General features: G+C 36.2%; 3 protein-coding genes and 3 long non-coding RNA genes across 14 annotated transcripts; 4 read left to right on the top strand and 2 right to left on the bottom strand.

Annotated features, from left to right (window-relative positions):
- Positions 1-146897: 146897 nt before the first annotated feature.
- SLC5A12 (solute carrier family 5 member 12) lies at positions 146898-199323 on the top strand. 2 transcript variants are annotated; one of them, XM_019037738.4, is made up of 15 exons: positions 146898-147203; positions 156219-156284; positions 157560-157611; positions 159550-159617; positions 165008-165162; positions 165284-165424; positions 170414-170543; positions 171682-171770; positions 176332-176444; positions 182401-182468; positions 186378-186464; positions 189002-189168; positions 191316-191419; positions 196613-196740; positions 198888-199323. In XM_019037738.4, the coding sequence occupies exons 1-15, from the start codon at positions 147198-147200 to the stop codon at positions 199035-199037; spliced, it is 1524 nt and encodes a 507-aa protein (XP_018893283.2). In that variant the 5' UTR covers positions 146898-147197; the 3' UTR covers positions 199038-199323. The 2 variants fall into 2 exon arrangements, with proteins under 2 accessions (XP_018893283.2, XP_004050888.3); XM_004050840.5 differs by having other exon boundaries at positions 146898-147536.
- Positions 199324-208535: 9212 nt separating this feature from the next.
- ANO3 (anoctamin 3) lies at positions 208536-681365 on the bottom strand. 6 transcript variants are annotated; one of them, XM_063711053.1, is made up of 29 exons: positions 680807-681365; positions 559318-559392; positions 427120-427314; positions 425396-425467; positions 406122-406240; positions 360988-361146; positions 352334-352434; positions 343580-343624; positions 339043-339174; positions 335826-335932; positions 332925-332980; positions 328316-328437; positions 322538-322672; positions 316734-316830; positions 310129-310189; positions 272416-272498; positions 271865-272005; positions 271149-271313; positions 246332-246368; positions 236474-236585; positions 235719-235776; positions 233849-233905; positions 231541-231638; positions 228446-228579; positions 227145-227297; positions 222620-222767; positions 213933-214013; positions 213657-213762; positions 208536-209850 (listed from the first exon to the last, which is right to left on the bottom strand). In XM_063711053.1, the coding sequence occupies exons 1-29, from the start codon at positions 680958-680960 to the stop codon at positions 209668-209670; spliced, it is 3186 nt and encodes a 1061-aa protein (XP_063567123.1). In that variant the 5' UTR covers positions 680961-681365; the 3' UTR covers positions 208536-209667. The 6 variants fall into 6 exon arrangements, with proteins under 6 accessions (XP_063567123.1, XP_063567124.1, XP_055211324.1 ...); XM_063711054.1 differs by lacking the exon at positions 233849-233905; XM_055355349.2 differs by lacking the exons at positions 559318-559392; positions 680807-681365 and adding an exon at positions 536705-536802.
- Positions 298626-310064, top strand: MUC15 (mucin 15, cell surface associated). Its single transcript, XM_004050838.5, has 5 exons — positions 298626-298827; positions 303721-303808; positions 304947-305678; positions 307493-307642; positions 309534-310064. Exons 2-5 carry the CDS (start codon positions 303766-303768, stop codon positions 309692-309694), a joined length of 1086 nt encoding a protein of 361 aa, XP_004050886.5. The 5' UTR covers positions 298626-298827; positions 303721-303765; the 3' UTR covers positions 309695-310064.
- LOC109028955 (uncharacterized) lies at positions 536972-563819 on the top strand. Of its 2 annotated transcripts, XR_008669586.2 has the most exons (8): positions 536972-537164; positions 537387-537502; positions 538022-538125; positions 546529-546630; positions 548896-549104; positions 552869-552959; positions 560295-560341; positions 563601-563819. It is a non-coding gene; the product is annotated as an uncharacterized lncRNA (long non-coding RNA). The 2 variants fall into 2 exon arrangements; XR_008669585.2 differs by lacking the exon at positions 538022-538125.
- Positions 681366-768001: 86636 nt separating the features above from the next.
- Positions 768002-1152304, top strand: LOC134759332 (uncharacterized). Its single transcript, XR_010135456.1, has 3 exons — positions 768002-768192; positions 772673-772765; positions 1152183-1152304. It is a non-coding gene; the product is annotated as an uncharacterized lncRNA (long non-coding RNA).
- LOC129525348 (uncharacterized) lies at positions 1099122-1129803 on the bottom strand. 2 transcript variants are annotated; one of them, XR_008669591.1, is made up of 3 exons: positions 1129705-1129803; positions 1121710-1121748; positions 1099122-1099253 (listed from the first exon to the last, which is right to left on the bottom strand). It is a non-coding gene; the product is annotated as an uncharacterized lncRNA (long non-coding RNA). The 2 variants fall into 2 exon arrangements; XR_008669590.2 differs by lacking the exon at positions 1099122-1099253 and adding an exon at positions 1116283-1116472 and having other exon boundaries at positions 1129705-1129720.
- Positions 1152305-1153433: the final 1129 nt, after the last annotated feature.

Below are 1153433 nucleotides of genomic sequence, written 5' to 3'. Positions count from 1 at the left end.
AGATGTTTGTTTTAGTATTTATAGAACATTAGATGTTTGCCAAAAGTTACACAATACTGGATTCCTTTCTATTAGGAAACCATTCAGGCACAAATGGACTTATTAACACACTATAATGTGCTTTCAACTATTTTTTTAAATGCATAGGAATTTTAAAATAATGTATAGGGTAATGACTGGAAGAAAATACACTGAAATATGTACTTTTTTCAGTGTTATATCTCTGAAATTAATCCGTGCTGTATATATATCATGGGTTTGCTCCTTCTTACTGTTGTGTAACATTTTGTTATATGAATATACCACAATTTATTTGCTCATTTTACTCTTGATGGGTTTAGGGGATATTTTCAGTTTTTGGAGATTGTGATTAAAACTGCTATGAACATTCTTGTTCACGTCTTTTGGTGGAAATAAGACTCCTTTTTGCTAGGGATACTCAAGAGTAAAACTGTTGGGCCATGGTGAATGTGTAGGTTTAGTTTTAGTAGGTACTAATAAACATTTTTCTTAAATGGTTATACGAATTTATGTTCTTGACTTTGTTCAAGAATGGTCTAGTTGTTCCACATCCTTCTCAAAACCTGATATTGTCAACTTTTAAAAATTTTGTCATTTTGGCACATGTGACTTTAACTTGCTTTTCCTGATTTCTGATGATATTCAGCATATTTTTATATGGGTACTGGCCATTTGGCTATCCTATTTTATGAAGTGCCTGTTTAAGTTGTTTTCACGTTTTCAATTTGGGTTGTCTTTTTTCTCACTAGTTTTTAGTAATTGCTTGTATATTCTGGGGTATGTTATTTTTTGCTATGTAAATAACTACCCTAAATCCTTGTGACTTGAACATTTTGTTCTGCTCATAAAACCTTGTGGATTCAGAATTTTAGAAGTGTTCATCTGGGAAGTTTGTACCTGATCCTCATGGCATCAGCTTTAGGGGCTGGGGCTGAAAATCTACTTCCACAATGGCTTCTTTATCCATCTGGAACTTCAGTCCTCTGGTTTTTTTCCCAGGATGGTGGGCTGAACATGGTAAGCTTCTTAAATGGCTGTTGTGTCCAAGAGGCAGAAAGAAGAAGCTACCAGGTATATTAAGAATTTTTTCATAAACTGGCATTGACAGCATTAATTCTGCCATATTCTATTGGCCAAAGCAGTCATAGGGTTGGGCCAGACTCAAGGAGGTTAGAGAAATAAACTTTGACTTCTCATGGAGGAGCTAAGTCATTTTGCAGAAGAGCATGTGTAACAAGAGATATTGTCATGGTCATCTTTGGAAAATACAAGTTCTTTCAGGGAAGAACAAGGCTTTTTAAGTAGAGATTTAAACGTGACTTTATGTATGTTGACCAAATCAGCAAATTGTTTGACTGTATCATTATAACACTAAGTTACATAAATCAAGCCTCATTGCTCATACCTGCTTCTCTTTGGTCCTTCCGTCTTCCCTCCCTTCCTTCCTTTTTCTGTTTTTGTTTCCACTGTCCAACTTCCAAAACTCTTACATGCAGTTTTTGATAAACTTTCTTCATTAAGTCCAGAAGCTTAAGATTAATTGAAAATAAACATTGCCTCATCTTCATTCCCAACCTCAAGCAACAGACCTCTTTTTTCAAGGAATGAATAAAGGCTTACAAGAATTTTAATTTTTCAGAGTCAGAATCATTGCACAACTCCCTTGTTAATTTTGAAATTTCCACGATTTTCTTGGAGGATTGAAAGTGCAAGTAGCTATATAATCATGGCCTAATTTCAAACTTGAGACTTTTTTGTGTTAATTCTGAAACTAGTATTTATAAGAATAATTTAAATTTTCATAACAGAGATTATAATGTAGAATAATGGATTGAGAATAAAACAATGTTAAGATTTTGCTTTGTCTCATTAAAGCTGTAATAACCCCATGAGGTTGTTTCACACAAGTAAATAGGATGATTGAGAGTTGGTAGCTATATTCAAACTACAGAGCTAGTAAGGACTGTACAGGGACTTGAAAACAGTACATCAGATTCCATGCTGTTTTTATTACCTAAATTTTATGTATTAAAATGCAATATAAAACTGTTATTACAATGACAGGAAGATCCCTTCTTTCCAGTAAAAATATATGAGACACATCATCATGAGAAATGCATATTTGATGATGATGATAATAATAAATCATTTGGTTCTCTGTTATATTCAGTGAGAATATAATTGTTCAAAGTGGTGGCTAGGTGTGGTGGCTCATGCCTGTAATCCTAGCACTTTGTGACACTGAGGTGGGAGGATTGCCTGGATCCCAGGAGATCAAGAACAGTCTGGGTAACATGGCGAGACCCTGTCTCTTAAGTTTTTTTTTTTAATTAGATGGGCATGGTGGCTGAGGTGGGAGGATCGTTTGGGCTCAGGAAGTCAAGGCTGCAGTGAGCCAATATGGCACCACTGCACCCCAGCCTGAGTGACAGAGAAAGCCCCTGTCTCAAAACAAACAAACAAACAAACAAACAAAAAATACCTGCATTCTGAGGTCCTGAAAGTTCTTCAGTCATCAAAGAAATATTTAAACATTTCCTAATTAAGACAGAGGACTTAACTGGGAGCCACAATGTGTCAAGTACTGTGCTAGCCTCTATGAGACCCAGAAACATCGCTGGTGTGATCCCTGCCTTCAGAACACATAAAATTAATTGGGGAGACAAGAACATTTGTTTGAAATAATTAAGGAATACTTACGTGCAATAAGTTGAGTAAGAACATGAGGTTAATAATTTTACAGATCATCAAAGTATGGACAATAGTGAGACACAGTGTAAGAGAAGAAATATGATATCTGTGCTGGACCCTTAAATGTTCAAATGTATCTGTGGAAACACTTGATAGTTATAGTTATAGCAGTCTTCCAAGGCTGAATCAAATTGCTTGCTTAGTCTCTGATGATATAACTTATTTGATGTCCCAAAGAGGGAACAGGGATGGGAAAGAAGGTCAGTCCTTCATTCCTGGGTCCTGGAGACTTGCCTATGTGAAAGGGTGGTGATTTGCATGTTGTCATGGGACAAGGGAAGAACCTGGGTTTGGTTGAGCATTGAGTTAGAAAAAGGTAAAAATTTCATTTAGAGTAAAAAGAGTGATCCCTCCAGTTCCATGGAATGAAGGTAGGAAAGAGGTGTCTTCTAGGACATGCTTCTTAAACCCAAAGGTGTATGAAATCCTTCTAAAGATCTTGTTTAAAAAATACTAACTCAGTGGACTTGATGTGGGAACTGGAGATTCTGAATTAAAAAAAAAAAAAATCTCCTGTTGAGAAGAGCCAATGCAGGGAGAAGGTTCAGGAAATTTAGGGGAGGAAGAGGTTGGATTGGAAAGTGGGCTTGGAAAGAGGCATAGGGATGAAAGTTTTGTAGTAGAATGAAGCATCTATGTGGCAGGGAGAACAGAGAGTAGAGGTAGGAGCAGAGATGTTGTGGCTGTGAATCTAATGGCCCTAAGCCTCAGGGCTTCTTGCTTAATACAATTGACATAGTAAGATATTTTTAAGCATCACTGCTTAAGATTATTGTCTTTTTCCATTCTCACTTGCGTTTTTGTCTGGCGATGCTAGAGTGGCTATGGGTATTTTGGGGATTCAAGTAGCGGAAAATTGATAGGGGATGCATTTGGTTTATTTTTATCAGGATATATTTATATGGTTTATCAGGATATATTTATATGGTTCACCTCCAGGCATAATTTATTGCCAGCCATCTCAGTGCAGTAGAAACTTGCAGAAATAATCATAGTTCCCACTGTGCCATCTTACACAGCAGTGTGACTAAAGATGCAGGGCCAGATGTCATATCATGATACCAACTTTCCTAGTGCATTTGGGTACTAATAACTCTTAATTTCTGGTGAGATAGAAAAGACCAATCAAGGCTGGCCTAAATTATAGAAGACTTCATGAAGGAAATGATTCAAACTGACACCTGCAGGATAAACCAGCATTTAGATAAGCAATTAAAACAAGCAAATCATGTGATGTGGGTGGAAAGACATGCACAATTTACTGTTACCACTTGTGGGACCAGACCTCAGAAATTAAAAGAAACAAAGCCTTGCCCTAGCAAATATTTTGACTTAAGTTAGAAGTAGGCATGAGCATGCTATTCAAGCTTCTCTCTTAAAAGAAATGGAATGTCATGATTGAAGTCATAAGTTTTACTGGCTAGACTTTCAAGAGTAATAGCAATAGGTTATTGTATGTGCACATTTAAAGGACAAATGATTCTTTCTCCTTCAATGGGAAATTATTTTAAAATTATACAATAAAGTGATGGAAGAATTTGAGTCACTTTTTGCGAAATCAAACTACAAGAAATGTTCCAGTATCAAAGTTTACCTGTACTTTCCCTGGCAGAAAAGCTGTTATTGAGATATATGAGCCTGGTTGTACAAGAAATAGTTCTACCAGTTTTGGGGAAATCATAACTCACAGTAATTCAGTCCTCCTGAGATCTTGGCAGAAATCAAATGTTACTTCACAACAGCTGTGCAGTCTTCATGGGTTACCTCTGTAAATGGTCAATGATGAATGGCAAAAGGGAACATGGGGTTTTGATTTAGTTGAAAAGGTCCTAACTGACATAGCACACCTGTGAGTACAGCTCTGTATTTTGGGAATAGCAACAAATGTTTTTGATTCTTTGGTCCCTGAACATCTAGTTAAATTTATTGACTGGATAACTGAAACAAGACAACTGTGGCATCTCAAAACATTGTTGAAATTTTGGGATTTTTTTTTTTTTCAAATCTCAGAGCCAAAATCATCACTTCATTTTGAGCACCAAATGATCTCAGTATGATATTTAGCCTGACATTGATCTTTAAATGTAAAAGCTTAAATTATCTCAGTTCATGTTAACTCTACTGTCTTGCCAAATACTGCTACCTTCTTGGGATGACTTGGGCCTGGAGGAGGAGTAATTTGTGTAATAAGAGTGGCACTAGGAGCATGTGATTTGCTTTTAAACTACCTTACTGGGATCTCAAGAGTAGAGTTTGATTCAAATTGCTATTATATCTGTCTGTCTTCAGGGCATCTTCCTAAATAAATTTGTTTAGCAATTAATGAGGATATATGGGTCCTTGGCTCTTGAATTTAGAACTTTAAGACAAAACATTTCAAGTCTATTTTTTTCCCAATGCCGTTTTCCTTCACCTAAGGTGATAGTTAAAATATTTAACAACTAGGATGGCTGGACATTGACCAATAAAAGGGGCACAAGGGTAGGGGCAGGGTGGCCACAAAGCAGAAACTTAGAAACTTTAGTGCCTGAACAAATTGGTCCATTGTTCTATTTAAAATCATTACAACAATTTACAGTCAGGAAAACTTACATACATAACCAAGTTCACATTGCCAGCTGTTAGCAAATGAGGATAGGAAGCATGGACTTACAACTCACTAAAGCTGAGGTCCAGTGGAGAGAACCTTGGTTTGATCAGGGTTTGCATCTGAGGTCTACCACTTAGTATAATACTAAGTGCCAATGAGATACATACGAGCCAATGAGAACAGTGATTGTGTCTATATTAATCCATTCACTAAATATTTATTAATCACCAACATATACCTGACTTTTAAACTAAACCTTGAAGGACAAGTCAATAAGCATATTTCAGATACTTAATATATATTTGTTGAGTGACTTGAATTTTGAATGACAATGTTATCTGTATCATAAGGGGAAGGTAGATTAAATGACAGGACATTTTGGTACCTGGAAGATAGTAAGCACTCAATACATGTTCAATGCATATTTATTAATTTATTTGATTTTTTCCATGTTACTGCATTCTTTCTTAATATTTATACATATTTACAATGCATTAAACATAAACTTCTCTAGCTTGTACAGATTTTTGATAGTCTCTCTCTTTCTTTCCCTCTCTCTTGGATTCAATAAACTGGTTTGTGGTTACAATAAACTGACATCTATACATCTAAACCTCTATTTATGAATACCCATATCATAAATTTTCACTCGGGCAATGAATCTTTATTAAGCTCCTACTCTTAGCTCTAGCATTTTCCAGGCTTTGTGAGAAATAAAATTTATAGGGCATAGTCAATGTGCTTGAGTTACATTCAGTCCTGAGACCAAGTAAAACTTATATGTATACCTTAGTGCAGCATTTTCTAAATTATTTACTTTGCAATACTAGTGAGTTTGCAAGATATTCACAGACAAATACGCTGATAAAACTCTATGTTAAACATTTTTTAAATTGTAGGACTTTAGTGACCTTTCAATATCTTATGACTTGTGAAAGTCTAGAGGTGATTATGCAGTGACCTTGAAACATACATTTTACCAGAATGCCTATTCACATTTATCAGGATGCTAGTATTCCACAGAACTCACTTTGTGAAATGATGTAAGAGCTGGAAATAAAAAACACCTGGGCACTCATCATTTCTCTGCCACCACACAATTACGTGACATTAGGTAAGTTGCTTAACTTTTCTGTGACTCTCATTCAACTTTTAAACAGGGATTGTAAAGTGATACAACATAGAAGAGAAAGTAGGAAGACAAATGTGAAAGTAATTTTGAAAAGCTAAATTGGTATATAATTATATGTCTTTTATAAGTGAACTGGAAGAAAATAATAGATGATTTCTAGAATCGTACTAGAAACTAGTTTATTGTGTGGTTTCTGCTGAACCATTTCCTGTGATGATCACGAAAAGTCTTTAAAACATTGCTTTTGGTAAAACATATAAGAATAGCTATAAATTGTCAGGCAAGGGTTATAATGATTGTAAATTCATCAGTATCTGCATAAAAATGATTCTGGTTTCTGCACTATTAATCTGGCAACTTGGTAGAAAACCTTCAGAAGCAGATGGGCCATAGTCTCTAAATAGTTTCACATAAAATTGGACTCATATGTAGAAACAGGCAGCATGATGTAATTCCTGGCTAGTCTTCATAAAACAATAACGTGTTTCACTGAACTCCCAATGCATATTCAATTATAGGGTTTTTTTCCTATCAAAAGACAATATGTAATAGTTTTGAAGTTCTTTATAGAATCACTGAATAAGACCAAAATAATTATTTCTCAGTTCTGTGAGATACATATGGAAACATGTTTTAGATGAACAGTTTCAGGAGAACAGAAATTTTTCTTACAGCACGTCACAGAAAAATCTTTACTGTTATGATGGGTGGAAAGATTCCCCAAAACATTACTGGTGTCTTGACTTGGATTTTTAATTATCTCTGTGGTTTTCCTAAAATGCAATCATAGCCAGCAAGGCAAACGATTACAGGGATGATATACTAATCCCCAGAAAGCGAGAAGTAAGGCACATAAAGAAAGCGATGGAAGAGTCACAGATGCTCAATAACTAGAATGAATAAGATGAGTAGGCACAAAAGGCAATGCTTGCCTATGAGAGGAAGATAGAATGCTGCATTAAGAAATTCAGGATAAGTTAGATAAGAATTTTAGCTTTCTCACTTTCAAGCTATATGGTCTTTGGGGAAAGCCACATGGTATCTGAACCCTAGTTTTCTATCCTATAATATGGGGATACTATTATCTACTTCAGAGGTTGAAATGAGAAATGAGAAAACAAATCAATAATAGTGGCTGGCATATAGTAGGCCATATGTTCATTTCAGAAGATGTGTTTGGAGGAGAAACTCTTGCTCTTTCAGTAAGAGTAGCAATACTCTCATTAATTGTACCATTCATTTTACATGCACAATTTTAATAAGAAATTAAGCCCTTTGAAATCTTTGGGAGTGACAATAAAATAACATAAGAGTGCAGTGTTTACTGTGAATATGCCAAACTCTCCCTTCTCTTGCACATGTGGGAATTCTAGATTGGACCAGGAAACTGTAATGTTTTGTTCTACCTTTTGAGACCACCCAGGAGATCGAGCTGGAACAGGAGACTGTGGCTCATTTCTCTGGATTGGGAGCCAAGAGGAACCTATTACACATCTGCTCTGCTGTCTGTCCTGAGTACCTAGTCTTTCTGTATAGTGTAGTTCCAAGAAGTGGACCCAAAGTCTGAGCCACATGATTTTAAGATTGTCTATCTTCGTGAAGTTTCTCTTCATTATTCGGAACCAGGGACTCCTGGCCCTCTCAAAGCTATAAGAACCACTTTCTTACATTTTACCTATAAGCAATGTCTGCTTAAAGGTTTTTCATTAAATGGACCACTCCAGAAGTTAATACATGTTTTCATGGTTTTTTTTAAAAAAATCCTCCAAATCTTTGTTATCTAACATATTAAAGACTCTACCCTTGGGCATAGGGTCATATTTAGTGGAATGCTATCCTTCTGGTTTACTGAAGGCAATAGCACCTCACAGGTAACAATCTGAAGGCAACGTCGTACACTTAACCAGGTACTCTGGAGTATTACAGATCTGAGCTCAAACTGCAGATCCACTAGTTACTGTTTCTGTTACACTGAAGAAGACGCTTTACTTCTCTGAAAGTCACTTTCCTAATGAATAACATGAAGATAGTAGTATCTTGTATATGACTGTTGTGAAATTTAAACAGGAAAATACATATTAGATTGGCAAGCAAAATGCCTTGGTCGTACTCTCTTCAATTACTGTTAGCTATTCTGATGATTATAATAATAATTCTTATTATATTTTTGTTAATAATAAAATTAGGCATAGCGAGATAAATATAAAAATGCTTTTGGATAGGTTGAGTTCGGGAAAGGAGAAGGTGTGAGCATGATTAGAAATTAGTGAAATAATTTTAGTTTCTGAAAATAGATGAAAAAATTCCAGAAAATGTAAATAAATATATAATGAGAAGTCTGATATTTCCCCAAAAAGTTCCCTAGCTCTTCTTTATATTTCCTATAGGAAATATATATGTGTATATATATACAATAACCTTATATATATTTAATATATCTATTAAAAAGCACTTCAGAACAAAGGATAGTTCTCCAACTCAGCTACTTGATATAGTTCATGAGCAATTGTATCAAAGATAATTTAGATTTTCATTTTGTTGCATTTTTAGGTTAAAAATGATTTCAGCAATGTTCTTAGAACCCCTCTTTCTTGTATTTGTATACAAGGTGTTTTTTTCAAATTATTTGGTATTTTTCAAGGATTTAAGAAAATTATTCTTTGTATTGGTGAATTTTAGAAAGTGTAATGAAGTGACTATTTTGTCTTCTAAGGTTTATAAACTTTGCTAACATAAGCAGAAAAGTCTCTAATTTCTATTATAGTTGATTTCTTTCAAAATATGCTAATTCTGAAGTTACATTTTGGTCTAATTGCTAGATTGAAAATATCTGTTAATGTGTCTGAAATGTCATTTTTGATAAACTTTTGTACTTTGCTGCATCTGAAAATGAAAAACTCCATAAAACTTAGAGATTTTCATATATAGTTTCTTTCTTCAAATCCACAACTATTTGACTAAATATATGATTTCATAAATATAAACATAATATTTTCAGGTTTTCCATGATTAAGTTACACTGTAGATACATGATCCCATAATCTCAGTTTCTGAATCTCTAGTTACATAATGACTACAGTTAGTGGAATAGACACTAAAACATTTTTTTATTTTTAGATTGCAGTTTAGAAATAGGATGATTTTTGTGGGCATTCAGTATTGTAGTATTTTCAAGAGTAGAGAAAGCTACTTGGATATTATATACTGAGACTGAGGTTTCACCTAATATATTCAGATAATTGCAATAAGTTTTTTTCTGCACCTAATTTGCTTTAATCATCCAGTTTGCTGTTCTTAGAGCTACAATCCAATACTGAATTTTGCTGAAATTGCTCTTGTGTGACAATCACAGGCATGTCAGACCAACTTAGCCTATGTTAAATTCATTAGTCTTATTATTTGCTTTATATTTTGTGAAAAATATAATGCCTATCCTGGATGTCTAGTAGAGGTTTCCTTTCTTTTCTACCCTATTTCCTTTTTCACTCTACTTTACCGTGTCAATATTCACCATGAAGAAAATTTAGGGTATAATAAAATCTGAAAAATAAGACCTACTCTTTTCTGATTTTATATGCCATTTGTGGAAAGTAGGCAATAATCAGTGTAGTCATGAAGTCATAAATATAATACCACCTCTATAATAAAACTTGCCTAAAACTATGATCTATCTCACTTTTGAAGGATTTTAAGAATGGCCTCTCATTATCATTCTTAATCACAACCTCTTTGAAAAGTGATTTGATGTATCTATTAGGCACCATACAATTTTGCATCTTTGTGAGCCAGTTTTTTGGTCTGCTGGAAATTTATAACCTATGTGAGAGCAAATGATACCTGCTCAAACATATTTACTGTAGTATTATTTAAACTAGCAAAACTTGTAAACAATAAAATTGCCTACAGTGGAGTGGTTTCGGTGGCTCATGCTTTTTCAATTTGATGACGTTAAAGAGCCATTAAAAATGGTAGTCGTGCAAATTATAATACAATGCCTGTATCTATGATAAAATGCTTAATGTTTGATATAGAATCAAAACAGAATTTATTCCTATTCACAACTATGAAACGATTCATATAGGGAAGAGAATATGAAAATTGAAGACTGTTACAGATGGATGATAGGTAGCTTTTCTCTCTTTTGTCCCTCTTCTCCCTCTTTCCCTCTCGCTCCTCCTCCCTTCCTTCCTTCTCTTGTTTTTATCTCTAGAATTCTTAAATATTATTTGTGAAATACATAAAATTAGAGGAAAATGGATATATCATATTTCTCTCTTTAAGATATGTTATCCAAAAAATTTCTGTTTTGTCTACATATGGATAGATAATAGATTTGCTTTATAATATCAGATAGTGGCAATCTTTTACCTGAAATATTGAATATTAAGATAAACATGCAAATATTTTTGTTTTAATTACTCATATAGTTGCCTTTATTTTTTATGCCAGTATCTTTGGATTAAAATAAAGGAAACAATCAGGCAACTGTATAAACATTCAGAACAAGCAATTGATCAAATTTTCTAAATTAACTGTTTCAAAGACTACATAATACCAAATTAAACTGGATAATATAGTAAATCCAATTAGCAAAAATTGGTTTCAGAGACCATATTTAACATCAATACATATTTTCCAGGTCAAGCAGAATGTTTTTGATCCAGGAACTGTCAAAAAAATATTTTGAAGGCTAGATTCCAAACATCTGTATCATGTCTTATGTTAAAATCTTCTAATTCTCTTTGGCTATTTTGTAATCTTGTTAGAAATCTCCAATTTAGAGACAGGGATGGTACAAAAGGGATGCTTGACAAGACAGCCAAAGTCCTGAGTTCCAAATCCAGTTGGGCACACACTCTGTCACTGACCTTGGACAACTTACTACATCTCTCTGAAACTTGTGTTCTTCAATCGTGAAATCAAAGAGATAGTCTATAATCTCTTTTAGGATTTGAGATCACAACATTCACCAACAGGACTTCAAAACTAAAGGCCATATTTGGACCTGCTCTTTCCCATAAATGGAGTAGATGGTGACCTACTTAGTTCACAGAAAGGACTCTGGGCCAAAAAATATCTGTCTTTATAGTCTTAGAAACTAAAAGTTTCTTAAGGACGTCAGCTGAATTAAGGTATATTATTTTCTGAGAATATTCATTTGCTAAATTTTAGCAGATATGAGGTTCCTGGTTAACCTCTCATCTTTTTTCCTCAGTAGGAATTGGGGGATCTGAGATCCCAATAGATTTGGATGGTAAACAGAGTCTCAAAATATAGAACATTGGCAGGCTGATGGCAGTCCTTGTATGTTTGGGGAAATGGAATTTAATAGGAAATATGATTGGAAAGAAATAGAAACAAGACAACACAATTATTTCAAAATATTGCATTCTACTAGCCCTTTCTGGTCCAAGAGAAAAGTGAGCGAGGAAGCCTAGTGGTTTTGAGGGATAGCCTCTGAGCAGATCATATTAACAGAAGTGAATCATAAATTTTGTAAACATTAAAGCAATCTCAGACTTTCAAAGAAAGAAAGATATACTTAATTAGGTAAATCGTCTCCAAAATAAAGTCACATTGTTCTGTTCTGGGCCAGAGTATTTTTCCTTGTTTGTTTGTTTGTTTGTTTTCCCCAGCCCAAGATCATATATCTCTTTCAATCCTTCTGAATACATTTTATTTCCAAATTGCATGAAATTTTGTTGTAGAAACATTCCCACAATTTGCTTTCTTCCAGCTTGGCTTCCTTGTAAAACAAACAGCCCATTTTACCTTAAATGACTGTAATAGTAAATGCCTGGTTGGCAATGAAGAACAGCTTGTTAATATGAGAAGGTAGCAATTATTTCCCAATTGAAAAGGGGCCTTACTATGTTCTTTTTGTAATCATCACTGGTAAAGTTCCTAAGAACTCTGGTAGAAATAACACATTATCAGAAATTTTTCTTGCTTTTCCCAGCATATGCACATGAAAGTATTGGGCATGCTGGAATAAAAAAACTCACTAAGCTTTTAGGAATTAATTCTCTCCACTCATGCTTTCATTTTCTATGGATAATCTATCTCTAATTTTAAGTTTAACTGAAAACCAAATGGCAAAGTCAACTGAAAACTGGAATTTCCATTCATTAGGAAAGGTTGCACAATAAAATATGAATTGCCTTTCATTTTCCCAGCACTAATAACATTTATTGGGAGAGATAAAATGCTAATAATGTGAAATTCTATCACCCATCAGCTATTCTGTCTAAATAGAGGCATAGAGGTTAAATTTTGTCAAGTAAACTTTATTGGCTTTCCTCATAGTTGATTCAAATAATTCAGCAAGACTTGTGAAGTTTATAAATTTTAACAGGTAGTTGTATTATCTTCTAAGTTTTCATCTTCATATACAACAGCTCAAGTAATAATTTACACAGAAGAAAATAAATAGTAATAGACTGTAACAGTTAAGAATTGCATCCAGGTGTTTGAAGGATTACATTTTATAGAAAGCTATTTGTATCAAGTTTATAAAAGGCAAGTTTCAAAACTGTATAATGCAATAATTTCATATTTTAAAATATATATGCATACAAAATATGCATAAATATATAAAATAAAACTACCAATAATTTAATCTGATATATATGCACAAAATATCCGTTCTAAAATTTTGTATTCTAAAATTTCTGTATTAAAAATGTATCAGTGTTATAATAAAAATGAACAGTAAAAATTATATTCTTAAAACTAAAATCATTACAATGGTTGTGAATTTTTACAGGTATTTTATATTTCGATACATATAGTATAATCTTGAATAAATTAATCAAACACATTTAAAAAGAAAAAAATTTTCACTCACAAATCTAAATGGTGTTTATTACTCCTGTGACTTTCTAACATGCACTATTGCATGTACTTCTTTTTAAGTAAATTTTGCATTTAAATTCTAATAAAAATTATTCCTTTTTTTTAAAAGGTATTTTAGTTGGAAATAATTTCAAACTTGTAGAAACATTGCAAGAATAAGAATAGTATACTGAATACTCAAATACCCTTTACCCAGATTTACCTGTTGATAACATATAGCCCTATTTGCTTTAAAATTCTCTCTCTATCCTCCTCTCCTTTCCCCCTGAACTACATGAAACTAGGCTGCATACACTATGTCCCTTTACTTCTAAATGTTTCAGTGTATATTTCATCAGGATAAAAATATTCCCTTACGTAACCACAGAATAGCTATTAACTTTAGTTAGTTTAACTTTGATCCAGTACTTTTCATCTACAGCCTGAATTCAAATTTTGTTGATTGGCTCAACGATGATCTTTATACACGCTGAACTGTGATATCTCAGTGTTAGCACACTGAGCCTCGTTCGTTTGGAATATTATGATAAAGACAATCAGATGAAACGTTCTGTGGTATCTACAATGAAGTTGTTGAAGATGGTGCCTGCCGTATTCCAGGGTGTTGCCTTTATGAGGATCCACAGTAGAAATATCCGTGCACACTGAGAAGCTTTGATGTTTATTTTGGCTACCAAGGAATTAAAGCCAGAATCAGATGACAAGTCTGACAGGGATGTGTGGTTTGTTTTTCTCTGTGCTATCACCATAACTTGTTTTCTCTTTCTTTTTGTTACAGTTTTCTTATCTAATTACTTTACCCTTTAATACCGTTTTACAGCTGCTTCAAAACCGGAATAAAATTGGATGTAAGTAAACAAATAAATAAACCAAATACATACATATATACATACACATGTACCTAACTGGATGAAAGAAATACCACACATGTAATTCTAGACCTAAGACGAATATGTCTCCATGTCCTAACCACATTTGTGGGGGTAGCATCTTGTCACATACTGCTTTCCCCATCAGCTGCTCACATTTCCAGCAGAGAATCAAGCACCATAATCACATTTTCTCTGAAGGCTGTCTCTCTGACTCCCTTAGCAACTTCAAGATTCCCAGCATCCCAATTAAGTATCTCATTTCAGCAGACTGTTGCCAACTCTAAGAAGGTCCACACAGGTGACACTTAGATGTATGGACATAGCAAATCCTCTCCACAGTTTGAGAGTAAAGAAGGTTTTATGGCATTTGTTTTGCTAAATATAATTCCCTTTCATGTCTCAGGCCCCTTCTAAGCTATTCCATGAAGACTAAAGTACTCATATGTAAGCCAACTGCAGGAAGTGGAGACATTTCAGGCTTTCATAACAATGGCTTTTGTTTTCCATTTTGAAATCTTTTGGTCAAAATCCTAAATGGAGCTGATTCAATCCAGAACACTCTGGCAATGAAAAATCACAGACTGCTAGATCAGGTAAAGAAAACTGATATTTGGGCTGGGCATGGTGGCTCACGCCTGTAATCCCAGCACTTTGGAAGGCCGAAGCAGGTGGATCACGAGGTCAGGAGATCGAGACCATCCTGGCTAACACCATGAAACCTCGTCTCTACTAAAAATACAAAAAATTAGCTGGGTGTGGTGGTAGGCACCTGTAGTCCCAGCTACTTGGGAGGCTGAGGCAGGAGAATGGTGTGAACCCGGGAGGCGGAGCTTGCAGTGAGCCGAGATAGCGCCACTGCACTCCAGCCTGGGCGACAGAGCGAGACTCCATCTCAAAAAAAAAAAAAATTTAGAAAAGATTTCCTTTCTAAACAACCAGTCTCCTTACAGGTGAGGGATTGTTCTGTGTATGGGAGGTTCCATGCTGTCCTACATAGTGTTGTCTCTATGGAAAAAGTAAGAGATTTGAATGGTTTCATTGATTTTTTACTTGTGACTGAATTTGATGGCTTAGAAAATATAGCCACACTCATGACCTTTCCCCATTTTCACAGCAACCCTGTGAGTAAACTACAACATGAATTATGATTCCTACTTTGTAGACGAGAAAATTGTGACCCAGTGAGTTTAAAGCTGTCCAAGATTAGGAAAGGTCTGCCTGCACTTAATTTCTTCTATTGCAAGCCCCAAACCAATCACATAACTTACTTATTTTGCTGACGACATTATTACATTTTTGGTCTTCCAGGAAAAAAAACAAAAAACAAAAAACAAAACTTTAGATTAATCTTCCTTTTTCTTCTTCGGCACTCTCTACACTTTGCGAAGAAGCCAAGCACTGCTGTCTCTGCCTCCCAAATGTCCCTCCATCGGTTCCTGCCTTCTGTTATTTCATTACCCTCTGACTACTATTGCCTTGTTACAGTGGCCCTAAATTATAGTAACCATTTTCTATCTAGTCATCCTGCTACCAGCTTTTCTGATTCCAATGCAAATCTGCTGTCAGAGTGGTCTTTTTAACACAACAAATAATCATGACCTTTCCTGCTTTAGAATTCCTAATAGATTTTTACTGCAAGTAAAAAGCAGATTTCTTAAGCTGCCAAGCAGAGCCATCAACTAATTTTATTGATTTATAATTTTATTTTTCACGATGTATATATTCTCAACCTGTAACTTTTATTACAAAAAACATATTCAACTTGCTATTCCAAAATCATTATGCATTCTTTAGCTGTTGGATCTTTACTCAAGTTATTCATGCCATTCCCAAACCCCATCCTTAAGGATTTAGCCCAAACATGCCTCCCGCATAGTAGCTCCTATATTTCTCCAGCTGGAATTCATCTCCTTCTTTCATATACTCCCATGACTCTTAGTTCAACTCCTATTTTAACATTCCCTGGAATCCAAACTTTTAATAATTATTTCTATATGTCTGTCTTTCGTACCAGACTACAAATTCTGTAAGGACCCGAGACCTGAGTCTATTTTTCATCTTTCCCTACATCCACTTCAGTGCTTTGCATTAATTAGTGTTCAATAAATATTTGCCAAGGTAATTTACTTCAGGATGTTAGGATTTGGATTAAGCCATTGCCTCCATTTATATTAAAGTGAGGACGTCACCTGAAAGAAGCAATATATTCACCAAGTGCATCCAATTTTCTCTAACTATGGTTAGGCTGTCAGAACAACAAAAGGCAGAACAATGTTCTGAGAGACTGGAAGAGGAAATAGGCAAATTAGAGGTGGGAAGGTTTCGTGTCAGCGGCATTTTTGGATGGCTCAGGATGAGAAAAGAGGGCCTAAAAAGAGATACAGAAGCCCACAGGGGAAGTACTATGTAAAGAAGTGTGGGAGGGAAGGACAGAAGGAAGCTAGCATTTTTTTTGTAAGTGTCAATCTTCTATCAGACACTTTAGCATAGGTTTGTATTCGACCCTCACATTGCCATGAAGAAAAGGTATTCTTATGCCAACTACACCTTTATGTATTAATAGAGAGACTGAAACTCAAAGAGGTTTAGTGAATATGAACCCAAGTACATTTGCTCTTACAGCCTTTGTTCTCTGCCATGTTGACTTGGATAAAACAGATGCTTGGCAGAGGAAGAGCAGAGGTGCTCAAAAGGCACAAACAGAGGATGGTGGAAAGGACTACCAGGTGTCAGTGGGAAATTCTTTTTCATTTATGACTCTACCTTTGATTTTTTTTTTTGAAGAATAAAAGAAAGTGTATTCTGACAAAAAGAAATAAACCTTAAATCAGATTTCAAACACGCAGCTCATTAAGGCTCTGCCCTTTTCCCCAAACAAACTTTCACATTTCCACTTATACATTCTGCAGCTTGTCCTGGATATGGGGAGCATGGGGTGGAGAAGAGGTGGACATGGTGAGAGAGGAGGGATTTTTTTTTTATACAACCACATTCTTTTATGGAATGAACTATGATGTGAAAATTAGTCTTGCATCTTTTAGATCATAAATCTGAGTGGGGCATGCTGTCTTGGCAAAAACCAGTAGCAACGTGCTAAGTGTTTATTGCCAAAAGCAATAGCATCATGACAGCAGATAATTATGAACAGTGCTGGTGAGCAGGGCTGGGAGGAGATGGCTCTGAGAGAGTGAGAGTAGGGGCTCTGGCTGAAACCAATCAGACTCTCAAATCCTTCCCACTGATCTGCCTTGAAGCTCAATCCACTTTCTTCTTTATAAAGAGCAAGGATTTGGGCCGGGCGCGGTGGCTCACGCCTGTAATCCCAGCACTTTGGGAGGCCGAGGCGGGCGGATCACGAGGTCAGGAAATCGAGACCATCCTGGCTAACACGGTGAAACCCCGTCTCTACTAAAAATGCAAAAAACAAAAACAAAAACAAAAACAGCCGGGCGTGGTGGCGGGTGCCTGTGGTCCCAGCTACTCAGGAGGCTGAGGCAGGAAAATGGCGTAAACCCAGGAGGCGGAGCTTGCAGTAAGCGGAGATCCTGCCACTGCACTCCAGCCTGGGCCACAGAGCGAGACTCCGTAAAAAAAAAAAAAAAAAAAAAAAAAAAGAGAGAGAGAGAGAGAAAAAAAAAAGATGTCTTCTCTGGAGAGAAGAAATCTCTTGAGAATCATCAGAAACCAGAGATGAACTGGTGATCAAGGGTGAGGGGGTATTTTATTTTTAATGCTTAGCTCAAAGCATCTTTATACTCCCAAACCTGTAAAACGTGTTGGCATTCCAGTGCAGGTTCCTGAGGACCCTTATTATTTAGAATCTTTCATCCAATTTTCTCTCATGATTTCCAGTGGACACAAATTATTAGGTGCAATAGCTGGATCCTGCTGTCTCTTTCTTTTGGTCTGGAGTCAGCTTATGAATGAGGGCAATTCAACCTCCACAGCATGGTTGGGAGAAAAAAAAATCTAATAAATTCAGGCTGTGAGGGAAAATTCTGCTCTGGGTCTCCCTTTCATGGGGAAGAGAGAAGAAAAGAGGCAGTCAGCCTGCTACCTGGCAGTCGTCTGGAAGCAGGGTGTCGTCTGGACGTAGCGTTTCCTGCTGGAGTTAAACAGGCCCTCTGTTACATAAGACCCTGCTGGCATTGCTCTCAGGCCACACCCCAGCCCTGCTCTCAGGAGCTCTTGCCTTGATGCTTCAATGCTTACTTCATTTCGACAAACCCAAGACTGCTTTTTATCTGAACCTATGCCTTTCCTGGAGCATATTCCTTTAAGAGTAAATGAGGCATAGCCACCACCAGAACATTCGTTGATGTAGCCTCATCAGGGATTTCAACGTTCTAGCAAGTGAATTGCCCACATAAATCATGATTAACCATTTGATCTGTAGGGGAAAATATTCATTCAGAGAAGACCAATATCTTCCTTTAAAGGCATTACCTACTTTCTTCTTAGAACATTTGGAATGTAATTCATTGCTCTCCTTCATGACCTGAGGTCATAGTTAAAAGGTATTGATTTTTTGCCCTGTGTGATATAATGATTTCCCAAGGCAGAAATGAGAGGCAAAATATTTAGTAATGGCAAGTAATAGAACTAACCAGTCAAATTGGATGATGGCCATGAATAACCCATTTGGTCTAATTAGTGAGCCCTTGGAGATGATCAGCTCTGTCCTTGGGGCTTAGTGGCCTCAAACTTAATGTTCCCTTCTCACTAACATTTATCAAATATCTACTTGTCTTAGCTAATTTAATCCTCAAATGACATTATGATACAGGTGAAAATGTTTACATTTTATAGAAGAAAAAAAGGCTTAGAAAGACCAAGCATCTTGCCTAATGTCATACCACAGCTAAGGTGCAAGACCAATATTTGGACATTCCTTACTTGCTTGAATCAATGTCACCTACAATACACTGCCTCATTCATTCCTCTTGCTCCTAGTTTTCTGTAGAGAAACTGCCTGTCAAGCATATTAAATAGGTAGTCTCCTTTGCATACCACACAGTTCTGTTTCCTATATTGTTTCAATAAATAAGCATTCATTGAATGCCTACAATGTGCTAGGCACAGAAAAATCAAATGGCCCATACAGTGAATAAACCCTGACCTCTGGCTTAATTAGCACCATATTTAACATCCAACCTACTCATATAATCTTTAACACTTTTGCCAAATATGAATGGTGCAATCTCTTCTACAAGGCAAAATTGTTAACTTTTGGCCTAACAAAGATCTTTCAACTTTCATTTTTAATTTCATGTTTGGTGGATGAGACAATTGGAAGTCTAATCTTAGGGTAACAGATTATTGGTAAATGTTCTCCTTTGCTTCTGCCCACCTGCCTGATACCTCTCCCCAACCTACAACACATGGTTAAGGAGAACCTGCGGAGCAATTTATAGCCACTGGTACCAGTACAGGGATGAGGAAAGAGTCTCTTTTCATCTTCATTCATTCCATGTATGTTAATTGAATGCCTACTACATGTCAGAAACTCTTCTGGGAACTTATCTTAATGTTTGTTTCAAGTCTTTCTGTGCTACCCAATCACAGATCTGAAGCAGCCTTCGTGCTTTTGTACTTCGTATGCCTGGCTCAAGCCTTTCCCCAGCGATAGCCAAGAGCAACATGAAGTCTTTGAAACGGTTTACAGCCTTGTTTTTCTGTTACTAATATAGCATGCTGTTCTCATCATCGGTCTGATTTGGCTACTGACATGGTGACATGCTGGAATGTTTCCTCAGAGATCCAACAGTAAAAAGGAAGCAACAACAACAAAAAAGCACAAAGAGTTCAGAACAAGTAGGTGCCTTCCAGTAAAGTCTTCATGAAAGAATTGACTTCCTTGAGTTCCTTAAAAAAAACAAGTGTTTGCACTATAGGACAGGTAAGGATATTTTCTCAAAAATATCAGGAAAGAATCCTGGAAAGAACATGAAGCTGACTCTGTTACTCCTTCCCTTAGCACTTCGAGGATTCCTCACCATTTTGGGGGGTAGATACAAATGCCTGAGTATGACATGTGAGGCCTTTATAATTCCATAATTGTTTATCCTTTCATAATCAGCTCAAGAATTACCTTTTCCAAGCAAGTTTTCTGGATAACCCTGCTCCAGTAAAACTAGCCAGCCTTTATTTGTGATCTTACTCTTCTATACAATAACATTATTCATAGTGAAATTCAATATTGATTCAGCATGGTCAGATTGCCTAGGATTGAAACCTGACTTCTGTACTTCATTTTCTGACTTTCAGCAAATTTTTTAACATCTTTGTGTCTCAGTTTATCAGTAGAATGGGAATAATCATCATCATCACATCTTTCTAAAGGCATTTTTAAAATGAGAATCAAATGAAATAATATGGTAAAGTGACTATCACAGTATGTGAAACACAGCCCTCAAAAATGTAATTCCTTATTATAATTGTGTGTCTACTACTCAGTGAGTTCTTCCAATGCAAAATCCATGGCACTTAAACTTGTATTTAATGCCTAATGATATTCTTATTTATTTAATGTACAAAAGCTGCACAGAGTATGAAACAATTAATTATGGTCTGTATTAATTAGGCTAACACTAAACAATAACAAAACTAGAAAAAAATACATGTTAATTTCTTGGCTCTGTAACATTCTTAACACGTGTTTCTGATCATCATGTACCTCTCCTCAAAAGTGTGATACAGAAACTCAGAATCCTTTCATCCTGTCGGTTCCCCATCTTCAACATACAGTTTCCAAGATCATCATGCTTGTCTGTCTGTAGATAATAAAAGAGGAAAAACAGTGGAGAAGGCACACTTATTCTTGACCACCCTGGCCCAGAAAGAAAATACCTCACTTCTGTTGACATTCCACTGTAAAAACCATGATCTTTGCCACACAACTCTATGACATGCGATAGGTAAGCAAGCATCCATTTCTAATAGCCCTTGAAGAATGTTAGGAATTTGATGGAAAGAAGATGACAGGGAAGGATACTCCTGGGAAAAGAAAAGAAAGTGAATAATGGGCAAAGGGAAGTTTAGGATTATAGAATCAACACATTTCACATTTCAACGGAAATGCAGGGTACATGATGGGGAAGATAAGAGATAAGAGTAGGAGGTTGAACTCAGTCTGCACACCTTATTATGATTGTTCACTTCACATCATACACAGCCTAGGGCTCTATACTTCCTGAGCTTGCCTTTACATACTGCCTCACACTTCAGTATAAAATTAGCAAATGGGAAAATACCTGAGCTCATTAGATAATGACTAATCATGATCATTTTAAGCACAGTTGTCAGATTTGACAAATAAAAACAGGACATTAGTTAAATTTGTATTTAGGACAAAAAATATTTTCATAGTAGAAATAAGCCCCATGAGATATTTGGGACATATATATATTAAATAAGTATGTATTGTTTATCTAAAATTAAAATTCAACTAGGCTCCCTGTATGTTATTGGGGCAACACTGTTTTTTAAGGGCAAGAAACGTATCTAAATAATTTCTCTCCTAGTAATAATTGTAATTCTCTGTACTTTAGGTAAAATTATAGAAATTTTCCCTTTCCTTGTCACATTTTTTTCTTTCAAGTTCTGCACCAAAAAATTATTCTTTGACAATAATCATTCTTTCAAGTTGCTTCAAATGGTAAAAAATAGAAATTCATTATGCAGAATCACAGTTGGTTCTGTGATGGGACCATCATATGATGGGACTGCAAGCAGAGACTACACATTTATCGTCAGTTATTTCCTATGGTATCTACCCTTTTAACAGTTAATACTGATGACTAGTTATAGAGGTTCTTCAACCCATGTAGCCCATCAACTAGATAAACTTGTTATTGATTCCAAACCATTTTTTTAAGGAAGGTTCTGTTTTGCTTTTAGACCAGGCTGTACCTCTAATACTAGCCAGTTGTCTCGTAAATATATAGTGATAATAAAGCAATGTTAGTGTAGTAATAGCACCTTTATTGATCACTTCCTTTAGGGTAGCCATTTTTACAATTGTTTCATATGAATTATTTAATCTTAATAAACTTTGCTACACAGAGGTTAACTAACTTGCTCAAGTCTGAACAGCTAGTAAATGGTGATGCCAGAACCACTCGATTGAGGATTGGTGTTAACCATCATAGTAGTTGGCTGCATTGGTGAAAACTATCTTCCCATTGGGACAATGACTCAAAGCATTAACACCTCCATACTGAAGCACCATCCTGGAATGAGTCAAGTGGCACGGGCTCAAAATAATGCCTTTGCCATTTCTTAGCTGGTACTTTGGGTAGGCTGTTTAACTTCTCTGTACTTTAGTTTCCTTATCTGTGAAAGGAAATGATAACGTCTACTTTATAGGGTTATAGTATAAAATTAAGTGCATCTTATGCAATGAATAAATAAATAGTAATTGATATTGTTATTATGAATATTCATTCCATTCAAACTGGTTTACACATAATTCTCTTGTCCTTAATAGAAATGAGGTCCCAGTGTTCACATGTAGATAAGAAAACACAACAAATCTCTACTATTTCTCTACCTCCTGTTCATCCTATTAGTGTAATTAATATCTTAAATGTGTGCTTTGAACAAGTGATAGATGAAGAGCAACAGCCATCACTGCGAAAAATAAAAATACAGAAAATTAAAAGCTAAGTACTTGTCAATGGTTTGTTAGCCCCCAAACATCATGATTTTTTTTTAATTTTATTTTCTAATGGAAGGGTTATATCTGTCTTTTCTCATAATGACTTAGGTACTTGCTCCTACCAAACAAGCTAAAAAAAGAATGCCATTGAAAATAAAATACTGAAATGTTGACATCACACTCAAAATATTACTTAGCTTCTATTCTTTGCTCTTGGAACAAAGGCTGTATACACGCTGGTCTTTTCACTTTTAGTTATGCTATTCTCCTTGTGTCTCCTCTTTCTACTTATCCACCCTTTAGCCTAGTTCCTCCTTCAAGTTTCACCCCGTAGACCTAAGGATAAAGATGAAAACCATCTCTGAATTCCCAGTCTTTTCTGACCAATCCCTTTTCCATACTCAGGTAGACTTAGAGTCCATCCAATAATTTGAAAGTTGGCATCCTATTATTGTGTAAAATCCATAAAAATAAAGCTTATCAGAAGAAATAACATAAAATTGAGAATCTGAGTTTCTGTTGTTCCACTTCCTGATAATTGAGTGAGGTATATCGTATTGATCTTCCTCACAACTAGTATTGATAGATTGGAGACATTTCATAAATGTTTGTTCGACTAATTCTTATAATTTAGGTAACTAATGTATGACAGTGGCTGACACATAGTAGATGCCCAAAGATCTTAATTTATTTCCCATTTTTATTATAACCATATTATAACCATGCTTCTTACATGCCACACAAGTTCATGGATTCCTAATTAATTGTTGAGAGCTTGCCTCTGTATAGGCTTCCAATTAGAGTAGCTCTGCAATAAAAAAACTGAATATCTAAAATTCTACTTTTAACTGATTTAACAAGTTGTAGTCAAGCAACTAGGTCTGTTAGATATTAAAAATCTGACATAATGAGTAGCATGTTGTTTTTTTTCAGGGATATTGTTTCTTAAGGGATGTGGCATACTGTGGCATTTTTTCAAAGATAACCATCTCAAACATTCTTCTTACAATATAATATCGATAGACCTCCATCATGGGGCAGGATTTTTACCCTCTCTCTCCATGCCTCCCCTCAAGCCTGGATGGACCCTCATAACTGTCTCAACTAATAGTGGATGCCAGAAGTGACAGTATGTCTTCCTAGCCTGGCTGTGACCTTTCTGGGACATTTATCTTCAGAACTTTAAGTCAACATGTAAAAATTCAGCTACCCTGAAGCCCCCATACTGGGGAGAACATGTGAAGACACCCCATAGCGTTACAGATGCCCAAGGAGTCCCAGATAAGTCAGCCTACAGTCCTCTCAGATCAGACATCAGAACACGTGAGGGAGGAAGTCTTCAGGATAATCCTGGCCCTCGCCATTGTCTGACTGCAACCTCATCAGAGACCCCAAGTCAGAAGGCCCATATTGGCTTCTCTTAGATTCCTGACCCATAAAATTGTGAGAGATAGAAAATAATTATTATTGTTTCAAGCCACCAAGTTTTAGAATGATTGTTGCACTGCCATGGAAACAAGCAGGGCAATTGGGGGAAAAAAGTTAGTCTAATTAGGTTTAAATTGCAAGACAGATGAGCCATGTGTTAGAACATTCCATCCTTGAATCTCAGTGATCACCGTGAGGGTAAGGCAGAGACTCTGCCCAGTCTGTGAGGTTTCCATTGATTCCTGGGGTTGCGGTAACTGAAGTGGTCTAAGACAACTTTGCTCTGAACAACTCATGGCTCTGGAAGAATAAAATATACTTCTTCTTAATAGTTTTTCCAGTAATTAAAGTTTTATTTCCACATCCATTTTAGTAAGTGTAAAAATACATTTCAAGTCACTCTTTCCTTCAAAGTGGGAAAAGAAGGTGGGGGTTGGGGGGAAGCAGAGCCCACATGTCTCCAAATAAAAGCAATTACAAGCCCTGCCTTCACCGAGGTCATACACCTATATTGTGGAAGGCATAGGATGGTGGAGGGAGATTTTCACATCTGGATTTCATCAACTCATATTGGTTATAACTTGCAGACTGCAATTTCTTTGCCAGTTTTTTTGTCATTAATCCCTTGGTAGCATAAAAGGAAAAAAAAAAAAGGTTCTAGACTCTCCATAAACTGCAATTGGGCAATAGCTGTTGTGCACAATAGGCAGCCCAGACTTGCTAAATGTTAACAAAACTCCCCCCTCACTGCCACTAAGGTGAAACAAAATGTGAGGTCTACATAAGTGGAAAGAGGTAAATAGCATAATTTTACTTCTGTCCATGAGTGATGGGCATGAAAACAAAATGTGCAAATCCTACAGGGGCTGAGAGCAAGAAACCCATACAGTCCATGAGTGTAAAAGGTATTGAATGCTCACTGAGCCCTTCTGGAATTGCTCCAGAGGAAATGGTTTCCTGAGGCCTTGTTCTGGCAGGGTAGAAACAGCATTGCTGATAGATGATTGTTAGGTTTATAAACAAGGGAAAGTATTTAAGAAGGCAAATGGAGGAACACTTTTTTTTCTACATATTTTACCCTGCCAGTAAGTAGAATCAGAAAAAGAGAAATTATAATTCCCAAATGTAACTTGGGCTTTTCCATCAGGAGGTGGCATGGGCTCTTTTGAATCCAAGGGCAGAGTGAAATGATGAATAAATAAAAACTGGAACTTACTTTCTGCCTCTTGGCTCCAGTGAATAAAGATCTTTGGTGTATGACTGATGCTTAAAAGCCTTTTAAGCACCCTAAACTATTTTCGGATTAGATGACCAAGTACTTTAGAATGTGTTAGTGCCTGATGCTACCAATTAGGTAATACAATATTTTCCTTTATCCTTACTTAATTTAGAGTCATGTTTAAGAGGATGGGTCCCAGGCTTATACTCAGATTCCCTACCCCCTGACTGCTTGAGCTGGGGTCTCCATTTCTCTGTGCCTCAATTTCCCCATGTTTAAAACATAAGTAATGTTTTGTGAGGATTAAGAGTGTTTTGTGAGGAACAAGTATAATCAAACTTCTAAGTGCCTGGGACTTAGTTAGATCTCGATAACTTTTAGTTATTATCCGCTTGTTCAACTATACCTGCCTGACTTATTATGAACCTACACACAATTTTCTATGTTGGTTTTAGTCTCTTTTTAAAATTTTTCTCCCTATTGAGTAGTGAGTTGACTATTACCCCTTGTAGTATATAATCCCACAAGTTGTAAGTAACAATTAACCCTCTCCTTTTCTCCTCCTAAGTCTTAGATGATTTGTCTGGAGTTTAAACAGATCTTTCACATTTGATCTTACTAACAGCATTTAAAAACTGGTTCTTTTAGCAATTTTGAAATAGACAATACACTGCTGTTATTAATTATAGTCACTGCTGTGCAGTAGAACACCAGAACTTATTCCTCCTATCTAACTGAAACTTTGTGCCTGTTGACCAATATCTCTCCTTCCTTGTTCACCCCAGCCTCAAAGCCTCTGGCATACCCTCTGCTTCTGTGAGTTTGATTTTTTTTTTATTCCACATGTAAGTCAGATCATATGGTGTCTGTCCCCTTGAGCCTGGAAGTTTAAATGTTCTCCCCACAAATGGTACATATTTGAGGTGATGAATATGCTAATTAGCCTGATTTGCTCATTTCATAATGTCACATATATCAAAACATCACATTGTACCCCATAAATATATACAATGACTAGTTGTCAGTTAAAAATACAATTAAAACCCCAATTCTGAAAAAAAAGAAACAAATACAAACCTCTGGATATGATTGAAGAGATGACTATTAGACCACAAGCTCTGTGAGGCCAGGGACAATTTTTATTTTGTTTACTATTTTGAAATACATAGAATGCAGCAACATCAGTTTTTCTCTCCATTATTTTTGCTATTATTATTCCAGAATAGGCTGGCTCTCTATAGGAACTCTCAGTCAGGGTTCAGTCAGGAAACAGGTGGCTCTACTCAAAGTGGACACTTTGAGTAGAAATGAATAAAAGCACTATTTTGAAAGATGTGGGCGAGGTTTAGGGAGCACAGCAAAGTCTAGTGTCTTCCCTAAGGGCCAGTGACAGTGGGGGTGCTGGGACTGCCACTGAGCTAAAGAGACCAGGGCAGAGTAGAGTTACCAGGAGCCAGAAAGAGGGAAGCTGTACGGAGGAAGAGGCCTGAAGCGAGCTGTGTGGAAAACTGGCAGGTAACCATCCAGCGAAATGAATACCTTGCTATACTATGTTCCTGCCTCTGGTTTCCGGCTGGTGTCCCCCATTGGCAGAGTATAACTAGAAGCCAGAGGGCTAGGGAGCCTATGCTATAGTTGCTTGGGTTTAGGTTCCTAGAGCACAGAAGAGGGAGGAAGAAATGTGGAGCCTGGACCTGGAGAGCAAATGGAAGACTTCTAGCACAGGATTGAATATTCAGCCACTTCTATGCTGTGCTCTTTCATATTCTCTAGCCCTAATATTTCCCACTTAACCTTTAGATACTCAGTATTCTCACTCAGTCGGTCCTCCAAGGACTACCCAGTGATCTGGAATTTACAGCTTCGTTAATTCAGTAAATACTCATGGAGCAAGAGCAAGCCAAGTGAGTGGTGGTGCTTGCCCTCATAACCTCTCACATACTTGGGGGAGAGACAAGCATGTCAACAAATTATGATCCACTGTAATAGGTACCAGGATAGAATTGGCACTAAGCACTGTAGGAAACAGAGCTAATGACTTACTTTTCTCTTATGGTGAGAAGCATGGGAGGTCAAGACAGTTTTACAGATGAGGTAACAGTTAAAGTGAATCTTGAACAAGAAGGAAGTTCCATGGTTATTCCTCTCAGGGACTTTATTTTAAACTTATTTCTAACTATTTTCTTAAAAGTTCTCTCCCTTTTTGTACTAGTTTCTCAGATGGTTTCAATGATCCTCATCTCCTGGTATTCATGCCCTTCGGTAACCCTCTCTAAGTGTAGGATGAACCTAGTGACTTGCTTCTAAGAAAGAGAATATGGTAAAAGTTATGGGATTTACATTCTGAGATTAAATGACTGGCTTCTGCCTTGCTCTTGTCTGTTTATTCTCTCCTCTCCCTCAGTTTCTCTGAGAGAAGCTAGCTACCATGTTGTAAGTAACTTGTCTCAACTCATTCCTGCTGCTATAACAAAATACCTTAGACTGAGTAATTTATAAGTAATAGAAATTTATTTCTCACAGTTCTGGCCAGGTGCGCACCATCATGCTGGCTAATTTTTTTTTTTTCACACACGATGCTTCACCATGTTGCCCAGTCTGGTCTTGAACTCCTGTGCTCAAGTGATCCAGCGGTCTTGGCCTCCCAAAGTGCAGGGATTACAGGTGTGAATCACTGTGCCCAGCCTCTTTTATCTTTTGGGTTATATTTGTGCTTCCATTTAAAATACACTGTTGAATTATTAGCTATTTCTCCTTTTCATTGTTTTAGTGGTTACTAGAGGGTTTACAATGTACATCTTTAATTTACCAGTCTAATTTCAAATAATATGCCACTTCTCATATGGTGCAATTATTTTGCCGTAGAATAATTCCAATTCCTTTCTCACATCCTTTGTGTCATACATTGTACCATATATATATGCTATAATACATTATTACTATTTTGCTTTAGGCATTCAAATACAGTTTCAATTCTGAAACATACAGAGAATGTCTTTGATATCGTATTTACCTTTATTTTTGCTGTTTCAGGCACATTTTTTCCTTTGTATAGATAAACATTTCTGTCTTGTATCGTAATTCTTCTGACTAAAGAACTTTCTATAACATGTCTTGAAGCACAAGACTCCTGGCAATAAATCCTCTCATCTTTGGTATGTCTGAAAAATTACTTATTTTGCCTTATTTTTGAAGGATAGTTTTGCTGAATATTATATTTGGAGTTTTTAAGCTTCTTGTAGTTTAAATGTTACTTTATTGTCTTGTAGTTTGCATATGCTCGAGATGTCCTTTGTAAATCATATCTTTGTTGTTCTATATGTGCTGCATTTCTTTTCTGACTGCCTTCAAATTTTTTCTTTGTCTTTAGTTTTCAGTTGTTAAATTATGATGTATTTACATGTGTGTGTATGTGTGTGTGTGTGTCTGTGTTATTTATTGTGTAAATAGATTTAAGCTTCTTGGATATATGGTTTGATGTCATTCATTATTTCTGAAAAATTCTCAGCCATTATCACAAAATGTCTATTTGTCCAGTTTTCTCTTTTGTCTCTTTCTGGCACACCAATTACACTTACCTTAGAATATTAACATTAAGTGCTCTGGGTTTTGTTGTTGTTTTTTGAATTCACTCTTTTTCCCAATGTTTTGGCTTGGACAATTTCTATTTATTCATTTTTACTCAAAATCAGTCCTTTCAGGTCCATCTGAGTTATTGAGTATATCAATAGTTTATTCCTTTTTATGGCTAAATATTGACCCAGTTAGAGTTTAGTGATTTTTTTCCCTTAGCTATCTTAAGTCTACTGATGAGCTCTATAAAGAATTTCTTCATCTATGATATAATGTCTTTTATTTCAACTTTTCCATTTGACTTTTCTTAAGTTTCATTCCCTCAACTAAAATTCCCCATCTGTTCATTCATGTTGTTAAGGTTTTCCACTAGATTCTTTAACATGTTAATCATAGCTACATTAAAGTTCTCATCTGATAGTGTCAATATCTCTGAGTCTGGATTCATTAATTTTTGTCTTTCAAAATTTTTTTGTGTATTTCAAAATTTTTTACTGAATTATGGACCTCATGATAGAGACAGAGAGAATATTTTTACTGGGAAATGGCTACACTTCTACTTTTGGGCCAATAATATGATGGTTCAGTCATTCTAGACAGGAGTTGATTTAGGTTTGGGTTTTATTATTGCTAAAGTTAACTTCTTGCACTACACACTTCACATTTCTCTGCCAAAAGGTTGACTTTGTGATTAGGGTAAACCTGTGAGTGTACCTCTTGTCCTCAATTATAAACAATTATATTATATACCTCTTGTCCTCAATTATAAACAATTATTATCTGAGCATGATCAGAAATTATTTTGTTGAATTTCAGGTATAACCTAGGGTTATTGTATTCAAAATGTGGTCCTATAGGATGACTACACATCCCATTTTGCCTAGAACCATTCCAGGTTTAGCTAAAAACTCCATATCCTAGGAAAAACCCTCATAGTTCCAGGCAAACTGGGTAGGTTGGCCACCCCGTGACAAGAGACTAGCGTCATTGATATTATCTGGGAGACTGTTATCACATTGGTGCAAAAAGTAATTGTGCCATTAATGGCAAAACCAATTACTTTTTGCACCCATCTAAAAGTAATAAAGAATCTTGGCTCTACTTCAAACCTACTGAAGCAGAAACTATTTTAATAAGATGCACAGGTGATTCATAGGCACATGAAAGTTTGAGAGGAATTGCTATGGAAATAGGAGTCGAGAATCTACATACCTGAAATTTAGATTCCCAAGACATTTTGGATTTTGTTCTTAAATGTTTCTATTTTCCACTCTCTTTGCTCTACTACCAGTGTTACTCAACTTATGGGAAAATCTTCATTTGTCTCCCACCAGGACTTAGTTTATTATAATTATCCTGTGGAAGCACAATGTCAATTGCCCTCTAATGAGTATCAGCTGTTTTAGTTCCATTACTCTGTGTGTGTGTGTGTGTGTGTGTGTGTGTGTGTGTGTGTGTTCATGTACTTTCTAATTAAGTTCACTTTTTAAAGAAGAATTTTTAATTCAGATACACTCAGGTCTCTGGAGAGTGATTATGGGACTCGCTAAAATGCACAATAAGCAACTCACTATATTAAAAAATAGCTAATGAATAAAACTTTAGTAATTTTCTTCTATATTCTGATAATTTGGGCTTTGAAAACTATATCAATGAACTTCTCTGGAAAAATGGATGAAATTTTTCTCGTCCATGTCTGGCTTCTTTGGGGATAGAAATGCCTTTAATTTCATTTTTGTGCAAATGATTATCTGATAATTTTATTTAAACATTCATAAAACCAGTAGTCAAAGTTATAAAGTAGATCTTTTATATATAATGAAAGACCTTTGTAGATCCTCTGAGCTCTATATGTAATCTAACCATAAGGATTTCTTTCTTTTCCTTTTGGAAGGCAACTTCCATTCTATAGAGTAGTATAAAATGTAACTTTTATGTTTTGGTTGTGTCTTTTCTAAAACGCATTTCTTTAGCATTGTAGATTTTCACACTCTGCTTTCAAGCCCATGGAATACTCTCTTGAACCTCCAATGTTTAAGTTGGCATAAAAATCCTAGAAAAATTCCAGCAAGGCTCCCCATGGCCACCACCATCCAGAAACAAAGCCCAGATTCACTACTGGCCCATAATCTGAAGCCTTGACTGCTAAGTGGAATGGCAGGGTTGACTTCAGATCAGGAATGAATCTATGGCTTTGTGGAGTAATTAGGTTTTCCTGGCCTTTGCTTCATGGCATATGTATTCCAGTTTAACTGAAGTATTAAACAACATAACTTCATCAGACAAAACACCCAAATTTACCTCCAAGGAAAATGATATTGTTAATAATACAAGATTTAAATTAAGACTCTGCTTTTTCTCCACCATTAAGAGTTGAAAGACTTAGGAAACAATCACAGGGATTCTATGAGCTTCAGTGTCCCTATCCATAAAATGAGTAATAATAGGCAATATCTTGCAGTGTTATTGTGAGAATTCATTGAATAAGTAATCAAAAACAGAATTCAATGCCTCAGCATGTTAGTTTCCCACTCTGAAGTGTCACCATGGTAGGTCTCCATGGTATTTGTAAAATGATACTGTTTGCTGTCCTGAAAATACAAATTTAAAAACGCTATAATTCTGTACATATGGCTAGGCATATGTATTCAAATATGTTCATGTGTTTTCCACAACTATAATTTATTTGCATAATCTTTTCCTAGTCTACTGCCCAAAATTTTAAGTGTCTTTTGGGGAAAGGACGTAAAACAGCACATGCTCTGACTTGTCCCAGGCCAATTCCTTATTTTTTAGATGGACAATATCAAAATAACATTGTTTTCATGGACTATATATGCATCCACATGAAAGCTTAAACCAGAGCCTTGCTAGTCTTGAGTACTGGTCTACATTCTTTTTATTTATAGCATATGGTGAGTTTCCCCTTGACACCATTTAAGACAGTACAAGTGTTCCACTTTTTACAAAGGTTTAAATATCTATTCTACCCTCTTGACATAAGAAACCATATGATGAAGGGATTTGGAGCCAGAATACCTGCCCTTTATTAATCCTAGGCAAGTCATTGAATCTTCCTCAGCTTTAGTTTTCACGTATTTAAAGCAACAATAGTGATAAATTATTATTACAATAATAAATATATCAATGATTAAAATTGCCATGAACATTTATTGAGTGCTTACTATGCTTTAACCCTCTTATATTTGTAATCCATCATAATATGCAGCGTGATGAGGTAAGTACTTGCACTCACTCCACTTCATAGATGATAAAACTGAGGCTCAGAGAGGATAAGTGGCGTGGCCATGATTAGCCAAATCATAGGCCCCAGAACTGGGGTTCATAGTTTATGCTTCTATGTACTGCTCTCTACTACCCTCCACAAAGTGAGCACAATAGCTTATATTTGCTTCTCAGGGATGTTTTTGGAGGTAATTTGTTCATGCAGAAAGATAGTGGTTTCTAAACTGTAAACTTATATAAATGTTGGTTATTATTAGTATTTTCACAGGACTCTGGCCTTTGAAGTCAAAATAAAATCTACTCTAGTATCAGGGAAATTTTAAGGAGGAAAAAGTTTTGCAAATCTACAATTTCGGGATATTAAACCATTGAATATTTCAGACATGTTAGTTTCCTTGCCACAGGCCATTTCCAAAGCTATTTTTCATTATAGACTGAGCTCATTTCCTCTAGTGGGATCAAATTGCTAGGTACATATTTCTATCTTGCTTTCATTTTACATAGGGATGATTATATTAGTTTCCTAGGGCTGCTGCAACAAATTAGAGTAAACTTGTTGGCTTAAAATAACAGAATTCTTTCTTATAAAACTAAACATACTCTTAACATATGATCTAGTATTTGCACCCCTTGGTGTTTACTCAAATGAATTTAACACATTTGTCCACACAAAAACCTTTCCACAGATGTTTGTAGCAGCTTCATTCATGATTACTAAAACTTGGAAGCAACCATGATGTCCTTTTGTAAGTTAATGGGTAAATAAATTGTTGCATATCCAGACCATGGAATATTATTCAATGAACAAAATGAGCTTTCAAGCCATGATAAAACATGGAGGAAACTCAAATGCATATTACCAGGTGAAAGAAGCCAATCTAGAAAGGCTGTATATTTGTGATATTTGTGATGGTTAACTTTGTGTTAACTTGACTAGGCCATGAGGAGCCCAGATATTTGGTCGTACACTATTCTGAGTATTTCTGTAAATGTGTTTCTGGATATGATTAACATTTAAATTGATAGGCTGAGCAGCTTGCCCTCCATTAAAGTGGATGGAATGGGACTAATTTAATCAGTTGAAGTTCTGAATAGAAAACAAAGGCTGACCCTCTGCAAAAGAGAATAGAATCTTCCTGCCTGACAGCCTTCAAACTGAAACGCAATAATTTTCCTGTCTTTGGACTAAAAACAGAAACATTGTTTATTGTTTTCTCCTGGGTCTCCAGCTTGCCAATTTACCCTGCAGATCTTGGGACTTGCCAGCCTTCATAATTGCATAAGCCAATTCCTTACAATAAACTTCTCTCTCTCTCTCTTTCCCTCCCTCTCTCTGTGTGTGTACACACACACACACACACACACACACACACACACACACACACACACACACTATTGATTCTATTTCCCTGGAGAACCCTGCCTAATAAAAACGTGTGTGATTTTAACCTTATGATATTCTGGCAAAGGCAAAATTGAGACGGTAAAATGATCAGTGATTGCCAGGGCTTAGTGGGATGGAGGGTTAAATAAGCAGATCACAGATAATTTTTAAGGCAGTGAAACAATTCTGTCCAATATTCTAATAGTGGATACATGTTATCATGCATTTGTCAAGACCAGTAGAATGTACACCACTAAGAATGAACCCTAAGGCAAAGCGTGGATTTTGAGTGATGTTGTATCAATGTAGGTTCATCCATTGTAACAAATAAGGCACCACTATGGTGTGGGATGTTGATAGTGGGGAAGGTTGTTATTTGGGAATGATGGGTATAGGGGAATTCTCTGTACTTTCCATTCAATTTTGCTATGAACCTGAAATTGCTCTAAAAAATAAAGTCTATTAAAAACAAACAAGACAAAGTCTATTAAAAACAAAAACATTAAAAACAAACAAACAAAAACATAAATTTATTCTTCCACAGTTCTGGAGGCCAGAAGTCTGAAATCCAGTTTGTCAGCAGGGCTGCATTTCACCTGGTGTCTCTAGGGAACAATTCTTTGCATCTTCTAGCCTCTGTAGCTGTGGGCTGTGGGCATTCCTTGAAGTGTGGCTGCATCACTCCAATCTCAATCACTCCTATGATCATATTGTCCTCTCTCTTTTCCTCTCTTTGCTTCTTTCTTTTCTTTTCTTTTTATGAGATGGAGTCTTGCACCGTCACTGGGGCTGGAGTGCAGTGATGCAATCTTGGCTCACTGCAACATCCACCTCCTAGGTTCATGCGATTCTCCTGCCTCAACCTCCCAAGTAGCTGGGATTACAGGCACCCACCACCAAGTCCGGCTAGTGTTTTTTATTTTTAGTAGAGACAGGGTTTCACTATGTTGGCGAGGCTGGTCTCAAACTCCTGACCTCAAGTGATCTGCCTGCCTCAGCCTCCCAAAGTGCTCTTTGTTTCGTATAAAGATACTTGTTATTGGATTTAGGGCTCATCTGGGCAAACTGGGATGCTATCTTCATCTGAAGTTGCTTAAGATACTTTTTCTGCATAAGGTAAGATTCACAAGTTTCAGAGCTGAGGGCATGGACATATATTTTTGAAGGTTATCATTCTGACAACTACAATGGTCAGTTACCCAACCCTGGTCAAAAGACCTAAGAGAAAGTCTACTCAATGACTTGTAGAAAATACTTTCTCCTTTATTTCTCCTCTATTTATGTGTGTTTTCTCTATGCATAAGAAGAAACTAACTTTTCTTTCTAACTTTCTACACAGTTTAAGAGGACAAGAGGGCTGGAATAGCAGCAACCATCTTGGGTCCAAGTGGTGAAAAGCCTAAAGACTTGGTTGAGCTACTGAAACAAACCTGAATTTTATTCCATCTGAGGTTATGAATGTTCTGATAGTTTAAATTGTTGATCATTATGATTATTTTTGTTACTTATAGTTCAAAGTATACTAACTACTAAAATGGGAAAATATAACTATCACATAAGGAAAAGGAGACCTTATGTAACTTATGTGGTAATTAAAATATAACAGATTTAGAATTCGGGAAAATAAACAACCTTCTTAATGCTCAAGTAGGCTGAAGAGAGGGTAGCTCGGCAGTTATTCCAAGAACACAGACAGAAAGAGCCTTATTTATCCTTAGGAATAGGAGTCAAGAGAAACAGCCTAGATTGAGGGTAAGAAAAGGTGGAACCAACTGCTAGACTGTCAATTCTGTGAAGTCAATCAGAACTATATAAAGCTTTACATAACACATAGGTGGAGGGTGACACCTAGAGTGGGCATCAAAGCTTCAAGGTCAAAGTCTCAGGAAAAGCTTTGGGCATCGTCTGTGGTGAAAGTTAGAAAGCATCCTGGTGAGTGAAAACTTGACGGTCTATCACAGCTTAGCTCTTGAATGGAAGTTCAAATTCTAGGTACTTCAGGAGACACAACAATGAATTAAATGTTACAACTATCTTACGCTCAAGATAGTTACCATTTCTTGAAGAGAAAATACATATATACAAATGGTAATAAAGTAGGAAAGTTCCTAAGAGCTGTGGATGTAACAATTTAGGTCTGGGTAAGAGAAGGAAGTGAGAATTCTGATATGGAAGGAGAAAACTGTGCAAAGACCTAAAAGCAATTTGGGTTATCATCAATTTGTCTAGTTAGAGGCTCTACTCTGAGTTATTACTCTGGTACCCTAGCCACTAAAATCACAAACTCCTTGAACTTTTTCTAGATTCAAAGTCTAGGCTTCTATGTTACTGAATTATGCTACATCCTTAAAATGGACACAGCAGACATAGCTGCACTTGATATAACTTTTCATTTTTGTTTCACAAAATATAAGCTAATATTGAATGTAACTAGCCCATAGCAACAAGCAACAACAATAATTCTTCATAAGACAACTTACTCCTTCATCAATCACTAACATTCACAAAAGTTTTCTAATGTATTGTCTTTTTGTATCCTTTCAGAAATCCAGGGAGTAGAATACTTCAATTTTAAAATTAAAAAAGAAAGCATATAACATGGCCAGATTATAAATATACACATGAATTATATCAAGCCTAAAGTATCTACTTGTCTTGCTTCTAAACCTCACAGATCTCATGGGTAAACTTTGAGAACATACTGGTTTTGTAGTAAAGACATGTATTCATCAAAGGAAAAGCTCAGATTTTTATATGTGGCCACATGTGAAAACTATTGTAAAGTGGACAGATCCTGAAATAGTATTGAGTAACTGGAGCTGGATTTGACACAAATCTTATGTAATAAAATGCCAGTCTACTTCTGCTCATACTCCAACCATCACTGGCTCCCTTAGCAGTAATCAAAGCAGTAGTGACCCAGAGAAGTCCTTTTATGCACAGCTTGACAGGCAGCCAGGGGAAGTTTCTGAAAATTATGAAATAACCCTCCATTATGAAGATCATGGAGTCATCCCCTCAATGTGGCAAAGTAGCTTTAATTTTGATTGCTGTCAGATTTTACAGCTCTCAACACCTGCAGCTCCTTGGCTGACTTAAGATACGTGTCTTGCAAAATTCTTTTTTATTTTCCACATCTATTGAACAGAACTTCATTTCACTGGAGCCATGAAATATCTTCCATTCTGCAACCAGTGGGTCTTTGACTTAAGCAGATGAGTTAGTTCACTGATCTGACAGCCAGGTTGTCTTTTTTTTTCTGCCCCACTGTTAAATCTCTGTCTCCCAAAGGCATCTGTCTATCTTTACTACTACACACATCTCAAAACAAATTTTTTTCTGCCCTATTTCAGAATCCTGACACATTCTCAGAGTCTCAGTCTTAGTGTCATGAAAACCATGCCATTTAAAGGAAGTCCCCATGCCATATCTAACAACCCTTATCACTACCCGTCCAATCACCAAAAATATATCCTTGTAGTTTTCTTTGTACCTGAAGAATAGTCCCTGACTAGTTTCAACTTTCAAGTTTCAGGCAGCCTCTGTTTTAGAAAGATATTATAATACTTAACCAAGTCTATTGCCTTTCCTTAATAATTGCTGGCATCTACTAAGAATTTACCATGTGATATCCACATCTCCTTTAATCTTCACAATTACCTTTTGCAGCAAGGACCTCAATTATCCATTTCTTCCAGCTGAAAAAGTCCGGCTTAAAGGACAGATCACTGAAACAGCATTACATAGCTTGTAAGTGATGGAGATGGGGTCAAATTCAAACTTGCCTGTGCTCTTAACTTCTGTGTCTCCTTACACTATTGAGGTATTTACTAGAGCTACATTTAAACCATAACTCTGCCAACCTGTGCTCTAACAGTGATTACTCCAGAGAAGTTCCTACCTAGCCCACCTTTATAAGAAGTAGAGAACATTTTCTGCTAGGGACTGTTGAGCTACAAATCTGTAAAGTCGAGTTGGGAAAGGTAACCAGCTACAGTTAAGCAGTTTAACTTTAGGCTCTGTCAATGTCATAATTTTACATGTTTCCAAAAGAATACGACCAGAAGTACAACATGTAGGCAGTTTGGGTTAGGTTGAAGACAGTCCCTTTAGTCTGCAAGACTCTGCATAACTGCAGAGGAAAATGTGAGTTTGAAGTTCTGGATGTGAGGCCAAAATTAGAGAGAGAAAGCAAAGATAAAGTCCATGAAAAGAGGCAACATGTGGATAATAAAAGTGGACTCTGCAGAGGACACAGATTTCTGTGTCCCCATATGCAAGCAATATGAGGATCTAAGATGATCCTTGGGCCTCAACAGGACAGCTGAGTAATATAATCAAGATGGGGAGACCCTACACAGCTATCTTCATGACAGTAAAACACAGTCCAGCCCTTTTGTTCTAATAAAATGGCTGCATCTTTCGGGTGCACTGATATGTTATGTTCTATGCTAAGCAAATTACATGTCATCTTATTTCATTCTCATAAAATAAAATTATATATTTTATTTTTCAAGAAGTTGAAGCTTAAAGAAATTAAGTTCCTTGACCCTCTATAATGCTCACATTTGGATTTTTATTCTGATTTAAAAGATGAGAGAAAATTTTACTCTTAAATGATATATGGTCTATCTATGTTTACTAATCATGTACAACACTCACAAAGAAATGAAGAGTTGAGCTCTAACACGTATTCCAGAATGTTGGTCCACAAATGTTGATAATTTAAGTGTATTAAGTTTGTCTGGTTAGCTTTTTTTTTTTTTTCAATAGCTTAAAAAAAAAAATCCTGCCCTCCCAGGATATTGGAGAATGTGACCTACTATGCATTATCTAAACATAGCTTGGAATGGGCAAAGATAGCTTGAGAGTAACACATGTAAAAAAAAAAAAATCTTAACTTAAGAAATCACCAATTGAGTCTATGTTATAAATAAGCTTGCAAAACGAACTAATTAAATGTAGGCTTCCTAAATAAATGGAACATTATTTTTTAAAAATTCTCCCCAAAATACGCTTTTAAAAAAATCCCTAAAAGGCATTTTTGTTCCTTGTAACTTCTCAAAGCCTAGACTTAGTCCAAAATTAAAACTTTAGTAAAAACATTTTTTTTTTGTTTGAGTCCTAAACATTGAACTGCACCACAATGTTAGGTCCAAATATCACAGAATGACCCTATATGGCCCTTATGATTTCTGTGATGCTCTATTCACTAAACAATCAGAGAATATTCCCTGGAGTTCTCTGGTGCCTCAGGAACAGATTCTATCTTACCTCAAGTTCAAAGGTCAATTTCCTTTGTTGAGACTTTCCTATAACATCAGCCATGCCCTCTGTCCAGTCATGAATATTCATTCCTCCAAGGTCTGGAGTGCTCTGGTACTTCTCAGGATGTCAGAAGAACCTAGTTGAATGAAGTTTTTTGAGAAGGGCTGTAATTTCCCCATCTTCACTGCTTTTGTATGAATCTTAGCATCTGGGAACTACTCACTGTTTAATTATATTAAACTGTGTGTGTCAGATTTGGATAAAGACGTTGTTTGAGCATGACACTTAGCACTGCTAATTGGCTTGAAGAAACAAAACTTATTCTACTGAAATTTTTTTATGACAAAATGTATCCCAGTTTACCCAATGTATTCCATGCCTTTTAGTTAGTAAAATGTTTACAGTTTTAAGTTGGGTAAGACAGAATTTTCCAGGAATATGTCAGTGTTTCCATTATGCCCTTTTTTTTCACCCCAAAGTAGCACAAGTTTATTACTATGTCCATAAAAATTAATATTCCACCGAAACTTGGCACCAAACCATAAAGTAAATGTTTACATATGCCTTTGAATATTAGTTGAGTTGTTTCTACTAAATGCTAGACCTGCCAGGCGTGAAAATTGTTAATCTGTAGCCTAATGTCCACTAATTCATTTGGGTTATTCTTTCAATGATTAAACTTAGCTAAGAAACAGCACATGAAATTGACAGGAAACGAGAAAAGGGCTGACAGAGAAGGAGTTTATTAATTATCCAGAAGCTTCTAACATGAGGTCATCCTGAAAAGTGAAAACTATCAAACAAGGCAAATATAGCCAAGCAGGCAGGATGACTTGCACCAAAATATACATCCCTGTTCTCTGTCAACTGCATGTCAGCTGTCAGGAAATGGCCTAAAGGCGAACCCACATGCGGCATCTGCGGGGAACGTGCTCAGGAATGTGTTGCAGATGGAGGGCCGATTGAGCTCCCAATATATTTGGCTGGCCCAATGGTGGGGAAGCCAGGCCTTCATAAGAGTTTAAAACTTTATGTCCGTTATAGGAAGGCTGAAAATTCTTTGGATGATTAAGGAGCCAGTGAGTAGAGGAAAGGAAAGTGTGGTGAGCTCAAGGATACAGAAACAAAAGAACCAATGAACTGAGCTAGTCTCTTCTTTTGTCAGCTCCTATCCTGGTTCTGCATAGGATGAATTATTGTTCTAAGTTGTCTGCCTTCCTGCCTCCTTCCATGCCTTTCTCTATACATTTATATTGAAAAGACTGTGAGAATTAGCAGACTTATTTGATTCAAGACTTGTCTTCACCACTCACTAGCTGTGTGATTTCCAGCAAGATAATTTATTACCTAAATATTCATTTATTTATTATTTATTTATTTATTTTTATTGTTATTTTTTTTGAGATGGAGTCTCACTTTGTCACCCAGGCTGGAGTGCAGTGGCATGATCTTGGCTCACTGCAACCTCTGCCTCCTGGGTTCAAGTGATTCTCCTGCCTTAGCCTCCCGAGTAGCTGGGACTACAGGCACGTGCCACCACACCTGGCTAATTTTTGTATTTTTAGTAGAGACAGGGTTTCACCATGTTGGCCAGGCCGGTCTCAAACTTTTGACCTCAGGTGATCCACCCGCCTTGGCCTCCCAAAGTGCTGGGATTGCAGGTGTGAGCCACTGTGCCCAGTCCATTTCTTTATTTATAAAGTAAATATCTCATGAGGAGTTCTCAATAAATGCTTGATGGTAATAAGCCCTGCTCCATTCACATGGCTAGGGTCAGAAACACATAAGCTGACACAGGTGAAACCATTTGGTTAACAATAATAGTAATAGAAATAATGGTAGGGATTTATTATGTGCCAGGCAAGGTCAAGAATTCGGCATAAAATATCTTACCTATCTATCCAACACACATCTAAAGTATTTTTTGACTTTGCAGATTAAAAAATCAGAGGCTCTGAAAGTTTCAGCATCTTTCCCAAGATGTTTATGCTCCCTAAATCGACCTATAGATTTAACCATCAAAATTCCAGATAAATTACATTATTTGTACATATTGATAAGTTGATTCTAAAGTTGATATGGAAATGCAGAGGGCACAGAATAGCCAAAACTAACTTTGAAAAAGGAAAAAAAAAACAAGCAAAAAATTGGGGGATGTACATTACCTGATTTTAAAATTTATGATAAAGATCTAGTAATCAAGACAGTTTGGTATTAGCATAAAGATAGATATACAAATCAATGAATCAGAAAGGGAGTGTAATAATAGATCCACACGTATGATCATTGGTTTTATTTAAAGGCAATAGGGTAATTCATTAGGGAAGAATAGGTTTTTTTGAAAAATGTAATGTGACAATAACTTTATCCACATGGAACAAAACATACTTTAGTCCCTACCTCACACTATACAAAAACATTTCAACATGCATTATTGATCTAAACATAAAAATTTACACTCTAAAACTTCCTGGAGATAATCTTTGTGACCTGGGAGTAGGCAAAGAGTTTTTTTTTTAATAGAACACAAAGCACACTAACCATAATGGAAAAAATATACATAACATAAACTTAATCTAAGTTAAAAAGTTACACTCTTCAGAACACGTTAAAATAATGAAATGCAAGGTACAGGTAAAAAGAAATTTTTGCAATGCATACACCCAACAAAGAATTTGTACTAAAAATATATAACCTTCCACTTCAATAATAAGACAAACACATTATGTAAGTATTTAAATGAGGTTATTGAACAGCCAAAACTAATCTATAACATTAGAGACTAGACCAATGGTCACCTGGGCCTGGAGGGTGACTACCTGAAAAAAGAGAAAGAAGAAACTTTCTACATTGATGAAAGTTGATCATTTTGTGAATGTGTGTTGGTTTTACAAGCGTACATGTTTCTTATCATTCCTCCAAATATCTACTTAAAATATGTGAATTTTATTATATGTAAATGAGATTTAAGTAAAGATGACTTTAAAAATTTACTAAAGTGGTCATCAATTGATTTTGTGTCTATTCTTGTATGTTGATTGAAATAAGAATTGCTCATAAGAGATGCCAAAATAACTTTGAGTGTACAGTTTGTTCTAGTATGATGCTGTCACTAATGATAGTATCATTCATGAGAGCAGAATAGTCAAGAGAAAGAGAAGGTTTTGAAAAAAATTAGTTAAAATGTTAAAACATTTAGTATCACTTGTCTGTGAAATATTAATAAAACAGGCCCGCAAATAGGTAAGCATGTGGGTCAGTATGTTACCAGATAACTTGTAGATATATGTATACAATATACGTATATGTATATGATATGGTTTGGCTCTTCGTCCCCACCCAAATCTCATGTTGAGTTATAATTCCCAATGATGGGGAAGAGACCTGGTAGGAGGTGATTGGATTATGGAAGCGGATTTTCCCCACCCTGTTCTCATGATAGTGAATGAGTTTTCATGATATCTGATGATTTAAAAGAGTGTGGCACTTCCCCCTTTGCTCTCGCTCTTGCTTTGCCATGTGAAGATTGTGCCTACTTCCCCTTCACCTTCCATCATGATTGTAAGTTTCCTGAGGTCTTCCCAGACATGCCTCCTTTACAACCTATGGAACTGTAAGTCAACAAACCTCTTTTCTTCACAAATTACCCAGTTTTGGTATGTCTTTACAGCAATGTGAGAATGGACTAATAGAGAAAATTGGTACCAAAGAAGTGGGGCTTTGTTATAAAGATATCTGAATATGTGGAAGTGACTTTGGAACTGGGTAATGGGCAGAGGTTGGAACACTTTTGAAGGCTCAGAATAAGACAGCAAGATCAGGGAAGGTTTGGAACTTCCTAGAGATTTGTTGAATTGTTGTTACCAAAATGCTGATAATGATAAGGACAGTGAAGTCCAAGCTGAGGTGGTCTCAGATAGAGATAAGAAACTTATTGGGAACTAAGGTAAAGGTCACTCTTGACATGCTTTAGTAAAGAAACTGGCCGTGTTGTGCCTCTGCTCTAGACATCTGTGGAATTTTAGACTTGAGAGACTTGATTTAGGGTATCTGGTGGAAGATATTTCTAAGCAGCAAAGTGTTCAAGATGTGGCCTGGCTGCTTCTAAAAGCCTGCACTTATTTGCATAAACAAAGAAATGACCTGAAACTAGAACTTATATTTAAAAGAGAAGCAGAGCATAAAAGTTTGGAAAATTTGCATAAAAGTTTGGAAAATTTGTGGTGGAAAAGGAAAACCCATTTTGGGGGGAGAAATTCAAGGCTTCAGAAATTTGCATAAATAAAGAAAAGCCAAACGTGAATAGCCAACACAATGGGAAAAATGCCTCCAGAACATTTTAGAGGCCTTCACAGCAGCCCCTTGCATCACAGGCTTGGAGGCCCAGGAGGAAAAAATGGTTTTATGTGCCAGACTTTCAGCCCTGCTGCTCTGTGCAGCCTTAGAACATGGTGCCCTGCATCCCAGCTGCTCCAGCTCCAGCCATGGCTAAAGGGGACCAAGGTACAGCTTGGGCCATTGCTTCAGAGGGTGTAAGCCCGAAGCCTTGACAGCTTCCATGTGGTGTTGGGCCTGCAGGTACACAGAAGGCAAGAATTGAGTTTTGGGAACCTCCGCCTAGATTTCAGAGGCTGTATGGAAATGCCTGGATGTCCAGGCAGAAGTCTGCTGCAGGAGAGGAGCCCTCATGGAGAACCTCTACTATGGCAGTGCAGAGAGGAATTGTGGGGTTGGAGTGCCCACACAGAGTCCCCACTGGGGCACTGCTTAGTGGAGCTGTGAGAAGAGGGCCACTGTTCTCCAGACCCCAGAATGGTAGAGCCACCAACAGCTTGCACCATGAACTTGGAAAAACTGCAGGCACTCAAAGCCAGCCTGTGAAAGCAGCTGCAGGGGCTGTATCCAGCAGAGCCACGGTGGGGAGATGCCCAAGGCCTTGGGAGCCACCCCTTGTATCAGCGTGTCCTCAATGTGAGACATGGAGTCAAAGAGATTATTTTGGAGCTTTAACATTTAATGACTGCTCTGCTAGGTTTCAGACTTGCATGGGGCCTGTAGTCCCTTAGTTTTGGCTGATTCTCCATTTTGGGATGGGAGCATTTACCCAATGCCTGTCCCCTCACTGTATCTTGGAAATAATTAACTTGACTTTTATTTTTACAGGTTAATAGGCAGAGGGACTTGCTTTGTCTCAGATGAGACATTGGACTTGGACTTTTGAGTTAATGCTAGAATGAGTTAAGACTCTTGGGGGCTGTTTTGTAAGCATGATTCTGTGTTGAAATGTGAGAAGGAAATGAGATTTCAGAGAGGCCAGGTGTGGAATAATATATTTTGGCTCTGTATCTCCACCCAGAACTCTTGTTGAATTATAATTCCCAGTGTTGACAGGGTACTTGGTGGGAGGTGATTGAATCATGGGGGTGGATTTTCCCCATACTATTCTCAAGATAGTGAGTAAATTCTCATAAGATCTGATGGTTTAAAAGTGTGTGGCACTTCCCTCTTTGCTCTCTCTCTCCTGCTCTGCATGTGAAGATTGTGCCTGCTTCCCCTTTGCCTTTCACCATGATTGTAAGTTTCCTCAGGCCTCCCCAGCCATGTCTTCTGTATAGCTGGCAGAACTGTGAGTCAATTAACCTCTTTTCTTCATAAGTTACCCAGCCTCAGGTATGTCTTTATAGCAGTGTGAGAATGAACTAATACAGTATATTTGAGAGTCAGAAGTGCGGATAGTAATTAAGCCTTAGAATAAATGATATTATCTGTGGAGAATCTGCAGTGATAAAATAAGAAGCTTAGGGCAGAACTACAAAGAATACAGGATTTAGGGTATGAGCAGGAAAGGGATGGCTGCTAAAGAAAGTAAGTTTTTGTAGCTTGACAGTGAGAATAAAACCAAGAGAGTAGAGTGCCACAGAAGTGAAAGTTGAGTAAATTGTCATGGATGTTAAAGGAAGTGCCACATATTACTTTCACTAACATTTAATTAAACAAATCAAGTCACTTGGCATCTCTGACTTCAGGGGGACAGGGCGGTATAATCTTACCTTGTACTGAGAAGAAATAAAACAAAAAATATGAGTGAGAGCCATGACATCTATCACACTTTGTAATAAATTATTCCTTCTGTTTTCAGCCCCACATTTCATTCCTGTCCTCCATTTCTATACCAATGTTTTTGCTGAATTCCCTGGCTCTCTATGGTTCTTTGTGACAAATTTGTTTATTTCTTCCCTATATTCTTTTTGTGCTAGTATTCTAAGCTCTGTTCTGTTCCCACAGTAACCACTGCTTTTGTCCAACAGAATTTAACTGAGTTTGCTTATTTACTGATGACATTTCATGTCCCCTTCATTACCTAGAATGAAAAAAATTAAAGTTTGTATATATAAATTTTAGTAGGATCTTCAGTGAGACAGGCTATAAATATATGAGTCTAGTTTATTATCTTTCAATAAATATTAAATAATATTTATAATTTTAAAAATTTTACACTGGGCCAGGCATGGTGGCTCAGACCTGTAATCCCAGCACTTTGGAAGGCCAAGGCAGATCTTGACCTCATGATCTGAGGTCAAGAGATCAAGACCATCCTGGCCAACATGGTGAAACCCCATCTCTACTAAAAAAAATACAAAAATTAGCCAAGCGTGGTGGTGGGCGCCTGTAGTCCCAGCTACCTGGGAGGGTGAGGCAGAAGAATCAGTTGAACCCAGGAGGCAGAGGTTGCAGTGAGCTGAGATTGCACCATTGCACTCCAGCCTGGTAACCGAGCGAGACTCTGCCTAAAAAAAAAAAAAAAAAAACAAATTTTTACACATTGCTTTTTGTGCTCTAAATAAGAAATATTTGCCTACCTCCAAGGTGTGAAGATATTTTCCTTAAAATTTTATGGTTTTGACTTTTATGTTCGGGTCAAAACATAAAAGATGGACAAGATGATTTTGAAGATGAAGTCTGTAGTGGCAGACCATCCACATTAATTTGTGAGGAAAAAACTCATCTGGTTCATGCCCTGAATAAAGACAACCAACAATTAACAGTAGAAATAATAGCCAACATCACTGACATCTCAACTGGTTCAGCTTATACAATTCTGACTAAAAAATTAAATTATAAAAAACTTTTCCCTCAATGGGTGCCAAAACCAGCTCAGCTGCAGACAAGAGTGGAGCTTTCAATGGAAATTTTAAACAAGTAGAATCAAGATCCCAAAGCATTTCTTCAAAGAATTGTCATGAGATAAAACATGACTTTACTTGAATGATCATGAAGACAAAGCATAATCAAACCAATGGTTCCTAAGAGGTGGGCATGGTCCAGCTAAAGCAAATCAGACTAGTCAAGAGTAAAGGTAATGACAACAGCGTTTGTAGGATTCTCAAGTCATTTTGCTTGTTGACTTACTGGAGGGCTAAAGAATGATAACATCTGCTTATTATGAGAGTGTTTTGAAAAAGTTAGACAAAACTTTAGCAGAAAAATACCAAGGAAAGTTTCACCAGAGTTATTCTCCACCACAACCATGCCCCTGCTCATTCCTTTTATCAAACAAGGGCAGTTTTGGAAGTATTTCAAAATTATTAGGCAATTGTTAGGCAACTACCTTACAGTCATGATTTGGCTTCTGACTTCATTTCCTAATCTTAAAAAAAAATCTGTAAAAGGCATTTATTTTTCTTCAGTTACTAATTAAAAATGACAGCTGGGTGTGGTGGCTCACCCCTGTAATCTCAGCACTTTGGGAGGCTGAGGTGAGTGGATCATTTGAGGTTAGGAGTTTGAGACCAGCCTGACCAACACGGTGAAACTCCATCTCTACTAAAAATACAAAAATTAGCTGGGCATGATGGCACACGCCTGTAATCCCAGCTACTCAGGAGGCTGAGGCAGGGGAATCGCTTGAACCCGGGAGGCAGAGGTTGCAGTGAGCCAAGATCGCACCACTGCACTCCAGCCTAGGTGACAGAGCAAGACTCCATCTCAAAATAATAATAATAATAATAATAATAATTGTAATTTAAAATGACTGCATTGAGGTGGTTAAATTTCCACAACCTTCAGTTTTCAGGAATGGACTAAATGGCCAGTATCATTGCTTACAAAAGTGTCCTGAATTTGGTAGAGCTTATGGTAAGAAATAAAGTTTATATTTTTATTTTTATCTCTTAATTCAATTTTTCACAAACTTTTCAAAATCACTTCATAGATGTCTATTGTGAAGTATAGTAATTTGACCCAGACACATTATTTAATCCTTAATTTCTTTCTTTTTCAAAATTCTTTTGAGTAAAAATCTATTTGTCCATGAATATCAAGAAATAGGGTATCACACGGTTGTTTGGAAGTCTAACTAGAAATTACTTATCAAGAACTGTAAAGGGTCTGAGATTTCACCCTACTTGCAAGCTAATAAGTTAGCCTCTCATAGTTTCGTGAATGCTGGCAGAAGACATGATATTTTAGGTCAAAAATTGCATTATCTTGTCAACCAGCACCTTGGAGGAGGCCAAGCCAGGGCCACAGTTGGAGACAGTGTCCTGACCAAGAGAGATTGTGGGAGAATCATGGTGGACAGAAAGCAGGAGTAGATTGCAGCTCCCACTCAGACGGACAGAGCAGTATGTGGAGGTGTGCATCATGATCTTTTGTTCCAGAATGACTGCAGGAATACATTAGGAAAGCCAAGAGAACCCACAGACCCTCTGAAGGAAGCAGATTGCTCCTGCGGGGCTTGGGAGACACCTGGAACACACACCCCCACTAGGGAACCTGAAGGTCTAGATTACGAGAAAAGATTCTGACCTTACCTGGAGCCGAGTCAATTTAGAGAGACAAGCTAAATACAGGGGTAGAGGAAGCATCAGGAAAAGCTTTATGGTCTCATTGGGTCCTCTAGCAAGCCATTTCTGCCCTGCCTCACAGGGATCCTTGGGGAGGATGGTCAGAGGCACTCGGTAAAGGCCTCAGAGAGAAGCAAACCTCCAGCTGAACTTTGTTAACAATTTCAACCAATCGAGAAGTCTCCTGGCCAGAACTCAAGGGAGGGAGTGAATCCATTGCGCAGACTCCACAGGTGGGGAAAGAAGGAAAGCCCTAATTTCTTTTGCAGCTGGGAGGTGGGTAGCCTGGGGCAAGTTCTTGGTCCTGCTCACCCACTACCTGGAAGTAGACTTGGTGCTGTTGGTGGGGGACGTGGTGGGAATGAGACCGGCCCTTTGGGTTGTGTGGATATTGGATGAGGCCTGTGACTGCTGGCTTTCTCCCACCTCCCTGACAACCTGCATGATGCAATAGAGGCAGCCATAATCCTACTAGGAACATAACTCCATTAGTCTGAGAACTTCACCGTCATCCCCAACAGAAGCTGCAGCAAGACCTGCCCAGGGAGAGTCTGAGCTCAGACACACCTAGCCTTGCCCCCACCTAATGGTCCTCCCCTACCCACTCTGGTAACTGAAAACAAATGGCATATACTCTTGTGAGTTCTAGGGCCCTGGCCACCACCTCTTCCTCCCCATACTACTACAGCTGATGCTCTCTTGAAAGCGCCACCTCTGGACAGGAGATCAACCAGCACAAAAATAGTGCATTAAGCAACCAAAGCCAAGGACTCTTAGAGAGTCCATCTTACCCACCTGCCACCTCCACCAGAGCAGGTGCTGGTATCCATGGCTGAAAGACCCACAGATGGTTCACATCACAGGACTCTGTGCAAACCCCAAGTGCCAGCTCAGAGCCTGGTAGACTTGCAGGGTGACTAGATCTAGAAAAGAGATAACAATCGCTACAGCTCTATTCTCAGGAAACCACATTCCTAGGAAAAGGGGAAGAGTACTACATCAAGGGAACACCCTGTGGGACAAAAGAATGTGAACAACAGCCTTGAGCCCTAGACATTCCCTCTGACAGAGCCTACTCAAATGAGAAGGAACCAGAAAACCAACTCTGGTAATATGACAAAACAAAGTTCTGTAACACACCCCCAAAAATCACACTAACTCACCACCAATGGATCCAAATCAAGAAGAAAGCCCTGATATACCTGAAAAAGAATGCAGAAGGTTGGTTATTAAGCTAATCAGGGAGGCACCAGAGAAAGACAAAGCCCAGTCTAAGGAAATAAAAAAAATGATACAAGAAGTGAAGGGAGAAATATTCAATGAAGTAGATAGCATAAATAAAAAACAATCAAAACTTCAGGAAACAATGGACACACTTATAAAAATGCAAAGTGCTCTGGAAAGTCTCAGCAATAGTATTGAACAAACAGAAGAAAGGACTTCAGAGCTCAAAAACAAGATCTTCAAATTAATCCAATCTAACAAAGACAAAGAAAAAAGAATAAAAAAGTATGAGCAAAACCTCCAAGAAGTCTGGGACTATGTTAAACGACCAAACCTAAACATAATTGGCGTTCCTGAGGAAGAAGAAAAATCTAAAAGTTAGGAAAACAAATTTTGGGGAATAATCCATGAAAACTTCCCTGGTCTTGCTACAGACCTAGATATTCAAATACAATAAGCCCAAATAACACCTGGGAAATCTTAAGAGCTATGAGGCAAAAGCACCATATAAAGGAAAACCTATCAGATTAACAGCAGATTTCTCAGCAGAAACCCTATAAGCTATAGTGAATTGAGGCCTTATCTTCAGCCTCCTCAAACACAGAATTATCAGCAAAGAATTTAGTATTCAGAAAAATTAAGCTTTATAAATGAAGGAAAGATACGCTCTTTTTCAGGCAAACAAATGCTGACAGAATTCAGCACAACCAAGCCACCGCAAGAACTGCTAAAAAGAGCTCCAAATCTTGAAACAATTATGGAAACACATCAAAACAAAACCTTTTTAAGGTGTAATCTCACAGGACCTATAAGGCAAAAATACAATTAAAAAAAAGATATACAGACAACAAATAGCACAATGAGTGCAATAATGGAATGGTATCTCACATCTTAATACTAATGTTGAATGTAAATGGCCTAAACGCTCTGCTTAAAAGATACAGAACAGCAGAATGGATAAGAACTCACCAATCAACTACCTACTGCCTTCAAGAGCCTCACCTAACACATAAGGACTCACATAAAATTAAGGGAAAGGGGTAGAAAAAGACATTCCATGCAAATGGACACCAAAAGCGAGCAGGAGTAGCTATTCCTCTATCAGACAAAACAAACTTTAAAACAACAGCAGTTAAAAAAGACAAAGAGGGACATTATATAATGATAAAAGGCCTTGTCCAACAGGAAAACATCACAGTCCTAAATATGTATGCATCTAACACTGGAGCTCCCAAATTTATAAAATAATTACTAATAGAGCTAAGAAATGAGATAGCAACACAGTAATAGTGGGGGACTTCAATATTCCATTGACAGCACTAGATAGGTCATAAAGATGTAAAGTCAACAAAGAAACAATGAACTTAAACTATGCCCTGGAAGAAATGAACTTAACAGACATACACAGAACATTCTACCCAGCAACTCAGAATATACATTCTATTCAACAATGCTTGGAACTTTGTTCAAGATAGACCATATGATAGGCCACAAAACAAGCCTCAATAAATTTAAGAAAATTGAAATTATATCAAGCACTCTCTCAGACCGCAGTGGAATAAAACTGGAAATCAACTCCAAAAGGAACCTTCAAAACCATGCAAATACATGGAAATTAAATAACCTGCTCCTGAATGATCATTGAGTCAAAAATTAAATCAAGATGGAAATTTAAAAATTCTTCAAACTGAACGGCAATAGCGACATGACCTATCAAAACCTCTGGTATACAGCAAAGGCTGTGCTAAGAGGAAAGTTCACAGCCCTAAATGCCTATATCAAAAAGTCTGAAAGAGCACAAACAGGCATTTGAAGGTCACACCTCAAGGAACTAGAGAAACAAGAACAAACCAAACCCAAACCCAGCAGAAGAAAGGAAATAACCAAGATCAGAGCAGAACCAAATAAAACTGAAACAAAAAAATACAAAAGATAAATGAAACAAAAGTTGGCTCTTTGAAAAGGTAAATACATTTGATAGACCATTCACAAGGTTAACCAAGAAAAGAAGAGAAAATCCAAATAAGCTCAATTAGAAATGAAACAGGAGATATTGCAACTGACACCACTGAAATACAAAAGATCATTCAAGGCTACTATGAACACCTTTATGCTCATAAACTAGAAAACCTAGAGGAGATGGATAAATTCATGGAAAGATACAAGCCTCCTAGCTTAAATCAGGGAGAGCTAGATATTCTGAACAGACCAATAACAAGCAGCATGATTGAAATGGTAATACAAAAATTACCAACAAAAAAAAATTCAGGACCAGATAGATTCACAGCAGAATTCTATCAGACATTCATAGAAAAATTGGTACCAATCCTATTGACACTGTTCCACAAGACAGAGAAAGAGGGAACCCTCTCTAAATCATTCTGTGAGGCCAGTATCACCGTAATACCAGAACCAGGACATAACCAAAAGAGAAAACTACAGATAATATCACTGATGAATATAGATGCTAAAATCCTTAACAAAGTACTAGCTAACCAAATCCAACAACATATCAAAGAGTTAATTCATCATGATTAAAGTGGGTTTCATATCAGGAATATAGGGATGGTTTAACATACACAAATCAATAAATGTGATACACCACATAAACAGAATTAAAAGCAAAAGTTACATTACCATCTCAATAGATGCCGAAAAAGCATTCAACAAAACCCTGCATCCCTTTATGATTAAAACTCTCAGCAAAATCAGCATACAAGGGACATACCTCAATGTAATAAAAGCCATCTATGATAAACCCACAGCTAACATAATATTGAATGAGGAAAAGTTTAATGTATTCCCTCTGAGAACTGGAACAGACAGGGATGCCCAATCTCACCACTTCTCATCAACACAGTACTGGAAGTTCTAGCCAGAGCAATCAGACAAGAGAAATAAATAAAGGCCATCCAAATCGGTAAACAGGAAGTCAAACTGTCACTGTTTGTTGATATGATTGTTTACCTAGAAAACCCTAAAGACTCCTCCAGAAAGCTCCTAGAACTGTTAAATGGATTCAGCAAAGTTTCCAGATACAAGATTAATGTACACAAATCAGTAGCTCTTCTATATACCAACAGTGACCAAGCTGAGAATCAAATCAAGAACTCAATTCCTTTTATATCAGCTGCAAAAAAAAAAAAAAAAAAACTTAGGAATATACCTAACCAAGGAGGTAAAAGACCTCTACAAGGAAAACTACAAAACACTGCTGAAAAAAATCATAGATGACACAAACAAACGGAATCATATCTCATGCTCATGGATGGGTAGAATCAATATTGTGAAAATGACCATACTGCCAAAAGCAATCTACAAATTCAATGCAATTCCTATCAAAATACTAGCATCATTCTTCACAGAACTAGAAAAAAAATCCTAAAATTCATATGGAACCAAAAAAGAGCCTGCATATCCAAAGCAAGACTAAGCAAAAAGAACAAATCTGGAGGCATCACACTACCTGATTTCAAACTATATTTTAAGGCTATAGTCACCAAAATAGCATAGCACTGGTATAAAAATAGGCACATAGACCAATGGAAGAGAACAGAGAACCCAGAAATAAATACAAATACAGCCAACTGATCTTCGACAAAGCGAACAAAAACATAAAGTAGGGGAAAGGACACCCTTTCAACAAATTGTTCTGGGATAATTGGCAAGCCGTATGTAAGAGAGTAAAACTGGATCCTCATCTCTCACCTTATACAAAAATCAATGCAAGATGGACCAAGCACTTAAATCTGAGAACTGAAACTATAAAAATTTTAGAAGATAACATTGAAAAAAAAGCCTTCTAGACATTGGATTAGGCAAGGAATTCATGACCAAGAACCCCAAAGCAAATGCAATATAAACAAAGATAAATAGCTGGGACTTAATTAAACTAAAGATCTTTTACATGGCAAAAGGAACAGTCAGCAGAGGAAACAGACAACCCACAGAATGGGAGAAAATCTTCACAATCTATACATCTGACAAAGGACTAATATCCAGAATCTGCAATAAAGTCAAACAAATTAGCAAGAAAAAAAATCCCAACAAAAAGTGGGCCAAGGACATGAATAGACAATTCTCAAAAGAAGATATACAAATGGCCAACAAACATGAAAAAATGCTCAACATCACTAATGATCAGGGAAATGCAAATCAAAACCACAATGCAATACCACCTTACTCCTGCAAGAATGGCCATAATAAAAAAAAAAAATAGATGTTGGTGTAGATGCAGTGAACAGGGAACACTTCTACCCTGCTGGTGGGAATGTAAATTAGTACAACCAGTATAGAAAACAGTGTGGATATTACTTAAGGAACTAATAGTAGAACTATCATTTGATCCATCAACTCCACTACTGGGTGTCTATCCACAGGAAAAGAAGTCATTATATGGAAAAGATACTTGCACACACGTTTGTAGGAGCACAATTCACAATTGCAAAAACGTGTAACCAACCCAAATGCTCATCAGTCAATGAATGGATAAAAAGAACTGTGGTATGTATATATGATGGAATACTACTCAGCCACAAAAAGGAATGAATTAATGGCATTTGCAGTGACCTGGATGAGATTGGAGATTATTATTCTAAGTGAAGTAACCAGGAATGGAAAATCGAATGTCATATGTTCTCACTCATAACTGGGAGATAAATTATGAGGATGCAAAGACATAAGAATGACACAGTGGACTTTGGGGACTTAGGGGAAAAGGGTGGGAAGGGGGTGAGGAATAAAAGATGACAAATTAAGTGTAGTGTATACTGCTCAGGTGATGGGTGCACCAAAATCTCACAAATCACCACTGAAGAACTTATGTAACCAAACACCATTTTTTCCCCAGTAACCTATGGAAATATGAAAAATTTAATAAGAAAAAAACAGCATTATTCTTGTCATAGCATGTAGCATAAACTTTATGTTTGTATTGGTTCCCCTTGCCCTCAAACTTCCATGAGAATATAATAGAATAGCCTAGGTTGATCCTGTGTATGTAGTGGGTTTGCATCACAGTTGAGAAGTCTTGAGTTTAGGAAACCTCATATACTGGACTCCAAGAAAATCTGCCTGACCTGCGCCTTAGAGAAAGACATTATCTTTATTGTACTTGACAGTGAATAAACTTGCCATTTGCTCTGGAGAAAAACATTATTTTATCTAAGGCTGCAGCAATACCCTTGAAAAAAATAATCCAAAGTAAAGGTAAGATGCGGAGAAGCATGGGAAATTGTATCTCAACATTAGTATATTCCCTTCTTTCAAATTTTGATATAAAATAATATAAAATACAAGGGATATTAATAGACTGAATTACTGAGACTCAAATTGTTGTAGTGGAACCTCCCTTATGCTACCTCAGTCTCCACCATTGACAATAAAGTCAGGTACAGATTTTACATTAATTTTAGCATTTTTCAGAAGTTTATACTCTCTATTCTTATTCCTTCAAACACAGTTAAACCAAATTTTTGCTCTAGATCAACAGAAAGACTAATTATGTAGCTAAGACCATTGATCTAGGTCCCAAGGACATTCTCGTTTAAGTAGATGTTGATGCATTGGTTTGTAGTGTCATTCCATTTGAAAGCTCAGACATCAAATGAGGAAGAGATTTGCCAAACGCCCTTCAACTGAACTCCGTATTTTTTTTTCTAATCCACTTCAGCCAAAGGATAAATTGACATCCTTTTTGATGTAAGCACGGAGTAGAAAGTACATCAGCCTGAGATCCAGGAGACTCATGCTGTAGTCTCATTTCTTCCATTAGTTTGCTGTATAAGTTTGGACAAGGACGTAGGGCTTTAGGTAGCACAGAGTAAGAATCACTTATGAACAAATCAAGCCAAAGAAAATAAAAGAAGTTTTGCCAATTTCAAATTAAATATCTGACTTCAAATTGCAACATAGATTTTTTCTTTAATAAGCAGAATAATATTCTTCCATGAGAGAAGTAGACCACTTTACTATAGTCCTTTTTTAAAACAAAGAGAGAGACCACAGTGAAAATTGTAGATATTCCAAGATGTTTTCTAAAATTGCAACTTACATTGCAATGATTCAATCTTTTATGCCATAAATATTAAGCCACAAAGAAAATATCACAGAAGTTTTGAATCAGAAAAATTCTCAAATTTTGTATTTTCTATAATGTGTTTGATTTTTTTCTTCAATTTGAAAATATGATACTTCTTATTTCAAAATGAGGTTGTTTATTTTGAGCATCTGTTTTTCCTTCTCATTGTTACAGTCACCATGCTGGATTGGCCTAGAAGATTAAACCATTAATCTCTTAATTGACCTCTAAGTTTCTGGCTTGCTTTCACCCTCAATCTTCTTAAAACTTAAACTACTTCTTCCTATTGGATCAGGTTTAATCTTCTTAAAACTTAAACCACCTCTGCCTATTGGATCAAGTTTAAACTATCCATCCTAGAATTTCTGACCCAGGATTACCTTGCCTAGTCAAGTTTTACCTTTCTCTATGCAAAAAGGGAACTCTCATTCCAGTCCATTCACTTATTTATGCTTTGAATATAATATTTTCATTGCAAGCTGCATGCTTTTGTTTAATTAAAACTCTCCTCTATTATCTCCACCTATCTGACTTCAACCTTTTTCTTAAGGCTCAGATCTATAACTATTTCCTCTATGAAGCATTCCTTGATTTTTTTTCATATTTTAGCAAATATTTTAACCCTTTTATTAATATTTATAAGACTAGGACCCTAATCTAAGCAACAAGTGTTTCTATTTTTTGTTTTCTTATTTCTCCACCAGCTAGATTTTTTTTGAAAGCACGAACTTAATTGATTTATTTATCACTCCTCAAAGGCTTTGACTCATCTAGTTTTTCTTAATTTGATTGGTTGAATTGTGACTTGATGTGCCTGTTCTTTCATGCTTTCATCATTCTTCACCATAACCAAGTTGAAATATTCCTTTGTTGTTCTTCTACATCGTGGAAGTGGTGCAGAGTGATGCAGCTTTAGTGAGCTGGACCAGGAGTTGTATCTGAAGTTTACACTGATATATTCACTTATAGTATCAATCACCTAGATGAGAATTCAGCAGAGTGTTTTAGATTTAGCAGTTTGAGAGTTATTAATTAGCTTTAAAATTACAATTTCAACGGAGCGGTAGGGGCTAAATTCAGATTTGGTTAACCAGAAAACTAGTAGAATATCTATTAATCTCTTCATACATTATTCCATTCAGTGAACTCATTTTTCAACTGAACTATTATAATAGTCTCTATTCTTCTGATCTCAAGTCCTGTCTCTTATTGAACCTTTCACAACATTATTTGGATAGTATTTATAAAACAAAAATTCACCATGTCACTTTTATGCTTGAAACCAATTGATGGCCTCTTACCGGGTGCAGGAGAAGATCTTAGCTTGATTTAAAGAGATTTAAGATTTATAATTTAATTGTAATATATGGAACTTATTTGGATCCTCATTCAAGCAAAGAAAATATTTAAAATAAAATAATTTCTTGACAAATTGGGGGGCATTTGAACACTGACCAGGTATTGGACAATAAGAAATTGATTTTAGTTTTCTGAAATCTGCAGATGCTATTTCAGATTTTTTGAGTCCTTGACTTTTAGAAACACTTACTAAAATGTGTACAAATAAAATGATATGTCGAGGACTGGCTTCATTTTAATTTGTTTTTTTGGGAAGGGTAAGCAAATGGAGATAAAGATGAAACAAGATTGTCCAGGTAATTATTGAACCTGGGAAATGGGAACACATACTTTTCCCAGTGTTGAATATATTCAAAATTTTCCTAAATTTTCAAATCCCAGATGAAAAAAAACTAAAACTGTTGTCAAAATAAGGACTGATTTTCTTAAAAGTGAATTTTAAAAACAAATGGATAAAAAGATATAATTACTTGGATGTGAAAAGTTTTAAAGAGTTTGACTATTTAAAGAGATTGAGCCCTCTAGTCTGCAGTCCACTCTAGAGTAGAGCAGAATGGGTCAGAGAGGCGACCTGGCTGGTGGATAGCCACTTTCATTGAGACACCCAAGTATATGACCCTCCCAGGTCTCTGGCATCCTATATGTATCTTCTTTTTTCTTTCTTTTTTTTTTTTTTGCAGAATAGTGAATGTTTATTTATAAAGAGAAAGTAAATTATAAAAACTAAAGAAATGGAAAAGCTGGCAATTATTGCCAACATCACAAAATCCAGAAAAATAAAAGTAACATGAGTTTTAAATCAATGACTGCCATCTCTATAATATTTTCTTCTTCCTTTTTTGTTGCATACACATTAATTGCCTCTCTTATGACAAAAGTTTTATAGGATTGTTTTTCATAAAGAGAATAGTGTATTTATTTATCATAGCTAATTGAAATTACTTTTTTTAACAGGTTAGATGCATAGAACATCATCTATGATTTCATAGTTATACTTGGTATTTGTAGTACTCCTACAGATGTGTGCCTTTCAAATACATGACTTCTTTTTTTATAATTATTTTATTTTATATTTATTTATTTATTTATTTATTTTCTGAGACGGAGTCTCACTCTGTCGCCCAGGCTGGAGTCCAGTGGCGCGATCTCGGCTCACTGCAACATCTGCCCTCCAAGTTCAAGCAATTCTCCTGTCTCAGCCTCCCGAGTAGCTGGGATTACAGGTGCCTGCCACCCCACTCTGCTAATTTTTTGTATTTTTAATAGAGATAGGGTTTCACCATCTCAGCCAGGCTGGTCTTGAACTCCTGACCTTGTGAACCACCCTCCTCAGTCCCCCAAAGTGCTGGGATTACAGGCGTGAGCCACCGTGCCCAGGCTTATTTTATTTTATTTTATTTTATTTTGTTTCATTTTATTCCAGGATATATGTGCAGGCTGTGCAGGTTTGTTACATAAGTAAATGTATGCCACGGTGGTTTGCGGCACCTATCAACCCATCACCTAGTTTTATTGAAACAGGAGCAAAAATTAACAAATGGGATCTAATTAAACTAAAGAGCTTATCCACAGCAAAAGAAACCATCATCAGGGCGAACAGACAACCTACAGAATGGGAGAAAAATTTTGCAATCTGTTTATCTGACAAAGGGCTAATACCCAGAATCTACAAGGAACTTAAGCAAATTTACAAGAAAAAACAAAACAAAACATTGAAAAGTGGGCAAAGGATATGAACAGACACCTCTCAAAAAAGACATACATGTAACCAACAAAAAAGAAAGTTGTTCAACATCACTAATCATTAGAGAAATGCAAATCATAGCCACAATGAGATACCATCTCATGCCAGTCAGAAGGGCAATTATTAAAAAGTCAAGAAACAACAAACGCTGGTGAGGCTGTGGAGAAAAAGGAATTTTTTTTTTTTTTTTTTGAGATGGAGTTTCGCTCTTATTGTCCAAGCTGGAGTGAGATGGTGCTATCTCGGCTTACTGCAACCTCCACCTCCAGGTTCAAGTGATTCTCCTACCTCGGCCTCTCTAGTAGCTGGGATTGCAGGCATGCGCCACCACACCAGGCTAATTTTTTGTATTTTTAGTAGAGATGGGGTTTCTCCATGTTGGCCAGGCTGGTCTCAAACTACTGACCTCAGGTGATCTGCCCACCTTGGCCTCCAAAAGTGCTGGGATTACAGGCATGAGCCACTGTGCCTGATCGAAAAAGGAATGCTTTTACACTGTTGGTGAGAATGTATATTACTTCAACCATCGTGAAAGACAGTGTGGCGATTCCTTAAAGATTTAGAACCCAAAATACCATTCGACCCAGCAATCTCATCACTGGGTATATACCCAAAGGAATATAAATCATTCTGTTATAAAGATACATACATGTGTATGTTCATTGCAGCACTATTCACAATAGCAAAGACGTGGAATCAACCCGAATGCTCATCAAAGATAGACTGGATAAAGAAAACGTGGTACATATACATCATGGAATAATATGAAGCCATAAAAAGAAAAAAGATAATGTCCTTTGCAGGGACATGGATGAAGCTGGAAGCCATTATTCTCAGCAAACTAACGCAGGAACAGAAAACCAAACACCGCATGTTCTCACTTATAAGTGGGAGCTGAACAATGAGAACACATGGACACAGAGAGGGGAAAAACACTTACTGGGGCCTGTCATGGGAGTGTGGGGGTGGAGAGCATTAGGGAAAAGAGCTAATGCACGCTGGGCTTAATACCTAGGTATCTTCTTTTTTCAATGGAATCATAGCCTAGCCCTGTCCAGAATTACTTCAGAATGCTAGCCAACGACCTGTAAGCTACAACTTAGAAGGCCTCAAGGCTTCAAAATCTCCCTCTTACAACGAACTGAGCATTTTCATACATTGATTGTGTGAATGCATATTGGTAAAATTACTTTAAATGTATACATCTTTTGACCAAGGAATTATACTTCGTATAATTTATACTAATTAAATGATAGCACATGTTCCACCAGGCGTATATAGAGGATGTTCATCAAGGCATTATTTATACTATTGAGTAACGGTCAACTAGTTAAATGACCAATGCATTATGAAGAATAAAAAGTAGATGATTACAGTATTTATAGGTAAGACATATGTTAAAATAGATTTGTGTGCAGTATGAGTGTGCATGTGTATATCTGTTTCCATACATGATAGAACTACATTTTAAAATGTGGGTCAATGGGTTTCCATTCCCCTCTTCCTACACACACACACACACAGAAACACACACACACACACACACACACTTTCTTGTACCCAATTGTCTTCTCCTAGACCAAAAAATTAACATTGCCTTTCTCTAAACAGACTTTCAGACCCACAAGACTTAGGATCAATTATTTTTTTAAACTCAGGACAGATTTAAATCTCCCTTACAAATAGTAATTATAAATAGTAACAAAATACTTTTCACTGGTTGATTTAGGTTGCCCAAAGAAGATCCCTATCATTGGCAGCTTGTATGTTCACTGGAAGCTTAGAACTACTAGAAGTGGTTCTGGTAGATCCTCGGAAACATGGGTCAGCAATTTCTATGTGGACAAGAGTAGAGAAGAGATCTGAAGAAACTGTGCGAAAAAGATGCTGCTTTTATATCCCATTTTAACTTCAGAGTTGAGAGTTGATAGTGGAGTGCCCTACCCAGATGGGAAAAGAGGTGAAAAAACACATCATGACCAGAATGCTTCTTTGGTGTGCAAAACAACTAGCTTGGGGAAGATGTTGTGATGTAAGGGGTTTCTAGGACTTGGCTAAGCTGAAAAGAGATTATTATTTTAGAAATCTTGAAGGACAGGAAGGGAGAGTAAGGGAATGGGCCCCAGTAGTCAGGGAGTTAACAAATAACAGAATAGAGCACTGTGTTTGAAAGACAAGTTAAGACTCTACGTGAGTAAGAAACTAGAGTTTCTGATCCAGAAGAATCAGAAGCATGATTCTTGATGGAGCTGGTCAAGTCAGGCAGAGTAGGTAGGATAGTAGCCAAAAGAATAATGCCAGGATGGGAAAGCAGAGCTTGCTTGGAAGGGGCGGTTTTATGAAGGAGAAGATAGGAAGGGAGATTTTAAAAGCTCTACCTTAATTCATAGGTGATTGATTCCTCTTTTCTACTGTTTAGGTCATGACCTATGTTTCAGTCATGGTAATTGGATTTTTGCTTGGGTCTCAAGATAGTATTTTTACATCTTCTTTTGGTAATTGTGACATTGACTTGTTTTTGTATCCTTTAGTATCATTCTTGATAAGCTAGTGAGCCTCTCAACCTCTTTAGAACCCTGACCTGATCTTTTTCAAGGGGCCAAAATTCTATCCTTGAGTCTCAATCTCAGGGCCTGAATATGCAAGGAATAATAATAAATGAAAAAAAAACTTGAGAGAAAATTATTTTCCTGCTAAGGGAAATAATAGGCATCTGCTGCCGGAAACTTTCCATATTATTTAATTTTAAAATGTCTATTGTGACTCTTCACCATCAGTCTTTCTTTCTGGACCGCTTGGGCTATGTTAGGTCTTGATGCCTGGCTAACACTTTATAAATGCCATCATATATCTTGGATACTATATGTTATGGGTTAAATTGTGAACTCCAAAAGTTATATTTTGAAGTCCTGACTGCCAGTACCTCAGAACCTGACTTTACTTGGAAATAGGGTAGTTGTACATACAATTAGTTAGAATGAGGCCATACTGGACTAAGGTGGGTTCCTAATCCAATATAACTGATATTCTTACATAAAAAAAGGAAACTTGGACAGACAGACACACATACACAGAGAATGACATATGATGATTGGAGTTATGCTTTCACAAGTCAAGCAACCACCAGAAGCTAGGAGAGAGATCTGGAAATCATTCCCCAGTGCCTTCAGAGGGATCTTGGCCTTGATGACAACTTGATCTCAGACTTCTACCTTCCAGAACTGTGAGAAAATAAATTTCTGTTATTTAAGCCAATCGTTTTGTGGTACTTTGTTATGGCAGCCCCAGCAAACTAATACACTATCTTCCAAGTGCCTGCCTGGAATTCTTCCTTGTATTATTACACATTTGCACTTTTCTCTAGTCCAGCGTTATGTAACAAAATTTTTGGTCATGACTAAATGTTCTATGTCTTCTATCCAGCTGGTAATCGCTAGCCAAACGTCACTGTCGACCACTTGAAATGTGGCTACTGCACCTGAGGAACTAAACGTTTTGTTTTATTTAATTTTAATTAGTTTGAATTTACATTAAATGGCTACACATGACTAGCAGTTACCATATAGGATACTACAGCTCTAGAACTTGTCCTAGCCCACTAGGAGTGTCTACTTCTAAGTCCTGATCTTACCCAATTTGCATTTAGCCTTCTGTGATCAGCAGTATTTTAAGATCAAATAAGCCATGAATCCCCAAATTTATCATTCAGGCTGCTAAACCTTATTGGTAAGTCTTTACTGAGTGGTTGGATTTCAACCAAACTGAAGGAAACAGCTAGCTTTTGGAGGATGTTGGATTCTAGTCCATACCCTATTTTCTTTCACTAGTCACTTTGATTCTGGTGAACCTGCTATCAATTTTTCCAGTTGTGCTAGTGGTTTTAATATAAATTATGACTATGGATTAAGAACTAGACAGTAATTACTGATGAATTTCAGCTTGGTCATGTGACCAGCCATAGAAGAGATTACTCATTACTTCAGTGACCTTAGTTAACATTGAACTGGTGCCCAGAATATACAAGGCTCTAACTCATATTTCCAATTATGTATGACTTTCATGACTCAAGCAAGCAGTATAAAGACTTTTACTCTTCCTTCATACTCTTATTTTTCTGATTCTTGTCACTAGAAAGTTAAGTTGTTTTTGTTTTCCTATGGCTTTTTTTTTTGCACTAAAGCTTTCCCTAACATTTTCACTGGCTGAGACATTTATTCCTATTATTTGAAAAGTTTGCTCAATTAAGTTTTGTATTATAATGCCAAATATGCACACATCTTTTTAATGAGACTGGGAATTTGTGCAACTGTGTCATAATTTCAAAAGAAATCAGGCTTTTAATCATTGGTGCCTGAACTAGAGTATCTATCAAAAAGTCTTAGGAAATTATTTCTTGACCCTTTACTCTGTTTTTTAACTTTTACATTGTTTTACATTTATAATCTTATTTTTTTCCATGTTACATAATTTTGAAAATTTGTTTTTCGTTTGAGACATCCTGGGTGCATTTGATTTCTTTGTGAGGAAATTGTTTAATTAATATTTTATTTTAAAAGAATGAAACGGATTTCATTCTTGGAATGGATTAAAAGAAAATTGAAATGAATGTGCTGCATGAATGTACTTTTTTATCAGCTTAAAATAATATAACTAAAATGAAAAATAATGATAACATCAAATGCTGGTGAGGATGCAGAGAAACCAGATCACTTATACATTACTGGTGGGAATGGAAGATAGTGTGGCTACTCTGGAAAACAGTTCGGCAGTTCATTTCAAAACTAAAAATAAACTTACCCTGTGGATCCTCAGTTGCACTCTTGCGCATTTATCAGATAAAATGTTAGACTTATTGTCACACAGGAATTTATACACAATGCTTATAGTAACTTCATGATAGACCTTAACTAGAAACCACTGTTAAATAAACTATGGTATATTAGTACCATGAAATACAACTCAGCAATAAAAAGGAACAAACTATTGATATGTGCAACAACATGCAAGAACCTCCAGAAAATTATACTGATTGAAAAAAGCCAATGTTGAAAGGATGCATACTGCACAATTCTATCCTATGTTTTATTTATGAAATAACACAAAGATAAAGAACAGATGGTTCTTAGTGATTGCAAGCATTAGTGGTTAGGGAGTGAGGGACGGGGGCAGGGAAGGAATGCACACAATAGGGGATGGGGAGCCACATAGTGGGAGAGAGGAGATGGGTGTGGCTATAAAGGGTACTAGGAGGGTGTTATGTGGTAATGGAACAATTTACTATGTTGATTGTTGTGGTGGCTTCACAGGCTATACTTGCAATACAATTGCATAGAGCTATACTCTCGCCCTGACAGACACACACTTATAAGTTTATGTATAACTGATGAAATCTGAATGCACGCTATGGATTGTAGCAATGTTTATTTCTTGGTTTTGAAATAATGTTATAGTTGTGCAAGTTGTTAACACTGTACAAATATGGAACAAGAGTGTGGGGACTTCTGTGTACATTTATTTGCAACCTCCTGTGAATTTATAATTATTTCAAAATAAAAAGATCTGAAACCATTCTACTGTAACAGTTTTTCTTCATTCCCCATAATACTTATGCTCATATCCTTGACCCTATCTAAAATAAGGTAGGGTCTTATTTTACTCCTTTTTTGATCTAAAGAATAGAAAACAAGCAAGTACTATTGCATTTGGTGTATGTGATTTTATTTATTTATTAACATTTCATTATTATATAAACAATACATAGTACAGTAAAAATAAATTCAGACGTTGTAAAACAGTAAAGTATAACTTTTTCTCTCAAGAATTTAGCTTAATTTTCTAAAAATTACACTTTAAACAATTTCTTATTTGTTATAGAATACCTAGTATACATGGTTTTCTAAACCTGGACAATCCATGGGGAGTAAGGCAATCTGTCTTTGCTGAAAAACAGGAACTTAACAGTAAACAAAGACATAAATAAATAAGGTAATTTTAGATCATGAAAAAACATGTAAAGAAAATAAGAAAATATAATACAGAGTAATATGTGAAGCCAGGGGAGAAGCGTTGAGTAGAATGGCTGAGGAGAGCCTCTTTCAGAAGATGATATTTGACCAAGATCTGAATGACAAAAGGAGCCAGCCACCTGAAGATCTGGAATTAGCTGTGTTTCCGGTAGCAAAAATAGCGAGTATGAAGGCCTGAGATGGGATTGAACCTGGCATGTTAGAAAAGGGAAGAAGTCCATGTGGTTATTGTATCATGAAGGGTAGTTTTGGGAGATGAGGAATCAATGACAAGATCATTCAAGTCTATGCAGACATGATAAACAGTGTGGATTCTTTTAAGTGAAATGGAAAGCTGCCAGAGAGTTGTAAGAAGGAGAATATCATGAGATTTTCACTGTTAAAAGATCAATTTGGTTACTGTGTGAAGAATGGATAATACAGAGGTGAGAAAAAAGGAGCATGGTGGAAGCAGGGTGACAAGTTTTGTCTAATAGTAAAGATAATGGCAGTTTAGACCAGAGAGACAGCAGTCATAAAATTATTGTGATAATTATAACAGTCCAGGCAAGAAACATTAAAGGTGGATTTAAGGCAGTAGCAGTGGACTTTAGTTGGAGAAATATATAATTATGTATATCCAACTTTTAACTAATTAGATATGGAAAGTGGGTGAGAGAGAGTCAAGTTTAGGATGACTCTCAAGTGATTGACTTGGATGACTGGGTAAAGGATAATATTATTAACCACTGTCGAAAATATAGAAAAAAGAACATTTTGTAATCTGAGAGGGCTAATTGCAAGTTTCATCTTGGATATGTGAATTGAGGTCCCTGAAGGACAAGCAGATAGCAGTGGATGGTTGGCAATAGATACATAGATCTGAAATGCAAGAAGAGATAAAGACTTAAAATATAAATTTGAAAATTATTACATAAGAACATGTCTGTGTGTCCAAGAAGAGATCACCGTCCTCGATACTGTGGCATATATACATTGAGAGTAATGAAAATATGGGTAATATTTAAATTATAGTCTTACTACAACTACGGAAGTTATACATATACACACATGTACATTCTGTTTTCATTCAGGGCTTTTTAATTTACCCTGGACTTGAGACTAGCAACTTTTTGTGATCAAAATGCCAATAAAATTCTGAGATTTCTTGGGCCATACTGGCCAAAGTAATCTACATATTCAGTGCAAACATTATCAAAATACCAATGACATTCTTCACAGAAATAGGAAAAATAATCCTAAAATTTATATGGAACCAAAAAAGGCCCAGAATAGCCAAAACAATCCTAAGCGAAAAGAACAAAGTTGGAGGCATATTATCAGACTTCAAATCATACTACAAAGCTATAATAAGCAAAACAGCATGGTACTGGCATAAAAACAGACATATAGACCAATGGAACAGAATAAAGAACTTTTAATGCACTTTCAAGCATCCTATTCTTTCTTTCATAGCACTTATCACAGTCTTAAATTGTTTAATTACTTGTATAATTATCTATCTTTTCCTGTAATTCTTAGTAGTCTATAATATTCATGTAATTAGGAATCAAATCTGCTTTGCTGTTCCCTGAACAGTAAACTAGCATAATCTGTGGTGGTGTAGATAGATGGATGCATAGATAGATAGATAGATAGATAGATAGATAGATAGATAGATAGATATTATTTATATTTGAATAAGTAAATGAACAACTTTGTAGAGTTTCTTGCATTACTGGCCTAAAGTCAAGACCACTGGTATATAGTCCTTGTTGTGAAACCAATGGGCCATTTGAACTAGAGCAAATATTCCCCGTTTTGGTTTTCTTATATGCACAAAGAGTAAGTGAGAATGTGTGTTTTCCGTTTCTTTTTATCTCCAAAAAGCCAAACTCTATCCAGCAATCATGATTGAAGCCTCAAAATATATTGAATAGGTCTGTAATGATGGAGGCATGTGTTTATTCGTATCATTGTGATGTTTGTTTAAGTTGTTACTATTTTTGTATATTTAGAAGCAAATTTAGGATTATATCTTCTGTCTCTGTGTCTCTCTTCTGCAAGACGATTTAATAAGTTAAAACTCATACCTATTCATCACAAACAAACTGGATTTGTATGTGTGTGTGTTTGTATATCATCTAGGCCCCCATCTTGAAGGGCACCTTTGCCAATAGGATAAATTTTACCACGAGATTTAAATGTAACACCTCTCTAGTCTGTGTAATTCATTCTTTGCATAGAAAGTCAGAGGCTATTGATTTTATTGGGATCATAAAAAGTATAAAATAATCCAAATGGTTATTTTATAGGCCATTAGTGGTCCCAGCAATGAGAAATCTGTCATGTCTATTAATCTCTCTAAAAGACGATATAATAAAATGCACACCCTAGTCTTTATAAGTAAACATTCAAACAGGTCAACACCAGTCAGAAGAGAACACACTTCTTATAAATTACTAATGTTTTTCTTCCAATACATTTCCATTTCTATGTGTTGTATCTTCTGTCTTACCAAAGTCTTGCTTTCTTCCTTTCTGTTATAGATCACAGATGTTGGGCTAATAGTTTTATAAACTTGTCCTTACTTCTTGCTTTAAAATTGGTTCCACATTTACAGGACATTTTTGGAAACAGGTTTGAACTCAAATATTTAGAATTGTTGCTAATCTCAGAACCAAACAGGGCTCTCCCATTAAAAGACTAGGAGACTTTTTTTTTTCATTAGGTTCTGGAACCTGGTTGGATCTACTCCCCAAGAAGCTTGAGATCATTTATCCTAAAATTGTCCAGTAATTAAGAAAACTAGACATGGGGAAGTCAGCCTTCCCACAGAAAGGGGCATTAGCAATAAATGGTGGGTCTCTGGCTTTGCAACTGAACCACTTAGGCTCAGCTACCAGAGTTCGAGGTAAACACATGGCATTTTTCCTCTCTCTCTTCCACTTCGGACCTGAGTAGGGGAGCAGGTTAACCAGCAAAATGTAGGATAAAGAGTGTGCATTTTGAAGCCAGGTAGAACAACTTCAAATCTTGGTTCCCCATTTTCTGCTGTGAGCTTTAATGTCCTTATCCACATATTGAGGGCAATGTTATATACCTTCACCAGGATGTTGTAAGATTAAACAGGATGATGTCCTATATACTGCTCCTTGGACAATAATAAATGTTTACTAAAGTGTTGCTGTTACTATTATTACTATGTATGGACCCCAAGATGCAACTTTATAAAGAAAGTCATAGTTTGATGACATGTATGTAGTAAGGAGAAACAAAGGGTGTTTTACCAACTGTAGGGTCATTGCTTCTTTGTTCTATGTTCTTTGTTCTATCCTTGCCAGGTGTTATGCCATCTCTTTCTCTCAACTACTTGCTCAATAAGTAATATGCATGCAGTCATGCCATTAGTAAAGGAGTGAAGTCAGGAATTAATCTAGACTTCCTGAGTTATAGTTCTATGCCCTTTCCACTTTGACATAGACTCCTTTTCCTGCTAACTAAAGAGAACAATTGTAGCTATCCACAATTTCAAATGTAATGCTTCATAGTATATACTGAATAAACATTTGCAACACAGAAGATGATAGAGGCATTATCTAAGGAAGGGGAAAAAAAAGATGAGTAAATTTAAGGAGACTGATAACAAGTTCAGTGTTGGAAATCAGTATGAGATTCTCTGAGCTATATGCATGGAGATAGCTATAGTTTGTTTGCAATATGAAATTAAAAGTCAGGACAGTGAAAGGGACTTTATATTCAAATTAGGTTGTCACTGAAGCTGCATTGGTTGTTGAGACAATAAAGAGAGGTACCTGCAATATGTAGATTCTGAATTAGTTTGCATGTGGACACACATATATATCACTGTAGGTAAATAGAAATTACAGAGGGACATAGGTGATACATAACTATCAGGCTTGCTTTGCATAGCAAATGAGTTTTCTAAGAAAATTAAATTTGCTATGTGCTAAGAAGCAATATGTATAATAGTTCTTCTCAGTTTCAACTCTGAAGCCAATCTGCTGGGTGAGCATTCTGTCACTTACTAGCTTGATCAAGTTACTCAGGTTTGATGTGCTTCAGTTTCTTTATCCATTAAATGGGGCTAATAATAGGGCCTATCTGACAGATGGCTGGGAGGATTTAATTAAATATTTTATCTTTACAAACTGTTTAAACAATTTCTGACACATTATAAGATCTCAGTAAATATTAACTGTGATTGTATGGGAATGTGAACAAAATGCTTTGGGTGGATTGCAGAGGGAAAATTAATTTCATCCCGGAAAAGTGAAGACAGGCTTTTCTTTTTCTGGACTCCCCTTTTTTTGACCATTGTATCTGCCTGCCGCACTCACATTTGTACCTGAAAATCTACCCAGATGGCATCCTTTTCTGTAAGGCCTCCTTTTCTTTATCAGAATGAATCACTCTATTCCCTACGCTGCCTCTGGATTATGTATCTTACCACCTTCTGTTGAATGGATGTTATCTGCTTGCCTACTTGTTTCCTCTATTAGACTGAAATGGACTTTCTTGAGTTATCAAGTTTGTATCTGTAAAACTTACCCCAGTACTTGGTGTGGAGTAGCTGATTATTTCTGCACATTGAACTGTTAAAATTACATTTATACTAAACCTTAAAAATCCAAAACCCTGGCAAATTTATAATTCTTAATTATAATAAAAGTAGTGATGACTACTTACTATGATCAGACATTATGCTAAGGATTTTGCATGCAATATTGTTTTTCAACCTTGTGGAGGATATTTCTTCCTTTCCCTTTCCTTCTTAATATTGGTATAAATGCCACTTATGTAGAATATTGAAGATTAGCCTTTGAACATGTTAGGAGCATATAGTATAATAAATGTAGAGAAAACTACAGAGGAAAAGTAGAAAAAAATTACCTAAGGACTTATCCTGTTGCCTATTCAAGCATATTTCATTATAAACTATTAGGCCAGAATTATGCCAAAATAGATATGTAGATCAATAGAATAGAAGAGAATGTCCAAAAAAGAAAGTTTTTTTTTCAAACAATTAAATTCAGACAACTGGATAATTATGTGAAACAAATAAATAAAAGCTAGAATCTCATAGCATTTCTTACAGTAAAATAAATCTCAGATAATTTGAAGACTGAAATCTTCTTATTGAAAAATAAAATATATGTGAATATATTACTATTTAGGGCTTGAAAAAGGCCTTTTTTCTAAGCTTATGACAAAGGCAGAAATTGTATTTTAAAATTGAAATTGATAGAATAAAATGCATCACTTCCATATAACAGAACATGGAATACAAAGATGTCAAAACTATATTAGCAATATAAAGTTGGAAAAAATGTTTGCAGCAGCTACAATAAGAAAAGGATTAATAACCTTAACTTACAATAAACTCTTTAAAATAAATAAGAAAAAGACCAGCAGTTAGGGAGGCAGAGGTGGGAGGATTGCTTGAGCCCAGAAGTTGAGACCTGCCAGGGCAACATAATGAGACCCTGTCTCCACAAGAAGAAAAAAGAAAAAGAAAAAGAGTCATGCAAACAAACAAAAACAAAATCAATTAATGACATAACTAGGCAGCTCTCAAAAGAAGCAATATCAATCACTAATAAAGATATTTAACTAACAGGTAATGAAATATGTGAAATTAACTCATATTGAGATACCAATTTAAAATTATCAGATTGAGCATCATTTTTTAACAGAAAGCAAGTACAGTCTATTGTTATTAATAGTAGATGTATACGAAAATAGGTTGTAACATAAATTGCAAATGAGTTGTAACATAAAAAATGTAACCTTATGCACCTTTTTGGAGAGTCATTTGGCAACAGTTTATGTAACGGAAACTTACAAAAATATCTATTCACTTAAATACAGCAACTCTACACCTAGAAGTTTATACTAAGAAAGGAATCAGACTTGTGTGAAAATGTAAATGTACAAAGATTACAGCCCAGCAGTCTTTATTTACAATACTGCTATCCATCAGGGACTTTGGAATAAATTCTAGAGTACCATTATATTGGTTAGTTATCAGCCATTAAAAATGAAGGCCTGTATTCACTGACATGAGGATGACCATAATATACTGTAAAGTATGAAAGCTGTTCTTAAAATATCACACTTACCATGATCTGAGTAAGAAATATATGTGTACATTAGGGAGAAGTAGGGAGTTCATATCAAAGTGTAAAATATGTATATAAAGATTATGTCTAGGGGTCATTTTAGGTGATTTTGATTTCTCTCATACAGGTAGATGATAGGTAGATAGATAGATAATAGATAGATGATATAGATAGCTATAGATAGATACATACATACATAGATACATAGATAGATACATAGAAAGTTAAGATAGATAGAGAGACAAGAGAGAAAGACTAAGCAGCTTATGTTGCCTCTGTTTCCTGTTTCTAAAAACAACTAGACAGGTTTGCTCTCTCTTCTACAGGTAATTAGAGAGGAAACCTGACATATATGTATATATGTATATATGCATATATGTATAAATGACTATGTTGTCTAGAATAAATTAATTGTACATTTATAATTGCAGCATTATTGTTATTGTGAGAGAAGAAATAAATTACCCAATAACCAAACAGATTTTAAAAATACACTCTTATAGTTTCCAGTGGCATTAGCTAAGTACTTGGAAATGGTCATTTTTAAGGCCTCCCTCTGTGTAATTAGAAACACAGCTGCTAAGCCTTGCACATGAATAAGTCTAAACTCTAGATTTTGTTTTCCTATTTTTTTCTTCCGTTAATTTTCCAGAGTCTAGAGAAAATAAAACACCATGAAGTATTAGCCCATGGAAAAATGTTCAGGGGAAAAGGCCATTTTCAAAACCTTCTTTTTAAATATAATTTGTTTTGTTCTACAACCTAGTCATTCAAAACACCCATGATTTGCAGTCTAGAATTCCAGATTTATTTCACATGGAATGCCAGATACCTTTTCCAGATGTGTTGTTTTTGAGGCTGTATTATTTATCACAGGTGTAAGGCTTTCCATCTCTAATTAGCCGAAGGAGAGAGAGTAAACCTGTCTAATTCATTTTAGAAACAAGATACAGAAGCTACATAAGCTGCTTAGTCTCAAAATAGATGTGCTAGCAGGTGCCTATAATTGACCTGTTACATTGACACATGTCATTTGGGCAGAATTTTGTTAGGATGGTTTTTCCTGATAAAAGTATATATTTATAAGTAAAGTATGAAATAGCATTTTGGAGATCATACTTTTTAAAATTGTTTTAATTCATGTAGAGTGTGAAAACCCAATAAACAAATGATAGCAGAGATCTAGCTGATATTGAGACACTGCCTTTCCAGTTCTTTAAAATATTGATCAAATTTTAATTGCCCTTTAAATATTTCTATCATGTCTTTTCTATGTTTCTTCATTGAAAGACGATTCTCTATACCTTCTTAGGAATTTTCCTTTAGATAATGATGTTGATTTTTGCTACTGCTGCTAATAATGACAACCATGGCAATGGAAATTGCTGTATTTGTTAGATACAAGAAACACAACAACTCTGTTATTATTATTGCCATTTTATAGATAAGGAAACTTGGATGTGAAAAATGACTAACTAGTAACTTAGTGGAGCTGGAAATCAAGACATTCTGAAGTGGAAAAAATATATTTCTTTTAAGTGGAGATAGAATGTACATTTAAAACACCGTTTTGCACCAGCTACTATCTTCTGGTTTATCAATCCCCTTTTCTTCAAGGTGTTCTATAAATTCTTAAAGACCTGCACAGATCAGCAGTAGTCAGAAGTATAGAAAAATAATAAAAAAAATGACAGCTGCACTTAAGACAGTAAAACGCCGGCCTAGCAGTAAATAAAAATGATGCCTGACTACTTCAAATCTTCTGACTACAAGATAGTACTTTACTCCGTTGCTTTTCTCTTATGGCCTTCCTGAAGCCTATTTGGTATGCCATTCTCAAATATGTTTGATTTTTGCTTCTGCCCTACATTATATTAGGAGAACAACTAGAAATAAATAAGCAAACAAATAACTAACAATTGTTGGATGAATAAATGAATGAATCAGTGGATTAACCTTATTTTGTAAAGATTTTTCTAAATATATGTAAAGACATAGAAAAATATATATTGCTATTCAAATTTTTAAAAGTGTTTGCTAACTAAAATAACCACATAGATCGTACCAATGTTTTCATTTAATGTTTTTGAGAAGCACTAGACTATGCAATACACCATACACATTTGTGAAATTAAGCATCAATTATGTACATAGACATGAGTTGGTTAGATTTTCTTCTGTAAAATAATGTCTCAAGCTTCGGCAAGAATTTTTCATTTGCACTTCTTGGGATTGAAGGCTTCAGAGTTCACAGAAGTCCCAGATATTTATGCAGAAATTTGTGTTGTAAGTAAATTGGTGAACTTTTTTCTTTGCCATGTTATTTCGAATACCCTTTACCAGTTCTAGTTTTACTGTTATTTTTGTCCTACCATAAGTTATGGCCCCACTTATTTCAATGACCAGCAAAAGAAATTATCTTTTGATCATTTTTGCTCCATTATCTTAATATAGAAATATGTTATATTCTTCTTTTTTTTCCTTCCCCTTTCCTCCCCTTATTTCTTCCCTTGTTTTCTTTAACAGATAGTTGTGAGTTTATATCTATGAAAGGTAACTACAAGAAGTGAGACAGATATTCATGCACATATCATAGAATAGTATAATTGCTAGAATATAATGTCCTAATATGTGCTTGATACTAAAATTGTATATGAAATAATTAAATTTTTCTTTTGCATGCCAAGATAGTATTAGTGTCTTGGGAACTGTGATGGACAGAACTTAGAGTGACCCCATGTTCACAGTCTGTATGGGGAGACTTGCTTCTCACAAATAAAATATGACAAAACATATTGGGATGTCATTGTGACTATCACTCTGTGTGTGTGTGTGTGTGTGTGTGTGTTTTGCTAACACACATAGGAAATGCTTTTCAATTTTTCTCACTTCTTAAAAAGTAAACTTCCGTGTTGTGAACTGCCTATAGGAAGGGCAAGGTGGCGAGAAACTTCAATTCTAGCAGTTGAGAGCAGCCTCCAGCCAACAGCCAGAAAACAAAAATAGGAACCTCAGTCCTACAGCCACGAGAAGATGAATTCTGCCAACAACCTGAGGGAGCCTGAAAGTGGATCTAAGCCGTGCCTGGGCTTCTGACTCATGAAACTGTGAGATAATAAATGGGTGTTCTTCTAAATAATTGAGTTTGTGGTAATTTTTTAAAAAGCATTGAAAACTAATTCAGACCCTAAACATCAGTTATCATTTTACTTATTCATGTGTGCAAATGGTGGGCCATACAACTCCAGTTGAGAATCTGCTGGATAAAACAAAGTATATCAGAGTTATTTTCCGTCATTTGACTTGAATCTATAAGAAGTTTGTTTGAGTCAAGAAAAGTCAGCTTGAATGTTTAAAATAGGAAGAGGGATGCCTTTGATTTCATGACTTGATTTATGGATATAGTTATACATCTGCATTTCATTTTATGACATGGTCTCAAAAGTGTTGCAGTCACCTACCAAGAGTTTTAAAATTATATTATGCGGAAAAATCTATTATGTAAGAACTTTGAATGGGAAAAAAGGAACACTGCTGCCAGTTTTAAAATACCCTTATTTAGATTAAATAATTTCTATATAAAATTATACAGATAATAAATATTTTTGAATATTCTATAACCATGAAATGAAAATATTTTGATGAATCAAGTCATAGAGATGGAGGATTCATAACTCTTATCTTTTGAATTTATAGTAAAGAAATTCTTTAGGAACACTGTTTGCACAGCTTTAAGAATTCCAGGCTTCTCACAGGGCATTCACATTGTGATGTCATAAAAACCCCAAAAGTGTATTCAGGAAGTCGGGGAGAGTGTCAGTAATCACATGTTGAGTGAAAGCAAAAAAAAAGTAAACAGCCAAGACAGAAAGGTGCTAAATGGCTACATTTCGAAGCATTCTTGCTTTCATCCAGCTAATGCCAGAAGTTCCTACTTTTGTTCACAAAAATATGCTTTTGCCCATGATCTGGATCTTAGAACCTCCTATGTATTTGACCTGCTTGATTGACCACTTACAACTTCTTGCCTCCTCTTGCCTGGATCCTCAGCGTCTTTTTTTTTTTTTCTTTTTCTGTTGGTTCTTCTCCTTTGGCACACAATCCCACCACTCCATAGTCTTTTATTTTCTGAAAATCGTTTTCCAGCTCTGACCCCATCTTCTTCATCATCTGTTATCTTATCTACATACTTCCAGTTTCAGTCCAATTTTCTCTTATTTCCTGTTTAAACTGTTCCTTAAAATCTCTTCCTGGTCTCCACTTTCTAATCCATATTTCACCCTGCTAAAAGAGTAACCTCTCCAGTACACAAGTCTTATTATATTATTTTCCTACTTCAGGAGTTCAGTGGCTCCCCTTCACCTTTATTCTAAAACAAATTCCTCTACATGCCATGGAGAGTCCTTTGCTCCATCACCTACCAATTCTGCAACTCTTTCCCTGTCTGCCATTCTCCTACACACTCTTAGAGTTTGCGTTCCAGGCATCTGTGTACTTATCTCATCTTACTCTTATCTCATTGTGCCTATAAAACCATATGTTACTTGAGAATAGGACATGAGCCTGGTAATAAATGCTTATCAAAAAATGAACGACTCCAATTCTGAATCTATGGTTGGCCTGCCAACAAAAGGTCAATATGGTTGGTTGTTGCAGCCAGTGAGTCTGAGTAAGATCATGATGCACAGATGTGGGATTTATTTGCAAAATAACCACTCCAAGACTTTTTCAAGACAGCAGCATACATGCTCACTCCACAATATCAGTGTGATAAATGTTCTGTCTTTGGGTTGTATTTCTATCCCCTTTCCTGCACACTGAGACTAAACACCTAATCTCAGAGCTCTTCTCCCCCTCAAGCCTGGGCTCCTTTCTTGGCCTCATGGACCATTAAAAGTATCATATTTTAATGTTTTTCTTAGGGTCTAAGTAGCTTCTCTTCTGATTAAAGAGGACATGAGTGAATAATATTTGCATAAGGGAAAGAAGCTGTCTTGGGTCTTTGCTAAACAACCCAGGAGGTAGACAAAGCATGCCTGAGAAGTGAAATACCAGGATCTGAGAAACTCAGTGCATATGTGGACTACACAGTGAGTCAAAACAGACCCTCATGTGGCAGCTGCTTTTTATTATATGCTGCAATCTCTGAAGTTTATTTCTTGTTTTTATCCCCTCAGGATCAAAATCTTTTCCATAGGCCTTACACATACAGAATTTCAGTCTGGAAGGGTTAGACTTTGACTACAAGTACTATAATCAGTTCTATGAGTACCAGAACCAGTGTGCTTACAAAGTTCCTAGAAGACGTGATGCTTGACATCGGGGTGTTGTGGAATGATCCAGCTGAAAGATACCCCAGATATATGATAAACATACAGCCTATATTTACTAGGGTAGTTTTCAAAGTGCTAGTTCTGTCGTGACTATAAACACATTAATATCTGTTAGAAAATAAGATTATTAGGCTGGGTGCGATGGCTCAGGCCTTGTTTTCTCTTGAAAACGAATGTAAGTTCAAGACCCTAGAAAACTGTATAGAATTTCCATAACCAAGACTGTTTTTTATGTTTCCATTTATTTTCATTTTGTATATATCCTAAAACATATCATTATTCAACAGTTCACATTTGGTTATGCTTCTTCTCTTACTTGGGTTTAAGTTGAATTTATAGTTTTCTATCAGGTCTTGTGTCATGATGATTAGAATAAAATTTTTGTTTATTTTATTATTATGTTAGTCTATATGTTAGTGTCTTGTAGCATATTGCTTGAATCAACATCATAAGTTTGTTGTGTTTTAAATAAGAGCTCATGTAAAACACATTGCAAACTGGCTGGCATCCATTATTTATTAATATATTTTACTTTTAAAAGTAGACTTTTAGGTTTAGTTTAGGAAAAGAAGGGAAAGTATCCTCAGGTATCCCTTCAGCTAATGGCAAAGATCTCTGCACGTATTTTAGAGGAGTACCCTTGGATCTCTGATTCTAGAAGTCACCCTGTGATGCCACCTCTGTTTGTGCAAATTGTGCACATGTCTGGGGGCACAATTCACACATATATGAGGCTTAAAGAAGCTTCTGTTTAGAAGCCATTGATGACCAGATGTGGCAATCTCATAGTTCCCTTCTAATCTCAGGCTTTTCGGAAAGATGCTGTAAAGAATTTTCATTGGCTACATTCGAGTTCTTTCTTTCCTCTTGAGCTATGCTCTCCATCTTGCTGTCTCTACGTTGCCTCTTATTTGACTTTTATGACTCTGGACTTTTGAATTGACCCTTATTTGGATGATGTACATGTTTTGCATTGGACTCCATCTTTCAAATACTCTTGATGCCACATCTGGTGCTATAACTTATCCCTTCTCACTCACATAATCTGATTTAGCTGCTGGTACCTGGATTTTCTTCTTGCCTGGAAATGAAATCCACACACCTGACTATTCCTTTTTATCCCAAGTCCCTGTAGAGGATCACACTCCTTAGAATTTGTGGATCCTATGTTTCTCCTGCCTAGAGGAGGGTATCTCCCATTGCCTCATTTCATTCTTATTAACTCAAAGTTTCTCCAAGTGTGATCCATAACTGCTGCAGTCTCACTCATGAGTAGGCCACAGGAATCTGAATATTAAGCTACTAGGTTATTTTTTTGACTTTAAATTATGAGAATGACTATTTTAAAACTTATTCTTCTCTACCCCTCATCTTGCAGCTTCCTCCTGTTTTATACCATTGCCTCTCTTTTTAACACTCCAACATTCTCTTATTACTTTGTCTTCTCACCACCTGATCTATTATCCTACCTTCCTTGGTGTCCATAGCTCCATTTTCTTTCTGCTACTTAGAATGAACTCTTCCTGCCCCTACTGAAAGCCAATCATGCTACAAGTGCCCTGGATACCATTTCTTCTTATTTGCTCAAGGATTTTGTCCTATAATTATTCCCTCTCCCACAGCATTCATTTTTCCTTCTCAAAATAAAACCACCAAAACCAGTAAGCAAACAAAAACCTTTCTAAACCTCACATTGTATTTACCCCCACTCTTCTTCTGTCCCATTAACCTCCTTGGCTTTGCAGCAGAACTTCTTCAGAGTTGTCCATGCTCACTCTTTCTACTTCTTTGCCTCTCATTTTCTTATTAATTCATTCTAACAGATTTTTCTCCCACTGCTCTACTTAAATTCCACTTGGCATTGTCACAAAAGACCTTCATGGTGACAAATGCATTAGCTCTCCCTTGAAGCATTGTTCTATTATGGTTTCTGGAATACCACTATCTTTTGGCTTGCCCCTACTGTCAACGCCCTCTCCCTCTCCCTCTCCTTTGCTGATCCCTCCACTGGCTTTGACCATTAATACTACAGTGCTCGAACTATGGATGCTTATTCTACTAATTACATTTACTCCCTGGATGACCTTGTCCAGGCTCATGATTTTAAAAACCGTCTATGTCTGATAACTTCCAAATTCCTGTGTCCAACTCCCAGTATTCCACTGAGCTCCTGAATGCTGTATTAACTGCCTTCTTAGCATCTCCACTGGAATGGAAAACAGGCATCACAATCTTCAGATACCAAAAACTAAATTATGATATACTATGTGAAATGTTCACCCAAATGCCTGGCACATGGCAGGTGCTCACTAGAACTGAGGCTTTCCCCAGGAAAATATGAATGTTCATGTTAGAAAAAACTGGCGAAGACAAAGTAATAAAAACTAAAACAGAATTATTAATTTTTATCTCCCATTGTCTCCTCCCTTAATCATTCCCTTCTCACTAAATGGTCCTACCTATAGCACAGATTAGAAATACAGGAGTTGTCCTTATTCCCACCCTTTCTCTCAGACACCTCTTCCTATTTAGCAGTAATTCTTGTGACTTTACAGTCTAACTATATCTTGAATCTTAGCATTCTTCCCTACCATCACCATAACCTCCTTAGTTCAAGATGCCATCTTCTTTCTACCTAGACTTTGGCAATCACCTCCCAGTTTCACAATTTCTAGCCTTGTCTTACCTCTATCCTTTTCTTATACAGTAAAGTGATCTTTTAAAAATGTAAATCACATTACTTTACTCTTCTCTTCAGATCTTCCAGTGACTTCCCATCACGCTGAGGACAAATCCAAGGTGTTCACTATGGCTAATTCCTTCCAGCCCCTGCTCCCTCAACCAAAGTCTTTTCCACTTTTTGCCATACTTAGTTGTTCTGCCAAATAGGCTAGTTGTTTGTCAAATGTGCTAAACTTACTTCTACCTCCATAGCTATCTCCTATGGCATTAAACTCTTTCCTCAAAAATCTCTGGAGTTTTTATTCCTCTCAATCTTATGAAATTACTTTTGGAATATAAACTCCTGAGAAAGATCTTTCCTGTGCACCTTAGCTAACATATTTCACTCCTTCGGTATTTACACCCTTACTGTGTTTTATTTTCTCACACCACTATATATTATCTATTGATGTTAATATTTTTTATCACATACTAACCACTAGTTTGTAAGTTCCATGATGACAAAAGGTTTGTCTGTTTTGTTCACTGCTACATCCCCAGCTTCATGAATAGTACCAGATATATAATAGCTGTTCATTAATACTTGACATATTGATGAATACATAACATCTTCAAATATGATAGAGTTTCAGAACTGCAATGTTATTGCAATTTTTATTATTTTAAAGATGATAAATATCTGAGGCTTATACTTATTTAGTGACTTACCCAAGGTTACAATATAAAGGGCTAGTTTAATCCAAATGATATAAACTCTATCATTCTCTATTTTACTTGATATTTAGTGCCTTGTCAGCTAGTACACTTGTTTTCAAGAAAAGCATGGAACCATTTATTTTGAGACATTTCCCAAAAACAAATGTTTTCAAATTCATGGCATGGCTTATATAAAAGTCTTATTTTCAGCTGGTAAGATAGTTGGTTGTTTTTAAAATATTATCCACTGTTCCTAGTGAAGACTAAAAGAAAACTAAGAGTCTTCCCTAACAACGTCATGCAATGTGGATATATGCACCTTAAAGAGGGTCTGTCCATGATATACATTTGCACCGAAGGTATGCAGGAGAAAGGATTTACGATTACATACAGTGCTTTATTGAGTAGCTAGACAAAGCCACAATCCCTGCCAAGTCTAAACTTCATTTTTGTATGAATAATCAACCTGAAATTATAGATTTATGTCAGTTGTATATTAATAGTCATATTAGTTTGTTTTGAAACTCCTAGGATATTGGCACACCTGAAGAGGTTTTTAAATATGCAGATGGTTCAAATAAGGCACAGGTTTTATAGGGTTTTTACAAGTAATTTCAGAATAAAATTTATAAGAGTATGACAACATGTGTCTTTTCCAGTTGAAAATTTCAGGGTAATACAGATTAAGGAAGTGGGAGTGTTATCCTGAGGGCGTTGTTATTACAGAAAGAAAATAAATTGCTGGCTCTTAACATTTATAATAGAGATATATAGCCCACAAAACACTTTGATAAAATTAGTAGCTATCTGGCAAAACATAAAATAGCAAAACTGGAACAAAAAATAGAAAACCAATATTTTAACAATTCATTAAATAAATAGAAATATTGATCTCAAACAACCCCTTTCCATCCCCCTTCCCAAAGAGCTCATGAGTAAGTGCTTTTAAAGATGAATTCTACTTAACTCTCAAGAGACAGATAATCATTCTTATAGAAATGGCTGGAAAAATAGAAACAAAAATGCTTACATCATTTTGTAACCATACTGGAAACTTGATTCCAAAAGTTGATAAAGACCATTTTAAAAAGAATATATAGTCTGATTATGCTAATGAATGCATATTGAATAACCAGATAAAAATCTTGGCTAACCTAATTCAATAGTATATTAAAAATGAGTATAATATTATTATCAAGGAGAATTAATCCCAGACAAATAAGGACATTTTAACATTAGAGAAATCTGCAATACCATTAATCATCTTAATAGTACAAAGAAAAAATCATGTAACAATATATTATATTACAATTTAATTATTTATCATTTTTTAAAGTTCTTAAAAAATTTAGGAAGGGAAGCCACATAAAAATTTTCTTTCATTTGTGATTTTGAAAAACTAAAAGAGTAGGAATTTTATATGATTTAGTTAAAAACCAAAAATATTATAATAACCACACTTCTTAATAGAAAATCATCAAACACATTGTGTTTAATAAAGTCAGAAACAAAATAAGTTTAGCAACTATTTAAACCCCTAATCAACAGAGTATTGGATATTCTAGATAACACATTCCAAGAGGAAAAATAATAATGAAATGGTATATATCTTGGCAGAGAAAAGTAAGCTATGATTATTCATCTGCTTATAAACTCAACAAATTAGTAGGAAAATTATCAGAATTAAAATGAAAATTTAACAAGGCTTCTGAAGAGAAAATAAATTCTAAGAAAATCGGCCAAATTTCTTTATTAAGGATATACAGAAAATAAAAATACTATTTTAATAAAAACATTAAAAATGTATAAGCTCTCTAGGATTTACCTTATTAAAAATGCAAAATGACTCTATAGAAACAATTTAAAAAATTATTAAAGTTATAAAAAGAAGTATCAGAACAAAGGGAGAACAATACTGTCTTTGTCAATTAAATTATGTAACATTGTCAAGATGTTAATTTTTTCCAGAAGAATTAAAAAATTCAAAACAATTCTGCTCAAAATATAGCAAACCTTTGAAGGCAGACTTGAAAACTGATTCTAAAATGTATATGAGAGACAAAGTTTCATGAATAGCAAAGGCTACATAAGAAATAATAAAATAGAAGTTAAAGACTAACCAGATACTAATACAAGCTATAAAAATATATAAATAAAAAATGTAATACTGATCTGTTTATAGGTAGATTAATAAAACAGAAAGCAATGAAACAAATATCACACACACAGACACAATATGCGTATGTACATTTTCAAGTGATACAAGAGGCATAAACATCACAGAGAAAAGAGTAAATGTTTAATTCATATTGCTGAGAAAAAAAGACTTACTATATGGAGAAAAATAAGTTAGATTTCTACCTTATACAAATATAAACCATAAGTAATCTGAAACTTAAATATAAAAATAAACTGCAGCGAGCTGAGATTGCGCCACTGCACTCCAGCCTGGGCGACAGAGCGAGACTCCGTCTCAAAAATAAAATAAAATAAAATAAAAAGTCAAAACCAATAGGAAAATGTCTCTTCAAATTTCAATGAGAAAGTATTTTTTAAATAACACTCACAAAAGCACATATCTTAAGAAGGAAAATAGATTGATGTGACTTTATCAAAGTTTAGACATCTCTTCAAGAGAGGATGTTACAGACAAAGTTAGCAGATGAGTGATGACTGATAAGAGAAACATGTTTGAATACAGTACAAAATCAACTGGAAAAGGATAAAAATAAATCAAAAAAGGAAATAAAAATCATTATATTTATGATGAGATATTCAAATTTATAGTAATCTGAAAAAGTAAAAATTAAAATAACTTTATACTCAGCAGGTTAACAACAATATAAAATTGGATTATGCCGTGTTCCTAAGATTGTGAGGAATGCTTATGCACTGCTAGTAAATGTTTAACCAGTTGCTGCCTTTCTGGAGAGTAATTTGGAAAGACTGGATGGAATAAGTTATGGTATCTCTCACAAACAAATAATCCTACTCTTATATGTATATGCCAGAAAAACTTTCCCACAATTCCATGAAAAGGTAGGTATGAGAAAGTTCAGTACATCATTGTTTAAGGAAATAGCAAATTGGGGGAAGTTGGATGTCCATCACAGAAGCTATAGATTAACAAAATGCAGTGGGTGAATTTGCAGTGATAAAATATTATGCAGAAGTTTCCAGTAGTAAATTAGATTGCTAACAGCAAGATGGATAGATTTAAGGAAAAGGGGGCCAAGTATGTTGGCTCATGCCTGTAATCTCAGTTTTGGGAGGCCACATCAGGATTCCTTGAGACCAGCAATTTTGAACCAGCCTGGGTAACACAGATCTCATCTTTTAGAAAAACTTAGCCAGGCATGGTGGTGCACCCCTATAGTCTTAGTTATTTATGAGGCTGAGGTGGGAGGATCCCTGGAGCCTAGGAACTTGAGGCTTCAGTTAGCTATGACTGTACCACTGCATTCCAGCCTGGGCAACAGCATGAGACTGTGAAGAGAGAAAGAAAGTAAAAGAAAAGAAAGAAAAAGAGAGACAGAGACAAAAAAGAAAGAAAGAGAGAAAGAGAAAGAAAGAAAGAGAGAGAAAGGAGGGAGAGAGGGAAAGAATGAGGGAGGGAGGAAGGAAGGAAGGAAGGGAGGAAGGAAGGAAGGAAGGAAACATGCTGAGTTTTTTAAAAAGTAAAAATTGGAGCAAGAAAGTTTCTTTCAGGGATATATACTGTTAGTCTGTTCTCAGCCGCTACAAAGAACTGCCTGAGACTGGGTAATTTATAAAGAACAGTGGTTTTATTGACTCACAGTTCTGCATGGCTGGGGAGGCCTCACAAAATTTACAATCATGGCAGAAGGCACCTCTTCATAGGGCAACAGAAGAGAGAATGAGTGCCAGCTGGTGAAATGCTGGACAATCATAAAACCATCATATCTTGTGAGAACTCACTCACTATTACAAGAACAGCATGAGGGAACTGTCCCCATCATTCGATTACATCCACCTGGTCCCACCCTTGACTTGTGGGGATTATTACAATTCAAGGTGAGATTTGGATGGGAACATAGAGCCAAACCACATCAGTCCACCCCTGGACCCTCCCAAATCTCATGTCCTCACTTTTCAAAACACAATCATGCCCTTCCAACAGTTCCCCAAAGTCTTAACTAATTTCAGTATTGGCCCAAAAGTCCAAATCCAAAGTCTCATCTGAGACAAGGCAAGTCCCTTCCATCTATGAGCCTGTAAAATCACAAGCAAATTAGTTACTTCCTAGACACAATATGGGTACAGGCATCGAGTAAATACACCTGTTCAAATGGGAGAAATTGGCCAAAACAAAGAGGCTACAGAATCCATGCAAGTCCAAAATCCAATAGGACAATCATTAAATCTTTTTCTTTTTCTTTTTTCTTTTTTTTTTTTTTGTTTTTGAGTCTCACACTGTCACCTAGGCTGAAGTGCAGTGGTGCAATCTCAGCTCACTGCAACCTCTGCTATCCAGGTTCAAGTGACTCTCCTGCCTCAGCCTACTGAGTAGCTGGGATTATAGGTGCACACCAGCATGCCCGGCTAATTTTTGTATTTTTAGCAGAGAGGGGGTTTCACCATGTTGGTCAGGCTGGTGTTGAACTCCTGACCTCATGATCTGCCCACCTCGGCCTCCCAAAGTGCTGGGATTACAGCACTGTGATTGTGAGCCACTGTGCCCAGCTGGCAATCATTAAACCTTAAAGTTTCAAAATTATCTCCTTTGACTTCATGTCTCATATCCAGGTCATGCTGATACAAGAGGTGGGCTCCCACAGACCTGGGAAGCTCTGACTCTGTGGCTTTGCATGGTATAGCCCCCCCTCCTGGCTGCTTTCATGAGCTGGCATTGAGTGCCTGTGGCTTTTCCAGGCATATGGTGCAAGCTGTAGGTGGATCTACCATTCTGGGGTCTGGAGGATGGTGGCCCTCTTCTCATACCTCCACTATGAGGTTCCCACTGGCAGTGCCTCAGTGGGGACTCCGTGTGGGGGTTCTAACCCCGCATTTCCCTTCTGCACTCCCCTAGCAGAAGTTCTCCTGAGGGCTCTTCCCCTGCAGCAAACTTCTGCCTGGACATCCAGGCATTTCCATACATCTCCTGAAATCTAGGTGGAGGTTTCCAAACCTTAAGTCTTGGCTTCTGTGTGCCTGCAGGCCCAAGACCACATTTAAGCCACCAAGGCTTGGGGCCTGCACCCTCTGAAGCAATAGCCTGAGATGTACGTTGGCCCCTTTTAGCCATGATGGGACACAGGGCAACAAGTCCCGAGACTGTACAAAGCAGCAATTCCCTGGGCCAGGCCCATGAAATCATTTTTTCCTCCTAGGCCTCCAGGCCTGTGATGGGAGGGGCTGACATGAAGAACCCTGACATGCCCTGGAGACATTTTCCCCATTGTCTTGGTGATTAACATTTGGATCCTCATTACATATACAAATACCTATAGCCAGCTTGAATTTCTCCTCAGAAAATTGTTTTTTTTTCTTTTCTGTTGCATCATTAGGCTGCAAATTTTCCAACCTTTTATGGTCTGCTTCCTTTATAAACATAACTTCCAATTCCAAACCATAACTTTGTGAATGCATAAAGCTGAATGCTTTTAACAGCACCCAAGTCAACTCTTCAATGCTTTGCTGCTTAGAAATTTCTTCTGCCAGATACCCTAAGTTATCTCTCTCAAGTTCAAAGTTCCACACATCTCTAGGGCAGTGAGACTGGGTAATTTATGAAGAGCTACCAGTCTCTTTGCTAAAGCATAGCAAGAGTCATATTTATTCCAGTTCCCAAAAAATTCCTCATCTCCAGCTTGGATCACCTCAAGCTGGACTTCATTGTCCACATCACTATCAGCACTTTGGTCAAAGCCATTCAACAAGTCTCTAGGAAGTTTCAAACTTACCCACATCTTCCTGTCTTCTGAGCCCTCCAAGTTTCTAGGAAGTTCCAAACTTTCCCCCATTTTTCTGTTCTTCTGAGACCTCCAAACTGTTCCAACCTCAGCTTGCTACCCAGTTACAAAGTCCCTTCCAAATTTTTGGGTATTTTAATAGCAGTGCCCCACCCCTCAATACCAATTTACTGTATTAGTCTGTTCTCATGCTGCTATAAAGAACTGCCCAAGACTGGGTAATTTATAAAGGAAAGATAAATGAAAGAAGTTTAATTGACTCACAGTCCTGCACGGCTGGGGAGGTCTCAGGAAACTTACAATTATGGTGGAAGGCACCTCTTCACAGGGCAACAGGAGAGGGAATGAGTGCCAGCAGGAGAAATGCCAGATCCTTATAAAACCATCAGATCTTGTGAGAATTCACTCACTATCGCAAGGACAGCATGGGGAAAACTGCCCCCGTGATTTAATTACCTCCACCTGGTCCTGCCCTTGACATGTGGGGATTATTATATGTCAAAGTGAGATTTGGGTAGGGAAACAAAGCCAAACCATATTACATACGTATCAAAGAACATATTGAATAATTTATGGTGAATTCAGCATAAAGGAATCAGTGGTAGGGAAATGACAATGGGGTGGGAGGGATGAATGAGAGAATAAAAATAAATAGAATAAAATAAGGAAGGGAACATGCTGGAATAATTGAGTATGATGTACAATGAAGTGAGGAGCACGGGTTACTCAATTCTCTGTACCTGCTGTCCAAGAAATAAAATTGTCTAAGAAACCTAGTAGGACATTTGCCCAGAATTATTTAATTGTGAAACTGTGCTCTGCTTTTATTCTTTGCCATCACAATTTCTCAGGAGTCCAGTCTCTTAGAAACTTAATGTTTCTCTTATCCTAAAAAACATACTTTTTTTCTCCTAAAACATGTGGAACATCTATTAGCATTAATAGTAGTTGAGGATACACTTGATAGAAATCAATAAATACCTGGTAAAATACTGACAATGCCTATCTTAACGTACTGTATATGGTTACTTCCCAATTGTTGCACATTTAAAGATGCTTACTTATTCACATGGTTCAAAAATTCTTGCTGATTGCTAAGAAAGTATATTTGAACTGTTCTCACAACAAAACAATTATAAATGTATGATGTAATGCATATGTTAAGTAGCTCAATTTAGCCATTCCACACTGTATATGTATTTCAAAACAACATGTTGCACATGATAAATATATACAATTTTGTCATTAAAAACAAAAACAAAAGCAAACTCTGGCCCATGAAAACTACATACTACTATCTGGAAGACACCAATAAGGATACATATCTCTAGCATACTAGTGGCATATATATAGATAAATATAGATCTCTATCTATCTAGCTAATCAAGAGAGAGATATCCCACACCTTGAGATGTATAGAACAAATGCAGAGGAAGTCTTAATTGTTTGAATTTAGACATGAATATGTCAAGTAATTTAAAAGATGATGGAAACATAGAATAGAAAAGTAATGTTTGTGCTTTTCTCTAAGCTCTTACAAGGCCTGCAGTGCCCCAAGAATTAAGTGCTGAATTGTGTATTACAAGATGAAACCTGTGCTAAATTTATAGAAGGTGCCTGGTCAAGTACTCTAGATGATGGAAACTGGGGAGATTTTCAAGGCAATCTTCTATAGTGGAAAGAAATCTGAACTAAAATTATGAAGATTTGCCTTAGATTTCCCATGCTGCTACTCTCTAACAACTTGAGAAATCATGATATTCCTGAACTCAGTTTCCCCTCTTTAAAATGGCAGATAAATAGTTCTTAGTTACAAGATTATTGGGGAACTCTAATGACATAATACTTGTGAAACAGATTAGCACATTTTAGCTGTGACAATATAAGGGATTCTGTTACGGAAACTAGGAGCAAGCCTGATTGTTTATCCTTCCCTAACCATGTCACCTCACCTTACTTATTTGAAGGTGAAAAATAAAACAAAACAATGTACAAATGAGAGAAAATTACTTTGAAAGTACAAAGAAAGCAAAAGAAGTTCTGAAGAATTTTGCATCCAGTCAGAGGTTGAAAAGAATGTTATATCAGCCCAAGATGAATTTAGCATCAATCTCCATGGTTTTTTTCCTTCTTCCCTCCCTTCTAATCCTAAGCTTTGGTTAGTCAAAAGCGCTGAGGTTGAAGCTCACCTCCAGGCCCTGTCAGTTTGAGGTCTTTAGCCAGGTCAGAGTTGCATATCTCTTATCTCAAGAGATAAAAATTATAGTATGGAAAAACTCTACAAATAGTGGGGTGACTATTTTTTTTCCATACTGGGGCACTTTTAAGTGCATACATACTAGTGTTATTCTTTGTTCTAGGAAGTGCATATATTCTAGTGTTATTCTTTGCAACTGGGGCATATAATGACTCTAGGTAAACCTCACTTTTGTGTTTCCAGGCTTTTTGGCTCATGGATTAAATCAATTCACCAACATAATAGCAAAGTTGAATTTTTCTAATTCTATTCTCACAAGCACAATTATGAGAATCATGGTAATTTGAGTGCTCTTTAGGTTTTGCCCCTTCCCAGCTAGTTTATGAAGTCCCCTTAGAGTAACTCCAGTGCTTGTGAATTCATTCCTTTTAGCTAACATAGGAATTTTTACCATTTCCTTCAGCAAATGCAGTGAATGTGGGGAATGTAACCATTTCCACTGTCATGGTATGGTACTAGACATTTTTACTTTACTCAGACATATTGAGTCATGATCTTCTGGTTGTCAAGGAGACTCTGATATTCTTACCCCTTATGTTTTATCGGTTTCTCATCTTTTCCTGATGTGAGTTTATCAAGTTTATGAAACTCCCGTTGTGTGCATTCACAATGTCCTCATCCTCCTCTCTTATGTTTATGCTTTATATTCCCCTGTCCTCTACAGATTATAAAACATTGCTTTCAAGGTCTCAGTCAAAATTTTAGCTGAATCACTTTTATTTTTAACCAGTGTTTCCACTCAAACTTTGGCACTAGTTTCTGGAGAAAAGCATTGAATAGGTGGATAATATGAGTTGCTCCACCACTATTGCACTGACATTAATTTCTCTATAACTGACTGGCTTTGTAACAGTTTAGGTGCTTATTTTTCTAGATGGATTTCTTTAGAATTATCCTTAATAGATTGATTTTTTTTTTAGAATTAACCTTGATTTTTCGTAAAAATACAAACCGGGTAGGCAATCACCATCAGCCTCAGATATGTGTAAATACACTTTTCTTGGTCTAAGATGCACACAATTTAGAAGCTTAATCTAGTATGTCTCACAGGCTATCAAAGATACCACTAGAGGCTGGGCACAGTGGCTTATGTCTGTAATCCCAGCACTCTGCGAGGCTGAGGCAGGCATTTCACTTGGGGCCTGGAGTTCGAGACTAGCCTAGCCAACATGGCAAAACCCCGTCTCTACCAAAAATACCAAAAAAAAAAAAAAATGCACCGGATGTGGTGGTGCAAAAGTAGTTTCAGCTACTTTTGAGGCGGAGACAGGAGAATCGCTGGAACCTGGGAGACGGAGGCAAAGGCTACAGTGAGCCAAGATCCTGCCACTGCACTCCAGCCTGGGCAACAGAGCAAGACTCTGTCTCAAAACAAACAAACAAACAAACAAACAAACAAAGAACATTAGGCAACAGCACGAGATAGTTGCTTATAATATACTAAATTTTGTGCAATAGACTATAAAAGCCGTTTTAGAATGGGGAAGAAAATGGGTGAAACTTGACCTGGACATTAAAGAATCAATTGGTCTAGGGAAGGGATTACATTCTCTAAGGGAGAAAAGGCCTGAATAAAGATGTAGCAGAAGGAAGGATTGTGCTTATTTTATAAGAATCCTAGACTGCTTGCACTCAATGATGCATTTGGGGATGTAATTAAAACCAGAGTTGTCTCAGCTAACAGTTACTCAGTTTATGCAGGGGCTTGGAGTTGACTCAACGAAAGGAAGCCATTGTAGGTTTTAGATAAATAGATAGCCATGGATAATCATATTTATAGGATGTCTTAAAATAAGTAATGATGTTAAACAGAGAAAACAGCTAGAATATATCAATAAAAGTTATGTGTGAGATGATACAAATTAAGACTCTAGCAGTGGTGGGGACAGCATGTGGGTTGGGAAGGAAAATGAAATATATTTTAAAGAAACAGCTGACATGACTTGTGAATGGATACAGAAAAATTATTTTTCAATGGCACACTTCAGAGTGCCAAGATTTATGCCTTGGAGGTTACCTCAGAGCATGGGAGAGAGAGGGAGCGTGTGTGTGTGAGAGAGAGAGACAGAGAGGAAGAAAGAGACAGAGAGAGCGAGCACTGGGCTTACAGAAGTCCCTCACACTCACTTTAATTAGAGCAGCACCACTTATCTGTTTTATCTAATAAATTTATTGGATTTTTATGTAGCTCAGATTTGTAAGTTGTCCTATGTATTTGTTTAGTTCTTCTGGTTGCAAATAAGAAAAACAAAAAACAAAAATAAAAGCAAAAACCTCCAGGTTAATTTCAGCTCCCTCACCCTTCCTTATTCAACCTCTTCAAAAGGAGAAATTAATTGGAGAAATCATCACACAACTGAAAGAAGAGTTGAAGAACTATTCAAAAGAAAAAACAAACCCCAGGCCTATTTCAGGGAGTTCAGCCAATTGAAATTCATAAATTTTCTCCTCCTTAGGTTGCTTCCATTTAGGTGATTTCATCTGAGGAATCTCATCTTGGTTTTGCTCTCTTACAACTTTACTGTCCTAGGGCAGAGAATCAAGCCCTGTGGGATCCAGGCTACTACTTCAGTATACTCTTAGCATGCCTCAGTTTAAGCATACAACCTCTAGGCACTCCTAGCTCAAGGCTTACATGTGGTACTGGTGGGTTTCACGTAAGCAATGAAGCATACAAACCACCGGTAACTTCCCAATTTTGACTCCAAAAACCGGAAAAGAAAAGCAGCCAGGTGCAAAAATGAGAAGACAGGAGATGACATCAACAGTGAGAGTCGTGTCAAGGACCTGATTTTAAATGTGTGGTTGGATTTTGGATATGTGGCTATACGGTGAAACATCCAACAGACAAACATGAAGAATATTAACTTCCAGGAAGGCCAGGATTGGACATAAATATTTGAGTCATCACCACAGGGGCAATAACTAAAACTCTGAGAGTAAATTTCCTTTTGTGAAGGAGAGGGTAACATGGAGAAGAATGAAAGAATAGTTTCCCAATAGAGAAGATGAAAGGGAAGCCTGAGATAAACTGCCTCATCATCTATGTGCAGGGAAAGTATCTATGGTTCCCCCTATGATATCTAGCCATGAACACAGGCTCTTTTGACTGCAAGGCTATAAATCAGAGATGTGACTTATGAATCAAATCGTGGGTTGCTTAATTATCTTAGTCACCCAGCTGATTTGTGTCATGCGAACCCAGCATGTAGCTTCTCCTTCATGCTCTCCCTCTGCATCTGAGCTAGTGCTTCCACATGAACGTCTGCACTGTGGTACTGACACATGTACTCCTTTAAAGTTTGCCCAATTACTTCTTTGTAAAAGCTCACTCCAGACAGGAGGTGATGTAGGTATTACCATCTGACTTTTGGCAATATAAAGAAATTCTATAATTCTGTGAAATAATGCTTATAGTTTTTCACATTTACTACACAGATGTCATTTCATTTTTTGCCTCTGATTCCTTCACGAGCGTCTTGGGGAGTGGAGAATAAGAGAACCCTTTCAGTGAGAACTACCACTGTCTTCAGTAGCTCACAGCAGTTTTACAGAATGCTAGCTCAGCAAAAGGCACATGCTTCAGAGACCACAGAGCACGACGTAATATTTGCAACCACAGTGAAATTGGCTCAAATAATTTACTTTGAAAAATTCCAGACTGGGGCCAAGATATAGAAAACTAGCTACACAATTTATAGGTACCCTTTAAATCTTCTTTCAGTAAAATTAAATTCCACTCTTTTTCCTATTTCTTGCAACAGCAGCAGTTTCCTGGCACTGCTGACAAGCATTGCTCCTGAGAGTTCCACTCCTTAGAGCAACGGAAGGCTGTTTGCAAACTCTGGATTAACCTGCCAACTAACTGAATGTAAAGCCATCACTCAGGAAGATTCAAAACAATCTCCACTCTGTTTCCAGGTGGATTATTCCAAGGGCCAGAGCACTGGCCTAAGAGAAATCTGTTGAGGTTTGTGAGAAGGAGAGTGCAGCATGGGCTTTGGGATGATACAATTCTGGAATCTAGTGCAAGCTTTTTACACTGCCTCGGCCTCTTTACATTGCTATCCCCTGTGACTGTTCCCTTAGCTTGCTGCATTGCTGACACCTTCTTAATCTTCTCATCTCCGCTTAACTGTCACCTCCCTAAGGAGGCCTTCTCTGAACAGTCCAGTGAAAAATTAGCCCACTTCCTATTCTCCCTCTAATTATTATCATCACAGTCCTGGAATCATTTATTTCAAAGCATTTTTCTCCAACTATACGTATTTTGTTTACTTATTTTTTAGTTTCCCCTTTCCTCTAAAAGGCAAGTTACTTGAAGGAAGAACCATACTACATTTGTTTTATGTTTGAGAAGCAGAATATTGCCATGATTCTCAAACATTTTTGGTCTCTGCATCCCTTTATACTCTTAAAAGTTATTAAGGAACCCCAAGAGCTTGTATTTATGTAATTTTATCATTGATATTTACTATCTTAATAATTAAAAATGAGAAATTTAAAATATATGTTCATTAAATAATTTAAAAATATTAATAATAAAATTACATGTTAAAATAATGTTTTTAATAAAAATAACTCTTTTTCAAAACATACAAAAGCAATTAGTGTGATGAGTGCCATTGTCTTACTTTTTATAAATCTCTTTAATAGCTGGCTTAGTATATATGCTTTTGAATTCAATTTGTTGTGATAATTTTGGTTGAACATTAAGAAAAGTCAAAATATTGCATATATTCTTTTTGATACTGCACTGAAAATTTTGACAATTAGTAATTTCTTAAAGGTTAGTTGCAAAGTGGACTCTGAAACCATAATTATGAACTTCTTGCACTTACATTATAACCCATGGTTTAGCACTTTGAATCATTTACTTGTGAGCAATTTTGTAATATGGATTGATCACTTAAAAAAACATTGGTTAACTGGATTATGCATATCTTTCAAATGCTGACACTTTTCATTTTTAATATCATCATTGATACCATGAGAAGAGTCTATTTTTTGTTTTGTTTTGAGACAGAGTCTTGCTCTATTGCCCAGGCTGGAGTGCAGTGGTGCAACCTTGTTTCACTACAACCTCCACCTCCCGGGTTCAAGCAATTCTACTGCCTCAGCCTCCCAAGCAGCTGGGACTATAGGTGTGTGCCACCATACCCAGCTAATTTTTGTATTTTTAGTAGAGACAGGGTTTCATCATGTTGGCCAGGATTGTCTCAAACACCTGACCTCAAGTGATCCACCCACCGCAGCCTCCCAAAGTGCTGGGATTACAGGTGTGATCCACCATGCCTGGCTGAGAAGAGTCTTTATTAGGAAGTTATTAAGTGCACAGTGCTAAATATAAGTTTTCAAAAATTCTAGTTTTTGCTTAAAAGCTCAAGTTTTATGAATGGCAATAAATATTGTCATCTGTTTGACTTTGTAGTGACAGGCTCACTTCATTCATTTTTGAGAAATTATCTACAAAATATCCAAGTGTGAGTAACCCTAATTTGTCTCTCATTCTTTGTAATAAACAGGATGTTCTATTTAAAAAAAAAATGCCGGTCATGGTGGCTCATGCCTGTAATCCTAGTACTGTGGGAGGTCGAGGTAGGCGGAACACTTAAGGTCAGGAGTTCGAGACCAGCCTGACCAACATGGTGAAACTCCATCACTACCAAAACATACAAAAATTAGCTGGGCGTGGTGGTGTGCAACTGTAATCTCAGCTATTTGGGAGGCTGAGGCATGAGAATTGTTTGAACCCAGGAGGCGGAGGTTGCAGTGAGCTGAGATCATGCCATTGCACTCTACCCTGGGTGACACAGTGAGATCTTTTCTCAAAAAAAAAAAAAAAGTGGCTAGTTCATCTCTCAATTCAAGTAAGCACACCTGTGCTTTTCCTTCAGACAACCATCATAGTTTACAAGCAATATAAAAGGCTTATGTGTACTTTTCATTTCATCATACACAGAATACTGAAAAGACATACATGCAAGTGTTGAGAAGTTAATATGATGAATAATTTTACTGCTTTATCAAGTATAACGTTAATGTCCTTGGCATTAAGAGTTTTATTGTTTTCTGAGTGTGTGAAGAACACAATGACTACCAGTACAGTTCGATGCCACTGCATTCATCTTTGCAATGGCACCAGCAGTTTATCCACAAATATTTTGCCTCATGAGTGTAAATGTTGCTATGAAAAAGCCAAATCATGCCTTAGTGTTACTAGGAAAATAATGTTGGCCTGATGGATCTCATGGAAAGATCTCAAGAGCACTCAGGAGATGGCACTTTGAGGACCACTAAAGCAGTGGTTAGTGGGACAGGTCTATGGCTCTAGATTCTCTGGGTTCATACCTATGCTGTATTCTTTGCCATTGTAGTGATAGGCAGGTTGCTCTTTTCTTTGCCTCAGCTTCCTCATCTCTACAAATTTTAGCAAGTTGGGTAAAATAACTACTTCACGAATTGTGAGGATGAAACAAAGTCAAACATGTGGAAAAGCTCTTTTAGTTTTAGGTTCTCTAGAAATATTTTTTCCTAATAATAGAATTTTTTACTTATGGGCTTGCAGTCACATTTTGGTACCTGCTTTATTCTGGCTGTTACTTTTTCCTAGTCTCTGCACTCTTCATGCAAAATGCTCCATCTTATATCTCAATCTCATCAGGCATGAATCTGAATAGCTACTCAGATATGTCAGTGACAGATTAACAGCCAACACATAAGAGTTGTATTGTGCTTGGTCTAGTAAAATTTGCAGAGGAGAAAATGTGCAACTTTGATCTAGAAAAGTACTCATAAAAGACAATGCAAACCTGAGTTTGTGTAAGTTTCCAAGTTTAATAATCAGTGACGCCTCAGACTTAATTTATAATAACAGCTGCTGAATTAGTTAGGACTATTGTTTACTAGTGATCAAACTCAATGAAAACTGTATAAGGACAAAAATCCTAGTCAAGTAGGTAGACATCAGATCACACATCTGAAGACATATTCACATTTTGTTATCATTAATTATCTGTTTCTCTCCACTTCTCAACTTTGCTCTTCTTGGTATTGACCCAATTCTTAGGTTCACACTCATGATGGTTAATATTGTGTCAACTTGATTGAACTGAAGGATGCAAAATATTGTTCCTGGGTGTGTTTGTGAGGGTGATGCCAAAGGAGATTAACAGTTGAGTAACTGGACTGGGAGAGGCAGACCCACCCTCAATCTGGGTGGGCACCATCTAATCAGCTGCCAGCATGGCTAGAATAAAGCAGGCAGAAGTTGAAAGGACAAGACTTGCTGAGTCTTCTGGTCATCATCTTTCTCCCTTGCTGAATGCTTCCTGCCCTCAAACATCAGACTCCAAGTTCTTCAGCTTTTGGACTCTTGGACTTACACCAGTGATCTGCCAGGGGCTCCCAGGCCTTTGGCCAGAGACTGAAGGCTGCACTGTCAGCTCCCCTACTTTTGAGGTCTTGGGACTAGGACTGGCTTCCTTGCTCTTCCGTTTGCAGATGGCCTATTGTGGGACTTCACCTTGTGATCTTGTAAGTCAATACTCCTTAATAAGCTTTCCTTCATATACACATCTATGCTATCAATTCTGTTCCCCTAGAGAACCCTGACTAACATAGCCCCAAAGATATAGGAACAGAACTAACCACAAACGGGTTCAAGCTTACAACACATACATGCTTAGAAACTGGTGGAAGGAGAACAACCCTTTCCCAGCTATTGCAGCAAAGTCCTGGATAGAATTCTCACTGATATGCCCATTTCTTCACCACTCAGAGGACTAGGTTCTCTAATGATTACCAATTAGTAATCACACACCTAGAAGCAAAAGGTAAGTCAGTCCTGCTGTAATTATGCAGGCTGAAAATGAAAAAGGGATGGTTTCCCCATGAAAATTTGATATACTATTACCAAAAGTGGGGAGAGAATTGTGACAGGCAAAAGCAACAGGTATTTACTTAGGGCAGTATTAGACAAAGATTGTCATGTTGCCATTGTAGACTGAATATATATAATATGGGTCCTATATTTTAATAGGACTGTTTCTTGCCGCAGGAGTGACTCTGATAGAGCAAATCCCAGGCAATGAGGCACGTTAAAGAGAGGGGCTTTGTATACCATAAGATCCCATTAGTGAGTGGCCATTTGTCTCTTCTATGCAAAAGGAAGGTCTTCACATGAAAGAATCAAACTGTTTTTTTCACTTCTGTCACTAAGTGTCATGTCCTCACATGAGCCATTTTGTTTTCTTCTGTTCCTAATTTTTCCCTTTCATCCAGCTCAGAGAACACTCTCTAGACTTTTTATTCCAGTGGCCAGTCTTCCCCTAAACCCTTGAGTTGATATTTTTTTTCTGTTGAAAGAAAGCGTAGTTTAATGATGTGAGCATTGGTATATACATGGGGTTGTGAATTGTTTATTCACTATGTCATCTTAGTGCTCAACGTCTGTGAGCATCAGTTTTTCTGGCTGTAAAATGGAAAAAGATATTATCAGTTATGAATATTCATTAAGTTACTATATGAAAAACTTCACATATAAAGTCTGGCCAGGAACAGATATTTTCCTCCTCTGACTCTACATTTTCTGAGTGTGTATTGTTTCTAATTCTTTCATTTGAAATGCCTCAACACTGCTTCATTATGCTGAACTATCACCCTCTTCCAATTTAATTGGTGTTTCTAGTTCTAAGTATCCTTAAAGTATACTTAATCCCCATTTTCAACATGTGTTCAGGAACAAAAAAATCTAAGGCCAAATTTATATGTATAAGCAGAGCAGGTGATCATTTACAAGGCAGGCAATGACTTAGAGAATGAAAATGAGAGGGCCTCTTGTCCTAAGCTTTCTTCCCCAACCACTTGTCAATTGTAAGAAATTTCCATTTAGAATAACTTTCCCATTGAATCAATACATCTTCACTATGACATTGTTTAGATGTAGATATTCTTCTTTATAATGTAATTTATTGCCATTAGTAACCAAGAGCAGCAAGAATTTGTTAATCAGATGAACCTAGAAAGCAGAAAGATTTAAAATAAATGGAAGTAAGAACAGGACTAGAGCCTGTGGTACTACTCTCTAGAGATGGCAGGAGGTGGTAGTGACGGTAGGGAAATTAGGGCCGATGTATAAATTTCTTCATTTATCTGTTTAGCCAGCATTTATTAAATACTTGTTTTGTACCTGGCCGAGGTCTAGTTAAAGTACACATTGATTTAAAATGATAGACAAATGCAGGGCTCTCATGAAGCTCACAGTATAACAAGAACAACTGACATTAAGTAAGTAGTTTCAATAAAGCCTGGTATGTTTTATAATAAGCTTAATCCAGGTACTTTAGGAGAGCATAGCTGTAATACCTCACCTCCCTCACCGAAGGGATTCAGGTAAAGCTTCATGAAAGATGTGCCTTTTAAGCAGAGACCTGTAGAGGGCTAAGATGTGCCCAAAAAAGAAAAGGGAGGAAAATCTTATAGAAAGAGGGAATAAAAGATACACAAACCTGGAGGTTAAAAACAAAAACAAAACACTGCATGGTATAGTTAAGTAAATAAATAAAATTTTGTATCCCTGAAATATAGAATACATGAAAAAATAACTAGAGATAAGGCCAGGGAAATAGGCAAGGATCAAAATCCTGTGAAACTGGATAAGGAGTAGGAAAAGGAGCATATGAGCCTTGCTAAGGAGGTTGTACTTTATGCTGAATTAATGCAGGGCCATTCCAAGATTTTAAGCAGAACAGTAGTATAATTACATTTGCTTTTATCAAGGTCATTCTGGTTGTAGTACGTTGGAAGGGAACATGAATGAAAGCAGACAGGTGATTAAAGAAATTAATTACTGCAGCTTTCCAGTGAGAAGATATTTGTAAGAGCTAATGTGGCAGTGATGATGATAATGATGATGATTATGGTGATGATCATGACTGCAATGATGCCCACATTGACAATGGTGGTGGTAGTGACAATGGTGCTGTCTTTAGGTACTATCAGGCTTATTTGCCTCCAAGTCTCTATAGCTGCACTGTAGAATCCTGTAGCCAGTAGCCACATGTGGCTAAAGAGCACTTTCAGTGAAACTGTGTTCAACTTAAACAAATGAAATGAAACAAAAAATGTAGTACCTCAGCTGCACTAATCACATTACAAGTACTCTTGAACCACATGCACCTAGTGGCTCTCATATTAGATTGTGCAGGTATGAAACATTTCCATCATTGCAGAAAGTTCCACTGGACAGCCCTGCTCTATTGTTTTTCTCTCATCACAGCTAGAACTGCTTAACTTCCAGCTATATTTGTACCCAACCCTAGATTTTAGGACTAGTCTTATCTTTAGAAGGTGTAATTAGAGCATAGCACAGTACTTGAAATGCAGTAAGGACATTTTAATGCCCTAACAGTAAAATTTAATTTAATGATGCTTGGTTTGACTTGCTCTTATGGGACTTCCAGATTTCCTCAAATTGTCTCTCAGTTATTTCAGGGATCCCCTAGGGGACTTCTCACATGCATACGTAAGTATACCATTTATATTTAGTAAATAATTCCTTCTACTTCTTTTTCTCTTCCAATAAATTTTCTTATCAATTTCCTTGTTCATGTAGGTCTGTCAAAGAATCTCACTGACTTCTCTACCTCTGACCATTTCCACAAAAATCCCTGCTATCTATCTGGTCTCCTACTACTCCTAGAATTACCAGTATCAGCTGGGCGTGGTGGCTCACAAGGTCAGGAGTTTGAGACCAGCCCGGCCAACATGGTGAAACCCCATCTCTACTAAAAATACAAAAATTAGCTGGGCGTGGTGGGGGGGTGCCTGTAATCCCAGCTACTTGGGAAGCTGAGGTAGGAGAATTACTTGAACCTGGGAGGCAGAGGTTGCAGTGGGCCGAGATCGCACCACCGCACTCCAGCCTGGGCAACAGAGGAAGACTCTGACTCTGGGGAAAAAAGGAAAATTACTGACATCAAGACACTAAAGAAACACTGTTCCCCCTGTAATTCTCGCCATGTCCAAACTGTGTCCTGCCCCGAAGAGAGAGTGGGTGTACATTTTCTGCATTCAGTACTACATAATTTCATAAAAGCACAGAAGCAGCACTGCTTGGCCTCCATATTTCACAGGGTCACCCATATAAACAGTTCTTGAGGATGTGTGGGTAGAGAAAACTAGACGGATACATTGATGTCTGGTTAAGGAGGGTGCCAATGTCATACAAAAACAATGTCAAGAGAGATTGAGGTTGAGTGGAGTTGGAAACCGCTTGTGATGGATTATGTGGAATAAGTCAGGATAAGTGGCTTGGGTCTGAGTCTGTGAAATGCAAGACACCTGAGGGCGTACTTTAGCGAAGTAAGTTTTTCTACTGGCTTCAGGAATACAACCCCTTATATTTTTTAATTAATTGTCATTTCAATAGGGTCATAATTCCAAAAACCTTGGAGCCCACATTCATAGAGAACACACCGGACCCTTGGCATGTGAAATGAGGAGAGATGTTACATGTAATTTGAACAAAATCCTTGAGTGTTGCTTTGTACTTTCCTCTCATCCATGGAAACAATCTACTAGTGTAACCTACATGGCCCATTGGGTGGCTATATAAAAGAACTCCACTGCTGAACATTAATGAAATTCAGTCACTAACTAGTAGTCACTTTCCAAAGTGGCCTCCATGATATTTGCCTCCTGGTATTTATGTCCTTGTATAGTCCTCTCCCAAAATGAATGATAGCTGGTCTATGTGACTGTAGGAGCCAAGGAAAAACTTCCCCTTTGCTCTCTGAAGATTCACTGAAAAATCAAATCACAAAAGGCAAATTAAATTGAGAAAATGCATACAAAATATATTAATGTGTGCACGAGAAGGATCACAGAGTGATTATCCTATCCCTAATGGGGTGCAGAAGATTATATACCAACTTGAGATTACAGAAAGAATGGGGGCTTAAAGCATGGTCAAAATCAGGTTATGGTGGTAAATCAGCTATTGGTGGCAAAACAGATCATGAGAGGTAGAGAAGAGGAGGCTTGGCTAGCAAAGGTGATCTTGTTATGTAGATTAAACCTCGCAGGTAGCAGCCCTCAGAGAGAATAGATGACAAATGTTCCTTTCAGACCTATAAAGGTATCAGATTCACAGTTATTTTTTTTTAGATCTGGACAAGGGGAGGCCTGGATGCATCAATGCAGATTCTCTTCACACGCAAATCTCCCCAACAAAAACAGCTTTGCAAGTTACTTCTGTTTGCCGACTCTGTGACAGCCATCTTAAAACATGTCAAAGAAATATATTTTGGCGTAAGACATTTTTATTTTCTTTATAACCAATGAAGTATGATGGAGGAGGCAATGTGTGAGTCACAAGACTAGGTCATAAAGGCATTGTAACTTCCTCTGGCTCTCTTGGATCTGCTCTGGGAGAAGCTACTGCCATGCCATGAGGATGCTCAAGTAGTCCTGTGGAGAGGCCTTTGTGGAAGGGAGCTACAACTTCCCACCAATACCAACATTAACTTGCAAGCCCCTGAATGAGTCACCTTGAAAATAGATTCTCCAGCCTCAGTCAAGTCTTTAGGTAACTTCAGCCCGGGCCAATAGATGACTGCAACTTCATGAGATACCTTAGGGCCAGGTCTCACTAATGCAGGCCTACATAACAACTGTTCAGTACTGACTGAGTGGTTAAATTAAATATTAAAAGCTGAAAGAGCCAGTGTCCTTATACAAAGGCTGGAATGTACAAAAGCCCACCAAGAGTTTTGCCTAGGCCTTTCCTGGGCCTTAAATCATCACAAAATATTGAAGGAATACTTAACAGGACCCATTTAGGATTAAACAAGTTTTACTGGGGGGCTGAAGGAACTCCCCAAACCTCTGTGATTTAGCAGGACACAAGATAAGGATAGTCACCCCAGCACCTGGACCCATTTAGATTAAGTAAATTTGCTGAGGCTCCAGAGGAAGATCTTCAAGACTCAGACCTTAGTTATGGATTAAAAGAAGTTAATTACTTATGTCTTTAGGTGAATGCATGCTTACATGTAGACATAGAGCTTAGAAGGTATATAAGCTCTGGAGAACTTTGCAATTTTGAGTTGGCCTGGCCATAATTTCCAGGCCTTTTTCCTGTAACTGGTTACAGAAATAAAAACTCCCTTTTCTCCCAGTTCATTTACATCTTGTTATTCAGCCACAAGAATAGCAACCTGACCCTCAGTTTGGTCCAGGAACAAGACTACTTAGTCAAGCCACTCTTTAAATTCCTGACTCACAGAATATATTATAATTAACAAATATTTATTATTGATTTAAGTCACTAGGCTTTTAGTTTGTTTGTAATGCACAAATAGATAACTAGTACAATAACTAAAAATAACTCACTGTAATTCCTTTTTTTTTTTTTTGAGACGGAGTCTTGCTCTGTCGCCCAGGCTGGAGGGCAGTGGCGCAATCTCGGCTCACTGCAAGCTCTGCCTCCCAGGTTCACGCCATTCTCCTGCCTCAGCCTCCCCAGCAGCTGGGACTACAGGCACCCGCCACCACGCCCAGCTAATTTTTTTGTGTTTTTAGTAGAGACGGGGTTTCACCCTGTTAGTGAGGATGGTCTCGATCTCCTGACCTTGTGATCTGCCAGCCTCGGCCTCCCAAAGTGCTGGGATTACAGGCGTGAGCCACTGCACTGAGCCTTGTAATTTCATTATTGACACTTTGAGTCAAATGTACTTTCTTTTCCACATTGTGTTACCAGAAAGGAGTCCTGATCCAGAACCCGAAAGAGGGTTCTCGGAACTCACATAAAAAAGATTTTGGACTAAGTCCAAAGAGTAAAGTAAAAGCAAGTTTATTAACAAAGTAAGGGGATAAAGAATGGCTACTCCATAGTCAGAGCAGCAGCATGGGCTGCTCAACTGCTTATAGATCACTACTTCTTGATTATATGCTAAACAAGGAGTGGATTATTCATGAGTTTTCCAGGAAAGGGTGAGCAATTCCTGGAACTGAGTGTTCCTCCCCCTGTCAGAGCATGTAAGGTAATATCCTGATGCTGCCATAGCATCTGTAAACTGTCATGACACTGGTGGGAGTGCTTTTTAGCATGCTCGTGCATTATGATAAGCATGTAATGAGCTGTCAGGCCGACCACAAGTCACTTTCATTGCCGTTTTGGTTTTGGTGGGTTTTGGCCTGCTTCTTTACCGCATCTTTTTAGCAGCAAGGTCTTTGTGACCTGCACCTTTTGCTGACCTCGTGTCCCATCCTGTGACTTAGAATGCCTAACCTCCTGGGAGTGCAGCCCAGTAGGTCTCAGGCTTATTTTACCCCGCCCCATTCAAGATGGAGTTACTCTGCTTCAAATGCCTCTAACATATTTCCTCCCTCCCTTTTATAAGGGAACCCTTAATCTTAAGGATTGTAGAGAGATGAAGATCCATCTTCTGTAACTTCTTCAGGCTGAATAGGGGTGATAATATTCCTGCCTAACTTTTAGGGCCTCTTGCATTTGGGGTAGAGAGGAGCTCAGCCAGAAAGCATCAGTCTGGTAATGGCCATTTGTAACTCTGAGTTCTAACAAAAGGTGGTATCTGAAAGATTAATAAGTGTTCAATTTAAGAAAACATTCATTAAGCTTATACTGCATTCCTACATGAAGAGTATAACAGCAATATATTCCACAACAGTAAAGCAAAATAAGTAAAACTATCCCAAGTAAACTAAATAAGGTTTTCCATGAACTGGGCAGTTGTTGGAACCTAGCTGACATGGTGTTCTAGCCAATTCCAATACATGCCTAGAATTAGAATAATGATCCCAATTTTTACATTACCCAACGCTCTTGTATCTTTTGAGCAGGGATCACTGGTTGGTTCACCAGAATAAGCAGGGTTATTCAAAATTGCAGGAAAAAGACTAAAAAAAAAACAACTGATGAAACTGGAATCTAATAACAGGTGTACCACAGTTCTTGAAACATATTTTTTTTTCTTTCCAGTCTTCCATTTTTACTGAAGACAAATCATGCTAAGAATGATTTGCTTTATTATAGTTGGCCTGATTATTTATATAATGTGCAGCAAGAATAATTATTTTTCACATAGGTTTTTTAAATTGGCTTTGAGGGAACTCTGTTCCAGCGAAGGAATCTCAGATAATGATTTTTTTTTTTAAAGCTGAGCCCAACCATGTGTTTTTACCCTCAAATATCTATGAGTTGGGTAAATTTCTCTCCTGTTGAGGTTGCAAGATAACTTGGGGCTCCTGGGCCTGTCTGAAAGTGATATTTTTTTACTTACACAGGTTAGGAACCCTGCACAAGGACTGTGCAGACAATGTATGAGGCCAGTTTTCCCAAAAAGGTTTTATTGGCTCTATAAGTCAAATTTGATTCCTTACAGGAAAGCACATCGTTGATTTAAGCACTTATTATTTTTAAGCCAAATAATTGGAGCACTTCATATATAAACATCACACACACAACATATATAAATACATAGACAGACAGAAGATCCAGTAGTTGTAAGGTTTTTTCATTTGCCAGTTTATAAGTTTCTCTTTAAAGCATGCAATTTCTACCACTTAATTAGCAGGCACTACTGGAAGGCAAAACAAATCCCCAAAAGCTAAGGGTCCCATTTTTACACCAAATCTTAGATCCCAAAAAGAAAAACAGTGTGGAATAAGAAAGTGCAATGATATTACTGTGCATTTTATTGCAAAGCAACCCAAAGCCAATCAGCCCATTCTGTGATTATGCCAGGCCCCATGGGAGTCTTATCTCTCAGTGCGGTGGCGGTGCTAGGGTTTGCGACATCTTCATAGTTTTCCAGGTGGCCAAGAGCATGCTTCTCTGATTCAAACATGAAAAGAGCTGAGTATCCCCCCATAACTGCCATCAGCTATTCCCAAAACTGTATTTTCTACCTAATTATTGCACACCAAAGCTCTCTTATAATGCAAAGTAATTTCTAATACCCCCCAAAGTCAAAACCATCAGATATTGCAGTGCAAAACAGAACAGTCTTAGATTTTTAGATGGGTTTATCCAGTTTCACTTCCTAGGGTTTCATGAGGAAAATAGAGGTTTTCTCCAAAACGGGTGTGTGGTATCTCCTCTGTTTTTTCCAAAGAGTCCCAGACTGTTGGGGCTTGAATATCCAGTTTCGACCCGACTTTACCCATGTTAAAGTCAATATTTCTGGCTTTTGAACTTTACTAAAGGTAACCTCTCAGGTGCTCAGAGAAAGGAAAATTCCAGACAGCTGGTGGAGGGGAAAGAATCAACAAATAGTAAAGGTCATGCAGATATCAAATCAGGAAAGACTCATTCTCTAAGCCAGGAATTGAATTCTGAACCCAGGCCATAAAGTCTTAGCCACTAAATAATGGCACAGGGCAGTTTCCATTGCTCTTCCCAGAAGGTTCCTAGAGCAGCCAATTTTGACCTTGCAAATGCTTTTAAATACTCAGGGTAATGTTAGAGATAACTATGATAGGAACTCCAAAATTCTTGTCTGCTGGGTGGTGAAAATCAAGATAAAGTACCACCCTGTGGTTACAAGGTTAAGTTCCCAAGGACATAAAGGGAGGGAAATTTCATCCAGGTTTTTTTTTTTTTTTTCAGGGGCCTGCAGCAAAGTTTGCAACTGACCACTTTGCCAGGTTGGCTGGAACAGCGGGGTTATGGGGTCCTAGGCCCACATTCTATGCTAAGGTACCCCTCTCTATTGCAGAACAACACAGAAAGAGAAATTCATAACCACAGTCAAAAGCCTCTCAAATTTGCAAGTTGCCACCCACCTGGCTGCGTGGGGGTACAAAATTAACATTTTCCATTCCAGCCAGAGCAAAATACATGTGAGAAAACCTTGACAATCAGCCGCTCTGCTTAGCACCCAACATAGAACTGGCAGGGCTCAAACTTGCCTCCGGTTGGGCCCCGTCATCTTCAGTCCACTCAAAGTGGAATAAAGGAGTTTCAACATGTGGTCTCTGGGGAAGATGGTTGCCCTGGGTAACAGAAAATATAGGAAAGGGAAAGGAGAGAAAGGGAGAAAAACATTGCCTGCAACAGGGTGGGGAAACAAAGAGCTCAGGGACATCTGGGAAAGACCCATCCATTGCAGTGATACTGATTCAAAAGTTCAGGTGGCTGCTTGTTGATAGTGAATGGATGATTTTCCCACAGTCCCATCAGCTCTTGTGTCCCACTTTGGGAAGGAAAAATCTCCCCGTGTCCCATGATCCTGTACATGCCTAACCCTGCCATCCACAGACATCAGCAAAGACTGCAAGGCAGATTAGTCCAGAGAGACTAATCTTAGCTTAAAGAGTCCCTTAGCTGTGAAGGACTTTACTGAGAGAGGCCTGGAACCCTCCTAACTCTTAGGAAGGACTCTAACCTTCCTAAATTGGGCCTTGAACCGAAGTTCAGTCAAGCGTCCTTGCCTTTTATTAAGAGGAGCCTTCAACTCTCCTTATCTGGTAAAAATTGGACCATACAGGCATTTTAAATTTTTAGAGATCCATTAAGGAGGGTAGAAAACAAATACCATCAATTGAAGAGTGTGTGTAAAAAACATTTACTCTTTTAAATTACACATGAACTGTTTGTCCACATAAGGTCACAAAAAAGTCTTTAAAATTACAAGAAAGGAAAAAGATATTCTTTACAGATAGAAATATATTTATCAGTGATTTGATGACAATATTATGCATATTCACTATGTCTGTACATACAAAGAAACAGAATCAGTTAGGGAATAAGTTATTTGACAGAAGTCATATAAAAATATCTAGATAGTATAGTGCAATAGGTAACAAATAAATACATATATATTATATATACATATAACAAAAGAAAAATGTTCTTTATACACATTGAGGTTCAAGTGTGTATCATTTAGGTTTTCTTGGATTACAGGCTACAGAATATAACCCTGGTTGTTCTTAATAAAAAATAATAATAATTTATTGGAAAGATGACCGTTTCCATAATGTATGAGAAACTTGGAGAACCTGCCTCAAAAGGGACGTAAACAAGTCCAGTCTAATAATCTAGATAACAAGAGAGTCTGACACTTTTAAAGGTCTGAAAGACACAGTTACCATCTATTCTCTCAGAGGGCTGCTACCTGTGAGGTTTCATCTGTATAGCAAGACCACCTTTGTTAGCCAAGCCTTCTCTCCCTCCCATAACCTGTTTTGCCATGATCCAAGTTCCTATTGCTTTTGTACCTTCAAGATGGTATAAAAGCATCACCCATTTTGCTTTTTTTTGGGTTTTTATATTTTATGTGACTCCTGTGCACTCATGTGCACATAATAAAATATGTATGCCTTTTTTCCTGTTACTCTGTCTGTTATCAATTTGTTTTATAAATTAAAATTATCAAACCTTCAGAGGGAAAATTTAAATTTCCCTACACCTTAATTCATTTCAAGGTGTAATTTTCCAAATAAAATTTAAGTTACTGTTGTTACCAATAAGAGGGAGAATATATGCTTGGCACTATAAGATAGCAAATATTACCCACCAAAAGCCAGTAGTGCAAGCATAAAATAGCAAATATATAGAGTACATGTGAGAAGAAGATTCAAGATTTTAGATACCATTAGGTACCAAAATGAGAAGAGTTTTTATATATATATGTATAACATTTATATATAAAAACCATATTTATATAGAGATTATATGTATGTACATATAGGTACACACAACACACAAACACTGATTGTATTAATCAGACCACATTAGGAAAATTGGCCTTCATACTTTGAGATTAGCATAGATAATTCCAGTATGTCTATAAACACACCTGCACTCTTACACACACCCACCCCCCACATACACACTTCTGACTGATATGGCTCACTTCACCAGCTTACAGCATAAGTAAGTTCATAAAATATACTATTTAAATAAATTACTCAAGCCCTCATTTGTCTAACTTGGCTGGATGTCTCATTTCTTTTGCTTTCTACTTTCTAGTTTCTGAAAACCCTGCAAGCTTACTCGGCTCAAAGGGCCCAGTTATATCTGGGTTCCAAACTGAGGCAAAGAGAAACCTAAGAGCTAGAATGAGATCTTGGCTAGTTTTAGTATGCTATCACTTCTGTCATTTCTAATTAAGTCACTAATAAAAACTGACGTTTAAAGTTATGGTACATGCTTGTCACTACTGTGGTTACACTCTTGCTGTTCCAGATCTTTCCAGAAGCTAATGTGCTGCTCCCAACCCCGCTCAACACCCACATGTAAGTGAAGGCAATATGACCAGGACTGAGCAGATATTAAACAATATATTTTTTTACTTCCTGGGTACATATTACATCTATGTTTCCTAGCTTCATTTGGAGTTAGTTTGAGAGTCTATAAGCAGATTCTGACCAATGCAAATGAGAGGAAGTAATGAATGCCAATTTCAGGCCTGACTATAATACCCTGACTGATTGCCTGTGTTATTCCTTTCCTTTCCATGACAGATGTGGAGGTTATACATTAAAGATGATGATATCACAAGATGGAAGGAGCCTGAATCCCTGAGTGATAAATTGGAGGAGAGTTGCACAGGGGAGCTCCCTAGGAAAGCTATCCATCAGGCTGGGAATGATACATAAGCCTTTATCCTGTTAAGCCACAGAGGTTTGAGGTAATTGTTACTACATCATAATCTATGACTAAAACAGAAAGCCCCTTTGAGGATTACAACTCTCCAAGAATATATTCACACCCTTAGTCATTAATTCCAAGGCATAATCTTTTTAGTAGACCAGCTTAGTCATGAGCTATGTAAAAGTCACTTCTCTTCTCCAGCCATTTAAGAGTCGACGCCAATAATCCAGATGTCTGTTAGTCTCTTAGCTAGTTCTACTTTGCAGCCTTCGGCATGATTTCCAGTTGTCACACCTCAGCTGGGAACGTCTCAACACATCAAAGGGAGTCTAATAAAATTACACCTCAAAAAGCTAGTATTTGATGTTTCTATTTCTTTCTTCCCAGGGGGCTCATTGATTGCTATGCAGATTTACCTAAGACATCCCCAGAGATGAACTCTATATATCAAGGAGTTTCGTGGGGGCTGCCTAGGTTAGTAATTGAGAAACTGTATTAAATCCTTCCTCTAGAATAGGGGTGAGCAGACTTTAGTCTTGGTAAATTCTGGTCAGTGCCCTGCTTCTGTACAGCCTGTAAGCTAAGAATGGTATTACCATTTTTTAAAAGTTTATAAGTTTGTAAATGAACAAGAAGAAAAAGGAGGAGGAGGAGGAAGAGCAACAGCAACAAAGACCTCGTGTGGCCCCCAAAGATTTAAACCTTTACTTCCTGGCTTTACGGTAAAAATTTGCTGGCCTCTCTTTAGAGCAATGGGTGACAGCAAACCTTAAATTGGCATAATTATAAGGACTCAGTTAAGTGATACTTCCTAGAAAAAGAAAATTTACTCCAAGGTGATTTTTGGTGCCCATTCTTAGAAATAGACATACATGGAATTACTTTTTAAGCTTACCCTCACTTAAGTATCTTGCTAAAATTTAGCAGTGTCTGTATGAATGTGAATAATTTTGGAAAGTTATATGCCAAAATATCAAAAGCATCCCTTTTTGCATATAAATTATTCATGTCATTTAAAATATATATTTTTTGCCATCTGTGGTTTTCTAATTTTTCACTAATAAATATATATTACTTGTATTATTTTTCAAAATATTCTCAAAAAACAATTGTGTATAGTTCTGGCTGAAATGAGAAACAGGAACTTTAACACATGAAATGTATGTAGAGGTTAAGTCTTAAGAACAATAATTTAATGAACCAGGGGAATTTCTCCTGGAGATAAGAAAATTCAAAGGAGCTGTGATCACATCTCTGAAATATCAGAAACAGCCATCAGGGAAAAAGTAATTTAACTTATTCTATGTGATAAGAAGGAGTAGGAATAGAACAAATTGGGCAGTTCATAGGGAGACCAATTTCTGTTTATTATAAGAAAGCTCTTTCCAAAAGTCAGAGCAGGCCAACATATGTGATTGTCATGAAAGGTATTGAGAAGTACACTGGATAAATATTTGACAGGGAAGTTGTAAAAGAGATTTGATCATACACAACAGGACTAGAGAGGGGTCTTTGAATCTATTTCTAATCCTGTGTACAAGCACACAACCCTGATTCTCTGAAAATATTGCTGATCTCAATAACGCATCCTGTATCTACTCAGGTCACATACAGTCTGCACATCGACATAATGCCCAGTCATTACTCATCTTTTTCTAGTCATTAATATATAACATTTCTGGAACCAAATTCATAGGGGAAGAATTAAACAATCTGATTGTATTCTATCTTTGCACTGACAAGAAATCTTCAGTAGAAACCTGGTACCTGACATGCCTCAGGTCCTACCCAGATAGCAGGAAGAAAGAGAGGGCAGGCAGACAGTAAAGGAGTAGCAAAGAAATTAGAGGAAGGGCGCAGGAGGGGTTGTGATACAACCAGGGCTCTTTTCCCAGAACTAAGACAAAATTACCAGGTGACTATATTTTCCCTCCAGGAAAATCAACCCTGTCTTGCTTCTTTCCGTTGTTTCTGGGCTTTGTGTGGATTTTTTTTTTGTCTTTCTGATTTTTTTATTATTTTAAAAATATTTTTATTGTCATGGTTATTTAAAAGTGATCTAAAGAAAAGAGTAATGTGTCCAGATGGCAATGTTAAAGCAACCTGGAGAAATGAGCAAGCAAGTTGTGTGATCAAAGACAGCTGCTTTTTTTGGTATAATTAAACACTTTTAGGGGGAAAAAAACTACATACAAGAGCAGAGCTAAAGGTGCAGCCATTGGCCTTCTACCTAAAAGTCAGAAGCCAGAACAGCATGTAATCAGCCTCACAGACCAGGGACACAAGAAACCACTGAAGCAAATCTTAAGATTGTTTTTTTTTTCCTTGCCCCAAAAGCTGCTTAAGATTAAATTATAGGATGTTGATGATACTTATATGTCCTTGGAAGTCACTTCCCATCTCTGTGCCTCATTTTCATTCGGAATAAGATTAGAACTACTGTTCCTAACCCAAAGTCGCCGGGATCATTAAGGATTTAGGAATATAGGATAATAACAAGAATTATTAAATTGTTTTAAATTATCTCTAAAAGCTTAATGGAAAACATAAGCCATAAAAGTAATCAAACTATTGAGTGTCTGCTTTTGTTTAAAATTTATCAATGCATTTAGATCATATTGGTTTATAAAGGTGATGAATAGTGCTAACTGGCTACTAATCATTTAACTTATGCTTTATAAGTCTATTTATTTATTGAACTTTATAGGACTTGCTGGGATATAAATGGTGAACAATGTTGGTAACCAAACATGGTCACCCTGGTCATGACCTGTGTGAAGCTCTCTATTAAATGAAAAAATAAATGAAGAGTCTGCGCTGATAAAAAGATAGAAAACTCCAGAGTAGGTAATTTCTAATTGTCCCTCAAGTCCTTATATTCTTCAGTTTTAGGTTTTTAATTTCTGTAGCCTAAATTTTCCATGATCACATTTCATATTGTTCATTCAAAATTAGCTTCTTGGGATAAACTTGGTAAATCCACTTTCCTGCAAAGGAGAAAATCGGTGACATTTATCATTACAGAAGCAGTAAAATTGACAACCAGCCTTCTTTGACTATATCATAGGTACCATTTAAAGGATAAAACAGCTTTTGAAAATGTAAACACCAATCCTTTACTTTGCCAAGGTTTTCCCTCTTTAGGAGGGCCAGGGCTGATGTTCTTAAGCACACAACTATTTCCTTATGAGTGTTTCCATAAAGCTCTTTTTAAAATAGAAACATTTACTTTGGATCTTCCTTGTGAGCAATGACAAGAATGGAGTTGACAACTACACAGAGAATCTCAGTGCCCACCTTTTCAAACTCTAGATGTTTAAGTGGCCAAAGTGTAGTCTCTTTCTTTCTGTAATGTACTATTTCAAGTCTTTCACATCTGCCATTGGTGTTATTTTAATAATTGTTTTTTTTGGCCTTCAATCTTCCCATCTGACTATAGCAGTAAGATAACTCATTCTAAGGCATAGTTCTAAAAATACTTCCACTTAAAATCCTTCAAGGGCTTTTCACGGAATACAGAAAGATATGAAATCTTCTTAGCCTGGGATTCAGGGCACTGTATGTTCTGGTCTGGGAATTATTTTTAGACTTTCTCCCCATTACAATCTCCTCTATCTTTAATTCTAGCAATAATTCTGTACTTATTGTCCTCCATTGTATCATGTACTTTTCATGCCTCCAAGCCTTTGTTCATGGTGTTCCCACCAGCAAGATTTTTCTTTATTTTCATTTTGAATTTTTTTTTCATTAAACCTTTGGGGACCAGCTGAAATATTTCTTCAAGAAACATAAGATCTTCTCAGCTCTTCTGCCTCTGTACTTCATTGGTACTTTGAACATATTATATTTGACATTACATTGCATTATATAGACTTGCCTGTTATATTTATGAATGGCTAGAGATCAAGAAATAAGTTTTTAATCTTTAATTTCTCCAAGGACTTAACAGAATCTCCAAAATAACTTAGTTGCCCCCAAAGTAGTCAACTGACAAATTATTTTCTGAAAATTATCCTAGAGAAATAAAGTACCTACATACAGAGAGATGTCCTCCTGTTACTTAAGAACTAAAAAGTAAGACTTGTTTAATTTTTTAATGCTTGAGATAAGCCTCCACAATCTTCATTAAAACCTTCCCTCAGCTACTTTGGTGTTACCAAGTTACCAAATGTCATGACCAGTACTCTGGTTGCTTTATTGTATTTTATGCTACCAGATTAAGAGCCTGCTCTCTGATGGCTGCTACTGGAAAATCACCCTTACAGCAGATACTTTTCAAGGGTCCTGAACACAAAGATTCTTCCTGATATCTGAAAAGAACATGTTACCAATCAAGAAAAAACAAATTTTATTTACTTCAAAGTAGGGAATATCCTCTGCAGGAATGAAGGATGAGGAACCTGAGCTTTTGAGTAGATCTGACCAGAGCTGCTCAGAGGTATCAGGCACAGAAGAGGATCCTGAGGCAAAGGTAGAGTGGCCAGTTACTAAGACACAGAAAAGAAAACAAGCCAGAAGATTAAAGAAAGAGTAGAGCTCAATAGGTACGCAGACTTGGTGTCAAAGGTAGAATAACATGGAATCAACTGGAGTGTCCATCAACAGATGAATGGATTTCAATAATGTGGCATATATACACAATGGAATACTATTCACCCCTAAACAAGAAGGAAATCCTATCATCTGCAACAACATGAATAAACCTGGCAGACATTATGTTAAGTGAAATAAGCCAGGCACAAAAAGACAAATGCCACACCATCTCATTCATATATGGAATCTAAAAAAAGTCAAACTCATGGAAGCAGAGAGTAGAATGGTGGTTATCAGAGGCTGAGGCTGCGGGGTTGAGGAGAGGTTGGTCAAGTTATACAACATTTCAGGTAGAGAGAAGAATGTGTTCAAAAGATCTATTGTACATTATTGTGACTATAGTTCATAATAATCTATTGTGTACTTGAAAGTTGCTGAGATTTTAAATGTTCTCACCACAAAAAATAGTAAGTGTGTAAGGTAATGTATATGCTAATTACCTCGATTTAACCATTCTACAATGTGTATGTATATCAAAACATCATGTTGTATATCATAAATATATAGAATTTTTATTTGTCAACTTAAAAAAGGCAGGGTAAAGATCTCACTTCATAAGTGATTATTGTTTTTCTATTGTTATTAAAAATATATGAATTTCTATTCCAGAATTTAGCATGAGGTATAAGTGAGCAGAGATGTTTCCAAACAAGGGAAAACTCAATATTTAGCTAACTTACACAGCCTTACTATGATAAAATATATGATTTTATTAAGCTCTAAGAAATATTCATAATGGCTTGTAGAAATTTTGCAAGCTCCCAGGAGCCAAGATTTAATATTTGAGGGCATCATTACAGTGGATCTATCCCAATTCAATCACATTTATTTTTGGAACACCTTTATTTCAGGAAGAATATTTCCTCTAGCTTTACTTCCTCATCCTACTGCTTTACTCCCAGCGAAGAGGGTCTTCATTGTAAAATTCAGAGAATTTAAAAATCCGTCTGAAGCCACTCATTTTAATTGTTCAAGTCTGCCAATCTCCCCTCTTCCTTCATGAAACCGAAGGCTGCCACCTGCAACTATTTGAAGACAAAGAGGTCTAGATCCAAGCCTTACAAAGAATTTTCTTCAAGGGAGGCTTAAAATGCATCCTGTGACGTGAGAGTCACATGACACCAGCTGAGAATAAGGCCTTTTGAGGCTGCCGGAGAAAGCGCTCAATGGAGTGAGACCAGAGAGGCTGTTCCTGTCAGCCACGATTTACACACTTCGAGGAATCATCCCCCTTCCCTCTGTTCATGAGTGATTTGTGCTCAGTGAGCTGACATTTTCTCTTTGTATTCATTTATTTTTATTAAAAATCAATACATGCCCTACTATAAAAATTCTAAGTAAAAAATATTGCACAGAAAGCAAAATTATTCTTTTACCATGCCCTCATGTCCCCAATTTTATAGTCAGTCTCAAGTCACTATGTATCCTTGCCCATATTATTGTCTACATGTGCTAAAAAGAGTAAGCTCATGCATTTTTATTATCTATATAATATTTCATCACCTTAAATATCTATATAATATTTCATCACCTTAAATATGACATAACTGTATTTCATGGACATCATTTCATATAAATCATCACGTCCAGGCAGTGTGTTCTTTTCACAAGCTTATGAAGTGAACCAGAAATAGGAAAATGTTTTTGTCTTTTTTTTTTCCTGGAGATTTGATCCTCTGCTTAATTCCAAATAATCAGTTTGCATTCCTCTGTTCTGTAGCTGCAACTAGAGAACAATTTTAATATTAATATTTGCTGTTTACATTTCTTTACCGTGCCCTCCAGTGAAAATCTACCATCCTTTCAGATAAAGAACAACTGTAGAGCAGTTGTCAGCCGCTCAGTATTTCAAAGTAGAAAGATAAAGGCTGATCATCAGAAACCTATAACACAAATCAAAAGCAAGTCTTTGCTGGATGGTTTACTGCAGATCATTTCTGTTTTCTTCTTTTCCTCTATCTTTACCCCTTTCTATCTTTCATGTGTCCTTTACTTCTCCTCTGTTTTGACCTCACCTTTCCTGGGTGGTTCTCTGTTGCCTGTCTGCATTTCTCTTCTTTGCTCATGTTTTTCATTTCTATCCTGTCTTACTCTCCTGCTTAACTAATGATTTTATAAAATTATAGTCTTTTTAAAAACATTTTTATGGTAAAGGCCCAATTGAACATACTGTGGCATAATTACAGAGCACCATATAACCATTAAAATTTATAGCACGGAAATATATTTTTAATATAGAAAAATGTATATGATACGTTGTCAATTTTTAAAATCTACAAAACACTCTATATGGCAAAATCCTGTTTTGGAGATAATTCTATTTATAGAGACATGGGACTTTTAGATAACAGTTTATGGAGTTTATATTTGGGTGGTGATGATGTTATATTATTTACATTATTTCTTTTCACTTTTTATATTTAAATTTTTTTCTTAGTATACGTGTAAAATAAAATGTTTTTTAAAAAGTAACTTAAACACATTTGCTGCGTTTATTGAATGAAGTCATTTTGTCTTTTCTAAAATTTCAGTAAGAAAAATTATGAAGTTAAAAGTGCATAAGAAAGGAAAAAATTAAAATTAGGATTTTAAGTAAATAAAAGATAAAGTGATTTTTCAACCACTTAAAAGCCTAAGAAACAAGTACGAGACAATTTTTCTTGCAAGGGTAATCAGGGACTTTGAGTTGAGGCGGCTGCCACCACCAGAAAGAGACATATTCTGCTTATTTTCCAGGTTCATACTGTCCCGCTTGGCCTGAGGTCTACCAGTCCCAACCCAGTCAGTCCAGATGCAATTTAGGGGCAGAGCCCTATAAACACATTTGTGATTTCAGCATCTTTCTGAATACAAAACAAAATAAATAAAATAAAAAACAAACTTAAAAAAGAAAATCCGTTTCTTTTTACCTATCTGTGGCCTTTGACTGAATTCCTACTCCCAATCCTTTCCTCTACTCTGAAGTCCTGGGCCCTAAAAATAAACAAAATCCAGCAGGTCTAGGGGTAACCACAGGAGTTAAACATGAAGAGGCTGCCATCTGGTGGCCTCTTAGACCGTGCTTTCCTTGTCAGTTTTATTATGCAACACAGCTGGGTCATATTAGACTTGTTTCAAACTGTAGTCCATAGATTATACATACAAATCCTATTCATGCGTTCGAGAAGAATTGGGTTCTTATACGGTCATTTTTTATGACTTTTTATGAAGAAAGGGTCATTTGAATTAGGGTGTGTGGCCCATTTCTGGCAGCTTTGCCATTAACATGACTCTGAATGACTTACTGTCTTCAGTTTTTGGAGACTCTTAGAAATTCACAGTGCACCTTACTGTGTGTGTTTGCTTCACACTGACGACGTTTTCCAGACCCCGGTAGAGGCAGCCACACAGAAAGTCTCTGTGTATTAAGCCAACAGAGACTATATTATAAAGATGTCTTAGAATTTCATCATGTGCAAAAAATTGTGTCTGGAGGCTTTATTCAAACACACACAATATTCATCTATTCATTTGCTTTTCCAATATTTGAGGAAAAGGCATGGTGGGCTTCAAATTGCCTTGTGTCATTTTATCTGATGGCAGATGGCTCCTTGGTCAAATAATCAATATCAAAATTACTAAAACATTGAAATTACTGGAAAAAACATCAGATCTCTTCCAACATAGGCTCCTCAGACATACTATATGACCAACTGTCAACCAGTTCCTGAAGGCTGCAGTTTTTGGAAACAAAAAATTCAAAGAAGTGAGTTTCTCTAACTTTCAATGCATCTGTAGCTGACTCATCCTCTCCTCCTTCAAATTCAATTCTGAGAATTTGTGTTCTTATTGACTTATCATACTCAGACATCATACTAAGTTCTCCCTCTAAATATCCCCTGATATCTTGCCTCTTCAGTCATCTTTCTTTTATTTTCATTATTTTCTTCAGCAACTTCCTCCTAGTATATAAAGTACTAAAAACTCCATTATCCCTAAAATACAACAAAAGCAAAAAAAATAACAAAACTAGTTTTGCTTCGTCCGATATTTTTCTTAAGCCGCCATTCCTCCCAGTTTTTCTTCTTTCCCTTAGAAGCCTCTCAAGGGTCTAATTTACATTTCTGCCTTTCTGTGACTTTGAGGATGTGACTTAGACATGGAACTCAATTGGATACGTAGATTAAGATGTCCTCAACAGTGACACAGTATCTTAAGTAATCAGAATAAAAAGGCCATCCAGAAAATAAATATAGTTTGACAACAAAAGAGGGCCGGGTGCTAGAGGTTAAGAAACGCCTACCTATAAGAGGCAGACAAAGAAAGCAGTGTCAGCATAGCAGCCCAGGTGGAACTTTGGGACATAGCCCTGTAAATACACTTGTGTTTTTGGCATCTTACTAAGGACAAAAGAAAAGAAATAAAAATAAAATAGAAAGTAGTTGATGAAGAGGGGCTGAATGATGAAAGAACAAAGTGGATACAGCCAAGTACCAACAACGGTAGTAGAAGCAACAGTGTAAGTAGCAACAATAATAAATGCATTGATGGTTCTGTATATTGATCACACATTTTATACTAACCCTCTTTTAGGTGTTTGTACTCTTTTTCATTTAATTCTCACAGCAATCATCAAGGTAAGTGTGATTTTTTTTTTTTTTTTTGGTAGAGTTGAGGAGTCTGAAGCTCAGAGCACTTGTATTATTACTTTTAATGGCAAAAACCGCAATTAACTTTGAACTAGCCCAATATTTCCCAGTTTTACAAAACTAAGATGACAAAAGCTAGACTAGAATTCAGTCCCCTTTTCAACATTTCACACATCCCAAAAGATACAATATGTACACATACACACATATATATGTGTGTGTGGGTGTTATACGTGTGTGTGTGTGTGTGTGTGTATTATATATAATTGCAATATAATAAAATAAGCATAAATAAAATACATACTATGTAAATAAAGTAAATATATGTATAATGTTACATGTGTATAAATACATACGTAAATATAAACTATCTCCTTTTCCTTTGTCCCTCTTTTGACAAATGCCAAAGAACACTCAGGCTAAAGCTTTATTCTCTCTTCCTGTCTCATTTTCTGTTGATTCCATTTTATTTCTATTTTGTGTTGATTTGCAGTTGTACTACTCTGAGAATAGTTCTTCATCTTCATTTGTGTTAAAAATCCAGTTTCCGAAAAATTACAAACCCTTTAGACAATCTTTTACCTCCCCTGATTCAACAGCCTGCCTCTAGAGCTAGGGTTCTTAAAAAGCATTCTACACATACGCTGCTTTTTTTCAAACTTTAATTTTACAGAAAAAAAGGAGTGTATCAGTTTTCTATTGCTGCTGTAAGAACTTCAAGAAACTTTGTGGCTTAGATAATAAATTTATTATCCCACAATTCTCTAGGTCAAAAGTCTGAAATTGGTCCCACTAAGCTAAAATCAGCATGTCGCAGGTCACATTCCTTCTAGAGGCTCCAGGGAAGAATCTATTTCCTTGCCTTTTCCAACTTCTAGAGCCAGTCTGTATTCCTTGACTAGTGGGCCCTTTCTCCATCTTCAAAGCCACTAATGTCAGGCTAAGTCCTTCCCATGTCACCATCTCTCCTTTTCTCCCTGTTCTGCGTACCTCTTCTGCTTTTATAAGGACTCCAGTGATTCCATAAAGCCCTCTGGGATAATCTAGGATAATTTGCCTATCTCCAATTTAATTTACCATCTTAATTCCATCAGCAATCTTAATTACTCTTTGCCATGTACCTTAACATATTCACATAGAATGTGGATATTTTTAGGGGGCTACTATTTTGGCTACCACAATGATGAGTTAAACAAGGCTCACAAGAATTAGTACAATGAAACTTATATTGTCTTTAATTATGACATCATGACATTTCTCTCAATATATCTATATTTATAGCTACACATAGATGAATACCATAATAATTATTTATGAAATTTTAAACAAATGACAGGCATTATGACCCTTCATACTTCAGAAAGTAGCTTCTAAGAACAAGGATATTCATTTATAATCACAATGCAACTAGCAAGTTTAGGAAATTAACAATGATACAATACTATCATCTAATATGCATATTTCAATAGTTCTTCCCAAACTATCCTTCATAGAAAAAAAAATCCCACCCAGGATCAGTCATTGCGTTTTGTTTTCATTCTTCTTCAATCTCCTTTCTCTGCTATGAAACTGACATTTTTGAAGAGTATAGGACAGTTTCTACAGAAAGTCCCTCAGTGTGGGATTTTCTGATTTTTTTTTCCTCATGATGAAATTCAGGTGATGCATTTTTGGCAGAAATACCACATGAATGATGCTGTGTCATTTTAGTGCACTCCATCGTGGGGCATGCATCTGGTATCAGGTTGGCCTGTAATGAATTGGTAATGTTAGCTTTGATTACTTGACTAGTGGTGTTTACCAAGTTTTTACACTGTATAGTTGTCATTTTTTTATTCATAAGTAATTAATAATCTGTGGTGAGACATTTTGAGACCAGAGAAATATTCTAATCCTGAGTCCATCAAAATTTCACCCATTGCTTTTAGCATACACTGTTGATTCTTGCCTCAGTTATTAGTAATAGCAATGGAAAAACGGGAATTAAAAAACCCAAATTCATTCTTTTTGACAGTGTTTATGGAAATGCTTCCTCATGACCATATTGAATTATAGTTTATGGTAACTGAGCAAAGCCTGTGAATATCTTCATCTCTCTAGAGTGTTGGGGACTCTGATTGTATTACAAATTTGATTCAGTATTATCTTGAAATGCTTAAGTGGAAGTCAGGCCATTAGAGTTTCTGGGGTTTCTTAGGTCTTTCATTTTACTAATTCTAAAACATATGGCCTCTGGCTGAGTACTTGATAATTGTTTGGAGTGACTGAAGCTCAATAAGTTTCTACTAATTTTATAATAACTCTCAATGCTGGGCTTACTAACATGGCAGACCCAAGAGATGATGCAATATCATGCCTGTCATTAAGAAACACATAATCTAGTTAGAGAAAATGATAAAAAAAAAAAACAAGTATAGTTGGGAACAGTCTCTGAGATTCAGAACCTTTGTGAAAGAACTGTAGATTAATTGAGTCTTTAAAATTGAATAGGATTTTAATTGGAGGAGAAAACTAGGCTAGTGTTCAAGGTAATAGAAACTGCATAAACTACATGTGGAAGCAGAAAAGAAGACAGCACTGCTGGAGAAAAATTAGGGCAACTACTGAAGAGGAAGATTCGTGTTGAAAATTAAAGAGAGGAATTATTTGTAGAAGTAAGATGATGCTAGCTACCGAAAGTTGTTGAAGTTTTAGACAGAGATGTTTCACCTCAAAATGACAGATAGAGGTTCTTGAGCAAGATGAAAATAGTATTTTAAGAAAATTACACTCTATAGGTGTGCAGGATGGATTAGAATGGATGGGCACCTGAGGTAGAGAGACTGGTTAACAGGCACTGCAAAATGCTTTGTAAATTAGAATGCATGATGCAAAGGCTTATGAATGTGAGAGAAAGAACCATAATGAATGCCCTTGGGATGCAGAAGGGGGGGGTGAGTTTAAGAGATTTCAGAGTAAGAGTCAAAGGAAGTTAGAAGGATATCTCAGCCTAACAGCTGAGGTTCACATCCAGTCTACTTCTGGCTCCTGGCAGACAGTAAGCACACACCATAACTTGGTTGTGTCTATTTTTAAAAAGGATGAAATTGGTATATGGGATAATTACTCAAGATTTCAGGATCTTCACATTGACTGTCCGTGTATTATATTCCACCTTGTTCTAGAAAGAATTTCAGAAGGCTTATTAAGTGATTTGTGCAGCACAATAAAATATTGTAAATTAGCCTAGGTTAAATGTGGGCAAAGAAATAAAGAAAAACTGTAAAGGAGAGGATCTGAGACAGAAACATTAAAAAAGGCTAATTCTTCAAACTACAATAAGCAACACATTTAATATGGGTGTGAGCCAGAAATTTTGGTCTAAACTTTCTGGCAGTAATGTCAAAAGTGAACAACCTGACTATTAAGCCACAGCATCATGCAATAAAACCAGATGGATTACTAGATAAACTTTTAAGTAATCTTGGATTACTTAATTGAGAGGATAACCTCTTAATTGTATGTGTTTCAGGTGAAACTTATTTTTCTCTGCAACAAAATTCTCTCTCTCTTTCTTAACACCCTCCACCCCCACCCCATTAGACACAGATGCACACACAGAAAGAAATACCAAAGCTAATAGTAACTGAAGAATAGCTAATGTCCACATTTTCCCATATCAGGTAGTTTTGATGGATAATTTAACATTCCTTCCTCTGCCAAAAATAATTCCAGATAATATTCCCTTGATATACAAATATACAGTTGATTATTTTGCACTTATTTTAGTGATGGGCTTGATAAAATTAAGAATTTATAGATAGGGTGATTAGGAGAAGAGAAGTGAGACAGAACAAAAATGAAATTTTCTTTTAGATTTTTACTATGATATAAAAACTTGTGAGCCAGTGTTTGACCTTGATTGTAATAAAGCTACATCATGAAGCTTAACTGAATCTGTTACAAGAAGTTACCTAAATTTGTCATGCAGATAATATTGTGTATCTAAGGAAACATTAGAAAACTCATGAAAGTCAAATGTGTAGGAGATCAAGTGCTAATGGAAATAGCATTTAGAAATAAGAACACAATGTCATTTACAGTGAAGTATAATGAGCTGCTAAATTAGGTACTGTGGTCTCACAAGAGCAAAGTATTTTTGAACAAACCCAAGCCAAAGTAAGTTCTCCAAATGAGAAAGGCTCATTAAAGTAAGATGTTTGGGCTCCATATTTCTGTCATAATGATAATCAGGTACTCCATAATAAGGCGTTGGTGGATTACTGCTTTTATAGGTAAAGCCACTACAAAGTCTTGGCAGGTTTCATTTTTGTTACATCCCAGCCATCAATCCCAACCGACTCTATACAGCTTCTGAAATAGAAAGAACATTTCATTTAGCAAGGGAGAATTTTATGGGGCTTATTAAATAATACCCTTGTGAGCAAACAGAGATAAAGAAATTACCTTAATTACAGTTTGAAATTGAATGGAGAAACAAACACACACATTGGACAACATAAAAACACATTCGTTATATGACAATTGGAAGAAAGCTTGTGTCCAAGAAAATAATAAGTCCTAGTGAAAAGGTCATGAGCTTTGGAATTATATAAATCTGGATTTGTGTTAAGTGTATGATCTTGGGAAAGTAGAACAACTTTCTCGGTCTCAATTTTCTCAGCTGTAAAATAAGAAGAGTGATACCTATTTTTCAGAGTGGATAGAAAAAATAAGGAGATACACTGATTAACATACCTTGCACATGGTCAAGGCATATAGAAGAGTCAATACATAATGACAACTTTTTGATTTAAGGTTATTTTTTGACATTCTGCATAAAGGTATAGTCCTTATTTTTAGAAATACAGAGTCTAATAGAAAGATGTGCAACACGCAGCGATACATTTTTGACTGAAGCTCTAGAGTCTCAGATGAAGATAAAGGGTGAATGAATTTAAATAGTTGTAACAATAGCAATAATAGATACTATACGTTGAGTACTTATTATGTACCCAGTCACAATGCTAAAAGCTTTAATACACTATTTAATTTTATTCTGTGAATATCTTGTTTTACATGGAGAACCTCAGAAAAGCTAAAATATTAGATGAGTAGAAAGTGAATTCCATTCCTCAGAGGGAAATTATATAAGGTAACTTAAGAAGCTTTCAACTTCAAGTAACAAAAGGTAAATTCAAATTCTGTAGTTTATTGATTCACATAATTGAAATGTCCAAAACTAGGGTAGGTCTAGTTGATATTTGGCCCTGCAATTTATTATTTTAAGAACCAATTATCATTTAGTTCCTGCTGTCTCTTCCAAAGATTTGCTGATTGAACAATTTAAATTGTGTGCTTATCCATTATCAATTATATGGGCTTAAGAAACATGAAGTGCCAACTCCTTTAAAGCAGACTTAATGTATGCCCTTGTGAACTAGTCAGTATAGCCAGAAAGTAGGATGAAATTATGCTTATTGGTGAGGGCCTACAAGGCCTTCTTCTCGCTCAGGAGATGTGGATATCAATCCCATTCAAACTCTAGGATTGTGAAAAGTGGAGTTCTTTTGGGAAGGGAAAGGAAGAGTAGAAGAGAAAAAACAATATTCACTCAACAGAGTAACCATGAAAGAGGATTAAAGGTGAAATTCTGGGAAGGCACCATGCTTAGAAAACAGACTAAAAAGTGACCTTGCAAGAGAATGAGTGTTTGAACATGTAAGAGGAAAACAAGGATATTACTCTCATTTGATCATAAAACCTCACTTGATATTTTGCAATAATTTTCTCTTTCTCTTGAAATATTCTAGAATTCTTTTTTGCTTTTTAAAGAGAAGATATGGAGAGTCTAATCTCAGGCATATTGTATGGTGTTTGTTGTGGAGGGTCCTCTGACTTCCAACACTACAAGGTCTCTGTGATGCCTTTGGACTGGGCATAATCCCCACTGCCACTCCCAAGGTATTAGAAGGCAAAAATCCTCATCCAATAGCTGCATTTCTTATGCACAATGCATCCTCTCAAATATTAAAGAGGAAGAATGTGCTCAAACTATTTTCTACTAGATGAGATTACTCATTGAAACTAAACATACAGCATTGCTTTATGGAAACAACATAGGTTGAAAGGGTCCTACAGACCTGAATTGGAATCTGACTTCTGATGCCAGCTGCGTGACCCTAACCAAGTTACCTCATCCTTTTGAAGCTCAGTTTCCTGACAATAAAATGGTAAAATTAATGCTATCTTGAAAAGTGTTTATAACATTGAATAAAACAATGTATACCTATTAGTTAGCATGATGCATCATAATTGTTCAATAAATGGCATCTATTAGATGTTTTAAAGTTTCACATGTATGTAATGTATAAATTCCTATTATTATCTCTCCTCCCTTCAAAAAGAAAAGGGAGTATAAATAATAGTGTTCACTCACATAAGAATTGAAGTCAAGTTTTCTAGGTATGAATTTCAAAGTCAGTTTTTAATAATTTTGTGTCCTTGGACAACTTATTATCTCTGTACCCAGATTCCCAGTCTGTAAGCTAAAAATAGTAATAGTACTTTCTCAAAGTGTTGTTAGGAAAATTAAAATACATGATAGATGTGAAGTTCTTAGACCTGCCCCTGATGCTCACAAAGTGAGCAGTAAATATTAGCTTGAATTTCCATTATATAGGATGATGATGAGAGGACTTATAACTTTAATAGAGATATCTCAGAGATGCTCCACTTCCCAGGGCACTTTTTAATAACCTGACCTCATTTCATGAGAGTACAGGTGGTTTTCTCTTTGGTTATCTTTAGGCACACAATCTGGTCAAAGATATATGAACTCCTAATGAACCCATACTCATCTTCGTGCCCAGAGTTTGATATACAATGTGGTCAGGATAGCAGCAGCCACCTCACAGGTCTGTTGTGAAAAATAAATGACATGACATTTTCTAACCATCCAGATCTAGATAAGATTACATGGGAGCGCCATCATATACTCCCTAGAATTTCAAATCCTTCCTCAGGTGAAACTGAATTTTACACTCTCATGTTCAATTCTGGTCATGAGATTTTTGCTTTTTCTGAATTTAACCAGGATTATGAAGACTTCCCTTCCCACATGCTTCTGAATTCTATAACGGTTTTATCAGAAAATAGGGCCCCGTCCTTGAATATCAGAAAAGAAAAAGGGAGAGAAAGAAGGATGAGAGGAGACTGAAAGAGAGATTAAGTAAACACAAAACATTTAAGTGCGTAGTGAAGATCACTGAAGATGTGGAAGAACAAAAGGTGTGTTACATGTCAATACTTTAAAAAAAATCTCTAACTAAACATTAGATATTCCTATATTAAGGGATTTTTTTTCCATTTGTTGTTTCACCCTTCAAAGTATACTACCATTTACTCTTATAGTTTCACCTTCTCTGAAATGGCTTACTTATCAAAGGAGTTTGCTGAACAACTGTTTTATCTATTCCCATGAGCAACACCTAGCACAGTGAGGGCAAATAAGAGCTGCTCAATAGATACAGCATTTAATATTAATGGAGATAGTAATAATCATTATTATGACCTTACCAAGGAAAAGGGCACTGGTCGTGGGAGGAAGGTATGGTTGCAAAGTGTCATCCTATTTATTTCTTACATAGTAATTTAGGGCAAGTTACTTAACCTTCTTACTCTCATGTTCTGTATCTGTAAAATGAATTATACAATTTTATCTACCCCAAAGGGTGGTTGTATGTATTGCATGAAAGAATATGCAATTTGCGGGCCGGGCGCGGTGGCTCACGCCTGTAATCCCAGCACTTTGGGAGGCCGAGGCGGGTGGATCACGAGGTCAGGAGATCGAGACCATCCTGGCTAACACGGTGAAACCCCGTCTCTACTAAAAATACTAAAAATTAGCCGGGCGTGGTGGCGGGCGCCTGTAGTCCCAGCTACTCGGGAGGCTGAGGCAGGAGAATGGCGTGAACCCAGGAGGCGGAGCTTGCAGTGAGCCGAGATCGCGCCACTGCACTCCAGCCTGGGCGACAGAGCGAGACTCCGTCTCAAAAAAAAAAAAAAAAAAAAGAATATGCAATTTGCATAGCACTGTGCCTGGAATATACTTTACATTGAATCTTTATTAATTATGACTACTATTATTTGTATTTATGAAGTACATGCTAGTTAATCAACACATTTTGAAACCCCCAAACACAATCAGTTGTACCCGTGGCTTTCTTTCCCAACCTACTTCTGAACGCCTGGTACAATGGTCTGTAAAGAAATGCTATTTTCACTGATGAACCTATTGGGATATAGGAAAAAATATTAGGGCATCCATCTCTCCGTCTATATATAAGTATCCTAATTTTATAATATTTAAATATAATACAATGTATAGTACATATATTTAATGTCTATATATCATATATCTAATATCATAATATATATTATATAATCTAAATGTTTATATTTGAATATGCTTTACAATTTGCATATTAGTATATGTAAATAATTTATAAGTCATATATAGTATATGCAAATAATTTATAAGCCTAATATATTACATATTATAGTATATATAATATATACAACATATATTTATTAGAAGTATGTTAAAAAATTTTTACCATGGAGTATGAAATTTAAAAAAAAATTTTGAAAACCAATTTATAACTTTCTTGGCCACAATGATATATTTAATTTCCTACAAGATATCAATTTTCCAGGACCTAACCAAACTCTTAGGAACAACATCAGTTGATGTTGGTATAGGAGAGTCACAACATAAACCACTAATTAAGCAAAATAGGTATCTAAGTGTAATATACAGGGCTTGTATAATAATAATTATTATTATAACTAACATTTGTTAAGTACTTATCATGTATCAGACATTGGGCTAAGCAGTTTGCATATATTATCTTATGTAAACCTCATAAATATTGGCTGTGGTTACTACTGTTTCTGTTTTACACATGAGGAAAGTCCCCAAGAGGCTAAGTAACTCGCCCAAAGTGGTGAAATCTGAGTTTGAACTCATGTGTTCTGGCTACTCCATACACATTAGCACATAACAAGATGTGGTTCTGTTACTTTTCTGTTATACTGACTGAATCCAATATTTAAAACCTGCTGATGGACCCAATCTGATTTGAACTTCACAGCAAATCTTTAAATTGTAATTAGCTATTTCTATGAATGGTCCATATCATAGAGGTTGATGAACCAAAATCTGGCCCATTAGATCACTGTGCTGCAGGTTCCTTATATAATACTTTTTCTTGTATATAACCATTGCTCTTAGCTAAAGCCTGAATTCTGGTGAGTTTAAGTATCAGAAACTTGTTATGTTCGTCTAATGCTAACATTTTAATTCCCAAGTGTAAACATGAACATATTCGTCTTATCTTTTGTTTCTGATCAATTTTTTAATGTAATCTAAAATCTATGAGTTGTATAACTTTGAATTATTTGTGAAATGCGAATTCCCTTTTCTGTGTTAATGAACATTAAAGGTCTTTCCTCAGGTTATAATCTGTTGGATAAAGAAGCAACTAATAACGAACTCCTTTTTGTAAAGTGTGATAAGGGGATGGATTTTCTATACTTCTTTGATGACTAATATCCTCATTAATTCTTAAGCTCCAGCAAAAACACAGCCTGTTCATAATAGTCACATTCACTGCAAAAAGAGATCGTCATCTTCTGAATAAATGTGGGATGGTGGATATAGACATACACATATACATTCCCAAAACTTCACAGTAAATATTTGAAGTTACATGGAAGCAGAAAAGGGAAGAATGGTTTCTTGTGCTTTCTGCAGTTTCTGAGAGAGATCTAAAGAGAGAGACTTGTAAATATTTTTTGAAAAGTCCCTAATCCAACAATTCATGAGCAGCAGAAATAAAGTAGAGACAAAGGCAATTGTCTGGTTCACTAAGTTCTTATAACTCCCTCATCCAAAATAATGACATGATGAAAAGAACTTGTTTTTGGCCTAAACGATCAGGAAAATTGCATGAGTATTCCATTCACATTGCAGATTTTAAGATTATACTAAAGTTCATATATATCTATATAAATATATTTATATATGTATATGTTTATATATATATACATATATATTTCTTATATAGCATACATCTTGCCTATCTAGCACCTAGAGCAGGAGATGACAACCTTTTCTGTAAAGAAATAGACAGTGAATATTTTAGGTTTTGTGGGCCAAAGAATCTCTGTTGCCATTGTAGCAGGAAAGCAACTAGAAACAATAGTAACTGATTAGGCATGGCTGTGTTCTAATAAAACCTTATTTACATGAACAGGAAAATCCTATGAGGGTCACAGTTTGCTATTTCCTAATATAGAGCTACAGCTTCCAAAAAACTTTCACCATCAATAACTCTGAACATAGAAGTTACATATACATGTAATATGCTGTAATATGCACATATGTATACGCATGTGTGTATAATATCTTTGATGATGGAAGTCCTATTCAAGTCTCATTTAATAAACTAAAATCCTTCTAAATTATTTCTCATTTTTAAATTAATTCTATCATTTAAGTATCATACCAACTTCATGAGGCAGAAAGTGTACAGACATTATTATTTATTCACTTTCATTTTGTAGAAGATGAAGCCAAGACACTAGCTCGTTAGTGAGACTTGAACCAGTTCTCCCAAACCCCAACCATGGTTTTTTTTTCTTTTACTGGGTGACTTTGAAATGTAGCTATTATAGCAAATATTGACTCTTTCTCAAATAAATTTATGCCTAGATTTTACAGTGCTATCTTTTAGACAGTATGGATATCAGGTACATCTAAATCTGAAATCAGAGTAGCAGATAGTTAAATTTTATATTAGTGTGTATATCCTAAAAATGGCGTTCAAAGGTTTTGTTTGCAGCAGTATCAATCTGAATTTTATGATATCTGTATCTCAAAGATCAAACACTCTTACTCCCATACCAAACAAGGAGTGGGACTGTGATATAATTAACTCAAAGCTTTCTCACATTTTTTAGTAATCAAGGGAGGTCAAAGGGAGGCACAGAACGGAATTAGGCAGAAACTATACAGAGTTGATTTACTCTGAAAACGAAAATGGGAGAACTTGTATTTGATTAAAAGGTTGATGTATTTTTCTCCTGAGGAGAAAAAAGCTAGAGAAGAAAAAGGCAAAGAAAGGGGAGAGGTTAACTTACAAAAATAACAAAATATAAACAAACAAATAAAATAAATAAATAGGAAGAATGGGGATGGCTAGTATTTAGTTTTAAATCATTTGCTTTGCAGTGATGTAAACAGCCCCAATGTAAAGTCTGCTCCACATTAAAAGCCCAAGTGCAATTTCTTACATGTGTAAATCAAAAAAAGAAGGCAGTGTTTTTTTTGTTTTTTTGTTTTTGTTTCTGTTTTTGTTTTTGTTTTTTTTAGGCGGGGGCGGGGGCTGGTGTGCTGTCTAAAATTCTTTGGCCGGGAAAGACAAATCTGCTCTTGGATTAAATGCTCATTTTTCTTAGAACGAATCACTAGGCTAAGTTGGAAGTGGCCCAAAATAATCAACTTGTCATCAAGTGCCTTACTGATCTACTTATATTGGAGGCCTCCCTGAGTGAGGCAGCATTGCAACCATTGTCTATTTTCATTCATTCATTCTATTTCATCAAGTGCCTTACTGATCTACTTACATCTGGAGGCCTCCCTGAGTGAGGTGGCATGGCAACCATTGCCTAGTTTCATCTTTCATTTACATACTAAGCTGATCTGTCCTTAAATCAAGTTTTGTCCTGCTTTTGCTCAATCCAGAAAGAAAAATGTCCATTGTATAATGGATTCCTCCTGGAACTACTGCCTGGCTGTAAGATTTGGTGGGTCCAACACGACTAGATTACAATGGGGAGTTCTAGACATATGGTCACTTGGTCTCAGTGGCCAAGCTTTCATCTCTACCAGAGTCCAGAATCCAAAAGTCTACCCATTGAATCTCTCACTAGGGCCTGGCATAAATTCCTCAATGCATCTTTGTTCACCAGTGACATCCCCATCACTAAAGATTTTTTGAGATCATGTGGCCAAAGTGGCAGTCCTGCTTGTACTGAAGCTTACATCTGCTGCAGAATGTTGTCTGTCTCTGGTCCACCATTGAAGCTGACATTTTTTTCATGATGTCCAATATGTGGATGAGAAAAGTATTCCTAGGTGAAACGGGTTGCCTCCAGAAAAAAAAAAAAACTTCCAGGAATATACAACCTGCACAATTTAGCCTCCGCTTTAAGAGAATAAACTGACATACCCATTAAAACATTTTACTAAAGTGGTAGATCTCTAAATATTTATATGGGTATCTTGCCTCTACAGCACTTGTGCCTCAACATGGGCTTTTGCTTGCTAGCTGCTCTGGCTTATTCTGGCCAATCAGTGTATGTCAGTGATATACTAGATCAATGTGATATTCTGCAAGATGTCGGGATAGCCCAGATCTCCTCACCATGTTATGATAGAGAGATAGAGAGTTAACATAACCCTGGGGTAAAACTGTGAATATAGTGTCAATTTTTGTAAATGTCTACTGTTTCTGGTCCTCTGTCCTGATGGGATAGGAAGGAATACATTCACCAAATTAATGGTCATATAACACGTACCCAAAGCCATACTATGTCAATCAGCTGTAGAGAAAATATCTTATTTGGCATGATACCTGTGACTGACGCTACTCCTTGAGTGAGCTTGTGGCATCTTATATCATTCTCCAGCATCTATCTAGTTTTTACAGGAGTCCAGACAAGCAAATAAAATAGAAGTATGATAGGGACTTTCACCCATGCTCTTTTTAAATCTCTTAATGTTTTATTCTCTGTATCATCTCCTCTAGGATGTGGTGTTTTTGATTTACTACCTTGGCCAGGGGTGGGAGGCAGTTTCAGAGGTTTCCACTTGGGTTTCCTCATTATATTAGCAATTACATCATAGGCAAAGGACATCGTGTGGGGGTTACTCCGACTGTCAAAAATACCAATCACGAGCATACATCCATGGACTGAGAAAATGATCACCAGTGAGTTCACGTACCCAGTGGATCCACTGTAATTTAGACTTTGAGGATGGTGTTGCTTCAGATCTCCAGGTATAAATCCCCTTAGGGATACTGTGTTCTACTTATCTCTCCAATTCTCACTGGTTCAAGCCCCCTTGACTGCCACCCTGATCTTGCCATTTGTTAAGAGAACCAGTGACAATCTGGTTTCTGTCAGTGAATTATTGCCACTGAGATTCATTGCTTTATGGCCTCTTCATTCTCACTGCTACTAATAAGGCAAGTTCTGTGGCAGCCTCTCCAACCAGCTGATCTCAGAGATGTTGATACCTCTCTCTCCAGCAATTCCTGCTAGTTTTGGTGAATAGTATACCTGCCAGATCTGTTGGTAAAATCCAATCCTGTGCTAATCACATAACATATCTGTCTAGGTTGCTCACTTACCTGAGCCTATTTTTTTCTTAATAAAATTTTTAAATTTAGAATAGTTTTATATATACAGAAAAGGTACAATCCTTGTGAGGATTCCCATATGTCCCCCAGGCAGTTTCCTCTACTGTTATCATATTATGATAACATAATTGTTACAATGAATGAACCAATAGTTATATGCTATTATTATCTGAAGTCCATGCTTTATTTGAATTTTTTTAGTTTTTATCTAATGTCATTTTCTGTTTTTGGATCTCATCCAGGCTACAACATTACATTTAGTTATTATATCTCTTTAGACTCCTCTGGACAGTAACAGTTTTTTAGACCCTCCTTGTTTCTGGTAATCTTGACAGCTTTGAGGAATACTGATCAGGAATTTTGTACAATGTCTTTTAATGTCCATCAGTCTGTTATTTGTATCATGGTTAAACTGGAGTCCTTGAGCCAATTAGTTCCTTTCTCCACTGCTGCCGCCTATTATGGTAACCAAAGCACTTCAACCTCACTCAACATGGGTCATTTCTTTTCAGTTCTCTAGGAAGCATTCTGATAGTGAATTTGTATGATTCTCTGTTGTCCCTGCCAGCATGTTAAATATCATATCCTAAAAGGAGGTTCCCAGATCAGCAAACTCTTCTTTCTCTAGTTTTACATTTTGGCTGAAGGTACTGATGACCATGGAAAAGATAGGCCCTTGAAAATATGCAAAATTATGATGATATCTCTCGATATACATAAGTAGCATAACAAAGAAAATTAAGACTCCATTTTCAAGAAGCAAGAAGGTCCTAGGTGATGCCTGGGTCTATTGTGCAGTGTTTAGCTTTTTGACTGGCACATAGAGAGTAGGTGATCCAAAAACGTGCATTTCTTTTCTTTTCTTCTCTTTTCTCTTCTGTTGGTTCTCTCTCATGGTCTGGTCTTTGAAAGAAAATTGCACAGTATGCTTGCTGGGTGAGCTTTCAGTTGCCTAGGAAGATGAAATGTGAAACAACTTATAGAAAGGTGTCATTCAAGACAGTTCAGATCCTAAAAATCGTTGAGAATTTTTTTTTTCAGCTTAGAGACTAAAGGGTGCATGTGCAGGTTTGTTACATGGATAAATTGCAGGATGTTGAGGCTTGGGATCCCAAGAGCCTTGTCATCCAGGCAGTAAGCATAATACCCAGCAGTGGTTGCTCAGGCCACACCCCCTCCCTCCTTCTTCCATCTAGCTATCTGCAGTGTGTATTGTTCACATTTTTATGTTCATGTGTATCCAATGTTTAGCTCCCACTTATAAGTAAGAACATGTGGTATTTGCTTTTCTGTTCTTGCATTAGGTCATTTAGGATAATGGCCTCCAACTCCATCCATGTAGCTGCAAAAGACATTATTTTTCTTTTTCATGGCTGCCTGGTATTCCTTGGTGTACATGTACATTTCTTTATCCAATCCACTGCTGATGGACACTTAGGTTGATTCCATTTGTTTCCGAATAGCATTGCAATGAACATACTGATAGATGTGTCTTTCTGATAGAATGAATTGTTTTCCTTTGGGCATATACTCAGTAGTGGGATTGCTGGGTCGAATAGTAGTTATATTTTAAGTTCTTTGAACATCTCCAAATTGCTTTCCACAGTGGCTGAACTCATTTGCATTCCCACCAACAGTGTATAAACATTTCCTTTACTTCACAGCCTTGCCCACATCAGTCGTTTTTTGATTTTTTAATAATCATCATTCTCACTAGTGTGAGATGATATCTCATTGTGGTTTCGATGTGCATTTCTTTATTTTTTTGATGATTAGTGACGTTGAGCATTTTTTCATATGTATTTGGCCACTTGTATGTCTTCTTTTGAGAAGTATCTGTTCATGTCGTTTGCTCATTTTTAATTGAATTTTTTGTTTCTCGCTTGTTGATTTGTTTACGTTCCTCATAGATTCTGGATATTAGACTTTTGTCAGATGTAGAGTTTGTGAATATTCTCTCCCATTCTGTAGGCTATTTACTCTGTTAGTAATTTATTTTGCTGTACAGAAGCTCTTTAGTTTAACGAGGTCCTACTTATCCATTTTTGTTTTCATTGCAGTTGCTTTTGGGGGACTTAGCCATAAATTTATTGCCAAAGCAAAGTCGAGAAGGGTATTTCTTAGGTTTTCTTCCAGGATTTTTATAGTTTGAGGGGTTTTATGGTTTTTATTTTTTTCTTTCCAAATTGTCTTTTAAGTTAAAGGGGTACAAGTGCAGATTTGTTACATGGGTAAATTGCATGTTATGGGGGTTTGGTGTTCAGATAATTTTGTCACCCAGGTAATCAGCATAATACCTGATGGGTAGTTTTTCAATCCTTGTACTCATCCTGCCCTCCACCCTCAAGTAGGCCTAGCGTCTATTGCTCCCTTCTTTGTATCCATGTATTCTCAATGTTTAGCTCTCATGTGTAAGTAAGAATATGCGGTATTTGGTTTTCTGTTCCCGCATTAATTTGCCTAGGATAATGGCCTCCAGCTCAATCCATGTTGCTACCAAAGACATTATTTCATTCTTTTTTTATAGCTGTGTAGTATTCCATGGTATATATGTATGAGGTCTTACACTTAAATCTTTATCTTGAGTTACTTTTCATATACGGTAAGAGATAGGGGTTCAGTTTCATCCTTCTGCATATGGCTAGCCAGTTATCCCAGGACTATTTGTTGAATAGGGTGTCCTTCCTTCATTGCTTATTTATGTTGATTTTGTCGAAGATCAGATAGTTGTAGGTGTGTGGGTTTATTTCTGGATTCTCTATTGTGTTCCACTGGTCTTCGTGTCTTTTTTTTTTTTTTTTTTTGTCCAGTACCATTCTGTTTTAATTATTGTAGCCTTGTAGCATAGTATTTTTTGCTTAGGATTTCTTTGGCTATTTGGGCTCTGTTTTGGTTCCAAATGAATTTTAGAATAGGTTTTTCTAATTTTGTGAAAACTAAAATTGGTATTTTGATAGGCATACCATTGAATCTGTAAATTGCTTTGGGTAGTATGGCCATTTTAACTATATTGATTCTTCTAACCCATGAGCATGGAGTATTTTTCCATTTATTTGTGTTGTCTCTGATTTATTTCAGTAGTTGTCTTTGTAGAGATCTTTCACCTCCTTAGTTAGATGAATTCCTGGGTATTTAATTTTCTTTGTGGCTATTGTAAATGAGATTGTGTTCTTGATTTAGTTATCAGCTAGAATGTTAATGGTGTATAAAAATGCTATTGAATTTGTACATTAATTTTGTATCCTGAAACTTTACTGAATTTGTTTATCAGTCCCAGAAGCCTTTTGGTGGAGTTGCTAGGGTTTTCTATATATAGAATCATATCCTTAGGAAACAGAAATAGTTTGACTCCTTCTATTCCTATTGTGATGCCTTTTATTTGTTTCTCTTGTCTAATTGCTCTAGTTAGGACTTCCAGTACTATGTTGAATAGAAATGATGAAAGTGAGCATCCTTATCTTGTTGCATTTCTGAAGGGGAATGGTTCTAGTTTTTGCCCATTCAGTGTAATGTTGGCTGTGGGTTTGTCATAGATGCTTCTTATTATTTTGAGGTATGTTCCTTCAATATCTAGTCTGTTAAGAGTGTTATAGGCTGGGTGCAGTGGCTCACGCCTGTAATCCCAGCACTTTGGGAGGCCAAGGTGGGCAGATCACGAGGTCAGGAGACCAAGACCATCCTGGCTAACACGGTGAAACCCCATCTCTACTAAAAATACAAAAAAAATTAGCCAGGCCTGGTGACAGGCACCTGTAGTCCCAGCTACTCGGGAGGCTGAGGCAGGAGAATGGTGTGAACCTGGGAGGCAGAGCTTGCAGTGAGCCAAGATGGTGCCACTGCACTCCAGCCTGGGCAACAGAGTGAGACTCAAAAAAAAAAGGACTGTTATCATGAAGGAATGTTGGATTTTATCAAAGGTTTTCTCTGCATCTATTAATATGATCATATGAGTTTTGTTTTTGATTCTATTTATGTGGGGAATCACATTTATTGATTTGCGTATGTTGCACCAACCTTGCATCCCAGAAATAAAGGCCACTTGAACGTGGTGAATTAACTTTTTGATGTGCTGCTGGATTCAGTTTGCTAGTATTTTCTTGAGCATTTTTGTGTCTATGTTTATCAGGGATATTGACCTAAAGTTTTCTTTTTTCATTATGTCTCCGCCAGGTTTGGGTATGAGGATTGGATTTTTTTTTCTTTAAGAATGCTGAAAATAGGCCCCCAATTTATTTTGGCTTGTAGGATTTCTGCTAACAGGGATGCTTCTAGCCTGACGGGGTTCCCTTTGTAGGTGATCTGGAAAATATATCATTTTTTTCTAGCAATTGTTGCTATTTTTTTCATTTGCACTCAATGACTATTCCCTGGAATGAAGCTTAGTCATTCAGAAATTTGTAGAAGTTCAGCTAAATCTAAATCTCATGCTTTTGATTTGTGATCGGTGGTATAGACTGGTAGTAACATCTAAAACTAGATAAAACAATCATTAACAAAAGCCAAAGTCCAAAAATAAATCTTACCTGAAGGAAAAATGGACTTCGTTTTATGCAAATTGCTACATAAACACTTAAAAATTTAACAAAGTGAGATAAGCAGTGCATTTATAAACTTGATATCCTCAGCAGGGAGACCATTTATTGAGTTGTCATTTACTGAATTCCACCTATGCCTGCTCCTGTATCAGCAACTTTATAAGCATTATCTCATTTAATCCTTAAAACTACACTACATAGTATGATTCTCATTTTATAGCTGACACTAGATCAAAAGTTTTCATAACTTTGCTCAAACCTGTAGTGTGGAACAGAGCTTGTAAAGGAACCCCGATTTTTCCCAGACTATAATCTGTCCACCATCACATCTTGCCTTCTTAATACTAAATATTTAGTTCTATCTTACAAAGTCATCACTTGATTTTTAGCCCCTCCTCCCCCATTAGTTGTATTTCATGCAAGATTTACAAGTTTGGTTAGTTACTTGAGGCCTGAAACCTTAAATCAAAATATAAGACCTCTCTTGGGGAAAAACATATATATGGCTTAATAGTGGATGAACAGAGAGAGCCACACTTCCTAAAAATCATATCGTTACTTTTGAGAAGGATCATTATGAGTTGATCCTTATGGAGAAATTACATGGAAGTGCCTAAATTTGACACATAGAGATAAAATCAATTAAAACTGTTTATATTATTAAGTATTATAAGGTCTACTTGCTCTTCTTTTTCATTTGTTTTCTGTCGTATTAGTTTGTTCTCACACTGCTAATAAAGACCTACCAGAAACTGGGTAATTTATAAAAGAAAGAGGTTTAATTGACTCACAGTTCCACATGGCTGGGGAGGCATCACAATCATGGCAGAAGGCAAAGGAAGAGCAAAGTCATATCTTACATGGTGGAAGGTAAAAGATTGTGCAGGGGAACTCCCATTTATAAAACCATCAGATCTCATGAGACTTATTCACTACCACGAGACCAGTATGGAGAAAACCACCCCCCAAGATTCAATTATCTTCATCTGGCCCTGCCCTTGACGTATGGGGATTACTATAGTTCAGTGTGAGATATGGTGGGGACACAGCCAAACCACATCATTCCACTTCTTGCCCCTCCCAAATCTCATGTACTTATGTTTCAAAACCAATCATGCCTTCCCAACAGTTTCCCAAAGTCTTAACTCATCTCAGCATTAACTCAAAAGTCCACAGTCCAAAGTTTCATCTGAGACAAGGCAAGTCCCTTCCACCTAAGAGCCTGTAAAATCAAAACAAGTTAGTTACTTTCTAGATACAATGGGGGTACAGGCATTGGGTAAATACAGCCATTCCAAATGGGAGAAATTGGCCCAAACGAAGGGGCTACAGGCCCCATGCAAGTCCAAAATCCAGTGGGGCAGTCAAATCTTAAAGCCCCGAAATGATCTTCTTTTACTCCATGTCTCACATCTAGGTCATGCTGATGCAAGAGGTGGGTTCCCATGGTCTTGAGAAGCTCCGCCCCTGTGGCTTTGCAGGATACAGCCTCCCTCCTGGCTGCTTTCACAGGCTGTCATTGAGTGTCTGTGGCTTTTCCAGGCACACAGTGCAAGCTGTCAGTGGATCTACCATTCTGGGGTATGGACCTCTTCTCACAGCTCCACTAGGCAGTGTCCCAGTGGGGACTCTGTGTTAGGGCTCCAACCCCACATTTCTTTCCACACTGCCCTAGAAGAGGTTCTCCATGAGGGCCCTGTCCCTGCAGCAAACTTCTGCGTGGGCATCCATGCATTTCTATACATCCTCTGAAATCTAGGCGGATTTCCCATACCTCAATTTTTGACTTCCATGTACCTGCAGACTCAACATCATGTGGAAACTGCCAAGGCTTGGGGCTTGCACCCTCTCAAGTCATGGCCTGAGCTGTACCTTGGCCCCTTTTAACCACAGCTGGAGTGGTGGGATGCAGGACACAATGTCCTTAGGCTGCACAGAGCAGAGGTGCCCTGGGACAGGCCCAAGAACCCCTTTTTCCTCCTACGCCTCTGAGTCTGTGATGGGAGGGGCTGCTGTGAAGACCTCTGACATGATCTAGAGACATTTTCCCCATTGTCTTGGTGGTTCACATTTGGCTCCTCATTGCTTATGGAAATTTCTGCAGCCAGCTTGAATTTCTCCCCAGAAAATGGGTTTTTCTTTTCTATCACATTGTCAGGCTGCAAGTTTTCCAAACTTTTATGCTCTGCTTCCGTTTTAAACCTAAGTTCCAATTCCAAACCATATTATTGTGAAACATAAAATTGAATGCTTTTAACAGCACCCAAGTCACCTATTGAATGCTTTGCTGCTTAGAAATTTCTTCCACCAGATGCTTTAAATCATCTCTCTCAAGTTCAAAATTCCACAGATCTCTAGAACAGAGGCAAAATGCCACCAGTCTTTGTTAAAGCAAAGCAAGGGTCACCTTTGCTCCAATTTCCAACAAGTTCCTCTTCTCCATCTGAGAGCGCCTCTACCTGAACTTCATTGTCCGCATCACCATCAGCATTTTGGATTTTGGTCAATACTATTCAACAAGTCTCTAGGAAGTTCCAAACTTTCTTTCCTTTTTTTTTTTTTTTTTTTTTGAGACGGAGTCTTGCTCTGTCACCCAGGCTGGAGTGCAATGGTGGCAACCTCGGCTCACTGCAACCTCTGCCTGCCAGTCTCAAGTGATTCTCCTGCCTCCGCCTCAGCCTCCTGAGTAGCTGGGATTACAGGCGCCTGCCACCATGCCTGGCTAATTTTTATATTTTTAGTAGAGATGGGGTTTCACGATGTTGGCCAGACTGGTCTCAAACTCCTGACCTCAGGTGATCCACCCACCTTAGCTTCCCAAAGTGCTCGGATTACAGGCTTGAGCCACCGCACCTGGCCAGAAGTTCCAAACTTTCTTACATTTTTCTGTCTTCCTCTGAGCCCTCCAAACTGTTCCACCCTCTGCCTATTGCCCAGTTCCAAAGTCACTTCACATTTTTGGTATCTTTACAGCAGCACCCTACTCTACCAGTACCAATTTACTGTATTAGTTCGTTCTCATTGCTGCTAACAAAGACACACCAGAGACTGGGTAATTTATAAAGGAAATGGGTTTAACTGACTCACAGTTTCACATGGCTAGGGAGGCTTCACAAGCATGGTGGAAGGCAAAGGAAGAGCAAAGTCACATCTTACATGGTGGCAGGTGAGAGAGCTTGTGCAGGGGAACTCCCATGTATAAAACTACCAAATCTCATGAGATTTATTCACTACCACAAGAACAGTATGGAGAAACTGCACCCATGATTCAATTATCTCCACCTGGCTCCACCCTTGACATGTAGGGATTACTACAATTCAAGCTGAGGTTTGGGTGGGGACACAGCCAAACCATATGATTTGGTTGTGTGTGTGTGTTTGTGTCTGTGTTTGTATATGTATGTATGTGTTTGAGGTTGATTTAATCTCATGGGCATTTGGGGCCTTTTCTTTCTTTGGTGACTAAAAGTAAGTGCATCAATAAGTCAGGTTTACTGGCAGAAATCAGGGCATCCAAGCATATCAGCAGCAGTGTGTGGGTTTTCCTCCACCTGGATGGGAATGCTTGTGTGTGTGGGAGGGTGCTTTTCCACAGGATGTCATAGGATGAGTCCCTTCTTGATCTCAAGCATTTCTCCAGTGGAGACTTTGCCAGAGAGTGGGGGCTGGAGTATCAGAACATTCTGGAAACTTCTATGATAAGAAACAAAGTACCAATCACTGGCCTAAAAGTTAGCCTGAGGCAATTGCAGGAAGTCAGCCAAATTTATTCTCTGAATTTATTCCAGTGTCTGATACATCTCCCTTCAAGAGAGAGTGACCATATGTCTTGGTTTTTGCTTAGGACAGTCTCAGTTTATGTCTCTGCTCAGTATTATAGCACGATCTTTTTTCACTGTCAAAGTGTCCCCAGTTAGGATGATGAATCATAAAAAATTACATCATACCACCATTTATAGATGACCCTCCTATCGTTGCAGCTCCACACTCCTACTAGAGTGTAGATATCTTGGGCATATACATCACGTTCCATTTACCTTTGCACACTTCCTCAGCATAAGCTTTTAATCTTTTACGTAGCTTCCACTCAACAAATGCTTGTTCTAGTAAATCAGCATCAATATTAATATGGCCATAGTATAAAAAAAAAGAAATCAACTGTTACTAGTAATATGTATGGATAAACTATTGTGTGGTAGACACTATGCTGAGCACTGATTTATGTTATCTTGGTACTCATAACTACTGTGTAAGGTAATATATTTTATAAAAGATAAAGCTCAGAGACACTAAGTAATCAGCCTAAATTTTATAGTTAGAGCAGAAATGAAATTTACTTACATTTGATGTCCAAGCCCAAAATTCTATTATTCTTCCTGCCTTGCCCTAACTACATATGCCAAGTATCCTTACAGAATGCATTTACATCTGCATTTATAATACATAATAGTATGGAAGCCTCAAAACATCCCCTCAAGGTAAATAATATCATCTTTATTTTAAGGTAAGGATTATGGTGCTCAAAGGGTTTGTTTTTTTGCTTGTTTGTTTTGCTCGAGGCCAAAGCATACTTTTGCTTAAGTTTGCAGAGTAGTAGTAGAACTGGACTCAAACTCAGTTTCTTTCACTTCAAATTCCACATTCTTTTGACCTGATATTAAAAAAAATACTCAAAGTGAGGAAAGAGACCAACCAGTGATATCCTTGGCCTCCTAATATTAGTTATGCCCTCCTCGCCCTATCTCAACCCTCCTTTCTCAGGAAAGGATAGCTTTCTGAGGAAAGCTCAAAATACACAGCTTTTTAATTTACACTGATGATGAATTCTTAAAAATAAAACAGTGCATGTATTTGGCTCACAATGTATTTTCTTCAGATTGTTATCAAAAGTAATTATGATTAAAAATCTCATCGTATTTCTCTCCTGATAAATAATTTTTTCTAATAAACCATGTTTTTCTCATTAGAAAAACCACAGCTATCCTAAACATCTCACAGACCTCAAGCGAAGTCTCATAATTTGAAAATATACTTAGCAGAGGCAAGAAGTGGGATTCTGAATTAGGAATGTAGTAGATAAACATAATCTCACCCATATAGGCAGTCCTACAAATAGTTATATTTAAAAACGAGTAGAAAATAGCTTCTCCAACCTGTGTTTGTCTCATGGAGGTACTGGTATTGTACACTTTCCCATTAATCTTTCTTTCTAATCCTCTAGAATTTTAAAATATACACAACGAGAACATTTCCAAATGTGCTTTCTTTACAGATTCTCCAAGTTCTGGTTTGTGATTTTCCATAACACTGTTGCTCCATAGGTGGACTGCAATAATGCTGACTAGGGAAAGCTTAAAACATTTGCAAAATGGGCCATACTCTTGTTTCCACAGCGTAAAAATAACTTGAAGTTAAACTTAGAAGATACAATGGCTGCAAATACCTACCAAGCTTGTCCAACTCGCCTTATTTTGTTGTTATTGTTCTGTTTTGTTTTGTTTTAGGCTTTTAGCACGCTGAAGCCATGGTTTTTAGTTTCTGTCTCTAGTGATAAGTGGAAAAGAAGGATGAGGAAGGGGCTTTACTGGCCTAACCAGAAACAGAAACTAAGAACCCATGACTGTATTCTCTCTTTTAGACACCCCTGCATTGCAAAACAAAGATGAAAAAAGATTTTTTTCACACATTTGTAAGAACGTTTGTAAGAATATTTCCACCCTAAGGTGCAAGGAGATCATCTGAAAAGATAGAAAGAAATGATGTAACAACACACAAAACAAGGGACTACATCAGTGCAATGAAATAGAGAGGATTTCCATAATCTAGACATTATACAGAATTTCTAGATATAGAATAGAGCAAATATCAAGGGAACTCCAAATCAGAAATTTGGCTTTTGTCCTCCTGGGTCAGGAAGTATTATAGGTGATAATATGGTAGCTTCTGTTTTACTTTCCTAGACTCTGTTCTTTCCAGAATAGTACTGGAAGTTGCAAATGTTGAAATGTGATAGACGCAATAACAATAGCATTTTTGAAATTCCTATGATATGCTTGCTTGTATGACGTAGTTGACACATATCTTTAATTCTCACAACAACCCCGTTAAAAGGGTCCCATTTCCATTTTAAAGATGAGTAGGCTAAGTACCAAAGAAATGAAGTAACTTGTTCAAGGTGATAAAGTTGGCAAATGGCTAAGTAAATCTTTGAGCCTGGCTTTATCTGATTCATATGCCTTCAGTCTTCATTCTTAATAAGAGCTTCCACTTAATGAGCACCTAAGTACATATCAGTCAGTTGACACGTATCATTTCATTTAAGTTCATAAAATGTATCTGAAAACCGTAAGCAGGGCCGCCAAGAGCAACCTTCAATTTAAAAAAGAGCTATACATAAAATAAAATAAATCCAAGCCACCCAGAAAGGGAGCTAAAAACTTTACATAGGATTTGTATAAGTATGCCTATAGTCAGAAAGGTAGGCTGGAAAGTTGTGCCAAATTATTCTGGTACCTTTCCACCTACCGTGCTTTGTCTATGGATTAGGTATAATCCTGAGTTCCACGATGAAGAAACTTCAACTCAAAGAGTTAAAGCAACTTTCCCCAAAGTCGGTAAATGGCTGAGCTGAAACTTGAATTCAGACTTGTCTGATTTTAATGTGAGGAAAAGCATTTCTCATTAATTGAAGTAATTTCTAAATAGGCACCTGAAAAGCTGAATTCTAATGGGAACTCTATTTATGAGTAATTTTCCATGCATCATGACCCCAAAACAAAACCTTCCAGGGCCTGGCAACTTAGTGAAGAAATCAAGCCTTTTCAGAATTTTCAGATACATGAACACACACAAACATCACTAAAATTCTGACCACTTGAAGAAGATGAATGATCTGAGGCTGGACCTTCATTATTATCAGCTTGATCACTTATAAAGAAGGATAGCAATGTCTTTGATTTGCCACTAAACACTTGAGAACATAATTACTCGTATCGTGGTAGTATCAAAAGAAAGTCTTGCAAAAATGTGTTGAACAGTAGTAACTATAGCACATAGTTTTTTATCAGCGACTCAATTGGGTGATAATGTGCACCATATAAATGGGCTACATTTATTTGTGTATTCCCAGTGATGACAAATATCCACTGGTTTTCAGTTTGGAAAATATGCAAAAGTCATTTATTCAGAGTGATACCTAGTGATGGGCCAAGGTGGCATAAAGAACACTGGAATTGCCAAGAAATGGAAGACTGAAGAGTTCCACTGGTAACTGATAGAATTGCCTCTGAGCTTGTGTGAAGTGTATTTCCAAAGAATTTGAGTAATAAAAATCACTCAATATTAAATCTTGTTTGAATTTAATTGAAGTTCCATTTGTTTATAAAGTATTTGAGAATTTCTTCCTTTTTTGAGGCCTATTCAAACGTCCTGTTTAAGTCCCTACAAGCCTGAACTAAATAAGACATCTTTCCCTTCGTGCTTATTTAGCAAAATTGAGCCGATAGTAGATCATGCTGGTTTTCCCCTTTGCCATTCTACAATGGAGTGGATGATTGGGATCCATGAGACAATTAGCTAAGGACCTTGAACCTCACGCTCAGTTGCCCTCCCAACTGAATATTCTGCTTAAATGTTCTACTTGTTTACTGTGGAATGGTGCTGGCATTAGTCTGTTTTAATATTAAATAATGTTCTCTGCTGACCTTTCTAAGTGGACTCTGAAATTTGCCTCCTAAAAGTTTGAGTCAACATCTCTTTTCACATTTGTTAAGTGTCTGTAGAATATGTGAATAAATGTTTAGCCACAGTCACATTTAGTTACAATGAATTACAGGAATCGGATAGGATGGAATATAAATTCAGTTTTTATTTGCATGGAAACATGTTTGTGAATAGATAAATATTTCAATCTAAATAAAAGCTTGAAAAACTTAGGTTTTTTTTTCAGTAAAAGAGGAATTAAACATAAATTGTAAACATGGAAGAGACTCCTAGAATTCATGTAATTTATCTTAATTTATTGAGTGTCTACTATGGGATAGGAACTTCTAGATGCTAAGAGTACATCGGAGAGTAAAATAGACAAAGTCCTTTAGGGGCTTACATTCCAGTAGAGGGATGCTAACATTTAAAATATATAGTATATTAGTAAAGGATACATTTCTTGGAGAAAATTTACAGCTGTGAAGGGAGATTTTGAGTGTTAGGGTTTGCAATTTAAATAGGTTGGTCAAGGAAGGTGACATTCGAGCAGACTTGAAAAGGTAATTTAATTACTTACGTTGATTTAATTATCTTGCTATTAATCTGATATATTCTCATTTTTACAAATGCGGCCACTAAGAATCAGAGAAATTAAGTGATATGTCCAAAATCACAAGATACCTTAGTAAGAGACGGTAAAAAGAGACTTGGTCTTTTGTTGGGGCTAAAGAATGTTTTCCACTTAACACAAATAGCCTTGGAGGGCAAACATTTTTCTAATAAGAGTATTTGAATGCAAGTGGAGTGGCAAATCCTCAACTCAAATTCTTCAACCTTCCAGCATTCTCAGATTACCTTTCCCTTTGAGAGAGAGAGAGGGAGAAGTAGGAAGGAAGGAAGGAAGGAAGGAAGGAAGGAAGGAAGGAAGGAAGGAGAGAAAAGAGGAAGAGAAAAAAATAAAGAAAAGAAAGCTCAACCTTCTGACTTTGGTAGAATCGAATACCAAGTGGTCTTTTCCTCTTCAACCTCAAGACCGTAAAGATCCCAGGAGATCTTTCTCCAATTTCTGTTTCTGCTGTATTCTCTACGTCCTTTGTGAGTTTTACCTCCTCCAGCAGTTATCCATCTCTACCACCATTTTAAGCCTAAAGTGGAACACAAACTTCTTTCTCTTTAATTTAATGATAAAATACAATACAATGTCAATGATGAAGCAAGTTTTCCCTAAACACTGGGAGTAAAGAAGGAATTTATCCCCCAGCACAGCACAACAAAAAATATTTAATATGAGTTATTCCCATTATTAAAATCTCATCAGCTCTTCCTTACAATGGGATATTTTTTGAGAAATGTCCGTGCCACCAGCCAGATTTTTGTGCCACTTCTTTGTCTTCACTCCTATGACAAGTCTCCAATATCATTCCCATGGACTAAAAAGAAAAAAAAAATTAAAGGTCTGTTTATTCACAAGCAGAGTTCTTTTATCTTCCCCACCTGCTCATCAGATCAACTCTTTCTATATTCATAAAGAAATCAGCCAATCAAGAAGCCTCTGTTGTAGGCCATATCTTTTATAGCTTACAGGAAGAGGAGAACTTCTGGATTTGCAGTCTTTTGTCTTTTATGATAAAATTATTGGACATGGTTTTTTCCCTATCAATCTCTGTAAGCAGAAGTAAGCGTTATATTGAATTATCCTCTTCAGGATAAGAATTACTCAATTCCTCCTGGAAGGAGGCAATGGCCACAGTTGCTTTGCAGTTTGTTTTTTTAACCCATAATTTCTGTTAAAGTGTAGTTTGGCATCACCAATTTGCCTCCCAGGAATTTGTTTGACAGGCATGCTCATTGAGAGAAAGCTCTATGGGGAGGACTACTTTCACTATCTCAATTAAGCAGCTTATTCACATTGTGAGGAATTCTTTGAGCCATCCTTGATATTCATTGGACTGAAATATGTAAAAATTATTATAATAATTTTTCTGAAACATAGTTTTAATCTTGCCACTTCCTAGTTTAAAATAAAAACAGGGCCGGGTGCGGTGGCTCACGCCTGTAATCCCAGCACTTTGGGAGGCCAAGGTGGGCGGATCACGAGGTCAGGAGATCGAGACCATCCTGGCTAACATGGTGAAACCCCGCCTATACTAAAAATACAAAAAATTAGCTGGGTGTGGTGGCAGGCACCTGTAGTCCCAGCTACTCGGGAGGCTGAGGCCGGAGAATGCCGTGAACCCGGGGGCAGAGCTGGCAGTGAGCTGAGATCGAGCCACTGCATGCTAGCCTGGCCGACAGAGTGAGACTCCGTCTCAAAAAAATAAAAAAATTTAAAAAAAGTAAAAATAGAGCAAAATAATAGCCATTTTATTCTTGTACACCACTCCTACTCCCACTGGCTTTGAGAACAGATGAAGGAAGACAGCAATTTAGTGAAAGTCTAGTCTCAAATGGCCAAGGCTTGTTCATGTGCATTTTCTTCTCTTTGATCCCAGGCCAAAATAACCATGGTGTGCAGAGTTCACTCTTAGCAACACTGCAACAATGGTGTTTTTTGTTTTGTTTTGTTTTGTTTTGTTTTGTTTTGAATGCCCCATTTTTTCCAGTTCTTTACCTTTTTCTCTTTTGGTAGCGTTTGATATCATCAAACTCTTTCTTTCCCATTACAACTTGTTGCATGCAAATTGCTGAACTATTTTACATTGCGGAGACTACTAATGTTAGCAATTACAAATTTAACTTGTTAAGCATGTGAGTAATTGAATAGCAGGACCTTGTCAAGGCCATGTATGAGTAACAGGTGATGGTGTTTATATTCTGACAGGGTCTCAAGCCTTACACTAAATGAGTCAAATACAAATGGCAGTGTTTTGTGCACATGAGAGAGGGTAGAGGCGCTACAGGGATTTCTTCAGGTCAAAGAAGCATATTTTCCCTCCTTCTTCTCGCTATATTAGCATTTCTGATATAGAAATGTGCCTTCTAATTAATGAGGTCATTGAATGTACTGGTTTTTTTTTTTCACCTGAAAAGTTATGAATTGCTGCTGTGCTTTACAATCTGCATGAACTTTGCATGGAGTGAGTCTTTATGGAATTAAGAAGAGAGTTTGAGGACAACGAATGCTACCAAAGGGAGAAAAGGGTAAATATGTAGAAAATAACTTAAAATTAAATTACTGAATTGATGCTGTGCCTTATAATCAACAAAATGTTGAAAGCAAGGAATACTTTCCTAAGAGGCATAAAGGTTTCTTCACATCCCAGGTATTAACCACTCTGCTCCCTACCGCTTCAAAATTCAAGACTAATTGGAGTCATGTAGATAATACTGTTACTACACAAAGTTTAATTAAAACCATCAGTACTCATTAACTCTTTTGTTATAGGTTTCTAGTATGTACCTTTAGAAAGTTATTGATGATAATGTTTTGAACCATTCTTAACCTGACTTATACAAGGGGATTACATGTTTTATAGATTGAATATTAACCATTAGGTAGTGTAAATATTAAACTATAAAGGAGTCAAGTCTCTGAAAGCTAAAAAAGTTCTGATTTTCTGCTGAAATCACAACAAAAACCTCATATATAATTGGAATACTTCGTGATACAAATAATTAAAAGCCCAGGTTAAGGTAAATATATTAAAGACCAAGATTTGCAGTAACATTTATCATATCAAATCTCCAAATCTAGCAGAGGAATTTAAACAGAGGACACAGACAGCTCTTGGGAGAGTCTTCATATTTTTATTGGTAACTAAAAGCATACTTTAGCTATCTAATTAAACCTTTCTTGGGTCTAATTCAAATTCATGAAGCAAAGATTTATTCAGTTATCCAGATGTGAAAACTAAAATTAGAGGGTTTTTTGTTTTATTGTTTGGCTGGAAATGTTTCTGTCTTTGGGCATTACGGATAATTTTAGTTTTCTCCTTTCTAAAAATTATTTTTTTATTTTCTACAATGGCTATAATGTATTGGGTATATGGACTAGAGCTTTGCTTCTGTCTTCAAGGAAATGGTCATTTGAACAGCTGACAGACTCCTGTAGCCGGTTACGTAGAGATTCCCTAAAATAGGCAAGATGATGGCTGAGTACAAAGTGAGTACTAGGGAGGCTACATTCTACAGGAGTTGACGTGGAGAGGCAGAAAAGCTTCACAGAGTAGAGAAAACTCGTACTAGATCTTGTAGAATACACAAGCTTTATAGAGGTGGGGATGGAGAAGGCCACTGAAGAAGGAGGAGAAGCATGAACAAAATTAGAAATTGCACTGGAGGTACTTTGGAACAATTGACAGAGTCTAAAGAGAGCAGAAACAGGAATTTATAACTGGATTGTTACCTTCCTTCTCTAATTTGTCCTGGTCCTAATTCTAACTCAGCCTGTGAGTACAGTGATAGTAACCTGGTGAAAATAAGAGAAAGACAAGATAAAGTTGAAGGCTATAAATAATTTATTAATTAATGGCAAATTCATTTTTCTAAGTCCTAGAGTAAAGAAAGAAAAACTATGATGTTCCAGAGTGCTCTGCTGTAAGCACAGATAATAGCCAATGGGATACATATTATTACCTTTCATTTTACATATCAAGACAAAGAGAGTCAGGAAGTTTAAGACTTAAGTCTTTAAAGACCTTGTAAGGTCTTATTATCCCTGTGTTCCAGGTGAAGTTCAGAAATGTTAAATGATTTATGAAATGTTTCATGGCTTTCTCGTGGTTGAGCCAGGACTCGAGCAAAGGTCTCTGAATTCCTAGTCCTTTGCTTCTTTCTCTCCACATCCACTGCCTCAGACAATTGCAGGCACACAGCCTTCACTCTCCCTTCTTCAAGAGGAAGACACTGCTGAGGATTGTGTTTGCATTTTACAGATTCCATCTCACGAATTAAAAATGCTGAGGTGGTAAACTGTTATCAATTCTATGTTTCCCAGTAATGTTTAACCTTAAGTTAAAAAAAATCTAAGAGATAAAACAGCATGTTATCTGGCCAGTCCATTCCACCCCCAGTGGTTATTAATTTCAGAACACATCTGAATTCCTTCTCTGTGGCATATGCCTTAGGAGAGGAGCAGACAGATCTTAGCTAGGGTCAGATTTCAAATTCTCATCTCTTGGTGCCAATACCACCACCAAATTCTTCTTTGAAGTCAACTTTTGAGATCTTCACTAAGTACACGTTGGTGTCTGAAGATTCACACGAGTGCCTCTGGTAATCATTTTCTTCAGGGAATCACAGTCTCTCCTCTCAGCAAAGCATCCACTGTACTGAACTTTGCTTTTGGAAACATCTTCTTCCTGAGACCTCGTTGAAAGAAACTCTCTGGTGTCATACTTTCCAATATGGAGGTGAAGAACTTTGCAATTTGGGATTATGTTGTATTTGCAGCCCTCTTTTTCATTTCCTCTGGAATTGGGGTGTTCTTTGCCATTAAGGAGAGAAAAAAGGCAACTTCCCGAGAGTTCCTGGTTGGGGGAAGGCAAATGAGCTTTGGCCCTGTCGGCTTGTCTCTGACAGCCAGCTTCATGTCAGCTGTCACGGTCCTGGGGACCCCTTCTGAAGTCTACCGCTTTGGGGCATCCTTCCTAGTCTTCTTCATTGCTTACCTATTTGTCATCCTCTTAACATCAGAGCTCTTTCTCCCTGTGTTCTACAGATCTGGTATCACCAGCACTTATGAGGTAAGATGATTTCTCCATTCTTCTCTATTTTTTTTTTCTCATCCTCTTGATGATAGCACCTGGTAGTTGAAGAACACTCACTGATTTTCAGGATAATTACACATTATGAGAAAGACATTACAATGTTTTTGTAAAAAGCCTAAGCTTTGGAGAGAGACATATCTATTTTCCCATCTGTAGAGGAAAATAATGATGACAATCCCACAGGGCTATTTTAATGATCAAATGAGAACCTCTATGTGAGCACTTAATGTATGGCCTCATTTGTAGGAGGTTTGCAATAAAGAGGGCTGATGTTATTTTTTATTATTGTGAACGTCATCATTCTGAAAAGCAAACAGAACATCTCTCATGAGTACGGCAATTTTCCAGCTAAGAAAACTGAGATACAGATAAATGACTTAGTTAAGATTTTTGAATAGTAAAGTGACCTGAGAACCTAATTTTTTCTGTATCTCTACTTAGTGGCCTTTCCGTCAGGGAGTAGAGGGCATTTTAATACAAATTATAATAAGACTAATTTTTAATGAGGAAATGGAAACATTTTTGAAACGTACAAAACATTTTAACAGGAAGGCATTGCTAAATTATACAAATATGGGAATTATTTAATGTGAAAGAAATGAGGCAGTGATGTTTTGGCTTTACAATGATTCTCAATGAAGACATCATGTTCAAAATTGAATTTGCATGCTCTATATAGAAATGTATCAAACATAAGTTTCTATTAATAAGGTGTTTATTTTCATTATCCAATATCATTCCTAAAGTCACTGCAGAAGACTGAAAAGAGACCTTTTTTTTAAAAATATGTAAGCTATATGAGTATAAAACATTATTCTAGCCTTCAAAAGTCACTCAGGCAAATGAACACTTTTTAGGAAGTCTTAAAAAGTGTTATTGATTCCATAGTTTTATGTAATGTAATTTTTATGACTATTCACTCAGTAAATAGTCATTAAGCATCTACTCTTAAGATACTTAAAAAGGCACTCTTCTTTTTTTCCATTTATTTATTTATTTATTTATTTATTTATTTATTTATTTATTTATTTATGAGATGGGGCTTTTGCTATGTTTCCCAGGCCGTTCTCAAACTCCTGGGCTCAAGTGATTCTCCTGAATCAACCTCCCAAGTAGCTGGGACTACAGGACTTTGCCACCACACCCAGCTTGTTCTAGGCATTCTCGTAGCCCTAGGCATAAAGCATTGCACCAAGTTCCTGCTGTCATGGAGCTTACTTCATAGCAGAGAAGGAGTCAATAAACATATACTGTGTAAGAAAATCATAATACAAATATATATGGTATTTAACTATGTGCTAAGTACTTCTCTAAGTTCCTTATGTGTGTTAAGTCTTTTGGCCTTAAAACAATCTTTTTTAGACAGGTACTGTCACCTCCTTTTAACAGACTAGAAAACTGAGGCATATAGAATTAAGTAACTTGCTAAGTGACATAAAGCTAGCAAGTATCAGTTTTTCAAACCAGGCAGTCTAACTTTAGATATCATGTGCTAAATAGCTATGCTGTCCTGTCCTACAAAAAACAAATGGAGAAAAAGTAAAGTAAATAGGATGAGATAGAGAGGAGGAATGCTGGTATGAGTAGAGAATGTCCATATTCATAGAGGGTGATCATATGAAACTTCAAATAAAATAGGACATCTAAATGGAGACTGGAAGAAAGCAAATAATTGCACCAGACAAGGGAAGTGCATCTCAGGCTGAAGGAGTCACAGATGCAAAGGCCCTAGAAAAGGAGTGTGACTGGCATGTTGAAGGACAGCAAAGAAATCAGTGTGCTTGGAGAGGAGAGAGCAAAGGGGACAATGGTAAAAGATAAGATCAAAGAGATGGGAGTGCCCAGTTACATACAGCAGGGGTCTCAGTGGGGCTAGTGCCACACAGAGGGAGCACTTGGGATATTTGTAGGATATTTGGTTGTCACAATGATTAGGAGTCACTACCGATGTTTAGGGAGTTGAGGGCAGAGACATCAGATGTCTTTCAGTGTGTAAAGACACATATACAATGAGTAATTTCACTCTGCACTGCATGATATTTTAATGCCATAATGCTCAAAAACTACTGCATATATTAGTACTACCTTAGTGCACAGTAACTTTACAATAAAAAGTTATACACACACTATAAATTAGCACATTTTCCAGAAATTAAATGAAATAAAAACATTGTCTTAAAATTATTGAACAGTTTACTTACTTTGAACAATCTGTCTATTCCATAGATGCTGCTCAATACATGCTTAGCCGTAACTGGTTTTAGTAAAATGGCTCAGTTACTGCAAAAACAACGAAACCAATTGCAATTATGTAACTGAGGAGATTTGATTCTCTTTTTAAATTAATAAATTAGTACAAGTATTGAAAATATAAGGACTTCATTGAATTTAATTTACTAAATTGTTTTTAAAATATTTACTATTTTTGCCTCCACATATTTTCAACTTTTTAGTGACCTAATAGTAAGTAATCCAGAGTGTGTAAAGTAGACATAAGGTTATTTTGGGATTACCTCTTGCTTTATAAAAATTGGCATTATGGCATGCAAGTTAAAAGTATGGACTCTAGGCCAGGCGTGGTGGCTCATGTCTGTAATCCCAGCATTTTGGGAGGCTGAGTTGGGTGGATCACCTGAGGTCAGGAGTTCGAGACCAGCCTGGCCAACATGGAGAAACCCCATCTCTACTAAAACACACACACACACACACACACACACACACACACACACACACACACACAAAATTAGCTAGGCATGGTGGTGCACATGTAATCCCAGCTACTCGAGAGGCTGAGGCACGAGAATCACTTGAACCTGGGAGGTTGCAGTGAACTGCCGAGATCCACCGCACTCCAACCTGGGCAATAGAGTGAGACTCTGTCTTTAAAAAAATAAAATAAAAAAGAGTATGGACTCTAAACTCTGTTGACTTGGCTTTCAGTGTCAGCTCTGCCACTTGCTAGCTGCATGACCTTGGCGTAAATTACTTAACATTTATATACCTGGTTTTCACATGTGTAAAATAGTGGTAATAAAAACATCTATCTCAAAGGATGTCTGTGAGGAGTAAATGATGTATTGTATATAAATACGTTTAACAGAGCCTGGCAAATAGTAAATACTATGTAAGAGTGTTGCAGTATTATGATCATTGTTGTTGCTATCTTCAAATTTATACCACTTAGTCTGTCTGTAGTATCTTGAGTTTCTGTTTCTTTCTTCAGCCTCCATTTTCTAGTAGTTATTGAAAGGTATGCTTTCTAGGGTCTTTTAAATACGAAAGACTGAAAGAGGTGGAGTCTCTTTATTCACCCCGTGAACTTTGGCCAGTTTTGTGACTTGCTTTGACCAGCAGAATGTAGCTAAAGTGATGTTCTGTGAGCTTGGAGCCTAGGCCTTCTGAGCCTTGTAGCTTCTGCCTTTGTCCTCTTGGAATGCTGCCCTGATACTGCTATGTAAGGAAGCTGGCATAGCTGATCTAGCTTCAGGAGCAGCAGTGGACACATAAGAGATCAGAGACACCCAGCCAACAGCCAATACAAGTTACCAGACCTGTGAGTGAGGCCATGTCAGACCTCTCTCCATTGATCTTCCAAGTTACTGAAGCTACATGAAAGTCCTGATGAAACCAGAGAGATCACCCAACCTGCCCTCAGAGTTACGAGAAATAATAAACTTTTGGTTTTTGAGCCAATGAGTTTGGAGGCGGGTGTTATATAGCAATAGCCAACTGATTTAAATGCCTTGATATGCAGTGGGATTTCAAGACTAAGATATGCCATCTGTGCTACTTTATCACTACCCTGTCACAAGTCAATGTATAGGGAATTCTTCTCACCCTCAAGTGATAATTTAGGCTTAGCTAGTTTGCAATATCATATATTTTCATTATCTCAATTGTACAGTTTATTATTAGTCTCATAATATTATCTTCACTTTAAAGTTATTTCCTTCCTTCTCTTATCATACACTCATAAATCTAGTTTGCTATTATTTACCTAATTTAATATTGGCTTATAGGCCAATGTTTACCTGTTCTCTCATATTTCTTGGACTTCTTGGCTTCTGAACTACTTACTTCTCTTCAATTTCAAATTTTCTTTATGATAATGCCTGGGCTACTATTTCACTGTGTTTTCTTGTACAGTGGTTTCTGAGCATTTGTACGTTACATACTTTTTTTAGGTAAATGCTTTCCTTTTAGTTCTCCTTCAAATAACAGTGGTGGTATTGTTAGTAATTATATTTATATTTTGAGAAATTCAATGTTTATCTATAAGATATTATTGAATACTATTTCAGCAGAGTAAATGGTGCTATATAATATTTGTTGTAAAAGAGATATTTAGGGTCTAGACCAACGTTATGGGGCCTTTTAGGTCATCATAGGGATTAGCTTTTACTCTAGAAATGATGGGTCATTACAGTGTTTGGGAAGGGAAGTGACATGATGGGATTTGTATGTTAAGAGGATTACTCTAGCTAGATATTAAGAATAATTTTAGGGCTTTTTCTGCTGAAGCGGGGAGGTAATTGGGAGTGTACTTACATAATCTGAGCAAGAGATGATAGTAATAGGGTTGTAAGAGAGGATGAATGCAAGTAAATATGTTTTGAAAGTGGGGGGCAAGCACCCAGATTTCTTTTATGGATTGGATGTGGGGAGGGAGAGAGAGGAGTAAAGGCTGGCTCTATGTTATTTGGGCTCGAACCAACCTGAAAAGTAGAGTTGGTATTTCCTGAGATGGAAAAGAGTATGGCTGGATCAAGTTTGCGGTTCTGAAAATAATCCATCATAATGTTGGTAAATGTCACCTCAGGTATTTTTACAAGCAGGCATGAAGCATGCAACTTCTCTGTTGTATTTTTACTTTTGACAATAGGAATAGCTTATATATACACCAAAGGTGACCACTGAATGAATGAGTGAATACATTGAAAGGAAAAGTGGATAAATTCTTTCAGATATAGAATTATGCAGTTGCAGTAGTCTTTCTTCTTTCACAGATGAGAATCCTGAAGCACAGATCACAGAGTGAGATGCCAGCAAATCTCAAACTGGAATTCAAGGAGCCTGATTTCTGATCAGGTCTTTGTTCATATAGCTTTTCCCTAGTACTGTCTTTGTAATTTTACTGGGTTGAGTGGAACTTAACTGAAATGCGAAAACCATTGATTTTTTTCCAGATCCCTATAGCAATAGCCTCGTGGCTTTACTGGTTTTCAGGATTCGTTGCCCCTTATGTTTTCCAGACTTCCTTGTGCCACCCAGTACCAAAGCTAATGCTACATATTTTTGGTTTTTGTTACACCTCCCCACTTCTAGTGCCAATCTTTGTATTCATGATTATCTATTGCTATGTAGCATACTACTCCAAAATAAATGTCTCAAAATAACAATTTTAGTTTTTCACAATTCTGCAGATTAGCAATTTCGCCTGGCTCAGATGGGCCCCATAAAATTATGCTGGTCTCACTTGGGACCATCTATGTGACTTCCATAAGGTAGCTAGTTGGCTAGCAGCTTGCTGGCCTAGGGGAATGCAAATGAGACAGCTTGTCCTTGTTACCTTTAGTCTCATCCTCCTGTAGGCTATCCTGAGTTCTTTATGTGATAGAAAAGAGTTCCTCTCAGAAAGAGACCACACCTCATTACAGAAGCATTTTCAAAATTTGTACTTGCAATATATTTACTAGAAATGTCTCTGTGTTAAGTTGCATTCTACTAGAAGCAGATCCTGAAACAAGGATTTGAATGCAAGTTGATTTGGGGGAAGTGATTCTAGTAAGCAGTGATAGACAAGTGGCAACGTGAGACAGAAGAAAAAGATGCCAATAAAAAATGTAATTTTGAGCAGGTTACCACTGTGAACAACTGGGGTTCAATCCAACTGGGGATCTCTAAGAGACAATATAAAGTGTATCTCAGGGTTATCCTCACTGAAAGGCAAAAAGCCAGGATATTTTGTTCCAACCCCATTTAGTAATTGGCTGAGTGCCGATGATAACACCCGCAAGCCTTTCTGATCTGCCCTATGGCCCTGTGCAAAGGCTCAGAACAGTCTCAAGCAGATAATCTCAGGCACATTTAGATGCCATCAACATGTACTGGAACAGGGAATGCCAATAAACTATGGGTGTTGCACCCTCAGAGACCACAGCAGTCATTAAATCCTACTATAGCCCTAGCTCTGTACTTGGCATTATCATACTTCCCACCATTTGATCCATACAACATCCACTTTCAGAAGAGAAAATCATGGCTTAGTGGCATAAAATAGTCTTCCCAAGGGCACAAGATGTGAACCCAAGGTGTCTTCGCCACAGACATTTCACAGTGTTTTCTACCTTATGATATTTGTGACTGCTGACTCCTCACTGACTTCCCTTCCTCTGTAATATTTTCCTTATGTCTGATGCCCTCATTCACATATTCACCAGACTATACATTCTGGCTCACAGAATATATCATCTGAAGAGAGGGCCTGAAAATAAGGTGGTTTTCTGCCTCAGGTTTGGGAGAATCTGGCAGGATAAATTGAGAATGTGAGTTAGTATAAAATGGAGTCACAGTTCTGCCAAGAGATGTCCTTTGTTTCAAAGAAGGGCCAATTGTAAGCCATGAAACATTTATCTAATGATTCTAGGGAAAGGATAAATTGATTGTCAATCCTTGATTTAATCAAAATGATTTTTTTTAATTCAGAAAAGAAAGAACTACTATCAAGTAGAAACTACTAACAAGAAATTTAATCCTCAAGCCAATTGATACTTTAAAATTTTATGGTGTTTATTCAATACATGTTTATTATATACTGAAAGACATATATTAATGTCTTCTAGAATACTTACTGAGAAAAACTTTTCCTTATCTCCAAAACAGTAAATGAGATTCTACTATTTAGTAAGTTCACAGCTGCTTTTAGCTCTTGTAGTACATATCACAATTGCAACTTTACTTTCATTAGTATAAATATTTGTTAATGGTCACTTCATCTAATCTGTAAGATCCTCTATGGTATGGACTGTATCATATTTGCTTATCATTTTGTGTCAGAATGCAATATGTAAAGCAGGTAACAAACATTTGTTGAATGAATTAATGTGTAAATGATAAAGATAAAAATGAATAAAATAGAACAGTACTTGTATATTAGGAATAGTAAATATGGTAGGCTGAAAACAGCATACCTTCCCCAATATATATCCAGGTGTAATCCCTGAGAGCTGTAAATATTACTTTACATGTTTTTTTTTGTTCGTTTTAAAAGGGATTACTGCAAATGTGATTAAAGGATTTTGAGGTGAGAAAATTGTCTTGGATTATCCAGAGAGGCTCTATATAAATGCAATCAATCACATATATCCTTATATGAGGGAGGTAGTGGGAAATTTGACAGGCAAAAGAAAAGGCAATGTAACTGTAAAGGCAGAAATTGGAGTGATGGAACCAGAAGCTAAGGACTGCCAGCAGCCACTAACAGCAGGAAGGCAGGAATCTGACTTTTCCTTAGAGCCTCGTGTAGGAGCCTCCTGCTCACACTTTGATTTTGACCCAGTGAAATTGATTTTTAACTTTTGGTTTTCAGTACTGAGAGGTAATAAATTTCTGTTGTTTAAAGACAACAAATTGGTGGCAATTAATTTATACAGTATTAATAACAAACTAATACAGAGAGATAATCAAATTCAACACCAAAATATAAGATAGCAACTGATAACCATGAAAAAGTCTTAATATTAGTGCCATATGAGCTCAGAGGATGAAATATGAGCAGAGCCAGGAACAGCAATTGGGCTGATGCTTTCATCAGTGATCTAAGCCTTGAATTTCTCATCTGTGAAAGAAGAAAGACTATTTCAACTGCATAATTCTATATCTGAAATAATGTATTTACTTTTCCTTCCATCTACTGACAGATGACTAAGACTTTGTGAAATTTGGGGAGAGTGGCTCTTATATTGAGAGTTCTGCCTAAATGAAGGAAAGGTCTGAAAAAGCACAAAACATGTTAGCTGAATGATAAACAATAATTGCACGTGGAGAATAAATTATGTGAAGTTTAGTGATATAAGAAAGGGAGGGCGTGGGTCCGACAATGGAAGGTTTGGAATATCAAGCTTGGGATATGCACTTTGTTTGTCAATGATAGAGAATTGTTGAAGAATTTGAGAAAAAGAGCAACATGATCAGAGCTCTGCTTTAAAAGAATTGATATGGGAGATATGTGGTTGATAGGATGAGTGGGCACAGATGGTATTAGGGAGATCAATTGGGGTGCCACAACAGCAATCCAGAAAAGAGAAAATAAAGGATTGAACTAAATTTGGAGCAGCAAAGATATAAAAGGAAACAATGGCTTCAGTGAGTCCACTAGGAAGACTTTCGGGCAGAAAGTCAATAGAGTTGAATTTTTATTGAAACAACCCACTTCTCTTCTCTGATCATCATGAGAAACACGAATAGAAATTGATTTTTAATAGATCTTTGACTTTTAACAATCCATGCTTTTTTACTCCTGTTGCTTCTAAGGATACATATCATAAAATCAGATTACAAGTCCAGAGCACAACAGAGGATATACCAAGATAAAAAGGACTTTCTTAGCAGTTCTTATCTAAACCTCACTGACTCTGCATGTCTTTCTGTTTCCTTTAGTACTTACAACTACGATTCAACAAACCAGTTCGCTATGCTGCCACAGTCATCTACATTGTACAGACAGTAAGTGGTCATGGCTGCTGCAGATGTGGAAACTGTGAGGTTAATAGATATAGGTTTGTTTATTTTGGGGGCAATAAACTCAGCTAAAGGACACTTAATACTAAGAAGACGCTACTTTCTTCCAAAGATAGCACTTTTAATATGTACTAAAAATAACAAACAAATGTATATTGCAAGCCACAAAGGGAAAAAAAGCCGTTTGTGTGTGTGTATAAGCCACCCACATTTTCTTAACACGTATTTCACTGCTGTTTAACCTGCATAAGTTGCTCTAGATTAGATATGAAATGGTCTGATAACTAGGTTTTGCTTTTTTTGTTTTTGTTTTTTTTTTTTACTTGTTTGCTTTAACCATTAACTGAGTTGAAGCAGAAATACCTATTTTGCAGAAAGTCATTTTAAGACAATATTCCCAGCTAATACTCCTACTTCCCTCTCTTTCTTATGAACTCCTTTCCCACCCCCCCAGCTTTGGGATGTCTTCATGCTGCTCCAAATTTGCCCATGGCACGGCATTGATAGACTTCCTACTACTCACCAAGTACTTTCTCCTAGAAGATAAGCTTCTTCCCTCTTCTTAATCAAAACTCCCACACATTGACTGAAGAATTTAGGCAAGAAAATGGAGGAAAACAATGCTCCTTTACCTGCCCATAGATATTTGCCTTTTAAAACCCTAACATGAATCTCTACATGGTAAAATTCCGAATAGAGACTGGAGAAACTGGACCTATTTCCAGCAGGGTAGTGGTTGCACTTCTGGGAATTAGAAGACATATTCATTATGGAGATCACCCATGTTGTTAGTCTTCCCAGCACAGTACTTTTTCCTCACAGATTCTTTCTATCTCACCTCTAAATTCCATATTTCAGCAAACTGCTAAAATATGCTTCTGTTGCTTAGTAAAGCTCCTCATGAAGTCGGTAGAGAGTTCACTGTGATGCGTGCATCAGGAAAATGGATAGAAGGAAGATGAATCAAAACTTAATTAAGTCTATTTTTGTATCCCTTAGAGATATACAAAATATAACCATAATATCTCAAAATTAGTAGCAATTTTGAAAATCCAACTCTCTTCCTCCATCTAATGATTACATCCCCTCTACAGACTACTGATAGTGGTGAGCAACTTCAAAATTAGAGTCGACAGGAATACAATGTTTGATGAACAAGTTGAAGAGAATACAAGTCTAACGTCGATAAAGAACTTTCTAGGCAATTTTCCGTTCTATGTCCCTTTCTCACTGCCAACCTGATTCTTGTTTCTCTACCAGATTCTCTACACAGGAGTGGTGGTGTATGCTCCTGCCCTGGCACTCAATCAAGGTGAGTTATCAGCATTCTCTTGGCATATTTTACCATTTTTATGCCTGAATTCTCACCTTGCAGAATTAGAAATAAAATACTTTGTTGGGGAGATATTCTTCTGGTTAGGGGATTCTGAATTACTATTAGAAGTCATTACATAAAGCTCTAAATATTGATTAAACATTGAAAATAATGCAAACAATTAGTTACTTGGTTTTGACTCATATACTTCTAGATACCAATTTTGATTGCTTTTGTTTGTTTGGGATTTGGTTTTTTATTTTTAAATCATTGGAATTATGGCAGTTTCGGTATTGTATATGTTGCTAAGTATGGTCATCTATAATACAGGGACTTCAGTAATCTCATGAAGTAGATAATCTCAGTATAAAAGTTGCTTGTAATAGTTACACTAAAATTTATAGTCTATTCTTTCAACATAATAGAATCCTAAAAACAAAAAGGAAAGAAAAAAAAGTCAAAGTAAACTTCACAATGACACCTGCCGTATTGAAAGTCCTCAATATTGCATTTAATTCGGCTATGTGCTTATACCGAGAAATATTAACCTCAGAGTCAGTGAGGTTTAGATAAGAGCTGCCAAGAAAGTCCTTTTTATCTTGATATTCCTCTGAGTTTTGTGCTTTGGACTTGTAATCTGATTTTATGATATATAATCTTAGAAGCAACAGGAATAAAAAAGCATGGATTGTTAAAAGTCAAAGATCACTGGTAATTAGAGAAATGCAAATCAAAACCACAATGAGATACCATCTCATGCCAATTAGAATGGCGGTCATTAAAAAGGTAGGAAACAACAGATGCTGGAGAGGATGTGGAGAAATAGGAACGCTTTTACACTGTTGGTGAGAGTGTAAATTAGTTCAACCATTATGGAAGACAGTGTGGCGATTCCTCAAGGATCTAGAACCCAGCATCCCATTACTGGGTATGCACCCAAAGGATTATAATCATTCTGTTATAAAGACACATGCACACATATGTTTATTGCAGCAGTATTCACAATAGGAAAGACTTGGAACCAACCCAAATGCCCATCAATGATAGACTGGATAAAGAAAATGTGGCACATATACACCATGGATACTATGCAGCCATAAAAATGATGAGTTCATGTCCTTTGTAGGGACATGGATGAAGCTGGAAACCATCATTCTCAGCAAACTATCACAAGGAAAGAAAACCAAACACCACATGTTCTCACTCATAAGTGAGAGTTGAACAAAGAGAACACATGGACACAGGGAGGGGAACAGCACACACTGGAGGCCTGTGGGTGGGTAGGGGGCTAGGGGAGGGATAGCCTTAGGAGAAATACCTAATGTAGATGACGGGTTGATGGGTGTAGCAAACCACCATGGCAGGTGTATACCTGTATATGCTAGGTTCACTCAATAAAAGGATTGTTTTCCTAGAAAAAAAGTCAAAGATCTATTAAAACTCAATTTTTGTTCATGTTTCTCATGATGGTCAGAGAAGAGAAGTGGGTTGTTTGAATAAAAATTCAAGTCTACTGACTTTCTGCCCAAGAGTCTTCCTAGTGGAACCTCTAAGGCCATTATTTCCTTTTATATCCCTGCTCATAGATGATGTTTAGGTGATTTCAGAGTACTCAGACTAACTTTCTCAACTCTGTTGAGAAAAACAGAAACTCAAAAACAAAACATTTGGATCAAAGATTGGAAGCTACAAAATCTTAGGAGGAACAATTTGACTTAACATTACATGAAATGTATGGACTAGATAGAAGTATAAAAATATAATAAAAATAATCTTTCTCGAAGGTGAGAAAATTTAATGAGGGAAAACTCTAATTTGATTTTATTTTTGCCTACAAAGAACACTGATAAAAATATTGTGTCTTTTTCCTCATAAAACTTGCTCTTTTAATTTTTTGAAGGAAACTTCTTTTAATATTTTTTTCTTCTTTCCTAGTGACTGGGTTTGATCTCTGGGGCTCTGTGTTTGCAACAGGAATTGTTTGCACATTCTACTGTACCCTGGTATGTATCTAGCTGTGAAGAAGTATTTAACACTACCTCCTAATATAGGATAAGGGCAAATCTCCAGCAATAGGCATCTAATTATAGCAGAATTCGTTATTCCAAAATTAAGCAGAAGTATGTCGGCTTATCTGTCACAGTTTCCTGAGGAAGGTGCTGTTGTTTAACATTCTTTTCATTACCAACCTTTAGGAGAATTTAATCTCTGCACTCATTCAAGAAAATCATGCCTAATAAGAAAAAAATCTAATGAAAAAGTCTTCTTGATTAGAGAATAGGTGGCCCTATGCTACTTCTGAGAAAAATAGTTTATTCATTCATGGCCCTCATAAACCACAGATGGCACTTATACTTTACACTTTATACTTCACTGTCTACTGGTTGAGAAATAACAAAATGTACATACAAGTGAGCAATGATGGCTGCTATTTTATAAACTTGAGGATTTCACAGCTTGTTTTTGTCTTGTATTTCTGGGTAAGCCTGGATTACATTTACCACTTGGCTTTACACATGCTCTGTTTTTAATTAAGGAGCCTGAGTTGTATTGACAGCATGTTTATGTAATTAATACAATTATATATAGTTTAGTTAAACATTCATTGAGCACCTATTGTTTGCCCATTCCCTGCAACTATAATCTTTATTCTTCTGAGTCATTGTACCATGTACAACCTATAATTAACCAGTTAAGCATATGGTAGTGGTTCCCAGACAGTTGAATTATCTTTCCTTCACTATAGATAAAAATAAAAAATTAATATATTTTCATATAGCAGATGATTCATGTATTTTGGTGCTATGTGCATATCACCTAGTCTTTGTAACATCTATTCCAATTATATACAATTTTAAGATAGCCTGATCTTTTTCATACTTGCAAATCCCATTATTTCTTTGCACTTAGTTTTGTCTTCATTTTAAAAAATTACATTCTCATTACCATGATTCTATTCCAGACACTCAACTCTTCCCACCTATGCTAAAAGAATAGGCTCTTGCTCCTCTTACCTCTGACCTCATGTAATAGATTAGTTGCTCTGAGGTACCTGTCCAGAGAAGATCAGCAAGATGCTGGATATAACAATTTTTAGTGCATTGCTTGCCTTGAAAAAGGTATCATAGCTCCCTAAGTAAGTGTTCTCCCCCAAAAACAAAGTAACAAAATAATATAAAACAATTTAAAATGTATTAATTATCAGGGCTGATATTTGGAAGGAGTGTTGTGGGTAGGCAGGACGCATGAGGCTGACTTGAAGGCAGGTGGTGATAACAGTACTACTACTATTAAGGTATTGAAATTTGGGTCAGTGAAAATGTAGGGAAACTGAGCTTGGGACTATAACATTAAGCTAGAATCCTTGGGGGGAGCTGGCACGGTTTTATTCCAGTGATGCACTTCAGATTTTGCAAGGAAAAAGTGCAAATCCTCTCTGGAGGAATAATCCAACTGAAGACTATAAGATATTTACACACAGATAAAGATCTAACAATAACTTTAACAAAATATCATAAAAAATACAAAATAGCAATGTACTGTGAGTGAGGATCAGCAAAGCAACAAACAAGATTTAGCCTCTCAGAACAAAATATTTTGGTATTAAAAGATACTGAATAAGAGAATAGATATGCATAAACAACTGAAATAAATAAAGAATGTAATTTCAAAGATGAGTAAGCATCAGGAATGACTGACCACACAATATAATGATTATGATAAAGAGCAAATATATTTGAAGAGACAATGAGTATGATGGAAACTCTATCCAAAGAAATAACCTAAAGTATAACAGAGAGACAAGAAGATGAAAAAAGTGAAATAGAAATGGAGACATATGGTGGACAAAATAAGAAAGTCTAATTCATGTCCTGTTGAAGTCTCAGAGGAGAGTATAAATAGAATGGAGGTGAGGTAATGTTTCAAAAAATTATGGATTGTAATTTTTCAGATATGATAAAATATAAGTATATATAGATTTAGAAAGTGTAACCTTAAAGCAGAAAGAAAAAGAATACGTTTATATCTGGATACATTAGTGAAACTGTAGAACAGCAAATACAAATGGAGGACCTGAAAAAGAGCCAGAGGAAGAAGAAAGAGATACTTAAAGAGGGACACTTAGCAACAACAATGGAAACCAGAAACAGTGGGATAATACATTCAAAGCATTGAGGAAAAAGTATTCCAGACCCTGTCATGATTGTGTTTTTGACAAAACTATCTTTCAGGAGTTGAGTGTCAAGAACCAAAGAGAATTTAGCACTTACAGATCTTCCCTAAAGAAAAATCTAGAGGAGATACTGTGGGAAAAAGGGGAAACATTAAAATATGACAGTTTTAAACAGAATAATTGATAAGAAAATAAAATAGTAAGCATTTAATGAGTCTAGTTAAACTATTTTTGGTATGAAATGATAACCATTATTTTATAATTTATATATTATTAAATGTTTTATATTATTGTACAATTTAAAATATAAAATATATCAATAATTATAATTATAATTATATGCCATTTCAAAATTTAGAAAAAAGAATTACCCCCAAACTGTATAAAAATAGAATGTAAATCAGGAAGAGAGTACTCAGACTTAAATGTTTTATCATCCTTGAATTTCTGAGGATTACAGCATTGCTTAAATATTTACTCTACATTTAAAATGCATGGCAAAATTTCAAGGGGACCCATTTAAATAAAATAGTCAAAGTTAAGAAAAAAGGAGTTTGAAAAAGCAACCCTCAATTCATCAAAGCAAAAGAAGAAAAGAGAAAAACAAGCATAGCAAAGGTAGGACAAATAGAAACCAAAAAACATGACATCAGAAACATCCAGATATTTTTATAATCACAATAAACTAGAATAAACTAAATTGACTACCTTCTAACTGGTTCTGTGCTTCCAGCCTCTTCTTGCTCCCACACCCTGCATACCTCTGTCAGATTAATCTTCTTAAAATATTCATTTCTTCATGCAACTTTACTGCTCTAATTCTCTTGTTACTTCCTATTGTTCACAAGATAAATTATAAGCTCCTTAGCCTGGTGTTAAAAATCTTTCATTCTATGAATCCAATCTACCCATATAATCTCTGTACCACACCTCTGTTCTTCTCTCTCGTCAAATTAGAGGCTTCACCTTTGCTCATATTGCAGTCTCTTTACTCTGCTAAGCCTGTGGATGTATAAAATATTTAAAATAACCAGTGAAAGAGAAAAGAGAAAGTGTTTGTTGCCATCCAGGGTTCCGTAGTTTAGCAGGGCAAACATTAGACCCCAAACAAGGCAGTTTGATTAAATATGTGGGTGACCCACAAGGTACCCTCAGTATTAAAGAAGGTGTGTGTGTGTGTGTGTGTGTGTGTGTGTGTGTGTGTGTGTGTGTGTATGACAGAGAAAAGAGGTGAGGACTCGCTGTATGAAGGAGTCAGACAAGTCTTCATGGTGGCTATAATCTGCCTTTTGATTAATATCTGATAAAGTGGTTTGTTCTCTTGCCTTATGCCAAGTTTATGCAGATTTCTGCACAACCAATGCCAAGTATCCTCTGAAAACAGAGGCCTTTGACATTTTGTCTTCATAGCACTAAAATCTTACATTGAGATTTGGGTTTTGAAGGCTTAATGGATTTAAGAAAATTAAGCTAGTGCTACCTAGGAGGTAACAGGTAAGAAATTTATTATTCCTCAAACCATGTGTGAACAAAATATATAAATACAGTGCCTTTGGCAGGTATTTTAATGTCTATTTTTAAAATTGAATTTCAATTTTAATTACAAAAGAAGTGATGGGGCAACCCCAATGTCTTCTTTCATCTCAAGATGAAGATGAAGCCTGTCATCTTTTCACTAAAGTTCTTGACACCCTGGAGGAGTAACCAGAGATGATAATTCTGTTTTTCAATGTTAAAAATACCACGTCATTTCATTTTCATAGGGCTCATTCATTCCCCAAGCACTTATTGATATATCACTTCATTTCATCTTTCCCCACTTGCTCATCCCACATAGATCATCATCCTAAGGGCTTCTATACCTGAGATCATCATCCTAAGGGCTTCTATACCTGTAATACTACAACAGCCTCTCTTTTTCCTTCCTTCTTCTTGCCCAAATGTTCCCAACTGTAATTCTACACTAGAGTCAACTGGGGAGCTTTCAAAAGACACTGAGGACCAGGCGCCAATCCAGACCTTAATTAATTCACAACCCTTGGGGATAGGGCTTAAATGTTATTTAATTATTTATTTTTCCTTTTACATTCCTCAAGTGACTAAAGGGGAGCTGGGTTTCATAACCACTGCTCTAACCTCTTGCCTAATCATTGTATCCTAAATTTTACTATTAGATTCATCCTCCTGGAACTCTGTTCCACTTACCTCACCATTTGACCATTCTGTAGCTCTTAAAACTCATTCCTCTATGAATGTCTGGAATATACTATTCCTTCCTAGTTCTTTGTTTGATATTCTACTATCTCAGTTTCCCAAAATATATTCCCTGTCACTAATTTTGCAAAGAGTGTTTCTAGTTGTGCAAGCCAGATCCTATTTGTCATCTTCATTCCCTTACTTCTTTACCACCTGTATTCAATGAATCCTAAGTTATGTTGATTTTACCTCCAAAACAGTCCATCCACTTCTTTTCATCTCTACCTTACCTCTATCTGTCAATCATATTGGGCATGGACTGCTGAAATAAACTGAGATGGTCTCTCAACTCCTTTTCTTTTCCTGCAGTTGATTCTCCACACAATCACCAATGAAACTGCTGTGAAACAAAATCTCTCATCATATAACTCTTGTTAATGCTTCCTTATTGCTCTTGAGAAAACATTTAAGTGTACTCATCAAAGTCTGTGTGGTCAGGCCTCTAGCAAATTCACCCACAGAGCAAATTCCTCTTTGGGTGTTTCACACCTTTGACCAACATCTTCCAGCTTTCTTGTATTTCCTCAGGGAGTTGTGCTTCTTCACACATGCCGGTTCCCGCTTCTGTTTGTCCTCTGTAGTTGGTAAATTCCTACTCATTCTTCAGAAATTAGCTTGAACATCATTTCCTCAAGACCAGGTCAGGGCTCCCTGTTTTATGCTCCTGTAGTAACCTGTCTTTCTTAATTGCGCTTTCCACATTTTTAAGTAAATCACTATCTTGTTGTCTAACATCTGCTTCTCCCATTAGATTATAAACTTTATAAAGTTAAGGAAGGCGTATGTCTCTTTCACTTTCCATTTTGTTCTCATGCTTAACATGGTACTTGGCACATAAAAGATCCTCAGTGGCTGATGCGGAATAAACAAAAGAATGCATGCATGCATTAGCAGAGAGGCTTTGCAGAGCCAGAAGAGTTACAGGGTTTGTTTTCAAGGACTCAAACATTCTCTCTATTTCAGGGAGGATTAAAAGCAGTGGTGTGGACAGATGCATTTCAGATGGTTGTCATGATTGTGGGCTTCTTAACGGTTCTCATTCAAGGATCAACTCATGCTGGGGGATTCCACAATGTATTAGAGCAATCAACAAATGGATCTCGACTACATATATTTGAGTATGTCCAATGCAACTTTTTCATACTTTACAAAGACTTAGCTACATGACCTTATCACCTAAAATAATATCTTGGGCATCAAAGGAATATCTTTGTTCACTCATTTCTCTCTGTCTCATAGCTTTGATGTAGATCCTCTCAGGCGACACACTTTTTGGACTATCACAGTGGGAGGAACTTTTACTTGGCTCGGAATCTATGGGGTCAATCAATCAACTATTCAGCGATGCATCTCTTGCAAAACAGAAAAGCATGCTAAGCTGTAAGTTCTCAGTCAAGAAAAATTTTAATGTTTTATCTTACCTTATTTGGTACTTATTATATATTAATACTTCCTCTTGGGGTGTGTGTGTGTGTGTGTGTGTGTGTGTGTGTGTGTGTGTGTAAGAGAGAGGCAGAGAGACTCACTTAACTCTTTCAATTTTTTGAGCCCAGCATTACTACTGTCATCTCAGCAGGAAGTGGCAGAGCTGGGGTGTGAACTGAAGTCGGTTTGTCTTTTCTCTCAATTATTTGCTGCCTCCATTTATTGAGAAATTACTAGATTAAATTAGGTACTGTGGGTGGCAATGCAAAGGTAAATAGCTCACATTTCTTCCTCACTTGATTTAGCATGTGGTCTCTTCAACTATTATTTTTCTTTTCATGGGTTAAAAGGTAAACTGAGGCACAATTAAATTTTTAAAGAGTTTATTTGAGTGAACAGTGATTTATGAATTAGGCAGTTACCAAACAGAAGTAGCTCAAGGCCTCCACTGAGGGAACACAAAGGGAAAAATTATAGGTTAAACATGGAAGCAAAGCAAAGAAAATATTTGATTGGTTACAGCTGTACAGTTGTCTTACTTGGTCTATCCGATTGGAAATTTCTTAGTTAGATATCTCTAAGTTAGTTAGTGGTTTCTGAGTAGTTAGCATTAAGTTTCATTTTTTTTCTTTGATATAGGCATATACCAGAAATAGCCCAAGTTAAGCTTCATTTATATTTGCAAAGGTTAAGCTCACTTAACAGATGTTTGTACTCTTAAAGTTTCCAAGGAGAGGCTAAAAAAATAAGAAAACAGAGGGTAATGTAGCAAGCCACAGTGGAACTCAGCTGCTCTAACTCTTTCCTGGTCTGCTTGTTCTGAAGGATACAAGAAGAGGCACAAGCCTCATGCATTTTCCAAGCCCTGCAAGCCACCCCATGCTCCAAAATAGAGACCAAAGTTATATACACTTTCACAAAACTGGCAGAAATAAGCCAGAACTGCATCCAAAATGATTCTTCATCTTCAGTGCTGCTTCCCAAGGTTTCAACCTCCCCAGCCTAACCAGGATACTCTAAACTTTTCTTGAAGAAACAGTCACTATGAATATTTCCCCAGGTGATTTTAAAATGCTTTCAATGCACAGTTTCTTATTTCACTAAATAAAATCCAAAATTGCCTGGAAACGATTCAACTATTTTGTAAGTTGAATTCCAAAAGGAGAACTGTAATGTTCTCCTTATATATTTCATAGCTCTCAGAATAAGGAAATAAAAGCATTATCTGGCATTCCATCAATTCACTGGTAATATATTCAAATCTTATTACAATAAATGATATTGTAACAAACCCTCCACACATGTGGTCATCTCTTTATCCAATAGCTGTGTTATTGAAAATGCATGTGACTTTGATCTGAAAAATTCATTTAAAATTCTGCTCTAAAATAGATCATAGTTGGCTGTACCTGTAAAGAGAAGAATCCTTTGGTAAAATAAATAATAATTCTTTATTATATCTAGTTTTTAAATATATTATGAGTTTATATTATTTTCTTTTGTGAATATGCCTAATTTCTCTATGTTAATACCTGAAAGTTAGGAAATGTATCTTTTTAATCATTGTTCCCCACAAGACCAAGAACAATGCTTTGTGCTTACTAAACGTTTATCGCTTATTAAACAAAGTAATGCCTCGAGAAGGCCATGCTTGTGTGTATGTATATACACAGGGACACACACAAGTATGGATGGGCATATATATATGTGAGTGTGTATGTGTACACACTCATATACATATATATAATATATATGTAAATGAAACTTAAGGCTAACTAATCAGAAGCCACCAATGAACTTATTGTTATCTAGTTAGGAAATTTCCAACAAGAAAGACCAAGTAATAAAATTATATAGCTGTAATCAATCAATATGTGTACACACATACACACACATTTCTGTATATAAATCTTAAAACTTCATTTAGTAAAGTAGTTTAATTCAAGAGAAATGAATACAATCCCATTCCTATAGTTGCCTGGAACTTGGAATTTGTTGTACTAGTATTTAGTGAGTATGAAAGCTGTCAGAAAAGGAGGCATACTCATGAAGACAGAAATGTACATAATTTCCTAACAAATGTACATAATTTTCTAACATTCAGGACTGCCATTCCTGGTTCCACTCATGCCGACTCCCATGAAGGGATTAGGACAGTGATAGTAATTTTGTGAGAATAATGAAAGATGAAATATAAAAATTCTCTTTAGAAAAGGGTTCCCTGAGAGAATCTAAGGTGATAGGGTTAATAAAATTCAGGAGAGAGAAATCAGTTCAGATGTTTGGTATAGTTGCAGTGCACAGAGCTGGAGGGGAGATTGCTGTGGTGAGAAAATGGTGGGGGGGGGGGTCCCATCTGTCACACAGCTGGAGCCTTGAGGGCACTCAGGGGCATCTGGAAGCCACTCAGAGCCAGCTGCTGACTGACTGTCACTTAGGAGGCTCTGCAGATGTTGATGAGATGTTCTGTTTTTGTTCCATTATCTGAGAGCCTAATGTAATTAAGACATTCCATGGGGCTTAGAAAAATCTCTGGTACTTGAGGAAAATAAATCCTGCAAAATAGGTAAGTAAAAATAGATCCATAAAGTTCACACTAAAAGTGGGCATGGGTTAGAATCAGGAGTGGCTCATATACATGCATTTGGTTTCATGACCAGAAATGTGATTAGTCACCAAAGACAACTTAATCTAAAGCCAAATCTTCCTTGCACCTAGAAATAGTATCACTTACTGAGACACTTACATGTGCTTCCTGGAAGCTAACTGTGTTTCTAATCCCTTGTTTATCTTTCAGGTCTGCTGGTAGCAAATGGTGCTATGAGGGTAGAAGGAGTTGATGCAGGGTATCACGTCCCATCTCCCAGTTACGATGAGCACATCTACACACAGTTGCATTTCCATTTCCTTAGTTTATTTTCCCCATATCTCTACCAGATCTAAAATTATCTGATTTATTCATTTATTTATTTATTTTCAGTGTTCATTACCTGCTTCTAATCCCAAAATGTAATCTCCATGAGGTTGTCTTCTGCATTGCTTCCTGCTATAGCCACAATACCTAGAACAGGGCCTGGTACAGAGAGTTGCCCAATAAATACTTTCTGAATGGATCAATGAAAAAGCCTATTTTACAAACAGAAGAATTAGCCCTGTATAGAACCCAAGTCCATTTTAAACGAGAAACGAATTCAAAATACAATGACTTTAATATTCTATCTCCACTGGTTTCTCATTTCACACAGTTGACTGATGAACTTATAAGATTGTTCTGGATAATGTATGACTGTCCTCTGTATGGCTATATAACCTCCACATATTTTTACAGAGTATAACTCATTAAATCCTCATAATCCTATAATAAAAAGTAAGGCAGTTATGTTACATTCTTTTTACAGATGATATAACTGACTCAGAGTGTTATGTGATTTGTCTAAAGTCACACAGTTGTTAAGGATAAAGACTTTTAACTCCAGGTCCAATGGTATATTTTAAAAAGAAACAGTGTAAAAAATGCAATTATGTAGTAATGAATTTCTACCATTAATTTCTTCAATCATTTCATTATTTCTTACCAAAAAAATAATTTTATATTTGCTATATGCTGGAACTGTTCAGTGCTCTGGGAACACAAAACAATAATACATGAATAAATATAGAATTTCAGATCATAAATACCATAGTGACATAAATAATTATAAGGAGTAGAAACTGACAAGAGAGCAGGAAGTGACTGTTACAAATAAGGATGAGCAGGAAAGTCTCTCTAGCCAGCCAGAGCAAAGGCTTGAATAGAGTTGGCCTGAAGGTTGGAGACAGCAAGAGTACAACTAATGCAATTATCGGTATTGCTCATTTTATGTAGCAACTGTATTCCCAAAGCCCACCAAGAAAAACAAACAAACACATAAAAATCATTGCATTGGCAAAATACTTTCAAGGAAGTAGACTTTGAGATAAAAACTTCTAAACTGTGAAGTGAAAACTCCTCTAAATGGGATAATTATCTGGCGTATTTGCCTTATAAATGTGGACTATGATTTAAGGGTCTTCTGAAAATCAAGTACACCTGTACGGTATAGGTTTTAGAGGACTTTGAAATAAACGTGTGTCTTTACATTTAAATATGATTCCCTTCAAACAATGACTACATCTTAGACAATGTTCGGCGTTGCTCTCTTGGCCCCCTGCGGCCATCTCCACAGTGAGGTTGTTTATTCTCTCAGGCCAAGGTAAGGCCAGCCTACTTTCATGTCCTCTCTGGAATTGAGGAAATTAGTAAAATTTTTACTTTCAAAGGACAGTAATGAATACAACATAACCGTAGGATACTACAAAAACACTCAGACATTAGGCATATCTGTGGGTTTTAAAATAAAATGAATTGCACCACATAGTACGGGTAAGATGATCCTAAGTTTTTTGTACTTTCTGTTGTCTTTTTAAAAAACCAACTCTAACTTTTATCTGCATTAATCTCCAAAGTGAATATTTCCAACACTTATCTATTTCTGTGTTAGCTCATTATCCCTCTGGAAAAAGATGTTAAAAATGTAAGTTGCCTTTTTGACAGTTTTATGAATTGAGTAGGGGGAAAATCACTTGAAGTTATATAATATGAGTGATTGGTATGTGAAATTTCATCCAAGAGAATAGATCTCATACCACACATATCAAGGTTTTGCAAAAACTCTTGATTTCAAAGGAAAATTCACTTAAAATCTTACTTTATTTAAATTTGGTAATGAGTCTAAAAATGTAATGTTCTCAAGCAAAAAAAAAAAAAATAGCAAAAGTATAAAGTGTAGTGATTCTTAAAGGCTATAGAATTTTATTTTACTAGCAAAAAGGCCCAAAACCCTTTACCTTGAGTACCTGGTAATGACCTCACCACACTATGATATGGTGTACAGGCTACCAATAGGCCCATGTGCTCTTTTCTAGTGCCTTGTATTTTAACTTGCTGGGTCTCTGGATCATTCTGGTGTGTGCTGTCTTCTCTGGCTTAATCATGTACTCTCACTTTAAAGACTGTGACCCTTGGACTTCTGGCATCATCTCAGCACCAGACCAGGTATGGGTTTTCTTGAGGACAGTGGCGAGTGTCTGGAATGAGCGTGCTTCTGGCTATTGGTGGATAATCTTGGCCTTTCTCTTTTTCTTCCTGGACTGCTCACTATTTCTCAAACCCCAAGAAGTTGGTTTCTTTCTTCTCTTGGGTGATATCAGCACCTACCAGGTTCTAATACAGGGGAATGAGCATGTAAAAAAGAGGGCACCTTGGCCAGGCACGGTGGATCACACCTTGGGGAGGCTGAGGCGGGAAGATCACCTGAGGTCGGGAGTTCGAGACCAGTCTGGCCAACATGGCAAAATATCATCTCTACTAAAAGTACAAAAATTAGCCGGGCAAGGCGGCGGGCACCTGTAATCCCAGCTACTCAAGAGGCTGAGGCAGAATTGCTTGAACCTAGGAGGCAGAGGTTGCAGTGAGCCAAGATCGTGCCACTGCACTCCAGCCTGGGCGACAAGAGTGAGACTCCGTCTCAAAAAAAAAAAAAAAAAAAAAAAAAAAAGAGGGCATCTCACCTTGTTCCTGAAGACAAGGTCTGCAGCATAGCAAGGCTGGAGAGAGTGGAATGCAGGCTTGAACCATGGCTTTGGATGTTGCTGCTGCCTTTGGACTCTTCCTTCAGGTTTCACAGTTGATTAAGGAACCTCAGATTGAAGAAAACGACCCTTATTTCCACAATACCTGCCTCTTATCATGTCTTCTCAGCATAACTTAAACATCGTGCTGATATACTACAGTAAACATGGTTTTGAAAACTCCATTTATGGAGAATATGCTCAAGGGAAGTAATCATTTGCCTTCCCTCTCTATATATATTTAACTGTCCTGCTCTGTCAAAGAGGGGCTCCTCTGCCACAAACCTGGATGTAGAGTAGTGCATCATATCTAGATTCCCTGAAGACTTCTTTTAGGGGCTTGATTTTAGGGCTTAGTTGCTAACACTCAGGATAAACAGGAAAGAAAATGGAGTATATTGAAAACAAGGAAAATAAACTTCCTACCTCCTTTTGCTAAACAGCTACGTTCCCACATTTCAAACACTGATGAGAAGACCACTAATCCTATTTTTTTCTCTCTCTTCTCTTTTCTTTTCTTTCTTTCTTCTTTTTATTTATTTTTTTATGTTTTGCCTCTTCAGCTGATGCCGTACTTTGTCATGGAGATATTTGCCACAATGCCAGGACTGCCAGGACTTTTTGTGGCTTGTGCCTTCAGTGGAACTCTGAGGTTAGTATAGCAACAACAATCTGATGATGATGATGGAAAGGATAACAAGGATGATGATGTAGTGATCAACAATATTTAGCAAGCACTCACTGTGTGTAAACTGACCTCCTGAATGTGTTATTTGTATTTGCTCATTAATTGGTACACAACATATGAGCCTAGAACTTTACTCATCATCAGTATACAGATAAGGAAACTGATATTTAGCAAGATAGAAAAATTACCTATGGTGAGTTAGTAAACTGCAGGGGCTGGATGTAAGCCTTGGTCTGTCCCTACTCAAGAATTTTATGCTCATTATCCTACCTTGTCTGATGCTAATTGCCCCCACACTTTTGTATCACCTTTACATAAAGCAGCTCACTCTGCTGGCTCTTCTCATTCATTTGGCTGCAATATACACAGTCTGCCACATGACGTTTCAGTCAATGATGGACTGCATATATGATGATAGCCCTATATTTTAATACCATATTTTTATTATACCTTTTCTATGGTTAAGTACACAAACGCTTTGTGATTGTATTACAATTGCCTACAGTATTCAGGACAGTAACATACTGTACAGGTTTGTAACCGGGGAGCAATAGGCTATACCATATACCCTAGGTGTATAGCAGACAATGCCATCTAGGTTTGTGTAAGCACATTATGATGTTTGCACAATGATGAAATCACCTAACAATGCATTTTCTCAGAGCACAGCCTTGCTATTAAGCAATGCATGGCTATATATTCTGCACATCTATTCTTTGCATTTCATTGATCTCATCTTTAATAACACACTCAGACAGCTAATAACTTCCATTCCCCAAATAAGGGCATTATTCTAAATACAAAATCATTCATGCATTTATTGTGACAAATATTTTAGAAGGCTTATATTATACCAGACACAGTTGGTGACATCGGGGATACTGCAGAGAACAAGACTGATATAAGAATTGTCCTCACTTATATAGAGTTTGCTTTCTAATAGACATGGAAGATGGCCAATATGTGAGTAAAAAAGATAAACAAGATTGTGTCTGAAAATAGCAAATAGTATATAAAGGAAATAACAGTGTGTATCCTAGAGAGAGGTGAAGTCTGAGGATTCTAATTTTGATAGGGTCTTTAAGGAACTCCTTCCTGAATATGTGATATTTGTATTGAAATCTAAAGGATGCAAAAAAGCCAGCTATGTGAAGAGCACAAGCAGGAACATTTACAGGCAGGGGGAAAAGCAAATACTAAAGCTCTGCGGAGACAAACTGTATGGAGTGTTTGAGGAACACAGGAAACACTGGCACCTAAGGCCCTGGAAGGAGAGCAGGTGGGGATGAGTTAGAAGAGGTGAGCAAGAATCAGATCACGACAAGCCTTCATGAAATGGTAGAGTTTGCATTTCAAGTGAAATAGGAAGTCATTAGAAGGTTCGAAACCAAGGGAGTGAGTGATACACAAATTGAAGACTTGGTCTTCTGTGTCAGGAAGATTTGAGCTTTCCTCTTTATATATAAGAAAAATAGCCAATTGACCTAGGTTAAGGACTTTTTTTCTCATTTGTTCATTGTCTATTTGCTTTATTAATGACATTTTTGACCACGTAAAGATTTTAATTTATATTAATGTTTTACATTATGATTTCAGGATTAACATCATTCCCAGAAAGGTTTCTCCATTCTATGATTATAAATAATCAACCAGACACCATTCTAGTATACTTATGGTTTTATTAAATATTAATGTTATTAAATTATCTAGACTATACATATAAGAAATTAAGTGAAGTTCCTGCTTTATTTTCTTTGTAAACTAGTAACCAAGTTGTCCCATTTGTCTTTAATAAATAGGCCATATTTTCACTGCTGACTTGAAATATTACTTTTATTACATTCTATATTCTTCTATGTATTTGATACCTCTTCTTAATTATCTTTTACATTCTTTTGATCTACTGGTCTTTAGCTATGCCAACACCAATAATTTTGATGACTGTACTTTAAAATATAATTTATCTATTAGGTTAATACCTTAATTAATTTTATTTTACAGAATTTTCCTGATATCTAGGGGTTTAAAAAAAATATTTTTAGTTGATTCTTTGGGGTTTGATTGTAATCAAATATCTACAGATACTCTTGACTTTTTTTCTGTGTTTTTAATAGATGCATTTCTATGTTTTTTCTCTTACGTAATTGTGCTTTGAGAACATGATAAATAATTAAGGTAATGTTTTATTATGTACTCTAAAAGGAATATTTGTTTGGTTTTACAATTTAATAAGATATTGACTTTTGGTTTGAAAGGTATTATTTATATTTGAGAATATTCACATAAATTATTTTAAAAGTAGAAGAATAAAATGCATGTATTTATGCTAATTTTAGAAAAGATGTTTATCTGAGTGGTATATTTTGGTAAAATTTTAGCATCTTTGAAATGGTTACATATTTTTGCTCTTTTAAAACTTTTAGTATGTTAATATGTTGACAGGTTTCCAAAATAGCAATATCCTTGAATTTATATAATGACTTTACCTTAGGATTTTAATTTAGTGTACTGCTAACTTGTTTTTACTAATATTGTTTTTAGAATTTTGCATCAATAGCACACAGTGACACTGTCCTATGGTGTTGGCACTAGGATCTCAAGGACACTAAGGACAGAGATAATGAGCACCAGAGACTCAAACACCAGTAAGGGTCACACTCTGTCCTTTCTTTCGTCCCTCTCTACACGCTTTATTTTTTGCCCTCTTGCTCTGAGGCTCACTCTCTCCAGACTGGAGAAATATGGCTGTTAAAAGATTATATCCCCCGTAAAAGAATGGTTGATTCCTTTATCCTAAGTCCCAAAGTTTCAAGGAAGAAACACACTGGACAACATATGGTATAGGGAGATTACTACTGCCACAAGCACAAGGAGACTGTGGGGATAGAGAAAGGAAAAGACAGGAGTAGGGATAGAATGGGAAGATAGTGGTTAAGAGGTAGGGGAAAAAATATTTCCGCTATCTTGTAGCAGCCTCAGAATCTGAAAATTGACATATGGATACACCTGACTGCCAAAGCAACCCTGCAGAGGTTGTACAAACCTAACCCTTCTGGGCCAAATTCAACTTTCTGCTCCCTCCCGCCCAAAGGATTCAAAGATTAACCTTGATGTTGGAAACTTTCACAAGATGTATACTGAGACAAAGATTTTGGGAGCATAAAAAGTCCTTTTATTTAATCCCCTTCTCTCCTTATTTAACTTTTATGGAGCTCCAGATAGAAGAGGAGTCTGGCAGGGATCACATATCATGTTTTGATTCTTAGAAAAATAAGAATAGTACCCCCAAAGCACTTAGTTTTCAGATATGGGTCTTGGACAGTTTTACTTCCTATATATATATCACTTAGAGAAGTCATAGCTATATCTTGTTCTCAAGTGAGCACTGGAGGATAGCAGAATAATTTTTAATCAATATCAATGGAAAACTTACAAATTGCTAGACATCTTTTGTTCATTGGCCTGTTTCTTTTCCAGATTTTTTTCCTCATAGTTGTGATTTTGCATCACTTGAATTAAATATATTATCTGTTCCACTAGCTAAAATATTCCGGGTGTGTATGAGGAATTGAAGAAGGTCTCATTTTATTCTGCAAAGAAAACCCCAACGTTCAGGTCCTCTGTCACCTAAGCAAGTTTTAGGTCCAATAAGATTGAGCTCTGATTGGAAAGTGAGAGAGGGAATATTAGAGGTTTTATACAGTTTCGATTTGTGGCTACTTCCCAGTCTTACCTCTTGCCACTTTCTCTTTTACTGTTATAATATCATTCTAGCAACTCTGGTAGCTTTAGGTTGTTGAATGTAACAGCTCCTTTTTATGCTGAGACATCTATATGTAATTTTTCCTTCATCCTACAACATCTTTTTCCCACTTTGTATGGATTTTCCCAGTGCCTATCTGTCACTTCCAAAGGAAAAAGTTTCCAAACTACATATCAATTTAGGTCTCTGTATGTTCTTACAGCATCTTGCTATTTTCCTTCACAACTATAAGCAGGTAAATAATTGGTTGTTAAATGTTTGTGTCCCAGTTAGAGTGCAAGATCTACGTCTTTCTGGTTCACCATTGTATGCTTGATACCCAGAATGAATAAAAGGATGTAGAAATAAATGAATGAATAATTAATGAGTGGCAGGCTCTACTGATTCCTGGGTTAGAGTAGTGACTACTTTCTGCCTCCACTCCAACCTGAACACACACATAGACACACACACACATTTCCTCTGGTGCTGCCTGCTAGTTCATTTAACCTCTTGTTAAGGGGAATTAGTGGGTGTTAGATTATGAAAGCCTAGCTTCTTCACTGTAGTTCATGGAAAAATTTTAAGAGCAATAGCATGGAAAAAGATTTGAAAGATGAGTAAAGAGGCCATATAGTTCCCATGGAGTCTCAGAAGATAGAGATATATCTGCATCTGTTTTTTCTAGAGGCCTGCCTTATCTATCTGCCCTGGACAAGAGGGCAGGCTGGTAGCTCCTCCTTATATAGCTTAGACCATGTTCTCACTTTTCTTTCCTTATAGCACCGTGGCTTCCAGCATCAATGCCTTGGCAACAGTGACCTTTGAGGATTTTGTCAAGAGTTGTTTTCCTCATCTCTCCGACAAGCTGAGCACCTGGATCAGTAAAGGCTTATGTAGGTACAGCTGGTGGACTTTCTATTCCATATCATGAAATGTACATGTGGTAGATGTCAAAATCCTGCATGTGCTATTCAGGACACACTTATAAACACAAATGCACTGTGAGATATGTGAAGAATCCCACACATAGATTCTTACACTTCCAAAGATCCAGCAGGGTATCAGGAAAGAATGACTAGTTAGTTTACCTTAACTGCCTTTATTTTCAGATACTCTTCTATACTTACCCTACACTCTAGACGAGGCTTATCCAACCCACGGCCTGTGGGCCACATGCGGCCCAGGATGGCTTTGAATGCAGCCCAACACAAATTCGTAAACTTTCTTAAAACATTCTGGAATTTTTTTGTAATTTTTAAAATCTTATCAGCTATCATTAGTATTTGTGTATTTTATGTGTACTCCAAGGCAACTCCTTCTTTCAACGTGGCCCAGGGAGGCCAAAAGATTGGACACCCCTGCAAACTAATCGCATCAATCTCTCTTGATTACACTGTGTGATGGTCATATTAGTCTCTCTACATGGGAAGATGTTGTGCTTACTATGGCCAGTCACTTTGACAAAGAAAAGCCAAATTCTTTTCTAAAGAATTGTTCCTTATTACCAAACTCCCAGTAACCCCCTCAAAGAATAATTGCTCCTTGCTTAATCATGCAATTGCATATTATGTTTATACTCACTTCAGCACTTATCAGAGATAATTGCAGTTTCACAAGGTTTACTTTTTAAAGTATAAACAAATTATGTGTTTACTTACTAATAGAAAATATAAGTAATTTGGGAAAATTTATGTACATTGTTAAATAAAATTATATCTATCTAACTTTGTTCCTGGTTGTTTTTACTGACATACTTGTGACATATACAATAACATATCGTGTTATTATGTATTTTTTTAAAAACATGGTATTTGAATGATTATACAGTATTCTATCAAATGGCTTATTTGCTTAATTTTATGTTATTGTTACTTTTTAAATTTTTGTCATTTTCTTTTAATACTGTGACAAAAAAAAAATGTACGTAAACCTTCGACTGCATCTGTAATGTTTTTCCTTAACACGAACTTCTAAAAGAAAATTACCAGGTTAAATAATACAAATTCGTTGATATTTCTTGGTACATATTATGAAATATGGTTCTAGTAGTGAATCAATAAGTATGTGTGGCAGCAGTAAGTGTGGATATATATTTTGTGTGCTTAATATTAGTATTTTTTTAAATTGCCCAAGTTAGTGGACAAAATGGCATCAGATTTTTGCTTTAATTTATGTCTTTTGATATATACAGCATTTTTTTCAGATAGTAATGATTTGTATATTTTTGTAAAAAATTATTTTTGCTTTCTGTATATTTGTTGATGGGACATTGGAAATTTTGTTGTTTGTAAAATCTCTTTATAGAAAGAGGAAATAAGTCCTCTGTCTATTGTAGAATGTCTCCCAGCTTCCCAGCTTAATTGTTTTTAAACATATTTTCATGTACAGAAAATTTTAATTTTATGTTTGATCAAATATATCATTTATTATTTTACCATTTCTTTATGCTTATACATTTCTTACATTAAAAACATGTTTACTTATATTTCCTTTAGATTGTAAGTACTTTTATATTTTATATTCAGTATATCTAAATTATTTATTTGATTTATAATTTAAGATAATAAACTAATTTTTTTTTTTTTTTGGAGACGGAGTTTCACTCTTGTTGGCCAGGCTGGAGTACAATGGCATGATCTTGGCTCACTGCAACCTCCGCCTCCTGGGTTTCTGCCTCAGCCTCCTGAGTAGCTGGGATTACAAGCATGTGCCACCATGCCTGGCCTGGCTAATTTTTTTTTTTTTTTTTTTTAGTAGAGGTGGTTTCTCCATGTTGGTCAGGCTGGTCTCAAAGTCCCAACCTCAGGTGATCCCCCGGCCTTGGCCTCCCAAAGTGCTGGAATTACAGGTGTGAGCCACTGCGCCAGGCCACTAAATTGTTTTTCTTATATAGTTCACTTTCCCAGCATTATTCTTTAAATATTCCTCAGTTTTAAAAATATTTCCATTAATAAAAATATATAATATAAAGGTTTCTCATCTATAAGAATGTTTCATGTTGTATACTTATTTTCTTTAATTACAAGACTGAACCATCTTGTTTTATATTATAGCCTTGTAGCATTTTATTTAAATGTCTGATAGAACAATTCTCATTTTTCTTTCAGTTTAAAAATTAAAAATGTTTCCATTATAATTTTTACAAAAAAATTTCGGCTATTCATTACTATTTATTCTTTTAAATTAACTTTAAAGTTTACTGCATGGAACCTATCTGAACCCACTACCACCACTCCCCATCCCATGGGATTGCATTAAACATGAAAATGTATTTGGGAATAACTGATATCTTTGTAAGCCTTCCACCTAGCAATAGCATCTACTTTTTTCTATTTAGTTGTGTTGTATTTTGTATTTTATGTGTTAAGTATACTCACATCTTCCTCTTTCAACTCCTCTTCCTTCCTCCCCTTTGCTCTCTTAACAATAATGATTTTAATTATGCTATTGTGTTATGTTTCTTACATTATAATAATTAAATTATATGGCCAAGTTTTAAAACTTTATTGTGATCTCTCATATACACATTGCCTAGATTCTCCATTATTATTTTCCTATACTTGCTTTTTCATGTATCCATCCAGTTGTCTATCCATCCATTAATCCATCATAGTTTGATACATTTAAAAGTAAATTGTGGACCTCTGCACACTTCCCCCAAATTATTGTAACATGCACATTGTTAAACGATAATTCACTATTTGTTTCAAGTTTTTTTAAATGTAAAAAAAATTCACCTATAATGAAATGAACAAATATTAAATACAACTTTCTTGAGTATTGACAAATGCATACACCTGTGTAACCCAACCACTTATCAGGATATGTGACCTTCACCGTGGAAAGTTCTCCTATACCTTCTCTAGTCATTCTTTTCTCCCACTCACCCTCCAGAGGCAAATACTGTTCCAATTTTTTCCACCATAGATTAGTTTTACCTCTTCTAGAATTTTATATAAATGGGATCACACCATTGCACTTTTTTTTTTCTTTTTGTGAGACAGAGTTTCACTCTTGTTACCCAGGCTGGAATGCAGTGGTGCGATATCTCGAGTCACTGCCACCTCCGCCTCCCGGGTTCAAGGGATTCTCTTGCCTCAGCCTGCGGAGTAGCTGAGACTACAGGCGCATGCCACGACACCCGGCTAAATTTTGTATTTTTTTAGTAGAGACGGGGTTTCACCATGTTGGCCAGGCTGGTCTCAAACTCCTGACCTCAGCTGATCCGCCTCCCTCGGCCTCCCTAAGTGCTGGGATTACAGGCATGAGCCACCGTACCCAGCCTGCACTTTTTTTTTTTTTGTAACGTCCTTCTTACGGCATAAAGTTTTTGAGATTACATGATGTTTTGTGTGTGTTCATAGTTTATTCTTTTTTATTGCTCTTAGTATGCCACATATAGATATGCCACAGATCTTTTTTTAACATCTGAGTCTATTGATGGGCCTGGGCTGTTTTTGTTTGAGGTCATTATGACTAAAACTGCTATGAATACTCTTGCACAAGTCTTCTTGTGTACGTGTTTCCATTTCTCTTTGATAAATAGCTAGGCATGGAATTGCTTAGTCAACTATTGTCATTTTAATTTCCTTGCAGTTTTTCCTTATCATACCCGGATCCATCTTCATCTAAACTTATTGGTGTTACACCCTGTCTTCCTGTTCTTTTCATCTTGTTTTCTCTTGACTTGTATGTCCTTGCTTCATTGAGTCTGTGTATCCTTGCAGCATATTAAGATTGCCAAAGTTTTAAACTATTTTTTTCTGGTTCCTAAAGTGAATTATTTGCAGAAAAGAATACTATTTATTTCAGTTTTTAGGTTAATATATTCATTCCCATTTTTGGCAACATTTTGTCATGTATTCTATATTTTCTTTCTTTTTTTACTTGTGTTTGAACAAGAAGAGAGGAATGTTGACCACATGTTTGCTAACTGGGTAGCTGAATTGCCTTGATTCTGCTCACTCTCTGAGTTAGAGCTGATAGCAAGTAGATGGGCACTGCTGCCAGTAGAATTCCCGATTTCTGGCAGATATTCATGGATACTCTGGAGTGAGGTAGAAGTTTCACCTATGCCTGTGTTTTGTTGTCTGATCCTCTGAGCTGATGCTGCATTGGGAAAATCCATAGCATTTTCTGCAACTGTGGAGCTTTCACTCCCTCTACTGCTTTGTTTATGGGAGATATTCCAGATGTCTATGAAATTTCCACAAATTTCTCCTAAACTTCCTGCCTAGCATGTTGCTGTTGGTTGCAATCTGGTGGAAGGATAAAGATTTTGTGGGGAGGACTGAATCAATTCTCTAGTCAGCACAAAAAAGAAGAACTTATGAATTGAGGGATGGCTGCCTAGAATCTCATTTGAACAGGTAACCATTGGTCCAGTGAGAGGGCAGTCAGAAGGAGAGAAAAAACATGTCTTTCTTCTGTTCTTCAGGCTTATAGGGCTCTCCTTTTTCATGAAGCAATACAAAGTCAGGGCAGACATTGTTTTCTGTAGTCTTATCTATCTATCTAATAGTCTAATAGTAGTCAATCTATCTAATAATAGCCTATCTATAATAGATAGTTGGAATACTTTTGGAATTTTAGCAAGTGCTTATTGATCAATCTTGAAGTTTCCTTATTTTTGTGTGTCTTATTGAGAAGTTGGAAAAGATAGCCTCAAAGGTTACTAGCCTGATTTCATTTTAAGAGTGGGTTCCTCATAAGGAATATCATGTAATGACTCTGGAATAAAATAATAAAAATGATAAATACATAGTACTTGCTGCGTGCCAGGCACTGTTCTTGGGTATGTGCATATACTTGTTGGATTAAGTTGCAAGCAGTTTCTTCCTAGAATGAAAGCTGTTAGAGACAGGAATCACATTCTAACTTTATGGCACTGGCATCTGGTGCAGTGTCTCATCTATGGTCGGTATTCAATAAGATTGAATTAATAGTCATGTTGAGAACTGGGTTGGATACGTAGCTGACAGAGAATGCTCAAAAAGAATCAACACAATAGTTTTCTTTCCATTTCTGACACTGTGTCTCCATCTCTGTCAATCTGCTACTTTTTGCCTATCTTTCTCTCTATTGTTTTGTTTATGTGTTATTATTGGAATTCAGTGTACTTTTGAGATTATTTTTAAACAAAGATGTATAAAAACAATGACTTTTTAAAAGATGGTTTAGAAAAAGATATTATTTTTAAAAGATGACAAAATATATATGCTGATTCGTTTAGCGAGCTTTCATGATACCAGAAGAGCACCATACTCTGAAGGTCCTTTTGGTGATATGGAAACAAACAAATCATTATGTAATGTAACTAAGGACCATAAGGATAATATAAAAAAAAGCGCCAAAGGGAAAAATCTGAAAAACTTTCCAGATCTGCAAAACCTGTTAGGTAGAATGTGTAGACATTATTTAACCATTGTTAAGATGAAAAACTACTGGAGTCCTGGAATTAGTAGCTTCTTTTTCAGCTCCTTGCTGGAGGGTGGTTGCCCAGGAATTAATTTCCACTAATTTTGTCTAGATTAGTCTGGACCTCTCCCACATTTTCATGTTGTTTCCACATAACAGATTTCTTCCAGAAGCTTAGAAGGATAACCCTTGAGGCTGGATAGCAGTTCATTCCGCCTGATAAGGAAGCAGGTCATTGAAACTTTTCCTTGGTAAAGAGACTTCCTAAGTGCCTCTCTTGGGGCTGATGATGGCTGAATGGGGAGGATGGTCCTCGCTGAGATCCCTTTGCAAAGGGCTTGGATCAGAGACAGTTCTGAGTGGGGGCTCAAGGCATCCCTTGAAGTCAGGAATCCCTCAGGAAATTATGATTGTAATTTTTCTTTCTTTCAGGTCTCTTATTTGGCGTGATGTGTACCTCTATGGCTGTGGCTGCATCTGTCATGGGAGGTGTTGTGCAGGTAACGAAAGAAGGAAAAGACACATTTGGTTTCACTGGAACTTCCCCCCACTCTCTTTTAATGTCTTGCTTCTTCCTCCAAGATCCAAAGGCTGACATTTAATGATACCAGCTCCAAATTAAAAATAAATGTAAAATGCATGTAAAATCAATTCTCTAGTCAGCACAAAAAAAGAAGAACTTATCTTTTCAGAAAGAGAAATCACTTTCCGAAGGGGAAACTATTAAATCACTTTCAGAAGGAGAAACGATTAAAACTAGTAATGGGATAGTGAGATAAAATTAGAAACTCTTAAAAATTCCGATCTGAGAATTTATTATCCTGATATGAAAGTAGTGATAAAAATAGTAAAACCAATAATAATTAACATTTATGTAACACTTACTATGTTCTGGGCAGAGTCCTAGATGTATTATTTCATTTAATCTTCATCACTTCTCTTAAAGGTAGTATAATTAATGCACTAATTTTCCAGATGAAGGAACTAGGAAGTAACTGTCTCAAAGTTACATAATTAAAGAGTGGTAGAACTGGGATATCTACTCACCTCCACCTATCATCCAAGCTGAACTCACAACTCCCAATTCCATAAAATATCAGTGTTAAAAGGAACCTTATGGATAATCTGTTTCAACATCTTCATTTTGCAGGTGATTACAGGAAAAAAAGTGAAAATACCCTGTTCAAGTTCTCACAGTTAGTGGAAAAACTAGGTTTATGACTCAAGTCTCCTGAGCCACCCATCCCCATTCTTCATGTTGCCCAACTCACAAAGCAGCATCAGATAAGCACATATTCAGATTCTACTCCGATTCTCTCAGTCCCGTTGTGTCTTTGTGGGTTTGTTTGTTTGTTTGTTTGTTTGTTTTTTTGAGACAGAGTCTCACTCTGTCACCCAGGCTGGATTACAGTAGTGTGATTTTGGTTCACTGCAACCTCTGCCTCCCAGGTTCAAGCAATTCTCCTGCCTCAGCCTCCCAAGTAGCTGGGATTACGGGTGCCCAGTTAATTTTTGTAGTTTTAGTAGAGATGGAGTTTCGCCATATTTGGCAGACTGGTCTTGAACTTCTGACCTCAAGAGATCCACCAGCCTCGGTCTCCGAGTGCTGCGATTACAGATGTGAGCCACTACGCCTGGCCTTTTGTAATCTGAACATTATTTAGAGTTTCTTATCATGGCATAAGTTTTCAATAAATGTTTTTCAAATGAAGATATGAGTCACAGTAAGTGAATAGTAATCATTAATGTTTATAGAAGGCCTTCCAGTTCCCAGAACAGTGTAACTTACTTGATCCTTCCAATGACTACTTAGATATGTTCCATTACTTCCATTTTAAGATTCAGGGAACAAATCTGGGAGAGCTAAGTGATGGAATAATTCACCTGTCTACATAAAAGAACTTGTGGGACATGATGTCCTTTCTAATAGGCCATTAACTACTGTTTCATCACAGATGCTTTGTAATCCCTTCATAATGTTTGAAGCACTCTGATATATACCCATCTACACAGCAGAAGTGGCAAGGTGGTGAGGTTTGTCTTTAGTGATCTCAGGCACTTATTTTAGGTTTATTTTCCTATTCATGGGACCTATATTTCCAAGTTGCTTCTGATGTCTTGTGCGCCACAATAATATTTACTCTTAAGAAAGTATCATCATGTCCAACTGGTGATTTGAGTCACTAAGTTGTTTTCTTCCAGAGATATTTCCATTGTGAGCTCCTCTGCAATTGAAGTATGAGGGGCTCCAGATAGGCAAGGACTCCTCCAAAGACTGGTGGAAAACAATTCTTGTAGTGAGGAGGAAGTCGTGAGTGATGCCCTCATCTGCCTGCCTTGGTTCAGATGAGTATCCTGGGCCCACCTTCTTGATTGATTAAGATGTGTGCCACGCAGTTTAAGAGATGTTGATAGGCAAGAAATGAAAACCCTGACCTCTCCTTTCCTAGGAGAGGTATTTCTCTCTAAGGTGGTCCACTCATTTCTCTGAACACATCTGACTTTGATGGGCAAAAAAGGCAACTATAATTCCCTTATTTAATTTTCCAAACACCCTTGCTAAATTGAATTTAATGGCACAACATTCATATTCAGAATTTACATATGGGAAGAAGACAAGAACCCAGGTACTATAGGGATGAGATATAGAGCCTGGTTTAATTTCATTTCATGTTTCTGAAACCACCCCGTAATGGTGTGTGTTTATGGGTGGTGCTGAGGCTGACAGTGGGGGCAGCTTAAGTCCCTTAAACAAAGGCCATTTCAATGTTTTTGTTAAAGACTGTAGAAAATATGTTCTGGAAAGCCTCATCCTGTGACATGCTCCAAGAAAGAAAATTTCCACACTCAAAAGACTTCGGAGCACACTGCACACTATATTCCACGCCCCAAAATCCACATGATACAGGGGCATATTGAAGGCTCCGAAAAATAAACCCCTCACTTGAAACATGTGACCACAGAACCATAATCAGGTGGAGAATAGAGGGGCAGGAGGGGCTGGGGTCAAATAGCAGCAGGGAAGATCAGTTACTGATTTGCCCAGCTCCCTTTGAGAAAGGTCATTCTGTCCAATATGCTGCTGTCCTAATGATGATCAACTAATTCTGCTAAGAGCTGTTAATGACTTTTAGGTGCATTTTAATCTCAACTTGAGAAAAAACTTGCTAGATATCATAACAGTTCAGCAAACAAATGGCATGCCTCAGGGATCAGAGCTCACTAATAGAGCAGGTTAGAGCAGTAATAAAAAGATAATAATAGTAGTAGTCAACATTTTGGTGCCCTTATGTGCTCCATAGTCTTCAGTCATTATTCTGTGCTTTTTCTTGGATTCCACATTGAACTACTCACCAAACCCCATGTCCCCCACATGGGAAGCAAGTATTAGCAAACCCACGTGACATGTGAGGAAGCTAAGGCATAGCAAGGTAAAATATCCTGCCCAAGCCCCAAAGACAACCCTAACCCCGATGCACAAAGCTGTTGTCCTGTACTTGCAGGAATGGCTTAGAAGGGATTTGGGCATTGGGGAGGAGGCGGAATTACATAAGCTGTAAGTCTTCCTCTAATTAAACATGCTTAATATTAACAAAAGGAAGGTAAAAATTAAAATTAGTTTGCTTTTGTACACTACAGAAATATACATAGTTTTAAATCCAGGAACTCTTGAATTCCTCCCCCACTGCCTTTTTTTATTTTATTTTTTTATGTGATGGCCTTTTTGTTCTGAGGCATGATGGCTAGTGACTTTTGTAAGAGATTGTCAAATATTTTTCCCACAGGGAAGATAAAATTACCTTTACTGACTTATTGACTCTCCTACGTAATCACTAGTAAATTAGCTTTCAAATTCAGTAACCCTAGAAACTGTGAAATAATGCTATCGTCAGCAGAGGAAATGCCAAGAATATTAACTTAAGTATTGATGCTGGGTAAGAAGGAAGGCTTTACCCTCATCTGCCTCCATTTTGTCAAGAATATATCTGAGGCACTGACTTCTTTGAAATTAATCTGGAAAAAACAATCATGCATTGCAACCCATCTTTCTGGAAAAAAGAACTTGCATTACAGCTAGAGGTGATTTGAAGTCCCCTTGGTTCTATGACCTTATATTTTTTATAGAGAAAGAAGACTCTGAAGTTCAATGAGTTTCAACTTGAACTTCAAACTAAATTCAGGTTACCTGCCTTTCTACTATACAAACACACACACAGACACACACACATAAATACAGTGCTTATCATTCATCCCAGAATTGAGAAATGACTTACAGAAAGCACATAATTAACAAATGGCACAGTCAGGACTAGGACTCAATTTTATCCCAGGTCCAAGAAAGGTATGATGCCAGGAAGTCACAGATGCCCTTGAGTAGGGGGTTCATCTGGTCTGCCTTTGTTCCACAGGCTTCCCTCAGCATTCACGGCATGTGTGGAGGACCAATGCTGGGCTTATTCTCCCTGGGAATCGTGTTCCCTTTTGTGAACTGGAAGGTAAGGATCCCACAGCCCTCTTCACAATTCCCAGTCAAAAGTGGGCCCAGCCGTTTTCTTTCTCCTCTCAGCCCTGTTTAGAAAAGCTATCTGTCTTAGCCAGGAAAAGAATCCACAGCAGAATTAAACAGAGCTTGAGTCTACCTATCTCTGACTTCAGTGACATCTTTCTGGGCACAGAAATGAAAGAAGAGCAGAGGTAGTTATGAACTGCCACATATCCTGACATCAAAGCTGACTCTTTAAGGTTAAATTAAGTCTTCTCTAAATTAAAGGTCCACAACATTAACTGTAAAATAGATATTGAATTCAAGAATAGTTTTGTTGAAACACAATTTTGAAAATTCGTATTTACAAATGTAAATCTCATTGTTTTCTGTGTATAGTTACCTAGATTTATAACTAACTTTATTAAATTAATTAACTAATTTATGTAGGGGAGAAGGGACAAACTTGGGTTCTGACAGCTGGATCTTCATTTTGCTGCTCTGACAAGCTAATAGTATGTCTTCAAGTAAATGTTGGTTGGATAACTATGTATTGAGTTTAAATCAAGATGAACAATTATTTGGAAAAATAACATAACAATATTTTTAAAACATTTATAATAGCAGGATTTTCTCAGTCTAACAAAATTGCCATCTTTCAATTATTGCCATGTGCACACTTACATGCATGTATTTTGAGAAAGTATTTTGATTCCAGAAAGCTTGACTTTACACTTATTAATGTATATACTATAGGATATTCCATAAAGTCTGTGTCAGATAGTATACTTGATTAGGTCTCTGTGGCTACCTGACCCTTATTGACCTTTCTCCTAGACAAATCGTGTGGGGCTAAGTAAAGGAGATTGATGGGTAGCGAGCATTCGGGTCTTTGCAGCACTTCCCAAGCAGTCTTAATCACTTGTCTGATATTGGGGTTGACAAGAATATTATGTCTTTGGGGAGATAATGTGAGGGAAGACAATATCCTAGCCACAAAAAATACAAGTTAACTACATAAGATTTTAGTGCACTGTTAACATTGATTTATTATCTATGTTAGTACATTGTAGTTTTTTTCTATTTGGTCAGGAAAACCACCTTGATTTCTCTTACTGAAATCGCCTTGTCATTTTGGGCAGCCATTGGGGCCCTCATTTACCCTGCACCAGCCTCTAAGACGTGGCCTTTGCCTAGATATTTAATAAAGTATAGTAAATATTATAAATTTGTGTCACCTCTCCCCTCACCAATGGCTATGGCTGATCCTACTAACCAATCATAGCTCTCCTTCCCATAGAATGTAGCTACACCTTCAGAATCTGTCTCAACATGGCTCTCTAGCTAGCCATTATAGATCAACCAGGGTTAACCCTCCAGTTGAAATCCATTTTCCACTTACTGGTAGGCCAGGGGTCAGCAAACGATATGCCTCAAGCCAAATCTAGCTGGCCCCCTGTGTTTGGTATGGCTTCAAGCTAGAAATGGTTTTGACATTTTTTAAATGGTTGGGAAAAAAGTCAAAAGAAGAATAATATTTTCTGGCACAAAAATATTACATAAAATTCCAATTTCAGTGCCCATAAATAAAATTTTACTAAAAACACAGCCAGGCTCTTCTGCTTGGGTATTGTCTATAGTTGCTTACATGCCATAAGAGAGCTGAGTTGTTGTGACAGATACTGCATGGCTTACAAAGCCTAAAATATTTATTGTCTGACTGTTGTATTAGAAATTTTCTGATCACTTGTTTAGACCAAGGCACAAGTATTCAAATCACACACACTGATTAAATTTCTTCAAACAATAATGGAGAAAGTATTCTGGAACTCTTACCAAGGTCTCTTCTATTTTTTTTCTGATTAACTAGAGAAGCCAACAGGTTTCTTTTCTCTGACTCAGAAGGCTCAGTTTCCTAGCAGTGGCCAGAAACATCAGATTATATTCTCTAGCGGTCCTAATCTCTGCTAGATTGTTCTGCCTCCTCTACAAGAAAAGTGATTCTTTGACTTTTCACTATTTGTCAAGAAATATAAACCTTAAGTGACAAGACCATTAAATGCACTTGCTAGTATTCATACTCAAACAAAAAAACTCAGAACTAGGGAGTCAGGGGACTCTGCCGGTTACTTAGGAAGAGAGATAGGAGTAATAATTTCTGTATAGAAGCTGTCAATAACTAAAAGTGACCCAGTATTTGAAGTTTTCCTTAACTTCTGAAAGTCTTCTAATGAGAATTCAGGTTTCAGCAGCTTTTTAAGTAGTAAGAGAAAGAAACCCTAAGGAGAAAAATAATTATTGCTAGAAATCTAAATATAATGATCACCATGAAATTATCTGGTGTCTTCATTTAAAGAACAAGTCACTCCTTAATAAACCTGCATTATGGGAGTTGAGGTGAAGGCAGTTTGAGCAGAGTGTTTCCGAAACATGTGGCCAAGATTTGGGGTGCAAAGCCAGAATCTGTAAGGCCTAGAACTCCTCATCTCATTATTCTTTCCATAGACAGCTTTGCCAAATTTCCCATTAACTTTTTTCTTCTTCATCCAGGGTGCACTAGGAGGTCTTCTTACTGGAATCACCTTGTCATTTTGGGTGGCCATTGGGGCCTTCATTTACCCTGCACCAGCCTCTAAGACATGGCCTTTGCCTCTATCAACAGACCAATGTGTCAAATCAAATGTGACAGCAACAGGGCCTCCAGTGCTATCCAGCAGGTATGCTGACTTTAAAGATGGTGCTAAGTCCCAGAGAGTGGGTCACCTGGTAAGAGGGAGGTGCACTCTTCAGAGATAAGTGTGATGAGACACATCTTGTTCTCTTATGAGACTCACTCTGGGAAGTACCCAGCACTGAAGAGTGCCACGCAGGGCTGCAGCTTTCTGCAGATGTCCATTCCTCTGTATTCAGACATACAAAAACCAATTTGGTGAAAGAGTTAATGGGAGATATGAGTAAAAAACAGAAAAAATAGTGGAGGGTTCAAAGACAGGTGACTGGGTATGAGGAACATGGTGTCCTCAAAGAATAAAACTCAGTAGAAGAAGTTTGTGAGCAATGAGGATAATGCTTATGGGCAAGCTGAGTTAGGAGCACTGCTGTGAACCTATGGCTTCTAAACCAAACAATATGAACACAGGGTTTAACAAAGGATTTCCCTTTGTACTTCTGGCTGGGGTAAGTGATCAAATATATCAACATACATCAGATAGTATGGTGTAGAGAGACGATTGTGGACTTTGAAATCTGAAATATTTGGGTTTGGATTTTGGTTTTATAATTTATTCCCTCTGTATCTTTGGACAAGTTAGTAAGTTGTAACTTCTTGAATTCTCAGAGCTCTTGATGGCAAAATGAGAAAATATATATATATGAATATATATACATATATATATAAAGTAGCACTACACATGACTTTAATAAATGTTCACTCTCACATTCTAATTGTATGTAAGAGCAAGTCTAGAAAATATAGGATTTGTGTTATTTGTGTATCCTCAAAAGTACTTCATTTTTAGTAGCCCTTTTCTGATTATCATCAATATCTCCCTGTACTGGCTCATTCCCTCTGAGTCCAGGCTTCTCAAACTGGCCAGATAATGTGGCAAATTGCATTCATGAAAGTCTCTCTCGGTCCGGCATGTCTTCTCCTCTCCATTGTCCTTGTCAATCTTGAGGCTAGTCTTGTCTTTACAAAGTCCAGAAAAGTGAAATTATCTTATTTGCATTTTTTATTTCCTCCATTTTTCTATCTTCTTTTCCTTTCTAATACAACTCATTCTATCCAAGCATCACTAGATTTATTTTTTCTGAAGCACCTTTCTGAACTCATTACTACCACATGGAGATGACTTAAATGATTCATGTGCTTATGGAATAAAACACAACCTTTTTATCCTGGAGTTAATACCTGCCAAACTTAAAACTTTCCTGTGGTTTTAATGTTATTAACTATTGTTTTCCTTCTACTCTGAATTCTGTTTCTTCTCTTCTACCTATGCTTATCCCACTCTTTCCTACATTTGGGTCCTTAAGCTATTCCCTTTACAGGAATGTATTTTAGTGTTCATTTCCACTCTCCTAAAATCTGTTTATCTTTCAAGAGCCATACTAGTGTCTCCTATTCCTCCATAAAGTTCATTTTGACTCAGGTTCCAAATGGGCACTCCATTATTTTGCTTCCATTTGACTTTGAGTTTCATTTTCTTTCCGTAAATTTTATATCAAAGAATTTCAACCTATTCATGGTTCCCCATAAACCATGTTGATTCTTCCCTCCTGCCTATACTTACTGTGTTCTCTTCTTGGAATGCTAATTCCTGGCCCTGACTACCCTCTTTGCTTGATTAACTACTAATTATTCTTTCAAAATGAGCTGAGGTATCATCTCATGCATTGGTCTGAATTTGATACTACTCTGAAGGCTGCCATAGTCTTTTATACCTTTTCTACTGAGGCAAAACCAACCCATTTTATGATTGTCTATTAGCTCCTGTATGTAGACTTTGTGACTTTCTCATCTTTATATCACTAATGCTTGTCACAATTACTAGCACTAAATCTGGGCTTAATAAATGTCTGAAGAATAAATAATACAAATGAAATTGTATTATTTGTATTAAGACACAATCCTCATTGTAATACTTATGATTCAGTATCAACATTGTTATATTTGTAATTCAGGAATGAATTGGATTGAGTGGAATACAAAGCACATCTTCTCTAAATATAATTTTTTAAATGACAAAAAGTTATGATTTAGGCTTTTGAGATGCCAGGCCCTAAAATGAATCCTGAGCAGTCCTCTACATCACTGTGGGTCTTTAGAATGCACAGAATTGGTGACATGTGCTGTTCTCCACAGACCTGGAATAGCTGATACCTGGTACTCGATCTCCTACCTTTACTACAGTGCAGTGGGCTGCTTAGGATGCATTGCTGCTGGAGTAATCATCAGCCTCATAACAGGTTGGTTATAATTCCTCCCTTTGGGACTAAAGAAGATATGGGCTCATGCATGCATTGGTGGACTGGCTGTCTGTCTTATTGGTTTGAATTCACGTTTCCCACAAAAACCCTTCTTCCCATATAGATGTCTACTCTCTCAACGCTGACATACAAAGGCACCCTTCATTATTATATACCTGACTATTAATATATAAAACATATATTCACGGGAGGCTGAGGCAGGAGAATCGCTTGAACCCAGAAGGTGGAGGTTGCAGTGAGCTGAGATGGTGCCATTGCACTCCAGCTTGGGCGACAGAGCAAGGCTCCGTCTCAAAAAACCAAAAAAAACCCAACCAAACAAAAAAACATATATTCAAACATTTCCCATATATTATTAAAAAAAAGATGCTTTGACATATGCCCCCCAGAGGCCTGAGTATGAAAAACCCTCTGTAATATAACAATCAGTAAATAAGGTTAAAATTCAGAATGGTTCTTTTCCCCTCATCCCAGTAAGAGACAAGATTTTTGTCATCACCATCTTACTATCTCATGAAGTCAGCCTTTGCTAACTTACTAGAAAAGCAAAACACTGTTGTTTTTGCCTATGTTGTCCTTTGGAGGCTGCTTCTCTAGGGTCGTGGAGTTCTCTGCAGTGAGCAGCTTCACTGTAAGCCATTTTTAGCAAAGTGTCTACCATCCATACTTGCCCTTTTGATGTATTAATGTCCTTTTTGTTTCAAAGCCCATGAGGGATTGGTAGTGGTGAGAGTGTGGGAGATAATGGGGTGGAATAAGTTCACTGTACTCTTGTCCCTCCACCTCCTTGGAGTATGTATTTTAGCTAAAAAATTTTAAGGTATTCTATTTTTCCATGACTATTATATACCAATGAACAATGGCCAACATTCTGACTCAACACAAAACCTGAATGGCAACATTTCTGGTGACTGTGTACTAGAAATGTTATATTGAAGCTCCAATGCCCTATTGTTCTGTGCATGATGTCACTAGCCATTCACTGAAATTTAAGAAGATCTTGGCTATGATAAAGAATAGACTATAAATCTTGTAACCCCAGTCTTTCACATAATAACAACTCTCTCAATGTCTTTATGTAAATGGTTTCAAGCAAAAGATTGTTTATTCATTTTGTTTAGATTTTGCCTTAGTACCCTGACATCTGTAACTCCTTCCTTGATGCTAGTGGGATATACCTAGACATTTCAGTTTAGTGATCAGTCACCACTAAGAAGACAACCAAGATTTCAGCTGCCTGAACATTTCCTTCTAAAGCAGGAAATGTGTACACATGAAATCCAGTAGTTTGCCAGTCCATATTTTCCATGTGTGCACCAAAATTAGCATGCTCTTATGTTGATACAGCAGCACTTATATTAAATTTGATTGAAAATTCTTACACATTTTCAGCATGAATAACTCTTCCGGTATTAATCCCTTTGTTTTCTTTTTCTCCAAATAAGCCAGGTCTTAGTCAAATGCCCTTCAAGCCAAAAGCGAACACTCTAACAAAGTCTAATTATGCCTTCAAACATTTGGAAAAATTTTTGAACATGACCACCAGATGTTCTTGCCTCCTGGTGCCTGTCTTCCAAATGAGGCCTTAGGGCTAGGCTGATACCCTCAGGTCTGCTCACTAAGAGGCTTTAACAAATCTTCTGTAATACCCACTGAATCTTTTAAAAAGTCTTACAGTGTTTAAATGTAGAATAGGGTCAGTAAGGAAGGACAGAGGCCTTTTGTGGGCCTGTTCTCCTTGTGTCATATTTTATCTTGGTCTTGTTTGGTCTTAATAGGTGATGTCTTCAATTATACTTCTTCCAGATAAAATATGGCACCTCGAAGATACGCTGTTTATGTTACTCATACATGTTGACACATAGAATCATGTCTGTGTTGATTAGCAATTCCAGGAAGTTTATATCATTAATCATTTTGTGCATCAGCTGCTGAAAGATCTTGGCCTAAGATACACTTTAAATTCTTCATTATTACTGATATAATTCTGCCGGATGGCTGAAAGTTATTTTTTCATTTTTCCATTTTAGATAAGTGAAATGAAAATATCATTTCCTAAATCAAGAACAAATACCATTGTTGGTGTATCAAGTGGCCAAAACATCCCATTATCAGGACAGTATATAGAGATTGATGCTACTCTGTTTTTCAGCTTACAGTAGTTTATATTTATCTGAATCTTACTATATTTTTCTCATTTACCATAAAGCTGCATGTCTCAGATATAAAATCTTTAGTTATCAGTCTATTATTTTATATTTTAGATTATGTTTCCGTACACTAAGGTTAAATCTGGCCTACTACCTGTTTTCTTTTTTTTTTTTTTTTTCGTTTTCTAGAAACAGAGCTTGCCCATTTATTTGCTTTTAACTATGGTTGATTTCACTCTACAAAGGCAGAGTTGAGTAGTGGCAACAAAGATCCTCTGGTTAGCAACGCCTAAAATATTTACAATCTATCTCTTAACATAAAAAAGTAATCTTTGTATTAGATAATTAATCTCATCAGAGAAATTTACTGGACTAGTTTATAAATTGTCAGGAATTGTGCAGCTCTGTATAACGATGAGAGACAGATCAAAAATATTCTAGCTTTCAGTTTGCTGTGGTGAAATCTGATACCATTCTAATTTCTGATTCTTGTATGTAATCTACCTTATTTCAGTCTCTCTCTCCTCTTTGTCACACACACACAGACAGAGGTACATACACACACACACACACACACACATACATCCACACACACACAGATAGATACACACACACTCATGCCATTCTTTCTGTTGCAAGTTTATAGACCGTCTCTTTATTCCTAGGTTTCTGAAATTTTATGCCCTTTCCACTCCTAATCTGACTTTCCTAACTTCCAACTTAAGCCTATGTCTTATACTCAGGACTTCTGCTGAGAGTTTTGGGGCTTGTGCCCAGTAGACGGACCATGTGGGGGAATGGATTCTAGGTTGCATTCTGCTCATGGAGTCAGTACCTTGGCACAGAGTTGGTTCTGCTCAGAGGAAGGGGAACTTTCCTCAAAACCACCCCAGGTTACTACACATCTAGTGACATTTCCTCTATAAGCATGAACTTTCTTTTCCTTAGGATAAACCTGCTTGTCTACAGGATATGATCTCATCCCCTGCGACCTTCTCTTTTCTCACCTAGTATGTCTACAGTCCTGTAGTCTCTTGACGAAGTTGGTTTCAACCAATTTTCTCAGCACTCCACTGATGCTCAATCCCCAAGGTCTTGCTCATGAAAGAGATGATAAATCCACGATTGAAGGCAAACACAGAGCTTCTGGTTTCAGAATTTGAGTTTCATTTTCATTTTTAACTTTCCTACCTGTGAGAATTATAGCCCTATACTTTGCTTTACCATCTGCTATCTCCCAAAGGCAATACTGTCTTTTTCTAGAAGAAAACAGAATCTAAATCCATATGAAGCAGAGTCCTGTCCTTCTTAGCAAATCTCAGGACCTGCTCTTAAGAGACAATAGATCTACATCATTTGTTGGAGTGTTTGATGATTTTGTGGTTCATTCAGAGACAAAACTCTTCTCTGTTTGAAACCCTGGAAATGGCTTTGTCCCAAATTAAATTATTCTGATTCAGAGATGCCCTTGGATAGAAGTTTGAGGTTTTGCAACTCCTCCTCTGCCACTCACACATACGCACAGATTAAGGCAAATGGAGCGTTACAGAGTGTGAGATCACATATGTTTAACTAAATGTATACTTCATCATTTATTAGCTTCTAGAAAAGTTCACCATTTCCTCATCCATGAAATGAGAATAACAATACTTACCTATCTATAGAGATTAGTGATAATCTGTGTAAAATGTGCTCAGTATGTAGAATACACTGACTAATTGATAAATATTATTATCAACAGTAGTAGAATTCTATGTGGCCAAATGTCTTTTGACATGGTGATGTCAATGCCAGGGAATAGATTGTTTAAGCCTCAATTTAGATTTTAAAAAATCTACATTTTTGGCCAGGCACAGTGGCTAACATCTATAATCACAGCACTTTGGGAGGCTGAGGTGGGCAGATCACCTGAGGTCAGGAGTTTGAGACCAGCCTGGCCAACATGGTGAAATCCCATCTCTACAAAAAGAATGCAAAAAATTAGCCGGGCATGGTAGTTCGTGCCTGTAGTCCCAGCTACTCCAGAGGCTGAGGCAGGAGAATCACTTGAACCCGGGAGACGGAGGTTGCATTGAGCCGAGATCATGCCACTGCATTCCAGCCTGGGCAATAGCGTGAGACTCTGTCTCATACAAAAAACAAACAAATCTACATTTTTTTCTTTTTTTTTTTTTGTCTCTAGAAAGCAGTTTGAGAAAAAGTTTGTGGATGGTCACAGTGTCTGGCACTTAAAAGAAATTTGATCAACAGTGTAACCACTACTTCACTCCTCCCTCTAGGGATCTTTACACTACACTGACTATGGGACTAATAACTATCCTTGAATGATATTGGGTATTAGTGAATAGTCTTTATGACTTAAAATTTGCATAAGTTCTGGGAGGAGCAAAATCATTGGCCTTTACATCTTGGTTTGAATATCAATTTGACTCTTGTTCCACAGCAGGATTTGAAGAAATAGGACATTGAACAGGTATGTTTCAAGGAAGGGAAAAGGAGGGTGTGAGGCATGAGGAGGTGTGAGGAATGCTTAAAGTACCTGGGAGGAACATGAGGGTATTGCTTGTTCAGGATGTTAGGGTGAAAGAAAAGAAGGAACAATAAAAATACTCTTTCTAATTTTACCAATACTGACTTAGATGATCTCAAATATTAATATATCTGGTTTGGATAAAAAGTCAAGGGCTTTTTTAAAGGAAGAAATTGCATAATTACTGCTATCGCCTCTGTTGGCCAAAGAAGGTTACTAATAGCATTTTCTATAATAGATATTTAAAAATAAATAGGTTGTCTCTGTTTAACTCTACAATCATGAGTCTACCTGACCTGACAATTTGTTGATGTTTAAAAACGAACTCCCACCCCTTTCAGCAGTTAACCAAGTTCTGTTTATTAACCACTCAGTCTTGTTTTCACTCTTATTCTAAAAAGTAACCTACTTTTCAAGTTGACAATGTTTAAATCTGTAAAGGAAGACATGGAGGCCTGCAACCATCTAATCTATTTGTTCTTTTGTTAATAGGTCGCCAAAGAGGTGAGGATATTCAACCACTGTTAATTAGACCAGTTTGTAATTTATTTTGCTTTTGGTCTAAGAAGTACAAAACACTATGCTGGTGCGGAGTTCAGCATGACAGTGGGACAGAGCAGGTGAGCTGATGTTTGAGCTTCTAAAAATGTGTATGGACTCAAAGGGATTCCCGGTTTTGCCCATTTAAACCAGCTGCAAAGATGCACCGGAAAGGGAAGGCAGTGAATGTGAGAACTTGAAAGAATTTGAGTATCAACTTCAGAGTTACCTCAGCTAATCAGCTTTTAAGCATATAAATATGTTGATAGGTAAAAGTGCCTTGTAGCTGAATTACTGGCATTGCAGGTGGTCAGTTTTCAAACTGTTTTAACCCCTGTGAAGGTGAATTCTAGGAAAATATAAAAGTGAATAATAGAAAAGGAACAAATTGAAGGCACATTCTCCTATAATAGTTCAAAGTATGGACTTTAGCGTCAGACAGTCCTGGGATTAATCCTGGTTCCATGTCCTACATTCTTTGGGTAAATTATTTAACTCCTCAACTCCAGCTTTTCTGATCTAAAAACTGGGTGGGTAAGGGGGGTATTATACGGAGCAACATGGACACAAGCATTTCCAGTTCTATGGGATATAAACATAAAGCAAGGTCATGGTGGGAATGTACAGGCAAAGACGCAGCAAGATGCACCTAACTCTCTAACTCCCCAGCTCTCTTTATTCCGGGAAAAAGAAGTGTATTTAGATCAGGCAGTACTAGAGACACTGTCCAAGTTCTATTAAGGTTTCATCAGCCAAAGACCACCAGAAAGAGCCTGTAGTTAGACAAAATTGGACTTACTGACTTGATGCAGCAAGGTGGGGTACTTCAGAGGAATCGGGGAATGCCACCCTCAACAAGAGGGAGGAAGAACATGTCTTTTGTAAGGTTTGGGTTCCCACTGAAGGATTCTTAAAGGGGTCTATGGGAAGCAGAAAATGACCACAAAGCTATCTGGGGCAGCATTGGTAAGAGTGCAATGGTCACTGAAAGGGTTGTTACGGCATTTGATGACTGCCAGACTTTGGGAGCAGCTGACCTTATCAGTGTCTGTCTTCCCAGCTTGATTAAGGGCAGGAGTATTTTTTGTTGTTGTGTTTTTCTTTTTAGTTTAAACTTATATTCACTTTTAGTCCCAGACATTTTATTCTTTTACGATTTTAGGAGAGGGAAGCCTAACCCATATCATGGCAAATATTTCTGAGTTGTCCATTGCTCTCATCTCCAGAAAACAGCAGAATAGCATGTATATCACCTAAAGCTGAGTTTATTACTTTTGGCAGGAGGCAAGAGCACCACGTTTACAGAGAGGCTCAGGATACAGAAGTTAGGTGCAGACATTTATAGAATTCTGAGCTTAAGTGACTTAAGGTAGATCTTTCAATTCAGGGTTCTTATTGGAACTGGGCAAAACTGTGATGTGAGAATTTAAAATTGGAAAACATAGCCAGGTGAGGGTCCTAAAGTCAGTTTTGATAATTGAACAGTGGCTTGATAAGCAAGGAGTTTGCTTCATTGAGCAATCTATACTTTTGAGAAAAGGGCTGTTTACCCAGATGAGCAATTTATTTTGCTGAGAAGGCAGCTGGTTAAGCAGCCTATTGTTTGTATAAATGAATTTTGAGGAAGTTCTAGAAGCAACGGATCAAGTTATTTGTTGGTTTGCAGACTCAGGAAGATAGAATTTCCTGGAATAAATAATAAACTTAATTAATGCAGGCAGCCAGCTTCTGTTCTCAAGGCTAAGTTGAAAGGGAGGGGACACTCCTTGTGTCACTACTGGGCTCCTTTGCCAAAAAATAATGTTGAGCAGCATCCAGGGGAGTTTGTGTATAGGTGTCCCTGTTTTTATTAGCAGACTCTCCTATTCCCAGGTAGGAAGGGGGCCATCCCCATATGAGATACAGGTATGTTTCTCCTTATAAGGTAATACTACTACTTCACAGGATTGCTGGGTTAAATGAGAGGTGTATAAATTTCTTCGTGCAACACGAGACATACTGTAAATGCTCAATAAATTGTTCTTTTTGCTGTTATTATCATTAGAAATAGTACCTTACATGGATTATCAAAGTTATCAATTAGAAAATGTCTTAGGTCAGAGTTGTTTATGCTTCTTTTGTACGTACATATAATTTTTTGAAGCCAAGGCCTAAACAAGATTCTCTCAGGTTAATCTGGAGTACATCAAGGATATCTTGCTAATATGTGTCTTTCTATTTCCCTCAGGAAAACCTTGAGAATGGAAGTGCCCGGAAACAGGGGGCTGAATCTGTCTTACAGAATGGACTCAGGAGAGAAAGCCTGGTACATGTTCCAGGCTATGATCCTAAGGACAAAAGCTACAACAATATGGCATTTGAGACTACCCATTTCTAAGGCAATACCTGTATGAATGCACACACACACACACGCGCACAATATACACACACACACACACACACAAACTCCACATACTTCTTGCCTACTTGTTAGTAGATATGTATAGTTGCCATTGCTAGAAGACAGGGATGTCTGGTGCCTATTTCTACTTATTTATAACTACATGCAAAACGACTGTTTCTTGGGATATTCTTTGAAAGACTCCAACTTTCACAGAGAAAAACCAACCTGCTCCAAATGCCCTTGACTACTTCCTTCATGAATAAATTAGGACTGGATTTTATTATCATTCAAGAAAGCGAAGTCTTTTTGCTTGGTGTCATATTAAACTTCAGGTTTTTCGTTTTAGTAGTTTTTTAACCATCAAAATATCTTGGAGTTTAGAGGCAGAACGGGAAACAGAAATATGCATATTTAACACTTTTCTGCCACGAAGGATAAAACAGAGGAATGACATCCACCCCCGACCTCACACCTGACATATATGTAGACATATTTTATGCCACCCATCTCCCATCCTGTAGCTACAATTGGCATACAACTACTATTAACCTCCCTTCACCACCACTATCAGGTCCTCTTCCAGTCATTCCAGTCATTAGCTGTCCTGACCAAACATTAAAAAAAAAATTCAGCTAAATACAGAAGAAAATGGTATGTCTGGCTAGTGGGAGTGATTATAACTAAAAACTTTGCTCCTTTTGTGCTGTCCATGCAGTATTTCTTCTTCCTTTCTATCACTTTACAATGAAAAATTGCCTCAGAGCTCAATAAGAAGTCTGGAGCCTTTTTCCAGGGCTAAGGAAAGAGAAAAGGAATGTCCTATAGAAGGTTGTTAGGATAGAATTTGGTAAAAGAACATTGCAAATATTGTAACAGACGATAGGAGATTTCATCAGCAATAGGATTCTTCTTTGGAGAACATACATTGTCCATAAGACTTGTACTCTGCTCATTCAACTCATGTGAGCAAGCTCAACTCACTCCACCTGGGTTAGGTAACAGAAGTGGAGAACTTCATAGTTCGTGTCTAGAAAATAATGTTTAAAGTTCTGGAGATTGAGGGTATTGCAGATTAAAAGGCAAGTTGACAAATGAAGGAGCAGTGAAAGATTTTTGGAAGAAGTGAAGAAGTGAAATTCTGAAAAGGCAAAAGAAAGAACCAGTATGTCACAGGGGCCAAGTCAGAGGACAGATAATAAGAAACAAAGTTGTATCTGAGAGTCATATATTAGGACAGGTGTCAGATATTTATTTTGGTGGCCAGATAAAAGCAAAAGGCCTAGAAACAGTGTGTTAGCAAAGTAAGAAGAAATGGTCCAAATAGGCAAGGATAAGGAAATCCAAAGGTTGTCTTTAAATATTTCTCAAAAGAGAAAGCCTTGAAAGAAGCATACAATAGAGAAAAAAATGAATTACCAGTATTTATTATTAGAAAAGATACAAAGACAGACAAATCAGTGGAGGAATTAAAACAGAGAAACTGGAGTTTATAAAACAGAGCCCAATCCTTGCCTTCTCTCCCTCCACTCAAATAGAAAAGGAGAATGGAGAAAGAGAAAGAAAGTATTAGGCTACAGTTTATAAGAGAGATGAGAAAAAAATACATTTGGGAATAGAGGGAAAGGGTCAAAAGGGGGCACATTTGGAGAAATATCTGAAAATGAGAAGGAGCAGAATTTTTGGAAACATTTTTTAAAGTCTGGCAACGCTAATTAAGCTGTTGATCTAAGGATTTGCAAATTGAGAGGTGCAATTATTTTCCAAATGATTTGTGACACTCTTATTAATTAGAATATATATTTTGTGAATATTGAAATCTGAGCCAAAACTAGTTAGCTTTATTAATATCTTAGGGAAAGGAGAGAAAGAAAGAGGGAGAGAGAGAGAGAGAGAGAGAAAGAAAGAAAGAAAGAGAAAGAGGAAGAGAGAGACAGGAAGAATAAAAAAACAGCAATTCTGAAGATGAGAATAAATTAATGGTAGGTATTATATATGCATGTACATATATATGCATCTGTACACTATATATGTAAATATGATTTGGAATACATCAGGATTGTGAACTTCCACTTGGGATAGCATAAAAGCAAAATATACCATACAATTTTTCATTTTACTCACAAATTCTCCTAAAGACATTTCACTAGGTCAGTACATTTCCAAGAAAGTTTTAAAAATGTTTCTTCTTTTATAGTCCCTAATTATCTTACCTGGAGTGTTATCAAAATGTCATACAACTGGAAAATGCAATTATTATTATAAAGATATCTCTGCCTTCTCTTGTGTAATGAAATTTATGGCATTAGGAGATGACATTTCCAGAGATTTTAGAGGTCAATGTAGAGACTCCTCCCATTCTTCTTAATTGAACAAACATGCATAAATCTAGGGTTTCAGGTAGAGAGCAGATGGGAATCTACAGGAAACTGTCTTCCATAGTGTATGAAAACCGTGTTTGTTGTGTGGTGAAGCAAAAGGAAACTATGAAGTGCACAGTCAATAGATTCAGCTAGTGAGTCCCAGCATTCCTCTCAGGCCCTCACTAGGATTAGCAGCCCAGAGTCATGCCAAGGCCACTGGTGCAGTACAAAGACAGTTCAGTGACAAGTTCCATCCATACCATGGAAGAGGGTTAAACTTGTGGCTGTTTTTGCCACAGCATGACCAGAGACATTCTCAATAAATGGCACTAGGAATGATGAGTTTTAGAGGGGCCTAAAATGTTCCAAACTTGATACTCACCACTGTACCTTTAAAGCACAACCAGAGATATTGGTAAAAATGGAATAGAATTACCTCAATACCTCTTTAACTCAGTCTGAATGAATTCATTTTGATGACAGATATTTTTTGTCACCATTTGGAATAAGAACTACAACAGCTTATGATTGAGGTGAGGAACTGCAGTCAAATGGCTTAGGTTCAAACACAAGTTCTGACACAAATCTAGGTAATTTTGGGCAATATTTTAAAATCTTAGTTTATTCACCAATTAATAGGAGTAAAAATTATCCCTACTTAATAGAATTCTTATGAAGATTTATATAAGTAAATCATATAAAGTGCTTAGCACAGTGTGACTGGCCCACATGGAATATTTAATACTTGGTCTGCAATATATGAAGAAAATGGTGTACATGTTAACTTAAATGGTTTCATTATTTCTCTTCAGGATTTTTAAGATGCAGGATCAGAATATATGTTACTATTTTGAGAATTAGAAATAATAAGAAAAACAGAATGTATACATTAAAAGTCATGCTGTAAATTTCCAAAGAGTAGTCTTTTTAATGCCAGAGTTTAAATAAAATATTATTTTCCAGAGAGTAACTTTTCTAAAGGTCCTAAATTCTGAAAAGAGAGAAAACTACTGTTATAAACAAGTTTATTACTAAAAGATGCAATATTCATTACTATGACTTATCATTATTTTGTACATGTAAACCTTGATAAATAAACAGCATCTCAACCCAAGTTTATTACTCATTGCACAGTTCAAAGCAACTATGACTCTCAAAATAGCAACAGAAGGTGGGGAGGGTCTTTTCCCTTTGTTTATATAGTATTTGCTAAAAATGAACTTTACTATTTTGTGACTTTGTAGGGTTACACCATTTCATTCTAAAGAGAAACAAAAAGTAAACCATTGGCCATGTGGCTTTCAAACAGTATTTCAAAGAGAATATTACTGTAATATTTTTGTGCTGTTACAGTCTTAATCAAACATTATTACAAAGATCAGATACGGAAAAAATAGAGGAGTCTCCCCTTAATTGTTCCCTTTGAAATAAATTGTTTTAAAATATTACAGAAGTTATAGCTGTATGTACATGCACATTTCTATATTTACAAGTCTCATGTACTTAATCTCAATATTGAAAATTAGCTAGGTTTACTATAGAGTTAACTGCTTTTATCTAGCATTTATAATCTTGTAGTATAACCTATTTTCAAATAACTAAAATTTAATTGATGTCATCAATGGTACACATGAAAATGATACAAATTTATAAACTAATAAAATGTAACTCATCATTGATAGTAAACTACTAATGGGTAGATTTTATTGGTAATTCTTGGAAACAGATAATATCATTGTTTCCTCTTCCACCCCAATCTCCTGAGTAAATCAATGTAGATTTTCAAATACTCATGTGAATAACAAATATGCACAAGCCCATTTTTCCAATATTATACTTTGGTGTTTCAAATATTAGCCATCTTCAGAAGACAAAGAGTTAAGCTCATAAGTATGTAACTTCTTAATCACAACATGACCCTTTCTTGAAGTGTCAGGCTGTCATCATAAATTAGAAAAATAATCTTACCCTGTGGAGCAAGATGTTCATTGATAATGATATTTCAGTACATCGGTAGGACATTTAATGTGATATTTTTGTATTTTCAAAATCTTTTGAAGCTTTTTAATTTCAGAGTCCTAGAATACATCTAAATCTAATGTTGTTTATACAACTAGTTAAGATTAGGAAAAATGCCTATAAACAAGTATAGGTATATAATTTATATATAATTATTTAAATTTTTTTTAAGTTAAGTTTCAATGTAAGTGCTTTGGAATTATCAATGTGAATATTTTCTACAGGGTTAGGGATGGAATGGAAGATAATCACCTATTCTAAAATCTTTTGTTAAAACCTTATAGATTAAGGCAGGTCTACCAGGTGACCAAGTAAGCATATGCCAAAATAAGGTTTTTCATATCATATAACATGACTTCCTTTACGATGTTTTGGATAAGGCCTGTAATATTCAGTTCACCCATGGGTTATGACACATACACACACAGAAATAAACATCAAGAGGGTTTGTAACTTAATAAAGTGGGTTACTATAAATAAAGAAAAGCAATGAATAATGGTGATATCTTTTGTGGACCGTATCCTCAGGAATTTCCAGAAATGATTCACCTGTGTCCTAAGTTGCAAAAGCAAGTGTGTGCACAGATGTTCAGAACACCTCATCCTTATTACAGGATCTGCTTTTGACACACTTAAAAGGCTAAGAGTAGTTTCATGTAATTCTTTACTTAATGTCTTAATTTAACTGCCATATTAAAAAAAAGTGAGCAACCCTCAAATCACTTATTTGCAGTATAGTATAATATAAGCAGGCTGAATCTGTGGATAACATTATTGACTGATTTGGAATACACTTCATAAAGGTTTATACACCTTTGTGCTAACCACTTTTAAGAATGTTAATAGGTCACCTTCTTAAAAATTGATTCAGTCTATCTCAACAGAGCAAAGCTTCCTTAAATTGGCTTTAGAATTTAAGAATTTGGAAGGAATATTTAATGATAGCAATACACAGTGTATTTTTTTATGATTTGCAGGGTAACTGCAGTGAGTAAAAGAAGTAATAAAACCAATATTTATAATCATCTGGATAAATATATGATTGCAACATAATTTCTCCTGTTGAGAATAAAAATGGTTGGAGAAATCCACTCTTGTCTCTTCTGGCCATCCCCCAATTCCTTTTTCAATTATAGAATTCCAATAGCTCTTTCCTACTTGAAAAATACAATATAGAGGCCAATGGACATACATATTAGGAAGACAAAATTGTATATCCTTAAAATTGTATATCTTTTTAAGTGTATTTTCATCTTCAACACTGAAAATAGGCTGTTTATTCTTTGGTTAGAGTTGTCACCAAAATCAAAGCTTATTAGATTTAGCTTCATAAATCATAACATAGATAAGAAAAAAAACCCTTCATTTCTTCTGAGTGTTAACAGATGAACTACACTGTGGTTTGTTTTTCAGCCAGAAAGAAGGCAGGGTGTGTGCATAGCAGATACTGAAGTAGGATCTGTAAAGTAGACATTTTTGCATGGGTAGAAAACACTCTAAATTGCCTTTATCATCTTCAAAACATTGCTTCCACGATTATCTTGGCCATCCGGTTTTTCTCCCACTCAATCTCTCTTTTCTCACCAGAGAGAGAAAAATACGCTGGGTAAAGATCAGTGGAAAAGTCTGTTCATATTACTTGTTGGAAAGATACTTAATTTTGCCTGAAGAGTTTACTGGTAGGGTTGAATTTCATGTATCAACATGCAATTCAAAATGATTGTAATGGTACTGAGGCAGTTTGAGTAGCACATGGGGATAGCCACCTACATGGCGATGATTTTTTGAGCAGTATCTAAGTAGATCTCATAAAGTTTTGTTTTTCAACGAATAATATAAGAAGTGTTACTTTCTGAGAAACAAAGAGGGCAGAGACATTGCTTTTACTACATAGAGAGAATTAAGATGAAAAAAAAAAAACACTCTGAGGAAGTCAATGCAGGTCTATACCGGAAAAATCTCATTTCTTTCCTTCTTAGGGAAAAATGTGAAGCAGAGCCCACATAACTGACTGTCTAGTGTAATCAAGACTTCCACTTTGGGCTGGCTGCATGTGAACGAGGCTTTTTCTAGAGAGAATTTTGCAGAAGCACACGCTGATACAGTCATAAAGCAGTAAAACTGGACTTACTTATAGATTTCTGTTTGAGGGTAGACTTTGATAGTACCAGATATTGGAACTGGTCCCAAATATGAAACTTTTTTCTACCAACTGTTTGTTCCATTTCACTTTCCTGAAAAAGATATCTTAATGTGGACATGGCTAGGATGCAGTGAGGGTAACATTTGTGTTCTCTAGAAAACAAAAAAGCCATCAAATGTGATCATGGGTATGTTTTTTTCAAATGAAGCCAGATGGCAAATTCAATTGAAGATAACTTATCACCATTACAAAGGTATAAATCCTAGCTAGCAGAAGCCTGGGCTGATCAATGATTCAAGCTAAAGCCCAATTAATATCTCCTTTGGACTATGTATTGTTGTCATATTTCATTTGGAATGTAAATGCCTGTAGGGAAATGTTTGGCTTTTCATCAGAAGCTGGGTTGTTCAGGCCACTCCTACCTAAAAGGTTCTCTCTGAGCCACTAAGAATACCAGGAATGAGGTAAGATGTTAACTGATTCCCTGGATAAAACCTAGAACTATACTCAGAGTCCATTTTAATACCATGATTTTCAGGGGAAATGGAGTGGAAATATCTGGTCACCATAGTAGGACTGAGTTGGGCATATTTTGAAGACAGTAACTGCTCACTGATTCTTACACAAAGGATGGCAAGATGCAAGTGTGTGTATGGACACCCACACACAACACACACCCTAGGCTTATATTAACTTGCCCCCAGTTGACAGGCTAGTCAATCAAGCCATATCAGTTAAGCAACTCTGCAGGCCACCTGGATTTTCCATTTTGACTATCATTAAAAAAAAATGGGCAAATTGGTAGCCTCTTTTTGACAGTTGGCTATGGTGCTCCTGCATGTCCTCCCTCCTTAGCATGCATTGTATCTGTGCTAAAATTCCTGTCTTAAAGAGATTTTGATGGTGATTGATGGAGCCAGCATAAATGTGAAAAAGAGAAAGGGCTTACATGTGATGACAGTATTGTTAACCCTCACAAGAACTAATCAAGCTTCTTCTCTTATCTATGTCTAGTACAAAGCATTAGATAGGTGTGATTCCCCACCAGCACTTTATAATGTGCAAACGCCTTGAAGAAAATGATCTTATCAGAAGAGAGTCAAACCTTTTTAAGAGTACGGTAATGGCCTGCAAGAATAAGAAGCTAGCCTTGTAGAGTTAAAGAATGAACAACACCCCCTCCCCATACAAAACAAATTTCAATTTAATATTTAAAAAGCAAGTAGAATTAAACAACATGCAAATTATAGGGAAAATACCATATCAAATAATAATTTATTGAGTGAAAAAGTTTTCTATTCATTCCATCATACAATAGATTGTGCTAAGAATCATTTTGGAAGAATGTGCAGCATTCAGAAGTTGCATCTCATCATGCAGTCACTCAGCAGCATTTTATCTAAAAGTACGTGCACAGACTCAGACAATTACAAACTATTTCAGCCATGATCTATGGTGATTTTCCACACATTGTACAGTGAAAGTTCTTCAGCTTGGAACAACTTGTCAATGCAGACTGCATGCACATGTATATTAGTTACTTGCTTGAAAAGACAAGTTAGAATATGAAAATATATAAGCAGCATTCATGTAATACAGAATTCCTGAGAATAGTGTGTGCTATAAATCTTTGAGAAGTAATTTGTATTCATATAAAAACCATGATATAAAACATTTCTCTCAACTAAAACAGAGTGATCTAAAACTAACACACTGCAAGGGGCTGTCAGTATTTACTGTCAACAGTGATGAAGGCATAACTAGATTCTATTGCACTGTTTTGCAAAATAAACATTTCAGGCAATTTTTTCTTTTTCTGTTTTTCACGTTTCAAAAGTATCAGAGAAGGCATTTTATAAATCAATGTATTATAATTTTTAAATTAAAATATTTTTCTCTTTTCATATTTTTCTTTCTAGTTGATCAATATGGTTTTAAACCCTAAGGGACTATATAAAAAGGAAAGGAAATACTTCTTAAGGATAGAGCTATCATTATTCTTTATACTACTGTCAGACAAATGTTGCTGTTCTGTGGCCCTAATTTGGAAAAGATGTTGGTTGATGTTATTATTAGGTAGAGAGAGTATTTATACTCAGGCAGGTGTATACATGTACCTAACAAAGAAAAAGAAATGCAGATGGTATAAAAATGGAGGAGTGTAAAAAACTCCCTTGTACTTAGTGGAATTAGTTGCTACGATTGCTACAAATAAGGAGGGGGTGGGAGCATGAGAACCTCTCTGGAATCTGAATGGAAGAGTCTCACATAACAACGGCACGTGAGGGAAGTTCAGAGTCTGAGGCCCTTTCCTTTGCTCAGAATCAGAGGACAAGGAGGAAAGTGAATATGCTTGACAAAAACAAACAATGAAACAGCTATCATCTATCCACGTTTCTTCTGGAGAGAAAGAAGGAAAAGCTAACAAAACATTTTCAGTGTTAATATTTAGAAAATAGTTTTCTAGTAAGAGAAACATAATCTTACTAGAGAAATACTGGCATATATATGTAGTAGCTTTATTTCCATTGTGTTTGATCTGGTCTTTTATATGTTAGAAATAATGGTGCTTTGCTTGATTGGACAAATAATAACAATCATAGTAACCATAAATATGTATGTGTGCATATGTGTGATTTCCTTGTTTTGCAAAGAAACGTCTTAATTTCTACCATACATTTACTTCAGCTCTTCTCTTTCTTCCTTTCCAACCTCCATAGCTTATGCCTCCTCTGAACTTTCTTGAGTGCCCCATCACTCCTGCCTCATCTGTCTGTGGAACAGACATACTCATAGATACAGAGTTGACGTTGAAATAGAAATTCCACAACAAAGCAAAATTATGTCTTTTGTGATTAATTTGACTTTGTTTCTAGAGCGTTGTTAAAAATAAACCAAATCAAAACTATCAAAGAAATAATAACATAAAACTCCCTTCAGTCATGAAAAAAGACACTAAAACACAAATGCTTTTTCTTTTTTTAGCAAATAATATAGATTTATATTCATGCATTATTTTCATTAGTTAATGAGTAAGAGTGCACATTGTTGAAAAAGCGTAAATGTTGCAGAGCATCTGGCCTCAGTTTTCCTGAATAAACATATTACAATAGCAAAAACTGGTGTCAGAGCTGCATAAACCACAATGTATACTACGTACTGTCAAGGTGCAAAGGGACAAGGAAAACCAACGTATTTATAGCATTTCAAGTTAATATTCCATGAGAGTTGTAATAAATCATAGAGAAAAAATTAAATATACTATAAAACAGCCTTCCACAATACAGTATGGATTAGTTGTGTTCTAAACTATATAAGAATAGCCATTCATAGTTTATAAGTATGTGGCTTTATTGGCATTTAGTACAAAAAATTGCACTGCAACTGGCTCTGCCAGGGGTAAAAGAGACTTGAAGTAGCCAATGCAATGGAATATTATTTCAATGAATGCTGTTCTTTTTGGAATCTTAGATTTTTGGTTTGACTACTAAAGGTGATGTGCAACTCTTCAACTGCATAGTCAATGTAAAGCAGCATAAATCCCCTGTGGCACAGATCCATAATCTCAGCAAGAGACAAGGGCAATTCCTACCAACCTGTAAACTGAAGGGATGTAGAGTTCTGGCAGCCAAGGCAAGGATTTGTTTAAGTCATTTCTTATAAGTATCTGAACTCAACCGTACTTTCCAAAGTCAAATTAGTATGTAAGTGAAGACTGCATGATATTTTAAGCCATGCCTGGCTTGTGCACATTTACATGGAAATCTGTCTTTCAAAACCTCACCACCTTCTTTCCCATTACACTGCAGTTGATGGAAGGCAGAGGTCTCCAAGCATATATCTCCCTGAGACTCGTTCTGAGAATTACATCCTGGCTTCCTGCAATGTCAATCTAACCATTTTTAAGGTCGTCAAGTCATTGTTTTCTTCCCTACAAGCCTGGATATTTCAAATCCCAGAGATGGCTGTGATACATTTCCAAGTAGCATATTACACATGTGGTTTGCCAAGTATGCCTTCCTCCTAGATTTCACCTAGCATTCAAAGTTGCCATCATTTCTTCCCATTAATGTTATCACCCCTACTGGGTAACAGGTGTCAACTAAGGCCATTCATGGTGAACAGGCTGACCACTTTTTCTCCGTTGTTGTTGCAAATGTTCGAGTTCAGCCTCATACATCATTTCTTGAACTAAGTACTTCTCTCGTCGTATTCGGTCATGTAGACCCTTTGGTACGTCTGGAATCAGGTATGCGATGAATGACTTAATCCCAAAAACAAGGTGCTGCAAATTTAAATGTGAAAAGTACAGTTTTCAAAGATTCTGAAATGCTAATTATAAAACAGTGCAACAATGAACAATGTTGCATTTGCCTTGAATCAAGCATCAGAACTTAGTATGCACCATCTAGAATATTAATATTTTCAAAAATTATATTGAAAACACTACTGTTGCTTTCTTCCTTAAGTATTAGGACAAAACAAAGAATTACTTCCTCTTGTTGCTGCAACATGTTGATATCACTTTATAAGCACTGAGTAAATCTTAAATTCACTCCTATAAAATCTTTACATATTATGAAATATTATTATGACATGAATTGTTACACACAGATGAGAAAGATCATATCCAGGGAGAACCCATGTCCAATAGATCATAACACATATCATGTAAACCACGTAGAATGCAGTCTGCCTGTTATGCTAGCATTAGACTCAAACTCAGAAAATGCATTTTTCATGTCTATTAAGTTCATATATCACCATAGCTGCTTTAAATATTTTTACCTTTATTACATAATAATTACATAATAATTCTATGATAAAAAAACATATTACTTTTATTTTATTATTACTTCTTTGAGACAGCATCTCATTCTTTTGCCCAGGTTGGAGTGCAATGGCATATACACAGCTGACAGCAGCCTCCATCTCCCGGGCTTAAGCAATCCTCCTGCCTCAGACTCCCAAGTAGCTAGGACTACAGTTGCCTGCCACTACACCTGGATAATTTTTTTAAAAAATTTTGTAGATACGAGGTCTCACCACGTTGCCTAGACTGGCCTCGAGCTCCTGGGCTCAAGTTATCCTCCCACCTTGGCCTCCCAAAGTGCTGGGATTACAGGTGGGAGCCACTGCACCTGGCCGATATTTTGAAAAATGAACTGACAAAAGTAATGCATTAAAAAAAAAGCAGGAATAAAACTCAAAGGTAGTATGTCTGTGGTAGGAAGTATACATGTTGAATGAGGCTGCTTGAATCTGAATCCTATGCTTATTAGCTGTTTTAACCTCAGGCAAATCACCTATATTCTGTGTTATATCCCTAAAATGGTGATAATAGTAGTACCTCTTAAAGGTTGGCATAAGTATTAAATGAATATATATACACATGCACACACAAATACACATACACAATATACATATACATGTTTGTGTATGTGTGTATATATATATATGTGTGTGTGTGTGTGTGTGTGTATGGCTCAAGGATTGCTTGTCATAGTGTGAGCCCTGCTTAAATATTACCTCCTGTTATTATAAATGCATCCTGTTTTTCCTATGAAGAAGAGTAGATCTTTCAATTTCTCAGAAAGGAAAAAACATGATACTAATAGAGTTAGCATAACCTGTGGAAAATAATACATTCCTAATGGATTCTTAGTAGATAATAGTCTATGAAGAATTCAAGGTACTTTAACTGGGCTTATTATATGTGTCCCAAGAGACTGTACTGCAGAGTAGATCATAGTAAGGCAGGTCATATTTTTCCATATAAAAGCAAATAATCAGAAGTTTCTTTCTTGATAAAATGTTTGATATTCACAGAAATATCCAGGAATGTGCCTCAAGGGCATAGGAATAAAATTCAAAACATTTGCTACAATTAAATTAGTAGAGATATGCTTCAAGTCCCTGAGCAAAAAATAATTCAGTATAGCTTTTTTTTTGGAAGGAGTTTCACTCTTTTTGCCCAGGCTACAGTGCAATGGCGTGATCTCAGCTCACCACAACCTCCGCCTCCTGGGTTCAAGTGATTGTCCTGCCTCAACCTCCTGAGTAGCTGGGATTACAGGCATGCGCCACTGCACCTGGCTAATTTTGTATTTTTAGTAGAGACGTGGTTTCTCCATGTTGCTCTCGAACTCCTGACCTCAGGTGATCCACCTGCCTGGGCCTCCCAAAGTTCTGGGATTACAGGCGTGAGCCACCACACCTGGCCAAGTTACTATAATTTTAATAACACTGACTATTAGAACTTAATGCAGAAGTATTTTATAATTAAAAAGTTTATTCAACTCATTCTAAATGGCACTCTAAGGGGAAAATATTTAATACAATAAAAGATAGTCTCTTCAATAAATGGTGGAGGGAAAATTGGATATCTGTGTGCACGAGAATGAAACTAGACCCCTATCTCTTACCAAATTCAAAAATAAAATCAAAATGGATTAAAGACAAGTGTGAGTCCTGAAACTATGAAACCATTAGAAGAAAAACACTGGGGAAATGCTTTAGGACATAGACCTGGGCAGAGATTTTTTTGGGGTAAGAACTCAAAAGCATGGGCAATAAAAACAAAAATAGACAAATGGGATCATATCGAGCTAAAAAGTTCCTGCATGGCAAATAAAAAAAATCTACAGAGTGAATAGACAACTGATAGAATGGGGAAAATATTTCCAAACTATCCATCTGACAAAGGATGAATACATTTGATGAAATATCATACGGAAGACAGAAAAAATGTTCTAAACGTGGATCAATCTCATGGCTAGCTCTCTATATATCTAAAAACAGTAAAATGGGTAAGGCACAGAATAAGTTTCATGAAACAATACCATTGAAGTAATTTTGAAAAACAACAGTCAAATTAATACTATGTTTTTTTTTTTGTAAACAAACACATATGCAAGTAAATATGTGGAAGAATTTATAGGGATGAAAAGGGAGTGGATGTTTTTGGAATGGGTGGGTAATGGAATTAGCAGTGGTGAAAGAAGAAGAAAAAAATAGTGAGGAAGTTACATGGATCAGTGATGACAGTTTGCTTTGAATCCATGCACTCTATTAACTTTGTTCATTTGAGCTCCAAAATAAGATGAGGGGAGAAGTGTAAATAAAAACACAACAGAAGTTTTTTTAATCACCGGGTTGGAAATATGCCTTAACTCTTATGTTAGACACTCTCACTTCATCAGGAGACATGTATATAGGTGCAAAGTCATTAAATAACAGAATTTCAGTCCTGGATGATACCCTCAGGGGTAAGCATTTCATTTTAAAGATGAAGGATATTTCACTACAAAATTTGAAGTACTTTTTGGAGATCAGTTGAGAGGTATATTACCTTTAAAAATATTTGTTCCAAAAGTCTTAGTCATAGCTACCTTTTCTCTGAATAAATTGGTGTGGCCATATAAAACAGATTCATTTAAAGTCTTTTTATTGACCTTAGTGGTACTTCAGAGAGTAGATACTCAATCCCAGTGCTAAATTATTCACTGTATTGAAATAATTATATGCTAAACAAGGCAATAATACAATAGCTTCTGCCAAATTTCTTCACAGGATTATGATCAGATATTATTGTATGGATCTGATAATCAAAGTCTCTGAATTTTTAAATAAAATGTTCTCAAGCACAATTTATTGAACCATCCAGTGTTGCTTACACAAATATATAGGTGATCAACTGTAATTGGAATTGATTGTTCAGAAAATCAGTTTTTTCCATCCCAATGAATCGATATGGACTCTTTTATTGGATGATGAAAATCATCCTTTCCTTTTTAAACTTGGTTACTAAAAGGCTCAAAAGTAGGAGGCTCAAAAGTTTTCAGCTCAACTGTGCAGTAGCTTTTTTATTAACGCTGATTTCCTGGTATTTAAATTAATGTACACTCTTACATTATTCAGCTCTTGCTTTTCTGTACTTGTAATAATGCTTTCATTGTATTAAAGCCTTTTACGGGACCTACTTAAGTGTTTTTATGGAAGTCTGTGAGGAACTGATTTCAAAGAGGCAACTGATAAATCATTTAGAAAAGCATTTATCTATAGTAATTTTCATCTCAGCTTGTGACTAACCTCAAACACAATAATGAAGGCCAATCTAGCAGCAAGGATATGCCAGTATTGTAAAGTAAACTCATAGGGTTTGGAACTCCAAGGGGGGCCTCTGTAGTCTCTGTACCTGAAATCCACAAAAACAAAGAGAATGACAAATAGAGATCAAAGAGTGGAGGCCCGAATTTTCTTGATTTGCCAAAATGCCAAAATAACAGTTTAAATGTCCTCATTAACATGCAGGGGGGAGTACATGGAATGGTGAAAGCAAGCAGGAAAGATAACTATTATAAGTACCTGCAATAACCAGATTTTCCCATACCAAGCTCACTCAGGTCAAAGAAGGATAGGCTATTGTTGACATATCCCTTCAAGCAACTGGGAGAAAAGAAAAATATCATGTGATTCAAAGATTCATACGTTTCTAGCCTAATTATTTTATTACAAATGCCAGGATTTTACAAATGTATTATTCTTTCCATTCTAATGATAAACTTTTAGCAACCAAGCTCTTTTATTCCATTCCCTAACTCTCATAATTGTACCTTAATGAGACAGATTCCTGCCCTGCCATTTTCTCCCAATAATTCCTATCTTGCCTTTTCATCTGGTTTATGTTTATTAAGTAGTTACTACACACTAGATATTTTGCTAATTACTTTCTATGCATTAAAACTCTATAAAATATGTTTTATAAATATGCGTGCACATAATATTATTCAATTATAATTAAGTAGTTAATAAACATTGCTTACTTTTTACTTAACTTATTAAACATATATATTTATTCAAGACCTATGATTTGCTGGAAAAATTATCGATGCTTGATACTTAACAGTGAACAAAACAGGCAAAAACCCCTATCCCTGTGTAGCTTACATTCTAGCAGGGTGGGAGAGGGCAGAGATATGCACACAATAAACATAATTAATAAGTAGATCGTATAGAATGTTAAAATGCAGTAAGTGCTATGAAAATAAAAATGAAGTAATTCTTCCAGATGGGATATTGTTAAGTCAGCATTCCTACGGTAACAAAAATCAAGTTTTTAAAGACATTGAAGATGTATGGAAACAAGAACTAGATGAATGAATGTTCCAGAGAGAGAAAAGTCCTTCCTAGGGAAATTGGCAATCACCTATTCTTTCCCTTTCCTGGAGGCATTCATTTGTCAAATCTGGGTGAATACTAAGAATTAGGCTCAGCAAGTCAGAGTGTCTCTACCGAGGGCAATAGAAACCAATGAGTTTTACCAATTGCATGGGGCTGATGTGACAGATGGGAAGGTACAGAAGCCCCAAATGCCTGGATGTTTTTCTCATGAGATATTTGCTAAGTTCTTGGGCAGCCTGGAAAGCTGGGGGTGGGAGTGATTTGATTTTCAAAAGGCAGAATGAAATCTTCTAGAATGTCACAGCACTTAAGAGAAAAAGGCCTTCTACAAATCCTGCTGCAAGAAGGAGGGGGCCTGCCACTAACACACAGCCTCTCAAAGTTTTGAGGCAGTGGGGGGCAGAAAGATAAGTTTAAATTTTCTATAGACCACAAATGAATCTCATGACCAAGTGGAGCTAATTCTCGCAATACAAGGTTTTTTCTATCATATAAAATCGCTCAGTGGAACTCACTACATTAACAGAACAAAAAGAAAATCATATGATCATATTAATAAATAAACAAATGTTTTATAAAATTCAACTGGAGACATAATAAACTCTATTCAACAAACCAAAAATCTGGTAGGATCTTAATCTGATGAAGAATATCTACATAAATACATATAGCTAATATCATATTTAACAGTGAAATGCTTCATATGTTGAACACTTTCTCCTGAAGTCAGGCAGAAGACAAACATTTCTCTTGTAACTATTTCTATTCAACATTGCCTACACAAGTAGAAGAAAAAGACATAACTGGAATTAACATAAAGAAACAATATATAAATATGACTTTATTCACATATGGTATAGTTATATACATAGGAAATATAAAATAATCTAAAAACCATTTGAATTAATGAGTGAATTTAGCAAGGTCACTAGATAGATACAAGGTCAATATAGAAAAATATTTCTATATACTAGCAGCAAACAAAAGAAAATAAAATTTAAATAAATACTATTTATAGTGACATTACAAATACCAAATATCTGGGCATAAATCTAAAAATGCCATATAGGACCTCTACACTGGGATCTAAAAACAAACAACCAAACCACATGTCTCAGAGAATTCAACAAACGTTTAAATAAATGGAGTCAGCATGTTTAAAGATTGGTTGTTAAAATGTCAATTCTCTCAAATTTTTAAAAAATGGTAACTGATAAATTGAATCTAAAGTTTATATGTAAATGTAAAGAATCTATATTAGCAACGTCGATGTTGAAGAAGAAAATGTACAGAAGATTACAGCACATAATATTGACTTACTGTAAAGTTACAGTAATTAAGACACTGTGATCTTCATACAAGGAAAGGCAATAGACCAATGAAGAGGAGATAGTTCAAAAACTGATCCACAGGCCGGGCGCGGTGGCTCACGCCTGTAATCCCAGCACTTTGGGAGGCCGAGGCGGGTGGATCACGAGGTCAGGAGATCGAGACCATCCTGGCTAACATGGTGAAACCCCGTCTCTACTAAAAATACTAAAAAATTAGCCGAGCGTGGTGGCGGGCGCCTGTAGTCCCAGCTACTCGGGAGGCTGAGGCAGGAGAATGGCGTGAACCCAGGAGGCGGAGCTTGCAGTGAGCCGAGATCACGCCACTGCACTCCAGCCTGGGTGACAGAGCGAGACTCCGCCTCAAAAAACAAACAAACAAACAAACAAAAAAAACTGATCCACAAATACACATTCACCTGATTTATGACAAAAATGGCACTGCAATCCTTGGTGAAATAATTGTCTTTTCAAGAAATGGTGCTGGAGAAATTGGATGTTCTTAAAGAAAGTAATGTAAAGTTTTGACCACCTCACGACATAATAGATTAGGCTAAGGGAAATTGGAATTAGGGGGTTAAAATTTCACGTAGAGTCCTTAGGGTAGACTTTTTTAGGAAGATAACACGAGGAAAGATTAGGAGTTGAAAGAGGCAGCCGTGAGGGTATCTGGGGATGGACAGTTTCAAGCAGAAAAAGCAGAGACCTTGGCATGTACTGGGGACTGTGAGAGGGCAGTGGTGGTGGAAACAAACGGAGGGAGGGAAATAGTGTTGGAAAAGGAGTTCAGAGAAGAAGCTCCCTTTGTATGAATTTAAGGAGGATTTTGGCTCTTAGAGTGAAATAAGAAGACACTACTGTGTTTTGAGCACATGAATTACATGAATGAACTTAAGTTTTAAGTAAGATTATTCAAGTATCCAGGTGAGAGATGATAGTGTCTTGAGCTAGGTGGTGGCAGTGGAAGTGGTATGAAAAGGGGATGTTTAGAAAGCAGGTTCAACATGTTTTCCAGTGGATTGTGTGGGGCGTGAAAAGAAAAGTATTCAAGGCTGATTGCCAAGGATCATGGCCTGAGCCACTATAAATATGAAATTGCTGTTAACTGAGATGGGCAAGACTGAAGGTTAAGCAGGATTGGATGAAATTCGGACTTTAAATTTGGGCATGGCAAGTTTTAGATGTTTATTAGACAGGTAAGAGGAGACACCAAGTAGACAGTGGAATATTCAAGGCTAGAATTCAGGTATGAGCGTAGGTCGATCCATGAAACTGAATTAGATGGTCAAGGAAATAAATAGAAATACAGAAGATAATAAGTCTATAGATTGAGCCCTTGGGGAACTCCAAAACTAAAGCTGAGAGATGAGGAGAACTAGCAGACATGACTTGGCAGGTGTGGCTGGTGGGGTAGAAGGAAAACCGAAATTATGTGGCTTTCTGAAAGTCAAGTGAATAAAGTATATTAAGAAGGGAATGCTCAATTATGAAATGCTGCTGAGAAGCCAAATGATGTGAGAACTGGAGTTGACCAGTGGGTTTGACAATGTGAAAGTCATCATGACATCTCAACGGAGCCATGGGGCATACACATTATCGAAGAGAGTTTAAAAGGGAAGAAGAGAAGGGGAATTGGAGAACATAGGAACAGAAAACTCTTTGGATGTAGTTTTTGTTATAAATGGGAGCAAAGACATAAAGATATAACTGGAAGGCAGCCGGGACAAGGGAGGACTTTATCTATTGACTAGAAGAATAAAAGCATGTTTCAATGGTAATGTGAAAACGTAAATAGAGGCAAAATACATAATGTATGAGCAAAAGGGGTGAATTACTAGAATGATGGTTTCAGATAGGGAAAGAAGAAGAGATCCAGGGCACAAGTGGAGGAATTTTGCCTTCAATATGGGAGCACAGATGGTTCTATTTCTAGGAACTTGGAGGAGGCAGGCTACATGGGACACATACTGTAGGTAGGAAGATGTGATAATAGACGTCTGTGGAAGATCTTTTCTAATTGATTCAATTTTTCTTAAGTAGGAAGCAAGATCAGGTCAGAGTGAGAATAAAAAAGGAGGTTCAGAAGGCTTGAGGAGCAAGGAGAAGCTATGACAAACTTCTCTAAAAAAGTAGACGGGCAAATGGACTAGAAAAATAAAATACGTTTGTCAGGTCCACACAAAGTATGTGATACAAATTTAAAGTGAAACTAGTCAGTGTGGTTGTTCATTTTCCTTCATTCACATGCAGATGCATGAGTGCAGTGCAGAGTAGACAAAGAGTCTGGAGAACCAACGATGTGATTCTGCAATTCTGTAACAAAGTGAATGGGGGAAAGGACCTGCCTATCCAAGGAAGTGGTTACGGTGATTGGGCAACTGGTTTGTAAGATGGTTAAGGATGGAAAAGAGGACATCAAAGGAAAGGGGAGGGGCAAGAATGAGTTATTATGACCAATGCTTTAGAGATCCAGGTGAGTTCAAAGAATTGTTAAAATTAATTTACAACAACCTTACAACATATATATTTTATCTCCATCATAATTATTAAAGAATTGAAGTTTAAAGGGACTAAGTAACTTCCTGTAGGCCTATAATTCCAAAAACGTTTGCCCTCAGAACCCCTTTGCATTTAAAAAAATTATTGAGGATCTGAAGAAGCTTTTTTCTTTTTTTCACAGAGATGTATCTATTGATATTTTAACATATTTGAAATTAAAGCTGAGAAATTCAGAAAATGTCTATTACTTCATTTAAAAACAAAAATAATTTATATTAAGGTAAATTAATATAAAAGACCCATTTCTTAAAGAAAAATACCTATATTTTCCAAAAGAAAAACATAGTGAGAATGACATTACTTTAAATGTTTGCAAATCCCTTTAATGCCTGTTTTAACAGAAGATGGCTAGGTTCTCATATCTGGTTCTATATAAAATCTGTTGCAATATGTTGTTTTGGTTGAAGAATAAGTAGAAAATCTGATCTCATATACTGACTATTTTAATAGTATTTGAAACAATTGTGGATATTTTTCATTGACATTCCGTCAAAGCTCTACATGTGATACTTTCTAAGGTTTAGTTGCAATGCAGAATTTTAAACCATATCAATGACGTTTTCATTCTGTTACATTAAAATCCCTAAGTCTAACTTGTATTTTAAATTCATCTTTTATTCATTCATGATTTTATAACATCAAATATGGGTTATTTGGAAAATATTCGTTCCTGGAACCATGCAGCTTTTCCAAATATTGACATATTTTTTACTACAGATCATGAAAAAACTCACAATTGTTAATATCACCATTTATTTTTATCAGAAAAAAATTATAAGCGTTGGGAAGCTTTTAGGCTCAAAGTGGTATATAAAAGTCATCCAAAATTCTGAACTTTCACTTCAGTGCTTGAACTTTTTCAATGGCAATAAATATAGCAATTATTTTCTTTAAAATGACAGGCTAGTAGTGAGCATTCTGTAAAAGACTGCTAAGTATCTAAGTCTGAATAATCATAGTTTGTCTGGCAATCGTTATTTCATGTTGGAAAAAAGTTTGCTCAGTTTGTAACTCCAACGATCACATGAGTATTTTTTTCTTTGAGACGACCATCACACTTTGGCATTCAGCAGAAAGTGGTTTATGCACACTTCCTATTTTGTCACATAGAATATTTAAAAGACATCTATTCAATAGTGGAGATTTTATTAAATCAATAATTATTGCTGCTTCACTGAGGACACACTGAACTTCTTCCTGTAATTTTTTATGTTGGCCAAATTATGGTGAGGAATACAATCACTAGCAATACTGTTTGGTGCCACTGCCTTTAGTTATGCAAAACTACCAGAAACTTTATTCACCAATATTTTTGGATCACTAGGGAAAATGTCAATATATGAAAAGGGCAAATGATATCTTAATTTCAGTATAAAAATTGCATCGACTTCATGGACCCCTGAAGGAGATCTGCAGACCACATGTTAAGAAGGACTGCCCTCGGAACCTAGATTCAAACACACATCTATCTGATTCTAAACCTTGAATTCTTAATTACAGAGCTATGCTGGCTTCACTCCATTCATTGTCCATACTAGAACCAATAATTTATCATTTCACCTACTCTCTTGCCAATATCCTCCCCTCCTACTGTCATCTTGTTCTTTCTTGCTCCGAAAATTTCCAATCTGAATGAATCTATGCCAATTTAGCTGCTAAGCATACATGGAAAATAAACAGGGTGCTCCTCTGAATGTGTGGTGTCAATGTAACATAAGCCCTCCACATCTTTGCTTGAAATTAGTCTATATTCCTAACCGATGAATATGGAGAAGATGTCGGGCGCTATCTACATGAAAGGCAGGCGTTATCTACATAAACGCAGAGTGCTAGATACCCAGTCAATCTCATTTTCACCTGCCACTAGGTGGCAGTGAAGACACTGGCAAATAATGCTATGGAAGAGGGCTCCCTAACAAGCCTGTATATTTTAAATCCTTAACATCTGCTTCTAGATTATTTTGAATTAAGAAAAAACAGGGTTTTTAAAACTACCAATACAAAATCCCTCTTACACTTAAATTGTGCTTTAGAGTTCATAAGATCTTATTTCAGACACGATTTCTTAATCATAAGGGCTATGAATATATATATTTTTTTTTTTGAGACGAAATTTTGCCCTGTCGTCCAGGCTGGAGTGCAACGGCACGGTCTTGGCTCACTGCAACCTCCGCCTCTCGGGTTCAAACGATTCTCCTACCTCAGCCACCCAAGTAGCTGGGATTACAGGCGCCCACCACCACGCCCAGCTAATTTTTGTATTTTTAGTAGTGAGGGGGTTTCACCATGTTGGCCAGCCTGGTCTGGAATTCCTGACCTTGTGATCTGCCCACCTAGGCCTCCCAAAGTGCTGGGATTACAGGCTTGAGCCACCGCGCCCGGCCGAACATTTCTTATTATGAACCAGCTAGGTCCAGATTAATGACATGCCTTTTACTAAAAAGCAGAATACAGGATAAGCATGTCTAAGTTTAGAACTACAGAAGTTTAATATTTACTCATTCTATATTGTTAAGGGCAGAAATAATTAAGAACAGATTATCAAAAAAGTCAGATTCTACTGTTATATACCTTTAAAATGTGTACATGAATAGAATACATCTGAAAAGATGGGTTCAAAATATTAGTAATATGTATTTCTGGAATGGAATTATAGTCTCGTTTTGTTTTTGCTAGGATTTTTATGGCCTTTTATTCTTCTGTATTTTCAATTATCTCTAAAATAAAGTAGACAATTTATTATAAAATTTAAAAAAGAGGCAAAGTTAGAACTCGAACCTAAAATGTCTGGCTTCAAGTTAAAATCCTTTGACAAGACCCCACGATATGCAATACATAAAGGAAATATCCATCCCTTTATCACCTATCTGAAACAACTGAGACATTTATATCCAGAAAGGTATTTCATTGATCTGAGAAAACATCAGTTCCTCAGCAGAGTTAACAGTGCATTTCCTCCTATTCCAGGGCTCATCCTGTTGTGGCACATGTCCTGCATCCAGATCAGCTGCACACCCAAAGCTACTCCTGAAGGAAGCAGGAGAAGCAGCTTCTCCTGTCGCTTCTTCCACACCTAAGGCTGATCTCCAGCTACAGCTCTGTTTTATGTGCCTCCAACTCCTCTCCGTTCCTCAAATCCAATGCCCTCTTACATTTTCCCCCCAATACCTTATTTAAGTAAGGAAAGAGCTGAGAAAACCTGTATCACCTAAAGCAGTGGTTCTAAACTGGGTAATTTTGTCCCCCAGAGGACATCTGGCAATGCCCAGAGATAATTATGGTTGCCACAACTTGGGGAATAGTGAGGTTACTATTGGTATCTACTGGGTGGTGACCAAGGGTGCTGCTAAACATCCTGCAATGTACAAGGCAGCCCTCTGCCCTCCATGAAAAGACAGAATTACCTGATCTAAAACGTCAACAGTGCAGAGACTGAGAAACTATGTTGCAAAGAGTGGACTTAAATTTTAAAAGAAAATACATGGGAGACAGGATTTTTTGCGTCCTTAAAACCCCTAGTTGTAAATTCCTTTTGAAAATCTCTAGTCATAGAGCTGACAGTTCCTTCAAGTTCTGCTTCTTCTCACAAACTAGCATTGCTCCATTCAGCAGTTTGATTAGCCAGTACAGTTTGCAATTTCCCCATCTATACGGTAAGAAGATTGCATTCTTCTTACCACCTAGATGGTAAGAAGTTATTCTAAGATAACTTCTATTTACAGAATGTAACTTCTAAACATATTTTTAATATTTTGATACTTGTGATGCATTTCCAAGTAAAAACAGTAGATGGACTCTAAGATTATTTGCTGTAATAACACTGTTGTCCTTTTTACCTTGCTTGATTTCACCTAATAAACACATTGTAAATGCAATGCTTAGAAACACCACCCTTAATGGTCACAGAACAAAACTTCCCAGTAAGATCCTATTTTAATTACAAATGTAAAACATATCAGGAAAATGTTTAAATTTAAACCTTACTTTTCACTTGGTTCTACATGATTTGCACAGGGGCCATATTTGTATTCATAAACAAAACGTGGGATGTAATCAGAAGTAATAGCAATTACAAATGCATTGGTGATCACAGCCAATATACCGATTCCTTCGAGAATTCCAAGCCAGATACCTGGTAAGAGAAAGATTAATCATGGTGAACAAAAATGAAGAATATGAAAACCCTGTAATTAATCTTATTTTGGAAATAATGTTTTACTTATGTTGGAACCACAGCTCTGTCCACTATGTGCTTTCTTATTATACTATCTCAATACAGACATTATAGCTATTGAATACACTTTTTCCACAAAGAGAAGATAGATCTCATCTAGAAAGATTTAAAAATTGAAATGCCATTAGGACTAGGTTCATGTCTGCAACAATGAGACACGGCACAGGTGCACAGGTGCACAAGATATTTCAAAGTCTAATTTACAGAACTTGCTGAGGCAATAAAAATAGTACATAAGAAACTTCAAGTTCTGCATGGTTATGCACACTGTGAAATATCTGCATTCACTCTGGGGTTTGTCTTTATCTTTGTCAAATGTCTTTTTAAAGTAAAAATACAAAAAAAGCAAAACTAGTCTGGTGGTAAGACCTGAAAAGTTCTAGTAGACATTTTTTACTTCCTAGGAGGTCAATCTGGCATCATGAAAATACATACACACAAAAAGCTTTTGAAGATGTATAGTATATAGAACTAGTATACTATTCATTATAGTCAAAACTAATGTTTTCAGTGGGATTAAACTTAGTTTTAAAAATATGTACGAGAAAAAAATATCCTGGAAAAAATGCTCTACAGCACTAAAGGTGATTATGTAGCATGCCAACTTTCTTTCCTCCCACACTTGGCATTTCAAAATTTTTATGATGTACTACATTGATTTGTAATTAAAAATAATAATTTAAAAACATGTTAAAGTTTACTTGATGAGGAGATCATAAGACAACAAACTGATAAAAATCATATTTGAGTACACCAAAATTAAACATTTATTTTTACAAAAGTCAAAATATTTAGGCAAAAGAAAATATTTTGGGAGAAACTATTTGGTTTACAAAAACCGACAAAGGGTTAACATGCCTAATATACAAAAAGATCCTAAGATGTTAATAAGATAAACCTAGAGAAAAATAGACAATAAAATGAGCAATTTGCTTTCTGAATTAAAGTAACTGATAAAAAGAAGTTTAAATCACTAGTATTCAGAGAAATGGCACTCAAAAATAAGATTTAAAAAAAATCCAATAGATTGACAAAGATTTGAAAGTCTTACAAAATCTAATGCTATTTAGGGATTGTGGAAACAGAAACTCCTTTACAGTGTGACTGGAAGTATGACTTGTTACAACATTTTTGGTAATTAATCTGATACATCTTAAATTAAAATATGCAAACATTTTAATCCTACTTATTGGGATCTATACTACAGATACACTATGCAAACACATATATATGATATGTACTACATATGTAATAACTATGTACATATTTATATTTATAGCTATGACTGTATGTTTACTCCTGCTTATAGTGGGAAATAAGTAAATGGTTATAAAATTTATGGTGTATCAGTATTATGAATATTACTATTCTATTAAAATAAATTAGATGAATATATTTTGAGCTGGAGAATGTTCATGAAGGAAAAACAATGCAGAATTCTACATATGTGTACAAATATATTTTTTGTATATTTCTATGAGCAAGAAAAACAATGGCAAAGGATACATGCCAAATTGATAGCACTGATTCCCTGAGGTAGAAGAGAAATATAAAGGTGAAAGATTACTAACTGTTTTCTTTATACACTTTCGTGTTGTCTGGCTTGAGCAAAGTAAAATCCAGTAGTTTAGAAAACACTTACCTATCTATGGGAAGGTATAGTAAATGCTAACTAAAGCTGAAATGGAAGTTTTTTAAAATTTATTTTCTAGATTTTCTTTAATGTGCTTATATTATTTTTATTTAATTTTAGGTTCTGGGGTATATGTGCAGGATGTGCAGTTTTGTTATAGAGGTAAACGTGTGCCATGGTGATTTGCTGCATCTATCAACCCATTATCTAGGTATTAAACCCAGCATACATTAGCTATTTTTCCTGATGCTCTCCCTCCCTCTGACCCCCAAAAAGGCCACAGTGTGTGTTGTTCCCCTCCTGTGTCTATATTGTTTAAATAATGAAATCAATAACATCACCAAATTTAAAGGACAGCAATAATTTTAGTTGCTTAAAATATGGGAACTCAAATTGCATTGTATTCAATCTTTACAGATAAGTATATTTTAAATAAACTTTGGTGACAGTATAATATATAAATGGGTAAAATTAATTAAAAGGATAACCTTGCAGTATTAGCCAGAAAATCTCCCCTCCCAAAAAAAGACATGTGGAGCTGCTTTCCAATATAGTTGGATTTTTTATTTAAAAACTATAATTTATTAAAGCAGTATATGTAATAAGTAGCTCAATGGGAAAAGTGGATTATATAAATATAATTAAATTTATAGAGAATGTAGTATAAAATAATAGAAACAAAATAAGTTCAAAAATTGAATTATTTAATAAATGGTTTTGGAAAAATTGATTAAGCATTGGGGAAAAAATCCTGGACCTCAATTTTATCAACAACATATTCCAGATAAATCAACAATTTAAACAAACAACAATTAAATGCATCAACAATATAAATGAAATAATAAAATGACAGCAAACAACAAGCAAATACACAAAACAGAGCAGACATATCTAAATAATGAAACAACAATAAATACAACAGGTGAAAAATCATTAGTTCTAAAGTACCTTTTTAAGAATGTCAAAAATAATAACTATGAGGGATATATGTCAATTGGATTATATATAAAATTTAAAACCTTATCCAAAATAAAGTGAATAAATTGAAAACCAGCATCTCTGTTTATGTATATATATACACACATATATTTATACACACAGTTATAGTATGTATATATGGTATGTGTGTGTGTGTGTGTGTGTGTGTGTGTGTGTGATTAGTATTCCCAATAAATATAGGGCCAGATTACCAAATCAGATTCAATGGCCAAATGACCAAAGAACATAAACACAATTAGCAAAGAAGGAATACAAATATACTTAATCTCACAGTTAGAAAAATGCTAGTAAATAGAACAATAAATTTTTTCCTCTTCAGATTCTCAAGGATAGAACAACAATCCAAAAATCCTTTTTACATTTGGAGTTGTTGCAGAAATAGAGAAATGTACTTATGATGACAGTGTAAATTGGCACAACATTTCTGGAGGACATGCTGCCAAATTACATATCAAACATTTAGATGTGCATGCTCTTTGAACAGGAGCTCCAGTCTAGAAATGTATCCTGAGGAAATAATCTGGCAAACTATATATGAATATGATCAATTCAGTGTTGTTTATAATAGCAAAGTACTGAAGCAATCTAAACATCTCTGGCTAAAGTATTATTTTTAAAAAATGTCATATACATATCATAGAAATTTGTGTAGGAATTATACAGAATGAGGCAGAGCTGTGTCTATTAACATGGAAAGGTATATATGAAATCTGTTTTAGTTATGACCAAGTTTATGAAATAGCATATTGGATGTAAACTTAATCTCAACTAAATTAATGTTCCTTTTATTATTTTCATAACTAAAAATGTTAAGTTTTGTTACGGTTGGAAGGGTGTCCTCACAATAGAAAACCACATGGTGCTAAGTAGGACAAACTTATGTTGTCTTAGTGCCTTTATGCTGCTATAATAAAATACCTGAGACTGGGTAATTTATAGCGAACAGAAGTTCCTTGCTGTTTTGGAGGCTAGGAAGTCCTAGATAAATGCACCAGCAGGTTCAATATCTGGAGATGGCCTTGCTTCCAGCTTCCAAAATGGCACCTTGCTGCTGTATCCTCTGGAGGGGACAAACGCTGTGTCCTCACATAGCAGAAGGTAGGAAAGTGAAAAGGGGATGAATGCTGTGTCCTCACACCACGGGAAAGTGGAAGAGAATGAAGTCACTCCCTCAAGCTATTTTTGTAAGAGTCCTAATCCCATCCATGAGGGATCATGGCTTAATCACTTCTTTTTTTTTTTTTTTTTTTGAGACAGAGTTTCACTCTGGTTGCCCAGGCTGCAACCTCTGCCTCCCGTGTTCAAACAATTCTCCTGTCTCAGCCTCCCAAGTAGCTGGGATTACAGGCACCCACCATCACGCCCGGCTAATTTTGTATTTTTAGTAGAGACAGGGTTTCTCCATGTTGGTCAGGCTGGTCTCGAATTCCTGACCTCAGGTGAACTGCCCACCTCAGCCTCCCAAAATGCTGGGATTACAGGAGTGAGCCACCATGCCCGGCCGGCTTAATCACTTCTTAAAGGCCTCTTAATACTATGACACTGGCAATTAAGTTTCAACATATGAATCTGGGGGCACACTCAAACCATAGCACACCTATTGGTGTTAGCAACGTAAAAATCGTTTAACTTCCGAATCTTACCTATGTCAGTTGCTCGGGCTGGCAAAGGCCTCCGCCACTGAGTGACAAATTTGTATGCATCCAGCCTGATTTCAATGATATTGTTTAACAAAGCCAAAAGAGGGGCTAGAGGAAAAGCCGCAACAAAGATGGTGGTGAAACCAAATTGCAAAACTGCAAAAGAAAAGCATTAGGAAATTACTATATAAACTTCCTTTGTGACAAATTTGGTGCTTTATATAAATTGCTTTTAATGCTTTCAACATCCTTACAAAGTAGATATGTTTACCTCATTTTACAGTTAGGACAACCTTATTTCATATATGTTAACTAAACTTGCTAAAGGGTAGATAGCTAGAAAATGTTGAAACCTTTATTCAAATTAAGTTCTGAATGTATTGAAAGTCTATGGGCTTTCCACCTCTATATAATGCAGCATGAAGGAGAGAGAAAAAGAAGAAGAAATAGAGGGAAGATGGGAGAAAAGACAGAGGAGGAGGAGAAGGAGGGGGAAGAAGAAGAAAGGAGAAGGAGAAGGAGGAGGAGGAGGAGGAAAAAGAAGAAGAAAGAGAAAGAAGAGGGGGAAGAGGGAGGAGGAGTTAAGATTCAGAAGTTAAGATTCAGACGGAGTCTGTGCAAAGGTTTATTGTGAAAAATAATTATTGCTTTACGTGAGTAGAATGGTAGGTTTCTTAACATAGAAACTGGTTCAGCTGGCCAGGTGCGGTGGCTCAGGCCTGTAATCCCAGCACTTTGGGAGGCTGAGGTGAGCAGATCACCTGAGGTCAGGAGTTTGAGACCAGCCTGGCCAACATGGCGAAACTCCATCTCTACTAAAAAATGCAAAAATTAGCCGGGCGTGGCGATGTGCACCTGTAATCCCAGCTACTCGAGAGGCTGAGGCAGGAGAATCGCTTGAACCCAGGAGGTGGAGTGAGCTGAGATCGTGCCACTGCACTCCAGCCTGGTTGACGGAACAACACACTGTCTCAAAAAAAAAAAAAAAAAAAAAAAAAAGAGAGAGAAAAGAAAAGAAACTGGTTCAGCATTACTTTGTTTGCTTCAAATATTTGCTCATAAAACAGGTGTTCTACTGTGAGAAAAACTTTCATTTTGGTCAATGCATGGCTCTCAGAGAATAAAACATGTGAAACTGCCAAGAGTTAGTATCTGTAGCTCCTTGAGATGAAGGTGCAGATGTGTTTTAGAATGCTTGGGGTTGGAAAAGAGAGAGGTAATTTTCTCTATTGAACCAAAGCTTGTGTGAAGTAGAAAAATTGTTTCAAGAAGGCCAAATAGCCCTGCAGATGTTTTTTCCTTACCCATTTCTAAGTACTCATCCATCAGTCCATGAAGGTTCATGGGCTGCAGATTCCAATCATTTTCCCACTGAGGTATGGAAGCATCATGTATTCCCCGCTTGATTTTATGTCGCGACCACCAGTTCTGGATCAACCTACATCGCAGAGCAGACCAAGGACTTTTGAGCTCTGACTCAAGCATCCGGTTAACAATGTATAGTGAATTAAGAAATGAGTAAAACCAATTCCAGCTCCTCGGAATTGGAGGTATTTGGTTTTACCTTTTATAAAAGTTTTTTTTAAAAGTTAAAAAAACATTTTGAAAGCTTAAATATCTTAAAGAATTTTTTTAAAATCTTTTGAAAAACTTTAGCATAGAAGAGTAGGCCCCAGCCTTCCAGAACTCTCCTAGGTCCTATAAATATCTACATATTTATCTAGGAATTCGTGCTCTATACACTAAAATGGTCCTTGACATTGATTAAACAAATATTCATTTCTATGATTCCTTCCCCTCTCCCCACCTATAGAAATACTTACACTTCTATGTTGCCTGCTGTCATTAGGTCTGACCCTTTCATTGCTCATAACCCAAAATCTTCAGAGCTATACTCTCTGAACAGGAAAAAAATAATGTTTCACATAAACTAATTGACCCTTGGGTAGGATTTCAAAAGATCTAAGTTCTAGTTCCCATCCTGCAATGCATTAGCCATGTGATTTTTAGCAAGTCACTTCACCTCTCTGAGTTTAGAAACGTGAGGAGTCTAAGTGTTAGTGATTATTATATTCTGCTATTGTAGTGAACAATAATTACTAGGCAATAAGTCTGTGTCCCTGAGTCTGTTTCTCACACCTGGAAAGGAAGTAACAATACTGTTTTCTTTTTTTTTTTTTTTTTTTTTTGAGACGGAGTCTGGCTCTGTCGCCCAGGCTGGAGTGCAGTGGCGCAATCTCAGCTCACTGCAAGCTCCGCCTCCCAGGTTCACGCCATTCTCCTGCCTCAGCCTCCCGAGTAGCTGGGACTACAGGCGCCCGCCACCACGCCCGGCTAATTTTTTGTATTTTTAGTAGAGACGGGGTTTCACCATGTTAGCCAGGATGGTCTCGATCTCCTGACCTCGTGATCCGCCCGCCTCGGCCTCCCAAAGTGCTGGGATTACAGGCGTGAGCCACCGCGCCCGGCCCAATACTGTTTTCTTAGCCCAAGTACAATCTTGGAATTATGTGACTCAGAAATATCCTGGTATGCACATATTGTGGCCTTCTGGGTAATGAATTATTTAAGAGCTCAGTGAAAATTACCTCCAGGACAAGGTGAATTTTACAGGACTCAGTGAACAGTACCCAACCCTCAATTTTAATCATGGAACCTAAGTGGCAGTTGGAGGAGCAACCAGAGAACAAACGTCAGGCAGTGGAGGTTGCCTCCAGAGCCTCATGAAGGTGAAAAAGGGGCTGGAGGTGAGAGTTGAGGCGATCTGCTTATTTCTATTATATGTATTTAGGTTCTGTTTAAAGCTTTGCTTGAAGAAAGACAATTGTGGTTTACAAGAGTTTTGCTTTAATGGCTGGTCTACTCCCGCTCAATTTTCTTTAACAAAGCCTTTGCCTAGATATCGGGAAGGGTAGGATGTGCCATGGTGCCCTTAGGATTTGATATATGTGATCCAGACTGACCCCTAGCGCAAGGCCATAATGAAAATGTCCTGTCTAAAGTGCACCAAGTGTAGCAGTCCATGAGTAGTGATAATAAAAAGAAACAACTTTTTTATACTGCAATGACCCCTACATCATCTTGTTGATACTTATGGAGTACTCACAGCATGTTACATTCTGTGCTAGGCACTTGACATCTAATTTCCTGTTTCTTTCAAAGAATGTTTCCTGAACCCAGTTTTAAAGAAGTGACCCAAGAATAGGAAGGAACACCACAAATGAACTGGGCTCCCCAGTCCTCCATCCTCTATTCTCTCTTTGTTTAGGAGAGATTTGCTTAAATTTGTTTTGAATATTAAGTCTGTATAAAACTCTCTTCACAAAAAGGTTCTGTCGTTTATGATGAAGGTTTAAAAAGCACTGGGTCATCTCAGTTAATCTTCATAAATATCCTATTTTATAAATGGACTAAAAAAGCCTAAGAGATGTCAAGGAAATATTAAGCAAATTTAGCAAGGAAGAGAGAAGGAATTTAAACCAGGTCTGGGTAATTCCACAGCCTATGCTCTAAGGCTGCCTGTAAATTAACACAATACTTTATAGCAGATTGCAGGGTTAATATCACTTCTACAACCCCCAGGTCTTTGTTCAAGAATGTTCTGATAAAATATGTACCACCACAAGAAAAAAAAATAAGAATATAATTTGATATATAACCCCAAGCTACTCACTTCATCAACCAACTAACCAGTTCTTCCCCAATAGTCAGGAAATTATTCAAATAGACATGTTTTTAGTTGATTAGACTCAAAGCTTCAATATTACATTGTTTTAAATACCCAGTATTTTGCCATATTTTAAAGGAAAGTGTATTTTAATATATGAGAAAGTGAGCTTTCAACACCTCTGTAAGCATTTCACAGGCAGCTAAAACATCTAAAATAATGAAAATAGAATGCTATTGTTTTGATGTTAGTACAATCAGCCCTGTTCTAACATTTTTTTCTTAGTTGTAACAAAGAGAACAAAGCTTCTCATCCAGGATTTGATCTTTGCTTTATTCTTTTGAGAGGAATGAAGGCTGTCTTTATTAAACAACAAACTTGGTCTGCTGGTAGCAAAAGAAACACCCCAGAAAATTATATTTATATATACAACCCGTAATGTCAATCATGTTTTCAAACTAGTAACAAGTGTCTTAATGCATTAAACATTCTTTATTCTGTTTAACCCTTACAGCTGTTCTTGAGGTAGATATATTGTCGATACATTCTTAGTGAAAACAGGCTCTGAAAGGTTTAATTTACACATGGCCAGACATTTAGTAAGGAGCAGAACAGGAATTGAGCCATCATTTGTCTGATTACCAAGACCAAATTCTTAAGCACTACTCACGCCACCTCTAGTTTTCCTCTTTGTAATTAGACATAAAGCAAGTTTGAAAATAATGTGCTCACGGGTATCCCAGTTCCATGAAGTTGTTCCATATTTGCTTCAAAAACATGATGACACCCATCTGGAGGCAGAGGTCTATCAAACAGCCACTAGGATGACACTGAAATAGAACATAAGAGCAATAATGATATTGGTCTTCTTCTCAGTAGGCTCAGACATGCCCACTATTAAATTGTACGGCAAATTTTAAAGCTGGGTCACACCATCTCATGCATAAAGAAAATAAAAACAAGAAAGAAACAGCATGTATGAGGGCACTTGATAAGGGAATTCTTCAGTAATTATAACGAAATATCAATCAAAATTATAATAGCAATAACAAAAAATCTAACTTTTAGTGCGTACTTACTATCTGCCAAGCTCTGTGTTAGGCATGATCGCATTTAATGAATGCTATGGAATATTACATATCCATTAACAATCAGGTAATAGAAAATAGTTAATTCTATGGCATAATGTTTATAATATATTGTTTTTAATAACCTTTTTATTTCAGAATAAGTTTAGATGTACAGACAACTTGCAAAGATAGTACAGAGTTCCCATACACTCCTTACACAGTTTTAGCTGTCGCTCCATACATTACCATGGTATATTTGACAAAGCTAAGAAAATGATATTAGTACATTACAATTAGCTAAACGCAAAGCTCTCTTTGGATTTCACCAGTTTTCCTCTCTCTGCTTCAGGATCCAACCCCACATACCCGATGGTATTTATTCTTCCTATCTCCCCAGTCTCCTCTGGTCTGAACAGCTTCTCAGTTTTTCATAACTTTAAATGTTTGAAGACTGCTGGATGTGTACCCTGTGGAATGTCCCACAATCTAAGTTTGTCTAATGGTTTTTCTTATGTTTAGACCAGGATTATGTGTTTTGGAGAGACCAATCACAAAGGTGAAGTGCTATTTTCCTCACATCGTATCAGGGATATATGAGAAGCACATGACATCACTGGTGATGTTAATTGGTTAATGTAGTGTTTTCCAATTTTTTTTTTCCACTGGAAAGCTGCTCATTTTTCCCTTTTTCTGTTCTATTTTTTAGAAGGGAGCCACTAAGTCTAGCCCATTCTCAAGATGGTGGGGAGGTATTGAACTCTACCTCCTGGAAAGGAAGTATCTACATATATTATAATGTATTTTTAAGTGATAAACGCAACACCACAAAAATAATTCATCAGTATGATCCTATTCTTTCGTCTGTGCTTTTCTGCTTTTTTAGATTTTCAATAAGTTAGTATTAGAGACCCATACAAACAAAAATGTGATTTCAACAAAAATCACAACCAATGTGTTTTACTTGAAAACTTTGCAGTATTCAAGATATTTGGGTGGGAAGGCGTGGGTCTGTTTCTTTAGAAATGGGTACATGTCCTGCTCATAAGGAAGACAGTCTTCTCTATGGCTTTGATCCACAGTTTCTATTTCTATCAAATTGGTACTAGTGGAACTTCAAAGAGAACAAATAATTAAGACACAAAGAGCCTGCTTTTCCTGTTCCAGCGCAGTAATTTAAGACTCCCTAATCTGAGCCTGAGAGAGGATTTGCAAATGGTCATGCTTACTGCATGAAGAGGTCTAAATTCTCACATCCAAGCAAACTTCTTTTTCTAGGATGAATTTAGCATTTCCTGAACTCTCCCAAATATATCTGATAAATGGGTTCACTGGAATGACTGAGGCAGAGTAATTATTAAGCTATGGAGGCAAATCACAGATCACAGCTGCAAGCTGAAGCTCTTCATTTTTGTAGAGACTCAGAGGCAAGCTGACTCGCCCAAGGCCATGCAGTGTTGACTGGTGCTGTGGAAATGAAAGCCTTGTCCCCATTTCCCCAATCCACTGCTCTTTTATATTATACTAAGAATGAATTCCATTTACCAATGTGTTTGCTGCCTTGAAGTGTGGGTTTAACACAAACATTATTTTGTGGGATGGGAAAAAGAAGATGATCATAGGATCATGTGATTGGTTCGCTACCCACAAAGGATAGGCCAAAGTGGGGTGGCTGGAAGACAGGCCATTTATCATTTTGTTGAAATTAAGCCTTGATGACTTTATGATTTATAAGGAAGAGAAGGGGGTCCAATAGTTTTTGTGGGTTTGTCCATTCACATAATGGTGGCCTTGCACTAAAGCCAGTCTATCAAAACTCTAAATTTCATTTGGTAGAAAAAGCCCATACTTGGAATGTGTAAAAGGGCATGAGTGAGTGTGCAGAAGACACAGGCATTCATTCCAATTGCACCACTCAAATCATATCACCCTGGACAAGCCAAACTAGATGCTGTAGTGTATTTTTCTCTTACTCCTTGTGAGAACCTGGCATGGTAGTTGTTGGTATCTTCACTCTGCAGATGATAAAGCTAAGTGACAGAAAGAACTGTCAGACTCCAATACCCAGGTTCCTTCACTTACTTTAGTATGCTTACTCTAAATCCAGCATAGAAGTGTGAGCCAGCAATCAGACAGCAATTTCTCAGCAAAATAAATTTTCATTATGTCTTTGATTATACCTACACGCCATCCTACTGGTGGCTGGAAAGCACAGTGTTCAGAGCACAGACTCTGAAGCTACACTGAAAAGATTTAAATCATAACTTCATCAGTGTTTATGTTTGTACAATTGTAGGGAAATTACATTTGCAATTGCAGGCACTGCACATCTGTGACTTTGTTTCCTGATCTGTAAAATGGATATAATAATAGAACTGTGAGGATTAAATGAATTAATATACAGAGAGCACTTAGAAACAATTGCTGGAGTACACTAGCATGTAGTAAGCCCTCAATAAATCTTAGTTATTATTAAAAACTTTTTCATATTGATTTCATATAAAATATTAATGTGAGATATTATATAGTTGTAGTAAAAGATTCACAAGTCTAGCTTAGCCAGTTCACAAATATCCTAAAACAAACCATAGCACTTTTTAAATTTTGTAATTATGGCTATCATTAATTATAACTATTATTTTACATACACAATCTAATTTAATATACCAATCACCAGTATTACTGGGATAGCTATTCTTTATTTTTTCTGTTGTTTAGGGACAGAGTCTTGGTCTCTCACCCAAGCTGGAGTGCAGTGGTACGATCATGGCTCACTGCATCCTCGAACTCCTGGGCTCAAGGGATCTTCCCACCTCAGCTTCCTGAGTAGCTGGGACTAGAAGCACGTGCCACCACACCCGGCTAATTTTTAAATTTTTTAAGTAAAGACAGGGTCTCACCATTTTGCCCAGGCTGGTCTCAAACTCTTGGCCTCAAGCAATCGTCCTGCCTTGGCCTCCTAAAGTGTTGGGACTACAGGTGTGAGCCACAGGACCAGGCAAGATAGCTATTCTTATCACCAATTTACAAAAGAAGAAACTGAGATTTATAGATATTAAATCATGCATCTGGGTGGGAAGAATTAGAATATAGACTGCCAGTCTCCAAAGATAAAATATTTGTTATGTTTTATTGCTATGCCCTCTTCTTCAAGGCTATGAACAGAAATATAAAATGTTCAAGAAAAATATGAAAAATATTATCCATCTCATTCATAATTATAGAAACTAAAATCACTGGCTATTAGATTGGTAAAAGTGAAAATTCTACCATTGGCTAAATACTGAAGAAGCAGGCTCATACAGTCTAGGTAGGGGTGGCATTTGGAGGCCCATTTCTCAGTCTCAGTGAAAATATACCATATGCTTATCCTGTAACCCAACAATACTACTCCTGGGCAGTTTTTCCATATAACATACATATTGTAAATCAATAAAGAAATATGAGTCTTAGGCAGGTACTTTTATATAATTACATGTTGGTGTTTCCAGTATGATGTCTTTTGGACTAAAAGGAAACCTAACATATTTAAAAGTTTGAAAATTTACCTAATGAATAATAATAATTAAAAAAAAGGAAAATTACTGGAGCTAAATTCCTGGGGTCTGTAAATAAAAGAAATTGATGTGATTAAAAAAATAGAGCTGAGGTGAGAATCTTGGGGTTTAACTTTTCAGTTCACCCTCCTTTTTGAAAAGATGTAGTTGCTCCTTTCTGAACAATGTGTCGTCTTCAATATCCATAAACTTCCCTGAACTTCTCCTTTCTTCAGCTCCCTTCCTCCCACAGTAACTGGCCCATATCCATGCCCATTCCTGAACCCACACTCCCAAAGTTACTTACTTCCTCCAGTCTCCACCGGTCAAAAAGTTTATTGTATTTTCCTGGGTGGCCTACGAATCTGTAAGAAGACATTTTAGTTCATTAGCATTTAAGTGGGGTTCACTGAAGAACATCTACTAAGGCATCACGACGAGTGCATGTGTGGGTAGACATAAACGCTCACTGGCGCAATCTGTCCCCAGTTGACTTCTGCTATCTTAAACATCAAAGTATCTGACTTACAAAGGAAAAAGTGATGCGTGAACTAATGGGTCAAGAAAGTACAGACAAACCAACTGGATGACATTTCCGACCCTCACATAGAGAGTCTTAACGTTTTGTTGACCTAGTTAATGACTATTACAATAATGTGCTGCATTGTTTGATCCAAAATGTTTCTATCTTTAGTATGTTTCCATGGCATTGGATGGAGTGTTAAGCATACGGCAAAGCAGAATCATTAGTTTAATATGCTGCTTTTTTCATATTTTGCATTAAAGGTGGAAAAATGTTAAGATGATAGGTAGAAGAGGTTTCCACATTAAGGAATTATAACTCAAGGTCACACAAAAATTCTTTGCTTCTTTAACAAAATTGTTACTGATGATGAAACAGACATAATTCAGCTCAAATGCAGCAAATAGGTTTTATTTTTTTGTGCCAACTTTAGCTGCTGGTGGCTGTCAGAAATCATTTGAGTAAGAACAGTAGTCGTCAATTAAACTATTGACTGTGTTTTTCACTCTGCGAAGATAATGTACAAAAAGTTGACTTACCTTCCCAAAAAGAAAGCGATATAGAAGATGGAACTGTTTAAATTGACAAACTGGAAGAGGAACATCTTCAGGGCAAAGCTGTTTTCCCACTCAGATTCTGTTCGAGGATATTCTAAAAGGAACACAGGTTGCATTGACACAGGTGAGGTGAGGTGAATATCAAGACTCTGGACATGGAGGCAGAAACCCCAAGTTCAAGTTTGTTTTTTTAATTTATTTTTTATTTATTTATTTATTTATTTATTTTTTTGGAGATGGAGTCTCACTCTCTGTTGCCCAGGCTGGAGTACAGTGGCACAATCTTGGCTCACTGCAACCTGTGCCTCCCAGGTTCAAGCAATTCTTCTGGCTCAGCCTCCCACGTAGCTGGGATTATAAGCGCCCGCCACCATGCCTGGCTAATTTTTTGTATTTTTAGTAGAAGTGGGGGTTTCACCATGTTTGCCAGGGTGGTCTCGAACTCCTGACCTCAGATGATCTGCTGGCCTCGGCCTCCCAAAATGCTAGGATTACAGGCGTGAGCCACCATGCCTTGCCAAGTTTTTTAGTTCTATGAGGCACTTAGTTTTGCTGATTTCTAGCATCTGTGTCTGTAAAATGTGAATGATAATATCTACTGTTCACACTTGATGAAAGGACTTCATAAGATAATCTTTAGACTTTCCCCACATCTACAAAATTATGTTATTAATACATAAAGATTTTCAGGAGTCTCTCTGCTATCATCATTTAGCAGTAACCATACATAATGGATCAATCATTCACTCAAACTGGCTACACTCAATATAAGGGCCTAAACTGTCCACAGAGTTCTCTGAAGAATGAATATTTTGTGTACAGACAGAAGTGGAATGGCAAAGAGAAAAAATGGTAAAGAGGTAAAGAGAAAAGAGAAATCAGTCAGGAGAGCTGAGCTCTTATCTCAGCCTTGCACCTGACTGGCAGGTAATCTCAGGCAGGTCTCTTCACTTTTTTTTTGCAGTCAGTTTGGTCATCTATAGAATAAGGGATTTAGACAAGATGATTTCTAAAAACCCTGTCAACTCTAACATCTTATGGTTTTATAATGCTTAAAAGAAAAAAATAAGGACTGCCTGTACTGCAGCCTTAGCTCCTACCTAGTACTCAAATGAGTGATAGAAAATAGATATGTCTCATCTAACATATATTTTAACATAATTGAAGAATTCAATAAAGATGGAAAATAGATAGGATCTCATTTAAGGAAAACATACGCCAACATATGCACTAGCCCAATCACATGGAAGGAGGAAGACATAGGTCCTGGGGAACTCCAAGTCCAAAGGTGGTAGTTGCCAAAAGTAGGAAGGGTCTGTGGGCCACCCAGAAGGTGACTGGCAAGTGTGCCTCAGTAAGAACAGTCAGTAAGAACCTGTCCCCACAGGTTTTGACATGTCATGCTTTCACTGTTTTTCTCTCTAGTTTACAAATTTAGTTCATTAACACAAAACTTATTTAGAAAAGAGGATGTAGATTTTTAGGTACTTTTTATTGTGTAGATTAGTTTTGGTTCTTCATTTCTAATTTTATTTCAGCATTGTTCACAAATGTGTCCTGCCTGATTTCTGCTTCGAGGCAAAAAGTTGTGATGTCATTTGTGGCTAAATTGTGTGGATAAGTTTTGTCAATGTATCAAGTGCCTGAAAATAATATTTGTGTTCCTGTTGGGCATATGGTTTGTGTGTGTGTGTGTGTGTGTGTGTGTGTGTGTACATATATAGAGACAGACATATATTATATATATAACGTATTTTTTTATATATTTATATATTATATATATTTTATATATATATAAATATTTTTTTTTTCTTGAGATGGAGTCTCACTCTGTTGCCCAGGCTGGACTACAATGGCACAATCTCGGCTCACTGCAACCTCTGCCTCCCAGGTTCAAGTGATTCTTCTGCCTCAGCCTCCTGAGTAGCTGGGATTACAGGCACGTGTCACCACACCTGGCTAAATTTTGTATTTTTTGGCAGAGACAGGGTTTCAACATGTTGGCCAGACTGGTCTCGAACTCCTGAATGCTAGGATTACAAGAGTGAGTCACCGCATCCAGTCTGGTTTGTACATATTTTTAAAGAAGGTTGTCAGATATGATAGTCAAACACTGTGTATCTTTTTTTTTTATTCTTGAGATGGAGTCTCACTTTGTCGCCCAGGCTGGATTGTAGCATGGCAATCTTGGCTCACTGCAACCTCCACCTCCCGGGTTCGAGTGATTCTCCTGCTTCAGCCTCCCAAGTAGCTGGGATTACAGGCGCCCGACACCATGCTTGGCTAATTTTTTTTGGTGGGGAGGTATTTTTAGTAGCAACGGGGTTTCACCATATTGGCCAGGCTGGTTTTGAACTCCTGACCTCAAGTGATCTGGCTGCCTCGGCCTCCCAAAGTGCTGAGATCACAGGCGTGAACCACCGTGCCCGGTCTAAATGCTGTATATATTTACTTATGTTTTGGCTATGGATTTTTCAGTTCTTTTCTATCATTTTTTGCTATCTATATTTTAAAGCTTCTTAAAGATGCATAGAGATCATGATTATTATACTGACATGTTAGTTCATTTACTAGTATGCAGTATTCCTCTTTGCCTCTAGTTTCCCTAATATTAACCTGATGACATTTGATTTTACTGTTACTATTTTCTTGATATATGTGCTTTTACTCCTCAAGTGTCAGTCATTTTTCAGCTTTTTAAATTTAATTGTGTTTCTTTTCATTATCATCTAGCTGGATTTTATTTTTTGAAGTTTAATCTGTGTCCCAGTTTTCAAATGGCAATTATTCTCACAGATAATTGAAAGATAGATGGATAGATAGGTAGGTCTGGAGATAAATACAAACACACTTTTAAAAACTTGTTTAATGATTTGTTTCATCTTTTCTTCTCTATTTGTTATATTGATCATGATTCTCACTATTTTATTTATTTTTAATGTATAAATATTGCCTTATATAGAAGCAAAGATTTTAGTTTTTCCTTCAAAGAAGCTACAAGAACAATAAAATAAAATAAAATGAAAGAACAAAAATAAACAATAAAATGTTTTCAAATCTTCAATAAAATAGAATGATTCTTGAACATGTAATATTGACTAACATTTATGAAGTCTAGTTATGAGAAGAGAGAGAAGACTCCAACACCCCAAATAAAAGATGTACAAACACTGTACTGAAGAGATTAACATTACTAAACATCCTATCAATAATTTTCAGTTGACAAGTTAAAACATTTATATAGAATAAACAATTACCTACACAAATAGGACTTTTCAAAAAATGGCTCAAAAATAGGTAGGTACTCTTCAAAAAACTAATTACCAGTGCATTAACTAAAAAAAAAAAAAAAAGAAAATGTAAATATCTACCTGAGAATGACATAATGCCTGAATACTCACATGGGTTGATTCTATGAAACTCTAATTAAATAACAAATTTGCCTTTTGTATGTTTCAGAAAATATAAAATAATTAAAGTAATTCAACTTGCTTGGTGAGATTAACGTAATAGTGACTTAATACAGCATAGTGTAACAAGGCCAATGCAAGGACACTATAACACACTTTCATTTATAAATTTACCACAGAATTCCTTACTCAACAATGTAATAAAAGAAAAGAAAACTATATCTCGACTAAGCCTAGTGGCATAAGGCTAAATGCCTTCAAAGTCCAAAAACTTAACAATGAGGGGAAGAGAGTTTTGGTTTAATTACAAACTAGAGAGTATGTAATTATCTAAATGCCTTATAAACTGTTTTTTATAAAACTGTGTGATAATAAAAGCTACATGTACACAAGAAAAGTGTTTGGATAGTTTGGATATCCTAAAACAGGATTTAGTAATAGACTTCATCCTCCCAAAGTAAGACTCTCTGAAAGTTCATGTTTTCCTGATTAATGTCAAGTGACAATAATTAAGGAATCTATGTGGCCAACTAAAGTGACCCTTCTATGCGAAGCCAAACTGAAGATGTAAAGTGCTCCAAATTGTCCTGTGAGAAATGGCAGTGAAGACAAATAATACTTTAAAACATTGTCAATAAAATTAAAGTTTTAAACTCTGGTTTTTACAATTAATTATACAAGGAGAACCACATACCTCTAAGTGTTATATTCAACACATTTATTTGTGGACCATTCTTGATATATTTATTATCATTAATTTTTCATCCACTCTTCTGACAAGTGTTTACTGGGCTGCTATTTCATACTGGAACAGACTTGATACTATCTACACTATGATGATGGGGACTGAACTTATCTTCTTGTTACTTGTGAGATTTGCATAATTTCTGACACTAAAACCCTTCAAGGACAGCGCAAGTAAAAATCTACAAACTATTTTTACTTAAAATCCCATTGGAAATTCCTAAATAAAATATAGCAGATTTAGGCCTGGTGCAGTGGCTCATGCCTGTAGTACTAGCACTTTGAGAGGCCAAGGCGGGCAGATCACCTGAGGTTGGCAGTTCGAGACCAGCCTGACCAACATGGAGAAACCCTGTCTCTACCAAAAATACAAAATTAGCCAGGCGTGGTGGTGCACGCCTGTAATCCCAGCTACTCGGGAGGCTGAGGCAAGAGGACTGCTTGAACCTGAGAGGCGGAGGTTGCAGTGAGTCGAGATTGCACCATTGCCTTCCAGCCTGGGCAACAAGAGCGAAATTCTGTCTCAAAAGAAAAAAAAATAGCGGGTTTAATTCAACAGTTTATTAAAGGAATAATGCATCTTAATAGTCTAATGGTCTGTCTCCCTATCACGTTGTCTAAAATATTAGGTCCTCCATACATATTTCTTTTATGGATGAATGCATGCCAAACTTTGTACCTAAGGATTGAAAGAATCAGAAGTAAGTACATTCAATTCTTGGCAGCAAGAATTTTTTAGTCTTGTAAAGAAAGTAGATAGATAGATAGATAGATAGATAGATAGATAGATAGATAAGAATAATGTAATAGATGCAGTAATGAAAGGAATCACAAACAGCTAAAGGAACATTGTAGAGTGAAGGACTGAGAAGTCAACAAAGGTTTCACAGAGGCGAGCTCTGATATAAGAAAAGATTACTATGATTTTACTGGGAGAAATCATTCTAAATGGTAATAAGGTTATATACCAAGTTGGAGACATGCTGAGTGCTATTCAGTTGCTTTACCTATTCTGATGAAGATTACAATGTTCCCAGCAGAATGGCATTTTGCTAGAAGTGGAGGATTGTTACATTGGTAGCAGTTAAACTGGTGTCCACAGTGAACTACTCCTCCAAGTATACATACCCTAGTGTAGTTGCCTCCAACCTTGACTCTGACTTGCTTTCACCAAGAGGAGGTTGGATATGCAAGTAAAACGCAAGCAGAAGCTGGATAAGCACTTGTGTATTGGGGCTTGTCTTCCTGGAAGCCAGCTGACATGTAAGATGTCCTATCATACTGCTATAAGCAAGCTAGCCAGGTAGAGGCACATAGAGGAGAAGAAGGCTGAAGACACTAGCTATCCCAATAACTCCATATGAGGAAACAGATGTGATTGAAGAGGCCCTCTTACACACCAGCCCCAGCAGATACCATATGGAGCAGAAAGATCACACAGCAGGGCCTAATCTAAATTGCAGGATCATTAAAAATAATAAGTTCTTGTCCTGAGCTACTAAGTTTGGAGTAAATGGCTATGTGGCAACAGACAACTGAAACAATGGAAGTTACTGCAATGATGATAACTTTGAGGTTTAACTTAGGTTCTATGCTGCCAGGAAGAAAACTTTTATTTTTCAACACCATGCCATTCACAAATATAGCACATTGTGGATCATTTTGAATTGGCTTTTAACTCAGAGGAGGAATCAAATCCTCAACACTAAGGATGTAGGTGCTGTTTCTAGGGAATGTATTTCTGGCCAAAATATCTCTTACTTTTTCCCTAATGAAGCTAATTATGGATGAAAAGTTAGTTATGAGATGCAGTCACCCAGTAAGGTAATTAGTCCTTGCTTTTTACTGTTAATTTCTCTGTTTCTTGGAATTAATAGTGTGTATAGTAGGAAGTTACTATGTGTTATGACTGTAACACTGTAAGGTAGTTTTGACCCCTGTATGACAAAGTCAAAACTCTTTTCATTAGTTGGCTTAATTTGTTCCTTCTATTCCCAATTTATCTTTAACATAGACAGTTCATTATTAAGAAAAATTAACAGCCATCCTGATCTAATTCTCAAAAACCAGGAAACCAAAGTTCAAAAAAATCACTTTGAAGTAAATGCTTTTAATTTTTCCCGAACAAATGTAATAGAATTTAAGCTTTATCTTTTTTGCTTTGTGGTTTTTGAAAATATTTGGAAAAAATAAATCAAGAAACAGAAAGTTTTAAAAAATTCTTTAAATAGCATATGACCTCTTCTGATAAGTAAAACTTAATTTTTCATTTGTATTTTGAAGCACAAATTAGCACAGCCAAAAATTAAACAGAACATAATGTCAGGCACACGCGCACACACACACACACACACACACACTAGATTCTATTATTTTAATCAAACTATCAATATTTTTATCCATTTAAACTAATATAGCCATTATTAGTTAAATGATGAATCAACAGACATAAATCATCACTGGATTATAGAGGAAAAAAATCAAATATCAAGTGAAAACTTTGACATTTCTTGTTACTTAGCACAAATAACTGTTCTGTTTCCTACTATTAAGTATGATTTTCCCAAGTCATTCTCCTTAGATTTGCTTCAATCCTAGGTATAGGGTACTTTAAAAGCAAATGAATGTAAGGAACAGAGCTAGTGCTTCATTACCCAACTGAAGAAAATGCAGCTCAGAGGGTTTAAAGAACAATGAACTGGACCATTGCTATTTATTGTACACTTGTCATGTGTCAGGCAGCCAACCTACAACAATGGTGAAATAGGAACTATTATTATTGTCATTTTAACAGTGAGGAAATGAAGACCCAAAAGTAAAGAAGAAGGAGAAGCAGAGGGAGGAAAAAGAGGGGGAAGAGGAGGAGAAGGAGGGGAGAAGAAGAAGAGAGAACAGGGAGAGGAAAAAGCTTAATGATAGCTATACAGTCATGATGGGGCAATCCAAATGTTCATTGCTTTATCCAACTCCAAAGCCTGGTTTCTTCCCCTTTCAAAACATTGTTTCTCCAATGTTAGCTCCAGAGCACAGACACTATCTCCTTGTATATGTATATAAAAAAAAGAATTTAAGAAACCAAGAGAATAAAATAATCGATTATTACTGCACAACTACTGATAATGTAGTAAGTTATGGTGCAAAGATTTCAACTCATGCATTCTTACTCTAGAGCTGATATTCTTAACAATTACATTATATTGCCTACTTAAGACACTGCATCTGTGAAGCTGGAACTGGATGACATAGAAAAAGGACATTTAGAGAACAGGAAATAACTCTAGAAAATGTAAAGCATGAGTCAATATAAAGCATTCAGGAGAATACTTGGAAGATAGGGTTGAGGTTCTCTTGAAGAAATCCCAACAAAAATCATAGAAAAGGAAGAAAGAAAAAAATAACTATTGAATATGATAAGACACATCCGAATGTAAAGAGTTTCAGAAAGATTTTTAAAAGGAGTAAATTATTGAACAAAGAATATACAAAAATCTCCTGGAAGCGAAGTTTCTGAGTTTTCAGATTGTGGCAGCAGTGGAGGTTTGCCACTAGGATTTCCCCTCAGTAAGAACTTGCTGTTCAGCTGCAAGGAGTACAGTCAGCCTCCAGCTGTTTCCAGCCTCATCCTATACCTCAGCTTTCATGCCAAGGTCTTGCTCTTCCCAGGCAACAACCAACCAGTGACTCAGAATGACAGGGGTACTAGGTCTTGGCCAATTATACTCAATTATACCCAATGTTAGAGTCCTCTAAATCTTTACTTGAAATATTTGTTCTAGAGCTCTCCATTGGATTGGTTAAAACCATCAGATCTGCATTGTTGTCTGAGGTTCTCCTTATCCAGTCCTGCTCCTTTCCTCAGGAGTTTTCCTCTAAGAAATCTCTTGCATTACTAACTCCATCTCAGTGTCTGCTTCCCACAGGACACAATGGATATCAATATTGATGGGATGCACTAAGCATCCAGCATAATAAATGATAAAAGGTTTTCACCAAAGTACATCATTGTGAAATCTCAAAATGAGAAAAGATTCAAAATTATTCTAGAGTATAAACAAATAACAAAAATCAAAACATGTCCTGTGCAAAGGACTGGGAATCAGAATGGTAGCAGAGCTCTCAGTAACAATGCTGGAATCCAGAAGAAAATGAAGCTCCTTCAAAATTCAAAGGGGCAGTATTTCTAACATACGGTTTCATACCCAGGACATGGATATCAAGTTTGAGGCTAGAATAGAGACATTTTCAGGTATACAAAGTTTTAAGAAACTTACTTACAAGTAGCAAAATAAGGAACTGAGCCAAGAAGGAATAAGACATAGGATTTAGTAAGTAGTTTCCAAATTCTAGAAAAATATAAAAGGAATTCCCAGAGTGTTTATGAAAGTAAGTCTAGATGCAGTTGGCTACAAGCCTAGAAAATAACCCATCTAGTTTGGAGGAGACAGCTTGAGAGGGTAACTCTAAGAAGAAAATCAAGTTTGCATAATACTTGATGTGTTTGAATATATTCAGAGAAAATTTAGAGTCTTGGCAAAACCTTTGGGATAAATTAAGAAAGGTATGTAAAAAAATAAGCAAAAAAGTGGCCATTATTAGCTTAAAAAATACAGAAGTGGTATAAAAAGTATACACAATTATAGAATATACCGTGCCTTAGGTATGAAAATAGTTATAGAGACATAATGATGTGAAGACTAACGATTAATTTGGCTAAAAATGCTGATATATCCACCTTGGAAGGAGGAGAAATAACTGTGTTTATCAGATAATGAAAGATGGAGTGTGGGGGGGACAGGGCACTGCAGGGAACATTAAGAGCTAAGTCTTAATAATTCATACTTTTATAATGGGAAGGCAATAGCTATCAAAAGATAAAATCCAATAATGGCAATAGAACTATATTACGTGGAAACATGGTGGGAAATAACAAAATAAACAGATAAAAATGTTAAAAAGTAGCCGGACACAGTGGCTCACGCCTGTAATCCCAGCATTTTGGGAGGCCGAGGCGGGCCGATCACGAGGTCAGGAAATTGAGTCCATCCTGGCTAACACGGTGAAACCCCGTCTCTACTAAAAATACAAAAAATGAGCCGGACATGGTGGCAGGCGCCTGTAGTCCCAACTACTCGGGAGGCTGAGGCCGGAGAATGGCGTGAACCTGCGAGGTGGAGCTTGCAGTGAGCCGAGATCGCGTCACCACCTCACTCCACTCTGGGCGACTGAGCAAGGCTCCATCTCAGAAAAAAAAAAAAAAAAAAAAAGTTAAAAAGTAGTTCCTTTAGTATAGAAAATAGGAATGGGTGATGTGGTAAAGTACTGGTTTTCATTGTAAATCTCTTAACACTGTTTTGGCTTTTAAAAAGTGTACATGTAGTATAACACTTTGATAAAAAATAAATATTGAGGAAAAACCCAAAGAACTGAAAAGTTGGAGAAGCAAGCACTCCTAAGTAGGAAGAACTAGGTGTGCTGATTTCTAGTAAAAATATTTCGTAACTACATCCATTGTCTCTCTATTGTTATTCAATATAGACCAACTTCCTATACTACCCCTCTCCCTTTTATTGGTAAATACTTAAATAATTGCAGTTATTAAAATGCTACATTATATAAAGTAACTACAGACTGAAATGCTCATATGTTATTTTTTGACTAAGGAGTGAAGTAAGAAAAATGGACTTACCTAAATTGGTGAGGAGGTAAGCAATTTTTTCATAAGCCTGTAATAAAAGAGAATACATAGTGAACATTATTCTTCTCTTTTGGAAAAGGCTGGTATTTACACTATTTGAAGAAACATCTATAACGTATGTTATACAGTGGTTACATTTTACATTAAATAGAAACATTTATTGAAACAGTATGTAAGGCTTTATATATACATACATGAATGAAATTGATATAATATATATGTGAATGTAAATGTGTGTGCACATGTATGTGTGTGTAGATACACTTGTAATCTGTAATAACCAGTCTTTTCTGGTAGCTATCTTCATTTTCATTTTGTAAATCAAGAAATGAGAAAAAGTCCCTAAAAGTCATTCAGCTAATCAATGGCTGAGCTGAGATTTGAGCTCAAAATTACAGTTTTTTGGCCAGGTGTGGTGGCTCACGCCTGTAATCCCAGCACTTTGGGAGGCCTAGGTGGGCGGATCACGAAGTCAGGAGATCGAGACCATCCTGGCTAACAGGGTGAAACCCTGTCTCTACTAAAAATACAAAAAATTAGCCGGGCATGTTGGCGGGCGCCTGTAGTCCCAGCTACTCGGGAGGCTGAGGCAGGAGAATGGCGTGAACCTGGGAGGCAGAACTTCCAGTGAGCAGAGATCGTGCCACTGCACTCCAGCCTGGGCGAGAGTGAGACTCCGTCTCAAAAATAAAAAATAAATAAAAATAAAAATAAATAAAAATTAAAAATTAAAAAAATTATGTTTTTTTTACAACACTGGAAGGCAAAGTGAAAGTTTGAATTCTGTCCTACTGATAAAGAAATTTCTAAACTATGATAAAAGACCGTATATATTTGTATTTGTAAAAAACAAAATTGTTTTTGTGGTTATTTAAAACAGACGCATAAGTCAAATCTGTTGAATCTGTAAGTCACAATTGATTTTTCTGATAATACTTTTCCTCTTCTGCCATCTTTTCCCCTCTCCTATATACTCTGACCAATATTTACATAGACTCAAGAAAAGGGCATACATTTCAGAATATTCCAAGTAAATATAGTTGGGAAAGTATTCGCTATAGACAGAAGTACTTGTGGGTATATGTATGTGCATATGACTATTACCTCATAACCACATAATTCAATAAAAAATTGTTTAGATTATCATTTCCAATAACCTTGCCTGTTGGCATGAAAAATTAAAAGGTATGCATCTGGACATATTAAAAGTTGTTCCCCTTCTCTGACAGTTCTTTCAGCAAAATGATTGTGATGACTCATCTTAGCTGTGATTCAAATCTGCCCCTTCCTAAAAGTTAAAGTGTTATCTGGAGACAGAAAGATTACACTGAGTACAATACTCTCATTCTCTTCCTAGTGCAGGTTTTTTTGTCTTTGTTTTAGCTTTACACAAACTATAATTTTCAAATTTTAGGATAAGATTACTGTGAATTCATGAACACCAAGTGATTCCTACTGTAACAGGTTCTTTTTCATGTCTTATTTATTAAGTGAGATAATCATAGCAGGGTCTCCAAGGAGTACAACAGGATAGATTCAATCGCCCAAAAAATAGTACTTGAGCACCCACTATGCCTCTAGCACTGAGTTGAGTGCCTTTGTGGGGATTGAAAGTTAGTTCTAGTTCAATAATTGCCATTTGGCTTGTGCCAAACAGTGCTTTACATATATTATTATTCCTTAACAACAATTTTGTTAAGTAGGTATAATGATCCCCATTTTACAGAAGAAGAAACTAAGTTGTGGAATGTCAGGCACCTTAGTAGTGAGACAACACTACTGAGCAAGTAGCAAAGTCAGGATTGACTATCATGGCTGTCTAGCACCACCTACATCGTGCCTTGTCACATAAACCATTTCATTTTAAACTATTTATTTATTTTCGAGACAAAGTCTCACTCTAACACCCAGGCTGGAGTGCAATGGCATGATCACAACTCACTGCATCCTAAACTTCCTTGGCTCAGGTAATCCTCTCACCTCAGCTTCCCAAGTAGCTATAACTACAGGTACACACCACCATGATGCCTGGCTCATTTTCTTTTCTTTTTTTTTTTTTTTTCAGAGATGGCTTTTGGGCATGTTGCCCAGGCTGGTCTCTAATTCCTCATCTGCCCCAGCCTCCCAAAGTGCTAGGATTACAGACATGAGCCACCACGCCCAGTCCTATTCAAATTTTTGTCTTAATATCTAGCACATAGAGCCACTCTACAAACTTAGGATGGAAATATCTGCAACTGATGCATTAGGGGGGTTACAATAACACTGGGAAAAAAGTTATAAATTACAAAAGATGCCATAATGCTGTTGGAAGACTTTCTAGGGTATTTGCAAACCTGCATCATCCAAGGCCCAAATGCTATGGCTGACTGGCAACATCACTGATGAGCTACAAAATCAGTTCAAGCAGAATGAATTGTTAAATCTCAAACTACAGACTACAAAAATAAATAATGATTTAAATATATCCAACTGTATGGTGTCTGGCAGCAATCACTTTGGCGGTACATACAAGCTGTGAGTGTGTACGTTTGTGTGTGATTGTGTAAAGCGGAATGAGTACGTGCTTGTTGGGGAAGAGGATAAAGGGCATCAGGGATAACTATTCCAGGCCCTACCTGATACACACACATGATAACATGTTGGTGAACCTATACTTTAAAAAATCAGCCACTGATGCATTTAGTAAGCTGAAATTCTCTTATTCATATATATTAATTAAGTCAATATATTCATTATAAATTTCTAGTGCATCAGTTAGTGTTTTAGAAACCAAACATACCTGAATCAAAAAGACATAATCTCTACTTTCATAGAACTCAAATTTCAGTGGGTAGAGATAAATGGCAAATAAATACATAATTGGTCAGGAGGTGAAAAGTGCTCTGAGGGAAAATAAAGCAAGCAGAGCGGATAGAGAGTTTTGGTAGACACAGAGAGTACTATTTTATACTCTATAAGAGTATTCTGAAAAGCCTCTTAAAAGCCTGAATAAAGTATTCAGAGGGTAGCATCTGAGCAGAGAAGTGCATGCAATGAGGGAGGGAGCCAAGCAGAAATCTCAGCTAAGTACCTTTGAGACACAGAAACGGGAATGCCAATGCTCTGAGTCTGGCACAGACTTGATGTATTTCATGAAGGGCAGGGAAGTTAGAGAGAAAGGAGTGGCAGCAATAAGACAGTGAAGTAGTAAGAGATGAGTCACTGAGATCTCACAGGGAAACACTTTTTCAGTGCACAGTAGGCCATGGTAAGGATTTTGGAATTCATTCTCAGCTAAGACTTCATCATCTTCCCAGTAATGCCTTGTTTGGGGTGTTATGCAAAAATCAGTTTGGGAGAAAAAGAACAGCAAAGGCAAGAAAAGGACATGGTTATTGTGAGGGGGCATATTAGGTGGTTCTACATGGGTTTTAGAACTTTTTATCTTTTAGTCATAGCCACACAATACAGCCTTCACTGTGAAAATAAACTCCAAGCTTTTGCAGAATTGAAAAGAGCCTGCCCTTTTCCAGTAATCTACTTGTCTGAATTTCTAGAAACTATGGACATAGACATGAACAAACTAAACAAATACATTTATTAAAAAGCCAATCCTCTTATGAGATGAGTCATTTGACATTACCTCTTTTCTTGGTTAAGATGCCTGGTCCAACCCTTTGATCCACCCTATTCCATAATAGCTTATTTGCATTGTAATTGGTAACCAGTGGTAACCAGGTATTAAGGAAAGTTAGGTGTACTTTGAGGCCTTCAGTGATCAGGCCCATGAAAGAAGTATAGGGATGTATGCTCTGGACTCTAGAGATGGGAATGGATCAACAAGGGAGAAAAGTCCAGAACCTCCATGGAGTACTTACATTAGCCAAATGTAGATAGGATTTTTTCTTTTTTTGTTAGAGTGCTCTGTGCATGGTACATGGATTTTAAAATCAGAGGAGGAAACCCAAAAGGAGTTCATTCTTTAATTTAAAAATTTTTAATTGGAATTAATTAAAATTTTAATTTTAGTTTAATTTAATTTTAATAAATTTAATTTAATATTTATAAAATTTGATTTTAATAACATTTTAATTTTTGATTAAAAAAATTTCACCATGCTGAAATGATTTAATTAGCCTAATTCCAGATTTTTCAAACTCTAAGAGTACTTCTGTTCTGATGTTTCTTATATATTTCTTAAAAGTTACCCTTTAATCATGAGACCAGGCAGCTGTCATGCTGCTGTAACATGACAAAATTAGTTAAAGTTGGATTGTCAAGCAACAAGAATATACATTTTTGGAATAATTTTGCATATTTAATTTTCATTAAAATATTTTTAGGAACATTTCCTGATACAATAGTACCATGCCACTTTTGGCACCTTCGAGTAGCATATCCTTTTCTGAGGGTAGCAAAATAAAGAAGAAAAATGGTAGGCCTAGGAAAGAGCAATTCTCGATTTCAAATTCTGTCTTTGTAGTTGTTTAGCTATATGCCTGATAAAGGGATGTTAAAAATAATGCATTGATGTTTTAATTATTGTCAAATAAAATTATTTGTAATTTAATTTTGGAAGATGGGATTTCTGATCCTGATTGTGCATCAAAATTACCTTAGCTCTCTTAATGATTTTCTAATGCTATTTGAGGGGCTGGCTGGATAAGAATTACTAGAGAGTATTTTTGAATGATTTGTTTTAAATGTAGATTTCTTAGCCCAACAAAGGAGATTCTGAACAGGACTCAAGAATCTGTAGTTTTTTGGCCGGGCACAGGCGCAGTGGCTCACACCTGTAATCCCAGCACTTCGGGAGGCCAAGGCGGGCGGATCTCTCGAGGTCAGGAGTTTGAGACCAGCCTGGCCAACATGGTGAAACCCCATCTCTACTAAAAATACAAAAATTAGCCGGGTGTGGTGATGTGCCCCCAATTACTTGGGAGGCTGAGGCATGAGAATCGCTTGAATAGGGAGGCAGAGGTTGCTGTGAGCTGAGATCCTGCCACTGCACTCCAGCCTGGGTGACACAGTGAGACTCCATCTCAAAAAATAAAAAATAATAATAATAAAAAAAGAATCTTTAGTTTTTCAAAAGTGTTCCAGGTGATTTGATGAATAGTAAAAATAGAAAATACTATTTTAAATTGCTTTCATGACCTGTAAGATGGACTTGTAACCAAATTTTGATTGTATTAGCCCATATTTTTCTCCCCAGTTAAATATTTAGGAATGCCATGATCCACCTATTTTGAAATGTTTAGAAAATGTATAGTCTTTGATTATAAGTGTAAATTAAAATAAGTGCTGCAAACTTGAAATATGTTAAAAATACAATTCCAATAACAAAAAATAATTTTGAGCACATACAGTAAGCAAGATGCTAAAATATTTGGTGAATAAAATATTTCAAATTTATTTAAAGATGTGGACATACAAAAATGAGGAAGCTACAGCCCCTGTTCATAAGGAGCTTATACTCTGATAATGGGAGAAATGACATATCCTAAGCACTGTAACAGAAGAATATTCACAAAATGGATTGCTTAATTCTTCAGAAGAATCTGATTGGAGGAATAACTGACATATCCAAACACCCTGTGAGAAGAATAAGCACAAAATTCAATTCTAAATACAATATTGAAAAAAATGCTTTATGGAGGAAGTGCTCCTTAACTGTAATTTTCAAAGATAAAGAGATATTCGCCAAGGAGACAAATTAAGATTGGCATTCCAGACACAGGAAGCACTGTGGAGAAAGAGACAGGGGTATAAAACAGCAAAGTTCCCTGGGGGACAAGCAAAAGTGGTTCTGTAGGTTGGAGTGCAGGGTGATTTGGAAAGAGGGGCAGCAAGAGACAATTTTAGCCAAGAAGAGAATGGAAAAGTGGTTTTAAGCAACGAGGGCCTCACAGGCCAGGCTAAAGAATTTAGAATTTATACCCAATAAATACAACAGAAACCCATTAAACAGCCTCAAGCACATGACAAGCACGTTTACTATTTAAAAAGATCCTTCCAATAGTCCTGTGAAAGGGATATAGGAAGAGTTTAGATTAGAGACAGGAAGACTAACCAGCAGGAAGCCTGCTGCAACAGTCCAAGCTAAAAATGACAACTAGTTGAACTAAGGAAGGAGAAGCAAGGATGGTGAGCAAAAAATGGATAATAAAAATGTTACAGAAGCAAAATTCACAACAGTTAGTCACTGATACTGTGAAGGAGATAAAAGAAATAAGTAAGAACTAGTTTAAGGTTTCTGGCTATGTACAGAAACAGAATTATGTTAAAAGTTCCTAACCAAAAAAAAAAAAAAGGTCTGACTGATTTAAACTATTTTTCTATGCCTATATTTTATAATCCCATGTACATGGATTATATTTGAACAGCAATTTTGATCAATAGAATATTAATCTAAGTCCCTCATTTGGAGAAAATGATGGTACAGGGATGCTGCAGTCAATCTATTAACAACAAAAAAGCATATATTTTATTAGCTGCATATTTAGTTTTGGTCTGAAAATAGCATAACAAAAGGTAGCATTTGATTTTCTAAATAAATACTTTTGATGGTATAATATTTGACATTAATGGTTTTAATCTAGCCCTACTTGATTAAATCCATAGGTTAATCCTGTATATTCAGGTGATCAGAGGGCTATTTAATAATCTGTGATGTGCTTTAACATCCTGAATAGAAAGAGAATGCATAAATTCAGAAGAGCATTGTTATTTTATACTAATTAAATCTGAGGAATATAACCATCTTCTTACATTGTTTGAGTTGGCTGTATTATAGTTCACTTCCTTTGCACTCAATTCATTTTATAATCTTCTCCTGAGTTAGTTGCAAAAGCAAAGGAGAAGTATTTATGGTCTACTCCACTTCCAAAAATCCCTGAATCTTTATGCCAAATTGACCAATAAGTAGAAATAGATATTTAGAAAAACAGGAGGTAGCTTCTGGTTTCTCCCAGGAACTACAATTGTTTTATAGCACTAAGAAGATACATGGGTTCTAGTATTCAATTAAGTGGAGCTGGTGGGATGCTGAGGCTCTCAAAAGATTCTTCTATAATTCCAATAATCCTCTCTTCACTTGCCTTCTGAAGTCTTATTTCTACAACTAGAGATTCACTCCACTGAGTTCAGCCTTTGTTTTCTGTAAAATGCAAGTGCTTTGGAATAAATAATACATTAAGCCTCATTAAACACATAAACTTAAGAGCAAGTTGTACTGGAACCTTATAAGAGAAAGAGAAAGCCATAGGTATGAGAACCAACTGTGATTCTATGGAAGGTGTGGTAACTAAGGAAGAGGGTAGGAGGTGGAGAAGAGTGACAGTTTAAGAGATTGGACTTTAAGAAGCAACTGGAATAATATAAAACTGGAGTCTGGTACAACAGTGAAAATTTCAGCCAAATCTTGATTTCTGCAATATTAGTGATAATATAAAGAACATTTTGGCCCGGGCACGGTGGCTCACGTCTGTAATCCCAGCACTTTGGAAGGCTGAGGTGGGTGGATCATGAGGTCAGGAGGTCGAAACCAGCCTGGCCAGCATGGTGAAACCCCGTCTCTACTAAAAATACAAAAATTAGCTGGGCATGATGGCGCGCGCCTGTAGTCCCAGCTACTCGGGAGGCTGAGGCAGGAGAATCACTTGAACCCAGGAGGCAGAGGTTGTGGTGAGCTAAGATCTCGCCACTGCACTCCATCCTGGGCAACAGAGAGACACTCCATCTCAAAAAAATAAAAATAATAAAAAAGAACTATTTTGTAAGAAAATGTTTGAGGGTAAACCTCCCATTCTGTTCAAATTCAGGTTCTATCATGAGCTTGGTCTGACAAGTTTTCAGCTTATTTGAGAATATAGTTATTTCATAAGGTGGAAACTAAGTATCGAATCTTGGACCTGGAGTTTCTGTTCTAGGACCTGTCATGCTTGCCTTCCAAAGTAAAAATTAATTAACCATATTTGGCTCCTTCATTTTCCTTTCCCTGTCTTCAAAAATATTAAGCCAGTTCATTAATCTTTTCAAGATGTTTTTGAAGATCAGTATGTCTTTGCAACAAATTACTAAAAAAAAAAAAAAAAAAAAAAAAAACAGAAACACAGGGTGTTCCTTTAAAGGCAATAATACTTAATGGGAGGAGAAGATAATTAAGGGACGTGAAACTATTAGGGTGGTGAAAAAGTCATTGTGATTCTTGCCATAATTTTCAATAGCAAAAATCGCAATAACTTTTGCACCAACCTACATTAACATTGATTACCTCCAACAGGTACAATTAGGTTTATAGTAAGAAGGGAGATGAGTGGCATTATGAACTGAGGAAAGTGGCTTTTATTTAGCATTTCTAACATTTTTATACTTCACTACTTTTTATAATATCAATGTACTGATTTTATAGTTCATAGCTATAAAAGATAAAATAATTACAGACCTTAAAAGGGCATTAAAAGGAGTAAGACATTTTAAAAATAAGATTACTGAAAATTATCATAGTGGTATGATTTCAGCATGAACTAATTAAATATTTTTTTAAAACTTTTTTATATTACTAGACATATTTGATAGAAAGACAAAACACAAAACAGTGATTCTCTTTCTCTCCAAAGATGGCTTTGAGCATTCAAATATTTATGAATGGGTAATATAAAACATTTATTTAAAAAGAATAAGAAGTGAACACCAATCAATGCAGACGTGATATAAAGAATTTAGGACGATCAAAGAAAAGGTTGTTATTGTTTTCAAACCTTGAAATGAAGGGAAATAAATGATCAAACTTAAAGATGCAGAAAATGGAGAAAAGTAAAAGTTGGTATTTTGCAAGAAGAAATATAAGTATAGGTAGTCTTAAAAAGGGAAATGAAATCTTAAAATATCGAAGGGAAGCAAGTGTAGAGAAAGTTAACATTTATTACCATCTTCTATGCACTAGAGAGGTTACTCATTTAGTCTTTCAATATCCCTATGTGTTATTTTTATGTCCCTCATTTAAAAGATCCAGAAATTACAGCTCATAGATGTTATGTAGTATGGCCAGCATTACACAGGTCAAGCAGGAAATTTCTGCTTTGCCTGTGTCCAAAGTCCAGTGTTTTTGTGAAGACACCATTGAGGAACTGAAAAAAAAAATATATATATATATATATATATATATATAAACTGACAGAAGCTTGGACAGTATTGAGAAAGCCAGGGGAGAGAGGGAACCACACATGAGAACAGAAGGAATAGGGTGTATATGTGCTGGGATGCCGCAGCCACTGATAAATCTTTTCTTTACTTGGCAAAAGACAAAACTCAAAAAGTGACCTAATGTTGCTACTTGTATAGCAGTGGTTTTATGGGTAACTCATAAAGAAAAAAAAAAAAAAAAAACAGAAAAGAAAATGCATTTCATTCCTAATTTGTTCTTCATTTTATATAAATAGTAGGATGTTTTAAAAGCTAAGGGTTTTCTTCTGATTATAAATCAAGACCTATATACAGAGATAAATGTTCAAATGATCCAAAAAAGTTATATTCTTTTTATAGAATATAATATAAATAGAATAGAATATAAATGTAGAGAGTGATGTCAGAAAGAAGGTTGACTACGGTTACCTGGCACTCGTCCCTCCCCAACAAAAAGGAACCAAAGCAACAAATAAACAACTATATTGTAAGTAAAGTGACTGAAGTAGAGTGCTAGGCAGCACCAGGGAAATGGTAAAATCTATGTGGAGTACAGACACCAAGGATACCATAGAGAGAGAGGAAGACACCCTACCTCTACCACTCTCTCTTCCTTACCAGAATTAGCTCAGAGTCAGGGGTACTTCTTCCTATGGAGAAGACATAAGTTAAAGATCCTCAGTGGTCCCCATTGCCACCACAAACACCAGCAATCCTTGCTACAGGAGAGCCCCTATTCCTCACAGGCCTCAAATCCAGTCTGGAGAGTAGCTGAGGTCTGTGCAACTCCATTGCCTCATTGTAAGAGACCACCTTGAGCACCTCCCACCACTGTGACCTAGGCTGCTATGGCTCAGTACTATTTTGAACCTGGACCCATGTATACAGTGTGTCTTGCCCTGGGGATCAGTATCAATTGACTTTCCATTCCTGAGGCCCTGCCATCATACTACCATAGTGCTTACAGTACCATGACCTCAGCTGCCCAGAACATAGGCCAGATTGAAGGACTGAGACCCTGGCATCCAAACACATGTGGTATTTGTCACAACCTTCCAATAAACAGGTGAACCTGCACAGCAGGAAAGTGGCTGAACAGCCTGCTAGCCATCACATCCATGTGCACCTACACTGCACAGTCTGCCAACCCTGTGAGTGCTTATACCTAGCCTGACAGCCAGTCCTATGTTGAATCCACCCCCAGAAACAACTGCTTCAACCTGCCTGGCCCCCCTCCCCAACACCTGCATATGTTCATGTACAGCCTGAAAGCGGGTCCTGCAGCAGCAGTATCCCCAGGACAGCTTGCTACAGCCTGCCTGGCCCAAGTGCATGCATGTTCCTGCATGGCCTGACAGCTGGTCCTGTGGTGACCCTGTCCCTTCAGACAGAATTTTGCAAAACCACCCAGTGCCACTACACCCATGAGCATCTGTGCTTGGCTTCTGACAGCCAGCCTGGAAATGGCCAGTGCCTCTGCAGGAAACTCACCAGACAGATTGTTGGCCCTCTGCAGCTTCCCTTGTCTGGCTAACATCCAGCCCGCTGCCCCAGCCCCAAGCAAAACCACATTATTGCCCTTATAGTCAGCCATAGACTGGGCTTCTGAGACAATATCACAGACATCACTGACAAGTATTGTAGCTAAAGAAACACCATGAAGATCACACTAGAGATTCCACTCAGAACCAAAGCCAAAGCTCCTCTGGGACCACCTACCAAAGAAAGTTTCTTCCTACAAATGCTATCCTATAAAACCAGAAAGAACAAATTTACACTAGATTTGCATATATCAAAATAAGGACACAAGAAACGTGAAACAGCAAGAAAATATGATACCTCCAAAGAAACACAATAAGTCTCTAGTAACAGACCCCAAAGAAAAGAAAATTTATGAAATTCCTAAAAAAGCATTGTAATGATCTTAAGAAAATGCAGTGAGATACAAGACAGCACATACAAATGATTCAATGAAATCAGAAAAATAACTAATGATCTGAATGAGAAATACAATAAAAAGATAGACATAAAAAAGAACCAAACAGAAATCTTGAAGCTGAATAATTCAATAAATACAATAAAAAATACAATTGACAGTTCCAACAACAGACCAATCAAATAATATATTTTTAAGCTTGAATACAGATCTTTTAAAATTACACAGTCAGAGAAAAGTAAATAAACAAATAAGAATAAAGAAAGTGTATGAGACTTATGAAACACCATTAAGTGAACAAATGTTCCCATTATAGGATTATTAGAGAGAGAAGAGGTGGAGAAAGACACAGAAAGCCTATTTAACAGGATAATAGACAGAAACTTCCCAAATATTGGGAGATATATTTATACCTAGATAGATTCAGGAAGCTCAAAAATCCCCTATTAGATTCAACTCAAAATGATCCTCTTCAAAGTACTCGTTAATCAAACTGCCAAAAGTCAAAGAGAACATTCCAAAATCTGCAAGAAAAAACTTTCAAGTTATATATAAATGAAGCCCCTATTAGACTATCAGCAGATTTCTCAACAGAAACTGCAGGCCAGAAGAAAATGGGTTGTTATATTTAAAGTGCTGAAAGGAAAAAAAAATCTGTCAGGCAATAATACTATATCCATAAAGCTATCCTTCAGAAATGAAGGAGAAATAAAGGCCTTTCCAGACAAACAAATGCTGAAGAAATTTGTCACCCCTAGACTGGCCTTACAAGAAATGCTAAAGAAAATTCTACAATTGGAAACAAAAAGAATATAATTATTGTCAAGAAAACTTGTAAAAGCATAAAACTTACCAGTAGACATAAATTCATAAATCAAACTGAGAATAATCCATTGAAATAACGGTGCTATGTAAACTTTCAATCATCTAGTATGAAAGGTTTAAATTCAAATAATAAAAAAAAACAACAGCCAGAATTCGTGGCTTAGGAACACCTAATAGATGAAGAAGTAAAAATTAAACATCAGAAATATAAATTGCGGGGGGAGGGAAAAAGCCTACAGTATTTTTTATGTGACCAAAGTTACGTTAAAATAATAAATCTTAAAATAATACATCTACAAGATTATTTAGGTTAGCCCCATGGTAGCCCGAAAGAAAGAAATTACAGCAGTCACACAAATGCAAAGAGTAAGAAAACAAAGCATAGCACCACAGAAAACCATCAACCCATGGAGGTAAACAGAGACAAAGAAAGGAACAGATGATTTATAAACAACCAAGAAATCATTAACTAAATGTCAGGAGTAGGTCCTTATCTATCAATGATAACTGTGAATACAAATGGAACAAATTCTCCAATTAAAAGACACTGAGTAGCCAAATGAATTAAAAAATACATCCAACTGTATGCTGTCTACAAAAGACTCACCTCACCATTAAGACAAAGGTAGGCTGAAAGTGAAGGCATGAAAAAAGATATTCCATGCAAATGCAAACCAAAAGTGAGCAGGAATAGCCACACTTAAATGAGATGAAATAGACTTTAAGTCAAAAACTGTAAAAAGACAAAAAAAATTATATAATGATAAAGGGATCCATTCAACAAGAGGGTATAACAATTGGAAATATATATGTACCTAACACCAGAGCACCCAAATGTGTACATCAAATATTACCAGATATAAAGGGAGAGAAAGACAGACTACAATACAATTGTGGGAAACTTCAACACGCCACCCTCAACAGTGGATAGATAATCTAGACAGAAAACCAACACAAAAAATTAGACTTAAACTACACTATAGACCAAATGGACATAACAGATATTTACAGAACATTCCATCCAACAGCTGCAGAGTAAACATTCTTCTCAACTGCATATAGAACATTCTCCAGGATAGATCACATGTTAGGCCACAAAACTAGTCTTAAAAAATTTAAGAAGACAGAGATCATACCGAGTATCCTTTTAGATCACAATATTACAAAACTAGAAATAAACAAGAAAAAGTTAAGAAATCTTACAAACATGAAAACTGAACAGCATACTTCTAAATAACAAATAATTCAATGAATAAATTAAAAGAGAAATTGAAAAATTACTTGAGACCAATGAGACTGGAAACACATCATACCAAAACCTATGAGACACAGCAAAAGCAGTTCTAAGAGAGAAGTTTATAGAAATAAATGCCTAAACAATAAACAAAGATTCCCAATAACCTGACCATGCAGCTCAAAAAGTAGGAAAAAAAGACAAACGAAACTCCAAATTGTAAATAATAAAGCTCAGAGCAGAAATAAATACAATAGTGACTTTTGAAGTTTTCAAAAAAATCAACAAAATTAACAGTTTTATTGAAAAGATTAACAAATATGAGAAACCTTACAGTCACCACAGAAAAAAGAGGAAAGACCTAAATAAGTAAAATCAGAGATGAAAAAGGACACATTACAGGTGACATCACAGAAATACAAAGCATCATAAGAGACTATGATGAACAATTATACACCAAAAAGTTTGCGAACATAGATGAACTGGATAGATTCCTTGACAAATACAAGTTACCAAGATTAAATTAGGAAGAAACAGAAGATCTGGACACTCCAATAATGAGTGAGGAAACTGAATCAGTAATAAATAGTCATCTACCGAAAAAAGGCCTAGGACCTAAAATTGAATACCTATGTGCAAAAACAAAAAACAAAAAACAACACTATCTTTCACTACAAACAAAAATCAACTCAATTGCAATTAAAGACTCAAATGTAAAACCTAAAACTATGAATCTACTAGAAGAAAATGTAGGGGAAATGCTGTATGACTTTGGGCTGGGCAAGGATGTTTTTTAAAAAGGCTGCAAAAGCACAGGAAACAAAACGAAAAATAGATAAATGAGACCACATCAAATTAAAAAGCTTATACACAGCAAAGGAAACAACAGAATGGGAGAAAACATTTGCAACTATACATCTGACAAGGGGTTTATATGCAGAATATATAGGGACTTAAATAACAGCAAAAAAACAAATAACCTGATTAGAAAATTGGAAAAATACTTTAATAGGCAGTTCTCAAAAAAAAAGACATTGAAATGGTCAACAGGTATGTAAAAAAAAAAAATGCTCAACATCCCTAGTCATCAGAGAAATGAAAACCAAAACCACAATAAGATCATACCTCACTCCAGTTAGAATGGCTAGAATCAAAAATACAAAGTAGGCCGGGCGCGGTGGCTCACGCCTGTAATCCCAGCACTTAGGAAGGCTGAGGCAGGCGAATCACCTGAGGTCAGGAGTTAGAGACCAGCCTGACCAACATGGAGAAACCCCGACTCTACTAAAAATACAAAATTAGCTGGGTGCGGTGGCACACGCCTGTAATCCCAGCTACTCTGGAGGCTGAGGCAGGATAATCGCTTGAACCCAGGAGGTGGAGTTTGCAGTGAGCTGAGATCACGCCATTGCACTCCAGCCTGGGCAACAAGAGCGAAACTCCGTCTCAAATAAATAAATAAATACAAAGTAAAATAGCGTTGGCTAGGATACAAAGAAAAGGGAACACTTACACACTGTTGGTGGAATTGTAAATTAGTATAGCCACTGTGGAAAACTCTATGAAGGTTCCTCAGAAAAATGAAAAATAGAACTACGATATGATCCATCAATCTCACTACTGGGTATATATCCAAAGAAATCAAATCAGTATGTTGAAGAGATATCCGAATTCCTACGTTTATTGCAGCACAATTTACAATAGTGAAGATATGGAATCAACACATGTCCTTCAATGGATGAATAGATGAAGAAAATGTGGTGGGGGGCAGGGCCAAAGATGGCTGACTAGAAGCAGCGGCAATTGCAGGCTCCCCTCCAAAAGAACCGTGAATATTAGCATATGAATCCTGCATGTGATATCCTGCACCTGCAGGATATGTGAATCCTGCATGTGATATCCCGCACCTGCAGGATAGCATGTGATATCCTGCACCTGCAGGATAGCATGTGAATCCTGCATGTGATCCTGCATGTGAATAGCATGTGAATCCTGCACCTGCAACCAAGGTATCCAAGTTCTCTCATCAGACTTGACTAGGCGGTTGGCGTGCTCCACTGAGTGGAAGGAACAGCACTGTGGTGTGGTGGCCCACCTGAGAGCCACAGGGGGTAGGGGAGCCTCCATGCCCCCAGCCAAGGGAGGCAGCCAGTCAGCGTGCTACCCAGCCTGGGAAACTGCTTTTTCCACGGAACTATTGCAACCCATGGATTTGAAGATCCCACTTGTGAACCCATGCCACCGGGGACTAGGGTCCCAACCATGGAGCTGCACAGATTCTCAAAAGCCTCTCAACTAGAATCTGCTTAACCCGTTGAGTTCCCTGGGGGAGGGGCGACCAGCACCACAGCTGCAGGTGCCTGCTGTCTGAGCCCTTTGAGCTCTTTGAAGGACAGGCAGCAGCCAGCACTGGGACTAATAGCTGCCTAACACACTAAGCTACCTGGGCCGGGGAAGATGGCAGGTATCTCTATAACTCCAGGCTGTGCTTTTCCCGTGCTGGAGCCAGGGAGGCTGGACAGTTTGTTCACAAGAGGTGTCCCCCACAGCCCAACACAGTCTGCTGTGGCAGACTGCAGCCAGAGTACCTCTTCAGGCCTTACCCTGACCCATCCCTCCTCACTGGGCAAGGTCTCTCTGCAGGAACTCCAATAACTCCAGCCAGGGGCTCAGGGACAGAACTCTAATCTCCCTGGGCCTGGGTCCCTAGGGACAGGGGTGGCTGCAGTTTCTATAAACCAGCAGACTTAGCCTTTCCTCCTCTTAATTCTGAGAAATCCAGGCAGCCCAGAAGACTGGGTTTCCCCCAAGCAAAGCACACCCCCACCACCAAGGGACAGTAAAAGTGCTTCATTATATTGCCCCTGTACTCCATGCCACCCAACTGAGTGAGACCCTCCAGCAGGGGTTGTCAGACACCCTATGCAGGAGAAATCCTTCTGGCATCAGCTTGGTGCTCCTGGAGGTCAGAGATCTCAGAGGAATGAGCAGGCACCCATCTTTTCTGTTCTCCAGCCTCCTTGTGGGACATCTACAGGCATGGGGGTGAACCAAATGAATAGGGCCTGAAGGGAACCCCCAGTCAACTGCAGCAGCCCTACAGAAGAGAGACCTGATCATTGAAAGAAAAACAAACAGAAAGCAAGAACAGTATCAACAACAACAAAAAAGTCCCTACAAAAACCCCATCCAAGGGTCAGCAGTCTTAAAGATTGAAACTAGACAAACTAATGAAGATGAGAAAGAATCAACGAAAAAATGCTGAAAACCCAGAAGGCCAGAGTACCTCTTCTCCTCCAAATGATTGCAACGCCTCTCCGGCAAGGGCACAGAACTGGACAAAGGATGAGAATAAATTGACAGCAGTAGGCTTCAGAAGATGAGTAATAACAAACACCACTGAGCTAAAGGAACAGGTTCTAACCCAATGCAAAGAAGCTAAGAACCTTGGTAAAAGGTTAGAGGAGGTGCTATGTAGAATAACCAATCTAGAGAGGAACATAAATGACCTGATGGAGCTGAAATACACAACACAAGAACTTCATAAAGCATACACAAGTATCAATAGCTGAATCGACCAAGTGATTCTATGCACCCAATACAGGAGCACTCAGATTCATAAAGCAAGTTCTTAGAGACCTACAAAGAGACATAGACTCCCACACAATAATAGTAGGAGGCCTTAACACCCCACTGGCAATATTAGAAAGGATGTCAGAGTTTGAAAACCACGTTGCTGAAATAAGGCATGCAGACAAGACTAGAGAAAAAAGAATGAAAAGGAATTAACAAAGCCTCTGAGAAACAGGCACTGTGTAAAAAGACAAAGCCTACAATTGATTGGAGTATATAAAGGAGATGAGGAGAATGGAACAAGCTGGAAAACACACTTCTGGATATTATCCAGCAGAACTTCCCCAACTTAGCAAGACAGGCCAACATTCAAACTCAGGAAATACAGAGAACAACAAGATACTCCATGAGAGGATTAACCCCAAGACACATAGTTATCAGATTCTCCAAGGTCGAAATGAAGGAAAAAATATTAAGGGAAGTCATGTTAATATTTTATTTTGTTTAAAAATTTAAAATATTGTATTTTATTTCGGGTCACCTACAAAGGGAAGTCCATCAGACTATGAGTGGACCTCTCAGCTGAAATCCTACAAGCCAGAAGAGAGTGGGGCAAATATTTGACATTCTTAAAGAATTTTCAAAACAATTACATATAATATCATATGGAATTTCATATCCAGTCAAACTACACTTCATAAGCAAAGGAGAAATAAAATCCTTTCCAGACAAGCAAATGTTGAGGAATTTCATCACCACCAGACCTGCCTTGCCAGAGCTCCTGAAGGAAGCACTAAATATGGAAAGGAAAAGCTGGTACTAGCCACTGCAAAAACACACCAAAATATAAAGATCAATGACACTATGAAGAAACTGCATCAACTAGTGTGCAAAATAACCAGATAGCATCAGGATGACAGGATCAAACCCACACATAACAATATTAACCTTAAATGTAAATGGGCTAAATGCCCCAATTAAAATACACAAACTGGCAAATTTGATAAAGAGTCAACACCCATCTGTGTCCTGTATTCAGGAGACCTATCTCATGGGCAAGGACACACACAGGCTCAAAATAAAGGGATGAAGGAAAATTTACCAAGCAAATAGCCAAAAAAAAAAAAAAAAAAAAAGCAGGGATTGCAATCCTAGTCTCTGATAAAACAGACTTTAAACCAACAAAGAATAGTGGGAGGCCTTAACACCCCACTGTCAATATTAGATAGATCAATGAGACAGAAAATTAACAAGGATATTCAGGACTTGAACTCAGCTCTGGACCATGCAGATCTAATAGACATCGACAGAACTCTCCACCCCAGATTAACAGAATATACATTCTTCTCAGCACCACATCACACTTATTCTAAAATTGACCACATAATTGGTAGTAAAACACTCCTCAGCAAACGCAAAACAACAGAAATCATAACAAACAGTCTCTCAGACCACACTGCAATCAAATTAGAGCTCAGGATTAGGATACTCGCTCGAAACCACACAACTACATAGAAAGTGAACTGAATGACTATTGGGTAAATAACAAAATTAAGGCAGAAATAAATAAGTTCTTTGAAACCAATGAGAACAAAGACACAACATACAAGAATCTCTGGGACACAGCTAAAGCAGTATTTACAGGGAAATTTATAGCACTAAATGACCACAAGAGAAAGTGGGAAAGATCTAAAATCAGCACCCTAACATCACGATTTAAAGAACTAGAGAAGCAAGAGCAAACAAATTCAAAAGCTAGCAGATGACAAGAAATAGCTAAAATCAGAGCAGAACAGAAGGAGGTAGAGACATGAAAACCCCTTCAAAAAAATCAATGAATCCAGGAGTTGGTTTTTTTTTTTAAAGATTAACAAAATAGACCGCTAGCCAGACTAATAAAGATGAAAAGAGAGAAGAATCAAATAGACACAATAAAAAATGATAAAGGGGATATCACCACTGATCCCACGGAAATACAAACTACCATCAGAGAAGACTATAAACACCTCTATGCATATAAACTAGAAAATCTAGAAAAAATGGAAGGAAGAAATTCCTGGACAGATACACCCTCCCAAGACTAAACCAGGAAGAAGTTGAATCCCTGAATAGACCAATAACAATAACATGTTCTGAAATTGATGGAGTAATTAATAGCCTACCAACCAAAAAAAGCCCAGGACCAGATGGATTCACAGCCGAATTCTACCAGAGGTACAAAGAGGAGCTGGTACCATTCCTTCTGTAACTATTCCAAACAATAGAAAAAGAGGGACTCCTCCCTATTTCATTTTATGAGGCCAGAATCATCCTGATACCAAAACCTGGCAGAGATACAACAAAAAAAGAAAATGTCAGGCCAATATCCCTGACAAACATTGGTGCAAAAATCCTCAATAAAATATTGGCAAACAGAATCCAGCAGCACATCAAAAAACTTATCCACCAACATCAAGTTGGCTTCACCCCTCGGATACAAGGCTGGTTCAACATATGCAAATCAATAAACGTAATCCATCACATAAACAGAACCAATGACAAAAATTTGTCTTGGTTATCTCAATAGATGCAGAAAAGGCCTTCGATAAAATTCAATATCCCTTCAGGTTAAAAACTCTCAATAAAATAGGTACTGATGGAACATATCTCAAAATAATAAGAGCTACTTATGAAAAACCCACAGCCAATATCACATTGAATGAGCAAAAGCTGGAAGCATTCTCTTTGAAAATCAATACAAGACAGGATGCCCTCTCTCACCACTCCTACTCAACATAGTATTGCAAGTTCTGGGCAGGGCGATCAGGCAAAACAATGAAACAAAGGGTATTCGAATAGAAAGAGAGGAAGTCAAATTGTCTGTGTTTGCAGATGACATGATTCTACATTTAGAAAACCTCGTTGTCTCAGCCCCAAAACTCCTTAAGCTGATAAGCAACTTCAGTAAAGTCTTAGGGTACAAAATCGATATGCAAAAATCACAAGCATTCCTATACATACCATCAATAAACAAGCAGAGAGCCAAATCATAAATGAACTCCCATTCACAATTGCTACAAAGAGAATAAAATTCCTAGGAATACAGATAACAAGGGATCTGAAAGACCTCTTCAAGGAGAACTATAAACCACTGCTCTAGGAAATATGAGATGACATAAATAAATGGAAAAACATTCTATTCTCATGGATAGGAAGAATCAATATTGTGAAAATAACCATACTGCCCGAAGTAATTTATAGATTCGATGCTATTCCCATCAAACTACCATTGACATTCTTCACAGAATTAGAAAAAAACTACTTTAAGTTTCATATGAAACCAAAGAAAAGCCCGTATAGCCAAGACAATCCTAAACAAAAAGAACAAAGCTGGAGGCATTACACTACCTGAATTCAAACTATACTACAAGGCTACAGTAACCATAACAGCATGGTACTAGTATCAAAACAGACATATACACCAATGGAACAGTACAGAGACCTCAGAAATAACACCACATATCTACTACCATCTGATCTTCAACAAACCTGACAAAAACAAGCAATGGGGAGAGGATTTCTTAAAAATCAATAAATGAGTTCATATCATAGAGGAAGTGTTATCAGATACTGGGTTGGGGAGGGGAGGATGAAGAGAGGTTGATCAATGGGTACAAAATTATAATTAGATAAAATAAATAAGTTCTAGTGTTCTACTGCACAGTAGGGTGACATTGTGTAACACTTATGTATTTTACATTACCAAATAGCTAGAAAAGAGGCTTGGATGACCATCGCAAAGAAATGATAAATGCCATGAGGTGATGGTCATGCTAAATACCCTGAGTTGACAATTATACAACATACATATGTTCAAAACATCCAATTATACTCCTAAACCTGTACCATTACAATATGTGAATTAAAATAAATATACTAGGTGAACAAATACAAATCCCTATAAGCAAAATGTATACTAAATCAAAAGGGTGTGCCACATTTTTTCTCACTATTGAGGGACCAATATTGTTAATATTTGATTATAATTTCTTAAAGTTTCAAAATCCAGGAGACTGTATGTGTATTCTAGAAAAAATGGAATCAAGTAAACTTTTATATCCTTATATAACTGTATTTCATGTTCTTAAATAACATTCAAAGAGCATTTTAATAGTTTATATGATACTACCTTACATAGAATTTGAATAACTTTCTTTTATTTTTGGTTATTTAAGGGGTCTCTTTTTTAATATCTACTACTCTAAATAATACTACAATGATAATCCTTCTATATGAATCTTGGATGATATTATTGATAATTCCTTTAAAATAGAATATTGGAAATTAATTTTAAAAAAGGTTTGTCCTTTACTAGAGTTGAATAGAATATAAGCTTATTGTAGCAAATCTAGAAAACTCAAAATAGGTGATAAATATTAGACAATATGTAAAGAAAATAAAAATTACTTGTATTCTTCCTTTCAAGAGATAACTCTAGAAAATATTTTGATCTGTACTTGCCATTATTATGTATATAGCTGTAAATGCTCTTTAGTTTGAGTTTTGATTCTACCTTTGCCAGATATATTTTAAAAATCAGGTTTATGTTTGCCCAGGAAGCATTATTTCTTTATCTAAATGCTGGATTAATTTGCACAACAGGTAATTATCTTTTTATTTAAAATTTTTTAAAAATGTAATACGGTGCCTATGATAAGACTGCTTTGTTAGTTTGTAATCTTTCTTTCAATTTCTTTCATGATTGACAATCTACTTAGAATCTCTACTTTTACTTTAAGCAGTTGTGACTATTTATCTTTTCCCCAGAAAGGCTTACATTTTCTTGAGAGTTTTCAAACTTACCAGCACAGTAATTACTTGGGTTGGGGAGGGGTAGCAATTACATGAGGAGACGTTGATCAATGGGTACAAAATTATAATTAGATAGAAGAAATAAGTTCTAGTGTTCTATTACACAGTAATATCTTCTTTTTTTTTTTTTGAGACTTGGTCTCATGTTGTCCTTCAGGCTGGAGCGCAGTGGGGTGATCACAGCTTATTGTAGCTTTGGACTCTGGTCTCAACTGACCCTCCCACCTCAGCCTCCTGAGTAGTTGAGACTACAGGTGTGCACCACCACACCTGGCTTAAAAAAAAAAAAAAAGAAAAGAAAAGAAAAGAAAAAAAAAACTTTTGTAGCAATGAGATCTCACTATGTTGCCCAGGCTGGTCTCAAACTGCTGGGCTCAAGCAATCCTCCTGCCTTGACCTCCCAAAGTGTGTGCAGGCGTGAGACACCATGCCTGGCCCCTCTTCTAATATTTTAATCTCTTTTATATCTATAAATGTATCTGATAAGATGATTTGTGGCTATTTACCTATCAAATACCATCAAGTGTGGCTTCCCACTGCCCACAGTGGGCAAAAAACAACATCATATCCATACTCTTTACACGCCACTCACACCTCCAAAGCTAGGCACTGATTTAGTTTTCTAATCTTATTTTTCTTTATTCTAATATGCTTCACAGACACTTCTCATTATTTCCTTAGGGCAAAGAACGTGCATTTCTGTGCTTCTGTCCATTTGTGGGTTGAATTTCTTCAAACAACAATCTCCTTTCTGCTCTTTCTTGGCTGATCAGAATAAGCACCCTCTCTTCTTCCGTTCAAGTCTTCTGATCCACTATCATAAAACTTACCATCCCATTTCACGTGCAATAGATTACCTTTTTCTCACCTTACTCAGGGCCCTTTTTGCTTCAACTATTGTGCATTTTTCACTGAATTCTTCAATTCTCTTTCCCCACTAGACTATAAGATCCTGGGTAGCAGAACTATGACCAGCTACTATTATTAATTTTTTTGTCAACCAACCTACTTACAATAAGAAATGAGTCAATTTAAGATCAAATTGGGCAACTGCTTGTGTGACCTAGAAATCAACACAACTACTTAGTTATCTTTTCCCAGATAATAGGGCCAATTGCAATAACCTCTGTCTACTGAAAAGCTGTCATAGTTTGTACTGATTTTGTTACAAACAAGATGTTTTACTATATACCAGAAAAGTAACAGCAAAAATATAAAAATCTACAGTGTCTGTGCTGAAAATGGCTCTTCCATCAATGTGATGTTTGTGCAGTGCACAACCTATACTATCTTATATATACTACCATATGGGTTTCCTACTTCTAAAAGTGTATTTTTTTCAATGTTTATTATACACTTTAAATAATGAGTCAAGAGCATAAATTATTTTATGGCTCGTTTAGAGATAATGTAAACATAATTCTCTTTCTACAAACTAAACTGGACCTGAGCAAAGCAAACTCCCGTAGAATATGTTAACTATTGTCCTCATAATAATAAGTACTCATTTATAACTGTGACTGTTCACTTTTCTCTTAAGATCTTCTCTGATTATTGTTTTAAAGTTAAATAGCAAATGGTCTCAACTCCCTCCAGGCTAAACAAGTAACATGAGTATCAATCACATTTGGAACCAAATGCATATTATCTATCTATAATACCAACCTTATTACTTATGTATGGCTCAGCTATGTCATATAAATTATCTCATGATGTAAATATACTAACATTAACACTTACTATATGCAGGTTATTTAAGCTCTTTGAATCTCAGTTTCATTATTTACATAATGAAGAATAAATTGACTTTGTGGAGCTGTTGGAAGAATTAAAGATATTATCCTTAATGTGCCAATAGGTGCCTTCTATTTTCAGAGGAAATTGGTTCCCATTGATAGACCTGATTGAAGAGGTAGGCCTATGCATACTCTAGTCCCATCAAGCATGGATATTTGGTCCACAAGTCATTAAGTGCATGTGATGTTGAAACAAAAAGGTGCTTTCTTTGAGTAACTAGCACATAAAAATACTGGATGATTTAAGTTAAATAAGCAGTTGAAACATGAGGAACATGGTCATAGAGAGAGTCAAAGAAGATAATAAAGGCGTAGCAATGCCACAGCATGCCAGACTATGACAAAATGGTATAGTTAGGCAAAAAACAGTTATCTTCCTGATAGAATAGAGCAGGCATGCAAAGAGAAGCAATGGGAAAAGGAGAGAAAGGAAAGAAGGTAGAAAGGGAGAGAGGGAAGGAGGGAGGGGGAGTGAGAAGAAGGAATGGAGGGAGAGGAAGGAAGGGAGGGAGAGGAAGTGAGAGAGGGAGGGATTAAGGGAGAGAGAGAAGACGAGAAGGAAGGAGAGGAGAGACGGGGAGAGGAGGAGAGGAGGGGAGGGGAAGAGGGGAGGGGAGGAGGAAAGGAGAGCGGAGGGGAGGGGAGAGGGGAGGGGAGAGGTGGAGAGGAGGGGAGGGGAAGGGAGGTGGGGAGGAGAGGAGAGGGGAGAGAAGAGGGGAGGAGAGAGGAGAGGAGAGGGGAGAGGGGAGAGAAGAGGGGAGGGGAGAGGAGAGGGGAGGAGAGGGGAGAGGGGAAGGGGAGGGGAGAGAAGAGGGGAGGAGAGAGGAGAGGAGAGGGGAGAGGGGAGAGAAGAGGGGAGGGGAGAGGAGAGGGGAGGAGAGGGGAGAGGGGAAGGGGAGGGGAGAGGAGAGGAGAGGGAAGAAGAGAGGGGAGAGAGAAACGTTAGTTCCAGAGAAAGAAAACTGGAATAATTGCCTTACTGTTTTTCATTTCACATGAAGACTAGTAGATAACAATACTTCGCTTTCAGAAAGATTTTCCCATATCTTTCCAACAAGTTTTCCTATAAAATGGAGTTTATTGGGATGATTTTAAAGCCCAAACAATTCTTTATTTGTTTGAAAAGTGCATAGCACCATCTCTAGCACACACGAGATACTAACTGAATGGAAGCTATCACTAATCAGATTATAAACCCAAAATACAGGGAAGATACTACAATTAGCATTTATTTTAATTTCAAAAATCTATCATCTAAACTACAAAGATGAAATCTTTTCTGTTAAACTGAATTGTCATTGACAGAAATGTGGCTTGGTCTTATTTTGGCTCCATGTAAATACATTTCAAATATAAAGGAAACATAGACCTCTCCCTTTTCCACTCCTTTTTTGTCTACTGAAGAATAACATTATAGACACTTACAAGATTCAGCAACATAATGATTATGAAATTGATACAGACAGCAGCAGCAGATGTTGCAAACTGCCAGTATTGTTTGATGAAATTCCACTTGAATGATGCAAACTGTTCCATGACAACCAGGCGGTACACCACGACTCCAAACACCGCAGTGATCACCAAGGATATCTACAATATTGGACACCAGAAAAAACATCCATATTTTACATCATTAACAAGTCAAAAGCAAAACTGTAGATCAAATCTACTGTCCCCAAGAATTGAAGGTATTTACCTTTCCAAGAAAGGAGATCTAGATTTAATTTTCTCCTTTAAGGAAGTTATATTCTAGTCAAAACAAATAGGACAAAATTTGTTGTTTTAGTATGATAACAAAGTTATCACACTAACATGCAAATTCTTCCCAATGTCCTCTTAAATGGAATGCTCATTTTTAACACCAGATGTCTAATCCATCAGGTCAACTGATATAATTTCCATTTTATCTTAGATGGTCTCTGTTTCTCCCAAAGAGTATTTTCTTTAAAAAGGTGCACAAACTGCCTTTGTAAAATCACCATAACCTGTTGTGATTTGTTTGTTTAATTGTACGTATTACCAAGTTGTTGGAAAGAATAAGGTTTCTGACATTCTCAACGTCACAAAATGAGTTGGTATCATTGAACTTACTTCTAAATTTGGAATCCCAAAACATTTTGATATCAATGCCTATACTTTACCATGAAGAATATTCCTGAGACAGAAACAAGAAGACGAGTGACTTTGTCTGAGGAAGGCTGATGTGGTTCAGGTTTTCCCGTGATGGGATTTACAATCTCCATCTTGTAATACTTGGCTTCAAACTGGGGACGAAGTGTTTCCTATGAGAGAAACGAAAGTTATCTAAATATCAAAGCCATAAACTAAAAAAACATACCCCCAAGAATTGATACAATACTCCTAAATTTGGCCTACTTTTGTATTAAGTCTTCACAATAAAGCAACCTTTTAAAAATAACATCAAATTACCTTCCAAATAAATCCCGAGCAGTATTGAAATTATCATAATTTTCCACTAATGTAATTTAAAGAAACATCACAGAAGTGGTTTGAAAAATACATACTTCATTGATCTCTATTATCTTCATAAAATAATAAATCTTGTTAGCAGGAATGATCAAGGGAAAAATCTAATGGTGGTTAACTGCTTCCAGCCGGAATGCTAGGGCAGTAATTTTCCGTATCCTGTAATAGCCCAGTTTCCCTATTTCCTTGTATCCTAACATCTTACCTCCTCTTCTTCCCATTCTATAAGGTCCCAAGTATAGGTCAGTATACTCCTTCTCCTTTTCCAAAACTCCAGGAAGACTGTCGCTATAAAATATAAAAATGATAATTCTTTACCCAAATCACGTCATATTGCTTTTCTTCTTTATATTGAGATATCTTATCTCATAATTAAAATTAGTTAAATTATGAAAATAATAAATTAAAATTTTATTTTTCCCTTTTCCTTTTCTCCCTGTGTTTATACATCATTAATTAGTGTATCTATTAGCATACACTGCTAGAGGGGTGTAATTTCTTTTACTGGAACCAAGAAGCAGGGACTTTTTGTCAGCACAGCTCATCAAATGATGCAATCGATATTACTGAGCTAAATATTGACCATTTTGACCTGCATATGCTTATTCAAAATTATCTAAAGACTCAAATAAAGCCTTCCCCAAGAATCACAATAAAGACCAAATGCTACTTGTCCAGAACTTACAGAGAGATAGTGTAGGAGAGAGAATAAAAGAACAAACTCTCGTGGTGAAGAAGAAGAAAAGGAAGACAAGAGAAGAAACTCCCAAATTCATATTCTGGGTGGACTCTACATGGACTGAAAAGGACTCAGTGGAAAAAGTAAAGAAATTCCTGAACTGTCAGCTTTCCTGTTTAAACAGTTAAGGAAACGATTGCTGTTTTATTTTTTTTCTAGACGGGCTCTATCTTACACCATTCAAGACTTTGTGGACACAACTAAGAACTCACATATATGTCTTAGAAATCCGTGGTACTGGGGCAACCCTCTTTGGGTCTCCTCCCATTGTATGAGAGCTCTGTTTTCACTCTATTAAATCTTGCAACTGCACACTCTTCTGGTCCATGTTTGTTACGGCTCAAGCTGAGCTTTTGCTTGCTGTCCACCACTGCTGTTTGTCACTGTCACAGACCCACCGCTGACTTCAACCCCTCCAGATCCGGCAGGGTGTCCACTGTGCTCCTGATCCAGCGAGGCGCCCATTGCCACTCCAGATCCAGCTAGAGGCTTGCCATTGTTCCTGCACGGCTAAGTGCCCAGGTTCGTCCTAATCGAGCTGAACACTAGTCACTGGGTTCCATGGTTCCTTCTGTGACCCATGGCTTCTAATAGAGCTATATCACTCATCGCATGGCGCAAGGTTCCATTCCTTGGAATCCGTGAGGCCAAGAACCCCAGGTCAGAGAACAAAAGGCTTGCTGCCATCTTGGGAGCAGCCCGCCCCATCTTGGGAGTTGCCTGCCACCGTCTTGGGAGCTCTAAGAACAAAGACCAGCCGGTAACATTTGGTGGCCCGTATGGCGCTTCTCCAAAGCGGTGAGTAATATTGAACCACTTTCACTTGCTATTCTGTCCTATCCTTCCTTAGAATTGGAGGAAAATAACCGGGCATCTGTCAGCCAGTTAAAAACAATTAGCGTGGCTGCTGGACGCAGGTGTGAGGTTTCCTGGGAAAAAGCTTTCTAACAACCCCCAACCCTTCTGTGTTGGGAGCTTTGTTCTGCCTGGAACCAGCTTCCGCTTTCACAATTTTCCTAGGGAAGCCGAGGGTCGACTAGAGGCAGAAAGCTGTCGTCCCAAACTCCCGGCATTGGCCGGTGGAGATCATTGCGCAGCCAGAAGTCTCTACTCAACAGTCGCCCATGTGTGTGCCCCTACCTCTCCTTCTGACCCATACCTCCTGGGTCCTAACCACGACTTTCTTGAAAGTGTAGCCCCAAATTCTCCTTACCTCTGAATCTACTTCCTCTGATCCCTGCCTCCTAGGTACTAATGCTTCAGACTTTCACTTCCGCTCCCAAGTATTAGAGCAGGTTGTATCTCCAAAGGGATCTAAGGAAGCTCTACGCTGTGTCCTTAGCACCTAGGCCATGAACCCAGGGAGTCTTGGCCCTGGTGACTCTCCCAGTTCAGGCATACAGCTCTCAACATGGGCAGTTATGTGGGACCCGTTCCCCACCACCCTTGCCAGGGCCTTAGAATTGATAACCGAGTACTTTAACAACTGGAACTGGGTCTACAACAACATAATAGATCAGGATGAAAATGAATTGAGTAAATTAAAGGGAGGTACATATTCCTATAGTGGCAAATGGGGGCAACAAGCGAATGTCCTTCCACTATGTTTCCAAAATCCTTCTACAGAGGCAGAGAGGAGAAAGAGAGAGGCAGAGAGAGAGAGAGAGGAAGAAGCAGACAAAAGATGAGTCAAACAGAGAGAGAGACAGAAAGTCAAAGGAGATAGAAAGAAAAAGATAGAAATAGTAAAGGAAAAACAGTGTGCCCTATTCCTTTAAAAGCCAGGGTAAATTTAAAACCTGTAATTGATAATTGAAGGTCTTCTCCGTGACCCTATAACACTCCAATATTACCTTGTTGTCAATGTAAACAAGGGCATAGCCCAAAACACTGAGACCACTGACAACCCATAGCCTTCCTATCAAAAATCCTTAACTCAGTAACCCGCGAATGGCCCAAATGCATTCAATTGGTAGCAGCAACTACCTTGCTAACAGAAGAAAGTAGAAAAATAACCTTTACAGGAAACCTCATTGTGAGCACACCTCACCAGTTCAGAGCTATCCTAAGTCAAAAAAAGCAAAAAGGTAGCTTACTAATTCAAAAATCTTAAAGTATGGGGCTATTCTGTTAGAAAAAGGTGATTTAACACTAACCACTGAAAATTCCCTTAATCCAGCAGATTTCCTAACAGGGGATTTCAATCTTAATTACCATACAAAGTCCGACCAGACCTAGGAGGAACTCCCTTCAGGACTATAGATGGTTCCTCCCGGGTGATTGAGAAAAAACCACAATGGGTATTCAGTAATTGATAGGGAGACTCTTGTGGAAGCAGAGTTAGGAGAATTGACTAATAATTGGTCTGCTCAAAAGTGTGAACTGTTCGCACTCAGCCAAGCCTTAAAGTACTTACAGAATCAAAAAAAAAAAAAAAAAAAAAACAAAAAAACTCTATCTCAATACTGAGTCAAAAGGTTACCTACACCCTCTCCAAAACTAATTCGCAAAAGAACTGTTGTTTATGGGAATGAATCTGTATGGGGCAGCTGGGTTGTCTGAAATACTCAGGAATCCAGCCCAACTCTAGGACTCACCCCTGAGCCAAAGGCAATGTTGGGCATGCTGGTAAAGGACCACTAGAATCCAGCAGCCTGGACCCCTTTCTTTGTGGTCAAGAAAGGCAGGAAAAAGGGTGCAGGACTGCTACATTGGTGAGCGTAACTAATCTGATAAGCAGAGGTCCATGGGTGGTTACACACCCTGGAAAGGAATAAGCATTAGGACCACAGAGGACGCTCTAGGACTAAAGCTCATTGGAAAATGACTAGGGGTCCTGGCATCCCTATGTTCTTTTTTTCAGATGGGAAACATTCCCCGCAAGGCAAAAACGCCCCTAAGATGTATTCTGGAGAATTGGGACCAATTTGACCCTCACACACTAAGAAAGAAACAACTTATATTCTTCTGCAGTCCCGCCAGGCCACAATATACTCTTCAAGGGGGAGAAACCTGGCCCCCTGAGGGAAGTATATATTATAACATCATCTTACAGCTAGACCTCTTTTGTAGAAAGGAGGGCAAATAGAGTGAAGTGCCATATGTGCAAACTTTCTTTTCATTAAGAGAAAACTCTCAATTATGTAAAAAGTGTAATTTATGCCCTACAGGAAGCCCTGGGAGTCTACCTCCCTGCCCTGGTGTTCCCCCAGCTCCTTCCCCAACTAATAAGACCCTCCTTCAACCCAAAGAGTCCAAAAAGAGATAGACAAAGGGGTAAACAATGAACCCAAGAGTGCCAATATTCCCTGATTACGCCCCCTCCAAGTGGTGGGAGGAGGAGAATTTGGCCCAGTCAGAGTGCATGTACCTTTTTCCCTCTCAGACTTGAAGCAAATTAAAATAGACATAGGTAAATTCTCAGATAACCTTGATGGCTATATTGATGTTTTACAAGGGTTAGGAAAATCCTTTGATCTGACATGGAGAGATATAATGTTACTGCTAAATCAGGCACTAACCCCAAATGAGAGAAGTGCCGCCATAACTGCAGCCCGAGAGTTTGGTGATCTCTGGTGTCTCAGTCAGTTCAATGATAGGATGACAACAGAGGAAAGAGAACGATTCCCCACAGGCCAGCAGGCAGTTCCCAGTGTAGACCCTCATTGGGACGCAAAATCAGAACATGGAGATTGGTGCCGCAGACATTTGCTAACTTGCATGCTAGAAGGACTAAGGAAAACTAGGAAGAAGCCTTTGAATTATTCAATGATGTCCACTATAACACAGGGAAAGGAAGAAACTCCTACTGCCTTTCTGGAGAGACTAAGGGAGGCATTGGGGAAGCATACCTCTCTGTCACCTGACTCTTGACGGCCTGGTAATCTTAAAGGATAAGTTTATCACTCAGTCAGCTGCAGACATTAGAAAAAATCTTCAAAAGTCCGCCTTAGGCCCCGAGCAAAACTTAGAAACCCTATTTAACTTGGTAACCTTGGTTTTTTATAATGGAGATCAGGAAGAGCAGGCGGAACGGGACGAACAGGATAAAAAGAAGGCCACCGCTTTAGTCATGGCCCTCGGCAAGCGGACTTTGGAGGCTCTGGAAAAGGGAAAGTCTGGGCAAATCACATGCCTAATAGGGCTTGCTTCCACTGCGGTCTACACAGACACTTTAAAAAAGATTGTCCAAATAGAAATAAGCCACCCCCTCGTCCATGCCCCTTATGTGAAGGGAATCACTGGAAGGCCCACTTCCCCAGGGAATGAAGGTCCTCTGGGTCAGAAGCCACTAACCAGATGATCCAGCAGCAGGACTGAGGGTGCCCGGGGCAAGCGCCAGCCCATGCCATCACCCTCACAGAGCCCCGGGTATGCTTGACCATTGAGGGCCAGGAGGTTAACTGTCTCCTGGACACTGGCGTGGCCTTCTTAGTCTTACTGTCCTGCCCCGGACATCTGTCCTCCAGATCTGTCACTATCCGAGGGGTCCTAGGACAGGCAATCACTAGATACTTCTCCCAGACACTAAGTTGTGACTGGGGAACTTTACTCTTTTCACATGCCTTTCTAATTATGCCTGAAAGCCCCACTCCTTTGTTAGAGAGAGACATCCTAGCAAAAGCAGGGGCCATTATATACTAGAATTAGGAGAAGGAAAAAGGGTAAATATATATACAGACTCCAAGTATGCTTACCTAGTCCTCCATGCCCACTCAGCAATATAGAGAGAAAGGGAATTCCTAACTTCCGAGGGAACATCTATCAAACATCAGGAAGCCATTAGGAGATTATTATTGGCTGTACAGAAACCTAAAGAGGTGGCAGTCTTACACTTCCGGGGTCATCGGAAAGGAAAGGGAAATAGAAGGGAACCACCAAGAAGATATTGAAGACAAAAGAACTGTAAGGAGGTACCCTCCATTAGAAATGCTTATAGAAGGACCCCTTGTATGGGGTAATCCCCTCCGGGAAACCAAGCCCCACTACTCAGCAAAAGAAACAGAATAGGGAAACTCACGAGAGGACATAGTTTCCTCCCCTCAGGATGGCTAGCCCATTAAGAAGGAAAAATACTTTTGCCTGCAGCTATCCAACGGAAATTACTTAAAAACCTTCACCAAACCTTTCACTTAGGCATTGATAGCACCCATCAGATGGCCAAAACATTATTTACTGGACCAGGCCTTTTCAAAACTATCAAGCTGACTGTCTAGTCAGGGCCTGTGAAGTGTGCCAAAGAAATAATCCCCTGCCTTATCGCCAAGCTCCTTCAGGAGAACAAAGAACAGGCCATTACCCAGGAGAAGATTGGCAACTAGATTTTACCCACATGCCCAAATCTCAGAGATTTCAGTATCTACTAGTCTGGGTAGATCCTTTCACTGGTTGGGCAGAGGCCTTCCCTTGTACGACAGAAAAGGCCCAAGAGGTAATAAAGGCACTAATTCATGAAATAATTCCCAGATTCATACTTCCCCAAGGCTTACAGAGTGTCAATGGCGCTGCTTTCAAGGCTTCAGTAACCCAGGGAGTATCCCAGGTGTTAGGCATACAATATCACTTACACTGCACCTGGAGGCCACAATTCTCAGGAAAAGCCGAGAAAATGAAAGAAACACTCAAACAACATCTAAAACAGCTAACCTAAGAAACCCACCCCGCATGGCCTGCTCTGTGGCGTATAGCCTTACTAAGAATCCGTAACTCTCTCCCAAAAGTGTGACTTAGTCCATACAAGATGCTGTATGGATGGCCCTTCCTAACCAATGACCTTGTGTTTGACCGAAAGACAGCCAACTTAATTGAAGACATCACCTCCTTAGTTAAATGTCAACAAGTTCTTAAAACATTACAGGGAACCTGTCCCTGAGAGGAGGGAAAGGAATTATTCCACCCTGGTGACATGGTATTAGTCAAGTCCCTTCCCTCTAATTCCCCATCCCTAGACACATCCTGGGAAGGACCCTAGCCAGTCATTTTATCTACCCCAACCATGGTTAAAGTGGCTGGAGTGGAGTCTTGGATACATCACACTCGAGTCAAACCCTGGATACTGCCAAAGGAGCCCGAAAATCCAGGAGACAACGCTGGGTATTCCTGTGAACCTCTAGAGGATCTGCACCTGCTCTTCAAGCGACAACCATGAGGAAAGTAACTAGAATCATAGATCCCCACGGCCCTCCTTTGTCACATTTTTCTTTTTACTGTTCTCTTACCCCCTTTCACTCTCACTTCACTTCCTCCATGCTGCTGTACTACCAGTAGCTCCCCTTACCAAGAGGTTCTATGGAGAATGTGGCTTCCCAGAAATATTGATGTCCCATCGTATAGGGGTTTTTCTAAAGGAGACCCCACTTTCACCACCCACAACCATATACCCCTGCACTTCAGGCCATACATTTCAATCCCTGTATCTTTAACCTCCTTCTTAAGTATGTCTCTTCCAGAATCGAAGTTGTAAAACTACAAATGGTTCTTCAAATGGAGCCCCAGATGCAGTCCATGACTAAGATCTACTGCAGACCCCTGGACCAGCCTGCTAGCCCATGCTCTGATGTTAATGACATCGAAGGCACCCCTCCCGAGGAAATCTCAACTGCACGACCCCTACTACGCCCCAATTCAGCAGGAAGCAGTTAAGAGTGGTCGTTGGCCAACCTCCGCAACATCACTTGGGTTTTCCTGTTGAGAGTGGGGACTGAGAGGCAGTACTAGCTGGATTTCCTAGGCTGACTAAGAATTCCTAAGCCTAGCTGGGGAAGGGGACTGCACCTACCTTTAAACACGGGGCTTGTAACTCACCTCACACCCAACCAATTAGGTAGTAAAGAGGACTCACTAAAATACCAATTAGGCTAAAAGCAGGAGGTAAAGAAATAGTCAAATCATATATTGCCTGAGAGCGTGGGGGAGGGATAATATTCGGGATATAAGCCCCAGGCATTCGAGACGGGAGTGGGCAACCCCGTTTGGGTCCCCTCCCATTGTATGGGAGCTCTGTTTTCACTCTACTAAATCTTCCAGCTGCACACTCTTCTGGTCTGTGTTTGTTACGGCTCAAGCTGAGCTTTCGCTTGCCGTCCACCACTGCCATTTGCAGACCCGCCGCTGACTTCCACCCCTCCGGATCCAGCAGGGTGTCCGCTGTGCTCCTGATCCAGTGAGGCGCCCTTTGCCGCTCCTGATCGGGCTAAAGGCTTGCCATTGTTCCCACATGGCTAAGTGCTCGGGTTCGTCCTAATTGAGCTGAACACTAGTCACTGGGTTCCACAGTTCTCTTCCATGACCCACGGCTTCTAATAGAGCTATAACACTCACCACAGGGCCCAAGGTTCCATTCCTTGGAATCCGTGAGGCCAAGAACCCCAGGTCAGAGAACAAAAGTCTTGCCGCCATCTTGGGAGCAGCTCACCCCATCTTGGGAGTGGCCTGCCACCATCTTGGGAGCTCTAAGAACAAAGACCTGCTGGTAACAGCTGGATGAGCCCGACTGCTTTGTAGCTGCCTGTGTGTGGCAAACAACTAACATGCCCTAGGCCTCAATTTTTTAATTTATAAAATGAAAGCAGTAAATATCACATCATATAAGTTGTTGAGTATTTATGAGAATTAAAAGGAATAATCGCCATAAAAGGCCTGATACTGCCAATAATATATTTGACAAATATGAGTTTCTCTTTTTCCCTTTATTCTACTTTATGGCAACCCCTACCTCCTATTCTCTTTCTTTTGCTACTAAGCAGACATCTGGGTTTGTTTGTTGGTTTCATCAGGGAGAGGTTCTAAATGTTGTATCCTTTAACCCTGAAAGCATCATCTATTCTCTTAGAGGGTAAAGGGCAGAGATGTTATCCCTGTTGGTTTCTAACCTTGGAAAAGGTCAGAAATGTCACGAGCTCTCTATAGATCCTCTTATCAGCTTCTCTTACACAATCCTTTGGTTCTGTGTGTGGTGAAAACTGGATTGGGGGAAAATCAGATCAGTAGAAACCAAATGTTGAAGCAACTGGTGAATAGAGAAATACAGATTGAGTATCCCTACAATGGAATATTATTCAGCAATAGAAAGAAATGAAGTATGGACCCATGCATGGAATGATGCAGGGATGTTTACTACAGCATAGAAGGACCTTGAAAACACAGAGCTAAGTGAGAGGAGCCGGACAGGAAGGATCATGTATTGTATGGTCTGCTCATGTATGATCTGCTCACATATTGTGTGATCTGCTTACATGAAGTGCCCAAGGTAGGCAAATCCACAGTCAGGAAATAGATTGGTGGTGGCCAGGGGCAGGGACTTTTGGGGGAAAATAGGGAGTGACTGTTAACAGGGGCCTGCTTTCTTCTGGAGTAATGAAAATGGTCAAACATTGATTGTAGTGAGGGTTGTGCGGCTCTGTGAATATGCAAAAAAACCATTGAATTGGACATTTTAAATGGGTGCAAATTATATTCCAATAAATTATTTGTAGAAACTAAAAAAAAAAAGAAAATTGGGGTACTAAGGTTTTTTCTCCTTCTTTCTTTGTAACTAAAAATCAGCACCAGTATTGGTTAGAAAAAAAATACAATGTTCATAGTTGCATTTTCTTATCTTTTATGACATTTACAAAGCTCTCTCTCACATATGTTTTAAATTCATTGTCACTCTCTTAACATTTACAAAGAGATATGGCAAATGTTATCATCATGTGGATTTTGGAAGCAAAGATGCTAATTGGCTGTGACACAGACGATAAATGGCAGAGCCAGGACCAAAACTCTTGCTAGTTACTCTCCACCCACAATGCCTGGCTGGTACATTCCTCAGGCTGGTTTTTGTTGGTTGGTTGGTTGGTGTTCTGATTTTTGTTTTTTCCCCAGGACTACCATAAGTCATTACTCTCTACTGATTTTCAGCCGTTTTAAAAGAGTACAAACAACTAAAAGAAGCAAAACAGCCGAAAATTATTGTCTGCAGGAAAAATTAGAATCTCCAAGCACTGGATGTGCTTTCAAATAGCAGGCCAGAATCACTGTTACCAAATGAAACATTTAAAACTTAAGAGGAAAGTGGAATATAGAGGAAATAAATAGGAGAAGAGCTACAAAGAAAAGCAAAAACTGAAAAAAAGGTACAATATTAAGTAAGCAAGTACAACATACAGTGATTCCTAGGCTGGGACTTAAGGTTTTTAATGTAGTGTACAACATTTAGACTGCTCAGTCAAATCCTAATTATCATTGGTCTCTGTCAAGGCTTAAAGTTTAAATGTGTCTGTCACATGCTTTCTTCTTAATTTATATTTCCAGCATATACTTGAGCAAAAAACATCTTTCACAAAATATAAAAAATAAAGGTAATCTTGAATTTGGTGCAATTTTAGCTTGAAGGTAATAGCATTACAGAAAATATATTGAATCTTTCTCAGAAAGTAGGGTGTCCACTTTCAATTTTAATATTGAGGTAACCTTTGTTAAAAATCCATGCTCAGCTGGAGATATATGTATTTTATTAATGGCTTATTTATCTCAACTTTCAGGTAATCCACATTCTCACTTTTTAAAATTGTTAATTAGAAAAAGGGTATACAGAATAATTGAGTATGCAAAACACTAATTGAAATGAATTGTTATTTACTAATCCCTACTAAAATTATTAGTAAAGATACAATTAATAATACAAATAGCTAACTTTGGAAGTTAAAACAGTGGTTGATTGGCAAGAGGCTCAAGAACTCTTGAGGCATTGTAATCTATGTTTTAACAGGGGTGATGGTGGTTATACAAGTTCATTTATTTTTCAGAAGTGACCATACTGTTCTTAGAAGCTGTGGATTTCACTCTTATGCAAATTATACCTAAAAATTACAGAAAATAATTTTTTAAATAATAAGTGATCAAAAAGATTATATGACTTGATTCTAATGAAAACCCTCTTTGCTTTCCGAACCTTTTTAAGTACTTTTTTTTTGAGACAGAGTTTCACTTTGTCACTCAGGCCAGATAGAGTGCAGTGGCATGATCTCGGCTCACTGCAACCTCTGCCTCCTGGGTTCAAGTGATTCTCTTGCCTCAGCCTCCTGAGTAGCTGAGACTAGAGGTGCACACCATCATGTCCACTGATTTTTTTAATTTTAGTTGAGACAAGGTTTCACCAAGTTGTCCAGTCTGGTTTTGAACTCCTGAGCTCAGGCAATCCTCCCGCCTTGGCTTCCCAAAGTGCTAGGATTGCAGGTGTGAGCCACCGCACCTGGCCCCAACCTTTTTAACTCTTGTGCTTAGCAGTAGTGGGACCTATCTTGCAGTGAGGGGCTGAAAAGAAAGCAGGGAGATGGGATGACCATATGCCATTCCACAGTCAGTTCCAGGGTGGTTGCAAACCTAAATTATGAACACAGGCCACCAGCTTGGATTTGAAGGGTAGGCTGAACAATAAAAATGTCTGTACAGTTCTCTAGAACAGTTGTATTAACCAGCCTTGGAAAGGAGAAAGGGCTTCTATTTATGCCAAGATCTAAGCAAACAGATGAAGCAGAAGCACCCAACTTAGGTGATCTCAAGGTTCTCTCAGGTATGTAAATGGATGTGGCTTTGTATAAACATAGGAGGAAAGGCTGGGGCCGACCCTAAACATAAAAAATGCTTAGTTCATCTAGACACACCCACATTTCAATCATACATGATGAAATAAAGCTCTACACTGCCCTAAGTCATCAGCCAGATTTGACTCACTGCCTCACATTTTGTCTACTCTGGCACAAATAGTGGGTTCCAACTGATGGAAATGTGAGATGGAGGGCAAAAATTGTTAGGGTCTCAATTCAGTGACTGTTCTCTCAGAAGAATTACATGAATTTAATCTCATCCTTGATAGCAGAGGAAAAGAGGATGAGAAAAGGGGTTGAGCTGCCATCTTGATCAAAACTGAGTAATGGACATGGGAATTTCAAGAGGAAACAGAAATCTGTGAAAAACTCTACGAATCTATGACTTTGAATAAAGTATCTTATAATCCATTTTATTATAATTTCTGGTGAAAAGTTTGGCATGCATAGTTAACTCTGGGCTTCTGGCTGGATCAGGTGGTCTCTGAAGCAAGCAGCAGATTAAAAGAATACAGGAGCATTAGAGGCTGGGCGTGGTGGCTCAGCCTGTAATCCCAGCGGTTTGGGAGGCCGAGACAAGTGGATCAAGAGGTCAGGAGGTCGAGACCATCCTGGCTAACACGGTGAAACCTCCTCTCTACTAAAAATACAAAAAAGTTAGCCGGGTGTGGTGGGGGGCGCCTGTAGTCCCTGCTACTCGGGGGCTGAGGCAGGAGAATGGCGTGAACATGGGAGGCGGAGCTTGCAGTGAGCCTAGATCGCGCCACTGCACTCCAGCCTGGCGATAGAATGAGACTATGTCTCAAAAAAAAAAAAAAAAAAAAAAAAAGATTCTCACCAGGGAAGCCCCTTCTCTATCTGTTTTATATATTGAACAATCAAGATCAATTCTAGTTGAAAAAATATTTATTGCTTAACAATAATTATTTGTCTCACGACAAAGCGAGACTCCGTCTCAAAAAAAAAAAAAAAAATACAGGAGCATTAACGACAGCCCCAGATAAAATCAGGGGTGAGAAATGAGCAGTTGGAAGAACTGACAAACTAACTGAATCAGGGGGATTTACATATTTGAATATTTTAGAGCTTCAAAAAATTTCAGTGCTCAAGATACACTTTAGACCAATTAAGTCAAAATCTCCAGGAACAATACCCCGTCATCAGTACTTTTTAAAGCTCCCAAAGACTTCCAATGTGCAGCCAAGGTTGATCAGAGCAGCCTAGAGAATAAGCAGTTGTGCTGATGGAAGAGGTAGAAGAGCAGTCAAAGTCATGGTTACTGAGGTGGTAGAACCTCAATACAAAAACTATAAGGTCAAGCCAGTAGAAATAATGCTGTCATTTTGTTTTGACTTCCAATTATTTATAAAGTATTTTAATAATCTCTTTAGATAAGTTACTTCTAACGTCTATAACACCCATTCTCTTAACAGTCAATAAAAATCTGAACGGGAACTACATGTACGAGGTGTACATGAAATGTTTCATAAAATGGCTATTGTTATTAACCTTCAGTTTAACATATGAGAAATTTGGAGTACTGAGAGGTTAAGTGACTTGCTGAAGTCACATGGATGATAGGAACCAAAGTAATCCTAACTCTAATACTCATACTCTGTCTACCATACAATGCTTCCCTGGATAGACATGAAATAGGTTCTGATAGGTGGGAATGAAAATCTGAGAACACGCTGTGAGTGTCATCAATAAAGAAGTATCCTGGAGATAGGTAGATAGGGATGTAGAAAAAACAGCAGAAATGAAATAGCATGGGGTTCAAAGCACAGAAATCTGATATATAAGAGCAAAGGAACAATGGCTCAAAATAAAGATGGCAACAGAGGGATGGTGAGGAGGGGAGGGAGTGTATTAAACTTGTTAAATATTAAAATAAAGATACTTAAAAATGAAAGTGTATAAAATGAAAGTCATTACATTTATAAAGAATGAAATACCAAATCAGATATAGGTATAGGGAAGGCTTATATATATAGGTAGGTAGACTGACAAATCTAGATATATAAATAATGCCTATATATATGATATATATATCTCTCTCAAAGCATTAGCACTAATTGTTTGTGGGAAGTGGATTAGGGAGCATTTTCACTTTGTTCATAGTAGACATTGTACCAAGAAATGTGTGCTGCCTATGTTCTTTTTAACCACTCTGGAAAGTTTATCAACTCCTTTCTTTGGTCCTGTGAAACTGGTTTGGAGACGGAGTCAGAGGATCAGAGGCCTCCATAGGAGAAGGACATTTTTGTTATCAGGGGAAAGGCAGGTTTGACATGACTCATGGAGGTGAAAGGGATATTCCAGAAAAGCTGAAGATAATAAAGCATAACTCTGTTCCTTAGCAACTACACATTATATTTACTTTTCACACCTGCTTCTCTGACAGCAGTGACACCCTCTTCTCAACTTAAAAAAATTTCAGAGATGAACAGGCTGCACTTAGTTCTTATAGCTCCATTTCCTCAGTTTACAGTTCATAGCACAGACTATCAGAATCATAGAGTCACAAATATAAGGGAGGTTAGATGCTGCAGGTGGTTTGTTGTAAGTTATTTATTTTAAATCTAAAGAAAACAAGGCCCAGGGTGGTTGAAATATATCAGTGAGCTTGTGCATCTACAGCACTTTTTTATCACTTATTACACTTGTTCTTATACATGATTTTTACCACACTTGAAGTTAAGTTTTTTTAGTCTTTTTTTCCTTAGCTTCTTTAGTGCTTGACACACTGAAAATGCTCAATAAATGTTCATCAAATTGAACTGAATTATTGAATAGAATCCAGCCATAATGTAACTCCTGGTCTTGTCATCTTTCCATTATTCCAGGTTTTCAAATTATGCTTCAAGGAATCTCACTGGCAATACAGGAAGGCCTATAATCCCAGCACTTTGGGAGGGTGAGGCGGGCGGATCACCAGAGGTCAGGAGTTTGAGACCAGCCTGGCCACCATGGTGAAACCCTGTCTCTACTAAAAATACAAAAATTAGCTGGGCATGGTGGCAGACACCTGTAATCCCAGCTACACGGGAGGCTGAGGCAGGAGAATTGCTTGAACACAGGAGGCGGAGGTTGCAGTGAGCCGAGATTGTGCCATTGCACTCCAGCCTGGCGATAGAGTGAGACTACATCTCAAAAAACAAACAAACAAACAAACAAACAAAAAACAAGACAGAATCTCACCAGGGAAGCCCCTTCTTTTTCTGTTTTATATATTGAACAATCAAGATCAATTCTAGTTGAAAAAATAATTATTGCTTAACAATTTTTGAAAACCACGGTACTATACTTTTAATATGGTTGATTAGAAAGGGTCAGGGAAAGGGGTCAGTTCAAACACAAATGAAGCTAAATATGTCTGAATACGGAGGAAAAAGGAACTCCAAGCATTGTTTTCATCAGAACAGTTAAAGACTTGAAGCCTTCTCAAAAGAAGGCCCAGTTGAAACAATAGTTTATCATAGCAACAACTCAGATTGCCAGTTTGGACAGCACCCAAGTACTACTTAAGACTCCTCCATTCCCCAGGTTTATTTTCAGCAGCATCCTCAAGCATAATGTGCTTTCCCAATGCACTATTGCAACACCACTACACATGAGGTAGAAATAGAAACCTTGCTAAACAGGTTCTGCATTTGGCAAAAGAGCCATGAATATGGGACATTTTACATCTCCATGCCTGGGGAAAATTCCTCGGTCTTTTTGGTTAACACCTTATAGAAATGTAATGCATGGAGTTCTCTACATGAGCACAAAGTAGACTAATTGATATGAAGAGCCTGTAAATATGTGTTCAGCGGCAGATTTTGAACATTTGGACTGAACTGTATTTGACACAGCTCAATATCTGGAACTGGTTGGTCAAAACCTGCTTGTCTTGTTAAATTTCCTCTGTCCAAGGACATGGAATCTCTCTCTAATTTTACTTCAAATTTCCCTTTCCTTCATTTCTCTAAAAACATTAAATAAGAAAGAAGATAGTAAAGCCAGCATTTGAAGCCTAAGTATTGAAAGTCTTTGACAATTTCTGAAATCAGACTTGACATCTTTCCCCCGCCTTGCAAATTTCTTGAAGAAATAAGAAGCTACATATAAGCATCATCATGTTTACTAAATTACAATGAGAACTCTCACTCAATCTTGACCAGAGCAGACTCTTAACTTGGAAGTAGAGTCCCTCTAAAGGTAACTCTTGTGGTCACTCAATATTGTATTGGCATTTGCATATTAAATAGACATTTCAGTAGCATTTATTCAAATTGAAATGAATACTCTCAATTGAATTGCTAAAATATTGGAAGTGTCCACACTTGATAAACTAGTCAGCTTTTTGCCATGTATTTTTCATAAATGCAATATAATCTTTTAAAGCACAATATTAATTTTTCTCAAGCCTTTTCCTCATCTTACCATTCAATGATTTGATATACTTTCTTTAATTCAGTTGAATATTTTCTAATTAAAAATGTAACATCAACAAAATAACAGGAGTAAGTACCCTGTCTTATTTACTTCTGAAATCTAGGGATAGAGGAGTGCATGCCATATAGTTGGCCTTTAATTAATATATGTTGAAATAATTAATTAAAAGTATAAAGAAGAAAATAAAAGTCACTAACAATCCCACCATGAATAAACAGCTACTATTAAAATTTGAGTATTTCTATCCAAAGTATGTTTTCTTGAGCAGTATATTCAGGACTGACACCTTGCTGATACTCAGAAGTATGGCCATACTAATTGTTAATTTACAAAGGAAAAAACAAAAACTGAAACTACAACTAAACTCCTTAAAGACTTCCATCTCCTTACTGGCTAGCCTATCCTTCCCAGGAAACCTTCACCAGGACCAGATACCTGTATAGTCAGTCCCTGGAACAACTTGTGACCCTAGAAAACTGCTCCAGAACTAAGGTCTTCGTCTATTCAAATTGGCCAGTACTAGAGTCCTAATATTTGCCTTTTCAACCTATATGTATTTCTCTGGAACTGGATATAGTACCTCAGTTAGAATGTACTCGTCACCGTAAGTAAACACCGATCACTATAAAATAAATTACTGACTTCACCTTTAAAATAAATGCAATGAAAATTATCTTTTTGATTAAGTAATAATGCTCCTCAGAACATACAGGAACAGCAGTGTGTTACTGAACAAAGACCATGGATTAGAATAGGGATGTTCTGGGTTTGAAACGTGCATATATTTCTAATCATCTGACCTTGGACAAATTACTAAACGATGATAAAATTCTGCTGTTACTACTTAAAATGAGAATAATAAAACTGTATTCATTAGAGTTTTGTACAAATTGAGAGACAATTTGTAAGCAGTCTATGCTTAATCCACTGGAAGGCCATAATAAATTGTAGTAACCAATTTTCTTAACACTCTAGTTGTTACACATACCAAGAACTTTGCCTTGGTTTCCCCTGCATGAAGATAATTTTCTGCCAGGAAAAACGGAGGTATTGTCAATTATTTATATTTCAATTGTTTCACTTTTATAAAAATTCAGTCACAACCAGTCAGTTTCCACATGATACTTTCCATCTTTTGTTCATGACCTAGGAAATGGCATCTTGTTTCTTTTCTCCTTTTTTTTTTTTTTTTTTTTTGAGACAGAGTCTTGCTGTGTCGCCCAAGGTGGAGTGCAATGGTGTGATCTTGGCTCACTGGAACTTCTGCCTCCCAGGTTCAAGCAATTCTCCTGCCTCAGCCTCCCACATAGGTGGGACTACAGGCACGTGCCACCATGCCCAGCTAATTTTTGTATTTTTAGTAGAGACGGGTTTTCACTATGTTGACCAGGGTGGTCTCGAACTCCTGACCTCAGGTGATCCACCTGCCTTGGCCTCCCAAAGTGCTAGGATTACAGGTGTGAACCAAGTGTCCGGCCTTCTCCTTTTGCATTTAAGACTGCTGCCTCTAGAGTCAATAATTTAATCCCAAACTTATGTATGTTCATCATTATAGTGAGCATACAAAAAAAAAAAAAAAAAAAAGGAATTGCACCATATTTCCAAAGAAGAGAACTGGCATTTACTGAGGACTTACAATGTCCTTGAGTTTGTGCTAGATATTTTTACATTAAGTCACATCATCTTCAAAACAACTCAGGTTAAGTAAACATTATCCATCTCACTCATTATATAAACAAACCGAGACTCTTAGAGGTTAAGTTATGTGAGGAAGTTACTTGGCTGGAATGCTGAATTTCTTCCATGGTTTATTTCAAACATAACTTGGAATAGAACTTTCTTGGCTATATAATCTGTAACTTCTTTCTAGGAAGAAATTAGCATCACAGATAAAACGTTTAAGCAAGTTTCTGATACAGCTAAATGAGACAAGGAACTTCTGGGAGGTGAGCTGCTCATCCCACCAGTGGCCCATCAATCAGCAGTTCAAAGGCCTGTGACTTGACATGCTTTCCTTTCTGAGTCTAATAATATTTACTAACCAATTTTTTTTTTAATAAACATTTCTACTAAGATATAAATCTTTGCATTGGTCTGTTAGAGGACTTTTGCTTTATGGCAAAACTCATAAGATTATGACCCATGCTCATAGCTTAATTGTCTGAAAATATTTCTTTTAAGAGAACACTATATCTGAATTTGTAGATATAGTGTAGTTAAATATGTCTGAATATAGAGGAAAGCACTGTTTTCATCAGAAGAATTAAAGACTTGGAGACTTCTCAAAAGAAGGCCCACCTGAAACAATAGTTATCAGAGCCTTCTTTTGGCTCTCTATTCAGGAGTGGTATGTTAATTTACATATGTTCTATGGTGCCCAACACAGGTAATGGAAGAGAAATAAGATCTGAATACATGAAGCCAGAAACTATGGGAAATTGTAAAAATTTCAACTAATCTATGAAAGACACTAGAGATTTTGCCAAATTCACAACAATCTTAAAAATGTACATAATATTGCCAGTGATGAATTATGAAGCTGAAAGAAACTTTGAAACTATCAATAATAAAAACAGAATTAACCATGCTAGAGAAAGAGGAAAGACTGAATTACTTTTATATTCCCTTTATAAAATATTTTTTAAACATCATATAAAGACATAATTTAAAATCTCTAAATTTGCAGACAAATATAGCCCAAAAAGCATTACAGAGATGTGTTTAGCAGTTAGTTGATTAAAATATTTTTAACTTTCTGGATTTTGCTTTTTGTGTATGTTATTTTGGAGTTTTAAAAAATTTATAAATTTGTGATTTTTTCCATTCTCATTGCTTTTGCACCTCATTTTGTATTGGTATTTTTGTAATCTTTTTCTTAAAAGGGGCTTCCAAAATTGTGTATCTCTTCTCATGAATGGCTATAATGCATTAAAAACTTATGTGCCAGTCATGTTGTTACATATTCTACACATGTTTACTCATTACATCCTCATACCAGCTTCATGTGTAAGAAACTGTTCTATAGCTCTTTTACTGGTAATAATACTGTTCAAAAGTGAACTCGACTCTGCCCCAGGTTTCTCTGACTCCTCAATGCTACTAAAGTACTTATATTTAAAAGAGGGGATTCATAAAAACTTTAACTGGATCTTTTTCATGAAAAAAAAGATCCACATGACTTAATACTTTCTTTTGCTTTTTAAACAAACAAAAAGTGAGGCAGATAAATAGAAAATCCTAGCATATCTAATCTGTTGCTTTCTCCTAATTCAGCACAAAAATTGAGTTCCTTTTCTGTAGCTAAAGAGCTTGTATGAACTGTCAGCTTAGCTAACCATATGTTTTCAATGTTCCCTGCAAATTGTTTAAGGTATGTATAGTCCTTTCAATGGATGAGTAAGTCTTTTGTCATTGTTATTTGCTGCCTGTGGACTTGATTTCAAAATCTTCTTCAGGTCATGAATAAATTTCCTTTTCCTTCTGTCCCTACTTTTGAGCCAAGGAACAAATCAAGATTCTTCCTCAGAGTGTACACACCTTCCCAGGCATCTCACTCTCTCCTCACTCTATCTGCTTCAAGTTATGGCTCCTTGGTGAGAACACTCTGCTGCTGAGGTTATTATTTAGCTATAATAACTTTTTCTAACTAGACAGAAACAAATTAGATATGCCAGGATTTTCTAATTACCTGCCTTAAGTGCTTTTTTAGAAAGCATTAATAAATCATGTGGATCTTTTCCTAGCAGTGGTAAGATAAGTTATAATATTATCAAACTGTCAGTTTTGCCACTTCAATATATGTATGCCTGGTTGTAACCTCACTTAATAAGTTAAGTCCATGTAAAAATAGTTGATAGTTAATAAATTGGGCAAGAGTTGCTTAAACAGATTAGACTATATAACAAAATTAGGGTTTTAAAAGAATAAAGCTGCTATAACAGTACACTTCATCTCACAGGAATTAATCAGTTATGGTATCTCCACAAAACAGAATATCACATATTGTTAAAGAGAGCCGTCTCATTTTCCTGCAAGGCTGCCATTTGTAGGTTGAAGAGTCACTTGAATGCTGGAAAGAAAAGGCTCTATTTCAGAATTCTTCTAATAGCAGGAATCTACAGGGAGCCTATAACTCTACATTTTAGCAATAGGCCTCTATCCCCATATTCTACACACAGCTTTCTGCCTGTGAACATGCACAATTGGTCCATCGAGACTAACATAATCGTACTTTTTAACCCTGTTCCTATCAGTTACTTCAATGAGCCCACAATTTCCAGATCATCCCTCACTCCCCAGGAACTGATCCTCATGCCACCAGGAACAGGGATTGCCTTTGTGATGATCGCCCGCTCCTTCCCAACTTTTGAAACAAATTCACTATTCCCTTTTTACACAAAGTCAAGGCAAAGCCTTTTGTATCCCTTCACCTTCTTACTCTATTGAAACCTGGGACTCCCCTAAAACCCCACTTTCCATGTAGCACACTCAAGTGATAGCTCTTTGTCTCCTATGTCAATATGTACTGCTGAGATAGTGAATTTCTTGCTCCTCATTGCTGCTTTAGGACCATATTTCCTCCCTCCTAAACAATTTACAGATTTGAATCTCATATTATCAATTCATGCTTCCTACTGCTACTCCTTGTGGTAGTCATCTTCTGTCTCCTGGAGACACTTACCTAACATCTATGAAGATTTTAAACTCATGTCTTAATATAACTCTTATCAACATACTCCCAAAATTACTCTTGGAAATTACTATATACACAGATAATCTTTCTAGTACCCTGGCTTCTCAGTTCTTTGATCTCTATCTTCAAAACTGTTTTCTCCTACTCGGTCTCACTCATGTGCTCCCACAACATACTTTCGTTCAATAATAGCAGGCCATCCATGATATTCAATAATTACATTCATAGTTCCAGTTCAATCCCTATAAACTGTAATTCCAACATTCTCTTGAGCCAGATTATCAATTCATTGATCCTATCATATTTTTACTATCCTTTCCTCCCTTTGTGCCTTCACTTTTGTCGTTATGTATCCTAATGGGCAATCATTATACTCACTTGGGTGCAAATGCCCTCAACTCTCTAGCTCTTGTTTCAGTTTGTCATAAGCCCATGGTTTAAATACAACCCTAGTTAAACCCATCACTCCATCTACTATCGATTTGTACTCATGCACATTAACATAGCTGGAAAAAAGCACAGCTATTCTGAGTGAATTGTTTTATTTTATATTAATGATTCCTAACTTTGAGTAGATCTTTGAGGCTGCCATGCTGTAATACTTTCTCTCTCTCTTTTTTTTTTTTTTTTTGAGACGGAGTCTCTCTCTTGTTGCCCAGGCTGGAGTGTAATGGCACAATCTCAGCTTCACTGCAACCTCTGCCTCCCGGGTTCAAGCCATTCTCCTGCCTCAGCCTCCCAAGTAGCTGGGATTACAGGCATCTGCCGCCACGCCCAGCTAATGTTTTTTTTGTATTTTTAGTACAGACAGGGTTTCCCCATGTTGGCCTGGCTGGTCTTTAACCTCAGGTGATCCGCCCGCCTCAGCCTCCCAAAGTGCTGGGATTACAGGCGTGAGCCACCATGCCCAGCCACTTTCTCTCTCTTTTTTTAAAAAAATCTGATACCTATACCCCCATTACTCTCAGTTGACAATTTTTCTGTCTACGTGACTACCACCAAAACCATATCTACCCACTTATCTAACCTTGTGTCCATATCCTCTACATTCTTACATGTTAGAAGATTTCTGCATCTCCAGTTAAGGCCAACTCTTCTTGTGAAATGGCTCCTATCACTAACCACCTACCAAAGAAAACTGCTCACAATCATATAAATGTGGCCAAGGAATGTCCTTAAGTGAAAAAAAAGTCAAGTTTCAGATCTGAATGGGCCAACGTTGAGAAGAATATTCTAAAAAGAAGAAAAAGTAAACTTACAGCTGTCTCATGAATAGTATATTCACTTTTTGTTATTATTGTTGACAAATATATTAATATTTATTCAATCATTTATCAATTCACTCATTTAATCTTTCACTTATAAGTTTATCCAGCATTTACTCTGTGCAAGGCATTAGTCTAACCCTGTGGATAAAGCAATGCAGAAAACAGACAAAAATGTAAGCTGTCATGAGCTGACTTTTCTAGTATGGGACTAGATGAGAAATACATACATAAATAAGATATACAGTATGTTAGATGGCAATAAGTGCTATGAAGAAAATGCAGCAGGGAGGAGTGAGAATAGGTCAGGAAAAAAGGGTTTCAGTTTTACAAGGTGTGACCAGAGAAAGCCTCTCTGGCAGGGAAAAATTCAGGTAAAAATAAAGAAGAGTTTACTCATTCATTTTTCATGAAATTAATATTCATTGAGTAACTACTATGTGCTGAGAGATGCAAATTCAAAATAGTTTAATATGTGTTTGTACACTTAGTTGGATTCCTCTCAACATTTATTCATGCTGATACTGAAGCCTCAATTTTTATCATCTCCAAAAAAATTATTATATTTATAATTAATTAAGTCTAATTGAGTTTGACTACTAAGTGTCCAGTAACACACAATTACTTTATCTATTTTAACTTGACTCCACACACAACTAAGAAGTAGTGTCGCTTTCTTTATTGTACAAATGAGAAAATATTCTTGGAAACGTGATGGAAATTATCCAAGGTTATGAAACCATTAAGTGGCAAAACCAGGATTCAAAACAAAGAAACTGTGACGTGGTAGCCTGAGCTTGTTCTACTCAGCACACTGCTTCCTTGGTGATTATAAATCTGGAGAATCTAGCCAGAGACAGAGCCCCAGAGTGCTAACACTGAATAAAGATTTCATGGGGCCACCTGAGCGACAAAGTCTTTCTGCTAACATGTGCGGACTATGATCATGTCAGCAAAAGCATCATTCTGAAGAAAGTATTGCTTATTTTTTAAATGTTTCCATCATCTTGTAACAACGCTATCCTCTACCTTTTTTGTTTTTGTTTGGCTAGAACTGGAAGGGAAGATAAAAAGATATAGTGGACACTATGTGAGACCCTAAATAATACAGAAAAATACCCAAGAAAATATTTTAAACCTATGAACAGCTTCAAGTACTATTAGACATCACATAGAAATTATTGAAAATGTCTGATTTACTACTCTGAATTTAATAGCTGCACAATGTCAGTGGTTTTGAAAATGATTGTGTAATCGCTAAAATAATTTTGTGAAATTATTTATCTCCTTGTACAAAATTTCTTTCCATTATATGTTTAAATAGTTGTAAAGGTTATGATTTCCAGTGCTTTATAAAAATGGACATTTTAAAATAAATTTATACTAGTATTTTATACCTAATTGTGCCTCTTTAAAAATATACCTTTAAAAAGCACTAATCTGCTGCAAAATTTAAATTGTTCATTTTATCTTTAAATCTATTTCCATTCAATTTCTACTTCAAAATATTTCTAATATATATTTATGTTTGAAAGTGTTGATTATCTTGCATAGTACTCTAAAATAATTTTAAAAATGAGATAGAAATTGTTTAAATTTTTAAAATTTCTTGTGACCATTAGGCTCTTACCTTAAAAAACAATTAGAATTGAGTAATCATCAGAAGTAATAAAACAATATAATCAATTTTAAATTTTAATGAATATTAAATGCAAAATCTAAGACTGTTATATTCTTAAGGATATCAATAGGGTTTGTGTTTTTCAATTCATATTTTATATTGTTACAACATGGTATTTTCAATTATATATTTTATATTTCAAAATGTTTACTAAGAAAACATGTTCACATAAATATATAGATAGAAATGCAACAGGTTTTGCTATAGTCTTATCATTCAATTCTTTTAACTATGGTCGAATTAAATGCCCCAAATCACATAAAGATCTATCCTTTAAAGTTGTTTTTAGTTGATTGACCAGTTTTACAACTTTTTTAGCTCACCATTTATGTATGTATGCATGCAAGTATGTATACTTGCATATATGCATATGCGATATCATAACCTCTGCTTAACCAAGGGCATTGTCCTAGAATTTCCTTAACCCCAAAATGGAATATTTGACCTTTCCAAAAAGTTATAGTTAAGTGAAGAAGATCTTATTATAGCACCATATTACTTACCAGAGAAAGATAAACTTGAATAATAAACAACCATTAGCATTTATGAGAATAATCCCTCTATTTCTATCCTAATAGAATATCGAAATAAATTAAATGTTATCCCCAAATACATTTCCCAGCTGTTAAATTCTATTTTATTTATAAAGAATATCATTAAAATACTCTCAAATAATAGATTCATAATGTAATTTATTTTACTATTATTCAAATATTTCTTATTTGCTTAAAGTACCTATGTCCCTATGGGGAAACAAACATGAATTCCACTTGTAGCCTGTATCAGACTAAATACGCTATCAGTGAATCTGATCAATGCAAATTCCCTACATGTGACATCAGCATCAAGATTTGATGCTATAGGATTTGTACAAAAAGATACTCTTTTGGATTCAAAATAATGTTTTCAATTAGTTTGAAGTGTGGTCCCAAGCTATGTCTGCTTCTGTGTTCAGATCCATTAGTGATATTCATGTGTCTTCGTGTTCTGGAAACTCCACTTGTGAGTGGTTCTATCATTGCAGACTACGAAGAGGTTTTTCTTCCCCCCAGTATGTATTGTGAAATGTAATTAATGAGTGTAAAGCAATTGGTGAGTGCCAGATGAAAGGCACCATAGTGGGTAAGTACCAAAAAAAATATACAAGCACTGCACAATGCGTCATCTCAGCTGGGTTTGCTGATGAAATTGCAGGTAATTATCTCTTATTGTGGAGTTCCTCTGGAGAAAGGAGGTCTAAAGTGGGATTGGTCTTACCTAGAACCTAGGACTGTATCTCAGTGAAACTTGTTTGTTTGGCTAGAAATTACTTTTTAACTCCAACTCCATGAGTAAACAAAGGTTTCTGATAACAACTAAGTGAGCTAAGTAACAACTGAGGCATTAAATTTATGTACAGTTTACATTTTATAAGTTTATTTCCAGATGTGCTCAAGACAGTGAGGGTAGGTAAGGTTTATCTCTAGGGTGAGGTCTAATCAATTGATTATGATTGTAAGGAGGGCAATGATGAATAGGATTCTGGGCCCACAGAAAGGGTCTTCAGGAAAAAGCAAGACGAGAAATTAGCGGGACTTTTATGGCAGTGAAAACGGAGAGCTATAGCAAAAGTGCATTGCAATGTTTATGCCTGGTATAAGCCACAATTACTATGGTTAAGGCAGAAGGGGATAATGATATTCCCCCACATATTGCAGAAAAGGCCTAGGGAAAAGGTGCACCCGGTCCTGCCCAATCATGTTCAGTTCTCTAACTACAAACAGAAAATATATTTAGTTGGATTTTTACCTAAAAAGTGGCTAATCTGAAAATAAGCCATTGAATTCTAGTAAGCCACTGTTCAGTAACTAACTGTTTGATTAAATTTAACCTGCTTTTCTTCGTACCACAGTAGAGACAGCTTAAATATCTTTTGAGACAATATTTTTTAGAGGTTGGTTTAATTTCTAATCAAACTCTGAAGGGGCCTTTGGGCTTCAGAAAATTTAAAACTATAGAATTACCTTGTTCTTTCCTCGGGCCAATTAACTGGGCAGATTCTTTGCATTCCATTTGAAGCTTACTAGCTCCTGCATTTTAGCTAAAGTTTCGTTTCTCGCTCAGCAGTTGAAAACCTATCTCCTTGTGCAGCAGAAACCAAGTATGAACCTCAGGCATATTGAGCTGAACGGCCCTTGGCGCCATCCCCAAATGCTGATGTGCGGAAGATCCCAGTTTCACTCTTCTCCCTTTCATAAGCTCTGAAAGGAAGTGTAGGAAGTATGCCAAGTTGTTATTCAACTCTAGTATTTAATCAAGCATTACCTGGGCACTTCTGAAATTCTCCAGCTTCTAAAGTGAGAGTAAACCAGAGAGAACACAGGGTGGAAACTACTTAATCGAGAAGGCTCCTAGGATAAGTGAGGATCACATGGCCATTCTCAGGCCCCAGTTCCTCTCCAAACTCCTGAAAGTCAGCAAGGAACCGAATCTCAGTCATGATGATTATTTTTCATGTAACACCTCACAGCGTTCTCAGGGATCCCAATATATGCTACTAATTCACTTTGTGTTAAGTAGGAGTTTCTTAAAAAAACAATTTCAGTGGACCTCAGAATAGACGCCTCACACTGACCCCATTACATTTTCTCTACTTAGGCTTTAAGTACACAAATAGGGCAATCTACTAGAGTACAGAAAAATTGTTTATGATTTCAGAGAATGTGGGGCTGGCATAGAGCAACAAGTGCAGGGCATGACTTGTTTGGATTCCTCACCTGCAAGGAGCGGGGGGCCCAGCACATGTCAGAAATTCCTGCTATACCAGATGACTTTGCCAAAATCTTTGTCCTTTTTTTCACTTAGGGTGAAAAAAAAATTGATGACCCGTGTTTTGCTACCGCTGACGAGAGTAATACGTTGTCCCAAAGCTAAAACGATCAACCTATGAAAACTGGAGGGTTGGGCTTTTGTTGTTGTTGTTAAAGGCCTGAATGAGGTGATATCTTAATGCTTACAGCTGAGAAGCAGGTCAGTCAGGTTCCTGGGCGCTCTGTTACACAAGCAAGATACAGCCAGCCCCACCTAATTTTGTTTCCCTGGCACCCTCCTGCTCAGTGCGACATTGTCACACTTAACCCATCTGTTTTCTCTAATGCACGACAGATTCCTTTCAGACAGGACAACTGTGATATTTCAGTTCCTGATTGTAAATACCTCCTAAGCCTGAAGGTAAGTGTGCGTTGGGTCACTTAGGTCTCTCGCTTTCTCTCTTTCACTCTCTACTCTCTCTCTTCCTTGATTATTTACCAAAAAGAATCGCAGTGGTCTCAACTTTGACAGAACAGCCTGGCAAGTAGCTACGGCAATCCTTGCAGAGACAAGTAGTTGTTTTATTAAGTAATGACCTTCCGAATGAGTATTTGCACTCCTAAATGAGTTAGCTTTAAAAATTACTGCCAAATTTTCTAGATTACGGAACCAGCAGAAGAGTTAAATAAAAGACTTATTTAAAACATACGTGACTATGAAATAGAATTTTCTTAAGTCAGATCTTAGTAAAGATTTCAAAATGTTTAAAGTGGAAGTGGCAGCATGAATATAAATTGAATCTTAGATTTAAATTATGCATTTGTGCTGAAAGGTTTTTGCTTTAAGTATTAGAGGTTTTTGCTTTAAGTATTAGAATAGTTTTGGAAAAAATCTTCTAATAAAATAGATTAGAAGCTTCTATAAATATTTTTCAAAGATTTTCTTAATTAAAAAGTTGGGAAACTGTTGTACAGTACGTGTAATTATTTAGCATGATATGTGTACATGTCTAACTTTCACTGGAAATCTAAAAGGTTACATCAGTTACTACAGAAAACATCCTATGAAATGAAAATGTGGTAAAATTTCTTAAAATTATTTTCATTTTGTGGCTATATAAGCCTCTTTTTTTATTAAAAGAATGCTGATTTCCATTTATCTACTTTCTATTTAATCTGTAGAGGCTGCTCCTATAGACATTACAGTATGATACAGAAGGCTGGAAACCCTATGCTTGAAAATTTTGATCTAGAACTTTCCTTTCAGAGAAACTTTCTTTCTTTCTAAGCTTGACAGTCATCACTAATTATTTAAGTATTGAAGTTTATGACTGAAAACTCCCAAGGTAGCAGGTCATATGACAAACTCTACATTTTTCCTGTAGTTACGTAGCCTAAGTCTTTTAGCCAGAATAATGTTCTCAAACTTCTGAAATTTGTTTTTTTCTTGAAAGAAAGCCAGTCTTTTCTTTTTTATTTTTTCTTTCTTTTTACATCAAATAAAAGTAAAATGAGAGGCCTAAGTTTCTCAGTCACAATCCTTTTTCTAGTTGGTTACGCTTCCAAAACCCTCTCATAAAAGAGGCATTTTTAGAAGGATGTCTTATGTCCTCATTTATTGTTGCTCTTGAATTTAGGAAACTAAAAATACTGTCCAACATTGGAAAAAGTCACTCAGAGTAACACTCAAGTTCTTCCTGAGATGTTAGCTACATAGCAGACAGAGTTTTCTTTGAGAGACAAACAAAACCCATCTGTCTTAATTTGTAGCCTAAGATCTGTGAGAAGAAATGATCAAACACAGCTTGGAGAAAAGGCAGCCCAATTGATAGTCATCAGTGATTTTACTCTAGAAACATGTTTTTATATTATGCCTGCAGTATACCTGAACTGATGATTCTATTTAGGATTTCTGATTTTGATTCTGTTTAGAATGACTAGCATTTCTTTGCCCTTACATGGGTTAATTCCCTGACATAAACCAGGACATCTCCTTATTTCCAAAGCTTGGTATAAAATAAGTATGACACATGATTTCCACAGAGAGCCTGGACAGAATAATGACTTTATGCATTTAAGAGGAAGCAAAAATATGGACAGTGAATGTGGGTTTGCTTCCCTTACTGGCCAGAGGTGTTTTTTGTTTTTGTTTTTTCTCATCACCTTCTGCAGCCCTCCATACAAAAGTAGTAATGTGAAACCACTTTCCAGTGCCAATAACAAAGAAGGCGAAAGTCGTGTTCATTCTCCCTCTGTAGAGGAGTTGTTCTAAAACAGTGACACTATGAAAATATATTTTAAAACTAGTTAAATTTTAAAACAAAAAAATGTTAATATATACAGGAAAGTTTAGAATCTGTATTTAAGGTATCACAAAGGAACTGGAAATCCTCCTTTCTTTCTCTGTTCACTTTATAGTAATTCTACCCTTAGAAGGTTTTCGAGTTTGTGATGATCCTAAACCTCTATTTTATAACTTCAAAATTTCTCTTAGGAGCTACCACCCAGATGCAAAAAGAGGCAAAGATCAGGAGGTGAAATCATTACTGGGTTCTCCTGATTTCTCTCCCTCTGCAATTCTATGTTTCTTTCATCCCACCTTCTGTCTGCCCCCACAGTGCACCTGGCTGACAGATGAACTTGGGTGCACTCAGGGATACCATCCATAATCCATCATCATTTCAGCTTTATAAAGCAAGTATATAACATAGAGTTAGATATTTGAACTCCAGAGATGGAGAGAGGCTAAAAGGAAAGCACACACAAAAGTAAAATATATATAGATTTCATTTGTTGCCCTCTGGAGTTGCTGTCCCACCTCCATTAGGCTTCTGTCACTTGCAATGTGCTTTGTTCAGTTGGCATGAGGTCAAACTTCGGCCAAATCTCCTGGACCTTACTCCAGCAAAATTTCATGGTGGGGTTCTGAATAGCGGATGACTTCAATTCCTGGCTGCTTCTACAACTTTAAGATGAAAGGGACCTGAGTAAGTGGCGTAACCTGGCTCTCCTAGAAGCCGGGCAGCAGAGGCAAACTTGTCCCTACTGCAATGTCAGGACAATACGTCTTCACAAAAGCCTTATCTGTAGTGTATAAATTTCTGAATAAACCATAAATATTTAATAGTATTCACAACATACTGAACTACCCCTCTCTTCCATTTCTCTCCTTTTCCTGGGAGATAAATTATAGGCAGTAACAGAGTGCTTCGCACGTTTGGGGTGTTGATACCCTAGGTTTTCAAGTTACAATCAAAAGCTGGGTAAAGGAATGAGAGATCCCCTTGGTGGTTCAATGTCACAGGCAAGGTGAAACAGGAACAACAGAATTCACTTTATTGACTCTTGATGTGTAGATTTTCATTACAGGCAGGGAATGAAAGCTCAATGCCATGTCTCTCACATAATATTATAAGAAAAATAGAAGAACAGCTAACGACATTTTTCCCCCCACTGGTGACCACTTTATTAGGAAGAGAAAAATAGCAAAACAACTAGATATAGAGAAAATAAATCGAATGCCATAATAATGTTGAAAATAGTGGCTAAGTACAATTGACAAATTAGATCACATGCAGTAGATAATGAAAAGGAGCATTATGTTTGCTGTGAACTTTGCAGAGTTTACAGGAGAGAGATGTTTCTGAAAAGGTACACATAACTATTTTTAAACTAAACTGAATTATATTTTAAACACACTAGGTGAGGCATCAATTTAAGTAAATATTGGTCAACTACAGGTGCCAGAGATAATCATTCATGCTTTGTAAATGCTAATCTGTAAACCTCATGGTAAAGATGTCCATCTAGAAACCATAATAGACAGTTGTCGTGATTTTCTTAAATTACAGCAAAAGCATATTTAGTGTATTTAATGGGTTCTTTGAAGATAGAAAGACTTATATTATCAGTGTTTTGTAAAAATGGGATTATAAACTGCTCTGGTTAAAATAATTAAATTTGGAGAGGCTGTATTAAAACAAAAAACTATGGTAGGAAGAAGTTCTAAAAAGCAGCTGTGTACCAAATTCTATATTCCTTTGCAACTTATGTTACAAAGATGAATGCTCACTAGCTTTAAATCAGACACGTCAAGGTTTGAATCCAAATCCGATCTCTCAGTTACTAGCTGTGTGTCCTTGGACACATTACTTACATTATTTATGTCCCACTTAATCATCTGTAAAGTGGGATTAATAAGCCCTTCTTCACCATTTGTTTATTTTTGGTTAGCATTAAATGGAAAATATGTAAAGCAGCTGATATATCAAATGCATAATAGTAATATACTTTCCAATTATGTTAAACATTTTTAGAACAATCTAAATTTCTTAGTTGTCACAGAAAAGTGAATGAAATATCAATAAGCAGAATGATCACAAATACAAACACCTATGTAATCACAATCAGGTTGAGAAATAGAGTATCACCAGCACACAACGTCCTTCCATGCTCCACCCAATCAATTCTGTTTACTTCCAGTAATAAAGCCCTTTCCCAATCGTAACATTGTAGCTTTTTGCCTGTTTTTGAACTTCATATACATGAAATCACACAATACAACTGGTGTTTCAAGCAGTGCATTATGTTTGTGATAATCATCCATGTCGTTGCATGCAGCTCTAGCCTGTCAATTTTCACTATCTGAATATACCACAGTTTATTATCCAATCTGTTACTAATGAACACTTAGGTTTGAGGCTCTTATAAATAATGCCGCTATGAATGTTCTCATATGTCTGCCAGCTTTTCTTTTTAAGTAGATTTTTCTTAAGTGATAACCACAGGGCATGGAAGATACAATATGTCTAAAATTCTAGAAGTATATGGTTATGCAATTGCTTGCTAAAAGCTTTTGAAGAGAAGTATCAGATTTTGAAGATAACTAACATATATTATAGATATATTTACGTTGTACCACATGTGAGAAATCATTATGTAAGAGAGGACTTGCTACTTAAAATCAACACATAACTAGTGGGAGTGTTTAGAAGCTCTGTAGACCCTAATGAAAAATCAACAAGGCTGAAAATATTTGTAAAAATTTCAGAGAGCTGTTGAGAAATGGCACACAATACAAGAACTAAGTAACAGCAGTTGTACCTCCTCCCTTTTCCTCTCTCAGCATGGAGGCTTTCAGTGAAAAATAAGGTTCAATTCAAAAACATGAAATCATTACTCAGATTTTATTGCTTAAGAAAAAAAGTCTATTTTTTTAAAGTAAATTTTCCATTAAAAGCACTTCAAATTTTAGCCTCTAATGAGATTGGAGTCAGTTGACTTGGCTTTAAATATTGCCTCTTTCATTTTCCAGCTTCTGTTACTAGCCATTGTGAGCTTCAGTTTCTTCATCTGCAAAATGGGCATAATACAATCTATTCTTGCCACATCAAGGGATTGTTGTAAGTATCAAATAAGATGATACTGTAAACTTTGTAACCAAAAAGACACTATAGATATATTATTATATTTGAATATTAAATGGAGGTTAGCATCTATTAAGTGTTTACTTTAGGCTAGATATTGTTTAGAGTGCTGCTACCTAAGTCAGCCCATTCAGTATTCAGAACAACACTCTGAAGTTAGTTTATTATAATGATGATAAAGCAACTGCTTATTATGGTGATTATTTTTCATGAGTTATTTGTGTCAGAAGCCAGAATTTTAATATAAATCTGATTTCAAAACATTTTCCTATATCACCCTATTTATGAATTGTGGCACTTCCACCCTTAAGAGGCGAATGATGTGCCTGGATTGGAGACCAGGACCCAATCTGCAATTATCTAGCTTATTTTTCCACACACACTCCAACCATATTCTTCTTTTATAAAATAAGAGAGTAAGATTAAAGAATATCCTTAAATCTAGAAGGCTTCTGAATCTCCCCAGTTAGGGATTAAGTAGCAAGAAGGACATCATGAAATGAAAAGTATTGTGGAAAAGGGATACATTCAAATTCAAATAATTCAAACTAGATGCTAATAAAATGTATTCAAGGGTATTCCTGACTGACTCACTTTTAAAAAATCTAATATATGGTGCATTTAATGTATAGTCAGTAATGTCATTTTCATAATAAATATTTCAAATGACATCTTTATAAAGAATGCGTTTTCTTAAATAGATTGAAGAAATCAGCCAGCTCTACATGGTCTATATTTACAATATTTTTAAAATGTTATTTAACAGTTCATATACATGTTTTAAATATACGTGTATGTGTGAGTGGGTGGGTTTTTATGGTTTTCTTCCACCTTTTCCCAAGCTAAATGGTCTTTGAAATAGCAGTGTGTGGCTTGAGGAAGTTTTTGCATGGCATTTCCCTAGAAGCAAGGAAGGAAGAAAGATTACGTAGAAAGCAGTACTCAATGGCACTAATTTAAGTACATAATCCAAAATAAGCAATTTTGGAATAAAAATATGATATTACCATCTCTATATTATGTCTAGATTTTTATCACTTTAAAATATATAGATCCATTTAAAAACTCAGAATATTTTATTTAAGGAATTCAAATGATGGTTATTTTCTTTCAGATTCCTTTAAAAAAAAACCAATACCAAAGAAGCCTACAATGTTGGCCTTAGCCAAAATTCTGTTGATTTCAACGTTGTTTTACTCACTTCTATCGGGGAGCCATGGAAAAGAAAATCAAGACATAAACACAACACAGAACATTGCAGAAGTTTTTAAAACAATGGAAAATAAACCTATTTCTTTGGAAAGTGAAGTAAACTTAAACTCAGATAAAGAAAATATAACCACCTCAAATCTCAAGGCGAGTCATTCCCCTCCTTTGAGTCTACCCAACAACAGCCATGGAATAACAGATTTCTCCAGTAACTCGTCAGCAGAGCATTCTTTGGGCAGTCTAAAACCCACATCTACCATTTCCACAAGCCCTCCCTTGATCCATAGCTTTGTTTCTAAAGTGCCTTGGAATGCACCTATAGCAGATGAAGATCCTTTGCCCATCTCAGCACATCCCAATGCTACACCTGCTCTGTCTTCAGAAAACTTCACATGGTCTTTGGTCAATGACACCGTGAAAACTCCTGATAACAGTTCCATTACAGTTAGCATCCTCTCTTCAGAACCAACTTCTCCATCTGTGACCCCCTTGATAGTGGAACCAAGTGGATGGCTTACCACAAACAGTGATAGCTTCACTGGGTTTACCCCTTATCAAGAAAAAACAACTCTACAGCCTACCTTAAAATTCACCAATAATTCAAAACTCTTTCCAAATACGTCAGATCCCCAGAAAGGTAAATATAAATGAATTTAACTTTCCTTTTGTGTGAAACTGAAATTCCAAATAAGTCATGCAGAGTAAGTCTAAGGAATCACCATGCTGGAAAAATAGAAGAGAACACAATAGCATGGATTTTCTCACTTTTGAGGGATGATCATTATAGTCACTAGAAATAGTGAAGTGGTTTTAGGGCTTCAGTGAACATATACTAGTCATTTCTCTTTGGGAGTGTAAGGAGACAATGGGACAAAATGTGAAGCTAGGTTAGGTCAAGAAAAGATGGAGACTGAAGCAATGGTACAGCTTTGAGATACTAGGTAACAATTTTCAATGAATCTTGAAAAGACTACCTGAAATTTCACATGCTCATGTGAATACTATACAACTGAACTTATATATATATATGTGTGTGTGTGTGTATATATATATTTTTTAAAAAGTTGAACAAAGTAATTAATTTATAAATTATCTGTCACAATCACAAACAATTTATTATGTGGACATTTTTATGTTTCATTTAAGGATTATGTCAATCTTTTCCATTTGAAACATAAAAATTGTTTTACATTTTTCCATAAAATGAAAAAAAATAACTAAGTTTTAATAATTCATTCTTGTTTTGTTTTTTGAGGTCTAATGTATTTTCCCCCCTTGAAATTTTTTTTAATAATTTGTTTTCCTCCAAGAACTCACTTCCAGTGTGGTTTACTTAAGGATTATATTAGTAATGTAAAAACCAAATCATATATACAAATTCCTGTTTGAATGTTGTTGCCAGTGTGTAGGAAAAGTTTTAAATTCTGAAATATAGGCTTTTTATAATACCACGATCAATATATTGTATATGTACATTTAACTATGATTTTAACATATCTTGTCATTTTTAAAAATGCTTCCTCTCTTTTGTCTATCTAAACCTAATATACATATTGTGAATACTGAGTACTTACTCTTACCATTGCTATTTTATGTAAAAAAAAATTTAGTTAGCTTACTTCTCTTTTAGTAACAAGTTTACTGTACTCTAACATGAAAATTAATTTTTTTAGAAATGAGATTTTATATAGAATCAGAGACCCTGCAAGACCCTTTGCCTACCTAATTAATGAGTCCCTCAAAAAAAGAGAAGAAAAAAGAGAAATGTGCTAAATTTCAGTTCAGAGAACATTTAGTTTATTGAAAATTTAGTCTTCAAATAAGATACCGAGTGAAAAGAATAATACAGTGAAATTTTGAACTCCCGTAAGCTCAGGCCTAGACAACTTTTCTTGATATGCAAGGCACTGAAGTTATCTTGCCTTGGTTTATTTGTGGTGTTTGGAAATACCTTCTATCAGGATACACTGATTTTTCCTTGTAGTGACTTCTTATTTGTTTATTGTGGACTCATTTTCTATTACCCACTTACTCCTATTGGCTTTTAACCTTTGAATTATTTACAGAAACAAGTGCAAAGTTCATTTCATCATTAAAGTTCAACACTGATATTAGATCTTAATGGAGTATGCACATGGCATTTCAGTGCCACTGATGTTAATAAGAACAAGACACAAGACACGGCTATAGAGCTAAGACTTAGAAGTATTTCAATGTAATTAAAAATTAGAAGTGTGGTTTTATCAACAAATATGTTTGCCCATATATCCCAAATAGTACTTTATAAGACACACACACACACCCACACACACACACCCACACACAGAGAAACACATCATTATCTAATTTTAAAATGTTAAACATTCTTTGGTATATGGAAAGTTCACATGTATAGAGTTTGGTTCTTTGAATAATTATTTTATATTTCTTTAAATTTTTTTTGTCCTGTAGAAAATAGAAATACAGGAATAGTATTCGGGGCCATTTTAGGTGCTATTCTGGGTGTCTCATTGCTTACTCTTGTGGGCTACTTGTTGTGTGGAAAAAGGAAAACGGATTCATTTTCCCATCGGCGACTTTATGACGACAGAAATGAACCAGGTAAAATCTATTTTCAATACTTCACCTGGGCACAGTGGTTTTAATTAAATGTGGATGCCAATGTTCACTGCATTGCCTAGAATGTAATTCCAAAAGAATTCATATGAATGAACAAACTAAAGACTTATTCTGTTCCACCTTCTGTTTATCAAAGAACAAAACCAAAATAATTATAGACCTGTGAGTGAAATTTGAAAAACATTTGAACTGTTGCTCATTGCATCAAAATTGGTTTTAAATAATAATCCAAGAATCTAAACATATGTATAAAATTGGAAGATAATGAATGGTAGGACATTCAGGAAAAAATGACCAGTTTTGTTAGCAAGTGACGGCAAAGCTATTCCTTGCCATTGTTAGACCATTAAGTAGCAATAATTTGAACAAAGACTGATTCTAATTTGGAGCTCTTTTAAAGTTTATGCAGACACAGCAGCCCTCCATCAACCATCTTAATGAGGCGCTAAAACAAGCATCTAAAAGTTGCATATTTGCACACACAGTCACATTATACCTTAATTCAGGAATTTTCCACTCATATGATGGAAAAAGCCAACCATAATATCTATGAATGAGAAATATGTATACTAAAAATAAAGTTGTCAGTTTGTGCTTTAATAATATAATATCAATTTGATATTTGTTTTAATGCTTGGTTCATCTGCAGTTTTATACTTCAGGGAAAAAAATACGTGTTTTCTGGTTTGCACAAGGGATTCTTGTCACCATAACAAATAATTAAATGCTTCTGGTGGGTCCCATTGATGAAGTCTTACTGACTTTGAGTTTTGATGAGTTCAGATATAACTGATATATTTCTCATATTCAGAACCAAATCTGTAAATTATAAATGTAACTGAATTCTGATTATGAGTTTCTAGGAACTAATACAAAACAAAAAGTACCATTCTTCAAAAATTAAAGGATAGGATTTATAACGGTGGTTTTCAACCATTTTTTAACCTTTGAATCTTGTCTTTACATGTAATCTCATGTAAAAACTCAATCTATCAAAAATTGATACAATCTAAACTGCTGTGATAGAGGCATAAAAGAATAACTCAATCCACAACAACTGTTTTATCCATCGAAGACAGCTTTGAGACACCTCTCCCAAAGACCTAAGGTTCCTGGGAGCCCAATTTGTAAACAGATGGCTACAGGAATAAGTAGATAAGCAAATGATGATACCTAAGTGAATAGTTTACTGATGTAATTAATAATTAGTTACTGCTTGTAGTACTTTAAGATACCAAGAGCATGTCCAATTTTGCTTTGAAAATGAATTCAAGATCTTTAGGAAATAATGACTATTTGTTTTAAAAGAAAACTAAATTTCCATATCAACAATCAGAAAACCTCAAGTACATGGTAACTTGAATTGATCAGAAGAAAACATAAGCTCCCACAAATACTTTTTTTATCTCCTCCACCTTAAATGGTTTAGCCATCAAGATACTGTGATATTTGGTAAAACAATAACATTAATTTAAAAATTATTGACTTCACTTAAAAAAATTTTACACCAGAAGTGACAAATTCTGAACATGCTGACAAGGCTTTGAAATCACAAGATTCAAAAGTCAATGAGGTATGGTCTACACTTCTTTATGCAAGGTATTGATATACTATACTGGTCTCTTCTTTAGTTCCTTTACTTTGAGTCCATCAACAGTAAAATTTTGGAAGTAAAACTGTACTCTTAGTCTTATAAAAAAATGAAGCTTGAAAAACATCTACTTATTTAAAATTTTAAAACTAAAATCTAAAAAGCCCATATAAAAATATATTTATTTTCTCATCTAGAATAATTCCTATAACTTGGTGGATGCCTGAACATGAATCTTTCAGAGTATCACTGTGAAACAGTATTATTTTGTTACTTTTTTAGTTCTGCAATTGGACAATGCACCGGAACCTTATGATGTGAGTTTTGGGAATTCTAGCTACTACAATCCAACTTTGAATGATTCAGCCATGCCAGAAAGTGAAGAAAATGCACGTGATGGCATTCCTATGGATGACATACCTCCACTTCATACTCCTGTATAGAACTAACAGCTCAATCATAATGGAATAGATTCTGCATCCCTAAATGTATGAACCATAAGGTTAAAAAAGATGAATGGAAATATCAAACAACTTTTTACTGAGCATCAGTTTCATAAGCAATAATATAAGAAGATTAATTTGGATTCTAGTATGTTTCAGTTTGTTTTTAATTACCACCTTCCTTTGGTAGAAAAAATATGTTCCTTGATGTAGGAAAGTCTAGGTTTTAGAGATTAGAGGATGAGATCAAGAGTTAAATTCCTAAAGAAGCACTGAATGTATGAAGAGAGCAAACAAAGCAAGTACCAACCTAGAGGCTTTATTTTTGAATTGATTCATGGTGTGTGTGTGTGTGTGTGTGTGTGTGTGTGTGTGTGTAACACAGAAACAGCTTCAGAAAATAAGGGATAGAAAGTAATGAAGAAAGTACTTACCCCATATTGCCATAAAAATAGCAAAGAAGACTGTCCCTCCATTATCAAACAAATATGTCACCTGAGTAGAAAACAAACAGAAATATTAGTCATGCAAATTGATTATAATAAGCCAGTGAATACTGTTTGCACTCAGGTACTATGATTTTTTCTCAAATAGAATCATATTATTTTATAGTACAGAAATATTATATATGAATTCCTTTCATGGATCTTGCAACAATTTCACATGATTTTTCTCATGGGGAGAGGTGAAGAAACAACATTAGCCCTCTTCTCTCCTCTCTTGATTCCCTTTATACCCCACCATCATTTCTGATTATAAATAATTCTACCATTCTATGGAAGTATTTGTGGGTCACAGATTGTCAAACTACTTAATGAAAGTTGTATGAAATTAGTTTTTCAGGTGAGGCATTCCTAGTTGCAATTCCTGTTAGCAAAACTTCTAGGAGTGGGGAAGTTGGAAAATGCAGGATTCTTCCAGTGAGCCAGCATTTCCCACAGCTAACCCTATTCTTTTAGTCTTTCAAAATGTAGAATGGGTCCAATAATGGCTATAAGATGTAATAAATCCCATCTTAATTTGTTTTAAAAGTTTCATAAATCACTGGACACTTATGAAACAAAGTGTTTTTTAATCAGATATCAACTGAAACTTCATAAAGGATGCATAGTTTTATAATGTTATTGAATCAAATTTTAAGGCTTGTATTGTTTGATTTTAATAAAGTATAAATTCAATTTACCTTTGCTTGTTTGCATTTGCATAATGCCCTCAGTATATATGTAACTTAGTGAGAGAAATTAAACTAACACAGTGAAGACAAAAAATGTCTGGCCAGCACAAAAATTCCATAGAAACGATAGAGAAAATAGGGGCATTTTCCTCACAGGAGGGTGAGGACAATCATGGGTTAAAGAACAGTATTATAAGGAAAGCTGGAATGGAATGGTGTCCTCCTTGTTCAATCTGACATCCAGAGGGTGCTCAATGGGAGCATTAAAACAACAGTAATACGTATTTCAGTTGTAACATCTGGAACACACTGCAAAATATATGTAAAGCAAGTCATCATAAAATGTATTTTCCTATAATGTGGCATTATTGATAATATCATCATAGAAAAGATGCGCTCCCTTTGAAGGTTGGTGGATAGGTGCAAAATGTCCCATATGGCTCTAAAATTCATTGTTGGTTAAGGCACGGTATTTCTAAAAAATAATATAAAAATCGGTTTTCAAAACAATCATCAGTGTACATTTATATCAGGAGAGAAAAGGATCATAAAGAAATTCTCCCACAGAGCTCATAAAATTATACCCAGCAGGGAGTCAAGAATTTTTATTTCTCAAGACGTCCCACAGAGGCACCTGAGGCTGCTGAACAGCTGAACAGCTGTCTGTTTTCCTTTGTAAACCAACATCACACAGGAAACAGTCTCTTAGAGTGTTAGAACAGACTTTACACATGGGGATTTAAAGATCACCAAGAAATAATGGCCCTTCCCTGCTCTAGAAATAACCATGCTTTTAGAAAAGTGGCAAATAAAAAGCCATCCTTAGTAGCAATTGTGTTGCATGAATGTGCTATCATAGTTCATATCATAGCTCATATGTGTTATCATAGATAACACATGAATGTGTTATCATAGTTTGTGTAGTATTTTCCTTTAAAATGCTTCTCATTTTTTTCTTACTAGGTTTGCTAACAAATCTTTCAGGCATTTCAAGTCAATACATTTAAACATTAATAGTTTAGGAACACCTTCATGAGATAAAGTTGGAGTACATGTAATATTCTTGTAATGTGGGATTATATACATCTAATGGGAGATAAAGCTAGAAGGAGCATTAGAGAAGACTTCAGAACTTGCTCTAAGGAAGAGTACAACAGTGTTTAATCATGTGTTAGAGTTACCAAGTTATTACACATGGGATGTATTATGATATGGGAGATCATAGAGACAACAGGAACAGTTCGAGGTCTGTGGTTATAGCTTGAGATGTTAAGGGCTTTATTTAGGGTGCTGACATATGAGCTGCTGAATGAAAATGGGAAAAAGAATGAAGGAAGAGTCAAGCTTACTGTGAATGGCTCAAGCTTAGATCATGGGTGATTGACAGAAGAATTAAGTGATAAGTGGCCTTCTGTCTAATAGGACAAGAGCACTTGTTATACTGAAGAAACTCCAGATGAAATATTGAGAAAATTCCATAAGCAGCACAGCAGATTTTTCTAAAAGCAAAAAGAATCTTGTCCTACACTGTCCTACACATATAATTAAATATGTAATACATTAAATTATTTTATTAGAAAAACAGCTTGCCTTTATGAATAGAGGGACCCATGGCAAGCATTTTGTTCAACTTTTTTTTTTTTTTGAGACAGAGTCTCGCTCTGTTGCCCAGGCTGGAGAGCAGTGGCGTGATCTCGGCTCACTGTAAGCTCTGTCTCCTGGGTTCACGCCATTCTCCTGCCTCAGCCTCCCGAGTAGCTGGGACTACAGGCGCCCGCCACCACGCTCGGCTAAATTTTGTATTTTTAGTAGAGACAGGGTTTCACTGTCTTAGCCAGGATGGTCTCGATCTCCTGAGCTCGTGATCCACCACGCTCGGCTAATTTTTTGTATTTTTAGTAGAGACAGGGTTTCACTGTCTTAGCCAGGATGGTCTCGATCTCCTGAGCTCGTGATCCGCCCGCCTCAGCCTCCCAAAGCGCTGGGATTACTGGCGTGAGCCACCGCGGCTGGCTTGTTCAACATTGTTAATATGACTAGGCATAATATATAAAGAAGGTAGCAAACTTAGCCTAAAAGCTTGATTTAAGTACAAATTGTCCATTTTCTTTGACACCCGATTTCTCTTGAAGAACTGAGTGTGCCTACAAATCAAAAAATGTGGGTACTGTTAAAGAGATATATATCTGATTAGTTTGGAAGCTGAAAGTCTATGTTTTCTCCATGATACCTGCTGGGTCTTGCTCTAAAGTTACTTTATAGGTTCAGAAAAACATAAGGCTCTGAAAAATGCCACTTACATCCCACTAAAGTCTCTCCAGGATAAGGAGAACAAGGTGCCTCCTTGGCAGATTCAACCATGTATGCAGAGCTATTACTCGAGACTTGGAAGGCAGGGAGTCAGAATTGAAGCTGAAGGTCAATCCCTTTCACTTCCTCATTCCTCACCTCTTGGGCAGGGTAAAACCTGAATAATCATTTTATTTGCTGGACCTGGGCAGAAGCTACATAAAAAATGCAGTCTTGATTAGACTATTCTCCACGTATCTTTTAAAAAATTTGGTCCTAGAAATTAGAGTCACCTGAGGAACTTGTTAACATAGAGAGTTTGAGGCCTCACCCTTGACCAATTGATTCTAAATTTCAGGATACGGGGTCCAGAAATCTGCTTTTTTAACAAATGTTCTAGATGATCTGATGTACAGTCTTATATAGACTCCTTTTTTTTTTTCATGAAGTTTCTTGAAAAGAACAGCTTCTCTCCTACTTCTGTTGTAACCTCAAATCAGTATACAGTCTGAGGTTCATACTGGGTATTGAGTACATGTTTGTTAAACAAGTTTTTTTTTTAAAGAGAAAATTATTATGAGTAAGACTTAACTTCAAGGGGTTGAGTCATTTTTCAATTATATGAAAAACAATTTAGGACCTCTATCTAATTATTTCACCTTAAATGAGAATTCCTAGCATCACAGGGTTTGATAATGTAGTGTCAGTACATTTAAATGTGTGCAAATATCACTAAATTACTTAATTGCAAAAATATCCTAATTCCAATACTTTTAAGTACTAAAATAAAAGTAGTCATGAAAGGAAACATAAATGTACTTAAATATTAATTTTTATCATATGATAGGACCAGTTATTTTTCATGCAAACATATCACTGAAATTATAAAGGGAATAATTATATGTACACACATGGCCTTTTCAATATAATATGGAAAATTTAATTTCTTTTTCTTTGTCACAAGCAGTAATGGATTCTGTAAGGAACTGAATTGAGAAGTCCCTAGATCATGTGTCCAGATGATTTTGTTTCTAGATGATCCTAGATTGGTTGGCTTGTACCTTTGGCAAAAATCTGCTCCCTTATATCTGATTCTACCCATCAGTAAATTATTAGCTATTTAAATACAAAAATATATAGTAAAATAGACTGTTGATTTCCATCCAAATAAGGGAAGAGGAACTCTTATTTTTAAGGTATAAAACAAGTAGCTACATTTTATCTTAGTCAGAGGAACAAATAAAAGACATTTCATCCTAGTGGGTTGTATTTCTTGTATTCTTCCATAAGGCAATATTCTCCTTTGCAAGATAACTTTTCCACCTTCCTTATACATGTTATTAAGTGAATTCTTTGTGAGTCATCCCTGTCCTTAAATGTACCTTTCTCTGTTCAGAAAAGAAGAGATGTATTTACTGCACGATGACAAAAGCACCCTAGATGTAGTGTTTCCTTGGATGGCTTCCTCACTTTATCACTCTACCATATGTGGCTATTTCTTGTCTTCAGTGTTAAAATAATGCCAATGTGTGTTATTAGATATGCCCAAGTGAAAGAAGAAGTATCTGGATTTTTTTGGCGTTCCTAGGCTGTTTTATGTCTAAAATCATAGGCTAGGAGAGAGACATATGTGTATACATCTAATAACTCTTAACACACTTGGTTCTTGCCAAAAGTGATGAGAAAATGCTGCCTCCAAAGAAGATAACCATGTTTCTAAGTCTCTATCATCTTTATGGAACATTTAAAAGAATGAAAAACTAAACATTTGTTCTGAAATTAAAGTATAAACGAAACAGACTTTTCACATGTTCTTCATTCAAGATAAATCAGAAACTAACTTTACTAAGTTACATTCTTGTAGTAAAGACATTGAGTGGCTTTGGATTTTGCACCCAGCCTTGTCAAAATTAATTGTATGGAGACCTCCACTTCTGGAAAAGATGGAGTAAGAGGGATTGATTTTATCCCTATGCTGGAAACACCCCCAAAATGCACAAAATGTATAAAACAACAGATTACAAGATGGTAGACATCAGGCAACAAAGGGCAATGATCCCTGAGAGATGGAAAACAAACAACGCTCACATTATTACTCCTCAGATTACTGCCTTAAAGAGTTCCCAGGGTGTAGAGAAGAACAACCTAGGCAGTACTCAGTGAGCATGTATGCAAGGAAACCATCTGTCAAGGAAAGCGCCACTTGAGAGACTGGAGTCAGGAATAGTGCCTGTTCCCACCAGCCACTGGGAACCCTCATTATGCACAGTGACTTGGGTAGCGTACACAGAAAGAGCATTAGAATTGTTAAAATTCATAAAGATTGACCACACCGAGGCTTGGTGACTACACAGAAAACTGGAATTCTCATATACCATGGGTGGGTATGTAAAAGATATAAACACATGGGAAAAATTTTGCTTAACAGGGTTTTCATAGGCTAACCATATACCTATCACATGATCCAACCAGTCTACTCCTAGGTATTTACCCAAGAGAAATGACAGCATTTGTCCATACAAGGACTTGTAGATGAATGTTAATAGAAAACTTTTTTAAAATAGGCAACAATTTGAAACAATCCAAAATTTTGATAATAAGTAAAGAAATAAACAGGGTATAGATATTATGGAATAATGTTCAGCAATAAAAATGATCTATTGATAAATGCTACATTATGAATGAATCTCAATAAACATGCTGTGTGAAAGAAGCCGGAAAAAAATACATAAATACACAGGATTCAATTTACACAAAAATCTAGAAAATACAAATTTATCTATAATGACACAAAGCAGGTGGCTGCTAGAGCACAGGGGAAGGTCAGGGAGGCAGGGATTAAAAGGGCGTGAGGAAAATTTTGGAGATGATATGTTCATTATCTTGATTATGCTAACGGTTTCACAGGTGCACGCATATAACAAAATATATCAATTCATACACTTTAAGTAGGTACATTTCATTACGTGTTAATTACACTTCTATAAAACTGTTTTACAAACAAAAATAATAATGTAGAATTCAGTGTTTCTTAAACTTGAAGGAACATTGAAATCACCCAGGAAAATTTGAAATATACCGATATTTATGTTCCAATCCCAAAGATTCTGATTTATTTGTTCTGGGGTTGATCCGAGCTTCAGGAGTTTTAAAAGCCCTTCAGTTAATTCTAATAGGCAGCAATTTGGGGATTTTTTGAATGTTATTTCATTTTCTCTGTACCGATAGAAGTATTTTAACTTCATAAGTTTTCATGTAACGTACAAATTTAGTAAGTAGCAATAGAAGTAATTGTTTGCTAAAAAGAATCTAGATATAATTACATGTGGAAGTTTATGTTTATCTATGGTGGCAAAAATCAGTTATAAAAACAAAGGAAGACAAAAATATTCAAATAAAAGTATACTCGCTTTCTAATTGCAATAGACTGACATTTTATTCAGTTGTCAATGGCACTTATTAAGGTTGAAACTCTTGAGAACACTTAACTTTGGTAAAAAGCTATTCACTAGAGGACTTCTTATAGCCTGCTTCTCAGTACAGCTCAGGGAGAAGAATGTGAGGGTCCACACTCACCTTGGCATAGATACAGCTGTCGTTGAGTCTCTGCAGGGAGCAGTTCTTGTCACAGAGAGGGCACATAAAGACTTCAGTGGCTTTACAAATTTCTTGGCTTGAGAAAAAAAAAAAACAACAACATAGCATGAAACTGTGACTAGGAATTCACTTAGCCCCTACAGCAAATCCTGTTGGAACCAGCAAGGCAGAGAGGAATAGGAGAAGAAATGGGAATAGTGGGGAGTGGTGGGCACTGTGGTGACTCCAACTCAAACACTTTAGAACATTTGTGATGCAAAAGTTTGGGTTTGCTTCTTTAATTTTAGAAAATGCTGTCAAGATAATTGTAATGATAACAGGCCATTTTTACACTTGTGTGATAACTGGTGAAACTTTGTCTACAATGACACTTTTATACATGATTTCATGGCACTCGGGATAATCTTGTGCGGCATACCAATGGAGTTTTAGCCAAACTCGCAGGCTTGGAAGTGGCTGAGCTGGAATCAAACCTATTTGGATTTCTCAAGTCTGGTGATCACACAATTTATAACACCCACTGCAGTACATATTGTTGGTGCAGAATGTTCATTGGAGATTAAAATAATTGCTTTTTTGTGTTTGTTTGTTGGGGTTTTTTGCAGCGCCTTGACATACACTGTCACAATGACATGCCATAGTTTATACTTATGTAAATATGTTCTCTAATAGAATGTAACTTTATGACACATCTCTTCAGTTTTATGTCCACTGCCTTTAAGAAAATTTCTCAGCATACATTTTAGATGGCTTTGTGACGGCACTAACACATCAATAACAGTTTCCGAAGAGCCTCAGACTCACAGTTCTCAGCAACTTATTTGCAGGACGCTTTGTGCCCTTTCCTCTCATGCATGGCCCTTTCCCATTTAGTATCCCCTGAATTAACTCTTCTCTAGAAATGTTGAAAGGAATTTAAAGGCTTTAGAAAATGTGTCTGGATTCAGCTCTTAATACAAGTTTAATTGACAATGTTTACAGCAAGATTTGTTGTTTTTACACATTTGTACTTGAACCAAAAAAAAGAATGCATGTGAATTTCCATGTGTATTTCAAGTATGGGATGTATATAATCTCAAGCCAAAGTGGGGATCAATAGTAAGTAATGATACCACATAGTAACGTGATGCTTTACAGCGGGCAAAGATGAATTTATGTCTGTCAAATTGTTTAGTCTTCACTCCAATCTTGGGTAATGGCAATTATCTCCAGTAAAAAGAGAAAAACAATGTTCAATTTAAGGAACTTGCTCAACGTTATAGAGCTAGCTAGAGGTACTTCAGGGACCCCAAGCTTAGGTTTTCTGATTGTAGATCCAGTTCTCCATCAACTATATCTAAAAGAGAGATAAAGTTTGCTTCATATTTTAAGGGAACTTTTCTATCAAGTAATAATTTATTAGTGATCACGATGATGAAATGGGTCTTACATATACTACTGCTCTTCTACTTTCACACTCATCATCTTACTAGTAATCAGGATGTCTACATAAAGTAGGAGAAAGCAGGTAAACTATACATTTTAAAAACCAAAAAGAAAGAGAAGATTATATCTCCTCTTATGTCAATACTAGTAATTTGTAGGAATAAGAACTATTAACACACTTCTTGAAAAAAATTGAAATGAGCTTTTTAACATAATTCATTGTTTCACAAATGATACAATTTGTCCTGCTTTAGAATCTTATACTAAAAAGGTACTGAAGTTTGTTTATATGACATAATCTTTCTCGATTTCCAAATGGAGTCAATCAAAAGCTTAGATTTATTGAAGCACCAAGTCAAGAATTCCAGAACCTTTTTACTGCTAGAATCATTACATTCATTTTCTGAAAGTTACTCAACGATCAACTTGATACATGGTCCACCAAAATCATCACAAAACTTTTGACATTTTTTAGTCTAAAATATTTAAGAGTATCACAAGTTTCTTTGACTTTACTTAACCACTAGAGGGAGAGAGAGTTCCCATCATGAGTGTTTCTTAATTTCTTTTGCAGTGCTTGACAATCTAAACAACCACTCAAATTGTGGTTTTCTTTTGTTTTGTATTTATTGCTAAATATACCCATCAAGTGTGATTCCAAAGAAGTAATCATTACTACCAATTAAAGATAAAAGTAGCGATAAATTTTCTATATGGAGGTGGATGTTTGGACCCACTCACTTGAGGGTTCTCATGCTTCCTTATAATCCAGCTAACATGATAAAGAATGGAAGATAAAATATTTGCTTTGTGGTATACATTTTTGGGGAAAAGTGTGAAACTAGGTTTAAGGAAAACCAGTAGGGCATTATGGATAAATCATTGCTTTTAAAATCAGACATAATCATCAGAGAAATGCAAATCAAAACTGCAATAAAAAATCACCTCACACCTGTTAGGATTGCTACTACTCTTTTAAAGAGTAAGTATTGGTGAGAATGTGGGGAAATTGTAATCGTGTACACTGCTGGTAGAAATCTAAAATGGTCCACTGCTATGAAAAACAGTAGGGAGGTTTCTCAAAAAATCAAAAATAGAATTACCATATGATTCAGCAATCCCACTTCTGGATACATATCCAAAAGAAATGAAATCATGATCTGGAAGTGCTGTCTGCACTCCCACATTTATTTCAGAATTATTAAAAATATCCAATATTTGGAAACAATCCAAATGTTTATTGACTGATGAATGAAGAAAGAAAACGTGGTATATATGTGTAATGGAATATTATTTGGTCTTAGAAAAGAAGGAAATCCTGCCATATGTGATAACATGGATAAACCTAGAAGAAATTATGCTAAGTGAATTAAGCCAGTCGCAGAATAACCAATACTGAATAATTCAACTTATATGAGGTATATAAAATAGTCAAACTTATAAAAAACAGAGTTAAATGGTGGTTGCCATTGGCTAGGGGGAGGAAGGAATGGAGGGTAAAATGGATAAAAAGTTTCAGTTATGTAATATGAATAAATTCCAGAGAACTGCTGTATGACATTGTGCCTGTGGTCTATAATACTGTCTTGTGCACTTAAAAATGTATTAAGGGGGTAGATCTCACTCTGTGTTCTCATCACTAATAAATATTTATTAATAATCAATTGATAATTAAATATAAATTAATAAAACATTAATTAATTGTGTTAATTTATTTCTGTAATAATTATATATTAATAATAATCATATAATTGTTAATACTGTTGATAATTTTAAAAATCAGAAATAGGTTTGAAACTTAGCTGACCACTTACTAGATATATTGCCTGACAAAGTCACTTTTTTTTTTAAAGGATCAATTTCTTCATCTTATATGGTGATATCTAACTAGGATATTAGATTAAAAATTTTTAAAATGTACTTTACACATTACAGGCACTTGATAAATGGAAGAAACTTATTGCTAAGCAGTGTCAAGAGAGGGCTTGGAAATCCTCTAAGAAATGACTTTTAAAAATCTGGTCAATATTGAGAGCCACATTAATTTCTTGGTGAGTTCTGATGCTGAAGAGGCAATAATAGACCAGAGAGTTGGGGCTTCAGCTCTGCTTCCTGGTTTCTGAAACCCAGGGCCTTAAAACCAGGCCACACGTGTCTGCCTGTTCATTTTCAAATTCCTGTATCTTTTCCCAGGCACAGATATGGCCATATTTGATTATGTAAGACCAGTGTATGCATGTAAATATATACATGTATGTATATACAATCATCTAAAACCTGATTGTTATATACTTCTACAATTAAGTGCAGGGCAATTAAGAAACATGATCTTAATTTAGTTGGACATAACTGGTAGAAACATAATCAATAGAGCCACATCTGCAGCTTTGGAACATTTTTCTACCCTGCAACAAGCAAAAAAGAGTTTAATAAAATTATGCTAACGTAAGTCCACACAAAATAAAAGCTTGCTCTCCTTCCCCCACCCACCATGATAACACCTACAACTCAACCATGTCTGACACCTTGAATGGAAAATTTCAGTCCCCAAATTTTCAGTCAAGATATTCAGTGCTGCTTATCTTGGTTTAGAATAGAAAGTCTGACAGGATCTTAATTATAGTGTGACAGAAGTGGGAGTAATATAATGCCATACAACACTGAAGAAAAGAGTTTACTAATGCCTTTTAGAACACTCCTTGTACCAAAGGTTAGAGAATAATTATCTCACACAAAAAGAGCCTAATTTACTCTATTGGTATATAAATCAATAGAAACAGCAAATCTATTCCCTTCATTCCTCTTTGTTCATTTTCAGCTTTGTAATGGTGGAGTGGGGAAGTCTGTATCATATGCTAACATTTTGTTAATATGTTCTCCACGGGACCAACTTGAAAAGTACCTGTTGAAGAATCATTTCCCATATTTTAAAATTTATCTTAAAAGTGTTTTTTTTTTTTCCAATTCATTGTAACTCTAAACCACAACCTTTCTTCTGAGCCCCGGATGTTACTGATACAACAGAATACGGGGAAATGCCGAAAAGGAGGATGGATGTTTCCGGTGGGCCGAAGTTTGTTCAGGAAGATGCTACCTTGCAGGATGGTAGTGAGTTTGCAAAACTCTGAAATAAACCCAAGACTAGACGAAATGGGTTTTTGCAGTAGGTGTTGCTTTGTTTTCATGCTATTTATCTTTTGGCATTCATGAAGAACAAGGGGACTTTGAGATATCAAATCAAGCAACTTGGTTATTGAATAGGATTTAATTCTAGGACAATAAAGCTATTTTGTTTTTAAGCATAATTGTTATACTTATACATACATATACATATTATATTTGTTAAAGAAAATTCAGGGAAATTAATTTTTATGATCTCATGAAGCATATAATCTTAGCATTAACTGTCATGTTCAGTATTCAGTAGCAAGGCCATGGTTAAAAAATGGACCAAAAGAGAAGAAAGTGTTGAGCTTTGAAAGAAAAGGGAGAGATATTTTTCATATTTTGAATTTTACCATACAAAGTCAAAGCTGATAATATACTGGTGATATATTAAATAGAACATGCTGTTAAGATTATTTAATGCTAGGGTGACTCTTGTCCTTGCTGAATAACAATGTGCTGTTCCTATTTCCAAATCTCAAGTCACTTCAACTTTAACAGAAGCATCACCATTTTGATATATGTTTGACTTTTGTCAAATCCGATTTCACTACCATCTCCATATCTTAAGTGGATGCTAAATAAAATTTATAAATATTTGTTCCTCCAGAGAGTAATAATAGAGTAGAAAGTATGTTATGTTTTGTCACGTACTCAGGAGAGTAGAGGAGGTTGCTTAGAGCAGGACTTATGTGGTATAATTGTTTTATTTAGACATCTTTAAGTATATTAGGTTCCCTCATGTGCAAAAAGAGCTATGCATCTCCCAGGATGGTAGTGAAGGTTATAGCAAATGAAACAAGGTATTTGGAAGGACTTTGTAAATTATAAATTATAGCTATTATAATGATTTGAATGAATATATCAAGAGGGCATTCTAGACTAACAAATACTATGCAAATGTAAATCACACAAAGCTATCAAATTTTTGAATTACATGGTATATACTGGAAAGAGGAATTTTACATAAACATTCTTAGAAATTAAGATAGTTTGCAAATAAAAGTATTAAAATGACCTTCTATAATAGTGTTCTCTTCCTACCAAAAAAAAAATCCAAAAAACAGAAATAGCAAATAAATTAAATTGTAGTATCATCAACCATTTGATTTTTTATAGTCAGCATTATCATTAAACTTTTGCCCACTCAGAAGATAAGCCAAATATTTTTAATAGGTCTCTTAATAGCCTACCTTACTTGACTATTATTCATTGTAAATAATCCATAGAAGAAAACGCACAAACCAACAATTGCTGCAGGAATCAACATTCCAGTATACCATCCCAGCCAAGCAAAGTATAGTCCAATCTTCTCACCAAAGTATAGCCTGCATGAGAAAGCAAATCCTTAGACTGAGTTAAGGCAACATAAGCAATATTACAAATATTGGTGCCACACCTAGTCAGAATTTCAGATGGTAACTTGAGGCTACACTCAGTTCCTCCTCAGCTCCATCTAAAGTATCTAATACTCCTGCTTGTTAATTAATCCAATGATGGTAATGTTGTTTATTTTTAAACATTTTCAATATGGGGCAATTCTGTCACATGTATTTAGGTATATGCCATACTTCTTAACATTCTCATAAACCTGGCTTTTCTCCATCTTCCTACTAGCATCCCTTTTCATTTTTCACATCACAGAGCTGCTCTAAACCATATAGCTTTCATGAAAATTAAGAAAAGGTCTCCCCTCTGGGTGGGTGCTGAGAGCAGGTTAGTTAGATTTCCCTCTCCATCTGCACCCTTCACCAGACACCCTTATGCTAGACACAATGTGCACCATTATGTCACATCTTCCTCAACAAAGCTCAACTCTGCAGTTTCCAAAGCACATGACACTTACCCTGGTTAATGCTTTCCCTAAACTTACAAAAATGTATGGCAATTACCAGTCATTCTTCCATTCCTTTTCCTCCCTATACGACTGTAAGCTGCTAAAAGGTAGAGCTGTGTGTTGCTTCACTAGTACCCATCACAGGAAGTATTGAAGGATGCTAAGAGAGTTAATGCATTTAATTCCCCTCTAGTTGATGAATATCATTTAAATTGAAATGGCAGAGAAATAAGGCAGCTCGAATAACTACTCAGTTGCGCTTTCTTCACCTAACCTACTGCCGGTATTAAAGGCCTGGTTAAAAATGATAATTTCCTGACTTCTTTACCACTGTTTGGTCTCCATCTTCTAAAGATGGTTACTTAACACACACAGTTTTGTTCCTGCAATAAAGATTGGCACTTTAAAGTTCGTTTGGGCATATTGCACTGAGCAGTGATTCTTGCTAAGAAGAAGATTCTCTTGTCATATTTCCTTAACAAGCCTTCTCTTCTCTGAAAACTATTCTCTTTCTGCTTCATTCTCTGTGTTGTGCCAATTAAATCTTTTGCATATTCTACTGGGTGCAGACCTGGAATATAATCATCTGTCAAGCATCACTTCTCCAGTTTTTTCATTTTATTTATCTCTCTCTCTTAGGAAACCCAGATCAATAGAACATTCATTTCTTATACAATAATAATATTCTACTGTGAGATGGAAACTTATTATATTAATAGGTATTGAAAAAAAAAACATTTGTTTGTTTGAACAAGTGTTCCTCTGTGGGGTGGAGCAAAGTTTTTAGCACATGTTACTAACACAGTAGAGGACCTTTATAATTTTGGTGACAGAGGGTTGCACAGACAAATCAGCTGATATAGACAGTATTATCTATATCAGTATGATATAGATAATGATATTTTAAATTACACATTGTTGAAGGTTAAGAGAAGCAACAATATTATTTGGCGAAGTATAGTCACCTAAGTAAAAGTAGATTTCAGATCCGTGTCAGGAGAAGAAGGAGCTGGTGCCATGTAAAAGAGGCTAATGAAAAATGTCCTTGCCTTAGAGCACTGGTACTCACAATCTTCTATGATTCCTGTGTTTCAAACAGAGCAAGGAGGAAGAGGGAGGAAGAGGGGGCTGCTACTGGGTAACTCCCCATCACACATCAACCACAGCTCTATTTTTATCTGTTTTTTTTTTAATATTTGTGCCCTGTGTCATGTTTCATTCAATGATATAATTCTGCTGCTGAAATAATTTCTATCATACAATGAAACAATGTGAAAATCTATGCTTTTAGAATTGTTTCCTTCAGTGACATTGTTTTTAAATACAAATGCCTCCAATACCTATTGTGTAATTTTTTTAATTGCCATACAAGAATTTTGCTAAGCAAGTTTTATAGCTGATGATTTTGAATATGTGCTCTTTTTAGTTTCAAATATTTTTCATGGAAAAACAGATTGCAACTAAAATAGGCCTTAGCTACAAAATGTTTAAATTTATTTTTAAAATGGGAAAAACCACAGACACATGTCCAGAAATGGTTATTTATATACAAAAGGAATTGTCTGTATCTGACTTTCCATCCACTACTAGGGAACTACTTTATTCAGCATGAGACAATACAGGCTGTGCCTATGGGTCTCCATTATCCATAACCAAAGAGTATAAGGAAATTCAACTCTGAACACCCTCTTTCTCTCACTACAGATAGGAAGCAACACAATAAGAGATGCATGTCCTCAAAAGTGTGTGGTTTTAAGAACAACTTACTCAAAATAAGTAGTCACAAATTTTAAGACAATCTTTCTTCTGGTTGTAGAAAAATGGGCCTTGTAGAAAATGCTATGCATAAATAGTTTAATATCCATGTTTGCCTCATTACCATCTAAATTTTGGTAACACAAGTTAAGTTCCTAAGGGGTAAAAACATGTTCAAATGCCATCTAAACTCTTTCATAAACTTTCTCTTCGGTGAGTATTTCATCACAGACTCCTTCCCTTAGCCACTTAAAGATAAAAATATAATTTTTTAAGAAAAAAAATCCTCCTATGTCAACAGCCAAAGAAGTGGTAATAGTAGGTGAATAAACCTATTTACTGAAAATAAAGGCTGCTTGCTGGAATTACCTGAAGAAGCAAGAGTAATGTCTTCTATAGATGAGAACTTATACTTTCTGTTTATTTTTTGACAACAAAAATTGTATATATTTATTGCATGCATGATGTTTTGAAACATGCATATAGTTTTGAATGACTAAATGAAGTTAATTAACATATGCATTACCTCACATATTTATTCTTATTATATAGTAAGAACATTTAAAATGTACTCAGCAATTTTCAAGCATAAAATACATTATTATGAACTATAGTCACCATGTGGTACAATAGATCTCTTGAACTTATTCCTCCTATTTAAATCAATTTTTGTATCCTTTGAGCAACTTCTCCCCAACCTCTGCCTCCTCCCCACCCCCAGCCTTTGGTAACTACTATTCTACCCTCTGCTTCTATGAGTTCAACCTTTTTAGATTCTACCCATACAGGAGATTATGTAGTATTTGTATTACTGTGGCTTACAGGTAAAGAAAATATGGTGTATATATATATGTGTATATATATATATGTGTATATATATGGTGTATATATATATATGTGTATATATATGGTGTATATATATGTGTATATATATGGTGTATATATATATGTGTGTATATATGGTGTATATATATATGTGTATATATATGGTGTATATATATGTGTATATATATGGTGTATATATATATGTGTATATATATGGTGTATATATATGTGTATATATATGGTGTATATATATATGTGTATATATATGCTGTATATATATGTGTATATATATGGTGTATATATATGTGTATATATATGCTGTATATATATGTGTATATATATGGTGTGTATATATATATATATATATACACAATGAAATACTACTTAACCTTAAAAAAGGAGAAGATCCTGTCATTTGCAACAACATGGATACAACTGGAGGACATTATCTTAAGTGAAATAAGCTAAGTAAATGTAACTATTGACACTAAAATGTGTGCTCGCAAATCCTAACTTCATTTTAATTCCTAACAGATATAGCTTTGTGAACCAGCACATTTCACTGTGTTCATAATATCTAAAATAATTCTCCCATCTGCATAAAATAAAATCTGATCATTTCTTGTGATCATCAGACTAAGAAATAAAACATCTTGGTTCTGAATATACCAAAACACTTAATGTTTGAAATTAAAAGCGTATGTTTATTGCTACACTATTCACAATAGCAAAGACTTGGACCCAATCCAAAGGTCCACCAATGATAGACTGGATTAAGAAAATGTGGCACATATACACCATGGAATACTATGCAGCCATAAAAAAGGATGAGTTCATGTCCTTTGTAGCGACACGGATGAAGCTGGAAACCATCATTCTGAGCAAACTATCCCAAGGACAGAAAACCAAACACCACATGTTCTCACTCATAGGTGGTAATTGAACAATGAGAAGACTTGGACCCAGCGTGGTGAACATCACACACCGGGGCCTGTCGTGGTGTGGGGGGAGGGAGGAGGGATAGCATCAGGAGATATACCTAATGTAAATAACGAGTTAACAGGTGTAGCACACCAATATGGCACATGTATACATATGTAACAAACCTGCACATTGTGCACATGTACCCTAGAACTTAAAGTATAATAATAAAAAAAAGAAATTAAAAGCGTTTGGTGGTGGATGTTTACCCTCTGTGTCTCCAGATCCACATTCTACTTTTTTCCTTTCATTATAGGCACTAGGGGGTCTACCTCTATGGACTCTATAAGCTGTGTTCTCTCCCATTTTCTTCTGGATTCCTAATGGGTTTGTTGAACCACTGAATGTGCCAGCAGGAGATCAGAGGGCAATATAAAACAGATGGGGTTTATTACCCTTGCTTCCTCTTTCTTGGGCCATGGTTTGGCCGTGGCTGCTTTCTTCCTAAGGTCATAGCTTGTTTCAGATGACCCATCCTTTTTATGGTATAGATTTTGACAGGTTCTGCCAAATGCTTTCTCCCCCTGCCCCTTCAAGACCTAGGTTTGATAGCAACTTCCAGCTGTGCTGGTCCCTGGGAGCTTCCTCATCTGTCACTGTCTCCCTTGACCCTGGCTTATGCTTCTGAATATTGTTCTTTTAGTAAATTCTCTACAAGTACCCCTTTCAGTGTCCATCCGTTTTACGCTGGGGGCTCTGACTGATTCAGCTGTGATTTATTCTTGATGTTTATACTTCATAAACAGCTTAAAATATTAACATATATATTAATATAAATGGTCGTTTTCTTTCATTCTATAAATATTTATAGTTAACTACAGACTTAAGTCCTTGTTAATACAGATTTCATGATTTCCAAAAATAAAAAACAAGTTATCCTCCATCAAAATAAATGATATAAATCATGAATACAACAATATTTCAAGACTAGTTCAAGTTGAAGGCAGTTACTAAAATATGCATCCTGAAGTAGAGTAGATCTTTGTTGAACAATAAATATATACAAACATGTGAAACATGTGTTAGTCATTTTTCTCTTTGCTCTTAGATCCTACTTTCTGGCTTTTTTTCTTTCTTTCTTTTTTTTGGTTTGGACATTTTAGTCAGGTTTTACTCTAAATTACTTCTGGTTAAGTCGAGCCAGGAGGTACTAGACCATTCAAAGGTAGAAGGAAGAGATAAGCCAGGACCATTTTCCCTCTCTATGCCCTCTCCTTGGCTCCATCCTCCCCCTCACTTTCACCTCTCTGCTGGAAGCCCTAGCAATGGTACATAAGTATTGGGCTCTGGTAATATGTTTTTATTCCAATTTCTCTCCACCCTTAAGGGGTGTTAGTAATTTTTTGCTGTTGCTCATCCCTTAGACACCTTGCAAAGCCGGTTTGATTTCTCAGCTCTCCCATCCCCTGTATAACCAATTACCTACAGTGAAATTCTTTTACTGAAAAATCTTATAGTGGTTGCTTTTTTGTAGACTGCAACCTCACTGGTGAGCACAATAAATAATTCCAAGTCTAAGACAATGACACAAAACAGCATACTTTGCTTTTCATTATTGTTCCATTTGCAGTACCTGATTAAATCCAGAGGCTGATGCTTATACCACATTCCCCAGCGTGCCCAGCGCTCATATAATAGATGTCTGTTATTCTGAGGTCCATGGGTTTTAATGGGCTGGCTACTTTTGTAGGCTCCCTGCAACAGATAAAGTAAGATACATTTGGATCTATTTTTTAGTGAAATTTTAACTGAGTAAGAACTGTATTTTCCCTTGCAGAATAATTTAACAACTTATTGAAAGCTTCAAAAATGATAAACTTAAGCCCATCGCTGGAATGATGTGATGGATGCCTTTACATATCTTTCATTAAAAATAGTCTGAGAGTTATTAAAAATCTTTTATTAAATTACTTAAAAATACAATGGAACCCATTTAGCTTAAAGTAAAGTAGACTCTAGGCTTCACTGTTTGGAATTTAAGGTCTTTTAATAAACACAATATCTTCACCATCATTGAGAGAAATTGTGATAATCTTTAGTTCAGAATTTCAGGGCATTATTTTGTATAAGAAGTGATGCAGTTCCAGGAAAGGTTTCTTCCATTTTTATAAGCTAAGGAAGAGAGTAAGTGTTCATTCAAAAAATATAAGAGGCCTCAGCCACCAGTGCTAGTCAGATTTTCCTCTCTCTTTTTTTATTATAATTTATGTTCTGGGATACATGTGCAGAACGTGCAAGTTTGTTACATAGGTATACATGTGCCATGGTAGTTTGCTGCACCCTGCAACCTGTCATCTGCATTAGGTATTTCTCCTAATGCTAATCCCTCCCCTACCTCCCCACCCGCGAACTGGCCCCACTGTGTGATGTTCTCCTCCCTGTGTCCACGTATTCTCATTGTTCAACTCCCAGTTATGAGTGAAAACGTGGGGTGTTTCGTTTTCCGTTCGTGTGTTAGTTTGCTGAGAATGATGGTTTCCAGCTTCATCCATGTCCCTGCAAAGAACACGAACTCATCTTTTTTATGGCTGCATAGTATTCCATGGTGTATATGTGTCACATTTTCTTTATCCAGTCTATCATTGATGGGCATTTGGATTGGTTCCAAGTCTTTGCTATTGTGAATATTGCTGCAATAAACATACGTGTGCATGCGCCTTCATAGTAGAATGATTTATAATCCTTTGGGTATATACCCAGTAATAGGATTGCTGGGTCAAATGGTATTTCTGGTTCTAGATCCTTGAAGGATCGCTACTCTGTCTTCCACAATGGTTGAACTAATTTACACTCCCACCAACAATGTAAAAGCGTTCCTATTTCTCCACATCCTCTCCAGCCTCTGTTGTTTCCTGACTTTTTAATGATAGCCATTCTAACCGGCATGAGATGGTATCTCATTGTGGTTTTGATTTGCATTTCTCTAACGACCAGTGGTGATGAGCTTTTTTTCATATCTTTGTTGGCCCCATAAATGTCTTCTTTTGAGAAGTGTCTGTTCATATCTTTGCCCACTTTTTGATGGGTTTTTTTTTTCTTGTAAATTTGTTTAAGTTCCTTGCAGATTCTGGATATTAGCCCAGATCAATAGATTGCAAAATTTTTCTCTCATTCTGTAGGTTTCCTGTTCACTCTGATGATAGTTTCTTTTGCTGTGAAGAAGCTCTTTAGTTTAATTAGATCCCATTTGTCAATTTTGGCTTTTGTTGCCACGCTTCATCAATACCTAGTTTATTGAGAGTTTTTAGCATGATGGGGTGTTGAATTTTATCGAAGGACTTTTCTGCATCTATTGAGATAGTCATGTGGTTTTTGTCATTGGTTCTGTTTATATGATGGATTATGTTTATGGATTTGCATATGTTGAACCAGCCAAGGCTGGTTCATTCATCCCAGGAATGAAGCTGGCTAGTCAGATTTTTAACATGGTAGTATCTTTAAAATTTATTTCAGATAAGATATTCCAAAAATTGAAGGATTTTTTTTTCAATTCTGTATATCCTCTTTCAAAAATCTGTCATATGGGTTGCCATTTTGGAAGTGCAGATTATATGATATGCCTTATAGAGCAGAGTGTTCCCTAAAGGCTGAACTTCTCCACTTTTATTATCTAAAAAGAGGACAATATATGTGGTGACTATATATTTTCTGAACCAAAATGTGAGATACAAGACGTGACAAAGTCTTTCTCCTCACTCCAATGTATGGCTCTATCTTTATGAAAGTTTGACAAAAATTTAAAGCAAGTGGAGTTATGTCTCAGTTTTCTCACCTAGATGACAGAAGTAATAATAATAATACCCAGTATAGAGGGGTTTTACGAGAGTCAACTTAGATAATACCTATAAAGTTCCTGGCACATGGAAAGTATGCAATTAATGTGAGTTAGGTATTTTATGCATTTGATATATTGTGGCTCTTGAAAAGTGCAAAGCTCATCAGAATATTCCTTGACAACCAGGATGGTGAGCTCCCAGAAGGAAAGAAGACACCTTGAGTCATGGCTCACAGGTGCCTCAAGGTTGCCATGAGAGACATGTGGATGCCACTCCTGGCTCCCTAATGAAATAGATACATTTATTAGGGAAGAAAGGAGGTACCATTTAAGTGCAGGCCCAAAATTGTCTTCCCAAACTAGCTCAAGATGTTTAAAGCCCAAAGATTAAAAGGCTTTTTGGGTTTCAGATGCTAAACTTTAGAATATTTAGGGTATCTTTTTTTTAACTCTTCTCTATAATCTCAATCAGCTACATCATTCTGGCCTGATAGTGACATGCAGTGGGCTGCAAGAGAAAACGGACCGAAGTGATTATTCTTGCTCACTCATGTATTTTCACGCCTTTCTGAAGTATTATGTACACTCAGTGGTCCCTGCCAACCCCATGACTGGCCTCCTCTGACCTACACACATTTCCTCTTTTTCCACTATTCATAATTGATAGGATTGTAAATTCTATCAATATCTTGGACAAACTCGTGTGTGTGTGTGTGTGTGTGTGTGTGTGTGTGTATTTCTCTTGTTCCCTTTATTTTTCCTTTTCACACCAAACTCCACAAGACATTTCTTCTTCTTCCCTCTAGCCACTGTCCTTTTTGTAAGTAAAAAACAAACCTCGACCACTAGTAAAAATAAGAGATTGGCACTTGTCTCTTGCACTAAGGAAAAAGAAAAAGGAAGCCTAGAATTGTGAACTATCCTTAATCAAATTACAGTCAAAGCCATTGACTCCACTTTCCTCCTAATAAGCCTTATTTTTCTTACCTCAAGTAGTAGCATTTAAAATCAACAGAAAATTCCTGAGCCCATTTTATTGACCTTCTAATTTACTTTCTTGTATTTCAGCAACATTGTTTTGTGTTCTTTTCATGGATTTATTGCATATATTAATATTTCATCCAAATTACAAGCACATGTGGGAAGATGATACTTGTAACTTATTTATAATAAGTCCCAAATTTCACATAAAAAACTTGTCAAATGAACTTTCAGAACTCAGCCTAATTATGTAGAGAAAATTACCTAGACAGAGAAAAAATTAAACCTTCCTTTGCTACAGAGGTTCTCCTTGGGCCTTAAGTTTGACATTCTGAACACTTTACCATTTATTATGTGCTATCTGATACAGTGTTTAATTTCTCTGAGCTTTGTTTCTTCAGCTGTAAAATAAGAATAATAAGATTTACCCCTCCAGGGTTATGTTCAGAATAACGGGAAAATACATGCACAAGGCCTGGCACATTAAATACACAAACACATTTCCTGTTATTATTTCTATTCTTACTATAAGTATGTATACCATAATGAATATAAACATTGGAGATTGGCTTCCAGTGCTCAAAACTGCGCCTTTGATATCTAACCTTTCTGTACCTCAATTACCTATATACAAAACAGAGTTAATGTTACTGTATATCTCAAAGGGTTGTTGCAAGGATTAAATGAGACAACCCATATAAAACATTTACATCACTGCCAATAGCAAGTACTAAATACATTTTATCTACTATTGGTCGTACCAGACTGCAAATTCCTCAGCCTTGTACTATATACTGTGAGTCCGCAGTCATAAATTTATAAATAGAAGTGTGATAGTCTTTGAAAGTTCAGAAGTGAAACCTGTAAAGACCCCACTCTTACCTTAAAATGTGAAATTGCCTTAAAGAAAGAGGTCAGGGAATAAAAGTTGGCTCAAATATCATTTACAGTGGACAAGGCCCACTGCAGCTTAGAGCAGGCATTTCTATTTAAAACATGTAGGGAGGTAACAATCTGACAAATAATTGAGGAGGTAATTGGCTATAGGTTTTTGTGGTGGACTTTAGATTTTCAAGTATCCCAAAGTAGTAGGCACAAACCAGGAATCTTCTCTATTTGGAATGGTGCTGATCTCAAGTTGGATCAAGCTTGGAGCTCTGTACTGGAGCAGAAGGCAGCAGCTACAGTGTCCAGGAGTGTTCTCGCTAAGGCTGGGATTCCCAGTATGGGGCAAATTGAAGACAGGCTTTGAGGCAGAGGAGCCAGTGCACAGCCACAAAATTACAATGGGGAGACAGAAGGCCCTTGGCTACTTGCAGACTGAATCCTCCTGGGAGTGGACAGCTAGATTCAAATGCAAACAACAGGACCAAGCATTGAGCATGAAAACCTTGTTTATAAAGCGGAAACTGTATTTCAAAATTACCTCATGTGGTGGAAACGCTGCTATGTATGAGCCATTGTTTATAAGTTTACGGATACCTGCAAAGAGAAGAAAAGGACAGTTCTTGAGTTAGTTTCAATGAAACATTTCCTCTGAAGCAACAGAAATATACGGGGAACAATGAATCAATTAAAAAGTTTAAGATAACCCAAATGACTTCCATAGCCACATCACCTATGAGGACAGTGAGATTGTGAAAGAAACCTGATACTGCATCTAGTTATGTCCTTATGATATTAGCAAATGAAGATTTGCAAGTTGCCACATGGTTTTACTTTACCATATCATAAAATATTGGGCATTTAACCCATTTAGTTAGGATCATGTGACCCAGAAGCAACTTTTTGTTTTTCTCCAAATAACAAAGTTGGTCAAGAAAGAAGACAAATTCTATATCCCACCCAGTCCCCGTCCCCTACCAAAAAAAAAAAAAAAATCTCAAGAGGATATTGGTATCGAGAAATACTTAACTGTATAATACCAAACCAAAAAGACATAAATAGCAATATGAGACACTTATTAAAATCTCCTCCCTCTCAATGAGGGTAGAGCAAAATGGACACTCTCATATACTCCTGGTAAGAACAGATACTGAGTGAGCAACTGTTGTTGCAATATTATTTATATTAGTAAAGAATTAGAAATAATTACATATCCAAAACTGATAAATCATTTAATTTTTATAGTACAATCAATTATAATAGGTAGGTAGTAAATAATAGTGATTTGATGACTTTTATTATGGAATATTGTACAGCTATTTATAATAATGTTTTCGAAGAGTAATTAAGGGCTTGAGAAAATATTCATAATGGTAATTTTTTAAAAACCTGAAAATTATAAACACTAAGACATCTAATTTATATGTACGTCTAATTTATATGTACACACACATAAATTTATATACACATATATATAAACTTAAAAATGTATAAGTGAGAATTGCAGTTAGGAATAATTTTAATTCTTCTGTATTTACTACAAAGGGAATGATACCCTTATAATTATTTATAATGTCATAATTATTTCAAAAGACTACAAAACAATATAGTACTAACATTTAGACACATTTTCAATTTATATTCTGGATTTCATTATTTTCAGTTCCTTTTTTTTTTTTTTTTTTTTTGAGACAGAGTCTTACTCTGCCACCCAGGCTGGAGTGCAGTGGCATGATCTCAGCTCACTGCAACCTTCACCTCCCGGGTTCAAGTGATTCTCTTGCCTCTGCCTCTCTAGTAGCTGGAATTACAGTCACCCACCATTGTGCCTGGCTAATTTTTGTATTTTTAGTAAAGACAGGTTTCACCATGTTGGCCAGTCTGGTCTTGAACTCCTGACCTCAGGTGATCGAGCCACCTCGGCCTCCCAAAGTGCTGGGATTACAGGCTTGAGCCACCGCACCCAGCCTATTTTTAGTTCTTTAAAAATTACTTACTAAATGTATTTCTTTATTTTTGGTGAAGTTTAGGTATGTGAGTTAACTGTTTTGAATGCTCAGTAATAAATAAATTATTAATCAGAAGAACAACAGTCTGAAGGTTTTTCTTTAAAAAGTGGCTGTCGGCCGGGCACGGTGGCTCACACCTGTAATCCCAGCACTTCGGGAGGCTGAGGCAGGCGGATCACCAGGTCAGGAGATTGAGACTGTCCTCGCTAACACGGTGAAACCCCGTCTCTACTAAAAAATACAAAAAATTAGCCGGGCATGGTGGAGGGTGCCTGTAGTCCCAGCCACTCGGGAGGCTGAGGCAGGAGAATGGTGTGAACCCGGAAGGCGGAGCTTGCAGTGAATCGAGATCGTGCCACTGCACTCCAGCCTGGGCAACAGAGCAAGACTCCATCTCAAAAAAAAAAAAAAAAAAAAAAAGTAGCTGTCTTGAAACATAGTGTATTTTACCTATATAGCACTCAATTTTAATAAAATCAGTAAAGATTGGTACAAGTTTTTGCTGGCTGTCAACTTTTTATTTTCAAGGCTTTTTTAGGATATGACTAACATTTGATCCCTTCAAGCATTTTGTTTGTCACCCCTATAATTAAAAGTATATCTTGTTTGTTACCTATTGCTTTCTGCTCAGCTCTATGTAAATTTTGCAATTTTATTTACTTTTTCTAGGTGAAACATTCTCAAGTTTATTTTGTATTACACATGTTGTAGCATACTGCTAAACATTTAAACAACAACGAAACTTAGAAAATTAAAATTAGCTATTATTTCACCTTCCAGAGGTAACCTCTAAAAAGTTTCTTACATATTCTTCTAGAGTTTTTGTCTTTTTATGTATGTGGGTTTAAGAAATGAAATTACATGAGATATATAGTTTGTGGATATCTTTTGGAGCTGATAAATAACGAACTCATAACCAATTTACAATCTCCCTGAGTATAGGGCTTATGTCATGTACTTTGTAAAACAGATGCTTGAAATTTTTATGTTAAAATAAGAGTAAATAAATGAAACATAACTTTTAATGAATGTACTACATGGACACAGCCTAACTTATTTTTCAGTCCCTAAGCATGGACATGTAAGGTATTTCCAGGTAATTCTATTACAAACAAGCCCATGATGAGCAAATTTCTGCATATTTTGTCATTCAAAAGTCTGATTATTTGAGAGGGATAAATTTCAAGAAATAATATTTCTGTTTCAAAGTGTTTGCACATTTCACATTTTGATGTCTATGACCAAATACCCTCAGAAAAGTTTTTTTGTTTTATTAAAAGGCTGAAAAATGAAATGCTTATAGAGTGTGTGTTCAATATGTTATACACATCTATTTAATGAATTAAAGCAAAGCTACAGCTGTTAAAAAAACAATAATTCTGGGTATAAATAGTAACAGCAAGTTCTACTCTGTTATTAATTAATGTTCTTACCCACTTTTGATATTCCATTTTCATATTTGGTGCGTTCCAGCATGTGATAGACTATTCTGCTTCGAGTAGCATTGCTGAAGAAGGTGTCTTTATTATTTATTATGAAGCTGTTAAGATGAGGGGATTGGTTTAATATTCAAAGCAGAACACAGAATCCAGCAATAGTTACAAGTTCCATTAAAGCTAATGCATATGAAGCATAGTAGATCAGAAGGGAAATCATCCTCTTTAAAAAAAATTGACAGAGAAAAAGAATTCATAAATAATACAAGGCATTATCAAATATTCACTTTGTTATCTTCTTTCAGTTTATAAGTGTTCCTATTTCTTATTTCACATGGAACAAGGAGAGAATAGATAGCCCATTGGCTCCCATACATTTTATACTACCTTAAGCAATGTATTTCCAAATAGAACACATCAAAAATTGATGTTATCCTCCATACCATGCTTTCCAATGCAGCTTATCTTGTTTTCAGAGCCTTAACAATGAAAAATCATCCTACCTTTCCCTTGATGCTCTATTATTGTCCCCATGGGAAGAGTAGCAATGAAGAACCATTTGAGAGTCAATGATGTAAGAGCAAAAGCATGAGCTCAAGAGGAATGGAAGGGTCTGTTTCAGTATTTACTTTATAGTGTGCTGGGAACCTCGAAAAAATGGAAGTGTCCTGGGTCTTGCTCAACTTCTGACACTTTCTGTTTCTAGTTACTCTATCTATGTGAGTGATAAATCACCATTGTGTCAAGCACGTAGTCCTGAATTAGAAGGTCTTCTATGATAGTTGCTTCATCTACACTCTTCATACTCAAACAGATGGCAAACTGTGTAATTTTTCTGACTAAAGTGTCTCTCTCCAGCTTTTTGTTCTGGGTCTCATTGCCTCTTGCCTAGATTATGAGTAGAACATCCTCCTAACTTGCCTTGCATTTTCCCACCTGACCTTTAATGCACAGCTCTGATTTTTAGAGCACTCCCTTACTTTTAGTGTGCCAACAGCTTTCCTCTACAAGCATCATTACATTTCTTATTTTCCTCCAAGGCTCTCGGTACTCGCATTCCAACCTACTCTTCAGTCTTATGTCTTCAGTTTTATGTGTCTAACAGCTCTGCCTTCATTTATCCAATCATCTGTCAATTTGTATAATTATTAGGTTGGTGCAAATGCAATTGCAGTTTTTGCCATTAAAAGTAATGTTGTACCAACATAATATCATCACCTTAAAATCCCATGCTTCTTTTCCTTTAGATTTTGCTCTGTTTCTTCTTCTCTCCGCATGCCACTCCATATTTTTACCTGACAAAAAGAGCTATTTCCTTTGAAAAGGCATCCCAGATCCTGCCCTTTGGATGTGCTGCTCTCTCTCTTACAAAATGTGCATTTTATTTCTGTCTTTCTTAATACATTGATTTTACTCTGCATCATTTAAGTTAATATGCACATGTTTCTATTTTGTTAGACTCTGAATTCCTACAGTATTCTTATCTCTGTACTTGGATGTACCAAATTCAGAGTCCTGTTAATTGTAGGTAGGAGAAGGAAAGTCCACCTGCCTCTTTCCCCATTGAATTGATTCAGCATTCCCTCAACAAGTAATTTTTAAGCAGATCAATTCAATTTTTCATGGAGTTACATTACAGAGAGATGAAATAGCTGATGCATAAGTAAAAAGTAAATAACATAATTTCAGATAATTTCTATGAAGAAAAATGAAAACTGTATACTGGGATAGAAAATGACTGGGACAAGTGCACTTTAGGTCACATTTTCAGAGCCAGTCTCTCAGAGGTGGTGGTGTTTGAGTAGGAGCTGAATGACAGGATGGACTATGCCATATGAAGATTTGGGGCAGAGCATGGCAAACAATGAGAACAGCAAGAAGAAAGACTGAGTTGGGACTAAGCTTGAGCTTTCAACAGATAGAACCAAGGCTTGTATGGCTGGAGTGAGTAAATGGTGAAAAAAAATGCAGAAGATGGAGTGATAGTGCTGGGCAGTAACTATGGCATCTATGCCCACATAGTAAATAATAAGAAATTTGAATTTTATTGGAAGTACAAATGGGAAACTGTTTCAGAGTCTTAAGAAAGGTGGTTGTATGATGTGGCTGATATTTTCCAAAGATTACTCTGGTTTCAGGGTTTAAAAAAAAAGAGTAGAATGTTTTTCATTTGGTGTATCACAGATCCTTAAAGGTCCTGAAAAAGTGCAGCAAAAAGCTGAAAAAGCTTCCGTGAAACTTTCACCTCTCTCTAAAGCCAACAGTCATTTGGAATTTTATTCCCTCTGCCACTACAATATCACTGGAATTAGAAAGCATGCTTCCAGTTACACCTCCAAGAATAAGTAATGAGATAAATAGGCTATGGGGAAAAGGAGGGTTTCCCATTGATTGATGGCTATGTTACATGTTTGGTGGTCTGGAATTCTGTTTCATCCACCCTTTCAATTTCCTGCATCCCAGAATATAGCTCAATTCAGAATGGCCTATAGCAACGCAGGCCCTATAGCTATAGTCCTTCAATACATCATGCCTTTTCCTATCTTTATGTTTACCCCAGTTAATTATAAATTTACATTTTTGTCTGCCCCATTAGACTGGGTGTACCTTGAAGATAGAAACTGTGTCATAAGTTCCTTTATATACACAACCTGTGTGATGTAGAAACACAATAAATACTAGTTGAATGAAAACATGAATAAACAGGTATGTATGTAGGTAGGTAGATGGAGACAGTAATGAAACAAATCTCTTTAAAAATTATCATTCATTTTAGTTTAATAAGGTTGAACTAAAATAGATAGCTTAATTAATAAATATATGTTAATTGAAGCAATTATAATTATAATTTATTTATTACAGCAATCTATTACTCAAACATGCTAATTAACAGTAATCCTATTATTATTAACATTATTGTTATTTTAACTGAGTCACTACTACAGTAATTATTTTTAAAGTATTAGAAACTAGACTACCAGTCCGTAGGTCTACAATTAATTATTCACTACCGAATGTCTCTAAATCATCAAATTGATAGCAAATTAATAACATTCACTTAGTGTTGTTTATAACTTAAGTGTGTATTTTAATACAATGGTAAGTTCTCTGACGTAGTTGGTAAACAATGGAAATGGTCCCAGGTGTTTTTATTCTATAAACAAGCCCCACCAAGATATAAAGGTAGGCAGTATGAAAAAAGAGGGGAACTCACTGGTGAATCCGTGCACGGCTGAAGGGGCCAGTATAGCAGTCTGACTCCTCTAGGTCTGGAAAAGCTGACTTGTCAAGAACCATTGGGTTTTGGGCCATCCAGTTTTTGATTCTTCTAAAATAAGTTTGCATCCTGGAATGAAGTCACATTTGAGAACTAGATTAGGTTGTATTCCAAAGCCGTGACTACCTTCCACTACAATTCTCTTAAGTACTAAAGAAACTTCTTTGAAAAGAGATACGCATACCTACACACACCACACATACACGTGCATTGCTTCTGTTCCCACACACAAGAAGAAAATAGCAAAACCAAATCTTGCAGTTGTTTAAACTCTTTCAGGACAACTATGTTATCCTCATGAAAAAATAAAATAATTGTGGAAAAGATTTCAGAAACAGGATACATAAAGATGGTGGTAGGAAAGAGATTTTTTGTTTTTGTTTTTGTTTTTTTTTTTTTCTTTGAGACAGAGTCTCGCTCTGTCACCTGGCTGGAGTCCAGTGGTGCAATCTTGGCTCACTGCAACCTCCACGTCCCAGGTTCAAGCGATTCTCCTGCCTCAGCCTCCCAAGTAGCTGGGAGTATAGGCGCGAGCCACCAAGCCCAACTAATTTTTTTATTTTTATTTTTTTTGGTAGAGACGAGGCTTCACCATGTTGGCCAGGAAGGTCTTGATCTCCTGACCTCGAGATCCACCCACCTCGGTCTCCCAACGTGCTGGGATTATAGGCATGAGCCACTGCACCCGGCCAGAAAGAGAGTTTTTTTTTTTAAGCAGCAAAATATGTTTATTAAAATGGTGTGTGTATACATGTAGATAGATAGATAGATAGATAGATAGATAGATAGATAGATAGATAGATAGATAGATGATAGATAGACAGACAGATAGATAGATAGATATTACTCCCTGCTTTTTTTTAAACAAACAGCTTTGTGGCTCTAGAAAAGTGGAAACTGAAAATAAATAAATGACTGTGACACATTCAGTGGCACTGGAAGTCATAAGTGTGGTAGACAGCAAAATTTTAAAGTCAAGCAAAACTGAGTTATAATTTATTGCACTGTGCTAGCCACGTAAACTTGTACAAGTTATTTAACTTCTTGCCTTGGTTTCCTCACTCATAAAATAAAAGTAATGCTGACCTTGCTGGAGAGTTGTAAATTGGCATTTTATTCTAGACTTGGTAATTAACAATGTGGAACACTGAGGCAAAAAGCCTTTGCAGGACTTTTAAGATTCTCACGGGCATAGGAATACCTTGATTATCTTGTTAAAATGCAGATACTAATTCATAGGCCTGGGATAGGGACTGAGATTCCACATTTCTACATAGCTGCTAAGGGACACTCATACTGCTAACCACTGACTATACTTTGAGTAACGGGTTTAGCATAGACACCTGGCATATACCATTTGGACACTGTTTGGGAAATCTGACATCAGGATACTTTGGCTCCAGCTTTAGATTACATTCATAAACTAGTTCTATTATGGTATATATACTGATTGAAATCAGATTTATTTTACAAAGAAAATAGAAACAGAAGAAAGCTATTGACTCCAGAGATGGACTCTGAAAGTCTAAATTCAGAGTTACTATAATAATAGCTGTGTTTAATAACACATTTGCAATATTTACACACTATGGGTTTCCATCTGGGGAAATTTTTGGCTTCTTCTGCAATAGTAAGTCCAAATAGCAGGATAGAATATTTTCCTAGAGGAGTGTTAAATATAACACACCTCAATATTTCTTTGGCCAACTCTGCTTGAACTTCAGAAAAAAAATTAGTATAGCAATAGGCAGGTAGCAAATATTGTATCTCAGGAATTATTTCATTCAAGTCTATTATGGTAATATATAAGATTATAATATATAATATATAATTATATATTATATTAATTATTATTATATATAATATACTATATATAATTATATATAATATATATTATATATTATTATATATTAATATATTATTATATATAAATATATATTATATATTATATATAATATATATTAATATATAATAATATATAATATATATTATATATAATATATAATATTTAATTATAAATAATAGATATTATATATAATATATAATTAAATATTATATATAATATAATATATAAATATATATAATATATATATTTATATATATATAAAATAGAGCTTTAGGTTTATTTGCTACAATCCAGGAAAACCTAAGATAATTCTATGAAAATTGAAAATAAGTCTGGATTAAAGGGTCAAAGGAACTTGACTGAAGCACAAACTCTGACAAAACAGCTGTGAAAGCAGGGCATGGGGTGTGTGGGTGGGGATGATAAGGGAGTCTTTTTTGTTTTCCGATCTGCAAAACTGGCTACTCTCTGTTCTGCTTCCCTTGCAGAGTCATTTTTAAGATGGTTTAATAATTGAATGTGAAAATGCTTTGTGAATAAAAAATAAATTGCAGTGATAATAAAACCAACAACATCCTTTCAACCTGCTGGAGAAGGGATGATCCTCAAAAGCTGGACAATTGCCTGTACATTATTTATCCCCTAATATGTACCGGTCAAAACTAAGCATGTGAGGAAAATAGCTTTCCCACTTCAAGAAAGGAAAAGCACAAGCGAAACTAAATGGCCACGTTTGATTTCAATTTTCCACTTTTCAAACTGTCTACAGATTGAGTTTCCAAATTTTGTAATTTTTTTTCAGTTTAATGTTATATAATTTTATAGACTTCTTTTCTATTTATTCCCTACCGCTCCCACATGAATCCACAAAGACATAGAATAAAGGGATTTACTTATTATAAGTAAAATGAAAAGGGGTGGGCTAGAGTAAGGTTCAAGATATTTTAATAATCATTTGGATAAATGATAGCTGAATTTTCATTTTATGAACTTACACAGAAAATAAGAGACACAAAAGATAAAACAAGTAATGACATATAATAGTGTTCATTTTTCTAGTTTACTTTTAAATTTGACCAAAACAGAGAAAAGAACATTTTTTACATTATTAAAAATGTTTCTTTAGGATTTAGTATACGCATTTGCCATGATAGCTTTATATATAAACAGACATTTGTTCCAATTTTAATATACAGAATATATACTTTCCCAAGTCTCCAAAGGAAAGATTCTTGTTTAACAGAAAACCTACTAATTATGTAGTAGCAAAGTCTCACTAATTCTATAGTAGCAAACTGAAGCAAATCTAGAGATTTTATCAGCCATCCAACAATAAGCAGGCATATGCAGAGCAAAGACAAGAAAAACCTGCAGTTGTAAACTTGCAAATTGTAATATTCCAATGACTAATTTTATTAGCAAAAATGACTGGAAATTTGCTACATAGACCAGGACCAAATACCCACATGGGAAATGAGAGCTCACTCTAAATTAAAATATGTTAACCTGACAGAAAAATGTGACTCGGTTGAAGAGCATCATTAATTTAAAGAGGAAAAGCTATTTCAGTGCTAATTTCTTTAATATTCATTCTAATTTCAAGTTTTTTTCTCCATAATTTACTTTTCTTGTCACTCAATACTGCCACGCCTAAAATTAATGCTTAAAAGAGACGGACATTTTCCCATTCTGATTTCTAAAGTTTGAAATTACATTCAATTTTATTTGGTAAAGAAACTAGATTTATTGAATCATTTCCTAAAATGGTCTGTTACTCACAGCATACAGTTCTAGCTTTTGTGTTACTCTGTTTTGTAACATATATCCTTCAACATCATTTAATGGAGCATACTCTACCACATTCACATGCTTTATCTTTGTTAACTGGTTCTTCGGCAAGGTGCAGAAAACGGCCAAGGGTAAGAAGCTTTTTCTTTGAGCATTCATTAAGTGGGAGCTGATTTCTTCCAGTTAAATAGTGATAAGAAGATTCAGATGGAAGAGTTTCTTCTGTCTCAGGGTCGTGGTTTGATTAACTCCTTTTCCATAGTTATTCTTACCACAATAGGTAAAGAGCTAATGTTCTGAGGTAAAGCTCTTCAAAAGTTCATTTTCAATACTAGGATAAGAGCGGTACCTTCCGGGGTTAGAATAAGAGTGGGTCTGCAATTCAAAAGATGGTACATGGCCTTGGTAAAGCACCTCATCTCTCTGAACACCAGTCTTTACCACTTCTTTAAAATGAGAGAACTGGACTGAATGATACAGAAGGTCTTTGTTGGGTTTATTGTTCTGTTACTGTGGGTCATCATTTAACCATTGATCCTGGTCTTATAACTATTTTTAAAATTAAAATATCATAACATGTGAACTTGCGATTAAAGTCCTCCTTCCATAACATTATAACATGGGAAGATTCCAAGAATGGCAATGATAAATTGTAACAAAAAGATTATCAGATTTTAAATGTTATTCGATTTGGCATAAGTTATTTTGGAAATCTCTTCAACAAATCAATAGAATTTTTCTTCCTACGATTTACAACTGCTGATATGGGGAATCAAATATCTTCTTATTTTTTTCAAAACGACAAATTTGTTATAAAGAAATGATTCATCACCCACCAACCTGCCCATTGATTTGCTCCTCCCGTCAGTGTAATAGCATTTTTTCCTGAAAAAATAATAAAAAACAGCTAAGGAAAGCCACAGGAAAATAAAGTGATACGAGTGAGTAACAACATTCAATCATATTGAGCATTTCTATACTCCAAGTTCCGTATGCTTAAGAAACTTAAGATGTTTGAAATAACCCAGCATACTATGAGGAATATCAGCCTTACATTGTTTTAATTTCAGAATCTAAGATACTCATAACAAAGACACTCTAATAAATCAACAGACCACTTTTGAAAAAAATAGAATTATTTTTAATTCTATTTATTGAAAGTCTGTCTTCTGCCAGTCAATTTATACTAATTGAATTATTTTCTTACATTTTATATAAGGCCATCCATCCATCCATCCCTCCTTCCATTTTTCCGTCCATCCATCTATACATGCATTTAATACATATGTAATAAATACTTCTGATTTGCTAAGGAGTGTTATAACCACTAAAACTTTAGAGAAAAAAGAGGTAGGGTCAGTTTGTGCCCCCAAGAAGCTTTCTTGATAGTTGAGGTGAGAAGTCATCAGTTAAAATAAAATGTGAAAACGCAAGAATGGAAATACCCAGGAAAGGGAGCTCAATTCGTTTTTACAGGTGGAGGACGAAGGACACAGGGATGTTGTCCCAGAGGATATGTCACCTGTATTGAATCTCGAAGCATGAATGGGAGTAGTCTTTTGGGTAAAGAGGTTACACATGACATTCTAGACAAAGGTAGCAGCAGCATATGAGGTCATCATTGGGACAAAACCAAGTATTATAAGATTTAGATAACTGCAACCAATTTGGTAATAGCTGGAGTATATACTAAAAGTTGAGGATCCTGATAAAAGAGTAGAGGATGGTAAACAAGGCACAGATGATAACGGGCCTTAACAGCTAATGCTGAGGTTTTTGGATGAAAAGCAACGGGGAAGATATTGAGTGTTTTAAGTAGAGGTATAGCATTTCTTAGAGAAACTAAAAATTAAGGTGACAGAATTAATTCATCTCTTAAATAATTTTCTCTACATGCTCATGTTGGAGCTCAGGAATCTGATATTCTCGCTCTTCTAAAATACTTCTTTATCCCCATCACTAAAATTCATTTCAGAGGATCAGTAAGCTCCTCTATGATGTGGTACCTAGAAAGCAGGGTTAATAGGACAACTGATATTTAGCTCTAAGTATGTTATTAGCTGCTTAGAAAACTTGAAAACTTTTGGAGATACCATATTTCATTGCAGTCCCTTTCACTGCAAACTTTTGGAGACACCATATTTCACTGCAGTCATATTGCCAGAAAATAATTTTAAAGTTGTCCCTGCCATATTCCAACACTAACTTCAAATATGGAACATTGAAGCTTGTTATATCTATCCGAAACTCACACTTTAAATACTTCTCTATTTTTTTCAAACATACACAAAAGCTTGTGTGCATACTTCACTCAATTCTTACTGGACTGTAAAGTCATCTTTTCTTCAGAACCACCGGTACATATATTGTCTTGCACTATTTTTCCTGATGTAACATACCTCTTCACTGATGGTCAATGAATAAATGAATGAGCCTTTGTTTAATTCACAGTTGCATTTAACTCTTTCAGTGCCAGAGATTATTTTTCATTTCATAAACACTTACTAAATACAGTATTTTTTCAAAAAAGCTACAAATGTGGAAATTGGTATAAAATAATTTCCAGCATCAAACAAATCCAGGGACATCATTAAAAGGAGATAATGTTTACAACTGTAATTATCAGGAGTGGATATGGTTAGGAATATTATAAAAGAATATGGAGAGGGTTGGTTGGCATTTGAACTAAACACTACTCTCTGTCTTTATTGATGGTAGTCTGAATATTTCTCTTAAACAATTAAAAAACTTTGAGAAAATGCTTTAGGAGAAATAAAGAAAACGGAGAAAGTCATACAAAATGAATATAAATACTTTTAAGAACACTTATATGGTAAGAACAAATAAAAATGAAAAATAATAGACTTAATTCTCCCAGTTGAAAACGAAAGAGACTTCTCCTCCCTTTCTCTTCTGAGAGCATTAACTTAAGAAAACTTGCCATTATAAGTACCTTTTCCTCTCTTTGAAATGTATATGAATTCTTTAGAAAATGCGATGGGCCTTTTGTTAGGATTTAGGAGCCGTCTTTTTAAAATGTAAACACGAAGGGAGATAGCAGTCCCCTGTCCATTTCTGTGAGAGGTAGGAGCTTAACTTTGGCGGATGCCTTGCGCCAAGTTGCAGAACTACCTCCTGTCAAAAAGATATAAGAGGTTTTATTTCTCTTCCGTATGAAGCTAATTAACAGCCCAATTACCAGGTGAATCTATGATGAACTATGAGTGATGATACGGTTTGGCTTTGTGTTTCCACCCAAATCTCATCTCGACGTGTAATCCCCAGGTGTTGAGGAGGGAGGTGATTGGATCATGGGAGCGGTTTCCCCCAAGCTGTTCTCATGATAGTGAGTGAGTTCTCACGAGATCTGAGGGTTTTATAAGTGTTTGGAAGTTCCTTGTTCATTTCTTCTCTCCTGCCACCTTGTGGAAAAGGTGCTTGCTTCCCCTTCCACCATGATTGTTAAGCTTTCCGAGGCCTTTCCAGCCATGCAGAATTGTGAGTCAATTAAACCATTTCCGTTTTTAAATTACCCAGTCTCATGGAAGTTCTTTATGGCAGTATGAAAACGGACTAATATAGGGCTAGTTATTGTTTATTTTGAGAACATGCTTGCAATAGGTTGTATTTGTTTGGCTATATTAAAAAATGAGATTTCCCTCTGTCTTTACAAATTTTAGTGAATTGACTATGATATGCATCACATTCTGGTTTAATGTTTATTCAATAACGAAATGGTTTTCTTCCTTTTCTATCTTTGTGGAGAGGTTTTCTGGGTGGGGGAAATTTTGTTTTTATATTTTCAATATACTGCATATCTTTGATCCAGGAAGCAAACAACAACCTGTAATTCTCCTTAATTCTTCTGTATAAATGAACGTGCAGGGCCAAATCCTTTTCTACCTATAATCTTCCATCCTGTAATTTAGTAACTGCCTACTGTTCATGTACGGTGCTTTATTTTTCCCTTAATTTTTCATTTGAAAGGTTCTGCTATTTTATACCTTGTGTCAAGGCTGCAGTCATCTATCTACCTATTACAACAATCACTTCATATTATAAGTAAATGATTGTCTCAACCACTGTTTCCAGCCAGAGTCCAACACAGTCAATGGCTACACGTGGAGATGCCTGTGGGGCTAAGTGAGGAGGACAGTTAAATGAGTGAAACCCTGACCCCCATGCTCCTATTTTATAGATTGGCCTCCCTGTAGATTTTATATTTCATATTATTTTTGCATAAAAAGTGATCTAAGTTTAACCCCAATTATGATAAAAATGATTGTTCTTAATGTTTTGTTGTTGTTGTTGTTGTTGTTGTTGCTGTTTGTTTGTTTGTTTTGAGACGGAGTCTCGCTCTGTCGCCCAGGCTGGAGTGCAGTGGCGCGATCTCGGCTCACTGCAAGCTCAGCCTCCCGGGTTCACGCCATTCTCCTGCCTCAGCCTCCGAGTAGCTGGGACTACAGGCGCCCGCCACTACCCCCGGCTAATTTTTTGTATATTTAGTAGAGATGGAGTTTCACCGTGTTAGCCAGGATGGTCTCCATCTCCTGACCTCGTGATCCACCCACTTCGGCCTCCCAAAGTGCTGGGATTACGGGCGTGAGCCACCGCGCCCGGCCGCTTTTAATGTTTTACAAATATAGCCCCAAATTTACTTTGTTTAAAATATTTGTGGGATAAAGAGCTTGACAAAAAATGTGAGGTTGGCCCTATCTGGGCACTCCATCTGAGAAGCCGCAGGATGACTGAATTATCTTAAAATGTGCTGAACTCTCTTATGTGTGAGAGGTAAGCATGAATAGGAATCAGCTTTGGATCGCAAGAAAAATGCTAAAAGGATCTGACATGTCTGGAATGCAGAAGACACAGGCTGAGTCCTTCCTGATATGACAAAAACTAGAAAATGTAGACTATTATAAACCTTTGAAATTGTCCTGGTTAGACCTGAAACATCAAGTCCAACATGTAGGTCATATTTACTTTAAAGAAAAGTCAAGAAAGTAGTGGCTAGAAAAATGTAGGCAAATTAAAATTTTACACATACATCCAAGCAGAAAATTTAGATAAAATGCTCAAGATTCATGTTTATGACAGAAGGAGGAAGAAAAGAACTTGCAGAAAGATTATAGCTAACAAATCTTGTAACTTCGTTAAATATGACAGGTAGGTTTCAAAGTTGAATAAATATGGAACTGCTCTGTATGAGTAAAATTTTGAATGCATAAATTTTTAAAAAATATTATCCTAAAAAGAGATACATATGTTTCCTATTTAGGTTATTATTTTATATAATTTAATTTCAAGGCAGTATTTGTTCTTGAATATGCTAACAATTGTCAATTGGAGACTAGATTGGCCATCACAAAAATAATTTGCCACTTAGTTTATGCTTGAATAGCATTCCTTTATTATGAGTTGGCTGCTATCCCAAATTTCCAGTGTACATGGTAAATAAATGACAAGTAGTTCCTAAGGAGTTAATGTTACATCTATTATTTAAACTGATCTGGGAAGATCTTCCAAAAGAACTCCAAGCAGTTCTCAAACTCTTTTCTCAAGAACACCAGTATTACATGGAAATTAGGAAAAGGCTATAAAATTTATAACTGCCTTTTGAAATTTATAAAATATATAAAGACTATTAAAATATTAAAATCTCCAAGATGAGATTTCCTTACTATGGACATCACAAACATTTGGAATGCTTGCTAAAAATTTATATACCCAATACCATTCCAAAGCTAATATGCCAGAATCTCTGGGAGCAGGTTCCAGAAATCTTCATTTTTATTACTTCCCAGGTCATTTTAAGGTGCTCTAAAGACTGAGAGCCACTTCTCTAAAAATATTTTCAGTAAATATTCTTATTTATTAACTCAGAAGTTCAGAAACAAATTTGGTCACAGTATATTCTTCTTTTAAGATCCTGTTGAACTACTAATACTTTGACACACTTTGGAAAATGCTGCATATTTTAAAATATTTTTATTGGTAATCATGAGAATTTCCATGGTATTTTCTAAGACTTTCCACGATCACAATGCAATAATCATATTTTTTTGAAAAACATTATAAAGAAGAAACTTCAGGCAAAACACCAATTAAAAGGGATAGTAACTGTATATGTTCCATGTTTTTCCCCCCCTTTTTCATTTTTTCCTTGGATATAGTAGAACTCTTCTTTTACATGCATTCCTACCAGGTAATTAAAAAATGAATATAGTTTTTTTAAAAATGATCTGAGTCAAGAAAACATCCTCTTCAAAATCTCCCTTGGGACAGAGGAACACTTGTGGCACACAGCCCAAAGACCTAAGCTCTAATTCATACAAAGGAAGGTCACTTACAATCCAGCAAGAGAATGTTTTTAATGTACTTCTTAGGAAGAGAAACAAAGAAATTAATTGTGATAAAGATTTTTTAAATCTAAGTTAAGGGAACAACAATTATTCCATCACTAAGAGTTCCTTGAAGTTTATTTGAAAAGGCAGAAATAAGGAAAAAGAGAAGAGGCCAAACGTGCTCTGACTTCCATTTTTTTTTAAATTAGTAAAATCCAACTGAGATGGTGGAAAGAGCAATATGAAAAGTATTACACCATAGAATGTGTTCCCATTGTCTCTATAAGACATTTCCTGGATAGAGTACTGCAGAATGAACATGTGTTAAAGAAAGAAAAGCTATTTTTGAAACTATGAAAATCAAATATTAGGGGTAAGGCAAACATTTGTTACCAATTGCAATAGACAAAGCAGTTGTGTTTCCCGAAAATTCACATGTTGAAATTCCAATACTTAATGGTTCTTGGAGGTGGGGCCTTTGGGAAGTATTTAGGTCATAAGAGTAGAATCCTCATGAATTGGAGGAGAGAGCAGAGAGCTAGCTAGCCCTCCTTCTACCATGTGAGGATACAACCCAAAAGAGGGCCCTCACCAGAGCCCAACCATGCTGCCACTTTGATCTCAGACTTCCAGCATCCAGAACTGTGACAAGTAAATGTTTGTTGCTTAAGACATCCAGTATGTGGTAATTTGTTCTACTATCCCGAACCAATCAAGACACTGAGGTTGTATTTATAATTCACTATTCTATTGAATGAAAGTATAATCACATCTTAATAATAGGTGGCTGTGCCAGATCTAAGTAAAATAATGACAACAATGGAAAGAAAAAAAAGGAACCAATCTTCTGGAATCATGGCAAATATCTGTTTTGTATGAAGTCTAGAGGAGGCAGGTGGAAGACATGCTCTCTCTTCGAGCATATTTTATACCATGTTCATTCAACCTGAACTGAACTTTATACTGATATGTACTGAAATGACATGCTTATGATAGTTGCTAAGGGCTTCCTCCTCTTTAATCTACAAGGAAATTAGTTTGTACATAAATTCAGTTATGATGCTTAGAAACAATGATGAATTCATAGGATGGGGCAGGATGAAGGATCCTGAAACTAGGATTAATTTATTAGATTTTTTCTTTAGCAATTTTGTCCTGATATTAGAAAACAGGTCATTTTCTTGTGTCATTCTTTTGCATCCTGTGTTTACATTAATGCAGTCAAATTAGAACTTGTGGAAAATATATACTTTTGTAAGAGTATAAAGAAAATAACTGAGAACCACAATCCCACTCATCAGAAGCAATCCTTTTTCATCTCTTATTATATTTCCTTCTAATTGCATTGCTATATATTTTACATGATGAAATCACCTTGTATGAATAATTGTATATGCTATATATTTTAAAATTTTATATTTAATATTCCTCCAAAATCACTAAGAAATCTTTGTACCCATTCATTTTATAAACTATATTTCATTGCAAAGTTGTATTCTAATTTGCTTATATCCACTAATAACATATTAAATATTTTATTTTTCACAATTATAAATTATACTTCAGTGAATATTTTTATACATGTTTCAACTATAATCATAAGATAGAAAGTGGAGTCTATGAAAAGTTGTAAGGCTCACAGAAAACGTTTTCAAATTGAATTTCAGAATATTTTTACGAAGTTTGACTCCCACTATGAAAAAACAAAGGTGATTATTAACCATATCTATGCTAAATTTGAAGACTGCTACTTGTAAAATTATTTGAGAGTTTAAAATTTATTTCACTGTTTTTATTCTGCATGGTTTTGTATAACATGAATATGCACAGACCAGAGAATAAATTTGAGCAAAGAGCAAGTATTCCTGCCATTATCAGCATATTATTAATATTGTATATTATCATCTGTAATAAGTCCCAGTCAAGTATTTTAAAAGACTTTTTAGAAGGTTATAGCATGAAGATAGAAAAATTCCAGAACTCAAGAAATGTTGTTTAGCACAAATGCAAACTTACCTAGCTGTACTCTCAAAATTAGTTTATGAGGTGCTGAGGAATTGGAAAGAATATTATTTCCTTTATTTATCTTTTTTTAAATTTTATTCTTTTTTTGCCAAGATCCTTGAGGAACTATTTGCATGTATTCTAAATATCAAGTCTATGGAGAATTTTTAAACCCTTAGCCAAGCATGAATATAAGCTAATTTAGGTGTTTAATTCTAATATTGTCAAGAGGATTCCTTAGTAGTTTCCAACACTTAATTTCTGATTTATGGGCAATGACTATGGTTGCATCTTTCGAGCCCTACGTGTTTTAAATGACTAAGAAGATGAGGCTCAATACCTCACATTTTATGTTGAATACTGTAGAGGCTTGTCACAATATTTGAGAATATCAGCACTTCTACCAGAGTTGGACTCTTTTATGCTAGCAGGTCTGAGAAATTTCTCCATATTTTTGAATTGCACTTAATTTTCACTTATATTCATTATCTAGAGGCTCTTACTTGGCATTCTGTTTGTGCTGAACCTTTTAAAACCATAGCAACTGAGGAAGCATATTAGGCTCCACATCAGTGTACATGTTCATGTCTTTAATATGAGTAAATACTTTGCATAGTAAGAGCATTGTTGAATTTCACTGTGAGAAATGATGGAGGAAAGTGACACATTCTGCATAAAACACAAGATACTCAATATAGGGAAACGGATGTCTATTTAATCTTTACTTGCCTAAAGGAAGGACTGAAAAATCTTTGAAAGAAGCAGTCCTCCTATTACAATTTATTTCTTGTTATTGAGGACAGAATTAAGAAACCTTCCTGGTTTCATTGACTTGAGAAATGATTCTTGCTAATGACTATACAGAGAAGAACAATTTACATACGAAGAAAATGCTATGCACTTATACTTTCTGCCTTCCACAAAACTAAAAAGAGTTCTGCCCACCCATACGAAATAAGGAGTGAGACTGATCTTGGGAATTGTTGTAAGTTAAAATTGAAAATAACTGTTTTACTCTCCCACTAGGCAGGTCCACCTTGAAATGACATAGTGTCCAGGAAATCAGAAAGTTTACCAAATTAGACAAACAAATTAGGAAGAAAAAAAAACTGTCCAGAATAACTGAAATTTTGAAAGAAAAAGCATTTTCTCTGTAGAAGGGGTTGCATTTGTTGCTCTAAGGTGATGCAAAGATAGACTCATTTTAATATATATTGAGATAAAATAAAGTAAAATTTGAAAGTACCTGAAGGGCATCCTGATATTCAGCCTCTCTGCATACTTGCACAGCGTGTCCCATGGAATGTGAATTTTAATAAACATGATATCGGGGCTTGCAATAGCTGGCTGCAAATGATAGTAAGATAGGCAACATTATTTAGAATCAGAGCTGATGATATCATGCCACAGTTTGATTTGGGAATAAAGAACATTGTCCCCTTGACTATGCATGATCACTGACACTGATTTAAAAGAAATTTATATGGATAAAAAAAATCTTAATGAAGAAAGACCTTGACAAAAATGTAATAATGACATCGTGTAGAAGAAATAACCACCTATGTGCATTAGTGCATTTTCTTACATTGATGATTTTCAACATGCAGAATCCCCAATCAGAACAATCAATCATGAGCCTATTAAAAATCTGAAGTTATTTTTGATGGGCTTTTTATCATGACCCCAATCCTGTTCGGAGGGGGGAGAAAACACTGCCAGTTACCACTAGTCATTTATTAACAGTTCACTAATTTTTCTACCACATTTTACTGAGTACCTACTAGGTCCTCAAACTATGTGCTTGGTCCTGTGATAATACTGGAAAAAACTGGGTATAAATTGTAAAAGTCTGTTATCTCATAGAGTCATCATATTTGCTTGCTTTCTTTCATCTTTTCATCCACTTTCACTTGTATCAACAAATAAGAACTAAAGTGTCTTTGACTAGACAAAAGGTTTTTAAGCAGAGTCAAGTATGCATAAGGATTATGTAAAGAGCTTTTACAAAATGGGGTACTGTGGTTTAATTCTTGGAAACTGCAGGATTGTTTGCACATTTTGATCATACTGCTATACTCAGAGAATCTGATACCCTTTTGAATAAGAGAATCATCACGATACTTAGCTTTTGTTCAGTAGTCTAAAATAAGTAAATAAACAACTGACTACCTAGGCATCATATATCACTCATGTTCATATTCCACCCTGTTTTGAAAGAAAGCCAACACAGTTATTCCCTGAAGTTCCTACAATATCTGAGGTTCATAGAGCGTGGAACAAGTTTATGTCCATTCTAACACTGAATTACACAGAGCTTATCCTTCATGTGATTATAGGAGCAAAACATCTGAAATAAAAAAACTGTTGTTTGCTTCCCTTTAGATGCACCCACCAGGTTAGACACAGCTGAGCTCCATTTGATTAACACTGTTCATTATATTTCCATTAGATGTAATTTATCAAGAAATATATGAATCTTAAAAGCTCAAGAGTAGGGTAGAATTATTGAATTTAATTTAAAATCATATATGTTTTAAAATTAAACTATAACATTTTCATATGCATATACTACTATAGCCCCAAATTCTAAGCAGGGCTAGTTTTGTGGATTTGCCAGACGATATTTTATTTTTGTATTACCAATGTTTCTAAACAATACTTAGAGAACCAATGTCATTGGCCTAATATTCAAACCTAGAAGGCAGCATGGCTACCCTTTCCATAGAGTATTAGAAGCAAACAAGTGGGGGCTCATTCCATGATTAACTAAAGTTTTGGTTTCTCATTAGAGGACTTCTAAGACACTTTAATATGCATGCATTTGCTAAAAAATATCCAAGCAGGAGATAAAGTATGCTGAATTTCCAAACTTCTGGATCAAGGATTGATTTTTCCCAATAGCTTACTGAGATACTAGTATTTTGCAAATCAACATGGGAAAATAGCTTAAGATGCTTTCATGTCAGTGCAAATTCCAAAGGACTTTTCCTATTTAAAATACATTTGTTTCAAATTAAAGACAAAGGATTATTAAAATGAAAATTGACAATGCCAAAAGTAAACATAATATTTCTCAAATATCTATAGGTCTTTGAATTCAGACCAACCAAGGTTACACATATTATCTATGCTTGGGAAAATGTATATAATTTTTTTAAAGTGACTATTGATTCATTCAAATAACCATTTGTTTAAAAATATATCACCCAGCTGGAAATCTGTCACTGATCAGAGAAAAGAGAAGATCATGATTTGTTTTCCAGTCTCTTTTAGTGAATCTTCCAAATTTGGTGAATAGGTTTTTGTGAAGGAATGATAAAGATGAGAAAAACTTTTTAAAACGTAAAGTGTAAGCATACATCTATTTGAATGACTCCTTCATCCAGGGCAAGTGAAAGACGTGTTAAGTTTTATTATACATTTTCCTGCTTTATGCTTACAAAAGTTCTTAGGTAAGATGATGACAAAGATCCTTCGTTTGAAATCATCGTGTTGGCTACCAGTGTTACACCAACTTGCCTCTCACCAAGCATAGTTTGAATTTCCTCAATCTTTACTGCCTACTTGGAAGAAATCACATGGTATAAATGAAAAAGCATGGTATTTGGGATCACAAAGACTTAAGTACAAATTCCATCTCTACCATTTACTAGCTCTATGGCCTTAGAAAAATTATTTAGCCCCTCTTATCTTCAGTTTTCTCATCTGGAAAATGAAGAAAATTATCTCTGCCTCACAGAGTGTGAATGTTATAAAAGATTGGGCACCTCATAAAGTGCCCATGCCTAATAAATTCTCCAGAAATGTTTTTTTCTCAGTTGACAGCATACCTCTCAAATCAGAAACTACCCAAAATGATGATGACTTTCAAAGCTTGAATCTTTTTGTCTACTCAATTCATCTTTGGTAGAGCCTCTTCCTTGGCTCTGTAAACCTTCTGTATAGACCTTTGTGTTGCATAAGCATAAAGGCAGCATTAACCTATGATTTGGGAAGAACTCTGAAGTACAGTGACCTGAATCAAGGTTTAACTTGATGAGTTAAATGTTTTTCTCTGAACTGGGCATACATTTTCTTAAAAAAAAAAAAAAACTCTTCCTGTAGACTTTATAGTTTCTTTGGAATATTTGTCCTTTTCATCTTTATGTATTAAATTATTCTATGCCTATACTTTTACTTTTTGTTCCTGGGGAGATATGAGTTCTTATTCAGAGGTTATTCAAGGAGAGAGAAACTGAGACCCTGAAGATTACAGAAAACCTATATAGTCCTCATTTTCCCCAGAGGCTGGAGGAGTGACCTTCATGAAGATGAATGAGCCTAGACTCAAACAAAAACCAATCTATATCCAGACTGAGATGTTTGACATGTAGGACTATGTAAAACTGAGTAGCCATGACCTTGAGAACACACTGATCATTTGTATTCTTCCTAATGGTTCCCTGCAGGATTTGAAAGTAAAATTTTTACTGTGGAATGGATAGATCTTGGGACAAGAAATAATTTTTCAGGAGCTGGGCCTTATTCTGGTGTGAATGGAGGTCTCATTCGCTTTTAAACATCGTGGTTCCTGAAGTCTAGTCATGTTGGTTGCCAGAGTACATGAAAGAGTGACTAATATGTGATGAATGCTGGAAGAGATCTGAGAAGATTTAAGCTCCACAGCAGGAAAACTTGGGTCTCCTACTACCAGGTTGTTCCCGATTTGTTTTACTTTACCGTACATATAGCCAGATTCTGATCTCTCTCTACCTCCTTCACAGCTATCACTCTGGTTTATATCATCATCATCTTTGGTTGGGACTCCTGCAGTACTTTCAAGCAGCTTCTTTGCTCACACTCTTGTCCCCAGTGGCCTATCCTTCGCACAAGGGTCAGGATGACCTATTTAAATGTAAGTCGGGTCATGCCATTTCTTAGAACCTCATTTCATCCAGAGTGAAAGCCAAAGTTTCTTCAATGACTTACACAGCCTTTTATAATCTTACCTTCAATATCCCATACCTCCTCTGCTACTACCCTTTGTGTCACTCATTCCACTTTCATCATTTGATCACTTGCTAGTTCTTGTCTGCTCTTGCCTTATCTTTCTTACACCCTCTCTTTTTTTTTCTATAGTATTTTTACTTTCATTTGCTCTGTAAATGTCAAGAGAGAAGATTCTTTGTTTTGCTTATGTATCCCTAGCACCTAGTTCTGTGCTGGACACACAGTAGGCTTGCACTAAGCATTTATAAAATGGATGAATAAGTTAACCTATTTTGAGAACACATGTTATGTAATTTATATCTAAGCCAGTGTGATAGAGACAAGAAAGCAAATAAGCCTGGACGATTCTGGAAGAGGGTGCTGTGTCAGGATTCAAATTAGCATCACGAACAGCTTGCCTAGTACTGGTTATTAATTCATTACTCTCAACCTCTAGGATGTAAAATAATCTAATATACTCAAGTAAGGGGATGCTTTAGAAGGATGTTTCTGCATTACAATAACTACTATCAATGAGTAAAATGTCAAACTAAGTGCACACACATAATATTTCTCATTTTGTAAGTCTTAAAATATATAGAGATTTTTATCAACCAACAGGAATAACCTTCTTTTATAACTTACTCAACTTAATTTCTCTCTTTCTATACCTCTACATAAAAAACAAAGCAGAAGAAAAGAAATGTAGTTTCATTTTTTTGCAGTTACTGGCCAGGGGGCTGGTGCGGGGATGATGCTGTCAGGGAGAAAGATTACCTTTTCCCCAGGAATCAAAAACTGCCAGTCTGGCACTATTCTGTTCAGTTCTGATGAAGGCAAGCTCCTCAGAGAACAAAACACCCACTGCCTTCACACTTCACATTATTATTTAATTATTCCACCCCAAATTCCCAAGAGGCAGGAGATTCACTCTTGAGAGAAGGAAAAACTTAAAAATTACGTTTTTACAAAGTCACTCTGCAAATTGTTAGCACAGGGTGGAAAGAACATAGGATAAGATAGCTGATAGTGTTCAAGTCTAAGAGAAACACAAACTGCTGATATGAACTGCATCTCTAATGCCACCCATGATCTCTGTGCATCCAGTCTTGTTCTTCAAATCTATGTTCTTTCCAGTAATCCAAATTTATTTTTTGAAAAAGAATGTGATCATGATACTAACCTGCTTAAAATTATTCAATAACTTCCCATTTTTCTTAAGTTAATGATCAAAAGTCTTAAACTAACAAAAAAGAATGACTTAATTGTAGCCATTCTTTCCAACCTCATTTAGTACCCCGTTTTTTTCTGGTATTGAAAAATATTCCTTCCTCCCACCACCATCTTGATCTTTAATTGATCTATGCTGTGGTGGGATCTGGCATCAATAGTTTAAAAGATCACCACATGACTCTAATATACAGCCAGTATTGAAAACCATATCTAGCCCTTTTATTCACCTACATTAGCTACTATTCATTTTTCAAATCTCAATTCAAAGTTTATTTTTAAAATTTCCCTCCTTCCCTTTCTTCTACTCTCCCCTCACCCTCCAGACCATACCACTGCCCTTGTTGCAAGCCATTTAGCACCATTTACTTTCCTTTTCAGCCACTTATCACAGTTTCAAATGATAAACGTTATCCTATTAAAGAATTTTAAGCATTGTATTAGTAAGTGTAGATTGAAAATCACCCTGGGTCAGATCATCTTTCTTGTGCAGTCTCTGAAGTACTCTCTCAGTTGTGCAAGTATTAATCAAGTGGAAAGAGTATAAAAATTTTTTTGTTTGTTTGTTTTCTTAATTTGCAGCACTTTCCCTTGCTTGCATAGGCAGAGTTTTTACAGAGGTTTGGGTAAAATTTCATAAGGCTTCTATGGCCTTTTCAGAGGGAAGATATAAAAATCTCCCAACTTGGCTTCAAAACTAATAATATCTATTCTGGAAAACTGGGGTAGCTTTAACCTTTTCACTGTTAGGAAACTAAGTCAGAGGTACACAGTTGGGAGGACAGAGAAAGTCAAGACTGGTAACTTGCGTTCAACACAATGGTGGCAGTTTGCAGGGACGGCTGGTTCCAACAATATGCAGTTGAGGTTGAATACACCTCCTGATCATGCTGTCCTGGCAATTTATTTAACAGTAGGAAACAAATCCTAAGAATGTGAATGTGGACTAAAAGAACTGTGGATGAGAACCCTCTCTGTTCAGGAATAAGAGTAGACAAATGGACACTGTCCTGCTGAGAGTCAATCTAAACAAAGACACCATTTGGGAGTGATTTGAGAGTGAGAGCTCCAGAATAAATAGACTTCCCTTTAAAAGCGGAACAGGACCCTTTTTGGATGACTAACATCCAGTATTATTCTTAAGAAAAGTTTGGAGGAATAAGGAAGAGGAAGACTCAGAACTGAGAATCTGAGCTTTCTGGCAAGAAAACTAGGTAGAAGCTGAGAGCAATACCTATTATGAATATACAGATTTCATGTCTGACTCCTATACTGACTGTAAATTTAGTCAAGGCAGTGAGTTTGTTACTTTGTTACTTATCTAATATCTCAGCAGCTTGCTCAATGCTAGCCAAAATAATGTGCTGAATGAATGAATAGTTTGAGATATGTGAGAAAAACAAATACCAGCATCATAATAAGATCTACGTATAAACTGATCTGGGAGCAGATGAAGAGTGATTAATTCTATTTGTATGGAGGAGAAGTCACAAGGATATCAAAAGAATAAAAGTCTATCACAACACTGAGTTCATGAGATTTTTTTTTCAGTAAGTACTTCTTTATTTAATTAGCCACCAGTGATTGGGTGTGGGCGGGAGGTGGAATATTCTGGGTTAAACTTCCTGGAAGATGAATAATAAAGAGACAACTAAAGGAGGCAACAGAAAACTGAAGTCAGAATTTTACTTGCTGGGCTCTGTAACTTGTATGTGAGTAATTCCTTGTAAAGAGTCAAGTCATGATGTGTTTGTTAATTTCATACACATTAAAGGATTTTAATAAACATAAATGGATTAGTTTTTCTTTTCTTTTCTTTTTTTTTTTTTTTTTTTGAGATGGAGTTTCGCAATGTAGCCAGACTGGAGTGCAATGGCATGATCTCGGCTCACTGCAAGCTCCATCTCCTGGGTTCAAGTGATTCTCCTGCCTCAGCCTCCAGAGTAGCTGGGACTACAGGAACGCGCCACCACGACCAGCTACTTTTTGTAAGAGATGGGTTTTCACCACATTGGCCAGGATGATCTTGATCTTTTGACCTCATGATCCGGCCTCCTTGGCCTCCCAAAGTGCTGTGATTACAAGCGTGAGCCATGGCGCCAGGCCTAAATGGATTAGTTTTTCTAGGGCTACCCCAAACTACAGTTTAGTACTTCCTAATGTGTGTTCCTCAGAAAACTAATTCCAGGAGATGTTCTGTGGGGGTAAAGGGATTCCAATATTATATCTAAGTGCCTACTAACACTCTGATGAAGCTTATTAGCAAATTATCTAGAAATTTCATCAAAAACACTTTTTTTTTCCTTTACCTTGTTGCTCCTACTTTTTACAAAACTAGTTAAAACCCAATAGTAGCGCCGGGTGCAGGAGCTCACGCCTGTTATCCCAGTACTTTGGGGGGCTGAAGTGGGCAGATCACTTGAGGTCAGAAGTTCAAGACCAGCCTGGTCAAAATGGTGAAACCCCGTCTCTACTAAAAATACAAAACTTAGGTGGGCACGGTGATCGGTTCCTGTAATCCCAGCTACTTGGGAGGCTGAGGCAGAATTGCTTGAGCCCGGGAGGCAGAGGTTGCATTAAGCCAAGATAGCACCACTGCTCTCCAGCCTGGGCAACAGAGTGAGACTCAGTCTCACAAAAAAAAAAAAAAAAAAAAAGAGTAATTTAGGTTTAGGTGTCTCTGTAATAGTTAATTGATTTTTTTTTTTTTTCTCAGTAGCGGAACAGCTGGGTAAATCTCTAAGTTGTAATAATATGTATCTAGTAAAAAGCTGAGTTGGTTCTAAATGTAATGGCAATTTAAGATATCTGTAATATATTGCTAAATGACAAGAGTGAACAGCAGAATAATATATATATAGAGAGAGATAGATAGATGTGTGTATATATATGTATATGTACATATATATCATGGCCAATTTTGTGTAAAATTTTATATATTTGTATATATATAGAAAATGTACTGAGGGGCACCTAGCAAGATAAAATCAAGTTGTTAACAAGACCACCAAAGGAGAGAGGCGTATGATTTGAGAGACTGTAGATATTGACTTTGGCTTTTTATTTTGTACATTTCTATACTTTTAATTTTCTACCTTAAGGTTTTTTCTTTCTGTAATGCGATTAATACGTGTTTTCTATAACTGTACAAGGTATAACTAAAATAGTGAGTTTTTTTTTAATTTTCTCTGATACTAGGATTATGGAGGATATGCTTTTCCTTCTTTCTATTTTTTTTCTAGTGAGTCTTGCTACTTTTATTGTTTCACTACAAAAAATAAATTCTTCCAAGAACATTTTTTTAAAAACTCACAAAAGAAAAAGATTTGGGAAGAAAACCACTCATAGTTCCAGCACTAAAAAACAGACATTAATAGTTTGGCAAATTCTTTTCTTTCAAAATGTTATTTTCCTTTTCATAAAGTTTTCTACTTGACATAACTATAATCATTCCTTATTCAGTTTTTAAAATTGCAAAAATAGTCATGCCCTTTGAAAATACTTAAATTGTACAGAATTATATAGATTAAAAAGTGAATACATATTTAATAGGGCTATGTGCATGTATTTATTTAACATTTGTTAGAAAAAAACTATGTATTTTATAAAGTCATGTGATACATATTTTCCTTTCTAAACCATAAGTGATTATATCTGTTCCAACACATTTTATCACATAACTAATAATAGTAAAGCACCTACCTCCTTCTCCAACATCAAGCCTTCTGCTCTGAGGTTCTTTTCAAACGTGTTTCTTTTGTCATATTGTATATTTGTCTTTCTATAAACCAAGATGTAATCAATTCTCTTTTTGCCATCTTTGAACAGAGGTCCACTGGATGCTATGTAATTCATGTCATTCTGCAAATAAAGCAATGATTGTTAATGGTGTGGGTTAGACAAGCACGTATGTTTTAGTTACAGTTACTGCCATTTGAACACTGGCAATACAATATCGAAAAATGTATTTTTAATATTCCTACCGTGAGATATGGAAATAGAATTAAAGAGTGTTTACAATCTACTATAGGAGCCACATTAGCGAGTGATGTTCCAGGATATAAAATTAGGTGGTCTGATATCTGAACATGGGTTCTCTGGTGCTGGCATAAAAATGCATATATTTTATTCAATAAGACCCATGAAAATGATATATCATATAACAACAAATAAAATGATTACTTATTTACTATTTTATTTCATCATAAAATAATGCTAACATATGTTGAGTATTTACTAAATACCATGACCAGACATAAGTGCTTTCAATACTTTATCCTATATACTACTCATTACATGCATTTCAAAGATAAAGACACTAAGGCTTAGAGAACATAAATACTAAAAACTCAAACCAATTTTATTTCTTGTGTTACATAGTACTCAATCCAGGCATTATTTTCCTAAATGTATATTTAGTAATACTGAAACCAAAAAATAATCCCTAAGCTGTTTGCTTTGGGAAATACTTGTTCCTAGAATATATGACTGCAAACCAACTAGAACAGCTTACTTTCCAAAACAAACTGCTTGCTCAGCAAGACTGCTCTAGGGCCTTCACTCTGTTGTATCCACCAACCTAAGCTATTTTTAATGGTCTCTGCCCAATTTTCAACCAAATTCCTGCCTTATAAGACCTACTGATTACCCAGTCCAGGCCATGGGAATCCTTTGAAAACTGTTCCCTAACTTCATTCTTCTAAAACACTACTTAGACTATCCGTGTGGTATTCTTATTTGCTGTAAGGAATTTTAATAAATCAGCTTTATTGATCAACACATTTTCCTCATGGTCCTTTTAGGGGGGCTTTTCCAGTACATTGCCCAAGATCAATGAGGAGCCAGGACTTGAACCCAATATCTTCTGCCTCCAAGTTCATGTTCATAACTATTATCTACCCCATCCTTCTTTCGCCACTTTCCTTCAAACTATTTGGACATCTGTACCAACTCTCTATTTCATATTTCCTATACAGGCATTCTTGAGATTCAAAATGCTTTCCAACGTCTGGGGAGATATTAGATAATTTCAGACAAAAGCATTTCAGACTGCTTTGGAGGACACTGACTGGGGCAGATATGCAGCTCCAGGTGAAAGAAGTGAGGACCAGAGCAACCTGATGTTTAAGGAGATAAAGGCCAACGAGTCATTCAAGAAACAGAAAGAATATCCAAGAAATAGTCCCCTACAGCAACAGGTTAGGTTGCCTGAGGGGCTTCTAGTTGGCTGTAGTTCTGCAGAGAGATTAAGTTCAAGTGCATAAATTTATAGTAGTAGAGACTTCCAAGTTCAAGAACAAGAAAGCTTTACACAGTCTTTTCTTCAATGAATAAAAAAGTTCTGAGATTTCCAGGATTAACTTGGAATTCTGGCAGATTTCACAGGATCTGGAAAGGATTATAAAGTGACTAAGTGACTAACACCAGTGAAGCCACCAGGGCCTTGTAGTTCCATAACATAGTAATAATGACAATAGTAGCTATCACTTATCAAATACTTACTATGTGCTACGCATTGTGCCAAGTGCTGCATAAGGTTATTTAATTGTCATAACTCATGAAGGTAAATATTGACAAGAGTACATAGAAGCCAAAGAGGTTAAGTGACATACAGATATCACAGAAAAGAAAATAATGAAGCCAGCATTTTGACCAATTTGATACCTTAGCTGGTGGTCCTGACCACTATATTTAAAAAGATAAAGAGCCATATACAAATAAACACTCCTAGGAAAGAGGCTTGAGTAGTTTAAAAAGGGTAACAAAAAAGGCCATTTCCAGCTTTTACGTGAGAGAAGTACTTTTAGGTGAGGGAATTTTTTTGCCACAGAAGGCACAGTTAAATTCATATTTTAGAGGGCGTTTGCCTCCAACACTTCAGACACTTTTTTTTAACAATGTCACTAATGACATATTCATTGCTGTATCCAGTTAATCAATTTGCTGTCTTTTTTTTTTTTTTTTTGAGACAGAGTCTCTCTCTGTAGCCCAGGCTGGAGTGCAGTGGCGCGGTCTCAGCTCACTGCAAGCTCCGCCTCCGGGATTCACGCCATTCTCCTGCCTCAACTCAGCCTCCAGAGTAGCTAGGACTACAGTACAGGCGCCCGCCACCACGCCCGGCTACTATTTTATTTATTTATTTATTTATTTTTTGTATTTTTAGTAGAGATGAGGTCTCACCATGTTAGCCAGGACGGTCTCGATCTCCTGGCCTCGTGATCCGCCCGCCTTGGCCTCCCAAAGTGCTAGGATCACAGGCGTGAGCCACCACGCCCGGCCAATTTGCTGTCTTAAATTTATCTTCCTGCAGTGGAATCACTCTCACCTACTTGATACACCTTTTTCCTTTGACTCCCAGTATATCTAATGTGTCTGGATTTTCTCCTAGTTAAGTGGTCACTCGTTCTCTCTTCCTCTGATTTGTTAATTAACTATTCATTGGTTATCTTGCCTTTTTCCCCCTATATACTCCCTCCTTGTGATTTCTTCTAAGCTCATGGCTTTAAATAACCATCTATATGTTGACCACTACATAATAAATATTCACAGGCTTGTATATCCAACTGCCTTCTTGATTTCTTCACTTGGATGTCTAATGAACATCTCAAAGTTAACTGTCCAAAATGAAATTGTTTATCTTCTCCAAACAGGTACTTCCCACAACCTTCTTTATTCCAGTTGATTGCAACTCTGTCCCTTCAATTGCTAACACCAAACATCTTGAATCGTCTTTTTTTTCTAGCTCTTTTTCTTACCCATCAAACATTCAAATCATCAAGAAAATCTTTCAAAATATATTTAAAATCTGACCACTTTCTAACACCTTCATTACTTCCACCATTACTACCACTCGGGTCTAAACCACAGTAATCTCTATTGGATTATTGCAGTAGCCAGGCTTGTCTCTTTGCTTCTACCTTTTCTCTTCTTTTTTTTTTTTTTTTTTTTTTTTTTTTTTTTTTTTTTTTTTTTGAGGTGGAGTCTTGCTCTGTCACCCAGGCTGGAGTGCAGTGGCGCGATCTCCACTCACTGCAAGCTCCGCCTCCAGGGTTCACGCCATTCTCCTGCCTCAGCCTCCCGAGTAGCTCGGACTACAGGCGCCCGCCACCACGCCCGGCTAATTTTTTTGTATCTTTAGTAGAGATGGGGTTTCACCATGGTCTCGATCTCCTGACTTTGTGATCTGCCCGCCTTGGCCTCCCAAAGTGCTGGGATTACAGGCGTGAGCCACCGCGCCCGGCGGGCTTCTACCTTTTCTCTTCTATAGTTTGTTCTCAACATGACAGCCGAGTTATCCCAATGATTCTCGACATTATAGATGAGATAATGTAACTCCTCTCCTCTAGACCCTCCAGTTGCTCTCCAAGTTACTCCTCACTCTTGATCCCACTTCCCCTGATACCTTTTTTTCTTAGCATCTGCTACCTTCTAACTAATACATAATATAGTGATAGCTAATTTATTCATTAATTATCTTTTGTTTGCAGACAGTCTTATTCTACAAGGATATAAAGTTTACGAAGGTAAGAAATTTTTTAACTTTTTGGTTTATATAGTATTTTAAACATCTAGTCCACAGCCAGACACATTGTAGGCATCAATAAATATTTATAGAAAGAAGGAAAGAAGAAAGAAGAGAAGGAAGAAAGGAAGAGAATACGCATAGTTCTATGTGTTCAGGTAGGGTTAACCTCAAGAATACTGGCCTAAAAAAATCATGTGGTCATTTGTCATTCTCTCCCTTCTGACATTTATAATAGAACAAATTATAATAGGCCAAAATGAAGAATCACACAATTATAGTAGCACTTCAATTAGTTACAATTTGGCTTGCTTTTTAGCTTTATATCTGTGACCCACTGCTTATAGGCATCTCCATGCTGATCTAAGAAAAGATTAGGTGAAAATAAAATAATACACAAATTTTCTTCCACGTTTTCTTAAAGTATACTACTCTCCCGGTGCGGTAAATGGAATCAACTGAGTCTCATAGCATTGGTAACATATTTAATCCCAGGTGAAGGCAAATGTTTTTCAATGAGAAGACCTAGAAATCAAGAGACTGGTTTGTAGAAAAAAATATTAGAAAGATAAAAAGGTTTTTAAAAATATTTTATATGCTTTTCATATTTTAAAAGCAGTATGGACTGAAAATGGAACGCTAACAATTATTATCCATTACTCTGATTCTAAGCTAAGTAAATGCTAAACTCTCCCAGAAAGACAGCTATCTGTTTTAAAAATCCACATCTTTATAAAAAGAAGTAACCTATTATACCCAAATTTTGTCTCTCAGTGAGTAAATAAGTTCACAAACTTACTAAATGAATTTTTAATTATTATATAAATTCTAAATGTTTAATGATGAGTTTTTACCAGTTTTAACAGACACGATAAAAAGTAGATATCAAAATGTCAATAGAGAAGCATAGCAAAATTTGGAAACCTCTTCTGAATTATGTAGCAAGAACTCAGTACAGGTTTTATATCATTTTAAGGTTAATAGTGGTATACTTTATTTTAATATATATGACAGCCATTCACAAATATGTTAATTAACCCATGTTCAAACCTATTGCTTTAAAACAGAATTAACTGAAAACTGATTATATGTGTCATTACATCTAGATAAAAAGAATACAGCTTCTTGAATTGTTTGGTATAATAACAGTTGTCCAAACATAAAATCATGATTCATTTCATGAGTTATCTGAAAGAGTGAAATGCGTTCCAATTATAATGTGGAATGCATTTGATTTAGAGTTTTTTCATGTTTATTGTTTCTAGGGGAGAGAATAAAATTCGCTTTTTCTCAGAGAGGGTGGGATGCAGTTCATTCATCAGGTACCTACCTAATCTTTACACAGTTTTGAAAATAACTAAATCATTAATGTGTTTGCAAACCATGAAGCTCAGATACTTTCAGAAAAGCTGATCTTTCTAAAAATTATCTCAAGAATATGCAAGTTATGGCTCATGTTGAGTAGGAACCCTTTGCAAATATTTTAGCCCATTTGCAAAATAGTGGTAGAGATTTGCCCATTTGCACAAGGAACCTGTTTTAGGGTACTCTTTAAATAAGATTAGAGCAGTAACTGCTTGTCTTGGTGAAGGTGACAGGCTTTTTTTTTTTTTTTTCCTGAATGTTTATTCTTCTCAATCTAACAAGCATCATTTAACACCTGTGTGCTAAACTGTAGGGCTAAAGAAAATAAGACATTGAAAACTTTCAGGGATTTTATCGTATGCTTGCAGTTATAGGCATGTAAACATTGCATTACAATGCTCTATTTTGCGCATTAATAGAGTTATGAGCTATAAAGACATGAAGAATGTCAGAGTGTATCCAGAAGAAGCCTGATAGGTACCAACAGACACGGAAGGTTATATTATCTTTGTCAGTTTACCACAGCCAGTCTTTATCCAGCACATACAAAATTAGATCATGTCATTAATCAGTAGGTGATCGCCAGTTATCTGTTAACCATACTTGTGAGTTAGTAAAATGTAGTATGACACACTGGTTAAGGTGTTGAGAACTGTATTCAGACATACTTGGAATCTAATTTACTGCCTTCTTAGGCATTTAACTTCACTACTTAGCCTAAATTCTACAGCTTTTAAATGAAGATAACAATGTTGCCAACATTGTAGAATTATTATTATGGCTAAATGAGACAGTGCAAGCAGAACAGTTGCAACACTGATTCATTTCAGGAGATCAGAAAAATGTTGGCTATTTTAACTAAAAAAGATCAGGTACAACTATATAATGTATTCATTTACATTGCGATTTTACTTGTTTTCCAATAATCCAAATGAACCCTTTTACTTTCTGGAAAATTATCTTTCTCAGGACAAAGACAGTTGGAAACAGATAAGTAATGCAAATGGCATTGATGTGAATATGGAACCATAGCAAAGGAAAGTAGAAGTCCTTTACGTATAATTTTGAAATATAATTCACTACAAAACACAAAGTGCAGTAAAAGAATTCATAGCTTAATGAGTTGTTACAAGATAAACACCTACATAACCATTACCCAAGTTAAGAAAGAGAACCTCACCAACTCCTGAAAAAGCCTTCTTTATACCACCCTCTCACATGGTTATCCAACTGTTCCAGCACCCTATTGTAAAAAGAACTCTTTCCTCATTGCTCTGTGGTCCTGTTTTTTGTCCTAAATCTAGTCTCTCTGTGTGTGAATACTGAATATTATAAAGATGTTTTCCATTCGACTTACATTTGTGAAATGGTCATAGTTCAGAAGAGGTCATAGTTCTACCTCAGCTTGCCGATCTTGACCTGATGTGGAGCTTGTTGGGTAAAGGCCCTGATCCAATTTATGGTGTCCTGAAAGTCTTCATGTAGCATGCATGGCTCTGTACAAGTAGAATATTCTTGATTACTGATTCCTGGCCTATGCTTAAAATGCTGTTTTGCCATGCTCTGTAACATGGCAAAACAAGGATGTAACAAGGATGACACTCTTTCCCAGTGTGGATGGCTCTCAGGTGCTGCCAGTATCTGCTCCCACCCACAGTATTCCTTTTCTCTACAGTTTTTGTATTCAGAACCAATGTAACCAAATATTGCTATACCCATTTAGTAGGTATTTTTATTTTTTATTGGATTTAAAGAATAATAGGCACAGCTGAGGCAGGACACGGGAAGCAGGGCATGACTCTGGCCTGCTCAGAAGACTGCTCAAGGGCAGTAGGTGGTTAATTTCCTTGGTTGTGTTGCGTCTGCAGTCCAATGTTAAAGGCAGACAATGAATCAGGTTAGTCCAACTCTCCTCCATAATTTGGGTGGCCATCAGGTGGGTTTCAGCTCATAAGGCCAAGTATCTGTGTTCTAGGTTTGTTTTTCTTAATCCTATCCTACTGAATCTGTTAATAATAGGAATGTTTTTCATTAGTTTCTGGTGATGGAATTTATTTTTTACTTTCTGCATCCTTTTATGGCAATTTTTAACGTTAAATTGAAAGATGGAAGTCTAGACACTGGTAGCCTGATGTTATGGTTTACCTAGTAGTTCTAGATTTACACTCTTAAATTAGAGAAAAATCCAAAGCCCTTGGTATGTAATTAAAACTTATTTTACAGCTACAACTGTTTCCTCCTAATGGCTCTTGTTACAGACCCTACTTATTATAAAGAGCAAAACCGGGTGTTTTTCTTTTTTTGGTGGTTTTTTTTTTTCTGCAAAATATACCATAAAGCAAGTGAAAGTGTAAACCACAGAATGGGAAAAGTATTCAGAAACCATACATCTGATAAGAAACTTGTTTCCTTAATATGTAAACAACTCTTATAACTCAACAATAAAACACAAGTAAGCCAATTAAAAATGGATGAATGATTTGAATAGATATTTCTCCAAAGAAAATATAGAAATGACCAACAAGCACATTCAAAGATTCTTAACATAATTATAGTTATTAGAGAAACACAAATCAAAAACACAGTGAGATACCATTTTTCACCATCTATGAAGACTATAATGAAACAGACAAAAAATAAGTATTGACAAGGATATGGAGAAATTCACCCTGTTCATCTCTGATGGGGATGCAAAGCAGTGCAGAATCTTTGGAAGACAGTTTGGCAATTTCTTATAGTATTAAACATAAAGTTACAACACTATCAGTTTCACTCCTAGGTATATATTCCAAGAGAAACAAAAACAATGCATCTACACAAAAACTTGCACACCAATTTTCATAAAAACATTATTCATAATAGTAAAAAAAAGAAGAAAATCAAAAAGCCTATCAGCTTAATACATAAATAATGTGGCACATATATCTATCCAATAAAATATTTGGCAATAGAAAGAAATGAAATGTTAACACATGCTACAACACAGGTCTACTTTGAAAATGTTACTAAATGAAAGAACCCACTCACACACATACACAATTATATAATTCCATCCATATAAAACTGAATAGTAGGCAAATACATAGAGATGAAAAATAGATTAATCAATTCCTAGGGCTGAGGGAGGAGTGGGTAGAATGGAGAATAATTCCTAATAGGTACAGGGTTTCTTTCTAGGGAATCAAAATGTTTTAAAATTAGATTGTGGGGATGGTTGCACAATTCTATGAATATATTAAAAATATTGAATCGAATACTTTAAATGGGTGATTAATTGTATAGCATGTAAATTTTGTATCAATAAAGCTGCTAAACATAATTACAAATTCATTTTTTGATTGTAAAATGCATGAGACTATATCTTACAGAAGCTAACATAGGAATTTACAGTTCATAAATATTTCTTAAACAGGACATATGGTATTCATGCAGGAATGGGCAACATAAAAATCGAAATAAAACAATATAGAAATAGAAACAGAATAGAAAGATACCAGTATGTATATGATTGATATGGAATTACAAATCCACACAATTTTCATGGATATAGTGGACTACTCAATTAGAGACACTAAAAAAAAAGTTAATTTAATGGAAATAAACAGACCCCTAACTTTCAATTTACAATAAGAAAACAAAATGAAAGGATTAAAGATTTAAGTGAGAAAAGTAAAATTAAAAAATAACTTTTAGAATAAACTATGAGAGCATTTTATAATATTTTTGGTAGGAAATTTATGTTTGCTTTTAATAAATAAAAAGCATCAGCACCAGTTATATAAAAAAAAAGCTGGTACATGCAATTACATTCAAATAAAAGCTTTGTAAATTTAAAAGATATCATAAAGATTGTGAAAAGGTAAGTTACAACTAGAATATATTTTTATGAATACAACCAATAAATTATTAAGCTTCAGGTTGTATAAATAACTGCGAAATTCATAAGAAAAGGCAAATAATCCAATGGAAAAATGTCATGAGATATAAACAAGTATTTAATAAAAGAAGAAATGTGACATTATCTGAAAAAGCAGAAGGCTGAAAACAAATAAAATAGTCCATCAACTGGAAAGTGAAAACTAAATTGTGGTCAAACAGTTAATGTCACTTGTTTTGTAGTCATGCAATAGAATATGACAGTACAAATGTATCTGCTCCTACATCCATCGAAGGGATGCTGTTGATCTTTTGTAAAAGCAATGTCTGTTACATTTTTTCAAAGCTTAAAAATATAAAAAATGATTTTCAATATTGTTTAAAGATTATTTATACTTTTACTATATAACTTATACAGTAAAAGTTCAAAAATATTCATAGGAAAGCTAATCATCAAAAGCAGAATACTAGTTCATTCTGTTGAGACTAATTGGGAGAAAAGATCAGGGAATATTATACAGAAGTCTCAATTTTGGCTGTAATAATTTATTCTAAACCAAATAAGGCAAGCAATAGAGATCCTGTAAAGCTCAATGTTGGATATAACTTGTTCCAGCTCAATATGATCTTATAATATGGTTTTTGATATGCATAATAATTATATTGTTTATTATTATTAATTTTAATTATTAATAATTATTGACTATCATTGATAATAACAAATATATGACTATATTCATAATAACAATTTAAAAGACCAGCATAACCTATGAATTTGGGAGTAAATAATGTGGGATTCTATATTAGTGTTAAAATCTTACTTATAACAAGTCTGTTTTCTCACCTGTACAACATAATAGGAATAATAATAGCCTTGTGTGACTATTTTAAGAATTATGTGAGTTGAACACTCTGTGAATCATAAAATGGTATACACCCTATAGTTATTATTACAACTAAAGACCTTCAAATGGTAAAGTCCAATTTTAATCATAATCCCTAAACAATACATTCTCTTCAGTCAATTACAGTTGTATCTACATAATCATTTACAAAATTAAAATATAATTCACATATGCTTATTAGAGACATTAAATTGAACTGGTGATTCTGAAGGGATTCCATGAGGTCTAAAAGACATCATCAGGAAAGAGTAATCACCTCAGAGTACATATGTTGAGATGTGAACACATTCAAGTCCCATAAAGTCAGCTGGCGAAGACAACTTTCTACACAAACTCTACTTAAACCCAATCTGTAGTTATTCTGCACTTCTGCCACTGATCACATGGAAATACAAAAGAAAAGACTTTAGAATTTACTGATAGCTTGAGAATGAAAATAATGAGAATAAAATTTGATCTTTTATGCTAAAAGATCAAGTTTTAAATACAAAATAAAATCAAATACCATTTTATTGTAAAGGAATTTGGGGAGTAAAATTTTATAGGAAGTTTGAAAAAATCATGAACATGATTTCAATGCATTGCTTGCTATCATAAATGCCACACTTTCCCTTGAGGAGCTCCCAAAACAAAACAAACAAGAGTTTTCATTGCAAAGAGCCACTTGATGATTTCCAACATGTATTTAGGAAACTCCTGTAAAACATGAGTAACCTCACAGACCCAGTGAAAATATTCCTAAGACACTAGTGCATTTCTATTTCTGGTTATTTGGATCAATCTTTCCCATGAAATCAAATAAAAATTACACAAAGAAAAACTTTTTACAACATTGGTCTGGTGTAAGATAGTATCTCATTGTGGTTGGTGAAAATGTAAAGTAGTACAACCTCTATCGAAAACAGCATGGAATTTTCTTAAAGAACTAATCGACCTAGCAATGCCACTGCTGAGTAACTATCCAATAGAAAAGAAATCATTATATCAAAAAAAGTACATTTGTATATTTATAAGAGCACTATTCACAATAGCAAAGATGTGAAATCAACCTATATTTTCTGTGTGTGTCTGTATCTATCTACACACATATATATACATATTTCTGTGTGTGTCTGTATATATACATGTATATACATGTCTCAATGTTTGATTTTATAGATTTGTGTGTATGTCTGTATACATATTTGTATATACATATATACGTGTATACATATATACACACAGAAATATATATAGGTTTGTGTGTCTGTGTATATATATATAGAGAAAATGTGTGTGTGTGTGTGTCTGTGTGTGTATATATATATATACACACAACATTTTCTCTTTACAGTCATCTGTGATGAATGCTTAGGTTGATTTTATATATAAATCTACAGACACATACACACACACGATGGAATGCTACTCAGCCAGAAAAAAAGGGATAAAAGCATGTCTTTTGCAGCAACATGGATGGAACCGGAGTCCATTACCTTAAGTGAAATAACTCAGAAACAGAAAGTCAAATACTGCATGTTCTCACTTATAAGTGGGAGCTAAATTATATGTACACACGAATATAGAGAATGGAATAATAGATATTTGAGGCTTGGAGAGCGAGGGGAGTGAGGGATGAGAAATTTCCTAATAGGTACGATGTACACTATTTGGGTGATGGCTACACTAAAAGCCCAGACTTCACTACTACATAATATATCAATGTAACAAATCTGCATTTGTATTCCTAAATCTATAAAAACAAACAAACAAACACTGAAGAGTTCACAAGACAGCGAGGAATCACTAAAGTTCAAGAGAAAGTAGAAATCAGAAATCAAAAGCTAAGCTGCATCCCTGAGCACTTGGGTCCCTATTACCTCCAAGGACATCTGCAGATCCTGCAAATGTGGACTTTTTATTAGCACTTTTTTGTGTCCTAGGTGCCAGGGATACACTGGTGAATGAGTCAGACAGCCCAGTGTGCATCAGATATTTTTAGGACACCTCAGTAGTAAGTGTTCTTGAAATATTAAGATACTCCCTTCATTTGGCTCTGGATTTGTAACAGATGAAATGCAGGCAGGTGCCTGAAAAGAAGGAAAAGCTCAACACAGAGAGGTCAAATTATGCAAGGGCAGGTTGAATTTATTTCCATGCTTGCAAATGCAAAAATCAAAATATCAAGTCAAAACATAGAATGGGAAAAAAAAATCTCTGAAACAGGGGAAATAGCCCCAGAATATTCATTACCTTGGTCAAAGCCTACTATTTTCACTTGAATAAACTTAACTTGAAATGTCAGACCTCTATATCAGAGTATCAAAATTTCTGGCACTGAGTAACTGCTTAGTATCATCATCAGTGTCCTTGGCCATACACATGGAAATTAGGAAAATTCACATATGCTCCAAAGTAGACAATTCCAAACTATTAATTGTTTTCCATTAGTCATGTATGTGGAGAAGGCAAATAATATAATCTCCCATAACCTTCACACCAAGATGGATTTGATCTGATGATAAATGTATTGGCTTCCACAGAAAAGATGAGCCCTAGGCTGTGTTCCTTACATTTGCAGGAAATTACTTTCCATGACCCAGAAGACCTATGTTCTCCTTTCCTTTCCTCTAAAACCTCTATCAACAAGACAAGAATCTCCTGAGACTTAGGAAGAGGAAGAAGGATTATCAAACAACTATATTTGCTCATGTCATAAATGAGATGACCCTATCATGTTGGCTACAAATCATCTACTCAGAGTACAAATGAATAAAGTCACGTTAGAATCTTTGGAAAGCTGGCATGGAAAACATATCATAAAATATTCATGCCTATTTTTCCATGAGCTTAGCTCTTTCCAGTACAAGAGTTACTCTTGCTGTTAAAAGTTAGATTTTGGCCAGGTGCCGTGGCTCATGCTTGTAATACCAGCAACTTGAGGGGCTGAGGCAGGAGATCTCATGAGCCCAGGAGTTCGAGACAAGCCTGGGCAACATAGAGAAACCCTATCTCTACAGAAAAAAAAAAAAAAAAAAATCAGCCAGCCGTGGTGGCATGTCTGTATTCCCAGCTACTCAGGAGGCTGAGGTGGGAGGATCACTTGAGCCCAGGAGTTCAAAGCTGCAGTGAGCTGTGTTTGTGCCACTGTACTCCAGCCTGGATGACAAAGCAAGACCCTGTCTCAAATAAATAAATAAATAAATAAATAAATAAATAAATAAATGTAGATATTTATAAAAGATAAACTCTTTAAACCTATGGGTATTGTTTAAGATTATTTATGGCTCCAGCTATTTCTATTTTTATAGGCTTCTTCGAAGTGGATGGCTTAATTTCTGGTAGTGTCGAAGGACAGGTCAAGAAAAAATCAGTGGATCATAACCCTTCTCTAACCCTTCTCTGATAATAGGCAATATCTGGAGAAAACCACACAGACATACATATTCAAATCATGCGTACAATTTCAGGGACTTCATAGATCTCCTGGAGCTCACGTGTGCCCTCCCTTAGAGGTCCATGGGGTTCCATGCTAGGAACTTATGGGTCAGGCAGTAGCTTAAAATCCCTTCCGTTCTAGGAGCCCCTGTTTTTGCAAACAAAGCTCCCCTTGGCAAGCCTAGGCAGAAAGAAGTTGAATTTCTTACATGAAATCTAAGCAGTTTGAAATTCCCATAGCAAACTGATTGTGAAGCCATGTGAATTTTTAAGAAAAACGGGCATTAGTGAAGGTACTCAGCATTTCCTCTAAGGTAAGTGGAAGCATTCCTATTTCTTTAATTTTGTGGGGACAATATGATGTGTAGTTGAAATACCTGAGGTGAAGGCTCACTTCTACTTCCTATCTCACGTTACTGTGCACATACAAAGTTTCAGTATCTTTATGAAAAGATAATAATATGGACTATGCATTTCCTGACAAAATTGTGAAGATGGTGACATATGTAAAATAGCTAGCAAGAGTGCCAGACTTCTTAGGTGCTAGCTGAATGACAACTATCATCTGGCAAGTGATCAAGCAAGATACAGCATGGCATTCTTTCTCAAATTTTAATTATATATATATACACACACATATATATGAATATATATTTATATATGTAAATGTATATATATTTTACAAAACTACAGATCACCTATTTAATATTGTTTCTTTAGATTATACTATTTCTGCAAAAATAGACTTTGCCCAAATTTTAATCTAAAAAAATAACAAGTTTAAGATGCTGGTTATGCCTTTTCTAATACACATTAAAATGAAATCACAGAAAAAGTTGTTACTGAGCATCATAAAAATTATTTTGAAAACTATCCTTTCACAAACATAGCAAGCCACTAACATCTTAGCTTAAATTAAACCTAATCTAGGTTTATTTAGTATTTTCCTTGGCAAATTCCAGGCTTGAAAGAAGGTATTTAGAGTTTTCACGGTGGAAAGAGAAGAAGGAAATCCTCAGAGGGTGTCAGGTGGCAGTCCCTAGGGCATCTGGGGTCCAGCCAGTGAAGGGCAGTCCCTGAGGGCTGCAAACAAGAAGGAGGAGGAGAAAGGAAGGCCAAGTTAGAAGCTGCATTAATTTTTAAAGACTGGTGTCACTTTCTCAGGTCCAGAACTGGACTAGCCTGTGATATTCCTAGCATGTAAGAGCTGCATCTCTATTTAATGACTTCAGTATTCTAAAGGTGGCAAAAAGTCATATATAATTCATCATTTGAATAGAAATAAAAACATAAGGAAGGAGTGGTTAGGGCATTAGTTCAGAAAACAGAAAATCTAGCTCTCTGCTGCTGATGGACAGATGTGCATCTTTTATAATGCACCCTTATTTGGAGGCCAAACACAAGGCCGTAATTCTGTGAAGGGTTTGGAAGGTCATTAAAACTATGCTTATCTTTTAGCCAATATTGGCCCTGGAACTGCCCACAGCAGTCCTTTCCAGCATGCCCCTGTATATACAATCACACAATATATCAATAAAGAGGGATGGAAACACATCACATCTCATGAAATCCAGATTATTAAAACTCAGAGGTATAATCTTTATTCACTTAAAAAGTAAACTCTAAAAAACACACACCTAATGTACTTAACACTACTTTAGGCTATCCATTGAAGGGACAAGAGGCATATATAACTTAACAAAATAATTTTTGAATGCCTATTCAGTCCCAGACACTTAATCAAGTTATTAAGGCTAGAGAGCTGAATGGCAACTAGAAGACTAAAATGAATATTAAAGTGACGTCCTTTACACTCCAACTTGAACAAGAAAATATTTATTAAGAATCTATTATGTGCTAAGAATTGTGTCTTTATCTTTACCTTAGCTTTTTCTCTCTACCATATGGGAAACAGTGCAGCCTAGTATTAGTAATTTATTTTTTGCTGGTAGGTACACTCAGATTTGAATTCTGGTTTTGCTTCTTAACTAGCAGAACTTGGACATGGACTTGAATTTTCCTAATCTCTGCCTTCATTAGTTGCTTCATTCATAAAGTAGGACAAATATTCCCTACAATATAAAATTAAGTACTCACTAAAAATTGATTTTGTGTTCTTCTGCCCTTTTACTATTTTAAGCATAGGTGAAAAACACTGAACAAAACAGAAATGGCCTCAAAATCTAGCGATGAAGATAAATGAGTTGATTAGTCTAAAAATGATTGGGCAATTAATGCCCTGTACTTATTGTTATAATTATCAAATGATGATATTTTGAGTGTGGGACAGGATGAGAACTATATACACATAAAAGAAGAGTACTTTAGTAAAACAAGTGGCAGATATTAAATGATAAATCACTATCTAACATATAAAAAGCATTTTGAACTGTATGGTTGAAGAAACAACTGCTGCCCCAGAGAGTTATCATGACAGTTGGAGCTGACCAAAGGTAGTTTTATTGAACAGATAAGTTCTACTAATCAGATATTATATAAGTAGAATGACCCATAGGATTAGGAACATGCAAAAATATAAGAAAAATCAGATCAGATTGTGCCATCACCATTTAAGCAAAAGCATCTATCAATACTAATTTCAGAAGTGAAGCAGAAGAATTGAAACAGCACAGAACATAGAGCTCAGCTCGCTGACTCTAATAAGACACTAATGCTTAGTCTCCTTCATCCTAATGCTTCAAAGAGAATCTAATTTTATTAAACACTGTTTTAATTCTAGATAACTAAATTATTCCCATTCCATGGCCAATGGCCCATAATCAATATATTTTTGCTTATCCACATTGGAATGAGAGACTTCAGAAAACAGGGGAACCCTTATCCTTATTATGATTGATTTAAAATGATATTTTTAGATTTTGGAAGTTACATATAGCATTTGGAGAATATATTAAGCTGTACTCACGGACAAATTAAGTTTCCTTAGCATAAGCTACCATTTAATAATGTATATGTAATTAACTCTTTTACTTTTAAGTTTTTATATTTTTTTCAGAAAACTTCAAAAAATTATAAATCATAGGGCTGCTTTAAATCCTGTGCTGTTTTGTAGAAAATGGCAGTGGGCATGGAAGTGGGGACTATGTAGAAAAAGTAGGTAAAAATTCAACTATTTCCTTGTGTATATGGGAAGGTTGCGGACAAACTGTATCAAAAAGCAAAATTTCTTACAGCTATTTTTCCATAACCAAGAGTAATAATAAAATGGTGAGGGAGAATAATATTGCTGTTTCTTTATTCCTGACACCTCGTGTGGCCTCCTGGTATGAAGCCCTCCAACACGCTGCTTCTGTTTTCTGAATACCCTTCTTTATGCTGAGATGTTTCCCTTGCTCAGAGGCAGATTGTACCAGCTTACAAGAGCTGGCTTTAAATTTTTAGTAATTTTTGAGCCAGTTGATCTCAAGTTGGAAGCTTGAAAAATCAGCATTTTTTAGAAAAACACTGCTTATATGTGTCAATTGAAGTTGTTGCTTATAACTGTTACAACTGTTTATGTGGTCCTTGGTCTAGTGCCTATTATATGGTTGGTGTATACAGGCTAGACAAATTAGAGAGTTATTAAAATAGATTCACTAATTCATTCTTAAAATTTATAACTAACCCTTAAAATCATAACTGCTCAGCCTCACAAACAGCCCCAATTGAGTAGTTTCACTGTTTCACCATTTCCATAATACCCTTGTAAGACACAGGAAGGGGAAAAATGTACAAGAATAGATACATGTATCGGAGAAGACAGCAAGAAAACACAAATTTTATAACAGCTGTGGGCATTTAGTCCATACTCCCAGCCAGTATTCACAACAGATGAGTTTAAATAGAATAAATGAATTGCTTTCTGAACAGTTTTGGGAGCTATAGATTTGACATTGCTTTTAGCCTCCCACGATTAAGAACCACCATGGTGTAGGAATAAAGAATGAAAAAGCAAACAGATTCGGCAACAGGCCAATTAAAATGCTGTTCAAGGTGAGTCACCAAGTATTCTTTTCCAGTGTGGCAATACTGAGTTCCGTGATAAACACTCCATCTATCTTTCATGAAGGAAACACTTGCCAAATTAAACTTAAAGCGTGAAATGTGGAAGAAGATGTGGTTTGGGCAGAGGATCAGTTGTTGGCATGTGGGAAGTCTAGTCTGCATCTGGACTATCTGATGGAGTTGTGGTTAGGTGTGAAATCACAGGGCTCTTGGCCTATTCATTCTACCTTCATTTCTCTGTGACGTTATACTGTTTTATTATTTCAGATATGTGGAATATCTTAGTGGGCAGTCTCTATGCTGACTTATCTGAAATCCAATCTCTCAGGACCATGCAGCCATAACACCTAAATATTGAACAGTAAAGCACAGTTTATACCACAAAGCTATAACTCTGTATTTTGTTAGTTTGTTAAATTGTCTTCTTGGCAGTCTACTTTGGTATCTAGAGTTTATAATAATGTGCATGTTTGCAAGAAAAGTATTAGTCCATTTTCACACTGCTGATAAAGACACACCAAAACTGGGAACAAAAAGAGGTTTAATTGGATTTACGGTTCCACATGTCTAGGGAGTCCTCAGAATCATGGCAGGAGGCAAAAGGCATGGCAGTAGCAACAGAAAAACAAGGAAGAAGCAAAAGCGGAAACCCCTGATAAACCCATCAGATCTCACGAGACTTATTCACTATCACAAGAATAGCACAGGAAAAACCAGCCCCCACGATTCAATTACCTCCCCCTTGGTCCCTCCCATAACACATGGGAATTCTGGGAGATACAATTCAAGTTGAGATTTGGGTTGGGACACAGTCAAACCATATCATTCTGTCCCTGGACCCTCCAAATCTCATGTCCTCACATTTTAAAACCAATCATGCCTTCCCCACAGTCCCCCAAAGTCTTAACTCATTTCAGCATTAACCAAAATGTCCACAGTCCAGTCTCATTTGAACAAGACAAGTCCCTTCTGCCTATGAGCCTGTAAAATCAAAAGCAAGCTAGTTACTTCCTAGATACAATAGAGGTACATGTACTGAGTCAATACAGCCTTTCCAAATAGAAGAAATTGGCCAAAACAGAAAGGTTACGGGGCCCATGCAAGCCAAAAATCCAGTGGAGCAGTCAAATTTTAAAGCTCCAAAATGATCTTTGTTGACTCCAGGTCTCACATCCAGGTCACACTGATGCAAGAGGTAGGTTCCTACAGTCTTGGGCAGTTCTGCCTCTGTAGCTTTGCAGGGTACACCCTCCCTTCTGGCTGCTTTCATGCACTAGTGTTGAGTGCCCGTGGCTTTTCCAGGCACATGGTACAAGCTGTTGGTGGATCTACCATTCCAGGAACTGGAGGATGGCAGCCCTCTTCTCGCAGCTTCACTAAGCAGTGCCCCAGTAGAGACTATGTTTGGGAGCTCCAACCCCACATTTCCCTTCTGCACTGCCCTAGCAGAGGTTCTCCATGAGGGCTGCGCCCCTGCAACAAACTTTTTCTTGGGGATCCAGGCATTTCCATACATCTCTAACATCTAGGCGGAGGTTCCCAAACCTCAATTCTTCTGTGCACCCGCAGGCTCAACACCATGTGGAAGCTGCCAAGGCTTGAGGCTTCCACCCTCTGAAGTCACAGTCTGAGCTCTACGTTGGCCCCTTTCAGCCATGACTGGAGTGGCTGGGACACAGGGCACCAAGTCCCTAGGCTGCACACAGGACAGGGTCCCTGGGCCAGCCCACAAAACCACTTTTTCCTCCTGGGCCTCCGGGCCTGTGATGGTGAGAGGTGAAGCCAGCTGGGCTTCTGGGTCGGGTGGGCACTTGGAGAACTTTTGTGTCTAGCTAAAGGATTGTAAATGTACCAATCATCACTCTGTGTCTAGCTAAAGGATTGTAAATGCACCAATCAGCACTCTGTAAAAACATACCAATCAGCACTCTATAAAATGGACCAATCAGCACTCTGTAAAATGGACCAATCAGGATGTGGGCGGGGCCAAATAAGGGAATAAAACCTGGCCACCCGAGCCAGCAGTGCCAAGCAACCTGCTTGGGTCCCTTTCGAGGCTGTGGAAGCTTTGTTCTTTTGCTCTTCATGATAAATCTTGCTGCTGCTCACTCTTTGGGTCCACACTACCTTTACAAGCTGTAACACTCACTGCGAAGGTCTGCAGCTTCATTCCTGAAGTCAGTGAGACCATGAACCCACTGGGAGGAACAAACAACCAACTCCAGATGCACGACCTTTAAGAGCTGTAACACTCACTGCGAAGGTCTGTGGCTTCACTCCTGAAGTCAGCAAGACCAAGAACCCACCAGAAGGAAGAAAGTCCGGAGGCATCTGAACATCTGAAGGAACAAACTCCAGACACACCATTTTTAAGAGCTGTAACACTCACCACAAGGGTCTCCAGCTTCATTCTTGAAGTCAGCGAGACCAAGAACCCACCGGAAGGAATAAATTCTGGACACAATGGGAGGGGCTGCCATGAAGGTCTCTGACATGGCCTGCAGACATTTCCCCATGGTCTTGGGATTAACATTAGGCTCCTTGCTACTTACGCAATTTCTGCAGCCAGCTTAAATTTCTCCTCAAAAAACGGGGTTTTCTTTTCTACTGCATTGTCAGGCTGCAAATTTTCTGAACTTTTATGCTGTTTCCCTTTTAAAATGGGATTTTGTTTTGTTTTATTTTGTTTTGTTTTTTTGAGATGGAGTCTCGCTCTGTTGTCAGGCTGGAGTGCAGTGGTGCAATCTCGGCTCACTGCAACCTCCACCTCCTGGGTTCAAGTGATTCTCCTGCTTCAGCCTCCTGAGTAGCTGGGACTACAGGTGTGTGCCACCACGCCCAGCTAATTTTTGTATTTTTAGTAGAGATGGGGTTTCACCATGTTGGCCAGGATGGTCTCAATCTCTTGACCTCATGATCTGCCCACCTCGGCCTCCCAAAGTACTGGGATTACAGGCGTGAGCTACTGCACTTGGCCTAAAATGTGATGCTTTTAATAGCACCTAGATCACCTTTTGAATGCTTTGCTGCTTAGAATCCGTTTCTTCCACCAGATACCCTAAATCATCTCTCTGAAGTTTAAAGTTTCACAAATCTCTAGGGCAGGGGTGAAATGCCACCAGTCTCTTTGGTGGCATAACAGGAGTCACCTTTGCTCCAGTTCCCAACAAACTCCTCATCTCCATCTGAGACCACCTCAGCCTGGACCTTATTGCTCATATCACTATCGGCATTTTTTTCAAAGCCATTTAACCAGTCTTTAGGAGGTTCCAAGCTTTCCCACATTTTCCTGTCCTCTTATGAGCCCTGCAAACTGTTCTGACCTTCACCTATTACCCAGTTCCAAAGTCACTTCCACATTTTCGGATATTTTTCAGGAACACGCCACTCTACTGGTACCAATTAACTGTATTTGTACATTTTCAAACTGCTGATAAAGACACACAAACTGGGAACAAAAAGAGGTTTAATTGGACTTACAGTTCCACATTGCCTAGGGAGGCCTCAGAACTATGGTGGGAGGCAAAATGCACTTCTTGCATGACAGCAGCAAGAGAAAAATGAGGAAGAAGCAAAACCGGAAACCCCTGACAAGCCCATCAGATCTCTTGAGACTTATTCACTACCATGAGAATAGCGTGGGAAAGACTGGCCCCCATGATTCAATTACCTCCCCCTGGGTCCCTCCCACAACACGTGGGAATTCTGGAAGACACAGTTCAAGTTGGGATTTGGGTGAGGACACAGCCAAACCATATCAAATGGTGTTTGGGTTAAAAGACTGTTGTGACTGATTTCTTGGAGACTTTGGAAGCCAATCAATTGTAAGTCACCAAAAGCGCCTTGCAAATTACGTTAGTGTCTGCAGGGCAGTGGCAACTGCATTAAGTAATGGTGACTAGGAGCACACAGCATTAGAGATGATTCTTAAAAATAGTACTCAACAAATGTTTGGTTAATGCTACCTTTTTTCCTCTAAAAGCCTCCATTCCTAACAGCCTGCTTTGACCCAGTACCACTTTAGGACCATATCAAATGAAGATGATAGATTCAAATGTTCAGGTTCCAAACGAGTGGTAGTTTCTCTAATATTTTTCCCTGCCCCAGGGTTTTATTTTATTTCATTTCTTTAAGATGTGAAATAAATTTTTCATTAATTAATGAAAACATACCGATTTAGTGTATAAGATGCCAGTAGTTTCCGCTGGACTAAGATCTCATCTCAGGGTAAGAAATCCCTTGAAGGCAGTATCTTGTATAGCTTCCTGTTACCAAAGGAATAATTGCTTATCTAAGAAGAACTAAAATAAAAACTTGCGCCTACAAACATATACATGTTTTGATCATGCCAAAGAGCACTTACAGTTTCTGAAAATACTGCTTTCCAATGTAGTCACATCACAAATAAAACTCAAACATGGCTATAGCCAATATAAAAAATGTATACTTTTAGAATACAAAAAATGTATATTTTTAGGTATTTTAACTTCCATTTTTTTTGAAACAGAGTCTCACTCTGTCACCCAGACTGGAGTGCAGTGGCATGACCTTGGCTCACTGCAACCTCCGCCTCCCAGGTTCAAGTGAGTCTTCTGCCTCAGCCTCCCGAGTAGCTGAAACTACAGGTGCACGCCATCACATCCAGCTAATTTTTGTATTTTTAGTAGAGACAGGGTTTTACCATATTGGCCAGACTGGTCTTGAACTCCTGACCTCATGATCACCTGCCTTGGCCTCCCAAAGTGCTGTGATTACAGGCATGAGCCATTGCGCCTGGCTGTGATTTTTTTTAAATAAATAAATTTCATAAGGAATATTTGCTTTATTGATATACACATTTCTTTTAAAAAGGCAAGGTTATTTTTCATTGGCTTGTTTGAGTTCCTTTTAAATTCTGGATATCAGTCCTGTTGGATTCATAGTTTACAAATATTTTCTCCCATAGTGCAGGTTGTCTGTTCACTCTGTTGATTCTTTTGCTGTGCAGAAACTTCTCAGTTTGTCTCATTTGTTTATTTTTGCTTTTGTTGTTTTTTCTTTTGAAGTCTTAGTCAATAAATTCTTTGCCTACCCCAATGTCAAGAAGATTTTTCCCTAGGTTTTTTTTCTAGTACATTCATAGTTTCAGGTCTCATTTAAGTCTTGGATCCATCTTGAATTGATTTAAAAAGTGGACAAAGGACACGAATGGGAATTTTTCAAAAGGAAGTCATACAAACGACCAAGCATATGAAAAAATGCTCAAAATCCCTAATCATCAGATGTATTTTTCTGGTCTTGAATTGCTGTAAAGAACTACTTGAGACTAGGTACTTTATAAAGAAAAGAGGTTTAATCGGTTCACAGTTCTGCAGGCTGTACAGGAAGCATGGCTGGGGAGGCCTCAGGAATCTTAACAGTCATGGAGAATGGTGGAGAGGAAGGAGTCATGACTTACATGGCCAGAGCAGGAAAAAAAGAGCAAATAGGAAGGTGCCCCACACTTTTTTTTTTTAAACCAGACCGTCTGTGAACTTACTCATTAACATGAAAACAGCAAGGGAGAAGTCTGCCCCATGATCCATTCCCATTCCACCAGGTCTGTCCTCCAACACTGGAAATTGCGATTCAACATGAGATTTGGGCAGGGACACACGCCCAAACCATATCATTCTGCCCCTGGCCCCTACCAAATCCCATGTCCTTCTCACATTGCAAAGTACAACCGTCCCTTCTCAAGAGTCCCCCAAAGTCTTAACTAATTTCAGCATTAACTCAAAAGTCTGCAGTCCAAAGTTTCATCTGAGACAAGGTAAGTTCCTTCCACCTAAGAGCCTGTAAAATCAAAACAAGCCAGTTGATTCCAATATAAAATGGGGATACAGGCATTAGGTAAACACACCCATTCCAAAAGGGAGAAATTTGACAAAACAAAGGGGCTGCAGGCCCCAAACAAGCCCAAAACCCAGGAGGGCAGTTATTAAATCATAAATCTCCAAAATAATCTACTTTGACTTCATGTCACATCTTGGCCACACTGATGAAAGGGCTTGGCTTTCATCAGTGCTCCCAAGACCTTGGGCATATGTGCCCCAGTGGCTCTGCAGGGTACAAACCTCGTGGCTGCTTTCTTGGGTTGGTATTGAGTGCCTGCAGCTTTTCCAGGTATATGGTGCAAGCTGTCAGTGGATTTAACATTCTGGGGTCTATGGGACAGTGGCTGTCTTCTCGCAGCTCCACTAGGCAGTTCTCCAGTGGGGACTCTGTGTGGGGGCTCCAACCCCACATTTCCCCTCCACAGCCCTAGTAGAAAGCTCCACCCCTGCAACAGACTTCTGCCTGGACATCCAAGCATTTCCATACATCCTGTGAAATCTAGGTGGAGGCTCCTAAGCCTCAACTCCTGCCCTCTGTGAACATGCAGGCTTAACACCACATGGAAGCTGCCATGACTTGTGGCTTCCACCTGCTGGAGCAGTGACCTGAGACATATATGGGGCCTTTTAGCCACTGCTGGAGCTGCGGTGGCTGGGATGCAGGGAGCAGTGTCTTCAGGTTGTATAGGCATTTTCCCCATTGTCTTGGCAATAACACTGGGTTCCTCTTTACTTATGCAAATTTTTGCAGCCAGCTTGAACTCCCCCCAAGAAAATCAGTTTTTCATTTCTAACACAGTCAGGCTGCAAATTTTCCAAACTTTTATGCTCTGTTTCCCTTTTAAATACATGTTCCAGTTCCATGTGATCTCTTTGCTCATAAGTATAAGGATAGCCTACTAGAAGCAGCCAGGCAACATCTTGAATGTTTTGCTACTTTGAAATTTCTTTCATCAGATACCATAAATCATCATTCTCAAGTTCAAATTTCCAGATCTCTAGAGCAGGGACATAATGACTCCAAACTCTGCTAACGCATTGCAAAAGTGACATTTACTCAAGTTTCCAATAAGTTCCTCATTTCCATCTCAGACCTCCTCAGCTTAGACTTCATTGATGATATCAGTATCAGGATTTTGGTCACAACAGCTTAACAAGTATATAGGAAGTTCCAAACTCCCTCATCTTTCTGTCCTCTTCTGAGCCCTCCACACTCTTCCAACCTCTGCCCATTAACCCCAAAGTTGCTTCTACATTTTCAGGTATATTTATAGCAATGCCCCACCTCCCAGCACCAATTTTCTGTATTAGTTCATTCTTGCATTGCTATAAAGAACTATCTGAGACTGGGTAATTTATAAAGAACAGAGGTTTAATTGGCTCATGGTTCTGCAGGCTGTATAGGAAACATGGCCAGGGTGGGAGGGGGGCACTCAGAAAACTTACAATCATGGTAGAAGGCAAAGAGGAAGGCAGCATGTCTTACATGGCCAGAGCAGGAGGAAGAGAGTAAAGGGGAAAGTGCCACACACATTTTTGCAACCAGATCTCATGAGAACTCATTATCTTGAGAACAGCAAGGGGAAAGTCCATCCCCATGATCCAATCACATCCTACCAGACCCCTCCTCCAAAACTGGAGATTACATTTCAACATGCGATTTGGGTGGGAACACAAATCCAAACCATATCATCAGAAAAATGCAAATTAAATCCACAAAAATATGTCATCTTACAAAAGTCATAATGACTAATATTAAGATTTAGATGTCCAAAAATAACAGATGTTGGTGAGAATGCAGAGAAAAGGGAACGTTTACAGGCTCTTGGTGGGAATGTAAATTAATACTACTGTATGGAAAACAGTGTGGAGATTTCTTAAAGAACTAAGAACTACCATTCAATCCAGCATTCTCATTACTAGGTATATAGCCTAAGGAAAAGAAATTATTATATTAAAAAAAATACCTGCACAAGTATGTTTATTGCAGCACTGTTCACAATAGCAAAGATAGGTAATCAACCTAAGTGTCCATCAATAGGTGACTGAAAATAAGAAAATGTGATATTCAGCCATAAAAAGTAGTGAAATCATGTCTTTTGTGGCAACATGGATGGAACTGGAGGCCACTCTCTTAAGGGAAACAACTCAGACAGACAAAATCAAATATCTCCTGTTCACATAAGTGCAAGCTAAATAACTCGTACACATGAGTATACAGTGTGAAATAATATTGGAGACTCAGAAGTTTAGAAGGGGAGTGAGAAATGAGAAATTACTTAATGAGTACGATGTATACTATTCAGGTCGTGGATACACTAATAGCCCAGGCTTCACCACTAGCAATATATCCATGTAGCAAAACTGCTCTTTTACCCCTTAAATTTATACAAATAAACAAAGATAATGTTAAATATACTTTTAAACAATATAATGAAATAAATACAAATGAAACTCTATTATATATATTATGAATTTCCCTTACACAGACATGAAAACATCTCAAGTCAGATAATTTCTAAGTAGGACTTTTTAAAGATACACACACACACACACACACACACACACACACACACATATCTGTGTTCAAATTACTGCAAAATGGAAAAATTAAAATGTTATATTTGTAAGTATTCAACAAAATCAGTCCCAAATCACAAACCTAATCTCCATCATATTCCACATGATTCAAGAAACACCAACATGGCACATATATACATATGTAACAAACCTGCACATTGTGCACATGTACCCTAAAACTTAAAGTATAATAATAATAAAATTAAAAAAAAAAGAAACACTAAAAGCTGGGAGGAGTGGCTCACACCTGTGACCCCAGCACTTTGGATGGCTGCAGTGGGAGGATCACTTGAGCCCAGGAGGTTGGGACCAGACTGGGCAACATAGTGAGACTCTGTCTCTAAGAGAAGATTAAAAAAAAAAATGAGCAAGGCATGGTAGCATGTGCCTGTGCTCCCAGCTACTTGGGAAGCTGAGGTGAGTGGAATGCTTGAGCCCAGGACTTCCAGGCTGCAGTGAGCCATGATTTCACCACGGCACTCCAGCATAGGCGACAGAGTGAGACATAGTCTCCAAAAACAAAGTAAAAAAAAGAAAGGAAAAAAGAAACACCCTACAGACAGAATTGAGCACATATGAAATAGATCATGGGGGAGGTCAATATTCTTTATATGTTGCTTAGGTTTTCTTTGATTTTTAGAAATTCCCCAAAACAAGAACTGATCCCTAATTTGTTTATAGACATTCTTTCCCTTTGCTTTCTGTTTCATTTAGTCCATTTTTATGAGGTGCTTTATTTCATTCTTCACCTTCCATCTCCATGCAATACTTGAAGATACATTTTATCAATAGGGTCCATCCTAGACATGATCAAGCTCCTTGAAACACATTTCACCATTTATTTAGCTGTGCAAGGAGAAACTACCTTTATAGTATTCAACATTTTAGGTCTTTTTGTTATAGGTTATAAACATATAACATATAGCATATATGAACTTCACTTCATCATCTTTTTAATTTCACTCCCAAAAATCCCACCTGTGGAAATTAGTGAATGTAGTAGAAGTTTCCACCTCTACTGTAGAGAAAAATGAGGATAGATTGTAAGATTGTATATCACACAGTGTATTAGACAAATTTATTCTCTCAGATCTCTCTCCTCTCTCGCTCTCCTCCTCCTCCTTGAATTTCTAACCACCTGTATCCTTTTTATCATCTCTCCTTTCCCTAAGCTCAACCTCACTTCCCGTTTCACATAAAATCGTTTATGGTGTGGGTAAAGGCTAGCTTTGCCATTCACTATGTGGTATGTTCTTGGAGCAGTCACTTAAGGTCTCAATTCCTTATTTTTTTTCATCTGTAATAATATGAATACATTTTCTTTATGGTGCAATTACTATGTGCTGGCACTTTTCTAAGTTTTTCAGTGTATACTCATTCACTGATTCCTCACAAATACCCATTGAGGTGTGTATTATTTTCTGTAACCATCCCAATCACATTTTATAAATAGACAATCAGAGGTACTGAAAATTTAAACAATTTTCCAATGTCACATAGCATGTAAGTGGCAGGAACAGGATTCAAATTCATGTGTTCTAACTCCAGGGGCCAAGTTCTAAAAGATGGCAACTTATTTGCTCAATTATTTTATTTATTTATTTATTTATTTATTTATTTATTTATTTATTTATTTATATTGTTTTTGAGACAGGGTCTCACTCTGTTGCCCAGGCTGGAGTGCAGTGGCGTGAACTCAGCTCACCGCAAACTCCACCTCCTGGGTTCAATTGATTCTCTTGCCTCAGCCTTCTAAGTAGCTGGGTCTACAGGTGCGAGCCACCAATCCTGGCTAATTTTTATATTTTTAGTAGAGACAAGGTTTCACCATGTTGGGCAGGCTGTTCTCAAACTCCTTACCTCAAGCGATCCACACATCTCGGCCTCCCAAAGTGTTGGGATTACAGGCATGAGTGCCCGGCCTGCTCAGGTAATTTTGGAATTCCTTTATATTTTTCATTTTTATTTTTAACTTACTACTACTATGAAATACATAAAAGACCACAGCCTAACATGTTGTTTCATAAACAAACAAAAAAAAACTGGCATATTTGCTCTGAAGAATCAAATAGGCCCTTATAACATAAACTGAAAGGTTTATTTTGTCCTTTTTTCTAAAGAATTACACATGGAAGACCAGTGAACTGGTGATCTGCTTTTAATTTGTTTTAATGATGTTATAGCGCCCCCAGCAGAGGCTCAGCCAGCTGACTGTTCAACCCAGCTCAGTGTGGAAAGTGTTTTCTAAGTTTGAAGAATATCACGGAAGTTTGTATTTGTGGGTATGAGGCATTAGAAGTTTCTGCATGAGACTGTTATATAAATCCCTACTGTCCTCAGACTTGTACTCCTTCTACAGTCCATTTCTCCCACGCAGTGTTGTAGCCAGGTATGCCTCTTGCTTGGCCCCTGCACATGCACAATCTAATCCAAACTCTATATCTTTGCTCACACTGTTCCTCCAACTGTCCAAACCTTTTCCTCTGCCCCTAGCGATGACATTTTCAACTCCCTCTTAATTTTTCCCTGCAGTGCTTTTATTTTCCTAATGTTGCATGATTGATACAAAATAAAGAGAAAGTGGAAGCACTACTGAAGATAACAGTTCAGGGATAATTTGCTATTACAAGTTTAGAGTTCTCTTTCTCTTATACCCTCCCTTTCAAAAATGTAGATTTAACTGTATTTGTGAGTGCATATATATTATAGATGATATATGACATGCAGTATATATTATAGACACTGATATGGTTTGGCTGTGTCCCCACCTGAATCTCATCTTGAATTGTAATAATCCCCAGGTGTCAAGGGCAGGGCCAGGTGGAGATAATTGAATTGTGGGGGCAGTTTCCCCCATGCTGTTCTCGCGGTAGTGAATAAGTCTCACGAGATCTGATGGTTTTATAAATGGGAGTTCCCCTGCACAAACTCTCTGCCTGCCCCCACGCAATATGTGACTTTGCTCCTCATTTGCCTTCCATGATTATGAGGCCTCCCCAGCCATGTGGAACTGTGAGTCCATTAAACCTCTTTCCTTTATAAGTTACCCAGTTTCAGGTATGTCTTTATTAGCAGCGTGAGAGCAGACTATTACAGACACATATCAAATTCTGTACATACTGTTAAAAAATCTATTCTTATTCAACAGTATACTGTAGTTATATTAATCAGGACTCTTTCAGTTCTAAATGACAGAAATCTAATTTGAACCAATCATAGCCTCTCCTAACAAAAAAAATTTAAGTCCATGTAGCCAAAATTATTCAGCTCTCTACCTCTGAAAAGTCCAGAGCTAGTTAGCTTTAATAACAGCTGGTTCTGAAAATCCAAATGGAGCTGTCAGGATTCTTACTCTACTATTATATTTCTTCTCTATCTCCATCTCTTAATTCTGTTGCTTGTTTTTGCTTTTTTCTCTGTCTCATTCTTTCCTACTCTTGAAAAACTTTTAGACAAAATGAACTTGACAGACTTTATTTAAGCAAAGGACAGTTCATGAATTGGGCAACACATAAAACTGGAAGAAATTCAGAGAGCTCTGCTCCAGCGGCACAAGCAGTGAGCTTTTATAGCCTGAAGACAGAAGCAAAGTAATTACCTGATGACTACACCTAGTCATTTGCCTCATTTATGTGTGGTCTGAGAAGAGACCCCTAGTTATATAACCAATCAGCTAGTTGCCTCGTTGTGATTGAGGCTAGATTTTTTTTCAAGACAGACAAAACTGCCTCCAAGTTAAGTTTTGTTTTGCTTGCATAAAGGTTTTGGGTAAAGAAACAACCCGAGCCTGATGACTTCCTGCATATTTTGCTGTAATACTACTAAAAATAATTTTCTTCCTGTAGCTGAGAGCGGAATATCTTTTCCTATATAAGTTCTAGGAGAACATCTCAGAGTGGAATTCAGCTTGGGAAATTTGTCCATTACTGTATCTATCATTCTGTCCAACAGGAGGGAGAATTCTATTGGCTAGCTTCAAGTAGGGTAAGAGGGCCAACAAAGGAAGTGATGCTTTTATAAAACAGGAAAAATCCACCATATATCTCTACATCAATATGTAAAGTCTCTTATCTCTTTGACCTATGGTGGGCCAGAAAACAAAGGCTATTCTAGGTTAGACTGATTTGTTGTTTTCATCTTGTTTTAGTGCAAAGAATAGACATGTGATCAAGGTTATGAGATACTGGGGCTCTCCAAACTTTTTCTTGCTTTTCAGAAAAGAGATCCTGAGGCTTGGTGGTCTCCAGAGCATATAGAATAGATCTGCTGGCCCAGGGAATCGCAGAACCAGATCTCGTTACACTCAATATAGTGTTTCCCTGGGGCGAGAAATACAATTTTATATTCCCCTATTTATTCTTGTTGTGTGATGGCACACTTGAGAATTAGTGGTGCAGATTGGCCTTGTTTCACTGCACTTTTAAATAGCTAAACAATATTCAGTTTTATGATTGTATCGTTATTTACCTCCAACCAAATGATATTTTAGCTTGTTTTGCCAAATTATTCTTTGCTGTGATTCATAATGATGCAGTGAGTATCCCTGTTCATATATCTGTTAATCTCTCAATTGTTTTATTAATATAAATCCTTATAAGTAAAATTACTCAAAAAATTTTGCCCATTTTTAAAGACAAGATTGATTTCCTTCCCTTCCATGAATTGTGCTTTTACTCTTGAAGGCCACACTAATAACTCTATTCTACGTATTCCAATGTTTCCCTAATATTCTCTTTCATTAGTTCACTTATTTGACAAGTTTATCCTGAGTTCCTGTTATGAGTCAGCCTCTATGCACAATGCAAAGGTAATTACAAAGAAAAAATAATCCATTGTCCCCCTCCATTAAGAGAGTAATTTAGTTAAGGAGACAGATAAGAGGACATGTAATTGCAATTTGTGTGATTTGTGCTATGAGGGGGCGGAGGTGCAAGTGCTATGAGAGCAAAGATGAAGTAACTGTCTTGAGAAAGAGAAAAAGCCTTCATTCAGAAGTGATATGTGACTTAAATCCTAAAAACATGAATGGAGAAAGGTGGTCAGCCTTTCCAGGTCGAGGAAACTCCATATACAAATATATCTGGGCATGGAAAAGGGTCAGTATATTCAAGACCTGTTGGAGTATGATAGGAGTAACTGGTATCTGGAAGTCCTGTCAAATGATATAAAGCATAATTCTTATGCATTCTAAAATCTGAGGACCATTCTTCTGAAGCTCCTATGTTTACTGTCCTCAGTAAACTGCAAACTTTTTGACGATGGGAACCATGTCTTATTCATTTCATATCCACTGTTTCTCATATGGTACCTGGAATGCGTGCATCTGTGCACACATAAATGTGCAAATGAATCAATTGAAAATTCAACTTGTGATTGAGTAAAGCCAGTTTTACTCAATAAAATATCTGAATTTGGAAATCTTATAATAATGTGTATTTTTTATTGCAGGAAACAAAACAAAATTTAAAAATCACCTATATCCTCGGCAGTATTAAAAGTCTCTCTCTCTCTCTCTCTCACACACACACACACACATACACACATACACACACACACAAAATTATAACAGCTTTCTAGCCTGCTTTTTTGACTTTGACTCATCTCCCTGTCATTAAGTAATCAATTCCAGTGTGATTTTTCTAACTTTCACCTCTGTAGATAGACATCTAAATGGTTTCCCCATTCTGATATGGGAAACTGTCTGATATATTCACCTTACCTTTAACCAGTCTTGGCCAGGCACCTTCACCTTTGTTGAGTTCTATTACTGTAGTGTCATCCCCACCTCCGACATTGTTTCCCCACCCAAAGGAGCAGAGTGATCTTATAAAAACAGAGATCATCCAAAAACCTTTAAACTTAGAATCAAATTCAAACTCCTCCTCATAGACCCCTGCAGCATTGTGTCTGCTCACCTCTCTCTCACCTCTCCTCTTGGCCATCCTTGTGCTCAGTTTCTGTGTTTCTGCCATATAAGCACATAGCTTCTCAAACACATCTGGATACTTTCCACGCCAGGGCCCTCACATAGGTCACTCTTCTGCCTTGAATGCCACGTTCTTCCACTTTTCCCTCTGTTGACTTCTCATCTTTCATTTCTTGCTCTTAATACCTTCTGAGAAGCTGCTTTCCTGATCACTCAAGTAACTCCCCTTCTACCCTGCACCCACTTATGACAACTTCAAATAGATAATTATATGTAGGCTTATTTTCTTATTCCTCCACTAGACTACAAGCTTTGCACACTTAGGGATTTTGCCTATTTTATTCATCAATGCATACCCAGATTAGTATAGAGTCTGGCACATGGTGAATTCTCAAAATAGAGTGCACTGAAGATATTAAGGGGAGAATTAAGACAATGGTTCTCAAATGTGCTATCTGCACCAATAGCATCAGAATCACCTGGAAACTTAAAAATGCAAATTCTCAGGCCTCAACTGAAGCTACTGTTATCAGAAGCTCCGGGGGGAAGAGTCCAGTTATCTATTTTTTTAACCAGCCCTCTAGGTAATCCTGACATTCAGTAGTTGTGCAACCACTGTTGTATCTGTTTAGGAAGGGAACACACACATTTTGTTTAAAGATGATGTAGCCAGAATTTCTTAGAATGTGAGATTTGAACCTTAAATATCACTGAATTTAATCTCTCATTTTACTGAAAGAAAAGTCCAAGGATAATTTTATTTTATATTTTAATTTAATAATTAGTGATAATTCTGCTTATCAATTTACTTTTATGATAGACATACATATTTCTTATGAATATTAAGTATAATTATGCAGCACATACTTTTGAAAAGTTTTCAAATATGAAGCTCTTTTTATACTGATAGCTGAGTATGTATTAATTTAGCTAAAATTAGGTGTAAGTATGGAAAATTGCAGTTTGTATTTCTCTCAAGATGGTTCAAGCAATGAATTGGTCTAGATAATTTAACAGACACTATTTCTCTGTGATTAATTTTGCCCATATTGATTTTATGTTATTAAGGGGGAAGCAATAGTTTCCTATGAAGTGTCTTATGAAATCTGGTTCAATGAGCAATGTAGCATCATAGAGTTACAAAAAAAGCTAGATTAATTTTTTTTCAAATTGGACTTCAGATTGGATCCAAAACACCTGAGCTATCTGACCTTAGTTAACCGGATAAAGTGTGATGCTGAATACCATATGGTAAGACATGTATCCACAGGAAGAATAAAAATCATGAAGCAAATGTAAATACTCTACAAAACTTAAAAAAATAAAAAAAACTAAGAAGGAAAGAAAATATTAATTGAATTTCCATTATGTAATGGTATTATACTAAGTGCTGTTTCTTATACCATCTTATATTATTCTCTTTCCACCAATTTTTAATTTTTATTTAAATCATAGGTTCTCTAGTTTATCTAATGAAGACACAAAGCCAATTCTTAAAAGAATAGTCTGTGATGAAGCATAGACTATGATTTTTCTATTGGTTTTTCAACACAATAAACATTTTTAAATTTTATATGTGAACTTTAAATATTCCCTTAGTGGAAGTAATTTACAGAGAATACATTTGAGTAGAACTTTTCTCATCACTGATTTTTATATTTTTAATATTATATAAGAAATCATTTAAGTACTTATTTTTTGTAAAGAACACTTATTTCCATATCAGTGATTATCTATGCTACATGATCTTATCTTTAACATAGATGTAGAAATGGAAATTTTCCAGATGGAAGCATCTGACATTTTTAAACCAAAACAAGAACTGAATCAAAATTAAGTTTCTTATTACCTTTAAAACTGTGAGAAAATAAAGACAGCAGGTTGAAAACATTTTGTTCCCTAGCTTACATCACAGTGAACTTCGTACCTGATGTGATTTATTTATTTTAACATTTAACACTATGAGATATGCTCCTTTAAATTCAGATGTTTTTCTGACTTTCTATTTTGATGAAAATCAGTTAAAAATATTGTATAAAATTATTAAGAAAAATTGAAAATATTTTAAAGGTAAATATATTTTATGTTTTTGAATAAAAAACCATTTTAGAGTAGATGCTGTAATTATTTCAATGACATGAATAAATACATTTAAAAAGACAAAACTTCAGAGGTGATATTTGGTTTACATGCAAGATAAACACAGACATTTTAAAAATAACACATTTAGGTCATACTTTAAAATATATATCTAGTATTTTGAAATAACAGATATACTCAATTCCAATTCTGAAATCAATATTAATTTCTCTCAATTGGCTTCTCTACATATGTTTAAGAAAATAGAAAAATAGTATAGAATTCCTAGATTGATACACTTTTAAACATACCACAGTCAGAATTCTGAGTTCAGCTGCATTTGGAATCCTTCATTGCTGACAACAGTCTCAAATGACAATCTTCTTTAAAGCACTCTTCAGTGTGACAACTGAAAGTTCTCCCTTTCACCGCCTGCTTTTTCCATTAACTAGAATGTTACATACTGAGTGCTACACAAAGCATTTGACTGGAGGGTTTTTAGCCTACTCCTTAAATGCCAGAGTTTGAATAATCATTTTTTTTTAAAGATAACTCATCTCTTTATAAGAACATCTGTATTTTTTATTAATTTCATTTTAGGAGTTGGTTATAGGGTGGAATAGGGGGCTGCCTTCATGTGTCATTGGTTAATGTCTATGCATGAGTCACCTAAGTGACATTTAATCACATAATGTCAGTGACATTTTTCTGATTTTACTGTCAATTATTAATAATCTATTGTATGTGCCACTTGAGCTGGGCAGATTAACATGGGAGGTGGGAGGTGCGTTTCAGTTTGATAATAGTGGTCTGGAAAATGCAACTAACTTTTTAAACGGTGAACTAGGTAACACTTTTTTGATAGCGGAGTGGAGTTCACCAGGAATTCCTATCATTTTTTTTTTTCTGGTTTTAAAGGAAATTGCCTCATTTTCTTGTTCACTGGAGAAAGGTATAATGGAAAGCTTTGTGGTTTCTGAAAAATCCTGCATGTGTTCAACTTGACATTGCATTATATTGTCTCTGAGCTGCACATAATGATATGATTGTAATCTGAGAGCACAGGAATTAACTGTCACCTAAAGGTAAACAAGCAAATAAAATTGAATGCTTTTGTCCTCATTTACTTAACATCCACATAAGAGATGCAACAGAGGATTACATTTATTTCTGTTTAAAAAATGCCTCTGTAGGTAGGGCAGCTTGTAATTGGAACTAACAAGACACTGAACCTAAGAAGTAGCCACTTAGTGTATATGGTCTTGAGTTAATAAGCATGCTTTAAAATTGATTTTCTAGCAGCTTCAAGAAATAGAAAAAATAACTTCACACAATGTTTGAAACAGTTAAAGAACAAATGGTATATTACTCTAACATGTAGGTTTAAATTGTCTATGGCATGAAGGGATTAATGAAAGCAAATGGGTTTCCATGACTGAAACCCTCATCTGGAATCCTGGTTTGCATCATGCAAGAAGTCAACCACCACAAACAAAACAAGAATTAGTTTTTTAAAACAGAAGTGTCAGAAACTATTCAGTAAACACAACAGTGCTTTATTCTGTAGGTATTTTCTTCTCTACAGTGATAATTCCTCAAAATATTCATATTTTGATTGACTCTGGTGAGGTTAAGAAGGCTGTGTGCCGAAATATATGGAGAAAGATGACATGGGGAGATGAAGGGCTATAAGCCGCAAGCTAGGGACAAGTGTTTTAAAATTTATCAGGATCTAACTAAGCACAGGAGCCTCAATTTTATTATATTTTCTTAAGTATAAAACATTGAAAAAACCCACAGTATTCATGCTGCCTAATAAACATAATTTTCCAGTAATGTGAACATGACCCCTAACTACCCAATTCACTTGTCTCATGGTTTCTATAGTCCCTTGCACACACCTCCATTATGTGCAGTGTAGCACAGTGCTTGACAGCATGGTCCCTGTGTATAATTCCTGCCTCCTCCTTACCAGCTGTGTGATAACAGGAAAGTTACATAGCCATCTAAGCCTTCATTTCCTCACCTATGAAATGGGGGTAAAAATAGACCTTACATTTTAGAGTTGTGATGATAGAAAAGTAGAAGTCATTAAAATCCCTGTTAAGATCCCTGGTAAATGTTAGCTGTTGTAATCATTTAACATTATTATTATTAATATTGAAACTTCCAATCCAGTGTTCACAGCCTGGAGGGCTTGGAGGTGACAGATTAAGGAGGTAGATTTGACTTTCAGTATGCTCAAATAACACGGTTTCTGATCTGTCTTCTCTGGCTGCTTTCATGTCTGAAAAACTAGAGAACTATTTGATTTGAGCCTGTGATTGATTGAATGTTTAAATATCAAGTAGAACCATTATCTGCACCATTTAACTGGAATGCCCATACATTAATTTATTGAATTTACTTTCACATCCCATCAAACTATGTATACTTTTTTTGCAGAGAAGTTATTGCAGCTCTCATTTTAGAGCTAACATCCTTCAGGGAGGCTTAGGAGATATATCTTCCAAAATAAATTCTTAAGTACTCATGGGAAAAACAAATTGGTGATTCGAGAAACCTCTATGTGTTTAATTACTGAGACATTAGTGTCAGGGGAGAGAAAACACCTTTGACTTATTTTTTGTTTCTTTGTATCATATATGAAATACGACTTCCTAAATAGGCACATTTTTTTCCCCTTATAGTCTTTCTGGGAACTAAAGGCATCTACCCCAACAAATCCATCTCTCACCTAATTTCATTCTCTCAGGTAAATCATCTCATGTCATGACTTCCTAGCCCTCTGCTATAGACATATTTCAGCTCTACACACAACTGTTGGCAGCTGTAGGAGCTTTTGTGCAGAGTTTTATTTGTTTTGTGATGGTGGTGGTGTTGCTGCTTATTTCATATTTTGATTGGTAAGGGGAGTTCCCATACTGTAATAGATTCAGTTGAAAATATTTAGTCTACTTATTATTATTTGATCCCAAGGAATAGAAACTTTCTATTATTTGACTACTTTTGTTGAGGTTTAGTGATATTATATTTGTAACAAATTATCTATTTTTACTTAGGGGTTTGTTGATACAAGAATAAATTGCAAACAGGTCAATCTAGTTACAGGAGGTTGTGAATTAGCCACACAATTTAGATCTGCCTTACTTCAGAGTAATGTTTCAGGGTTTTGGAAAGAGATAAATCTGAGAGTATATCTCAGACATTGAACTGGACACAGAAAAGCCGAGTCTACAGCTAAAGAGGCATGCCACAATGCAGCTCTGGTTCCACCTAGCTTAGAGACTTGGGCAATAAACGTTTCTGTTAATTCCTTATTTTCTTGTTTGTCAAAATGAGAGTATTACTACCTAATGTCATTGAATTATTGTGAAACTTAAATTAGATCACGTATATAAAGTGCTTACCACAGCTTCTGGTGCAAAAGTGATGAGTGCATATTAGGACAAAGAAACTGAAATGCTTCTTACCATGGTTATTGGGCTAAAAAAGGTGAAGTCCTGAATGGCTATTGTCATGCCAGTGTAACAAAATGGAAAAACTGTTTGGAAAACAAGACTATCTTATTTTAAATCCTGGCTCAGTCATTTATTAGCTGTATGAGATTATAAAACGGTAATGATATTATAATATTTATGGTTTCAATCTATGAATACTTAAGTTTTATGTCCTTTGAATTTTACCACCCGGTGTTCAAAACTATAAACATCTCTTGTATATCATTCTAAATATTTTCCCCATGAAAACCAGCTAGATATTTTTATAGAATTGGCATTATACTGTACATTTGTTTACAGCCACTTTATTATATAATTATACACTGTGATCATGTCCTATTATCCTTAAATAGTTTAGAGATTTTCAACATAGTACTGCCTTGTGTGAGGGCATTACGAATTACTATTTTAAATGTTATCATTTACTCTTGACTCTGGAAGTGGTCCTCCCCCACCACAAATTACAATGTAAGAAACATTCTTAAACAGAATTATTTGGGCTAACTTCTTGCTTTTTTTTTTTGCTGTTTTTTTTTTTGAGAGGGTCTCCCTCTCTCTCTCCCTCAGGTTGGAATGCAGTTGTATAACCATGGCTCACTGTAGCCTCCACCTCTCAGGCTCAAGTGATCCTCCTGCCTCAGTCTCCCGAGTAGTTGGGACTACAGGTATGTGCCACCATACCCGGGTAATTTTTGTATTTTTTCTGTAGAAACAGGGTTTCACTGTGTATCTCAGCCTGTTCTCAAACTCCTGGGCTCACACTCCAGATTACTTATCTGCCCTCAGCCTCCCAAAGTGCTGGGATTATAGGCATGAGCTACCACACCCAGAAATTTGGCTAACTTCTAATTGCATTCTCTGCATAAATTCCTAGAACTAATCAAAGGGCAAAATTACCTTTAGGTACTGAACCTTCCTTGTGAAATTGTTTTCCAGAAAATTTGGCTCAATGAACATATTGGCCAGCAAGGAATAAAAATGATAGCTTATAGTTTAAAAGTACAACAAAACCTAATACTGATATAAACATTTTCTAATTTGGTTCAAAAAACATTGCTTACATTTGTATTTCTGTAATTAATAGTACAGCTGATCGTTATATATGTTAAAATTACATTGCTTTTCAATTTATTTCATTCTTACATTTATAAATTACATTATAATGTCTGTGTGAATTAAGAATATTAGCCATTCTTCTGGCATGTATATAGTTTCCAGTATGTGAGCTGATCACCACATCTTAAGCTTGTCTCTTTTTGATTTTATCAGAATTTTGACACTGATATATTTAGTATCTAAATAGTAAGTCTATCCATGCTTAATTTTATCACTGATTTTAAAAGTCCATTTAAAAAGGCCATTTTTCTATTCTGTCATTAGAAAAATTGTTTATTTTTGTTTTGCTTTGTTTTCAATATATTCAGTTTGAGTATACCTCTTTAGCTCTTCAGTAATTCATTTGTTATGTGAGATGTCATCTAAGAATATTTTAACTCTTTCCAAATAATTGACTAGTTGTTGTGAGAACATTTGAATGTTTTTAAATGATTAATATTTATTTCCTGATGTGAAATGCTACCTTTATCATAACATATACACCACTCCCTCACATGCGCATGCACACACACATACACACACACACCCGGGTTTAAGCAGTCTACTGAAAATTTGAAACAACTCTGAAAACTCTTGTACTAAATCTTTTGGAAAATTTACACTAGCAATCAGCTAATGTAGAACAAGTCTTCACCATTTACTTAGAAAGGTTTCCGAGGGTCAAACTAAGTACTTAAATGGCACAAGGAAGGCAGATTCCTTTTAGGGTTGCAGGGAGGATAATGCCTTTTCAGTATTTCAGAGAATACAAAGACTCTGAAAACAGGACGAGATTACTTTGGACTGATTGAAAATGAGACTTCTTAATGTTAGGTAAGAAGATAAATTTAAAAACATGGACAAAAAGATTAATAAGCCAAGGTGATTTTCTGTGTGACCCATGTTTTATATGAAAATTAAATATTTAGGATACCACTTAATAATATAAATAAAAGGTTACTTCAGGTACTAAAGTTAAATGAATATTAATATTTTCTTTAGAAACTGACTATCCCAAAAAGAAGTAAAATTGATTCTCTTAGTATTTCATGTATAATCTTGTCCATTAAAGCAGCCATATAGAGCCAAGTTAGTCATTCATCTTGTAGTTTGTCATCACCATCTCACAATATCTGGACAAAAATAGGAAGTAGCACATTCAGAATACTAAGTCCTATACACAATTTGGAGGCAAAGAGCCATTTAGGCAAATGAAATAGTTCCTGACATCCACATAAAAGGTATGCTGTAGAAGACTACAAAAGCCATCTCTTTCTCACCTTCTCCATCATACGACCAGTGTCTCCAGTCCTAGAGAAAATTATTTCTAATACCCATTGAGATAAAGATGAGCACCATCTGCCAATGCCAGTTGACACAGTCAAAGTGAATGGCCTTGTGATCTAATTTTAATGAACTGCTAAAATATTCATGTCCAGATTTTCCTTGTCTATAACCTTCTTCCTGTTTGATTTGATACCCAATATCCTTTCAAAGGTGAAGTCACTGTAACTGAAAAATAGATTAATATTCTCAGACTCATTAATGGCAATATCTGTAGTTAATTTGGGCATCGTGACAGTGGTGGACCCGTGAAATATCCCAGCTGAGACCGAAAGAGCTATGCAGCTGAGCTTCACTAATGCCCACTACAGATGCCATGGATTCTTTACCGTAGGCTTATTCCTGCTAACGTAGATTAACTATAGATAATCCCTGTAAATTGACCACATCTAGAGGCCTCAGCTGGTATGTGGTACGTGGCTCCTTGGTGGAGAGAGGGATTCTAGTTTTGAGGATCACACAGTTTGGCGGTAGGACCTCATTATCTTCAAATGTTGTTCTCAGTGTTCTCCATATTCATGAAACAAGAAAAGATGATATTTACCCAAACCATCTTAAAAAGAATCCCCCTCATTTGCTCTAGAACTTTGCTAGCAGTCAGGCCAGGTCCTTCAGTCTATGGATTTTTGGGAATGTTCCTTTCCTTTCATTACAAAATGCTTCCTTAAATTGCTTAGCCACATAGGGATGAAAAAGCCTTTTGTCAAGAGGTAAGACAGAAAGTAAATTGGTCTTAAAGAAAAGTTTTATAAAAGAAATATCTGCACTCCCATATTTATTGCAACAGTATTCACAACAGCCAAGACTTGGAAGCAACCCAAGTGTCCATCAACAGGCGAATGGATAAAAAAAAAAAGTGGAACATATACACAATGGAGTACTATTCGGCCATAAAAGAATGAGACCCTGTCATTTGCAACACTATGGATGGAACTGGAGGTCATTATGCTAAAGGAAATCAGTCAGGCACAGAAAGACAGACTTTTCATGTTCTCACTTATTTGTGAGAGCTAAAAATTAAAACAATTAACTCAGAGATAGAAAGTAGAATGATGATTACCAGGGGTTGGGAAATGTAGGGCAAGGGGAGAGGGGATGATTAATGGGCACAAAAAATATTTAGAAAGAAGGAATAAGATCTATTATCTGATAGCACGATAGGGTGACTATAGTCAATACTGATTTACTTGTACATTTTAAAGAGTATAATTGGATTGCTTGTAACACAAAGCATAAATGCGTGAGGTGATGGATACCTCATTTATCCCAATGTAATTATTATATTTTGTATGCCTGTATCAATATATCCCATATACCTCATAAATATATACATTTACTCTGTACCCAGAAAAATTAAACATGTTTAAAACATTGTATGTTTGTGACTGCTGTTAACTATAAACACATTTTGATTAATAGTAATCTTGGAATTTTACCTTGATTTAATGTTTTCACAAGGAAGGCACTTTTGTAAATAGAGTTTTTTAAAAAAAACAATTTTAGAAAGTTTTAGATAGGTTGCTTAAATACCATGTGATTTCAGTTATGCTATTTAAAATATACTTGGGCTCCACAGAATTAAATGCATGCTGTGAATATGCTGTGTCAAACTCTGCGACAATTTTGCAAATCTTCCTAGACACTGAGGAAGAATTAACTTCATATTAACAATCATTGGTATTAGCCAATGTGTTATCCTTTAACATTTGTGGTTGTCTCCATTATCTTTTTCAGAGAGACAAACCATCCCCAAACAACTCTTTGGCTCATGATTCTGTGCACAGGCTGGACTCAGCGGGGTAGCTCTTCTGGTCTCAGTTGAGATTTTTCATAGGTCTGATTTTCCTGGCCTTTGCTGTTGGATTCTCTCATCTCTCTCTGCCTCATTTGGGGCAAGTGTGCTTATGAGCCTCTGGTCCCTGTGGTCTCTTCTCCTCCTCAAGACTAGCTCTGACTTATTCACATGGTAAAGGGAGAATCCCAAGAGAAAGAACGGGAGTTGAAGATCTTTTGAGTTCAAGGCTCAGTGCTGGCATAATGCTACTCCTGCAACAGTCTACTGACAAACATGAGGACCAAGGCCTGTTCAATAGACTGTATCTCTTGATGGGAAGAGCTGCAAAATCTCATTGAAAATAGAGTGGATATAGGAAAGAAAAGATTGTGGCCAATTTTATATCTACCACAATGCCTCTGAAATATTTAAATATAACTCCTATTGTAAAGCTTGAGGCTAACTAAATACAGATTTAAACCATGTTTAGTGCTGCCTCTAATTTCTAGAATCTCATGGATTTCCCAATTGATATGCATGTCTGAATTCCTAAACTGCATCCCAGTTAGTACTTGGATAGCAAAAGCTATTTACTGTTTGCCATATTGGTCCTAAAGTACCATACCAAGCTTTGTGCATTATAATTTCACAATAAATAAAGTATCTTATTTATCAATGTCCCTTCATCACAGTAGATATCAAAATTATAGATCCTTTTGATCTGTAAAATTTTGAATAATTTCAGTATAAATAACATGCTAAAAACTTATGATTTGAAGCGAGATATTCTAAAGATACAATGCATTGTTCTGAAGATTAATTCTACAGCAAACTATAGTTACTCATAAATACATTAGCTTACAAAATTATTACAAACAGTGCGTATGTACCCGACAAAAATTAAAATTCACTACCCCAACTCAACTCAGAAAATGTTTGCACAATGATTGATAAACCAAATGTTTAAACACGTATACAGTCTATTTACACAACTCCTAGTAAATTAGTCAGATGTTTTTCTGTATTTCTTTGTTTTTACGTTTCACAACTCAACAGTGCTTCCTCATAAATTCAATATAAGACATCAGGTTGCAGGACTTGGGGTTATTTCCTATTATTTTAGTGTATGGCTGATGGCAAGCTTGTTAGAAAGCTTTGTTTTCTGTAATTTAATACTTGTCATTACTCACTATGTAGTTTGTATTAGGAGTTACTTTCCCCCCTTCAAGTCTGTGCCCCCTTTCTGTTGACTCCTCATAAATTTGCTTTGTCATCACTAAAATGATCTCTTTGCAAATGAGTAACTTTTGTGTAGAAATAAAATATTGGTTACATTGCATAATATGCACAATGAAGATTACAACAAGCACAATTGTCACAAATGATGCTATAAGGCACACATCTTCAGCCATATAATCTATCTATCTATCTATCTATCTATCTATCTATCTATCTATCTATCTATCTATCTAAATAGGTTCATTTGAACCACAGGAAGTTTCTATTTGTAGGACACAAATGAATAAAAATTGTCAATGTCATAAGATCTAACTGAAAATATATATGCTTTAATTCACACACACGGGCACACACACGCACACACACACACACACACACAATTTAATGACGGGGTATAATAAGAGAAAGGCCAACAAATTTATAAAGCACACAGGGTATACAGACACCCAAACAATGAAAATTTAGGTTATTGCTTTTTTGAGGTTTCCTGTGACAAATGTACACAAAGGAAATTGTCTAAGTAGGTAATTTTGCTCTTCACTTATAGATAAACTTTACAAGTAGACTACCAAAATGGCATTTAAACATTCTGGTTATTGCTCAAATGGAATTTATGCTGCACTCAAAACTATAAAATGGATAAAAGTGGACACATTTTAATAGAAGCTAGAAGAACAAGTCACTCTGGTGTGTCATGATGTTCTTCTACAGTTTGAGTGGAAGTATAATAGGAGAAGGGTATGTAATCAGGTAAATTTAGTAGGGCATTAGAATATGGATATATTGGATTGACCTACTGTGGTCTGTTACCACAGTCATACACCATTCTCTTATCGTTAATGTTACAATCATAATATGCATGCAGGTCCAACTTTTTTAAAACTTTGATATCCTAAAGTTCTAGTCTAGTCAAAGTGGAACTTGGGAAATTGCTACTGTTGAGAAGAAATAAAATGGTAGATATCATTGATGGCATGTGGTAATTCTAGAAAAGCAGATAATACAAACTATTTAATTGTAGTTCATTTTCTAATTATTTCAGCATATTGTGTTTGTCTTCCAGTCAGTGCTATATGCACATTAAGAAACAACATCTTAATTTCTCTTATAACTCCTCCTCTCAGTTCATTTGGAACAGTGCTTTACAGATAGTAGAGACTCTAAACATCCTTTATATTTATCAGACAGACACAGGGAGGCAGATTTAGTAACCACAGAAAGATAAACACCTGATTTGCAAAGATAATTATTAGCCCATAATAGTGATCCAATTTAATAAAACCAAGCAAACAGTAATAAAGAAATCTGGCACAATTATCCCTGCATCTATGTATTAGTTTGGTCTCATGACAGTAATATTTAGTCTCTGCCATATTTATTTACTAACACACTGGTGGGTGACTAATAAAGATATTTGCAAAATTAATCCAAGAAATACAAAATCAAATATCACCAAGAAAATTGTATTTAAGAATGTGATTATTAGCCATGCAGTGAAAATTGAAACCTAAGTAATTCCTTGTGTTAAACTGCACTTAATGTCCATCTATCTTTTTTACAAAGGCATTTCCTTTTTCATCAATACAAAAAATGAAAAAAAAAGTGAGCTTATCCTGAGCTACGATTTGTCGTGAAAATCATCAAAAGGGAAATATGGATCAGTTACATTTGCAATGATGAAAAGAAGCAGCATCCATTTTGTCTTTGGTATCTGATGGGAACACTCCCATGCTTTGAAGAGTCCATGAAAGCATTTTGTTTGAGGGATGGCAGGATTGCTGGAGCCAAGAGTTTCTAAAATTGAACTCTACCTCATTTTTGTATTGGTGAACTATAATTTCAATAAGGTATTCTCAATCTTTTGCTATGCACCAGACACTTAACATGGTTTTCTCATTTTGTCTTCCAATAATCTTGTCAAGGAGACAACCAGAAGCATATTTCAAGATGAGAAAAACAATTCTCAGTGAGTTTAATTAGCCTTATCAAGTTATTACAACTGGGTAGTAGAAATGGAATTTAAATCTTGGTTGATGTGATACTAAAATCCATGTTCTCATTAAGTCATGCTAAGAAAGATGAAGAAATAAAGCCTTAAAGGGACTATTAATGAATAATTTTACATTTCAGATTAAGTATTTTAAACATTCTGTTTGAGATATATGATGAATCAATATAACAAATATGAATATCAACTCTATATACAACTTTTTGCTTCTGAGTTCTTAATAGTACATATTAACAAGTATTTTCTTTTATATTCTCCAGCAGAAAACCAAATATGTAGATGAATATTGTAAGGTTTTAAAAATGATGCTCTAAAAATGACTTATTGACAATTTAGTTCTCATTACCTTAGATAATTTTGTCTTGAATTCAGATTTATCTTTGATAACAAAGTCATTAATGAGACGAGATCGGTCATAAGTAGCTTGTTCTGATTCATCCGTGTAATCCTTATCTTTTCCTAGGGCTATAAAAGAGAAAGAGAAAGTTATATCCATTTCTATAATTTTTCTCTTTTTTCATTAAACATACTAATCTCTCCTCTTTCATGTTTTCCCAGAGTTTAGCCTATATATATACTAGAAAATACATAAAATTTGTGTGGCATAATTTTCAAATAATCCATACATTCAATAAATAAGCACATAAAAGTAATCATGTGAAAGCTTGCCTATTATTTACTAATGCTGACACTGATAGTGACTTTCAGAAGAATTAAATTCATCTATGCTATTCAATGTACTTCAAATTTTTGAAAATAAAATTGGAACCATGAAAAAAATCATATCATTTGTTTTGAACTTGAAGATAGTGACATTTGTAAGAACTGTACAAGCATTTATTTGCTCAATTAAAAACTGCATTGATCTTGAGAGTCTGTTTTCTTAAAAGCTGGAAAAATTTGAAGGGTGCAAAAAGTCTGAGAAATAGTAGAAAATATCTTAATAAACATTACAAGAAACATAAAATCAGGGGATTGAAACAACTGTCAGGAAAGAACAGAGAACACTGAAAAATGATGGTTACTAGTGGAATAGCCAAAAACTAAAATGCTATAATATCAGTTACATATAAGGATGTACATGAACAATGAATAAGCTGTAATTAATGTAAAATAGTACAAAATAGGAAATCTCTATGGTGTCTATATGACCAAGAATTCTTGACACACTTCACTAAATTTATATTCCATGTGATATAAATATCTCTTCAAATTAAAAAACAGATTGCTATATATTTAGCCCTTTCAAAGATATCAAAACATCTTAGAGTTATTTGATTAGATCAGTTGGTATCTATTAAATGTGAATTTTGACATGGAAAACTCTAGTGCTTTCAAGATTTCAGTCAATTAACTTATTGTACAGAGGAAAAACAATTTTGTTTATAGTATATCCATTCCTTTATAAATAATGGTTAAAAACTATTAAAACATAATATGTTACATCATGGGCAGCTAATAGTATCAGGTTTTTAGTGGTATAAACTAAAATTATATAGGTCATATTATGTCTTAGGATGCAGTTAATGGCCAGATATGTTAAGAAGCTCTAAGCTTTTAGTGGTTACACTTAGACCTATTAACCATACCTAACTCATTGATGGTTAACATTTGCTAAGTGCATGCAATAAGCCAGAAACTTTACCTGTATTATTTTTTTTCATTCTGATGACAACTTTATAAAGTGGGTATAATTTCTTCCTACATTTAATAATAAGCAAAAAAGGAACATGGAACATGCCAAAGTCACTAAACTAGTAAGAGGTACATCTAAAACTGAAACAAATTCTGATCTGATTCCAAAGCACATGCTTGTGAATATAATATGTTTCCCCCATATTTAGGTAAGTTACATTGTATTCATTCAACTTTTGTTTATTAAACAACCCTGATATGCAAGATACTCTTTTACAAGTTGACATTAGAGTGGCAAACACAATTCTGCCTTCATAGAACATTGAAGTAAGAGAAGAAATGCAATTTTAAAATAAGTAAAATATTAAGTATGTCTTGTGGTCAGTGCATTTGAGAAAAATACGTAGATAGGAAGGATGAAGGTGTGAAAGGTGTGGGGGGTGTCATTTTAGTAAAGAACATAGTAATATTTCAGCAAAGATATAAAGAGTGAGGCAGTTAAACACACAGGTAAACTGGAGGAAGAATGATCAACACAGAAAACTTTAAAATGCACAATCTGGATTTGCATTGAACTGTTACCTTAGCGTGAAAGAAACTGAAATTTTGGAGTTATATTCTTGGAGCAGCTACCAAAACCCTACCATTGACTGCCAGTTTGTAAGGCATAGAGTGTTTTGTGTTTTTATTTCCTTGCCAATCCTTTCTCCCCCTTTCCTTCCTTTCCCCCGGCAGGCACTCTCGCGCTCGCTCGCTTGCTCGCTCTCTCTCTCTGTCCCTGTCTTTCTCTCTGTCTCTCCATCATTTTCCCCACTGGTTATTAGAGAAGCAAGAAATCCTGGTTTGATTAAACAGCAATCGGCAAATGGCATGTGCTGTTGGGGAGCAGGCACTGGCTTGTGGATCACAAGATGTCATTTCTCATTCTAAATCTGCCACTTCCTTAGCATGCAATTTCCTTTTCCCAAGTCTCTAAGGGTCCTCTAAACTCTAAAATTACCTAAATATGAATTTAATGCTTATAAAAGATAAAATGACAATTTACATTAATTATTTTATTTTCCATGGAACACAAGAAATTAAACCTATAGAAGTTCATTACTCATTTCCTGCTCCTATTCCACTCACAATTTAGTTTTCTAGGCAGAGATTTTTTTGTTTACTTTTTTCTTTAATTCCTATAACTCATCTATTTCTGGAAAAGAAATACACAGCATCATCTTGCTGGAGGAAAGCTAAATCAATTTTGAACATTTGCCAAATACCACCACATTTATGAAGTCTTTTCAGATCTTTTTTTCCCCTACCCTACAGCGCTGACTAGAGCTAATCATTTTATTTTCTAAATTCCTTCACATTTGTTTTCTTTTCTTTTTTACTCCCCTCCCTTCCTTCTTTGCTTCCGCCCGCCCCCCCCCCCTTTCTTTTTCTTTTTCTTTCTTGGTATATTGGAGAAGTCAGCATAATATCTGGGTGAAAAAACTATCTGAACGCCAAACCTCTATGACATGCAATTTACCCATGTAACAAACGTGCACATATACCTCTTGAACCTAAAAGTTGGAAAGCAAAGAAAATTTTTCAATAAATGCTTATTAACAGAATAAATATGAAAAAAATAACAGAAGTAGAAAAATTGAAGTAAATTAACTAAGAGAACAAATAATATTAGAGTATGCAGATAGTTTTAAATCATTGTCCTGATGAATGATATACAAAGATATTGCTATGACTTGGATATGGTTTGTTTGGTCCAGGTCTCATGTTGAAATTTGATCTCTAATGTTGAAAATGAAGACTGATGGGAAGTGTTTGGATCATGGAGGCACATCCATCAATATGTTTTAAGAGCAAAACAGAGCACAACTGGAAATGCATTCTAAAATTATAATCTAAAAGAAAGAAAATCTGTGTTAGCAGGAATGTTCCTTTAAGCCTATGAATAATAAAACGTAGAAACTATTGCCATCTTAATAAACAAGTGTATTCTAGTTACACAGGCTAAAACCCTAGGAGTGATCTTGACTCCTCATTTTCTCTTGTACCCTACATCAAATCCTTCACCAAATTCTTTTAACTTAACATGAAGCATTAACTCTTTAGTACATTTCACTCTTTAGCACATACCACTGATATGTAATGTGTTTTTACTTATTTGTCTTTGTTCATTATTTGTTCCCCTCACTAAGGTATTTTTTGTGAGCCTGGCCTGGCCTATATATATATGTATATATATATATGTGTGTGTGTGTGTGTGTGTGTGTGTGTGTGTACATTTTTTCCCACTTTTGTTGTCTTGTTTGTTGACTGCTTTCTCCTTAACATCTAGAATAGGGTCTGACACATAGTTACCATTCAATAAATGTTTATTGAATGACTAACTGGATTTAAATGCCCAAATCCTGTCTAAACTGTCTTTAAATTATAGCTCAAAGATGATCATTTATCAACATCTGATTATAGTTAATTAAATGAACAGAAGTCCATTCGATTCTCCAAAATGATCTTCCTGTCTCCATCTTTTCCTCCTACCACATGATAGCCAGGGTGGCCCTTTTAAAAACCCAAGATAAACGATATTAAATCTCTATTCAAACCTTCTAATAATTCTGCATCTCCAGGTAAAGCCATAGTCCATACAACAGCCCACTGGGCATATGCATCATCTAGCTCCTTACTATCATTCCCTGTCCAGCTCCTACAGCTCTACCCTCATGCCCTCCAATCCAGCTGCACCAGGTTATTTGATGTAAAGTATGTTCTCACTGTGGGGTTTTTGCACTTGCTTGTCTCTCTGCAGATAATGCTCAATCTCTGTTTTAGCCAGGGTTCTGTTCACTTGTCACCTCATCAGAGAATCACTGTTTGACCATTATTTCTAAAATACAGTCTCCATAGTTCTCCCTCTGCTCACAATGCTTTATTATTTTTTTATTATTTTTATCAGCACCTGACATCAAATGATGAAACACACACTCATATAAAACATATATGCTATATATGTACATATACATCAACATCAGGCATTGAATGTATACATTTATACGTGTAAATGTTATATCTATCTCCTCCTAACTATAAGTGCTATAAGTGCAGTGACTGTTTTGTTCATCGCTATATCCAGATATTTAGTTCATTGTTAATTGCATTGTAATCTCTTAGTAATTCTTAAATTAACTAATAAATGAATGGTATGCTTATATATGGGAATATTTTGCATCCATTAAATTGCTTTGCAGACTGGCAATGTACAGAAATGCTTAAACTATAATCTTAAGTTAAAAAGCTGTTTTAGGCTGTTCTCACACATTTTATTTGAAATATAATTTTCCTTCTGAGTGTAACTTTGTAAAACAATATAAATGTAAGGACAAACAGTGAAAAACTATAGTATGAAGGAAATGTAAAATGTGTTATCTATTTTAACTAGGTAGTGGTAGTCCTCTCTCCCTCACAGATATTTTTTTTCTTGCTAGGAGTTATTTGTATCATAACGGCAGAATTTACAAAGCTTTTTAGAGTTAGTATTAGCATCAGTCAACATCTGAGAGCAACAATGGAGACAGTCATATTGCATTTTGGTTAATGAAGCTAATTATTCTGCCATCAGTGAGATCTTCTGAAACACAAATGAAACCTACTAATGTGTTTTGGTTGTTCTCAAGGGCACAGATCCTTATTTTTATGAAATCCTCCTCATGTGGTGATGAGACATTTATTGCACATATGCCCAGAACATCAATTAAATTTCAAATTAGAAAAATGTTTAAGCAATAGCACTAAATTACAATACCAAATATTATATTTCCTCTTTTTAAGATGACTTTCTCCCACGTTGTAACATTTCTGAAATCATGGCAGTAACCTATTTTTCCCAAAAGCTCTTATTAATTTGATGATGCTTCCTATAATTGATAGTGTTTTAAAATCTAAAAAGATCAAAGAGTTAAGAAAAACAGATTTTCACAAAAAAAAAGACAACAGCTTTCTGGAACAGGTGGTAACAGTTACAGTAAGTCTGATTATGACAAATAGAACTCTTGCTGTTCTCTAGTAGCAGAATAATAGGAAGGCATACATCCATAAAAATGCAGTCTCAAAGCTCAATAAATCGCTTCATATGTTGAAGAACAAAGGCTGATATAGTGGCAAGGGAATCAATATTGGTTTCAAAAAATCCAGCTTAAAATCTTTGTTTTATCATTTGTTAGCTGGGTGGCAGTGAGTCCATTACAGTTTTTTAACGTTAGACTTTAGAATAAAATATTCCCATAGAATATTTCCAAGGATTAAATGCAAGAATCTATACACAGTTACTCAAACACATAAATATACATTTTCTTCCTTTTGTTTGCATTCAATTCACAATTTGAGTATTGAGACAACTACAAAAAAATAAGTAACTTAGGGCTACCAAAAAAGTCCTATCTTTCATTTTAAAGCCTAAGTAGATAGGAAACAATGTAATTACCTCAAGTATGCCAGTGGAAAATTTTAAATTTAATCTATAAATCTGTTTTCTTTTTTTTTTTCAGAGTCAAAACATTTTTATTTATTTTCTTTCTTTTTTCTTTTATTATACTTTTAAGTTCTAGGGTACATGTGCAAAACGTGCAGGTTTTTTTTAAATTATACTTTAAGTTTTAGGGTACATGTGCACAATGTGCAGGTTAGTTACATATGTATACATGTGCCATGCTGGTGCGCTCCACCCACAAACTCGTCATCTAGCATTAGGTATATCTCCCAATGCTATCCCTCCCCCCTCCCCCCACCCCACAACAGTCCCCAGAGTGTGATGTTCCCCTTCCTGTGTCCATGTGTTCTCATTGTTCAATTCCCACCTATGAGTGAGAATATGCGGTGTTTGGATTTTTGTTGTTGTGATAGTTTACTGAGAATGATGATTTCCAATTTCATCCATGTCCCTACAAACGACATGAACTCATCATTTTTTATGGCTGCATAGTATTCCATGGTGTATATGTGCCACATTTTCTTAATCCAGTCTATCCTTGTTGGACATTTGGGTTGGTTCCAAGTCTTTGCTATTGTGAATAGTGCCACAATAAACATACGTGTGCATGTGTCTTTATAGCAGCATGATTTATAGTCCTTTGGGTATATACCCAGTAATGGGATGGCTGGGTCAAATGGTATTTCTAGTTCTAGACCCCTGAGGAATGGCCACACTGACTTCCACAATGGTTGAACTAGTTTTCAGTCCCACCAACAGTGTCAAAGTGTTCCTATTTCTCCACATCCTCTCCAGCGCCTGTTGTTTCCTGACTTTTTAATGATTGCCATTCTAACTGGTGTGAGATGCTATCTCATCGTAGTTTTGATTTGCATTTCTCTGATGGCCAGTGATGATGAGAATTCTTTCATGTGTTTTTTGGCTGCATAAATGTCTTCTTTTGAGAAGTGTCTGTTCATGTCCTTCGCCCACTTTTTGATGGGGTTGTTTGTTTTTCTCTTGTAAATTTGTTTGAGTTCATTGTAGATTCTGGATATTAGCCCTTTGTCAGATGAGTAGGTTGCAAAAATTTTGTCCCATTTTGTAGGTTGCCTGTTCACTCTGATGGTAGTTTCTTTTGCTGTGCAGAAGCTCTTTAGTTTAATTAGATCCCATTTGTCAGTTTTGGCTTTTGTTGCCATTACTTTTGGTGTTTTAGCCATGAAGTCCTTGCCCATGCCTATGTCCTGAATGGTAATGCCTAGGTTTTCTTCTAGGGTTTTTATGGTTTTAGGTCTAATGTTTAGGTCTTTAATCCATCTTGAATTGATTTTTGTATAAGGTGTAAGGAAGGGATCCAGTTTCAGCTTTCTACATATGGCTAGCCAGTTTTCCCAGCACCATTTATTAAATAGGGAATCCTTTCCCCATTGCTTGTTTTTGTCAGGTTTGTCAAAGATCAGATAGTTGTAGATATATGGCATTATTTCTGAGGGCTCTGTTCTGTTCCATTGATCTATATCTCTGTTTTGGTGCCAGTACCATGCTGTTTTGGTTACTGTATCCTTGTAGTATAGTTTGAAGTCAGGTAGTGTGATGCCTCCAGCTTTGTTCTTTTGGCTTAGGATTGACTTGGCGATGCGGGCTCTTTTTTGGTTCAATATGAACTTTAAAGTAGTTTTTTTCCAATTCTGTGAAGAAAGTCATTGGTAGCTTGATGGGGATGGCATTGAATCTATAAATTACCTTGGGCAGTATGGCCATTTTCATGATATTGATTCTTCCTACCCATGGGCATAGAATGTTCTTCCATTTGTTTGTGTCCTCTTTTATTTCATTGAGCAGTGGTTTGTAGTTCTCCTTGAAGAGGTATGTCACGTCCCTTGTAAGGTGGATTCCTAGGTATTTTATTCTCTTTGAAGCAATTGTGAATGGGAGTTCACTCATGATTTGGCTCTCTGTTTGTCTGTTATTTGTGTATAAGAATGCTTGTGATTTTTATACATTTATTTTGTATCCTGAGACTTTGCTGAAGTTGCTTATCAGCTTAAGGAGATTTTGGGCGGAGACAGTGGGATTTTCTAGATATACAGTCATGTCATCTGCAAACAGGGACAATTTGACTTCCTCTTTTCCTAATTGAATACCATTTATTTCCTTCTCCTGCCTAATTGCCCTGGCCAGAACTTCCAACACTATGTTGAATAGGAGTGGTGAGAGAGGGCATCCCTGTCTTGTGCCAGTTTTCAAAGGGAATGCTTCCAGTTTTTGCCCATTCAATATGATATTGGCTGTGGGTTTGTCATAGATAGCTCTTATTATTTTGAGATACGTACCATCAATACCTAATTTATTGAGAGTTTTTAGCATGAAGTGTTGTTGAATTTTGTCAAAGGCCTTTTCTGCATCTATTGAGATAATCATGTGGTTTTTGTCTTTGGTTCTGTTTATATGCTCGATTACATTTACTGATTTACGTATATTGAACCAGCCTTGCATCCCAGGGATGAAGCCCACTTGATCATGGTGGATAAGCTTTTTGATGTGCTGCTGGATTCAGTTTGCCAGTATTTTATTGTGGATTTTCGCATCAATGTTCCTCAAGGATATTGGTCTAAAATTCTCTTTTTTGGTTGTGTCTCTGCCCGGCTTTGGTATCAGGAAGATGCTGGTCTCATAAAATGAGTTAGGGAGGATTCCCTCTTTTTCTATTGATTGGAATAGTTTCAGAAGGAATGGTACCAGTTCCTCCTTGTACCTCTGGTAGAATTCAGCTGTGAATCCATCTGGTCCTGGACTCTTTTTGGTTGGTAAGCTATTGATTATTGCCACAATTTCAGCTCCTGTTATTGGTCTATTCACAGATTCAACTTCTTCCTTGTTTAGTCTTGGGAGAGTGTATGTGTCGAGGAATTTATCCATTTCTTCTAGATTTTCTAGTTTATTTGCATAGAGGTGTTTGTAGTATTCTCTGATGGTAGTTTGTATTTCTGTGGGATCAGTGGTAATATCCCCTTTATCATTTTTTATTGCATCTATTTGATTCTTCTCTCTTTTCTTCTTTATTAGTCTTGCTAGTGGTCTATCAATTTTGTTGGTCCTTTCAAAAAACCAGCTCCTGGATTCATTAATTTTTGAAGTGCTTTTTGTGTCTCTATTTCCTTCAGTTCTGCTCTCATTTTAGTTATTTCCTGCCTTCTGCTAGCTTTTGAATGTGTTTGCTCTTACTTTTCTAATTCTTTTAATTGTGATGTTAGGGTGTCAATTTTGGATCTTTCCTGCTTTCTCTTGTGGGCATTTAGTGCTATAAATTTCCCTCTACACACTGCTTTGAATGTGTCCCAGAGATTCTGGTATGTTGTGTCTTTGTTCTCATTGGTTTCAAAGAACATCTTTATTTCTGCCTTCATTTCGTTATGTACCCGGTAGTCATTCAGGAGCAGGTTGCTCAGTTTCCAGGTAGTTGAGCAGTTTTGAGTGAGTTTCTTAATCCTGAGTTCTAGTTTGATTGCACTGTGGTCTGAGAGACAGTTTGTTATAATTTCTGTTCTTTTATATTTGCTGAGGGGTGCTTTACTTCCAACCATGTGGTCAATTTTGGAATAGGTGTGGTGTGGTGCTGAAAAAAATGTAAATTTTGTTGATTTGGGGTGGAGAGTTCTGTAGATGTCTATTAGGTCCGCTTGGTGCAGAGCTGAGTTCAATTCCTGGGTATCCTTGTTAACTTTCTGTCTCGTTGATCTGTCTAATGTTGACAGTGGGGTGTTAAAGTCTCCCATTATTAATGTGTGGGAGTCTAAGTCTCTTTGTAGGTCACTCAGGACTTGCTTTATGAATCTGGGTGCTCCTATATCGGGTGCATATATATTTAGGATAGTGAGCTCTTCTTGTTGAATTGATCCCTTTACCATTATGTAATGGCATTCTTTGTCTCTTTTGATCTTTGTTGGTTTAAAGCCTGTTTTATCAGATACTAGGATTGCAACCCCTGCCTTTTTCTGTTTTCCATTTGCTTGGTAGATCTTCCTCCATCCTTTTATTTTGAGCCTATGTGTGTCTCTGCACGTGAGATGGATTTCCTGAATACAGCACACTGATGGGTCTTGACTCTATCCAATTTGCCAGTCTGTGTCTTTTAATTGGAGCATTTAGTCCATTTACCTTTAAAGTTAATATTGTTATGTGTGAATTTGATCCTGTCATTATGATGTTAGCTGGCTATTTTGCTCATTAGTTGATGCAGCTTCTTCCTAGTCTCGATGGTCTTTACATTTTGGCATGATTTTGCAGTGGCTGGTACCGGTTTTTCCTTTCCATGTTTAGTGCTTCCTTCAGGAGCTCTTTTAGGGCAGGCCTGGTGGTGACAAAATCTCTCAGCATTTGCTTGTCTGTAAAGTATTTTATTTCTCCTTCACTTTTGAAGCTTAGTTTGGCTGGATATGAAATTCTGGGTTGAAAATTGTTTTCTTTACGAATGTTGAATATTGGGCCCCACTCTCTTCTGGCTTGTAGTTTCTGCCGAGAGATCTGCTGTTAGTCTGATGGCCTTCCCTTTGTGGGTAACCCATCCTTTCTCTCTGGCTGCCCTTAACATTTTTTCCTTCATTTCAACTTTGGTGAATCTGACAATTATGTGTCTTGGAGTTGCTCTTCTCGAGGAGTATCTTTGTGGTGTTCTCTGTATTTCCTGAATCTGAATGTTGGCCTGCCTTGCTAGATTGGGGAAGTTCTCCTGGATAATATCCTGCAGAGTGTTTTCCAACTTGGTTCCATTCTCCCCGTCACTTTCAGGTACACCAATCAGACGTAGATTTGGTCTTTTCACATAGTCCCATATTTCTTGCAGGCTTTGTTCGTTTCTTTTTATTCTTTTTTCTCTAAACTTCCCTTCTCGCTTCATTTCATTCATTTCATCTTCTATCGCTGATACCCTTTCTTCCAGTTGATCGCATTGGCTCCTGAGGCTTCTGCATTCTTCACGTAGTTCTCGAGCCTTGGCTTTCAGCTCCATCAGCTCCTTTAAGCACTTCTCTGTATCGGTTATTCTAGTTATACATTCGTCTAAATTTTTTTCAAAGTTTTTAACTTCTTTGCCTTTGGTTTGAGTTTCCTCCTGTAGCTCGTAGTTTGATCATCTGAAGCCGCCTTCTCTCAACTCGTCAAAGTCATTCTCCATCCAGCTTTGTTCCATTGCTGGTGAGGAACTGCATTCCTTTGGAGGAGGAGAGGTGCTCTGCTTTTTAGAGTTTCCAGTTTTTCTGCTCTGTTTTTTCCCCATCTTTGTGGTTTTATCTACTTTTAGTCTTTGATGATGGTGACGCACAGATGGGTTTTTGGTGTGGATGTCCTTTCTGTTTGTTAGTTTTCCTTCTAACAGACAGGACCCTCACCTGCAGGTCTGTTGGAGTTTGCTAGAGGTCCACTCCAGACCCTGTTTGCCTGAGTATCAGCAGCAGTGTCTGCAGAACAGTGGTTTTTCGTGAACCGCGAATGCTGCTGTCTGATCGTTCCTCTGGAAGTTTTGTCGCAGAGGAGTACCTGGCCGTGTGAGGTGTCAGTCTGCCCCTAGTGGGGCGTGTCTCCCAGTTAGGCTGCTCAGGGATCAGGGGTCAGGGACCCACTTGAGGAGGCAGTCAGTCTGCCTGTTCTCAGATCTCCAGCTGCGTGCTGGGAGAACCACTGCTCTCTTCAAAGCTGTCAGACAGGGACATTTAAGTCTGCAAAGGTTACTGCTGTCTTTTTGTTTGTCTGTGCCCTGCCCCCAGAGGTGGAGCGTACAGAGGTAGGCAGGCCTCCTTGAGCTGTGGTGGGCTCCACCCAGTTGGAGCTTCCTGCCTGCTTTGTTTACCTAAGCAAGCCTGAGCGATGGCGGGCGCTCCTCCCCCAGCCTCGCTGCCGCCTTGCAGTTTGATCTCAGACTGCTGTGCTAGCAATCAGCGAGACTCCGTGGGTGTAGGACCCTCCAAGCCAGGTGCGGGATTTAATCTCCTGATGCGCCGTTTTTTAAGCCCGTCGGAAAAGCGCAGTATTCGGGTGGGAATGACCCGATTTTCCAGGTGCCCTCTGTCACCCCTTTCTTTGACTAGGAAAGGGAACTCCCTGACCCCTTGCGCTTCCCGAGTGAGGCAATGCCTTGCCCTGCTTCAGCTCACGCATGGTGCGCTGCACCCACTGACCTGCACCCACTGTCTGGCACTCCCTAGTGAGATGAACCCGGTACCCCAGATGGAAATGCAGAAATCACCCGTCTTCTGCGTTGCTCATGCTGGGAGCTGTAGGCCAGAGCGGTTCCTATTTGGCCATCTTGGCTCCTCCCCTATAAATCTGTTTTCTAATCGTCAGTTGTATGCTTTATGTTGAAAACTTATGCTGACTCAAGTGGGAATGCACTGTCTTTTAAATTTTGTTTGCATATCAGCATCAGTTCAAAACTTAAAGGAACTGACCAATATAATATAGCAGACTATTATGATCACAACATAAACCTTACAGCTATCTCTGGGAGTAAAATTTTAATAGCTAAATTATTCCAGCTCAGTCATTCTTCTTTACTATAATGTCATTTTATTTTGTTACTCCGTTACATTGCATTGTTTCAGCATCTGAAAATCGATGCTATACTTCCTGGAGAATTTTAAATGTGTGAGTAGATCTCTGACAAATATTGTCTAATTTGAGTCTCACAACAGCTTTCACTACAATTCTGCTCAATCTCTGTTTATAAGAAGAAATTAATATTGATATCTCCATTTCTCAAATCGGAAAACTCAGGCAAAGATGGTGTGTACCCAAGTAGTGAGTGACAGGGTTGGTGCCTGAAACTGGACCTTTTGACCACCAATAAGTATCATGATTTTAAAAATTATCCTACAGAAGCTTTCTGTGAAGAATAAATTCATGAATGGTCCATACATGGCTTGCTCTGTGGTTAGGACACAATAACAACAAGGACCCAGACTTATTAATTCTTTGGGGTTCCTTTGTTAGCCTGCTTCTCCCTAGCCCTATTGTTCTAAAGTACTACCACTAGCCAGTAGCAATGAGGGTACTGACAGAGCTGTGCTCAATGAACAACACAGGGAAGCAAATCCTGCAGATAAACTGCTTTCCATTGTGTCAGTGTGCTAGTGTTTTCTACTCACCATCTTTCCCTGCACTCTTCCAATCCTCACCCATCCACCCATGTCAGTAAGTGGATAGCTTGAACCAAGCAATATGAGTAAGGCAAACATAAGTCACAGTTACTATCATCTAGTGAACAGTCATCCAAAGTGCTATAATAGACAGGAAGTAGCATCTAAACAACTATGTATTAGGGAGGACTTCAGTAAGACTGATGTTAGAAAGACAATTCTACAGCTGGGCACAGTGGCTCACCCCTGTAATCCTAGCGCTTTGGGAGGCTGAGCTGGGCGGATTGCCTGAGGTCAGGAGTTTGAGACCAGCCTGCCCAACATGGTAAAACCCCATCTCTACTAAAAATACCAAAAATTAGCCGGATGTGGTGGTAGGCGCCTGTAATCCCAGCTACTCGGGAGGCTGAGGCAGGAGAATCGCTTGAACCCGAGGCAGAGGTTGCAGTGAGCCGAGATCGTGCCACTGCACTCCTCCAGCCTGGGCAACAACAGCAAAATACCATCTCAAAAGAAAAAAAAAAGGCTATTCTACTACTTAAGAAGAGTTTTGTTTTAAGCCTTTAAATACTCTATATAAAGGTCTATCATCACAATTTAAATACAAAAGAGAATAATATTTAGATCAGGTCCTCAGTGAGAAAATTAACAAAGCACTAACTCATAACTAGTAAGAAAACTCACAGTGATAAATGACATCACAGAGAGCAAAAAAAAGGGTGTGTTCTATAGCAGACTCTCCAAAGAGATGTGCGTATGTGTGTGTGTGTGTGTGAGAGAGAGAGAGACAGACAGACAGAGAGAGAGAATGCTCTTTCATCCATTTGTCTGTCCTAATCCTAAAAGTATTATTTAAGCACCTACTATGGGTCAGGTACTATTCCTGATTCTGGTGCTAAAGATGGCAGCAAGATTGACAGTTTCTGTCTTCTGGAAACACAGAATTGGGGTGAATAACCTAAATAAATAACTTTAGGTAATAAGTATTATGAAGAAAAATCCATCAAGATTAGGAGACAGAAAGTAACTCTGATGTGAACCTAGCTTATTTCAGTGTAGAGCCCTAGGATAAGCACATATTTATTGTGAACAAGGAACACAAGATGGTTGAGCTGTCTGCAGCTCGTGAGAAAAGGGAAGCATTAGGAAATGGCCTAGAGAGACCAGACCCAGATTCTGTAAGATCTCTGAATACCAGAGTGAGTTTGTGTTTTAAATGTAATGGGAAACCTGGAGAGACAGGAGCACAGAAATGATGGGATTTAATCTTCCTTTTATTAAAGATTTCTGTGAGTCCTGCGTGGAAAATCATCTATAAGGAGGCAGGATTTTGAGCAGGGAGATCTGTTTGGAAGTTATTGTACCAGCGTACCAAGAGAAGGTAGCAGACGGACCCAGGAGCAGCAGTGAATGTGGTAAGCAGTAGTCAGATTCTGAATATATTTTGAAAATTGAGGCAAGAGGACCTTATGTGTTCAATAAACAATTGACAAGATTTACAGTGACTGTGAGACTGTCATAACTGAAAAATATGTTCCTTCAGTGTAATTCCCTCATTTCTATAATCTTAAGTAGGTTAGGAATATTAGAAGAAAGTTATTTCTTATGCCATCTTCATATAAAATGCTTCTAGGAAAAAATAATGGGAATTAGTGGATATTATCTATAGAATGAAAGTTATAGAATGAAAGCAAAATCACCATGTACTCCTTTGACCATAACTATTTAAAGAAATAGACCAATGAGTATTCCACTGAGCTAAACTATTATGTTTGTAGAAAGCAAATAAATGTTTCAGAACTCTAATATGAACCCATTCCTGAGGAAGTCATTTTATAACATTAGCAAAATGTTGATTTCATAACAAGATTAGACAGATGTGTGTTTGGGTTGGTTGGACTCAAATTATGCTGGTCTTAGTGAGCCCTAAATATTTCTTTTTTTTTTTTTGAGACGGAGTTACACTTTTGTTGCCCAGGCTGGAGTGCAGTGGCATGATCTCGGCTCACCGCAACCTCCGCCTCCTGGGTTCAAGCGATTCTCCTGCCTCAGCCTCCCTAGTAGCTGGGATTACAGGCATGTGCCACCACACCCAGCTAATTTTGTATTTTTAGTAGAGATGGGATTTCTCCATGTTGGTCAGGCTGGTCTCGAACTCCCGACCTCAGGTGATCCGCCTGCCTCAGCCTCCCAAAGTGCTGGGATTACAGGCATGAGCCACTGCACCCGGCCCTAAAATATTTCATTTCTAAGTTACCTGAGTTTATAGCCACATGGGCATGGGAAGAATCAAGCACCAGGCACTTGTTAACGTGGATTACTGTGTCCTTGTCATTTTCCAGCATACTGAGAAGAAAAAAACGTAGGCAATGGTAGTGGGGCTTCCAAGACTAATAAAGAAAATTATTGCCACACCAGGATTTCAAATTCACTGCTACAAGGGTCAGCACTTTCGAGAATAATTCTGTGAGCGTGTGGGGATATATGGGATGCTGCTCTGGCTTTGTGAGCTGCTTTATGAAAAACAGAATTAAAGGTTATGTGATGTCAATAAAAAATGAAGAAGAAAACAAAAAAAAATCAAAACTTTCGGATTCAATTAGCTTTCTAACTAATCATTACCCAAATATATTTTAACATGCAGCTTTATCTTCACCTTGTACTTTCTGCCTGAAACTTACTAACATCTTACAGAACTAGTGTCTTTGGAAATCACTAACCACTTTTTACCTTAAGGCCTTTGTGGCTAGTGTGGTGGTTAAAAGAGAAGGTTAGAGAGCTTCCTTGGTTGAAATCTCAGCTCTCCACTGACTAGCTATGTGACATTTGGCAAATTATTTTCTCTCTTGGTGAATAAGCTTCCTCATCTGTAAAAAAGTGCTACCTAACTAAAAGGGTTGTTATGAAAATTAAGTGAGATAAGACAGGTAAAGTGTATAATAATAAAGAGTCCAGTAAATTATTGTTTATCCATCGTGCCATCATTAATGCCATAAAAGTACCCCCCCACTTTTTTTTTTTTTTTTTTTTTCCTGAGGCAAAGTCCCACTCTGTTGCCCAGGCTGGAGTGCAGGGGTGTGATCATAGCTCACTGTAGCCTCCAACTCCTGGGCTCAAGTGATACTCCCATCTCAGCCTCCTGCGTAGCTGGGACTACAGTCGTGCCACCATGCTTGGCTAATTGTTTTCTTTTTGTAGAAACAGGGTCTCACCACTTTGCTAATGCTGGTCTTAAACTCCTGGGCTTAAGCAGTCCTCCTGCCTCAGCCTCCCAAAGCGCTGGTATTACAGGTGGGAGCCACCACACCCAGCCTAAAATCACTTTTGATGATCACAGAAACAGCTGTTTAGTGTAGATCTCTCTGGGCCCAGCAGAATTTGGTGTGAAAGACAAGCTTAGTAAATGACTGAATAAAGCAATGAACAAATATTTGTTGAACCCCCATGATGTGCTAGGAGCTATGATGAAGTTATACCTTTTTATTCACTTCAAGTCCTAGTAAGAATGGCTCATTGATCCCAATTTACTAGTGAAATCACTAAAGCTCAGAGAGGTTAAGTAATATACTACAGTTACACAGCTAGTGGATATAAGAATAAAGATTTGACCAATGGCTGGCTGGAAAAATAACATTTTTTTCATGATATATACCCATCCTGTTACGGAGCCTTAGTAGAAATGTCCTTCTCTGAATCAACAAAGCCATTAATATTTTTTCCTTCATGGTTCTCATTTGGAACAATGAGAAATATCAATCCTCAATGAAACACTGACCACATGCAGTTAAGTCTGCCTCAGCATTGATATTCTCATGGGGCAGCTCAAAGTGGTTAACTGTAAAAAAGCCATTAATAAGATGCATTAGTCAGGAAATTCCCATGCAATAATCAGCCCAATGCAGGAACCTGGTACTCTGCACGCTAAAGGCAAACTTAGAGAATGTAACTGCTTTGCATTTAAAAGAGAACATGTATTGCCAAAATGCTTACTCATGCTTTATTTAACTGTACTCTTGGTATATTTGACATTATTTTACTTGATTTCTTTTCAAAGATGATTAAAACACTCATATTAGGCCGGGCGTATTCTTTTCAAAGACAATTAAAACACTTATATTATGTGGCTCATGCCCGTAATCCCAGCACTTTGGTAGGCCAAGGTGGGTGGATTGCCTGAGGTTGGGAGTTTGGGACCAGCCTGGCCAACATGGTGAAACCCCATCTCTACTAAAAATACAAAAATTAGCTGGGTGTGGTGGTGAGTGCCTGTAGTCCCAGCTACTCAGGAGGCTGAGGCAGGAGAATCGCTTGAACCTGGCAGGCAGAGGTTGCAGTGAGCTGAGATCGCACCACTGCACTCCAGCCTGGGCGACAGAGAAACACTCTGTCTCAAAAATAATAATAATAATGAAATAAAATAATAAAAAGCACACATAGATATGCATCTAACTCTAAAAGAGTATTTCCCAGCCAGGTGTTACATCCAGTTGGATTCCTGAAATGCTTAGTGATACTATACAGTTAGCTGGAGACTGTACCTCACCTTCATTATAAAGGCAAACACCTCATCATTTGTATGTATTTTAACTGCAGAAGCTGTGATGTCTTTCTAACTTGAATAAATGACAGATTGATGCTGGGGGATGCTAAAATAGTGAATATGAGATACAGTGCCTGGAGAGATATAAATACAGGTCAGCTGGAACAAATAACTGAGACACACAAAAGTGATGAGAAAAGAATCATAAAGTTACGAGTATCCAATTATGTTAAACATTCAGAGAAAGTGCTTTTTAATATTTGGAATGGCAAGCCATCAAAAATAAAATGCAAGGAATTAAATGGAAGGTTTTTCAATAGGGTGATTGTTAAACTATACATTGGTTCTAATTTGGAGGACAGGTTAGTAAAGGGTGCTTTGCAAACTTTCCCACCTGTATGGATATTTTGGACAAGAAAAACTTCAGGTTTGTTTTTTGTTCTTATTTTTTAAATTAGAAAATAACTGATAATATAGGTTCAGCTTCCCAAATCCAAAATGCTCCAAAATCTGAAACTTTTTGAGTGTTGAAATGATGCTCAATGGAAATGTTCACTGGAGCACTTCAGATTTCAGATTTTCAGATTTGGGATGCTCAGCGAGTAAGTATATAATACAAATATTCTAAAATCAAAAAAATTGAGATCTGAAATACTTCTGGTCTCAAGAATTTTGGATAAAAATACTCAGCTTATAGTAATCTTCAGAATTAATTACTATAGGAAAGGCCTTTGTATTCTGAGTGAATTTTTTTCTGATGAGATGCTCTTTTTGATTCTGTATATGAAATGAACCTGCTGGTTGCTGGCTTTAATTCAAAAACTTAATAAGCCAGCACTGTTTCTGTGCCACACATAAAACAAAAATTATTATAAGAAATGTGACTAATTTGCAGTCATTCAGAATGCTATTATAAATAGCAAAATTCATAGTTTTAAAAGTTATGATGAGTGATTTAACAATGCCTGTAGAGAAAAACCAAGATACAGTTTTTAGGCCAGAAATTCTTTATCCTGGCCATATTAAATATTTACTGGGCAGGTTGTTAAAAGTACGTATACTAATTTCACTCCTCAGACCAATTAAAACTGATTTTCTGGAACTGTGATCCAGGAGTTTTGAAAAGCCCTCCGGTGATTTGAATGTGTAACCAGAGTTGAGAACTCCTTATGTAGGCACTGAGGCCTGGCCACCAATGTATCTACTACTGAAAACTCAGGGCTTCATTTCTTCAGGTTATGTGTTAAGGCACTGAGGTTGCAAAATAAGTGTTGGCACATTAGTATCACTTTTTGATTAATTCTGGCTTTATTTTATTTCTATTTAATTCATGAAAATGAAAACCCAATTCAAAAGAATTGTTTATGGGCAAGCTACAGATTTGAATGCAAAGCTTGCTCAACTGAAGCAAATCTTATGTGACAACATCAAAAGGCAAAAAAGGAGATTGAGTAAACTTGTCACTGTTACAGGAAAAATAAATAAAATTTATAGTATCCACTAATGATGGGCCAGGATAGAATCTCTGAGTGTTACTAACATTCTAAATTCTGAGTGTCAAAATTTTATAGATCTTGAAATAGTAGTCTGTATGTTCTTAAAAAAATGAAATTTTCAGAATGGCAAAAATTATTTGTTATTATGACACTGTTGCTCATCATAAATCCTCCTATATATTTGAATTCCAAACTATACATTTCTTAATTTCTTAACCTCAGAATATTATACTCACCCATTACGTTAAAAACCAAACATGAACTTTTTCTTAAAAAAAAAAATGCTAGTTTTTTTTAGAAGAACACAGCTTACCTTTGGAGAGAGGGAAAGGAGTAGGTAAATACTGATTATCAACTTACCCAAACAAAAATCGCTGAGGTCAGCAAATGAACATCTCAGCACAGAGTCGTTTTTATTCTCCTCAGTATTAACTGAAATAAAATAAGATACTTTGTAGTTTTGGGAAATAAAAGCATAGCAACAGAAAAATAACCATGGTTATAGATGGACAAATGATGGCCAAACATGATGAAATTTCTTAACTTAATGAATTAAAATTAGTTATTTAAAATGTCACTGTTTTTTCCTTTTTTTTAAGAGACGGAGTCTCGCTGTCACTCAGGCTGGAGTGCAATGGCATGATCTCGGCTCACTGCAACCTCCGCCTCCCGGATTCAAGAGATTCTCGTGCCTCAGCCTCCTGAGTTGCTGGGACTATAGGTGTGCACCATCATGCCTGGCTAACTTTTGCATTTTTAGTAGAGACAGGGTTTCACCATCTTGGCCAGGCTGGTCTCGAACTCCTGGCCTCAAGTGATCTGCCCACTTTGGCCTCCCAAAGTGCTGGGATTACAGTCGTGAGCCATCATGCCTGGCCTAAAATTTCACTTTCAATAAGGGAAAAAAGAAACACCTATATTATGTTTTAATATCTTCATCTTCTTGAACAATTTTCCACTTTACATAGTAGACATATTTGTAAGCTAACTACATTATGTAGTGATTTCACAATAGTATTGAAACAATAATTTTGATATTGTTTAGTTATCCAGAAAAAGAAGCAACCATATGGAATCATAAGGGACTGCATTCTTATAAGAAAAAGCAACAAAAGGATTGAAAAATAAAAACATGGCTGGGTGCAGTGGCTCACACCTGTAATCCCAGGACTTTGGGAGGCCGAGGCAGGTGGATCACGAGGTCAGGAGTTTGAGACCAGCCTGACAAACATGATGAAACCCAGTCTCTACTAAAAATACAAAAATTAGCAAGGCATGGTGGTGTGTGCCTGTAATCCCAGTACTCAGGAGGCTGAGGCAACAGAATCACTTGAACCCGGGAGGCAGACATTACAGTGAGCTGACATCGTGCCACTGCACTCCAGCCTGGGCGACAAAGCGAGACTCCATCTCTAAAAAAAGAACAAGAAAAACATACCCTATCCACTGCACAACAGGGAGCTTGGTTGTATTTAATTCTTAACTTTTATAAAACGGAGTTGTCTAAAGGGATAGTGTGTGTCTTAGTGGGCAAATGTGTGTAGAAGAGTGCCTAAGGGTAGCCACAATGTTTCTTTGTGTGGTACCTTGCTGGTATGTCTCTAAAATTCAGCCCTTGCACATCAGCCTTGGGTTGCCAACACTTGTCCAACTAAATCTTTATGCCACCAAATCTTCAATGCTTTATTGTCAGTTGTAAAGTCTTCAGCCTTTATTTTTAGAAAACAGTTTATTACTGATGACATTTTCTATTTGAATACTGGTTATAAGTTCTCGCCAGGAATGTTACTCATCAACAAGAGGGATGCAAACAGTGGCCAAATGTACCAGTGATTCATGTAGCTGGGACTTCCACTGCAAACAAATATTAGGTCCAGACTCCATGGGATTGGCCACCTTCAAGGCAAGGAAGAGATAAAACGCATCTGACCAACAAATGGCATGGTGTACTGGTCTCCTTTCTATGCCAGCCTCCTTCCTGAAGAGCTCTATAAAACTGGTCCAATGGAAAAAGGAAGGAAAGGAGTGTTTGGAAAACACGTAGTTTTTATAAATTGAACAAGAAAATAGGAATTGCTGCTCACCTTGCTCTGCTTTGTCAGTGGAGATTAAGGTTATAGATGTGGGAGCCTGAGATTCACTCTCGGTTGACTGGAAGAGGGAAGTAGACTGGCTCAAGCTCTTTGAGTAAGCGTAGCTCTGGGCGAGGCAAGGCAGGGATCTCCGAGACGGTTTTAACGAAGTTTCTTTTGTTATCTCACTCTTGCTTATATTCATACCTGCAAATCCAAAATGTTGAGTTTTAGCAATAAAAAATCAATCAGTAGAGGTCAATAAAAAGTTTTAATTCTTGTGATACCTGTGTCAGGAACGAACTATTGAAAAGTGCCACCTAGATATTAGAAATAATTGAGTTAGTTTTGTTTATATTTTGTCAAGGAGAGTGTTTGAGATTTTTGTTAAATAGTTTTGAGACATAAACATCTCTGTTTCCTGTTTGAGCTTTCACCACTCCTTTAAAAGTTCTGTGAAAAAAGAAACGGATGTTTAAGTTCATTTGGGGAATTATGACAACAATTATTTGGATACTCTTTGAATAAACCTTATGATTTAGGCTTTCAAATAGCAAAATACATAAAACCTAATATATAAACATTGAAATTACTAAATGGGGCCCTTCTTTCTACGCCCTCCTCTCCCTTAAACACATACATAATGTCCTAACAGTGACTTAGAGGCTGGAAAGAGATAGCATAACATAGTATAAAAACTGGGCAGCAAGAAGGGATCAAGACACCAACCCTGTGCTTAGTGTTAGAGCTACTTCCCTCGTGCACAGAGTCTCATCTGCCAGAAGTCCGAATGCCCTTCAACCAAACTAGTCCTCCAAAAGCAGAAGTCCCCCTACACTGTGTGAACCAGGAAAGAATGGCTCCACTTCCCCGTCTCCATTCCTCTTCATCCCATAATGTCAATCCCGGGTCACTCCTCTCCCTTGGCACTCTAAACCTCAGTGTCTCTGGACACTCTCATTTCCAACATCTCCCACCCAGACTCTCTCACTATGTCCCTGGGAACTCACATAAAACATCAGAAAATCCACTTAATATCCTCCTTAGATTTTTCTGTGGATCACCTATTTCCCTCCATAATTTTACCTAAACCTGGCACTGCACCATATCCCCACAGTGACACTGCTTCTCTTGCAGCCGCCTCCAGTGGAGGCTCTTTTCTCTTCGACAACTTCTTATCAACTTTACTTGAGGTGGAGTAGATATCCTTATTGTACCTAATTGCCTGTCTCAGTTCATTCTTCATGCTTCCTCTCTAAAAATCAGTATTCAAATTCCTGTCATTAAACTATTCTTCTAGTCTTCTTTATTACTGTCATTTTCATTTACCAGTTCCAGGTTATTTCCTATCATTTAAAAAGAATTTAGCTTTTAACACTACTCTTTTGCTTATTTTTTGCTAAACACCCACTGTCATTCATATATATTTTGTTTTATTTCTGTATACCTCCCTAGAATGCAAGCTCTATGACACATGAGCCAAATAAAACACTTTTCTTTATAAATTATCCAGTCTCAGGTAGTTTGTTATTACCTGAGACTGAATAATTTATAAAGAAATACATTATCAATGTGAAAACAGACTAATACATATGGTAAATTGTACAAAGCTGCTTGATCGTGAATCACTCCCTAAAAAGTTTCTTATTGACACCTGAGTTGAGATGTTGGCTATGTATGCTGTCTGTATAATGTGAATAAAACCATGAACCACCCCTGCCCTCCACCCACACCCAGTGTTGTGTTTGGACTTCACACCACATGAGGCAAAGGGACTTTTTATTGTGGAGTGCCTATTACATGTCAGGTTTTGTGGTTGGTGCCTTTATTTATTCACTTTGAGGATATTTAAGTATTTTATACAAGCAAATTACATAAAATGTTCTCATTTTAAAAGGTTTTAAATTATAGAAGTAAATAAAACTAAAAATTAAAATTTGTTTTACTCTGATTCTTAAATTCCAGTCTCTTCTCTAAATGAAATGAATGTTATCAGTTTATTGGTCTTCGTCTATGTATTCATATATGTAACTATGTATAAAAATAGTTTTCTTACAAAAATGAAATTATAGTTTGTCACATTATATATTATGTCTTAGGTATTTTTTCCATCTCAACACATACAGATCTATCCCAGACTTTTCGGAGTTAAAAGTTTTTAAAAGCTTTATTGATATATAACTCATATACCATAAAATTGACTCCCTTAAGTATACAGTTTAGCTCTTTTTAGTATATGCACAGAGTTGTGCAAACATCACTCTATGTGGCTTTAAAACGCTTTTATTATTCCTCCAAAAAGAAACATCGTACCTATTTGCAGCCAATCCCCATTTCCTCTTCAGCTCAGTCTCTGGAAACTACTAACCTAATTTCTTGCCTCCATGCATTTGCCTATTTTCTCCCACTGCATGAGTTGTCTTTGCACTTTAATTATTGTGTTCTTGGAAACACAATGCTTTTAATTTTGATAAAGTTCAATTTATCTATTTTTTTCTTTAGTTGTTTGTGCTTTAGGTGCAGTATCTATGAAACCATTATCTAATTCAAGGTCATGAAGATTTACTCCTATGTTTTATTCTAAGAGTTTTATACTTTTAGCTCTTAAGTTTAGGTTATAATCCACTTGTAGCTAATTTGTACATGGTGTGAAGGTAGGCTCCAACTTTATTCTTTTCCATGTGGATATCCAGTTGTTCCCGTACAAGTTGTTGAAAATGCCATCGACTTGTCTTGGCACCCTTGTCTACATTCAATTATCCACAAATTTATGGGTTCATTTCTGAACTCTCAGTTCTAACCCACCAATCTATATGTCCATTCCTATGCCAAAACCACAATGTCTTTAGCATTGTAGCTTCGCAGTAAGTTTTAAAACCAGAAAATCTGAGTTCTTTACTTTTGTTCTCTCTTTTCAAGATTGCTTTGGCTATTCTTAGTCTTTTGTATTTCCATATAAATTTAAGGATCAACTTGTCAATTCATGCAAAAAAGGCAGCTATGATTGATTTTTTTTTTTTTTTTGAGACAGAGTTTTGCTCTTGTTCCTCAGCTTGGAGTGCAGTGGTGCGATCTCAGCTCACTGCAACCTCTGACCCTTGGATTCAAGCCACTCTCCTGCCCCAGCCCGCCGAGTAGCTGGGATTGCAGGTGCCCGCCACCATGCCTGGCTATTTTCTTTTCTTTTCTTTTCTTTTTTTTTGTATTTTTAGTAGAGATGGGGTTTCACCATGTTGTTGGCCAGGCTGGTCTTGAACTCCTGACCTCAGGTGATCCACCTGCCTCAGCCTCCCAAAGTGCTGGGATTATAGGCATGAGTCACTGCGCCCGGCCGGTAGCTGTGCTTATGGTAGGGATTCCATTGAATCTATAATCACTTTGGGGGTAAGTACTGCTGTCAGCTAGGTGACCTGTAAATATTTTCTCTTAGTCTGTAGCCTATATTTTCATTATCTTACTAGTGTCTTCTAAAAAGCAGAAGTTCTTAATTTTGACAAAATCTATCCTGTGATTGTTTTATAGTTCATGCTTTTGGTCAGGTGTTTTAAAAACTTTTCTTTATATAAGTTTTGCATATTGGTTAGCTCCCGCTCTCTTTTGGCTATTGCAAATGCGAGTTTCTTTCCCACTGTATTGAAATTATAAATAATCAATTGGATTATTTTAAACAATTGAGTAAAATACTGGCTTTAGCACTGAGGTATAAATTTTTTTTCAAGCTAAGAATGTACTACTCACTTTCCAGTTTATTATTTTTTTGTTCAGTAGTGTGTTGAATTTTTTCAAAGTTTATATAATTTTATTCCTTGGCTATCTTAATATGTTGAATTCCATTAATGGATTTTCTAAAATTAAATCCTCTTTTCATTCCCAGAAATCAAAAACAAAGCATACTTTGTCTTGATTAATTGTTTTAAATATGTTAAATTCTAATTCCCAATATTTTATTAGGATTTTTGTGATAATACTCATACATGAGTTACGTGTGTGTATGTGTTTAAATCAGACTTATGTATGTTCTCACTTATAAGTGGGAGCTAAACACTGAGCATACTTGAACATAAACATGTGAAGAATAGACACTGCAGACTACTAAAGGGGTGGAGAAAGATGTGGGTTGAAAAACTACCTATGGAGGGGCTGGCCAAGACAGCCAATTAGAATCAGCTAGTGTGCCCCACTCTCGTGGAAAGAAATAGAAAGGGTAATAAATACAGCACCTACAACTGAAGTACCCAGGTACATGCATTGAGATTCATCAAGAAAACAAGCTGACCAATGGAGAATGGAGAAAATCAAGACAGGATGACTACCTGACTACCCACCCCTAAGTGACACAGAGCTAAGGGAGCCTCCTACTCTCAGGGAAGCAGTGAGTGAATGTGTGACCCTGGGGACCCACTCTTCTCTCATGGATATTTGCAACCCTCAGGTTAGAAGATCCCCTTGTGAACCCACTCCAACAGGGCCTTCATTCTGACAGGCAGAGCTATGTGGAGTCTCGGCAGAGCAGCCACGTGGGCACACGTGGAGCCCCAGGAGCTTTTGATGCCCAGGCTTCCTGGCAAAAGTGGCTGCAACTCCAGCAAAGTGGGAGTTTAGACCCTTGTACATACCCCTAGGAAAGAAGCTGAGTCCAGGGGGCTGAGCAGTGATGGTCTGCAGGCTCTTCTTTCACAGCACCTTGCAGGATAAGACCCACTGGCTTGGAACCCCAGCCTGCCACAGGTATCACTGTTACACCTCCCTGAGATGGAGCTCCCAGAGGGATGGGTAGGCTGCCATCTTTGCTGTTTGGCAGACTTAGCTATTGATGCCCTCTGGCTCTGGGGAATCCAAGGTGATTAGGGACTGGAGCTGTCCCCCGGAATACTGGAGCAGTTCTACAAAGAAGCAACCAGACTGCTTTTTCCACCACCGGACGAGTCTCCTAACTGAGGTCTATAACCACCCCTGCCAGTGTTTTCCAGTCAGCAACTGTTCCAAAGCTCCCTGAGACAGAACTCCCAGAGAGAGGGGAGGACTGCCATCTTTGTTCTTTCACAGTCTTAGCTATTGTTGCCTTCGAGTTTTGGAGAGTGGAAGGCAACAAGAGGCTGGAGTGGACCCCCAACCCAGCTCTATGAAAAAGTGGCCAGACTGCTTTGTTATGCAGGTCCCCAATCCTACTCCTCCTCACTGGGTAGGACCTCCTGACCAAGGTCCCCAGCCACCCCTGCCAGTGTGTTGGGGCTGGCAGCAGGTCCATACCTCCCTAGGATGGAGCTGCCAGAGGGAGGGGCAGGCCACCATCTTTACTGTTTTGCAGCCTTCACTGTTGATACCTTCAGGTACTGGAAAATTGGAGGTGATTAGAGACTGGAGCAGACCCTCAAACATATTGGAGCAGACTTATGGAAAAATGGCCAGACTGTTGGTTATGTGGGCCCCTGATCCAGTATCTCCTCACTGGGTCCACCGCCTGCTGGGACTTTTGAGCCAGTAGCAGCTCTGTAACTCCCTGGGACAAAGCTCCTGGTGCGAGGGGCAGGTTACCATCTTTGCTCTCTCACAGCACTAGCCCTTGCTGTCTCCAGTTCTGGAGAATCCACGGGAACAGTGGCTGGTCTGGTCCCTCGGCACAGAGCACCCATCTACTGGAAAAGTGGTCAGACTGTTCTCAACGCAGATCCCAGTCCTCACTTCTCCTCACTGAACAGGACTGCCTGACCTGGGACTTCAGCACAACCTCCCTGCCCCCACATGACCATTGCAATCAGAGGCAGCCTAGCAGTTAAAGAAACAATCACACACACAAATAAGAAAGAACCAATGCAAGAACTCTAGCAACTCAAGTGGTCAGGGTGTTTTACCTCTCAAACAACCAAACTAGTTCTCCAACAAGGGTTGTTAACCAGGTTGAGTTGACTGAAATGACAGAAATAGAATTTAGAATATGAACAAGAACAAAGATCATCAAGATTTAGGAGAATGGCAAAACCCAATCCAGGAAACTAAGAATCACAATAAAATGATACAGAAGTTAACAGGTGAAAGAGCTGGTGTAAAAAAGAACCTAACTGATCTAATACAGCTGAAAAAAATACTACAATAATTTCACAATGCAGCAGCAAGTATTAACAGTAGAACAGACCAAGCTGAGAAAAGGATGTCAGAACCTGAAGACTTAAAGAAGACAGTCAGACAAAAGTAAAGAACAAAGAATAAAAAAGAGTGAACGAAACCTCTGATAAATGTGGGATTATGTCAAGAGGCCAAATCTATGAATCACTGGAATCCCTAAAAGGGATGAGGAAAACATATTTCAGGGTGTTGTCCATGAAAATCTCCCCAACCTTGCTAGAGAGACCAATAGTCAAATGCAGGAAATACTGAGAACACCTGAAAGATTCTACACAAGACCATCTCCAAGAAACATAATCATCAGATTTTCCAAGGTTGAAATGAAAGAATGTTAAAGGCAGCTAGGGAGAAAGGGCAGGTCACCTACAAAGGGATCTCCATCAGGCCAACAGTGAACCTTTCAGCAGAAACCCTGCAAGCCAGAAGAGATTGGGGCCTGTATTCACATTCTTAAAGAAAAATATCTTCAACCAAGCATTTCATATCCGGATCAAAAAAGACAAAGAAGTGCATTACATAATGGTAAAGAATTCAATTCCACAAGACCTAAATATCCTAAATATTTATGTACCCAAAATAGGAGCGCCCAGATTCATAAAGCAATTTCTTAGAGACCTACAAAGAGACTTCAACTCCCATACAATAATAGTGGGAGTCTTTAACACTACCCTGACAGTATTAGATCATTAAGGCAGAAAATTAACAAAGATATTCAGGACCTGAACTCAACATTGGACCAAATGGATCTGACAGATCTTTACAGAACTCTCCACCCCAAAACAACAGAATATACATTCTTCTCATCACTATATGGCACATACTTTAAAATCGACCACCCCACTGACAATATAACAACCCTCAGCAAATGCATAAGAACCAAAATGATACCAAACACACTCTTGGGTCACATCACAACAAAAATAAAAAGACTTAAAAAATTGCTCAAAACCATGCAATTACATGAAAATTAAACAACCATCTTCCTGAGTGACTTTTAGGTAAGTGAAATTGAGGCAGATATCAGGAAGTTCTTTGAAACTATTGAGAACAAAGATACAACTTGTCAGAATATCTGGGACACAGCTCAGGCAGTGTTAGAAGGGAAATTTATAGCACTAAATGCCCACATCAATAAGTTAGAAAGATTCCAAATTAACAACCTAACATCACAACTAAAAGAACTAGAGAATAAAGAGTAAACCAACCCCAAAGCTAGCAGAAGACAAGAAATAACCAAAACCAGAGGTAAACTGAAGAACGAGAGATAACAAACCATTCAAAAGATCAACGAATCCAGGAGTTTGTTTTTTGAAAAAATTAATGATGTACATAGGCCAATAGCTAGACTAATAAAGAAGAAAAGAGAGAAGATTCATGTAAACACAATCAGAAATGAGAAAGGGAATGTTACACAGAAATATCGACCCCACAGAAATAAAAGTAACCATCAGAGAGTACTAATGAACACCTCTAGGCACACAAACTGGAAAACCTAGAAGAGATGAATAAGAGGGGACACATACACCCTCCCAAGACTGAATCAAGAAAAAATTGATTCCCTGAACAGACCTGCATCAACAGAACAACTGATTTCCTGAACAGACCAATACTACAAAATTGAATCAATAATAACCTAACAACCAAAAAAACCCCCAGAATCAGATGGATTCACAACCACATTGTACCAGATGGATAAAGAGCTGATAGCATTCTTACTGAAACTATCAAAAAATTGAGGAGGAAGGACTCCTCTCCAACTCATTCTGTGAGATCAGCATCATTCTGATACCAAAATCTGGTAGAGGCATAACAAAAAAGATAACTTCAGGCCAATATCCTTGATGAACATTGATGCAAAAATCCTCAACAAAGTCCATGCAAACTGAATGCAGCAGCACATCAGAAAGCTAATCTACCATGATTAAGTAGGCTTTATACCTGGGATTCAAGGTTGGTTCAACATGCAAATCAATAAATAAGACTCATCACATAAACAGAGCTAAAGACAAAAATCACATTTTTTAAAATTATCTCAATAGATGCAGAAAGGCTTTCAATAAAATTCAATATTCCTTCATGTTAAAAACTCTCAATAAACTAGGCACTGAAGAAATATACTTCAAAATAATAAGAGCCATCTATGACAAACCCACAGCCAACACCATACTGAATTGGCAAAAGCTGAAAGTATTCCCCCTTGAAAACAAGCACAAGGCAAGGATGCCCTCTCTCACCACTCCTACTCAACATAGTATTGGAAGTCCTGGCCAAAACAATCAGGCAAGAGAGAAAGAAATAAAGGGAACTGAAATAGGAAGAGAGGAAGTCATATTTTCCCTGTCTGCTGATGACATGATTGTATACGTAGAAAACTCCATAGTCTCAGACCCAAAGCTGTTAGAGCTGATAAACAATTTTAGCAAAGTTTCAGGGTAAAAAAATCAACATACAAAAATCACTAGCATTCCTATACACCAACACCAGCTAAGCCGAGAGCCACCAGGAACACAATCCCTTTCACAATTGCCACACAAAAAATACCTAGGAATACAGCTAACCAGAGAGGTGAAAGATCTCTACATCGAGAATTACCAAACACTGCTCGAAATCAGAGACAACACAAACAAATGCAAGAACATTCCATGCTCCGGGATAGAAAGAATCATTATCATTGAAATGGCCATACTTCACAAAAACATTTACAGACTCAGTGCTATTCTATCAAACTACCAATGATATTCTTCACATAATTAGAAAAAAACTATTTTAAAATTCATATGGAACCAAAAAAGAGCCCAAATAGCCAAGGCAATCCTAAGCAAAAAGAATAAACCTCAAGGCATCATGTTACCCGACTTCAAACTATACTACAGGACTACAGTAAACAAAGTAGCATGATACCAGTACAAAAACAGACTTACAGACCAAAGGAGCAGCATAGAGAACGTGAAATTAGGGCACAAACCTACAACCATCTGATCTTCAACAAAGCTGACAAAAACACACAATGGGGAAATGACTCCCTATTCAATAAATGGTGCTGTGATAACTGGCTAGCCATAAGCAGAAAATTGAAACTGGACCACTTCCTTATACCATAAACAAAAATCAACTCAAGATGGATTAAAAACTTAAACACAAAATCCAAAACTATAAAAACCCTGAAAGACAACCTAACCTAGCCAATACCATTATGTACATAGGAACTGGCAAAGTTTTATGATGAAGATGCCAAAAGCAATCACACTAAAAGCAAAAAATTGGAAAATGGGATGTAATTAAACTTCTTCGCAGGGAAAGAAACTATCGAGAGTAAACAGACAGCCTACATAGGGGAAGAATATATTTACAAACTATACATCTAGCAGAGATCTAATATCCAGCATCTATAGCGAACTTAAACTATTTTACAAGAAAAACTCAAATACCCCCATTAAAAAGTGGGCAAATGACATCAACAGACACTCTTCAAAAGAAGATATACATGTGGCCACCAATTGTGGGAAAAAAAGCTCAATACCACTGATGATTAGAGTAATACAAATAAAAACCACAATGAGATACCATCTCACATCTGTCAGAATAATTATTATTAAAAATGTCAAAAAATAACAGATGCTGGAAAGGTTGTGGAGAAAAAGAAACACTTCTACACCGTTGGTGGGAGAGTAAATTAGTTCAACCACTGTGAAAAGCAGTTTGGTGATTCCTCAAAGAGCTAAAAAAAAGAATTACTATTCAAACCAGCAATCTCATTATTGGGTATTTACCCAAAAGAATATAAATCATTTTACCATAAAGACACATGCACGTGAATGTTCTTTGCAGCACTACTCACAATAACAAAGACAATGAATCAAATTAAATGTTCATCATTGCTAGACTGGATAAAATGTAAAATGTGGTACATATACACTATGGAATACTACACAGCCATAAAAGGAACAAGATCATGTCCTTTGCAGGAACATGGATGGAGCTGGAGGCCCTCATTTTTAGCAGTCTAACACAGGAACAGAAAACCAAACATCACTTGTTCTCATAAGTGGGAGCTGAACAATGAGAACACATGGACATATAGAAGGGAACAGACGCTGCAGTCTATTTGAGGGTGGAGGGTGGCAGGAGGGAGACAAACAAAAATAACTATTGGGTACTAGGCTTAGTACCCAGGTGGCAAAATAATCTGTACAACAAACCTGTGGCACGAGTTTATCTCTGTAACAAACCTACACATGTATCCCTGTACCTAAAATAAAAGTTAAAGGAAAGAAAAACTACCTATTGGGTATTGCTCACTACCTGAGTTATGGGGGTCATACCCCAAATCTCAGCATCATGCAATACAACCATGTAACAAACCTGCACATGTACTGTTATCCATTATAAAGGTTGAAATTAAATAAATCTGGTTTAGGCTGCAAAGTTCTACATGGTTCATAAAAAGAATTTAGACATTTTCCTACATTTTTAGGAGCTAGCGCTATACTGCCCAGTACAATAACAATCAGTCACATAAGGTCTTTTAACTTTAAATTACAATTAAATGAAGTTAAAAATTCAGTTCCTCAGTCATCGTAGCCACATTTCAAGTGCTCATTCAATAGCCATATGTGGCTGATGACAACCATACTGAACATCACAGATGTAAAATATTTCTACTGCCACAGAGAGACCTGGATATCACCGACATACAAGTCAATTAGCATTGAAACTATCTGATCCTTAAAGTTTGGTAGATTATCCTATGAACAAATCTGCACATGGTCTTGATTGTGGGTGCAATTCCTTGAAAATTTTTGTTTTCTGTACATCTGTTTAAACATTGTAATGCCACTGGAGTCAATTTGGACAAAAAGTATTTCCCCATTTTAGCTTTCAAATTGATTTGCATAGAGCTATTTCTCCTTTGTCATTTCTTATTTTGTATATCTGTGATTACTCATTTTATATTATGCTAAATAATGGTTTATCTATTTCATTGATTTTTTTCCCCAAAGGAGCAGTACTTTATGTATTGCTTTTCTGTCTTCTATTTCATTAACTTCTTTTTTTCTTCTTTCTTGGTATTTGTTTTGTAATTATTTTTCTAAGCTCTTGCGTTAGGAATTAAAATTTTTAATGTTCATCCTTCCATTTTTATTGATGTCAAGTATTTAAAGCTATAAATAATCTTCCTGACAGCACTTTAATTGTATGTCAAAATTCTGATACATGATGTGTCATTATGTTTTAGAATTGTGCAATTTTAGTTATGTTTTCTTTTTTCAAATAAGAGTTGTTTAGGTTTTTAATTTCAAGGTAGAAGATCATTTGCAAGGATATAAGATTTGATATGTATACACACAAACACATACGTAGACACATACATATATATATGATCTACCTTATCCATTAAAGCCTTGAAGACTTACTTTTTTTTTTTTTTTTTTTTTTAGACAGTTGCTTGGGCTGGAGTGCAGTGGTGCAATCTCAGTTCATTGCAAACTCTGCTTCCTGGGTTCAGGTGATCTTCCTACATCACCCTCTCGAGTAGCTGGGATTACAGTTGTGCATCATCATGCCTGGTTAATCTTTTTATTTTTTATTGTTTTGTATTTTTGGTAGAGACTGGGTTTCGCCATGTTGGCCAGGATGTTCTCGATCTCAAACTCCTGGCCTCAGGAGATCTGCCCGCTTTGGCCTCCCGAAGTGCTGAGATTACAGATGTGAGCCCCATGCCTGGCCAGTACTTTTACTTTTTGTACTCTTGGTGTGTCTTGCCTTGAAATAAGGGTGTTAACTTTCTATTAGTGTGTTAGTATCTATCTCTTTGCATTTCCTATAATTTTATTTTATGAAGACAGGTACTTTCTAAATGATACTGATTTATTTATAACTATTACATTTTCATTGTGAATTTTAAGCATTGTCATCTTTAAGAATCAGGTGGCTTCTTTGTCTTGTTTAATGAGTCTTAGCCTGAATTTTACCTTGTCCACTATCAGAACTGCAACCTTTCTTTCTGATTCACTTTTTTATGTATGACTCCGGTATACAGCACAGAGTGGGTTTTACTTTGAATACAATCTAAATGTTTTATTCTTTTAACAGGTAGGTTAAATCCATTTACATTTATTAATATAAATTACACATTTGGTCTCAAATCTGTCACATTAGGTTTTATTTCCTGAGGTTTTCATATTTACTTCATTCTCTACATGATATATATATATATTTTTTCGTACTTTTGGAATTTAGGAAATTTTGGATTTTTGTTTTAGGGGTTATCTTTATACGAATATATTTTATAATCTCCTTATCTCCCCCTTTCCTTACTTAGAATTCTACTGTTTGGTATTAGCTTAAGTGATATCCCTTGATCTCATCTAAAGACACCATAGGAAGAAAGGAGTTTGCTTTCTGCTTCCAGTGTGTTTGCTGGACAGGTTCCTGCAGCACTCTCATCTCCATTGTTGGTTTCCCACAGTGCATGGCAGCCAGTAGTATCAGTGGTCAGCAGCCGTAGCACCCCTACCCCCAACTGGGGTAGTTAGGTAGTAGAGTTCCTCCAGAAAAGCACTTCTCAATGAATTGCCCTTACCAGCACCAGAGAGGAAATGTTTCTAGCAAGCTTCACCAACATGGCACTACCGTGACTTCTCAGTGACCCAGTAAGCCATGGCTGTGCCCTTCTAGCAAGGTCTACGACTCAGCTCTGATAATGGGGGAGAGGATGTTCTTCCTAAGGCAATCTATCTGAGTCCTAATGTAGTGGCTTCTCTTTATGTCTGCTGTTCCTATATTCTTTAGAGTTCTCGTTCATTTTTAATAGCCAATCCCTCATTATTCCTATCTTCTTTTACAGTTAACAATTATATTAAACTTTCTGGTTTCAAATTACTATGTTGTTTCTCACTTTTCATTGAACCCAGACTGATAAACACATACACACACACACACACACACACACACCACACACACACACACACAAATTCTACCCTTGTTTCTTCATCTGATTTTGTCTTAGATTGATCATCTCTTGGTTGGATGAAGCTGCTTCCCTAACTGACTCCTCGGGAAGGGCTTAAGGTTGCAATATCCTCTGAGTTCTAACATGATGAAAACTATTTTCATATGATATCAATACCTGAAGAACAGTTTGATGAGATATAAAATCCTTGCTCCCATTTTCTTTCCTTGAATTTCCTGAAAATATTGCTCTACTTGTTCTTGTTTTGTACTTTGCTACTGAGAAATCTGATGCAAACCTGACTTTCTTCCCTTTGTAAACAATTGCTTTTTTGTCAGAAGCTTAGAGGATTTTTTCCTTAGAGTTTAATAGTTTTATTACAATATGTTTTGGAGTTGACCAATCTAAATCAATTTTCCCGGAAATAATTTAGGCCCTTTTCAATATATAGGTTTGTCTTTTCTTTAATTTTTGGGAAGTGTTAATCTTGTTAAGTGTTAATTCTGTTATATTGTCTTGTTTATATTCTTCAGGGCCTCCAATTATGAATGCAGACACATATATACATATACATGTTGAATCGTTGTTGATTATGTTCAATACCTAACAATTACTTTCTGATTTTTGTACCTTTTATATGATTCAAGGAACTTTTTTCATATCTATGATCCACATCTATGATATGGCTTGTGTCCCCACCCAAATCTCTTCTTGAATTGTAGTTCACATATTCCCCATGTGTCATGGGAGGGACCCAGTGGGAGGTAATAGAATCATGGGGGTGGTTACCTCCATGCTGTTCTCATGACAGTAAGTTCTCATGAGATCTTATGATTTTATTAGGAGCTTTCCTCACTGCTTCAGTCTGCATTTCTTCTTGCTGCCGTCATGAGAAGAAGGATGTGTTTGCTTCCCCTTCTGCCACTATTGAAAGTTTCCTGACGCCTCCCCAACCATGCTGAACTGTGAGTCAATTAAACCTCTTTTCTTCATTGATTACCAAGTCTCAGGTATGTCTTTATTAGCAGTGTGAGAATGGTCTAATACAACTAGTATTACTAGTTGTATTCAAGTTAACTCGAGTTGTTGCGCAACAGCTGTTTGCTGATTAGCCACTGGTTTTGGCAGTATAATTTTCAGTAGTAAACATGGTTTTATGCTCATCTGTTTTTCTTCATATAGAATATTTTTATGGATACTGATCACTATTTCCCATTGATTTTGAAATGTCTTATATTTTCCCAGACCAGCAAAAGCAAGAGTTTCCATTTTGGCGGGAAACTTGGGCCATGATTTGGCATGATGAAATGTAGTCTCTAACATGGGCCCAGAGGGGTCTGCAGCATATCCCCAATCTTCTCACAGTTCCCACTAGGCTGTAGTTCAGCTGATTCAGACAGCTAACAGAGTCATTCTTGTTAACACTGCCATCAAGGTGCAGGTGGAGGGAGGCGCCTATGAATACAGGTGGATGGGGTGTTCCTAGGATCCTGGATTTCCAATTTCATGCTGATCTTGAACTTGTTGTTTGGAGATGTGTAGGACTGCTTGCAGCAATGGACAGGCACTGGGTCTAAACATGTTTGTTTTAGGTATTTGTCCTTAGTAAAATGACATAGAGGTGACTCCCTTCATGAAGCAGGGAAGGTTCCAGAGACTTTCACAAGCTAAAACACTATAGCAAATTCAGCACAGGGCTCCTTTGGGTCATACAAAAAGCACTAAATGCTCCATTATTTCACTTCAATTATTTCTTCAGTTCACATACACAGACTGCTTTACTTCAAGGAATGTTAGAAGATTTGATTTAAAGTGTGAGTGTAGCCACTGGACAGAATGAAAATCACAATAATCTTCCAAAGTTTAAAGTGTTTGACAGTTTTTAAGATGTTTCTACATCAAACAGTTCATGGAATCTTCACAACCGTTGCTGCAGAATGTTAGCAGCTTCTTGATATTGGGCTGCAGACTCTGATAGGTGACCATATTTTTGTTTTCTAACATCATTCTAGTCTATTACTACATGTGTGGTGGCAGTTGTGGTACAAGGCAGCTCACTCCTTTCCCACCACCATGTTTCACTAGTTCAAGGAGAGAGAGCTATTCTAGACTTTTCAAAATACTACGAAGTATGGGCAAACCATACTTTATTTGATCATTTGCCTGTCAGTGGATATTTAGGTATTTTTCAAGAATTACCTTTAAAATAATACTGCTTATGAGCGTTCATATATGTGCTTTTTTTTCAAATCTTGAGTGTTTCTCTAAAAGGAAATACTTCAATATACAAATACTGAGTTGGAGGACATAAATATTTATCATTTGGACTAGACATGCCAAACTGCCCTCCCTAAAGTTTTATCTTTTCACACTTACGTGAATAGCACAAGATGGGGTCAATTTCCTTATGCCTCGGCCAACTCCAGACACTATAACTTTTAATTACAGACAAAATAAAAAGTCAACAACAAAAGCTTCATCGTCTTAAATTTCATTTTCCAGCATGTGAGCATGTTTTCATGTATTTCCTAGCTAGTTATAATGTTTAAGTGACTAAGTTATGTTATAGCTGTATTGTTAGACTTTTCTTATTGATTTGCGAGTACTGAGTGCACCCATTTACAGACACACACACAGTATTTTATATACTATGGATTATATGTAATAAGTGTGTGTTTCATTTAATTTTACATCAATAATAAAAGACAGACTTTGGAACTTGTAATAGTTATGGAGAAACTAAGACTACACGGGAAAAGTAACATATCACACAGATAAGTAGGCACAGAGGGAATATATATTCCAAGCTTTTTCTAATTCTAAAGCCACCAAATTATGTATCCATTAACCAACTGAAAACTCCTAAAACACCATCCATTTACTCCAAAGTACACAGACGCTGAAATAAATAAAACACTTAGAAAAGACCATAGCAATTGTGGATAAAACACAGAGTGAACATAACTGCAGATACATTCACTTCCACCACCCTCCCTATTCACCCACCTTGTGTGCTGATTCTCTATATTAAAGCAAATTTTGAATGAAATAGTTGAAAGGTGAAAAAGATACTGCAAATACATTTTCAATTAATGAAACTTTTGTTTTGCAGTTACTTAATTTCACTTTTCAGACAGAATATAATCAGGGTCATAATAAGTGTGAGCAGGAATAAAAATGAAATAGAATACAATTTCAGTAGTTATATTTACCTTAAGATTAAAAAAAAGCTATATTTCACTCATATTGTTTCAATTCTTTTACCTATATAATTTTGTGGTCACTTTATGAGTAAACTGAAATTTCTAAAGAACTCTTCAAATGCATTAATTTAAAGAAACACAAGCAGAGATACCGAAGTGCTAGCCCTTTGAGGCAAATGGGAATCCTGAAAAGGAAGTGATAGGGGAATGTTTGAAATAATTTCTTTTTTTTTTCTTTCTTTCTTTCTTTCTTTCTTTTTTTTATTAAAGTTTTAGGGTACATGTGCACATTGTGCAGGTTAGTTACATATGTATTCATGTGCCATGCTGGTGCGCTGCACCCACCAACTCATCATCTAGCATTAGGTATATCTCCCAATGCTATCCCTCCCCCCTCCCCCCACCCCACAACAGTCCCCAGAGTGTGATGTTCCCCTTCCTGTGTCCATGTGACTTCATTGTTCACTTCCCACATATGAGTGAGAATATGCGGTGTTTGGTTTTTTGTTGTTGCGATAGTTTACTGAGAATGATGATTTCCAGTTTCATCCATGTCCCTACAAAGGACATGAACTCATCCTTTTTTATGGCTGCATAGTATTCCATGGTGTATATGTGCCACATTTTCTTAATCCAGTCTATCCTTGTTGGACATTTGGGTTGGTTCCAAGTCTTTGCTATCGTGAATAATGCTGCAATAAGCATACGTGTGCATGTGTCTTTATAGCAGCATGATTTATAGTCCTTTGGGTATATACCCAGTAATGGGATGGCTGGGTCAAATGGTACTTCCAGTTCTAGATCCCTGAGGAATCACCACACTGACTTCCACAATGGTTGAACTAGTTTACAGTTCCACCAACAGTGTAAAAGTGTTCCTATTTCTCCACATCCTCTCCAGCACCTGTTGTTTCCTGACTTTTTAATGATTACCATTCTAACCGGTGTGAGATGGTATCTCATTGTGGTTTTGATTTGCATTTCTCTGATGGCCAGTGATGATGAGCATTTTTTCATGTGTTTTTTGGCTGCATAAATGTCTTCTTTTGAGAAGTGTCTGTTCATGTCCTTTGCCCACTTTTTGATGGGGTTGTTTGTTTTTTTCTTGTAAATTTATTTTGAGTTCATTGTAGATTCTGGATATTAGCCCTTTGTCAGATGAGTAGGTTGAAAAATTTTGTCCCATTTTGTAGGTTGCCTGTTCACTCTGATGGTAGTTTCTTTTGCTGGGCAGCTCTTTAGTTTAATTAGATCCCATTTGTCAATTTTGTCTTTTGTTGCCATTGCTTTTGGTGTTTTAGACATGAAGTCCTTGCCCATGCCTATGTCTTGAATGGTAAAGCCTAGGTTTTCTTCTAGGGTTTTTATGGTTTTAGGTCTAACGTTTAAGTCTTTAATCCATCTTGAATTGATTTCTGTATAAGGTGTAAGGAAGGGATCCAGTTTCAGCTTTCTACATATGGCTAGCCAGTTTTCCCAGCACCATTTATTAAACAGGGAATCCTTTGCCCATTGCTTTTTTTCTCAGGTTTGTCAAAGATAAGATAGTTGTAGATATGCGGCGTTATTTCTGAGGGCTCTGTTCTATTCCATTGATCTATATCAATGTTTTTTTTTTGAAATAATTTCTACTGAAATAAGACATGGTTGAACAGATGAAAATCAGATAACCCTAGGAGTGGGGATTTTATCTTTCTGCTTTATAGAAATATTTATTTATTTGTTTATTTTTATATTAATTGTCAGTGTGAAAATAAAATGTGAACTAGAAACAGGGGAAAGGAAGAATTGACTGGAAGAAAAGTACTCAGTCTCTTAGCTTTCTGTAACTCTATTATGACAAGCAAGAACACTTGGACACAGGAAGGGGAACATCACACCCCGGGGCCTCTTGTGGGGTCGGGGGGAGGGATAGCATTAGGAGATATACCTAATGTAAATGATGAGTTAATGGGTGCAGCACATCAACATGGCACATGTATACATATGTAACAAACCTGCACATTGTGCACATGTACCCTAGAACTTAAAGTATACAAATATATAAATAAATAAATAAATAAATAAATAAATATGTATATACTATTTTGAAGAAGAATTCCCCCAAGGTTCAATGAAATACTACTAAAACACCATACAGTTCCCCTTAGTTGAAGACTGACTGATGTTTTCTATAGTAGGTCCAAGAAATAGCATAGGATCTACCTCTCCTAGTAAGTTTTTATGTCAATTAATCATTTGTAAGGTGGTCTAATACATTCTCTTATTTAAGAAATACTGATGTAGAATATTAACTGATCAGCTTTCTATTTCCGAGCCCTGGTTGAGAATAGCCTGTTACTCTAGCAGAACAGACAAGTAAAAATATATGGAGTTTTGGGGGGAACAAGGGTAGGTACACAGATAGAAAATGGTGTTAGCTGATAGTAAAGATGTTGGACTGAGAGTAAAATGCTCTTAGCATACCCTGGGCCCTAGGCTGAAGGCCACTGAAAAACAGAGTCAGACATTCACCAAACAGATAAATATGTGCATACATATAAACTGTCTGAAATGCTGTGAAAATACAGGCAGTGTTATATAATGGAGAGTAATAAAGGGAACCTACTTTGAGAAATTTTCTCAGAAGAAGTGACATGTTAAGTGAAAAATGAAAAAAACCTGACATATAGAAATGTGTTTATGTGTATGTGTGTGTGTGGGGGGGGGGAGATTTTAGTCAAAGAGAGTAACATGTATAAAAGCCATAATGTAGGATAGATTGCAATGTATTTATAAGAGTAAAAAAAATCTATTTGCAGTGTAGTAAGTGAGAGAAAGAGGTAGTTATTGCTGCAATCTGAGTTGGAGATAAATATTCTTTTGTTCTTTCGGAGGTTAATTACTTAATTCACTTATTTATCCTTTAATTTCCACAAATTCATATGTCTTATGCACTATTCTTAAATAATTGCATTTGCCAAAATTAAAAAAAAACATTTTTAAACAATGCCTACGTCATAGACGGGAAATGAAACTAGGAGAGGTTAAGAAATTTACTTATTTACAGTCACAAATCTAGCAACTGGCAGAACTGAATTGTAAAGTTATAGCTATTAGATTCCAAAGCCCATAACCTTTTCAGTATGCTCCACAGTTCCCCACGTACCCTATCCTGGATGGTGCATTACCATGACTTCCCGTGGTATAAATAACACACAAATTTTAAGCAGGAAGCTCTGAATATAGAAACCATGGAGCTAAAGCAAAGCTCAGAAAGTATAATTCTATATCCACGATCTTGGCAAACTCGAAAATATATTTTGATAAAAAATGAACACGTTGTGCTTGGCACATATGAATAGGAAATGTCTACCTACCATCACCAAACTGTATTTCTTACGTTGATCTTTTTTTAAAAAAAAATTGATATGAATAATGAAATTTGGTGTAAATTAACTTGTGTAACCAAGTTACACAAAATAATTATCAATTATTTTTTCAAGACTAATTTTTATTCATTCAGATATTCAATCACTTATTCAATAATTCTAAACAATTCTTGAGTTATTTCCCTATGCCAGGCATTAATTCAGTATTGGTTGTAAAATAGTGCTCATTCACAGGGGAAGTAGATGCACAAATTGTTAAAAAAAAAAACAGTATAAAGGTATATACAGGGTATTATAAAACCATCCACAAGGAACCCCTAATCCAGGTAGTAGTATCTGTGAAGACTTCAAAAACACTGACTCTTCTTTTCACATATTCCTTCTTCTATGTTTCATTGATTTGTAGTTCTTGGGTTTAACATTTTTCTTCATAGGATTAGGCACATAAGAAAGTCCGGAGGAGATTCTCCATACATACATTATGGCTGAAAATAGTAGTCAAATGTAACACTTAAAGAAATAGAGAAAATAACATTACAGATGAAACAAACAGCCTTCCCACTGCCCTATGTTTTCCTGCCCATATATCTTTAATGCAGTGCTTTTTCATTTTCTGAACTATCAAGTGTTTCCAAAGCTATTATAAGGATTATCTTTGCTAGAAACTGACACAATCTAAACTGAAAATCTGATATCCTAATGTTCTCAGAGTACAAAGTTTCTTTTCAACATTTCTCATCAAATGCCATCACATCCTTGCTTGGCATTACTAGCAGTATGTGTTCTTTGCTTGGAATGACTAAAATTACCCCCACAGCATATTCAGTTTTTTTCCTTCTCTGTTCCAAAGTTCCATTTCTTTTCTTCTATGGTTTAACCTGGTATTCTTGACTAGTATCAGATTACAACCCATCTAAAGCTAAAAATAGAGGACAGATCAGTTTTGGTAAGCATGTGTAGCTCTGAAGTTCAAGAATAACCTGTAAACCCATAGGAAATGTGTCCTTTCTTACATGCAGAACAGATTTTCCTAAAGTAACATTTAATGCAACTTTCGACAGTTCTAAGTACACTTCATAAGTGTTCCCATATTTAGAAGTATCTCATGAGATAATAGCTTTACTTGGGTATACATGAAGGTCCAAGACATGTAATTACAGATATCTTTTAAAAAGGCATTCATATAATTCACAACTGACATTGCTCCAAGGAGGAGAAGTTGCTATTCAGATATCATTTAATTCAATGGGCTTTCTGCTGATATGGAGTTCTTAACTGGAAAAATAGATCCTTAGAAAACTTCAAAGAGAAAATTGAAAAGTAAATAATAACTGGTTGATGGTTCTCAGTGTAAAGTACAATTTTTCAAAAGATGTCCTCTCTTGGTAAAATTTCTCATCAAGAAAATTAACTCATCCTAAGGAAATGTGAAGAAAAGCTCATATGTTATTTTACATAATAGTTTTCCTTTCTTTCAACTTTTAAGTTCAGGGGTACAAGTTCAGGTTTGTTACATAGGTAAACTTGTGTCGTGGGCATTTGTTGCAGAGATTACTTCATCACCCAGCTATTAAGCCTAGTATCCATTAGTTATTTTTTGTGATCCTTTCCCTCCTCCGACCCTCCACCCTCTGAAAGGCCCCAGTGTGTGTTGTTCCCCTCTATGTGTCTTTGTGTTCTCATCATTTAGCTTGCACTTATAAAAGTGAGAACATGCGATATTTGGTTTTCTGTTCCTGTGTTAGTTTGCTAAGGATAATGGCCTCAAGGTCCATCCATTTCTCTGCAAAGTACATGATTTCATTCTTTTTTATAGTTGCATGGTATTCCATGGTATATATGTACCACATTCTCTTTATCCAGTCTATCACTGATTCTATGTCTTTGCAATTGTGAATAGTGATGCAATGAACATACATGTGCTTGATAAAGCCTACCAAGTAAACTGTTAGAATAACTTTAGAATATAGCAAGATACCTTGATATTATTACCTAACAGATTTTTACATCATGTCTATAAAAGAAAAATTTTAAAAATAACAAGTATATTTGTCTGCCTGTGGGGCTTAGTAAGTCTTCATACCTATATTAATACTGATGGGCTTAGACTGGGTGGTGTCTTGGGGATGCCATGTAATTTTATAAAATCTGAATACACTTTTCTATACTATTGGGTGTAGTCAAAGCATATTCATTCATATAATAATCACTGAAGAAAAAAGCATAAATGGACACAGAATTTTCTAATTTGTCTTCTTTGTCAAAATCATTGTAGCTGTGTCCTCTTGAAAAGAGTATTTCTGAGTGATTACTTGAGCTATGTAGCCATTTTAGTGGACATTATTGCTAGTGATAAAAATAATTATGTATTTCGTGCCTACAAATTACCAAGTTTATCCTGTAGGTGATATTAATTTCCATAACATCCTCTGTCTCCTGATCATAGGGAAAAAATTATTCTCTTAAGACTCCCGTTAGGATCTGTCATCCCCATTTTATGTGTGAAAATCCTGACAAAGGACTTAGAAACTTGTGTCAAGTCCCACATCTAGGAAGTGTTAGAACCTGAAACAAACCAGGTCCATCTGATTTCAAAGCCTCTGCTCTTTGCAATATAACACACCACTTCTTTGTTTACTCAGAAACTTCCTTTGTTTTTCACTTATTTTTCATATCTACTCTCATTTTCAAAAAGAAAAAAATAAAGCCCATTGTAAGAGAGTCCTGGTAGAATACAGATGGTTACTTCAGAGCATCTGAAATAAATTTAATGAAGGGAATATTTACAAGATTGTGGCCAGGACGAAAAGAAACCAATAAAGAGTTGATGAAGCTTCCTACAACTAACAAGGGCCAGAAACCTTTATCATTCTGAGGCCTGAAGGAACAAGATATAAGAACCTAGAGACAATTATAGCTAGGGGAGAGGAAATCTGGAAGAATCCATGTGCTTAGATTGAGGATTACAGCCACTGCCAAACAATAGACCTGCACAGACAGAGCCAGAGGAACAAATAGCCCAACCTCTCTCTTATCTACATCTAAATCTGCTGCTGGTGTCTCCCACTGGTCAAACCTAAACAGTAGCTAGAGTTCATGAGAACACTGGGTTGTTGCAGTCCTTAGATATCTGCTTCCTGGGGCACATGGTAAACTGGTGAGAGGGGCAGGATGAATCTGGAGGCACAAATGGAGATTACCTATTACAAATATACAGGTGTATAACTTCAGAGAAACTTTCAGCATAACTTTAGGGAGTAGAAAGCAACATATGCACTTCTGTCACCAGAGACTAAAATTTAATTTTTTTTCCATATACTGTAAGTACTCTAAGATGTTTAGAAGTAAACATGGAGAAGGTAACTATTGAGTTTGATTTACTTTTGAGTTTGCTTGCTAGCAGGACACAAAGGTCAACAATATACATTCAGCCCTTAAGAGTAACTAGCAAAATCAAAATGTATCTAATTCGATTACAATATATCAAGGTGCATGAAGAAAGCTCTCTAAAAATTTTAATACAAGACAAAATACCAAAAGAAAGAAAGTCATGAAGGGCTGTATAAACTAACGAAATTATGTTTTAAGACTCCGGGAGGTGCAACGAGTGTCCTCATTTTTACCTTCATCTTTGTGCACTATTCTCTAATTTGCAACCAGTAAACCGAATTTTCTACATCCTAACCTTTTTGCTTTGAATGTTTTGTTTCTTTCCTCTTCAACTAAATCACACATAAATATTGTTTCATAGTTAAAACCTTTCCACCATAAAAACATCCCATTCAAAGTCACAAACCCTACCCCAAATAAGCTCATTTTCCTTGCTATATGTTCTCTTAACAATACGTACTTTGCTTTAATAGAACTTATTATGTTTCCATTCATTTATTAGCTTAGTATTCCACATATGGCCTCTCCAGTTTATAAGTCCATTCCATGAGGGCAAAATTCATGTTTGTCTTGTTCAGACACACAGCTTCAGTACTTTGCACTGGGTCTGCATACATAGACAGTATCCAAATGAATAATTACTAAAGACTGAAAAAAATCCTATTAATTAATTACTTTACTAATTTGTTCAGAAATGTGCTGTTTATTGCAATACATGGTAGGCATTCTTTTTAGACAATAGAGAAATAGCAGTGAAGAAAACAGATAAAACTCTGACCCAATAGACATGAAAATCAGAAACAGAATAAGAAAAAGTGGCTTATCTGAGAGCATAATTCCACACATGGTGTGGTTTGGATCTGCATCCTACCCAAATCTCCACCTGATGAGAGGTTATTAGATGATGGGGGCAATTCCTCATGATTTAACACCATCTCCCTAGTGCTGTTCTCATGATAGAGTTCTCATAAGATCTGGTTGCTTAAAAGTGTGTAGCACCTCCCCTTTCTCTCTCTTCCTCCCACTCTGGCCATGGGAAGTGCTGGCTTCCTCTTTGCCTTCTGCCATGATTGTAAGTTTCCTGAGGCTTCCCCAGAAGACAAGTAGATGCCAGCATCATGCTTTCTGTACAGCCTGCAGAACGATGAGCCAATTACACATCTTTCTTCATAAATTACTGAATTTTAGGTATTTCTTTATAGCAGTGTGAGAATAGACTAATACAGAAAATTTTGTGTCCCCATGGGTTAGAGCCCCACTCCTTGGTACCAGTTTTCTGTATTAGTCCAAATGTAGATCACTGGAGGAATTCTGGCAATTGACAGTTCTTCATCCTATAACATGTGCCTGTAATCTATGTCTCTTCATTTACTCCTGTTTTGTGAAGGTACCCCCAAGTATTTTATATATAAGCTTGAAGGACACAATGTGCAGAGAGAGAGAGAGACAGTGTGTGTGTGTGTGTGTGTGTGTGTGTGCACGCTTGTTTGTTTGTAGCAGTAAAATGGGACTCCTGATCATCCCTGCCTGCTTCATGGAAGGAGATTCCCAATGAGAACAAATGTGGTTTAGATTAGGAAGTAACATGTAAAGTCTTACAGTATTTCTGGCCAGCAGCAAAGTTTTTTAATGTTTACACTATTGCTAAGGGGAATGGGGAAGAGCCACATAGCCTGCTCCACAGCAAAGATCTCAAAATGGCATTTGGATTTTGGTAGAGTTACATGGACCCAGGAAGCAAACCCATTATTACACCCTGTTTCAGAATGGGGAGGTTCTGAAGTCCCCCATGATATCTCACAGGTTTATGATGGCATTTTAAAAAACTAAAAATACGTTCCAGTCTCTTCCAGCCACCCTCTGTTATTGGTAAAATCAGTAACTCAACTAAAAGCAATTTTGTTGATGTGTAGAATGTGAACCCAAACATACCCTGACTAGTCTAAGCAGTACTGCATCAGGGCACAACCTGTTTTATATTTTTAGTCTATTATTAGCATTTGTAACCATAGAACTTCCCACCTCTTGCCACCTGCTGCTGTTCTTACTTGTGGGTTTCTCCATGCTGTGCCAAAGGCTGAAAATTTATACATCTTTTTTGAACATAGTTTGATATTTTATCATTGAATACTAATTTCAAAACCCTAAGAATGGGAAAATTTATTTTACTAATGCTAGAAGAAAACAGAACATACTATTGATTCTCCATACTTTTTTCAACCAGTTCAGGGTGAGAAAATTGTAGTTGTTACTTTGGTATTTTGAAAAGCCATTTTTTAAAGACTAAAATTATGTAGTAAAGGTAGAATATAATGTTGTCCCTGTTAACTTTATTATTTTTGTTTTACTAATAGTTAATTTACCACCTATTATTAGCCACCTACTCTTTTCAGTAATATTTATTTTAGAGAAAGTCAGAATTTGAGTTTTAATTTCATATTGTTTGGGCCTTCATTTTTAAAAATCATATTTTAAACATAATACTTTACATTCATCAGGCAGATTATAATATTCGATTATAATATTTTAAAAAATATGTATACTTTAATATTCTTTATAATAGCTAACTAGTAACCTACAGGTACCACTCTTCCTATGATGTGCCTCTGTTCTGTCTATGGAGCAGCCATTTTCCTATACTCTGTTGCTCTAATAAACTTGCCTTGCTTTCCCTTTATCCTGTTTGTTCACTCTTGAATTCTTTCCTGTGCAAAGCTAAGAATCCTCCCAGGCCAAGCCCCAATTTTGGAGCTTGCATGTGTCACTTTTACTCAACAAAAGGCATTTGAGAATTATCCATATTTTTTGTGAGTATCAGGAATTTGTTCGTTTTTATTACTAAGTAGAAATTCCATTTTGTAGATGTCTTGCAGTTTATCCATTCACCCCCTGAAAGATATGTGGGTTGTGTCCAGTCTTTTTGCGATTATGAATAATGTTACTGAAAACACACTTATAGAGGTTATAGATGTAGTACCATTTACTTATTTTTGCTTTAGTTGTCTAAGCTTTTGCTGTAATTTCTTTAGATAACATATCATTGGATTCATTTTCTAGAATCATGGGAACAAGAGCATCCTTATAATCTTGCTCTTGTGCCATGGTTCTAGAGAATGAATCCAATAGTATGTTAACTAAAGAGATTATAAACTCTAGTATATTTTTTCTTGGTCTTGCCTCTTTGCTACATTTGTTTCCTATGCACGGGGACTTGTGAAGTTGAAGCTGAAAACAGTAAAACTATTAGAGGATACTTTAGCCAATTTAGACCACACCTTAGAGATAAATAATTTTCCTTCAACATTTCCTTGTGTTTACCCAGGCTTTGAAAGTATGTGATATCAATATTCAAAATTAGGTGTAGGCCTAGAAGAAACAGATGTAGGAGGTCACTAGATTTGCTGTTATTTTATATCTTAAGTAGAGTTCAGTTTCAGCAGAGCCAATAATTTCACTGAAAATTTTGAGGCTAAGACCCTACTCAGAAAAAACTAAAACTATTGGGAGGCCGAGGTGGGTGGATCACCAGGTCAGGAGATCGAGACCATCCTGGCCAACATGGTGAAACCCCATCTCTACTAAAATACAAAAAACTAGCTGGGCATGGTGGAGCACACCTGTAGTCCCAGCTACTCGGGAGGTTGATGCAGGGGAATCGTTTGAACCTGGGAGGAGGAGGTTGCAGTGAGCCAAGATCGTGCCACTGCACTCCAGTCTGGACACAGACTGAGACTCTGTCTCAAAAAAAAAAAAAAAAGAAAAGAAAAAACTAAAACAGGAAAACACTGAAGCTTTTCCTGAGTGTATCTTGTGTCTTCTCTGCATATCTTTCTCATTAATCCATATTAAGCCTTGAAAATAATTACCCTGGGTGTCAACTAAATCTTTTTCTTAACAGAACAAATACAAATCTTCAGGAATTCTATGCTAGCATTATTTTATTTGTCCATTATTAAAATTTATCAGAAATATCAACTCTCAAATAAATCTGAGGGACAACAAAAAAACTGCCTAAAATGCATACTATTTTACTTAGGGTAGAGAAGGAGAATAAAGTTTAGATGCTCTTATGGAGAATATGTTTGGGTTTTCTAAAGCAAGGCCTCTTGTTCTGTAAAATGGAATTCAATAAGAAAACAATTGCTAATGACTAAAAAAATCAATGCATAAAAGTATAATCATTATATCAAACTGAAAACAATAAGAAATTTAAGAATAATCGATTCAATTCAAAGTCTAATGTCAAAAACCTCAAGGGAGTCCATCACCTCAAAATTTTATTTTAAAAGCTGTCTGAATACAATTGTTCTAATTTTGTGACTATAGAATAATGATCTATTTAACATTGACAGACTGACATTTTAGAAAATAATGCTTTCAAAATCATTCACATTGTGCAGAGATTTAATACCCGGTTCAATGACAGAGGAAAAGAGAACATGTGCCTGGCTGTATTTCCCTTGGTTTTCAAGAAGTCACTGCTCCTTGATAGGTTTTCTTTCAATGTGCTACACAAAACAACAGAGATGTTTCAGAATTTTTATTTCCTATTCTTTAAAAAGGAAAGTGGGACAATAAATAAGGACATGTAAGCTCTTTTTGCAATAGGAAAGATGAAACAAAAAAAATGCAAAATCAAGCCTAGATTCAAAAGACTGTCCTACTAGCTGTTTTGTCTCTATTAGCAGAAACTGAAACCATAATTTATGATTCAAATATGCATTTTCATTGACATTACTTTTTTTGCTTTTTACTGACTGTATAAATTATAGGCCCTTTGCAGTGAAAAAGAATGGCACTAGAGTCAGTACAGATCAGGGTATAACATGGAAATTCTGAATGTTATCATCTTCAGTAAGACTTGACAACACCTTTCTAAATACACTATTAGGTGAACGGATAGGTTTCAATAGCACTCTCGTTTTTAGAAGAACACACTGTCTTCTGAAATTCCTAGCAGGTCTAATATATGGCATTTTTTCATATGCCAACAACACAGTGGCCTTAGGACAAGTCTGGGAATATTGAGGAGCTTCTAAAGAGATTCTAGGTAGGCCTACTAATATCAAGGTATTGAACTGTCTCACACTCACTCCCAAACACACACACACACACACACACACACCAATAACTTTTATACAATCTGGCTCCGCTATGGTACCCATGGATACTTCTACATTGTCACAAGTATAGTGGTGGGTAGGGAGAGAGGTGAGTGGCTCAGGACGAAAGAAGTCATCCACTAAATCATGAACAATTTTTCGGAATTAAAACAAACAAATTGGCCAGATTATAATGATCATTGACAATCCTGATAAAAAACATTTCTTTTCATTGAAAACAAAAAAATCTCAAATCAAGGGATTGCTCTAGCACCGGATATGAATTAACTTTCTTCTTTTTTTTTTTTTTTTTTTACTTTAAGTTCCTGTATACATGTGCAGAACATGCAGGTTTCTTACATATGTATACATGTACCATGGTGGCTGGCTGCACCTATCAACCTGTCATCTAGGTTTTAAGCCCTGCAAGCATTAGATATTTGTCCTAATGCTATCCCTCCCCTTGGCCCCCACCCCTCGACAGGCCCCAGTGTGTGCTGTTTCCCTCCCTGTGTCCATGAGTTCTCATTGTTCAACTCCCACTTATAAGTGAGAACATGCGGTGCTTGGTTTTCTGTTCCTGTGATTGTCTGCTGAGGATGATGGCTTCTGGCTTCATCTGCGTCCCTGCAAAGGACACGATCTCATTCTTTTTTATAGCTTCATAGTATTCCATGGTGTACATGTACCACATTTTCTTTATCCAGTCTATCGTTGATAGGCATTTAGGTTGGTTGCATGTCTTTGCTATTGAAAATAGTGCTGCAATAAACATACGTGTGCATGTGTCTTTATAGTAGAATGATTTATCTTCCTTTGGGTATATACCCAGTAATGGGATTGCTGGGTCAAATGGCATTTCTGGTTCTAGATCCTTGAGAAATCGCCACACCATCGTCCACAATGGTTTAACTAATTTACATTCCCACCAACAGTGTAAAAGCATTCCTATTTCTTCACAGCCTCGCCAGCATCTATTGTTTTTTGACTTTTTAATAATCGCAATTCTGACTGGCATGAGATGGTATCTCACAAAGTTATGGGCAATTCCAATTCCAAGATTGTAATATTTTATAGTTTTCAGTGATTAAATTCTGTCACTCTGTGTCTAAGAGAAGTTTCAAGGTCTTTCTTTCAGAATTTATTATAGTTACTATGTTGACTGTACTTAATATAACCTTCATTCAATTTCTTTATGTCTGCCAGTGTAAAGCTGCCAATAAATGCAAGGAGGTTATAAATTCAGATGACATATTCTCACAGACCTGAACATAGCCATTGTGCATGAATTCTCTCAAATGAATCCCTTTGTTCTGTTTTTTAATAAGAACACTCAATGATTAATAAGAAATCCTTATTAATAATTAGAAATAAGAAAACTCAAGGATTAAAGTTCTTAAAGAATTACACAAATAAAGTTTATGACATTAATGCCTTGGGTGTGCAACCTTCCTCCCAAATTAAGGAGTTAGTTTCACACTAAATTTATTTTTAGAAAATTTTAAATTAGATTGCCAGCATATTAAAATAGACAAAAATTATATTTCTACATATGGGTTGAAATAACAAGATTTCCCTAAAAAATAGAGAGTAATTACACTGCAGTTGAAAAATTAGACAATTCTAAGGAAATGCATTTAAGTTATCTTCATATAAGAGTTTGTCCAAAAAATGCATGGCATCTTTACCTTCAAATATTCTTATGTAGAAATTAAAATACATCATACAAACACTCTAATTATTATCTGCAGTAAAAAAAAAAGAAGTAATTTCTTTAGTGAAGCACCTATATGAAAAGCATTCAGGGAGGATAGAATAACGATTTGCAAAAGGGTGTGATTGAACCAGGCAGCGTTTCCTTCATTTCCTCTGCCTGCTTTTATGATCACCATGGGCAACACAGTGCCAAGCCAAAACACAGTACTACTGGTAAATATAGTACATGGCTGCTGTGGGATTACAGGATGAGGTAAGAATATTCTTGCCATTCCCATTCTGAGGCACAAAATATATGTTCCAGCTCTCGTGAGTCTCTTTAAAAAGGACCTCTGGCTTCTGGAACAATAGTTATCCCCTAAAAATTCATTTACAGAAACACATGGAGATTTCCCTGGCTACACTGATGACTTCAGAGATTAATGGGGAGCAAAATGAAACCAGGTATTCAATTCACAGTAAAAAGGAATATGAGAAATACAGTTCTGAGTTACTATCTTTACTTTACCCAATAATGCATACATACACACACACATACACACACACACACACACACACACACACACTTTCCTTTCTCTGCCCTTAAAAGTAAAGTGGCTTTCTTTTGAACCTGAATAGCACCTAATATGCTTAACTAATACTGGTAATTTCTATTTGCCTTACAATTATTGTGTGTAAGCTGTATCTTTACCACTGTACTCCGCCTCTTGAGGTCAAGAAAGACAGATGATTTCTCATTTCCTCCACAGTAGTTTGGTCAGTGCTTTACATTCATGGGGACAACTTGAAGCATCCTGTAGATCTGAGTATACCGGGTGCCAGCCATGCTCCTCAAAATATACCTTCACACACTAAAAATCCTAATATTGTTACATTACTGCAGTTATGATAAGTTATTTGAATATATTATCTTTAAAATGTGTATACACTGAAATATTACTCAGGCCTCATTTTCATTATATTGATTATTAAACAAATACTTTATTTGACCTCCCTATTTTTGTCTAGTCAAATATTATTATAATGACAATTACATTCATTAAGAGCTTTTTTAATACCACACATTGTGCTCAACCATTTACATATATAATGCTGATCACATAAAATCTATTTTTATCCCCATCTAACAGGTGGCTGTAATCACAGGTTCAGATAGCCTAATTAAATTGCCTGAATTCATATAAATAGTTGAATTCACATTAAAAGCTAGCCTTGTATTTCTCCAAATCCTATGGAATATTCACAAAACTCTCTTATTTCTCTATAAACATTTTGAATTTTTAAATTACCCCTTTAAGAAATGATCAGTATATAATTTGTAAATACTTGTTGGAAATCACATTAAAATTAACATGTGTAATGATTGATTTGATGTCTACTACAGCCTCCAGCTCCTTCAATTTTCAGAATCAACCATATACATTTGGAGGTGCCCACTTTACTGGGCCTATCTTGAAACCTTACAAGAAAAATGGAAGATATGGAGTTATAACATTTAGAGTCTGTGGGGGAGGAAGATAAGTCAACTGCAATCTTCAAATAGAAAGTGTCAAAGCAGTCATGCAACTAATTAATTGTACCTTTAAGTACAGAATACATAAAGTTACAAATGATGAAGAACACGAGAAAGGCAAAAAAAATGGATGGATTCTGCATACACTCATCTAATATTGCCATACTTATCTCACGGAAAGTGTGGTGAGTATCGCATTATCAGATAAGTGCATGCAGAAAAATGTGCTAGCATGTGACTTGGAGATGATACTGGCTAAATTTTGTGAGCATATTCCTAAGTGTTTTGATTTGATTCAGTAAAAGACAAGACTTCTCAGAATGCAAAATTTTCTTAGCATGGTGAATTTATTTAATGATCTAAACTAACTGCTTTTCTATATGGTTTACTTCTATACTATCTAATATTTGCATTATGACTGGCATACCTTCAGAAAATTAATTACTGGTAATTATTGAAAATAGTGAAAATAGCAAACACTTTACCACGTTGGCAAAATGTTTGATATTTAAACAATCTAATTATTCTTAACACTTTTGGTATAATAAATGTCTCCTTCTCTTGACTATAGCTTTACATTTACATCCATCTTCTCCATTAGACTCTAAGCTACGTACAGTCAAGAGCCACAACCAATTCAGCTTTATAGCTTTCAAACCATGAAATGCCATACTCTGCAAATTTTGCAGAGTAAGCAATGACTAGATAAAATAATGAAAGATTTCAATCCTCAGCTACATCTGAGTAGGTTTTCTATGTGACATGTTACAAATGGATGCTTCTTTTCCCATTGAAGTTAGGAAATGTTTCTCTTTTCTCCACTCTAGTAAATCACTGAAATTTTAGCCAATAGATTTATCCTAGAGCCAGATAAGCCCCCTGTTGAAGATCCGGAAATCCCATAGCCCAGGGCATAAAGACAAAGCGGCTTCTGACAGCCGGCAATATCTTGAGCACACAGGCAGCCTAACCTCCCAACAATGGAAATTATGACTGATACTCCTCTAACATTAGACTCTGGTTCTGGATGGCATGTCATTCCTCTGCTTCAAAATTGTCAATGGCTCCCTCGGTGTAGCCTATTCTACATTCAGACAGTTCCAGCTGTTAACCTTCTTTTCGTAGAGCAGAAATCTGCCTTCTTAAGGTTCCCCACACTAGTCTTTGTTCTGCCCTCCAGAAAATTGTAAAATACTTTGTCTTTCTTCCATGTGACAGCTCTTCAAATATTTGCAGACAATTCTCATTTCTCCTTCCAATCCTTTCCTCATTAAACTAAAGATGTTTCTACAACTGTTTTGGGGGATGTTGCCAAGCCACATCATCTCCCTTCAATTCCTCTGAAGGTAATGCTTTGGAATTCAGTTTAGAATCAACTTGTGTTCAATTTCATTATAGTATAATCTGCTCATTACTCCAGTTCTTTATATTACAAAGGAAGTAGATTACTTTCAACTACACAGTGTAAACTTTCTGATATAACCTCAGTTATATTAGACTTCCCTGCTTCTGTCCTCTTCAAATACAGGCATGCATCCCCATTTTAATTAAGTAATACTCTGTAATTTTTTGATTTGTGTCTACTTAGCTGTTATATTGTAAGGCCTCATAAAGAAGGATATATGGCTTGTTCACAACTATGTTGTAAAACTACCAGAGAAGCCACTACAATGCTTGGAACCTAGTAGGCACTCGATATATATACTGTATAGACACTGAATGCATACTTATCGAGTGACTGTTGAGAAATACCTGAATACTGAATACTACCTTTTCAGCTCTGTTTACATTTATGAATGTCAACAGCATTTTCTTTATAATTTATCTCAGGTATTCATGAAAGTATTGAATGTGGCAGGGTTGAGAAAAATAATTCTGGATCAGGCTTCCAATCAGCTTACAATCGTGTAGAAAATTACTATTGCATTGATCACTATCAATGAGATATAGGAATTTAATTATTCAGTCACATTAACAGTCAGCCAAATGGCTGCCTTGTCTGTAAAGGGTATCTTAGCATCATCTTTATTACTACATCATTTTGCTAGAAGCAAAAGGAGGATGTCACATCACTTAAATTGCCATCCTACTCACACGTAATTTAATATTCCTGCCAAGGCACAAACAGAAACAAGACAATTAGATGGAAATAATCTGATAAGAAAAAAGTAGATGATACTCATTTCTTTCATAATAATTTCTATTTTGATGAATATGACAAATGTCCACATTATTTCATCACATGTATCTCCATACTTAAGTTCACACTTATAAAGTAAATTTAGTGTACTGACATGATTCATGTAATTGTTGTCCCTTCAATGTCAGGTCACGAAACTGTATAAGGCAGACGTGAGGTATCAATGTCCAGTGTTATATACTGGAGGTAGAAAAAACAATTTCATGTGCATTCTTCAGGGCCATGTCAGCTGACACCAGCCCTAAAGCATCTTTTTTAATTTACATGAAAACATGTAAATACTACATGTACAAAAACATGAACATACTACATTTATTCTAATATGTCTATGTTTGTTGAGCTCTTACTATGTGCCAGATATAGTGTCAGCTCTAGGAATAAATGACAAGATAGGTAAAAAGGGGAGCCCTGGAGTGTGTAAGTATACTTGCTAGAGTGTAAGAAGTATTCTTGGGGTGGGTTTGGGAGTGGGGAGGTCCAGAGAAGCCATCCAGAGGAAGTGATATCTAAGATGGTTCTTTTTTGCTTTGTTTTTTATTATACTTAAAGTTTTAGGGTACATGTGCACAATGTGCAGGTTTGTTACATATGTATACATGTGGCATGTTGGTGTGCTGCACCCATTAACTCGTCATTTAGCATTAGGTATATCTCCTAATGCTATCCCTCCCCCCTCCCCCCACCCCACAACATTCCCCAGAGTGTGATGTTCCCCTACCTGTGTCCATGTGTTCTCATTGTTCAATTCCCACCTATGAGTGAGAACATGCGGTGTTTGGCTTTTTGTCCTTGCGATAGTTTGCTGAGAATGATGGTTTCCAGTTTCATCCATGTCCCTACAAAGGACATGAACTCTTCATTTTTTATGGCTGCCTAGTATTCCATGGTGTATATGTGCCACATTTTCTTAATCCAGTCTATCGTTGTTGGACATTTGGCTTGGTTCCAAGTCTTTGCTATTGTGAATAGTGCCACAATAAACATACGTGTGCATATAGCAGCATGATTTATAATCCTTTGGGCATATACCCAGTAATGGGATGGCTGGGTCAAATGGTATTTCTAGTTCAAGATCCCTGAGGAATCGCCACACTGACTTCCACAATGGTTGAACTAGTTTACAGTCCCACCAACAGTGTAAAAGTGTTCCTATTTCTCCACATCCTCTCCAGCACCTGTTGTTTCCTGACTTTTTAATGATTGCCATTCTAACTGGTGTGAGATGGTATCTCGTTGTGGTTTTTATTTGTATTTCTCTGAAGGCCAGTGATGGTGAGCATTTTTTCATGTGTTTTTTGGCTGCATAAATGTCTTCTTTTGAGAAGTGTCTGTTCATGTCCTTCGCCCACTTTTTGATGGGGTTGTTTGTTTTTTTCTTGTAAATTCGTTTGAGTTCATTGTAGATTCTGGATATTAGCCCTTTGTCAGATGAGTAGGTTGCAAAAATTTTGTCCCATTTTGTAGGTTGCCTGTTCACTCTGATGGTAGTTTCTTTTGCTGTGCAGAAGCTCTTTAGTTTAATTAGATCCCATTTGTCAATTTTGTCTTTTGTTGCCATTGCTTTTGGTGTTTTAGACATGAAGTCCTTGCCCATGCCTATGTCCTGAATGGTATTGCCTAGGTTTTCTTCTAGGGTTTTTATGGGTTTAGATCTAACATGTAAGTCTTTAATCCATCTTGAATTAATTAAAGAATAAACAGGAATTAACCAGATAAAATGGGGGAGATGAGTCTTCTACAGATAAGTTATAACATGTAGTAACATCTGTATGTGAGGGAAAAGTTTGGTATAATTTCCTGGAAAGTAGAGCAGAAGGCAAAGGGGAGTGGGGTAGGGGACAAAGATGGGGCTATGGAGGAAAGCATGGAGAAGCTCTCAAATGGCCTGGTATGGTATATTGAGGAATTTAAACTTTATCTTAAGAGAAATGGAGAGCCATTGCAAGATTTTAAGCTACAGAGTGACATGGTTTAATTTGTATTTAAGGGTATCGCTCTGCTCTCAGTGTGGAGAATATATATGTAAAAGAATATGAGTAAAATCATGACAAGACATAAATAGGATGCTTCAGTAATCTATAGGAGGGCAGATGATGGCCTGAAACTGTGGTTGTGGCTATGGGACTAGAAAAAAGAAGACAGATTCAATAAAAGTTTATAAAGTTAGAATTCACAAGCCATGAGATTTGATTGAAAATATTCATTTAATACTAAATATAGAAGAACATTCTGTCAGTACTAGAATATGTTCCAATGATATAGAAGCAGAGAGACGGCACCCATTTGTTCCAAGTGGGGATAGCCGGAGTAGTAGAAGGAAACGAGTCACTTGAGTTGGCTCTTTAAGAATGCGTATGATTTTCAAAGGGTAGAGCTGAGCAATCAAAGTAATAGAACAAATGAAGAAAGGCACAGAGATAAACAAGTTCATTACATATTCGGAAGACTAACTGGAACACTTGATTTTAGAAATGATTGTTTTGTGTTTTCCAATCAATGTGCAATGTTGAATTTTGGACTGTATGACATAATTGTTTTCTAACTCTGGCATATATATATATATATATATATACACACACACGCACACACACCCTATATATATATATATACACATACCTATATATATATACACATACCTATATATATACACACACCTATATATATACACACCTATATATATATACGTGTGTGTATATATATGTATATATACACAGATGTATTCATATATATACAGGTGTGTATATATATATGTATATTTCAGTTTTCTATTTCCAAGCATTTAAGAAAATTAAATAAAGTCTTGATTTTGCTAAGATATAAATAATCGTCACAAACTTGACAGGAAAGAGTAAGATATTTTGTGTGAATCAGGACAAGAAAATTGGCAATACAGATCATCATGTTAGAAATCATTGGTAATGCCACCAATCCACACACACACACACACACACACACACTGCCATAGATTATTGGACCCTTTTCACTGGGCTGGCTTAATGGTTTATCTCCTGCAAAAATTACTACCTGAAAGTTAATGATATGTCTTATGTTCAGTCCTATTTTGCCTATGTGAGAAGTAAATCCATATGAATTGCAAACTTTCTAACTATGCCAAACTGGTTTTCCAAGGACCTTTTGATTCTCTGATAAAAATTCTATAGAAATAGAAAATGGAGTTCCCAGTGAACTTGTTAAAAGTTGTATTCAGTGGTTGCTATGGTTTGAATGATGGTGTCCCCTCCAAAATTCATGTTGAAACTTAATCTCCAAGGCACCAGTATTAAGGAGTGTGACCTGTGGAAGTTGATTAAGTCATGAGGGCTATGTATCATAAATGGGAAAAGCACCATTATCAAAGGGCTCAAGGTGGATGACAGCACTGTCTTGCTCTCTGCTCTTCTGCTAAGTGAGGGCATAGCAAACAGGACCATACCAGACATACAATATGCCAGAAACTTGCTCTCGGAATTCTAAGCCTCCAAGCCCATAAGAAATACATTTCTACTGTTTACAAATTACTCATTCTGTGATATTCTGTTATAGCACCACAAATGGACTATGACAATAGTCTTTTAGCAACAGTTCTGAGTGATGAAACATGGTGCCTAAAAGCATTCTCAGTTTGATCCACTTCAGTGATTGTGCCATTAGGGCTTAAAATGTAAAAATACCACTGGAAACACAATGCTTAGAGCATGAAAAAAAAGCTTTTAGAAATTGTGGAGCTAGAGGACACCTTATGAAATTTCAGAGTGAGATCCAAGGCCACCTGTAGTATGTATTACAAGGCGGATTCCTCAGTCTTTCTCAGGAAAACTACTTCTCTGAGGGAAGGGTCCGAGAATCTGAATTTGTAATACACACACTCATGCTCTCTAAATTTGAAAACTACTGATATAACCTGCACATTCAATTCATAAAGAAAATGATAGTAAGAGAAAGTAAATTATTTTCTCAAAGTTGCATATGTAATTTTGCCAGTGTTAGGTCTTGTTTTATAACTTCTGGGTCACAATGATTTGTTCTTTATAATCAGTTATGCATGACATTTATAGAGGGTAGCCATGTACTATCTTAATCACCTAATAGGTTAGCCTACACAGAATAATGGCAGATTGGCTATTAATATTCTGAGATTCAATGTTGTCTCAATGGTTTTCAGTCATATCCTGCTACTGGGTTTTGTCAGGAAAAGTAACAACATCTAATAAAGAACTAAAGAAATAATTAAAGCACACACATTTAGGACATATCTTCTACTTTCTTTAAAAGAACTTTGAAGAAAATAACTCCAAGAATGAAATTTGTGAGATGAAGAATGGAAGCTCACAAGAAATTTAGGAAATACTATGATATCCAAAGGTGACTGAGGAGAATTCTAGAAATGGGTTATTTGAAGCATCAGGAACTTCATGATATCACTTAAAGCAAATTATATTTTACCTAATGAAATTATTCTTCTATTTTTGATACTGAAGATTTATTATTCTTTCCCATGAAAGGAATAAAAATCCCATAGAGTGTGAAAAGGAGAAAAAAGTAACATTTTTAAAATGGCTATTGTGAGGCAAACACTGTATTTATTAGGCAGTACCATATAATGGCTACCATATAATGACTTCCTTAAATAACAAGGAAATATAAATATGGAGATATAGATATATAGACACACACACACACACACACACACACATATATATATATATATATAAATTCCTTGCTGAAATTAGCCACTGGTTATTAGCAAATCTTCCAAGGTTTAGTAATGTAATCTTGAAAACTTAATTCCACTGTACAAGCCATGGATTTTATGGTTTTCCTTTAAGTAGTTCATATTTTATGAAGCCTTTTCTGTAAAACTGCTATTATATTTCTCCACATAGATTTTTATCTCAAGATTAATAATGTTTATGTAAGTATAAATAATAATTTTCTTAAGTGACCCTCCCTTTGACTCCTTACTATACTGTGATTATCTTATGGAAACACAAACAAAACAAATACAATATAGTTGAATAATAATAGCAACTGCTCCTGTGATTACTGCTACTAGCACTGTTAGGTTTTATTGAGTATCAACAATATTTCGGGAACGTTGCATGCATTAATTCTAATCTTTTCAATACTCTTACTCACTAGAATATTTTTTCCTCTTTAAGTGGAATCAAATACAAAGAAAGGAGGTAGAGGTTTTCTATGAACCAGATAAGGAGTAAATTTGTCTCAGGAAGCAGTAGTTTTCCAAAGTGATTAGACTTTGTGAATAGAACATTAAACTGGCCTCATAAACTATGTAAGCCCAGAATTCTTAGATCAATATGGAGTCTAGCAAAATAGAAGGTAAAACTTATCACACTGTGTGACCTAAATAGAGTTTTATGACGACTGAGTTACTTAATGTAGTTTCTTGTTCTGATTCATTCTTTCTTTCATTAAAATATTTGCATTAATGGGCACTTACTATGTGATAGACACTGTGCTCATCCTATCGTATCAAGAGGATGAGCAATACAATCACAATCCCTCCTTCATGTAGTTCACATACAAATGGAAAAAACTGTCAATAAATGCATGCAATGTAAGGCATTTAAAAGCATTCGGAAAAAAAGACAAAAAGCATGGCATGGGACCAAAGAATAATGAATGGTACAATTTTGAAAGGTGAGATCACAAAATTTCATTCTGAGGAGGTGAAGGATGAGCAAAAATCTGAATGAAATGGGAAGCAAAGCACGCAAATATTTGGGAAATGATCATCCCAGGCAGAATGCAAAACAAGTGTAAAGGTCTTGAATTTTAAAATGCTTGAAATGTTCAAGGAAGAATAAGGAGGCCTCTATGTCTACAGAACAGTGAGCAGGAGGAGAGTGGAAGAAAATAAAGTAAAAGAGAAAGCTAAGGGCTACATAGTGTAGGAGTTGTAGACCTTGATAAGGAATTTGTCTTATATTTTTTCTGAGATGATAAGTCATTAGAAGGTTAAAACAGGGATTCAGTCAAATGGTAGTTTTTGAAGACTCACTCTGCTACTATGTGGAAAACAGGCTAGAGGAAGTAAAGCGGGGATAACTAAGGTGCTACCGAAGTAGTCCGGGCAAGAGGAAATCAGAGGTGAACTAATATGGTAGTGAAGGAGGTGCAGTAAAAAGGTCCTATTCAAGCTGCAATTTGAAATTAGAGCCAAAAGGATTTGCTGATGAATTTTGCCACACATTTTATTTGGCTTTGTATATATACTTGAACCTAATTGAGCCTCAATTTCTGTATCTTTAGAGGTCCTATCCTAGTGAAATAATGAATTATCCTAATGAAGTAATGAATCCATACAATGGTCAGCAATGACTGCTATTATTGCAATAAAAGAGAGAGAGCCAGGCATTATGTGCTGCCTTAGGGAAATATAAAATACCCACCATGAGATACTCTTGATAAAAATTGAATCTGGATCTGATCATGTTTTTAAAACTAACTTTCAAGTTACAGAAAATACAGGGAAACAAGTAACAGGATAAACCACACCAAGAGAATGAAGTCAGCAAAGTCTGGAATGTAGGTAAGTATACAGAAACAAAACCAAACGAAACACATTTAAGTGGTCCATCGAATAAGTTGTAAGAGACGAAATGTGAGAAAAACAGGTACATAAAAGGGATCTGAGAGACATATCAAACAATTATGATGGGTGAGCTGGTGAATTGATGCATTAAACAATTCTGAAGGAACCGTAATTCAGAGTTGCAAGAAAAGAAACGTTCCTCACTGTTTTTTAATTTTTATTTTAAATTCAGCTTTACAAGTACAGGTTTGTTACATATGTAAACTTGTGTCATGGGGGTTTGTTGCACAGCTTATTTCATCACCTGGTATTAAGCTAGAATCCATTAGTTATTTGTCTTGATCCTCTCCCTCCTTTCAACCTCCACCCTCCAAAAGTCCCCAGTGTGTATTGTTCCCCTCTATGTGTCCATGAGTTCTGATCATTTAGATCCTACTTATAAGTGAGAAGATGTGGTATTCAGTTTTCTGTTCCTGGGTTAGCTTGCTAAGGATAATGGCAATCTACAGAATGGGAGAAAATTTTTGCAATCTATGCTTCCAACAAAGGTCTAACATCCAGTATCTATAAGGAACTTAAATGTACAAGAAAAAAAAATTTCAAGTGTGCAAAGGACCCGAACAGACACTTTTCAAAAGCAGACATACATGGGGCTAACAATCATATATATAACAAAAGCTGAACATCATTAATCATTAGAGAAATGCAAATCAAAACCACAATGAGATAACATCTCACACCAGTGAGAATAGTTATTAAAAAGTCAAAAAATAACAGATGCTGGCGAGGTTGTGGAGAAAAAGGAATGCTTATGGACAGTTGGTGGAGTATAAATTAGTTCAGCCACTGTGGAAGACAATGTGGTAATTCCTCAAAGAAAAGACAAATCCCATTGGACCCAGCAATCCCATTACTGGGTATATACCCAAAGAAATACAAATCTTTCTAATATAAAGACACACGCATGTGTATGTTCATTACAGCACTCTTCACAATAGCAAAGATATGGAATCATCCTAAATGCTCATCTATAAAAGACTAGATAATGAAAATGCGTTACATATACACCACGGGATACTATGTAAGCATAAAAAGAATGAGATTATGTTCCTCACTGTTTAAGCTGTTTTGCATTAGATTTTCTGTTACTGTCGGATCATAATTTATTTCAGAACAGCAAGAAATTGAAAGTACCAGATTCTAAAATGTGGAATCGTCTGGGTTAACGAGGTAGACTATGGCACAATTTTGGCTCAATGAAACCTCCGTCTCCTGGGTTCAAGTGAGTCTCCTGACTCAGCCACCTAAGTGGCTGGGACTGTAGACATGTGCCACCACGTCCGGCTAATTTTTGTATTTTTAATCGAGCTAGAATTTTACCATTTTGGCCAGGCTGGTCTCGAACTCCTGACCTCAAGTGATTTGCTTGCCTCGGCCTCTCCCAAAGTATTGGGATTACAGGCATGAGCCACAGGGTCTGTCCTGTAAATAGTTTTCATTGCAAGGCAGCCACACCTATATGTTTATATATCATCTACCTATCTGTCATGCCACAATGTCCAACTTCTCGCTTGGACACTATGCAACAGTGACCATAGAGCTGTAAAAGCAAATTGTTCAGCTATTAAGGTTGCCTTTAGATCCCTGATTTTAAACTACCAGGAAAGCGGATACTATGGATGTGCTTTCTCTAGCAGGAGCATTCTCACAGTTGCTCATCTCATGTAAGGTCATGACAGAGAATGACAAGGGAGATTCTCTCAGAAGGCAGAAGCAAGACAATGAAGGATAATAAATGGAGGGAATTCTTTTAGAGAACAGAATCAGGGGATGCCCAATGACTGACTGATCTCCCAACTCACTCCACTTCCATGACTGAGAATCCAAACTATTCCTGTCCATGGGGGTATGCTCTATGTTAAGTTCCAGTGACTACTGTGTTTTTAATTTTTCAATCTCCCTTTTAGAAAGGAACCTTTTATACAGATGTCCTGTTCCTTTTATGTCATCACATGATGCATATCCAAAGGTAGATAATTTGGTTTTTAGCCATAGAAACGTATCAAAATGTTCTAAAGAGAATAGCAAGCTTACCCAGAAATACTTAACTTTAGGATGAAAGTAGTTCATGGAAGCAACTTGGTAATTTCTTTTTTTTGAAGTATAATGTGTATGCATTATTGAAATTTATATATATATATGTGTGTGTGTGTGTGTGTCTATATATACATATATATTCATCTAGGCAGCAAATAGGCTATGGTAAACACTATTAATTACTTATTGAAAAATGTATTCCCAACTTCCTCCTTACTAATGGAAATCCCATTTTCTTTAATTGTTTAATATATACATATATATGTATGTATATGCATGCATATGTTGTAATATTGGTATTTTCCGTGCAAGCTTTGTTCACTTTATCTTCAACACTTAGCACACTTTTTAACAGAATGCAAACATATTAATGAAAGAAAAAATATTAAAGACAAATTATGGAATAAAGAGCATCATGTTAAATGCAGATACGTTATGTTAATGTTTGAAAATATGTCAAATATGTATAATTATGTTCAAGGACCAGAAGGTAATATGCAAAAGAAAGGCACTAGAGCTTGTTATAAGTGATTTTTATTTTAAAATGGTTTTCAGTGTTGTTTTATATTATATTTGCAATAAAAAAACAAACACAATTTGGGAATTGTTCTAGATGATCACTTCCTTTTGTATGGTATACATTCTTTTATGCCCCATACACAGGGACCTGCCTTATGTCAGTGCTAGCTTACATGACCAATTGAGTGCTTCCTAGGATTAAGATTTGATTATGAAAATGTACCAGCAATCTACTTTAAGCTCATAACCCGTAATAATCAGAAACCCTTTCTCCTGATGACCTCACATATTGAAGTTTTCTCACATGGTTTTGGTTAATGCTCCAGATCAACAGCACGAAGGCAAAACAAAACAAAACAAAACAAAAAAAACAACAAAAACAAAAACAAAAAAACTTTGCTTTGTACAATTATTACACTTGGGTACCTAGACCTTACCACAATGGTGTCACATCTTTACCTAAGGAAGTCATTTCATCTACATGTGGTTAGCAGAATTATATGTATTTCTTAAGTCTTCCTAAATGCTGTGTGTTTTATTATGGTAGTCAGCCTTTGTAGACTGTAGAATATGGATAGTTTAAGTCCAAAAGCCAATATAATGTATCTCAGATTTGAGGAAGGCAGTCTATACCGTGAAGCAAAGAAACAAACAAACAAAGGGCAGGGAGGAAGACTTACTTTCTAGCGTGGTAAGAGGAATATAAAATGTGTCAGGTTAAACTCATTTAAAATGTGTGGTTGGAGGTGCAGGAAAGGGGGCAGGGGCAGGGGAGGGACTTATCAACCATCAACAAAAGCAAAGGAGGCCATTCAAAGATGAATGAGAAAAAGTGAACCAACATTCTCTGAGAAAATAATTTACCCAAAGTAAAACTGCTGGTAAATAATATAATTGAACTCCATCTGTTTCTGAAGCATGAGCTCCCTGCCACTCCCAGATATGGGCCTCCCACAGAGACAGAACGAAGTCCAGATGTTGAGTGCTGTAGTACATAGAATATAGTGAGGAAACTTGAAATGGTGCACAAGGACAGATCATTAGGGTCTTTAAAGTCATGCTGAAAAGTTCATATTTAATGGACTTTGTGTGTGTATTTGAAAGGCAACTGAAGCCTCTTAAATGGAGGGTAGCATTCTTTAAGAAAGATTCTGGCAAAGGTACTTTATCATTGAAAGCCCCATCCTTCCCCATGGTCCTGTTTTGGAATGAAAATGCCCCGGAGAGAGGTGACCTACAGTTTAAAGACTTTAGTGCAAAAGGGTGCCTTGCAAAACTCACAGAAAAAGAATGATAGATGAAGGAAAGTAACATGGGGCTATGAGACAGCGAAAAAAAGGTGAGGTTGGGCAGAATTTTATCTCACCAGATTTCGAGCCAGTTTGAGTTTTGCCAGGTAACAGAGTATCTGTGGTAAACAGGAGTGAAATTCCAAGCTGAAGAGGTGTACAAATACCTCAGACTCCCTCCTTTAACGACATTAACTGTTCCATCCACTTGCAGTGGCCTGTCTGTCATTACCCCATCACCTGCCCAAATTATACTCATCTTTCTAGACTGACTTCAAAAGTTACTGCATTCAGGAAACTGGTCCTGTCTGCTTTGTTCACTTCAATTTGTAAATGGCACTCTGGTTATTTGTGTTATTTTCTCTCATTTTTCCTTCCCTGGGCTGCTTCATGGAACATTCCAGGGGGCACAAGATCTATGATAACCTACATGAATACCATCCCGGATTTTTACGGGACACTTTCTGCCTGCCTCCACGAGGAAGTTCTGTCTCTGCTAGTCAGTGAAAATACTACTTACATTTCATTTACCTTTATGTCTTCCAAAATGCTTTACACAGTTACTCTCACTTACTCCTAATAATAGGCATCCATCCATGTTACATTATGAGATCCTATTTGAAAATAAATTTTAAAATTATAAAATATCTCAGATATACAGAAGAAATATAATTCAATGAACATTCATGTAGTAAATAATCATATTTAACAAATATTAATATTTTGTTAAAATTGCTTTGGTTCATGCTTTTTTAGTCATAAAACATTGCACATATATGTGAAATACACTTTTTATCCCTTTCCAACCTCATTCTCTCCATTCATTTCCAAAGGTAACCTATACTCACAGGAGCCTTTTGAAAATTTGTAGAACTCATTCTCCTTGATTATATGCTGGCTGTGAGTTCATTATTACCTGCAAAAACTCACTATAGGTTGCTTTCAAAATCACTTATGACATTTAGCTTCCCAAAAGTTTAGGGTGACCAGAAAATCAAATGGAGCATGAGTTTAGGTACACTCTCCTTTGATGGATTATAAATCTGAGCTGCCACCTGGCATTGTATCTGTATATTTTTAGAGTGTTTTCTCCTAAATATTTAGTGATCTTTGCAGATTTTAAACATACATTTCATATGTAATACAGTCCTGCTATATAGCACTTTTATTTCCAAGGATTTTTTTTTCGCCCATCCTTATAGTGATTGAGAAAAGTTGAAGGGAGCAGGTTTTCTTCACCATTTGGGAGCGAAATCCAAGGAATGAATAACATAAAAGACAGGCTAAATGTGTCACACTCCATAAGAAATTGGACAAAAAAAAAAAATCTTACTGTGTCTTCATCTCTTCTCAAGAATATATGGAGAGATTTGTTAAATGATACAAAATTATAGCTAGTTAGGTAGAATCAGTTCTTGTGTTCTATACCACTGCAGGATCACTACAGTGGGCATTTTTATATTTTGCAGTTTTAAATATCTAGAAGGAGGATACTGAATGTTCCCAACACAAAGAAATGATAAACGTTTGAGAAGATGAATACGCCAATCACCCTGATCTGATCACTGTACATTATATGTCTTGAAACATCATTGTGCACCCTAATAATATTTACAATTATTATGTGTCAATTAAATAAAATTAAGACAAAAATTATACAAAATATTGTGACATTCTTTCAAAGATGTTTCCTTTTTATATAGAGAACTTCATTCCCATTTTTATGAAACAAACAACTTTCTCAGAGTAGTCTTGAAATTCTGTTATTCCAGTGTTTTGATTTATTTCTTTTTAATGCCAGATAATTTTCATTTGTATAAGAGGAAAGCAGGCTAAAAATAAAACATTATAATACCAGTTGAAAACTTCTAAAGCCTAGGCTATGAGGTTAGATCTTACTCATTACAACTCTTAGAAAAAAAAATACATGTACATATAAAAACATCATTTTTACTACTGAGAACACTGAGGTTCAAAGTACTTAAGTACTGAGAACTGAAGTACTAAGTACTGAGTACTTAAGTACTGAGAACTGAAGTACTAAGTACTGAGTACTTAAGTACTGAGAACTGAAGTACTAAGTACTGAGTACTTAAGTACTGAGAACTAAAATGTCCTCAGTCCTTGCGATTAGCTTGAAGCAGCTAATACAAGTTTCTTCATGTGTAACTGATGACAATAGCTGCACGTAAATATCCTATGAACTGAGGAGAATAAGAAACTAAAGGTTCTGTATCACAGCCTTCTGGCTGCAGGGAATAATCCATTTTACTTTATTTTTTTGTTTTTGTTTTTTTTCTGTGAGAGGTTAGTTAGCTCAGTCTTATTTATCTGAAGCATTTTTTTTATTATTATACCTTAAGTCCTGGGATACATGTGCAGAACGTGCAGGTTTGTTACATAGGTATACATGTGCCATAGTGGTTTGCCACACTCATCAACCCATCATCTACATTAGATATTTCTCCTAATGTTATCCCTCCCCTAGTCCCCCACCACCTGACAGGCCCCTGACGTCTGATGTTCCCCTCCCTGTGTCCATGTGTTCTCATTGTTCAACTTCCACTTATAAGTGACAACATACGGTACTTGGTTTTCTGTTCCTGTGTTAGTTTGCTGAGAATGATGGTTTCCAGCTTCATTCACGTACCTGCAAAGGACATGAACTCATCTTTTCTTATGGATGCATAGTATTCCTTGGTGTGTATGTGCCACATTTTCTTTATCCAGTTAATCACTGATGGGCATTTGGGTTGGTTCCAAGTCTTTGCTATTGTGAACAGTGCTGCAATAAACATATGTGTGCATGCGCCTTTATAGTAAAATGATTTATAACCCTTTAGGTATATACCCAGTAATGGGACTGCTGGGTCAAATGTTATTTCTGGTTCTAGATCCTTGAGGGATTGCCACACTGTCTTCTAGGTGTAAATGGTTGAAGTAATTTACACCCCTACCAACAGTGTAAAAGTGTTCCTATTTCTCCACATCCCCTCCAGCATCTGTTGTTTCCTGACTTTTTAATGATCACCACTCTAACTGGCATGAGATGGTATTTCATTGTGGTTTTGATTTGCATTTCTCTAACGACCAGTGATTGTGAGCTTTCTTTCATATGTTTGTTGGCTGCATAAATGTCTTCTTTTGAGAAGTGTCTGTTCATATCCTTCGCCTACTTTTTGAGGGGGTTGTTTGTTTTTTTCTTGTAAATTTGTTTAAGTTCTTTGTAGTTCTGGATATTAGCCCTGCGTCAGATGGATAGATTGCAAAAATTTTCTGCCATCCTGTAAGTTGCCTGTTCACTCTGATGATAGCTTCTTTTGCTGTGCAGAAGCTCTTTAGTTTAATTAGATCCCATTTGTCAATTTTGGCTTCTGTCGCCCTTGCTTTTGGTGTTTTAGTCATGAAGTCTTTGGCCATGCCTATGTCCTGAATGGTACTGCCTAGGTATTCTTAGGGTTTTTATGGTTTTAGGTCTTACGTTTAAGTCTTTAATCTATCTTGTGTTAATTTTTGTATAAGGTGTAAGGAAGGGGTCCAGTTTCAGTTTTCTGTATATGGCTAGCCAGTTTTCCCAACACCATTTATTAAATAGGGTATCCTTTCCCCATTGCTTGTTTTTGTCAGGTTTGTCAAAGATCAGATGGTTGTAGATGTGTGGGATTATTTCTGAGGCCAATGTGCAAAAATCACAAGCGTTCCTATACACCAATAATAGACAAACAGAGAGCCAAATCATGAGTGAACTCCCATTCACACTTGCTACAAAGACAATAAGATATCTAGGAATATAACTTACAAGGGATGTGAAGGACCTCTTCAAGGAGAACTACAAACTACTGCTCAAGGAAATAAGAGAGAACACAAACAAATGGAAAAACATGCTTTGCTCAAGGAGAGGAAGAATCAATATTGTGAAAATGGCCATACTGCCCAAAGTAATTTAGAGATTCAATGCTATCACCATCAAGTTACCATTGACTTTCGTCACAGAATTAGAAAAAAGCTACTTGAAATTTCATATGGAACCATAAAAGAACCCGTATAGCCAAGACAATCCTAAGTAAAAAGAACAGAGCTGGAGACATCAGACTACCTGACTTCAAACTATACTACAAGGCTACAGTAACCAAAATAGCATGATACTGGTACGAAAACAGATAAATAGACCAATGGAATCTCCTCTGTTTAGAAATTGTTGGCTGAACACTAACTTTAAATATTGAATTTATTTAAGCTTGCAGATTTAACCCCCAAAATTCCACAGGGGTCAGGTCCCATAATATGATGTTGTTCCCAGAGGTCTCTGAAAAGATAAATATCTGCTGTATTTTTGTTATTTATTGATTACTAATTCTGAGATCAACAACCATGTAGAAAGTTTGAAAATCTATAGAAATCAATTTTTTGTGTGCATTCAGGGCCAGTTGCTATGGCTCAAGCCTGTAATCCCAGCACTTTGTGTGGCTGAGGTGGGCGGATCACCTTAGGTCAGGAGTTCAAGAGCAGCCTGGCCAACATGGTGAAACCCTGTCTCTACTAAAATACAAAATTAGCTGGGCATGGTGGTGCGTGCCTCTAATCCCAGCTACTTGGTAGTCTGAGGCAGGAGAATCACTTGAACCTGGGAGGCGGAGTTTGCAGTGAGCTGTGATCATGCCACTGTATTCTGGCCTGGGCAAAAAGAGTGAAACTCCATCTCCAAACAAAAAAAAAAAAAAAAAAAAGAAAATGAAATCAATTTTTTTAATGTTTTCCATCTATCTCCTATTATTGAAGACATTGGTCAATACTGTTTGTCTAGAGAGATTTGGAGTTTTGACCAGTTTTGCTATTTGGCCAAAGTTATCATTAATAGCATCCTAGCTGCATTAGAGTTTTGTACATTTTCTGACTTTCTAAACCCATTTGTAATATATAAAATGTTTAATAACTACATATTAATAACTATAATAATGAAAGAACCAGATAATCCCAAAATTTCTCTGATTTTTTAAATTGTTTTCAGTTCTCATTCAGCTGAGGTTTTTCAAATCATCTCCTGTGAGTATGTCTAGGAAACAATATAGAAAATATTTTACTGCAAATTAGAAAATATGATTAGAATTTTACTTAGATATTGAAAGTGGTAGACTATGAAAGTAGTTTGGGAAAATAAAACCAAGTGGCTTATGGAAGTTCCTTTACAATGAAGTTGTGAAATTTTGGCAGTTAAATTAGATTTTGGTATCCTAAAATTTAAACCAAGTATCTTTCTCAAGTTGGCTAAAACATTCCATTATTTAGAAAGGCCATTTCAATAAATGTTAAAATGCATTTGCAAACCAACCGAATATGTCCATAGATTGACTTGAATGTAAATTTATTTTCATACCTCTAGGTCAGAAAGTTTCAGGGAAATGTCAAAATAATCCCTTATATTTCAATGAAAGCATTAAAAAATTTAGCAGTTTGTGCATCAACTATTTACGTGAAGTTTTCAAAACAACTTTTTATGCCAATAACAACTCCCAAAGTATATTATTGTGTGACATCAAAAGAAAAAATGAGACTAATATATTTGCTATCATTTCATGAAATTCAGAAGTCTTACATTTATACATTTTGTAAAAGTACTGAATACCTTCTGAAAACTAAAGCAGCAAATGTTAACCATTAGTATGATTACATAAATTTAATTTCAGCCAATATGTATCAATTAGAACTGATCAAAAATAGAATCTAGATGAGTTCAGGAATCCCCCTCCACGTGGAGTGCGGCATAGAGCTCTTCATTGTATTATATTGGGAGCAAACTTTAATACTGACTTCTTGGTCTCTTCCACATGCCTATAGATATTCATTTCTTTCCCCTCTTTCATTCCCTCTTTCTCTTCCTTTCCAATAGAGGGCATGCTGCAGTGTTGTTGTGTTCATGCTTCTTGGAGAACAAAATGGCAAGTAAAGGATTCAACCTGCATTTACTGAGCATTACAAGGTACATAGGAATGTGCTTGGTACTGTAGTATATACTCAGAAGCAGGTCAAGATGAGGACTGTATAGGGTATAAGGAGTAACAGACAGAGATTCACAAAGGCATAAAATGTGGCAAAGTATGATCAGTGCCAAAGACAGCTAGGAGCAAAGAGGCCTGGAATAATCTTGAAAGGACACGTGTATCCAGTTGCCTCAATCAGCCATGGCTTTTTAGAATTAGAAGGTGCTTTCAGAAGCATTTAGTCCAACCTTTGCTGTGGGCCTTTCTGCATATTAACAGCAGAACTAGTATCACTGCCTATTATGATTATCAAGAGATATGGATACTGGATTTAGTTATGTAGTTATAGAATTTACAAAGCATTTTCACATGCTTTTAAATTACAGAACAATCCATTTACCCGAGTACCATTATTCCTATTTTAAGGATGAAGGACAGTCATTATGTTATACAAGGTTACTCAGCTAGTGAATAACAGAGGTATGGCTTGAACCAAGGCCAAATAATTTAATAATCTCAAAGTTTACAGAGTGGTTACAAGCCACATAATCTTTTCAATTAATCCTGTTATTCTCTCTCTTTCACTCTCTCTCAAAAACATAATGCCAATTCCTACAAAAAGTCAAGATAAAGGTCATTTTATAGTAGTACTTAGAGTTTCTTTTCTCATTATCACTTTTACTGTACTTTTGTACCTTACTGTACCAGCCTCCTAAATGTGTCTGTCAGGTCTCTGTGTCTATTCTTTTCCAACTATAATTCACCCTGCAGACAACTATAAAATTAGTAAAGCCCTTCGAAAACATAATATCTCACCCCTATTAAAAATAGTGGTTCCCTCAGATCTAAAAAAAGGTACAGGTCATGTTAATTCAAAGCCTTCCTCAATTTATACTACAGATTATATCAAAAGGTAAATCATATATAATTTTCTCTACATATATTGTCACTTAGTAGACAATTGTCATCCTTTTTAAGTTATCAAATATACTCTAAATACAGTGTAAAAATGTTACTCTCAATTTTGGCTGAAGCCCAACACATTAGATGCCATATTCTTAAAAAAAAAAAAAAAAGGCAGGAATTCACCACGTAGGACACAGACAAAGGAGTGTGCAGAAAACCAGTCTTGTGACTCAATCTCCACAATCCCAGTGAGGTTATTATGAAAAGAGCTGAAAGATAAAGATTAGGAATAAAAATCTGGAGAGTTTTGGGCATACTGTGTGTCTCTCTCCCCTCAGAGAGGAAGGGTAAAGAATGCACTCCATCTTCATTTACGTTCAAGAAAGAGGATTCATTAGGAAACAAAATGGAGAGCTGTGTTTTCCGACATTTTTTGGACACAGCAGAAAGATGTCTGACTTATGACTGAGACATCAAAATGGTGAGTGACTGACTGGCTAAAAGCTTTAATGATGGAATAAAATGGAAATGTTTCTGTATTAGAATCAGCCTGTGATCCTGAGTTTCTCAGGACAAAGAATGTATGAGTGTTTCCATTGGGTTAGATGTTGGCTACACATAAAAGAGCTATCATGAGTGTCTTAAATAGAGATAGGGTCTCTCAAAGATGGACCACAAGTAGCCAGGAGCCAAAAGAAAAAGTTCTAAACAACGAACAAGAATGTATTACTATCTGCAAATAAGAGATCCACAGAGATTGCAGAGAGAGGGGTTTCTTAAAAAACAGTGAAAACACTTCCCACAGAGAAAGGGTTGGTATCAAACCATTGCCAAAACTAGAAAGTGTATGCTATCACATAAAAGTAATAGTGAAGTAAAATATGCCCTACCCTTTCCCTTGACTCTTAAAGGATCAGAAATCAATGTTTGTGCTACTATTTAAATTCCCTGGAAAAGCCATGTTGAAATTTAATCCCCAATATTAACAGTATTAAGAAATAGGAACTTTAAGAGGGTCATGAGGGCTCTGCCTTCATGAATGGATTAATTCATTTATGGATTAATGGATTAGTGGGTTAATGAGTTAATGAGTTACCCAGGGAACAGGTTAATCATCATGAGAGTGGGTCTGTTATAAAAGCCAGGCTGTCTGTCTCTCGCGAGCCCCTTCGTCATGTGATGCCCTGTGTCACCTTAAGCCTCTGCAGAGAGTTCCCACAAGAAGGCCCTCATTAGATGTAGCTTCTTGACCTTGGACTTCCTAGTCTTCAGAACTGTAAGAAATATTTTTTTTAATTCGTAAATGTCCCAGTCTCAGGTATTCAGTTTTAGAAAGAGAAAATGACCTAAGACAGTTGGCAAAGTTGTGGTGGAAGAGAAAAAGGACATTTCTTGCTCTTAAGTGGCTATCCTAATATGATCCAAGATAAGAAGGATTTAATATTTTATTACATATTAGCTCTTGGCCAACAAACTTGGAGGAGGTCATAAAGATGGTTATGGAACTTGCCCTAATTTTTATCTAGGGACAAGAAAAGAACTAGTCACTTGCAATGAATTTATGCATGTCACATACAAAAATAATGTTGGCTTTATTGTACCTCCCACAAGTCTTGCTTGTTCAATATCATCAACTTCAGTAACTGTGTAATGGTTCACTATATATTTATGTAATATATTCAGCCAGTGTCTTATAAATATACATTTATTTCCTTTTTTCTATTTAAACTATGTAGCTGTGAGCATTCTTGTGCTTACATTATGAAGTTCATATCCTTATTAATGATTATGAATGGCTTCATCTCTCAGATAAACTGGGATGGTACTCTGATGCTCTAGTGTTCTATGCATATAAGATTTTTCCATAAATGCTAACTTCCTTATCTTACCAAATACATTGGTGGACATTGAAGATGTTGTTTTAAGAAGTGATGATGAAATTGTCTAGCCACATCAAGTGTTTTGGGAGGGGGTCAGATGGGGAGAAGAGAAGAAGAGCACAGGTACTTGGACCAATAAAATAGAATAAATTAACACTGAAGAGTAAACCAGGAACAATTTTCCCTCTAAAAGGAGGAGGGGGAAAAATCTGTTTTCTATTACTTAGAGCTTAATATCTATCCAATACAAAAGAAATATTTGAGGCATAATTTGAGTGTATAGTTTTGTAAAGCTTCACTAAAAGGAGCTTAAAAGGCATTTCTATTAATACTCCAAGAGCTTCACACACTATTTTCTTCCAGCCACAAAATCACTTTCTAAAAACTCTAACAGTTCGAAGACACTTAATAAAAGAGAGAACCATGTTAAGTCAGGAAATGGTTGACTGGATTATTGATGATTTATTGTCTTCTTTTTTCCCTTCTTATTTAACTTTTACATCTGCTATCAACTGTCACCTAACAATTCAGACCGTTACATACATACTTAACATCCTAAGGCAGCTCAGTATATGCTTCTGGAGGCACGTAGTAGAGGTGTACAGTGCCTTTTAATTATATATTAAAAATACATCAGGTTTATCGTAAACTTCTTTTAAATTCTAGAATTCTAGAGAGTATGCATGAAATTAAAATTTCAATATTCCTTAGAATCTTTTATTCAAAAAGAAAATAATACCTTTTCAAAAACTGCACAATGAATAATGAAGCACCATAAAATGTAACTTGAGATATTCAACTTTTAGACAAAATTAGCAAACGTGGTACTTAATACATATTCATGATTATAATGTAAGAATTTTCATAGGAACCAAGTTATTTTCAAATGTTATATAGTTCATAAAGTCTCTAAAGAATGGTATCTATAATCATCCATTTGAAAAGAGATCTTTATTATTTGAAAATGAGCAGATCACATTGACTAAAATGGCATATATATATTTATATTGTGCTAAATATGTGTCATATCTGGGGATTATTCATTTATTTATTCATTCTTTCATTCATTCAGTTAGTTACTTAGTTATAGTCACTCAGCCTAGAGCTTTACAAAATTCTTATAAGGTAGGTACCTATGATTAATATCCCCATTGTATTGATGAAGAAATTGAGACACTGAGAGATTAAGTCAGTCCAAGATCAGAGAGACAGTAGTGGAGCTGGCATTTGACCCCAGACACTCTCAGTAAATGTTCCTAAGTTTCTTGCTATACTGTTTTGTTTCCACATTTTTTTCCTAAGAGAAAATATCTCTCTGACAAAATTGATTTTATCTTGTTGCTATGGAGATAGAAGAAAAAATGTGTGAGTTTATAGGTTAACACATCAAACACAATTATCCTAAGGACTCACCGCCTGGAAAGAAATTCTATGTGACTTACTTCTAAACATTGAATTTTGCATATCAAAGACAAGAACGCTTCTAGGTTTGCCTTGAGTATCTGGCTTTTCTCAGATATAAAATGTTCAAACATAATACAGAATCTAGGGACTCTATTTGAATCATGGCAGACTCCTACTTGACAAATCTAACAAAGAAGGCTGTGTAGTAAACGTGTGTACAGGGATTTAGGGTGTGTGTATGTGCGTGTGTGTATACACAGCTAAACATGTATATGTTTATTTATACATGCTTAATTCCCTGTTCCATAGATGCTGCCATTCTCACAATGAGGGGACACTGAGCCATCAATAGTGCCTTCAAGTGGCTCTGTGACCAGTGAATATAAAAAATCAGTCATGATGGGATCACTTCTAACTTTAATTTTAAACAATTCATTTACTTCTCTCTGCCTCAGTTTCCTCATGAGTAGAATGAGAAAACAATTAGTTGCTAGTCATACGTATATTGTAAAGGCTTAAATTAGACTTTTCTTGCAACGTACTTAGGTTATTGCCTGTTATATTTAAATGCTTAGTACATTTTAGCTATTATTAGATATTTAAGGGGTATTATAAAGATAAAAGATTTCTAATAAAGTTTTATTAATTCATTTTTTGTGTATTTGATACCAACTATTTTGTGTGGAGCTAATCTAAAGCCAAGACAGTAAGCATACACAACATTTTTGTTATCCATAAAGGACTTACAGTCACTTTAGGAAGAATAATGAAATTTTAAATATAAAATATTTCTTTTTTGCCTAATAAAACACTAGATATTTTAAAGGGTTCATCTACTAAAGTATTACTAGATTCTGGTTAAAATATATTTTAATGTATTTCTGGGTTTATAGGACATAATAGACCAGAAATATAATTTTGGGGACAAAAATATAAAATACAAAGTTTATAAAAAATAAAAATTATAAAGAATCTAAAAGTTAAAAAATATAAAAATATATAAAATTTAAAAAATGTAAAAATTATAAAAGTACAATTTGGGGTCAAAAATATAAATATAGCCATAAAAAAATTAAAGAAGAATAAAATAAATGACCATAATCTGGAACTAGAAGAGAGATAGTGAGTGGTAAGCAAATGAAAACCTGTACCAGGATACTTGACCTTTGGCCTATTCCCAAGTAAGGAACTGAAATTTTAATTTCAACACTAAGCTTGGACAATTAAAGCTGGGGAGGGGCTGAGGTGGGAGTGGTTCCGGACATATTGACCCCTGGTGCCCATCAGAAGAAAATGCAAACTCTCTCTGGAGAGAAACATCCCTGATTTAAGCACATGGCATTCCCACAGATCACATCCACCAAAATACATGTGCATAAAAAGATAACCCAAAGACACAAGGAAAGAGGCCTCTACTAATGAGAATCAAGGGGAAAAACCACAGGTTTAGATCTTCAAAAATTTTAGATATTGGAAAAATAACATACAGGACATAGAGCAACTAAGAATAAAAGTTTTAAAAGAAAAATATAGACTCAGAAAGATGAACAGGCAACAAAAATTCATTAAATTGTATTTGAGAAATTCGCGAAGTAACTTTAGAAATTAAAAATATAATCATTAAAATGTAAACTTTAATACGGTCATATAGTAGATTACATACAGCTAAAGAGATAAGTAGGGTACTGGATTTAAACAAATTACATAGAAGGCAAGATGGAAAGAAAAGGTGACACAATAAATGACATAAAAATTAAAGGACATTGAATTAGAAAGTCTAAGATCCTACTTTTATCACCTTCATCAATACTGCACTTGAAAGGCCGTGGGTGGTGGCTCATGTCTGTAATCCCAGCACTTTAGGAGGCTGAGGTGGACGGCTCATAAGGTCAGGAGTTCCAGACCAGCCTGGCCAACATGGTGAAACCCTGTCTCTACTAAAAAAAAAAAAAAAAAAAAAAAAAAAAAATACTACACTTGCATCAAATAACTATATTCTCTCTCTATCTCTTTCTCTCTGTCTCTCACCCTCTTCTCCATTCTAATTATTATAAGACTTTTTCCGAGTCTTTTCCGAGCTGCTGACATGGTGCCCCATCACCTCTAAATACTTAAGTGTGTCTCCCTCTCCCCAAAAACAAAATACAAACAAAAATAAAAACTTCTACCAGTTACCTACGTAAACACATTCAACATGCCAGGTCAAAAAATCAACACATTACATACAATTTACATACATGATTAAAATTTTACTAATTATATCCACAGTGTTCTTTCTTAAGAAAATTTTGGGTCAGGATACTATCCAGGAATATGTATTTAGTTGTTTTCTCTTGTAGGTAACCTCCAATATGGAATGCTTCTCAAGTCTTTGCAATTCTAAAGATTACATAGTCCTTACATTCTATAGGATAAAGCTTAACCTAAGTTAATATGATGTTTTCTCCTACATTCTTGGCACAAATACTACAGAAATAATGTTGTATTCTTCTCAGTACGTTGGATCAGTGGGCTCAGGACGTCAACCCATTGCAACATGGTGATGCAAATATACATTACCTGGTCATGTTAGTATCTGAAATGTTTTATAACAAACCACCATCTTTTCATTTGGTAATTGACTAGTCTTTTGTCGAGAGATAATATGAATTATGAAAATTCTGTTCCTTATTAAACTTCCTCCCTCCAGCCTTAGACTCCATTGAAACTTCCACATTAACTAACAAGCACTATGATGGATGCCAAAATGTGATCTTTCATCACCATTTAGCATTGTAATGTAAGGAGGAGCCCACACATCCTCCATTTATATACTTATTTCTATAAATATGGAGTCATATTATATATTCCTACTTATTCACTGGGTTGTGTTCCATTATTAGCATTATTTATTTTGATGCTAAAATTCTTCTGGATTTGGCCTGTGTCCGTTTTATATGTCACCACATTCTCTGAATACATTCTCACTTCCTAGCACAAAGAGTTATCCCAAACTCATCATACATTTTTCCTACCCCATTAATCATTTCTAAAGAAGTCCTGGTTCTTTTTACTGGAAGATATTTAAAACTAGTATCTCTGCTCTTGGTGTGTTTGTCGCTACTGGGTGATCTTGTTTCTAGGTTCTCTCAACAAAAAAGCAAAGAAATTACATACATACATGCATATGTATGCTTATGCATGTAAATATATATATATATATATATATACACACAAAGAACTTCACACAAATCTATCACCACATATGTGTGTGTGTGTGTGTGTGTGTGTGTGTGTATGTGTGTGAAACTTGGACATCACATTCAAATTGATGTTTCCAGTTCCTGTCTATTAGGCAGATTAATATTCCCCCTTCTCAAGCATGTGCACATCCTAATCCCTGAAACCTGTGATACAGGATCTTGAGATATGAAGAGGAATATGGATTACCCAGATAGGCCCAGTGTAATCACAGGGGTCCCATTAATAGGCAGAGTCACAGTCATTGTCACCTAAGATGTGGTGATGGAAGCAGAGGTTAGACATTTAAAGAGATTTGAGGATGCTACACTGCATTGAAAGAGAAATGGGCCAGGAGCCAGGAATGCAAGCAGCCTCTAGAAGCTAGAAAATGCAAGAAAAAAGATTTTTTTCCCCTACAGCCTGCAGAAGAAATCAGCCATACTGATATCTTGACTTTAGTTCAGTGAGTCTAATTTTGGATTTTTAACCTCCAGAACTGTAAGATAATTTATATCATTTTAATTGACTACATTTGTGGTAATTTGTTGTAGCAGCAATATAAAGCGAATATATCAATGCCTACCAAAGGATCTCACAGTTATTTCTAGTTTTCCCCTTTTATATGTTTGTAAACACTTTTTCCAACAGTGAGAAACATGGCTCCTAATATGCTTATTTTATTTGTTTACTTATTCAATCTATTTTCCATCTAGTGAATCAATTCATTTATTCATTATGAGTCTTATCTTAATTGATCTTTTCATGTAATTTCCAAGTATCAAATGTTATATAACTTTACATTAAGAATATTAATACTATGTGAGAAAAATTTTGAAGAACAGATAGGATTTAGCCAAGCTATATAAAATAACTTGAGAAAAGGGATAAGCACACTAGAGGGTAGAGGATTTTGGCACCCAGAGAGGAAGAGCCTGAATAGGCAAAATCAAATTCTTAGACAAGGTAGAATTGCCAAGGTAAATGTTCACAGAAAGATTGAGATACCAAATCAAAGAGAGATGTTCACAGAATTAGGCTTGTCCTGTTTTACCAGTTACGGTACATTTGTGAAAGGAACAGTAAATGCTACTAAATTTAGAAAAGATAGTGTCTAGGGAGTAAGAATGTAAGCGCAAAGGCCAGTGAGAAGGCTACTGCATTAGTCTAGGTGAAAATTGTGGTGGCTTGGCCTACAATATCATTATATTATAGGAGCAATGGGGAAAACTGGAAAGATGTGGCATATGTTTGGAGTAGAACTAAAAGGACTAGGTGATGAATGAGTTTTAGAAATAAGGAAAAAGAAGGAATCAAGGAAACGTGAGAATTGGGCCTTGAGCACTTAGATGCACTGGAGGATTATCTTAACTTTGAAAGATCTTCATTTACTCCTCTTTAAGCCCTACCTCATATAGTCCATTCAGAGGTTCTCAGTACCTACAATTTTTGAGCTCATCTCGGAGCTAATAGGTATGATTCTTGCAGACTTCTCCATGCACTGTCAGCTTTTTGTCTGTCTTATGTCTAAAGTTAACTACTACTTGTCTGTTTGCATTTTCCAGGGCCTAAAATTGGGAGCGCATCTATTGCCGATTTAACAATTGTTAAATTTATAATTTATATATATATATACACATATATATAAATTATATAAAACAATTGTTCTTTGTAAAGAACAATGTGTGGGGCTGGGCACGGTGGCTCACACCTGTAATCCCAGCACTTTGGGAGGCCAAGGCGGGCGGATCACGAGTTTAAGAGTTTGAGACCAGCCTGACCAACGTGGTGAACATTTTTAGTCTTTACTAAAAATACAAAAATTAGCTGGGTTATGGTGGCATGCGCCTGTAATCCCAGCTACTCAGGAGGCTGAGGCAGAAGAATCACTTGCACCCGAGAAGCGGAGGTTGCAGTGAGCCGAGATCGCACCACTGCACTCCAGCCTGGGCAACAGAGAGAGATTCCGTCTCAAAAAAAAAAAAAAAAAAAAGAACAATGCATGGCACAAGAACAATGCGTGGCACAAAGTATGTGCTATATGAAAGTTTCCTATCATTATTGTTTGTATTTTTTATTACTTCTAATTATTTACTGTCATTTATTTGCCGGTTTTAGTGGAACAAGAAATAAGCAAATATTGCATAATGAACATATTTAATCAGAAGTCTGAATGTTGTATTTTTACCCCTCGCAGTTCAGGCCAAATCTTGGCACTTGCTTGAAGATTGTTTTATTTTTCAATGTAGTTCTCCTAAGGTAAACTGAGGTTATTGTAAAGACAATATCTGACATTTTACATGTAAGTATGTAATAGTCTAAAGTCATTTAGGATAGGGTAAGCCATTATATATATTGCTGTCATCTCCTAGGACAGTCAACCTACTACTGTGAGTTTAATTATTAAGAACAATCTAACATGTGATTGTTGAACCATAGCGTCGAATGTGGAAAAAAGTCAAGATTCTCACAACTAAATGCACAGCTAAACATGACAGAAAATGGAGTTTTAATGACTTACTCTGGTTAACATTTCTCAGAGTGGTCTTTGGGAATACTTTTACAGGATATTAGTAGATATTGGTTAAAAAAATTAAGCTTCATTGTTTAAAAAAAAGGTTTGGCCAGAGCTTGTAAAATTAATTTGAGTGTTTAATCTGCTAATTTTTATTATTAATATCTATCTCAGAAGTGATTATGGGATGGTAAATATTATTTTAAAAATTCCTACCTCATTTGATCACTAAAATCCTTTATTTCTTTGCATATTTAATAGGATACTACACTATGAAAAACATGGATACAGACTTAACTTCATCTAGTGGCACTGCAGTATAACCATGAGTGGATACCTATTTCCTAGTCTGGACTGAAGATCACAATGTTAATAGAATTTACACAAATCTCAAGTCAAGTATATTCCACTCAGAGTCAGAGACATCACAGGTTAGAATAATTGTAATTGCCCTATAAGGATTTGTAACTGTAGGAAAACAATTATGACTCAAAAATAGTTATCCTCAGGGGCTACAACTCTTTGACATTTCTCCAATTAATGCCAATGTTTTCACAACTACAGAAGGCACTCTCCCAGCTTGGGTAACACATACTTCTAATTATATAAGCAGTACAATATTTTTCATAGCCTTGGAACATCCTAAAGGAGGAAGAAACTAGAGTTTACAAGGCTAGTTCATCACTGTTGTAAGCTTGCGAACAGACAGAAGTGGGCTTTGAAAGAATATGTAATTTGTGAGACATGATGACTAACTCCACAGTAGAGGAACATTTGGGGACAACAGCCTGCTTCTATGACTGATGCTTCTTAGGTACCAAGCTTTAAAAAATAAGACTAATTTTTATAAAATTTTCTTAAGGTATAAGTTCTGCAATTCTTTTTATCTGAGATATTATCAGAGTGGGTGGATGAGGGAGGAGGATTAAGAGCAGAGGAGCCAGGTATAATGTGTTAGAGAATGCTCTTGCTGATTAAATTTTCATCTCCAGAAACCCCAGCAAACCGGGAAGTATATCAGGCTAGCCACCAATTCTGAAGCTAGCATTGCTTTGAAAACTATCAGGTTGCATATTCATTGTATAGATACTACTGTTATTATTATAATATCAGCAGAGCCAGTGTTACTGTCTTGGAACTTCTAATTTGGAAAATCCTAACTGACATGTTTCATGATTTTACCATTGCTTAAGCAACCCATTTGACTTTTGACAAAACTGGTAAGCCCAGAAAGCTCTTTGTACAAATTGAAATATATCTATTTATTAATAGATAGATTTCATATATATATGCATAATAAATTATTAACCCAAAATTTGCTAGAATGTAGGGAGATTATGAAATAGAGAGTGAATGTATTAATAAAAATTCAGAATAATCCTATATTCAAAATACAGTTTGAGAAAGAATATAATCTTTTTTTGACATCAAAGGTATATTTTCAAGAAATAAAAAAAATTGTTTTGCCATAAATTCATTTCATGTTTACTTCTAAAAATAAAATACCAATTCTTTGCTCTACTGGGAAGTCATCTGACAAACATTGCCCTTGGGAAATGGCCATGCCTACAGTCCCCTGATTAGGAAAGCTCTGGACAAGTCATTCTCCAGACATTGTTGGCAATATTTTACATTAGACACACAAGAATGGAGAGTTGAAGGTAGAGATATGGCAAGAATGAGGATTTACCAGCTGTGTATATGACAGCCAATGAAATCATTCTTTCAGTCAACAAACACTATATGCCTTTTATGAGATAGGTATTGTACTATGTGCTAGTAAACAAGACTGGTATTTACATTCAAATGGGATGAGACAATTCAGGCAAAGTCAATAACTACATGAATAATTTTGCATAAATAAAACTTGATAATGGGATGGGATATAATATAAATGCTGTTTAGAAAGTGTAGGCGTAGTAGGAAAACGCCTATTGAAAGTAGTGATATTGAACTGAGGCCTAACTGATGATGAGTAGCTGGCTCCTGGAGAACATTCTAGGAAAAGGAAATAGCGAGTGCTACAGTAAAACAAAACTAAACAAACAAAAAACTATAACTCTTGTGTGATGCCTTATAAATCTTCCATGATCACATGCTAGAAAGCTCCTGATAATTAAACTCTACTACCAATAAATGCCAGATCTTTCCAATTTTCACCATTCTTTTTTTGAAATGGGGTTTTACTGTCACACAGGCTGGAGTGCAGTGGCATGATCTCTGCTCAATGAAACCTCCACCTCCCAGGCTCAAGTGATCCTCCCATCTCAGCCTCCTGAGTGGCTGATACCACAGGTGCATGCCATGATACCCAGTTCATTTTTTTTTTTTTTTTGCATTTTTGGTAGAGACAGAGTTTCATCATGTTGCCCAAGCTGGTCTTGAACTCCTGTGCTCAAGCAATCCACCCACCTCAGCCTCCTAAAGTGCTGAGATTACAGGCGTGAGCCACTGTGCCCAGCCTTTCACCATTCTTATTTCCAATGTTACACCAAGCCACAGTCATCTCTCACATAGATCAAAGCCATGACTCCTAACTGGCCTTTCTTCTTGTACTTTTACTACCTTACACTCTATCCTCCACAGAGCAGTTTGAGTGATTTACAAATGGAAAATGGATCACATCACACTACTGTTTAAACAATCTGATGACTTGTATCAAACTCAGAAAAAAAATCCAAACTTTAAAACCGGGGTTATGAGATTCTGTATGGTCCACCTACATCTTTGATCTTTTCTCTTTCCACTGTTAACCAGGCCATCTTCTCATTGTAAAAACCTGATAGTCTCATCTTGCCTTAGAATCTTTGTAGCAGTTCTTTCCGCATGTCTTTCCAGGGGTGGCTCCTAATTGATATTTATTTGCTGACATGTTACTTCTTCAGGGATGCTTTCTGTATGGACATTCTAAAGTCTCCTACTCACTCTGTTTCATAATACTATACTGTTTCCTTCTCTGTGTTGCCTATCATTATGTTTTGAGGCTTTTTTTTTTTTTTGGAGAAGTTGTTTTTTGTTTTGTTCAAAGTATATCAAATGAGACTTTTCTTTAAATCTCAGAATCTTAAAAAAAAACTCTTAGCCTCCTAAAGACTTATAATAATACAAACTTTGCCAAGCACCTTACATCATATGCTGCATGATAGAAAATCAGGAAGGCTTATCTTGGACCAGAGCATTTGTCTGTGTCCTTCTGGGTACAGTTAACAGACTCATTGACTCTCATCCAAAACAATGTACTCATATTATCAGCCTTTATTGGTAATGCAGGTAATATTTCGCCTCAATTTGCCCCTCTGTTGATACAGTCATCATTTTATTTTAATTGAAACCCCTCAGAGCTAACAACAATGCATTTTTTATACATTTGGATTTATTTCTATTACATTTACCATTTTGTTTTCTCATTTTAATTTTTTAAATTTTCTCCTTTTACTTTTTAATTTTTAAAAGTGTGTTTCCCAGATCCACTGCTATGGAAATTACCCACTGTAGTATTTTAGTGGTAACTAGTCTATATAGATAGATAGATAGATAGATAGATAGATAGATAGATAGATAGATAGATAGATAATATATATAGATAGATAATATATATAGATATATAGATAATATATAGATATTTATAGATATATAATCTATAGTTAATATAGATATATCTATCTATATATATATAGTATACCTCATGAGAGTCTAAATCAGTAACTCTACCCACTTCCTCAGTACTGTGAGGCCCTGAAACATCAATTATAATGTTTTATGGTATTATTGCCCATTAGTTGAGATTTATATTTATTTACCAGCCCAAGATATTATACATTATTGTTTATATTTACTCACATTTCATTTTCTTATTCTGCATTCTATTTTGCATATCAGGCCTTCAGTCTAAGTGTTTTCCATATTTACACTGTATAAGTATGAAAATATAATGCTTTATACTGTCCTCAAATTTTATTTTTTATAATGTCATCTAGTTAGTGTTTCCTGGCACATTTTAAAAAACTTAGTTTTTTATTCTCTGCAAATGTCTTCCTTTCACATTAAAGATGGCTTTTTCACAAAGTATGCAATTCTGCATGGACAGTGATTTCTTCTCTATAATTTGGAGATATTTGTACCACTGTCTGATAGCTTCCATTGTTACTCTTGAGAAGTCAGCTCTCTGTCTAATTACTGTTTATTTGTGGTAATCATTTCTCTTTCTTGATGCTTTTCAGAGTTTTTCTTGTCTTAAATTCTGCAATTTTACTACAATGGGTCTAGATATGTGTTTGTTTTCATTTATGTGTTTGATATTCATCGAGCTTCCTGAAATTGAAGATTTATGTCTTTCAACAGTTCAGTAAGCTTCCACCATTGTCTCCATTTTTCTTTTTCCAGATTTCCAATTAGACATGTTAAAATTTCTCATTACATCCTTTATATGTTAGCCTAGTCTTCAGAGTTTTTAATTTATTGTTTTCTGTTATATTTTGCATTTTTATTCAGATTTATATTCCAGCTCATTGGTCTCTTCATCTATGTTGATTCTCTGGTTTAACAGTGAACTTTTTATGCTAATGATTTCATTATTACATATGCATATGCTCATGTGGTTCCTTTTCAAATTCCTTCTTTTTATTATCTTTATGCTCATATTTTCAAACACATTTCTTGGCATAAATCACATTATAATATTTTACATTTGATAATTCAATATCTGAAGTCTTTTGGCAACTTTTAGTTTTGCCAATGCATGTTCATTGTAGTTCGTTCCATACATTGTGTGTATTGTTATTTGTGGAAATGCGGAACTTTTGAATATTCAAGTTATTTTATTAATGGAAATTCAAGAAGGTCTGCATCGAGTGTGTTTTTCTCCAGGATATTTTTGTTTTCTTTCAAGTGCACAGGGACAGTACCAACCAATGGCTACTATAAATGCATTCTTCCTTTGAGACTTTCTAGGATGAATCTAAGAATTTTTCATGTAGACTTTTTTCTCCTCACTGAGCCACAGTCAAGACAAACAAATTCTCTTGCCTTCACTGCAGAACATGTTTCCTCTAGCCCATTCTCTCAGTCATGATACAAATAATTCTGCTTTGCATGGCTCCTATAAGGACAAATTTCAGTTACCCCAATTTAATTAAATAACACCAGTTCCCCAACAACACAGTTAAAATTTCCCTATCACTATCTATTAACTATTTGGAGTTAAATAAAGTAGAAAATTCATTGCTAGCCGTTTACTCCACAAATTACTACCAAAATAACAGTTGCGCATCAGGATCCATGACCAATCACATGACTTCTTTCAAAATTGTTATTCTTTTTTTTTTACTCAACTTTTAGCAGTAGATTCTTTCCCTAAGGAGAGATCTATATTTTTGGAGGGGGTAGGGGTGCAAATAAACTTTGAGAAACATCTTTGGTTGCAGACAGTGATGCCTTCGAAGGACATGTTACAAGAAAATGCATAAGTTCCCTTTACCAAACTGCTGAGTTTTATTTTTATGAACTGAGGTAAATGAATTTTTCAGAACAAGGGTGAAAAATTAAGAGATGTTTGAATGGAAAGAACAGAGATATATATAATGTGAAATGTAAAGTTCCTTTATTTATTTACCTGTGATGTGAGTATTTTCCCTTTTTTTAAGTGTTTAATCAATTTTGTATTAATGGGTTTCAAAATTGGGTCTGTTAAGGTGACTGTTATTAAAAACTAAAAGCAACTTCATAAAGGTTGAAGTGGGGAGTGAGTGAAGGCTGTTGTTGAAAGGTTCATGGATGTGTATAATTATTTCACTCTTTTTCACCCACATACAATGATTTCTTATCATTTGGTAATCAAATACATGCTCTTTGGCATTCAAGATGAAATGTGAATTGAACGTATCTTAAAGTCCAGTGTCAAGTAAAATGCCTTTTCTTCTAGACTGTAGGTTTATTCCCTTTACCATTTTTAACATCATGCTATTCTTTGAATTGTGGGAATATGATTGTGTATATTTTGGAATGCACACTTTTTTTCTCTCCAGAAAAACTTCATTCTCCTGTCATCCTCACAGAGTAAAAGCAATGCAAAAATTAACTTCTGAATCTCTCAGTCTATACTCATTGTTTTGTTGTTGTTGCTGCTGCTGCTGCTTGTTTCTTTTCATGGGGTCTTGGGAATGATATTATCTTCTCTAGCCAAAAATAATCTATACTTCTGCTAGTCTGTGACAGCTTTGCAATTATATTGCTGTTGGATTTTTTCTCTTATTGCCTCATGCATATATATCTTGGCTCTCCTTTTCTTCATTCAAAAGCTAAGCTGTAAACTACTTGGGCATAAAAACATGCCATGTTTTTTGCCCTCTAAATTGTCTATCAGCACATGAGTTTACAGAAGATCAGGAGAAAATTCTGCTGAATCTCCCATTGTTTGAAGATTTTAAGTGTTGTAGCCAACAATAACTCACTGATTCATTCTGGCTTGTAAACATTCCATTTCGCCACCAAATGCCAAATATTTATTGAGAACTTATTATTTGTAGATGAATAAATTTCTGGACATTTGTATAACTATATAATCTACCAGTGGAAAGAGTTCCTTATACCAAGGTCCTTAACTCTGAGAAAACAGACTGGTACTGGTCCATGGTCTGTTAGGAACCGGGCAGCAGAGTAGGAGGTGAGTGGCAGGCAAGTGAGCAAAACTGAGCTCCACCACCTGTCAGATCAGTGGCAGCACTGGATTCTCATAGGGGCACAAACCCTATTGTGAACTGCACATGTGAGTGATGTAGATTGTGTACTCCTTATGAGAATCTAATGCCTGATGATCTGTCACTGTCACCCATCATCCCCAGATGAGACTGTTTCCTGCAACTGTTTAGTTGCAGGAAAATAAACTCAAGGCTCCCACTGATTCTACATTATGATGAGTATGTAACAATAATAGAAATAAAGTGCACACGGCCAGGCATGGTGGCTCACGCCTGTAATCCCAGCACTTTGGGAGGCCAAGGCAGGAAAATCACTTGAGTTCAGAAGTTAAAGACCAGCCTAGCTAACATGGTGAAACCCTGTCTCTACTAAAAATGCAAAAATTAACCAGGCATTGTAGTGTGCATCTGTAATCCCAGTTACTCAGGAGGCTTAGTCAGGAGAATTGCTTTAGCCTGGAAGGCGGAGGTTGCAACGAGCCAACATCGTGCCACTGCACTCCAGCCTGGGTGACAGAGCAAGACTGTCTCAAAACAAAACAAAACAAAACAAAAAGAAAGTGCACAATAAATGTAATGCACTTGAATCATCCTGAAACCACCTCCACTTTCCCTGTCTGTGGAAAAATTGTCAAAAAGACTGGAGATAGCTGCCTTATACTCTTATAGAATAGGAGTCCATCAATTTATCATGGCCAACATCTCAATTTCAAAAGCCATACTGAAAAAAGTATATAATTAAAATGGCAAATGATTATTACTAATTTTTGTTTCCCTTTATCAGAAACTTATTTGTTCCCTCCTAATGTCCAAGTTCTGTGATCTTTAAGATACCAATATTTAAAAAATGATTCCAGTAGTAGACAAGAGCCTAAAAGAAAACAGGTGTTCAGTAATCTTCAGTAATTCTAGTTGTGGGTCACTTCACTTCTAAGACCTATACAGGACTACAAAGCTGCTCTCTTTGCCCTGACCATGTCAAATCCTGAATGTGTATTACGTTTCAACTGCTAAACATGATGTTTATTACCTCAAATAATATTTGATGCATAAATGATTTCTTTGCCACTCAAAGAACAATAGAAATGAGAAAGAAACTGAGAATACCATAAAAGGAATACAGATATTAAGACAGTCTACCATATATGCTAATTCATTTCTACTTTACTCATGTTTATATGACCTGGAAAACACAAGTACCTATGACATTGTGAACCTGGAAGCACGTAATGTCTCTTAGGATCAACAAAGGCTGATACCATTTATATACTTTGCTGGGGTGGGCGTGGAAGCACTACCTATCAATATGATTTAAATCTATATAAAAATTAAAATAGCAATAAGTCCTGAAAACAAAGTATAAAAACTATAAACTTCAAATTTGTTATATTCAATCATCTTTTTTGGAAACTTACTTGTTGCTTGCTCCTTAATTGTTAAGATTTGTTAAAATAGAATGCCTGTTCTTCCATGTTCTTATCTGCAAAAGACTTACCAAACTGTTAATTACTTTTATATTTATTTATATTTAAAAACTTACTATGCACGATGTATGCATGCCAACGTGTTTGTGTCTTTGTGTGTGGGACTGTGAGCCAGGTGTGATTATGTTTCATTTTCTAGATTTGATTAAACTGATACATATATCTGCAACTTGTTGAGGATCACAAAAGTAAGCAGTATCAGGACTAAATTAGAACCAGAACTATTTAGTCCTAGAATCTAAGTTATTACCTGATGTATTCATTTGTTTTCACACTGATATAAAGAAATACCTAAAACGGGTTAATTTATAAAGAAAAGCAGTTTAATTGACACACAGTTTCACATGGCTGGGGAGGCATCAGGAAATTACAATCATGGCGGAAGGCAAAACAGAAGCAGGCACATTCTTCACAAGGTGGCAGGAGGGAGAAGTGTGAAGAGCGAAGAAGGAAGAGCCCCTTATAAAACCATCAGATCTCATAAGAACTCATTTGCTATTATGAAAACAGCATGGGGAAACCGTCCCCATGATCCATTCACCTCCCACAGGGTTCCTCCCTCGACATGTAGGGATTATAGGGATTACAATTTGAGATGAAATTTAGGTGGAGACACATATCCAAACCATATCACCTGCTACTCTATAACCACCAATAATAAAGAGTTGTGATTGTTAAAAAGCATCATTTACATTTATATGTGTGTGTGTGTCTGCCCGTATATACATAATTGCCATGCATTCGTATGTATAAATCTCTTCACTTGGAATAATGAACAGAATAAACCAATGTGACAAAAGTTGTAATTTCTAGGTAGTAAATATTAGTTTATTATCAATTTTATGTTATCCTTTATATTTTTGGGATTTTTTTTTGAAATAATCTATAACAAACATACTGCTTTTACTTCCACACAACATGTTTGAAAAATCTGATGTTTATAATATGAATATAAATGTTCAAAGTGAAATGGCCAAACTATCTAATATTTCAACTATTCACTCTGCCACTTTATGACCCCTTTCCTTGTTTAATGTTATGTCTTTGGCACCAATCACCATTTGTTCAATATGTTATGCATGTCCTTTACTTAGTCTTTCTCTGCCACCAGAATACTAACTTCCTGAGTATCAAAATTTTTTGTATGTTTGGTGTACTGCTCTACTTAGAACAGCACCTGGTGCATCCTAGCAAATCAATAAATATTTCTTTGATAAAGAAAATAATTGAGATAGTATAAAAATCACTGTTCCTTAATTATTCAGGCATGAATTAATAGGAAAATTTATCCAGTGAAGATGCTTTACAAAAGAGTATCCTCTTCTATAAAAATAACAATTCTTCATTTAGGTTAATTTACATAGGTCTGACTTTTCATCATGAAATGGACAGAAAGGTTATTGTATTAGTCCATTCTCTGCTGGTAATAAAGACATACCTGAGACTGGATATTTCGTAAAGCAAAGAGGTTTAATTGACTCACAGTTCAGCATAGCTGGGGAGGCCTCAGGAAACTTACACTCATGGCAGAAGGGGAAGCAAACCTGTCCTTCTTCACATGGCAGCAGGAAGGAGAATAATGAGAGCTGAGCAAAGGGGGAAGCTCCTTATAAAACCATCAGATCCCATGAGAATTGACTATCACAAGAAGAGCATGGGGAAAACCACCCTCATGATTCAATTACCTCCCACCTGGTCCCTGTCACAACATGTGGGGACTATAGGAACTACAATTCAAGATGAGATTTGGGTGGGGACACAGCCAAACCATATCATTCCATCCCTGGCCCCTCCCAAATCTCATGTTCCTACATTTCAAAACACAATAATGCCCTCCTAATAGTACCGCAAAGTCTGAACTTATTCCAGCATTAACTGAAAAGTCCGAGTCCAAAGTATCATCTGATACAAGGCAAGTCCCTTCCACCTATGAGTCTGCACAATAAATAACACATTAGTTCCTGCCTAGATACAATGGGGGTAGAGGCATTGGGCAAATACACCAGCTCCAAATGAGAGAAATTGGCCAAAACAAAAAGGCCATAGGCCTCATACAAGTCTGAAATCAAACAGGGCAGTCATTAAATCTTAAAGTTCCAAAATAGTCTCCTTTGACTCCATGGTTCATATCCACATCATGCTAATGCAAGAGGTGGGCTCCCACAGTCTTGGGCAGTTGCTCCCTTGTGGCTTTGCAGGATATAATCCCCCTCCTGGCTGCCCTCATAGGCTTGTGTTGAGTGCCTGCAGCTCTTCCAGTCGCATGGTGCAAGCTGTTGGTGGATCTACCATTCTGGGTCTAAAGGATGATGGTCCTCTTCTTACAGCTCCACTAGGCTTTCCCCAGTGGGACTCTGTGTGGGGGCTTCAAGCCTATATTTCTTTTCCACACTGCAGAGGTTCTCCGTGAAGGCTCCACCTCTGCAGCAAACTTCTGCCTGGACATCCAGGCATGTCCAAGCATCTTCTGAAATCTTCATGGAGGTTCCCAAAATGCAAATATTGTCTTTTGTGCACCCACTGGACCAACCCCATGTGGCAGCTGCCAAGGCTTGGGGCTTGCACACTCTGAAGCAATGGCTCAAGATGTACCTTGGCCCCTTTTACCCATGGCTGGAGCTGAAGCAGCTAGGATACAGGGCACCATGTCCTGAGACTGCGCAGAGCTGGGTGCCCCTTGGCCTGCTCCACTAAAGGAGTTTTCCTATCTAGGCCTCTAGGCCTGTGATGGGAGGGGCTGCTGTGAAGGACTCTGACAGACTCTGAAGACATTTTCCCCATTGTCTTGGTGATTCACATTCGACTCCTCATTACTTACACAAATTGCTGCAGCAGGATTGAATTTCCCCCCCAAAAATGGGTTTTTCTTTTCTATTGCATCATTAGCCTGCAAACTTTCCAAACTTTTACGATCTGCTTCTTCTTGAATGATTTGCTGCTTAGAGATTTCTCTGCCAGACATCCTAAATCATCTCTCTCAAGTTAAAAGTTTCACAGATCTCTAGGCAGGGGCAAAATGCTGCCAGTCTCTTTGCATAACAAGAGTGACCTTTACTCCAGTTTCCCACAAATGCCTTATCTCCATCTGAGACCACCTCAGCCTGGACTTTATTGTCCATATTACTAACAGAATTTTGGCCAAAGCCATTCAACAAGTCTCTAGGAAGTTCCAAACGTTCCCACATCTTCCTGTCCTTTGAGGCCTCCAAGTTTTAAGAAGTTTCAAACTTTCTCACATTTTCCTGTTTTCTTCTGAGCCCTCCAAACTGTTGCAACCTCTACCTGTTACCCAGTTCCAAAGTCCCCTCCACATTTTTGGGTATTTTTACAGCAGTGCCCTACTCTCTGTGGTACCAATTTACTGTATTAGTTCATTCTCATGTTGCTGGTGAAGACATACCTGAGACTGGGTGATTTATAAAGAAAAGAGGTTTAATTGACTCAGCATGGCTGGAGAGGCCTCAGGAAGCTTATAATCATTGTGGAAGGGGAAGCAAACACGTCCTTCTTTTCATGGCAGCAGGAAAAAGATTAATGAGAGCTGAGCGAAGGCGAAAGCCCCATATAAAACCATCAGATCTCATTAAAACTTACTATCAGGAGAATAGCATGGGGAAAACCACACCCATGATTCCATTACCTCTCACTGGGTCCCTCTCACAACATGTGGGGATTATGGGAACTACAATTCAAGACTAGATATGGGTGAGAACACAGCCAACTCATATCAGCTATCAATTGATTCTTAAGGTTTTTAGCCACTCCTAGTACATATGCTGTTCTAAATAGGGTAATTTAATTAACATCCAAGAACAAGGTTTAATCCTCACATCAAGAGTAGTCTGACTATGAAGAGGAAAAGAAAAGAATGTTCACCTGCTTGATTTCATTTCCTTTTTGTATACTCAGCAGGGTTCAGGAAATTGAACCACTGATGGTAACAAATTGAACATCTTTGAGTATCCGAGGATAACTCCCACATGATGATTCAGTGTTACACCAAACTGGGAAGATTCCAATTTAGAAAATAACAGTAAACAATAGAGTATTCAATAGTGTTTGAAGAAAAAAAAAATTGTAAGGAGATACTTTCTTTAAACAGAGATAGAACAGATAAAATAAGGATACAGTTAAAGGGATTAATTAGGTTGAGTATTTAATTTGTTGGTATTGTTAACAAAATCAGACCATGTTGAAAAAAAGCTCAAACTGGAGAAGTATCAAGGGCATTGAATAAAGGTAAAGAAGAAAAGGGAAAAACTTGATAATTGACAGAATGTTTTCCTATTTAAGAAATCAGAAAATATTTAAAAATTAGCTTTATATAATACCTCTTAGCCTCAGATCTCTCATATTGAAACAAATTTTGAAAAGGAGAAATGGTAGGAAAAGGATGAGGAGAATGAGGAGGGGAAGGAGGAGAAGGAGGAGGAGGTGAGAAAGAGGAGGAGGAGAACACTGAAAATTAGAAAATATCAAAGAGAAATGATATAGTTTCTTTGACATTTTAATGTTTCCAGATGGCATTGATTTTGAAAGAGTTCCTAAATGCCCTTTTGAAATCTGATAAGAATGTCAGAAATGCAGTTTCTGTTTTCTTTCTTTTTGCCACTTTTACTCTCACTACTCACCTCCACACTTCCAACACACACATAGGCATGCATGCACACACATACCCACACAGACTTACATGGCTGGAAAATATTTCTATTGCTTTAGAGTTAAATTTAGCTGACTTATAATTTTAAAAAATGAAACCTTATTTGTTCTTATGAATATAGACCTTGTCAACTGGTGGGGGGGAATGAAATTGCCTATGACATGACTGTAGATCTTTATGCTTTTTTGAACCATAAAGTATAATGAATAGTTGATAAAAATTGTATATGGATTAACCAGTTCACCTTGAATATTTATATTCATATTATAAATATTATATTTTAAAATAGGTTGTTTCATGGAAATAAAGCAGGGCATTTTTATTATAGAGTACTTGAAAAAAACAAAAAACATAAAGGATAATATCATAAATCACTATATAGAAATTACAACTTTTAGTGATTGATGTATTTCTTTCTAGTTAATTTTCTAGGCCTAAAGATTTATACATGCCAATGAATGCATGCATACACACACGCACACACACAAACACACACTTTTCCCTTCCCTCCTCTTTGTCTCTCTTCCTCTGTCTCTCTGTCTCTATCTCTCAATCTGTCTCTCTCAATCCCTTCTTCTCCCCCACCCTTTCTTTTTTCTCTTTCCATCTTCCTTCCTTTCCTTACACATATGGCACTGGTCAAAGGTACTATTATTCCATATAAAACTAGGTAAAAATCAAAAACTAATTTTGCCAATTCTATTATTTTCAGGAAATGTACGATTTTATTTTTGAAATTAGTTACATTCATATTGAGGTTGTTGATGTAAACTTTGATACAAATATAATTTATAAAATTCTGTTAGATTTGGCTTATAATTACTATAGCAAATCTACAGCTCATAGTTTCTTCAAGCTTACTCTGTAAAAAACTGAAGAGCCATCTATCATTATGTATTTGTATTCACAGTGATGAAGCAGAGAGCTCTCTCAGCACTTTTGGGCAATAATTCTCTGTCACCAGGACTTGTTGCTCACTCAGGTGGAATTTAATGCTTATATATTTCAGGATTTCATCTGGAGAGAGAGAAATATAGAGACTATGCTATCTTTTAGAAACACAGCATTGCCTTTCAGGTATGCATAGGGGAGTGATACAGTTTGAATGTTTGTCCTCATCCATATCTCATGTTGAATTGTAATCCCCAGTATGGGAGGTGGGGCCTAGTGGGAGGAGATTTGAATCATGGGGGTGGATTTCTCATGAATGGTTTAGCACTATCCCCTTGGTGCTGTCCTCATGATTGTAATTTCTAATGAGATCTGGTTGTTGTAAAGTGTGGTGCTTCCACCTGCCCCACTTTATTTTGCTCCTGCTTTCTCCCTGTGGCATATCTGTTTCCCCTTCCCCTTGTGCCACTATTGAAAGCTCCTTGATGCTTCACTAGAAGCCAAAGAGATGTCAGCACCATGCTTCCTGTACTGTATGCTTCCATGCAGTAAAGCCTGCAGAACTACAAGCCAATTAAACCTCTTTTCTTTAAAAATTACCCAGCCTCAAGTATTTCTATGTAGAAATACAGGAACAACCTGACACAGAAATTTGGTACTGAGGAGTTGGGCATTAATATAAAGATAGCTGAACATGTAGAAGAGCCTTTGGAACTGGGTAACAGACAGATGTTGGAAAAGTTTGGGGGGCTCAGAAGAAGACAGATGAGGGAAAGTTTGGAACTTCTTGGAGGGTGATTAAATAGTTGTGATCAAAATGGTGACAGTAATATGGACAGTGAAGGCTGGGTTGAGGAGGTCTCAGATGGAAAGAGGAACTTACTGGAACCTGGAGCAATAGTCACATATGTTATGTCCTAGCAAAAAGCTTGGGGCATTCTGTTCATGTCCTAGGGATCTGTGGAAGTTTGAACATCAGAGTGACAACCTAGGGCATCTGGTGGAAGAAGAGCCCATAAAAGTTTGGAAAATTTGCAGCCTTGCCATGTGGCAAAGAAAGAAAAAGTGCTTGCCCATGCCTATGTCCTGAATGGTATTGCCTAGGTTTTCTTCTAGGGTTTTTATGGTTTTAGGTCTAACATTTAAGTCTTTAATCCATCTTGAATTAATTTTTGTATAAGGTGTAAGGAAGGGATCCAGTTTCAGCTTTCTACATATGGCTAGCCAGTTTTCCCAGCACCATTTGTTAAATAGAGAATCCCTTCCCCATTTCTTGTTTTTGTCAGGTTTGCCAAAGATCAGATAGTTGTAGATGTGTAGTATTATTTCTGAGGGCTCTGTTCTGTTCCATTGGTCTATAAATTTTTGCAATCTACACATCTGACAAAGGGCTAATATCCAGAATCTACAAAGAACTCAAACAAATTTACAAGAAAAAAACAAACAACCCCATCAAAAAGTGGGCAAAGGATATGAACAGACATTTCTCAAAAGAAGACATTTATGCAGCCAACAGACACATGAAAAAATGCTCATCATCACTGGCCATCAGAGAAATGCAAATCAAAACCACAATGAGATACCATCTCACACCAGTTAGAATGGCGATCATTAAAAAGTCAGGAAACAACAGGTGCTGGAGACGATGTGGAGAAGTAGGAACAGTTTTACACTGTTGGTGGGACTGTAAACTAGTTCAACCATTGTGGAAGACTGCGGTGATTCCTCAGGGATCTAGAACTAGAAAGACGATTTGACCCAGCCATCCCATTACTGGGTATATACCCAGTATATGCTGCTATAAAGACACATGCACATGTATGTTTATTGCAGCACTACTCACAATAGCAAAGACTTGGAACCAACCCAAATGTCCAGATAGACTAGATTAAGAAAATGTGGCACATATACACCATGGAATACTATGCAGCCATAAAAAATGATGAGTTCATGTCCTTTGTAGGGACATGGATGAAGCTGGAAACCATCATTCTCAGCCAACTATCGCAAGGACAAAAAACCAAACACCGCATGTTCTCATTCATAGGTGAGAATTGAACAATGAGAACACTTGCACATAGGAAGGGGAACATCACACACTGGAGCCTGTTGTGGGGTGAGGGGAGGCGGGAGGGATAGCATTAGGAGATATACCTAATGTAAATGACGAGTTACTGGGTGCAGCACACCAACAAGGCAAATGTATACATATGTAACAAACCTGCACGTTATGCACATGTACCCTAGAACTTAAAGTATAATTAAAAAAAATATATATATATATATGTATATAAAGAAAAAGTGGTTTGGGGAGAGGAATTCAAGCAGGCTGTGGATTAAGTACTCACTAGAGATATTTGTATAATTAAAACGGAGCCAAGCGCTAATATCCAAACAATGAGGAAAAGGCCTCAAAGTTATTTCAGAGAACTCCATAGCAACTTCTCACCTCACAGGGCGGCCCGGAGGACTAGGAAAAAAGAATGAGTTTAGGAGCCAGGTTAAGGCCTACTGACCTGCACAGCCTTGGGACACTGCTACTCATATCCCAGCTACTCTGGCTTCAGCCTCAGCTCAAAGGCGTCCAGGTACAGCTTTAGTCACTACTCCAGGGGTACAAGCCGTTAGCTGTGGTGGCTTCCCCATGGTTTTAAGTCTGTAGGTATGAAGAGTATAAGAGTGAAGCAGGCTTAGCATCCTCCACTTAGATTTTAGAAGATTTATGAGAAAGGATGGATATCCACGCAGAAGCCTGCTGCAGGGGTGGAGCCCTCACAGAGAACCTCTACTAGGGAAGAGTAAATGGGAAATTTTGGGTTGGAAGCCCCAGAGAATCCCCACTAGGGCACTGCCTAGTGAAGATATGGGAAGGGGGCCAGTGTCCCCCAGACCCCAGAATGGTAGATTCACTGGCAGCTTGCAACCTACACCTGGAAAAGCTGCAGGCACTCAACAACCTATGAGAGCAGTCTTTGCAGCTGAACTCCACAAAGCTGCAGGAGTGGAGCTGCCCATGTTCTTGTGGGCCCAGCCCTTGCATCAGTATGCCCTAGATGTGACACATGGAGTCTAAGGATATTCTTTTGGAGCTTTAAGATTTAATGAGTGCCCTGCTGTATTTCAAACTTGTGTGTGGCCTGCAACCCCTTTGTTTTGGTTGATTTCTTCTTTTTGGAATGGGTATGTTTACCAATGCCAATACCCCCATTGTATCTTGGAAGTAAATAACCTGCCTTTGAATTTATATGTTCATGGGTGAAATTAAGTAATTTCCAGATGAGACTTTGGACATGGGACTTGGGACTTTTGAGTTAATTCTGGAATAAATTAAGACTTTGGGTGACAATTGGGAAGGCATGATTGTATTTTGCAATGTGAGAGGGATATGAGATTTGGGGTGGGGCAGGTGCAGAATGATATAATTTGAATACTTGTCCCTGCCCAAATCTCATGTTGAATTGCAATCCCAAGTATTAGAGGTGGGACCTGGTAGGACATGATTTGATCACGGGGGTGGATTTCTCATGAATGATTTAGCACCATCCCCTTGGTGCTATTTTCATGATGTGAGTGAGTTTTCATCAGATCTGGTTTTTGTAAAGTGTGGCACCTCCACCCCCACTCTCTCTCTTGGTCTTGCTTTCACCATGTAATGAGACTATCCCCCTTTGCCTTCTGTCATGATTGAAAGCTCCCTTAGGCCTCACCAGAAGCAGAACAGATTCCAAAGCCATGCTTCCTGTAAAGCCTGCAGATGGCAAACCAATTAAAACTCTTTTCTTTATAAATTACTTTCTCTCAAGTATTTCTTTACAGCAACACAAGAGTGGCCTAACCCAGGGAGATTTAGAGGGATGGGCCTTTCTGGATTAATGGAAGTGATATTTTAGAATTACTGCCAAAATTTCTGAAAATCCTGGTTGAACCAGTGAGGTTATTAAATCCAAGGAGTAGGTCTGATCCCCATGTTTCTGGATGATCTTCAGGGCAAACAGAGACCAGATATGCAGAGATGGGGCTAAATTTGTCAACAGGCCCATTCTATCTGGAACTAAAAAAAATTTCTTATTTGATTTGGAACAGCACCCAGGACCTTAGAGTTACATGGACCCACATAAGTCAGTGGCATCTACTATGATATAGAAACTGTGAATGCTGTGGTTAAAACATCTTTGATGCAAATATTAATTATAGTTTCTGCCAGTCAACTTATTCTTCTAAGTAATATCACACATTAATGTACCCTCACCCCTACTATAAAGCCAGTCCTATAAGGACTGTCCTGGTCATGGCTTAATGGACCAAGTAGGCACCTGAACTTTGAAAAATTTTGAAAAGACAATCTTTTATGTTCTCAAAAGTCTATGGTTCCTTCTTATTTTGCTAGATGAGTTAGGTCAATTGGTTTAATCTCTTTTTTTTTTTTGCAGTATGTATTAGGGAACATGAAGAAAATCTGCAGTTATCACTAACAGCTAAAGCTGATGATAGGCTTGAATAAAAGAAATGTTGTAGGAAGCAGTGCAGTTTGTCTCAACAATATAAAAACAACCCAAGAATATATCCTCATAAAGCATAGGCTTGGACTCTGTTATTGACTGAGTTGTGTCCTCCCCAAACTTCGTATGTTGAAGCCTAACTCCCAATGTGACTCTACTTGGAGATATGCCCTTTAAAGAGGCATTTTTGGTTAAATGAGGTTGTACAGGTGAGGCCCTAATCCAGCATGACTGGTGTCCTGATAAGAGGAACAGACACCAAGGGATGTGCATACACAAAGAAAAAAGACATGTGAAGACATGACAAGACAAGAGGCGTCTGCACGCCAAGGAGAGAGGCCCCCAGAGAAACCACACCTGCCAACACCCTCCTGAAATTAAACTTCAAAACTGTGAGAAATACATTTCTGTTTCTTAAGCCACCCAGTATTTAGTATTTTGTTATGGCATCTCTAACCAGAACCCTGACTAATGCAGACCCTAATAATGGGCATCAACAAATTAAGATTTGTATATGGATTATATGATGAGTTTTTGTTCTGCCATTAATTACCAGAGTGATTTATGGGAAGGTATTTAATCTCTATGGGTCATATTTTCCTGACCTTTGATGAAGGATGAAAAAAGAACTAAAAAAATCTGTAAAATAGACACAAATTTAAATGTAATGGTAATAAAGACATTCCCAATTGTGCCAACCAACTGAGGTTTTCTACTTTCTTGATAAATGCATTTAACAGATCTCATCACTCACTACAGGATAAATATCCAGTTATATAGTTTGTTCTTGACTGACACACGTATATTTGGATTTCACCAATTGACCTATAAGAGTCTTAGGGGAAGATTCCAATTTATGCATTTAGGTAGTCATTTAAGAAATATTTATTAAACGTTTGTATGAGGTACTGTTGATGTTGACAATAAAATTATAAAGAAGGTATATATGACACCTTCCCTCATGGTATAGACTGACCAGCAAAATTATACAAGTTAATTAAAAAAATAACAACTAACAAAATATAAAAACATAATATTTGTTTAGTGGACATTTGAAAAAGAAGCACATTTTATGCTAGAGTTCACAGGAAGGTCTTTCCTTCCTCCAGTTTAGAAGATGAACTAATTTAGAAGGTGAACTGATAATCTAAGGCATACACCAGGAGCACAGTTTGTTCATGTACTGAAAATCAGTGGTGAAATTCCTCTGGTTGGGGTCAGCCCTAGCCAGCATGATTCAATAATTGCTCTAAGGCCATCTGCTCAAAAATATGCAGGCTTTACTTGCCATAGGTCATCCTTTAAGATAAATTGGCTTACTCAGTGGAACAAAAGGGATTTCAGGGTCATGTATATCTGTTTTAGAGTCCATAAAGAACAATCTGAACTTACTTAAGTTACATAAAATTCTAGAGCTTCAGTTTCCAATCTACCTTGTACTGTTATGAGAATTACAGATAATATACACAAAAACTCCAAGCAAAATAACATTGAGTAGACACGTAAAGTTTTTATTATTATAATTTTGTGTCAAAGCAAAATTGGCAAAATTATTTTTAATGATTAATTGTGGCTTCCTGGTGTACTACCTTGAGAACAATTATGAGTGTGCGATTTCACTTATCAAGAGCCATCACCATAGTAAATAAGGAATTCATGGCGTAGGCATCAGGGAAAGAAGCTGCAACCTGAGTCCTATTTAACTGCCATCCTCATATTTAAAACTCTTAATCAAAAGAGGAAATGGGAAATGGAGGGAGTACTGTACAACTCTATTAATTCCCCTGAATCCATGAATCGAGACACTAAGTCTAAAGAGCTGGAAACTGTGCAGTCATTATGACATAAATATCAGAAATCTCTGAAGGAGAGAAAAGAACAAAAAGCATTTTTAGAAGTCTAGAACAGGGTTTACCACCCACAGGCAGAGGCAGAATATAATTAATTGTAAAGAGTGAAGGTAACAATCTTAAATAAATAGTTTTTTGCAAAAAGAAACCAGAGTGTCAAAAAACTAAAGATGAAAATTTATTGGTGGTTTTGTAAAGGGCATCTCCTTTCTTCCTTGGGACAGGTTCATAGTAATTGGAACAATATTTTCAAAAATATTAGCTTCTAAATCATAAGGGCAATAAGCACCAAAGTTGGCAGCTGACACAAGAAGCCTAATTACATCTTTTTGCTTCTTCTTCACAATAAGTATATTTATTGCAAATGTTCTCTACTCTTTCTGCCTGACACTCATAAGAGGGAAGCATAAACAGAAGTTCAACTAAATCCTGACAATTACACCATCAATTATATTACAGAAGGCAATTAAATCACATTTCTGTGTTGAATGCAATTATGTTTTATTACAAATATTACAAAAAAGAATAGGTCTCTTCCAAATGCTGTTTGCTTTTGTTCTGCTACCATATAGGACAAAGCCTGGAAAAATAAAATGGCATCAGGTTTTTGAAATGAAAAGTTAACCTAACATTCCCCAAATTGCTGTAAATATAGAACCTTGCAAAAGCACTCACAAATCTATCTTTCCTCAAGGCACTGGAATTCTTAACAAATACTCATTAAGAATCTGTGTACCTTTCACTTCCAAGAATAGCTATTCATTATCCAGGCTTTAAGCACTAACCTCTGATATAGTTAAATTAGTCTTGAAATGAAGTTAAACTGGCTTTTCCTGACTCCTGGAAACCAAGTACAAAATGTTGTCACATGCTGAGTATAAAGTTAAATAGAATAAAATTTAGAGGTGACGGACTTACACACCTAATGCACGAACTTCTCTGAATATGCAACTAGAACCAATTCAAAATGCTCATTTCTACAAAGATGTCAGGTTATCCACGTAACAACAGTAGGTATGTCACAAACATTCTTATCACTTGTCCATCTATCCTCCAAACTCCACTAAAATGAGTAAGTATACAAATAGTTTTAATCCATGAAGTTAAAACATGATTTGATAATGTTGAGAGATGTGAATAAACTTTTAGAACACATAAGGTAACAAAGCAAATTGACAAAGTAGAGTAGAGAAAGCTTCGAATAAAAACATGCAGAGAGGATTCCATGAGACCTTTACTAAGCGGTTCAGCATACAGATGATATAATTCACCATAGAAAGCTGGGTGACAACTAGACCTAAAAGTAGACAGGCATTCTGTCTACAGAGAGGTCGATCCACCAGGTCCCTCTCCTGCCACAAAGGGATGATGTGAGGCACAGGAATAAACTAAGTCGGATTAAATGAGGCCCTACCTAATATAAATTATAGTCTCAGTCTTTTCTCACTGTTCTCAGTAGAATGCCAACACCCCTTTGTATTTTCTACTTCCCCACCATCTTAGCAAGGGAATTTTAAAAAATCTCTATCGGATCACGCTGCAGGGAAGTACATCAGGAACCAGACCCAGCCCACAGACATTCTGGGTAGCTTTTTAGAACCTCAGTTCAGCTATGGATCCATGAATATTTAAGAAAGACTGCAAAATGAAAGACAGAGGGAAAACCATATATAGTTAAAAAGAACCAGGAGGCAACAAAAACAATGCAGTAAGTGGGAAAAAAAAGGGCGGGGGGTTGGGGGAAGCAGTGAAGAAAAAAAAACTTATAAAAAGGAAAAAATGTCAATGAAAATTCTTACAGAAATTTAAAAAACACTAGAAGATTTTGTATTCATAAATCAAAATAGGATTATGGGAATAACAAATAGAGAATAAGTAGATATTAGAACTTATATTATTCATATATTAATATAATTTGTACTTTACATATAAATATAAAATTTATATGTTGATTTATATAATTTATATGTAAGTTCCAATATATGCATACATTTATATATAAATAAAAATTTACACACACACACACACTAGTCTTAGTTCCACTCTGACCAAGATGTAAAACAGGGAACTAGATATACCTTCCCATCTGAAGCAATGGTTTGCAAGAAAATAGAGATTAGCCGCTAACAGATAATAATCTGTGAGAGATGGGTAACAAATGAGGCCATCCCTATGATTCTGTCAGTTTATTGCCTTTAGTTTCCAGGACATTGTGCACTGAGAGGAAATCCAAATGGGGTTCAGCAGACTCCCTGGGTAGAGGAGACAGAGAAAAGACTCTAAGGAGACCAAGGTGCACAGTGTTTGCAGGATAGAGTTACCAGAAAGGAGACAGCTGCATAGTGGGAGAACTCTAGAGATCTGCAAGGTCCCCTTAAGTTGTCAGAATAGCATTGATCAGTATATACATGTACATACGTGTATGATCAGTACATACAGTACATACATGTAAAACTTCTTGAGCCCAGAGAAAGAACCATCCACCAAAAAATTAGAGATTGCTGTACTGTACATGGTGCTCACACTTCAGGGAATACTGCCTTTTCCAATTAGTCAAACTAGGATCACTGAAGATTCATGAGACCCCAAAAAAGCCTTGTCTCCATAGTGAGACATAACCAGATTGAGCACTATCCTGGTCCCACCTCACAGAACTTAAAAGCAAGAAATAAAAGCATCATCTGTTGCCAAGCTAATTTGACTGCCTTCTAGAACAGTGCTTGAGGATATTCATAGCAATATAAAAATTTCCAGCATTCTACAAGGTAAAACTGCTAGTGCCTGGTTTCCAATATAAAATTTTTAGACATTCAAAGCACCAGAAAAATTTGAAATCTAATGACAAGATAATTAATCAAAGTTGAACCAGAACTAACAGATATGGTAACATGAACACATAAAGACATTAAAATAGTTATAACTGTACTCCATATGTTCATGAAGTTAAGAAGAAACATGGAAGACATTTTTTAAGAGACCCAAATTTTTACTTCTAGAAGTGAAAACAAAATTTTATGAGAAAAACCATACACTGGATAGGATTAATGACAATTGTGGAAGAAAGAAAACGTTGGTGAATTTGAACATAGAGCAAGAAAAACAATCCAAAATTAAAGATGAAAAATTTTAAAAAGAGCATGAGTGGACTGAAGGAAAACTTCATATAGCTTAATACATGTGTAACCAGAGACCACAAAAGGGAAGGGGGATATTAAAAAACTAGTGGCCGAAAGCATTTCAAAAATGTAGTGAAAACTGTACACCCACATATTTAAGAAGGCTAAGAAACTCCAAACACAATACACGTAAAAATTATAAAAGTAAAAAATATAATTGTAAGTAAAAGAAATATTATGATGGTCAATTCTCCCAAATTAATCTGTATAGGCAATACAATCCCAATAAAAATCCCAACAGGATTTTAAGAGTTAAAATTGTGGCCGGGCGCGGTGGCTTATGCCTGTCATCCCAGCACGTTGGGAGGCCGAGGCAGGTGGATCACGAGGTCAAGAGATCAAGACCATTCTGGCCAACATGGTGAAACCCCCTCTCTACTAAAAATACAAAAATTAGCCGTGCGGGGTGGCGTGTGCCTTTAGTCCCAGCTACTCAGGACGCTGAGGCAGGAGAATCGCTTGAACCCAGGAGGCGGAGGTTGCAGTGAGCTGAGATGGCACCGCTGCACTCCAGCCTGATGACAGAGTGAGACTCCATCTCAAAAAAAAAAAAAAAGTTGAAATTGTATTCTAAGCTTCATGTGAAAAACACAGAATAGCTAAAAAGACATTAAAATAACAAATTTGAAGTATTGCTAAATGATTTCAATATTTTCTATAAAGCTACAGTAATCAAGACAGTCTGAAGTTGTTATAAAGATTGACAAGTAGACTAATGAAAGAGAAACAGCCCAGTAACAGATCCACATACACAGGGACAATTGATTTTTGACAAATTGCAAAGGCAATTCAGGGGAAAAGGACATTCTGTTCAAAACATGTCAAAACATTTGGACAGTCATATGACAAAAAACATTCTGATCCATATATTATTTAAGACATTTATGCAAAATGAATAACAGTTATGAATGCAATACCTACATAAAATGATGAAAAAAGTTCTAGAAAGAAACATAAAGGGAAACATTTGTGACACTCAGTTATACAAATATATTTTAATACAAATCAATGATCCATAAAAGAAAAGAAAAAATTCTACTTCATCAAAATTAAAAACATTTTCTCTATAAAATACCCTGTTAATAGGATGAAAAGACAAGCTACAGACTGGGAGAAAGGATTTGCAAATCTTATACCTGGTGAACAACTTGTAGCAATAATATAAAATGAACATTCAAAACTCAACACTGATGACCTGATTTAAAAAAAAAAGTGTAAGATACATTATGAAGGATGATGTATGGATGTCAAATAAATACAACATAATGAGTCACTAGGAAAATTCAAATAAAAACCACAATAGGATACCACCACTGTGCACTTATTAGAATACTAACATTTGTATGTAGTTAGTGAGTTTATAAAGAAACTAGAAGTCTCATATTTACTGTTAGTGAGAATGAAAATTGAGAAAACCATGTTGAAAATAAGTCTGACACTTTCTTAAAAAGTTAATCATACACCTAGAATATAATCCAGTCATTCCATGCCCAAGTATTTAACCAAGATAAAGGAAATCATATGTCCATACTAAGATTTGTACTCAATGTTCACAGCAGCTTTACTTGTAATAGCTGCCAAACTGGAAACAATGGAAATGACCATCAAAGGTGAATGGATAAGCAATATTTTGTATATCCATATTTATAGGCTGAATAATCCAAGTCGTAACTCCCAAAACCTGTGAATTAACCTTATATAGCAAAAGGGACTTTGTAGATGTGATTTAAGTTAAGGCTCTTGAGATGGGGAGACTGTCCTAGATATATGAGTAGGCCATAAATATAATTTCCAATGTCCTTATAAGGTGGAGCAGAAGAGAAATTTGACTACAAATCAGAAGGCCATTTGGTGACAGAAGCAGGAATTGGAGTGATACACCTTGAAAATATAAGGAATCAGCCACAAGTTAAAAATACAGGCAGTCACTAGAAGTTGAAAAAGGCAGGAAAATGGATTCTCCCCTTAGAGCCTCCAGAAAGAACCAGCTGTAGCAACAATTTGACTTTAACCAAGTGAAATTCATTTTGGACTTCAATCTCCAGAAATGTAAGAGAATAAATATACTGCTTAATTCACTAATTTGTGGTAGTTTCTTGCAGTAGCAAAAGAAATTGAATACACAATATAATAGAATAATAATCAACAATGAAAAATAATGAGCAATTCATATATACAACATAAATGTAAAAAGCATTATATTGAGTGAAATAAAAGGATAAAAAACAATATATACTGTATTATGTCACTTATGTAAAATTCTAGAAAATACAAAGCAATCTATAGTGACAGAAGCATACTAGTGGACACCTAGCAGATATAAGAGAGAGGGAGGGACAGAACAGAGGCATAAAGGTACATAAAGAGACTTTTAGGGATGAGCTATAATTTCATTATCTTGATTGTGATTGTGGTTTCATGGGTGCATACATATGTCGAATCTTACCAGATATATGCTTTTAAGTACGTGTAGTTTACAATTTGTGCTCAATAATCTAAATTACTTACATATGTATCTAGGAGGTTGTATATAGAGCATACACACATATGTGTGTAGATACATATATATTTATTTATTTCATTTGGAATATATAGATGAGTGGAATAAAAAGAAAAAAGACAAATAGGTGAAAAATGAGAGAATATCATAAAAAATCAAAACACAAACCATGAATTCTAACATTTACTTTATAGTAGCATGAGAAAGGAAATGGACAAAATTAAAAATTTGAGAATTGTTATAAAAATAATACAAGAAAACCTCCTACAACCAAAGGATATCCATTTATAGACTGGAAAGAAGTTGCTCACAAAGTGGTCAACATAATGAACAACTAGAAGAACCATGCCAAGAATCAGCATTATGAATTTTCGGCGCGGGCTTGGCACGGTGGCTCACGCCTGTAATCCCAGCACTTTGGGAGGCCAAGGCGGACGGATCACCTGACGTCAGAAGTTCGAGACCAGGCTGGTCAACGTGGTGAAACCCCGTCTCTACTAAATATACAAAAATTAGCCAGGCGTGGTGGGGGGCGGGGGGGGCGCCTGTAATCCCAGCTACTCGGGAGGCTGAGGCAGAAGAATCGCTTGTATCTGGGAGGCGGAGGTTGCAGTGAGCTGAGATCATGCTATTGCACTCCATCCTGGGCAAAGAGTGAAACTTCATCTCAAAAAAAAAAAAAAAAGAAAAAGAAAGAAATTTCAGGATACCAAATTAAAGACAAGACCCCAACAGTGTAGAACGGTTGTGGATGAATGAGTTCTTTCAGAGAAAAAACAAAAGAAAATGAAATGAAATAAACAGTTACAAAAGAAAGTATGATCCAGAATGATATTAGACTCTTTAAACATAAATTTTTCTGCTGGAAGTCAGCAGCAGAATAATGCTATAAAAGTGTTGAAAGGAAAAAAAATCCATCTTAGAATTCTTTATCCAGTCAAATTATCATTCAACTTACATAAATGTAAAAAAAGACATTTTATGATACGCAAAGGCTCAAAAAATCAACTCTTCACTGTTTTTCAATAAGCTGCTGGAGAACATGTCTCAGTACAACAGGGAGCAAAGAAACTGAAAGACACAGGATCAAGAAAAGAGCCCTAATATAAGAAAATCAGACAGTGAAGTCCCAATACGACACATTGGCACTAATTCAGAAAGCTAAAAACTCTTCACTGGAGCAGAATGAGACAGATAAGATGAAGGGGCATCTTCAGAGGGAGAAAAAAAAAAGAGTTACAATTTCATGAGCTTGAGTACAAGAAAACATTATTGCTAGGCCTTTAGTAAATTGCTTTTGAACACTAAAACAAATTATGGAAGAATTACAAGGAATATAAAATACATTTTTAAGAGATTGTTTAAAAAAAAAAATCTTACCTGAGGAGAAATCAATCTTAGGATACCACCTGACTTCTATTTGACTATACATTAAACAATTTTAACATGAAAATAATATAAACATTGACTAAACAAAGTTGATACTTATTTACTGAGGAAACAAGGAAAGAGGAATTGTGGAGGTAATATGAAAAGTTAAATTTCAAATAATTCAACAGGAAATTAATGATAACTAAATTTAACAAATAAATTGCAACATAAGTATACAATTTAGAAATATGGAAGAATGTACCAGAAAAAAAATAGAGCTAAAGAGGCTGCTTCTGGGGACAGGGCCTGGGAAGTGCAAAGTGGTGGGACAGGATATACTGGAAGGTTTTTGTTTATTTGTTTTTTGTCTTTGTCATTATGTCATTATTTTGTGATGGCTTTATTGAGGTATGACTGACATTTAAGAAGATATATTTAATGCATACAAATTGATGTGCTTGGAGAAAAGTATGCACCTGTGAAACTATCAAGCCATCATCACTATCCAATGTCCTGAATTTATTCATCACCTCCGAAAGTTTTCCTTCTCTCCCTTTTGTTTTTCACTTTTATGGAAAGGAGCAAATTTTTAAGTCTACAATACAGTATTGTTAATCTTAGGCTCTATATGTCATAGTAGATATCCAGATATTTTCAATTCTGTACGTTACATTAATTTGTTAAGTGTTTAATGAGAAATCAGCAACTGTTGTCTTAGCAATACCTCCTAATTAGTACCACTCTGCATAAGCCTCTAATCACCTGCTGAATCACTTATTTTCAGCAAAATATCTTTTATGGCCAAAAGAAAAAGGAACTAAATAAAGTATTTTAATAGAGGTCTAGATTTCATCACCCTTGCATTCCAACTTTTCAAAAGTAATATAAAAATTAAATATCAACTGTGTGTCAGGCAATGATTTCAATTTTGGTGATATAAAGATAAATGAGAATGTGTTCTTCAACTTGTTAAAACTGGTAGTGACAGACAAGTAAAAAGGAATTGAGGCCCGGCGCGGTGGCTCATGCCTGTAATCCCGGCCCTGTGGGAGGCTGAGGCAGGCGGATCACGAGGTCAGGAGATCGAGATCATCCTGGCCAACATGATGAAACGCTGTCTCTACTAAAAAATATAAAAATTAGCTTGACGCGGTGGCGCATGTCTGTAATCCCAGCTACTCGGGGGGCTGAGGCAGGAGAAGCAGTTGTACCAGGCAGTCGGAATTTGCAGTGAGCCAAGGTCGCGCCACTGCACTCCAGCCTGGCGACAGCGAGACTCCATCCAAAGAAAGAAAGGAAGGAACGAAGGGAAGAAAGGAATTGAAGTGAGGAAGGAATTGAAGTGAGGAACGTGGCTGAAATTAGCCTTGAAGAAATTTGAAAAATTGGATAGATTCCAAGTAAGACAGAAATAATACAGTGTGGTCACAGGAGAATAAAAAATCCAGGCAGCAGTTCCACATGACTAACAAAAAGGAAACTATTGAAATAGCTGCATAAGGTAGGGGACGATAAGACCCTGAAAAACAGAATGTGGGCTAAGCTGGCTAAGACCAACTGGACCAAACATGTCACTGGATTTGACCTAGGTTTCACCTAGGATGTCATTATACACTCATCAACATACCAAATCCCACACCCACCAGCACCATTAACAGTCCAGGAACACCTATATTTGGTGTAAAAATGGGTGGCACCACAGTTCTAAGAAATCATCTTTTCCCAGGAGTCTTCATGAATATTCCACCTCGTGATTAAAGAAACCTATAAAGACAGAAGCTCCAAACCCTGTTGGGCATGATCCTCTGTCCTGCATACACTTGTACTCCCCTTTCTTGAGTGTGTACTTTTACTTTGCAATACATCTCTGTACTTTCACTATTTTATGACTCATTTTTGAGTTATTTCTTGTGATGGTGTCAAGAGGGGGTCGAGTTCATATCAGCATTTGGTGACCTCCCCTAGCCCACTGATATGATAAGCTCATTGAAAACTTCTTGGACTGACAAATGTAATCAAGGTAATAATAAAGAAAGATGTCAATGATCTAATATGTATTGAACCATCAGGCATAGGCAAGGCCATTAGTAGAATTACAACCAGAATACATATCTACAAAATAACTGAAGAAGTTGTAAGTCAACAAACTAGTGATAGGGCAAACAAAGAAAGCAAAGAGAATGGTAAAGAAACATACAATCTACGTAGCATAAAAACAAAATGAAAGAAGGAAAAGGCACATTCATTTTGATAAATATTTATGTACTGGCAAAGATCTTCAATCTATAAGAATATTCTAGGAAACTGCTTCTTAAGGACAAGCATCTAATTCCCCCTATCTGAAATTCTGAAGGAAAATTGTCAAAAAGATCCAGGGGAAGAGAGGGAGTAAATGAGTGAATCTTCATTTCTACCTCAGTGCTGGAAGCTAGGAAAGAGTTACATACGAGGCCAGCCCAGAATCTAGACCCTACAAAATAAAATATATTTTAAAAATGAAAAAATAAAATACAGACAGGATCTTCAATGTTCTCTTAAATAAAAACTCACTGCCTTCAGTTCCCAGCCTCCAGCCAGATCTCAAGGTGGATGACTATTTGCTCTAAGTTTACCTGCCAGTTCAGCGACAGGGTCGTGAGGTAACTTGAGGAAGAAATGAGTTCTTGGGTAGTAAAGACTTTTTTTTTTTTTAGTCAGTACTTGGTTTGTTCAGTCTGCTATGCCTCTAGACCCAATTACTAATGAAAATTTATTTTTGTCTAGCTTCTACTTTACACATATTGTATGTTTTTATCTAATTTATTCCTGTTTCTCTTTCCTACTGCATCGAGGTAAGCCCAGTAGGATCAATGGAAAATCCCAACTCCAGTTGGATTTCTATTTCGTATGGACACAGTTGCCCTGGGCTATTGCTACTTGGCTGTTAATACATAAGGATGAAAGGATGCCAAACAGTCCCTTTGTCAGCCCTCTCTACCTGTCTTTGCATTTTCAATCAAGGGATATTAGTGTGGTCAAACTAGGATCCTGTTAAATTAAATTTAGCCTAACACTGTTTCCTTGTAAGTTCAGCCTAAACATTTCCCCATACATAATGAACTGTAACCTAACTGGATGTGTAAACAGACTGTAAACTACTCTTTTACCAATCACCAAGTTTCAACCAATGAAAGGTGGCAAACCGTTCAAATTGTGTTTAAATAAGGCAAACACCATGCTATAACCAATTCAGCTGCTTCTGTACCTCACTTGTGTTTTCTGGAAGCCATTTTCCTTTTTCTGTCCATAAATTCTCTATGACCATGACGCAGAGAATCTTTCCCTCAAGGATGATAATCAGAAATTAAGTTATAGGAGCAAGGAAAATGCTTCTTTTTTTAAATAAACAGAAATAGTATGTTTGGAAAGTTGCAGAAGAGTAAAACTTTTAACAAAACACATTACAATTAAACAATAAAATATATTTTAAAAATGAAAAAATAAAATATAGACAGGATCTTCAAGGTTCTCTTAAATAAAAATAACATTCTCAAAAAATTAAGTAACACCACATTAAAATAAAAACAGAGCAGGGTAAGTTAAAAACGTGATTTAGGGTCACATATAACTTGGCAGATATTCAAACTGTTGAAGAAAAAAATAGAATGTACCCATGGAAAAACTGAATTATTGATATAGAAGACTATCTTAAGCAGCATTATCAGTATGTAGAGAAAAAAGGAAAAATTAAGACAACAAATAAACATTATTGATTTAAAATGTGTATATCTCTGAATTTATACAATTAATTGTGATGTTTGAACAAAGAGGTACCTGAAGGTATCAGAAATAATAATTAAAGCATTACTAGGATAAATTTGCTGGACTGACAACACTGTACAGCTCAAAAGTTCTCCCTACATATCCAGGCAAAAATGATAGATTCAGTACTCATATATAATTGCTGGAAATTAGATTTCATTGCTAATGAGAAAACCTACAAGAATTTGGGCAGAAAAGAGCACCTTACCCCTAATAAAGAAATATAAGGCTAAATTTAGACTTACCTTTCACAGTATTGAATTTCAGAAGATTATGGAAAAGTTATGTTGAGAAAAAAATTATTCCTAACTTTAGTAGAGTTAAAATTTTTCATTCACATATGAAGGTAACAAAAATGTATTCAATTAGGTATATTTGTGTATTTTCTGAAAAAAAATCACAACGTTGTACTCTTTGCAACTGAGTCATTATATCAAAATATATATAACTAAAATATGGAAACTTTAAAAAAGATTGAACACTGATTCACTTAAACACAGAATTAAGCCTAAGTAACCTGGAAATAGATTAAATAGATTAAAGTCAGAATCTAAATACAAATTGTTGAAGGTTTTAAACAAATTGTTGCAGGTAGTTTTAAAAACAAACAATTTCAAAGTTTTTCAACTTTTCTACAATAATCATGTGTTATTTGAAAACTAGAAAACAAAAATATAGATCGTGTGCAAATATAATTGCACAAATATATTTCCCCCTAAGCAGCCTATTTAGACTTGGTGAATAGCTAGCGTCTCTAATAGGTCCCAGCCCAGCAAGCCCATACTTGTGCGGGGCCCACCACACTACTCGTGCTGATGGGTGTTTCCTGACTAGTTTCACTCATGCCTCCCAAAGGAGAATGGACATGACTTTTACCCACAGTCCTCCTAAAGAAATTCGGAAATTGAGTTCCTGGTATCAATAGTTGAATTGGCTTCTAAAATTTGGGTTGCATTTGTCGGTTTCTCCACATAGATCTGTTTCTTTCTTCTCCCCCTTCCGTTCCTGTCTCCTCCCCAACTCTCCCTTTCCCCGTCTCTTTCAGATTAATGATTTCTAAGGGGAAGGGGGAAATGCCAGGGTACATCTGCTCCTCCATGCAAGGAGGTCACTGTACTTAGCCTTCAGTTTCTGCTACTGTCAAGGCTCTTCCTAACACTATGGAAGATTCCTTCTTCTCTGGCTCATTAGCTCCTTTAGAACAATTCTCGGCCGGGCGTGGTAGCTCACGCCTGTAATCCCAGCACTTTGGGAGGCCGAGGCGGGCGGATCACGAGGTCAGGAGATCGAGACCATCCTGGCTAACACAGTGAAACCCCGTCTCTACTAAAAATACAAAAAATTAGCCGGGCTCGGTGGCGGGCGCCTGAGGTCCCAGCTACTCCGGAGGCTGAGGCAGGAGAATGGCGTGAACCCGGGAGGCGGAGCTTGCAGTGAGCCGAGATCGCGCCACTGCACTCCAGCCTGGGCGACAGAGCGAGACTCTGTCTCAAAAAAACAAAAAAACAAAAACAAACAAACAATAACAATTCTCATTTCTCAAGTGACTTATAATAGTATGTAGCAGTTTCTGCCAAATAGTGGCATCATTTATTAGGGCACATGTGAAAATGCTGATATTGATAATAATAATTCCATATACTTGAGACATGTGTGAATGATTTTTATATATTTTTGATGTTATGCACTGTAAACATTTGCACAAGTTTAAGGCATTATTAGAACAACTTTAAATTACCTGTTTTTACTTTAATTTCAATAGTTAAGTTTCAGAAGTAATATCTAAACTTGGATTTTACATTTGAATGTTATTTTAAAGCTCAGCCTTAAAGATCAAACTGTAAGCTATGTAAGGATTAAGGTGCCTGCTACAAATTAAAAGAAATTATTTTAACTGAGTTGGGATCAATTACTAGTGTGTAAGTCAATCAGTAAATAATATTTTGCATTAACACAAAAATCATCCATGTAGTAATAAGAAGCCCATGACATTTTCTTTCAAAGAGTCTCATAAACCTCTGTGCTTACGTGAACAATCATAAGTCCTCCCTGGTAACAAGTTTCGAAATGAAGCCAAACAAGCAAAAACTCAACAATTTCACAACATCAACCACAACCTTCTCCCAAAAAAACATTTCCTCATCTTAGGCAAGGGTTCTTCTTTCCCACATGACTGTGTCACCTCGTGTACACCCCGTCAGTGTGCTTATTACAACCCACTGTTAATGTATGTTTCCCGAACAGTTTCACCATAAGAATGTGACATCTTGGGAGAGCAAATAACATTTCTGATGTTTTTTACCACAACCCTTGTACCTTCCACAGTGCCTTGTAAAATTTGTTGAATAAGTAAATAAAATAAATAAATGAGTGCTTTTGCTATGTTTCAAGATTCATCCAAAACCTGATCTTCAAGAAGTTTGAGGGGTTAGCCATAAACATGTGATAAGTAAAAGTTAGGTTAAAAGGTTTATTTAATGTCTGTTATAACCGTTGCTGTGATCCTCTTAAGGACAGGAATTTATTGGCCATCTTTATAATACTAAGCTTAACTTAGCTTATAGATTCTAAATTTTAGAATGTAAAATATGGTAAGAGTTCCATCAATATTTGGTAAAAGAAGCCCATTATCGATACCCAGGCCAGAACTCCATAAGCATGGCATTAATGTCTCAGAGATTCTTGAAGGAAGGTCATATGCCTTTCATGGTATTAGAGGTTTAATGTATATAACATGAACTTTAAATACACATGAGAAGATTACTTTCTATTTGACAAAAAGCATCAGTACTGTTGTGGTTATAAGTTATGCTTAATTATTTGTTCAAAACATATCTAACTTCATAAAGAATTTAAGGCATAATATATTTAAGTGGTGATAATTTCAGATGTATGCTTCTTTCAAGATCAGGATCAGGAACAAAGTAAGAGGAGGAAAGAAAAGAGGGAAAGTATTATTGAAAAATAAGCCATATGTTAGAAGAAACAGGGAAGACATGATATTAAAGACAAAATGAGTGAAATTTTTTGAGGTGGATATTTTTGAGCTGGGAAAACATTTATACATTTTTTCTTCACTTTTGCAAAGAGTACCCAATGGGCAAGCCGAGGAGGATTACTGATCAATCATAACCAGGGCCTCTTGGGCCAGGACCCTTTTCTTGCTCTCTGTAAAACACATGATGTTGTACAAGGTTTTCAAGTAAAGCAAATAATACCTAGAGTTTTAAAATATAAAGTAAGCAATACCTGGATTACTGATTAGTTTTGTAATTACATTATAAGATGCTATTCCAAACTTTTTTGCCTTCCTCTAATTCCTCTTTCGTTTTCTTTTGTCTATGCCTTCTCTCTCTCTCAAGTGCTAATAAAAATCAGAAAAATTTACCACCCTGTCCTTAAAGAATTAATAAGGACGGGCCATGTGCCCATAGTAGAGTGTAAAGAAAGAAGTGATGTTAACTAATTTTCACCATGGGAACAAGCAGAGATATATTCCTGATTCTATAATAAATTTGACAGAACGATTTCATTTTCACATGAACTCCTCCTGAGATTACTATGTGAAGTATTTTGAAGTCTGGTCTTGTCTCAGAGAAAAGGGGGCATGATCAGCTGGAACACAGATAGTCACCTTCCCTGCTTTATAGCATCAGTACTACTTGCTAGATATCCAATAAATATCTGTTGTTTGTCATAATTGGATTAATAGTTTTGATAATCAAGAAACATTAACTTCAACATTGTTAAATAGTTATTAGCTGCCAGCTCTGTGGCAGGCACTTCACTGGTCCTAGGAATTGTGCCGATTGATTCAAATATATCACCATATTTAATCCCCATGGCAACCATATGAAGCACGTGTTATTTTACACATGTAAGAGTCCAGTTTTAGATAATGTTTGAAGCAGTCAAAATGACACAGCTATTAAATGATGGAGCAAGAATTTGAAGCTTCTGTACGCAACTACCATCTTACATTACCTCCTAACAAGAATTAGATACTCTGAAATTTTATTAAAATACTTCCAAAACATAAATATGGGCAGCACATTTTGGATTTCAGTGCTGGATCAGCTCCCAGGAGTTTATTCCAAAGATAATAATGGCAATGGCTGTGTATAAAACTGTTTTGCTTGCTTTCAAATTTTTAAGTGTTTCCTTGACCACTAGAGCACTTTTTGACTAAAGCCGGTGTCTAAAATGATGACATCCAGTTATTTCTTCAATAAAAATGATTGGCAGACAGAGAGCTGTATGTTGGAGCACCATGAGTATTGACGAAAATGTAAGCGGATCTTCCTCAGCAGATGTCAAATCTTGTTAAATGTTATATTTTCCGTTTAGTGCAGTACCTGGCACTTGGTAGGCATTCGATAAGTATTTGCAGAAACCCAAAAGCATTGGGCTTTGGGTAAGTCACTTCATGATCTCTGTTTCCTTGTCATTTCCAATCCCAATGAACATAACATCCAAGTCTAGGCACATCCAGGTGAAATAACATAAATATTAAGTCCAGATTTAAAAGGTATATTACATGTCACTAAAGGTTAGGTATTCTGAAGGAAGGTGGTTTAGAATAGCATGCAATGAGAGTCTTTTTGAGATGGTAAAACAGTTAGAGATTGTGAACATCCTATAAAAAGTAAGATATAGCCTGAAACAGAAATTCTCAGAGTCTCTTGTCAATAGCCCTATTGTGCCCTGTAAATTACTAAATTTCATAAGGCCCTATAATCTCCACACTTTGCTAAAATTATTCCTCATTTAACTGTTTTTCTTAAACCATTTTTTTTCACGGTGACTTAAGGCAGAAACAAGCTTAAATGTAATATATCTTACAGTGTACTAGCAGGTACATGGGATTTTATCCCAAGTTTTCCATGTATTAGCTATGTGGCCGTGTGCAACTTACTTAACATCTCAGGGTATGTTTCCTTATTTATAAAACAGGGATTTGCCTCAAAGTGTAAATATAAGATCTATGTAACATAACATGTGCACAATAGCCAGCACATTGACAGATGCACAGTAGGCCCCGAACTATTATCAGTTCCTTTCCTCCACCTTGGTAAAACTTTTATAGTGTTTATGAAAACAAGTTACACAGCCATATTGCTCATTCAAATTCCAGCTTTTCTATATATTTATATTACTGAGTATTTATCACTCTGTGACTTTGTTTCCTTTGGCAAAACAGAGCTAATAGTACCTATTTTGGCATATTTTTGAAACAATTACATAAGTTAATGCACATCGAGCACACAGTGATGATTGGCACACAGTAAGTTAAATTACAAATTCTCCCATGGCTTTAAGACAAGCAATTTTTTCAAGTGTTTAATAAACATTCAGTAACATATTTTCATTTACTGAGAAGTTGAAGAATATATTTAGATCTTACAAAATATTATTGGTAGAAGTAAACTTCAGCTATATTAAGCTTTTATTTCCTGCTAAGTACAATTCACATCAAGGATATTTTTTGTTTGTTTGTTTGTTTGTTTGAGATGGAGTCTCACTCTGTTGCCCAGGCTGGAGTTCAGTGGCATGATCTCAGCTCACTGCAACTGCTGCCTCCTGGATTCAAGCGATTCTCCTGCCTCAGCCTCCCAGGTCGCTGGGACTACAGGCACATGCCACGATACCCTAAAATTTTTTATTTTTAGTAGAGATGGTGTTTCACCATGTTGGCCAGGCTGGTCTTGAACTCCTGACCTCAGGTGATCCGCCCGCTTCGGCCTCTCAAAGTGCTGGGATTACAGGCATAAGCCACCGCATCCAGCAAGGATTTTTTTTATCTTGGTTGAAGGAAGGGATATCTGATAATTTCAAAGCCTTAATGCTTTGATTGTCACAATTCCAATTTTTCTTTTTATTGGTCAATACTAGGTCTGAAGAAGAGAGAGATTGCCCTACCCCATTTTACTTTTTTACATAACATCATTTCATTTTATAGACAATATGGTAATTTCCATACCAGTCTCAGATTACATGAGGAAAATTTTAAGAATGATATCTTAAACATTATATTTAACAGAATATCTTTGTATATGTATTCATTGTTTAGTTTTATCATTATAGTGTTTCTTTAGAGCATGTAAAAGTAAGTTTTATAAAACATGAATTAATATGGAATATATATACAAAAGTAACTTCTATCCACGATTTAAACTCTAGAGTAATGCTGTCTAAATAGGCATAAGTACGTCTGAGTGGGTGCTTTCTTCACATCTGGTAAGAGCTATGACTAATTGCAAGCTGTTCACTGTGGTGCTTACCACCAACTCAGTTATCTTGGAGTACTGTGGGAGAAATAGAGAAGCATCATTCAAAATATTAGTGGCCCAAAGGAGAAATTACACCAAAGACAGTCTTTAAAAAAGACAATATTTTGGCCAGGCGGGGTGGCTCACGTCTGTAATCCCAGCACTTTGGGAGACCGAGGCGGGCGGATCACAAGGTCAGGAGATCAAGACCATCCTGGCTAACATGATGAAACCCCGTCTCTACTAAAAACACAAAAAATCAGCCGGCGTGGTGGCAGGCGCCTGTAGTCCCAGCTACTCGGGAGGCTGAGGCAGGAGAATGACGTGAACCCGGGAGGCAGAGGTTGCAGTGAGCCGAGATCGCGCCACTGCACTCCAGCCTGGGCGATAGAGTGAGACTCCATCTCAAAATAAAAAAAGACAATATTTTTCTCAGTAAGGAAATTTGAATGTACTGTTTCACTCACAATTTCTTGTCTATTCTTAGGGATTGACATCATAAATTTTCTTTTTGTTTCGTGTTATAAGATGCATAAAAAATGGTGAAAATGAAGATGTAGTTTCAACTCTATCTTAATACAATTCTTTTTAGATGCCATTTTCCATACTTTCAGTCCATGAATAATATTGCTTTCTATTATTTATCAGCATAACAGGTCATAATCAGAAATTACTACTGCTATATAAGAAATAAATGCAAATTCAGAGATAATTTTGATTTCTGAATTTAAATCCTATTATTCTGAAACTTAAAGGTACGTTATGATTTTTTAAAAATCGGCGTAAGAACTGAACAATAAGGAAAGTGTGTTAAATTTGAATTTTACTTAATTGAGCTTTTGTAGGAATCATGTTAGAATGTCTTAAGATGATTTAAGATCAGAAAAAGTATCAGAAAAAGTGGGAGGGAGGTAGATTTGAAAACGTCTTATTGTTTTAGTATGTACTACTACAAACCATTCTCAAACAACCTTATCAGTCCCAATTTATATAGGAGAAGAAGTGAAACTTGGAGAAGAAAATGATGGCAAAGGTCATACACTCGTATACAGAAATTATACAGAAACAACATTTGAATCTAAGCTACTTGAACTCTACACTCCAGTTATCAACTACAATCTATCTCCTATTATAAGTTTGACGCCATCTTATGTGGACATGTTCAGTCTGTACTAAAAGTAACTTCAGGCAAGTAGAATGTAAATGCACGACCAGCTGCAAGTGTACCACGGAGTAGTAGTGGCGAGGATGTGAAGAAAGGGGAATCCTTACATACTCTTGGTGGAAATGTAAATTGGCACAGCCATTATAAAAGCATTATGGAGGCCCCCCGCCAAATAAAAATAGAACTTCCATGTGATCCAGCATTCCCATTTCTGCATGTACATTCAAAAGAGAAAATGAAATCTGAATCTTGATATCAGCATTCCCATGTTCACTGCAGCATTATTTAGAATAGCCAAGATATGGAATCAACATGTATGTTCACTGAAAGATGAATGCATAAAGAAATGTGATGTATAAATATATACATGAGATTAGCCAGGTACAGGAAGACAAATATTGCATTATCTCATTTTATGTGGAATCTAAGAAAGTTGAACATATATAAGCAGAGAGTACAATGGAGGTTATCAAAGGGTAGGATTGGGGGACATGTGGAGATATTGGTCAAAGGGTACAGTTTCAGTTATGTAAGATGAGTAAGTTATGGAAATCTAATATCAGCATGGTGACTGTAGTTAATATTACTGTACTATATACTTGAAATTTGCTAAGAGGGTGGATATTAAATATTCTCATCGCAAATTATGTGAGGTGATAGATATTTTAATTGCTTGATTGTGGTAATCATTTTACAAAGTATGTGTATGTCAAAACATATAAAACACCCTAAATATATATACAATCCTTATTTGCCAATTATACCTCAATAAAACTAGAAAACAAAAAAATTTAAAAAATAAAGTGATAAAGTGTGAAATGGTGAAACCAACCAGTTAGTGGATATTATTCAGATAAACAGCAAAAGCCTTTTTCCGTGGAATGGATCATCTTTAATCTAATTTATTTGGAGTGAGTATGGGAACTACTGGCATTTTATAAATACATTAGTTACAAAGTTGTCTTAGTCTATTTGTGCAGCTATAGCAAAATACCACAAATTGGGTAGTGTATAAGTTATAGAAATTTATTTCTCAAGATTCTGAAGGCTGAGAAGTAAGATCAAGGTGCCAGTAGGTTCAGTGTCTAATAAGGTCTGGTCTGCTTCCAAGATGGCATCTTGAATTCTACATCCTTTGGAAGAGACAAATGGTATGGCCTCGCGTAGGAAAAGGGCAGATGAGCAAAACAAAAAGCGGTCAAACTAGTTCTCTTTAGCCCCTTCAGAAGGCACTCATCCTATATTAATCTACCCTTATGGGTTAATCACCTCCTAAAGGTCGCATCTCTTAATATCGTTACATTTTTGTTAAGTTTCAACACGAATTTTGGAGGCGACACAAACATGAGACCATAGCACATGCATTTAGCCTACTATATAGCAGTCCCTATAGGAGGTAATATTCATACAGAGTTGCTAATCCTCATATTTCTGCCTACAAGATAGGTACCTTAGCTCCACCACTCCCGGTTGTGTCACCCTGAACTCTGATTTAACTTCTCTGCCCTTCAATTTCCTCATCTGTTTTGATGGTTAATATTATGTGTCAACTTGACTGGGTTAAAGGATGCAAAGTATTGTTCCTGGGTGTGTCTCTGAGGGTGTTGCCAAAGGAGAATAACATTTGAGTCAGTGGACTGGGAGAGTCAGACCCACCCTTAATCTGAGTGGGCAACATCTAATCAGCTGCCAGCCAGGCTAGAATAAAGCAGGTAGGAGAAGATGGAAGAGCATCCAGCCTCATCTTTCTCCCTTGCTGGATGCTTCCTGTCCTCGAACATCAGACTCCAGGTTCTTCAGCTTTGAACTCTTGGACTTACACCAGTGGTTTGCCAGGGATTCCTGGGCCTTTAGCTGAAGGCTGCACTGTTGGCTTCCATACTTTTGAGGTTTTGGGACTCGGACTGATCCACTACTGGCTTCCTTGCTCTGCAACTTCCAGATGGCCTATCATGGGACTTTACCTTGTGATCCTGTGAGTCAATTCTCCTTAATAAACTCCTCTTCATATACACATCTATCCTATTAGTTCTGCCCCTCTGAAGAATCCTAATACATCTGCGAAATGAAGTAATAGAAATTTCTTTTTATTAAATGGTTTATAAGCAAAATACTTTAAAAAATGTCTGGCAAAGAGTAAGAATTTAATAACAGCACTTATTTCTGTTTTCATAACTAAAGAAACTGAAATTAATTACCTTGCCCATGATTACTTACTGTGTAACAATCTTAAGATTCAAACACAATTTTTATGACATAATATCTTTTATTTCACACATTGCCTTTCCTACAATGACTTTATGTTATTACAGTGAATTTATAAGGAAACACAAACCTAAAACACATTTTCCCTATATATAAATCAAGGAGAATTATAAACCTTTCACTATACATTTTTTTCAAGTCATTCTGAGATCTTTATGTGAGGCTATACAGCAAAGCCCGCTGTTTTGCAAAATGTTACATAGCAAAAAGAAAGAAGAAAGAAAAGAAAGAAAGAGGAAGGAAAGGGGAAGAGAAGCGGGGAGGGGAGGGGAGGTAAGGGAGAGAAAAGAAAAGAAAAGAAAAGAGAAGAGAAGGAAACTAACTTTGTTCAGGGCCTAGAACAAAGATAAAGAATTGACAGCATTTGGGGTATTCACAAGGGACACGATTGAACAACTGAAAACAAAGTCTAAAAATTCTCCCCTACAAGTCTAATAACTCATTAATTAAAGTGTCCAGTTTGACATGAATCAGTTGAGAAGTTAAAGAGCATAGAATAAATAAGACAAGACAGCCAATGCCATTTAGGAACCTTAACAAAATCTTAAAAAGGAAGATAGCGTTAGGAAAACACTAAAGTTACATTTCCATTGTATGAAATGCATGTATACAACTAAGTATATCTAGAATCTATATAGCTTGCCTTTACTAATAACTATAGCATCAATTGGCAATTTACTATAGTTCACTCATTTAAATTCATTCTCTAATGTGTACATAGTTATAATATTGTATTAGCAAATTGTTTTTGAAATTGACTCAATTGTCAGACTCTCCTAGGGTGCATCTTTGTAAAAAATACAGATTTCTAGTCTCCTCCCCTGGAGTTTAGATTCGGTAGGTCTAGAGGGACTGAAGAATTTGCATTTTAACAAGAATGTTAGGTGATTCTTCAGATCTCACAAACTGGGAGACCTAGATCATATAGATGTAAGAAAATGAGCTGCAGTAAATGAAATAAATTGCTCCAGATATCAGGGAGTGATGGAGTGTGTGTTTAAAGCCAGCTCTTGTGCATACATTTAGAAAGTAGCCACCACCACCCTCCCAAATTGCTGTTAGTTAGTGTTCCAAAGCCAAATATAAAATATATTAGGTTGGTGCAAAAGTTATGGAGGATTTTGCCACTGAAAGTAATAGCATTTGACATTTTACTTGTGCACCAACAAAATACACAACTTTAGGAGTTATTTTTAGGAAATGCCTTTGGGTCAGCCTAGTAACTGTCTAAGAGTACGATGATAAGAAATGTACCACAACCAATACAATGCATTTGCAAAATACTTCCAGTAACTTAACTTTCAGCCAATCCAGTTTTACCCTCAAGGAACCTCTCTCCTCAGCAGGCCAACCGCATCTTGGTTACAGTGAGGAGGCGAATATGGGAGATTCATGCTTTGGTGAACCTGTATCCTGCAGCTGCTGCAGGCTTCCTACATAGCTGTTGCACTGAAACCAGTCGGAATTTAAAGTAATTGCTACTTGCAGTGCAATTTAAGAGGAAAGAATAACCAAACGGACAGCCAGGATGGTTGTACTAATACGCTACAGGTTAAGAATATTATTTCACACTTCTGTAACTTTTGATGAACTGCAGAGTCAGGAGGAAACATGGAGGTCATTCTGCCAGATGTTTTCATTTCAGATATACGGTGAATGAAGTCACAGAAGGGACAGGGAGCTACCCATGATCAAGTTCAGAAATAATAAAAATCTGCCCTGAACTCTGATATTATTTTGGGGGAAAAGGTGTAGAGCAAGGAAACTAGCTACAGACAGCTGTGGTGAAAATTAGACAGGAGTGAAATGCTTTTCAGCTGTTTAAGTGTTTCATTCTCCAAAGACCCTGCAGCAATTAGGCTTCTTTGTGGCATGCACAATGGTTACAAATGTGGACTTTGGGCCAGGCGCGGTGGTTCACGCCTGTAATTCCCAGCACTTTGGGAAGCCCAGGCAGGCGGATCGCCTGGGTCAGGAGTTTGAGACCAGCCTGGCCAACATGGTGAAACCCCGTCTCTACTAAAAATACAAAAATTATCCAGGCATGGTGGTGGGGGCCTGTAATCCCAGCTACTCAGGAGGCTGAGGCAGGAGAATAGCTTGAATTCAGGAGGCAGAGGTTACAGTTAGCCGAGATCGTGCTACTGCACTCCAGCCTGGGCAACAAGAGCCAGACTCCATCAAAAAAAGAAAAAAAAAAAAAAGTGGACTTTGGCGTCAGGGAGGGCTGCGTTCAAACCCTAGATCTTTCACTCATTAAGCGTTAACTTGCAATGCATGTAAGTTATCTTAACCTCAAATCCCTTACCTTGAAAATAAGAACAATAATATAATTATTAAAGCCTCAGGGAGTATAAAATAATGCGGTTAGTGCATCTTTGAACTTTGGGAACAATGGTGTGTCCGGAATTTATTCCTTCCAGTGGGTTCTTGGTCTCGCTGACTTCAAGAATGAAGCCACGGACCCTTGCGGTGAGTGTTACAGCTCTTAAAGATGGTGTGTCGGGAGTTTGTTCCTTCAGATGTTCAGATGTGTCCGGAGTTTCTTCCTTCCGGTGGGTTCGTGGTCTCACTGACTTCAGGAGTGAAGCCCCAGACCCTCACAGCAAGTGTTACAGCTCTTAAAGGTGGCGCGTCTGGAGTTGTTTGTTTCTCCCAGTGTGGGGGTTCATGGTCTCGTTGACTTCAGGAATAAAGCTGGAGACCCTTGCGGTGAGTGTTATAGTTCATAAAGGTAGTGCGGACCCAAAGACTGAGCAGCAGCAAGATTTATTATAAAAAGCGAAAGAACAAAGCTTCCACACCATGGAAGGGGACCCCAGTGGGTTGCTGCTGCTGGCTGGGGTGGCCAGCTTTTGTTCCCTTATTTGGCCCCTCCCACATTCTGCTGATTGGTCCATTTTACAGAGTGCTGATTGGTCCATTTTACAGAGCACTGATAGGTGCATTTTTACAGAGTGCCGATTGCTGTGTTTACAATCCTTTAGCTAGACACAGAGCACTGATTAGTGCATTTTTACAGAATGCCGATTGGTGCGTTTACAAACCTTTAGCTAGACACAGAGTGCTAATTGGTGCATTTTTACAGAGTGCTGACTGGTGCATTTACAATCCTCTAACTAGACAGAAAAGTTCTCCAAGTTCCCACTCAACCCAGGAAGTCCAGCTGGCTTCACCTCTCAATGGGTAATAGTGTCCACACAATATTAGCTTCTACTGTTGTTTTTGCTGTTTTTTTTATTATTATTATCATTCACAACAATCCTGAGAGGTAGATGTTACTGTCCTGAAACTTTGCTCAGAAAAGGTAAATGTTCAAAGGCACAGAGGTGGTGACAGGGGTCAATCTCAGGGAACTCCGAGTCAGTGCTCTTTTCAACAAGGTACGACTACATTACATTAAGCCATAATTTTTTTTTTCTTTTGAGACTGAGTTTTGCTCTATCACCCAGGCTGAAGTGCAGTGGTGCAATCTCGGCTCACTGCAACATCCGCCTCCCTGGTTCAAGTGATTCTCCTGCCTCAGCCTCCTGAGTAGCTGGGATTACAGGTGCCCGCCACCACACCCAGATAATTTTTGTATTTTTAGTAGAGACAGGGTTTTACCATGTTGGCCAGGCTGGTCTCAAACTACTGTCCTCAAGTGATCCACCACCTCCGCCTCCCAAAGTGAGCCATAATTTTTACGCTAACATTTAATAAACATCTGCAGACTTATAAGACATTAAAATAATGAAGAGAAGGTTGAATTTTTCTTGGATTTTTTAAGGGTTTGAGTTTAAATTATCTTTTGATAAATTGGTTTATATAATCATCAACTCCAAATATATTATTTTCAGAAGCATCCATGTGCAGAATATAATGTAAATCCCAGATTCAAATGAAAACTTCAGCTCGCTAGAATCATCAAGGAATGTGCTATTTTAGATAATTAAAATTCTAGATAGCTTTGAAACACTCACATTTTAAAATTATAGTTACTTCAGATAGAATTCATTTTAAACTCCATCACTTCTCTCCCTTACTAAGTAGAGGATATATATTTATCACATAACATATACTACTATTCTTGCTAATTCAAAGCCATCATTTTAAACAGCAATGTTCTTACTTTGAATTAACACAGTAATTCCTCTGAGCCATCTGAGGTATATATGCAAGATTTTTTAAGATACAGTCCCAGACACTTGTGTTTTTTACGGGTTGAAATATCTCTATATTCTTTTTATAGTTTGGCTCACTCTTACTGGGGGATTGTTAATGGAGAACTAGAGTTCCAAATATCTAGGAAACCTTCTGTGTAAGGAAAGAAAGAGAAGGGTGAAAATTAAAGGACAGAGTAGAAGACCAGATGGGCTCTAAATTAGATTAGACTCCCAATTCTTTCTAATATTCAGGTTGATATTCAGTACCAGCCTAAGAAAAGTATAACTCCTTACCTTAAAATATCTCCCTCAGTGATTTTTCCTATACCACTTAGAATTATTTTAATGAGAGACAATGCCTTCAAAGCTTTAGTCATAAATAAAAGAATAGACTGTGAAAATACCAGGAAGAGTTAGCACAATGAGTTAATGAAATTTTGTCACTGTATAAATGGCTCCAGTTTTTTTTCTTATTTCTCTAAGATAAGGGTATAGGGAGGTTCTAGATTGTAAGGATGTCAGTTAGGGGAAAAGGAGATGAAAACAGTGGATATCCGAGATTCTGAAACTAGATATTTTCCCCAGGATTGTCCTTCTAGGTAATTTGAATTCAGAACTTGACACAAAGCAGGATAGTTGTCCCAAGTGGCTTTACGGGTGTGCACTTGCAATAGCAACTAATTTATTTAAAGAGAAAGAAAATACTTTAGTCTGTAAGTCTCCATATAAGTGTAAAACATTCTTATTATTAAATGAGTTATGTGAGTAGTAAATGCTTATTTCTGTGGAATTACTAAAAACACTCTCTATTTTAACCAAATGTCCTTTAGGATAATGGTGAATCACTTAACAGCCTTAGCTGATCCCATTAAGCCAAAGTCTTTTGGGACAGGCTGTGTTTGATTTGATCTATGGTTCTATGAAAAGTCTTGGTAGCTGTATTGGTAAAGAGCAGCCACCAGAAGCCAGAACTATCATTGTCCTTCTCTTGCCCACCCTTGTATGACACATGAGCTCATCATAAATCAAGCAAAACATGGAAAGCCAGGCTAGGAAGAAAGTTGGACTTTCCCCAGAAATCACTGCTGATGTGTTAGCTAATGTGTTTTTACAAGATGTGCTAAGACAAAAGCAAACATATGCTCCCAGTTGTCTATAACCATAATACACTCCAATTTACCCTTGGGACATCAAAAATAAGCAGACTGCCTCCCCCTCCCCACCACTGCACAGATGTCTCACTTTTTACTTCCTATTAAGCCTCCTAATAAGATAATCTAAAATTTACAGTGGAGTAAAATTCAAAACTATTTGTGTATATCTTCTTCATAAACACAACTGGCACTGCCAAAAAACAAAATGTCAACATTTTCCTACAGAAGTGCAGAGTTGTCTTCAATTCTCATAAAGGTGTTTAGCAAATCTCTCAAACTTCCTATAGTACCAAGTCCTTTAAGGAGGAGGGTTTTGCAGCAACAGATTCAGCAACAAAAGAGGACTGAATAATGCTATTATTAAGCACAGTCCCTGGCATACACGCAGCAAAAGCATGGTACTTAAGAGTGGACAGTAAATAAATACCATTTCTTGCAAAAACATTTTAGACTATAAAGTTAATTACAAACCTAAAAATTTCTATGGGAATTTTTTGGAAGTTTTCCTGAGGGATGGACATATGAATTGAGGAGAGTTTGTGATTGTTAACTCCAGACTATTTTAAAAAACCATCCATAGATGGTCTGGAGTCCACTGTTTTCCTTAAGATGAATCCCAAAGTAATAAAGCTGCGTGATGCGAAAGAAAGAAAAAGGCAAGAAATTATAAGGGAACTGCTAAGAGTCCAATATACTACTAAAGAGCCAACCAAAGGTGAATGAGCCTAGATGAATTTTAGTAAGGAAAATCACTAAATTTTTTGAGCCCCAACTGTGTGTCAGACAAACTGCTAAACACCTTATAACTCTGCAAGATAGACATAATTATCTTCATTTCATATAAGCAGTTACTGTGGCTTAGTGATATTAAATGACATAACCTGTAAGTAGAATATATTGGATTAATATCCAGGGCTCAAAATAAAGACCAGAGATTAAATAAATAAATTAGGGCTTACATACAGTATTTCATTTCACAGATAACCAGTCTGGCATCTATACTTATCTATACTATACTTATACTTACCTATCAAAACCAATTTTGATCGGGGATTGGTTAATACATAGTTGTCATATATAAAGGAGAATCCCTATGCCTTGTGTAGAGTTTAAATATTGAGTGTGTCTGTTTTTCAATTAAGGGTGGAAACTTTAAAAATAATATAACAAGGGTGATTTCTAGTTATATCAGGCTATTTCTAGATATTTTCAAGTTGAAATCAAAATTTTTAAAAGAGACATTGAGCTCACTTGATTAAAAGAAAAGTAAATTCCATCAACTGGATTTTTCAGCTAAATTAATTCGTAAAAGTAAACTAAAAGCAAGGCTCTCCTCTTTATCTGGTCACAGAAGAAATCATCTCTGCCTTCATATGCAAACCGTCCCTCCCATTAAACAGAGGAAGAGAGACAGAAAAGGCCAAAGGGATTAGGAATGTATTCTGTTCATGTTATGTATGAAGCAAAGTCCAAAGAAATTAACCACTTTGTTGAAGATTTCTCAGCTAGTAACAAAGGCAAGCTTAGAACCTAGGAGTACAGAGTTCCACTAGAGAATTTTCTCCATTTTAATGTGCAATTTTCAGGTTAATTTTATGGTGAAAAGCACATCTGAATGTTTTGTTGTTGTTGTTGCATACCTCCTAGGACAGATCACATCTAGAGAATTATTTTGCTTCTTCCTATTTGAAGAATAAAAATAGCTAATCCTCAATTTGGTCTGTTTTTTTCCTAATGCCCATGCAGGATTAAGAAGCCATTAACCAGAACCACTTAGCTAAAATGAATCTTGCTTCCTTCCTACTGGAGTACTCCTCCTCTAGATTTGTATCCTTTTGCTGAAGTTGCCTTTTGTGCCAAAGAGTAAAGGAAGACTTGAAATTAAATGGCTCATAATGCATCATAAAGGAAACAATATGAAATGCCAGCAATTGCACAATTTCTTATCACTCTCTTTGAGCAATGACGGTCGGTCCTACAGTTGTCTATTATTTCCTTCTTAAAAACACAACATGTATCCATACATAATACATTGTTGTGGGGGCCATTTGAAGCTTCCAGATCCCAGAAATGAGTCACCCATAGCCAATGCATCAGTGGAGGTATTTATTCTGTGAGGCTGTTGCAAAGTTCCTATCATGTTTGTCTTCATTCTGAAAGTTTATGTATGTTTAAAACCATGATTAAAGAGAACACAAATTCTTGAAGCAGTTTAACTTTATTTGAAACGTTTAGAGTTGAAGTAGAAGTGCATACTAGGTGAAATTTTTGTCTACCCCTACAGTCTCACACATCACTCCCAATTTCAACATATATTTGAAACATCCTAGAAAACTTGGGCTTGAACTGAGTACAGAATTATGGAACTGGAAACTCAATCAGTCCTATATTCTGTCTTATGCAGGAATCCCTTCGAAATTGTTTCTTGTGTGTTAATCTAGTTTTTGTTAAAAACAAACAAAAAAGTCAAGGGCCGGGTACAGTGGCTCACACCTGTAATCCCAGCACTTTGGGATGCTAAGGCGGGCGGATCACGAGGTCAGGAGATTGAGGCCATCCTGGCTAACACGGTGAAACCCCTTCTCTACTAAAAACACAAAAAAATTAGCTGGGCGTGGTGGCGGGCGCCTGCAGTCCCAGCTACTCAGGAGGCTGAGGCAGGATAATGGCATGAACCCGGGATGCAGAGCTTGCAGTGAGCCGAGATCGCGCCACTGCACTCCAGCCTGGGCAACAGAGCGAGACTCCACCTCAAAAAAAAAAAAAAAAAAAAAAAAGTCAAAGAGCTACATAAAAACAACTGTTGATGAAAGAAATACAAATAATATCTGGAGGGTGGGGATGAGAATATTTAAGTAAATATTTACTTTGAATGAACAAATTCAGCATTCCAGAATTCACACATCTAAGGCACTCTATGGTTAACTGTATCATAATTACCATTATTAATTCAGCAAAGTGGCAATTGTGTTAATTAATGCTTCTGGATAATAAAACTCCAAAAACTGTGAATGTGCCTCAAAATAAAAATGCTCTGTAAAAAGCCTTTTAAACCAAATAAGAAACAAAGATCAAACAGTGAGGATAACTTGAACATACAGATTCTTGTCACTATGCCCAGCAAGAAACTTGAGGGAGAAGCTAAAAGACATAATACGAAGCCCCTAGAAGAGAAACCTAACATCAAGAACTTGAAACCCAGAGTCAAGCATGGGACATGGGCAAACAATAAATTTTCCCAAGGAAGTGACAGAGCCCCTTTAACTGCAACAGGCCAACTCTGGAACTCTCCCAAGAATTCATTTATCTTATGATTGTGTAAATGCGTCTCCAGGAGTAGACACACTTTTGTGAAGATTACTCAACATTTGAACCACAGAAGACGGCAAATATTGTTGAACATTTCTGTCCTCACCCCTCAGAGCTCTACTGAGCTATTCGGACAATCCCTACTAAGCGGGTTTACTGCAGTGCATTGAAACAATCTTCACAGAGATATACATTAAGTCAAGTCCTGAAATGACGAATTCCGATACTCCCAGGCACTGTGCGGAGGCTCAGAAAATCACTCATCTAGGATGCAGAGTGAAGAGGCATTTAATTTTTTTTTTTTTAACTTCACAAAGTTCCCCACCTCTGTGTCGCATAAGCCTGCAAAGGATGCTCCTACACAACTGCAAGGGCATGCAAGGGGGGGAAGTGACGCCCGCAGGGAGAGGGGAGCAAGATTCCAACTGACCTTTTTGCTGTTTAAAGGACTGAATGGAGCCTGAATGGTGGACCATTTTCACTCTGCGCGTCCCAGCCGGCTTAGGGAGCTGCCCGAGAGGGAGGCGGAGGAACAGTAGCCAGACTCTAGACGCTCCAAGGTCCGGAGCCTCGGCGAGCGCACTGCAATCCGACACCTGCTTTAGCCGGCACTTCGCTCTCCAGGCTACGAGCCCGCCGGTGTCGTTGTCATGGGAACGCGGGAGGGCGGTCTAGCGTCCGGCTCCCCTTAGCGGCTACTCGGGGAACAACCCCGCATCCCCCGCGCGTCCAGTGCCGCAGTGAGGGGTGGGCGTTGAGCGGGGTTGGCTGGGAGTGGGAGCAGAAGACTTTACTGGAGGAGGAGATATAAATCGGAGCAAACCTCTAGAGCTGATACTGATGCCCTGTTTGCCAAGCTTTGAGGCTGGTTATTTATTTCCTAAAAGTTGGTAGGTAAACCCTGGGACTTTTAAGGAAGGGCAAAGTTAGTCTGTGCTCTGAGAGGGTATGCAGTGGCAGATGCAGAGACGTTTCTGTTTTTCTTTCTTAAATTTAAGTAGAGGGGACAGAAAGCCACCCCAGCTTAGCCAGTAGCATGTTTTATTAGGTAAGCTGTGTTCTATGTCTAGCACTTTTCACTTGAGTTTTCCTCTTCTTCTTCTGCCATTCAGGCCTTGAATCATTTATGATGATGATGACTGAGGACCATTTATAACCTACTTAGTCACAGGGGCTGAAAAAACACTACCCACGATGCTCGATTTAATCTTCATAAAAGCCCTATAATGTAGGTAAAATATGATTCTAATATTATAAAAAGAAACTTAAGATCAGAGCAACAAAGATTTCTCAAGACCACATAAATCAACACCTTATTTGAAAGAGAAGGCACCTGATACCCAAAGAAGTGAAGTAACTCTTTTTGTTTAGTTTGAGAAGTTTTATTTTATTATTTATTTATTTCTTCACCATTTATTTTAAGTTCATGGTACATGTGCAGGATGCGCAGGTTTGTTACACAGGTAAACGTATGCCATGGTGGTTTGCTGCACAGATCACCCCATCACCCGGGTATTGAGCCCAGCATCCATTAGCTATTGTTCCTAGTGCTCTCCCTCCCCCTCCAACAGGCCCCAGTGTGTGTTGTTCCCCCATTGTGTCCATGTGTTCTCATCATTCAGCTCCCACTTTGAAGTAACTTTTGAAAGACCAAACTGCAGTGGCCAAAATAGGACCAGAAGCTAGCTGAACACATTTTTCAGTAGGATCTCCTTTCCTCCATCTATCTCTGCTCTCTGATTCAAAGCCCTAAGTTCTTCCTGGAAGATTTAAGATGTTATTGAACAGACACATCGTGAGAGTCCGTTGCTTCCTGAGGTTTGAAGTTTTATGGAATCAACTCAGAATCAGGTGAATAATCCAAATAAAAGCAGATAAAAATATGCAGAAATTTCCAAACTTTCGATACCTCAAAAATATTGAGTTATTATTGTATGCTGTTTGATTCATCTGTGGTGCATGATACAAAAGAATGAGGGGAATATAGCTTTGAACAAACAGATGCTCCAATTATTTATGGATGCATAACAAAACTACCCTGAAACTAAGCTGTAAACTAAAATTTATTATTATTATTTATGGATTTTGCAGGTGGGCTAGATTCAGACAGGCAGTTATCTCTCAGAGTCTCTCTTGATTGTTCAGTAACTGGTCTTAAAGTCATCTGAAGCAAAAAGCGAAATTGGATTCTACTCTCAGTAGGAGGAAGAGCAAACAATGTGCTACCTTCTTTAATGTATCATAATGGTCTTTCCAGAAAGAAATGCTGAGCATTCAATAAGAGCTCAGTATGCAGGCATTGAAGAAATACTTGGTTACAGACAATGAACTCAGTGTGAGTTCACCTCCAAATGAAGATCTAAAACACAGTTCAGAGACTGTCACCGTAAGGGCTTTTAATACAGATATTGTACAGATGAGGGCACTGAAACCAAGAAGAATAAATGACTTGCTCGAGGATGTTTTTTTTTTTTTCAATTTTGTTCATCCAGAGTTAAAATTCTGATAGAACTCAACTTACAGATCATTCTGATGTGAACCAACTCATTGATTCTAATGCAACCCAATTCTCCTACGTGAGGATTAGACAATGAATTTAAGAATGGCAGAAAACTAACACCCAATACATACTAGTCAGTTATGACCCCTGTAGATCTCATTTAAATGTTTAAAACCCTTTTAAATCACTGGTTTTAGAATCAGAAATATTTCTGAAATTTAAACTTTAATTCAATCCCTGGTCAGCAGGACTAGTTAAAAGAATTAAAGTCCCCTCTCCGGGCGTGGTGGCGGGCGCCTGTAGTCCCAGCTACTCCGGAGGCTGAGGCAGGAGAATGGCTTGAACCCGGGAGGCGGAGCTTGCGGTGAGCCTAGATCGCACCACCGCACTCCAGCCTGGGAAACAGAGCGAGACTCCGTCTCAAAAAAAAAAAAAAAAAAAAAATTTAAGTCCCTCTATTCCACATTTCTAGGCACAGGTATCACATTTACCTTCCTAAGATCTTTTTCTGTTGATCCCTGATTTTCTCCAACCTACTCCCTGATCCAAAACCCAGCAGCAGGCAAATATGTATCTGCCAGAACTAGAAATGAGTTGAGATTTTGAACCTCATTGGATTTTTTTCCAAGGAAAGAATGTTTGTTATTATTTCTAACACCCTTGCACCCTAACCTCCTTGGTGCAGCTATGATTAAACTATCTTGTCATAAAGTTAATTACTTTTCTTAAAATTAGAAACATTTTAGGTTGGACTGCCAGATTGACTAGCAGGGGATTCAAAGAACATCTTTGCTTGTTTTAAAATCAGTCTTTTAGGGGAGGTTGCTAGAGGAACAGCTTTGTGAGGGGCCGAGGAAATTTGAAGCACCATCTGCTTTATAGAAAGGCAGTGCAAAGAGAAAAAGATTCCTCTCTCTCTCTCTCTCTCTCTCTCTCTGTGTGTGTGTGTGTGTGTGTGTGTGTGTGTGTGTGTGTGTGTAAAGAAAGAAAGTACGTTTTGGAAGTGTAGAAAGAAGAGTTTGAGCAAAAGCCCTCTTTTTTAACTCAAAATAAAAATTCTGTGATGGGGTAAAAGGAAGCATTTTGATGGACTGACATTTCCATTGTGGACAGTTTAAGAATGGATAGCGAGTAGCCTCATTAAGGAAAGCTAAGCTAACTATGAACTATGTTGGGTTGCTTTTTCCTACTATTTTTAGCTTCAAACATTTTTCTCCAAATTTTAATGACATGCAAAATGTGTATTTTATATAATGTTTAGTGAGGGGGCGTGGTTAATATATAATACACAGTACAGTCTTGACTCTGTTTTCCAAAGTAGAAAAAAAAAGCCTAGAAATAAACATGCGAAAATGTCTGGAGTAATCATGCTTGCAAGTTGAGTTAAGGGTAATATTTTTTATGCTTTCATATATTTTTATCATTTTCATACTTTATCAATGATATGTGTTGATTTTATCCTTATTACATGCATAGATCTTCAACCCCCCTACCCATATACCTGTCTTGCTACAACTTCAATTTTTCTCTTTTTTCTCTTTGGACCTAGGGTTTCGTTCCCCTTCATGTTTCTGCTGCTCTTGCTCCCCACAACTCACAACCTGTCTCCTGTCCTCCTTAAGTAATTAACTTTGCAGCCCCCCTGCTAACATTTGCTCCCCAGAGAGGTAAGAAACTCTGATGTTTACATCACTGGGAAACTTTTTATTCCTTTGAATTTCAAAATAGGTCCCTCAGCTCAGCCAATTGTGAGTTTCTCTGTATTGTGCTCTGTCAAAGGGACTGAGACATTCCTGTTTCTGCCTCTTTGGGTCATGAATCACTGCCTTAATTAAAATTGGAATTGTGAATGATACTTCTCATTGCCTAAATGGTAACAGAAATGGAAAAGCAGTACTTTCCTGCTTCTAGTTTCTCTCCGTATATTAAAGACAAAAACCAGCTCTGTAAAAAAGTCATATACTATCATAAAAGGAAAAATGGAGTGAAATTTAACAATTTTCTCCCTAAAAGCCTATGGTTTCTGGCCACATTTGACAGTATAACAGCAGAATTAAGTAGATTCATCCTGCTGATATCCAGGCTATATGCTCCGAGTAGCATTCAGAAGTAGTACTACTGATGGGTGTGTCTAAGATAAAGTCATGGAGGAAAATCAGCAGCCTCAGCCTTCTCTGAGTCCAGCCTTAAGAAGTCTTACAAAACAGAATTTTAAAAAAATTAATTCTCAAGTGCTTGGAGCACATGGCATTTTGAAGAGACAGGAACACAAAATGATTTGTGTAAGAAGACAGCATCAAGAGAAGGGAGATGTGCAGGATAAAGGAGGTGATGATGGGTTAAACAGCAGTTCATATCTTAGAACCCTGCTGAAAATCTGAATAATTATTTTAAGTTGCCTCTAGGATTAAATCCATGTTGTTTAATCTGTCATCAGCTACCTTGTCCCATACATCCTTTGGATATGTTTGTTGCCTTGAGTGTAGTGATTGCATGACAGGTGTTTGCATATGTTCAAACTCATCGTACATTAAATATGTGCAGTTCTTTGTATATCAATCATACTTCAATAATGTTATTAAAAATAGACAATTTAATTTATTTAAACAAAAATCATCAAGTCCATGTTCACTGCTTTACCATTCAAGGGGCTCCATATTTTCTTGCAGCACTTTCCAATATTGTTTCAAAGACCCTTTTACAAACTCTTTTAATCCTATATTGCTTTCTTCCTTATTGGTCTGCTTTTGCTGCTGCTGCTGCTGTTTTCTCCACTGGGAATGATTGTCCTAAAACTCCTTCAGGGAGCAATGACATTTCTTGTATGAAGATATATTTTATCCACATCTACATCTACTGAGTACAAAGCCAGTTAGATGTAGATTTAGCCTTCTCCAATTTCCATCGAGCATGAATAACATCACTTAATGGCACTTTCATAATGTTTCTACCATGCATTATACATGTATGCTTTTGAAAGTAGGTGCATACTTTTCTACCAGTCAAGAAGAAATCCTTTAAAATAGACTTCAGGTTGACTCACTTTTCTATTTGTCATGGTGCCGAAAAGATGATTCACACATAAAAGCTGAGCAAATAAATATTTGCTGAATGAATGGCTTTCCATAATCCTCAACTACTCTTTATTATTTGTGAAAGTAATCTAGTAATAAGACATTCAAACAAATTTCAGTGTGCTAATTGCACTTTGAAATTTACGTACAAGTCTGTAGATTTGCATAGCTTCATGACTTTATTTCTTCTAGGCAGATAATTTCATAAAGACTCATCTTGCTGTACTGGTTTGACAACATAAGAATGTAATAATTGTTGATTTATTTGCCAGGCTCTGCCCAACTTTATAAGCTCTTAAACTGATACTCTGGTAATATCAACAACTTTACCTTATTTTGGTGAATTGCCATGCTTTTGATCAAAGCTGATACTCAGCAAGTATCCTGGGTGTGATTGTACTAGTTACTTGTTGCTGATGTCTCTTCTGATAGCTTGGCCTCTGCCTGACTGGTCTAGGCCTGTGTATTTTTGGTTGTTTAGGTGTTTGTAGAAAGATGGAAATGGAGGTAACCTGTGTAGTTATATATTTACTTTCCAGAGATAATATATGCTTGACCCCCAGAAGCTAGGGTGACTAATTGAGTGAACAGTGTGGCCTCTATTTGAACATGACCAGGCCGGTTATAAGAGTAACAACACAATGCTAAGCAATCATTCAGACGTTAAGTGTGCATGAATATTTATTTACTGAGAAAAATGATTTTAATACATTATTCATTGATAAAAGCAGACTGCAAAAAATATTGATCCTTTTGGCAAAAAAGTATGTGCATAGATACATCCATAATGATAAAATTCAAAATATAGCTAAGTCTAGATGGAGGAGATGGGGCGAAAAGGTTTATTTTTTCATTTTGCTTACTGATATCTTAATTTTATTGTCCATTCATTCATAGAGTGGCTTTATGTTCTGGGTTGCCTTTTATCTCAGTGTAATTATTAATAACCTCAAACTTTTAAAAAGTGTGCTGATTTGGACAGTAAGTTATGTGGTCATTCTAACCATCAAATATGCATTATTTATGTTATAAAAATAAATGTAAAAAGGGAAAAATGATAACTATGTTTAAATTACTTGATAGGAAATGATTTTATATGCCATTTTAATCCAATAATAACACAGATTTGAAACTGAAAAAAATCAGCACTTGGTCATGGAGGGCCTCTTCTTGACTTAGCAGAGATATGTGGAAAGAGTGCATTGCTTTGGGATTCTAGATCATAGACTCTGTGTCCTAGCATGCTGTCTAACTGTGGGAAAATAAGTTTGCCTCCTTGGATCTAGGTCTCTAACCTGTAGTAAGACTGATGACTTAGATGTTCTCTAACGGTCATTCCATCTCCTCATATTCTAAGCTTTGCTGGAAGAGAATTTAACGCACTCTGGCTTCAGAAATATAATCTTTATGGCTGGTTTGACCGGGGGTTATTCCTTTTTCCCCTCTAAAGGAAAATAGTGAAAATAGTAAAGGAAATCCTCACTGATCCAAATATACAGATAGAAGCTTTGTAGCAATCTGAACTTGAATGGGGTTTGAAATCAAACATTGTGATATAATGAAGGGACAAATAGCTTGACAAAACAAGTCTTAGGATGAAAAGATTTTTGAAGTATTTAATTTACTTATGAAAATAAATATTGATGACTTGAAACCATTTATGTATCAATAATTAATCTTCCAACTACAGGCTTTAGATTCTTTAAAGTAAATCTAAATAAATCCATATTTAATATCACTGAATAGTTAATCATATAATGTTGCCTTGGAAAATATTCAGTAAAACATATTTTATATCAAATAAAATTATTCTTACTTCCTTACTATAATTCCTCTAAGTAACAGGAGAAAGCTGTGTATTTTCTTTTCAGTATAGTTAACAAATATACACTGGAATCTATGTGCAAAATTCAGCTAGGATATATATTTTTAGTTATTGCAAGCTTTATGCCAAAAAAATACCCTGCACATCTTTGTAATTACGTTAGGAATAGATAGCAACTGGTGACATAAGCCCTAAGTGTCTGAAGCGTCAAGTCTTCCATATTCGTGGTGTTTTATTGTAAAACAATGGTGGAACATTTGGAAAAAAATTTATAGCATTACAATTTGCACAACAAAAACAAGGGTTTGCATATGGTCCCTTTCAGGAAAGTTTGCATGTTAACTCTAGTGACTGCATTTTCCAGTTCCCAAATCAGATTTTGTTACCAGGAAATTGAATCCTTGAGCTCATCCTTTTCCTTTCCCATGGGTTCAGTGCAATCAGGAGCAACCAATCAATTTAATTATACCTATTCATTTCACTAAAATATTTTTTAAGGTATTTAATACATGATCACCCAGAAACTTGCCTCATATAAATATTTGATTAGGAGTACCTAACGGTAATATTAGTATTTTGTGTATTTTTGTTGTTACATGTTTCCAGACTGCCTTTGGACTCAAGATTGAAACGTCAGCTCTTCCTTGGGTTCCCAGGCTACTGGCTGGCACTGCAAAATTTTGGCTTACCAGCCCTCACGTGAGCCAATCCCTTAAAATAAAGTGTTCACTATATATACATCTGATTGGTTCAGTTTCTCTAGAAAACATTGGCTAATACAGATTTTGGTTGTTGCCTTTGTTGATGAGTGTTTATTTAATAACTAATTTTGGCTTGGGCTCATTTTTAAAAGTGTATATTCTTTGTGTTGTCCAGTCATTGGCGTGTCTTTCAATTTCTTAGTAGTCAGCTAATTTGATAGACATTTCCTTAAATGTTGTGATACAATTAAATCTTCCACTTCTTGCTGAGGGTCTCAGTGTGTATTTTGGGGTACATCTGGCAGGCAATGTACAACTTTGCCTACACCTTCACTTCCGGCTTGCACAGTCTCAAGGTCAGCTGAAGTGAGAGACAGGGTCTTTTCTGGGCATATGCCCAGCTCCACAAACATGTGGTTATTTAGATATCCAAAAATATGTCAAAACTTTTCAAAGTTACCTATGAACAGCTCGTTGCCAGATTTTTCTTTTACATTTTTCAGTTAGCCTCTTATTTACCTCAATTGCTATTGCCACCTCAGTCAGCTGTGATGTTAAATATTGCCTCCAATTGTTTTTGACAAATACTCTTAAGGTAGGGCTTTTCTTATCTACCAAGCTCTGAGTCAAATCAGATAAACATAAACCTTGTGAATGTGGCTTTAACAGATAGGTCAAATAATGACATTTCTCTGGAGATGGAGCATGTGCTGCTAGGCAGCTGGTTTTCACAGCTACTGTGTTTCTAAGTCTACTGGTTTTCAAGAGTATCACAGAGCTGGTAAGATGGAGATGGGAATATGGGAAATTAAAATGCCACAAAGGGTATTATTATCACAATTCAGCGTTTTTTCTAAATAAACACATTGAATTGTTGAAAGCTTTGGATTGATTTCCAGAATTCTAAGAATTAATTTGTCAATTTTTGCCAGTATTTTCTTTGCTTTAATGGAAGAGAAATCGTTTTAGGTCCTTACTCCATAATTCTGGAAGTTATTTTCTTCTATTCTTGATTCTCTTGTGTTCAAGTGTTGGTTCTGCAGGCACATTGAGTCTGTACTTCCTCTGAGGCTAGGAGAGCACAGGAAGCCCACGTGTTTTGAAATGGCTAATATAGATTCTTAAACAAGGACCAATGTCTCTTGAATCACAGACCCATAAGAAAAGATGCTCCTTTCCACTCAAAACCCCAAGCAGTTTATCCAGCCATTTAATATTCAACCACAGTAAGCCCACAATCCCAGTAAGTCTGGGGGAGAATCCATCCAAAGGATTCCAGTGGTCAGAAATAGGGAAATCAGACAGATCAAAATGCATACACAGTAAAACAAAACTGCCAAAGCAGATATTCAGCCTTAAATAGTTTTTAAAAATGTACTCAAGAGAAGCTAAAATAAACAAGACCCTAATAGCACCTAGCACCCCATATTTTAGTTTCTCATACCTTTCTCCAGTAAAAGGACCCAGGGTTCTTTGGATAAATAGATGATTTCAGGTCTAGGGCAGGGGATATACCAGTTGAGCCTTGAGCATCTTGAAGTCCCAGAAAGTAAGAAAGTGGTTAAAACACACACACACAAAATTGATGAAGGCAGTCAAAGGGGTCACAGAAACCAATGGAAAGAGGTCTCAGTGGTCACAGATGAGAAAATTTTGGCACCAAAATAAATGAAGTAATATTGTATTATAACCTAAAGTGTAAAATATATATCCATGAGTCCATGATGACATAAGTAATTGACTAAATAAATGGGGAAGAAAAGACAAATGTCCCATGCAGAACAATTCCAAATAAATGACGTAACCACTCTACCCTAAAAGAGGAGAAGCATAACTCCCTATTCCTTAGTATGAGCTAAATACAGTGACTTCCCTCTTATGAGTACAGTATGGAAAAGGAGAAGAACACTACCTTTACAGTGGAGAAACCTGATAAACATTACTTCAGCCAGGTGACTAAGGTCAACATCAACAGCCATAAATCTAATTGATAATATGTACCTTTCATATGATGTGGTGAAAATGGCACATTCTTTCTGTGTACCTCCCCAAAACTGATAATTCCTTTCTAACCATAAGAAATACTATTAGAGGAGTATGCTATAATATACCTGACCAATAATCCTTAAAACTGTCAATGTCATCAAAAAGCAGGAAAGTCTGAGAAACTGTCAAGTCAAGAGGAGCCTAAAGAGACATGACAACTGCATATAATGGACTAACCAAGATGAGATCCTGGAACAGAAAAGAGATGAGGTGATAATAAAGAAAATATGAATAAACTATAGGCTTTAGTTGATAATAATGTATGAATACTGGTTCATCAGCTGTAACAAACATACAAATATTAAGATGTTAATAATAAAGGAAATTGTGCAGGGAGAGGGGTATATGGAAATTCTCTGTATTATTCACTCAATGTTTTTATAAATTTAAAACTGTTCTTAAAAATGAGTATATTAGTAAAAAATCAGGTCTTCAATTATATTCAGGTACAAGTAATAAGAAGATTTTCTGGAGCTAAATACCATGGTTTTGCAGCTAAAAAAATGCGGTACACAAACTGAAGGAAAGATTCATAGTTAGAACCAAATGAGTGATCTAGATGATCAAAAGTAAGAATCATCACACAGACAAATAACATTATAAGAAGAAATGATAGGATGAAATATAAAAAAGCTTGGGGAATGGAACCATGAACACTGTTGTTGGAGTAATGAAAATGCTGTGAAAAGCAAGAAGAATAAACACTGCAAGTATAGCAATAATTAAACAATGATAGAAGAAAATTTCTCACAAATAAAGATAAAGCTTCCTTGAACATAGACTAGGTTAAGAAAAGACACTTATCCTGACATATCTTGTAAAATTCCTGACCGCTAAGGAATTTTATAGGACTGCAAGTGAAACTAATAAAATATTGATGAAGGGAAACAGGAAGGAGATTGACATCAGGCTTCTTATTTGCCATGCTGGAAGCTAGAATAGCTTCTTCAGATTGCTGATAAAAGATGACTACATCCCAGAATCACATGGCCAGACGAGACATAATTTATTCTTGAGTGTAGGAAGACATTTGAGAATTTGTAATAATTTGAGGAATATATAGCTTATAGAACTTGTTTTATTAAAATAGATGAGAAAAAAATCTAGTCAAAAAACAAATCAGAGACAGACTCCAAGATTTATGAGTAAAATATACTAATATCAAAATTGTATCTATTTATCTAAGTGCAAGGGAATAATAATACACTTTCCAGGGGAACTTAATATAAGAGCCAAAAAAGATACTGAAAAGAAAAGGAACACTGTTAAATAAATTCTAGTTTGTTGTCAATTCTCTCAGCAAATCCAGGTGGTTGGGAGTAGGGGATGTAAAAATGTTACAGAAGTCTATCAAGGGGATGAGGGATAAGAAAGAAAAAGTTAAAAGTTAAAATACTCTTAAGATTTCCTTTTATTGGGGAGGGATCAAGTAGGAGGGAAATAGAAGCATGCATCTTGATGACAAAATAGTTTTATTTAAATTATTTGATTATGAGAACAAAGAAAATAAAAGTAATATGTAATAAATGAGAAAACAGTACATTGTCCAAGGAGAAAACAAATGAAATATATTGCATCTTGATCAAACCAGGCCAGGAACAATAAGGAAAAGGAAAACATGTGGTCATCAATGAGAACGAAGTAAAAAGTGCAAAGCAAGATGGAATGAATCCAGCCAAGCATATCAGCCACTACTCAAAATATAAACAGATGCATTGTTTTCTACTAAAATACAGAGAGCTAAATTAGATTAAATCAAGATATGTACATTGGTAGAAATAAAAATATTTAAGGCAAGATAATAAAGCAGTGGTCAAAGTGATTCCAGGTAAATGCAAACAAAACAGTAATCAGAAATGGTAATGCTAATATTAATCAAGGTAAAATTTCACATTAGAAGAACTAAAATGTTAAACAGAAACATTATGTAAAGGTAGGAGTGTAATTTATAAATAAGATATAACATCATATATTTTATGCACCAAACCATACAGCATTTAATATAAAAGTAAACTATTAGACAACCAAGAAATTAATAAATTGCAAATACAATAGGAAACAATATATACATCTAAATTTTTAAATAGAGTATAGTAAAAAGTAAACAAAGATCTATATTACTTTCTACATTCTGTTCATTTAACAGAAGTTTTTAAGAGCATACAACATCTTTGTAGTTTGTGGACATTTATGAAAATTGGTTGTGTGTTTTGTCATATCTGCTCTGTGTCAACTTTGCTAAACTCTAACTATGTTCTCCAGAATCTCCTTCCCTTTGTGGTTTCAGGTTAAAGCTAATCAAAAGAGAATTTGCACAAGACTTGGGAAGCTGAAGGGATGCAGCAGACGTTATACTCTGAAGGTCATTTTGTTTAGGAGTAATTAGAGAATAATACTAATAACATGAGAAAGGAAGATAGATTCTAGTTAGAACTTGTTCTTCCCAGCACTGTGTCCAGCTCTTTTTCTCTACAGGAACTCCAGCCCAGCAGGAGGTAGAGAGGCAATAGCTTGTCCATAGGCTGCCCCATCAGCATTGCATCATAATCTCACTCACTCCAGATTCACTGGAAGCTCTGATTTGTCTGCCACACCAGTGTTTCAGAAGGGCTGGTTCGTGACATTTCTCTGATCCTCCTGCTTTCTCTTTTGGATTCTCATTGTCTCACAAATCTTACAACTGGGTAAGTTCTTAGTCCTAAAATAAAGCCCTTCTTCTACAATACTTAAAATAGTTGTTATTCTGCTGCCTTGATTGTACATTGATTGATAAAAATAAAATAGAAAAAATATTTTTTAAAACATAAAGTGTTTTAAAAAATTGTCAAATTCTAATAAAAAATAAATAAATAAGGTGGTAAAATTTTTTTCTCTGGAAGTCATAGAAATATAAGTTAAAATAACAAGGTATCTTTAAAAGCTTTTCTCATTAGCAAAAATGAAAAGGAGCCATGATACCTATTTTTATAGGATATGTTAACAAAGGCATTTTATCATACATTGATTTGGCACTATAAAGTGTTAGAGACAATGTTAACCAATAATCCATCTCCTGGATGTCTATGCCGTACAAACAAAGCAGCCATAAGTAATGACCCGTATGTCAAGGTGTTTATTGAGCCATTTTTCTTGGCAGCAAAACAATGGAGACAAAATTAATATCCAACAATATAGTTAATGATGGTTTATCCTACCATGAAGTCTATCCAACTATTTGAGGAGGTAGAAAACATATAGAAAGTTACATACTAGGTTATTAACTTGGGTGGGCAGGTTAAGATGGGAGGATGGAAGAAGAGAGGGAAAAAGGGGAGTCAAAAAAGGGAAAAAGCCAGGCACAGTGGTCATGCCTGTAATCCTAGCACTTTGGGAGGCCGAGGTGGGAGGATCACTTGAGTCCAGAAGTTCCAGACTATCCCTGGCATCATAGAAAGACCCTGTCTCTGCAAAATAATAATAATGATGATAATAATAATAATGTTATCTGGAAGTAGTGGCACACACCTGTAGTTCCAGCTATGTTGGAGGCTGAGGTGGGAGGGTCATGTGAGCCTGGGAGCTTGAGGCTACAGTGAGCCGTGGCCCTGCCATTCTACTCCAGCCTGAGCAACAGAGTGAGACCCTGTCTCAGAAAAAAATACCAAGGGCTAGGGGAAGAAAACAACTATATATTCAAAAGAAGCTGTATTGCCACATATACACACTTGTGTAAAATTATGTATATGTATGGGTAAAACAAAACTAAATATTAAAACAAATTCTTATATATTTAGCCCAACATAATTTATCCACCAGATTTATCCATATTCCTCAGTAGGAACCCTCAGCTTGGGTCAAAATATATTCCTAGATGTGCCTCATAAAAATAATCCAAAATACCTCCTTTTGTTTCCTCTTTTTGGAACGTTCTCCACCTGATGCACATCATACAAGTTCTCCAAGGACCAGTTGATGTGTCATCTCTCCTCTGAATACACCAGCCCACACAAAGTCTCTTCCAAACTTCTTTATCCTTACTAAATAATTTAGCACTTAATTATATAGAACCACGAATTGTTCTCTGATTCTTTTATGCTGTCAGTCGCGTCTCCCTACCGATTAGTCCTATTCTAAGTTTCTATTTCTTTTAACAGATGCATCACCAAATTGTACCTTTCGGGTGGTGATTGTTCTATACAGCATAATGCTTAGTCTTTGGTTTCCAAACATGGATGCAGCTGAGAAAGTATGCAGCCATGACCTCAGAAGACCTTAGTTAAAATTGCATTCTGTTAATTGCTATGGAATGTGCCTGAGTACATTGTATTTCTCTCAGCCTTGGTTCTAATATCTGTAAAATAGGACTCTGAGGCTTAATATACATTTTTAATTATACGTTAAGTTCTGGGGTACATATGCAGAACATGCAGGTTTGTTACATAGTTATACACGTGCTGCGGTGGTTTGCGGCACCCTTCAACCTGTCATCTACATTAGGTATTTCTCCTAATGCTATCCCTCCCCTAGCCCCCAACCCCCTGACAGGCCCTGGTGTGTGATGTTCCCCTCCCTGTGTCCATGTATTCTCATTGTTCAACTCCCACTTATGAGTGAGAACGTGTGGTGTTTGGTTTTCTGTTCTTGTGTTAGTTTGCTGAGAATGATGGTTTCCAGCTTCATCCATGTGCCTGCAAAGGACATGAACTCATCCTTTTTTATGGATGCATAGTATTCAATGGTGTATATCTGCCACATTTTCTTTATCCAGTCTATCATTGATGGGCATTTGGGTTGGTTCCAAGTCTTTGCTATTGTGAACAGTGCTGCAATAAACATACGTGTGCATGTGTCTTTATAGTCACATGATTTATAATCCTTTGGGTATATACCCAGTAATGGGATTGCTGGGTCAAATGGTATTTCTGGTTCTAGATCCTTGAGGAATCTCCACACTGTCTTCCACAATGGTTGAACTAATTTACACCCCTACCAACAGTGTAAAAGCGTTCCTATTTCTCCACATCCTCTCCAGCATCTGTTGTTTCCTGACTGTTTAATGATCACCATTCTGACCGGCATGAGATGGTACCTCATTGTGGTTTCGATTTGTGTTTCTGTAATGACCAGCGATGATGAGCTTTTTTCATGTTTGTTGGCCGCATAAATGTCTTCTTTTGAGAAGTGTCTGTTCATATCCTTTGCCGACTTTTTGATGGGGTTTTTTTTTTTTTTTCTTGTAAATTTATTTAAGTTCCTTGTAGATCCTGGATATTAGCCCTTTGTCAGATGGGCTAATATGGGCTAATTTTCTCCCATTCTGTAGGTTGCCTGTTCACTCTGATGATAGTTTCTGCCAGCTCTTAATATACATTTCAAAACAGCCTGGATTGCAGGAAGCATTCTGAGTAGGTGAACCTGACCTTGAGTCTGAACTCTGTAACAACTTATCTCATATAGCACCTAGCAATTTTTTACCTGTCCCTCTGCATCCATGTTATTTCACACTGAGACTAGCTAAGACAGTTGTGCTACCCAGAACTAGTGTTACCTTATAATTTATTTTCCTAACAAGCATACCTTTGAACATGAAAGGGATTGCTATTAGTTATTACACTGAATGCGACCACAGGCATAAATAAGGATTGACTCTGGCCAACTAGGTGTAGGGGGACCCCCTGAAACTATTGCTATGGAATAAAAGATGAAATGCTCCTGATTATTGTAAATACAAAGTTGCATGTAGGATTGTGTAAAGACAATGCAAGGTTGGGCTGCCAGAATGAGCCAACAGTGCGTGATGTGCTTCCCCCTGCAGAAAGCCTATGAACGGACATGCAGTCAGGGAGGTTTCACATCACCAAGATTCCTATCCCAGAAAAGCAGATGTTCATAGCTCTGGGGATGGAATGCGACCCTTGTGGAGAGTCTATAAACGGACACATGAGGGGGCACCTGTTCATATGGATAAGATAGGGCTATAAACACCCTTATCTTGCCACGGCTCTTGTAGGTCTCTTTAGGGTTAAGACATACTCCCTTCTGAGAATTTGTGGTCTAACCGGTTGTCTAGTTTCACTTCCTGCTTCTATTGATTGTTTGCAACCAGCTTTTGCTGCAATTATTACTACTGATTAGTGTCTTACTAAAAATAGCTTATGGATAGACTGTGTTTCTGTTTTAAGGCTCTGTTAGAAATTGCTGACACACACACTATATTGTAAATTCTTATCTCTGTATACTGTACTTCTGCATACCGATGATATGTTAAAGAATTACTTCATCCCATGGGACCATCTCACCTCATAATCAAATGACCCTTAATCCCTCACTAACCTACCCCTGCCCTCACTAAACTTAATAAATGCTGGTATATCCAGTGCATTGGTGGCATCGCAGGACCAGAAGGCGGTGACCCCCCTGGACCCAGCTTTCACTATCTTGTGTGTGTCTTTTATTTCTCGACCCGCAGATCTGCCTGGGAACAAAGAAAGAGCCCCGTTGCATTAAGGGCTGCTGGCCAGATCCCGCAATAACTAGGAACTATGCAGACCACATCTAGGGTAAATATGCAGCCACAAACACATACCTCATTTGTGTGTAGCAGGAGATAATTCTATTTCCTATTTACCCCTTCTGTTCTCACCCTCAACCCCAGTGGAGAGGATATGTCTTTAGTAAAAGAGTGGAGACATAATTGGCATAATTAATTAATTACTCTATGAGGTAGAGTCAATATTAATAGGGCTATGTTTTGTTTATCTTTCCCTCTATCAAACATTTTAAGGTTATAAGGCAGTGGTTTTAAGTTGATGAACATGAGACAAATCTGGCTTTTGGGTTGTCTTATTTGGTCTACAGAATATTTATTTAAAGGATTCAAAAGCATCTCCAATATTCTAAAGTGAGATAGCTAGGTAGGTAGGTAGGTAGATAGATAGATAGATAGATAGATAGATAGATAGATAGATAGATAGACAGACAGACAGACAGATAGATAGGTCCAGAATTGCAATTTCTCTTGAAAAAAAAAAGAGAATATCTCCTAAAAGTGAAATTTTATTCCCACTTGTCAACGATCAAGTAGAACTGAACAGTCAATTCTTTCTAATTTTATCTCTAGATCATTATACTTCTCCTAAAGTTGAGGGTTAATTATATTTATTCTTCCCCAAGAGATAGCATGGACTGCCTGCCTAATTCACCCACATGTTCTTCCTAGACCCTGAAAGCATTAGATATTCTAAGCTTCAGGTAAATCTCCCCCCAGCAACTTGCAGCAGAGACTTTCAGAGTGCTGCCAGAAACAAGATGGAGAGCAGAAGATTAGAAAAAATGAGGAGAATTGAGGGGAAATCACTGGAGTCTAGAAAAAGAGGATGGACTCTGAGCTGCTCACCCAAAGTGGATTTTTATGGACTGATAATTAGATAGGAAATAATAGGTAATACACAGATATTTTTGGACTGATAGAAAACAAGATGAATTGCTCTTCATCTGAATGCCATACATAGATGTAATCATCTACAGCTGTTTTTTTTTTCTAAGAATGTACATAATATAGACCTACCTAGGATTTATGGAAAGAAAATATTGGATGTAAAATAAAAACAATAATATTTACTCATAAAACTATTGGGATTAAACCCAGCAATAACAATATAACTTATCAACTACACATAACTATACAATGCTGAATGGCTTGATGATGGTGGAGAAGGGTCTATATGAATGGAGCATGATTCTCAGTTTGGGAGGTTGATTAGATTACCCAGATAAAGTCTTTATATCATGCTTCTTTGACTCACATTTACTGAATACCTCTTGTTGAAAATAGAGATAAGAGAAAAACCTATTAAGTCATTACTAATATGACTTGGATCTATTTATCATTATTTCACATATTTATTATGTTTCCTGAGCCCTGAGACCCTGGAGTCTCAAAGAGAGGAAGGACCAACATCTTTGCCCGACAGAGTGGGATGACAGCAAGAGGCTCCAGACAAACTTAGTTCTAGAAAGTAACATACAGAAGAAGACAAAGAAAGAAAAAGAAGGAGGGGAAGGTTGGCTGACTTGCCTTTCTCACTTATAATCATAGGGCACTGCCTCACATCTCTCCACAGCATCCTCACCAATCCATTTTTGGCCACAGGAATTTTGTATATTACCCCATTTACAATGAAAAAGCAGTAATGAGTAGAATAACAGCAACTAATATTTAATGAGATTTTTAGTATGCTAAGCACTTATCTCAATCCTAATACTATCTTTATAAGATCAGTAATGTTATCACAAATTTATAAATGAGGAAATTGGGAAACAGTTGAATTAAGTAACATATGTAAAATCATGCAGCTGGAAAATGCATAACTAAGATTTGTATGCAGATAATCTGACTCAAAAGTCCAGGAAGATGATTGCCGTGCAGTAATAGCTCTATAACCCCTCTTCTCAGCTGTCTTATAAGACGGAACACATGGCATGCTAGCGAGCAATTTCCATTTCAAGGCCTGGTATAAAGGCTACTCTCTTGATAAGGCCTTACTGAATTTGCCACATTGAAATTAAACTCTCTCTCCATTGTGGGCCCACAACACTGTATTTCTCTCTAGGGACAAACATGTATTGCCTTTTATTATAAGCACTTATGCATTTTTCTTCTACTGAACTTTTCATGTTGAGAAAAACCCTGGCAGTCATGCTCACTTCTGTCTCTATCTCTTTCTTTTTTAGGTACTCTCTTTTTATTATATTATATTATAATATTTAATTTCATTTAAATATTAAGACTTTTTGTTATAATGTAATCACAAAAGCATACATTTACATAGCATTTAACAAATTGTTTTCTAATTCAGTAACTCTTCCAGTACTTACACATAATCTACGTTTGTGAACTATGTATTATCACCTGTATTTTTCTTTCTTTCTTTTTTTTTTTTTTTTTTTTTGGGACAGAGTCTTGCTTCATCACCAGGCTGGAGTGCAATGGCTTGATCTCAGCTCACTGCAACCTCTGCCTCCCGGATTCAAGCAATTTTCCTGCCTCCGCCTCCCAAGTAGCAGGGACTATAGGCACGCCCCACCACGCCCAGCTAATTTTTTTGTATTTTTAGTAGAGACAGGGTTTCACCATGTTGGCCAAGATGGTCTTGAGCTCTTGACCTCATGATCCGCCTGCCTCAGCCTCCCAAAGTGCTGGGATTAGAGGCGTGAGCCACCATGCCTGGCCTATCACCTGTATTTTTCTAATAAAAATTAAGAGACTCTAAGAAATTACGTTACTGCACCTAATTTAATATTGATTCTTCTAATTTTGAATCCAATGTTCTTTTCAGAGCCTTTTCATGTACTCTCACACTTTGCTCAGTGTCTGTTACAAAAAAGATTCACAACAATGGTGCAATAAATGAATAAATGAATGGACACATGTCCTAAGAAAAGAAGACACTCTATTGAACATATTTTGTACTGATATGCTAGGTACAAAATATATTTTGCATCAATATGCTAGGTAATCACCTTTTATCCAAGGAATAAAATGACTTGTGCAAAGATTGGATCTTTCTAGGTTGCATTATAAGAACAAAACAGCAATAGGAACAACTGATTTGAAACAATAAAGATTAAAGTACACTCTCTCTGAAGAATTTAGAATTCATTTAAACAGAATTTCCAAAGCAAATGATGGAATAGCATATTTACATGATATTTAATTATTTACCATGTTCATGAAAATAAGATCTGTGCTAAAAGAAGAGAAGGCTTTCGAAATTGACAAATGGGATCTAATAAAACTAAAGAGCTTCTGCACAGCAAAAGAAACTACCATCAGAGTGAACAGGCAAACTACAGAATGGGAGAAAATTTTTACAATCTACCTATCTGACAAAGGGCTAATATCCAGAATCTACAAAGAACTTAAACAAATTTACAAGAAAAAATCAACCCCATCAAAAAGTGGGTGAATGATATGAACAGACACTTCTCAAAACAAGACATTTATGCAGCCAACAGACACATGAAAAAATGCTCATCATCACTGACCATCAGAGAAATGCAAATCAAAACCATAATGAGATACCATCTTCACACCAGTTAGAATGGCAATCATTAAAAAGTCAGGAAACAACAGGTGCTGGAGAGGATGTGGAGAAATAGGAACACTTTTACACTATTGGTGAGACTGTAAACTAGTTCAACCATTGTGGAAGACAATGTGGCAATTCCTCAAGGATCCAGAACTAGAAATATCATTTGACCCAGCCATCCCATTACTGGATATGTACCCAAAGGATTACAAATCATGCTGCTATAAAGACACATGCAAACACATGTTTATTTCAGCACTATTCACAATAGCAAAGACTTGGAACCAACCCAAATGTCCATCAATGATAGACTGGATTAAGAAAATGTGGCACACATACACCATGGAATACTATGCAGCCATAAAAAAGGATGAGTTCATGTCCTTTATAGGGACATGGATGAAACTGGAAACCATCATTCTGAGCAAACTATCGCAAGGACAGAAAACCAAACACTGCATGCTCTCACTCATAGGTGGGAATTGTGAGAATACTTGGACACCGGGTGGGGAACATCACACACCGGGGCCTGTTGTGGGGTTGGGGGAGAGGGGAGGGATAGCATTAGGAGATATACCTAATGTAAATGACCAGTTAATGGGTGCAGCACACCAACATGGCACATGTATACGTATTTAACAAACCTGCACATTGTGCACATGTACCCTAGAACTTAAAGTATAATAAAAAGTTTTTAAAAAAACAAGAGAAGGCTTTTAATCAGTTAAGAGGGAAATATGGATCAATTCCCTAGAAAACTCACATGAATCTCCCCACAGTTAAAAATTTGGCTTAAATTAAGACAGAAAGACATATCAGAGTACAGGAGATAATTGGTGCTCTACTGTACACAGCAGTCATGGGCTTTCAATAAAACTAAGGACCTCTGTAGAACTGTGAATTGTTTTTGAAAAGTCAACTTAGAGCTGCCTAGCAACTTAATCCTTCTCCTCTTTAGTAATATCTTCACCTACACACAGAAGTTGGGTGACCTATCATGTGAGTATACATTTTCTAGGACAGGTCTGGAGACAACGTAAAAATACTGCTTTCTAACAATTCTAATCCTAAATTTCATAGTCAGTGGGAATTTTATATTTCACTAGTTTCAAGGCTTATGCCAATATCTGTGAATCATGAAGAGCTCTGTCTCTTCAGGAGACAGATGTGGGTTCAAGTCCCGGTCAGGCCTTCATGAGGGCAGAAGCAGCTAGAACACTAGTTACTCGCTACTTCACATGTCTAGTCCTCATTCATCTAATCCTAGTAGTAGCACTGGCCTCATAGAGTTGTTGGGAAGAGTCAATAAATCCACACAATAGACTTAGTCAATGAACCAAATACAGTACCTGACACATAAGAATAATTTCATAAATACCAATTTCTTTGAATATTCTCATTGTCCTTAATGTTATCCCAGAATCTGTTTTTACTCACTTCATTCATTCCCCATTTCTCCTTTCTAATTTCCATTCCGTAAACCACCTTTCTTTGAGTGTCAAGAAACTTCTGATAATGACCTGTACATATTATTTAATATGAGAAGGCCATTTAGAGGCAAAGCAATGAGGGATAAAATAGTAAAGAAAAAAAATAATAGCAAAGTTTATGCCAGAGAAAATCTGGTTTACCAGTTGCTTGGAGGCATCCCAAGTGGCTTTTACTGTGTGTATGGTGAGAGATTGATCTTCAGTTACTGTCTCCGAAATCTGACTTTGGCAGAAGGAAGCAGAAGCTTTTCCTAAGGTAGACTCATGGTAAACAAGTTCACAGAATATACTATAATACCAATATAATACTAATAAAATTATTCTTATGTCATGAAAAATAGTACTGCTGTGGGGACTGGCAGTTATAGTGTCTATGTAGCACATACATTTCCAAAACATACATATTCACATGACACACACATGGGTGCAGACTAGAAAACAGTGAAACCAGGGATTTATGCCAGAATCAAGGCAAGGCGAGTCAGTCATATGATTTAAAAAGTTAATAGCATTAGGCTATGGTAGTCCAATGTACACCTCTCAGTTTGGTATTCAGGCAGAAGGAACTCTTGGACTAAAGTAAACTCTTCTATGAAAAAATTCTCCCGCAAGTATGGCCAATGTTTAACTCTCTATTTTATGTTTTCTCATGTGAATAGCTACCTTCTGAATGATCTATTCTCCGTCTAACCCTGATAATGTAATTGATTAACTCAGTTAACCAATAACCAATCAATTGGTTAACCAATAGAATTGCTCTCTCTCTTGAAAAGTGAGCCTCAAAAAGAAGTTGACTGCTAAGTACATTTTGCATTTATCTGATTTCATCTATTATAGGTTGGTTTATTGCTAACTATTCAGGGATTTTATGGCTGTTTGCTATTTTATATATGTAGCTATCTCTGCATATATATAAATGATTATCATATAAAATCTACATTACCGTTTTTAAAAGTATGTAATGTAAGTATGTATATATCAAATGATTTGTGTAGGGCCTTTTGCTGATTAATTTATTAATGCTTACTGAGATTGCAAAGTTATTTTGGAATGTAAATACTTTCTTAAATAGTGCAAATGTTTTTGTATGTGAGCTCTTGTATGAGACATTTATAAGTAAACGCATTTTTATTAGAAGCTTAGGATAAAAATAAATTACATATGTGAATATGCTTTGCAAAGTGCATGATGAGCTAAATGTCATGTATGGTAATTATTAACATGAGACTAAATTTGTGTTAAATTTTCACACCCCATAAAGGCTCTGGAGTTGCTACCACATTATATTGAAGAACAGTGTTGGTGGGAGCTCTTGAAACACCATCCCCAAGACTCACCTTCATTATATTTGCCTTTGGCAGCCCACACACTCTTCTCAAGCCCACGATGAGACAAGCACAACTTTTGCAGACCTGTGAGAGAGAACAAAAGAGCAAAATAAAAATTTCTCAGAAACTCAGTAGACCAGAAAGACAGTAGAAAATTATCATCGAAAAGAAGAGCTTTTCATGTTGACTATAGCTGCAGTAGAACTACTATCTGATATAGGTCAAATTAGTTCTGAAGAAGTGTGTAGGAAGATACAATTTTCAGTAAATTGCATTAGAAACTAAGCAGGTGGGTAGGTTCTATTCACTGTTATGCAAGCTGATTTAACTGTCATCTTTGAAACAGCTTAGAATGGACAGATTTTCCAATTACATTTTCCTAGGGTGGGTAACACACTCTTCTAATATTCTGCCCCCCCAGACTCGGGGGCTGTACCTTTTCCTTTGCTCACTCTGATCTTTTTTGTAGGCATGCTAAATCACTGGAATTATTGAGCATAACCTATCCTTTCTAACCTCTGCTCAGCCTGTTGTCTGTGTCTAGAATGCCTTCTTTATCTAACAAGTCAATGGAAAGTCTACTCTTATGATTCAACTCTTAGAAAGACAACTTTTTAAGTGACACCTCCACTTAGGAACAATCATTCCTATTTAAAAAGCCTTTCTATGGAAATGTATGCAATCCTGAAATGATACCTAGTAAAATGTAGTGGAGACTACATTCCCATCACTCTAACTATATGAACTTGGGGAGATTAAAAACTCTGACCTCAGTTTTTCTTTCTCCTGCAAAATAGAAATAATAATAAGAACTACCTTGAAATGCTGTAAAAATAAAAATGTGCATAGGCTGTTTAGCTTTTGTGCATGTTAAATCCCTGGGATAGATCCTGGTTCATAGTAAGTATTCAGCAAGTGGTAGCAATCAACAACTTTTTCTGCCCATAAATATAGTAATTCCTTTATTTCTCTGCCTCCCTCATTAGACAATCAGTTCCTTAACGGTGGATACCATATCTTTGAATTCATTTCTGTATCCTTTTCCCTGTTCCCAAATGTTTGAAAAAGTACCTTGTATTTAACAAGGTTTTGTTTTCATTTTAATATAAGTTTCCTAAGCTTATTCAATTGATACATGATATATTTAACCTCACTTTTTAAGTAGCCTGCCAATTGAATAAAATTAGTTTTATGTAATAACAGAAAAAAAATTCTGTAAAATATCTGCTTAAATACTTTTATAAGAGTATAAACTTGCTTGCCAGATAAATGAATAATGACGTACAGTCTACTTCATTTATAATAGTAGAGTGTATTTTATAATGGTTGAGTGCATTCTATACTAAATTGTATGAAATCCCCTTAAATATCAGTTTATGGAATGTAAACTGAAAGGAACCTTGAGGACTATCTAATCCAATCCTTATTTCACAGATAAGCAAACTGAGACCCAGTATGTGTAAGGGAATTATTAGGAGATGTGCAGCTTGGAAGTCACAGAGAGAAAACTTGAATCCAGGTCTCTTCATTGTTTTTTCTTGTCTAACACTTTTGTGTCTTTGCAGAAAGATATTTAGATTTGCCAATTGTGCCATCAACATGATAAAACAGATAAAATGATTTTGAGGAGACTAAGACCAGATGTTCAGAAAAGCCATAATAAATTTGAACTAAATATCTTCAGTTAAAGATGGAAAGCAAGCTGAACTCCAAAAGTAGAAGGATTTGATGGATTTGGGTAGACCAAGGAAATTACAAGGTAACTTCAGGTGTGAGAAATAATGAGTGAAGTGTAAAATCAGAATAGACAAAGACTTTGTGAGATGAAGGAGAGGAAAATGGGGTTAGAGAAGCCTGTTTACAGAACCCTAGGCAGATGCAGAAAAGTCAAAATTATAAGAAAGCTGAAAGCACGTAGTGCAATTCAATCATGTGATGGTGAACAAAACTAAATAATTTTGTCTTTTTCATTAAGTTGTTATTATTATTATTTAGAGATGGAGTTTCGCTCTTGTTGCCTAGGCTACAGTGCAGTGATGCCATCTCTGCTCACTGCGACCTCCACCTCCTGGATTCAAGTGATTCTCCTGCCTCAGCCTCCTGAGTAGCTGGGACTACAGGCGTGTGCCACCATGTCTGGCTAATTTTTGCAGTTTTAGTAGAGACATTTAAATTTTTAGTAGAGACATTTCACCATATTGGCCAGGCTGGTCTCGAACTCCTGACCTCAGGTGATCGGCCTGCCTCAGCCTCCCAAAGTGCTGGGATTACAGGCGTGAGCCACGGCACCCAGCCCCTCATTAAATTATTAACTACATCTGGAGGACATTAAAAAAGAGACCCTTTACTTATTTATTTTGAGACAGAGTTTTGCTCTTGTTGCCCAGGCTGGAGTGCAATGACGCAATCTTAGCTTACTGCAACCTCCGCCTCCCGGGTTGAAGCGATTCTCCTGCCTCATCTTCCCGAGTAGCTGGGACTAGAGATATGCGCCACCACGCCTGGATAATTTTTGTATTTTTAGTAGAGGCGGAGTTTTACTATGTTGGCTAGGCTGGTCTCAAACTCCTGACCTCGTGATCCACCTGCCTCGGCCTCCCAAAGTGCTGGGATTACAGGCATGAGCCACCACACCCGGCCGACCCTATTTATTAAAAGTACATTTTGGGAAAATTAATCTAACATTTATGTGTAGAAGATTGTTAAAAAACAGTCATAGTTTAAGGCCCCATAGATTATATGGGAATTTTAAAAAATAGACTGAAGCTTCAATAAAGGTTGTGGCATTGTAAATAGAATATATGGGTAACATTACAAAAGAAACCTCAAAATTACCCAGTTGGCTAGAAAGTAAAGAATAGAGACAGAGATAGAAGGAGATCATATTTCATAATATTTCATACTTAGGAGACCTCACACATGTTTTCCATTGACAAAGTTAGGAATGCAGGGAAGAAGGTCATGCTGGTATGAGATGTGATAGCCCCATTTCAGACTACTGATTTTGGGGGCAATTCTGGTTTTTAAAAAATATGTTTTCTTTTTTTTTAGAGACAGGATCTCACTCTGTCATCCAGGCTGGAGTGTGGTGGCACAATCAGGGCTCACTGCAGCCTCGACCTCCAAGGCTTCAGTGATCCTCCCACCTCAGCCTCCCAAGTAGCTGCGACCACAGGTGCACACCACTGCACCTGGCTAATTTTTTATTTTTTGTAGAGACGAGGTCTCCCTATATTGCCCAGGCTGGTCAGCCTCCCAAAGTGCTGAGATTATAGGTGTGAACCACCATACCTGTCCTTGAGTATGGGACAATTCTATCCATGCATTCGGGAGCCTTGGAGAGAGGTAAGGTTAGGAGATACAGATTGGGATATTATGCAAAGGTGAAGGCTGAATCTATATAAGGATTAAGTTCTTGAAAGACAAGAATAGGAAGAATAGGCCCGGAGCGGTGGCTCACGCCTATAATCCCAGCACTTTGGGAGGCCGAGGCGGGCTGATCACGAGGTCAGGAGATCGAGACCATCCTGGCTAACACGGTGAAACCCCGTCTCTACCAAAAATACAAAAAAAAAAAAAAAAAAAATATCCGGGCTTGGTGGCGGGCGCCTGTAGTCCCAGCTACTCTGGAGGCTGAGGCAGGAGAATGGCGTGAACCTGGGAGGCGGAGCTTGCAGTGAGCAGAGATGGCGCCACTGCACTCCAGCCTGGGCGACAGCGAGAAGCGAGACTCTGTCTTAAGAAGAATAGGAAGAATAAAGTGCAGGGAGGAAGACAAATTCTTAGCCCACACCTACAGCTGGTTGGCAGAACATGAAAGAGAAACCAATAAACCAGTGAAGAGCTATCAATGGAGTATTTGAAACAAAATATATTTTCAACTCCATAATGAGCGAGCCCTACATACTAAATGCAGTTGAGGAGCTTGTTTACTGGGTATAACTATATCAATTTCAAAATGCTAGTTTCCATATCAGGATTTATATTGGCCAAATGATTCAACTCTTGTATGAAAAAGTAAATATAATTTAATGAAGAACTCTGAAAGTAGTTATGTAAGACTAGTTCATCTTTAGAAACATAAAAGTGAATTGAAATATTTCATTAAAATATTGGTTTCTGAGAAAAAGTCTCTCCAGACTACTTGTTGAATATCACTTATCAAATTTGCTATTCCTCTGAAAACCCTCTTTTATCAGGATTTATGAATAAGACAAACATTAGGTCTCTCTTCTGTCTCGGTGGAAAAACCCCATGCTAATCCGATTAAAGTTCCTTAAATAAGTTAACAGATCTGGGTGCCAATATCATCAAAGGAGCTACATGTCATCTTGAACGAGTTTTGGGAAGGAAGGCCAGCCAATGTCAGAAGTTGTTTGAATGAAAAGCTGAGACTTTTCAAAGTTGCCTGCAATCATACGCTGACTCAATGAATAAAGACATCTAAACCAGATTGAATCATGCATTATCAATGCTGAAAGACAACCTACAACAAAATGTCTTTATTAGGACCAAAGTTGTTTATGTGGAATATTATTATTATTATTTTTTTGCCTTGTAGAGGGCTAATGAATCAGTTTGGAATAAAAGTGATTCATAAACATCTAATTGCATAACTGTGAAGAGTTCACTTTTTCTTAATTTCTATCTCTGTAAAATGAGATCGAAATGGACCCTTTTCTTTTTTTAAAAGAAAAGCAGTTTTCAAGTCCTTTAATTGGGATAATAATATGTTTATTATCAAATCTTCTTCAACCTGACCTTTCACAAAGTCATAATGCAGATAATAACATGAGTGACCAGTCTTGTTTGGAGAGCAATTTGGTAGAAATTTAAAAACTTAAAATACATATTCACTGTAACTCAGTAATCTCCCTTCTGGGAATCTCTCTTATCAGTATACATGCACAAAGCCAGAAAGATGGATTAACTGATGTTTGTTGCCATACTATGTGTAACATTGAAAAATTGAACACAAATCCTAAGAAAACTTGTATAACATAATTTTACAATCTTATGGAGCTAGTAAAAAATGAGGTGGTTCTATATGTACTGATATGGTGAGATATTATTATATATACTTAAGTGAAAAAATATGTTATCAAATGACTGTACTATGACTTATTTGCAATCTCCCCTATTGTATTTATTTATCTATATTAGATAAATGGAAAAGAATAAGAAGGGATACATACATTAAACTGTAACTGTGGTTACCTGTGTACAGTGTCTTTGGGAGATAATTTTTTAAAAAAGTTAAATAAGTGTTTGCAATTTGAGAAAATGGCCTTTAAATAATAAATACTTTAACATGAATTTAGTGGGTAAAAAGGCAATTAGTACTCCTCACTAGGTCCTAGTTATATTACATATAAATCCTTAATGCTTTTAAAGCATTATGTAGAGGACAATCTACATTTGCCATTGCTATAGGTACTCAACATACTATTTAAAGAGCAATAAGTTGAAGTCACTGAAAAAAGCCTAAATAAAAAGCTTGCTCTATTTCAAATGAAAATTGTAAATATGAAAATATTAAATTATGTACATATGAAAAATATTAATCGTTAGTACTAATCGAAGAAAATGAATCAAAACAAGAATATAATACCATTCAATCAACATATTATAAAAGCCAAAGTGAATATTATTTGATATTACTTGAGATTTGATCACAAGAAACTTAAAAAAATAATTTTGGCCATGCACAGTGGCTCACGCCTGTAATCCTAGCACTTTGGGAGGCTGAGGCAGGTGGATCACGAGGTCAAGAGATCGAGACCAGCCAAAGTGGTGAAACCCCTACTCTACTAAAAATACAAAAATTAGCCAGGTATGGTCGTAGGCACCTGTAGTCTCAGCTACTCGGGAGACTGAGGCAGGAGAATCACTTGAACCTGGGAGGCAGAGTTTGCAGTGAGCCGAGATCATGCCACTGCACTCCAGCCTGGGTGACAGTGCGAGACTCCGTCTAAAAATAAATAAAATAATAACAATAATAATTTCAACTTTTATTTTAGATTCAAGTGGTACATTTGTAGGTTTGTTACATGGGTATATTGCATGATGCTGAGGTTTGGGATATGGATGATCCCATCAGCTAGGTAGTGAGCATAGTACTCAATAGGCAGTTTTTCCGTCCATGCCGTCCTTCCTCCGTCTCCCTTTTATCAGTCCCCAGTGTCTATTGTTTCCATCTTTGTGTCCATATGTACTTGATACTTAGCTCCCATTTATAAATGAGAACATAAAGTACTTGGTTTTCTGTTCCTGCATTAGTTCTCTCAGGATAATGGCCTCCAGGTGCATCTTTGTTGCTGCGAAGGGCATAATTTCATTCATTTTATGGCTGTGTAGTATTGTATGGTGTATGTATACCACATTTTTTTTTAAATCAGGTCCACCATTGAAAGACACCTAGGTTGATCTCATGTCATTTCCATTGTCAATAGCACTGTGATGAACATACAACTGCATGTATCTTTTTGGCAGAACGATTTATTTTCCTTTGGCTATATGCCCAGTAATGGGATAGCTGGGTCAAATGGTGGTTCTGTTTTCAGTTCTTCGAGAAATCTCCAAACTGTTTTCCACAGTGGCTGAACTAATTGACATTTCCACCAACAGTGTATAAGTGTTCCCTTTTCTCTGAAGCCTCACTAGCATTTGTTATTGTTTTACTTTTTAATTATAACCATTCTGATTGGTGCAAGATGGCATTTCATTGTGGTTTTGATTTGCATTTCTCTGATGATTAGTGATGTTGAGGATTTTTTCATATGTTTGTCGGCTACTTTTAAAAAATGTCTATTCATTTCCTTTGCCCATTATTAATAGGGTTATTTGTTTTTTGCTTGATGGTTTAAGTTACTAGGAAATTTTATATATTACTGGTGCTAATAGTTTTTGCATGATAGCATCATAATTTCTAAGTGCATATATATGTCCATACAAAAGCTGAAAGTATATTACAGAATATTAAAAGTGCTGATTTTCAAACAATAAGATATAAGGCATGTTATTTCTTTCTCTGTGTACTTTCAACACATCCCAGTATTTATGCATTTGTACTTTGTTATTTATATTTTTTCTATAATGGTAAATAAATAGTTTGAAAGTAATATTTGTTTAAGGCCTTTAGTTTATTCACTGAAATAATCGGAGGCATTCTTTTGACTTCTGTCATTTTTCCTTTTTATTATTATTATTATTATTTTGAGACAGAGTCTCACTCTGTTGCCAGGCTGAAGTGCAGTGGCGCCATCTCACCTCACTGCAACCACCACCTCCCAGGTTCAAGCGATTCTCCTGCCTCAGCCTCCTGAGTAACTGAGATTACAGGCGTGCGTCACCATGCCCAGCTATTTTTTGTATTTTTAGTAGAGACGGGGTTTCACCGTGTTGGCCAGAATATTCTCAATCTCTTGACCTCATGATCCACCTGCCTTGGCCTCCCAAAGTGCTGGGATTACAGTCGTGAGCCACCGCACCTGGCCATCATTTTTCTTAAATAAACTCTCATACACTAACCACTTTTTATGAATTAGCTATTCTCCTCACTTCTCCAAAGAACCAGATACAATTCAGTTTATGTATAAGAAATTATATGAGACAGGCAGCACATGATGGCTGGAAGACTGGCTGAATCTTGGCAGTTACCTTCACAGTCTCTGCCTAGTACCTTGTAGCTTAGCAGGGCTGAATCACCAGTCTCTCCCCTACTTTTCAATTTGTGATATTAATAACTTTCTATCATTTTTAACCATAAATGCTCTTCTGAAACATGCAGGCCTATCTATGTGATGGGGCTTAGAAATGAGTTGATAATGTAAAGGTCTGTCTCACTCTCACTTTGAGCCTCCTTGTCTTTTGAGATGACATCAATGGGGGCAGGGATAAAACAGTCTGTTCTATAAGGTAATTGAAGGTTTTTGTAACAATAGGGATGGAAGAAATAAAACATTTTATCATAGAAGGCATTTAAGGGTTTTTGCAACTGTAGGTATGTAAGAATCTTTTACCTGAACTTAACATTCATTTTTCATTCTCTGTCTCTCTTCTTCCTTCTCTATCTCTCAATCCCTCCACTCCCCTACATAACATAATGTGTTTATAGAATGACAGAACTGGAAGAAATATTAGATCCTCCATTCTACTTTTAGGAATTGTAATCCTTGGAGCACTTGAATTATGTGTAGCTGCATCAAAGAAACCTAAAACAGTACAAAGGTGTTCAGTGAGTGGCCAACTGGATGCAGCAGCCCTTGTTTAAATAAAAGTACTTCAGTTTCATTTATGGTGCTATTTTAAAATTATTTAAACTGCATATCTAGTCTATTTTTTTCTCATTTAATAAGCTAAGAAACTACGGACTCAGAAAGCTCAATTACCTAACCAAGGCTATAAATAGGCAATGTCAGAATTAGGACAACAATTCAGGTATTTGGTTTTTAAATTCCAAATTGAAATTAGAAATCCAATGACAGTGGTAACAATCTGTCATTCTGGGATTGCCATAGTTTATGAAATACATTATGAAGAGGCAATTAAGAAAGTAAAGAGGCTGGGCGTGGTGGCTCACACTTGTAATCCCAGCACTTTGGGAGGCCGAGGCAGGTGGATCACGAGGTCAGGAGTTCAAGACCAACCTGGCCAACATGGTGAAACCCCATCTCTACTAAAAATACAAAAATTAGCTGGGAGTGGTGGTGGGCACCTGTAATCCCAACTACTTGGGAGGCTGAGGCAGGAGAATCGCTTGAGCCCAGGAGGCAGAGGTGGCAGTGAGCGGAAATTGCACCACTGCACTTCAGCCTGGGCAACAGAGTGAGACTCGACCTCAAAAAAAAAAAAAAAAAAAAAGAAGAAAGAAATAAATAAATAAAGAAGTACCCAGGCAACAGTAGTGACATTATCCTAACAAGAATATGAGCGATATTATGCAGGGTTATGTTATTTTGCTTCAACTGAGTTATTGAATATATAAGATAATTTATGTTGAGCATCTGGTAAACATTAGCATATAATTTTTCTATACACCTGTTCCACAGACACATATCTATAAGGGAAGCTTCTAGAAGTTTGTTCCTATGTAACTGCCGAAATCTGGGCCAATCCTTTTTATCTGGTCCTTAGTCTCCCCATCTATAATGAGGAGAATGAAACTGATCTCTAAAATAATTTTCAATTCTTACATACTTGGTTATTTAGTTGGTGTGTGCTATAAAATGGGGGGCAAATGTCGAGAGATAGAGAGAGGGAGAGCAAATGAGAGAGAGAGATGGAGCTAAAAGGAAAACAAAAATAGCATAGGAAAGATGTAAAACAACTTGCTTTTGAAAGTAAGGTGTGTATGTGTGTGTGTGTGTGTGTCTGGTGTCTCTGTGTATGCATGTGTCTGTGTGTGTGTGTCTGTGTGTGTGTGTCTGTTTGGTGTCTCTGTGTATGCATGTGTCTGTGTGTGTGTGTCTGTGTGTGTGTGTGCGTGCCTGCTTGCATGGGCATCGCACTTCCTCCATACTCATACCTGTGCAATTAAACCATAAATGAAGGAAACAGCATGCCAGCATACAGACTGGTCTTCCTCAAATTCCTGATAATAACCCCACATGAGGGCTTAATGGTGCCCAGCAGTCAAAATATGTTTCCCAGGTCCAGCTATTCTCCCACTCTCCTAGAAGACTACTTCATACTTTATTCCCTCATTTCAAACCCTGTCTTCCAACACCTCCTCCCTATATCTCACTCTTAGCTGATAATTTTGCTTCCTATTTCACTGAGAAGACTGAAGCAATGTGAAGAAAACTTCCACAGCTCCCACCCACTTATTGGCAATTGTATGCTCATATATTCTGCCTTCCTGACTGATAGTCTAGATAAACGAACTGTATTCCAACAAAGGCCATCTCTTCCACATATGGAGTAGTTTCTATCCCTCACTCCTACTTCAGGACAGCAGCCCAATAATTTCCCATACATGCTCTCTCCCTACAGAGTCAAGTCCAGTCCCTGCACCCCCTGCCATTCTAGTTGATAATTATCATCACCATACAAGCATGCCAGTCTCCGCCTCCCCACTCTAGTTGACATTTATCATCACTATACAAATAGGTCTTCTAATCCCTAGAAAGAATAGGAAAAAAAAAGGCAATCTCTCTTGACTCTAGTTTTCCTGGTGGCTTCTTCTCAACTTATTTGCTGCCTTTTGCTCCACTAGTCCACAAAAGCAGATAAAGTTAGAACCAAAATTTACTATTTCTAATTCATTTTTCAAAAATCCTCTACAGTATTTATTTATTTTCCTCTTATCACTTCACTAAACTGTCAAAGTTACCAATGACCACTTCTTCACCAAAGTGAATTCTTAACCTTCAGCTTCTTTGATATATTAGGGGCATGCTATATAATTAATCACACTTTCCTCCTTGATAAACTTCCCCCACTTAGCTTTCAGAATACCACAGTGTCTTGATTCTTCTCCAGCCTCACTAACTCTCCTTTTCAGCCTCCTTTGTCATTCCTCTCTTTCTTAACCTTTTAACTTTGCAAAACCCCAGGAACCTCAAACCTTAGACTCTTCTCTTTATTTCTTATGCCTGGTAATTTCATCCTGTCTCATGGTTTTATACATCTTCTGTAGAACGATACTTCCTAAACGTACATCTCCAGTCCAGATCTCTTTTTCTAACTCCAGGTTTTTAGACCACATGTATGTCTTCTTCACATTTCCATTGGTCTGAAAGAATCAAGTCCAAACTCAACATTCCCAAATGATCTCTCTGATCTTGGCTCCCAGACTGTATTCAGTCATTATTTTGTCATTTCAATTGATGGAGAAAAGCTTGGGGCCAAAAATCTTGACTCTTCTATCTCACAACCCTCATTCAATCTACTTTCAAGTATGTCCGAAATCTAACCATGACTTCTCCCCATCTCCACTGCCGCCATCTATTGTACATCTCCTAAATGATTTTGGTCTTGCCACTTTCTCCATTGCCCACAATGATAGTAGATTTAGGTTTGGAAACGAGTAGACATGAGCTAGGTGATATTAAAATGAAATTCAGCTAATACAACTCCTTTGTTTAAAACCTTTCATTCAATGAAGCCCCACTTTACTCAGAGTAAAAGGTTAATTACTCCGAATAATTATTTGAAAACAAGCTCTACAAGGCCTGAAATAACCTTGCTTGGCATTGCAAATATTGAAAACACAAGTCTTTCAGTGAACAGTTATTCCATACCCCTCATATTTCCATGTGTAGGGACTTCTGTTGTGGAAAAAAATCTAGTTTATATATGATTTGTTAGCTTAAAATATACAGGAAAAATTGGTTCAGCAATTTCTTTTTTCCTCTCCATTTTGGCCTGTTTTCTCTCTCCTATCACCTGGTATGTGGTCCATCCCTTTGTGGGTGCCCTGGGATCTGCTAGTTGTGCCAGTTACTGGGAGGGTAGCTATTAGATTGAGAATGAGGGGAGGAATTTGGGCAAGCTCCTTTGGCTACATATCTAAGTCCTATTTTCCAGCTTACATCAATTCACAATTGACATTTTGATCTCTGTCTTGTAGTCTCTAGTATTCTATTTCTCAAATATTTTCTGAGAATCCAGGCAGAGAAGAGAAAAATGTTATCTACTGATTCTGTTGAAATCCCAACATGTTCAGGGATTGAGATACTAGTTTCTATGCTCCTCATTTTTGCAGGCACCACCTGCAGTTAGGAAGGAGGGTATAGTGGAAAGAATGGGGCTGTGGTGTCAGATGGTCTTGGCTTCTCACATCAGATTTGTTACCTACTGATTATGTCACCCAGAGTCGAGTTATTTAACTTCCTCAGCCTCCTTTCCCTGATATAAACAACGGCATGAATAATGACTGCCTCATTGCATTGTTGTGGTGTTAAAAGAAATGATACACATGGAGTTCTTGGAAGGAAACTTGGTACAGATGGATACTCAGAATTATTGCCTTTCCCTTTGTAGTAGTAACCCTCTGAATGAATGATTGAAATCAAGAGAAAAAGTTGTTTACAAACTATACAAGTTGAGTTGTAGGAAGAGCATTTTGGGGAAAATGACCAGTCTTTTATTTTGAAGGGAGAACAGAATGAATTATCATCTTGGAAAACTAAAGTAGACTAATGACAATAAAAGGGCACTAGTAAATCTGTCTGAAATGTCTACATTAGCTAATGTGGGTGGATTAAGAGGACCCTTGATTCATTCAGCCCACTGCCTGTGTTCCGCATAATTACAAGTGCTTATGGCTTATGCAAGAATGTTGTTGATCATTGTATGACAGGCCCACAAGTGTTTGTCTGTGTTAGAACAGCGGCACTCACTGGTTATTTGTGATACTGACAGAAATGCTCACTACTAAAAAACTTCCGATTATAAAGTGAAATTTAAAATGATCCTCATAAATATCAAGAAGACAAAAAAGGGATTAAAAAAAACACAGATATACTGGAGGGTAAAAAAATTCACACACACACACACACACACACACACACACACATACACACACACACACACACACACACACACAATGGTTGATGCAGCTTGGGATGTTCAGCCAGAAGAAGAAAGAACACAATCAGTGATTACTATTTTTAAATTATAGGAAGTAATCTAAAACATTGAATCCTAAACTATATCATATAAATATTTTGATCAATATAATTTTAAGAGTTATCCAATATGAAATGAGCTATCCTGGGTGTGGCTACCTGTCTCTAGAGGTACTCAAGTGTATTTTGAACAATGATTGACTGGAGTACCCTAGAGAAGATTCATATATAACATTAGGAATTCTGGATGATCTCTAGAAGTGTTTCAGCTTCAAGTTCCTGATACTCAAAGGCTCAGAGCAAACCCACATTTACGTGGCTTGGAAGCTAATCATATTTTTCATAGTAAAAGCTGTCTCCTTCGCTGATATATTAAGAAAACATTTTCTTAATTGTTAAGGCCCTACTGGCTGTGGAAAGGTGAGTGCTTTTCAAATCAGTGTCTGTTATTCATCAATGATAATTACTCACTGCAGTGAGATATAATAGAAGTATCTCCCATGTCTCACCTGTTGGATGATTTTATGTCACCCAACACAAGATAGTAAGAATGATTGACCCCCTTTTTTCCTAACCCCTAACCTCAGTAAAATATTGAAGTCTTATGGTAAAACTAATCTCAGATTCAAGGAGGAAATCAATCTGTGTGAGTAACCAGTAGGACACTACCCAGAAGTCATATTACATTTTCTCTCCCTCATAGGCTGGTAAAAGAGAGACATGATCTGAGTGTCAATAAGTTAGATATGCTGCTTTATTCATAATCCCCCAAAGCATGGAAGAGAGGGTCAATTAATCTGGGGCCAGGATAAGCTGGAGCATCTCTTGTAGATGTTTTGTCATTTCTTATTTTAGAGATGTTTAAATTTGGAGATTGATAAAAAACTGCCAACTTTCCTAAGGCAGTAGGGTTTTAATAAACTCATTTATATAATGAGAGCTCATTTTCCTTAGGTAGCAAGAACATTTTCATATATAAATCAGTGCACATAAGATCAATTGCCAGCACAAGAGAAAATGCAACCTTACTGTCCACCGCCAATTTACTACTGAGAATAATAAACCACTTTGTTTTCATTTCTTTATTTTGAAAAAGAAACACATATTTGGACAAAAAACAGCAGTGGCAGCAATTATGTTTAAGTTTGCTATTTCAACCATTCCCCTCTTCAGTTAGCATTGGGGTGTTCATATCACAAGATAATTTTCAGGCTTATGAATAAAAACAGAAACATCTAGAGAGAGGTGGCTCTGTAATTTCAGAGTAGAAAGGAGACATTTCCATGAAGAACATAAAAAGGGTGGCAACATGGGTGGGAACGGAGCATGGGAGGAATTTGGCTCAAACTGTTAGGCTCTGTTTTCTTAGATTTATTTCCAAACAATAGCATCTGCAAGAACAAAACCCAGAAATATACTTAAAAACGTCTTTAAAATTTTTAATCTGATTTGACATCTGATGGAGATATGAGGTGCTCTATTTCACATCTGAACTTTTCTAGAAATACATAATTTTAAAATCAATTTAAAAAATTAACTTTTTTGGCTACTTGATAGCTATAAGTATTACAAAATATTATTTAATGTTTTCAATTAGGCTTACTGCTATCTATTAATTTTTTTTTTTTTTTTTTTTTTTTTTTTTTTTTTTTTTTTGAGACAGAGTCTCACTCTATCGCCCAGGCTGGGCGCTATCTCAGCTCACTGCAAGCTCCGCCTCCCGGGTTCACGCCATTCTTCTGCCTCAGCCTCCGAAGTAGCTGGGACTATAGGCGCCCGCCACCACGCCCGGCTAAATTTATTTTTATTTTTATTTTTAGTAGAGACGGGGTTTTACCGTGTTAGCCAGGATGGTCTCGATCTCCTGACTCAAATGATTTTTGATGTTGCTAAAGGGAAAACAAAGACCTTATTATTATAAGAGGGTTATAAAATAATGTGTTAGAAAATGACTCAACTGAGGCAGGCGCGGTGGCTCACACTTGTAATCCAGCCCTCTGGGAGGCCGAGGCGGGTGGATCACGAGGTCAGGAGATTGAGACCATCCTGTCCAACATGGTGAAACCCCATCTCTACTAAAATACAAAACAACAACAACAACAAAAACAAACAACAACAACAACAAATTGCCCTGGCACGTGGGTGCACGCCTGTAGTCCCAGTTACTCAGGAGGCTGAGGCAGGGAAATCGCTTGAACTCAGGAGGCGGAGGTTGCAGTGAGCAGAGATCATGCCACTGCACTCCAGCCTGGCAACGGAGAAAGACTCCGTCTCAAAAATAAATAAATAAGTAAATACATTTAAAAAAAGAAAAAAAAGAAAAAAGAAAATGACCCAGCTGAAAGCCTGTCACTTGGTGACATCTACATTCATTGCCTCAGATATGTTGATGTCTGTTAAAGATATGCCAAAGAAAAAGAAAGGCATACGATTTTTTCAATGTGTTTTTAAAGTTTCAAAGAAGAATGATAAAAATCAAACTAGAGTAAGTCACAGGCAGTCTTTCTGAGTGAGGGGCAAAGTCACTGTGTAGGTGATGGAGTCAGAGAACACGATCTGAATCTTGCTTCTGTCAATTTTGTTGCATGACCCTGCAAAAGTTGCTTGATCCTACTGACCCTTGGTTTCTTCACTTGGAGAGCAGTAATGATAATTACAATAATAATAGCAATCATGATATCTAGAATAGTGTTATTGTTCTATTTAGGCATTCTACAATGAATATATATTTCAAAACAACATGTGATACATGATAAACATATACAATGTTTATTTTTCAATTCAAAATAAAATTTAAAAAATAAAGTAAAACAAACAGCATTATTTTGAAGATCCTGTGATATCATAATATAGAAAGCAGTAGCACAGTGGCTGGTGTGGATAAACACTAAAATACACAGAGGCTCCAGAATAGCTCAATGGCTCTCTAACAGTCTTATGGAATTCATGTTGAAAATATGATGACAGTCTTGAGGCAATCATCATATTTTCAGGATAGGTCAGTTTCTGACCCTCAAGAAAAGATTATAGACTATAATTTCCAAATTGTGGACAACAGTCCTTTAAACGTATTTTATTTCCACCGGGCCCACTTTCTACTCTTATTCTTTCAGCTTCCACTGCACATCTCCCTGCAGCTCTCCAAACAGACCATCTTCCTGTGGACTCCTCCACCAAACATGGAGAGACTCTTCCATTGAAGTGCAATCAGAAACATTGGCAATGCAATAAAGCGACAAAACTATCTAGGTAAATAACACCCAAATCCTAGTTACAACATTTGAGCGTTACTTAATTATTCTAGTGCCAGTTTCTTCACCTATAAATTGCTATTGTAATACTGTACCAATCTGATAAACTTATTACGGAGAATTAATTTAATGAGAAAAGCATATGCAAAGCACAAGGACATGTAAGTAGATGCCCAAGAAAGTTTAATGCCCTTTTTATACCTGTGGCTCAATTTCTTCATCTGTAAAATGATGGATTTGTGCAGGTGATTTTTAGTCTGTTAGTGTGAAATATTCTGTCTCCATATATTTCCATAAAATGACCTTTGCTTTTTAATGGATTTCGTCTACATATGACAAAGCAAAACACGAAAAACAACAGGAATATATATATATATATATATATATATGGAATTTATAGACCCACTCTAGACTGAAATTGATTCTTTTGAGCATCAAAATTTCCAGAAGCATAGATCTCATTGTTTATCAGTAATGGATCTAGTTACTGGATCTAGTTACTGGAAATAACAATTGAGCAAGTTGGGAGAAAAAATGCTCACTAAATGACACTAAATGACAGGGTGAGAGAAAGAATTTCAGAAAAATATTAGCCTCTCGTTTTTCTATGTATATATTTTTTCAAAAATTCTTTGAAAACATTGTATTACGTTAATTAGATCCTGTATGCCTTTTTATTTAAGTTTTGCTGATTTTAGGATATGAGGCAGAAAGTCACAATAATGTTTTCATCGATGGCCTGTGCCAATTTAGAAGAAAAATGTACCTTTTCAAAACACCTTTTAAAATGGGTATTAAATATATTCATTAGAGGATTTGGATTAAAGTGAAGCTGACCCAAATTTATTGCCTTTAATTTAAAGATATGGGGTGGATGAAGATGGCCGAATAGGAACAGCTCCAGTCTACAGTTCCCAACATGAGTGATGCAGAAGATGGGTGATTTCTGCATTTCCAACTGAGCTTTGAAGAGAGGAGTGGTTTTCCCAGTACGGAGTTTGAGATCTGAGAACGGACAGACTGCCTCCTCGTGGGTCCCTGACCCATGAGTAGCCTAACTGGGAGACGCCTCCCAGTAGGGGCCGACTGACACTTCATACAGCCAGGTGCCCCTCTGAGATGAAGCTTCCAGAGGAAGGATCAGGCAGCAACCTTTGCTGTTGTGCAATATTTGCTGTTCTGCAGCCAGATACCCAGGCAAACTGGGTCTGGAGTGGACCTTCAGCAAACTCCAACAGACCTGCAGCTGAGGGTCCTAACTGTTAGAAGGAAAACTAACAAACAGAAAGGAATTGCATCAACATCAACAAAAAGGACACCCACACCAAAACCTCATCTGTAGGTCATCATCATCAAATACGAAAGGTGGATAAAAACCACAAAGATGGGGAGAAACCTGAGCAGAAAAGCTGAAAATTCTAAAAATCAGAGCACCTCTTCTCCTCCAAAGGATCGCAGCTCCTCACCAGCAACTGAGCAAAGCTGGATAGAGAATGACTTTGATGAGTTGACAGAAGTGGGCTTCAGAAGATTGGTAATAACAAACTTCTCTGAGCTAAAGCAGGATCTTGGAACTCATTACAAAGAAGCTAAAAACCTTGAAAAAAGATTAGATGAATGGCTAACTAGAATAAACAGCATAGAGAAGACCTTAAATGACCTGATGGAGCTGAAAACCATGGCACGAGAACTATGTGATGCATGCACAAGTGTCAGTAACTGATTGGATCAAGTGGAAGAAAGGGTATCAGTGATTGAAGATCAAATGAATGAAATGAAGTGAGAAGAGAAGTTTAGAGAAAAAAGAATAAAAAGAAATGAACAAAGCCTCCAAGAAATATGGGACTATGTGAAAAGACCAAATCTATGTTTGATTGGTGTACCTGAAAGTGACAGGAAGAATGGAACCAAGTTGGAAAACACTCTGCAGGATGTTACCCGGTAGAACTTCCCCAACCTAGCAAGGCAGGTCAACATTCAAATTCAGGAAATATAGAGAACGCCACAAAGATACTCCTCGAGAAGAGCAACCCCAAGACACATAATTGTCAGATTCACCAAGGTTGAAATGAAGGAAAAAATGTTAAGGGCAGCCAGAGAGAAAGGTCGGGTTACCCACAAAGGGAAGCCCATCAGACTAACAGCAGATCTCTCAGCAGAAACTCTACAAGCCAGAAGAGAGTAGGGGCCAATATTCAACATTCTTAAAGAAAAGAAATTTCAACCCAGAATTTCATATCCAGTCAAACTAAGCTTCATAAGTGAAGGAGAAATAAAATCCTTTATAGACAAACAAATGCTGAGAGATTTTGTCACCACCAGGCCTGCCTTACAAGAGATCCTGAAGGAAGCACTAAACATGGAAAGGAACAACCGGTACCAGCCACTGCAAAAACATGCCAAAATGTAAAGACCATCGAGGCTAGGAAGAAACTGCATCAACTAACAAACAAAATAACTAGCTAACATCATAATGACAGGATCTAATTCACACATAAGAATATTAACCTTAAATGTAAATGGGCTAAATAACCCAATTAAAAGACACAGACTGGCAAATTGGATAAAGAGTCAAGACCCATCAGTGTGCTGTATTCAGGAGATCCATCTCATGTGCAGAGACACACATAGGCTCAAAATAAAAGGATGGAGGAAGATCTACCAAGCAAATGGAAAACAAAAAAAAGCAAGGGTTGCAATCCTAGTCTCTGATAAAACAGGCTTTAAACCAACAAAGATCAAAAGAGACAAAGAATGCCATTACATAATGGTAAAGGGATCAATTCAACAAGAAGAGCTCACTATCCTAAATATATATGCACCCGATACAGGAGCACCCAGATTCATAAAGCAAGTCCTTAGAGACCTACAAAGAGACTCAGCCTCCCACACAATAATAATGGGAGACTTTAACATCCCACTGTCAACATTAGACAGATCAACGAGACAGAAAGTTAACAAGGATTTCCAGGACTTGACTCAGCTCTGCACCAAGTGGACCTAATAGACATCTACAGAACTCTTCACTCCAAATCAACAGAATATGCATTCTTCTCAGCACCACATTGCACTTATTCCAAAATTGTCCACATTGTTGGAAGTAAAGCACTCCTCACCAAATGTAAAAGAACAGAAATTATAACAAACTGTGTCTCAGCCCATAGTGTGATCAAATTAGAACTCAGGATTAAGAAACTCACTCAAAACAGCTCAACTACATGGAAACTGAACAACCTGCTCCTGAATGACTACTGGGTAAATAATGAATTGAAGGCAGAAATAAAGATGTTCTTTGAAACCAATGAAGACAAAGACACAACATATCAGAATCTCTGGGACACATTTAAAGCAGTGTGTAGAGGGAAATTTATAGCACTAAATGTCCACAAGAGAAAGCAGGAAAGATCCAAAATTGACACCCTAACATCACAATTAAAAGAACTAGAGAAGCAAGAGCAAACACATTCAAAAGCTAGCAGAAGGCAGGAAATAACTAAGATCAGAGCAGAACTGAAGGAGATAGAGACACAAAATCCCTTCAAAAAATCAATGAATCCAGGAGCTGGTTTTTTGAAAAGATCAACAAAATTGATAGACCACTAGCAAGACTAATAAAGAAGAAAAGAGAGAAGAATCTAATAGATGTGATAAAAAATGATAAAGGGGATATCACCACTGATCCCACGGAAATACAAACTACCATCAGAGAATACTATAAACACCTCTAAGCAGATAAACTAGAAAATCTAGAAGAAATGGATACATTCCTGGACACATACACCTTCCCAAGACTAAACCAGAAAGAAGTTGAATCCCTGAATAGACCAATAGCAGGCTCTGAAATTGAGGCAATAATTAATAGCCTACCAACTAAAAAACGTCCAGGACCAGACAGATTCACAGCTGAATTCTATCAGAGGTACAAACAGGAGCTGATACCATTGCTTCCAATCAACAGGAAAAGAGGGAATCCTCCCTAACTCATTTTATGAGGCCAGCATCATCCTGATACCAAAGCCTGGCAGAGATACAACAAAAAAAGAGAATTTTAGACCAATATCCCTGATGAACATCAATGCAAAAATCCTCAATAAAATACTGGCATTATACATATATACACACATATATATATATACTGGCATTATACATATGTACACGTATATATACATATATAGAATATATATACACATATAGAATATATATACACATATAGAATATATGTGTATATATACATATATACACATATAGAATATATGCGTATATATACATATACACATATATACTTAGAATCAAAGGTAATAATGTATATGAAAATTTTTGGCAAAATAGGCAGTGCTATATATATATTAAGGAATATTATTATTATTAGAATGATTATTTAGTGCCAAATATGTTTTAGGTTTGGTGTCAAATTACTTATATTCACAATCACCAAAGTTCACAATGAGTATTATTATCCCATTTTTATTACTGAGTATGCTCAGTTGAAAAAATGAAGTTAATTGCTTAATAAAACAGAGCAAATGTCTGGTGTTCCCAGGACATAAATCCAAGTCTGCTGATTTCAAGGCTTATCTGTTTCCTGCTACTTTTTTTTTTGCCTGTCATTATAAATCCCACACAGATAAATCTCTATTGATGCCAATTTATATTAAGAGATAAAATGTGAAGAAAGTAAAATCTATAAAAGAAGACCTGATATGTATGGTTTACCTCCATATTCCTAAGGCCTAGGCCATTGCTTGACAGTAGGCACTCTATAGTTGTTGAATGAATGTAATATTAAATAGAGTAAAGTCACACTGAAATCCATTATCCAGAAACTTTTTATTATTAAACGACTGAAAGCTACCAGAAAACCAAAGATTGTGCTAAGTTGTAATAAATTTGAAATCTGGATATTGTACTTTATCCACCTATTGTAGCTTCCCAGAAGGACATTTGCAGGCAAATAGGTATGGCATATTAGATCCATGGCACCATTTAATTTCTTCAATTTAAAAATGCCAGTGTTGACTAATTTTGTGTATTCAGGTGGCAAAGTAATATTCCTCTCACTTCCTGTCCTATCCTGCTGCTTTCTCAGGCATGGTACAGATCAAAAGAAGAAAATGGTTTGCTTAGATGTTTTCTTTCCCTATTGCTCCAGACACATAACGGCCAGTGAAATGGATCTGAAATTGGAAAGAGTGTAGAGGCCACCGGAAGTATACCTATTTATTAACCCCAGTTTGTGTTCATTATCATTGAAGCTAAAATGGAAAGCTCTTCTGGGAAGGTCAGAAAAACAAAGCAAGGAATCCCTTTCCTACTCACTCACAGAAAGCTGACAATTTAAGAGTCCAGATTTATAATTTGTCCTATATGTTGGTTTTTAGAACTTAACAACAACAACAAGGAAAATCCCACTGTTACTGCCAGCTGACATGGACTCTATCTGTGACTTTCTGAACAACCAGTCTGTCAAATGTCCGTGACAATTGATACCTCCATCATAAACTTCCACTTCTTTATCTTAAAAGCAAGTAATTAAAAGCAGGCTGATGATTCCACCTCTAAATTCACTGGCCTGTCACAGGTGAAGTCAGCGTAGCCAGCCACCCTTCTCTTATGCCTCTCCACTCTACCCTGCTTCCTCACTTAGCCTCCTGGTCTAGCAGACATTCTGATTTTCCAGAGGAAGGAGTGTTATTATGTGCCTTTCAGAATCATTTGATTAATTTTTTGACATTAGTCTACCCTCTACAGTGTGAACAACCCATAATATACCTGGAGAAGAATGTAGAAGAGAAATTAAATTGACAGAAGATTCTCATGAGGCTCTTTGGAGGTAAGCATTTTCTATTATTTGACAAAGTTCTCCATTGGTTTCAAAAGCCAAGAGAAGAGGAACTTAGAATTTAAAGAAAATAAATGTGAGTTTCAACTCATCCTCTGCCATTAATTCCAGTTTGATATTTGATTATGGCACTTACATTTTTTCAGGGCTCTTTTCACACCTAGTAAGTGGTTTCTAACTAACAGGCTAATTGAGAAACTATAAATTAGTGGTTAAGAACAAAAGCTCTGGATTTATAACCTGGATTTGAATCTTCCTGGGTTTAAATCCTGGTTTCACCGATTATTAACTATGTGACTTTGGGTAAGTTGCTTAGAGTCTCTGTGCCTTTGTTTCCTCACCTGTAAATGAGTGACATTATAACAGTACTTATCATATATTTTTATTATGAACATTAACAGGATACTGGTGAAGATCACAGACTCTGGAACCAGAGTGCCTGGATTTAATGTCTGTTTCTATTGCTTAATGACTGTGTGACCTTGGATAAATCACATGACCTCTCTGTGCTTCACTTCCTGTATCTCTAAAATGGATATTGTCATCTGCTTTACTGGGTTGTTGTAAATAGTAAATGAATCAATAAACAGATGTAAGGTACTTAGACCACTGCCTGGCACATGGTAAGCATTCAATACATGTTAGTCATCATTATTCGAAGGACTAAGTTAAATACAGGATTCAAAGCTCATAGCATATTTATTAATTGTGTATTACATATTGTGCTAGGAACATACAATAATGTTCAGAACAGACCGGGCTCTGGTCTGGTGGTGCAGATAGTCTAGTCTAACAGAATATATTAGTCACTGTATCAATTCGGCTTTCTCCTGCCCCACAGTTTCTGACCTGGTAGAAAAGCATGTCAAATATCCATGAACCTAATTGTACTTACAATAACTAGTGACACAATAATTGGGCAGGTAATGTAGAGGCAAAATCTTGTGCTTCCATTGATTTATAACACTTTGTTAAGTTTATAAACTCCTTCCTGCAAAAATCTGAATGTCTGTTGGCCCAGAGTTCAATAAAGAAAACAGATTAAGCAGAGAGTCTTTAGAAGGTTCTGGTGCAAAGCTAACGACTCTAAAAAGATAGTTTGGAGCTAAGCCCTGTTTGTTTTTAACATTCCAAGAGCTTCTGTACCATCCAGTAACAATAACGATCAGCAAATGAACAGAAAGAACTCCTGCATTTGAGGAGCTTTGTGTCTTTATCTTTTATGGAGACCAAAGCCCACCGGCATTGCCAATTACTGTGGTGTGTCAGCATCCATATCGCCATCTTCTGGGAGCGTGTTAGAAATGCAGACACTCAGGCTTTGCCCCAGACCTACTGAATCTTAACTTGTATTTTAACAAGATCCCAAGGCAATTCATATCACATGAAAGTTTGGGAAATGGATTATAAAATTACTGTGCAATTATTATACAATTGGTCATACATTAGAAACACCACACATTAGAATCACGGGGGAAACTTAAAAAATGATGAATGCCTGGGTTTCAACTAAAATAATTCTGACTTAACTGGATGCCTGAGCATCTGATATTTAAACATTTTTCCAAAATGATTTTGCCGTGCAGCCAGAATTCAGACCCCTGAGCTAAATATTGGCAAGCCCCAGGCCTTTATATCAAAATACAACTATTTATTTCATGTGCTGTAAATGAAAGAAATGTTAAGGTATACTGAATACAAATATTTTGTGGTTAAGAAAGTTCCCCCTAACCTTTGATTATTTCACATGCTGTTTTCAGAGTCCTGTGAACTATTTTTCCCGTTGTCATTTCGGGATTTAGAATGCTGACCTGCTTATTTTCATATGGAAGACAATAAGCTGATTCCCTGTAGATTGAGCTAACGGCCATCTGTTGTGATGGGAAAATGCTGATTCAAAAAGTGTCATTTGCCACTTTATCTGATGTCAGGAGGCAACACATGAAATCTGACGACCTTTAATAACTCACAACACCTTGTGTGTAAGATCCCCGGGGAAAGGCAACCCCATATTAGAAACACGTTTCACTGGAAGGGCACTCACTTACTGATACCTCAGGGACTCCACTTTGAGGGATGCCTTTATCATTCATACCTTTCCATGGCATGAATGGAAAACTGCTGCAATGCTGCTTCTGTCCTAATGCATTTCATGAGTCAGCACATGACAAAGGGAAGGGACACCCAGGTCAGCCCCATCATTGTATCTGAAACCAACACTTCGAATATAATTGGAATGATTACATACGATTCTACATGTTGAGTGATTAGCACAGCAACTGGTGCCCAGTTGGTTGCTATTATTACTGTTGTTGTTGACATTATGATTATGCTTATTTTGTGTTATTTATTAAATGAATATACTTATCCCGTAAGACTCCACGTGCTCCTAAAACTCCCCATGGGTGAAAATATTTGTCTCCCATAATGTATTCCTTTATAAGAAACAGAGATTCACGGACCATGTTTATAAGGTAATCTTTAATTGTTCTTAAATATGTATTAAATATTCATTTAAAATAATAAGAATGCACAACAAATAAGACAGAACCAAAATAATTTTATAAATCTTAATAACAATGACATCTTTCAAATTTCATACAACATGTCTTGCTTTATTTTTAGATTCTTTTTCCATCACAGTTTAATTTAGATGCTTTGTTGCCATTATGCAAATTATGAGTTTCTTTTTCTTCCTATATTTTCTTACTCCTAAAGTTCTTGGTTAAGACTTCAGGCTCTTTTACAAAATATGCATTACTATTTTCTAAAAGATAACAAAGTGAACTTTATTAAGATTGAGTTTGTGGGTGACCAGTAAATACTAACCTTACCATAATTATTAAAAAAAAAAAAAATGTACACAGTAAATAAACCACATAGTGGTAGCTCCTCCTAGTGGAAATTCTGAAGTAAAGGAGGTTTTAATAAAATAGTTCCAAATTTGCAGGCTTGATTCAAGTATATTTAGAGATCAGCTATGCCAAATATCCACAAACTTAAAGGAAGAAAGATGAGTATTCAAAATATGCATTTTTTTCTTTTCTTTTGAGACGGAGTCTCGCTCTGTCGCCCAGGCTGGGGTGCAGTGGCGCGATCTCGGCTCACTGCAGGCTCCGCCTCTCAGGTTCACGTCATCTTCTGCCTCAGCCTCCGCAGTAGCTGGGACTACAGGCGCCCGCCACCACGACCGGCTAATTTTTTTGTATTTTTTTAGTAGAGACGGGGTTTCACCGTGTTAGCCAGGATGGTCTGGATCTCCTGACCTCTTGATCCGCCCGCCTCGGCCTCCCAAATTGCTGGGATTACAGGAGTGAGCCACTGCGCCCGGCCCAAAATGTGCATTTCTTAAAGCAATAAATCCAAGAAACTATTGATTTAGATTCTTCCACTTCTGAATTGAGAGACCCGCGGGAAGTTAAAAGCTCTCTCATTCTCTGATTTCATATACATATAATGAGTACAAAAACACTCACCTCACAGAGTTGCTGTAAGGATTAAACAAAATCTATTCCCCACTTCCAGTTGATTTCCACATCGATAAAAGTGTGCAGCATGCAGGAATCAAATTTGAATCCTCTTTCTCCCTTACTTTGCCTCCCGTTCAACCCATTAGGAATTCGTGTTTTATTCTATGGCACTCCACTCCATATCGGCACTTAATCATCTGGCCCAAACCACCATCACCTCTTGCCTGTATTATTAGGATAGGTCCAAGCTGCCCTCTGCTTCCTTCTCTTGTTTTCATTAGCTTCATGGTGCATGCAGTAGACTGAATGAAAGCTGTGTCATGTCAGCCTCGGGTCCAACCCTTCAACTGCTTCCCACTGCACTTAGAGCACTTCTGGCCCTGTCCTCCAAGGCCTGCGTTATCTGGGAGCTGCCTGTGCTTCCCTCCTCACGCCATACCACCCACCTACACACCCGCCCCAGCACAGTTCCCCCACATGGGTCAAATACTGCAAGTCTCAGGACTCCTAACTGCTTTTCTCATTTTTCATGTGTCTTGTTCTGGTGCATCTTGCAGGTGTCAGCTTAAATAACCTTTACAGATTTCCCTATCTAAATTTGGTCTCCCACCTCTCAGTTTTCCTTTCCATAGCATCCCATTGGTTCCCATCAGGGCATTCGTTACAATTTGCAGTTATATGTTTGGTGGCTTATTATCTGTCTCCTCCATTAGAATTTAAGGCATCAAGTCTGTCTTGTTAACCATTAGATTTCTAGTACCCTGGAAAGTTGGTGTTTTAAAGTCTCTATTGAATAGATAAATAGATTGATTCATTTTTATAAAATTACTGGGCACACATTTGCCTGAGTAGGTACTTACTAAGTGAGAAATCTCACTAAGTGACAATCCTTTTCTCTTTCCAGCAAAGTATGTGCTCTATTAGTTCTCAGTTCTGGTCGTGATTATGAACTACTCTTCATGTTGTACTGATTGTTGAATGTTTTACATAATTAACAAATAGTGTGGTTTGTCTTCTCAGGCTTGGAGAGCAGATTTACAGTGAAGTAAATAAACCAAAAGCCCAGAGTCACTCGTTTCCCCTGGACCTTCTAAGAACAGAAAAAATGCTCGCTATATATATATGTTTATTTGTTTATTTTGGTAAGATATGGTTATGCTAACAGACTGGTGAATGTGACATTAATTCAAAGAGGACTAATCCTACTCTCTAAAGAGTAGCTCCTACACAAGAAAATGTGACATGCAATGACATCATATACCTCGTATAAGAAAGGAAATTGAAAGAAGACTTCCATATTTGACAGTAATCTGAAAAATGTATATGGCAGTACTAATAAGTTACAAAGCAAAACAAAAATTTTAAAATTATAATAATGTAAAATAGTTCATCAACCATTTTAGATGAAGCAATGATTTGTTTTTCAATTTTTTTCTGTAGAAAATATTATTAAAATGTATTCAAATAAGGACTCAAGGAATATGTAGTCTAAATGTAAGAAAAATAATTATAGAATTGTGATAGGCAGTTACTTAGGACACATACCTCATGTTATCTTTCTGGATTTTGTGAATGACGTTTGTGGGTTTTATGGCCATTGACAAATATATAATTTCTTTTATTTCGTCATTCACTTTCTAATTCTCTATTTATACTTTTGTATTCTTTTTATTCAAAAATTTCCCCAAATTTAAGACTACTGAGACTTCATGAAACCTGAATCTTCCCTGATGCTTGGTAAGATGATACAGACTAAGTATTGTTTTCAACTGGATACACTGGAGATATATTCTTGTTTTTGTTTTCTTTTTAGTCATGTTAATGAGCTTTTTAAAAATGACACAAAGTGGCCTACACAATTCCAACAGTAGTGGATTCAAATTCAATTTCTTAATTAAAAAAAATCTTATCTTTTACAGGAAGGAGTAAATACACATAGCAATATTTTCCAAAGCCGAGAAGAAATGGAATAAAAGAAAATATTGGAAAAACATCAATCTAAAAGTTAAATTAGTATGCAGAATGCAGGCTATGACTTCATCTAATTTTATTAGAAGTTCATAAAAGTTTATGTCTGAGTTTCCTAACAACCAACAATAAGAGATAAATTCAGACACATGAATCAGATAATCTATTACAAAAAAAAAAACAAAAAAAATGAAAACCTGTTTGTTTATGCAAAGCCCAGTTCAGATTTATTTCTGGACTTTAGATATATGCTTTTCTATGGTAGCTGATGCGGAAAACACTCCATGATATGAACAGCATCATCAACTACATTTTCAACTAAAAACAATGAGTTTCAGAAATTTTTGTCTAACACCCTCTGAAGCAGGCTAATGGTATAAGTAAAATTTAGGAAAAAAAAGCTCTATTGACAGCCCAAATAATGTAACCCCAAGCCCTGTTTCATAGGTCCCTGCTGCTAGTATTCCAAGAATAGACCGTGTGTCAGTGCAAAGTAATGGTTTTCATGTTTTTGCTTTGGCCTGGGAGGATCTGAATTATGACTAATCCACATGGTTGTATAGATGAACTACATGTCTTCATATGCACATGTGCTGGGTTGGGGAAAAAATATTCCAAAAGAGATGAGGAGCTTCTTGAAGACATTTGCCTGAATGTCTTCAAACTTAACTTGCTATAGTTGCAGAAGGACAATGGGCAAAGATATGTCTCTTCAAGCAGTACTTTCAGGAACTTATCAGCATATAACCAAGGTCTTAGGCTTTAGAATTTTATATAATCTTTAAATAAACATAAATATTTCATGCTTTCCTGACAAAATATTTTTATTTAATTGCACCTGTACCTGTTAGAGTGTACAAATAAGAATAAAAATGTTTTGCTGACTCCTACTTCCACAAATGGAAATTCCTAGGGTGGGGTCAAAATTTATTGTGCATAATTAACTCAGATGAGAAGAGTCTTTTTGTTAATTTTAGTTTAAGTGTGAAGAAGAACCTCTCCCTCAAGTCATCTGAGGTGGAGTTTGGACAGGTTCTTAGCTAGTAAAAATTTAGGAGTAGGGTCCCTCTAGGCCTATCTCATTATTTTAGTCATAATTTTTCTATTCTCACGAGGAGTTCAGAGTGGTTCGGAAATGTTCTTTCAAACATGAATATGATTAGGAAATGGTTATTTCCTCTTCATTCATTCAGTCATTCATTTCTCTAACAGAAATTGTGTGCCAACTATAGGATTGTATGTGTTAATACTACACATTCTGAAGCCAATATGACTGTCATTTGTGAACCGTATGATCTTGGACAAATTACTTAGCCTTTCTATATCTTTATTTCTTCATCTGCAAAGTAAAGATATTAATGTTAATTATTTCACAGGGTTATAACAAGAATTAAGTGAGACACTATATGAAAAGCACTTTTAATGGTGTTTGGTATCTAGTAAAGTATTGGCACATCTATGTGCCAATGCAGGGGATAAAACAATGATAGAGACAGACATTATTCATGTTCTTACTGATTTTGGCAGCCCTGAGAATGAGCCTGTCAGATCTCTGACTGCCAGGAGCATGTATGTCCAGCTTCCCAATTGCCGTGCTATAAAATCTATTACTGCTTTTGTGCAGAGGCCTTATGGCTGCTCCCTGTCAATAACCAAGTATAGCAGGAATACTAAGGTGGCACCATTCCTGGAAGACAGGGAACACTTTAACAGCTGACTGATTTTAGAACAAATTTGTGCTTACTGGGTGTGATGGTAAATATTGAGTGTCAACTTGATTGGATTGAAGGATGCAAAGTACTTTTCCTAGGTGTGTCTGTGAGGGTGTTGCCAAAGGAGATTAACATTTGAGTCAGTGGACTGGGAAAGGCAGAGCCCTCACCCGCCAATCTGGGTGGGAACCATCAAATCAGCTGCCAGTGTGGCCAGAATAAAAGCAGGCAGAAGAACGTGAGAAGACTAGACTTGTTTAGTGTTCCTGCCTACATGTTTCCCCTGTGCTAGATGCTTCCTGCCTTTGAATATCAGACTCCAAGTTCTTCAGCTTTGGGACTCGGACTGGCTTCCTCGCTCTTCAGCTTGTAGGTGGCCTACTGTGGGATCTCACCTTGTGATCATGTGAGTCAATATGCCTTAAAAAACTCCCCTTTACATATACATCTATCCTATTAGTTCTGTCCTGCTAGAGAACCCTAATACACTAGGATTTAGGGATGGTGAAGGCTAGCGGGGTAGATGTGATAATAAAAAGAGGTGACACAAGACAACTCTTTGTAGTGATGTAATAATCCTTTATCTTGAATTCAGTAGTAGTTGCACCACTCTGCACATGTGGTAAAATGATATGAACTATACACACATATTGTACCAATGCCATTGTCCTGGTTTTGAAATTATACTATGGTTGTGAAAGAGTTAACAATTGGAGAAGATCATCATCAAAAATGGTAGCATAAGAACCCCTGAAAACTCTTTTTCATTAAAGCAGTGAGAAAACTCACAAGCATCATCAGTGTCATTTCTTTTCGAGAAATCTGGAAATGAACCAAAGATTTACACTAATCCAGGGAGAGTTATTGAAGAAAAATGGCTTAATTCATTAATAAGAGCAAGTATTGGGTATTTTGACTTATTCTACTCCCATCCTATTCTGTTTAGGTCTGTAGTAATCTTAAAATAAAACAGCCTACAATCACAGTGAAAATAAGGGTCTTGAAGTTGCCGGATGGACACAGAATGAGATTGGGGCCCCTTTAAAGCCTCACTCCCAGTTGTCACTATTTATCCAGTTTTCTGGTTCCCTGGGAGACCCCACTTGCAAGTCCCTGAAGACCCTACTTGCAAGGCTTTCTTGATTTGACTTGAAACAGAGCTCACAGAAATGTGCAAAAAGACAAGTGATGTTAAATATCTTTCCATGTGCTTCTTGACTATTTGTACACTTCCTTGCAGAAATATCTGTTCAAATCCTTTGCCCGTTTTGATAGGGTTGTTTGTCTTTTTGTTGTCGAATTGTAGGAATTCTTTATTCTGCATATGAAATCTTTTTCACATACATGATTTGCAAAGTTCCTTACAATTATGTATCCATAGGACAATCTTTCACTTCATGGACTTGAAAGCAACAATAGCAAAGCAATTCAAAGAGGCAGAAATCTGTTAAGGAATCTATTTTTGTGCAGTATTTGTGTTGGAATATTATTTCTAATATTATAAAATAATAAATCTAACTTAGGTAAAATTGTGAAGAATGTTCAATTTCTCTGTTTCCAGACCTGATCTCTGAAAACTTGAAGGGAACTAGTTGAGATAGGAACCCATAAGAAAAAAGCTTCACAGACTCTAGGGAAGATACATTCATTTTCTCTCTCCTGGATTATTGGAGTGGTCACCAGATATTCTTTCTTGCTTCTAGTCTCCTCACATTCAATCTATCTTGCATACAAAATTGCCTCTTTTGAGGACATTGGAACTTCCCTGACCTCTCCATTGAAGGCTATGTAGGGTGATCTGTAAGTACCGGAGCATAAAGATAGAAGGTAAATATGTCTACATAGCAACTTATATTATAAAAGAATCGTAGTATACAAATCCCAATATACAACACACATACCCACACACACATGCACACACACAGACATTAAGTCTAGTTTAGTTTCCCTCAGAAGAAGACTGAGACAAAATTTCAAATACAAATAATGTGCTTAAGACGTGCAGAGAACACCAATAGAGAGGTGGGAAGGTGATAGAGGAAAGACAGATACTAGAGTATATTAACCTGAAACTTAGGAAATCTAGTACTGTTTGTATTTGAAGTTTTATCCACTGTAGAATTTTGAAACACCAGTGCAAAATGTAATGTCTCAAAATTAGTACATCTGAGGTTCAAATTGGTCATGATTTGTGCCATCTCTAGAGAGCCATCTATTGGTGGCTCCCAGCTTAAGCCTATGTAAGTGACAATAAACAGTAAACAGTAAGGTCTGAGGGACACATGTGACCCTGCACTCCATAAAAAATTTAAAAAACCCAGTCTTAATTGGATCACATTCCAAAATATTCTGTAATGAGTCATTACTTTATATTCTCAACACCACTAAAACCTTAATTTGTCTGCCTGTCTGATCCATTATCCTAATACTGGTTTAATAGGGTAGCAAGAGAGTGGTAGCAGTCCCATTCCTCACAATTTTCAAGATTAATAGGTGGGTGGAAAAGTGTGAGCCTCTTTCCAAGGAAAATGAGCAAGGGTCTTCGTGTTGTTCATCCTAGAGTTAATTGCCAATGCCAGAAGAATATGATGCTCTGATTAGCCAGATCTAAACGGTGTGTCAGTAATGACAGCAGAATTGAGTGAAATCAACAGCACCAGAAGCACACGGGTGCACACAGAAGCAGAGAAAGAGAATCTGGGGGTCGTTACTAGACTGATAGGATCAATAGTCAATACTAAGATGATGGAGAGTGGATGCTGGGCTGTGAAAATAGCAGACACCACCAAAATGTCTTACAAGGAAAACCATATATGGAATTAAGCTCAGTGTGTGTCCACCAATTGATGCTTGGAAATGCAATACATCTTCTTTATATATTAAACCCATCTTTTATTCATAAAGATATCTTTACTGGGTATTTTTTAGATCACAGGCAAACTAACACACTTTAAGAAGATTGTCCAAAACTCACAGTCCAGAGATGATGTAGTATGAAGTTCAAGGTACAAGTAGGAAAAAGCAATAATCTGGAAAGTTTTACAGAAAGATGATGTTAAGCCAAGAAAAAATTATTATCTATTTGGACAAGTCTCCTAAAGAGAAAAGAAAGAAAAAGGAAAAAAAGGCATTTCAAGCGGAAGGAACAGCCTATGTGAAAGCATGTAGTTATGAAAAGATATGACTTCTCTAGGTTAGCGCAGTTCAATTTGGCTAGAATCTCAGGATTCAAAATGAAGGAGCAGCAAAAAATTCAAAAAGATTTTGAGAGACAAATTGTGAAAGTTTTATTTACACTGTGTTAAGGATTTATACATTAACTTATTGCCATTAGGATCCACTTAAGGATTCTTAATAGGGAGGTAAGATGACAAGATGAGAATTCAGACATCCTGGGAATCAAAAGAAATTCTTTAATATATATCATGATCCATCTATGCTAAAGTTTCAATGTAGCGTGGGCAATTCTATCTTTTCCTTCCAAATTTTTTCTCATCTATTTATATAATGAGAAATACAATGTTTAGCCTTTTACTAAACACACACACACAATGCATTACTTACAACTGCTTATTTTTATTAAAATGTTATTCATTTAAGTTCATCAAAAATAATTACTAAGAAAAAAATCACATGAAAGATAATGTTATTTTGTGAAATAGAGAGATATCTACTTTTTTATATGGATGGATTTATTTCTGACTTAAATTACCCCTGCCCCCAAGTAAATGAAGGTAGAACCAAATTCCTGCAGTGCAATATGAATGGCAGCCACTAGAGGGCAAGCTTACCGCGTGCTGGGATCAGATACCACACAGCTGCTTGAAATTAGACCACATTTAAGCAACTAAGGTGACCTCAGAGGAGGTTACAAAGAGCCCATTACTGCAAAAGGAGAGGTCAGTCTCTCAAGTGACAGAGGTGAAATATCATTTGAGTCTCTTTGAAGTCACGCTGACCAATTATACCCATCAAAGCCCAAAAGTAATGAAAACCAGAGAGGTGAAGGATATCATTTTGATGGAGATGACCTTTAGAGGGAGGTAGGAGTAAGGTTAACCAATTTTATTTTTATGTGAAAGAGATAGGAGCATATTTCAAACGCATTGAATTGGCCTTTGAAAGCGTGGACTAACCTAGTGTATTCCTAACAGAAATAGAACAAAGTGGGTGATGCTGTTTTAACTGAGAATCATGGCTAATCTGCTGAAGTATAACTCCTTAGGGAATATCCACTTTATGGAAGTTTATTTGTTTAGAAACGGATCCCTATTTGAACACAAGCATGACCATCCTAAGACAGCCTGTATGCAGTTAGCCTCATTTCACTTAAAGTGTTGGTGTTTTTTGGAAAGAGCAAAGAGTTATACAAATATCAAATTTGCCTATAAAAATGAAGCCAGAGTTTCTCGAATGGGGTCTGATGGGCCACCTGCTTTAGACTCACCTGGGGATAGTTGCTAAAATTTTAATTCCTGAGTTCTTTCCCAGATCTTCCTAATCAGAATTTTTAAGGTAGAGTTTAGGTATCTGCATTTTCCACACGAGTCTTAGGTGACTCTTCTCATATGCAATGATATTTGAGGACAAATAAGTGTGGTATCTTTTGGGATACCGATATGAAAAATGGGTCAGGAATGGATATGAAACTTGGGCCAGGCTCCAAAGTGCAGCCAAGGGTTAACTGTTTGCTGATATGCAAATGCACATACTTTCATCAAGCAAGCAAGGCCTCCCTTGTGCAGAACACCCATATTTGGCCGCTAACTCTAGTACACATTTTGTGTATATTACTGTATTGTAATCTTCCCCAAACCAATGAAGATGATAATGTTATTCCCTTGAACAAATGACAGTGAATACAGCTTCAGAGAGGTTAAGTGACTCATTTAAAGTCACATATTTAGAAAGCAACCAAACGAGAATTAAAAGCAAGATTATTTAATTAAAGTTCTTTAGCTAAAAAGGAGACAAGAAAGGAAAATCTTCAAACATTGATGTGGTTTCTTGTATTAATTCTCTCACTGTATATTAGTCCTTGGTTATTGGACTAGATGCCAGAAAGCATTTCAACACCACCTTGAAATCTGCTGCACTAGAACATTCACCCTATGTCCTGAGATCTGACCTCCAGAGTTACGCAGGTGAAAAGCTAACCTCTGACCTACAGTATGACTTTAGAAAACAGCATTAACTCCTGCCTCCATCCTCAAAGGAGGGATGAGGACCTCCTCATGGTTTTTCCATTTGGGGGAAAAATCCATTTTAATGGATTGCTTTGAATTACAGATGTGTTTGTAGGATTTTATAAACTATGGGCTTCAGCATTTAGTCAAAAGAAGGTCAGGCACCTCATGGCTACCAAATAGAAAGTGAATAAAAATCCTGGAAATATTATTGTAGATTTTTTTAGATTTCTCTAAAGAATCATATTTCACTCTAGTGAGAGTGTAGCCATGAAATACTGTAGCATAAAAATGAAATATGTCTTTATTTTCTCTTCTTTTTAGTGGATTTGGCCATTCCTATTGAGTAAGAAAACATTTTTCCGTAAATTGTATTTCATTTTAGCAGCATTAATCTAAATATGTCAGCTTAAGAACAAACCCAGATTCCATTTCTTCTAAATATAACGCTGGTCAGCCCCACAAATATGTGAATAAAGCAATAAAAACACAAAAGCTTTATAGCAGCATGACCCTTAAAATCAAAGAATTTACAGAAAATTCCTCTGAAATCAATGACCATATTGATAGAGTTAAAGATAAATTATAGCATTTTGAGGTAACCTTTTAAATTTTTTGAGTAATGAAATTAGTATTTTATAAATAAAAAATTAATATATATTTGTTTAAGATAAAAATTGTTTCCTTCTTCTCTTCCCCTACATTTCTCCTTCCTAACCATGCTCATGCTTTGTTGTGTTTCCTTTCATATCCATACAGATAAATTGATAGTTGAAGAAGAGTAGGTAGATAAATTAAAAAATCTTTAAAAGAATTAAAAATGGTATATCACTGAAGTATCTCTGCTTACTTTATTTGAAGTTTCATAGTTCCAAAGTGTAAAAGGATGTCCTAACCTAAAGCAAAAGTATAACAAAGTAACCAACAGATGGCATTATGTGTCATTTGTATGTAGCCATTTTAGATTTATGAATTAATTGCTTTATGTTCAGAGTTTGGGAAACTAGCATGTTCATAAAATCACCATGTCAGTACCAAGGATTTACTCTCTCAGTGTCACATGAGGCAAAGTTATGCTGTGGTAATAACATATGACTCTAAAGTTCCAATGAATTTCAACAACAAAGGTTTTTTTTTCATTCACATTATGTAGCCAACACGAGTGGGTAGCTGCTGTGTTCTAGAATTATTTGTATTACTGAAAAATTAGGGACAACATAAACATACACATATAAGTTATGATGCATTTATATGATGAAATATTGTGAACCATTCACAAGCAGGTGGTAGATAGAGCAGATTGTATTGTTAACATTGTATATTGTTTATTTGTATATTGTTAAAATTTATATTATTTGTATATTTGTAAATATTTTTGTATATTTGTATATTGTTTGTATATTTTATATTTGTATATTGTTAAAAAATATTCACTTATCCTCCTTACACACCTCAGATCTGTTGACGTCAAGCTTGACCAAAGAACTTAAACAGGGCAGTAAAATGTGAGCAGAAGAGATTTTCACTCTCTGCCTCTTTTCAACTGAAGTATCCACTGTCTATTTTTTTCTTCCCTTTGTGCTGTGTCCCGGATGGTTTCTGTCCCAACAGTCTGTTCTCATGGTGGCTAATCATTTTGCCAGTGATGTGGATAATACTGAAAATAACATGATCACAGCTTATGTGAAGCTCGACATCATGAATTAGTAGGTTTTATATAGTATATATGATTTGCTTTCCTTCAATCTACATCCTTCTAGATGTCAATTTGTTTTCTGACACTGCTTCCTCCATGTCTTCTTCCTCATGATCTGGCACTGGTTTGGAAGCAGTCATCTCCATCAAGTCATCTTCGGTTAACTCCTCTCGTGTGATGTCTATTTGTTTTTGAATTTCTCCAAGATTCACATGTTGAAATCCTTTCCCTTCCCCCAACAGAATTTGTGTGTGTGTGTGTGTGTGTGTGTGTGTGTGTGTGCCATATCCACAATCTCTTTCATGATTTCTTTGGGTTGCTCTGTCATAAATCCTGCGAAGGCATGCAAAACATCCATGCTCAGTTTTCTTTAGCAGAAATTTATTGTTTGAGGCTTGATGGTTTTCACAGCTTGTCCTGTAACAACGACAGCTCAATAGTGTAATCCTTCCAGACTTCCATGATATTTTCTCTCTCTCAATTCTCTTTCATGGCATTGACAATTCTTTCCATAAAATTACAGGTGTAATGAGCCTTAAAGGTCCTTATGATCCCCTGATCCAGAGGCTGAAATAGAAACATTGTGTTTGGGGGCAAATAGACCACTTGGATGCCTTCGGTGCCGAACTCATGGGGGCTCTGGCTGGTCAGGGCATTGCCCAATATATAAAAAAAAAAAAAACTTTAAAAGGCAATCCCTTACTGAAAAGGTACTTCCTGATTTTAAGAACAAAGCATTGATGGAACCAATCCAGAAAAAGGGTTCTTATTGTCCAGGCCTTCTTGTCATACAACGAAAAGACTGGCAGCTGGTGCTTATTATTTTCCCTTCAGACACTGGAGTTAGCAGCTTTATATTTATAGGTATTTCATTAAGTACGCTCAATACTTAATATTATGCAATACTTAAATATGAACATGCTTCCAAGGTGCTTGATAAATGAATTAGAAGGAGCTAGCAGCAATGTTAAGTATCGAGCATGTACCCTGATTTAGGTAGCAGATAAGGGCAGAGGAGGGCAGTCCTGATCACAAACCAGGCTAGATTTATACGAAGCAGAGTTACCCTATCCTTTGCTGCTTTATATCCTGGTATTTGTTTATCTTCCTTATTAATAAATGTCCTTTGTGCATCTTAATAGGACACTTTCATCTGTATTAAGAACCTGTGCAGGCAGATAGATATCCTTTCTCCTCAATTATTTTCTTAATGGCATCTGGGATCCTGTCTGCTGTCTCTTAGTTGGCAGAAGCTGCTTCTCCTGATCTTGACATTTTTGAAGCCAAATCTTCTACAATCATCACACCATTCTTTGCTGGCATTAAATTTGTCAGTTCAGATGGTTCACCTCCCTTTTACTTTAAATTGTCATAAAATGACTTCATTTCTTTCTGGAATCATATTAGAGTCTATAGGTATGTCTTTCTTATACCATATCTGCAGTCACATAAAGGCTGCACTTACAAGTTTAAAAAGGTATTTCACAAAAAATGGAAAGTTGTCATACCTGCTGGGGACAAATTCACAAATTTCGTTTTCATTTTATTAAAACAATGGTCCTTATGCTAGATTCATTTGTTTTGAAATGGCAGGCAGCTGCAGACATCAATCTATGGTACGTATCAAGCAATTCAACTTTTTCTTGTAATATCATGACTTTTCTCTGCTTCTCGGAGCTCTTCTAGCATCGCCGTGGCACTTCCCATGGATCCCATGTGTTATTCAAGGTTTATGATATTGCAGTAAATATGATGAAAACTATGCAAGAACTGTGGGGGATCAGTTTTTACTGATAAACCATTTACTGGAGAGAGGAACCGCTCACCGGGAGATGATTAGCATCACATGGCATTTTCAACAGATACTCAAAACACTTGATCTCACCACACTAGCAGCAGGAACTGGCTATGGAGTTTTGTAAGGATTAAATGATATAAATACCTAAATCAGAGTATATGCTCAATACGAAACATTGCTGCTAGCCCTTTCTAATTCATTTATCCAGCACCTTGGAAGCATGTTCACATTTAAGTATTGCATAATATTAAGTATTGAGCATACTTAATGAAATACCCAAGTTAGAATATATTGCCCAGAAATTCTCAGATATACAAATTACTGTGCTAGGCTGAAAGAATATTTACCCTTAAATAATTTTAGAAGAAAAACACGATAAAAATGGACAGCAAAGTCTTAAAGCAGCATTATAAAATAATCTTAAGTTTATAGTGTTTATAAAAATCAACTAAATTTCTTTTTAAAGTAGTGACATTATACTTCCAAATTATTAATTATACAAGAAATAAAAACAGGACAATAAGAAAATGAAGGGTGATAAAATGTGTAGAAAGAACTTAAATAAAAGAAATAAATACAAATACTAAAGCATCACAGTTAAATAGATGTTGTCCTGGATAATATTCATAAAATCATATTTTCTCTTATGTAATTGACACTCCTGAATATTTAATAATATCTTTTTGGCTATGATTTTCCTCCAGTAGAGGATATTTAGACATATACACACATTCTGTGCCCCATGTCAGGACTCCATCTGTGGCTTTCAGCCATGTGTCAGCAGGGGCAAGTTTACCTCTCATAAGATGTATCTGTTTCAAACTAGATAGGAAGTAGAAAAAATGCCACCTGTTGGTCTCATCCCGGCATATGTGAATTCTACTTACACAACACATTTCTTACTGGAATCACTAAAACAGCATCTTAAATTGTTGCTCTTTCTACATTCTCATTCTCTTGAAAACGATCTGTCACTCTTTTAGAATTATCTTTTCAGAAGGGCAATCTTGTCACTAACAAAATTAAATCTAGGCCCTTAGCTTGATATATTCATCCCTCCAAGATCTGGTCCCTGTCCAAATGTCCAAGCTTTTCTTTTGCCCCTTCCTCCCTCCTACCTTCTACCACGCTCTTCAGTACATACTCCAGCTGTGTTGAATTAATAGGAGTGTCCTGAATATGTCTCTCCCAGAGACTTCTTTTCTTTTATCCTCCAGCTGATGCTATATTTTTCATGATTCAGCTCAAATACCCTAAGTCTGCTCTGACCATCTTCGTTTGCATATGCTCCCTATGTTTACAAAGCATCCTTTTCATATGTCAAGGAGAATATTCAGCAGATTGCAGTGTAGCTGCCTACCCCAACAGATTATAAACTTTTGGAGAGAAGGTCTGTATTTTTCTCATTTCCTGTATTCAGATATAGCTTATTCTTAGCCAACAGAGAATTCCCAATAATCGTTGAGTGAATAAATGAATTCGTAATATATTTCTAAAAGACCTAATTTCTGAGCTCCTATTTCCTGGCTGCTTTGAGATTGATAGGAGTGAGAATGTTAAGAAAATACTTCCTAAACATAAGCACTGAAGAATGAGGAAGTGCTTAAATGTAAAAAGAGAGAGATTTTGAGGGTAGAATAAAAGTATGTACACAAGCAAAAATGTGAAAGTATCATAGATTCCAGGAGAAGAGTTTATCACTGTAACTGAAGTAGAAGATTTGGGCTGGCGAATAGTAGGTGATTCAGTTAGATTTTTTAAATAGAGTAATTTTAGTAGATTGTTTCTACCACCCTCCCCCATCCCCAATCAAGAAGTTTAAATATTATCTTCAGGACATTTAGGAGTTGTTAAATCATTTGGCAAAAGTGAATGATCTGATAAAAGATTAATATTCCAGTGTACGTAGTGGAGAGGGTCTAGAACAGGGTTCCTAATCATGGAAGAGAAGTAGGTAATATATTTCCAAATTCAAAAGAAAAATGAAAGCTGAACATCTTAAAAATATTTACAGTATACTTGAATTGCCTATCATTTTTTGGCAAGATCAGCATGCTGATAATTTGGGTTCTTCTGAGGCCTCTCTCCTTGGTTTCTAGATGGCTGTCTTCTCCCTGTGTCTTCACATGATCTGTTCTCTGTGTGTGTTTGTGTTCTGATCTCTTCTTATAAGGATATCAGTCATGTTTGATTAGGGCCCATGCTAATTACCTCCTTTTAATTACCTCTTAAATACCCTATCTTCAAATATGGTCACATTGAGAGGTACTGGGGATTAGGATTTCAATATGTGAATTTTTTGGCAGGGTGGATGTGGGGCACAATTTAGCTCATAACGTCAAACCCGAAAAGGTAGCAGAGCGTGAATGTGAATCCAGTCATCTGACTCCAGACTCCATGACTCCTTAGGCTCACACCTCCCAAGGTGTGCTGCAGTGGAGCACCGGATGATGACTGAGAGAGCCAGAGCACTGAGCTGCCAGGTGCTAGAGAAGCCAATTAAGACAGCAGGTCCAAATTAAGGAATCAGTCAAGTCTTTAACCACTTACTGCCAAAGGATAAGCAACAGGCTGAACTGGAGGAAGCACTGGCTCCCCCATTCCATATTTTCCCCCATGGAGTAACACTAGTCTAGGACCAGCTGGATTGGCACAGATCTGGGCGTTACCTCACTGCTGAGAGAGCCCCAAGAGAGATAGGAAAAGTAAGAGGGGGAGAAGCTAGCGGCAGAAAACTACTAGGCACTAAGAGTGAAGAAAACGTGCCTTCCACGTCTCCCCTTCCCACACCCTCCAATAAGGAGACTTTGGCAGAGGTGCCTAAGGAAGTCCTGCCTGAGAGGTGAGTGCCAAAGGCCCCTGATAAAGAGGCCACTGAATAGAGCTGCCTGTTCTGGAAATGCAGATTATGTGTAAAAGCTTGGCCAGTATGGAGGGTGGAGGGAGCTGAGTCCTGAAGTGTATTATTGGCTGTGCACTGAGTCTTGTTTGTGGAGAGCCGTTTCCTCTGGTGAATCTTGTAAGGCATAGCCTCCTGCAATTGCCTCTGGTTGGGCCTGGGGGATCACAAATAGGTTATGGCCAGAAACCATATTCCTCAATAACTCAATGTTTCTGAGTTGAGGGAACCTCCCCTAAGACTCTGAGTCTGTGAGTTTTAGGGAAAGTCATATTTGTACATGTGGAGTGATTTTTTTTTCCTTGAGGTGCTTTCAGCAGGTCACGATGTCTGTTTTGTCCTCATCGCATTGTTCTGATGGCTTATTCTTACTGCCTTCTAGGTCTGTTAAGCCTGTACTGTGTTGTATGGGGCAATTAAGAAAACTATGTTGTCAGTGAAATCATTTAGGCTAGAAACCTGCTCAGCTGAATGCAGCTCAGCAGCTGTGGTCGCACTGATCTAGAACTAGGAGAGTTGCACCTTCTTCGGCAGATATCAGAGATGGTAAACATGGCCTTCGGATCCCAGTTCTGGCAATCTCCTCTTAATTTAGATGATGTTTTGAAAAGCCAATAAGTAAGTATTATATATACGTGCAAAGCTGACACCTTTGGCTTACCCCTTCAGAAGATACTTTTGTTTTTTTGGTTTTTTTCAAGTAAAAGAGACCTTTGACATTCCCATATCCTACATTTCTGCCTTTGCCTAACAAAAACTTTTCATGCCAGAGGGTGCTGGAGGGATCAAACCCCCGAGTGGCTGTATTCTTGGCATAATGATCAGGGTTTTCATTATACTCATTCATACAGTGCTCACAACAGTCACATTGAGAGATATTGTCATCTCCATTTTGTAGGTATTAAAAATGCCAAAGACTGGATATTGATACCATTAATCCCATTAGAATATAAATTGAATAAACTTAGACTTTCTTCCGAACAAGATCTACCTGGTCTCAAGTAACAGTTTTTAGACTATACATTGCTTTATGACCTTGGAACAAATATTGAAATGATCAACAATTTATTTATTCATGCATTTATATTTGGTGGTGCTTCAGGCAGTATTTGACGTGTAATAAATACTCAGTAAATGCTGATTTTCTTATGGTTCTTTCCTGACCAGTATATGTAACATGGAATGTAGGTATTTTCTCGACTCTGCAGTGATTCCTGTTTATCTTATTAGTGCCACATTTTTAAATTTTGCTCTTAGTTATTCACAGATTACTTTGGATTTTAAAATAGTTTCTTTGCTAAATTTTTATTTTAGCATACGATTCAACATTTACATGCCAAGATATCAGAAAGAAAAAAAAATGAGACAAAAGAAAGTTATGTAGAGAGAATTAGGGCAAGCAGAAGCTTTTAATCTCAGGACTTTTCTCCAGTGGACACAGCAAAGGGAATATTATGTAAATAAGTGCACAAGATCATTTTGAGGAGCAAAAGGAAAGGCAAGAAAATTGGCAAATTTAACTGCACAGTAAATCTAACTTAGCTAATGCTGAATTTGAAAAGAGATGTTAAGTCTCTACTTTTAAAAGAGGAAAACATTATGGAATGATTGTAATTGACCTCAATAAATTTTCACATTCTCTTAGCTGATAGTGATATTTTTAAAGTCACTGATAAAAATAAGAGCAAAGGAATTTTTGCAAAGTTACCCGCTGAACCAAAAATGAAATAATGCAAATCGATGCAGCAGGTAATATTTTAAAAATGTATTTTCCTTATTATCCATATAAAAATACAATGATCTCTTACTATGAATCCTCTATAGAAGGAAATACTTGACATGTAATATAAATTATTAGTGATGAAATTCTGGCAAAAGACTTTAGGTAACATCAAGCATTTAGGATTTTAGGGAATCGTCGCAAACACTCTGCATACATGCTTTCAAAGAGAACACTTAATAGTGTCTTTGAAGAGTGGTAGAAAGATGTCAGATAAATTTAGTTTCAACCATTGAGGACATTTTGGGTGTGTGTGTGTGTGTGTGTGTGTGTGTGTGCGTGCAAGGTCCTTCTCATACATGCCCATGTTTGACTTTATATACAAAAGTCTTTTTCTTTTTTTTTCTTTCTTTTTTTTTTGTTTGACGGAATCTTGCTTTGTCACCCAGGCTAGAGTGCAGTGGCGCGATCTCGGCTGACTGCAAGCTCCGCCTCCAGGGTCCTCGCCATTCTCCTGCCTCAGCCTCCCGAATAGCTGGGACTACAGGTGCCCACCGCCACGCCTGGATATTTTTTTTTTTTCTTTTTGTATTTTTAGTAGAGACGGGGTTTCACCGTGTTAGCCAGGATGGTCTCGATCTCCTGACCTCGTGATCCGCCCGCCTCGGCCTCCCAAAGTGCTGGGATTACAGATGTGAGCCACCACGCCCGGCTGAAAGTCTTTTTCAAATACTTGCCACTGACCACTCTGCATCTGCACTTAGAAATATTTACGTTTGGTGGCCGGGCACGGTGGATCACGCCTGTAATCCCAGCACTTTGGGAGGCCAAGGCGGGTGGACCACAATGTCAGGAGTTCGAGACTAGCCTGGTCAATATGGTGAACCCCTGTCTCTACTAAAAATACAAAAATTAGCCGGGGTTTGGTGGCGGACGCCTGTAATCCCAGCTACTCGGGAGGCTGAGGCAGGAGAATCGCTTGAACCCGGGAGGCAGAGGTTGCAGTGAGCTGAGATTGCGCCACTGCACTCCAGTCTGGGAAACAGAGTGAGACTCTGTCTCAAAAAAAAAAAAAAAATCACATTTGTTGTTTGAATTAACTTTTATTAACTTGGATTTAACCTCTGTGAGAGCTAAAATTACATGGATTGTTTGCCATATAATAGGTGGCCAATAAATAGTGTTAAAGTCAATTATTGAATATATTCTAATTAAGAAACCTTTAAAATCTGAGTCTTGGGGGAAGGAGAAGTGATGAATGAGAGAGGTGGGAAATCTCTGAGAAACTGAATGCTGTGTATGAACAAGTTTGAAATAATTTCTAAGGAAAGCAACTTTGCAGAGGTAGATGAAAAATATCCTCCTAGATAATTTATAGAGGCATTTGATAGGTTCTGGCATAAATATCTAGTTAGAAAATTGTATTGGGTCATGAATTTCATTTTAAAGATGAGAGATAGAAGGTTTATTTGAAATATATTTTCCTTATTCTCCAGAATGTTTCCAGTAAAGATGGGATGACACTGACAGGATTTTCCCCTTCATTGTGTAGCTTGCGAAGTAGGCTACTAAGTTGGAATTAAAGGCTTACTTTTTATTTATTCTATTAATCATTGACATCTTTTGATTTGTAACCATGTCACTTCTAGGATTTTTAGACTTATACTTTGTCGTGCATTTTGCTCAGGTTAAAAGCCACCATACATAAGTTTCTGCTTCCCACTTGAACTTTGAGAAATGGACTCAGGTTTCAGGGTTATTTGACTACTACCTAGCTCAAGTCTTGAGCCACCATTACTTGTGCTAGAAAGGATTACTAATCTCTGCCCAAGGGCTATAATGCTTACTGTAGAATTCTACTTGTCTGTAGGATAAAGCATGATAATGGATGGTGGTATTGCTCATGGTGTGTGAGTAACATTTATTTCTTATGGGGTTATTTCATTAAACAGTTTCAGTAATGCTGAGACTGTGTCTTATTGTTTTTATTATTTTATATTTTATGTGCGACACAGGATACAGAACAATATTTGTTGAATCAAGAAATGATGTTAATGTAGAACCTATTAGGTTAGGTTCCCAAACCAAACCTTATCAAAGCTAAGCATTGATAACATGGAGAGGACATAGCTAGAACTTGTCCTCAAGGAGCTCTGAGGTTAATGGAAGAAATAATTGTATATGATTATTGTAGCAGGTGATAACCCTACTGGGTCTGATACATATCCAGCTGCTAAAGAAGGACAAAGAAAAACCATTGAATTCAAATCAGTGAAAGTGGGTAAGTTGAAAGGTTTTGTACAGAGGATGATGCTAAAGTTAGTTCTTGAAGAATCTCTAGGGATTAGCCATGAAAAAATAATGACTATTTTTGACATAAAAGTATATACAAAAGTAGAAAAAATGTCAGGTTAGTAGATGTCTGAGTATTGCTTGGTGAAAAGCAATTCTCCTTTTCTTTTCATCTTTTTTATTCTTGATTTTCTGTTTTCCACTTTATTGTTAGCACCAAAATCACCAACTTCAATATATATTACCTCCAAAAGAAAATTCATTTACTGTATGAGTGTTTTGGGCTGATTGTGTCTCCCCTATATTTATATGTTGAAGTCCTCAAAATATGACATTTTTTGAAAAAGAATCTTTAAAAATATAATTACATGGAATAAAGTCATTAGGGTGGGTCTTAATCCAATATGACTATTGTCTTATATAAAAAATGAAAATTAGGATACAGACCCACACAGGAATGGCCATGTGAAAACTCAGGGAGAAGACAGCCATTTACAAGCTAAGGAGAAAGGCCTCAGAAGAAACTAACCCTGAGGTTACCATGATCTTGAACTTCTAGTCTCCAGGACTGAGGGAAAATAAATTTCTCTTATTTAAGCTACCCAGACTGTTGTACTTCATTATGGCAGCCTTAGCAAACTAATGCAATAAGACATATGAGGTATCCCTCCTCTACTGGCATAAAAGATAAATTTCCTCACACAAATAGTATCAGAATAAAGATTCTCACGTCATCACTTTGTATTATGAAAAATAAATCAGAGCAGCTGGCACATTAACTTCTTCTGGGTCTTGATATTCTCTTTGCTGTATTACTTGTGTGTTTCCCTGAACTTCTTTCAGGGATTATCTGGTGCCAAACTGTTTACCTAAGTATGTGGTTTGATAGTATTAGTGCTAGTTTTTCTATGAAAGCATACTTCATAAAGCTTCATAGTCATTTGACTCATTTAATTAAAATTATTCAATAAATTGATTTCCTGGTTACACTGAAGCTACATGTTGTAGTTTAATTTCTTGGAAATATTTCAAAATCTACGGAGATGTATTTCCTTGAATAACTTGCAGAATCTTCCAGGAAATCTATTCTTACCACTTCAGCCCACATGGACCCTACCCCTCCTTGGGTTGAAGAAAATATATTTTGCAGAATTTCCCAGGACAGAATGAAGAGTATTTAATTTTAGTCATTTAAATGATGATGAATATGGAACTAATGTGATTACATGGAACTAAATGTGATGGCTTTACCTTTAACAAAAGAAACCTGATATTCTGAAATCATAAGTTAATACTTGTTATGACTGAGTTTAGGTTTTTGACAGAGTAATAAGCTATATTAGTCTTTATAGGAACCAAATGATACTCATGTGTCCATTCATTACTTTTATTTGCATTTGCTATTATTTCAATTTCCACAGAGTTTCCAGTAATCAGTGAAACCAATATGATGTGAATGAATTATATAGTCCCTGAAGTCATTCAGAAAACATGGGCTTTTCACTGTAATTTTAAAAATACTAAGAAAAAATTTAGCTGCTTCTTGCCCATATGTCTAAATTCTCCTCTTAGATAGTCCTTAGTCAGGTTTCAACCAGGAAAAACAAATTCGTCTTAGTATTACAAATAAAAAAGTCAGTGTACTGAATACTGAGGCTGTGGAAAAGCAGAGAGCCTAGGCAGCAGATGGCGAAGCTACCCAGAGATGAAAAACACCGGGAAGGAGCAGCTTTCTTGGAATGGAGTGACAACAGGAAGAGTCAGTGTCACTGAAAATCAGGGTATGGGATAACCTGGTAGAACCTGAAAGTATGACAGTCTTGTCAGGTATGGACCTGAACTGAGGGAAAGATGCAGCCCCTACAGAGAAAGAGGAAGGTAAATCCTCTGGTTTCTTTCTCTTCTGCCCTCTAGTCTTCAGCTAGTTCCTGCAGAGTCCTGAAGGCAAGAAAGACTGGTTAATTTGACTCATTGGTTTGCACATAACTACATATTTGATCAGAATTAAGAAAAGATCTTGATTCATTTTCATGTGACTATAATTTAGAGTCTGGAAGTTGAAGAGTAAAATAGAAATCAAAAGAAACAAGTAACAATGGAGGAAACGAGAGGAAGGACTGGCAGGGAGAAAGCTTGGTCTTGGAATGAAGAATATGGGCAACAAAATTGAAATAAATCACATTGCAGATGAAAATAAGAACACAGACATCACCCACTCATTCATTCAGTCACTCGTGTATTCAGTAAATATCTGATGAGTATGTCTCAGTATTTAGGGCTATTACCACAGAATACCTTAGCCTGGGTGGCTTAAACAACAATTTATTTCTCACAGTTCTGAAAGCTGAGAAGCCCAAGATCAATGTGCAGCTCTTGTCTAGTGTTTATGGAGGGCACACTTCCTGGTTTGCAGGCAGCCATCTTCTCATTGTGTCCTCACTTGGTTGAAACAGAATATCTCTCTGTGTGTGTGTGTGTGTGTGTGTGTGTGTGTGTGTGTGTGTGTGTGTTTCCTATAAGGATACTAATCCTATTAATGAGGGCTCTACCTTTCCGACCTAATGCCTTCTCAAAGGTCCTAATACTGTCTCCCAATACCATTACACTGGGTGTTAGGATTTCAACATATAAAGTTTGGGTTGAGGCAGGCACAAACATTAAGTAGAAAACGGAAGACCTATTATATTTTGTGTACTGTGCCATCAAGGAAAGCAAATATAATGTCAATGATTGTCATCCCACAGTATAAGCTTCTCTTATAAGAGAAGCTGAACATATAACATCAAATTTAATGCATGCTCCTAAAGGCTGATGAAGACAAGCATAGTGGGTTACTGGGCCTCAGAGAAATAACAGCAAGATAAAACAAAAAATTAAAATGTGCCACTTGATTTCTGTCTTTGTAAAATTTAACTAGATGAAGAAGAGTATTGAGAGGATGGTAGGTTACTTCAATCAGGGAAAAGAGTACATAGATAAAAATAGAAGTACGAGAAAATAGAGCATTTTCACAGAAGTATAAGTTTGAAATTAATACAGAAAAATATTCTTGTAGTTTTAGATAACGTTCTAAAGGTAAGCTGGGCAATGTCATAAGGTCTTGTGGGCTAAATTTTCTCTAATCTACTATTTCAAGCAAGAATAGGCTAGGAGAAACTTTTGGTGTCAAAGAACTTCAGAGATTAGTAGCACCTGCTATCACAGATGATGATACTGGCCCTTACATTTGAACATTTTACTTAAAGTTACACAGTCTCAAAAACCTCTTAGCACTGACCAGCCTTTTATAGCTGGTGCTGGTGGTCAGCTTTTATTTTAAGAGAAAGCATATGGTGCATATTGTTTTGGATCCACACTCTCTTTTTGAATCCTAATTCAAACGTTTCAGAATACAACTATATGTCAAACTTATTTGATAAAATGCTTTCACCTCCTTTTACAAAGCTAAGCCATTACTCTTAAATTTTCAGAAATATATTCACTCTTTGTTCTTCAAATTGGCAAAGTCTATTGAGATTCAGACAAAGTAAAGGTTAAGGCCCATCTAAAATGAAACAGTTTGCCTTGGTGTGCCCTAGTGACTGTCGGTTGTGGAATAGTGTGATGCATGGGATCATGATGGCCAGCCATGGGTCAAGTCATCAGAGAAGGCTGCTAGCACTGGTGGGTAGTCCAGCGAGACTCATGGAAGCCTCTGAAAGGGAGGAAATTTATACAATGGGAAGAACAAGGAAAGGTAAAGTAAACAGGGCATTGATCAAAGCAATCAGGTGATTATTTTTTTAAATGAGGCAAAATTGTTTTTAGCTTCTCCGGATATGTTTCTTGTCATGGTCAGAAAACCTTTCAGGGCATGGCTAACATTGGAATGGTAAGGATCAGAAACTAGTACATCTTGAGAGAGGGTACAATAAAAAAGGAAGAAAGCGAGGCTGTTCTCTAAATATCTGTGTAATAAATAAGTGTGTAGATTGAAAATAAAGTCATGTAATTTTTTATGGACAAGTAAAAAAAAATAGTGAAAAGCCATCCCAAAGTGACCTGTTAAAAAATAAACTGACAGTTCTAGTTTAATATGTTGTTTAAAAGCTATTTCAGGCCCCTTAGAAGAACTGAAAAGTTAAATTCTCTCATCTTGTTGATGTTTGTTCTCCGTGGAAGATTATCTTCTGATACAGAGAAGCTTAGAAGGGCTCTGACAAATTATGGGATATGTATGGTTAGCTGTTTTGTTGACATATTATTCTACTAAATGCTAATTCTCTAGATATGCACATGCTCTTTTTGGGTTTATGTGCCTCAGTAAGTTTCTCTTGGGTCATTTTAAAGAGCCTTCCCAGCATCACAGATCTACCAACCATGGGGAAGGCCCCACCAAGAACCTTCAGGCTTAACAAAAGGGAAAATTACCCAGGAAAATCTATACATTGTATGCATTAAAGTGATCTGAAGCTATGCAGCAAAAACAGCCCACAAAATGTTGTATGGATTTAGTTTTGCGTGGTGCCTAATCCTTACTTCCTTGGCAGTGGGGACGCTTATATTGGGGTTGAGAGTCAGTGTTTGAGTGAGTAAAGGAAGAGGGTCTGGAATCACATACCTTGGTTAAGATCAGGATCTTTTCTTGCCCTAGTTTCTGGTTGTTTTCATTGTTCCCCTCTAAAGTGTCATTCTCCTTTTCCAACAATCTCAGGCCCCCTTAAGAACTGTTCCATGCGGTGATTTCTCTTTCTTGAGATTCTGTTCGCTTATTGTCTCTTTTCATGTACTACTTTGGCAGTAGTCAAGTGATCTAATACTTGTAGCATAGGATAAATCACAAAACTTCTTTAAAATTTCAATGTCTTCACTTGTAAAAAGTAACAATTGTACTTCACAGGCATGCTGTGAAGATTAGATAATATTTATGTGAAAGTGGTGTGTAAACTGCAGAGATGTAATATAAAAATATTATCATTCTGGTGTCTGTTGGGAAAAGCAGTCTTATATGCCCAGTCTTTCAACCCTGGCTCAGCCACAGAATAGTGGGTCTTGAGCCTGGAACACTTCCTTATCAAGAGATAAAGAGCCCAAAAAGCCTGTACCAGAATTATCCCTTTGTGTGGGGTATCTTGGCCTGTTTCAGACTCAGGGAGTGTTCCTTTGTTCTGCTTAAGTTTGTACATCAAAAAAAAAAAAAAAAAAGCACTTTAAAATTTTAAATCCCTTCGTGGCCATCAGACAGGGCCCTAACTGTCAGCATGAAAGACCCTATGGGGTTAGGGTGAGGTCTTTTTACTGTGGTGGCAAACCGGTTGCTCTGTTCCAGATGCCAGGGTAACGTGTTGGCCATGAGGGACCAACACCATACTATTGGAGTTGGTCTTGCTTTGTATATTCTCTATGTAAGCAAGAGTAATTTTCTTTATGTAAGTTATGTTTCCCTTGGCAACTCTGATACCAAGAGGCAATGGGCAGAAGTGCTTGGAGTCCTCACCTGGCACTGATAAATGGTGCATAGTGTTCTGCTCATTAGTATCCTTCTACTAGTGATTAAATATTATTTACTTTTATCACTTTTTTTTTTTGATGGAGTCTCACTCTGTTGCCAGTCTGGAGTGCAGTGGCATGATCTCGGCTAACTGCAACCTCTGCCCCTCTGCCCCCCCACCCCCACCCCCACGTTCAAGCGATTCTCCTGCCTCAGCCTCCCAAGTAGCTGGGACTACAGGCACACACCACCATGCCAGGCTAATTTTTGTATTTTTAGTAGAGATGGGGTTTCACTCTGTTGGCCAGGATGGTCTCAATCTCTTGACCTCATGATCCGCCTGCCTCAGCCTCCCAAAGTGGTGGGATTATAGGCGTGAGCCACCATGCCTGGCCACTTTTATCACTTTCTATTTACCTCCCTTTCTGTTTGTATATACTTACATAAACATATACTTACAAATGAGAGAGATATATACACACAATAGTCAATCTATTCAACGAGAGAGAGAGAGATAGATACAAACACAAGAGTCAATCTATTCAATCTATTTCTATATTCAGTGGCAGTGGAAGAGAGAGAGTGTGTTTATCCCTCAAGAGCCATATAAAATTCCTGGATTTTGCACAGATTTCATTTTCTTAGAACCAAGTATTATGGCCAGAGGAATATAAAACATTGGTCTTAGGCCTGAGTTTCATCAACCTTTCATTGTGGAAAGAATGGACATTCTTGGTTTAATTTTAGTCAGCCAAGGTCCACCTGTGAAGTTGACCCAATCTAAACTCCATGAATATGTCACTGTGGAGAAACAGTGGGATGAATGTTGTTGAGATATCTGTAGTGCCCACAGTAGATATTCAATGAAAGATGAGTCTACCTATTTAAAGTTAACTTATTTACACCATTTCTCATTCCATAAAAAATTTGAACCATCTTCAAAGGGGCATTTTGAATTTTTTGTTGATCATTCTTTGGACATTAATTTTAGACTAGCCATTGGTTATAGACTAAACTGTATAGATTTAATATGAATGCAGTGTTTAACCTTGCATCTTAATTCTGTAAGACTCAAATTTGATAGGAATGAACTAACATGTTAGGAATACCCCTATGGAGTTCGAGAGAGACGCAATAATTTAACAGAGAATAAGTATTAATACTATGAAAAGACGAATCAAAGAGAAAAGAGGCAGTTGTGACAGTAATTAATTCAACTATGAGGCACTTCAAGACATACAGAGTGGCTGTAATCCAGCTTCCAGTTAGACCTCAAGATTCTTACTCCAATTTCATTTTCAGAAAGTGAACTTTTTTATTTGTAAGTATTCTCGCTCATAGCTTCACAGTGATACTTAGCCCAATGATGAACAGAGAGTAGACATTTCATAAATTTGTGTTGAATGGTTGACTAACATAACTGCTTAGTAAATGTGTTGTGAATACAATTATAATACATTTTTTGTTCAATAAGACTGTTAAGTGAGGTGTCTTTTTGAAATTTAATTGTCCAGATCCATATAAAAGAGTCAAAGAGTATTACACTTTGGGGACATTAATCAAGAAAATCATTATAAAATGTTAGTTAATACATACTTACTCTTGTAAGAATGAGAATACCTCAATTTTACTCTGCTGAAATCTGACATTAGTATGGAAGTTTCCTTGAAAATACTGTGTTATTAACAGTCTTAAATCTTACCAGAAATGAGTACTCTTTTATTGAAGACACTCACATATGTTATATCCGTCTGTGCCCTGGTAGTTTTTGATAATTCTTGGATTTATTTCTCATAGGAAATATGAAATAAAACTGTGTGGTCAAAGCTATGTAAATTTTTCTGTAGTATGAATTTTATTTCTTTTCAATCAACTTTAATTTCATTAGTAAACACAATAGTTTTTACTTCTGAAGGGAACACTAGATTTTTAGATATTTATTTTTATCTCCTTATTCTTTATGATTTGTCAAAAATGTCGCTTATCTAAACAGGAGTTTGTTCTCCATGGGACAGAATTTTTATGTGTATTTATGTCTTTCTATATAGAGTACTGACAGGACCATTGTTTTAGCAACATAAAGTTAAAATTCTTCAGGTATAATCAGTGATGAGAGGGATCTATCAATCAGCGGGCCTAGCAGCTTGCATTTTATGGTACTTTAAAATTTTAAAGTGCTTTTATTGATTTCATAACTTTGATGCTGATGCTGACTCCATAACGTGAATGAAAATGTAAAATCTTTTAAAAAATTATTTTTTTACTGAGTAGAAACTATAATTCAAGGGGATTATATTAGTGAAAGAACTGAACCATTAAGTGTGCAGGGCCAGGATTTAACCGTTGGGAGACAACATTGCTTAGTGATTTGAAGCAATGGTTTTGGAGTCAAAACACCTGAATTTAGCTTATGTCTCCATCAGTGGGTAGTTACATGTCCTTGGGTCAGATTGTATGATATCATCAAGCCTCCTATAAAAATGAGTATAAAATAACCAACTTCATTGAATGGTATAAAACAAAATTAGGTAAGTCCAGTAAAAATAGATTTTTGTGTGTATGCTTGTGTATGTATATTTATGTACATATATGCATATGTACATATATGTATACATACATATTTAGCATAGTTTAGTCAACAAATATTTATATTTATTGATATTAATGATGATCTAGATTTTGATGATTCCTTCAATTCTATATTCCTTTTAGGTAAAATATGCATCTAATCAATAATCATCAGACAATTTTGATCTGCATTGTTCACATTTTGGGATGGATAATTTTTTTGTTGGGGGTTGTTCTATGAGTTGTAGGATGTTTAGCAGCATTTCTAGCTTCTACTTTCTAGATACTGGCAGCATCTGCCTTTCCTGTGATAACAAACAAAAATAACCACAGATATTTTCAAATATTCCCTGCAGAGCAAAAATCCTCCAAACTGTGAACCATTTATTTAAATAATGTGGAATAAAAAAAAAAGACACACCTATTTTAAATTTACCCTGCAAAAGTAGAAGTTTAGAAAAAGGGGGCAGAAAAATAAAATAGCTTAATTGTGTACATTGTCACAGGGATGGTGGCGTTAGTTGCTTTCACGTACATTATTTCATGTGACCTGTTAAACCACTATATGAGCTGTTTTTATTATCTCAAGTTTATATTATAAAAAACTCATAGGGTAGGAGTAATAAGTATATTGCCTGTAGAATAAGTATTCAGGCTCTTGAGATTAAGGTGACCTGGTCTAACTTATATAGTTAGTAAGTGGGAAATTAAAGACTTCATCTATAAATTGCTAAAACTACCAAGTTTCTTATTAATCTAATAGTTTATTACATGTCTGGAAGGCAAACATTATTATATATTTAAGCAAAAACATAATGAAGAATTTGAAAAGCCAGACAAGGAAAATATGCAAGCGTTTGAATGAATGCCTAGTATTCAGTGGGGTTTTATTGATCCATTCAACAATTCAAAGCAGGAAACTCCAGTTTCAGTCCAAACTCCATCATAACTTTTTTGAGTTTGAATACATGTTACAGTTTCATATGGTATAATCTTGAAGTGCTAAGACATTTTCGAAAAACCAAGTAGTGATTTCAATCCAAAGAGGTCAGCCTTTCTTTCCTATCCTGTTAACTTACACAGTACAGGGAATGCAGCCAATGATTTGTTTCCAGGCTTAACAGATCCTTCCTATGCTGACCCCGCTTCCTGATAGTGTCCTGCCTTTCATTCCCTTCTCCTCATATTGATCACCTTTCTAATTCTCCTTTTATAATTTACCATCCAATAAAATGAATATCATTCCAGAGGCCTACTGGCAGATGGCTGAGGTCTACAGTCTGTGACTGGCCTTTTCTAGTCAAGTCTCTGGGTTGTTAATCAGGGTCCTGATGAGGCTTCCCTCTAGCATCTGCTGTGATTTTGCTAAGAATTGAGAGCATTTTTGTCGTCACGGCTTAGATAAGACGGTAGAGCATCATGATTTAGTTGTTTGCTCCAGGAACCCTTTGTCTGGGAAAGATAAACGTATAAACAAATAAATAATGGTTGGCTCTAGGAAGTTCCTACTTATCAATTAATCAGAGTCACTAGTCTACACTAATCTACTCAACTAATGGCTGATGCACATAGGAGACCAAAACCCCCCTCCCATCTTTTTTATCTCACCTGTATTCTCAATCCCTTTTTCTTGGGCTCTTATCTAGCTGTGGTTCCTACTAATATGGCTCAAGGTAAATTAAAGGTAGTACTATCTGAAAATGTATGGAAAACATTGTAGAGTACTAAGATTTCTCACGTAAAGCAATAAATGGGCCATGATTACTATGTGCCATCAATGTTCCATACACGGTGTGTATTCAATCCTCACAAGGATCCAAAAAAGTATCTGAGTTGGAGTAGTCTACCGAATAACAGTGCTAGAAATGGTGATACTTGGATTCAAGTCTATCTAAACCATAGCCCATTTCTTCCAGTCGCACAACACTAGTGTTGATCAGGGAAATAACATCAGATGGAGAAATACAAAGTGAAATTAGAAAGAAAAAATGCCTTTGTTGCCTGAGGATAACATTAAAACACATTTACTCTAATTGTACCACAAATACTCCAGTGAGTTTCCTAATTAATCTCTCTGAGATACATAGAAAGAGATGCAAAACTCCAACCTAGTTGTCAGATCACTTCCTAATGGAGCATAATAAACAACAAGGCTGAACATATGGGTTACAGAGAAACAACTGAATGGACTGAACACAATGAGGGATTGGATTTGAATTCCGGGTCTGTCACTCAATTTCAGCAACTTACTTAATCTTGAAGAAGTTGTTATTTCATCTATAAAATTGGGATATTGAGGACAATCTCAAATGGTTGTTTTGAGGACTAATTGAGATAATACACTGTAAGAGTGTTGTACTGTAATACCGGGAATATGATAACCTCTTCTTTCTAAGTATTTAGAAACACTCACTGAACTTCACATAATTTTAATCCAAAATTACTCAGTTAAATATAGAAACTCTGCTATTTAGACATGGTTTTTATTACAGTTTATTAATATTTGCTTAGTGTGTGTTCTTTTTTAAGAGTTATTCTGTGCTAAAACATATCATGTCTCAAGTTGATATTTAAAGGGTAAACAGAGTGTTGTTTAAAATAGCATAACAAAATGCATAAATGTAGTGGAATTCTGAGTAGAATTCTTTCTGCCAGCAGTGAGTAAGGAAGACTAATCCCAAGCATCAGAAAGAAACAAATGCATTTTTCTCCATATGCTGAATAATACATTCCTTATAGAATAGAAATGTGGATAATACTTTTAAATAATATAGAAAGGGATTGTAATTTTATTTGTGATAATATGGTCATTTCAAAAACAAGTTATCTGGCCCAGATAGTTTATTTCTGCAGCTCTGATGTTATTTTTTTGTATCTTCATTTACCTTTTCTCGATTTGAGGTCATTCTAGTTAAACACAAAGTGCAGCAACATATTAGCTCCTAAACTATTTAGGCTCTCTGATCCAAAGAAATGGGTTGAATTGGGGCAGCTATAATCTTTACTTTAGTGCACAATTTGACCTGGTAATACCTTTCCAGGAAATGCTACAAGTACTCGTAAGTCACCAGCTTGGAAGGAAACACTTTACCTTTGTGTATGTCAAAAGCCTAGACTGCTAAATTTGTTCCACATGGCTGAATTCATATTGTAAAACAGAATCAGTGTGCTGGTAATTCCATCTAGAACAAAATTGCAGCTTGCAGGGGGCTTGGTTAGCATCACATGTTAATGTTGAGCATACCTTCTTGTTTTTTCCTAAACTGAAATCCTGGACCCTGTAAAATTCGCTGGACATTTGGTAGCACAGATAGAACAAGCCAATAATCAGTTTGTGCCAGAGGCCTTGTCCTTGAGACCTCATACAAATTAAGGAGTAGCATGGACACACTCTAACACAGAGATTTGCCATCTAGCTTGGTAACATGAGGTGGGGTGGCATAATAAATTAGCAATTGGGTCTTCTGGCCTCAGATCCCAGCTTTACCATTTACTGACTGTTGGCCACGGATAAGACTCTCATTACATCTTAAGTTCAACTTCTCTATCTACAAAGAACAAACATTTGACTCCTTGATTTCTTAAGCTTATTTCAAACCAAAGCATTCGGTCATTGCAAATTGTCAAAATGTATCCAATGAGTTTTTTTTTTTTAAGTTTATTTTAAGTTCAGGGGATACGAGTACAGGTTTGTTACATAGGTAAACTTGTATCATGGGGGTTTGTTGTACAGATTATTTCATCACGCAGGTGTTAAGCCTAGTATCCATTAGTTATTTTTCCTGATCCTCTCCCTCCTCTCACCCTCCACCCTCCAAAGGGCCCCAGTGTGTGTTGTTTTTCTCTATGTGTCCATGTGTTCTCATCTTTTAGCTCCCACTTATAAGTGATAACCTGTGGTATTCGATTTTCTGCTCCTGTGCTAGTTTGCTAAGGATAATGGCCTCCAGCTCCATCCATGTCCCTGCAAAGGACATGAGTTCATTCTTTTTATATTTTAGCACACTTTTGTCATGTAAAGCATTAGTGCAGCAGGCTGTTGTGTTTTTTGTGTGCAGAGAAGTGCTGTGTACCGTAGCCATGGCTTCCACCTAATACAGTGATGTATGAAAGGGCTTGCCTTCTGTGGACATGGCAATCATTATTGTGAAGTGTTAAAGAAGCCCTCTGCTTCCTCTGTCTCCATGCCCGACAGGATGGCTGTGATCTCAGGATCATTTTCCTGTGTGATTTGGCTTTCAATTACCTAAAACTTAACAAGGGAACCTGTTGTTTACACTATACAAGTGTTTCTTTTAGAGTTAGTGACTTATGAGAATGTCTCAGATAGATGGTTCGAATGGTTTATCAGGCCGCTAGCACACTAATATTACACCTTAAATGTGAATTTTGTTCATACTTTAGACATAGCATAAAATGAGAAAAAAGTTTTAGCTTTCATGAAATGTGGTTCACTGAGTAGTGAAGAAAGAAAAACCAGAAAGTAATGCGTGTAAATACATATGTAGGTCTGTCCAGTCCATACTCATATGTATAAGTAGGAGTTTATGTTGGGGGAGAGGGATGTTCAAATGTCTGCTTAAGTCTCTATGAAAGAACCCTTGGATAAAATAAATGAGGAGAAAAATACAGATTAAATAATTAGGAATATCCGGTGGTCAATGTCATTCACTAGAGTGACTTTTCTACAGGAGGTGATGAAAATAGCATTCCAGAGAAGAGTCTAAAAACTGCTCAACTGATTTTAATATTAGGAAATCAAAGAACACAATTTACATTCCTGTTCTCAGAGTTCTTACCGGCCTCACTGCATAACAGGCTCTGAACTTCCAGAAACCAAAGAAAAAACTGCCTGGAGAGCAAAAAGAAAAAAGATTTCTTCTGAGGAATACAAGAATTCATGGCTTTGCTAGCATGACAGTATCACTAGGATTACTTTTCTTATGACGCGTTTGTGTATTTTATACTCTAGAATCAGACTAAGTCAGTTACAAAACAAATATGTCATTTTAAAAAGTTGTATTAAATAACGTGACTTTTTCAGTCTCCTTTGGAGTCAAGGCTAAAGTTGAATTTGAACTTTATGAAAATAAAATATTTTATATGTTGCATAAGATAATTCTACTGGTTTTGTATTTAAATTATTGATATAAAAGTTTAGACACATGCTTTTCTCTAGAAAAAAAATTAAGGAACACTTGAAACCATTTCATACATTGCATATACATGATATAACCTCACTGATATGGTTTGGACTGTGTCATCACCCAAATCTCATCTCAAATTGTAATCCCCAGGTGTGGAGGAAGGTATTTGGTGTGAGGTGAATGGATCAAGGGGGCAGTTTCCCCCATGCTGTCCACGTGATAGTGAGGGAGTTCTCCTGAGAGCTGATGGTTTTAAATGTGGCACTTCCTCGCTCTTTCTCACACACTCTGTCCTGCCACCATGTGTGATGTGCTTTGTTTCCCCTTCGCCTTCTGCCATTATTGTAAGTTTCCTGAGGCCTCCCCAGCCATGCAGAACTGTGAGTCAATTAACCCTCTTTTCTTTATAAATTGCCCAGTCTTGGGTATTTCGTTATAGCAGTGTGAGAATGGACTGATACACTCACTAAATCAAAATATGATCCTTTGCTGCCTTTTACTTTAAATTTTAAATAAATGCAGAGAAACAGATTATCTTATTAAAGAGAAATGCGATTCATTCATTTGCTTAATGTTTGCAGTGAGTTACTAATTTTGATCTATAGCAAAAAGGCACAACCAACCTCATTCTTCCTTTTGGATTATAAAAGAGATTTTCATTTGAAAAATATCTGAAAACATCCATTGCATTGGATTTCAAAGGCTATATCTTTAAGACCTAGAATTAGATAGCTGTGCCTCAGCTTTGATCCAGAGTCTGGGGGAACCTCCTGTTTGCTTCCTGTGCCTCCTTTTCAGTTAGAAAGCTTTCATTTTCTTGAATATACATAGAGGTTGTAAGACAAATTTCATGGAAAAAAAAGTGTTTTGTGTGTTTTATAAATACAGTCCCCCAATTTACAATTTCTTGACTTACAATTTTTCAACTTTGCAATGGTGTGAAAGCAATATGAACTCAGCAGAAATCATGCTTTAAATTTTGAATTTTGATATTTTCCTGGAGTAGCAATACTCTTTGATGATGCTGATCAGTATAAGAGAACCACAGCTCCCAGTCAGTCATGGTATCACAAGGGTAAACAGCTGATATGCTACAGTGTACTATGTTGCCAGATGATTTAGCCCAACCGTAGGCTCATGTATGTGTTCTGAGCATGTTTAAGGTAGGCTAGGCTTAGCTATATTTAGTAGGTAGATGTACTAAATGCATTTTTGACTTCTGCTATTTTCAACTTCCTATGGATTTACTGGGATGTAACCCGACCTTAAGTTGATGTATCCAAATGTGCATATGTACAAAATTTGGAAAGAGACTCATATACTATCACATTTATTTAACAGTTTAAGTAACTTATGCATGGAGAAGTTAAGTGAAATGCCCACAGAAGAAAACAATTAGCTAGTGACAAAATGAGAAAGATAATTTAGTTCTCCTGATTACCAACTCACTACCTTAAGCCTATCTTTCAGATGGTAAAGTGCTTCAACATAGAAGCAGGGCAGTGATGAATCCAACAGAAATTTTGGCATAAAATCGGCTCACTGACAGCATACACAAGCCTCAGGTAATAGAAATACTGTAAAATAGTGTCCTTTGGAAATTTAACCATTTAACTGTGGTCTGTACATTGGAAATAAATAGATCTGGATGCCAGAGACTGTTGTGGTCCTCTTCAGCTCAGGATATAATAAAAATGTTACTTTTTCCTCCAGAGAGAGAAAATTATACTCTTTATTATTAATGCATATTCCTAAATGCAAATGGGTGGAACAAAGAGACAGCCAACTGGAAAACATAAAGTACCCATAGCTGCCACAGGAGAAAGAAAACTTCAAACATATGTGAAAAGAAAAGGAAGATTTTCAGAGGTTAATGAGCAGGCTTTTTGCAAAGCAAGTGGTAGAGACAGTTATTGTTCACCCAATATTTTGTATGCTAGCTTAAATTTCTCGTTCTCCCTTATAATTAGGTTGTAGTTATGTAGGGCTATGAGAATAGTTCTAGCCAGTGGCCTTTGGAAGCAACAGGGACAGTGATGTGGGCCACTTCCCATTAGAAATAACAAAAGATGTTGGTTTTTCGTACTCTTTATTCCTTCTATTGCAATGAGAGTGGAAGTGACATATTGAGAGTAAAGCCATAATCTTTAAATCTAGATCCCTGCGACAGTGTATGGAAGGGAACTGTGGAAGACTTTGCGTAGGAAAAATAACGTCACTGGTGTTAAGCTACTGAAGTGTTTTTTATTGTCTTTCTTTCTTTCTTTCTTTCTTTCTTTCTTTCTTTCTTTCTTTCTTTCTTTCTTTCTTTTTTGTTTGTTTTTTCAGCAGAGTTTAGCTTAAACCAAATCCCTGGAGGGAAATTTTTAATAAGAGGCAATTAGTTAAGATTATTTAATGTTAATTTGTACAAATTTATAAACAGAGTTTGTAGTATTAAATAAGATAATATAAAATATATTTAACAACATAACAGTGCTCCAAATATTTATATTTCCTTTTCATTTAGTCCTTTTTTTAAAAAAAACTCATGAGTTAATTTAGCACAACCACCAGGGCCAGGAGAAGAAGCACATAACTATATAATTCAAGAAGTATTAGATACCAGAACACCACACAAGTCATTCCTTTAGCCAAAGCTGGCTAAAGACTTGCATCAGTTCCTTTGTGTAGCAAATGGGAATTAAAATATCACTCTATCCCTTTCAATGTGTTGTATATTGTATCTCCTATGTTAGCTTCATAGTAGAATGTGTTTAATTTTTGTTTCATATAATACATTCTTTTTTTAAGTAACCTTCTGTTGCTTTCACAAAGTCATTTATAAACAAAACACTGCTGGTATACACTGTTACTGAAGGATGTCTACATTAAGCGGGTCTTGTTTAAACATGGCAATCAATATCCATATACCCCAACGGCAAAGCCAGGCAATCAGTCTCCATTATAAAATATTTTGAAGAGCTATGCAAATATAAGTTATGGTCAGTATTTTGTCTTTGCTTGTTATAGTTACAATAATAAAGAAATTAAGACATCTAAAGCGACAGTCTCCAACCTTTTTGACACCAGGGACCGGTTTTGTGGAAGACAATATTTCCACAGAAGCGGGGGATGGTTTCAGAGGCACTAGATCCTCACGAGGAGTACACAACCTAGATCCTTTGCATGTGCAGTTCACAATAGGGTTCGAATTCCTATTTGAATCTAATGTGATCTGACAGGAGGCAGAGCTCAGGTGGTCATGCATGCTCATCTGCCGCTCACCTCCTGCTGTGTGCGTATGGTTCCTATCCAGTACTGGTTCCTGCCCAGGGTTGGGGACTGCGATATAAAGGCAAAAACAAACAAACAAGCAAAACAAAACCAAAAAATACAGTATATTCCATAGAACAAAGAATACCAGAAAGAAAATCTTTGAACATTCAGCAGAATCATTGTGTCTGAATAAACATCTGCATACATAATCCAATTCATTTCTGCTAATTGATTTTAAAAAGATAAAGTTGAAAAGATTCCTTGAAAGGAAATCTTTTTGTCTTTTGTTGTAATGAATACCATTTGACACATTTTAAATTCAGTTTCTGTATATTTTCTGTCATTCATTCAAGTAAGCAGAAATCAAAGTAAAAATCAGAGGCATATATGATAACCCTCTCATTAGGGAAAGAACTAACTTGAAAGAGATCAGCTTGGAAGAAATAAAATTTTAAACCCTTCCTTTTACTTTCTTTCTTTTTTTAAATTTCTTTTTATTTTGAGATAGAACCTCACTCTGTTGCCCAGGCTGGAGTGCAGTGGCGCGATCTGGGCTCACCACAACCTCCGCCTCCCGGGTTCAAGCGATTCTCCTGCCTCAGCCTCCCGAGTAGTTGGAACTGCAGGCGTGTGCCACCACACCTGGCTAATTTTTGTATTTTTAGTAGAGGTGGGGTTTCACTATGTTGGCCAGGCTGATCTCAAACTCCTTACCTCATGATTCGCCCGCCTGGGCCTCCCAACATGCTGGGATTACGAGCGTGAGCCACCATGCTCGGCCAATCCTTCCTCTTAAAAATGACTGGAGCGTCCAGGTATGTTGGCTCACGCCTGTAATCAGAGCACTTTGGGAGGCCGAGGCGGGCGGGTCACGAGGTCAAGAGTTTGAGACCAGCCTGTCCAATATGGTGAAACCCCCGTCTCTACTAAAAATACCAAAACATTAGCTGAGTGTGGTGGCAGGCACCTGTAATCTCAGCTACTCGGGAGGCTGAGGCAAGGAGAATCACTTGAACCTGGGAGGCGGATGTTGCGGTGAGCCGAGATCTCGTCACTGCACTCCAGCCTGGACGACAGTGTGAGACTCCATCTCAAAAAAAAAAAAAAAAAAAAAAAAAGTGACTGGAGCTACAGCTAAATGAAACATCTGGGTTTTTCAATAATACTCTCATCTGTTCAAAATAAATAATCACATGACACAGACAGAGACAGTAATTGAAAAAGACTCCAGCAGTAATTAAATTGAGTTAAAACAACTGTTTCTGAAAATGCCATTTCCTTCCACTCCAAGTGGCCTGTCTTCTGGTTTCTCTGACTAGCAAAACCAAAATTACTCATAATTCTAATAGTCACTGTGTGACTGATGAAGTATGTTCCCCTTTTGGTACTGGCATATGGATACACAGATAGCTTGGTGAAATAAAAAAAGAAAAACTGGAAATAGATTCATGTACATACAGAAATTTAGCATCTGATAAAAGTGGCATTGAAATCACTGGAGAAAGATGAAATATTATAGCACGTTGTGAGACAACTAGGTCACGCTTGGAAAAAAGATAGTACTGTATTCATACCTCACATAATACAGTATGTAAAAAATATACTTTAAGTGAGTCAGAAATCTACACGTAAAAATTAAACTACACAGCATTCAATAAAAATATAATTGGCCTTTTAATCTCGGTGTGAGGAAAGACATTTTCAATGGAGTCAAAAATTCTGATTCATCAGAAGAAATCATTTTTAAATTGAACAACATTAAAACTGTTTTAAATAAACTTAAAACATTTAAAACTGTAAAATACTTTCAATATATCACAAAAGTGGATAATATAGTAATATTTTATATATTATTGTTTTAGTCCATTCTCATGCTGCTATAAGAAATACCTGAGAAAAATAAGGAGAAAGAGATTCAATGGACTCACAGTTCCACATGGCTGAGGAGGCCTCACAATCATGGCAGAAGGTGAAAGAGGAGTAAAGGCACATCTTACATGGAGGTAGGCAAGAAGGCTTGTACAGGGGAACTTCCTTTTATAAAATCATCAGATCTCATGAAACTTATTCACTGTCACAAGAACAGCACAGGAAAAACCCACCCCCATGACTCAATTACCTCCCACCATGTCTCTGCCACACACATGAGGATTATGGGAGCTACAACTGAAGATGAGTTTTGGGTAGGGACACAGCCAAACCATATCAATTATTATAATATAGTAACAACATATAAAGAACTCTTAAAAATAAGGTAAATTATTATGAAAAATTCAAAAGAAAATTAAGCAAAAGACATGAACAGTACATAAAAACTTACAGATAGCCTTGAAACATATGATAAGATGTTCAGTTTATACTCATTTTATATATATATATATAAAGACTACACTTAGATACTATTTCTCATTTATCAGATTGATAAAAATTAGAAAATATGACACAGTCTATTAATAAGGCTGTGCATTAACAGATCCTTTTTGACACTGCTGATTGGAGTACAAAATATGACCACTCCTGGTTTGGAAACTGGTAATACAAATAATAATTGAAAATATATTTTCTGTAATATGTACTGGTTAACCCAACAATACTACTACTTCTAAAAATTAACCCTAAAAATTCGCCTTCAGAAAGAATAAATATGTTACTGTTAGGGCTCAGAAAGAGATACCCACAAATACGGTGCTTTGACATGCTGAACTGAAGATGCCTCAAGGTCTCCCTTACCTTCCCCCTCTCCAATCTCTCCTCTTCTGTTCCTCCCAGATCACAGAATGAAGGTGTTCTCTGAATTTCCCTTATCTACCCAAAGTCTGCACTCACCAAAGAGGAAAACAAATACCTCTCCTTCCTTATTGGAGTTTTCATTAAGTGAACTCATACTGCAGGAGGAAAGACCTGAAGTCTGTCAACCCATCTGGACAGATATATTGTCACAAACCATTGCCTGCTCTGCAGGAGTAATAGATTTTGCACCAGGCCATCGTATGTTCTTCAAGCTCATTGAATTCCCCTAAAATCATCCACATTTCCCCATCTCTCTTTCCCCAAAGAAGTAGGGTATATAAACATCTGTACCCAATCGGGATATTGGGTAATCACTCTATGATACTCCCCATAAATGCTAATAAATTCGCATGCCATTTATCATATTAATCTGTCATTTACAGTTGACTTTTTAGCAAACTATCAGAAAGAAAAGGAAACGTTTTCCTTTGGTTCCTATACAACCATATGCAATATTCGTATGTATATTAACTTTAATTAAAAAGTAGAAGGAAAAAAATCCATTAGTTCTTCATGATAATAACAAAGTCAGGGAAGGGGAAGAAGACAAAGCTATACCTTACATAAGAAAGTAATCTAAGAAACAGGAAGGAATGATAGAATTAAAAGGTGGCTATTATCCAACCATTATTGTAATAATTGATTCGGGCTAAAATCATCAAAGGATACTGAAGTATTGGTTAAAATTTTGTTGTGGAAGAGAATATTCATGCGAACTTTATCAATCATCCCAGAGATTACTTATGAATTACAAAAGGGGAAGAATGCCTTTGCAAAGAAGAATGTGGACATCACTTTCAAATTCTGACTTAAGTTTACATCACCAAAAATGGGACCAATTGACATCATGTGCCTCCTGATAAAATGTTCCAGGAAGGGTACTTTACCCATGCATTTTTCTTGGCAATTATATTTACATTATTTTCTAATAAAGAGGGGATAATAGGGAAAATTCTATTTGAACAATTTTCTGCAAGTTAGAATTATTTTTTAAAAATTCAGTGCTATGAAAGAAAATGCATGCACGTGCGCGCACACACATACACACACACACCAGGAGACCAGAAGACTCTTCTATATTAAATAAAACTACATAAACCTGACAGTGAATGCAATGTGTGATCCTTGAGTGTGCCTGGAATTAACAAATAAATAATTATGAAAATTATCAGGACAATTGGGGAAATTTGGATGAAGTAAATATTTGATAATAATAGTGTTAAATTTATTGTGTATTGCATTTTACTTCAGTTACATAAGAGACCACAGAAGATGTAGGATGCAGTACCTAGTACTAACAGTATTGCCATTTGGACTTAAATTTTCATCAAAATAAAAAAAGAACTATGGCAAAACTGTTAACTAGTGATGCATTTTGGTCATGTATACAGGTGTCCACTGTGGTATTTGCTCACCTGTTTTTGATATCTGTAATTTTTCAAAATAAATACAGAATAGCTTCTGGCATAGTTCTCAGGTTTTTCTGCTCTAAGTCTCCTAAGATCCTTTTCTTTGCTATGTACAGGACTGGTGGAGGCAACTTTGGCAGTTTCATTTGTAGTGGTTCTCACTGACTAAGTGGTATAAAAATAATCCAAAGATTTTGTAACATATTATGAAGTTGTAGCTAGGAAACTAGTAAACAGAAAAGCTAGTATTCCCACCCAGTTGTGTTAGCTACAAAGCCCAAAATCCTATTACTATGTTATTGTAGATTGCTGAAGCCACTCAGAGATTTCTGATTTAGTAAGTCCAGGATAGGAATCTGTTATCTATATTTTTAGCAAGCACCTTAAATGGAATTGAAGGTTAAAACTACATGTTTGGAAGATAGTAGTTCCCAAGCCTCAGTGATCACACTCATTTTTTCTTTTCTTTTCTTTTTCTTTTTCTTTTCTTTTTTTTTTTTTTTTCAGACAGAGTCTTGCTATGTTGCTGAGGTTGGAGTGCAGTGGCACAATCTCAGCTCACTGCAACCTCTGCCTCCCAGGTTCAAGTGATTCTCTTGCGTCAGCCTCTTGAGTAGCTGGGACTACAGACACCTCCACCATATCCAGCTAATTTTTGTATTTTTAGTACAGGCGGAGTTTCACCATTCTGACCAGGCTGATATCGAACTCCTGACCTCTTGATCTGCCCACCTCGGCCTCCCAAAGTGCTGGGATTACAGGCGTGACACCGCACCTGGCCTCATTTTTTCAAAAACAACACATACCATGGCTTCATTTAAGATTTTTCTGAGAATCTCTGGAATGTGGCCAGATATTTGAATTATTAAAAAACTCAAAGAAGCAGACAGAATCAAAGCAAATCGATTCCTCCATAACATCTTGAATTGAGATTCACTGATAAGTGGTGTTATTGTATCTCCATGAAAATTTTTGGTGGCTATTTATCAAAGTGTGCTTTGCTTCTGAGAAGAGTTAAAATCATAATGGGGAACTTTCAACTGCATTTCCAGGAACAAAGCCAACCTTAGTCAACCAAATAAAAGTGAATCTTTTATCTAAGCAAATAGCTTTCTCTATAAATCTCTGCAATTGTGTAGATTCCTCTTTTTTTTTTTCTTTATTGCAGCTCTCCTTTGCTCTTTGTAAATCAGAGAATTGTATGAGAGGGCTTACGTATACACATCAAAGCTTCTATTCTTGCAAAGAACATATAATCTGGGAAGTCCTGTGAAAAGAAAAAGCCTTTACTTTATTCTTTTAAGAGAAAGAGAAGAGAGTGAGAGTGAGAGAGAGAGGGTGAGAGAGAGAGAAAGATAACTGATTAGAAAATAAATTGATTATACCCAGCCTGGCAACAACCTTCTGAAAACCCAGCCTGGCAACAACCTTCTGAAAACGTGTATTGTTTTTTAGCTTAGAGATTTCACTGGCCACATCCCTGCTTTGGCATTTCTTCATTCTTCAAAATATGGTCCCTGGACCATCTTTAGTAGAGTCATTTGGGTGACTGGTTAAGCAAGAGATTACTGCTTCTTACCAAGACCTAGGAAATCAGAGTATTTGGGGGCAAAACCATGGAGTCTGTATTTTAACAAGCTCCTTAAGTGATGATTATATACAATAAACATCAACACTAAAATTGAGAAATGTTGCTTAATTCTTCATACATTATTTCTAAATGTCTCCTACTGGAACTTTCTCTTTGTCTCAACAACAGTAATAGTCACGGTTACCATTTCATTGATGCTCACATTGAGCTAAGGGCTTTGTATTTACTCTTCAACTTAATCTTCACAATATTGATTTAGGGAGGTATTTAATGCACACTTTCGGGATGAGAAAATCAGATTGTGTAACTAACTTGCTACTTGGTAATCTAGCAAATAGCAGAATTAGTATTCCCATCGAACTGTGTTAGACTATGAAGCCCAATATCTTTACTGCTATTATAAAACTTTTCCATCCAAGAAAACTTTCTGGTAAAAATTTGTGTAGATAGAAAATTATTAATGGATGTACAGAATGATAAATAATGCACAAACTATATGGTGGAATAATGAGTACCATGGAGATGAATAGAGAAAGTAAGGGCTACGGAATTGGGTAAAGGGGATGTGGAAAATTCTTTCCTTGAGGGAAATATTTCATAACGGGAAAGGCATTTCTAAACTCGGCCTTGGAGATTAAGTGGTGAACACTTTTATCTTAAAATGGACAGGGCAAATCTACAGAGTAGATTTCATATGGATGGAATAGTATAAATGAAACAATAGAAGTAGGAAAGCATGAAGATAGTGACAGGAAGTGCATATTACATTATGTAAATTACATAGTAGAAGAGAAGAGTGAAAGACAGAACTAGACATTTAGGCGAAGGGAAGATAATATTGGGCTTTAAATGCTAGTTTAATTAATTTGAACATTGTTAATGAGGCAATGAAATGTTTTCAACAATTTCAACTATCATCAGTCCCTCTTTCTTTGCTTTTGTTCAGGCTATTTTCCTTGCACAAAACATCCTTTCTTTGATCATCTGTCCAGAAAACTATACATCTGTTGAAACTCGCTTCAAATGTTATATCCTCTCTGTTACTTTCCTTGAAAGCTCTCTATTTTGCATCTCATCTAAAAGCTTATTAAATCTTACTTGCTTCTGTCCTCTTAGAATGATATTCATACACTGATTTTAGCAGAGTAATTAAAAGTTTGGACCCTGGATTCAGATACTGCCTGGGTAGGAAACCTAGCTTCATTACTTGCTTTCTGAATAACCCCAGATACGTGATTCAAACTCTCTGTGCCTCAATTGCCTTGTCTGTAAAACGGAGATTTTATAGCACTACATGATATAATTACAGGAATTACCTAAAATAAACTTTAAAATTATTATATTAAATTTTATTAATGCAATAAATGTTCTGCCAATACTATCTATTAATTGTTACTATAATGACACTTTTTATTCTGTACTGAAGTTATTAGTCTATATCTTTCTTACTAAACAGTAATTTCTTTAAAGGCAGAAATGTGTCAGATCATACATGGGAAAAGCTCCTAATGAATTAATTTGTACAAAGTTGGTATAAAGTATATGTTGCTAGGTGTTAGGAGTATGAGAGTAAGAAAGTAAGAATTTTATGATGTAGCTTAAGACCCCAGACAAAATCAGGGGCAATATTTGGGGAATTAAATGTTTTCAGGTCCTATTCCTCTTGAACTACTTTTCTGTCTAAATCCAGAGTTGTCAAATCTCATATGTCAGAAATGTCCACTACTAGGATTGTATTAGTCCATTTTCATGCTGCTGATAAAGACATACCCGAGACTGGGAAGAAAAAGAGGTTGAATGGACTTACAGTTCCACGTAGCTGGGGCAGTTTCACAATCACGGTGGAAGGCAAGGACGAGCAAGTCTTTTCTTGCATGTATGTGACAGGCAAAGAGAGAGACAGAGCTTGTGCAGGGAAACTCCCATTTTTAAAACCATGAGATCTCATGAGACTTATTCAGTATCACGAGAACAGCACAGGAAAGACCTGCCCCCATGATTCAGTTACCTCCCACCTGGTTTCTCCCCTGACACGTGGGAACTGTGGGAGTTAGTTACAATTTAAGATGAGATTTGAGTGGGGACACAGCCAAACCATATCAAGGATGAAGCAGAAATGTTAATACAGGCTGTCATAAGCAATGAATTTTATTTATACATATTATAGAAATTTAAAAATGTTAAGAGAGTCTGGGGAATATCATACAGAATATTCAAGTGTAATAAGATATACGTTTCCATAACATGGCAGTAGTTGTAAGTGTGGGTGAATTCCTGGGTCAAGGGAGTTATCAAGTCACTATCACATATTAAGTTTAGGTGAAATTTAACTCACACTATTTATCCAGGTAGTCAAAATTTTTTTTATGAAATGGGAAGTAAAAAACTGAACAGTATATTTAAAGTACATTTTAGCAAAGCTTGATTTTGATATTTTATGTATTTTAAAAAGTCAGTGAAAATATTTCACAGATGTATCACAAAACCGGGGAACATGAGGATGAAACACATTGCTGGTGCCATATATAATTTCCACTTAATACAGTTCTCAGCTTTCACATACTCAGCGTCTTTGAAATAGCCCATATTTATTTAATGTTTTGTTTTTGTATAATAGGATTTACCAAATGCATCTCTGAAGACAGCTATGCCATCAGAGGAAACACTGGTATAATTAAAGATGCAATTAGTACTTTAATTGCAATTTTATGCACAACTTCTGGTTATGTAGAGATTATATGTTCTTTATATCATATGCACAAGTGCCATCACAAGGATGAAAACTATAGTCACTGAATAATAATAATAACCTTTATTGTCTTATATTTACTATGTACTATCAGAAATATTGAAAAGGAATAAAGTCACTTAGTCCTTCCAATGACTGCATGAGGTGAATACTATTATTATTTTGATTTTGTAGATGAAAAATTATGTGACACGGAGGAGTTAAGTAATTTGCCCCAATAAGTGGGGCTGAGTTAGAATTTAAACCCTAGCAAATGAGATCCACATCTTACAGTCTTAACAAGGATACGAAACCTACTATATTATACTATACTGTAATATGTACTATACCACTCTCTTCTCCTCCACTTAGACATAAATACATTTTCTTTCTTCGCAAAGCGACAATTCCCATGTAATCTGTCACTGAAAACTCAAGTAGAGTAAAAATCTTCAATTATGGAGAAACATAAATTGCCTGCAATATTTTAGTTATCAGAAATTTAGGATCTTCTTCATTATTTATTACTCATTGAACAAATATTTATTGAACACTTACTATGTGCCCGTTACTCAGCTGAGACTGGGGTTATAGCAGAGACCAAGACAGACAGAAGCTGGGCATGCTAAGGTAGGAGGACAAGGTGTTAATAAGGAAGCAAAATAAAAAATTTCCCTTCAGTGCTATGGGTGATATAAGGGAATGTGACTAAGTAAAAGCTACTATAGTAGCAAGAAAGGAAAAATCTCTTTGTTGACATGATGTTTGTGTTAAGACCTGTGTTGTTGGAAGGGGCTGCTCTGCTTGATCTAGGGAAAGAGACTTCCTGGCAGAGGGACCAGCAAGTAGAGAGTTGTGAAGGCAGGGGACTACTTGGCATTTACAATAAATAGTAGAGAACTTTGAACCACAGTTATGATCCATTTTCAAAATGTGACTGTAAGTGAAGATGAAAATTAGGCCTGCTTCTTTCTCCAATGCGATGAAGCAGAACTCTAATTAGCATAAACGGGAGGTCAACAGCTTGCTGTCCCACATGAATATGGAAGTCTTTTATTTTAATGATAATGTTTTTGGAGTATTATTTTTCTGCCTAAAGAAGCAATGCATTATTATGTAAATATTTTAATAATGTGTCTGCATTTATAAATATGTAATATAATTTTTATTAGGTAAATTCAAATTCAGAAACATGAACCTCAAGCTGTAAATGTTATTTACAGTTAATCCAAATTATAATTAATATAAATATTAAATTATATTAATTTATATTTAGATTACATAATTCATAATTTTAAATATTAACATTAATATTTAAAAAGGAACATACATTAATACAATTCCATAAACTGCAAAAAGAAATTATCTCTAGCTACAAAACTTGTGATTTACATTTTCCAAATTTTGAATAATGATTTGAAACAGCTTAACTATCCAAAATAGAGCAGGAATTAAATATGTTCTGAAACCCATATATAATGAATTATTAGGCAACAAGTAAGATGATGTTTGCAATAATTTTGACAAGTTCTCCCAACCCACTTTCTTCCGCTATATATTTTATTTCATACACATCGATCACCTTCTAATACACTATGTAATTTCTATATCTGTTATGTTTATTATTTATTAATTTCCTCCTATTTTAGAATATAATCTACTCAAGGGCAGAAATCATTGCCTAATTTGTTCAATTTTGTAGAGCCCAGAACATTTTCTGTCAGTAGGCATTTAATCCAAACAGAATGAATAGATAAATAAATAAATAAATGTACATGCAATTGTTTTTAATAGTTGCAACTGTAAATATTTTGGGGTAAACTGTAAATTTTAGAGTATTGATGTTAAATCAGATTACCTCCTAACCTTTTCAGTCTTAACCTATGATGATTCTAAATGAAGACTATTGAATTCAACAGCAAATTTTGAACATATTTCAAAATAAGTGTATGTCACACTAAGTAAAATACTAGTTGTCCAGTTTGGCTCTACATTTAAGAGATTCTTACAGAAATTGTTCCTAAGAAAGTTATGCTAACAAAATAAATAGGCAAATATTCTTTTGTGATTTTGATAGGCTAAGTTGAAAAATGGTCTAATTTAATTTAATATGGCTTGAATCCTAGGGAATTTTGTGCTCAAGTTTAATTCTGTGTTGCATTCATGCCCATGTACACACACAATTTTATGCACAACACACATGGGGTAATAGTAGGAATGAAGATAAAAAGATTCTGTGAACTGTTTTAACTTAGAAACTTTGGTTTATAAAATAAGTACACAGTTTGTCTAACAGTCTGTGTAAGTTGTCCAGTTTTTGTCTTCCAGACCCAGATACAAGATAAAGACTCTTTATTTTAGAGTCAACATAGATCTTGAATTTTATACTAACTTGTGACAGTCATAAACGCTTTCATTTAGGCATAGCAGAATGTCTATGTAAAGATTGAAAACTCTTGTGATATGCAAAATTATAAATTATAGAATATTTGTTAGAAATAGGGACTGGTACCTAAATTTTGATACGTACAATTTGGCATATATAACTTTTCTACTATTAAGTATTTTTAGTTTACAAAAAAAGACTATTTTAGAAATTTTTACCTACCCTGAAAGAGTCAAAGAATAATGTTCTTCACTTCCATTATAAGATCAGAGAATAACATCATTTTGTTATTTTTCTATGGCTAATGCTTATTTAGAAGAACAAAATCTTCAGATACATTTTAAAATCATTTTTTAAAATAATATTTTTTAAGACTTATGTGTTATGATGACTGTCAGTTGTATTTTGTTTGTAAATATTGAAGTGAAATTACATAAAATATGTTGCAATAGGAAATATATTTTTGACAAAAAAGTAAGTGCAATTAAAATAATATAATAAATAAATTTTTATGGTATTCATTGATTTAAAAAAGGAAAGCAAAACTTTTAAAAATAGAAATGTAATCAAATCTCAATTACCAAAATGCTTTGTGGAAAAAATAACTATTTGAAGCTTAGCCTATTTCAGATGCAAAAATTTTGCAGGTTACAAAAGATTTTGTAGGTTGTAAAAATTTAGTAGGTTACTCTATTTAATCCTAACAGTGTGCAGCAAATTAAATAGAGTTAGAATCAATTCTATAGATTGAAAAATCTCGATTTTAGAGATGATAAGAACATTGACAATATTCCGGGAATTGGAATTGTGTAATTCACCCACAGTTTTGCCAGAATCACAATCTTAATCTTAACTGCTTTACTCTTACTTGGAATTGTGGGAGGAGGGGCAGAGGAGTTACTAAAGGATAGTCTTCAATAGTTGAAACTTATAGATAACTGGGTTTTGAACGCAAATATATATTTTCCCAAAATTTAAAAAAATCTTTTATAACTGTATATATCCCCATTTCTAATGTGGTATAGATCGCTAAATAAATATATTTCCTCAATGTTTGGGGATTTTTAGATTTTTTTTTTTTTTTTTTTTGAGACGGAGTCTCTCTCTGTCGCCCAGGCTGAAGTGCAGTGGCGCGATCTGGGCTCACTGCAAGCTCCGCCTCCAGGGTTCACGCCATTCTCCTGCCTCAGCCTCCGGAGTAGCTGGGACTACAGGCGCCCGCCACCACGCCTGGCTAATTTTTTGTATTTTTAGTAGAGACAGGGTTTCACTGTGTTAGCCAGGATGGTCTTGGTCTCCTGACCTCGTGATCCGCCCACCTTGGCCTCCCAAAGTGCTGGGATTACAGGCATGAGCCGCGGCCCCCGGCCGATTTTTAGATTCTTGAGTTAATATTTCATACCATCAAATCTCACAGGATATGAGGAATACACATATATTTCTTTTAAAAATATTTGTATTCTTTTATTTCAAACTGTTTGGAGGCCAAGAAAGCAAACAAAACACTTTTAAGAGATTGCTTGAAGTATAGTATAATATATTGATGAGAATATCAATTGGTATAATCTTTTTTGAGAGAAGTTTGGCAATAGCCAGCAAAACTATCTATGTATTAATATTTTCATTTTGATCCAACAGCTGCAGTTCTAGGAATTTATCTCTAACAATAGTAAAGTATACATGTATAAGTTTATTTATTAAATTACTTTTATAGATATGAAATTTTGAAAGCAACTTGAATGTTCATATATAGAAAGCTGGTTTAATAAACTATGATGCACCTTTAGAATGGGATAATGTGGACCTGTAAAAACAGAATGAGAGTTCTACAGTCAGTATACTGGTATGTAGAAAATAATCTAGGGTTTGCTATCTATATTAAACTCAGGAAGGAAAATAAGAATATACACATATTTTTGCTCATTTGTGCAAAAAGAAACATAAGAAGTATTAACTACATAATGATGAGATTGGCTACTTTCAGGATATGTGTGAGATCAAGGGGAAAACTATAGAATGGAGGGAGACGAGTGATACTTCTCTGAGTATATACTTTGTTTATATAATTATGGTAGTGTTTCACATTTGTAGACAAATGATTACATAGAATCAATAGGAGTGGTAGTTGTGGGGGACACAAAATGGTCTAAAATAGAAACAATAGATCCTACTGTATATCATATGAATAATGTAATCACAATGATGGTGAAAAATAAGCAGAACAAAATAAACATATATAATTAATGTAAGAAACTGTGGAACCTTTAGATTCACTAATACTCCTAAAGACCAAAAAAAAAAAAATAGTATACAGTGTTAAATTTTAGCTAATAGGCTTTCTTCTCTTATTTTTTTCACAGTAATATGTGTTAACACATTCAGTAAATAAGTAAACATATAAATACATGATGGATAATGAGAATGAAATTTCTCAGTGTTAGAAAGACCATTAGGTTGGATTTAATCTTGTCGTATTTGAAACTGGAAGTATCAGTTTTGGAAAGAGAGAAACCACACATACACACACATTTAATAATGGAATTGTATCAATATTAACTTGCTGATTTTGATTATTGTACCATGGTTATACAGAATAATATCTTTTAAAAAGTATATGCAATTCTTTATATGGGAATATAATTGTTAGTTTATTCATTGACTTGACCGGGCCATGGGATACTCAGATACCTGGTTAAACATTATTACTGGATTTATCTGTGAGGGCATTTCCAGAAAATATTAGAATTTGAATTGGTGGACTGAGTAAAGTATATGGACCTCCACAATATGGGTGGCATCTGGAAATCCATTGCTGGCCCCAATAGAACAAAATCTAATAGGAAGGTTTAATTTCCCTCTCGCTCTCCCCTCATCTCTCTCTCTGTCTCTCTCTTTCTCTCTCTCTCTCTTTCTTTTCTCTCTCTCTCTAACTGCTTGAGCTGAGACATCAATCAGCCTTCTCTTGTCCTTGCATTGGTACTTAACACTGTTGGCACTTCTGGCCCTCAGGCCTTAGGATTTGGACTGGAATTTATACTGCCAGCTTTTCTGTTTCTCCAGCTCACAGAAGGCAGACTGTGGAACTCAGACTCCATAAGCATGTAAGCCAATTCCTTATAATAAATCTCACTCTATGTATATCCTATTGGCTCTGATTCTCTGAAGAACCCAGATTAATATAAGGAACAAAGGGGCATAATGTTGGCTATTTACTTCAATACCTTCTAAGACATAGGGGAAACTCAAAGGATATGGTAAGTATAGGTCATACATCATGAATCACCTGTGAGTCATGTTGGCTATTGACAATATAAGTTGAATACATGTATACTCACTATTTTAGTCTGTACCTTCTCTTGTGCATTAATTCTGGCTGTGTATTTAAATTGGTTTTTAAAATGATGTAAGTCGAGCATCTTAATTTGGTCTCTAAGATTTTCTTTTCCATTAGCTCTTGGATAGTGGCCTTGCTAGTGTATTCGGAGGCTGTCACCATATCAAGGTAATTGTCTAAGTCGCAATTTGTGCCTAAATGTTCAGACTGAGTGAAAAACATAAAATAAAATATATGGCATATCTAAGTATTTAATAAAAGCAATATGGGTACCACATATGACACTAAATCTTTGTGTCTTAAACTATTCTTAGTTTAAGAATATGAAAAAACAAACATTCAATAATAACCATAATATATCCTAAAGTAGGAGGTAAGCATTCATCTGTGAAGGAAAACGCAATGATTACCAAACTATTAACAGACTTTTTATTGCTCAGAACTTGTACCTGTAAAGACTGAAACAAACATTATACTGTTTTGTTTTGTTTGTTATTTTAAGTTCTGGGATACATGTGCAGAACGTGCAGGCTTGTTATATAGGTATACGGATGCAATGGTGGTTTGCTGCACCTATCAACCTGTCATCTAGGTTTTCAGCCCCGCATACATTAGGCATTTGTCCTAATGCTCTCCCTCCCCTTGCCCCCCACCTACTGACAGGCCCTTGAGTGTAATGTTCCCCTCCCTGTGTCCATGTGTTCTCATTGTTTGACTCCCACTTATGAGTGAGAACATGCAGTGTTTGGTTTTCTGTTCTTGTGTTAATTTGCTGAGAATGAGGGCTTCCAGCTTCATCCATGTCCCTGCAAAGGACATGAACTCATTCTTTTTTATGGCTGCATAGTATTCCTTGGTGTACATGTGCCACATTTTCTTTATCCAGTCTATCATTGATGGGCATTTGAGTTGGTTCCAAGTCTTTTCTATTATAAATAGTACTTCAATAAACATATGTGTGCATGTGTCTTTATAGTAGAATGTTTTATAATCCTTTGGGTATATACCCAGTAATGGGATTGCTGGGTCAAATGGTATTTCTGGTTCTAGATCCTCGAGGAACCATCACACTGTCTTCCACAATGGTTGAACTAATTTACACTCACATCAACAGTGTAAAAGCATTTCTATTTCTCCACATCCTTTCCAGCATCTGTCGTTTCCTGACTTTTTAATGATAGCCATCCTAACTGGTATGAGATGATATCTCATTGTGGTTTTGATTTGCATTTCTCTAATGACCAGTGATGATGAGCTTTTTTTCATGTTTGTTGGCCACATAAATGTCTTATTCTGAGACGTGTCTGTTCATATCCTTTGCCCACTTTTTGATGGGGCTGTTTTTTTTCTGGTAAATTTCTTTTCTTTTCTTTTCTTTTTTTTTTTTTTTTTTTGAGACGGAGTCTTGCTCTTTTGCCCAGGCTGGAGTGCAGTGGCGCAATCTCGGCTCACTGCAAGCTCCGCCTCCCGGGTTCACGCCATTCTCCTGCCTCAGCCTCCCGAGTAGCTGGGACTACAGGCGCCCGCCACCATGGCTGGCTAAGTTTTTTGTATTTTTAGTAGAGACGGGGTTTCACCGTGTTAGCCAGGATGTCTCGATCTCCTGACCTCGTGATCGGCCCGCCTCGGCCTCCCAAAGTGCTGGGATTACAGGCTTGAGCCACCGTGCCCGGCCTGGTAAATTTCTTTAAGTTCCTTGTAGATTCTGGCTATTAGCCCTTTGTCAGATGGGTAGTTTGCAGACATTTTCTCCTATTCTGTAGGTTGTCTGTTCACTCTGATGATAGTTTCTTTTGCTGTGCAGAAGCTCTTTAGTTTGATTAGATCACATTTGTCAATGTTGGCTTTTGTTGCAATTGCTTTTGGTGTTTTAGTCATGAAGTCTTTGCCCATGCCTATATCCTGAGTGGTATTGCCCAGGTTTTCTTCTAGGGTTTTTATGGTTTTGGGTTTTACATTTAAGTCTTTAATCCATCTTGAGTTAATTTTTGTATAAGGTGTAAGGTAGGGTTCCAGTTTCAGGTTTTGCATATGGCTAGCCAGTTTTCCCAGCATCATTTATTAAATAGGGAATCCTTTCCCTATTGCTTGCTTTTGTCCATTAAACTGCTTTAAGCAAGAAATGAAATTATTGACTCATGTAATAAGGAAGTTCAGGGCTATGCATTTTTTTTTTCATGAACCTGTAAGTCAAGGGTCCCCTATGATGTAACCAGCACACTCTTTCTCCTCTTGACTCTGTTTTTCTTTTAGCTTCATTATCAGCCAATCTCACCCCATACAATGGCCACTGATAGATGCCCTGAGCACGTCTTGCTGTTCCTACCACGAGCTTTTCACCCACTCTTTCTCCATTCTTTGGAAGGACCTCTAGATTTAACTCTCATGGGTTCATATTGTAACACCTGCATCCCTGGGCCAACCACAGTGACAAATCTTGTGCTAAATACAACCAGGTCCAACCAGACCACATAGACCTTCAATAGAGGAGGTTCCCTAGAAAGAAAATTGGGGCACATTTATTAGAAGGGTTGATTCCTGAGGAGCATAGAGAGAAAAGACTTGTTTCCTCTTCAAAGCAGGTTTACTTTGACATGCCATCTTGAAAGGGAAGAAGCAAATATTATAAAGTGTTTCACCACATGCCAGTTTCCATGTCAGGTGTTTTATGTAAAACCAGCTGCATGATTTATAAGCTCTGTGAACTTATATACCTTGCAAATGGCAGAAGCACACTTTAAACTAAGGACTGTTTGACTCCAAATAATAGTCATAATTGCATGATAATAAATAACATTTATTGACTACGATCTTACATGAACTGCACCAAGCATCTTACATTTGTAGATGCATTCCTTGCTCAATATAAGTCTATGAGACAGGGCCTATTATTCCCATTTTATTCAGTTTGAAATTGAGGCACAGAGAACTTAAGTAGCTTTCCAAAAGAAATATGGCTTATGATAGAAAGAATTTGAATCCAAAGCCCCAGAGGTTGAATTCTGAGTCATAACACTCTCTCAGCTTACTTTGACATGTGTACCCTATTACACATCTAAGTTTGAGTGTTAATACTGCTAATTGATGAATGACTGATTCACTGCTATTGTTCAGATGTCAGAGACAAAGTTGGACAAGTCACCTTTCCAGAGATCCCAGGCTGTGATTCTCCTACTTAATCTCCATCCAAACCTTCACGAACAAAAAAATGCATGGCTGTCATGAGTCAGTGGTAACTCATCTGCCTCTGTTTCATTTAAGTATAGTTCTCATAGAGCTTGGCCACTCTCAGCAGACTAGAACACATTCTCCAAAGGAAGCATGGTCCTGACCATAGGCCAAGGCTCCCGAGGTCAGACCTCACATTTAACCCCAGATAGTCCCGTCTGCTAAAGTTATCTGTTCAGAGGAATACAAAAAGGAAACTTCAGGTGGAGCGTGGTGGCTCACGCTTGTAATCCCAGCACTTTGGGAGGCCAAGGCGGGTGGATCATGAGGTAAGGGGTTTGAGACCAGCTTGACCAACATGTTGAAACCCCGTGTCTACTAAAAATACAAAAATTAGCTGGACATGGTGGTGCGCACCTGCAGTCCCAGCTACTCAGGAGGCTGAGGCAGGAGAATCACTGGAACACAGGAGGCAGAAGTTGCAGTGAGCCGAGATCCAGCTGGGGCAACAGAGGGAGACTCCACCATAAAAAAAGAAAAAAAAAAAAAAAGAAAAAAACTTCTGGGAAGAACCAGAAAACTTTTTGTAAAAAGATAAACTTTTTTTTTTTGTTTTTTTGAGATGGAGTCATGCTCTGTCACCCAGGCTGGAGTGCAGTAGTGGGATCTTGGCTCACTGCAACCTCTGTCTTCTGAGTTCAAGCAATTCTCCTGCCTCAGCCTCCTGATTAGCTGGGATCACAGGTGTGAGCCGCCATGCTTGGCTAATTTTTGTATTTCTAGTAGAGACGGGGTTTCACCATGTTGGCCAGGCTGGTCTCGAACCCCTGACCTCAGGTGATCTGCCCACCTTGGCCTCCCAAAATGCTGGGATTACAGGCGTGAGCTACCGTGCCTGGCCAAAAGATAAATCTTTAATTAGAATGGCATGAAAGCATCATCTTATTTCAAAATTAACCAATGAAATATGAAATCAAAAGAATATCAGTCCGGATATGAGGGATAGAAATTGCCTTATGTCCCTCTACCCCTTTCTTATCCCTGTTTTTATTCAAAGTATTTTATGGACTCTTGGAAGTGCTGACTTGTTCTTGTTGACAAGTGCTCTCCATTGAAGTTCCTTCACCCCTAGTCCTTCATATTGTTCCTGCCACTTCTCACTATTAAAACTTTCCTATTTCATGTCCATTTTCTCATCTCTGCTGTCTGCTCCAACATAGTGACTCACAAATAAATAATCTATTTTGTTGAATTATCCACTTCCATGATTTTCCTCATTATAATATATGTGTCTAGAAAGAGCAGCTCTTTTAGAATGCTGAAGTTTTTTAGGCAACTAGCCTATCCATGCCAGTCTATTCTCATTTCAGGATGGCCTACCTTGCTTTGGACAGCACAGATCCCAGGAAAAAGTAAGGAGGCTCTGATCCTGACACAGAATGAGGCTAGGAATAAGGGATCAGAGGGTGACAATGACTTTTACTATATAAAAGTAAATGGGTGAAAAAGAACAGGGAATTGCTAATAACTGTTATCCTTTTATTCATGTTCCAATTCTGGCTTCATATATATAAATAATATTCCAGGTACATATATTGTTTATATAACAATTTGAATAGTGGGTAATTGGATGTATGCACAATTTTAAAGTTTCACACCCTTTCTAACTTCTTGTTGATGTAGAGGGTGCTTATTTTAAATAACAATGAAAAACATGTGCTGTCGACCCAGGAAATGTTGCTGGTGAAGAAGCAATGGTTCATAAAGTAAAGAAAAAAAGGCAAGAGTTGATTAGCATATAAAAATAACAGTATGTTCCTAAAGGAAATCTAACTAGCATATGCACACTGAGATATGAAAGGGGGTTGCCTTCCCAGAACTAAGAAGCTACTCATAGCATTTACGTCATACTTTGTCATTGGCGAAGTTCCATCACATCCATTTTCCTGTTTTATGTTCACAAATGGATGAGGAAATATTAATATACTGAGTTAACAACATAGGGTTTGCTGAAGTATATGACTTGAAGTTTGGAGTGACTTGTTCAAGGTCATAGAATAAGTAAATGGCAGATCTACGCATCATACCGAGCTTATGACTCAAAGCTTTATACGCTTTTGATGATGATTATGATTATGTTGGAGAATTGTGTTGCACATCATGTTTTGCAAACACTTAAAATATTACCTGTTTTGAATCTCACTAACACAGAGAATTCTTGGCAGAAGGAAGTTAATGATGGTAGAAGTGACTTATCAGAAATGTTAGAGAAATTTCTACCAATATAGTAGAGCTTGAATCTAAGCAGAAAAAAAAAAAGTCCTCTTTATTTAAGATGTAAGGGCCTGAAAAGATTGCTGTGGGCTGTAGCACAACATAAATATTTTGTAGGCTTAGATTACTTAGAACTGGAAATGGCAGTTTTAGCCACAGGATGGCATTGTTAATTATTATTTTTTTCTTACATGGTCAAAATTTTTCCGTGACTAATACAATTTTTCAACAAATACAACCAACCAAGTTTGACAATTTATCTATTGCTTTGGCAAATGATTGACAACCGTCTCCCACCAAGTGCTATCTATTGGCAGTGGGTCTTCAGCTGTTCATCTTTCTAGGATTGCCTCAGCTGCAGAGAGCCAGTACTTCATCCAAGAGCATGCCCTTCCCTGTATGGCCCACATCTAATTACCAACATAAGGATGGGTGTAAAGGCCTAATTTTGCCCTGTGATAGAAAACTCTGATAGTGACAGACCATTATGTTTCAGAACTTTCTGTGGTGCTAACTTCGGGGCCAATCAAACCTTCATTGCGGCAGCTCAACTTCTTCGTCTCAATTCCTTCCCCTCTCTTTTATGATACCAAGGACATACCTTAATAAATACTAATAAATATCCTACACTTATCTGTGTCTCAGGAAGTACATACCATAAAACTTACCTTGTGTTTGTTGATGCCAGGAATGGACTGAGAAAGCAGAAAATATTATTAGATTTTAGTGCTACACCTCTTGTTATTCAGCAGCTTGTTCTTATAGTAAAAGGAGCACAGACAGGACCCTGGCACCATCTGCCAGTCCAATTTTAAAACTTTTACTGGGGATAAATTGTGATGTATACTGGTAGAACAGATTGTGCTAGCTCATGTGTTTGGTTCAGGAATTTGAAAATTATGTGGGTCATAGAAACCATAAAAACAGAGTAGTACATTTGACATTTTGACAGCTTCCACCAAAATAAAACATGAGCTTTATTTAAATAATAATCATACCCTTTCGGCTAAGCCAAGATGCAAACCACAAAGTTTCAAGCTTATAATCAGGCCCAAACACCTGGAGATGCAGTAGGTTAGCACACACTGTCTCTGACTTATTGAAATGACAACTTGTATACTGAACAGGGAAGCTCTTACCTGTATTGAACCAAGTAAATAATTAGATTTTAATAGGTAGGCTTAAGTTTTTAAACTTTATGCCACTTTTTTCTTTTACTTTGGGCTGACTTTCCAATCACACTGACCACAACATTGCTTGTATAATTAGGTTTAAAAAAAATTAAATTATGTTAAAAGTGTTTATTATTGTATATATCAAGAGTGAAACATTTTCAACTCATTGGTCACACACAACTGGAAATGGATGTCTGAACTGCTATGCTGAGAAGGAGTATAAGGCTTCAGAGAAAGCATTCGACATGATTGAAGAGAAATGTCTGCCAGAAGTACACAGGCAGCACAAGTGGAATCATGTAGATAAAAATTCTGTCACTCTCGATTATGTAGCTCAGAGTGAATAAATGAAAGTTGAGAGCTTCTTATAAGACACAAGAAGAGATTTCCCAATATCAACTGTAGAGATGAATCACTGATTACTTCATCTTTGTTTTCTAAATATGGATTTGGTTTCACAGCATTTACTAATACCTTGATCATTTCTTGAGAAAGAACAGAAAATATATACACATGCATACTCAACCATGACCAAGAGATGGTGGTATTACATAGACAATCAAGCCACTACTTTCACATTATAAAGCAGTTGCTCAAAGGAAGAGGCTTCTAAATGGAGGCAGATGTCTGATGCAAATCATCAGAGTTATAAAATGAAGTCTAGCAAATGCATGAGACAACAGTATAAATTTTCAATAATATAAATTTTTCATGTTTTTAACAACTTTATTCACAATAGCCCAAAGTAGAAGCAACCCAGTTAATCATCCATGGGTGAAAGGATAAACAAAATGTGGTAGATATGTACATTGGAGTACTATCTGGTCTTAAAATGAAAATTTTGACACATGTAACAACATGGTTGAATCCTAAAGACATTGTGCTAAGTGAAAACAGCCAGTCACAAAAGGACAAATAATATATGATTACAAGAGTTTCTTTTATAAGCATCAGAGTTTCTTAGCACAGCCACATTCATAGAGACAGAAAGTAGAATGGTGGCTATCAGGGTTTGCAAGAAGGAGAAATGAGGATATTATCTAATGAGTACTGAGTTTCAGTTTGGGAAAGTAAAAAAACTTTGGAAATGGATGATGGTGATGGTTGTACAACAATGTGAATGTATTCAATGCCACTGATCTGTATACTCAAAAATGGTTAAACTGGAAAATGTTACGTGTATTTTAAAAAAATAAAAGTTTAAAAACAAAAAGTTAGAAATAATGAATAAATGAGTTCTCAAAAAATTAGACCAAAATCAAATATCTAATAATTGAAAAACAGGAGTTATTAAATAAACATCACCCACTTAATGAAATATTTATGTAGCCACTGGTGGTAGCAACAAGGAAAATGCCCATGATGCAGTATTAAGTAGTGGAGAAGGGAAGATAAAATTGTCATATACTATGATTTCAAGTACAAATAAGTCAGGCTCCAGGGATAAACTAAAAGGAAATATAAAAATGTTTTAAAAATTGACACTAGATGGGTTAGACTGGTAAAATAATTTGTTTTTCATTTATATATTTCCTGATTGTTTTGGAAAGTGGATGAAATAATCTTTAACAGAAAATATGTTTATAACCAAAACTGAAAGAACTAGGGAAAATTTTTTAAATAATGTAATAGTTTATGTTTTTTTTTCCAGAATTTAGTGTAGGTATCTATAAATCAAGATTTAATAATCACATATTTAATTTAGGTAGCACAGAATTTAACTAAAACAAAATATGCCACACCATCTATCTTGCCTTCTGTTGAAATGTAATTTGCCATTCTTGCCTATATGACTTAAAGAAATCTGGTCAATAAATTTTAAGTGTCCAAAAAGGAAAGTGTTGTAGGGAAACACTTTTGTATCATTTTTTTAAGAAGACTGAATATGGATATAGGGAATACAAGAGGCTTGTGGGGGTTGTACATACTAGAATAACCCCCCAAAAAACTGCTCCTTGGGGTACTTGAGTTAACAGGTGAGCACATAAGTTAGATCTGTCATTCTTCTGTTTAAAACCATTCAGTGGCTTCTACTAATGTATGAGTACTAATGTATAAGTAAAGATGGTTTCTAAGAATATTTCTACCATCTGTTGTGTGAAATCACTCAGAACCATAACACGAAAGTACAAATAGAGAGACTGTGATTGTAAAATGAACATTTTCTATGTTGCTTCACTCCAGAAGTTTGTGCTTAGAGAAGAAAAATGTTTGAAAAGTACTAGGCCAAAAAGAAGCCTGAGAAATTAGCCTAAATCTTATAGATCATAAATAAGAAACAAAAGAGATTTTTCCAAATTTGACATTAATCCTAAAAATTACATATTACCAAAAATGATTGTGTCACTCAAAGCAACTACTTTAATGAAATGAAGAAACTCCAACCAAGCATAATAGAGACAATAATAAATTATCTTTCTATTCTTGCTATATAAAGAGTTATTGCAAAATCGGTGTCATATGAAGAGGCTAGTAAAGAGCATGAAGCTAAAAGTCATAGGGAAAAATGCATGAAAGAGGGTGTCAGGCAGCTAATTAACAAAAATAACGTTATTTTTCTGCAGTTAGTGTTTTTGTGCAAATTGTCAGCTTTCTAAAGAAGTAATTGTAGTAATTTACTTGTCTCACTCTAAAGAAATGTTCCCTTTTATACTTAATATTGTATTTATAATCTTGTATTATTATTTCTTAAAAAGGGGCTCACAAATCATATGAGCTTCAAGCCCCACAAATCCTCAAGCATTCCTGTTCTCAAGCCAGAAATAATTTCTTATTTAAATTTTCTAAGACTCTTGTGCTATTTTTTTCCGCCACTTACTGGTTCCTAGCTAAATACATATTATTTTAGTTCAGTGCCTACAATACACAACAGATTATGCAGATTTAAGATGGCTCTCTAAGGAGAGAATATTTTCTTGACATCACCTCAGTAGTGAACATTTAATAAATGAATATTTAAAAATTGTTACTATACAGAGTACATGCTGTTTTATATTTATAATAATAATGCAATAAACAAGCAAAAAGGCTTTACCCTCCAAGCAAGAGAAGATGGATGTTAGTGCATGACTACAGATCCCCACATGGCCTTGGCTGACTAAGCTCTTCCTCCTCTTGTTTGCACTTTGGTTGCCCCGATGCCAGTCAGATGGATCAAAGCCCAGCATACATTGCTGAAGCCCAAGCACTGAGGGCCCACATGTTTGGCATTGGCTGGAGCTTCTACTTGCCTTACCATCCACAGGCAACAATTATAGTAGATACTTTTAATGAACAGTTGAAGAAAGCCTTGACAAAAGGATGCTTGGCAGAGGCATTTCAACCATAGATTCTGAATGTCAGGGACCCTCTCGATCCTACATACTTCATTCCAACATAGTAAAAATGTGTCCCTGGGCCACTGGATGGAGTAGTGTGCACACAGGGCATAGGGGTACTGTTGGAGGAGCCCCTGAGGGGGCATGTATAGGTGGTGAACAGAGAAGCACAAAAGGGAGTGGTGAACAGTGAATGGAAGGCAAATAGGGAAACTATAGCAACATGGACTATTTTCATGTCCTTGAAAAAACTACCAATCTTTATTCCCTGCTATAGCTGCCTACATGCTTCCTGGGATGGAGAAAGATGTGGACTGCCTGGCAGACAGACACACTGGAAGACTGTAAACATGTAGGATTAACCCAGTGGGGTGCTGTGGCCTATTGTACGGGGCCTATTGGCCCTGTGCATCCAGTCACTGAACTGACAAGCTGTGGGTGAACTTAGTGTGTGCCCCAGTGCCTCCGGAGCACATCCTTGGTTACCTGAGAGGAGCAATGGTGATTTTGCACATGGAACCCTCTGACCATGCTGGAAGGAGGGCGTGAGTCAGGAGGACCTTGAGATGGCAGCTGGGAAGCAGTGGCAGAAGAACAGGAATAGAGATTGGGTCGTTATACCAACTTAGCGAAAACCTTATCCAACGGTGATATAGTTTAGGTGTGTGTCTCCTCCAAATCTCGTTGAAATGTGACCTCCAATGTTGGAGGTAAGACTAGTGAGAGGTGTTTTGCTCATGGGGGAAAATCCCTTATATGAATGCCTTGGTGCTGTCCTTGCAATAATGAGTGACTTCTCCCTCTACTAGTTCACTTGAGATCCGGTTGTTTAAAAGAATGTGGCGCCTCTCCACTCTGTCTCTTGCTCCTGCTCTAGCCATGAATATTGCTGCTCCTGCTTGACTTTGTGCCATGAGTAAAAACAACCTGAGGTCTCACCAGAAGCCAAGCAGATGCCAGCGCCATGCTTCATGTACAGCTTGCAGAACTGTGAGCCAATTAAACCTCTTTTCTTCATAAATTACCCATTCTCAGGTATTTTTTTTTTTAATTAAAAAGCTAGAACGGACTAGCACAGAAAATTGGTACTGTGGAGTGAGGCATTGCTATAAGGATATCCAGAAATGTGGAAGTGGCTTTGGAACTGAGTACCAGGTAGAATTTGGAAGAATCTGGAGGGCTCAGAAGAAGACAACAAGATGAGGGAAAGTTTAGAGCTTCCTAGAGACTTGTTAAGTGGTTGTGACCAAAATGCTGATAGAAATATGGACACTGAACGCCAGGTTTATGAGGTCTCAGATCAAAATGAGTAATTTATTTGGGAACTGGAGTAAAGATCACCCATGTTATGTCTTAGGAAAGAGCTTGGCTGAATTCTGTCCATGTTCATGTCCTTAAGTTCAGATGTAATAATGACGACTCAGGGTATCTGGCAGAAGAAATTTTCAAGTAGTAAAGAATTCAAGATGTTGCATGGCTGCTTCTAACGACCTATGATAAAATACAGGACCAAGAAAACAACTTAAAATTGAAACGTATTTAAAAGAGAAGCAGAGCAGAAAAGCCTGGAAAATTTGCAGCCTAGCCATGTGATAGAAAGCAAAAAAAAAAAAAAAAAAGCATCTTCAGAAGAGTCCAAGCAGGCTGCAGAGCAACTACTTGCTAGAAAGATTAGCATGTCTAAAAGGGAGCTGACTGCTAATATCAAAGACAATGAGAAAGGCCCCAAAGAATTTCAGAGATCTTCCAGACAGCTCTTCCCACCACAGGTCCAGAGGCCTAGGAGGAAAGAATGCTTTCAGGGGCCAGACCCAGGACCCCACTGCCCTACACCACCCTGAGAGGCTCATCCCCACATCCAGGATGTTCCAGCTCTAGCCTCAGTTCAAGGGGAGCCGAGGTACAGCTTATACCACAGCTCTGGAGGGTGCAAGCCATAAGCCTTGGTAGCTTCAATGTGGCATTAAGCCTGTAGGTGTGCAGAATGCAAGACTGAAAGAAGCATGGCAGCTTTCACCTAATTTTCAGAGAATATACAGAAAACCTGGATTCTCCGGCAGAAACCTGTTGCAGGGGTGGAGTCCCCAGAGAGATACTCTACTAAGGCAGTGAGGAGAGGGAAAATGTGGGGTTGGGACCTCCACACACAGTTTCCAGTGGGGCACTGCCTAGCAGATCTGTGGGAAGGGAGCTGTCACTCTCCAGACCTGAGAATGGTAGATCAACTGGCAACTTGCAACCCCAGTGTGGAAAAGTTGCAGGCACGCAACTCCAATCTGTGAGAGTATCCATGGGGGCTGCACCCTGAAAAGCCACAGGGATGGAGCTATCCAAGGCCTTGGGAGCCCAACCGCTGCACCAGTGTGCACTGGATGCGGTATATGGAGTCCAGGGAAATTATTTTGGACTTTTAAGATTTAATGACCGCTCTTCTGTGTTTCAGACTTGTGTGGGGCCTATAGTCCCTTTCTTCTGGTCAAATTCTTCATTTTGGAATGGTAAGACTTATCTTGGAAGTAAATAACTTGTTTTGATTTTACAGGCTCATAAGTGGAAATAATGAGTATCAGATGAGACTTAGGACTTTAGACTTGATACTGAAACAAGTTAAGACTTTGGGGGGACTATTGGGAAGGGATGATTATATTTTGCAATGTGAGAAGGACGTAAAATTTGGGGGTTCAGGGGCAGCATGATATGGTTTAGATGTGTGTTCCCTCCAAATTTCATGTTGAAATGTGACCTCTAGTGTTGGAGGCGGGCCTTGTGGGAGGTATTTAGGTGATGGAGGTGGATACCTTGGTGCTGTCCTTTCAACAATGAGTGAATGAGTGAGTTCTTAACTTTTTCAGTTCGTGTGAGATCTGATTGTTTAAAGTGTGTGGCACCTCCCCCTTTCCTCTCTTGCACCCACTCTCACTATGTGATGTACTTGCTCCTGCATCACCTTCTGACATGATTGAAATCTTCCTGAGGCTTCACCAAAAGCTGAGTAGATGCCAATGCCTTACTTCTTGTACAGCCTGCAGAATCATGAGTGAATTAAGCCTTTTATCTTTATAAATTATCCAGTGTTAGCTATTTCTTTATAGCAATGAAAAAACAGACTAACACAAGTAGATAAGGAACCTGTGAGATTCCATCAATCTGCTCTTTCTACAGAGATGTGGTAGCAAAGGTGTGGAAGCATGAAGCCTGCGTTAGACAATCCCACCCTGTGGCCACTGTGAGTAACCTGATGATCTGTTGGATTTATAACCCTGGATCTCATTCTGTCACAGGCTATAGTGACCCTTTCCTGCCAATGGTAATTTATACGAGACTTCCTTATGCCACAGTGTACACAAGTGGAACCCAAGCCCTGAATTACTGAGTGAAGATCTGGCCTTTGCCCCATGGAAGACAGCCAGAAGTGCCCTGTTTTAACTTTCCTGGCCATGATAGCAAAACATCACAGCTACACATGACAAAATCTTAGTGGGTTGGTCCTTTGTCACACCACATTCCTTTGATTACCTAAAAGGAGAGGTGTTCATATGGCAATGAGCATAACAAGACCTGTCCTGTTGCTAACCCTCTGTGTAGAGCATTATTGTGTGGGGGAAACTGAGATCACACGACCCTCATAAATGAGACTTGGCTAAAATATGCCAATGGATCTATACTCTTGAATGAGCCACTGAGCATAAACAGAAGAAGCAGTGCTGTATGCACCCAAGAGCCACATCTTTATCTGTAGGCAGTCAGGGGTCACCTAAATATGAAATGCACACTGCCATGCCTTTGAAAGCTGATGGATAGCAGGGTCCTGCCCAATGGGTATACCTGGGGTACCCTAGATACCATCCCTGGGAATGGGATGCTCCATTAGGCCAGAAGCCTTAAGCTGTGTACAAGGCTTACTAGGGACCTGTCAGAAGGTGTAACTGACACTGAGTGTTACATCATTTTTGAGATGTCTGATCCATAAATAGGAGTCAATGATCATGAGGACATGATAAGAAACCTGTCCCTGACCATGGCAGATATTGTCTCCTCCAATGAGAATGCCTTCACGGTTCACCAGATATTCCTCAATTCCTGTGGGAAGGTGATTTTAGACAACAGATTGCTCTAAATTTTCTTTTAGCCTAACTGTAAGAAGTGTGAATGACTGCCAACATCTCCAGCTGCACCTGGATAAACATCTTAGCTATTGTAGAGGCACAAGTAGAGTAGATCTAGAAGCAGGCCCACAGGCTGGAGACAGTAAGGCCACCTGAATGATCCTTCTTCAATCCATTAGCAACTTTTCATGTGGGTCACTGGGATCCTGGGCTAGCTTGCTGCCCCAGGCATACCTGATCATCCTGCCTATAGTAAGGATCTTCATGGGTCTAGTGCCATGTCTTTTAGCCATGACTTAAGGGTGTTGCACCAAGGTCATACATTTTAAGGTGCCACATTGATTTGATGAGACCAATCTTTACCTCCAGATTTGGGGAAGTCACTGTTCATATAAAATAAATAGCTCAGCTAAGTGGAGGTACCTGGCTCAGGGAGTGAACTGTAGGAGGACAGGACCATAGATTACCTTAGCTGACCTTCCTCTTCTCCCTATTGCTTGTAATTCTTTGGTAGAATGGATTGAGAATGCAACATCCTGAGATAAGAAGGAAAATATCTGGAACAACCCAGGCTATGTGCTTATTTGTCCTAGAAGTTCTGTAATATTTGAGTTCAGCATGCCAAGTGGCACTCAGGGTGTAAAATCCAAAATGGAGTGCTTTCTGGGTCCCTCAGCTGCAGTGCGGCACATGCATTTAAGATTCCGTCCACCCTAGGCAGCTTTCCTTAGCCTTGATGGACCAGCTTGTTATGTATCCTAGGCTTCTGTTTATCCTTTCTCTCTATCTGTAAGTAATACATTTGCTTTGCCTAACTTCCTGTGTGAGGGTTCTGTCTCACCAGACTCATGAGAATGTACTCTGAGCTTCCGTTAGACTTATGAACGTTTGTGGTTATCATTCTAGGCTTCCCCTTGGATTTTGAGTAACTGGTTAGGTGCCTTTGATGAGGTGCTCTCTTTTGCATGTCTCACTTTCCCCAGCCACGAAAATTGGTATAATATTCAACATTATATTGTCTTGAAGAAAAGGTTAATGAAAAAACAGGGAGATCCTAAGGGAAAGAGCTTTGTTTACTTAACCATAATGAAAACAAGATATGACTTCCTTTTGCACTGCTAAAGAGTTCTTCTTCAATAAAGCAAACACCAAGTACAAAACAGAATAGTTCAGTAGGCTCAGATAACACAAAGACATTAGTATAACTCTTTGAAGTTCTTCCCAAGTTTCTAACTCATATTTACTTTAAAGTTCTCTATCTCACCATATCCTTTTCTCATGGGTTTAAACATCTCTTGGAAAAGAATTTTTAAAATATCTAGCACAGCAGTTCTCAACCCAGGGCAATTTTGTCCACTACAAGATATCTGGCAATACCTAGAGACATTTTATTTTTCTTTTTTTGGTCACAACTCATGGTGGATGTCGGGGAAGCTACTAGCATCTAGGGCATCGGTTCCAGGGATGTTACTAAATATCTTACAATGCACAGGACAGCCCCCTGCAACAGAGAATTATCTCACCAAAACTGCCAACAGAGCCAAGGTTAAGAAACCCTAACCTAGTAGGTGGTAAGCATTCAAGAATTAAAATTTCTCAACAGAGCTTAGGAGATGACTGTTCGTCCTGTAGCAATTTAATATGACAACTTAGAATCAAGTTTTCAAATGATGACTGAAACTGTCATTTTGCAGGACACTATCTCTCTTTCTTCCTTTAAGTTTTGTGTTCACACAAAAACACATATGTGCCATGTTATGGGCTATAGGCTTTTATATTTTTTCCCTTAAGAAAAAAACAAAAAACAAACCAAAAACCTTAATAGCCTGGAGCTCCACTTGCTTCTATTTCTTTTAAAAGATCTTTTACTTGTATAAAATTCCTCAAATATTGTCCTTTCATATTAGTACATATTTATATAGCTTATATCAGTACAGCTCTTTGGCAAATGCTAATTTGCAGTAAGATAAACATTGGTATGAGGCAGTCGCTTGGGACATAAAGGGCCAGGGAGTATAATTGAACACAAATAAGATGTAGGGAAGAAGTAAAGAAGCAGAGAAGAACCCTGGGAGGGTAAGTGTTACAAATGAAATTAAAATGTTGTTGGTCCAACAAGAGTAGGAACTAGCATAAGAAAATACTGAAAAGAAAAATTCAAGATATTTATAATAAAAAAAATTAGAGAAATAAACCAGTCAAGGGTTCTAGATTGCTCCAGGAAAAGGACATTTTCTTCTTAATACTACTAAGCACAGCTACCATGTCATTTCTCTGGTCATTCTTCATTCCAGGGCCAGAACTCAGAACTGGGTGCAATAGGGGGCCATGATCTAATCTGCTTTGGCATATAGTGAAGCCAGGACCACTCAACTTCATAAACTGTATTTCCATTAAATACATTAAATATTGTGCACTAAAAGAATGCTACCTCACTTACTGAAAATGAATAAATAAATAAATACATTTTAGAATTATTATGATTTTCCTGGTAGGAGTTCCTTACAATATTGGAGACCTGAAGGATTTAGCCATGGCTGTGACCACATTCTCTGGCCCACAGTTCAATGCCAATGATTATCACAATATCCACAAAGCAGATGACATTTCTCACTTAACATTTTGGTTCATGTGTTAACACAGGCATCTCTTCACCAACTCTAATAATTCACAAAGGAATGTATAAAAAACACAACACAACAACAACAACAACCTGTTTTTGACTAAAAATTAAAAATGTTTAAATTTTAAAAGAAGCATAGTAACAAATATCTGGAGATAATTTGAGCTTAAATCTGCATTTATATCTCAAATACTTTTAGAACTTATACTATTTGCCAACTTTTATCCAAAGCACATAACAAATATTAACTAATTTGACTTTACATCACCCCTATATATATGCATTGTTATTATCCTCATGTAGATAGAGAAAATGAGACACAAAAAGCTATGTAAAACATGTCTAAGATCAGAATATATGAGTCCAGAGCTTATGATCTCTCTGTATGACTCTCGAATCATTATTTGTGGTATACCTAACTCCCAGCTAAAGCACATTACATGACGAACGCCATTTTTACCTCAACCAGTTGCCAAGACACACAGACATTCACACTCCTTGAAGTTCAAGCTGAGAGAGATAAAACAATAGAGAGGGATAGAGATTGATAGATGGGGGGGGATGATTTTTAAAAATGTCCTATCTTGCATCCAATCCCTGTTGGAAAGTTATTACCTGTTTGTAACCTTGACACAGACCTTATCTTTGTCTCAAAAATTAATTCAAAATGGATCATAGACCTAAATGTAAAATGCAAAACTATAAACCTTCTAGACAATAAAATAGGAGAAAAATCCATATGATCACATGGTGATCAATTTTTAGGTACAACATCAAATGTGCTATCCATGAAAGAAAAAAAATTGATTAGTTGGAATTTAGTAAAATTAAAAATTCTTTGTTGAAAAAGCACTGTTAAGAGAATGAAAGCATAAGCTACAGATTGGGAGAAAAATATTTACAGAACAATATCTGACAAAGGACTTGTATACAAATCAGAAAAACTTTCAAAACTCTACAATAAGAAAACTCACCACACGATTAAAAACTGGACACAAGATTTGAACAGACAGCTCACCAAAAAAGAAGATCAGATGGCAAATCAATACAAAATATTTCCAACATCTTGTTGTTAAGGCTCTATAAGTTACCCAACAATGAAATACAAATTGTTGGACAGGGTGCAAAGCAACAGGAACTCTCATTCATTGTTGGTGGAATTGTAGACCGGAACAACCACTTTGAAATACAGTTTGGCTGTTTATTTCAAAGCTAAGCATAATTTTACCATACAATCTAGTAATCATGATTTCAGGAAATTCTCACACTGATTTTAAACTTATATTCATACAAAGCTTGCACATAAAAGTTAAGTAGCTTTATCTATAATTGTCCCAAACAGGAAGCATTCAATATATCTTTAATAAGTGAATGGATAAATGAAGGGTGATACAGTCATACAATGGAATATTATTCAATAATAAAATGCAATGAGCTATCAAGCCACAAAAAGACATGGATAAACCTTAAATGCATAGTATGATTCCAAATTATATGAGATTCCCTAAATGGAAAAATTATAGAGATGGTAAAAAAGATCAGTGGTTGTGTTCAGTTTCAGGAGGGGGGAGGTTAATTAATGAAGCCCAGTGGATATTCAACATAGTGAAATTATTGCTTATGATATTTTAATGATAGATACATGCTATTATGCATTTGTGAAAACCCTTAGAAATTTGTGACACAAAGAGGCAACCCTAATATATGCAAATTTAAAAAAATTATTTTAGTAGTCAGAGTATTCTAAGATAAAAGGAATAACCTATTATACCAAAGCCTTCCATCTTTATTGCGAATACATGAAACAACCTAACTGCAGGGGTTTGGGGCAGAATGTGGCTGACCTAAGCAAATTTGGAAATGAATGGAATCTGTAATACTAAAGGCAAAAAGAATATAAAAAACAGTATAAATAATTGTACCCTGGTTGATGAAGTAGTTTTGAATGGGGGTATAGGTTAACAATCCTGATAACTTTACACATGTGTATTAAAACTGAAAATTAGGAAATAATTGGATAGTAGATTGTGGAGCTGTGGGAAGTTACAGAAAAACGGGAGGAGGCTGTAGTGATCTATGTGGTAATGGATTAGAGTCAGGTACATCAGTATTAACTCACATTTAGCTTAATATAGATAGAGATAGCTACCCATAGAAATAGTGATAGTTAAAAGTATATATACAGATTATTATTCACCACATACACATTATTTTCTTTCAGGTGAGAGACCCTGAAATTAGTAGCAATGTTGAATTACTGATAAGCATAATTAATACTTAGATCTTGGTTTCTAATAATATTTTTCAATAAAAGGAACCAGAGCTTTTAGAAAAATTGTTCATTGTGGATCGGGGAAGAAAATATGCAAGTTGAGCCTCCAATATTTTGTTTTAACCAAAAGTAAGGAATGTCCCAATAGGGGGAAAAAAAATCTTCACAATGATAGTGGCAGTTCAAAGGGACAACGGAGCCAACTGAAACAGCTCCCAGTGGCCAAAGCTGGAACAATTGGAGCAACCAAATAAAGCAGGATTGTATTAAAACCCAAAGTATAAAATAAGTATACTTTGTGGCCATACCAATAGAAATAAGCAGTTATATAAACAAATGAGGAAAAATAGGAAGAATTTCAAAATTTTCTCTTGCTACTACTAGGTCAAGGAGGTGGAAACATAACTCTCTATTCCTTAAATGTGGGCTATGCACAGTGAGCTCCTTCTAAAGAGTACAGTATGGTAAGGGGAAGAAAAATAAATATATAGAGAAACCTGACAAACACCACCTCATTCAGGTGGTTAAGATTAATTTCAGTGATTATAAGCCATGTTGATATTATGTACCTTTGACATGATGTGATCATAATGACACTTTATTTCTGTGGTCTTTCCAAAAATACATAATCCTGGTCTAAATATAAAATGGGTATAAAACAAATATCAGTTGAGAGACATTCTATAAAATACTTGACCTGTACTCAAAACTGTTAAGGTAATCTAAAACTAGGAAAGTTTGTGAACCTGTTAAAGCCAAGAGAAACATGGCAACTAAAAGTAATGGGGTGTATTGCATGGGATCCTGAAACAGCAAAATAACTAAAGAAATCTGAATAAAGTATGGAATTTAATTAATAATAATATATCAATGTTGGTTCATTGAATGTAAAATGCCTTGTACTAATGCAATATGTTAATATGGAAAATGGAGTGTGGTGTATGTGGTGATTCTTTGTACTATTTTCTGAAATTTTCTGTAAACCTAAATCTGTTCTGAAACTAAAAGTTTATTTTCAGATACTACATTGAGACGGAGAAGGAAAAAAATAAATTGAGTAGAGGACAAAGTATGAAGGGAAGTCAAACTATTTCTGATATTGGGGATCTGAATTTAGCCGTACATGTCCAAATACTGTTGATTAATAGTGATGTGATGACATCTGTATTGCGATTGTTGTTAAAATGTGGACAATTTTTGCTAAAATCCAACCCTAGTTCTTTACTTAACAGTTCTCCATTGGAAAACAGATAATGCATGACAGTTGTAAACTCACAGAAACTGGAAGGTTCCATCCTACCCTACACTAATACACTGCCAAGTCTTAACCCCCAAAAGTAAAACAGAAAAAAAAATTATTTTATTACTTATATTCATCAGTACATATGTATCCTTATATGGTTTAGACATTGGTGACATTTGTAACTTGGCTTGCTTCACTTTGTCAATTTAGGAGAGTGATGCTATATTGTATTCAAATTACACTTATCTCATGGAAAAATATTTGTTTGGAAATCAGTGTGCTGGTATAATATGAATGCTCATCTACATAAAAATTATCTTTCAAAAGTCTCTTTTATTACTACATACAAATACATTCTAGATTCTGAAATCTAACTAAACCTACAGTCTGAATAGAAATCACATCAATAAATACTTAAATATAAGCACTTTGGAGAGAGATAAATGTAAATTCGAATAACTAAACTTCAATTATTTGCAATAGTCCTTTTAAATACACTTCAGGTATATAAATACTTTTCTCACCTTTACTAATTTGCACACAAATCAAAATATATCATTTAACTCTTTCTTGAAAAGTCAAAAACTTAAAGTAGTATTTTCTAATTCTGTGAAGAAAGTCAGTGGTAGCTTTATGGGGATAGCATAGAATCTGTAAATTACTTTGGGCACTATGGCCATTTTCATGATATTGGTTCTTCCTATCCATGAACATGGAATGTCTTTCCATTTGTTTGCATCCTCTCTTATTTCCTTGAGCAGTGGTTTGTAGTTCTTCTTGAAGACATCCTTCACATCCCTTGTAAGTTGTATTTCTAAGTACTTTATTCTCTTGTAGCAATTGTGAATGGAAGTTCACTTATGATTTGGCTCTCTGTTTGTCTGTTATTGGTGTATAAGAATGCTTTTGCTTTTTGCCCATTGATTTTGTTGTATCCTGAGACTGCTGAAGTTGCTTTTCAGCTTAAGGAGATTTTGGGCTGAGATGATGGGGCTTCTAAATATACAATCATGTCATCTGCAAACAGGGACAATTTTACTTCCTCTCTTCCTATTTGAATACCGTTTATTTATGTCTCTTGCCTGATTTCCCTGGCCAAAACTTCCAATACTATGTTGAATAGGAGTGGAGAAAGGGCATCCTTGTCTTGTGCCTGTTTTCAAAGGTAATGTTTCCAGCTTGTGCCCATTTAGTATGATACTGGCTGTGGCTTTGTCATAAATAGCTCTTATTATTTTGAGATAACGTTTCATCAATACATAGTTTATTAGGAGTTTTTAACATGAAGGGGTGTTAAATTTTGTCAAAGGCCTTTTCTGCATCTATTGAGATAATCATGTGGTTTTTGTCGTTGGTTCTGTTTATGTGATGGATTACATTTATTGATTTGCATATGTTGAACCAGCCTTGCATCCCAGGGATGAAGCTGACTTGATCATGGTGGATGAGCTTTTTGATGTGCTGCTAGATTTGGTTCACCAAGATTTTATTGAGGATTTCTGCATTAATGTTCATCAGGGATATTGGCCTGAAATTTACATTTTTTTGTTGTGTCTTTGCCAGCTTTTGGCATTAGGATGATGCTGGCCTCATAAAAAGAGGGAGGAGTCCCTCTTTTTCTATTGTTTGGAATAGTATCAGAAGGAATGGTACCAGCTCCTTTTTGTACCTCTGGAAGAATATGGCTGTCAATCTATCTGGTCCTGGGCTTTTTTTGGTTGGTAGGCTATTAATTACTGATTCAATTTCAGAACTTGTTATTGATCTATTCAGGGATTCAGCTTCTTCCTGGTTTAGTCTTGGGAGGGTGTATGTTTCCAGAAATTTATCCATTTATTCTAAATTTTCTAGTTTATTTGCATAGAGGTATTTATAGTATTCTCTGATGGTAGTTTGTATTTCAGTGGTATCAGTGGTGATATCCCCTTTATCATTTTTATTGTATCTATTCAATTCTTCTTTCTTTTCTTCTTTATTAGTCTGGCTCGCAGTCCGTTTTGTTAATCTTTGAAAAAAAAAAACAGCTCCTGGATTCGTTGATTTTTTGAAGGGTTTTTCATGTCTCCACCTCCTTCAGTTCTGCTCTGATCTTAGTTATTTCCTGTCTCCTGGTAGCTTTTGAATTTCTTTTCTCTTGCTTTTCTAGTTCTTTTTTTAATATATACTTTTTTCTTTTAAGTTTTGAGGTATATGTGCAGAATGTGCAGTTTTGTTACATAGGTATACACGTGCCATGGTGGTTTGCTGCACCCATCAACCTGTCACCTACATTAGGTATTTCTCCTAATACTATCCCTTCCCTATCCCCCCACCACCTGACAGGCCCCAGTGTGTGATATTCCCCTCCCTGTGTCTATGTGTTCTCATTGTTCAACTCCCACTTATCAGTGAGAACATGCAGTGTTTGGTTTTCTGTTCCTGTGTTAGTTTACTGAGAATGATGATTTCCAGCTTCATCTATGTCCCTGCAAAGGTTAACTCATTCTTTTTAATGGCTGCATAGTATTCCATGGTGTATATGTGCCACATTTTCTTTATCCAGTCTATCATTGATGAACATTTGGGTTGGTTCCAAGTCTTTGCTATTGTGAATAGTGCCGCAATAAACAAACATGTTATAGTGTCTTTATACTAGAATGATTTATAATCCTCTGGGTATATATCCAGTAATGGGATTGCTTGGTCAAATGGTATTTCTAGTTCTAGATCCTTGAGAAATCACCAAACTGTCTTCTACAATGGTTGAACTAATTTACACTCCCACCAACATTGTAAACGCATTCCTATTTCTCCACATCCTCTCCAGCATCTGTTGTTTTCTGATGTCTTAATGATTGCCATTCTAACTGGTGTGAGATGGTATCTCATTGTGGTTTTGATTTGCATGTCTGTAATAATCAGTAATGATGAACATTTTTTCATATGTTCATTGGCCACATAAATGTTAGGATGTCTATTTTAGATCTGTTCCCCTTTCTCCTGTGGGAATTTAATGCTATAAATTTCCCTCTAAGCACAGCATTAGCTGTGTCCCAGAGATTCAGGTACAATGTGTCTTTGTTCTCATTATTTTCAAAAAACTTATTTATTTCTGCCTTAATTTCGTTATTTGCACAGTAGTTGTTCAGGAGCATGTTGTTCAATTTCCATGTAGTCGTGCAGTTTTGAGTGGGTTTCTTCATCCTGAGTTCTATTTTGATTGCACTGTGTTCTAAGAGACTGTTTCTTATGATTTCCATTCTTTTGCATTTGCTGAGGAGTGTTTTACTTCCAATTATGTGGTCAATTTTAGAATAAGTGTGATGTGGTGCCGAGAAGAATGTATATTCCATTGATTTGGGGTGGAGAGTTGTGTAGATGTCTATTAGATACACTTGGTCCAGAGCTGAGTTCAAGTCCTGAATATCCTTGTTAATTTTCTGTCTTGTTGATCTGTCTAATATTGACAGTGGGGTGTTAAAGACTCCCACTATTATTATGTGGGAGTTTCAGCCCCAAATCTCCTTAAGCTGATAAACAACTTCAGCAAATTCTCAGGATACAAAATCAATGTGCAAAAATCACAAGCATTCCTATACACCAATAATAGACAAACAGAGAACCAAATCATGAGGGAACTCCCATTTACAATTGCTACAAAGAGAATAAAATACCTAGGAATACAACTTACAAGGGATATGGAGGACTTCTTCAAGGAGAACTACAAACCACTGCTCAAGGAAATAAGAGAGGACACAAACAAATGCAAAAACATTCCATGCTCATGGATAGGAAGAACCAATGTCATGAAAATGGCCATAGTGCCCAAAGTAATTTACAGATTCAATGCTATCTCCATGAAGCTACCATTCACTTTCTTCACAGAATTGGAAAAAACTACTTTAAATTTTATATGGAACCAAAAAGTGCCCATATAGCCAAGACAATTCTAAGTAAAAAGAACAAAGCTGGAGGCATCATGCTACCTGACTTCAAACTATACTACAAGGCTACAGTAACCAAAACAGGATGGTACTGGTATGAACACAGATACATAGTCCAGTGGAACAGAACAGAGGCCTCAGAAATAATGTCACACATCTACCACCATCTGATCTTTGACAAACCTGACAAAACCAAGCAATGGGGAAGGATTCCCTATTTAATAAATAGTGTTGGGAAAACTGGCTAGCCATATGCAGAGAAACGAAATTGGACCCCTTCCTTACACCTTATACAAAAATTAACTCAAGATAGATTAAAGGCTTAAACATAAGGCCTAAAACCATAAAAACCATAGCAGAAAACCTAGTCAATACCATTCAGGACATAGGCATGGGCAAAGAATTCATGACTAAAACACCAAAAGCGATTGCAACAAAAGCCAAAATTGACAAATGAGATCTAATTAAACTAAAGAGCTTCTGCACAGCAAAAGAAACTACTATCAGAGTGAACAGGCAACCTACAGAATGGGAGAAAATGTTTGCAGTCTATCCATCTGACAAAGGTCTAATATCCAGAATCTACAAAGAACTTAAACAAATTTACAAGAAAAAAACAAACAGCCCCATCCAAAAGTGGGCAAAGGATATGAACAGACACTTATCAAAAGAAGCCATTTATGTGGCCAACAAACACGAAAAAAAGCTCATCATCTCTGGCCATTAGAGAAATGCAAATCAAAACCACAATGAGATACCATCTCACGCCAGTTAGAATGGTGATCATTCAAAAGTCAGGAATAAACAGATGCTGGAGAAGATGAGAAATAGGAACGCTTTTACACTGTTGATAGGAGTGTAAATTAGTTCAACCATTGTGGAAGACAGTGTGGCAATTCCTGAAGGATCTAGAACCAGAAATAACATATGACTGAGCAATCCCATTACTGGGTATATACCCAAAGGATTATAAATCATTCTACTATAAAGGCACATGCACACATATGTTTATTGCAGCACTGTTCACAATAGCAAAGACTTGGAACCAACCCAAATGCCCATCAGTGATAGACTGAATAAAGAAAATGTGGCACATATACAAAATGGAATACTTTGCAGCCATAAAAAAGATGAGTTCATGTCTTTTGCAGGCACATGGATGAAGCTGGAAACCATCATTCTCAGCAAACCAACACAGGAACAGAAAACCAAAGTCTGCATGTTCTCGCTGATATTGGGAGTTGAACAATGAGAATACATGGACACAGGGAGGGGAATATTATGCACTGGGGCCTGTCAAGGGGTAGCAGGCTAGCGGAGGGATAGCATTAGGAGAAATACCTAATGTAGGTGATGGGTTGATGAGTGCAGCAAACCACCATGGCACGTGTATACCTATGTAACAAACCTACACATTCTGCACATGTATCCCAGAACTTTAAGTATAATTTCAAAAAATGAGAAAACTTGACTTTTTCTTATGTTCGCCTTGAAGTTAGCTTTTTCATTTACAGGAAGAGCACTCTTAAGACTATTTCCCACACGGTTACATCTTACATTTCCAGGATCATATGATCTGCTATCTGCCTTCAGTTTAAAAAATATATTTATGTGTTCAAAACTCAACAAATGTTAGTACAAAACTTTAAAAAATATTTATCAAAATCATCATTAAAAAGTTTCTTCGAGCACTCTAGGTTTTTTATTTTCTTTTTCTGTCAATGAGGGCTAAAAATATTTTCAGAATATATGGACATATTTTGTTTTGATATTAATTTTAGTATTTCATGAATCATTCAATTCCCTGAGGTTAAATGATCCACAGAGTGTGGCTATCTTTGGAGAGCCTCCATTCTGTGTTCAGCAAGTAATGTGCAAAAGCCTTGATATTTGCTATGGTCTGAATGTTTGTGTCCACCTGCAATTCCTTTTTTTTTTTGAGACGGAGTCTCGCTCTGTCACCCAGGCTGGAGTGCAGTGGTGCCATCTTGGCTCACTGCAAGCTCCGCCTCCCGGGTTCACGCCATTCTCCTGCCTCAGCCTCCGGAGTAGCTGGGACTACAGGCGCCTGCCACCACGCCCGGCTATTTTTTTGTATTTTTTAGTAGAGACGGGGTGTCACAGTGTTAGCCAGGATGGTCTCGATCTCCTGACCTCGTGATCCTCCCGCCTAGGCCTCCCAAAGTGCTGGGATTACAGGTGTGAGCCACAGTGCCCGGCCCACTCCCAATTCTTATATTGAAATCCTAACCCCCGAGGTGATAGTGTCTGGAGGTGAGGGCTTTGGCATGTGATTAGGTCATGAATGCAGAGACCTCACGAATAGACTAATTGCTTTTATAGTTGAGATTCAAGAAAGACTTCTCACTTCTTCCATCATGTGAGGACACAGCAAGAAGGGTCATCTATGAGTAAGAAAATGGGCCCTCATTAGACACTGAATCTCTTAGTACCATGATCTTGAACTTTCCACCCTCCAGAACTGTGAGAATTTCTGTTGTTACAAGCCACAGAGTTTATGGTATTTTCTTATAGCAGCCTGAAGTAACTAAGACAATATTTATCATATAAATCCTCCTATTTTGTTAAGTAGCATTACTGAAAATATGCCTTCAATCTTACATACTATTTTAAAGGATTTTAGCATCATTCATTCACAGAGATTTCAATGTTCTCCTATTACAAAACGTATTAAAAAGAAATGTACTACGGTCAGTTTTATGAGTTCTACATTTTATGAACTTATTGTAATCTAGTTAGGTCTTAAGAGCATTATCCATTTTTAAAAATCCCACTTTGCTGTACCATTTACAAATTGTGTGATCTTGTTAACATATCTGTGCCTTAGTTGCTTTTTTTTAATTAGAGTACCTTTCTCATTCGGTTGTTATGAGGATTAAATAAATTATAAAAGCATGCAGAATAGTACCTAGTACTGAATAAGTACTTAATGAGTAATTATTATTATCATTATTAAAGGTGGAGATTGTTTGAAAGGGTGAAGAAGTTGAAGGTATTTGTTCATGCAAGATGCTTAGTAGAAATATGTGAATGCAAACCCGTATCTTAACATGTAATGAGGCAATTGGACTGTAAGTACAGAAAAGAGTTATGGCTGAGCTTTTGCTTTCAGACTTCTAAAAAGCAAACACACAAACACCTAGAATATTAACTATGCATTTAAGAAACTGATTTTTGTAAGCCATTTATACTTTTACTTATTTATTTACTTTTTCTCTTGCCTTCTTTATTTATTACTATTTGCTACAAGAACACTTAACATAAGATATACCCTATTAGCGAATTTTTAAGTATGCAATATAGTCTTATTAGCTAGAGATGCTGTGCTGTACAGTAGATCTTTAGGACTTACTCATCTGGCACAACTGAAACTTTGTACCTTTGACTAATCCCTTCCCATTTTCTACTTCCACAAGATCTTGGAAACCAACACTCTGCTCTGACTGTTTTAGATCCCTCATACAAATGACATCACGTAATATTTGCCCTTTATACTTTTAAATTAAGCTTCACTTTTTAAAAACCCTTAATCCCTGTTAGGTGATTTCTCTGGGTACTACATTTCCTATTAACTTGACTTATTTTAGAAATTACCTATAATTAACTGAAACGGTGCAGTTCTTAAATTAGTGAAGCAAAAATGTAGTGTGACACTAAAATGCTCCTTGCTGGAATGTTCATTCATCTGCTCAATGACCAGCTTAATGTTTCAGTGCACTTAATGCATGCCAAAACTTTAGTAATATTCCCTAAATGAGAATAAATAACTTATTAACTTTGAGCTATACCATTTTGATTGAGAATACTCTGATTAATTTGTCCTTGTACATGTTTTTCTCTGCAGTTTCTGAAATAGCTTTGTATCACAGACTTAAAAATAATTTTCATTTGTGAAGTAATAATTATACTGATGTCCTCTCTACACCACCTTGTCTTTTCCTTGAAGATATTAGTTCATATTAAAATAGAAGCTAATTTTTTGACATTGTCTAGGAAGGAAATAATATAAATGCTATTTTAATAGTAGTTATGAAAACAGAGATAAAGAAAATAAGTTTACTCAGAAACACATAGCAAGTTTATTTACACGTGGCAGATTTCTGATTTTTTGAGAAGAATAATTCTAACCGTGTAGTACTTCAAATAATATAATGTTTGCATTTGAAGATGGTTGGATTGACTCATGTTTGGAGATCAGGGAAAGGTAAAATTTTGAGTGTAAACTGGATGCTACACACATATGTAAAATTTAAATGATGTAAACTAAATGCTCAAATTAGTAATTTAGAAATTGAACAAGTATTGCATCCACATAAACCTGTATTTAAATAGTTCCAAATCACTAATTAAACCAAATTTCAAAATCTGCAATAAAATCCTGTTTGATAATTTCTTTGCTGCAACCAGAAATAGCATATGTGTAAGCTTCTATGATATATTCAATAAAAACTTAAAGCATAAAATTTGAATTATAATTGAGAAACTGCAACAATACACTGTTGTTGGCTGCCGATGTTTCTTGCTGTCTCTACCCTTTGCATGTATAGAGTTATCTCAGTTTTTCTTAAAAGGCTTTTGTATTTTCTTTTAACATGTGCTGGTATAAAAAGACCATTAGTGGACACTCATGAAACTTAAGCTTTAGCTCGGGCCTTAGACAATGCCTAAGCTTGGGCATGGATTAGTAGCTTTCATTCAACTGCCATTTTACTTGGAAATATGACCATACAGTATATCGTTTATGAGGATGATTGGGTCTTATGCTTAAAAGCCAGGTATATTCAAAACAGCTTGATAGTGAAGGCCATAAGTTCCCCAGGTTTTCAGAGGAACCTTCTGGAATAAGGTGACTGCTAGAATAGAGTGACTGCTCTGGCCAAAGCTGACCGTACATCAAAATATCCATTGTTCAGACAATGACCTTTTAGTCCCAAATTATTATCTACTCTGTCAGTAGGCTTCTTGATCAAACATTTCAGAACTGAGCAGAATTGTGTTGGACTTTATAATGAGACACACTCAGGTTTATAGTTGAATTCTGCCACTAGGATAGATTATGTGCTCTGCATCAATTTCCACATCTGTAAAATGGGAATAATGATACCTAACTCTTAGGACCAGTGTGAGTATTAAATAAGCTGTACAATGTCTAACAGGATGCAAATGAGAATTTTCTCTCTTCTCCAGTTTAGAAAGATGCCCAAAGTTGCAAACAGTATGGTTCGGCTCTGTGTCCCCACCAAAATCTCACCTTGAATCGTAATAATTCCCACTTGTCAAGGTCAGGACCATGTGGAGATAATTAAATCATAGGGGTGGTTTTTCCCATGCTGTTCTTGTGATAGTCAGTGAGTTCTCATGAGATACGATTGTTTTATAAGGGGCTTCCCCCTTTGCTTGGTACTTCTTTCTTCTACCACCTTGTGAGGAAGGACTCGTTTGGTTCCTCTTTTGCCATGATTGTAAGTTTCCTGAGGCCTTTCCAGCCATGCAAAACAGTGAGTCAATTAAACCTCTTTCCTTTATAAATTACCCAGTCTCGAGTATTTCTCCATAGCAGCATAAGAACAGATTAACAGAAGGTACAAATTATTCCCACATTTTAAAGAAAGGTGCTAGGCACATTTATAGAACATGAAGCACACATCTGATTCCCTTAGCACATCTTGCAGCTTCATTGCAGCTGTCAGATAATATGGGAGATAAAAGGGAAGAATAAGAACTGCTATAAGAAAGAAAAGTGTGGCCTGCTGTATACGCCATACACCTCTCTCAGTGTACATCTCCCCTATCTCAAACCAAATAAGAGCAGCATCAGGAAAACTACTCCAGAGAGTGAGTGTGACTGCAAGGAGGAGGATGAGATTCTCACCCATGCGCATGTGAACTACAAAAATGAAAGGTTCTTAGGGCTTCCAAAGAACCAGAGTGATAAGTGAAAAAATTATTCTCAGGGAAAATTGACCTGTATTTCCTGGAGTTCCCATAGCATAGATATCCATGCCTACTTTTTCCTTGAAAGTTTGGAAGGACAGAGTTGGAGGTGTCCTCATGATGAAGCAAGGAGAGAGCTGAAGAGTAGCTACTTAGCTCCTTGCCCTTCTTGAATGTGTTGCAGGTATTACTACTGTGTTGTCCTGGAGGATAAGTGGGTACTTAGAAAGGTAAATGAACTCCAGACATATTGAAAGGGGCCTACTTAAGAAGAGTGCCTGCCAAGGTAAATAAAACTCTATAATAAGGGGTGTGTGTGAGTTGCAAGTTCTGAGTGTAAGCAGCCTCCCAGGGAATGTGGTATAGGAACTCCCCAAGCTCCCCGGAGGGGGTGTAGAGGTTTTGATCAGGGAAAGTCTCCAGAAAACATGAAAAAAACCATTCCATAAGAAAAAGATGGCATTTGGGCACTCAAAGATCAGATTACAATAGTACTAGTCATATGACACCTTTATGTTCTTCCTCTCATCCTCTACCAGCTCTGGAAGAATCCACATGTTGTAAAAACTGTGAGAGAAAGAGTGGAAAAGCAAGTGAAGAAATGGTGAATAACCAGGTCACATTATACCCCTTCCCTCTTGTCCATTGCTGTTTTTCTGCTGTTTCCAGTCCCAAGAAGAGAAGATGAGAGAAACTTTTGTAGGAGTTAAGACTGTGCCACTCCAAAATATACCACCCTGGCATATTAACTATTTTTAGTTAAGGCACATGACAAACAGTAGATGCAAGATTATAACTCTGACCTTCAGTTTCCTAAAAGCGGGAGATAAAACTCACATGTGAGTGATGTGCTTCCTATACTAGAAGAAAACTGTCATCAAAGACAGGAAGTCGAGGCCAAAAGTAATCTGTACAAACAACCATTGTTAGATGAACACTTATCCTTCTAGCCACCTCTCCCCCAAATCAATGACTATAGCCCAAGCCCCTTTGCCTTGTCACATTTTCTTAGTTTATTGATCTTTGTGTAATTCAGTATATAGGTTTTCAACTCCAACTGCATCTTTGAGTCTTTATCTCTTTATAAAGGCTCCTGTGCCATGTAAAACTTGCATTCAATGAATTTTATGCCTTCCTCCTGTTGCTCTACCTTATGCTAATTTAATTCTTGGACCCAATTTGGAAAAAGCACTAAAAAGGTAGCGTACAATGTTGCCTCTCCTAAATTTTGAATTGTATGAAAGTTTAAAGTTTTAAAATCATGTTATTTCTGTACTTTCTAATCTTCAATGTGACTTTTATAAACTTGAACGTGATTGGCAAAATAGGCAAAAGTGACCTGTGTTATATTTCAAGAGCAGGGAAGGAAGATTTCTTCTTTTGAAACTATCAATAGCACAGCTTGAACCATGTCACTATCCTAATTAGACACCCTTGGTGGCATGTCTTCACTAGAGGAATAAAGGCTAAACTGCTTGTCTTATGTTTAAATCCTATTACAAATTGGCTCAATGTAACCTTCTTGTTTTCCGTCTCTGTCTCACACAACCCAAAGTCCAGCTCCATTAGTACTCATTTAACGACTGTCTGTTGAACAGCTACTATGGCCAGATGTTATGCTTTGTAAATCAGAAATGATCCCTGCTTTGAAGAATGTAGAGTGTGTTGAAGGGAGTTGCCTAAGAGAATCATAAATAAACTATTCTCCTAAATATATTTTGAAAATTCTAGACATCCAGAGGAATGAGTGACTATTTCTGATGGTTTCTGGGTTGGCATTAAACACTGTTTTTTTTTTCCTCAACTGTGTGTTGCTTTCTCATGCCTTTGTGTGGTTGACCATGGCATTCCCTTTACTTGGACTTCATTTTCCCCTTTATATTTTAACTTTATACAGAAATTTCATTCATAAGGTTTCTGTTCAAATGTCCCCTCCACTGTATACTTTCTCTACAGCTTCTTTCCTACCCATCTTGCAGAATTCAATTACCCGCCCTGTGTTTCCACAACACATCATTCACAAATTTACTATAGCACAAATAATGTTGCCTTAAAAAAAGAAAAGTTTTAAGTGGCTGTCTTCCCACTAGACTGTGCCTAATTTGTTTCATTGGATAAGATCCATCATGTAGGATTCTTAAGATATATATATATATAGTACACATATATATAATATATACAATAATCTATATAATCTATATAATATATATCTATATAATATATAGATATATATTATATATTATATATAATATGTTAATATTATAATATATAATATTAATATATAATATGTTAATATTATTATTAATATATTATTAATATATTATTATATATAATTATATATTATATATTATAATTATATATATAATTATATTATATTTATATATTATATAATTATATATATTATAATTATATATTATATATAATAATTATATATTATAATTATATATATTATATTTATAATTATAATTATATATATATTTTTATTATTATATATTATATAATTATATATAATTATAGATATATTTTTATTATTATATATCTATAATTATCTCTCTATAATTATCTCTATAACTATCTCTCTATAATTATCTCTATAATTATCTCTCTATAATTATCTCTATAATTATATCTCTAATTATCTCTCTATAATTATATCTCTAATTATCTCTCTATAATTATATCTCTAATTATCTCTCTATAATTATATCTCTAATTATCTCTCTATAATTATATCTCTAATTATCTCTCTATAATTATATCTCAAATTATCTCTCTATAATTATATCTCTAATTATATCTCTATAATTATATCTCTAATTATATCTCTATAATTATAATTATCTCTAATTATCTCTCTATAATTATAATTATCTCTAATTATCTCTCTATAATTATAATTATCTCTAATTATCTCTCTATAATTATAATTATCTCTAATTATCTCTCTATAATTATAATTATCTCTAATTATCTCTCTATAATTATAATTATCTATAATTAAAAATTATAATACGTTATTAATATTAATATTAATATGTTATATATAGATATATATCTATATATAATTGTAATATATATTATATATAGATATATATCTATATATAATTGTAATATATATTATATATAGATATATATCTATATATAATTGTAATATATATTATATATAGATATATATATCTATATATAATATATAGATATATATAATATAAGATAATATATTATATATTATATAGATATATAATATATAATATATTATATATCTATACAATATATAATATATAATATATTATATATTATATATTATATATATTATATAATATATTATATATTATATAATATCTATATTATCCATATTATATATATAATATCTATATATAATATAGATATTAATATATAATATAATATATATTTATATATAAATATAAAAGGAATGACATTTTGGAAATAATATAACTTAAAAGATTATGTGAGGTCAGTTAGAAATTTTATATAAAATATTTTTAAGAAATTTTAGTTTATGACAGTCCTACCCTAAACCTAACTAATTAATATCTTGAACCCAATCTCCAGGGGATCAGTTTGCTTCACTTTTTTTTTCCAATGCAAGCTGTATCTCAAATTTAAACTGACCTTTCTGCAAATGAATAAATAAGTAACAGATATCGTAAGTGTAAATGTAAATATTCTGCCTAAAATCATTACAACTTTAATAGGTTTTTGCTGGCAATCAAGCTTCCATTTGATAGCTATATGTTCAGAACTGGCAGGCTCTCAGGGATAGTAACAAAAACAGAAAATCTTACACCTCTTCTACAGATGAAAAACTGAGACCCAGAAAGAGTCAGTGCTTTATTTATATAGCTTGAATGTTAATAAAAAAAAAACTTCCTTCAAATAACTTATAGTCTATTGAATGAAACATATTACTACTCCACTATCATGACATTCATGAGCTTATTTAGTATTCAGGGTTTCTATATTCTTGAACATATTGAAAATCCACTTATGATTCACTTGTTATTTATTAAGTCACAAAGTTAAGTAGTATGAGTCACTTAGATTTTAATCAAAGTCAGAGTCTGTCAGCTCTTCATATATTTATCTCTTCTCATCTTTTCTCTATTTGTAATTTGAGTAAATGGTAGCTCTTGTAAAGTCACATATGCCGACTTTTATTTGGAAAAAAATATCCCTGGCATAAGGCAGAATAAAATCTACCTGAAGAAACTGGGTTAGAAGAAGGAAATACAAAGTCAATAGGTATGATAAAATGAATTCTTGGTTCTTATCTTGAACATAAAAATTTTAGATATTCTCAAGAGTGAATTGTTAAACTCAGTGTTGACCTACCATTTGAACGAAACCCATAATATGGGGTGTATGAAAATCAGAAAACGTATTTTCTTTTTTTCACTGAGTGCTCTAGTCAATGTTGTACTTTTACAGCATAGAAGATAAAATGTTGGTGAATACTGAAAAGATGGTAAGCTTGTGCTGTGGGCACATCGTGCTTATATATGTGACTTTTGGTGAAATTGTGATTCAGGGAGAATGTGCCAGCTTTGGTAAAATTTCTGCATTTGTGATTTTGGACATCTTTGAAGATCTTAGATATAAGGCTGATTAATGCCGAGCATCAACTCTCTAAATGTAAGTAAATAAAATAAAGGCAATGTGGATATTCAATAAAAATTAAACTTTGAGAATTTAGAGCAGGAAAGATTTTTGTGGAGGGGTGTTAATCAAGGAAGGTTCAGAGGTAAATATGTTTTGAATCATGTACAAATTCAATAATTTTTTTAAAATTTCTGTTATATACAAGTAATTAAAACAGCTCCCAGTGATTAAAACAAAACACTATTACCAAGAGGACAATACTCTCTAGGAATGATCACATTTAGTATTATGCAACTTTCTTTTGCTAACCCCAAGATATATCATACATGTAATATTTTGTTTGTAATATTCCTCTTGCATGGCTTCCCTGGTTCTCTGTATCTTCCTTTTGCTAAAACACATCATATCTCTAATTATCAATAACCTATCAGTTAAATAGTACACATAGGGCATAAACCACGTTGGCCTTGTTCAGCATCAAATCTTTAAAGCTTAACCCAGTGTGGCACAGAAGAGGTGCTAAATAAATATATTACAACAAATTGTAGTAATTTACAACACAAGATACAGATAAGCAAACATAGCATATGATAAAGATTATGATAGAGTGACCAACTATACACCTGTGCCTAAGAAAGCCTCACAGATGAGACAATATTTGAGAGAAATTTTGAAGAAAAGGAAAGAGTTCTAAGAGAAGAGGCAGAAGGAGAAAATATTTCCTATATTACCAAACTACAAATAGCTACATGTCTTGATATAAATTGGTTCAAGCAAATAAAATGAACTAAATTTTAATGAGCTCCTAGTTCAGGTTAGCTTCGGGCAGAGCCTGATTTATGCTCCAACATTACAGTAAAAGCAATCTCGGCTCTGTTTCTTTTGGGTTTTCTTCATTTTCAGGCTCCCCAGGTCATTTTTGACAATACCAGGCTCTCTCCTCATGACTGCGTCAAGTTTCAGTTCGAAGCCTCATAGTCTTTCCAAGCCCAGAAAGTAAGTCCAGAATTACCAACTAAAGCCTTAAAGTTCACTCTGATTGGATAAACTTAGGCTCCCTTCCAAATCTATAACATACTGTATGGTCATAAATTAGTCAGGCTAACTCCCAGACACTGTGGTTTTATCTACTAACATTACAATTGAGAAAGAGACAAAGGAAGGTTTCTTAAAACAAAACAAAACAAAACAAAACAAAAAACATGGCCACTGTTTCCATAAGGAAGACGATGAGCACTGATGTAGTTATACACTGCAACTGTCAAGGTAGGCCTTATGTATTTTATCCTAAAACCATCCACTGAAGAAAATGTTTCCTCATACTAAGGAAGATAAAAATCCATGGGCATTTGCCCCTTAAGTAACCTGAAAATACAGAAGAAAAGGATAGTCATTAATATCAACAACTTCCGTAGCCAGTTTCTCAGAGTGTAAAAGAATCTTTGGCCCAGTTCCTAACCAGATGGTTAAATATGACATATCTCAGTGGCTATACAAGTATAAATTTATGCCTGTGTCCCATCCCTGCATAAAATCACAAACAGGAACATAAAAGACCCACGTGAATTCTGCCCTGAAATAGAACTGAATCAGACAGGCTTGGCCAATCTGAGACCCCTGGAGGAGTTTCTGTAAACAGCTCAAGATTAAGCTGCTCCTCCTCCCCCTACAAATTAAATAAAATTTTCTCTTTAGTGGGAGGAAGAGAAAAGTAAAATGTTGCCTTAGGGACCCATTAAATTTCTATATGAGGCTCAGTTTCCATCTATTTTAGCTGCAAAAGGATATGGGGTCAGGAACCTTGAGAGCAGAGGTCAAGGCCACAGTTTGTTAGATTTCCATAAATGATGAATGACTGCTTGACTGCGGGCACAGATTAATGTTACCAGGCCTTGAACAGGAAAAAAAAAAAAAAGTGGAAACCTAAAATTGATCTCCCACAAATAGTAAGATAACTATCAAGGCTACTGGCCAATGCTGTTAATTAGGGTTTGAGGTTTGCTTTTCTATCCACATTTGACTTAACCTCCCACTACTTTAGAACATGCATCTTTTGTATGAGCCAGGTAGACCTTGCTGCCATCCACCGAAACTGGAAATTCATTATCACATATATCACTGAGAACTCTTACTGTTGCAAGTGACAGAAGTGTCAACTCAAATTAGGCATAAACAATAAGAAACGTCCTGGCTCAACGATAAGCCAGTAAGTTGGAAGTCTGCATTGGAAGGCAGAATGGCTTCAGGCGTAGCTTAAATATGGGGCACAAACTATGTCAACAACTTCCATAGCCACAGGATATCCCTTGGAAAAGGGATAACTTTCCAAGAGAACATTAGAATATTCATACTGGAAAGAAAGGTATGTATGCAGGGATGGCAAAAAATAAACTGACAGACACATGAATGAATGCTTTGTGATAACATGCTCTTTGTTCTTGTCATTTCATTCTCCAGGAATGCCCTCCTCCTTTCTTTTTAAAAGTCTGTCTTTCTTTATAATTTCGTTCCTTTTCTATCTTCTTTGGACCATATTTATCTATTCTACCAAAAGGCCAGAACGCTTCTACTTTATCATTTATTTTTCCTTCAGCATACACTATAATGAATAGCTACCTCATTTCTCCCTTAAATGATCATTCCGGAGTTACAAACAGCTCATGGGTGCTACAAGAGGTAAATTCAAAAGTCCGTAGCATGGAAGATGGAAAAAATTTCCACTTAGAAACAGGATAATACAGAGTGACAATATCCAGGATATGAATTTAATTCATTTCCTGAATATGAATTTAATTCAAATTCCAGGAAATGAATTTAATTAATTCATTGTGTGACTCAGGTACAACATTAACATTTTAATTTGACTTCCAGAACCATCCTCAATCCCCTAGTCCTCCCTAACATGTGCCTCTTATGGTGGAGAGGGAATACTGCTTCCACCCACCACTTGCCTTGCTGAAACTGGGTGATGGGAGGAGGTCCTCACTCACCACCATTTTTGATGGCTCCCAAAACCTGAGGAAGATCTTCAGCACTGAAGAGACTGGAGTCACAGAGAAGGCACAGGGGCTCCACAGGTGGGCTTGAGTGAGATGCCATGGGGGCAGAGGATGCAAAAGAAAAATGTTACGTTCATTAGGGAAAAGAAGCCTAAGAAAAATGTTATATTCATTAGGGAAAAGAAGCCTAACGTGGATGAGGATTAAAACAGAGGCCAAGGCAGGGCTCAGAAAACTGTTCATTAGAAAGAAGCGGTAGGGGAAGGCTGACAAGAATAAAGAGGTAGTATGACTTAGGACCACGGAGTAAACCCTGGAGGAGACGTTTGTAAAGCTTACATTTTAGGAGATGAAAGTCTGAAATTAAACTATATTAGGCCTGGTGCGGTGGCTCACACCTTTAATCCCAGCACTTTGGGAGGCCGAGGCGGGAGGATCACAAGGTCAGGAGATCAAGACCATCCTGGCTAACATGGTGAAACCCTGTCTCTACTAAAAATAAAATAAAAAAAAACTTAGCCAGTCATGGTGGCATGCGCCTGTAGTCCCAGCTACTCAGGAGGCCGAGGCAGGAGAATCACTTGAACCTGGGAGGTGGAGGCTGCAGTGAGCTGAGATTGCGCCACTGCACTCCAGCCTGGGTGACAGAGTGAGACTCCATCTCAAAACAAAAACAAAAACAAAAACAAAAATATTAAACTACCCATATAGTTTAATTTCATTCAGTACAGACAGTGTTGTCTGTATTGCGAACCTTCCTCATGCAGGATCTTTTTTTGTTTTCTGTTGCCTTCTCCTTCTTTGTAACCATCTATCACATAAGATACTGATACTGACTTCTACAAGGTGAGATGAGAGTATGAAGATAAGGTTGAAAGAATGACTCTTAATTATTGCTGGACACCCATGGATGAGGAGGAGCCAGGGTGTGCCAGTGATTCCTGGAATAATATTATTACCAGTTTAGGCAGTGTGCTTACACATATACACTGTTATGCATGTGTGTGTGTCAAAGCACATAGCATATATGGCTACTTTGTAAGTACTAATGTAATGAGTGAATGTCTTCTCTAATATTAACTAAAAGCAAGGGCTATGTTTTATTCTCTCTTAATGAGTTTTTGTGCTTATACAATGTCTTGCATTTTGGTAGGTCCTACATTATACTGTTGACTTACAAATAGTGAACATTTTATACACTGGAACTTTCACTAATTCTTATTCTGCTCACCATTTTTGGTGATAAAATTGCCAATTTCAGTTCAAATCTATGTGACTGTGTATGTATTTTATGAAGTTAATAAAGCTCTATTTTGTTTTAATGAATCTTATGAAGTATACATATAAAAGTATATGAGGGAATTTTTGAGAGTAGTTTTATTTGATTTTCAAAGCAAAACAAGATGAAAAAATGTCCAAGCTCTCTGTGGTCATCCTTGTGTTTACCAGAAATTGTAAAATATGTAGTATTTGTTTGTGGAAGCCATGATTTCCAAAACCCACTACATGGCTCTACTGGAGAATTAACTACTTCTGTAAATGCTTTTGCTTTGAGAAATGGCTTCATGATGGCCTTGAAAATGGAGCATGAAATCTGAAATTTCACTAGCTAGAGTCAATTATTCAGTGGAAAAGAAGAATTATAAAATGCGGAGTTGTGCTTATCTACTGTGGAATCAGATAAGAATTCTGAAGAAAACATCTGCAGGACTAATAGAAGAAAAAGATAATTTATTTAATGTTAGAGGAAAATAAAGAAATGATGAGATGGGGATTCTTATATTACTAAAGATGGTTAGACTGACTCTCAGATCTTTGTATTTTTTGCAATTAACACAATTCATTCTCGAGAGCATTTGTTTGTCCAAAAGTCATGTAATTGCAGGAATTAACTAGAAAACTCAGGGTAATATGAGTATTTGTTAGATTTTTTTGGTTTTCAGATTCAATATGTATCTCTTGTCCTTATAGCAACTCCTATGAATGGCCCAGGAATTTGGAGGTTGAGAAGGCACAAGAGAGTAAGATAAATAGGCAGAACAATGGAAAAAAAGAAATGGGGCAACATCTCACCCATTAAATGTGTATTCTAGGCCCCTTCCCTGCACAAGGTATTTTTCACACATTTTTTTAATTCCACAGTTAACTCTACAAAGTAGGTGTCTCACTGAGAATAGGCAGAGAAGTTTTAAATAACTTGCACAAGTTCTAAAATCTCCTGTGTCTGAGCTACATTCATAGTTGTTCTATGTCAAAGTCCAAGTCATATTATGTAATGATGACCCTTGGGAGTAAGAAGGCACATAAGGGTATAACAATTCAGGATATAGAGAATTATAGGCTGACCTTTATATCTAATTATCTGAGTGACCTGAGACAAGCCACTCTTTTGGCCTCACTGTCATATTCTCATATAAAAGAAGCTTATAAATCTAGCTCTGCCCATCTATAACTTAGTCACTTTGGTCTAGATAATGCATGATTGTTACTCTCTCTGTTTCCTCCTTTAATGCATTATTCATAATTCAGAGAAGGCATCTCATTTCTAAAGGCTACATTAACTCTTAATGATGAAAGCAGGAAGTCTTTTTTTCTGGCTCCTTTTTGTCCAGAGTGGGAACAAAACAGAGAAATTTAATTTCTGGTACATACATAACCTCATTTTCCTTTTGCAATTTCCACTGAAGTAAAGTAAAATTTCCAGCCACTTTGCAAGGACTCCTGATATCTTCAGAACACTGTCGCATGTTGCTAATACTTAAAGCTAACACAGCCACACTGAATTCAAGACAAATTACTGACCTCATTAAGACCATGGAGATGCCACTGTCATCATCAGGCATCAACACCCAAGTAGCCAACAGAAACCAAGGTACTCGTGCAGCCACCACCTTTCTGTTTTCTTTCCATTGCCTCACATACATTCTTTTAGAAATACTTCTATTGATAGAAAAACAGGAATGCCCACAGACATCTATAGGTCAAAAGGAGTTTTTCTTTGCAGTCTGACATTTTATCAGAATGCAATTGGAAAGTTTGTAACACAAAGAAACAATAAATGCTTGAGGTGAGACATATCTCTTTACTATGATGTGATTATTATGCATTGTATGCCTGTATCAAAATATGTCGTGTACACACATAAATATATATACATGGCTGGACGTGGTGGCTCACACTTGTAATCCCAGCACTTTGCGAGGCCAAGGCGAGTGGATCACCTGAGGTCAGGAGTTTGAGACCAGCTTGACCAATATGGTGAAATCCCATCTCTACTAAAAATACAAAAAATTAGCCAGGTGTGGTGGCATAAGCCTGAACGTGGAGAAACCTCGTTTCTACTAAAAATACAAAATTAGCCCAGCGTAGTGGCCCATGGCTATAATCCCAGCTACTCGGGAGGCTGAGGCAGGAGAATTGCTTGCACGCGGGAGGCAGAGATTGCAGTGAGCTGAGATCATGCCATTGCACTCCAGCCTGGGCAACAAGAGCAAAACTCCATCTCAAATAATAAATAAATAAATAAATAAATAATACACACACACACACACACACACACACACACACACACACACACACCACTATGTACCCACAAAGATGAAAAATTTAAAAAATTAGGAAAAGAATTATGACATTTGTTTCACTTCCTACCAAGTCCTTCTTTAATGTTAAAATGAATAAAATTACTCATCAGTAACATAAATGCTCCTGCACTGTGTGATATATATTTTATACACACTGTCAGATATTCCTAGGGATAACTGTGTCAGTTTGAGAAGCTCAGTTTGTACTACATAGGATTTTGCAATTTGCCTCATATAAATTGTGAGCCCCAGCTCATGGTTAATCATCATCTTCTGGAAAACCATTATAATAAGTGATCTCACATCCTTAGTGTATTTTGAATAATAGTTAGCATATGCTAGATATTAGTTGCAGGCATTGTGCTAAATGGTTTTTGACATTATATCATTTAATGTTCTTAAATACTCCATGAGGTAGGGATTTTTTACACCCTTAATGTATATGAGGAATCAGAAACACAGAGTGATTCATTTAACTTTCTGAAGTCATGCAATTAGTAGCAGAGCAAACTCAATACTAGTCTGGCTCTGGAGTCCAGGTAATTCTCTGCTGCAAAGTTTACACAGTAAAAATTTTAATTTACATGGGAATCCTGAATTACCTGATAGGTTGCATTCCTAGGTAGGCAACTTCTACTTCTGTCCCAACCAGTATTCAATTATTATAAGTATTCAATTATTATATGTAGCTCAGAAAAGTACAAAAATAAATGACATAGACTTTTGCATTTATTTATGAATTGTAAAAAAATAAGAATATCAAATATCAGATTATCATTCTAGCTTATACTTTCTGCTCATACTGAAGGAAGAACTTTCTGGATAGAATTTTCAGAGACTATAAATAAGTATATTTGCTTTTGAGATCTCAAATTATAGACTAGGAAAAAGTAAAGGGCAATCAAAATTAAAGCTGAAACATGAGAATGTGGAAGTAAGATACAAACATGGACAATACAGATAGTTGATTGGTCATCTAAAGATAGGCAAAATTGGGCCAGGTGTGGTGGCTGACGCCTGTAATCCCAGCACTTTGGGAGGCTGAGGCGGGCGGCACCTGAGGTCAGGAGTTTGAGACCAGCATGACTAACACGGAGAAACCCAGTCTCTAGTACAAATACAAAAATTAGCTGGGCGTGGTGGTGCATGCCTGCAATCCCAGCTACTCTGGAGGCTGAGGCAGGATAATCGCTTGAACCCGGGAGGTGGAGGTTGCGGTGAGCCGAGATGGCGCCATCGCACTCCAGCCTCGGCAACAAGAGTGAGCCTCCATCTCAAAAAAAAAAAAAAAAAAAAAAAAAAAAAAGATAGGCAAATCCTACTATCAATAATAGCAGCCTTTGCGGGGTGGGGGGCAACGGCAGGGAGAGCATTAGGACAAATACCTAATGCATGCGGGGCTTAAAACCTAGATGACAGGTTGATGGGTGCAGCAAACCACCATGGCACATATATACCTATGTTACAAACCTGCATGTCCTGCACATGTATCCAGAACTTAAAGTATAATAAAAAAAGACATTTATACTTTAGTTACTGATTACTTATTTTCAATTACATCAATCTCTGGAACACAAAGAGGCAATTTCCCTCACTGGACTATTTCTAAACTTAATTTTCAAGTAATACTGGGGAGAAAAAAGAACAGTAAAATTACGGACAGAACAGATGAAAAACTCTCCAGTTCAGCTCTCTCTTGGCTGTCCTGTTCCCCCTCACCCATACACACTTACTATATGTGTGACTTTAATCCAATTACATTACTTCTTGGAGCTTTGGATTCTCCTTCTAATGCACGGAATTTAAGATGAATGAATACTACCTTATAGATATTTTGTGAGAATGACTGAGATTCTGTATTATGAGATACCTAATAGTTACTATGTAAATGAAAGGTATAAACACTGTTTTTGATAACAATGGAACACTTCCTTTTAGACATACGTGGTTAAATTTCTATGGACTAACCTTCATCAGTTATATTTTATTTTCCCCTGCTAGGAATATGTGTACATGAATGTTGAGAACATACTGCCACACCACTGAGATTAAAAAGGTAGACCTCTCTTCTACTTTGGCTATCACCTCATTTTCATATACACACCCCTACCACTAATCCCAGTGCTAAGCCTGCAATAAATACATTATGAATGAATAAATAAAACTTGACTCTATTAAAAATAAGGTAAAAATTCCTAGCATACAAAATAGATTCTGGAAAGTTCAATGTTCCATAAAGTTTCAGATGAATGACAAATTCCATATTGTTACTATCCTGAATGATGATATCAGGCGGCAAATTGTGTGATAATTTCCACACAATATCTTTGAAAATCTAATGCAGAACGTATATAACTTGACTTAAACAAATATACCTTATGGCAGAAAACTCATTAAAAAAGTGTACTATGATTTGTTATTTGGTTATTTAATCATAATTTTTATATGTGTGTCATGCATAAGCCACAAACAACTGGGTAGTGACACTTATCTTCAAGAAACATAGTCTAATAAAAGTCATTGGCATACTACATAGTTATAATAGAAATTGACATGTAAACATTTTCATATATAGGACAAATACCTACAGATGTTCGGCAACAGGAAAAAAAATCCCTTTGCACAGAGATATGGCCATATGCATTTCGGAAAAAGAGAGCATTTGATCTCAACAACGTCATAATAAATGGAGGCAGAGGAAAATAATTATTGAGGATTATTTTGAAAGAATATTATCAGTGATTAAAGGGTGTAAATTATACTTGTGGAATATGTGTAGATTACATGGGGCTTGAAAAGTTTTGGAAAAAAACAGAGCTTAAATCATAGAGCACCAGGTTTATAACACAGGTTATACAGAATCATAGAAATAGTGAACAAAGATAGAAATGGGTGAGAGTTGTGCTTCGGGAAATATTTCCTAGCCATCCATGGGCAGGAGGTTTGTTATGAAAAACCTGGAGAAGGTGAGATCAGTTAGGAGTCGATACAGGTGTCTGCATTGAGGGAAATGAAGAGAGCGGTGTTTCAGTTCCTCAGCCAGTCAGTCAGTGAGTCAAATATATATATGTGTGTGTGTGTGTGTGTGTGTGTGTATGTGTGTGTGTATATATGTGTGTGTATATATATGTGTGTGTGTGTGTATATATATATATAAACATATATATATATATATATGTTTTTTTTCTTTTTTAATGGAGTTTTGCTCTTGTTGCCCAGGCTGGCGTGCAATGGCGCAATCTCAGCTCACCACAACCTCCACCTCCCGGGTCCAAGCAATTCTCACCTGTCTCAGCCTCCCAAGTAGCTGGGATTACAGGCATGTGCCACCACACCTGGCTAATTTTGTATTTTTAGGAGAGACAGGGTTTCTTCATGTTGGTCAGGCTGGTCTCGAAGAGTGAAAATATATTTTTAAGAATGTTTTATTGTGAGACATCCTATTGGGTACAGAGGCTGTCATGGTGGACATAGAGGTAGAGAAGATAGATATTAACCAATATGCATACAAATAAACACATAAATGCCATTGCAATAAATGTTAAGGAATATTGAGATTACTTAGAAGTCATAGAAAAATATGGAAGCAAAAAGGAGGAAGCATTTCGAGGGATTTCAACTGGGATGTGTTGAGTTTGAGGCATAGCCAGAATATCAAGGTGGAAGTGTCTTCTAGGCTGTTCATAGTATGCATCTCTGGAAATGACATTATACCTGCACTATAGATGTGTATAAAGACAATAGTTGAATCTAATGGAAAGGATGTGCTAACTGCACAAAGACAATAGTTGAATCTAACGGCATAAAGACAATAGTTGAATCTAACGGCATAAAGACAATAGTTGAATCTAATGGAATGGATGTGCTAACTCTGACAGAAATGACTAGAAGACAAAAAAATGGTGAAAAAGACATGAATATTTAAACTATCAATTTTTTAATTAAACTATTTTTCTAACCAAGTCTACTGTAAAAAGTTATGTACATCTGTAAAAAATTAATTTCCCTACTTCTATGAAATTGTAGGTTCAATATCTAGTAAGTCTCAATTTTAGAAGACAAAATAACAGCATAGAGACTTTTTTCTTATAGTTGAATGAAAATTTATAAAAGAATGTCTTATCTCCTGTTTACAGAACTCTTATACTATAAAACAACTCATATAATACATAATAATCTATGAGCAATAAATCAGAGATTGACTGGGGGTTATATAATAAAGAAGTTTGCCAAAATTCTTAGAAGAATCCTCTTGTTGTGTAATGGAATTTATTATTTCTACAAGATTTTTCATGTGACAAAGATCAGTGTCCAACAATATCCAGACTTATAATAGCTTTGCTTAACTTTTATGTTCCCATTACAACGCCTTCTTTTATAAGGAAGGATAAACAAATTACAGCTGTTTTACTTTAGTACGACATTTAAAATATCCATCACGCAAACATTTTTTACAAAGCACAATTAATTTACTGTTGACATATAAGAGCTATTCATTATAAATCAGACCCTCAGAATTTTTTGATGAATGCAAACTATTAGTGTATAGTATTGTTCCCTCAGACCTGCAGAGCAAGAACAAAAACTGTGAGATTCTAAGCAAGTAACACTCAAAGGTTTAAAATTATTCTTCACATTTAATTATATTAACACTGTCAGCTCATATAGAATCTAAATCAGATCATAAAATAACTAAAATGAATATTCTCTTGTTCTTAATGAGAACATAAATAATATATTATCCTTTATATAATTGTGCATACGAATGAGAGATAAAAGAGATGAATTAAAATGGCAAGTGTTTTCTTTGCAGTTTATGGTTAAGATTCCTGATTTCATCAGTCATGCCATACAAAACTAAGACTTGATAGGCCTGAGCATTCAGAGGAACAAAGTCTATTACACCATTAACATTTTTCTGAGTTTACTGACTTTGTTTTCTGACATTTAATTATATGCACAAAAACTTCAGCCCTCTATTTTTTATTTCAAAAGTCTATTTATACATTTTGGGAAAAAACTAAAGAAACTAAAATTGGCATCAGCTATACCACCAGAAAATGGATGACATCAACATTTATTTATTACACATCAGACATTAAAGAAGTACAAACATAAGTTAAGATACTCATACATATCAATCTAAAGGTTAGCTTACCAGTCGGGACAGAACTGGAGTGCTGAAGTTCCAGTTGACTAGAATCACCAGAGAGTTCAGTCAAACAGGGTAAAGCAAAACATGAGTTGGAAGCATGCTCATGTCTGAAGCCTTCAGGAGAAAAATTATCCAGTTCAAATTTTAAAACTGACATTGCAAAATTCCCATATAACTATGTAAAGTTCACACTATTGAATTCTTTAAAATTAAGGGATAGGAAAAAAATCACAGTATTCTAATCAGTCATAACTATAGGCTTTCCTGTAATTATTTTCACTTGGAAATCCAAAGGAAATAAAACACGCAGAGCTGACTCTAAGAAGTTTTCTGTGTTAATGCCTTTCCTAGACAATTAACTTCAATAGGATGGATGAATTTTAGAGTCTTTTTTCTTGAAGATATATTTTGCCTTTAAACCACAGCAGCACTTATCCCATCTCAGAGAGGCTGCAGTGAAAAGTAAAATGGGCTAAGTGAAGACATAGGCAAGGCTGCAGAGAGATGCTTTTAGTAAGCTGGTACTAGAAGTTCTCACTCATGTTTCCCTATGCAAGAGATCAGCTGGGTGGGGCTAAAGACTGTCAGGGAAAGCAACTTTATTCCACTGGGCAGCTCATCAGAGGAATGTTTTAATTGGAAGGAATTTAATACTAAAAGATATTTCCTGGATGCAGATTGTGAGACTGTAGCCTACTGCTTATTAAAACATGACTGTGATTGTGGAAAAGAAAATATTTCTTTTTAAATGGTGGTCAAATAAAATATACAGCCTGAGAAACACAAAATATGAGATTTCACAATACAAGCAGGTGATCCATAAGAAGAGCAAACTGCTAAAAAGTTGGCAACTGATGGAGCTGGTATTCTTGAATTAACTGAGAGGTAAAATAGCTGTATGGGTTGCCTTAGAAAATTTAATGTAAGATTTCACCTTTATTCATGCACTGCTCCTTAGTCCATGCATCCTCTGTAGACTGCCAGAGGTGCACACTGATGTTTTGTCAGAGACTAATTTAATAAAAGTTATCATTAGTTTAGGGGTCCAAACTAGATGAGGTCCAGGTATTTCCCTCATGGTGCATTTTAAACCATTAGTTATTCATTAATTTGCTGAACAGCATATTTAAAGCATTCTTACTTTTTTGGCTCAGCACTCTTTGAAAAAGATACACATACACACACACAGATACATATACATGTACCTATATGAATATTTGTGTATATATAGATATATACTATGGAATATATATTTTATACATTTATGTATATTTATATTTATAAAGTTTGCAAGTCAGTTGTTAATATAAAATGTAATCTGGACAAAAGGTGACATGCATTACTCATAGTTACAATAATTGAAAAAACAAGTAAAGAAACTGACTTTTTGCTCTATGTGCCTTCATAAACTATCACTCAGGCAGGGAAATGATTGTCATTCCAACAGCATGAACAGCAAACAAAGTATGTTGTGCAAGCCTAGGCCACCACTGTTTCGAAACAGGCATGAAAATCTTTGACTAAAAAAGGCTAACATGGACATGTTCTACTGGTAATTATACGACATTTTGCTTAGATAAGAAGTTGAAAGCAGGATCCAAATTATAAATGATAATTCAGTTTGAGGAAAAGACAGTTGGTAGTTAAAAGGAAAACAAATACAGGGAAATGAGTAAATGGTGAAAGGTACAAATAAAGTTTACAGAAATAAAGTAGATTCTAGAATCAGGAAAGATGGACTTTAAAATTCTCAACTGAAGTATTTGTTATGAAATATTGCCGAGGACACTTTCTGAAAGATGAAATCTAAATGGTTTTATTTGCGAGTTGGTCAATGAGGTTTAACTACCAGGAAACTTCTACCCTCTATACCTCTGGTACATTTGCCCAAATCCTGAAGTGCTTTTTCTTTCAAATTATGCTTTATAGAATGTGATTACATAGAAATATGATTTGGCATGAGAAGTGTCATTACGATCATCTGATAAATGATTTCCCTAGGGGAATGATAGCTGAGCTCACAGGACAGTCTCATTCTCTCTAGCAGCAGCTCTTAAAGTATTTAAGAATGGGACATCTTTGGGAAAAAAGAATATTTTATCTCTTTACATATGATACTATTATATTTTGAGTATCAATATATAAAAATTAATAATCATGTAAAAGTTATTGAGACATTTACTATCTTTTTTTATTCACATATATACCTTTGAAAATTTGTTCGTGTGTGAGAAATGCTACTGATTTTGCTCTAAGGCAATTGATAATATACAGGTCCATTTTTCAACTCTGTGCAATTACTTGATGTGGCATATGTAATAACAAATTGGAAATTACTATTCCATAATACATGAGAAATATATAAAGATTAACATTTCACTGATAGGTATAATATAGATGAGCAAATTCTCTCTACAAATTCACCTCATTTTTCTTTTCTACTAGTGACCTAAGTACAAACATTTCCGGAGGTCTCTAGAATGTTGGTAATGAAGAACTGATAGTTAATGTGGATACTCTAGAATGGGAACTCTCAGCATATCTCTATACCTGGGTCTTTGCTGAGACTCTTTTAACTTGCATCTAGCCCCGAGTGGACTTCAATGATGTATTTTCCATAAACTCTTGGCTGGCACTTTTATTTAGAACAGCTGTCTGAAAATCTTAGGAAATACCTGTGTAAACTTGTTACTCATGTCATTTTCATGATATGCAGAATTCCTCCAATTTTTCTTTCTTAGTGTGCAAACAGAACGTGGTAGGAAATGCTGTACATGAACATCTTCCCTTTGATATTTGACAAAACGTGTTGATGTGGTCTAGACACAAATATATGTTTTGCTTAATCTGGATCTGTCGGTCTCTATTACAATAGTAACCACTGGCTGGCAGTTATAAAACAGTCAGGTCTCTGGTCTCCCATTCATTTCAAAGCATAAACCACATTTATGAATCCTTCTCTTTCTCAGGCATGCTTAATTTTGATATAATCTATTTTGTTTTTTTCAATGGGCCAAACTAACTTTATTTTATTTTGAAAATGGTTGAACTTATTGTAAGTAATTGCAATTTTAACTTAACCATAACAATACATTTTTAGAGAGGAAAAATAAGCTTGTTCTGCACAGTTTTCCATGTACTATATTTACAGGACACCAAATAAACAGTTCTTGGAAATTTAAGTCAGGCAGTATATTTTCATTAACACAGATCCTTTGCTCTCCTAAACATTGTGTGAGACAATTCACTAGACTTATGTTTATTATTTTTCTGGTTTCAGAATGACTCTTTGAACCCATAAGTTTAACCCCATTATTTCCCCCAGAATGCCATTAACTGAAGAAAAAAATTTTTAAAGAAGAGTGCTGAGCAGTAAAGTCTCAGAAAACTTGAGCAAACCCTGGAATTTATGGTGGAGGTGAGTGCTGAACAAATTGAATAACAGGCAATTCCACAATCAGCACGAATCATGTGTTAAGTAAAATGCAGGTAATTGCCTACCAACCAGAGTATCTCCACCTCTTTTGAACTGTGGTGTTCTGATAGTTTGATTTCCAGCTTAGGCACTCTGAAGGGAATCCTACATTTGAACCCATTCTGATCTACTCACGACTCCCTGTGTGAAACCGGTCCAGGTATTCTAGCAAGAGTAATAGGAATGGTAGGTAATAAAACTTACACTTCACACTGTATCAATATTGACCAGATCAGATCTACTGATGAATGGGATAGAGAGGAAGAAAGAAAGAGAGATGGAGAGAGAGAGAGAGACAGAGAGAAAGAGAAACAAAGAGAACTAATACTTTAGAAACTAAATTGAACATTTAGATCAAATAAACTTTATCATCTCATAGTAAATGCTGAAAACAAAACATAATTTTACTTCCTAGCTTCAATTAGATTTGAGAGAATATTATATGCATAGGTTAGTAAAAACATGCTGCTAGGAAAAGACAAAAATCAGAGCAAAATAAAGTTGTTGAAAATAAGTAAAAGCATGCCTTTAATAGCTACCTCTTTTATTATATTTTATTATATTTTATTATACTTTAAGTTTTAGGGTACATGTGCACAATGTGCAGGTTAGTTACATATGTATACATGTGACATGCTGGTGTGCTGCACCCATTAACTCGTCATTTAGCATTAGATATATCTCCTAAAGCTATCCCTCCCCCCTCCCCCCACCCCACAACAGTCCCCAGAGTGTGATGTTCCCCTTCCTGTGTCCATGTGTTCTCATTGTTCAGTTCCCAACTATGAGTGAGAATATGCGGTGTTTGGTTTTTTGTTCTTGTGATAGTTTACTGAGAATGATGACTTCCAATTTCATCCATGTCCCTACAAAGGACATGAACTCATCATTTCTTATGGCTGCATAGTATTCCATGGTGTATATGTGCCACATTTTCTTAATCCAGTCTATCATTGTTGGACATTTGGGTTGGTTCCAAGTCTTTGCTATTGTGAATAGTGCCACAATAAAGATATGTGTGCATGTGTCTTTATAGCAGCATGATTTATAGTCTTTGGGTATATACCCAATAATGGGATGGCTGGGTCAAATGGTATTTCCAGTTGTAGATCCCTGAGGAATCACCACACTGGCTTCCACAATGGTTGAACTAGTTTACAGTCCCACCAACGGTGTAGAAGTGTTCCTATTTCTCCACATCCTCTCCAGCACCTGTTGTTTCCTGACTTTTTAATGATCACCATTCTAACTGGTATGAGATGATATCTCATTGTGGTTTTGATTTGCATTTCTCTGATGGCCAGTGATGATGAGCATTTTTTCATGTGTTTTTTGGCTGCATAAATGTCTTCTTTTGAGAAGTGTCTGTTCATGTCCTTTGCCCGCTTTTTGATGGGGTTGTTCGTTTTTTTCTTGTAAATTTGTTTGAGTTCATTGTAGATTCTGGATATTAGCCCTTTGTCAGATGAGTAGGTTGCGAAAATTTTCTCCCATTTTGTGGGTGGCCTGTTCACTCTGATGGTAGTTTCTTTTGCTGTGCAGAAGCTCTTTAGTTTAATTAGATCCCATTTGTCAATTTTGTCTTTTGTTGCCATTGCTTTTGGTGTTTTAGACATGAAGTCCTTGCCCATGCCTATGTCCTGAATGGTAACTCTATAAAGGCATTGGATCTCAGGTGAATCACTACTAAAAAGCACATTGATTGATTAGAAAATCAATTTTAATTGATAATTAAATAATTTATTTTGAATACAGAGTAAAAATATTAAGGTTGGAAATTATGATAGAGACAATAAAGATAGAAAGTGCAATAGGTATAAAATACAAACAAAAAATTAATGGAAACTGTGATGAAAGCATAAGAAAATGAAAACAAAAGGTTTATTGTGAGAAAATAGGTGCTGATTTTTCAAATTTAAATGACTATGTTAATGTCAGGCAAAGGTAGCAATTGATAGAAGATACAATTGAGACCAAACATATCTTGATGTGATGTTATGATGTCAATTCCAAGATTTAAAGCAACATCTAACAAGTTTTATTTTTTCTCTTTTTTTTTTTTTTTTTTTTTGGGAGACAGAGTCTCACTCTTTCACTGGGGTTGGAGTGCAGTAGTGAGATCTTGGCTCAAGGCTCACTGCAACCTCCACCTCCCAGGTTCAAGTGATTCTCCTACCTCAGCCTCCCGAGTATCTGGGATTATAGGCACCCACCATTATGCCCTGCTACTAATTTTTTTGTATTTTTAGTAGAGACAGGGTTTCACCATGTTGGCCAGGCTGGTCTCGAACTCCTGACCTTGTGATTTGCCCACCTCTGTCTCCCAAAGTGCTGGGATTACAGTCCATCTAAGAAGGTTTAAGATTACATTCAGAGCGATAGGAGGGATGTTGTGCAAATTTGATAGAATGAAGGACTTCTTATCTTCAACATTAAGTGATAGAAGAATATAAAGAAAAGTTTATATGTATCTGATTTAGAAAGATCAGGTCTCCATAATTAAAAAAACATGGCAACAATTAAAACCTTATGAAACAAGGAAGACTCAAAAATATGTAACCCATGTCATCGCTAAAAACATTATTTGAGGAAGTACTCCATCCAAAAGAGAAAACAAACAATATAAATCAGAATAAGGGACTCAAAAATAAAAGAATTATAGCAAATGCTAAGCAAAACAGGCTAATAAGAAAGGCTCATAAGTTACTCATTTATGAGTAATTAATTGCTAAAAGTTCAATTCTGTAACAATGCAAATAATTAGAAGATTTCATAATTTTAAAATCCAGATTATTTTAACAAAATTTAGGATAAAGGAAAGGTTATCACTCAAGAAAACATAAGGCCAATTAATTAATGAAAAGGAAATAATAAAAAGGATGATAACGTAAAAATTTCAACAAATAAGTAAAATCTCAGCAAAAGTGGGTTAAATGATCACACAAAACAGAGAAGGACTCAGAATTTCTCTACTCCCTCTTTTTCCCCTCTCACTCCCGTACACATTCCAAATCATATTCCAAATTCCAAGTGGAAACATTATTTATGATAAATAAACTGCTTCATATTGAAAAAAGGTACAAATCACAAAATTTAATATAATATAATGGTTAAGGACATGTATATGTATGTATATAGACATATGTGTGTATGTCTATATATATAATAGGATGTTAAATAAATTATATACATATGTGTTCTCTCTATATATATATACAATGTTAAAAATGATATGCCTACTAGATCAGCTTTGACCATGGGGCAATACAATGATAATAAGTATCTGTCTGAAAATATTCTAATACTTATGTTTTTCTTTTTTTAATTTATTTAGTCTTTCTTACCTGGCTAGTAAATCTGGTACAATGTTGAAATGGTAATAGTGGGTACTATTTTATTTTGAATGCAGAAATATTTCAGTATTCCATTATGTATGTAGTTTTTTGTTCGTTTTCTGTAGATATCTTTTATCAGATTAAGGACATTCCTTTTTATTCATAATTGGATGAGTACTTATTACTTCATAAATAATAAATATAAGTTGATATTTTTCCTCTTTTCTCCTTTTACTGTAATAAGATGTCAAATTTAAAACTAATCTTTATTCATATAATGAATCCAACTTGGCCTTGGTGTGATGATTTTTTATGTATCATTGAATTCATATACTAATATTGTATCTATGTTTATGAGATAGATAAATATATAATTTTTTGTAGTCCTGGTAAGGTGTGGTATTGAAAATTATGCTATCCTCATATAAAATAAAAACTATTATTTTTTCTTTTTTCTGAAATAATATTTAAAATACTGGTGTTAATTCTTTCTTAAATGTTTGATAAAATTAACCAACTGGGTAACCTGTGGATTTAGTTTTCTTAGTTTGAACATTCTTAATTATAGATTTTATTTAACTATTAGAGAGCTATTCAGCTTTTTATTCCTGAGTCAGTTTTGTAATGTTGTCTTTTTCAAGGATTTTTTCCTTTCTATCTACCTTTTTTTTTTTTTCTGGAGTCTTGCTCTGTTGGGCAGGCTGGAGTGCAGTGGTGCGATCTCCGCTCACTGCAACCTCCGCCTCTCTGGTTGAAGTGATTCTCATTCGTCAGCCTCCCAAGTAGCTGGGATTAGAGGCATATGCCACCATGCCCTGCTAATTTTTGTATTTTTAGTAGAGACACGGTTTCACCGTGTTATCCAGGCTGGTCTTGAACTCCTGACCTCAGGCAATCTGCCTGCATCGGCCTCCCAAAGTGTTGGGATTACAGGCGTGAGCCACCACGCCTGGCCTCTATCTACATTTTAAATTTTTCTACATAATAGTCTATTAATTATTTTCATCATATCCTCTCAATATCCTTACTGTTTGTAGGATCTGAGGTTATATCCATTTTCATCGTATTTATGAACACATTTAAGATATCACACATAAAACTATCTCACACAGAGTCTGGTAGAGGGACCGATTGATGTTTATAACATTAGAATATATTTCTTAAAAATAGCTCCCACAATCCTGATGTAACTGTCTTTCAGTGCTATATGCCCTGCATTTATATTACCTGAAATTTTGTTTATTCTATAGCAGAAGTTCATAAAAATGAGCTGTTTTGCCTAAACTTCCAGAATGAGTTCTGAAAAAGAACCAAGGCAACTCCAGCTGGAATCAAAAAGCTTTTGGTATACTTACAGCCAGAACAAAAGGAAAGAAAATTAATATAAGCATTAAAACAACTTATTTTACTTGGTATCCAACTTTAACTTTATTGAATGTTATTTTAACTTAACATGGCTTTTGATCCTAAATCTATTGATTCATCATTTTAACCCACCTAGGCTATTTTCCAGATATCATTTTATATAATACCTCACATATAACAGATTCACACATCGAATCAGAATTACTCAAAGCCCTGCAATCAATCAAATTGGACCGCACATCCAAATGCATTTTTTTGCAACTCCACCAGAGGCTAATAGAGGAAAAGGTGTTCTCATAACACTGCATTACAGTTCATATAGGTAATGCATGTTCCCAAAGGCCTGGATATTTGCTTCCTAAGTTTCTCAATTGAGCTTTCAAAAATTAACTTTTGGGAATCAATTCCATGAGCCAAATTATATTTACAAACTCCACTTACAGTTGGAAATATTCAACTTAGCACAAGTTTCATTGGAAATTATTTCATTGGAAATAATTGAATGCATTAGCTGCCCATTCCATCTCCGACGAAAGATAGGCACAAAAATTTTGTCAGACCACACCTGCACTTGTGTCATTATTTAACTCTTATTTTAAACCAAAGATGCATTCTAGTACAGGAAATATAATTATATGCGTGTTCCTAAAAATTAGCTTTAGTGCCAAGCAATCACGGACTTATCAGAAAGCCCCAGGGCATATCATGATTGTATATTGAAAGATATACAGGCTTCATAAAATAAGTTTAAACAACAAAAGTAAAAGGGAACATTGATATTTTTATGATATAGTACAGATATAACTGGCCAATTGTGGAACAGAGTTTTAGTTCTATTATACAATGCTTTATAATTCTGACTTAGCTCTGGGCATCATATGGTTAAGGATAAATGTATCTCCTGAAGTCGGCAAATTCAAGAAATTGAACATTATGTTTTACCAAATAACTTATTTCATATCTCAGTACAGTTACCAAGACAGATGAGAGTATATTGGGAAAAAATAAACATCCTTGTAAAGCCACAAACTTAGTTTAATTGATATCTTACACTAAACCATGTTGTCATGCTATAAAATAGTGGCTTGTAACAGAGATTTAAAAAATATGCATTTTTCTAACTTTTCAGCCAAAACGACTAGGTAGGCAGCACATTGCAGTGGAAAAAGTGAGAAATCTAAAACCACATAGACCTAGATTCAAATTCTGTTTTACATATTTAGTACTTAACGTGCATCCGTTAAATTTATTTTACTTATTTGAATTTGTTTCCCCATATATTAGAAGTGGAATATTGATACCCATGCCTAGCAGGATTAACAGTACATGAGATAATATGCTCAAAATTGCTAACATAATTTCTGAATCATGACTATTCATTCAACACACATATATTGAGCATCTGCAATATATTAATGTGATGCAAAAATAATTGCAGTTTTTACTATTGAATTTAATGGCAGAAAACATAATATTTTGCACCAACCTAATACAAGTCATTGGTTTAAGAATTGTTTAGCAAAACAGTGGAAAATATAGAATAAAGCCAATAAACATATAATGTAACATAAAGAACTGTAGGCATCATTAAAACACACACACAGATACAAACATACTCAGAGCAGGTAAGAAGACAACATGTGAAAGGCTGGTCAAGAAAGGATTCCAGAGGTAGCGTGTTCGTGGAAACTAGAAGGAAAGACGGGGGGCATGCTTTGTGGATATCCAGAGGAAGAGACTTCCAGGCAAAGGGAGAAGTCCACGAATAGGGTATGTGTCTCACATGTTCTGGGAGGGATTAGAAAGGGTCTAATATGCCCCTAGAATGTAAAAGAGGAGATAGTATCACAAATATATATTAAACTGTATAGCTAAGAGCAAAATCATTGGGGTAAGAGTGTCTAAATCCATGTCCTGGGTCCACCTTTGGCAAGTCACTTAAACTTCTGGGCTTAGGTTTCCTCATCTCTAAAGTTGGGAAGACTATCTTCTACTGTTATTGTCAAAACTGAGTGTGTGGCCGGGCGCGGTGGCTCACGCCTGTAATCCCAGCACTTTGGGAGGCCGAGGTGGGCGGATCACGAGGTCAGGAGATCGAGACCACGGTGAAACCCCATCTCTACTAAAAATACAAAAAATTAGCCGGGCGCAGTGGCGGGCGCCTGTAGTCCCAGCTACTCGGGAGGCTGAGGCAGGAGAATGGCGTGAACCCGGGAGGCGGAGCTTGCAGTGAGCCGAGATTGCACCACTGCACTCCAGCCTGGGCGACAGAGCGAGACTCCGTCTCAAAAAAAAAAAAAAAAAAAAAAAAAAAAAAAAAACCTGAGTGTGTTAAATATTAAGAAGCTGCAACGTGGTAAATACTAATGAAATTTTATTTTTAAAAGTAATAACAAGCACAAAATAGGATCCTATAGTTCTCTTGCTGGAAAATCAATCTTCACTTCCCAAGTGTATAATTCAATCAGAATTCTTGAATTTAACATTTCAAAATACATCTTATTTGCATGAAACTTGTGGGCATCCTCTGTTCTAGAAATATGCATTTCCTGTTCTTCCCTTGTTTTGTTTTTTAAAGGGATTTTTTGGGATAAAATTAGAATTTTCTTTCTTTCCAAAACTCTAGAAATCTTATTTAAGAGTTCTGCTATCTCTTGAACATCAGTGAACTATACAAACATTCTAAAGATTGATGAATCACAAAATTCTAAGAAGAATTTTTAAATCGAAAAACAAATATTTTTGATGTTTTCTTTTTGAAAAAAAATACAGCTGGATTAACGATTTTATCTACTTTAAACGTGCCTGGAATTTAGCATTCTAATAAAATGCAGATTTTATTGCCTGTAATAATGCCTTTTGCATTTCAGCTTAGAATTTGCTACTTGCTTTTCCATGTATTTCCTATCTAATTCTGACACCAATGTCAGAAAAAGTTTTATTTCTCCGTTTTGAAAACATATGAAACTAAGATTAGTACAAAGTAACTTAAAATAATCCTGAGGTTAAGTGTTAGAGATAAAACTTAATCTTAGGCATCTTAAGTCCAGCACTTATTCCCCATTTAATAATATCTGCCAATTTCAGTTAGTTTTGAATGAACTACATACATGAAAAATCTCATACTAATGGCATCAGCTCATGTTGGAGGCATAAATTGCAAATATTTTCTCCCATTCTGTAGTATTTCTGTTTACTCTGTTGAATATTTTTTTTCTGCTGAGAAACTTTTTAGTTTAAATAAGTTCCATTTGTCTATTTTTGGTTTTGTTTCATTGCTTTTTGGGTCTTGTTATAAATTATTTGCCTCGGCCAATGTCCAGGAACAATTTTCCTAGGTTTTCTTGTAGTATTTTTATAGTTTTAGGTCTTACATTTAAGTCTTTAATCCATCTTGGCTTAACTTTTGTATATGATGAGATACAGGGTTCCAGTTTCATTCTTCTGCATTGGCTAGCAAATTTTCCCACCACCATTTACAGAAGAGAATAGGATGTTCTTTCCCCATTGTTTTTATTTCTATCAACTTTGTCAAAGATCACTTGGTTGTAGATTTGTGGCTTTATTTCTGGGTTCTCAATTCTGCTCCATTGATCTATGTGTCTATTTTTGTAGCAGTACCGTGCTGTTTTAATTACTGTTGGCTTGTACAATTTGAAGTCAGGCAATTTGATATGTCCAGCTTTGCTTCTTTCACTTAGGGTTGCTTTGGCCATTCAGGCTTTTTTTTTTTTTTTTGGTTCCATATGATTCCATGTGAACTTTAGTATTATTTCTTTCGTAATTTTGTGAAATATCATTTTGGTAATTTGATAGGGATTGAATTGCATCTGTAGGTTGCTTTGGGCAGTATGGTCATTTTAACAATGTTGATTTTTCCAATCTATGGGCATGGGATGGTTTTTTTGTTGTTGTTCATTTTTGTCATCAAGAATTACTTTCATCAGTGTTTAGTAGATCTCTTTGTAAAGAACTTTCACCTCCATAGTTAAACGTATTCCTAGGTATTTTTGTTTTTGTTGTGGTTATTTGTAAATAGGATTGAGCTATTGATTTGGTTCTCAGCTTGAACATTATTGGTGTATAGAAATGTTACTGACTTATGTACATTGGCCAAAGGAGAAGAGCAGACATTTCTCAAAAGAAGAAATGCAAGCAACTAACAAACACATGAAAAAAATACTCAATGTCACTAGTCATCAGAGAAACACAAATTAAAACCACGTGAAGATATCATTTTATACCAGTCAGAATGGCTGTTATTAAAAAGTTAAAAAAAAAACCCAGCAGATGCTGACATGTATGTGAAAATAAGGACATGCTTCTACACTATTGGTAGGAATGTAAATTAGTTTAACCTGTATGGAAAACAGTGTGGAGATTTCTAAAATAACCAAAAATAAAACCCACCATTCAACCTAGCAATCCCACTACTGGGTGTCTACCCATAGGAACATAAATCATTATTTAAAAAAGACACTTACACTCCTATGTTCATCGCACTCCTATATTCACAGTAACAAAGTCATGGAACCAACCTAGGTGTCCATCAGTGCTTGACTGATTAAAGTAATTGTGGTATATATACACCATGGAATACTACACAGCCATAAAAAATGAAATCAAATACTTTGCAGCAAAATGGATGGAGGTAGAGGTCATTATCCTAAATGAACTAACTCAAAAACAGAACATCAAATACTATATTTTCTCATAAGTGGGAGCTAAACTATAGGTACTTGTGGACATAAAGATGAAAATAATAGACACTGGGAACTCAAAAAGTGGGAAGAGGAAGACGGTTGAAAAGAAATTACCTGTTGGGTACAATGTCGCCTATTTGAGTAATGGGTACACTAGAAACTCAATCCCCACCAGTATGCAATATACCCACGTAATAGGCAGATGTATTCCCTGAAGCTAAAATAATATTTTTTAAAGGTGGCCTGATTCATTTTAGTTTTCAGCTTTATGGCTTCCACACATAAACGTTCCTTTAAACATGTAGACTGGCTCCTATGAAAATCAAGGAATTATTTTAAAATTGCCATATATGACTCATGGTTATTATGTACTATTATCTTCATTTAGACACTGTAAAATGTTAACTACAAATCTTAACATAAAAATGAGTGTCATTACATAAAGTGACACCTCCAAGGGATTGTAATAGAAGAAATTACGTGGTGCAAAGTGCTTCTCTTGTATAACACAACAGTGAGTTTGTAAACTTAATCTCCTTCCTCTCCACTGCTTTCATTCAGAAACACATCCTTTCATACTAGGATTGTTTTTATCTCCCACTTGGTATCAATCACTGCCCTTATTCTAATTTCATTAATCTGTCATTCAATTTATCTCCCACTTGGTATCAATCACTGCCCTTATTCTAATTTCATTAATCTGTCATTCAAATTTCTAATTACATAGTTTATCTTTGGGAATGGGCAAATTTGTATTTTTAGATGATTTACAAGATATTTTTAAAAGTTCAAGGAAGAAAATGTTTAAATGTCCATAGTCTCACCTTCCAGAATCAACCACTTTTAATATTTTGACATAAGTGTTTTTAGAGATTTATTCCAGATTTATAATTTTGAAAAAAAATCAAAGTAATGGTTAATGATTTATTTATATTGGTAATAATAAATGTTACATTAAAGAAAGATCTTCATTAAAAAAAGACCATTCATGACTCATTTTACTTTCTTTACCCAGAACTTTCTAGGTAAAAAGTAGTAGAAGGAGATTATTCAAACCCCATTGCCAGAATAAAGTTCTTATACCCATCCAGGATTCATAGTTTTATGTAGTAGTTCACTGTATTCTCATAGCCTTAAATCCTACATAGAGTCTAAAAACTTGTTGCATTTTTCCATTCCAGAGGAAACTTTTATCTAAACAATCCTATCTTACTTCTTTACTCATAAACATTTGGCTCCATTAAAGGTTCTTTAAAAAATAATACATCTGATGCCCTTCTCTACTCATTAAGCAGAGCTGATTCTCTCTCTGTCATACCTGCCCCATGATTATGCCTCTACTGTAGAACTTGTAACACTTCTCTCTGTAATTTTGTGTAGCCTCTGTTGTAGGTCTGTGAAGAATTTGAGAGCTGAAGTTGTTTCTTCTTCATTTTTGTAGCTTCTGAATGCAGAATAATACCAGTCCTTAACCTGGGTTCAATAAATTTGTGTGTTTTAGAGGAAAAGCAGAGAAAATGGTTATTATAGATATGGAGGGATGACAGGAAGGACAGAAAGAGGCTCTAACTTGATTTGTGATTTACGAAAATTTGATAAAATGTCTTAGGTGAACAGTTAAAATAGTGTATACACTGCAAAGTGGAAAAGTCATACTCACAGGTCACACCTAATTAAAGCTACTATTGAGTAGCTTTCCTGGCATAAATCATTTGTTTAAGAAATCAGGTTGTGTTTTGAGCACTAGAAAAAAGTTCTGTTTTACAGAATGAGAATTGTTTTCACAGAACATTTTAGAATATAAAAATATCAAATGAAGACGCAGAGGCAAGTCTTTATTTATAGTTACCATTTTTTTATTATACTTTAAGTTCTAGGGTATATGTGCACAACGTGCAGGTTTGTTGCATATGTATACATGTGACATGTTGGTGTGCTGCACCGATTAACTCATCATTTACATTAGGTATACCTCCTAATGCTATCCCTCCCCCCTCCCCCCACCCCACGACAGGCCCCAGTGTGTGATGTTCCCCTTCCTGTGTCCACGTGTTCTCATTGTTCAATTCCCACCCATGAGTGAGAATATGCGGTGCTTGTTTTTTTGTCCTTGCGATAGTTTGCTGAGAATGATGGTTTCCAGCTTCATCCATGTCCCTACAAAGGACAAAGGGACATGAGCTCATTATTTTTTATGGCTGCATAGTATTCCATGGTGTATATGTGCCACGTTTTCTTAATCCAGTCTATCATTGTTGGACATTTGGGTTGGTTCCAAGTCTTTGCTATTGTGAATAGTGCCACAATAAACATACGTGTGCATGTGTCTTTATAGCAGCATGATTTATAATCCTTTGGGTATATACCCAGTAATGGGATGGCTGGGTCAAATGGTATTTCTAGTTCTAGATCCCTGAGGAATCGTCACACTGTCTTCCACAATGGTTGAACCAGTTTACAGTCCCACCAACAGTGTAAAAGTGTTCCTATTTCTCTACATCCTCTCCAGCACCTGATGTTTCCTGACTTTTTAATGATCACCATTCTAACTGGTGGAGATGGTATCTCAGTGTGGTTTTGATTTACATTTCTCTGATGGCCAGTGATGATGAGCATTGTTTCATGTGTCTTTTGGCTGCATAAATGTCTTCTTTTGAGAAGTGTCTGTTCATATCCTTTGCCCACTTTTTGATGGGGTTGTTTGTTTTTTCTTGTAAGTTTGTTTGAGTTCTTTGTAGATTCTAGATATTGGACTTTTGTCAGATGAGTGGATTGCAAAAATTTTCTCCCATTCTGTAGGTTGCCTGTTCACTCTGATGATAGTTTCTTTTGCTGTGCAAAAGCTCTTTAGTTTAATTAGATCCCATTTGTCAATTTTGGCTTTTGTTGCCATTGCTTTTGGTGTTTTAGACATGAAGTCCTTGCCCATGCCTGTGTCCTGAATGGTATTGCCTAGGTTTTCTTCTAGGGTTTTTATGGTTTTAGGTCCAATATTTAAGTCTTTAATCCATCTTGAATTGATTTTTGTATAAGGTGTAAGGAAGGGATCCAGTTTCAGCTTTCTACATATGGCTAGCCAGTTTTCCCAGCACCATTTATTAAATAGGGAATCTGTTCCCCATTTCTTGTTTTTCTCAGGTTTGTCAAAGATCAGATGGTTGTAGATGTGTGGTATTATTTCTGAGGGCTCTGTTCTGTTCCATTGGTCTATACCTCTGTTTTGGTAACAATACCATGCTGTTTTGGTTACTATAGCCTTGCAGTGTAGTTTGAAGTCAGGTAGCATGATGCCTCCAGCTTTGTTCTTTTGGCTCAGGATTGACTTGGCAATGCGGGCTCTTTTTTGGTTCCATATGAACTTTAAAGTAGTTTTTTTCCAATTCTGTGAAGAAAGTCATTGGTAACTTGATAGGGATGGCAATGAATCTAAAAATTACCTTGGGCAGTAAGGCCATTTTCACGATATTGATTCTTCCTACCCATGAGCATGGAATGTTCTTCCATTTGTTTGTATCCTCTTTTATTTCGTTGAGCAGTGGTTTGTAGTTCTCCTTGAAGAGGTCCTTCACATCCCTTGTAAATTGGATTCCTAGGTATTTTATTCTCTTTGAAGCAATTGTGAATAGGAGTTCACTGATGATTTGGTTCTCTGTTTGTCTGTTATTGGTGTATAAGAATGCTTGTGATTTTTGCACATTGATTTTGTATCCTGAGACTTTGCTGAACTTGCTTATCAGTTCAAGGAGATTTTGGGCTGAGACGATGGGGTTTTCTAAATATACAATCATATCATCTGCAAAGAAGGACAATTTGACTTCCTCTTTTCCTAATTGAATACTGTTTATTTCTTTCTCCTGCCTGATTGCCCTGGCCAGAACTTCCAACACTATGTTGAATAGGAGTGGTGAGAGAGGGCATCCCTGTCTTGTGCCAGTTTTCAAAGGGAATGCTTCCAGTTTTTGCCCATTCAGTAGGATATTGGCTATGGGTTTGTCATAAATAGCTCTTATTAGTTTGAGATACTTCCCATCAATACCTAATTTATTGAGAGTTTTTAGCATGAAGGGCTGTTGAATTTTGTCAAAGGCCTTTTCTGCATCTATTGAGATAATCATGTAGTTTTTGTCTTTGCTTCTGTTTATATGCTGGATTACGTTTCTTGATTTGTGTATGTTGAACCAGCCTTGCATCCCAGGGATGAATCCCACTTGATCATGGTGGATAAGCTTTTTGATATGCTGCTAGATTCGGTTTGCCAGTATTTTATTGAGGATTTTTGCATCAATGTTCATCAGGGATATTGGTCTAAAATTCTCTTTTTTGGTTGTGTCTCTGCCAGGCTTTGGTATCAGGATGATGCTGGCCTTATAAAATGAGTTAAGGAGGATTCCCTCTTTTTCTATTGATTGGAATAGTTTCAGAAGGAATGGTACCAGCTCCTCCTTATACTTCTGGTAGAATTCAGCTGTGAATCCATCTGGTCCTGGACTTTTTTTGGTTGTTAAGCTATTCATTATTGCCTCAATTTCAGAGCCTGTTATTGGTCTATTCAGAGATTCAACTTCATCCTGGTTTAGCCTTGGGAGGGTGTATGTCTCCAGGAATTTAACCATTTCTTCTAGATTTTCTAGTTTATTTGCGTAGAGGTGTTTACAGTATTATCTGATGGTAGTTTGTATTTCTGTGTGATCGGTGGTGATATCCCCTTTATCATTTTGTATTGTATCCATTTGATTCTTCTCTCTTTTCTTGTTTATTAGTCTTGCTAGCAGTCTATCAATTTTGTTGATCTTTTCAAAAAACCAGCTCCTGGATTCATTAATTTTTTGAAGGGTTTTTTGTGTCTCTATTTCTTTCAGTTCTGCTTTGATCTTAGTTGTTTCTTGCCTTCTGCTAGCTTTTGAAGACGTTTGCTCTTGCTTCTCTAGTTCTTTTAATTGTGATGTTAGGGTGTCAAATTTAGATCTTTCCTGCTTTCTCTTGTGGGCATTTACTGCTATAAATTTTCCTCTACACACTGCTTTGAATGTGTCCCAGAGATTCTGGTATATTGTGTCTTTGTTCTCATTGGTTTCAGAGAACATCTTTATTTCTGCCTTCATTTCGTTATGTACTCAGTAGTCATTCAGTAGCAGGTTGCTCAGTTTCCATGTAGTTGAGCGGTTTTGAGTGAGTTTCTTAATCCTGAGTTCTAGTTTGAATGCACTGTGGTCTGAGAGATAGTTTGTTATAATTTCTGTTCTTTTACATTTGCTGAGGAGTGTTTTACTTCTAACTATGTGGTCAATTTTGGAATAAGTGCGATGTGGTGCTCAGTAGAATGTATATTCTATTGGTTTGGGGTGGAGAGTTCTGTAGATGTCTACTAGGTCTGCTTGGTGCAGAGCTGAGTCAAGTCCTGGAAATCCTTGTTAACTTTCTGTCTCCTTGATCTGTCTAATGTGGACAGCAGGGTGTTAAAGTCTCTCATTATTATTGTGTGGGAGTCTAAGTCTCTTTGTAGGTCTCTAAGGACTTGCTTTATTAATCTGGGTGCTCCTGTATTGGGTGCATATATATTTAGGATAGTTAGCTCTTCTTGATGAATTGATCCCTTTGCCATTATGTAATAGCCTTCTTTGTCTCCTTTGATCTTTGTTGGTTTAAAGTCTGTTTTATCAGAGACTAGGATTGCAACCCCTGCCTTTTTTTGTTATCCATTTGCTTGGTAGATCTTCCTCTATCCCTTTATTTTGAGCCTATGTGTGAGTCAAGTCTTAAAATTTAAATTTTCCTGTAAGAAGAGACAAAGATACTGAACTGAAAATAACTTTCTATTTGAAATCTCTGAAATGAAACCTTATAGCACGGAAAATGAAATGAAGACTTATAACAATAAATTTACACAAAAAGTATTTTTGTTTGTTCAAAGTTGCATATGACTCCAGGGAGATCTTTCAATTTCTGGATTCTAAAATTCAGATAAATAAGATTGATTAGTAAAAAAACAAATTTTGATTAATTTGTATTTAGTAACCTGGTAGATTTCAAAGCAATAATATTTTTGATATTGCTTTAATCTCAAAACAGGACAATTTTGCAGTTACTAGAAATTATTTCCAAAATGTACACAATCTAGTTGTTTAAATATGATTGTATGTCAATGTATCCAAATAACACTACTATTAGCTATTTAAAAGTGATTGCTCTGTGTTATTTATTAGGTAATAGTTATCAGTCAATTAAATTAAATAGTAAAAAAAAATTGAGTGAGTTTGAAACTAATAAGAGAAAATGTGATTTGTGCTATAGTGATATAGTTGTGTGAGTTCGCTGGCTGATTCTTTCTGGATTTTTGGAGATCAACTCACTAACAGTAGATTTGCCATGTAGGATACAAGTTGATCAATCATATGTGTCTTATATGTGTCTTAAATCAGTTAATTAATTAATTAATTTTATTGAGACAGTCTCACTCTGCTGTTCAGTCTGGAGTGCAGTGGCGTGATCTTGGCTCACTGCAACCTTCGCTTCCTGGGTTCAGGTGATTCTCCTGCCTCAGCCTCCTGCCTACCTCGGCCTCCCAAGTGCTGGCATTACAGGCGTGAGACACCACGCCCAGTCTATATGTGACTTAAATCTTAATCAAACCAGAAATTGCTTGCCAGAGTTGCTAAGACCATATCACTTCTTAGAACTACAGCAGATAAAATGACGAGAGAACTCTCACTAAATTATCCTTGTGGGCTCCTTCCAATGTTTTTTACATTTCAAAATGAGTTTCAGTCTTGCCAGTTACAATATCACTGGTTATAGATTGAATATAGGTACCAACAGAAAGGACTAATCCAGGTAGGAGAATTAGATAAAATATGCCTCAGAAATGGAAATATGTGGTGGCTTTTAGGTGACAGAATTAATCAGAAAGTATATTAAATTGGAGGAAAGGAAAGCAGCAGAATGTATTAACTAGGTTTGTTGTGTATCAAACAATATTTAAATCCTATTTATTACTCATGTTTGTGTGTCATACAGAAATACAGACTAATTTTGAGCAACAAATGAATTCTTTTGAAGTGGTAGCAGTTAAAAAATCATCTAATCTTCGTGAAGATCTTAAAGTGACTTAAAATATAATAAACACAAGAAGAATACTTTATATGTCAGATGGAATTTTTGTATTTGCTACCAATTTAATATTCAGTTTGTGTCCTAAGTCATATTGAGCCAAATAATGGGAAAAACCTGTTTTCAGTATTACATTTAGTATATTTTTAACTTAGTTATTTAAATATTATAACAGAGAAATATAATTCAAAACTTTGCCCATGCCTTAATCATTTTAGATCCTTTATTTTTCTTTGAGGTCAGCCAAGTTCTTCAATAGTATAGGATTGTGAAGGTGGTTATTCATATCATTAGGTGGAGTTTGATACTTCTAAAATGTGGAAAACGTATTGCAGTTTCTGGATGGCCTTTTCAGGCAAGGATCTAAAAGTCTATCTAATAAATTTTGGGGGCATTTATTTCATATATGAACTCAATCCATTGATGAGTAATAAGTACTAACATTTGAGTGTGTAAATGTAACATGTTTTAAATAAGCACTTGAAGTGCACTTTTATAATCTCACAGTGATCACAAAGGGAGTGGAGTTTTTTCAATGTCTACTTTGCAGAGAGAGATAGGTTGAGGGAGGTAAAGTTACATTCCAAGTTTACTCATGTAGTAAATAAGGAGTCAGGATGTGAGACTAGCTCCAGCCATAACATCAGCAGCCCACTTAACAATAAAGAAAAAGGTAATGCAAGTATTTATTTTCTCCAAAAAAAAAAGGACTCTAAGTTTCTCTTTGCAATTTAATTCCTCCCTCCACCTTTTCTTTTTTTTTTTTTTAACCAAGATTCAGTTATATGGCCACAGAAGCCTAAAGGAGATGACTTAGATACATTGTTCGATTGATTTCAGTTACTGAGGAAGACAGAGAAAGTGGGTATTAGAAGGCTCAGTACCCAAATGGGAGTCGGTGTTCCTTTTTTCTACTTTGTCTTACCTCGTAAGATTAAAGTCTTTTAGCATATTAACACATCACTATCATGCAAAGTAGGAGAGACAATCAATATCAACAAAATATATTTATATGTCCCTTGTAGATGCTCCACTCTGAGTAATATTAGCAACCGCTAAAGGAAAAATTATGAGAAAATACAGAATATCCTGGTGTGAAAAAAGTGAGGAACAAAGTGCATGCGGGGCAATGTAGGATGAGAGGACTTGGAGTAACCATGAGGGGTTTTCAAACTCCAGTGGACAGATAACATTAGGTGAATGGAAAGTAAAAGTTCTCTCTACTCTTTGAACTCCCAAGTTACCATGAATAAGACCAAATTCTTCCTGTGAATACTGAATCCATGTACTTTCTCAGCTATTGCAAAGTAATTAATTTCAGAGTTACAAATAAATGAAAGGATCAATTAATGGTTGAACAGCTTATTGAGTTATATTCGTCTGTAGCCTCACAGTACTACAAGAACCTGTTGCTTCATTCACCTAACAGAGTTTAAAATAATTCAGATTCTTTGAGGATCACTTAGACAAAAACCTTTTGACTATTTCCACTTTTTCAAATGGTTGTTACTTTGTAATTTTTTTTGGCAAGAGATATGGGATGTTCATTATTTCTCCTTTAAGTATTTGGTTGAAGGGCTCTTCAGAGATCTCTAGCTCACACTCTCAGACAAGCCAAAAATTACATAATCTACTAGCACTTTGGTAATACACAATCTCAAACAATGTCCATGTCATTTTTTGTTCCTATTCCAAAACTTTGTTTTCACTGGCCGTGTCTAAACTTCCTTAACATTTCTATATGACTTTGAAATCTACTAAAATTCATATCACAGAGTTTTCTTACTTGTGATCAAAGGTCTAGTTGACACTAAAATCATTCTGGGTGTCTGTAAGCAAAAGGAATCAAGGTGCTTGTTTTGGTCAGGCAAGCCAGGACTGCAACTAGTTCTAAAATTTATCCATGCCTTCATAGAAATTAGAGCTTATGTGCTATATCATGATTTTTGTGGGCCTCTAATCTTCAGGGTATTCAACAAATAGTTGACGATGCTCTGAACTATGTGAAGGCTCTGGGTTCAATATTGATGGAAATATACTTTTAAAGAGCTTTTACTAAGAAGGTTCCCCATATTTATAGGGGCAAGTGTAGCAAATGAGACTTCCTGAATAGCCATAAATGTATGAAATTTGCAACCACAAGGCTGGGTGCGGTGGCTGACGCCTGTAATCCCAGCACTTTGGGACGCCAAGGCAGGAGGATCACGAGGTCAGGAGTTCGAGACCATCCTGGCTAACACGGCTAAGACGGGGTGAAACCCCGTCTCTACTAATAATACAAAAAAATTAGCTTGCGTGGTGGCGGGCGCCTGTAGTTCCAGCTACTCTGGAGGCTGAGGCAGGAGAATGGCGTGGATCCGGGAGGCAGAGCTTGCATTAAGCCGGGATCGCACCGCTGCACTCCAGCCTGGGTGACAGAGCCAGACCCCGTCAAAAAAAAAAAAAAAAAAAAAAAATTGCAACCATAGCATATTGGTGTAAAAATGGAGACAAGAAAAGAGGTTATGGGAGATGGGGGAGAGAGAGAGAGAGGGTGATCCTCAAATTCACAAACCAAATGGTTAAAAAAATGATGAAAATGCCTATGAATGGTTGATCTATCACTCAGTTCTTTAAAAAGAACATATATAAGTAGATTCCAAACTGTGTTCCTTAGAATACTATTATCTTTAAATGTCAAAAATGTTTTTATACATTTATAATATAAGTCCCTTGGGGATATTAAAATGCTCATAAGAATGTTAAAATTTCTGAAATGCTTTGCAGGAAATAGTTAGATTGACATTCAGTATTAGTTAGATAAAATTTAGTATTTCTCCAATTTGTGTATTCTAAAACAGATCCAGATCCACTATTTTTTTCCCTGTTTTTTGGATGAGCAGTTACTAGCATTTTGGTAACAGTGTACTGTAGAGCACTGTGTGGGAAAAGCTGAGTTCATTAAACCAGACTGTCATCAATATGACAAGTAACAAGTAGGAGAAAATCACATAACAAACTGTCATTTTATCATAATAATTTTTAAATGTTCAGACTCGTTAATATTAATATAAATTATCAAAGTAAAATTCAGCTTTCATAGAAGGTAGATTCTAGGGTCAAAATATAATGATTTCCTGGGCCAGTCCATAACCTTTGCTTATGAAAGAATTTAATAGCATAAAAATGTTTTCATTTTCACTATGTACTTGTCAATTCTGTGAGTACAAATATAATGCTGTCACTAACTCTCATACTACATAGTCCTGCTTGGAATTTGACCCCTATTTTTCTCATTGTCCTCTGCACGTATTATTTTCCTTGCCATTTTACGTTTCATGTTGCTTTAACTTGTGTCATTTTAACTTTTGTCATGTTTTCATGGGAATAAATCATCCTTTTCTCTTTCTCCCTAAAATTATCACACATAACTGGTTTGAATTTCAGAAAGAATCCAAGCCAAGGAGGAAGCTGGTTTGGCTTCCTGCATGTATTTCCCATGAATATCTATTGTGATTTTTTTGCATATGCTCTCTTAAAAATGTTCCTTGTATCTGTTTATGCATTTGTTTCACCTTCCTCTCATTTCTATAATTTTCAAGTTTTGCTCTCTATTGTAGCATATGCCATTTATTTTTTAAAGCCAGATTAGTTTGTATTTATCTTGGAAATTGCAGTCTCATTTCTCATAAAACCAAGAGACCTATTTAGCCTGTGATGACTATCACACTTCAAAGATAGCAGAATCTTTTAGAACTGAAGTTCCTTGAAACAAACTAAAAATACATATAAGCAAACAGAAAAAATAAGTTTAAAAACAACTTCAGTAAAAATCCAGCTAATGATCTGACCTCCCAATGAGTCCCTAAATGCTTAAAAATGTTATAGTCTTGACAGAAATATAGAGGTTAATTATTCTTTATTCATTTTTAAAATAACTGACATGTACAGTTATGCACAGGTAACAGTGGAGGTAGTTATGATGAGGAGCTATTTTCACTAATTAACCAGATATATGATATAAACAGGTATTAGCTAAATCGCTTTTGATCGCAAGTAATAAAAGTCCCAGTGATTTTAGTACTAGAGGTTAAGAATGTAACTCAGAAGTCAGAGGTAGGGTAGGTTTACAAGTTGTAATAGGGTTCAGAGTCATCAGGTTTTTGCTATGTCTTTCTGCGGTTCTCTCAGGCTGCCTTCTCTCATGGCACTGCTCACAGCCTTCCAGGCATGGTTGTCCCAGGGAAGATAGTTGAGGAGAGGATGTGTGTGTTTGTGTGTGTGTGTGTGTGTGTGTGTGTGTGTGTGTGTTGGGGGCAGGGGGGCCGTGCGCTGTAGTTATTCATTACCCATGAGGTAATGAATATGTTAATTTCTTAATTGTTTTAATCACTTCACAATGTATAAATATATCAAACATCACATTGTACACCTAATATCTAGAAATATGATTTATATTTACCAATTATACTTCAATAAATCTGAAAAATAGCATTGGGTGAATAAATAGATATTATTAAATGTAAAAAATAAAACTATTAAAACTACAACAACTTTTAAAAATGTCCTAGGTTTGCCAAGACTTCTGGAGTTAAAGCTGCCTTCTTACAATGGCAAGTGGATGGGATGATCCTTACAGGGTCCCCTGTTGGATTCAGAAAGCTTGTGAAACCACATAAAAAGAGTCATACTTGGTATCCTTTCCTCTTTCATTGACCCATTCATTTATTCATACGGGAAATATTTATTAGGATTTTGTTATGTGCCTTACAAGACATATGAAGATAAATTAAGCAGTGACTAGAAATAGAAAGTCTCAAGTGTGCTCTTCTTAGTACAAAATTAGGTAGGACCCTTCTGAAGTGACTTCCATGTAAAATGGCGAAAATCATGGGAAAAGCATTCTGGGCAGAATAAAATGATCTGAGGCAAGGGTGATCATTGGTTGGACTGAATTTCAGCAGGAACATTGTAGTCCTACTAAAACAAACTAAAGATACATGCAAGCAAAAAGGGATATTTCTTTTGCATTGTAAAAAAATAAAAATAAAGAAAACCCAAAAAACCCACTTGAAGTATTAGGTTTAGTAGTCCACACACAAAGAAGCTGTCCCTGTTCTGCCTCTTCCCTTCTCTGGTAAAGGGGTACACTTCATCTGCTAGAGGGAGTAGGAAAATACCTTAGGACCTTGAACGTGTCAGAAGTAGTAGTTACTGATTTCAAAGTATTCCACTAATCTAGTATAAAAGGTGCAATGAAATGGTACCTGAAGGAGAAAACTGCTAAAAGTAGAGTAAAAGGAAGAAACAATCCACTTACCCCTGTTGAAATCAGAGAAATTTGGTGATTGGAGCTGCAGATACAATTAATTATGGAGCTCCATTAGTGAGTGGAAGACAACAGTGAAAGACAATTTGGCTAAACGAAATCCCTGAGATTATCAACATCATTCTAGAAGAGTTTGACTATTTGGTGGGCAATAAACAGCCACAATAAGTTTCTATGAATCAGGAATAGAAATCGGAATTACTCTATCCGGAATGAGAGTTACTAGCGAGAAGGAGAGGAAACAGAACTACTTAAGAGACAGTTGTCAAAGTGAGTTCAAGTTCAACTGGGAGCAACTCAAGAGGCAATATTGCATGCCTGTATCAAAACATCTCATGTACCTCACAAATGTATACACTTACTATGTACCCACAAAAAATAAAAATTAAAAACAAAATATAAGATCCTCTTGTATTTATTTTGTCCACCACCACCTTCTGATGTACTTCAGGGAGATTTCTCCTTCTTCCAATGTGAATGTCCCTGAATGCATGTCCAGACTCAGAATGCAGGTCCTGATAACCGGGTGATACTTCTGCCTCACAGTCATCATCCTGACTTGCATCTTCACCACATCCAGCATCGTATCTCAGCCAATGACTGAAAGAGATGGCTATAAGTAGAGTTCAGGGAAGAAACAATCCACATACCCATACTGGAATCAGAAATATAACTACCTTCTCTATTACCTGTATATAACTGTACATATCAGTTATTTAAAAAATGAATAAAGAATGATTATCTTGTATTTTTTGTCAAGGCTATAATTTTTAAAGCATTTTTGGACTCACTGGGAGATCAAATTATTAGCTGGATTTTTACTGAAGTTGTTTTTATATGTATTTTTTCTGTTTGCTTACATGTATTTTTAGTTTGTTTCAAGTATAGCCACATAGTGAAGGACAGGAAGAGGGATAAGGAATGAGGCCAGGGAAGGAGCCAGAGTCAAATCAAAGTTTAGTGGGACATTTTTGTAGGTTTTTGAGCAGAGTATGATATGATTTGATTTGTATTTTTAAAATCTTGCTGTTACTGATTTGGGGAAATTGAGTATAGAGGGTCAAGACTGGAAATTAGGAAGACATTTAGGATACATGTGCAGTGGTACAGGCTAGATATAGTGGTTTAAATTAGCATGCAATTAATTAAATATCTGTGAATTGATAGAAATAGGAATACTGATGAAAGTGTGATGTATTTAATATACTTTGAGAATGTCATATAGTTAATACACTACAATGGAGATATTACCCTGAATAGCACCATGATATTTCATTTATTTTTTTAAAGCAGGCTAAAGAACAGACAAAGACTGTTTTTCCATCCCAGTGTTTAACACTAAAAGTTCCTTCTTGTAAGGCATTCAATAAATATTGATTTCCAAACTGTGATATTACAGAAGCATTCATGCTATGTAATCCAACTGACACAAATCCAGATCTTTGCCTCACTTAAAAGCCTCATAACTTTGGGCAAATTTCATAACTTCTGTGATTCAATTCCTTCATGTATGGAGTCAGGATGGTAATAAGTAACTCAATAGACTTTTTCAAGCATTAAGTGAGATTGTGAATGTGAATCATTGAGCACACTCCCTAGTATGCATTAGCAACTCAACAGGTATAAATTTATTCTCTCCTATATTCTGAATAATTATTTTCAGGCTTTAGATATCATAAGAAATTTCACTGTGCATGCACTACTTTGATGTACAATTCTTTTTAAGGGTGAAGATGGTCTTAATGACATACCCAGTGGTCCAGCAATTTTCTAGCAACTGCCAGAGGCTCTTAGAATAAGACGTGACTATGCCATGGAGATGAAGAAAAAAATCTTTATGAGCTGGGAATTTATCCATTCTAGGCATAGATAATTTTCCTTTGGCAGAAGGCCTGACTGTTTACTGGCTTTGCTTTCTATTCTCTGAAAGAGAGAAAAATAATTTTCCCATGAAATTTCTAAGTTCCCAGAGCTATCAAGCAAAATGATTTTTAGTAGACAAACTATTATAATTTTACTGAAATTATTAGAATTTAACTGAGCATCCTGTGATCTTCAGCTATCACTGAACAAAATCACTAATCTCCATGACTCTCTAAGTTGAACATTTTATTCAGATTCATGTATGATACTATATATGTTCATTTGAAAAAGAAATATTGACTGCTCTTTCATTTATGATGGCAGAATGAACCAAATTTACCTCTGGCAAGTTACCTTAATGCCTGTTAATTATGATTCTTGTATCTCTGGACTGCACTATGGTTAAAATACAAAGACAAGCCACATCCTCTGCCCCCAAATTATTAAGTACACAGAAATATAAGTATAGCTACATTTTGATACTGATAACACCTATACACTAAAGGAAGTTCACATGAACATGAGAGTGAATTGTGTTTTACTCTAATAACTTTAGCACTTAACTTTACAGTCAAGTACCTACATCACTGATACTTTTCTGGTGAAAGTCAACCTCAAGTCTCTGGTATCTAGACTCTTCCCATATTCACCTTTGCTCTTGCCTCTTTTAAGAAAATTTATTTTATTTTTGTTAATTTTAATTTTTAATTTTTGTGGGAACATAATAGGTGTATATATTTGTGGGGTATATGAGATGTTTTGAAACAGGCATGCAACATTGCTTCTTGAGTTGCTCTCAGTTGAACTCGAATTCACTTTGACAGCTGTCTCTTTAGTAGTTCTGTTTCCTCCCCCTCTAGCATCTCTCATTGTGGATAGTGTATCTTTCATTTCTATCCCTGATTCATAGAAACTTTCTGTGGCTGCTTATTGCCCACCAAATAGTCAAACTCTTCTAGAATGATGTTGAGAAATTCGGGTATTTGGCTTTAGCCAAATTGTTGTCTTCCACTCACTAATGGAGCTCTGTACTTAATTTTATCTGCAGCTCCAATCACCAGATTTATCTGATTCCAACAGGGGTAAGTGGATTGTTTCTTCTCTGAACTCTACTTTTAGCAGTCGCCTCCTTCAGGTCCCATTTCATTGCACTTTCTAAAGTAGATTAATGGGATACTTTGAGACTGGTATCTAATACTTCTGTTCAAGGTTCTTAGGTTGTTTTCCCACTTCCTCTACCAGGTAAAGTTTATCCCTTTGCTAGAGGAGGGGAGAGGCAGAACAGCTACAGCTCCTTTGTGTATGGGGCTACTAAACAAAATACTTTAATTAGGTCTTTTTGCCATGAAAAAGTCAGTCACCATCCTGTTTTGGAATGGGGACGTGTCATTAAGGATCAAGTTGCTTCGTCTAATAATGACAGAATTTTTGTCTACTATTGGCTGACATACCATGCTGGGGGTGATAAAGATGCAGGTGCTAGTCAGGATGGTGACTGTGAGGCTGAGGTATCTCCAGGTTATCAGGGCCTGCATTCTGAGTCTGGACATGCATTCAGGGAAATTCACATTGGGAGAAGGAAAAATTTTCCTGAAATACATCAAGAGTTGGTGGTGGACAAAACAGATCAGGAGAGATCCCTCACTTCTAGAGGAATGTGTCATATAGATTCTAGTAGCAGTGATTCTGACATCTAATCTTACATCTATTTTCTTCTTCATTTTAATATATTAATCTATGCATTTAACGTCTAATTTTTATGGACCTTCTATGTTCCAGGCACCCATCTAGGTGCTATGCTTACAGTGAGAGGCAGATTTATAGGAATAGAATAGAATTAAAGCATCAGGGTCTTTCCATCACACGGGGACTCTTCTAAGAAGGCTTTATTAATGTCTTTCTATAAATGTTTCCACATAAGATGGTTTAACCAAAATCAGTTAAAACATTTTTGTCTTTTTATTTCTGCTCCCCGTCATCATATTTCTCATCCAGTCAGTGGCTTTGGAGTAGCAAAATAAACTCCTGGGATAGCATTAATGGTAATTTGGGTTTATAATGTACACTTATTTTGAGATGAATGAAATATTTTTGTATTTAGTAGTAATTTCCATGTGGAGTTCAGTTATAGTTATTACTAATTACCTGAGGATAGAATGGTGTCCAGTAATACTCTGATCCCTGATGCTAGATGATAGTGAGCTTCCACTTAGGTGATGCAGCTACTGACACATCTAAGCAATCATCATTCAGGGCAAGAGAAAGATTTGGATCAAAGTGAGAGTGCAGGAAATACTGGTTGACAAGGACACAGTGATAGAGCAAAAGTGGAAATTAGGAGGAAGATTGCACTGAGAAAGTGTCTGTGATTGGGGGTGGTTAAAATAGAAACACCTTAATGAATCAATTTGGGTGCCCATAACTGCTGAGCAATAATTGGTTACAGCTGACATGTAGTTTCACTTGCTGCAGGTTAAAGTAGTGTCATATTATCACACAAACACCATTTATTTTGGTAACATCAACTTTCCTTTGACATCAAGTTTTGGCAGGTTGTTCTTACCTGGTGTATACCTGGTAGATACTTTAGATTTTAAGGTATATTTTGCAGCCCTTTTATACCCTTTGGTATGACAAGTATTGCTAACTTTAGCCACTGTTCTATTTTTGTACATTTAAATTATCATGATTTCTCTGATACTTTTATATTTCATAGCCATAGACTTGATTACAAATATCCAAAAGCAGCTCTTGACTAGACAGGGACACCATTTTAATGTGACCTCTTTTTCTTTTAGTTTATACTCAGCACTGAACATAAGCATGGGCTTATAGTACATTTACCACCACCTCCCCCCCCCCACCAATTCATATTCAGATAAGGTAAATAGAAAATAACAAAGAGATGAGCATCCTGTAAACTATTTGTTATAGGACCTAACTTAGGCATCTGTTCCCTGCAATTAGAAAGCAACCTTCTCTATTTTATGAGCAGATTTGTAGGAAATATTATAGTACCAGAAACTAAGACCGATTGTTCCAGATCATTCCATCCCTTTCGCTATGTGATTTAAAGGAGATATTTCTTCTTACCACAAACTGCTAAAAAGCAATCCAATTCCATCCTGTCTCTGTTCAGTCAAATAAAGTTGAGGATGACAAATTCAAAGCTTATAGGGTAAGGACCTCTACAGTCTTTTTTGCCCAGTACTCTGCAACTTTATAAAAGGCAATAAAATTTACTTGACTTTCTTTTTCCTTTTTTGTTTTTTTTGTATTCTCTTGGTTGGAAAGCTTTTAAATTCACCCATAAATATTTATAGCTAAACTCTCCTCCATAATATCTCTTTCCTATACATCGTAGCCAATTTAGACTTCATGAATATTTTGTTGTGAAAAAAATTCCAGTTAATGTTCAGCATTCTCTTCAGTGATAATCTCAGGTCTTTAAACAATGGCTGAGTATACCACTTTCCAGAAGATTCTTCAGAAATCTATGTACGGATATTCTCAAACTCATGATACAGGATATCTATATCATTTAATATCCAAAAGCAATCAAGCAAACAAAAGCCTCACAGTATTCTTAGATACACGGGAAATTCCAGGGATGAAAATTCACATGAGCACAAATTCATGGTTGTATCATGGATGATTTATTGTTAATATTTATTGCATTATAAGAAGCCAAAAACCTACACCAAATTCAAGGCAATGTGTTGCTCAAAGAGGATTTAGCAGCAGAAAACAACAACTCCAAACCAACCAGTTTATAGGCATTCCTCACCAGATCCCTAGGAACAAATTTGCATCTCCGTGATAGTCTTTTAAATTTAATGCTGTAAAAGTCTTCTGGAAGCTGACAGGTGTTTTATTTTATTTTATTTATTTATTTATTTCTCAGACCCTGCAAGTCTTCTTTCTTGATCTATTTCTTCCACAATTGTGTAAGGTCTAATTTCCCTTACTTCATAATATTCTTTCTTAGGGGTTCTGCTTCTCTAATTTGGCTGTAACAGGCGTTCTCACTGATTCCCTCTGGATGGCCAGTAAATTATTAACCTCTCTTTTGACCACAACTAATGAACCAGGAGAGAAAAACTGATCAAATAAGAAGCTCATCTTTAGACAAGCCTGTTGAGATTATGTGAGCCAATTAGATCTTTTTGCATTTTAGGATTGGAACACAGGGATTGTGTAGATTAGTCAGTGGATTTCAAACAAATAACTTTATATAGAAACGGGGCAGGGATTCTCATTGTGAAACATTTTGAAGGATCATATGAAAAATATGTAGAGAGGAAAATAAAAAGAGAGAGAAAATAATTTCTGAAAATATCACATCTTGCCACAAAATTGTGATTCTGTTGCAAAAAATAACTTTCTGTAAAACTGATACATCACTATGTATCATGCTCTGTGCTAGGAACTTAAAAAAGAGAGACTTTCATTACCTGTCAGTGTTTGGAAGACAAACCCAGAAACAGAGAATTATTAAACAATGTAATGACATTAGTGGTATGCAGAGTAATATGGGGAAGATACTGTATTCCATCTTTTACAGCACTATGCTTTTCTTCAATTAGGAATAGAAGGATTTCAGGAACACCTGCAGTAGTAAGTCTGAGACAGGAAAGGAAGTACATTCTTCTTCAATAACATTCATTTTGTTTATAACCTATAACAGCTTATATTATCACAGTCAATTATTACAACTCCCTTGCAAACATCCTCAACTGTCATTTCCTTACTTGCTTTGCTATACACTTCTGAAAAAGAAACACGATCCAAGTTAATCAAACTCTCCACTTGTGCCTGCAACTTTGCAGATGAACATAACTGAAGAAATAGTGCCGATCCCACTTTAAATATACTACATCTATGCTCCAGTGGGCCCCTGATGTTGCCCAGGATCAGACTTTTCTATCTTTTCTCTGACCTAATCTTTTGTCTCTCCTCCAGTCTTTTCTCTCTCCTGTTCTCCTAGATAGAAATCTCAGATTTGTCTTTTCTTTTCAAATCTCCAAAACCCCACACTCCACATGGTCACCTTCACTCCCAAATTCCCTACCTCTCATCATGAATTTATTTTTCTCCATAATAATTATGTTGAAAATACACTATTTGACCCACTCTATAGTTTGCCTATTTGTTTCATTAGTCTCACAAAGAATAGGTCTGATGAGCACCCCACAGGGGTGACAGAGAGAGCTGAGCAGCTCCAGTTTTATCTGCTTTATTCCGGGTTTTCCATATAACATTTTATTCGAGGGGAAAATAAATCAATAAATAAAAAAAAAAACCACTCATTTAATGGATGATAGATTAAAAAAAAGACATATTCATTTCTCATGATTTTGTGGTATAATTTTAATTTGGAAGCACTAAAAAATGCAAAGAAAAGTTGGAAGAACAGGAAAACCGGCTTATTTTTTCATGAACTATTTGTTAGTAATTTGAGAACATGATGCCCCATCATCCCCAAACACTTTATAGCATTTTAGATTTCTTCTTACATAACAACAAAATATTAGAATCAGGAAGTTAATATTGAGTCATTAGCAATCTAACACTCAGACCCCAGCAAATGTGGAATGGTCCAAAATATGTCTTTTACAACTCAAAAATACACTTCAGAATCATGATTGTACTTAGTTGTCCTGTCTCTTTAGTCATTTTCAAGATGGAACAGTTCCATAGTCTGTCCATAACTTTCATGACTCTGATACTTTTGACGTGTATAGGCCAATTATTTTATAGAATGTAATTCAGTTGGCTTCATCTGATGTTTCCTCATGAGTGGATGCAGGTAATGTATCTTTGGCTAGATACTACAACAATTACTCTGTGTTTTTCTCATTGTAGCCCATCAGGGGCACAAGATTTCAATTGTCCCATTGCAAATAATGTTTGGTAACTTGAGATAAATAATAACTACCAGTGATTGCTTCAAAAAAGTAAAATATTTTGCCCTTTGTAGTTATTAAATATTTGGCAGAGAGGCGTTCTGAAGATACATAAATATTATGTCTCTCATCAAACAAATACATTTACTTATGTATCTGTTTTTATTAATCTAAAGTGATCAGTTTCCCATCTTTTTCAATAGATAATTATCCATTACTATCATGTTTATTTTTGTGCTCAAATTGTCCCAGAGAAAGCTGGTTTCTGTGTCCTCCAGATATTATTCCTTGAACATTTCCTCACTTGTCAGAAGCAGTGTCAGGCTTATATTCAAGATTGGTTGCCCTATCTTTGAATTCAGTCATTTATCTAAGAATCCCCATTTCTTGAAGAAGAGAATAGCGTACAGAAGCTAAAATCTAGGAGGCAGGCATATATGATAACATGAGTTTCCATTAGTACTTTCAAATTCAGTCAAACACCATTATCCTTTTAACGTTTTCGGTCCCATGCTTGCAACTCTATTCCCTGATACTAACTTCCATCACCCTTAACATATGTAATTAATGAAAATCCTCGTTACAACACTCATTCTCCTATGTATGTGTCCTCTTCACCTTACTTTAGCGCTGGCAGTCTGTGCAGCCTCAAATACTACCCATGATGTAGTTCCTTCTTATTTTTCCCATGCTGCCTAACTCTGTGCCAAAAAAGCCTTCATAGCAGAGATGCCCCTTCCACCCAGTCGAGGCTCTGGCACCCTGCAAAGGGCTGCCTGCCCCATCGCCATGTGGACACAGCTTTGACTCACTCAAAACTCAATATCTCATTCTGGACGTCCCTGCTTAGTTTACTGGACTTCTGTTGCTTACTAACATTTCCCTCCTATGTGAAAACCTTCCCCATTACCCCGGGCTCTCACACACTGTTTTGATCACTGTGGCTCTTTTCCACTTAGTGCAGACTACTGCTTTGCTTGGATTTAGGAATGGATGGCTCAGGAAGGGGAAGGAAGAGATAGAAATGGTAGAAGAGTGATGGAAAGGAGTAGGGTAAGAAGGAGAGAAAGGGCAATTCTTATGATTTCAATACACATATATGTTTGTTTATTCCATAGGCCCTCCTCTCAAATTTTTATCCTCCTTTGATCTGTCTTCTTTAAATGACTGTTGTATAAAATTGAAGGACAATTAATGGGGATACCTCTTGAGCAGAATTGGCAGTAATAATGTTTATTATAAACCTGAATGACTGAAATATTTTATGATTTTACACCATAAAGAAAATAATTCCCACTCAATAGCAGAGTTGGATGACTATAGTTAAGCACAATGTTTTATGTATTTCTGAATAGATAGAAGACGATACTTGAAATGTTCTCAACACACAGAAATGATAAGTACTGGAGGTGATAGGCACCCCAAATAACCTGACTTGATCATTACACATTCTATGTATGAAACACAACATTACATGTAACCAATTGATATGTAGGAATATTATGTATCAGTAAAAATATGCAGCAGATCTCACAAGAGTTAGCATAAAAAAGAATGCAAAATATCTCCATAAATTTATACTGTTTACATGCCCAAATAATAATTTGTAGATTGGCACTTCTTGATCCCTTATTTTTCCTGGGTGCCAGTCTTCTGTTAGAGGGCTGGGAAATACTGCATATTGAGTGATATAGTTTGGCTATTTGTCCCCACTAAATTTCATGTTTATATTTGATCCCGAGTGTTGGAGGTAGGGCCTGGTGAGAGGCGCTTGGCTGTGAGGGCCATCCCTCATGAGTGGCTTGGTGCCCTCCTCATGGTAATGAGTAAGTTCTCAATCTATTAGTTCACACAAGATCTGGTTGTTTAAAAGAGACTGGTACTTCCTCCCTTCTCTCTTGATTCCTCTTTCATCATGTGACATGCTTGCTCCCCTTTTGCCTTCTGCCATGAGTAAAAGCTTCCCGTGACCCTTACCAGAAGCAGAGAAGAAGCAAGCGTCATGCTTCTTATACTGCCTGATGAATCAAGAGCCAAATAAACCTCTTTTCTTTATTAATAATGCAGTCTCAGGTATTCTTTTATGGCAATACAAAACAGACTAATCCACTGAGCAAAAATTCTTAAGCGATAGGTAGCAAAACAGATCTGATATTAGTATTTCTATGAACTCTAAGTTAAAATGTGAGGTAGGTGAACATATATGTTTCAAATTTTTCTGCCTACCAGCCCCATGTTGCTTCTTGTCTCTTCTATTTTTTCCCCATATCTTCTAGGCATTTTGGAAATCATATCTCTTCCACTAATGGATAAGGATGGTCCTGTTCACAATGATAATCTGCTTCTTCACTTTACTCCGAGATCCTACTTTCCAGTAAAAAGATAATGAAAGCCATGGATGCAATATAAAATGTTTCCAGTAGCCTCATTAAAAATATTTTAAAAATGGGCTAAGTTGAGTTTTAAAATATATCTTAATTCAATATATACAATTTATTATTTTGACATGTAAGCAATATAAATTTATTGAGATATTTTGCATTTTTTTCTACACTAACTCTTGTGAGATCTGCTGCATAATTTTGTTGATACATAACATTCTGACATATTTATGGGTTACGTGTAATATTGTGTTACATACATAGAATGTGTAATGATTAAGTCAGGGTATTTGGGGTATCTATCACCTCCAGTATTTATTATTTCTATGTGCCGAGAACATTTCCAGTCCCCACTTCTAGCTGTTTTGAAATATACATTGTTCTTGATTATAGTCACCCAACTCTGCTATCAACAATAGAACCTATTTCTTCTATATAACTGTATGTTTATATCCCGTCATCAATCTCTCTCACATCCTCTCCCCCCACGCTACCTCACAGATCTATATACGCTTCTTAGCCTTTGGTGTCTATCATTCTTCTCTCCAAAGGTGTCTTTACCCTCCCACATGTGAGTGAAAACATGCCGCATATTTTAACTTACAGAACATCTAATTTGGATGCTAAATTCCCATCTGAAATTTTGATTTATACTGAGATTACATAAAGTCATAAGTTGAAAAGGCAAATTCATAATTCCAAATTGGTTCAAATGCACTTAAAAGCTTCCCAGTATATGAAGTAACTATTCATTGAAAGAATTAAAATTAAATTAATTAAAAATTTAAAAAGTTTAAAAATTCAACTTCTCAGTCACACTAGCCAGATTTCAAGTGCTCTGTAGACACATGCAATTAGTGGCTACTATAATAAATAGTGCAGGCACAGTCACTTAGAATTAAGAAGAGTCTGAGTCACAGCACGCTGTTGGTGTGGATAAGAAAGAGTACCAACTTTAAAGTAGGAAAATTTAAGAGGAAATAACAGAATAACTTGCATTACTTGCCTAATATAATTCTGAACAATGTTTCTCAAATTTTAGTGTGAAAAAGTTTTCTGGAGGAGTTACTTAATAGTACTTATTTCCTCTCTTTAGCACTGTTCCCTCAGAAATTCTAGTTTGGAAATTCTACAGTGGGGCTTAGAAAACTGCATTTTAGTTGATTCCTCCTCAGATCATTTTGGACTAAACTTTGGGAAATAGTGCCCTCCAGAATTTAACTGTATGATAATCAGTTTCCAGTCTTGTATCAAATCTTTATTGAGAAGCCAATGTTTTCTGGCATTGATTAGGCAATGCTAATTCAGTATCATTACCTGTGGTTCATTAATGATACACACCTGCACTCAAAACTCAGGGTTTAAAATCTTGACAATATGTGAGGAAAAACTTTGAAGTTCTCAGATCACTAAAAACACATTAAATGTTAAATTGTCTAAGAGAGAAGTTATTTAAAAATCAAGTCTACTGCTAATTTTCTCTCAGATTGCCAGTATTCAAGCAGTGGCTATGCTTCTATCCAAAGACATTTTCTTGGACTACATTTACAGAAAGTCAAGAGAAGTCATGTTCTTAACAACAGTTGGAGGTTATTCCAATGTGAAAAAATAATTATTGATGTTTTGATTATATATAGTGGCATTTATTTTGTTTTACATTGCTTTATTTTCTTTCCAAAATGTGTAAGCTTGCCTTATAGACACAAACTTGTCTCACTAGATCTAAAATAAGGTTTTCTGTTTTGCAAAACCTGTTTTTTTCCCTTCCTTCCTTCCTTTTTCTTTTTTCTTCCTTCCTTCCTTCTTTTCTTTTCTTTTCTTTTCTTCTCTTTTCTTTTCTTTTCTTTTCTTTTTTCTTTTCTTTCTTTCTTTCATCCTGCTTTGTGGCCCAGGCTGGAGTGCAGTGGTGTCATCTCGGCTCACTGCAGTGTCCACCTCCCAGGTTCCAGCAATTCTCCTGCCTCAGCCTCCCTAGTAGCTGGGACTACAGGCACGCACCACCATACCAAGCTAATTTTGTATTTTTAGTAGAGGTGGGGTTTCACCATGTTGCCCAGGATGGTCTTGATCTCCTGACCTCGTGATCCACCCACCTTGATACCTGTTATTTCTTAATGGTTTATCATTCAGTCTTTAATCATAATTATTCTTTCAAAAAAAGAGAAAGACACTAAAGGAAAAAAAAGCTTTATTATTTAGACATTCCTATGTATGACTTCATTTAAAAATGTATGTGTGTCAAGGTTACTTGATTAAAATTTAAAGAGGAAAATTAAATATCTGAAAAAATGAGTAAAAGGTATAATTTGTGATCATGGGAATCTGAGTGGCATTCTTGGAGAAATTTGTCTGTGAATCTCTACAAGTACTAATGGGAAACTTAGTGTTTGAGAAACATCCGATAGCATCAACACAGTATCTCATTGCTATGACATTCTGTCATGCGCTTCCTAGATAACACACCCTTTCCCCTCATCAAAATAAAGTGGCAGCATTGAGGATAAAGTGTGCCTTACTTCAGAATGGTCCTTTCTGAAAAGAAGTTAAATATGATGTGACAGAAATCTCCGTTGGCTGTAGCAAAATTGGACTAAAGGCTCCATAAAACTATATATTGTACAAAACATTGATACAAGATATGTGCCACAGATCGGCTGAGAGTCTTAGAAAACTCCCCTAGTTCACCAGCTGGGCAGGAGAGACTGGCTTTGAATAGGACAGAATTACCGCCCCACATGGAGCTTCATGGCTGAAATCTATGCAGTTCTTTACTGAACATGTAACTGAAGGAAGCAGTGGCTTTATTTCTTCCATGTCAGGAAACTCACTCCTCCAGCCTGACACATCCATCTGACATATGTCAGTCCCCTTCATCCATTTATTTGCCAATCTTATGTAGGCAGTTACTGTGGTTTACCTCTTGTTTCATACCCTGAAACAAAAATAGGCATATCTGAGTTTTCATTGCCTTAAATCTACTTACAAGTTGATCTATTCCTGGAAAATCATCCTGCACAAATTGACACCCAGACTATGCTTCATTTAAAATCAGATAAGAGAAGTTGTTCTTCAGGATGCTAATAATGGGGAAAGTAAAGAATGGAATAAAGTCAACTTCTTGTTAGTGTTTAGGAATATGGAAAATACATTTTCAAGTGTGACCAATAATTATATTTATTCTTGGAATTCACATAGCTGAAAAGTTTTATAGATATATTCCAACTGAATGTCATTTCTTTTGCCTCATTAGAGTATTGAAAGGGAAGAGATGGAAGTTGTTTCAGATGCTCTATGTCAACAATTGCATTAATTAACCCTATTTTGATAATGTATTTTAAACATATTTCATACTTGTTCAAAATTAATAATCAGACATTAGTAATTCTATTAAGTTCAGAATTCCTTCAGGTATTTCCATATGTAAATACAAGGATAAGCCAATCCTACTTGACTGTTTCTGTCAAGACACTGGTTCTCAGCCTCAGCAAATCCAGGGAAACTGCCTCCTTCCTTCGTTGATTCATTCTAAACTGTCAGTGTGTGCCATTTGTTAGACATCAGTAAGTTAAGCCTTCAGGACACAAATAAAAGCATCTAGGGCCAAATCTTTTAAGAAGTTCATAGTTGAGTGGATAAGTCAAGCAAGAGAACAAATAGTAATTGTCATTGTGATAGGGACAGGAGGCAGAGAAATTCTAGGCAGAAAAGGGCGAGTCCCTGGTGAAAACCCCACCCTCAAGCCAAAAAGCCTGAAACCGCAGCCCAGAGTGAGAACTTATATCCCTATATTCCCGCTTGAATGTTGCCTTTTCCTAAACGACTCATGGCCCTGCCCTGCCCCATCCTGTGCCTATAAAGACCCCAAACTCAGCTGGCAGAGAGGAGAAGCAGCTGGACATCAGAGACTATGGCTGGATGTCAGAACGAAGCGGCTTGACTTCAGAGTGACAGCTTGATGGCATAACTTCGGAGAAGAATCCAGCTGGAGATGGGCAGACTTCAGGGGAAGATTACTTACCCCCGTCCCCTTTTCAGCTCCCCTTCCTGCTGAGAGCCACTTTCATCATTGGCAATAAAATCCCCTGCATTTACCATCCTTCATTTCACTCATGTGACCTCATTTTCCCTGGGTGGCAGACGGGAGCTCAGGAGCCACGAGTGAAGATACAAAATGCTGTCACGCTGGCCCTTTGCCCCCACTGGCGTCTGGAGGGCAGTTTCCCCATGCGATGAGGCAAAGTGCCCACTAAGCTGTTAACACCTCAGCCACTCACGGTTGGCATAGCTAAAAGAGCACTGTAATGCGCCCTCTGGGGCTTCCGGAGTTGCAGGTACCTCTACTGGACGGTGCCGCAGGACCCACACAGAGTTCGCTCCTGCCGGCATCAAAGTGGCCATCCGGTTCCAGCGCTCGTGCACTCCAGTTCCCGCCTTGTCTGCTCGCACGCTCACTCCTGCAAGGAATTGAGAGCAGCGGCCTGAGTAAACGAGGCACTCTCCTGTTGTGAGTCCTGCGAAGGGGTCAGGGAAATACCCTGCTTCATCTGGGGCTTGTCCAAGATTCGGCAGAAGGTTGAGTAAATGAGGATCTGCCGGATCTGTCTCTTCACTTTTTTCCAAGATGTCTTGTCCTCAGACTTTCCTCTGAGCTATGCCATTTGCAGAGAACAAGATGCAACTCTGCCACATCTCTCTTTCTTTCGGGTGAAAGGAAAGTTGGCTCTGTTTCCCTTCATGGAAGTCTAGCCAACGCGTGGGACCAGAATAAGTCCTGGGGCAACTGAAGGCATCTAGCCAAGGCCATTCCTCAGTGTAGCTGGAAGGCTCCTGGACTGGACCTTGTTCCCGATCGCCCATTAAGGCATGGGCCAAGACCCCTAGACTTTTCTATGGTATCTTTCTTTTCTTCTTTCACAGTTTGAAATGGCTCCTATTTCTTCTTTTATAATGTTAAGGGTTTTGCCACAAACTGCAGAAACGTTAGTAGGTAGAATAAGCATTTGGCCCAGCAACCAGATATGCAATACAGAACAATGTGATTTCCATTTGTTCTTAGAGGTGCGACCCTGACCCCAAACCCAACAACTGCAGGTGCCCACCGTGCACAGTGGCTCCCCTTCTCGCCTCCTCCTCTCTTGGCTGAGGCTCTTGGGCACGTCCGCAGCTGTGCCCAACAGCCATGCAGGGCGGGAGAGAACCCTGGCTGCCTCCTAGGCCCCAGGCAGTCTCAGGGCCAGAGACCTCACACGACTAGTTGGCCAATGTTTCCTGCTCACTGTCCCCGTCCCGCAGTGCTCCCACAGAGTCTTTCTTCCCCTGGCTGAGGGGTCTAGCTTGGTCCAGAGGAAAGATACAACAATTAAAGGAACCCATTTGCATAGAGCAAGTCCCTGCATTGCACTTAAGCTGTTTTTCTCTTTTTCCCTTTTCTATGTGAGAGAGTTTTCTTTCCCACCTTAGCACTCTGCTTATGGTAGGGAAACAACAAAGGAGTGACCCCACTGGCTAATAAGTGCAAATTTGGCAAGGCCCGTCTGGGACTTAATCTAAATTAATCCATGCACCCTCTGAGACACCTTTTTTTCCAAACTAATTGTAAACTTTGGTTGAAGCCCAGGAAAGGAAAATGAGACCCGAGGGATCCAAAGCCAGACAATGAGCAAAGTAAATGGGCAGGACTAATTCTTGCTGATTAAGCCCCCACTTCATGGAAGGAAGTCATGCTCCATGGCATAGGTAAGGCCCTAAGGAACCCAAAGGTGGCCAGCAGTAGGGTGGTTGGAGGCGTATGTGAGTGCAGGTAACTCCTATTTTCTAGGTCCTCCCTGCTTCACAGGTACAGGCCACAATAGCATCCATGGGTGGCATCCATCTAAGGTTGCTGGGACTCCGGAATAAAATGATGGAAGAGAAAAGGGAGATGCCTATTTTCTTTCTGCTTACACCCTGAGTTTTCACTGAAAGAGGGAAAGAAAATTAGGGATGCCTATTTCCCTCTGTCTCAGAATGGGCAACCAACGCTCCCTCCCACGAGGAATTGAGAGTGGTGGGCTGAGTACATGAGGCACGCCTGTCGTAAGTCCTGCAAAGGGGTCAGGGAAATATTCTGCTTCATCGTGCACTGAAAAAAAATGTTTACAATAAGGTTTGGAAGATTCGGGACTGGTTCATAGAAATGTTTCAAATTAAGGGAGTAGAAGTTTTCCCCATAGTGCTAACTAAAAAGGCATTCCAGACAGAATAAATGGCAGTTACAAAATAGAGTTGACAGCTATAGTATGTTTTTAAAAATGCACATAGCTCAAACAGCAAGAGTGCAGAAATGCATTCAGGAGAATCAAGAGAAATGAGATGCAGCTGAAGGCCTAGGCCGTAGTACTGAGGGCCATAAGCACCATTCAAAGTGAACTAGATTTCATCCTATAGAAGATGATACATGGATGAAGGATTTTAAACAGGGAAATAATAGCTTGAAATTTCTAGTTCAACCAGATTATTTAAGATTTGTGTAGAAACTATAGTTACTGCAATCACAAAGAAATAGGTTTTAGTTCCACAATCCCTAACTCACTTTCTTTTTCTGCTTTTCATCACTTGGTTCTAGTTCAGGGGCTGATAATAAAAATTCTTAACTAATTAAGAATAGAAAGAAACTCAATCTAAAAAGGGCATCCAAGGAAAACTTACAGGTAGCATTATAACTAATGGTGCAAGGCTGAGTGTTCTTGTTCCAAGATCTAGAACAAGGCAAGAAAGTCTCACCAATCCTATTCAACCTTTCACTGGACATCCTAGCTAATAAATTAATGCAAGAACCGTAAAGGTTACATAGGAAGTAATAAAAGTTTCTCTTTTCAGATGACATGGTCTTTCAAAAAGGAAGAAACAAAGTGTTTCTGTTTGCAGATAACATGTTTTTCAGTGTAAAGAAAAATCCTAGGGAATAAAAAAATGGAAGCTTATAGAGCTAACAAGTACTTTTACTATGTTTAGTATGTCTATATGATAGTGAAGAAAAGTACTTGGACATACCAGGCCCATGAATTGAAAGATTCAACATTGTTAACATGTAAATTTTCTCCTAAGTTATTATAGACTCAACTTGACCTCAATCAAAATTCTGACAGGATTTTTAAAAATACATCGACAAACTATAAAATTTATTGGCAATTTTAATGTCCTATACTAGCTGAAACAGTTTGAAAAAGAAAGGCAAGTTATGCTATATAATTTATGTGTCTAGCATATAAAAAGTGAATTGTATATATTCATTAAATTAAGGAGTACACATCACATTTATTAAATTAAGGAGTACACATGTCTTACTATTATCAAACTTCACATTCACTTCTGATAGGAAAAATGAATCGTGAGAACAGCAAGTGATGATATAGAATAAAGTAGGAAATTAAGACAATTAATAGATTTTAAATTCTATTGAATTTGAGACAGACATATTATCAGGTGGTTGGTAGCTTTGCCATTTGTAGGTTAATATCAATTTTTTTCATAATTTTGTCATCAAAAATTTAAATCAATATTATACTCTTTCATAGCCAGTCCTATGTGTTGTTGCTCTTGTGAAGTATTTAAAGGTGCAGAAGGTATAAAATTTTTTTTTTGAGACGGAATCTCCTCTGTTGCCCAGGCTGTAGTGCAGTGGCGCGATCTCGGCTCATCGCAATCTCCGCCTCCCAGTTTCAAGTGATTCTCCTGCCTCAGCCTCCCAAGCAGCTGGCATTAAAGGTGCCCACCACACCCAGGTAATTTTTTTGTGTTTTTAGTAGAGATGGGTCTCACCATGCTGGCCAGGCTGGTCTCAAATTCCTGACCTCAGGTGGTTCACTCGCCTAGGCCTCCCAAGGTGCTGGGATTACAGGCGTAAGCCACCACGCCCAGCCAAAAGTATAAACTTTTGAGCTATAATAGCCATAAAAAATGTTAAAACAGTTAAAACCAAATCAGTCCATACTGAGATCTATAAGCATGGCTAACCTCTGAAAGGTAAAGAATTAGGGAACCTGAGGAGACATTCATCACCTCATATAATCAAAGTTAAAACAAATGATCTCTTAATCCAGTCTATCATTGTTGGACATTTGGGTTGGTTCCAAGTCTTTGCTATTGTGAATAGTGCCGCAATAAACATACGTGTGCATGTGTCTTTATAGCAGCATGATTTATAATCCTTTGGGTATATACCCAGTAATGGGATGGCTGGGTCAAACGGTATTTCTAGTTCTAGATCCCTGAGGAATTGCCACACCACAATGGTTGAACTAGTTTACAGTCCCACCAACAGTGTACCCGGGGACTGTTGTGGAGTGGGGGAAGGGGGGAGGGAGAGCATTAGGAGATATACCTAATGCTAATGATGAGTTAATGGGTGCAGCACACCCCAACATGGCACATGTATCCATATGTAACAAACCTGCACGTTGTGTAAATGTACCCTAAAACTTAAAGTATAATAATAATAAAAAAAGAAAAAAAGATCTCATAATTAGAAAACAAAGACAAAATCAAATATACAAAAAGTTATTTTCTTAGGCCCAAATTCAAGTTGTTGAACTGATTAAGTGGAAATAAACAGATGTCCATATGAACTTTCTTTCCAGAAACATAATCTCTTCATTTTCATTGTATTTAGCAAGCTTTTTACTATGCCTATCTGCTTCTAGTCTGATCATCTTAGCCTGGAGATTATTTCACATAATTTTGCTAATGACTGGGAAATTTTCCAAGTAGCTGATAAAATATGCTAATTACTGTTGATCTTAGCCTAGCAAAGGCACCTAATGAGGAGAAATTGTCATCTCTTCTACGAAAGATATTAACCAACAATGGGCTAAAAAGTAGGTACTCCTAAATTGCCATCATCACATGTTAAAATGAGATTTACAAAAATTATTTCCACCTCTCATAAGCAGTAATGTCTTTCAGAATTATAGGCTTATTTCATGTATAGAAACTAAAGCACAAGGAAAAATTTACTCTAACTTGGAGGGTTTGTTGATTCTGGATGGAAACCTGTCATTGGGGAAAACAGAGGCAATTTACATTACTGATGTCAACATTTGCAGTGAGTTATTATTTGAAACCTTTATTGTGTTTTGTTTTGCACTCATGTCCAGAACAGTAACACAAGCTGAAAAAGAAAGGGATAGAGCAAAACAAAAAGTCCCAGGAGATATGCAAACAGACTCTCAAACAAATGAGATGATCAAAGTGGAAATAACAAAACAGAACAAAACATTTTGTGAAATAACAGATGAGAAAGGATTACTGAGAGAAGACTGAAAACTATGAACGGTTGAACAGGTGAAGGCAATATGAAAGGCAGTAGACCCTGAGTGAGAGGTCCAGTAGATCCCTGAGTTGAAAGAAGAAATGCAAACACCCCCAGACTCCAAAATGTATTAGGAGTAGGCATGTGGAGAGTGACGGTGGGAGGAGGTTCTGAACTATTTCACTTAGACCCTAATAACCACTTTATTCACCTGGAAGCGTTGATGTTTCTAGGCAACTCTCCCTATGGTTCAAATATTTGATTTTCTTCCTTTGAACTGTCTGTGATTAAGACAGCTAATCAAATACTTCAGGATAAAAATAGTGACTTCAGTAAACAAATATGTCTAGAACCAGTAGTGGCCCATGTGATTTAATAGCAATTTCTTCTACATTCTGAAAGATAGGACAAGATTATGAGCGTATTTCACACCGAATCACCAGCTCTCTGAAGTTCATGTGTTACTCATAGGTTTGATATGACTATTAAATTAACTAAAGTAACTAATATTTGTTTATAATTTGTATTTTCAAATTATAAACAAATAGTAATATTCATAGTTTTTCTCAAATATTTGCTATACATTTCACAACAGCTCTAGTTGTGAAATTATCCTAATTGTGCATGTAAGGAAATGGTGGCTCTGAGAGATGAAGTTGCTTTTTTGCAGTTATGCAGGTATGCAGTGTGAAAGCCAGGTTCAAACACAGCTGAATTTCCTTTATTTACTTTAGGACAACACTCATTTCCTTTCACCACCTCATCTCATGTTTTTTGCCCTTTGCTTGATGGTGTATAATCTGAACTTTACCCAAAACTGTTGCTCTAATTTTTCTTGGAGTATCATCAAAAAAGAATTATCTCTTGATAATAAGGAGAAATAATTTCAGAGACACTAATGGATTTTAAATTCCTTCAATCATTAAAACATACACTCTTCCTTAAATGGCTGTAAAGTCTAGCTGAAAAAAAAACAGTGAAACTCTCAGACGCATAAAGAAAACTACTGCAAGCAGGAAAAGAAAGTTCAGTGCATATCAATGGTATGAGATAAGCAAGGCTTATTCTCAAACAGCCTCTTTTGGTGCATTAAGTTCATGACCCAGCAAAGTTATAATGACATTATTACAGAATTTTTTTGCTAGTTCCTGAATTGTTAAAGCTGAATATATAGTGATGGGATGAAAGGGCCTTTTGTATCCATAACTTTTCTCCTTTTAAACAGTAAGTTTGTTATTTGGCAATGCTCATAAACTGACCTCTTTACCATACAAATGCAAATTTATTTCTCTTCAGTGTATCTTAAACATCAAAAGAAGCATATATAATATAATCCAATAACATTAGCTGCATCCACTCTATAACTGCAACTTCATTATGATATGGTCACCCAGTTCATGTTTTGTCACCTGCTTTTTGAAGCAGTTCAGCCCATGTTTGTAATATTCTGAGTAAAAGAAAGTTCTTTTTTATATTGAACTGAAATCCAAATGTCTACAATTTCTATACCCACGGAGATACTCAAGACAAATCTTCTGGTAGTCATTAATGCTTTTTTCTTAGGTCTCATTTTTGTAATTCGTCTAATTATAGCAACCAAACATACAAACAAAAAACAAAACACAGAATTTAACACAATCTTTTTATTATTAAAAATAAGAAGTTTTTTGTTTCAAGAATGTTGAAGCATTTCACAGACTCAAGGTAAAAACTGAACCTCTATGGAATTTAGCAAGCATGGAAACCAGGGAAGCTCCAGACTTCTGGCTAGATAATTTTGAAGAACACTGCATTCCTGCTTCCTCTTGAAGGATCTTGGCCTCCTTTACTGTCTTAGAAAACAACAACCTTTCAGAAAATTCTTAATGGAAAGGACATTCTTTCCCTTATTTTCTAAATTTTTTCCCATTTCCCTTCTGTTTCTGTTCAAAGTAATATATGAACTGCTTCACTCTTCCAATGCAGGTTATCTACCTTTCTTTGAAAAACCTTCAAATAAAGCAAAAAATAAATAAATAAAAATTAAAACAAAACAAAACAGAAGTCCTCTTTATATCCATTGCAGGCCCCTGTTAAATGCATCAAAAAGTCTGCAGTCAAAAAATAAAATGTGGTTTGGAAAAATTTATGAATTTTTAATACATCAAGCATCTGTCAGTGACTTGTATAAGCAATTACAGAAAATTGATGTCCCTGTAGTCAAAAAATGATTGTGGTATATCATGAATTCCTTGGTGTTCAATTTTTCTCACTTTTCTTTCCACAAGTATAGATTGATTTTTATATAGATCGATTCTGCCAGGTAAATTTTTCTGAGCCTTGTCATAAAGTTTTGTCACTAAAGTTGTCTATTTTATCCTCATTCCATCTGTTCATCTTTGCAATCTGAAGTTCATAACCTGTGATTTAAGTTTTCCTTCTATTACTTTATTTTATAAAACTATGTACATACATTTAAGTATCAAAAGAACCCTGAAGTCACTTAGTTCAGGCTATTTACTTTACAAATGCAACAATTGAGCTCCACAGAGAGTAGATTTCTTGCCCAAAGTGGTGCATTTGGGATGGGGGTCCACTTTTTGTATTTACTTAGCATTCTTTCTTCAACACCACTCTTTCCATGTTACATAGTGTATATGTAAAATTCAAAGCATAAAAACAGATGATTCACATAACATCACTTGAATCCAAACTTGTTAACTTTCGAACACGTGAAAATGGCTGACTACTCACCTCATCCTCATCTTCTGGCTATGACTTCACTAACAGTGCTGTTGTTCAAGCCTGAGCAAATATGATAGTTAATAGCAAAACAAAACAAAACAAAACAAAAATAAAATCTATGGCAATTGAATAAGAAACCATGGAAAGTATTTTTTTTCCAACTTTTTGAACCAGGGCTTACGTTTTTATTGTGCACTGTGCCCCAGAAATTGTATAGCCAGCCCTGAATGCAATTCAAGTGGAGGACAAGCTTTTGAGGAATGAACTATCTATAGCACACATAATAATTCAGCTTAATGATGATAATTGAAAACAATTGATGCAAGTACTGTAATTTCTGACGAAACTAGAGTGTATATACACAAGCAAAAAAAATTCAATGCCTAACCAAAAGCACAAAAGGAAAATTGGAGGACCTCTCTAGCAATGTTTAAAAGTGATTTATCTTCAGTAGTATATATGACTGAAAATCGATCCCATGACTTGAAGATAAGTTTTTAACTGTAGCACCAGTTAAGTGCCCAGCCTGCCACGCTTGATAGACTAAAGTAGAAGTAGGCAAACTTCAAACTGCCTAAATCTGTCCCATCACCAGCTTTTGTAAAGGAAGTTTTTGTAAAATAATTTTATTCAGATTAATTTGCCTATTACCAATGGTTACTTTCTAATGGCAGAGTTGAGCAGTTATAATAAAGAACATAAGACTGAAAAACTGATAATTTTTATTATTTGGCCCTTTACAGAGGAAATTTGTTGACCCCTGTGCTGAAGTAATGATACTAGTAGGATGGAATGAGATCCTGATTCAGGAAATGAGGACAATTGATTAGGACCTACAAGGCTTAGAATTTTGAATTTCCAACTCCCTATAAACTTTTTTGCTAGCAAGGACGTACTCCTACAATGTCCTTTCAGCCCATAATGAGAGTTAGATACCAGTATAAACCGGACCAGAAATATAAGGTCTAAACCAACAGTCAATGCCATAAATTCCCCAAAATATTGGGAATTTAATCATTTTAAATCGGAATGATTCTGAAGAAAAATGTTATGTGAATGAATTTTAAGGATGAAAGTAGAAAGGATAAACAAGATCAAGTTAAATGTATTACCTGATATATAATATGTTGATTGAAGACTTGAAATCACAGTAACAATATCACCTCATCCCTATTGTCTTGAAGGACTTGACTTGAGAGATGTGTGTGATGGCCTGCTTAAGGCTCAGCTAGAGTACCAGCTAGGAGAAAACACCCAGTGAGATTGGGATGATGTCTAATATGATATGGATAACATATCATGCAACCTTCCTTATAACTATAATACACTTCCAAAAATCAAGAAGTGGAATGGAGACCCTATCACTATTTCACCTAATATTCACTTAAGGAATTTTTGATTCTTGTTTCCATGATCTTGGGCTCAGTGAATTTGAAGTCTATGTGCCCAAAGTAGTACTGTGTCCATCAGGAGACAGTCACGGTCATGTGAGTTACTCATGTCTCTAAACCAAGAGGGAGACATGGTGCTCATTATAGCGGCCAGAATCATTGATAACCCTGTTTACAGAGCAGACTTTGGGGTTTGTGCCAGACAATGGGGTCAAGAAGGACTCTGGAACCCAGTGAATTCCTTAGGATTTTAAAAAATGTATTTCCTTGCCAATGGCACAATTCAAGAGAAAACTGTGGTAGCCAAATAAGGTCAAAAAGAACACAGATAATGCATAAAGGAAGGTTTGAGCTGTCCACCAAGCAAAGAACTTTCTTTCTCACAAAGCTGACTTTTAGGGTCTTTAGATTCTTACCACCACTATAGATGTAGATGCTATTCATTATTCACTTTTCTTTGGCAAGAGACCTTGCCAATTCTGCTTGATATCCCTGCCTTTCTCTTCTGTCTGCAACCTTCTAAGAACATAGGCATTTCTATCTTCATTACAAAATAGAAGAAAACAGAGTTAATTTGTGATGTCCTATGATTTCCTTATATCTTAGCAAGTCAGGAGGATGATAAACTACTAGTTATCCTGCCTGATGTACAAGCCATGAGTATTTTACTCTACCTTGTCAATTAGAAAATTTCCCTTCTACTATCTTTATTTATGACATGACATTACTATTATAAGTTTCCATTTAGAGAGATCTCTTCTTTCCCTTGTGTTTCATTTTTCTTTTTGTCTTCCTATTTTTGTAATGTATAGAAACAATTTCTAAGATGTCTTATTCTCCTAAGATATATTTATTGTCATTAAGAGAAAGATTAAATCATGAATTTGCAAGGCACTTTAAAGTACACAGAACAAATAAACCAAATTATTTCATGTGATTTGTCACATTAATGTTTATATCCAGCAAATACTTGTTGAGGACTTAATTTGTCTCTCAGGTTATTTGTGGAAGATATAGAGGGTGTAAAAAGCAATTTAAATACAGTGAGAGTGAGATTAGCACTATTAGCACTGAGTCAGCACAGAGGAAGAATATGGTATTCATCTAGCCTGGGAATCAGGAATAATTTCATGAAATTTCTATGGATCAAGTTTAGAAGTATCATATTATGAATCTTTGATGTTCAAAATAACTAAGCACCTATTTGCCATAGAGTATAGGAATTGAGCCACGTGCCCAAAGAAAGGAAAGATGATTATGGTGAATGGCTAGAGTTTTCTATTATACCCCGACTCTTCTTATGCCCTCCTCTGAGAAAAACATCACTAAAAATATTATTTGTGCTCTCTTGTAATTTTACAACATCTTTGTGCACTTGAAGTATTCTTCTCAAGAGTCATCTCTTGAGAGATGAGTAGAAGTTCAATATCTGGATCCTTGGGTACACATTTAAAATTTTTATTTTAATTCAACTTTAATTGGACTATAGAAAGATTTTATAAGCATACGGTGATTCACATTCAAATGACCTTTTTATTTACATTCTCCACGAAACTGTTTATTTTAAAGTTTTAACTCATTAAAAATCTATACATATACATGATGTATGGATAGGGTCTGGGTTTCCCCAAACCATGGATTCATATATATATATATATATATATATATATATATATATATATATATATATATATATATACAGATTCCAGAGAACAACCTCAAAGTTCTAGCCATCAGTCAGCATCAACCTCTATACAAGTAAGTCTTCAAAATAAATCTAGTCCCAATCACCATCTGAAAGCAGCCACATGAAAGATATTTATCAAAAACTACCTAGTTTATTCCAGTCATCCCCCAAAACCATAGAAAATAAATTTATTTTTGTAATTTCACTAGTATTTGGGGTGACTTGTTCTTCAGCAAATGATAACTCAACTAGATTTCAGTACCTAGAATTTTACACTGCAAAAACAACCTGAAATACGTGGTATTGGCTTCGGGACCAGGTGGCAGATTGAAGGCGGAAGAGCCTCAAGGAGAGTAGAAAAACGTAAAGAGCATCAAGAAAAATAATATTGAGAACCTCAGAACCTTGAGGAAGTCGTTAGTGAGAGCTTAAAGGGAGGAAAAATAAAGCTAGAGGATAAGGGACATTTGTTATGTAATGGCAGAAATTTGGCAACACAGTCTTATGAAGTAATGTGGAAAATAGGAAGTGTTCCTAATGGACTTGGTGATATAGAGATTTCTAGACAGAATACTTGAGAGCGCCACTTCACATCCTCGTATTGTGTGTAATAAAATGTGAGAAGACAAAGATAAGCTAAAGAATTAACTGTTAAATAAAATGAAGCCAGGATTTGCTGGGTATAAAAATTAAACTTTCTCATTCCCAGTATCTCCTGAGAGCACAACAGCTTAAGGTTATAGATTAAATTCAAGGTTAGACAATTACGTTTTTTTAAAAGACGTCGGAAATATTTTATGCAACTACCCATAGGACCATTTAGATTGTCAAGGATCCTCTAAGGTCTTAAGGACATGCCACACAGATCCACTCTGTTAAATAATAAAACTTCTAATAATCATTGGGATACGGTTCCACATCAGCTTCGAAGATAACCCAAGGTAAGAGAGGACTAATCTTAAAAAAAAAAAAAAGAATAAAAAGAAAAAAGATTAGTGGTTGTGGCTTTTGTCTAATTCAGCAGCCCAAATTAAATTCACAGAAATCTTACAAAATTTTAGAAGTAACTTTTTTTCTGTTGTTAGTTTCTGGTAGATGTACTACCAGCTTGTACTAAAAGTCCAGAGACAATAATAAAAATGAAAAGAAACCTTTGACTCCTTGATCGGCTACAGGAAGAAAGCTGAACAAGGAGACTACCTAGCAGCAAACACCAGTAATTTTTTATTAAAAAGGATGGGTGAATCAGAGGACAGAGTCAACAGCCAAGAGGGCAGAGCCCAAAACATTGCAAAATCATTCTCAGGCACTAGGACTGACTCTTCATCAAGAGATTGAAAACTTATACTCAGCAATATTTCAAAAAATTTCTAAGGATGAGTGACTGCTGTGACTGCCGTGCGAAACTGTTTCCCCCTTTATTAAACATAAGTTATTCTATGCCTTCCTAAACATTGCATGTTAATTGTAGGGGAAAAAACAACTTGTCTCTTTAGTTCTGAGTTCTTTATATTGAAAAAAAACTGCACTCAAAAATTGCTATTGTAGGAAACATATTCCCAAAGTTCATCTGGATGTGGACCTGAAATAGAAGACAATATCCAGCACTTGACCTTGACTATAATTTCATAAAGATATGCTACTTTGGGAAAGGGGTCATTGGAAGTAAATGAGTGTTGTTTGCATGGAGTTGGTATGTGAATAATCTGTGACCAGAGAAATAACAACTCTGACAGTTTCAAAACAGTCACCAAATTAATTGACATTTGTTCCTTTGGAAGGTAGTATCTGTGTCTGCTTCCCTTGAAGATAAACTCTCTGATTGAACAATAGAATATGGTGAAATTGATATGTGGCACGAGGACAGTTTACAGGCCCAGGGCATAAGAATGTGACAGCTTACATTTTTTTATTTCTTGGAAGGTGTTCTCTTTAAACTCAGCTACCATGCTGTGAGGAAGGCGAGGCTACATGTGTAGGTGTTCTAGCTGCCACAACTTTAGGTCTCAGGTGCTAACCAAGGTCACTCACCAGGCAAGCAAGTGAAGAAGACCTGAAGCACACCCTAAGCTCAGTCCCCTCTGCCTGCCACCACATGGGAGACCTTTAATTAGAACTTCTTGGCTGAGCCCAGTCAACCTCTAGAGAAATAAAAGGTAATAATGACACTATTCTTGTTTGATTTAGTCATTAAATTTTGGGCTGATTTGCTATATAGCAATAGGAACTCTAATAGTATGTATCTCTAAAACTCGAAGTATCTTGTAAAATATCTATATTTTAATTATAAAATTAACAATAATGAGAAAAGGGATTTACTTTTAATAAAAATTTAGATATATGATATGTGATAATTATACCTTCACCCTAGCTCTCATATTTACAACTAATCACACTAGATAGGGAGGGCTTACACATAATACAGTTACTAGTAACTTAAAGACCATTTATTGTCTTTAATCAACCAGAAATAAATTATGTTAATTAGACCCTACACAGTAAAGCAACTCTAGGGTTGAAACAAAACAGAATAAAAATCGTTTCAACTTAACCTGACTAAATATTTTTATGTAGAGGTTATGCACCCTTCTTTTTTTTTTTAACCAAACATTCCAATAGAGATTTTTCTGGTATCTCTGTTTAAAATATTTAAATGTCTGTAAGGAAAACCAATGAATCATTTGTGCTATGAAAGTACAATGACTGATATTATATACAGTGTTCTATTGTTCATTTATTACCTCAGTTTTAATTGGTTAAATTGGATATTTGTAAATAATTTAATTTCTATATCAGAAATTTATAATTCAGAATCAGATGGTTTATATCACATTTTCTGGGTATTGTACTTTTAGGAAACCTAACTACTGTTTTCTTCCTTTACAGAGAGATAAGATTGAAAGTAATTTAAATACAGATTCCTCTTAAAAATCATTTTTAATTTAAAAATGCTTTACAATCTTTTGTTTTGCAGTAGACTCATCTTATATCTTTTCTTATATATACTCATGTTCTGTGATTTTATAGACAAGTTTATCTTTGTATAGTTTTGAAATAGTCACAGTGGACAAAAATAATTTTGTCAAAAGGAGGAAGAACACAGGCTTGTAGCCAGATTTTGCTTTTAGCCTTCAATCCATGTGCAAGTCTTCTCAACTATAAAATATAAAAGGCAATATCTTCCCTGAATATTTCACATGATAGTTAAAATTATGTGTGAGATTAGTCACATGGACATGTTTTGACATCAATGTGTATTTTTATAAGGTAAAATTTTGGCATATGCACTAGGCTAGGGGAGTGAGAATGAACTTGCCCATAAACTAAAAAGAAGCAAAAAGGTTGATGCCTCTAAAAGACATCAAAGGCAATCACTCTCAATCTTATCATTTTATAGATGAGACCTAGTGACTTTTTCAAGTTCACATTTGACTATAATCTGTGCCTCTTGACTCTTAAGACAACATCTTAAAAATAATCAGCAAGTAAACAACTACGTTGAATAATGTGCTATATTTTTATTTTTGCGTTGAACAATGTGCTATATTTTTATTTTAATAGCTTTGATCCTGATGCAATACCCCTAGAACAGATTTTGATAATTGCCTAGCCTTTCCCATCAGGAAAACTAATCAGAGGAAGCACTGAATTTCAGATGAAAGTAAAGCATACCTGTGCCATGTTGGTGTGCTGCACCCGTTAACTCGTCATTTACATTAGGTATGTCTCCTAATGCTATGTAACAAAACTGCATGTTGTGCACATGTACCCTAGAACTTAAAGTATAATTTTAAAAAAGGTAAAAAAAAAAAAAAAAAGTAAAACATATCTTCTTCAACAACAGCTTTAGTAGCCTTGGCTCAAATTCCTTGGTGCTGCCTAGATAGCACACAAAGAGAAGAGCTTCAGAGAAGTGACAAATGATCCCAGCAGCAAACACAGATCGTGTCAGAAGATGGCAGTAAAGGAGCAGAAGCAAAGATAATCCAGGGCTTAGATTCCAGGTTGCATGTATTCCAGCTCCTCTTATCTCTTATTGGAACAGAATTCAATGACTTCACCTGTGTGTATATATATATATACATTTTTAAGTAAAATTGGAAAGAATATTAGAGGTAGTATGTGTAAAAAAAAAAAAACAGTCCCTGTAGTTGGCACTGAGGACATGAGATGCAAATTACATTAAGATGTGGATCACTACACATGGTTTGACGAGTGCTAGAAAAGACACATTAGCAACTAATGAGTAAATAGAAGTAGGTGCAGCATGCTAGGGGATAGCAGAGAGGGAATACATTGATAAGCCCAAGAGTAATGGGAGTCTTTCCTGGAGGAAGAAATGTTTGAGCACCAAGAGCAAAAAGAATTGGACCAGGCAACAAACATAGTACAAAGGCTTCCTGGCAAAACAAAACAAACCAACAAACAAAAAAAACCGCATGCCTAAAATGCAGAGAGAGAACAATCAGTTTATTCATGTAAATTGCATTGGGAGTATGCATACAATAATCAAGGAACCTAATTTTTTTTAGTACAAAGGGAATATATATATATATATATATATACACACACACACATATTAATTCCTTTAATCCTCACCATTTCCCAATTTGCTACGTTCTCGTTATCTATGTTTTACACAAGAGAAAACTGAAGTTGAGAAAAGCTAATTAATGTGCTAAAGATCATATTATTAAGAAACAGTAAAACTGACGTTTGAACTGCCTTCTTGACTCCACAATCAATACTCTTTACCAGCCATTGGTGGTGGAATAGTTGAATACTGATAAGATCACTTCATGCAGACAGAAGATTTTCAAATGTCAAGCTCTTTGCCATGTAAATTAAGTGTTTTCATTGTCAACTCTGTGTGCCCACAACGGGGAGATATAACCTTACTTTTTATTTGTTCTGCCATATTGTCAAGATTTGAAAATAATATGTGGTAAACACAGGTCAAATGGGGTATAATAAAGAATGTTCTGTAACTCTAGCCAGTTTGCATGTTCATTTGATTTGTTTTAATTTTGGTTGATTTAGATCAATGTTCTTTTTCATTCATATAAAAAATCAGGGCCTTAACATGGGTGCCAACAGTGCATTTTGGAAATATATTAAAATTTAATATATAATTTTAATTAGATGATAGTCTGTTCAGAAACATTCTTTGCCTCGTATAAAACTGAAGTGAATTGATGTGAAATAACTGATGCACAAGTAACGCATATCCTTTCCCTACGTCCATTGATGACATCATTAACCTCTCCCAATTCTCTTCACTTCTAAGGGTAAAAATGGCTTTGGAATCCTTTTTTAACATAGTGTTCCAGGCAATACAACATATTAATCAGATCATTAAATGTATCTTTTTTATGACATGGAAAACCAGAATTTTATCAATCTGTGTTGGAGTTTCAGGGTACAAATTGTTATGTAGTAAGTAATTCATAAAAATGATTATAATGTTAATTGACTCAACATAAGCTTATGGAAGAATTCCTCATTGCCAGAATTCGCTGGGTGTCTGCACAGTTACCAGTATTATGTTTGGCACAATGGGGAATATAAGAATAGGTTTAATGTGTCACTTGTTCTTGAGTCTCTTATAATCTTTCTTGATAATTCTGATTTTCTCCATTCTGTAGTTCAGAAAATTCAGAAGAGTGTGGCATTCCAGGTACAAATGCAAGATAACTTTGTGCCTTACATTTAGAGGAGCATGAGGGGAAGAAGTCATGTGAATGATGGCATTGGAAATTCGGATATAATTGAGGGCTGCAAATTAAAGAATAGACTCTACAACATAGCATCTCATATATCCATCACCTAAAGAGTTATTGAACTATGGTGAGAGTCATCCAAGACAGATGAAAAAACAAAGAGCTTCCACCTTCCCATTTTTTAATGGAAAACACAGTGTGGTCCATGTCATTGCAGTGAATCCAAATTCATTTACTGAAAACAAAGGACCAGAATATTTTATTAGTACTGACAGGTAAAGATTTTAGAGCATAAATATCAAGGTTACTAGATAATCATTCAAAACCACAATTGCACACGTAATATAAAAGCATTGATAGAAGCACTGTCAAACATGACTAGTTGGGAAGGTAAAGATGTTTGCTTTGCTCATAGGTTTCCTCACTGACACTGGAAGTGAGATTTCTGTCTGTCAAAATATGTCCTGTACCAGTTGTGACTATACTGGCTCTCAAGTACAAATCCACACTCCTTTGCCTTGTCTTATAATATTATATGTGGACCTTGTAAACATTCCTTTTATACATGATGACTTGATGTTTAGCTTTGCCAAGAGGGCAATGGAGGAGCTGCAAAGACATAGCAAGAGAAACAGCCTTCTCTTCCTGGTTTCGGTGTGCTGTTTTAGGCCTGGCTGCCAACAGAATAGCAAATGGGAGTCCTCTTAACGGCCGTTAAAGGCTAGCTAAGGGTTTTCTGCACCTACCAGAAAGTTTCTTTCTTGTCCAGCAGGTCTTTCATAGGGATTAGATCCATGCTACATGCACCTTCAAGAAGTCTCTCAACCACCAGGCTGGTCATTCTTCTGTACTGACTCTGACTCAACCACACCATGCAGCAAGGTAGTTGTCTATGTTATCCATGAAATTACTTATACATCATGTTTAAAATTTGACTTGAAAGCAAATGCTCATCAATGAAAAATTGAGAAAGAATGAAAACTTCTGTGCTTGATAAACTTCAAGTTCCAAAGTATTTACAGTATATTAATTACAAACCCAAAGTATTTGTTGAGTATCTTCTGAGGCTGAGAAATTGTGCAAAATTCTCTCAGGAGAGGTGCAGAGAGAAGACTTATTAATGCTACTGATAGTGAGTAACTATTTGTGAAATGAACTGTGTAATACATATATAGAGAAAAGAGAGAAAGACTTGACTTTAGTACTCCAGCTTAATAATAAACAGTGGGGAATATAGGTGCTAGACAAACGATGACAAATGTGGTGTGCTTTCCAGAAAGTGTTATATGGGTAGGGCTAGTCATTGATTTATGCTTTACACTAGGACCTAGTTACAATTCCTGTTAAAAAACAGAAATTTGATAAGATGAAAACATTTGATGAAATTTGATAAGATGAAAAAATTTGGTAAGGATGAAAACATACTCATCCTGAAGCCTTATTGAGTACTCCACAAAGTATTAAGTACACAACTTCCTTAAATAATTCACAAAGGATTAAATCATCTACAAAATTATTTCATGAACCACATTCCTAATTTTCTAGAATATCCTTACATTTGCATATGTATCGAGAGAGGGAGAGAGAGAGAGAGAGACTGAGAGAGAGAGAGAGAGAGAGACAGATAGACAGAGCATACATGCTTGGTATTCATAAGGCATGTATATGAAAACTTAGGGAATTCCCATAATCACAAATGCAGAAATAGCTTCAAAGGCTTGTGAATTTTCTTTGAAGTACAATTCCACCAAAAGTTACTTATCTGGTGCCATATGTTCACACTAAGTTAGCTGTCTTTTTAACTTTCACCTATAATTTATTTCTCACTTTTTGGAAGGCTTTACATTGCCTCAAGGACTCACATTGAAACTGTTGAACATAATTTTTTTCTTATTTCAGTACACACCATATGGCATATTGTTCAGATGATAGATCAGTCCTGCATTTGGCAATCCAATCTTGATTTTATCTAAATCTTCTATTTCCTAAGAATCAAAAATCTCCTGTATTCTCTTTTCTTCAAATCAATGTCAGCAGTTAGATTTTAGCTTTTGTAAATTTCCGTGGCCATTTTTAACACATACAAAAATTATTTTTTGCTTTTTTGACTATGTACTCATTGATGAATGGAGAAAAGCTGAGTAGAAAACACTATTGTTTGGAAAGTGTTGTTGGCCTTGTTCAGAAGTGGTGTTTTATGTTATTCAATGTTGTGCTAGAGTGAATCACAAAGGATTTTTTAAACATAGTGGATTTTTAGGGTGTTCAAGTGTATTAAAACCCATGAAAATAAAGTTGATGAATGCCATGGGTACACAGTAGCAGTACTTTAAAAAAAAATATTATGTTTTATTTCAATGGATTTTTGGGGGAACAGGTGGTGTTTGGTTACATGAATAAGTCTTTAGTGGTGATTCTGAGATTTGGGTGCACCCATCACCCAAGCAATGTATGCTGTACTATGTGCAGTCTTTCATCCCTTGTCACCCCCCACCCTTCTCCCTGGGTCCCCAAAGTCCAATGTATCATTCTTATGCTTGTGAATCCTCATAGCTTAGCTCCCACATATGTGTGAGAACATATGATGTTTTGCTTTCCATTCCTGAGTTGCTTCACTTAGCATAAGAGTCTCCAATTCCATAATTCCACCCAGGTTACTGCAAATGCCATTACTTTGCTCTTTTTTATGGCTGAGTAGTATCCCATTATATATATATGTGTGTGTATATATACACACACATATATATATACATATATATACACATGTGTATACATATGTATATACATATACATACACATGTGTATGCATATATACATATATACACATGTGTATGCATATATACATATATACACATGTGTATGCATATATACATATATACACATGTGTATGCATATATACATATATACACATGTGTATGTATGTATATATACACATGTGTATGTATATGTATATATACACACGTGTGTATGTATATGTATATATACACACGTGTGTATGTATATGTATATATACACACGTGTGTATGTATATGTATATATACACACATGTGTGTATGTATATATACATATATATACACATGTGTGTATGTATATATACATATATATACACATATATGTATTTTGTTTCCTTTATCCACTCATTCATTGATGGGCATTTGGGCTGGTTCCATATTTTTGCAGTTGCAAATTGTGTGGCTATAAACATGCGTGTGCAAGTATCTTTTTTGTATAATGACTTATTTTCCTCTGGGTATATATCTAGTAGTGGGATTGCTGGATCAAACAGTAGATCTACTCTTAGTTTTTAAAGGAATCTCCACACTGTTTTCCATAGTTACCATATTAATTTACATTCACACCAACAATATAAAAGTGTTCCCTTTTCACTGCATCCCCGCCAACATCTATTATTTATTTATTTTTTTTTTATTAAGGCCATTCTTGCAGGACTGCGATGGTATCATGTTGTGGTTTTGATTTACATTTCCCTGATAATTAGCGATGTTGAGCATTTTTCCATATGCTTATTGACCATTTGTATATCTTCTTTTGAGGACTGTCTATCCAAGTTCTTAGCCCACTTTTTGATGGGATCGTTTGTTTTTTTCTTGCTGACTTGTTTGAGTTCTTTGTAGATTCTTGATATTAGTTCTTTGTTGGCTGAATATATTATGAAGATTTTCTCCACCTCTGTGGGTTGTCTGTTAACTCTGCTGATTATTTCTTTTGCTGTACAGAAACTTTTTGGTTTAGTTTAGTCCTGTCTATTTATCTTTGTTTTTGTTGCATTTGCTTTTGGGTTCTTGGTCATGATTTGTTTGCCTCAACCAATGTCTGGAAGGGTTTTTCCAGTGTTCTAGAATCTTTATGTTGTTGATGATATGATTGTGTACTCAAAAAAACCCTAAGGACTCATCCAAAAACCTCCTAGAACTGACAAATGAATTCGGCAAAGTTTCAGGATAAAAAATTAATGTACACAAATCAGTAGCTCTGCTATACACCAACAGCAACCAAGCTGAGAATCAAATCAAGAACTCCATCCCTTTCATAATAGCTGCAAAAATGAAATAAAATAAAATACTTAGAAATATAACTAACCAAGGATGTGAAAGACCTCTACAAGGGAAACTACAAAACACTGCTGAAATTATAGACAATACAAACAAATGTAAACACATCCCATCCTCAAGGATGGGTAGAATCAATATTGTGAAAATCACCATCCTGCCAAAAGCAATCTACAAATTCAGTGCAATTCCCATCAAAATACCACCATCATTCTTCTGGAACTAGTAAAAGCAATTCTAAATTTCAGGTGGAACCAAAAAAGAACCCACATAACCAACGCAAGACTAAACAAAAAGAACACATCTGATGGCATCACATTACTTGACTTCAAACTATACTATAAGGGCATAGTCACCAAAACAGCATGGTACTGGTGTACAAATAGGCACATAGAGCAATGGAACAGAATAGAGAATGCAGAAATAAAGCCAAATACAGCCAGCTGATGTTCGACAAAGCAAACAAAAACATAAAGTGGGGAAAGCACACCCTATTCAACAAATGGTGCTGGGATAATTGGCAAACCACGTGTAGAAGAATGGAACTGGATCTTCTTCTCTCACCTTATACAAAAATCAACTCAAGGTGAAACCATATTTTTTTATAATATTTTGTTTCTTCATAGGATAAGATTCAGATGTTCAGACCAGACCTGTAATAATGTGTGATATTATAGAAGTAGCAATAGAGCAGGAGGCAGATAAAGGTGGGTACCACTTCAAACTGTCACTCAAGTGTTGTGTAGATAATCTTTTAAGCTCTCTGAGTCTCATTTTCTTCATCGATAGAATTAGTTTAATGAGTTGTAGTTTTATTTCTGACTCTGACTGTTTGCCAATCTTTAACAAACAGCTTATAAGGAGTAAAGAATGTTCAACAATGCATGCCTAATGAATTTTGATAGACTGAATGATCAAAGTGCTTCTCTCCTCTTCTTTGTCATTGATTCTCATTTGTGAAACATCAATTAGTGTATAGGATACAACTTATGGCCAAGGAACATAATGAAGCTGACTATTTCTGGGGGATGAAGTTCAAAATATAAACCTTATCAATATTGCTTGATAGCTCATTCTTATAACTGATATGATTCAGGTAAAACAGATAGCAACTAAAATTTGTCATGTCTATTCAGATTTCTACTAACCTTGAATAAGGTCTTCTACATTATAATTATTTCCTGTGGATCATTCTTTATATTTTTAACAAACTTGTATAAATTATATATGTTAGGCAACTTTCTAGATAAGTATTCAAAATCTAGTGGGAAGGATAGCTATGTATACACATTGCAATGCAACACACTTATTGCTATAATGCACTCATGAATAATGAGTATGAGGCTGGAAAGCAATAGTAATATATTCTGCCAGAAATAAAAGAAAGTGGTATTACGAAAGGATTTAGTCAGAAATGGAAGTTTTGAACTGACTTGTTAAAAATGAGAAGTTTTCCAGAAAGTAAAAGCAGAAGAGTGGAAGAACATTTTAGTAAAGGGAGTAACATAAGCAACTTCAGGAGGTCACAAAAATGTATGAGAGGCTGGACATGGTGGCTTACACTTGTAATTCCAGCATTTTTGGTGGCTAAGGTGGGAGGCTCGCTTGAGCCCAGGAGTTCAAGACCAGCCTTGGGAACATAGGGAGACCCCCGTCTCTACAAAAAACAAGAATTAGAAAATTAGCTGGGTGTGGTGGCACACACCTGTAGTCCTACCTACATGGGAGACTGAGGCAAGAGGATTACATGAGCCCAGGAAGTCAAGGTCATAGTCAACTATAATCATGCCACTGTTCTCCAGGCTGGGCAACAGAGCAATGACAAGACCCTGAAAAATAAAAATAAATAAATAAATAAATAAAAATAAAAGAATGAAAGAGGGAGGGAGGGAGGGACGGAGAGAGATTGAGAGAGAGAGACAGCAAGAGCACAAGCAAGCATGAGAGTTAGGAAGCAGAAATTTACCTGTGAAGACACTTCAGAAACCTCCAGAATTAGTTAATGATGTATCTAAATTTGATAGTAATTTGTTCACTTATCAACTAACTCCCTGTACTAGACTCTAAATTACTTAATGCACGAAGCATTTCTGCTTTACTTAGAGCAACATCTGGCCTTGGTAGCTGCTCAACAGATTATTTTTCTACGAATACATGAGGGAAATCACCACTTCCCTCATGTATTCATAGAACAACAATCTGTTTAGGGTTTGTATGAGATGGATCCTGAAAGATCAAGCTAGAAGGTTAAGCTGGGTTAATGTGTGATGTGATTTAAATGCCAAAATAAGCCATTTAGCTTTAGTTCATTGGAAAACAAGTTTCCAATGGTATTTAATATGATCAAATATGTAATTCTAAAAAATCAGTTATTTTCCACTGTTTTTGAGACTTTCAAAGTTAAAAAGACATTTAGTCTCGTCCTCAAATAAAGCCAAATAGCCCCAGTAAAATAAATGAGGCTTCTCTTAAATGATGTAAGTCACTTTGATCATGTACAACTATTAGGTTTTATAGTAAATACAATAGCCTCAACAATTATTTTGGTAAAGACTACAGGCTTTCTTCCTACAATCTTATTGCCACTTTGCAATAAACAAGTCTCAGATAAGCTCCTCCTAAACACACATACACATTTATTAACAAATATGCACAGATTGGTTATTCTGCTCTGTAAGTGATATGGTTTGGCTCTGTGTCTCCACCCAAATTTCTAATTATAATCCCCATGTGTTGAGGGAGGGACCTGGTGGAAGGTGATAGATTTATGGGAGTGGTTTTCTCCATGCTGTTCTTGTGATAGTTCTCATGAGATCTGATGGTTTAAAAGTGGCTGTTTCTCCTTGCAATCTCTTTCTCCTGCCACCATGTAAGATGTGCCTTGCTTCACCTTTGCCTTCTGCCATGATTGTAAGTTTCCTGAGGCCTCCCCAGCCATGCGGAACCGTGAGTCAATTAAACCTCTTTTGTTTATAAATCACCAAGTCTCAGGTAGTTCTTTACAGCAGTGTGAGAATGGACTAATACAGTAAGTTTGATGGAATCCCAACTGTCTGTCCTTTTAGGTGCCTTACCAGTATCTTCCATGAAAGGCTAACCAGAGAAAAATACAATAGTGTTCTAACACAGGATTCAGCTAACCACCTAACTGGAGTAGGGCACCCAAGTAACCTCTGAATCAGCAACTGAAAAATTACTTTTTAGGAGTTAAACCTAAATTACTGTATTTTTAGTATATGAACTATGGGTCCCCAGATGTGTAAACTATTGATATAAGGGTAGTGCTATAGATTGAATGTTTGTCCCCTCTGAAACTCATGTTGAAATTTAAAATTGCCATTATAGCAGTATTAAGAGGGGAAACTTTAAGGAGGTGATTAGGTCATGATAGGTCTGCCTTTGTGGGGGTAATAATGCTGTCCAAAAAGGGTGAGTTTGGTCTTCTCTTGCTCTCTTGTGGTCTTGCCCATTTGCCTTATCATGTGATCATGCAGCAAGAGGACTCTTACAAGATGCCAGCACTTTGATCTTGAACTTCCCAGCCCGTAAAACTGTGAGTCAATGACTTTCTCTTTATTATAAATTATCGCATCTTAGGTATTCTGTTATAGCAGCACAAAATAGACTGAGACAGGTCTTCATGTCTGTATACCATTTATTGACAGGCTAGATATTTTAACAATGATATGTAACGTTTAATTGGGCTTATTAACAAACTGTCTAATGTTGACTTCTGATAAAGTTTGTCTAGGTGAAGTTCCTTATCCAGTACTACCCAAGATGGCTCCAATGATATTAACTTTAATAGAAATTTATGCAAAAATTGGTATATGTCAGAAATTGGGCTAGACGCATCAGGTAAGAAAAATACAAACATTGAAATGTCAGGAATTGTATGAATATTATACTGTGACCATTGCCATAATTGAGAGTGGTGCCACGTGCTTTGTATGGGCTTCATATTTTCTTAAATATTCAGGTTTTAAATGTTCATTTCTACTTTCAGAACACATTTCTAAGCTTGTCTTAGGAAGTATAGCCATTACTAGGATAAAATATCAGGGAAGGCTTTCCAGAGAATGTAATATTAGAGCTGAATCCAAAAGAATAAATAAAATCTTCCTATATTAAAAATAGGTGGAAAATAATATTTCAGAAAAAGAAAGCTATATGTGCAAAGGAACAAGGACACAAAAGATAGAAAATGTAGTCAGTGTTGATGTATAACTGGAGCTTCCATAAGAAATTGGTAGAAGATCCTACACTGTCAGTTTTAGCATTGCAGGTAGACAATCCCAGGGATGTATGTGAAGAAGAGAACTGGACCTAGAATGAAATCCTAAAGTTCTAATACTCTTGTAATAAAAAAAGTGGGTCACTTGCAGAAAAAGAGCCTGAGAAAGAGCAGTCTGGAAGGAGAAAATTTTAACAGATATGATGAAATTCAAAATAAGCAAGCTTCCAAAAGCAATGTTCTTCAAACCAAGTTTGATACTGCCCTCTTTAAAGTTAATGTAATTAAAATTATGCAATGATGAGAAAGAAAAAAATCTTGAAACAAAGACAAAAAAACAAGACAAACAATTTCAGCATAAGAATTAAGAATTATGAATAACAGGAAGGCAGAAAGAAGCTGAGAGCTATAGACTGAGCAGTCCTTGATGATTTCATACCTTCAATAGAAAGCAGATGTCATCGGCCAGGTGCAGTGGCTCATGCCTGTAATCCCAACACTTTGGGAGGTCGAGACGTGCGGATCACTAGGTCAGGAGATCGAGACCATCCTGGCTAACACGGTGAAACCCCATCTCTACTAAAAATACAAAAAAAATTAGCCGGGCCTGGTGGCGGGTGCCTGTAATCCCAGCTACTCGGGAGGCTGAGGCAGGAGACGGCATGAACCTGGGAGGCAGAGCTTGCAGTGAGCCGAGATTGCGCCACTGCACTCCAGCCTGGGCGACAGAGCACAGAGCAAGACTCCATCTCCAAAAAAAAAAAAAAAAAGAAAGCAGATGTCATCCTATTGATGATTGTTCATTGTCCTCATTTTCTTCTCCCATCTTTGGCTTATATTTATATTCTGCATTGCTCTTTTCAGTTGTTTGTTTGTTTGTTTTGAGTACAATGGACAATTCAGAGTCTCTCCAACCAACAGAATTGCTAATGTTTATTTTTCCTTGATTTGAATGTCCAATTGATTCAACACCCTTGAGTTGCCTTGGTACATTGTTAAAAATCTATTTTTCATACATATTTGGGACTTTTTCTGGACGTTTAATTCTGTTCCATTGGTGTATACGTCTACATTTTTGTCAATAATAAATTATCTTGTGTACTGAAGATGTATAGAAAATCTTAAACTCAGGTGGGACAATCCCTTCAGCACAATTAGTTCAAAGAGAGCTAGTTAGGTGCTTAAACATCACCATTTATATTCTGATAATTGTATAGCTGACATATTTGGAGAACCATAATTCATAAATTCATAAGTTCCCAGTATGTTTGTCATATGTACACATTGGTAGATCAAGTATATTCTGCTGTGACTATTCTAAACATAAGAATATTCCCAAAGTAGATATCCTAAGACGGTCATATTATATTTAAAAGGAGATTTCAGTAATTCTTTCTCCCCACTTTCCTCTGGGTAAGAAAGAATGATTTCAGCAAACTGGTTGCTAAGCTTTTTATTTCCATCTGCTTAATTAACAAATCCATTTATTTAAAATATTTTGAATAATGTATGAAATAATCACAATACTAGGAGAAATCTAAAAATGACTACACTTGTCCCGGTTTCTTAGAGAAATTCATACATGTATAAACAAGAAAGAATCACATACAATGGTAAGTCTTGGGAAAATTTGAGCAGAAAGGTATAAGTTGAATTTAATGAAAAACTAGATTTTAGTAGAAGTGGAAAGAAACCAGGAAGGACATACAAGACAGTGAGGAATGGTGAATGCAAATGCTTATCTTATCTGGACCTTCTCAAAAAGAACTTTAATAAACAAAAATCTTTACTACAAAATAAGGAAAAAATAATTCCTCCAGGGTTTCAAATGCTAGAAGATGATTTTGGTAAGTACAGTTCTAGTGCTATAGAGGAAAATCTTCATTTAGGAAGGCTTGGACTTTAACTGCCAGAGAGTATCATATTTCTGTGGCCACATTGATCTTTGTGAAATGAGCACGTTGTCCACACTGGGTAAGTGAGTGATCTACTAGGGATTTTTACAGGATGTATAGAGAAAGAGACTCAAATTTTAAAAATGCAGCCACTTAGAACTATATGATCTTAGAGATGCCAGGCAACGTCATAAAGGAAGTATGTCAGATATCTTCATTTATGAAGATAAAGCTAACTTCAAGGTGAAAGAGGAACAAGTCAAGTTTTTTTGTGTTTTAAATAACTTATCCAAACCATGCATTTTTATTAATGTGAAAATTGATAAATACTATTATTGATAATTTTTATTTGTTGAAATCTTTATTCTATTAATAAAATTAATAAAGAGGTCATAAAAACCTTATGGATATCTGAATTATATAAAATAACTACTGTATAAAATGTTCATCACAATTTATTTTAATTTGTGTTTATCTTCCAACCAAATATATTATATTTACTTATTTCTCAATTTTATTTTTATTTCAATGTAAGGTCAATTAGCTTTAAATTTTCAAAATGTTGTTTGATATACTCATATAGCTTCTAAAATATTTCCATATTTTTCTCCAACATTTAAATAAATTTTGAATTTCGAAGACGATTGGAAAAACAGAATTTTAAAGGGTGATTTGCATAAATTTAACATTTCACTTTGCAACCAGCACACTTATTTCAGGAGAAGTCTTTGAGTTGTGCAATAGACAAAATCTACACACAACATATTGTAATCCTTCTTCCAAAATGACAAAAATGAGGCAATCAACTACAAGTATAACCTACTTCTAAATCACGTGAATATGTGTACATAATTACGAATATAAAATTAGAGTATTTTCTGTTTTTCTGTGTGTTTGTGTGTGTGTGTGTGTGTGCGTGCGTGCAGGTGGTTGGCTATCTAGTCTGAAGTCATAAAACTATTGAGTGGCAGCAGTGGGATTAGAACCCATATTTGTATGCTTCAGAAGCCCAGGCTGTGACAGACTGTGCTACCCTGTCTCAAAGCCTCATGGCTACTTTGTCTCCACTGTATTGCTCAGGTACTCACCCCTCTCCTCTGGGTCTTTAGTTAATAATGTCTTAGAAAATCTCCAGAATGTTTCTTCTCCATTACATCTTGAAAGGTATGTAAAAGGGAGGGAGAAGTATATCTGTGTTTTTACAAACACATATTATAATAAGTCATGAAGCTATGAAAGTTCCCTTTTGCCTGTCACATAAAATCAGGTAAGGTAGAACCTTAACTCTATAGGTAAGATGGTGTCTGGCAGAATATACAAGATTGTCCAGGTCAGGCATCACATCCTCTTCATTCATGTTATCCAAGTACATAATGCAACACTTTACCCAGAGTATACAGGGTGGCTTAATTGTGAAGCCCTTGGACAGATGCGCATTTGAATCCAAACTCCACCTCTTGCTACTTTTACTTAACTTCTCTAAACCCAGTTTTTTCCTTTGAAAAACAAATTGACATTTTCACCTTGCTTTTCATGCAGGATTACTATATGGGTAATACGTGATATAAAGCAGGGATCTCCAACCCCTGGGCCGCAGACTGCTATCCATCTGTGACCTGTTAGCAACCGGGTTGCACAGCAGAAGGTGAGCATGCAAGGAACCTTTACTGCCTGAGCTCCACCTCCTGTAAGATCAGCTGCTGGCATTAGATTCTCATAGGAGCGTAAACCTTATTGTGAACCAAGCATGCAAGGGATCTAGGTTGTGCCTGCCTTATAAAAATCTAATGATAAATGGAATGTGCTTGCATCATCCCCAAAACATCTCCACCTATGCCATCCATCTGTGGAAAAATTGTCTTCCTCTAAACCAGTCACTGTTGCCAAAAAATTTGGGGACCGCTAACATAAAGCACCTGTTTGGAAATAAACAGGAGTTCAATAAATACACATTTACAACACATACATATTTAGTTAACTTTCAGGAAGACTGCATTCAATTACAGAAAATATAAGAAAAATGATACCTTAGGATAAACCAGACTTAACATAATTTGTGGGGGCATGCAATAGAGGAGAAGACTTGGGCATTTTGGTGAATGTAGTGTGATTCTTCATTGGGATACAGCTGTCAAAAACTGGTTTGTGGGACTTTTTGTTGGCATATATGTATGTATCTCTTATTGTATACATGTTCACATGATGACTTGTTGAAGTTGATGAGGGTCTGTGCTTCCCTGGTATTAATGACCCAAGTGGTAAGTGTGTTTTCAGACAACTCAAAACCTTGGACTAGGCCAGAGGAGGTAGACATAGGAGAAAGGATTCAATCTCTCTCTCTCTAACTCTCTTGACGATTTTCATCAGACCCCCTCATGGATGCAGAAATGTTATATTTTTGATAATTTTCATGTTGCAAAATGTATAGATAGAGTTTCTCTAACACACATATCTGCTGGGAAAAAAATGAGAATGTACCTCTATGTCTTTCTGCTCTTTCCCAGGGAATATTTCAGTATTTATAAATATTATAAAGTGTGTCCTATATGTAGAAATAAAGTCATCATAAATTCATTTCTATGATTTGCATTGGGAGGTACTGCCTTTCATAATTTATCATACCTCTTAATACCTATTTAATCATTATGGGATGTAAAATCATCAGTGATAACAATTATGATTCCCATGTCCCTCTGACAGACATCTCCATTTTGCTCTCTGCCTCTGAGACTTTGTATTTCTTTTTTAACACAGCAACTTAGGCAGTCAGTTCCAATTTTGTTTGATCAATTATTTGAAACATGATTCCATCTATTTATAAAATACTGAATGCTTTAAACATTATTTTTCTAAACCTACTATTTACTAAAGTCAATTTATGTCAAATCTAATGAAAATTCAGCAGTAGGAAGAAATAGTGTAATAAGAGTTTAAAAAGATGCAAGCTTTTAAAATCTAATTATTTAGCTTTATTCAAAATAGTAAGGGTTTTAAAGCTCAGTACATACACAGTGATTGAAGTAAGTCAAGCATAATGCATCCTAAACTATTACAATCACAGATGTTTAGATCTGACTATAAGTCTGAGACTTTATGGTTTACAAACATTTTCTTTCTCTTTTTTTTTTTGAGTCTACTTGTTTTACGGGGCTCGAAGTATGTTCACAATTAGAAATACCTAATTGAAATTAATTGTGTCAATTATATCATCTTAATGCGTTTAACTAAGTGTGATGGAAAGATAACACTTGGCAAAATCCTAATTCTTACTCTTTATAAGAAATTTTGATTTTGGCATAACCATTAAAATTTAACCGTAGTATTGTCTAATGAGCAACTAGCAATTATTATTGTTAAGCCTAAGAAAAGAGTTGCCTCAGGGTATTAGGAGGAAGGGCTGTTGTCCTCATCATGATCACCACCATCATCATATCATCACCATTATCATTATCAGCTAATATTTACTGCGTACTTTCTACATTCCAGGCATTTTTCTAAATGCTTCCCAAATTATTTCATCTGATATACAAAATAACCTCTGTGATAAATTATTATTATCCATCTTTACAGATGCAGAAACTGAACTTAGCAGGTTTAGGTGGTTTACCCACGGTCACAGAAACTAAGTGACATGCTGTGTGCTGTGGGTTGAATTCAGGTAGTGTGACTCCAAAGTCAGGCAAGGACAGGAGTTTCTTTACCACAATGTCAAACTCTGCAATATAGCAGAGATTTATCACTTGCTACTCCACCTTTTAGGGATGAACAATTTTCACCTCCTTAGGTTATATACAGTCTTTCATGTACTCTTCATATTTTACCCTTGTAATAATTCTTTTTTTTTTTTAGATTTACTTATTATCTCTTTTTTTATTATTATTATACTTTAAGTTTTAGGGTACACGTGCACAATGTGCAGGTTTGTTACATGTGTATACATGTGACATGCTGGTGCGCTGCACTCACTAACTTGTCATCTAGCATTAGGCATATCTCCCAATGCTATCCCTCCTCCCTCCCCCCCACCCCACAACAGTCCCCAGAGTGTGATGTTCCCCTTCCTGTGTTCATGTGTTCTCACTGTTCAATTCCCACCTATGAGTGAGAATATGCAGTGTTTGGTTTTCTGTCCTTGGGATAGTTTACTGACAATGATGATTTCCAATTTCACCCATGTCCCTACAAAGGACATGAACTCATCATTTTTTATGGCTGCATAGTATTCCATGGTGTATATGTGCCACATTTTCTTAATCCAGTCTATCATTGTTGGACATTTGGGTTGGTTCCAAGTCTTTGCTATTGTGAATAGTGCCACAATAAACATACGTGTGCATGTGTCTTTATAGCAGCATGATTTGTAGTCCTTTGGGTATATACCCAGTAATGGGATGGCTGGGTCAAATCGTCTTTCTAGTTCTAGATCCCTGAGGAATCACCACACTGACTTCCACAATGGTTGAACTAGTTTACAGTCCCACCAACAGTGTAAAAGTGTTCCTATTTCTCCACATCCTCTCCAGCACCTGTTGTTTCCTGACTTTTTAATGATTGCCATTCTAATTGGTGTGAGATGATATCTCATTGTGCTTTTGATTTGCATTTCTCTGATGGCCAGTGATGATGAGCATTTTTTCATGTGTTTTTTGGCTGCATAAATGTCTTCTTTTGAGAAGTGTCTGTTCATGTCCTTTGCCCACTTTTTGATGGGGTTGTTTGTTTTTTTCTTGTAAATTTGTTTGAGTTCATTGTAGATTCTGGATATTAGCCCTTTGTCAGAGGAGTAGGTTGCAAAAATTTTCTCCCATTTTGTGGGTGGCCTGTTCACTCTGATGGTAGTTTCTTTTGCTGTGCAGAAGCTCTTTAGTTTAATTAGATCCCATTTGTCAATTTTGGCTTTTGTTGCCATTGCTTTTGGTGATTTAGACATGAAGTCCTTGCCCGTGCCTATATCCTGAATGGTAATGCCTAGGTTTTCTTCTAGGGTTTTTATGGTTTTAGGTCTAAGGTTGAAGTCTTTAATCCATCTTGAATTGATTTTTGTATAAGGTGTAAGGAAGGGATCCAGTTTCAGCTTTCTACATATGGCTAGCCAGTTTTCCCAGCACCATTTATTAAATAGGGAATCTGTTCCCCATTTCTTGTTTTGGTCAGGTTTGTCAAAGATGAGATAGTTGTAGATATGTGGCGTTATTTCTGAGGGCTCTGTTCTGTTCCATTGATCTAGATCTCTGTTTTGGTACCAGTACCATGCCATTTTGGTTACTGTAGCCTTGTAGTATAGTTTGAAGTCAGGTAGCATGATGCCTCCAGCTTTGTTCTCTTGGCTTAGGATTGACTTGGCAATGTGGGCTCTTTTTTGGTTCCATAAGTAGTTTTTTCCAGTTCTGTGAAGAAAGTCATTGGTAGCTTGATGGGAATGGCATTGAATCTATAAATTACCTTGGGCAGTAAGGCCATTTTCACAATATTGATTCTTCCTACCAATGAGCATGGAATGTTCTTCCATTTGTTTGTATCCTCTTTTATTTCATTGAGCAGTGGTTTGTAGTTCTCCTTGAAGAGGCCCTTCCTGTCCCTTGTAAGGTGGATTCCTAGGCATTTTATTCTCTTTGAAGCAATTGTGAATGGGAGTTCACTCATGATTTGGCTCTCTGTTTGTCTGTTATTGGTGTATAAGAATGCTTGTGATTTTTGTACATTGATTTTGTATCCTGAGACTTTGCTGAACTTGCTTATCAGCTTAAGGAGATTTTGGGCTGAGACAATGGGGTTTTCTAGATATACAATCATGTCATCTGCAAACAGGGACAATTTGACTTCCTCTTTTCCTAATTGTATACCCTTTATTTCCTTCTCCTGCCTAATTGCCCTGGCCAGAGCTTCCAACACTATGTTGAATAGGAGTGGTGAGAGAGGGCATCCGTGTCTTGTGCCAGTTTTCAAAGGGAATGCTTCCAGTTTTTGCCCATTCAGTATGATATTGGCTGTGGGTTTGCCATAGATAGCTCTTGTTATTTTGAGATATGTCCCATCAATACCTAGTTTATTGAGAGTTTTTAGCATGAAGTGTTGTTGAATTTTGTCAAAGGCCTTTTCTGCATCTATTGAGATAATCATGTGGTTTATTGTCTTTGGTTCTGTTTATATGCTGGATTACATTTATTGATTTGCATGTATTGAACCAGCCTTGCATCCCAGGGATGAATCCCACTTGATCATGGTGGATAAGCTTTTTGATGTGCTTCTGGATTCGGTTTGCCAGTATTTTATTGAGGATTTTTGCATCAATGTTCATCAAGGATATTGGTCTAAAATTCTCTTTTTTGGTTGTGTCTCTGCCCGGCTTTGGTATCAGGATGATGCTGGCCTCATAAAATGAGTTAGGGAGGGTTCCCTCTTTTTCTATTGATTGGAATATTTTCAGAAGGAATGGTACCAGTTCCTCCTTGTACCTCTGGTAGAATTCGGCTGTGAATCCATCTGGTCCTGGACTCTTTTTGGTTCATAAGCTATTGACTATTGACACAATTTCAGCTCCTGTTATTGGTCAATTCAGAGATTCAACTTCTTCCTGGTTTAGTCTTGGGAGGGTGTATGTGTCGAGGAATTTATCCATTTCTTCTAGATTTTCTAGTTTATTAGCGTAGAGGTGTTTGTAGTATTCTCTGATGGTAGTTTGTATTTCTGTGGGATCAGTGTTGATATCCCCTTTATCATATTTTATTGTGCCTATTTGATTCTTCTCTCTTTTTTTCTTTATTAGTCTTGCTAGTGGTCTATCAATTTTGTTGATCCTTTCAAAAAACCAGCTTCTGGATTCATTAATTTTTTGAAGGGTTTTTTGTGTCTCTATTTCCTTCAGTTCTGCTCTGATTTTAGTTATTTCTTGCCTTCTGCTAGCTTTTGAATGTGTTTGCTCTTGCTTTTCTAGTTCTTTTAATTGTGATGTTAGGGTGTCAATTTTGGATCTTTCCTGCTATCTCTCGTGGGCATTTAGTGCTATAAATTTCCCTCTACACACTGCTTTGAATGTGTCCCAGAGATTCTGGTATGTTGTGTCTTTGTTCTCGTTGGTTTCAAAGAACATCTTTATTTCTGCCTTCATTTCCTTATGTACCCAGTAGTCATTTAGGATCAGGTTGTTCAGTTTCCATGTAGTTGAGCGGTTTTGAGTGAGTTTCTTAATCCTGAGTTCTAGTTTGATTGCACTGTGGTCTGAGAGATAGTTTGTTATAATTTCTGTTCTTTTACATCTGCTAAGGAGAGCTTTACTTCCAAGTATGTGGTCAATTTTGGAATAGGTGTGGTGTGGTGCTGAAAAAAATGTATATTGTGTTGATTTGGGGTGGAGAATTCTGTAGATGTCTATTAGGTCCGCTTGGTGCAGAGCTGCGTTCAATTCCTGGGTATCCTTGTTGACTTTCTGTCTCGTCGATCTGTCTAATGTTGACAGTGGGGTGTTAAACTCTCCCATTATTAATGTGTGGGAGTCTAAGTCTCTTTGTGGGTCACTCAGGACTTGCTTTATGAATCTGGGCGCTCCTGTACTGGGTGCATATATATTTAGGATAGTTAGCTCTTCTTGTTGAATTGATCCCTTTACCATTATGTAATGGCCTTCCTTGTCTCTTTTGATCTTTATTGGTTTAAAGTCTGTTTTATCAGAGACTAGGATTGCAACCCCTGCCATTTTTTGTTTTCAATTTGCTTGGTAGATCTTCCTCCATCCTTTTATTTTGAGCCTATGTGTGTCTCTACATGTGAGATGGGTTTCCTGAATACAACACACTGATGGGTCTTGACTCTTTATCCAATTTGCCAGTCTGTGTCTTTTAATTGGAGCATTTAGTCCATTTACCTTTAAAGTTAATATTGTTATTTGTGAATTTGAACCTGTCATTATGATGTTAGCTGGTTATTTTGCTCATTAGTTGATGCAGTTTCTTCCTAGTCTCAATGGCCTTTACATTTTGGCATGATTTCGGAGAGGCTAGTACCGGTTGTTCCTTTCCATGTTTAGTGCTTCCTTCAGGAGCTCTTTTAGTGCAGGCCTGGTGGTGACAAAATCTCTCAGCATTTGCTTGTCTTTGAAGCATTTTATTTCTCCTTCACTTATGAAGCTTAGTTTGGCTGGATATGAAATTCTGGGTTGAAAATTCTTTTCTTTAAGAATGTTGAATATTGGCCCCCACTCTCTTCTGGCTTGTAGAGTTTCTGCCGAGAGATCCGCTGTTAGTCTGATGGGCTTCCCTTTGAGGGTAACCCGACATTTCTCTCTGGCTGCCCTTAACATTTTTTCCTTCATTTCAACTTTGGTGAATCTGACAATTATGTGTCTTGGAGTTGCTCTTCTCGAGGAGTATCTTTGTGGCGTTCTCTGTATTTCCTGAATCTGAATGTTGGCCTGCCTTGCTAGATTGAGGAAGTTCTCCTGGATAATATCCTGCAGAGTGTTTTCCAACTTGGTTCCATTCTCCCCGTCACTTTCAGGTACACCAATCAGACGTAGAATTGGTCTTTTCACATAGTCCCATATTTCTTGGAGGCTTTGCTCATTTCTTTTTATTCTTTTTTCTCTAAACTTCCCTTCTCGCTTCATTTCATTCATTTCATCTTCCATCACTGATACCCTTTCTTCCAGTTGATCGCATTGGCTCCTGAGGCTTCTGCATTCTTCACGTAGTTCTCGAGCCTTGGTTTTCAGCTCCATCAGCTCCTTTAAGCACTTCTCTATATTGGTTATTCTAGTTATACATTCTTCTAAATTTTTTTCAAAGTTTTTAACTTCTTTGCTTTTGGTTTGAATTTCCTCCTGTAGCACGTAGTTTGATCGTCTGAAGCCTTCTTCTCTCAGCTCGTCAAAGTCATTCTCCGTCCAGCTTTGTTCCATTGCTGGTGAGGAGCTGCAATCCTTTGGAGGAGGAGAAGTGATCTGCTTTTTAGAGTTTCCAGTTTTTCTGCTCTGTTTTTTCCCCATCTTTGTGGTTTTATCTACTTTTGGTCTTTGATGATGGTGATGTACAGATGGGTTTTTGGTGTGGATGTCCTTTCTGTTTGTTAGTTTTCCTTCTAACAGACAGGACCCTCAGCTGCAGGTCTGTTGGAGTTTGCTAGAGGTCCACTCCAGACCCTGTTTGCCTGGGTATCAGCAACGGTGTCTGCAGAACAGTGGTTTTTCATGAACCACGAATGCTGCTGTCTGATCGTTCCTCTGGAAGTTTTGTCTCAGAGGAGTACCCGGCCGTGTGAGGTGTCTATCTGCCCCTACTGGGGGGTGCCTCCCAGTTAGGCTGCTCAGGGGTCAGGGGTCAGGGACCCACTTGAGGAGGCAGTCTGCCCGTTCTCAGATCTCCAGCTGCGTGCTGGGAGAACCACTGCTCTCTTCAAAGCTGTCAGACAGGGACATTTAAGTCTGCAGAGGTTACTGCTGTCTTTTTGTTTGTCTGTGCCCTGCCCCCAGAGGTGGAGCCTACAGAGGCAGGCAGGCCTCCTTGAGCTGTGGTGGGCTCCACCCAGTTGGAGCTTCCTGCCTGCTTTTTTTACCTAAGCAAGCCTGGGCAATGGCGGGCGCCCCTCCCCCAGCCTGGCTGCCGCCTTGCAGTTTGATCTCAGGCTGCTGTGCTAGCAATCAGCGAGACTCCGTGGGCATAGGACCCTCTGAGCCATGTGCGGGATATAATCTCCTGGTGTGCCGTTTTTTAAGCCCGTTGGAAAAGCGCAGTATTTGGGTGGGAGTGACCCGATTTTCCAGGTGCCATCTCTCACCCCTTTCTTTGACTAGGAAAGGGAACTTCCTGACCCCTTGCGCTTCCCGAGTGAGGCAATGCCTCACCCTGCTTCCGCTCGCACATGGTGCGCTGCACCCACTGACCTGTGCCCACTGCCTGGCACTCCCTAGTGAGATGAACCCGGTACCTCAGATGGAAATGCAGAAATCACCCGTCTTCTGCATCGCTCATGCTGGGAGCTGTAGACCAGAGCTGTTCCTATTCGGCCATCTTCCCCTTGTAATAATTCTATGAGATAATTATGATGATGCTCTAAACATTGAAGATAGAAAAATTGTAATTTGAAGAGGTCTGGTGATTGGCCCAAGAATCTTAAGGTAGTAAGTCAAGTTCTAAAGCCTGAACTTGAACCCAGGTCTTCTAATCTTAAATCCCATTTTTAACACTTGCTTTGAATTTTTTTATTAGACATTCACATGGTTAACAATAAAATCTTTGCTTAAAGTGAAACCCCAGGTGGTGACTTACAGAGTGGATAAACTCTAAACTTCTCTGGTGATGGCTAATGTCACTTAATGGCATTTGTATATGCAAAATTCACCTTTGTGGTTTGCAGTTACAGGGATTAAGCAGGAATCTTGCAGTAAGTTTACAATGCAAGACATTAGGTTAGAATGGAGACATTCTTGAATGAGAAATATTCCTCTCTTCATGAGTTAACAAATGCATTGCCAGATACCACTGGACAAAGCTAGCTCTAAGTGATATCTACATGCTATGCCTAAGGAACTAACTTAAATATTTTTAATACTTGCCCACATTTTATACCCCCAATTATACACTAGGCACCTACTCTGCGAGTTAAAATCTGTCCTTTACTTTTATATTCAGATGTATGTCAGGAGACGAATAAATAAGGACAGTAAACCATTACTTCTATTCTCAAAAGTAAACAAAGCTAGTCACCAGTTAAGTGGTAAGAGCAGATTTTTAATCAGTACCAGTTACTGAAATATAAAAAAGAGTCTAGGGTGAACTGAACTCAACCTTGATTTGTGTAGAGATGACTGGGACTTTTAGAGGAAAAATAAAAGAGTAGGGAGGGTGGGTGAGCTGGCCTTGAGAAAAGTCAAGGAAGTGAAAATGTATAAAAAGCAGGAAGAAAGGTTGGTACTTGTGACCAGGACATCTGGGTTTGCTAAGTGGCACTTGCCAAAGATAGCCTTCTACTCTACCACAGAAACTGAGAGACAGAGACCCTGTTTTCAGGTGTTTTTCCTGAGTAGATACCTTAGGGTATCACTATCCTAGGGACATGGCCTTGCTCAGTTAGAAACTATGCTAGTGTTTGTTTGTTTAAGTCTCTTACTGCAGGGTATAGACAACATCATTTTTGCTGAATCATCAGTTTTAATAGGCCAAAGTTAAGGCCTAGTTGAGAAAATGGCTCAGAGAAGCCTGACTAGAGTTTGGTCAAAGAGAGTGTTTGTCACTACTTTTCTTGAGGTGTAGGGGTTGGGAGTGGGGTCATTATGAGTATAGTAGGCCTTTTAGTCCTAGACAAGATTTCAGAAGTGACAAAGCAATAGTTAGTTAGGGAACTAACAGAAATTCCTGCCAAATTTAAACATCGTCCAAGTCAGGTCCAATGGGTGCAATTAGGAAAACCCTTCATGGCTGTTTTCTTAGGAAATAAGCAGGCTCTCAGTTTTTGCGTCATATTTATTCCTACAACTTTAGAAAATTGAGGTTAAGGATGAGGGAGACTCTCATAATTTGGGGAGCAAAGGGCAGACACATGTGATCACAGTTGTAATTAGCTCTGTGCAGCCATGGTTACATTATTTAACTTCTCTGATAACTAGTTTTCTCAACTGTAAATAGAGCTGATAGTCATTGTTTTCTCATACAGTTGAGTGAGGATGGCAGGAATAATCATAAATGTTACTTGATAAAGACAAAGCCTGAAAGAATTACCTCAGGTTATCAGGGTCCATGAGAGTATTGTATCCTTTGAGAATTGGATCAGAGAGTACTAAATAACACAGAGGATGTCACTGCATCTGCTGTCATAGAGTTAGAACACAATTTGTATTAATAAATACACAATTTAATTAATAAAACATGGGATGATATATTTGCAACCGTTTATATAAGGTTGGAACAAAAAAATAGTCAAAAATTTGTTGTTCAAATACTTTTTTTTTTTTTAATGGAATCTTGCTCTATCACCCAGGCTGCAGTGCAGTGGTGCCATCTTGGCTCACTGCCACCTCTGCCTGCTTGGTTCAAATGATTCTCCTGCCTCAGTCTCCAGATTACCTGAGATTGCAGACATGTGCCACCATGCCTGGCCAATTTTTGTATTTTTTAGTAGACATGGGTTTCACCATGTTGGCCAGGCTGGTCTCGAACTCCTGACCTCAAGGGATCTACCCAACTCAGCCTCCAAAAATGCTGGGATTCCAGGTGGGAGCCACTGTGCCCAGCCAGTTGTTCCAATATTTAATCGAAGTTCTCTCACTTCTCTGTCTGGGTGCTCTCCTTCCTCCTCACAATTCCCAGTGAAGGATGGTAGTAGAATTTAAAGTCCAGAAGAAGTGTGTTTTAATTTCATATTTGTCACTTACTAGCTACGGAAATTTGTTTATCATTTCTGAGTGTGAGTTTCTTCAACAAAATTATATGTTTTCCTTGAAGTATTTTTGAGGTTGAATGAAGGTAGGGAAGACCACTATGGAAAGATCTAGGCAATCAGATGTAAAATCTCTACGTGGTGCATGTAGATTAGAATAAACATCAATGCATGTCCTTTCCCTTCCTCAGATTATTTTGATTATTTTAGGTTTGGCCTCAGTTGGTGTAAAACTTGCCTTGTGTTATTTTTTTAAGTGAGATTCAGATACACTTTCATTAATCAGGTGACGATTGATTGGATTTTTTCTTTTGTTTGTAAGAATGCTTGAGTTTTTATTAGGCAAGATTTAAATATTATTTTATTTAAATACTCTGCACTTAAAATAAGGTCGACAATAATAATACATTTTAAATAATTATTACTTTTAAAAACTTTACTAAAATAGATTAGCAATTTTGAAGACTTTTCTTGTTTTTAAAATTGCATGAGCCACTGAAGATGCACTTGAAAATGATAATGTTTATCTCTGGATCTTGTCTTGAGCTAAAGTGTTTTTATTCTTTATATTTTTCAGTATTGTGTAAATTTATTCATGAAAAATTATTTTTTAAAAAGTAAATGTGAAAAGAAAAAAATACCAAAATGCATAAATTTAAGGTATTAGTCTCTATTTCCAACCTTATTCTATAATTTGGGGGCTTAGTAACTTTCACTTTAGTAATTCCTCCTTACTTAGAAATTCTATAATTTTTAAATGAATGTATTTTTAATTTCAAATATTAGTAGTTATTTCTGTGATTCTATAATAAATATTTCTTTTCTAGTGAATGATTCTGAAGTCAAGAACTGAACAGTTTATATGAACAGTTATGTAAACTATGTATTAACTATATAAACCAAGGTTTCCACATATAAACAGTTTAGAGTTTCTGGGAAAATGTTTATCTCCCTCAATAGAAGAACCTCTTGGGTGTTGTGTATGAAATAATTTGCATGTGGTTATGAATTCAAACACTAAGGGAAAACAATTTAATTTTATGCCTGCATTCAGTCCAATTAAGCTTGCTTTTTTGAAGACTGAATTCCCACAGGCATGTTCTAGTCCCAAAGAGCAAATGTGATGATAAAAATATAAAACTTGCCCATTTGACTGTACGGCTTTTATAGATTCATGGAAAGTAAAAGTACCTCTTTCGATGCTAAAAATTATTAACAAAATATTTACATAGTATAACTTTTTAGTGTTCGAAGTTAGATCTTGACTCAAATTACACATGGATAAGGCTGAAAATAAGTTGAGATGACTTGGTCCAGTCCTAGGCTGCTCTGGCCAATGGCCAAACAAAATATTTTTATTTAAAATTTGTAGTCATTGAACACAATTATGTATTCATTCATTCATTCATTCATTCATTCACTACTTCCTATCTAGTACGAGCTAAACATTGTTCAGTGTTCTACATCATTGAAGAAAACAGACCAAGTGCTTAGTACTTGTAAAGCTCATATTTTACAATGAATCAATTCATAAACTATAAATATTATAAATATGTTAATTAAATACTGTATTACAAATTGGTAGATGAGAAAAAGAAAAATGTAGAGCAGAGTAAAAAGACATATAAACTTATTTAATGTTAGCCTGTTTTTATGTTCAGAAATTTATAGAGATATTGTTTAACTATTCACTTGCTAATGAAGTGTTCTCATAAAAGGAAAAAATATATTGTAATTTTTAAAGAGCCTTCATTTATAATTCAGAGGTCACTCAACTGGTTTTGAAGAAGAGGTTGGCCAGGTGATTGGAGATTTCCCTACAAGTCCTATATTTTAATTCCTGTAGGACCATAAGGTGGTGATCTTCCACTTATGCTTTTAGGAGTGGCTTCATGACATTGAGACAAGAAACCAGGCCAACTGTGTCATTATGAATAAAACAGCCTCCTGAAAGTGGTTCTATGACTGAGTTTAGCCCAGAATTCTCCAGTGTCTATTGCCACTCAGGAGTTCCCACCCCTGGTTCCTCTGTGTTTGCAGTCCTCTCTGCACAAAACATTCTTCCTTTCACCGGATTAGACTTTCTGGCTCCTTTTCACAAACAAGTTCTGAAGTCAAATGCCACCTTCTCTAAGACCTTTCTGACACACAAGTCAAATTATCTGTTCCGCTCTGGAATTTTCTGTCATAATAATAACTATTTTGTTTTCTCCACAATGCTGAAGTTAAATAATTACATCTTGCTTCCTTTTTTATTGCTCCCTCTTCTACAATTTGAGCTCCCTGGAGAGCCTGTCTCTAGTTTGTCTTATTCAGAGCTATAATCACAGTCCCAGCACACACACTAAATAAATATTAGCTGAATGAGTGATGAGTGGCCCTAGTTTCCCATACTTAAAATATTCAGTCAGGGTAAGTTTCTCCTTAGTTTAGTATTTTCATTTTAGTTAAATTATTGTCCTAGAGTAAATATAATTAAAGAAATTGGCTCCTTGTGCAGGAAATAAAACATTTATAGTATAGTATAGTTTATTCTAGTAGTTAAGGTATTGGGTTCTAGAGTTCAAATTGTAGCTCTGATTTTGGCAAATTTACTTAATTTTCTATGATCTTGGAGAACTAATTTTACCTTTTTTACCTTAATTTTCTCATCTGTAAAATTAGGATAACAGTCATGAGAATGACTTCATAAGAGAAAAGTTCTTAGAAAAACATCTGATATAAAATAACTCAGTAATTATTATTATTTTAGAAACATTGTATAGAGTAACTATAATTCTCAACATTGTGATTATACTGGTACATATTATAAAAACAGCATAAGAGCAACTATTGAATATACGGTTAGGCTGTCACTAAAAGTGTAAGTAATTACTATTTCAACCAAAGCAATATGTCTCTTCATGGAATAGCTGTTTTCAGAAATCCATTTCAGTTGGTGAATTACAGAAACCCAAATGTTTTGTAAAGATGGTGCCCTCTGAAAGCTGCTGAGTATGTAACAGCTGAAATCTGTACTTGCTGGAAATTCTCTATTGTCCCTGCAATGCACTTTATCTTCTGATGTTCCTCAGTCCTGTAATGCACCTGTGAGAATTTTTTTTTAAATCATTGAAATAGTTCCTCAGAGATGCAAAATGTCAGAATGGGGCTTTGACAAAATGTTTTCTTTAGGTATACTTACTCATTTTTATTTTAAATTTGTTAACTAAAATATTTTGACTCTCTGAGTAAATAATGTGAGTTTGATTTCAGTTATACTTACAGTGTGATGGTAACTCCCTTGGCCCAGGGATGGTAATTCCCTTGGTCCAGGCCTTCTCCAAAACTTACATTAAACTAGTACTATTTTGTGAAAAACACATTACTCAAAGCCTGTGTGAAATTCCTCAGACCTCAAATGTGCCCATCAATTCTTCTGTAATAAATAGAGGTCAGACTCAATGGCATCATCAAAATAGGAGCCAGAAAAATAGTATTTCAAAAAGCTGATATGTTTTCTCAGAACTAGGTAAAACCAAATGTTTCATGAGGGGGAAAATGGCCTTAGGAGTTGATATTTGAGATTTTCAAATGGCAACAATATTTGTTGGTCATTTTAATAAAGCACCTTTCTGAAATATAAGAGTTGACAAATGTTCTGGTTTAGACAGAAAGATAGTTTGTGTGGTTTAGGCCGTAGAAAGAAAACAACTTTCCCTACTTATACTTAAATTATCATACTGGCAATTTATTTTGGTATCTTAAGTATTGCTCTAGCATTTACTCTAATTCATCCAAGACATATAACTGATATTAACCAAGTTCCAACTGACCACAAATTATTTCTCTAGGTGACTGACTCCTCCATTTGCTGTCAGACACATTTCTTAGCTTTAAAGTAACAGCTATATTTTAAATCAAACATCTGATAAGAGAATTTAATCCATAATATATAATGAACTCTTAAAACTTAATAATAAAAAGATTAAAATCCAATTAAAATGGGAAATTGACATTTCCCCAAGAAGATATACAGATACCTAATAAGTACATAAAAAGATATTCAGAATCATTAGTTGTTGGAGAAATGATACCATTCATACCCTCTATGATGACTGAGTTTGAAGATTTTCAAATGTCATCATTGCTTCCTGAATAAGGGTCAGATTCATCCAGCTGGAATTTATTATTCCAGATAATCTGCTCTCTGCCTAAATTTCCAGGAATGGGTTCTACTATCAACATCCTTTACTTACTGAATTACTTGCTGTTTCTTCCACCAGGCGTACCACATGTTGATGTTGTGCAGATGCTCCATTTTTAGCAAACCTCCAGGTGGGAGCACTGCAGATGGTCTCTGAAGAACTATCACCTAGCTGATGTCCTGCATACAATAGCTATGAAAACTCTCACCTGTAAAAGTGGCATGTCTATCCAGCCAGATGCTTCCAGACTGCAAGTTATGTGTGACTTGCAAGTATAGATTTGTTCGTGCTTATTTGCTTGATTTACATAGAACAAGAGGACTGTTGTATAACTTATATTAATAAAAAAGTCTACATGGGAGCAGTGAAGAGAACTTGAGATTATTGGCTAAAACAAATAATCACTTGCATTTTGTAGACTTAATTAATCTTTTGTGGCTAAAAATACAATTTAAAGTTACTTCCTGGATCTATAAGAAACTTAATTCAACAAGCAAAAATTAACCCCATTAAAAGTTAGGCAAAAGGCATGAAAAGATACTTGTCAAAAGAAGACAATCAAGTGGCCAAAAAACAAATATAAAAATGCTCAACATCACTAATCATCAGAGAAATGCAAATCAAAACCACAATAAGATAACGTCTCACACCAGTCAGAATGGCTAATAATAAAAAGTCAAAAAATAACAGTGGCTACCAAGGCTGTAGAGGAAAGGAAACGTATACACTGTCAGTGGGAATGTAAATTAGTTCAGCCACGGTGGAAAACATTTTGGGGATTTCTCAATAAAATAAAAACAGAACTATCACTTGATCACTGAATGGGATCAGTAATCCCATTACTGGGTATGTACCCAAAGGGAAATAAATCATTACACCAAAAAGCCACATGCACTCATGTTCGTCACAGTACTATTCACAATAGCAAAGATAAGGAATCAACTTAGGTGCCCATCAGCAGTGGATTGGGTAAAGAAAATGTGGTACGTGCACACTACAGAATACTGTGTGCAAAAAGAATGAAATTATGTCCTTTGCAGCAACATGTATGCATCTGGAGGCTATTATCCTAAGCAAATTAATACAGAAACAGAAAACTGAAACAGAAAACCAAATATCACATGTCCTCATTTATAAATGGGAGCTAAGAATTGGATACTCATGAACAGACAGATAGGAGCAATAAACACTAGAGACTACTACAGGGAGGAAAGAAGGAGAGGGTCGAGGGCTGAAAAACTACCTATTGGACACTATGCTTACTAACCCAGTGATGGGATCTGTCATTCATCACCAAATCTCAGTGTCACTCAATATAACTACATAACAAATCTGTACATGTACCCCAGAATCTAAAATAAATGTTGAAATAAAAAATGGAAAAATTAAAAAAAATAAAGTGTCTTCTTGCGATTTATAACATTTCTCAAAACATATCATGCTTTGTTTGACAGGAAATTTCCAGAAATTTTAATGGGAATACAATGTCACCTATTATTGATTCTGACATCAGAATCTCATGGAGAATTGGTGGATTATTTGCCATGTAGTTTTGCTCATTGAGAGATTTCAAAACATAAATCATGGGTGTTATTCTGGAGTGTTCTTATCCTTAGTAGAACTTGGGGTAGACAAGTAATCCAGTCACTTAAAAAAAAGTTAAAAACATCCCAAAATATAGCTCCTCAGGTTTGCATATAAGACAGTTTTGAGAGATCATCTAAAATGTATTTCTTAGATACACAAGTATTTTTCTTCTTGAAGTTCCAGATATGTAGCGGTATCCTGCACTTACTATACTAGAATCTTACTATGTGGGAGCCTAGGAAACCCTATACATTAAGCAAATTCTACTGGTGACTCATATGCATGCTAGAGTTCAGGTAATAGTGCAAAATCAAGTGCCAATGTTGCCTATAGCACTATGAATGGAAAACAAGGCAACATCCAGAGCTGATATGTCTAGAGACAAGGGTAGTAGTTAAGGCGGTGGAAATATTTTTCATTTTGCCCATTAAAAAATTAAGTTATAGAAATATTGCAAGAATTATAGAATTAACACCCATACACAATTCACATAGATTTATCAACTATTAACAATTTATCTGTCTTCTTTGTTATTTGGATGAACGATTTGATATATTTTGCAGTTATCACTCACTTTACTCCTAAATATTCTTGCCATTATCTCCTCTGGAGGAGCCTTCTTAGCCGCAACACAGTCACATTCAAGAAATTTAACATCAACACAACTCTTTTACCTCATGTAACTACCCAATTGTGGTACCGGTCCGTGGCCCAAGGGGTTGAGGATCCCTGATTTAAACCATAACCTAAATTTCTTCCAAAGTTAGCTCAGCCTAAACCCAGGAATAATTAAGGCAGCTTGAAAGCTAAAGGCAAGAGGTGGGTAGGTTAGATCAGATCTCTTTCACTGTCATATATCACTTCTCAGTGATATAATTTTTCCAAGGCCATATATATATATACATATATATATGTATATATAACTTATTCAAATGTCCCCAATTGTCTTGATACTGTCTTTTGTACTGTTTTGTTTCAATCATCATTTTTTTTTTGAGATGGAGTTTCACTCTGTCGCCCAGGCTGGAGTGCAGTGGCGCGATCTCGGCTCACTGCAAGCTCCGCCTCCTAAGTTCACGCCATTCTCCTGCCTCAGCCTCCCGAGTAGCTGGGACTACAGGCACCCGCCACCATGCCTGGCTAATTTTTTTTTTTGTATTTTTAGTAGAGACGGGGTTTCACCGTGTTAGCCAGGATGGTCTCGATCTCCTGACCTCGTGATCCGCCTGCCTCGGCCTCCCAAAGTGCTGGAATTACAGGCGTGAGCCACCGCGCCTGGCCTCAATCATCAAATTTTTTATCAAGTTGCACATTGCATTTAGTTGCCATGTTTTGTTTAATCTCCTTTAATCTAAAATAGTTTTTCTGCCATTTTTCTTTCATTACACTGATGTTTTTGAAGATTACAGAAAATTCGTTAGATGTCTATAAATTTTTACTTATCAGATCATTTATTTGTAATTCGTTTTAGGTTCAATAGTTTTTGGTAAGAATTGTATAAGGCGATATGCCATTCTCAGCATATTGGTAATGCATTGAGATATCAGTTTGTACCATTATTGGTGATAGTAACTTTGATCTCTGGATTAAGATGATTTCTTCCAGATTTTTCAGTTGTAAATGTATATCCTTCCTTGTCATTAATAAGTAATATGAAGACTGATCTCAGTGATTTTTAATGTCTTTTTATAACACTTAGCTGAAACTATTACAGGTCATCAAATGAAGATTTGGGAGTTGAATCATTTCTTCTATAATCAAAAGTTGGGATTCTTTGTAAAGGCTAGATACCCCTCTCAATATTCCTATTCTTTGTTTTCCTTGGCTTTGTTTGCATCACCACGTGGTCATAGACTCTTTTCTCCTTTGTAGGGTCAATGCATTATAATTCATTACTATCATTGTTTCTATCCATTCTCAAATGTCTCAAATGTGGTCAAAGGGAGCCCCTTGAAACTGGGTCCTATGTGTTCTTTGACATGTCCTTATCATATTTAAGTATTTCCACACATGTGGCCACAACAAAGGGTCTCATTTTATACATTATCTACATTTGCCCTGGAATTAACAGTTTATCCAAGTGTTACAGGTAGATAGGCATGAGTGGGGCAGGAGAGGGCTCTCCTCCAACCCACTAGAAATATTGGGTGATGGTGGCCGGGCGTGGCGGCTCACGCCTGTAATCCCAGGACTTTGGGAGGCCGAGGCAGGCGGATCACGAGGTCGGGAGATCGAGACCATCCTGGCTAACACGGTGAAACCCCGTCTCTACCAAAAATACAAAAATTAGCCGGGCATGGTGGCGTGCACCTGTAGTCCCAGCTACTTGGGAGGCTGAGGCAGGAGAATGGTGGGAACTGGGAGGCGGAGCTTGCAGTGAGCTGAGATGGAGCCACTGCACTCCAGCCTGGGTGACAGAGTCAGACTCCGTCTCTTGAAAAAAAAAGAAAAAAGAAATGTTGGGTAATGATATGGCAATTGCCACATTACCCTCTAAAAGTCATAAATTGGCAGCCGGTACCAGGGAAAGGCCATTTCCTGATGGTCCACATCTGTTAACATTAAAGTGTTAATTAGAGGCACACCCCAGGGAGAAGCAACTTCCTGGGCATGCACATTAAGAGATAAAATGGCAAAGTATGATCTTCCAGGTACACTCCACCAGAAAAGAGAAGAAAGCCTGAGATGGGCATGCATACAACTTCCTAAACACACTGCGCATGCTCAGTTCCCAAGGGTAAGAAGAGCACTGTGCGTGCAAAAGGCCAACTCTAAGGGAAGAATCATGGAAAAGAGGTGAGTATATAAAGTCCCAGGATCAAAGTTAAACGTCCCCCTCTTCTTTTTCTCTCTCTTTGACCTTCGGACGCCCACTTGTATCTCTCTCAAGGGTTCTTTCTTTTCTTTCCTGTTCTAAGTAACTTCCACTCCTGCTCTGGACTTGCTTTGGTTTCGTTTTCTGCTTCATGCCCTTCAGTGGGATTCTTGCTTCTGAGGAGGCAAGAACTGAAGTTGCTGCAGACCCACATGGATATGCCGTTGGTAACTCAGGGTAACTCGGATCTCTGCCACTGCTAACACAAGAAACCCTGGCTATTTTAGTGGTGAAGGAGATTTAAAAACTAAGATCAAGTGTGTCCTATAGGTTGTGTGTCATAATTTTTTGGTCCGTTCCTCTACAGTGCTAGAAGATTTAGAAAATCATGAGTTCATAATGACATTCTAGTTTTCATCTTATACCACAAAGTTCTTCTCCTTTCCCCATTCCATATATTTCTCCTTTTCCACATAGAGAACACTGGTTATCCAAAACTTTAATATATTTTTTATCATTTGCTTAATATTACAATGCACATTAGTTTCAGAATCACTGTGCTAATACCATTACAATAAATAAGCTGCTATTAAAATTTAAGATTTATTTGCATTTTTTCCTTAAAATATATCCCACTGAGGATATATAGTCAAAGTACTGACTAATTCAAAAGTTGTCTGACTCATCTTTCATTTCTTCCTTCTGTATGTTTGTGCTATCAGCTTAAAACATATTTAGATTTATTTGTTCATATTTAATTATAAATTATACATTGTTTCCCATCTATTGGTTATTTTAGAAGGGAAGAAGTCAAACATTAATGTGGTTCAAAAATCAAAATATACAATATTAAGAAAATTTATATTGTCTGTCATTTTCACTGTGATCCTACCTACTCCCTGTCAGTGGTTAATTTAACTCATTTTTATCTTCCCACATGTTCCTCTTTGCAAAATAAGTATACATATACACACAGACACAAATGCCTGTATGTGTGAACGTATACATACCTATAAAAAGTTCATATATGTATATGTTTATAGTTTTTACACACACATACACACCATTCTTATCTCCTCGTCTTTCTTACATAAAAGGTAGCATACCATATATACTGCTTTGTAATTTGCTTTTTCCACTTAACCTTACATCTTGGAAATCACTTTGAATTAGTCATAGAGATCATCTTCATTCTTTTTGTCAACTGTGTGATAATGGTTCCCTATTGTATAAATGTGTGGGTAAGTTACACTTTATTTACTGTCTTCTGTATTTGGCATTGACCTTGTTTTCAATATTTTGCTATTATAAATAATGTCTCAGGGAATAAGAATATGCATTTTTTTCTTACTCCTGCAAATGAGCCTTCAGGGTAAATTTCTAGTAGTGCGATAGTGGAGTAAATTGTAAATTGATTTGTAGTTTGGTTAGATATTGCTAAGTTTCTCTCCAGTAGGGTTGTAATCCTAACAGGAACACATGAAAAACTACCTGCTTTCCAACAGAATAGGGTCCGAAGGCAGGGAACTTAAAGCTAAGTCTTTCTGAATCAAAGAAAAACACGAAGGTTTTGGGGCAGAGAATCTGAGGCCAATTTGTGCTGATTTCCCAAAGCTGGAGCAAAAGGAAAACACCTGGGTGTGGGGTCAGGGAACTTAAGGCCAATTAACACAAAATTCCTAAAGCTGAACCAAAAAGAAAAAACCCATCTTCTCAGGCCTAATAACGCAAAATCAAACGCTACTCTCCCTACAACCCTTCCCGTTCCACCATGTCTCAGATGAAAAGAGAGAATGCCTTAGATTGCCCACGTGCTAAGCAAGCACCATCCCTTCATCTGCATAGGGCACCTGTTCACCTCAGCCTTTAATTAGCCACAGACCAAATCCTTCATCCAGATAAGGGATAACCAATGGGGACCTCAAAAGGAGTACTTAAAACCCAGAAAACTTTGTAACTGGGCACTTGAGCCGCTTGCTCAGCCCCACTCCCACACTGGGGAGTGCTTTCTTGCGTTAGTAAATCCCTGCTTTCACTGCTTCATTCCTGTGTTTTGTTCCTTTTTCACTTTGTGCGTTTTGTCCATTTCTTTATTCAAAACGCCAGGAACCTGGACAACTTACATTCAAGGCCCTCCCTCAGGTAACAGCCTCACTTGTAGGGTAGGTTTGTTGAGCTTTGGGAATCTCTGCTAATGTTATGGGTGAGAAATGACATGGCAGTGTATTTTAAGTTGCATTACTATTATGGGGGAAGATGAGCATCTTTTTATAGGTTTGAGGGCCATTTGTATATCTGTTTTGTGAACTATCATTTATAGTGTTGCTTAATTTAAATTGTGTCTCTGATTTTTAATTTTTTTCCTTAAGTGGTATGCACTTTTTTATGCTACAGAGATTATCCTGTATCATTGACATATTTTGAAACATTTCCTCAATTTTCATTTATTTTTTGACATTATCTCCAGGGTTTTTCACGTTGCGTAAGTACTTAAATGTAATTGAATTTATTATATATTTCTTTCATTGAAGTTTTTTGAATCATAGTTGTTTTTTCTTCAGATTATAATTTGTTTTTTTCTAGCAATGACAAAACTTATTCTATTTTAGTTTATTTTGGAATTTGCTTTTGTATATTGTACAACATATTGGTTCAATTGCCTCTTAATTTCTATCAGGTTGCCTACAAGTTATTAAAAAGTCCATTTTTCTTCAATGATTTGATATACTTTTCTAGATTTCCAGATGTACTTCAGTGTTTTTGAACTATCTCTTGTGTTCTACTGGTTCATTTATTCATGTGCAGGTGGCAAAAGAGAAGTAGTTTTCATCAATTACTCAGTGACTATTAAAATTGCAAGTACTTTCATTTGTGTCAATTACTCAAACATGAAGAGAGAGACCATTGGAAACCCTAGGAAATGATCTCTATGGAAACAGTGTTAAATTCAAATCAATTAGCCTCAGTCTTTTACAGTTATGATCTCTCTGTGCTACCTGTATGTTTTGAAGACGGGGGGGAGACTTGTTGAAAGAGCCAATTGTTTAATTCACTTAGAATTTGAGTAGCAAGAAGGAGCATTGAAACACTTAGTATATTCCAGTCTGGTCTCTTTAAAGTTCCTTTTTTTTTTTTCCTACAGCAAGAAACCTATTTGTGTCTCTGATATTAGTTGCTTTGATTTGTTCTTTGATATATGTAACTTGAATATAAAATGATATACAGAAATGCTGCATAAAAATGATGTCAAATGGTGTTTCAAGAGGGAAGTAAATAGGATTTCACTCAAAGGATCTTTTACATACATTTTTATTAATCAACACAAGGTGCTAGGTTATGTGATTTATGCCTTCACAATATCCTCAGACACAAACGTCCTCTTGAAATAGCTTGTTGCTTTCTTTTTTTTTTTTTTTTTTTTTTTTTTTTAAGACAGAGTCTCCCTCTGTCACCCACGCTGAACTACAGTGGCATGATCTCGGCTCACTGCAACCTCTGCCTCCCAGATTCTAGTGATCCTCCTACCTCAGCCTCCTGAGAAGCTGGGACTACAGGCGTGTGCCACCATGTGCCGCTAATTTTTTTATATTTTTAGTAGAGACGGGGTTTCACCATGTTAGCCAGGCTGGTCTCAAACTCCTGACCTCAGGTGATCCACCTGCCTCAGCCTTCCAAAGTGCTGGGATTACAGGCATGAGCTACCATGCCTGGCCACTTGATGCTTTTCTTAAATTCACATTAATTTGTTTGTTCTTGCTAATTTTAAGAGAGCCGAAAGTCTGATTGTTTCAATTTTTTTATTGTCTTCAAATTTTTGTTATTCTATTTTAAATAGCAATACTATGATTTTAGAAAAACATACTGAAAAATATTTACATTTGTTGAGTTCTGTGCAATATTCTGCATTGAGAATGTTGACCTGGATTAACCCGTGTATGGTAAATGCACCTGATAGCAATAATGTAAGCGTACCCTGAGAATGACCCTGTATAGCAGGCTCCTGAATGTGTGCTCCAAGCTAGGAATCTGGGAGTGGCCAGCCTGGAGATTTGTTCCTTTTCTATGAGGAACATCTGAGCCCCTGGCTTGTCCCATGGCACACAGGCCATATAGGGGATCAAGGCATCGAGTTTTGGAGGGGGGGGGTCCCTCAAAGTTGCCAGGTGCCAGGTGGGGGTGTTAGGGAAAGGGTGCTAAGTGAGAATGCTACCTTAACTGCACGTCTTTTGCAAGTGGTTGTGGTTCTCCTGCCCAGTCCATCACCATTCGAGACTCTCCCCTGTATGTAAACCCCCAATAAAATCCCATGTCTCATTTGCTGTCTCTGGGTCTCTTCTTCAGCCTCTTGAACTAGGTGCCATCTCTACTAGGGTCAACAGGGATTCGGCACAACCACACTGCACACAAGGATGTTAACTATCATAGTTGGTCCTGATATCACTTTTTTTTTTTTTTTTGTAGAGATGGAATCTCACTGTGTTGCCCAGGCTGGTCTCAAATTCCTGACCTCGAGTTATCCTCCCGTCTTGGCCTCCCACAGTGTTGAGTTTACAGGTATGAACCACGGTGGTAGCTTGATATTCTTTAGAGCAAAGCCTGCAAGAATTCTTCTCACACATAATTTTCTAAAGTCAATAAAGAGACTAATTATTAATAATTGAATGCACACTATGAGATGAGAATTAACACATTCTTCTAGACTGTCAACTTAGGATTCAGAAAACTATGCCTGAAAACCAAATCCATTCATCTGCCTATTTTTGTAAATAGTTTTATTGGATCACAATAAAACTATTTGCAGTTTATTTGCCCATTATCTATAGCTGCTTTTGCACTGCAAGTGCTGAGTTGAGTTGGTATGACATAGACCATATGGCTCTCAAAGTCTGAAGTTTTTACTGTCAGGCCCTTTACAGAAAATGTTTGCTGATCCCTGACTCGGAAGATACTATATATTGCAAATTGTAAGTACTATAAAGTGATATTTTACCAATTATGTTACATAACAAAACTACCTTTGAAACCTAATGGCTTAAAATGATAATTTAGTTTTTCTTATTTTGTGACTTGGTTGAGCATTTTCTGCTGCTTTCACCTGAATTGCCTACTTTCACCTGCGTCTAGAATGTAATGGAGTTACATTCTGTTGGATAATACCTTCTGCTAGAAAGTCCAAGGTGGCTTCATATGTGCTGACAGTTGGTCCTGACTTTCATCTAGGAGGGCTCAGTTCTCCTCTGAGTAGCTGATCATCAGTATGAAAGTCTGGCTTCTTTATACACATGGCTCAATGTTTCGAGGGAATAAAGGCAGGAAACTGCATAAAATATTGCAGTGAATATCTGTGAACTCCGTCAGGGAGAAGCCAAGCTGTACTTATACTGCTAGTAGCACTTGGCACTGAACTTTGTATATGGCTTGTAGAAAGAAGAAAGGGATTGATCAAAATTATGGATCACAAAGCAGAGTTTGAAGAGGATGAGATTAACCATGACAATGGCAACCTTTAAGAGGAAACCTCTAGATGTTCCATTCCCTTATGTGTCTAAGGCTTCTAGACAAGGCCTCTGACAAAAACTGCTCGTTTGCCTGTTATGTCTTCTTTGTTAAGTGTTGATTAGAGAAGCAGTGTAGATGACGATCATTGTTTTGGCTAAATGTAGTGAACGATGAAATAATATTCTGTGTGCATGGTCAACATTAACATGTATGTTAAGGCACTCTGGGATGTAAACTTATAAAGGAATTTCTAACACTTGGGTTTTAACTTATTCTGTGGAATTCAGCCATCTGGTAAACTAACTGTAACGTTCCAGGCCCTCGACCTTCACAAGGATGAAGTGTTTCCTTTCAAGCCAGTGACTTATGAGTGCCTCTAACATTTACTTGAAAGGTCGATCAGTTTAAATTGTGCACTAAAGTAACAATCATAGTTGCTTCACTTCAGCCAATTTCTTTGGGTCGGGTATCCTAAATATTTTAAAAGTCAAGTATATTGCAGCATTTTCTCTCTAACTGTGGCAACCTCAGAGATAAAAATAATAAATATAGAAAGGTTAGAAAACGGGTCTGGAGAAGCAAACTATATGCATAGATGAGATAACCTTTTATTTTAGTAAACAACTATATTAAGACAAATGACATTATTATCTGCCTAAATCTTTCACATTCATTATCATTTTTAGAGTATTTGGCGTAAGATAATTTTTAAAGTATCTGCCTACATAGACATTCATTTTAAATGAAGCTTGAAGTTAATTTTACTGGAGGTTGGCAACACTCAGCAACCTCTTTTTCATAATACATTTTAATGCTATGCTTGTTTAAATGACTCTGTGCTTTCCAAATAACAACTTGACACGTGGTCGTTTTTAGCATAGGTCAATTTTCGTGTTCTTTGCAAGGGAACTGTACCAACCGTGCAAAATCAAGATTTGACAAAAAATTGTCGATCTAAATTTCAGACTTACCATGTTAAATTTAGAATCTTGCATTAAAAATTGTATGAAGGTAAGAAAGTATTTAAACAGTTTTCATTCAAGATATTATTACCTTTTGCTTAATAAGAACATATTAAGTACCAAGCATTCATTCTACAGGACCCTTTAATTGCTTTATTTATTTTGTCCTCACAATAACAATTTGAGGTAGGTCTTAATATTCTATTTGCACAAAGAAGGAAGTTAAGTAAATAACTTGCCCAAGTTAAGTGATAGTCTGACATAGTTTGACTCTGTGTCCCCAACCAAATCTCATCTCGAATTGTAATCCCCAGGTGTCAGGGGAGGGGCTTGCTGGGAGGTTACTGAATCATGGGGGTAGACTTTCCCCTTGCTGTTCTCCTGATAGTGAGTTTTCATGAGATCTGGCTGTTTGAAAGTGTGTGGCACTGCCCCCTTCGGTCTCTTTCTCTTCTACACCATGCTAAGGCATGCTTGCTTCCCCTTCACCTTCCACCATGATTGTAAGTTTCCTGAGGCCTCTGAGTTGTGCTTCCTATTAAGCCTGTGGAACTGTGAGTCAATTAAACCTCTTTTCTTTGCAAATTACCCATCTCTGGTAATTCTTTTTAGTAGTGTAAGAGCAGACTAATACAGAGTCAAAATTCAAAATCAGACCTTTGCTATTCTAAGGCCTACACTGTGTGTGATCCACTGTGTATGAACACATGATTACAGTTTCACTGTAATCATGTGTTCAGCCATGTTATATGTTATCCTAAGTGAGGAAGTGATTTGAGAGTCAGATGATTGCACGTCTTTTAAATTTCATAGAATGATGAAGTGGTTACCCAGAGACTTCTGAGGCATTTGTGACACTATAGAATAAGTAGCCTTTAATTTTGGCAGGTAAAGCCTTTTGCCTTTACAACTTCATTATGTATCCTATTGTCTGAAATTGTTCCACGGGCAGTTTTATTTATATTAATTAAAGAGTGTGGTGCCACTAATAAAGAAATGAGCCTTAGGTATAGATTATCTTATTATAAATACCAAAGCTATCATTTAGTAGCTATACTAGTTATTTAGGTAGGCCATTCCAACTCTCTGAGGCTTGGGTTATTTGTAAAATAAAATAATAATTGCAACAAACACCCATTGAGTTTTGGTGAAGATTTAGGGAGCACTATATATGGAATTGGTTGTCACTAAATATGAATAATCATGATCCTTTTGTTGCTTTATTTAAAACTTCACAGTCATGTACTATAGGATGTCTATTCATTCTTATATAGTATTAGTTTTTTGTCTGCCCTGAGTATTAGGAGCAGGGATCAAACCTGGAGAAGTGCATAAGCGAAAAAGTTAAGAATACCAGAGTTGTATAAACAACTGGATAAGAAAGAAACTTTTACTGTGGTATCAAGATATTCATGTTTATTAATTACAATAGCCATTGTTAACTTACCTAGTACAAATAGAATATCTGTACTTTCTTGCCAAAGCCAAACACACAAAAGCAGGATCGCCTTGCAGCTCTTGAAGTTGGGATGTCTGATTTGAAGTGATATTTGAAATAGATCCTGAGGAATATGAAGGTAGAAGGAAATAACTGCATGTAAACCTGAAGATGTTGGTTGAAACCTGATTGTGAGACCCTCAAATGTCAGGTTGAAGGCTTCGTATTTTTCCTGGGGAAATTGAAAAGTCATTTATATAAGACCTATCAGACACCAGTGTGGATTCTGTCTTGAAGACAGGGACTTACTGAATGACAGAGTAGTTAGGGGGATTTTGGAGGTGCTACTGATGTGCAGTGACAGAGATATGAACTTAGACTGATGTAAGAGCCTATTGATAAATTTATTCAGCAAAAATTTACAGAATAATTTGTATGTGTCCAGCATTATTTGGGATAAAGCAGCAGACCAAAAAGAAGGAAGAGACAGGTGTGACAGATAATAGGATATGGGAGCTGTTACAATGTCTAAGAAGTTTCAGGTCTGAATAACTGGGAACAAAATGGAAATTTCTTAAAGATAATTAGAACTAATTCTAGAAAAAAGATGTAGTGTTAGTCATGTTTATGTGGCAAATATGGTTTTGGATGGGAATTGTCGATTGTGCATTTGGAGCTCTGGGTATAGAAAGACATTTTGTCTAAAATTATAATTTTTAAAGTTGTTTAAATTGAGAATTGAAATAGTAGCAATATAAGTAACTATATAAAAATAAAACTGGAAGATCAGGCATGAATCCATGGGGAATGCCCTCATTTAGAAGGAGGGAAGAATTGAGGGAGTCTACATGAATTTGAGAAATAACAAGACACAAGACAGGAAGAGTTTGCGGGACAAAACAGATGGAAAACTATTCAAATGTTGCTGAGTGCTACTGACTAGCTATCTAACTTGCATCTCTGAACTTGTTTATGCATCTATATAATGGGCACAATAATACACAAAAAATGTTAGGAATAAAAGAGGTAATGAAAGAGGCAGTGTGGTTGTTGGGTAAGAGTGCTGGTTCTGGAGCCTGAAGTCCTGCAGGTTGTAATCCTGTCCCTTCCCCTCATTGACTGTGAACATTGAACAGGTGACAACCTTGTCATTTCACTTCCGTCTTATGTGATGAGGGGGGATGATAATAATAGCCACCCTGCATAATTATCCTGAGGTGTATATTAAATAATACATGTTAAAGAGCTATCACTTCCCTGGAACACAGTAAAATGTAAATAGATATAGTTAGCTACCGTTAGATATATAGTGAGGGGTTGCTTTGTTCAGTGCTTAACACACTACTGGGCATATACTGGGCCTCAATATGTGGTTGTTACTTATTTTCATTTAGAACAAAGAAAAACCCAACGATTTACGAATGGAAAAACAGTAGTTTTTGACATATTTTTATGTCAGGCTTGGTTGTCTGGATGTGGAAATACTGGGCATTAAACAGGAAGACAACTGAATAGCTTTACCTCAATAAAAAATATGGTATTAATTTCATTCATATATTTCGAAATTGTGATTTGGGAAGTGTGTTAATAAAATAACTGAAGGTTTTTAAAAATTGATACTGTTGGCTGGGTGTGGTAGCTCATGCCTGTAATCCCAGCACTTTGGGAGGCCAAGGCAGGTGAATTGCCTGAGCTCAGGAATTCGAGACCACCCAGGGCAACATGGTAAAACCCTGTCTCTACTAAAAATACAAAAAAATTAACCGGGTGTGATGGTGTATGCCTCTACTCCCAGCTACTTAGGAGGCTGAGGCAGTAGAATTGCTTGAGCCCCAGAGGAGAAGGTTGCAGTGAGCTGAAACTGTGCCACTGCAGTCCAGCTTGGCAACAGAGTGAGACTCCATTTCAAAAAAAAAAAAAAATATATATATATATACTGTTAAATTGTTTTGCTATATCATTAGTGTCCAATATTATTTAATGCTAGGAATAACCATGGTAATAGTAATTATTTTGTCCTGACTATTCAGATTCTTCACACACATTTTTTCAATGATTCTACTTACCAATCATTTAAACATTATTATAATTATTTAAAAATCTGTACACTCTTAACTGTCATATAGATATAAAGTGTACACATGAAAATTATTTCATTTCATTAATGAGAGAACTGGTTACAATAGATTTAAAGGAGAATTCATGTGCCATGTATATTTAGTCAAATAAGGAATGTTGAAATGAATTTTAAAATAGATGCAAAACCAAAAGAAGCTCTCTTATATCTACAGGCCAATAATCGATTACATTCTAGCAGATTCAATTGAATTTGTGTTGTAAACCAAAAATAAAATTTGAAGCCCTTCAAGCAACTGAATAGAACCCTCCTCTCAGCCAAGAGCATTCTAAATTAAACTGAAACATTAGTTCAGGCCATAACACGAATGGGTTGTAGGCTTTTGTAGGAATGGGTGGTTGGACATACATCATTATCCCTTCCTCCCATTGGAATTCAGACACAGCTGACCAATAATCAACATTAAAACAGGTTTTTAAGACTGATAAAGCAGGTTCTGTAGCAATAAGATAGCAACATGACAGAAGGCCGAAAATATATTTCTTTGCTGTATTTTGAAATATCCCTGCAAAGCTGTCTCTTGGGAAAATCTACATTCTGTAGAGAATCTTCTTCCATATCCAGGTCTTTCTCCTGATCCAGAAGAGAATTAACTTAAGAGGCTGGCAGCTTTTTAGGTCAGTAAGAAACATCCATCCTTCAGGGCCAAACCAATGTGCATCATATATGTATTGTCTGATGGCTTATGTCTGCCTAAAATGTATAAAGCCGAGTTGTAAAATGTAAAAGCAAGTTGAAGCCTGACCACTTTGGGCACATGTTCTAGGGATCTCCTGGGGCTGTGTCATGGCTCATGGTCCCTCATATTTGTCTCAGAATATATCTCTTCAAATATTTTGTAGAGTTTGATTCTTTGTTGACATTCTCATCAAGAATTCATACATTAAGTTTTCTATAAGTTAGTGTTGTAAAGGAGCTCAAAGATACCGAATGTTGAAGTCTCCCATTTAATCAGATATGCTACACATATTTCCATTGAAGATACCATAAAATCTTTTGGTTCATTTAAAATTATTTTACAATTTGTCCTACAGTTCACATTTTACAGACTAAGAAACTAAACACAGAGAGGTGCTAGCTTAACCTGAATCCCACAGTGATAGAGTATGAATGGGAACTAAGATCTGACTCCAGGAACACTTAGTCTATAAGGAAGTGGTTCTCACCTAGGCATCATTTTTTGCCCAAGGGCATATTTGGCAATTTCTGGAGGCATTGTTGGTGGTCACAACTTAAGTGTTCCCTGGCATCTAAGGAGTAGAAGCAAAGGATGCTGCTAAACATCAAAGTACTCAGTACAGTCCCCTGTAACAATCACTGAGCTCAAAACGTCAATAGTGCTCATGTTGAGAAAGATTTTTTTAGGGCATAGACTTTTAATCGGCTCATGCTGAAAACCACAATTCTTTTTCATTTCTAGTTATCACAAATAAATTATTAACTGAAATAACACATTTTGAAATAACACATGCCAGCTAACATTAAAACTGTTAAAGCGCTTGTGAGCTTTCTTTCCTCCATGGTTTCACATCACTTAAATATAAACATTTTCCTTAGTGATATTCTTTATGTGTGCCGGTCCTGTGGAGAGTATGTGATGCTGGAGGAGCTCTTTGCAGCAGCATGGGAAGAAATCACAAAGGCACAGACACCAAAGGGAATGCCATGCTGTTTTCAGAAATTTATCTTTGAATAAAAAAAATACGTGAAGCACAATAGGTGAGCCTGCCTTATATGATTTAGTAACACATCATTTAACTCTCTCTTTGCCAGAAGAGGTTGGTAAAATTGCATAGACAGCTATCATAAAGAAAATATTATATGTGGACTTGATATTTAACCCCTTCTGAAGGCCTACAGTGTGTTTTAATGTGTCAAACTAGATCTATTACTTTAAATGGAACACACTGTGATAGTTTTACACTATTATTTTCTTATTTGTTCTGCAAATTAAAGTTGTGACATAACTTTATATTATTATTCTATAAATGCTGTAAAATTGCCCAGGTACCTAAAGAGCAGCTCCACTTCTTTTATCTTCTATCTTGTTCTCCATGAAGGTATATATCTAGTTTATGTCCAACTCAGTCAATACCCACAGGTTTTTATTGTCTCTGATAGAAAAAAGTGACTGTCAAGAGCTTTTGACCAGGTTTCAAGGTCATATCCTAGTATCGTGTCTTGCTTTCCTTGTTTTGTTTCTCTCATCCCTATAAATGTCTTCCTTCAGAGATATTTGTGTCTTCCATCGCGGCCTTCCCACCAGTGCCTGCTGTTTCCTAATAGTTACCTACATGACTATGTGACCCCTGGCTACCCTAATTTTCAGGTTTCTTAAGCTTCTTAACTTCCCCTACAACCTTAACTGTTCAGATCCCCATGCAACAAGTTGCTCCAACTACTATGACTCTAACTTTGTCTTTGGCAGAGACAGGAGAGCAATGCTTGGCATTTTGAAGGAACAGTCTAGATAAGAGATGAGGGTGGCTTAGATGTGTGTTGTAAATGTAGGTGGCAAGAAACGGTCAAAATCTGGATATATTTTGGTGAATCTAAATTTTGAATGCATTTAAATGGTAGCGCCCATGTAACTTAAGTACAGATTGAATGTGGGATATGAGAAAAAGATATCAAGAATGACTGCAACATTTTTGTCCTGAACAAAGAGGAGAATGAAATTGCCGTTCATTGAGATTATAAATTTTTTTCTCTATCTACAATTTATTTTGTTATGTCTATGTCCTAAAAAGAATAATTAAATGTAATATCGCCAATTATACCAATTAGTTTTAAATTAGCAATTTATGAAGGTTAAATTGATGTACAGTTGAGAAAAAGCAGGTGAAGGGGATTGATACATTAAATAGGTACGTGATTTATTTTTTCATTTTTTCGTGTGTGCAGCCAAAACTTGTGAGATACAGAGAAAATATCTTGCAAATTCTCCTGTTCAGAATAGAATAATTAAGTTCAACATTTCTAAAAGCTGATCCCCAGAAATGTTAATAAATATATACAGCAGGAGCAGCAGCAGGGGCAAAGAATGTAATTAAATAATTTGGAATCACTGCTTAAACTGCAAAAGTTATCAAAGCCAGGATATATTAGTAAATTTTGTAAACCTTGAAAAAGGAGGCGTTATATGTGTCATTTCTGAGACATATTTATAGTACACTATATTAAAAAAATCATGGGAGAAGTCCTTGGCAATAATCTATTTGATAATAACAAAAAGATGAAATATAGAATGCTTATGGAACAAAATGGCAGAAAACCAAAATGGGATTGCTATCATGACAGGGTTGCTATCATGACAGGGTTGCTATCATGACTGTCTCTTGATACATAGTTGTATTATTTTAAAAGTCTTACAATGGTCTGAGACCTATTCACTTTAATTCCATGTTAAACAACTCATCTTTCTTACTAATATTAAAATGAAACAATTTTGGCATTTTTTTCTGTGAAACATGGAAATGTGTTTTAACCACAGGAGTTGGGGATAGGAACATCTTTGTGAACTGTGGTGGAAAATTAAATTTCTTGGAGGAGTCTGTTGACAATGAAGAAATAGAATCTACATCAGTTAAGAATTGTATTGAGCTGCAAGAAATCAAAAGGACCATTCTGGTAGCTTAAACAGAAGAGGATTATTTTTCTCATATGGCAAAAATCTGAATGGAAATCATTAGTATTCATTCAGCTACTCAGTGATGATGTTTGGGTCTCTGGGTTTTTTCTTCCACTCTATTATAAATCAACAAGGACTAAAGTCTATGCTTCCTGATTCTACATTCAATAATCTTTAGACTACAATATCTAATTGTCTCAGAGTGAGAGGGTCACTTAGTCAGCTAATAGGTTTTAGGAAGTCATAAATCATTTTGCTTAGAAAAATAAAATGTGAACAAATAACAAGTATGTGCACATACCATTGGCAAACCAAAGTTAATTCCTTCTTAGTGACCCATGATATCATTAGAGAGTTTGGAGACGTGGAATTTGTTTTTCAAAAGTCTTTAGTACCAAACCCTCATAAATCGAGTTGGGAAATATATTTTCATTGTCTCCAGAAAGTTCAAAATATTCTACATATTAAATATATATAATTTTCCTTGGATTATTTAATACCTCTGAAACTGTCTAAATTGGGGATAATGCATTTCAAGAATAATGTGAAGACTAGTTTTTTTACCTATGGAAACTTCAAAGCAAATGACCCACCTATCTTATTATGCTGTGTTGACTTTCTGAATACATGCTGCTGCTGATGGTGTTAACTGCTTCTTCACTGATCACTAAAAAACATAGGCTGGCAGATTGTGTTTTTTCCCTCCAAGGCACTACAAGATTTCTTGTCTTGCATGTTCTTCCCAAGACTTGTCAATTCATAACCAAGATTTGCAGTCTATATTCCCTTTATTTGAAATTGATCAGGACTTTTTGAAGTCTCACCGAATAAAATACAGTGACAGATATTCCATGACTTCCACAGCTGCATCACAAAAGGTGATACGGCTTGTTCATGGCACAGCGTCTCTCATGGCACAGCCTCTCTCTTGGGACACTCACTCTGGCAACTTCCAAGTAATGAGGAAGTCCAGAAAACACTGAGAGGCAACCTGTCTGTGTTGCACATAAGGCCATGGCCAACAGTCAGACTCAACTACCAGACATGAGTGAACAAATATTCTGATAATTTCAGTTCCAATCTTAGAGGCACTCCAGCTGTAGCTGAGTAGATGTAAAGAGAACCTGTTTTCATTGAGCTATGCCTAAATTGTAGCTTCATAAACACAATTATATTGCTGTTATTTTAAGCCACAAAATTATTCAATGGATTACTACAGAATAAAAGGTAATCGGAACGGTGATAATATTCATCAAAGTACTGAATAATGAATAATAAAATCCTGAGTCCACAGTTGTCTCTGTAACACATTTTTTTTCAATTGAAAGATTATGTTTTTGTTTCAGTTTAATCATAAACTCTCTGAATTAAGTAACTATGTATTTAAATATCATGTTTAACTGTGATTCTGCCTAGTTGGGGGTGGAATGTGACCCCCATTGACAGCTGATATCAAACAGAGATTGAAACAGACCTTCCTAGAGGAATTGAAACCTTACCACAGGTGTCACAGCTAAATTCAGCATCATTTTAAAACATAATATGATTTGGTAGGAGCCAGTTTCCTTTTTCATATTTTCATACTTAAGCAAGTTATTTTTAAAATAATATATGTGGTTATGTGAAATTCATGTTTCTTTATTATCTGAAAAGACTTTAAAAACCACACTATTTTATTTCTTCTCTTGAGTAAGCATGACAATATTTTTACACGTGTTTCAAAAAATAACGTCTTAAACTATTCTTTTTCATTTGATCTAAACATCCCTTAATGAAATTTAACTTTTCATCTTCAAAGTGTCTCTGTAATGAAGTGTCTTCACAATACAATGTTAGACCTGAAAAAAAGAAATGCTATATAAAAGGATGTAATCACCATGACTTAAAGGGATGAAAGCCTTCTCAAAGAAAGGATATTATTCCAATCATTGTAACTACCATTTGTAGTGTATTTATCATGGGCTTTGTTTGTTGCTAGGGGGCTTCAAAAAATTATCTCCAATCCTCAGTGAAAAGTTGTCAGTTTAGTATGATTTTGTTCCTTTTATATGGAGAGAAAGGAGCTCAGAATATTTAACTCACCTGCTGTTACATAATTAGTAAATGGCAGAATCAGACACATGATCATATTCTATATTTTATACAACTAAAAATATAAAACAGATGCATCAATATAAATCGAACTCTACCCTTTAATAGAGAACACAGTATGTCCTCCTCCTTGGTTGCAAGCCACATAAAACCTTTTTAAAAATTTGTACAGTTTGAAAAATACCATGCCTATCTTCTAAAATGTGTAAATACAACATGTTTATATCCTGTGGATGTGTTTAATACTTGGGCAGAGTTGGAACCTGAAGTATTACTTCCAGATCATTATAAAACATATTTTACCAAGCTATTTTAATAATACAGAGAACATCAAGCATCTGTAATCTCTTGAAATAAGAGATACATTGCCTTTCCAGAAGGACAATTCACTGAACTAAGTGGAAGCTAAGAGGTCTCCACTTAGCTTCCACTTAGATGAAAGATGAAAAACAAACTCATCTGTCCTTTCATTAAGTGAGATGTCATGAGCTGCTTAAGGCCATTCAGAAAGAAAAAATATACTAGAAGCTCTCAGAGAAGAGGCCTATTTCCTCTCTGCTCTCTGCTCTTGTTTATTCGGTCCCACTGAGCCAGGCAGCATTTATTATGGAAGCAAACCCAATTTATTACTGATGATTTTTTAAATTGCTCACTAAGGGCAATTGTTGAGGTACTAGGAAATCCAATTCCATATTTTCCAAAATGCCTGAAGCTAAACTTATGATTAATTCTTTTGATTATCACCAAAGATGTATTTTTTAATATTTCTTCCAACATGCACCAAAGTCAGTAGAGAAAATGCTTTCAGAAAACAAAAACAAAAAAATATACACACAAACACACACACATAAATATTACAGACTCATTGATTCTGAGAACTATATACTGATATTACTTTTATAGCTATTTTTCCTTAAAATTTTAATAAACTATAAAATTACAGAAATAACAGACTAATATTAGCATTTTTAGGGAAAAATTATGCTGATATTTAAACATGGATGTTAAGTATTCAATTTGTTTTCTAATACAATTTTAAATAACTGAAATCTCAAGCTATGAAATCCATATAATTCAGGAAAGACAGATTAGTAGTAATCAAGGTACAATTAATACCTACTGCACCTCTAAGAATAGTGAGAGTCCTTCTCATATTTTTAAATAAATCTCTTCTCTCGAGACTTCTAGGATGCAACTACTACAAACCATCTGACTCCTGCTCAACAAGCAATTTTACTTTGTTTTGTCAATGAACTAGTCAGTTGGAAGTTGGTAAGAAATTTTTTCAAAGGTAAAACTGAATGATCTGTTTTCTACCCCTCAAAAACGTATTTCAGAACACAAAGAATGTTGCATTAACATATAAAAAGCAAGTCTATTTCTCATATGAAGCTCTTATTGCTACATATTTCCCAAGAAGAAAGAAGGTTTCTCTCTCATCCCTTTAGGCTATTTCCTGACAAAGCCCACTGGAACTTAAAATTCATGCATTTATTTGATATGTTTATTTTACATCCCTGAATGCCTGGATCTGATTTGGTTTCTTCTCAAATCAATAACTTCTGCTATTTGGTGTACCCCAGGGCTTAGTCCTTGGACGTTTTCTCTTTCCTAACTACACCTACTCTGTAGGTGATCTCTTTGAATACTATTTATGGTTGATCAATCCAAATGCACATTTAATGCCTATTCTTCTTGTCTGATTTCTAGACAGGCGTAGGCAACTGTCCATTCTTTGGGGTATTGTATTTTATCACCTGGGCTAAACTGAAATTATGTCTTCAAAATTCTTTTCCCAGTATGTGTCCAGGTTAGTGTTAGCAAAATAGAAATTTGTCTGAGAATTGGAAAGTGAAATGAAACGATAGTCATTATACTCTAAGATACATGTACAGTTGCTTATCCCTTATTTGTGTTTAGTTTGAATGGTTGCAGTTTACTAGTAGTCTAAATATATTAAACAGAAAATTACAAAAATAAACAATTTGTACATTTTAAACCATGTGCTGTTCTGAGTAGCATGATGAAATCTCCTATTGTCCTGCTCCGTCTTGCCTGAGATGTGAATCAAACCTTTTCGCCCCATATTCATGCTGTCTATGCTATCTGTCCTTTTGCCACTTAGTAGCTGTCTTGGTTATCAGATCGACAGAATGTGACAGGATTTGTGTTCAAATAACCCTTATTTTACTTAATAATGGTCCCAAAGCATGAGAGTAGTGATGCTAACGTTTCAAATATGACAAAAAGAAGTTCTAAAATGTTCCTTTTAAGTGAAGAGGTGAAAGTTCTCCACTTAATAAGAAAATAAGATCATATGCTGAGTTTGCTCAACTCTATCGTAAGAATGAATCTTCTATCCATGAAATTTTAATGAAGGAAAAAGAAGTTTGTGCTAGTTTTGCTGTTGCGCTATAAACTGCAATTGGCCACAGTGTATGATAAGTGCTTAGTAAGATGGAAAGACATGCAATTTGTGAATGGAAGACATGGACAGAAAATGTGTTCCAACTGACAGCAACTTTCACCAGATAGCACTGAGTCTATATGAAAGTCTTCAGCAAGTGATCCACTGAAGTGAGTGACACCAAGCCACATCCTGTAGATAAGGTATAATTACACAGATTTAGAAGCACAGATGGTCAATATTGCTTAATGTTATATCACGATACCTACAACATTCTCCTCACTTAATGTCATCATGTAAGCATTGTATCATCTCACATCACAGGAAGGCTGAATACAGTACAATAATTTATTCTGAGATAGAGATTACATTCACATAACTTTTATTACAGTATATTAGGATTGTCCTATTACTGCCATTGAAAGTAATGACAAAAACAATTCCTTTTTTTTTTTTTAAGTTTCAGGATACATGTGCAGAATGTGCAAGTTTGTTACATAGGTGTACATGTGCCATGGTGGTTTGCTGGATCTATCAACCCATCATCTAGGTTTTAAGCCCCTCATGCATTAGGTATTTGTCCTAATGCTCTCCCTCCCCTAGCCTCCCACCCTGCGACAGTCCCCAGTGTGTGGTGTTCTATTCCGTGTCCATGTTTTCTTATTGTTCAACTCCCACTTATGGATGAGAACATGCAGTGTTTGATTTTCTGTTCCTGTGTTAGTTTGCTGAGAATTATGGCTTCCAGCTTCATCCATGTCCCTGCAAATGACATGATCTCATTCCCTTTTATGGCTGCATAGTATTCATGGTGAATAGGTACCACATTTTCTTCATCTAGTCTATCATTGATGGGCATTTGGGTTGGTTCCATGTCTTTGCTATTGCAAATAGTGCAAAACAGCAATTACTTATGTACCAACCTAATATTTATCTTAACTCTTGTATTATTGTCTACTAGAATTGAAGCGTCATGAGTGTTGGGTTATTGGCTAGTTTGTTTAGGCATAGTTCTCTGGCATATAATAGGGACTCAGAAAATACTTCTTGGTTGAAGGAAAGAGTGCTAACTTTAATAGCCTAAAATTTTACAAAATGTATTGATATTTCTTCACTATATTAGAGGAATTCTATAATGAATGAACTGTTTCTACTGTGTGTTAGACCCATAAACATACCTATGTCTACTTCATCTGTTGGGATGAACCATATATGATTGCCAACATTCTTTTTTTTGACCAAATAGCAACTTGATATGGGCATTTTATATGGATTAATCTATGTGTAAAATGAGATCCAGGAAAAATGAACAATAATCTGGAGAAAGCTGATTGATTTCTCCACTGACTGTCCAATGATTCATAAGATTCAGAAGTATAATTCCCACTGTCTGTACTTATTTGTATAACTGCTGGTAACTTAATTTAAAAAAAAAATGCACTGTCAATCATCCCATAATCTAACTACACAGGATTAAGCTGCTCCTCTGTAATTATATGTAAGTGAAACATTAGCATGGATAGCTTAGTGAAAAAGCTGTGGACTCCACTGTAATTTTGCATCATCATAAAAGATAATCATTTAATGACGACTTTTTAATTATAAAACTACAAAAAAAATCCTGCCTTGTGTACCCACAAGATGGATAATTTAACATCTGGCCTGATTCTCACATAGATTTTATACTTATTTCTTGTAGAAATGTATATATGACTAGTGAAGTCAATGTTCCATTTGCTCTGTAGCTCTAAGAAGTTTTGGAAAAGGGAGGAAGACATCATGTGTTTTAATTTTTCATTGGAAATACTGGATTAATGCCTTGTGGACTATCAAATTTTGGGAGAGATATTCAATGTTTGTGAGGGAATCTGCACTACAGAAGCTCCATTATCCAAGAACGCTAAGCATTGAGCACCTTGCTGTCCCAGGATTTCATTATTCAGAGTCTTCACAAATCAAATTGCCCAGGGTCCAACCTGAGTCAGTGAAATAAGACTTTTTTTTTTTTTTTTTTTTTTTTGCAACAAATGGAAGAAATGCATTCTCTTCACAGGTGCTTAACATGAAGCTCTCTGTCTAAATCTGGAGAGCCCAGCTGATTCTCCTTTGGTATACGAGGTTCTTGGTAGTGTGAGCAGTGTAAGGATGGCAACAAGAGCTCTGGATCTCCAGAAATGGTAAAGGGGTTTCATTTGTATGTGTGTATTTTTCAGTGAGAGAACCCATAGCTTTCATCAGAGAAGATGGATGAAAATATAAAAATAAAAGGTTATTGACCACTGATCTAGAGAGAACTCTAGTGGGTTTTAAGAAGAAAACCAATTTTGGTCCAGCTCTTGTGGCTATAAATCTCTCTAAAATAAATTATTCCATCTTCTTGCTTCATTAAGTACATTGAAGTGAAGATGATGGGCTATTTCATAATGTGATAGTGCTTCAGGGTCATCATTCTGTAAATGGATTCTTATGCCTGCCAGCAAATGAAATAGCGGTAGAAGTTTGTGTCTCATATATAGTGTGCCCAAGACATGTCCAAGATGTGTGTGCATAGTTTTATCACTGTGATTTACTTTATTTCTTTTTTGCTTGTCTTATATTGTGAATCTTAGCAATTTTAATAGATAGGTGAAGAAGGAACATTTTATTAGGCAAAAGACCATCTATAAAATATTCTAATATTTCTTAATTAGCATACATATTTAGTAAGGTTTGTGTATAGAGTTCTAAAATCACGTATGTATTGAATTTATAATATTTTCCTAATGATATACTAGGTTCTACAGCAGAATATTAAAATGGTTAAATTTAACTCATACAAAATAATCCTTGTTATTCAGAAATGTAAAGATTTGTATTTGCATATTATATAGTAGATGCTATATCATACCATATCATATAGCATATTTATGAAAAATAATTTAATTTAAATCATTACCAAGCAGATATGGATAAGTATTCCAATAAAATAAAATGCAATTAAATGCTATATGTGTCAAATGAGGAAAACATCCTGTCCAGCCGTGACCACCAAGGACTTTAAAAAAAGTTAGGCTTTAAAAGGAATGAGGGCATACGAGCTTAAATCTATCTGCATACAACCAAGAAAGCAAAATAAAACAAAATTGATGTCTCCAAGTTCCATCATGCTAAAAAGTGTTTTATTTATAATGTGAATACAGTTATATTTAATGGTTGTAACTGAATACAGTTTCAAACTAGCTTGTTTGCAAAGACTATCTTTGCAATTTCAAAAAAAAAGATATGAGTAAATTCTTTTAGCAATCATTTGGGCAGTCTCTCCTGTTTGATATAGCCAGAGTTCAATATGCAAAAAATAAATGTGAGAATATAATAAGAAATAATGACAACAGAAAATCTCTACTTTGCAAGGCCAGATAAATTTTACCCATAATTTCACTGGTTAATCATAATCCTTGGTTCACAGCACAGTTTCAAGTTTGAATCTGCATTGCTCTGTTTTATGTAGTTATTTTTAATAGTATAATCACCAGGAAAGGCTAAGAACTACAAGAATTCCTTGTAGTACTCTCATTCACAATGTATAAATATGGAAATGGAAGGTCATAGAGGTGAAGTAACTTGCCAATGCAAAATAGCTGGTAAGTGTTGAGGAGGGGTTTGCACCCATTCTGCCTGTCTCCAGAATTAGTGCCCGGCTGTTAAGTGAAAATCTTACTGTGAATATAAGTCAGTGTCTTTTTTTTTCTTATAGACTTACATTAAGCTTGATTGAGGATTGAGTACCCTTTTTATCTCTTTTCTTCTAATATAATTTCAACCACAGTCAACATTTATCCTGTTTTGACCTGTTCTTTCTTCTGCAATGTATAAAACCTTCCATGCTTTATCAGGTTAAAACATAGATTTATTTCAACCTTGAAGAAACTTAGTTTTAAACTGTGCACTAATTTTTGCTGTTGTTTAAGTAAATTGATCCATCATACCTGGTCCCTCAAAACTGTATCAGAACCCTCTGACCTTATTATGTTTGACTAGCTTTGAGTTGTCCCACCTTTCTGGACCAAACCAATGTGTGCCTCACATGCAATGATTGATGTCTTATGTCTCCCTAAGACATATAAAACCAAACTGTAACACAATCATTTGGACACATGTTCTCAGGACCTCTTGAGGCTGTGTCACGGGTCATAAAAATCTCTTCAAATATTTTACAGTGTTTGGGTTTTTCTTCTCTCTCTCTCTCTCTCTCTCTCTCTCTCTCCCCCCCCTCCCCCTCTCCCCCTCTCCCCCTTCTCTCTCCTCTCTCTCTCTCTCTTTCACAGAGTCTCGCTCTGTTGCCCAGGCTGGAGTGCAATGGTGAGATCTCAGCTCACTGCAACCCTCACCTCCCAGATTCAGGAGATTCTTGTGCCTCAGCCTCCCGAGTAGCTGGAATTACAGGCATGCGCCACCACCACGCCCAGCTAAATTTTTGTATTTTTAGTAAGAGTCGGGGTTTCAACATGTTGCCCGGGCTGGTCCCAAACTCCTGAGCTCAGGCAATCAGCCTGCCTAGGCCTCCCAAAGTGCTAGGATTACAGGTAAGAGCCACTAAACCCAGCCAAGGGTTTGGCTTTTTCTATTACACTAAAATTTGGCAACTAGATGTGAGCAGATGTGATTTCTGTAATCTCTGAGCCATGCTCTTACTAGAAAGCTACTGGTCATCCCCTTCCTGTCTCTCTTTCCCATTGCTTGACCTATATAACCTGATGGTGCTTGGCTATGTTCAACTGTGTAACCAATAGAAATACTGTGGGTAATGTTAGAAGATAAATTGGATCCCTAGAAAAATCCCATCAAACTTCTTTCTAGTTTCTGTAAATATGACTGTGTTAATTACTATATTGAGGGCTCTTTATGGCAGGGAAAAGTATGCTCAAGTACCATTAAAGTAAGCACTATATATGTATTATATGTAATAATTCCTATGTATTTGTTATATATTTCATAAATAAAATATATATGAAACACATAAAATCTATAATATATAAGGAAATAATTTAATATATAGGCAAGATGGTGTATGAAAGGTCCACTACAATGAGTACTCATTTAACTTAATTGTAAATATGTAAATTACTGAAGTGTGGCCCTTACTTGGAAATAGATAACAATGTTATTTAAAGAGTGCAAATGAGAAAGATTGTTATTTACTTAAAGTATTGACGGTAGATCTGTGAAAATGTCTGACATTTAATTAGGAAGCTTACTGAGCTTGACAATATAACTTTGGTGTCCTTTTCCCGTTACAATGTCTTTATTATGATGACTATAATGAAGGCAAAATAACTCATTTAAAACAAACATATTATGTTTGACAATAAAATTGTGGCTAGGATTCTAATTAACTGATAGTATCTAAATTGTCAGACTCAGACATCCAGTACAACCTTCTTTTACAGATGGGAAGCCCAAGGCTTACAGAGGTTAAGCTCTCGTTTCATGAGAGCATGATTTTTCTCTCTAAACACTTTATCTCCATTTGGCACTAGCTATAAACCACAGAAACTATACGTATGGCTTCGTTTACGTAGTCACCAAATATAGTTACTTGAGTTGGTGCTTAAACACTGTAAGTTTTGATTCTTAAAGTAAAGTGACTTGTGTAACGGAACACACCTTTGCATGTTAATATTTGATTGCAGGAAACATTTTTTACAAACTAATACCTGGGATATGATTTTATTTTCAGTCTAAGCTCTCACGAATTTCTCAGGGCTGTGAAGAGATTGTAATGTATGACTCACTTGTGGAAACCCCAAGAGAGTGGCATGTTATACATTTTATTATTCTATATTATTTTTAAATGTTCATTAAGACATTTTAAAGAGTAACTTAGTTTTCAAATTGGAATTGCAAAACATGTTTGTATAGGAACAAAGAGTAGGAAGAAAGAAAATTACAAACATTATATTTCTTTTTCTTAAATAAGTGCTTGGAATATATTGGCACATTTTACATAATATATTTTAAAAATATGATTGGAATCCTACCATAAACACATGTTTCTATTTTGTTCCACTTAATATAACACATAATCAAATGTTCTCCAATCAAATATTTTTTGTAAATATCCTATAAATAGCTGCTTATTTGTATCACTGGATCCTTCCCTCAAGTTTACTGTTTATTTTGTTTTTTTAGGTTTTTTTTTTTTTTTTTAGTTTATAGTCATTTTTGGGGGGCGGGGGCAGGTGGGCATCATGTAAAGATTTCTATTGCCAAAAAAATTGAAACTAATTTTTTTTTCTGTGACTAACGACTAGAAGAATCATCTTTAACTCAATTATGTACTAAATATTTACCTACATTTTCTTATAGTTATTTTTTGTGACAGTGAATTTCTAAACTGTATACACAATATTGGTAAAAACACCTAAAAGTTTTTTTTTTATATTTCTTGAGAGAATTTAAATACCCAAACAACCCTACTTATCACTAAAATACGACTAGGTTGACAGGCTTGCTTACCCAATTAGAGTTTTTAAAACAAATATTTGGGTCAATCAAATATTCTGATTAATACAAATTCACAATTCAGCCCACTTCTTTTCTTTCTTATCCTGTACAAATAAAATATTTTTATTCTCTTAATAGCTAGAGGTTGCAATCCTTCTGAAACCCTAGATGATTTATTTTCTTCAATATTAAACTCTGAAAATTTATTATTTTTCTAGGGTTTTGAGTTTATCATTTTGAGGATCAGTTCTCATTGTGATGGACTCAACTTCTATAGTTCAAGGAGACTGAGCTGAATGTCTGTTGGTTCTAATAGATTCAATACTTCAGTTTATGGGGAATTATTTGCCTCAGTTCTTTCATCTGTAAAATCATACTATCTGCCTCATGGGTTTATTGTGAAGAAGGAAGAAGTCTATGTGTGGAAAAGACTGAGGATATGATTAGCATTCATTTTTATTAGCTACCTTCACAATTATTACTGTTTCTACCAAATGTGAAATTGTGAAAAAAATTACATATTGTCATCAAGTGGTTTGTTTATATCTGTTAAAAGAACCAGTGAGAGGTGCTAGGGTCATGTTGCGAAGGTAGTTATTAATTAATGGTTCTAATTTAATTGTTCCTAAAGTTTACTGATCTTCTTCCTCCCTACCTTTCATCTTTTCTATTTTATGCAAGATGTTAGATTCTTAAATGTTATCATGAGACAGAAAAAGCAGGACTTTGCATATAATAATTGCCCTTACTGCTCATAAAATTAGTTCCTCAGCACAACACACTTGAGCATGGTACCCCTGGGGTATTTGTGTAAACACTATCATCACTGCCTATACGTGCTGTGTGTACAAAGTCCAGTTCACAGGAAGATCCTGTGACTAGAACCCCACTTCAGTGGAACAATATGTTGCATTTATTCATTCATCTTCCTTGCTCAAGGCCACTTTCCACAATTACATCTGAACCACTGAAATCAATTACACTTCTCTAACATATTAATCCCACAAGTTTCCTCATCTGTGAAGGTTATTCAGACAAAATTAAAATTGGAATCATCTCAGTTGCTTCTCTTTCTCTCGTACTCTGCGGTGAGTGCACCAACACATCCAATCCTGTCCTAAGTTCAACACTATTAACTATCCTCTTTTCTGGATTAAAGTCTTAATTGGTCTCCCTAAATCTACCCTATTCCTCCTTAACATTGAAGCCAGAGGAATTCTATTGCATTAGAAGTTGCATATGTCACTCCTCACTCAAAACTGCATGGTGGCTTTCCTTATCATTCAGGGTAAAGTCAAAATACTTGCAGAGTCTGAGAATGCCCTTTATGATTTACTCCTCCATTATAGCTCTGTGCTTATCTCGTTCTACTCTACTCTGGAAACGAATTGCTTTGTGTTGAAAAGAAAAATCAGATGTTCTTTTAAATTAGTTTATATTTTGATTTATAAGTTTATGTATCTACAAATATACACATTTTGTGTACATTTATGTATTAATATGTACAATATGTATGTTATATATAGCTAACTTCATAGATTATTTTTCAATGATAATCATGTTTTTGACTCTGAATCCTTGCCATCCCATTTGACAAGATTAGAATTCATTTCACCATGGTTATTCATTCTCCACCAATCCTTATTCCCTAGGAAAAATTCTATATCCACGCCTTAAAATAAGGAATTGGAGAAATCTTGGGGATGTTAGCTGACGTAGAAATTATTTTGGGTCAGAAATTAAATGTCATGTTAGAGCTCAGACTACAAGTTAGTTATCACACTTAGAATGTATAAGGGGAGATATCCATTTGGCCACATATATAGTTTCAGGTAATAGTAAATGGAACAAAACAATTGTGTGTACCTTAACGTATCACTATTCAAGTAGACCTCTTTAGTCAAAACTCAGAAATTAATTTCTCACAAAATATCTTTATTCCTCATACACATTATCCTCACTTGTGACCTAATCATCTTTCAAAAGCATCACTTCTTAATACCATCCATTGAAGGTTAGGTTTTGACATATGGATTTCGAAGGGAGACAAACATTCAGACCCTCGCAATTTCTTTCTTAATTCTTTTATCTCTATGTTATGATTACACCTTCTACTGGATTTCCAACTAAGCACACTCCTAATTGGGTCCTAAAGGGGCCTTCACTACTTTAATATTCCATAACTTACACATTCTTGTTTAAGGCTATGTATCTTTGTGTGTACTTTTTTGATATTTTTCTATTATAACTAATGCGTAGGGTATTCAGTTAATCATTGTTGGTTACTTAGGCAACTTTTTTCAAAATTAAACTATTTTATGGTATAGTTTACCACAAATCAAGAACCTTATTTTTCATTTTTTAATTCAAATTTAACTTTTAAAAGCACGTATTTTAGTAGAACATAATGAGGTTGTTGAGGGGAGCTCTAATGTTGTTTCTATGTAAAATATGTAAAACAATAGCAAGGATAGTCTGGTAAATATATTTAAGCTATATTTTTACGTGACATTCAGAAAGCTACTTAAATTCATCTTCTGCCATTCGAAGGGCAATGCCAACATCTCTATCATATTCAATCCATCAATCACCTATCATATTGATTTGTCTAGGTAAAATTAGGATAAAAATGCATAGAGTTCTTACCATGGACTTCTTTTAACTTCCTCAACTGTTTTTAGCCTATAATAGGAAAAATAAATATATGACCACCTTTTGTTTAATTTTTAGAACACATGTGCTTTTTAATGTCTTTTTCATGATGAACTCAACAGTCTACTCAGTACCTTATTTGTCAAATATATCTGAATACACTGTGCTCTGTGATGTATGGGAAATAAAGCACAACTGGTAAATGAGATTTCTGACTTTCAGAAACTCATAATCTAGTGAAATTAATGTAATTACCAATTAAATTTCTATTAGTCATCAAAAGGGTTAGTCTCTGATTTAATTAAAAATTGTACTGGTCAGTCTCTTTTTTTATAAAGAGGGGATAGATTTGTGAATTTTCATTTTAGGGTTTCCAAACTGTTCTCTTGGTACTTAGGGGAAACTTGAGCTTACAGGTGACATAGATGCAATTTGAGAGTCCTTACTTCTCTTTGATCCAAATTTCTAAATGTGGAAACAACAGAATCTTTGATATTGTAAATAACAGGTCATCACTTAATACAGGATCTCTTTCCCAGTTAGTGGTTTTCATTCCTCCAAACAAAATGGAATTTCTTCCCCTTGTCTAAGAACTATGAAAATCTGCTTTTATTGATCCCTCCATTTTTTTAACTTGATCCAATTCCCTCCCCTCAGCATACAAATATTTATTTAGCTATCAGAACTTAATGTTTTATGCTTCTCTATTTTCTAGATCATGCAAATTTATGTGACGCTAATAATGATGTAACAAAAACAGCTACTCCTACAATTCATTGAGTACCTATTGTGTGTGAGGTACTGAATTAAGCATTTTCCTTCTATTATCTTTAATCCTAATGACAATCCAACAAAGTAAGTATTATGATCCCTGAATCACAGAAAAGAAAATATATATAAGGAAGATGAAAGACATTCACTTTCCCAAGTTCACGTAAAAAGTCATAGAGACTTTGACCAAGTTACAACTGTCTCTAGAGACATGACACATTATTTTCATTTAAGCATCAATCTCCTTTTCTCAGGTTCTGCCTTTGTTTCTATGTAGCTCATCTCCCAGTGCTACTATGGTCTTATCACTGCTCATCTCAACTAACATTCTGCCCTACCTGCCTGGACTCCAGTAGCAGCCTTGGGATTAGTACCTTATCCAGCAAAATATGTGGCCCAGATGGGATACCAATCTGTCCTATAATTCCACAACTATGGCCTCTATTTCAGATTCATTTCATCTAGTTTTTGAACTGGAAAGCTACCATCTGTCAGTATGGCTGTGTCCACTTTGGACTCATTGTTTCCCTTGTAGTGATTTCTGGATTTCTTTGAATTTCTGTGAATTCCTGTCCTTGCCGTGCCCTTTGTCTAATTCCAGTGCTTTAAATATGATCATCTTGTTATCTCCTTAATACCTGGATGAAAGCAAATTGCTGTGGCAGTAATAGTTTTGACGTTGTAGTCAGAGAACCTAAATTTCAATTTTATCTCCGCAACATGTTATGAACGAGTTATTTTATCTCACTTTATTCTGAAGAGGCCTCGTGTTCCTATGTTAATCGAAATCCTGCAATGTTTCAGCGGGCCAGGTCAGATTGTCTTATTTATATCATTGTTAACATATTAACTTTTGAGAATTTGCTCCTTGTTCGTAGGTCAACTTTTAAGTTACAGAAACTTTCTGCTTTATAGCATCTTACTTTATATTGATTTACTTTATAATTTCCTGTTCTGATTTGTTGCTAAACAATTTTAGCAACACAGTTAACAGTAATAGTAACCCTGGGGGCTATATGTATGCTTTGGGCTACTGCCCTAACATGAAAATATGAGCTGCTGATGTTGACTGCCTGCAAATGCCTGTGGATTGGCTGTGGTGAGAATAGTTTTATGGATTGCTCTGACCCTAATCTGCTCCCCTAAAAAATAGAAAAATAGCAGCAGGTGTTCGAACATGCTTTTACTAGCTCTCTTGAGATGGCGTAGCTGATTCAAACATCGTCATAGTGAGTTACATTTGCTAACATTTCTCCTTTATCTTTTGTGCTCAGATGATGATCATTAATCATTTATTGCTAGAAGGGAGAGAAACATACAGTCTTTCCAACACTGAATCTGAGAGAGAAGTGGAATCTATTTTCATTTACTCTGGCCTTGAACATCTCGCTTCAAGTAATGTGAACTGAAAAGGATGCTTTTAAAATGTCAAGTTATCCATCAGATCCTAGGCAGAAGGTTAAGAGTCTAACCAGGAGTGTAGCCCTCTGAGCATTTTAGGATTCCCTTTAGTCATTGTACTGAAAGCTTGAGAATAAAGCACCTTAAATCAAACTCAGCAGAAGGCAAAGTGATGTGCATAGATGCTTGCATTACTTACGTGTACAAATGACTCTTCTAATCCGCTACGATGTGCATTTTGAGTTTAGTTTCAAAAAATGAGTGATGAGGGTACACTTACTCATTTTCAGAAATGCACAGGATCCTGATGGTGCCCAGTAGTTTATTTATTCAGATTGGCTGAGACTGGGGTCCATAGTCAAGAATTTAAAATAAGTGACAAGATTTAGTGAAAATTCACAACCCCAATTTTGGATTCCTGGCCATTTTGTTCTACTTCCTTGAACTAAATGCTCATACAAATTCAGATAGATATCATTTTGGAATAAAATGGCTTGATTTCAAGGATCAAATGGACGTGAATGCAGCTTTTGAGTTAAAGTGATATAAAATGTTATATGCTAATAAAACAGAGTACATATGTCAAATATATTAGCCTTGTGATTATCTAGATTGTAGAAACAAATTCTAAAAATCATACAATTTTAAAGATTTAATGGGTTGGAGATCATTTGACCATAGATGATTATCTCATATTTTAGTTGAATAATTGGGTAGAGAAAAATTAAATGTTATCAAAACTAACCTCAGAGGTAGTGAAGAAATATATTTCTTTGAATTCCTAACCTAATTTATTCTCCAAAGTGTTTCTTTATAGCTATTTATAAATTTTTATTCTGGATCACTGATGTGGTGCAAATATAGTGACACAGATAACATTCACATTTTAAAAACTGCAATTTTGAATAAGATGATATTACTTTTTTACTATCAATATGTTTACTATTTTTAATGATTAAAATAGTTTTACTATTAATATTTTCTCTTATTATATAAAAGTGATGTCAGATTTTCAGAGATGGGTGCAGTATTTTTGTCCTCATCTCTGGTTTTTTTTTGTGTTTTTTTTTTTACATTTTTTTCCCTGAAAATTGATACGAAGTCAGTAATACACTTATTTTCGACTTGGAAAGTTTATTATTACCTGATTCTATCTGATAGGTACAGCATAAAATATTTTGTGATTAAGAGGATTAAAAAATAACAAATGTCAAAATTGTATAGAGAGCTTTGCATATCACAGAGCACTTTTATGAGCTTCTTACACTTGATTCTCCTGAAACCATGTGAGGTATAATTTCTACCCTCATTTTATCAATTAATTTTTTTTTGAGACAGGGTCTTGCTCTGTTGCCCAAGCTGGAGTGCAGTGGCATAATTATGGTTCACTACAGCCTCAACTTCCTGGGCTCGAGCGTTTCTTCAGCCTCAGCCTCCTGAGTAGCTGGGACTACAAGAGTGCACCGCCATGCCTGGCTAATTGTTTTATTTTTTTTGTAGAGATGAAGTCTCACTCTGTTGCCTAGGTTAGTCTCAAACTCATGGGCTCAAGCAATCCCCCTGCCTCAGCCTTCCAAAGTGTTGGGATTGTAGGCGTGATCCACTATGCCCATCAATTAGAAACTGGAGGTTTTACAATTTTAGTGACCGCACAAATCTTACTACTAATAAGTGGTAGTGACTTGTAACCACATCTTCTTCTATGGCCTGAGTACTTTTCAGACTTACAAGGTGTTGCTTTCTCAGCATCGGAGTAAGCTGCCATTTCTCTCCTCTACTTGTACACTTGTTTGGGTAATTTAGATTTAGGACCTTAAGATTGGAAACAGATTTTTTAAAGTGCAGTGAACTCGATTATATTGAGATTAAATGAACTCATTGTCAACCCTTAACCTCCATTACCTCCACTAAGAGGTACAACCTCTCCATATGCCATGCATGTGCCAGCACGACCCTAGTAGCTGCAAAGAGCACTTGAATGCAGTGACTGTGGCTTTGTTCTCATTATCTGTGAGTAGTTAATGATCCATGATGCATTTTCTGCTGGCTTTGAGGTACTCAGGAGATTCATTTTCGTCCCTAAACTCCTTTCCCTTAGAAATTATTTTGAATTTTCTAAAACATTTGGAATTTTCTCAAACATAGCACACTTTTTTTATTATTATTATACTTTAAGTTTTAGGGTACATGTGCACATTGTGCAGGTTAGTTACATATGTATACATGTGCCATGCTGGTGCGCTGCACCCACTAACTCGTCATCTAGCATTAGGTATATCTCCCAGTGCTATCCCTCCCCCCTCCCCCAACCCCACAACAGTCCCCAGAGTGTGATATTCCCCTTCCTGTGTCCATGTGATCTCATTGTTCAATTCCCACCTATGAGTGAGAATATGCGGTGTTTGGTTTTTTGTTCTTGCGATAGTTTACTGAGAATGATGCACAATTGCTTCAAAGAGAATAAAATACCTAGGAATCCAACTTACAAGGGATGTGAAGGACCTCTTCAAGGAGAACTACAAACCACTGCTCAAGGAAATAAAAGAGGATACAAACAAATGGAAGAACATTCCATGCTCATGGGTAGGAAGAATCAATATCATGAAAATGGCCATACTGCCCAAGGTCATTTACAGATTCAATGCCATCCCCATCAAGCTACCAATGACTTTCTTCACAGAATTGGAAAAAACTACTTTAAAGTTCATATGGAACCAAAAAAGAGCCCGCATTGCCAAGTCAATCCTAAGCCAAAAGAACAAAGCTGGAGGCATCACACTACCTGACTTCAAACTATACTACAAGGCTACAGTAACAAAAACAGCATGGTACTGGTACCAAAACAAAGATATAGATCAATGGAACAGAACATAGCACACTTTTATATTTAAAGTACAAGTTTCATTTTGGAAACAATCACAATTCATTTTGAGTCGAGTCTGGTGAATAAAATTCATGACTAAGTAGAGTCACGTTTCTTAGGTGTAAAAGACTTTTAATCATAAGCAAATGCATTCTTCCAAAGTCACCTTGATTTGTCTTTTTGAGTAACCTAATTCAAATATTCTCCTTTTGTCACATTTTCTCATGTTCAAACTTATTTTGGGAGGGTCTGTCATGAGTATCATATTATTTCGTTATTGACCAATGCTTTGACAAGGTTCTGACAATGAGTGTCCTTTTATTTAATTCAATTCTGACACTACCCAGAGTTAGCATCAGACTCCACAGGTTTAAGAGCTCAGTCCTCTACAAGACTACCCTCACTTCAGGGGCCAGTTGCAAGTCTTAAGGGCACCCACATTTCTGACCAACCAGCTATAAATTCAGAAATTCTCATGACACCATCAATTTCAATAATATGTTAGAATGACTCACAGAACTCTATGCTGACAATTCCAGTTTTGTTATAAAGGATAAAACTAAGAAATAGCCAAAGTGAAGAGACACATAGGCTAAGGTCTGAGAGGGTTCCAGATGAGCTTCTGTGCCCTCTCCCCATGGAATCAGTGTATCACCTTCTCTGCACATTGGTATGCTCACCAACAAGAAAGCTCTTTGAGCTTTGGATGGCCAGAGTTTTACTGAGTTCTTACTATGTGATTCGTCAAGTGATTGAGCTCAGTTTTCATTCCTTTCCCTTCTCAGAGGTGTGGACAGAAGTGAGGTTAAGGCTAAAAGTTCCAACCCTTCAGTCATGTACTTAGTTTTTCTGGTGTGGCCAGCCCATCCCGTAAAATGATCTAAGGGCCCCTCTTGAGTCCCCTAATTAGTATTATTTCATTTGTGGTCAAAAGGGGCTCCTTTAACAAAAGACACTTATCATTAAGAAAAAAATAAGAAATTTCCAGAGGTTTTCGAAGCCAGGAACCTAGATCAAAAATAAGATACATTTTTTTTTATTTCAACACAACCATTGACCGTTAATAATTTACTTCTAAAAATGATTTTAAAAATCAATTGTTTATAAAAGGTAACATAAACTATAATAATTTAATTTTGGAATAACATTATATGTTAATGTATGTATATGCATGTCCATGTCTCTATGTGCTGTGAAGGAAAAAAGACAGAGGAAAATAATGCCAAATCTATTGCAGTAGGACAACATCAGTAAGTCCTAACTGGAATATCAGTGACCAGGGCATTGGTTAGATGTGATGGGTTGGATTTGCTGATGTTCAAATTGGCTAAACTTGAGTCATTGATTAACTATTATAGAAGTTCAGATCTCTTCTATTCTTATAGAAGAACAGCTCTTGCAAGGAAGTATTGTTCCTTATATATCGTATTTTGGATGGGAAGTTCATGTTCGTCCTAAGTACCTATCTAGGAAAGCTCAAATTAATAAATTGTGTGGATGTATAAAGTACCACTCACTAAATAGCTGAAACTATCCCCATATTCACGTCTCATCCCCTAAGGCAAACTATTGTTCTGTGCAGCAGGGAGATGTGGAGGTAACACTGCATGGTAGATAGGGTTGCAGGAGGAATTCAATCATCTGTTTTCAAATCGAGCTCCATCTCTCACTAGCTGTGTTCCCTTGGGCAAGTTTCTTTCTCTGCTTCAATTTACTCATGAATAAAGTGGGAGATGACAATACTCCTACTTTCACTCAGTGTGAAAAGTAAATTAATATATTTGAAACACTTAGCAGTGCCCAGCACATACGGATAATTGAACACAAGTTACTGAAGGATTCTGAGTTTTTATATTGGCTCTAGTAAACTTTCACTGTAGCCTGTGATCTAAAATTCATTGTTGAGACTCTCTGATGGTCTCACTGAAAATCTAATATTATTCTATTACAATTGTACCATGCACATAGCTCTACAACTAAAACACAGTTTTTGCTTATTGTCTTTGTCCATCTTCTGCTATAATAGAATACCTCAGACTGAGTTAATTATAAATGATAGTTTATTTGGTTCACAGTTCTGGAAGCTGAGAAGTCTAACAGCAAGGTACTGGCATCTGACAAGGGTCATCCCATGGCTGAGGGGTGAAAGGTGAAAGCAAGAGCAGGAGACAGAGAGGAAAAAAGAGCCAAACTCTCACGATAACTAACTCACTCCTGAATTAATTTATTCATGAAGGTGGAGATTTCATGAGTCATTGTCTCATGAAAAAGATCCCATGTCTTAACACCGCCAGAAGAACAAACAAATTTCTAACACAAAAACTTTTGGGGAACACATTCAAACTATAACACTTATCTTCATTGGTTTAATCAGTTGTCATTGTCTAACCCCTTTTAGTTTGATAGCTCTTGGACAGCTAGTTATTAACTTCAAATGTAATTTTCTCTTCTATAGAGTATTATCTACTTATGGGAGTGTTGTGAGGATTAAATTAAATAATGTGGATGGATATCTAGTACCTGGCATGATGAACTCTAAATTTCTAAATGTGTGAGATGTGTCAAAATCAATCTGATTGGAAGATGGACTGTTCATTGTTTTGTTAGAATTGCTGTTATACCCTTGTTAAAGCAAACTAAATATGGCCTGAGAAGGACTCAGTATTTCTATATTTGAGTCCATGTGGATGAACTGTAACCTAGCTTAATAGACAAGATGGAAAACCTAACTTAGGAGTATGTGCCTGTAACAATAACTGAGTCTTGGCCACTCCCAGCTGCCATACTTCAACCACTCACAGACTGCTAAGTGTTAAAACTGTGTTCAAATAAGGCAAACACCAACCTGTAACCAATCCAGCTGTTGCTGTACCTCACTGCTGATTTTTGTACATCATTTCCCCTTTTTTTTCTCTGTAAATCTTCTTCCAACACGTGGCTGCACTGGAGTCTCCATGAATCTGTTGTGATTCTGGGGGCTGCCTGATTTGCAAATCGTTCATTGCTCAATTAAACTCCTTTAAATTCGGCTGAAGTTTTTCTTTTATCACCTTTGATTGTATATTTCCTTTGGAGTTGACTGACATTGGACTATTGAGAGAGCTAAAGACTCCCAAAATACATCATAACACCTCCTCATGATACTTCCTGACAAAGACGCCTTGATAACTGTTAACTCCTCTTCTCTGAGTAGATTTCTGTAATGCAAATTACAAAAGTAAATTTCTTTTTACAGAGATTTCTAATTCTACAGTTAACTAGGATAAACCAAAAGGAGAGTGTCTGAAACAGGTCTCAATCAGTTTAGAGGTTTATTTGGCCAAGGTTGAGGTTGTGTCCAGTAAAAAAAGAAGACGCAACCCACATAGAATGCATAGCCCACCCTTTCTCAAAGAGGGTTTTGAGGGCTTTTCTATATAAAGGGAAAAATGCATGTGGGAAGGAGGGGAAGTAGGAAAAAAAAAGCAGGTAGGGGTAGACAAATGAGGCAAGTGATTACATTCTTTTGAGGCTTTGGTCAGCATTCACTGAATCCACATGTTGCATGTGAAGAGGAGGGGGTAGAGGAACAGTCAATTATGTGTTCATCTTGTGCTCTCTAAATCTGCATTTCACCTAAGATAATGTAAACAGAGTAGAGGAAGAAAGCAAATATGTATTCATCTTGGGGTGGACAGTGGGATGATTTCTAGTCTCCTCTTGTCTCATAGCCATGAAGATAAACTTGTTATTTATTTATTTATTTATTTATTTATTTATTTATTTATTTATTTATTTATTTTGAGACGGAGTCTCACTCTGTTGCCCAGGCTGGAGTGCAATGGCATGGTCTTGGCTCACTGCAACCTCCGCCTCCCAGGTTCAAGCAATTCTCCTGCCTGAGCCTCCCAAGTAGCTGGGACTACAGGCACGTGCCACCACACCCAGCTAATCTTTGTATTTTTTGTAGATAGGGGTTTCACCATGTTGGCCAGGCTGGTCTTGAACTCCTGACTTTGTGATCCGCCTGCCTCAGCCTCCCAAAGTGCTGGGATTACAGGCGTGAGCCACCACACCCGGCTAGATAAACTGTTAATTTACATTGTCAGGGTGAGGGAATCTACCTGGGGAGATATGTGTTTGAGAACAAAAAGAAAGGCAAGTTTTTTGGGTGTGTGCCTCAGTTTACAGGCTTAACTTTTCCTTTGGGCATAGTGAGCTTGGGATCCCAAGATTTTATTTTACTTTCACGCTAGAATCAGATTTGTCTTAGTAGTTATAATTAGATGTGTCCACCCAAGGCAGATGGACATTCTAAGAATCAAAGTTGGTAATGAAGGTGATAATATGAGAATGGCTGTAATGTGCTTAGATGACATGTTTGGCATATACCATATGAGTATGATGTGTTCTTTATATCCTATAATTATAAAAACAATATTTCAAGTTAATTATTACTTTTTCTCATTTAAAATGGGGGAAGTTTAAATATTTCCTTTAAAGTCACAAAGCAAGCAAGCAGCATTACCAAAACTTAATTCTCTAATTCCTTCCCTTTTCCAGGAAGCCTCTATGTACAGTGAGGTGGCTTCCTGTCTACTCATAGTTTACTTCAATTTTGATCACTTGAGATAGAAATAATTGTTCACTACTGTTCTAATTTTCAGTTGCCAAGGTAACAACTGTTCTCAGAACTTATCACAGAAAATCTATGAAACACGTGGTATTATGAGCAAATTTATTGACTAAGTTCTCTTAAAACATCTGCTGGCAAGACACTAGGAGGGTTTTGGATTGATAATTAAAGCATGCTTCTGAATTATACATTTTTCATTTGTTTCTTTAAAGACATTTTAAAGCTTTCGTTACTTGAGAAGGAAAACCTCTGAGGGTTTTCTGACATGATATTAAAACAAACAGGAAGATAAAATGGCAGATTTCCTAAATATGACAAGAAATAACAATATAAAGAATATTTTTGTTATTGTTTCTTCACACTGATAATCTGAAGTACAGAGGGGTTTTGAAATACATTTTGAAAAATCAAATTATTTTCTTTGATTATTTCTTTGAAGCTCAAATATTCTTACTCCAAATTAAGAAATGTAATTTAATTTTCACAGAATCTGAACCACAACAGTGTGTTAGAGTATATGCCTCTAAATTTTCACCTAGCTGGTGTGCAAGGTAGCAGAATACATATGGGGGAATCAGTTTGGAAAACTAGGATAAAAAGCACAGCCTTTCTTTTACCCTTTTAACGAACTGTTCAAGAACACGAAGAACTATTGTACCTGTGCTGGGTAATGTCCCAAATCCCATCAGCACTCCCCTAGGAAAAAATAAAGAAATTCCCTAGATCTGGAAGAGAGTTGAAGAAGATGCATCTTCAGCTTTCGTAATAGACCTTACAACACTTGTTCCATAGGAAAGAAGCTGATTACAGTAATCAAGCATAGTGGAAGCATTAGGACCAGTGCATAAAACACAAACACAAATCAAAACTAAGGCTTATTTAGAATGCCTCTAGCTTTCCCACCATGAATATAACCTTGTTTCTCAGATGTTTAAAAAGTGCTATTCATTTTTTTATGTGTTTAAGGTACACCTAGTACCAAGAGGTGAAAACTTAATCCACGAGAAGGCAATAAAAACAGAATATTATTTCCTGTGCCTCTACTCACTCTCCTCTTCAGATTTCTCCTCCCTCTTCTTCACAGTTGCCAATACTGAGTAGTTTCTACATTCTCACACTATTCTAAGTGCTTTAAATATGATAAGTTAATTAGCACAACATTCCTATATGGTAGAAATTATTTTATTCTCACTTTACAGATAAGAAAACTGAGGTGAAAAGAGGGGGATTGACTTGTGCAAGTATCTACAGCTAGTAAATTCAATCCAGGCCTGCAGAATTTATCTCCTAATCACTGTGCTATATTGCCTTCTTAAGTAATTTAACCCTGGGCTCTCTAGAGTCAATTAGAAGTGCATTCAAATATTAGTTCTGCCAAATATCAGCTTTCTAAAACATAAGCCAATCATAGTAAAGTTACTTAGCATTCCTCAGTTCCATAAAATGTTATAAGTAATATTTATCTTCCAGACAGGTCTTGAGTATTAAAGAATTATCATGGTAACTGGCAGTGGGACATCAAATCCCAAAGTAAAACTTTGCAAAACTTTGTTTTTGTTTGTTTCCAAAAGAATTAATAAAATTTCATGTTCTTTTACAGTGAAGCTTAGTCCCTGGTAAAATTGTGTTGATAGCTAAGATCAAGGACACTTTTCAGCAAAGGTACTATACAAATGAAATGAATATCACCCAAATGAAAGTTGCAGAAATAGATACCTCCCAAATGTAGGAGTAAATGATAGCAAAGGATATTTATTCAGAGTTTGATTAGCAAAGGTGTCAGCCACCATCCCTCAGCAGGAGCTCAAAGGCAGGCAGGGGAATTGCAAAAGTTTATAGTGGAAAAAAAGGAAGGCTTCATGTGTGCACCCATGAGAGGTTTTTTGCATGGTGAAATTGGGAGCCTGGCTAACTGGATGCAGCAATGATATATACTTGTTTAGGGGAGCATATTTGCTTAGTTCTAAGTTAGTAGCAGGAGAAAAAATTAGGGAAGTTGACAGTTACTAAGTTTTGTTCATTTGGGGTAGATTTCTTCAAAGGTTGTGGTTTGGCTTTTTGGGTTGTTTCCTGCTGCAGGTTGTAGGTCAGTGTTCTATATTTCCATATGGTCTGGTCATTGCTGTTCATTGTTCCTTTGATAATTAATCTCTCAGTGTCTAATTAATTTAGCTAATATACAACAATGCTAGAAACCATGGAATTGAGGAGGGGATTTATGCAGCTTTGGGATGCCTTGATTCTACCTCAGAGCACCCTATCTCTTCCTTTTTGTTTTACTTCTCCATACTTTATTCTCTCCCTATCCCACCCCCTCCTCTTTTCTAGTAGAAGGAAGTAAATTATTTGCTTAGTGTGGTTATCTAGGAATGAGAGAACAACTCTTAACTTTACTCATCCATTCTTCTCCATATACACACTTAAAGCTCTGAGAGTAATAAGACTGGAAACTTCCTCCACATTGCAGACTTCCCAGCAAGTATTTCTTAGGGAATCTTTGTGAAGGAGCTTGGAAGCACCCTCCTCTCTTATATAATAAACAGAGCTGGGGTTCTTGACCTGAGGTCACATTGTACTACACTGCGATATTTGCAACACACTAACTTAATTCAGATGAGTTACAAAAAAGAAAAAAAAAACAACCAGATCTGTGACCTTATTTTACAATCAAAATATGCCGAATGGATGAGATGAAAGACAACAATTCAATCACGGGCACTGAATAGTCGGAGATGAAATGCTTGCCTGTTCAACCTACCCATGTTACATTCACCTTCAATCTAGCAGTGACTCTGGGAAAAGTAATGTGTCATTTGCTTTCCAGATGATAGTTATCCCCAATTCAGTGTTCATCTTGGGAGAATGAGTAGAATCTGACAGGACAGATCTCTGAAATTTTAGACAGATGCAAAATGTAAGTAAATTTATGAACGGCACAGTTGTGATGTTTCCAAAGCATAAGATAAAAAATGCAATGCCTTCTCTAAACCATTTTCTATTTGAGGTCAAGTTTGATTTTCTTAAATACTTCCCCAAACTCTACCCTGGAAGAACAATTTTGTAAGTGGATATTTTTACCTTATTTACGCTTTTCTATGGTTATGGTTTCAGTGTCAAATGCATCACCAAAAAACTGTTAATAATTCTTTCTGCATTTGCCACTGGAACCAAAACGATTTTTAGCAAAAGTGTGGAGTAGATCTAGCCTTAAAAACACTCCTTTGTTTCATGCAACGTCATGAATACTATTTTAGTTTCTAATTTTAATTGGCTCAAACATTTCAATTTATTTATAATACACTATTCTCTGAGGGCTTGTGTATCCCAAGGGAATGTTGTTCCCACAGAATCAGCATATGACCTATCCATCAAAGGCATTCATGAAAGAATTTCTGAAAATATCTCCAAGAAAGTTTAAATTTTCTTAAACAAGGAAAATAGGAGATTATTATTCCATATTCTAGAAATAGAATTACCTAACTTTATAGCTCACTCTCCCTGTCTTCAAAGCCTCTGTGATTTTACCATTAAAAAATATTTTATTCACATTATAAATAAACTTTTCTAGTTTGGATGATATATTGTGCTTTAGTAACCATGTCAAATCCTTTAGGTTTACTATTTCATTGGATCTTTAGAACAATAGCATTAACTGGGTAATATTTTACCCTCCATTTTGTTTTATTGTTTTGAGATCTACAGAAGTTAAATAAGTGGCCCAATTAAACATAATTCATAAAAAATGAATTTTTGACAGGGAAAACTGGGACATTCCTTCAGTGGGTGTACTCATAAAAACTTACAAAGATACAAGTACTTACAATGAAGTGTTACATCTTATTCTTAACTCTGTTTATATGTGCCTGAGCATATTTACTTTTAGGGAGAAGAGGTGTAATATAATAAATACTATAGGTTTTAGAATTATATATGTTTCAGTTTGAAACCTGACTCTATCACTTATGGCCAGGTGATTTGAGGAAATGCTACTTAATTTATTTGAGCCTGTTACCTAATATGCAAAATGAAATACAATAACATTTTTTATATAAATATGAAATGAAAATATATATAAAATTTTTATCAGTGTTAAGCAAAATCTTAAAATTGACAGTATTATTAAAGGTAGAGAGCTTTTAATTATCAGCATTGCAGGTGAAACTCAAGAATTTAAGGAATTAATATTTTATAAGTATTGTTCAAACTAAAAGAAGAGGACAGAGAACAGTACTGAGAGGTTAAGTTACTGAAGGCAAGTGCCATGGAGGAGACAAAAAGCAGCAACTGGCCAATCAAGAAGGCAGCGGACACACAACTAGGATGCTTGGTCAAATTCTAAATTTCCATTGTCTTTTCCAAATATGAAGATTACAGGCTTCATTACTTTTTGTTTTCAAACATCTATTGGTATAGTTCTCTAGGAAAATTAATTTAATGCAGAAAAATATTTGTAGATGATTATTTTAAGTCAGACAGACTGATAAAAACTTATGGCCTGTGGTTATCAGACATATTATCTTGAGATATTTAGGCCATTTTCAAAGAGTTCTGGATATGGCCATTGAGATCACCTAGCGAAATATGTATCTTATTTAGGGTTCTCCCAGAAACAGACACTGAGAAAGCTTTGAGTGCAAGTAGTATAAGGGAGGCAGAGAAAACTCCAAAATGAGATAAGGAAAGAATAATAACCAATAAATGACATGTGTTTATGTAAACAATGAAAGCAAATGAAGCTTAATTCTACAACAGAAAAAAAAAAGCCACCAAGATGTGAGTGATCTGGAATATTTATATCCCAATTTAGTGTAAATAATGGTTTAAGGCTACTTCTTCTCCTAGGGACATAACATCCTGGCTCATTGTAGTTATGGATCCTTTCACAGATGATGCTGGCAATGGACTGTAAAACCAAGTGGCCACAGTGGTGGCCCTACAAGGTTTAGCTGAGGCGAGAACAGAAATAAAAGTACATAAATCACATGAAAATTAAGTCACATCAGAAATACTTTGGGGGAACATTTTCCCAAAATTTGGGATGCTGGATCATCAAATTACTGAAATAGCTCTACAATGTCTGATTTAAGCCATATGGTAACCACAAAGCAAGGACATATAGTGGACACATAAAGATTAAAAGTAAGGAATCAAAGCATGCTACTGGAGAAAATTATTTGATCACACAGGAAGAAAGTAAGAGAGAGATAAAGGAACAAAGAACCTACAAAACAACCAGACAGTAATTAAAATGGCAAAGGTAAGTTCTTACCTAGCAAAAATTACCTTAAATAGATTTAATTGTTCAGTCAAAAGACATAGAGTGAATGAATGCATTAAAAACACGATCCAACTAAAAATCTATAAGAGGGTCACATCATCTTTAAAAACACACAGACTGAAAGTTAAGGGATGGGAAAATATATTCCATACAATTAGAAACCAAAGTAGAGGAGAGATAGCTATCTTTATATCAGAAAAATTATACTAAAATTCAAAATTGTAAAAAGAGACAGTCACTTAATGAGAAAGTTCATCAAGAGGATATAACAATTAAAAATATGCATCCAGCATTGAAGCACCTAAATATATAAAGCAAATATTAATAGATATGAATAGAGGGATAGGCTTTTGACACAATAATTAATACTAGTAGGGAACACAACAACTTACCTTTAGCAATAGAAAGATTATCCAGATAGAAAATCAATGAGGAAATATTCAACTTAAACTACACTTCAGATCAAACAGACCTAAGAGACATACAGAATATTTTACTCAACAGCTATAAAATGCATGTTTTTCTCAAGCGCAAATGGGATTGTGCTACAAAAATAGTTTTAACATGTTTAAGAAGATTGAAATAATATAAAGTATCTTTTCTGACCACGATGATATGACAGTAGAAATCTGTAACAGGAGGATTTCAGAAAACGTGCAAAACATACAAATTAAACATACTCCTGAAAAATGAATGGGTCAAAAAAGAAATCAAGAATTTAAAAGAAATATTGAGAAAAATTAAACGAAAACAAAACATGCAATTTATTATAGCAAGCAACAAAAGTAGTTATAAAAGTGAAGTTTATTGCAATAAATGACTATATCAAAAATGAAAGAAAATGTTACAAATAACCTAATTTTATACCTTAAGGACCTGGAAAAAGAATAATATACTAGAAAAACACTAAAAATGGTCAACAAAACTGAGTTTGTTTTTTGAAAAGATAAAATTAACAAACCTCCATCTGCCTAATCAAAAAGAATACTCAAATAAAATCAGATATGAAACAGGAGACATTACAGCTCATATAAAAGAAATACAAATGGTCATAAGAGACTACTATGGACAATTACGTGCCAACAAATTGAGAAACCTAGAAGAACAAATGGATACATTCTTAGACACCTAAAAAACTACCAAGAATAAATCATGAAGGAATAGGAAATATAAACATACTAATAATGGTTAAGGTGATTGAATCAGTAATAAAAGGTCTCCCATCAAAGACAAGCCCAGGACCTGATAGCTTCACTGCTGAATTCTACTGAACATTTAAACAATAAAACTAATACAAATCCTTCTCAAACTCTTCCAAAAACTGGAAAAGAATAAGCATTTTAAAGCTTATTTTACAGGGCCAGTATTATCCTGATATCAAAAGCCAGACAAGAACACTACAAGAAAAGAAAATTATAGGCCAATATCCTTCATACACATGGGTGTGAAAAATTCTCAACAAAATTCCAGCAAATTGAATTCAAGAGCACATTAAATGGATCACTCACCAGGATCAAGAGGAAGTTGTTCCAGAACCGCAAAGATGATTCATATGGTCTGTCACATTTATTGATTTTTAAATGATTCAGGTTTTATACATCAATAAATGTGATCATATTAACAAAATGAACTAACATTTTGTTAAATTTTTTTTCTGCATCTGTTATTAACAAAATTCAACATTCTGTCGTGATTAAACACTCTCAACAAATAATGTATGGAAGGAATGTACCTCAACACAATTAAAGGCCATATGACAAACTCACAGCTAAGATATTCAAAGATAAAAATTTGAATTTTTTTCCTCTAAGATCAGGGTAAAAACCAGGATTCCCTTTTGCCACTTCTAATCAACAAATTACTATATGAAGTCCTAGATGGAGCAATTAGGCAAGAGAAATAAAGATATCCAAACTGTAATGGAAGAAGTTAAATTGTCTCAATTTGCAGATGACATAATCACACACACACACACACACACACACACACACACATATATGGACTCCACCAAAAAATGATTAGAACTAAAAGAGAAGTAAAGTTGAAGGATACAAAATCAACATATAAATATAATTAGCATTTATATATACTAACAGTGAACTATCCAAAAATGAAATCATGAAAACAATCATGTTTACAATAGCTACAGAAAAAAACCTTAGAATGCATTTAACCAAGGAGGTGAAAGACCCGTAGATATAAAACTTTGAACCATTGATGAAACAAATGGAAGAAGGCACAAATAAATGGAAAGATATCCTCACAGATTGGAAGAATTAATATTGTTAAGACGTTCATACTACCTAAAATGATATTCAACTGCAATGCAATTCCTTTCAAAATTCCAATGACTTTTTTCATACAAATTTTAAAATATCAAAAAATTATTAGGGGGGTCTCCAAAGAACCTAAATAGCCAAAGCAATCTTGAGCAAAAAGAACAAAGCTAAAGCCATCAAAAAACCTGAATTTATAATACATTTAAAAAGTATAATAATCAGAACAATATAGTAACAGCATAAAAACAAACACATAAACCAATGGAACAGAATTAGAGTCTCAGGAATAAATCAGTGCATTTATGATCAACTGATTTTTCAACAAAGATGTCAAGAATACACAATGGGAAAACACAGTCTCTTCAATAAACGCTGTTGGGACAAAAAAGCAAAAATAGACAAATGGGATTATATCATACTAAAAAGCTGCACAGCAGAATGAACACAGTGAAGAGAGACAACCTATAAATATTTGATAATATTTGTAAAACATACATCTGATAAGGGTTTAACATAAAATATATAAAATAAACACAACTCATTAGCAAGGAAACAATCTGATTTAAAAAAGGACAAAGGATCCAGATAGACATTTCTCAAAAAAAAGACATACAAATAGCTAATAAGTACACAAAACAATCCTCGACATCTGTAATCATCAGGGAAATGCAAATGAAAGCCAAAATGAGATATCATCGTATGCAGTTGAAATGGCTATTATCACAAAGACAGAAAATAACAGATGCTGGCAAAACTGGTCCATGAAGTAGCTTGAAATTTACCTCATTTTACCACACAGGTCAGTTTTTACTACCATACAATGAGAATTTGAAAGTGTCTCTGTCTGTCTGTCTGTCTCTCTCTCTATACATATTATACTATATAAATAATATATAAATATATAAAATTTTATATATAATAAATATATATAATTTATTTAATAATATATAATATATATTTAATATATAATATATATCTTTATTTAATATATAATAAATATATATATAATCTATTTAATATATATTAATAATATATAATAATATATATTATTTATTTAATATATAATAATATATAATAAATATTATATAATATATATTTATAATATTTTTATAAATATATATATTATATATTTATATGTAATATATACATATTATATATAAATATAAAATAATATATATATTTATTATGTATTAAATAAATATATATATTATATATTAAATAAATATATATATTTATTATATATTAGATAAATATATATTTATTATATATTAGATAAATATATATTTATTATATATTAGATAAAGATATATTTATTATATATTAGATAAAGATATATTTATTATATATTAAAGATATATTTATTATATATTAGATAAAGATATATATTTATTATATATTAATAAAGATATATATTTATTATATATTAATAAAGATATATATTTATTATATATTAATAAAGATATATATTTATTATATATTAATAAAGATATATATTTATTATATATTAAATATTATATTATAATATATTAATAAATATATATCTATTAATATATTAATAAATATATATCTATTATATAATAAATATGTATTATATATAATATATATTATATAAATACATATAATAAATATATATTATATAAATATATATTATTTTATATATAATAAAAATATAAAATATATAAAAATATAATATATAAATATATACAAATTATATACATAATATATAAATATATAAAAATGTATATTATATGCATAATATATAAATATATATAATATACATTATATGTAAATAATATAATATATAATATATTTATATAAATAATATACATAATATAAATAATATAATATATAATATATTGTATATTATATAATATGAATATTATATAATATAAAAATATATCAAGTATATTATAATTATGTATAATATATTTTATAATACTTATATATAATATATTTTATAATACTTATATATAATATATTTTATAATACTTATATATAATATATTTTATAATACTTATATATAATATATTTTATAATACTTATATATAATATATTTTATAATACTTATATATAATATATTTTATAATACTTATATATAATATATTTTATAATACTTATATATAATATATTTTATAATATTTATATATAATATATTTTATAATATTTATATATAATATATTTTATAATATTTATATATAATATATTTTATAATATTTATATATAATATATTTTATAATATTTATATATAATATATTTTATAATATTTATATTATATTTATAATATATGTTATAAAATATATGTATTATATAAAATATATATAATATATATTACATAATATATATCATAAATATTATATAAAATATTATATATATATAAATTTTTTTGAGTTGGGGTCTTGCTCTGTCACTCAGAGTGGAGTGCAGTTGTGTGATCTCGGCTCACAGCAACCTCCGCTTCCCGGGTTCAAGTGATTCTCCTGCCTCAGCCTCCTGAGTAGCTGGGATTACAGGAGTGCACCACCACACCCTGCTGATTTTTGCATTTTTAGTAGAGACAGGGTTTCACCATGTTGGTCAGGCTGGTCTGAAACTCCTGACCTCGTGATCCACCCACCTTGGCCTCCCAAAGTGCTGAGATTACAAGTGTGAGCCACCATACCTGGCCTGAAAGTCTATATTCTTAAACCACTATTTTGCCAAATATCCACAGCTATAACACTAATCAACAGTGAATGCTAAACTTCAGAGTAATGTTTTATCTTATGAGATGGACACGTGTTAGAGTAGTACGTTCCATTTTTACAGCTATTATATAACAGATGCATTAGAACCTTTTAGCATATAAAAGCCTATATTCGGTGTGTTGATAGTCAAAGTCATATTTAATATGTTAGGAGTCGCTATAATTGTACAGATAATTTTCCATATGATAAATATTCTCATATTTAGAAGACTCCAGTTGACAGGAAGATTCTAACAGACTCTCTATTTTAAATTTAAAGAAGGAATTTGAAGCTTTGGTTTATTTTTAAAACATAGATACAAAGCAAGTATATGAACTTGTAAGTGTAAAGAAAAACATTTAATTTTTTTTTTAAATGCCTGACGACCTTGGAATATGGTAGCTAAAACTTGAGAGAAGATGATTTTCTTTCAGATTTGACTTTGCAATGTCTTTGTGTAAACGTCCAATGAGTTCACCTTTCCTGTTGCCTAGAAAAAGTCGATTTATCAGGACAGGAGAATTGCAATAGAGAAAAAGTAATTCATGCAGAGCCGGCTATGCGGGAGACTGGAGTTTTCTTATTACTCAAATCAGTCTCTATGAGACTTTGGGGATCGGAGTTTTTAAGAATAATTTGGCCAGTGAGTCAGGAGTTCTCATTCGTTGGCTCGAAGATGTAATCTTAAGGAGTCAAAGCTGTCCTTTTGTGCTTCATTGCTTCCTGAGTGGGGAACATAAGACCAGATAAGCCAGTTTATCAATCTGGGTTGTGCCAGCTGATCCATTCAGTGCAGGGTCTGCAAAATATCTCAAGCACTGATCTTACGTTTTACAATAGTGATGTTATCCCCAGGAGCAATTTGGGGAGGTTTAGAATCTTGCAACCTCCAGCTGCATGACTCCTAAACCGGAAGTTCTAATCTTGTGGCTAATTTGTTGGTCCTGCAAAGGCAGTCTAGTCCCTACATACGAAGAGGGTTTGTTTTGGGAAAGGGCTGTTATCATCTTTGTTTCAAAGCACAACTATTAACTCCGTTCTCCTAAAGTTTGTTCAGCCTAAGCTCAGGAATAAAGGAGGACCGCTTGCAGGTTAGAAGCAAGATGGAGTCATTTAGGTAAGGTCTCTTTCACTGCAATAATTGTTTTAGTTATTTTTGTAAAGGTGGTTTCACTGGGAGTGGCTGAACCAAGTCAGGTGTAAAATTCTCATTAAGGCTGGGTGCAGTGGCTTACACCTGTAATCCCAGCACTTTGGGAGGCTGAGGCGGGCGGATCACGAGGTCAGGAGTTCAAGGCCAGCCTGGTCAACATAGTGAAACCTGGTCTCTCCTAAAAATACAAAAATTAGCTGGGCATGGTGGCACACACCTGTAATCCCAGCTACTCACGAGGCTGAGGCAGGATAATTGCTTGACCTGGGAACCAGAAGGTGGAGATTGCAGTGAGCCGAGATTGCGCCACTGCACTCCAGCTTGGGCTACAGAGCAAGACTCTGTCTAGCAAAAAAAAAAAAAAATTCTCACCAAAGTATTAATGAAACAGTCTCAAGTGTACAAGCTACAAAAATGACCACTGAAGGAATTATAATGCTGAGGAGACATGTTTCCTTATGAAGTCAAGAGTTTTTTAAGAAGTACTTGAGTCATCTTAGAATTGTGATGACTTTTCTTAGATGTAAAAACAACTTTTTAATGACCTATATAAATTTAAATTACTCTTGGAGGATAGATAAAATCAGCTTTAGTATCCTAATCTTAATTCAATCCAATAACCTTAAACTATTTTAGGTACAGAAAAAAAGAATTCATAAAAACAATTTGCCTAGTTATTAATACATTCATCTGCCTAAGGAGTCATGGGATAATTTTGTTGACAGGGCAAAAGCTTGACATCAGACAGATACATGTTCCAAATTTGCTTATTAGTTGTAAGATCTTAAAATTACTCAATTATTTTTGAGACAAGGTAAGTATAATTAAATAATGCATTCTAGCTTGTATAACTTTATTATCTTTAATTTATTCAAGTAAACAATGGTGATAGAAAAAGCCAATCACACAGAGTTGCTAAGGAAAAATAAAACAAAAATAAACACTTGTCTGACCACATCAGAGGAAATCAATATGTTGCTTTTTTTTTAGCTGCTCATTCAATTAGCATCTCTTTTCCATTATCAGTTTAACCTCCCATCTAGAAGTGCCTCCCCAAATTACAAGGATACTTTTCCTCCTGTCTGATACCTCATTAAGTGGAGTGGATGTTTTGTTTTGTCTTATTTTTATCTTACTTGAAGGCTTTTTCTCCCCTAGTAGACATAGACTGGATATAATGCTGTAAAACAAAAATAAAATTCTAAGCCCCCCAGCTGACTGAATGGATCCTCCCTATTGGCCAAGGGGATCTGAAAGAAAACCCAAAAACTAGTTCAGGCCATGACAGGAAGAGAGGTTGTATATAGCCTCTTATACTCTCCTCCTTTTGGAATTTAGGCACAGCTGGCCAGTATTAACATTAAAATAGAGATCATAAGACTGACAAAACAGACTCTTTGTAGCGATAAGATGATAGCAAATTCCAACCTGAGCTTAGTATAGTATCACATGGCAGATGGTAGCCCTGAAGGAAATCAGAATATTTTATCCTCAGATATATTTTATTTTGCATATTTTGAAATGGCCCTGCAAAGCTGTCCCTTGAGGAAGAAGTTTACACGCTGTAGAGAATCTTCATTCCTTATCAATTTAATATTCTATCCAGAACTTCCTTTTCCAGAGAGTCTGACACATTTTTAGGCCTGATAAGAGATATTAATCATCTATTTGATCCAAAGCCTGTTACCTGGAGGCTTCATCTAAATAACAAGAATCTTGGCTTCCAGAACCTGCCTTATCTTAACTCAAGTATTTATACTGACTTCAATTCTTCAGGCATAGCTTAACTCTTTCACCCAATTGTCAATCAGAAAATATTTTAATTCACTCATGACCTGGCTGGGAGCCCCTCTACTCAAGATGTCCCACCTTTCCTGACCAAACCAATGTATATTTTATATGCATGGATTTATGTCTTTGCCTGTAATTTCTGTCTCTCTAAAATTTATAAAACCAAACTGTAGCCCAACCACCTTGGGCACATGTTCTCAGGACCTCCTGAGTCTGTGTCAAGGGCCATGATCCTCAAATTTGGCTCAGCATAAACCTTTTCAAATATTTTCTGAGTTTGGCTTTTTTCATCAACAATAGCAACATTCTTTTATTAAGGTGGGCTAAAAATAAATAATGAAAAAGATGTAGGTTGAGTATTAGTCTGTTATTGTTCAAATATTTTTTCTGAGAATAAGACATTATAATAATCATTGTACACTGAAGGCCAAAAGAGATAACTTCTTTACATTTCTTTTTACTCATGAAAGAGACAAGCTGTAGAATTTTGTTTAATATAAAATAGTAACATTTGCTCAGTAGACAATTACTTCACAGTGAATTACAAAGGAAAAATGAGAACTGGTTTCGACACAGGCATACTTAGGAGATATAGTGAGTTTTGTTCCAGACCACCAGAATGAATTGACTATTGCAATATGGTAAGTCACACAATTTTTTTTTGTTTCCCAGTGCATATAAAAGTTATATTTACACCATACTATAGACCATTATGGAGTGAACAAGGGAGATACGAAAAGCTGATTTCACAGAGTTGCTAAGGTAAAGACATACCTCACAGGTATTTCTTTATAGTAGTATGAGAACAGACTAATAGCAGAAAAGTTACGTTGCTAACACTTGACTCCTTAATGTTAAGTGTGCATTAACATTATGCCTAAGAAATTTATATACCTCAACTATTGCTAGAAAAGCTGAAGATCATCTGAGCCTTCAGTGAGGCATAATCTTTTTGCTGCTAGAGAGTTTTGGCTTGATATTGACGGCTGCTGACTGATCAAGGTGGTTGTTGCTGAAGGTTGAGGTGGCTGTGGCAATTTCTTAAAGTAAGACCACGATTAAGTTTTCTGCATTTATTTACTTTTCTTTCACAAAATATTTCTCTGTTGCACATGATGCTGTTTGATAGCAAACAGCAAAGCTTTTTGAATGTCCCCAACCCAAATCTCATGTTTAGTTTTAATCCCCAAAGTTGGAGGTGGGGCCTGGTGAGAGGTGATTGGAACAGATGGGTGGATTTTTCCCAGGGTGCCGTTCTGGTGATAATGAGAGAGTTGTCATAAGATCTGATTGTTTAAAAGTGTGTGGCATCTCTCCCAACTTTCCTCCTGTTCCAGTCATGACAGATGACTTGCTCATCTTTGCCTTTCGCCATGATTGGAAACTTCCTAAGGCCTCCTCAGAAGCAGAAGCCGCTATGCCTCCTGTACAGCCTGTGGGACCATGAGCCAATAAAACTCTTTCCTTTATACAGTACCCAGCCTCAGGTATCTCTTTATAGCAGTGCAAGAACAGACTAATACAAAGTCAACCCTCTCGAATCCTACCACTGCTTTACCAACTAAGTTTATGTAATATTCTAAAGCCTTTGTTGTCATTTCAACAGCTTTCACTACATCTTCACAAAGAATAACTTCTATTTCAAGAAACAACTTTCTTTGCTCATTCATAAGAAGCAACTTCTCATTCATTAAAATTTTATCATGATATTGCAGCATTTCAATCACATCTTCAGGCTCACTTTCAGTTATAATTCTTTTGCTATTTCTACCACATTGCAGTAACTTCCTCCTGAAGTTACTGAAATCTTGAACCCTGCAAAGTCATCCACAAGGGTTGGAATCAATTTCTTCCAAACCCCTGCTAATGTTGATATTTTGACCTTCTCTCATGAATCAGGAATGTTCTTAATAAAGTTTGGAATGGTGAATCCTTTCTAGAAGGTTTTTAGCTTACTTTGCACAGATCCATCAGTGGAATCACTGTCTATGGAAGCTACAGTTTTATGAAATGTATTTCTTAAATAATAAGACTTGAAAGCCAAAATTGCTCCTTGATCCATAGGCAGTAGAATGGATGTTGTTTTAGCAAGCAAGAAAACAACATTAATCTCCTTGTATATCTCTGTCAGAACTCTTGGGTGACCAGGTGCATTGCCAATTAGCAGTAAAATTTAAAAACAAATCTTTTTTGAGCAGTAGGTCTCAATACTGGGCTTAAAATATGGAGTAAACCATGCTATAAACAGACATGCAATTATCCAGGCTTCGTTGTTTCATTTCTAGAGCACGAGCAGGGCAGATTTAGCATAATTCTTAAGGGCCCTAAGATTTCTGAAATGACAGGCGAGCATTGGCTTAACTTAAAGTAATCAGGTGCCTTAGCCCCTAATAAGTGAGTTAGCCAGTCCTTTGAAGATTTGAAGCCAGACATTAGATTTTTCTCTGTAGCTATGAAAGTCCTAGATGACATCTTCTTCCAATAGAAGGCTGTTTCATTTACACTGCAAATCTGCTAGGCATAGCTGCTTTCATTATTATTTTAGCAAGTTCTTCTGGATAACTTGCTGCAGTTTCTACATCAGCACTTGATGCTTCACCTTGCACTTTTATGTCATGGAGATGGCCTATTTTCTTAAACTTTATGAGCCTATCTCTGCTAGCTTTCATATCTTCTGTAGCTTCCTCACCTTTCTCAGCCTCCTTAGAATCGACAAGAGTTAGGACCTTGGTTTGGATTACGCTTTGGCTTAAGGGAAGGTTGTAGATGGTTTAATCTTCTATGTAGACCACTCAAACTTTCCCCATATTGGTGTAAGCTGTCTGGCTTTCTTAGCATTCATGTGTTTATTGAAATTATACATTTAATTTCCATCAAAAACTTTTATTTTGCATTTATAACTTTGCTGACTGTTTAGTGCAAGAGGTCTAGTTTTCAGCCAATCTTAACTTTTAGCATATCTTAATCATTTCTAGCTTTTTAAAAATCTACTTTTTAATTTAATTATTATTTATTTAGAGACAGTGTCTTGCTTTTTCACCCAGGCCAGAGTGCAGTGGCAAAGTCTTGGCTCACTGCACCCTTGACCTCCTGTGGTCAAGTGATCCTCCAACCTCAGACTCTAGAGTAGCTAGGATGAAAGGCGTGCATCACCATGCCAGCTATTTTTTGTTTTTTTTTCTAAAGACAGAGTCTGGCTATATTGCCCAGGCTGATATCAAACTTTTGGCCTCAAGTGATATGCCTGCTTTGGTGTCCCAAAATGCTGGAATTACAGGTATGGGCCACCATGCTCAGCCCATTTCTAGCTTTTGATTTAAGGTGAGACAAATGTGACTCTTCCTTTCACTTGAACACTTGGAAGCCACTGTACAATTCTTAGTTTCCCAGATTTCAATATTGTTGTGTCTCAGGGAATAGAGAGGCCTGAGGAGAGACTTGATTTGGGAGGGTTAATTTCATTAGGCCACTCATGTTACATTCATTAGGTCCTGAACTAATGGCTGCTATTGTAGCCTAGTTCCTATACTAGACCTGTGCCGTTTTATCTGTCACACTGAACCATATGAAATTTCTAAGGTTTTACTCCTTTTGATTTTAGCCACTGTATTAATTTTCACATTGGCATTCCTTCCCTTATCCAACAAATATTTATTAAGAGCCTGCCACTTGCAAGACATGGCACCATGGATTTGGGTTACACTATTGGATCTATTGGATAGAACAGCCAATATAATTACCCTAATCAAATTAATAGTCTAGTAGATGACATACAAAAATAAATAAATAAAACATATATATAGTATTATAATGAGAACTAAGTGCTAAGGACAAAAGTCTGTAGCAAGAAAGGAAGATATTTTGTGAATGAGTAGGGTTGTCATTTTAAAGCTGGTTTTCTGGAAGGATTAAAAAAAAACAAGTCTGGAAGAAGGAGAAAGAAAAGTCATGTGATTTCCTGTAGAAAAGCACATCTAGCAGAGGAAAAAGCAAGCATGTACATCTGGAGGCAGTAGAATCCCTGGTTTGAGGAGGAGGTCAATGTCGATAGAACAGGTGATCCAGAGAGAGAGAGACAGAGAGAGAGAGAGGAGGAGGAGGAAGAGGAGGAGAGACAATAAGAAAAGATAATGGTGGCACCAGGTGAAGTAGGGTCTTTTGAATCAGCATGAGAACTTAACCTTTTACTCCAACTGAGATTGAAAACCTTGAAAATTCCTGAACAAAGAAGTGACATTACCTTATTTATTTTGTAACAGACTCAGTCTGTCAGGTGAATGGGTAATAGATTTAGGAGCAGGATCAGAAACAAGAAGACACATAGCAAAACTAATGTAATTATGCCAGTGAGACATGACTTACTTAGGCCAGAGTAAAGTGCCAGGTAGAGGATGGAATAATATATTTCAAAGATGTTACAAAAATAAATAATATGAATGCGGGTGAAAGAGAGGCATCAAGGATAACTCCAAGATGTTTGGCTTGAATAAAAGGAAGAAAAACGTTGCTTTTAATGTGCTGGAGAACATGAGAAGAGCAAGTTTGTGGTAGAAGTAATATCAGGAATTCAGTTGTGAATGTGCTACATTTGAGAGGCCAAATAGGCATCGAGTAACATGTAGCACATCCATTAGGATTTAATCAAAGAAGCAGGACCGCTAGGAAGGATATGGTAGAAGGGGCTTATTACAGATTAGACCTTCCAAAATCGTTGGAACTGGTGAAGATTTCTTTGGAAGGCTATTATGTTTGCATCTGGTGGTGATCTTGAAATCACTCTTAGCAGGACTGACAGCTGGAAAGAAGAAAGACAGTGAACACAGAGTTAGCAATAGAAAATGAATCCACAAAAACAATACGGAATAACCTACCATGGCAAAGTGGAACTTTTTCTCTTATTCCCTCTACCCTCAATGATAAGGACTGGCCTGCTGAAGAAGCCGAATTGTTTTGCCACAGATACACAATGTACTTGGCCCTAAACCAGAGAAGCTGAAAGAGAACATGCAATGGCAGCCAGAGAGACTGAATACTGTGACCTTCCTCATTAGCAAGGTGAGGCAGCAGATTAGTGAAAATGTGTGGGAACTGCAGCAGCCTCTGGCACCCTGCATCAACATTCCCTGCTTAACGACCCCTGCTTTGTTTCCGAATCTCAATTTTTTTGTGTGATCAACCATAACTTGGAAGTGCACGGGGAAGAGAATTATGGGAAATCATATCCCAGCTTAGCCAAGTTGACACAGTACAAAATCATGAAAACTAGGTAGTTGTATAGCATGTGTAGAATCCAGGGAGGAGGAATGGGCTTAAAGTACACATCTGCATTTATTAGCTTAAGGGTGATACTCCAAGCAATTGGATTATACCATCAAAGGTATTAATGTACCTAAAAGAGAGAAAAGTGTCCAGGAATTAAGCTCTGGGCCACTCCAATTTTTAGATATCAAGGATATGAGGAGGAACTGGCCAGGGACACTTTGAAGAAACAGGCAGAAGTATAAGATGGAAATCTAGTGATGATCAGATCCAGGAACTCAAGCAAAGACATAGTGATTAAATAGGGGGAAAAATGGTTTTTTTTGTTTTTGTTTTTGTTTTTGTTTTTGTTTGCCCCACAATTGAATTTCCTTCCTGGGAAAGCAGGCTTCAGGTTTTCACCCAAAATATTGATAGAGACATAATTAAAAATGACAGGACAGTGCCAGTCCTTTCAGTATTACTAGATAACAGAATTATCTGAAATAGATTTTATTTTTACAAGTGAGAAAAATGTTAATAAGGAAATAATTTAACAGCTCTCTCTTAGCAGAATTTTGTAGACTAGAGCACTACCTGGAGCAATTACAGTTTGATTCATTAACACACTGTTATTCCACAACTGAGAAGTTGCTGAAGTTTGTGACATGCCAAGATAAATATGTTATTAACAATTACTAATTGTTTAGTGACTATTTTGATAATCTTTTGAGTAGCAACTCCTCTCAGGAATCAATAGTGTGTTTCTCAACAGCTCCATTTTTATAAAATCTGTGAATAGAGAATCTATATTCCTGAAGGAAACCAGTAAAACAAGACTTTCACTTTCCTAAATTTTCTTCAACTTGATAGTTAGATATCCATGGACATCTATATTGTTGCATATAAAATCTATCACTAGTCCATAATATTAAGTACAATACTATTTCATTATCTGCAGTGCCCATGCTAGAAAAGATTTTATTCCTGTTAATTGTATCCAAACCATATTCTTCAGTAAAGGATTCACATCTTCAGACTCTAAGAAATGAAGAATTTCTACAGAGCAATTTTAATTCTTTCTTTGCAATGTCATTGGTCACCTGGTCTATGGACTGCAGCATTTTGTTGGCATGATTTATTCACAGGGGAAACATATTCATTTGCTTTCACACAGTAAATATTTTGTGTATTTATATATTTTTTCCAGTTGGCAATTGTGTCAGAAATTGTCCTTGAATAGGTAAATTTCCTTGACCTTCCTTGGCCACAAATTCCTTAAAGGCATAAGCCAAAACCCCAAAGGATGAAGTCTGTTTGCTGATATTTATTCAGAAATTATTATTAAATATATCTTAAATATTGTTTGGTATCTAAGTAGTATTTATTGCCATGTTCATATTTTAATAGTCTCTTGCCATGTTCATACTTATTTATTTTACTGCCATGTTCATATTTTAATAGTTTCTTCAGAATTCTTTTCATCTTCTGAAGTCCTATTTGTATTATTTAGAATCTTTTGTATAATCAAATCTCTTAAGTGCTCTTTTTCTTCATACATTTTAGATATTCAGCCATTTGTTTTACTACTCTACTGTACTAAATATTTAGCTATGATCACAATCCTTGGGGTATGGCTATGGTTTTTTTTAACATATGATCTAAAATATAAGACTGAAATATTCTCTCAGCTCAGAAAACAATTTATCCAGTCACAGATCTTGAATACACTATCTGGGTGAAATTCTATTATTGTGTATTCTTTTATAATGATCCTTCTATGGCCAACTGGTCCATATGTCTTAAAGTTTAAAAGAGGGATTTGAGAATTCCTGAGGACATCAGGAAGCATCGTAATGTACTTTCAGGAAGCCAAATCGCAACCACAGTGGTGAAAATACAGGAAAACAAAAGATCACTGTTTGCAAGATTTTCTGGACTTTTCCACAAAGCTTGTAGAGGCATCTTTAATTAATTTATAAGAATTCCATGGTAACTCAAGCTCAGTTCTTGTGATACTGCTCGTTTGAAGGAAAAAGTAATGTATCCACCACCTTCTGTGCTGACCTGATTTTCATCAATAATGGTAAATGAATCAATACTTGTTAATACTAAGATTTTAAGAATTTCATTTGCTGTGGCTGCTACATTTATTAGGCAAACATGAACAGATTCTAAAACCTCTCGCCCATGATCATTCTACAGCTTCAGCTTCTGTTCCTTGGGCAGCTTCCCTGGCTGTACTATGGCTATCCTCTACCCACACAGCAGCAAGCCCCTCAGAGTATCGCCACTACCCCAGGAAATACATTTTTAATGTGATTATATTTTAATGTAGTGGAGGATGAAATTAGTATAAAAACTAAATTTCAACATGAACATTTCTCTTCAGATTCTATGGTTGTTTTATTGGTATTTAATGTTATCTTGATCTATTTGTTTGCTGAACCCGACAGTTAGGAAGGTGACAGGAAAATAAGAATAAACTATCTTGAAAAAAAGAGCTTTTCTATTGAAATTTATCCTAGCCCCATTGTATACTAATAAGTGTAAGCTATATAACCGGTGTAAACTCTGAGGGTTCTTCAGACTCCACCCTCTCATGAAGTCATTGGGCAGTTGCTCGTGCACAGAGCTAACTCCACAGGCAGAGTGTCTCCAGGTGGGTCATTTAATTTCTTGTTACTTTTAAAATAGGATTTTTTTTTTTAGTCTACCTCAAAGAGATTACATGACTATTGATGAGATTATTTCTGTGAAACAATTTGATTATCTCACCAAAGTAGTTTCCAAATGATTTTAAAACTACCTATTGGATTTTTCCAGTCTGAAGAACAAATCCAAGAAATTGAATTACTCCTGCAGAATTACCTGGGTTCAGAGTGAAGAGAGATTTTTTCCATGCAGAAAGAAATCAAGTGATGTATGGTTGTCAGTGATAGCCTGTCTGACTCAGAGAACTCTCTGATGACTAACTGAAGCTGTCATAAATGTGTGCTAGACACATGCCACTTTGCTTTCTCTACTACCAGAAGAACTACTCACTCCTTTTTTTTTGTGCCAGTCTTTTATCTTCTGTTCATAATCTTATATGATAGCACTTCCATATGATTGGTATTATATAGCTATCTTGCCCATTGGACTATGAGCCTTTCATGAGGCTAGGGCCTAGATTTTATTTTTCAATTCTTTCTTTATTGGTTATAGAACATGACATTTGATAGATGGCTAATAAATCTATTAAATATATTAATAAAAATTAGAGTCAAGTTGGCTTTGCCAGAAAACCGTCTCTGGGAAGTGCAGTAGGAACTATTGCTCTCCAACTCTGGAGACTGGACTCCAAGAGCCCGACGGGATAATTGTTTTCCTCAGACATTTTAATGCTCTCTTCCCCAGTATTATAAATGAATATTCAATAGAGAAGAGTCCATTTGCTTTCAGTTTTACCTTTGGGGAAATTTCTCTCCCTCTTCTAACTTTTTGTTGACCTAAAAAGCTAAAATGATTTCTTCAGCTAAAAATCTCAGATATCTTTTGGTAGTTACAGCTCAGCACTCTCAATAAGAGAGATTTATATTAAAATATATCAGATTTTTCACACTGTTCTCATAGCTACAATTTTGGGAGCACATTAATGATTATTCAGCAGTATTTTCTGAACCAAACTGATTTCATAATGAGAATAGAAGAGTAAAACTTTTTTTTAATACTTTAATTTAGATTGGAAACATCATATTTTCACGATTAGATCACAAAATATAAATTTCCCTTTAAAATGACAATATTAGTGATCTCTATTTTTATCATTTCATTATAAAATCAATTCTATGAATTCAAATAAAAGAATTATAAATAGGCATCACTGTTTAGTTCTTACAGCCAATGTTAATTTTTTTCTGAAAACATTTTCTTTACTATCATTTCTGTATTTTGAAAGAAATTCAAAAATTATCTTAGATAATGATAAAATGATTTAATCATGAGTTTAGCTTTAGGCATTTGGAAGAAAATAGAATTGGATTTCTTACCATCTTCGTTTGAATTTAGTGTGTATGTCTGACAAATCATCTTTATTATTTGCTTCACAATATACACTGCCCAATACAAGTTATCAAGGGCATAACCAATTATTTTACAGGACATTTTCTCTGATGGTTTCTAGGAGATTATTGCTTTTTGCAGATTAGCTTTGAGCAAGTTAAAACAACTCTCCTAAGTCACAGACATACAGGTTTGTCTTCAGCCTCCAGACAGTTCAATCTCCACTTGGCCCACAGTCATCAAAATTGCTATTTAATAAATTTCAACGTGCATTTTCAAATAGGTTGGCAAAATAGGGAAGAGAAAATAATACATCAGTTTCAGTCCTAGGTTGAGTATTAAACAGAACCAGGAAATAGATGAGTTTATATAAGTTTTTTTAAATAACTAAGTGCTGTAATATAACCTATATAAAAAGCAGAAATTTGTTTCTTATAAACAGGATGATGAACATGCTGAGTTCTGTATTCCAAAATGGCATTCAATTTGTGCTGATATATTTGTCTATCCCCCACAATCTGTGTAATAATGATGAAATACAATTATGGACCTTATTTTGCCATCACCAACTGGCTCATAGTTGATAAATTACTTAAATTTTCTGAGCCTTGATTAACAGATTTTTAAATTTCTTATTCACTTAGCCAGTAGATTTTCTGTGAAGATTAGAGATAAATTTGTGAAGCCCCTAGCATCATACACAACCCATAGTAAATAAAATCCAAATGATAATTATAATTATTGGAACAAACCATTATATTATCTGCAGTTTTACTTATTATGGTGATTGAACCTCTTTAAGTCTAGGTTATTGTTCAGCATCTTAACATTCTTTATCTCTGTGACAGCGACTCCTTTAAGATGTGAAGATTCTGCTAATGAATAGTTAATGAAATAGAAAATGTTTTTAAACCAATTATAATATATTTTAAAATATGTGAATTATCTAGTCATGTTTAATCCCAAGAACAGAACTTGAAGAAAATGTAGCAGTATTTACAGTATAGTTATATATCTCATTTAATTCTGTGTGTGTGTGTGTAATTAAAAATATTCTTAAGAGGGGGTGGGGTCAAGATGGCAGACTAAAAGCAGCTCATGTGCTCTCACAGAGAGGAAGCAAAGGGGAGAGTAAACACAGACCCTAAACGCTGATCATTTAAGAAACCACATCAGCGTCTATCCAGGCAACAAGGGGACACGGGCAGCAGGCAGGAGTGAAGCAGGGCACCAAGGCTTATCTGGGATAAACACGGAGCCAGGAGAAGCTCCTCAATATGGGAAAGGGTGAATGAGTGAGAGCCTTCAGGGGCATTCACAGTCTCCTCAGTGACCTGTGCAAGACTGGGAACAAGAGAATCCTCCTCCTCCCTCACACTCTGTCACTGCATATCCACACTGAGGCAGAGAGCCACTTGGACATATTTTGGAGGTAACTCTCAAGTCCAAGGGGACTTCTGCAAACCTTGGACCCCAGAACAGACCAGCACCAGTATGATTGCCCCAGTAGAGGCCACAGTCACGATAACTGGGAGCAGTAAGATTGCTCCAACCTCCTCACTAGACAAGGCTCAGTGCCAGCTTTTGGCCCAAACATCCAGCTTCTATCTGAACTCAGCCGGCGTTCACAGTCCCCTATTGTCTTGGAAAACACCCAGATGGCAGGGTGAGTAACCTCACACAACCTGCCACTGGTAGCCTGATGTTCAGTGACTGCTGGAGATTCTGACCCAGTGGTCGTACTCTGTCTAAACTCAGTCAGCAGCCACAGCCTCCTGTTGTCCCGGGCAACACCCAGATAGCAGAGTGGGCGACCTCACCCACCCTCACCACTGGAAGCCAGGTGGGCAATGCCTGCTGGAGCTTACAGCCCAGCGTCCCATTTCTGTCTTAACTCTGTGGGCAGGTGCAAGCCGGTGTTTCCCCAGGAAGCACCCGGGCAGCAAGTTGGTGACCCCATCTGTGCACGCACATCCTAGCTGGGTGGAACTTGCTGGCTTGGGCAGTGGCCAAGCAGGGAGGAGATCTCACTCTCGGATCAATACCTATTACAATGTAATAATAAACATAAAGTGTGCAATAAATGTGTGCACTTAAATCATCCTGAAACCATTCCCCCACCCTCCCATTCATGGAAAAAATAACCTTCCATCAAAGCATGTGCCTGTGGGTTCTGAGAAGATATTCAGGTAATTCCTTTTAGCATAATATAGGAGGTCCTGTCCAAACAAAGGGTTGCATTTTCTGGGTAAGTCAGAAATGTCTTGCACATATGTGCACAACTGAAGAAAAAGAGCATACAATAAGCATGAAACCTATGCTGTCATCATTTTGACTCCATTCTTACTTTATCTTTGGTCTCTAGCAAACCTCGCATTATCAGAGCAACCCTTTACTAGAAGATGGCTCCCTAGCCTCATTGTTTATGATACCCAAACAGTAAGCCCTTTGTATTCTTGAGTTCTACATCCGTGGATTCAACCAACTGCAGATGGAAAATATTTGGGATAAAAAGGCAACAAAAATAATACAAATAAAAAATACAGCATAGCATTTACATTGTAAATGTATATAGCATTTACATAGTATTAGGTATTATAAGTAATCTACAGATGATTTAAAGTATACAGAGAATATGCATAGATTATATGCAAACACTATGACATTGTATATGAGGTACTTGAGCATCCACAGATTTTGATATTTGGAACAAATTCCCAGTGGCAAATACCAAGAGAGTGCTGGACACTGGTGTGTCCACTGAATGACTTGCTGCTAATAAAATCAAAAGATGCTTGAAGTTGAGACTTAAATTGCCTTTATTGTAATGTATTCCGTTTTCTATGTTGCCCTAAGTGAATTTGTTGATGTCATTTGGACCTCAGAGATGTGTCTTATACAAAGTAGAAAAATTCAGAAACATACAGAAGTACAGAGTCAGGCATTTCATTTTTGCTTGATATTTCATTTATGGAAAACATGTTACATTTAGAGAAAATAGTGTCAAAATAAAATAAGAATTTTGGCTGAATTAGAGAAATAAAACGTTTACATACTGCCATTTTTCTGTGCTTGTATTTACCTTAAATTTAATGAATTAGACTTGCCGAAGAAAGCTAGGAAGTGAGAGATGGGTAATTTTTCAATTCGGTAGCATATGGTACATATCTTTGTCTTCAGCAAAGTTAAGACATGACAGCTTTGTCTAACTGAAGACTGAAATGCAGTAAAAACCATTGTTCTGAAAAGGAAATTAACGATTACATTGCAGTTTATCTGGTTATTTATTATATTCCAAAATGACTACTCTGCATACACTGCACAATATCTTCAAGTAATATGAACATACCTTCCAGGTCATTTTTGCAAATAAAAATAATAAAATTAATTTTTTTTGGTTCTAGAAGATTATATATATTTTTGGTTCTAGATTTACTGGATGGTACTTTAACAAATTTCAGGCATGGGCCAGGTTGTAATCAAATAAAATCATTTGACACTAGGCTAGATAATTCCTCACATACTTTCTGTGACTGTATTTCAGTTATATTCAATAGTTTTTGATAAATTTTCCTCAAGAGATTGACAGAAGAAAGCTACTTGTCAGTGGGAAAATTTTCAAAAAATCATATGAGACAGAGGACAAGATGCATGATCAATCTTGCAAGTGAGAGAGATTCATGTTCTTTATGTCTAGTAAGCAGACACCACAAGTGGTTTGCTATCAGATAGGTGCAGATGGAAGAATTTCTTTTGTTTTTATGAGAAGTAGTAATTCCGCAGATACTTACTGTGTCAACTGGATATCATGCTTTGTTAAATAGTGAGCTACAGTGAGTGGCTGTCTATCTGGTCTTTCTATGAATTACTGCTACTTTCTCTTCAGACTTCAAATGAAGCATTCTTTCCACAGAGAAGACTTTCAAGAGTGGGCCTTATACTCAGTTTGGTCTACCTGACATACATTCCTTTATTTACCTTATGAATTGATCATAAATGTTATTTTCATTGCTCACTTATAATTTTCTTTCCAAATACTTAGTAAGATTCCAGAGATCATGTACCATATCTGTACTTTTTATCAACCCATCTCTATCTAGTGACTATTACAATTGTCACATAACAGTTGCTCAATAGTTTTGATATATACATGATACCTAAATGCAAATAATAAAATAATATACAAAATGAAGATTTTCTAAAAGAGACAATGTAATCCGATGACTTAAATAAATCCTGGTGTCTGGAAATGTCAGGGAAATTTTTCACTGGGAGTAGACAATATGATAAAACTTACTCTTAGGGGAAGTTGACGAAGGCTAAGCAGGTGGAACAGAAAAAAAGAGTATAGCCACAGCATGTTACCAAAACTTCAAATTAGACTGTGAGGTAGAGATCATCAGGAAATGAATCCAGGGGAGAAAAGTTATCTAGTGGTCCAAGAGTTCTTAAGCAGCCGTGCTGACTACAGCTGCTACATCAGCACCGAAGCTTCCATGTATTTATCTAGTAAGGAAACATTGAGCCAATGGATTTCAGCAGCTTAATATTCACAACTCAGCATGCAGTATGAGCTTCGTGTTCCTATCAATTTCCTTTATTCCCAAGTCCCATAGAGATGATATGAAGCAGGCCCAGGTGAATAATGCATACAGTAGATCTATGACACAGCTGAGGAGCTTGAACTCAGGAAAGCCCCAATCTAACAAAAAGAAAATCTGCCCAAACTTTTGCCAACAGAGAGGCATTACCTTTATTATCCTGGAAAGGGAACATGTCTATATTCTGACTTTGAGGGAAACACCATCTCTAGTTTTCAAGGCTGTTTGCTATGTAATATCTTTGTGAACAGACTCTATCAGAAGACTATAGAAGTGCCTTAGAGAGTTTCCTCCCAACGGTGATGGGAACACATTTTGAAAAGCCTTCCTTACTACCTAAGGTATTTGTATTTATATATTTGTTGTTAATGGAGAAAAAGAGGAATTGTATGCAGGTGACTAATAGGGCCATATTTTTATATGAAGGGGTGAAAAATCATGCTCCTGTCAAAACTGATAGAGCAGCTGCTTCTTGCCTCCAACATCCAAACACTATATGCCTCGGACATCTAAACAGCTTAGTCACTTAGATATCTCTTTGGAGATGTATGCGTGAAATTCCTTATATGAAAGAAAATTTATACTTAGAGATTAAAACTTTTCTGAGTTTCTTTGATATTTTATCCTTGTCAATTTACAATGTTGAATTACCCTTTACATTTCATAACACAGTAAAGCCTTTATGACATATAATATGATTCTATCATTAATCTGATTCATCTCACTTTCCTATAGCCAGATTTTCTTTTTTTACTTTTATTTTCTTGCAATGACTTATTTTGGAATGGTAACTTTTTATGAAACCACATGCCTATTATATGCCTCTTATGAAGTTAAGTTTCAGAGTTGCTTTATACTTACGTCTGTAGTGAAAATGTACCCGCAATGGAGACTTTCTCTTTGAAACATGAATAAAGCTGAGAAGGGAATATTAAGCACAGAAAATGAGCACTGTGTTTATTTTCTTTTCTGAATAAATATTAAATTAAAATTTTTAATTTGCTGGAGATGGTGGATATTTGAATGAGAATGAGAATAATCTAATTTACTCATTTGATATTTGTTTAGTGTTTTACGTGTCCTAGGTTTTCTCTTATGTTTTTGTGGAATCACAAATAACACCTGGCATATACCCTCAATGACCTTTTGGCTTAGTGAGAGAAACAAAGGGAAGGCACCTTTATAATAAAGCATTGAAACTGTTATAATAGACAAATGTACAGAGTGTCATGAAAGTGCTCTTCCTATGCAGTTCATGCTAAGTTGCATCAGGAAAGCACTATTACGGCTTGGTTTTGAGTAGTAAAATTGAGTCTAAAGTGACTTGAAAGAATGGTGTGTCACATTAAGAGAAATAAGTAGGAAGAAAGTAAAAATACATGTTGCATTAAGGAAAACCTTGAGTGTATGGTTGGGGTAAAGCTCAGATTACAAAGTTGGGGAGTCACAGAAAAGGAACAGAGTGTGGAACTACAGAGTTAAGTTGGAGCCATGGGTTGGATCACAAAGGACCTTGAATGCCTTGTAACAATAAAGCTTTTATTTCTTGGAGGTGATGTAAAATAAGAAAATGTTTATGCCTGTTCTAAAAAACTAATTCAACATTCATGTGGGAATGTATTGAGAGTATGCAAAATTTAATGCATGGTATGACTAAAAACATAATTAAGGCATTAAAAGTGAACGCTGGAAAAAAGAAGGAACTGAGATGTCAGAGCATCTCAATTTCCACATCGATAGCAATGGGTTGGTTGGCTGTGGGAATGAAAATTGAAAACAAGAAAGACCTTGAGGTTTGGAACTCAAACTGGAAATGTATTATTATATTTGGAAGATCAGATGTGAATTGGAGTATGAAGTAATATAATATGAAAAAAGAGGTTAGGGATTATCAGGTTGTCATCCAGATGGAATCATGTAGTCCGTGAAGTAGGGGATTTTGTTAAAGTTGAATGAGTAACAGTAAATTCAGTGGAAGATCTGAACCTAGAAAATAGATATGGGCAATCTGATTCATCTTCCCATTTCTCTTAATTAATGAATTTCAAGTCAACAAACTGGAGTACTAAAAAAGACTTGGCAGTCTTCCTAATAGCGTTGTGAGGCTAATTATTGTCAAAATCAGTGTATCATGTATCAGAAATATATATTCTATCTTGAAACTTTGAAAAATGGAAACAGCAAACAAAACATATATATGTTTCTTCTCTTGTGGAGCAGGAAATTGTTTTGGTCAATGAAATTCATCTTTCATGTTAATAATCAATATTCCTTTTGAAATGTAGTACTTCCTACTATGTATCTTTTCCAGAGCTGAAGTACTGCCTGGAAAATCATTGTTCCTTAATAAATATTTGCATATATGCTTGTATGACAGAACAAATTCAGTTTTCCAAATGTTATCTGCAGACTGTAACATGTCAATAGTATTTTAAATTCAATACATTCTTGAACTGTAAAAAGGTTTAAACAGTTCAAGAATGTGTAAACCTTTAGTAGTTCAAGATGTCCTTGTGTGAACTATTTTATGAACATCATAAACTTTAAGATGATGTCAAGCTTGTATCAAATAAAAGTCTCAAAATTCCTCCCTAAGTTTTTGTTGGAGGCCATGTTTTCCACTAGTTGAACCCAGCTCTATCCCAGGAGATTCAAGGATCACCATAGTTTAGTGTGCCAGTGAAGAGGCATGTGTCCCCTTGTTAGTTTGGTACTGTCTAACCTGGGTTGCAAATTAACAGGGTTTACAGAGAACTTGTCTTTCTTGACCAAGCTCAATCTACCCATATGATGTGCCTCTACTTTAAATATGAAAATTTGCAGTAATTCCTCATACCTGAAAGGCTGGGCTTGTCCTACACAGACAAAACGATTTAATATTTGGACAGTATGATTTAGGATGAGGGAAGACCCATAACCTGGAGTTAGTTAGGAGGTCATGATATAGAGAATAAAGATGGGGGGCTTTGCCTCCGGAAGAACTGAGTTTATATGCAGCCTGGTTCTGCTACTTACTTATTGTTTGACTTTGAGTAAACTGTTGTTCAAGCTATTTGTTTGATCATTTGAAAATAATGACCGAATGCATATTATGTGTCAAGTATTGTCCTTGAATCTGATGATACAGAAGTAAACAAGAAAAATACATTTTGTATTCTCAAGAAGCTTGCATTCTTATGGTAGAGGCAGACTGTAAAAAGCAAATAAAAGACTTGTATGGGAGATTGATGGAAGTGTTGGCACTGATGTATAAGATAATTGGAAAAGACATTTTCAAGGAGATGCCTTCTGAGCTGGAAACCTGAATGATGAGGTTCCAGTCAAGTAACCACTCGGTTTGTGTTTCTACCTCTGTATTGTTGAAACTATGATATCTACTTTATAAAGTTATACTAATAATTTTTTAAAACCTTACATAGGCCAAGTGAATAATAAATGAATATTTGTAAGCAGGCAAACAAGGTCAGGTCAATAGCTTGTTTGATATTGTGACCATATTTTATTGAGTTTACCACTCTGTAAACATAAACAGTCAATGGTTTATAATAAAACTGCTTTCATACCTTGTAAGACCACAGATTTTGCTAGTCCTATTAAATAGAATTTGTGTTACAGACTAGCCCTTCTGTAGCTAGACACTAAGTGTTGGCTCCCATATGCCTGCAACTGACTTTCTTGGAAACAGATTTTCAAAAAAATATTTTCTTCTAATGTACCTATAATGTCTTTCTTTTATCATGTGCATCATACCCTTCAGTTTGCAAAAAGCAATCTAGTGAGGAGAGTACATGTTTTGAGGGTGACTTGAAAGTACAATAGGAGGTGAATTGTTAAGAAATAGATGAGAACTATGGTTGGGATGCAGGGAAGTATAGCAGAGAGCAATGTTTACAAACCATTTTCACAGCATGAAAAATATGGTAAATAGTAAAATTATATGTAAGTCACCTTATGAAAGTATTCTAATAGGATAAAATTTGTATGAGTTAATATTTATAGGAAGAGTGGAATATATATTTTGGGGTTAATACTTACCCAAGTTCACATCCTGGTTTTATCATCAATGAATTTTGTGTTCTTTGGCAGTTTACCGAATCCCTATCTTCTTTGTTTAGGTAATGCATGATTGGCTCTAGAATGTTAGATCTTAATAATAATGTCAGAAATCTCTTTCATTCTCTTCCATCCCTTCTGATGACATTTTAGGTACTTAAGACCCAAGAGATATGTCTAATCCAGCAGTGTTGTCTTGTCATCAATGACAACACTCACTCAATGGGTCCAGAGTCACTACTATTGTCTACTTTTGCAACCGTTATTCCTCAGTGATTGAAATTAATTCTATGGCAGTAATCCTCCATGTTACCTTTCCTTTCCTTTGTAAACTAAACCTCTAAGCACAATCAAGACATTTTTCTTCACACCCCTACATTTAGCTGACAGATGTTTGCAATAGATTTAATCATAATTAATGTTCCAATCATAATTATTATTTACCGCTAAGCAAGCTTTGTAAAGTCCCATTTTTAGTGAGGGAAGATTGCTAGCAAGTGTTTTCCCTCAGTTATGGAAGAGAAATGGCATCATTCATCCTTTATCAAATATTTGAATGGGCTAAGCTTTGAGTAAGTGTGGCATTGTTCTAGAGATGGGGATATAATAGTGAAGAAGAAAGGTAATATTCTGTAAATGTGCATAGGTTTCTATGTAACAAGGATTTGTATCTGTAGATAAAAATGCATTACATGTAATATATGTCACATATATTGTACTTTATATGGTAGGTAGAATAACGTCCCAGCAAAGATGTTCATGGCCTAACCTCCAGAGCCTGTGAATGTTACCTTGCAGGGTAAAAGGTACTTTGCAGATGTAACTTATGTAAGACTCTTGAGAGAAGGGAACCGTCCTGAATTACCTAGGTAGAGCCAATGTGATCACAAGTGTCCTTAAAAGAGGAACACCTTACAGGCAATGTCAGAGAGACAGTGATGTGATGACAGTAGCAAAAGGGAAAGGTGACATGTGGGGAGGTCCTTAAAAGATGGATAAGAGAAGAAAGAGATTCTTCCCAGATTCTCCAGAAGAAAACAGTTCTGCTGACACCTTGATTCTAGGACTGCTAGTATCTAGAAATGTAAGACAATTTTCAAAAGAAGACACACAAATGGTCAATAAGCATATGGAAAAATGTTCAACATCACCAATCATCGGAGGGATTCACATAATGAGATATCATCTACCTACCAGTCAGAGTGGCTATTATTTAAAAAGTCCAAAAATATCAGATGTTGGCAAGGATGCAGAGAAAAGGAAACATTAATACACTGTTGGTAGGAGTGTAAATTAGCACAACCTCTATGGGAAACAGTATGGAGATTTTAAAAATAACTAAAAATAGAATTACCATTAGCTACAGTAACGCCACTACTGGGTATCTATCCAAAGGGAAAGAAATCAGGCCAGGCATGGTGGTCCATGCCTGTAATCCCAGTGCTTTGAGAGGTGCAGTGGGAGGATAACTTGAGGCCAGGAGTTCAAGAGTAGCCTGGGTGACATAATGAGAACCTGTCTCTAAATATTTTTTATTTATTTTTATTTTTATTTATTTATGTTTTGGAGATGGTTGCCCAGGCTGGAGTGCAGTGGCGTGATCTTGGCTTGCTGCAAACTCCGCTTCCAGGGTCAAGCGATTCTCCTACCTCAGCCTCCCTAGTAGCTGGGATTACAGGTGCACGCCACCATGCCTGGATAATTTTTGTATTTTTAGAACAGACGGGGTTCTACCATGCTGGTCAGACTGGTCTCGAACTCCTGACCTCATGATCCACCCATCTCGGCCTCCCAAAGTACTGGGGTTACAGGGCATGAGCCACCGTGCCCACCCTAAATTTTTTAAATCATTATATTAAAAACATATCTGCACTTGTATGCTTATCACAGCACTATTCACAATAGCAAAGAAACCTAAGTTCCTTCAATGGATGATTGGATAAAGAAAATGTAGTATATATGTACAATGAAAGAGTACTTAGCCATAAAAAATGAATGAAATCATGTCTTTTGCAACCATGTAGATAAAACTGGAGGCCATTATCTGAAATGAAATAACTCAGAAACAGAAAGTCCAGTATCACATGTTCTCACTTACAAGTGGGAGCTAAATAATGTGTACACATGGACATAGAGTGTGGAATAATTGACATTGGCAACTCGGAAGGGTGAGAAGATGGGAGGAAGGAGAGGAATGAGAAATTGGTGGTGGGTACAATGTATATTATTCAGGTGATGGATACCCTAAAAGCTTGGAATTCATGATTGTGGAATATATCCATGTAGCAAAACTGCACTTGTAACACTTAAATTTATACAAATAAAAATTTAAATTTTTTTGTTCTAAGAAACTAATATTGTGGCACCTGTTACAGTAGCAATAGAAAACTAGTACACTATAAAATATACATTATACACATGTACATATACATATCATGTTATGTTTATACATGTCTGAGTATATATGTAATATATACTATACCAGCTATATAATATATACCAGCTATACAATACACACTCTATAATACACATTATATATTTATAACATATATGTATAGTGTACATACAAAACACCTATATATTATATTACAATCAGTGGAATTCAAGTTAAAATTATATTAAGACTCTCTCACACACATAGCAGAATAAGAAAAGACAAATATTTAAAGTGATGGATATTCCAAGTACACTGAGTTGATTTTTTACAAATTATATGAATGCCTTATAAAATATACCAAAAATTCTGTTATGCACCAATAAAAAAATAGTGATTATATCAAATGCTGGTGAGAATATGGAGAAAGTGTATCCCTCATACATTTTGCTGGAAATGTAAAATAGTAGTTTCAGTTTCTTAGAACTAGTAGAAAATAGCAGTTACTAGTTTCTTACAAAACTAAACATGGAGCTACTGTGTTACTTTGAAATTCACTCTTGGTTATTTGAGAAAAATTAAAACTTCTGTTTACACAAACACAAACATGAAATTGTTTGTAGGAAATGTATTTGTAATAGCTATAAACTGGAAATAACACAGATGTCCTTCAATGGGTAAATAGTTAAACAAACTGTAGTACATCCACACCATGAAATACTACTCAGCAATAAAATATATGAACTATTTAAACATGTAAAAATCTGGATGAAACTTCAAGGAATTAAGCTGAGTGAAAAAAAGCCAACCCCCAAAATCCAGATACTTTATGTATACGGAATTTTTTAAAAGACAAAATTATAGAAGTGAAGAACATCTTTGAGGTTGACGAAAGGTCAGGAATGAGGTAGGAAAGGGTGGTGGATGTGGCTTTACCAGGGCAATATGAGGTATCTTGTGATGGAAATGTTCTCCAGCTTGACTGTATCAATGCTAATATGTTGGCTGCAATATTGTATTACAGTTTAAAAAGATGTTATCAGTGAAGTAAACTGTTCTGCAGTATATGGGACTCTATAACTGCATATGAATTTACAATTATTTGTAATTTTTTAAAAAGTTTAAACAGAAAAAAATATGAACATACCAGGTACTCAGTAAAGTTTAGATATCTTTCCTGAAAAAAAAAAGTTGGGTTGAACAGCCCCTGTTTCCATTTACTATGATGAAGAAAAAAATGGGGATATTGTTATTTGAAAAACATATTATGTTAAAGATCCCTGGAATCTAGAATTGAGAAGACCAGAGTTATCTCTGTTGCTCTGTTACTAATGAACAGTGATCCAATAAATGAGCCACTTCATTCTTTAACTTCACTTCTCTTATGTGAAATGCATGTGAATTTGTTCAGATGATTATAAAGTTCGCTTCTAATTTATGAAATGATGATGATTGAATAAATTCAAGTAGATTTCCTCCAAAAGCACTCAATATAGTCATTTTACATAAATGTCTCTTGCAGTTTAAAATTACATATTCTTATTTTCCAAAACATGTGATATATGCTTTCCTTAAATCTCACTGTGTTTGTATGCCATCCATGTATTATTGAGGAGTTAATCATTATCAATTGTTAATTTTTAATATTAGCAAACTATTACAATTATGCATTGTCTTATATTTTAATATCAAAACAAAAATCTGTATTATGTTCTCCATATCATCATAAAAATTTGAGCTTAATCTTTCATTTATGTTGTACCCAATAAAAAAGATAAATTTGATATCTGAACATTTCATGCACATCACTGTGAATGCATGCATAAGCACATAAAATGTATACACACATCAAGGCAAAATATTTTTATCCATTTTATTTAGAATAAGAAGTCATCTAACCTTTTTATGTTAAAACAAATTCTAAATGTGTATTCTAAGTTTAAAAGACATGCTGAAACTTACATAAGAAAGATATTAAACATAAAAATATTCCTATGGAGGTTTATTAAGTAGGCCAAAACGGGTAGGACAGTTATGTTCCCATTATATTTCTACTAAGGGCAACAACTCATGGGATTATATGTGTGGCTCAAAATAAGTAAATTTTCCTTAGAAACATTTTGATAAATACATAAGTATCCCAAAAATGTAAGTCCAAGAATTCTGTATCCTTTCTTTCTCTCCTCCAAGTTTAAAAAAAAAAAAAAAAAAAAAGAAGTCTATATCCTTCTTCAGAGCCTTTGAACACATCTCTCCCTTATAGAGGCACAGTCCTTGACATTGAACTTGGAAATAATAGACTATGAAATTACATTAATGTCCTCCAAAAATAAAAGAAAAATCAAAATGATGTAAGCATGAGGTCATTTATTTTTCTATAGGGTGACTAGAATAGCATATTTAAGTAACATTAGGATTTTCTTTGAGAATTGTTTCAATTGCTGAGAAATTAAACCACTTTTTTTTTTCTTCTAATGCTTCTTCTTCTTCTTACGTCATGGAAAGTCCCCAGGCTGGTCCCAAATGTATTCATTTTTTTTTTTTTTTGGAGAAACAAGGCTGTTTATTCACTTGGTGCAAGTGGGCTGAGTCCGAAAAGAGAGTCAGCGAATGGTGATGGGGAAGGGGTTGCTTTATAGGAGCTGGGTAGGTAATGGAAAATTACAGTAAAAGGTGGTTATCTATTAGCAGAGGAGGGGGTCACAAGGTACATGGTGGGGAGATCATAAGACTTATTGTCCAGAAGAAGAATGTCACAAGGTCGATTGATCAGTTAAGGTAGGGCAGGGACAAGTCACAATGGAGGAATGTTGTAATGTTGGTTAATCAATTAAGGCAGGAAGTGGCTGTTTTATTTATTTTGTGGTTTTTCGGCTGCCCCAGACTTCTTGGCTCCTGCAGGCCATCTGGACATATATGTGCAGGTCACAGGGGTTACAATGGCTGAGCTTCGGCTCAGAGGCCTGACACCACCACCCAAGCCTTCCCTATCTCAGTAAATGGCACTTCTGTCTTTTCAGTTACTCAAACATAAAACTAGGCTGCTACTTTAATGTCTTCATTTTTCTCTATTCTATATCTAATTCTTTTTATTATTATTATTATTATGCTTTAAGTTTTAGGGTACATGTGCACAATGTGCAGGTTAGTTACATATGTATACATGTGCCATGCTGGTGTGCTGCACCCATTAACTTGTCATTTAGCATTAGGTATATCTCCTAATGCTATCCCTCCCCCCTCCCCCCACCCCACAACAGTCCCCAGAGTGTGATGTTCCCCTTCCTGTGTCCATGTGTTCTCATTGTTCGGTTCCCACCTATGAGTGAGAAAATGCAGTGTTTGGTTTTTTGTCCTTGTGATAGTTTGCTGAGAATGATGATTTCCAGTTTCATCCATGTCACTACAAAGGACATGAACTCATCATTTTTTATGGCTGCATAGTATTCCATAGTGTATATGTGCCACATTTTCTTAATCCAGTCTATCATTGTTGGACATTTGGGTTGGTTCCAAGTCTTTGCTATTGTGAATAGTGCCACAATAAACATACGTGTGCATGTGTCTTTATAGCAGCATGATTTATAGTCCTTTGGGTATATACCCAGTAATGGGATGGCTGGGTCAAATGGTATTTCTAGTTCTAGATCCCTGAGGAATCGCCACACTGACTTCCACAGTGGTTGAAATGTTTTCATTTTAGGTGGAAGCATTATTGAACTCTATGTCACTTGCACGATTAACTGGAAAATTAGTCCCGATCGCTAATACGACCAAAGCCATTTTTAAAAAATATTTGAACTGTAGATTGTAGGGAGTAATTTAAGAACTCTCTGATCTTCTTTAGATCCCCTTAAGCTTGTGTAACTGAATTTTCAAGTCTGATACTGTATAGTCATAGTTTTATGGATCCTGATCTGTGATAATAATTGTACCTCTTTGGGATCCAGGAGTGGCTTAAAGAAGACAGACACCAAGTTGAATGCTAGTAATTTTGAAAATTTTGTTGTCCTTTTGCATTCAAAAGCCACATAGAAAAATAAGCTCTGTGATATTTCCAATCTTCCTCTGAGTAGTAAATTATTAACCAAGGCCTTACAGACCACCACTACCAACTTTTTTCCTGTTACAACTTTATTCAACTTTTTATTTCTTTTTACCCAATTTAAGTCACCTTCCAAACAATGCAAAAACTATGCAGATGAATGGTATCATGCCAGCAACATTACTAAGAAAAACACGATACATCATCTTGGCATGACAATATTTGTACTTTATCCTGAAGATCTGTTTCTGCGTTCCTGTTATCTTGTGACACATAGTCTTTAGCATCTGAAAGAGGCAGGGATGGCTTCATAGCTGTGTTTTGTTGAGATGGTTTACTGTCGGTTGTTTACACAGTGACTCACCCTAAGGACCTGGCACTTGGGGTTTTAATGCTCTGCAGTTGTCGTTTTGTAATTGTTAGTAATTTGTTTGAATTTATGTTTTGAAAGTGAAATTTGACAGGTCAGTGAACCATGAATAGGAGGCTTGGAGATTGAGCTCCCATATTGTTCTACCTACATCTGTATCTGTTGGAATGAGTTCTGGGCTGCTCACAGCCCCACACTTTAGCACCCTGAGCCAAGGTGAGCCCTGCCACCTTCTGCTCCTGGTAAGATCCTTGAAGTAAACTTGAGAGGTGTCAGGTTTGATGCCTGTGTCACACCGTATCTCAGGCTGGACATGGAGAGGGACATCTTTGCCCTGCGTTGAAAGCACCAAGGCATATATGGTAGGTGACCAGCCTGAGGCTGCCTGTTGCTGGTGGTGAGTTTCTCTTCCATCCCTGATTTAGGTATTGAGTATCTCCTGGCACAGAGGTTTAAAAAACGTTGAAGGATGCCCACCTATCATGAGTTATGGTATTGGGTCCATTGATAAAAGAGACACATGGCTTCCCCAGTCAGGACATGACAAAAAGTCGGGCAGGTGGCTGAATGGTTGACCCAGAGCCCTCAGTCTTGTGGCAGAGCAAAGCTCTCTGGTGTCTGAGTGTCTGAACTGAGTGTGACTGTGTTTGTTGCTTTGGACAGTTCTTGTCCCCTGGCAAGACACAAAATAGGAATTGTGTAGTTTTACTGATTCCACATGCAGGTTAAATATTCCGAGCATTGGCATTTAAAACTGGCCCTGCAAAATTTAGATGAATGGTAAAAAATTATGCTAATAATTTACAATTTAATTCTTTTTGAAATATTAAATAGCAAATAAAAACACCATGATACATTGAGAGACAGACCATGAAGAAAGGCAGTTCGTGATCGAATGGCACTTTTCCACTGCTTTTTGAACAGTGGAAAAGTGGTCCCACATTTTTATTTTGTACTAGGTCCTCTGAATTATGTAGCCAGCGTTGGATGAGTCTGAGATTTTGCTGTAGATATTCCTTGGTCTCTATATGCTGATAAAATGCCCTACCTATAAAACTATCAAACACTGAAAGTCCTTCGAAAACAATTAAATATTATGCCTTTTGAACAAGTGATCCTCTTTAGTAATTCAGTAATAACAGAGGAATAAAGTCTTGTTTAGGGAGTAAATATTTATAAATAAATAAAATACTGCTTATGGAAGCTGACATACTGTCTCATCTTGGCACAGTTAAGATGCTTATGTGAGGAGCCCTGAAGATGCTGATAGTACCATTAAAGTCATATGGAGATTCCAGAGCACATGGATTATTCTATTAAAAATTACAATAGCTTTGTTTTTTAAGTAAAATGAAGAGATGATTGATAAAAATATCCAATGAAAAATAAACTGGAGGGGAAAGAGTGTATAGTCTTGTTTGACTTGTAAAACAAGAACATATGATACAGAATAATACAGAATGTTGGGTGACAAATTTCTAAATTTATGTTATGTAACATATTCAGGTCAGACATGTTGTACTTGTATTATGTAACTGTCCACGAGTCTAAATTTGCTCAGGAAAGAGAATTATTTGCCAAAGTACAGTGGGTTTTTCCTTGTTGGTTGTTTCTTGAGGAGTGAGGTAGATAACTACTTTCTGACATCAATATTTCTCAGTTTTATTTATAGACTACTCTCAGGGAGTCTATAAGAAAATGATAAAAATTATCACACTAATATATATTGAACATTTACTATGTTTCATGCTCTGTTGTAGGCACTGGTTAAAAAAACATGGAGAAGATAAACTTTCTCTCAGGGAGCTTACATTCTAAAAGAGAAGTCAGATATTAAGTATATAAACATACATATGCTTACCACAGAGAGAAAGCTACATGGTGTGAGAACTCTAATTGAAATATTTAATTAATCCCAGAAGGTCACTGACTACTACCCTTAGAAGTCAAAGTTTTACCTAATACATAGAATAGAATTAAAAGTTTGCTAGGTAAAGCAAGAAACAAAAGTAAGGTATTTTCAGAAACAAAGAACAGCACATACAAAGAACGGCACATGCATTTTGGGCAAAAAGAAAGACGAGAGTGGCTGGTACAGAAAGAGAAGGGGAGCGTCTGGTGCAACTTGAGGTGGAAGAGACAAGCGGAGACTAGATAGTTGCACGGTCTTATGGGTCATAGCATAAACTCTGTCTCTGAATCAGCAATCTGAGAATGGTGTCTGGGATGCTGCATTTATAACAGATATTCCAATAGTTCTTATTTACATTAATTAAACTTTGAGAAATCTGGCCTCAAAATCCTATGAGCATTTCTTACATTATTCTGTAACTGTTATTAGAGACACAGGCTTTGTACCTAACCCATTAATTTAGGGACAATGAAGAGGGATACATATGAGTGATGATGACCACATTCCAGACCATAAAGGTGATTTATCTCTTAGACTGTGGCTGGTTCCAGAAGCCTGAACCCACAGCAATGCTTTTTATTTTTTTTCTTGATTTCTTCCTGAAGATAGCATTTGTTGTCTATCTCCTGAGAATACATACAGTTGAAATTATTGATGAATTTTTTCTGATCAAGACTTCCTACAGTTAGATCCTGCTGTAGGTAGCTTTAGATTATTTATAAAAATTACTTTTATGAGTTAGACTTTTATAGATTTTACATATAATTGTGCTCATGTAGTATTTGTCTCTGTGTCTGGCTTATTTCATTTGGCATAATGTCCTTCATGTTTCTGCATGTTGTTGCAAATGGCAGGATTTCCCTCTTTTTTGGCTGAATATTATTCATATATATGCATGTGTGTCATATTTTCTGTATTATTCATCCATCAACACTTAGGTTGTTTCCGTATCTTGGCTATTATGAGTAATGCTGCAATGGACAAGGGAGTGCAGATCTCTTTGGGATGTGGATTTAATGTCCTTTGGATTTACACCCAGAAATGGGATTACTGGATCATATGGTAATTTTCTTTTTTAATTTCTTGAAGAACTTCTATACTGTTTTCCATATGGTTGTTCCTATATGGTTGTTCCCACCAACAGTGTTCCCTTTTTCATTCACATCATCACCAACACTTGGTACCTTTTGACATTTTGGTAATAGCCATTCTAACAGGTATGAGGTGATAGCTCACCTTGTATTGGATTTGCATGTACCTGATGATCAGTGATAATGAGCACATTTTAATATACCTGTTGGCTGTTTGTATGTCTTCTTTGGAATATGTCTATTCAGGCTCTTTACTTATTTTTTAAATCAAGCTATTTGTTTTTATTTGTGTTACTGAGTTGTGTAAGTTTCTTACGTATTTTGAATAGTAACCCCTTATTGCATGTATACTTTACAAGTATTTTCTCCCATTCTCTAGGTTACCTTTTTTATTGCCTCATTCCTTTGTTGTGTAGAAACTTTTTAGTTTGATGTAGTCCTACTTATTTTTTATTTTGTTCCCTGTGCTTTTGATGTTGTATCTAAAAATTCATTGCCAAGAAAGTTGTCATGGAACATTTCTCCCATATTTTCTTCTAGGAATTTTGTGATTTCAGGTTTAAGTCTCGAATCCATTTGAGTTGATTTTTTTTTTTTTTTTTTTTTTTTTTTTTGAGACGGAGTCTCACTCTGTCACCCAGGCTGGAGTGCAGTGGCACAATCTCAGCTCACTGCAAGCTCCGCCTGCGGGTTCACGCCATTCTTCTGCCTCAGCCTCCCGAGTAGCTGGGACCACAGGCGCGCCCGCCACCATGCCTGGCTAATTTTTTCTATTTTTAGTAGAGACGGGTTTCACCGTGTCAGCCAGGATGGTCTTGATCTCCTGACCTCGTGATCCGCCCGCCTCGGCCTCCCAAAGTGCTGGGATTACAGGCGTGAGCCACTGAGCCCGGCTGAGTTGATTTTTGTGTATGACATAAGGATTCTGTTTTACTTTTTTGCATATGAATATTCAGTTTTTCTAATACAATTTGTTAAAGAGACTATTCTTTTCCCATTATATATTCTTGGTGCCTTTGTCAAAGATTAATTGATTATATACATGTGAGTTTATTTCTGAGTCTTCTATTTTGTTCCGTTGGCCTGTGTGTCTGTTTTTATGTCAGACCTCATAGAATGTTACTGGGGCCCAGGGTGGGGGAAATGGGCAGATGCTTGTCAAAAGGTACAAACTGTCAGTTATAAGATGAATAAGTTCTGAAGACCCAATGTACAGCATGGTGACTACAGTTAATAGTAATGCATTATATACTTGAAATTTGCTAAGAGAGTAGATTCTAAGTACTCTTACAACAAAGAATAAGAAAAGGTAATTACGTGAAATGATAAATATGTTAACTAGCTTGATTGTGGAAATCATTTCACAACATATACGTATACCAATGCATCACATTGTACACCTCAAATATATATAAATTTTATTTGTCCATTTTACTCAGTAATGCTGAAAAAAATGTTATAAAATATTGGCTCTATATAAAATCACCTTTACAGTCCTATTGAAATAATAACAATTTCTATGTATAAAGTTTCAGAGCAGAAAAACACTCTCATAATAAAGCAGCTACTTAATATCTGGGCAAAAAAAATAATAATTATTGGTATCTCAGCTTTTGATCTGCTGTTCAGCGGTGCTTTTCACAATTGCCATACTTGTAGCAGAAAAACATGTCTCCTAATGTTAACTGTCTGGCTTAGTGGATGGGCGAATTTTTATCAGCTTCTGAGTGATGGGTCATAACCTCGGTGAAAAACAGAGCAAAATTCAAAACTCTGGTGTGTCAGTATCAGCCCAGCATTTATTTCCCATAAGCCACAGGTGGAGGGGAGGTAGCTGCTCAGGGCTCTTTAAGTTAGGCTCGAAAAACCATGGACAGACATCTGGGTCAAAGGGGCCAGAGAGAAAAATCAATTTGTTCTTTTCTTATTTTAGTTTACCATGTGCATTTAAAAAAATTAGATTTATTAACATTCTATTCCACAAAAATAGAAAAAACAGAGAGGTAGCCATGCCTGAGAGGTATGTTTCAAAGAGCAAACAAATAAGAAGTAACAAAGGAATAGTAACAGTAACCACTAAAGGAGATTGAAATAAGAAATATGCTTTGGCTAAAGAATTCTGGATGTTGAAAGAGATTTGATAAACTTTTTGGAGAGAAAGGGAGTTGTGTTGTGAGTTTTTAGACAATATTCGATTATTTTATTTGAAACGAGTTGGTCATGATGGCTGACTTTGAACAGATAAAATTACCTGATGTACTAGGTGGCTGCTGTTTAAGCAACCTGGAGTTAATAGCTGACACCAGCTTCTTTAAACCAATTTACGCTTATTGTTCCATTATTGGAATGCTAAGCATGTGGGAGTTATTTATATCCTACTACTCAAGATCACTGCCAAGGTCTGACTGCAAAAATTCAAAAAATTGCAACCTCAGGCAAAAATGGGTTAAGATTAGTTTCTGGATAGCTAATACTTGCATAAAATATTGGGTATTTTTCACTAAGGCATGTCCTGGTTTCTGTTTTAGATAATGATGTTTTTACGGGAAACAGGGAAATCATGTTTAAAAGAATGGTTTCAAAAACCCAGTAAAATAGTTGATAAACAAGAAAGCAGGAGAAAAAGAAAAAAATGAATTGTAGAAGGACTACTGGAACTTTCTTCCAAATGGCAAATAATTCAAATATACAAAATCTCTAAGGAAAAAAATAACTTTGTAATAAATTAAAGAGTAAAACTTTCATAATTGTTATAATTGGCAATATATTTATGAGATATATAAATTCATGTTGTAATCAACATGCATTTCTCAATGCAAAACAATGAATTCAAAATTAACTACTTTGTATTCATACTTTTTAACCAACTTTCTTCACAGAAATTTTATTGATAGCACCCCTTCACACTTTCAAGTTGAATTTCCTTCTTATATATTTGCATTGTTCCTGTAGTTCTCCTAGATTACAATAGAAAGCTTACTGTTTATAATCCCTGTTTGGGCCACAACCATGACTATTTTGTCACTGTATCTTGATGATTTGGTACAATCATGGATATATAGAAAATACATGGAAAACATTTAATAAATAATAATAAGCATTATGGAATGTGTATTATATGCCAGATACAGTAACTCTGCTTGCATTACATTACTTTTCACAATAATTTTATAAATTAGGTAAAATTTGTTGCCCCTTTTAGGGTTGAAGAAACTAGAGTTTAGTAACATGCCCAGAATCTCATGTCTTACAAGGCAGAAAAATCCAGAGAAATTGGATCTAAAAATGGCAGGAGATTCACGTAAACAATGAATTCTGTAGGTATAATTCAGGAGAATAATTAAAGTCTTAACTGCCGAAGAAACTTTGAAATATCCTCAAATCCTTGCTTGAAAATAACACGAGGCGCTTTCCATCTAGGGGTATTGTGAATAAAGGTATGATAAACATAACACATACCTTGACCCCCCAAAAAATTACACATATATTGTATCAGATCTTCATGATTCCAGATGTTTTTCAAGTAACCAAATGACTATCTTTTAAGATAAAACATAATGCAGAATTTGAGAATAGCAGGCAAGCCTATAAACAGAACTCATTTAGTTTTATGGAAGAAACTGAATTTATTACTGTATATCCTTTATTACACATCCTTTCAAAAAGCCTGCACATCCTTTCAATAAGCCCACAGAAATAACTGAAATTATTCTCTCACTTTCTCTTTTGTACAACACTCATAAAATTTATTTTTTTCTATTGTAAAATTTACACAGCATAAAATTTACCATTGCAACCACATTTAAGTGTATTGCTCAGTGGCATTAAATACATTCACATTGTTGTGCAGCTATCACATAAGCTTTATTTTAGGTGTAGCTGCATCACATTTTCAGATTTTTTGTGTGTGTGTTTAAATACATATGGAAAAGTCCACATAGAATAAGCATATAGCTTGATAATTCTTTCTCGACTGCACACAGCCATGTAAGCAGGACTCACATCAAAAACCATGCATTACCAGCACCCCAGATTTCCACCCCAACATACACACGCTAAATAAATATTTGTTGAATGTATCAATAAATAAGTGGGCAAAATATGTATATCTCTGCCCCTGAGGAACTTTAACTTCAAGACATATAAGATATTAAAGCAAAGGGCGATCAAATTTCTCTTAGGGAATGTCACTGTTAGTAGGAAATCCCCACTAAAGTCTTTGGGGTAGTGAGAGCACTTAAGCTATTCGTTATAAAAAAAAAAAAAAAGAAAAGAAAAAAGCACTTTCTTGGTATGATTCTTGTAACTACTTCTATATGTTTGAAATTGTTTAAAGAAGAAGAGAAAGAAAGGTCTTCAAAAGGCTTTGATATGTCCAAAAAAAGGCAGGTAGAATTAAAATTCCTCAGTGTTTTACATTACCCTTCCTTCTACTTAATTTACACCTGTATAATATATGAGTCATTGTTCTCCCACGTCACTTACAGAATGTAGAGCCGTTGTCATCCTGATACTTTTTATTCATAGTCCCGATCATTATCTCTTAATATCTGATTTTTGCCCTTATTCCATCTGTCATTTATTATTGATGGTCTTTTAACAGCTGTCTCAGTGTTCAGACAATCCATGAATACAAATTTGCTCTATGCTGTGTTTCATTTGTTCAGTTTTTAAAGTACATATCTATTTTCCTCTCTTTTCTACTTCCATGCCTACTTTTTCTTATATATAGTATGAATTTCTGGTAGTTTGTTTCCAAATTTTTATCTCTATGCCTGTGCGTGTGTACACTAAGTAAGCGTAGAACACACAAATTGTCAGATAATTTTTTATTAAGTAATACTTTTAAAATGAATTTTTGGTTTTGACAACATAAACCACTGGGATGATTCTAGACTTACTTGGACAGGAGATAATTATTCAAGAACACGAGGATATACTGGGTAAATAGAACACAACATGTACCATCAAATTTATATTCATAGATTATCTAAACCCTGGGATGGCTTTAAAAAAAGACGATCAATAACGAATGACACATGAAATGAGGGCAAAACAATTGGATGTTAAGACATAATGATCATCAGGGCTAGGAATAAAAAGTATCAGGATGACAACAGCTCTATAATCTTTAACTTACATGTGGGGAAACAATTATTTAAATGGAGGAATCTGTCCACCTAGAAACACACAGTCTTATTTCATAGAGAATGGACACAAACCTTGAAGAAAGAAAAATCAGATTTTGAATCTCAGATTTGCCACCTACAAAATATGACTTTGAGCGTTGTTCTAACTTTCATAATCTCAGTGTTCCCATCTGTAAAATGGATTTATCTTGTGAGTTGTCATAATGCTAAATGGCTTCGAGTATTGGATTTCACAATAAGATGAGCTCAGTATACTCCAGTTGTCTTCATTGCTCCCCATTTTACTATTGTGATTTCAAATTATCGGAGTGTTTGTGTTTTTTATATTACCTCTGTGCATGGTTACTTAATTTCTTTCTGATGAAGAAACTAAACTCCAGATATATTTGCATGTTATTTATGGAAAATTAGAAAAATAAGAGCTGGTATTTATTAAGCACACATGTGTCAGGCACTACAGTAAATCCTTTATGTACCACAACTCTATGTGTTATGTTTCTAATTTAACATCCAACCAAACTCAGACTTGGAAGAAAATGTATGTGCATTCCCCAAGATTATATTACCAATAGCTAGTAAAGCTAACACAATCCCAGAATTATGTGATGCCCCCACTCCTCAAGTTAAAAGTGTTTTTGCTACTATTACTAATGACAATAACTGTATTACTGTACGGAACTTTTACCAAGTGTTTTTACATAAGATGCATTTTATTCCTACAATATTGTCAGGTATGCATGACATATTATTATATGGCTTGGGTTATTATAACATTTTATTTTTAACAAATAAGGAAATAGTGATCCAGACAAGTAAAGCCATTGTCCAAGATAATTGATTAGCTGAGACAAAGCTTGCATAAGTTAGAACTGGTTTAATACCGCAGCTGAGAGCCATTTATGCACATTGCTTCTCAAACCTGCATTTAGTGATGTCATTTGGGAAGCTTTAAATCAGCTGTAGTTAGAATATTTACATCAGGGAAATTTTCAAATACTGCAGATAAGTGTTTGCTCTCTCCCGGTAGCTGGTTTATCAGCACACTCACCATGGACATTGACATAGCCACCTGAGAATGGCAACATGAACAAACAAACATAAGGCAGAGAGAACAATCTCTTTCCAACGCCAATGTTTTTTGGCCTTTTCCTCTTCTCTTTAAATGTGGAAAGAACGTTTAAGATGAGATCTCCTCTCATGACAAATTTTTAAGGACATAATATATTTTTGTCGACCATTGGTACAATATTACATAGCAGGTCTCTAGAGCATATTTATCTTGCTTAACTGAAACTTGTAGTATTACTTTGTTGAAGTTAACACTATGTGTAATTTTTTGTGTGTGTGTTCATGGTTTAGTGTCTGTACCCATCTACACACACTCCTCACCAGACTTTACAGTCCAAGAAAATACGAATTATTTTCAACTTACCAACAGATGTCAACTTCCTATTTTAGTCCCTAACTCATAGTAGGTATTTTAGCGAATACATTTTGATTATATTGAGAAAAATATTACCACCTGCATATTTTATTAACAAGGCCATAGATTATATTGGAGTGAGAGCTTGATCTCTTTAGCCAAATTGATTTAGGTGGAATCCTGGCACTTCTCTGTTCCAACTGTGTGTTGGAGCAGAACAAGCTAGTTTAACTTTCTGTGTCTCATAAAGCTACACCTTAAAATTGTGACTGTTAAACCAATGTTAATATTTACATATTCGTTTTTATCCTTACATGATAGTTTCTACAGATAGGAACACATAATATTTTTTTTTCTCCTAGAGAGAGGACCCATAACTGCTACTGAACCTAATGTGGGCCTGCCTGCTCAATGCAGCAAAACCACACACTGTCATCGAGATTTGCACTGAGAGAAAGTGAGGCATGTCTTGCAGGCATCAAGCAAGAATTGAGTAGTTAATGCTTGAGACTCTAACCTCCCCACCCCCCGCCGATGGCTTAAATGTAAAGATTTTTAAAGGATGGGAGGCAGAGGTTATGGGCAAAGTTATAAATCAATACATGGAGGCTATGTATGGGTTTGACCTAAAAATATGGGACATCTTGAAGCAGAACCTCACAGGTAATAGGAAGATATAAAGATTCTCTGATTTATAATTGGTTAAGGAAGTAAAGCTTTGTCTAAAAACTTGGAGTCAGCAGAAAGAATGTTAAGTTCTGGCTTATGGATATGACTTCCTCCAGCTCCCTGAGGAAGAAATTTAGAACATTGGGTCAGCAGATGGCATTTTCCATTTGGAGGGGGCCCAGGTCTCTGAGAATTCAGGAACATATGTGACGATGTTATCTTTGGTTTCTACAAGGAAACATTTTGTGTCTCTAACTTCCTTGGTAATTGTTTTAAGTGGTTATTACCTTCTTGCTTATCAGGCTTCTTATTTACCTTTCAAAGCTACACAGGTGCCTCAAATCTTTCTTGAAGGAAATCAAGATTTTCCTTTATTTCTATGCTTGGCTGGACCCAGCCGACCTCTAAGAGGAGTCCCTGCTATATCTCATAACTTTTTTCATACTCATGAACATGTCTTGGATTCTCAAAAACTAGAATTGTTGCCTATTAAAAGTGTACCTGTAATGGAGCAAAATCTTCCATACCCCTTGTACCCAGTAGAGATTAAAAGTTTGACTTCAATAAATACTCTGAGGATCCCTTCTCCTGAGAGGTCTGCTGAGCATATTTTAAAGAACTCATTCTTAGAGAATCATCCACTTTCTTTCTGAAACTGAATTTTGCAATCCAAACATTATCCCATTCCCAAAATGTAAAACCAAGTTCATTCTTCTGCCTTGCCCCTTCCTCTTCAGAAATTAAAGCCATTATATTGAGAGATGGTATTACTCTCTAAAGGTAAAACTCTTCCTGTCAGGGACCACAGTCATTTCCAAGGCGACCCAAGTAATGTGCAGGGACAGAGTTGCTCTCTTTTCTTTTTTCTCACTGGTTGTGGTGGGGGAATGGGCAGGTAGGGTAAGGGGGAAGTTTTCTGAACAGATGCTATCATCATACTTAGGGAAAATACGATGTGAAGTAGTGTCCCCTTGATTCTTACAGCTACGTCTGTTGGCTATCTCAAAAACAGTTTGAAAATTAAAAGACTGTTACCAAATGAAAAGTACTTTTTTTGTGTGTGTGGGGTGGGGAGAGGGGGGAGGGATAGCATTGGGAGATATACCTAATGCTAAATGACGAGTTAATGGGGGCAGCACACCAACATGGCACATGTATACATATGTAACAAACCTGCACGTTGTGCACATGTACCCTAAAACTTAAAGTATAATAATAATAAATAAATAAATAAAAAAGAAAAAAGTACTTTTAAGACCTGTATTGAATTGAAAACTATTGCTACACCCTAGCATTCCATATCACAATAAGACTTAGAACCACATAGTTCTTCACATAAGAGGATGGCCCAAGCAAAGAGGATAATGTGTAGTTTGTGTGGTAGATGAGCCAACACTGTTTGATGGAAGGCAAAGAGGGAGATACAAACAAGTAAAGAATTTTTAAAAATATCTTCCAACATTGCCTAAATCAGTGTCTGTAACCCTACTGATGAAGGATTTTTTTTGCTCCTTAGTTCAGCTAAATCTGGGTTCTTGTCTCATGATTGGGAAAAATTAGGCATACAGTCACATTTCAGGGTGAGGAGGGTGAAATTTGTTAAGCAAAAGGAAAGCTCTCAGCAAAGAGAGGGGTCCTGCAAACAGGTTTCCACCTCACAATTGAATACCCAGGCTCCCACACATGAGCTGAAGAGGCTAGGATCCTCCTGAGCCCAAGGCACAAATTACTGGTGGCTGCACCCCAGTTCTCCAGTGTGCATGTGGGCTTAGTCTGAGCCGCTCCACATTGATTTATTTCTATTGCTGCCCATGTGTTAAGGGACAGAATTTTTCACCATGGGCATGTTTAGGCAGGCTCCCTGTGGACAAAGACTTGGACAGGTCAGAGGTTCTTCAGGGACCCTTTCCTATCTGCCTAGGCATGTGGCTGTTGCCTGCCTCTATCACTACCTTTCTACCTTTGGGCTTTATTCCTTGACTTGTCCCATTCCAATTTTGAAATGCAAGTATCTATATTGAAAGATAAGACACATTTACCAGTGATTCATCAGAACAGCAGAACTCAATCACTTTTCTTTGGCTTGTTAAAGACTTCTCAGAACCTCAATCCTCCATATCTAATTCCACCCTCAACTTTTAAATGAATCAGACTCCCCTTTGTCTGGAATACAGTCAATCCAAATGAGCCCAAGGCACTCTGGTCCTGATCAAGCAATCACTGCTTATTGATGCCCATCACACTTATGTCCCCCATCCCCTAACTTACTTTGATTTCACATGAACTCATTGCCTTTTTCTTTCTAGTTTATGACCCTTATGGGAAAAACATATGTACATACATGAAACAGATAACCAACCACTTAATGCTTTAAGCTTACTCAGCAATAGGAAAACATGAAAATAAAAGAAACCAAGTACATTGAGGCCTAGGTTAGTATTAGTATTCCATAAAGATGGGAACACTTTGAGTTTAATAAAATGACATCTAATTCCTTGCTTGTTTGTTTTGTGGATGATTTATATAGACCTTCATTACAGCACTGATTGTATTTCATCATCTATGTGACTTTTCCTATATTTTCTGTATCCTTTTCTCAGCTCTCCAGGCTGCCAGTTTAGTAGTTTTGTGAGTAGTAATGTGTTCCTCTTATATTTTTTACCACCTATTCATCTCTCATAGTGCTTGATACAGAGTAGGTGCACAAAATAAAAGTTTATTTTTAATCAAAACGTGCATACTTGGACTGGGCGAATGGAAGAGAGAATTTCTCATGTTCTAAGTTTCCACTGCTGACAACTAGAAAGAATTTAAGTGCACATATAGAAGAAGACAGCATTTTATTTCGAGGCTTCTCACAGTAGGCACATGGGAAGCTTTCCCTCTGATTCACTGTAATACCTCATCTTTATTCATTCACTGTCAGAGTTGACATTCATCCTGTGCCGAAATGTTATCCGCAGTTTCTCTTGATTAAACAGTTGTCTTAGTTGTCCTCTGTCATTTTTCTAGCAGGGATACTTGTTTGAAACAATGAATCCAGAGACTCTAATTCTCTTCCTCTCCATTTAACCCCACCACTTAGGAATTTTTGTAGCCAATTCTACTCTTTTCAGGCCAATTGCATTTTTCCCTGCTGCCCAGGATTTAGTAGAGAGAAATGTTGTAAAGCAGGAATTGGGCTTCAGTGATGGGTGTTGGCTCATCCTCTCCAGCCTGGAGCAATTGGTTGTTGATAAACTTTCAGAGATGAGGATAAGGTTGTTTCCGTGATAGTTTTCATTTACAATTTCCTAAACTCTTGTTCTCTAGTGGAACAGAGATATTTTTACAATCTGGTTGATAAAAAATCAGGAATATGCAGGAAAACTTCATGTGTTTACAGAACAGTGGTTATAAGTAAGGGTTTGTATGTCAGAACAATCCGAGTTTGAATCTCAGTCTGTCACATACTAAATACTTCTGTGACTTCAAAACATGTAGGTTAACCATTTTAAGGTAACCTTGCAAATAAAATGAGGCTAAGTACTTGAAAAGTGTTTTTTAGTATTCAGTGGGATTTTTGATGTTATTATTATTACATTAGTTTCATTTTCTATAAAATGAGGATGATGTTATCTGCCTTAAATATTTGTAATGGTATTTTATCAGTCTTATTTATAATTATTGGCTGGGCACAGTTGCTCATGCTTGTAATCCCAGTACTTTGGGAGGCCGAGGAGGGCGAATTGCTTGAATCCAGGAGTTTGAGACCAGGCCGGGCAACATGGTGAAACCCCATTTCTACAAAAATACAAAACATTAGCCAGGTGTGATATATTTATATATAATATATATTTATATATGTTTACATATATTTTATATATATTTATATATAATATGTATTTGTATACTATATATTTATATATAATATGTATATTTATATATTATATATTTATATATAATATGTATATTTATATATTATATATTTATATATAATATGTATATTTACATATATATTTATATATAATATGTATATTTACATATATATTTATATATAATATGTATATTTACATATATATTTATATATAATATGTATATTTACATATATATTTATATATAATATGTATATTTACATATATATTTATATATAATATGTATATTTACATATATATTTATATATAATATGTATATTTACATATATATTTATATATAATATGTATATTTACATATATATTTATATATAATATGTATATTTACATATTATATATTTATATATAATATGTATATTTATATATTATATATTTATATGTATATTTATATATTATATATTTATATATAATATGTATATTTATATATTATATATATGTATATTTATATATTATATATTATATATAATATGTATATTTGTATATAATATGTATATATACATATTATATATTTATATATGTATATATACATATTATATAAATATATAATATGTATATTTATATATTATATATTTATATATAATGTGTATATATATTATATATTTATATATGTGTTTATATATTATATATTTATATATGTGTTTATATATTATATATTTATATATAATGTGTATATTTATATATGTATATATAATGTGTATATTTATATATTATATGTGTATATATAATGTGTATATTTTTATATTATATATGTATATATAATGTGTATATTTATATATTATATATGCATATATAATGTGTATATTTATATATTGTATATATAATGTGTATATTTATATATTATATATGTATATATAATGTGTATATTTATATATTATATATGCATATATAATGTGTATATTTATATATTGTATATATAATGTGTATATTTATATATTATATATGTATATATGTGTATATTTATATATTATATATGTATATATAATGTGTATATTTATATATTATATATGTATATATAATGTGTATATATATTATATATTTATATTTGTATTATATATTATATTTATATTATATATAACATACATTTATATATAATTTATATATTTTTTAATATATTTATAGTTATATATTTATATATCTCATACCTTTATTGTGGTATGATTAATATATAAAAACTTGCACATATTTAATGTATACAATTTGATGAAATTGGATAAATGCATATATCCATGATATCATCACCACAATCAAGATAACAAACATATCTAACACCTCTAAAAATTTTCTTGTGCTTCTTTGTTTTTTAATATTTTTACTATAGCAGTGTTTAACATGAGATCTTCCCTCAACACATTCTTAAATGCACAACACTCTATTGTTAACTATAAGCACTATATTATATAGCAGATATCTAAAACTTATTCATCTTGTATAACTGCAACTTTATATTAATTGAATAACATATTGCCATTTTCTCCTCCCCTATCTCCTGGCAACCACCGTTCCATTTTCTTCTGTAATTTACACTATTTTAGATATCTCTTATACCTGGAATCATGTAGCATTTGTCCTTCTGTGTCTGGCTTATTTCACTTAGCATAGTGTCTTCTGGGTTCATCCATGTTTTCACAAATAATAGTATTTCCTTCTATTTTAGATTGTGTGTGATATCTGGACATGGTAAATATTTAATAAATAGGCCCAATTTCATATTAAAGTCTACTTTATTCCTAGTTTTCTGTTTTTCCAATTCTTATTATTTTAATTATCATAAATGACTCATCCATGAAAACAGGTGGTATAGGAATACCAAGTATAAACTTTAGCATTTTCCATCAGGAATCACCCAAGGCCATCTACCATGTGTTCTTGTAGTGTTAATCAAATTAGCTAAGATAGAGAAATAAACTGTGTTTGTTAATGGATGAATAGATAAAGGAACTATGATACATACATATCAATTTCAGTCCTTAAAATGAATGAGATCTTTAAAAAAATTTGTCATTAAACACTTTTTAAATTGTCATGAACATTCCTTTATCCATTTCCCTCCCATCTGTCTTCATAATATTGTAACTAAAGAGCTCAGCACAGTACCTCGCTCACAGGTAGAATTGAATAATACCATGGGGATAATTCTCTAACTATACCATTAGGGAGAAAAGTAAAACATATTTTTATTGTAGACCACAGTGACTATTTTTATATTACCCTGGGCATGAAAATCAGACTGGAATTAAATTTTCTAAACAGTAACTTCTAGGAGTTTCTTTCAGAAGCAAAGTATCATTTTCCAGATTGAATGAATCATTTGGTGACATAAAACCACCTTTTCCTGGTGGAAAAATGTTTATTGCATACAGTTGTCTGCGAACAACTATGTTAGTTGCTACAAGAAAAAGAAAAAATATTAGATATTATCCTACCTAAAAATATACTGCAATATATTGGGTTAGATAGATTTGCCTGTAGACATAATAGTTGCCATGATAAAACTGACAAATTGTGCTCTTGGGAGAAGAAACTTCTAATACGTACTTGGAAATTTGGAAAGATCTCACAAAATGTTAGCATTTTAGCTAGGCATGGAACATTTCATAAGATTTCACTCCATGAAGGAAAGGGTATGAGAAAAATAGCATCAGTATGATCACAAGGTTTGAAAATTGGTCTGAATAATTAGCAAATTAGAATGCCATTGTGAGTTAAGTTTGATGAGAGCTGAGTCTAGAGATAGACTGAAGCCAGCCAAGCAGCATGACGGCCATGCTGAGCTGTACGTGTGCTACTGAATCTATCGATTTAGACCTTAAAGCATTTTCCCAGAAAAGTAGAGCACTGATAAAAGCTGAGTGATGTAACTTGGCTTCAAAAATTCTTTTGAAAAGTTAGAAGGCACTCCAATTAAATGACAGATAATAAATTATGGAATAAAGTCTTTATTAATTTTTGCCAGTTTTTAAATTAATGATAGAACATTTCTACTGAAGGAAGGAGAAAGGCTTCATTTATAAAGAGTATCCTCTTGTGTTCTCATCTAAAAATAATGAGACTCTAGAGAGTAAGGCATTTTTGGTTTGGGGTTCCAGGGATATACGAGGAATAAAGAGCATTTATAATTTTTTTGTATGTTATTTCTTATGGTATCATTAAAACAATTGAAATGTTTTCTCATAGTTCTGGAGGCTAGAAGTCTGAAATCAAGATGCTGGTAGGGCCATGCTCCCTCTGAAGTCTCTATGAAAAAACACTTCCTTACTTCTTTCCAGTGATTACCTAGAATTCTTGGCATTCCTTGGCTCCTGGAAACAACATTTCACTCTCCCCACCTGTCCACATAGCAACCATCTCTGGATGTCTGTATCTGTCTCTACTCCTCTCCTTACAAGGACACCAGTTATAATGGATTATGGCTCACCTTCATCTTAACTTGATTAGATCTGCAAACACCCTACTTCCAAAAAAGTTCACATAAACAGATAAAGAATAGAACATGGACATATTTTTCTTAGGGGGACCACAATTTAACCCATAAAACTTGGTTACTAAACAACACACTTTTAAGTAATCCAGAGAGGTAACAGGAAGTCTCAAAGTAAGTGTAAGCTATATTTAACTGAAGGAAAATTAAGATTCAGCATATTTAAAATTACAGGACACAGCTAAAGTAGTTCTGATAAATAAATTTATGGCACTAAATGCTTAGAAAGGAGAAAAACTCTTGAAACATCAATTAGGCTCCAACTTCAAAAACCTAGAGAGAAAAAAATAAATCCAAAGTAAGCAAAAGGAAGGAAATTATAAAAATAAAAGCAGAAATTAATAAATTTGAAAACAGAAAATCAATAAAGAAAATTATTCAAACAAAAATCTGGTTATTTGTAAAGTTATTTATAATTGACAAAACTTTTACTAGACTTGTTAATTTAAAAAGAAAGAAAGTGCGAATTAATGAAATGAGGGAAGTCATACAGACCCTGCAGATGTCAAAAGAATAATAAGGAATACTGCAGACAAGTTTAATCATATAAATTTGATAAATTTATGAAATGAATCAATTTCTTAAAAAAACAGTCATCCAACATGATATGCAGTAGCCTTAAAAGTCTAAAAAATCGAACTTAGAATTTAAAATCTACCAAAAATGAAACCTCCAAGCTGTGATGGTATCAATTGAGAATTCTACCTGTCATTTAATGACAAATTAAGATTGATTTTACACAACCACTTCCAGAAAATGAATACGCAAAAAAACTTCTAATTCATTTTTTGAAGCTAACAGTAACCTTTTACCAAAACCAAAGACAAAACTAAAAGAAAACTATAAGCAAATATCATTTATGAATATAGAGAAAAAAATCCTTAACTATTAAGAAATAGAATTCAGTAATATAATAATGATAAGCCATTATCAACTGAAGTATATTTTAGGAATGTAAGACTGGTTCAATATTTGAAAATCAGTGTGATCTCTGGCTAACACGGTGAAACCCCATCTCTACGAAAAAATACAAAAAATTAGCTGGGCATGGTGGCGGGTGCCTGTAGTCCCAGCGACTCGGGAGGCGGAGGCAGGAGAATGGCATGAACCCGGAAGGCGAAGCTTGCAGTGAGCCAAGATGGCGCCACTGCACTCTAGCCTGGGCAACAGAGCGAGACTCCACCTCAAAAAAAAAATAAAATAAAATAAAATAAAATAAAAAAATCAGTGTAATCAGACAAACTAAAAGTTTCATCATCATATCAATATAAGCAAAAAAGGGTATTCAAAATTCAACACACAAGCATCAATATTTCAGAAAAACTGGAATTAAAAAGATTTTTTTCATCTTGAAAAACAGTATCTTAAACACTGATATTTAAAATTATACTGAATGATGAAAGACTGTATGCTTTTCTTATATGATTAAAAATAAGGCTAGGATATCTGCCTTTAGCTTTCTTATTAAATATAGTGTTGGAATTTCTAGACGGTACAGTAAGACAGGAAATAAATGGCATACAGTTTGGAAAGAGAAAAAATATGTTTATTTTCAGATGACAAAACTGTCTACATAGATAATCCCTGCAAATCCATAAATAGTAAAACAAAACACAAGAGTAAACCACCCAGTACTAGTGAGTTTAGCAAGGTTGCAGGATACAAATTAAACCTACAAAAATCAATTTATTTTCTAAATACTGGCAATAAACACATGGCCACTAAAAATTTAAAATATAATACCACTTATAGTTTCTTAATAAGAATGAAATATTTAGATATAAATCTAACAAAACATGCAAAAGACATAATTTAAAAATTACAAAATGTGACCAAAAGAGATATAAGTTGTAAATAAAAGAGGTATATTCACAGATTGGGAAAGTTACCATAATAAAGATGTCACTTCTTTTCAGATTGATATACATGATTAACACAACTTCTATCAAAGTCTCAGCAACATATTTTACAAATATAGACAAGATTATTCTAAAATCTCTATGGAAAGGCAAAAACTAAAATAGCTAAAACAATTATGAAACAAAGAATAAAATAGGAAGGAAGCAACAGCTATCTGATTTCAAGACTTTTCATATAGCTACAAAAATAAAAAGTGTGATTTTTGTACGCAGAGATCAATGAAAAAATATACAGAACGTTGAAACAGACCTCTGCAAATATGTCCACCTGATATTTAACAAAGGTGCAAAAGCAATTCAATGGAGGAAAGACAGCCTTGTAAACAAACAGTGCTAGAGCAATTGGACATTTATAGGTAAGATTTGGCCTAAGGCTTTCATCTTATAGAAATGTTAACTCAAAATGGATCATTGATTTAAATGAAAAATGAAACTATAAAAGTGGTAGAAAACACACAAGAGAAAATAACTGGAATCTAGGGCTAGGCAAAGAGTTCTTAGACTTGATACCATAGCACAATTCATAAAAGGAAATATTGATAAATTGGACTTGATCAAAATTAAAAACAAAATAAAACAATAACTTTAGGTCTGCAAAAGAGTCTTTTGGGGGATGAAACGACAAGCTACAATGTGAGAAGAAGTATTTGCGAAACACATATCCGTAAAGAATGCAAAGAATCTGAAATATATAAATAACACTTAAAATTCAATAGTAAAATAAATAAATTTGAAAATGGGCAAAAGATATGAAAAGATATTTCACTAAAGACATACAGATGACAAAAGCATGCATGAAGCAACCAATAGCCATTTAGGAAATGTAAATTAGAAGCACAATATAGTATCATTACTCTATCACAATGACTAACATTTTTACAAGAGGACAGTGACAATACCAGATGCTGGAAAAGATGCAGAGAACCTGGATTATTCATACAATCCTGAGATGTATGGGGACATGCAATGGAAAATGGTACATCTGCTCTGGAAATCACTTTGGCCACTTCTTAGCAATCTAGATGTTTAAATTTCATATGACCTAACAGTTGCACTCCTGGGCATTATCCCAAAGAAACAAAAACTTATGTTCATGCAAAACACTGTACATTAATGTTTAAAGAAGTTTTATTTGTAATGGTCCCAATGGGGAAACTACTCAGGTGTTCTTCAACAGATGAATGGATGAATGAATGAAGTGTGGTACATTTATACTACCATGGAAAACAACTCAGCAATAAAAAAGCAACAAAACTATCTGAAAATAACAATCTAGATGCATTTCCAGAGACTTACACTGAGTGAAAAAAAAAAGTGAATACTGAAAGATCGCATTCTGTATGATTTCATTTATCTTACCTCCTTTAATTGCATTGTTCAACGAGCTCAAGATTATAGGACCCCTCTCCTGAATTCTCCAATATCTCAGGCTCTCATAATTTTTTTAATGTTCTTGGTTTAATTTGCCTGGAAATGTCTCCATATTGCTCTTGTTCTTGAATGATGGTTTAGTCAAAAACACAGTTCAAAGCTGGCTATTACTTCTTTACAAAATGTAGAAGATATTTTATATTAGACATTACTGCGGTGGTGTCATTTTTTTGTAACTCCATTATAGATGATCCTTCCTTTCTACCTCTGGCTGTATACAATTTTATGTTTTTCTATGGCAATGCTGTAATGCATTTGATTTAGGTAAAGACCTGCCCCATTCACAAGCAAAGCCATTGCTAAATGAGAATCTCAGAGAGGTAGGTCAATCAGTAAATGAAAAGAGGAGAAAATAAATCCAGTCTATGGTACATTTGGTGCTTCTAACAAAAACAGTGTTTATAAGAAATGTTTAAGAAGCCCTTGGGAAAACTGGGGGAATCTATATCTGGAATATAGTGTCTGGATCTAACAAGTCTCCTGTTTCCTTTGCTGGTGCTAGAATACCTCCTGCTTCAGTGGTTTCCAGAGGCTACTGGATTTTACTGTGGCTTTTATTGTAATAGTCGGTCAATGGAGGTCCAATCCAGACAGGAACAGGCTCCAAGGCTATGCTATGACTCCCTGAATTTACTCACAGCCATGTCTCTAGAGAGGAGTTCTGCAGATAAATTTGAAATACTATCTATCTGAAATTATATCTGCTATATATAAACAGTATATAGCAGATAAAATGTATATACATATATTCTGTTTATAGCAGATTATATATATATTCACACACTAAATTTTATATATATACACACATATATATACACATATATATGTGTGTGTGTATATATATATATATACACATATATATATATACACACACACACTAAATAGTAGGTAGTGGTTTTAGCTTTACCATTTTTTAAAAATTTCTTTGCACACATTTCTTCTCCATCCCACTCCCTTTGACTGTTTTTTTTCTTCAAACTGTTTTATTGCATTCTTGCCTTGCAAGCTTAATTCCTCCATTTCTCTCTCTTAACAGTTTAACATAGTTCTCTGAAGTCCTTTGCAGATTTCCTTGTTAACTATGAGTTCCATGTTGTAGCTTCTCATTTGTGGCCTTTGTGTACTCTGTACTAGAGGCATGTATGTTCCTAATCTGTAGGTAATTTTTTGTTATATGTTCAGCAGTGATTGTTTTCTGTGAGTCCGCACATGGGCCCTTGGCTGTGAGAGTTTATTCGTGGGTCAGTTTAGTATTTCCTCTGCTAGTGTCCTAATGCTTCGCTGCTATTTTAATTTCTTAAAGTTGATATATAATAATTAAGCATATTTATGGAGTACATGTGATATTTTGATACATACATGCAATGTGTAATAATTCAGGGTATTTAGGATGCACACCCCCTCAAATATTTATCGTTTTATGTGTCCTCATACAACTTTAAATAAAAATTTTTACTAGAATGCAAAAATGTTGCACCACCATAGGTACTATTTTGGATGCAAGAGTAGGAACTGTGGAATAAATTGAAAACCTCTTCATGAGGGCTGATGTGCTTTAGTACCACCTGTTTGCTGGAGCTCCTCCAAGTCTACTTGGCATCTTTCTGCCACCTTGTCCTGTTGCCTTCACGTTCTCCTAAAGTATATTCATTCTTTTCTTTTCATATTATGTATAAAATATTACCTAACTGAGGATTTCTACCTGATGTGATGAAGTGAATAAAGGAGCAGAAATAATAATAACAAAGGTCAATACAAAACACTATAGGGGGATAGCAAAGGTTGGTTAAACAAAAAGTACAGCTAGATAGGAAGATTACATTCTAGGTGTTCTATAGCACTATAGGGTGAATATAACTAACAATAACCTTTTGTGTATTTCAAATAGCTAGAAGTACAGATTTAGAATATTTCTAACACAAAGAAATGATAAATGTTCGAGGTGATGGATATGCTAATTATCCTGATTTGATCACTACACACTGTATAAATATACCAGGATTGAAATGTCACACTGTACCCCATGAAGTCTAATTATTATGTGCCAATTAATAATAAGGCAAAAACTACACTATTTAAACATGCTTTATCTCATCAATTTATTTAAATGACATAAAATTATATACAGTAATATGCACAACAATGTATTATTGAGTATGTATGACAATAATTGCCTAAAAAGGAGGTAAGAGACAACAGAGCTATACAGGAGTAACATTTCTACATCTTTTAATATTTAGTATAAATCTGAGGTAGACTCCAGTAAGCTAAGAAGTATATGATAAGCACAATGGAAAGCATTAAAAAAACCTCAAATGTAATACAAAAAATTTTAATACATTAGAAATATTAATACAAATAAAGCAGTAAAAGAGGAAAAGAGATAAACAGAGAGGAAGCATATAGAAAATTAAATGTGAAACGGCAGACCTAAATCAATTTATATCAATTACAATGTTACCGGCGGGTCTTTGTTCTTAGAACTCCTAAGATGGTGGCAGGCCGTTCCCAGGACGGTGAGATTACTTCCTCTACATGTTTTTCTCTTGCCTGATCTTGAACTCAACCCCCATCAGTCATACCGGTATGGGTGAAGTAAGTCCAACAGACAGTGGCTCCCAGCCCTCCAGCACAATTAGGATTAATTATTTTTTCCTGTCCAATAAGAAGTATTTGCATGCATGCAAAGAGTGGCAGAGTTATAGCTGTTGCGTGGCATAAGGGCGTGGGCGGTGAAAGTGGGGTTTCCTTTAGAAAAACTCCATACGATGGGGCATCAATATTTCTGGGAAGCCACATTCTCCATAGAAGCTCTTGGTAAGGGGAGCTACTGGTAGTACAGTGGCATGGAGGAGGTGCAGTGAGAGTGAAAGGGGTAAGAGAACAGTAAGAAGAAAAATATGACAAGGGAGGGCCATGGGGATCTATGATTCTAGTTACTTTCCTCATGGCTGTTGCTTGAAGAGCGAGCACAGATCCTCTAGAGGTTCACAGGAATAGCTAGCGTTGTCTCCTGGATTTTCAGGCTCCTTTGGCGGTATCCAGGGTTTGACTCAAGTGTGATGTGTCCAAGACTCCACTCCAGCCCCTTTAACCACAGTTGGGGTAGATGAAATGACTGGGTAGAGTCCTTCCCAGGATGTGTCTAGGGATGGGGAATTAGAGGGAAGGGACTTGACTAATACAATATGTCACCAGGGTGGAATAATTCCTTTCCCTCCTCTCGGGGACAGGTTGCCTACAATGTTTTAAGAACTTGTTGATATTTGGCTAAGGAGGTGATGTCTGCAACTAAGTTGGCTGTCTCTTGGTCAAGCACAAGGTCATTGGTTAGGAAGGGCCGTCCATACAGCATTTTGTATGGGCTAAGTCCTGCTTCATGGGGGTAGTTTTGGATTCTTAGTAAGGCTATAGGCAACAGAGCAGGCCGTGCAAGGTGGGTTTCTTGGGTTAGCATTTTTAGATGTTGCTTGAGTGTTTGGTTTATTTTCTCAACTTTTCCTGAGGATTGTGGCCTCCAGGTGCAGTGTAAGTGATATTGTATGCCTAATGTCTGGGATACTCCCTGGGTTACTGCAGCCTTGAAAGCGGGGCCATTGTCACTCTGTAAGCCTCGGGGAAGTATGAATCTGGGAATTATTTCATGAATTAGTGCCTTTATTACCTCTTGGGCCTTTTCTCTCCTACAAGGGAAGGCCTCTGCCCAACCAGTGAAAGTATCTACCCAGACTAGTAGATACTGAAATCCCTGAGATTTGGGCATGTGGGTAAAATCTAGTTGCCAGTCTTCTCCTGGGTAATGGCCTGTTCTTTGTTCTCCTGAAGGAGCTTAGCAATAAGGCAGGGAATTATTTCTTTGGCACACTTCACAGGCCCTGACTATCTGCTTGATAGTTTTGAAAAGGCCTGGTCCAGTAAATAATGTTTTGGCCATCTGATGGGTGCTATCAATGCCTAAGTGAAAGGTTTGGTGAAGGGTTTTATGTAATTTCTGTTGGTTAGCTGCAGGCAAAAGTATTTTTCCTTCTTAAGGGGCTAGCCATCCTGAGGGGAGGAAACTATGTCCTCGTGAGTTTCCCCATTCTATTTCTCTTGCTGAGTACTGGGGCTTGGTTTCCCAGAGGGGATTACACCATACTGGGGGTCCTTCTGTAAGCATTTCTAATGGAGGGTCCCGCCTTACAGTTCTTTTGTCTTCAATATCTTCTTGGTGGTTCCCTTCTATTTCCCTTTCCTTTCCTTTCTGATGACCCCAGCAGTGTAAGACTGCCACCTCTTTAGAAGTTAGGAATTCCCTTTCTCTCTATTGCTGAGTGGGCATGGAGGACTAGGTAAGCATACTTGGAGTCTGTATATATATTTATCCTTTTTCCTTCTCCTAATTCTAGTGTATAATGGCCCCTGCTTTTGCTAGGATGTCTCTCCCTAAAAAAGGAGTGGGGCTTTCAGGCATAATTAGAAAGGCATGTGGAAAGAGTAAAGTTCCCCACTCACAACTTAGTGTCTGGGAGAAGTATCTAGTGATTGCCTGTCCTAGGACCCCTCAGATAGTGACAGATCTGGAGGACAGATATCCGGGACAGGTCAGTAAGACTGAGAAGGCCACGCCAGTGTCCTGGAGACAGTTAACCTCCTGGCCCTCAATGGTCAAGCATACCCGGGGCTCTTTGAGGGTGATGGCATGGGCTGGTGCTTGCCCTGGGCACCCTCAGTCCTGCTGCTGGATCATCTCAGAGGTTAGTGGCTTCTGACTCAGAGGACCTTCATTCCCTGGGGGAAGTGGGCCTACCAGTGATTCCCTTCACATAAGGGGCATGGATGAGGGGGTGGCTTATTTCTATTCAGACAATTTTTTTAAAGTGTCCATGTAGACTGCACTGGAAGCAAGCCCTATTAGGCATTCAATTTGGCCAGGCTTTCCCTTTTCCAGAGCCTCCAAAGTCTGCTTGCTTGACGACCATGACTAAAGCGGTGACCTTTTTTTTTTTAATCCTGTTTGCCCTGTTCCACCTGCTCCTTCTGATCTCTATTATAAAAAAACCGAGGTTGCCAAGTTCAATAGGGTTTTTAAGTTTTGCTCTGGGCCTAAGGTGGAGTTTTGAAGTTTTTTTCTAATGTCTGCAGCTGACTGAGTGATAAACTTATCTTTTAAGATCAGTTGCCCTTCAGTAGAGACAGGTGACAGGTATGCTTCTTCAATGCCTCCCTTAATGTCTCCAGAAAGGCGGTAGGATTTTCTTCCTTTCCCTGTGTTAGAGTGGACATCATTGAATAATTCAAAGGCTTCTTCTTAGTTTTCCTTAGTCCTTCTAGCATGCCAGTTAGCAAACGTTTGCGGCACCAATCTCCATGTTCTGATTTTGTATCCCAATGAGGGTCTACACTAGGAACTGCCTTCTGGCCTGTGGGGAATTGTTCTCTTTCCTCTGTTGTCATCCTATCATTGACCTGATTGAGATACCAGAGATCACCAAACTCTCGGGCTGCAGTTATGGCAGTGCTTCTCTCATTTGGGGTTAGTGTCTGATTTAGCAGTAACATTATATCTCTCCATGTCAGATCAAAGGATTGCCCTAACACTTGTAAAACATCAATATAGCCATCAGGGATATCTGAGAATTTACCTAGGTCTATTTTAATTTGCTTCAAGTCTGAGAGGGAAAAAGATACATGCACTCTGACTGGGCCAAATTCTCCTCCTCCCACCGCTTGGAGGGGGAATAATCGGGGAATATTGGCACTCTTGGGTTCATTGTTTACCCCTTTGTCTATCTCTTTTTGGACTGTTTGGGTTGAAGGGGGGTCCTTATTAGTCGCGAAAGGAGCTGGGGGAACACCAGGGCAGGGAGGTAGACTCTGAGGGCTTCCTGTAGGGCATAAATTACACTTTTTACATAATTGCGAGTTGTCTCTTAATGAAAAAATTTGCACATATGGCACTTCACTCCATTTGCCCTCCTTTCTACAAAATAGTTCTAGCTGTAAGATGGTGTTATAATATATACTTCCCTGAGGAGGCCAGGTTTCTCCCCCTTGAAGAGGATATTGTGGCCAGGCGGGACTGCAGAAGAATATAAGTCATTTCTTTCATAGCGTCTGAGGGTCAAATTGGTCCCGGTTCTCCAGAATACATCTTAGGGGCATTTTTGCCTTGTGGGGAATGTTTCCCATCTGAAAAAAGAACATAATGATGCCAGGACCCCTAGTCATTTTCCAGTGATCATTAGTCCTAGAGCGTCCTCTGTGGTCCTACTGCTTATTCCTTTCCACGGTGCGTAACCACCCATGGACCTCCGCTTATCGGATTAGTTACGCTCACCAATGTAGCAGTCTGCACCCCTTTTCCCACCTTTCTTGACTGCAAAGAAAGCAGTCTGGGCTGCTGGATTCTAGTGGTCCTTTACCAGCGTGCCCAACATTGCCTTTGTGCTCAGGGTTGAGTTCTAGAGCTGGGCTGGATTCCTGAGTATTTCATAACCACCCAGTTGCCCCATCAAGGTGCATTCCCATAAAGAACATCCTAGCAAATTCATTTCAGAGAGGGTGTAGGTAATTTTTTGAGTCAGGATTGAGATAGAGTTTTTGCCTACTAGGGCCTTTGTCCTTATTTTCCTTTGTAGGAATATGCCCTAATTTTCAATCTTATACTTTTTGTTACCCCAGATTAAGTCCTTTTGGGTACAAAATATGAGCGATGGATCCTGTTTATCCTGTGTGCCTTTTACCTATGAGAAGGAGAGCGAGGAGAAAAATATGGACTTGCTGGTTGTTATGTGCTAAAGTCCAGTTAATAAACTGGTGGATGCTATGTTGTCCTTCCACTAGTATTGACTTACATAAGATCACTAGGCAAAGCTGTGAGACAGACAATCCTTCTGCTATGTGCAGTATGGGGACTTGGTCCCCTGTGTCCAAACCACTCCAGCCATGACTAAAAGGGGCCAAGATACAGCTTGGGCTGTGGCTTCAGAAGGTGCAAGCCCCAAGCCTTGGCAGCTTCCATCTAGTGTTGAGCCTGAGGGAGCACAAAAATCAAGAATTGAGGTTTAGGACCTTCCACCTAGATTTCAGAAGATGTATGGAAATGCCCAGATGTCTAGGCAGAAATTTGCTATGGGGTGGGGGCAGGGTGCTCATGGAGAACCTCTGTTAGAGCAGCGCTGAAAGGAAATGTGGGATCCAAACCCCAACACAGAGTCCCTACTGAGGCGCTGCTTAGCGGAGCTGTGAGAAGAGGGCCACCGCCCTCCAGACCCCAGAATGATAGATCCATCAACAGCTTGCATCATGGGCCTGGAAAAGCTGCAGACACTCAATGCCAGCCCATAAAAGCAGCCAGGAATGGGGCTGTACCCTGCAAAGTCACAGGGTCAGAGCTTCACAAGGCCACAGGAGCCCACCTCTTGCATCAGCGTGACCCAGATGTGAGACATGGAGTCAAAGGAGATCATTTTGGAACTTTAAGATTTGACGGCCCTGCTGGATTTTGTATTTGCACAATGCCTGTAGCCCCTTTGTTTTGGCCATTTCTCCCATTTGGAGCAGTTGTATTTACCCAATGTCTGTACACCCATTGTATCTAGGAAGTAACTAACTTGCTTTTCATTTTACAGGCTCAGAGGCAGAAGGGACATACCCTGTCTCAGATAAGATTTTGGGTTGTGGACTTTTGAGTTAATGCTGAAATGAGTTAAGACTTTGGGAGACATGATTGGTTTTGAAATGTGAGGGCATGAGATTCGGGAGTGGCCAGGGGCAGAATGCTATGGTTTGGCTCTGTGTCCCCACCCTAATCTCATCTTGAGTTGTATCCCATAATTCCCATGTGTTGTAGGAGGGACACAGTGGGAGATAATTGAACCATGGGGGCAGTTTCTGCCATACTGTTCTAGTGGTAGTAAATATTTCTCACGAGAGCTGATTGTTTTATAAGGGGTTTCTGCTTTCGGTCTCTCTCATTCTCTCTCTTGCCACCACCATGTAAGAAGTGGCTTTCGTCTTCTGCCATGATTGTGAGGCCTCCCTAGCCACTTGGAACTGTAAGTCCATTAAACCTGTTTGTTTTGTAACCCAGTCTCAGGTATGACTTTAGCAGCAGCATGAAAATGGACCAATACACACACAAATTCAGATGTAGTTAGAAATAAAGAAAAACATTTTATAGTAATTGAAAGGACAATTTTTAGCACAATGTAACAGTTTTAAGTATATATAACTAAACACAAAACACTAGAATAAGTAAAACAAACTGAATACAATTGAATAAATAGAAAATAATTGGAGATTAAAATATTATTTTATTAATAGACTGAACAACTATGAAGATCAGCAAGGAAGTAAGAGACTTGAACAAATTATAAACCATCTATACCTAACAGACATCCGTAGGATACTCAATCTAACGGTAATAAGATAGAATTTTTTTCTCAAATGCACATGAAACCCTATTAAATATAAAACAAAAAACTTTAACAAATTTAAAATAATTGAATGAAATAGCTTATTGAACAACAATGGAGCAAAATTATAAACAAAGAAGACAATTTGGAAATTCACAAATATGTGAAAATTAAAACACTACTAAATAACAAATAACCCAACAAAAAACATAAAAATTAGAGAAAATATCAAGATGAATAAAAATGAAGGTACAATAACCCCAAACTTTGGGGCTGCCATGAAAGCAGTGATGAGATATAAATTTATAGATGAAAAGGATTAAATTATAAAAGAAGAAATATCTTAATCTAACTTTTATGTTAAGACACTGGGGGAAAATCACAGTAAACCAGAATTAAACAGAAAAGATAAATAATAAGAAATAGAGTGAGAATTAATCAAATGGAAAAGAGAAAAGCAATAGGAAGAATTAATTAAACCAAAAGTTGTTTATTTGAAAGATCCACAGCATTGACAAACTTTTAGCTAGACTGACCAATGTAAGAAGAGGGGATTACAAATCAGGAATGAAGTAACATTACCATGAACTTTACAGAAATAAAAAGGATTATAAGGTAATATTTTTAACAAATGTATGTTGAAAGATTGGATATCATAGGTGAAACTGACAATTCCTAGAAAAGAATTGAAGCTGCCTTAGAAATACGAAATCTAAACAGTCCTGTAACAAGTAAAGAGATTGAAGTAGTAACTACCACACACAAAAAAAGCACATACTCAAAAGAATTTACTGGTAAAATTTACCAAACTTCTAAAAAAGATTTTTTTATAATTTTTTTTCACAGACTCTTCCAGAAAACAGAAAAAAGAAAAATTCTCATCTCATTTTATGGGTCTAGTATTATCCTAATACAATAGCCAGAAAAAGATGTAAGAAAATAAAACCATAAATATCTTACTAATATAGGCACATAAATCATTAACAAAATGCTAGAAAACAGAACTCAGCAATATATAAAAAGATTATGTCCCATAACAAGGTGGGTTTTATCCTCGGACTTCAAATTTGGTTTGACATCCAAAAATCAATTAATGTAGTACACCATACTTATAAAACCAAAAAGTCACTTGAATATCTCAATAGATAAAGAAAAATCGCTATACAAAATTCAACTACTACTCTTCCTGATAAATATACTCAACAAGCTAGGAATAAAACAGAGCTTCCTCAGCCTGCTAAAGAATATCTGTTAAAAATACACGGCTAAATTTACGCCTAATGTTGGGTGTAAGATCAGCAACAAGTCAGGGATGTTGGCTTTCATAATTTCTACTCAAAATTGTAGTGGTGGTAGGCCACCACAGGGAAAAAAAAAAGACTTTTATATAGGAAAGGAGAAAGTAAAATTGTATCTATTCATAGATGACAAGTGCCGGACAGGATGTAGAAAAATGGAAATCTCCATACATCGCTGATCAGAATCTAAAATTGTGCATCTACTTTGGAAAACAGTTTGCGGTTCCTCAAAAAGTGAAATTTATAGATACCATAGGACATAACATTTCTATTCCCGTGTACATACCCAAAATAAATGAAAACATGCTCACACAGAAAATTTTTGTTGAATGTTCATAGCAGCATTATTTATTAAAGTAAAAAAAGTAAAAGCCACACAAATGTTGATGAACTGATGAATGGATAGAAATATGGTATATCTATAGAATATTATTTGATAATTAAAATGAATAAATTATTGACACATAGTACAACATAGTTAAACCTTGAGAACGTTATGCTAATTGAAAGAAACAAGTCAGAGAGATGAAATATTGCATGACTTCATTTATATGAAATGTTCAAAACAGGCAAATTTATAGAGATAGAAATACATTAGTGATTGTCTAGGATTGGGGGTGGGAAAGAATGGGAAGTGATTGCCAATGGCGTGGAATTCTTTTTTGGGGTAATGAAAATATTCTAAAATTGATCATGGTGATGTGTGCACAATTTTGAATGAATTTTACACATTAGATGTGTGAATTATAGGGCGCATAAATTGTATCTCCATAAAATGTGTTATTTAAAATTCTATGGAGTACAGACAGTGAAAATACATTCATTGGCATGCCTGTGTCTGGAACAAAGCAAAATGTACTAACAAGCATAATAATAAATTGTAAGCAAATTGGAGGAGTTTATATCAAATTTTAAGAGACAAAGTAGTGTAAACACTCTAGTGTAATTGTACTTATGTGTACAATTGTATAATTTCTATTACACCAATTGTATAATTGTGTAATTTGTACTTACAAATCATTTGTAAGTACATCAATTATGCATCAAAATAAATCAATCACATAATTTCTACTTAACTAAATTGAGCAGGTGTGTAAAAAGCCACTAACATTCTCTTTATTCAGTATGCCTTATTATATTTATTTATTTCAGTAGCCAAAGATTTTGGGGTATTTATAATTTAATTTGTGGCTTCAGTTCCACAGTCAATTTACTCAATAAGTTCTTCATTTTCTTAACTATTAATCTACTTCCTCAAGAATTTTCAGTTTTACCTCTTGCAGTTTAAGAAATCATAGAAATGTAAGTGGTTTGATTGTAATCAATACAATTTTGTTTTGTCTTATGTAACCACAGGATTACACATGAATTTTATATGTGAGAATTTTTTTATACCAAAGGTAAGATACTCAAGGTCAGTTAGCTTACCTTATTCCTCCCTGTTTTCTTAATACATGGTTCGCAGACATATTCAATGAAATTTTGAGGAATGAGCAAATAAATGGCTCCATAAACAAAAATTATAATTACAACACATGAAGGTAAACTTGGGTATGACTTTCACACATCATAAGCGGCTGCCAAAGAATGAAAAAAGTACATATATATTGGAGAAACTACAAAAGACTGAATTAAAATAAAAACAAAATGTGGCCTGGTCTTTAAAGAATTAGTTTTACTTAGTCTAGAAAGGCAATTATTATTTTATGAAGAAATCAAACTCTGTCTCACAGAATATAGGATTAATGAAGAGTTGTTCCTCTTCTCCTTGGCCGTATCTGGCCCATTCTCCTTCCAAATTCCTGTTCCTTTTGTGTGCTAGGCCGGAAGATCAGAGACCATTTAGGGGAGATTAGAAAGGCAAACTCACAGAAGCAGAGTAGAGGAGTGGTTGCCAGGGGATAGGGGGATGGGAGAAATGGGGAGATGTTAGTCACAGGGTACAAATTTTTAGCTATTAGCTGAATAAATTATAGGAATCTAATATACAACATGGTGACTGTGGTTAATAATACTTTATTTACTGGAAATTTGCTATGATAGTAGATCTTAAGTGTCTTCACACACACACACAATTGTAATGATGTGTGATTATTAATGTCTGAATATAATGTAATCATTACACAATGTATTCATGTACAGAATCATCACATTGCACATTTTGAATATATTCAATTTTTATATGCCAATTATGCCTCAGTGAAGCTGGAAGAATGAAAAAAAATAATGAAAAAAAGTGTCTAGTTTGAAATTTTGAAATCACAGCTCTTTCATTGAGTGCTCTTGTGCAAATTTCATGACGTCTTTACAATTTTCAGTAAATGGAAATGATAAAGGAACCTATTTCACAGAGTTCATTGAAGAGTTAGATGAATTAATAAATGAAAATCACTTAGTACAAGGCCAAACACTTGGAAAGCACTCAGCATACTTAGTAGTTATTTTTAGTGAACAAGATTATAGCGACTACATCTCTGTTATAGCAATTTCTTCTGTAACCTCAAAATCTTGCCACTCAATTTGATATAGTGAAATGTAAAATTATGTCACTTAACAGTTTGCAGATTCCAACAAAGCTCTTATGATAAATATGAAGCTTATAAACCTCAGCCATAAATTTGGGGAGAAATGCTGGACTCACTTCAAAATAGATGGAAACTATAGTTTAATGCAATGACTACTAACCTTTCTCCATTATTTTTATATGAGGTTTTTACTGTCTTCAGGTATCTGTCTCCTAAGAATTATACATCTGAGCTCAAATATTCTTAAGTATCTCATAAATAACACAAAACTACATGAGCTGTTTCTTGAGATGTACATAATCTGAAAATTTCAGTTAACAGTGCTAATAAAAACAATAATCTCAATATCTAAGATTGGAGTTTATAGCACAATTATTAAGCAGGCCACATTTAATAAATTATAGTTAATCTTCACTACAGCAACAATAAAACTACTTTATGTTGTAGAAATTTGGATTAACTCAGAGGTCTCCAAGGGAATAAGGATTCATTACATTTGTCTGGAACTTTGTACTTAAAAAAATTATATATCAACATAACCACTCATCAGAAAATTTTTGTATTATTGCATTTAAAAATGATGAATCTAATATGTAAAGATAGCACTTAAGTTAATGAAAGAATAACTATACACATCTTGATGAAACTGAGAAGAGATATAGGAATTTAGTAGAAACACCAAATGAAAAAGTGTACCAATTTACCAGACTGCATACAGCTGGTTCCATGGCAGAGATGAAATGAGGAAAAATGCTTTTGATCAAAGCCTTCTATAGTCTTTGTAAGGCCAGTGGCTGATATCATACCCAGATCTTTTTTAGGACTTCACAAACTTATATGAATACATAAGGGCAAACATGGAACATATTATATGTGAACTTTCAGTTGGCAGACAGTGAGAAATTAGTCATTGTTGTCTTTGAAAAGTTTGTTGTATTCTTATGAAGTCACACTCTTTCCCCCAGACAAATGCATTTTCTACAATGAGGATTCATAAAATAAAAAATTTTTTAATTGTCTAAATCTTCTCCAGCCTAAATTTATCACCATTTTAAGCAATTTTATTTATCCTCATCAGTGAATTTTGAATTATGGTTTACACAATAAAATGATGAGTGTATTATACAATATAAGGGACCTACCTTAATTTAGATTAATAATTTGCTTATATCATCAAGCAAAAAGGATGTAATAAGAACAAAGTCGGCCAGGCGCGGTGGCTCACGCCTGTAATCCCAGCACTTTGGGAGGCTGAGGTGGGTGATCACCTCAGGTCAGGAGTTCGAGACCAGCCTGACCAACATGGAGAAACCCCATCTCTACTAAAAATACTAAATTAGCCGGGCATGATGGCACATGCCTGTAATCCCAGCTACTCTGGAGGCTGAGGCAGGAGAATCACTTGAACCCCGGAGGTGGAGGTTGCGGTGAGCCAAGATCACGCCATTGCACTCCAGCCTGGGCAACAAGAGCAAAATTCTGTCTCAAAAAAAAATAAAAATAAAAAATAAGAAAAAAGTCATTAAAAACTCATGTAAGTAACCCCCATCTCTTTTATGTGGTTTGCCTTCTTTATTAATTAAATCAATAAATATTTCGTGACAATCTTCTATTTTCCAGTCACCTTCATAATGGGTGATAACACAGAGAACAAGACATAAAATGTACTGCTCTTAAATAAGTTATATTTAAATGAGGGAAAATGTATAATAAAAACATGAACGCATAATTAAGATAATTTGAAATGATAATTAATAGTACAAAGGACAAAACACTGGGAAATGTTGTGGACAGAAACTTTAAGGATGAAGCTTGGCTGGAAAGGTGACCCAGTTGTGTGTTTCCAAGGTGATATGTGAGCTGAGACATAAATGGTAAGCAGAATACTTCAAAGAGGAACACGGCAGGCAAAAGGAAGAGCAAGTGAGGAGACTCTAAATTGGGAATAAGCTTAGGATGTTAGAAGAGCTGTATATGAAGGGCAGTGTGACTAAAACACAATGGGTGAGCAGTGAGGAGGCAATTCTAAAAGATAAGATCTGAGAGGTATACAGGAACCTGAGTACCTCAGAGTCTTCTAGGCCTGGAGTTTGCATTTTATTTTGGCGTCATGTGGCAAAGCAGTTGAGAAAAATGAGTTGATGAAAAGGGAGGGGGAAGAAGATGTACAAGGCAAGGCCGACCTTGGAATGGGAGTGAGTTGTAAGATCCAGGGAAAAATAATGCTTATAGGGTTTGCATGACATTTATTAGGTAAAATCTGGTCCAGTGAACTTCAGGGTGAATAGTGTGGTCAGCTGGTTGAGAACAGATTGGACCAAACTGTACAAATGGAAATATAATAATGTTGTATAAAATAATGTTGTATAAATTATTGTCCAGGGTCTGCTAATGGGACTGAGTCAAAGCCAAGCCTAAGTAGCATCCGTAAATGTCTCTATCCAATTGCAGGGGAATTACATGGGTTGGGAGGGGAGCTGGCTGAGCTAGGACAGAGTACATTTAGGGTAATCTGAGGCTGTGGGTGAGGGTGAGAGTGGGAGGTGGATGGGGAGTGTGCATAGATAGAGAGCTTGGAGAGATCTGCAATGTAGTTTGGGAGTAGAGCCAAAGTCAAAGATGGGTGCTACAGCTCAGGTATGGAGTTCAAAGTGCAACTAAGTTAGAGTCAAAAGGCTTAAGAGGTTGAAATGAAGAACAAATAGTTCATACCTGTGGCCATGAACGGTAAGAAGATGCTGCATGTTGCAGACTCCATGGCTTTGGGGTAATCCTGGCAATTGCAACAGACCCATGGGATTAGACAATTACAAAAATGTTCAGATAATTAAAAATTGGAAATTTTGTCTTGCCTGTTTAGTGCCTGCTAAACACATAGCTTAAAACCATTAATATAGGTGTTGCAATCCATTTGATTCAGCATCTCATTCCTATTTTTAAGAAATGTACTTAATTAAGATAAGAACATTAGCTCAACTTATGCCTTTAATCTTTACAGACACATTTTTTGATATGAATTTCAGTAAGAGGAGCCAGCATATGAATAGAGAGAGCATGTGGTCTTCCACCCAAGAAATAATGATCATCACTGTTTCCTGCCCAATCTAATCGGAGCATTTCAAATCTATATTTCAAAGCCAGATATGCTTTGGGTCCTGGCCAAGGCACTCCAGACACTGTCACATTGGCTTTCTTCCCATTGGCCCACTGTAATATGCAAAGGATGGATCATGTTTAAATTTTTTAGTGCCAACTGGCTGATTTCACTCACAACACAGTATTCAACGCCAAGACCTCCTGTTCTGTGGTAACAAAGAAAGGAAAGGTCAGCCAAGATTATTGCAAATTAACCACATAAAGAGCCAATGTATCTATACTCTTTTTAAAAAATGTAATTTATTATAACTGTCTTACACTTCCATCCTAGGAGGAAATTCATTTTGTATTAGATAGGTTTCATTTATTCAAAAAATTATCGAGTGCTGGGGATGGTGCTAAATGCTGTGTATACAGTATGCAATGATACATGAACATATTGACATTAAAATCAATAATAACTTACATGAAGGAAACCATCAAGGTTCAATGATAAAAAATATTGGAGTGACAAAGCTGGAGGAACCAAGGACTTAGGCAAGCAAATCCAAAGCAACCAATTTGAAGAAAAATAATGTGTAGGTGTCTGCAGACATATCATTGCCTATGTTTTATATGTTCAGCATATTCCTTCCCAAGTTCCACCACCTTCTACCCAAATTCTTTCAGATTCTTGTTCTGGCTTAGGTATCTTGAAAAAGGAAGTCAACAGGCAGAAATAGGATGTCTTTCTTATTTCTAACACACCTTCAGTGACTGTAGTAACTGCTTTCATCACAACTGGTCTTTCATTAAGGTCACAAAATGTAAGATTTCATAAAGAGCTATTCTAATATAGACAAGTTCATCTCAATGTCAAGTACTAGCACCTGTCATATTTGACTAGAAGGAATACTGCTAGGTACTCTGCAGGATCTAATTATGGTACTTACCATCAAATTTATGACCATTTACAAGAAAGCTTTTTAAGCAACGATAGAGGATGCTTTTAAAAGTATATTTCTGGTGTATGCTATAAAAGGTAGTGGTTTTGCTGGCTGTACACTATTTTGTCAGACAAAAGGTACATAAGCTTTTGCTTCATTGATCCAATGGTCACTTGAAGCATATCTTCTTAGTGTTCCCAGCCTTGTCCACAGGCCTTACAGGAACTAAAGAACCTCCTCTATGTCTCGGTTGGCCTCAAGGCAACATCTCCATATATAGTTGCTAACATCTCCAAATGGATGTTAATGTACTATCTTCTTATTAGGCTCTGTATTTATGCCCCCAAATTGACCTCATTCTGTCAAAGTATCATTCCATGTATCTTTCTGTAAGATTTTATGTTCCTACTTCATTTTGAAAATGGTAGATACACCCATTTTTCATTTAAGCTTAGCTTTGTATCAATGTTTTGTTCCATTTTTCAGCATTTCTAAATTCTTAGCATTATGTGGGAAATAGAGCTAGCTGGAGGGTGTTTACATTTGCTTAGGATATCTTGTTGCTTAAAACAGAAATCCATGTGAGATCTTTGAATCTTGATTTTCTCCAGGGTCTTAACAATGCAGGTTTCACAAAGTTTGAAAATATAATATAAATTTGTGTATATAAAAATTCACAGGGCATTTTAATACCTATGATAATTTGAGGTTTTGTCAATATTATTCACTATCACATTAGATTAGCTAATGTCATTTCATATGAGTCAGAGGAAATAAGAGATAAGAAAATAGTTTGATCAAAGACCAAAAAAAAAAAAAAAAAACCCAGTGCAGGGAAATTGAGTGGAATACAGGTTGATTTGAGTAGTGTGAAGGGGAGATATTCTGAATAAAAGAGACTGGTGCTCGTAGAAAGATCTCAGGATTCTAAGGGGAAATTTTTCCACTTCAGAGCAATGTTAAACTATCCCCTTTAATGTAAACTATTGCCGTCAAAACCTTTATATCAATACATGAGAAACAAGTAAACTATTTCCCTGCCAACTGGATGTTCCAAATTCACAACTTCACGGAAATTATCACACTGCAGAAACAGACTGAATATAGAATACAGTGTTACTTCTTTAATGTATAAAATAGTTATGTTGAAAGCCAATATATTGCTACGTGGGGAGTGAGGAGGAATATGGGAAAATGGAGGCTGAAAGATAAATAATAACAAAAGCTACTTGTAAAGAACTTGGTATCTTTTTGTTTGATTTTTGTTTTGTTTTGTTTTGCTTCGCTTTTTTAAAAAAATTAAAGCTCTGAAGGAGACTGTACAAGTTTACTTGACATTATTTTTCATGATCGACATCCCTATCACATTAATCTATTTCAGACATTACTTTCATCCAGTAAAACCAGCTCTGGTGGTCTAGATGCAATGGCAAACAGCAAGGTACATGTTATTCTTGCTTAGAAGAATCAAATAAAGTAATGTGCTTGGACAGTTTGCCCTATATATTTATCATAGTGGAACACAGAGGATTTCATGCTCATTGAAAGATTAGAAAAACTATGGAAGATAATTGTAACCCAATTTGTAAAGTCTCCATAGTTACTTGGAGAATGTTGGAAGGCAGCTTTCCTTTTCTAGTGAACCTGCAGGCTTGCTTAGGCAGGGCCATGTAAGTGCTAAAAATTGAATTATAGAAATATTAAGGAAAAAATATTTTATGTCATTTGAATATATTCTGTATACTTGAGATGAAATAATACTTTTCCCTTAGATAGTTAAATGTTGTCCTTACATGTGTACTACCTTTATTTGTTTACCTATGCCAGCGATTCTCAATCTTTCTGCGCATTAGAATCACCCTCAAATAGAGAATTCTGGTATCTCCCTTTCCCCACAGATAGGTTAAATTAGAATCCTTAGAGTTCTACTGTGAGCATCCATGTTTTTTTTTAATTTTATTATTATTATACTTTAAGTTTTAGGGCACATGTGCACAACAGGCAGGTTTGTTACATATGTATACATGTGCCATGTTGGTGTGCTGCACCCATTACCTCGTCATTTAGCATTAGGTATATCTCCTAATGCTATCCCTCCCGCTTCCTCCCACCCCAAAACAGTCCCCGGTGTGTGATGTTCCCCTTCCTGTGTCCATGTGTTCTCATTGTTCAATTCCCACTTATGAGTGAGAGCAAGAGCATCCATGTTTTAAAATAACCCCCAGAATGACTTTTCATAGATAAAAGTCTGAGGACAATTGAAATAAGCAAAGCTTTCTCCCTACTCCCACCACTCTCCTATCTACAAAGGGCAATTTCAGTGCTTCTGTTGTTTGAATCATCTGAAACTTCAATTTGTAAAGTCCAAATTCAAAAATGCTTTAAATGCGTGATTACAACATAAAATACTCGTAAGATAAATTGCTTTGATTTTCAACGATGTTTCTTAAAGATGTCTAGTAAACTAACAGAATCATTGGTATGTAAGATTGAAATGATTTGCACAGACCAATGCAAGCTCTAAATTAAAAAAAAAAATAGAGTTTGGACCAGGAATATCTGAGTACTAGTGGTACACATTATTTCCATTGTTTCTGTGTTAGAAAAACTGGGAATGAGGAGAATAATGTATATTATGGAGACATCATTTTAAAGACAAACTGTCAAACATCAGTTAAACTAAAAGCTTCTCATATTCTTCTTTAGATACGTAATGTCACCACAGTCTTGAAAAATCTTGCTCTGGGAATAAACTTTTCAAACACAAGCTGGTGCCATTTTATCTTATTACTGTTAGGTTTTGTTACCCTCTGAAAGACATTTAAAAAGTAAATGTCTTTAAACTACATGATATTCAGAACCAGTGTTTGAAATGCACTCTTTTTATTTCTTCATTTCTGAAATTGTCTTTTAGTTTTTGTAAAATTGTCTTTAAAACTATGTAACTATCATCTAAGAAGTAAACTTCCACTAAAGAATAATTAGTGAACAGCTCTGAAATGTATTCCTCATCCATTCATACAACATATATTTCCTTGATTCCGGCTCATAAATCTTTATACTCAATGTGTTAAGTCCTGAGATTACCATGGGAAATAAAACAGACAAAGTCTCTAACAATTTTCATAAGATTTTTTAAAAGGGAAAACAGAGAATAGTGATACAACTTTAATATGAAATTTGAAGAAAAAGAAACATGTTAGGATAGAAACATCTGTCTGGGGGCCAAAGCAACTTCATCTTGGATGCTAATCCACTATGCTGGCATGTGATCAACCCCAGTTCCGGGAAGGCCTGTAAGAATTCCAGCTTACATATTGTTCCTTGTTTCTTACCATAAATTCTGCCATTAGGTAAAACAACCTTGATGTTATGATACCTCAATTGTTCTACACATCCCTTCTGGACCACTCTCTCCCTGTGGTATATAAACCCTGGGTCTAAGGGGCAATGGCACAGGGATTCACCACCTTGTCTTGCCACCACCTGAGACCCAGATGTGGCTTGCTTAAATGTTTCTTTCTGAGAAATTGGATTTGTCAGCCTCTTTCTTTGGCCTCTCATCTTCCTTGGACTTTGGGGTAGGTTTGCATGGTTCATGGTAAGAATGGCTCATGGACAGGGTAGCAAACAATGGCATAACCCTTCTTAGAGTTTATGTGTGATGTGTTCTTACTATTGATTTTGAAATAAAAAGATCTTCGTTGACCTATAAGGGAACTGTTTTTAGGAGATTTATACTCTGGCATCACATTTTTGAAAGGCAAAATATTATTTGCCCAATTAACAATACCAATTCAGGAATATTTATTTACCACTTCTACAAACTGATGATAGTGTAGTGCATTTTGATGTTTGGGATTTAAAAATTTCTGAAGATAATATATAGTTAAATATAATTGAAGATATTCAACCCTGTGTCAAGTCAAGTACATGTTTCCCACTCAATGAAACAGCTAATCTTTCCCCAAAACAGCTCCTCTGACAGTCTTCCCCATCAGTGAAGAATCCATCCTTCTAGTTATTTAGGCTAAACACATTAAAGTTAGACTAGACTGTTCTCTTTTTATGTTTTGCTTATATACTTGTGTATGTTTTCTATTTTTCTTCTTTAGAATGTAAACTCCATAAAAGCAATAATTTTCGAGTGTTTAGCTCAATACTTTAATCCTGTCAATGCATAACACGGGGTAAGCATTCAGTAACTACCTAATTTCAGTGAATAAAATTGCTTCTAAAAAGCAATTAAGAAAGCATGTGAAACATTGTATTAGGCCAGGCATGGTGGCTCATGTCTGTAATCCCAGCACTTTGGGATGCCCAGTAGGGCGGATCACCTGAGGTCAGGAGTTTGAGACCAGCCTGGCCAAAATGGTGAAACCCTGTCTCTACTAAAAATACAAAAATTAGCCGGGCATGGTGGCAGGCACCTGTAATCCCAGCTACTCGGGAGGCTGAGGCAGGAGGATAGCTTGAAACCGGGAGGTGGAGGTTGCAGTGAGCTGAGATCGTGCCATTGCACTCCAGCCTGGGCACCAGAGTGAGACTCTGCTTCAAAACAAAACAAAACAAAATTATATTGATGCAGTGGCTTTCTCAGATATCAAGCTTTCTAAATAAGAGTTTAATTATGCTAATATATATGAAGATGCCAGAAAACAGGCTTTGATTAGCACTGGGAAGTAAAGTAGAATTGAGGAAAGTGGTGTCGACCACTATAAAATCACTCTTCCCAAAATTCTCTGTTCAATTATTTTAGTACAGATGACAATGCACTCTGTTTTCTCTGAAGCCTCAATGCCTTTACATGGAAGAAAACAGAGTTGAATAACTCCTTGTTTCTGGAGAATCTGTGTAGAATGCTATCCATCTCTATTTAGACTTCGGAAGATCCTTGAAACTAGGGGTTGTGTCTTTTTGTTTTGTTTTGTTTTGTTTTACTTTAATTAGGACTAGTCAAAGGTTTGCCTAAAAGTATTGGCAAATTTACCAACTCAGTAAATAATTGATAGTAAAACAATTTAATTGCACTACAAAGACTTACAACTTTATAAAAATAATTAGGTAATCAAATTGAGAGAACTCTGAAGACAGAGATAAGTGACAGAACTTTTTTTCTTTGTCTCAGCCAGTTCAAGTTGAAGCCTCTGGTCTCTGGCCAAAAGACTGTTTTCACCAGCCCCTTGTCTACCAGGTCTGGGAGAGTTTTTAGGCTGTGATGTGAAAATAAACCTGTACTTTTATTAAAAAATGTAGATTCATGGGCCAAAAGCCATATCTACCGAATCAGAATCTAGGGCCCAAAAACTTACAGTTTTAATAAATATCCCAGATTATCATTTAATCCTAAAAATTGAGAACCATGTTGCTTAGAGATTATAGCCAAGTGCTGAGATTTACCCATTTTATTTCCTTCAAACTGTATGGTATATATTTCTATTTATTGTTTCTTGCCATCAAAAGTTATAATCTAATCCTGTTAACCAAAAACCTTTTTAAATAAACAATGGGATATAATTTCATTAAAAGTTTGATCCTGGCTGCTAAATCATTTCTTTTAACCCAACCACACACTGATAGTCCTGTTACTGTCTTAATGTCCATTTTGCACCTAGCATGACTACTATAGTAGAAGACAACCCTGTGTTTTAAGGTGACAAACGTTCCTAGACCACGATAATGGTGATTCAAACTAGAGTCATGTTGTGAATTTAATCATTTCTGAAATATTAATAGCTGCACCCAAATGAACTTGGGGCAATCTGATAATATGATCAAATGGTTCTTCGGACTGCTGGCAGGGAGAAGAGGCAAAGTTAGCTTTTAGCCTAACTTATGATATAAGGAGAAGTGTGGGATCAGCTTCTGACATTTGCAGAATGTTGAGTTTGCAAGCACACTAGGAACTAGGCACATAGCAAAGAGTTGAGATTCAAAAAATCACTCAAGATACTTGGGTTCTAGGAAAATGATGAATTGGTGTTGGCTGAATAACTTCATGTTGATCTTTTCTGGTTTCCAGAGGCACGTTTAATAGAACAAAGAACAAATCAGATGGAGGCGTCACACTGGGCACTACAAATATATTTAAATGATTATTTAAGCAAAAGCAAGTACGTTGAAACTCTGCTCTTTAACTAGCTTTATTGATTGTTAGGTAAAACCTAACATAGAAAACAAGCAAAATGAATTTAGAAAGCAAAAGAAACAACAATAAACCCACAAAAGACAAAAACAAAACAAAGAACTTTATAGACCTGTTTTTAACTTTGTACATAGCAGTGCTATGAAACTATTAGTGTAGTATCACTAAACAATGTAACAATAATTTGTCAAAAGTGGTTTCTAATACATTTTTAAACTTGAATCTTATAGAGGAAAAATCTTATAGTATGAGAGCTTTAGGAAATAGATCTGGGCTATCTTATGCCAAAGTTAGTTTCTGAAATTTAGAACTGATGATTTTACTCTGCTTTTCGCTGGTTCCCTCCTGCTTCCTCTCTGAAAATACCGAAAACTCTGAGAATACTTAATCTGTACAACAGTGTTTTACCTTAAGCAAACTCAAACAATTTTTTCATAATACATTTTCAGTTTATGAAAAATAATGGGTGAGCACTATAGGACTGGTCATTAATAAAATGCAATTCATGAAACTCTGAGTCAAAAAAAAGGAGCAAAGTTTCAGCTTAATTCATTCAGGTAATTTTGAGTGAAGCAGCTTTACAATTCTGTGGACATGCATCCAATGCAAAGTAAAACTGGTTAGATCTATCATTACTTTATTTTATTTTGTTTTATTTATTTTTTGGTGAACCTGAATACATGGGGATTTCCTAATTTCTAGGTTTGAGTGATTTACTGTTAATAAATGCATGCCATTAGTTGAAATAAAAATTAATATTTAATATTTTTCTTGGCACATCACAGAATAATGTAAGACACATTTAAATGGACTTGTTAATGAAATTTCTCATTTTTCAAAAACAATCCCAGAAAAGTTCAATTGTTTATGATAAAATTCAATCAATGTAAGTCAATGTGCCCTAGGCGTCTTCTTTTATATATTAGTATTAAAGTTTGCTTGGGCTTCTGTTGTGCCCATATTTTTAAATTTTTCAATACTAGCAAAACTTGGGTTTTAATCCCTCTGTAGGTATTTTACAAATAATATCAGCAATAATCTGAATAGCATAAGTGAATGAGGAAAGGCAACCAAACAAAATGTTTCTCTACATACAAGAAGGAACTGCTTAAAAAATAAAAAACAGCTAATATTTATTGAGTATATATCATGCACCAGGCCTTAAGTTAGATGCTTTACATCCTCTATTCCAGTTGGATAAGTGAAAAACAGAGGACCAACCAGTAAAATCACAGAGCCATTAAGCACAGAGCTAGAATCTCAACCAATGTCACTTTGTCTTCAAGTGACATTGGGGACAATGTCCCCAAGCACAATATTCCAAGGCATTATGCTACCCTGATTTGCTCAAATGCCAGTTGACTCACCCAGAACATAGGAATTATGTTAGAACAAAGTTCACCAGGAATATAACCACCCAAAAAGAGGAAGAAAAGAGTAGAAGAGACAGTGATGTCATGGCGTCTAGGTCCAGGGAAATGACAACCAGAGAGCCCAGCTTTTGCTATGAGCTCCTTAGAAGTCAGGGCAAGAAGGGAAAGAGAGTACACATAGCCTTTATCACCTGGAGGAGGGAGAAGAGCAGTTTACAGAGTAAATAGGCTCGGTCATATTTCAGAGTGAAGAGTCAAATAGAGTGATGGACTATAGAGTAGAGCATTCCCTCCAGGGAAGAAAGTCCCTACTGAGGCCTCAGTAGATTCAAGGTATCAGTTCTCAGGCCTGGTTTTGAAGTTCTGCATTGAAAGTCTGAAAACCTGGTGATTTCGTGAATTGACAATGGATTTGAAGTTCATGTTCAGAGAAAGCATGACTGGTCTAATGTGGGGCAAATACACAATTTATGATATTACTGACTGTGATAATCAACTTTAGGTATCAACATGCCTGGACCATGATGCCAGGCTATTTGGTCAAACAGTATTATGGGTGTTTTTGTGATTGTTTTTTGTTTTTTGGATAAGATTAACATTTAAATCGGTGGATTTTGAGCAAAGCAAATCACCCTCCATAATGTGGGTGGGCCTCATCCAATCAGTTGCAGGCCCAAATTGAACAAAAGGCTGACTACCTCTGAGCAAGAGAAATTCTCCAGCAGATAGCCTTTGGAGCTTCATCTGTAACATGGGCTCTTCTGGTAAGGACCTGCTTTAAGTAAGATCTTTCAGCTGGTAACTCATCAGAGTTAGATAATTATAACAACAGTGATATAATATGCTTGATTGATTGAGCCTCACCTTTCTTAGTACCTTTCTCATGATGTTTTTGTGAACATTCAATAAAAATAATAATTATTCATATGTTAATTCAGAGAAAATATTTTGTTTTATTTCTATCCTAAGTGTCATTCCTATTTTAGACCGGTTTTTGAAGAGTATATTTTGAAACCTGAAAATCGTTCTAAATAAGCAATCTTCAGCCCTTGTCTGAAAAGCAACAAAATATCTTATCTTCCTCTTGAAATGTATCACTTCTCATTTTAGAAAAGTCTATTTAAAAAATGCTGGTTAGATTTACTTTATTCCAGAACATTGTGTAACATAGTATTTTTTTTTTGAAATTTCTATGGGTTTTTAATTATCATAAGTACTTAATAAATGTTATCAAATAACTATCTCATTAAACATTTTATAGATTCTAAACTGGGAATTTCAGCATGAAGAAAAAATTTTGAACAGCATATAAAGCCATCATGGGTTAGAAATTTTGTAGCTTCTTCATTTTATCACATGTAATTATTCAGAGATAAGCTAGAAAATGCTTAAAAATAATATTTAGGACTATCAGAGCCCCTATACAATTAACGTGATAAAAGCAGAAATGGGATAGGTGAGGTCTAAAGAAACCAAATGTCATCACAAAATCAACTGAGAAAGCCATTCCAGTGAGCAGAGACCATATTATTCCCCCACCTGCAGCCAACAATCTCTTCTCATGGTTGGTCACCCTGATAAAGAACATGTGTTTTTGCCGCAGAGATCCCAATACTTGAAATGCAGTAAATAGTATTTCAGTGCCTAATTTCGAGACGTTTGTCATAGAGCTGATAATTTCTAGAGTAATTCCCTCCCTCCCTCCTTCCCTCCCTCCCTCCCCTCTTTACTTTTTTCCTATATTTCTTCCTTCACATGTTTAATACATTACATGGAACACTCCTAGAGTCTTTCCAAAACCATAAGGCTGGTAAACAGCTTAAAGATTATCTAGCCCAAAACCTTCCCTTCCTATGAGGCCTATGAGGGTCAATTGATTTGACTGTGGAAACACTGCCACTTTGTGGCTGAAACTGAGAATGTATTTTTTTCACTTAAACATTCCTTTCACCTCATCTGTCCAGCTGTTCTGTGTCGGCACTGGTACAGCTGCATGAAAAAAAAAAAAAAAAATGCTGGCTAGACTTGCAAACATCAAATGACCCTCAACACTGCATAATAGTCCTATTACACTTCACTGATATTGAGACTTTCCTAATCTCTAAAATGACTAGTGCATACCTGTTCATTTTTGTCAGATTTCCACTCCAGCTACCCTATTCTATGACCACCACCGTTTCAACTGACAAACTCCACTTATATTCATTATGGAAATAGAAATGATCATTTATGTACTCTTTCAAGAACGTACACAAAATTCTCCCTATTACTGCCGGTGAATTTTCTTTTCTCTAGGGTCAACCCGTGCGTTCCCCAGCTTCTGATCTAGACATGATCCCTTACAATGTCATCAAGAACTTCAATCCTGAAATTATTCTGAATTACCTTAGAATATCAATCTCTCCCATTTACCGGTTTATCCCTATCACACTACAAAAATTCTCCCGCATAACATTTTAGAAATAAAAAGCTGTTATGGTTGGGCCACGTGAAGTGGCTCACGCCTGTACCCCCAGCACTTTGGGAGGCGGAGGTGGTGGATTGCTTGAGCTCAGGAGTTTGAGACCAGCCTGGGTAACATGGTGAGACCCGGTCTCTACCAAAAATACAAAAAAAAAAAAAAAAAAAAAATAGCTGGGCATGGTGGTGCAGACCTGTGGTCCTGGCTAATTGAGATGCTGTGCTGAGAGGATAATTTGAGCTTTGGAGGTGGAGGTTGCAGTGAGCCGAGATTGCACTACCGCAGTCTAGCCTGGGCCACAGAGACAGACCCTGTCTCAAAACAAACAGACAAACAAATAAGTGAAAGAAAGAAAGACATCTAGCTAGCTGATATGGTTTGGCTGTGTCCCCAACCAAATCTCATCTCAAAATGCAATCCAAATTGTAACCCTTACATATTGAGAGCGGGACCTGGCGGAAGGTGATTGGATCATGGGACAGTTTACTCTGTGCTGTTCTTGTGATAGTGAGTGAGTTCTCAAGAGATCTGGTTGTTTGATAAGTGTCTCCTCCTTCCCCCCACCTCCACCCCGCAGCCTTGTGAAGAAGGTACTTTCTTCTCCTTTGTATTCAGCCATGATTGTAAGCTTCCTGAGGCTCCCCAGCCATGTGGAACTGAGTCAATTAAACCTCTTTCCTTTACAAATTACCAAGTCTCAGGTAGTATCTTTATGGCAGTGTGAAAACAGACTAATATAAAAGAAAAATAATTTAAAATATAATTTATTTGTTCATGTCCTCTTCAAGTATCACCAACTTGTCCATTTATCTGCTTCTTTTCATAGCAATATGTATACTTTTTTAAAGTTTCATTTTCCTCTCTATCTCTTCCAGCCAAATTTTGATACTCCAATCCAGCAGAACGCCACAAATTATTCTTTTATTAAAGTCATTAATAATTTTCATGTGGTCGAATATTAGGTTCACATCTCTATTCTTGTTTTTATCAACCACTCAGCAATAGAAAACACAGATGAAACAACCCTTCTTGAGATATTTTCATGTCTTTGTTTTGTGACATTACACATGCTTGTTTTCTTTCTACTCTGATATTGCAAAAAGCGCAAGAGCTGCACTCTGGGATCCTTTATTCTTCCTCTTAAGTGATCCTCTTTAGTATCACAGAGATGATTATGACAGAGGAAACGATGGGCAACTGTGTTAATATTGTGGGGCAGAAAGATTTGCTCCAAGTACTTTTTCTGAAAATTGGCTTATTTCTCCATCAGAGAAGGAATAAGATCTCTTCCAGGATTCAAATCTCCTCAATGTAGAAACACGTTCAGAAACTACAGCCATATGCTCACCCCCTTACATATTCAAGTTAAGATGTGAACAGTAAACACATGGCTTACTACACTTTACACGGAGAATGATAGCTTATCAAGGACTAGCCTATGTTTTATCATTTTGATCAGGCCTTCATTTGCATTATTGTCAGTGCTTAGCCAGCTTCAATTTCTGCTCATTCAAACTGAGAAGAAAAAATGATACACTAATGAGTCAAAAACCATAGATATGCATTTCTTCTTTCATGTTATTTCAATCTTGCAAATATAACTGGGCTAACATAGCCTAACCATTCTACATAGTCATTGTATATCATTGGTCTTGAAAAATACAAATTCAATTATGCACACACATAAACACATACAGATTCATCATGAACCTCTAGCAATATATACATTAAAATAATAAATTTTAAAATCTCCCTGACATGCTGACCACCCCAAGTGTAATCAATATGTCTAGTGTTTCCGTTCTTTTCTGTCCAAATCAACTGTGGCAATCCCAGGAAGAGTTGCCAGATTTAGAAAATAAAAGTACAGAACTTCCAGTTATATTTGAATATCAGACAAATAATAATTTGGGGTCATACTTATATGAAAATGTCATTCATTGTTTATCTGAATTCAAATGTAAGTAGGATTCCTGTATTTTATAAGGCAACCTTCTTCCCATGGGCTCCTAAAAGTTTACTAAGTCTATAGTGAACTTGGCTCATACTGGAAATATGACCGCCTCATTACATGAAACTTAGCAATAATTGGAATACCTCCATTTACATATTCAGATTTTTACAAAGAGAGCTTTGGGGAGTTTTTGCCCAAATATACATGTAAGATCAAAGAATCCCAATGGAATTGGTCTGAAGTTTTTAGGAAGGAAAAGGCTTATTTGTAATCACCTTTGATGTGGTACTAATATAACAGGGAAGAGAAGCAGGGCCTGAGTGGAGGTCCAAATTCTCCATTCAATTCTGAAGAGAGAGGCTTTCAGAGGGACTAAGAGAAACATGCATAGATCTTACTTTCCTTCTCATCAAAATGTTTGTACAGAGTATTACAAATATTCTCACCATAAATAACTTCAAGGCTTTTTTTTAGTTTTATTGCAGTGTAATGAATGAACAATAAACTATGTATATGTTGTATAATTTAAGACTTTGATATATGTAAATACCTATGCTATCATCATTGTAAGTTACTAATTAATATGTTTGTCATCCTCACAATTTTCCTCATGTCTTTTATAAACTTTCTTCCCTACCCTCTTCGGTATCCTCATAGTAGCTGAACTCTTTTTTTCTTTTCTCTCACTACAGATTAGTTTATAATTTGCTAGAACTGTGTATAAATCACTGTATAGATAAATATATTATTTTTTGTCTCCCTTTTCTTACTCAGCATTACTCATCTGAGATTCATTCATGTTCACACACACACACACACACACACACACACACACACACAGAGAGAGAGAGAGAGAGAGAAAGAGAGAGAGGAGAGACTGAGTGAATTTATTTGTAATGCTGAAGAGTATTCCATTGTATGTATATACCATAAATTTGTTTATTCAGCTGCTGATACACATTTGAGTTATTTCTAGTTTTTAACTATTAGAAATAATGCTGCTATGAACATTCATGTACAAGCTTCTATACGGACTTAATTTTATTTCTCTTGGGTAAATATTTAGAAGCAGAATAATGGAGTCATTGCTAAGTGTACATATAATTTTCTTAACAAATTGTGAAAATGTCTTCCAGTGATTGCACCATTTAACATTTCTAGCATCAGTGTTTGAGATTTTTAATACTCTAGTGGATATACATGTAGGTGAAAAAAAATTATATGAACTGAGAACCCAAGATGGTTCTACATGTAAACACAAATACTTTTGTACATTTTAATACAAGCTATATTTTCTAGGAGTGGGATTACTATCTGAATCAGCACTTAGTCTTGTAACTTTATCAAGAGTTTTTTTTTCATTTCTGAAAATCTTGTTATTGATGACAATGACCCTTGTTTTGTATTACCAGTACAATATGTCTATATCAGTGGCATTATTGCCATTACTTGCATAGTATTCATATATTTCAGTGGAAGTATCTGATGGCCTCATTATGTTCCCAGTGCAGTTCTCAAGCATCGACATACTAAAATACATATAATTTTATTATAAATCACTTTTATTACAGTTAGGCAACTTTTTATATTTTAAAAATTGTGAGTAAAGGTAAATTTTATTTTAAACTAATTACATTTTACAATAGTTGTGGTAGGCTGAGTAACAATCCCCAAATATGCCCATGTGTTAAGCCCAGAACTTGTGGATATGTTACTGTACACAGTAAATGAGACTTTGCAAATATGATTAAGTAAAGAATCTTGAAATGAGTCCGTTTTTCTGAATTATCAAGTGGGCCAAATGAAACCACAGAGACCCTTATAAGAGGAAGATAGGAGTCAATATTAGGAGGAATGAAATGGGAGTGATGTGAGGAAGGGACCATGAGCCAAAGACTGCAGGTGGCCCCTAAAGGAAGCTAAAAAAGACCCTGAGACAATTTTTTTTTTCTCAGAGCCACCAGTAAGAACAAACCACACCAACACTTCAGCACAGTGTACCTGGTTTGAGACTTCTGACCTGCAGAATTTGAAGATAATAAATTTGTATTGTTTGAAGATACTAGGTTTATGGAAATTTATTACAGTAGCAATAGAAATCTAACACTGTGGTAATGGAGACATTTAGAACTATGAAACATCAGGTCTTCAGAGGGATTAAGAATTATTGCTTTAGGTTGTAGAGACCTATGATGGTATGTGAAGTATGTAGAAATGTGTTTTAGAATGGGATCACATTGATGATCTTCTGAATGTTCAACTGGAAGGTGAGGGTAAGTCTGGAGGAAGACACTAGTTGAGAGTGTGTTTGAATGATACAGACAGGTTATTAGAGTAACATGAGAGTTGGTAGGAATAACCAGCAAGGGAGAGATTCCTACTAGGTTTGATAGGTAGAATTGTGGGGCTTAGGAAACTTCAGAGGTCAAGGTTAAGAAGTTGAGTAATGGTGGGAAAGAAGCCAAATGGGAGCCAGCAATTTAACAATGATCTTAGAGAATAACTTTTCCATTGTATCAATAAAATATCTGAGAGTCAGAGACATTAAATCACTTGACAGAGATTATACAAATATTAAACAAAGCAACTGGGATTTGAATTTCAGTGTCTACAAAATGTGAGTTCTTTTCTCTGTGCCTCAGTGTCTTCCTTATATTGAGTCACCTGTGCCAACACTTAAGTGGTAAGGACTGAGAGAAAATCAATGGCAACAAATATGTCTGCTGTACTTCAGCTTTCAGTTGCAAATGAAGGGGCAGCTGTTAAGTAAAAATATAGAAGTGTTGCAAAGTGAGAATTTGAAACTACAATATACAAACTCTATCAACGTGTTAATCATACTTGTTATTAACTCTAGGGTCAGTCACTGACAAATATATCGAGGAAACCTCTTCTACAAATCAAGTAATGAGACTTCTTTTTACTCCCTCCCCCCTTTTTTCCCTTCTCTTTCTGCTTCTCCTCTTCCCCCTTTTCCTCTTTCTCCTCCTGCTCTTTTTCATCTTCCTCCTCCTCCTCATATTGATGTTTGTTATTACGAGAATATTTAATGCTATAAATGGATACAAGTAAGATTTGAAAAGGTTTGAGTTGCAGAAAAAAAAAACAATCTGGGTTAAACATAAAATATTCTGATGAGACAGGTAAATAAACAGGAAATATACTATTGAAAAGGATGTAGAGTTGTATTTCTTCTAGGTGCCATAGAGTCCCATTACAATATAAACAAACATCTTTAGGAATGAGTTGAACAATAAATAAAACACCATCTCCTACTCTTCTTTGTGTCTAATAACTCCTTATTCTGAATGGGAAAAATATATATCATTTGTTTATCTTCAGCAAATTGTTACTTTACATCCACATCTCTGTTTCCACAAAATAAGGAAGAAAGGTAAGGTTATCTGCGTTTCAGTAGCTCAGAGTCAAATCCAATAGAAAAAGCACAAAATGTGTTCTTGTTGTGTGAATTCTGAAAGAGAAAAAAAAAATCAGAAACATTTGTAAGTAGAGAATTTATATTCCCACAAAGACGGGATAATTGTCTATAGACATGGGCACTGGGGAATATTCTAGACTAAGGAGACATCTCTGTTTAAATATTTTTAGTATTTTCTTCTTCATTGCCCACTAATCCTCAGCCCCACAGGGCTGTTATTCCTAAACAGGCATAGATGCATCACAGATCAAATAATCTCAGCCAGGCAAAGCCTATTAGAAGCTGATTATCAGAGAGTCTATAAGGATATAACTTTTTTCTTCAATTTTCTCTTCTCTCCCTCTCAGTTTTGTAAGTGTGTGTATATATATATAAGCATTTGTTTTAAAAGGCTGCAATGTGGGCCTCATTGGAAAAAGAGGGGCATGAACTAAATGTCTCTTTAGCATCTTTTTATCTCTTTTCAGTTATTTACATCCACTATTCTGAAAAGATTTAATATAAAATATCCAGCCATATTTTTAATATCATTTTTCTGCTAAGGAAAATAAAATTGCATTATGCTTATAGTTTTATTGCCATCATTTTCTCCAGGTTGTTTCTAGGCCATGATGATTTTTACCATTCCTAGTCTGATTTTGAAAATACCATTTATCCCAACAAATATGTTTTTGAAAAATCTAGATGTATACCTTTTTTGGTAAAACTAGTAATACTCTAGGCCATTGGGAAAATAGAAAATGCTTCTTTCCCTACAATTCTTTTCATCCCCTATTCCATCCCCTCCCTCAGTTATCTATTAACCCTCAACTAGCTTTTTGAGAAGAGGGGGGTGTGCTGTACTCTAGCTGTGTGGTAGACCACAGGAGGAGACGTAGGTAGTGTAATAAAAGCAGGTGAGACAGGAGCTATTCTCTCCTGTTCAAGAAAATAGAAATGATATCCCGGTAAACATTCAGAAATGTACTCTCAAATTCAAGCTAAGTTATCAATGTGTGCCAGGTATGTTAACAAACAAATCCATGCCACTTACTCATTATTATTTACATAATAAGAAAGGAAGCCTGGGTTAAAGAGCTAGCAGCTCTAAGTATATATCTATATATACAAATATATATATAGATTTTTTTTGTTAATTCTTACACATATTTGTTATATATATATTTGTTGATTCTTATACACATTCATCTAGAATAGGAGGGGAGCAATGATTGACATTTCCACTTTTGTATAAACTCTGAACTGAATCTTGGATATATGAAAGATTGTGAATGTTACAAATATGGAATACATATAAAACCATGTTAGAAGTTGACACAAATGTCTTGGCTATGAACTGCTACAGGTTTTGATGCAGCTAGTCCCTCCCCTCAGTTATTTGGAAAGGCATTTCTTTCAAAGTCATAGCCATAAGGCTTACAAATTCTAAAATATGACATGGCTTTCCAGAAACTTTTCTTGAAATGTAAATATGAGTATAAATATATAAAGCTTTGTCTCTATGTATACATTCAGAATATTTGGATCAAATATTTTTGTGGGGTAGAGGTTGTGGAGGAGGGATGTGATTCTAAATGACCAAGATGGCTCAGCTTATTCACTTATTCATGCTTGAACTTAAATCAGAAAGAGCCATGAGACACATAAATGATTTCCTTTGATCCCCAGCAGGAAAAGGCTATGCTATGATTTTTTTTCTTTCATACCACTAGCAATTAAATTCAGGAAAAATATTGATCACTGGCCATCAGTTATCTCTTTTGCTTACTAATCAGCAGCTCACATGTTATGAGGTATCAAACTCTCTTAAATCTAAAACTTCGAACTTTTGGGTAGTAAATCACAATATACATTTTTCAGAATATTAATAGTGATACTTCTCAATTTGATAGAGCTTTTCATAAAAAGATTTCAATAAAGCTTAAAGGTACTAATTAAACCTATTTGTGGTTTAATTTTCTTTTAAATATCTGTAGGGTCTTTCATGATATTACAAATCATTAGATATTAGAGATACTCCAATGATTTTTTTTAAATTGTTACTTGCTCTTTTACGTAATTTAGAAAATAATTGACAGATACGTATATTACTTTTCCAATAAAGGTTTTATACATATAATTCAAACATATTAAGACTTCATCAAAAGTAAATACCCGTTGTTCTTCATAGAGTGAAAAATAACCATTTTAAGCTTCAACTTCCAGGTACGTCTACCCTTTCCATCTCCATACTTACCTCCACTATAAGCCTTTTTAGAGTATTTTAATCTACCTTGGGTTATAAATTTTTATTATTTCTTACTCAGATATTACTTGCTATATATGAAGTATATGGGAAATATTTTCCATGATCATTATTTGGAAATGTTCAACTTTGAAAATGCCTACATGCTGACTTTCCCAAACTTTACTAACTCTATTAAAAAAAAAAATCAGGTTCACAGGTAGATAAGCCCAAGCATTTTGGAATTAGTTAACTTTAATTTAAATCTCTTCACTGCAGTTTACTAGTGGTTTGATATCTGAGTTGACTCAGTCTCATTCTTTAAGTTAAGCCAGTTTCTCATTTCTAAAGTAGGTGACATTGTAACTGCCCAACGGGTTCATCTTGCCCACTGCCTAGACAGAGCTGATTTATCAGGACAGGGGAATTGCAATAGAGAAAGAGTAATTCACACAAAGCTAGCTGTGTGGGAGACTGGAGTTTTATTATTACTCAAATCAGTCTCCATGAAAAATCAGGAGTCAGAGATTTTAAGGATAATTTGGTAGGTAAGGGTCCATTGAGTTGGGAGTGCTGATTCGCTGGGTCAGAGGTGAAATCATAGGAAGTTGAAACTGTCCTCTTGTGCTGAGTCAGTTCCTGGGTCGGAACCGCAAGAACAGATGAGCCAGGTTATTGATCTGAGTGATGCCAGCTCATCTACTGAGTGCAGGGTCTGCAAAATATCTCAAACACTAATCTTAGGTTTTACCATAGTAATGTTATCCCCCAGAAGCAACCTGGGGAGATTTAAAATCTTGCACCCTCCAGCTGCATGACTCCTAAACCATAAATTCTAATCTTGTGGCTAACTTGTTAGTCCTGCAAAGGCAGTCTAGGCCCCAGGCAGGAAGGAGATTTGTTTTGGAAAAAGGCAGTTATCATTTTTGTTTCAAAGCTAAATTATAAACTAATTTCCTCTTAAAGTTAGTTAGGCCTAAGCCCAGGAATAAACAAGCACAGCTTGAGGGTTTAATGCAAGATGGAGCTGGTAAACCAGATCTTTCTAAGTCAGTTATAATTTTGCAATGGCAGTTTCAACATAATAGAAGCTTGAGAGCATCAGCCTGTAAACCAAAATAATAATAATAATAATAATAATAATAATAATTCTAAGTCCTTCAACCAACTGAATGGATCCCTCTTCTTGGCCAAGGGCATTCTGAAGTAAACCTGAAACACGAGTTTAGGCAATGATGGAAATGGGTGGTCAGACATGCCTCATTAAACCTTCCTCCCATTGGAATTCAGGCACAGCTGACCAAAATTAACATTCAAACAGCGACCTTAGGACTGACAGAACAGACTCTTTAAGTCTGATAAGAAATGTTTATTGTCTATTCTCTCTGAAGCTTACTACCTGGAGACTTCATCTGTATAATAAGAAATGTGGTCTCCACATCCCTTTATCTTTAGATAAACTCTTTCAACCAATTGCGAATCAGAAAATATCATTGAATCTACCTATGATCTGAAGAGCCTCCCCTGCTTCCCCCACCCCCATCCTGCCTTTCTGGAGCAAACATTTTACATATGTTGATTGATGTCATAAATCCAAGCTGTAGCCTGACCACCTTGGGCACATGTTGTCAGGACTTTCTGAGGTTGTGCCATGGGCATGTCTGTAACTTTGGCAAAATAAGCTTCTAAATTGATTGGCACTTGTCTCAGATTCTTTTTGGTTTACAAGCCCAACCAAACAATTAAGTTCATCTGCTCATTTGCTGGTAGTGATAGTATATCAGTGGAACCTATCTCTCTATTTTACACCAATATTAGGGTTGTTGACACTTCTGAGATTTAACAATGATGCTATAATACATTAAATACATTATAGTTGATGAGTTCATTTGGAACCACAAACTCTTTGAGGGAAAAATGTCTTCATTATTTTAGTGCCTTCGGTGTTTATCCGGAAAGAGTACAAAATGATAAATATTTGATGAGCAAAAAAATAAAAACTAATTAAAAAGCTAAGTGAATGAAGGAGGAAATGGTTCTACCATGGTCCACTTCTGTGTACACATAAATGACTTTCTATTTTTCAATGAGTTTACCCTATCCTTAAAGGTATTCTATGAAGGGATCATATTTATTGTCATGACAGCGATGACTTTTCTTACGAAATTCATATTCTCTCATTTTACCAATGGCCACATGTATGCTGTGAATTTTAGCCCCCATCATAGTAAGTACTTAGATATTCCCTTTACAGTTAGACTTATTTTATATATGAGAAAAGTGAACTTGGAAGTACTGGCCATTTATTCTGCATTAGGACATGTGAACATATCTGCATGTTTTATATACATTTAATATAATATGTTTTATATACATATTTAATACAAAATATAAAAACAAAAAACAAAACCTAAAAACAAAATGTTCTCTCATGAATAATGATACATTATTGTACTCAAGTTATCTATAACTACCCAACTAATTTTTGATCCTATACTCTTGGTCCAGACATTGACAAGGAATTTGTCTCTCTCTGTCTCTCACTTTGTTCAAGCACCCCATGGCTAAATTTACCACTGGGTATAACTTTTATACACTGAGCCATTTTCTTTCTGAATCAAACCTGATAAATGTAGAATGTATATCATGATCCTCCTCCCCTCCACCTGGGGGCTTTGATACCAAAAGATCTACCTAACTGGGAGTTTCACTGTATGCCTATTTAGCCACAAGGGGCAGGATTCCTTACCTGCTTTCTCCCCATAATTTTGATGATCTGTAGTGCCAGATATGTCCTTATTTTTATAGATTAGTATTTAAGTTTATTATTAGGGGTTGGGTTCATTATTCAATGTCCATTTGCTTCCACGAGCACTTGAGAAAACTTATCTAACACATTTTTAGTCCTCTCCCCTAGGGAAAATAAAATATCCTCTCCTTTATCTTCTATCTCTCCCTGAGTTTAAAAATCAGCTGAAATAACAGTGATGCTCACTGACTTCTACTATTTCTGGATGCCTGTAATGCCATGTTCATCCCTTCCTGATTCGATCTCCTTTCTCCCAACTTCCTCACACAGTTGCTCAAACATGCTTAAACTTGCTGCACACACTAGACACTGTAAACACTGAATCACCAGATAGCACAATTCTTTACAACTGTGGTACAAGTTCTATCCACCATACCTCAGTCCTTACTTTCTTCTCAGCCTTTTTGTTCATTGTTACCAAGGCCCAGCAATTGTCCATTTAAATCCCAAATTTAATTACAACACTACTGAGAAGGTCATATATATGACACCGTTTTCCTTACTTGAACCGTATAGAAAATCAGACCCGCCCCAGTTTCTTCATACCTTTAATATATTGTTGGTTCAATATAGAGAATACAGTTGAAATTTCAACCTTAAAATGGACTGAAATACATACATTGTTACTATTTCTTTAACTCCTAGGCTTTTCCATTTAAGACAAATTTCATGTTTTTAACATTTATTTTACAGCAACAATAATTTGTTTTATGTTCCTGCTTATAAGACATAACCATTGAACATATTATAAAAGTAATATTTTTTTATGGAGATTTTTACAAGATTATAGAAGTAATGCAAAAACAGATGCTATTTACTGATTTCTTAGTACCTGCCTTACAAAATGCTATCCACATGAACTTATTTCATCCTCTCAAAACCTGTATATAAGAAGCTGCAATTCTTTTATCCTCTCAAAATTTATGTATAATAAAATATCTTCATTTTCACATGATGTTATAAGAAAATAATATTATTTTTTCATTTCCACTCTTGTAAACCGAAGTTCATAGAAATTAAATAATTTGCAGAGATCATACAGCTGGTTAGCATTTCAAGGGAAATAAATCCATTGACACTTATTTTAGATATAATTTTTAAAATTCCATATTTACATAGGTATATTATACTTGATTTAGGATTGCCCCTATTTCTACATAATTTTTCATATTTTTTCTATTTGATAAAAATTGAACTAACATTATAGATACAAATAGGACCTCTGCTCCTACTAAATGAGTTTCTTGATGAAATAAACCCTGTTTGGTTCATCCATTTAGTCTTCCTGTCTTCCTAATTGATCTATTTTAATCAATAGCATTTAATATAGTGCCTTAAACACACATTGTGAGTAATCAATAATTGTTTGCTGAATGATTACCCATTACTTTGTTGAGTTTAGGGCTTTGTCAGGCACACATTTGAAGCTGACATTATGGGGTTTGTTAAAGTAATTTCTGAGGTTTCTTGTTGCTACCAGAGGCACAATTGTGAGCAGAGTTAGGCCTTGATCTGGTTCACGTGACATGGTGTACATTTTTAAACAACGCTTCAAGGTTTTTCATCCTGAAATTTGTTTTTCTACAATATTATTTAAAAAGCCTCATTGCCTTTTTGAGTATCAACAGATTCCAGCTGTGTTAACTACCATCCACGCACTACAGCAAACCATTCAACAAGGTTTCAAGAACTTTTGAGAATCCAGTGCGTTTTTCTGATGACTTGTGTATTTTTAAACATAAATGAATGAATAATGTAAAAGTAGAAATAGTTTCACAGTAGACTTAATAAGATTTATACCAAAAAAGTGAAATAAAAAACTAAGTTTTATTTTGGAGAGGCATTCACAAATTTCTCAGTCCCTCTGCTTTTTCTAATACTACCAAAGCAATTTTCTGAGCTATTATTAAAAGGAATTTGTTAGAAACATCTCTATTTGTTTACCATTTCACAACAAAGTATGATTACTCATCTCGTCATTTTTAATTGAAAAAAATTCTTCCGTAATTTTTAGCTATTCCTATTTTCAGGCGATACATTTATTGAAGGTAAATATAAGGGTTTTAGAAGACAGAACTCTATTCTTCTCTGCTTAAATAATCTTTCTTTATTGCAGACCTATGTAGTTCCGTTATGTCATCCTTGGTAAATACTTGTTTTATTTTATCTCAAGAGTTATGTTCAAGGCACTGGTGTATACAGCAACATAGATTCTGCTATTATCAAACATATCAGCTTTGCTTCAACAGTAAATCACTCAAAAACATTATATTTCAACTTTTCAGTTTCTCTCCCCATGTATATTATTTTTTAAGAAGAATTTGACCTCATAGATTTTTTGAAGCCTTTTATATCACTGAGATACATCACAGAGTTCCCTCAAGTAGATAATTTTTCTTCAGTTCTTTTGCTTAATACCTTCTCAAATTATTTTCAGCCTAAGCTTTACTGCCTATGCTACATAAAATGGTAAACAAATTTAATATTTTTTGAAATAAAAACTCTGTCTTGCTTACTATTTTTGAAATAAAAAGCTTTATTTCTGGATGTACTTTTTTAAATTTTTTCATTCTGAAATATTATTTGTAGAGTTTGATGATAGAGAATTTTGCAAATTAGCAACAAAATGTTTAGTGGAAAAAAGAACATGTTAGACTGAAACTCAGAGCTCCCGGATTGTAGCTCCAGTTCTTCTATCAACTGACTGCCCTTTTGCAATTCACTTTCTATATCTGTGAGTCTTTATTGCTATTTGTAAAAGTTTTATAATAATAATATGAAGGTAGTGAAACAACAGTGAAAACGCTTGAAAAATATCTTACAGAGGAAGTATTGAAAGTAAGAACCATATGATATTTGATATTTGTGCCCCTGGTGAGTGGAATAGTACATGCATCTAATAAATACTCGTTAAGGTTACATATATATACAATCATGTTATATATATATATAGAATAAATTTCATATTTCATATTGTGTGGATTTTATGTAGTATTTTTTGTATGTGTATAAAATGAAAACATTTACACAACTGCATTTAATTTAGACTGGAAAGGTAAAAGTTACCAAGAAACTCCATGCCCTTTATGAAACAGCATTGCACTGAGCTGTATTTTCTCTATATTTCTTTTAAAGTAACATAAATGTAAATAAGTTAAAATTGTAACAGGAGTGTTTGAGATTAGGCACTTGGATCAATTTATCTTTAAATTTTCCATCCTCGTTATTTTGAAATATAGTCACCAGGCTGTGCAATACCGCTCAAAACTAATTCCTTCTCTCTCTCCTGAAACTGTGTACCCTTCGAGCAGCACCTCTCTCTTTCCTTGCTTCCTACCTTGCCCCAGCCTATTGTAAGCATCATTCTACTTTCTAATTTTATGAGTTCAATTTTTTTTTACTTAAGTGAGATCATGCAGTATTTGTATTTCTGTGTCTGGCCTATTTTACTTAAATCATCCAGGCTCATCCACATTGTGGCAAATGACAGGATTCCCTTCTTTTTCATGGCCAAATAGTATTCCATTGTGCACTTACACCTAATTTTCTTTATCCATTCATGTGTGGATGGGCACTTAGGTTGATTTCATATCTTATCTATTGTGAGTAATGCTGCAATAAACAGAGTGAAGGTATCTCTTTGGGATAGTAATTTTATTTTCTTTGGATGTATACCCAGAAATGGGCTTGCTGGATCATATTTATAGTTTTAGTTTTTTGAGGAACCTGTACATGAGTTTTCATAATGGCTGTATTAGTTTACATTCTTACCAACAATTTACAAGTTTTTCTTTCTCCACATCTTCACCAACATTTACTGTCTTTCATATTTTTGAGATCAGTCATTCTAACAGGTTTGAGGTGACATCTGTGATTTTAATCTGTGTTCTCTAACAATTTGTGATGTTACGCATTTTTTTCATATTCCTGTTTGACATATGTTTGTCTTCTTTTGAGAAATGTTAGTTCAGGTTTTTAGCCCATTTTTATATCAGATTATGTGTTTTCTTGCTATTGAGCAATAAAAATTCATTAAAGCTTGGGCAATTATAAGCCATTTTTCCTGTGGAGATGAATTGTTACAATGTTTCCTGGAGGTTCTATATAATATAATATCAATAATTTAAAAATTCACTTAAATATAAATTTTTTCCTGTTTAATTTTTGAAAACTCGCATACTTGGGATTCAGTGTTGCCAGGGGTAAAGAAAGTAGATGGTAGAGTGACCACTATTGAGAGACAGGACTAGCTGGATTTCCCAGGCCGACTAAGAATCCCTAAGCCTAGCTGGGAACCTGCCTGCATCCACCTTTAAACACAGGGCTTCCAACTTAGCTCACACCTGACCAATATGGTAGTAAAGAGAGTTCACTAAAACGCTAATTTGGCTAAAACAGGAGGTAAAGAAATTGCTGATCATCTATCGCCTGAGAGCACAGAGGTAGAGACAGTGATCGGGATATAAACCCAGGCATTCGAGCCGGCAACAGCTACCCTCTTTTGGTCCCCTTCCTTTGTATGGGAGCTCTGTTTTCACTCTGTTAAATCTTGTAACTGCACTGTCTTCTGGTCCATGTTTGTTACCGCTCGAGCTGAGCTTTTGCTCGCCGTCCACCACTGCTGTTTGCCACCATTGCAGCAGACCTGCCACTGACTTCCATCCCTCAGGATCCAGCAGGGTGTCTGCTGTGCTCCTGATCCAGCAAGGTGCCCATTGCCACTCCCGATCAGGCTAAAGGCTTGCCATTGTTCCTGCATGGCTAAGTGCCCGGGTTTGTCCTAATTGAGCTGAACACTAGTCACTGGGTTCCACGGTTCCCTTCCGTGACCCACGGCTTTTAATAGAGCTATAACACTCACCGCATGGCCCAAGATTCCATTCCTTGGAATCCATGAGACCAAGAACCCCAGGTCAGAGAACACGAGGCTTGCCGCCATCTTGGAAGTGGCCAACCACCATCTTGGGAGCTCTGGGAGCAAGGACCCCCTGGTAACACTATCATGTATTTGCTGTGTAACTTTTGGCAAATTTCTTAACCTCTCTGAGCCAATATGCTTATCTTTAATTTGTGATGGCTTTAGTTGTTGTGATGTAATGTATAGCAATGTATATGATGCAGCTACATTTTCCTAGCACGTAGTAAGAACTCTTAAATAGCAAATAATGTTATAATACTCATCATTCTCCCTCGAAAACAAAACTGTTTGTGTTGATCTATATCTTTAAATTGGTAAAAATCATTTCCCCCATTAAACCTCTTTTCCAACTTTTAAGCACACTTAACTTGGTCCCTCTTTGAATGCTGTTTGCAGTTGAAACTCTTTCTGCATATCAGATGTAAGATTATTAAAAAATCTTTAAAGTATTTAAAGAATTTAAAATTACAATTTAGTTACAAGCCGTGGATTTAGGTGTTATTTCTCAAACTTATTCTGATGTAAACAAGGATTTATTTCACATTGAAATAATAACAAATATCTGTTGCGTAGGAATTAGTAATTCAATTTAGCAAAGGAATATTTGTCTGCAAAATACTTTTGTATTAATTTCCTATTTCTAATGGTTAATATGGGCTCATTCTCTTCTTGAATACATATTATTTACATTACTTTTATCTCATAATGTATTAACACTTTTAGACACTTCTGCAATGGAGTTTGAAACACCTATGAAGGCTTATTTTATGAATTTTTCAGCTGTTGTTTTAATGCTATATGAAATTTTAACAGAATTGTTTGACAATGACTGAAATTTTAAATAGTAACTCTATGAATAATTATTTGTGAGACTCAGGTGAAACTTAAAAAGTACTCTTTAGATACCAACTTTTCTTCTCCAGTGTCTAAACGATAAAGTTGAAATTCCTCTGCCTGGAGATGAAACCGTCATCAACTTAATACAACTTAATACTATTGAAGTTTAATACTTAATACTTAATAATATTAATACTATTAATACTATTGAAGTTTAATACTTAATACTTAATACTATTAATACTATTAATACTATTGAAGCTTTCTCCCTAGAGTAACACACATACTACTTTCCGTGCTTCCCAACCTCCATTCTGTTACCTCTTTCCATTTGATGTCATTTAAGACTATTTGATGTCATTTAAGACTAATTGCTCTTCCTCAAGTACTCTTTTTTTCTCCAGGTCAAAATTCCATTCATCTTATAAGATAGACCCAGTTTCTAGACTTCTCACCTCCTTTATCAAGTCTGTCAATACTCTTCCAAAAGGAATAAATTTCTTATTTAAACACAACTTTTCACCATTATTGTGCCCACTTTTTAAAATTGTAAAAAACTATCAGTCTCATTTCAGAAATAGAAACAAAAAAATACCCTAAAAGAGTATTAACATTCTCCTCAGTTTGATTCAACTTCAGACTTCTTCCTGAATATAGGATCATCATTTGTGTTTTCTTAGAGCATTAACTCTAGAAAATATTCAACTGTAAATTCTTTCTCTGCCTGCTTTGAAATGTAAATCTTTCTGTAGCTCAGGCTGGAGTGCAGTGGCTCCATCTCAGCTCACTGCAACCCCCGCCTCCCAGGTTCAAGGGATTCTTGTGCCTCAGCTTCCCAAGTAGCTGGGATTACAGGTGCATGCCACCAGCCCAGCTAATTTTTGTATTTTTAGTAGAGATGGGGTTTTGCCATGTTGGCCAGGCTGGTCTCCAGCTCCTGATCTCTGTTGATCCACTCGCCTCGGCCTTCCAAATTTCTGGGATTACAGGTGTGAGCCACCTCGTCCGGCTTCAGCTCTGTTTTCTGTTTCAGATTTTCTTCTTTTAGCTTTATAATCACATACCTTTAACCCTCTTTTATTTTACCTTGTACTTTTTAAGTAGTATACTTCAGATGCTTAGCATGTTATTTTACTCTTTTTCTTTTTTGAATATAAAAACTTTGAGGCCATGTATCTTACTCTGTAAGTTACTGTTATAGGACTCTTTCTTTAATTCAGCTAAAGATGGGGGTCCTTTTCACACGGACATGAAAAACTAGGCTTGCAGACAATCTGAAGGGTGAGGAGGGCAGGGTTTACTGGGTGAAAAGGAAAAAAGGGAAACAGGGACTCTCCGCAAGGTCAGAGGTCTGTTCCTGCATTTGCCTCCTCACAGAATGAATCCCAGGTTCCACCCAGGAAGAGGAGGGACCAGGCTCCTCCCCACTGTAAACAGAACCACTTCTGTGGCGCTCCTCCCAGTGCCCAGGTCAGCTGGAGTTTCTCTGGGGACCCCTTCCCACCTTGCTGTCTCATTATTAGAGATGCGGTTGGAAAATTTGAAACGTAGCATTTTCGTTATAAGTTCTAAGAATTACCAAAAAGTTTACTTAATTTTCTCTTGGTTACATGATTTTTTTAGGTGTATTTTAATTAATTTATTTTTAGTTGGCAAATAATTTTGTTTCATTATGGAGTATAATGTGATGTTTTGACCTATGTATACATTACAGAATACTTCAATCAAGCTAATTAACATATTGATCATCTCACAAACATCTTTTTTTGTGGCGAAAATGTAAAACATCTATTGGTTAAATTTAGAAGTATATGGGGGATAGTTCTATTTCTAATTTAATTTTATTTGGTTATAGAATATGAGTTTTAGAATATAAATTGTTTTTTTAAAGTTGAGTCTTCTTTTATGACCCATATTGCTAAAATTCCATGTATACTAGAGGAGAATGTATATTACCTAATTTATGTGTAGGATTTTACATATGTTAATAAATTTAAATTTTTATTAGTGATTTATTGTCTTCAACTATTCTAAACACTTATCAATTTTTTAGCTATTTATATTTAAGTCAATTACTGACATTGTTCCACAAAATGCCATATTTGTACATTTCTTTCTGCACGTCTGTCATATTTTAAGCACACATATATTAGAATTTATATATCATCCTGGTAATTAGCCTTTTATCTGTATATTGTAACTCTCCTGAAACAAATGTTTTATCTCAGTATATTTTATCTAATATTGATAAAGCTGTATTGGTATTCTCTGGTTAGTATTTTGTCTATATTTTCCTCTCTACTTCACATCTTTCCTTGTATATATCTCTAAGATATATTGTTAAAATGTACTTACTCTATTCAATTAGACAAACACTGACTTATCTAGCATGTTTAAGTAATATATATCTGTTGTGGGTACGGACGTATTTGGACTTTTTTTTTTTTTTTTGAGACAGGATCTTGCTCTGTCATCTGGACTAGAGTGAAGTGCAGTAGCTTGATCACAGAAGACTGCTGCCTCTACCTCCCAGGTATACATCACCATGCCAGGCTATTAAAAAAAATCATGCCTGTAATCACAGCTACTCGGGAGGCTGAGGCAGGAGAATTGCTTGAACCTGGGAGGTAGAGGTTACGGTGAGCCGAGATCGCGCCATTGCACTCCACTCTGGGCAACAAGAGCGAAACTCAGTCTCAAAAGAAAAAAAAAAATTGTACAGAGACAGGTCCCAATTTTTTGCCTAGGCTGGTCTCAAACTCCTAGGCTCAAGTGATCCTCCCACTTCAGCCTCCCAAAGTGCTGAGATTACAGGTGTGAGCCACTGCGCCAGACCTAGACTTCTATCTACTTACCCCAAGTACAATGTCAGCATTGCTTCATTTTTTACCCTTTTGTTAATGAGTTGATATTTTGTGTGTTTGTTTTCTATTTCATTTTATCCTCTATTTTGTAGGGCCATTTGAAAGTTTTCCATGAATATTTATAGTTTAAAAATCATAATATTTTTGTATTTCTGACATAGCACTGACTTTTTGCTAACATTGTTTTTCTACATTGTATTTCCTCCACTAGATTTGGAACAATTTGAAAAGGGCAGGATTTATGTCTAATCTAACATTTTATATCACACAGTGTTAATGTCTTACGCATAGTAAGAGCTCAATTTTTATTTTCAGGCTTGCAGTTAATTGTTTGAATGGTGAAAATAAGTTTAATAAACCAGTAGGGGTCTTTTAACACTACTGAAACATGTATTTGCTTATTTTTTTCTTAGCAATAACAGGAGAATAAATTATTTTAATTTCTGCAAAGCCTTTCTTTATATTATTCTTATAAATGGCATGAAAAATAAAATGTTCTTTATCACGATCTTCTGTGACATGCATGAAGCATTTTGTGTGTGGGGAGAGGACTATAATTTGATAAATATTTTGACACACATAGGTAAAAGGAGCAGTGGCCTCCAACCTGAAATCAGATTAATGAAAACTATGGTTATGTGACCCCATTGTGCTGATTAGGACCCAAGATTTTTGCAGGCGTAATTTGTCAGACCAAAGCCAAGGAAACTATGAGAGGATAAGTCAAGCTATGTGGGCTAATGCAACTCTGATTTTTTTTCCTTTTTGGTATCATTGCCTAAATAGCAAACTGTCAAAAATGGTTAAAAATTCTAAGATTACATGTTCCTATTCTAGAACTACAGGGTTCTTTTCTATCGCCCTGCTCAACAGTGCAAACACTTTGCTAAAAGCCAGATGGCAGTAGTTTTTTTCTGAATGCTATACGCAGACATGCATTTTCACTGCTAGGAGTTACTGCGAAAAGAAGTGTTATATAGCTGATCATACATGTCTGATCATAATTTTTCCTTGTTTTAAAGTACAAAATATTTTTAAACAGTAAAAATATATACATTTAAAAAATATTTTATATTTTAGTTATAATATTTTAAAATACATCATGTACTCTATACCTATCTCTATTAGTCTCAAACCCTGTCTATAAATGCTACCAGTCCCAGAGTATAAATTAGGAAAGAAAAATGAACAGAGGCTAGGTAACTAGAGTAGATATTAGTTGAGCTGGCAGTTTAACACAGGTCTTACCCTTCCCAAAGTTCATCCGTTTTGCACTAGACCAACCAAGCAATTTTTCTTAGAATAATGACATATAATGTAAAATAAACTCTAGTTCACTTACAATTGATATTTAGTTCAATTCTCCATTTTTGTCTCGCTATTTTTTTGTCAATTAAACAAGGACAATTTGTTTTCATTTTCTTTTGTTTTTCAATTTTATAATGTTTTCATGTCAAATGTCAGAGAAACATGAATAGTATTGTGCTGGATATGTGGTGGTTTCTAGGATTCGTTATAGGGGTTTACCTATTTTTATTGTCCCATCTACCATGCACCCAATCACAAAATGCTGTATTTACTTCCACGTATGTGCTATTTCCTGTCTTTGCTTTACACATGTTGCAACATTTTCCTTGAACTTACCTCCAGTCTCCGTCTACCGGTCACTTGTCCTGCTGGCCGTCCTGGTGAACTCTCCTTCTCTGTACCTCTGTGCATCTAAAGTGGACCAATCTTTCCTCAGCCTATCTTTACTTTTGCAGTTAATAGAAGATGTTAATATCACATCTTTCATATCTTCTTCTGATAGTAAACAGTGAACATTCAAGTCAAAGCTAAGTTGCTTATCACTTTGTGTCTAATGCTTGATGTCATCCCTCAAACAAGGTAGACTCTATGTCTGAATGAGTGCCTGAACAAATGGAGCAAAGTGGAAAAGACACCTCTTGAGCCTGGATCCTGTTTCACAAGATTTTGTCAGAATTAAATAAAATATTATATATAAAATACTTATCAATATTCTAGGGATATGATAAGAGCTATATTGTAGATATAAAAGTGCTATAACATATATTAATACATAGAAAATCAAGGAGACCATAATCAGAGCTGAAATTCCAGCTTAGCCATCCTCATCCACCTTCATAGCTGATACTCTTCTGTGACCTAGGATTCTTGCCTTTCCTTTTCTTTTTTTTCTTCTTTAATTAAAATATTACTTAATAATAAAATACTTCAGAAATCATGTATTACAATAATTTCATTATACAAAATGTATGTATAAAATTTCAACTCTATATAGATATTATATATTGATATATAATTATACATCAATATATAATTTTTATATATAGATATATAATTATATATCAATATATAATTTTATATATAGATATATAATTATATATCAATATATAATTTTATATATAGATATATAATTATATATCAATATATAATTTTATATATAGATATATAATTATATCAATATAATTATATATATAATATCTATATAATTATATTATATATAATTGATATATAATATATATAATATATAATTGATGTATAATATATATAATTGATATATAATTATATATTGATATAGAATTATATATATAGCCAAGTTTTCCCAAGAAGTTAGAAAAATCCAAAATTAACAATCTAACTTTGTACCTAAAGGAGCTAGAAAAATAAAGAACAAAGGGATAGATAGATATCTATATATACCAAGTTTCTTTATCCAGTCCACCATTGATAGGCATCTGAGCTGATTCCATGTCTATATTTTATATACATAGATATGTAATCAGAATTATATATATAGTTGAGATATGTAATGTAATTATATATCTCATTATACAAAATGTGTTATTTATGCATATGTATATCACATTTTGTATAATATTTAATTTCATTCTGCTCCATTTTTGTCTTGCAAATTTTTTTCTCAAATAAGCGAAGACAGTATTTGTTTTCATTTTCTCTTACTTTTAAATTTTAAAATGTTTTCATGTTAAATGTCATGGAAACATAGTATTGTATTGGAGGTGTGGTACATTATGCATTATGTAAATACATATATACATTTTATATAATGAGATATATAATTTTATATATATATATATGAAATGGAAGTGAAACCACTTATATATGTGCCCTGTATACCACTGAAGTGAATGGAAAAATGGGTTAATAGAAACTATACATCCTGGAAATTCTGATTTACCTGAAACTTAGTATTTACTCTAGTTTCTTATGTTTATGACATGCTGATTTTTTTAAATTGAGGCCTTCAAAATGCTTATTTTGGCTTCTTCGTCATATGTAGTATATTAAGCAGTTCTTGAATTGCTGTAAAGAAATGCCTGAGACTGAGTAATTTGTAAGAGGTTTAATTGGCTCATCGTTCTGCCGGCTGGACAGGCAGTATAGTGGCATCTGCTTCTGGAGAGGCCTCTGGAAGGCTACAGTCATGGTGGGAGGCAAAGCAGAAGCTTGCATGTCACATGGCAAAAGCAGGAGAGAGAGAGGTAGAGGGGGGGGTACCATACACTTTTCAGTGACCACATCTTGAGACAACTCACCATTGCAAACATACAGCACCAGGAGGGTGGTGCTAAACCATTCATGAGAACTCTGCCCCTGTGATCTGATCATCTCCTACAAGGCCTCACCTCCAACATTGGGGATGACATTTCACCATGGGATTTGGGCTGTGACAATATCTGAAATATACCATAAAGGTTTTGGCTCCACGTTTTTTGTTTGTTTGTTTGTTTTTACCAGAAAGACAAGTGAAAGTTATAACCAGTGTATTAGGGAACATTCCATAATGTAATCTTAAACAGCCACTGAAGTATATTTAAGAGCTACCAAATGAGTCTCTAACATATTTCTAAATTACCATAAAGAGGAGTGAATCCTTTTTGGATACAAGCTCTCCCAGAGCAAGATAGAAATCATTAGGAAAACAATCAATTTTCAAGAAACATTTGCCATGGATATGTTGTCTATTAGGGGTCTAGTACTTTACGTTTATTTTCTTTATTCCTAACAAAAACCCTTGGTTGTAAGTGTTCGTGGTGTGAGCCATTTGATATAGTAGGAAATTGAAACTCTGAGAAGCGACATGAATTAAGTGGGATCCCACTATTCTCTGTTAAGCTGGGATCAGTAGTCAGGTTTTTCTGACTTCGAAGTCCAGTCACCTTCCTCAGGGTTAGGTCTCATTCTGGAATTAATTCTTCAGACTAAATAAGGTTTATTTTCAGATAATGCAAAGCTATTTTCAGAAAAAGACTATTTGGTGGTTACGTTTATAATGTTAAATACATGCAGCCCTTCAACAAATATGTTTTAAACTTTATAATTTTTTTATGCTTTATTGCTCACATCTGTTTAGTGATGTTTAATTTCTTCTTATTGTTAGAAGTAGTTCATGCATAGACTTGCTTTTAAAAGAAAATGAGGTGAGATAACTCATAATTAACATAAGCTGACAAGTTAGGAACCCCAGCTGTTTAATAGATAAGCTCTAAAAAAGTTTCAGCAAACTTCTGGAGGAGGGAAATTTTCAATGTCATTTGTTTTCTCCTGTTCTTTGTGCACCTAAATAATAAATTCAGGCCCTATTACCATCCGCCTTTCTAAGTAGCAAGAACTCATTTTACCGTTTCACACACAAAACTCTCTGAACAAAGGACCTTGTGTTATGAGTGTATCCCTTGTCTCTGACTTTCCAATAAAAAAGGGATCATTTTCAAAATTGCATATTTTTTCATGAGAAAGTAGAATAAATATATAAGTGGGGAATGACCTAGTAATTAGATATGCCAATTATAACTATACATATTTAAAATGTATGTGTGTGTGTGTGTGTGTGATTAGCACGTATTTGTAAGTGGATCTCCCGTCCTTCTATCTTGGTGAGACTGCAGTTACTCTTTGAGCTTCCCAGCTGTGTCAGTTATACCCCTGGTTGTTTCCCAGTGTCAATTGTTATCCCACCACTTGTGCTGTCTTCTCAATTTGTATTATTAGTTTCATCCATGCCTCTCTTGCTACAAGAAACAAACACTGACTTTGGCCACCTTGAAAACACGAGTAGTTTATTGGCAGAACAACAGGAGCTCACAATAGGAAAGAGGCAATGAGAGGGAAAAAAGCCTGGCACTGGATTAGGAAAGAGCAAGCTCACAAGCCTAGAAACCATGCAGATAACACTAGTTTTGTAGCAGAGAACCCAATGTGAAATGAACCCAGATGTTTGTAGTCATTCTATACTTTTTTTTTTAAATTTTATTATACTTTAAGTTTTAGGGTACATGTGCACAATGTGCAGGTTTGTTACATATGTATATGTGTGCCATGCTGGTGTGCTGCACCCATTAACTCATCATTTAGCATTAGGTATATCTCCTAATGCTATCCCTCCCCACTCCCCCCACCCCACAACAGTCCCCAGAGTGTGATGTTCCCCTTCCTGTGTCCATGTGTTCTCATTGTTCAATTCCCACCTATAAGTGAGAACATGCAGTGTTTGGTTTTTTGTCCTTGCGATAGTTTGCTGAGAATGATGGTTTCCAGTTTCATGCATGTCCCTACAAAGGACATGGACTCATCATTTTTATGGCTGCATAGTATTCCATGGTGTATATGTGCCACATTTTCTTAATCCAGTCTATCATTGTTGGACCTTTGGGTTGGTTCCAAGTCTTTCCTATTGTGAACAGTGCCACAATAAACAACATGTGCATGTGTCTTTATAGCAGCATGATTTATAATCCTTTGGGTATATACCCAGTAATGGGATGGCTGGGTCAAATGGTATTTCTAGTTCTAGATCCCTGAGGAATCGCCACACTGACTTCCACAATGGTTGAACTAGTTTACAGTCCCACCAACAGTGTAAAAGTGTTCCTATTTCTCCACATCCTCTCCAGCACCTGTTGTTTCCTGACTTTTTAATGATTGCCATTCTAACTGGTGTGAGATGGTATCTCATTGTGGTTTTGATTTGCATTTCTCTGATGGCCAGTGATGATGAGCATTTTTTCATGTGTTTTTTGGCTGCATAAATATCTTCTTTTGAGAAGTGTCTGTTTATATCCTTCGCCCACTTTTTGATGGGTTTTTTTTTCTTGTAAATATGTTTGAGTTCATGAATGAATGTAGTCATTCTATACTTAAAGATTAAAATTCCAGGGAGGCAGACTCCAATTGACATAGCTTGGGTCACCTGTCTATAACTTGGGCAGGGCATGGGATGATTTAACTTTACATGGTTTATAGGATTCCCCAGAGGGACAAAACTAATAGGAGATATATATATATATATATATATATATACACACACACACACACACACACAATATATATATATATATATATACACACACACACACATTATATATATACACATATATATATACACACACATTATATATATGTGTATACATATATTTACAAATATGTTTTAATATATTGTGAGACTTCACCTTGTGATTGTGTGAGACAATTCTCCTTAATAAACCCTTTTCATATATATATATATATGAAAGGCCTTTCATATATATGATAGGCCATCTGCAAGCTGAGGTTTTAAATATATATATATATGTATATATATGTTTGTATATATTGTGAGTCTTCACTTTGTGATCATGTGAGTCAATTCTCCTTAATAAACCCTTTTCATATATATGAGAAAAGCCTTTCGTATACATGATAGGCCGTCTGCAAGCTGAGGAGGTAGGAAGCCAGTAAGGGCTCAGTCTGAATCCAAAAGCCTCAAAAGTAAGGAAGACAACAGTGCATCCTTAAGTCTGTGGCCAAAGGCCTGAGAGTCCTTGGCAAACCACTGGTGTAAGTCCAAGAGTCCAAAGGCTGAAGACCCTGGAGTCTGATGTCCAAGGGCAGAAAACATGAAGATGAAGGTTGGAAGACTCAGCAAGCCAGCTCAACCCACCTTCTTCCATCTGCTTTGTTCCAGCTGTACTGGCAGCTGACTGGATGGTGCCCACCCACATTGAGGTTTGGTCTTCCTTTCCCAGTCCACTGACTCAAATGTTAATCTCATCTGGCAACACCCTCACAGACACACCCAGGAACAATACTTTATCAGCTATCTAGGCATTCTTCAATTCAATCAATTTGACACCTACTATTAACCATCACACATGGGATGCTTTATTCTGTATCCCCTGGGGAGGAGGCTACCCTCTAGAAAGAAATTAGTTCAAGAAGGGAGAAGGAATGGTGACAAGGAATATCCATTAACTGTTTGTGTGAGCTTCTTGAGCTCAACAATCATATTTTTCTGTTTGTTGGTTTTTGTCTTTGATCTCAGGTTCTTAGCATAATGCTGTCACAGAGTGGGGTCTTAATAAATGTTTGTTGACTCTCAGTGCTGGAATAAATAATATTAACACATTTTGACAGCATAATTATAAACATAAATGCATCAATTTCTTTAGTAATGACTTTTCATTCTCCTCTTTATTCTAAGAAGTGTATCCTCAAAATGACCAAAAGAAAAAAAAAGCAATTCATTAAAACATTATTGGGCTCAAATATGCACTATATTTAGCAGGTACAATAATGAAAAAGGCAAAATGTCTTCCCTGTAGAAGTTTCTGGCATACCAGAGTCATGTGTCTAGGTCAGTGATACAAGTTATCTAGAGAGGCTGGTACCAACAGTGATCATCATTACAACATTAAGTAAAATAAACACAATTTAAAATAGACTAAACCTCCCATCACAGCTGAATGAAGTATATAAATGTTTTCAAGTGCACTCAAGAGATTGCTATTCAGACACTAAAAACACTTGAATGAGAAGTCTATGTGACAACCTGAAACACATTTAAAAACAAAATATTAAATGGCATGACTGGTTAACTATGAAAATATGAATTTACATGAATGTGGAAAAGACTTAGGGATGAAAAAAATTATTGTCAGAAAGATAGTTTTATTTTTCAATGTTCTTTAATGCTATTATACTATGGTTATATAATAAATATAATTTATAGAGATAAGTTGGGAATATTTATTTCATTTTATCATTATTCAACAACAACCAAATACTCTAAAATTGCTCCCTTACCTGTTAATGGAACTTAATTTCATTCTTTAACTAACAGCTAGGGCTTCTGTTCTGAATGCCTGGGGAGACTGCATTTTTATGTTAGTTTTTATTTACTCCTCATGAATTCTTGTTGGTTTTCCTCGCTGGGAGCACCTGTACTTTAAGGGCTATGAGAAAAAAATGTGTAGGTGTTCAATAGAGTTAGTTAGAATAAATGGCTGTTTATGATTCTTGCTAATGTATGTTTTATTATTTTTTTATTGCTCTACATCGATACATCTCTGTAGAAGTTCCAAGAGCTTTAAATCCTCTTTATCTAAATTGAAAACATCATCTTGAATCAATATCTTCTCTTTCTCCTGGTTACTGTGTTTCTGTGGAATTCTCCAAAGTATTCAGGTTCTGACACTTTCTCCAAATGTAAGATTAGTAACCAATTTCTGTAGATTTAAATATCACCATCATAGACAAATTAGTTTAGCCCTTGATTATCACATACCTGATCATTTTAGTAGTGCCTTACCGCTTTTCTCAGTCAGCGCACCCCTGCTACATCATGCTGACAGAGGCCAAATAGCAGCACACATCTGTTTTAAAACTTCTCAAAGGCTCTCATGCATTAGTCAACTGAAGTACAAATGCTGTAACTCAAACACCTACCTACTTTTGTAGCATTATCATTCATGATTACCTTGCTCCTACCCTGTAAATTAACTAAACTGGCTGACTTCCTGTTCCTGCATTGCATCAATGACTCCCACTTCCCTGTCATTGTTCATATAATCTTTTCTCGAAATGTCCTTCCCCATCTTTGCCGTAATCATTCAAATTTCTATCTATTCTATCCTTAAAGAAATATTCAAACAATTACACATTCTATATTTTTTTATTTTTCCAAATAGATATGATATCCTTCCCTTCAATCCTAATATGCTCCCTTTTACAATATTTAATCTGTGTTATTCTAATGTAAATAGTGATTAGACTATGCATAGTCTGAGCACAAGTGCCTCTGAATACACATATAATAACTTTGTCACCCTGGCATCCATTTGCTGTGCCCAGCGCAGAGGTTAGCTTGTTCTTTAGTTTTGATTAAAGAATGATTCCAAAATTGTTGCAGATAATTTCTAAGATGATTGAGTATACATTTCACCTCCATTTCAATTATTTTTCTGATTCAGAGGAAAGATACAAAGAGGGTATCCAAAAGCCAGGAGTCTTACAAAAGGATTGAAAGAACAGAAAGATGAATGAGACACGGGAAAATAATAAGCACCTTCTAAGACTTGAAGACTAAGTTAAACTTGAATGAGTTTAGAGAAAGAGTAATGCATTATATGGTGTGTGTGGTGGATGTGGTGTTGATATGTGTACTCCACACAAAGCAGTTTGGGTGTGTTACTTTAGGAAACATATTAGTGAGAGGTAGTGCTTTATTGTGTCTTCTGTCTCTGCACATCTTGATTAACGATTTACGCATTGCAAGTGAGTTTTATGGTTAATTTTTGTGTCAACTTGACTAGGTTAAAGGATAGCCAGACAGCTGGTAAAACATTACTTCCGGATGTGTCTGTAAAAGTGTTTCTGAAAGGAATTAGCATTTGAACCCGTACACTGGGAAAGAAAATTCCTGCTGCCGTCCTTCTTTACATATTTCACTCTGTAGATGAGTGAGTGAACTGATGCCATAGATAAAAGCCAAATCAAAGATTATGCAGCCATAGACTAACAGATCAGGAGGAAACCTGAGGGAGGCCTATTTAACCTCTGAAATGCTTAAAAATACCTAGAATTATCTATGAATGAAGATCCAGAGAATTGGCAGGGTTAGTGGATTGACTGAGTACACACAGTGTATTGTTTGTTGGCAGTGCCAGTTTTGTTTCTGTTGTTGTTGTTTTTTGTTTTTTGTTTTTAATTTTTTGAGATGGAGTTTTGCTCTTGTTGCCCATGCTGGAGTGCAATGGCGTGATCTTGGCTCACTGCAACCTCTGCCTCCTGAGTTCAAGTGATTCTCCTGCCCCAGCCTCCCAACTAGCTGGGAATACAGGCATGTGTCACCACGCCTGGCTAATTTTGTATTTTTTAAGTAGAGACGGGGTTTCTCCATGTTGGTCAGGCTGGTCTGGAACTCCCGACCTCAGGTGATCCGCTCACCTCAGCCTCCCAAAGTGCTGGGATTACAGGCCTGAGCCACCATGCCCAGCAGGCAGTGCCAGTTTTAAAATCCAGGGGCTCTGAGCCTCAAACCAGTGCCTCCTGCACTTAGTGCCATGAGCTTCTCCTGAGTAAATCTCCAGCAAAGGGCAAGCTAAAAGAAAGTTTAGAAGCAGCTAGTTGAACAGAGTCCCCAGAAAAAAAGCCTGTATAGGCTAAATATTTGAGACTTGAGATTTGTTTTGGCTCTGACCCGTATGCCATTTTGTACAGATTTTTCAAGCATTATTCTTTGATAATAAGAAAGGGGAGTGCAGAGAAAACAATTTCACAGACAATATCAATAACATGGCTGGTCTTTCAGATTCGTCACTGTTGAGCTACAGCTTAAGTAGAAAACAAACCTTAGTATTAAAAAAATAGTTTATTTTCTCTCTTTAGAGAGAAATAAACCTCTAGAATCAGAAATATCTAAACTCGTATCTTTTTTGTCTCCCCCATTTCACTCTTTTATTTCTTAAAGTCTTGAATTTTGAGATTAGCCATGGCTAAAAGAACGTTAGTAATTTTACAATGCTCCATTAAAATAAATAAATAAAATTTACTGGAGAGACACGATTCTGGAATTTTCTTTTGGAATCTCTAATTTTTGGGGAGTTATTGTAAATTAGTATCTTTGTATACATTTCTGAGGGATCTTGAAGTTCTCCCCAATTATTTATGCATTTTCTTGTAGGTGCATTTGCTGGTCATCTAATACGTTGTCGTGTGTATAAAATATATTAGGTTGTCCATGATCTCCCAAAGTAAAAAAGAAAAAAAATATGAAAACACTAATTGAAGGAGAATATCATGTTATTAATCTAAACATGAAAATATGTTTATACACCAGAATATTCAATGTATATGCACCAGAATATTCCATGAGACTAGCACATTCGTTTGTGGAAGGAAAACCTGTATGCAGTGGTTCTCAACCTTTTTGGCACCAGGGACCGGTTTCCTGGAACACATTTTTTCCACAGACAAAGCAGGAGGAGAGATGGTTTCGGGCTGAAACTGCTGCACCCCAGATCATCAGGCATTAGATTCTCATAAGGAGTATGCAACCTAGATTCCACACATGCATAGTTCACCATAGAGTTTGCATTCCTATGAGAATCTAATGCCATGGCTGATCTGACAGGAGGCAAAGCTCAGGCAGTTACACTCTCCCACAGCTCACCTCGTGCTGTGAGGCCAGGTTCCTAACAGGCCATGGACCAGTACCATTTCCATGGCCTGGGGGTTGGGGGTCCCTGTTGCATGGGATACTCAGTTATGTTTACATGTTTGGCTTCGTGAGCACGGAAGTAGAGCAAACAATGTTGAGTAATCACAATGGCTTGTTTCAAGCTGCAATCGCTTGAAACATAATATGTTTATAATAAGACCAAGAGACTGGAGATATTATTATCTGTTAATCATGATATAGTCTTACCTAGGCAAAGCTGGAGAATTATTTCTTTGATGATGATGATGATGATGATGATGATTTTATAATTAGTATTCTTAAAAGATGCATTTTTAATAATATTTTGTGTTCTCTGGAGGAGATCTTATAGGTGGTGCAAGTCTCAGGATGAAATGTACACTTATAAAAGATTTCATGGCACAATGTTCAATGTCTCTGATACATATAAAATTTTACTTTCATTTCTTTATTGTTTGCAATGTAACAATTTTGTTTTCTATTAACCACAAAATCTATTTGTCGTATCTATTTGTATTATTTTCATTAAAATAAAATTTTTTCAACTTTTATTTTAGATGCAGGGGGTACATGTGCAGGTTTGTTACATAAGTATATTGCTCTCAGGTAGTGAGCAATGTACCCAATAGGTAGTTTTTTAACCCATTCCCCCCCAGCCTCTAGCAGTTTTCAGTATCTATTGTTCCCATGTTTATGCCTGTGGGTGCTCAATATTTAGTCCTACTTATAAGTAGAAACACATGGTGTTGGGTTTTCGGTTCCTGTGTTAATTTGCTTAGGATTATGGTCTCCAGTTTCATCCATATTGCTGCAAAAGACATGATTTCATTGTATGGCTGTATAGTATTCCATGTTGTATATATAGCAAGTTTGTTAAAGCCAGTTCACCATTGATGGGCACCTGAGTTTATTCCATGTCTTTGCTATCATGAATAGTGCAAAGATAAACGTATGACTCTGTGTCTTTTTAGTATAATGATCTATTTTCCTTTGGGTATATACCCAGTAATGAGATTGCTGGGTCAAATGGTATATCTACTTTTACTTCTTGGAGTAATCTGCAAACTGCTTTCCACAGTGGCTGAACGAATTTACATTCCCACCAACAATGTGTACGTGGTCCCTTTTCTCTGAAGACTCACCAGCATCTGTTGTTTTTTGACCTTTTATTAGCCACTCTGACTGGTGTGAGATTGTAACTCATTGTGGCTTGGATTTGCATTTCTCTGATGATGAGTGATGAGCATTTTTTCATGTTTGTTTGCCATTTCTATGTCTTGAGAAGAGTCTGTTCCTGTCCTTTGCCCATTTTAATGGTATTGTTTGTTTCTTGCTTGTTGATTTGCTCAATTCCTTATACATTCTGGACATTAGACCTTTGTCGGATTCATAGCAAATATTTTCTCCCATTCTGTAAGTTGTCTGTTTACTCTGTTGACAGTTTCTTTTTCTATGCAGAAGCTCTTTAGTTCAATTAGTTTCCACTGGTCAATTTTTGTTTTTGTTGAAATTACCTTTGGGCATTTCACCATCAATTCTTTCCCAAGGCTCATGTCAAGAATGGTGTTTCCTAGGTTTCTTCTGGGATTTTTATAGTTTGAGATCTTATATTTAAATATTGAATCTATGTTAAGTTAATTTTTGTATATGGTGAAAGATAGAAGTCCAGTTTCATTATTTTGCATATAGCTACCCAGTTACCACAGCATCATTTATTAAATAGGGAATCCTTTCTCCGTTGCTTTTTTTTGTTGTCCTTGTTGAAGATCAGATGGTTATAAGTGTGAGGATTCATTGCTGTGTTTTATATTCTGTTCCATTGGTCTATGTATCTGTTTTTGTATCAGTACCATGCTGTTTTGGTTACTATAGCCTTATAGTTAATTTGAAGTTGGATAGTGTGATGCCTCTGACTTTGTTCTTTTTGCTTAGAATTGCTTTGGCTCTTCAGGCTCTTTTTTGTTTACACATGAATTTCAGAATAGTTTTTTCTAGTTCTGTGAGGAATGGCATTGGTGGTTTGATAGGAATAGCATTGAATCTGTAAATTGTTTTGGGCAATATGACCATTTTAATGATAGTGATTCTTCTAATCCATGAGCATGAGATGTTTTTCCATTTGTTTGTGTCATCTCTGATTACTCTTAGCAGTGTTTTGCAGTTCTCCTTGTGGAGATCTTTTACCTCCTTGGTTAACTCTATTCGCAGATATTTTCTGTCCTTTGTGGCTATTGTAAATGGGATTGTGATCTTGATTTGACTCTCAGCCTCGTTGTTATTGATGTATAGAAATGCCATTTATTTTTGTGCATTGATTTTGTATCCTGAAAATTTACTAAAAATGTTAATCAGTTCTAGTAGCCCTTTGGCGGAGTCTTTAGACTTTTCTAGGTGTAGAATCATGTTGCCAGTGAAGAGAGAGTTTGACTTCTTTTTTCCATTTGAATGCCTTTCATTTCTTTCTCTTGCCTGATTGCTCTGGCTAGGACTTCCAGTAATATGTTGAACAGGAGCGGTGAGAGCAGAAATCATTGTCTTGTTCCAGTTCTCAACAGGAATAATTCCAGCTTTTTCTCATTCAGTATGAAGTTGGCTGTGGGTTTGTCATACATCACTCTTCCTCCTTTGAGGTATAGTCCTTCGATGCCCAGTTCATTGAGGGATTTTGTAATTATGGCTGTTGGATTTTATTAAAAGCTTTTTCTATATTGAGTGAGATAATTATAAGTTTTTATATTTAATTGTTCATGTGCTCAAGGACATTTATTGATTTGCATATATTAAACCAGTTTTGCATCCAATGAATAAAGCCTACTGGGTCATGGTGTACTAACTTTTACATGTGCTGCTGGATTCAGTTTGCTACTATTTTGTTGAGGATTTTTGTGTCTATCTTCATCAAAGGTATTGGCCTGGAGTTTTTTTGTGTGTGTGTCTTTGTCAGATTTTGGTATCAGGATGATGCCAGCATCCAACAATGAATTAGGGAGGTGCCCCTTCACCTCCATTTTTTGGAATAACTTCAGTAGGATTAGTACCAGTTCTTATTTCTATGCCTGGTAGAATTGAGCTATGAATGCCCCTGGTTCAGGGCTTTCTTTTGGTTAGCAGGTTTTTGTTTGTTTGTTTGTTTTCTGTTTTGTTTTTGTGTTTGTTTCATTACTGATTAAATTTCAGAGCTTGATATTGGTCTGTCCAGGGTTTCAATCTCTTCCTGATTCAATCTTGAGAGATTGTGTTTTTTCAAGAATTTATCTGTTTCCTCTAGACTTTCTAATTTGTGTGCATAGGATTGTTTATGGTATTCTCTGAGGATCTTTTGTATTTCTGTGGGATCAATTGTAATGTTATCTTTAACATTTGTGTTTGTACTTATTTGGATCTTCACTTTTTTCTTCTTTGTTAATCTAGCTAATGATCTGTCAATCTTCTTTGTTTGTTCAAAGAACCAACACTTGGTTTCACTGATATTTTGTATGGATTGATACATCTCAATTTTATTAGGTTCTTTAATTTTAGTTATTTCCTTTCTTCTGGTGGCTTGAGAAATGGTTTGTTATTGATTATTCTAGTTCCTTTAGGTGTAATTTTAGATGGTTAATTTGAAATTTTTCTAATTTCTTGAGAAAGGCATTTAGCACTATAACCTTTCCTCGTAACACTGCTTTGAGATTTTGGTGGGTTGTTTCTCTATTTTCATTAATTTCAAAGAATATTTTTTATTTTTGTCTTAATTTCAGTTATCACTCCTGAGTTGCTCAGAAGAAAGTTGTTTAATTTTCATGAATTTGTGTAGTTTTGAGAGATCTTCTTGATATTGATTTCTATTTTTATTTTACTGTGATCTGAGTGTTTGTAGTATGATTTTTTTTAATTTATTAAGATTTGCATTATGACCAAGCATGTGGTTGATCTTACAGTATGTTCCATATGTAGATGAGAAGAAAGTATATCCTATGGTTACTCAGTAGACTGTTCTGTATATGTCTATTTGGTTCAATTAGTCAAGACTCGAGTTTATATTCAGAATTTTTTTGTTAGTTTCATGCCTTGATAATCTGTATAACAATGTCAGTGTGGTGTTGAAGTCTCTCACTATTATTGTGTGGTTCTCTAAGTCTTTTCATAGGCCAATAACTTATTTTATGAATCTAGGTACTCAAATGTTGGGCATATATATATTTAGGATTCTTAAGTTCTCTTGTTGGATTGAACCCTTTATCATTATGTAATGTCTTTCTTTGTCCTTCTTAATTTTTATTGGTTTAAAATTTGTTTCATTGGTATAAGAATGGCAACTCCTGCTCTTTTATGTTTTCCATTTGCATGGTAGCTCTTACTCCATCCCTTTACTTTGAGCCTGTTTGTTTTGTTACATGTGAGAAGGCTCTCTTAAAGACAGCATGTGGTTAGGTTTTGTCAGCTTGCCACTTTGTCTCTTTTAAGTGGGATGTTTAGCCCATTTGCATTCTGAGTTAGTAGTGATACATAAGATTTTGATCCTATTATCATGTTACTAGGTGGTTCTTCTATAAACTTCATTTTGTGACTTCTTTTTAGTGTCTGTGAGTTATGTGCTTAAGTATATTTTTGGTAGCAGGTGTCATTCTTTTGGTTCCATGTTTAGCACTCCCTTAAGGACCTCTTGTAAGGTAGTCTACTTAACACGCATTCCCTTAGTGTTTGCTTGTCTGAGATGGATTTTACTTCTCCTTCACTTATAAAGCTTAGTTTCTCAGAATATGAAATTCTTATTTGGAATGTCTTTTATTTGACGATGCTGAAAATATGCCCTCAATCTTTTCTGATTTGTAAGATTTCTGCTGAGAGGTCTCCTGCTAGCCTGATGAAATTCCCTCTGTATGAGACTTGACCCTTCTCTCTAGATGCCTTTAAGAGTTTTTTTGGGAGGGTGCAGTGGCTCATGCCTGTAATCCCAGCATTTTGGGAGGCTGAGGCGGGTGGATCATGAGGTTGAGATCGAGATCATCCTGGCCAACATGATGAAACCCCATCTCTACTAAAAATACAAAAATTAGTCAGGGGTGGTGGCATGCACCTGTAGTCCCAGCTACTTGGGAGCCTGAGGCAGGAGAATTGCTTGAATCCAGGAGGCAGAGGCTGCAGTGAGCCAAGATCGTGCCACTGCACTCCAGCCTGCCAACAGAGTGAGACTCCGTCTCAAAAGAAAAAAAAAAGAGATTTTTGTTGTTGTTGTTGTTTGTGTATGTGTGTGTGTGTGTGCGCGTGCGGACGTACCTTGGGGATGGTTGTCTTGTATAGTATTTCACTGGGGTTTTCTGTATTTTTTGGATTTGTATCTCAAGCTCTTTGGCAAGATTTGAGAAATTTTCATGAGCTATATTCTCAAATATATTCCAAGCTGTTTATTTTCTCTCCTTCTCTCTCAGGTAACGCTACTGAGGCACAGATTTGTTCTTTTTATATAATCCTATATCTCTTGGAAATTTTGTTCATTTTTTAAAACTCTCTTTTATTTTTGTTTGACTGAGTTGATTTGAAGAACCAGCATTCAAGCTCAGAGATTCTTCCCTCAGCTTGGTATATTCTGCTGTTAATACTTCTCATTTTAGTAGGAAATTCCTGTAGTAGATTTTTAGCTCTAGAAGATAAGTTTTGTTGTTTCTTAAAATGGCTATCTTGTGGGCAGCAATGGCAGGTACTGCTGCAGTGGCAGTGGCTGAGGGGCCCTCAGTTGCCTCTGAGAGCTCCACGCCAGAGAAACACGGAGCTGCTGCAATCAGGATGATCAGCTCTGGGTGGTGGCAGCTGTACTGGTGAAGCCCAAGCCAGAGGGCCCTGCCTGGTGAAAAGCAGAGGAGGTTCAGGGAGGGAGAAGGGGCAGCACAGTGAAGACAGTCTGGCCTCCTTTCCTTAGGGGGGCTGTGGTGTTTTTCAAGAGGTGCAAGAAAAGCAATCAAGGTCTTTGTTCCTTCCTTAGCCTGTGGAAGGCAGGGGTAGGTACTGCTGAGGTGGCAATGCCAGAGGGCCTATTGATTGTCTCTGGGAGCTCCACCCCAGATAAATGCAAAGTGGCCATCAACTGAAGTGATCAGGCAGGGGTAGGGCAGCTGTGCTGGGGGTCCAGGCTGGGAGGCCCTGCCCAGTAAGGAGTAGTAGAGCCAAGAACCCATGTGGAAAACAGTCTGGCTGCCTTTCCATACAGCACCTGTGACGTGCTGGAGGCCTACAACAGTTCTTGGGTTCTTGGCTCCCTCCCTTGCCTCAGGGCAGCAGGGGCAAGGGCCACAGCAGTGGGAAATGCTGCAAGCCTGTTACTTCTGGGAGCTCTGCCTCAGAGAAATGTAGAGTTGTGACCAGCTAGAGTGCTCAGACCCAGGATAAGTGGCTGCCCTGGAGTCCTAGACCTGTTGACTTTGTCTGGCCTGGTGCAGCAGAGGTGAGTCCTGCAGTCCATCCACTCCTTAGCACTGTGGATGCGGTCCCTATCCTGGGGGCATGCGAGAAAGCGTGGCCTCACACACCCCCAGGATAGGATGGGGCTACAGCTGCTGGTGCCAAGGTGCTCAGGGATCCAAGGTCCATGAGGCTGTGCATAGGCCTGAGTGGGTGCTCTGACCGGAATCCATGCCACTCTATGTTTCAGTCTGGAAGCTCTGGGGTGGGGTGTGGGGGGTGGGGGAGTAGGGAAAATCTCCTGTGCCCAGAACTGCAAAGGTCCATGTCAATGATGGCCCTGGCTGCTGCTATCATTCCGGCTGCAGCAGGGAAGCATGGCTGGGACTGCACACTCCATGGAGCCAGTGGGAGCCCTGCTCCTTCTCAGTTGGGTAGGGAGCTCTCCCTGCTGCTGCAGCCCTGCCCAAACCACAGCTGCTGACACATGCCTGCTCCTCAGAGCAGGCAGGACTCCTGCCCTCCTGGGCGGGACTACAGCTGCCCAAACTGCAGCAGTGGATCCCAGCCTCCCTGTAGGAGCTGGGAACAGGCAGGATCTACCCTCCTGGTGCAGCTGCAGCTGGAGGGCGGGGTCCTGCCTTCTCTGTAGAGCAGGTCTGTGTCTGCAGCTGTGGCAGCGTCTACAGACCTGGGCCTCCCGCTCCAGGAAGCAGGCAGGAGTGGTGACAAACCAGGAGCCCTGCCTCTTCTGAGTTGGCAAGGCGGGAGCTCTGGGGTGCAACTGCCGCTGCCCTCCCAGGCACAGGACCGGGTCGTCTCTGCAGCCTGTACCCTCGGTTTCCCCAGAAAGTACCCTGGTCCCTGCAGGCTCAAGTGTGTCTGCTCCCACTGCCTGGCCTTTCTCTACTCCCAGGGCCCACTCTGAAGTCTGAGCATGGTTGGGGGCAAGCCCCGGGCCTATGGCAGGAGGCAGACAGAGTCCTGGATGGAAGTGGGCGGGGTCCCCAGTAAGGCCCCACCCTCAGGCCAGGGAGGGCCTGAAGGCTGGGGGTGGGCCTGTCAGTCCCGCAGACTGGAGTGGGGACTCCTGGTGCCTCTTTCAGCCTGCCCATGGCTGCCCATGGACGAGTGGGCATGCGCTTCCTCCCCTCTGAGGTCCATAAAAGCCCTGAGCTCAGCTAGATCAGGGCAGAGGACAGCCAGAAGAGGAAGATGGCAGAGAGACACTGGGAATGGAAGACCAGCTGCAGAGAGGAGTACCCTCTCTGCTTAGAGCTGCAGAGACAACCAGTGAGAAGAAAGGAGCTATCCTCTCTACTGAGAGCTTCAGAGACCTGCAGAACTGTCCCCACAACCTCCCTGCAGAGAGGAGCTCTCCTCTCCAGAGTCTCTTCTTTGCAGAGAGCTGAAAACTCCACAGGACGACCTGCCTACAGAGGGGAGCTACCCACTCCTCTGAGCTGTTCTAACACTAAATAAAACTATTGTGTATTCAAGGGCCAATAAGTGTCTCTCAAGAGGGAAGGCACATTTATAAAGGACTGAATAACACAATGTAAAAACAGATGTAAGTATTTTAAAAATGTTAATGCCACTATGAGACTTACTATTTGTACAAAATATCCATTATCTGAACATTCCACCTTCCAAGTGTGCAAAAGCAAATATTCTTTGGTTATGACTAAGTAGGTTCCACTGAAGAGCACTAACCACTTTTTCAGAGCTTTGCGAAGGTGAGCTCTTAGAGAGATAAGTAGGTGACCAGCAGGCTCAGCAACCTGCCCATTATCACAGCTATGGCATAGAAAGCTGTTAAAATATGAAAAAGCGTGGATGGGGTTCTATATTATTCTCTCTAGTAATAAAACCAGCAATATAGAGATGTTATACTAAAGAAAGAGAAAGTTATGCTTTGAAATGAAAAAAGATTTTTTTATAATATGAAACTTTGCTCTGTGTTTTTGAACCATATTTCTTTTTCTTTTGTGGAGAAGAAGTCTCACTCTATTGCCCAGGCTGGAGTGCAGTGGTGCGATCTTGGCTCACTGCAACGTCGGCCTCCTGGGTTAAAGCTGTTCTCCTGCCTCAGCCTCTGGAGTAGGTGGGATTACAGCGCCCGTCACCATGCCTGGCTAATTTTTGTATTTTTAGTAGAGACGAGTTTTCGCCATGTTGGCCAGGCTGGTTTCAAACTTCTGACCTCAGGTGATCTGCCCTCCTCGGCCTCACAAAGTGCTGGGATTACAGGCATGAGCCACCGTGCCAAGCCAGTGTTTTTGAAAAATTGAACACATGAATTTTAAATTCAAGGACTTTGTCAGAATATTTTGGATCTTTCCTGCCTAGCTATGAGAAAGAACATTGGATAAATTCAAAACCAGGTCTTTAATGCAGGTGACAAATTTGGAAGAGTACTAAGAAAGTTGCTGTTTGAAAAGAAATCAGGCTGCAGCTAAAAGATATATGACAGGATATAAAAACAATTTAATTATTTCAGACTGTTTCTTGTTCTAGTTGCCAAAGGGGATGGGGAAAAATAGAATTACCAAGAAATACTACCTTTATTTTATTAGATATTTAAACATGTGCACAGATAATGCAAGGTAGAACATAATACAGTTAAAAAGAAATCAAAATAAGTGCTCCACAGTTTCAGAGGTTGGTAGATTTCTTTCCAACAGGAGAGAAATACAAAGTCATCAAGTCACCAAGTAGGATTTCACATTTGATTTGTATTTTGAAAAATAAGCACATCATTGTCAGTGTGAGCAAATGTGCAGAGCCAGGAAATTTAAGACGTAGAAAGAATGAACTCAATATAGCTTAGAATATTGGATACATCAGGGAGCATGATGGGATGGGATTCTGGGAAGAGAGATTGATGCTATGTTGTGGAGGCATTGGATGGCAAGCTATAAGGAGTCTATATTTAGGACGACAATGTGAGGTTGTTCATGTTTGACTTTAGGAAGAATATGTTGGCTTTAAGGCCTGTCTTTCTGGAATTTTTTGAAAGAAATATCACCAACTGTGTTTCCTAACAGGAAATACTTGAAAAGTTTTGTTTTCTGCCATTGATTGAAGTGACTTAAAGTGTTTGCTTTTCTTGTAGAAAGTAAGACTCACTATAAATCATGAAGTTGTTTATTTATGTATTTATATTTATAGTTTCAAGTCATTCAATTTTCTCTTTTGTCTGGTGTCCTTTACCCTCTCTGGTATTTTACTCATCAGTAATTTCCACAAAAGCAGTCTGGATCATTTTAGTAACCTTCACTAATTGGAAGCTTTCTCTCTGACTACTCCCTTCTGGTAAAAGCTTATAGTGTCTGTGTCTCTACTTTCAACATGCTGTACTCTTCAGCACAGGTCGTGTTCTAAGTTGAGAGGGTACAATGTCAAATATATTCCAGGACCAAGTGTGTAATGCAAATGATCAAAATGAGTCAGGTTGCAAGGTCTACATTAGTAGTTTTTATTTGTGGCTGAAGAGTTATGTTACCTGAGGAGCTTTTAAGGTCATTGAGACGTTCATATGCAGATAAGATTAAATACCAGTGTAAATCAATGTTCTCAAATGTATGTAAGCAGAAGGATGGTTTTTTTTTCCCTAATGAATTTTCTCAAACATTGGCAGAATTATAAATGAATATAAGAATTATGTGGATCCCAGAAATTTTTATTTTTAACAAAGAATATCCCCTACAAACACACACATGATGATTAAGAGTCAGGATGTTTGTGGACCACAATTTGAGACCTATAAAGGAGCAAATATATTTTAGTATAATAATCATTAGGAAGTGCTTTCTTTTTTCCAAGATATTTTACATTTTAAAGGGGGAAAAGCCTTAATTACACTCCTTAACTGAGGGTTTTCTGGTGAAGATTATAGACTTTGTTAAACATTTTGATTATGGGTGGGTGGGAGTCATCCCTGAAACTCTTGTCTAGTATGTTACTACCACATGCATGGCCGTTTATGTAATAAGGTTGTAAATTTTTTCAAAATCTATATATGAAGGCTGGGTGTGGTGGCTCATGCCTGTAACCTAGCACTTTGGGAGGCCAAGGCAGGCGGATCATTTGAGGTCAGGAGTTCAAAACCAGTCTGGGCAACATGGTGAAACCCTATCTCTACTAAAAATACAAATACCCAGGAATGGTGGCGAGTGCCTGTAGTCCTAGCTATTCAGGAGGCTGAGGCAGGAGAATTGCTTGAGCCTGGGAGGTGGAGATTGCAGTGAGCAGAGATCTCACTACTGCACCCCAGCCTAGGAGGCAGAGCAACACTCCAGCTCAAATAAATAAATAAATAAATAAATAAATAAATAAATAAATAAATAAGTATACATGAAAAAAATACTGTTTTTATGCTTTACCATAAGAGACATTATTTTTCAATGGACTTGTTATGTGAGAAACAAAATCAAATTGTTAATGAGGGTGGTACTTCCAATGTAAGAGTCTCAGCTATCCTTGTTTTGTATAATGCCCAGCACAGCACCATATTCATATGGGTCTTTAATTCATAACAAGTATATTTAAAAAGAATAAGCCACATGACATTTGAGATGGGGGAAAATATCTAGCATGTGTTCAATGTCTCTATATTCCCAAGCACTTCACTGGATAAGTCACACAGTGCTCTTTATTATTAGGAGAATTCTAAAAATATTATGTTAATTTTACATGCAAGGAAACTCACATTCAACAAGATTGAGCAATGTGCTCAAGGTCAAATGTCTGATATTATCTATTTATATGTAACAATTCTCTTTAAAATTAGAGGCTTAAAACAATACACATTTATTATCTCTAAGCTTTTATGGGTGAAGAATCTGGGAACAGATGTAGCTTATGTGTGTCATTTTGGCTCTGAGTATTGCCTATAGCTTCAAATAGGGTGTCCACTGATGTGCAATAATTTTCAGCTTGACTAGGTCTGGAGGACCCACTTTCAGGCTGACTTCATGGCTAATAGCAGGAGATTTGATTTCTTTGGCACATGGGTCTGATAGTATGTCTTGTCCTAGAGTGAGAGATCCATGGGAGAAAGAGAACAACCAAGATCGTATTCATAGTCTTTTTATAGCCTAATCTTGGAAGGAACATACATTCTATTCTACCATATTCTATTCCTTAAAAGAGAGCTCAGTTCATATTCAAGAGAGGGGATTTAAAGTTCCACTTCTTAAAAGGAAGAGTATCAAAGAATATGTGGATATATGTCAAAAGATGAAATTATTAACATAAAGAAACAATATAACTTAATATCATTTGATGCACTGGGCATGCATTGTAAAATAAATGGCCCACTGTTCCTTCAAAAATAACACAAGAATGATAAAAATCTAACAATTTTCTTATTAGCTGGAAAATAGAAGCATTTCATGGGTTACTAATTAGCAGTGGACACAATTTGTTCAACATAATTGGTTGGAATTATGTATCATTAATAGTGCTGAGTTTTGGGATACAGTGTAGCAGAGGAGATGAATGTAAAAAGAGTTCAGTGCAATAGCAATACTATGACAGGAATGGTCAGAGCACACAGGGAAGTACAGGAGAATTGCTCAGTGTTATAGGCTGGGGAAATGTGGAGGATGGAAAGTCATCCTATTAGAGCTAATACTCAAACCAAGTATTAAAATATGAGAAATTGTATGCAGAATGCACTTTAGTGCAAATGCCTCCCAAAGGAGACAGAAGGGGAGAGAGAGAGAAGAAAGTTCCAAACAGTGAGCCGGCATTCCAGAGGACTCAGCTTACACAAAAGCTTCAGATAAATGAGAAAGAAATAAATGGTCTGGCAGGTTCAGGAAACTCCTAGAGGTATGTTAAGCTTGTAGAATGTAGGGGACAGGGAATGGGGTCCTAAAAAATGTAATGCCAGAAGGATAGTGAACTGGATGGAAAATCTTCTCCACTGAGGAGTTTGGACTTTATTCTAGAACAATGTTTTTCTATTTTAGTCAGGTACATCCCACCATCACAATTTTTGCCAAGTCTTGTACTGTCTGTACTGTAATTTATGCAACATTTTAAAACAGTCTCATTTTTACATAAATTTATTTTAAAATAGAACATAATATTGAGTTGGATATATTTTATTTTTTATACTGCGCATTAAATATAAAACCTGCATTGACTATTAAGAGGAATGGAAGAGTGATATTGAAGGGTTTTAAGCAAATGAACAGTATGACAAGATTTGTGTTTCATAGTAGTCACCTGGAGAGCTGTGTGGAGGGTACATAGGAGGGGCACAAACAGGACACAACTTTCCAATTGCATGCGCCTTGAACAGTGCTGACCTGTGACTAAGTGTTTTCTGGATGAAGAGTCCTGCTTGCTTAACCAAATTTCCATCTACTTCATAAGGACCATCATTATCCCAAGCTCTGCTGCCCAGGGTACGGATAATCTTAAGCAGAGAAAATCCTCCTGTTCTCTTCCCAATAGAAAGAGACAAATTCTGCTTTCTTCATCTGGCCCATAGAAAGAAAATGAAAAAAACTGTTTGTAATTATAGAAACTGTTCCTTCTTGATTTGTCTGAATTTGCCCAGATTACTCTAATTTTTGATAAATTAGAATGTAGCAAGTATGTTAACTTATTCAATACATTATGGTCATTATTAGTTATTAGCTTCATTTCAAAACAAATGTGCTTGGCATGAGCCATGTGAAGGTTTCTGGGTTGGTATTAGCAACAAGTTTAGTCTTAGTTACATTCATGAATTCTACATAATATGTGTATATGGAATTGGAAGCCTGGCAGGGCCATTTAGAATATGTTCTTAACTGTGATTCTCTTTAATAGTTGGAGAAAACTTTAAATGCCTCAACAAAAACTTAAAGGAATGTTCAATTTTTCACTTTCAGATATGTTCAAATTACTTAAAATGGGTGGATAGTTGTGGCAATATTGTTTAAATGATAACATTGAAGTTACATAGAGAAAAATAAAAGAATGTGCCTGCTCCAACCCATTTTCGCTCTGCTCCTAAATGCATTTCATATTGTTTAATAGTGTAGCAAGAATTAAACGAAGGGATTGAAACTTAATGTTCAATTTAAATGGGTTTTTGCAATGTTTCCAACACTTAGAGGTAAAAACATTTAGTTTTTTTAATGTACTGAGGAAAATGAAAAGCAACAATAGCATTTAATTAGCACTGGGACTTCATGCTCAGTTTCCTGTGTTATACTTGCTTACACATTTCTTACCAGAGGGAATTAATTTAACAGTCTGGCATTGTCTAGGGACAGTAAGAGGAGAGAATGAGTAGGAAAATATGTCCAAAGGCAGACAAAATAAACTTTTGCTAAACTTTTTTTTCACATTACAATTGGATTTGGCAATAATTTATGAAATACTTGTCTGCTATTATTCCATCTTCGTTGTGTGGCGTTTTCAGGCCCAGATGAATTGTTGGCAAATATTTGATTTTTAAGAAATATACTAAGACATTTATTTTCTGCCAAATTTGTCACAGGGACCACATAGCATCATGACTCTGGGCTAAAATATATCAATGGCCTCAGACAATCTGAAAATATTGGCTTCGTATACAACACTTTAGCTTCTGTGGTTTGTTTTAAGAAGAGGCAATATCACCTCCACATATTACAGACTTGATAGTTTCTGAGGTCTTTAGACCAAGTGGCTGTTTTTCTCATCAAGTACTAATCCTCACGTTTACCATCCTGTAATATATAAAGATCAATGATATGATTGTGTTTATGATCTTAGTAGAAATCTTATGCATATCTTAAGAATAGTTTTCTTATTTAGAGAAATAAAAGTGGAGCAAAAAGTAGGCAGTATTTAAGGTAATTTTGAAATGCGCAAATGTGCAAATACATAGATTAATCTGATTCACAAGACATATATTGGCTCCTTCCCCTCTGACCCCATGGTACGTGATTTATTCAAGTATTAGAGCTGGTATCATCATCTACTTTGTTCATTTCTGTGAGGATTTATTTACTCAACTGCTTGTATGAGATTTCTCTACTTGAAGTAGATTAAAGAAATTTGAGAACATGGCTACAAGAATCTGCGTATTCACTTCAGCACCTACCAATAAATGCCCTTACCTTAGCACTCAGTGGTATTTATTGGATAAAATTACATCATTTTCAAGCTATAAAGACCTGCGATTTCAACAAACTGATCTCGCTTTACAAATAAGAGAATTCAGGGAGAGACTGTCAGTTTCCTGGGGTCACATGGTCAGTCAATGAAGAATTTTTATCAGAACCCATATGTACTACCCCACGGTCTAATACTCATACTTTGGCTCCATTAACTGGCATCAGCATTATTGTTATAGTTCAGCATCTTATATTTCATATTGTAACTTCTTTCTTTCTCAGTATTATCTTTTATTTATGACTTTTTCTTAATAGTTATATAGTAATAAAGCAGTGATTTTGTATTAGCTCATTTTCACACTGCTATAAAGATACTACCTGAGATTGAGTAATTTATAAAGGAAAGAGGTTTAATTGACTTATAGTTCTGCAGGGCTGGGGAGGCCTTAGAAAACTTACAATCATGGCTGAAGACAAAGGGGAAGCAAGGCATGTCTTCACAAGGTGGCAGGAGAGAGAGAGAGAATAAAGAGGAAACTGCAACTTTTAAACCATCAGATCATGTGAGAACGCCTTCACTATCATGAGAACAGCATAGGGGAAACAGCCACCATGATCCCATCGCCTCCCACCAGGCTCCTCCCTTGACATGAAGGGGTTGCAATTTGAGATGAGATTTGGGTAGGGACACAGAGTCAAACCGTAGCAACTTTTAAAGAAATGTGTAAATGTTAGCATTGTTAAAATACCAGTTCAACATGCAAATGTGTTTATAAGGAATATGGTTCTTAACTCCACTTCAATTTTTTCCCTTCGAAATAAATTGTGCTTATTTTTTTTTCACTTTCACCCCCTATTCCATCTCTCAAATGAGCAAGGTGAACTGGAGAGTTTTTGCTTTGCTTTTTTCTGTTTTGTTTTTTAATGTGTTACAGATAGTTCTTACTGTTAACATTTCTGGCTTTCTGATTATGCATTTGATTTAAGTATGCAGAATTTTCAAAACTGGTTTTTCTTGCCATGTAGAACACAATGATTAATACCACTAATGTGGTTAAGGCAAAAGGCTGAGAGCAAAGACTCAAAGTCCAACAGAAGGTGGCAATGAATAACTATTAAACCACTCCATCTACTTTGTTTTTAAAAGTTACTAATTCGGTAACAGGGCCTTTGATGCAGGTCCTTTTAATTACAAATTTTATTTTGATAAAATGATTTCTGTTAAAGACAAAAATGTACTACACCTTTTAGTTGATTTTATTCAAGCTATCACAGTATGGAGGGCACCTCAGGTCTTCAGATGGCTGTGTCTCAGCAGAATGGTTCGCCTTAGACTTTTACAGAGATGGTTAAGTAAGTTACAGGTAGGGTGATTTTATAGGTGTGATTGTTTTACTACCAGAGGACATCTCATTCAGTTAATAAATGGGCAATGTTTATCTCTGTGTAAACTACTTTCAAGAGGACAATGTTTTCACTTTAGATAATTGCTCATGAGACAAAGAATGGAAAGTTGGCAAGTGGTGAAAAGGAAAGGGTCTGTGTGCAATCTTTTCATTTCTTAATGTTTGTGTTGAAGACAAAGATATGCATAAATCATGAAAATGTTTAAGCCTTCTTGTGTAAAGTTTCCTTTAAGAAAGATTTATTATCCTTTTACATTTCCACCCTCTTCTTAGGACACAAACATCAGAACAGCCCACACAATCACCTTAAGAAAGCTATATTAGTTTTCTGTGGCTGCTGTAACAAATTTATGCAAATTATATGACTTCAAACAATGGAATTTTATTTTTGCGTAGCTTTGGAGGCCAGAAGTCTGAAATCAGTATCACTAGGCCAAACTCGAGGTGTAGACAGGGTTCCCTTTCCTTGGGAGGCTGCAGGTGAGAACGTGTCCCTTATATGTTCAACTCTGGCAGTTTCCAGCATTTCTTAGTTTGTAGCCACTTCCTTCCAGTCTTCAAGGTGAGCATCTTCAAATCTCTCTCTGTGTCATCTTCACATTGTCTTTTCTGTGTGTATGTCAAAGATCCCTCTAACACTTGAAAACATTTGTAACTGTATTTACAGCCCACCTGGATAATCCAAAATAATCTCCACATAGCAAGATTCTTGACCGAATCACATCTTCAAAGACCCAATCTCATCTTCAATGACCATTTTTTCCATTAGAGATGGCATTTATAGGTTTCAGGTATTAGGGCCTTATATCTTTGGAGGTTATTATTTAGTCTATTACAGACTTATGCATTTATTTTCCCAAATTTATACAGCAAATAAGTGGTAAAGGAATTCTATCCTGGGATATGCTCTTTGCTTTTTTCCATAATTGTGTTAATTCAAGAAAGGGGATAAGAGATTAATTCACATTTTTGAGCACCTGCTATATTCTTTCTAGAGTGTGTTACGTTCATTATCTCATTTCATTTCAGTGTCAATATTGAGAGAGCAACTGGCAGTATTTCTATTTTACCAGTGAAGGGTGAAAAAAAAAAGCAATTTTGTCTGTGCTATACAAACATTGATTTACAGGTAACAGATTCACCAGTAGGTAAATGCTGCTTGTGGTCAAGTTTTCAACAGTACAGAGATGTAGAAAAATAACACAGAAAAATAAAATAATTCCATGTTAGTGCCATTGCTAAGAATCAATTTCTTTCATCCCATCTCTTCCTCTCTTTGAAGAATGCTCATTTATTATTAAATTGGATCTTTCCAATATTTTGTATGTTAAAATGCCCTTTCCAAAAATAGTGTAAACATATAGTAGTTGTTCTATTTGTTGGTTTGTTTTAACATCAAAATTTAATGTTTACAGTCAAGATTTATGTAATTTACTGCCTAATTTATTCTTTTATAAAATAGCACAGTCCAGGAAACTTGATGGGCCTTAATTTACTACACTATCGCAGCTAGTATGTGGTGGCATTGTGATTTAAGTTAACCATGACTCCAAAGCCTGTTTTCTCTCCACTAAAAAGGAGTCCTACTGATTATTAGAGAGAAGATAGTATGATTTCCACTTGCTTCTCTGCCACCTGTTGTCATGTGTTGTTTTAATGCAGAGATAAGTAATTAACAGCATGTAACTAATCTGCAATTGTGTTGTTTCCTTGCATGTGTTATGTAATATTATCATATTTTGGCAGATGGCCATTTATTGTCAAAAGAACAGAAATACACTGATTATCCCAGTGGTGTTGGTGGAGATTTGCATGTAAGGGAGAGGATGTGTAATCATTTCAATAAAGATGCATTTGTGGTTCATCTCATTTCATAATTTACAGACATGCTGAGCTCCTCTTTAGGTATTTTGTATAATTGAATGGATGAGCTGCATATTAAAGTGGCTGAATTTGTGTATGCTTTCCTGATCAAACCACATATTTCATTATTTGAATTTTCAGAGACTGGTAGTTTGCTCATGAAGTTGAATTTTTAAGTAAATGAGATGATGGAAATGGTTTGAAGAACTGTGCCTACTACTTACTAGTTGCACTCTTTTGCACAATTCTCAAGCTTAAGTATTTTAACTGTTTGCTTCTTTTATGACAGAATGCAGTTTCTTTGTATAATCATTCAGTATACCTCATTATATTTGTATTCATGCTTTACAATGTAAAATTACATTGTTTATCTTATATGAATGAGGAAAAGTGGGATCTGAAAGTTTTCTTTAGTAAATTGAATTTGGGTTTCAATTTGGCAAAGGATATAGAAGGAGCCTATATTTCTAGGTATTGTTTCAGATGAAACATTACATTTAGGAATATGTAAGAATTTGTGCATCCTTCTATAGGCCAACTCTGTAATGATAAGTTGTTACTTTAGAGCTAGACATTTCTTTTGGGAAAGTGATAGACCAGTCCTATTCCCACTAAAAATTGAAAGAAATAGATGGAGAGGGTACTTGTTTATGTTATTTCAAATATAGTTGAAATGTCAAAAAAAAAAAGAAGAAAGAAGGGGGAATAGAGAGGGAAGGGAAGAAAAGAGGGAGAAAATGGGCTGAGCTGTTATGCTATTAAATGTCTAACACTTCGTTCTGCTTATATAATTGTATAAAAATAATAAAAGCTAAATGATGTTATTGTGATTTTTATTGGTCATAAAACTGAAATCCAAAGCAGTTAAGTAGTTTCTCTAAGGTCATACATAAAGTAAGGGGTGGGCCAGAAATTTTAACCCATGGCTGTCTGGTGCTGTATTAGTCCATTTTCATGCTGCTGATAAAGACACACTCAAGACTGTGCAATTTACAAAAGAAAGAAGTTTAATGGACTTACAGTTCCATGTGGCTCACAGTGGTGGTGGGAGGTGAAAGGCATGTCTTACATGGCGGCGGCAGGAGAGAGAACTTGTGCAGGGAAACTCCGGTTTTTAAAACCATCAGATCCCATGAGACTTATTCACTATCACGAGAACAGTACAGGAAAGACCTGGCCCGATGATTCAGTTATCTCCCACTTGGTCCCTCCCACAACATGTGGAAATTATGAAAGCTACAGGATGAGATTTGGGTGGGGACACAGAGCCAAATCATATCAGGTATGAAGCCCATATTTCACTTCCAGATCTACTCCTCATGGGCTGACTTTTTTCTAAGAAGTATGATGCTGTAAAAACAAGCATTTTTCAGGATGGAAATAATATACTCTTTGGAGTGAGATAATATTCAAATCATTATTGGGTATTGATATGGTACAATCATTTTACACATTCTGAAACATTTGCTCCATTTAAGCATTCTAATCCTCCTCTGTTCAGTGGGGAAAAGGGATGGAAGAGAGCAAAGTTAGAGAGCATAAGGACAAGATGAATATGAGGTCTACTAACTGGAGAACAAATAACTGTAATGGTTTTAATGGGCCACATATAGGGGAACACCCCCCCAAATTTAAATGTTGAAGTCCTAACCCCCAGTACCTCAGAAAGTGACTATAGTTGGAGATACTGTTTTTAAAGAGAGAATTAAGGTTAAACGAGGTCATATGTGTGGGTCCTAGGCCAATATGACTGGTGTCCTCATAAGAAGAGGAGCTTAGGACACAGACATGCACAGAGGGAAGATCATGTGATGATAAAGAGGAGAAGATGACCATCTACAAGCCAAGGAGAGAAGCTAAAGAAGAAACAAACCTGCTGACATCTTGATGTGGGATTTCCAGTCTTTGCAACTGTCAAAAAATAAATTTTGGTTGTTTAAGCCACCCAGTCTGTGGTATTTTGTTTTGGTAACCCTAACAAACTAATACCAATAGTTTACTATTATTAAACTATTTGCTGAATTTGTGATCATAATGAATATATATGGATTGCTGCAAATTTAGAAAATACTAAAAGCAAGAAAATAAGCTACCACCCAGAGATACCTGTTATTACATCATTAACAGATTGATGCATTTTCTTCTAGTCCCTGTCTATTGTGTCTTTCTCGCCTTCTCAATTCCCTACATTATATACATCAAGAAGATTTATTTTCTGTGATTGTTGGTGTTTAATGAGTGATCAAAAAGCAAATGTTGAGTGTAGATATTGTCTGAAAAGGGTAATTCCTGTGCCTTTTGATGAGTTCATGCTAAGCAGAGCTCCCACATGACTTCCATAGCATCTATACATGTGTCTCGTCCCCGGGTGTTCAGAAACCTGATATTTAGTACTTAAAGCATGCATAAGTGTGAACTTGTAATCATAGCTATCAGAATTGATGCCTGATAATCTCAGGAATTGCCATAAAAAATGAAAAGCAGGGCTTTCTGCCTACTATTTTCTGTAATCCCACTTCTTAAACAATCATATTAATAGCTTTAGATGTTTATTTTCATATATATGTAAATAGATATATAAACATATATTCCATGTTTATAAAATATATTTTTTGTATTATATACTTTTAGAATGAGCATTTTCATATCATTAAATGTTAATAGTCGTTACATTTTTGACTACAAAATATTTCATCCTACTGTTGTATCATTATAACTAGTCAAAATATTTTTTGTTTCACCATTAATTTCTTTAAATTTTTTGCTTTGGTTATATATATATCACTATAATAAACACTTTTGAGTGCAAAGTTATTTTTTATTGAAGATTACTTCAGAGAGAAAATATCACAATAAAATTATTAGATCATAAACATATTTATGAAACTTTATCTCTTTTTAAAAATTAGTTTCTAATGTTTGCGTATAAGTTTATTTTCACACCAGCATCAGAATAGAGAGAGAGAGGGAAAGAGAAAGAGTGTGCACATTTGTGTTTTACTGTAGCCAGGGGTAAGCATTTTAATTGTTTTTGTTTGCTTGCTTAACAGGAAAAACATGTTTAGTCCTTGTTTTAATGATGATTACTATATTTTTCCTAGAGTTAGATTAAGAGAGGATGGCATTGACCTAAAACTGTGGTTTGCCAGAACTATGTTTGTTTGCTTCTGAATCTTAGGTCTTACTTTTGTCTTACGCTTCAGATACGTTTTCTTTAGATGGTCTTTTCCTCTTCCCTCTGTCACTTCAGGATGCTGCTATTACTTGTTATTTAAAGTTGTTATCTTGATAGTAAGCAGTAATTGAAGGAGGTTAAGGCTTTGCTATTTGAGCAAGTTTCAGCCTCAATCATAAACCATGCCCCTGTTCTTGGAATTGTAGCCTTTGAGGATTTCCTGGCTTTACTCGGGCTGCAGTTGTTTTCTCAGTGCTTAATTTTGCCTCTCCCTCAGGAGTAAGGTTTCTCTATAAGATGGTGCAAATTCTCCCAATGACTGTGGCCCTAAGGGCTTTTAAACTGTCCTGGCAGCCCATAATCACCCTTCACAAATTGTCAGCAATTGTAAGGAGCTCCAGTTGTAGCTGCCGCTTCAGGTCTACCCCAGGTGATACCTGTTTATGTTTTCTCTTTCTCTCAAGGCGCTGTTGATCTTTGGCTTTTCAGGCAGTTGTTTGCTGTGACCTCAACTCTCTACAGAATGTTTAAAAAGTCCTGCATTTATGGTCCTCTTTTTCATTGCAAAGGTGAGAGTGACTCTCCTCCTTCCTTTCTACATCCCCGACAAATGGCAACATTTTCCGTGGTGGATTTTTATAAAGTGTTTTACAAAACTCTGGAAGAGAGAAGGTGGGGAGAGAGGAGAGTCCCTGAGATTTTATTAAGTGAAGATTAATAATGTTATTGAGTGAGTCACATTCAAAATGTGTTTCTATTCCGTGCTGGGAATTCTTCACATCAAAAGAGAAATTCTCTCAAGGTCTAATGAGTTTTTAATTTTCACGCTTTTCCAGCTCATACTTGTTCCTGCTTCTTACTCAACTACTGTGAATATTAGTGATTGTAACCATTAACATTTGTTGTATGAATTGTACTATTGCAAAGTAAAACTCTAAAGGAAAATGACGTTTTCTTCACATTGTTTATGTTTATGGAAAATCCAGAATCCTGGGTGGTAAGGGATTAATGAGAGTAATGACTATCACAATTATAACCTGATTACTGCCAAACAACTTCAAATAAACTAAGCAGGCAAAAGTATTAGTCTTTCATATGGATCTTGCTTTTAGTGGGAAAGTAGACCACACTGGAAAGGAGTGTATATATGCGTCTGTTAATTTAATGGGAGTTGATGCTGGGAGATTAATCTAGGGTAATACGGGATACAAAAGTAAAACTTTGCTTTCTTCTGTAAAAAAGACAGGAATCTTTTTTCTTAGAAGGCTTCATCTCCTTAGCACCCTAGAGGCTTCCATTACTGATATTGGGGATGGATAAAGGGTTGTGATATTTGAAGGTATTTGTGAGAGGAACCTGGACTGCTGGTTTAAGCATCACTTGTGTCTTCCAAAGCCTTGGCAAACTTAACACTGTACAAATTATATGGCTTAGAGAAGCTTGTAAATAGCCTGTAATTCACTTTTGTCCCTATAGATTTGTGGGGGGGTATATTGGTCTAAAAAATTGTAAGGCCATATAGTTTGAAGGTATACTAGTTGGAATATAGAAATCATTGGTTCTTCACAATTCCCTCTCAGTAGGCATTTCAAATGGTTTGTAGAACATACACTTTTTTGCATATATTTTTCAATTTACACAATTAGCATAAAATACTCTATTGTAGTCTTTGGTACATCAGAATAAGATTGCTCCTCTGCTTTTTGCTATTTTTCATGTTTTTTTCCCCCAACAATTCAGTTAATATATTCTCATTTCGTAAGTGTTTTTATTTAAAGTTGAAAATAACTACTCTTTTTCGTAGCACAAGTAAATAGGAGATTCTTGATTCTTGAAATGGCTGCTTAAAGTTAATTCATACGTTCAAACATTTACTTTTCTTTCTAGAAATTTTGAAGAAAATGTGTTTATTTTTCCCAGTATATTTTTTTAATTACAATGTAAAATGAGTACTTTTATGAATTTCTATGCCCAGTGGGAAAGACAAGAATAGCAAAGGGATTACAAACTGTTTTTTCTTATATCTGGGAGAAGGTCAGAAAAGAAAAGTAACCCAGTCAGATCTCCTTATAAACATGCTAATAATAGATATGACAAAACACTAAGGATGTTTACTACTGGGAGAGTTCTTTATTTGGAATGCTTTTAGCAGGCTATTCATGATCTGTCCAGGATTGCTTATGGTAAATAAATCTGGACTCTATGAACTCACAGCCATTGCTTACTTTTGTTGAAAATATACTTTTATTAGAGACTGAACATTTTTAATAGGGACAATATACTTTGTAATGTTAAAAAAAACGAAGACGGAGCTATCATTAGAGGACTACACTTTTCCCTATTTTAATTGTTGCTTTCATCTTTTAGTTACAGTAAAATTTAATACTAAGTAAAAATATTTGATTCTTGTGAATCTTATTTGACAATCTGATTTTACTTTCACAAAGGTATAAATAAGTGATTTTTAACAGCAATGATCACACAAGCTAAGAAACCTTAAGTTGTCTTTGATATCTTCTCTTGCATCCCCCTATCTAATCAAATATATTCTGTCAATTTTAGTTCTACACATGTCTTGAATGTGTTTTTCTTTCACATTGCTATCACTGCAGGCAGGCTAAGCCACTATCATCTCGTCTGTGGTTTTTGCAATGGCCTCCTTACATGTTTCCTGTCCCTGTTGGTATTCTCCTCCAGTACATTTTCTACACCACTGATTCTCTCTTTAGAGGCTTTCAGGAATTTCCTATGGCTTTTATTCTAAAGGCCAAAACCTTTAACACTGCTTCACAGGCCCCTGCCCACCCTGAATTCTCTATTAATCCAATCACAACAGTATTATTTCTGCTTCCAAGCTTCTTCCCACCTCAGGGTCTTAACACATGTTTTTTTCCCTGCCTGAAGCACTCTTCCTCAGCTAATGGGCTTGTCATAGATTAATAAATTTCATGTCCTCTTTGAAGACCCCTTGATCTTCAATGCTAGAAGGAGAATTTATTGTATAATCTTGCTGCTGCTTCTACTTCTTTATAGGATTTATCCAAGTTGGAACTAACTAATTGGCACTTTTAAATTTATCTATCTGTCTGATTTCTGTAGTCCCATCTTCTCTTCAAGCTTTGTAAGTCTCTTTTGTTTACAGTGCTATCACAATGGAAAAACAGCATCTAGCAAGTAGAAAACATTCCAAAAAATAAGCAAATTAACATAGTAAGGAATTTCCAGGTGATAAAAGAACGATGAGTGGGTGCTGTGTATTGTTCGATGTTTAAGGTGGAATTAGCCCTGGCTCTTTCCTCCTGAATCTGTGCTTTGATAAATGTTGTATAGATACAATTCTCCTTTATAACTAAACACTTACTGCAGAGAAATAAGCAGGGTGATCTGTCAAGATTAGCACATTGCTTTATTACACACAGGCAACTTCTTTGAAGTGCTTAGTGTTTAGTGAAGGCATTGCTTGAGAATGAAGCAGGTAAAATATCTTCTCTAATGAAAAGAATATCAGGTGTTCATAAAGAATAATGGGGAAATACATCCCATAAAGTTACAAGCTTAGGAATAAATAATAGGACAGACATTCTAGATTTCAGATTTTTATGGAAGCTAAACTTGTCAAGCAAAATATATGCATTCAGAAGAAAGTTCACAGTTCTCTTCAATTTGCTTTCAGTATAGCTGTTATTCTGTTTCTGTTCTGTACACAGGTAGAGTTTAGGTTTTTATGTCAAAGCTTCAGACTCTCATTTATCAGCATGCCAATGGGGGAGAACTGTGAAGAAATTGACACAATGGTCATTAAATTTCTGTAGAAGAGGTGAACATCTGATTGTTCTCAGAGATGCTTCTGGCTTTTAACAAATAAGGCAGAACATAAACAGCTCCAGGCAAGACAGAAAACATCAGTCATCTGATTCCAGCATCTGTGTTATTGCCAGTAAGGATGAGTGGGTTTTAATTTTTATATATCACCTATATCACTACTGGAACCATCTCAGTGGTTTGGTAGATTGCCTTACTAAATACTAAATCTCTTAGAAATTCTTTGGTCCAGTGGTCGAATATAGTCACATCAATTACATATGTCACTGAGTACTGGCTTTTTCCTTCAACAGATTGGTATATTGTTGTATATAGGTGATATATTGAGAGGTCTTGAACTCTATAGAAAATTTATGGTAATAAGATTGCAACCATAGTTTTTTTGTTATAGGTTCTCCATTATGAAGAATGATCTGAGAAGAGTCTTAGTCCATTTAAGTGGCTAAAACATAATGCTATAGACTTGAGGGCTTATAAACAACAGAAATTTATTTCTCACAGTTCTAAATGTTAAGAAGTCCAAGATTAAGGTGCTTATATTTGGCGTCTGGTGAAACCCTGCCTCTTAATTAATAGATGGCATTCTCCTTCTGTGTCCTCAAATGGAGAAAAGGAACAGAGGAGCTTTCTTTTTTATGAGGGCACTTATTGCATTCATAGGGACTCCATCCTCATAACCTAATCATCTCCCAAAGTCTCCACTCCCTAATACTCTTGCATGGAGGATTAGATTTCAACATATGGATTTTGGGGAAACATAAAGATCCAGTGTCTATAGCAAGAAGTTTATATTTTCATAGAACAAAGGAAATAAATTATTATTTTTATGGAATGATCTAGTATAATGTCTCCTAATCTGCCAGTTTCACACAATGTGTTTAATGTTTTATATACTTTGTGTGTGTGTGTGTGTGTACTTCTAGGAAATGATAAGCTAATCTGTATTACACAACTGTTTATGAGGTATTACAGACCTGAACAGAATCAGAGTGTATAAATACTATATGGAGAGAAGACTTTGGTTTTATACTGGGGGTTTACGACATAAAAGAGCAATAAGGACAGAGTTCTGTTTTGCAAATTTTGCCAGTAATAACCATGTGTACAGGTAGATATGCATTTGTACCTTCTCCATATACTTAATTTTACAGTGAGTTAAAAATGCCAGAGATGAATTTTCTTTTATCCTTGTTTATTTCAAGAGGTGGAACATTTCCTCCATAGTTATCCTTGAGATGTTGCTGATAATTTAGGTTAGATTAGCAGGAATTTAACTAGAAAACAGGGAAGGTCTGGCTAAGAAGGTTTTCAAAAAGACATGGACCATTTAAAGGAATAAATGCTGTATATGTAGTTTTGAATAATGTTTTGCTCAATACTCATAAATAATGATATTTCACAAGTATGAGTTGGAGGAAGTATGAGTTTAATTAAAAAGGAGTGAAAAGAGAGTCTCTTGGCTACAGACAGCATGACTTCAATGTAGCAAAATATGTCAATTCTTCTTTTAAAGTTGCTGTGTTTAAAATATCCTATATTTTAGTAGTACATGATTGCAGTTGCTTTATTATGGTTACAAATTATGTGAATTTGGAAATTAGGGTGTACAGAATAGGAGTGGCATTTTAGAACTTTACCATATCTGGTACCTCAGTTGAGATCTCTTAAACAGCTGGAGATACCTCTAGAAGCCGGGGGCTGGGACAACTAAGACTGGAGAAAACATTTCCAATATAAACTCTACCCACAGTCTGCTTTTCGGGGTGTGGTGGCTCAAGGACAGTCTCAACTGGGACTCTAGTACTTTGAACCTACATGGGCCCTCTCTGTGAGGCTTGGAATTCTCGCAGCATCGTGGCTAGATTCTGGGAGGGAATGTACAAGAATGAAAGCTCCAGGAAGGAGAATTATGCAAAAATGATTTTTGTGTAATTTAAAAAAAATATGCAAAATCTGCAAGACCTTTTATAATCTAGATTTAGAAGTCACATAACATCACTTGAAACTTGCAATATTGATAGAGGAAGTCAAAAGCCCACTCAAATTCAAAGGGAAACTCATAGACCTTACTTCTTAATGAGAGGAGTGCAAAGGATTCTGAGGCCACATTTTAAAAGTCACATTTTTTATTCCATGGATTATTTACATTCTTCCCCATGAAAAATACATACTCAACCTCCCAATACCCCACATAAGATTGTATCATGTTACTGAATCAGGCCAGAAACTTGTCATGTAAATCAGGTCCAAGTGCAGGTGAGACCTCTTGAGTTCAGTACCTCATGTTCTGCTCCTCTCAATCTGAAGACCTGTGAATTAAAGAAATACATTTAATTCAGGAACCAAAAGTCAAATACTGAACATTCTCACAAGAAGGAGCTAGGCCAGGCGCAGTGGCTCACGCCTGTAATCCCAGCGCTTTGGGAGGCCGAGATGGGTGGATCACTTGAGGTCAGGAGTTCAAGACCACCCTGACCAACATGGTGAAACCCTGTCTCTACTAAAAACACAAAAATTAGCCAGGCGTGATAGTGCATGCCTGTAATCCCAGCTACTTGGGAGGCTGAGGCAGGAGAACCACTTTATCCCAGGAAGTGGAGGTTGCAGTCAGCCGAGATCACACCACTGCACTCCATCCTGGGTGACAGAGTGAGAGACTCCCTCTTAAAAAAAAAAAAAAAAAAAAAAGAGGGAGCTAAACATTGAGCACACATGGCCATAAAGATGAGACCAATAGACAAAGCAGACTACCAGAGGGGGAAGGGAGGGAGGGGTGTGTGGGTTGAAGAACAACCTATTGGATACTATGCTCACTACCTGGGTGATGGGATCCGAACCCCACACCTCAGCATCATGGAATGTCTCCGTGATGTTATCCATGATAACAAACCCACACATGTACTCCCTGTATCTAAAAGTTGAAATTGTTTAAAAAAAGAAGCACTTTATATGCCTGCACGTTCAGCCAACAGTAATTAGACAGGTATTCAATAAACTTAAATGCACCTTGGCTTATTTAAGATGAGGAAAAAAATGACACATAAAATTGTTACTGGTCCAGAACATTTCTGATCCAGCTAGCATGTGTTGTCACTTCTGTGACTCAAGCTCATATTGTTGCCTGGAGATAATTCTTCATATCTCTTGTCTTTGTCCTTTGACTTATCTTACTATCCTCCATAGGAAATAGAACATGAAGATAGATAATTATTTTTTGTTTGTGTAAATGGAAGTTCAGTGATACGAAGTCTTGTTTTATATTGCTCTACCTCTGCCCTTTTCCATTTGAGTGGTATTACTTCTCCCAGTATATTTTGTTCTCCAAAAGATTGTGGATATTTAAAAAATATCATTGAGATTTATTCAATTAGATTCAGACTGATATGGTTTGGTTATGTCCCAACCCAAATCTCATCTTGAATTCCCATGTGATTTGGGAGGGATCCAGTGGGAGGTAATTGAATCATGGGGGCAAGTCTTTCCCATGCTTTTCTTGTGATAGTGAATAAGTCTCGTGAGATCTGATGGTTTTAAAAGGAGGAGTTTCCCTGAACAAGCTCTCTCTCTTTGCCTGCTGTTATCCAGATAAGACCTGACTTGCTCTTTCTTGCCTTCTGTCATGAATGTGAGGCTTCCCTAGCCACATGGAACTGTAAGTCCAATTAAACCTCTTTCTTTTTTAAATTGCCCCTTCTTGGGCATATCTTTATCAGCAGTATAAAAATGAACTAATACAGTCAATTGGTACCAGTAGAGAGGCGTGTTGCAGAAAAGATACCCAAAAATGTGGAAGCGACTTTGGAACTAGGTAACGGGCAGAGGATGGAACAGTTTGGGGGGCTAAGAAGAAGACAGGAAAATGTGGGAAACTTTGGAACTTCATAGAGACTTGTTGAATGGCTTTGACAAAAATTCTGGTAGTGATATAAACAATAAGGTCCAGGTTGAGGTGGTCTCAGGTAGAGATGAGGAACTTGTTGGGAATTGGAAAAAAGGTGACTCTTGTCATGTTTTAGCAAAGAGACTGGTGGTATTTTGCCCCTGCCCTAGAGATTTGTGGAACTTTGAACTTGAGAGAGATGATTTAAGGTATCTAGCGGAATAAATTTCTAAGCAGCAAAGCATTCAAGAGGTGACTTGGTTGCTGTTATAAGGGAATCAAGTCCGTTATATAAGGGAAGCAGAGCATAGAATTTCAGAAAATTTGCAGCCTGACAATGTGATGGAAAAGAAATCCCATTTTCTGAGGAAAAATTCAAGCTGGCTGCAGAAATTTGCATAAGTAATGAGGTGCCAAATATTAATCCCCAAGACAACAGAGGAAATGTCTCCAGGACATGTCAGAGGTCTTTACGGCAGCCCCTCCCATCACAGGCACAGAGGCCTAGGAGGAAAATGTGGTTTTGTGGGTTGGGCCCGGGATCTCTGTGCTTTGTGCAGCCTAGGGACTCGGTGGCCTGCGTCCCAGCCACTCTAGCCATGGTTGTAAGGGGCCAACATAGAGCTTGGGCTGTGGCTGAAAGAGGCCTATGTAGAGCTCAGGCCATGGCTTCAGAGGGTGCAAGCCTGAAGCTTCCACATGGTGTTGAGCCTGCAAGTACACAGAAGTCAAGAACTGAGGTTTTAGAACCTCTGCCTAGATTTCAGAAGATGTATGGAAATCTCTGGATGTCCAGGCAGAAGTTTGCTGCAGGGGTGGGGCTCTCATGGAGAACCTCTGCTAGGGCAGTGTTGAAAGGCAATGTGGGGTCAGAGCACCCACACAGAGTCCCTACTGGGGCACTGCCTAGTGGAACTTTGAGAAGACAGCCACCATCCTCCAGACCTCAGAATGGTAGATCCACCAACAGCTTACACTCTGCATCTGGAAAAGCTGCACACACTCAATACCAGCCCATGAAAGTAGCTGGGAAGGAGGCTGTACCCTGCAAAACCACAGGGGCAGAGCTGCCCGAGACCATAGGAACCCAACTCTTGTATCAGCATGACCTAGGTATGAGACATGGAGTCAAAAGACATTATTTTGGAGCTTTAAGATTTTACTGCCTCGCTGGAGCTCAGACTTGCATGGGGGCTGTATCCCCTTTTTTTGGCCAATTTCTCCCATTTGGAATGGCTGTATTTACCCATTGCCTGTACACCCATTGTATCTAGGAAGTAACTAATCCACTTTTGATTTTACAGGATCATAGGTGGAAGAGACTTGCCTTGTCTCAGATGAGACTTTGGACTGTGGACTTTTGAATTAATGCTGAAATGAGTTAAGACTTTGAGGGACTGTTGAGAAGGCATGATTGGGAGAGGATGAGAAATTTGGGAGGGGTCAGGGTGGAATTATATGGTTTAGCTGTGTCTCTACCCCAATCTCATCTTGAATTCCCATGTGTTGTGGGAGGCACCCAGTGGGAGGTAATTGAATCATGGGGGCAAGTCTTTCCCATGCTGTTCTTGTGATAGTGAATAAGTCTCATGAGATCTGATGGTTTTTAAAAAGAGGAGTTCCCCTTCACAAGCTCTCTCTGTTTGCCTGCTGCCATCCAGGTAAGATGTGAGTTGCTCTTTTTTGCCTTTCGCCATTAATGTGAGGCTTTCCCAGCCACATGGAACTGTAAGTCCAATTAAACCTCTTTCTGTTGTAAATTGCCCAGTTTCAGGCATGTCTTTATCAGCACGAAAACGGACTAATACATACATCTTTTTGAGATAAACCCTTGTCTTTACTGGGCCCCCTATGAGTCTGTTTTGAGAGTTTTAGAAGCCCTATTGTTTAATAGAGAGGATTTCCTAAACAAGACCCTAAGACCCTTAGAAGGGCTTTTGTCTGTCTGCATGGGTCTATGAGGCACCAACTTATCTCTTTCTGAGGTCTTATTAAAGGGTTTTTAAGTCATACCCTTAGCATTATCTTCAACTCCAGTCCACATTTTCCTATTAACACACTAGCTTTGACATTACCTTATGGTCCTTTCTTACTCTGAGAAGCCCCAGCTGGCGGGCATTACTGGCCTAAGCTCTTTATATTTCTTCCCAATTCTACTCCAAGTTACACAATGTACTTTAAGTTAATTTGACTTTATCTCTCTGCTCCCTCATAGATATCTAGAAGAAGCCAGAAAATATATTTAACAATTCTCCTTAGCGTGATTATCAAATTTATTAGTTACCTTATTTTCCCTTTACTGCAGCTTGCAGTATTATTGTCCTCATGTTCTGTTGTGCTCTGAAAAACAGCCTTCATGAGGCTTATCAGGATTCTGCTCACCAACTCCTCCATTAACCAATATTGCATATTTTTAGGTTTTTGTTCCACCAGTATTAACTCCCAGTTACCAAAATCTGTTTCAGTAATTTTTACATCATAAAAAGAAAACTCCAAAATATAGTAATTTTAAACAATAAAACAGATTATTATGCTCCAAGTTTCTATCCATCAGAAATCTGAATATGGGACAGAGGAGATGACTGTAATTTCTATGGCTTCTTCTGGGTTGAACCAAGGGCTACTGGAGTGAGACAAGATTTAAATGGCAGGGAGCTAGAATGCTGGGGATGGAGGATGTGATCTCAGATGACTCCTTCACTCATCTGTTTTCACCAAGGCTGGATAGACTGAAGTTCAAGCTCAACTAGGCCTTCCCAGTCTACTAGTTATGCATGGCACCTCCATATGGTTTAAGCTTATGATAGCATAGTGGTTGGGTTCCAAAAGGTGGATGTAGCAAGAGAGAGTTCTAAGATTTAGCATCCTAGGAGAACCACGTAGATGCTACCTTTAAGTAACATTTTATGATATAGGCAGAAGTCACACAGAGTCACCTATATTGTACTTTTTTGGCCAAGTATTCATATGCCTTGCTACATTCTAGGAGAAAAATTACAGATTCCACATCTCAATGAGGAGGCTGTTAAAATTTTTGAAGTGATTTTTTAAACTATCAAAGACACTAATATTCACTTTAGATTTAATGATCCTTTCATGATTAACACTTTTTATCGGTTCTACAATAGGTTCTTAATCATGCACTCTATACCAAGTACTATATTGGCTAATGAACTTGGTCTTTATCTCCAGATAACAGAACTGAGTCGTAAAAATAAATTCTGATACAAATAAATAATTATTTAAAAAGTGGTAGTTTTAGTAAAAGGATTGTATATAAAGTGATGCGGAGGCATATTGGGAAAAGTAAACATACCTGAGGAAAGTATACAAGTGAAAGTGGCTTCTTGCACTGAGCTTGATTTATCCAAACAAAGAATAATAATAAACTATTTTAGGAAAGGAAAACAAGTACATGCATAAGCATAGAGGCATGTTTATAAGCTCCCATAAAATAATAGAAGTTCCCAATATATGGCAGATAATATTAGGGCCAGTTCAAGAAGGATTATGATTATTATTTTTTGTCATCTTTAGAAACTCATGCCAATCCACCGGTAATGGCAACATCGAACATCATAGGTAGGTAAGCTATTTAGCTCTGTTGTCAGTTACCTTTTGAACAGTGGAGCTGCAACTAAATGTATAAAGGGATGCAGATTATAGGATACAATTGTAGGAGACAATGAGAAAGTGAAAGAAAGAGCTGGAGTATATGAGAATCCTGAAAGAACTGCAGGCGTGTACAATTTGATGTACAGGGAAATCTGAGAAATCCAACATGTCTATCTGGCAAAGTGGGATCCTCAGGAGAAGCCCATAGATAGATCTGGGGGAATTTGTTTTCTCTGTATAGCTACTACTCTATGGATCTGCAGCCAAGCATCTGGTGTTGGGATGAGGGCTCCTGCTTTTGATCAGGGCTAGCAGTTAGGAAGACAAGCTGGATGTGGAGCTGAGGAAAGTGATGACAAGCTGAGACCCACTGCGTACCACTGTATTTGACCATTTTTCATCTGGCCTTAAAGACTTCCTGAGAGGAATGGCTGCTGCTGCCATATGCCTTCCAAACCTCATTAAGTACTTATCTTTGGCCAATTCTGATTAAAGCCCAGAGAGAAAAGGATTCTGACAAAGGCAGTCGTCAGACTAAATAATCTGACAATGGTATACTTGCCCATATATGCTTCTTAGACTTAGCAGTGTGTATCCCAAATAATATCTGCCTCAGAGTATTAGTCATTAATAGTTAGTTTATAAGATTTGAAGAGAAATAGCCAAATTGTTAAACATTGAACTATATTTATTATTTAATATTATTGATATTTGCTTTCAAGCACAAGATTTGGCTCAGTCCCATATTCCTTGACATTTAATATTCCTTGCATTCTGGAAGGACACCTGGTAATGTGACTCCTGACCCAATAATAACCATGTCTCTGCAAAATATATTCTCAATTCCTAATCCATTAAGTATCTTCTTTTGCAGTTATATTTTTCCTTCATGAAATTGTTCTGGTCAGAGTTAGTTGGATCAGGTATATGTCTTGACCAAAAATGGGTCAGTCATATTCCCCCATCTAAAATATTGGAATGAGGACTAAAATCAGGACGAATATCACTTAGAACTATGTAAAGCTACTATTACTGTGATCTGTTAAAACAGGGTCTGTGAGGTGCCATGGTTTTTCCCTTCTTCCAGAGAGCCAAAGAGAATCTATCCAATTTGCAACTGATAAAGAGAACTAAAGGACTGATTTTTTAAGAAATGCAAAGACTAGAGGAAATAACAGCATCAATTGTTGGTTTATTTGTATTTCTAAAACATTCTCTTGAGTTCAGTTTCTTCCCCAGCTTCCACAGAAAATGATCTTTATAAGATATTTCCCCGATTTGACTCAGCTGGCCCGATTTGGTTTCTACTATAAATATTCTAAATAATATATGTCAAAATAAGTGTCTATATATAAGTAATTTAACATATATATAACATATAAATAGTATATATAATATTTATTTTTATGAGGTTTTTTTAATGAGATGGGGTCTCACTCCATCACCCATGCTGGAAAGCAGTGGCGCGATCTTGGCTCACTGCAACCTCCGCCTCCCAAGTTCAAGTGATTCTCCTGTCTCAGCCTCCTTAGTAGCTGGGATTACAGTTGCCCACCACCATGCCTGGCTAATTTTTGTATTTTTAGTAGAGACCTCAACTGATCTACCCGCCTCGGCCTCCCAAAGTGCTGGGATTACAGGTGTGAGCCACCATGCCCTGACGTAATCTTTTTATATTTTAAATTCTTCAAGTCAGCAATACAACATAGGCAGCAATTGGGAAGTCATTTATCAAGATCTTTCCACTGTAGTAGATAGCAAAGCAGTGTCAACTTCACAAACTACATGTCTATAACACTTTCTTGAAGATGCTAAAGACATTTTATATTTTATTATTATATTTCCAAAGAAAGACTCAAATACTTATGATTTTTTTCATGATCTTGGACAACTTATTCTACATATTTGCTACTTATCTTCCTGTCTTATGTGATCGTTACAAGAATTATGTGTGTTAATACACACAGTATACTTAGAATGTTGTACCATATACAAGTGAACTTGTTATAAGCATTAAATGTATTTATTAATTCTAGAGGCTACATCCCTCAATATGATATGACAGTATAATTTATCTATTTTACAATAAAAATGTAACCAATTTTTCAGGTTAAGGATATTAAACAAAGGAAATATCAGTATGTGTATATATGTATATACATATGTGTAAACATATACTTTTTGAAAAAATTATGAGACAACTTATATATAAACATTGTGTTTTAGACATTATTTTGCAGAAAAGGAGACAAATTAACAGAAACTACCTTCTAAATCCCTTGTATTCAATGTTAGTTATTTCACAGCAGATGTATAATTGCCATTTATAATCACAAATGATTATAAACTTCATCTGTGATTTCAAGTCTCAGTCATGCTGGCACCAATGCCTATGAGAATAAAAGTACCCTAATGATGATTTTCTGTTGGTTCATTAAGGACAACCATTGTTTCTAAAGATTAAATCAAACACTAATGCTCTGCTGGTTATTAGTACTGTGACCAAGGAAACTACAGGCTATGAAACTATATAAGAATCAGTAGCTATTAAGAAAAAGAATAAGAAATGAAATGAGACAGGAAGGGAAGGGGGGAGAAAAAGGAAGGAAAGATTAAAAATGTATAATCTATAGTATTTTTAAGTATTTAAATTATTTTAAAAATAATATTTCAGTTACAACTCAGGTCATTTGATAACCCTTATTTTATTTCCACATTCTATCCTCCAATCAAAACCTGTAATATTTATGAAATCAATGACATGGAAAATTTGTCTACTTCTGTGAGTTTTTCATAAACTGATATGACTGTAAATAACACAAAGTTTTGTTGAATCACTTAAACAGTTGTTTTTAATATGCATCTATTAAACCTAATTTTTCACTGTGTCTTTCCTAGTATCATCATTTAAGAAACATCTGATGTGTGAGCCTCTATTCTGCTGCTATGATAAAGCTTATGCCATTATAACAAGATAATAGGTCATGACCTAGACAACCATAAATCCACTGCCTATCTCTATAGATTTGCCTATTCTGAATATATCATATAAGTGGAATCATATAATATGTTGTCTTTTCCTGACTGGTCTTTTTCCCTTAGCACAAAGTTTGCAAGTTTCATCAATATGGGCCATGTATTAGTACTTTGTACTTTTAATTGTTAAAAAAATATTTCATTGCAGGAATATACTAGATTTTGTTTACTTTTTCATCAGTTGATTTGAATTTTGGGTTCTTTCTATTTTTTTAATATGAGTTTGCTATGAACATTTATGTATAAGTTTTATTGTGGTTATATGTTTTCTTTTCAATTCAGCATATACCTAAGGGCAGAGTTATTGGAGATATACTAACTTTTATGCTTAATGTTTGATGAACTGTCAAACTATTTTCCAAAGTAGTTGCACCACTTCATATTTCCATCAACTTGCCAGCATGTCAGCATACAAACAATAAATTAGGATCAAATATCTGCCCATTCTCTCCAATAGTAATAATAATAATAATTGTCTTTTATAATGTAGCAGTCCTCCTGGCTATGAAGTAGTATCTCATTGTGTTTATAATGTTCACTTCCTTATTAATGATATGTTCAACATCTTTTCACGTACTTAATGCTCATTTGAATATCTGATTTGAACAAATGTCTATTGAAATGTTTCATTTAAATTTTTTTTTTTATTTCTTATTTGAACTTTTAGTTTCAGTTATACATGTGCAGGCTTGTTCTATAAATAAATTGTGTGTCATGGGGGTTTGGTGTACAGATTATTTCATCACCCAGGTAAAAAGTATTCTCCCTGACTAGTTTTTTGATCCTCACTCCCCTCCCATCCACCACCCCCAAGTAGGCCCTGGAGTCTACTGTTCCCTTCTTTTATATCCACACATACTCAGTGTTGAGCTCTCACTTATAAATGAGAACATGTGGTGTTCAGTTTTCTGTTCCTGCATTAGTTTGCTTAGGATAATGGCCTCCAGCTTCATCCTTGTTGCTGCAAAAGACATGATCTCATTTTTTATGGCTCCATAGTATTCCATGGCATATATATGTACCACATTTTAATTGTCCAGTCTACTGTTGATGGGTATTTAGGCTTATTCCATGTCTTTGCCATTGTGAAGAGTGCTATGATGAACATACACATACATGTGTCTTTATGATAGAATAATTTATAATCCTTTGAGTATATACCCAATAATGAGATTGCTGGGTCAAATGGTAGTTCTATTTTAAGTTGCTTGAGAAATTACCAAATTGCTTTCCACATTGGCTAAACTAGTTTACAGTCTCATCAACAGTGTGTAAGCATTCCCTTTTCTCCACAGCCTCACCAGCATCTGTTATTTTTTGACTTTTTGATAATAGCCACTCTAACTCTTGTCAGATGGTATCTCATTGTGGTTTTAATTTGCATTTCCCCAAAGATTAATGATGTTGAGCATTCTTTCATATGTTTCTTGGCCATGTATGTATCTTCTTTTGAAACATATCCTTTGCCAACTTTTTAATGAGGTTGTTTTTGGCTTGTTAATATAAGTTTATTATAGATTCTGAATATTAGACCTTTATCAGATGCATAGATTGTAAATATTTTCTTTCATTCTGTGGGTTACATAGTTACTCAGTTGATAGTTTCTTTTGCTGTAAGCTCTTTAGTTTAATTAGATCTCATTCTTCAATTTTGTTTTTCTCACAAGTGCTTTTGATATTTTTGCCAAAAAATCTTTCTGAGGGCTTATGTCTAGAATGGTATTTCCTCAGTTTTCTTCAAGAGTTTTAATAGCTCTATGTTTTATATCTTTAATCCATCTTGAGTTGATTTTTGTGTATAGAGAAAAGGAAGCTCTCAATTCTTGTTGTAGAGATCTTAAGGAATCTCTTCAACAGAACAGGTAAGATGGGATCAAGGATGCCCACTGTCACCACTTGTATTCAAGGTAGTACTGGAAGTCCTAGTCAGAGCAGTCAGGCAAGAGAAAGAAATAAAAGACATCTAAATAGTAAGAGAGGAAGTCAAACTCTCTGTGTTTGCAAATGATATAATTTTATATCTAGAAAACCCCATTGTCTCTGCCCAAAAGCTCTTAGATCTGTTAAGCAACTTCAGCAAACTTTCTGGATACAAAATCAATGTACAAAAATCAGTAGAATTTCTATACACCAATAATATCCAAGCTGAGTGCCAAATCAAAAATGTAATCCAATTCACAATACACACACACACCTAGGAATATAGCTAACTAGGGAGATGAAAGATCCCTGCAACAAGAATTTAGACAAAACACTGCTGAAAGAAATCAGAGTTGACAGAAACAATGGAAAAACATTCCATGCTCATGGATAGGAGGAATCAATATTGTTAACATGGATGTACTGCCCAAAGCAATTTAAAGATTCAATGCTATTCCTATAAAACTACCAACATCACTTTTCATTGTATTAGAAATCTATTCTAAAATGGAAATGAAAACAAAAAAGGGCCCAAACAGCCAAAGCAATCCTAAGCAAAAGGAACACATCTAGTGGCATCATATTACCCAAACTTCAAAGTATACTACAAGGGTACAGTGACCTGAATGGCATGATACTGGTATGAAAGTAGATACATAGACCAATGGACCTAAGGTGTCCAGAAACAAAGCAGCACACCTGCAACCATTGGTTCTTTGACAAAGTAGACAAAAAGATACACTGGGGAAAGGACACTCTATTCATAAATGGTAGTGAAATAACTGGCTACCCTTATGCTGGAGATTAATTTTTTTATTTCAATAGCTTTAGGGGTACAAGTGGTTTTTGGTTATTACATGGATGAATTGTATATAATGGTGAATTCTGAGATTTTACTGTACCCATTACCTGAATAGTGTACATTTTACTCAACAGATAATTTGTCATCCTTCACCCTCTTCCATCCTTCCCACTTTTGAGTCCCCAGTGTCCATTAAACCACTCTGTATGACTTTGTGTACACATAGCTTAGCTCCTACTTAGAAGTGAGAACATGTGGTATTTGGATTTCTATTCCTGAGTTACTTCACTTAGGATAATGGCCTCCAGTTCCACTGAGTTACTGCAAAATATAGTATTTCATTATTTTTTGTGACTGAGTAGTATTCCATAGTATGGATACACACACACACACACACACACACACACACACACACACATACACAATATTTTCTTTATCCACACATCAATTGATGTACACCTAAGATTGATTCCATATTTTGCAATTGCGAGTTGTGCTGCAAAAAAGATACACATGTTGGTGTTTTTTTAATATAAGAACTTATTAGGTGCATAGATGTTTATGATTGTTATTTTGTCATAATAAGTTGACACTTTGCCATCATAAAATTTTCTCGTTTACCTCATTACAATATTGTTTTGATATTTCATCTGATATTAATATGGTCACTGTGACTTTTTAAAATTAGTGTTTTTTTAGTATTCTTTATACATCTATGTATTTAGTTATTTTCACACACTGTTTTCCCATTTAAAGATTGCCTCTTGTAAGCAGTGTAGAGTTGAGTCCTGTTTTCATTTTGCTTTCTTTTGTTCTGTCTGATTTAGTCTTAGTCTGACAGTATTGCCTTAAGTTGTGTTATTATTAAATTTATATTTAATGTGATATTTTGGGGTTTGGGGGTAATATTTTATACGTATTTTACTGCCTTCTGGTTTTGTTTTTTTTCTATATTTATTTTGTGTTATTTGTCAGTTTTCAAAGTTTAATTTTAATTTTGTCATTGCCTTTAGCTAAACAATTTTCATGTTTTTCATTGATTGCTCTAAGAACAATTATATATGCCCTTAACGCTTTACATTTAATTATAATTAATTTTTTATTACTTTATATAGAAGGCAGAAACATTATCATTATTTGCCTACCACTCATCCTTTAAATGTTTGGTGTTGTAGGCATTAAATTTATCTGTTTGAATTTCCAAAACATAATGTTATAATTATCTTGACTTAAATATATATGTATATATAATAAATTAGGAGGAATAAATAAGCATATATTATATTTAATCTTAGAGTTTTAGTTCCAGTGTTCTTTACTCATTTTTTGACTTTCCATTAGATATTCTTTTTAGCTTGAAGAACATTTTAAAAGTGTTTCTGTAGCAAGTCTGTACAAACAAGATGAAAACAACTCTATTCCATAACAAAAGTTCCTTGAAGGTACTAACTACTAAAACTGATTCAAGAAAAAATAAATAATTAAATAGTTTTTAGATCTATTGAAATTTGTTACTTTATACTTAAAACCCCAGGCAAAGATACTTTCATTGGTAAATTATATACAATATTTATGGAATACAATCAGCTCTTCATAATTTTTTCCAGAAATTAGAAGATGAGAGCAAATGTCTCAAGTGATTTTGTATGGTCAACATTAACCTAATACTCAAATCAGACAAAAGCATTAAACGAAACATTACTGCAGACTCATATTCTTCATTAACAGAGATACAAATATTTTCAAAGTACTAGTAAATCTAATCCAATAATTTTTTATATGTAAAATTGATAGTATAACCTAAGCAGTGGAGTTTATGTCAGGAATTCAAGGCCAGTTCAACATTCAAAAACCAATCAATGCAACTCACTTTATTAAGAGACAAAAAAAAAAAAAAAGAATCATATGATTATTACAGAAAAGCATTCATCTAAAGTTAATATCCATTCCTAATAAAAATTCTTTGCAAACCAAGAATAGAGGCAAACTTCTTAACCTGATGGAGGGCACCTACAAAATCCCTATAACATTCACAGTGTAAAACACTGAGTTTTCCCTCCAAAATCAGGGAAAACGCTAGGGTGTACTCTTTTGTCACTCTACTTTGACTTTGTATTGAGACCCTAAATAGTGTTATAAGACAAGAAAGAAATAAAACGTTTTACAGGTTGAGAAAAGGTAAAACTGTCCTTGTTCACAGTGTTGTGATTGTCAAGACAGAAAACTCAAAGGAATTTACAAAAAATTCCTAGAACTAAAAACAAATTTAGTGAATTCACAGGATATGACATTACCATTTCCAATTCAATTGTGTTTCTACGTAATGCCAAAGAGCAATTGAAATTTAAAATTAAAAAAATATATATTAGTGGCACTTCACTAGTCTTAGTAAAAACTTTCTCATGCTAAGAAAGACCATTAGATATTTTGACATTATTTAAAAATTGAAGCTTCTGAATACAAATTATTTAATTAGATTTATCTTTCTACAATTCCTAGACCCATATACTTGATAGACCTTTAATATGCACTTTGCTGTGCAGTCTCTTTGCTTGTGAGCATCTAATGACTGAGTATTTTTGTAAAGCCTGGATGACCATGTGCTATGGATGGCAGAATAATTTAGCATTTAAGTAAGGGAAGACTACTTAATATATAAGATACTCCTCTGTCATGAAATTTTTCAGTTCAAAGAGTTGCTGAAACTCATGACCCTGGATTTTAAGGGCTATGATTTTTCTTTTGTCTCTTTACATTAAGATGATCATTTTTTTTCCATGATGATTGTTATTAGTTTACTAAAGAGTATTTACCCTCTCTATATGTAACCAAGCTCTTGCCTAGATTGATGAATACTAGTGATTAACTGATCTTCAAATGAGCAAACATGAAGGGTGTTAATGTTATGGGGAAGTATGACTGTATCTAAATTGCTTTTGGCATTTATCCCAGAAACCAAAAGATTTACATAAGGTATAGTTTAAAGCCTTATAACAGTGTTGATCTGAGCTTTTTTGAAGGCATGATGTTCTACTAAAAGTGTGAGACTGTTTAATTTTATTTTCTACATTATTTTGCTACCATACACATAAGGAAAATTTGCAGTCACAGAAGAAATAAACGTTAAAAGTCATTTCATTAATCTTAATATTCTCATGTGAAAATCATGTTCTTGTAGGTGGTAATGAAATGATGCCTGGAAATTGCCTATTGGAGGTGTGCCTTCTCTAAATTTAGGTTCCTGAATCTAATAATAAAGTGCATTATAAAACTACAGAAGCAGATTCTCCTGGATATATATATATATATATATAAAACCCTTCAAGTATAGTGTTTGGATAAAAGCCCTGTGGTCTTTCAGGGGTGTCACAGACAAAATTCCAACATTTCAAATTTGGGGAAAAGTGATTAATCTGAGTGATCTCCAAGGGAGCTCCAAGAGTGAAAAATTTCTAATCCACAAATGGTTTACATTTTAATGTTTCTTTTTTGAAAATATATTCTAAACTGATGGGCCTGGAGATTATTTCTTCCTTTAGGTGATTTTTAAATTTATTTATATTACTTTGCTTTGTAAGAACACTGTCATCAGTTCACTAATAAGTATTCATTAATTGGATTTTATGTGTAAAATAATCTTACCTAGATTAATAATGATTACCACTGATTAACAATTACCAAAGTTGTGAGATCTTCTCTCTGGAAGCAAAGTCATTTGGGACTTTTATCAGACCAAAGAGTTTATATATGACAACGTTTAAAGTCAGTTATATTCCTTTGGTTTGCACATTTTGAGACCTAAAAAAATTTACAACCTCCTGCAAGTGAACTTTTTCAGCTTTTAATAGTTGTGTTTATTTGCATGTGTGTTTTACCTTGCAATTAAACACAAGAGGACATTTTTCATTTTATAATAATGAAATAATTTTCTATATGGGTCAAGTGCCATTCTAGGTACTTGGGATACATTAAAAGATAAATCAACATTCTAATAAATTTCCAATCTGAAAGTCGCCTAATCATTTGTCTATCTCTCTCAAAATAATCTGCCAAAATTAAACTTTTTGTTGGCTTAGCAATTATTTTTATCCAGCTGTTTTTGATATCTTACGTAAAAAATAATCTCTTACTTACAAACACAACTGAGCATCGTTTGAGGGCACTATCTCAATTTAGTAGCTAATGTATAATTAACTGACAATTGATATAGATTGCACAGAGAAAACTTTGGGAAAACAGACCTTGGTACTGCCAATTGTGCTCTATGATGGTCATTTTTGTCTGTGTATGTTCAAGTTACCTCATTTAAAGCAGACGAAAATATGTTTTAAAGCAAAATAGAGCAACAAACTCTCAAGAGCTAAAGAATGGACTCTCTGAACTTACAGTTCATTCGTATCTTGAATATGCATGGATGTGTATTTTTGTTTTGAGCTTAAACGAGCTTTGCTAATGGAGTTGCTGCAAACCTTATTTTGTTTAAGTCAGTTTGGAAGAATTTTGGGAAAGCTTTTCAAACTTCTTACCCTGTTAACCCAGGAAATTAAATTTTAGTTCATTGCTCTTCAAACCCAAACCTGTGTGTGCATATGTGTATGTGCGTGTGTGTGTGGTGTGTGTATAGGTCTTTTATAAAATATTGAAGACAAATTATAATTCAGTAACATAATCTAAAACAAAAGGAAAGTTTATGACTTCTCAAAGAGTTATATAAACATTTAAAATAAATCCCATAAAAAATTCTCCCTTCAATGTCCCGTTTTTATTAAGCTTTCGGATTTATTCTAACTGATCTTCCTATTGTAGGTAAAGGAGTTTGGGATATATTGGCGTATTTTTTTGAAAATTTTAAAGGAAAGGCAGTCCCAAAATATTGAACAAGTTGAGAATTTTAAAAATTAAAGTCATAGAGTTATAATTTTAAGCACTAATTGAGAGGAAAATGTATTAAAAAAGCTTTGCACAAATTATGATATGTAAATATATGGCACAGTCATTGGAAGTTAAAAGACAAGGTTTCTATTTGCTTCTGATACTAGCTCAATGTGTGAGCTTGAGGAAATGATTTAGGGCCCCTGGTTTCATTGTCAATATTTTTCTAATTTCAAAATATTACTAACAAGCTATTATAATAACCCCCAAAATGAACATATTATTTCTCTCTCTTTTTGCACACAATTTTAAAATTAGTTTCCAGTACAGAATCTAAGTTTGCAAAAAAAAAATTAGAATGAAAAGTAGTAACTGTTTGATCTAATAGAAACCCAGATTAAATAATATTAGTGATATTTTATTGAGTACTTATTAAGACTAGTCATTTAAAATATATCCCTTTCAATCATCCATGCAGTAGGCATTGTTGGTCTTAATCATAGACACAAAAACTAGGGTCTTTGTGTAGATATTTTGAGAATGTTCAAGGCATAAAATTGTATAGGAAAATGACACAAAAGGAATAAAGAGGCAAAAGAAGAAGTTTCCTCTATGGATTACAGAAATGGCAATGAACAAATGAACAAACAAGAACATTTTCAAAACAGTCATTTTGTCCTGTGAATAGTACAATTTTTTAAAAAAATTTTATTTTAAGTCCAGGGATACAAGTGTAGGTTTGTTTCATTGGTAAACTTGTGTCATGGGGGTTTGTTGTACAGATTATTTCATCACCCAGGTATTAAGCCTAGGCCCGTTAGTTGTTTTTCCTGATCCTCTCCCTCCTCCAACCCTCCAGCCTCTGAAAGGGGCCAGTGTGTGTTGTTACCCTCTATGTGTCCATATGTTCTCATTATTTAGCTCCTATTTATAATTGAGAGCATGTGGTATTTGGCTTTCTGTTCCTGTGTTAGTTTGCTAAGGATAAAGGCCTCTCTTTATCCCTCATGGATAAAGACCATGTCCCTGAAAAGGATAAGGTCTCATTCTCGTTTACGGGTGCATAGTATTCCATGGTGTATACATACCACACCTTCTTCATCCAGTCAATGATTGATGGGCATGTAGGTTGGTTCCATGTCACTGCTATTGTGAATAGTGCTGCAATGAACATACACGTGTGTGTGTCTTCCACAATGGCTGAACTAATTTATACTCCCACCAAGAGTGTATTAACGTTCCCTTTTTCCACAACCTCACCAGCATCTGTTATTTTTTGACTTTTTAGTAATAGCCATTCTGACTGGTGTGAGATGATATCTCATTGTGGTTTGGATTTGCCTATTATAATGATCAGTGATGTTGAGCTTTTTTTCATATGATTCTTGGCCACATGTATGCCTTCTTTTGAAAAGTGTCTGTTTATGTCCTTTGCCCACTTTTTAATGGGCTTATTTTTTTTATTGTGTTTTTGAGTTCTTTGTAGATGTTGGATATTAGACCATTGTCAACTGCATAATTTGCAAAAATTTTCTTCTTTTCTGTAGGCTGTCTGTTTACAAATAGTTTCGAGGTAGTTTCTTTTTCTGTGCAGAAGTTCTTTAAGCTCTTTAGCTTAATTAGCTACCATTTGTCAATTTTTGCTTTTGTTGCAATTGCCTTTGGCATCTTCTTCATAAAATCTTTGCCCATGCCTATGTCCTAAATGGTGTTGCCTAGACTGTCTTCTAGGGTTTTTATAGTTTTGGATTTTACATGTAAGTCTTTAAACCATCTTGAGTTAATTTTTGCATATGATGTATGGAAGGGGGTCCAGTTTCAGCCTTCTGCCTATGGCTAGCCACTTATCCCAGCACCACTTATTGAATAGGGAATCCTTTCCCTGTTGCTTGTTTTTTTTTCAGGTTTGTAAAAGATCAGATAGTTTTAGATGTGTGGTCTTTTTCTGGGTTCTCTGTTCTGTTCCATTGCTCTATGTATCTGTTCTTGTACCACTACCGTGCTGTTTTGGTTGCTATAGCCCTGTAGTATTGTTTGAAGTCAGGTAGCACAATGCCTCCAGCTTTGTTAATTTTGCTTAGTATTGCCTTGGGTATTCAGGCTCTTTTTCGGTTTCAGATTAATTTTAAAATAGTTTTTCTAGTTCTGTAAAAAATGTCAGTGGTAGTTTAATGAGAGTATCATTGAATCTATAAATTGTTTTGGGCAGTGTGGTCATTTAATGATACTGATTCTTCCTATCTATGAACATGGAATGTTTTTCCATTTGTTTGTGTCATCTCTGATTTCTTTCAGCAGTGGTTTATAGTTCCTTGTAGAGATCTTTCCCCTCCCTACTTATCTGTATTTCTATGTATTTTATTTTATTTTTATTTTTGGCAATTGTGAAAGGGAGTTTATTCCTGATTTGGCTCCTGGCTTGACTGCTGTTGGTATATGAAATGTTAATAATTTTTGCACATTTATTTTGTATGCTGAGAGTTGGCTGAAGTTGTTTATCAGCTTAAGAAGCTTTTGGGCTGACTATGGGATTGTCTAGGTATAGGATCATGTCATCTGCAAACAGGGATAGTTTGAGTTCCTTGCTTCCTACCCGAATGCCCTGTAAAGCAAGTTCTTGGAGACCTTCAAAGTGATCTAGAGTCCCACACAATAACAGTGGGAGACTCTACCACCCCACTAATAATATTAGATCATCAAGACAGAAAATTAACAAAAGTATTCAGGAACTGAACTCAGCACTGGATCAAATGGAACTCATGGATATCTACAGAACTGTCCACTCAGAAACAACGAAATACACATTCTTTTCATAGGAACATGGCACTTACTCTAAAATTAATCACATAATTGGAAGTAAAACACACCTCAGCAAATGCAAAATAACTGAAATCATAACAAACAGCCTCTTAGACAGCAGCACAATCAAATTTGAAATCAAGACTAAGAAATTATCTCAAAACCATACAGTTATATGGAAATTGAATAACCTGTTACTGAATGACTTTTAGGTAAATAATGAAATTAAGGCAGAAATCAAGAAGATATTTGAAACTAATGAGAACAAAGATGCAATATACCAGAATCTCTGGGACACAGCTAAGGCAGTACTAAAGGAAAAATTATAGCACTGAATGCCCAAATCAAAAAGTAGAAAGATGTCAAGTTAGCAACCATACATCACAACTAAAACAACTAGAGAAACAAGATCAAACAAATCCCAAAGCTAGCAAAAGTCAAGAAATAACCAAAATCGGAGCTGAACTGAAGGAGATAGAGACACACACACACACACAAATTCAAAATATCAATGAATCCAGGAGCTGGCTTTTTGAAAAAAATTAATAAAATAGACTGCTAGCTAGACTAATAAGAGAAGAAGATTCATATAAACACAATCAGAAACAATAAGATATCACCTTTGATCCCACAGAAATACCAACAACCATCAGAGAATATTATGAACACCTCTATGCACATAAACTAGAAAATCTAGAAGAAATGGATAAATTCCTGGATATATACACCCTTCCAAGACTGAACCAGGAAGAAATTCAATCCCTGAACAGACCAATAACGAGTTCAAAAATTGAGGCCATAATAAATAGCCTACCAACCAAAAAAAAAAAAAAAAAAAAGAGCCCAGGACCACAGGACCAGATGGATTTACAGCTGAATTCTACCAGATGTACAGAGAGGAGCTGATACATTTCCTACTAAAATTATTCCAAGAAATTGAGGAGGAGGAACTCCTTCCTAACTAATTATATGGAGCCAGCATCACCTTGATACCAAACCTGGTAGAGATACCACTAAAATAGAAAACTTCAGACTAATATTCTTGATGAACATCAATACAAAAATTGTCAACAAAATACTGGCAAACTGTATCCAGAAGCACATCAAAAAGCTCATCCACCATATTCAAGTAAGCTTCATCCCTGGGATGCAAGGTGAATTAAACATACGCAACTCAATAAATATGATTCATCTAACTAAAGACAAAAACCACATGATTATCTCAATAGATGCAGAAAAGGCTTTCTATAAAATTCAACATTCCTTCATGTCACACAGTCTCAATAAACTAGGTATTGAAGGAATATACCTGAAAAATTAAGAGGCACATATGGCAAACCCACAGCCAACATTATACGGAATGGGTAAAAGCGGGAAGCATTCCCCTTGAAAACCAGCACAAGACAAGGATGCCCTACAAGGATGCCCTGTCTCACCACTCCTATTCAACATAGTATTGGAAGTTCTGGCCAGGAAAATCAGGCAAGAATAATACTGTTTAGACCAGACAGATCACTGTTCCCAGGAGCTCTTATTAATGTATGTTACCATTTTCATTCTAAGGGGACAGCTTAAAGTGACAACACTAAGCTCTTACCTAATGCACTTTAAACCAAATCTGGAATGTAATGCCATTTAGCTTCTCAGGCAGTTTTCAATTCCTAGTCCGTATTTCTCCTTGCCATGATCACTTATATAGTCTCCAAGATTGAGACTTTCCCTACCACTCATCTCTTATTCCGAACCCTCATAGGAACTGCTCTGGATGGTCTGTTTTTAGCAGTCTAAGCTTTTCTAGCACGCACTTCAAAATTGTTCCAGTCTCTACCCATTATCCAGTTCCAAAGCCTTTTCCACATCTTGATGTACTTGTTATAACAACACTGCACTTCTCAGTACCAATTTCTCCTTTAGTCCATTTTTTCTACTATAACAGAATACCACAGACTGGGTAATTTATAAGCCACATAAATTTACTCCTTACAATCCTGGAGGCTGAGAAGTCCAAGATCAAGGTACCGGCAGGTTGTGTGCCCGGTGAGGGCCTTTTCGCTGTGTTACATGGTAGATGATCAGAAGACCTCCAATCCAATCCTTTAAACCCCTTTAGAAAGATGTAAGGCTTTCTAAAGATGAGGCTGTGCCCTCATGATTTAATCATCTCTTAAAGTCTCCACCTCTTAATTCTATCACATTGGTGATAAAGTTTCAATACATGAATTTTGGGGAAAACATTTAGACCGCAGCAGCCATCTAACATGGATGAAGTTTGAGGACATTATGCCAAATAAAATAAGCCAGACACTGAAGGGCAAACAGACACTGAAAGGCAAACACTAAATGATGTCCCTTACATGAGGTATCTAAAGTAAACAAACTCATAGAAGTAAAAAGTAGAATGATGGCTGCCGGGGCTGGGAGGAGGAAGCAATGGGGAGTTGCTGCTCAATCTGTATGAAGTTTCAGTTATGCAAAATGAGAAAGTTCTGGAGTTCTACTGAACAACACTGTTTATAGTTATAAATACTGTATTATATGCTAAAACATTTAAGAGTATAAATTTCATCTTATATGTATTTTATCACACACACACAGAAGGACATTAAAGAAAAAGAGAATTACAAAGAAGGAAACTGAGTCCATGTAGAGGATCAGATTGTCAAATCAGATTCACATGAACCAGAGATATTACCCAGTTTCAAGCTTTACTAAGGCTTCATGGATACAGGCTCAGACAAGTCAGAGTGAGATCTGGGACTCATGGGGTGCTTCCCAGGTTCTTCTTTCACTCATGACACACACACCTCTGGTGTAGAGTACTAGTTCTAAGTGAGGTTTGCTGAGCTACCTTACACAGCAATGAACCCTCAAACTATGAAACATCTGCATTATATGTTACCCTAAGGGAGTTGTGTATCTTACAAGATATTTTCCTGAGAGTAATGCTTCATAGATTCAGGCTTATTAACTTTAAGTAATCCTTAACCAAAGTCTATTTACTTTGGTATTCAGTTGAAAAGGAGAACAGAGAAGATTTTATATATATATATATATATATATAAAATATATATGTATACACACACACACCCACACACATGTGTATATATACACACACATATATAAGTATATACATATATACATATGTCTATATGCATACATATATGTATATATGTGTATGCATATATGTACATGTATATATACATATACGTACATGTATATATACATATACGTACATGTATATATATGTATACATATATATATTTTACTTTCTCCCCTAGAAGTCTATCTAATCTACCCTTTGGTAAAGGGAGCAAATGTACCTTGAGTCACCTGTATTAACTACTTTATTTCAAGAGAATTCTATATCAAGAGTATGAAAAAAGATAAAAGCAAGTAAAATATATATGTACTTAGCTGAGTGAGTAATATCATATGCTTGTCAGATATTTTTGAGTGTTGCCCTCAGGGGAAAAATACACACACACACACACACACACACTCTCTCACAAACACACACACACACAATGGGTAGTTTGGCTGGTATGTGGTCATAGATTGCAGAACAAATTTTTTTGCAAGTTTTTTATGTCATGCTATGGCAGTGCTTTTACAGGAATGTTAGTAACAAATTCCATTTCTTGACTAAGAATTGTTGGAGATTCTTCAATTCTAACATTCTCCCATAACACTAACAATTGAGTAGGCAATGAGTACATAGACATTTTTTTGAAGACGAGAATGACATCACCCAAACTATGCTTTACGAATCCTTTGGCCATATTTAGAACAGTCGAGAAGGGGAGAAATAAGAAACAGGATGGCCATTTAGAATATCAGGTGTATAGTTAAGGCATAGATTATATTGACCTGAAGTAGAACAGCTATAACGGAAATAGTAGTGCACTGGTACTATATGGTTTGATAATTGAATTAGTGCAAGAATAAAAGATAAAACAAGAATAGTCAATAAAATAAAGATTTAATTTTTTAAATGCTTGAGTTGTTTTCTTGATTCTAAGCTTTACTAGGTATGTGACCATTGATATGGTTTGGCTGTGTCCCCATCCAAATCTCATCTTGAACTGTAGCTCCCATAATCCTCATGTGTCTTGGGAGGGACCCAGTAGGAGGTAAATGAATAATAGGGGGGGTTTTTTCTCATGGTGTTCTTATGATAGTGAATAAGTCCCACAAGACCTGATAGTTTTATAAAGGGCAATTCCCCTGCATACACTCTCTTGCCTGCCACCATGTAAGAAGTGCCTTTGCTTTTTCTTCACCTTTTGCCATGATCGTGAGGCCTTCCCAGCCATGTGGAACTGTGAGTCCATTAAACTTCTTTTCTTTATAAATTACCCAGACTTGGGTATATCTTTATTAGTAGCATGGAAATGAACTAACACTACTATAAATAAGTTATATGGTTTGTTAGACTTCATTTTCTCATCAATAATAAAGAGATGAGATTCTAGGTTTATTATGAAGTTTAAATGCATCACAAGTAAGTCCTAGTAAATGCTTGTGCATGGGTATGTGTGTGTGCTGTGCTATATTATGTAACTATCAATATTTCAATGGGATTACTAATTGCAGGACAGTGCACTCTCCTTTCCCACTAGTAGTTCTCAAGAATAACTATAAAATGTGTTAGGAATGAAATATCCTGAGCTAGGGATAAAGTGTCAGAAACATCCCAGATCATCCCCCCATCCCTCCTAGAGGATATAACATCGTAGGTTAGAAAATAACTGCTCTGATCAATGCAGGCTTTGTTTCTCTCTGGCGTGAAGCAGGACGTCCTTTGAAGCTTTAGCCCATTGATTCACATGGCCTCGAAGGTTTATAACCAGGGTGAGCTGCTTTACAGAGTCTCTCCAGCTTTGGTGCAATAAGGCTACACACAGCTGAGACTTCTGCCTCAGGCAGCTTTCTTGAGCCCTGAGGGACCAGTTCACAGTGGACCCTAGGCCTTTTTTTGGTCTCTGCTGCCTGTGTATAAATAATAAGTACACCCAATGTAATTTATTGCCTATGAGTAGTTCTGTCTCACCAGACTATGACAAGTGGGTAACCAATGCACAGTTAACCTGCTTTACACTAATCATATTTATTTTAAAAATGTGATTAGTTCCAGAATCCTGAGTTTCTGCACAATGCAAAAACAACTGTAAAACAGTGGATCATGAGAGGAAGTCTGCAACTCTTGAAATTCCATGCACTGTACATTCTGTTTCAAATCACAAATACTGAGATTTAGATTTTCAGGCTGTTGACAAGCTAGATTACACTTGTTAACTTATTAGCACATAATTCTTGGCATTTAAGTATATACTTTGTGCTTACAAAAGCATTCTGGCAAATTGAGACCTCGATTCTTCAATACTTGGCTTATTGAAGATGAAAATAGCCAATTACAGATGAAGATCTAAAAGTGCAGATGCATTCAAAATAAACATTGGACATTGCATGTACCAAAAATGGCATTTGAAATTATTTTGCCCATTAACATGTCCTTGTATTAAGAAAATTGGTCTTTACAGAGGCCATGGATATTTTATTAACCAGCAGCCCTGTGGGAGATCCAATTATGTAAGTTAATAATAAATAACCATGGTGTATAAATAAATGTGACATTAATGTTCACATGAGCACTACTGAGAATATAATATCTTCAAAATATGATTTTTACTGAGAGAGCCCTGCCTTCTTGGTAAAAATGCTATCCTACATGGGTAGCAAAGCGCAATCGACATCAACAAGGTTGCTGATGTTCCCTAGTCTTCAGTTTCTGCATTCAGTGTCACAGGTATAATTTAAATATAATCTTAAACCTTTATTCGTACTACTGCATAAATTACTGATAATAACTCCATATTCCTCTTGTTAGTTTACAATTGTGATTATATAATAGTTGATTTTGAGGATGAGGAGTGGATAAAGACACAGATGAAACAGGAATGGCATGAGGCTGATAACTATTGAAGGTGATGGATATTGTATTGACTTTGATATATAGTGATTATATATATATATATACTGTGTGTGTGTGTGTGTGTATGTGTGTGTGTATTCCTCACAGACAGCAAGAGGGTGTCTTGAGAGAGGAAACCTTTTATAAGTCATACAGTAACACCATATTGGAGAATGGTGGTTCTTAACTATGCTTAGATAGTGAAATACATTATCCATTTTGTCTTTATAGCAGTGCTTTATAAAGGAATATTATCTTCATTTCATAGACACAGAAATTGAGAGTTATACAGATTGAAATGTGTCCAAGATCACAAGCTAGTCACTGACAAGTCAAGGAAGTAGTATTCATTCTACCTCCTTCTAGGGCCAATATTTTTTTTAACTTTTTTCCCAGAAATTTTATATATACACAGTCAATACAATATCCATCACCTTCAATAGTTATCAACCTCATGACATTCTTCTTTCATCTGTATCTTTATTCCATTCCTCATCTTCAAAATCAACTATTTTATAATCACAATCCTAAACTAACAGGAATCATAATTCTAAACTAACAAGTGTAGTCATTATATAAATATATATGCACACACATATATGTATAGATATACATATATATTGTATTACATGACTAACAGATAAATAGTGCCCCTAGTGTTGTGCAGTACACACCCACACAATTATATGTATTGGCACTAAGTTTTTAAAAACACTAAACATTAAATAGTCAGTTGTTACACTTCCCCACTAAAGCCATAGGATAATGATAGGAAGTTATCAGCTTGGAATTCCAGATGACCCAGTATATGGGATAGAAGATTGAATCTCATCAGGGCTCAATAAATCTCCATCCCTACACTGACCTGATTATTTTTTTACATTTTGATGAATTATATGTCTTTAGTCAAACCATTTTTAAGGAGATTGGACAGTATACTAAAGTTTTACCTGTTTTATCTTAAGCTGCCAGGAAATGGTGAGGTGGATTCTCAGTGCTGAATATATGATCATAGCCTGTCCCAGGTAAGGGGTCGGGCAGCATCGCTTTCCATTAGATTTTTGTTCCTAACACTCATTCCTATCTTGCATTGTTTCTGCTTTGTAAGCTGCTTCAAATGGTTTTGACTTACAGAAAATGGGGTATAAATTCAAAATAAGTGCATTGATAAATATTTATTCTATTTGAAAGGGAAAATGGGCAAGGCTTCACGTTTTCTGGAATTGTTGAGCAAGACTCTATGAGTTATGGGACTGTGTTAAGAGGAATGCTAATGAGGAATGAAGACTCAAGTTTTAGTCTGTGTTACTTGTGTACCTTCTGCAGTGGAATTCAATGAGAATAGATGTGTTTTCCACTTAATTTTATGAAATAAATGAAATTATCCTTTATATGCTCATATATGTGCTTTGCAACTGCACCAACTAAAGGAACCACTGTTAACAACAAAAAATTCAGAGCCAAGAACAGAAGTTTTCTGTGTCCTTTTTGAATTTTAGATACATTTAGAAAGTTGATTATTAACTATTTTCTTAGCAAAAATTTAGATATAGTAATCTCCATGCATACATAATTATTGATTTTATTAATATTTTTATGTTTGATGTTCCTTACTAAAATCAATTTTGATTAATTAAACTGATTCATTGTTTCACATTTTACTACCAGGTGTTTAATATTAACATGGAATTTCTGCGTGCTCTGTAATCAATGTGAGTTGAAATCATTAACCAGTCTGGCCTTAATGTCACTGACAAAGCTGTAATTAGATACAGCAATTATGTTACTAAATAACCTATAAGTTTATTTTTGTAACACCATTTAGTACCAAAAAATAAATATATTTTGCTACACAGATGTTTAATAATATAGAAGTATTAGAACTGTTATGTATAAAAAACAAACACTATGTGATGAACAATTTCCATGCGTTTTTCTCATTTAAGCCTAATAACATCATTATGAGGTAGGGATCGTTATCTCAATTTACAGTCTAGATAACCAAGGTAAAAAATAGAAAAGTAGATCCTCCAATGGCCCCACGCTAGCAAGTGTGAGACAGGATTCTGAACCTAGTCTCTGGCTCATAATACCACACTGTGTCACTCAATTGGTAATATCCATTAACATTAAGAAAAGAAACCAACCACAGGCTTATTTAAAAGAAGCAAGAACCTCTGAGACATTAAGGTTTTTCTATCTTACATGGCAGAGCACTATTTAACTTTAATAATAATATTATTCTTTTCCTATAAATGAGAGAAAGAAAATGTTTTCAGGAAAAAAAAATAACCCAAATCTTTTCTCCATAACTAAATTATTTAATTTAGTCTCATATTAGAATAATAATGGATGAGCATGGGAGTAAGACTTAGAGGCTTGTTTAATCTACAGTTCTTCACATAGACAACTCAGATTTTTACAATACTTCCATCTAGCCTGTACCCCCTGGGGGTGAGGTCAGGTGTCTGAACCTCAGGAAGGAGGAGTGGAGAAGAGAAGACATGTACAGATTAGAAGTCTCAGAGGTGACTGAGATGCACTTTTTTAACAAGCCAAGTGTCACTGTTCTTACCCTTATTTGTTGAGTTTTGTAATAAAAGGCAAAGCCAAAGTGGAAAAAAGTAAATATCACAAAAGTCTTCAAGGAGTGCAAGTGTTGTTTGGTCACTGTGGGCACCAGGATGCTGACACATGAGTGGACAGCAATTTAGATCTCTATATCTTTCAAATACAGAAGACATGGTTTAACATTATGTTACTTAAAATTACTATGTAAGGATAACTGAATCACACTGTAAAACTACAGTCAGTGCAAACACTTATTTTATATATGCTCCTCAGGAGGGAATTGGAACAACTTGCCTTCTCACTCGTCAGTTGCTGAAACTGATATGAGACTACGGGCAAAGGCAAATAGCTAAGAAATGTTATCATGGTTTCTTTCTTCTAAAACTTGTCCTAATTCCCTGCCACCCATTAATCTTCTGATTCTTGTTTCACTTTTCTTTGAAGTGGCTATTTTATGTATTGGAGCTTTAACTCACTATGAATACATGTTAATCTCTTTGTTTACAAGAGCTCATCAGGTATGTATATTGTTTTACTTATTTTGGGTCATATCAGAGGGTGTACAGCTTTATGTGGAGCTGAAATTTGGGAGTTCTCTCCAAAAATTCCTACAGAAGCGGTCTAGAGTGCCTTTTCTGAAATTCCTCAGAGTTAGAGTCATAAAAATGAAAAACTTTTAGCAGGAATTTATCAGGACCTTAAACTGTGCAGAAATAATTTATTCTATTACTTTATATAAGTGCAATTCCTCTTGCTGCAACGGCCAAGGATTCAGTTACATGATACTTTCTTGTACACTCATATGCAGAATAGTAACTGTAACTTAAAATGATGTTATTGGTTGTTACACTTTCTCCAGTTTGTTTTAAAACATTTTTGTATAAGGAGTGTAATATACACATGTACGTTACTTCCAGTCTGCTCTTTGGGCAGCGAGTTAATATTTGAAGCTACCTAATGAGTTACACTTTCTCCAGGATGGCATAGTAAAAGGGCTTTGAATAGAAATACGTGGTAATTACTTTACTATTTTTAACTGCTCAGTGATGTTAGAAGTAAGTTTTCCTCAGGGAAGTATCTGATAATCAAGGTTTGTGGACTGTTTCCTTTGTTTTAATAAATATCTGGAGGCCTTAGCAGACTGTAGCCTCTAATACACAATTATATATTAGTATATTAATACATACTTATATATTAGTATATTACATGTGGATATACACTTATATGACTTGTTGATACTCTTAATTGGTGGACAGTTAACCCCAGTGATATGCTAGTCAGCTAGAATTTAATATAGCCAAGCCTAGTCTAGGAACAAACATTAAAATCAGAGGGCAATTTCCTTATTAGACAATATTAAATAAAAGTAAATTCCTTCTTTTCTCTGAATAAATTGAATAAAAATCTTCATTTCCCCTTGACATTTCCTCAGTTTAAAATATTAGAAATAGCACTATTCTCTGCTTGATATTTGCCAATCTAAAATGTCTATGTACTGCAAATAACACAGTAAACAGAACCAAAACTTTCACAAATCTCTATTTGGAATCTATTAAGTCTCTAGTTTTGAATGATGCTACAAACTTTAACAAGGTTTCAAAACAAACAAACAAACAAACAGGGCATAGTCTCTGTTGATTAACACCATAATAAATACAGTAAATATATATAATGAAGGTCAAGGTGGTTCAGCTTACTAGGGAGTGATTTGGAGCCAGAAACTAGTCATTTATACTCTTAACTTTAAACATTTTTTGTGATATAATCAGATGATAGCTCAGAGATAATATCAGGAAAGAAACATAAGGTTTCCAATGTTCTTATATTGGAAGGCTCTTGTGAATAAATTTAGTATTTTGGCTTTTATTTTTTTAGGAAATGATATATGATTATCTAAGAATATAAATACAAATCTAATCAATATAATCATTAAAGACAAATGAACAGCAATATTTTGGTATATTCAAGTATTGCCTTCTGATATCTTCATGAAACAAAGAAAATTGTGTTAAATTTTTGTATGTGTTATGCACACGCATACACTTAGTATTCACTAACATATTGAAAGAAGGAAAAACACATCAATGTGTGTATACATGCACTTATACACACAAGCATCTGTATCTATATATATGTGTATATGTGTATTATACCTACTTACTTGTATGTACAAATATATAGAGAGTCATGAATCTTCCCTGTCACTTGTTCTAAAAGTCACCAAATTGTCACATATATGTTAAGATTCTCTGGTTGCAATCTATGAGATAATAATAAAAATAATTGAAAACCACACACATAATTTTCACAGATTGCAGTATTATAATATATTCATACAGTTTTCCGTAAGAAAATTTCCCTGTCTTTATATCTTTTTGTGTGCACAATTGCCTTCTGAAAATCTACTTCATTACAGAAGTTGTATATCAATAGATTCTTTTGTTACTTATCGAATTGTTTCACATTTCACAGTTGAAAAAGCACATTTACAGAATGTGACTGAACTGTCTAAAATATTGCATTATGTTTAAGTTAGTTAAATTTCTTTTTACTCAAACAACTTAATATCAAGAAAACAACCCAATTAAAAAGTAACAAAGGGCCTGAATAGACATTTCTCTCAAAAGAATACATACAAATGGCAAATAGGTAAATGAAAAAGTGCTCGACATCATTCATCATCAGAGAAATGCAAATTAAAACCACAGTGAGATACCACCTCACATCTGTTAGAATGGTTATTATCAAAAAGTCAAAAAGACAAAAATATAACAAATGTTGAAGAGGATATTGAGAAAAGGAAACCTTTTTTCATTGTCAGTGGGAATGTAGATTAGTACAGCCATTATGGGAAACAGATTGGAGGTTCTTCAAAAAATTAAAAATAGAACCACCATATGTTCCAGCAATCCCACGTCTGAGTATATATCCAAAGGAAATGAAATCAGCATGTAGAAGAGTTATCTACTCTCTCATGTTTGTTGCAGCATTTCTCATGTTCATTGAAGTAAAGATATGAAATCAACTTATATGTCCATCAGTGGATGAGTATATAAGGAAAATGTGGTATGTATACATAATGGAATACAATTCAGCCTTTAAAAAGAAGGAAATTCTGTCATTTGTAACTACACGGAGGAACATGGAGGATATTAGGCTAAGTGAAATAAGCCTAGCATAGAAAGACAAATACTGCACGATCTCATTTATACGTGGCATCTAACAAAGTCAAACTCACAGAAGCAGTAGAATGATCATTGCCTAGGGCTGGGGGAGAAGGGCTAGATGAGGAGATGTTTGCCAAAGGCTACAAAATCTTAGCACGGATAATTTGTGGTGATCTATTGTATAGCATGGTGACTAGATAATAATAACATATTGTGTGCTTGAAAATTGCTAAGAGAATAGACCTTAATTGTTCTCACCACAGAAATATGCTAAGTATTTGAGGTGATGCATATGTTTACTAGTTTGATTTAATCATTCATTCTGCAATGTGTACATATATTAAAACATGTTGTATTTGTAAAAATCTATAATTTTTTAAATTAAAATAAAATACATTAAAAAATAGGGCCCAGTGGCTCACACCTGTAATCCCAGCACTTTGGGAGGCCAAGGTGGGCAGATCACCTGAGGTCAGGAGATCGAGACCAGCCTGGCCAACATGGTGAAACCCCATCTCTACTAAAAATACACAAAATTAGCTGGGTTTGGTGGTGGGCGCCTGTAGTCCCAGCTACTCGGGAGGCTGAGGCAGGAGAATGGCGTGAACCTGGGAGGCGGAGCTTGCAGTGAGCAGAGATGGCGCCACTGCACTTCAGCCTGGGCAACAGAGCAAGACTCTGTCTCAAAAATAAAAAAAATTACCCGGGCATGGTGGCGCGTACCTGTGGTCCCAGCTACTCAGGAGGCTGAGGCAGGAGAATCGCTTGAACCTGGGAGGTGGAGGTTACACTGAGCCGAGATCGCACCACTGCACTCCAGCCTGGGCAACAAGAGCGAGACTCTGTCTCAAATAATAATAATAAAATGTTAAGGAACAAAGAGTAGAAAAAATAAATTAGAACAGAGGCAGACACAGAGTAAAGACCATGTGAAGACATGGGGGAAAGACAGCCATCTGCAAGCCAAGGAGAGAGGCCTCAGAAGAAACCTAACCTGCTGACACCTTGCTCATGAATTTCTAGCCTCCAAAATTGTGAGAAAAATAATTTCTGTTGTTTACCTTCTTCCCTCCACCTCAAAATTTAATTTTAACTCTGTGTGTTTTAGTTAAATTTCTCCTTTATATCTAAAATAGGAAAGAAATACTAACATACACATTAATCACAGTTATGCTAATATTTATTTTGTAAAATTTTATTATACTTTCAGTCTTTATACTGTTTTTTTTTCTAATTAATCTATAGATTATTTTATCTTACATGAAGATATATCACAACAGTTAGAAATAGTTTTCCTACAACTAATTTATGTATAACATTTAAAGCAATCAAATATATTGCAGGCCATTTATCGCAGATACCATTAAATTATTTTTTTCTTTTCCTATCAAACTTTAAAGTATGTGAGGAATTAAATCTATATATCTCTGTTGTATTTTTAATTATTGCATGATTTTATATTTTTATACTTTCTAATATTTTATATGCAATATTTGTGCATTAAGTGATGCCCAATTCTATCAACAATAAATGGATATTTTTAAATTTTCACCATGAAAAATGTAAAGTGATATTTCATTTTCTAATAATTTGTGTTTACTGTCTATTGTTTAATTTCAGCATCATTTATTAAGCATATTGGCTGTTTCTATTTCTCTCTATAATCAGGTTATATCCTTTGTTTATTTTTCCATCAACATACATATTGTTTTATTTTCACAATTTGAAGTGTTCTTTGATGTTATTGCAATAAGCCATTTTCTCTCTAATAAAATTTGAGACATCTATATCTATCAAAGTCACCACCAATCCTTTTGTGTGTAGGTCTTCATTCTTCACAGGGAAAATAATTTAATTCATTTTACATTTTCAGAAGATTTACAATATATGTACCCTATTATTTTATACTACAAAGATTACTAAGGTAATTTCTGCACCCCACTTTCAAAACTCAAGATGGGAAGAATATGTCTGCATGAAGAAGATAAATCCAAGCATCAAACTTTCTCACTAATGAAAGACATGGAAGAAGAAAAGAAACAAACAAAAAACAGAAATATCAGAAAAATAATACACTGGGCTTAATTTTTCTGGATTTTCTGCTTTGTTTGCTCTTACATGACACTTAAAAATGTATTTTGAATGAATGAAAAATTCATTATGAATGTATTCATTAATAAATGGATGAATTAATACCATCTAGGACCAAAGGCATGTGTTTCAAAGTGAAAATACACATCTTGTCAAGCTCAATTGCTGTAAAATGGTGTACAATAAGCCACACAATTATAAACTTGCAGGAAATTAGTAATAAACAGAAGTACCTAAGATGACTGATTTACATACAAAAATTGGGAATTTGAATGGCACCGAATTTTTCAACAGCAATATTGAAGCCTGAACTACAATAAAGAAATGTCTTGAACATTTTAGAAAAAAATATTTTGAACCTATAGGCTTATTCTCACCTAAGAAGGATAAATGTAAAATTTTAAAAAGTACTTTTAGACATGAAAAGTTTTATTATTCACTTTCTTGTAGATATTATTTAAAATATATTTTTTTAAAAATAGGGACCTACCAGAGGAAAAATGACAGGAAATATTTCCAATTTAGCTAACAGCAGGTCTAGTGAGCAGGCAATTACATGGGTGAAGAATTCTGGAAGAATTTCTCTATAGGCTTGAGTAATTAATGACATCATCGTGAAGAAAATGATGAATCATTTTATTTGAGAAAAGTACAATTTTTTTTAAAAAGGAAGTTTAATTGTAGCACACCACATGCCTCAGCTGTGAATATAATTTAAGAAATCACAGGCTGGGTGCAGTGGCTTACGCCTGTAATCCCAGCACTTTAGGAGGCCAAGGTGGGTGGATCACCTGAGGTCAGGAGTTCAAGACTGGCTTGGCCAACATGATGAAACCCTGTCTCTACTAAACATACAAAAATTAGCCTAGCCAGGCGTGGTGGCAGAGGCCTATAGTCCCAGCTACTCAGGAGGCTGAGGCAGGAGAATCACTTGAACCCGTGAGGCAGAGGTTGCAGTGAGCTGATATTGCACCACTGCATGCCAGCCTGGGCAACAGAGTGAGACTCTATCTAAAAAAAAAAAAGAAGAAAGAAAGAAATCACAATAGCATAAATACTAAATAATGATTTACCCCAAATAAGCTGAGCAAAAAGGGGTAGCAAATGGTGCATGAAGTAAAATTAGAAGAGAATTAAAATTGTGACCTTTATATAAACAATTTAATAGACATTATCAAAATTTAAAAACCAAAATGTCATTAAATCATTTCATTCAGAAATTTAAAATTATTTACCAGGATAAAACGGGAAGAGTTGAAAGTGATTGCTTCTGCCAAATGGAGCAGGAAGAAGATTGATAATTATAGTGATAAGCCATGATCTTTTCATATGCATATACTTGTTTAGTTAAAACAACAACAACAAAACCTTTAAAAAGTCCTTTGGTTTATTTAGTTATTACCTCAAAAGAGGGTGGTTGACTAGAGAGAAGGGGTTTGGGATTCTGGCATTTGTAAATTCTTAAGCTGGAAGTTAGTTTTACAGGAATGTATTGCATAGTTATTTATTAAACCAAAATTGTCTTAAAATTTTTTCTGTATGATTATGTTTTGCAATAAATTGTTTTAGGAGTAAAAGAAATTATTTAGTTGGCCAACACTCAGAAGAAGATGAGTTCCAATTATAGGCCACGTTGGCTTCTGTGTTAAACAGTAATCACATTCCTTCCTCTCCACATCATGTTTCCTGCTTCTCCCTTATTTCTTCCCTGTTCCCATTGTGTCTGGGTTATAATCTCAAGCAATAACAAACCCAAGCTTTTTAAAATTATTATCTCTTAGTGAATTCTTCTTTTTTTCTCCTAATTTTGCTTGAACCTATTTTAACTCTCTGACATCTTACCTTTGGTGATCACCTTCGAGATAGAAATCATCTTTTGTCTGTGGGTCATCTTTTATTTCAAGTTTTCTAGTCTTCCAGAGTTTCACACTCCTGTTTTATTAAATAATAATGATTAACTTGACTTGGGAAATCACCGCTGTAGTCTTTAACTATATAAATTGCATGATCCTGTGTGTCTTGTCTTTTTCTTTTTCTTGTTCTTTTTTCGTGAAAGGATTGTGTATGTGGAAGTGCTATGACCACTTTATCCAATACAGTATTATAAATTGCTATACATTTTCCAGGTTTGTAATTTGTATAGCAAAGGCTAGGAAACGGGAGTTTAGTAGGGAGATTATATCAGACATTGATTAAATCAAGGTTTGTGTATTTTAGTGATGATTCCCCAGTTGGAATATTTTATTATTGGTGAACTGAGAAGAGTAGAAAAATACCTGGAAATTCTGGAACTTTTTGATTCGTAGAAGAGCTTAAAAAATTCATGTAATTGTGAAATAACAAAAATAAAGATGGAGAGTTTCATCTATAACTATTCAGTTTCTTACAATATATTTACTCAATAGGTTCATTCTGTAAACTGTATTCTAAAGAATGTCTTCAGTAAGATTACTTGCAGTCATCACATGAATTGAGGCTGGAAATTTTATTCCTGGGGAGCATTTTAAATATTATGAAGATTCTACATCCTTTTCAGTTAACTATGAAAGAGATCAAGGCTTTGCAGATGTGAATTAAATATGCCCTTTTCTTTGCTTGTCACAACCTCTAACAGTGTCTTTTTTATCTTAACTGCTCAGTGTATTAAGGATTCATAATATTTAGTCTGTAAGATTATTTTTAAGACGTTTAAAACACAAATACCACCTATGGAATGTTTCAATTTTAAACAAGGTGAAATCAATTTTTTTCATATTTATAATTTCTATTTCCATTATGTTCAAAGAAAGGTATGAATAAGGCAAAACATCACTAAAGTCAGTATTTCTGGGTAATCATAAGTTGTATAACGGATCTTAGTATGAGTATTATAAGAGGGGACATAATCATAGGAAATATGTATAAATAGGTCAATTGAAGAAAGATTATAAAAACAGTATGCTGTCTCCTTTAAACAACAGAAATACATGAAGATACATATTTTTAAGAAAGATTATTCTTGTGTACTATATTAAATGGCATATTAGTTAGAATTTTATTGAAGTGAGATATAATTTTGAAAACAATTATTAACTTCAGATATGTTCTGTTGAATCCCTCTTCTCTGTTCCTTAAAATATATCAAGTAGAGTCTACAGATCTTGTTCACTCTAGTGTGTTAAAATCCAAAACTTCAATCACATAGCAAATTTAAGTTTCCTCTTTCTCACACTACTGTATAATCTCAGGGACTTCAAAAGGTGGATGTCCTTTTATTTTTTCTCTCATTCCTACACCTTGGATTGTAACAATAGACATGTGTAGAGTCTGGATCTGAGGTAATGTTTCTCTCCTCTTTGAACCGATTCTCCATGGTTGGTGAAGAAGGAAGAAATAGGAACAAGAGAATGTTTTATGCAATTTATCACTTGGTTGTGGTGGGGCTCCAAGACAGGGTCTCCTCTTTTGCTCTAAGCTGTGCTGGTGAGATGGCTGGTCTCTGTGTAGATTGTGGGTATGCTTTTTAGTTTTTAATTAAATTTTTGGGAAGAGGATGGCACTCGAACTTACCCTGCCTTCTGCCATCACTTATGACTCATTTCAAGAAGAGTAGCTGCATTGTACCTTTAGCCCTTCCAGAAATGCAACCTTCCTATCACTTCCAAATGAGATGTTAACACTCTGATTTTCCTCTAAAGTTTTTGCTTCCTAATAGGTAGCCATAGAAATTTGAGAATTGTAGAATATAGCTGAGGCATAAAGGAACATCCTTCTCTGTGATACGCCACATTCTTCTTATCATTTTTTTGTTGCAATTTATTACCATTCGTCTTCCACTTTCAGAGATCGCTAATGGAAGAGTAAGTCCCAGCCTTTATGTACAATTATAATAATATAACTTGCACGCACATCAGGTTCTCCTGAGACCTTTGTCACCATGATCCACACTGCTTCTGATGCCATTACTAGTATGATTCTGCAGGTTAATAACCTCACCAAACAACCAACTAGGGAGTAATCTGACAGCCTCTCCTTCTTGCAGACTTTATTAGCTAGTGTGATTGTAACAAAAGACCACATAATCTGGGGGTCACACTCAGTCTGGGTTATAACAAAGGATAACACTCAGTCGGCGTGAGTGATTTAAACATCAGACATTTATTTTCTCACAGTTATGGAGGCTAAAAGAATGACACCAAGGTGTTAACATGCAGGGTTAGTTTTTCTGAGGCCTCTCTCCGTGACTTGTAAATGACAACCTTCCCCCTGAATCTTCACATTGTCTTCCCTCTGTAGGTGTCTATGTCCAAATGTTTTCTTCTGATAAGGATACTTGTCATATTTTATTAGGGGTCACCCAAATGACCTCATGTTTACTTAATTATCCCTTTAAAGACGTTATCTCCAAATACAGTTGCATTCTGAGGTACTAGGATTTAGGACTTCAAAATATAAATTTTGGTGGGGTACAGTTCAGCCCAAAACACAAACGCTTAATCTCTATGACTAGTTCTCTTTGAGTACATCCTTACCCAAAGGCTTGTGGAGTTGAGGGAACCACAGGGAAAGATGTCTCTGACAGACCTTGATCTCTGCACAGACCAAAGACATTGTAAAGTTTCGTTGTTCTTTCCTCTCCAGCTTTCTGAAAAAGTCCTGTAAGCCATAAGTGCTGAAATTGAATTGAACATAGGATCACTCATCTATTATGTAAACCTAAAAGGAGATGTGTAACGCCAAATCTTGGCATTAAAATAATTTGGGATTCTTATGAACTCTTTCTCTTCAGATTTTTGTCTTGGTTGTCAATGCCAGGGTAACAAAAAAATCTCCCCTCATTGTCTTAGCACACTAAATGGAAACAAACTCTTGGCAAAACAACTTGTGCAAAAATGGCTTTACTAGAAGAATTTTGAGGTCTAAATATATCAGCAGAAACACTGGACAAATGAGCATAAGAAAAATCAGTTTCAGAAACCTAAGAAGCAGAAATTACAAAAATGGTTTCACAGAAGAAATTGTTTGGCTATGTGGCAGAAGCCTGTAATCCCAGCTACTCGGGGAGCTGAGGCAGGAGAATTGCTTGAACCTAGGAGGAAGAGGTTGCAGTGAGCTGAGATCATGCCACTGCACTCCAGCCTGGGCAACAGAGTGAGACTGTCTCAAAAAAAAAAAAAAGAAAAAGAAAAATGTATTCCAAATATTTATTTTATTTTTGCTTGGTTCTGCTGCAAGACTTAAATTTCAGGAAAGAAGTACATGATTGTGCATGATTAGGCAGGAGTTAATCCCTTTTCTCTATCAAGATAATAAAATGAACAAATTGGATCCTTGGCTTATGCAGTGAGTAGCATACCTGCTACCCATCCACCCAAAAAACTACAGAACATGGGTGGGGAGGCAAAAATTTCTCCAAATAAAGATAGTAGCAAATGGTTGCGTCAAAAATAGAGGGTATTAAGTACCTACTAGAGATGGATTGGATGAGGGAAAAGCATTTTATGTATTGTTCATATTGAAATCATCCTTCAAATAATGTGTCTTATAGAAACCCATAGTGACACAATTGCCTGGGACAGCAATCCCCAACATGTTGAAATTTCCTTTAGATGGTGTGCTTCTATTTACTTCTATTGCTTTTAGTCTTCCAGTTTCTGAAATAGTTATTATAGAAATCACAGGCCTCATTAAAAAGATATGATCTTCATTAATATGCCAGCAAGTCAAGATAAAGCAATTAAAAACATCCATCAAAAGGTGGAAATGCATTTTCTATTTGAATCACCAAAATATACATTCAAATAAAAAATACCTTTTTAAATAATACATGCCTATTTTACTATTATAAAACTATTTTTGTTGGTAAAGATGATAGTCATATAATTAGATTTTGAAGAAGTTGGACTGGGCCAGGTGCAGTGGCTCATGCCTGTAATCCCAGCACTTTGGGAGGCTGAGGCAGGCAGATCACCTAAAGTCAGGAGTTCGAGACCAGCCTGGCCAACATGTTGAAACCCCATCTCTACAAACTTACAAAAATTAGCTGGGCATGGTGGTGGGCATCTGTAATCCCAGCTACTTGAGAGGCTGAGGCAGGAGAATTGTTTGAACCTGGGAGACGGAGGTTGCAGTGAGCTGAGATCACGCCACTTCACTCCAGCCTAGGTGACAGCGAGACTCTGTCTCAAAAAAAAAAAAAAAAAAAAAATTGCACCAAGGGATTGGGGAAGAACAAAGAAATGCTTAAACTATTAAATTGGAAAAAAAAAGCATAAAATACCTTGAGGTCTGGGATCATGTGAACTACACTGGAAGTATCTGTTACATAATTTCGCTCTGCTTTAGAGGATATTTCAACATTGCTACAGAGTTTTATTTGAAATAAAATGCAAAAGTTTATTTTGTATTGTTTTAAGGTTTTTTTGCATATTTTGTTATTGTGATGGTGAAGACTTAAATAATCGGTCACTCTCACTACCATATGTATGGGTTCCCAGCAGCTGTTGCCATATATAAATCGTGATTATTCTCACTGGGTTGGCATGGCCAACTGCTACAGACTTTTGTGGACATGATAAATTATAGTGCTAATAAAACCATGAGTTGGGATTAGTTTCATGAAGAAAATAATTTCTCAAATCATCCTCAAATTTTGGAAGTTATTTCCTACCAGCTTTAGACTGAGAATGTAAAGTGTTCTTTCAACAAAATACAAAATAATTATGTATGCCAGGAAAATATTAAATTGAAACATTTCTGAAGAAAAAAAAGCTGCTCTGCTCATTAGCATCTCCACAATGAATTGCCTCACTTCAACTTGGAGGGGACATCACAATGCTTTTGCAGCGTGAAATATAAAGGTCAGAGTTAAAATCTGTCTGTGATTTGTGGGAGAACTAATTGGTTGTCATTCAAAGAGTGATCACTCCTGAACATTTCATTCAGTTATCTCCTCTCCTCCAACATATACTAGAACACTGCCACCATTTTAGATTATAGGGGTTGAATTGTGTAATTATTAGTGTCCAGTCCTAATTGGCTTGTTAATGTATTTTTCAGTAAACATGTTTGGCTGATAAAGGAGTAATTTTGTAAACTTATAATGACCTTGATTTTTAAGTGTATAAACTGCAGAAGCATTGAGAACAGATAGACATCAGCAAACAATTACTTACTTTCTAACTAATGTGACAGAAAAAGGAACTAATTGAGAACATATTGTGATTGATGATGTCTGCTGCTTAATACACTACTGATGTGACAGTGAGACTCCATCTCACAAAAAATAAATAAATAATAAGAGAAATCCGTCTGTGCAGTTCATGCTATGGAACTATACCATAACAATCTGGAAATGGAGAGAAAAGCTATAATTGATATAAAGTGAAGGGGATGATAGTATCACTTTTAAAATGAAAAAGAAAAAATCAGTATAATTAGCACCTGTCTTTTATAATAATTAAATTGTCACATGATATAAAACATGCCAAATATTGTAATGATTGAATTGTAAAACCAGTTGTCTTTTTTTTTTTTTTTACTTTTATTTTAGGTACATATGCAGGTTTGTTACGTAGGTACACGTGCAGGTTTGTTATAGAGGTAAAGTCACGATACTGGGGTTTATGGTACAGATTATTTGTCACCTAGGTACTAAGTCTGGTATCCGGTAGGTAGTTTTTCTGCTCCTCTCAATCCTCCTACCCTCTACACTGAAGTAAGCCCCAGGGTCTGTTGCTACCTTCTTTATGTCCAAGAGTTCTCGTCATTTAGCTCCCAATTTTAAGTGAGAATATGCAGTATTTGTTTTTCTTTTCCTGCAGTAGTTTGCTAAGGATAATGGCCTTCAGTTCCATCCATGTTCCCACAAAAGACATGATCTGGTTCTTTTTTATGGCTGCATAGTATTCCATGGTGTATATGTAACACATTTTAAAAAATATAATCTATCATTGATGGGCATTTAGGTTGATTCTGTATCTTCATTATTATGAATAGCACTGCAATGAACATTCACGTACATGTGTCTTTATGGTAGAATTATTTATATTTCTCTAGGTATATACCAGTAATAGGGTTGCTGGGTCAAATGATAGTTCTGTTTTTAGCTCTTTGATGAATCACCACACTGCTTTCCATAGTGGTTGAACTAATTTACACTCTCACCTACAGTGTATAATTGCTCCCTTTTCCCTACAACCTCGGCAGCATCTGTTAGTTTTTGACTTTTTAATCATAGTCTTCTTACTGGTGTCAGATGATATCTCATTGTGGTTTTGATTTGCAATTTTCTATTGATCAGTGATAATGAACTTTTGCTCATATGATTGTTGGCCACATGTATGTCTTCTGTTGAAAAGTACCTGTTCATGTCTTTTGTCTGCTTTTTAATGTTTTTGTTGTTGTTGCTGTTGTTTCTTGTAAATTTGTTTAAGTTACAGGAAGTCTACTTATTGATATATTTTGATGTAGTTGCTAAACCATTTGTCTTTGCTTGGGGACCCATATTGATGGGATTCATACATTTGACTGTTATGATTCTTTATGCGTGAAGACTTTAAGTGATGCTATTCATTGCTTAGAACGTGACTCATGACTCATTTTAGAATCCTCATCAGGTTCATGACATGATTTTGATAAATAGTTCATGAACTGAGATATGTTATTTTCAAAAGGCCAAGGAATTAACAGGCAAAAGAGGTACAAGTTTACTGGAGGGAGCCAGAATAAAATAAAAAGTATCAACTTGCTTGGTTAACTCTTATCTCCAGTGGCTATTTCTCAGTGGACAACATAAGGTAATTTTTTTTTTCAGCAGGTGCTGTAAATCTTCAATTAGTCTAGTTTAATGAGATCTGTTAAAATCAAATAAGGTCTTCTATTCAAATGAAAGTTTTCTTTTTACTGGCAGAATCTTTGGCTTTGATGTGTTTCTTAATATTTTAAACTTAGAAATTTCAGGAGTAAGATAAAATTCTCATTTTTCTATAACAGAGAACCTTTCATTCCCATGTTTTCAATATTCTACTTACATTGAGTTTTGATATATTGTTTCCTAAAATGCCTGATTTCATTAGTTCGTGGACATGGTATGTGGAGGTTAAAGTGCTATATAAAGGGATTGTATCCAAAATTGAACTAGAAACCTAAATCCCATTTTATTTATTTATAAAAAAAATAACCAATTTTATTTCTTTGCCAGAATATTTGTGCTTGCTTGGTTAGCTTTTGCTTTTTTTAAAGAACAAATCATTAATAATAATAGGTACCTCTTTTGGGTGCTCTTGAACCACTGTATTATAATAACCAGTCTACATAGATTATTACTCACAAGTTTAGAGAATATATTACTATTATCCTCATTACACAGATAAACACAGGAGCAAGGAGAGCAATTTTCTTAAGTTTAGGTTGCAAGTGTAAAATAGATGGCACCAGGTTTGTCAGAACGAGTTAATGGGTGCAGCACACCAACATGGCACGTGTATACATATGTAACAAACCTGCACGTTGTGCACATGTACCCTAAAACTTAAAGTATAATAATAATAAAATTTAAAAAAAAGATCTATTACTAGGCAACACTGCATAAAATCAGTCATCACTAAGGGTATCAGGAAATCTCAAGTCAATTAGCTATGTATATACTTTTTATTTTTTCCTATCCAGAGTAGATATTTCCCTAGGACATGAAATCTGGTGCATTGTGCAAAGCCAAGAGATAGGCAATTGGATGCTCAGAGATGCCATATTTTACATTTTTAAATGACAATTTGACAATTTTTAAGTTCAGTAATTATAATGTGAGAATTATCATGGGTAATGTATTTGGGTAAGGAGTGGTGTTTCAAGTCTACTTACTGATATATTTTGATTTGGAAAGTATTTATTTTTTTATTGCTAAATTTTATGCCCAAATCATCATTAAAAGGTGTATAGCAAAGAAAAATCATTTGTGGTCCTGGGGTGAACATTAGTTACATTTTCTTCAGTGATTTATATTTCCTACTTTTCCAGGCATGAGCCAAACTTCCTCATGATTGCATAATGTTTTATTTGTCATATTTATATATTCAAATACAATAGATAACAAAAGGGTACTACTGTTCTGTTAGACACCCTCCTCATTCAAATGACATTAGATGCCAAAACTCTAACTCCTTATATGTTGATTTTTAAGCAATCTGTTACTTTGTCTCTTACAAGCATTTCAATCTGACAATATCCTGAGAAAAATTCCAACATTTGACAACAGAAACAGAAGGATCTTCACTTTAAGTGTCTGACTCTCCTCCCAACTATAGTGCCCTAGATATTTCTAGAAATATAGACAGATAATACACATACACACATACATGTATATGAATATATATGTGTATATATGTATGTGTGTACACATGACTAATCTCAGTATATATTTGCATCTTATCCATTTTAGAAAATCAATTTAAGAAATCATAACTTCCTCTGAACTCTCAGATATCAAGTCTTATGAAGTCTTCATAAGTTAAGATGAAAGAGAAATTTGATAACTTTAAAATAAAATGAATAAATCATGAAAATGAATAAAGTGAGAAATATGCTCACTTATATTCATAAAAGCTGAGTTTCCTGGAATATTTTAATCACATTTTGGGCATAAAATTTGGCAGTGGAAAATGAAAAATAAAGACTTTCATACCACAACATATTAAATAGATATGAAATACTACTCTTTGCTTACAATCCCATTTGAACATCCTCACTTTATAAATAGATGAACTTTAAAATTCTCAAATTGTTATTTAAAGGTCTAAAATATGGCATATCTGAGCATTCAGTGCCTTATCTCTTAGCTTTGCACAATGCATCAGCTTTGTCCTGGGCTGTGAACTGAATGTATTTGGCACATGCATATTCATTACTTCCCCCCAAATCCCATATTTAAGATGAAATCCTATAGAGAACTGTCTTCTAAAATCCTGACAAGTGTCTGCATATATTGAACTTAATGGTTTTTGTCACGTTTTGTAGGAATATTTAAATGCTTAATATTTGTTACTAAACCTCAGATATGAAGAAACAAGATAACTGTCTCAGTTTCTTCTCTGCTGTTAGAACACCACAGACTGGATAATTTATAAAGAAAAGAGACTTATTTGGCTCATGGTTCTGGAGGGTGAGAAGTCTAAAAGCATGGTGCTGGCATCTGGCAAGGCCCTTCTAGCTGTGTCCTAACATGGTGAAAGGCAAGAGTGCACATGAGAGAGAGAGGCACCAGGGGCTGGACTTGCTTTTTAACAACCCACTGTCATGCTAACCTACTCCCATCATAATGGCATTAGTCCATTTATGAAGTTTCTGTCGTATTGACCCAATGAGCTCTTATTAGTCCTCATCTTCCAACACTGTTACATTGGAGATTAAGTTTCCAACACACGAAATTTCGGGAAACACATTTAAACAACAGCAATAACAAACTTTTTCCTGGGGACTCACTTTTATTTAATACCACAAGAAAAAAATAAATAATCTCACATACATAGTTCTTAAATAATAAAGAATCTAATAAACTTAGATTCTTTAGGTATAAAAGAAAGAAATTTCTAACCAGTTCAGTCATGTTGGAGTAAATTCTCAGTAAATTCAGATTCCAAACTCCTTTTCAGGGTTCTTTTCTGTTATCTTAAGAGTTTCTTTGCTCCCTTTTCTTTACCAAAGTTTTAATATAAGCACAGTGGATTACGTACCTTCATAGATGAAGATGTATAGACCTTTAATTGGGCTGCTTTTCCCTGGGCCTTAACGTTTTCATAGTAAAGAGCTTGGCATGGCCTGATTCCATGGTCGTGTGCTAGACTCTGCCAAGTTTTGTTTTATCCCATGTATCATTTGGAGCCTTGTGCTAGTTGCAATAAGATGGAGATTATGTTCCTGTCATTAGGTCCTGAAATGCTTGAGTCCTGTGGCCTCTTTCACTACACAGCTGTACCAAGTCAAGTCTTTTCAGCACCTCCATATCTCTTCATCCGTAAGTCATCACAATTTTTTTTTTGCATACCGTGAATAGATTATACTTTCATTTTTCAAGACACGGTCTTTTAAATTTGCAGATCTATGAACATTGAACACAGTGGGTAATTGTGTCTAATTGACACAATTTAAAATTCCCTAATTTAAAATTCTCGTCTAATTGACGTCCCCTTTCATGAAAACATAAAGATGGTAGAAAAGTTTCTCTTCAATGTTCCCCAGAAACACCTTGTATGATTCTCTACTTTCACTGCTCCACTGATCATTAAATTCCTTGTACGTATCCTCTGTTTCCATACAATGACTTAACAAGCTGTCCACTCTGCTTTTTTCATCTCCTTTCCATCATTCACAACTCATTGAGCCTTGCATTAGATACTCTCTTAGCACATTGTATTTCTTCTCTATACCAATTATCATATTTTGAATTATATATTTACACAGCTATTCAATAATATATATGTATATATATGAATATATACAGTGTATATTCAATACATTGTAAGTTCATAGGGTCAAAGAGTGATGTTTACCTTTTTTTTTTTTTTAACTGCAGAACCTATCAGTGCTTGGCATAGAGAAGCCATAGCAAATGTTCAATAAGCGTCTTTTGAAAAGAGTAAGACTTAAATGAATATTCCTGTATTCATTTGCAGTTTAAAAAATAGTTGTGAAGTTCCCAAAATGTTATTGTGCCATAGACACTAGAAATATGAACATGTTTCTTATAAGCAAGACTCTAATTTAGAAATACTAATACATAAATATGAACAGTATCTTTCTAGGCTCTTTCAATTTTGGGGCAGTACAATTGGAGTACATGATAATTCCTAGTCAGTTACTTCAAGGCTCAGTAACTCAAAGCATTTTAAAAATGTACATGCTTGATGAGGATGACATTGAATCTATAAATTACCTTGGGCAGTATAGCTGTTTTCATGATATTGATTCTTCCCATCCATGAGCATGGAATGTTCTTCCATTTGTTTGTGTCCTCTTTTATTTTGTTGAGCAGTGGTTTGTAGTTCTCCTTGAAGAGGTCCTTCACATCCCTTGTAAGTTGGATTCCTAGGTATTCTCTTCGAAGCAATTGTGAATGGGAGTTCACTCATGATTTGGCTCTCTGTCTGTTATTGGTGTATAGGAATGCTTGTGATTATTGCACATTGATTTTGTATCCTGAGACTTTGCTGAAGTTGCTTATCAGCTTCAGGAGATTTGGGGCTGAGACGATGGGGTTTTCTAAATATACAATCATGTCATCTGCAAACAGGGACAATTTGAATTACTCTTTTATCAGGGAACCTGCCCTGATAGTCACGTAGGTTCTTTTCTATTTTCCCTAAGCGTCAGCCGGCTTGAGAAATAAAGGGACAGAGTACAAAAGACAGCAATTTCAAAACTGGGCGTCCGGGGGAGACATCACATGTTGGTAGGTTCCGTGATTCAGCATGCCCATTCAGCATGATATTGACTGTGGGTTTGTCATAAACAGCTTTTATTATTTTGAGATATGTCCCATCAATACCTGATTTATTGAGAGTTTTTAGCATGAAGGGCTGTTGAATTTGGTCAAAGACCTTTTCTGCATCTATTGAGATAATCATGTGGTACGGTGTCTTTGGTTCTGTTTATATGCTGGATTGCGTTTATTGATTTGCATATGTTGAACCAGCCTTGCATCCCAGGGATGAATTCCACTTGATCATGGTAGATAAGCTTTTTGATGTGCTGCTGGATTCGGTTTGCCAGTATTTTATTGAAGATTTTTGTATCAATGTTCATCAGGGATATTGGTCTAAAATTCTCGTTTTTGGTTGTGTCTCTGCCAGGCTTTGGTATCAGGATAATACTGGCCTTATAAAATGAGTTAGAGAGGATTCCCTCTTTTTCTATTGATTGGAATAGTTTCAGAAGGAATGGTACCAGCTCCTCCTTGTACCTCTGGTAAAATTCAGCTGTGAATCCATCTGGTCCTGGACTTTTTTTGGTTGGTAGGCTATTGATTATTGCCTCAATTTCAGATCCTGTTATTGGTCTATTCAGGGATTCAACTTCTTCCTGGTTTAGTCTTGGGCGGGTGTATGTGTCCAGGAATTTATCAAGATACCAATGACTTTCTTCACAGAATTGGAAAAAACTACTTTAAAGTTCATATGGAACCAAAAAAGGGCCCACATTGCTAAGACAATCCTAAGCCAAAATAGCAAAGCTGGAGGCATCATGCTACCTGACTTCAAACTATACTACAAGGCTATAGAAACCAAAACAGCATGGTACTGGTACCAAAACAGAGATATAGACCAATGCAACAGAACAGAGCCCTCAGAAATAATACCACACATCTACAACCCTCTGATCTTTGACAAACCTAACAAAACCAAGAGATATGGAAAGGATTCCCTATTTAATAAATGGTGTTGGGAAAACTGGATAGCCATATGTAGAAAGCTGAAACTAGATCCCTTCCTTACACCTTATACAAAAATTAATTCAAGATGGATTAAAGACTTAAATGTTAGACCTAAAGCCATAAACACCCTAGAAGAAAACCTAGGTAATACCATTCAGGACATAGTCATGGGCAAGGACTTCATGTCTAAAACACAAAAAGCGATGGCAACAAAAGCCAAAATTGACAAATGGGATCTAGTTAAACTAAAGAGCTTCTGCACAGCAAAAGAAACTACCATCAGAGTGAACAAGCAACCTACAGAATGGGAGAAAATTTTTGCAATCTACTCATCTGACAAAGGGCTAATATCCAGAATCTGCAAAGAACTCAAACAAATTTATAAGAAAAGAACAACCCCATCAAAAAGTGGGCGACGGATATGAACGGACTTCTCAAAAGAAGACATTTATGCAGCCAACAGACAGAGGAAAAAATGCTCATCATCACTGGCCATCAGAGAGATGCAAATCAAAACCACAATGAGATACCATCTCACACCAGTTAGAATGGCAATCATTAAAAAAGTCAGGAAACAGGTGCTGGAGAGGATGTGGAGAAATAGGAACACTTTTACACTGTTTGTGGGACTGTAAACTAGTTCAACCATGTGGAAGACAGTGTGGTGATTCCTCAAGGATCTAGAACTAGAAATACCATTTGACCCAGCCATCCCATTACTGGGTATATACCCAAAGGACTATAAATCATGCTGCTATAAAGACACATGCACACGTGTGTTTCCTGCAGCACTATTCACAAGAGCAAAGACTTGGAACCAACCCAAATGTCCATCAATGATAGACTGGATTAAGAAAATGTGGCACATATACACCATGGAATACTGTACAGCCGTAAAAAGGATGACTTCATGTCCTTTGTAGGGATATGTATGAAGCTGGAAACCATCATTCTCAGCAAACTGTCTCAAGGACAAAAAACCAAACACCGCGTGTTCTCACTGATAGGTGGGAATTGAACAATGAGAACACTTGGACACAGGAAGGGGAACATCACACACTGGGGCCTGTCATGGGGTGTGGGGAGGAGGGAGGGATAGCGTTAGGAGATATACCTAATGCTAAATGACGAGTTAATGGGTGCAGCACACCAACATAGCGCATGTATACATATGTAACAAACCTGCACATTGTGCACATGTACCCTAGAACTTAAAGTATAATAATAAATAAATAAAAATGTACATGCTGGATATAGTATTGTAAATTCAGAGAAACAGGCAGAGATGGGAATGTGGTTTGGAAGGAAGAAGTTTATTATATGCAAGAGTCCCAGAGAAGGGCTCACTGCCTGCTCTGCAGGGTGACAAGAAAAAACAGCAAACGTTCAGGAAGCAGAAAACAGGAGCTATGTGGGGAGTATAGGCCACTGCCTTTATTACGGTTTCCAAGGGAAGGCAAGACAGGGCAGAGTAAACAGTTCAGAATTGGCTAGCTTGAATAACCTGGCAAGCTTTGGGCTGTAAGGATGGTATCTAGTTGTCTGGCACCTGGCCTTGAGAAGGGGAAATATTAGCTTGGAGTGAGTTAGATAAGGAGGTAGTTGGGAGGTATAAACTTGGGATTAGTAGTATTAAATAAAAGTGAGTCCCCAGGAAAAAGTTTGTTATTGCTATTGTTTAAATGTGTTTCCCGAAATACAAATAACAAAAACGTGAAGGTATAATTTTTTAAAAATCTGAATTTTATATAACTTTTTTAAGAAGCTCAGTTTAGAATTCATAAACTGCATCATTAATTTGAGCCACATGAATTAAAAACAAAACAAATTCTCAAATTCATTCGGAGATGAAATGACATCATAAACAAGTTTAAAAGAACATTGGCAAACAAGGAAAAGTATTTGAAAAGGGCATCCAAATAGGAAGAGAGGAAGTTAAACTACCCCTGTTTGCACATGACATGCTCTCATATCTAGCAAACCTCATCATCTCAGCCTAAAAGTTTCTTAAGCTGATTAACAACTTCAGCAAACTCTCAGGATACAGAATCAGTGTGCAAAAATTATTAGCATTCCTATACACCAACAACAGTCAAGCTGAGAGACAAATCATGAACAAAGTTCCATTCACAATTGCAAAAAAATGAATAAAATAACTAGGAATATAGCTAAATAGGGTGGCAAAATATATTTACAAGGAGAACTATAAGCCACTGCTTAAAGAAGTCAGAGATAACACAAACAAATGGAAAAACATTCCATGCTCATGAATAGAAATAATCAATATTGTTAAAATGCCCAGACTGCCCAAGGCAACTTATAGATTCAATGCTATTCCTATTAAACTACCATACACATTCTTCACAGAACTAGAAAAAAAACTATTTTAAAATTCACATGGAACCAAAACAGAGCCCAAATAGCCGAGGCAATCCTAAGCAAAAGAACAAAGCTGTAGACATCATGCAACCAACTTCAAACTATACTACAGGACTACAGTAACCAAAACATCATGGCACTGGTATGGAAACAATGATTTCCTATTCAATAAGTGGTGCTGGGAGAACTGGCTAGCCATATGCAGAAGATTAAAACTGGACCCCTTCCTAACACCATATACAAAAAATTAACTCAAGATGGATTAAAGACTTAAATGTAAAACTCAAAACTATAAAACTCTGAAGACAACCTAGGCAATATCATTCAGGACATAGACGTGGGTAAAGATTTCCTGATGAAGACACCAAAAGCAAGTACGACAAAGCAAAAATTGACAAATGGGATCTAAAAGAGCTTCTGCACAGCAAAAGAAACTGTCAACAGAGTAAACAGACAACCTATAGAATGGAAAAAAAAATTTCAATCTACCTATCTCACAAAGGTCAAATATCCAGCATCTATAAGGAACTTAAACATGTTTGCAAGATAAAAACAACCCCATTAAAAAGTGGGCAAAGGACAGGAACAGAAACTTTTCAAAAGTAGACATGCACACAGCCAACAATCAAACAAAGAAAAGCTCAACATCACTGATCATTAGAAAATGCAAATCGAATCCACAACGAGATACCATCTCACACCAGTCAGAATGGCTATAATTTAAAAGTCAAAAAATAACAGATGCTGGCGAGGTTGTAGAGAAAAAGAATTGCTTATACACTGTTGATGAGAGTGTAAATTAGTTCAGCCATTGTGGAAGACAGGGTGATGATTGCTCAGAGACCTAAAGACAGAAATACCATTCAACCCAGCAATCCCATTACTGGATATATACCTTAAAAAATATAAATCATTCTATTTTAAAGGCACATGCATGTATATGTTCATTGCAGCACTATTCACAATAGCAAAGACATGAAATCAGCCTAAATGCTCATCAATGATAGACTAGATAAAGAAAACGTGGTACATATGTACCATGGAATACTATGCAACCATAAAGAAAAGGTGAGATCATGTCCTTTGCAGGAACATGTATGGACCTGGAGGCCATTATCCTTAGTAAACTAGAGCAAGAACAGAAAACTAAATACCGCATGTTCTCACTTATAAGTGGAAGCTAAATGATGAGACTATATAGACACATAGAGGAGAACAACACACTCTGAGGCTTGTAGGAGGGTGGAGGGTGCGAGGAGTGAGAAGATTAGGAAAAATAACCAATGGGTACTAGGCTTAATACTATATATTTGAGACAGCGTCTAGCTCTGTGGCTCAAGCTGGAGTTCAGTGGCATGATCATAGCTCACTGCACCCTTGGTCTCCTGTGCTCAAGTGATTCTCTCACCTCAGGCTCCCAAGTAGTGGGAACTACAAGTGTGCGCCACCATGCGTAGCTAATTTTTAAATTGTTGATAGAGATGGGGTTTTGCCATGTTGCCTAGGCTAGTCTCAAACTCATAGCCTCAAGTGATTCTCTCACCTCTGCCTCTCAACATGTTGGGATTATGGGCCTGAGCCATGGCACCAAGCCAAAATTATATTTTTATATCTGAGCCATTATATATTTTGATATTTATTTTTTGTAACAGCATTTACAATACTCTTGAGAAAGTTGTAGGTGGAAAAGAGGTAATACTCAAGCAATAGCTCAAATCATAAAAGTATAATTTATATAAATAATATGTATATAATATATAAATTGCAATTTATTTCTAGGTGGATATTGGCAAATTTACACATGGTAATAGAATTTTCCTTGTGTGTCACTGAAACAGCCATGTAAACATATTTAAACTAATGTGTTGGTAGTCTGCCATTGTAGAAGGAGGCACAGAATATTCTTACACAAGATCTCACACAACAACAAAATGTTGAGGTAGTAAAACAATAAATGTGAAAAGAATAATTGTAAGTAGCACAGGGCAACATTTCTTGAAAAACTAGATGTCATTTTATATTGAGTTTTTTAATGTAATTCTTTTCAATGTTTGGAACATGAGGAAAACACAGAGGATCCCAGCGGACTCCTGTTGGAATGTGAGAAAGTTTGAATCTCTCTCCATCTTCCATCAACTTCTACATAAATAAGTAAAAGAGAATGTGTAAGAGTAGATATGTGTGGAAATCTCAAAGAGAGTTTTATTTTCTCAAAGAGGACAAAATCCTTGTGATAAAGAAGGCAGGCTAATATTTAAGCAATTCAATTGAATTCTATATAACCTGACAGTCAGGGATCACCACAAGTGAAATTAGGTAGAGGGAAGAGAGTAGAATTAGATCAAGTGGGCAAAGTCTAAAATAGAAAGTTCTCTGATTTAAAGTGATAATCAATGACAATATTTTACAAATGCATTTCTGTTCATGCTGGGGCTTTGAGTAGAAGGCGATTTCTATCTGTAAAGGGAATTGTGTTATTTGTGAATCTAAGCCTTGCTGTTGGAAACTTTCATTTCAGTATCCATCCTAAGGGAACAAAAGTCTAGGGCATTTGCATCGTTTTAATGATGCTTACATCTTTACTGGAGAAGCCTATGACTTCCAGGGGAAGTGATGAGGATTAAGGCTAAACCGCATCTGTATTCATTGTCAAGTAGATCTAGGGAAACCATAAGCATTGTGTTTACCACAAGGGACTATCTGCAGCCGAAGTGCAGTTTAGCAGGCGGTTTTACTTAGGAAATCATGTTACAACGATATCTGACTGTATTATGTTTGAGGAAAAAAACAGTAGCCTGAAATAATATAGAAGTGTAGTAAGAGGAGATACATCGCATACTTATAACTTATGACTTTAGAAAGTTTAGTTTTATGCATGTATAAAGCGGAGACAGTATCTGCCCTATTAGAAATCTCATCTCTCTCCACTGTATTAACATCTTGCCACAATTTGGTAATAATAACTAGCAATTGATCTTTATAGAGTGCTTATACTGTGTTAAGAAGCATTTTTTTGGTGTTTTAGATGTATTCAGTTTTTAAATCCTTATAACAATTTTATGAGGCTAATACGATAATCCAGATTTTACAGATTAAGAAATCAAGACACAGAGAATTCGTAGCTTGCTCAAATTTATACAACTAAGTGTCAAAAGCTGTTCCATGAACCCAGACCATCTGTTTCCAGATTAGTACTCTTAACTCTCATGATATCCTGATTCATGGGATATTTCTGATTCCTATAACTAAGCCTGTCTTCTTAAATTTGTATAGCTTTGCGCTTGGACCTAGGTCTTCCTGGAATGTCTTTAGTCGCATCTCAAGGTTCTCCACAGAAAAGAGTATTTCCCTGATTTCTCCCACCCCAAGTTTCTCTGTGCTGCTACGGAAATCAGTGTTAACCTAAATTATTCTATAACTCAATTCCTTTTTCCTACTTTCTTATTTTTCCAGCAAATTTGAAAATCTCAAGGGCAGAGACAACTGTAATTCCTCATTAAATATTTTCTGCCAAGATCGCGCCATTACACTCCAGCCTGGGCAACGAGAGTGAAACTCTGACACACACACACACACACACACACACACACACACACACACACACACACGAAGAAAGGAAAACAAATATTTTCTGCTTCTAAACAGTAACATGTAGGGATAAAATGAGATAATCTGCTAAAACTGTTTTGTGAACCACATAGTACCACGCAAATGTTCCATATTATGACTGTGCATCAATAAGGCACTCAGAATGTTCTCTATATGGAAAAGGAAATAGTACAAGCATGCAGAGAAAGCGGTATAACAGTGCAAGCACTGCCAATTTATACATGCCTGATAAAATAGAAACATTAATTTTACTGAATGACGTATTAAGTGGAGGAGTCTTCTGTTAGTGAATATCATGATGTGGCATCAGAGGGTGACAAAGAAGAGTGATCATACATCCCGTATTCATTTGGCAAAATTCTGCTTCCAAGGACAGGTGAATTAATCACTAACATCTTTGTTTAAAATGGCAATAAGGTAGAAAGACTCTGAAAGTCAGCTTAGAAGAGAATGTAATTGGTTCACGAAATTAGAGATCCTCTTCGTACTATTCGTTTCCCCTTTGAGAAGGTTATGACAGCCTTTCAATATGGATAGTAATGTTTACCTCATTGAATTCTTGTGTAGATCCAAAGGTAACTATGCATGTTAAGTTGCACATCAACACCTGTGTTACAGGTACTTAATAAATTTAAATTTTATCTAACCTCTAACCCCTGTTTTCTTTATATCTGTAGTTATCTATACTAGTAGATCCTTTTTAACATTTTGGTTTTAAGTGACTACAAATTGTAGACCTAGTTTAAAATAGAATTTCCTTTAAAAGTCTTCTTAATCCTATTTCTATAGATATGCTAAATGTAATACATTATGATAGTTACCTAAGTTAAGATTACAGTTACTCTCAGTAAGTGTTTAAATCTATGGCGGTTTAATTTGTTAGTAATCGATGTACCATAGCATTGTCCAAGAACAATAGAAATTAACTATTCATTGTTAGATACAAGTACTGATTTTCCATGACTGCAAATCAGACAAAAGAGAGTAGTGAAAAAATAAAATAGACTGAGGAACGCAGAGATTATTTTAGAACAATTTTCACTTCCAATTTTAATAGGATATTTGAATTGTTATATAGTATAAACACTATACTTAAACATAATTTAGCACTTATGTTGAATACAGTCCAGGTTGCTCATTGAAATGTGGATTAGATAACATGCCTGGAGTGATTCATATTATGGTTTCATCAAGGCTCAGAGACTAGGAGTGGAGAGAGAGAAAACGTTGAGAATATAAAGCAGGACTTCTAATATTTATTCACCTTCATATGCATCTTCACAGGTATCAGGGTATCTATTAATTTTTCCATTTTTATACACGAGGAAATAGGTTTAGAGAAGAATTAACACCTTGGGCCAAGTCACATAGAAATAAGGAAAGTTTAAGAAAACTTTTGAGACAGTGAAATGTTCATAATGATAACACTTAACATCTATTAAATATCAGAACTGACCTAGAAACTCAGAATATAAAAGTTAGGCAAATAAAGTTCTTCATTTCATAGAATTCAAATTCATCCAGGGATGAGGGGCAATAAAGAAGTCAGCAAATAATGACTCGTGTACCTTTCAGAATAATGAGTAGGGGCATAAATAAAACTGGAAAAGGTATAGATCATGATGAGAAAAGCACTTATGTTTTAGAGAGTTGTTATAAAAAGCCTTTCTGAGATGTGAGATTTGAATATTATCCAATGGCTGTGCAAGGAGAAAGTTATGAGAAGCCCCAGGTATAGGTGTTTTAGGTTGAGGCCCTTGGCAGAAATGAGCTTGGCAAGTTCCAAAATTTGCAAGACTTGTTTATTGGGACCAGAATGAGCAAGTAGAGGAATGGTAAAACCTGAGCTCATAGAAAAAGGCAACAGTGAAATCATACTGGCAGGGGATGGAAAATTTGCAGGGACTATGTGCAGTTTGCACCAGGAATTGAAATAATCTCATTTTTGTTTTAAAAATGAAAGAAGTATCAGATATCACAATCATGTGATATACCTTAGATTTCAGTAATTCTTTGATTGGTCATTATCTAATTTCTGGTCCTATAAGAAAGGGATGACACACCCTTATACAGATATTCAATGAATGGAATGATTACAGGAATGTGAATAGGGTTAGGAGAAAAAAGGTGTGACAAATCTTCATTATTTTCTTAATATTAGTATTTGGTGGGTCTGTCTTTATTTGTGTTACCACAGATTTCTGTTAACTATTGCTGTTGACGTGAAAATATGAAAAATCCCCCCAGTATTTTGAATAGGGTTCAGATATTTATTTGCTCTCACATTTCAGTTTCTGTTATGCAATTAGTAGCAAGCATTTGGACCAATACAGTAACCCTGTTCTCTGTCTCTTAGTTTAATGGCATGAGGAGCCCCACATGAACATGATAATGTCCCATGGCCATATTCTCAGACTGAGGTATTTTTCCATTTGTGTGCAAGGTTTCTAAATTTACTGAAACAAATGATGAAGGGACAGGGAGCAAAATTTTCTCAACAGCATTATTAGGTGGAATAATGCCAAGAGTCACTTCCATTTCCACATTTTAACTCCTGGACACATATATTCTAGCTGCAGCGGAGACTTCACCTTATGTTATTCACTTGACTAGGGCATATACTATATCATACAATTAAAAACCACACATTTGCAGAATTTTTTCTTCCAGCCATTGCTCTCAAGTTTTCAGGAGGTGATTGCACGGTTCTATCAAAAGAGTGCTTCAATGGTGATGGGGTTGAGATGGGAAAAATAAGCCAACACTTCAAATCTCAAGTGAGTGCATCAATGTTGACAATTAAAAAAATACAATTTCATCCATAGGCTCATGATTTTTCTGAGGCAAATTGGCATAATCATATAATTTTTGTTGTTGTTGTTATACAGGTTAACTCCTATAAACCAGGCCTTTTTACTGTGCCTGCTCTGCTAGCATGTAGCTTTCTATATGAGCTCAGAGGTCATAAAGGGAGAGAGCAGTATGTTTTCTTTAGCAGGGAAGTTCAACTAAATTTAGATATTTAAAGTCCTTTTTCTTGTCTGTATTGGCTCAAATATCCCCATTCGTATATTTCAGAGTCTCAGTCCTTCCCTTACCCTACAAGAAAGCTGGAGGGATTGAACATTTAATTGATTCTGCAGTTCTATAACCCTTATATTGAGACCCAGACAATGATCCACAACCATTAAAACTGGCTAATACCTTTCCTTCCTATCCTAAATTGAGCATTAAAAGTTTTCACTTTGTCTATCACTCTATATAGCCTCTAATTTTGTCAGAAGCATCAGAACAAACCACAATTTCTCCTTCATCACCACTGTCACCATACTAAGTTGCCAAAGGTACTCTAACTCCTACAACTTCTCCATTTACTTTACTTTCCATACTGCTATCACTGTACATTTTATAAGCATGATGTTCTAAGTCATATATTGCCAGGGTCCCATTTGCTCTGACCGGAAGGGTATCTATGCATTTTTGAAACATATGAGCAATCCAATTCCATATTTAAATTATAAAAATATATTTCTTGGGTCTAATCCTGGTATCAATGTATCAGAACTCCGGCAAGAAAATAAGTGCAAGCTCAAAAGGGGTGATTAAATCTAGTTTAATAAAAGGACAATTACGAGAATGTTGGCAAAGTGAAAGAAAACCAGTAAGGGTTGGTGAAGCACCCTGGGGTGAGTAGCAGAGTTAAGCAACTATGTACCTTCGCTTTTAATGGGACAGAGGAGAGAGCAGTCACTAGAACCTAACAGGAAGCTTATGCTATAAATAAGAATCACCAGTCAAGAGAGAAGATTTTTAATAGAAAAACTCATTGACTGTACTCTTACAGCCCAGAAGGGTGGGAACCTCTCACTTTATCCCACTCTCCAGTTTCCTGCTGGTGCTTACCATTTATGAAAATCAAACAGCAATCAGAGAACAAGGAAACCATGAAAGTAACACTTCTTGGACAATCTTGGGATGCAGAGGAAGGTGGAGAGTATGATAAATACATCTAGGAGAACTAACAAAATATACAGAGTACAATCATGAAGAACTAACAAAATATACAGAGTACAATCATTTTCCCTTTCTGTGCATAATACTTGGCAATGTCCGTGAAAAGCATATGACGCTATAGTAGGTGAAGCTTCAGCTAGTGAGAACCAGGGTAAATAATTCTCATTTGCTCTCAAACTCTGAAACTTAACATTTAGGTGTTTCTTTCTAGGAATCATGTAGCACCAGCCCCAGTTTCACATGCATCCTGTGAGAGCTGTTCTGCAGTAAGATAAGGAGGATTTAGAGACATTTGTCAGGGACAGCATTGTGTTACTGATTTCTCAGAAAACAATCAGGGAAGATGGGCATTAAAATTACATCATTTCACTGAAATTGCTCTGGCTTTGGTAACTCCTATATAGGCTGCAATTTGAAATGAACTGTCTGAGACAAAGCTCCATAGAATCCCTTATTATCTCAGTCTCTTTTCTTTGCTATCTATAATATAACAGAGTAAAGATAAAAAGAACAGGCTTGGGTGTAATTCACTTTAGGAAACACATTTTTTATCTATTATTGATCATTATTGCCTGGTTAGAAAATTAAGCATGATTCTCAAAGACATTCTCAAGCAACTTTCTATAATATACTAAGGGAATAAAAAAATCTAAAATCATTTGTTCTATATCTATCATATGGCTAGTACTGTTGAAGGCTGACTTAAAAAACAACAACAGAACTATTATGTATTTCCCTTTCAATGATAATTAACTGATACCATCACACACAGAATGTAGATACAGCAGCTCTAATTGCTGATGTGGGACATTGGACATCAAAATTGAACCAATGTTGTTGTTGTTGTTTTTTTTTAACAAAAAACTCTATCTCTTCCAATTTGATATTGTTTCAAAGGTGTGGCATTTATATGTCTGTGTGTTGATATACAGAGAGTAACTATAAGTCATATGTGTATCTTAAATACATATTAAGGAATCATATTTAGATAAGTTAAAATTTGAACCAATTTAGAGAAAAATATCAAATAGTAGCACAGCTAGTATGCAGATAACTTTATGGATGAGTCATGTAAATGACTAAACTTTGGAAAATATTACCTGTGAAAAGCTGCTTTCTAGGGAAAACGTGGATTACAATTCTATATATATGGTGGGACCAATTAGAAAAAATTGGTTTCTGTCTGAGTTTTAGCATCTAACTTTGTTAGGCACAAATGTGATGTCAATAATAACTTACTAAAGGATGAACAATTATTAGTTGTTAAGTCTACTTTTCAGTGGAATGGAATTACAATTTCATAACCATATGCAAATAAAATATGATATATCATTATTCTAGATTGTGGAGAACAATATTCTTTGAATTACCAAAGAGGTTACCTCTTCCTAATTCTATTAAATTACACACTAGCATTCAGACGTGACCGACAGTAAAAATAGAAAATAATATGAAATAGATGTGAGCAAAAGCAACAAAACTGGGCATTGACTGATCAGCCAGTTTATTATTTAGAAGTTACTTGGTTTGATTGTGGTGGAAACCCAAACTAAACATAGATTGTATAAAAAAGTGAATATTTTTAATTACATGTGAAAATTCCAGGGCAGCATGATCCAGGGTACTAAACATGGCATTCCCAGACCTAGGCACTGTGTTGTCTTTACTTTCAGGACCCGTAAAAGTGACTTCCAGCATCTTCAGTTTATGTTATCTTTACTGTCATTAGTTTCACATGAAAAGAAAATCTTTATTCATGATAACTCCTTTTTAAATCTTGGAGTTCACTTTGATCAGATCAACTTGGGTAAAGGAACGTATCTGAAACAATTTCTGTGGCTAGGGATTCGGGATTATGCTGGATATCCACAAGTTGGTCACATTGTTTCCCCTTCCCTCCATGCTCACTGTAATTTGTGGATAGACTCTCACTGAACCAGATGCAATTAAAGTTAGGAGCAGGGTTGCACCCTGTAAGAAGGTCGGTATACTATTGCTTTGACAAAGTGGGATGGATTCTAGTTTACAAAACAAAAGAAAAGTAAAAAGTCTCTCACAACCATAGGTATGACCAGCAACATATACCTGAGTTACTTCCCAGTGGTACCTTCTGTGAGATGGTTTTTATGCATATTTTAAAGTACTGACTAAGCAATTTACATTTTCTATTCAACGAGTTTATTTTAAGATTGCACATAATTTTTTCCCCAAAAAGACTGTAAACTGCATGCTTCCATCACCTTGCTGGCAGAACTCTATGATTTTAGATAATAGCTGGCAAGGAGAATGCAAAAACAGAGATTGCTGACCCAGAGCAAAGATGGTGCACAGTATTTCAAAAAGAAGAATTGGCTTTCAAAACAATCAAAGAATAATGACTCGGGAAGTAAACAATTTACTTTTAACAAGGGCAGAAGCATTGTACAATACTTGGTTATCAGACCTAAGCAAAAACCAAGGTATTCAATGAAAACAGCAGAGAAAAAAAAAAAAAAACATAAAAACAACATGAGGCAGAAACAGGAAGATCCAATGTAGCTCATAACTGTCCTCAGCTACCCAGGTTCAGGGTCATTGCCTTTTCTAAAGGGAGGAGAAAAAAGAGTAATATTAAAATTCATTGCAAAGTTTGTATTTATTATATTAAATTGTACATAATGAGGTAGGTGAATGTAATTAGGTTGTGTTAATACAGTATGGGCTCAATAGGCCCAGAAAACAATGAAAAAGTGTGGTCCTTATTCAAAAATGTTTATAGATTTCAAAAACATTAAAGCAAGTATGGTGTCCTATAAGTACAGAACCTTGCGCAACTGTATATGAAGCTGTATCTGAGGCTCAATCATTATTAAAATTTATTTGCCATTCTCATGCAGTCCAAAGTGACAGAATCTAAACAGTTACCTGCATTTGATGCCCAGAGCCTAATCACTTAAGTAACATTTCTTTTTCTGGACAAATTACCCTATATAGGACCACCAGTATTACATTGAATAAAAGTGTCAACAATGGGCATTTTTGCCTTATTTCTGAATATAGAGAAAAATCTTTCAGTCTTTCTCCATTGACTATAATGTCAGCTGCGGACTTTTCATATGTGACAATTATTGTGTTGTGTTGTATACTGTTGGTGAGAATGTAAATTGGTGCAGCCACTATGGAAAACAGTATGAAGTTTCCTTAAAAAACTAAAAATAGAACCACCACATGATCCAACAAACCCACTTCTGGGCATATAGCCAAAGGAATTGAAATCAGGGTTGTAAAGCAATCTGCACTCCTATGTTTATTGCAGCATTATTCACAATAGCTAAGATGTGGAGCAACCTAAATGTTAATTGACACATGAATGAAAAAAGAGAATGTGGCATATACATACAATAGTATATTTTTCAGCCTTAAAAATAGGAGGAAATCCTGTCATTTGTGACAATGTGGATGAACTTGGAGGACATTTCGCTAAATGAAATAAATAAAACATAGAAGAACAGGTAATAATTCCACTTACATGAGGATTTTAAGGCAGTCAAATTCATAGAAGCAGAGAGTAGCAAGGGCTGGGAGGAGGGAGAAACCTGGAGATGTTTGTCAAAAGGCATAAAGTTTCAGTTATGCAAGATGAGTAGGTCTTAAAGATCTGCAGTAAAGTGTAGTGCCTGTAGTTAACAATGTTACATTGTATACTTAAAAATGTACTAATAGGGAGACCTTATGTTACATGTTCTTATCACAAAGCTAAAATAAATAGGGCAGGAGGAAACTTTTGTAGGTGATGTATATGATCATGACATTGATTTTAATGATGGTTTTGCGAGTGTATACTTATCTCCAAATTGTACACCTTAAATATATACAGTGTTTTGTCTTTCAATCACACTTAAATACAGTGGTTTTAAAAAAAGAAAGTTTATTGAACAACTGGAACTTTGTCTTATAGTCATAGTCTATAAGATTAGAACACCAAATTATTCAAAGTTAACATTTATATAAGAAGCAATTGAACACTAAACATTCACAATAGGAGATACTACTATCCTTTGGCATTTCAATTATTTTATAGCTACCATTTATTGAAGCCATATATAGCTTCATAATGTTTTTCTTTTTATTTTTTGAGACAGAGTTTCACTCTGTTGCCCAGGCTGGAGTGCAATGGTGTGATCATGGCTCACTGGGGCCTCAACCTCCTGGGCTCAAGCGATCCTCCCACCTCAGCCTCCTGAGTAGCTGGGACTACAGGCTTGCACCACTTCTGGCTAATTTTAAAAAATATTTTGTAGAGACAGGGTCTCCCTATGTTAGCCAGTCTGGTCTCACACTCCTGGGCTCAGGCAGTCCTCCTGCCTCAGCCTCCCAAAGTGCTAAGATTACAGGTGTGAGCCACTGTGTCCAGCCTAAATTTTAAAATATGCATTCACATGCCAGAAATAAACTTTATTTTCCTGATTATATGGTGAGGAACGTGAAACAATGATAGCTTCGGTAATTCACTTTTGGCCACGTAGATAGTACATTAGACTTTATAACCAGGACTATGTATCTCTAAAACCCTTGCTCTTGTCTCATTATTCCTGTTGCCTGCTTGACTCTTTCCTTTCAAGACAGGAAAAAAGAAAGCTGTGTTAGTTACAAAAAGTTGATGAGGTCTACCATGTTTGAGAACAGAACTGGATGGGGGTAGAGAGATGAGAGAGAACACGTGGATTTTTCACAGATCGGTCATTCTTTGTGCACTATTTGAGTGGAGCATTTTTCCTTTTACAGAGCAGCCACTTTCTCAAAACCATTCAGATTCTGGTTGGTAATTGATTCCTATCACAATACCATGGAATGGCTCAGGGATTAATGGGATAAAATCAGATTTGAAAAAACAAAACCCAAGAATAATAGCTAACATTAATTGGGCTCTTAAAAAATGGTCCCAGAACTTTACAAGTAGTGTCAAAACAGCCTTATAAATTGGTTCTATTATTATCTTCATATTATATAAAGGAGAAAACAGTGACAGAGAGAGGAAATATGATTTTCCAATATCATTTACTGAAGCTGTGAGTCAACTTAGGTTTTACAGATTACGTATACTTAAATGATAGTCTATTAAAAAATATATATATAATGTTTCTCCCTTTATCACATAAATATCATTGTATTTCAGATATTTAATATTCCTCTTCTCAAAAGGCTCCTGTCCAAAAATCTGTGTGTGATTTTTCAAGCCCGGCTTTAGATAATTTGAAAGGCTTTTCCCAGCAGGCAAAATGGGGAAAAGTTGCTGCTCCCACACCAGATTTGGTGCAGAGGTCTAAGGAAAGTCATAGGCAAGTACTCAGGCCCCCTCTGTCTCATTCAGCTTTTAGGCATATTTGCATTCCTACCCCAGGTGCCTTCCTTCCTAAGTCCTTTTACTTGGAGTGTTTAGCTGAAATGTCCTTCGGCTATCTCTTCCAAAGCCTCCTTATGTGGGGAAGGGGAGAGAGAAACCTTGAAGATATATTTTCCACTATTTCTCAGTACCTGGTACTTCTGCAGTCCTAGCCCTTCCCCCTTGCCCCTCTCCCCTGGCCCTCAGGATCCATAAAATTGAAGACCCCTTTGTTTGGAGATCCCTTGTCAGTGGGATGAGCCCCACATCTATGCCAGTCCACCTGAGTCTTGAAATGCATGGGTTCCATGGAAATAAATGACACAGAGTGGGGTTGGCACTTTCTCCAAGTTTCTCTTGTTTATATTATCACAGTAAGTGATGAGAGATTTCACTGTTATTTTTATTTTGGCTTATTGTTCCTCTGATACCTAACAACTCACTCTTGTTCCACCTCAGCTGAGTTCCTAACAAGAGTGATTTGTTTGTATTTTCTAACTTTTTGAAATACATTTAAAAATTGGATGAAACAGGCTTTCCCTTCTGATTTGGATTTAGAAACCCACTAGTGACTTTTATTCTTGTTCTTATGATCAAAAGAAGGCATAAAAGCTAAAAACATTTCATAGTTAAAACAAGTCAGAGAGCTGAAGTGGTTAGACCCTCCCCTGAGTGCAAACTTAGCCACCCTCCAAAGTCAGAAAGCAGAGCAGGGGAGATGACTCCAACAGAGGTCCCTGGGATTTCAGAGACCATAAGTGTTTACAGAAACTTTAATCCTCTAATTTCATTTATACATATATACAATTAAGAAAATAAATGGGCAAAGATACAAAGGACAAAAACCTGTTTTCATAACATATGTCTGTCAAGGAACTTATGTTAAAAATATTTAAAAAAAACTCTTAGAAATGAGCAAGAAAGAGACAATCCACCAAAAGAAAAAAGAAAGCAGGGAAAAGACTTGAATAATAGATATTTCATAAATGAAGACATACCTGTCGCATTTATGCACATATAAAAGGTACTCAACCGGCTGGACGTGGTGGCTCACACCTGTAATCCTAGCACTTTTGGAGGCCAAGGTGGGTGCATCATGTGGGGTCACAAATTCAAGACCAGCCTGGCCAATATGGCGAAACCCCATCTCTACTAAAAATACAAATAATAATAATAATAATAAGCTGGGTATGGTGGCATGCACCTGTAATCCCAGCTACTCAGGAGGCTGAGGTAAGAAAATTGCTTGAACCTGGGAGGTGGAGGCTGCAGTGAGCCGAGATCATGCCACTGTACTCCAGCCTGGGTGACAAAGCAAGACTCCATCTCAAAATATAAATAAATAAATAAATAAAATAAAATAAAATAAAAGTTGTTCACCTAAACAAGTAACCAGGGAAATCCAAGTTAAAACAACAAGAGTATATCACTTTAAAATTAATACACTAGCTAAAAAGATAAAATACTGATACTGCCAAGCATTAATGTGATGTAGAATGACTGGAAGTTTCATTGGTCAGGTGAAGTGATAAAACTAAACTGTGGAACTGCTTGGCAGTTTCTTATAAAGTTAGTCATAAATCTACCTGAAGCCAACACTGTAGTAAAAAGAATTCTTGATAAGACAGAAAATGTGGATATCTTCCTCAAGTTGATTATGATTTGTATTGTGGAAAAATTATTTACTCTTTTTCAATATTAATGCCCTCACTTTAATGTTTGAGAGAAGTACCTTTAAAGATTTATACAAGCTTTAAAATATGTATATAATTATATGTAACAGAGAAACAGAATGATTACGCAGATCACAGACTGCATCCTGAAGACCACAAACAGCCAAGACAGAGTGAGAACAAAAAAGGCAAATCTAATGACATATTCTGTAGCCAAAGTTGGAAACAATATTTACATAATAGAATAGGTGGGTTTAACATCAATCTGTACTGACTATTTTAATAGGCTACTAATTAAAACATTGTAAGCTTGCTATGAACTCCCTCACTGGCCTTTTTTGCCTTGTTTATTGTGATTTCAGGCTTTCTAGTTCGCAAGCAGGTGTCTAAAATGTGAGACTGAGAGAGAAGGAGTTCTTATTTCTTCATGTTTTTTCCAAGACAGAAAGGGGAGTCCACAGTAAAAATGTGAAGTATTTGTTGGTTTTGAACAAGATCAGAAGAGAGGTGGAAGAAAAATTTGAGAAAAGGGGAAATGCTCCTGTTTCTGAGTTATTTCCTGTTGACTTTAAGATGTATGCCTTAGTACAGCACACAATAGAAGCTAAGAGTCATTTCAAAGGACACAGAAAGGCAGAATTCTTCAAAATTAAATGATCTGGAGTTCTCTGGAGACTCTTTGCTTCTAATTTTATGTAAGACTCGTGTGTTCAACATTTCACTGGATTTCAAAATTATTTTATTATATGTTATCTGTTGGATGGAGACCCTAGGAGAACCCTCATATTCTCTACTGCAAGGCTGAGATGGCTTCAATGATTGGTTTTAATTTTTGTTGGTGTTGTTTTTGAGACAGTCTCGCTCTGTTGCCCATGCTGGATTGCAGTGGAGTGATCTCGGCTCACTACAACCTCCATCGCCCAGTTTCAAGTGATTCTCCTGCCTCAGCCTCTCAAGTAGCTGGGATTACAGGCAGGCACACAACGCCCAGCTTTTGTTTGTGTGTGTGTATTTTTAGTAGAGATGTGGTTTTGCCATGTTGACCAGGCTGGTTTCGAACTCTTGACCTCAAGTGATACACCCACTTCGGCCTCCCAAAGTGAGGGATTACAGGCGTGAACCACCGTGCATGGCCTGGTTTAATACTTTTTTTCTTAAGGCTGTTAAAAATAGTTATTTTCTGATTTTTTAAAATAGATGTGTGTCTTGGTTCTTTTATAAATTACCCAGTACCTAAAATTGGGTAATTTATAAGGAAAAGAAAATTTTTTTGCAGAGTTATGGAGACTGAAAAGATCAAGGGGCCATATCTGGTGTGGGCCTTTCCACCGGCTGGGACTCAGCAGAGTCCAGAGATGGCACGTGGCATCACATGGTGAGGGGGGCCCAGCATGCTAACATGCTTGCTTCAGTTTTATAAATTACATTAATGTATCTTTAAGTTCATTGTTTTTTTTCTCTGATATCTAAACTTTTATAAATCCTAGCCAATTGAATTTTTATTTCAGTGATTGTATTTTTTCTCTTCTTTTTTTTTTGTTTTTTTGTTTTTTGAGACAGGGTCTCGCTCTGTTGCCGAGGCTTAAGTGTGGTGGTGTGGCATGATCATGGCTCACTGAGGCCTCCACCTCCCAGGCTCAAGCAACCCTCCCATCTCAGACTCCCAAGTAGCTGGGAATAGAGAAATGTGCCACCACACCCACTTAATCTTTTTTTTTTTTTTCTCCCAGAGAAGAGGTCTCTCTAAGTGGCCCAGGCTAGCTATTGTATTTTCATCTCTGGATATCCCTTTTATTTTTAAAAATATGTCCTATTTCCCACCTCCATACATCTGTGCTGTCTTTTAAGCTCTATGAAATGTTATGATAGCTCTTGCAGTGCCTTCATTTCTGATTCGTAAATCTCTGCTATTTCTTTTTCCCCCTGTTGATTTACTTTTGTCCTGATTAAGGATTATATTTTTCTGTTTCTTAGAATGGGTGGTAATTTTATATTAGATGCTTAATCTTATGATATCTAGAATTTATCTTCCATTAAATAATAAGTGTTTTGTCCTTACACTGTGTTTTTTTTTTTTTATTCAGTTTTGCTCTTTTGAGGTCTGTTTTTATGCTTTACATAAAAAGGTTCAGAGATGTGTTACTCTAGGGGTAGTTTGTACCTACTACAGAAGTATGATGCATTTGATGTCTCCATGAAATGCTATAGGAATTTTTCAAATGCTCTCTATTCTGGCTGATCAGAGCAAGAATATCTCCCCACTATGAGTAAGCTCTTAAGAGTTGTTTAGCCCGGCTTTGTGAAGATTCACTTTATGTTTGCAGAGCCTCATACTTACCCATGGAGAGAGGTCAGAGAGACCTCTTCAAAGCTCTGCCCAAAAATTCTCAACCGTTTATTCTTCCTAAACTCTGGTTGCCTTCTCTTCAAGTGAGAAAGACCACCAACCCCTTTGGGTTACTCATCTTGTGTGTGTGCTGAGAAAATTGACTCCAGACAGAAAGTTTTTTGGGAGGTTTTTGTCCCATTTGTAGTTGTTCACAGCATGAGGGTAATCTGACGCTTATTATTCCACCATGTCCAGAAGCATGAGGCCCTCAGTCATAACATTTTTAATATCTACTCTTTTACGCACACACACACTCACACACACATACCGTCAAAAATCTGAGAAAGTTGAAATTGCATTATTTATAAGCATTGCCACCATTTTCTCTTGGCCATTTTTATTTCAGGAAAGAATTTAAAATATTTTTAGTTTAATTTTCATTATAAAAGTGTTACTTGTTTCATTAAATTTAAAATATAATTTCTTTAGTGGTAATTGCAATTAATGGCATGAAGCCTTTAGGCCTCTAACACATTTAAAGTATTATGGTAAAAAAAAATGGAATGTTTTCTGCCTGATGATATCTGTTTGTATTCCCCCCCCCCACCAATTATCTCTGGTCCTTAAGTCTTTTGAGAATGCCATAGCTTTTATTGTAATCCAGCTTCACAGAAACTACAAGCAGAGATGTAGGCATTGAAAAGAAATATGGTTTTGTTTTCCCTCCTTTTCTCCCTCTCTCTCTCCCTTTAATATTCTTTTCTACTCTCTTGTTAATATGATTTTCTATTCCAAAAAAAAAAAAAAGCAAAATTCATTCCTGTAAACCCTTCAGAAGTACAGGGTGGATTTCATACTGGACTTTAGGTATGTACAGAGTGCGACAGCAAATTATCGCATGCTACTTATTTATCATTGTCACACATAATTAAAAAAATAATGCTCCATACTGAAAGAATCTCTGAACAACATCTTGTGTTTTCTTGGGTAAGAAACCCCCAAATAAGTCAGCTAGGATTTCCTCTACAATGATTGGCTTCTGATATTTTACAGGCAGCCTGGGAAGTAATCTTCTATTGATCTCAGACTATCAGGACTGCTTTTAACAACCATAAATAAGGGAGATGATATTTTAGTGAATAATAGTAAAAATACTAAAATCTAAAACAATTATGTTCACTTTACTTCAAAAAGGCATCTTCCTATCTTGTATAAAATGAGACCTCTATATATTTTTTTCCTTAAAGTTCTTACATTGCCAAATCACATGTTCTTTTTTCCAAATTGACTTCAGGAGTTTCTGGAAGAATGAAACCGAACTGTAATTAGAGAGAAGAAAATTATCCTTCATTTGGAAATGCACGTTGTTGTTTTTATCTTTTAAGAATAAATTAAAAGAATTTTCTTACCCCAGAAGAGAATTGCTCTGTTAATTTATTACTGCAGAACACATCTGTCATATTTATCCACGTCTTTGTATTTCAATTGCCAAAGGCCTACTTTGGCTCCAATCATCAATTATTTGGCCTAGTACCATAGTCCCCACATCTTCACTCTGCTTCAAATCTCCTGCCTCATTTGGCCCCAGTCATCAATTATTAGGCCTAGTACCATAGTCCCCACCTTTTCACTCTGCTTCTGATTTCCTGCCTCAGCCCAATATCTCCTACCACATTGCTGGCTACCTCTCTCTTAATCACTGATCTAAATCCTGAAATTTATCAGTTGGGAGGCCTGCTTAGTTACTCAGCATTTACAGGATCAAGTCCAAATATGGCCGTTTTACAATCTGGCCCATCCGCTTTCAGCTTTTAATCAGTCCCATATATCCTACACCCTATTCACAATTATTAGTGAATGACCTTCCTTACTTCCATGCTTCAGCCCTTGCTTAATTCAATTCTCTCACCTTAGAGTATCCAAAGCAGAGTAAATTAAATTTGTAGAAGATACCCAAATGCAAAGCAAGCCAGTAAAATTGTTCTTTCCTCTGTAAGTAGTGCTCTTTCTCAATCACTAACTTCAATTTTCCAGGATATATTACTGTGACAACTTGATTGGCTGAGGCAAATTATCTGCAAAGTTTAGATTTATAGTCTGCATTTCTTTTCGTATTAGTGAAAAAAATGCTTATACATTTAAAATGCAGTGTGTTTTGCATTCATTTTCATTTTATTTACTTTTTTATTTGTATTTTTTTTACAAATGCCTTATAAATGCTGTGTGACTACTTTCATCAACAACACTGTATGTTTTCACATTTTCTCTTGAAAGCAGAAGCATAATGCAATCTCTGCCATCATTAACTTATTATCATGGCTAACATATCTTGTGCACTTGAGAATCATTAAAATGTTAACATTGGGAGGTGAATTTTATTGTTTTATTGTATTTTATAAATGAGAAAACCAAAGCATAGGAACTCCAGGTTTGCCCAACAACACTGGTAAGTAATGAATTCAGAATTTGAACCTATGCTATGCTGCCCCAGTATGTTGAGTTTACATGCTCATTGTCTAAGTCAGGAGGCAGGGCAATAGCTGTTATGTTCTTTCATGTAAAATGTCTGAACTTAATCTTTCATATATAAATCATTGTGTATGTTCATATTATAATATACAGATGTACATATATGCTCTAAGTTGGTATAACTTCCATTAACTAGGAATTATTTTAATTCACTCTGTAACTAATTGCCTATTTTCATTCAGTTGTGAGTAAGGATAGTTTCTGTCAAATATTCAATATCTAATTTAGTGCATTCTACCTCATAGGCCTTCCATATATGTTTACTAACATATAAAAATGAAGAAACAAAAGTGTATATAGCTATAAAATGTCCTTATGCTAATATTCAGAAAGATTGAGACAAATTTTATTTTTCAAGAATGTGTACATTCTGAAGTGTGTGTGTGTGTGTGTGAATTGAATGTGGTGTGTGTATAAGGGAATGCAGTCTCTAAAGTTAATGAAGACATATTCCTGCCCCCCCCAAGAAGTTTGCTGTTCTGAATGAACTCATTGTCTATATGTCTATATATATATCTAATTACATCATCTATAATGTATCTATATAACATATTTGATAAATTGTCAGAAGTTTCAGTTAAACTAAGTATCACATGGAACAGGAGTATAGTTTAAAATAGTTTGCTATTATTACCTAGCTATGAACCCCTGGCATTTAATAAGTGTTTCCTATATGTTAAGACCTCTGTATCCATTATCTCATTTGGTTAGTCCTATAAACAAATGAGGCTATATATACGCATTTTAGAGACAAATTATGTTGTTTACAAGGAATCCAGCGTATAGTAATTTGTTATAGCAGACCATACCATCTGAGATGACACTCTTCTTTCTAAACTTCTCATGCCGTTGCAAATCATGCTTAAGCTCGCTATGCCCATTAGACACTGTAAATTTTGAGACTCCTCAGATCCCTTCTATATAAGTGGAATGGTGTTCTTATGCTCCATAAACTTTCATTTATTTCTTAGGACCCCTGCCTACTGCTGAGGTCCCATCAATGAATCATTAAAAAACATCAATTTTTTATAGCATTAATACAATAGGCAGACTCGTGACCTTCTTGCCATTACTTGAACCCTATTGAAAATCAAATTTTCCCAGTTTATTCATACCACTAACATTTTATTGATACCAAATAGAGAATATTCTCTGATTTTTGGCTGAAAAATCTGTGAGAAAATACTCAATGCTAATATACTACTTTCCTACATTTATATTTAAGTCCACAGTTTCCTTATTAAATTGATGTTTGGATAACTTATCCATTGTTGAAAGTGGGGTATTGAAGTCCCCTAATATTTTTATTTTGTTATTTCTCCTTTCAGTTCTATTTGATATTTGCTTAATATACTTAGGTGCTCCAATGTTGGATGCATATATGTTTATAATTGTTATATCTTCTTGATGAATTGACCCCTTTATAACTATATAATAACTTTGTTTCTTGTTATAGTATTTACTTAAGTCTATTTTGTCTGACATAAATGTAGCTACTCTGTGTTTGTTTTGGTTTTCATTTTCATGAGGTTTCTTTTTTCTTCCCTTCACTTTCAGCCTATGTGTATCCTTAAGCTAAAAAGAGTCTCTTTTAAGGACACATTGTTGGTTCTTTGTTTTTAATTCATTCAGATACTCTATGTACTTTAATTGGATAATTTAATTCATATAATTTAATGTAATTGTCACTATGAAAGGACTTACTATTGCCACTTTGTTAATTGTTTTCCCACTGTTCTGTAGCTCGTTTCTGTCTTGTTGTCTTCCTTTGTGATTTAATAATTTTTTGTAGTGGTATGCTTTGATTTTATTACATTTATCTTTTGTGTATCTACTAGAGGTTTTTCTTTATGATTACTGTCAGACTCACAAACATAATCTTATATCAGTCTAATTACAGCTGATAATGACTGAACTTCAACTGCATACAGAAACCCGACACATTTACTTCTCTCCTCCACCTCACATTTTCCATTACTGAGGTCCCAATAGCAACATTTTATATTGTATGTCCATTAACACTTTTGTAGTTATGATTGCTTTTTATCACATTTATAATTTAAATTTTATATTAGAGTTAAAAGTAATTTTTACATCCTTATTTTAGTGTTAGAGTATTCTGAATATGATAATATATTTACTTTTACCATTGAGCTTTATATTTTGAACTATTTTCATGTTACTAATTAGAGTATTTTCATTTCAATTTGAAGAACTCCCTTTAGCATTTCTTGTGAGGAAAGTCTAGGTTATTTCCCTCAGATACATACTTTGAGAAAGTATATGTCTCCCCTTCATTCATTCTTAAAGGATGGCTTTGCCAGGTATAGTATTCTTGGCTAGAAGTTATTTATTTATTTTTTTAAGCAAAATGAATACATGATTCTACTGGCCTTCATAGTTTTTGCAAATATAGCCTTATTGGGGGTGATGGTTCTTTGTATGTAAGTTGCTTTTCTCTTGTTCCTTTCAAAATTCTTCCTCTGTCTTTGACATTTGAAAATTTGATTTAAATGTGTCTCGGTGTAATCTTCTTTGGGTTGAACTTAGTTGAGGACTTTAGAACTTCATGAAGCTTGATGTTCATATCCCTCTCAAGATTTGGGAGGAATATTTCAGATTTTTTTTTTAATTAAGCTTTCCATTTCTTTTGCTCTCTTCTTCTAGGATTCCCATGATTTGTATATTGTTTTGGTTGATGGTGTTTTATAAATTTTACAGGCATTATTCACTCTTTTTTTATTTCGTTTTTTTCTCCTTTGACTGACTGATTTTAAAGGATCTGTCTTTGAGTTCACAGTTTCTTCTGTTTGATCAAGTACACTGTTGTAGATCTCTGTTGCATTTTTTCATTTCATTCATTGGATTCTGTTTTTCATTTCATTCACTGCATTCTGTTCCAGAACATCTGTTTGGTTCTTTTTATGACCTCTGTCTCTTTCTTGAATTGTATTGTTTCTTGTACTGTGGTAAGCTTCCTTAAAACAATTATTTTGAATTCTCTGTTAGGTAATTCATATATTCCAATTTCATTGAGATCTGTTACTGAAAAATTATTGTGTTCTCTTTGTGATGTCATTTGTGTTCTCTGAAGTCTTGCATTACTGTCTTGACATTTGAAGAAGTTACCTCCTCCTCCAGTCTTTACTGAATACCTTCAGAAGATAAAGACCTTCACCTCATATCATTAATTCCATCTGACAAAACTGTGAGTCAGTCTGGCTAAGGATTCTAGGGGCACCTCAGACATTTTATGTCAATGTAACCCCTGCATTCTGTTTGCTCCTTGTTGGCAGTACTAAGTCTTAAGACTGTATCTTTGCTCTTGATCCCAAAAAGCCAAGTCGGATTTTAAGAGCATTGAGTTTATTTTCCCTAGGGTAGTGCCTTGACGTGCTCAAGGTTAAGCACCTTCTCCCAATCCAACAGTGTTGAGCTCCCTGTCCTTGTGACCTCATGTACAATCTGCAAGGTTTTACAGTGCCATTAGTGGAGGCACAAGTGGAGCACAGGCCACAGGGAAGGGAGGGATGTGCATCATGTTGGGAGCATGCATGGGCTAAGTAGTGGGCATCTACAAGTTATGCATCCTACTCAGTTCAGACATGGACCTCTTGGTGGAGTCTGACAAGCAGTTAGTAGAAACTGTGGAATTTTGTTGAGTTCCATATCCCTGTTGCTGTGAGCGCCTGTCCTGTTTTCCTGCTCCTACCTGCCTGTACACTATCCAGCCACACAGATCTCCTCAGTGTTCTGCATGGGGTGGGAACGTATTGGGACTCTTAGGCAGTGTCCTAACTGCTGGGGAGACAAGTGCCCACTACACTGTCACTCTCTGCCATGGGAAAAATCAAGTGCCCAGGGGGATTTCTCCACCTTGAGGTAGTGATAATGTGAGTAAAGTGAAAGTTATTACCTTCTTTAACGTGTGTATTCTCAGATGTTTTGCTCCAGTGGTATGTTGGGACCTTACCACTGGACTCCTGGCCTCCCAAAACGTACTCTCATCTATGGGTGGTTGTCAAAATCAGTGTTTTTTCTGTGAAAGAACAAGGGAATGAGGGTTGAAAACTCATATTCTATCGTCTTACTGATGTCATCTCCACTACTTGACTTATCCACTGAAATATTTTATGTGTATCTTAAGCCAAACATGCCAAAACCAAATTTGTGAGTTTCTGAACTCCAAATGCAAAAACTAAATAGCAATAAAAAATAAATGTACATCTCCTTCAATTGTCTACTCATGATTCAATTCAAAAATGAAACCTGATTATTTTTCTGTTTCTCAAGCCAAAAATCTTGGGTTGTTTCCCGATTATTTATTTCCCTTACACACCACATCCAAACCATAATAAAATATAATTATTGTGGTTTTAAGTACTTTCTAGAACATAACCAGCATTCCTTCATGTCCACTACTGCCACTTTCGTCTCAACAACCATCACCTCTACCCTAGACAATTTTAATAGTTTTCCTAATATTCTCCCTGTTTTCATCCTTGCTCCTTTAGAGATAATTTTTTTTAGGCAGCAGTTAGAGAGATCCTTCGTAATAAGAAGCAGATTATGTTACACTTCTGAGAAAATTTTCTTCATTTCCTATAGGATAAAATATAAAGTCTTTAGTAGGATCTACAAGACATTGTAATCTTTCACTTCACTATTTTTCTGGCCTCATTGTCTGCCACACTCCATCTAACTCATTTTGCGTCAGCATAACTGGACGCGTTGTTATTGCTTGGAACCATCAATGTCCAGTAGAATTTTCTGCAATGATGGAAATGCACTGCACAATACAACTGATACTAATCACATGTAACTATTTTGTACATAAAATGTGTATACTGTCAGTAAGGAACTAAATTTTAATTTTAATTAATTTAACTGTAAATAGTCACATGTAGCTAGGGACTCTTTATTGGAGAGTTTAATTCTATAACAGCATCCTGCCTTTCGGCAGCAGGAGGGGTATTCATCCCCATATATTTGCTAGCTTAGCTCATTCAGGTCTCTGTTTAAATACCACATTATTAGAGATGTCTTCTTTGACCAGCCTAGAGAAAATAGCAGTAACATGTTTAAAGATTCACTCCATATTTTTCTTACATAATTTAGACTGCCTATCATTAATTCCATGTGACAAAACTGTGATTTTTTTGTTTTATCTTTCTTTACAATCTAGGGTAACACTTCCATGAGGATAGGAATTTTGTGTAATTCTTTCCACTGCTTTATCCCAACAACTAGTATCTGGCTTATGGTAGGCATTCAATACATATTTTTTAAATAGTGATATAAGTAAATAGATCTCATTTGCTATTATTATTGTGGCACTCCTTTTTCTCAAAATCTTTCTCCTTCCAGCTCTAGCTACAGGTTTATAATCTAATGTTTGTAAACTCATGGCTCACAAGTTGTATCCAGAAGCAGATGTACTGTTTACAAACATCACAACGGTGATAATCAACAACTGACCTTATAAAATGAGGAAATAAGGCTGTTGTGATGGCTAGAAAATTAAAATTTTAGGGCAAGGGTGACAGTTGGCCTGTAGAGTCAGGACAGTGGGCCTGTGAAAAATCTGAGAGTCAATTAGAAGACAGCCCGGAGCAAGGGTGGTGGGATGAGGGGCACTGAGGTCAGAAAAAATAGGCAAGAGCAAAATTGCAGAGGCAGAAGGACATGACAAACTGGTGCTATCAGTGAAAAAAAGAAAAATTAGTAGGGAATTGGGGACTGAATTTAAGAGGCAATTATGTCTTTCATAAGCTTGAGGCAGTAGCTAATTGTCTAATTGAGGGGACGAGTGGGCTAACAGGACACTGAAGGAAAAGGTCTCAAGTATTCTTGGAGCTCTTTTGTTGTGGAATGAAATCTTAGGACATTGAGTTCCATGAAACTGTGGCTGGAGATTGAGATTTTGGATATGTCTACCTAGATAACAAACATCTGTGAGTAGATGAGCTAAGAGAAGGAAGTAAGTTAGCTTACGGAAAAAGAGTAAAAGAGAGAGCCCTGGAAATACACAGAATTTCAGAGCAAAGGAGTAGTATAAAAGTTAGGGAGTCTTGATGCAAAATGCCTGTATTTGAATGCTGGTTCTGGCACTGGCTAGGGAGGTGTCTATGTTCAATAGCCTATCCTTTCTATCATATATCCATTTGTGAAATGATGACTGTAATAATATCTACTTCCAGGGTTGTTGTGAGACCACACAAACTTGTACAAAGCTTGGGGCAAGGCTCATTTACAGAAAGTGGTCAATAGATAATGCCAGGGGGAATTAGGAGAGTAAAATACTTGTTAGTGAGTCAGTTGGAAGTACAAAGTTCAACAATATCAGTGAAGCCCACATAGGAAAACAATGCAAAGAAAATGAGGTCAGGATAACAAAAAGTGGTTTGAACACTTGATCTGCAATATCCCAACTGATTCTCACACTACTATTGAGCACTTGATATACACATCTCAGTTAATTCTCACAGCAATTCCATGTGAGATGAAAGTTACCATCCTTATCTAAATGACGAGACAGAGGCTCATAAATGTTAAATGTGGAGATGAAATTTCAATTCAGGTCTATATAAATCTAGAGTCCATGCTCTTAATCTCCATCCCACATTTCCTGGAGGGGAAGATGATGCTTAAAGGATGTTCAAGAGGAGGATGGAGACTGTGGAAGTATCATTCCGTTTGAGTGACAACAAGTTTCTGTTAAGTTCAGGACTACAAAGCAGGTTCCTAAGAATTTGATTAAGAGTAAAGAGAGGCTGGGCACAGTGACTCATGCCCTTAAATCCTAGCATTTTGGGAGGCCGATGTGGGTGGATCATGAGGTCAGGAGTTTGAGACCAGCCTGAACAACATGGTGAAACCCCGTCTCTACTAAAAAAATACAAAAAGTAGCTGAGTGTGGTGTAATCCCAGCTACTCAGGAGGCTGAGGCAGGAGTAACGCTTGAACCCAGGAGGCGGAGGTTGCAGTGAGCTGAGATCGGGCCACTGCCCTCCAACCTGGGTAACAGAGAGAGACTCTGTCTCAAAAAAAAAAAAAAACAAGTAAATGGTGAGGAAAAAGAAGGAATTTATGTATGTAGGCAATTCATCTGGGAACTTTAGGAATAAAAGGCAAAATAAATAATCACTGGGGACACTGAAATGTCAAGTACAGCTTACTTAGAGGAGGCAGATAAGAACATGTTTTTAAACTAACAGTAGGAAAAATTGAGAAAGAGCTCTTGGTAATGGAGGTTTGAGCAAAGGGAAAAATTGTTAAATAGCAGCTATAAAAGTAAGAGGAGAGAAAACTGGCCAGGGAAACTTGAGTGAAGGAGGGTAGGTTTTGGGGAGAAAGGCAGTACTGAGGCTTTGTTGGATTTTGTGGCTATTACTCCATAAGACAGAAGAAGAGAAGATTGTTTCTGTCTACAGCAGACAGACGATTTTTGCAAGACAATGAATGGAGGGAAATTGGGTTATCACTGCGTATTTGCAAAGGGAGACCACAGGACAAGAGAAAGAGAGTGGTAGAATTATGGCCCGTGGTGTCTAATCTGCATTTCAAAGAAAAGTACAGACGAGTTTCCAGAAATGATGTGACAGCCCTGACACATCCCTGTACTCGGTGCAGTGTAGCCACAGAGAATTTAGACTATGCCCACCGGATACATGTTTTTTGTTTCCTATTGGCACTGTAAAAAATTATTACAAACTTAATGACTTAAAACAACAGTCTTACAATTCTGGAAGTCATAAATTCAAAATCAGTATCAGTGAGCTAAATAAAGTGTTGTCAGGGCTGGTCCTTTCTAGTGACACCAGTGAAAAATCTATTCCTTGCCTCCTCTAGCTTGTAAAAGGGTACTGGCATTTCTTGGCTCCTGAATCACTCCAGTCTCTGCTTCTGTCTTCTCTTTCTTTCTCTCTCCTCTGATTCTCCTGCCTCCCATTTTTAAGGACATTTGTGATTACATTGGGTCCATCCAGGTAATATAGCATAATCTCCCACCTAAATATCTTTAACTTGATCACATATGCCGAGTTCCATTTACCATGTGTATTAGTCTGTTCTCAAGCTGCAAATAAAGACATACCCAAGGCTAGGTAATTTATAAATGAAAGAGGTTTAATTGACTCACAGTTCCACATGGCTGGGGAGGCCTCACAATCATGGCAGAAGGCAAAGGAGGAGCAAAGTCACATCTTACATGGTGGCAGACAAGAGGACATGTGCAGGGAAATTTCCTTTTATAGAACCATCAGAGCTCATGAGACTTACTCACTATCACGAGAACAGCAAGGGAAAAACCTGTCCCCACAATTCAACTACCTCTCACTGGGTCCCTCCCATGACACCTGGGGATTATTACAATTCAAGGTGAGATTTAGGTGGGGACACAAAGACAAATCATATCACCATGTCAAGCAACTTATTCTATTATTCCAGAGATTAGGGCGTGGATGCCTTTGTGGGTGGCTGTAATTTAGCCTATTCTAGTACATCTTTCCAAATTCTTGTGATGGCACAATTCTGGTTGTTTGTAGGGCATTAGAGAGGCTAATGCCGAGACTGCTGAGGGAAGTTAAAACCAGCCAAGTCTCAAAACTGGGCTTTGGACTCTAAGAGCACCAGAAAGATCCTAGAGGAATTCTAGTTTACATCACAGTGTTTTATAAAAGAAGGATTTATTTTTGATTACATATGAGACAGCTCATGTGTGTAGGCATGGGATGAGGAAGCACCAGGCGATTTGACGAGTGGAGAGGGGTCAGGGAGATTTGAGAAACTGCAGACATGAAGTTCTTCTTTGGACCCACTAGCTGATTATACCTGAAGAAATAGAATTCTCATACATGTATCAACTTCAATTAATCTCCCACATTCCCAAATGAAATCCACTACTTCCTGGATTTCATATACTTTTAAAGTACCTGCACAGAAATTACCTCATTTAATATTCACAACCACTCTAGCAAAGCAAGATTCTTTTTCATTGATGTTTTAAAAATAAACAGAAGGAAGATTCAAGATTCTACATGATTTTTCCAAGGTTACACAGCTAGCATGTGGTAAAATCCAATCATCATAATATATGTGCTTATATCTCCTGATTCTATCTCTGATTAAATCCCTTGGTCCTCTATTATCAATGCCTTATGTACACCCACAAGTCCCTTCCTTTTGCTTACTTGAGAAATACCAGTTCTTGTCAAATTCAACTCTCAGCTTATTTCCACCTCACTAGTATACCTGGACTTGATTAAGAAAAAACTCATCAAATTGAGGAAGGATCTCATCAAATTCATGACATTTGACCTCAAATATGCCATTGGTGCTGTCCAGAAATTCTGCTTTTCTAATATCACACATTCTTTTTTTCCAGCCTACTGGGTGACTATTTCATGACTCTGACCTCAAACCTTAAAAACTCCTTCTCTTCCAGATTCTTAGGTTCCAATAAGAAGTGAGACAGACCTTTCTCAACCAACGATATTCTTACCTTCATAACATCCCTGTGACTCATTTCTATTTGGCCATGCGAGAATAATTGGCAAAGTAATATGTTTTGGAGTCAAATAGGCTTATACTACAGTCTTGAATCCCCCACTTACTAGGCATGTGATCCTGGGAAGGTTTTTAGCTCCATTGACACTTAGCTTTCTCAGTTGTATAACCAACTGGGCTGTGAACTGGGCTGTGAATTGTCCAGTGTTTGTTAGGAGTATATCTAAATAAATTGTTCTCAAGTTTGATAGCAGGCATCTCCGGGACAGGACATCTGAAATTGCTGAGACACCACTTAGGGGAGCAGATGTAAGAAAAAAAAAATTAGCTGAATTACCTTCTGTATGTTAGATGAAGACTTGAAATGGATGCAAGCTGTGATGACCCACACTGGCACTCACATACAAATGTATGCTGTTGAAAAAGAAGATCACTGGATTAGGAGAGGACCTGTCAAGCTTTGGCCTGCAGTACAAATAAGCCTGCCACCTGTTTTTGAAAATAAAGTTTTCTTAGAATACAGCCACATCTATTTACTCCCATTAATGTCTTGAGCTGATTTCTCTTCACAGTGGCAGAGTTGAACAGCTGTGACAGAGACTGGATGGCCTGTCAAGCATAAGATACCTACTACCTGGCCCTTTATGAAAAACAAAATTTGACACACCATGGACTAGGAGGTAGATAGGTGCAAGTTCTTGTCTCTGCTTTGCAAGTTATTAGCTCTTACCTTGAACAAGAAAAATCCTGTTTTTGCATATTTCTTTCCTTTAAAATAATGGGTTCAGTCTTTTCAGACTATGATAGGCAACATGGTAGGCAGAATTCTAAAATGGTCTGTATGATCACCAGCCACTAGTGCTATGCCCTGTTATTATTTCCTCCCCTTGGGTGTGGGTGAAGCCTATGCTTTGTATCTAATAACGTGAACATGGCAAAGGTAATGAAATGTCACTTTCTGGATTAGCATTATATGCCAAAGGCAATTGGATGTCACTTTCATGATGACATGACACTGTATAAGATTCCCATCTTAGCAGACAGAAGAGAAGGATTCTCCGATGAGCTTTAAAGAAATGAACAGCCATGAAATAAACTACTAATGGACAGCGCCATGTGGCAGGAAACTGGAGGCTGAGGAACTGAGGACCTCACTCATACAACAACAAGAAAATGAATTCTGCCAATGATCTGAATGAGCTTGGAGCAGATTTTTCCTTTCTCATTTCTAGTTTCATAGCTTGGCTAACACCTTGAGTACAGCATGTTGAGATAGTTATAGAACATCTAGCTAAGTTACCCAGATTTCTGACCCACAGAGGCTGTGAGATAATAAATGTGTATTGCTTTAAGCCACTAATTTTGTAGTAATTTTCTATGCAGCAATAGAATGCTAACCCAGACACCATTTCACAAAATATGTTTGGGTTTGGACACTATTGCTTTTCTGTCTCTCATAATGTCCTAAAGGCCATGAAAATGAACAGTTTTCTGCTGTGGGGAATGTCATTGAGGTGGGCACATTGCATGCCTTTTATCACATGTACAATTTTGGCACTGTGCTCTCTGGACAATCAGAGTAACTGGATTCTCATTAAAAGAAGAGCTAAAAGAGATGCCACGCTATACAGCTCTCTACAGACATCCTAAGACAGATACAAAATCCTATAGTGTTTGTCATACACACTTTAAAATAGAAGGCATAGGGATGTTTACAGTAACTCGATATCTCTGGTAACATGCATAGAGAAAGCAAGCTTTAAAGAAAGTAAGATATAAAGAAATGGGAGTTTTTATAACAAATGTTTTGCTTCTCGTATGATGCAGTTGTGAACTCTGAAACAAATGTGGCAAAATAATAACATGGGCTAAATTGCTTCCACTGTCATATTATTTTTCTTGATTCTCTGAAATAGTCTATTGATTTAAAGAAAACAATGAAAATTATAGTGAAGTGAAAGACAATTTCCCACATGCCTTAAAATTGACTTTATATAAATTTCATTTAAGAGTCATCCCAAGGTCCCACATAGATGAAGATGTTGTGGTACATGGCATATGGTGGGAAATCTAGTAATCAGATCCACCCCTGACTGTTAGGGAAAGAAGACTGAGGGCTCAATCTCAGGGCACTTTGCCAGAGCCTGTGCTTCAGACACCAGCTACTCCATTTGTATCAGGAACATATTAGAAGATGGTAATAACTCATGCACTTTATGCTCCCTGACCTGTTAATATGGACAAAGTAATTATCAGCAAAAAGGAATTATCAGCATCTCCAGAACTTTTAGTAATAGTTATGTTGCTAAAATTCACAGATATTAACATGCTACTTGGATTCTGAGATGACCTGAACAGAGATTTTATTCGTAATGCCTATCTCCTTGAATACACAGGTTTATAGAAACTATGAAACACACAGGCTGCTAATGTGTCCTCTCCGTGAATATACCAGTGGTGCTGCTTCTCATGATTATCTGCCTCCTCCTGTTAAGGAAAAATGACTATAAAAGGCTACAAATGTTCAGCAAAACTACTTATGTCCCTCAGGGTGAGGAGATCTCTGTGACACTCAGGGAGATTCTCTGCAAAGTCGGTCTACCCTGGGATTATCTAACACCCATCTACAACACCTGGCATCAGAGATGTGTTAAGTGGCTATATTCTCTTGTGCACAATTTATGTGCCTTCTCAACGTTCCCAGAGAGGACATGGGATAGGGAGGAGCTGGTGAGCTGGGCTTGTGAACAAAGAGAATAGGATCTGTCCTATATTGAACTTATCTGGATAATGGATGAAATTTTTAACTAGATGCCTGATTATTAATACTGATTTGGCTGTGTAATTTTGCATGTGATTCAGTTGCCTCCATACTAATAAAAAGTATGTAACACCTCATATGGTTATTGAATGGCTTAAATGAGATAATTCATATAAAATGCTCAGAATAGTGCCACAAAAAGGGTATATCAAGTGTTAGCTCTAATATTTATTGTTCACTTGTGCCTGTGATTTAAGATCACTTTTCTGAACCTCTGCCTTTACCATATCAAAAATCTGCAAAGTTTAAATATACTCCAGACTTCCCCGGGAATGGAGAAGGAGATTATTTTACTACTCAAATTGTTCATTAGAATGATTTAGGGAGCTTTTCAAAACATAATAGAAAAACTATTATTTAAAAGCATTACATTTGTAATAATTCTCAAATGACATAGTTGTAAAAACGACTGCTAGAGATAATAAAAAAAATAAAGTTAAGCAATTCCCTGGTCAGTTAAAAGTTGAAGTGTTCTTCATTTGTGATAAATACTGCCTACAAATAAATCTCAAAAATGAACCAGAAGAGTGAGCCTGCTTACTCATAAACCCAGTGATGACAGGTTTTATATTTCAGGTAAATATCAGGTGGAGTCCCTTTATGATAAGAAACAAGAAAGTTGTATCAAAGTTGAAGTGACAGCTGTTTATAAAATCCCTGGGGTAGAGGAAGTGATCCAAATGTACTGGTTTAGCTTGACATTCTTCTAATAGGGTATCAGACTGAGCATTTGTTTGGAAGTCTGTGTGTCTTTGCAAGGAGACACCACTAGCGCATTAATCACACAGAACAGATGAGACTGCTTTCATTTGTCGGTCAAGTTGCCTCAGGGCTCCATTTTGAAGTATATTTCATAGTGGTCATATTTTATAATATCCAGGAACGAGGCTTAGACCATAAAACTATACAAGATCAATTTTACACACTCTCATTTATCAGAAGTGAAAGATATCCTAGTTCAGTATTTTCATTAAGGAATATGGAGTACTTGACCTATTTCAGGAATGGGACAAAAACCACCAGTAGCCCGGAGCAGGGGTCCCTAACCCCCGTGCCACAGACATGTACCAGTCCATGGCCTGTGAGAAACCAGGCTGCATAGCAGGAGGTGAGCAGTACAGTGGATGATCACGTGAAGCTGAGTTTCACCTCCTGTCAGATCAGCAACGGTATTAGAATCTCACAGGAGCACAAATCCTACTGTGAACTGTGCATGTGAGGGATCTAGGTTGCATCTCCTTATGAGAATCTAATGATCAAGGTAATGTGCTTGAATCATCTCAAAACCATCACTGTCTCCCCAACCTTGTCTGTGGATAACTTGTCTTCCTTGAAACTGGTGCCAGAAGGTGGGGGACTGCTGCCCTAGAGGACCTATTTCTGGAAGGTCTTGGTAAGTCCAACTTCCTGGAGTTGGTTGTAAAGACACTAATTTCTGAAATGGTACCAGTTTCTGTTTGTCTAGTCTTAGTACCCAACAGAGGTTTGTCACTCACATTAATCTCCTGTTAGCCCTCTTTCTGTAGCATGACCAGGTGGAGAGGGTGCAGATACCTATTATTAAGAAGAGACTACTGGGGTTTACAGGCTCCCTCTGCTTTCCAGAAACAAAATAACATCCTTTGAGATTATCTTCAGTTATTTAAACCAAGTATTAAAAATAAAATTGAAGATATTACCTTTTATATGCAGTTTAAGATGTTTGAATACATTTACTTAATTTCATGAAAAATAGAGATAAATATTATTTTAAGTCCCTTAAAATGAAGGCTAAAGTGACAACACAGTTGCAACAAGCACACCCAATACCCAGATACTGGTTTCTAAATGCTATTTTTTCAACAAAAGGAGCCAGATGACTTTGAGAAAAGGCCAATTCAGAGTAGGGGGAATATACAAGCTGTGCATGGGCCCTCTTGTAATGTCAAAAGGTAAGGAAGTGCTTACAAAATTATGGGTCATGTTTTATAAGAAACTATTCTTAATGACTTGCTTTTAAAATTTGGTAGAAAGAAAAAAGTTTAACTTTACAGTAGAAAAGCATGACAAGCACTAGCTTACCCAGGTGATCAAGATTAACATCACTAATGACAAGCCATGTTGATAGCACAAACCTTTGATATGATATGATGAGACTGGCTATTCACCTCTGTGGTCTTCCTCCTAAAACCGTCTAACCCTGATATAATCATGAAGAAATACATCAGACAAATTGCAACTGAGGGGCATATAGTAGATATGAAATGTTTCCATCATGGCAAAAAACTCCTTAAGGTATTGTTGAAGTCAGATTCCCATTCTTAGCTCCAGACAATAACTTATCTGCCGTAACTATAGAATGATCATAATTTCCCTAGAAAATTATATAAATGGAATCTATATGTATATATGACATATATATGTGTATATATAGGGTCTCTCTCTACATATAGCTCAGCAAAATGTTTTTGACATTCATCTGCACAATTGTGTATATCAGTAGTACATAAATTTTTATTGCTGAGTAGTATTCTACTGTAAATATATACCACAATTTGTATACTGCAACTATAATTTATTTGACCATTTATTATTTCATGGACATCTGCACTGTTTCTACTTTTTCATTATTGCAAATAAATATGCAATGGGAAGTTATGAATGGCTGTTTATACTTTTATGTTAGTTTACATGAATAATTGCTTACAAGTAGAATTTCTGGGATACATGCTTAGTGCCTGAAAACATTTAGGAGAAACTGACAAAATTGTTTTCACAAATGGTTGTACTATTTTTTTTTATTATACTTTAAGTTCTAGGGTACATGTGCACAAGGTGCAGGTTTGTTACATATGTATACATGTGCCATATTGGTGTGCTGCACCTATTAACTCCTCATTTACATTAGGTATATCTCCTAATGCTATCCGTCGCACCTCACCCCCACCCATGACAGGCCCTGGTGTGTGATGTTCCCCTTCCCATGTCCAAGTGTTCTCATTGTTCAATTCCCACCTATGAGTGAGAACATACGGTGTTTGGTTTTTTGTCCTTGCGATACTTTGCTGAGAATGATGGTTTCCAGCTTCATCCATGTCCCTACAAAGGACATGAACTCATCCTTTTTATGGCTGCACAGTATTCCATGGTGTATATGTCCCACATTTTCTTAATCCAGTCTATCATTGATGGACATGTGGGTTGATTCCAAGTCTTTGCTCTTGTGAATAGTGCTGCAATAAACATACGTGTGCATGTGTCTTATAGCAGCATGATTTATAATCCTTTGGGTATATAACCAGTAATGGGATGGCTGGGTCAAATGGTATTTCTAGTTCTAGATCCCTGGGGAATCGCCACACTGACTTCCACAATGGTTGAACTAGTTTACAGTCCCACCAACAGTGTAAAAGTATTCCTATTTCTCCACATCCTCTCCAGCACCTATTGTTTCCTGACTTTTTAATGATTGCCATTCTAACTGGTGTGAGATGGTATCTCATTGTGGTTTTGATTTGCATTTCTTTGATGGCCAGTGATGATAAGCATTTTTCATGCATCTGTTGGCTACATAAATGTCTTCTTTTGAGACATGTCTGTTCATATCCTTTGCCCACTTTTTGATGGGGCTGTTTTTTCTTGTAAATTTGTTTGAGTTCTCTGTAGATTCTGGATATTAGACTTTTATCAGATGAGTAGATTGCAAAACTTTTCTCCCATTCTGTAGGTTGCCTGTTCACTCTGATGGTAGCTTCTTTTGCTGTGCAGAAGCTCTTTAGTTTAATGAGATCCCATTTGTCAATTTTGGCTTTTGTTGCCATTGCTTTTGGTGTTTTAGACATGAATTCCTTGCCCATGCCTATGTCCTGAATGGTATTGCCTAGGTTTTCTTCTAGGGTCTTTATGGTTTTAGGTCTAAAGTCTTTAATCCATCTTGAATTAATTTTTGTATAAGGTGTAAGGAAGGGATCCAATTTCAGCTTTCTACAAATGGCTAGCCAGTTTTCCCAGCACCATTTATTAAATAGGGAATCCTTTCCCCATTTCTTGTTTTTGTCATGTTTGTCAAAGATCAGATGGTTGTAGATGTGTGGTATTATTTCTGAGGGCTCTGTTCTGTTCCATTGGTCTATATCTCTGTTTTGGTACCAGTACCATGCTGTTTTGGTTACTGTAGCCTTGTAGTATAGTTTGAAGTCAGGTAGCATGATGCCTCCAGCTTTGTTCTTTTGGCTTAGGATTGACTTGGCAATGTGGACTCTTTTTTGGTTCCATATGAACTGTAAATTAGTTTTATCCAATTCTGTGAAGAAAGTCATTGGTAGCTTGATGGGGATGGCATTGAATCTATAAATTACCTTGGGCAGTATGGCCATTTTCACGATATTGATTCTTCCTATCCATGAACATGGAATGTTCTTCCATTTGTTTGTGTCCTCTTTTATTTCCTTGAGCAGTGGTTTGCAGTTCTCCTGGAAGAAGTGCTTCACATCCCTTGTAAGTTGGATTCCTAGGTATTTTATTCTCTTTGAAGCAATTGTGAATAGGAGTTCACTCATGATTTGGCTCTCTGTTTGTTATTGGTGTATAAGAATGCTTGTGATTTTCGCACACTGTTTTCGTATCCTGAGACTTTGCTGAAGTTGCTTATCAGTTTAAGGAGATTTTGGGCTGAGACGATGGGTTTTTCTAAATATACAATCATGGCATCTGCAAACAGGGACAATTTGACTTCCTTTTTTCCTAATTGAATACCCTTTATTTCTTTCTCCTGCCTGATTGCCCTGGCCAGAACTTCCAACTCTATGTTGAATAGGAGTGGTGAGAGAGGGCATCCCTGTCTTGTGCCAGTTTTCAAAGGCAAAGCTTCCAGTTTTTGCCCATTCAATATGATATTGGCTGTGGGTGTCTCATAGATAGCTCTTATTATTTTGAGATAGGTCCCATGAATACCTAATTTATTGAGATTTTTTAGCATTAAGAGATTTTGAATTTTGTCAAAGGCCTTTTCTGCATCTATTGAGATAATCATATGGTTTTTGTCTTTGGTTCTGTTTACATGCTGAATTACTTTTATTGATTTTCATATGTTGAACCAGCCTTGCATCCCAGGGATGAAGCCCACTTGGTCATGGTGGATAAGCTTTTTGATGTGCTGCTGGATTCAGTTTGCCAGTACTTTATTGAGGATTGTTGCATCAATGTTCATCAGGGAAATTGGTCTAAAATTCTCTTTTATTTGTGGTGTCTCTGCCCGGCTTTGGTATCAGGATGATGCTGGCCTCATAACATGAGTTAGGGAGGATTCCCTCTTTTTCTATTGATTGGAATAGTTTCAGAAGGAATGGTACCAGCTCCTCCTTGTACCTCTGATAGAATTTGGTTGTGGATCCATCAGGTCCTGGACTTTTTTTGGTTGTTAGGCTATTAATTATTGCCCCAAATTCAGAGCCTATTTTTGGTCTATTCAGGTATTCAACTTCTTCCTCGTTTAGTCTTGGGAGGGCGTAGGTGTCCATGAATTTATCCATTTCTTCTAGATTTTCTAGTTTATTTGCATAGAGGTGTTTATAGTATTCTCTGATGGTAGGTTGTATTTCTGTGGGATACGTGGTGATAACCCCTTTGTCATTTTTCATTGCGTCTATTTGATTCTTCTCTCTTTTCTTCTTTGTTAGTCTCGCTAGTAGTCTATAAATTTTGTTGATCTTTTCAAAAAACCAGCTCCTGGATTCATTGTTTTTTTGAAGGGTTTTTTGTTTCTGTATCTCCTTCAGTTCTGCTCTGATTTTAGTTATTTCTTGCCTTCTGCTAGCTTTTGAATGTGTTTGCTCTTGCTTCTCTAGTTCTTTTAATTGTGATGTTAGGGTGTCAATTTTAGATCTTTCCTGCTTTCTCTTGTTGGTATTTAGTGCTATAAATTTCCCTCTACACACTGCTTTAAATGTGTCCCAGAGATTCTGGTATTTTGTGTCTTTTTTCTCATTGGTTTCAAAGAACATCTTTATTTCTGCCTTCATTTCGTTATGTACTCAGTAGTCATTCAGCAGCAGGTTGTTCAGTTTCCATGTAGTTGAGCAGTTTTGAGTGAGTTTCTTAATCCTGAGTTCTAGTTTGATTCCACTGTGGTCTGAGAGACAGTTTGTTATAATTTCTGTTCTTTTACATTTGCTGAGGAGTGCTTTACTTCCAACTATATGGTCAATTTTGGAATAAGTGTGATGTGGTGCTGAGAAGAATGTATATTCTGTTGATTTGGGGTGGAGAGTTCTGTAGATGTCTATTAGGTCCACTTTGTGCAGAGCTGAGTTCAGTTCCTGGATATGCTTGTTAACTTTCTGTCTCATTGATCTGTCTAATGTTGACAGTGGGGTGTTAAAGTCTCCCATTATTATTGTGTGGGAGTCTGAGTCTCTTTGTACGTCTCCAAGGATTTACTTTATGAATCTAGGTCCTCCTGTATTGGGTGCATGTATATTTAAGATAGTTAGCTCTTCTCACTGAATTGATTCCTTTACCATTATGTAATGGCCTTCTTTGTCTCTTTTGATCTTTGTTGGTTTAAAGTCTGTTTTATCAGAGACTAGGATTGCAACCCCTGCCTTTTTTTGTTTTCCATTTCCTTGGTAGATCTTCCTCCATCCCTTTATTTTGAGCCTATGTGTGTCTCTGCATGCGAGATGGGTCTCCTGAATACAGCACACTGATGGGTCTTGACTCTATCCAATTTGCCAGTCTGTGTCTTTTAATTGGAGCATTTAGCCCCTTTATATTTAAGGTTAATATTGTCATGTGTGAATTTGATCCTGTCCTTATGATGTTAGCTGGTTATTTTCCTCATTAGTTGATGCAGTTCCTTCCTAGCATCGATGGTCTTTACAGTTTGGCATGTTTTTGCAGTGGCTGGTACCAGTTGTTCCTTTCCATGTTTAGTGCTTCCTTCAGGAGCTCTTTTAGGGCAGGCCTGGTGGTGACAAAATCTCTCAGCATTTGTTTGTCTGTAAAGGCTTTTATTTCTCCTTCATTTATGAAGCTTAGTTTGGCTGGATATGTAATTCTGAGTTGAAAATTCTTTTCTTTAAGAATGTTGAATATTGGCCCCCACTCTCTTCTTGCTTGTAGAGTTTCTGCCGAGAGATCAGCTGTTAGTCTGATGGGCTTCCCTTTGTGGGTAACCCGACCTTTCTCTCTGGCTGCCCTTAACATTTTTTCCTTCATTTCAACTTTGGTGAATCTGACAATTATGTGTCTTGTAGTTGCTCTTCTCGAGGAGTATCTTTGTGGCGTTCTGTGTATTTCCTGAGTTTGAATGTTGGCCTGCCTTGCTAGGTTGGGGAAGTTCTCCTGGATAATATCCTGCAGAGTGTTTTCCAACTTGGTTCCATTCTCCCCATCACTTTCAGGTACACCAATCAGACGTAGATTTGGTCTTTTCACATAGTCCCATGTTTCTTGGAGGCTTTGATCATTTCTTTTTACTCTTTTTTCTCTGAACTTCTCTTCTTGCTTCATTTCATTCATTTGATTTTCCATCACTGATACCCTTTCTTCCAGTCGATTGAATCAGCTACTGAAACTTGTGCGTTTGTCACGTAGTTCTCATGCCATGGTTTTCAGCTCCATCAGGTCATTTAAAGACTTCTCTACACTGGTTATTCTAGTTAGCCATTCATCTAATCTGTTTTCAAGGTTTTTAGCTTCTTTGCGGTGGGTTCGAACTTCCTCCTTAACTCAGAGAAGTTTGATCATCTGAAGCCTTCTTCTCTCAACTCATCAAAGTCTTTCTCTGTCCCACTTTGTTCCGTTGCTGGCAAGGAGCTGTGTTCCTTGGTGGGGGAGAGGCACTCTGATTTTTAGAATTTTCAGCTTTTCTGCTCTGTTTTTCCCCCATCTTTGTGGTTTTATCTACCTTTAGTCTTTAATGATGGTTACGTACAGATGGTGTTTTGGTGTGGATGTCCTTTCTGTTTGTTAATTTTCCTTCTAACAGTCAGGACCCTCAGCTACAGGTCTTTTGGAGTTTGCTGGATGTCCACTCCGACCGTGTTTCCCTGGGTATCAGCAGCAGAGGCTGCAGAACAGCGAATATTGCTGAACAGCATATGTTGCTGCCTGATCGTTCCTCTGGAAGCTTTGTCTCAGAGGGTTCCCGGTCGTGTGAGGTGTCAGTCTGCCCCTTCTGGGGGGTGCCCCCCAGTTAGGCTACTCGGGGGTCAGGGACCCATTTGAGGAGGCAGTCTGTCCATTCTCAGATCTCAAACTGTGTGCTGAGTGAACCACTACTCTCTTCAAAGCTGTCAGACAGGGACATTTAAGTCTGCTGAGGTTTATGCCGCCTTTTGTTCGGCTATGCCCTGCCCCCAGAGGTAGAGTCTACAGAGGCAGGCAGGCCTCCTTGAGCTGCTGTGGGCTCCACCAAGTTCGAGCTTCCTGGCCGCTTTGTTTACCTACTCAAGCCTCAGCAATGGTGGGCACTCCCCCAGCCTCGCTGCCGCCTTGCAGTTTGATCTCAGGCTGCTGTGCTAGCAATGAGTGAGGCCCCGTGGGCATGGGACCCTCTTAACCAGGCGCAGGATATAGTCTTCTGGTGTGCTGTTTGCTAAGACCATTGGAAAAGTGCAGTATTAGGATGGGAGTGACCCAGTTTTCCAGGTACCGTCTGTCACTGCTTCCCTTGGCTAGGAAAGGGAATTCCTACCCCTTGAGCTTGCTGGGTGAGGCGATGCCTCGCCCTGCTTTGGCTCACGCTCGGTGGGCTGCACCCACTGTCCTTCCCTCACTGTCCGACAAGCCCCAGTGAGATGAACCCAGTACCTCAGATGGAAATGCAGAAATCACCCGTCTTCTGCGTTGTTCGCGCTGGGAGCTGTAGACTGGAGCTGTTCCTGTTCGGCCATCTTGGAACCTCATGCCAGTTGTACTATTTTTAATTATCATCAGAAAAATGGGAAAATTTGGGGTTTGAATCAATGTCGCCACTGTATTTTCTGTTCCATCAGTCTGTCTTTCTATTTTTATGCCAATTCCACACTGTCTTGATTAATGCAGATTTATGGTAAATATTGAGTTCAAATAGAATAAGGCCATTAATATTCCTTTTCAATTTTGCTTTGCTATTTAATTTTAGGTGTATTTCCATTAAATTCTGGAATGAATATATCAGTTTCTACACAAGTTCCCCAAATATTGTTAGTTTGAAATAAACATTTATCAACTTGGAGAGAAAGGGCATCTGCTATCATCTGAATGTGTTTCCCTCAAATGCATAGTTTGGAAACTTAATTCCCAGTGCAACAGTGTTGGAAACTGGGACCTAATGGTAGGTGTTTAGGTCATGAGAGCTCTACCCTCATGAATAGATTGATACAAATTATAAAAGGGCTTGTGGCTGTGAGTTTAATTGCTTGCTCTTTCTCATGCTTGCCCTTTTGCCGTTCTGCCCTTCTACCTTGTTACAATACAGCTAGAAGGCCCTTCCAAGATCAGCCCCTTGGTCTTAGACTTGCCAGACACTGGAACCATGAGTCAAATACATTTCTGTTTACTATAAATTACTCATGTATTCTGTTATAAGCACAAAACAAACACACACACACACACACACACACACACACACACACAAATGGGTACAAGGAAGTGGGATCGTTGCCATTAAAAAAAATCTGAAAATGTGCAGGTAGTTCGGCAACTGGGTAATAGGTAGAGGCTGGAAGAATTTGAAGGGTACTCTAGAAGAAACCCAGATTTTCATAAATGGGGAGTATTAAGGGCAATTCTGGTGAGAGCTCAGAGGAAAATTAGAGCTGCAGGGGGAGCGCAAATCTTGTTAGGAACTACTTAGAAGCTGTGATCAGAATGTCAGTAGAAATATGGACAGTCAAGGCCATTCTAATTAGATTTGAGAGGAAAATTAGAACCAAGGTATTGGAAACTGGAGTAAAGGCCATACTTGTTATGCAGTTACAAAGAACCTGGTGGAATTGTTTCTATGTCCTTGGATTGTGTGGGGCAGAAATTAGGAATGATTAAGTCAGATATCTGGCACAACAAATATCTAAGCAGCAAAACATTCAAGGTGCTGCATGGCTTCTTTTGGCTGCTTGCAGCAAAATAAGAGAAGACAAAAATTATTTAAAGACAGAATTTATAACTAAAAGTGAAGCAGAATGAAAAACCTGGAAAAACTCTTAGCCTGGCCATATAAAGAATAAAGAAAGCATGTTTAATAAAGAATGCTAATGGTTTGGCCAAGCAACCATTTGCTAAAGAGACTGATAGTAACAGAATAAAGCTGGGTTCTATTTATAAAGACAATGAGAAAATGAACCTGAGGCATTTCAGAGGTCTTCCAGGCAAGCCAAGGACCTTAAGGGAAAGCTTTCCAGACAGGGCCGTGCTCTCCATACACTGACACAGCATGCCTTAACTGGCCCCCTGTGGCTTGACTGGGTCCAGGTGCAGCTCAACCCACTGCTCCTGAAGGTGCACACTGTAAAGGGGTGGCATTCACAATTTTGTAGGCACACAGAATGCAAGAGCTGTGGAAGCATGGCTTTCTCCACCTAGATTTCAAAGGATGTCAAGGATAGCCTGGGTGCCCAGGTAGAGACTATCACAGACTGTTACAGGGGCAGGGCTACTGCAGAGAACCCCCCTCAAAACAATGCCCAGTGGGGTTGTGGGGTTGGAACCCCAACAGAGAGTCCCCACTAGGGCAATTTCTGGTGGTAGAGTTGTCCTTGAGACCCCAGAATTGTAGAGTTCTGAACATGCAACACTGGGAGAACCGCAAAAACAAGACTTTAATCCATAAGAGTTGCTATGTGGCCTGAGTCCAGCAAACCCATGGGGGTGGGCCCTCCAGAGCTTTGAAAACCCAACTCCCACTGCAGTATATCCAGAAGGTGGGATATGGAGTAAAAGAAGATTGTTGAGGAAACTTAAGATTTGACATTGTTTGCATTCTTGAGTATGGACTTACCTGGATCTAGCTATCCTTTGTTTTCTTGTCTTTTAATTCCCTTTGCAATGAAAGTGTCTATCCTACTATTATATTTGGGAAGTAGATAATGTGTTTAATTTTATAGGCTCATGGTGGAGGAAATTTTGACTCAGGGTGAATTGTGCCTTGACTCTTATCTGTATCTGATTTAGATGTGACTTTGAATTTTGGACTTTTGAATGGGCGCTGAAACCTGTTAAGAATTTCAGGATATTGAGATGAAATGATGGAATGAATGTATTTTGAATTTGAGAAGGACATACATTTTGTTAGCCTTGGGCAGAATACTATGGTTCGATGTGTCTCCCAAAAATCATGTTTTAGGACTTAATCCCCAATGCCTGCAACAGTGTTGAGAGGTGGAACCTAATAGAAATTGTCTAGGTCTGAGGGCTCCTTCCTCATGAATAGATTAATGCCATTATAAAAGGGTCTTTTATAATAGTTTATAAAAGAGGCTGAGTTCAATATCTTGCTCTCGCTGATGCTCTTTTGGCTTTCTCTCCTTCCACCATAAGATGACATAGCAAGAGGGCCCTTACCAGATGTGGTCCCTAGATCTTGAACCTCCCAGCTTTCAGGCTCATGAGCCAAATACCTTTCCACTCATTATAAATTATCCAGTAGCAAGTATTCTGTTATAGCACTGCAAAATGGACTAAGACAGCATTTAAACATTTCATTTAGTCTTTCAATAAGTAAACATCTTATCTCTCTGTATATTTAGATCTTTTTTTAAAAAGTCTTTCAATAGTGTGTTGTTGCACAGCTGTTATAAATATTTTTTTTTCCAATTTACACGAAAGTATTTCAACTTTGGATTATATTATAAATGATAATTTCTCTTAATTTCTAATTTTTCATTGCTAGTATACAGAAACAAAATTAATATTTTTGTTTATCCTGATCTTATCCCTTTGATTTTAAGGAAAGTTTTGTCATTTGTATGACTAATTTTTCAATGTAATTTACATTTGAGATTAATGAGCATGAAGTTACTAATAGTTTATCACTATGGTTTTAATATCTGGAGGGTCAGTCGTAATGTGCCTTCTTATATTTCCTTTTTATTTATTTATTTTTTTTGAGACAGAGTCTCGCTCTGTCGCCCAGGCTGGAATACAGTGGCATGATGTCGGCTCACTGCAAGCTCTGCCTCCCAGGTTCACGCCATTCTCCTGCCTCAGCCTCCCAAGTAGCTGGGACTACGTGCGCCCGCCGCCACGCCTGGCTAATTTTTTATACTTTTTAGTAGAGACGGGGTTTCACTGTGTTAGCCAGGATGGTCTTGATCTCCTGACCTTGTGATCCGCCCGCCTCGGCCTCCCAAAGTGCTGGGGTTACAGGCGTGAGTGACCGCGCCCAGCCTGCCTTCTAGTATTTCTTAATGTTGGTAACTTGAACCTCCTCTCCTTTTGTTTACATTTTTCTGTCTAGGAAATTATTAATTTTATTGATGTGTATAAACAGCAGCTTATAATTTCATTGTTTTCTTCCTAATATTTTTCTGATTTCTATCTTGTTAATTTCTGCTTTTACCTTTATTATTTCTTATGTATGCTTCATTTGGGTTTACTGTGCTCTTCTTTTTGAAGATTTTTAAGTGAAATTTTATTTATTTATTTATGTACTTATTTGAGACCGGGTCTCACTCTATACCCCAGGCTGGAGTGCAGTGGCATGAACATGGCCCACTACAATCTCAGTCTCCTAAACTCAAGCAGTCCTCCTACCCCAGACTCCTCAGTAGCTAGGAACACAGGCATATGCCACTACACATGGCTAATTTTTAAACTTTCTGTAGAGTTGTGATCTTGCAATGTTACCCAGGAACATCTCCAACTCCTAGGCTTAAGTGATTCTCCTACCTTGGCCTCCCAGAATGCTGGGATTAGAAGCATGAGCCACCACACCTGACCTAGGTGAACTTTTAGGTGATTGATCTACTACACTTCTAATACAACCATGTGTTGCTGTAAATTTCCTTTGGGGTAATGCATTAGATGTATCACACAAATTTAATATGCTGTGCTTTTATTTCTATTGAGATTAAAATATTTTTTTAAGTCTCCTTATGACTTCTTTGACCATGGTTTATTTGAAAGTATGCTGCCTAATTTGTGATTTTTCCATTTAATTTTAATATATTAGAATGCACTTTTAAATTTACAAATATTTGTTTTATAGCCAAGAAATAGTCGATTTAGATAAATATTCCACGTGCATTTGAAATAAGTAGTGTATTCTAGTATTGTCTGTAATATTCTATAAAAGTCCATTAGGCCAGTTTTGTTGATATATGGTTTCAGGCTTCTATATCCTTATTGACAATGAGATTGTTCTGTCAGATGCAGAAAGAGAATATTAGAATTCTCCATTTGTAATTGTGAATTTGACTAGCTCTTTCAACTGTATCATCTTTCACTTTACCTATGTTAAAGTTTCGTTATTAGATATGAGCATTTTATTATTGTTCTGTAAATGTTCTTTATTTCTAGTTATATTTCTAATATATGTTCATATCTATCTGTCTATATATCTATCCATGCATATATGAAACCAGTTTAGCCCCATTTTTCTGTTGGCTGTCAAAAAATATCAAAAAGATGAATAATTCAACAACCTTGCTCTCATTCTTAGGGATTGAGGGCATATGCAAAAATAATACAAATAGGACATATTAATGTGGAAGAGGGGTGGAAACTCTCCACATGTTCAGTGGAGGAAGTGATTTACTTCCATAAGTGAAAGAATAGTAGGTAAGGAAGACTTCTGGCAAGAAAAACTGTGTCTGCTGTAATTTTAAAAAATGGTTAGGTCTTTGACTATATGACCAAATGTACAGAAACAGGAGATTTTAGAACGCGTAGGTGCGATTCTTTCAAAGTAGTATGAATAAATCATGTGAGAGGGTATAATGCTGAAGAGCCACAAGGTAGTTTTGAAAAGAAGGGGAAAAATAACATTTATTCTATGTCCTCCTACCCAGGCATTTTGGTGAGCATTTCATGACAACCTAGAAATAAAATCATATTTTATTCTTTTACAATGTATAATGAAACTCCTATCAGTGGCTAACCAGTATGCCCAAGGTCGCATATCTGGGATTAACAATAATAATGGAATCACTATATGTTGAGACATAGTGTTCATCAGCATATTAGGAGACCAGGGGTTGCCACATTATCTATTAATTAGAGTCACCTGGGGATCTTGTTAAATCTCTAAAGCCCAGACTAACTACACTAGACTGGTTAAGCCATGGTAATTGGTGGTGGATGCAGCCACAAGTAATTTTTGAAGCTCGTCATGTGATTCCATTATGCAAGCAAATTTATGAACAAGTGTACCACATCATCTCCTTTGAGCCTCACAATGTCCAGGACGTAATTTTTACCATTATCCCTATCTTACAGATGAGGAAATGAATGCTTAGATTATAGTAGGAATAGTGGAGCCAGGACTTAAATACAGGTGTTTTATCTCCAGGGTGGCTTCAGTACCTTTCTGTGGTAGTCACAAAGCAGGGTTTTCACTTCTCTACAAAGCAAGACACGTTTAGCTTTATTTTCATGCCATTTGCAGGGGTGCGAATTTCTGTGTAGTAGAAGAAAACAAGTCTTGCTGAATAGATTCATTTTTTAAGAACTAAAATGTCTGCTCATGCATAAATTTCAATGTTGTCTCAATAGTTTATTTTCATCTGTCATTTTCCTGACACCAGTTTCCACTATTTCTGGATTTTTTCTTATGAGAAATGCTTTTGTTAGAGAATACCTAGGGAATCTTACCTCAAACATTAGCTCAAAATTCTAATTAGTTCTGACTGAGGCTGTATCATCATCCAGTCACTCCTAAAGTGCCAATAGATTTTGTTTCTTTAAAAGTTCCACTGCTATAAAAAATTCTGAGCAACAGCAAAGGAGAACTAATTGTAGACGTCACATGAATAGTTTGATTCTACAATGAAAATTTACTGAGCTCTTTTCATTCTTACCCAGCACATCACAGAATGAGAATGGTATAGTAAAAGATAATGGGCTCAGGAGTCAGACTAACCTGGGTTCAAATCCCACTTTTTGCTGGATGACCAAGCCTCAGTCTTAATATATTTTAAGAGTGAATAGTTTTTGCAATAGACCATTCAGATACTGAAATAAAATAGACATACATAGCATCTGTCACATGAAAGACACTTGATAAATGTCACAGTTAATTTTTATTTATTACTATCTTATTACACAATTTTAGATTACTAGATAATAGTTATAGCCTCTTTACTTTGTTATTCTCCTTGCTGTTCTTTTTGCTGAGTCAGAGGATGCAGAGAAGAGCAGTAATAAGAATAAACATAAATCAAATTTTCATCATTTTACAACATATTTTATCTATGTGAATTTTTTTTCTAGAATTAGTATTTGCATATTGGCTCCTGAAAAATGTATTCCCCTGATTTATAACACAGTCTCAAAATCTGAACATGCTACTAAGACATCAAATGTTGACTTCAATCCATGTATTGGCAAAATGTCCTGAGTGCTTGAAGAAAGCTTTTTGTAAATTGTAAAAATTATCTACGTCCCAGAGGTGTTTTCACTGAAAAGACTGCAAGGACCAAAGCTACAGTTGTCTGTGGACACGAAATCCTGATGTGAGATCTCAGATGAGTCAGAATGAATCTTCGTACACTTACTAGTAATATTATAATTGTGTCTCTGTGGTATATAGTGCCCTACCTGAGCATTTTGCATGTGTGTCATGGAGATAAAGTGATACACAAAAGAGTCAACATAATGTATATTTTGGGGGATAGCAGAAATAGATTCTCAATGCCTCCATCTTTCCCAAAGACTACATCAGTATGGCAAAACTTTATAAGGTCCTTATTATTTTGTGACTAGAAGCACTGTGTGAAGTACTACTTATCAGCAGACTCCCATGCATTAATTCAATACAGTTAGTTAGGTATCATGTATAGTAACAATGCCAAATGCTGGAGATTCAATGCACTAGTGGAGAACTTAGATGTTAAGATCAGTTTAAATAAAGTAGGTGATATAGTTGTTGTTTCAGGAGTATATGTGGAACGCTTTCATGAAAATAGCAACAGAGAGGGTATTTCAATTAAATATAAAACAGAAAAAAATAGAAAAAAGATCTTGTGGAGGTAGTAAATTATACTACTGAATAACAAAAAAATATTCACTTATGGATGTAGACATTGGAACTGTGGGGTTAGGGGCTAGATAATGAATGTAGAATGTCTTTCAACTCCAGGACTCAATAACCATGAGAGACTTCAGTGAAAATGTGTAGGAACACAGCTGATATTTTGGTGAACAAATGACAAACCAAAGGCATTTGGTAAATACAATTGGATTTAGATCCTGACATTGCTTGTCCTTTGGACAAATGACCATTTTATTCTGAGTGTGGGCTCCTCAGGCATATAATATTGATAGAGGCTATCAGATTTTAGGGTAAATTATACATATATTGTGAACTTGTGAATATGTCACTTGCACATTTGCTGTTCATATTTTTTTATTCCACACATTGAAAAAAATAGATGTTAATATTTTGTAGATTAATGGAGATGTTCATCTATAATTAATATTACACTAACAGTGTTTAACATATCATCAGTCTCCTTTGCAGTAGTTTCTCCAGAAGCTGCTCTGCAATTGTAATATTCTAGATTTCTGGATCTTCAATGGCCAAGGTTTTTCTCAGAGAACCTGCTTATTCTGAAATATCTTTTTGGTTTCTGTATTAGCTGTTCTCACTTTGCTATAAAGAAATACCTGAGGCTGAGTAATTTATAAAGAAAGGAGGCTTAATTGGCTCACAGTTCTACAGGTTGTACAGGAAGCACGATGCTGGAATCTGCTTCATGAAGTTTACAATCATGGCAGAAGGCAAATGGGCAAACGTCTTACATAGCAGGAGCAAGAGCAAGAGAGTGGGGGAGGGGCTCCACACTTTTACATGACCAGATCTCATACGAAATCACTCACTATCATGAGGACAGTACCAAGAGGGATGTTGCTAAACATTCATGAGAAATTAGCTCCCATGATTCAATCACCTCCCACCAGGCCCCACCTCCAACATTGGAGACTACAATTCAGCGTGATATTTTATGAGGACACAGATCCAAACCATATCATCCTGCCCCTGGACCCCCAAATCACATGTCCTTCTTAATTGCAAAATACAATCCTGCCTTCCCAACAGTCCTCCAAAATTTTAACGCATTCTAGCGCTAACTCAAAAGTCCAAAGTCGAAAGTCTCATCTGAAAAAAACCTAGCCCCTTCAACCTATGAGCTTGCAAAATAAAAAGTGAGTTAACTACTTCTAAGTTACAATGGGGATAGATACATTGGTAAATATCCCCATTCCAAAAGGGAGAAATTGGCCAAAAGAAAGGAGCTATAGGCCCCATGCAAGATTGAAACTCAGGGCAGTCATTAAACCGTAAAGCTCCAAAATAACCTATTTTGCCTGCATGTCCCACATCCAGGGAACGTAGGAGTGAGAGGTGGGCTCCTAAGGTCTTGGGCAGCTCTGCCCCTATGGCTTTGCAGGGTGCAGCACCCAAGGCTGTTCTCTTGGGCTGGCGTTGAGTGCCTACAGCTTTTCCAGGTACAGGGTGCAAGCTGCTGATGGATCTACCATTCTGGGGTTTGGAAGATGGTGATCCTCTTTCCACTGCTCCACTAGGCAGTGCTCCAGTGGGGACTCTGTGTGGGGGTTCCACATTTCCCCTCCCCACTGCCTTAGTAGAGATTCTCTGTGAGGGCACGTGGACATCCTGGCTTTTCCATACATCCTCTGAAATCTAGGCAGAGGCTCCTAAATGTCAACTCTTGCATTCTGTGAGCCTGCAGGCTTAATACTATGTGGAAGCCACTGAGGCTTACAGCTTGCACCCTCTGAAGCAGTGGCCCATGCTGTACCTTAGCTCTTTTGAGCCATGGCTGGAGCTGGAGCAGCCAGGATGCAGGGAACATTGTCCTGAGGCTGCACAGGGTAGTGGGGCCCTGGGCCTGGCCTCCTGGAATTCCTCCCCTGAAAATGGGCTTTTCTTTTATACCACATAACCAGGCTGCAAACTTTTCAAACTTTTATGCTCTGCTTCCCCTTTAAATATAGGTTCCAACTTAAGGTCGTTTTTTTGTTTATGCATGTGAGTATAAGTTGTCAGGAGCTGCCAGGTGACTTCTTGAATGCTTTAATGCTTAGAAATGTCCTCTGCAAGATACACTAAATCATCACTCTCAAGTACAAAGTTCCATAGATACCTAGGGCAGGGGCATAATGCAGCCAGGTTCTTTGCTAAGGCATAACAAAAGTAACCTTTGCTCAACTCCATCTGAGACACCATCAGTCTGGACATCACTGCCTGCATCACTATTGGCATTTTGGTCAGAATCATTTAACCAGTCTCTGGGAAGTTCCAAACTCTCTCATCTTCCTTTCTTCTTCCGAGCCCTCTCCACTCTTCCAATGTCTGTCTATTCCTTAATTCCAAAGCTGCTTCCACATTTTCAGGTATTGTTATAGCAATACCCCACTTCTGGTACTAATTTTCTGTATTAGTCATTCTTGCATTGGTATAAAGAAATACTTGAGATTGGATAATTTATTAAGAAAAGAAGCTTAATTGGCTCACAGTTCTGCAGTATGTACGGGAAACATGATGCTGGAATCTGTTTAGCTTCTGGAGAAGCTAACATTTATGGCAGAAGGCAAATGAGAAGCAAATGTCTTACATTGCAGGAGCAGGAGCAAGGGAGAGAGCAGGGAGGTATCATACACGACTTTTAAATAATCAGATCTCTGCAAGAACTCACTCACTATCACAAAGAAAGTACCAAGAGAGAAGTTGCTAAATCATTCATGAAAAATCAGCCCCCATGGTCCAATCACTTCCCACTGGGCCCCACCTCCAACATTAAGGATTACAATTCAGCATGAGATTTGGTGGGGGAACAGCTCTAAACTATACCAGGTTCATTACACAGGCTGAATATATTCTGTATAAGTGAGGTTGGTTTATTTAGTAAATGGTATTTGAATTCTTTGGTAGTTTTGTTCTTAAAAATTGATTTAGAAAACTTGAAATGGATTATGGAGAGTTTAGAGGCATATTGAATTGTCAGCCTGGGTATGTTTAAATTACTTTAAAATGACTAGTTATTTTCAGCAGCCTTTCCTAAGGGATAATATTGAAGTCACATAGAGAAAGCAAAGGATATACCTGTTCTGTTCCATTTTCATGCAGCTTGAAATTGTGCCTCATATGGTTTAATGGTATAGCAAAAATTAAAGAAATTGTGCATTTTATTTTAATTTTCACTTAGGAATTAAGACTTAATGGTCAATGTAAATTTGTTTTCAAATGTCTTCAACTTCTAAGTGTAGCAATTTTCATATTTTTCTTAATGAGCTGAGGGAATGGAAAGCAAAAATGGCACGCAATGGGATGTCTTGCTAAGTTTCTTGCTGTTACACTCACATGCACATCCCTTACCAGGGAGAGTTGTTCAAGAGTAAGTCATTGCCTGGGGACAATAAAGAAAGGGAATATATAAAAATTAAGCTCTGGAGCAGAGGAGAGACAATAATGTCAGGATTTTCAAGTTAAGTATGTTTTTGTTTGTTCTTTTGGTTTTATTTTAGAAATTTGGGAAACATTCATTTGTCCTGATTCCCAGTGGTTATCATATGTGTGACATTTGCAGGCTTTGATAAGCTTTTGACATAAGCTTGATTAATTTTATTTTCTAGGTTAATTGTGGTTTGCTTTAATTTGAACCACAGAGCACATGTCCAGAAATATCACTGTGGCTGCACTACATCAAACACTCTGGAAAGTTTGGCTTCATACAAAAGTTTCTCCTTACTATGGTATTTTTCAGAAAGAAGCATTTGTGCCAGTAGATGTTACAAACCAGGTGAATAGTTTTCACATTTTTTTTTCGGACTAAATTACTACTTTCCTTATTAGATAGCTCTTTTATACAATATCTGATCTAAGAACATGGGATAATGTGAAATATTTTCTTACCATGAAATCTGTGAAGATCTAAAGAAATATTGGGGCCAATTTGTTAATTTTGAAGAAAATAAACAGAAGCTATGTTAACAGAGGAGGTCACCAAATCAATAATATACAAATATAGATACCCATAATTATGTCACCTTCCCCAGAAAATTATTAGCTCTTGCCTCTGTGATCCTCATACTATTTGGTTTACACATATATTTTAGTCTGTTTCACAGACTAATCTGCATTTCTATTACTTGCATAAAGTTTATTTTATATAATAGATTTTAAGCAATTTGAGGAAAAGGACGATAAGAAAATCTTTATATTAAGCACCTCTCCAAATACATGTTAGCAGAAGCTTAATGATAATTGTCAAATGAAAACATACAATTTTCAAGAAAGATGGGACTGTATATTTCAACAAATTGGACATTTTCACTTTATAGGTGAAGATATTAAATTTCAGAAAGGGTGTGTGACTTGCCCAGAATTGCAGTCCGTTAGAAAAAATATCAGTTTTGAAAGTATATGTCTAGTGTAACATATACTGATTTACCATCAGCTATATCAACTGCAAAGAGAGACATTGCCATGATTAGTCATCATTTTTTATCTTTGAACTTTTTTCTCTTTTGTTATTTGAATTTATGATTAAAAAAATTCAAAACAGTGCTAAATCAGCTTTTTTTTTTAATACTTGAGACACCCATTTGGTACACACTGGTATTATTTCAGAAACATGGGCTCAACATATACCTTTTCAAGCAAATTTTTCTTAATTGTATATTTGATATTTTTCTTTTTATGTAAATAGCAATTGTATGTTAGTCTCCAATTTTAAAATAAATAAATAAATGTTATTTATTATTTACTGTATTTGTCAGTTCTCATGCTGCTAATAAAGACATACCTGAAACTGGGTAATTTATAAAGAAAGGAGGTTAAATTGACTCACAGTTCAGCATGGCTGGGGAGGCTTCATGAAACTTACAATCATGGCGGAAGGGGAAGAGGAAGCAAACAGGTCCTTCTTCACAAAGTGGCAAGAAGAAGAGGAATGAGAGCCCAGCAAAGGGGGAAGCCCCTTATAAAACCATCAGATCTTGTGAAAATTAACTCACTATCATGAGAGCGGGATGGGGAAACTGCACTCCTGATACAATTATCTCCACCTGGTCCCTCTCATAACATGCAGGGACTACAGGAACTACAATTCATGATGAGATTTGGGTCGGGGCACAGCCAAACCATATTATTTACTTATGTGCCTTATTTTATTCTGCTATTATTTTATTTTTTATCATTTATTCTTATTTTCTCATGAAAAGAATATTCAGGTCTCCTTTGTGAAAATATATTCAAATTGGATGCTTTATATAAATATTTTTACTTTTATTATTCTTCAGAAGACCTCTGTGAATGTTAGTTTATTAATAATAATTACATCAGTTTGTTCTTCTTCAACAAGATGCTAGATCTTCTAAAAGTCTCTTTGCCCTGTTGCTCATATCCCATAAACTGTTAAATATCAAATGGAGTCAAGAAAAGCTCTGGTGAAAGGCAACCCTGACATTAGCTAGGGACCATTGATGATATCCAACTTGAATATTTTCCCATCAAATTGATGTGAAAATGATATCTTGTATTTCAAACAATAACATTTATATGTCTAATAAATATATTAATGATTTATGTTTTTCCAGTAAGCAAACAATATGTTTTATTTAAATCAGAATCAGAAGATTTGTTTTTATTCTCCCAGTGCTCAAAAATTTTAACTAAGTGAATGCAACAATTTATTTCCAAGTGATAAAAATAATAATGCATAACTAAAATATATTTATAGATTTTAAGGTAGATTTAGTTTGCATAATTTCCTACCTAATCCCTTTTTAAAATTTCCATAGAGATAAGTCCCCTTTAATGGGAAAGTACATATTATTAATTATTACTATAGATAAAGTGATTGAGTCAGAACTACAGACATTTATGAATTCCCTTGGAGCAAATGGGCGTTCTTAGTCTACTCTAGAAATTTCCATATTGTAAAGAAGTTTTTGTTTTAATCCATACTTGCTTTATCATTTTCTTTATGTACCATTATCCTCCTTCTTCTGGTGCTGTTAGTTTTACTCCAAAAATTCTATTCTTCTGGTGTACACTCTTGATAGGAAACAAAGTCAAATCTTAGCTTTATCATTAATTAGCAGTTAAGACTTTTGAGAAGTAAATTAACATTTCTGGATTTCAATACTGTCATCTATATCAAGTAGGACATTGACTCAAAGGTTTGTTTTAGGTCTAAATTTTATTCTATAGCTGCATAAATGTAAATAATAATTACCTGCTTGTTCTATTTAGAATAAATTGACACTGAAGTAAAATACTATTTCTTTCCTGCTTTGGACATATGAAGAAGTGCGGTTTAAGAGATTGGACCACTTTTTGCATTCTGCGTTTGATACCCATGTTAACATCGTTGAATGTTAATGACAATTCAGTTCTTTTTAAGACAGCTTCTTTGTTTACTTTGTGAAACTATTGCAATGACAAAAACTTTAAAGGAAGAAACATTTTTTAAATGAATGTGTCATGTATTTTATATAAATTATAAATCTTCCCCACTCTAAATGTGAGTGACAATTCTCTTGAAAGTTAGAAAAGTGTATTTTAAAGGTGATTATGTTTCTTCGATCTCCAGGAACTTAAAAATATATGGCTTGAACAGAGGTCTGTGTGATGGCAAATTCTTCTTCCCTGTTTTATACTAGTTATTTATTTAGAAACAGGATTAATCATCCATTTTTCTGGCCCTATCAGGTAGTTAGGTTTTGGGCACCCTTCTATTCTATCTAGTTCTCTCCCCACCTCCAAACTCTCTTCTCTTCCTTTTGTTATGAGGCAGTGTTTGTATTTTACCAGATACTCGTTACTTATCTTAAAATATCTTACACAGGAGAGGCATACAAGTATGGATTTGTACCATTTAGACCAGTTACATATGGCATAACATGGGGAGAACTGTATAGATTCTGGAAACATGAAACCTGTGTTGAACTGCAGCATTTATTATTTATTACATAAATTATTTAACTTCTTTGTGTCTCATTTTACTCCCCTTTTCCAAGAAATATAAATTATTTAATAATAATATAATTAAAGAATTTTTGATATATAAAATGAATTCAATTTATGAGAAGAAAATATTAGGTGCAGAAATTTTGCTAATGTTCCCAGCTATTCTTTGTTTATCACTGGCACTTAAGGCTGATTTATTAGTTTTCTAGCTGCTTTTCATTACTTATCGCAACCTTGAGCTTCCTTAAACCATTCAACACTTATCCCCAGAGAACAGACGTCATTCCCTTTCTGTGGTCACTGCTTTACTCCAGACTCTGGTTATTGCAGCTCAGACTTTATCTAGTAAGCAGACACAGGCCCAAAAATCTAATTTTGCTTTACAATATGTGTCTGAATCTTTGTTGGCCAGACTGTACCTGATTAACAAAATCTGATTAACCTGGCCATGATTGCTCCAGATGAAATCCTATAACATTTCTTTTTCTGTCCCAGGTAGATATGTCCTTTTGGCTTCATTTATAATTATAGAGCAGAGCTGCAAGAACCTGGAACTTGGCACCCATGGGAACATAGGAATAGATGAGAGGGAAATGGAAATAAAGATCAGAACACAGGTTTTTCCACAGCAGAGGTACCATGAATGTTTTGCTAGGAGTTGGAAGAGGAAAGCACAATCTATTATGATAAAGTTAATTGTATCTATAAGGTGGTACATATTGCTTACCTTTGCAATGTCCTTCATTTTGAAAAAAAAAATCAGATAGGTTTATATTTTCAGGGGACACATATAACAATTATTTATGTTTCACAGCTTCTATGGGTCTTGTTATTTAATGCCACATTTTTTTTCTTTTTCTTTTTGTTGAGATACAGTCTCAGTATGTTGCCCAGGCTGGAGTGCAGTGGCTCAATCTCAGCTCACTGCAAACTCTGCTTCCTGGGTTCAAGTCATTCTTCTATCTCAGCCTCCTGAGTAGCTGGGATTATAGGCACATGCCACTAGGGCCAGCTAATTTGTGTATTTTTAGTAGAGACGGGGTTTTACCATGTTGGCCAGACTGGTCTCAAACTCCTGACCTTAAGTGATCCTCCCACCTCAGACTCAGCCTCCCAAAGTGTTGAGATTACAAGTGTGAGCAGCTGTGCCCAGCCTTAATGCCATGTTTCATGTTTTTTTTTTTTTTTTCTCATTTGATGGGCCATTGGGTTTTCTCTCCTTTAAAATTTAGGACATTTACTCTATTTGTGTTTTAATATGAGCATATGACTAATGCTGCACATTTCTTATCATCTTGGTTTTGTGTGAAAGATTTTCCTAATAGTTAAGGAAAACTGAAAGACTTACATAGTGGTTTAGAGAAGGCAGAAACGTAACTAATTAAATGCGAGTTATAGGGACTTCTCTTTCTGCTAGGGAACATGACCTTATATAAAACTCAAAAATGGTTTCAAACCTAATGCTAATTTATGACTAAACATCCCTTGTATGGTAAAAAGAACCAGTTCTTGCTCATGCACTATAGGTTAGTATCTTTGGTAGTCACCAAAGGTGATATTTATTTCTAGGCAACACATTGAAAAATATGTGTTGATTTGCATTTCTCTGATGGCCAGTGATGATGAGCATTTTTTCATGTGTTTTTTGGCTGCATAAATGTCTTCTTTGGAGAAGTGTCTGTTCATATCCTTCACCCACTTTCTGATGGGGTTGTTTTTTCTTGTAAATTTGTTTGAGTTCATTGTAGATTCTGGATATAAGCCCTTTGTCAGATGAATAGGTTGCGAAAATTTTCTCCCATTTTGTAGGTTGCCTGTTCACTCTGATGGTAGTTTCTTTTGCTATGCAGAAGCTCTTTAGTTTAATTAGATCCCATTTGTCAATTTTGGCTTTTGTTGCCATTGCTTTTGGTGTTTTAGACATGAAGTCCTTGCCCATGCCTATGTCATGAATGGTATTGCCTAGGTTTTCTTCTAGGGTTTTTATGGTTTTAGGTCTAACATGTAAATCTTAATCCATCTTGAATTAATTTTTGTATAAGGTGTAAGGAAGGGATCCAGTTTCAGCTTTCTGCATATGGCTAGCCAGTTTTCCCAGCACCATTTATTAAATAGGGAATCCTTTCCCCATTGCTTGTTTTTGTCAGATTTGTCAAAGATCACTTGGTTGTAGATATGCGGCAGTATTTCTGAGGGCTCTGTTCTGTTCCATTGATCTATATCTCTGTTTTGGTACCAGTACCATGCTGTTTTGGTTACTGTAGACTTGCAGTATAGTTTTAAGTCAGGTAGTGTGATGCCTCCAGCTTTGTTCTTTTGGCTTAGGATTGACTTGGTGATGCGGGCTCTTTTTGGTTCCATATGAACTTTAAAGTAGTTTTTTCCAATTCTATGAAGAAAGTCATTATGAGATACCATCTCACACCAGTTAGAATGGTGATCATTAAAAAGTTAGGAAACAACAGGTGCTGGAGAGGATGTAGAGAAATAGGAACACTTTTACACTGTTGGTGGGACTGTAAATTAGTTCAACCATTGTGGAAGTCAGTGTGGCGATTCCTCAGGGATCTAGAACTAGAAATACCATTTGACCCAGCCATCCCATTACTGGGTATACACCCAAAGGATTATAAATCATGCTGCTATAAAGACACATGCACATGTATATTTATTGCGGCACTATTCACAATATCAAAGACTTGGGACCAACCCAAATGGCCAACAATGATAGACTGGATTAAGAAAATGTGGCACATATACACCATGGAATACTATGCAGCCATAAAAAATGATGAGTTCATGTCCTTTGTAGGGACATGAATGAAATTGGAAATCATTCTCAGTAAACTATCTCAAGAACAAAAAACCAAACACTGCATATTCTCACTCATAAGTATAAGTTGAACAATGAGAACACATGGACACAGGAAGGGGAACATCACACTCTGGGGACTGTTGTGGGGTGGGGGGAGGGGGGAGGGATAGCATTAGGATATATACCTAATGCTAAATGACGAGTTAATGGGTGCAGCACACCAACATGGCACATGTATACATATGTAACAAACCTGCACGTTGTGCACATGTACCCTAAAACTTAAAGTATAATAATAATAAAATTTAAAAAAAAGAAAAATATGTGTTGAAAAATGTTTTGACAGAAATTGGTATGAAAAGGGTAGTTATTATTGCAAAACTTTATATAAAGTGATATGAGATCATCCTGGAAAGAATACTTGAGCATAAAGAAGCTTTCACAAGTGATGATAGTAGTTTGAACCGAATCTTAAAAGCTGAATTAGGCTTATCAGGCAGAGAAGGATCATGAACTATTTTAGAAGACGTAAAGCAGTATATGGTGAGACTTAAGTAAATGGAGTTATTCTGTAGAATTATATTGTCTTTAGACATAGAGAAGGCTAATTTTCCTGACGGCGGTGCTCAGACATGTCTCTAATTTTTTACTCTTTTATATCTATATGTGCAAAATTAATTATTTGGACTGAAAAGGATTATTTGGACTACAAAGTTAAGACTTTCAAAAATGTATTCATGCAGATAAAGTTCAAACTAGAAACACATCTAAAGTTGCATATTAAGATTAGAAATCATAGGCTTTTTACCCTAATTCCTTAATGCAGTGGATCTCAAACCGAAATATGCAACAAAATCCCCTGAGATGGCTTGTTAATAAAATTAAAAGCACATTCAGGACCTTTAATATCAGAGATTCTGCTTTAGTAGATCTAGGATGATGCCGAAGAGTCAGCTCTTACTATGTCCTATAGTGTTGCCAACATATTTCTGATGTGAATTTTTCTTTATATAAATATGATGATACATTTGTATTGTTATTAAAATATCAAAATTATAAAAACACTCTAAGAAAATTGACAGCAAAGCTAGCATGTATTTGCTTATTTTTCTATGAATATGATGCAAAGCATTGAGGATGTGGTACAGACCCAGAGTTATTCATATTAAGTCCTTACTTCATTGTAAAATCTTAATCTTTTAAGACATGATGTATTTTTTAACACTCAAAAATTAAAAAAAAAGTACAGATTCTTTTAGCTGTTGTACACTTAACTGATACACACAATTTACCAATGAGCTCTATTCCGTCTCTAACTCATATAAACCAAGCATTCTAGGCTAGTAATTTACATTCTAAGATATCCATGGGGTTCTGTGCTCATTTATTAAAAATAAATTGGCCATTCCTAAAAATAATGATTCCACTTGTGCTTGTTATTGTAACATAATTCAATTAAGTCAATATATAACTAAATATTCATTTAAATATGTGCATAATTATAACCAAAAGAAATTTATTTATATGAGGGCTAAAAGGACAGATGAAAGTAAATTAGTAAAAATAATTGCTTCTGATTTGTTGTGGGGAGTAACCATACAAAACTGGGGAAAAATTGTAACAGTGTAGTACTAGTTTGCACTCCAATTGTTTCTTAAATGTTTTAAAATTCTTGTCTATGTAAAAGAAACTTTGATGCATAATATATGTAGTTTGCGCAATAAAAGATGAGATAGGCCTTCAGTTTGTCAACCTAAGAAAAGTTATCATCTGAATTTAAATATGCATCACATAAAAGCTTATATATTTTAAATTAAAACATGTACACGATATTTGTATTATGTTTAGTGGTCCTTCATTTTAACTAACTTTACCTGTTAACTGACTCATTACTCTTCCTAATCACATTGGATAAAAAGGCTCCTTTGGTCCATCTAATAAAGAGTATACTAAATGATAGAAGTTCACTATTATACTTAAAACAAATAGCTCACTGCTAAACTGTAAAAATCAGAAAAGAGAAAAATAAACTTGATATTATTTGGTTTATAATGCATTGATTTATTTCCTAACTTCTCACATAGATAAAATCGATACATTTGAACTCACTAATGTATTAAAAAAATACCATTTGTGTGAATTTATTCTGTCTAAAGACAACCATAAGAGAATTATTTGAATTTTATAGACTGTGCTTTCCTTTTGGAAATGTTTTATTGCCAAAGAAATCAGAGATAACAATTTATATCTCAATATAGAAGAAATCATAAAATAGATCCATGGTTAATAGAACTATATACATCTAGTATTTTAAAAAGGAGTTTAAAGATCAGCACAGCCTTCTTTTACTAGTAGGATCCAGCAAAACAGATAAATTAGAGGAAAAGCTCTATTCCATACAGTCTATTAAAAATTAAGTTGCTGCGAATGATCATTTGGATTCATATCTCAGAGAAAGTTTTGAGACTTTCTGATATGGAAGTACTCTCCCTCTCCTTTTTTTGATACTTCTAATTGACTTCTAAAATCGCAGTTTTTCTAGTGAATTAGTATTTTAGCTGATACCTAAAACAATGTTTCAGAATAAAAGTGTAACATTTCACAGCTGATTCTGTAGATTTTCATATAGCCTTACTGAATAAAATACTCATATGCTTAAATACATCTCATTTCATAGAATAAGTGTGATGTAGGTTTTCCTTGCATTAAAATGCATATATCCACAAACCCTTCTCAGTCTTTGGTGTCTATCATTTTACTCTGTATTTCCTTGAGATCAACTTTTCAGCTTCCACATATTAGTGAGAACATGGAATATTTTACTTTCTGTGCCTTGCTATTTCACTTAACATAATGACCTCCAGTTCCATTCATGTTGCAAGTGTCATAATTTCATTTCATAATTTTTATGGCTAAGTAGTATTCTATTTTGTGTGTGTATATATATATTTATGCCACATTTTCTTTATCCGTTTATCAGTTAATGGACATTTAGGTTGAATGCATATCTTTGCCATTGTGTATAGTGCTGCAGTAAACATGTGAATGCAGGTATCTATTTGATGCACTGATTTATTTTCCTTTCAGAATGAGATAGAGGTTGGTCCGTGGGTATAAACATACAGTTAGATAAAAGTCGTAAGTTCTAATGTCCCATAGCATAGTAAGGTGACTATAGTTGACAATGATGTGTTGTATAGTTAAAAGTAGGTGGAAAAGAGACCTTGAAGTATTCCCAACACATAAAAATAATGAATACTCAAGGTGAGGGATGGATAGCCCAGATACTTTGGTGTGATCATTACGCATCCTATGGAACAAATACTCACATGTACCTCATAAAGATGTAAAATACTATGTGTCAATAAAGAAATTTTATATCCAACATAAAGAATGAGTTAATAAAGTATCAAATATATTGCTTAGTTCAAGTTAGGTGTTTAAAATTAGTATTTCTTTCTCTTTCCCTCCCCTATCCCTATAAAGTAAAAGCCTTTGAGCTGGAATATTTCTCTGTTTAGCATGTTTGTGGTTTAATGATGGTTGTGATGAAATGCTATGCCCGTAGCTTTTTGCTGTCTTGCCAGAAACAGCCTGTCACCCAGCAAGAGTTTGATGACTGACTCCTTGATTTTGAAGTCAGAAAATAATGCCCAAATTGTTTCTGCATTTAACTAATTGGGTCATTAACATTTTGTACAAAATTAATTGCGATTTGGTGGTTTTGTTCTTTGGATTCCTTCTGTGTTAAATTCCCAACCAAATGTTTTTAGCGGTATATGCTTTCTGATTTTTCACTTCAAAATTTATTTTGTGATCATCTGCCTAGATCTTCAATGATTGTGATTGTTTTCTCTACAATTATTTAGTAATAATTATTTATATTTGTTGGCTACGTTGAGGCTTTTCTAAAATAAAATTATATATAACTAACCTTTCAAGAGTTCCACAATTTTTTTTAATCTCCAATACACAAAGCATCAATGCAAAGCAAAAATTTAAGAGCCTAGTTTCGCTATCCAGACATTTTCAGTAAACTGAAAAATATCTTTCTCTGTTAAGGAGTGGGCATTGATGAATTATAGTGTAAAATCTATAACTATTGCATTTTTCTCACCCTGATTTAAAGTTCTAATGTGAATAGCTGACGGGAGTTTGATGTAAGTACATTTAATATTTCAAAGACGTTTCCTTTGAGGGTTGGATAGAGTTGAACATATTTTCAGAGTCTTGGTCAGTGTTGATTTACCCACTGCCAGGCATATTGACAAAATTTGAAAGACTATGAGACAGACTCTCAAATGCAGTGAACTCACTGCAGTGAAGCCTCTCAAAAGACAGCAATTATCTTCTCCCCTCCAAGTTTAGCTTTGATATTTAATCTCTAGAGTTCATATTTAGGTTATTTCTTTGTATCCTTCTAAGCCAGAACACAGCTGTGCTCATAGCAACTTACTTTCTTGTATGTGGAACTATCACTTGGAACAATTCTTGGAAGTTTACATTGAGTGAAAAATGTCATCTTATTTTAAAACATATCCACCTAATGAGTCATTGCAGATTGAAGAGATGCTGTGACTTTCTCTTAGGGAGCAAGGCAGAGTGGGAAAACCATGGACTGTGGAATTGGAAAACCAAAATTTTAATCATGTACCAGGGTGGTTTGAAGCAAGTTGGTTTAGCTTTCATATACTTATTAATTAAAGTATATTTAAAGTATATTAGTCACAGCTAATATATACATTTTATTAATATATACTTCTTACTAATTATATTATTGGGGCTATTCCAAAATGGCTCAAAGTCCAACAGTCAATATAGTGTTTTGTATCTTCTAGGACTCAGTATTTAATCATCTTACATTGCTCAAGCTGTTACTGATTTGGAAAGCAAGGTCACAAAATAGAACTGTCTCTTACAAGATGTATTACATTTATTTTATCATCACTTATTTTATGATTTAAATGAGATTATTGAAGTTCTAACAAAAAAAGATAGTTTAAATTTCCATTTTACCTGAATATAAAAACAATATTTTCTTATTATTGTGTTTTCTAGAAGGAAGAATAGTATTTCAATATGAATTGGTTTTTTAATCGTCATTCAAAAATGCTAGGAATTATGTCAGTAACACAGCATGATAATGCATGATTCAAAAGAATTGGTAAAAATTACAGATAGGTGTTTTCTAATTATTTTTATATTTTTTACTTCCTTTATTTATGTTGAATATATTACCTCTATAAATAAGTGATACGTTTTCCTAAGATTTTAATTTAAAAAATATTTTTGATTGAAAGAAGTACTCATCACCTTGACAATATTGTAAGAACACATAAAAATGTGTAGATTCCAAAAATTGAAAAATTTTCCAGTGAGAAGTGTTCTGGCAGATGTTTAACTACTGCCTATGTCACAGTGGGTCAAGTAAAAACAATTCAACCCAGTGTGTTCTAGCAGAGACAGCATTAGAAGTCAGAAGTTATTCTAGCTAATGAAACAATGAGCGTGAAGTCCTGGTACAGACTTCTTACAATGTTTGTAGGCTGCCTCACAGGGGTGTGTTACGTGCTGCCCAGCTGTGGGAGGTGCTGACTGACAGCAGAAACAGAAGGTATCCTATATCAAATTCTAGCACAGCAGATAATTTACCTTCTGTGAGAGCTCAAATTTAATATTCACATATAACCTCATTTGGGCTTTTTAAAAATTTTGGTAAAACATATACCACATAAAATTTACAATTTTAACCAATTTTTAAGTGTACCATTCGGTGGCATTAAGTACATTCACATTGCAGTGAAACATCCCCACCATGCATCTCCAGAACTGTTTTCATCCTGCAAAACTGAAGCTCTGTGTCTATGAAACACTAACTCCGCATTCCCATCTCCCCCTTCCTCTGGTGACCCACATTTAAACTTCTGTCTCTGTGAATTTGACTCCTCTGGGTACCCCATATATGTTATATGTGGAATCATACAATATTTGTCCATTTGTTACTGGCTTATTTCACTTAATATAATGGCCCCAAGATTCATCTATGTTTTAGGATGTGTCAGAATTTTCTTCCCTTTTAAGGATAAATAATAGTCCATTATGTATATACCATTTCTTATTCTATCCATTCATCTATCGATGGATACTTAAGTTACTCCCTCCCACCCTTGGCTATTGTAAATAATGATCCTATGATGATGGGTATACAATGTCTTTAGGTCCCTGGTTTTAATTCTTTTTGGGTATATATCCAGAAATGGAAGCGCTGGGGCATAAAGTAATTCTATTTTAATTTTTTTTGTGGAAGTACCATACTGTTTTTCATAGTGGCGACACCATTTTGCATTCCCACCAACTGTGTACAAAGGTTCCAATTTCTCTACATTCTTGCCAACTCTTGTTATTTTCTGTGTTTTGGATAGTTGCCATCCTACCAGATGTGAGGTGGTATCTTATAATGGTCTGGATCTGCATTTTCCTAATCATTAGTGATGTTGGGCATCTTTTCATGTGCCTATTTGCCATATGTACATTATCTTTGGGAAATGTCTACTCAAGTTATTGGCTATTTTTAAAATCAGGTTGTTTGTGTTTTTTTGTGATTGAATTCTGCCTTTATTTGCTCTTTTGTTTGTTTGTTTTGAAACTGAGTTTCGCTCTTTATACCAAGGCTGGAGTGCAGAGCAATGATCTCGACTCACTGCAACCTCTGCCTCCCAGGTTCAAGCGATTGTCCTGCCTCAGCCTCCCGAGTAGCTGGGATTACAGGTGCCTGCCACCATGCCCGGCTAATTTTTTGCATTTTTAGTAGAGATAGGGTTTCACCATGTTGGCCAGGCTGGTCTTGAACTCCTGACCTCAGGTGATTCACCCACCTTGGCCTCCCAAAGTGCTGGAATTACAGGCATGAGCCCCTGCACCCGGCCCGCCTTTATTTACTCTTAATAATTTTCTTAATTATATTGTTGGGATTATAATGTATGTATATGTAATAAATAAAAGGAAAATAGTAAGAATGGGTGACATCTGAAATAAATTCTTGCATTTTTCCTGTATTACATTTAAGAATTGATTAAAATGGTAGCTTTTTGTTATGTGTGTCTTACCATAATTTTAAAATTATGTAAGTTAACTGAAATGCAATACCTTTTAATTCTTTTCTCAGTATAATTTTTTTTATTTTCTTTTATTATTATTATACTTTAAGTTCTAGGGTACATGTGCACAATGTGCAGGTTTGTTACATATGTATACATGTGCCATGTTGGTGTGCTGCACCCATTAACTCGTCATTTAGCATTAGGTATATCTCCTAATGCTATCCCTTCCCCCTCCCCCCACCCCACAACAGTCCCTGGAGTGTGATGTTCCCCTTCCTGTGTCCATGTGTTATTGTTCAATTCCCACCTATGAGTGAGAACATGCAGTGTTTGCTTTTTTGTCCTTGCGATAGTTTGCTGAGAATGATGGTTTCCAGTTTCATTCATGTCCCTACAAAGGGCATGAACTGTTCATTTCTATGGCTGCATAGTATTCCATGGTGTATATGTGCCACATTTTCTTAATCCAGTCTATCATTGTTGGCCATTTGGGTTGGTTCCAAGTCTTTGCTATTGTGAATAGTGCCGCAATAAACTTACGTGTGCATGTGTCTTTATAGCAGCATGATTTAGAATCCTTTGGATATATACCCAGTAATGGGATGGCTGGGTGAAATGGTATTTCTAGTTCTAGATTTCTCAGTATATTTTTTTTAATGTGTAGTGTAGATGGAGAATTGTCTGATCTGAAATTCTCTTTGTGAGTCCAGACTTTGGTATTTCTTTTTTTATTTATATGTTTATTCTTTCATATTCTGTCGAAATAGGGCTTTCCTAGAGTCCACATATTCTCAGGAACCTGTAAGTATCTTATGCTTCATTATCTGTAAATATAATAGGTTTCTATGATAGTTCTAAGATTGATATTTCTCTCCAATACATTCTTTTGTTTTTTTGAATCGGAGTCTGGCTCTGTTGCCCCGGCTGGAGTGCAGTGGCAATCTCGACTCACTGCAAGCTCCGTCTCCCGGATTCACGCCATTCTCCTGCCTCAGCCTCCCGAGTAGCTGGGACTACAGGCACCCGCCACTACGCCCGGCTAATTTTTTTTTTTGTATTTTTAGTAGAGACGGCGTTTCACCGTGTTAGCCAGGATGGTGTCAATCTTCTGACCTTGGATCCACCTGCCTCAGCCTCCCAAAGTGTTGAGACTACAGGCGTGAGCCACTGCGCCCGGCTTCTCCAGTATATTCTAATAATTCCAGGCTAATTTCTCTCTTTAGCTGTTTGTTTGATGCTAAGGTGCATTCTTAAACTGTACATTCTATTCTCTTTGCATTGAATTACAACGTTGCTGTAAACTGTGGCAAGAGGTTTTTAAAATAATTCTTAATGACATAAAAATAACTTTCTAAATGAATTTTGACCTGTAAATACAAACCACTGTCCACCCCCACACCCTAAACTAAGAGTTTACTTGGATGCTATGCATCCTCTGAAAGCGGACCCCTTTGTGTTCTATAATATGAGCAATGTTTTCCAGGCTGTAGTATTTCTGAACAGAGTTACTTAACCAGTGTCCTTCAAAATGTGTTTCCCTAAATACTTCTTCTGTTCAATATTTGCTTTTATAGGGGTTCTTTGACAGATTAAGTTTGGGAGACACTGTATGCATTTTTTCCTCTTGGAAATTCACAGTACATTAATATGCTAAAGGTTCTAGGAAGTCTGGGAAGAAACAAACACACAAAACAAACAAAACATTTTTAATGTTGTCCCAACCATGTTTTCCCAGGGTTAATTTAATAGAATACATTTTGAGTCTATCATGAAGTAAATCTCAATTTTCTTCAGTGAAATGGACTTTAGGAAATGCACATAATGACACATTTTCTATAAGTAATTTGATATATTTTGTTGCTTGTCATTTACATTTTTCAAATTAGACAATTTTAATAATTTTATTTTGATTTCAGAAAAGTTATGTTTTTGCTTATTTCTTGCTACTGGAATTTATTCTTTGATACAAATATTTCACAATAGTGGTAGTATTTATCTTCCTGAAGATATAAAAAAAGTCCTGGTTAATTTTAGTTCCTTACTCTCCATCTGTGTCAGATAAAGGATTATTGTGTTTTCTTAAAATAACTCAGAAAGGTCATGTGAAGATGATATTGGAAGTAGAGAACAGAAAGTCCGGTGCAATATTAGCAAAGCAAGAAACAAAATGCTATGTGTATTTACAGATTTTAAAAATCTAGTCATGCCAAGGATCCTTTAGTAATTGTTCTTATCACATGAATGGCCAGATACTTAATATTTTCATTCAAATAATACCTAAAGATTGATATGCTGGGATATTAATTCAAAAAAAGGACTCCTATAGTACTAGGCTTCACAAAGCTTACAGTCTAATTTGAGTGTTTTCAAACAAATGTCAACATACAGCGATACACACTTTTAACCACTGAAGTTAAAGGCATAAGTGTAAATGTACTAATTTCCAATATATTGCTTCCAGGTTCACTATTTTAGGTTGTGTGTGACATGTGTGGATCAATTAAATATAAATTGCTTCCTTAGATAGCAATTAATATACCCTAATGTATGTTAGAACAAGACAAGCACACAACTCTAGGTAATATTATGGGACTAATATTTATTCATCATTTATTTTGGAATAACATTTATATACTTTCTTATTGAATCCTCGTACCAGCTCTACAAAGTCTATAAAGAAGTCACATATATTGCTACTAACCTGTGCATTTTTTTCCTTCTTCCAATATGCCCAATCTTCTGATGGTTTATGATTGGTCAAAGCCAATCAAGACAGTCATGTTCTGGGATGTATGTGCCTTCCTTAAAGCCAGAGGTTTACCTTACATTTTAATTTACATTGCTTAAAAATGTAAATTAGAAGGGAAAGATTTGTGCGTAGATAGAACATAAATCTGTAAGTCACTTAATTTACATAGTTATAAAAGTGATCCTCAAATGTTTTCCGTTGCTACCATTTATCAAGTACCTGCCATGTCACACAATACATTGTCCCCTGAGCCCCGCTGTCTAAATCCTGGGCAGTATTAACTGAGAGGGAATCTTCTGGGTGGTGGGAAGAATCTGAAAATGCTTCTGCTTTCCTAACAAATGGAAACATAAAAAGACTAATCTGAAAGCATCTTTCCTCCTCTGCTCTTTACCATGAGCCCTGTAATAATAAACGTGGACTGGCAGAAGCCATTTGGTGACTTCGAAATAACAAATACTGGGATAAAATATAGCACTGTAAGAATGATATGGTAGGAACACAAAAACAGTTTAGGTTTATGCTTTCGTCAAAAAGAAGTTCAATCAACAACAGTGATGCGTGGCTTCAGGATTTTTAGTCAAAAAACTGACCCCTGTGTAAATCAGTAATTGTGGTCGTTGTTGTTACATGTAGTTAATTACATTTCTAATAAATGTATTACTATTACATATATGTGTGGAGGGTACTAGGGGAACTGAGGACTAGAGACACTAAATGACTCAAGGTTACACCAAAGTAAGTGAAGGAGCTGAGACCTGAGCTAACTCATTCCATTACATATTCTATATTGTTAAGAGGATAGTACAACAATTCATTCAGGGGATCAAAGGGGATGTTGGAGAAGTGGAGTAGCAAGATCTTCCTATGGGAAAGTTACACTGCTGATATTGAGACAATCATTGTTATTGGAAGACACTTAATGAAGTCTAATCTTGTCCAGAAAAATAAAAAAAACTAATATACACACACACGTGTGTGTGTGTGTGTGTATATATATATATATAAAACTAAAGACTAGGGAAGAAGTAAAGAAGTGCTGGAGCTTGGTGTACATTTCTCTGTTTCCATTTATTTTGCCAAAATTAAGAATTTCCCTTGGCTTAGCAAACATTCTTTTCTAGGCTTTTTAAAAATCACGGGTATGTTGGGTGCAGTGGCTCACAACTGTAATTCCAGGACTTTGGGAGGCTGAGGTGGGTGGATCACGTGAGGCCAGTAGTTTGAGACCAGCCTGGCCAACATGGTGAAACCCCATCTCTACTAAAAATACAAAAAATTAGCCAGGCGTGGTGGCGGGCATCTGTAATCCCAGTTACTCGTGAGGCTCAGGCAGGATAACCGCTTGAACCCAGCAGGTGGAGGTTGCAGCGAGTGGAGATAGCACTACTGCACTCCAGCCTGGGCAATAGGAGCGAAACTCAAAAAAAAAAAAAAAAAATCACCGGTAAAAAAAATTGTTCTTATTTATGAAGACAATGGGACATCTCTGATTACACTGTCTGTGACTTTTCTGCAACCAATCGATGATTTGTTGACAATTTATATGGGCTCTTTACAGAGTCAGCCTTAGTGGTGCTAAGCCAGGTATTGTGATCTCTGAAGGCCATTCTTTTCTGTCTATTTATACCACCTAACATGGTAAACCAGAAGGGTAAAATAAATTGTGAAGCAAAGCAGACCACAGTCTTCAGTAGCTAAAATATGGACAGTGGGACCTCAGAGGTCATTCTCATCATGAATGTGCATAGATCTATGATTTTTCCTTGAGCTTAAATGCACTCTGTTGTAATTGTTGAAAACTTTATTTTGTTTGAGTGAGTCTTCTACAATTTTCAGCAAGCTTTTCAACTTTTCAAGATTTATTACTGCTATTCCCTTCCATTAAAGTATTCGTTTTCTTTCTTTTTAGTTACCTTATGAATACATGGTATTCCTTTCCTTTTTTTTTTTTTTTTTTTTTTTTGAGATGGAGTCTTGCTCTGTCGCCAGGCTGGAGTGCAGTGGCACCATCTCGGCTCACTGCAACCTCCACCTCCTGGGTTCAAGTGATTCTCCTGCCTCAACCCCCTAATTATCTGGGATTACAGGGACATGCCACCATGCCCAGCTAATTTTTGTATTTTTAGTGGAGACAGGGTTTCACCATGTTATCCAGGATGGTCTCGATCTCCTGACCTCATGTTTCACCTGCCTCAGCCTCCCAAAATGCTGGGATTACAGGCTTGAGCCACCCTGCCAGGCTAAGATTACTTTTCATATATTTTCGCTTTAAAAATTCGTCAAGCAGTTGAATCAGTTCATTTTTCCTCTAATAAATGCTTGTGTATGTGTTTTTTTATGCAGTACAAAATTAAAGGCAGCTTTTAATTCAATAAAATAGCCTAAAATAAAACTTTTTAAAAGTGTAATATTAATTGCTTAAGAATGTAAATTAGAAGGGAAAGATTTGTGCATAGATAGAACATAAATCTGTAAGTCACTTAATTTACATAGTTATAAACGTGAGCCTCAAATGTTTTCCATTGCTACCATTTATCAAGTACCTACATATGTCACACAATACATTGTCCCCTGAACCCCGCTATCTGCCAAAACCACTGTACACATATATAAGAGACCCAGCTACAGTTAGCCAGTTGCTGGTTAAACATTGTCAAGGTTAGGGAAGTCACCATATCACAATTCAACTGACTCTTACAACAAAGAATTTGTTTCACACTAATAATTTGGGTTGAACTTAGATTTCCTTTTTTACATTAGTCAAGTTAGTTGAATTCAATTTAAATTGGTTAAAAATACAAGGTGCCTATTTGAATACATTAATTTGGGGGCACATACATACAATCTATACAGGTAGAAGCCTGTAATTTATTTCTTTTTTGTTATAAATTAATATATTTTTAGCAAGTGCTTTTACCTTTTCTAATGTCCTCTCCTTTCAATGTGTGTGGATGCTTTGCTAGATCTCTCACTATTCTTGGCCTGTATCAACTGTGAAGGGTTATAAGCATTGTTATTTACATTTGTTTTTGCAAATTGCTCTAAATCTGACATTTTCAAGTACTCCAGATTAACTTTCAGATATGTCTTGATTAAGTATCTTGATAAATTATTTATTTCTCTGTAATGGATTTAACAAAATGCTAGCTATTCTGTTCACTTAGGAATGACTGTGATGGTTAATACTGAGTGGCAACCTGATTGGATTGAAGGATGCAAAGTATTGTTCCTGGGTGTGTCTGTGAGGGTGTTGCCAAATGAGGTTAACATTTGAGTCAGCGGGCTGGAAAAGCAGACCCACCCCCAACCTGGGTGGGCACCATCTAATCAGCTGCCAGCACAGCTAGAATAAAGCAGGGAGAAGAAAGTGGGAAGACTTGACTTGCTGAGTCTTCCAGCCTTTAGCTCTCTCCCGTGCTGAGTGCTTCCTGCCCTTGAACATCAGACTCCAACTTCTTCAGCTTTTGGACTCTTGGACTTACACTAGTGGTTTGCCAGGGGCTCTTGAGCCCTCAGTCACAGACTGAAGGCTGCATAGCTGACTTCCCTACTTTTGAGATTTTGGGACTTGGGCTGGCTTCCCTGCTCCTCAGCTTGCAGATGGCCTATTGTGGGACTTCACCTTGTGATCCTCCTTAATAAACTCCCTTTCATATGTACATCTATCCTATTAGTTCTATCCCTCTAGAGAACCCTAATACAATGACTTTTTAAAATCTTCCTGACGTAGACACTCTGGGTCTCTGTTCTCTGTTGCAGTCTCCTGTTTCAATGTCAGAGACATTTTGATGGAAAAGTGGGCCATCTACTGTTGCATGTGAAAGACTCATATCTGGATTGCTGCTCAATTAAGAAATAAATGTTTTGCTCCTATTGCCTATTGTTCTTCCTCACTCTATATAACACCATTCCGTACCTAGTTATTAGCCAAAACATAGCATTGCTACTTTCAACCATTCATAGCAAAGCTTTAAGCTTCGACTTTCACACTGAGGACAAGTTTTGTTTAATAGATGTATTAATCCGTTTTCACACTGCTATAAAGAACTGCCTGAGACTGGGTAATTTATAAATGAAAGAGGTATAATTGAGTCACAGTTTAGCATGTCTGGGGAGGCCTCAGAAAACTTACGATCATAGCAGAAGGTGAAGGGGAAGCAAGGCACCTTCTTCACAAGATGGCGGGAAGGAGAAAGAACACAGGAGGAACTACCACACATTTATAAAACCATCAGATCTCATGAGAACTCACTCACTATCATGAGAACACATGGGGAAACTGCCTCCATGATTTAATTACCTCCACCTGGCTTCCCCCTTGACATGTGGGGATTATGGAAATGATGGGGACTACAATTCAAGATGAGATTTTGGATGGGGAAACAGTCAAACCATGTCAATAGATATTTGTTAAATGTGTGGAAAAAGTGGTATGTGAGGTAGACAGCTGTTAACAAGCTGGAAGCAGAATTTTAAGATCAGTAATGCCAAGGAACAGAGTAAAGAATTTTGAGTGCTCACTGTTTCTTAAAAGGTGTACTGAATATATAAACATTCATATAATTTGATTTCTAATACCCGTTAACTATTCAGAAAAGCTTTCACCTGTCCTGGAAGGTTTTCAAATGGCTTATTTCTTTAGAAAAATAACATTAAATTAACATTAGTTTACTATAACATAGCAACATGATTTACATTATCCTCATGTCCGTCTTGAACAATGTTTCAGTATTTCCAAAGGCTTTGTAAGAGCCATGCCAACAAATTGGAAGAACAAATCATACAAGCACCTGAAAAGACACTGTGGGAGATGAAACGAGAGAGGTTATTTTTCATAGCTGTCTATTCATGCAGAACTTTCCTAAGTCAAAACATAAGTTGATTTATGGCCATCCTACTCTGTTTCTCTGCCTTTATAATTATGATTTTTTTCTTAGATATTTCAAAGCCTTTTGAATCAAGAGAACATAAAAATGAGAGAACAAAAGAGTCAAGGTATTTCTTCTTTAGTAACTAAAATCCTTGGGTTCCTTGAGAAGATGTATTTTTTTTTTTTTTTTGCTTAGTATTTAGCAACCTGGAAAGTCTGCTAGCAATCAGAATGTTATTTTTAAATACAGCACAAGAATGTGGAATGTTTTATTTATTCTACTTCACCTAGGTTCTAAGAAAGCTGTGTTCGCTATTTCTACTCCACAGAAAACTAAATCTTTTTTGGATTTCTCTACTCCAACTCTAGGTATAATTTGCTTTGGATGCAAGTTTTATTAAATGCCTCTTATGATGAAAATTATAGTACATAAAACATGGCACACAGCTTATTTGGTCATATCTTGGACCCAATTATTACCAGTGGTTAGGATGAAGCTACAGATACTTTTTTAAAAAATTAGCTTAATTGCATAGCAGCTTTATATATATATATATACACACACACACACGTATATATATGTATATATAAATATATATACATATACACACACACATAAGTATAATCCTGTTTTTCTTTCTCTCTCTCTTTTTTTTTTTTTGACACGGAGTCTCTCTCTGTCACCAGGGTGGAGTGCAGTGGTGCGATCTCAGGTCACTGCAACCTCCGCCTCCCTGGTTCAAGCAATTCCCCTGTCTCAGCCTCCTGAGTAGCTGGGACTACAGGTGCATGCCACCATGCCTGGCTTTTTTTTTGTGTGTGTGTATTTTAAAAGAGATGGGGTTTCACCATTTTGGCCAGGATGGTGTTGATCTCCTGACCTCATGATCCACCTGCCTTGGCCTCCCAAAGTGCTGGGTTTACAGGTGTGAGCCACCATGCCCAGCCTAATCCTGTTTTTCTTAGTGTACAGTCAATTAAATGAATTTTGGTATTGTTCTATCTTTTCACTATTTTGTTAGGTCAATTTTCACTGACATATGTTCACATCTATTCTAAGCTTTAGCAACAAAGTGTATAACTCAGTTGTTACTTGGAAACACCTAGCCACTATGATAGTAATTGTATCTGTCACCTTGACTGGGATACAAGGTGTTCAGATATTTCATCAAACATTTTATTCTTTGTGCTTCTGTCAGTATCTTTTTATATAAGATTAAGATTTAAGTTGATAGACTGAGTAATCATATTTCTCTCCTAATGCAACTGGGCCTCATCTCATTAGTTGAAGTCCTGAATAAAACAAAATGATTTATCTTCTCCAGATTAAGGGAAACTTCTTCTTCATGCCTGACTGCTTTTAAACTGATACATCAGTTTCTTTCCTACCTTTGGAGTCAAATTTCAACATTTGCTATTTCTGGCTCTTGAGCCTGCTGACCTTCAGACTTGAACCCATACCATTGGCTTTCCTGATTCTCAGGCTCTCAGATGTAGACCGGAACTGTATTGTCAGTTCTCCTCGATCTCCAGCTTGCCTATTCATCCTGAAGATCTTGAGATTTGCCAGTGCCCATAACCGTATAAGCTAATTCGTTGTAGAAAATACACACACACACATACACACACACACACACACACACACACACACACACACACACACACACCCTATTGGTTCTGTTCCTCTGGAGAACCCTGTCTAATACAGCCACCATGAGCTAACACAAATATATGTGTCACTTTAATCAATGACCCCCTTGGGGACAATTCTCCCTCTACATGGCTAACTCTATTATGGAGGTCACACCCTAAGCTACAGAAGAGAAGTAAGACAGTGTTACTTAATATTGTGTATTCAATACATAAGATACCTCAAGAAGCTTATGTTAAAGGAATATAAAAGTATGTATTAAACTTTGATAGGGGAGTGACTTTAACTGATACAGATCAGACAGCAAGAGTGTTTCATATGTTACTCAAAAAATGTGGACTTTGCCCTGGAAGTAAGAGTCTATTAAACCATTTTGACATGCTTGTGTGTTAGCAAGGTCACATAACAGAAATACAGAGTAAAATTTGGAAGTAATAGAAAGCAATAGAAAGAGAAAGACTATTGGGAGTTTGGAAATAATCCTGAAATGGAGTGTGCTTTTGCCAGAAGACACAGTAAAAATCCTATTAACCTACAAGTTATGTGTAAAATACAGGAACTTAGGGATCCTTGTGTCCAGAGACGAGCAGTCTATGTGAAATGTCATAATTTTGACAAGGGCTGCTGATCAAGAGGACAAGGTAGGGCTGTTGTTCGACAAAGCATATGGAGAGGAATATGATTGACAACTTGATGTTACACTTGGGAGCCTCTTTCCCAGATATGATGGTAATGCCACAACCCTGGTCTAAAAAGAGCATAGTAAACAGGTATCTGGTTGTCTCAAAAGTGAGAAACTGGTCATATTGCCTAAGTCACTGAAACTAGCAGAGATTGTAGCTGAGGACAAGGGGGATTTAGAATGGATAAAAGAGGAAGTAAATGAGTATAGGTTTCTGCTCAGAGACCAGCTGCAGTGGTAGGGGCTGTAGGTCATCGCAGTAATCACAGTAACTTTCCTCTTCTGAGTCACCCAAGGAAAAAAAAATCTCTCTGGAATTTTGGATGAGCTGTTGCCTAAACATATATGAAAAACTGGATGTGAATAGCACAGTGGATGAAATAGGGTGGACATGGAGAGTATCTGCCCAATCATCATCAAGAATAGACTTGTGGTTCCAGCAATCTGCAGACAGCTGCCAGATAACAGATCCATCACGGTTTGTCTCAGCTGCAAAAAGCTACCTTGCTGAAGGACACACTCTTCCCTGTAAGGCCTATACCCAATTACTTGAGTGGGATTAATTGTTGGCACAACATAAAGCTTTGATGAAACCACTTTGATAGGGGAGTGACTTTAAGTGATATAGATCAGACAGCAAGAGTGTTTCATACGTTACTCAAAAAATGTAGACTTTGCCCTGGAAGTAAGAGTCTATTGAACCATTTTGACATGCTTTTGTGTTAGAAAGGTCATATAACAGAAATATAGAGTAAAATTTGGAAGTGATAGAAAGCAATAGAAAGAGAGACTATTAGGAGATTGGAAATAATCCTGAAATGGAGTGTGCTTTTGCCAGATGACACAGTAAAAATCCTATTAACCTACAAGTTATGTGTAAAATACAGGAACTTAGGGATCCTTGTGTCCAGAGACAAACCATATATGCTATATGGGTAGCTGAGGCATTTTTGTCACTGTGTTGCATTTCATCTCTCCTTCTACCCAAGACTTTTAAACTAAAAGTCTTATAGAAATTTCATTAATCTTCATAAGAATTATAAACTTAACGAATATATAACTGTTGGTTGTAATAACATACAATCACAGTATTGTTGTGCAGTTTGGCTATTTGTAGTATTTTGGTTTTCTTTTAATGAGACTGGGCATTTTACTTTGTTTCCGTGAGTTACATTCTGAATAAGTTTCCTAGAGCCATCTTACTAGGTCAAACTATTTAAATGTCTTTGTAGCTATTGCTTCACATTACCTCATTGCTTTTTGAAGTGTTTCTATCAATTTATGATGCTAGGAGTACTTTCTTTAAAACTTTGATAGCAGTAGGCATTACAATTATTATTTTGGTTGTTTAGTTAATATAAAATATTGCCTTGTTAGTTTTCATATGTATTTTTTTATCTCTCAAATTGGTAAACATTTCAGACAGTGTTTACTATTTGCATTTTCTTTTTATTAATTGCCTCTCATATGTATAACTCTTCAAAATTCAGCACCAAATAAAGAAGAATAGGCATTTCCCCTATTTGGTAATCTTCCATTACTTTTAATAATAAAAGAAAAACAAAACATCTATTTTGGGGGCATTTCTATTAGGAGAGATACTAAATATATTAAGATAAATGATACCTCCTGATGTGATGATGTGGTGTATGATTGATGACCGAAAAAAATGAAGGAAAAACTCTATAGAGTATGTTTAGGATTTCTTCATATTAGAGGCTCTTTGGCTAAAGTGTCATTGACTGTTAAATATCTAAAGGGAAAAATTAAATTGAAAGAATAAATATGATAAAACAGCATTTGAAAGTCTAAGCAAAGGAATAAAATGTTACATTTTGAAATGACACTTAAAAAACAGATTATAATTCTTCAGAAATTCATAATGCAAATAACATGACATTAGTTTTAAAGTATAATTAATTGCACTGTTTTCAGGAAAACATAAATCAAGAGGAGAACAAAACAAGGAAGAAAACAGAAGAATAATTAGAGAAAAAGATACTGGAAGGAGAACAATAAAAAAATACTTAGTTGTTAGAAATTACTTAAATTCTTATTGTTTTATATAGTCAATGATGTCTAAAGTCATTAGACACTAGTACTGAGACTGACAAATATCATACCTACTGCTCTCCCCTTCCGTCACTCCCTCCTGAGTCAAGTTACTCTTCTGTATTTCCTTCAACACACCAGGTACACTCCTGATTTAGGGTTATACTTTAGATTTTAAGATAGGTTAAACACGGCTAACCAGACATGTCAGTTCTCTCTAGAAAGAAGCAGCACTTTTATGAATATTGCTATTCATATATTACCATACCTCAAATACAATATGAAGTAGAGAACATTAGAACCTAAAGGAAAACCAATGAAAAAACCTGCGAAACAGAAAAAGAGGGAAGCATGACCCCCATCTCTGATGAGATCCCTAGGAGCCTGTATTGCATGGAAAGGGTGAGAGTGTTTTGGTGGCCCTCATCCCTGCTGCAGCCTGCCAGGATTCTACCTAGGAGAGAACTCCTCTGCCTTCCCAAACCCTGACAGTAGTGTGGGTGGTGACCTGGAGACCCCTTGAGGGCATTGCCCCAGGCTGTGAACTCATGCTGGATCACTCACTCACTCACTCTCCCTGCAAGACTCTAGTGGCTGTGTGGCACAAAGCCTTCAGGGGGCTGAATCTTGCCCTTGGAACTCTAGCCTTTGTATGTCCACATTCTGGGAGCTTCTGCTGACATTCCTCACTACCTGCACAGAGGGCTGCAGCAACACAGTGTGAGCTGGACCCAAAGGAGCTACAGGGTTCCCAGTAATCTACCCCTCAGGAAGTGCCACTCCTAGGAGATAGGAGAGGGCAGCACACCAAAAAGACAGCTCTTGGGACAAAGGAAATCATACCCAAGAGCTCCCTGCTTGGGTCTGTGAAAAGTGACCCTGCTTCCAGCATGGGCACAAACTCCCTGCCCATGCTTCTCAAAGTGAAGAGTGAAATCCCCTCCAACCAGCTGAGTAGCTTCTGTGCTTCAATGCAGGCCTAGAGAAGGAGATTCCTCCTCCCCTTCTGCACATTGATGCAGGCACAGCCTCTATTACTGGCATAGGAAGTTGACATGGTTGAGCCAGAGGGCTGCCTCTCTCAGGCAAGAGTGGCAACTGTGACCCCACTGATGGCATAGCCTCCAGACCTGCACTTAAAACAAAGTTGGGGCCCTCTCCCACTCTTTACAGCCCTGTAGCACTGCTGCCACAGACAGCAAGAGAGCCTGAGAGCTCCTGTTCTGGGCTGTGCAAAGTGACTCTGACTTCAGCAGACAAACTGTGTGCTGGGCTTTAAAGGTGAAGGGTTAAATCCCCTTCTACTGGGCAAGCGGACTGTGCTTGCTGGGACTTAGGAGTAGAGAACAAGAATACTCTCTAGCTTTCACACACCCCTGAAGGCATGGTCCCTGCTGCTGCACTAGAAACGTGGGGCAAGCAAGCCAGCAGGTGGCCCATCTGGCTATGAGGGGTGATTGCAACTCTACTGGCAGCATGGCCTCCTGGCCTGGGCCTGCACCCTTCCCTCTTGGCATGGAGCTGCAGCGCTGCTATCACAGAGAACAGGAGAGCCCAAGGTCTGGGTGTTTAGGGCTATGAGCAGAGATTCCACATTGCACCCACTTCCAGGTGCCAGAGAAGTTTAGTGTTGAGCCAATGGGCTGGAGTCTCCTACAGCCCTGAGCCACATTGCAGTCTAGAAGCAAACTGCAGTGCCTAACCTAACCAAATATCCTGAACACTGGGACAGGAGCACACGAGGGAAACAGATCACATTCCTGCCTGCTGAGAAATTGGTGCTGGGACGACCCTTCCTCCATGAGCAGAGAACTCAGTGACCACACATCACCTCCCAGCTATTTCTCCAGGGGCCTGGAGACTCCCCTGTGACCCCCACAGGAGCTGCTGCTTGCACCTACCACTGGGGGACCTGAGTTCAGGCTTCCCTAGTCCGGCTCTGCCCAGTTTTACCACCCTCCTCCTAGAGGAAAGGCAGAACCCAGGCCTGAGCACTCCAGGGCCCAACCCACAATCTAGGACACTGGAGCATTTCTGCAAGATAACAAACGCCAAACATAAACTTCAGTTATCACACCTGGCTGTTACGTGCAAGCATCGCCTACTGGCCTGGAGATCAAACCGGAGGGTCCATTACGATATCTGCAGACACAAGTTCACAGCACTCAGAAAAAAGACAAGTTTCTTTCCACCTCTGCTACCACCATCTCCACACCATCCTTGCTACCCAGAATGCAAACCAACTCACCCATTGATATACCACCGCGACAACCGGCATTCAAGAAAACCATCACACTAAGGCTGTTTATAACAAAGGAAATCATACAGAGCCTTCATCACTGAATGCACTCAGAAGCAAAGCCAAACAGCCTTACTCAATATACGTCAGTCACTTCCTCAAGGAAAACAACAACAACAAAAATTCTCACCGCAAATAAAGTAAATTCAAAAATAAGAAGCAACTGTTTCTCCAGATACAAAGAAATCAGAATAATAATACTGTGAATATGAAAAAGCAGGATGTTATCGCACCCCAAAAGAAACACAGTGATTCTCTAGAAATAAATCCTAACCAAAAAAAAGTTTACAAAATGTCAAATAAATAATTCAAAATATTGATTTTTAAAGAAGCTCAATGAGATGCAAGATAAATCTTAAAAGCAATGTAAAGAAATCAGAAATCAATTCAGGACATAAACTAAAAATTTACCAAGGAGATAGGCACCTTAACAAAAACAGGAAGAACTTCTCAAAAGGAAAAAAAAAAATTGGTGGAATTGCAAAATACATTTGAAAGTTTTGACAATAGATTAGACCAAGCAGAAGAGAGCATCTCAGGACATGAAGACAGCTCTTTAGAATTAATCCAGCCACACAAATAAAATTAATTTTAAAAACAAACTAAGCCTTTGAGAAGTATGGGACCACATAAAATGACTGGATTTATGACTCATCGGTTCTCGAAGGAGAAGAAAAAGTAAAAAGTTTAGTAAAACTATTTAAAGAAATAATTGATGAAAACTTTCCTAGCCTAGCATGAGATTTAGACATCCAGATATGAGGCCCAACAAACGCTAGTAAAATACATTGCAAAATGGACTTAACTAAAAACATAGTCATCAGACTGTCTAAGCAAGTGGTCCCCATGGGATGGGCTTTGAGGAAGATAATTTTTCCAGGGACTGGGGTAGGGTGGGGATGGTTTTGGGATGAAACTGTTTCACCTATGATCATCAGGCATTAGATTCTCTCAAGGAGCATGTAACCTAGATCCCTCACATACACCGTTCACAATAGGGCCTGTGCTCCTATGAGAACCTAATGACGTTGCTGATCTGACAGGAGGTAGAACTCAGGCAGTAATGTGAGTGATGGGGAGTGGCTGTAAATACAGATGAAGCTTCACTTGTCCACCTACCACTCACTTCCTGCTGTGCAGCCTGGTTCCCAACAGGCCACAGACTGGTACCAATCCATAGCCCAGGGGTTGGGGAACCCTGGTCTAAGATCAACATGAAGGAAATAATGCTAAAATCAGCAGAAGAAAAGCACGTACACTTATAATATTAAGAGTACCCTATCAGAATTACTAACACGTCTTATGTGCAGAGTCTCTCTGGAATACACTGTGTTATGTCAAGGGGAAAGTGGACATCTTTCAGATGTCCAAGAGAATCAGAGGCAGACACTTCATGTTGACACTCAGGAAAATAAATTAATGCAGATACTATGTATTAAAATTTTTCCTGTCTTTCTCCTTGGCTTCTAGGAAGTAACTCCAAACTAAAGGAATTTCCTCAAGTGAGAGGAGTGTTTTTGTTTATATGTAAATTGAATAAAGCATGATTATTATGCTTCCAGGATTTCCCCATTCGGTATAATATTGGCTGTGGGTTTGTCATAAATAGCTCTTATTATTTTGAGATACATTCCATCAATACCTAGTTTATTGAGAGTTTTTGCATGAAGTGGTGTTGAATTATATTGAAGGTCTTTTCTGCATCTATTGAGATTATCATGTGTTTTTTGTCATCGATTCTGTTTATGTGATGAATTACATTTACTGATTTACATATGTTGAACCAGCCTTGCATCAGAGGGAGTTTTGTCCAATGGATCCTCATTGGAACTTAAGAAATCTTGATAAGGACCTGGAATTAGCATCAAATATGGAACTATGTCTCCACAATTTTGTTTCCTCTAAGAAATAAAGGAAAAGTTAATATCAAAACATTGGATGGCTTTAGCAGAATACTGGGGGTATAGAATTTTTAAGAATTAACTTATTAATTAAAAAAACAGAGCTATACTGAATAAAATTTTAAGGATTTAGCAAAATATATGAAAATAATTTGTACAGACTTTGACACTTTCAGCCTTTGAATGTGCAATATAAGAATTCTTAATCAGAAGGTATGGTTTCTAATCAGGTTTCTTATATTTGCTCAGCTGGAAAAAATAATCTAGAGTATCTGTTGTATTTTACATATTTTCAATAACTATTTGTTGACAATTCCTTACATAAGGAAGGAAAGCAAGATTTGTCTTGCTTTCTTCAAATAAATCTGTCTCTAAAACTTTTCTTAGTATGCGTGAATTCACTAAAAGGAAAAAAAAAAAACACCCTAGCCCTGTGATTTTAAACAATTCTAAAAGAAACCCAGATGAAATAATAATTGTGACTATTCGGTGAGCACCTATGAAAATCTGACATTAATAAATTTTAGCTTACTTATTGACATATATTTCAAAATTAATTTTTTTATAGAAAAGAAAAAAAATTACCTCTAGTAGGGGATATTCAAGAGATGATTCAAGCAAATAGCTTGCTTAATATGTGTTCCACAGATAGCAGTTAGGACATATTTTATCCATAGATTACAGGAAAAAAATAATCTTGCTTAAAAAGTCATTTGGTACTCTGTGGACTCTGTTAAGGCCAGAGGAACTTCTGTTCTTAGTACCTCTTTATTGTTTTATAGGTAGTTGTCAGCATATTCATTCTAAGGAAATAACCTGAAATGGTGTAACAGCAATTCTTAAGGGAATTGCATGAACACTTTGCAAAAATCTAACATGCAATGCCACTTAACTTCTCAGGTGTCCTGGGACTGTTCCCAACTGTTTCTTCGTATATTTGCTTGCCTCAATCAATACTCTATTAGGTGCAGCAGTTTTGTTGCACTCAGCCATAAAATGGTATGACTAGTTTTTCCATCCTGTTGCTTCATTAAAGGAAAAGGAGCACCCCCATGTAATGTTACTAGAATACTATAGACAATAAGTCCATGTCATGATAGTGAACAAAATCAATCTTGTCCAATATTAAATTTAATGAAAAGCAATTCCCACAATTACTAGTAGATCATCTGGGTTTTCTTACTAGTTTAAATTTGTTCAAGGAGCCATTGACACCCTGAATGCATTGCTATATTTTTACAGTGCTCTAAATGACTCACAATTCAAAGTACATATATATAAAAGCTGCTGAGATCAGTTCTCAGAATGCAGACAAATTATTATTAAGTCAGCTTAGTGAGATATTCACAACAAAATTGTCCTGCTTTATAAGAAATGCCTCATTGAGTTTCACATGGTTCACAGAGTTATAAAGGCTTCTAATATTTTGATTGTAAAGTAATATGCAAAGCACAGTAAATATTCCAAATTACCATAAATGATAGTAATGTCATATTCAATGGGCATAATTATTATTCATTGAAGACAAGGCAGATGGTGTTTTTAAAATTGTTTTGTTAATCAGTCTTATTTCGGAAGGTTTTTGATCGAGGTTGATATAAAAGGCATGTCAGGTTGTAAAGTAAAACATTTAATTTAGATGAGAATAAAATGGTATAGAGGACTGTGGGTGTTGTTATTTTCAAAACTGGTGGACTGGTGATGATATTTGCAGTTTGTCATTTCATTTGCCTCTGTGGAGTCTCTTGGAAGTTAAGGATGGATGGATGGATGGATAGAAAGAAAGATAGATAGATAGATAGATAGATAGATAGATAGATAGATAGATGATAGAATTTTTATATTCTTATTTTATTCATAGTAGTTGGCATTATTTGAATGTTTAATATTGTTAGGGCATTGTGAGAAATTGTCTTCCCATTTAATTCTCACAACATGTGAAATGTGTAATATTATTATCCTTTTTGTACAGACGAGAAAATAAAGATTTATAAACATTTATGTAACTTATCCAAGGTCATAAGTCTCTAAATGTCAAAAGCAGGTTGCAAATTCAGAATATTTCATTGTCATTACTTTTCAGCTTCTATTGACTGGTTAGTGAATTATATGAGGACTTGAGTATTGGATTATATACTGAACGAGGTTTACAATGCCATATCTATTACTGTCTTTTTAGCATAAGGAGGACTCAAAGAGAGCTATTGATACGAAATTCAGTTTTCTCAGTTTTGTTTCACCTATCTCATCTAAAATAACTATGAAGTAAATCAAAGTTCATATGTGATTCTTAGCCTTAAATTTGACACATTGTAAAAGTGAATATTTATAATTAAGCATAGTTTTTTTTCAGGTTTAAAAGAGGGAATATATCAAAATCTCATAGTACAGTGGCTTATCTATCATGTTTTAATAAATATTATTTTTCTTTTATATTTCCTTCATGATTATATGAAAAAAAGAAATTCATGTGTAAACACTATGTCCATGTCATTCCATACCATAGCCCTCTAAATCACTAACTGTAACTTACTGGTTTTATTGATATTATGATTGGTATTGATTTTGTCCATGATTAATTTCTATTCAACTGATATTTTGAAGTATTATACCACATCAGTTTGTGAAGCTTTCCCAGAACCATCTTTGCTATATGGTTTCAAGTCAGAATGGCCAAAAAAGGAATTTCCACGAGACTTGTACTGCAGAATAGAAGCAGCAACATTGCACTTGAGAGGCCACTGAAGTTAGATATAGAACCAATAATCACAAAGATGTTCATTGAGTTCCATTTGAACTAATACTTCCTGACTTTGCATCCAACTTATCTTCCTGTGTTCAATACTAGTGGTACCAGGAGCATCAATAGATGCTTGGCTAGAGATTCACAGAGGAAGTACATACACACAGGCAATAGCTCCCCAAAGGCTTGTATATATATTCCTCTTTCATGATTTTATTTTATTCAGTTGATGTACTTTTCCTTTTCTGTTTTTTATGATGCAGCTTGTCTACCCAAGCTAGTACTTCAGACAGACATGTTAAGGATTTTTTCTGCAATCCTCTGATTTACCTTTCCAGACTTCATGTCTCTATCAACTCCCACTGGTGTGTAAGATCTAATTCATAGATAAATTATTCTTATTCTTAAACATTATTCTTATAATGTTTATGGGAAACAAAGAAGTGGTTCTACTTCTTTAGGTGAACCTGAATTAATACAAATGTCCAAAAGTTGTAAATTCAACAATATATGAATATTTTCAAAGTTCCGTTAGAGTCTACTTTTTATTGATGTTTTATAAATTTTTATAATAATTTTGATGAATATTATTAGTAAAATTACTTATTACATTTTCACTTTCTTCTTACTAATTCCACTTATTTTCTCTTAATTACTTAAACCTAGATGTGAGACTTATTTTCCATGGATGAGATTATGCAAATTAACATAAAGGGTCATGTTTCTGAATTTTTTCCACCCTATTCTAACTTTAATAAATCAACAATGGAGACAGTAGTATGAAAGTTTATTATTTTCAATTGTAAGAGTCAGGAACTTGAAAAAAAGGCTTCTATTGCAACATTAAAATTTAAAGTTTTGAAGGAAGAAGGCATAAAATTTATCTCTAAAAATGAATTATTAAAACAGGAACAAAGAAACTTTTTGCAATAAAATGTTCTAACAGTTCACTGTGTTGCTGGTTGCAAAGTAATATACAATTATTTAAAATAATTAAATTGCATTAAGTGATTATAAAATTAAACTCATTTAGTTCTAGTTTTCCCCTTCTAAGTAGTAAGAGTTGGACCATTCTAAGTAGTAAGAGTTGGACCAGCTCTGGAAAAACGAAGATTCACAGGGTTTTAAAGAGTCTGGCATTCTGATCTTTCCAGTGCTAAACCCCTATGTGATTTTGCATTACTTGACAGTCTTTGCAGATAATGTGGTTAGCTTGCAGTGTATCACATTACAACACTGTATTCTACTTCACAGCGATCATATTTTCCAATGTACAGAGAAAATACCATTGCACTTCTTGTCCCAGATTAATTATTACTAGTTTCCATTTTCACACTAGAAATTAATTGAACAATACATTTCTGTATTTAGTGCTAAACAATAAAATCATAATTACTACAGAAGGTCTCCAGATCTTACACATTTCAACATGAAATAAAGAGAAGTATCTACTAATACCCTTATGGTCCCCCAAGTAGGCAATGGAAATTGACAAACTCGTAATAAAGGATGGAAAGCAAACTGAAGAGAGGACAACAAAATGTAGAGTGTGTGAACCTTGCAAATAGGGGCCAGTGAAGGGCACTGCAAAGCTGTAGGGACCTGACAAGATAAATAACCCTAAACCAGAAGCTAAACGGAGCAGAGAACAATACAAGGAATTATTATACACCTGCCAGTTCTTGCAATAGCCAAATAATTTTGATTATGAAAAAGATGAGTGAGAATTTTAAAGCCTTGAATTTACACAGTAGAGACTGAATTTTGTTAGGCTGGTAATGCAATTTTGTGCTCACTCTTTTCAAATAGACTTTCTCTGCTTCTTGTACATACAACACACACGTCTCCCTCAATCACAGTCATAAGGTGTCTACGTATCCCAGTTCCAAATTCCTGAGTATCTGAGCAATCTGTAGACTAGCCATTCAACCAACTGTAGCATTTGGGCAGGGTTAGGAATTCTAGAGTCTTTCACCTGGAGGTTGGAAAGAGGGTGAGCTTCCCAGAAAAAAAGGTGACATAGTGAATATGCAAACATCCAAAAGATGTCTACTACAGCAATATAGACTGGCTTATATTGATTATAGTATTTAATCTTTCACTCTTCTCAGTAATTTTTCAGAGCATGCTAGTTAGGAGTCTAAAAAGCAAACAAATATTATGCAGTTTGCTCATAGTGTCAAGCAGAATAAATACATTACTCTGAATGATCCACATCTGTATATCACACCCTTTCTTTGAGTGTCAGTGAGATCTTTGAATATGAGGGAGTATCACTTTTGTGATTATGTTACATGGCAAAATCGAATTTTGCAAATGGAATTAAGGTCTCTAATTAGAGCTAATCAAAAATGAAATTACCTAGTTACGCTTATCTAGCTAAGTAAGCTTTTCAAACAAAGTCTGGTGGTCGGAGTAACTCTCCCTTGCTGGCCCTGCAGAAACAGCCTCCATAAATTCCATAGCTTCAAGGAAATGAATTTTTCTAAAAACCTCATGAGCTTAAAAGGGAACCTGAATTTCAGATGAGTAGCCCTGATTGACACCTTTATTTTAGTTTTGTGAGACCTTGAGCAGATAACTCTACTATGCCCAGACTTCTGATCTATGGACAATGTGGGATAATAAATGAGCATTGTCTAAAACATCTTCGTTTGTGTAATTTGTTATAAAACTATGTAATGCAACCAGAGTCACAAAGCTGATTGTCAGGTCTAAGATTTGCATCCAGTCTGAGCTAAATTCAAAGCCTGATAAGAGTCCCAATAAAACAAACATGAAAGCTTCCAATTTGCTGTGTATTGTGTGTGTTTGTGCACATGCGCATGTGTGCGTGGAAGAAAAACAGGGACAAAACAACAACAAGGAAGGAAGAAAAGTAGAAAGGGAAGAAGGAAGTAAAACAGTACTAACCATGAAAACTTTTTCTGGAAGATTATTGTTTCTTCAATTAATGGCACTAAGGCACTAATCATGAAAGACACTACACTTATGCATCACAGCTTATAAATTGTTTCCTAATATTACTGGTAAATACTCTAAGAAGACCAGAAAATACTCTAAGAAGAACATAAGAAAAAATATGTTCTTGTGGAAAAAAGGTTCTTAAATTTCTATTTCGAAAAAAAAAGACAGAAAACTATGTTATGTTCAACCAAGGAATTACTTTAGCTTTTCCATACCCTAACCTTTGGATTTGATAAGATTATGTATGGTACATAGCACCACAGCATATACTGGTAACCTTGGTCTGTAGGACTGATAGTTACTCCTAGGTGCATGTTCTGTTAATGTGTTCTACACATTCTACAACAAAATTTTCTGCAGTGCTATTGTAAAACATAATATGAGTAGCTTGGGAAAGCATGATGAATATTCAATGCTTGGAAGATCAGTTTCAGGGAGAGGGATATTTACATGTGTCTGTGTGACTGCTAATTATAGCATAACTCTCTGTTGCGCTAATCACAAATTTCAACCTTCTACGATTTGGTAGCCCTTATTTTCTTAAATTCAGATTGAAGATAGCAGAAATTGTTTCCACGAAATGTTATACAATGGTTGACCGTCTGGTTAATATTATCATATTAACTGCTTTGAAATGGCACTAAGTCTTATCTACCAGCTGAACGCGGGGTTTTTATAGGCACAAGATGGGGTAAGGTGTGGCCATGCGTGATTTACGAAAAGGCAGGATTCTAGTGGAGAAGCAGAGATATAAGTTCTGACTTTGTGCTATGGTTTCAGGCTTTCTGGCTTGAAGGTGGGGTTTTGCCAAGGATCCACCGTTTTCTGCCTAGAATTTGTTTGCTTCTTCTCCCTATTAATATTGAATTTTATTGAAAACCTTTTCTGCAGCTATTGAAATATACATGTGATGAGTCACATTTATTGATTTGTGCATATTGTATATATTCCAACCTTACATTCTAGGAATAAAGCCTATTTGATTGTGGTGGATGAGCTTTTGGATGTGATGCTGGATTGGGTTTGCTAATATTTTGTCGAAGATTTTTGCATCTATGTTCTTCCAGGATATTGGCCTGAAGGTTTTTGTTGTTGTTGTTGTTATGTCTCTATCAGGTTTGGGTTCCAAAATGTTGCTGGCCATGTAGAATGAGTTAGGGATGAGACCCTTCTCCTCAATGTTTGGGAAAGTTTCAGTGGGAATGATACCAGCTCTTCTTTATGCATCTAGTAAAATTCAGCTATGAATCTGCCTGGCTTTTTGTTGCTGGTAGTGGTAGGTTTTCATTACTGATTCCATTTCAGAACTCGTTATTAGTCTGTTCAAGGATTCAGTTTCTTCCTGGTTCAATCTTGGGATGTTGTATGTGTTCAGGAATTCATCCATTTCTTCTAGCTTTTCTAGTTTTTGTGCATAAAGGTGTTCATGGTAGTCTCTGAGTTTTTTTTTTTTTTTTTTGTATTTCTATAATTCAGTGGCAATGTCCCCTTTGTTAATTCTGACTATTTATTTGGCTCTTCTCCCTTTTGTATTTTATTTGTCTAGCTAGCTGTCTCTTATTAATTTTTTCATGGAGAAATTCCTAAATTATTACTCTTTTGTATGCTTTCTTGCATCTCATTTTTCTTCAATTCAGCTCTGATTTTGGTTATTTCTTCTGGTATTTTTTTTTCTTTTTTATCTAGATCCTCTAGTTGTGATGTTAGGTTGTTAATTTGAGATTGTTATAACTTTTTGGTGTTGGTGCTTAGTGCTATGAACTTCCCTCTTAACACTGCCTGGGCTACATCCTAAATATATGTTGAATTTTTGTTCTTATTAGTTTCATAGTATTTCTTGGTTTCTACCTTAATTTCATTATTTACCCAAAAGTCATTTAGTGGGAGATTGTTTAATTTTCATGTAGTTGTATGATTTTGAGATATTTTCTTAGTATTGATTTCTATTTTTATTGTGCTGTGGTCTAACAGTGTGTTGGTATGATTTCAGTTTTTCTGAATTTGCTAAGGGTTTTTTAAATGTCTGATTATCTGATCAATTTTACGGTATGTGCCATGTTGTGATGAGAAGAATGTATATCCTGTTGTTTTGGGGTAAAGAACTCTGTAGATGTCTAGTAGATCTACTTGGTAAAGCATCAAATTCAAGTTCTGAATATCTCTGTTAATTTTTTTGTTAATCCCTGTTAATTTGATAATCTGTCTAATATGGTCATTTGGGTGTTATAGTTTCCTACTATTATTGTGTGGAAATCTAAGTCTCTTCAGAGGTCTGTAAGAACTTGCTTTATGAATCTGAATGCTCTTGTGTTGAGTGCATATGTATTTAGGATAGTTATGTCTTCTTGTTGAATTGAACCCTATAGCATTATGTAATTTCCTTTTTTTAAAATGTTTGTTGCTTTAAAGTCTGTTTTGTCTGAAATTAGAATAGCAAACCCTGGTAATTTCTAGTTTCCATTTGCTTGGTAGATTTTTCTCTATCCCTTTATTGTGATCCTATGGGTGTCACTGCATGTGAGACAGACCTCTTGAAGACAGCATTAACTATATCTTGCTTCTTTATCAAGCTTGCCCCTCTGTGCCTTTTAAATGGGGGACGTTTAGCCCATTTATATTCAAAGTTAATATTTATATTGTGGAGTTGATCATGTTATTGTGTTGTTAGCTATTATTTATGCAAACTTGTTTGTGCGGTTGCTTTGTAGTGTCAGTGGTCTATGTACTTAAGTGTGTTTTTGTAGTGGCTGGTAACAGTCTTTTCTTTCCATATGTAGTGCTCCTTTTAGGACCTCTTGTTAGGCAAGTATGGTGGTAAAAAATTCCCTTGGCACTTGCTTCTCTAAAACGGATTCTGTTTCTCATTCACTTACAAAGCTTAGTTTGGCTGGATACAAAATTCTTGGTTGGAATGTCTTCCTTTCAGAAAGCTGAATATAGGCCCCCATCTCCTCTGGCTTGTAGAGTTTCTGCTGAAAGGTCTGCTGTTAGCCTGATGGGGTCCTCTTTGTAGGTGACCTGTCCTTTCTTTCTAGTTTCCTTTAACATTTTTTTCTTACATTTGACCTTGGGGAATCTGATGATTATGTGTCTCGGGGATGGTCTTTTGTAGTATCTTGTATGAGTTCTCCGAATTTCCTGGATTTGAATTTTGTCCTCTCTAGTGAGGTTGAGGAAGATTTTGTGGGTGATAACCTGAAATATGTTTTCCAAGTTGATTGCTTTTTCCCTAGCTCTTTCAGGGATGCCAATGAGTCATAGATTTGGTTTCTTTATATAATCCTATATTTCTTAGAGGTCTTGTTTATTCATCTTTTATTCTTTTCTCTTTACTTTTGATTGAATGAGTTATTTCAAAGAACCAGTCCTTAAGCTCTGATATTCTTTCATCTTGGTCTATTATGCTGTTAATACTTGCAATTGCATTATGAAACACTTATAGTGCATTTTTCAGCTCCATCAGGTTTCATTCTTCTTATAATGACCATTTTGTGTATCAGCTCCTGTATCATTTTATTGTAATCTTTATATTTCTTGGATTGGGTTTTGACTTTCTCCTGAATCTCAATGATCTTCCTTCCTGTCCATATTCTGAAATCTATTTCTGTAATATTAGCCATTTCGGCCAAGTTAAGATCCCTTACTGGGGAATTAATGTAGTCATTTGGAGGAAAAAAGACACTCTGGCTTTTTTGAGTTGCCAGAGTTCTCATGTTGTTTCTTTGTTATCTGTGTGGGTTGATGTTCCTTTAACTGCAGTGTAATTTGAGTACAGTCAGTAGACTTTTTTTTCTGGATATTTTCAGAGGGCTAAGGCTTTAGGTAGGGTCTTTATTTGTAGTTAAATTATTGTCCTTAGTTCCCCAGGGGGTATATTAACAAAGTATTTTTGCTGTTGATGTTACACTGTTATGCAGTAGATGGTGCTTAAATATAATGGCCGGTAGGTAGACTCTTCTTCAGCCACATGCTCATCTGTATTTTGCTCACGATTGCAGTCATGCACCCCCTCAGTGGTCTGAAAGTGTGTGCTCCTCTTCCACTTGAGTGTTGGTTGCAGATCTCACCTTGGCTGTCCTGAGCTGTATACCACTGGTCTGAGGCGAGCTCAAGCTTTATGTTCTCTCCCCAGCTTGGAGGCAGCAGGGAATGGGATCTTGATGATGGTTGTGAGAGAGATTTTTTCAGTTGTCTCTTGAGGGTTCCCTAAGAGAGATGTAGAACCACTATCAATCAGTGTGATCAGCCTGGGGTGGGGCAGTTGTGCTGTGGGCCCAAGTTAGGGGATCTTGCCCCTAAGTAGGGAGGTCAGGGAGGTCAAGTAGGGAGGTCATCAGGGAGACAGACTGGCCTCTCCTTCTTAGGGGAACTGCAGCTTGCTGGAGGTGTGGTTAAATCACTCAAGGGGCTTTGCTCCTTCTCCAGTCTGAGGACAACAAGGATAGTACTACTATACTCTATACTATCCAGTGGCAGTGGATAGACGTATTTTCAGTTGTCTCTGGGAGCTCTACCTCAGAGAAACGTGAAGCCAGTGTTACCAGGAATGTTCAGCCAGGGGCTGGATGACTGAGCTGCTGGCTCTAGCTGAGGGCTCTACCTGCTGAAGACAGTGGGATGAGAGGTGGGGTGTTGAGTGCTCCCAGGGAGGAGACACTAGGCTCCTCTCCCTGTGGTGGCTGTGATGTGCTGGAGGCACAAATGAAGCCCTCAGGTTCTTTGTTTCTTCATCAGACCAAAGCCTACAGGGGCAAAACCCCTGCCATTGCAGTATTAGAGGGCCTGTCAGTTGCCTCTGGAAGCCCCTCCCAAGGGAAACACAGAGCCACTACCTGTGGGTATGCTCAGCTTGGGGTGGGGTGGCTCTTGTGCTGTCTTGATCTTGGGGGCCCTGCCTGGTGATGAGTGGGGTATAGGAGCTCACAGGGAAGGGAGACTGGGCTTCTTTTTGTATAATGGCTGCTGTGTGCTGGAGGTGCTAGAGTAATGACCAGGCCTTTTGTTCCTTCCCCAGGCTGAGGCTGGTCAGGGAAGTAGCCCTGCAGTTGCAAAGGCAGAGGGGCTGTGGTTTGTCTCTGAAGTTCCTTCTAACAGAAATTCAGAACTGCCTCTGACTGAGGTGTTCAGGCAGGGGCAGGGTAGTTGTGCTGGAGTCTCAGGCCAGGATGACCCACCCAGTAAGAAGTGAACCCACATGGGAAATAGTCTTACCACGTTTTCATGGGGGTGGCTACACTGTGCTGGGGGTCCGCACCAGTCTCTAGTCACTGAGCACCTTCCAGAGCCGGGGAGTAACAACTTTGAGGGCTGTGAGGCAGCAGAAATGGTGTTCTGCCTGCTCTGTCTGGGAGATCTGTCCCAAGAAAATGCTGAAAATTATTTTAAATGTACCCATATTCCTTAGTGTAACACCAGAAAAAAGTCATTTATCTGTATGTAAATAATTTCCTTTTTATATGAATGTTGAATATTTTTACTTAACTACCTCCTAATAAAATAAATTTAGGTTAAGATGTTTAAGTCATTATTTAAAATTTTACTAGTAAGAGTTGAAGGTGATCATCTTTAATAAATTATACCATAACATTTCTCAGTAGTCTATCATCAAAATAAGTTGAGATTGTTAATAAATTATAATTGGACATCACAGTTATGATAAACAATAAACTAATGTGTGTTTTTAACACAAAGTATTCATAGTGGAAATTCAATGTGTTTATTGCACACGTTATATGTTGTTTACTTTACTGAAATAAATGATGATATGGATATTCCTCACAAAGCAACTGTTTTGTGCCAAACAATTTATATATATATCCTAATATATATATATTTTATTATATATATAAAATAGGATTATTATTTATTATATATATAATAGGATTATATATAATCCTAATAATAACCTTATGAAGTAGGCATTATTACACTCAACTTACAGAAGAGGAACCCCAGAAAAATATGTATAATGTTGCTGCCTTTTGTAGGCAGCAGATTAAATATATATTTACCAATACCAAAAGAGATAATTAAGACCAATGTAAAATGAAGTCACTGAAACAATGAGAAACTAAGCCCCCATATAAAATTAGAATACATGCAAATATATATTATAAAACCATATGTAATGATGCTATATATGTATATAAACATATGTGTGCATATAACGTTATATGTAGGCACGTATACATATGCAATAATCGTAATGTAAGCATGTGTGCATATGCGTGTGCATGTGTAAGTATAGAGAAAGATCTCATATTTTAAATATAAGGTTTAGTAAGTTTTCATATTAATATCTAGTGCTTCCCCTCCAGGTAAAAACTAAGACCATTGTGCAGATATCACAAAGGAAAATAGCACAGACCTGATGTCACCAGCATCTTTTTTTTTTTTCTAATTCATCACAATTTTATGTTCCCACTAATCTTCAAATTCTCACATCATTTTACATTGAAATGGCACTGCAGCATCTGCATTAATTAAAAGAAATCTGTCTCTCAGCATATAGTAGATCAATCCAGATCTTCACTGGGTGTATTGACTTGTCTAGTGTGGTCCTTACTAGCTACTGTGCACATTCGATAAATCATAAGATGAGGAGAGTCTGCTCTTCTTTAAGAATGCGTGTCACAGCTATCTGGACCACCTCCTCTGTGGCTCAGCAGCTTGGAGAGATAATAGAGGCTGTCTTTTAGCAGGAGGATCATATCTAAACAGAATTATCTCTACAAAATGATTTTATTCTCTGAAGAAGTTATTGCCACTATTATTTCATGTGTGATTAAATCAGGTCTCCCATGCTTCTCACTGCAAACGCCCAGGGTTTTGTTGTGTAATTATCAATTCTCTACTTCTACATGAAATAAAATTGTAAATAATAATACTAATTACGCTCATTGTATTATCTGCAATGTGCTTTAAGCAACTTCAGTATAAGTAGTGTACAATGCCTGCATGTCTTAGTTCTTTCCTCTATCTAGGGAAGTTAATTTTGGAACCTTGCCAATCAACAATATACTCTCCAGGGATATTGTTCTACAAGTGCTTTAATGTGGTTATATAATTTTCACTAGACTGTGCTAATTACAAGAAGTGATGATAGATATTTTTTCATTGATGAAATAAATGATATTAACATTTGTGGATTTGTTAGAAATATTGTACTCTGTACTCTGACATTATTAAGAATGTAAAAATCTAGTTAGTTTTAGCAGCCAGTTTCCCCCTTGGTGTTCTTAGTCTAGAAGTCAGATGTGGTTCTTTTGTCCCACCACCTACTAGAGCTGTGCAGTCCAATTTGATAGAAGCTAGCCACATGAAGCAATTTAAATGTAAATTCACTAAGATTAACTACATACAATTTAATATCTATCACACTAGCTACATTTCAAGTACTGAAAGGCCACATGTACCTAGTGGCTACAGTGTTGGATAGACAAGATATACCATAATATATTTTGATCACCTCAGGATGTTCTATGCACAGCAATGCACTGGAGAATTGATATTACCTAATTTGACCATAAAATTAGCTGAGATGTCTGTTATAAATTGTTGCATCTGCCTCCAGACTACTTTCACACAAAGTTTTTGGTGGAGTTCTCATGAGTTTAAGATCTAAAATTTCATCAAATTTAAACAACAAGGCCATATAGTTATTGTGTATGAGTGCATATGTGTGTGTGTATATGTATGTGTGTTTGTGTCTTCTTGCTATTGAAAGTTTTTAGGCAAGATCTAAGTTGAAACTTTATTCCATTTAAACATGTTACCTTACATGGGGATAGTGTCTAAGAATCCTCAAACCATAATTCTATAAAACCAATGAAATCTATTAGCTATCTATTGCTTCCTAGAAAATTATTCCAAAGCTCCGTAGCTTAATACAAGTGTTTTTTTTTTTTTATCTCATTGTTTCTATAGTTGAAGAATTCAGGTGTGACATCTGAATTTGAATCACAGTGTCTCCCAAGTTTACAATCAAGGTGTTGATTGAAATCATCTCAAGGCTTGATGAGTGGAGGATCCACTTCCAGGCTTACTCAGTTGGGTCTTGTGAGGTCTCAGGCCTGGTTGTTGGAAGGACACATCAGTTTCTTGCCACATGGGCCTCTGCATAGGGAGTCTCACAGTGACATATCTAGATCCATGAAGGTGAGAGGAAGAGAATGAGAAAGAACAGGAAAGGACAAGCAAGAGAAAATCATAGTCCTTTTTAACATAATCTCAAAAGAGATATTTCATCATTGTTATAGAATTTTATTTGTTACAAATGAGTCACTAGGCACAACCCACACTCAGGAGAAGAGGATTACACAAGGACGTGGATATCAAAAGGTGAGGTCGCTAAAAACCATTTTAGAGGCTGTCTGCCCCATCTCCAAAAATAACACATGGTAGTGAGGTTCAAATTGGCTCATGTCAGTTTACAACAAATAGAAATAATAGACGGCATCCATAGAAGGATTACTAGGAGATGGACACTGAACTGAGCACTTTATTTGCATTGTCACATTTAATCCTTGAAAAAGATTATGAAGGAGGTAATATTCTCATTCTTCTGAAAAGAAAAATAAGATGTAAAAATATACATATGCACACAAAAACATAAAATTGCAACTATTATACAAACATAAAATTATGATTTTGCATAGCATTATAAAAGGCTTTTCTTCAGGATTTTAAAAATATTTATAGTAACTATAATTTAACAGATATGTAGTGACATTTGTATTAATGCATATATTTCAGTGTTATGTAATTCAATTTTTCATAATTTTAAATTATATACTAGTGAACATTTCTGCACATAAAGTTTTCTGCTTCTGTTTTGCTATAATTGTTGGATAAATCCCTTGGTGACAAATTTTGAAGTAATTAGAAATATTGGTACATATTGCCTTGTTTTTTCAAAAAGCCTATACCACCTTACAACGCAAAAAGTATAGGCATGCTCCAATTTTACTGTGTTTTGGTAGCAATGGCTTCAACAATTGTAATTTTTAATAATGTGTTAGTGTAAAAACCAGCTCCTTGATATACCTTTATATGCATAATTTGATCTCAAATATACATTTATACACATTATTGTCACTTAACAAAGGTGAGTATTTTCACTTTTGTGTATTTACTACCTGCCTTTCTTATGTCAACTGATCATTTTGCATTCATGTAATTTTTCATATTTTAGCAACAAATGTGGGAGGTTACATTTTGTCATTTTCTCTAAATTTGTTAATCATGACCTGCTTGTAAGAATTTTAAAAAACCGAAAGAGTTCACATGGTATTTCTATTTGCAACATTGTTACATCCATTTGAGTTAATGACACATAATAACACAATGTCAAATACGTAAAAGATCTCTGGGAATGGTGGAATAAAAACTCCCAAAGCACTTTCCATGTTCCCATGATTCTAGAAACTCTTTTCATAAAGCTGCTTTATTGACAAAGCTTAAAATATTTAAATGGCAGAATAGAATTGAAAGGATAAAGTTTAAAAACTAGAATTTAAAAGGCAAAGGCAAAGAACAAAGCAGGTTCATTTCCCATCAATACCCGTTTTAAGACAGACTGTAATTCTCCAGAGTATGTATCGCAAATAACATAGACAGTGGATTTAAAATGTAATTGATTGCAATGTTTGCAGGAAAAGATAATCCAGAGATTGCCAAAACAATGGTGAGGCATAAAAGAGAGAGATAAAGATTTTGGCAAAAGAAGGATTGAAAGAGATTTTGATTTGTTAAATAAATTATAGGCCCTTCATTTACGTTATCCCATTTTCCCTCTAGTTGCAATACTTAGAAATATAAATAAGATACAAGAGTTAGAAACTACCACAAGTTAACTAGCCCACATTATAATATTATTTTGTAATAATTAAACATACTTATTTCTCACTTGTAATACAAAGCAGAAGGTAAGAGCTGAGGGAATACTCTGAATGAGTAGAAAATCTTCTGTAAGTTTTCATTTCCTGCTCTGACTGAGAAAACACATCCTTCACAGTCTGATTCCTCCACTGAGGCTGACTCATTCTCCTTAGCAACATGGAATAGAAATGTCTCAGCTAATTTTGCTATCCATCTAATGTGGCTAGATATAACTATTCTGTCCCTAAATCTGTCAAATCATCAACTTGGATACATTTTTATATCTGGGGAAGATAGAGTCTTAACATGAATAAATGTAAGTTCTGAAATGTTTGGATTGATTTCTGAGGCAGAATGCAGACTGGTGGAATGGGATTTTAATTGTTCTGCTATACACTAAAATTTTACAAGGGACCAAAGTCAGACAGCCAAGAGTTTGAATCATAACTCCATCATCTTCAGTGCTATGGCTGTTAAAGTGCTGTTTTTTTCCCTCAACATATAAAATATTGAGAAAATGCCACTTGAGGGATTGGCAGGATTAAAATCTGCTTTGTAGTGGAAATCTTTAAAGGAGCTAGTCCTAAGAAGAAAAACGATGCTGTCAAATGCAGTGTTTTCCTCCATTTCATTTGTATTTAAAAGATGTTGATGTTGGAAGTTGGTGGCAATAAAGCTAGAGTGAATTCTCAAGTCAGATCTTTATGGCTGAGAGGTCTAATAGTATCTAAAATCTTTTCCTCAGCGTGAGATTCATAGTAATAACAGGAGGAATTTATGCAGACCCCTCCTCTCTCATCAAAGCTGAAAAAACTGAGTACATGGAAGGAGAAGAGACTTGCTGAGGTTCCACAACCAGAGACATTAGAGGGAGGCCCACACTGGGTTATTCTTATTCCCCAGGTGTGCATTTTTATATTTACCATCACTGTTCCTCTGTTTCTTGGATAATTGCATAACCCTTAAATCCACTTACATTATGGAAACACAAATGTCTCAGCAGAGCTATTCAATCCACGTAAAGTATTCTTGGAGCAATGTGTCAGTTGGAGATAGGTAACAAAGTGCAGAAATAAAGATAAAAGCAGGTAGTAAATTTCTCTTCACTGATTAATCTATGAATCTACAACAGAAGAGAAATAAAATTTCTCTTCTTCCCCTATTAAATTTAATAAAAGCCTTTATTCTATTTGACAATTTTAACTTTCTTCTTTTTTTTAAAAAAAAGTACAAACATTTTCTTGTTCAATATGTGCCACTGTATTAAATGGTGAACCTCTAATTAAGTAGTAAAGCCAGTCACAACTTTTACAAGTATTCTTTCATGTTACTGAGGAGAGAAAAGGGTCTGGGAAGACTTAGTTGAACTACAAATTGAGACAATATATTGGAAAAATAATTTTATATATCTAAAATTAAAACATTCATATTCTTTGGCTTCATAATATCCATGGAAAGAAATTTACCTTTCAAATATAGTCTCAATCCAAGTTCTCAACCTTCAATTCTCAGTTGAAATACAAACACACACATATAATCATAATTATCAGGGATTTTTATTGCAAAACTAATCTTTGTGATTAAAATCACAGCATTAATTCATTCTAAAACTTTTCTTTGTAACTATAGCATTTAAAATAAAAAACTGATTGTTGGTGAGGATGTAGAGAAATTGGAAGCTTTTCGTACTTTGCTGGTGAGAATGTAAAATGCTGCAGGTGTTTTAGGAAACAGTCTGGCAAGTCTTCAAATATTAAACGTAAATTTATATATGTCCCAGCAATGCCTAGGTATATGCCCAAGATAAATGAAAACACTCATAAGTATACATGCAAGATAAGTGAAAACATATGCTCATGCAAGCTGTATACCTGGATATTCATAGCAGCATTATTCATAAGATCCAGAAAGTAGAAACAACCCCAAATGCTCATCAGCTAATATATTAATAAATATAACATGGTAATATTATTTGACAATAAAAAAGAAATGAAGTACTGACACATGCTAAACCAAGCTAAGTCATGAAAACAAGATGTGAAGTGAAATAAGCCAGTCCCAAAGACCACATATTGTATGATCCATTTATATAAAATGTCCAGAATACATACATCTATAGAAACAAAAACTACATTATTGTTTGCCCAATTATATATAGATCTTGCAATCTGACTCTTAAGAAACATTTTTTTTAATTATTTTTAAGATTGAGGGAGTGCTACCCTTTTATAGCTGAAATAACTAACTACAAATTACGTAGTCGGTTTGTTCATTTTTTTTATGTTAGATTGCATTATCCAGAAATTTTACAACAAAGTTAATTGTCATAGTAATTGTGGTATATGGGCAAGATAGGGATAAGAACCACACTTCAGAATAATTTAACAGTACTTCAGAGAAGCGATTTGTCTAAGGCCTCACTTCTAGCACAAGTTATGAGTAAAACCTGATCACAAATTCTTTGCCAATACTCAGTCGACTGTTGAATTTATATGGTATAGAAGTTATTCACCCCTTCCATAATATGTAGGGCAATACGACCTTTAAAAGACTTTCTACATCTCAGAATTTACGATCCTGTCATTTCACTTTTTATTACTTGAGGGTCTTATAATGCTGAAAGTGAGGATAGACAGAGGCTGAGAACAACCTTCAAAATAAATGAAAGTTGAAATGTATACCCTTTCTGTAAGATGAAAATTGTCCATACGTGGAAAGCAGGGTATGTAGTTCTAAAATTTTAAACCTGATATGAGAAAGATCCTCCAATCTTTTCTCATTGAATTCTACTTCTCTGGTCCTAAAATAACTATTTCTAAGAAGAATAAATACTCTTAGTATAAAGTCCAAAATTAACTGTTAAAATAAGTGAGAGATTAAATCAACCTACATTTTATTACAAGTATATTAATATTTTATTTGAATAACATGAGAGGATGCAATCTGTGTGTCTAGAGTTCCCGCCCTCAAAATCCTGGCAATAATATTAAAAGCTTGAATGAACTGATAAAGCAAATATGATCTAAGCATATACCTTGGCTTAAATCAGGCCATGGACTCATGCCAGAATTGGCACAGAGTCTAAGGAAAGTAATAGGCTCGAAACAAAGAGATAGATAACCAGATGTCAGGCTTCTGAGAGCAGTGGTGGTGTCTGATACATTTTTATAACCCAAGCAACTTAGCTCAGGCCTGGCACATGGCTAGTACTCTGTATTTAGGGCTTTAAATTCAGGGATCCTGAAAGAGAGTTACGAAGTTCTGTGTCTCAGCAACATCCAAAATGTAGAGGCATAGAACCATTAGAATGAGAAGGAGGAAAATTGAAGAACCTATGATCATCAAAGTACGTACGAGGAAAGTGGCAAACAGAGACAATTTGAAACAGAGAAGTGAGAAATACAAAAATATTCAGAGACAGATACTGGGAGAATATACATTGAAATGCTATTAGTCTCATGGCATAATGGCTTCTTTCTTTTGTTTTTTATTTATTTTTCATTTTTATATTAAATACTTAATTTTTTTACAGCAGCTTTAGATTCATAGTAAAATTGAGAGGAACATTTAGAGATTTCTCTAATACCCCCTGGCCCCACACATGCACATTTTCTCCCATCATCAGCATCCCCAACCAGTGTACAGTCATCCCTCTGTATCTGTGGAAAAGTGGTTCCAAGACCTCCTTTGGAAACCCAAACCCAAAGATGATCAAGTCCCTAATACAAAATGGCATAATATTTGCATATAACCTATGCATATGCTCATGTATACTTTAAATCATCTCTGGATTATTTATAATATCTAATATAATGTGAATCCTACGTAAATTGTCATTATGCTATATTGTTTAGAGAATAATGACAAAGCAAAAAGTCTTCACACGATCAGCACACACATACAATTTAAAATATACATTTTCTATCTATGGTTGGTTGAATTCACAGATGTGGAACCCATGGATACAGAAGGCCAAATATAGTACATTTGTTGCACTTAATGAACCTACATTGACACATAATTTATCCAAATTTCATGGTTTACATTAGTGTTCATTCTTGTTGCTGTATTCTCCATGGGTTTGGACAAATATTTAGTGACATGTAACTGCTATTATGGTATCATATAGAATAGATTCATTGTGTTTAAATATTCTATGCTCTGCTTATTCGTGCTTCTCTCCCCATTAACCCCTGACAAGTGCTAATCTTTTTCCTGTCTCTGCAAATTTGTCTTTTCCAGAATGTCATATAGTTGGAATCATACGGTATGCAGCCTTTTCAGATTGACTTCTTTTCACTTAAATATACGTTTAAGTTTACCTCATGTCTTTTCATGGCTTGATAGTTCTTTTCTTTTTAGTACTAAATAATATTTCCTTGTCTAGATTTACCACACTTTATCTATCTATTCACCTACTGAGAGATATCTTGGTTGTATTCAAGTTTCTGCAATTATGAATGAAGCTGCTGCAATATAAACATCCTTGTTCAGATCTTTGTGTAAACATGTTTTCAACTCCTGGGGGTAACAAGGAGTGTGACTACTGGATCTTTTCTATTTTAATTTCTTCTTGATATTTGTATAATGTGTCTCATGTGAAACATTATATCACTGTGTGCTCCATGATCTAAGCTCTGCCTTCCTCTCTTCCTTTATCTCTTTTGTGAAGTAGCTCCTTGCCAAGACATCCACGCTGACATTCTATTTCTTTCTCAAGTATACAAGAGTCTTCCATCTTAAGCCTTCTACTTACTCTTCCCTTTTTCTGAAAAACTCTTACCTTGGTTTTTTTTTTTTTTTTTGTGGTTGGATCTGCTAAGTTCTTCAAATCAAAGAAATGGGCACGCATGAGGAGATCTCCTTAGCACTCCATCTAAGGAGCCCATTCCATCATCTCCCACCTCCAGCCAGCATCTGTGAAGTTACTAACATATTTTTTTATGGCACCTATCAATGATGATTGTTAGTTTACTTAGTTATTACCTTTATTTCAGTCCCTGAAAGAAACTTCACAAAGCAGGGACTTTGTCTAACTTGTACATTCATATATGTCCACACTAGGATAATATCTAGCTCCTGGTAAATGATCATGAAGTGACTGCTGAATAAAAATGAAGAAATACATATTTGCTGCAATTTTTATATTCTGTTCAAGTAAATTAGAAGAATACCGATGTATTAGGATACAAACATGGACATTAAGGGAGATACCCTAGTGTTTAAGTTGCATCCTCTAGCATGGTTGTCTAAATGTACCAAATTGATTTAATAGTTGTTCAAATAACTATCTACGAAGTAAAATAAGGGCTTCATTAGTGGGACTATGGTGGGAGTGGGTAGGTGAGGATCAGTATTGTTCTTACTCTGGCTGAAGTCAGGTCCAGTTTGGGAATTAGCACTTTTGATTGTTGTGCCTAGAACAGAGCAAAGGATGCATGATGCTGGTGTTCAGAATGAGGAGCTGCGAAACAGAAAAGACAGAGTAAAAAGGTTTGGAAGGTAGAATCTGGATATGCCTTCTAAGGGAAAGTAGCAACAAAATAATAGCCTCCCTTGTCATTGGTAAGCAGCTATTACTTGCTAGGCATCTTGAATAGCTCATGCTAGTCTTGCAGCAGACATTATCTCAATCCTTATAACACTAACCTAAGACAGAAACAACATGATTACCTCTTATAGAGGTTAGATTGGTATAAAATTAATCTATGCAGCAGTTTCCTATTAAGGTTGGCATGGAGCTAGGAATATCTGCTAAGATAAAAATCCAGGATCCTTTATCTACCTTTATTCTGAAGGTTGTGATAGGATTTACTATGATGGCAAAATTATGCTTTCTCCCTTCATTTGTCTCAAATGCATATGAGGCTGTTTAGTTAGTTGTGATGGAAATCATTTAGAAACAACAGAAATCCTCTTTGGTAACTTTTCTAAGACCTCTTTTCCTCTAAGCAAACATTAGCAGAAAACAGCATGCTTTCATTCTCTTGTGATAGAATCTGAATCCACCTAATCCACTAAAAAAAAAATCTCCCTGAAGCACAGTCCACAAGAGAGGAAAAAAGGTGAATCAACAATGCAGAAGAAAAAATAAAACTGTTTTTTTCTTCTAAAAATTCCCCCCTCTCTATTTAGCCATCCAGTTGATTACCCATTTATACTCAGACTCATTCTTAGCTTGGGATAGAGTTCACCATTAAAATTGAGAAATGTAATCAACATGGACCTGGCATAGATACATTGTCAAAGTCACTAAAATGCCTACAAAAGTTACATAGAACCAAACTTACCCTTCTGTCCACATTTTCTATTAATTCACCTCTTTTAAAATCTGTTCCAGAAACAGCATCTTCTTTGCTGTTTTATAAATATACTAGATATGCTTTGTTTTTATGCCTTTACTCGGATTCCCCACCCCCACCCCTTGGCAAAGAATGTTCTTGCTCAGATACCCACATGACTCACCCTCTGCTGTTCTTCATGTCTGAGCTCCACTTTAAGCTTCTAAAAGAGGCCCTTCTCTGACTATCCCTTTAAAGTTACAACTCATTCCAACTTGTTCTACTTTTCTTTTTCCATAACGTTTATTAACTCTACTATACACTATAGTTTATTTATCATGTTTATTGTTTCCTGTGTGTCTCCGCCCCCTCCTGCTAGAATATAAGCTCAATTAATACTGGGATCTTTATCTTCTTTGTTCCTTGATGTATCTCAGCTCCTAAAACAGTGAGAAGTTCACAGTAAAGGCTCTCAGTTGCATGATGGAATAGTGAATAGCTTTCCTTTGGGCTAAAGAGCAAGTACTGCCTAATCAGATAATAATTATGACATCTTAAAAAGTCCTTCAGAAAAAGATGTGAGAGATACAAAGAAAAATCCCCAGCAGTGGTCTCTAAGATCAAGACGTAATTTTTCCCCTGAAAAATTGCAGTGCCTTATGGGCTGAAAAAACAGACTGTCATCCCACTGAAGAAATGAGTTCTTTCAATACAGGCACAAAATCGAAAGGAAAATATATGAGCAATTTAATCTGAGCCTCCTTAGAGTTTTTTTCTCCTAGAGACTGCTTATTTTAAGAGAAAGAAAATTAGAACACAAAATATGAATTTTTCATGTATTGATATCATGGTAAAGTTCAGTGTTGGTTTCAGTACTGACTCTCAAACACACACACACACACACACACACACACACACACACACACCACTCTCTCTACACTCAGGATTTCATTGGTAATGACTTAATTAACAAACTGGTAATCTTATCACACCATTATATTTATACATATGACCTATTAGATAGCATAAATTCATTAGATGTATAAACACAGTAAAATCCCTTTCTACAGTCACAAATTATTAATTATTGTGACTAGGGCTGAGATAATGGAAATGTTAATGTTCTGACTATCTTGGTCTGAGACAAAGAAAAAGTTATAACTACCCTGATGCCTGCAATAGTAACCTTGACACAATGCGAATTTCAAGTTTGCTTTTCCTGTCTACTTCTGCGACGTGTATACTAGATTTTATTTATTTATTTATTTATTCAGATGGCACAATGTGCTCACATATTCTGACATCTCCAGCTCAGTAGTCATGAAACAATCTGTTTTGCCAAGGAAAATAAATGCAAAGTGTGTGTCAGCACTTCTTTTCGTTGTATATATGTAAGTATATGTGCCTGTGCTTTCTTCCTCTCTCCCTCCATCCTCCCTCTTTTCCTTCCTTCCTTCATGTTTTCCCCTTCCCTTCCTCTCTCTCTCATTATAGAATAACTTGTAGTTTCACTGAGACTTCTTTTCATAGTGACCAGATTCCTGATCCAATTTATTGTCCAATCACTTATACCCTCCCTGTAACAAACACATATAATAATTTATTTCCTGACTTAAAGGATGCTAAAAAGTAGCTTAAGACATGTAGCACAAATGTATGAATAATTAAATAATAGCAGAAAGGTCCAGAGTGTGGTGGATGTGATATAGGTAGAGTTAAGCATTGTGGTATAATGATGATGATGATGAATATAGTAACCGGAGAGTATTTAAAATGTACTATACACAGTCCTATGTCCTTTACATGTAAGTCTCTTAACAGCTTTATGAGAAATATGTTGAAACAATTCTCATTGTTCATGTGAGGAAACTGATAACATAGATGTTAATCAGCTTGCCAAGTTTACATAGTTGGAGACAGATAAAGCCAAGGTTTCAGTCCAGATCTATCTGCCTCAAGAGTCAAAGCAAGCTTTAAATTGCATTACTTTGGATGAGGAGTAAAATAATCAGGAGTAGCTCCCTGTAAAGCTAGAAATTGAGTGGCCCTGAAAGCCATTAAAATTTAGCTTGGTAGAAAGGACAGGAAAGAAAAATAGAAGCCCCAGGTTAAAGATAGTAAAGTCAATTTATCACCTCTATAACATAACATCATCCTACAGCTTTCCCTTGGCCAATGATTTTAGAGACCAGCACAGGAAGTCATTTGAAAGTTACTATAAATAAATATTTCTGCTTCAATATTTATTTTTGCTCACCATGAATTGGATGAGGAAGAATTTGTCAGAAATTAGGTTTATCAGTATGATCCAATATTACAGAAGTCCCAGGGTTACTGAAAAAGATTTGAGGAGAAGGGTTGATTCCTTTCTCTCAGTCTCATTGTATAAAAATAAAAAAGAAAAATTAACTCACCCTATCTAGCCAAGTGTATGAAATCCTATTTCAGTGCCTGAAGAATTCATCATTTGTCAGACCAGCTGCATTTCTGTACTGTTTATAATCTAAACCAATGCAAACAAAATTTTTAGTGGAAAAAACTGAAGAAGCAACTCAGATTAATGAACAATGTTGTAATAGGCAAAATGTAATAAGTTTAGAATATGAGTTATAAAGAGCTTAAGGAAGATGAGACATGATAAAGTTTTAAGAGGCAGACACTGGCATTTAATGAGTCACAGGTTTGTTTGCATTAGTGATGGTAACAAGGCTATGAACCTTCAGGAGGAAAATCAGCAACCATCGCCTACTACCAAGCTACATTCACTAGTGCAGACTACTCACTTTTGTCTCTACCACAAAAAGAAAAGTCCATTTCAAGTTGGCTATTTTGCATTAACAAAGAAGGGGATTTTATTTAGATATATTATCATAAGTTGTGGCAAACTCTGCATACTATTTGTTTTTAAGAGGAAAAAAGTTTTCCTTGGACTAAGTAGCTGGCACAATCAACCTGGAGATAAAATAACATGAAACTTTATGCTTTGCCCTATGGTTAGTTATGAGCATACTGCACTACCACATCCCATCACAAACACACACACCTGTTAAATTCCTTGAAGTTAGTTAATATCTTAATAGCATTTATAGTAGTAGCCCCAGTAGCCAGAAACACTGGTGCATACGTTGTATGTGCTCAACATGAAAGAAATTAAAATATTTTCTTCTGAGAAATACAGATTTCACACAAATATTGTGAGTGCTATTTTGATAGATTAAAAATGATCTTAACTTCTAACACACAGGAGACAAACTGTGAGAGGAAGAATAGCCTTTATTCTTCTTAGCCAAGTGGTCTTGCTTTCCAGAGCTGTATAATGTCCCTAAGTTATCATGAAAATATTTTTGAACGGTAACACTGTCTTCTTAGCTTTTATGCATCAGATCCCACCTTGTTTACGCACTTAAATATTTGCACCCATTGTTGTCTTTAACAATAAAGGCTTTATCTGAATTCACCTAAATGTCATGCAATTCAATGGTTTTCCATACAAAAATGGGTAAATGAGAACACTTGGATTCCATAGCAGCACTGGGTGACTCTGACTTTCGCTTAATGATTCAATTAGAAGGTAAATGAAGGATGCAATAATACAAAGCACCATGATTCAGCTATGATGATCACAGAACATCTTCTAAATGCTAATGTCCTTCCTTTGTGAAATCTCAAGAAGTCTTTTTGAAGTACTTTGTCTTTACAATAATTTTCAGTTTATATTGTTCTGTGGTTATTTCACGCATTGTCTCTTAAACACACTGAGGATACAAGCAAATAACATAATAGATGAAAAAACACAGGTAACAGAAAAATGTGTGTAGATGGCAGAAAAATGTGCTAGAGTAACAGTTAATTTTGGGTGTCCACTTGACTGGATTAAGGGCTACCTAGATATCTGGTAAAGCATTATTTCTAGGTGTGGCTGTGAAGGTGTTTCCAGAGGAGATGGGCATGTGAGTTGGTGGAATGAATGGGGAAGATCCACCCTTAGTGTGGGTCCGCATTATCCAATTGTCTGGGGACCTAGATCCAATAAAAAGACTGAGGAAAGACTAATATCTCTCTCTCTCTCTCTCTCTCTCTCTCTCTCTCTCTCCACCCCCAACACACACACACACACACAAAACAAACAATTAAAAACCAAAAAACTAGGTCAGCCTTCTTCTATTGTCCTTGGACATTAGAATTCCAGGCTCTCCAGCCTCTGGACTTGCACCTACCCTCCCCAACTCCCTGTCCCAGGTTCTCAGGTCTTTGGCCTACTAATTTCTAGCATAGCCCTGAACATTTTATGGTACACTGGAAATTCTATAATTGAGGAGTTCCTCCACTACCTTGTATTGTCTTGGTTGATATAATAGTGATTGTAGTTAAATATTTACTGCATAGTTATATGGGCCTTGAAATCCCAATATGACTTCATGCTATAAGGATATTGTATGGTTGAAAGAAATTCTAGAGATAAACAACACCAAGGATAATAACTAAGTAGCAATACAGATTCTTGAATTGATTTTTTGAGCTACTTGGAGAATTGTGTTGAAAACCCTCTGAAGCACTCTCAGACTTAGAAGGATAGGCTGTTGGTAGATGTTAGTGATATCTCCCATGGTCATAGAAGAGGATATTTGTGACCTAGGTACCAGATATTTGATGTCACATCCTTTAATTTTTAAAAACAAATTTTTATTAACATAAAATTTGCATAATACAAACTTCATTATTTTAACTATTAGAAAGTGTACAATTAATTGGCTTATAGGATATTTGCAATGCTGTATAATCATCACCACTGTCTAATTATAGGACATTTCCACCATTCCAAAAGGAACTCCTTGCCTTGTAATTTCTCCCTTATCCCCATCTCCTGGCAACCCCTAATCTACTTTCTTTTTCTATGGGTTTGCCTATTCTGGATGTTTTATACAAATAACACTATAATATATTGTCTTTCATGTCTGGCTTTTTTAACTTACCATAATTTTTTATAATGTAACATGTTCAGGACTTAATTTCTTCTTTTAACTGAATAATATTTCATTGCATGGACACATCATTTTTATTTATTTATTCATTAGTTACTGGATTCAGTTACATACTAGGCAATTGAAGCTTTCTTTTTTTATTATCATTATACTTTAAGTTTTGGTATACATATGCAGAACGTGCAGGTTTGTTACATAGGTATACATATGCCATGGTGATTTGCTGCACCCATCAACTCATCACCTACATTAGGTATTTCTCCTAATGCTATCCCTCCCCTATCCCCTCACCCCCAGACAGGCCCCGCTGTGTGATGTTACCCTCCTTGTGTCCATGTGTTCTCATTGTTCAACTCCCACTTATGAGTGAGAACATGCGGTGTTTGGTTTTCTGTTCCTGTGTTAGTTTGCTGAGAATGATGGTTTCCAGCTTCATACGTGGCTCTGCAAAGGACATGAAGTTATTCTTTTTTGTGGCTGCATAGTATTCTGTGGTGTATATGTGCCATGTTTTCTTTATCCAGTCTATCATTGATGGGCATTTGGGTTGGTTCCAAGTCTTTGCTATTGTGAAGAGTGCCGCAGTAAACATATGTGTGCGTGTGTCTTTGTAGTAGAATGATTTATAATCCTTTGGGTACATACCTAGTAATGGGATTATTGGGTCAAATGGTATTTCTGGTTCTAAATCCTTGAGGAATTGCCACACTGTCTTCCACAATGGTTGAACTAATTTACTCTCCCACCAACAGTGTAAAAGCGTTCTTATTTCTCCACATCCTCTCCAGCATCTGTTGTTTCCTGGCTTCTTCATGATTGCCATTCTACCTGGTGTGAGATGGTATCTCATTATGGTTTTGGTGTGAATTTCTCTAATGACGAGTGATGATGAGTTTTTGCTTCATATGTTTGTTAGCCACATAAATGTCTTCTTTTGAGAAGTGTCTGTTCATATCCTTCACCTACTTTTGGATGGGGTTGTTTGTTTTTTTCTGGTAAATTTGTTTAAGTTCCTTGTGGATTCTGGATATTAGCCCTTTGTCAGATGGGTAGATTGAGAAAAAGTTCTCCCATCTGTAGGTTTCCTGTTCACTCTCATGATAGTTTCTTTTGCTGTGCAGAAGCTCTTTAGTTTAATTAGGCCCTATTTGTCAAGTTTGGCTTTTGTTGCCATTGGTTTTGGAGTTTTAGTCATGAAGTCTTTTCCCATGCCTATGTCTTGAATGATATTGGCTAGGTTTTCTTCTAGGGTTTTTATGGTTTTAGGTCTTACATTTAAGTCTTTAATCCATCTCGAGTTAATTTTTGTATAAGGTGTAAGGAAGGGGTCCAGTTTCAGTTTTCTTCATATGGCTAGCCAGTTTTCCCAACACCATTTATTAAATAGGGAATACTTTCCTCATTGCTTGTTTTCATCATGTTTGTCAAAGATCAGATGGTTGTAGATTTGTGGCATTATTCTGAGGTCTCTATTGTTTTCCAATGGTCTATACATCTGTTTTGGTACAATTGCCATGCTGTTTTGGTTACTGTAGCCTTGTTGTATAATTTGAAGTCAGGTAGCATGATGCTTCCAGCTTTGTTATTTTTGCTTAGAATTGTCTTGGTTATATGGGCTCTTTTATGGTTCCATATGAAATTAAGGTAGTTTTTTCTAATTCTGTGAAGAAAGTCATTGGTAGCTTGACGGGGATAGCATTGAATCTATAAATTACTTTTGGCAGAATGGCCATTTTCACAATATTGATTCTTCCTATCCATGAGCATGGAATGTTTTTCCATTTGTTTGTATCCTCTTTTATTTCCTTGAGCAGTGGTTTGTAGTTCTCTTTGAAGAGGTCCTTCACATTCCCTGTAAGTTGTATTCCTAGGTATTTTATTTTCTTTGTAGCAGTTGTGAATCAGATTTCACTCATAATTTGGCTCTCTATTATTGGTTTATAGGAAAGCTTGTGACTTTTGCTCATTGATTCTGTATCCTGAGACTTTACTGAAGTTGCTTATCAGCTTAAGGACATTTTGGGCTGAGACAATGGGGTTTTCTATATATACAATCACTTCATCTGCAAACAGAGACAATTTGACTTCTTCTCTTCCTATTTGAATACCCTTTCTTTCTCTTGCCTGATTGACTTGGCTGGAACTTCCAATACAATGTTGAATAGAAGTGTTGAGAGAGGGCATCCTTGTCTTGTGCCTGTTTTCAATAGGAATGCTTCCAGGTTTTGCACATTCAGTATGATATTGGCTGTGGGTTTGTCATAAATAGCTTCTATTATTTTGAGATATATTCCATCAATAACTAGTTTATTGAGAGTTTTTAGAATGAAAGAATATTGAATTTTATCAAAGGCCTTTTCTGCATCTATTGAGATAATCATGTGCTTTTTGTCATTGGTTCTGTTTATGTGATGGATTATGTTTATTGATTTGCACATGTTGAACCAGCCTTGCATCCCAGTGATGAAGCCTACTTGATCGTGGTGGATAAACTTTTTATGTGCTACTGGATTCGGTTTGCAAGTATTTTATTGAGGATTTTTGCATGGATGTTCATAAAGGATATTGACCTGAAATTTTCTATTTTTGTTGTGTCTCTGCCAGGTTTTTGTATCAGGATGATGCTGGCCTCATAAAATGAGTAAAGGAGGAGTCTCCCTTTTTCTATTATTTGGAATAGTTTCAGAAGGAATGGTACCAGCTCCTCTTTGTACCTCTGGTAGAATTTGGCTGTGAATCTGTCTGGTCCTGGGCTTTTTTTTTTTTATTGGTAGGCCATGAATTACTGCCTCGATTTCAGAACTTGTTATTGGTCTATTCAGGGATTCAACTTCTTCCTGGTTTAGTCTTGGGAGGGTATATGAGTCCAGTAATTTATCCATTTCTTCTAGGTTTTCTAGTTTATTTGCAAAGTGGTATTTGTAGTATTCTCTGATGGTAGTTTGTATTTCTGTGGGTTTATTGGTGATACCCCTTTTATCGTTTTTTTAATTGTGTCAATTTGATTCTTCTCTCTTTTCTTCTTTATTAGTCTGGCTAGCAGTCTATCTATTTTGTTAATCTTTTCAAAAAACCAGCTCCTGTATTCATTGATTTTTTGAAAGTTTTTTTGTGTCTCTATCTCCTTCGATTCTGCTCTGATCTTAGTTATTTCTTGTCTTCTGCTAGCTTTTGAATTTGTTTGCTATTCCTTCTCTAGTTCTTTTAATTTTGATGCTAGTGTGTTGATTTTAGATCTTTCCTGCTTTCTCCTGTGGGGATTTAGTGCTATAAATTTCCCTCTAAACACTGCTTTAGTTGTGTCCCAGAGATTCTGGTATCTTGTGTCTTTGTTCTCATTGGTTTCAAATAACTTATTTATTTCTGCCTTAATTTCATGATTTACCCAGTAGTCATTCAGGAGCACGTTGTTCAGGTTCCATGTAGTTGTGCAGTTTTGAGTGAGTTTCTTAATCCTAAATTCTAATTTGATTGCACTGTGGTCTGAGAGACTGTTTGTTATGATTTGTGTTCTTTTGCATTTGCTGAGGAGTGTTTTACTTCCAATTATGTCGTTAATTTTAGAATAAGTGCGATGTGGTGCTGGGAAGAATGTATATTCTGTTGACTTGTGGTGGAGAGTTCTGTAGATGTCTATTAGGTCCACTTGGTCCAGAGCTGAGTTCAAGTCCCAGACATCCATTTTTCTGTCCCATTGATGGTCTAAAATTGACAGTGGGGTTTTAAAGTCTCCCACTATTATTGTGTGTGAGTCTAAGCCTCTTTGTAAGTCTCTAAGAACTTGCTTTATGAATCTTGGTGCTCTTTTATTGGGTGCACATATATTTAAGATAGTTAGCTCCTTTTGTTACATTGATCTCTTTACCATTATGTAATGTCCTCGTTTGTCTTTTCTGATCTTTTCTTGGTTTAAAGTCTGTTTTATCAGAGAATAGGATTGCAACCTCTGTTGTTTTATTTTTTTCCATTTGCTTGGTAAATCTTCAACCCTTTATGTTGAGCCTATGTGTGTCTTTCCACGTGAGATAGGTCTCCTGAATACAGCATACTGATGGGTCTTGACTCTTTATACAATCTGCCAGTCTGTGTCTTTCAAATGGGGCATTTAGCCCATTTATATTTAAGGATAATGTTGTTATCTGTGAATTTGATCCTGTGATTATGATGCTAGCTGTTTATTTTGCCTGTTAGTTGATGCAGTTTCTTCATAGTGTCGATGGTCTTTACAAGTTGGTATGTTTTTGCAGTGGCTGGTACAAGTTTTTCCTTTCCGTATTTAGTGCTTCCTTCAGGAACTCTTGTAAGGCAGGCCTAGTGGTGACAAAATCTCTCAGCATTTGTTTCTCTGTAAAGGAATTTATTTCTCCTTCAGCTATGAAGCTTAGTTTGGCTGGATATGAAATTCTGGGTAGAAAATTCTTTTATTTAAGAATGTTGAATATTGGCCCCCACTCTTTTCTGGCTTGCAGGATTTCTGCAGAAAGATCCACTGTTAGTCTGATGGGCTTCCCTTTGTGGGTAACCCGACCTTTCTCTCTGGCTGCCCTTAATATTTTTTCCTTCATTTCAACTTCTGATGATTATGAGTCTTGGGGTTGCTCTTCTCAAAGAGTATCTTTGTGGTGTACTCTGTATTTCCTTAATTTGAATGTTGGCCTGTCTTGCTTTGTTGGGAAAGTTCTCCTGGATAATATCCTGAAGAGTGTTTTCCAGCTGGGTTCTATTCTCCCCATAAATTTCAGGTACACCAATCAAACGTAGGTTTGCTCTTTTCACAAAGTCCCATAATTCTTCGAGGCTTTGTTGGTTCCTTTTCATTCTTTTTTCTCTAATCTTGTCTTCATGCTCTATTTCATTAAGTTGATCTTCAATCCCTGATATCCTTTCTTTTGCTTGATTGATTCGGCTATTGATACTTGTGTATGCTTCACGAAGTTCCTGTGCTGTGTTTTTAGCCCCATCAGGTCATTTATGTTCTTCTCTAAACTGTTTATTCTAGTTAGCAATTCCTCTAATCTTTTTTCAAGGTTCTTAGCTTCTTGGCATTGGGTTAGAACATGCTTTTTTTTTTTTTTAGCTCAAAGGAGTTTGTTATTACCCACCTTCTGAAGCCTACTTCTGCCAATTCTTCAAACTCATTGTTCCCTTGCTGGCGAGGAGCTGTGATCCTTTGGAGGAGAAGAGGCATTCTGGTTTTTAGAATTTTCAGCCTTTTTGCCCTGTTTTTTCCTCATCTTCGTGGATCCATCTACTTTTGGTCTTTGATGTTGGTGACCTTCGGATGGGGTTTCTGTATGGATGTCCTTTTGGTTGATGTTGATGCTATTCCTTTCTGTTTGTTAGTTTCCCTGCTAACAGTCAGGACCCTCTGCTGCAAGTCTGCTGGAGTTTGCTGGAGGTCCACTCCAGACCCTATTTGCCTGGATATCACCAGTGGAGTCTGCAGCACAGCAAAGATTGCTGCCTGTTCCTTCCTCTGGAAGCTCCAACCCAGAGGAACACCCATGAGATGCCAGCTGGAGCTCTCATGTATGAGATGTCTGTCAACCACTGCTGGGAGGTATCTCCCATTCCAGAGCCATGGGGGTCACAGACCCACATGAGCAGGCAGTCTGTCCCTTAGTAGAGCTCAAGCGCTGTGCTGGGAAATGTGCTGCTCTCTTCAGAGCCGGCAGGCAGGAATGTTTCAGTCTGCTGAAGCCGTGTCCACAGCTGCCCCTTCCCCCAGGTGCTCTGTCCCAGGGAGATAAGAGTTTTATCTATAAGCCCCTAACTGGGGCTGCTCCCTTTCTTTCAGAGACCCCCTGCCCAGAAAAGAGGAATCTAGAGAGGCAGTCTGGCTACAGTGGCTTTGCAGAGCTGTGGTGGGCTCTGCCCAGTTAGAACTTCACTGAGGCTTTGTTTACACTGTGAAGGGAAAACTGCCTACTCAAGCCTCAGTAATGGCGGACACCTCTTCCCTCACCAAGCTCGAGCAACCCAGGTTGACTTCAGACTGCTGTGCTGGCAGCAAGAATTTCAAGCCAGTGTATCTTAGCTTGCTGGGCTCCATGGGGATGGGAACTGCTGAGCCAGACCACTTGGCTCCCTGGCTTCAGGCCCTCTTTCCAGGGGAGTGAATGGTTCTGACTCACCAGCATTCCAGGCACCACTGGGGTATGAAAAAAGCTGCTGCAGCTAGTTTGGTGTCTGCCAAAATGGCCACCCAGTTTTGTGCTCGAAACCCAGGGCCCCAGTGGCATAGGCACCTGAGGGAATCTCCTAGTCTGAGGGTTGTGAAGATCATGGGAAAAGTGTAGGATCTGGGCCAGAGTGCACAGTTCCTCATGGCATAGTCCCTCAAGGCTTCCCTTGGCTAGGGGAGGGAGTTCTGCAACCCTTGCACTTCCCAGGTGAGGCAATGCCCCACCCTGCTTCTGCTCACCCTCCATGGGCTGAACCCACTCTCTAACCAGTCCCAAAGAGGTGAGCCAGGTACCTCAGTTGGAAATGCAGAAATCACCCATCTTCTGAGACAAAAATAACCTTTATAGTAATTATTTATTACTGTATTTTTTACTTTGATATATTTTTAGCAGCTTTGATATGCATATTTAGCTCTAGATTTTTCATGGTAACAGAAGAGCTTTTACAGGAACTATTTAATTTTTTCTAATGGAATGAACATGTGAAATAACCCTGGAGTCACCACATATTTCTTTTTTTAAATCCCTTTTTATGTTCAAAATTTGACACCATGAAGAAAAAATTAAATTCGGGGTCTGCCCAGAGTGGGCAAAGAGGTACCAAATGAATATATACGTAATATAAAATAGAAAATGTCTATACTGTTAAAATATCACGTATAAATTATTAATAACACTCAGCCTCTAGTGTAAAACTAGAATTCTTTTTATGTTTGATATTGATCTACATGGTACAGAAAAGCCTCTCTGTAATAGAAGATAGGTGTCTATCTGAAGAGATTGATTGGCTTCGATACCTAAAATTAGTGACTTTTCATAGATATTTCAAGGCAACAGCTCTCACTGAGTTAACACCTATGCTATCCTATATCAGGTCTATTCTACACGCTTTCTCAAATTTCATCTTTGTATCTTTGGAGAGCAGCGGTAAGCACAATATAAAGTAAAGTAGTTGTTCAGTTATTCTTTGAAGAATTTACTCAAAATTATTAGTTAGGTATCCTGGCTAAAGGCAATCTAGGTACCCCATCCTTAACTTACTCATGAACTCATTGGCTAAAAGAAGCTATAGCCTCTTACTGTGTAAGAAATTGGTGGGTTCTTGACTTCAAGATCGAAGCTGTGGACCCTTGCGCTGAGTGTTACAGTTCTCAAAGATGGTGTGTCCGGCGTTTGTTCCTTCTGATGTTCAGATGTGTTCAGAGTTTCTGCCTTCTGGTGGGTTCGTGGTCTCGGTGGCCTCAGTAGTGAAGCTGCAGACCTTCGCGGTGAGTGTTACAGCTCATAAAGGCAGTGCGGACACAAAGAGTGAGCAGCAGCAAGATTTATTGCAAAGAGCAAAAGAACAAAGCTTCCACAGTGAGGAAGGGGACCCGAGCCTGTTGCTGCTGCTGGCTCAGGCAGTCTGCTTTTATTCCCTTTTCTAACCCCACCCACATCCTGTTGATTGGCCCATTTTTCCAGAGAGCTGATTGGTCCATTTTACAGAGAGCTGATTGGTCCATTTTGACAGGGTGCTGATAGGTGCATTTACAAACCTTGAGCTAGACACAGAATGCTGATTGGTGTATTTACAGTCCTCTAGCTAGACATAAAATTCTCCAAATCCCCACTAGATTAGCTAGACACAGAGCAATGATTGGTGTGTTTACAAACCTTGAGCGAGACACAGAGTGCTGATTGGTGTATTTACAATCCTTTAGCTAGACATAAAGGTTCTCCAAGTCCTGACCAGATTAGCTAGATATAGAGTGCTGATTGGTGCATCCACGAACCCCAAGGTAGACACAGAGTGCTGATTGGTACATATACAATCCTCCAGCTAGACATAAAGGTTCTCCAAGTCCCCACCCAACTCAGGAGCCCCGCTGGCTTTGCCTAGTGGATGCCGCACCAGGGCCGCAGGTGGAGCTGCCTGCCAGTCCCACGCCACGCACCTGCACTCCTCAGCCCTTGGGTGGTCGACAGGACCAGGTGCTGCAGAGCAGGGGGAGTGCGGGAGGCCACTGCAGTGGGGGCTCGGGCATGGTGGGCTGCAGGTCCCAAGCCCTGCCCCACAGGGAGGTGGCTGAGGCCTGGCGAGAATTTGAGCATGGTGTGGGCAGGCTGGCAGTGCTGGGGGACCTGGTGGCCCCTCCGCAGCTGCTGGCCTGGGTGCTAAGCCGTCACTACCCACGGCCAGCAGTGCCAGCTGGCTGCTCTGAGTGCGGGGTCCGCCTAGCCCACGCCCACCCGGAACTCACACTGGCCTGCAAGCACTGCACACAGCCCCGGTTCCTGCCCATGCCTGTCCCTCCACACCTCCCCACAAGCAGAGGGAGCTGGCTGCAGCCTTGGCTAGCCCAGAGAGGGGCTCCCACAGTGCAGCGGTGGGCTGAAGGGCTTCTCAAGCGTGGCCAGAGTAGACGCCAAGGCCGAGGAGGTGCTGAGAGCGAGCGATGGCCACCAGCACATTGTCGCCTCTCATTAGGATACCCAGTTTACCAACAGTTTTTAAATATGGCCACACCCATCTGTAATTGATACATGTGAAAGTCAGTTGGGGTAGCTTACCCTTGCCAAACACAGTGACATATGCCTTCTTCCAGACTCAATATAAACTCTTTCCCATTCCAACACAAGATTCATAATACTAAAACTTTGGAAAAGAGTATGTCCAGCCATTGTGTTCCAATCCAATGTATTCTGAGGAGAATAAGAATATAAACAGCCTGGCATGTGAGCCCCTGACTGCCTTGCCTTTTCGCATCTTCCCATTCAAGACTAGATTGATATTGGTAAGTGTGGCCATTTGCCACTTCTTTGTGCCTGTTCCCTTCAAAGGCTAAGTTTCTAGGCAGCATTGAATAGTTTGTGCCAAGATTTTGTGATCGTTCCTGCTCTCTATTACTTTCACTGACATCAAGGCTTTCTCCCTGATTGATTCCTCTCTTCAGAAATGCTAGGTTACTTTCAAAATACATCAGAGTAGGAATGCTTTGAGACATACTTAAACAAGCTATATTACTCAATGCAAAAGTTATTGTTTTTCATAATTATGACAGATTGAAGATGGCAGAAAAGTATTAGACATTACCCCCTACAAAGAGATAAAATTTATCTTTCCTCTCCTTGCATTTTCACCTGCTTTAGTAAATTCTTTTGATATTGGATACACTGGAAGTGACATTATGAGCATTCCAAGTTAGGTCAAAAGAAGCTTGCAGGCCGGGCACAGTGGCTCACACCTGCAATCCCAGCTCTTTGGGAGGGTGAGGCAGGCAGATCACCTGAGGTCAGGAGTTCAAAACCAGCATGGCCAACATGATGAAACCCTGTCTCTACTAAAATTACAAAAATTAACCGGGCATGCTGGTGCACACCTATAATCTCAGCTACTCGGGAGGCTGAGGCAGGAGAATTTCTTGAACCCAGGAGGCAGAGGTTACAGTGAGCCGAGATGGCACCACCACACTCCAGCCTGGGTGACAGAGAAAGGCTCCATCATCTCAAAAAAAAAAAGAAAAAAAAAAAAAAGGAATCTTGCAGCCCCAAAGAAAGCTGCAGTGTTAATTATTTAATATGCCAAAAAATTTACAATTTCTATGTCACCTTATTTTTTTAAAACTATATTGCTTCATTTATATTATCAGCTTTAATAACATTATAAATTATTCATTTGTTAATATTTGTTTATTTGCCTATTTTACTAAGATCCATATGAGTCCTTGCTAAGATTATTTTGCCAGGATTTCTTGCAATATTATTTTTAAAAAGCAAAACCTACTCAAACCAAAAAAACCACAAACCATCATTTTGTGTGAAAAAGTGAAGATGAGGGAAAATTTAAAACCTTGTGAAATTAAAATACAAGATTCTACCCAAATTTGTCTAGCTTAATGAGTCCTATTCTGTTCTTTGTAGCTTGAAGCTTCCTTAATTATTATCAACTAATATCTTAGCTACTATAATATTTTGTTTTCATTAATTACAAAATGAAGCCAATTTATTATAGAGTTAACTTTGAAAGTCATAGTTAATGCTGTTTATTAGGTGAACTATAGTCATTTATGATAGTAATTTAATACAAGGCTGTAAAAAATTATGCAAATGATTAAACTATTATTTAAATCTTCTGTTAGTAATTTATGTATCATAAGATTGTCTAGTATATTCATTGTTAAAATTATGTTTTCTAAAATTTAAAAATACCAGGGAAAAAAAGTACTACAAAAGAAGAAAATGAGGAGCACAGATAGAGCTCTATTTTGCATTAGGTTTCATTTCTAATTTTAAAAGAAAATTCAAATTTTATATAGCATTAACTAGACAAAAAATGTTTGGTGTTTATATTCAAAATAGTCTAGTTTCGGATAGAAACTAGATTAATAAAATTCCTAGAGCTATATATCTTATGGTATAATTATGGGCTAGAGGCCTAACAGATGAGACTAAGAATATTAAGAAATATTTTAAAAGTTGCTATTTTTTTTTTTTACTTTTACATACATAATCTCATAGATCCTGGACATGTCTTTGTTTTTCTCAGTTTTATAAATAAACATTCAATACTCACGACTCAGAGACAAGAAATGCATTTTAAATTCTCATAACTGTCAAATGAATGAGGTGAAGTAAATTACTTATAACATTAACATTTGGTTATAACAAAATGTCAGGCATTACCTAGAGACTGAGGATGGTGAAGTAAATAAGATCAAGTTACTGATTTACAAAACATATATTTTGTGGGGAGCAGAGGCAATAAAGAAATCAGTAACTAAATTACTAGTACCACATGAATCCTGGAAAATATATAGATAAGGTACAGAGAGTATAGAATGATGAAGGGAATGCTTTCACTTTAAGCATTTTAAGAAGAAAAGTTCTATCTAAAGAGGGAGAATTTGAGCAAATCATGAAAAGCCCTGGGGGCAGGTAGTCCAGCCTGAACCCCTTAGCAGAACTAAGCTTGATGTGTTCCAAACTTCAAGAAGACTACATGCCAGATCAGAGAGAATAAAAGGAGGAGCTGTGGGAATTTCCATGTAAGAATTTACCAGTGGCCTAATCCTGTCTAGTCCAGCTGTGATTCTGGCCAGTATGAGGTAGGTTACGATTGGGGCGAGGGTATTAGTTATTGCAGCAGTCCAGGTGGAAGCTGATGGTGGCTTGAAAGAGGCTGTGATGGTAGCAGTAATGAGAAATCACTGGTTTTAGTATGTTTTTTCAACTCTTCAATTCTTTCATCAATTCCTGCTGAAACATTGGAAATTATAAGGAATTAGAGAAAGTAAGGTGTATGTTTTGGACACAGCAAGTTTACATTAATTAAGATGTGAACAAGTAAGTACTAATTTTGTTTTCTGTTTGGTATATTTTTGTCAGGGAGTCAAATAAATGATGAGTTCTCTTCAGAAATGTTAAGTTACTTAGATGTAGACCTAACATGATGTTTTATCCATTTAATTAATAGCAATATGCTAACATACAGAGGTTACAAATTAAAATTTTAAATATATTGAGGAATATACAAAATAATGCAAGCTCTGGAATTGGACCATTGATATTTTTAAGTAAACTTCATATTCAAATTGGATAATATACTATTATTAACTATAGTCACCATGATATGCCACAGATCACCAGAACTCATTCCTCCCTCTAACTACAATTTTGTACCCTTTGATCAACATCTCCCTTTCTGCCCCCAGCCTATGGTAACCACCATTGTACTTTCTATCTTGCTTTTCTCGCACCCGCTAATCTCCTGCTAATGTCCCCTTTGGTCTAACTGCACCAGAATCTGAATGCTAAGGAACTCAAATGATATGATCCATAAAGGCCACATTCTGGAGCAAAGGAGATGGTGAAAGGTGGAGAGAGGACCTAAACAGCAAAGGATAAATGCCAAGCACAGTGGCCTTTTATTTCTGCGCATTCTGCAATATACCTGGAAAACCCACACCACCTACTCACCCACCAAAATATTATCCTATGGGTTTTGTATATTAGAAGCAGACCAACTAATCCTCACTTTTTCTAAAAATTTGCAATTTAAAGTTTAAAACTCTCAGTTTTGAGACTGCCTAAGTGAACTACAGTGTTACAAGTATCCAATAGAGTTGTTATTCAGGGAAATAAGCATTGGGAAAATAATCATTTGTCAGAGACCGTGTTTTGTTTTTTCATTCTTTTTTAAAAACACTGCACACACACACACACGGTAAATGCATGCTAAAATTGCATCAATTCACAGAAATCATCATGGACGAACTGAAAATTCACAATGCTTCTGAATTCAACACAAAACTGAATTTTCACAGTATTCAAATAAATCTTCAATTTGTAAAGAAACAGGTGTCTTGTGGAAGAAACAGCAATTGAGAATCTGCTCACCTAGGACAGATGCTGCTTGCTGCCTCATAAGCTTGTAGGAAGATATAGGTAACAAATTTTAATGAATTGCTGATAACTGGTTGTGGGTTAGCATGAGGTTGGGTTTATGCCCTCTTATTTGTGGTTATATAAGGGTTTATGCCCTCTTACATGTGTTTCTCTACAAACTCTACCAGTGCTCATAGAGAAGAACAGGGAGAATCTTGGAAAAGATATTCTCATGGTGATTCTGGGAGAGAACAGCAGGCATTGCTAAAACTCTGCCAGGATCTATTTCCGCTACATCACTATAAAGCAAATGCCGTATTCTGCATGTGGCAGAGCAATAAAAGGTGTCACCTTGAAGGTACTGATGGAAACCCACTGCAGCTCGGGGAGGGGGAAAAGGACATTACTATCCCAAGAGAGAGAGACAGAAATACTTGTTAGATCCATGCTACACATAGAGGAGGAATAGAAGCACATGTGAAGGCAACACTTTGAAATCCAGGAACACAGAGATGGCTTTCAACTCACGTTAATGAGAACATTGGAGAATGCTCACCACCCTGCTAGCCCTGCAAAATTCTACTCCCCACCACCAGTGTTCCCGTAAGAGTAAGATGTGAAAAACAACTTACAGGCTACTACCTCTCATGAACACAGACACAAACACGCTTAAGTAAATTTTAGGAAATCAATAATTAGCAATATATATAAAAATACTCATGATCAAATGAGTCAAGTAGAATTTATCCCAGGAAAGAAAGAGGTGTTAACATTCAAATACCAATAAAAATAATTCACTGTATTAAAATAAATATATTAGTAAAGGTATAGAAAGCATCTGAAAAAAGTTTACTATCCTTCAATGATAAAAACTGTTTTAAACCAAGGAATAAAGGGGAATTTCCTCAATCTGATGAAGAGCATCTGTGGAAAACCTATAGCTAACATCAAAATGTTGAAAGACTGTTTTCATCCTAAGATTGGCAATATAGCAATGATGTCTTCTCTTATCACTTTATTTCAACATTATATTCATGGTCCCAGCCAATTCCATAAATCAAGAAAAATAAATAGAAAGCATGCATATTAAAATGAAAAAAGTATAGCTGTATTTACTCATTGATGGCATTGCCATAGTGATTAAAACTAAAAACTAATCATACATAGTGATTAAAATGCCCTCCACAAAAAAAGAAAAATATACCCTTCACGGTACAATAAAAATGACCTTAGGCATAAACATTTTAAATAGTCGCCCAAAATATTTACACAAAAAATAGAAGTTATTGCTGTGTGTAATTTTATAAAGCCTCAATAAATAGAAACTTATACTGTGCTCAATAGAACTATAATAATTATTAAAATTATAGGAATTAAGCTATGGTACATTCACACAATGGAATATTATTCAGTTATAAAAAGAAATGAGCTGTCAAGACATGAAAAAACAAAGAAACTTAAATGTATATGGCTAAGTGAAATAAGTCAATATGGAAAGACTACACACTGTATGATTTTAATTTTAAGGCATTCTACAAAAGGCAAAACCAAGAAGAAGACAGTAAAAATATCAGGGATTACCAGAGGTTCTGGGGGAGGGCGGAATGGATGAATAGGTGAAGCACAGGATTTTTAGGGCAGTGAAACTACTTCAAATTATATTCTAATGGTGGATACATGTCAATTTATATTTGGCAAAGCCCATATAATGTACAACACAATGAGTGAACCCTAATGTAAACTACGGACTTTAGTTAATAATAATGTCTCAATATTGGCTCATCAGTTTTAACATATGCACCACACTAATGCAAGATGTTAACCATAGGGACAATTAAGAACGGGATAGAGAGATTGAGGCCAAAGGAAGAGGGTGCTAAGGTAGGATTTGAGAAGTCTCTGTAATTTCCACTCAATTTTTCTATAAACCTAACACTGATGAACATAACAAAGTCAATTACTTTTTTAAAATAGTGTTTCTTTTTGAATCTATAAATTCAATCAATGTGAAATCAACTTCCAATGGAGATTTTTATAAACATTAACAAGGTGATTCCAAAGTTTACATTTAAATGTAAATGACTTAAACTAGTCAAAGTATTTTGCAAAAAAAAGAACAAATTTCAAGTACCAACAGCACATAAATACAAGATTTACTATAAAGCTATTATAATCAAGGAAGTGTAGTATTTATACACAATAGACATATAGATCAATGAAATAGTGTTCAGAAGTAGATACACATATATGTGACCAATTATTAACATGGATGACTGAACAAATCAATGAAAAATAAATACTTTTTTAATTTTATTATGATTATACTTTAAGTTTTAGGGTACATGTGCACAATGTGCAGGTTTGTTACATATGTATACATGTGCATGTTGGTGTGCTGCACCCATTAACTCATCATTTAGCATTAGGTATATCTCCTAATGCTATCCCTCTCCACTCCCCCCACCCCACAACAGTCCCCGGAGTGTGATGTTCCCCTTCCTGTGTCTATGTGTTCTCATTGTTCAATTCCCACCTATGAGTGACAACATGCGGTGTTTGGTTTTTTGTCCTTATGATAGTTTGCTGAGAATGATGGTTTCCAGTTTCATCCATGTCCCTACAAAGGACATGAACTCTTCATTTTTTATGGCTGGATAGTATTCCATGGTGTATATGTGCCACATTTTCTTAACCCAGTCTATCATTGTTGGACATTTGGGTTGGTTCCAAGTCTTTGCTATTGTGAATAATGCCTCAATAAACCTATGTGTGCATGTGTCTTTATAGCAGCATGATTTATAGTCCTTTGGGTATATACCCAGTAATGGGATGGCTGGGTCAAATGGTATTTCTAGTTCTAGATCCCTGAGGAATCGCCACACTGACTTCCACAATGGTTGAACTAGTTTACAGTCCCACCAACAGTGTAAAAGTGTTCCTATTTCTCCACATCCTCTCCAGCACCTGTTGTTTCCTGACTTTTTTATGATTGCCATTCTAACTGGTGTGAGATGGTATCTCATTGTGCTTTTGATTTGCATTTCTCTGATGGCCAGTGATGATGAGCATTTTTTCATGTGTTTTTTGGCTGTATAAATGTCTTCTTTTGAGAAGTGTCTGTTCATGTCCTTCGCCCACTTTTTGATGGGGTTGTTTATTTTTTTCTTGTAAATTTGTTTGAGTTCATTGTAGATTCTGGATATTAGCCCTTTGTCAGATGAGTAGGTTGCGAAAATTTTGTCCCATTTTGTAGGTTGCCTGTTCACTCTGATGGTAGTTTCTTTTGCTGTGCAGAAGCTCTTTAGTTTAATTAGATCCCATTTGTCAATTTTGGCTTTTGTTGCCATTGCTTTTGGTGTTTTAGACATGAAGTCCTTGCCCATGCCTATGTCCTGAATGGTAATTCCTAGGTTTTCTTCTAGGGTTTTTATGGTTTTAGGTCTAACATGTAAGTCTTTAATCGATCTTGAATTAATTTTTGTATCAGGTGTAAGGAAGGGATCCAGTTTCAGCTTTCTACATATGGCTAGCCAATTGATGAGTTCATGTCCTTTGTAGGGACATGGATGAAATTGGAAATCATCATTCTCAGTAAACTATCGCAAGAACAAAAAACCAAACACCGCATATTCTCACTCATAGGTGGGAACTTAACAATGAGATCACATGGACACAGGAAGGGGAACATCACAGTCTGGGGACTGTTGTGTGATGGGGGGAGGTGGGAGGGATAGCATTGGGAGATATACCTAATGCTAGATGACAAGTTAGTGGGTGCAGTGCACCAGCATGGCACATGTATACATATGTAACTAACCTGCACAATGTGCACATGTACCCTAAAACTTAAAGTATAATAATAAAAGAAAAAAAAAGAAAAAAAAAACGTTTGACTTAAATAATGTCCATCACCTTTATTTTCCCTCAATTACAGTATACATCCCAAAACCACAAAGTTTGCAATCTAGCACCAACCCTTCTTATTTTTTACTTTTCCTATAGCTAAAAAAAAAAATTCTTAATAATGGTGCAAAAAATTACCAATCTAATTTTAATTGGTAGGAACAATTTAGGAATAACTCATTTTCAGCCCATTGTTGACCTACCTGTAAGAAATGGCAGTTTATTCACAGTGGAAGCCAGTGCTATAACAAAAGGGAACAATTATTAGAATTTCATATCTAACACACATTCAGAGTTTCCAAGTTGTCAGCAAAATCATGTGCAAATTATCAGCAGGCTAAAATTAGCAGACTTGATAAAGATAAGTGCAATAAACTCTACACAGCATGGAAATCTCACTAAGTGTAAAACACAAGTTTAGATTTTGGACCTTTGGAAAATAGGCCCATGGGTATATTTTTTCATTATGATGCAGTCTGTCCAAACCACTTTATTATTGGCCTAAGATAATCACTGCTTGTGTTTACGTGTTTGGTTATTTATAACATAATTAGATTCATTTTTTAGTGTGTAAAGCAAAGAATGTCTCCTGAGGCTCAAACTATTTTCAAATTATTTCTTGCCCTTGGGAGCTTAGTTGTCTTTGAGCTTGCAGGCTTTCACATAGAATGTTTTATTTCTGTTTTAACTTTTTTCTTTTGATTGGAATCCCAGCTTAAGTGCTTATAAATGCCACAATTTTAGTTATTTAACAGAGAAATAATGTGAGATTGACTATAGAAGGGGTATAATGCTGATATGGAAGTTTGGAGAGTGTAATGTGGAATTAATTTTTCTTTCAATCTACACAAGGCAAAGCTACATCAAATTTGACAGAACTCAATATTTTAAATTCTCCTATTGTCCCTATCTCATCCAGCCAATTATTTCTCAATCTCATAACCATTATTTTTAATAGAGTCGAACATGAAATTTGATAATACTCATATGTCATTAAGGCTAATGGTTAAAGGATATTATATGACCACCCCCTCCTCCAGCCCCTGACAATCACTATTCTACTCTCTGTTATGAATTTGTCTTTTTCTAAAATTTCAAATATAAGTGAGATTATGCAGCATTTGTCTTTCTGCATCTGGCTTGTCTTACTTAGCTTAATGTCCTCCAGATTCATCTATATTGTCACAAATGCCATAATTTCCTTCTTTTTGAAAGATAGATGATATTCTGTCATATGTATTTACTCTGTTTTCTTTATCTATTCATCTGTTGAATGCCACTTAGGTTGTTTCCATATCTTGGCTATTGTGAAAAGTACAATAAATATGAGTGAAATTATCTTTTTGAGGTAATGATTTTATTTCTTTTAGATACATAACCAGAAGTGGGAGTGCTAGATAATATGGAAGTTCTATTTTTAATCTTGGTGATAATTTGTCATACTGTTTACAGTGATTATACCTAAAACTCTACCTTTAACTCGGACTACAACATGCACATAAGAACCCAATGCCTATTGTGCCTAGTATTCAAGGTCCCTTCAGGAATGAAAGTTTGGACCAACTGATCCCTTTATACCTCAACTATTATTCCTACCTTGTTCCATACTAATTTGCTTTAATTGATCATCCTTCAACATTTCACTTGTTCCTCAGATCTAAAGAAATTTTCCCTCTGTGGTTTTGACACTGGCCCCTGATTGTTTAACTCACTTTTGCATTAATTCTTCCTTTACTGCCGGCCACCTGGTCAATTAGCTTACCTACTACAACTATAACTCTTAGGACGGAAGCTTAGCATTGGTACACAAGGACATTGTCCTTTCTTGTTCTTGTATCATATAAAGAAAAATCAGGCATCTGTAGATCATTCCCTCTTTGTTTAAATACCCAAGGCAAAAGTTGTGTCATTGGTTACTCACTGCCATGGACTGTGGAAGGAACTTCTTAAGTTGTTGTCTCACCTTCAGCTTTACTCCCACTAAAATGTTTATACCACCCAATGTCATCTATAAATTCAATGCAGTCCCTATATAATGTTTTGCAGAAATAGAAAAAAACAACATAAAACTCATATGGAACCATATGAAGACCCCTAGTAGCTAAATGAAGACCCCCTAATAGCTAACTTCTTAAATGGTTTCCTCACCTTCAACTTTACTCCCATTAAAATGTTCATATCACCCAAAATGATCTACAAATTCAATGCAATCTCTGTAGAAATCCATTTTTTTTAGAAATGGAAAAAGTAGGGTCGGGCGCGGTGGCTCACGCCTGTAATCTCAGCACTTTGGGAGGCCGAGGCGGGCGGATCATGAGGTCAGGAGATGGAGACCATCCTGGCTAACATGGTGAAACCCCGTCTCTACTAAAATACAAAAAAATTAGCCGTGCATAGTGGTGGGCACCTGTAGTCTCAGCTACTCTGGAGGCTGAAGCAGGAGAATGGCGTGAACCCGGGAGGCGCAGCTTGCATTGAGCCGAGATCGTGCCACTGCACTCCAGCCTGGGCGACAGAGCGAGACTCCGTCTCAAAAAAAAAAAAAAAAAAAAAAAAAAAAAAAAAAAAAAAAAAAACCTTAAACTGTAAAATTCTGGAAAAACACATAGGGGAAAATCTTTATCACCGTCTATTTACAATAATATCTTGGCTATGACACCATATAACATAGCGAACGTAAAAGCAAACATAGACAAGTAGAACCGTGTGTGTGTGTGTGTATGTGGGTGTGTGTGTGTGCGTGCACGCTTAATTTTAAAGTTCTGCAGATATCTGTTTAATATGCTGATGTCTTCTCTTTTGAATATATACCTAGCAGTGGGATTGCTGGATCATATGCTTGTTCTATTTTTAATTTTTGAAGGACCTCCATACTGTTATCCATAGTGGCTGCACTATTGTACATTCCCACCAACAGGGTAAGAGGGTTTCCCTTTTTCCACATCCTTACCAGCATTCATTATTGTCTGTCTTTTGGACTCCACGTCCTTATCAGCATTCATTATTGTCTGTCTTTTGGATAAAAGCCATTTTAATTAGGGTGAGAGGATATCTCATAGTTGTTTTCTAACAGTTCTCTGATGTCTAGTGATGTTGAACAATTTGTTCATATACCTGTTGGCAATTTGTATGTGTTTTTTGAGAAATGTCTATTCAGATCTTTTTTTCCCATTTTAAAAATCGGATTTAAGTTTTTCCTATTGAGTTATTTGAGCACCTTATATATTCTGGTTTTTAATCCCTTGTCAGATGGGTAATTTGCAAATATTTTCTCCCATTCTGTGGCTTTTCTTTTAATTTTGTTGATTGTTTCCTTTGCCATGCAGAAGATTTTTAGTTTGATGTGATCCCATTTGATCATTTGGTTGCTTTGGTTGCCTGTGCTTTTGAGATATTACTGAATATATCTTTGCCTAGACCAATGTCCTGAAGAGTTTCCCCAATGTTTTCTTTTAGTAATTTCACAGTTTGAGGTCTTGAATTTTATCCATTTGATCTGATTTCTGTATATGATGAGAGATAGGGGCCTAGATGTGTTCAGTTTCCCCAGCACCATTTACTGAAGAGGCTATCCATTCCCCATTGCATGTTTTTAGCACCTTTGTTAAAAATGAGTTTAATATAAGTGTGTGGATTTATTTCTGAATTCTACATTTAGTTCCATTGGTATATGAAACTGTTTTTATGACAGTTCCATGTTGCTTTGGTTATTAATGCTCCGTAGTATAATTTGAAGTAAGAGAATGTGATTCCTTCAGTTTTCCCCCACTAGGGATGATTTTAGCTATTCTTCTAATTTTTGTGGTTCCACAAAATTTTAGGATTATTATTTCTATTCCCATGAAGACTGTCGTTGGTATTTTGACAGGAATTGCATTGAATCTGTAGATTACTTTTGGTAGTATAGACATTTAAACAATATTGGCTCTTGCAATTCATGAATAATCTAGCAATTTTACTGGTAAGTATGTATTAAAAATAAAGAAAATTATACTGTATATATACATACTGAGTATACTGAGGAGATAGCAGCACTGCCATATTTATTGCATCACTATTCACAATAACCAAGATTTGGGATCAACCTAAATGTCCATCAACAGATGAATGAATAAAGAAAATGTAGTACATATACACAATGGAATATTATTCAAACATAAAAAGAATGAAATTCTGTCATTTGCAAATAACATGGATGGAACTCGAGGACATTATGTTAAGTGAAATAAGCGAGACACAGAAAGACAAATTTCACATGCTTTCAATCATATGTGGGACCTAAAAATTAAAATTATTGAACTCAGGTAGAGAGTAGAGTGATGGTTACCATAGGCTGGGAAGGGTCATGGAAAGAAGGTAAAAATTGGGAATGGTTAATAAGTGTAAAAATATAATTAGATGGAAATGATAAAATCTAGTATTTGATAATACAATAGGGTGACTATATTCAATAATAATTTATTGTATATTTTAAAATAACTTAAAGAGTGGAATTGGAATTTTTCTAACATAAATGACAAATGCTTGAGGTAATGGATACTCCAGTTACCCTGGTGTGATTACATACTAAAGCATCACACATACCTATAAATATATACAGCTATTATAGGACTGTAATAATTGAAAATAACGAAGCTTTAAAGAGTAAAATAAATAACTTGACAATAACAACAATAGCAGCTCTCTTTAGCAAGAAAAACAATCAACAGTGAAAAGATAACCTGTGGAATAAGAGTAAATTGCAAACATCTGATAAGGTGATAACTTTCAAAGAAACTCCTACAACTCAACAGTAAAAAAAAAAAAAAGTATAAAGAGAGCTGTCAGATTAGTTTTTTAAAAATAGAGCTAAATATAGTTATTTTCAATGACTCTACATTCTTTAACTAGATCAATTAACATTAAATTACAAAATGTATAGAAATTATTTTTGAATTTGCATTTAAAATATTTTATCATCATGTCCCATATTACCTTTCCAGATATAAATATCCATAAATGGGCCAGAACAAAATATAAAAATTATAAACTTTCCAGAAGAAAATACAGAAGATGTTTTATTATATTTTTGACCAGGTACAAATATTATAAAATGTAAAAGAAGTAAAAAAAGACTATTTTTATTTCATTTAAATTAAAATATTTTCTCTTGTATATGGAATTATTTAAAGCTTGTAAAGCTATTTCCCAAAGGGAATACATAGATCTGCCAAATGCCTGCTAAGGAGCATGAGATAATTTTATGAGTGATGGAAATATGGTTCATAAAAATGGGTAAAGTGTACATAGATGTACATAGATCTGCCAAATGCCTGCTAAGGAGCATGAGATAATTTTATGAGTGATGGAAATATGGTTCATAAAAATGGGTAAAGTGTACATAGATGTACATATTTGTCAAAATTCATCAAATGGTATATGTAAAATGGATGCATTTATTGTGTAAATTATACTTCAATGATGTTAAAAATAGTAGTGATTGTAATAATAAAAATAACATCATTACCCACACTTTTCTTAAAGAGCTGAGGATGCAAAAAGAAATGTATTTTAAGATGAATATTGAAACTGGTACTGTGGTTGCTGATTTGACTATACTTCTGAACAAATTTTCATTCATCTTGCTCTTTTGGCTCAAATAGTCCTGCTAACCTACAAATTAGTTGCTAATCCTCCCCCACTTTGTACCCTTCAAGATTTCCCATTCAGCATATTATTGAATTTTCCAAATAATATAACCTCAGCCTTTGGCTCTGTTCAAACATGCCGCTGTTTACTTTTACAACTCAAAGTTCTGTGTACTATCAATGGCTTAGATACACGACGGCTTTCAACTCTGCATTTTGAGATGTGCTTCTTCCTTAAACATACTTTAACTATCTCTTGTGTTCTAACACCTACTCTTCATTCTATAAACTTGGCAATTTCCACTTAATTTGTTACTTCCTTATATTTCCATCCCTAATTTTCCCCAGCTCATTAGAAATTGTCACCAAGTACAATGTAAAATTACTTGTTGCTCCTTTGACACTTTTCTTGACTGTAGACCAAAGGCCAATAGCCACCACCTTTATGTTTTGTTTTCTGAGTACTTAACTTGTGAAAAATAGCACACATGGACAGTTTAACAAAGTGTTCTTGAAGAAAACCTAGTAATCCAAGTTAGCAACTGTAGGAACCAGATTCTTGATATACATGTAAACTTGACCTGAATATATACATCTAATAATACCCAGAGAAGTTTCTAACTTTTGAAATTTATATTCACAACAAATAGATTTATAAAATTTACTAATTGGTAGTTTGGCATGAGATTACGTGTAAAACATTAACAATGATACAGTTGACTACTGAAAAAACTTTATAGAAGGGATCTGGAAGACTTTCATGTTCTTATTATCTGGATGCTAGTAAAGCCCTGTGCAAGCCTCAGGAAGTGATTTCTGTTGTGCCCTCCTCCCAAATTTTATTTTCTTTGCTTTATACTTGTCTCTCTAATTCTCTTCTGTATGAATATCCCATGGGTTCTTACATAATGTTGACTCTGTTCTGGGCTGCTATGTTTCCATTTTAGGATACTGTTGAAGACTATTAGTAAAACCACACAAACTCAAAGTTATTTTAAAATAACCAGGTATCAGGTAAATGGCTGCTGAGTGGGTATTGCAAAATGCCAGATCCTTTTTTCTTTCTCTTTTTCATGAGGAATGGATTCAAGGTCTTTTACCTAGACTACCTTTGCTGGGAGATTTCTCTGTCCTCTGGATTCTGTGTATAATAATCAATATGATTCACCAAGGACTGGGCAGAGCTATCTAAAAGGCGGCTTTCTCTTACTCCTTCTGAAAACTCCCCATGGCTTCTTATTCCCAATTTGAGAATCTATTACAGACTTTTTTGTGTGTGGGAAAACACTTATAAATTTTCTTATGTCATCTCAACTGGGCTTTTTCATTCATCAAAACCTGCATCCTTGCCTGGAGCTGACATGCCTGGGAAACATGAGTCTGTCATAAGCTAGAAGGAGAGATTTCTGTATTCTTCTGAAGCAATTTTTCTTTTCTTATTTAAAATTCTCTCTGTAAATCTAAGCTATTAAACTTCTCTCTAAAGTTTCAGCCAATGTATGTCTTGAGATTTCCCCATAATTCCAATTTTCTAGGAGTTTTTTCTTTTCAGTAATGGTAATTCATTTGATAAACCAAAATTGATTTTGTATTTATCTATTTGTAAAATTTCAATCCAAATGAATTCATAGCTCATATTGAAAAAAATTCCTTTGTCACATCAAGCCTTTCGATTTGGGATTTCAAAGACTCTGGTCATATCTCGAGGATATATTCTCCAGTACAAAAAAAAATGAGGTTGATTTTCTTGGATACTTGCCTTTTGATGAAAGTACAGTGCAATAATAGCTCTTAAATTCCAGAACTGATTTGGTTTTCAAAATATACAGGATTATTCCCTGGACATGAAAGACATTGTAAGTGTACTAATTACAATAAAAAAAATGGAAGGATGACCTTTCTGTTTTAGCATGTCAAGCAATAAGCATCCTTGACTCACTGCCTAGACAGAATTGGCCAAAAAAAGGCTTTAAGGGCACTGACATATAATCTTAATTAGATAAATCACATCAAATTTCCAGTAATTCAAAAGGGAACTACAAAGTCAATGCTTCCTTGGAAACATACTCTACCTGTTTAAATGACAACTATGAAGCCTAGAGGTTATGTCAATGTGTTAGTTGCAGATGGCTACCTTCTCTCTGTGTCAAAGCACAGTCTTTCATCTATGAAAGTCTGTGTCCTAATCTAGTCTTCTTATAAGAATGCCAGTCATAATTGGATTAGCACCCACTCCAGTAACCTCACGTTGATATGATTAGCTCTTTAAAGGTCTTATCTCCAAATACAGTGACATTTTGAGGAACTGGATTTAGGACTCCAATATATGAATTTTGTAGGGATACCATTCAGCCCCTAACAGTCCTCTCTAGGGTCAGTTCCCTTGTGTAGTAGTTGAGCAAAGGGAATTTTCTGAGTCACTTAGAAACTCTATACTACCTCTTTCATGGCAATGACCTGTATAGTTCAGAGCTTCATGAGACTTCCAGTCTATTTAAATTGTATCTGAGGGAGGCTTCTGTCTTTTAACATTTATCTTTTTTTTTTTTTTTTTTTTTTTTCTGAACTTACCATCCCCAGTCAAGATGAAAATCATCACAAATGCAGCAACTTTTAAATTAGAAGACCTGGGTTGCCTATAGAGGGAGCCATAACAGTGCATCATGATGATGGAATGTTCTTTGTATTCTAGAAGATATTTGACACCAGAGTTCCATCAGCACTCACAGAGTGTTTCAGGAAAAAAACAAACAAACAAACAAACAAAACTATGGATTAGTTATTTTTCTTACATGTGTAATTTTCTCTGTTAACTTTAAACATGATTTGCACATCTCTAATACTAGACTACACTATACTGCTATACCTAAAAATAAAATCTTTAAATAATGTTAGTGTTATATTCTTATATAATAATTAAAGAGTAACAACTGGATGATGTGGCATTCAGAAACAGCAGATACTGAATAACTAAAATTTTCGTTTTAATCTAGGTAGAGGTTTGTTTCTACCTGGCTGACTTACATATTTTGGAAAGTACACAAAAACACAACAGAAAGTCGAATAAATACTTAGATATTCAGACAATTTGTATTATTTTCTTAGAAAGAAATAGTTTATAAATGGTGTTAAGGATGCCAAAATGTTTTCACACCTTTTATTGTGCCCAGTAACTATAGGCCAGGAAAATGTGTTTAGAAAAAACCATTATCATTTGAGCTAGGGACAGTAGTGAATTTCATTATTTACAGACACTCTCTTTGACATTTCAATGTGTTTTGTATTTTGTAATTATCTAAGAGCTTCATTATTTACCCATTTTCTTGGCAAGATTCAAAAAATCTACGTATGTATTTGAAAAAAATGCTGGCAGTAATCAGAGCCAGAATTACGTATGCAATGCTGAAATCACAATTCACATTCAGGAAATATTTGTAACATTGGATTTGAAAATTGCCTATAAATACCACTTTAAACTCCAGAGGGCAATATTTCTCAACCTGAGCCAGAATCCTTTAGAATTTCTGGAGATGAGTGGAGTTCATAAAATAATTTTTAACTAGCTCCTCAGGAAAATATTCCTTCCTACTAAAGTTCAATAATTTTATTAAAGAATTTTATAATGTTAGATGAACCACACAATTATGCCCCTGAAAGTTATTTCAACTCCCCTATCTCCCATCATAATCCTAAACCCAGTCAGTCACTATGTGTGACAAGTTCTATTATCCTCAAATTTAATGATATTCCTTCCTTCTACTCTTTTTTCCCCCTTTATTTTATTTTTATTTTATTTTAACCTCCAGGATACATGTGCAGGATATGTAGGTTCGTTACATAGGTGAACATGTGCCATGGTGGTTTGTTGCATCTGTCAACCCATCACCTATGTATTAAGCCCAGAATGCATTTTTTTTCCTGATGCTGTCCTTCCTCCCACCCTCCTCTGTCAGGCATCAATGTAATGTGTGTTGTTCCCCCTCCTTGTGTATGTGTGTTCGCATTGTTCATGTGTTTTTTTCCCACTTATAAGTGAGAACATGTGGTGTTGGTTTTCTGTTCCTGCATTAGTTTGCTGAGGATAGTGGCTTCCAGCTTTATCCATGTCCCTGCAAAGGACATTATCTCATTTCTTTTTATGGCTGCATAGTATTCCATGGTGTACATGTACCACATTTTCTGTATCCAGTCTATCATTGATGGGCATTTAGGTTGATTCCATGTCTTTACTATTGTGAATAGTGCTGCAATAAACACAAGTGTGCATGTATCTTTATAATAGAATAATTTATATTCCTTTTGGTATATACCCAGTAATGGGATTGCTGGGTCAAATGTATTTCTGCTTCTAGATCTTTGAGCAATTCCCACACTGTCTTCCACAATGGTTGAACTAATTTACATTCCCAACAACAGTGTAAAAGCATTCCTATTTCTTCACAGCCTCACCAGCATCAGTTGTTTCCTTACTTTTAAATAATTGCCATTCTGACTGGCATGAGATAGTATCTCATTGTGGTTTTGATTTGAATGTCTCTAATTATCAGTGACTTTGAGCTTTTTTTCATATGCCTGTTGGTTGCATAAATGTCTTCTTTTGAGAAGTGTCTGTTCATATCCTTTGCTACTTTTTAATGGGCTTTTTTTTCTTGTAAATTTGTTTAAGTTCCATGTAGATTCCGGATATTAGACCTTTGTTAGATGGATAGATTACAAAAATTTTCTGTCATTCTATATGGTGTCTGTTCACTCTGTTGATAGTTTCTCTTGCTGTGCAGAAGCTCTTGGGTTTCATTAGATCCCAATTGTCAATTTTTGCTTTCATTACAATTGCTTTTGGTGTTTTAATCATGAAATCTTTGCCTGTTCCTATGTCCTAAATTGTATTGCCTAGATTTTCTTCTATGTTTTTATAGTTTTGGTTGTTATGTTTAAGTCTTTAATCCATCTTGAGTCAATTTTTGCAAAAGGTGTGAGGAAGGGGTCCAGATTCAGTTTTCTGCATGTGGCTAGCCAGTTCTCCCAGCACCATTTATTTAATAGGGAATTTATCCCCCATTGTTTGTTTTTGTCAGATTTGTCAAAGACCAGATGTTTATAGATGTGTGGTCTTGTTTCTGAGTTCTCTATTCTGTTTCATTGGTCTATGTCTCTGTCCCTGTACCAGTACCATGCTGTTTTAGTTACTGTAGCCTTGTAGTATAGTTTGAAGTCAGGTAGCGTGATGCTTCCAGCTTTGTTCTTTTTGCTTAGTATTGTCTTGGCTATATAGGCTCTTTTTTGGCTTCCTTTGAATTTTAAAGTAGTTTTTTTCTAATTCTGTGAAGAATGGGATTAGGATTTGGTGTTCTATCCTTCCTTTTTTCTAACACCATTGCTGGTGCTATAATTCAGGCTCTCTGGATTTCTATTTTGATTCTATAATAATTTTCTAATTAGTCTGTTTTCATCTCACTTTAATGTCTCATTAATCTACTTTTCATTCAGGACCTAAATTCTCCTAAAGGGCAAATCAAATCCAGCCAAACAGCCATTGCAATTGAAATGAAAGAATGACTGTTCTTCCTGTGTTGGAAGGAGACAGGACAGGAAAGATTCTCAGAGCAACCCACTCAAGTAGTATGGTTGTTCTTTATTCTCCTGAGTCGTCAATTCAATGAAATAGAAAGTGAAGCCTCTAGGGGTGGTCTGGTGGTCAGGTGTGTGTTAACAAATACAATTCCTAGAGAGAAATTCTACAGCTCTCACTGTGGGAGCTCTCCATGATCCTCATGATGAATCCACAGTTTGTCTCACTGTACATGAAATCTGTCCAAATCTGACCCCTGTTACATCTCCATTATTCTTGTCTTTGGGTCAAGTAAATATTACTTATAATTGCAATTAAATTTTTCTGTTAAATTTTACTCAATGCCTGTTTGCATTGTTTTATTTTATTTTACTTTATTTAATTCATTTTATTTTAGTGGTTGTTCTAGGAATGAAGATGTATTTTCCTAAATTTTTGCAATCATCTATTTATAATTAATATATAATAATACCACTTTATCTCAAATGTAAAATCTTTGAAAATGCACTTACATACTAATATGGTTAGGCTTTGTGTTCCCACCCAAATCTCATCTTGAATTCTAATCCCCAGGTGTTTAGGGAGAGACTTGGTTGGGAAGTGATTGGATTATGGGAGTGGTTTGTCCCATGCTGTTCTGATGATAGTGAGTGAGTTCTCATGAGGTCTAATGATTTTATGAGCATCTGGCATTTCCCCTGTTTGTACCTCTCTCTGGCCTGCTGCCATGTAAGGTGTGCCTGCTTCCCCTTCCGCCATAATTTTAAGTTACCTGAGGCCTCTCAGTCATGTGGAACTGTGAGTCAATAAATCTTTTTTGTGTATAAATTACCCAGTCTCACATAGTATCTTCATAGCAATGTGAAAACAGATTAATACATATACTCTCTATTCTTTGTGGCATGTTTCTTATATGCACTATATCTACATATGCTGTAAAATTGACAAGACAATGTCATATTTTTTAATTTAATTATTAGTATGTATTTTAAAGAAATAAATAGAAAACATAATATATTATATCTACACATTTGTTTTTATTTACTTCTGAAAGTCTGATTTTCCTTTTTATGTTGTTCCCCTGACAAGCTTTATTTATTATTTTGTGTAGTGTAGATTTGTTAGCACCAAATCCCTGCATTATTTATGACATTATTATTTGAAAGGTATGTACACTGTGTAAACAAATCTGTTGGAAACACACATATACGTGTGTATGTATGCGTATTTCATATACACATATATATATGTATACACATACACACACACACACACCGTACAGTTTTCCCTGGATCTTTGGGTCTTCATTTCTGAGGGCTCTCATGTCATATAAAACTTTGACTGAATATATTTGTTATGATATTCTTTTGTAGAACTCTCTTTCATTATATGGGTGTCAGCTATGAACCTTACAATGGATGAGGATAAGATATTACTTACTCTACCTCAAACTGCCAGCATTGCAATTATTTTTGTTAATAGGTTTATGTTACAAACAAGGTTTATAGTGAAATAAGCAGAATGTGAAGTTACACCAACAATATGGCCACGACTTTATCAAAAGTTCATGTAAGCCACTCACCCCCTGCATCCCACAACACACATATACTACAGAGAAAGGATTTAAATTAAATGCACTAAAATCTCAACAGTGGATCTATAGATGTTGGAATATCAGTGACTTCTTATCTTTCACTTTTTATAGGGATTTTGATTGTCAGGGTTGGCAAAATCACTGTAATTTGCCCTGCAGTGTTGAGCAAAGACAATTCTTGCTTTGTGTTGACTCTAGGACCACAAGTCCCTGGAAAACACCCTATGTCTCTTTTGTGTGAGCAAGTACTTTCTTTTTTATTGCCATTTTCCTATGAAAAGAAGGAAGCCAAGCTGACTTTTCCAAGGTCATTCCTTAAAGTTTCCAAGACACTTGAGTCTCATAATAACCAAAAGTGGATCTAGAATTATCCACCTGATGATAGAAATCGCTTTATGAAAAGTCCTTCTACCACTGTGTCAATAGTACTCCAGGGTAAAAATGTGAACTATTAATACATTTATAGAAAAGGACACAGAGAGATCTTCTTAGCAAAGAAAGATGGCTTACTAGAGTCAGCCAGAAAGAGCTTCTCTCACAGAGACCAGACCACCAAGAAGACTAGAACATCCTGAACAGATTCTAGGAAAGGAGGCATTGAGAGTAAATGGAGGAAGGATGCAGACCCTGGGCTCAAAGGAGAGGAAGCTGGGAATGCTGTATGGGATTGCCGACTTCTAAGACTCATTTCTGGCCTTGACTGGCTCCTGGGGAAGGGCTGAGTAAAATAGGCATGGAGTGGCCCACTCTCACCATAGACCTCCAGAATACTACCTATATGACACCCCACAACCACCACAGACATTTGAGCTGAAAGGGAAAACTTCCAGGTCAGTTGTCAGAGACAGAACTCCAGCCTGCATAGAGCCCATTGGGTTTGGTGTGGAAATGGCTTCAGTGAAGCATAGCCATGGATGCCCATCCCTCAAGGCTTGTCATACTCCCGCACGTAGGTTTAGCCTTTGTTGAGTGACAAATCTGAACAAAGAAGGGATATCTTGCCTTTTTGGATGCAGCCAATCTGATCTGAGTGTCCCTCTGTCTGCTGGCCTCTCCCAGGGTCCCTGCCTGGCTGCACCCACTTGCAAGGCATCCTTAGTTGCCCCACTGAAGCACGTGCCAGTGGCTACGACCATGGCTTTTTCAGACGCAGACCTTGCCTTGTTTTGCAGACAGAGCCTTACTGGCATGCACCTACCCACACCCTTCCTCCATCATTTTGCCACCATGCACAGAAGCACGGACCCCACCGCTGCCCCAGTGCCAGTGCATACTGCACACAGGACCTACTGCCTCCCTACCAGCAGTGCACTAAAACAAACACTTTTGACAGAATGTTGTTGCCAGAGAACTGGGAACACCTTGGCCCCTTCAAGACAACAGGTGCTTAACATTCATGGCCAGAGAAAAAAGCTTTTCTCTAGCCTCAATGGGAAAGAGAAAAAATGTGGGCCTTGTCTCAGCCTCCCAGAGGTAGAATATGCAGTCCGAGCAGGCTGAGCTGAATTTTGGCCCTCTGAAATTACCCAGAAATGAAGCAAATTACAAAACCCAACTTGTACTACAGTTAAACACTAAAGGGCATCAAATAATATAAAAGTAAAAAGGTCCATACAAAGGACAGCAATTTCAAACGTTAAAGGAACATCAGTCCACACAGATAAGAAAGAACCAATGTGAGAACTCAGGCAATTCTAAAAGCCAGAGTATCTTCTGTCCTACCTCCAAAAGACTGCACTAGCTCACCAGCAATGGCCTTAACCAGACTGAAATGGTTAAAATGACAGACATAGAATTCAGAATCTGGATGGCAATGAAGCTTACAGAGCTTCAGGAGAAAGTTGAACCCCAATACAAGGAAACTAAGGAATCCGATAAAATGATAGAAGAGCTAAAAGATGAAATAGCCATTTTAAGAAAGAACCAAAATGATATTATAGAGCTCAAAACCTTACTACAAGAATTTCATAATAGAATTGGAAGTATTAATAGCAGAATAGACCAAGCTGTGGAAAGAATATCACAGCTTCAAGACTAGTTTTTCAAATCAACCCAGTCACACCAAAAAAATGAAAAAAAAATTAAAAATGAACAAAATATCTGAGAAACATAGAATTATGTAAACAGACCAAACCTATGACTCACTGACATTCCAGAAGGAGAGAGAGAGAGAGAGAACGAGAACCAACAACTTGGAAGACATATTTGAGGATATTGTCCACAAAAATTTTCCAACCTAGCTAGACAGGTCATTGTGCAAATTCAGGAAATTCAGAGAACCCCTGTTAGATAGTATATAACATGACCATCCCCAAAACACGTAATCAGTAGATTCTCCAAGGTTAATCTGAAAGAAAAAAAATTTACAGGCAGATGGGGAGAAGGGACAGGTCACCTTCAAATGGAACGCCATCAAACTAACAGAAAAACTTTTAGCAGGAACCTTACAAACCAAAAGAAATTGAGGCCTCTATATAGCATCTTTAATGAAAAGAAACCCCAACTAATAATTTCGTATCCAGCCACACTAAGTGAAGGAGCAATAAAACTATTTTCAGACAAGCAAATGCCTAGGGAATTCATTACCACTGGATCTGCCTTATAAGATGTCCTTCAGAGAATGCTAAACATGGAAACAAAAGACTATTAACTGCCACCACAAAACACACTGAAGTACATAGCCCACTGACACTATAAAGCAACTATACAATCAAGTCTATATAACAACCAGCTGACAGCATGAGGACATGATCAAATCCTTACCTATCAATAATTTCTTAGAATGTAAATGGGCAAAATGCCCCACTTAAAAGGCACAGCATAGCAAATTGTATAAAAAAAAGCAGGTCCAGCTGTATGCTGTCTTCACGAGATTCACCTCACATGCAGTGACACATACAGGCTCAAAGTAAGGGGATGGAGAAAGATCTATAAAGCAGACAGAAAACAAAAGAAGCAGGAGTTTTTAATTCTTATTTGTCTTTTATAAAGACAAACCAGACTTTAAGAATGATCAAAAAGGAAAAAGAAGGGCATTACATAATGATAAATGGTTCAATTAAACAAGAAGACTTAACTATCCTAAACATACATGCACCCAACACTGGAGCACCCAGATTCATAAAACAAGTTCTTAAAGACCTACAAAGAGACTTAGATAACCACACAATAGTAGGGGGAGACTTCAACACCTCGCTGACAGTTTTAGACAGGTCACTGAGGCAGAAGACTAACAGATATTCAGGACCTAAACTCAACACTTGACCAAATAGACCTATAAGATATCTACAGAACACTTCACCCAAAACAACAGAATATATAATATTATCATCTGTAAATGGCACATACTCTAAGATTGACCACACTCTGCCACAAAGCAATTCTAAGGAAACTTTACAAAGGAAAATTACATCAACCACACTATTGAGCCACAGCATAATAAAAATAGACATGAATACCAAGAAGATCTCTCAAAACTATACAATTACGTGGAAATTATACAACCTGCTCTCGAATGGCTTTTGGGTAAATGACAAAATTAAAGCAGAAATCAAGAAATTATTTGAAACTAATGAAAACAAAGGTACATCATACAAAGAATCTCTGGGACACAGCTAAAGCAGTGTTAAGACCAAAGATCATAGCATTAAATGCCAATATCAAAAATTTAGAAATATCTTAAATTAGAAACTTAACATCACACCGAAAGGAACTAGGAAAACAAGAGCCAACCAACCTCAAAGCTAGCAGAAGAAAATAAATAACCCAAATCAGAATTGTACTGAACAAACTTGAGACACAAAAATCCATACAAAAGTTCAATGAAAGCAAAAGTTTGTTTTTTGAAAAAATACATAAGATTGATAAACTGCTAGCTAGGCTAAAAAAGAAAAAAGAGAGAAGCTCTAAATAAACATAATCAGAAATGACAAGGGTGGCATTACCAATGAACCCAAAGAAATACAAGAAGTCCTCAGGGACTATTACAAACACCTCTGTGCACACAAATTAGAAAACATGGAATAAATGAGTAAGTTCCTGGAAACATAAAATCTCCCAAGATTGAACCATGAAGAAATTGAATACTTGAAGACATCAATAATAATTTCCAAAATTGAATCAGTAATAAAAAAGCTACCAGGGTAATCCCAGCACTTTGGGAGGCTGAGGTGGGCGGATCACAAGGTCAGGAGATCCAGACCACGGTGAAACACCGTCTCTACTAAAAATACAAAAAATTAGCTGATCATGCTGGCAGGCACCTGTAGTCCCAGCTAATCGGGAGGCTAAGGCAGGAGAATGGCGTGAACCCAGAAGGCAGAGCTTGCAGTGAGCCCAGATCACGCCACTGCACTCCAGCCTGGGTTACAGAGCAAGACTGCACCTCAAAAAAAAAACAAAAAACTACCAACCAAAAAAGTCTTGGAGTAGACAAATTCACAGCCAAATTCTACTAGATGTATAATGGAAACCTGATACCAATCCTCCTGAAACTATGCCAAAAAGCTGAGGAGAGACTTTTTCCTAATTCATTCTATGAGGCCAGAATCATTCTGATACCGAAACCTGGTAGAGAAACAATGAAAAACACAAACTTCATGACAATATCCCTGATGAACTTAGACACAAAAATCCTCAATAAAATACTAGCAAATCAAAGTCAGCAGGATATCAAAAAGTTAATCCACCATGAGAAAGTAGGCTTTATTTCTGATATGTGAGGTTGGTTCAATATATGCAAATCAATAAATATGATTTATCACATGAACAGAACTAAAAACAAAAACCACATGATCTTCTCAAAAGATGCATAAAGGGTTTTGATAAAATTTAACATCCATTCATATTAAAACCATCAACAAACTAGGCATTGAAGGAATATACCTCAAAATAATGACAGCCATCTATGACAGACCCACAGCTAATGTCATACTGAATGGGAAAAAGCTGAAAGCATTTCACTTGAGAAATGGAATAAGACAAGTATGTTCACTCTCACCACCCCTATTCAACATAATACTGGAAGTCCTAGCCAGAAGAATCAGGCATGAGAAAAATACAAAAGGCATCCAAACAGGAAGAGATGAAATCAAATTATTTCTCTTCTCAAATGATACGATTCCCTACACAGAAAACCCATGGTGTCTACACAATGACCACTAGAACTAATAAACAAGGTCAATAAAGCTTCAGGATACTAAATTAATGTACAAAGAGCAGTAGCATTTGTACACACTGATAATGTCCAAGCTAGGAGCCAAATCAAGCATGCAACATCATTCACAACAGTCACAAAAAAAATAAAATACTTCAGAATACAGCTAACCAGGGAGATGAGAGATCTCTGCAATTAGAATTACAAAAGACTGGGTGGAGCCAAGATGGCCGAATAGGAACAGCTACAGTCTAGAGCTCCCAGCGTGAGCGACGCAGAAGATGGGTGATTTCTGCATTTCCAACTGAGGTACTGGGCTCATCTCACTGGGGAGTGACACTGGGGCGTGTTGGAAAGTGGGTGCAGGACAGTGGGTGCACTGCACCCAGTGTAAGCAGAAGCAAGGCGAGACATTGCCTCACCCAGGAAGCGCAAGGGGTCAGGGAATTCCCTTTCCTAGTCAAAGAAAGCGGTGACAGACGGCACCTGGAAAATCGGGTCACTCCCACCCTAATACTGCGTTTTTCCAATGGTCTTAGCAAAGGGCACACCAGGAGATTATATCCCATGCATGGCTTGGAGGATCCTAAGCCCACAAAGCCTTGCTCATTGCTAGCACAGCAGTCTGAGATCAAACTCCAAGGAGGCAGTGAGGCTCGGGGAGGGGAACCTGCCATTGCTGAGGCTTGAGTAGGTAAACAAAGTGGCCAGGAAGCTCGAACTGGGTGGAGCTCACTGCAGCTCAAGGAGGCCTGCCTGCCTCTGTAGGCTCCACCTCTGGGGGCAGGGAAGAGCCAAACAAAAGGCAGAAAAATCCTCTGCAGACTTAAATGTCCCTGTCTGACAGCTTTGAAGAGAGTAGTGATTCTCCCAGCATGCAGCTGGAGATCTGAGAACAGACAGACTGCCTCCTCAAGTGGGTCCCTGACCCCCAAGAAGCCTAACTGGGAGGCACCCCCACAGTAGGGTCAGACTGACACCTCACACAGCCGGGTACTCCGCTGGGACAAAACTTCCAGAGGAATGATCAGGCAGCAACATTTGCTGCTCACCAGTATCTGCTGTTCTGCAGCCTCCGCTGCTGATACCCAGGCAAACAAGGTCTGGAGTGGACCTCCAGCAAACTCCAACAGACCTGCAGCTGAGGGTCCTGAGTGTTAGAAGAAAAACTAACAAACAGAAAGGACATCCACATCAAAACCCCATCTGTACGTCACCATCATCAAAGACCAAAAGTAGATAAAACCACAGAGATGGGGAAAAAACAGACCAGAAAAACTGGAAACTCTAAAAATCAGAGCGCCTCTCCTCCTCCAAAGGAATGCAGCTACTCACCAGCAACGGAACAAAGCTGGATGGAGAATGACTTTGATGAGTTGAGAGAAGGCTTCAGAAGATCAAACTACTCCGAGCTAAAGGAGGAAGTTCGAACCCATGGCAAATAAGTTAAAAACCTTGAAAAAAAATTAGATGAATGGCTAACTAGAATAACTAATGTAGAGAAGTCCTTAAAGGACCTGATGGAGCTGAAAACCAAGGCACAAGAACTATATGATGAATGAACAAGCCTCAGTAGCCGATTCGATCAACTGGAAGAAAGGGTATCAGTGATTGAAGATCAAATGAATGAAATGAAGTGAGAAGAGAAGTTTAGAGAAAAAAGAATAAAAAGAAATGAACAAAGCCTCCAAGAAATATGGGACTATGTGAAAAGACCAAATCTGAGTCAGATTGGTGTACCTGAAAGTGATGGGGAGAATGGAACCAAGTTGGAAAACACTCTGCAGGATATCATCCAGGAGAACTTCCCAAATCTAACAAGGCAGGCCAACATTCAAACTCGGGAAATACAGAGAACGCCACAAAGATACTCCTCAAGAAGAGCAACTCCAAGACATGTAATTGTCAGATTCACCAAAGTTGAAATGAAAGAAAAAATGTTAAGGGCAGCCAGAGAGACAGGTCGGGTTACCCACAAAGGGAAGCCCATCAGACTAACAGCAGATCTCTCGGCAGAAACTCCACAAGCCAGAAGAGAGTGGGGGTCAATATTCAACATTCTTAAAGAAAAGAATTTTCAACCCAGAATTTCATATCCAGCCAAACTAAATTTCATAAGTGAAGGAGAAATAAAATCCTTTATAGACAGGCAAATGCTGAGAGATTTTGTCACCACCAGGCCTGCCCTAAAAGAGCTCCTGAAGGAAGCACTAAACATAGAAAGGAACAACTGGTACCAGCCACTGCAAAAACATGCCAAATTGTAAAAACCGTCAAGGCTAGGAAGAAACTGTATCAACCAACGAGCAAAATAACCAGCTAACATCATAATGACAGGATCAAATTCACACATAACAATATTAACCTTAAGTGTAAATGGGCTAAATGCTCCAATTAAAAGACACAGACTGGCAAATTGGATAAAGAGTCAAGACCCATCAGTGTGCTGTGTTCAGGAAACCCATCTCATGTGCAGAGACACACATAGGCTCAAAATAAAGGGATAGAGGAAGACCTACCAAGTAAATGGAAAACAAAAAAAGGCAGGGGTTGCAATCCTAGTCTCTGATAAAACAGACTTTACACCAACAAAGATCAAAAGAGACAAGGAAGGCCATTACATAATGGTAAAGGGATCAATTCAACAAGAAGAGCTAACTATCCTAAATATATATTCACCCAATACAGGAGCACCCAGATTCATAAAGCAAGTCCTTAGAGACCTAGAAAGAGACTTAGACTCCCACACAATAATAATGGGAGACTTTAACACCCCACTGTCAACATTAGACAGATCAACGAGACAGAAAGCTCAAAAGGATATCCAGGAATTGAACTCAGCTCTGCACCAGGCAGACCTAATAGACATCTACAGAACTCTCCACCCCAAATCAACAGAATATACATTCTTCTCAGCATCACACCACACTTATTCCAAAATTGACAACATAGTTGGAAGTAAAGCACTCCTCAGCAAATGTAAAAGAACAGAAATTATAACAAACTGTCTCTCAGACCACAGTGCAATCAAACTAGAACTCAGGATTAAGAAACTCACTCAAAACCACCCAACTACATGGAAACTGAACAACCTGCTGCTGAATGACTACTGGCTACATAACGAAATGAAGGCAGAAATAAAGATGTTCTTTGAAACCAAGGAGAGTAAAGACACAACATAGCAGAATTTCTGGAACACATTCAAAGCAGTGTGTGAGGGAAATTTAGAGTATTAAATGCCCACAAGAGAAAGCAGGAAAGATCTAAAATTGACACCCTAAGATCACAATTAAAAGAACTAGAGAAGCAAGAGCAAACACATTCAAAAGCTAGCAGAAGGCAAGAAATAACTGAGATCAGAGCAGAACTGAAGGAAATAGAGACATAAAAAATCCATCAAAAAATCAATGAATCCAGGAGCTGGTTTTTTGAAAAGATCAACAAAATCGATAGACCACTAGCAAGACTAATAAAAAAGAAAAGAGAGAAGAATTAAATAGATGCAATAAAAAATGATAAAGGGGATATCACCACCGATCCCACAGAAATACAAAATACCATCAGAGAATACTATAAACACTTCTACGCAAATAAACTAGAAAATGTAGAAGAAATGGATAAATTCCTTAACACATATGCCCTCCCAAGACTAAACCAGGAAGAAGTTGAATCTCTGAATAGACCAATAACAGGCTCTTAATTTGTGGCAATAATTAATAGCTTACCCACCAAAACAAGTCCAGGACCAGATGGATTTACAGCTGAATTCTACCAGAGGTACAAGAAGGAGCTGGTACCATTCCTTCAGAAACTATTGTAATCAATAGAAAAAGAGGGAATGATCCCTAACTCATTTTATGAGGCCAGCATCATCCTGATACCAAAGCCGGGCAGAGACACAACAAAAAAAGAGATTTTTAGACCAATATCCCTGATGAACATCACTGCAAAAATCCTCAATAAAATACTGGCAAACCAAATCCAGCAGCACATCAAAAAGCTTATCCACCATGATCAAGTGGGCTTCATCCCTGGGATGCAAGGCTGGTTCAACATACACAAATCAATAAACATAATCCAGCATATAAACAGAACCAATGACAAAAACCATATGATTATCTCAATAGATGCCTTTGACAAAATTCAACAACACTTCATGCTAAAAACTCTCAATAAATTAGGTATTGATGGGACGTATCTCAAAATAATAAGAGCTATCTATGACAAACCCACACCCAATATCATACTGAATGGGCAAAAACTGGAAGCATTCCCTTTGAAAACTGGCACAAGACAGGGGTGCCCTCTCACCACTCCTATTCAACGTAGTGTTGGAAGTTCTGGCCAGGGCAATCAGGCAGGAGAAGGAAATAAAGGGTATTCAATTAGGAAAAGAGGAAGTCAAATTGTCCCTGTTTGTAGATGACATGATTGTATATCTAGAAAACCCCACTGTCTCAGCCCCAAATCTCCTTAAGCTGATAGGCAACTTTAGCAATGTACAAAAATCACAAGCATTCTTATACACCAATAACAGACAAACAGCCATATCATGAGTGAACTCCCATTCACAATTGCTTCAAAGAGAATAAAATACCTAGGAATTAAACTTACAAGGGACCTGAAGAACCTCTTCAAGGAGAACTACAAACCACTGCTCAACGAAATAAAAGAGGATACAAACAAATGGAAGAACATTCCATGCTCATGGGTAGGAAGTATCAATATTGTGAAAATGGCCATACTGCCCAAGGTAATTTATAGATTCAACATCCCCATCAAGCTACCAATGACTTTCTTCACAGAACTGGAAAAACTACTTTAAAGTTCATATGGAACCAAAAAAGAGCCCACATCGCCAAGTCAATCCTAAGCCGAAAGAACAAAGCTGGAGGCATCACACTACCTGACTTCAAACTATACTACAAGCCTGCAGTAACCAAAACAGCATGGTACTGGTACCAAAACTGAGATATAGACCAATGGAACAGAACAGAGCCCTCAGAAATAATGCCACATATCTACAACCATCTGATCTTCAACAAACCTGACAAAAACAAGCAATGGGGAAACCATTCCCTATTTAATAAATGGTGCTGGGAAAACTGGCTAGCCATATGTAGAAAGCTGAAACTGGATCCCTTCCTTACACCTTATACAAAAATTAATTCAAGATGGATTAAGGACTTAAATGTTAGACCTAAAACCATTGAAAACCTAGGCAGTACCATTCAGGACATAGGCATGGGCAAGGACTTCATGTCTAAAACACCAAAAGCAATGGCGACAAAAGCCAAAATTGACAAATGAGATCTAATGAAACTAAAGAGATTCTGCACAGCAAAAGAAACTACCATCACAGTGAAGAGGCAACCTACAGAATGGGAGAAAAGTTTTGCAATCTACTCATCTGATAAAGGGCTAATATCCAGAATCTACAATGAACTCCAACAAATTTACAAGAAAAAAGCAAACAACCCCGTCAAAAAATGGGCCAAGTATATGAACAGACACTTCCCAAAAGAAGATATTTATGCAGCCAAAAGACACATGAAAAAATGCTCATCATCACTGGCCATCAGAGAAATGCAAATCAAAACCACAATAAGATACCATCTCACACCAGTTAGAATGGCAATCATTAAAAAGTCAGGAAACAACAGGTGCTGGAGAGGATGTGGAGAAAGAGGAACACTTTTACACTGTTGGTGGGACTGTCAACTGGTTCAACCATTGTGGAAGTCAGTGTGGCGATTCCTCAGGGATCTAGAACTAGAAATACCATTTGACCCAGCCATCCCATTACTGGGTATATACCCAAAGAATTATAAATCATGCTGCTCTAAAGACACATGCACATGTATGTTTATTGTGGCACTACTCACAATAGCAAAGACTTGGAAACAAGCCAAATGTCCAACAATGGTAGACTGGATTAAGAAATTGTGTCACATATATTAGGAGATATACCTAATGCTAAATGACGAGTTAATGGGTGCAGCACACCAACATGGCACATGTATACATATGTAACAAAACTGCACATTGTGCACATGTACCCTAAAACTTAAAGTATAATAATAATAAAATAAAAGAAAATGTGGCACATATACACCATGGAATACTATGCAGCCATAAAAAAGGATGAGCTCATGTCCTTTGTAGGGACATGGATGAAGCTGGAAACCATCATTCTCAGCAAACTATCACGAGGACAAAAAACCAAACACTGCATGTTCTCACTCATAGTTGGGAATTGAGCAATGAGAACACATGGACACAGGAAGGGTAACATCACACACTGGGGCCTGTTGTGGGGTAGGGGGAAGGGGAGGGATAGCATTAGGAGATATACCTAATGTTAAATGACAAGTTAATGGGTGCAGCACACCAACATGGGACACGTATACATATGTAAGTAACATGCATGTTGTGCACACGTACCCTAAAACTTAAAGTATAAAAAAAAGAATTACAAAACACTGCTGAAAGAAATCAGAGATTATGCAAACAAATGGAAAAACATGCCATGTTCATATGTAGGGAGAATCAATATTGTTAAAATGGACATACTTCCCAAAGCAATTTTCAGATTCAATGCTATTTGTATCAAACTTCCAACATCGTTTTTCACAGAATTGGAAAAATAATATTTGAAAATGTATATGAAACCAAAAATGAGCCCGAATACCCAGAGTGATCTTAAGCAAACAGAAAAAAGCCAGAGGCATTACACTACCAACTTGAAACTATACTGCATAGCTACACTAAACAAAACATCATGATAGTGCTACAAAAACAGACACATAGACCAATGCAACATGTTGGAGAAATCAGAAATAAATCCATATACCTACAACCCATCTGACTTTTTCCAAAGTCGACCATACCAAGCAATGGGGAAAGTACTCCCTATGTCAAAAATGGTGCTGGGAGAACTGGCTAGCTATAGGTAGAATATTGAAACTGGACTCCTTCCTTTTACCATGTACAAAAATCTACTCGAGATTGTTTAAAAAGTGAAATCTAAAACCTAAAGCTATAAAAGCCCTAAAAGAAAACACAGGAAATACCATTCTGGACATAGGCCTTTACGAAGATTTCATGACAATGTCCTCAAAAGCAATTTTAACAAAAAAACAAATAAATAGACAACTGGGACTTACTTAAACTAAAGTGTTTCTGGACAGAAAAATAAATTGTCAACAGAGTAAACAACTTACAGAATGAGAGAATATATTTGCAAACTATGCATCTGACAAAGGTCTAACATCCAGAAATTAAGAAACTTAATCAGTAAGCAAAAACAAACAACTTATTAAAAATGGGCAAAGGACAGAAACAGGCACTTGTCAGAAAAGGACATATGCATGGCCAACAAGCACATGAAAAATGCTCAACATCACTAATCATTAGAAAAATGAAAACCAAAACCACAGTGAGATACCATCTCACACAAGTCACAATAGCTATGATTAAGACGTCAGAAAATAACAGATTCTGATAAGGCTGTGGAGGAAAGGGCACTCTTGTATACTGCTGTTGAGAATGTAATCAATTCAGCCAATTTGGAAAACGCTTTGTCAACTTCTCAAACAACTTAAAACAGAACTCCCATTCAACCCAGCAATCTCATTATTGGGTATATGCCCAAAGGAATGAAAATTGTTATTACATAAGACATGTGCACATGTATGTTCATTGCAGCACTACTTGCAGTAGCAAAGACATGGAATCAATGTAGATGCTCATCAGTGGTGGACTGGACAGAGAAAATGTGGTACATTCTCACCAAAGATTACTATGCAGCCATAAAAAGGAAATCACGTCCTTTGCAGTAACATGGATGCAGCTGGAGGCCATTATTCAGGCAAATTTACGCAGGAACAGAAAACCAAATCCCACAATTTCTCACTTATAAGTGGGAGCAAAACATTGAGTACACATGGATGCAAAGAGGGTAACAAGAGGCAATGGGGCCTACTTGAGGCTGGAAGATGGGAGGAAAGGAGGATTGAAAAACTCCCTATGCTCACTACCTGGGTGATGAAATTATTTGTACATCAAAACCCAGGAACACACAATTGACCCATGTAACAAACCTGTACATGTACCCCTGAACCTAAAATAAAAGTTGAAAAGAAAAATAAAGAAAATGACACAGAAAGCCAATTAGTTCCGTAATTACCTACATAATATTATTTTTAGTTGCTTAATGTAATTACAAAGTATAAAGGCTATAAATGTCCAGGGAGGCATTCCATCAAAAACTACATTTACATTTCAATTTTACAGATTTCAGTTTTACAGGGAGTAAATGGCATGCCTCGTATTTCTTAACACCTATTGTCCACTTGACCAAGAAGTCGTGTGGGCTTAGAAAGAAAGATCCTTTCTGAAAACTAAGAGAATCTCATACCAGCCAGAATCCTTCCCAAAGCCACACCAGAAGTCCCCTTTTCGTCTCATTGTGACTTTATAGAATTTGTTTTTCTTTAAGGTGGTTGCCACCTCCCCAGTCTTTGTGCTCCTAATCAACCAGTATTACGTATCACATGGAGGGAACAGCATATTGCAAGGATGTTATTATTCTTGCTAAGAAACACCTTCTTCACCCAAGATTGACAAAACAAGGTAGGGTGATACCACAACCAACCAACCAACCAACAAACAAGTGCCTTCTTATTTCCAGGTAGCCCCCTTTCCCCTTGGAAGGGGGCAGGACAGGAAAGCCTCTCTTGGAACCATCCACTCAAGTGGCATCATTGTTTTCCCTTCTCCTGTGCTCTCTCATCAATAGAATTGACAGTGAAGCCCCTGGGTGTGGCTGGGTGTTTGTTACCAAGTATAATTCCTAGCCAGGAATTCTTCAGCTTCCACTGGTTCATCATTTAGCCATCACCTTGTTCCTCCAGGGGACTGTTGAGATGCTAAGAGAGGATGGTTTGTGGATTCCATCAGTTTACCAGCTACCAAATTGAGTAATGTTTCTGAACCACAGAAATATTAGAGACATAAGTGAGATGCTGCTGGCACCCCCTTCTGAGATTTTTGCTGTCAATATATTGTACCATCTAAATGAGTCCCCAGTGCAGAAGGCAGTGAAAGCGATTGGAAATATGATCAGCTTTTAGTGACACAGACACCAGGTTTTCAGTGCCAGCTCTGCTGTTTACAGACTGTGTAATCCTAGGCAAGTCAAACTTTCAGAGCCCCTATTTCCTCTTCTTTTAAAAATTGGGTATTTTCTCCTAGCAATTGGCTCAACAGAAATGTTTGCACAAAGATATATGTAATTGTTTGTAATAGCAACAACAACAAAACAAAACAAAATGGCTATCATTAATAAGGGAATAATATTACTTTGGCATATCTGTATAATTAAATAGTATGTAGGCATTATGAAAATAAAAGGTGACTCTATGTACATGGACATAAAAGGAAAGCCAAGATAATTTATAAAATGAGCAAATAAAGTAAAAACACATTATAGAAATCTATGTGTGAATAGACATGTGCCTATGATACTTACGTAATGTACATACATATGAATTTATAGAAGTCTGAAAAAGTATAACAGTGTGTAACTGTAAACAGCTGTAATCTAATATCTAGTCTCTGTTCAATTTATTATGCTTGCATTAAAAAAGGACATTTATATTACTGATTTGTTTAAATCTGGGTCCAAGCAAGGTTCACACCAACACACACACACACATGCAAACACAAATATGTGGCTGACACATCTCCTAAGTACCTTTTAGCTTAAAAGCAATTCTATTCTGTTATTTTATGCAACATATTTGTTGAAGAAATCCAGTTATTTGTTCTGGAGAGTTTCTTGCATTTTGGATTAGCCTGTTTGTATCTTTAAGGTGTTGTGTAAATTCCTGTTATTGCCACTCAAGACCCTGCAGTGGGAGATGTAAAGGTGGAAGACAGTGATATTGCTGATCCTGACCCTGTGTAGGCCTAGGCTAATGTGTAGGGGACTTAATTTTTAACATAAAAGTTTAAAAAGTAAAAGGAAATACATAATTTTAAAAACAGGCAAACTTATTGAAAAAGGATGTAAAGAAAGAAAATATTTTTGCACAGTTGTACTATGTGCTTGTGTTTTAAGCTATGTATTGTTACAAAAGAGGAAAAAGATTAAAAATTTACAGTTTACAGAGTAAAAAATACACAGTAAGATAAGGTTAATTTATTACTGAAGAAAGAGAAATCATTTTAAATTAATTTAGTGTCACTTATGTGTACAGTGTTTATAAAGTCTCCAAGCCAGACGCAGTGGCTCATGCCTGTAATTCCCACATGTTAGCAAGCTGAGGTGGGAGATCAACTTGAGGCCAGGAGTCCAAGACCACCCTGGGAAACATAATGAGACATCGTCTCTACCAAAAATGTAAGAAGACATTAGCTGAGTGTGTTGGCACAGGACTGTAGTTCCAGCTACTCCAGGAGCTGAGGTGGGCGGATCACTTGAACCCAGGTAGTTCAGGCTGCAGTAAGCCATGATCACACCACTGCACTCCAGCCTGAGTGACAGAATGTCTCAAAAGACAAACAAACAAAAAGTCTCCAGTAACGTCCTAGCCTCTCTCATCAATTCACTGACTCACCCAGAGCAACTTCCAATTCTATGAGCTCCATTCATGGTAAATGCTCTATACAGGTATACCTTTGCTTTATTTATTTTTCTCATTTTTTTTTAAACAGAGTCTTATTCTAATGCCCAGGCTGAAGAGCAGTGGCTCGATCGCAGCACATTGCAACTCTGTCTCCCGGGTTCAAGTGATTCTCCTGCCTCAGCCTCCCAAGTAGCTGGGACCACGGGCATGTGCCACCACACCCAGCTAATTTTGTATTTTCAGTAGAGATGGATTGGGTTTCACCATGTTGGCCATGCTGGTCTTGAACTCCTGACCTCAGGTGACCCACGCGCCTTGGCCTCCCAAAGTGCTGGGATTACAGGCATGAGCCACCACGCCCAGCCTTTTTTATTTTTTTTTAATTTTTTGACCATATTTTTACTGTACCTTGTCTGTTTAGATACACAGACACTTACCATTATGTTACCATTGCCTATAGTATTCAGTACAGTAATGGGCTGTGCAGGTTTGTAGCCAGGAGCACAAATCCATATTGTAGTTAACTATACCATCTACATTTGTGTAATTATACTCTATGGTGTTTGCATGGTGAGTAAATTGCCTAACTACACATTGCTTAGAATTTATCCCCATTGTTAAGCAATGCATTACTGCACGTTTTATGTCACAAATATTAGAGTAATCATGAGAAAGGCATATACAGGAATATGCTGTGGGCAATGAGTAAGAGAGTCCACTAAAATTAGTTGTAACTGAAATGTTTTTATAAGTAGATGTAAATAAGTAAACCTAGGAAACTATATTCTGCAATTTTATATTTAGAGAGAAAAATATTTGGCTTTGGATAAAGACATGTGGTATTTGGTTATATAAATGTTGCAGAAATCTTTAAGTACTTAACTCTTTCAAATTTTGCTGGAATTGTAACCAGTTCATTAAGTAAGATAATTTCCTCTTCGATTTTCCTTAATAACAGTCGTCTTCAGTTTCTTATTATTTTAACCTTGGATTAATCAATGTTTTACCGTTTTATTCTACAGCTTTATGCAAAAAGAGGATGAAATGGAGAGAATGGGGAAAATTACCAACTAGATTTCACTTCATTTATTGCACATTCATTAAAGCACTTAGCAAATAAAAGGCTCAAGTCACAAAGATGTACTCATCTTAATTGTTAGTTTACCTAATACTTTATACTGCTTCTCTGATACCATCTCCTTACCCATCATTTCACCATCAAATTGAACAGTTTCTTTAGGTTACTGTGGATCTACTTCATTGGTTTGCCCTAAGGTTTTACTCAGGTCTTTTCAGTAATTCCATAAAATTCTTCTAATAGCAGTCGATTAAAAAACACACATGCAAATAAGCTTTATTGAAAAATAATTTCAATACTTACCATAACATTTTAAAATTATAATGTACAAATTGGCACATTTTTGTATATTTGTAGGGTTGCACAACTATTATTGCTATTTAATTTTAGAACATTTTCATTGACTCATAAAGAAATCTTGCACCAATTTAGTAGTCATTCTCTATTCTCTCCTCCTCCCAGTTCCTGAAAATCTCTAATCTACTATCTGTTTATATGGAATTACCTCTTCTGAGCACCTTATTAAACATTTTATTAAAACAGAGTTGTACATGTTGTGTTTTATGACCAATTTCTATCATTTACCATAATATTTTCAAGGATTAGAAATGTTATAGCATATATTCTTCAATTCTGTTTTTTGTACATTCTGTGGATATATCACATTGCATCCATTTATTCATCAGTTGGTGAACATTTGTTTTATTTTTAGCTATTATGAATAATTCCGCTATATGCCATTCACATATAAATTTTTTTGTGGATGTAGGTTTTCATTTAAATTGTGTATATACCTGCAATATTATTAGGTTATGTGATAACTCTATGTTTAACATTATGTGGAACTGTCATACATTTTTCCAAAGCAGATGCAATTGTTTTACATCTTGACCAGCAAAGTATGAGGGTTTAATTTATTCACATCCTTGCCAGCAATTGCAGTTGTTCATGTCTTTTTTATTTTAGAAATCTTAGCAAGTATGAAGTAGCATATGATTGTGGTTTTTTTTTTTTTTTTTTAGATGGAGTTTCGCTCTTGTTGACAAGGCTGGCATGCAATGGCACAATCTCGGCTTACCACAACCTCCGCCTCACGGGTTCCAGCGATTCCCTGCCTCAGCCTCCCAAGTAGCTGGGATTACAGGCAAGTACCACCACACCTGGCTAATTTTATATTTTTAGTAGAGATGGGGTTTCTCCATGTTGGTCAGGCTGGTCTCGAATTCCTGACCGCAGATGATACACCCGCTTTGGCCTCCCAAAGTGCTGGGATTACAGATGTGAGCCACCGAGCCTGGCTATCATTGTGGTTTCCTTGCCATTTCTCTGATAACTAATATTGTTAGGCACCATTTCATGTGCACATTGCTCGTTGTATTTTATAATTAGAGATTCAGTAGGTACATGTGCAGGTTTCTTACATGTGTATACTGTGTAATGCTATGGTTTGGGCTTCTAGTGAACCCATCATCCAAAAAGAGAACACGGTTATTTGTGGGTGTTCCAGAGGTACTCTTGATATGGTTTGGCTGTGTCCCCACCCAAATCTCATCTTGACTAGTAGCTCCCATAATTCCCTCATGTTGTGGAAGGCACCCAGTGGGTGATAATTATCTCCCAGTGGAAGATAATTGAATCTTAGGGGTAGTTTCCCCCATACTGTTCTCATGGTAGTGAATAAGTATCAAGAGATCTGATGGTTCTATAAGAGGAAACCCCCTTCACTTGGCTCTTATTCTGTCTTGGCTGCCACCATGTAAGAAGTACCTTTCACCTTCCACCTTCTGCCATGATTGTGAGGCATCCTCAGCCATGTGGAACTGTGAGTTCATTAAACCTCTTTTTGTTAATAAATTACCCCATCTTGGTTATGTCTTTATCAGCAGCGTTAAAATGGACTAATACAACTTTTCCAGGTTGAGGAAGCTCTTTACTGTTCTTATTTTTTTTGAAAGTTTTAATCATGAAAGTGTGCTCAATTTTTACAAACATTTCATTTTTTCTCTTAAGATGGCAACTTGATTTTGTCCTTCATTCTATTGATATGATATGTTACATTGATTGATATTTAACTGTAAAACCAAATATATACCAATATATAATAATATTTATTCTCTGAAGAAGTGGGCAGGGATAAAATCAGCTTTAAAATAACAGATTCTTCTTATTATGAAATTTAAAGTCTCAGAAGTATGGAGTATGATTACTCTGTTATGCAGGGTGTAATGTAACAAATTTCCAAAGAAACTATGAATCATTAGAGATAGGAGAGA

This window comes from Gorilla gorilla, chromosome 9 (assembly GCF_029281585.2).
Source record: "Gorilla gorilla gorilla isolate KB3781 chromosome 9, NHGRI_mGorGor1-v2.1_pri, whole genome shotgun sequence".
Taxonomy (NCBI): Eukaryota; Metazoa; Chordata; class Mammalia; order Primates; family Hominidae; genus Gorilla; species Gorilla gorilla.
Note: the sequence above shows the minus strand (reverse complement) of the source record. Positions and strands in the feature narration are given on the sequence as shown.

Coding starts and splice junctions, on each gene's coding strand:
- SLC5A12 (XM_004050840.5), top strand. CDS start 147,198: ATGGAGGTGAAGAACTTTGCAATTTGGGATTATGTTGTATTTGCAGCC. Junction 159,618..165,007: donor GCACATTCTACTGTACCCTG/GTATGTATCTAG, acceptor TCTCTATTTCAG/GGAGGATTAAAAGCAGTGGT. Junction 186,465..189,001: donor TCCCTTTTGTGAACTGGAAG/GTAAGGATCCCA, acceptor TTCTTCATCCAG/GGTGCACTAGGAGGTCTTCT.
- ANO3 (XM_063711053.1), bottom strand. CDS start 680,960: ATGTCAGTTTTAAAATTTGAACTGGATAATTTTTCTCCTGAAGGCTTC. Junction 322,673..328,315: donor CAGCCTCTGGATTTAATCAG/GTACTGCAAATG, acceptor TTTCTCATGCAG/GCTATACTTTGGTGAGAAGA. Junction 310,190..316,733: donor ACAGCTGTATCTATGCCAAG/GTGAGTGTGGAC, acceptor TTTTCTACTCAG/GTGACATATTTGTTTGATAA.
- MUC15 (XM_004050838.5), top strand. CDS start 303,766: ATGGGCATAATACAATCTATTCTTGCCACATCAAGGGATTGTT. Junction 305,679..307,492: donor TACGTCAGATCCCCAGAAAG/GTAAATATAAAT, acceptor TTTGTCCTGTAG/AAAATAGAAATACAGGAATA. Junction 307,643..309,533: donor TGACGACAGAAATGAACCAG/GTAAAATCTATT, acceptor TTACTTTTTTAG/TTCTGCAATTGGACAATGCA.